Source organism: Lissotriton helveticus, chromosome 4_1 (assembly GCF_964261635.1).
Source record: "Lissotriton helveticus chromosome 4_1, aLisHel1.1, whole genome shotgun sequence".
NCBI classification, from domain to species: domain Eukaryota; kingdom Metazoa; phylum Chordata; class Amphibia; order Caudata; family Salamandridae; genus Lissotriton; species Lissotriton helveticus.
Window position 1 is genome coordinate 1671932898 of NC_136063.1, and position 1153433 is coordinate 1673086330.

Consider the following 1153433-nt stretch of genomic DNA (forward strand, 5'->3'; position numbering starts at 1 on the left):
ATTAACCTAACGTTTAAATTGTGGATGGGAAACAACAGTTTTTAGTTTTCAGCTTCAATACATATGTTTATGAATAATTGATTTCTTTATATAGTCTTATCGCTATCTAGACGGATATAGCTATGTATACATAGATGCATACTTATACGTTGATAAGTATCAGTATAAAACATTGACGTTATGTTTTTCCAAGACCAAATTCTAAGAAATGGGTGAAATAGTAAATCTCATAATTCAAGCAGGTCCCACCGAGATTTGAACTCGGATCGCTGGATTCAGAGTCCAGAGTGCTAACCATTACACCATGGAACCCTCCCATACATGAGTAATTTATCCATTGAGACAAAAGAGAGCGCATTAGTGCGGGGGCATTTCTTACATTGATGAAACGATATCTCTGTTGAATGCTCATAGTGTAAAGAGCTATAATGTGATTTGATTCTGTTCAGATACATTCTCCTTAACAGTGTTAAATATGCAAACGTTTATCAGGATAGGCAAGTTATATCATAATGATCATCTTTGACTGTAACATATTAAAACATTTTACATTTCCAAACTAATACACCCATTTCTTTGTCTCTCACATGGGCTGCGCCAAAGAGCAATGATTGGCACGTTGGACTTTGCATGCAAAGGTACCAGTCCAAATCTTGGGGGTACTATTTTATTACTCTTGACCTTTTCTATTTCTGTCACCTTTGTTTATTGATAGCTCAAATCCAACACCAGTAGGTTGAAAGAGACAATTATTGATTCCTTTCAAAACGTCCATCAGCTTGAACAAGTACCAGAAATACAAACATTATAATACGTTTACATCACATTCCTACACAAAATAGTGTGACATTAAGAAATCCTATCCTGTTTTTCTGAAATGCATTTCAGAGGCCTGATTCCCAGCATCCCTTTTTGAAGCTTTCTGCGCTATTGATAAGGCGAATTTAGCACATTTTGAAAGAGAAGTGTTCTTAAATCAAACCTAGAGAACCACAATGACGGTATCATTCAGATAGTACAAATGTTTTTTGTATATTAGTATGGAAATTGTGAAATAAAACGTTTTTCATGCTGATTTTCAACAGTCGATCTGCAATCGTGAAACATAAGCTTTTGCTTGGAGGCCTCACAGGTACTGATCTAATTTTCTCTTTTAAGATTATTCACAAATCATATGATATGCTTTGTATAAATCAACTATATTGTTAGATCAAAATTGAGTAAAAAGTGACTATCTCAATTTCATGACATATAGAAGAGTAAGGAGAAGAAGCTCATGTTTCAAATGTGGAGAGGCAACAACTTGTCATTATTTTCACCTCTACTAATTATATGCATTTTTATAATGTATGTGTTTATGTTGTCCTATAAATATACAGAGACATATAGCAAGATATAGGGAGATACATACGTGTAAAGTGGATATGTACAAGTTTATAAGTAAATGAGATGTTTTTCCAATTAATAATTTTAAGAACTAAATGGAAAAGAAAATCGTAAAGTTTAGATAAGTCCCACTGTGATTTGTACTCAGATCCCGGTAGACAGAGTCTAGAGTGCTAAGCATGATACCATCAAACCACCTGTACCAGGTTGAGCTTTTCATTTTGAGAGAAGAGATTGCATTCACGGGGGAATCTTATATTTTATTGCAAAATCGTATCTCACATAAAAAGTACTGTTCAACAGAGTGATAGCGTTACTTGAGTCCTCTGGGCAACATCCTTCCCTAACATAGTTCAATATGCAAAAGTTGAACAGAATAGAAAAGTAATAACATTCTGTTGGTCTTTGACTGTAGAACATTAAAAACTTTGAAATGTTCACATTGCTGCAGCAATTTGCTCCCTTGTCACATGGGAGGTTCCATGGTGTAATGGTTAGCACTTTGGACTTTGAATCCAAGGATCCGAGTTCAAATCTCGGTGGGGCCACTTTCATGACTGTTGATCAAATCTTTTTCTGTCAAGTGTATTCATAAATATCACAAATCTAACACGGGTAGAGTGAAACATTAATTTATTGATTGTATTCTGAAAGTCTATTCGATGTGAGCATATGATAGAACTTTTAGAAAACATGGAAATTAAATGGCTCAAAATAATGAGACATTTTGCGAGCTGACTCTGTTTTCTCAAACTCATCACAGGGGGCTGATGCAAGATATTACTTTCTTAAATCTTACTGTTATTGATAAGGGGAAGATGGAACTTTTTAATTGGAAATCCTTCATTAAAACAAAACTTGAGGAATCAAATTGTGTATTATGGGGACAGAAGATATGACGTTTTGAATAACAATCGTGAAATTCAGACACACATATATTTACACTCTGATTTTCTAAAGTAAATCCATAACCATAAAGTAAAATCTTTCGAAAGACGTGTCAAAGGTAATAATCTGAATTTCTCTTTCAAAGAAATTCACAATTAAATGCACTGTGTAAGTCAAGCATGTTGTCATATAAGAAATCAGCAAAAATTAACTATGTCATTACTGGTCATATAGATGAGAGAGGAAATTAACCTAACGTTTAAATTGTGGATGGGAAACAACAGTTTTTAGTTTTCAGCTTCAATACATATGTTTATGAATAATTGATTTCTTTATATAGTCTTATCGCTATCTAGACGGATATAGCTATGTATACATAGATGCATACTTATACGTTGATAAGTATCAGTATAAAACATTGACGTTATGTTTTTCCAAGACCAAATTCTAAGAAATGGGTGAAATAGTAAATCTCATAATTCAAGCAGGTCCCACCGAGATTTGAACTCGGATCGCTGGATTCAGAGTCCAGAGTGCTAACCATTACACCATGGAACCCTCCCATACATGAGTAATTTTTCCATTGAGACAAAAGAGAGCGCATTAGTGCGGGGGCATTTCTTACATTGATGAAACGATATCTCTGTTGAATGCTCATAGTGTAAAGAGCTATAATGTGATTTGATTCTGTTCAGATACATTCTCCTTAACAGTGTTAAATATGCAAACGTTTATCAGGATAGGCAAGTTATATCATAATGATCATCTTTGACTGTAACATATTAAAACATTTTACATTTCCAAACTAATACACCCATTTCTTTGTCTCTCACATGGGCTGCGCCAAAGAGCAATGATTGGCACGTTGGACTTTGCATGCAAAGGTACCAGTCCAAATCTTGGGGGTACTATTTTATTACTCTTGACCTTTTCTATTTCTGTCACCTTTGTTTATTGATAGCTCAAATCCAACACCAGTAGGTTGAAAGAGACAATTATTGATTCCTTTCAAAACGTCCATCAGCTTGAACAAGTACCAGAAATACAAACATTATAATACGTTTACATCACATTCCTACACAAAATAGTGTGACATTAAGAAATCCTATCCTGTTTTTCTGAAATGCATTTCAGAGGCCTGATTCCCAGCATCCCTTTTTGAAGCTTTCTGCGCTATTGATAAGGCGAATTTAGCACATTTTGAAAGAGAAGTGTTCTTAAATCAAACCTAGAGAACCACAATGACGGTATCATTCAGATAGTACAAATGTTTTTTGTATATTAGTATGGAAATTGTGAAATAAAACGTTTTTCATGCTGATTTTCAACAGTCGATCTGCAATCGTGAAACATAAGCTTTTGCTTGGAGGCCTCACAGGTACTGATCTAATTTTCTCTTTTAAGATTATTCACAAATCATATGATATGCTTTGTATAAATCAACTATATTGTTAGATCAAAATTGAGTAAAAAGTGACTATCTCAATTTCATGACATAAAGAAGAGTAAGGAGAAGAAGCTCATGTTTCAAATGTGGAGAGGCAACAACTTGTCATTATTTTCACCTCTACTAATTATATGCATTTTTATAATGTATGTGTTTATGTTGTCCTATAAATATACAGAGACATATAGCAAGATATAGGGAGATACATACGTGTAAAGTGGATATGTACAAGTTTATAAGTAAATGAGATGTTTTTCCAATTAATAATTTTAAGAACTAAATGGAAAAGAAAATCGTAAAGTTTAGATAAGTCCCACTGTGATTTGTACTCAGATCCCGGTAGACAGAGTCTAGAGTGCTAAGCATGATACCATCAAACCACCTGTACCAGGTTGAGCTTTTCATTTTGAGAGAAGAGATTGCATTCACGGGGGAATCTTATATTTTATTGCAAAATCGTATCTCACATAAAAAGTACTGTTCAACAGAGTGATAGCGTTACTTGAGTCCTCTGGGCAACATCCTTCCCTAACATAGTTCAATATGCAAAAGTTGAACAGAATAGAAAAGTAATAACATTCTGTTGGTCTTTGACTGTAGAACATTAAAAACTTTGAAATGTTCACATTGCTGCAGCAATTTGCTCCCTTGTCACATGGGAGGTTCCATGGTGTAATGGTTAGCACTTTGGACTTTGAATCCAAGGATCCGAGTTCAAATCTCGGTGGGGCCACTTTCATGACTGTTGATCAAATCTTTTTCTGTCAAGTGTATTCATAAATATCACAAATCTAACACGGGTAGAGTGAAACATTAATTTATTGATTGTATTCTGAAAGTCTATTCGATGTGAGCATATGATAGAACTTTTAGAAAACATGGAAATTAAATGGCTCAAAATAATGAGACATTTTGCGAGCTGACTCTGTTTTCTCAAACTCATCACAGGGGGCTGATGCAAGATATTACTTTCTTAAATCTTACTGTTATTGATAAGGGGAAGATGGAACTTTTTAATTGGAAATCCTTCATTAAAACAAAACTTGAGGAATCAAATTGTGTATTATGGGGACAGAAGATATGACGTTTTGAATAACAATCGTGAAATTCAGACACACATATATTTACACTCTGATTTTCTAAAGTAAATCCATAACCATAAAGTAAAATCTTTCGAAAGACGTGTCAAAGGTAATAATCTGAATTTCTCTTTCAAAGAAATTCACAATTAAATGCACTGTGTAAGTCAAGCATGTTGTCATATAAGAAATCAGCAAAAATTAACTATGTCATTACTGGTCATATAGATGAGAGAGGAAATTAACCTAACGTTTAAATTGTGGATGGGAAACAACAGTTTTTAGTTTTCAGCTTCAATACATATGTTTATGAATAATTGATTTCTTTATATAGTCTTATCGCTATCTAGACGGATATAGCTATGTATACATAGATGCATACTTATACGTTGATAAGTATCAGTATAAAACATTGACGTTATGTTTTTCCAAGACCAAATTCTAAGAAATGGGTGAAATAGTAAATCTCATAATTCAAGCAGGTCCCACCGAGATTTGAACTCGGATCGCTGGATTCAGAGTCCAGAGTGCTAACCATTACACCATGGAACCCTCCCATACATGAGTAATTTTTCCATTGAGACAAAAGAGAGCGCATTAGTGCGGGGGCATTTCTTACATTGATGAAACGATATCTCTGTTGAATGCTCATAGTGTAAAGAGCTATAATGTGATTTGATTCTGTTCAGATACATTCTCCTTAACAGTGTTAAATATGCAAACGTTTATCAGGATAGGCAAGTTATATCATAATGATCATCTTTGACTGTAACATATTAAAACATTTTACATTTCCAAACTAATACACCCATTTCTTTGTCTCTCACATGGGCTGCGCCAAAGAGCAATGATTGGCACGTTGGACTTTGCATGCAAAGGTACCAGTCCAAATCTTGGGGGTACTATTTTATTACTCTTGACCTTTTCTATTTCTGTCACCTTTGTTTATTGATAGCTCAAATCCAACACCAGTAGGTTGAAAGAGACAATTATTGATTCCTTTCAAAACGTCCATCAGCTTGAACAAGTACCAGAAATACAAACATTATAATACGTTTACATCACATTCCTACACAAAATAGTGTGACATTAAGAAATCCTATCCTGTTTTTCTGAAATGCATTTCAGAGGCCTGATTCCCAGCATCCCTTTTTGAAGCTTTCTGCGCTATTGATAAGGCGAATTTAGCACATTTTGAAAGAGAAGTGTTCTTAAATCAAACCTAGAGAACCACAATGACGGTATCATTCAGATAGTACAAATGTTTTTTGTATATTAGTATGGAAATTGTGAAAAAAAACGTTTTTCATGCTGATTTTCAACAGTCGATCTGCAATCGTGAAACATAAGCTTTTGCTTGGAGGCCTCACAGGTACTGATCTAATTTTCTCTTTTAAGATTATTCACAAATCATATGATATGCTTTGTATAAATCAACTATATTGTTAGATCAAAATTGAGTAAAAAGTGACTATCTCAATTTCATGACATATAGAAGAGTAAGGAGAAGAAGCTCATGTTTCAAATGTGGAGAGGCAACAACTTGTCATTATTTTCACCTCTACTAATTATATGCATTTTTATAATGTATGTGTTTATGTTGTCCTATAAATATACAGAGACATATAGCAAGATATAGGGAGATACATACGTGTAAAGTGGATATGTACAAGTTTATAAGTAAATGAGATGTTTTTCCAATTAATAATTTTAAGAACTAAATGGAAAAGAAAATCGTAAAGTTTAGATAAGTCCCACTGTGATTTGTACTCAGATCCCGGTAGACAGAGTCTAGAGTGCTAAGCATGATACCATCAAACCACCTGTACCAGGTTGAGCTTTTCATTTTGAGAGAAGAGATTGCATTCACGGGGGAATCTTATATTTTATTGCAAAATCGTATCTCACATAAAAAGTACTGTTCAACAGAGTGATAGCGTTACTTGAGTCCTCTGGGCAACATCCTTCCCTAACATAGTTCAATATGCAAAAGTTGAACAGAATAGAAAAGTAATAACATTCTGTTGGTCTTTGACTGTAGAACATTAAAAACTTTGAAATGTTCACATTGCTGCAGCAATTTGCTCCCTTGTCACATGGGAGGTTCCATGGTGTAATGGTTAGCACTTTGGACTTTGAATCCAAGGATCCGAGTTCAAATCTCGGTGGGGCCACTTTCATGACTGTTGATCAAATCTTTTTCTGTCAAGTGTATTCATAAATATCACAAATCTAACACGGGTAGAGTGAAACATTAATTTATTGATTGTATTCTGAAAGTCTATTCGATGTGAGCATATGATAGAACTTTTAGAAAACATGGAAATTAAATGGCTCAAAATAATGAGACATTTTGCGAGCTGACTCTGTTTTCTCAAACTCATCACAGGGGGCTGATGCAAGATATTACTTTCTTAAATCTTACTGTTATTGATAAGGGGAAGATGGAACTTTTTAATTGGAAATCCTTCATTAAAACAAAACTTGAGGAATCAAATTGTGTATTATGGGGACAGAAGATATGACGTTTTGAATAACAATCGTGAAATTCAGACACACATATATTTACACTCTGATTTTCTAAAGTAAATCCATAACCATAAAGTAAAATCTTTCGAAAGACGTGTCAAAGGTAATAATCTGAATTTCTCTTTCAAAGAAATTCACAATTAAATGCACTGTGTAAGTCAAGCATGTTGTCATATAAGAAATCAGCAAAAATTAACTATGTCATTACTGGTCATATAGATGAGAGAGGAAATTAACCTAGCGTTTAAATTGTGGATGGGAAACAACAGTTTTTAGTTTTCAGCTTCAATACATATATTTATGAATAATTGATTTCTTTATATAGTCTTATCGCTATCTAGACGGATATAGCTATGTATACATAGATGCATACTTATACGTTGATAAGTATCAGTATAAAACATTGACGTTATGTTTTTCCAAGACCAAATTCTAAGAAATGGGTGAAATAGTAAATCTCATAATTCAAGCAGGTCCCACCGAGATTTGAACTCGGATCGCTGGATTCAGAGTCCAGAGTGCTAACCATTACACCATGGAACCCTCCCATACATGAGTAATTTTTCCATTGAGACAAAAGAGAGCGCATTAGTGCGGGGGCATTTCTTACATTGATGAAACGATATCTCTGTTGAATGCTCATAGTGTAAAGAGCTATAATGTGATTTGATTCTGTTCAGATACATTCTCCTTAACAGTGTTAAATATGCAAACGTTTATCAGGATAGGCAAGTTATATCATAATGATCATCTTTGACTGTAACATATTAAAACATTTTACATTTCCAAACTAATACACCCATTTCTTTGTCTCTCACATGGGCTGCGCCAAAGAGCAATGATTGGCACGTTGGACTTTGCATGCAAAGGTACCAGTCCAAATCTTGGGGGTACTATTTTATTACTCTTGACCTTTTCTATTTCTGTCACCTTTGTTTATTGATAGCTCAAATCCAACACCAGTAGGTTGAAAGAGACAATTATTGATTCCTTTCAAAACGTCCATCAGCTTGAACAAGTACCAGAAATACAAACATTATAATACGTTTACATCACATTCCTACACAAAATAGTGTGACATTAAGAAATCCTATCCTGTTTTTCTGAAATGCATTTCAGAGGCCTGATTCCCAGCATCCCTTTTTGAAGCTTTCTGCGCTATTGATAAGGCGAATTTAGCACATTTTGAAAGAGAAGTGATCTTAAATCAAACCTAGAGAACCACAATGACGGTATCATTCAGATAGTACAAATGTTTTTTGTATATTAGTATGGAAATTGTGAAATAAAACGTTTTTCATGCTGATTTTCAACAGTCGATCTGCAATCGTGAAACATAAGCTTTTGCTTGGAGGCCTCACAGGTACTGATCTAATTTTCTCTTTTAAGATTATTCACAAATCATATGATATGCTTTGTATAAATCAACTATATTGTTAGATCAAAATTGAGTAAAAAGTGACTATCTCAATTTCATGACATATAGAAGAGTAAGGAGAAGAAGCTCATGTTTCAAATGTGGAGAGGCAACAACTTGTCATTATTTTCACCTCTACTAATTATATGCATTTTTATAATGTATGTGTTTATGTTGTCCTATAAATATACAGAGACATATAGCAAGATATAGGGAGATACATACGTGTAAAGTGGATATGTACAAGTTTATAAGTAAATGAGATGTTTTTCCAATTAATAATTCTAAGAACTGAATGGAAAAGAAAATCGTAAAGTTTAGATAAGTCCCACTGTGATTTGTACTCAGATCCCGGTAGACAGAGTCTAGAGTGCTAAGCATGATACCATCAAACCACCTGTACCAGGTTGAGCTTTTCATTTTGAGAGAAGAGATTGCATTCACGGGGGAATCTTATATTTTATTGCAAAATCGTATCTCACATAAAAAGTACTGTTCAACAGAGTGATAGCGTTACTTGAGTCCTCTGGGCAACATCCTTCCCTAACATAGTTCAATATGCAAAAGTTGAACAGAATAGAAAAGTAATAACATTCTGTTGGTCTTTGACTGTAGAACATTAAAAACTTTGAAATGTTCACATTGCTGCAGCAATTTGCTCCCTTGTCACATGGGAGGTTCCATGGTGTAATGGTTAGCACTTTGGACTTTGAATCCAAGGATCCGAGTTCAAATCTCGGTGGGACCACTTTCATGACTGTTGATCAAATCTTTTTCTGTCAAGTGTATTCATAAATATCACAAATCTAACACGGGTAGAGTGAAACATTAATTTATTGATTGTATTCTGAAAGTCTATTCGATGTGAGCATATGATAGAACTTTTAGAAAACATGGAAATTAAATGGCTCAAAATAATGAGACATTTTGCGAGCTGACTCTGTTTTCTCAAACTCATCACAGGGGGCTGATGCAAGATATTACTTTCTTAAATCTTACTGTTATTGATAAGGGGAAGATGGAACTTTTTAATTGGAAATCCTTCATTAAAACAAAACTTGAGGAATCAAATTGTGTATTATGGGGACAGAAGATATGACGTTTTGAATAACAATCGTGAAATTCAGACACACATATATTTACACTCTGATTTTCTAAAGTAAATCCATAACCATAAAGTAAAATCTTTCGAAAGACGTGTCAAAGGTAATAATCTGAATTTCTCTTTCAAAGAAATTCACAATTAAATGCACTGTGTAAGTCAAGCATGTTGTCATATAAGAAATCAGCAAAAATTAACTATGTCATTACTGGTCATATAGATGAGAGAGGAAATTAACCTAACGTTTAAATTGTGGATGGGAAACAACAGTTTTTAGTTTTCAGCTTCAATACATATGTTTATGAATAATTGATTTCTTTATATAGTCTTATCGCTATCTAGACGGATATAGCTATGTATACATAGATGCATACTTATACGTTGATAAGTATCAGTATAAAACATTGACGTTATGTTTTTCCAAGACCAAATTCTAAGAAATGGGTGAAATAGTAAATCTCATAATTCAAGCAGGTCCCACCGAGATTTGAACTCGGATCGCTGGATTCAGAGTCCAGAGTGCTAACCATTACACCATGGAACCCTCCCATACATGAGTAATTTTTCCATTGAGACAAAAGAGAGCGCATTAGTGCGGGGGCATTTCTTACATTGATGAAACGATATCTCTGTTGAATGCTCATAGTGTAAAGAGCTATAATGTGATTTGATTCTGTTCAGATACATTCTCCTTAACAGTGTTAAATATGCAAACGTTTATCAGGATAGGCAAGTTATATCATAATGATCATCTTTGACTGTAACATATTAAAACATTTTACATTTCCAAACTAATACACCCATTTCTTTGTCTCTCACATGGGCTGCGCCAAAGAGCAATGATTGGCACGTTGGACTTTGCATGCAAAGGTACCAGTCCAAATCTTGGGGGTACTATTTTATTACTCTTGACCTTTTCTATTTCTGTCACCTTTGTTTATTGATAGCTCAAATCCAACACCAGTAGGTTGAAAGAGACAATTATTGATTCCTTTCAAAACGTCCATCAGCTTGAACAAGTACCAGAAATACAAACATTATAATACGTTTACATCACATTCCTACACAAAATAGTGTGACATTAAGAAATCCTATCCTGTTTTTCTGAAATGCATTTCAGAGGCCTGATTCCCAGCATCCCTTTTTGAAGCTTTCTGCGCTATTGATAAGGCGAATTTAGCACATTTTGAAAGAGAAGTGTTCTTAAATCAAACCTAGAGAACCACAATGACGGTATCATTCAGATAGTACAAATGTTTTTTGTATATTAGTATGGAAATTGTGAAATAAAACGTTTTTCATGCTGATTTTCAACAGTCGATCTGCAATCGTGAAACATAAGCTTTTGCTTGGAGGCCTCACAGGTACTGATCTAATTTTCTCTTTTAAGATTATTCACAAATCATATGATATGCTTTGTATAAATCAACTATATTGTTAGATCAAAATTGAGTAAAAAGTGACTATCTCAATTTCATGACATATAGAAGAGTAAGGAGAAGAAGCTCATGTTTCAAATGTGGAGAGGCAACAACTTGTCATTATTTTCACCTCTACTAATTATATGCATTTTTATAATGTATGTGTTTATGTTGTCCTATAAATATACAGAGACATATAGCAAGATATAGGGAGATACATACGTGTAAAGTGGATATGTACAAGTTTATAAGTAAATGAGATGTTTTTCCAATTAATAATTCTAAGAACTAAATGGAAAAGAAAATCGTAAAGTTTAGATAAGTCCCACTGTGATTTGTACTCAGATCCCGGTAGACAGAGTCTAGAGTGCTAAGCATGATACCATCAAACCACCTGTACCAGGTTGAGCTTTTCATTTTGAGAGAAGAGATTGCATTCACGGGGGAATCTTATATTTTATTGCAAAATCGTATCTCACATAAAAAGTACTGTTCAACAGAGTGATAGCGTTACTTGAGTCCTCTGGGCAACATCCTTCCCTAACATAGTTCAATATGCAAAAGTTGAACAGAATAGAAAAGTAATAACATTCTGTTGGTCTTTGACTGTAGAACATTAAAAACTTTGAAATGTTCACATTGCTGCAGCAATTTGCTCCCTTGTCACATGGGAGGTTCCATGGTGTAATGGTTAGCACTTTGGACTTTGAATCCAAGGATCCGAGTTCAAATCTCGGTGGGGCCACTTTCATGACTGTTGATCAAATCTTTTTCTGTCAAGTGTATTCATAAATATCACAAATCTAACACGGGTAGAGTGAAACATTAATTTATTGATTGTATTCTGAAAGTCTATTCGATGTGAGCATATGATAGAACTTTTAGAAAACATGGAAATTAAATGGCTCAAAATAATGAGACATTTTGCGAGCTGACTCTGTTTTCTCAAACTCATCACAGGGGGCTGATGCAAGATATTACTTTCTTAAATCTTACTGTTATTGATAAGGGGAAGATGGAACTTTTTAATTGGAAATCCTTCATTAAAACAAAACTTGAGGAATCAAATTGTGTATTATGGGGACAGAAGATATGACGTTTTGAATAACAATCGTGAAATTCAGACACACATATATTTACACTCTGATTTTCTAAAGTAAATCCATAACCATAAAGTAAAATCTTTCGAAAGACGTGTCAAAGGTAATAATCTGAATTTCTCTTTCAAAGAAATTCACAATTAAATGCACTGTGTAAGTCAAGCATGTTGTCATATAAGAAATCAGCAAAAATTAACTATGTCATTACTGGTCATATAGATGAGAGAGGAAATTAACCTAGCGTTTAAATTGTGGATGGGAAACAACAGTTTTTAGTTTTCAGCTTCAATACATATATTTATGAATAATTGATTTCTTTATATAGTCTTATCGCTATCTAGACGGATATAGCTATGTATACATAGATGCATACTTATACGTTGATAAGTATCAGTATAAAACATTGACGTTATGTTTTTCCAAGACCAAATTCTAAGAAATGGGTGAAATAGTAAATCTCATAATTCAAGCAGGTCCCACCGAGATTTGAACTCGGATCGCTGGATTCAGAGTCCAGAGTGCTAACCATTACACCATGGAACCCTCCCATACATGAGTAATTTTTCCATTGAGACAAAAGAGAGCGCATTAGTGCGGGGGCATTTCTTACATTGATGAAACGATATCTCTGTTGAATGCTCATAGTGTAAAGAGCTATAATGTGATTTGATTCTGTTCAGATACATTCTCCTTAACAGTGTTAAATATGCAAACGTTTATCAGGATAGGCAAGTTATATCATAATGATCATCTTTGACTGTAACATATTAAAACATTTTACATTTCCAAACTAATACACCCATTTCTTTGTCTCTCACATGGGCTGCGCCAAAGAGCAATGATTGGCACGTTGGACTTTGCATGCAAAGGTACCAGTCCAAATCTTGGGGGTACTATTTTATTACTCTTGACCTTTTCTATTTCTGTCACCTTTGTTTATTGATAGCTCAAATCCAACACCAGTAGGTTGAAAGAGACAATTATTGATTCCTTTCAAAACGTCCATCAGCTTGAACAAGTACCAGAAATACAAACATTATAATACGTTTACATCACATTCCTACACAAAATAGTGTGACATTAAGAAATCCTATCCTGTTTTTCTGAAATGCATTTCAGAGGCCTGATTCCCAGCATCCCTTTTTGAAGCTTTCTGCGCTATTGATAAGGCGAATTTAGCACATTTTGAAAGAGAAGTGATCTTAAATCAAACCTAGAGAACCACAATGACGGTATCATTCAGATAGTACAAATGTTTTTTGTATATTAGTATGGAAATTGTGAAATAAAACGTTTTTCATGCTGATTTTCAACAGTCGATCTGCAATCGTGAAACATAAGCTTTTGCTTGGAGGCCTCACAGGTACTGATCTAATTTTCTCTTTTAAGATTATTCACAAATCATATGATATGCTTTGTATAAATCAACTATATTGTTAGATCAAAATTGAGTAAAAAGTGACTATCTCAATTTCATGACATATAGAAGAGTAAGGAGAAGAAGCTCATGTTTCAAATGTGGAGAGGCAACAACTTGTCATTATTTTCACCTCTACTAATTATATGCATTTTTATAATGTATGTGTTTATGTTGTCCTATAAATATACAGAGACATATAGCAAGATATAGGGAGATACATACGTGTAAAGTGGATATGTACAAGTTTATAAGTAAATGAGATGTTTTTCCAATTAATAATTCTAAGAACTGAATGGAAAAGAAAATCGTAAAGTTTAGATAAGTCCCACTGTGATTTGTACTCAGATCCCGGTAGACAGAGTCTAGAGTGCTAAGCATGATACCATCAAACCACCTGTACCAGGTTGAGCTTTTCATTTTGAGAGAAGAGATTGCATTCACGGGGGAATCTTATATTTTATTGCAAAATCGTATCTCACATAAAAAGTACTGTTCAACAGAGTGATAGCGTTACTTGAGTCCTCTGGGCAACATCCTTCCCTAACATAGTTCAATATGCAAAAGTTGAACAGAATAGAAAAGTAATAACATTCTGTTGGTCTTTGACTGTAGAACATTAAAAACTTTGAAATGTTCACATTGCTGCAGCAATTTGCTCCCTTGTCACATGGGAGGTTCCATGGTGTAATGGTTAGCACTTTGGACTTTGAATCCAAGGATCCGAGTTCAAATCGCGGTGGGGCCACTTTCATGACTGTTGATCAAATCTTTTTCTGTCAAGTGTATTCATAAATATCACAAATCTAACACGGGTAGAGTGAAACATTAATTTATTGATTGTATTCTGAAAGTCTATTCGATGTGAGCATATGATAGAACTTTTAGAAAACATGGAAATTAAATGGCTCAAAATAATGAGACATTTTGCGAGCTGACTCTGTTTTCTCAAACTCATCACAGGGGGCTGATGCAAGATATTACTTTCTTAAATCTTACTGTTATTGATAAGGGGAAGATGGAACTTTTTAATTGGAAATCCTTCATTAAAACAAAACTTGAGGAATCAAATTGTGTATTATGGGGACAGAAGATATGACGTTTTGAATAACAATCGTGAAATTCAGACACACATATATTTACACTCTGATTTTCTAAAGTAAATCCATAACCATAAAGTAAAATCTTTCGAAAGACGTGTCAAAGGTAATAATCTGAATTTCTCTTTCAAAGAAATTCACAATTAAATGCACTGTGTAAGTCAAGCATGTTGTCATATAAGAAATCAGCAAAAATTAACTATGTCATTACTGGTCATATAGATGAGAGAGGAAATTAACCTAACGTTTAAATTGTGGATGGGAAACAACAGTTTTTAGTTTTCAGCTTCAATACATATGTTTATGAATAATTGATTTCTTTATATAGTCTTATCGCTATCTAGACGGATATAGCTATGTATACATAGATGCATACTTATACGTTGATAAGTATCAGTATAAAACATTGACGTTATGTTTTTCCAAGACCAAATTCTAAGAAATGGGTGAAATAGTAAATCTCATAATTCAAGCAGGTCCCACCGAGATTTGAACTCGGATCGCTGGATTCAGAGTCCAGAGTGCTAACCATTACACCATGGAACCCTCCCATACATGAGTAATTTTTCCATTGAGACAAAAGAGAGCGCATTAGTGCGGGGGCATTTCTTACATTGATGAAACGATATCTCTGTTGAATGCTCATAGTGTAAAGAGCTATAATGTGATTTGATTCTGTTCAGATACATTCTCCTTAACAGTGTTAAATATGCAAACGTTTATCAGGATAGGCAAGTTATATCATAATGATCATCTTTGACTGTAACATATTAAAACATTTTACATTTCCAAACTAATACACCCATTTCTTTGTCTCTCACATGGGCTGCGCCAAAGAGCAATGATTGGCACGTTGGACTTTGCATGCAAAGGTACCAGTCCAAATCTTGGGGGTACTATTTTATTACTCTTGACCTTTTCTATTTCTGTCACCTTTGTTTATTGATAGCTCAAATCCAACACCAGTAGGTTGAAAGAGACAATTATTGATTCCTTTCAAAACGTCCATCAGCTTGAACAAGTACCAGAAATACAAACATTATAATACGTTTACATCACATTCCTACACAAAATAGTGTGACATTAAGAAATCCTATCCTGTTTTTCTGAAATGCATTTCAGAGGCCTGATTCCCAGCATCCCTTTTTGAAGCTTTCTGCGCTATTGATAAGGCGAATTTAGCACATTTTGAAAGAGAAGTGTTCTTAAATCAAACCTAGAGAACCACAATGACGGTATCATTCAGATAGTACAAATGTTTTTTGTATATTAGTATGGAAATTGTGAAATAAAATGTTTTTCATGCTGATTTTCAACAGTCGATCTGCAATCGTGAAACATAAGCTTTTGCTTGGAGGCCTCACAGGTACTGATCTAATTTTCTCTTTTAAGATTATTCACAAATCATATGATATGCTTTGTATAAATCAACTATATTGTTAGATCAAAATTGAGTAAAAAGTGACTATCTCAATTTCATGACATATAGAAGAGTAAGGAGAAGAAGCTCATGTTTCAAATGTGGAGAGGCAACAACTTGTCATTATTTTCACCTCTACTAATTATATGCATTTTTATAATGTATGTGTTTATGTTGTCCTATAAATATACAGAGACATATAGCAAGATATAGGGAGATACATACGTGTAAAGTGGATATGTACAAGTTTATAAGTAAATGAGATGTTTTTCCAATTAATAATTCTAAGAACTAAATGGAAAAGAAAATCGTAAAGTTTAGATAAGTCCCACTGTGATTTGTACTCAGATCCCGGTAGACAGAGTCTAGAGTGCTAAGCATGATACCATCAAACCACCTGTACCAGGTTGAGCTTTTCATTTTGAGAGAAGAGATTGCATTCACGGGGGAATCTTATATTTTATTGCAAAATCGTATCTCACATAAAAAGTACTGTTCAACAGAGTGATAGCGTTACTTGAGTCCTCTGGGCAACATCCTTCCCTAACATAGTTCAATATGCAAAAGTTGAACAGAATAGAAAAGTAATAACATTCTGTTGGTCTTTGACTGTAGAACATTAAAAACTTTGAAATGTTCACATTGCTGCAGCAATTTGCTCCCTTGTCACATGGGAGGTTCCATGGTGTAATGGTTAGCACTTTGGACTTTGAATCCAAGGATCCGAGTTCAAATCTCGGTGGGGCCACTTTCATGACTGTTGATCAAATCTTTTTCTGTCAAGTGTATTCATAAATATCACAAATCTAACACGGGTAGAGTGAAACATTAATTTATTGATTGTATTCTGAAAGTCTATTCGATGTGAGCATATGATAGAACTTTTAGAAAACATGGAAATTAAATGGCTCAAAATAATGAGACATTTTGCGAGCTGACTCTGTTTTCTCAAACTCATCACAGGGGGCTGATGCAAGATATTACTTTCTTAAATCTTACTGTTATTGATAAGGGGAAGATGGAACTTTTTAATTGGAAATCCTTCATTAAAACAAAACTTGAGGAATCAAATTGTGTATTATGGGGACAGAAGATATGACGTTTTGAATAACAATCGTGAAATTCAGACACACATATATTTACACTCTGATTTTCTAAAGTAAATCCATAACCATAAAGTAAAATCTTTCGAAAGACGTGTCAAAGGTAATAATCTGAATTTCTCTTTCAAAGAAATTCACAATTAAATGCACTGTGTAAGTCAAGCATGTTGTCATATAAGAAATCAGCAAAAATTAACTATGTCATTACTGGTCATATAGATGAGAGAGGAAATTAACCTAACGTTTAAATTGTGGATGGGAAACAACAGTTTTTAGTTTTCAGCTTCAATACATATGTTTATGAATAATTGATTTCTTTATATAGTCTTATCGCTATCTAGACGGATATAGCTATGTATACATAGATGCATACTTATACGTTGATAAGTATCAGTATAAAACATTGACGTTATGTTTTTCCAAGACCAAATTCTAAGAAATGGGTGAAATAGTAAATCTCATAATTCAAGCAGGTCCCACCGAGATTTGAACTCGGATCGCTGGATTCAGAGTCCAGAGTGCTAACCATTACACCATGGAACCCTCCCATACATGAGTCATTTTTCCATTGAGACAAAAGAGAGCGCATTAGTGCGGGGGCATTCTTACATTGATGAAACGATATCTCTGTTGAATGCTCATAGTGTAAAGAGCTATAATGTGATTTGATTCTGTTCAGATACATTCTCCTTAACAGTGTTAAATATGCAAACGTTTATCAGGATAGGCAAGTTATATCATAATGATCATCTTTGACTGTAACATATTAAAACATTTTACATTTCCAAACTAATACACCCATTTCTTTGTCTCTCACATGGGCTGCGCCAAAGAGCAATGATTGGCACGTTGGACTTTGCATGCAAAGGTACCAGTCCAAATCTTGGGGGTACTATTTTATTACTCTTGACCTTTTCTATTTCTGTCACCTTTGTTTATTGATAGCTCAAATCCAACACCAGTAGGTTGAAAGAGACAATTATTGATTCCTTTCAAAACGTCCATCAGCTTGAACAAGTACCAGAAATACAAACATTATAATACGTTTACATCACATTCCTACACAAAATAGTGTGACATTAAGAAATCCTATCCTGTTTTTCTGAAATGCATTTCAGAGGCCTGATTCCCAGCATCCCTTTTTGAAGCTTTCTGCGCTATTGATAAGGCGAATTTAGCACATTTTGAAAGAGAAGTGTTCTTAAATCAAACCTAGAGAACCACAATGACGGTATCATTCAGATAGTACAAATGTTTTTTGTATATTAGTATGGAAATTGTGAAATAAAACGTTTTTCATGCTGATTTTCAACAGTCGATCTGCAATCGTGAAACATAAGCTTTTGCTTGGAGGCCTCACAGGTACTGATCTAATTTTCTCTTTTAAGATTATTCACAAATCATATGATATGCTTTGTATAAATCAACTATATTGTTAGATCAAAATTGAGTAAAATGTGACTATCTCAATTTCATGACATATAGAAGAGTAAGGAGAAGAAGCTCATGTTTCAAATGTGGAGAGGCAACAACTTGTCATTATTTTCACCTCTACTAATTATATGCATTTTTATAATGTATGTGTTTATGTTGTCCTATAAATATACAGAGACATATAGCAAGATATAGGGAGATACATACGTGTAAAGTGGATATGTACAAGTTTATAAGTAAATGAGATGTTTTTCCAATTAATAATTCTAAGAACTAAATGGAAAAGAAAATCGTAAAGTTTAGATAAGTCCCACTGTGATTTGTACTCAGATCCCGGTAGACAGAGTCTAGAGTGCTAAGCATGATACCATCAAACCACCTGTACCAGGTTGAGCTTTTCATTTTGAGAGAAGAGATTGCATTCACGGGGAATCTTATATTTTATTGCAAAATCGTATCTCACATAAAAAGTACTGTTCAACAGAGTGATAGCGTTACTTGAGTCCTCTGGGCAACATCCTTCCCTAACATAGTTCAATATGCAAAAGTTGAACAGAATAGAAAAGTAATAACATTCTGTTGGTCTTTGACTGTAGAACATTAAAAACTTTGAAATGTTCACATTGCTGCAGCAATTTGCTCCCTTGTCACATGGGAGGTTCCATGGTGTAATGGTTAGCACTTTGGACTTTGAATCCAAGGATCCGAGTTCAAATCTCGGTGGGGCCACTTTCATGACTGTTGATCAAATCTTTTTCTGTCAAGTGTATTCATAAATATCACAAATCTAACACGGGTAGAGTGAAACATTAATTTATTGATTGTATTCTGAAAGTCTATTCGATGTGAGCATATGATAGAACTTTTAGAAAACATGGAAATTAAATGGCTCAAAATAATGAGACATTTTGCGAGCTGACTCTGTTTTCTCAAACTCATCACAGGGGGCTGATGCAAGATATTACTTTCTTAAATCTTACTGTTATTGATAAGGGGAAGATGGAACTTTTTAATTGGAAATCCTTCATTAAAACAAAACTTGAGGAATCAAATTGTGTATTATGGGGACAGAAGATATGACGTTTTGAATAACAATCGTGAAATTCAGACACACATATATTTACACTCTGATTTTCTAAAGTAAATCCATAACCATAAAGTAAAATCTTTCGAAAGACGTGTCAAAGGTAATAATCTGAATTTCTCTTTCAAAGAAATTCACAATTAAATGCACTGTGTAAGTCAAGCATGTTGTCATATAAGAAATCAGCAAAAATTAACTATGTCATTACTGGTCATATAGATGAGAGAGGAAATTAACCTAACGTTTAAATTGTGGATGGGAAACAACAGTTTTTAGTTTTCAGCTTCAATACATATGTTTATGAATAATTGATTTCTTTATATAGTCTTATCGCTATCTAGACGGATATAGCTATGTATACATAGATGCATACTTATACGTTGATAAGTATCAGTATAAAACATTGACGTTATGTTTTTCCAAGACCAAATTCTAAGAAATGGGTGAAATAGTAAATCTCATAATTCAAGCAGGTCCCACCGAGATTTGAACTCGGATCGCTGGATTCAGAGTCCAGAGTGCTAACCATTACACCATGGAACCCTCCCATACATGAGTCATTTTTCCATTGAGACAAAAGAGAGCGCATTAGTGCGGGGGCATTCTTACATTGATGAAACGATATCTCTGTTGAATGCTCATAGTGTAAAGAGCTATAATGTGATTTGATTCTGTTCAGATACATTCTCCTTAACAGTGTTAAATATGCAAACGTTTATCAGGATAGGCAAGTTATATCATAATGATCATCTTTGACTGTAACATATTAAAACATTTTACATTTCCAAACTAATACACCCATTTCTTTGTCTCTCACATGGGCTGCGCCAAAGAGCAATGATTGGCACGTTGGACTTTGCATGCAAAGGTACCAGTCCAAATCTTGGGGGTACTATTTTATTACTCTTGACCTTTTCTATTTCTGTCACCTTTGTTTATTGATAGCTCAAATCCAACACCAGTAGGTTGAAAGAGACAATTATTGATTCCTTTCAAAACGTCCATCAGCTTGAACAAGTACCAGAAATACAAACATTATAATACGTTTACATCACATTCCTACACAAAATAGTGTGACATTAAGAAATCCTATCCTGTTTTTCTGAAATGCATTTCAGAGGCCTGATTCCCAGCATCCCTTTTTGAAGCTTTCTGCGCTATTGATAAGGCGAATTTAGCACATTTTGAAAGAGAAGTGTTCTTAAATCAAACCTAGAGAACCACAATGACGGTATCATTCAGATAGTACAAATGTTTTTTGTATATTAGTATGGAAATTGTGAAATAAAACGTTTTTCATGCTGATTTTCAACAGTCGATCTGCAATCGTGAAACATAAGCTTTTGCTTGGAGGCCTCACAGGTACTGATCTAATTTTCTCTTTTAAGATTATTCACAAATCATATGATATGCTTTGTATAAATCAACTATATTGTTAGATCAAAATTGAGTAAAAAGTGACTATCTCAATTTCATGACATATAGAAGAGTAAGGAGAAGAAGCTCATGTTTCAAATGTGGAGAGGCAACAACTTGTCATTATTTTCACCTCTACTAATTATATGCATTTTTATAATGTATGTGTTTATGTTGTCCTATAAATATACAGAGACATATAGCAAGATATAGGGAGATACATACGTGTAAAGTGGATATGTACAAGTTTATAAGTAAATGAGATGTTTTTCCAATTAATAATTCTAAGAACTGAATGGAAAAGAAAATCGTAAAGTTTAGATAAGTCCCACTGTGATTTGTACTCAGATCCCGGTAGACAGAGTCTAGAGTGCTAAGCATGATACCATCAAACCACCTGTACCAGGTTGAGCTTTTCATTTTGAGAGAAGAGATTGCATTCACGGGGGAATCTTATATTTTATTGCAAAATCGTATCTCACATAAAAAGTACTGTTCAACAGAGTGATAGCGTTACTTGAGTCCTCTGGGCAACATCCTTCCCTAACATAGTTCAATATGCAAAAGTTGAACAGAATAGAAAAGTAATAACATTCTGTTGGTCTTTGACTGTAGAACATTAAAAACTTTGAAATGTTCACATTGCTGCAGCAATTTGCTCCCTTGTCACATGGGAGGTTCCATGGTGTAATGGTTAGCACTTTGGACTTTGAATCCAAGGATCCGAGTTCAAATCTCGGTGGGACCACTTTCATGACTGTTGATCAAATCTTTTTCTGTCAAGTGTATTCATAAATATCACAAATCTAACACGGGTAGAGTGAAACATTAATTTATTGATTGTATTCTGAAAGTCTATTCGATGTGAGCATATGATAGAACTTTTAGAAAACATGGAAATTAAATGGCTCAAAATAATGAGACATTTTGCGAGCTGACTCTGTTTTCTCAAACTCATCACAGGGGGCTGATGCAAGATATTACTTTCTTAAATCTTACTGTTATTGATAAGGGGAAGATGGAACTTTTTAATTGGAAATCCTTCATTAAAACAAAACTTGAGGAATCAAATTGTGTATTATGGGGACAGAAGATATGACGTTTTGAATAACAATCGTGAAATTCAGACACACATATATTTACACTCTGATTTTCTAAAGTAAATCCATAACCATAAAGTAAAATCTTTCGAAAGACGTGTCAAAGGTAATAATCTGAATTTCTCTTTCAAAGAAATTCACAATTAAATGCACTGTGTAAGTCAAGCATGTTGTCATATAAGAAATCAGCAAAAATTAACTATGTCATTACTGGTCATATAGATGAGAGAGGAAATTAACCTAACGTTTAAATTGTGGATGGGAAACAACAGTTTTTAGTTTTCAGCTTCAATACATATGTTTATGAATAATTGATTTCTTTATATAGTCTTATCACTATCTAGACGGATATAGCTATGTATACATAGATGCATACTTATACGTTGATAAGTATCAGTATAAAACATTGACGTTATGTTTTTCCAAGACCAAATTCTAAGAAATGGGTGAAATAGTAAATCTCATAATTCAAGCAGGTCCCACCGAGATTTGAACTCGGATCGCTGGATTCAGAGTCCAGAGTGCTAACCATTACACCATGGAACCCTCCCATACATGAGTCATTTTTCCATTGAGACAAAAGAGAGCGCATTAGTGCGGGGGCATTCTTACATTGATGAAACGATATCTCTGTTGAATGCTCATAGTGTAAAGAGCTATAATGTGATTTGATTCTGTTCAGATACATTCTCCTTAACAGTGTTAAATATGCAAACGTTTATCAGGATAGGCAAGTTATATCATAATGATCATCTTTGACTGTAACATATTAAAACATTTTACATTTCCAAACTAATACACCCATTTCTTTGTCTCTCACATGGGCTGCGCCAAAGAGCAATGATTGGCACGTTGGACTTTGCATGCAAAGGTACCAGTCCAAATCTTGGGGGTACTATTTTATTACTCTTGACCTTTTCTATTTCTGTCACCTTTGTTTATTGATAGCTCAAATCCAACACCAGTAGGTTGAAAGAGACAATTATTGATTCCTTTCAAAACGTCCATCAGCTTGAACAAGTACCAGAAATACAAACATTATAATACGTTTACATCACATTCCTACACAAAATAGTGTGACATTAAGAAATCCTATCCTGTTTTTCTGAAATGCATTTCAGAGGCCTGATTCCCAGCATCCCTTTTTGAAGTTTTCTGCGCTATTGATAAGGCGAATTTAGCACATTTTGAAAGAGAAGTGTTCTTAAATCAAACCTAGAGAACCACAATGACGGTATCATTCAGATAGTACAAATGTTTTTTGTATATTAGTATGGAAATTGTGAAATAAAACGTTTTTCATGCTGATTTTCAACAGTCGATCTGCAATCGTGAAACATAAGCTTTTGCTTGGAGGCCTCACAGGTACTGATCTAATTTTCTCTTTTAAGATTATTCACAAATCATATGATATGCTTTGTATAAATCAACTATATTGTTAGATCAAAATTGAGTAAAAAGTGACTATCTCAATTTCATGACATATAGAAGAGTAAGGAGAAGAAGCTCATGTTTCAAATGTGGAGAGGCAACAACTTGTCATTATTTTCACCTCTACTAATTATATGCATTTTTATAATGTATGTGTTTATGTTGTCCTATAAATATACAGAGACATATAGCAAGATATAGGGAGATACATACGTGTAAAGTGGATATGTACAAGTTTATAAGTAAATGAGATGTTTTTCCAATTAATAATTCTAAGAACTGAATGGAAAAGAAAATCGTAAAGTTTAGATAAGTCCCACTGTGATTTGTACTCAGATCCCGGTAGACAGAGTCTAGAGTGCTAAGCATGATACCATCAAACCACCTGTACCAGGTTGAGCTTTTCATTTTGAGAGAAGAGATTGCATTCACGGGGGAATCTTATATTTTATTGCAAAATCGTATCTCACATAAAAAGTACTGTTCAACAGAGTGATAGCGTTACTTGAGTCCTCTGGGCAACATCCTTCCCTAACATAGTTCAATATGCAAAAGTTGAACAGAATAGAAAAGTAATAACATTCTGTTGGTCTTTGACTGTAGAACATTAAAAACTTTGAAATGTTCACATTGCTGCAGCAATTTGCTCCCTTGTCACATGGGAGGTTCCATGGTGTAATGGTTAGCACTTTGGACTTTGAATCCAAGGATCCGAGTTCAAATCTCGGTGGGACCACTTTCATGACTGTTGATCAAATCTTTTTCTGTCAAGTGTATTCATAAATATCACAAATCTAACACGGGTAGAGTGAAACATTAATTTATTGATTGTATTCTGAAAGTCTATTCGATGTGAGCATATGATAGAACTTTTAGAAAACATGGAAATTAAATGGCTCAAAATAATGAGACATTTTGCGAGCTGACTCTGTTTTCTCAAACTCATCACAGGGGGCTGATGCAAGATATTACTTTCTTAAATCTTACTGTTATTGATAAGGGGAAGATGGAACTTTTTAATTGGAAATCCTTCATTAAAACAAAACTTGAGGAATCAAATTGTGTATTATGGGGACAGAAGATATGACGTTTTGAATAACAATCGTGAAATTCAGACACACATATATTTACACTCTGATTTTCTAAAGTAAATCCATAACCATAAAGTAAAATCTTTCGAAAGACGTGTCAAAGGTAATAATCTGAATTTCTCTTTCAAAGAAATTCACAATTAAATGCACTGTGTAAGTCAAGCATGTTGTCATATAAGAAATCAGCAAAAATTAACTATGTCATTACTGGTCATATAGATGAGAGAGGAAATTAACCTAACGTTTAAATTGTGGATGGGAAACAACAGTTTTTAGTTTTCAGCTTCAATACATATGTTTATGAATAATTGATTTCTTTATATAGTCTTATCGCTATCTAGACGGATATAGCTATGTATACATAGATGCATACTTATACGTTGATAAGTATCAGTATAAAACATTGACGTTATGTTTTTCCAAGACCAAATTCTAAGAAATGGGTGAAATAGTAAATCTCATAATTCAAGCAGGTCCCACCGAGATTTGAACTCGGATCGCTGGATTCAGAGTCCAGAGTGCTAACCATTACACCATGGAACCCTCCCATACATGAGTCATTTTTCCATTGAGACAAAAGAGAGCGCATTAGTGCGGGGGCATTTCTTACATTGATGAAACGATATCTCTGTTGAATGCTCATAGTGTAAAGAGCTATAATGTGATTTGATTCTGTTCAGATACATTCTCCTTAACAGTGTTAAATATGCAAACGTTTATCAGGATAGGCAAGTTATATCATAATGATCATCTTTGACTGTAACATATTAAAACATTTTACATTTCCAAACTAATACACCCATTTCTTTGTCTCTCACATGGGCTGCGCCAAAGAGCAATGATTGGCACGTTGGACTTTGCATGCAAAGGTACCAGTCCAAATCTTGGGGGTACTATTTTATTACTCTTGACCTTTTCTATTTCTGTCACCTTTGTTTATTGATAGCTCAAATCCAACACCAGTAGGTTGAAAGAGACAATTATTGATTCCTTTCAAAACGTCCATCAGCTTGAACAAGTACCAGAAATACAAACATTATAATACGTTTACATCACATTCCTACACAAAATAGTGTGACATTAAGAAATCCTATCCTGTTTTTCTGAAATGCATTTCAGAGGCCTGATTCCCAGCATCCCTTTTTGAAGCTTTCTGCGCTATTGATAAGGCGAATTTAGCACATTTTGAAAGAGAAGTGTTCTTAAATCAAACCTAGAGAACCACAATGACGGTATCATTCAGATAGTACAAATGTTTTTTGTATATTAGTATGGAAATTGTGAAATAAAACGTTTTTCATGCTGATTTTCAACAGTCGATCTGCAATCGTGAAACATAAGCTTTTGCTTGGAGGCCTCACAGGTACTGATCTAATTTTCTCTTTTAAGATTATTCACAAATCATATGATATGCTTTGTATAAATCAACTATATTGTTAGATCAAAATTGAGTAAAAAGTGACTATCTCAATTTCATGACATATAGAAGAGTAAGGAGAAGAAGCTCATGTTTCAAATGTGGAGAGGCAACAACTTGTCATTATTTTCACCTCTACTAATTATATGCATTTTTATAATGTATGTGTTTATGTTGTCCTATAAATATACAGAGACATATAGCAAGATATAGGGAGATACATACGTGTAAAGTGGATATGTACAAGTTTATAAGTAAATGAGATGTTTTTCCAATTAATAATTCTAAGAACTGAATGGAAAAGAAAATCGTAAAGTTTAGATAAGTCCCACTGTGATTTGTACTCAGATCCCGGTAGACAGAGTCTAGAGTGCTAAGCATGATACCATCAAACCACCTGTACCAGGTTGAGCTTTTCATTTTGAGAGAAGAGATTGCATTCACGGGGGAATCTTATATTTTATTGCAAAATCGTATCTCACATAAAAAGTACTGTTCAACAGAGTGATAGCGTTACTTGAGTCCTCTGGGCAACATCCTTCCCTAACATAGTTCAATATGCAAAAGTTGAACAGAATAGAAAAGTAATAACATTCTGTTGGTCTTTGACTGTAGAACATTAAAAACTTTGAAATGTTCACATTGCTGCAGCAATTTGCTCCCTTGTCACATGGGAGGTTCCATGGTGTAATGGTTAGCACTTTGGACTTTGAATCCAAGGATCCGAGTTCAAATCTCGGTGGGACCACTTTCATGACTGTTGATCAAATCTTTTTCTGTCAAGTGTATTCATAAATATCACAAATCTAACACGGGTAGAGTGAAACATTAATTTATTGATTGTATTCTGAAAGTCTATTCGATGTGAGCATATGATAGAACTTTTAGAAAACATGGAAATTAAATGGCTCAAAATAATGAGACATTTTGCGAGCTGACTCTGTTTTCTCAAACTCATCACAGGGGGCTGATGCAAGATATTACTTTCTTAAATCTTACTGTTATTGATAAGGGGAAGATGGAACTTTTTAATTGGAAATCCTTCATTAAAACAAAACTTGAGGAATCAAATTGTGTATTATGGGGACAGAAGATATGACGTTTTGAATAACAATCGTGAAATTCAGACACACATATATTTACACTCTGATTTTCTAAAGTAAATCCATAACCATAAAGTAAAATCTTTCGAAAGACGTGTCAAAGGTAATAATCTGAATTTCTCTTTCAAAGAAATTCACAATTAAATGCACTGTGTAAGTCAAGCATGTTGTCATATAAGAAATCAGCAAAAATTAACTATGTCATTACTGGTCATATAGATGAGAGAGGAAATTAACCTAACGTTTAAATTGTGGATGGGAAACAACAGTTTTTAGTTTTCAGCTTCAATACATATGTTTATGAATAATTGATTTCTTTATATAGTCTTATCGCTATCTAGACGGATATAGCTATGTATACATAGATGCATACTTATACGTTGATAAGTATCAGTATAAAACATTGACGTTATGTTTTTCCAAGACCAAATTCTAAGAAATGGGTGAAATAGTAAATCTCATAATTCAAGCAGGTCCCACCGAGATTAGAACTCGGATCGCTGGATTCAGAGTCCAGAGTGCTAACCATTACACCATGGAACCCTCCCATACATGAGTCATTTTTCCATTGAGACAAAAGAGAGCGCATTAGTGCGGGGGCATTTCTTACATTGATGAAACGATATCTCTGTTCAATGCTCATAGTGTAAAGAGCTATAATGTGATTTGATTCTGTTCAGATACATTCTCCTTAACAGTGTTAAATATGCAAACGTTTATCAGGATAGGCAAGTTATATCATAATGATCATCTTTGACTGTAACATATTAAAACATTTTACATTTCCAAACTAATACACCCATTTCTTTGTCTCTCACATGGGCTGCGCCAAAGAGCAATGATTGGCACGTTGGACTTTGCATGCAAAGGTACCAGTCCAAATCTTGGGGGTACTATTTTATTACTCTTGACCTTTTCTATTTCTGTCACCTTTGTTTATTGATAGCTCAAATCCAACACCAGTAGGTTGAAAGAGACAATTATTGATTCCTTTCAAAACGTCCATCAGCTTGAACAAGTACCAGAAATACAAACATTATAATACGTTTACATCACATTCCTACACAAAATAGTGTGACATTAAGAAATCCTATCCTGTTTTTCTGAAATGCATTTCAGAGGCCTGATTCCCAGCATCCCTTTTTGAAGCTTTCTGCGCTATTGATAAGGCGAATTTAGCACATTTTGAAAGAGAAGTGTTCTTAAATCAAACCTAGAGAACCACAATGACGGTATCATTCAGATAGTACAAATGTTTTTTGTATATTAGTATGGAAATTGTGAAATAAAACGTTTTTCATGCTGATTTTCAACAGTCGATCTGCAATCGTGAAACATAAGCTTTTGCTTGGAGGCCTCACAGGTACTGATCTAATTTTCTCTTTTAAGATTATTCACAAATCATATGATATGCTTTGTATAAATCAACTATATTGTTAAATCAAAATTGAGTAAAAAGTGACTATCTCAATTTCATGACATATAGAAGAGTAAGGAGAAGAAGCTCATGTTTCAAATGTGGAGAGGCAACAACTTGTCATTATTTTCACCTCTACTAATTATATGCATTTTTATAATGTATGTGTTTATGTTGTCCTATAAATATACAGAGACATATAGCAAGATATAGGGAGATACATACGTGTAAAGTGGATATGTACAAGTTTATAAGTAAATGAGATGTTTTTCCAATTAATAATTCTAAGAACTGAATGGAAAAGAAAATCGTAAAGTTTAGATAAGTCCCACTGTGATTTGTACTCAGATCCCGGTAGACAGAGTCTAGAGTGCTAAGCATGATACCATCAAACCACCTGTACCAGGTTGAGCTTTTCATTTTGAGAGAAGAGATTGCATTCACGGGGGAATCTTATATTTTATTGCAAAATCGTATCTCACATAAAAAGTACTGTTCAACAGAGTGATAGCGTTACTTGAGTCCTCTGGGCAACATCCTTCCCTAACATAGTTCAATATGCAAAAGTTGAACAGAATAGAAAAGTAATAACATTCTGTTGGTCTTTGACTGTAGAACATTAAAAACTTTGAAATGTTCACATTGCTGCAGCAATTTGCTCCCTTGTCACATGGGAGGTTCCATGGTGTAATGGTTAGCACTTTGGACTTTGAATCCAAGGATCCGAGTTCAAATCTCGGTGGGACCACTTTCATGACTGTTGATCAAATCTTTTTCTGTCAAGTGTATTCATAAATATCACAAATCTAACACGGGTAGAGTGAAACATTAATTTATTGATTGTATTCTGAAAGTCTATTCGATGTGAGCATATGATAGAACTTTTAGAAAACATGGAAATTAAATGGCTCAAAATAATGAGACATTTTGCGAGCTGACTCTGTTTTCTCAAACTCATCACAGGGGGCTGATGCAAAATATTACTTTCTTAAATCTTACTGTTATTGATAAGGGGAAGATGGAACTTTTTAATTGGAAATCCTTCATTAAAACAAAACTTGAGGAATCAAATTGTGTATTATGGGGACAGAAGATATGACGTTTTGAATAACAATCGTGAAATTCAGACACACATATATTTACACTCTGATTTTCTAAAGTAAATCCATAACCATAAAGTAAAATCTTTCGAAAGACGTGTCAAAGGTAATAATCTGAATTTCTCTTTCAAAGAAATTCACAATTAAATGCACTGTGTAAGTCAAGCATGTTGTCATATAAGAAATCAGCAAAAATTAACTATGTCATTACTGGTCATATAGATGAGAGAGGAAATTAACCTAACGTTTAAATTGTGGATGGGAAACAACAGTTTTTAGTTTTCAGCTTCAATACATATGTTTATGAATAATTGATTTCTTTATATAGTCTTATCGCTATCTAGACGGATATAGCTATGTATACATAGATGCATACTTATACGTTGATAAGTATCAGTATAAAACATTGACGTTATGTTTTTCCAAGACCAAATTCTAAGAAATGGGTGAAATAGTAAATCTCATAATTCAAGCAGGTCCCACCGAGATTTGAACTCGGATCGCTGGATTCAGAGTCCAGAGTGCTAACCATTACACCATGGAACCCTCCCATACATGAGTCATTTTTCCATTGAGACAAAAGAGAGCGCATTAGTGCGGGGGCATTTCTTACATTGATGAAACGATATCTCTGTTCAATGCTCATAGTGTAAAGAGCTATAATGTGATTTGATTCTGTTCAGATACATTCTCCTTAACAGTGTTAAATATGCAAACGTTTATCAGGATAGGCAAGTTATATCATAATGATCATCTTTGACTGTAACATATTAAAACATTTTACATTTCCAAACTAATACACCCATTTCTTTGTCTCTCACATGGGCTGCGCCAAAGAGCAATGATTGGCACGTTGGACTTTGCATGCAAAGGTACCAGTCCAAATCTTGGGGGTACTATTTTATTACTCTTGACCTTTTCTATTTCTGTCACCTTTGTTTATTGATAGCTCAAATCCAACACCAGTAGGTTGAAAGAGACAATTATTGATTCCTTTCAAAACGTCCATCAGCTTGAACAAGTACCAGAAATACAAACATTATAATACGTTTACATCACATTCCTACACAAAATAGTGTGACATTAAGAAATCCTATCCTGTTTTTCTGAAATGCATTTCAGAGGCCTGATTCCCAGCATCCCTTTTTGAAGCTTTCTGCGCTATTGATAAGGCGAATTTAGCACATTTTGAAAGAGAAGTGTTCTTAAATCAAACCTAGAGAACCACAATGACGGTATCATTCAGATAGTACAAATGTTTTTTGTATATTAGTATGGAAATTGTGAAATAAAACGTTTTTCATGCTGATTTTCAACAGTCGATCTGCAATCGTGAAACATAAGCTTTTGCTTGGAGGCCTCACAGGTACTGATCTAATTTTCTCTTTTAAGATTATTCACAAATCATATGATATGCTTTGTATAAATCAACTATATTGTTAGATCAAAATTGAGTAAAAAGTGACTATCTCAATTTCATGACATATAGAAGAGTAAGGAGAAGAAGCTCATGTTTCAAATGTGGAGAGGCAACAACTTGTCATTATTTTCACCTCTACTAACTATATGCATTTTTATAATGTATGTGTTTATGTTGTCCTATAAATATACAGAGACATATAGCAAGATATAGGGAGATACATACGTGTAAAGTGGATATGTACAAGTTTATAAGTAAATGAGATGTTTTTCCAATTAATAATTCTAAGAACTGAATGGAAAAGAAAATCGTAAAGTTTAGATAAGTCCCACTGTGATTTGTACTCAGATCCCGGTAGACAGAGTCTAGAGTGCTAAGCATGATACCATCAAACCACCTGTACCAGGTTGAGCTTTTCATTTTGAGAGAAGAGATTGCATTCACGGGGGAATCTTATATTTTATTGCAAAATCGTATCTCACATAAAAAGTACTGTTCAACAGAGTGATAGCGTTACTTGAGTCCTCTGGGCAACATCCTTCCCTAACATAGTTCAATATGCAAAAGTTGAACAGAATAGAAAAGTAATAACATTCTGTTGGTCTTTGACTGTAGAACATTAAAAACTTTGAAATGTTCACATTGCTGCAGCAATTTGCTCCCTTGTCACATGGGAGGTTCCATGGTGTAATGGTTAGCACTTTGGACTTTGAATCCAAGGATCCGAGTTCAAATCTCGGTGGGACCACTTTCATGACTGTTGATCAAATCTTTTTCTGTCAAGTGTATTCATAAATATCACAAATCTAACACGGGTAGAGTGAAACATTAATTTATTGATTGTATTCTGAAAGTCTATTCGATGTGAGCATATGATAGAACTTTTAGAAAACATGGAAATTAAATGGCTCAAAATAATGAGACATTTTGCGAGCTGACTCTGTTTTCTCAAACTCATCACAGGGGGCTGATGCAAGATATTACTTTCTTAAATCTTACTGTTATTGATAAGGGGAAGATGGAACTTTTTAATTGGAAATCCTTCATTAAAACAAAACTTGAGGAATCAAATTGTGTATTATGGGGACAGAAGATATGACGTTTTGAATAACAATCGTGAAATTCAGACACACATATATTTACACTCTGATTTTCTAAAGTAAATCCATAACCATAAAGTAAAATCTTTCGAAAGACGTGTCAAAGGTAATAATCTGAATTTCTCTTTCAAAGAAATTCACAATTAAATGCACTGTGTAAGTCAAGCATGTTGTCATATAAGAAATCAGCAAAAATTAACTATGTCATTACTGGTCATATAGATGAGAGAGGAAATTAACCTAACGTTTAAATTGTGGATGGGAAACAACAGTTTTTAGTTTTCAGCTTCAATACATATGTTTATGAATAATTGATTTCTTTATATAGTCTTATCGCTATCTAGACGGATATAGCTATGTATACATAGATGCATACTTATACGTTGATAAGTATCAGTATAAAACATTGACGTTATGTTTTTCCAAGACCAAATTCTAAGAAATGGGTGAAATAGTAAATCTCATAATTCAAGCAGGTCCCACCGAGATTTGAACTCGGATCGCTGGATTCAGAGTCCAGAGTGCTAACCATTACACCATGGAACCCTCCCATACATGAGTCATTTTTCCATTGAGACAAAAGAGAGCGCATTAGTGCGGGGGCATTTCTTACATTGATGAAACGATATCTCTGTTGAATGCTCATAGTGTAAAGAGCTATAATGTGATTTGATTCTGTTCAGATACATTCTCCTTAACAGTGTTAAATATGCAAACGTTTATCAGGATAGGCAAGTTATATCATAATGATCATCTTTGACTGTAACATATTAAAACATTTTACATTTCCAAACTAATACACCCATTTCTTTGTCTCTCACATGGGCTGCGCCAAAGAGCAATGATTGGCACGTTGGACTTTGCATGCAAAGGTACCAGTCCAAATCTTGGGGGTACTATTTTATTACTCTTGACCTTTTCTATTTCTGTCACCTTTGTTTATTGATAGCTCAAATCCAACACCAGTAGGTTGAAAGAGACAATTATTGATTCCTTTCAAAACGTCCATCAGCTTGAACAAGTACCAGAAATACAAACATTATAATACGTTTACATCACATTCCTACACAAAATAGTGTGACATTAAGAAATCCTATCCTGTTTTTCTGAAATGCATTTCAGAGGCCTGATTCCCAGCATCCCTTTTTGAAGCTTTCTGCGCTATTGATAAGGCGAATTTAGCACATTTTGAAAGAGAAGTGTTCTTAAATCAAACCTAGAGAACCACAATGACGGTATCATTCAGATAGTACAAATGTTTTTTGTATATTAGTATGGAAATTGTGAAATAAAACGTTTTTCATGCTGATTTTCAACAGTCGATCTGCAATCGTGAAACATAAGCTTTTGCTTGGAGGCCTCACAGGTACTGATCTAATTTTCTCTTTTAAGATTATTCACAAATCATATGATATGCTTTGTATAAATCAACTATATTGTTAGATCAAAATTGAGTAAAAAGTGACTATCTCAATTTCATGACATATAGAAGAGTAAGGAGAAGAAGCTCATGTTTCAAATGTGGAGAGGCAACAACTTGTCATTATTTTCACCTCTACTAATTATATGCATTTTTATAATGTATGTGTTTATGTTGTCCTATAAATATACAGAGACATATAGCAAGATATAGGGAGATACATACGTGTAAAGTGGATATGTACAAGTTTATAAGTAAATGAGATGTTTTTCCAATTAATAATTCTAAGAACTGAATGGAAAAGAAAATCGTAAAGTTTAGATAAGTCCCACTGTGATTTGTACTCAGATCCCGGTAGACAGAGTCTAGAGTGCTAAGCATGATACCATCAAACCACCTGTACCAGGTTGAGCTTTTCATTTTGAGAGAAGAGATTGCATTCACGGGGGAATCTTATATTTTATTGCAAAATCGTATCTCACATAAAAAGTACTGTTCAACAGAGTGATAGCGTTACTTGAGTCCTCTGGGCAACATCCTTCCCTAACATAGTTCAATATGCAAAAGTTGAACAGAATAGAAAAGTAATAACATTCTGTTGGTCTTTGACTGTAGAACATTAAAAACTTTGAAATGTTCACATTGCTGCAGCAATTTGCTCCCTTGTCACATGGGAGGTTCCATGGTGTAATGGTTAGCACTTTGGACTTTGAATCCAAGGATCCGAGTTCAAATCTCGGTGGGACCACTTTCATGACTGTTGATCAAATCTTTTTCTGTCAAGTGTATTCATAAATATCACAAATCTAACACGGGTAGAGTGAAACATTAATTTATTGATTGTATTCTGAAAGTCTATTCGATGTGAGCATATGATAGAACTTTTAGAAAACATGGAAATTAAATGGCTCAAAATAATGAGACATTTTGCGAGCTGACTCTGTTTTCTCAAACTCATCACAGGGGGCTGATGCAAGATATTACTTTCTTAAATCTTACTGTTATTGATAAGGGGAAGATGGAACTTTTTAATTGGAAATCCTTCATTAAAACAAAACTTGAGGAATCAAATTGTGTATTATGGGGACAGAAGATATGACGTTTTGAATAACAATCGTGAAATTCAGACACACATATATTTACACTCTGATTTTCTAAAGTAAATCCATAACCATAAAGTAAAATCTTTCGAAAGACGTGTCAAAGGTAATAATCTGAATTTCTCTTTCAAAGAAATTCACAATTAAATGCACTGTGTAAGTCAAGCATGTTGTCATATAAGAAATCAGCAAAAATTAACTATGTCATTACTGGTCATATAGATGAGAGAGGAAATTAACCTAACGTTTAAATTGTGGATGGGAAACAACAGTTTTTAGTTTTCAGCTTCAATACATATGTTTATGAATAATTGATTTCTTTATATAGTCTTATCGCTATCTAGACGGATATAGCTATGTATACATAGATGCATACTTATACGTTGATAAGTATCAGTATAAAACATTGACGTTATGTTTTTCCAAGACCAAATTCTAAGAAATGGGTGAAATAGTAAATCTCATAATTCAAGCAGGTCCCACCGAGATTTGAACTCGGATCGCTGGATTCAGAGTCCAGAGTGCTAACCATTACACCATGGAACCCTCCCATACATGAGTCATTTTTCCATTGAGACAAAAGAGAGCGCATTAGTGCGGGGGCATTTCTTACATTGATGAAACGATATCTCTGTTCAATGCTCATAGTGTAAAGAGCTATAATGTGATTTGATTCTGTTCAGATACATTCTCCTTAACAGTGTTAAATATGCAAACGTTTATCAGGATAGGCAAGTTATATCATAATGATCATCTTTGACTGTAACATATTAAAACATTTTACATTTCCAAACTAATACACCCATTTCTTTGTCTCTCACATGGGCTGCGCCAAAGAGCAATGATTGGCACGTTGGACTTTGCATGCAAAGGTACCAGTCCAAATCTTGGGGGTACTATTTTATTACTCTTGACCTTTTCTATTTCTGTCACCTTTGTTTATTGATAGCTCAAATCCAACACCAGTAGGTTGAAAGAGACAATTATTGATTCCTTTCAAAACGTCCATCAGCTTGAACAAGTACCAGAAATACAAACATTATAATACGTTTACATCACATTCCTACACAAAATAGTGTGACATTAAGAAATCCTATCCTGTTTTTCTGAAATGCATTTCAGAGGCCTGATTCCCAGCATCCCTTTTTGAATCTTTCTGCGCTATTGATAAGGCGAATTTAGCACATTTTGAAAGAGAAGTGTTCTTAAATCAAACCTAGAGAACCACAATGACGGTATCATTCAGATAGTACAAATGTTTTTTGTATATTAGTATGGAAATTGTGAAATAAAACGTTTTTCATGCTGATTTTCAACAGTCGATCTGCAATCGTGAAACATAAGCTTTTGCTTGGAGGCCTCACAGGTACTTGTCTAATTTTCTATTTTAAGATTATTCACAAATCATATGATATGCTTTGTATAAATCAACTATATTGTTAGATCAAAATTGAGTAAAAAGTGACTATCTCAATTTCATGACATATAGAAGAGTAAGGAGAAGAAGCTCATGTTTCAAATGTGGAGAGGCAACAACTTGTCATTATTTTCACCTCTACTAATTATATGCATTTTTATAATGTATGTGTTTATGTTGTCCTATAAATATACAGAGACATATAGCAAGATATAGGGAGATACATACGTGTAAAGTGGATATGTACAAGTTTATAAGTAAATGAGATGTTTTTCCAATTAATAATTCTAAGAACTAAATGGAAAAGAAAATCGTAAAGTTTAGATAAGTCCCACTGTGATTTGTACTCAGATCCCGGTAGACAGAGTCTAGAGTGCTAAGCATGATACCATCAAACCACCTGTACCAGGTTGAGCTTTTCATTTTGAGAGAAGAGATTGCATTCACGGGGGAATCTTATATTTTATTGCAAAATCGTATCTCACATAAAAAGTACTGTTCAACAGAGTGATAGCGTTACTTGAGTCCTCTGGGCAACATCCTTCCCTAACATAGTTCAATATGCAAAAGTTGAACAGAATAGAAAAGTAATAACATTCTGTTGGTCTTTGACTGTAGAACATTAAAAACTTTGAAATGTTCACATTGCTGCAGCAATTTGCTCCCTTGTCACATGGGAGGTTCCATGGTGTAATGGTTAGCACTTTGGACTTTGAATCCAAGGATCCGAGTTCAAATCTCGGTGGGGCCACTTTCATGACTGTTGATCAAATCTTTTTCTGTCAAGTGTATTCATAAATATCACAAATCTAACACGGGTAGAGTGAAACATTAATTTATTGATTGTATTCTGAAAGTCTATTCGATGTGAGCATATGATAGAACTTTTAGAAAACATGGAAATTAAATGGCTCAAAATAATGAGACATTTTGCGAGCTGACTCTGTTTTCTCAAACTCATCACAGGGGGCTGATGCAAGATATTACTTTCTTAAATCTTACTGTTATTGATAAGGGGAAGATGGAACTTTTTAATTGGAAATCCTTCATTAAAACAAAACTTGAGGAATCAAATTGTGTATTATGGGGACAGAAGATATGACGTTTTGAATAACAATCGTGAAATTCAGACACACATATATTTACACTCTGATTTTCTAAAGTAAATCCATAACCATAAAGTAAAATCTTTCGAAAGACGTGTCAAAGGTAATAATCTGAATTTCTCTTTCAAAGAAATTCACAATTAAATGCACTGTGTAAGTCAAGCATGTTGTCATATAAGAAATCAGCAAAAATTAACTATGTCATTACTGGTCATATAGATGAGAGAGGAAATTAACCTAACGTTTAAATTGTGGATGGGAAACAACAGTTTTTAGTTTTCAGCTTCAATACATATGTTTATGAATAATTGATTTCTTTATATAGTCTTATCGCTATCTAGACGGATATAGCTATGTATACATAGATGCATACTTATACGTTGATAAGTATCAGTATAAAACATTGACGTTATGTTTTTCCAAGACCAAATTCTAAGAAATGGGTGAAATAGTAAATCTCATAATTCAAGCAGGTCCCACCGAGATTTGAACTCGGATCGCTGGATTCAGAGTCCAGAGTGCTAACCATTACACCATGGAACCCTCCCATACATGAGTCATTTTTCCATTGAGACAAAAGAGAGCGCATTAGTGCGGGGGCATTTCTTACATTGATGAAACGATATCTCTGTTGAATGCTCATAGTGTAAAGAGCTATAATGTGATTTGATTCTGTTCAGATACATTCTCCTTAACAGTGTTAAATATGCAAACGTTTATCAGGATAGGCAAGTTATATCATAATGATCATCTTTGACTGTAACATATTAAAACATTTTACATTTCCAAACTAATACACCCATTTCTTTGTCTCTCACATGGGCTGCGCCAAAGAGCAATGATTGGCACGTTGGACTTTGCATGCAAAGGTACCAGTCCAAATCTTGGGGGTACTATTTTATTACTCTTGACCTTTTCTATTTCTGTCACCTTTGTTTATTGATAGCTCAAATCCAACACCAGTAGGTTGAAAGAGACAATTATTGATTCCTTTCAAAACGTCCATCAGCTTGAACAAGTACCAGAAATACAAACATTATAATACGTTTACATCACATTCCTACACAAAATAGTGTGACATTAAGAAATCCTATCCTGTTTTTCTGAAATGCATTTCAGAGGCCTGATTCCCAGCATCCCTTTTTGAAGCTTTCTGCGCTATTGATAAGGCGAATTTAGCACATTTTGAAAGAGAAGTGTTCTTAAATCAAACCTAGAGAACCACAACGACGGTATCATTCAGATAGTACAAATGTTTTTTGTATATTAGTATGGAAATTGTGAAATAAAATGTTTTTCATGCTGATTTTCAACAGTCGATCTGCAATCGTGAAACATAAGCTTTTGCTTGGAGGCCTCACAGGTACTGATCTAATTTTCTCTTTTAAGATTATTCACAAATCATATGATATGCTTTGTATAAATCAACTATATTGTTAGATCAAAATTGAGTAAAAAGTGACTATCTCAATTTCATGACATATAGAAGAGTAAGGAGAAGAAGCTCATGTTTCAAATGTGGAGAGGCAACAACTTGTCATTATTTTCACCTCTACTAATTATATGCATTTTTATAATGTATGTGTTTATGTTGTCCTATAAATATACAGAGACATATAGCAAGATATAGGGAGATACATACGTGTAAAGTGGATATGTACAAGTTTATAAGTAAATGAGATGTTTTTCCAATTAATAATTCTAAGAACTAAATGGAAAAGAAAATCGTAAAGTTTAGATAAGTCCCACTGTGATTTGTACTCAGATCCCGGTAGACAGAGTCTAGAGTGCTAAGCATGATACCATCAAACCACCTGTACCAGGTTGAGCTTTTCATTTTGAGAGAAGAGATTGCATTCACGGGGGAATCTTATATTTTATTGCAAAATCGTATCTCACATAAAAAGTACTGTTCAACAGAGTGATAGCGTTACTTGAGTCCTCTGGGCAACATCCTTCCCTAACATAGTTCAATATGCAAAAGTTGAACAGAATAGAAAAGTAATAACATTCTGTTGGTCTTTGACTGTAGAACATTAAAAACTTTGAAATGTTCACATTGCTGCAGCAATTTGCTCCCTTGTCACATGGGAGGTTCCATGGTGTAATGGTTAGCACTTTGGACTTTGAATCCAAGGATCCGAGTTCAAATCTCGGTGGGGCCACTTTCATGACTGTTGATCAAATCTTTTTCTGTCAAGTGTATTCATAAATATCACAAATCTAACACGGGTAGAGTGAAACATTAATTTATTGATTGTATTCTGAAAGTCTATTCGATGTGAGCATATGATAGAACTTTTAGAAAACATGGAAATTAAATGGCTCAAAATAATGAGACATTTTGCGAGCTGACTCTGTTTTCTCAAACTCATCACAGGGGGCTGATGCAAGATATTACTTTCTTAAATCTTACTGTTATTGATAAGGGGAAGATGGAACTTTTTAATTGGAAATCCTTCATTAAAACAAAACTTGAGGAATCAAATTGTGTATTATGGGGACAGAAGATATGACGTTTTGAATAACAATCGTGAAATTCAGACACACATATATTTACACTCTGATTTTCTAAAGTAAATCCATAACCATAAAGTAAAATCTTTCGAAAGACGTGTCAAAGGTAATAATCTGAATTTCTCTTTCAAAGAAATTCACAATTAAATGCACTGTGTAAGTCAAGCATGTTGTCATATAAGAAATCAGCAAAAATTAACTATGTCATTACTGGTCATATAGATGAGAGAGGAAATTAACCTAACGTTTAAATTGTGGATGGGAAACAACAGTTTTTAGTTTTCAGCTTCAATACATATGTTTATGAATAATTGATTTCTTTATATAGTCTTATCGCTATCTAGACGGATATAGCTATGTATACATAGATGCATACTTATACGTTGATAAGTATCAGTATAAAACATTGACGTTATGTTTTTCCAAGACCAAATTCTAAGAAATGGGTGAAATAGTAAATCTCATAATTCAAGCAGGTCCCACCGAGATTTGAACTCGGATCGCTGGATTCAGAGTCCAGAGTGCTAACCATTACACCATGGAACCCTCCCATACATGAGTCATTTTTCCATTGAGACAAAAGAGAGCGCATTAGTGCGGGGGCATTTCTTACATTGATGAAACGATATCTCTGTTGAATGCTCATAGTGTAAAGAGCTATAATGTGATTTGATTCTGTTCAGATACATTCTCCTTAACAGTGTTAAATATGCAAACGTTTATCAGGATAGGCAAGTTATATCATAATGATCATCTTTGACTGTAACATATTAAAACATTTTACATTTCCAAACTAATACACCCATTTCTTTGTCTCTCACATGGGCTGCGCCAAAGAGCAATGATTGGCACGTTGGACTTTGCATGCAAAGGTACCAGTCCAAATCTTGGGGGTACTATTTTATTACTCTTGACCTTTTCTATTTCTGTCACCTTTGTTTATTGATAGCTCAAATCCAACACCAGTAGGTTGAAAGAGACAATTATTGATTCCTTTCAAAACGTCCATCAGCTTGAACAAGTACCAGAAATACAAACATTATAATACGTTTACATCACATTCCTACACAAAATAGTGTGACATTAAGAAATCCTATCCTGTTTTTCTGAAATGCATTTCAGAGGCCTGATTCCCAGCATCCCTTTTTGAAGCTTTCTGCGCTATTGATAAGGCGAATTTAGCACATTTTGAAAGAGAAGTGTTCTTAAATCAAACCTAGAGAACCACAATGACGGTATCATTCAGATAGTACAAATGTTTTTTGTATATTAGTATGGAAATTGTGAAATAAAATGTTTTTCATGCTGATTTTCAACAGTCGATCTGCAATCGTGAAACATAAGCTTTTGCTTGGAGGCCTCACAGGTACTGATCTAATTTTCTCTTTTAAGATTATTCACAAATCATATGATATGCTTTGTATAAATCAACTATATTGTTAGATCAAAATTGAGTAAAAAGTGACTATCTCAATTTCATGACATATAGAAGAGTAAGGAGAAGAAGCTCATGTTTCAAATGTGGAGAGGCAACAACTTGTCATTATTTTCACCTCTACTAATTATATGCATTTTTATAATGTATGTGTTTATGTTGTCCTATAAATATACAGAGACATATAGCAAGATATAGGGAGATACATACGTGTAAAGTGGATATGTACAAGTTTATAAGTAAATGAGATGTTTTTCCAATTAATAATTCTAAGAACTAAATGGAAAAGAAAATCGTAAAGTTTAGATAAGTCCCACTGTGATTTGTACTCAGATCCCGGTAGACAGAGTCTAGAGTGCTAAGCATGATACCATCAAACCACCTGTACCAGGTTGAGCTTTTCATTTTGAGAGAAGAGATTGCATTCACGGGGGAATCTTATATTTTATTGCAAAATCGTATCTCACATAAAAAGTACTGTTCAACAGAGTGATAGCGTTACTTGAGTCCTCTGGGCAACATCCTTCCCTAACATAGTTCAATATGCAAAAGTTGAACAGAATAGAAAAGTAATAACATTCTGTTGGTCTTTGACTGTAGAACATTAAAAACTTTGAAATGTTCACATTGCTGCAGCAATTTGCTCCCTTGTCACATGGGAGGTTCCATGGTGTAATGGTTAGCACTTTGGACTTTGAATCCAAGGATCCGAGTTCAAATCTCGGTGGGGCCACTTTCATGACTGTTGATCAAATCTTTTTCTGTCAAGTGTATTCATAAATATCACAAATCTAACACGGGTAGAGTGAAACATTAATTTATTGATTGTATTCTGAAAGTCTATTCGATGTGAGCATATGATAGAACTTTTAGAAAACATGGAAATTAAATGGCTCAAAATAATGAGACATTTTGCGAGCTGACTCTGTTTTCTCAAACTCATCACAGGGGGCTGATGCAAGATATTACTTTCTTAAATCTTACTGTTATTGATAAGGGGAAGATGGAACTTTTTAATTGGAAATCCTTCATTAAAACAAAACTTGAGGAATCAAATTGTGTATTATGGGGACAGAAGATATGACGTTTTGAATAACAATCGTGAAATTCAGACACACATATATTTACACTCTGATTTTCTAAAGTAAATCCATAACCATAAAGTAAAATCTTTCGAAAGACGTGTCAAAGGTAATAATCTGAATTTCTCTTTCAAAGAAATTCACAATTAAATGCACTGTGTAAGTCAAGCATGTTGTCATATAAGAAATCAGCAAAAATTAACTATGTCATTACTGGTCATATAGATGAGAGAGGAAATTAACCTAACGTTTAAATTGTGGATGGGAAACAACAGTTTTTAGTTTTCAGCTTCAATACATATGTTTATGAATAATTGATTTCTTTATATAGTCTTATCGCTATCTAGACGGATATAGCTATGTATACATAGATGCATACTTATACGTTGATAAGTATCAGTATAAAACATTGACGTTATGTTTTTCCAAGACCAAATTCTAAGAAATGGGTGAAATAGTAAATCTCATAATTCAAGCAGGTCCCACCGAGATTTGAACTCGGATCGCTGGATTCAGAGTCCAGAGTGCTAACCATTACACCATGGAACCCTCCCATACATGAGTCATTTTTCCATTGAGACAAAAGAGAGCGCATTAGTGCGGGGGCATTTCTTACATTGATGAAACGATATCTCTGTTGAATGCTCATAGTGTAAAGAGCTATAATGTGATTTGATTCTGTTCAGATACATTCTCCTTAACAGTGTTAAATATGCAAACGTTTATCAGGATAGGCAAGTTATATCATAATGATCATCTTTGACTGTAACATATTAAAACATTTTACATTTCCAAACTAATACACCCATTTCTTTGTCTCTCACATGGGCTGCGCCAAAGAGCAATGATTGGCACGTTGGACTTTGCATGCAAAGGTACCAGTCCAAATCTTGGGGGTACTATTTTATTACTCTTGACCTTTTCTATTTCTGTCACCTTTGTTTATTGATAGCTCAAATCCAACACCAGTAGGTTGAAAGAGACAATTATTGATTCCTTTCAAAACGTCCATCAGCTTGAACAAGTACCAGAAATACAAACATTATAATACGTTTACATCACATTCCTACACAAAATAGTGTGACATTAAGAAATCCTATCCTGTTTTTCTGAAATGCATTTCAGAGGCCTGATTCCCAGCATCCCTTTTTGAAGCTTTCTGCGCTATTGATAAGGCGAATTTAGCACATTTTGAAAGAGAAGTGTTCTTAAATCAAACCTAGAGAACCACAATGACGGTATCATTCAGATAGTACAAATGTTTTTTTGTATATTAGTATGGAAATTGTGAAATAAAATGTTTTTCATGCTGATTTTCAACAGTCGATCTGCAATCGTGAAACATAAGCTTTTGCTTGGAGGCCTCACAGGTACTGATCTAATTTTCTCTTTTAAGATTATTCACAAATCATATGATATGCTTTGTATAAATCAACTATATTGTTAGATCAAAATTGAGTAAAAAGTGACTATCTCAATTTCATGACATATAGAAGAGTAAGGAGAAGAAGCTCATGTTTCAAATGTGGAGAGGCAACAACTTGTCATTATTTTCACCTCTACTAATTATATGCATTTTTATAATGTATGTGTTTATGTTGTCCTATAAATATACAGAGACATATAGCAAGATATAGGGAGATACATACGTGTAAAGTGGATATGTACAAGTTTATAAGTAAATGAGATGTTTTTCCAATTAATAATTCTAAGAACTAAATGGAAAAGAAAATCGTAAAGTTTAGATAAGTCCCACTGTGATTTGTACTCAGATCCCGGTAGACAGAGTCTAGAGTGCTAAGCATGATACCATCAAACCACCTGTACCAGGTTGAGCTTTTCATTTTGAGAGAAGAGATTGCATTCACGGGGGAATCTTATATTTTATTGCAAAATCGTATCTCACATAAAAAGTACTGTTCAACAGAGTGATAGCGTTACTTGAGTCCTCTGGGCAACATCCTTCCCTAACATAGTTCAATATGCAAAAGTTGAACAGAATAGAAAAGTAATAACATTCTGTTGGTCTTTGACTGTAGAACATTAAAAACTTTGAAATGTTCACATTGCTGCAGCAATTTGCTCCCTTGTCACATGGGAGGTTCCATGGTGTAATGGTTAGCACTTTGGACTTTGAATCCAAGGATCCGAGTTCAAATCTCGGTGGGGCCACTTTCATGACTGTTGATCAAATCTTTTTCTGTCAAGTGTATTCATAAATATCACAAATCTAACACGGGTAGAGTGAAACATTAATTTATTGATTGTATTCTGAAAGTCTATTCGATGTGAGCATATGATAGAACTTTTAGAAAACATGGAAATTAAATGGCTCAAAATAATGAGACATTTTGCGAGCTGACTCTGTTTTCTCAAACTCATCACAGGGGGCTGATGCAAGATATTACTTTCTTAAATCTTACTGTTATTGATAAGGGGAAGATGGAACTTTTTAATTGGAAATCCTTCATTAAAACAAAACTTGAGGAATCAAATTGTGTATTATGGGGACAGAAGATATGACGTTTTGAATAACAATCGTGAAATTCAGACACACATATATTTACACTCTGATTTTCTAAAGTAAATCCATAACCATAAAGTAAAATCTTTCGAAAGACGTGTCAAAGGTAATAATCTGAATTTCTCTTTCAAAGAAATTCACAATTAAATGCACTGTGTAAGTCAAGCATGTTGTCATATAAGAAATCAGCAAAAATTAACTATGTCATTACTGGTCATATAGATGAGAGAGGAAATTAACCTAACGTTTAAATTGTGGATGGGAAACAACAGTTTTTAGTTTTCAGCTTCAATACATATGTTTATGAATAATTGATTTCTTTATATAGTCTTATCGCTATCTAGACGGATATAGCTATGTATACATAGATGCATACTTATACGTTGATAAGTATCAGTATAAAACATTGACGTTATGTTTTTCCAAGACCAAATTCTAAGAAATGGGTGAAATAGTAAATCTCATAATTCAAGCAGGTCCCACCGAGATTTGAACTCGGATCGCTGGATTCAGAGTCCAGAGTGCTAACCATTACACCATGGAACCCTCCCATACATGAGTCATTTTTCCATTGAGACAAAAGAGAGCGCATTAGTGCGGGGGCATTTCTTACATTGATGAAACGATATCTCTGTTGAATGCTCATAGTGTAAAGAGCTATAATGTGATTTGATTCTGTTCAGATACATTCTCCTTAACAGTGTTAAATATGCAAACGTTTATCAGGATAGGCAAGTTATATCATAATGATCATCTTTGACTGTAACATATTAAAACATTTTACATTTCCAAACTAATACACCCATTTCTTTGTCTCTCACATGGGCTGCGCCAAAGAGCAATGATTGGCACGTTGGACTTTGCATGCAAAGGTACCAGTCCAAATCTTGGGGGTACTATTTTATTACTCTTGACCTTTTCTATTTCTGTCACCTTTGTTTATTGATAGCTCAAATCCAACACCAGTAGGTTGAAAGAGACAATTATTGATTCCTTTCAAAACGTCCATCAGCTTGAACAAGTACCAGAAATACAAACATTATAATACGTTTACATCACATTCCTACACAAAATAGTGTGACATTAAGAAATCCTATCCTGTTTTTCTGAAATGCATTTCAGAGGCCTGATTCCCAGCATCCCTTTTTGAAGCTTTCTGCGCTATTGATAAGGCGAATTTAGCACATTTTGAAAGAGAAGTGTTCTTAAATCAAACCTAGAGAACCACAATGACGGTATCATTCAGATAGTACAAATGTTTTTTGTATATTAGTATGGAAATTGTGAAATAAAATGTTTTTCATGCTGATTTTCAACAGTCGATCTGCAATCGTGAAACATAAGCTTTTGCTTGGAGGCCTCACAGGTACTGATCTAATTTTCTCTTTTAAGATTATTCACAAATCATATGATATGCTTTGTATAAATCAACTATATTGTTAGATCAAAATTGAGTAAAAAGTGACTATCTCAATTTCATGACATATAGAAGAGTAAGGAGAAGAAGCTCATGTTTCAAATGTGGAGAGGCAACAACTTGTCATTATTTTCACCTCTACTAATTATATGCATTTTTATAATGTATGTGTTTATGTTGTCCTATAAATATACAGAGACATATAGCAAGATATAGGGAGATACATACGTGTAAAGTGGATATGTACAAGTTTATAAGTAAATGAGATGTTTTTCCAATTAATAATTCTAAGAACTAAATGGAAAAGAAAATCGTAAAGTTTAGATAAGTCCCACTGTGATTTGTACTCAGATCCCGGTAGACAGAGTCTAGAGTGCTAAGCATGATACCATCAAACCACCTGTACCAGGTTGAGCTTTTCATTTTGAGAGAAGAGATTGCATTCACGGGGGAATCTTATATTTTATTGCAAAATCGTATCTCACATAAAAAGTACTGTTCAACAGAGTGATAGCGTTACTTGAGTCCTCTGGGCAACATCCTTCCCTAACATAGTTCAATATGCAAAAGTTGAACAGAATAGAAAAGTAATAACATTCTGTTGGTCTTTGACTGTAGAACATTAAAAACTTTGAAATGTTCACATTGCTGCAGCAATTTGCTCCCTTGTCACATGGGAGGTTCCATGGTGTAATGGTTAGCACTTTGGACTTTGAATCCAAGGATCCGAGTTCAAATCTCGGTGGGGCCACTTTCATGACTGTTGATCAAATCTTTTTCTGTCAAGTGTATTCATAAATATCACAAATCTAACACGGGTAGAGTGAAACATTAATTTATTGATTGTATTCTGAAAGTCTATTCGATGTGAGCATATGATAGAACTTTTAGAAAACATGGAAATTAAATGGCTCAAAATAATGAGACATTTTGCGAGCTGACTCTGTTTTCTCAAACTCATCACAGGGGGCTGATGCAAGATATTACTTTCTTAAATCTTACTGTTATTGATAAGGGGAAGATGGAACTTTTTAATTGGAAATCCTTCATTAAAACAAAACTTGAGGAATCAAATTGTGTATTATGGGGATAGAAGATATGACGTTTTGAATAACAATCGTGAAATTCAGACACACATATATTTACACTCTGATTTTCTAAAGTAAATCCATAACCATAAAGTAAAATCTTTCGAAAGACGTGTCAAAGGTAATAATCTGAATTTCTCTTTCAAAGAAATTCACAATTAAATGCACTGTGTAAGTCAAGCATGTTGTCATATAAGAAATCAGCAAAAATTAACTATGTCATTACTGGTCATATAGATGAGAGAGGAAATTAACCTAACGTTTAAATTGTGGATGGGAAACAACAGTTTTTAGTTTTCAGCTTCAATACATATGTTTATGAATAATTGATTTCTTTATATAGTCTTATCGCTATCTAGACGGATATAGCTATGTATACATAGATGCATACTTATACGTTGATAAGTATCAGTATAAAACATTGACGTTATGTTTTTCCAAGACCAAATTCTAAGAAATGGGTGAAATAGTAAATCTCATAATTCAAGCAGGTCCCACCGAGATTTGAACTCGGATCGCTGGATTCAGAGTCCAGAGTGCTAACCATTACACCATGGAACCCTCCCATACATGAGTCATTTTTCCATTGAGACAAAAGAGAGCGCATTAGTGCGGGGGCATTTCTTACATTGATGAAACGATATCTCTGTTGAATGCTCATAGTGTAAAGAGCTATAATGTGATTTGATTCTGTTCAGATACATTCTCCTTAACAGTGTTAAATATGCAAACGTTTATCAGGATAGGCAAGTTATATCATAATGATCATCTTTGACTGTAACATATTAAAACATTTTACATTTCCAAACTAATACACCCATTTCTTTGTCTCTCACATGGGCTGCGCCAAAGAGCAATGATTGGCACGTTGGACTTTGCATGCAAAGGTACCAGTCCAAATCTTGGGGGTACTATTTTATTACTCTTGACCTTTTCTATTTCTGTCACCTTTGTTTATTGATAGCTCAAATCCAACACCAGTAGGTTGAAAGAGACAATTATTGATTCCTTTCAAAACGTCCATCAGCTTGAACAAGTACCAGAAATACAAACATTATAATACGTTTACATCACATTCCTACACAAAATAGTGTGACATTAAGAAATCCTATCCTGTTTTTCTGAAATGCATTTCAGAGGCCTGATTCCCAGCATCCCTTTTTGAAGCTTTCTGCGCTATTGATAAGGCGAATTTAGCACATTTTGAAAGAGAAGTGTTCTTAAATCAAACCTAGAGAACCACAATGACGGTATCATTCAGATAGTACAAATGTTTTTTGTATATTAGTATGGAAATTGTGAAATAAAATGTTTTTCATGCTGATTTTCAACAGTCGATCTGCAATCGTGAAACATAAGCTTTTGCTTGGAGGCCTCACAGGTACTGATCTAATTTTCTCTTTTAAGATTATTCACAAATCATATGATATGCTTTGTATAAATCAACTATATTGTTAGATCAAAATTGAGTAAAAAGTGACTATCTCAATTTCATGACATATAGAAGAGTAAGGAGAAGAAGCTCATGTTTCAAATGTGGAGAGGCAACAACTTGTCATTATTTTCACCTCTACTAATTATATGCATTTTTATAATGTATGTGTTTATGTTGTCCTATAAATATACAGAGACATATAGCAAGATATAGGGAGATACATACGTGTAAAGTGGATATGTACAAGTTTATAAGTAAATGAGATGTTTTTCCAATTAATAATTCTAAGAACTAAATGGAAAAGAAAATCGTAAAGTTTAGATAAGTCCCACTGTGATTTGTACTCAGATCCCGGTAGACAGAGTCTAGAGTGCTAAGCATGATACCATCAAACCACCTGTACCAGGTTGAGCTTTTCATTTTGAGAGAAGAGATTGCATTCACGGGGGAATCTTATATTTTATTGCAAAATCGTATCTCACATAAAAAGTACTGTTCAACAGAGTGATAGCGTTACTTGAGTCCTCTGGGCAACATCCTTCCCTAACATAGTTCAATATGCAAAAGTTGAACAGAATAGAAAAGTAATAACATTCTGTTGGTCTTTGACTGTAGAACATTAAAAACTTTGAAATGTTCACATTGCTGCAGCAATTTGCTCCCTTGTCACATGGGAGGTTCCATGGTGTAATGGTTAGCACTTTGGACTTTGAATCCAAGGATCCGAGTTCAAATCTCGGTGGGGCCACTTTCATGACTGTTGATCAAATCTTTTTCTGTCAAGTGTATTCATAAATATCACAAATCTAACACGGGTAGAGTGAAACATTAATTTATTGATTGTATTCTGAAAGTCTATTCGATGTGAGCATATGATAGAACTTTTAGAAAACATGGAAATTAAATGGCTCAAAATAATGAGACATTTTGTGAGCTGACTCTGTTTTCTCAAACTCATCACAGGGGGCTGATGCAAGATATTACTTTCTTAAATCTTACTGTTATTGATAAGGGGAAGATGGAACTTTTTAATTGGAAATCCTTCATTAAAACAAAACTTGAGGAATCAAATTGTGTATTATGGGGACAGAAGATATGACGTTTTGAATAACAATCGTGAAATTCAGACACACATATATTTACACTCTGATTTTCTAAAGTAAATCCATAACCATAAAGTAAAATCTTTCGAAAGACGTGTCAAAGGTAATAATCTGAATTTCTCTTTCAAAGAAATTCACAATTAAATGCACTGTGTAAGTCAAGCATGTTGTCATATAAGAAATCAGCAAAAATTAACTATGTCATTACTGGTCATATAGATGAGAGAGGAAATTAACCTAACGTTTAAATTGTGGATGGGAAACAACAGTTTTTAGTTTTCAGCTTCAATACATATGTTTATGAATAATTGATTTCTTTATATAGTCTTATCGCTATCTAGACGGATATAGCTATGTATACATAGATGCATACTTATACGTTGATAAGTATCAGTATAAAACATTGACGTTATGTTTTTCCAAGACCAAATTCTAAGAAATGGGTGAAATAGTAAATCTCATAATTCAAGCAGGTCCCACCGAGATTTGAACTCGGATCGCTGGATTCAGAGTCCAGAGTGCTAACCATTACACCATGGAACCCTCCCATACATGAGTCATTTTTCCATTGAGACAAAAGAGAGCGCATTAGTGCGGGGGCATTTCTTACATTGATGAAACGATATCTCTGTTCAATGCTCATAGTGTAAAGAGCTATAATGTGATTTGATTGTGTTCAGATACATTCTCCTTAACAGTGTTAAATATGCAAACGTTTATCAGGATAGGCAAGTTATATCATAATGATCATCTTTGACTGTAACATATTAAAACATTTTACATTTCCAAACTAATACACCCATTTCTTTGTCTCTCACATGGGCTGCGCCAAAGAGCAATGATTGGCACGTTGGACTTTGCATGCAAAGGTACCAGTCCAAATCTTGGGGGTACTATTTTATTACTCTTGACCTTTTCTATTTCTGTCACCTTTGTTTATTGATAGCTCAAATCCAACACCAGTAGGTTGAAAGAGACAATTATTGATTCCTTTCAAAACGTCCATCAGCTTGAACAAGTACCAGAAATACAAACATTATAATACGTTTACATCACATTCCTACACAAAATAGTGTGACATTAAGAAATCCTATCCTGTTTTTCTGAAATGCATTTCAGAGGCCTGATTCCCAGCATCCCTTTTTGAAGCTTTCTGCGCTATTGATAAGGCGAATTTAGCACATTTTGAAAGAGAAGTGTTCTTAAATCAAACCTAGAGAACCACAATGACGGTATCATTCAGATAGTACAAATGTTTTTTGTATATTAGTATGGAAATTGTGAAATAAAATGTTTTTCATGCTGATTTTCAACAGTCGATCTGCAATCGTGAAACATAAGCTTTTGCTTGGAGGCCTCACAGGTACTGATCTAATTTTCTCTTTTAAGATTATTCACAAATCATATGATATGCTTTGTATAAATCAACTATATTGTTAGATCAAAATTGAGTAAAAAGTGACTATCTCAATTTCATGACATATAGAAGAGTAAGGAGAAGAAGCTCATGTTTCAAATGTGGAGAGGCAACAACTTGTCATTATTTTCACCTCTACTAATTATATGCATTTTTATAATGTATGTGTTTATGTTGTCCTATAAATATACAGAGACATATAGCAAGATATAGGGAGATACATACGTGTAAAGTGGATATGTACAAGTTTATAAGTAAATGAGATGTTTTTCCAATTAATAATTCTAAGAACTAAATGGAAAAGAAAATCGTAAAGTTTAGATAAGTCCCACTGTGATTTGTACTCAGATCCCGGTAGACAGAGTCTAGAGTGCTAAGCATGATACCATCAAACCACCTGTACCAGGTTGAGCTTTTCATTTTGAGAGAAGAGATTGCATTCACGGGGGAATCTTATATTTTATTGCAAAATCGTATCTCACATAAAAAGTACTGTTCAACAGAGTGATAGCGTTACTTGAGTCCTCTGGGCAACATCCTTCCCTAACATAGTTCAATATGCAAAAGTTGAACAGAATAGAAAAGTAATAACATTCTGTTGGTCTTTGACTGTAGAACATTAAAAACTTTGAAATGTTCACATTGCTGCAGCAATTTGCTGCCTTGTCACATGGGAGGTTCCATGGTGTAATGGTTAGCACTTTGGACTTTGAATCCAAGGATCCGAGTTCAAATCTCGGTGGGGCCACTTTCATGACTGTTGATCAAATCTTTTTCTGTCAAGTGTATTCATAAATATCACAAATCTAACACGGGTAGAGTGAAACATTAATTTATTGATTGTATTCTGAAAGTCTATTCGATGTGAGCATATGATAGAACTTTTAGAAAACATGGAAATTAAATGGCTCAAAATAATGAGACATTTTGCGAGCTGACTCTGTTTTCTCAAACTCATCACAGGGGGCTGATGCAAGATATTACTTTCTTAAATCTTACTGTTATTGATAAGGGGAAGATGGAACTTTTTAATTGGAAATCCTTCATTAAAACAAAACTTGAGGAATCAAATTGTGTATTATGGGGACAGAAGATATGACGTTTTGAATAACAATCGTGAAATTCAGACACACATATATTTACACTCTGATTTTCTAAAGTAAATCCATAACCATAAAGTAAAATCTTTCGAAAGACGTGTCAAAGGTAATAATCTGAATTTCTCTTTCAAAGAAATTCACAATTAAATGCACTGTGTAAGTCAAGCATGTTGTCATATAAGAAATCAGCAAAAATTAACTATGTCATTACTGGTCATATAGATGAGAGAGGAAATTAACCTAACGTTTAAATTGTGGATGGGAAACAACAGTTTTTAGTTTTCAGCTTCAATACATATGTTTATGAATAATTGATTTCTTTATATAGTCTTATCGCTATCTAGACGGATATAGCTATGTATACATAGATGCATACTTATACGTTGATAAGTATCAGTATAAAACATTGACGTTATGTTTTTCCAAGACCAAATTCTAAGAAATGGGTGAAATAGTAAATCTCATAATTCAAGCAGGTCCCACCGAGATTTGAACTCGGATCGCTGGATTCAGAGTCCAGAGTGCTAACCATTACACCATGGAACCCTCCCATACATGAGTCATTTTTCCATTGAGACAAAAGAGAGCGCATTAGTGCGGGGGCATTTCTTACATTGATGAAACGATATCTCTGTTGAATGCTCATAGTGTAAAGAGCTATAATGTGATTTGATTCTGTTCAGATACATTCTCCTTAACAGTGTTAAATATGCAAACGTTTATCAGGATAGGCAAGTTATATCATAATGATCATCTTTGACTGTAACATATTAAAACATTTTACATTTCCAAACTAATACACCCATTTCTTTGTCTCTCACATGGGCTGCGCCAAAGAGCAATGATTGGCACGTTGGACTTTGCATGCAAAGGTACCAGTCCAAATCTTGGGGGTACTATTTTATTACTCTTGACCTTTTCTATTTCTGTCACCTTTGTTTATTGATAGCTCAAATCCAACACCAGTAGGTTGAAAGAGACAATTATTGATTCCTTTCAAAACGTCCATCAGCTTGAACAAGTACCAGAAATACAAACATTATAATACGTTTACATCACATTCCTACACAAAATAGTGTGACATTAAGAAATCCTATCCTGTTTTTCTGAAATGCATTTCAGAGGCCTGATTCCCAGCATCCCTTTTTGAAGCTTTCTGCGCTATTGATAAGGCGAATTTAGCACATTTTGAAAGAGAAGTGTTCTTAAATCAAACCTAGAGAACCACAATGACGGTATCATTCAGATAGTACAAATGTTTTTTGTATATTAGTATGGAAATTGTGAAATAAAATGTTTTTCATGCTGATTTTCAACAGTCGATCTGCAATCGTGAAACATAAGCTTTTGCTTGGAGGCCTCACAGGTACTGATCTAATTTTCTCTTTTAAGATTATTCACAAATCATATGATATGCTTTGTATAAATCAACTATATTGTTAGATCAAAATTGAGTAAAAAGTGACTATCTCAATTTCATGACATATAGAAGAGTAAGGAGAAGAAGCTCATGTTTCAAATGTGGAGAGGCAACAACTTGTCATTATTTTCACCTCTACTAATTATATGCATTTTTATAATGTATGTGTTTATGTTGTCCTATAAATATACAGAGACATATAGCAAGATATAGGGAGATACATACGTGTAAAGTGGATATGTACAAGTTTATAAGTAAATGAGATGTTTTTCCAATTAATAATTCTAAGAACTAAATGGAAAAGAAAATCGTAAAGTTTAGATAAGTCCCACTGTGATTTGTACTCAGATCCCGGTAGACAGAGTCTAGAGTGCTAAGCATGATACCATCAAACCACCTGTACCAGGTTGAGCTTTTCATTTTGAGAGAAGAGATTGCATTCACGGGGGAATCTTATATTTTATTGCAAAATCGTATCTCACATAAAAAGTACTGTTCAACAGAGTGATAGCGTTACTTGAGTCCTCTGGGCAACATCCTTCCCTAACATAGTTCAATATGCAAAAGTTGAACAGAATAGAAAAGTAATAACATTCTGTTGGTCTTTGACTGTAGAACATTAAAAACTTTGAAATGTTCACATTGCTGCAGCAATTTGCTGCCTTGTCACATGGGAGGTTCCATGGTGTAATGGTTAGCACTTTGGACTTTGAATCCAAGGATCCGAGTTCAAATCTCGGTGGGGCCACTTTCATGACTGTTGATCAAATCTTTTTCTGTCAAGTGTATTCATAAATATCACAAATCTAACACGGGTAGAGTGAAACATTAATTTATTGATTGTATTCTGAAAGTCTATTCGATGTGAGCATATGATAGAACTTTTAGAAAACATGGAAATTAAATGGCTCAAAATAATGAGACATTTTGCGAGCTGACTCTGTTTTCTCAAACTCATCACAGGGGGCTGATGCAAGATATTACTTTCTTAAATCTTACTGTTATTGATAAGGGGAAGATGGAACTTTTTAATTGGAAATCCTTCATTAAAACAAAACTTGAGGAATCAAATTGTGTATTATGGGGACAGAAGATATGACGTTTTGAATAACAATCGTGAAATTCAGACACACATATATTTACACTCTGATTTTCTAAAGTAAATCCATAACCATAAAGTAAAATCTTTCGAAAGACGTGTCAAAGGTAATAATCTGAATTTCTCTTTCAAAGAAATTCACAATTAAATGCACTGTGTAAGTCAAGCATGTTGTCATATAAGAAATCAGCAAAAATTAACTATGTCATTACTGGTCATATAGATGAGAGAGGAAATTAACCTAACGTTTAAATTGTGGATGGGAAACAACAGTTTTTAGTTTTCAGCTTCAATACATATGTTTATGAATAATTGATTTCTTTATATAGTCTTATCGCTATCTAGACGGATATAGCTATGTATACATAGATGCATACTTATACGTTGATAAGTATCAGTATAAAACATTGACGTTATGTTTTTCCAAGACCAAATTCTAAGAAATGGGTGAAATAGTAAATCTCATAATTCAAGCAGGTCCCACCGAGCTTGGACTTGGATCGCTGGATTCAGAGTCCAGAGTGCTAACCATTACACCATGGAACCCTCCCATACATGAGTCATTTTTCCATTGAGACAAAAGAGAGCGCATTAGTGCGGGGCATTTCTTACATTGATGAAACGATATCTCTGTTGAATGCTCATAGTGTAAAGAGCTATAATGTGATTTGATTCTGTTCAGATACATTCTCCTTAACAGTGTTAAATATGCAAACGTTTATCAGGATAGGCAAGTTATATCATAATGATCATCTTTGACTGTAACATATTAAAACATTTTACATTTCCAAACTAATACACCCATTTCTTTGTCTCTCAAATGGGCTGCGCCAAAGAGCAATGATTGGCACGTTGGACTTTGCATGCAAAGGTACCAGTCCAAATCTTGGGGGTACTATTTTATTACTCTTGACCTTTTCTATTTCTGTCACCTTTGTTTATTGATAGCTCAAATCCAACACCAGTAGGTTGAAAGAGACAATTATTGATTCCTTTCAAAACGTCCATCAGCTTGAACAAGTTACAGAAATACAAACATTATAATACGTTTACATCACATTCCTACACAAAATAGTGTGACATTAAGAAATCCTATCCTGTTTTTCTGAAATGCATTTCAGAGGCCTGATTCCCAGCATCCCTTTTTGAAGCTTTCTGCGCTATTGATAAGGCGAATTTAGCACATTTTGAAAGAGAAGTGTTCTTAAATCAAACCTAGAGAACCACAATGACGGTATCATTCAGATAGTACAAATGTTTTTTGTATATTAGTATGGAAATTGTGAAATAAAACGTTTTTCATGCTGATTTTCAACAGTCGATCTGCAATCGTGAAACATAAGCTTTTGCTTGGAGGCCTCACAGGTACTGATCTAATTTTCTCTTTTAAGATTATTCACAAATCATATGATATGCTTTGTATAAATCAACTATATTGTTAGATCAAAATTGAGTAAAAAGTGACTATCTCAATTTCATGACATATAGAAGAGTAAGGAGAAGAAGCTCATGTTTCAAATGTGGAGAGGCAACAACTTTTCATTATTTTCACCTCTACTAATTATATGCATTTTTATAATGTATGTGTTTATGTTGTCCTATAAATATACAGAGACATATAGCAAGATATAGGGAGATACATACGTGTAAAGTGGATATGTACAAGTTTATAAGTAAATGAGATGTTTTTCCAATTAATAATTCTAAGAACTGAATGGAAAAGAAAATCGTAAAGTTTAGATAAGTCCCACTGTGATTTGTACTCAGATCCCGGTTTTCAGAGTCTAGAGTGCTAAGCATGATACCATCAAACCACCTGTACCAGGTTGAGCTTTTCATTTTGAGAGAAGAGATTGCATTCACGGGGGAATCTTATATTTTATTGCAAAATCGTATCTCACATAAAAAGTACTGTTCAACAGAGTGATAGCGTTACTTGAGTCCTCTGGGCAACATCCTTCCCTAACATAGTTCAATATGCAAAAGTTGAACAGAATAGAAAAGTAATAACATTCTGTTGGTCTTTGACTGTAGAACATTAAAAACTTTGAAATGTTCACATTGCTGCAGCAATTTGCTCCCTTGTCACATGGGAGGTTCCATGGTGTAATGGTTAGCACTTTGGACTTTGAATCCAAGGATCCGAGTTCAAATCTCGGTGGGACCACTTTCATGACTGTTGATCAAATCTTTTTCTGTCAAGTGTATTCATAAATATCACAAATCTAACACGGGTAGAGTGAAACATTAATCTATTGATTGTATTCTGAAAGTCTATTCGATGTGAGCAAATGATAGAACTTTTAGAAAACATGGAAATTAAATGGCTCAAAATAATGAGACATTTTGCGAGCTGACTCTGTTTTCTCAAACTCATCACAGGGGGCTGATGCAAGATATTACTTTCTTAAATCTTACTGTTATTGATAAGGGGAAGATGGAACTTTTTAATTGGAAATCCTTCATTAAAACAAAACTTGAGGAATCAAATTGTGTATTATGGGGACAGAAGATATGACGTTTTGAATAACAATCATGAAATTCAGACACACATATATTTACACTCTGATTTTCTAAAGTAAATCCATAACCATAAAGTAAAATCTTTCGAAAGACGTGTCAAAGGTAATAATCTGAATTTCTCTTTCAAAGAAATTCACAATTAAATGCACTGTGTAAGTCAAGCATGTTGTCATATAAGAAATCAGCAAAAATTAACTATCTCATTACTGGTCATATAGATGAGAGAGGAAATGAACCTAACGTTTAAATTGTGGATGGGAAACAACAGTTTTTAGTTTTCAGCTTCAATACATATGTTTATGAATAATTGATTTCTTTATATAGTCTTATCGCTATCTAGACGGATATAGCTATGTATACATAGATGCATACTTATACGTTGATAAGTATCAGTATAAAACATTGACGTTATGTTTTTCCAAGACCAAATTCTAAGAAATGGGTGAAATAGTAAATCTCATAATTCAAGCAGGTCCCACCGAGCTTGGACTTGGATCGCTGGATTCAGAGTCCAGAGTGCTAACCATTACACCATGGAACCCTCCCATACATGAGTCATTTTTCCATTGAGACAAAAGAGAGCGCATTAGTGCGGGGCATTTCTTACATTGATGAAACAATATCTCTGTTGAATGCTCATAGTGTAAAGAGCTATAATGTGATTTGATTCTGTTCAGATACATTCTCCTTAACAGTGTTAAATATGCAAACGTTTATCAGGATAGGCAAGTTATATCATAATGATCATCTTTGACTGTAACATATTAAAACATTTTACATTTGCAAACTAATACACCCATTTCTTTGTCTCTCAAATGGGCTGCGCCAAAGAGCAATGATTGGCACGTTGGACTTTGCATGCAAAGGTACCAGTCCAAATCTTGGGGGTACTATTTTATTACTCTTGACCTTTTCTATTTCTGTCACCTTTGTTTATTGATAGCTCAAATCCAACACCAGTAGGTTGAAAGAGACAATTATTGATTCCTTTCAAAACGTCCATCAGCTTGAACAAGTTACAGAAATACAAACATTATAATACGTTTACATCACATTCCTACACAAAATAGTGTGACATTAAGAAATCCTATCCTGTTTTTCTGAAATGCATTTCAGAGGCCTGATTCCCAGCATCCCTTTTTGAAGCTTTCTGCGCTATTGATAAGGCGAATTTAGCACATTTTGAAAGAGAAGTGTTCTTAAATCAAACCTAGAGAACCACAATGACGGTATCATTCAGATAGTACAAATGTTTTTTGTATATTAGTATGGAAATTGTGAAATAAAACGTTTTTCATGCTGATTTTCAACAGTCGATCTGCAATCGTGAAACATAAGCTTTTGCTTGGAGGCCTCACAGGTACTGATCTAATTTTCTCTTTTAAGATTATTCACAAATCATATGATATGCTTTGTATAAATCAACTATATTGTTAGATCAAAATTGAGTAAAAAGTGACTATCTCAATTTCATGACATATAGAAGAGTAAGGAGAAGAAGCTCATGTTTCAAATGTGGAGAGGCAACAACTTTTCATTATTTTCACCTCTACTAATTATATGCATTTTTATAATGTATGTGTTTATGTTGTCCTATAAATATACAGAGACATATAGCAAGATATAGGGAGATACATACGTGTAAAGTGGATATGTACAAGTTTATAAGTAAATGAGATGTTTTTCCAATTAATAATTCTAAGAACTGAATGGAAAAGAAAATCGTAAAGTTTAGATAAGTCCCACTGTGATTTGTACTCAGATCCCGGTTTTCAGAGTCTAGAGTGCTAAGCATGATACCATCAAACCACCTGTACCAGGTTGAGCTTTTCATTTTGAGAGAAGAGATTGCATTCACGGGGGAATCTTATATTTTATTGCAAAATCGTATCTCACATAAAAAGTACTGTTCAACAGAGTGATAGCGTTACTTGAGTCCTCTGGGCAACATCCTTCCCTAACATAGTTCAATATGCAAAAGTTGAACAGAATAGAAAAGTAATAACATTCTGTTGGTCTTTGACTGTAGAACATTAAAAACTTTGAAATGTTCACATTGCTGCAGCAATTTGCTCCCTTGTCACATGGGAGGTTCCATGGTGTAATGGTTAGCACTTTGGACTTTGAATCCAAGGATCCGAGTTCAAATCTCGGTGGGACCACTTTCATGACTGTTGATCAAATCTTTTTCTGTCAAGTGTATTCATAAATATCACAAATCTAACACGGGTAGAGTGAAACATTAATCTATTGATTGTATTCTGAAAGTCTATTCGATGTGAGCAAATGATAGAACTTTTAGAAAACATGGAAATTAAATGGCTCAAAATAATGAGACATTTTGCGAGCTGACTCTGTTTTCTCAAACTCATCACAGGGGGCTGATGCAAGATATTACTTTCTTAAATCTTACTGTTATTGATAAGGGGAAGATGGAACTTTTTAATTGGAAATCCTTCATTAAAACAAAACTTGAGGAATCAAATTGTGTATTATGGGGACAGAAGATATGACGTTTTGAATAACAATCATGAAATTCAGACACACATATATTTACACTCTGATTTTCTAAAGTAAATCCATAACCATAAAGTAAAATCTTTCGAAAGACGTGTCAAAGGTAATAATCTGAATTTCTCTTTCAAAGAAATTCACAATTAAATGCACTGTGTAAGTCAAGCATGTTGTCATATAAGAAATCAGCAAAAATTAACTATCTCATTACTGGTCATATAGATGAGAGAGGAAATGAACCTAACGTTTAAATTGTGGATGGGAAACAACAGTTTTTAGTTTTCAGCTTCAATACATATGTTTATGAATAATTGATTTCTTTATATAGTCTTATCGCTATCTAGACGGATATAGCTATGTATACATAGATGCATACTTATACGTTGATAAGTATCAGTATAAAACATTGACGTTATGTTTTTCCAAGACCAAATTCTAAGAAATGGGTGAAATAGTAAATCTCATAATTCAAGCAGGTCCCACCGAGCTTGGACTTGGATCGCTGGATTCAGAGTCCAGAGTGCTAACCATTACACCATGGAACCCTCCCATACATGAGTCATTTTTCCATTGAGACAAAAGAGAGCGCATTAGTGCGGGGCATTTCTTACATTGATGAAACAATATCTCTGTTGAATGCTCATAGTGTAAAGAGCTATAATGTGATTTGATTCTGTTCAGATACATTCTCCTTAACAGTGTTAAATATGCAAACATTTATCAGGATAGGCAAGTTATATCATAATGATCATCTTTGACTGTAACATATTAAAACATTTTACATTTGCAAACTAATACACCCATTTCTTTGTCTCTCACATGGGCTGCGCCAAAGAGCAATGATTGGCACGTTGGACTATGCATGCAAAGGTACCAGTCCAAATCTTGGGGGTACTATTTTATTACTCTTGACCTTTTCTATTTCTGTCACCTTTGTTTATTGATAGCTCAAATCCAACACCAGTAGGTTGAAAGAGACAATTATTGATTCCTTTCAAAACGTCCATCAGCTTGAACAAGTTACAGAAATACAAACATTATAATACGTTTACATCACATTCCTACACAAAATAGTGTGACATTACAACTTTTCATTATTTTCACCTCTACTTATTATATGCATTTTTGTAATGTATGTGTTTATGTTGTCCTATAAATATACAGAGACATATAGCAAGATATAGGGAGATACATACGTGTAAAGTGGATATGTACAAGTTTATAAGTAAATGAGATGTTTTTCCAATTAATAATTCTAAGAACTGAATGGAAAAGAAAATCGTAAAGTTTAGATAAGTCCCACTGTGATTTGTACTCAGATCCCGGTTTTCAGAGTCTAGAGTGCTAAGCATGATACCATCAAACCACCTGTACCAGGTTGAGCTTTTCATTTTGAGAGAAGAGATTGCATTCACGGGGGAATCTTATATTTTATTGCAAAATCGTATCTCACAGAAAAAGTACTGTTCAACAGAGTGATAGCGTTACTTGAGTCCTCTGGGCAACATCCTTCCCTAACATAGTTCAATATGCAAAAGTTGAACAGAATAGAAAAGTAATAACATTCTGTTGGTCTTTGACTGTAGAACATTAAAAACTTTGAAATGTTCACATTGCTGCAGCAATTTGCTCCCTTGTCACATGGGAGGTTCCATGGTGTAATGGTTAGCACTTTGGACTTTGAATCCAAGGATCCGAGTTCAAATCTCGGTGGGACCACTTTCATGACTGTTGATCAAATCTTTTTCTGTCAAGTGTATTCATAAATATCACAAATCTAACACGTGTAGAGTGAAACATTAATTTATTGATTGTATTCTGAAAGTCTATTCGATGTGAGCAAATGATAGAACTTTTAGAAAACATGGAAATTAAATGGCTCAAAATAATGAGACATTTTGCGAGCTGACTCTGTTTTCTCAAACTCATCACAGGGGGCTGATGCAAGATATTACTTTCTTAAATCTTACTGTTATTGATAAGGGGAAGATGGAACTTTTTAATTGGAAATCCTTCATTAAAACAAAACTTGAGGAATCAAATTGTGTATTATGGGGACAGAAGATATGACGTTTTGAATAACAATCGTGAAATTCAGACACACATATATTTACACTCTGATTTTCTAAAGTAAATCCATAACCATAAAGTAATATCTTTCGAAAGACGTGTCAAAGGTAATAATCTGAATTTCTCTTTCAAAGAAATTCACAATTAAATGCACTGTGTAAGTCAAGCATGTTGTCATATAAGAAATCAGCAAAAATTAACTATCTCATTACTGGTCATATAGATGAGAGAGGAAATGAACCTAACGTTTAAATTGTGGATGGGAAACAACAGTTTTTAGTTTTCAGCTTCAATACATATGTTTATGAATAATTGATTTCTTTATATAGTCTTATCGCTATCTAGACGGATATAGCTATGTATACATAGATGCATACTTATACGTTGATAAGTATCAGTATAAAAAATTGACGTTATGTTTTTCCAAGACCAAATTCTAAGAAATGGGTGAAATAGTAAATCTCATAATTCAAGCAGGTCCCACCGAGATTTGAACTCGGATCGCTGGATTCAGAGTCCAGAGTGCTAACCATTACACCATGGAACCCTCCCATACATTAGTCATTTTTCCATTGAGACAAAAGAGAGCGCATTAGTGCGGGGGCATTTCTTACATTGATGAAACGATATCTCTGTTGAATGCTCATAGTGTAAAGAGCTATAATGTGATTTGATTCTGTTCAGATACATTCTCCTTAACAGTGTTAAATATGCAAACGTTTATCAGGATAGGCAAGTTATATCATAATGATCATCTTTGACTGTAACATATTAAAACATTTTACATTTGCAAACTAATACACCCATTTCTTTGTCTCTCACATGGGCTGCGCCAAAGAGCAATGATTGGCACGTTGGACTATGCATGCAAAGGTACCAGTCCAAATCTTGGGGGTACTATTTTATTACTCTTGACCTTTTCTATTTCTGTCACCTTTGTTTATTGATAGCTCAAATCCAACACCAGTAGGTTGAAAGAGACAATTATTGATTCCTTTCAAAACGTCCATCAGCTTGAACAAGTTACAGAAATACAAACATTATAATACGTTTACATCACATTCCTACACAAAATAGTGTGACATTACAACTTTTCATTATTTTCACCTCTACTTATTATATGCATTTTTGTAATGTATGTGTTTATGTTGTCCTATAAATATACAGAGACATATAGCAAGATATAGGGAGATACATACGTGTAAAGTGGATATGTACAAGTTTATAAGTAAATGAGATGTTTTTCCAATTAATAATTCTAAGAACTGAATGGAAAAGAAAATCGTAAAGTTTAGATAAGTCCCACTGTGATTTGTACTCAGATCCCGGTTTTCAGAGTCTAGAGTGCTAAGCATGATACCATCAAACCACCTGTACCAGGTTGAGCTTTTCATTTTGAGAGAAGAGATTGCATTCACGGGGGAATCTTATATTTTATTGCAAAATCGTATCTCACAGAAAAAGTACTGTTCAACAGAGTGATAGCGTTACTTGAGTCCTCTGGGCAACATCCTTCCCTAACATAGTTCAATATGCAAAAGTTGAACAGAATAGAAAAGTAATAACATTCTGTTGGTCTTTGACTGTAGAACATTAAAAACTTTGAAATGTTCACATTGCTGCAGCAATTTGCTCCCTTGTCACATGGGAGGTTCCATGGTGTAATGGTTAGCACTTTGGACTTTGAATCCAAGGATCCGAGTTCAAATCTCGGTGGGACCACTTTCATGACTGTTGATCAAATCTTTTTCTGTCAAGTGTATTCATAAATATCACAAATCTAACACGTGTAGAGTGAAACATTAATTTATTGATTGTATTCTGAAAGTCTATTCGATGTGAGCAAATGATAGAACTTTTAGAAAACATGGAAATTAAATGGCTCAAAATAATGAGACATTTTGCGAGCTGACTCTGTTTTCTCAAACTCATCACAGGGGGCTGATGCAAGATATTACTTTCTTAAATCTTACTGTTATTGATAAGGGGAAGATGGAACTTTTTAATTGGAAATCCTTCATTAAAACAAAACTTGAGGAATCAAATTGTGTATTATGGGGACAGAAGATATGACGTTTTGAATAACAATCGTGAAATTCAGACACACATATATTTACACTCTGATTTTCTAAAGTAAATCCATAACCATAAAGTAATATCTTTCGAAAGACGTGTCAAAGGTAATAATCTGAATTTCTCTTTCAAAGAAATTCACAATTAAATGCACTGTGTAAGTCAAGCATGTTGTCATATAAGAAATCAGCAAAAATTAACTATCTCATTACTGGTCATATAGATGAGAGAGGAAATGAACCTAACGTTTAAATTGTGGATGGGAAACAACAGTTTTTAGTTTTCAGCTTCAATACATATGTTTATGAATAATTGATTTCTTTATATAGTCTTATCGCTATCTAGACGGATATAGCTATGTATACATAGATGCATACTTATACGTTGATAAGTATCAGTATAAAAAATTGACGTTATGTTTTTCCAAGACCAAATTCTAAGAAATGGGTGAAATAGTAAATCTCATAATTCAAGCAGGTCCCACCGAGATTTGAACTCGGATCGCTGGATTCAGAGTCCAGAGTGCTAACCATTACACCATGGAACCCTCCCATACATTAGTCATTTTTCCATTGAGACAAAAGAGAGCGCATTAGTGCGGGGGCATTTCTTACATTGATGAAACGATATCTCTGTTGAATGCTCATAGTGTAAAGAGCTATAATGTGATTTGATTCTGTTCAGATACATTCTCCTTAACAGTGTTAAATATGCAAACGTTTATCAGGATAGGCAAGTTATATCATAATGATCATCTTTGACTGTAACATATTAAAACATTTTACATTTGCAAACTAATACACCCATTTCTTTGTCTCTCACATGGGCTGCGCCAAAGAGCAATGATTGGCACGTTGGACTATGCATGCAAAGGTACCAGTCCAAATCTTGGGGGTACTATTTTATTACTCTTGACCTTTTCTATTTCTGTCACCTTTGTTTATTCATAGCTCAAATCCAACACCAGTAGGTTGAAAGAGACAATTATTGATTCCTTTCAAAACGTCCATCAGCTTGAACAAGTTACAGAAATACAAACATTATAATACGTTTACATCACATTCCTACACAAAATAGTGTGACATTAAGAAATCCTATCCTGTTTTTCTGAAATGCATTTCAGAGGCCTGATTCCCAGCATCCCTTTTTGAAGCTTTCTGCGCTATTGATAAGGCGAATTTAGCACATTTTGAAAGAGAAGTGTTCTTAAATCAAACCTAGAGAACCACAATGACGGTATCATTCAGATAGTACAAATGTTTTTTGTATATTAGTATGGAAATTGTGAAATAAAACGTTTTTCATGCTGATTTTCAACAGTCGATCTGCAATCGTGAAACATAAGCTTTTGCTTGGAGGCCTCACAGGTACTGATCTAATTTTCTCTTTTAAGATTATTCACAAATCATATGATATGCTTTGTATAAATCAACTATATTGTTAGATCAAAATTGAGTAAAAAGTGACTATCTCAATTTCATGACATATAGAAGAGTAAGGAGAAGAAGCTCATGTTTCAAATGTGGAGAGGCAACAACTTTTCATTATTTTCACCTCTACTAATTATATGCATTTTTGTAATGTATGTGTTTATGTTGTCCTATAAATATACAGAGACATATAGCAAGATATAGGGAGATACATACGTGTAAAGTGGATATGTACAAGTTTATAAGTAAATGAGATGTTTTTCCAATTAATAATTCTAAGAACTGAATGGAAAAGAAAATCGTAAAGTTTAGATAAGTCCCACTGTGATTTGTACTCAGATCCCGGTTTTCAGAGTCTAGAGTGCTAAGCATGATACCATCAAACCACCTGTACCAGGTTGAGCTTTTCATTTTGAGAGAAGAGATTGCATTCACGGGGGAATCTTATATTTTATTGCAAAATCGTATCTCACAGAAAAAGTACTGTTCAACAGAGTGATAGCGTTACTTGAGTCCTCTGGGCAACATCCTTCCCTAACATAGTTCAATATGCAAAAGTTGAACAGAATAGAAAAGTAATAACATTCTGTTGGTCTTTGACTGTAGAACATTAAAAACTTTGAAATGTTCACATTGCTGCAGCAATTTGCTCCCTTGTCACATGGGAGGTTCCATGGTGTAATGGTTAGCACTTTGGACTTTGAATCCAAGGATCCGAGTTCAAATCTCGGTGGGACCACTTTCATGACTGTTGATCAAATCTTTTTCTGTCAAGTGTATTCATAAATATCACAAATCTAACACGTGTAGAGTGAAACATTAATTTATTGATTGTATTCTGAAAGTCTATTCGATGTGAGCAAATGATAGAACTTTTAGAAAACATGGACATTAAATGGCTCAAAATAATGAGACATTTTGCGAGCTGACTCTGTTTTCTCAAACTCATCACAGGGGGCTGATGCAAGATATTACTTTCTTAAATCTTACTGTTATTGATAAGGGGAAGATGGAACTTTTTAATTGGAAATCCTTCATTAAAACAAAACTTGAGGAATCAAATTGTGTATTATGGGGACAGAAGATATGACGTTTTGAATAACAATCGTGAAATTCAGACACACATATATTTACACTCTGATTTTCTAAAGTAAATCCATAACCATAAAGTAATATCTTTCGAAAGACGTGTCAAAGGTAATAATCTGAATTTCTCTTTCAAAGAAATTCACAATTAAATGCACTGTGTAAGTCAAGCATGTTGTCATATAAGAAATCAGCAAAAATTAACTATCTCATTACTGGTCATATAGATGAGAGAGGAAATGAACCTAACGTTTAAATTGTGGATGGGAAACAACAGTTTTTAGTTTTCAGCTTCAATACATATGTTTATGAATAATTGATTTCTTTATATAGTCTTATCGCTATCTAGACGGATATAGCTATGTATACATAGATGCATACTTATACGTTGATAAGTATCAGTATAAAACATTGACGTTATGTTTTTCCAAGACCAAATTCTAAGAAATGGGTGAAATAGTAAATCTCATAATTCAAGCAGGTCCCACCGAGCTTGGACTTGGATCGCTGGATTCAGAGTCCAGAGTGCTAACCATTACACCATGGAACCCTCCCATACATGAGTCATTTTTCCATTGAGACAAAAGAGAGCGCATTAGTGCGGGGCATTTCTTACATTGATGAAACGATATCTCTGTTGAATGCTCATAGTGTAAAGAGCTATAATGTGATTTGATTCTGTTCAGATACATTCTCCTTAACAGTGTTAAATATGCAAACGTTTATCAGGATAGGCAAGTTATATCATAATGATCATCTTTGACTGTAACATATTAAAACATTTTACATTTGCAAACTAATACACCCATTTCTTTGTCTCTCACATGGGCTGCGCCAAAGAGCAATGATTGGCACGTTGGACTATGCATGCAAAGGTACCAGTCCAAATCTTGGGGGTACTATTTTATTACTCTTGACCTTTTCTATTTCTGTCACCTTTGTTTATTGATAGCTCAAATCCAACACCAGTAGGTTGAAAGAGACAATTATTGATTCCTTTCAAAACGTCCATCAGCTTGAACAAGTTACAGAAATACAAACATTATAATACGTTTACATCACATTCCTACACAAAATAGTGTGACATTACAACTTTTCATTATTTTCACCTCTACTTATTATATGCATTTTTGTAATGTATGTGTTTATGTTGTCCTATAAATATACAGAGACATATAGCAAGATATAGGGAGATACATACGTGTAAAGTGGATATGTACAAGTTTATAAGTAAATGAGATGTTTTTCCAATTAATAATTCTAAGAACTGAATGGAAAAGAAAATCGTAAAGTTTAGATAAGTCCCACTGTGATTTGTACTCAGATCCCGGTTTTCAGAGTCTAGAGTGCTAAGCATGATACCATCAAACCACCTGTACCAGGTTGAGCTTTTCATTTTGAGAGAAGAGATTGCATTCACGGGGGAATCTTATATTTTATTGCAAAATCGTATCTCACAGAAAAAGTACTGTTCAACAGAGTGATAGCGTTACTTGAGTCCTCTGGGCAACATCCTTCCCTAACATAGTTCAATATGCAAAAGTTGAACAGAATAGAAAAGTAATAACATTCTGTTGGTCTTTGACTGTAGAACATTAAAAACTTTGAAATGTTCACATTGCTGCAGCAATTTGCTCCCTTGTCACATGGGAGGTTCCATGGTGTAATGGTTAGCACTTTGGACTTTGAATCCAAGGATCCGAGTTCAAATCTCGGTGGGACCACTTTCATGACTGTTGATCAAATCTTTTTCTGTCAAGTGTATTCATAAATATCACAAATCTAACACGTGTAGAGTGAAACATTAATTTATTGATTGTATTCTGAAAGTCTATTCGATGTGAGCAAATGATAGAACTTTTAGAAAACATGGAAATTAAATGGCTCAAAATAATGAGACATTTTGCGAGCTGACTCTGTTTTCTCAAACTCATCACAGGGGGCTGATGCAAGATATTACTTTCTTAAATCTTACTGTTATTGATAAGGGGAAGATGGAACTTTTTAATTGGAAATCCTTCATTAAAACAAAACTTGAGGAATCAAATTGTGTATTATGGGGACAGAAGATATGACGTTTTGAATAACAATCGTGAAATTCAGACACACATATATTTACACTCTGATTTTCTAAAGTAAATCCATAACCATAAAGTAATATCTTTCGAAAGACGTGTCAAAGGTAATAATCTGAATTTCTCTTTCAAAGAAATTCACAATTAAATGCACTGTGTAAGTCAAGCATGTTGTCATATAAGAAATCAGCAAAAATTAACTATCTCATTACTGGTCATATAGATGAGAGAGGAAATGAACCTAACGTTTAAATTGTGGATGGGAAACAACAGTTTTTAGTTTTCAGCTTCAATACATATGTTTATGAATAATTGATTTCTTTATATAGTCTTATCGCTATCTAGACGGATATAGCTATGTATACATAGATGCATACTTATACGTTGATAAGTATCAGTATAAAAAATTGACGTTATGTTTTTCCAACACCAAATTCTAAGAAATGGGTGAAATAGTAAATCTCATAATTCAAGCAGGTCCCACCGAGATTTGAACTCGGATCGCTGGATTCAGAGTCCAGAGTGCTAACCATTACACCATGGAACCCTCCCATACATTAGTCATTTTTCCATTGAGACAAAAGAGAGCGCATTAGTGCGGGGGCATTTCTTACATTGATGAAACGATATCTCTGTTGAATGCTCATAGTGTAAAGAGCTATAATGTGATTTGATTCTGTTCAGATACATTCTCCTTAACAGTGTTAAATATGCAAACGTTTATCAGGATAGGCAAGTTATATCATAATGATCATCTTTGACTGTAACATATTAAAACATTTTACATTTGCAAACTAATACACCCATTTCTTTGTCTCTCACATGGGCTGCGCCAAAGAGCAATGATTGGCACGTTGGACTATGCATGCAAAGGTACCAGTCCAAATCTTGGGGGTACTATTTTATTACTCTTGACCTTTTCTATTTCTGTCACCTTTGTTTATTCATAGCTCAAATCCAACACCAGTAGGTTGAAAGAGACAATTATTGATTCCTTTCAAAACGTCCATCAGCTTGAACAAGTTACAGAAATACAAACATTATAATACGTTTACATCACATTCCTACACAAAATAGTGTGACATTAAGAAATCCTATCCTGTTTTTCTGAAATGCATTTCAGAGGCCTGATTCCCAGCATCCCTTTTTGAAGCTTTCTGCGCTATTGATAAGGCGAATTTAGCACATTTTGAAAGAGAAGTGTTCTTAAATCAAACCTAGAGAACCACAATGACGGTATCATTCAGATAGTACAAATGTTTTTTGTATATTAGTATGGAAATTGTGAAATAAAACGTTTTTCATGCTGATTTTCAACAGTCGATCTGCAATCGTGAAACATAAGCTTTTGCTTGGAGGCCTCACAGGTACTGATCTAATTTTCTCTTTTAAGATTATTCACAAATCATATGATATGCTTTGTATAAATCAACTATATTGTTAGATCAAAATTGAGTAAAAAGTGACTATCTCAATTTCATGACATATAGAAGAGTAAGGAGAAGAAGCTCATGTTTCAAATGTGGAGAGGCAACAACTTTTCATTATTTTCACCTCTACTAATTATATGCATTTTTATAATGTATGTGTTTATGTTGTCCTATAAATATACTGAGACATATAGCAAGATATAGGGAGATACATACGTGTAAAGTGGATATGTACAAGTTTATAAGTAAATGAGATGTTTTTCCAATTAATAATTCTAAGAACTGAATGGAAAAGAAAATCGTAAAGTTTAGATAAGTCCCACTGTGATTTGTACTCAGATCCCGGTTTTCAGAGTCTAGAGTGCTAAGCATGATACCATCAAACCACCTGTACCAGGTTGAGCTTTTCATTTTGAGAGAAGAGATTGCATTCACGGGGGAATCTTATATTTTATTGCAAAATCGTATCTCACATAAAAAGTACTGTTCAACAGAGTGATAGCGTTACTTGAGTCCTCTGGGCAACATCCTTCCCTAACATAGTTCAATATGCAAAAGTTGAACAGAATAGAAAAGTAATAACATTCTGTTGGTCTTTGACTGTAGAACATTAAAAACTTTGAAATGTTCACATTGCTGCAGCAATTTGCTCCCTTGTCACATGGGAGGTTCCATGGTGTAATGGTTAGCACTTTGGACTTTGAATCCAAGGATCCGAGTTCAAATCTCGGTGGGACCACTTTCATGACTGTTGATCAAATCTTTTTCTGTCAAGTGTATTCATAAATATCACAAATCTAACACGGGTAGAGTGAAACATTAATTTATTGATTGTATTCTGAAAGTCTATTCGATGTGAGCAAATGATAGAACTTTTAGAAAACATGGAAATTAAATGGCTCAAAATAATGAGACATTTTGCGAGCTGACTCTGTTTTCTCAAACTCATCACAGGGGGCTGATGCAAGATATTACTTTCTTAAATCTTACTGTTATTGATAAGGGGAAGATGGAACTTTTTAATTGGAAATCCTTCATTAAAACAAAACTTGAGGAATCAAATTGTGTATTATGGGGACAGAAGATATGACGTTTTGAATAACAATCGTGAAATTCAGACACACATATATTTACACTCTGATTTTCTAAAGTAAATCCATAACCATAAAGTAAAATCTTTCGAAAGACGTGTCAAAGGTAATAATCTGAATTTCTCTTTCAAAGAAATTCACAATTAAATGCACTGTGTAAGTCAAGCATGTTGTCATATAAGAAATCAGCAAAAATTAACTATCTCATTACTGGTCATATAGATGAGAGAGGAAATGAACCTAACGTTTAAATTGTGGATGGGAAACAACAGTTTTTAGTTTTCAGCTTCAATACATATGTTTATGAATAATTGATTTCTTTATATAGTCTTATCGCTATCTAGACGGATATAGCTATGTATACATAGATGCATACTTATACGTTGATAAGTATCAGTATAAAACATTGACGTTATGTTTTTCCAAGACCAAATTCTAAGAAATGGGTGAAATAGTAAATCTCATAATTCATACAGGTCCCACCGAGCTTGGACTTGGATCGCTGGATTCAGAGTCCAGAGTGCTAACCATTACACCATGGAACCCTCCCATACATGAGTCATTTTTCCATTGAGACAAAAGAGAGCGCATTAGTGCGGGGCATTTCTTACATTGATGAAACGATATCTCTGTTGAATGCTCATAGTGTAAAGAGCTATAATGTGATTTGATTCTGTTCAGATACATTCTCCTTAACAGTGTTAAATATGCAAACGTTTATCAGGATAGGCAAGTTATATCATAATGATCATCTTTGACTGTAACATATTAAAACATTTTACATTTCCAAACTAATACACCCATTTCTTTGTCTCTCAAATGGGCTGCGCCAAAGAGCAATGATTGGCACGTTGGACTTTGCATGCAAAGGTACCAGCCAAATCTTGGGGGTACTATTTTATTACTCTTGACCTTTTCTATTTCTGTCACCTTTGTTTATTGATAGCTCAAATCCAACACCAGTAGGTTGAAAGAGACAATTATTGATTCCTTTCAAAACGTCCATCAGCTTGAACAAGTTACAGAAATACAAACATTATAATACGTTTACATCACATTCCTACACAAAATAGTGTGACATTAAGAAATCCTATCCTGTTTTTCTGAAATGCATTTCAGAGGCCTGATTCCCAGCATCCCTTTTTGAAGCTTTCTGCGCTATTGATAAGGCGAATTTAGCACATTTTGAAAGAGAAGTGTTCTTAAATCAAACCTAGAGAACCACAATGACGGTATCATTCAGATAGTACAAATGTTTTTTGTATATTAGTATGGAAATTGTGAAATAAAACGTTTTTCATGCTGATTTTCAACAGTCGATCTGCAATCGTGAAACATAAGCTTTTGCTTGGAGGCCTCACAGGTACTGATCTAATTTTCTCTTTTAAGATTATTCACAAATCATATGATATGCTTTGTATAAATCAACTATATTGTTAGATCAAAATTGAGTAAAAAGTGACTATCTCAATTTCATGACATATAGAAGAGTAAGGAGAAGAAGCTCATGTTTCAAATGTGGAGAGGCAACAACTTTTCATTATTTTCACCTCTACTAATTATATGCATTTTTATAATGTATGTGTTTATGTTGTCCTATAAATATACAGAGACATATAGCAAGATATAGGGAGATACATACGTGTAAAGTGGATATGTACAAGTTTATAAGTAAATGAGATGTTTTTCCAATTAATAATTCTAAGAACTGAATGGAAAAGAAAATCGTAAAGTTTAGATAAGTCCCACTGTGATTTGTACTCAGATCCCGGTTTTCAGAGTCTAGAGTGCTAAGCATGATACCATCAAATCACCTGTACCAGGTTGAGCTTTTCATTTTGAGAGAAGAGATTGCATTCACGGGGGAATCTTATATTTTATTGCAAAATCGTATCTCACATAAAAAGTACTGTTCAACAGAGTGATAGCGTTACTTGAGTCCTCTGGGCAACATCCTTCCCTAACATAGTTCAATATGCAAAAGTTGAACAGAATAGAAAAGTAATAACATTCTGTTGGTCTTTGACTGTAGAACATTAAAAACTTTGAAATGTACACATTGCTGCAGCAATTTGCTCCCTTGTCACGTGGGAGGTTCCATGGTGTAATGGTTAGCACTTTGGACGTTGAATCCAAGGATCCAAGTTCAAATCTCGGTGGGACCACTTTCATGACTGTTGATCAAATCTTTTTCTGTCAAGTGTATTCATAAATATCACAAATCTAACACGGGTAGAGTGAAACATTAATTTATTGATTGTATTCTGAAAGTCTATTCGATGTGAGCAAATGATAGAACTTTTAGAAAACATGGAAATTAAATGGCTCAAAATAATGAGACATTTTGCGAGCTGACTCTGTTTTCTCAAACTCATCACAGGGGGCTGATGCAAGATATTACTTTCTTAAATCTTACTGTTATTGATAAGGGGAAGATGGAACTTTTTAATTGGAAATCCTTCATTAAAACAAAACTTGAGGAATCAAATTGTGTATTATGGGGACAGAAGATATGACGTTTTGAATAACAATCGTGAAATTCAGACACACATATATTTACACTCTGATTTTCTAAAGTAAATCCATAACCATAAAGTAAAATCTTTCGAAAGACGTGTCAAAGGTAATAATCTGAATTTCTCTTTCAAAGAAATTCACAATTAAATGCACTGTGTAAGTCAAGCATGTTGTCATATAAGAAATCAGCAAAAATTAACTATCTCATTACTGGTCATATAGATGAGAGAGGAAATGAACCTAACGTTTAAATTGTGGATGGGAAACAACAGTTTTTAGTTTTCAGCTTCAATACATATGTTTATGAATAATTGATTTCTTTATATAGTCTTATCGCTATCTAGACGGATATAGCTATGTATACATAGATGCATACTTATACGTTGATAAGTATCAGTATAAAACATTGACGTTATGTTTTTCCAAGACCAAATTCTAAGAAATGGGTGAAATAGTAAATCTCATAATTCATACAGGTCCCACCGAGCTTGGACTTGGATCGCTGGATTCAGAGTCCAGAGTGCTAACCATTACACCATGGAACCCTCCCATACATGAGTCATTTTTCCATTGAGACAAAAGAGAGCGCATTAGTGCGGGGCATTTCTTACATTGATGAAACGATATCTCTGTTGAATGCTCATAGTGTAAAGAGCTATAATGTGATTTGATTCTGTTCAGATACATTCTCCTTAACAGTGTTAAATATGCAAACGTTTATCAGGATAGGCAAGTTATATCATAATGATCATCTTTGACTGTAACATATTAAAACATTTTACATTTCCAAACTAATACACCCATTTCTTTGTCTCTCAAATGGGCTGCGCCAAAGAGCAATGATTGGCACGTTGGACTTTGCATGCAAAGGTACCAGTCCAAATCTTGGGGGTACTATTTTATTACTCTTGACCTTTTCTATTTCTGTCACCTTTGTTTATTGATAGCTCAAATCCAACACCAGTAGGTTGAAAGAGACAATTATTGATTCCTTTCAAAACGTCCATCAGCTTGAACAAGTTACAGAAATACAAACATTATAATACGTTTACATCACATTCCTACACAAAATAGTGTGACATTAAGAAATCCTATCCTGTTTTTCTGAAATGCATTTCAGAGGCCTGATTCCCAGCATCCCTTTTTGAAGCTTTCTGCGCTATTGATAAGGCGAATTTAGCACATTTTGAAAGAGAAGTGTTCTTAAATCAAACCTAGAGAACCACAATGACGGTATCATTCAGATAGTACAAATGTTTTTTGTATATTAGTATGGAAATTGTGAAATAAAACGTTTTTCATGCTGATTTTCAACAGTCGATCTGCAATCGTGAAACATAAGCTTTTGCTTGGAGGCCTCACAGGTACTGATCTAATTTTCTCTTTTAAGATTATTCACAAATCATATGATATGCTTTGTATAAATCAACTATATTGTTAGATCAAAATTGAGTAAAAAGTGACTATCTCAATTTCATGACATATAGAAGAGTAAGGAGAAGAAGCTCATGTTTCAAATGTGGAGAGGCAACAACTTTTCATTATTTTCACCTCTACTAATTATATGCATTTTTGTAATGTATGTGTTTATGTTGTCCTATAAATATACAGAGACATATAGCAAGATATAGGGAGATACATACGTGTAAAGTGGATATGTACAAGTTTATAAGTAAATGAGATGTTTTTCCAATTAATAATTCTAAGAACTGAATGGAAAAGAAAATCGTAAAGTTTAGATAAGTCCCACTGTGATTTGTACTCAGATCCCGGTTTTCAGAGTCTAGAGTGCTAAGCATGATACCATCAAACCACCTGTACCAGGTTGAGCTTTTCATTTTGAGAGAAGAGATTGCATTCACGGGGGAATCTTATATTTTATTGCAAAATCGTATCTCACAGAAAAAGTACTGTTCAACAGAGTGATAGCGTTACTTGAGTCCTCTGGGCAACATCCTTCCCTAACATAGTTCAATATGCAAAAGTTGAACAGAATAGAAAAGTAATAACATTCTGTTGGTCTTTGACTGTAGAACATTAAAAACTTTGAAATGTTCACATTGCTGCAGCAATTTGCTTCCTTGTCACATGGGAGGTTCCATGGTGTAATGGTTAGCACTTTGGACTTTGAATCCAAGGATCCGAGTTCAAATCTCGGTGGGACCACTTTCATGACTGTTGATCAAATCTTTTTCTGTCAAGTGTATTCATAAATATCACAAATCTAACACGTGTAGAGTGAAACATTAATTTATTGATTGTATTCTGAAAGTCTATTCGATGTGAGCAAATGATAGAACTTTTAGAAAACATGGAAATTAAATGGCTCAAAATAATGAGACATTTTGCGAGCTGACTCTGTTTTCTCAAACTCATCACAGGGGGCTGATGCAAGATATTACTTTCTTAAATCTTACTGTTATTGATAAGGGGAAGATGGAACTTTTTAATTGGAAATCCTTCATTAAAACAAAACTTGAGGAATCAAATTGTGTATTATGGGGACAGAAGATATGACGTTTTGAATAACAATCGTGAAATTCAGACACACATATATTTACACTCTGATTTTCTAAAGTAAATCCATAACCATAAAGTAAAATCTTTCGAAAGACGTGTCAAAGGTAATAATCTGAATTTCTCTTTCAAAGAAATTCACAATTAAATGCACTGTGTAAGTCAAGCATGTTGTCATATAAGAAATCAGCAAAAATTAACTATCTCATTACTGGTCATATAGATGAGAGAGGAAATGAACCTAACGTTTAAATTGTGGATGGGAAACAACAGTTTTTAGTTTTCAGCTTCAATACATATGTTTATGAATAATTGATTTCTTTATATAGTCTTATCGCTATCTAGACGGATATAGCTATGTATACATAGATGCATACTTATACGTTGATAAGTATCAGTATAAAACATTGACGTTATGTTTTTCCAAGACCAAATTCTAAGAAATGGGTGAAATAGTAAATCTCATAATTCAAGCAGGTCCCACCGAGCTTGGACTTGGATCGCTGGATTCAGAGTCCAGAGTGCTAACCATTACACCATGGAACCCTCCCATACATGAGTCATTTTTCCATTGAGACAAAAGAGAGCGCATTAGTGCGGGGCATTTCTTACATTGATGAAACGATATCTCTGTTGAATGCTCATAGTGTAAAGAGCTATAATGTGATTTGATTCTGTTCAGATACATTCTCCTTAACAGTGTTAAATATGCAAACGTTTATCAGGATAGGCAAGTTATATCATAATGATCATCTTTGACTGTAACATATTAAAACATTTTACATTTGCAAACTAATACACCCATTTCTTTGTCTCTCACATGGGCTGCGCCAAAGAGCAATGATTGGCACGTTGGACTATGCATGCAAAGGTACCAGTCCAAATCTTGGGGGTACTATTTTATTACTCTTGACCTTTTCTATTTCTGTCACCTTTGTTTATTGATAGCTCAAATCCAACACCAGTAGGTTGAAAGAGACAATTATTGATTCCTTTCAAAACGTCCATCAGCTTGAACAAGTTACAGAAATACAAACATTATAATACGTTTACATCACATTCCTACACAAAATAGTGTGACATTACAACTTTTCATTATTTTCACCTCTACTTATTATATGCATTTTTGTAATGTATGTGTTTATGTTGTCCTATAAATATACAGAGACATATAGCAAGATATAGGGAGATACATACGTGTAAAGTGGATATGTACAAGTTTATAAGTAAATGAGATGTTTTTCCAATTAATAATTCTAAGAACTGAATGGAAAAGAAAATCGTAAAGTTTAGATAAGTCCCACTGTGATTTGTACTCAGATCCCGGTTTTCAGAGTCTAGAGTGCTAAGCATGATACCATCAAACCACCTGTACCAGGTTGAGCTTTTCATTTTGAGAGAAGAGATTGCATTCACGGGGGAATCTTATATTTTATTGCAAAATCGTATCTCACAGAAAAAGTACTGTTCAACAGAGTGATAGCGTTACTTGAGTCCTCTGGGCAACATCCTTCCCTAACATAGTTCAATATGCAAAAGTTGAACAGAATAGAAAAGTAATAACATTCTGTTGGTCTTTGACTGTAGAACATTAAAAACTTTGAAATGTTCACATTGCTGCAGCAATTTGCTTCCTTGTCACATGGGAGGTTCCATGGTGTAATGGTTAGCACTTTGGACTTTGAATCCAAGGATCCGAGTTCAAATCTCGGTGGGACCACTTTCATGACTGTTGATCAAATCTTTTTCTGTCAAGTGTATTCATAAATATCACAAATCTAACACGTGTAGAGTGAAACATTAATTTATTGATTGTATTCTGAAAGTCTATTCGATGTGAGCAAATGATAGAACTTTTAGAAAACATGGAAATTAAATGGCTCAAAATAATGAGACATTTTGCGAGCTGACTCTGTTTTCTCAAACTCATCACAGGGGGCTGATGCAAGATATTACTTTCTTAAATCTTACTGTTATTGATAAGGGGAAGATGGAACTTTTTAATTGGAAATCCTTCATTAAAACAAAACTTGAGGAATCAAATTGTGTATTATGGGGACAGAAGATATGACGTTTTGAATAACAATCGTGAAATTCAGACACACATATATTTACACTCTGATTTTCTAAAGTAAATCCATAACCATAAAGTAAAATCTTTCGAAAGACGTGTCAAAGGTAATAATCTGAATTTCTCTTTCAAAGAAATTCACAATTAAATGCACTGTGTAAGTCAAGCATGTTGTCATATAAGAAATCAGCAAAAATTAACTATCTCATTACTGGTCATATAGATGAGAGAGGAAATGAACCTAACGTTTAAATTGTGGATGGGAAACAACAGTTTTTAGTTTTCAGCTTCAATACATATGTTTATGAATAATTGATTTCTTTATATAGTCTTATCGCTATCTAGACGGATATAGCTATGTATACATAGATGCATACTTATACGTTGATAAGTATCAGTATAAAACATTGACGTTATGTTTTTCCAAGACCAAATTCTAAGAAATGGGTGAAATAGTAAATCTCATAATTCAAGCAGGTCCCACCGAGCTTGGACTTGGATCGCTGGATTCAGAGTCCAGAGTGCTAACCATTACACCATGGAACCCTCCCATACATGAGTCATTTTTCCATTGAGACAAAAGAGAGCGCATTAGTGCGGGGCATTTCTTACATTGATGAAACGATATCTCTGTTGAATGCTCATAGTGTAAAGAGCTATAATGTGATTTGATTCTGTTCAGATACATTCTCCTTAACAGTGTTAAATATGCAAACGTTTATCAGGATAGGCAAGTTATATCATAATGATCATCTTTGACTGTAACATATTAAAACATTTTACATTTGCAAACTAATACACCCATTTCTTTGTCTCTCACATGGGCTGCGCCAAAGAGCAATGATTGGCACGTTGGACTATGCATGCAAAGGTACCAGTCCAAATCTTGGGGGTACTATTTTATTACTCTTGACCTTTTCTATTTCTGTCACCTTTGTTTATTGATAGCTCAAATCCAACACCAGTAGGTTGAAAGAGACAATTATTGATTCCTTTCAAAACGTCCATCAGCTTGAACAAGTTACAGAAATACAAACATTATAATACGTTTACATCACATTCCTACACAAAATAGTGTGACATTACAACTTTTCATTATTTTCACCTCTACTTATTATATGCATTTTTGTAATGTATGTGTTTATGTTGTCCTATAAATATACAGAGACATATAGCAAGATATAGGGAGATACATACGTGTAAAGTGGATATGTACAAGTTTATAAGTAAATGAGATGTTTTTCCAATTAATAATTCTAAGAACTGAATGGAAAAGAAAATCGTAAAGTTTAGATAAGTCCCACTGTGATTTGTACTCAGATCCCGGTTTTCAGAGTCTAGAGTGCTAAGCATGATACCATCAAACCACCTGTACCAGGTTGAGCTTTTCATTTTGAGAGAAGAGATTGCATTCACGGGGGAATCTTATATTTTATTGCAAAATCGTATCTCACAGAAAAAGTACTGTTCAACAGAGTGATAGCGTTACTTGAGTCCTCTGGGCAACATCCTTCCCTAACATAGTTCAATATGCAAAAGTTGAACAGAATAGAAAAGTAATAACATTCTGTTGGTCTTTGACTGTAGAACATTAAAAACTTTGAAATGTTCACATTGCTGCAGCAATTTGCTCCCTTGTCACATGGGAGGTTCCATGGTGTAATGGTTAGCACTTTGGACTTTGAATCCAAGGATCCGAGTTCAAATCTCGGTGGGACCACTTTCATGACTGTTGATCAAATCTTTTTCTGTCAAGTGTATTCATAAATATCACAAATCTAACACGTGTAGAGTGAAACATTAATTTATTGATTGTATTCTGAAAGTCTATTCGATGTGAGCAAATGATAGAACTTTTAGAAAACATGGAAATTAAATGGCTCAAAATAATGAGACATTTTGCGAGCTGACTCTGTTTTCTCAAACTCATCACAGGGGGCTGATGCAAGATATTACTTTCTTAAATCTTACTGTTATTGATAAGGGGAAGATGGAACTTTTTAATTGGAAATCCTTCATTAAAACAAAACTTGAGGAATCAAATTGTGTATTATGGGGACAGAAGATATGACGTTTTGAATAACAATCGTGAAATTCAGACACACATATATTTACACTCTGATTTTCTAAAGTAAATCCATAACCATAAAGTAAAATCTTTCGAAAGACGTGTCAAAGGTAATAATCTGAATTTCTCTTTCAAAGAAATTCACAATTAAATGCACTGTGTAAGTCAAGCATGTTGTCATATAAGAAATCAGCAAAAATTAACTATCTCATTACTGGTCATATAGATGAGAGAGGAAATGAACCTAACGTTTAAATTGTGGATGGGAAACAACAGTTTTTAGTTTTCAGCTTCAATACATATGTTTATGAATAATTGATTTCTTTATATAGTCTTATCGCTATCTAGACGGATATAGCTATGTATACATAGATGCATACTTATACGTTGATAAGTATCAGTATAAAACATTGACGTTATGTTTTTCCAAGACCAAATTCTAAGAAATGGGTGAAATAGTAAATCTCATAATTCATACAGGTCCCACCGAGCTTGGACTTGGATCGCTGGATTCAGAGTCCAGAGTGCTAACCATTACACCATGGAACCCTCCCATACATGAGTCATTTTTCCATTGAGACAAAAGAGAGCGCATTAGTGCGGGGCATTTCTTACATTGATGAAACGATATCTCTGTTGAATGCTCATAGTGTAAAGAGCTATAATGTGATTTGATTCTGTTCAGATACATTCTCCTTAACAGTGTTAAATATGCAAACGTTTATCAGGATAGGCAAGTTATATCATAATGATCATCTTTGACTGTAACATATTAAAACATTTTACATTTCCAAACTAATACACCCATTTCTTTGTCTCTCAAATGGGCTGCGCCAAAGAGCAATGATTGGCACGTTGGACTTTGCATGCAAAGGTACCAGTCCAAATCTTGGGGGTACTATTTTATTACTCTTGACCTTTTCTATTTCTGTCACCTTTGTTTATTGATAGCTCAAATCCAACACCAGTAGGTTGAAAGAGACAATTATTGATTCCTTTCAAAACGTCCATCAGCTTGAACAAGTTACAGAAATACAAACATTATAATACGTTTACATCACATTCCTACACAAAATAGTGTGACATTAAGAAATCCTATCCTGTTTTTCTGAAATGCATTTCAGAGGCCTGATTCCCAGCATCCCTTTTTGAAGCTTTCTGCGCTATTGATAAGGCGAATTTAGCACATTTTGAAAGAGAAGTGTTCTTAAATCAAACCTAGAGAACCACAATGACGGTATCATTCAGATAGTACAAATGTTTTTTGTATATTAGTATGGAAATTGTGAAATAAAACGTTTTTCATGCTGATTTTCAACAGTCGATCTGCAATCGTGAAACATAAGCTTTTGCTTGGAGGCCTCACAGGTACTGATCTAATTTTCTCTTTTAAGATTATTCACAAATCATATGATATGCTTTGTATAAATCAACTATATTGTTAGATCAAAATTGAGTAAAAAGTGACTATCTCAATTTCATGACATATAGAAGAGTAAGGAGAAGAAGCTCATGTTTCAAATGTGGAGAGGCAACAACTTTTCATTATTTTCACCTCTACTAATTATATGCATTTTTGTAATGTATGTGTTTATGTTGTCCTATAAATATACAGAGACATATAGCAAGATATAGGGAGATACATACGTGTAAAGTGGATATGTACAAGTTTATAAGTAAATGAGATGTTTTTCCAATTAATAATTCTAAGAACTGAATGGAAAAGAAAATCGTAAAGTTTAGATAAGTCCCACTGTGATTTGTACTCAGATCCCGGTTTTCAGAGTCTAGAGTGCTAAGCATGATACCATCAAACCACCTGTACCAGGTTGAGCTTTTCATTTTGAGAGAAGAGATTGCATTCACGGGGGAATCTTATATTTTATTGCAAAATCGTATCTCACAGAAAAAGTACTGTTCAACAGAGTGATAGCGTTACTTGAGTCCTCTGGGCAACATCCTTCCCTAACATAGTTCAATATGCAAAAGTTGAACAGAATAGAAAAGTAATAACATTCTGTTGGTCTTTGACTGTAGAACATTAAAAACTTTGAAATGTTCACATTGCTGCAGCAATTTGCTCCCTTGTCACATGGGAGGTTCCATGGTGTAATGGTTAGCACTTTGGACTTTGAATCCAAGGATCCGAGTTCAAATCTCGGTGGGACCACTTTCATGACTGTTGATCAAATCTTTTTCTGTCAAGTGTATTCATAAATATCACAAATCTAACACGGGTAGAGTGAAACATTAATTTATTGATTGTATTCTGAAAGTCTATTCGATGTGAGCAAATGATAGAACTTTTAGAAAACATGGAAATTAAATGGCTCAAAATAATGAGACATTTTGCGAGCTGACTCTGTTTTCTCAAACTCATCACAGGGGGCTGATGCAAGATATTACTTTCTTAAATCTTACTGTTATTGATAAGGGGAAGATGGAACTTTTTAATTGGAAATCCTTCATTAAAACAAAACTTGAGGAATCAAATTGTGTATTATGGGGACAGAAGATATGACGTTTTGAATAACAATCGTGAAATTCAGACACACATATATTTACACTCTGATTTTCTAAAGTAAATCCATAACCATAAAGTAAAATCTTTCGAAAGACGTGTCAAAGGTAATAATCTGAATTTCTCTTTCAAAGAAATTCACAATTAAATGCACTGTGTAAGTCAAGCATGTTGTCATATAAGAAATCAGCAAAAATTAACTATCTCATTACTGGTCATATAGATGAGAGAGGAAATGAACCTAACGTTTAAATTGTGGATGGGAAACAACAGTTTTTAGTTTTCAGCTTCAATACATATGTTTATGAATAATTGATTTCTTTATATAGTCTTATCGCTATCTAGACGGATATAGCTATGTATACATAGATGCATACTTATACGTTGATAAGTATCAGTATAAAACATTGACGTTATGTTTTTCCAAGACCAAATTCTAAGAAATGGGTGAAATAGTAAATCTCATAATTCAAGCAGGTCCCACCGAGCTTGGACTTGGATCGCTGGATTCAGAGTCCAGAGTGCTAACCATTACACCATGGAACCCTCCCATACATGAGTCATTTTTCCATTGAGACAAAAGAGAGCGCATTAGTGCGGGGCATTTCTTACATTGATGAAACGATATCTCTGTTGAATGCTCATAGTGTAAAGAGCTATAATGTGATTTGATTCTGTTCAGATACATTCTCCTTAACAGTGTTAAATATGCAAACGTTTATCAGGATAGGCAAGTTATATCATAATGATCATCTTTGACTGTAACATATTAAAACATTTTACATTTGCAAACTAATACACCCATTTCTTTGTCTCTCACATGGGCTGCGCCAAAGAGCAATGATTGGCACGTTGGACTATGCATGCAAAGGTACCAGTCCAAATCTTGGGGGTACTATTTTATTACTCTTGACCTTTTCTATTTCTGTCACCTTTGTTTATTGATAGCTCAAATCCAACACCAGTAGGTTGAAAGAGACAATTATTGATTCCTTTCAAAACGTCCATCAGCTTGAACAAGTTACAGAAATACAAACATTATAATACGTTTACATCACATTCCTACACAAAATAGTGTGACATTACAACTTTTCATTATTTTCACCTCTACTTATTATATGCATTTTTGTAATGTATGTGTTTATGTTGTCCTATAAATATACAGAGACATATAGCAAGATATAGGGAGATACATACGTGTAAAGTGGATATGTACAAGTTTATAAGTAAATGAGATGTTTTTCCAATTAATAATTCTAAGAACTGAATGGAAAAGAAAATCGTAAAGTTTAGATAAGTCCCACTGTGATTTGTACTCAGATCCCGGTTTTCAGAGTCTAGAGTGCTAAGCATGATACCATCAAACCACCTGTACCAGGTTGAGCTTTTCATTTTGAGAGAAGAGATTGCATTCACGGGGGAATCTTATATTTTATTGCAAAATCGTATCTCACAGAAAAAGTACTGTTCAACAGAGTGATAGCGTTACTTGAGTCCTCTGGGCAACATCCTTCCCTAACATAGTTCAATATGCAAAAGTTGAACAGAATAGAAAAGTAATAACATTCTGTTGGTCTTTGACTGTAGAACATTAAAAACTTTGAAATGTTCACATTGCTGCAGCAATTTGCTCTCTTGTCACATGGGAGGTTCCATGGTGTAATGGTTAGCACTTTGGACTTTGAATCCAAGGATCCGAGTTCAAATCTCGGTGGGACCACTTTCATGACTGTTGATCAAATCTTTTTCTGTCAAGTGTATTCATAAATATCACAAATCTAACACGTGTAGAGTGAAACATTAATTTATTGATTGTATTCTGAAAGTCTATTCGATGTGAGCAAATGATAGAACTTTTAGAAAACATGGAAATTAAATGGCTCAAAATAATGAGGCATTTTGCGAGCTGACTCTGTTTTCTCAAACTCATCACAGGGGGCTGATGCAAGATATTACTTTCTTAAATCTTACTGTTATTGATAAGGGGAAGATGGAACTTTTTAATTGGAAATCCTTCATTAAAACAAAACTTGAGGAATCAAATTGTGTATTATGGGGACAGAAGATATGACGTTTTGAATAACAATCGTGAAATTCAGACACACATATATTTACACTCTGATTTTCTAAAGTAAATCCATAACCATAAAGTAATATCTTTCGAAAGACGTGTCAAAGGTAATAATCTGAATTTCTCTTTCAAAGAAATTCACAATTAAATGCACTGTGTAAGTCAAGCATGTTGTCATATAAGAAATCAGCAAAAATTAACTATCTCATTACTGGTCATATAGATGAGAGAGGAAATGAACCTAACGTTTAAATTGTGGATGGGAAACAACAGTTTTTAGTTTTCAGCTTCAATACATATGTTTATGAATAATTGATTTCTTTATATAGTCTTATCGCTATCTAGACGGATATAGCTATGTATACATAGATGCATACTTATACGTTGATAAGTATCAGTATAAAAAATTGACGTTATGTTTTTCCAAGACCAAATTCTAAGAAATGGGTGAAATAGTAAATCTCATAATTCAAGCAGGTCCCACTGAGATTTGAACTCGGATCGCTGGATTCAGAGTCCAGAGTGCTAACCATTACACCATGGAACCCTCCCATACATTAGTCATTTTTCCATTGAGACAAAAGAGAGCGCATTAGTGCGGGGGCATTTCTTACATTGATGAAACGATATCTCTGTTGAATGCTCATAGTGTAAAGAGCTATAATGTGATTTGATTCTGTTCAGATACATTCTCCTTAACAGTGTTAAATATGCAAACGTTTATCAGGATAGGCAAGTTATATCATAATGATCATCTTTGACTGTAACATATTAAAACATTTTACATTTGCAAACTAATACACCCATTTCTTTGTCTCTCACATGGGCTGCGCCAAAGAGCAATGATTGGCACGTTGGACTATGCATGCAAAGGTACCAGTCCAAATCTTGGGGGTACTATTTTATTACTCTTGACCTTTTCTATTTCTGTCACCTTTGTTTATTCATAGCTCAAATCCAACACCAGTAGGTTGAAAGAGACAATTATTGATTCCTTTCAAAACGTCCATCAGCTTGAACAAGTTACAGAAATACAAACATTATAATACGTTTACATCACATTCCTACACAAAATAGTGTGACATTAAGAAATCCTATCCTGTTTTTCTGAAATGCATTTCAGAGGCCTGATTCCCAGCATCCCTTTTTGAAGCTTTCTGCGCTATTGATAAGGCGAATTTAGCACATTTTGAAAGAGAAGTGTTCTTAAATCAAACCTAGAGAACCACAATGACGGTATCATTCAGATAGTACAAATGTTTTTTGTATATTAGTATGGAAATTGTGAAATAAAACGTTTTTCATGCTGATTTTCAACAGTCGATCTGCAATCGTGAAACATAAGCTTTTGCTTGGAGGCCTCACAGGTACTGATCTAATTTTCTCTTTTAAGATTATTCACAAATCATATGATATGCTTTGTATAAATCAACTATATTGTTAGATCAAAATTGAGTAAAAAGTGACTATCTCAATTTCATGACATATAGAAGAGTAAGGAGAAGAAGCTCATGTTTCAAATGTGGAGAGGCAACAACTTTTCATTATTTTCACCTCTACTAATTATATGCATTTTTATAATGTATGTGTTTATGTTGTCCTATAAATATACTGAGACATATAGCAAGATATAGGGAGATACATACGTGTAAAGTGGATATGTACAAGTTTATAAGTAAATGAGATGTTTTTCCAATTAATAATTCTAAGAACTGAATGGAAAAGAAAATCGTAAAGTTTAGATAAGTCCCACTGTGATTTGTACTCAGATCCCGGTTTTCAGAGTCTAGAGTGCTAAGCATGATACCATCAAACCACCTGTACCAGGTTGAGCTTTTCATTTTGAGAGAAGAGATTGCATTCACGGGGGAATCTTATATTTTATTGCAAAATCGTATCTCACATAAAAAGTACTGTTCAACAGAGTGATAGCGTTACTTGAGTCCTCTGGGCAACATCCTTCCCTAACATAGTTCAATATGCAAAAGTTGAACAGAATAGAAAAGTAATAACATTCTGTTGGTCTTTGACTGTAGAACATTAAAAACTTTGAAATGTTCACATTGCTGCAGCAATTTGCTCCCTTGTCACATGGGAGGTTCCATGGTGTAATGGTTAGCACTTTGGACTTTGAATCCAAGGATCCGAGTTCAAATCTCGGTGGGACCACTTTCATGACTGTTGATCAAATCTTTTTCTGTCAAGTGTATTCATAAATATCACAAATCTAACACGGGTAGAGTGAAACATTAATTTATTGATTGTATTCTGAAAGTCTATTCGATGTGAGCAAATGATAGAACTTTTAGAAAACATGGAAATTAAATGGCTCAAAATAATGAGACATTTTGCGAGCTGACTCTGTTTTCTCAAACTCATCACAGGGGGCTGATGCAAGATATTACTTTCTTAAATCTTACTGTTATTGATAAGGGGAAGATGGAACTTTTTAATTGGAAATCCTTCATTAAAACAAAACTTGAGGAATCAAATTGTGTATTATGGGGACAGAAGATATGACGTTTTGAATAACAATCGTGAAATTCAGACACACATATATTTACACTCTGATTTTCTAAAGTAAATCCATAACCATAAAGTAAAATCTTTCGAAAGACGTGTCAAAGGTAATAATCTGAATTTCTCTTTCAAAGAAATTCACAATTAAATGCACTGTGTAAGTCAAGCATGTTGTCATATAAGAAATCAGCAAAAATTAACTATCTCATTACTGGTCATATAGATGAGAGAGGAAATGAACCTAACGTTTAAATTGTGGATGGGAAACAACAGTTTTTAGTTTTCAGCTTCAATACATATGTTTATGAATAATTGATTTCTTTATATAGTCTTATCGCTATCTAGACGGATATAGCTATGTATACATAGATGCATACTTATACGTTGATAAGTATCAGTATAAAACATTGACGTAATGTTTTTCCAAGACCAAATTCTAAGAAATGGGTGAAATAGTAAATCTCATAATTCATACAGGTCCCACCGAGCTTGGACTTGGATCGCTGGATTCAGAGTCCAGAGTGCTAACCATTACACCATGGAACCCTCCCATACATGAGTCATTTTTCCATTGAGACAAAAGAGAGCGCATTAGTGCGGGGCATTTCTTACATTGATGAAACGATATCTCTGTTGAATGCTCATAGTGTAAAGAGCTATAATGTGATTTGATTCTGTTCAGATACATTCTCCTTAACAGTGTTAAATATGCAAACGTTTATCAGGATAGGCAAGTTATATCATAATGATCATCTTTGACTGTAACATATTAAAACATTTTACATTTCCAAACTAATACACCCATTTCTTTGTCTCTCAAATGGGCTGCGCCAAAGAGCAATGATTGGCACGTTGGACTTTGCATGCAAAGGTACCAGTCCAAATCTTGGGGGTACTATTTTATTACTCTTGACCTTTTCTATTTCTGTCACCTTTGTTTATTGATAGCTCAAATCCAACACCAGTAGGTTGAAAGAGACAATTATTGATTCCTTTCAAAACGTCCATCAGCTTGAACAAGTTACAGAAATACAAACATTATAATACGTTTACATCACATTCCTACACAAAATAGTGTGACATTAAGAAATCCTATCCTGTTTTTCTGAAATGCATTTCAGAGGCCTGATTCCCAGCATCCCTTTTTGAAGCTTTCTGCGCTATTGATAAGGCGAATTTAGCACATTTTGAAAGAGAAGTGTTCTTAAATCAAACCTAGAGAACCACAATGACGGTATCATTCAGATAGTACAAATGTTTTTTGTATATTAGTATGGAAATTGTGAAATAAAACGTTTTTCATGCTGATTTTCAACAGTCGATCTGCAATCGTGAAACATAAGCTTTTGCTTGGAGGCCTCACAGGTACTGATCTAATTTTCTCTTTTAAGATTATTCACAAATCATATGATATGCTTTGTATAAATCAACTATATTGTTAGATCAAAATTGAGTAAAAAGTGACTATCTCAATTTCATGACATATAGAAGAGTAAGGAGAAGAAGCTCATGTTTCAAATGTGGAGAGGCAACAACTTTTCATTATTTTCACCTCTACTAATTATATGCATTTTTGTAATGTATGTGTTTATGTTGTCCTATAAATATACAGAGACATATAGCAAGATATAGGGAGATACATACGTGTAAAGTGGATATGTACAAGTTTATAAGTAAATGAGATGTTTTTCCAATTAATAATTCTAAGAACTGAATGGAAAAGAAAATCGTAAAGTTTAGATAAGTCCCACTGTGATTTGTACTCAGATCCCGGTTTTCAGAGTCTAGAGTGCTAAGCATGATACCATCAAACCACCTGTACCAGGTTGAGCTTTTCATTTTGAGAGAAGAGATTGCATTCACGGGGGAATCTTATATTTTATTGCAAAATCGTATCTCACAGAAAAAGTACTGTTCAACAGAGTGATAGCGTTACTTGAGTCCTCTGGGCAACATCCTTCCCTAACATAGTTCAATATGCAAAAGTTGAACAGAATAGAAAAGTAATAACATTCTGTTGGTCTTTGACTGTAGAACATTAAAAACTTTGAAATGTACACATTGCTGCAGCAATTTGCTCCCTTGTCACATGGGAGGTTCCATGGTGTAATGGTTAGCACTTTGGACTTTGAATCCAAGGATCCGAGTTCAAATCTCGGTGGGACCACTTTCATGACTGTTGATCAAATCTTTTTCTGTCAAGTGTATTCATAAATATCACAAATCTAACACGGGTAGAGTGAAACATTAATTTATTGATTGTATTCTGAAAGTCTATTCGATGTGAGCAAATGATAGAACTTTTAGAAAACATGGAAATTAAATGGCTCAAAATAATGAGACATTTTGCGAGCTGACTCTGTTTTCTCAAACTCATCACAGGGGGCTGATGCAAGATATTACTTTCTTAAATCTTACTGTTATTGATAAGGGGAAGATGGAACTTTTTAATTGGAAATCCTTCATTAAAACAAAACTTGAGGAATCAAATTGTGTATTATGGGGACAGAAGATATGACGTTTTGAATAACAATCGTGAAATTCAGACACACATATATTTACACTCTGATTTTCTAAAGTAAATCCATAACCATAAAGTAAAATCTTTCGAAAGACGTGTCAAAGGTAATAATCTGAATTTCTCTTTCAAAGAAATTCACAATTAAATGCACTGTGTAAGTCAAGCATGTTGTCATATAAGAAATCAGCAAAAATTAACTATCTCATTACTGGTCATATAGATGAGAGAGGAAATGAACCTAACGTTTAAATTGTGGATGGGAAACAACAGTTTTTAGTTTTCAGCTTCAATACATATGTTTATGAATAATTGATTTCTTTATATAGTCTTATCGCTATCTAGACGGATATAGCTATGTATACATAGATGCATACTTATACGTTGATAAGTATCAGTATAAAACATTGACGTTATGTTTTTCCAAGACCAAATTCTAAGAAATGGGTGAAATAGTAAATCTCATAATTCATACAGGTCCCACCGAGCTTGGACTTGGATCGCTGGATTCAGAGTCCAGAGTGCTAACCATTACACCATGGAACCCTCCCATACATGAGTCATTTTTCCATTGAGACAAAAGAGAGCGCATTAGTGCGGGGCATTTCTTACATTGATGAAACGATATCTCTGTTGAATGCTCATAGTGTAAAGAGCTATAATGTGATTTGATTCTGTTCAGATACATTCTCCTTAACAGTGTTAAATATGCAAACGTTTATCAGGATAGGCAAGTTATATCATAATGATCATCTTTGACTGTAACATATTAAAACATTTTACATTTCCAAACTAATACACCCATTTCTTTGTCTCTCAAATGGGCTGCGCCAAAGAGCAATGATTGGCACGTTGGACTTTGCATGCAAAGGTACCAGTCCAAATCTTGGGGGTACTATTTTATTACTCTTGACCTTTTCTATTTCTGTCACCTTTGTTTATTGATAGCTCAAATCCAACACCAGTAGGTTGAAAGAGACAATTATTGATTCCTTTCAAAACGTCCATCAGCTTGAACAAGTTACAGAAATACAAACATTATAATACGTTTACATCACATTCCTACACAAAATAGTGTGACATTAAGAAATCCTATCCTGTTTTTCTGAAATGCATTTCAGAGGCCTGATTCCCAGCATCCCTTTTTGAAGCTTTCTGCGCTATTGATAAGGCGAATTTAGCACATTTTGAAAGAGAAGTGTTCTTAAATCAAACCTAGAGAACCACAATGACGGTATCATTCAGATAGTACAAATGTTTTTTGTATATTAGTATGGAAATTGTGAAATAAAAAGTTTTTCATGCTGATTTTCAACAGTCGATCTGCAATCGTGAAACATAAGCTTTTGCTTGGAGGCCTCACAGGTACTGATCTAATTTTCTCTTTTAAGATTATTCAAAAATCATATGATATGCTTTGTATAAATCAACTATATTGTTAGATCAAAATTGAGTAAAAAGTGACTATCTCAATTTCATGACATATAGAAGAGTAAGGAGAAGAAGCTCATGTTTCAAATGTGGAGAGGCAACAACTTTTCATTATTTTCACCTCTACTAATTATATGCATTTTTATAATGTATGTGTTTATGTTGTCCTATAAATATACAGAGACATATAGCAAGATATAGGGAGATACATACGTGTAAAGTGGATATGTACAAGTTTATAAGTAAATGAGATGTTTTTCCAATTAATAATTCTAAGAACTGAATGGAAAAGAAAATCGTAAAGTTTAGATAAGTCCCACTGTGATTTGTACTCAGATCCCGGTTTTCAGAGTCTAGAGTGCTAAGCATGATACCATCAAACCACCTGTACCAGGTTGAGCTTTTCATTTTGAGAGAAGAGATTGCATTCACGGGGGAATCTTATATTTTATTGCAAAATCGTATCTCACATAAAAAGTACTGTTCAACAGAGTGATAGCGTTACTTGAGTCCTCTGGGCAACATCCTTCCCTAACATAGTTCAATATGCAAAAGTTGAACAGAATAGAAAAGTAATAACATTCTGTTGGTCTTTGACTGTAGAACATTAAAAACTTTGAAATGTACACATTGCTGCAGCAATTTGCTCCCTTGTCACATGGGAGGTTCCATGGTGTAATGGTTAGCACTTTGGACTTTGAATCCAAGGATCCGAGTTCAAATCTCGGTGGGACCACTTTCATGACTGTTGATCAAATCTTTTTCTGTCAAGTGTATTCATAAATATCACAAATCTAACACGGGTAGAGTGAAACATTAATTTATTGATTGTATTCTGAAAGTCTATTCGATGTGAGCAAATGATAGAACTTTTAGAAAACATGGAAATTAAATGGCTCAAAATAATGAGACATTTTGCGAGCTGACTCTGTTTTCTCAAACTCATCACAGGGGGCTGATGCAAGATATTACTTTCTTAAATCTTACTGTTATTGATAAGGGGAAGATGGAACTTTTTAATTGGAAATCCTTCATTAAAACAAAACTTGAGGAATCAAATTGTGTATTATGGGGACAGAAGATATGACGTTTTGAATAACAATCGTGAAATTCAGACACACATATATTTACACTCTGATTTTCTAAAGTAAATCCATAACCATAAAGTAAAATCTTTCGAAAGACGTGTCAAAGGTAATAATCTGAATTTCTCTTTCAAAGAAATTCACAATTAAATGCACTGTGTAAGTCAAGCATGTTGTCATATAAGAAATCAGCAAAAATTAACTATCTCATTACTGGTCATATAGATGAGAGAGGAAATGAACCTAACGTTTAAATTGTGGATGGGAAACAACAGTTTTTAGTTTTCAGCTTCAATACATATGTTTATGAATAATTGATTTCTTTATATAGTCTTATCGCTATCTAGACGGATATAGCTATGTATACATAGATGCATACTTATACGTTGATAAGTATCAGTATAAAACATTGACGTTATGTTTTTCCAAGACCAAATTCTAAGAAATGGGTGAAATAGTAAATCTCATAATTCATACAGGTCCCACCGAGCTTGGACTTGGATCGCTGGATTCAGAGTCCAGAGTGCTAACCATTACACCATGGAACCCTCCCATACATGAGTCATTTTTCCATTGAGACAAAAGAGAGCGCATTAGTGCGGGGCATTTCTTACATTGATGAAACGATATCTCTGTTGAATGCTCATAGTGTAAAGAGCTATAATGTGATTTGATTCTGTTCAGATACATTCTCCTTAACAGTGTTAAATATGCAAACGTTTATCAGGATAGGCAAGTTATATCATAATGATCATCTTTGACTGTAACATATTAAAACATTTTACATTTCCAAACTAATACACCCATTTCTTTGTCTCTCAAATGGGCTGCGCCAAAGAGCAATGATTGGCACGTTGGACTTTGCATGCAAAGGTACCAGTCCAAATCTTGGGGGTACTATTTTATTACTCTTGACCTTTTCTATTTCTGTCACCTTTGTTTATTGATAGCTCAAATCCAACACCAGTAGGTTGAAAGAGACAATTATTGATTCCTTTCAAAACGTCCATCAGCTTGAACAAGTTACAGAAATACAAACATTATAATACGTTTACATCACATTCCTACACAAAATAGTGTGACATTAAGAAATCCTATCCTGTTTTTCTGAAATGCATTTCAGAGGCCTGATTCCCAGCATCCCTTTTTGAAGCTTTCTGCGCTATTGATAAGGCGAATTTAGCACATTTTGAAAGAGAAGTGTTCTTAAATCAAACCTAGAGAACCACAATGACGGTATCATTCAGATAGTACAAATGTTTTTTGTATATTAGTATGGAAATTGTGAAATAAAAAGTTTTTCATGCTGATTTTCAACAGTCGATCTGCAATCGTGAAACATAAGCTTTTGCTTGGAGGCCTCACAGGTACTGATCTAATTTTCTCTTTTAAGATTATTCAAAAATCATATGATATGCTTTGTATAAATCAACTATATTGTTAGATCAAAATTGAGTAAAAAGTGACTATCTCAATTTCATGACATATAGAAGAGTAAGGAGAAGAAGCTCATGTTTCAAATGTGGAGAGGCAACAACTTTTCATTATTTTCACCTCTACTAATTATATGCATTTTTATAATGTATGTGTTTATGTTGTCCTATAAATATACAGAGACATATAGCAAGATATAGGGAGATACATACGTGTAAAGTGGATATGTACAAGTTTATAAGTAAATGAGATGTTTTTCCAATTAATAATTCTAAGAACTGAATGGAAAAGAAAATCGTAAAGTTTAGATAAGTCCCACTGTGATTTGTACTCAGATCCCGGTTTTCAGAGTCTAGAGTGCTAAGCATGATACCATCAAACCACCTGTACCAGGTTGAGCTTTTCATTTTGAGAGAAGAGATTGCATTCACGGGGGAATCTTATATTTTATTGCAAAATCGTATCTCACATAAAAAGTACTGTTCAACAGAGTGATAGCGTTACTTGAGTCCTCTGGGCAACATCCTTCCCTAACATAGTTCAATATGCAAAAGTTGAACAGAATAGAAAAGTAATAACATTCTGTTGGTCTTTGACTGTAGAACATTAAAAACTTTGAAATGTACACATTGCTGCAGCAATTTGCTCCCTTGTCACATGGGAGGTTCCATGGTGTAATGGTTAGCACTTTGGACTTTGAATCCAAGGATCCGAGTTCAAATCTCGGTGGGACCACTTTCATGACTGTTGATCAAATCTTTTTCTGTCAAGTGTATTCATAAATATCACAAATCTAACACGGGTAGAGTGAAACATTAATTTATTGATTGTATTCTGAAAGTCTATTCGATGTGAGCAAATGATAGAACTTTTAGAAAACATGGAAATTAAATGGCTCAAAATAATGAGACATTTTGCGAGCTGACTCTGTTTTCTCAAACTCATCACAGGGGGCTGATGCAAGATATTACTTTCTTAAATCTTACTGTTATTGATAAGGGGAAGATGGAACTTTTTAATTGGAAATCCTTCATTAAAACAAAACTTGAGGAATCAAATTGTGTATTATGGGGACAGAAGATATGACGTTTTGAATAACAATCGTGAAATTCAGACACACATATATTTACACTCTGATTTTCTAAAGTAAATCCATAACCATAAAGTAAAATCTTTCGAAAGACGTGTCAAAGGTAATAATCTGAATTTCTCTTTCAAAGAAATTCACAATTAAATGCACTGTGTAAGTCAAGCATGTTGTCATATAAGAAATCAGCAAAAATTAACTATCTCATTACTGGTCATATAGATGAGAGAGGAAATGAACCTAACGTTTAAATTGTGGATGGGAAACAACAGTTTTTAGTTTTCAGCTTCAATACATATGTTTATGAATAATTGATTTCTTTATATAGTCTTATCGCTATCTAGACGGATATAGCTATGTATACATAGATGCATACTTATACGTTGATAAGTATCAGTATAAAACATTGACGTTATGTTTTTCCAAGACCAAATTCTAAGAAATGGGTGAAATAGTAAATCTCATAATTCATACAGGTCCCACCGAGCTTGGACTTGGATCGCTGGATTCAGAGTCCAGAGTGCTAACCATTACACCATGGAACCCTCCCATACATGAGTCATTTTTCCATTGAGACAAAAGAGAGCGCATTAGTGCGGGGCATTTCTTACATTGATGAAACGATATCTCTGTTGAATGCTCATAGTGTAAAGAGCTATAATGTGATTTGATTCTGTTCAGATACATTCTCCTTAACAGTGTTAAATATGCAAACGTTTATCAGGATAGGCAAGTTATATCATAATGATCATCTTTGACTGTAACATATTAAAACATTTTACATTTCCAAACTAATACACCCATTTCTTTGTCTCTCAAATGGGCTGCGCCAAAGAGCAATGATTGGCACGTTGGACTTTGCATGCAAAGGTACCAGTCCAAATCTTGGGGGTACTATTTTATTACTCTTGACCTTTTCTATTTCTGTCACCTTTGTTTATTGATAGCTCAAATCCAACACCAGTAGGTTGAAAGAGACAATTATTGATTCCTTTCAAAACGTCCATCAGCTTGAACAAGTTACAGAAATACAAACATTATAATACGTTTACATCACATTCCTACACAAAATAGTGTGACATTAAGAAATCCTATCCTGTTTTTCTGAAATGCATTTCAGAGGCCTGATTCCCAGCATCCCTTTTTGAAGCTTTCTGCGCTATTGATAAGGCGAATTTAGCACATTTTGAAAGAGAAGTGTTCTTAAATCAAACCTAGAGAACCACAATGACGGTATCATTCAGATAGTACAAATGTTTTTTGTATATTAGTATGGAAATTGTGAAATAAAACGTTTTTCATGCTGATTTTCAACAGTCGATCTGCAATCGTGAAACATAAGCTTTTGCTTGGAGGCCTCACAGGTACTGATCTAATTTTCTCTTTTAAGATTATTCACAAATCATATGATATGCTTTGTATAAATCAACTATATTGTTAGATCAAAATTGAGTAAAAAGTGACTATCTCAATTTCATGACATATAGAAGAGTAAGGAGAAGAAGCTCATGTTTCAAATGTGGAGAGGCAACAACTTTTCATTATTTTCACCTCTACTAATTATATGCATTTTTGTAATGTATGTGTTTATGTTGTCCTATAAATATACAGAGACATATAGCAAGATATAGGGAGATACATACGTGTAAAGTGGATATGTACAAGTTTATAAGTAAATGAGATGTTTTTCCAATTAATAATTCTAAGAACTGAATGGAAAAGAAAATCGTAAAGTTTAGATAAGTCCCACTGTGATTTGTACTCAGATCCCGGTTTTCAGAGTCTAGAGTGCTAAGCATGATACCATCAAACCACCTGTACCAGGTTGAGCTTTTCATTTTGAGAGAAGAGATTGCATTCACGGGGGAATCTTATATTTTATTGCAAAATCGTATCTCACAGAAAAAGTACTGTTCAACAGAGTGATAGCGTTACTTGAGTCCTCTGGGCAACATCCTTCCCTAACATAGTTCAATATGCAAAAGTTGAACAGAATAGAAAAGTAATAACATTCTGTTGGTCTTTGACTGTAGAACATTAAAAACTTTGAAATGTTCACATTGCTGCAGCAATTTGCTCCCTTGTCACATGGGAGGTTCCATGGTGTAATGGTTAGCACTTTGGACTTTGAATCCAAGGATCCGAGTTCAAATCTCGGTGGGACCACTTTCATGACTGTTGATCAAATCTTTTTCTGTCAAGTGTATTCATAAATATCACAAATCTAACACGTGTAGAGTGAAACATTAATTTATTGATTGTATTCTGAAAGTCTATTCGATGTGAGCAAATGATAGAACTTTTAGAAAACATGGAAATTAAATGGCTCAAAATAATGAGACATTTTGCGAGCTGACTCTGTTTTCTCAAACTCATCACAGGGGGCTGATGCAAGATATTACTTTCTTAAATCTTACTGTTATTGATAAGGGGAAGATGGAACTTTTTAATTGGAAATCCTTCATTAAAACAAAACTTGAGGAATCAAATTGTGTATTATGGGGACAGAAGATATGACGTTTTGAATAACAATCGTGAAATTCAGACACACATATATTTACACTCTGATTTTCTAAAGTAAATCCATAACCATAAAGTAATATCTTTCGAAAGACGTGTCAAAGGTAATAATCTGAATTTCTCTTTCAAAGAAATTCACAATTAAATGCACTGTGTAAGTCAAGCATGTTGTCATATAAGAAATCAGCAAAAATTAACTATCTCATTACTGGTCATATAGATGAGAGAGGAAATGAACCTAACGTTTAAATTGTGGATGGGAAACAACAGTTTTTAGTTTTCAGCTTCAATACATATGTTTATGAATAATTGATTTCTTTATATAGTCTTATCGCTATCTAGACGGATATAGCTATGTATACATAGATGCATACTTATACGTTGATAAGTATCAGTATAAAACATTGACGTTATGTTTTTCCAAGACCAAATTCTAAGAAATGGGTGAAATAGTAAATCTCATAATTCAAGCAGGTCCCACCGAGCTTGGACTTGGATCGCTGGATTCAGAGTCCAGAGTGCTAACCATTACACCATGGAACCCTCCCATACATGAGTCATTTTTCCATTGAGACAAAAGAGAGCGCATTAGTGCGGGGCATTTCTTACATTGATGAAACGATATCTCTGTTGAATGCTCATAGTGTAAAGAGCTATAATGTGATTTGATTCTGTTCAGATACATTCTCCTTAACAGTGTTAAATATGCAAACGTTTATCAGGATAGGCAAGTTATATCATAATGATCATCTTTGACTGTAACATATTAAAACATTTTACATTTGCAAACTAATACACCCATTTCTTTGTCTCTCACATGGGCTGCGCCAAAGAGCAATGATTGGCACGTTGGACTATGCATGCAAAGGTACCAGTCCAAATCTTGGGGGTACTATTTTATTACTCTTGACCTTTTCTATTTCTGTCACCTTTGTTTATTGATAGCTCAAATCCAACACCAGTAGGTTGAAAGAGACAATTATTGATTCCTTTCAAAACGTCCATCAGCTTGAACAAGTTACAGAAATACAAACATTATAATACGTTTACATCACATTCCTACACAAAATAGTGTGACATTACAACTTTTCATTATTTTCACCTCTACTTATTATATGCATTTTTGTAATGTATGTGTTTATGTTGTCCTATAAATATACAGAGACATATAGCAAGATATAGGGAGATACATACGTGTAAAGTGGATATGTACAAGTTTATAAGTAAATGAGATGTTTTTCCAATTAATAATTCTAAGAACTGAATGGAAAAGAAAATCGTAAAGTTTAGATAAGTCCCACTGTGATTTGTACTCAGATCCCGGTTTTCAGAGTCTAGAGTGCTAAGCATGATACCATCAAACCACCTGTACCAGGTTGAGCTTTTCATTTTGAGAGAAGAGATTGCATTCACGGGGGAATCTTATATTTTATTGCAAAATCGTATCTCACAGAAAAAGTACTGTTCAACAGAGTGATAGCGTTACTTGAGTCCTCTGGGCAACATCCTTCCCTAACATAGTTCAATATGCAAAAGTTGAACAGAATAGAAAAGTAATAACATTCTGTTGGTCTTTGACTGTAGAACATTAAAAACTTTGAAATGTTCACATTGCTGCAGCAATTTGCTCCCTTGTCACATGGGAGGTTCCATGGTGTAATGGTTAGCACTTTGGACTTTGAATCCAAGGATCCGAGTTCAAATCTCGGTGGGACCACTTTCATGACTGTTGATCAAATCTTTTTCTGTCAAGTGTATTCATAAATATCACAAATCTAACACGTGTAGAGTGAAACATTAATTTATTGATTGTATTCTGAAAGTCTATTCGATGTGAGCAAATGATAGAACTTTTAGAAAACATGGAAATTAAATGGCTCAAAATAATGAGACATTTTGCGAGCTGACTCTGTTTTCTCAAACTCATCACAGGGGGCTGATGCAAGATATTACTTTCTTAAATCTTACTGTTATTGATAAGGGGAAGATGGAACTTTTTAATTGGAAATCCTTCATTAAAACAAAACTTGAGGAATCAAATTGTGTATTATGGGGACAGAAGATATGACGTTTTGAATAACAATCGTGAAATTCAGACACACATATATTTACACTCTGATTTTCTAAAGTAAATCCATAACCATAAAGTAATATCTTTCGAAAGACGTGTCAAAGGTAATAATCTGAATTTCTCTTTCAAAGAAATTCACAATTAAATGCACTGTGTAAGTCAAGCATGTTGTCATATAAGAAATCAGCAAAAATTAACTATCTCATTACTGGTCATATAGATGAGAGAGGAAATGAACCTAACGTTTAAATTGTGGATGGGAAACAACAGTTTTTAGTTTTCAGCTTCAATACATATGTTTATGAATAATTGATTTCTTTATATAGTCTTATCGCTATCTAGACGGATATAGCTATGTATACATAGATGCATACTTATACGTTGATAAGTATCAGTATAAAAAATTGACGTTATGTTTTTCCAAGACCAAATTCTAAGAAATGGGTGAAATAGTAAATCTCATAATTCAAGCAGGTCCCACCGAGATTTGAACTCGGATCGCTGGATTCAGAGTCCAGAGTGCTAACCATTACACCATGGAACCCTCCCATACATTAGTCATTTTTCCATTGAGACAAAAGAGAGCGCATTAGTGCGGGGGCATTTCTTACATTGATGAAACGATATCTCTGTTGAATGCTCATAGTGTAAAGAGCTATAATGTGATTTGATTCTGTTCAGATACATTCTCCTTAACAGTGTTAAATATGCAAACGTTTATCAGGATAGGCAAGTTATATCATAATGATCATCTTTGACTGTAACATATTAAAACATTTTACATTTGCAAACTAATACACCCATTTCTTTGTCTCTCACATGGGCTGCGCCAAAGAGCAATGATTGGCACGTTGGACTATGCATGCAAAGGTACCAGTCCAAATCTTGGGGGTACTATTTTATTACTCTTGACCTTTTCTATTTCTGTCACCTTTGTTTATTCATAGCTCAAATCCAACACCAGTAGGTTGAAAGAGACAATTATTGATTCCTTTCAAAACGTCCATCAGCTTGAACAAGTTACAGAAATACAAACATTATAATACGTTTACATCACATTCCTACACAAAATAGTGTGACATTAAGAAATCCTATCCTGTTTTTCTGAAATGCATTTCAGAGGCCTGATTCCCAGCATCCCTTTTTGAAGCTTTCTGCGCTATTGATAAGGCGAATTTAGCACATTTTGAAAGAGAAGTGTTCTTAAATCAAACCTAGAGAACCACAATGACGGTATCATTCAGATAGTACAAATGTTTTTTGTATATTAGTATGGAAATTGTGAAATAAAACGTTTTTCATGCTGATTTTCAACAGTCGATCTGCAATCGTGAAACATAAGCTTTTGCTTGGAGGCCTCACAGGTACTGATCTAATTTTCTCTTTTAAGATTATTCACAAATCATATGATATGCTTTGTATAAATCAACTATATTGTTAGATCAAAATTGAGTAAAAAGTGACTATCTCAATTTCATGACATATAGAAGAGTAAGGAGAAGAAGCTCATGTTTCAAATGTGGAGAGGCAACAACTTTTCATTATTTTCACCTCTACTAATTATATGCATTTTTATAATGTATGTGTTTATGTTGTCCTATAAATATACTGAGACATATAGCAAGATATAGGGAGATACATACGTGTAAAGTGGATATGTACAAGTTTATAAGTAAATGAGATGTTTTTCCAATTAATAATTCTAAGAACTGAATGGAAAAGAAAATCGTAAAGTTTAGATAAGTCCCACTGTGATTTGTACTCAGATCCCGGTTTTCAGAGTCTAGAGTGCTAAGCATGATACCATCAAACCACCTGTACCAGGTTGAGCTTTTCATTTTGAGAGAAGAGATTGCATTCACGGGGGAATCTTATATTTTATTGCAAAATCGTATCTCACATAAAAAGTACTGTTCAACAGAGTGATAGCGTTACTTGAGTCCTCTGGGCAACATCCTTCCCTAACATAGTTCAATATGCAAAAGTTGAACAGAATAGAAAAGTAATAACATTCTGTTGGTCTTTGACTGTAGAACATTAAAAACTTTGAAATGTTCACATTGCTGCAGCAATTTGCTCCCTTGTCACATGGGAGGTTCCATGGTGTAATGGTTAGCACTTTGGACTTTGAATCCAAGGATCCGAGTTCAAATCTCGGTGGGACCACTTTCATGACTGTTGATCAAATCTTTTTCTGTCAAGTGTATTCATAAATATCACAAATCTAACACGGGTAGAGTGAAACATTAATTTATTGATTGTATTCTGAAAGTCTATTCGATGTGAGCAAATGATAGAACTTTTAGAAAACATGGAAATTAAATGGCTCAAAATAATGAGACATTTTGCGAGCTGACTCTGTTTTCTCAAACTCATCACAGGGGGCTGATGCAAGATATTACTTTCTTAAATCTTACTGTTATTGATAAGGGGAAGATGGAACTTTTTAATTGGAAATCCTTCATTAAAACAAAACTTGAGGAATCAAATTGTGTATTATGGGGACAGAAGATATGACGTTTTGAATAACAATCGTGAAATTCAGACACACATATATTTACACTCTGATTTTCTAAAGTAAATCCATAACCATAAAGTAAAATCTTTCGAAAGACGTGTCAAAGGTAATAATCTGAATTTCTCTTTCAAAGAAATTCACAATTAAATGCACTGTGTAAGTCAAGCATGTTGTCATATAAGAAATCAGCAAAAATTAACTATCTCATTACTGGTCATATAGATGAGAGAGGAAATGAACCTAACGTTTAAATTGTGGATGGGAAACAACAGTTTTTAGTTTTCAGCTTCAATACATATGTTTATGAATAATTGATTTCTTTATATAGTCTTATCGCTATCTAGACGGATATAGCTATGTATACATAGATGCATACTTATACGTTGATAAGTATCAGTATAAAACATTGACGTTATGTTTTTCCAAGACCAAATTCTAAGAAATGGGTGAAATAGTAAATCTCATAATTCATACAGGTCCCACCGAGCTTGGACTTGGATCGCTGGATTCAGAGTCCAGAGTGCTAACCATTACACCATGGAACCCTCCCATACATGAGTCATTTTTCCATTGAGACAAAAGAGAGCGCATTAGTGCGGGGCATTTCTTACATTGATGAAACGATATCTCTGTTGAATGCTCATAGTGTAAAGAGCTATAATGTGATTTGATTCTGTTCAGATACATTCTCCTTAACAGTGTTAAATATGCAAACGTTTATCAGGATAGGCAAGTTATATCATAATGATCATCTTTGACTGTAACATATTAAAACATTTTACATTTCCAAACTAATACACCCATTTCTTTGTCTCTCAAATGGGCTGCGCCAAAGAGCAATGATTGGCACGTTGGACTTTGCATGCAAAGGTACCAGTCCAAATCTTGGGGGTACTATTTTATTACTCTTGACCTTTTCTATTTCTGTCACCTTTGTTTATTGATAGCTCAAATCCAACACCAGTAGGTTGAAAGAGACAATTATTGATTCCTTTCAAAACGTCCATCAGCTTGAACAAGTTACAGAAATACGAACATTATAATACGTTTACATCACATTCCTACACAAAATAGTGTGACATTAAGAAATCCTATCCTGTTTTTCTGAAATGCATTTCAGAGGCCTGATTCCCAGCATCCCTTTTTGAAGCTTTCTGCGCTATTGATAAGGCGAATTTAGCACATTTTGAAAGAGAAGTGTTCTTAAATCAAACCTAGAGAACCACAATGACGGTATCATTCAGATAGTACAAATGTTTTTTGTATATTAGTATGGAAATTGTGAAATAAAACGTTTTTCATGCTGATTTTCAACAGTCGATCTGCAATCGTGAAACATAAGCTTTTGCTTGGAGGCCTCACAGGTACTGATCTAATTTTCTCTTTTAAGATTATTCACAAATCATATGATATGCTTTGTATAAATCAACTATATTGTTAGATCAAAATTGAGTAAAAAGTGACTATCTCAATTTCATGACATATAGAAGAGTAAGGAGAAGAAGCTCATGTTTCAAATGTGGAGAGGCAACAACTTTTCATTATTTTCACCTCTACTAATTATATGCATTTTTATAATGTATGTGTTTATGTTGTCCTATAAATATACAGAGACATATAGCAAGATATAGGGAGATACATACGTGTAAAGTGGATATGTACAAGTTTATAAGTAAATGAGATGTTTTTCCAATTAATAATTCTAAGAACTGAATGGAAAAGAAAATCGTAAAGTTTAGATAAGTCCCACTGTGATTTGTACTCAGATCCCGGTTTTCAGAGTCTAGAGTGCTAAGCATGATACCATCAAACCACCTGTACCAGGTTGAGCTTTTCATTTTGAGAGAAGAGATTGCATTCACGGGGGAATCTTATATTTTATTGCAAAATCGTATCTCACATAAAAAGTACTGTTCAACAGAGTGATAGCGTTACTTGAGTCCTCTGGGCAACATCCTTCCCTAACATAGTTCAATATGCAAAAGTTGAACAGAATAGAAAAGTAATAACATTCTGTTGGTCTTTGACTGTAGAACATTAAAAACTTTGAAATGTACACATTGCTGCAGCAATTTGCTCCCTTGTCACATGGGAGGTTCCATGGTGTAATGGTTAGCACTTTGGACTTTGAATCCAAGGATCCGAGTTCAAATCTCGGTGGGACCACTTTCATGACTGTTGATCAAATCTTTTTCTGTCAAGTGTATTCATAAATATCACAAATCTAACACGGGTAGAGTGAAACATTAATTTATTGATTGTATTCTGAAAGTCTATTCGATGTGAGCAAATGATAGAACTTTTAGAAAACATGGAAATTAAATGGCTCAAAATAATGAGACATTTTGCGAACTGACTCTGTTTTCTCAAACTCATCACAGGGGGCTGATGCAAGATATTACTTTCTTAAATCTTACTGTTATTGATAAGGGGAAGATGGAACTTTTTAATTGGAAATCCTTCATTAAAACAAAACTTGAGGAATCAAATTGTGTATTATGGGGACAGAAGATATGACGTTTTGAATAACAATCGTGAAATTCAGACACACATATATTTACACTCTGATTTTCTAAAGTAAATCCATAACCATAAAGTAAAATCTTTCGAAAGACGTGTCAAAGGTAATAATCTGAATTTCTCTTTCAAAGAAATTCACAATTAAATGCACTGTGTAAGTCAAGCATGTTGTCATATAAGAAATCAGCAAAAATTAACTATCTCATTACTGGTCATATAGATGAGAGAGGAAATGAACCTAACGTTTAAATTGTGGATGGGAAACAACAGTTTTTAGTTTTCAGCTTCAATACATATGTTTATGAATAATTGATTTCTTTATATAGTCTTATCGCTATCTAGACGGATATAGCTATGTATACATAGATGCATACTTATACGTTGATAAGTATCAGTATAAAACATTGACGTTATGTTTTTCCAAGACCAAATTCTAAGAAATGGGTGAAATAGTAAATCTCATAATTCATACAGGTCCCACCGAGCTTGGACTTGGATCGCTGGATTCAGAGTCCAGAGTGCTAACCATTACACCATGGAACCCTCCCATACATGAGTCATTTTTCCATTGAGACAAAAGAGAGCGCATTAGTGCGGGGCATTTCTTACATTGATGAAACGATATCTCTGTTGAATGCTCATAGTGTAAAGAGCTATAATGTGATTTGATTCTGTTCAGATACATTCTCCTTAACAGTGTTAAATATGCAAACGTTTATCAGGATAGGCAAGTTATATCATAATGATCATCTTTGACTGTAACATATTAAAACATTTTACATTTCCAAACTAATACACCCATTTCTTTGTCTCTCAAATGGGCTGCGCCAAAGAGCAATGATTGGCACGTTGGACTTTGCATGCAAAGGTACCAGTCCAAATCTTGGGGGTACTATTTTATTACTCTTGACCTTTTCTATTTCTGTCACCTTTGTTTATTGATAGCTCAAATCCAACACCAGTAGGTTGAAAGAGACAATTATTGATTCCTTTCAAAACGTCCATCAGCTTGAACACGTTACAGAAATACGAACATTATAATACGTTTACATCACATTCCTACACAAAATAGTGTGACATTAAGAAATCCTATCCTGTTTTTCTGAAATGCATTTCAGAGGCCTGATTCCCAGCATCCCTTTTTGAAGCTTTCTGCGCTATTGATAAGGCGAATTTAGCACATTTTGAAAGAGAAGTGTTCTTAAATCAAACCTAGAGAACCACAATGACGGTATCATTCAGATAGTACAAATGTTTTTTGTATATTAGTATGGAAATTGTGAAATAAAACGTTTTTCATGCTGATTTTCAACAGTCGATCTGCAATCGTGAAACATAAGCTTTTGCTTGGAGGCCTCACAGGTACTGATCTAATTTTCTCTTTTAAGATTATTCACAAATCATATGATATGCTTTGTATAAATCAACTATATTGTTAGATCAAAATTGAGTAAAAAGTGACTATCTCAATTTCATGACATATAGAAGAGTAAGGAGAAGAAGCTCATGTTTCAAATGTGGAGAGGCAACAACTTTTCATTATTTTCACCTCTACTAATTATATGCATTTTTATAATGTATGTGTTTATGTTGTCCTATAAATATACAGAGACATATAGCAAGATATAGGGAGATACATACGTGTAAAGTGGATATGTACAAGTTTATAAGTAAATGAGATGTTTTTCCAATTAATAATTCTAAGAACTGAATGGAAAAGAAAATCGTAAAGTTTAGATAAGTCCCACTGTGATTTGTACTCAGATCCCGGTTTTCAGAGTCTAGAGTGCTAAGCATGATACCATCAAACCACCTGTACCAGGTTGAGCTTTTCATTTTGAGAGAAGAGATTGCATTCACGGGGGAATCTTATATTTTATTGCAAAATCGTATCTCACATAAAAAGTACTGTTCAACAGAGTGATAGCGTTACTTGAGTCCTCTGGGCAACATCCTTCCCTAACATAGTTCAATATGCAAAAGTTGAACAGAATAGAAAAGTAATAACATTCTGTTGGTCTTTGACTGTAGAACATTAAAAACTTTGAAATGTACACATTGCTGCAGCAATTTGCTCCCTTGTCACATGGGAGGTTCCATGGTGTAATGGTTAGCACTTTGGACTTTGAATCCAAGGATCCGAGTTCAAATCTCGGTGGGACCACTTTCATGACTGTTGATCAAATCTTTTTCTGTCAAGTGTATTCATAAATATCACAAATCTAACACGGGTAGAGTGAAACATTAATTTATTGATTGTATTCTGAAAGTCTATTCGATGTGAGCAAATGATAGAACTTTTAGAAAACATGGAAATTAAATGGCTCAAAATAATGAGACATTTTGCGAACTGACTCTGTTTTCTCAAACTCATCACAGGGGGCTGATGCAAGATATTACTTTCTTAAATCTTACTGTTATTGATAAGGGGAAGATGGAACTTTTTAATTGGAAATCCTTCATTAAAACAAAACTTGAGGAATCAAATTGTGTATTATGGGGACAGAAGATATGACGTTTTGAATAACAATCGTGAAATTCAGACACACATATATTTACACTCTGATTTTCTAAAGTAAATCCATAACCATAAAGTAAAATCTTTCGAAAGACGTGTCAAAGGTAATAATCTGAATTTCTCTTTCAAAGAAATTCACAATTAAATGCACTGTGTAAGTCAAGCATGTTGTCATATAAGAAATCAGCAAAAATTAACTATCTCATTACTGGTCATATAGATGAGAGAGGAAATGAACCTAACGTTTAAATTGTGGATGGGAAACAACAGTTTTTAGTTTTCAGCTTCAATACATATGTTTATGAATAATTGATTTCTTTATATAGTCTTATCGCTATCTAGACGGATATAGCTATGTATACATAGATGCATACTTATACGTTGATAAGTATCAGTATAAAACATTGACGTTATGTTTTTCCAAGACCAAATTCTAAGAAATGGGTGAAATAGTAAATCTCATAATTCATACAGGTCCCACCGAGCTTGGACTTGGATCGCTGGATTCAGAGTCCAGAGTGCTAACCATTACACCATGGAACCCTCCCATACATGAGTCATTTTTCCATTGAGACAAAAGAGAGCGCATTAGTGCGGGGCATTTCTTACATTGATGAAACGATATCTCTGTTGAATGCTCATAGTGTAAAGAGCTATAATGTGATTTGATTCTGTTCAGATACATTCTCCTTAACAGTGTTAAATATGCAAACGTTTATCAGGATAGGCAAGTTATATCATAATGATCATCTTTGACTGTAACATATTAAAACATTTTACATTTCCAAACTAATACACCCATTTCTTTGTCTCTCAAATGGGCTGCGCCAAAGAGCAATGATTGGCACGTTGGACTTTGCATGCAAAGGTACCAGTCCAAATCTTGGGGGTACTATTTTATTACTCTTGACCTTTTCTATTTCTGTCACCTTTGTTTATTGATAGCTCAAATCCAACACCAGTAGGTTGAAAGAGACAATTATTGATTCCTTTCAAAACGTCCATCAGCTTGAACAAGTTACAGAAATACAAACATTATAATACGTTTACATCACATTCCTACACAAAATAGTGTGACATTAAGAAATCCTATCCTGTTTTTCTGAAATGCATTTCAGAGGCCTGATTCCCAGCATCCCTTTTTGAAGCTTTCTGCGCTATTGATAAGGCGAATTTAGCACATTTTGAAAGAGAAGTGTTCTTAAATCAAACCTAGAGAACCACAATGACGGTATCATTCAGATAGTACAAATGTTTTTTGTATATTAGTATGGAAATTGTGAAATAAAACGTTTTTCATGCTGATTTTCAACAGTCGATCTGCAATCGTGAAACATAAGCTTTTGCTTGGAGGCCTCACAGGTACTGATCTAATTTTCTCTTTTAAGATTATTCACAAATCATATGATATGCTTTGTATAAATCAACTATATTGTTAGATCAAAATTGAGTAAAAAGTGACTATCTCAATTTCATGACATATAGAAGAGTAAGGAGAAGAAGCTCATGTTTCAAATGTGGAGAGGCAACAACTTTTCATTATTTTCACCTCTACTAATTATATGCATTTTTATAATGTATGTGTTTATGTTGTCCTATAAATATACAGAGACATATAGCAAGATATAGGGAGATACATACGTGTAAAGTGGATATGTACAAGTTTATAAGTAAATGAGATGTTTTTCCAATTAATAATTCTAAGAACTGAATGGAAAAGAAAATCGTAAAGTTTAGATAAGTCCCACTGTGATTTGTACTCAGATCCCGGTTTTCAGAGTCTAGAGTGCTAAGCATGATACCATCAAACCACCTGTACCAGGTTGAGCTTTTCATTTTGAGAGAAGAGATTGCATTCACGGGGGAATCTTATATTTTATTGCAAAATCGTATCTCACATAAAAAGTACTGTTCAACAGAGTGATAGCGTTACTTGAGTCCTCTGGGCAACATCCTTCCCTAACATAGTTCAATATGCAAAAGTTGAACAGAATAGAAAAGTAATAACATTCTGTTGGTCTTTGACTGTAGAACATTAAAAACTTTGAAATGTACACATTGCTGCAGCAATTTGCTCCCTTGTCACATGGGAGGTTCCATGGTGTAATGGTTAGCACTTTGGACTTTGAATCCAAGGATCCGAGTTCAAATCTCGGTGGGACCACTTTCATGACTGTTGATCAAATCTTTTTCTGTCAAGTGTATTCATAAATATCACAAATCTAACACGGGTAGAGTGAAACATTAATTTATTGATTGTATTCTGAAAGTCTATTCGATGTGAGCAAATGATAGAACTTTTAGAAAACATGGAAATTAAATGGCTCAAAATAATGAGACATTTTGCGAACTGACTCTGTTTTCTCAAACTCATCACAGGGGGCTGATGCAAGATATTACTTTCTTAAATCTTACTGTTATTGATAAGGGGAAGATGGAACTTTTTAATTGGAAATCCTTCATTAAAACAAAACTTGAGGAATCAAATTGTGTATTATGGGGACAGAAGATATGACGTTTTGAATAACAATCGTGAAATTCAGACACACATATATTTACACTCTGATTTTCTAAAGTAAATCCATAACCATAAAGTAAAATCTTTCGAAAGACGTGTCAAAGGTAATAATCTGAATTTCTCTTTCAAAGAAATTCACAATTAAATGCACTGTGTAAGTCAAGCATGTTGTCATATAAGAAATCAGCAAAAATTAACTATCTCATTACTGGTCATATAGATGAGAGAGGAAATGAACCTAACGTTTAAATTGTGGATGGGAAACAACAGTTTTTAGTTTTCAGCTTCAATACATATGTTTATGAATAATTGATTTCTTTATATAGTCTTATCGCTATCTAGACGGATATAGCTATGTATACATAGATGCATACTTATACGTTGATAAGTATCAGTATAAAACATTGACGTTATGTTTTTCCAAGACCAAATTCTAAGAAATGGGTGAAATAGTAAATCTCATAATTCATACAGGTCCCACCGAGCTTGGACTTGGATCGCTGGATTCAGAGTCCAGAGTGCTAACCATTACACCATGGAACCCTCCCATACATGAGTCATTTTTCCATTGAGACAAAAGAGAGCGCATTAGTGCGGGGCATTTCTTACATTGATGAAACGATATCTCTGTTGAATGCTCATAGTGTAAAGAGCTATAATGTGATTTGATTCTGTTCAGATACATTCTCCTTAACAGTGTTAAATATGCAAACGTTTATCAGGATAGGCAAGTTATATCATAATGATCATCTTTGACTGTAACATATTAAAACATTTTACATTTCCAAACTAATACACCCATTTCTTTGTCTCTCAAATGGGCTGCGCCAAAGAGCAATGATTGGCACGTTGGACTTTGCATGCAAAGGTACCAGTCCAAATCTTGGGGGTACTATTTTATTACTCTTGACCTTTTCTATTTCTGTCACCTTTGTTTATTGATAGCTCAAATCCAACACCAGTAGGTTGAAAGAGACAATTATTGATTCCTTTCAAAACGTCCATCAGCTTGAACAAGTTACAGAAATACGAACATTATAATACGTTTACATCACATTCCTACACAAAATAGTGTGACATTAAGAAATCCTATCCTGTTTTTCTGAAATGCATTTCAGAGGCCTGATTCCCAGCATCCCTTTTTGAAGCTTTCTGCGCTATTGATAAGGCGAATTTAGCACATTTTGAAAGAGAAGTGTTCTTAAATCAAACCTAGAGAACCACAATGACGGTATCATTCAGATAGTACAAATGTTTTTTGTATATTAGTATGGAAATTGTGAAATAAAACGTTTTTCATGCTGATTTTCAACAGTCGATCTGCAATCGTGAAACATAAGCTTTTGCTTGGAGGCCTCACAGGTACTGATCTAATTTTCTCTTTTAAGATTATTCACAAATCATATGATATGCTTTGTATAAATCAACTATATTGTTAGATCAAAATTGAGTAAAAAGTGACTATCTCAATTTCATGACATATAGAAGAGTAAGGAGAAGAAGCTCATGTTTCAAATGTGGAGAGGCAACAACTTTTCATTATTTTCACCTCTACTAATTATATGCATTTTTATAATGTATGTGTTTATGTTGTCCTATAAATATACAGAGACATATAGCAAGATATAGGGAGATACATACGTGTAAAGTGGATATGTACAAGTTTATAAGTAAATGAGATGTTTTTCCAATTAATAATTCTAAGAACTGAATGGAAAAGAAAATCGTAAAGTTTAGATAAGTCCCACTGTGATTTGTACTCAGATCCCGGTTTTCAGAGTCTAGAGTGCTAAGCATGATACCATCAAACCACCTGTACCAGGTTGAGCTTTTCATTTTGAGAGAAGAGATTGCATTCACGGGGGAATCTTATATTTTATTGCAAAATCGTATCTCACATAAAAAGTACTGTTCAACAGAGTGATAGCGTTACTTGAGTCCTCTGGGCAACATCCTTCCCTAACATAGTTCAATATGCAAAAGTTGAACAGAATAGAAAAGTAATAACATTCTGTTGGTCTTTGACTGTAGAACATTAAAAACTTTGAAATGTACACATTGCTGCAGCAATTTGCTCCCTTGTCACATGGGAGGTTCCATGGTGTAATGGTTAGCACTTTGGACTTTGAATCCAAGGATCCGAGTTCAAATCTCGGTGGGACCACTTTCATGACTGTTGATCAAATCTTTTTCTGTCAAGTGTATTCATAAATATCACAAATCTAACACGGGTAGAGTGAAACATTAATTTATTGATTGTATTCTGAAAGTCTATTCGATGTGAGCAAATGATAGAACTTTTAGAAAACATGGAAATTAAATGGCTCAAAATAATGAGACATTTTGCGAACTGACTCTGTTTTCTCAAACTCATCACAGGGGGCTGATGCAAGATATTACTTTCTTAAATCTTACTGTTATTGATAAGGGGAAGATGGAACTTTTTAATTGGAAATCCTTCATTAAAACAAAACTTGAGGAATCAAATTGTGTATTATGGGGACAGAAGATATGACGTTTTGAATAACAATCGTGAAATTCAGACACACATATATTTACACTCTGATTTTCTAAAGTAAATCCATAACCATAAAGTAAAATCTTTCGAAAGACGTGTCAAAGGTAATAATCTGAATTTCTCTTTCAAAGAAATTCACAATTAAATGCACTGTGTAAGTCAAGCATGTTGTCATATAAGAAATCAGCAAAAATTAACTATCTCATTACTGGTCATATAGATGAGAGAGGAAATGAACCTAACGTTTAAATTGTGGATGGGAAACAACAGTTTTTAGTTTTCAGCTTCAATACATATGTTTATGAATAATTGATTTCTTTATATAGTCTTATCGCTATCTAGACGGATATAGCTATGTATACATAGATGCATACTTATACGTTGATAAGTATCAGTATAAAACATTGACGTTATGTTTTTCCAAGACCAAATTCTAAGAAATGGGTGAAATAGTAAATCTCATAATTCATACAGGTCCCACCGAGCTTGGACTTGGATCGCTGGATTCAGAGTCCAGAGTGCTAACCATTACACCATGGAACCCTCCCATACATGAGTCATTTTTCCATTGAGACAAAAGAGAGCGCATTAGTGCGGGGCATTTCTTACATTGATGAAACGATATCTCTGTTGAATGCTCATAGTGTAAAGAGCTATAATGTGATTTGATTCTGTTCAGATACATTCTCCTTAACAGTGTTAAATATGCAAACGTTTATCAGGATAGGCAAGTTATATCATAATGATCATCTTTGACTGTAACATATTAAAACATTTTACATTTCCAAACTAATACACCCATTTCTTTGTCTCTCAAATGGGCTGCGCCAAAGAGCAATGATTGGCACGTTGGACTTTGCATGCAAAGGTACCAGTCCAAATCTTGGGGGTACTATTTTATTACTCTTGACCTTTTCTATTTCTGTCACCTTTGTTTATTGATAGCTCAAATCCAACACCAGTAGGTTGAAAGAGACAATTATTGATTCCTTTCAAAACGTCCATCAGCTTGAACAAGTTACAGAAATACAAACATTATAATACGTTTACATCACATTCCTACACAAAATAGTGTGACATTAAGAAATCCTATCCTGTTTTTCTGAAATGCATTTCAGAGGCCTGATTCCCAGCATCCCTTTTTGAAGCTTTCTGCGCTATTGATAAGGCGAATTTAGCACATTTTGAAAGAGAAGTGTTCTTAAATCAAACCTAGAGAACCACAATGACGGTATCATTCAGATAGTACAAATGTTTTTTGTATATTAGTATGGAAATTGTGAAATAAAACGTTTTTCATGCTGATTTTCAACAGTCGATCTGCAATCGTGAAACATAAGCTTTTGCTTGGAGGCCTCACAGGTACTGATCTAATTTTCTCTTTTAAGATTATTCACAAATCATATGATATGCTTTGTATAAATCAACTATATTGTTAGATCAAAATTGAGTAAAAAGTGACTATCTCAATTTCATGACATATAGAAGAGTAAGGAGAAGAAGCTCATGTTTCAAATGTGGAGAGGCAACAACTTTTCATTATTTTCACCTCTACTAATTATATGCATTTTTATAATGTATGTGTTTATGTTGTCCTATAAATATACAGAGACATATAGCAAGATATAGGGAGATACATACGTGTAAAGTGGATATGTACAAGTTTATAAGTAAATGAGATGTTTTTCCAATTAATAATTCTAAGAACTGAATGGAAAAGAAAATCGTAAAGTTTAGATAAGTCCCACTGTGATTTGTACTCAGATCCCGGTTTTCAGAGTCTAGAGTGCTAAGCATGATACCATCAAACCACCTGTACCAGGTTGAGCTTTTCATTTTGAGAGAAGAGATTGCATTCACGGGGGAATCTTATATTTTATTGCAAAATCGTATCTCACATAAAAAGTACTGTTCAACAGAGTGATAGCGTTACTTGAGTCCTCTGGGCAACATCCTTCCCTAACATAGTTCAATATGCAAAAGTTGAACAGAATAGAAAAGTAATAACATTCTGTTGGTCTTTGACTGTAGAACATTAAAAACTTTGAAATGTTCACATTGCTGCAGCAATTTGCTCCCTTGTCACATGGGAGGTTCCATGGTGTAATGGTTAGCACTTTGGACTTTGAATCCAAGGATCCGAGTTCAAATCTCGGTGGGACCACTTTCATGACTTTTGATCAAATCTTTTTCTGTCAAGTGTATTCATAAATATCACAAATCTAACACGGGTAGAGTGAAACATTAATTTATTGATTGTATTCTGAAAGTCTATTCGATGTGAGCAAATGATAGAACTTTTAGAAAACATGGAAATTAAATGGCTCAAAATAATGAGACATTTTGCGAGCTGACTCTGTTTTCACAAACTCATCACAGGGGGCTGATGCAAGATATTACTTTCTTAAATCTTACTGTTATTGATAAGGGGAAGATGGAACTTTTTAATTGGAAATCCTTCATTAAAACAAAACTTGAGGAATCAAATTGTGTATTATGGGGACAGAAGATATGACGTTTTGAATAACAATCGTGAAATTCAGACACACATATATTTACACTCTGATTTTCTAAAGTAAATCCATAACCATGAAGTAAAATCTTTCGAAAGACGTGTCAAAGGTAATAATCGGAATTTCTCTTTCAAAGAAATTCACAATTAAATGCACTGTGTAAGTCAAGCATGTTGTCATATAAGAAATCAGCAAAAATTAACTATCTCATTACTGGTCATATAGATGAGAGAGGAAATGAACCTAACGTTTAAATTGTGGATGGGAAACAACAGTTTTTAGTTTTCAGCTTCAATACATATGTTTATGAATAATTGATTTCTTTATATAGTCTTATCGCTATCTAGACGGATATAGCTATGTATACATAGATGCATACTTATACGTTGATAAGTATCAGTATAAAACATTGACGTTATGTTTTTCCAAGACCAAATTCTAAGAAATGGGTGAAATAGTAAATCTCATAATTCATACAGGTCCCACCGAGCTTGGACTTGGATCGCTGGATTCAGAGTCCAGAGTGCTAACCATTACACCATGGAACCCTCCCATACATGAGTCATTTTTCCATTGAGACAAAAGAGAGCGCATTAGTGCGGGGCATTTCTTACATTGATGAAACGATATCTCTGTTGAATGCTCATAGTGTAAAGAGTTATAATGTGATTTGATTCTGTTCAGATACATTCTCCTTAACAGTGTTAAATATGCAAACGTTTATCAGGATAGGCAAGTTATATCATAATGATCATCTTTGACTGTAACATATTAAAACATTTTACATTTCCAAACTAATACACCCATTTCTTTGTCTCTCACATGGGCTGCGCCAAAGAGCAATGATTGGCACGTTGGACTTTGCATGCAAAGGTACCAGTCCAAATCTTGGGGGTACTATTTTATTACTCTTGACCTTTTCTATTTCTGTCACCTTTGTTTATTGATAGCTCGAATCCAACACCAGTAGGTTGAAAGAGACAATTATTGATTCCTTTCAAAACGTCCATCAGCTTGAACAAGTTACAGAAATACAAACATTATAATACGTTTACATCACATTCCTACACAAAATAGTGTGACATTAAGAAATCCTATCCTGTTTTTCTGAAATGCATTTCAGAGGCCTGATTCCCAGCATCCCTTTTTGAAGCTTTCTGCGCTATTGATAAGGCGAATTTAGCACATTTTGAAAGAGAAGTGTTCTTAAATCAAACCTAGAGAACCACAATGACGGTATCATTCAGATAGTACAAATGTTTTTTGTATATTAGTATGGAAATTGTGAAATAAAACGTTTTTCATGCTGATTTTCAACAGTCGATCTGCAATCGTGAAACATAAGCTTTTGCTTGGAGGCCTCACAGGTACTGATCTAATTTTCTCTTTTAAGATTATTCACAAATCATATGATATGCTTTGTATAAATCAACTATATTGTTAGATCAAAATTGAGTAAAAAGTGACTATCTCAATTTCATGACATATAGAAGAGTAAGGAGAAGAAGCTCATGTTTCAAATGTGGAGAGGCAACAACTTTTCATTATTTTCACCTCTACTAATTATATGCATTTTTATAATGTATGTGTTTATGTTGTCCTATAAATATACAGAGACATATAGCAAGATATAGGGAGATACATACGTGTAAAGTGGATATGTACAAGTTTATAAGTAAATGAGATGTTTTTCCAATTAATAATTCTAAGAACTGAATGGAAAAGAAAATCGTAAAGTTTAGATAAGTCCCACTGTGATTTGTACTCAGATCCCGGTTTTCAGAGTCTAGAGTGCTAAGCATGATACCATCAAACCACCTGTACCAGGTTGAGCTTTTCATTTTGAGAGAAGAGATTGCATTCACGGGGGAATCTTATATTTTATTGCAAAATCGTATCTCACATAAAAAGTACTGTTCAACAGAGTGATAGCGTTACTTGAGTCCTCTGGGCAACATCCTTCCCTAACATAGTTCAATATGCAAAAGTTGAACAGAATAGAAAAGTAATAACATTCTGTTGGTCTTTGACTGTAGAACATTAAAAACTTTGAAATGTACACATTGCTGCAGCAATTTGCTCCCTTGTCACATGGGAGGTTCCATGGTGTAATGGTTAGCACTTTGGACTTTGAATCCAAGGATCCGAGTTCAAATCTCGGTGGGACCACTTTCATGACTGTTGATCAAATCTTTTTCTGTCAAGTGTATTCATAAATATCACAAATCTAACACGGGTAGAGTGAAACATTAATTTATTGATTGTATTCTGAAAGTCTATTCGATGTGAGCAAATGATAGAACTTTTAGAAAACATGGAAATTAAATGGCTCAAAATAATGAGACATTTTGCGAGCTGACTCTGTTTTCTCAAACTCATCACAGGGGGCTGATGCAAGATATTACTTTCTTAAATCTTACTGTTATTGATAAGGGGAAGATGGAACTTTTTAATTGGAAATCCTTCATTAAAACAAAACTTGAGGAATCAAATTGTGTATTATGGGGACAGAAGATATGACGTTTTGAATAACAATCGTGAAATTCAGACACACATATATTTACACTCTGATTTTCTAAAGTAAATCCATAACCATAAAGTAAAATCTTTCGAAAGACGTGTCAAAGGTAATAATCTGAATTTCTCTTTCAAAGAAATTCACAATTAAATGCACTGTGTAAGTCAAGCATGTTGTCATATAAGAAATCAGCAAAAATTAACTATCTCATTACTGGTCATATAGATGAGAGAGGAAATGAACCTAACGTTTAAATTGTGGATGGGAAACAACAGTTTTTAGTTTTCAGCTTCAATACATATGTTTATGAATAATTGATTTCTTTATATAGTCTTATCGCTATCTAGACGGATATAGCTATGTATACATAGATGCATACTTATACGTTGATAAGTATCAGTATAAAACATTGACGTTATGTTTTTCCAAGACCAAATTCTAAGAAATGGGTGAAATAGTAAATCTCATAATTCATACAGGTCCCACCGAGCTTGGACTTGGATCGCTGGATTCAGAGTCCAGAGTGCTAACCATTACACCATGGAACCCTCCCATACATGAGTCATTTTTCCATTGAGACAAAAGAGAGCGCATTAGTGCGGGGCATTTCTTACATTGATGAAACGATATCTCTGTTGAATGCTCATAGTGTAAAGAGCTATAATGTGATTTGATTCTGTTCAGATACATTCTCCTTAACAGTGTTAAATATGCAAACGTTTATCAGGATAGGCAAGTTATATCATAATGATCATCTTTGACTGTAACATATTAAAACATTTTACATTTCCAAACTAATACACCCATTTCTTTGTCTCTCAAATGGGCTGCGCCAAAGAGCAATGATTGGCACGTTGGACTTTGCATGCAAAGGTACCAGTCCAAATCTTGGGGGTACTATTTTATTACTCTTGACCTTTTCTATTTCTGTCACCTTTGTTTATTGATAGCTCAAATCCAACACCAGTAGGTTGAAAGAGACAATTATTGATTCCTTTCAAAACGTCCATCAGCTTGAACAAGTTACAGAAATACAAACATTATAATACGTTTACATCACATTCCTACACAAAATAGTGTGACATTAAGAAATCCTATCCTGTTTTTCTGAAATGCATTTCAGAGGCCTGATTCCCAGCATCCCTTTTTGAAGCTTTCTGCGCTATTGATAAGGCGAATTTAGCACATTTTGAAAGAGAAGTGTTCTTAAATCAAACCTAGAGAACCACAATGACGGTATCATTCAGATAGTACAAATGTTTTTTGTATATTAGTATGGAAATTGTGAAATAAAACGTTTTTCATGCTGATTTTCAACAGTCGATCTGCAATCGTGAAACATAAGCTTTTGCTTGGAGGCCTCACAGGTACTGATCTAATTTTCTCTTTTAAGATTATTCACAAATCATATGATATGCTTTGTATAAATCAACTATATTGTTAGATCAAAATTGAGTAAAAAGTGACTATCTCAATTTCATGACATATAGAAGAGTAAGGAGAAGAAGCTCATGTTTCAAATGTGGAGAGGCAACAACTTTTCATTATTTTCACCTCTACTAATTATATGCATTTTTATAATGTATGTGTTTATGTTGTCCTATAAATATACAGAGACATATAGCAAGATATAGGGAGATACATACGTGTAAAGTGGATATGTACAAGTTTATAAGTAAATGAGATGTTTTTCCAATTAATAATTCTAAGAACTGAATGGAAAAGAAAATCGTAAAGTTTAGATAAGTCCCACTGTGATTTGTACTCAGATCCCGGTTTTCAGAGTCTAGAGTGCTAAGCATGATACCATCAAACCACCTGTACCAGGTTGAGCTTTTCATTTTGAGAGAAGAGATTGCATTCACGGGGGAATCTTATATTTTATTGCAAAATCGTATCTCACATAAAAAGTACTGTTCAACAGAGTGATAGCGTTACTTGAGTCCTCTGGGCAACATCCTTCCCTAACATAGTTCAATATGCAAAAGTTGAACAGAATAGAAAAGTAATAACATTCTGTTGGTCTTTGACTGTAGAACATTAAAAACTTTGAAATGTTCACATTGCTGCAGCAATTTGCTCCCTTGTCACATGGGAGGTTCCATGGTGTAATGGTTAGCACTTTGGACTTTGAATCCAAGGATCCGAGTTCAAATCTCGGTGGGACCACTTTCATGACTTTTGATCAAATCTTTTTCTGTCAAGTGTATTCATAAATATCACAAATCTAACACGGGTAGAGTGAAACATTAATTTATTGATTGTATTCTGAAAGTCTATTCGATGTGAGCAAATGATAGAACTTTTAGAAAACATGGAAATTAAATGGCTCAAAATAATGAGACATTTTGCGAGCTGACTCTGTTTTCACAAACTCATCACAGGGGGCTGATGCAAGATATTACTTTCTTAAATCTTACTGTTATTGATAAGGGGAAGATGGAACTTTTTAATTGGAAATCCTTCATTAAAACAAAACTTGAGGAATCAAATTGTGTATTATGGGGACAGAAGATATGACGTTTTGAATAACAATCGTGAAATTCAGACACACATATATTTACACTCTGATTTTCTAAAGTAAATCCATAACCATGAAGTAAAATCTTTCGAAAGACGTGTCAAAGGTAATAATCTGAATTTCTCTTTCAAAGAAATTCACAATTAAATGCACTGTGTAAGTCAAGCATGTTGTCATATAAGAAATCAGCAAAAATTAACTATCTCATTACTGGTCATATAGATGAGAGAGGAAATGAACCTAACGTTTAAATTGTGGATGGGAAACAACAGTTTTTAGTTTTCAGCTTCAATACATATGTTTATGAATAATTGATTTCTTTATATAGTCTTATCGCTATCTAGACGGATATAGCTATGTATACATAGATGCATACTTATACGTTGATAAGTATCAGTATAAAACATTGACGTTATGTTTTTCCAAGACCAAATTCTAAGAAATGGGTGAAATAGTAAATCTCATAATTCATACAGGTCCCACCGAGCTTGGACTTGGATCGCTGGATTCAGAGTCCAGAGTGCTAACCATTACACCATGGAACCCTCCCATACATGAGTCATTTTTCCATTGAGACAAAAGAGAGCGCATTAGTGCGGGGCATTTCTTACATTGATGAAACGATATCTCTGTTGAATGCTCATAGTGTAAAGAGTTATAATGTGATTTGATTCTGTTCAGATACATTCTCCTTAACAGTGTTAAATATGCAAACGTTTATCAGGATAGGCAAGTTATATCATAATGATCATCTTTGACTGTAACATATTAAAACATTTTACATTTCCAAACTAATACACCCATTTCTTTGTCTCTCACATGGGCTGCGCCAAAGAGCAATGATTGGCACGTTGGACTTTGCATGCAAAGGTACCAGTCCAAATCTTGGGGGTACTATTTTATTACTCTTGACCTTTTCTATTTCTGTCACCTTTGTTTATTGATAGCTCGAATCCAACACCAGTAGGTTGAAAGAGACAATTATTGATTCCTTTCAAAACGTCCATCAGCTTGAACAAGTTACAGAAATACAAACATTATAATACGTTTACATCACATTCCTACACAAAATAGTGTGACATTAAGAAATCCTATCCTGTTTTTCTGAAATGCATTTCAGAGGCCTGATTCCCAGCATCCCTTTTTGAAGCTTTCTGCGCTATTGATAAGGCGAATTTAGCACATTTTGAAAGAGAAGTGTTCTTAAATCAAACCTAGAGAACCACAATGACGGTATCATTCAGATAGTACAAATGTTTTTTGTATATTAGTATGGAAATTGTGAAATAAAACGTTTTTCATGCTGATTTTCAACAGTCGATCTGCAATCGTGAAACATAAGCTTTTGCTTGGAGGCCTCACAGGTACTGATCTAATTTTCTCTTTTAAGATTATTCACAAATCATATGATATGCTTTGTATAAATCAACTATATTGTTAGATCAAAATTGAGTAAAAAGTGACTATCTCAATTTCATGACATATAGAAGAGTAAGGAGAAGAAGCTCATGTTTCAAATGTGGAGAGGCAACAACTTTTCATTATTTTCACCTCTACTAATTATATGCATTTTTATAATGTATGTGTTTATGTTGTCCTATAAATATACAGAGACATATAGCAAGATATAGGGAGATACATACGTGTAAAGTGGATATGTACAAGTTTATAAGTAAATGAGATGTTTTTCCAATTAATAATTCTAAGAACTGAATGGAAAAGAAAATCGTAAAGTTTAGATAAGTCCCACTGTGATTTGTACTCAGATCCCGGTTTTCAGAGTCTAGAGTGCTAAGCATGATACCATCAAACCACCTGTACCAGGTTGAGCTTTTCATTTTTAGAGAAGAGATTGCATTCACGGGGGAATCTTATATTTTATTGCAAAATCGTATCTCACATAAAAAGTACTGTTCAACAGAGTGATAGCGTTACTTGAGTCCTCTGGGCAACATCCTTCCCTAACATAGTTCAATATGCAAAAGTTGAACAGAATAGAAAAGTAATAACATTCTGTTGGTCTTTGACTGTAGAACATTAAAAACTTTGAAATGTTCACATTGCTGCAGCAATTTGCTCCCTTGTCACATGGGAGGTTCCATGGTGTAATGGTTAGCACTTTGGACTTTGAATCCAAGGATCCGAGTTCAAATCTCGGTGGGACCACTTTCATGACTGTTGATCAAATCTTTTTCTGTCAAGTGTATTCATAAATATCACAAATCTAACACGGGTAGAGTGAAACATTAATTTATTGATTGTATTCTGAAAGTCTATTCGATGTGAGCAAATGATAGAACTTTTAGAAAACATGGAAATTAAATGGCTCAAAATAATGAGACATTTTGCGAGCTGACTCTGTTTTCTCAAACTCATCACAGGGGGCTGATGCAAGATATTACTTTCTTAAATCTTACTGTTATTGATAAGGGGAAGATGGAACTTTTTAATTGGAAATCCTTCATTAAAACAAAACTTGAGGAATCAAATTGTGTATTATGGGGACAGAAGATATGACGTTTTGAATAACAATCGTGAAATTCAGACACACATATATTTACACTCTGATTTTCTAAAGTAAATCCATAACCATGAAGTAAAATCTTTCGAAAGACGTGTCAAAGGTAATAATCTGAATTTCTCTTTCAAAGAAATTCACAATTAAATGCACTGTGTAAGTCAAGCATGTTGTCATATAAGAAATCAGCAAAAATTAACTATCTCATTACTGGTCATATAGATGAGAGAGGAAATGAACCTAACGTTTAAATTGTGGATGGGAAACAACAGTTTTTAGTTTTCAGCTTCAATACATATGTTTATGAATAATTGATTTCTTTATATAGTCTTATCGCTATCTAGACGGATATAGCTATGTATACATAGATGCATACTTATACGTTGATAAGTATCAGTATAAAACATTGACGTTATGTTTTTCCAAGACCAAATTCTAAGAAATGGGTGAAATAGTAAATCTCATAATTCATACAGGTCCCACCGAGCTTGGACTTGGATCGCTGGATTCAGAGTCCAGAGTGCTAACCATTACACCATGGAACCCTCCCATACATGAGTCATTTTTCCATTGAGACAAAAGAGAGCGCATTAGTGCGGGGCATTTCTTACATTGATGAAACGATATCTCTGTTGAATGCTCATAGTGTAAAGAGCTATAATGTGATTTGATTCTGTTCAGATACATTCTCCTTAACAGTGTTAAATATGCAAACGTTTATCAGGATAGGCAAGTTATATCATAATGATCATCTTTGACTGTAACATATTAAAACATTTTACATTTCCAAACTAATACACCCATTTCTTTGTCTCTCAAATGGGCTGCGCCAAAGAGCAATGATTGGCACGTTGGACTTTGCATGCAAAGGTACCAGTCCAAATCTTGGGGGTACTATTTTATTACTCTTGACCTTTTCTATTTCTGTCACCTTTGTTTATTGATAGCTCAAATCCAACACCAGTAGGTTGAAAGAGACAATTATTGATTCCTTTCAAAACGTCCATCAGCTTGAACAAGTTACAGAAATACAAACATTATAATACGTTTACATCACATTCCTACACAAAATAGTGTGACATTAAGAAATCCTATCCTGTTTTTCTGAAATGCATTTCAGAGGCCTGATTCCCAGCATCCCTTTTTGAAGCTTTCTGCGCTATTGATAAGGCGAATTTAGCACATTTTGAAAGAGAAGTGTTCTTAAATCAAACCTAGAGAACCACAATGACGGTATCATTCAGATAGTACAAATGTTTTTTGTATATTAGTATGGAAATTGTGAAATAAAACGTTTTTCATGCTGATTTTCAACAGTCGATCTGCAATCGTGAAACATAAGCTTTTGCTTGGAGGCCTCACAGGTACTGATCTAATTTTCTCTTTTAAGATTATTCACAAATCATATGATATGCTTTGTATAAATCAACTATATTGTTAGATCAAAATTGAGTAAAAAGTGACTATCTCAATTTCATGACATATAGAAGAGTAAGGAGAAGAAGCTCATGTTTCAAATGTGGAGAGGCAACAACTTTTCATTATTTTCACCTCTACTAATTATATGCATTTTTATAATGTATGTGTTTATGTTGTCCTATAAATATACAGAGACATATAGCAAGATATAGGGAGATACATACGTGTAAAGTGGATATGTACAAGTTTATAAGTAAATGAGATGTTTTTCCAATTAATAATTCTAAGAACTGAATGGAAAAGAAAATCGTAAAGTTTAGATAAGTCCCACTGTGATTTGTACTCAGATCCCGGTTTTCAGAGTCTAGAGTGCTAAGCATGATACCATCAAACCACCTGTACCAGGTTGAGCTTTTCATTTTGAGAGAAGAGATTGCATTCACGGGGGAATCTTATATTTTATTGCAAAATCGTATCTCACATAAAAAGTACTGTTCAACAGAGTGATAGCGTTACTTGAGTCCTCTGGGCAACATCCTTCCCTAACATAGTTCAATATGCAAAAGTTGAACAGAATAGAAAAGTAATAACATTCTGTTGGTCTTTGACTGTAGAACATTAAAAACTTTGAAATGTTCACATTGCTGCAGCAATTTGCTCCCTTGTCACATGGGAGGTTCCATGGTGTAATGGTTAGCACTTTGGACTTTGAATCCAAGGATCCGAGTTCAAATCTCGGTGGGACCACTTTCATGACTTTTGATCAAATCTTTTTCTGTCAAGTGTATTCATAAATATCACAAATCTAACACGGGTAGAGTGAAACATTAATTTATTGATTGTATTCTGAAAGTCTATTCGATGTGAGCAAATGATAGAACTTTTAGAAAACATGGAAATTAAATGGCTCAAAATAATGAGACATTTTGCGAGCTGACTCTGTTTTCACAAACTCATCACAGGGGGCTGATGCAAGATATTACTTTCTTAAATCTTACTGTTATTGATAAGGGGAAGATGGAACTTTTTAATTGGAAATCCTTCATTAAAACAAAACTTGAGGAATCAAATTGTGTATTATGGGGACAGAAGATATGACGTTTTGAATAACAATCGTGAAATTCAGACACACATATATTTACACTCTGATTTTCTAAAGTAAATCCATAACCATGAAGTAAAATCTTTCGAAAGACGTGTCAAAGGTAATAATCTGAATTTCTCTTTCAAAGAAATTCACAATTAAATGCACTGTGTAAGTCAAGCATGTTGTCATATAAGAAATCAGCAAAAATTAACTATCTCATTACTGGTCATATAGATGAGAGAGGAAATGAACCTAACGTTTAAATTGTGGATGGGAAACAACAGTTTTTAGTTTTCAGCTTCAATACATATGTTTATGAATAATTGATTTCTTTATATAGTCTTATCGCTATCTAGACGGATATAGCTATGTATACATAGATGCATACTTATACGTTGATAAGTATCAGTATAAAACATTGACGTTATGTTTTTCCAAGACCAAATTCTAAGAAATGGGTGAAATAGTAAATCTCATAATTCATACAGGTCCCACCGAGCTTGGACTTGGATCGCTGGATTCAGAGTCCAGAGTGCTAACCATTACACCATGGAACCCTCCCATACATGAGTCATTTTTCCATTGAGACAAAAGAGAGCGCATTAGTGCGGGGCATTTCTTACATTGATGAAACGATATCTCTGTTGAATGCTCATAGTGTAAAGAGTTATAATGTGATTTGATTCTGTTCAGATACATTCTCCTTAACAGTGTTAAATATGCAACGTTTATCAGGATAGGCAAGTTATATCATAATGATCATCTTTGACTGTAACATATTAAAACATTTTACATTTCCAAACTAATACACCCATTTCTTTGTCTCTCACATGGGCTGCGCCAAAGAGCAATGATTGGCACGTTGGACTTTGCATGCAAAGGTACCAGTCCAAATCTTGGGGGTACTATTTTATTACTCTTGACCTTTTCTATTTCTGTCACCTTTGTTTATTGATAGCTCGAATCCAACACCAGTAGGTTGAAAGAGACAATTATTGATTCCTTTCAAAACGTCCATCAGCTTGAACAAGTTACAGAAATACAAACATTATAATACGTTTACATCACATTCCTACACAAAATAGTGTGACATTAAGAAATCCTATCCTGTTTTTCTGAAATGCATTTCAGAGGCCTGATTCCCAGCATCCCTTTTTGAAGCTTTCTGCGCTATTGATAAGGCGAATTTAGCACATTTTGAAAGAGAAGTGTTCTTAAATCAAACCTAGAGAACCACAATGACGGTATCATTCAGATAGTACAAATGTTTTTTGTATATTAGTATGGAAATTGTGAAATAAAACGTTTTTCATGCTGATTTTCAACAGTCGATCTGCAATCGTGAAACATAAGCTTTTGCTTGGAGGCCTCACAGGTACTGATCTAATTTTCTCTTTTAAGATTATTCACAAATCATATGATATGCTTTGTATAAATCAACTATATTGTTAGATCAAAATTGAGTAAAAAGTGACTATCTCAATTTCATGACATATAGAAGAGTAAGGAGAAGAAGCTCATGTTTCAAATGTGGAGAGGCAACAACTTTTCATTATTTTCACCTCTACTAATTATATGCATTTTTATAATGTATGTGTTTATGTTGTCCTATAAATATACAGAGACATATAGCAAGATATAGGGAGATACATACGTGTAAAGTGGATATGTACAAGTTTATAAGTAAATGAGATGTTTTTCCAATTAATAATTCTAAGAACTGAATGGAAAAGAAAATCGTAAAGTTTAGATAAGTCCCACTGTGATTTGTACTCAGATCCCGGTTTTCAGAGTCTAGAGTGCTAAGCATGATACCATCAAACCACCTGTACCAGGTTGAGCTTTTCATTTTGAGAGAAGAGATTGCATTCACGGGGGAATCTTATATTTTATTGCAAAATCGTATCTCACATAAAAAGTACTGTTCAACAGAGTGATAGCGTTACTTGAGTCCTCTGGGCAACATCCTTCCCTAACATAGTTCAATATGCAAAAGTTGAACAGAATAGAAAAGTAATAACATTCTGTTGGTCTTTGACTGTAGAACATTAAAAACTTTGAAATGTTCACATTGCTGCAGCAATTTGCTCCCTTGTCACATGGGAGGTTCCATGGTGTAATGGTTAGCACTTTGGACTTTGAATCCAAGGATCCGAGTTCAAATCTCGGTGGGACCACTTTCATGACTGTTGATCAAATCTTTTTCTGTCAAGTGTATTCATAAATATCACAAATCTAACACGGGTAGAGTGAAACATTAATCTATTGATTGTATTCTGAAAGTCTATTCGATGTGAGCAAATGATAGAACTTTTAGAAAACATGGAAATTAAATGGCTCAAAATAATGAGACATTTTGCGAGCTGACTCTGTTTTCTCAAACTCATCACAGGGGGCTGATGCAAGATATTACTTTCTTAAATCTTACTGTTATTGATAAGGGGAAGATGGAACTTTTTAATTGGAAATCCTTCATTAAAACAAAACTTGAGGAATCAAATTGTGTATTATGGGGACAGAAGATATGACGTTTTGAATAACAATCGTGAAATTCAGACACACATATATTTACACTCTGATTTTCTAAAGTAAATCCATAACCATAAAGTAATATCTTTCGAAAGACGTGTCAAAGGTAATAATCTGAATTTCTCTTTCAAAGAAATTCACAATTAAATGCACTGTGTAAGTCAAGCATGTTGTCATATAAGAAATCAGCAAAAATTAACTATCTCATTACTGGTCATATAGATGAGAGAGGAAATGAACCTAACGTTTAAATTGTGGATGGGAAACAACAGTTTTTAGTTTTCAGCTTCAATACATATGTTTATGAATAATTGATTTCTTTATATAGTCTTATCGCTATCTAGACGGATATAGCTATGTATACATAGATGCATACTTATACGTTGATAAGTATCAGTATAAAACATTGACGTTATGTTTTTCCAAGACCAAATTCTAAGAAATGGGTGAAATAGTAAATCTCATAATTCATACAGGTCCCACCGAGCTTGGACTTGGATCGCTGGATTCAGAGTCCAGAGTGCTAACCATTACACCATGGAACCCTCCCATACATGAGTCATTTTTCCATTGAGACAAAAGAGAGCGCATTAGTGCGGGGCATTTCTTACATTGATGAAACGATATCTCTGTTGAATGCTCATAGTGTAAAGAGTTATAATGTGATTTGATTCTGTTCAGATACATTCTCCTTAACAGTGTTAAATATGCAACGTTTATCAGGATAGGCAAGTTATATCATAATGATCATCTTTGACTGTAACATATTAAAACATTTTACATTTCCAAACTAATACACCCATTTCTTTGTCTCTCACATGGGCTGCGCCAAAGAGCAATGATTGGCACGTTGGACTTTGCATGCAAAGGTACCAGTCCAAATCTTGGGGGTACTATTTTATTACTCTTGACCTTTTCTATTTCTGTCACCTTTGTTTATTGATAGCTCGAATCCAACACCAGTAGGTTGAAAGAGACAATTATTGATTCCTTTCAAAACGTCCATCAGCTTGAACAAGTTACAGAAATACAAACATTATAATACGTTTACATCACATTCCTACACAAAATAGTGTGACATTAAGAAATCCTATCCTGTTTTTCTGAAATGCATTTCAGAGGCCTGATTCCCAGCATCCCTTTTTGAAGCTTTCTGCGCTATTGATAAGGCGAATTTAGCACATTTTGAAAGAGAAGTGTTCTTAAATCAAACCTAGAGAACCACAATGACGGTATCATTCAGATAGTACAAATGTTTTTTGTATATTAGTATGGAAATTGTGAAATAAAACGTTTTTCATGCTGATTTTCAACAGTCGATCTGCAATCGTGAAACATAAGCTTTTGCTTGGAGGCCTCACAGGTACTGATCTAATTTTCTCTTTTAAGATTATTCACAAATCATATGATATGCTTTGTATAAATCAACTATATTGTTAGATCAAAATTGAGTAAAAAGTGACTATCTCAATTTCATGACATATAGAAGAGTAAGGAGAAGAAGCTCATGTTTCAAATGTGGAGAGGCAACAACTTTTCATTATTTTCACCTCTACTAATTATATGCATTTTTATAATGTATGTGTTTATGTTGTCCTATAAATATACAGAGACATATAGCAAGATATAGGGAGATACATACGTGTAAAGTGGATATGTACAAGTTTATAAGTAAATGAGATGTTTTTCCAATTAATAATTCTAAGAACTGAATGGAAAAGAAAATCGTAAAGTTTAGATAAGTCCCACTGTGATTTGTACTCAGATCCCGGTTTTCAGAGTCTAGAGTGCTAAGCATGATACCATCAAACCACCTGTACCAGGTTGAGCTTTTCATTTTGAGAGAAGAGATTGCATTCACGGGGGAATCTTATATTTTATTGCAAAATCGTATCTCACATAAAAAGTACTGTTCAACAGAGTGATAGCGTTACTTGAGTCCTCTGGGCAACATCCTTCCCTAACATAGTTCAATATGCAAAAGTTGAACAGAATAGAAAAGTAATAACATTCTGTTGGTCTTTGACTGTAGAACATTAAAAACTTTGAAATGTTCACATTGCTGCAGCAATTTGCTCCCTTGTCACATGGGAGGTTCCATGGTGTAATGGTTAGCACTTTGGACTTTGAATCCAAGGATCCGAGTTCAAATCTCGGTGGGACCACTTTCATGACTGTTGATCAAATCTTTTTCTGTCAAGTGTATTCATAAATATCACAAATCTAACACGGGTAGAGTGAAACATTAATCTATTGATTGTATTCTGAAAGTCTATTCGATGTGAGCAAATGATAGAACTTTTAGAAAACATGGAAATTAAATGGCTCAAAATAATGAGACATTTTGCGAGCTGACTCTGTTTTCTCAAACTCATCACAGGGGGCTGATGCAAGATATTACTTTCTTAAATCTTACTGTTATTGATAAGGGGAAGATGGAACTTTTTAATTGGAAATCCTTCATTAAAACAAAACTTGAGGAATCAAATTGTGTATTATGGGGACAGAAGATATGACGTTTTGAATAACAATCGTGAAATTCAGACACACATATATTTACACTCTGATTTTCTAAAGTAAATCCATAACCATAAAGTAATATCTTTCGAAAGACGTGTCAAAGGTAATAATCTGAATTTCTCTTTCAAAGAAATTCACAATTAAATGCACTGTGTAAGTCAAGCATGTTGTCATATAAGAAATCAGCAAAAATTAACTATCTCATTACTGGTCATATAGATGAGAGAGGAAATGAACCTAACGTTTAAATTGTGGATGGGAAACAACAGTTTTTAGTTTTCAGCTTCAATACATATGTTTATGAATAATTGATTTCTTTATATAGTCTTATCGCTATCTAGACGGATATAGCTATGTATACATAGATGCATACTTATACGTTGATAAGTATCAGTATAAAACATTGACGTTATGTTTTTCCAAGACCAAATTCTAAGAAATGGGTGAAATAGTAAATCTCATAATTCAAGCAGGTCCCACCGAGATTTGAACTCGGATCGCTGGATTCAGAGTCCAGAGTGCTAACCATTACAGCATGGAACCCTCCCATACATTAGTCATTTTTCCATTGAGACAAAAGAGAGCGCATTAGTGCGGGGGCATTTCTTACATTGATGAAACAATATCTCTGTTGAATGCTCATAGTGTAAAGAGCTATCATGTGATTTGATTCTGTTCAGATACATTCTCCTTAACAGTGTTAAATATGCAAACGTTTATCAGGATAGGCAAGTTATATCATAATGATCATCTTTGACTGTAACATATTAAAACATTTTACATTTGCAAACTAATACACCCATTTCTTTGTCTCTCACATGGGCTGCGCCAAAGAGCAATGATTGGCACGTTGGACTATGCATGCAAAGGTACCAGTCCAAATCTTGGGGGTACTGTTTTATTACTCTTGACCTTTTCTATTTCTGTCACCTTTGTTTATTCATAGCTCAAATCCAACACCAGTAGGTTGAAAGAGACAATTATTGATTCCTTTCAAAACGTCCATCAGCTTGAACAAGTTACAGAAATACAAACATTATAATACGTTTACATCACATTCCTACACAAAATAGTGTGACATTAAGAAATCCTATCCTGTTTTTCTGAAATGCATTTCAGAGGCCTGATTCCCAGCATCCCTTTTTGAAGCTTTCTGCGCTATTGATAAGGCGAATTTAGCACATTTTGAAAGAGAAGTGTTCTTAAATCAAACCTAGAGAACCACAATGACGGTATCATTCAGATAGTACAAATGTTTTTTGTATATTAGTATGGAAATTGTGAAATAAAACGTTTTTCATGCTGATTTTCAACAGTCGATCTGCAATCGTGAAACATAAGCTTTTGCTTGGAGGCCTCACAGGTACTGATCTAATTTTCTCTTTTAAGATTATTCACAAATCATATGATATGCTTTGTATAAATCAACTATATTGTTAGATCAAAATTGAGTAAAAAGTGACTATCTCAATTTCATGACATATAGAAGAGTAAGGAGAAGAAGCTCATGTTTCAAATGTGGAGAGGCAACAACTTTTCATTATTTTCACCTCTACTAATTATATGCATTTTTATAATGTATGTGTTTATGTTGTCCTATAAATATACAGAGACATATAGCAAGATATAGGGAGATACATACGTGTAAAGTGGATATGTACAAGTTTATAAGTAAATGAGATGTTTTTCCAATTAATAATTCTAAGAACTGAATGGAAAAGAAAATCGTAAAGTTTAGATAAGTCCCACTGTGATTTGTACTCAGATCCCGGTTTTCAGAGTCTAGAGTGCTAAGCATGATACCATCAAACCACCTGTACCAGGTTGAGCTTTTCATTTTGAGAGAAGAGATTGCATTCACGGGGGAATCTTATATTTTATTGCAAAATCGTATCTCACATAAAAAGTACTGTTCAACAGAGTGATAGCGTTACTTGAGTCCTCTGGGCAACATCCTTCCCTAACATAGTTCAATATGCAAAAGTTGAACAGAATAGAAAAGTAATAACATTCTGTTGGTCTTTGACTGTAGAACATTAAAAACTTTGAAATGTTCACATTGCTGCAGCAATTTGCTCCCTTGTCACATGGGAGGTTCCATGGTGTAATGGTTAGCACTTTGGACTTTGAATCCAAGGATCCGAGTTCAAATCTCGGTGGGACCACTTTCATGACTGTTGATCAAATCTTTTTCTGTCAAGTGTATTCATAAATATCACAAATCTAACACGGGTAGAGTGAAACATTAATCTATTGATTGTATTCTGAAAGTCTATTCGATGTGAGCAAATGATAGAACTTTTAGAAAACATGGAAATTAAATGGCTCAAAATAATGAGACATTTTGCGAGCTGACTCTGTTTTCTCAAACTCATCACAGGGGGCTGATGCAAGATATTACTTTCTTAAATCTTACTGTTATTGATAAGGGGAAGATGGAACTTTTTAATTGGAAATCCTTCATTAAAACAAAACTTGAGGAATCAAATTGTGTATTATGGGGACAGAAGATATGACGTTTTGAATAACAATCGTGAAATTCAGACACACATATATTTACACTCTGATTTTCTAAAGTAAATCCATAACCATAAAGTAATATCTTTCGAAAGACGTGTCAAAGGTAATAATCTGAATTTCTCTTTCAAAGAAATTCACAATTAAATGCACTGTGTAAGTCAAGCATGTTGTCATATAAGAAATCAGCAAAAATTAACTATCTCATTACTGGTCATATAGATGAGAGAGGAAATGAACCTAACGTTTAAATTGTGGATGGGAAACAACAGTTTTTAGTTTTCAGCTTCAATACATATGTTTATGAATAATTGATTTCTTTATATAGTCTTATCGCTATCTAGACGGATATAGCTATGTATACATAGATGCATACTTATACGTTGATAAGTATCAGTATAAAACATTGACGTTATGTTTTTCCAAGACCAAATTCTAAGAAATGGGTGAAATAGTAAATCTCATAATTCAAGCAGGTCCCACCGAGATTTGAACTCGGATCGCTGGATTCAGAGTCCAGAGTGCTAACCATTACAGCATGGAACCCTCCCATACATTAGTCATTTTTCCATTGAGACAAAAGAGAGCGCATTAGTGCGGGGGCATTTCTTACATTGATGAAACAATATCTCTGTTGAATGCTCATAGTGTAAAGAGCTATCATGTGATTTGATTCTGTTCAGATACATTCTCCTTAACAGTGTTAAATATGCAAACGTTTATCAGGATAGGCAAGTTATATCATAATGATCATCTTTGACTGTAACATATTAAAACATTTTACATTTGCAAACTAATACACCCATTTCTTTGTCTCTCACATGGGCTGCGCCAAAGAGCAATGATTGGCACGTTGGACTATGCATGCAAAGGTACCAGTCCAAATCTTGGGGGTACTGTTTTATTACTCTTGACCTTTTCTATTTCTGTCACCTTTGTTTATTCATAGCTCAAATCCAACACCAGTAGGTTGAAAGAGACAATTATTGATTCCTTTCAAAACGTCCATCAGCTTGAACAAGTTACAGAAATACAAACATTATAATACGTTTACATCACATTCCTACACAAAATAGTGTGACATTAAGAAATCCTATCCTGTTTTTCTGAAATGCATTTCAGAGGCCTGATTCCCAGCATCCCTTTTTGAAGCTTTCTGCGCTATTGATAAGGCGAATTTAGCACATTTTGAAAGAGAAGTGTTCTTAAATCAAACCTAGAGAACCACAATGACGGTATCATTCAGATAGTACAAATGTTTTTTGTATATTAGTATGGAAATTGTGAAATAAAACGTTTTTCATGCTGATTTTCAACAGTCGATCTGCAATCGTGAAACATAAGCTTTTGCTTGGAGGCCTCACAGGTACTGATCTAATTTTCTCTTTTAAGATTATTCACAAATCATATGATATGCTTTGTATAAATCAACTATATTGTTAGATCAAAATTGAGTAAAAAGTGACTATCTCAATTTCATGACATATAGAAGAGTAAGGAGAAGAAGCTCATGTTTCAAATGTGGAGAGGCAACAACTTTTCATTATTTTCACCTCTACTAATTATATGCATTTTTATAATGTATGTGTTTATGTTGTCCTATAAATATACAGAGACATATAGCAAGATATAGGGAGATACATACGTGTAAAGTGGATATGTACAAGTTTATAAGTAAATGAGATGTTTTTCCAATTAATAATTCTAAGAACTGAATGGAAAAGAAAATCGTAAAGTTTAGATAAGTCCCACTGTGATTTGTACTCAGATCCCGGTTTTCAGAGTCTAGAGTGCTAAGCATGATACCATCAAACCACCTGTACCAGGTTGAGCTTTTCATTTTGAGAGAAGAGATTGCATTCACGGGGGAATCTTATATTTTATTGCAAAATCGTATCTCACATAAAAAGTACTGTTCAACAGAGTGATAGCGTTACTTGAGTCCTCTGGGCAACATCCTTCCCTAACATAGTTCAATATGCAAAAGTTGAACAGAATAGAAAAGTAATAACATTCTGTTGGTCTTTGACTGTAGAACATTAAAAACTTTGAAATGTTCACATTGCTGCAGCAATTTGCTCCCTTGTCACATGGGAGGTTCCATGGTGTAATGGTTAGCACTTTGGACTTTGAATCCAAGGATCCGAGTTCAAATCTCGGTGGGACCACTTTCATGACTGTTGATCAAATCTTTTTCTGTCAAGTGTATTCATAAATATCACAAATCTAACACGGGTAGAGTGAAACATTAATCTATTGATTGTATTCTGAAAGTCTATTCGATGTGAGCAAATGATAGAACTTTTAGAAAACATGGAAATTAAATGGCTCAAAATAATGAGACATTTTGCGAGCTGACTCTGTTTTCTCAAACTCATCACAGGGGGCTGATGCAAGATATTACTTTCTTAAATCTTACTGTTATTGATAAGGGGAAGATGGAACTTTTTAATTGGAAATCCTTCATTAAAACAAAACTTGAGGAATCAAATTGTGTATTATGGGGACAGAAGATATGACGTTTTGAATAACAATCGTGAAATTCAGACACACATATATTTACACTCTGATTTTCTAAAGTAAATCCATAACCATAAAGTAATATCTTTCGAAAGACGTGTCAAAGGTAATAATCTGAATTTCTCTTTCAAAGAAATTCACAATTAAATGCACTGTGTAAGTCAAGCATGTTGTCATATAAGAAATCAGCAAAAATTAACTATCTCATTACTGGTCATATAGATGAGAGAGGAAATGAACCTAACGTTTAAATTGTGGATGGGAAACAACAGTTTTTAGTTTTCAGCTTCAATACATATGTTTATGAATAATTGATTTCTTTATATAGTCTTATCGCTATCTAGACGGATATAGCTATGTATACATAGATGCATACTTATACGTTGATAAGTATCAGTATAAAACATTGACGTTATGTTTTTCCAAGACCAAATTCTAAGAAATGGGTGAAATAGTAAATCTCATAATTCATACAGGTCCCACCGAGCTTGGACTTGGATCGCTGGATTCAGAGTCCAGAGTGCTAACCATTACACCATGGAACCCTCCCATACATGAGTCATTTTTCCATTGAGACAAAAGAGAGCGCATTAGTGCGGGGCATTTCTTACATTGATGAAACGATATCTCTGTTGAATGCTCATAGTGTAAAGAGTTATAATGTGATTTGATTCTGTTCAGATACATTCTCCTTAACAGTGTTAAATATGCAACGTTTATCAGGATAGGCAAGTTATATCATAATGATCATCTTTGACTGTAACATATTAAAACATTTTACATTTCCAAACTAATACACCCATTTCTTTGTCTCTCACATGGGCTGCGCCAAAGAGCAATGATTGGCACGTTGGACTTTGCATGCAAAGGTACCAGTCCAAATCTTGGGGGTACTATTTTATTACTCTTGACCTTTTCTATTTCTGTCACCTTTGTTTATTCATAGCTCAAATCCAACACCAGTAGGTTGAAAGAGACAATTATTGATTCCTTTCAAAACGTCCATCAGCTTGAACAAGTTACAGAAATACAAACATTATAATACGTTTACATCACATTCCTACACAAAATAGTGTGACATTAAGAAATCCTATCCTGTTTTTCTGAAATGCATTTCAGAGGCCTGATTCCCAGCATCCCTTTTTGAAGCTTTCTGCGCTATTGATAAGGCGAATTTAGCACATTTTGAAAGAGAAGTGTTCTTAAATCAAACCTAGAGAACCACAATGACGGTATCATTCAGATAGTACAAATGTTTTTTGTATATTAGTATGGAAATTGTGAAATAAAACGTTTTTCATGCTGATTTTCAACAGTCGATCTGCAATCGTGAAACATAAGCTTTTGCTTGGAGGCCTCACAGGTACTGATCTAATTTTCTCTTTTAAGATTATTCACAAATCATATGATATGCTTTGTATAAATCAACTATATTGTTAGATCAAAATTGAGTAACAAGTGACTATCTCAATTTCATGACATATAGAAGAGTAAGGAGAAGAAGCTCATGTTTCAAATGTGGAGAGGCAACAACTTTTCATTATTTTCACCTCTACTAATTATATGCATTTTTATAATGTATGTGTTTATGTTGTCCTATAAATATACAGAGACATATAGCAAGATATAGGGAGATACATACGTGTAAAGTGGATATGTACAAGTTTATAAGTAAATGAGATGTTTTTCCAATTAATAATTCTAAGAACTGAATGGAAAAGAAAATCGTAAAGTTTAGATAAGTCCCACTGTGATTTGTACTCAGATCCCGGTTTTCAGAGTCTAGAGTGCTAAGCATGATACCATCAAACCACCTGTACCAGGTTGAGCTTTTCATTTTGAGAGAAGAGATTGCATTCACGGGGGAATCTTATATTTTATTGCAAAATCGTATCTCACATAAAAAGTACTGTTCAACAGAGTGATAGCGTTACTTGAGTCCTCTGGGCAACATCCTTCCCTAACATAGTTCAATATGCAAAAGTTGAACAGAATAGAAAAGTAATAACATTCTGTTGGTCTTTGACTGTAGAACATTAAAAACTTTGAAATGTTCACATTGCTGCAGCAATTTGCTCCCTTGTCACATGGGAGGTTCCATGGTGTAATGGTTAGCACTTTGGACTTTGAATCCAAGGATCCGAGTTCAAATCTCGGTGGGACCACTTTCATGACTGTTGATCAAATCTTTTTCTGTCAAGTGTATTCATAAATATCACAAATCTAACACGGGTAGAGTGAAACATTAATCTATTGATTGTATTCTGAAAGTCTATTCGATGTGAGCAAATGATAGAACTTTTAGAAAACATGGAAATTAAATGGCTCAAAATAATGAGACATTTTGCGAGCTGACTCTGTTTTCTCAAACTCATCACAGGGGGCTGATGCAAGATATTACTTTCTTAAATCTTACTGTTATTGATAAGGGGAAGATGGAACTTTTTAATTGGAAATCCTTCATTAAAACAAAACTTGAGGAATCAAATTGTGTATTATGGGGACAGAAGATATGACGTTTTGAATAACAATCGTGAAATTCAGACACACATATATTTACACTCTGATTTTCTAAAGTAAATCCATAACCATAAAGTAATATCTTTCGAAAGACGTGTCAAAGGTAATAATCTGAATTTCTCTTTCAAAGAAATTCACAATTAAATGCACTGTGTAAGTCAAGCATGTTGTCATATAAGAAATCAGCAAAAATTAACTATCTCATTACTGGTCATATAGATGAGAGAGGAAATGAACCTAACGTTTAAATTGTGGATGGGAAACAACAGTTTTTAGTTTTCAGCTTCAATACATATGTTTATGAATAATTGATTTCTTTATATAGTCTTATCGCTATCTAGACGGATATAGCTATGTATACATAGATGCATACTTATACGTTGATAAGTATCAGTATAAAACATTGACGTTATGTTTTTCCAAGACCAAATTCTAAGAAATGGGTGAAATAGTAAATCTCATAATTCAAGCAGGTCCCACCGAGATTTGAACTCGGATCGCTGGATTCAGAGTCCAGAGTGCTAACCATTACAGCATGGAACCCTCCCATACATTAGTCATTTTTCCATTGAGACAAAAGAGAGCGCATTAGTGCGGGGGCATTTCTTACATTGATGAAACGATATCTCTGTTGAATGCTCATAGTGTAAAGAGCTATAATGTGATTTGATTCTGTTCAGATACATTCTCCTTAACAGTGTTAAATATGCAAACGTTTATCAGGATAGGCAAGTTATATCATAATGATCATCTTTGACTGTAACATATTAAAACATTTTACATTTGCAAACTAATACACCCATTTCTTTGTCTCTCACATGGGCTGCGCCAAAGAGCAATGATTGGCACGTTGGACTATGCATGCAAAGGTACCAGTCCAAATCTTGGGGGTACTATTTTATTACTCTTGACCTTTTCTATTTCTGTCACCTTTGTTTATTCATAGCTCAAATCCAACACCAGTAGGTTGAAAGAGACAATTATTGATTCCTTTCAAAACGTCCATCAGCTTGAACAAGTTACAGAAATACAAACATTATAATACGTTTACATCACATTCCTACACAAAATAGTGTGACATTAAGAAATCCTATCCTGTTTTTCTGAAATGCATTTCAGAGGCCTGATTCCCAGCATCCCTTTTTGAAGCTTTCTGCGCTATTGATAAGGCGAATTTAGCACATTTTGAAAGAGAAGTGTTCTTAAATCAAACCTAGAGAACCACAATGACGGTATCATTCAGATAGTACAAATGTTTTTTGTATATTAGTATGGAAATTGTGAAATAAAACGTTTTTCATGCTGATTTTCAACAGTCGATCTGCAATCGTGAAACATAAGCTTTTGCTTGGAGGCCTCACAGGTACTGATCTAATTTTCTCTTTTAAGATTATTCACAAATCATATGATATGCTTTGTATAAATCAACTATATTGTTAGATCAAAATTGAGTAAAAAGTGACTATCTCAATTTCATGACATATAGAAGAGTAAGGAGAAGAAGCTCATGTTTCAAATGTGGAGAGGCAACAACTTTTCATTATTTTCACCTCTACTAATTATATGCATTTTTATAATGTATGTGTTTATGTTGTCCTATAAATATACAGAGACATATAGCAAGATATAGGGAGATACATACGTGTAAAGTGGATATGTACAAGTTTATAAGTAAATGAGATGTTTTTCCAATTAATAATTCTAAGAACTGAATGGAAAAGAAAATCGTAAAGTTTAGATAAGTCCCACTGTGATTTGTACTCAGATCCCGGTTTTCAGAGTCTAGAGTGCTAAGCATGATACCATCAAACCACCTGTACCAGGTTGAGCTTTTCATTTTGAGAGAAGAGATTGCATTCACGGGGGAATCTTATATTTTATTGCAAAATCGTATCTCACATAAAAAGTACTGTTCAACAGAGTGATAGCGTTACTTGAGTCCTCTGGGCAACATCCTTCCCTAACATAGTTCAATATGCAAAAGTTGAACAGAATAGAAAAGTAATAACATTCTGTTGGTCTTTGACTGTAGAACATTAAAAACTTTGAAATGTTCACATTGCTGCAGCAATTTGCTCCCTTGTCACATGGGAGGTTCCATGGTGTAATGGTTAGCACTTTGGACTTTGAATCCAAGGATCCGAGTTCAAATCTCGGTGGGACCACTTTCATGACTGTTGATCAAATCTTTTTCTGTCAAGTGTATTCATAAATATCACAAATCTAACACGGGTAGAGTGAAACATTAATCTATTGATTGTATTCTGAAAGTCTATTCGATGTGAGCAAATGATAGAACTTTTAGAAAACATGGAAATTAAATGGCTCAAAATAATGAGACATTTTGCGAGCTGACTCTGTTTTCTCAAACTCATCACAGGGGGCTGATGCAAGATATTACTTTCTTAAATCTTACTGTTATTGATAAGGGGAAGATGGAACTTTTTAATTGGAAATCCTTCATTAAAACAAAACTTGAGGAATCAAATTGTGTATTATGGGGACAGAAGATATGACGTTTTGAATAACAATCGTGAAATTCAGACACACATATATTTACACTCTGATTTTCTAAAGTAAATCCATAACCATAAAGTAATATCTTTCGAAAGACGTGTCAAAGGTAATAATCTGAATTTCTCTTTCAAAGAAATTCACAATTAAATGCACTGTGTAAGTCAAGCATGTTGTCATATAAGAAATCAGCAAAAATTAACTATCTCATTACTGGTCATATAGATGAGAGAGGAAATGAACCTAACGTTTAAATTGTGGATGGGAAACAACAGTTTTTAGTTTTCAGCTTCAATACATATGTTTATGAATAATTGATTCCTTTATATAGTCTTATCGCTATCTAGACGGATATAGCTATGTATACATAGATGCATACTTATACGTTGATAAGTATCAGTATAAAACATTGACGTTATGTTTTTCCGAGACCAAATTCTAAGAAATGGGTGAAATAGTAAATCTCATAATTCAAGCAGGTCCCACCGAGATTTGAACTTGGATCGCTGGATTCAGAGTCCAGAGTGCTAACCATTACACCATGGAACCCTCCCATACATTAGTCATTTTTCCATTGAGACAAAAGAGAGCGCATTAGTGCGGGGGCATTTCTTACATTGATGAAACGATATCTCTGTTGAATGCTCATAGTGTAAAGAGCTATAATGTGATTTGATTCTGTTCAGATACATTCTCCTTAACAGTGTCAAATATGCAAACGTTTATCAGGATAGGCAAGTTATATCATAATGATCATCTTTGACTGTAACATATTAAAACATTTTACATTTGCAAACTAATACACCCATTTCTTTGTCTCTCACATGGGCTGCGCCAAAGAGCAATGATTGGCACGTTGGACTATGCATGCAAAGGTACCAGTCCAAATCTTGGGGGTACTATTTTATTACTCTTGACCTTTTCTATTTCTGTCACCTTTGTTTATTCATAGCTCAAATCCAACACCAGTAGGTTGAAAGAGACAATTATTGATTCCTTTCAAAACGTCCATCAGCTTGAACAAGTTACAGAAATACAAACATTATAATACGTTTACATCACATTCCTACACAAAATAGTGTGACATTAAGAAATCCTATCCTGTTTTTCTGAAATGCATTTCAGAGGCCTGATTCCCAGCATCCCTTTTTGAAGCTTTCTGCGCTATTGATAAGGCGAATTTAGCACATTTTGAAAGAGAAGTGTTCTTAAATCAAACCTAGAGAACCACAATGACGGTATCATTCAGATAGTACAAATGTTTTTTGTATATTAGTATGGAAATTGTGAAATAAAACGTTTTTCATGCTGATTTTCAACAGTCGATCTGCAATCGTGAAACATAAGCTTTTGCTTGGAGGCCTCACAGGTACTGATCTAATTTTCTCTTTTAAGATTATTCACAAATCATATGATATGCTTTGTATAAATCAACTATATTGTTAGATCAAAATTGAGTAAAAAGTGACTATCTCAATTTCATGACATATAGAAGAGTAAGGAGAAGAAGCTCATGTTTCAAATGTGGAGAGGCAACAACTTTTCATTATTTTCACCTCTACTAATTATATGCATTTTTATAATGTATGTGTTTATGTTGTCCTATAAATATACAGAGACATATAGCAAGATATAGGGAGATACATACGTGTAAAGTGGATATGTACAAGTTTATAAGTAAATGAGATGTTTTTCCAATTAATAATTCTAAGAACTGAATGGAAAAGAAAATCGTAAAGTTTAGATAAGTCCCACTGTGATTTGTACTCAGATCCCGGTTTTCAGAGTCTAGAGTGCTAAGCATGATACCATCAAACCACCTGTACCAGGTTGAGCTTTTCATTTTGAGAGAAGAGATTGCATTCACGGGGGAATCTTATATTTTATTGCAAAATCGTATCTCACATAAAAAGTACTGTTCAACAGAGTGATAGCGTTACTTGAGTCCTCTGGGCAACATCCTTCCCTAACATAGTTCAATATGCAAAAGTTGAACAGAATAGAAAAGTAATAACATTCTGTTGGTCTTTGACTGTAGAACATTAAAAACTTTGAAATGTTCACATTGCTGCAGCAATTTGCTCCCTTGTCACATGGGAGGTTCCATGGTGTAATGGTTAGCACTTTGGACTTTGAATCCAAGGATCCGAGTTCAAATCTCGGTGGGACCACTTTCATGACTGTTGATCATATCTTTTTCTGTCAAGTGTATTCATAAATATCACAAATCTAACACGGGTAGAGTGAAACATTAATCTATTGATTGTATTCTGAAAGTCTATTCGATGTGAGCAAATGATAGAACTTTTAGAAAACATGGAAATTAAATGGCTCAAAATAATGAGACATTTTGCGAGCTGACTCTGTTTTCTCAAACTCATCACAGGGGGCTGATGCAAGATATTACTTTCTTAAATCTTACTGTTATTGATAAGGGGAAGATGGAACTTTTTAATTGGAAATCCTTCATTAAAACAAAACTTGAGGAATCAAATTGTGTATTATGGGGACAGAAGATATGACGTTTTGAATAACAATCATGAAATTCAGACACACATATATTTACACTCTGATTTTCTAAAGTAAATCCATAACCATAAAGTAAAATCTTTCGAAAGACGTGTCAAAGGTAATAATCTGAATTTCTCTTTCAAAGAAATTCACAATTAAATGCACTGTGTAAGTCAAGCATGTTGTCATATAAGAAATCAGCAAAAATTAACTATCTCATTACTGGTCATATAGATGAGAGAGGAAATGAACCTAACGTTTAAATTGTGGATGGGAAACAACAGTTTTTAGTTTTCAGCTTCAATACATATGTTTATGAATAATTGATTCCTTTATATAGTCTTATCGCTATCTAGACGGATATAGCTATGTATACATAGATGCATACTTATACGTTGATAAGTATCAGTATAAAACATTGACGTTATGTTTTTCCGAGACCAAATTCTAAGAAATGGGTGAAATAGTAAATCTCATAATTCAAGCAGGTCCCACCGAGATTTGAACTTGGATCGCTGGATTCAGAGTCCAGAGTGCTAACCATTACACCATGGAACCCTCCCATACATTAGTCATTTTTCCATTGAGACAAAAGAGAGCGCATTAGTGCGGGGGCATTTCTTACATTGATGAAACGATATCTCTGTTGAATGCTCATAGTGTAAAGAGCTATAATGTGATTTGATTCTGTTCAGATACATTCTCCTTAACAGTGTCAAATATGCAAACGTTTATCAGGATAGGCAAGTTATATCATAATGATCATCTTTGACTGTAACATATTAAAACATTTTACATTTGCAAACTAATACACCCATTTCTTTGTCTCTCACATGGGCTGCGCCAAAGAGCAATGATTGGCACGTTGGACTATGCATGCAAAGGTACCAGTCCAAATCTTGGGGGTACTATTTTATTACTCTTGACCTTTTCTATTTCTGTCACCTTTGTTTATTCATAGCTCAAATCCAACACCAGTAGGTTGAAAGAGACAATTATTGATTCCTTTCAAAACGTCCATCAGCTTGAACAAGTTACAGAAATACAAACATTATAATACGTTTACATCACATTCCTACACAAAATAGTGTGACATTAAGAAATCCTATCCTGTTTTTCTGAAATGCATTTCAGAGGCCTGATTCCCAGCATCCCTTTTTGAAGCTTTCTGCGCTATTGATAAGGCGAATTTAGCACATTTTGAAAGAGAAGTGTTCTTAAATCAAACCTAGAGAACCACAATGACGGTATCATTCAGATAGTACAAATGTTTTTTGTATATTAGTATGGAAATTGTGAAATAAAACGTTTTTCATGCTGATTTTCAACAGTCGATCTGCAATCGTGAAACATAAGCTTTTGCTTGGAGGCCTCACAGGTACTGATCTAATTTTCTCTTTTAAGATTATTCACAAATCATATGATATGCTTTGTATAAATCAACTATATTGTTAGATCAAAATTGAGTAAAAAGTGACTATCTCAATTTCATGACATATAGAAGAGTAAGGAGAAGAAGCTCATGTTTCAAATGTGGAGAGGCAACAACTTTTCATTATTTTCACCTCTACTAATTATATGCATTTTTATAATGTATGTGTTTATGTTGTCCTATAAATATACAGAGACATATAGCAAGATATAGGGAGATACATACGTGTAAAGTGGATATGTACAAGTTTATAAGTAAATGAGATGTTTTTCCAATTAATAATTCTAAGAACTGAATGGAAAAGAAAATCGTAAAGTTTAGATAAGTCCCACTGTGATTTGTACTCAGATCCCGGTTTTCAGAGTCTAGAGTGCTAAGCATGATACCATCAAACCACCTGTACCAGGTTGAGCTTTTCATTTTGAGAGAAGAGATTGCATTCACGGGGGAATCTTATATTTTATTGCAAAATCGTATCTCACATAAAAAGTACTGTTCAACAGAGTGATAGCGTTACTTGAGTCCTCTGGGCAACATCCTTCCCTAACATAGTTCAATATGCAAAAGTTGAACAGAATAGAAAAGTAATAACATTCTGTTGGTCTTTGACTGTAGAACATTAAAAACTTTGAAATGTTCACATTGCTGCAGCAATTTGCTCCCTTGTCACATGGGAGGTTCCATGGTGTAATGGTTAGCACTTTGGACTTTGAATCCAAGGATCCGAGTTCAAATCTCGGTGGGACCACTTTCATGACTGTTGATCATATCTTTTTCTGTCAAGTGTATTCATAAATATCACAAATCTAACACGGGTAGAGTGAAACATTAATCTATTGATTGTATTCTGAAAGTCTATTCGATGTGAGCAAATGATAGAACTTTTAGAAAACATGGAAATTAAATGGCTCAAAATAATGAGACATTTTGCGAGCTGACTCTGTTTTCTCAAACTCATCACAGGGGGCTGATGCAAGATATTACTTTCTTAAATCTTACTGTTATTGATAAGGGGAAGATGGAACTTTTTAATTGGAAATCCTTCATTAAAACAAAACTTGAGGAATCAAATTGTGTATTATGGGGACAGAAGATATGACGTTTTGAATAACAATCATGAAATTCAGACACACATATATTTACACTCTGATTTTCTAAAGTAAATCCATAACCATAAAGTAAAATCTTTCGAAAGACGTGTCAAAGGTAATAATCTGAATTTCTCTTTCAAAGAAATTCACAATTAAATGCACTGTGTAAGTCAAGCATGTTGTCATATAAGAAATCAGCAAAAATTAACTATCTCATTACTGGTCATATAGATGAGAGAGGAAATGAACCTAACGTTTAAATTGTGGATGGGAAACAACAGTTTTTAGTTTTCAGCTTCAATACATATGTTTATGAATAATTGATTTCTTTATATAGTCTTATCGCTATCTAGACGGATATAGCTATGTATACATAGATGCATACTTATACGTTGATAAGTATCAGTATAAAACATTGACGTTATGTTTTTCCAAGACCAAATTCTAAGAAATGGGTGAAATAGTAAATCTCATAATTCAAGCTGGTCCCACCGAGCTTGGACTTGGATCGCTGGATTCAGAGTCCAGAGTGCTAACCATTACACCATGGAACCCTCCCATACATGAGTCATTTTTCCATTGAGACAAAAGAGAGCGCATTAGTGCGGGGCATTTCTTACATTGATGAAACGATATCTCTGTTGAATGCTCATAGTGTAAAGAGCTATAATGTGATTTGATTCTGTTCAGATACATTCTCCTTAACAGTGTTAAATATGCAAACGTTTATCAGGATAGGCAAGTTATATCATAATGATCATCTTTGACTGTAACATATTAAAACATTTTACATTTGCAAACTAATACACCCATTTCTTTGTCTCTCACATGGGCTGCGCCAAAGAGCAATGATTGGCACGTTGGACTATGCATGCAAAGGTACCAGTCCAAATCTTGGGGGTACTATTTTATTACACTTGACCTTTTCTATTTCTGTCACCTTTGTTTATTGATAGCTCAAATCCAACACCAGTAGGTTGAAAGAGACAATTATTGATTCCTTTCAAAACGTCCATCAGCTTGAACAAGTTACAGAAATACAAACATTATAATACGTTTACATCACATTCCTACACAAAATAGTGTGACATTAAGAAATCCTATCCTGTTTTTCTGAAATGCATTTCAGAGGCCTGATTCCCAGCATCCCTTTTTGAAGCTTTCTGCGCTATTGATAAGGCGAATTTAGCACATTTTGAAAGAGAAGTGTTCTTAAATCAAACCTAGAGAACCACAATGACGGTATCATTCAGATAGTACAAATGTTTTTGTATATTAGTATGGAAATTGTGAAATAAAACGTTTTTCATGCTGATTTTCAACAGTCGATCTGAAATCGTGAAACATAAGCTTTTGCTTGGAGGCCTCACAGGTACTGATCTAATTTTCTCTTTTAAGATTATTCACAAATCATATGATATGCTTTGTATAAATCAACTATATTGTTAGATCAAAATTGAGTAAAAAGTGACTATCTCAATTTCATGACATATAGAAGAGTAAGGAGAAGAAGCTCATGTTTCAAATGTGGAGAGGCAACAACTTTTCATTATTTTCACCTCTACTAATTATATGCATTTTTGTAATGTATGTGTTTATGTTGTCCTATAAATATACAGAGACATATAGCAAGATATAGGGAGATACATACGTGTAAAGTGGATATGTACAAGTTTATAAGTAAATGAGATGTTTTTCCAATTAATAATTCTAAGAACTGAATGGAAAAGAAAATCGTAAAGTTTAGATAAGTCCCACTGTGATTTGTACTCAGATCCCGGTTTTCAGAGTCTAGAGTGCTAAGCATGATACCATCAAACCACCTGTACCAGGTTGAGCTTTTCATTTTGAGAGAAGAGATTGCATTCACGGGGGAATCTTATATTTTATTGCAAAATCGTATCTCACATAAAAAGTACTGTTCAACAGAGTGATAGCGTTACTTGAGTCCTCTGGGCAACATCCTTCCCTAACATAGTTCAATATGCAAAAGTTGAACAGAATAGAAAAGTAATAACATTCTGTTGGTCTTTGACTGTAGAACATTAAAAACTTTGAAATGTTCACATTGCTGCAGCAATTTGCTCCCTTGTCACATGGGAGGTTCCATGGTGTAATGGTTAGCACTTTGGACTTTGAATCCAAGGATCCGAGTTCAAATCTCGGTGGGACCACTTTCATGACTGTTGATCAAATCTTTTTCTGTCAAGTGTATTCATAAATATCACAAATCTAACACGTGTAGAGTGAAACATTAATTTATTGATTGTATTCTGAAAGTCTATTCGATGTGAGCAAATGATAGAACTTTTAGAAAACATGGAAATTAAATGGCTCAAAATAATGAGACATTTTGCGAGCTGACTCTGTTTTCTCAAACTCATCACAGGGGGCTGATGCAAGATATTACTTTCTTAAATCTTACTGTTATTGATAAGGGGAAGATGGAACTTTTTAATTGGAAATCCTTCATTAAAACAAAACTTGAGGAATCAAATTGTGTATTATGGGGACAGAAGATATGACGTTTTGAATAACAATCGTGAAATTCAGACACACATATATTTACACTCTGATTTTCTAAAGTAAATCCATAACCATAAAGTAATATCTTTCGAAAGACGTGTCAAAGGTAATAATCTGAATTTCTCTTTCAAAGAAATTCACAATTAAATGCACTGTGTAAGTCAAGCATGTTGTCATATAAGAAATCAGCAAAAATTAACTATCTCATTACTGGTCATATAGATGAGAGAGGAAATGAACCTAACGTTTAAATTGTGGATGGGAAACAACAGTTTTTAGTTTTCAGCTTCAATACATATGTTTATGAATAATTGATTTCTTTATATAGTCTTATCGCTATCTAGACGGATATAGCTATGTATACATAGATGCATACTTATACGTTGATAAGTATCAGTATAAAACATTGACGTTATGTTTTTCCAAGACCAAATTCTAAGAAATGGGTGAAATAGTAAATCTCATAATTCAAGCAGGTCCCACCGAGATTTGAACTCGGATCGCTGGATTCAGAGTCCAGAGTGCTAACCATTACACCATGGAACCCTCCCATACATTAGTCATTTTTCCATTGAGACAAAAGAGAGCGCATTAGTGCGGGGGCATTTCTTACATTGATGAAACGATATCTCTGTTGAATGCTCATAGTGTAAAGAGCTATAATGTGATTTGATTCTGTTCAGATACATTCTCCTTAACAGTGTTAAATATGCAAACGTTTATCAGGATAGGCAAGTTATATCATAATGATCATCTTTGACTGTAACATATTAAAACATTTTACATTTGCAAACTAATACACCCATTTCTTTGTCTCTCACATGGGCTGCGCCAAAGAGCAATGATTGGCACGTTGGACTATGCATGCAAAGGTACCAGTCCAAATCTTGGGGGTACTATTTTATTACTCTTGACCTTTTCTATTTCTGTCACCTTTGTTTATTCATAGCTCAAATCCAACACCAGTAGGTTGAAAGAGACAATTATTGATTCCTTTCAAAACGTCCATCAGCTTGAACAAGTTACAGAAATACAAACATTATAATACGTTTACATCACATTCCTACACAAAATAGTGTGACATTAAGAAATCCTATCCTGTTTTTCTGAAATGCATTTCAGAGGCCTGATTCCCAGCATCCCTTTTTGAAGCTTTCTGCGCTATTGATAAGGCGAATTTAGCACATTTTGAAAGAGAAGTGTTCTTAAATCAAACCTAGAGAACCACAATGACGGTATCATTCAGATAGTACAAATGTTTTTTGTATATTAGTATGGAAATTGTGAAATAAAACGTTTTTCATGCTGATTTTCAACAGTCGATCTGCAATCGTGAAACATAAGCTTTTGCTTGGAGGCCTCACAGGTACTGATCTAATTTTCTCTTTTAAGATTATTCACAAATCATATGATATGCTTTGTATAAATCAACTATATTGTTAGATCAAAATTGAGTAAAAAGTGACTATCTCAATTTCATGACATATAGAAGAGTAAGGAGAAGAAGCTCATGTTTCAAATGTGGAGAGGCAACAACTTTTCATTATTTTCACCTCTACTAATTATATGCATTTTTATAATGTATGTGTTTATGTTGTCCTATAAATATACAGAGACATATAGCAAGATATAGGGAGATACATACGTGTAAAGTGGATATGTACAAGTTTATAAGTAAATGAGATGTTTTTCCAATTAATAATTCTAAGAACTGAATGGAAAAGAAAATCGTAAAGTTTAGATAAGTCCCACTGTGATTTGTACTCAGATCCCGGTTTTCAGAGTCTAGAGTGCTAAGCATGATACCATCAAACCACCTGTACCAGGTTGAGCTTTTCATTTTGAGAGAAGAGATTGCATTCACGGGGGAATCTTATATTTTATTGCAAAATCGTATCTCACATAAAAAGTACTGTTCAACAGAGTGATAGCGTTACTTGAGTCCTCTGGGCAACATCCTTCCCTAACATAGTTCAATATGCAAAAGTTGAACAGAATAGAAAAGTAATAACATTCTGTTGGTCTTTGACTGTAGAACATTAAAAACTTTGAAATGTTCACATTGCTGCAGCAATTTGCTCCCTTGTCACATGGGAGGTTCCATGGTGTAATGGTTAGCACTTTGGACTTTGAATCCAAGGATCCGAGTTCAAATCTCGGTGGGACCACTTTCATGACTGTTGATCAAATCTTTTTCTGTCAAGTGTATTCATAAATATCACAAATCTAACACGGGTAGAGTGAAACATTAATTTATTGATTGTATTCTGAAAGTCTATTCGATGTGAGCAAATGATAGAACTTTTAGAAAACATGGAAATTAAATGGCTCAAAATAATGAGACATTTTGCGAGCTGACTCTGTTTTCACAAACTCATCACAGGGGGCTGATGCAAGATATTACTTTCTTAAATCTTACTGTTATTGATAAGGGGAAGATGGAACTTTTTAATTGGAAATCCTTCATTAAAACAAAACTTGAGGAATCAAATTGTGTATTATGGGGACAGAAGATATGACGTTTTGAATAACAATCGTGAAATTCAGACACACATATATTTACACTCTGATTTTCTAAAGTAAATCCATAACCATAAAGTAAAATCTTTCGAAAGACGTGTCAAAGGTAATAATCTGAATTTCTCTTTCAAAGAAATTCAGAATTAAATGCACTGTGTAAGTCAAGCATGTTGTCATATAAGAAATCAGCAAAAATTAACTATCTCATTACTGGTCATATAGATGAGAGAGGAAATGAACCTAACGTTTAAATTGTGGATGGGAAACAACAGTTTTTAGTTTTCAGCTTCAATACATATGTTTATGAATAATTGATTTCTTTATATAGTCTTATCGCTATCTAGACGGATATAGCTATGTATACATAGATGCATACTTATACGTTGATAAGTATCAGTATAAAACATTGACGTTATGTTTTTCCAAGACCAAATTCTAAGAAATGGGTGAAATAGTAAATCTCATAATTCATACAGGTCCCACCGAGCTTGGACTTGGATCGCTGGATTCAGAGTCCAGAGTGCTAACCATTACACCATGGAACCCTCCCATACATGAGTCATTTTTCCATTGAGACAAAAGAGAGCGCATTAGTGCGGGGCATTTCTTACATTGATGAAACGATATCTCTGTTGAATGCTCATAGTGTAAAGAGCTATAATGTGATTTGATTCTGTTCAGATACATTCTCCTTAACAGTGTTAAATATGCAAACGTTTATCAGGATAGGCAAGTTATATCATAATGATCATCTTTGACTGTAACATATTAAAACATTTTACATTTCCAAACTAATACACCCATTTCTTTGTCTCTCAAATGGGCTGCGCCAAAGAGCAATGATTGGCACGTTGGACTTTGCATGCAAAGGTACCAGTCCAAATCTTGGGGGTACTATTTTATTACTCTTGACCTTTTCTATTTCTGTCACCTTTGTTTATTGATAGCTCAAATCCAACACCAGTAGGTTGAAAGAGACAATTATTGATTCCTTTCAAAACGTCCATCAGCTTGAACAAGTTACAGAAATACAAACATTATAATACGTTTACATCACATTCCTACACAAAATAGTGTGACATTAAGAAATCCTATCCTGTTTTTCTGAAATGCATTTCAGAGGCCTGATTCCCAGCATCCCTTTTTGAAGCTTTCTGCGCTATTGATAAGGCAAATTTAGCACATTTTGAAAGAGAAGTGTTCTTAAATCAAACCTAGAGAACCACAATGACGGTATCATTCAGATAGTACAAATGTTTTTTGTATATTAGTATGGAAATTGTGAAATAAAACGTTTTTCATGCTGATTTTCAACAGTCGATCTGCAATCGTGAAACATAAGCTTTTGCTTGGAGGCCTCACAGGTACTGATCTAATTTTCTCTTTTAAGATTATTCACAAATCATATGATATGCTTTGTATAAATCAACTATATTGTTAGATCAAAATTGAGTAAAAAGTGACTATCTCAATTTCATGACATATAGAAGAGTAAGGAGAAGAAGCTCATGTTTCAAATGTGGAGAGGCAACAACTTTTCATTATTTTCACCTCTACTAATTATATGCATTTTTATAATGTATGTGTTTATGTTGTCCTATAAATATACAGAGACATATAGCAAGATATAGGGAGATACATACGTGTAAAGTGGATATGTACAAGTTTATAAGTAAATGAGATGTTTTTCCAATTAATAATTCTAAGAACTGAATGGAAAAGAAAATCGTAAAGTTTAGATAAGTCCCACTGTGATTTGTACTCAGATCCCGGTTTTCAGAGTCTAGAGTGCTAAGCATGATACCATCAAACCACCTGTACCAGGTTGAGCTTTTCATTTTGAGAGAAGAGATTGCATTCACGGGGGAATCTTATATTTTATTGCAAAATCGTATCTCACATAAAAAGTACTGTTCAACAGAGTGATAGCGTTACTTGAGTCCTCTGGGCAACATCCTTCCCTAACATAGTTCAATATGCAAAAGTTGAACAGAATAGAAAAGTAATAACATTCTGTTGGTCTTTGACTGTAGAACATTAAAAACTTTGAAATGTTCACATTGCTGCAGCAATTTGCTCCCTTGTCACATGGGAGGTTCCATGGTGTAATGGTTAGCACTTTGGACTTTGAATCCAAGGATCCGAGTTCAAATCTCGGTGGGACCACTTTCATGACTGTTGATCAAATCTTTTTCTGTCAAGTGTATTCATAAATATCACAAATCTAACACGGGTAGAGTGAAACATTAATTTATTGATTGTAATCTGAAAGTCTATTCGATGTGAGCAAATGATAGAACTTTTAGAAAACATGGAAATTAAATGGCTCAAAATAATGAGACATTTTGCGAGCTGACTCTGTTTTCACAAACTCATCACAGGGGGCTGATGCAAGATATTACTTTCTTAAATCTTACTGTTATTGATAAGGGGAAGATGGAACTTTTTAATTGGAAATCCTTCATTAAAACAAAACTTGAGGAATCAAATTGTGTATTATGGGGACAGAAGATATGACGTTTTGAATAACAATCGTGAAATTCAGACACACATATATTTACACTCTGATTTTCTAAAGTAAATCCATAACCATAAAGTAAAATCTTTCGAAAGACGTGTCAAAGGTAATAATCTGAATTTCTCTTTCAAAGAAATTCAGAATTAAATGCACTGTGTAAGTCAAGCATGTTGTCATATAAGAAATCAGCAAAAATTAACTATCTCATTACTGGTCATATAGATGAGAGAGGAAATGAACCTAACGTTTAAATTGTGGATGGGAAACAACAGTTTTTAGTTTTCAGCTTCAATACATATGTTTATGAATAATTGATTTCTTTATATAGTCTTATCGCTATCTAGACGGATATAGCTATGTATACATAGATGCATACTTATACGTTGATAAGTATCAGTATAAAACATTGACGTTATGTTTTTCCAAGACCAAATTCTAAGAAATGGGTGAAATAGTAAATCTCATAATTCATACAGGTCCCACCGAGCTTGGACTTGGATCGCTGGATTCAGAGTCCAGAGTGCTAACCATTACACCATGGAACCCTCCCATACATGAGTCATTTTTCCATTGAGACAAAAGAGAGCGCATTAGTGCGGGGCATTTCTTACATTGATGAAACGATATCTCTGTTGAATGCTCATAGTGTAAAGAGCTATAATGTGATTTGATTCTGTTCAGATACATTCTCCTTAACAGTGTTAAATATGCAAACGTTTATCAGGATAGGCAAGTTATATCATAATGATCATCTTTGACTGTAACATATTAAAACATTTTACATTTCCAAACTAATACACCCATTTCTTTGTCTCTCAAATGGGCTGCGCCAAAGAGCAATGATTGGCACGTTGGACTTTGCATGCAAAGGTACCAGTCCAAATCTTGGGGGTACTATTTTATTACTCTTGACCTTTTCTATTTCTGTCACCTTTGTTTATTGATAGCTCAAATCCAACACCAGTAGGTTGAAAGAGACAATTATTGATTCCTTTCAAAACGTCCATCAGCTTGAACAAGTTACAGAAATACAAACATTATAATACGTTTACATCACATTCCTACACAAAATAGTGTGACATTAAGAAATCCTATCCTGTTTTTCTGAAATGCATTTCAGAGGCCTGATTCCCAGCATCCCTTTTTGAAGCTTTCTGCGCTATTGATAAGGCAAATTTAGCACATTTTGAAAGAGAAGTGTTCTTAAATCAAACCTAGAGAACCACAATGACGGTATCATTCAGATAGTACAAATGTTTTTTGTATATTAGTATGGAAATTGTGAAATAAAACGTTTTTCATGCTGATTTTCAACAGTCGATCTGCAATCGTGAAACATAAGCTTTTGCTTGGAGGCCTCACAGGTACTGATCTAATTTTCTCTTTTAAGATTATTCACAAATCATATGATATGCTTTGTATAAATCAACTATATTGTTAGATCAAAATTGAGTAAAAAGTGACTATCTCAATTTCATGACATATAGAAGAGTAAGGAGAAGAAGCTCATGTTTCAAATGTGGAGAGGCAACAACTTTTCATTATTTTCACCTCTACTAATTATATGCATTTTTATAATGTATGTGTTTATGTTGTCCTATAAATATACAGAGACATATAGCAAGATATAGGGAGATACATACGTGTAAAGTGGATATGTACAAGTTTATAAGTAAATGAGATGTTTTTCCAATTAATAATTCTAAGAACTGAATGGAAAAGAAAATCGTAAAGTTTAGATAAGTCCCACTGTGATTTGTACTCAGATCCCGGTTTTCAGAGTCTAGAGTGCTAAGCATGATACCATCAAACCACCTGTACCAGGTTGAGCTTTTCATTTTGAGAGAAGAGATTGCATTCACGGGGGAATCTTATATTTTATTGCAAAATCGTATCTCACATAAAAAGTACTGTTCAACAGAGTGATAGCGTTACTTGAGTCCTCTGGGCAACATCCTTCCCTAACATAGTTCAATATGCAAAAGTTGAACAGAATAGAAAAGTAATAACATTCTGTTGGTCTTTGACTGTAGAACATTAAAAACTTTGAAATGTTCACATTGCTGCAGCAATTTGCTCCCTTGTCACATGGGAGGTTCCATGGTGTAATGGTTAGCACTTTGGACTTTGAATCCAAGGATCCGAGTTCAAATCTCGGTGGGACCACTTTCATGACTGTTGATCAAATCTTTTTCTGTCAAGTGTATTCATAAATATCACAAATCTAACACGGGTAGAGTGAAACATTAATTTATTGATTGTATTCTGAAAGTCTATTCGATGTGAGCAAATGATAGAACTTTTAGAAAACATGGAAATTAAATGGCTCAAAATAATGAGACATTTTGCGAGCTGACTCTGTTTTCACAAACTCATCACAGGGGGCTGATGCAAGATATTACTTTCTTAAATCTTACTGTTATTGATAAGGGGAAGATGGAACTTTTTAATTGGAAATCCTTCATTAAAACAAAACTTGAGGAATCAAATTGTGTATTATGGGGACAGAAGATATGACGTTTTGAATAACAATCGTGAAATTCAGACACACATATATTTACACTCTGATTTTCTAAAGTAAATCCATAACCATAAAGTAAAATCTTTCGAAAGACGTGTCAAAGGTAATAATCTGAATTTCTCTTTCAAAGAAATTCAGAATTAAATGCACTGTGTAAGTCAAGCATGTTGTCATATAAGAAATCAGCAAAAATTAACTATCTCATTACTGGTCATATAGATGAGAGAGGAAATGAACCTAACGTTTAAATTGTGGATGGGAAACAACAGTTTTTAGTTTTCAGCTTCAATACATATGTTTATGAATAATTGATTTCTTTATATAGTCTTATCGCTATCTAGACGGATATAGCTATGTATACATAGATGCATACTTATACGTTGATAAGTATCAGTATAAAACATTGACGTTATGTTTTTCCAAGACCAAATTCTAAGAAATGGGTGAAATAGTAAATCTCATAATTCATACAGGTCCCACCGAGCTTGGACTTGGATCGCTGGATTCAGAGTCCAGAGTGCTAACCATTACACCATGGAACCCTCCCATACATGAGTCATTTTTCCATTGAGACAAAAGAGAGCGCATTAGTGCGGGGCATTTCTTACATTGATGAAACGATATCTCTGTTGAATGCTCATAGTGTAAAGAGCTATAATGTGATTTGATTCTGTTCAGATACATTCTCCTTAACAGTGTTAAATATGCAAACGTTTATCAGGATAGGCAAGTTATATCATAATGATCATCTTTGACTGTAACATATTAAAACATTTTACATTTCCAAACTAATACACCCATTTCTTTGTCTCTCAAATGGGCTGCGCCAAAGAGCAATGATTGGCACGTTGGACTTTGCATGCAAAGGTACCAGTCCAAATCTTGGGGGTACTATTTTATTACTCTTGACCTTTTCTATTTCTGTCACCTTTGTTTATTGATAGCTCAAATCCAACACCAGTAGGTTGAAAGAGACAATTATTGATTCCTTTCAAAACGTCCATCAGCTTGAACAAGTTACAGAAATACAAACATTATAATACGTTTACATCACATTCCTACACAAAATAGTGTGACATTAAGAAATCCTATCCTGTTTTTCTGAAATGCATTTCAGAGGCCTGATTCCCAGCATCCCTTTTTGAAGCTTTCTGCGCTATTGATAAGGCAAATTTAGCACATTTTGAAAGAGAAGTGTTCTTAAATCAAACCTAGAGAACCACAATGACGGTATCATTCAGATAGTACAAATGTTTTTTGTATATTAGTATGGAAATTGTGAAATAAAACGTTTTTCATGCTGATTTTCAACAGTCGATCTGCAATCGTGAAACATAAGCTTTTGCTTGGAGGCCTCACAGGTACTGATCTAATTTTCTCTTTTAAGATTATTCACAAATCATATGATATGCTTTGTATAAATCAACTATATTATCTGGCAGACAAAAACTTGAGATTCACGCACAATTTTTCCTCGAGTAAAGTGGAATTTTTGGATATATGGATACGACACACTGAAGGAGAACTGACAGTCGACCTATATCGCAAACCCACAGCCAAAAACACCATACTGGCACATGGCAGTTACCACCCAAACTGCCAAAAAGATTCAATCCCATTCGGGGAATTTTTGAGAATAAAAAGAAACTGCACAACAATGAAAGATTTTATGACACATGCCAATCAACTAACAGAACGCCTACTGGCTAGAGGATACTCTAGACGTCTCATTCGCAACTCTATGAAGAGAGCGAAATATTATGACAGAAACGCACTGCTAAATCCAACACCAAAACCTCAGGAACAGAAACTAGTATGTGTCCTTAACCATTCCACCGTCAACAATAAGATCAGAAAAGTGATCTATAACAACTGGAAGATCCTAAACACCAATGACCACGAAGGCAAACTAGACAAACCAATTCTAGCGTTCAGAAGGAACCAAAATCTCCGTGATAAGCTGGTGCACAGCAGGTGGAACACAAAAGAAAAGAACATACAGAAAACCATTGATGGTAAGCCTTTACCAAAAGGCAACCACAAATGTGGTAGCTGCCATGCATGCGACCAGGTTATTGGTGGTGACAAATGGACCTATGGTCAAAAACAAGGACATCTAAAAGAAATGACCAATTGCAGAACGACGAATGTCATTTACCTCATCAAGTGTCCGTGTGATATTGGATATGTGGGAGAAACATCCAGAGAAGTCCGCACTAGACTCTCAGAGCACAAGTCGGCCATTAGAACACAAAAAACAAATGCCCCTATGGTATCCCATTTTGTTCAATATGGCCACAATGAAAAAGACCTACGTTGGCAGATCCTGGAGCATGTGCACACACCGCCGGGAAAGGATCCAACTTTTTTCCGCAAAAAGCGTGAAACCTTTTGGATTCACCTTTTGGAGACAGTTCGATTTGGCCACAATGAAGAAATTTCCTGGATAGTCACACTATGAGAACGTTTCTGGTGTCTTTTCTTCAAATTGAGTTACAAATTAACACACCTTTGCCTTGGTGTGTACTCTCCGTTGAAAACACTATATTGCGATATGCCACAATTCCTAACTGCTCTTACTATAACATAGCCAGTAATCCCTGAAAAGAACAGATCACAATGTAATCCAATTCTCTGACTGTTCTCCCTTGCACTAACCTTTTATCAAAGTCCACTCCAATATGGCCGCTACAGCATAGGCCGGCCAGCCCAAAGTCCGTCATCTACAACACTGCCTCTTTCGAGTGGCAACACAGTATGAGTCCTACCTCCATATCGCTCACTCGTCAATTGTGGCCAATCTGTGGTTGGTATTTAAACCCCTATCCGGGACTTGCACTAGCGTCTGCAGGTGGGACACGTCCCCAGAACCCCCGGTCGAGAGTGTAGATCTGTGAGAGCCAGGTAAGACCACTTTGAAATTCTGCCGTATTCGCGCCGTGCCTGACTCCGACGGCTACATCGCAGAAAGATTATGTTAGTCTTTTTTAATCACTCGCACGCCGGCATCTGCACATAGCCACCATACTCAGCCCTAGCCATGGGTAGCACCCCCTAGTCTCGTGCTCAACGGTCTCTAGGCTACCGCCAAACCATTTGTATCGAGTTAAGCAATTATATCCTGCTCGCGCAAACTGGTATTCCAACCAGCGGGTCGCGTTAATAACATGCCAGAAACTAGCCAGCCGAACCTTTAAACTACACGAAGGACATCGGGCACTTCTCTAATTGCCACCAATGCTCTTTAGCTCAGCCATAGCTAGGCGCGACCACTATCGGCCAGCTGAACTGATCTCGTTCTTGTTTTTGTTTTTAATTTTTCAACCTTCAGGCTAGTTGCAAAGCTTCTGTTGTTGGTCCTACGGACCCCTGTTGTTGGGCTGCAATCCAGGAACCCCCAGTCTCGACGACGGCATATTTGAAAAAGGTGAGGCATGTAACTGAATTCGGCCGTCCTTTCGTTTATATCTCACATTTTGAGAATTAAACACCCACACCATTGGTGGCGCGCTAAAATTAGACCTTGAGGTCTAATAGCCGCATGAGTGACGTATTTAGATGAAATATTTTCGCCGATATTCACACAACTGGGCTCCCCCATATGTAACTCCCAACGCAATCTCCATAGTGCTCCAATTAGTAATATATGCACGCTCCCTCTCAATCTCTTTATCAAAAACGCCCTATGCTCTAAAAACTAGTATTAACATGCCTAGTACACCTAACTCTTTGTCTTTTTACATTCAGATAAACAAAATGTCAAAAAAGTAATACCGCAGAAAATAACACCTCTGAAATCAGTAACCATCAGGTAACTATATCTCTCTGTGGCTTTTCATTTTATGATATCCTTTGAACTGCACAGATACTTAACTGACTGCTCTTACCCCTCCACCCTTATAGAATTCACTTCGCACGTGCAACAGTCTCCTGACTCCATCACCCGACAGGAACCGCAATTAATATTCTTAAAGGGATGTCCAATCTGGAAACTGAGCTCATACCCTAAAGATATTACTTACCCAAACCGGTACTTGCAGTACCCTAATCATAGGTAAATTCATCCCCTTTATGTCAGTACGACACAATATAATTTGAGTAACACATCTTTTCAAGCACTGGAGTTTGCCTTTCTGAGCACATTAGGTGATTCATCGCTATGGGAAATTACTTTGCTCGGCATAACACCACTCTCTCTGGGTTTCCTCTGTCTTTCCCCTTTTCCTCTCTCGACCAGAACCCTATGACCACTTATAATTAAAATGGGCACAGGGTACCAACTATAGCTATGAGTACTAATACAATGTAAATTAATGAAACTTTGTACATAGCCGATGCCACTGATCTGCAAATGTCAAAACAAACCAGTAACAATGATATTTATATATGTCTTTCTTTGTTTACTTTTACAGAAAATTGCACTTTGCCCTCCATTTGTAATTCTATAAATATTTATGTTTTTTTGCTCACACTGTTCTTGGCCCTGAGGAAGGTGACATTCACCGAAACGTACGTCGGCCTAACATCTACTTGTTGTGGATACTTTCTGGTCAACTCCACCAACACCATCAGAACTTTATCATCTGGTTCTTTGAGTTCCCAACTCAACACACCTTAGAGCTGTCACTTATGTTTGTTCTATGTTGTGCTTCAGTTAGTATTTGAGTCTGTGTTGATAGGTTGTTTTTCTTACAAATAGGAATGGTATGATTGATTTACAAGTATGCAAGTATGAGTGGTAAAAATAGCTACTATTAGAGGGCACACTTTCAGCTTCAGAATCTCATCGTTTTTTGTGGAGAAAAAATATGTATATAAAAGTGATGTATTTCTGACTGACGATAAAATGTTAAGTTGTACAGATGCATGTAAGTTCTTTTAATGAAATATTTTTCTAAAAAAATAATAAACATATATGTTTTTATAATATTGTGAAACTTTCCTCTTTGGCATCCGCTTCTAATATTTTAAGATTTATTCAATGCTAAAAGAAATATAGGTCCATATTTGAGGTTGTATACTTCTCAACTATATTGTTAGATCAAAATTGAGTAAAAAGTGACTATCTCAATTTCATGACATATAGAAGAGTAAGGAGAAGAAGCTCATGTTTCAAATGTGGAGAGGCAACAACTTTTCATTATTTTCACCTCTACTAATTATATGCATTTTTATAATGTATGTGTTTATGTTGTCCTATAAATATACAGAGACATATAGCAAGATATAGGGAGATACATACGTGTAAAGTGGATATGTACAAGTTTATAAGTAAATGAGATGTTTTTCCAATTAATAATTCTAAGAACTGAATGGAAAAGAAAATCGTAAAGTTTAGATAAGTCCCACTGTGATTTGTACTCAGATCCCGGTTTTCAGAGTCTAGAGTGCTAAGCATGATACCATCAAACCACCTGTACCAGGTTGAGCTTTTCATTTTGAGAGAAGAGATTGCATTCACGGGGGAATCTTATATTTTATTGCAAAATCGTATCTCACATAAAAAGTACTGTTCAACAGAGTGATAGCGTTACTTGAGTCCTCTGGGCAACATCCTTCCCTAACATAGTTCAATATGCAAAAGTTGAACAGAATAGAAAAGTAATAACATTCTGTTGGTCTTTGACTGTAGAACATTAAAAACTTTGAAATGTTCACATTGCTGCAGCAATTTGCTCCCTTGTCACATGGGAGGTTCCATGGTGTAATGGTTAGCACTTTGGACTTTGAATCCAAGGATCCGAGTTCAAATCTCGGTGGGACCACTTTCATGACTGTTGATCAAATCTTTTTCTGTCAAGTGTATTCATAAATATCACAAATCTAACACGGGTAGAGTGAAACATTAATTTATTGATTGTAATCTGAAAGTCTATTCGATGTGAGCAAATGATAGAACTTTTAGAAAACATGGAAATTAAATGGCTCAAAATAATGAGACATTTTGCGAGCTGACTCTGTTTTCACAAACTCATCACAGGGGGCTGATGCAAGATATTACTTTCTTAAATCTTACTGTTATTGATAAGGGGAAGATGGAACTTTTTAATTGGAAATCCTTCATTAAAACAAAACTTGAGGAATCAAATTGTGTATTATGGGGACAGAAGATATGACGTTTTGAATAACAATCGTGAAATTCAGACACACATATATTTACACTCTGATTTTCTAAAGTAAATCCATAACCATAAAGTAAAATCTTTCGAAAGACGTGTCAAAGGTAATAATCTGAATTTCTCTTTCAAAGAAATTCAGAATTAAATGCACTGTGTAAGTCAAGCATGTTGTCATATAAGAAATCAGCAAAAATTAACTATCTCATTACTGGTCATATAGATGAGAGAGGAAATGAACCTAACGTTTAAATTGTGGATGGGAAACAACAGTTTTTAGTTTTCAGCTTCAATACATATGTTTATGAATAATTGATTTCTTTATATAGTCTTATCGCTATCTAGACGGATATAGCTATGTATACATAGATGCATACTTATACGTTGATAAGTATCAGTATAAAACATTGACGTTATGTTTTTCCAAGACCAAATTCTAAGAAATGGGTGAAATAGTAAATCTCATAATTCATACAGGTCCCACCGAGCTTGGACTTGGATCGCTGGATTCAGAGTCCAGAGTGCTAACCATTACACCATGGAACCCTCCCATACATGAGTCATTTTTCCATTGAGACAAAAGAGAGCGCATTAGTGCGGGGCATTTCTTACATTGATGAAACGATATCTCTGTTGAATGCTCATAGTGTAAAGAGCTATAATGTGATTTGATTCTGTTCAGATACATTCTCCTTAACAGTGTTAAATATGCAAACGTTTATCAGGATAGGCAAGTTATATCATAATGATCATCTTTGACTGTAACATATTAAAACATTTTACATTTCCAAACTAATACACCCATTTCTTTGTCTCTCAAATGGGCTGCGCCAAAGAGCAATGATTGGCACGTTGGACTTTGCATGCAAAGGTACCAGTCCAAATCTTGGGGGTACTATTTTATTACTCTTGACCTTTTCTATTTCTGTCACCTTTGTTTATTGATAGCTCAAATCCAACACCAGTAGGTTGAAAGAGACAATTATTGATTCCTTTCAAAACGTCCATCAGCTTGAACAAGTTACAGAAATACAAACATTATAATACGTTTACATCACATTCCTACACAAAATAGTGTGACATTAAGAAATCCTATCCTGTTTTTCTGAAATGCATTTCAGAGGCCTGATTCCCAGCATCCCTTTTTGAAGCTTTCTGCGCTATTGATAAGGCAAATTTAGCACATTTTGAAAGAGAAGTGTTCTTAAATCAAACCTAGAGAACCACAATGACGGTATCATTCAGATAGTACAAATGTTTTTTGTATATTAGTATGGAAATTGTGAAATAAAACGTTTTTCATGCTGATTTTCAACAGTCGATCTGCAATCGTGAAACATAAGCTTTTGCTTGGAGGCCTCACAGGTACTGATCTAATTTTCTCTTTTAAGATTATTCACAAATCATATGATATGCTTTGTATAAATCAACTATATTGTTAGATCAAAATTGAGTAAAAAGTGACTATCTCAATTTCATGACATATAGAAGAGTAAGGAGAAGAAGCTCATGTTTCAAATGTGGAGAGGCAACAACTTTTCATTATTTTCACCTCTACTAATTATATGCATTTTTATAATGTATGTGTTTATGTTGTCCTATAAATATACAGAGACATATAGCAAGATATAGGGAGATACATACGTGTAAAGTGGATATGTACAAGTTTATAAGTAAATGAGATGTTTTTCCAATTAATAATTCTAAGAACTGAATGGAAAAGAAAATCGTAATGTTTAGATAAGTCCCACTGTGATTTGTACTCAGATCCCGGTTTTCAGAGTCTAGAGTGCTAAGCATGATACCATCAAACCACCTGTACCAGGTTGAGCTTTTCATTTTGAGAGAAGAGATTGCATTCACGGGGGAATCTTATATTTTATTGCAAAATCGTATCTCACATAAAAAGTACTGTTCAACAGAGTGATAGCGTTACTTGAGTCCTCTGGGCAACATCCTTCCCTAACATAGTTCAATATGCAAAAGTTGAACAGAATAGAAAAGTAATAACATTCTGTTGGTCTTTGACTGTAGAACATTAAAAACTTTGAAATGTTCACATTGCTGCAGCAATTTGCTCCCTTGTCACATGGGAGGTTCCATGGTGTAATGGTTAGCACTTTGGACTTTGAATCCAAGGATCCGAGTTCAAATCTCGGTGGGACCACTTTCATGACTGTTGATCAAATCTTTTTCTGTCAAGTGTATTCATAAATATCACAAATCTAACACGGGTAGAGTGAAACATTAATCTATTGATTGTATTCTGAAAGTCTATTCGATGTGAGCAAATGATAGAACTTTTAGAAAACATGGAAATTAAATGGCTCAAAATAATGAGACATTTTGCGAGCTGACTCTGTTTTCTCAAACTCATCACAGGGGGCTGATGCAAGATATTACTTTCTTAAATCTTACTGTTATTGATAAGGGGAAGATGGAACTTTTTAATTGGAAATCCTTCATTAAAACAAAACTTGAGGAATCAAATTGTGTATTATGGGGACAGAAGATATGACGTTTTGAATAACAATCATGAAATTCAGACACACATATATTTACACTCTGATTTTCTAAAGTAAATCCATAACCATAAAGTAAAATCTTTCGAAAGACGTGTCAAAGGTAATAATCTGAATTTCTCTTTCAAAGAAATTCACAATTAAATGCACTGTGTAAGTCAAGCATGTTGTCATATAAGAAATCAGCAAAAATTAACTATCTCATTACTGGTCATATAGATGAGAGAGGAAATGAACCTAACGTTTAAATTGTGGATGGGAAACAACAGTTTTTAGTTTTCAGCTTCAATACATATGTTTATGAATAATTGATTTCTTTATATAGTCTTATCGCTATCTAGACGGATATAGCTATGTATACATAGATGCATACTTATACGTTGATAAGTATCAGTATAAAACATTGACGTTATGTTTTTCCAAGACCAAATTCTAAGAAATGGGTGAAATAGTAAATCTCATAATTCATACAGGTCCCACCGAGCTTGGACTTGGATCGCTGGATTCAGAGTCCAGAGTGCTAACCATTACACCATGGAACCCTCCCATACATGAGTCATTTTTCCATTGAGACAAAAGAGAGCGCATTAGTGCGGGGCATTTCTTACATTGATGAAACGATATCTCTGTTGAATGCTCATAGTGTAAAGAGCTATAATGTGATTTGATTCTGTTCAGATACATTCTCCTTAACAGTGTTAAATATGCAAACGTTTATCAGGATAGGCAAGTTATATCATAATGATCATCTTTGACTGTAACATATTAAAACATTTTACATTTCCAAACTAATACACCCATTTCTTTGTCTCTCAAATGGGCTGCGCCAAAGAGCAATGATTGGCACGTTGGACTTTGCATGCAAAGGTACCAGTCCAAATCTTGGGGGTACTATTTTATTACTCTTGACCTTTTCTATTTCTGTCACCTTTGTTTATTGATAGCTCAAATCCAACACCAGTAGGTTGAAAGAGACAATTATTGATTCCTTTCAAAACGTCCATCAGCTTGAACAAGTTACAGAAATACAAACATTATAATACGTTTACATCACATTCCTACACAAAATAGTGTGACATTAAGAAATCCTATCCTGTTTTTCTGAAATGCATTTCAGAGGCCTGATTCCCAGCATCCCTTTTTGAAGCTTTCTGCGCTATTGATAAGGCGAATTTAGCACATTTTGAAAGAGAAGTGTTCTTAAATCAAACCTAGAGAACCACAATGACGGTATCATTCAGATAGTACAAATGTTTTTTGTATATTAGTATGGAAATTGTGAAATAAAACGTTTTTCATGCTGATTTTCAACAGTCGATCTGCAATCGTGAAACATAAGCTTTTGCTTGGAGGCCTCACAGGTACTGATCTAATTTTCTCTTTTAAGATTATTCACAAATCATATGATATGCTTTGTATAAATCAACTATATTGTTAGATCAAAATTGAGTAAAAAGTGACTATCTCAATTTCATGACATATAGAAGAGTAAGGAGAAGAAGCTCATGTTTCAAATGTGGAGAGGCAACAACTTTTCATTATTTTCACCTCTACTAATTATATGCATTTTTATAATGTATGTGTTTATGTTGTCCTATAAATATACAGAGACATATAGCAAGATATAGGGAGATACATACGTGTAAAGTGGATATGTACAAGTTTATAAGTAAATGAGATGTTTTTCCAATTAATAATTCTAAGAACTGAATGGAAAAGAAAATCGTAAAGTTTAGATAAGTCCCACTGTGATTTGTACTCAGATCCCGGTTTTCAGAGTCTAGAGTGCTAAGCATGATACCATCAAACCACCTGTACCAGGTTGAGCTTTTCATTTTGAGAGAAGAGATTGCATTCACGGGGGAATCTTATATTTTATTGCAAAATCGTATCTCACATAAAAAGTACTGTTCAACAGAGTGATAGCGTTACTTGAGTCCTCTGGGCAACATCCTTCCCTAACATAGTTCAATATGCAAAAGTTGAACAGAATAGAAAAGTAATAACATTCTGTTGGTCTTTGACTGTAGAACATTAAAAACTTTGAAATGTTCACATTGCTGCAGCAATTTGCTCCCTTGTCACATGGGAGGTTCCATGGTGTAATGGTTAGCACTTTGGACTTTGAATCCAAGGATCCGAGTTCAAATCTCGGTGGGACCACTTTCATGACTGTTGATCAAATCTTTTTCTGTCAAGTGTATTCATAAATATCACAAATCTAACACGGGTAGAGTGAAACATTAATTTATTGATTGTATTCTGAAAGTCTATTCGATGTGAGCAAATGATAGAACTTTTAGAAAACATGGAAATTAAATGGCTCAAAATAATGAGACATTTTGCGAGCTGACTCTGTTTTCACAAACTCATCACAGGGGGCTGATGCAAGATATTACTTTCTTAAATCTTACTGTTATTGATAAGGGGAAGATGGAACTTTTTAATTGGAAATCCTTCATTAAAACAAAACTTGAGGAATCAAATTGTGTATTATGGGGACAGAAGATATGACGTTTTGAATAACAATCGTGAAATTCAGACACACATATATTTACACTCTGATTTTCTAAAGTAAATCCATAACCATAAAGTAAAATCTTTCGAAAGACGTGTCAAAGGTAATAATCTGAATTTCTCTTTCAAAGAAATTCACAATTAAATGCACTGTGTAAGTCAAGCATGTTGTCATATAAGAAATCAGCAAAAATTAACTATCTCATTACTGGTCATATAGATGAGAGAGGAAATGAACCTAACGTTTAAATTGTGGATGGGAAACAACAGTTTTTAGTTTTCAGCTTCAATACATATGTTTATGAATAATTGATTTCTTTATATAGTCTTATCGCTATCTAGACGGATATAGCTATGTATACATAGATGCATACTTATACGTTGATAAGTATCAGTATAAAACATTGACGTTATGTTTTTCCAAGACCAAATTCTAAGAAATGGGTGAAATAGTAAATCTCATAATTCATACAGGTCCCACCGAGCTTGGACTTGGATCGCTGGATTCAGAGTCCAGAGTGCTAACCATTACACCATGGAACCCTCCCATACATGAGTCATTTTTCCATTGAGACAAAAGAGAGCGCATTAGTGCGGGGCATTTCTTACATTGATGAAACGATATCTCTGTTGAATGCTCATAGTGTAAAGAGCTATAATGTGATTTGATTCTGTTCAGATACATTCTCCTTAACAGTGTTAAATATGCAAACGTTTATCAGGATAGGCAAGTTATATCAAAATGATCATCTTTGACTGTAACATATTAAAACATTTTACATTTCCAAACTAATACACCCATTTCTTTGTCTCTCAAATGGGCTGCGCCAAAGAGCAATGATTGGCACGTTGGACTTTGCATGCAAAGGTACCAGTCCAAATCTTGGGGGTACTATTTTATAACTCTTGACCTTTTCTATTTCTGTCACCTTTGTTTATTGATAGCTCAAATCCAACACCAGTAGGTTGAAAGAGACAATTATTGATTCCTTTCAAAACGTCCATCAGCTTGAACAAGTTACAGAAATACAAACATTATAATACGTTTACATCACATTCCTACACAAAATAGTGTGACATTAAGAAATCCTATCCTGTTTTTCTGAAATGCATTTCAGAGGCCTGATTCCCAGCATCCCTTTTTGAAGCTTTCTGCGCTATTGATAAGGCGAATTTAGCACATTTTGAAAGAGAAGTGTTCTTAAATCAAACCTAGAGAACCACAATGACGGTATCATTCAGATAGTACAAATGTTTTTTGTATATTAGTATGGAAATTGTGAAATAAAACGTTTTTCATGCTGATTTTCAACAGTCGATCTGCAATCGTGAAACATAAGCTTTTGCTTGGAGGCCTCACAGGTACTGATCTAATTTTCTCTTTTAAGATTATTCACAAATCATATGATATGCTTTGTATAAATCAACTATATTGTTAGATCAAAATTGAGTAAAAAGTGACTATCTCAATTTCATGACATATAGAAGAGTAAGGAGAAGAAGCTCATGTTTCAAATGTGGAGAGGCAACAACTTTTCATTATTTTCACCTCTACTAATTATATGCATTTTTATAATGTATGTGTTTATGTTGTCCTATAAATATACAGAGACATATAGCAAGATATAGGGAGATACATACGTGTAAAGTGGATATGTACAAGTTTATAAGTAAATGAGATGTTTTTCCAATTAATAATTCTAAGAACTGAATGGAAAAGAAAATCGTAATGTTTAGATAAGTCCCACTGTGATTTGTACTCAGATCCCGGTTTTCAGAGTCTAGAGTGCTAAGCATGATACCATCAAACCACCTGTACCAGGTTGAGCTTTTCATTTTGAGAGAAGAGATTGCATTCACGGGGGAATCTTATATTTTATTGCAAAATCGTATCTCACATAAAAAGTACTGTTCAACAGAGTGATAGCGTTACTTGAGTCCTCTGGGCAACATCCTTCCCTAACATAGTTCAATATGCAAAAGTTGAACAGAATAGAAAAGTAATAACATTCTGTTGGTCTTTGACTGTAGAACATTAAAAACTTTGAAATGTTCACATTGCTGCAGCAATTTGCTCCCTTGTCACATGGGAGGTTCCATGGTGTAATGGTTAGCACTTTGGACTTTGAATCCAAGGATCCGAGTTCAAATCTCGGTGGGACCACTTTCATGACTGTTGATCAAATCTTTTTCTGTCAAGTGTATTCATAAATATCACAAATCTAACACGGGTAGAGTGAAACATTAATCTATTGATTGTATTCTGAAAGTCTATTCGATGTGAGCAAATGATAGAACTTTTAGAAAACATGGAAATTAAATGGCTCAAAATAATGAGACATTTTGCGAGCTGACTCTGTTTTCTCAAACTCATCACAGGGGGCTGATGCAAGATATTACTTTCTTAAATCTTACTGTTATTGATAAGGGGAAGATGGAACTTTTTAATTGGAAATCCTTCATTAAAACAAAACTTGAGGAATCAAATTGTGTATTATGGGGACAGAAGATATGACGTTTTGAATAACAATCATGAAATTCAGACACACATATATTTACACTCTGATTTTCTAAAGTAAATCCATAACCATAAAGTAAAATCTTTCGAAAGACGTGTCAAAGGTAATAATCTGAATTTCTCTTTCAAAGAAATTCACAATTAAATGCACTGTGTAAGTCAAGCATGTTGTCATATAAGAAATCAGCAAAAATTAACTATCTCATTACTGGTCATATAGATGAGAGAGGAAATGAACCTAACGTTTAAATTGTGGATGGGAAACAACAGTTTTTAGTTTTCAGCTTCAATACATATGTTTATGAATAATTGATTTCTTTATATAGTCTTATCGCTATCTAGACGGATATAGCTATGTATACATAGATGCATACTTATACGTTGATAAGTATCAGTATAAAACATTGACGTTATGTTTTTCCAAGACCAAATTCTAAGAAATGGGTGAAATAGTAAATCTCATAATTCAAGCTGGTCCCACCGAGCTTGGACTTGGATCGCTGGATTCAGAGTCCAGAGTGCTAACCATTACACCATGGAACCCTCCCATACATGAGTCATTTTTCCATTGAGACAAAAGAGAGCGCATTAGTGCGGGGCATTTCTTACATTGATGAAACGATATCTCTGTTGAATGCTCATAGTGTAAAGAGCTATAATGTGATTTGATTCTGTTCAGATACATTCTCCTTAACAGTGTTAAATATGCAAACGTTTATCAGGATAGGCAAGTTATATCATAATGATCATCTTTGACTGTAACATATTAAAACATTTTACATTTGCAAACTAATACACCCATTTCTTTGTCTCTCACATGGGCTGCGCCAAAGAGCAATGATTGGCACGTTGGACTATGCATGCAAAGGTACCAGTCCAAATCTTGGGGGTACTATTTTATTACTCTTGACCTTTTCTATTTCTGTCACCTTTGTTTATTGATAGCTCAAATCCAACACCAGTAGGTTGAAAGAGACAATTATTGATTCCTTTCAAAACGTCCATCAGCTTGAACAAGTTACAGAAATACAAACATTATAATACGTTTACATCACATTCCTACACAAAATAGTGTGACATTAAGAAATCCTATCCTGTTTTTCTGAAATGCATTTCAGAGGCCTGATTCCCAGCATCCCTTTTTGAAGCTTTCTGCGCTATTGATAAGGCGAATTTAGCACATTTTGAAAGAGAAGTGTTCTTAAATCAAACCTAGAGAACCACAATGACGGTATCATTCAGATAGTACAAATGTTTTTGTATATTAGTATGGAAATTGTGAAATAAAACGTTTTTCATGCTGATTTTCAACAGTCGATCTGAAATCGTGAAACATAAGCTTTTGCTTGGAGGCCTCACAGGTACTGATCTAATTTTCTCTTTTAAGATTATTCACAAATCATATGATATGCTTTGTATAAATCAACTATATTGTTAGATCAAAATTGAGTAAAAAGTGACTATCTCAATTTCATGACATATAGAAGAGTAAGGAGAAGAAGCTCATGTTTCAAATGTGGAGAGGCAACAACTTTTCATTATTTTCACCTCTACTAATTATATGCATTTTTGTAATGTATGTGTTTATGTTGTCCTATAAATATACAGAGACATATAGCAAGATATAGGGAGATACATACGTGTAAAGTGGATATGTACAAGTTTATAAGTAAATGAGATGTTTTTCCAATTAATAATTCTAAGAACTGAATGGAAAAGAAAATCGTAAAGTTTAGATAAGTCCCACTGTGATTTGTACTCAGATCCCGGTTTTCAGAGTCTAGAGTGCTAAGCATGATACCATCAAACCACCTGTACCAGGTTGAGCTTTTCATTTTGAGAGAAGAGATTGCATTCACGGGGGAATCTTATATTTTATTGCAAAATCGTATCTCACATAAAAAGTACTGTTCAACAGAGTGATAGCGTTACTTGAGTCCTCTGGGCAACATCCTTCCCTAACATAGTTCAATATGCAAAAGTTGAACAGAATAGAAAAGTAATAACATTCTGTTGGTCTTTGACTGTAGAACATTAAAAACTTTGAAATGTTCACATTGCTGCAGCAATTTCCTCCCTTGTCACATGGGAGGTTCCATGGTGTAATGGTTAGCACTTTGGACTTTGAATCCAAGGATCCGAGTTCAAATCTCGGTGGGACCACTTTCATGACTGTTGATCAAATCTTTTTCTGTCAAGTGTATTCATAAATATCACAAATCTAACACGTGTAGAGTGAAACATTAATTTATTGATTGTATTCTGAAAGTCTATTCGATGTGAGCAAATGATAGAACTTTTAGAAAACATGGAAATTAAATGGCTCAAAATAATGAGACATTTTGCGAGCTGACTCTGTTTTCTCAAACTCATCACAGGGGGCTGATGCAAGATATTACTTTCTTAAATCTTACTGTTATTGATAAGGGGAAGATGGAACTTTTTAATTGGAAATCCTTCATTAAAACAAAACTTGAGGAATCAAATTGTGTATTATGGGGACAGAAGATATGACGTTTTGAATAACAATCGTGAAATTCAGACACACATATATTTACACTCTGATTTTCTAAAGTAAATCCATAACCATAAAGTAAAATCTTTCGAAAGACGTGTCAAAGGTAATAATCTGAATTTCTCTTTCAAAGAAATTCACAATTAAATGCACTGTGTAAGTCAAGCATGTTGTCATATAAGAAATCAGCAAAAATTAACTATCTCATTACTGGTCATATAGATGAGAGAGGAAATGAACCTAACGTTTAAATTGTGGATGGGAAACAACAGTTTTTAGTTTTCAGCTTCAATACATATGTTTATGAATAATTGATTTCTTTATATAGTCTTATCGCTATCTAGACGGATATAGCTATGTATACATAGATGCATACTTATACGTTGATAAGTATCAGTATAAAACATTGACGTTATGTTTTTCCAAGACCAAATTCTAAGAAATGGGTGAAATAGTAAATCTCATAATTCATACAGGTCCCACCGAGCTTGGACTTGGATCGCTGGATTCAGAGTCCAGAGTGCTAACCATTACACCATGGAACCCTCCCATACATGAGTCATTTTTCCATTGAGACAAAAGAGAGCGCATTAGTGCGGGGCATTTCTTACATTGATGAAACGATATCTCTGTTGAATGCTCATAGTGTAAAGAGCTATAATGTGATTTGATTCTGTTCAGATACATTCTCCTTAACAGTGTTAAATATGCAAACGTTTATCAGGATAGGCAAGTTATATCATAATGATCATCTTTGACTGTAACATATTAAAACATTTTACATTTCCAAACTAATACACCCATTTCTTTGTCTCTCAAATGGGCTGCGCCAAAGAGCAATGATTGGCACGTTGGACTTTGCATGCAAAGGTACCAGTCCAAATCTTGGGGGTACTATTTTATTACTCTTGACCTTTTCTATTTCTGTCACCTTTGTTTATTGATAGCTCAAATCCAACACCAGTAGGTTGAAAGAGACAATTATTGATTCCTTTCAAAACGTCCATCAGCTTGAACAAGTTACAGAAATACAAACATTATAATACGTTTACATCACATTCCTACACAAAATAGTGTGACATTAAGAAATCCTATCCTGTTTTTCTGAAATGCATTTCAGAGGCCTGATTCCCAGCATCCCTTTTTGAAGCTTTCTGCGCTATTGATAAGGCGAATTTAGCACATTTTGAAAGAGAAGTGTTCTTAAATCAAACCTAGAGAACCACAATGACGGTATCAATCAGATAGTACAAATGTTTTTTGTATATTAGTATGGAAATTGTGAAATAAAACGTTTTTCATGCTGATTTTCAACAGTCGATCTGCAATCGTGAAACATAAGCTTTTGCTTGGAGGCCTCACAGGTACTGATCTAATTTTCTCTTTTAAGATTATTCACAAATCATATGATATGCTTTGTATAAATCAACTATATTGTTAGATCAAAATTGAGTAAAAAGTGACTATCTCAATTTCATGACATATAGAAGAGTAAGGAGAAGAAGCTCATGTTTCAAATGTGGAGAGGCAACAACTTTTCATTATTTTCACCTCTACTAATTATATGCATTTTTATAATGTATGTGTTTATGTTGTCCTATAAATATACAGAGACATATAGCAAGATATAGGGAGATACATACGTGTAAAGTGGATATGTACAAGTTTATAAGTAAATGAGATGTTTTTCCAATTAATAATTCTAAGAACTGAATGGAAAAGAAAATCGTAAAGTTTAGATAAGTCCCACTGTGATTTGTACTCAGATCCCGGTTTTCAGAGTCTAGAGTGCTAAGCATGATACCATCAAACCACCTGTACCAGGTTGAGCTTTTCATTTTGAGAGAAGAGATTGCATTCACGGGGGAATCTTATATTTTATTGCAAAATCGTATCTCACATAAAAAGTACTGTTCAACAGAGTGATAGCGTTACTTGAGTCCTCTGGGCAACATCCTTCCCTAACATAGTTCAATATGCAAAAGTTGAACAGAATAGAAAAGTAATAACATTCTGTTGGTCTTTGACTGTAGAACATTAAAAACTTTGAAATGTTCACATTGCTGCAGCAATTTGCTCCCTTGTCACATGGGAGGTTCCATGGTGTAATGGTTAGCACTTTGGACTTTGAATCCAAGGATCCGAGTTCAAATCTCGGTGGGACCACTTTCATGACTGTTGATCAAATCTTTTTCTGTCAAGTGTATTCATAAATATCACAAATCTAACACGGGTAGAGTGAAACATTAATCTATTGATTGTATTCTGAAAGTCTATTCGATGTGAGCAAATGATAGAACTTTTAGAAAACATGGAAATTAAATGGCTCAAAATAATGAGACATTTTGCGAGCTGACTCTGTTTTCTCAAACTCATCACAGGGGGCTGATGCAAGATATTACTTTCTTAAATCTTACTGTTATTGATAAGGGGAAGATGGAACTTTTTAATTGGAAATCCTTCATTAAAACAAAACTTGAGGAATCAAATTGTGTATTATGGGGACAGAAGATATGACGTTTTGAATAACAATCATGAAATTCAGACACACATATATTTACACTCTGATTTTCTAAAGTAAATCCATAACCATAAAGTAAAATCTTTCGAAAGACGTGTCAAAGGTAATAATCTGAATTTCTCTTTCAAAGAAATTCACAATTAAATGCACTGTGTAAGTCAAGCATGTTGTCATATAAGAAATCAGCAAAAATTAACTATCTCATTACTGGTCATATAGATGAGAGGGGAAATGAACCTAACGTTTAAATTGTGGATGGGAAACAACAGTTTTTAGTTTTCAGCTTCAATACATATGTTTATGAATAATTGATTTCTTTATATAGTCTTATCGCTATCTAGACGGATATAGCTATGTATACATAGATGCATACTTATACGTTGATAAGTATCAGTATAAAACATTGACGTTATGTTTTTCCAAGACCAAATTCTAAGAAATGGGTGAAATAGTAAATCTCATAATTCAAGCTGGTCCCACCGAGCTTGGACTTGGATCGCTGGATTCAGAGTCCAGAGTGCTAACCATTACACCATGGAACCCTCCCATACATGAGTCATTTTTCCATTGAGACAAAAGAGAGCGCATTAGTGCGGGGCATTTCTTACATTGATGAAACGATATCTCTGTTGAATGCTCATAGTGTAAAGAGCTATAATGTGATTTGATTCTGTTCAGATACATTCTCCTTAACAGTGTTAAATATGCAAACGTTTATCAGGATAGGCAAGTTATATCATAATGATCATCTTTGACTGTAACATATTAAAACATTTTACATTTGCAAACTAATACACCCATTTCTTTGTCTCTCACATGGGCTGCGCCAAAGAGCAATGATTGGCACGTTGGACTATGCATGCAAAGGTACCAGTCCAAATCTTGGGGGTACTATTTTATTACTCTTGACCTTTTCTATTTCTGTCACCTTTGTTTATTGATAGCTCAAATCCAACACCAGTAGGTTGAAAGAGACAATTATTGATTCCTTTCAAAACGTCCATCAGCTTGAACAAGTTACAGAAATACAAACATTATAATACGTTTACATCACATTCCTACACAAAATAGTGTGACATTAAGAAATCCTATCCTGTTTTTCTGAAATGCATTTCAGAGGCCTGATTCCCAGCATCCCTTTTTGAAGCTTTCTGCGCTATTGATAAGGCGAATTTAGCACATTTTGAAAGAGAAGTGTTCTTAAATCAAACCTAGAGAACCACAATGACGGTATCATTCAGATAGTACAAATGTTTTTGTATATTAGTATGGAAATTGTGAAATAAAACGTTTTTCATGCTGATTTTCAACAGTCGATCTGAAATCGTGAAACATAAGCTTTTGCTTGGAGGCCTCACAGGTACTGATCTAATTTTCTCTTTTAAGATTATTCACAAATCATATGATATGCTTTGTATAAATCAACTATATTGTTAGATCAAAATTGAGTAAAAAGTGACTATCTCAATTTCATGACATATAGAAGAGTAAGGAGAAGAAGCTCATGTTTCAAATGTGGAGAGGCAACAACTTTTTATTATTTTCACCTCTACTAATTATATGCATTTTTGTAATGTATGTGTTTATGTTGTCCTATAAATATACAGAGACATATAGCAAGATATAGGGAGATACATACGTGTAAAGTGGATATGTACAAGTTTATAAGTAAATGAGATGTTTTTCCAATTAATAATTCTAAGAACTGAATGGAAAAGAAAATCGTAAAGTTTAGATAAGTCCCACTGTGATTTGTACTCAGATCCCGGTTTTCAGAGTCTAGAGTGCTAAGCATGATACCATCAAACCACCTGTACCAGGTTGAGCTTTTCATTTTGAGAGAAGAGATTGCATTCACGGGGGAATCTTATATTTTATTGCAAAATCGTATCTCACATAAAAAGTACTGTTCAACAGAGTGATAGCGTTACTTGAGTCCTCTGGGCAACATCCTTCCCTAACATAGTTCAATATGCAAAAGTTGAACAGAATAGAAAAGTAATAACATTCTGTTGGTCTTTGACTGTAGAACATTAAAAACTTTGAAATGTTCACATTGCTGCAGCAATTTGCTCCCTTGTCACATGGGAGGTTCCATGGTGTAATGGTTAGCACTTTGGACTTTGAATCCAAGGATCCGAGTTCAAATCTCGGTGGGACCACTTTCATGACTGTTGATCAAATCTTTTTCTGTCAAGTGTATTCATAAATATCACAAATCTAACACGTGTAGAGTGAAACATTAATTTATTGATTGTATTCTGAAAGTCTATTCGATGTGAGCAAATGATAGAACTTTTAGAAAACATGGAAATTAAATGGCTCAAAATAATGAGACATTTTGCGAGCTGACTCTGTTTTCTCAAACTCATCACAGGGGGCTGATGCAAGATATTACTTTCTTAAATCTTACTGTTATTGATAAGGGGAAGATGGAACTTTTTAATTGGAAATCCTTCATTAAAACAAAACTTGAGGAATCAAATTGTGTATTATGGGGACAGAAGATATGACGTTTTGAATAACAATCGTGAAATTCAGACACACATATATTTACACTCTGATTTTCTAAAGTAAATCCATAACCATAAAGTAATATCTTTCGAAAGACGTGTCAAAGGTAATAATCTCAATTTCTCTTTCAAAGAAATTCACAATTAAATGCACTGTGTAAGTCAAGCATGTTGTCATATAAGAAATCAGCAAAAATTAACTATCTCATTACTGGTCATATAGATGAGAGAGGAAATGAACCTAACGTTTAAATTGTGGATGGGAAACAACAGTTTTTAGTTTTCAGCTTCAATACATATGTTTATGAATAATTGATTTCTTTATATAGTCTTATCGCTATCTAGACGGATATAGCTATGTATACATAGATGCATACTTATACGTTGATAAGTATCAGTATAAAACATTGACGTTATGTTTTTCCAAGACCAAATTCTAAGAAATGGGTGAAATAGTAAATCTCATAATTCAAGCAGGTCCCACCAAGATTTGAACTCGGATCGCTGGATTCAGAGTCCAGAGTGCTAACCATTACACCATGGAACCCTCCCATACATTAGTCATTTTTCCATTGAGACAAAAGAGAGCGCATTAGTGCGGGGGCATTTCTTACATTGATGAAACGATATCTCTGTTGAATGCTCATAGTGTAAAGAGCTATAATGTGATTTGATTCTGTTCAGATACATTCTCCTTAACAGTGTTAAATATGCAAACGTTTATCAGGATAGGCAAGTTATATCATAATGATCATCTTTGACTGTAACATATTAAAACATTTTACATTTGCAAACTAATACACCCATTTCTTTGTCTCTCACATGGGCTGCGCCAAAGAGCAATGATTGGCACGTTGGACTATGCATGCAAAGGTACCAGTCCAAATCTTGGGGGTACTATTTTATTACTCTTGACCTTTTCTATTTCTGTCACCTTTGTTTATTCATAGCTCAAATCCAACACCAGTAGGTTGAAAGAGACAATTATTGATTCCTTTCAAAACGTCCATCAGCTTGAACAAGTTACAGAAATACAAACATTATAATACGTTTACATCACATTCCTACACAAAATAGTGTGACATTAAGAAATCCTATCCTGTTTTTCTGAAATGCATTTCAGAGGCCTGATTCCCAGCATCCCTTTTTGAAGCTTTCTGCGCTATTGATAAGGCGAATTTAGCACATTTTGAAAGAGAAGTGTTCTTAAATCAAACCTAGAGAACCACAATGACGGTATCATTCAGATAGTACAAATGTTTTTTGTATATTAGTATGGAAATTGTGAAATAAAACGTTTTTCATGCTGATTTTCAACAGTCGATCTGCAATCGTGAAACATAAGCTTTTGCTTGGAGGCCTCACAGGTACTGATCTAATTTTCTCTTTTAAGATTATTCACAAATCATATGATATGCTTTGTATAAATCAACTATATTGTTAGATCAAAATTGAGTAAAAAGTGACTATCTCAATTTCATGACATATAGAAGAGTAAGGAGAAGAAGCTCATGTTTCAAATGTGGAGAGGCAACAACTTTTCATTATTTTCACCTCTACTAATTATATGCATTTTTATAATGTATGTGTTTATGTTGTCCTATAAATATACAGAGACATATAGCAAGATATAGGGAGATACATACGTGTAAAGTGGATATGTACAAGTTTATAAGTAAATGAGATGTTTTTCCAATTAATAATTCTAAGAACTGAATGGAAAAGAAAATCGTAAAGTTTAGATAAGTCCCACTGTGATTTGTACTCAGATCCCGGTTTTCAGAGTCTAGAGTGCTAAGCATGATACCATCAAACCACCTGTACCAGGTTGAGCTTTTCATTTTGAGAGAAGAGATTGCATTCACGGGGGAATCTTATATTTTATTGCAAAATCGTATCTCACATAAAAAGTACTGTTCAACAGAGTGATAGCGTTACTTGAGTCCTCTGGGCAACATCCTTCCCTAACATAGTTCAATATGCAAAAGTTGAACAGAATAGAAAAGTAATAACATTCTGTTGGTCTTTGACTGTAGAACATTAAAAACTTTGAAATGTTCACATTGCTGCAGCAATTTGCTCCCTTGTCACATGGGAGGTTCCATGGTGTAATGGTTAGCACTTTGGACTTTGAATCCAAGGATCCGAGTTCAAATCTCGGTGGGACCACTTTCATGACTGTTGATCAAATCTTTTTCTGTCAAGTGTATTCATAAATATCACAAATCTAACACGTGTAGAGTGAAACATTAATTTATTGATTGTATTCTGAAAGTCTATTCGATGTGAGCAAATGATAGAACTTTTAGAAAACATGGAAATTAAATGGCTCAAAATAATGAGACATTTTGCGAGCTGACTCTGTTTTCTCAAACTCATCACAGGGGGCTGATGCAAGATATTACTTTCTTAAATCTTACTGTTATTGATAAGGGGAAGATGGAACTTTTTAATTGGAAATCCTTCATTAAAACAAAACTTGAGGAATCAAATTGTGTATTATGGGGACAGAAGATATGACGTTTTGAATAACAATCGTGAAATTCAGACACACATATATTTACACTCTGATTTTCTAAAGTAAATCCATAACCATAAAGTAAAATCTTTCGAAAGACGTGTCAAAGGTAATAATCTGAATTTCTCTTTCAAAGAAATTCACAATTAAATGCACTGTGTAAGTCAAGCATGTTGTCATATAAGAAATCAGCAAAAATTAACTATCTCATTACTGGTCATATAGATGAGAGAGGAAATGAACCTAACGTTTAAATTGTGGATGGGAAACAACAGTTTTTAGTTTTCAGCTTCAATACATATGTTTATGAATAATTGATTTCTTTATATAGTCTTATCGCTATCTAGACGGATATAGCTATGTATACATAGATGCATACTTATACGTTGATAAGTATCAGTATAAAACATTGACGTTATGTTTTTCCAAGACCAAATTCTAAGAAATGGGTGAAATAGTAAATCTCATAATTCATACAGGTCCCACCGAGCTTGGACTTGGATCGCTGGATTCAGAGTCCAGAGTGCTAACCATTACACCATGGAACCCTCCCATACATGAGTCATTTTTCCATTGAGACAAAAGAGAGCGCATTAGTGCGGGGCATTTCTTACATTGATGAAACGATATCTCTGTTGAATGCTCATAGTGTAAAGAGCTATAATGTGATTTGATTCTGTTCAGATACATTCTCCTTAACAGTGTTAAATATGCAAACGTTTATCAGGATAGGCAAGTTATATCATAATGATCATCTTTGACTGTAACATATTAAAACATTTTACATTTCCAAACTAATACACCCATTTCTTTGTCTCTCAAATGGGCTGCGCCAAAGAGCAATGATTGGCACGTTGGACTTTGCATGCAAAGGTACCAGTCCAAATCTTGGGGGTACTATTTTATTACTCTTGACCTTTTCTATTTCTGTCACCTTTGTTTATTGATAGCTCAAATCCAACACCAGTAGGTTGAAAGAGACAATTATTGATTCCTTTCAAAACGTCCATCAGCTTGAACAAGTTACAGAAATACAAACATTATAATACGTTTACATCACATTCCTACACAAAATAGTGTGACATTAAGAAATCCTATCCTGTTTTTCTGAAATGCATTTCAGAGGCCTGATTCCCAGCATCCCTTTTTGAAGCTTTCTGCGCTATTGATAAGGCGAATTTAGCACATTTTGAAAGAGAAGTGTTCTTAAATCAAACCTAGAGAACCACAATGACGGTATCATTCAGATAGTACAAATGTTTTTTGTATATTAGTATGGAAATTGTGAAATAAAACGTTTTTCATGCTGATTTTCAACAGTCGATCTGCAATCGTGAAACATAAGCTTTTGCTTGGAGGCCTCACAGGTACTGATCTAATTTTCTCTTTTAAGATTATTCACAAATCATATGATATGCTTTGTATAAATCAACTATATTGTTAGATCAAAATTGAGTAAAAAGTGACTATCTCAATTTCATGACATATAGAAGAGTAAGGAGAAGAAGCTCATGTTTCAAATGTGGAGAGGCAACAACTTTTCATTATTTTCACCTCTACTAATTATATGCATTTTTATAATGTATGTGTTTATGTTGTCCTATAAATATACAGAGACATATAGCAAGATATAGGGAGATACATACGTGTAAAGTGGATATGTACAAGTTTATAAGTAAATGAGATGTTTTTCCAATTAATAATTCTAAGAACTGAATGGAAAAGAAAATCGTAAAGTTTAGATAAGTCCCACTGTGATTTGTACTCAGATCCCGGTTTTCAGAGTCTAGAGTGCTAAGCATGATACCATCAAACCACCTGTACCAGGTTGAGCTTTTCATTTTGAGAGAAGAGATTGCATTCACGGGGGAATCTTATATTTTATTGCAAAATCGTATCTCACATAAAAAGTACTGTTCAACAGAGTGATAGCGTTACTTGAGTCCTCTGGGCAACATCCTTCCCTAACATAGTTCAATATGCAAAAGTTGAACAGAATAGAAAAGTAATAACATTCTGTTGGTCTTTGACTGTAGAACATTAAAAACTTTGAAATGTTCACATTGCTGCAGCAATTTGCTCCCTTGTCACATGGGAGGTTCCATGGTGTAATGGTTAGCACTTTGGACTTTGAATCCAAGGATCCGAGTTCAAATCTCGGTGGGACCACTTTCATGACTGTTGATCAAATCTTTTTCTGTCAAGTGTATTCATAAATATCACAAATCTAACACGGGTAGAGTGAAACATTAATCTATTGATTGTATTCTGAAAGTCTATTCGATGTGAGCAAATGATAGAACTTTTAGAAAACATGGAAATTAAATGGCTCAAAATAATGAGACATTTTGCGAGCTGACTCTGTTTTCTCAAACTCATCACAGGGGGCTGATGCAAGATATTACTTTCTTAAATCTTACTGTTATTGATAAGGGGAAGATGGAACTTTTTAATTGGAAATCCTTCATTAAAACAAAACTTGAGGAATCAAATTGTGTATTATGGGGACAGAAGATATGACGTTTTGAATAACAATCATGAAATTCAGACACACATATATTTACACTCTGATTTTCTAAAGTAAATCCATAACCATAAAGTAAAATCTTTCGAAAGACGTGTCAAAGGTAATAATCTGAATTTCTCTTTCAAAGAAATTCACAATTAAATGCACTGTGTAAGTCAAGCATGTTGTCATATAAGAAATCAGCAAAAATTAACTATCTCATTACTGGTCATATAGATGAGAGGGGAAATGAACCTAACGTTTAAATTGTGGATGGGAAACAACAGTTTTTAGTTTTCAGCTTCAATACATATGTTTATGAATAATTGATTTCTTTATATAGTCTTATCGCTATCTAGACGGATATAGCTATGTATACATAGATGCATACTTATACGTTGATAAGTATCAGTATAAAACATTGACGTTATGTTTTTCCAAGACCAAATTCTAAGAAATGGGTGAAATAGTAAATCTCATAATTCAAGCTGGTCCCACCGAGCTTGGACTTGGATCGCTGGATTCAGAGTCCAGAGTGCTAACCATTACACCATGGAACCCTCCCATACATGAGTCATTTTTCCATTGAGACAAAAGAGAGCGCATTAGTGCGGGGCATTTCTTACATTGATGAAACGATATCTCTGTTGAATGCTCATAGTGTAAAGAGCTATAATGTGATTTGATTCTGTTCAGATACATTCTCCTTAACAGTGTTAAATATGCAAACGTTTATCAGGATAGGCAAGTTATATCATAATGATCATCTTTGACTGTAACATATTAAAACATTTTACATTTGCAAACTAATACACCCATTTCTTTGTCTCTCACATGGGCTGCGCCAAAGAGCAATGATTGGCACGTTGGACTATGCATGCAAAGGTACCAGTCCAAATCTTGGGGGTACTATTTTATTACTCTTGACCTTTTCTATTTCTGTCACCTTTGTTTATTGATAGCTCAAATCCAACACCAGTAGGTTGAAAGAGACAATTATTGATTCCTTTCAAAACGTCCATCAGCTTGAACAAGTTACAGAAATACAAACATTATAATACGTTTACATCACATTCCTACACAAAATAGTGTGACATTAAGAAATCCTATCCTGTTTTTCTGAAATGCATTTCAGAGGCCTGATTCCCAGCATCCCTTTTTGAAGCTTTCTGCGCTATTGATAAGGCGAATTTAGCACATTTTGAAAGAGAAGTGTTCTTAAATCAAACCTAGAGAACCACAATGACGGTATCATTCAGATAGTACAAATGTTTTTGTATATTAGTATGGAAATTGTGAAATAAAACGTTTTTCATGCTGATTTTCAACAGTCGATCTGAAATCGTGAAACATAAGCTTTTGCTTGGAGGCCTCACAGGTACTGATCTAATTTTCTCTTTTAAGATTATTCACAAATCATATGATATGCTTTGTATAAATCAACTATATTGTTAGATCAAAATTGAGTAAAAAGTGACTATCTCAATTTCATGACATATAGAAGAGTAAGGAGAAGAAGCTCATGTTTCAAATGTGGAGAGGCAACAACTTTTCATTATTTTCACCTCTACTAATTATATGCATTTTTGTAATGTATGTGTTTATGTTGTCCTATAAATATACAGAGACATATAGCAAGATATAGGGAGATACATACGTGTAAAGTGGATATGTACAAGTTTATAAGTAAATGAGATGTTTTTCCAATTAATAATTCTAAGAACTGAATGGAAAAGAAAATCGTAAAGTTTAGATAAGTCCCACTGTGATTTGTACTCAGATCCCGGTTTTCAGAGTCTAGAGTGCTAAGCATGATACCATCAAACCACCTGTACCAGGTTGAGCTTTTCATTTTGAGAGAAGAGATTGCATTCACGGGGGAATCTTATATTTTATTGCAAAATCGTATCTCACATAAAAAGTACTGTTCAACAGAGTGATAGCGTTACTTGAGTCCTCTGGGCAACATCCTTCCCTAACATAGTTCAATATGCAAAAGTTGAACAGAATAGAAAAGTAATAACATTCTGTTGGTCTTTGACTGTAGAACATTAAAAACTTTGAAATGTTCACATTGCTGCAGCAATTTGCTCCCTTGTCACATGGGAGGTTCCATGGTGTAATGGTTAGCACTTTGGACTTTGAATCCAAGGATCCGAGTTCAAATCTCGGTGGGACCACTTTCATGACTGTTGATCAAATCTTTTTCTGTCAAGTGTATTCATAAATATCACAAATCTAACACGTGTAGAGTGAAACATTAATTTATTGATTGTATTCTGAAAGTCTATTCGATGTGAGCAAATGATAGAACTTTTAGAAAACATGGAAATTAAATGGCTCAAAATAATGAGACATTTTGCGAGCTGACTCTGTTTTCTCAAACTCATCACAGGGGGCTGATGCAAGATATTACTTTCTTAAATCTTACTGTTATTGATAAGGGGAAGATGGAACTTTTTAATTGGAAATCCTTCATTAAAACAAAACTTGAGGAATCAAATTGTGTATTATGGGGACAGAAGATATGACGTTTTGAATAACAATCGTGAAATTCAGACACACATATATTTACACTCTGATTTTCTAAAGTAAATCCATAACCATAAAGTAATATCTTTCGAAAGACGTGTCAAAGGTAATAATCTCAATTTCTCTTTCAAAGAAATTCACAATTAAATGCACTGTGTAAGTCAAGCATGTTGTCATATAAGAAATCAGCAAAAATTAACTATCTCATTACTGGTCATATAGATGAGAGAGGAAATGAACCTAACGTTTAAATTGTGGATGGGAAACAACAGTTTTTAGTTTTCAGCTTCAATACATATGTTTATGAATAATTGATTTCTTTATATAGTCTTATCGCTATCTAGACGGATATAGCTATGTATACATAGATGCATACTTATACGTTGATAAGTATCAGTATAAAACATTGACGTTATGTTTTTCCAAGACCAAATTCTAAGAAATGGGTGAAATAGTAAATCTCATAATTCAAGCAGGTCCCACCAAGATTTGAACTCGGATCGCTGGATTCAGAGTCCAGAGTGCTAACCATTACACCATGGAACCCTCCCATACATTAGTCATTTTTCCATTGAGACAAAAGAGAGCGCATTAGTGCGGGGGCATTTCTTACATTGATGAAACGATATCTCTGTTGAATGCTCATAGTGTAAAGAGCTATAATGTGATTTGATTCTGTTCAGATACATTCTCCTTAACAGTGTTAAATATGCAAACGTTTATCAGGATAGGCAAGTTATATCATAATGATCATCTTTGACTGTAACATATTAAAACATTTTACATTTGCAAACTAATACACCCATTTCTTTGTCTCTCACATGGGCTGCGCCAAAGAGCAATGATTGGCACGTTGGACTATGCATGCAAAGGTACCAGTCCAAATCTTGGGGGTACTATTTTATTACTCTTGACCTTTTCTATTTCTGTCACCTTTGTTTATTCATAGCTCAAATCCAACACCAGTAGGTTGAAAGAGACAATTATTGATTCCTTTCAAAACGTCCATCAGCTTGAACAAGTTACAGAAATACAAACATTATAATACGTTTACATCACATTCCTACACAAAATAGTGTGACATTAAGAAATCCTATCCTGTTTTTCTGAAATGCATTTCAGAGGCCTGATTCCCAGCATCCCTTTTTGAAGCTTTCTGCGCTATTGATAAGGCGAATTTAGCACATTTTGAAAGAGAAGTGTTCTTAAATCAAACCTAGAGAACCACAATGACGGTATCATTCAGATAGTACAAATGTTTTTTGTATATTAGTATGGAAATTGTGAAATAAAACGTTTTTCATGCTGATTTTCAACAGTCGATCTGCAATCGTGAAACATAAGCTTTTGCTTGGAGGCCTCACAGGTACTGATCTAATTTTCTCTTTTAAGATTATTCACAAATCATATGATATGCTTTGTATAAATCAACTATATTGTTAGATCAAAATTGAGTAAAAAGTGACTATCTCAATTTCATGACATATAGAAGAGTAAGGAGAAGAAGCTCATGTTTCAAATGTGGAGAGGCAACAACTTTTCATTATTTTCACCTCTACTAATTATATGCATTTTTATAATGTATGTGTTTATGTTGTCCTATAAATATACAGAGACATATAGCAAGATATAGGGAGATACATACGTGTAAAGTGGATATGTACAAGTTTATAAGTAAATGAGATGTTTTTCCAATTAATAATTCTAAGAACTGAATGGAAAAGAAAATCGTAAAGTTTAGATAAGTCCCACTGTGATTTGTACTCAGATCCCGGTTTTCAGAGTCTAGAGTGCTAAGCATGATACCATCAAACCACCTGTACCAGGTTGAGCTTTTCATTTTGAGAGAAGAGATTGCATTCACGGGGGAATCTTATATTTTATTGCAAAATCGTATCTCACATAAAAAGTACTGTTCAACAGAGTGATAGCGTTACTTGAGTCCTCTGGGCAACATCCTTCCCTAACATAGTTCAATATGCAAAAGTTGAACAGAATAGAAAAGTAATAACATTCTGTTGGTCTTTGACTGTAGAACATTAAAAACTTTGAAATGTTCACATTGCTGCAGCAATTTGCTCCCTTGTCACATGGGAGGTTCCATGGTGTAATGGTTAGCACTTTGGACTTTGAATCCAAGGATCCGAGTTCAAATCTCGGTGGGACCACTTTCATGACTGTTGATCAAATCTTTTTCTGTCAAGTGTATTCATAAATATCACAAATCTAACACGTGTAGAGTGAAACATTAATTTATTGATTGTATTCTGAAAGTCTATTCGATGTGAGCAAATGATAGAACTTTTAGAAAACATGGAAATTAAATGGCTCAAAATAATGAGACATTTTGCGAGCTGACTCTGTTTTCTCAAACTCATCACAGGGGGCTGATGCAAGATATTACTTTCTTAAATCTTACTGTTATTGATAAGGGGAAGATGGAACTTTTTAATTGGAAATCCTTCATTAAAACAAAACTTGAGGAATCAAATTGTGTATTATGGGGACAGAAGATATGACGTTTTGAATAACAATCGTGAAATTCAGACACACATATATTTACACTCTGATTTTCTAAAGTAAATCCATAACCATAAAGTAAAATCTTTCGAAAGACGTGTCAAAGGTAATAATCTGAATTTCTCTTTCAAAGAAATTCACAATTAAATGCACTGTGTAAGTCAAGCATGTTGTCATATAAGAAATCAGCAAAAATTAACTATCTCATTACTGGTCATATAGATGAGAGAGGAAATTAACCTAACGTTTAAATTGTGGATGGGAAACAACAGTTTTTAGTTTTCAGCTTCAATACATATGTTTATGAATAATTGATTTCTTTATATAGTCTTATCGCTATCTAGACGGATATAGCTATGTATACATAGATGCATACTTATACGTTGATAAGTATCAGTATAAAACATTGACGTTATGTTTTTCCAAGACCAAATTCTAAGAAATGGGTGAAATAGTAAATCTCATAATTCATACAGGTCCCACCGAGCTTGGACTTGGATCGCTGGATTCAGAGTCCAGAGTGCTAACCATTACACCATGGAACCCTCCCATACATGAGTCATTTTTCCATTGAGACAAAAGAGAGCGCATTAGTGCGGGGCATTTCTTACATTGATGAAACGATATCTCTGTTGAATGCTCATAGTGTAAAGAGCTATAATGTGATTTGATTCTGTTCAGATACATTCTCCTTAACAGTGTTAAATATGCAAACGTTTATCAGGATAGGCAAGTTATATCATAATGATCATCTTTGACTGTAACATATTAAAACATTTTACATTTCCAAACTAATACACCCATTTCTTTGTCTCTCAAATGGGCTGCGCCAAAGAGCAATGATTGGCACGTTGGACTTTGCATGCAAAGGTACCAGTCCAAATCTTGGGGGTACTATTTTATTACTCTTGACCTTTTCTATTTCTGTCACCTTTGTTTATTGATAGCTCAAATCCAACACCAGTAGGTTGAAAGAGACAATTATTGATTCCTTTCAAAACGTCCATCAGCTTGAACAAGTTACAGAAATACAAACATTATAATACGTTTACATCACATTCCTACACAAAATAGTGTGACATTAAGAAATCCTATCCTGTTTTTCTGAAATGCATTTCAGAGGCCTGATTCCCAGCATCCCTTTTTGAAGCTTTCTGCGCTATTGATAAGGCGAATTTAGCACATTTTGAAAGAGAAGTGTTCTTAAATCAAACCTAGAGAACCACAATGACGGTATCATTCAGATAGTACAAATGTTTTTTGTATATTAGTATGGAAATTGTGAAATAAAACGTTTTTCATGCTGATTTTCAACAGTCGATCTGCAATCGTGAAACATAAGCTTTTGCTTGGAGGCCTCACAGGTACTGATCTAATTTTCTCTTTTAAGATTATTCACAAATCATATGATATGCTTTGTATAAATCAACTATATTGTTAGATCAAAATTGAGTAAAAAGTGACTATCTCAATTTCATGACATATAGAAGAGTAAGGAGAAGAAGCTCATGTTTCAAATGTGGAGAGGCAACAACTTTTCATTATTTTCACCTCTACTAATTATATGCATTTTTATAATGTATGTGTTTATGTTGTCCTATAAATATACAGAGACATATAGCAAGATATAGGGAGATACATACGTGTAAAGTGGATATGTACAAGTTTATAAGTAAATGAGATGTTTTTCCAATTAATAATTCTAAGAACTGAATGGAAAAGAAAATCGTAAAGTTTAGATAAGTCCCACTGTGATTTGTACTCAGATCCCGGTTTTCAGAGTCTAGAGTGCTAAGCATGATACCATCAAACCACCTGTACCAGGTTGAGCTTTTCATTTTGAGAGAAGAGATTGCATTCACGGGGGAATCTTATATTTTATTGCAAAATCGTATCTCACATAAAAAGTACTGTTCAACAGAGTGATAGCGTTACTTGAGTCCTCTGGGCAACATCCTTCCCTAACATAGTTCAATATGCAAAAGTTGAACAGAATAGAAAAGTAATAACATTCTGTTGGTCTTTGACTGTAGAACATTAAAAACTTTGAAATGTTCACATTGCTGCAGCAATTTGCTCCCTTGTCACATGGGAGGTTCCATGGTGTAATGGTTAGCACTTTGGACTTTGAATCCAAGGATCCGAGTTCAAATCTCGGTGGGACCACTTTCATGACTGTTGATCAAATCTTTTTCTGTCAAGTGTATTCATAAATATCACAAATCTAACACGGGTAGAGTGAAACATTAATCTATTGATTGTATTCTGAAAGTCTATTCGATGTGAGCAAATGATAGAACTTTTAGAAAACATGGAAATTAAATGGCTCAAAATAATGAGACATTTTGCGAGCTGACTCTGTTTTCTCAAACTCATCACAGGGGGCTGATGCAAGATATTACTTTCTTAAATCTTACTGTTATTGATAAGGGGAAGATGGAACTTTTTAATTGGAAATCCTTCATTAAAACAAAACTTGAGGAATCAAATTGTGTATTATGGGGACAGAAGATATGACGTTTTGAATAACAATCATGAAATTCAGACACACATATATTTACACTCTGATTTTCTAAAGTAAATCCATAACCATAAAGTAAAATCTTTCGAAAGACGTGTCAAAGGTAATAATCTGAATTTCTCTTTCAAAGAAATTCACAATTAAATGCACTGTGTAAGTCAAGCATGTTGTCATATAAGAAATCAGCAAAAATTAACTATCTCATTACTGGTCATATAGATGAGAGGGGAAATGAACCTAACGTTTAAATTGTGGATGGGAAACAACAGTTTTTAGTTTTCAGCTTCAATACATATGTTTATGAATAATTGATTTCTTTATATAGTCTTATCGCTATCTAGACGGATATAGCTATGTATACATAGATGCATACTTATACGTTGATAAGTATCAGTATAAAACATTGACGTTATGTTTTTCCAAGACCAAATTCTAAGAAATGGGTGAAATAGTAAATCTCATAATTCAAGCTGGTCCCACCGAGCTTGGACTTGGATCGCTGGATTCAGAGTCCAGAGTGCTAACCATTACACCATGGAACCCTCCCATACATGAGTCATTTTTCCATTGAGACAAAAGAGAGCGCATTAGTGCGGGGCATTTCTTACATTGATGAAACGATATCTCTGTTGAATGCTCATAGTGTAAAGAGCTATAATGTGATTTGATTCTGTTCAGATACATTCTCCTTAACAGTGTTAAATATGCAAACGTTTATCAGGATAGGCAAGTTATATCATAATGATCATCTTTGACTGTAACATATTAAAACATTTTACATTTGCAAACTAATACACCCATTTCTTTGTCTCTCACATGGGCTGCGCCAAAGAGCAATGATTGGCACGTTAGACTATGCATGCAAAGGTACCAGTCCAAATCTTGGGGGTACTATTTTATTACTCTTGACCTTTTCTATTTCTGTCACCTTTGTTTATTGATAGCTCAAATCCAACACCAGTAGGTTGAAAGAGACAATTATTGATTCCTTTCAAAACGTCCATCAGCTTGAACAAGTTACAGAAATACAAACATTATAATACGTTTACATCACATTCCTACACAAAATAGTGTGACATTAAGAAATCCTATCCTGTTTTTCTGAAATGCATTTCAGAGGCCTGATTCCCAGCATCCCTTTTTGAAGCTTTCTGCGCTATTGATAAGGCGAATTTAGCACATTTTGAAAGAGAAGTGTTCTTAAATCAAACCTAGAGAACCACAATGACGGTATCATTCAGATAGTACAAATGTTTTTGTATATTAGTATGGAAATTGTGAAATAAAACGTTTTTCATGCTGATTTTCAACAGTCGATCTGAAATCGTGAAACATAAGCTTTTGCTTGGAGGCCTCACAGGTACTGATCTAATTTTCTCTTTTAAGATTATTCACAAATCATATGATATGCTTTGTATAAATCAACTATATTGTTAGATCAAAATTGAGTAAAAAGTGACTATCTCAATTTCATGACATATAGAAGAGTAAGGAGAAGAAGCTCATGTTTCAAATGTGGAGAGGCAACAACTTTTCATTATTTTCACCTCTACTAATTATATGCATTTTTGTAATGTATGTGTTTATGTTGTCCTATAAATATACAGAGACATATAGCAAGATATAGGGAGATACATACGTGTAAAGTGGATATGTACAAGTTTATAAGTAAATGAGATGTTTTTCCAATTAATAATTCTAAGAACTGAATGGAAAAGAAAATCGTAAAGTTTAGATAAGTCCCACTGTGATTTGTACTCAGATCCCGGTTTTCAGAGTCTAGAGTGCTAAGCATGATACCATCAAACCACCTGTACCAGGTTGAGCTTTTCATTTTGAGAGAAGAGATTGCATTCACGGGGGAATCTTATATTTTATTGCAAAATCGTATCTCACATAAAAAGTACTGTTCAACAGAGTGATAGCGTTACTTGAGTCCTCTGGGCAACATCCTTCCCTAACATAGTTCAATATGCAAAAGTTGAACAGAATAGAAAAGTAATAACATTCTGTTGGTCTTTGACTGTAGAACATTAAAAACTTTGAAATGTTCACATTGCTGCAGCAATTTGCTCCCTTGTCACATGGGAGGTTCCATGGTGTAATGGTTAGCACTTTGGACTTTGAATCCAAGGATCCGAGTTCAAATCTCGGTGGGACCACTTTCATGACTGTTGATCAAATCTTTTTCTGTCAAGTGTATTCATAAATATCACAAATCTAACACGTGTAGAGTGAAACATTAATTTATTGATTGTATTCTGAAAGTCTATTCGATGTGAGCAAATGATAGAACTTTTAGAAAACATGGAAATTAAATGGCTCAAAATAATGAGACATTTTGCGAGCTGACTCTGTTTTCTCAAACTCATCACAGGGGACTGATGCAAGATATTACTTTCTTAAATCTTACTGTTATTGATAAGGGGAAGATGGAACTTTTTAATTGGAAATCCTTCATTAAAACAAAACTTGAGGAATCAAATTGTGTATTATGGGGACAGAAGATATGACGTTTTGAATAACAATCGTGAAATTCAGACACACATATATTTACACTCTGATTTTCTAAAGTAAATCCATAACCATAAAGTAATATCTTTCGAAAGACGTGTCAAAGGTAATAATCTCAATTTCTCTTTCAAAGAAATTCACAATTAAATGCACTGTGTAAGTCAAGCATGTTGTCATATAAGAAATCAGCAAAAATTAACTATCTCATTACTGGTCATATAGATGAGAGAGGAAATGAACCTAACGTTTAAATTGTGGATGGGAAACAACAGTTTTTAGTTTTCAGCTTCAATACATATGTTTATGAATAATTGATTTCTTTATATAGTCTTATCGCTATCTAGACGGATATAGCTATGTATACATAGATGCATACTTATACGTTGATAAGTATCAGTATAAAACATTGACGTTATGTTTTTCCAAGACCAAATTCTAAGAAATGGGTGAAATAGTAAATCTCATAATTCAAGCAGGTCCCACCAAGATTTGAACTCGGATCGCTGGATTCAGAGTCCAGAGTGCTAACCATTACACCATGGAACCCTCCCATACATTAGTCATTTTTCCATTGAGACAAAAGAGAGCGCATTAGTGCGGGGGCATTTCTTACATTGATGAAACGATATCTCTGTTGAATGCTCATAGTGTAAAGAGCTATAATGTGATTTGATTCTGTTCAGATACATTCTCCTTAACAGTGTTAAATATGCAAACGTTTATCAGGATAGGCAAGTTATATCATAATGATCATCTTTGACTGTAACATATTAAAACATTTTACATTTGCAAACTAATACACCCATTTCTTTGTCTCTCACATGGGCTGCGCCAAAGAGCAATGATTGGCACGTTGGACTATGCATGCAAAGGTACCAGTCCAAATCTTGGGGGTACTATTTTATTACTCTTGACCTTTTCTATTTCTGTCACCTTTGTTTATTCATAGCTCAAATCCAACACCAGTAGGTTGAAAGAGACAATTATTGATTCCTTTCAAAACGTCCATCAGCTTGAACAAGTTACAGAAATACAAACATTATAATACGTTTACATCACATTCCTACACAAAATAGTGTGACATTAAGAAATCCTATCCTGTTTTTCTGAAATGCATTTCAGAGGCCTGATTCCCAGCATCCCTTTTTGAAGCTTTCTGCGCTATTGATAAGGCGAATTTAGCACATTTTGAAAGAGAAGTGTTCTTAAATCAAACCTAGAGAACCACAATGACGGTATCATTCAGATAGTACAAATGTTTTTTGTATATTAGTATGGAAATTGTGAAATAAAACGTTTTTCATGCTGATTTTCAACAGTCGATCTGCAATCGTGAAACATAAGCTTTTGCTTGGAGGCCTCACAGGTACTGATCTAATTTTCTCTTTTAAGATTATTCACAAATCATATGATATGCTTTGTATAAATCAACTATATTGTTAGATCAAAATTGAGTAAAAAGTGACTATCTCAATTTCATGACATATAGAAGAGTAAGGAGAAGAAGCTCATGTTTCAAATGTGGAGAGGCAACAACTTTTCATTATTTTCACCTCTACTAATTATATGCATTTTTATAATGTATGTGTTTATGTTGTCCTATAAATATACAGAGACATATAGCAAGATATAGGGAGATACATACGTGTAAAGTGGATATGTACAAGTTTATAAGTAAATGAGATGTTTTTCCAATTAATAATTCTAAGAACTGAATGGAAAAGAAAATCGTAAAGTTTAGATAAGTCCCACTGTGATTTGTACTCAGATCCCGGTTTTCAGAGTCTAGAGTGCTAAGCATGATACCATCAAACCACCTGTACCAGGTTGAGCTTTTCATTTTGAGAGAAGAGATTGCATTCACGGGGGAATCTTATATTTTATTGCAAAATCGTATCTCACATAAAAAGTACTGTTCAACAGAGTGATAGCGTTACTTGAGTCCTCTGGGCAACATCCTTCCCTAACATAGTTCAATATGCAAAAGTTGAACAGAATAGAAAAGTAATAACATTCTGTTGGTCTTTGACTGTAGAACATTAAAAACTTTGAAATGTTCACATTGCTGCAGCAATTTGCTCCCTTGTCACATGGGAGGTTCCATGGTGTAATGGTTAGCACTTTGGACTTTGAATCCAAGGATCCGAGTTCAAATCTCGGTGGGACCACTTTCATGACTGTTGATCAAATCTTTTTCTGTCAAGTGTATTCATAAATATCACAAATCTAACACGGGTAGAGTGAAACATTAATTTATTGATTGTATTCTGAAAGTCTATTCGATGTGAGCAAATGATAGAACTTTTAGAAAACATGGAAATTAAATGGCTCAAAATAATGAGACATTTTGCGAGCTGACTCTGTTTTCACAAACTCATCACAGGGGGCTGATGCAAGATATTACTTTCTTAAATCTTACTGTTATTGATAAGGGGAAGATGGAACTTTTTAATTGGAAATCCTTCATTAAAACAAAACTTGAGGAATCAAATTGTGTATTATGGGGACAGAAGATATGACGTTTTGAATAACAATCGTGAAATTCAGACACACATATATTTACACTCTGATTTTCTAAAGTAAATCCATAACCATAAAGTAAAATCTTTCGAAAGACGTGTCAAAGGTAATAATCTGAATTTCTCTTTCAAAGAAATTCACAATTAAATGCACTGTGTAAGTCAAGCATGTTGTCATATAAGAAATCAGCAAAAATTAACTATCTCATTACTGGTCATATAGATGAGAGAGGAAATGAACCTAACGTTTAAATTGTGGATGGGAAACAACAGTTTTTAGTTTTCAGCTTCAATACATATGTTTATGAATAATTGATTTCTTTATATAGTCTTATCGCTATCTAGACGGATATAGCTATGTATACATAGATGCATACTTATACGTTGATAAGTATCAGTATAAAACATTGACGTTATGTTTTTCCAAGACCAAATTCTAAGAAATGGGTGAAATAGTAAATCTCATAATTCATACAGGTCCCACCGAGCTTGGACTTGGATCGCTGGATTCAGAGTCCAGAGTGCTAACCATTACACCATGGAACCCTCCCATACATGAGTCATTTTTCCATTGAGACAAAAGAGAGCGCATTAGTGCGGGGCATTTCTTACATTGATGAAACGATATCTCTGTTGAATGCTCATAGTGTAAAGAGCTATAATGTGATTTGATTCTGTTCAGATACATTCTCCTTAACAGTGTTAAATATGCAAACGTTTATCAGGATAGGCAAGTTATATCATAATGATCATCTTTGACTGTAACATATTAAAACATTTTACATTTCCAAACTAATACACCCATTTCTTTGTCTCTCAAATGGGCTGCGCCAAAGAGCAATGATTGGCACGTTGGACTTTGCATGCAAAGGTACCAGTCCAAATCTTGGGGGTACTATTTTATTACTCTTGACCTTTTCTATTTCTGTCACCTTTGTTTATTGATAGCTCAAATCCAACACCAGTAGGTTGAAAGAGACAATTATTGATTCCTTTCAAAACGTCCATCAGCTTGAACAAGTTACAGAAATACAAACATTATAATACGTTTACATCACATTCCTACACAAAATAGTGTGACATTAAGAAATCCTATCCTGTTTTTCTGAAATGCATTTCAGAGGCCTGATTCCCAGCATCCCTTTTTGAAGCTTTCTGCGCTATTGATAAGGCGAATTTAGCACATTTTGAAAGAGAAGTGTTCTTAAATCAAACCTAGAGAACCACAATGACGGTATCATTCAGATAGTACAAATGTTTTTTGTATATTAGTATGGAAATTGTGAAATAAAACGTTTTTCATGCTGATTTTCAACAGTCGATCTGCAATCGTGAAACATAAGCTTTTGCTTGGAGGCCTCACAGGTACTGATCTAATTTTCTCTTTTAAGATTATTCACAAATCATATGATATGCTTTGTATAAATCAACTATATTGTTAGATCAAAATTGAGTAAAAAGTGACTATCTCAATTTCATGACATATAGAAGAGTAAGGAGAAGAAGCTCATGTTTCAAATGTGGAGAGGCAACAACTTTTCATTATTTTCACCTCTACTAATTATATGCATTTTTATAATGTATGTGTTTATGTTGTCCTATAAATATACAGAGACATATAGCAAGATATAGGGAGATACATACGTGTAAAGTGGATATGTACAAGTTTATAAGTAAATGAGATGTTTTTCCAATTAATAATTCTAAGAACTGAATGGAAAAGAAAATCGTAAAGTTTAGATAAGTCCCACTGTGATTTGTACTCAGATCCCGGTTTTCAGAGTCTAGAGTGCTAAGCATGATACCATCAAACCACCTGTACCAGGTTGAGCTTTTCATTTTGAGAGAAGAGATTGCATTCACGGGGGAATCTTATATTTTATTGCAAAATCGTATCTCACATAAAAAGTACTGTTCAACAGAGTGATAGCGTTACTTGAGTCCTCTGGGCAACATCCTTCCCTAACATAGTTCAATATGCAAAAGTTGAACAGAATAGAAAAGTAATAACATTCTGTTGGTCTTTGACTGTAGAACATTAAAAACTTTGAAATGTTCACATTGCTGCAGCAATTTGCTCCCTTGTCACATGGGAGGTTCCATGGTGTAATGGTTAGCACTTTGGACTTTGAATCCAAGGATCCGAGTTCAAATCTCGGTGGGACCACTTTCATGACTGTTGATCAAATCTTTTTCTGTCAAGTGTATTCATAAATATCACAAATCTAACACGGGTAGAGTGAAACATTAATTTATTGATTGTATTCTGAAAGTCTATTCGATGTGAGCAAATGATAGAACTTTTAGAAAACATGGAAATTAAATGGCTCAAAATAATGAGACATTTTGCGAGCTGACTCTGTTTTCACAAACTCATCACAGGGGGCTGATGCAAGATATTTCTTTCTTAAATCTTACTGTTATTGATAAGGGGAAGATGGAACTTTTTAATTGGAAATCCTTCATTAAAACAAAACTTGAGGAATCAAATTGTGTATTATGGGGACAGAAGATATGACGTTTTGAATAACAATCGTGAAATTCAGACACACATATATTTACACTCTGATTTTCTAAAGTAAATCCATAACCATAAAGTAAAATCTTTCGAAAGACGTGTCAAAGGTAATAATCTGAATTTCTCTTTCAAAGAAATTCACAATTAAATGCACTGTGTAAGTCAAGCATGTTGTCATATAAGAAATCAGCAAAAATTAACTATCTCATTACTGGTCATATAGATGAGAGAGGAAATGAACCTAACGTTTAAATTGTGGATGGGAAACAACAGTTTTTAGTTTTCAGCTTCAATACATATGTTTATGAATAATTGATTTTTTTATATAGTCTTATCGCTATCTAGACGGATATAGCTATGTATACATAGATGCATACTTATACGTTGATAAGTATCAGTATAAAACATTGACGTTATGTTTTTCCAAGACCAAATTCTAAGAAATGGGTGAAATAGTAAATCTCATAATTCATACAGGTCCCACCGAGCTTGGACTTGGATCGCTGGATTCAGAGTCCAGAGTGCTAACCATTACACCATGGAACCCTCCCATACATGAGTCATTTTTCCATTGAGACAAAAGAGAGCGCATTAGTGCGGGGCATTTCTTACATTGATGAAACGATATCTCTGTTGAATGCTCATAGTGTAAAGAGCTATAATGTGATTTGATTCTGTTCAGATACATTCTCCTTAACAGTGTTAAATATGCAAACGTTTATCAGGATAGGCAAGTTATATCATAATGATCATCTTTGACTGTAACATATTAAAACATTTTACATTTCCAAACTAATACACCCATTTCTTTGTCTCTCAAATGGGCTGCGCCAAAGAGCAATGATTGGCACGTTGGACTTTGCATGCAAAGGTACCAGTCCAAATCTTGGGGGTACTATTTTATTACTCTTGACCTTTTCTATTTCTGTCACCTTTGTTTATTGATAGCTCAAATCCAACACCAGTAGGTTGAAAGAGACAATTATTGATTCCTTTCAAAACGTCCATCAGCTTGAACAAGTTACAGAAATACAAACATTATAATACGTTTACATCACATTCCTACACAAAATAGTGTGACATTAAGAAATCCTATCCTGTTTTTCTGAAATGCATTTCAGAGGCCTGATTCCCAGCATCCCTTTTTGAAGCTTTCTGCGCTATTGATAAGGCGAATTTAGCACATTTTGAAAGAGAAGTGTTCTTAAATCAAACCTAGAGAACCACAATGACGGTATCATTCAGATAGTACAAATGTTTTTTGTATATTAGTATGGAAATTGTGAAATAAAACGTTTTTCATGCTGATTTTCAACAGTCGATCTGCAATCGTGAAACATAAGCTTTTGCTTGGAGGCCTCACAGGTACTGATCTAATTTTCTCTTTTAAGATTATTCACAAATCATATGATATGCTTTGTATAAATCAACTATATTGTTAGATCAAAATTGAGTAAAAAGTGACTATCTCAATTTCATGACATATAGAAGAGTAAGGAGAAGAAGCTCATGTTTCAAATGTGGAGAGGCAACAACTTTTCATTATTTTCACCTCTACTAATTATATGCATTTTTATAATGTATGTGTTTATGTTGTCCTATAAATATACAGAGACATATAGCAAGATATAGGGAGATACATACGTGTAAAGTGGATATGTACAAGTTTATAAGTAAATGAGATGTTTTTCCAATTAATAATTCTAAGAACTGAATGGAAAAGAAAATCGTAAAGTTTAGATAAGTCCCACTGTGATTTGTACTCAGATCCCGGTTTTCAGAGTCTAGAGTGCTAAGCATGATACCATCAAACCACCTGTACCAGGTTGAGCTTTTCATTTTGAGAGAAGAGATTGCATTCACGGGGGAATCTTATATTTTATTGCAAAATCGTATCTCACATAAAAAGTACTGTTCAACAGAGTGATAGCGTTACTTGAGTCCTCTGGGCAACATCCTTCCCTAACATAGTTCAATATGCAAAAGTTGAACAGAATAGAAAAGTAATAACATTCTGTTGGTCTTTGACTGTAGAACATTAAAAACTTTGAAATGTTCACATTGCTGCAGCAATTTGCTCCCTTGTCACATGGGAGGTTCCATGGTGTAATGGTTAGCACTTTGGACTTTGAATCCAAGGATCCGAGTTCAAATCTCGGTGGGACCACTTTCATGACTGTTGATCAAATCTTTTTCTGTCAAGTGTATTCATAAATATCACAAATCTAACACGGGTAGAGTGAAACATTAATCTATTGATTGTATTCTGAAAGTCTATTCGATGTGAGCAAATGATAGAACTTTTAGAAAACATGGAAATTAAATGGCTCAAAATAATGAGACATTTTGCGAGCTGACTCTGTTTTCTCAAACTCATCACAGGGGGCTGATGCAAGATATTACTTTCTTAAATCTTACTGTTATTGATAAGGGGAAGATGGAACTTTTTAATTGGAAATCCTTCATTAAAACAAAACTTGAGGAATCAAATTGTGTATTATGGGGACAGAAGATATGACGTTTTGAATAACAATCATGAAATTCAGACACACATATATTTACACTCTGATTTTCTAAAGTAAATCCATAACCATAAAGTAAAATCTTTCGAAAGACGTGTCAAAGGTAATAATCTGAATTTCTCTTTCAAAGAAATTCACAATTAAATGCACTGTGTAAGTCAAGCATGTTGTCATATAAGAAATCAGCAAAAATTAACTATCTCATTACTGGTCATATAGATGAGAGAGGAAATGAACCTAACGTTTAAATTCTGGATGGGAAACAACAGTTTTTAGTTTTCAGCTTCAATACATATGTTTATGAATAATTGATTTCTTTATATAGTCTTATCGCTATCTAGACGGATATAGCTATGTATACATAGATGCATACTTATACGTTGATAAGTATCAGTATAAAACATTGACGTTATGTTTTTCCAAGACCAAATTCTAAGAAATGGGTGAAATAGTAAATCTCATAATTCAAGCAGGTCCCACCGAGCTTGGACTTGGATCGCTGGATTCAGAGTACAGAGTGCTAACCATTACACCATGGAACCCTCCCATACATGAGTCATTTTTCCATTGAGACAAAAGAGAGCGCATTAGTGCGGGGCATTTCTTACATTGATGAAACGATATCTCTGTTGAATGCTCATAGTGTAAAGAGCTATAATGTGATTTGATTCTGTTCAGATACATTCTCCTTAACAGTGTTAAATATGCAAACGTTTATCAGGATAGGCAAGTTATATCATAATGATCATCTTTGACTGTAACATATTAAAACATTTTACATTTGCAAACTAATACACCCATTTCTTTGTCTCTCACATGGGCTGCGCCAAAGAGCAATGATTGGCACGTTGGACTATGCATGCAAAGGTACCAGTCCAAATCTTGGGGGTACTATTTTATTACTCTTGACCTTTTCTATTTCTGTCACCTTTGTTTATTGATAGCTCAAATCCAACACCAGTAGGTTGAAAGAGACAATTATTGATTCCTTTCAAAACGTCCATCAGCTTGAACAAGTTACAGAAATACAAACATTATAATACGTTTACATCACATTCCTACACAAAATAGTGTGACATTAAGAAATCCTATCCTGTTTTTCTGAAATGCATTTCAGAGGCCTGATTCCCAGCATCCCTTTTTGAAGCTTTCTGCGCTATTGATAAGGCGAATTTAGCACATTTTGAAAGAGAAGTGTTCTTAAATCAAACCTAGAGAACCACAATGACGGTATCATTCAGATAGTACAAATGTTTTTGTATATTAGTATGGAAATTGTGAAATAAAACGTTTTTCATGCTGATTTTCAACAGTCGATCTGAAATCGTGAAACATAAGCTTTTGCTTGGAGGCCTCACAGGTACTGATCTAATTTTCTCTTTTAAGATTATTCACAAATCATATGATATGCTTTGTATAAATCAACTATATTGTTAGATCAAAATTGAGTAAAAAGTGACTATCTCAATTTCATGACATATAGAAGAGTAAGGAGAAGAAGCTCATGTTTCAAATGTGGAGAGGCAACAACTTTTCATTATTTTCACCTCTACTAATTATATGCATTTTTGTAATGTATGTGTTTATGTTGTCCTATAAATATACAGAGACATATAGCAAGATATAGGGAGATACATACGTGTAAAGTGGATATGTACAAGTTTATAAGTAAATGAGATGTTTTTCCAATTAATAATTCTAAGAACTGAATGGAAAAGAAAATCGTAAAGTTTAGATAAGTCCCACTGTGATTTGTACTCAGATCCCGGTTTTCAGAGTCTAGAGTGCTAAGCATGATACCATCAAACCACCTGTACCAGGTTGAGCTTTTCATTTTGAGAGAAGAGATTGCATTCACGGGGGAATCTTATATTTTATTGCAAAATCGTATCTCACATAAAAAGTACTGTTCAACAGAGTGATAGCGTTACTTGAGTCCTCTGGGCAACATCCTTCCCTAACATAGTTCAATATGCAAAAGTTGAACAGAATAGAAAAGTAATAACATTCTGTTGGTCTTTGACTGTAGAACATTAAAAACTTTGAAATGTTCACATTGCTGCAGCAATTTGCTCCCTTGTCACATGGGAGGTTCCATGGTGTAATGGTTAGCACTTTGGACTTTGAATCCAAGGATCCGAGTTCAAATCTCGGTGGGACCACTTTCATGACTGTTGATCAAATCTTTTTCTGTCAAGTGTATTCATAAATATCACAAATCTAACACGGGTAGAGTGAAACATTAATCTATTGATTGTATTCTGAAAGTCTATTCGATGTGAGCAAATGATAGAACTTTTAGAAAACATGGAAATTAAATGGCTCAAAATAATGAGACATTTTGCGAGCTGACTCTGTTTTCTCAAACTCATCACAGGGGGCTGATGCAAGATATTACTTTCTTAAATCTTACTGTTATTGATAAGGGGAAGATGGAACTTTTTAATTGGAAATCCTTCATTAAAACAAAACTTGAGGAATCAAATTGTGTATTATGGGGACAGAAGATATGACGTTTTGAATAACAATCATGAAATTCAGACACACATATATTTACACTCTGATTTTCTAAAGTAAATCCATAACCATAAAGTAAAATCTTTCGAAAGACGTGTCAAAGGTAATAATCTGAATTTCTCTTTCAAAGAAATTCACAATTAAATGCACTGTGTAAGTCAAGCATGTTGTCATATAAGAAATCAGCAAAAATTAACTATCTCATTACTGGTCATATAGATGAGAGAGGAAATGAACCTAACGTTTAAATTCTGGATGGGAAACAACAGTTTTTAGTTTTCAGCTTCAATACATATGTTTATGAATAATTGATTTCTTTATATAGTCTTATCGCTATCTAGACGGATATAGCTATGTATACATAGATGCATACTTATACGTTGATAAGTATCAGTATAAAACATTGACGTTATGTTTTTCCAAGACCAAATTCTAAGAAATGGGTGAAATAGTAAATCTCATAATTCAAGCAGGTCCCACCGAGCTTGGACTTGGATCGCTGGATTCAGAGTACAGAGTGCTAACCATTACACCATGGAACCCTCCCATACATGAGTCATTTTTCCATTGAGACAAAAGAGAGCGCATTAGTGCGGGGCATTTCTTACATTGATGAAACGATATCTCTGTTGAATGCTCATAGTGTAAAGAGCTATAATGTGATTTGATTCTGTTCAGATACATTCTCCTTAACAGTGTTAAATATGCAAACGTTTATCAGGATAGGCAAGTTATATCATAATGATCATCTTTGACTGTAACATATTAAAACATTTTACATTTGCAAACTAATACACCCATTTCTTTGTCTCTCACATGGGCTGCGCCAAAGAGCAATGATTGGCACGTTGGACTATGCATGCAAAGGTACCAGTCCAAATCTTGGGGGTACTATTTTATTACTCTTGACCTTTTCTATTTCTGTCACCTTTGTTTATTGATAGCTCAAATCCAACACCAGTAGGTTGAAAGAGACAATTATTGATTCCTTTCAAAACGTCCATCAGCTTGAACAAGTTACAGAAATACAAACATTATAATACGTTTACATCACATTCCTACACAAAATAGTGTGACATTAAGAAATCCTATCCTGTTTTTCTGAAATGCATTTCAGAGGCCTGATTCCCAGCATCCCTTTTTGAAGCTTTCTGCGCTATTGATAAGGCGAATTTAGCACATTTTGAAAGAGAAGTGTTCTTAAATCAAACCTAGAGAACCACAATGACGGTATCATTCAGATAGTACAAATGTTTTTGTATATTAGTATGGAAATTGTGAAATAAAACGTTTTTCATGCTGATTTTCAACAGTCGATCTGAAATCGTGAAACATAAGCTTTTGCTTGGAGGCCTCACAGGTACTGATCTAATTTTCTCTTTTAAGATTATTCACAAATCATATGATATGCTTTGTATAAATCAACTATATTGTTAGATCAAAATTGAGTAAAAAGTGACTATCTCAATTTCATGACATATAGAAGAGTAAGGAGAAGAAGCTCATGTTTCAAATGTGGAGAGGCAACAACTTTTCATTATTTTCACCTCTACTAATTATATGCATTTTTGTAATGTATGTGTTTATGTTGTCCTATAAATATACAGAGACATATAGCAAGATATAGGGAGATACATACGTGTAAAGTGGATATGTACAAGTTTATAAGTAAATGAGATGTTTTTCCAATTAATAATTCTAAGAACTGAATGGAAAAGAAAATCGTAAAGTTTAGATAAGTCCCACTGTGATTTGTACTCAGATCCCGGTTTTCAGAGTCTAGAGTGCTAAGCATGATACCATCAAACCACCTGTACCAGGTTGAGCTTTTCATTTTGAGAGAAGAGATTGCATTCACGGGGTAATCTTATATTTTATTGCAAAATCGTATCTCACATAAAAAGTACTGTTCAACAGAGTGATAGCGTTACTTGAGTCCTCTGGGCAACATCCTTCCCTAACATAGTTCAATATGCAAAAGTTGAACAGAATAGAAAAGTAATAACATTCTGTTGGTCTTTGACTGTAGAACATTAAAAACTTTGAAATGTTCACATTGCTGCAGCAATTTGCTCCCTTGTCACATGGGAGGTTCCATGGTGTAATGGTTAGCACTTTGGACTTTGAATCCAAGGATCCGAGTTCAAATCTCGGTGGGACCACTTTCATGACTGTTGATCAAATCTTTTTCTGTCAAGTGTATTCATAAATATCACAAATCTAACACGTGTAGAGTGAAACATTAATTTATTGATTGTATTCTGAAAGTCTATTCGATGTGAGCAAATGATAGAACTTTTAGAAAACATGGAAATTAAATGGCTCAAAATAATGAGACATTTTGCGAGCTGACTCTGTTTTCTCAAACTCATCACAGGGGGCTGATGCAAGATATTACTTTCTTAAATCTTACTGTTATTGATAAGGGGAAGATGGAACTTTTTAATTGGAAATCCTTCATTAAAACAAAACTTGAGGAATCAAATTGTGTATTATGGGGACAGAAGATATGACGTTTTGAATAACAATCGTGAAATTCAGACACACATATATTTACACTCTGATTTTCTAAAGTAAATCCATAACCATAAAGTAATATCTTTCGAAAGACGTGTCAAAGGTAATAATCTGAATTTCTCTTTCAAAGAAATTCACAATTAAATGCACTGTGTAAGTCAAGCATGTTGTCATATAAGAAATCAGCAAAAATTAACTATCTCATTACTGGTCATATAGATGAGAGAGGAAATGAACCTAACGTTTAAATTGTGGATGGGAAACAACAGTTTTTAGTTTTCAGCTTCAATACATATGTTTATGAATAATTGATTTCTTTATATAGTCTTATCGCTATCTAGACGGATATAGCTATGTATACATAGATGCATACTTATACGTTGATAAGTATCAGTATAAAACATTGACGTTTTGTTTTTCCAAGACCAAATTCTAAGAAATGGGTGAAATAGTAAATCTCATAATTCAAGCAGGTCCCACCGAGATTTGAACTCGGATCGCTGGATTCAGAGTCCAGAGTGCTAACCATTACAGCATGGAACCCTCCCATACATTAGTCATTTTTCCATTGAGACAAAAGAGAGCGCATTAGTGCGGGGGCATTTCTTACATTGATGAAACGATATCTCTGTTGAATGCTCATAGTGTAAAGAGCTATAATGTGATTTGATTCTGTTCAGATACATTCTCCTTAACAGTGTTAAATATGCAAACGTTTATCAGGATAGGCAAGTTATATCATAATGATCATCTTTGACTGTAACATATTAAAACATTTTACATTTGCAAACTAATACACCCATTTCTTTGTCTCTCACATGGGCTGCGCCAAAGAGCAATGATTGGCACGTTGGACTATGCATGCAAAGGTACCAGTCCAAATCTTGGGGGTACTATTTTATTACTCTTGACCTTTTCTATTTCTGTCACCTTTGTTTATTCATAGCTCAAATCCAACACCAGTAGGTTGAAAGAGACAATTATTGATTCCTTTCAAAACGTCCATCAGCTTGAACAAGTTACAGAAATACAAACATTATAATACGTTTACATCACATTCCTACACAAAATAGTGTGACATTAAGAAATCCTATCCTGTTTTTCTGAAATGCATTTCAGAGGCCTGATTCCCAGCATCCCTTTTTGAAGCTTTCTGCGCTATTGATAAGGCGAATTTAGCACATTTTGAAAGAGAAGTGTTCTTAAATCAAACCTAGAGAACCACAATGACGGTATCATTCAGATAGTACAAATGTTTTTTGTATATTAGTATGGAAATTGTGAAATAAAACGTTTTTCATGCTGATTTTCAACAGTCGATCTGCAATCGTGAAACATAAGCTTTTGCTTGGAGGCCTCACAGGTACTGATCTAATTTTCTCTTTTAAGATTATTCACAAATCATATGATATGCTTTGTATAAATCAACTATATTGTTAGATCAAAATTGAGTAAAAAGTGACTATCTCAATTTCATGACATATAGAAGAGTAGGAGAAGAAGCTCATGTTTCAAATGTGGAGAGGCAACAACTTTTCATTATTTTCACCTCTACTAATTATATGCATTTTTATAATGTATGTGTTTATGTTGTCCTATAAATATACAGAGACATATAGCAAGATATAGGGAGATACATACGTGTAAAGTGGATATGTACAAGTTTATAAGTAAATGAGATGTTTTTCCAATTAATAATTCTAAGAACTGAATGGAAAAGAAAATCGTAAAGTTTAGATAAGTCCCACTGTGATTTGTACTCAGATCCCGGTTTTCAGAGTCTAGAGTGCTAAGCATGATACCATCAAACCACCTGTACCAGGTTGAGCTTTTCATTTTGAGAGAAGAGATTGCATTCACGGGGGAATCTTATATTTTATTGCAAAATCGTATCTCACATAAAAAGTACTGTTCAACAGAGTGATAGCGTTACTTGAGTCCTCTGGGCAACATCCTTCCCTAACATAGTTCAATATGCAAAAGTTGAACAGAATAGAAAAGTAATAACATTCTGTTGGTCTTTGACTGTAGAACATTAAAAACTTTGAAATGTTCACATTGCTGCAGCAATTTGCTCCCTTGTCACATGGGAGGTTCCATGGTGTAATGGTTAGCACTTTGGACTTTGAATCCAAGGATCCGAGTTCAAATCTCGGTGGGACCACTTTCATGACTGTTGATCAAATCTTTTTCTGTCAAGTGTATTCATAAATATCACAAATCTAACACGGGTAGAGTGAAACATTAATTTATTGATTGTATTCTGAAAGTCTATTCGATGTGAGCAAATGATAGAACTTTTAGAAAACATGGAAATTAAATGGCTCAAAATAATGAGACATTTTGCGAGCTGACTCTGTTTTCTCAAACTCATCACAGGGGGCTGATGCAAGATATTACTTTCTTAAATCTTACTGTTATTGATAAGGGGAAGATGGAACTTTTTAATTGGAAATCCTTCATTAAAACAAAACTTGAGGAATCAAATTGTGTATTATGGGGACAGAAGATATGACGTTTTGAATAACAATCGTGAAATTCAGACACACATATATTTACACTCTGATTTTCTAAAGTAAATCCATAACCATAAAGTAATATCTTTCGAAAGACGTGTCAAAGGTAATAATCTGAATTTCTCTTTCAAAGAAATTCACAATTAAATGCACTGTGTAAGTCAAGCATGTTGTCATATAAGAAATCAGCAAAAATTAACTATCTCATTACTGGTCATATAGATGAGAGAGGAAATGAACCTAACGTTTAAATTGTGGATGGGAAACAAAAGTTTTTAGTTTTCAGCTTCAATACATATGTTTATGAATAATTGATTTCTTTATATAGTCTTATCGCTATCTAGACGGATATAGCTATGTATACATAGATGCATACTTATACGTTGATAAGTATCAGTATAAAACATTGACGTTATGTTTTTCCAAGACCAAATTCTAAGAAATGGGTGAAATAGTAAATCTCATAATTCAAGCAGGTCCCACCGAGATTTGAACTCAGATCGCTGGATTCAGAGTCCAGAGTGCTAACCATTACAGCATGGAACCCTCCCATACATTAGTCATTTTTCCATTGAGACAAAAGAGAGCGCATTAGTGCGGGGGCATTTCTTACATTGATGAAACGATATCTCTGTTGAATGCTCATAGTGTAAAGAGCTATAATGTGATTTGATTCTGTTCAGATACATTCTCCTTAACAGTGTTAAATATGCAAACGTTTATCAGGATAGGCAAGTTATATCATAATGATCATCTTTGACTGTAACATATTAAAACATTTTACATTTGCAAACTAATACACCCATTTCTTTGTCTCTCACATGGGCTGCGCCAAAGAGCAATGATTGGCACATTGGACTATGCATGCAAAGGTACCAGTCCAAATCTTGGGGGTACTATTTTATTACTCTTGACCTTTTCTATTTCTGTCACCTTTGTTTATTCATAGCTCAAATCCAACACCAGTAGGTTGAAAGAGACAATTATTGATTCCTTTCAAAACGTCCATCAGCTTGAACAAGTTACAGAAATACAAACATTATAATACGTTTACATCACATTCCTACACAAAATAGTGTGACATTAAGAAATCCTATCCTGTTTTTCTGAAATGCATTTCAGAGGCCTGATTCCCAGCATCCCTTTTTGAAGCTTTCTGCGCTATTGATAAGGCGAATTTAGCACATTTTGAAAGAGAAGTGTTCTTAAATCAAACCTAGAGAACCACAATGACGGTATCATTCAGATAGTACAAATGTTTTTTGTATATTAGTATGGAAATTGTGAAATAAAACGTTTTTCATGCTGATTTTCAACAGTCGATCTGCAATCGTGAAACATAAGCTTTTGCTTGGAGGCCTCACAGGTACTGATCTAATTTTCTCTTTTAAGATTATTCACAAATCATATGATATGCTTTGTATAAATCAACTATATTGTTAGATCAAAATTGAGTAAAAAGTGACTATCTCAATTTCATGACATATAGAAGAGTAAGGAGAAGAAGCTCATGTTTCAAATGTGGAGAGGCAACAACTTTTCATTATTTTCACCTCTACTAATTATATGCATTTTTGTAATGTATGTGTTTATGTTGTCCTATAAATATACAGAGACATATAGCAAGATATAGGGAGATACATACGTGTAAAGTGGATATGTACAAGTTTATAAGTAAATGAGATGTTTTTCCAATTAATAATTCTAAGAACTGAATGGAAAAGAAAATCGTAAAGTTTAGATAAGTCCCACTGTGATTTGTACTCAGATCCCGGTTTTCAGAGTCTAGAGTGCTAAGCATGATACCATCAAACCACCTGTACCAGGTTGAGCTTTTCATTTTGAGAGAAGAGATTGCATTCACGGGGGAATCTTATATTTTATTGCAAAATCGTATCTCACATAAAAAGTACTGTTCAACAGAGTGATAGCGTTACTTGAGTCCTCTGGGCAACATCCTTCCCTAACATAGTTCAATATGCAAAAGTTGAACAGAATAGAAAAGTAATAACATTCTGTTGGTCTTTGACTGTAGAACATTAAAAACTTTGAAATGTTCACATTGCTGCAGCAATTTGCTCCCTTGTCACATGGGAGGTTCCATGGTGTAATGGTTAGCACTTTGGACTTTGAATCCAAGGATCCGAGTTCAAATCTCGGTGGGACCACTTTCATGACTGTTGATCAAATCTTTTTCTGTCAAGTGTATTCATAAATATCACAAATCTAACACGGGTAGAGTGAAACATTAATCTATTGATTGTATTCTGAAAGTCTATTCGATGTGAGCAAATGATAGAACTTTTAGAAAACATGGAAATTAAATGGCTCAAAATAATGAGACATTTTGCGAGCTGACTCTGTTTTCTCAAACTCATCACAGGGGGCTGATGCAAGATATTACTTTCTTAAATCTTACTGTTATTGATAAGGGGAAGATGGAACTTTTTAATTGGAAATCCTTCATTAAAACAAAACTTGAGGAATCAAATTGTGTATTATGGGGACAGAAGATATGACGTTTTGAATAACAATCATGAAATTCAGACACACATATATTTACACTCTGATTTTCTAAAGTAAATCCATAACCATAAAGTAAAATCTTTCGAAAGACGTGTCAAAGGTAATAATCTGAATTTCTCTTTCAAAGAAATTCACAATTAAATGCACTGTGTAAGTCAAGCATGTTGTCATATAAGAAATCAGCAAAAATTAACTATCTCATTACTGGTCATATAGATGAGAGAGGAAATGAACCTAACGTTTAAATTCTGGATGGGAAACAACAGTTTTTAGTTTTCAGCTTCAATACATATGTTTATGAATAATTGATTTCTTTATATAGTCTTATCGCTATCTAGACGGATATAGCTATGTATACATAGATGCATACTTATACGTTGATAAGTATCAGTATAAAACATTGACGTTATGTTTTTCCAAGACCAAATTCTAAGAAATGGGTGAAATAGTAAATCTCATAATTCAAGCAGGTCCCACCGAGCTTGGACTTGGATCGCTGGATTCAGAGTACAGAGTGCTAACCATTACACCATGGAACCCTCCCATACATGAGTCATTTTTCCATTGAGACAAAAGAGAGCGCATTAGTGCGGGGCATTTCTTACATTGATGAAACGATATCTCTGTTGAATGCTCATAGTGTAAAGAGCTATAATGTGATTTGATTCTGTTCAGATACATTCTCCTTAACAGTGTTAAATATGCAAACGTTTATCAGGATAGGCAAGTTATATCATAATGATCATCTTTGACTGTAACATATTAAAACATTTTACATTTGCAAACTAATACACCCATTTCTTTGTCTCTCACATGGGCTGCGCCAAAGAGCAATGATTGGCACGTTGGACTATGCATGCAAAGGTACCAGTCCAAATCTTGGGGGTACTATTTTATTACTCTTGACCTTTTCTATTTCTGTCACCTTTGTTTATTGATAGCTCAAATCCAACACCAGTAGGTTGAAAGAGACAATTATTGATTCCTTTCAAAACGTCCATCAGCTTGAACAAGTTACAGAAATACAAACATTATAATACGTTTACATCACATTCCTACACAAAATAGTGTGACATTAAGAAATCCTATCCTGTTTTTCTGAAATGCATTTCAGAGGCCTGATTCCCAGCATCCCTTTTTGAAGCTTTCTGCGCTATTGATAAGGCGAATTTAGCACATTTTGAAAGAGAAGTGTTCTTAAATCAAACCTAGAGAACCACAATGACGGTATCATTCAGATAGTACAAATGTTTTTGTATATTAGTATGGAAATTGTGAAATAAAACGTTTTTCATGCTGATTTTCAACAGTCGATCTGAAATCGTGAAACATAAGCTTTTGCTTGGAGGCCTCACAGGTACTGATCTAATTTTCTCTTTTAAGATTATTCACAAATCATATGATATGCTTTGTATAAATCAACTATATTGTTAGATCAAAATTGAGTAAAAAGTGACTATCTCAATTTCATGACATATAGAAGAGTAAGGAGAAGAAGCTCATGTTTCAAATGTGGAGAGGCAACAACTTTTCATTATTTTCACCTCTACTAATTATATGCATTTTTGTAATGTATGTGTTTATGTTGTCCTATAAATATACAGAGACATATAGCAAGATATAGGGAGATACATACGTGTAAAGTGGATATGTACAAGTTTATAAGTAAATGAGATGTTTTTCCAATTAATAATTCTAAGAACTGAATGGAAAAGAAAATCGTAAAGTTTAGATAAGTCCCACTGTGATTTGTACTCAGATCCCGGTTTTCAGAGTCTAGAGTGCTAAGCATGATACCATCAAACCACCTGTACCAGGTTGAGCTTTTCATTTTGAGAGAAGAGATTGCATTCACGGGGTAATCTTATATTTTATTGCAAAATCGTATCTCACATAAAAAGTACTGTTCAACAGAGTGATAGCGTTACTTGAGTCCTCTGGGCAACATCCTTCCCTAACATAGTTCAATATGCAAAAGTTGAACAGAATAGAAAAGTAATAACATTCTGTTGGTCTTTGACTGTAGAACATTAAAAACTTTGAAATGTTCACATTGCTGCAGCAATTTGCTCCCTTGTCACATGGGAGGTTCCATGGTGTAATGGTTAGCACTTTGGACTTTGAATCCAAGGATCCGAGTTCAAATCTCGGTGGGACCACTTTCATGACTGTTGATCAAATCTTTTTCTGTCAAGTGTATTCATAAATATCACAAATCTAACACGTGTAGAGTGAAACATTAATTTATTGATTGTATTCTGAAAGTCTATTCGATGTGAGCAAATGATAGAACTTTTAGAAAACATGGAAATTAAATGGCTCAAAATAATGAGACATTTTGCGAGCTGACTCTGTTTTCTCAAACTCATCACAGGGGGCTGATGCAAGATATTACTTTCTTAAATCTTACTGTTATTGATAAGGGGAAGATGGAACTTTTTAATTGGAAATCCTTCATTAAAACAAAACTTGAGGAATCAAATTGTGTATTATGGGGACAGAAGATATGACGTTTTGAATAACAATCGTGAAATTCAGACACACATATATTTACACTCTGATTTTCTAAAGTAAATCCATAACCATAAAGTAATATCTTTCGAAAGACGTGTCAAAGGTAATAATCTGAATTTCTCTTTCAAAGAAATTCACAATTAAATGCACTGTGTAAGTCAAGCATGTTGTCATATAAGAAATCAGCAAAAATTAACTATCTCATTACTGGTCATATAGATGAGAGAGGAAATGAACCTAACGTTTAAATTGTGGATGGGAAACAACAGTTTTTAGTTTTCAGCTTCAATACATATGTTTATGAATAATTGATTTCTTTATATAGTCTTATCGCTATCTAGACGGATATAGCTATGTATACATAGATGCATACTTATACGTTGATAAGTATCAGTATAAAACATTGACGTTTTGTTTTTCCAAGACCAAATTCTAAGAAATGGGTGAAATAGTAAATCTCATAATTCAAGCAGGTCCCACCGAGATTTGAACTCGGATCGCTGGATTCAGAGTCCAGAGTGCTAACCATTACAGCATGGAACCCTCCCATACATTAGTCATTTTTCCATTGAGACAAAAGAGAGCGCATTAGTGCGGGGGCATTTCTTACATTGATGAAACGATATCTCTGTTGAATGCTCATAGTGTAAAGAGCTATAATGTGATTTGATTCTGTTCAGATACATTCTCCTTAACAGTGTTAAATATGCAAACGTTTATCAGGATAGGCAAGTTATATCATAATGATCATCTTTGACTGTAACATATTAAAACATTTTACATTTGCAAACTAATACACCCATTTCTTTGTCTCTCACATGGGCTGCGCCAAAGAGCAATGATTGGCACGTTGGACTATGCATGCAAAGGTACCAGTCCAAATCTTGGGGGTACTATTTTATTACTCTTGACCTTTTCTATTTCTGTCACCTTTGTTTATTCATAGCTCAAATCCAACACCAGTAGGTTGAAAGAGACAATTATTGATTCCTTTCAAAACGTCCATCAGCTTGAACAAGTTACAGAAATACAAACATTATAATACGTTTACATCACATTCCTACACAAAATAGTGTGACATTAAGAAATCCTATCCTGTTTTTCTGAAATGCATTTCAGAGGCCTGATTCCCAGCATCCCTTTTTGAAGCTTTCTGCGCTATTGATAAGGCGAATTTAGCACATTTTGAAAGAGAAGTGTTCTTAAATCAAACCTAGAGAACCACAATGACGGTATCATTCAGATAGTACAAATGTTTTTTGTATATTAGTATGGAAATTGTGAAATAAAACGTTTTTCATGCTGATTTTCAACAGTCGATCTGCAATCGTGAAACATAAGCTTTTGCTTGGAGGCCTCACAGGTACTGATCTAATTTTCTCTTTTAAGATTATTCACAAATCATATGATATGCTTTGTATAAATCAACTATATTGTTAGATCAAAATTGAGTAAAAAGTGACTATCTCAATTTCATGACATATAGAAGAGTAGGAGAAGAAGCTCATGTTTCAAATGTGGAGAGGCAACAACTTTTCATTATTTTCACCTCTACTAATTATATGCATTTTTATAATGTATGTGTTTATGTTGTCCTATAAATATACAGAGACATATAGCAAGATATAGGGAGATACATACGTGTAAAGTGGATATGTACAAGTTTATAAGTAAATGAGATGTTTTTCCAATTAATAATTCTAAGAACTGAATGGAAAAGAAAATCGTAAAGTTTAGATAAGTCCCACTGTGATTTGTACTCAGATCCCGGTTTTCAGAGTCTAGAGTGCTAAGCATGATACCATCAAACCACCTGTACCAGGTTGAGCTTTTCATTTTGAGAGAAGAGATTGCATTCACGGGGGAATCTTATATTTTATTGCAAAATCGTATCTCACATAAAAAGTACTGTTCAACAGAGTGATAGCGTTACTTGAGTCCTCTGGGCAACATCCTTCCCTAACATAGTTCAATATGCAAAAGTTGAACAGAATAGAAAAGTAATAACATTCTGTTGGTCTTTGACTGTAGAACATTAAAAACTTTGAAATGTTCACATTGCTGCAGCAATTTGCTCCCTTGTCACATGGGAGGTTCCATGGTGTAATGGTTAGCACTTTGGACTTTGAATCCAAGGATCCGAGTTCAAATCTCGGTGGGACCACTTTCATGACTGTTGATCAAATCTTTTTCTGTCAAGTGTATTCATAAATATCACAAATCTAACACGGGTAGAGTGAAACATTAATTTATTGATTGTATTCTGAAAGTCTATTCGATGTGAGCAAATGATAGAACTTTTAGAAAACATGGAAATTAAATGGCTCAAAATAATGAGACATTTTGCGAGCTGACTCTGTTTTCTCAAACTCATCACAGGGGGCTGATGCAAGATATTACTTTCTTAAATCTTACTGTTATTGATAAGGGGAAGATGGAACTTTTTAATTGGAAATCCTTCATTAAAACAAAACTTGAGGAATCAAATTGTGTATTATGGGGACAGAAGATATGACGTTTTGAATAACAATCGTGAAATTCAGACACACATATATTTACACTCTGATTTTCTAAAGTAAATCCATAACCATAAAGTAATATCTTTCGAAAGACGTGTCAAAGGTAATAATCTGAATTTCTCTTTCAAAGAAATTCACAATTAAATGCACTGTGTAAGTCAAGCATGTTGTCATATAAGAAATCAGCAAAAATTAACTATCTCATTACTGGTCATATAGATGAGAGAGGAAATGAACCTAACGTTTAAATTGTGGATGGGAAACAAAAGTTTTTAGTTTTCAGCTTCAATACATATGTTTATGAATAATTGATTTCTTTATATAGTCTTATCGCTATCTAGACGGATATAGCTATGTATACATAGATGCATACTTATACGTTGATAAGTATCAGTATAAAACATTGACGTTATGTTTTTCCAAGACCAAATTCTAAGAAATGGGTGAAATAGTAAATCTCATAATTCAAGCAGGTCCCACCGAGATTTGAACTCAGATCGCTGGATTCAGAGTCCAGAGTGCTAACCATTACAGCATGGAACCCTCCCATACATTAGTCATTTTTCCATTGAGACAAAAGAGAGCGCATTAGTGCGGGGGCATTTCTTACATTGATGAAACGATATCTCTGTTGAATGCTCATAGTGTAAAGAGCTATAATGTGATTTGATTCTGTTCAGATACATTCTCCTTAACAGTGTTAAATATGCAAACGTTTATCAGGATAGGCAAGTTATATCATAATGATCATCTTTGACTGTAACATATTAAAACATTTTACATTTGCAAACTAATACACCCATTTCTTTGTCTCTCACATGGGCTGCGCCAAAGAGCAATGATTGGCACATTGGACTATGCATGCAAAGGTACCAGTCCAAATCTTGGGGGTACTATTTTATTACTCTTGACCTTTTCTATTTCTGTCACCTTTGTTTATTCATAGCTCAAATCCAACACCAGTAGGTTGAAAGAGACAATTATTGATTCCTTTCAAAACGTCCATCAGCTTGAACAAGTTACAGAAATACAAACATTATAATACGTTTACATCACATTCCTACACAAAATAGTGTGACATTAAGAAATCCTATCCTGTTTTTCTGAAATGCATTTCAGAGGCCTGATTCCCAGCATCCCTTTTTGAAGCTTTCTGCGCTATTGATAAGGCGAATTTAGCACATTTTGAAAGAGAAGTGTTCTTAAATCAAACCTAGAGAACCACAATGACGGTATCATTCAGATAGTACAAATGTTTTTTGTATATTAGTATGGAAATTGTGAAATAAAACGTTTTTCATGCTGATTTTCAACAGTCGATCTGCAATCGTGAAACATAAGCTTTTGCTTGGAGGCCTCACAGGTACTGATCTAATTTTCTCTTTTAAGATTATTCACAAATCATATGATATGCTTTGTATAAATCAACTATATTGTTAGATCAAAATTGAGTAAAAAGTGACTATCTCAATTTCATGACATATAGAAGAGTAAGGAGAAGAAGCTCATGTTTCAAATGTGGAGAGGCAACAACTTTTCATTATTTTCACCTCTACTAATTATATGCATTTTTATAATGTATGTGTTTATGTTGTCCTATAAATATACAGAGACATATAGCAAGATATAGGGAGATACATACGTGTAAAGTGGATATGTACAAGTTTATAAGTAAATGAGATGTTTTTCCAATTAATAATTCTAAGAACTGAATGGAAAAGAAAATCGTAAAGTTTAGATAAGTCCCACTGTGATTTGTACTCAGGTCCCGGTTTTCAGAGTCTAGAGTGCTAAGCATGATACCATCAAACCACCTGTACCAGGTTGAGCTTTTCATTTTGAGAGAAGAGATTGCATTCACGGGGGAATCTTATATTTTATTGCAAAATCGTATCTCACATAAAAAGTACTGTTCAACAGAGTGATAGCGTTACTTGAGTCCTCTGGGCAACATCCTTCCCTAACATAGTTCAATATGCAAAAGTTGAACAGAATAGAAAAGTAATAACATTCTGTTGGTCTTTGACTGTAGAACATTAAAAACTTTGAAATGTTCACATTGCTGCAGCAATTTTCTCCCTTGTCACATGGGAGGTTCCATGGTGTAATGGTTAGCACTTTGGACTTTGAATCCAAGGATCCGAGTTCAAATCTCGGTGGGACCACTTTCATGACTGTTGATCAAATCTTTTTCTGTCAAGTGTATTCATAAATATCACAAATCTAACACGGGTAGAGTGAAACATTAATTTATTGATTGTATTCTGAAAGTCTATTCGATGTGAGCAAATGATAGAACTTTTAGAAAACATGGAAATTAAATGGCTCAAAATAATGAGACATTTTGCGAGCTGACTCTGTTTTCTCAAACTCATCACAGGGGGCTGATGCAAGATATTACTTTCTTAAATCTTACTGTTATTGATAAGGGGAAGATGGAACTTTTTAATTGGAAATCCTTCATTAAAACAAAACTTGAGGAATCAAATTGTGTATTATGGGGACAGAAGATATGACGTTTTGAATAACAATCGTGAAATTCAGACACACATATATTTACACTCTGATTTTCTAAAGTAAATCCATAACCATAAAGTAAAATCTTTCGAAAGACGTGTCAAAGGTAATAATCTGAATTTCTCTTTCAAAGAAATTCACAATTAAATGCACTGTGTAAGTCAAGCATGTTGTCATATAAGAAATCAGCAAAAATTAACTATCTCATTACTGGTCATATAGATGAGAGAGGAAATGAACCTAACGTTTAAATTGTGGATGGGAAACAACAGTTTTTAGTTTTCAGCTTCAATACATATGTTTATGAATAATTGATTTCTTTATATAGTCTTATCGCTATCTAGACGGATATAGCTATGTATACATAGATGCATACTTATACGTTGATAAGTATCAGTATAAAACATTGACGTTATGTTTTTCCAAGACCAAATTCTAAGAAATGGGTGAAATAGTAAATCTCATAATTCATACAGGTCCCACCGAGCTTGGACTTGGATCGCTGGATTCAGAGTCCAGAGTGCTAACCATTACACCATGGAACCCTCCCATACATGAGTCATTTTTCCATTGAGACAAAAGAGAGCGCATTAGTGCGGGGCATTTCTTACATTGATGAAACGATATCTCTGTTGAATGCTCATAGTGTAAAGAGCTATAATGTGATTTGATTCTGTTCAGATACATTCTCCTTAACAGTGTTAAATATGCAAACGTTTATCAGGATAGGCAAGTTATATCATAATGATCATCTTTGACTGTAACATATTAAAACATTTTACATTTCCAAACTAATACACCCATTTCTTTGTCTCTCAAATGGGCTGCGCCAAAGAGCAATGATTGGCACGTTGGACTTTGCATGCAAAGGTACCAGTCCAAATCTTGGGGGTACTATTTTATTACTCTTGACCTTTTCTATTTCTGTCACCTTTGTTTATTGATAGCTCAAATCCAACACCAGTAGGTTGAAAGAGACAATTATTGATTCCTTTCAAAACGTCCATCAGCTTGAACAAGTTACAGAAATACAAACATTATAATACGTTTACATCACATTCCTACACAAAATAGTGTGACATTAAGAAATCCTATCCTGTTTTTCTGAAATGCATTTCAGAGGCCTGATTCCCAGCATCCCTTTTTGAAGCTTTCTGCGCTATTGATAAGGCGAATTTAGCACATTTTGAAAGAGAAGTGTTCTTAAATCAAACCTAGAGAACCACAATGACGGTATCATTCAGATAGTACAAATGTTTTTGTATATTAGTATGGAAATTGTGAAATAAAACGTTTTTCATGCTGATTTTCAACAGTCGATCTGAAATCGTGAAACATAAGCTTTTGCTTGGAGGCCTCACAGGTACTGATCTAATTTTCTCTTTTAAGATTATTCACAAATCATATGATATGCTTTGTATAAATCAACTATATTGTTAGATCAAAATTGAGTAAAAAGTGACTATCTCAATTTCATGACATATAGAAGAGTAAGGAGAAGAAGCTCATGTTTCAAATGTGGAGAGGCAACAACTTTTCATTATTTTCACCTCTACTAATTATATGCATTTTTGTAATGTATGTGTTCATGTTGTCCTATAAATATACAGAGACATATAGCAAGATATAGGGAGATACATACGTGTAAAGTGGATATGTACAAGTTTATAAGTAAATGAGATGTTTTTTCCAATTAATAATTCTAAGAACTGAATGGAAAAGAAAATCGTAAAGTTTAGATAAGTCCCACTGTGATTTGTACTCAGATCCCGGTTTTCAGAGTCTAGAGTGCTAAGCATGATACCATCAAACCACCTGTACCAGGTTGAGCTTTTCATTTTGAGAGAAGAGATTGCATTCACGGGGGAATCTTATATTTTATTGCAAAATCGTATCTCACATAAAAAGTACTGTTCAACAGAGTGATAGCGTTACTTGAGTCCTCTGGGCAACATCCTTCCCTAACATAGTTCAATATGCAAAAGTTGAACAGAATAGAAAAGTAATAACATTCTGTTGGTCTTTGACTGTAGAACATTAAAAACTTTGAAATGTTCACATTGCTGCAGCAATTTGCTCCCTTGTCACATGGGAGGTTCCATGGTGTAATGGTTAGCACTTTGGACTTTGAATCCAAGGATCCGAGTTCAAATCTCGGTGGGACCACTTTCATGACTGTTGATCAAATCTTTTTCTGTCAAGTGTATTCATAAATATCACAAATCTAACACGTGTAGAGTGAAACATTAATTTATTGATTGTATTCTGAAAGTCTATTCGATGTGAGCAAATGATAGAACTTTTAGAAAACATGGAAATTAAATGGCTCAAAATAATGAGACATTTTGCGAGCTGACTCTGTTTTCTCAAACTCATCACAGGGGGCTGATGCAAGATATTACTTTCTTAAATCTTACTGTTATTGATAAGGGGAAGATGGAACTTTTTAATTGGAAATCCTTCATTAAAACAAAACTTGAGGAATCAAATTGTGTATTATGGGGACAGAAGATATGACGTTTTGAATAACAATCGTGAAATTCAGACACACTTATATTTACACTCTGATTTTCTAAAGTAAATCCATAACCATAAAGTAATATCTTTCGAAAGACGTGTCAAAGGTAATAATCTGAATTTCTCTTTCAAAGAAATTCACAATTAAATGCACTGTGTAAGTCAAGCATGTTGTCATATAAGAAATCAGCAAAAATTAACTATCTCATTACTGGTCATATAGATGAGAGAGGAAATGAACCTAACGTTTAAATTGTGGATGGGAAACAACAGTTTTTAGTTTTCAGCTTCAATACATATGTTTATGAATAATTGATTTCTTTATATAGTCTTATCGCTATCTAGACGGATATAGCTATGTATACATAGATGCATACTTATACGTTGATAAGTATCAGTATAAAACATTGACGTTATGTTTTTCCAAGACCAAATTCTAAGAAATGGGTGAAATAGTAAATCTCATAATTCAAGCAGGTCCCACCGAGATTTGAACTCGGATCGCTGGATTCAGAGTCCAGAGTGCTAACCATTACAGCATGGAACCCTCCCATACATTAGTCATTTTTCCATTGAGACAAAAGAGAGCGCATTAGTGCGGGGGCATTTCTTACATTGATGAAACGATATCTCTGTTGAATGCTCATAGTGTAAAGAGCTATAATGTGATTTGATTCTGTTCAGATACATTCTCCTTAACAGTGTTAAATATGCAAACGTTTATCAGGATAGGCAAGTTATATCATAATGATCATCTTTGACTGTAACATATTAAAACATTTTACATTTGCAAACTAATACACCCATTTCTTTGTCTCTCACATGGGCTGCGCCAAAGAGCAATGATTGGCACGTTGGACTATGCATGCAAAGGTACCAGTCCAAATCTTGGGGGTACTATTTTATTACTCTTGACCTTTTCTATTTCTGTCACCTTTGTTTATTCATAGCTCAAATCCAACACCAGTAGGTTGAAAGAGACAATTATTGATTCCTTTCAAAACGTCCATCAGCTTGAACAAGTTACAGAAATACAAACATTATAATACGTTTACATCACATTCCTACACAAAATAGTGTGACATTAAGAAATCCTATCCTGTTTTTCTGAAATGCATTTCAGAGGCCTGATTCCCAGCATCCCTTTTTGAAGCTTTCTGCGCTATTGATAAGGCGAATTTAGCACATTTTGAAAGAGAAGTGTTCTTAAATCAAACCTAGAGAACCACAATGACGGTATCATTCAGATAGTACAAATGTTTTTTGTATATTAGTATGGAAATTGTGAAATAAAACGTTTTTCATGCTGATTTTCAACAGTCGATCTGCAATCGTGAAACATAAGCTTTTGCTTGGAGGCCTCACAGGTACTGATCTAATTTTCTCTTTTAAGATTATTCACAAATCATATGATATGCTTTGTATAAATCAACTATATTGTTAGATCAAAATTGAGTAAAAAGTGACTATCTCAATTTCATGACATATAGAAGAGTAAGGAGAAGAAGCTCATGTTTCAAATGTGGAGAGGCAACAACTTTTCATTATTTTCACCTCTACTAATTATATGCATTTTTATAATGTATGTGTTTATGTTGTCCTATAAATATACAGAGACATATAGCAAGATATAGGGAGATACATACGTGTAAAGTGGATATGTACAAGTTTATAAGTAAATGAGATGTTTTTCCAATTAATAATTCTAAGAACTGAATGGAAAAGAAAATCGTAAAGTTTAGATAAGTCCCACTGTGATTTGTACTCAGATCCCGGTTTTCAGAGTCTAGAGTGCTAAGCATGATACCATCAAACCACCTGTACCAGGTTGAGCTTTTCATTTTGAGAGAAGAGATTGCATTCACGGGGGAATCTTATATTTTATTGCAAAATCGTATCTCACATAAAAAGTACTGTTCAACAGAGTGATAGCGTTACTTGAGTCCTCTGGGCAACATCCTTCCCTAACATAGTTCAATATGCAAAAGTTGAACAGAATAGAAAAGTAATAACATTCTGTTGGTCTTTGACTGTAGAACATTAAAAACTTTGAAATGTTCACATTGCTGCAGCAATTTGCTCCTTGTCACATGGGAGGTTCCATGGTGTAATGGTTAGCACTTTGGACTTTGAATCCAAGGATCCGAGTTCAAATCTCGGTGGGACCACTTTCATGACTGTTGATCAAATCTTTTTCTGTCAAGTGTATTCATAAATATCACAAATCTAACACGGGTAGAGTGAAACATTAATTTATTGATTGTATTCTGAAAGTCTATTCGATGTGAGCAAATGATAGAACTTTTAGAAAACATGGAAATTAAATGGCTCAAAATAATGAGACATTTTGCGAGCTGACTCTGTTTTCTCAAACTCATCACAGGGGGCTGATGCAAGATATTACTTTCTTAAATCTTACTGTTATTGATAAGGGGAAGATGGAACTTTTTAATTGGAAATCCTTCATTAAAACAAAACTTGAGGAATCAAATTGTGTATTATGGGGACAGAAGATATGACGTTTTGAATAACAATCGTGAAATTCAGACACACATATATTTACACTCTGATTTTCTAAAGTAAATCCATAACCATAAAGTAATATCTTTCGAAAGACGTGTCAAAGGTAATAATCTGAATTTCTCTTTCAAAGAAATTCACAATTAAATGCACTGTGTAAGTCAAGCATGTTGTCATATAAGAAATCAGCAAAAATTAACTATCTCATTACTGGTCATATAGATGAGAGAGGAAATGAACCTAACGTTTAAATTGTGGATGGGAAACAACAGTTTTTAGTTTTCAGCTTCAATACATATGTTTATGAATAATTGATTTCTTTATATAGTCTTATCGCTATCTAGACGGATATAGCTATGTATACATAGATGCATACTTATACGTTGATAAGTATCAGTATAAAACATTGACGTTATGTTTTTCCAAGACCAAATTCTAAGAAATGGGTGAAATAGTAAATCTCATAATTCAAGCAGGTCCCACCGAGATTTGAACTCGGATCGCTGGATTCAGAGTCCAGAGTGCTAACCATTACAGCATGGAACCCTCCCATACATTAGTCATTTTTCCATTGAGACAAAAGAGAGCGCATTAGTGCGGGGGCATTTCTTACATTGATGAAACGATATCTCTGTTGAATGCTCATAGTGTAAAGAGCTATAATGTGATTTGATTCTGTTCAGATACATTCTCCTTAACAGTGTTAAATATGCAAACGTTTATCAGGATAGGCAAGTTATATCATAATGATCATCTTTGACTGTAACATATTAAAACATTTTACATTTGCAAACTAATACACCCATTTCTTTGTCTCTCACATGGGCTGCGCCAAAGAGCAATGATTGGCACGTTGGACTATGCATGCAAAGGTACCAGTCCAAATCTTGGGGGTACTATTTTATTACTCTTGACCTTTTCTATTTCTGTCACCTTTGTTTATTCATAGCTCAAATCCAACACCAGTAGGTTGAAAGAGACAATTATTGATTCCTTTCAAAACGTCCATCAGCTTGAACAAGTTACAGAAATACAAACATTATAATACGTTTACATCACATTCCTACACAAAATAGTGTGACATTAAGAAATCCTATCCTGTTTTTCTGAAATGCATTTCAGAGGCCTGATTCCCAGCATCCCTTTTTGAAGCTTTCTGCGCTATTGATAAGGCGAATTTAGCACATTTTGAAAGAGAAGTGTTCTTAAATCAAACCTAGAGAACCACAATGACGGTATCATTCAGATAGTACAAATGTTTTTTGTATATTAGTATGGAAATTGTGAAATAAAACGTTTTTCATGCTGATTTTCAACAGTCGATCTGCAATCGTGAAACATAAGCTTTTGCTTGGAGGCCTCACAGGTACTGATCTAATTTTCTCTTTTAAGATTATTCACAAATCATATGATATGCTTTGTATAAATCAACTATATTGTTAGATCAAAATTGAGTAAAAAGTGACTATCTCAATTTCATGACATATAGAAGAGTAAGGAGAAGAAGCTCATGTTTCAAATGTGGAGAGGCAACAACTTTTCATTATTTTCACCTCTACTAATTATATGCATTTTTATAATGTATGTGTTTATGTTGTCCTATAAATATACAGAGACATATAGCAAGATATAGGGAGATACATACGTGTAAAGTGGATATGTACAAGTTTATAAGTAAATGAGATGTTTTTCCAATTAATAATTCTAAGAACTGAATGGAAAAGAAAATCGTAAAGTTTAGATAAGTCCCACTGTGATTTGTACTCAGATCCCGGTTTTCAGAGTCTAGAGTGCTAAGCATGATACCATCAAACCACCTGTACCAGGTTGAGCTTTTCATTTTGAGAGAAGAGATTGCATTCACGGGGGAATCTTATATTTTATTGCAAAATCGTATCTCACATAAAAAGTACTGTTCAACAGAGTGATAGCGTTACTTGAGTCCTCTGGGCAACATCCTTCCCTAACATAGTTCAATATGCAAAAGTTGAACAGAATAGAAAAGTAATAACATTCTGTTGGTCTTTGACTGTAGAACATTAAAAACTTTGAAATGTTCACATTGCTGCAGCAATTTGCTCCCTTGTCACATGGGAGGTTCCATGGTGTAATGGTTAGCACTTTGGACTTTGAATCCAAGGATCCGAGTTCAAATCTCGGTGGGACCACTTTCATGACTGTTGATCAAATCTTTTTCTGTCAAGTGTATTCATAAATATCACAAATCTAACACGGGTAGAGTGAAACATTAATTTATTGATTGTATTCTGAAAGTCTATTCGATGTGAGCAAATGATAGAACTTTTAGAAAACATGGAAATTAAATGGCTCAAAATAATGAGACATTTTGCGAGCTGACTCTGTTTTCTCAAACTCATCACAGGGGGCTGATGCAAGATATTACTTTCTTAAATCTTACTGTTATTGATAAGGGGAAGATGGAACTTTTTAATTGGAAATCCTTCATTAAAACAAAACTTGAGGAATCAAATTGTGTATTATGGGGACAGAAGATATGACGTTTTGAATAACAATCGTGAAATTCAGACACACATATATTTACACTCTGATTTTCTAAAGTAAATCCATAACCATAAAGTAAAATCTTTCGAAAGACGTGTCAAAGGTAATAATCTGAATTTCTCTTTCAAAGAAATTCACAATTAAATGCACTGTGTAAGTCAAGCATGTTGTCATATAAGAAATCAGCAAAAATTAACTATCTCATTACTGGTCATATAGATGAGAGAGGAAATGAACCTAACGTTTAAATTGTGGATGGGAAACAACAGTTTTTAGTTTTCAGCTTCAATACATATGTTTATGAATAATTGATTTCTTTATATAGTCTTATCGCTATCTAGACGGATATAGCTATGTATACATAGATGCATACTTATACGTTGATAAGTATCAGTATAAAACATTGACGTTATGTTTTTCCAAGACCAAATTCTAAGAAATGGGTGAAATAGTAAATCTCATAATTCATACAGGTCCCACCGAGCTTGGACTTGGATCGCTGGATTCAGAGTCCAGAGTGCTAACCATTACACCATGGAACCCTCCCATACATGAGTCATTTTTCCATTGAGACAAAAGAGAGCGCATTAGTGCGGGGCATTTCTTACATTGATGAAACGATATCTCTGTTGAATGCTCATAGTGTAAAGAGCTATAATGTGATTTGATTCTGTTCAGATACATTCTCCTTAACAGTGTTAAATATGCAAACGTTTATCAGGATAGGCAAGTTATATCATAATGATCATCTTTGACTGTAACATATTAAAACATTTTACATTTCCAAACTAATACACCCATTTCTTTGTCTCTCAAATGGGCTGCGCCAAAGAGCAATGATTGGCACGTTGGACTTTGCATGCAAAGGTACCAGTCCAAATCTTGGGGGTACTATTTTATTACTCTTGACCTTTTCTATTTCTGTCACCTTTGTTTATTGATAGCTCAAATCCAACACCAGTAGGTTGAAAGAGACAATTATTGATTCCTTTCAAAACGTCCATCAGCTTGAACAAGTTACAGAAATACAAACATTATAATACGTTTACATCACATTCCTACACAAAATAGTGTGACATTAAGAAATCCTATCCTGTTTTTCTGAAATGCATTTCAGAGGCCTGATTCCCAGCATCCCTTTTTGAAGCTTTCTGCGCTATTGATAAGGCGAATTTAGCACATTTTGAAAGAGAAGTGTTCTTAAATCAAACCTAGAGAACCACAATGACGGTATCATTCAGATAGTACAAATGTTTTTTGTATATTAGTATGGAAATTGTGAAATAAAACGTTTTTCATGCTGATTTTCAACAGTCGATCTGCAATCGTGAAACATAAGCTTTTGCTTGGAGGCCTCACAGGTACTGATCTAATTTTCTCTTTTAAGATTATTCACAAATCATATGATATGCTTTGTATAAATCAACTATATTGTTAGATCAAAATTGAGTAAAAAGTGACTATCTCAATTTCATGACATATAGAAGAGTAAGGAGAAGAAGCTCATGTTTCAAATGTGGAGAGGCAACAACTTTTCATTATTTTCACCTCTACTAATTATATGCATTTTTATAATGTATGTGTTTATGTTGTCCTATAAATATACAGAGACATATAGCAAGATATAGGGAGATACATACGTGTAAAGTGGATATGTACAAGTTTATAAGTAAATGAGATGTTTTTCCAATTAATAATTCTAAGAACTGAATGGAAAAGAAAATCGTAAAGTTTAGATAAGTCCCACTGTGATTTGTACTCAGGTCCCGGTTTTCAGAGTCTAGAGTGCTAAGCATGATACCATCAAACCACCTGTACCAGGTTGAGCTTTTCATTTTGAGAGAAGAGATTGCATTCACGGGGGAATCTTATATTTTATTGCAAAATCGTATCTCACATAAAAAGTACTGTTCAACAGAGTGATAGCGTTACTTGAGTCCTCTGGGCAACATCCTTCCCTAACATAGTTCAATATGCAAAAGTTGAACAGAATAGAAAAGTAATAACATTCTGTTGGTCTTTGACTGTAGAACATTAAAAACTTTGAAATGTTCACATTGCTGCAGCAATTTGCTCCCTTGTCACATGGGAGGTTCCATGGTGTAATGGTTAGCACTTTGGACTTTGAATCCAAGGATCCGAGTTCAAATCTCGGTGGGACCACTTTCATGACTGTTGATCAAATCTTTTTCTGTCAAGTGTATTCATAAATATCACAAATCTAACACGGGTAGAGTGAATTTATTGATTGTATTCTGAAAGTCTATTCGATGTGAGCAAATGATAGAACTTTTAGAAAACATGGAAATTAAATGGCTCAAAATAATGAGACATTTTGCGAGCTGACTCTGTTTTCTCAAACTCATCACAGGGGGCTGATGCAAGATATTACTTTCTTAAATCTTACTGTTATTGATAAGGGGAAGATGGAACTTTTTAATTGGAAATCCTTCATTAAAACAAAACTTGAGGAATCAAATTGTGTATTATGGGGACAGAAGATATGACGTTTTGAATAACAATCGTGAAATTCAGACACACATATATTTACACTCTGATTTTCTAAAGTAAATCCATAACCATAAAGTAAAATCTTTCGAAAGACGTGTCAAAGGTAATAATCTGAATTTCTCTTTCAAAGAAATTCACAATTAAATGCACTGTGTAAGTCAAGCATGTTGTCATATAAGAAATCAGCAAAAATTAACTATCTCATTACTGGTCATATAGATGAGAGAGGAAATGAACCTAACGTTTAAATTGTGGATGGGAAACAACAGTTTTTAGTTTTCAGCTTCAATACATATGTTTATGAATAATTGATTTCTTTATATAGTCTTATCGCTATCTAGACGGATATAGCTATGTATACATAGATGCATACTTATACGTTGATAAGTATCAGTATAAAACATTGACGTTATGTTTTTCCAAGACCAAATTCTAAGAAATGGGTGAAATAGTAAATCTCATAATTCATACAGGTCCCACCGAGCTTGGACTTGGATCGCTGGATTCAGAGTCCAGAGTGCTAACCATTACACCATGGAACCCTCCCATACATGAGTCATTTTTCCATTGAGACAAAAGAGAGCGCATTAGTGCGGGGCATTTCTTACATTGATGAAACGATATCTCTGTTGAATGCTCATAGTGTAAAGAGCTATAATGTGATTTGATTCTGTTCAGATACATTCTCCTTAACAGTGTTAAATATGCAAACGTTTATCAGGATAGGCAAGTTATATCATAATGATCATCTTTGACTGTAACATATTAAAACATTTTACATTTCCAAACTAATACACCCATTTCTTTGTCTCTCAAATGGGCTGCGCCAAAGAGCAATGATTGGCACGTTGGACTTTGCATGCAAAGGTACCAGTCCAAATCTTGGGGGTACTATTTTATTACTCTTGACCTTTTCTATTTCTGTCACCTTTGTTTATTGATAGCTCAAATCCAACACCAGTAGGTTGAAAGAGACAATTATTGATTCCTTTCAAAACGTCCATCAGCTTGAACAAGTTACAGAAATACAAACATTATAATACGTTTACATCACATTCCTACACAAAATAGTGTGACATTAAGAAATCCTATCCTGTTTTTCTGAAATGCATTTCAGAGGCCTGATTCCCAGCATCCCTTTTTGAAGCTTTCTGCGCTATTGATAAGGCGAATTTAGCACATTTTGAAAGAGAAGTGTTCTTAAATCAAACCTAGAGAACCACAATGACGGTATCATTCAGATAGTACAAATGTTTTTGTATATTAGTATGGAAATTGTGAAATAAAACGTTTTTCATGCTGATTTTCAACAGTCGATCTGAAATCGTGAAACATAAGCTTTTGCTTGGAGGCCTCACAGGTACTGATCTAATTTTCTCTTTTAAGATTATTCACAAATCATATGATATGCTTTGTATAAATCAACTATATTGTTAGATCAAAATTGAGTAAAAAGTGACTATCTCAATTTCATGACATATAGAAGAGTAAGGAGAAGAAGCTCATGTTTCAAATGTGGAGAGGCAACAACTTTTCATTATTTTCACCTCTACTAATTATATGCATTTTTGTAATGTATGTGTTTATGTTGTCCTATAAATATACAGAGACATATAGCAAGATATAGGGAGATACATACGTGTAAAGTGGATATGTACAAGTTTATAAGTAAATGAGATGTTTTTCCAATTAATAATTCTAAGAACTGAATGGAAAAGAAAATCGTAAAGTTTAGATAAGTCCCACTGTGATTTGTACTCAGATCCCGGTTTTCAGAGTCTAGAGTGCTAAGCATGATACCATCAAACCACCTGTACCAGGTTGAGCTTTTCATTTTGAGAGAAGAGATTGCATTCACGGGGGAATCTTATATTTTATTGCAAAATCGTATCTCACATAAAAAGTACTGTTCAACAGAGTGATAGCGTTACTTGAGTCCTCTGGGCAACATCCTTCCCTAACATAGTTCAATATGCAAAAGTTGAACAGAATAGAAAAGTAATAACATTCTGTTGGTCTTTGACTGTAGAACATTAAAAACTTTGAAATGTTCACATTGCTGCAGCAATTTGCTCCCTTGTCACATGGGAGGTTCCATGGTGTAATGGTTAGCACTTTGGACTTTGAATCCAAGGATCCGAGTTCAAATCTCGGTGGGACCACTTTCATGACTGTTGATCAAATCTTTTTCTGTCAAGTGTATTCATAAATATCACAAATCTAACACGTGTAGAGTGAAACATTAATTTATTGATTGTATTCTGAAAGTCTATTCGATGTGAGCAAATGATAGAACTTTTAGAAAACATGGAAATTAAATGGCTCAAAATAATGAGACATTTTGCGAGCTGACTCTGTTTTCTCAAACTCATCACAGGGGGCTGATGCAAGATATTACTTTCTTAAATCTTACTGTTATTGATAAGGGGAAGATGGAACTTTTTAATTGGAAATCCTTCATTAAAACAAAACTTGAGGAATCAAATTGTGTATTATGGGGACAGAAGATATGACGTTTTGAATAACAATCGTGAAATTCAGACACACTTATATTTACACTCTGATTTTCTAAAGTAAATCCATAACCATAAAGTAATATCTTTCGAAAGACGTGTCAAAGGTAATAATCTGAATTTCTCTTTCAAAGAAATTCACAATTAAATGCACTGTGTAAGTCAAGCATGTTGTCATATAAGAAATCAGCAAAAATTAACTATCTCATTACTGGTCATATAGATGAGAGAGGAAATGAACCTAACGTTTAAATTGTGGATGGGAAACAACAGTTTTTAGTTTTCAGCTTCAATACATATGTTTATGAATAATTGATTTCTTTATATAGTCTTATCGCTATCTAGACGGATATAGCTATGTATACATAGATGCATACTTATACGTTGATAAGTATCAGTATAAAACATTGACGTTATGTTTTTCCAAGACCAAATTCTAAGAAATGGGTGAAATAGTAAATCTCATAATTCAAGCAGGTCCCACCGAGATTTGAACTCGGATCGCTGGATTCAGAGTCCAGAGTGCTAACCATTACAGCATGGAACCCTCCCATACATTAGTCATTTTTCCATTGAGACAAAAGAGAGCGCATTAGTGCGGGGGCATTTCTTACATTGATGAAACGATATCTCTGTTGAATGCTCATAGTGTAAAGAGCTATAATGTGATTTGATTCTGTTCAGATACATTCTCCTTAACAGTGTTAAATATGCAAACGTTTATCAGGATAGGCAAGTTATATCATAATGATCATCTTTGACTGTAACATATTAAAACATTTTACATTTGCAAACTAATACACCCATTTCTTTGTCTCTCACATGGGCTGCGCCAAAGAGCAATGATTGGCACGTTGGACTATGCATGCAAAGGTACCAGTCCAAATCTTGGGGGTACTATTTTATTACTCTTGACCTTTTCTATTTCTGTCACCTTTGTTTATTCATAGCTCAAATCCAACACCAGTAGGTTGAAAGAGACAATTATTGATTCCTTTCAAAACGTCCATCAGCTTGAACAAGTTACAGAAATACAAACATTATAATACGTTTACATCACATTCCTACACAAAATAGTGTGACATTAAGAAATCCTATCCTGTTTTTCTGAAATGCATTTCAGAGGCCTGATTCCCAGCATCCCTTTTTGAAGCTTTCTGCGCTATTGATAAGGCGAATTTAGCACATTTTGAAAGAGAAGTGTTCTTAAATCAAACCTAGAGAACCACAATGACGGTATCATTCAGATAGTACAAATGTTTTTTGTATATTAGTATGGAAATTGTGAAATAAAACGTTTTTCATGCTGATTTTCAACAGTCGATCTGCAATCGTGAAACATAAGCTTTTGCTTGGAGGCCTCACAGGTACTGATCTAATTTTCTCTTTTAAGATTATTCACAAATCATATGATATGCTTTGTATAAATCAACTATATTGTTAGATCAAAATTGAGTAAAAAGTGACTATCTCAATTTCATGACATATAGAAGAGTAAGGAGAAGAAGCTCATGTTTCAAATGTGGAGAGGCAACAACTTTTCATTATTTTCACCTCTACTAATTATATGCATTTTTATAATGTATGTGTTTATGTTGTCCTATAAATATACAGAGACATATAGCAAGATATAGGGAGATACATACGTGTAAAGTGGATATGTACAAGTTTATAAGTAAATGAGATGTTTTTCCAATTAATAATTCTAAGAACTGAATGGAAAAGAAAATCGTAAAGTTTAGATAAGTCCCACTGTGATTTGTACTCAGATCCCGGTTTTCAGAGTCTAGAGTGCTAAGCATGATACCATCAAACCACCTGTACCAGGTTGAGCTTTTCATTTTGAGAGAAGAGATTGCATTCACGGGGGAATCTTATATTTTATTGCAAAATCGTATCTCACATAAAAAGTACTGTTCAACAGAGTGATAGCGTTACTTGAGTCCTCTGGGCAACATCCTTCCCTAACATAGTTCAATATGCAAAAGTTGAACAGAATAGAAAAGTAATAACATTCTGTTGGTCTTTGACTGTAGAACATTAAAAACTTTGAAATGTTCACATTGCTGCAGCAATTTGCTCCCTTGTCACATGGGAGGTTCCATGGTGTAATGGTTAGCACTTTGGACTTTGAATCCAAGGATCCGAGTTCAAATCTCGGTGGGACCACTTTCATGACTGTTGATCAAATCTTTTTCTGTCAAGTGTATTCATAAATATCACAAATCTAACACGGGTAGAGTGAAACATTAATTTATTGATTGTATTCTGAAAGTCTATTCGATGTGAGCAAATGATAGAACTTTTAGAAAACATGGAAATTAAATGGCTCAAAATAATGAGACATTTTGCGAGCTGACTCTGTTTTCTCAAACTCATCACAGGGGGCTGATGCAAGATATTACTTTCTTAAATCTTACTGTTATTGATAAGGGGAAGATGGAACTTTTTAATTGGAAATCCTTCATTAAAACAAAACTTGAGGAATCAAATTGTGTATTATGGGGACAGAAGATATGACGTTTTGAATAACAATCGTGAAATTCAGACACACATATATTTACACTCTGATTTTCTAAAGTAAATCCATAACCATAAAGTAATATCTTTCGAAAGACGTGTCAAAGGTAATAATCTGAATTTCTCTTTCAAAGAAATTCACAATTAAATGCACTGTGTAAGTCAAGCATGTTGTCATATAAGAAATCAGCAAAAATTAACTATCTCATTACTGGTCATATAGATGAGAGAGGAAATGAACCTAACGTTTAAATTGTGGATGGGAAACAACAGTTTTTAGTTTTCAGCTTCAATACATATGTTTATGAATAATTGATTTCTTTATATAGTCTTATCGCTATCTAGACGGATATAGCTATGTATACATAGATGCATACTTATACGTTGATAAGTATCAGTATAAAACATTGACGTTATGTTTTTCCAAGACCAAATTCTAAGAAATGGGTGAAATAGTAAATCTCATAATTCAAGCAGGTCCCACCGAGATTTGAACTCGGATCGCTGGATTCAGAGTCCAGAGTGCTAACCATTACAGCATGGAACCCTCCCATACATTAGTCATTTTTCCATTGAGACAAAAGAGAGCGCATTAGTGCGGGGGCATTTCTTACATTGATGAAACGATATCTCTGTTGAATGCTCATAGTGTAAAGAGCTATAATGTGATTTGATTCTGTTCAGATACATTCTCCTTAACAGTGTTAAATATGCAAACGTTTATCAGGATAGGCAAGTTATATCATAATGATCATCTTTGACTGTAACATATTAAAAAATTTTACATTTGCAAACTAATACACCCATTTCTTTGTCTCTCACATGGGCTGCGCCAAAGAGCAATGATTGGCACGTTGGACTATGCATGCAAAGGTACCAGTCCAAATCTTGGGGGTACTATTTTATTACTCTTGACCTTTTCTATTTCTGTCACCTTTGTTTATTCATAGCTCAAATCCAACACCAGTAGGTTGAAAGAGACAATTATTGATTCCTTTCAAAACGTCCATCAGCTTGAACAAGTTACAGAAATACAAACATTATAATACGTTTATATCACATTCCTACACAAAATAGTGTGACATTAAGAAATCCTATCCTGTTTTTCTGAAATGCATTTCAGAGGCCTGATTCCCAGCATCCCTTTTTGAAGCTTTCTGCGCTATTGATAAGGCGAATTTAGCACATTTTGAAAGAGAAGTGTTCTTAAATCAAACCTAGAGAACCACAATGACGGTATCATTCAGATAGTACAAATGTTTTTTGTATATTAGTATGGAAATTGTGAAATAAAACGTTTTTCATGCTGATTTTCAACAGTCGATCTGCAATCGTGAAACATAAGCTTTTGCTTGGAGGCCTCACAGGTACTGATCTAATTTTCTCTTTTAAGATTATTCACAAATCATATGATATGCTTTGTATAAATCAACTATATTGTTAGATCAAAATTGAGTAAAAAGTGACTATCTCAATTTCATGACATATAGAAGAGTAAGGAGAAGAAGCTCATGTTTCAAATGTGGAGAGGCAACAACTTTTCATTATTTTCACCTCTACTAATTATATGCATTTTTATAATGTATGTGTTTATGTTGTCCTATAAATATACAGAGACATATAGCAAGATATAGGGAGATACATACGTGTAAAGTGGATATGTACAAGTTTATAAGTAAATGAGATGTTTTTCCAATTAATAATTCTAAGAACTGAATGGAAAAGAAAATCGTAAAGTTTAGATAAGTCCCACTGTGATTTGTACTCAGATCCCGGTTTTCAGAGTCTAGAGTGCTAAGCATGATACCATCAAACCACCTGTACCAGGTTGAGCTTTTCATTTTGAGAGAAGAGATTGCATTCACGGGGGAATCTTATATTTTATTGCAAAATCGTATCTCACATAAAAAGTACTGTTCAACAGAGTGATAGCGTTACTTGAGTCCTCTGGGCAACATCCTTCCCTAACATAGTTCAATATGCAAAAGTTGAACAGAATAGAAAAGTAATAACATTCTGTTGGTCTTTGACTGTAGAACATTAAAAACTTTGAAATGTTCACATTGCTGCAGCAATTTGCTCCCTTGTCACATGGGAGGTTCCATGGTGTAATGGTTAGCACTTTGGACTTTGAATCCAAGGATCCGAGTTCAAATCTCGGTGGGACCACTTTCATGACTGTTGATCAAATCTTTTTCTGTCAAGTGTATTCATAAATATCACAAATCTAACACGGGTAGAGTGAAACATTAATTTATTGATTGTATTCTGAAAGTCTATTCGATGTGAGCAAATGATAGAACTTTTAGAAAACATGGAAATTAAATGGCTCAAAATAATGAGACATTTTGCGAGCTGACTCTGTTTTCTCAAACTCATCACAGGGGGCTGATGCAAGATATTACTTTCTTAAATCTTACTGTTATTGATAAGGGGAAGATGGAACTTTTTAATTGGAAATCCTTCATTAAAACAAAACTTGAGGAATCAAATTGTGTATTATGGGGACAGAAGATATGACGTTTTGAATAACAATCGTGAAATTCAGACACACATATATTTACACTCTGATTTTCTAAAGTAAATCCATAACCATAAAGTAATATCTTTCGAAAGACGTGTCAAAGGTAATAATCTGAATTTCTCTTTCAAAGAAATTCACAATTAAATGCACTGTGTAAGTCAAGCATGTTGTCATATAAGAAATCAGCAAAAATTAACTATCTCATTACTGGTCATATAGATGAGAGAGGAAATGAACCTAACGTTTAAATTGTGGATGGGAAACAACAGTTTTTAGTTTTCAGCTTCAATACATATGTTTATGAATAATTGATTTCTTTATATAGTCTTATCGCTATCTAGACGGATATAGCTATGTATACATAGATGCATACTTATACGTTGATAAGTATCAGTATAAAACATTGACGTTATGTTTTTCCAAGACCAAATTCTAAGAAATGGGTGAAATAGTAAATCTCATAATTCAAGCAGGTCCCACCGAGATTTGAACTCGGATCGCTGGATTCAGAGTCCAGAGTGCTAACCATTACAGCATGGAACCCTCCCATACATTAGTCATTTTTCCATTGAGACAAAAGAGAGCGCATTAGTGCGGGGGCATTTCTTACATTGATGAAACGATATCTCTGTTGAATGCTCATAGTGTAAAGAGCTATAATGTGATTTGATTCTGTTCAGATACATTCTCCTTAACAGTGTTAAATATGCAAACGTTTATCAGGATAGGCAAGTTATATCATAATGATCATCTTTGACTGTAACATATTAAAACATTTTACATTTGCAAACTAATACACCCATTTCTTTGTCTCTCACATGGGCTGCGCCAAAGAGCAATGATTGGCACGTTGGACTATGCATGCAAAGGTACCAGTCCAAATCTTGGGGGTACTATTTTATTACTCTTGACCTTTTCTATTTCTGTCACCTTTGTTTATTCATAGCTCAAATCCAACACCAGTAGGTTGAAAGAGACAATTATTGATTCCTTTCAAAACGTCCATCAGCTTGAACAAGTTACAGAAATACAAACATTATAATACGTTTACATCACATTCCTACACAAAATAGTGTGACATTAAGAAATCCTATCCTGTTTTTCTGAAATGCATTTCAGAGGCCTGATTCCCAGCATCCCTTTTTGAAGCTTTCTGCGCTATTGATAAGGCGAATTTAGCACATTTTGAAAGAGAAGTGTTCTTAAATCAAACCTAGAGAACCACAATGACGGTATCATTCAGATAGTACAAATGTTTTTTGTATATTAGTATGGAAATTGTGAAATAAAACGTTTTTCATGCTGATTTTCAACAGTCGATCTGCAATCGTGAAACATAAGCTTTTGCTTGGAGGCCTCACAGGTACTGATCTAATTTTCTCTTTTAAGATTATTCACAAATCATATGATATGCTTTGTATAAATCAACTATATTGTTAGATCAAAATTGAGTAAAAAGTGACTATCTCAATTTCATGACATATAGAAGAGTAAGGAGAAGAAGCTCATGTTTCAAATGTGGAGAGGCAACAACTTTTCATTATTTTCACCTCTACTAATTATATGCATTTTTATAATGTATGTGTTTATGTTGTCCTATAAATATACAGAGACATATAGCAAGATATAGGGAGATACATACGTGTAAAGTGGATATGTACAAGTTTATAAGTAAATGAGATGTTTTTCCAATTAATAATTCTAAGAACTGAATGGAAAAAGAAAATCGTAAAGTTTAGATAAGTCCCACTGTGATTTGTACTCAGATCCCGGTTTTCAGAGTCTAGAGTGCTAAGCATGATACCATCAAACCACCTGTACCAGGTTGAGCTTTTCATTTTGAGACAAGAGATTGCATTCACGGGGGAATCTTATATTTTATTGCAAAATCGTATCTCACATAAAAAGTACTGTTCAACAGAGTGATAGCGTTACTTGAGTCCTCTGGGCAACATCCTTCCCTAACATAGTTCAATATGCAAAAGTTGAACAGAATAGAAAAGTAATAACATTCTGTTGGTCTTTGACTGTAGAACATTAAAAACTTTGAAATGTTCACATTGCTGCAGCAATTTGCTCCCTTGTCACATGGGAGGTTCCATGGTGTAATGGTTAGCACTTTGGACTTTGAATCCAAGGATCCGAGTTCAAATCTCGGTGGGACCACTTTCATGACTGTTGATCAAATCTTTTTCTGTCAAGTGTATTCATAAATATCACAAATCTAACACGGGTAGAGTGAAACATTAATTTATTGATTGTATTCTGAAAGTCTATTCGATGTGAGCAAATGATAGAACTTTTAGAAAACATGGAAATTAAATGGCTCAAAATAATGAGACATTTTGCGAGCTGACTCTGTTTTCTCAAACTCATCACAGGGGGCTGATGCAAGATATTACTTTCTTAAATCTTACTGTTATTGATAAGGGGAAGATGGAACTTTTTAATTGGAAATCCTTCATTAAAACAAAACTTGAGGAATCAAATTGTGTATTATGGGGACAGAAGATATGACGTTTTGAATAACAATCGTGAAATTCAGACACACATATATTTACACTCTGATTTTCTAAAGTAAATCCATAACCATAAAGTAATATCTTTCGAAAGACGTGTCAAAGGTAATAATCTGAATTTCTCTTTCAAAGAAATTCACAATTAAATGCACTGTGTAAGTCAAGCATGTTGTCATATAAGAAATCAGCAAAAATTAACTATCTCATTACTGGTCATATAGATGAGAGAGGAAATGAACCTAACGTTTAAATTGTGGATGGGAAACAACAGTTTTTAGTTTTCAGCTTCAATACATATGTTTATGAATAATTGATTTCTTTATATAGTCTTATCGCTATCTAGACGGATATAGCTATGTATACATAGATGCATACTTATACGTTGATAAGTATCAGTATAAAACATTGACGTTATGTTTTTCCAAGACCAAATTCTAAGAAATGGGTGAAATAGTAAATCTCATAATTCAAGCAGGTCCCACCGAGATTTGAACTCGGATCGCTGGATTCAGAGTCCAGAGTGCTAACCATTACAGCATGGAACCCTCCCATACATTAGTCATTTTTCCATTGAGACAAAAGAGAGCTCATTAGTGCGGGGGCATTTCTTACATTGATGAAACGATATCTCTGTTGAATGCTCATAGTGTAAAGAGCTATAATGTGATTTGATTCTGTTCAGATACATTCTCCTTAACAGTGTTAAATATGCAAACGTTTATCAGGATAGGCAAGTTATATCATAATGATCATCTTTGACTGTAACATATTAAAACATTTTACATTTGCAAACTAATACACCCATTTCTTTGTCTCTCACATGGGCTGCGCCAAAGAGCAATGATTGGCACGTTGGACTATGCATGCAAAGGTACCAGTCCAAATCTTGGGGGTACTATTTTATTACTCTTGACCTTTTCTATTTTTGTCACCTTTGTTTATTCATAGCTCAAATCCAACACCAGTAGGTTGAAAGAGACAATTATTGATTCCTTTCAAAACGTCCATCAGCTTGAACAAGTTACAGAAATACAAACATTATAATACGTTTACATCACATTCCTACACAAAATAGTGTGACATTAAGAAATCCTATCCTGTTTTTCTGAAATGCATTTCAGAGGCCTGATTCCCAGCATCCCTTTTTGAAGCTTTCTGCGCTATTGATAAGGCGAATTTAGCACATTTTGAAAGAGAAGTGTTCTTAAATCAAACCTAGAGAACCACAATGACGGTATCATTCAGATAGTACAAATGTTTTTTGTATATTAGTATGGAAATTGTGAAATAAAACGTTTTTCATGCTGATTTTCAACAGTCGATCTGCAATCGTGAAACATAAGCTTTTGCTTGGAGGCCTCACAGGTACTGATCTAATTTTCTCTTTTAAGATTATTCACAAATCATATGATATGCTTTGTATAAATCAACTATATTGTTAGATCAAAATTGAGTAAAAAGTGACTATCTCAATTTCATGACATATAGAAGAGTAAGGAGAAGAAGCTCATGTTTCAAATGTGGAGAGGCAACAACTTTTCATTATTTTCACCTCTACTAATTATATGCATTTTTATAATGTATGTGTTTATGTTGTCCTATAAATATACAGAGACATATAGCAAGATATAGGGAGATACATACGTGTAAAGTGGATATGTACAAGTTTATAAGTAAATGAGATGTTTTTCCAATTAATAATTCTAAGAACTGAATGGAAAAGAAAATCGTAAAGTTTAGATAAGTCCCACTGTGATTTGTACTCAGATCCCGGTTTTCAGAGTCTAGAGTGCTAAGCATGATACCATCAAACCACCTGTACCAGGTTGAGCTTTTCATTTTGAGAGAAGCGATTGCATTCACGGGGGAATCTTATATTTTATTGCAAAATCGTATCTCACATAAAAAGTACTGTTCAACAGAGTGATAGCGTTACTTGAGTCCTCTGGGCAACATCCTTCCCTAACATAGTTCAATATGCAAAAGTTGAACAGAATAGAAAAGTAATAACATTCTGTTGGTCTTTGACTGTAGAACATTAAAAACTTTGAAATGTTCACATTGCTGCAGCAATTTGCTCCCTTGTCACATGGGAGGTTCCATGGTGTAATGGTTAGCACTTTGGACTTTGAATCCAAGGATCCGAGTTCAAATCTCGGTGGGACCACTTTCATGACTGTTGATCAAATCTTTTTCTGTCAAGTGTATTCATAAATATCACAAATCTAACACGGGTAGAGTGAAACATTAATTTATTGATTGTATTCTGAAAGTCTATTCGATGTGAGCAAATGATAGAACTTTTAGAAAACATGGAAATTAAATGGCTCAAAATAATGAGACATTTTGCGAGCTGACTCTGTTTTCTCAAACTCATCACAGGGGGCTGATGCAAGATATTACTTTCTTAAATCTTACTGTTATTGATAAGGGGAAGATGGAACTTTTTAATTGGAAATCCTTCATTAAAACAAAACTTGAGGAATCAAATTGTGTATTATGGGGACAGAAGATATGACGTTTTGAATAACAATCGTGAAATTCAGACACACATATATTTACACTCTGATTTTCTAAAGTAAATCCATAACCATAAAGTAATATCTTTCGAAAGACGTGTCAAAGGTAATAATCTGAATTTCTCTTTCAAAGAAATTCACAATTAAATGCACTGTGTAAGTCAAGCATGTTGTCATATAAGAAATCAGCAAAAATTAACTATCTCATTACTGGTCATATAGATGAGAGAGGAAATGAACCTAACGTTTAAATTGTGGATGGGAAACAACAGTTTTTAGTTTTCAGCTTCAATACATATGTTTATGAATAATTGATTTCTTTATATAGTCTTATCGCTATCTAGACGGATATAGCTATGTATACATAGATGCATACTTATACGTTGATAAGTATCAGTATAAAACATTGACGTTATGTTTTTCCAAGACCAAATTCTAAGAAATGGGTGAAATAGTAAATCTCATAATTCAAGCAGGTCCCACCGAGATTTGAACTCGGATCGCTGGATTCAGAGTCCAGAGTGCTAACCATTACAGCATGGAACCCTCCCATACATTAGTCATTTTTCCATTGAGACAAAAGAGAGCGCATTAGTGCGGGGGCATTTCTTACATTGATGAAACGATATCTCTGTTGAATGCTCATAGTGTAAAGAGCTATAATGTGATTTGATTCTGTTCAGATACATTCTCCTTAACAGTGTTAAATATGCAAACGTTTATCAGGATAGGCAAGTTATATCATAATGATCATCTTTGACTGTAACATATTAAAAAATTTTACATTTGCAAACTAATACACCCATTTCTTTGTCTCTCACATGGGCTGCGCCAAAGAGCAATGATTGGCACGTTGGACTATGCATGCAAAGGTACCAGTCCAAATCTTGGGGGTACTATTTTATTACTCTTGACCTTTTCTATTTCTGTCACCTTTGTTTATTCATAGCTCAAATCCAACACCAGTAGGTTGAAAGAGACAATTATTGATTCCTTTCAAAACGTCCATCAGCTTGAACAAGTTACAGAAATACAAACATTATAATACGTTTATATCACATTCCTACACAAAATAGTGTGACATTAAGAAATCCTATCCTGTTTTTCTGAAATGCATTTCAGAGGCCTGATTCCCAGCATCCCTTTTTGAAGCTTTCTGCGCTATTGATAAGGCGAATTTAGCACATTTTGAAAGAGAAGTGTTCTTAAATCAAACCTAGAGAACCACAATGACGGTATCATTCAGATAGTACAAATGTTTTTTGTATATTAGTATGGAAATTGTGAAATAAAACGTTTTTCATGCTGATTTTCAACAGTCGATCTGCAATCGTGAAACATAAGCTTTTGCTTGGAGGCCTCACAGGTACTGATCTAATTTTCTCTTTTAAGATTATTCACAAATCATATGATATGCTTTGTATAAATCAACTATATTGTTAGATCAAAATTGAGTAAAAAGTGACTATCTCAATTTCATGACATATAGAAGAGTAAGGAGAAGAAGCTCATGTTTCAAATGTGGAGAGGCAACAACTTTTCATTATTTTCACCTCTACTAATTATATGCATTTTTATAATGTATGTGTTTATGTTGTCCTATAAATATACAGAGACATATAGCAAGATATAGGGAGATACATACGTGTAAAGTGGATATGTACAAGTTTATAAGTAAATGAGATGTTTTTCCAATTAATAATTCTAAGAACTGAATGGAAAAGAAAATCGTAAAGTTTAGATAAGTCCCACTGTGATTTGTACTCAGATCCCGGTTTTCAGAGTCTAGAGTGCTAAGCATGATACCATCAAACCACCTGTACCAGGTTGAGCTTTTCATTTTGAGAGAAGAGATTGCATTCACGGGGGAATCTTATATTTTATTGCAAAATCGTATCTCACATAAAAAGTACTGTTCAACAGAGTGATAGCGTTACTTGAGTCCTCTGGGCAACATCCTTCCCTAACATAGTTCAATATGCAAAAGTTGAACAGAATAGAAAAGTAATAACATTCTGTTGGTCTTTGACTGTAGAACATTAAAAACTTTGAAATGTTCACATTGCTGCAGCAATTTGCTCCCTTGTCACATGGGAGGTTCCATGGTGTAATGGTTAGCACTTTGGACTTTGAATCCAAGGATCCGAGTTCAAATCTCGGTGGGACCACTTTCATGACTGTTGATCAAATCTTTTTCTGTCAAGTGTATTCATAAATATCACAAATCTAACACGGGTAGAGTGAAACATTAATTTATTGATTGTATTCTGAAAGTCTATTCGATGTGAGCAAATGATAGAACTTTTAGAAAACATGGAAATTAAATGGCTCAAAATAATGAGACATTTTGCGAGCTGACTCTGTTTTCTCAAACTCATCACAGGGGGCTGATGCAAGATATTACTTTCTTAAATCTTACTGTTATTGATAAGGGGAAGATGGAACTTTTTAATTGGAAATCCTTCATTAAAACAAAACTTGAGGAATCAAATTGTGTATTATGGGGACAGAAGATATGACGTTTTGAATAACAATCGTGAAATTCAGACACACATATATTTACACTCTGATTTTCTAAAGTAAATCCATAACCATAAAGTAATATCTTTCGAAAGACGTGTCAAAGGTAATAATCTGAATTTCTCTTTCAAAGAAATTCACAATTAAATGCACTGTGTAAGTCAAGCATGTTGTCATATAAGAAATCAGCAAAAATTAACTATCTCATTACTGGTCATATAGATGAGAGAGGAAATGAACCTAACGTTTAAATTGTGGATGGGAAACAACAGTTTTTAGTTTTCAGCTTCAATACATATGTTTATGAATAATTGATTTCTTTATATAGTCTTATCGCTATCTAGACGGATATAGCTATGTATACATAGATGCATACTTATACGTTGATAAGTATCAGTATAAAACATTGACGTTATGTTTTTCCAAGACCAAATTCTAAGAAATGGGTGAAATAGTAAATCTCATAATTCAAGCAGGTCCCACCGAGATTTGAACTCGGATCGCTGGATTCAGAGTCCAGAGTGCTAACCATTACAGCATGGAACCCTCCCATACATTAGTCATTTTTCCATTGAGACAAAAGAGAGCGCATTAGTGCGGGGGCATTTCTTACATTGATGAAACGATATCTCTGTTGAATGCTCATAGTGTAAAGAGCTATAATGTGATTTGATTCTGTTCAGATACATTCTCCTTAACAGTGTTAAATATGCAAACGTTTATCAGGATAGGCAAGTTATATCATAATGATCATCTTTGACTGTAACATATTAAAACATTTTACATTTGCAAACTAATACACCCATTTCTTTGTCTCTCACATGGGCTGCGCCAAAGAGCAATGATTGGCACGTTGGACTATGCATGCAAAGGTACCAGTCCAAATCTTGGGGGTACTATTTTATTACTCTTGACCTTTTCTATTTCTGTCACCTTTGTTTATTCATAGCTCAAATCCAACACCAGTAGGTTGAAAGAGACAATTATTGATTCCTTTCAAAACGTCCATCAGCTTGAACAAGTTACAGAAATACAAACATTATAATACGTTTACATCACATTCCTACACAAAATAGTGTGACATTAAGAAATCCTATCCTGTTTTTCTGAAATGCATTTCAGAGGCCTGATTCCCAGCATCCCTTTTTGAAGCTTTCTGCGCTATTGATAAGGCGAATTTAGCACATTTTGAAAGAGAAGTGTTCTTAAATCAAACCTAGAGAACCACAATGACGGTATCATTCAGATAGTACAAATGTTTTTTGTATATTAGTATGGAAATTGTGAAATAAAACGTTTTTCATGCTGATTTTCAACAGTCGATCTGCAATCGTGAAACATAAGCTTTTGCTTGGAGGCCTCACAGGTACTGATCTAATTTTCTCTTTTAAGATTATTCACAAATCATATGATATGCTTTGTATAAATCAACTATATTGTTAGATCAAAATTGAGTAAAAAGTGACTATCTCAATTTCATGACATATAGAAGAGTAAGGAGAAGAAGCTCATGTTTCAAATGTGGAGAGGCAACAACTTTTCATTATTTTCACCTCTACTAATTATATGCATTTTTATAATGTATGTGTTTATGTTGTCCTATAAATATACAGAGACATATAGCAAGATATAGGGAGATACATACGTGTAAAGTGGATATGTACAAGTTTATAAGTAAATGAGATGTTTTTCCAATTAATAATTCTAAGAACTGAATGGAAAAAGAAAATCGTAAAGTTTAGATAAGTCCCACTGTGATTTGTACTCAGATCCCGGTTTTCAGAGTCTAGAGTGCTAAGCATGATACCATCAAACCACCTGTACCAGGTTGAGCTTTTCATTTTGAGACAAGAGATTGCATTCACGGGGGAATCTTATATTTTATTGCAAAATCGTATCTCACATAAAAAGTACTGTTCAACAGAGTGATAGCGTTACTTGAGTCCTCTGGGCAACATCCTTCCCTAACATAGTTCAATATGCAAAAGTTGAACAGAATAGAAAAGTAATAACATTCTGTTGGTCTTTGACTGTAGAACATTAAAAACTTTGAAATGTTCACATTGCTGCAGCAATTTGCTCCCTTGTCACATGGGAGGTTCCATGGTGTAATGGTTAGCACTTTGGACTTTGAATCCAAGGATCCGAGTTCAAATCTCGGTGGGACCACTTTCATGACTGTTGATCAAATCTTTTTCTGTCAAGTGTATTCATAAATATCACAAATCTAACACGGGTAGAGTGAAACATTAATTTATTGATTGTATTCTGAAAGTCTATTCGATGTGAGCAAATGATAGAACTTTTAGAAAACATGGAAATTAAATGGCTCAAAATAATGAGACATTTTGCGAGCTGACTCTGTTTTCTCAAACTCATCACAGGGGGCTGATGCAAGATATTACTTTCTTAAATCTTACTGTTATTGATAAGGGGAAGATGGAACTTTTTAATTGGAAATCCTTCATTAAAACAAAACTTGAGGAATCAAATTGTGTATTATGGGGACAGAAGATATGACGTTTTGAATAACAATCGTGAAATTCAGACACACATATATTTACACTCTGATTTTCTAAAGTAAATCCATAACCATAAAGTAATATCTTTCGAAAGACGTGTCAAAGGTAATAATCTGAATTTCTCTTTCAAAGAAATTCACAATTAAATGCACTGTGTAAGTCAAGCATGTTGTCATATAAGAAATCAGCAAAAATTAACTATCTCATTACTGGTCATATAGATGAGAGAGGAAATGAACCTAACGTTTAAATTGTGGATGGGAAACAACAGTTTTTAGTTTTCAGCTTCAATACATATGTTTATGAATAATTGATTTCTTTATATAGTCTTATCGCTATCTAGACGGATATAGCTATGTATACATAGATGCATACTTATACGTTGATAAGTATCAGTATAAAACATTGACGTTATGTTTTTCCAAGACCAAATTCTAAGAAATGGGTGAAATAGTAAATCTCATAATTCAAGCAGGTCCCACCGAGATTTGAACTCGGATCGCTGGATTCAGAGTCCAGAGTGCTAACCATTACAGCATGGAACCCTCCCATACATTAGTCATTTTTCCATTGAGACAAAAGAGAGCTCATTAGTGCGGGGGCATTTCTTACATTGATGAAACGATATCTCTGTTGAATGCTCATAGTGTAAAGAGCTATAATGTGATTTGATTCTGTTCAGATACATTCTCCTTAACAGTGTTAAATATGCAAACGTTTATCAGGATAGGCAAGTTATATCATAATGATCATCTTTGACTGTAACATATTAAAACATTTTACATTTGCAAACTAATACACCCATTTCTTTGTCTCTCACATGGGCTGCGCCAAAGAGCAATGATTGGCACGTTGGACTATGCATGCAAAGGTACCAGTCCAAATCTTGGGGGTACTATTTTATTACTCTTGACCTTTTCTATTTTTGTCACCTTTGTTTATTCATAGCTCAAATCCAACACCAGTAGGTTGAAAGAGACAATTATTGATTCCTTTCAAAACGTCCATCAGCTTGAACAAGTTACAGAAATACAAACATTATAATACGTTTACATCACATTCCTACACAAAATAGTGTGACATTAAGAAATCCTATCCTGTTTTTCTGAAATGCATTTCAGAGGCCTGATTCCCAGCATCCCTTTTTGAAGCTTTCTGCGCTATTGATAAGGCGAATTTAGCACATTTTGAAAGAGAAGTGTTCTTAAATCAAACCTAGAGAACCACAATGACGGTATCATTCAGATAGTACAAATGTTTTTTGTATATTAGTATGGAAATTGTGAAATAAAACGTTTTTCATGCTGATTTTCAACAGTCGATCTGCAATCGTGAAACATAAGCTTTTGCTTGGAGGCCTCACAGGTACTGATCTAATTTTCTCTTTTAAGATTATTCACAAATCATATGATATGCTTTGTATAAATCAACTATATTGTTAGATCAAAATTGAGTAAAAAGTGACTATCTCAATTTCATGACATATAGAAGAGTAAGGAGAAGAAGCTCATGTTTCAAATGTGGAGAGGCAACAACTTTTCATTATTTTCACCTCTACTAATTATATGCATTTTTATAATGTATGTGTTTATGTTGTCCTATAAATATACAGAGACATATAGCAAGATATAGGGAGATACATACGTGTAAAGTGGATATGTACAAGTTTATAAGTAAATGAGATGTTTTTCCAATTAATAATTCTAAGAACTGAATGGAAAAGAAAATCGTAAAGTTTAGATAAGTCCCACTGTGATTTGTACTCAGATCCCGGTTTTCAGAGTCTAGAGTGCTAAGCATGATACCATCAAACCACCTGTACCAGGTTGAGCTTTTCATTTTGAGAGAAGAGATTGCATTCACGGGGGAATCTTATATTTTATTGCAAAATCGTATCTCACATAAAAAGTACTGTTCAACAGAGTGATAGCGTTACTTGAGTCCTCTGGGCAACATCCTTCCCTAACATAGTTCAATATGCAAAAGTTGAACAGAATAGAAAAGTAATAACATTCTGTTGGTCTTTGACTGTAGAACATTAAAAACTTTGAAATGTTCACATTGCTGCAGCAATTTGCTCCCTTGTCACATGGGAGGTTCCATGGTGTAATGGTTAGCACTTTGGACTTTGAATCCAAGGATCCGAGTTCAAATCTCGGTGGGACCACTTTCATGACTGTTGATCAAATCTTTTTCTGTCAAGTGTATTCATAAATATCACAAATCTAACACGGGTAGAGTGAAACATTAATTTATTGATTGTATTCTGAAAGTCTATTCGATGTGAGCAAATGATAGAACTTTTAGAAAACATGGAAATTAAATGGCTCAAAATAATGAGACATTTTGCGAGCTGACTCTGTTTTCTCAAACTCATCACAGGGGGCTGATGCAAGATATTACTTTCTTAAATCTTACTGTTATTGATAAGGGGAAGATGGAACTTTTTAATTGGAAATCCTTCATTAAAACAAAACTTGAGGAATCAAATTGTGTATTATGGGGACAGAAGATATGACGTTTTGAATAACAATCGTGAAATTCAGACACACATATATTTACACTCTGATTTTCTCAAGTAAATCCATAACCATAAAGTAATATCTTTCGAAAGACGTGTCAAAGGTAATAATCTGAATTTCTCTTTCAAAGAAATTCACAATTAAATGCACTGTGTAAGTCAAGCATGTTGTCATATAAGAAATCAGCAAAAATTAACTATCTCATTACTGGTCATATAGATGAGAGAGGAAATGAACCTAACGTTTAAATTGTGGATGGGAAACAACAGTTTTTAGTTTTCAGCTTCAATACATATGTTTATGAATAATTGATTTCTTTATATAGTCTTATCGCTATCTAGACGGATATAGCTATGTATACATAGATGCATACTTATACGTTGATAAGTATCAGTATAAAACATTGACGTTATGTTTTTCCAAGACCAAATTCTAAGAAATGGGTGAAATAGTAAATCTCATAATTCAAGCAGGTCCCACCGAGATTTGAACTCAGATCGCTGGATTCAGAGTCCAGAGTGCTAACCATTACAGCATGGAACCCTCCCATACATTAGTCATTTTTCCATTGAGACAAAAGAGAGCGCATTAGTGCGGGGGCATTTCTTACATTGATGAAACGATATCTCTGTTGAATGCTCATAGTGTAAAGAGCTATATTGTGATTTGATTCTGTTCAGATACATTCTCCTTAACAGTGTTAAATATGCAAACGTTTATCAGGATAGGCAAGTTATATCATAATGATCATCTTTGACTGTAACATATTAAAACATTTTACATTTGCAAACTAATACACCCATTTCTTTGTCTCTCACATGGGCTGCGCCAAAGAGCAATGATTGGCACGTTGGACTATGCATGCAAAGGTACCAGTCCAAATCTTGGGGGTACTATTTTATTACTCTTGACCTTTTCTATTTCTGTCACCTTTGTTTATTCATAGCTCAAATCCAACACCAGTAGGTTGAAAGAGACAATTATTGATTCCTTTCAAAACGTCCATCAGCTTGAACAAGTTACAGAAATACAAACATTATAATACGTTTACATCACATTCCTACACAAAATAGTGTGACATTAAGAAATCCTATCCTGTTTTTCTGAAATGCATTTCAGAGGCCTGATTCCCAGCATCCCTTTTTGAAGCTTTCTGCGCTATTGATAAGGCGAATTTAGCACATTTTGAAAGAGAAGTGTTCTTAAATCAAACCTAGAGAACCACAATGACGGTATCATTCAGATAGTACAAATGTTTTTTGTATATTAGTATGGAAATTGTGAAATAAAACGTTTTTCATGCTGATTTTCAACAGTCGATCTGCAATCGTGAAACATAAGCTTTTGCTTGGAGGCCTCACAGGTACTGATCTAATTTTCTCTTTTAAGATTATTCACAAATCATATGATATGCTTTGTATAAATCAACTATATTGTTAGATCAAAATTGAGTAAAAAGTGACTATCTCAATTTCATGACATATAGAAGAGTAAGGAGAAGAAGCTCATGTTTCAAATGTGGAGAGGCAACAACTTTTCATTATTTTCACCTCTACTAATTATATGCATTTTTATAATGTATGTGTTTATGTTGTCCTATAAATATACAGAGACATATAGCAAGATATAGGGAGATACATACGTGTAAAGTGGATATGTACAAGTTTATAAGTAAATGAGATGTTTTTCCAATTAATAATTCTAAGAACTGAATGGAAAAGAAAATCGTAAAGTTTAGATAAGTCCCACTGTGATTTGTACTCAGATCCCGGTTTTCAGAGTCTAGAGTGCTAAGCATGATACCATCAAACCACCTGTACCAGGTTGAGCTTTTCATTTTGAGAGAAGAGATTGCATTCACGGGGGAATCTTATATTTTATTGCAAAATCGTATCTCACATAAAAAGTACTGTTCAACAGAGTGATAGCGTTACTTGAGTCCTCTGGGCAACATCCTTCCCTAACATAGTTCAATATGCAAAAGTTGAACAGAATAGAAAAGTAATAACATTCTGTTGGTCTTTGACTGTAGAACATTAAAAACTTTGAAATGTTCACATTGCTGCAGCAATTTGCTCCCTTGTCACATGGGAGGTTCCATGGTGTAATGGTTAGCACTTTGGACTTTGAATCCAAGGATCCGAGTTCAAATCTCGGTGGGACCACTTTCATGACTGTTGATCAAATCTTTTTCTGTCAAGTGTATTCATAAATATCACAAATCTAACACGGGTAGAGTGAAACATTAATTTATTGATTGTATTCTGAAAGTCTATTCGATGTGAGCAAATGATAGAACTTTTAGAAAACATGGAAATTAAATGGCTCAAAATAATGAGACATTTTGCGAGCTGACTCTGTTTTCTCAAACTCATCACAGGGGGCTGATGCAAGATATTACTTTCTTAAATCTTACTGTTATTGATAAGGGGAAGATGGAACTTTTTAATTGGAAATCCTTCATTAAAACAAAACTTGAGGAATCAAATTGTGTATTATGGGGACAGAAGATATGACGTTTTGAATAACAATCGTGAAATTCAGACACACATATATTTACACTCTGATTTTCTAAAGTAAATCCATAACCATAAAGTAAAATCTTTCGAAAGACGTGTCAAAGGTAATAATCTGAATTTCTCTTTCAAAGAAATTCACAATTAAATGCACTGTGTAAGTCAAGCATGTTGTCATATAAGAAATCAGCAAAAATTAACTATCTCATTACTGGTCATATAGATGAGAGAGGAAATGAACCTAACGTTTAAATTGTGGATGGGAAACAACAGTTTTTAGTTTTCAGCTTCAATACATATGTTTATGAATAATTGATTTCTTTATATAGTCTTATCGCTATCTAGACGGATATAGCTATGTATACATAGATGCATACTTATACGTTGATAAGTATCAGTATAAAACATTGACGTTATGTTTTTCCAAGACCAAATTCTAAGAAATGGGTGAAATAGTAAATCTCATAATTCATACAGGTCCCACCGAGCTTGGACTTGGATCGCTGGATTCAGAGTCCAGAGTGCTAACCATTACACCATGGAACCCTCCCATACATGAGTCATTTTTCCATTGAGACAAAAGAGAGCGCATTAGTGCGGGGCATTTCTTACATTGATGAAACGATATCTCTGTTGAATGCTCATAGTGTAAAGAGCTATAATGTGATTTGATTCTGTTCAGATACATTCTCCTTAACAGTGTTAAATATGCAAACGTTTATCAGGATAGGCAAGTTATATCATAATGATCATCTTTGACTGTAACATATTAAAACATTTTACATTTCCAAACTAATACACCCATTTCTTTGTCTCTCAAATGGGCTGCGCCAAAGAGCAATGATTGGCACGTTGGACTTTGCATGCAAAGGTACCAGTCCAAATCTTGGGGGTACTATTTTATTACTCTTGACCTTTTCTATTTCTGTCACCTTTGTTTATTGATAGCTCAAATCCAACACCAGTAGGTTGAAAGAGACAATTATTGATTCCTTTCAAAACGTCCATCAGCTTGAACAAGTTACAGAAATACAAACATTATAATACGTTTACATCACATTCCTACACAAAATAGTGTGACATTAAGAAATCCTATCCTGTTTTTCTGAAATGCATTTCAGAGGCCTGATTCCCAGCATCCCTTTTTGAAGCTTTCTGCGCTATTGATAAGGCGAATTTAGCACATTTTGAAAGAGAAGTGTTCTTAAATCAAACCTAGAGAACCACAATGACGGTATCATTCAGATAGTACAAATGTTTTTTGTATATTAGTATGGAAATTGTGAAATAAAACGTTTTTCATGCTGATTTTCAACAGTCGATCTGCAATCGTGAAACATAAGCTTTTGCTTGGAGGCCTCACAGGTACTGATCTAATTTTCTCTTTTAAGATTATTCACAAATCATATGATATGCTTTGTATAAATCAACTATATTGTTAGATCAAAATTGAGTAAAAAGTGACTATCTCAATTTCATGACATATAGAAGAGTAAGGAGAAGAAGCTCATGTTTCAAATGTGGAGAGGCAACAACTTTTCATTATTTTCACCTCTACTAATTATATGCATTTTTATAATGTATGTGTTTATGTTGTCCTATAAATATACAGAGACATATAGCAAGATATAGGGAGATACATACGTGTAAAGTGGATATGTACAAGTTTATAAGTAAATGAGATGTTTTTCCAATTAATAATTCTAAGAACTGAATGGAAAAGAAAATCATAAAGTTTAGATAAGTCCCACTGTGATTTGTACTCAGATCCCGGTTTTCAGAGTCTAGAGTGCTAAGCATGATACCATCAAACCACCTGTACCAGGTTGAGCTTTTCATTTTGAGAGAAGAGATTGCATTCACGGGGGAATCTTATATTTTATTGCAAAATCGTATCTCACATAAAAAGTACTGTTCAACAGAGTGATAGCGTTACTTGAGTCCTCTGGGCAACATCCTTCCCTAACATAGTTCAATATGCAAAAGTTGAACAGAATAGAAAAGTAATAACATTCTGTTGGTCTTTGACTGTAGAACATTAAAAACTTTGAAATGTTCACATTGCTGCAGCAATTTGCTCCCTTGTCACATGGGAGGTTCCATGGTGTAATGGTTAGCACTTTGGACTTTGAATCCAAGGATCCGAGTTCAAATCTCGGTGGGACCACTTTCATGACTGTTGATCAAATCTTTTTCTGTCAAGTGTATTCATAAATATCACAAATCTAACACGGGTAGAGTGAAACATTAATCTATTGATTGTATTCTGAAAGTCTATTCGATGTGAGCAAATGATAGAACTTTTAGAAAACATGGAAATTAAATGGCTCAAAATAATGAGACATTTTGCGAGCTGACTCTGTTTTCTCAAACTCATCACAGGGGGCTGATGCAAGATATTACTTTCTTAAATCTTACTGTTATTGATAAGGGGAAGATGGAACTTTTTAATTGGAAATCCTTCATTAAAACAAAACTTGAGGAATCAAATTGTGTATTATGGGGACAGAAGATATGACGTTTTGAATAACAATCGTGAAATTCAGACACACATATATTTACACTCTGATTTTCTAAAGTAAATCCATAACCATAAAGTAATATCTTTCGAAAGACGTGTCAAAGGTAATAATCTGAATTTCTCTTTCAAAGAAATTCACAATTAAATGCACTGTGTAAGTCAAGCATGTTGTCATATAAGAAATCAGCAAAAATTAACTATCTCATTACTGGTCATATAGATGAGAGAGGAAATGAACCTAACGTTTAAATTGTGGATGGGAAACAACAGTTTTTAGTTTTCAGCTTCAATACATATGTTTATGAATAATTGATTTCTTTATATAGTCTTATCGCTATCTAGACGGATATAGCTATGTATACATAGATGCATACTTATACGTTGATAAGTATCAGTATAAAACATTGACGTTATGTTTTTCCAAGACCAAATTCTAAGAAATGGGTGAAATAGTAAATCTCATAATTCAAGCAGGTCCCACCGAGATTTGAACTCGGATCGCTGGATTCAGAGTCCAGAGTGCTAACCATTACAGCATGGAACCCTCCCATACATTAGTCATTTTTCCATTGAGACAAAAGAGAGCGCATTAGTGCGGGGGCATTTCTTACATTGATGAAACGATATCTCTGTTGAATGCTCATAGTGTAAAGAGCTATAATGTGATTTGATTCTGTTCAGATACATTCTCCTTAACAGTGTTAAATATGCAAACGTTTATCAGGATAGGCAAGTTATATCATAATGATCATCTTTGACTGTAACATATTAAAACATTTTACATTTGCAAACTAATACACCCATTTCTTTGTCTCTCACATGGGCTGCGCCAAAGAGCAATGATTGGCACGTTGGACTATGCATGCAAAGGTACCAGTCCAAATCTTGGGGGTACTATTTTATTACTCTTGACCTTTTCTATTTCTGTCACCTTTGTTTATTCATAGCTCAAATCCAACACCAGTAGGTTGAAAGAGACAATTATTGATTCCTTTCAAAACGTCCATCAGCTTGAACAAGTTACAGAAATACAAACATTATAATACGTTTACATCACATTCCTACACAAAATAGTGTGACATTAAGAAATCCTATCCTGTTTTTCTGAAATGCATTTCAGAGGCCTGATTCCCAGCATCCCTTTTTGAAGCTTTCTGCGCTATTGATAAGGCGAATTTAGCACATTTTGAAAGAGAAGTGTTCTTAAATCAAACCTAGAGAACCACAATGACGGTATCATTCAGATAGTACAAATGTTTTTTGTATATTAGTATGGAAATTGTGAAATAAAACGTTTTTCATGCTGATTTTCAACAGTCGATCTGCAATCGTGAAACATAAGCTTTTGCTTGGAGGCCTCACAGGTACTGATCTAATTTTCTCTTTTAAGATTATTCACAAATCATATGATATGCTTTGTATAAATCAACTATATTGTTAGATCAAAATTGAGTAAAAAGTGACTATCTCAATTTCATGACATATAGAAGAGTAAGGAGAAGAAGCTCATGTTTCAAATGTGGAGAGGCAACAACTTTTCATTATTTTCACCTCTACTAATTATATGCATTTTTATAATGTATGTGTTTATGTTGTCCTATAAATATACAGAGACATATAGCAAGATATAGGGAGATACATACGTGTAAAGTGGATATGTACAAGTTTATAAGTAAATGAGATGTTTTTCCAATTAATAATTCTAAGAACTGAATGGAAAAGAAAATCGTAAAGTTTAGATAAGTCCCACTGTGATTTGTACTCAGATCCCGGTTTTCAGAGTCTAGAGTGCTAAGCATGATACCATCAAACCACCTGTACCAGGTTGAGCTTTTCATTTTGAGAGAAGAGATTGCATTCACGGGGGAATCTTATATTTTATTGCAAAATCGTATCTCACATAAAAAGTACTGTTCAACAGAGTGATAGCGTTACTTGAGTCCTCTGGGCAACATCCTTCCCTAACATAGTTCAATATGCAAAAGTTGAACAGAATAGAAAAGTAATAACATTCTGTTGGTCTTTGACTGTAGAACATTAAAAACTTTGAAATGTTCACATTGCTGCAGCAATTTGCTCCCTTGTCATATGGGAGGTTCCATGGTGTAATGGTTAGCACTTTGGACTTTGAATCCAAGGATCCGAGTTCAAATCTCGGTGGGACCACTTTCATGACTGTTGATCAAATCTTTTTCTGTCAAGTGTATTCATAAATATCACAAATCTAACACGGGTAGAGTGAAACATTAATTTATTGATTGTATTCTGAAAGTCTATTCGATGTGAGCAAATGATAGAACTTTTAGAAAACATGGAAATTAAATGGCTCAAAATAATGAGACATTTTGCGAGCTGACTCTGTTTTCTCAAACTCATCACAGGGGGCTGATGCAAGATATTACTTTCTTAAATCTTACTGTTATTGATAAGGGGAAGATGGAACTTTTTAATTGGAAATCCTTCATTAAAACAAAACTTGAGGAATCAAATTGTGTATTATGGGGACAGAAGATATGACGTTTTGAATAACAATCGTGAAATTCAGACACACATATATTTACACTCTGATTTTCTAAAGTAAATCCATAACCATAAAGTAATATCTTTCGAAAGACGTGTCAAAGGTAATAATCTGAATTTCTCTTTCAAAGAAATTCACAATTAAATGCACTGTGTAAGTCAAGCATGTTGTCATATAAGAAATCAGCAAAAATTAACTATCTCATTACTGGTCATATAGATGAGAGAGGAAATGAACCTAACGTTTAAATTGTGGATGGGAAACAACAGTTTTTAGTTTTCAGCTTCAATACATATGTTTATGAATAATTGATTTCTTTATATAGTCTTATCGCTATCTAGACGGATATAGCTATGTATACATAGATGCATACTTATACGTTGATAAGTATCAGTATAAAACATTGACGTTATGTTTTTCCAAGACCAAATTCTAAGAAATGGGTGAAATAGTAAATCTCATAATTCAAGCAGGTCCCACCGAGATTTGAACTCAGATCGCTGGATTCAGAGTCCAGAGTGCTAACCATTACAGCATGGAACCCTCCCATACATTAGTCATTTTTCCATTGAGACAAAAGAGAGCGCATTAGTGCGGGGGCATTTCTTACATTGATGAAACGATATCTCTGTTGAATGCTCATAGTGTAAAGAGCTATAATGTGATTTGATTCTGTTCAGATACATTCTCCTTAACAGTGTTAAATATGCAAACGTTTATCAGGATAGGCAAGTTATATCATAATGATCATCTTTGACTGTAACATATTAAAACATTTTACATTTGCAAACTAATACACCCATTTCTTTGTCTCTCACATGGGCTGCGCCAAAGAGCAATGATTGGCACGTTGGACTATGCATGCAAAGGTACCAGTCCAAATCTTGGGGGTACTATTTTATTACTCTTGACCTTTTCTATTTCTGTCACCTTTGTTTATTCATAGCTCAAATCCAACACCAGTAGGTTGAAAGAGACAATTATTGATTCCTTTCAAAACGTCCATCAGCTTGAACAAGTTACAGAAATACAAACATTATAATACGTTTACATCACATTCCTACACAAAATAGTGTGACATTAAGAAATCCTATCCTGTTTTTCTGAAATGCATTTCAGAGGCCTGATTCCCAGCATCCCTTTTTGAAGCTTTCTGCGCTATTGATAAGGCGAATTTAGCACATTTTGAAAGAGAAGTGTTCTTAAATCAAACCTAGAGAACCACAATGACGGTATCATTCAGATAGTACAAATGTTTTTTGTATATTAGTATGGAAATTGTGAAATAAAACGTTTTTCATGCTGATTTTCAACAGTCGATCTGCAATCGTGAAACATAAGCTTTTGCTTGGAGGCCTCACAGGTACTGATCTAATTTTCTCTTTTAAGATTATTCACAAATCATATGATATGCTTTGTATAAATCAACTATATTGTTAGATCAAAATTGAGTAAAAAGTGACTATCTCAATTTCATGACATATAGAAGAGTAAGGAGAAGAAGCTCATGTTTCAAATGTGGAGAGGCAACAACTTTTCATTATTTTCACCTCTACTAATTATATGCATTTTTATAATGTATGTGTTTATGTTGTCCTATAAATATACAGAGACATATAGCAAGATATAGGGAGATACATACGTGTAAAGTGGATATGTACAAGTTTATAAGTAAATGAGATGTTTTTCCAATTAATAATTCTAAGAACTGAATGGAAAAGAAAATCGTAAAGTTTAGATAAGTCCCACTGTGATTTGTACTCAGGTCCCGGTTTTCAGAGTCTAGAGTGCTAAGCATGATACCATCAAACCACCTGTACCAGGTTGAGCTTTTCATTTTGAGAGAAGAGATTGCATTCACGGGGGAATCTTATATTTTATTGCAAAATCGTATCTCACATAAAAAGTACTGTTCAACAGAGTGATAGCGTTACTTGAGTCCTCTGGGCAACATCCTTCCCTAACATAGTTCAATATGCAAAAGTTGAACAGAATAGAAAAGTAATAACATTCTGTTGGTCTTTGACTGTAGAACATTAAAAACTTTGAAATGTTCACATTGCTGCAGCAATTTGCTCCCTTGTCACATGGGAGGTTCCATGGTGTAATGGTTAGCACTTTGGACTTTGAATCCAAGGATCCGAGTTCAAATCTCGGTGGGACCACTTTCATGACTGTTGATCAAATCTTTTTCTGTCAAGTGTATTCATAAATATCACAAATCTAACACGGGTAGAGTGAAACATTAATTTATTGATTGTATTCTGAAAGTCTATTCGATGTGAGCAAATGATAGAACTTTTAGAAAACATGGAAATTAAATGGCTCAAAATAATGAGACATTTTGCGAGCTGACTCTGTTTTCTCAAACTCATCACAGGGGGCTGATGCAAGATATTACTTTCTTAAATCTTACTGTTATTGATAAGGGGAAGATGGAACTTTTTAATTGGAAATCCTTCATTAAAACAAAACTTGAGGAATCAAATTGTGTATTATGGGGACAGAAGATATGACGTTTTGAATAACAATCGTGAAATTCAGACACACATATATTTACACTCTGATTTTCTAAAGTAAATCCATAACCATAAAGTAAAATCTTTCGAAAGACGTGTCAAAGGTAATAATCTGAATTTCTCTTTCAAAGAAATTCACAATTAAATGCACTGTGTAAGTCAAGCATGTTGTCATATAAGAAATCAGCAAAAATTAACTATCTCATTACTGGTCATATAGATGAGAGAGGAAATGAACCTAACGTTTAAATTGTGGATGGGAAACAACAGTTTTTAGTTTTCAGCTTCAATACATATGTTTATGAATAATTGATTTCTTTATATAGTCTTATCGCTATCTAGACGGATATAGCTATGTATACATAGATGCATACTTATACGTTGATAAGTATCAGTATAAAACATTGACGTTATGTTTTTCCAAGACCAAATTCTAAGAAATGGGTGAAATAGTAAATCTCATAATTCATACAGGTCCCACCGAGCTTGGACTTGGATCGCTGGATTCAGAGTCCAGAGTGCTAACCATTACACCATGGAACCCTCCCATACATGAGTCATTTTTCCATTGAGACAAAAGAGAGCGCATTAGTGCGGGGCATTTCTTACATTGATGAAACGATATCTCTGTTGAATGCTCATAGTGTAAAGAGCTATAATGTGATTTGATTCTGTTCAGATACATTCTCCTTAACAGTGTTAAATATGCAAACGTTTATCAGGATAGGCAAGTTATATCATAATGATCATCTTTGACTGTAACATATTAAAACATTTTACATTTCCAAACTAATACACCCATTTCTTTGTCTCTCAAATGGGCTGCGCCAAAGAGCAATGATTGGCACGTTGGACTTTGCATGCAAAGGTACCAGTCCAAATCTTGGGGGTACTATTTTATTACTCTTGACCTTTTCTATTTCTGTCACCTTTGTTTATTGATAGCTCAAATCCAACACCAGTAGGTTGAAAGAGACAATTATTGATTCCTTTCAAAACGTCCATCAGCTTGAACAAGTTACAGAAATACAAACATTATAATACGTTTACATCACATTCCTACACAAAATAGTGTGACATTAAGAAATCCTATCCTGTTTTTCTGAAATGCATTTCAGAGGCCTGATTCCCAGCATCCCTTTTTGAAGCTTTCTGCGCTATTGATAAGGCGAATTTAGCACATTTTGAAAGAGAAGTGTTCTTAAATCAAACCTAGAGAACCACAATGACGGTATCATTCAGATAGTACAAATGTTTTTGTATATTAGTATGGAAATTGTGAAATAAAACGTTTTTCATGCTGATTTTCAACAGTCGATCTGAAATCGTGAAACATAAGCTTTTGCTTGGAGGCCTCACAGGTACTGATCTAATTTTCTCTTTTAAGATTATTCACAAATCATATGATATGCTTTGTATAAATCAACTATATTGTTAGATCAAAATTGAGTAAAAAGTGACTATCTCAATTTCATGACATATAGAAGAGTAAGGAGAAGAAGCTCATGTTTCAAATGTGGAGAGGCAACAACTTTTCATTATTTTCACCTCTACTAATTATATGCATTTTTGTAATGTATGTGTTTATGTTGTCCTATAAATATACAGAGACATATAGCAAGATATAGGGAGATACATACGTGTAAAGTGGATATGTACAAGTTTATAAGTAAATGAGATGTTTTTCCAATTAATAATTCTAAGAACTGAATGGAAAAGAAAATCGTAAAGTTTAGATAAGTCCCACTGTGATTTGTACTCAGATCCCGGTTTTCAGAGTCTAGAGTGCTAAGCATGATACCATCAAACCACCTGTACCAGGTTGAGCTTTTCATTTTGAGAGAAGAGATTGCATTCACGGGGGAATCTTATATTTTATTGCAAAATCGTATCTCACATAAAAAGTACTGTTCAACAGAGTGATAGCGTTACTTGAGTCCTCTGGGCAACATCCTTCCCTAACATAGTTCAATATGCAAAAGTTGAACAGAATAGAAAAGTAATAACATTCTGTTGGTCTTTGACTGTAGAACATTAAAAACTTTGAAATGTTCACATTGCTGCAGCAATTTGCTCCCTTGTCACATGGGAGGTTCCATGGTGTAATGGTTAGCACTTTGGACTTTGAATCCAAGGATCCGAGTTCAAATCTCGGTGGGACCACTTTCATGACTGTTGATCAAATCTTTTTCTGTCAAGTGTATTCATAAATATCACAAATCTAACACGTGTAGAGTGAAACATTAATTTATTGATTGTATTCTGAAAGTCTATTCGATGTGAGCAAATGATAGAACTTTTAGAAAACATGGAAATTAAATGGCTCAAAATAATGAGACATTTTGCGAGCTGACTCTGTTTTCTCAAACTCATCACAGGGGGCTGATGCAAGATATTACTTTCTTAAATCTTACTGTTATTGATAAGGGGAAGATGGAACTTTTTAATTGGAAATCCTTCATTAAAACAAAACTTGAGGAATCAAATTGTGTATTATGGGGACAGAAGATATGACGTTTTGAATAACAATCGTGAAATTCAGACACACATATATTTACACTCTGATTTTCTAAAGTAAATCCATAACCATAAAGTAATATCTTTCGAAAGACGTGTCAAAGGTAATAATCTGAATTTCTCTTTCAAAGAAATTCACAATTAAATGCACTGTGTAAGTCAAGCATGTTGTCATATAAGAAATCAGCAAAAATTAACTATCTCATTACTGGTCATATAGATGAGAGAGGAAATGAACCTAACGTTTAAATTGTGGATGGGAAACAACAGTTTTTAGTTTTCAGCTTCAATACATATGTTTATGAATAATTGATTTCTTTATATAGTCTTATCGCTATCTAGACGGATATAGCTATGTATACATAGATGCATACTTATACGTTGATAAGTATCAGTATAAAACATTGACGTTATGTTTTTCCAAGACCAAATTCTAAGAAATGGGTGAAATAGTAAATCTCATAATTCAAGCAGGTCCCACCGAGATTTGAACTCGGATCGCTGGATTCAGAGTCCAGAGTGCTAACCATTACAGCATGGAACCCTCCCATACATTAGTCATTTTTCCATTGAGACAAAAGAGAGCGCATTAGTGCGGGGGCATTTCTTACATTGATGAAACGATATCTCTGTTGAATGCTCATAGTGTAAAGAGCTATAATGTGATTTGATTCTGTTCAGATACATTCTCCTTAACAGTGTTAAATATGCAAACGTTTATCAGGATAGGCAAGTTATATCATAATGATCATCTTTGACTGTAACATATTAAAACATTTTACATTTGCAAACTAATACACCCATTTCTTTGTCTCTCACATGGGCTGCGCCAAAGAGCAATGATTGGCACGTTGGACTATGCATGCAAAGGTACCAGTCCAAATCTTGGGGGTACTATTTTATTACTCTTGACCTTTTCTATTTCTGTCACCTTTGTTTATTCATAGCTCAAATCCAACACCAGTAGGTTGAAAGAGACAATTATTGATTCCTTTCAAAACGTCCATCAGCTTGAACAAGTTACAGAAATACAAACATTATAATACGTTTACATCACATTCCTACACAAAATAGTGTGACATTAAGAAATCCTATCCTGTTTTTCTGAAATGCATTTCAGAGGCCTGATTCCCAGCATCCCTTTTTGAAGCTTTCTGCGCTATTGATAAGGCGAATTTAGCACATTTTGAAAGAGAAGTGTTCTTAAATCAAACCTAGAGAACCACAATGACGGTATCATTCAGATAGTACAAATGTTTTTTGTATATTAGTATGGAAATTGTGAAATAAAACGTTTTTCATGCTGATTTTCAACAGTCGATCTGCAATCGTGAAACATAAGCTTTTGCTTGGAGGCCTCACAGGTACTGATCTAATTTTCTCTTTTAAGATTATTCACAAATCATATGATATGCTTTGTATAAATCAACTATATTGTTAGATCAAAATTGAGTAAAAAGTGACTATCTCAATTTCATGACATATAGAAGAGTAAGGAGAAGAAGCTCATGTTTCAAATGTGGAGAGGCAACAACTTTTCATTATTTTCACCTCTACTAATTATATGCATTTTTATAATGTATGTGTTTATGTTGTCCTATAAATATACAGAGACATATAGCAAGATATAGGGAGATACATACGTGTAAAGTGGATATGTACAAGTTTATAAGTAAATGAGATGTTTTTCCAATTAATAATTCTAAGAACTGAATGGAAAAGAAAATCGTAAAGTTTAGATAAGTCCCACTGTGATTTGTACTCAGGTCCCGGTTTTCAGAGTCTAGAGTGCTAAGCATGATACCATCAAACCACCTGTACCAGGTTGAGCTTTTCATTTTGAGAGAAGAGATTGCATTCACGGGGGAATCTTATATTTTATTGCAAAATCGTATCTCACATAAAAAGTACTGTTCAACAGAGTGATAGCGTTACTTGAGTCCTCTGGGCAACATCCTTCCCTAACATAGTTCAATATGCAAAAGTTGAACAGAATAGAAAAGTAATAACATTCTGTTGGTCTTTGACTGTAGAACATTAAAAACTTTGAAATGTTCACATTGCTGCAGCAATTTGCTCCCTTGTCACATGGGAGGTTCCATGGTGTAATGGTTAGCACTTTGGACTTTGAATCCAAGGATCCGAGTTCAAATCTCGGTGGGACCACTTTCATGACTGTTGATCAAATCTTTTTCTGTCAAGTGTATTCATAAATATCACAAATCTAACACGGGTAGAGTGAAACATTAATTTATTGATTGTATTCTGAAAGTCTATTCGATGTGAGCAAATGATAGAACTTTTAGAAAACATGGAAATTAAATGGCTCAAAATAATGAGACATTTTGCGAGCTGACTCTGTTTTCTCAAACTCATCACAGGGGGCTGATGCAAGATATTACTTTCTTAAATCTTACTGTTATTGATAAGGGGAAGATGGAACTTTTTAATTGGAAATCCTTCATTAAAACAAAACTTGAGGAATCAAATTGTGTATTATGGGGACAGAAGATATGACGTTTTGAATAACAATCGTGAAATTCAGACACACATATATTTACACTCTGATTTTCTAAAGTAAATCCATAACCATAAAGTAAAATCTTTCGAAAGACGTGTCAAAGGTAATAATCTGAATTTCTCTTTCAAAGAAATTCACAATTAAATGCACTGTGTAAGTCAAGCATGTTGTCATATAAGAAATCAGCAAAAATTAACTATCTCATTACTGGTCATATAGATGAGAGAGGAAATGAACCTAACGTTTAAATTGTGGATGGGAAACAACAGTTTTTAGTTTTCAGCTTCAATACATATGTTTATGAATAATTGATTTCTTTATATAGTCTTATCGCTATCTAGACGGATATAGCTATGTATACATAGATGCATACTTATACGTTGATAAGTATCAGTATAAAACATTGACGTTATGTTTTTCCAAGACCAAATTCTAAGAAATGGGTGAAATAGTAAATCTCATAATTCATACAGGTCCCACCGAGCTTGGACTTGGATCGCTGGATTCAGAGTCCAGAGTGCTAACCATTACACCATGGAACCCTCCCATACATGAGTCATTTTTCCATTGAGACAAAAGAGAGCGCATTAGTGCGGGGCATTTCTTACATTGATGAAACGATATCTCTGTTGAATGCTCATAGTGTAAAGAGCTATAATGTGATTTGATTCTGTTCAGATACATTCTCCTTAACAGTGTTAAATATGCAAACGTTTATCAGGATAGGCAAGTTATATCATAATGATCATCTTTGACTGTAACATATTAAAACATTTTACATTTCCAAACTAATACACCCATTTCTTTGTCTCTCAAATGGGCTGCGCCAAAGAGCAATGATTGGCACGTTGGACTTTGCATGCAAAGGTACCAGTCCAAATCTTGGGGGTACTATTTTATTACTCTTGACCTTTTCTATTTCTGTCACCTTTGTTTATTGATAGCTCAAATCCAACACCAGTAGGTTGAAAGAGACAATTATTGATTCCTTTCAAAACGTCCATCAGCTTGAACAAGTTACAGAAATACAAACATTATAATACGTTTACATCACATTCCTACACAAAATAGTGTGACATTAAGAAATCCTATCCTGTTTTTCTGAAATGCATTTCAGAGGCCTGATTCCCAGCATCCCTTTTTGAAGCTTTCTGCGCTATTGATAAGGCGAATTTAGCACATTTTGAAAGAGAAGTGTTCTTAAATCAAACCTAGAGAACCACAATGACGGTATCATTCAGATAGTACAAATGTTTTTGTATATTAGTATGGAAATTGTGAAATAAAACGTTTTTCATGCTGATTTTCAACAGTCGATCTGAAATCGTGAAACATAAGCTTTTGCTTGGAGGCCTCACAGGTACTGATCTAATTTTCTCTTTTAAGATTATTCACAAATCATATGATATGCTTTGTATAAATCAACTATATTGTTAGATCAAAATTGAGTAAAAAGTGACTATCTCAATTTCATGACATATAGAAGAGTAAGGAGAAGAAGCTCATGTTTCAAATGTGGAGAGGCAACAACTTTTCATTATTTTCACCTCTACTAATTATATGCATTTTTGTAATGTATGTGTTTATGTTGTCCTATAAATATACAGAGACATATAGCAAGATATAGGGAGATACATACGTGTAAAGTGGATATGTACAAGTTTATAAGTAAATGAGATGTTTTTCCAATTAATAATTCTAAGAACTGAATGGAAAAGAAAATCGTAAAGTTTAGATAAGTCCCACTGTGATTTGTACTCAGATCCCGGTTTTCAGAGTCTAGAGTGCTAAGCATGATACCATCAAACCACCTGTACCAGGTTGAGCTTTTCATTTTGAGAGAAGAGATTGCATTCACGGGGGAATCTTATATTTTATTGCAAAATCGTATCTCACATAAAAAGTACTGTTCAACAGAGTGATAGCGTTACTTGAGTCCTCTGGGCAACATCCTTCCCTAACATAGTTCAATATGCAAAAGTTGAACAGAATAGAAAAGTAATAACATTCTGTTGGTCTTTGACTGTAGAACATTAAAAACTTTGAAATGTTCACATTGCTGCAGCAATTTGCTCCCTTGTCACATGGGAGGTTCCATGGTGTAATGGTTAGCACTTTGGACTTTGAATCCAAGGATCTGAGTTCAAATCTCGGTGGGACCACTTTCATGACTGTTGATCAAATCTTTTTCTGTCAAGTGTATTCATAAATATCACAAATCTAACACGTGTAGAGTGAAACATTAATTTATTGATTGTATTCTGAAAGTCTATTCGATGTGAGCAAATGATAGAACTTTTAGAAAACATGGAAATTAAATGGCTCAAAATAATGAGACATTTTGCGAGCTGACTCTGTTTTCTCAAACTCATCACAGGGGGCTGATGCAAGATATTACTTTCTTAAATCTTACTGTTATTGATAAGGGGAAGATGGAACTTTTTAATTGGAAATCCTTCATTAAAACAAAACTTGAGGAATCAAATTGTGTATTATGGGGACAGAAGATATGACGTTTTGAATAACAATCGTGAAATTCAGACACACATATATTTACACTCTGATTTTCTAAAGTAAATCCATAACCATAAAGTAATATCTTTCGAAAGACGTGTCAAAGGTAATAATCTGAATTTCTCTTTCAAAGAAATTCACAATTAAATGCACTGTGTAAGTCAAGCATGTTGTCATATAAGAAATCAGCAAAAATTAACTATCTCATTACTGGTCATATAGATGAGAGAGGAAATGAACCTAACGTTTAAATTGTGGATGGGAAACAACAGTTTTTAGTTTTCAGCTTCAATACATATGTTTATGAATAATTGATTTCTTTATATAGTCTTATCGCTATCTAGACGGATATAGCTATGTATACATAGATGCATACTTATACGTTGATAAGTATCAGTATAAAACATTGACGTTATGTTTTTCCAAGACCAAATTCTAAGAAATGGGTGAAATAGTAAATCTCATAATTCAAGCAGGTCCCACCGAGATTTGAACTCGGATCGCTGGATTCAGAGTCCAGAGTGCTAACCATTACAGCATGGAACCCTCCCATACATTAGTCATTTTTCCATTGAGACAAAAGAGAGCGCATTAGTGCGGGGGCATTTCTTACATTGATGAAACGATATCTCTGTTGAATGCTCATAGTGTAAAGAGCTATAATGTGATTTGATTCTGTTCAGATACATTCTCCTTAACAGTGTTAAATATGCAAACGTTTATCAGGATAGGCAAGTTATATCATAATGATCATCTTTGACTGTAACATATTAAAACATTTTACATTTGCAAACTAATACACCCATTTCTTTGTCTCTCACATGGGCTGCGCCAAAGAGCAATGATTGGCACGTTGGACTATGCATGCAAAGGTACCAGTCCAAATCTTGGGGGTACTATTTTATTACTCTTGACCTTTTCTATTTCTGTCACCTTTGTTTATTCATAGCTCAAATCCAACACCAGTAGGTTGAAAGAGACAATTATTGATTCCTTTCAAAACGTCCATCAGCTTGAACAAGTTACAGAAATACAAACATTATAATACGTTTACATCACATTCCTACACAAAATAGTGTGACATTAAGAAATCCTATCCTGTTTTTCTGAAATGCATTTCAGAGGCCTGATTCCCAGCATCCCTTTTTGAAGCTTTCTGCGCTATTGATAAGGCGAATTTAGCACATTTTGAAAGAGAAGTGTTCTTAAATCAAACCTAGAGAACCACAATGACGGTATCATTCAGATAGTACAAATGTTTTTTGTATATTAGTATGGAAATTGTGAAATAAAACGTTTTTCATGCTGATTTTCAACAGTCGATCTGCAATCGTGAAACATAAGCTTTTGCTTGGAGGCCTCACAGGTACTGATCTAATTTTCTCTTTTAAGATTATTCACAAATCATATGATATGCTTTGTATAAATCAACTATATTGTTAGATCAAAATTGAGTAAAAAGTGACTATCTCAATTTCATGACATATAGAAGAGTAAGGAGAAGAAGCTCATGTTTCAAATGTGGAGAGGCAACAACTTTTCATTATTTTCACCTCTACTAATTATATGCATTTTTATAATGTATGTGTTTATGTTGTCCTATAAATATACAGAGACATATAGCAAGATATAGGGAGATACATACGTGTAAAGTGGATATGTACAAGTTTATAAGTAAATGAGATGTTTTTCCAATTAATAATTCTAAGAACTGAATGGAAAAGAAAATCGTAAAGTTTAGATAAGTCCCACTGTGATTTGTACTCAGGTCCCGGTTTTCAGAGTCTAGAGTGCTAAGCATGATACCATCAAACCACCTGTACCAGGTTGAGCTTTTCATTTTGAGAGAAGAGATTGCATTCACGGGGGAATCTTATATTTTATTGCAAAATCGTATCTCACATAAAAAGTACTGTTCAACAGAGTGATAGCGTTACTTGAGTCCTCTGGGCAACATCCTTCCCTAACATAGTTCAATATGCAAAAGTTGAACAGAATAGAAAAGTAATAACATTCTGTTGGTCTTTGACTGTAGAACATTAAAAACTTTGAAATGTTCACATTGCTGCAGCAATTTGCTTCCTTGTCACATGGGAGGTTCCATGGTGTAATGTTTAGCACTTTGGACTTTGAATCCAAGGATCCGAGTTCAAATCTCGGTGGGACCACTTTCATGACTGTTGATCAAATCTTTTTCTGTCAAGTGTATTCATAAATATCACAAATCTAACACGGGTAGAGTGAAACATTAATTTATTGATTGTATTCTGAAAGTCTATTCGATGTGAGCAAATGATAGAACTTTTAGAAAACATGGAAATTAAATGGCTCAAAATAATGAGACATTTTGCGAGCTGACTCTGTTTTCTCAAACTCATCACAGGGGGCTGATGCAAGATATTACTTTCTTAAATCTTACTGTTATTGATAAGGGGAAGATGGAACTTTTTAATTGGAAATCCTTCATTAAAACAAAACTTGAGGAATCAAATTGTGTATTATGGGGACAGAAGATATGACGTTTTGAATAACAATCGTGAAATTCAGACACACATATATTTACACTCTGATTTTCTAAAGTAAATCCATAACCATAAAGTAAAATCTTTCGAAAGACGTGTCAAAGGTAATAATCTGAATTTCTCTTTCAAAGAAATTCACAATTAAATGCACTGTGTAAGTCAAGCATGTTGTCATATAAGAAATCAGCAAAAATTAACTATCTCATTACTGGTCATATAGATGAGAGAGGAAATGAACCTAACGTTTAAATTGTGGATGGGAAACAACAGTTTTTAGTTTTCAGCTTCAATACATATGTTTATGAATAATTGATTTCTTTATATAGTCTTATCGCTATCTAGACGGATATAGCTATGTATACATAGATGCATACTTATACGTTGATAAGTATCAGTATAAAACATTGACGTTATGTTTTTCCAAGACCAAATTCTAAGAAATGGGTGAAATAGTAAATCTCATAATTCATACAGGTCCCACCGAGCTTGGACTTGGATCGCTGGATTCAGAGTCCAGAGTGCTAACCATTACACCATGGAACCCTCCCATACATGAGTCATTTTTCCATTGAGACAAAAGAGAGCGCATTAGTGCGGGGCATTTCTTACATTGATGAAACGATATCTCTGTTGAATGCTCATAGTGTAAAGAGCTATAATGTGATTTGATTCTGTTCAGATACATTCTCCTTAACAGTGTTAAATATGCAAACGTTTATCAGGATAGGCAAGTTATATCATAATGATCATCTTTGACTGTAACATATTAAAACATTTTACATTTCCAAACTAATACACCCATTTCTTTGTCTCTCAAATGGGCTGCGCCAAAGAGCAATGATTGGCACGTTGGACTTTGCATGCAAAGGTACCAGTCCAAATCTTGGGGGTACTATTTTATTACTCTTGACCTTTTCTATTTCTGTCACCTTTGTTTATTGATAGCTCAAATCCAACACCAGTAGGTTGAAAGAGACAATTATTGATTCCTTTCAAAACGTCCATCAGCTTGAACAAGTTACAGAAATACAAACATTATAATACGTTTACATCACATTCCTACACAAAATAGTGTGACATTAAGAAATCCTATCCTGTTTTTCTGAAATGCATTTCAGAGGCCTGATTCCCAGCATCCCTTTTTGAAGCTTTCTGCGCTATTGATAAGGCGAATTTAGCACATTTTGAAAGAGAAGTGTTCTTAAATCAAACCTAGAGAACCACAATGACGGTATCATTCAGATAGTACAAATGTTTTTTGTATATTAGTATGGAAATTGTGAAATAAAACGTTTTTCATGCTGATTTTCAACAGTCGATCTGCAATCGTGAAACATAAGCTTTTGCTTGGAGGCCTCACAGGTACTGATCTAATTTTCTCTTTTAAGATTATTCACAAATCATATGATATGCTTTGTATAAATCAACTATATTGTTAGATCAAAATTGAGTAAAAAGTGACTATCTCAATTTCATGACATATAGAAGAGTAAGGAGAAGAAGCTCATGTTTCAAATGTGGAGAGGCAACAACTTTTCATTATTTTCACCTCTACTAATTATATGCATTTTTATAATGTATGTGTTTATGTTGTCCTATAAATATACAGAGACATATAGCAAGATATAGGGAGATACATACGTGTAAAGTGGATATGTACAAGTTTATAAGTAAATGAGATGTTTTTCCAATTAATAATTCTAAGAACTGAATGGAAAAGAAAATCGTAAAGTTTAGATAAGTCCCACTGTGATTTGTACTCAGATCCCGGTTTTCAGAGTCTAGAGTGCTAAGCATGATACCATCAAACCACCTGTACCAGGTTGAGCTTTTCATTTTGAGAGAAGAGATTGCATTCACGGGGGAATCTTATATTTTATTGCAAAATCGTATCTCACATAAAAAGTACTGTTCAACAGAGTGATAGCGTTACTTGAGTCCTCTGGGCAACATCCTTCCCTAACATAGTTCAATATGCAAAAGTTGAACAGAATAGAAAAGTAATAACATTCTGTTGGTCTTTGACTGTAGAACATTAAAAACTTTGAAATGTTCACATTGCTGCAGCAATTTGCTCCCTTGTCACATGGGAGGTTCCATGGTGTAATGGTTAGCACTTTGGACTTTGAATCCAAGGATCCGAGTTCAAATCTCGGTGGGACCACTTTCATGACTGTTGATCAAATCTTTTTCTGTCAAGTGTATTCATAAATATCACAAATCTAACACGGGTAGAGTAAAACATTAATCTATTGATTGTATTCTGAAAGTCTATTCGATGTGAGCAAATGATAGAACTTTTAGAAAACATGGAAATTAAATGGCTCAAAATAATGAGACATTTTGCGAGCTGACTCTGTTTTCTCAAACTCATCACAGGGGGCTGATGCAAGATATTACTTTCTTAAATCTTACTGTTATTGATAAGGGGAAGATGGAACTTTTTAATTGGAAATCCTTCATTAAAACAAAACTTGAGGAATCAAATTGTGTATTATGGGGACAGAAGATATGACGTTTTGAATAACAATCGTGAAATTCAGACACACATATATTTACACTCTGATTTTCTAAAGTAAATCCATAACCATAAAGTAATATCTTTCGAAAGACGTGTCAAAGGTAATAATCTGAATTTCTCTTTCAAAGAAATTCACAATTAAATGCACTGTGTAAGTCAAGCATGTTGTCATATAAGAAATCAGCAAAAATTAACTATCTCATTACTGGTCATATAGATGAGAGAGGAAATGAACCTAACGTTTAAATTGTGGATGGGAAACAACAGTTTTTAGTTTTCAGCTTCAATACATATGTTTATGAATAATTGATTTCTTTATATAGTCTTATCGCTATCTAGACGGATATAGCTATGTATACATAGATGCATACTTATACGTTGATAAGTATCAGTATAAAACATTGACGTTATGTTTTTCCAAGACCAAATTCTAAGAAATGGGTGAAATAGTAAATCTCATAATTCAAGCAGGTCCCACCGAGATTTGAACTCGGATCGCTGGATTCAGAGTCCAGAGTGCTAACCATTACACCATGGAACCCTCCCATACATTAGTCATTTTTCCATTGAGACAAAAGAGAGCGCATTAGTGCGGGGGCATTTCTTACATTGATGAAACGATATCTCTGTTGAATGCTCATAGTGTAAAGAGCTATAATGTGATTTGATTCTGTTCAGATACATTCTCCTTAACAGTGCTAAATATGCAAACGTTTATCAGGATAGGCAAGTTATATCATAATGATCATCTTTGACTGTAACATATTAAAACATTTTACATTTGCAAACTAATACACCCATTTCTTTGTCTCTCACATGGGCTGCGCCAAAGAGCAATGATTGGCACGTTGGACTATGCATGCAAAGGTACCAGTCCAAATCTTGGGGGTACTATTTTATTACTCTTGACCTTTTCTATTTCTGTCACCTTTGTTTATTCATAGCTCAAATCCAACACCAGTAGGTTGAAAGAGACAATTATTGATTCCTTTCAAAACGTCCATCAGCTTGAACAAGTTACAGAAATACAAACATTATAATACGTTTACATCACATTCCTACACAAAATAGTGTGACATTAAGAAATCCTATCCTGTTTTTCTGAAATGCATTTCAGAGGCCTGATTCCCAGCATCCCTTTTTGAAGCTTTCTGCGCTATTGATAAGGCGAATTTAGCACATTTTGAAAGAGAAGTGTTCTTAAATCAAACCTAGAGAACCACAATGACGGTATCATTCAGATAGTACAAATGTTTTTTGTATATTAGTATGGAAATTGTGAAATAAAACGTTTTTCATGCTGATTTTCAACAGTCGATCTGCAATCGTGAAACATAAGCTTTTGCTTGGAGGCCTCACAGGTACTGATCTAATTTTCTCTTTTAAGATTATTCACAAATCATATGATATGCTTTGTATAAATCAACTATATTGTTAGATCAAAATTGAGTAAAAAGTGACTATCTCAATTTCATGACATATAGAAGAGTAAGGAGAAGAAGCTCATGTTTCAAATGTGGAGAGGCAACAACTTTTCATTATTTTCACCTCTACTAATTATATGCATTTTTATAATGTATGTGTTTATGTTGTCCTATAAATATACAGAGACATATAGCAAGATATAGGGAGATACATACGTGTAAAGTGGATATGTACAAGTTTATAAGTAAATGAGATGTTTTTCCAATTAATAATTCTAAGAACTGAATGGAAAAGAAAATCGTAAAGTTTAGATAAGTCCCACTGTGATTTGTACTCAGATCCCGGTTTTCAGAGTCTAGAGTGCTAAGCATGATACCATCAAACCACCTGTACCAGGTTGAGCTTTTCATTTTGAGAGAAGAGATTGCATTCACGGGGGAATCTTATATTTTATTGCAAAATCGTATCTCACATAAAAAGTACTGTTCAACAGAGTGATAGCGTTACTTGAGTCCTCTGGGCAACATCCTTCCCTAACATAGTTCAATATGCAAAAGTTGAACAGAATAGAAAAGTAATAACATTCTGTTGGTCTTTGACTGTAGAACATTAAAAACTTTGAAATGTTCACATTGCTGCAGCAATTTGCTCCCTTGTCATATGGGAGGTTCCATGGTGTAATGGTTAGCACTTTGGACTTTGAATCCAAGGATCCGAGTTCAAATCTCGGTGGGACCACTTTCATGACTGTTGATCAGATCTTTTTCTGTCAAGTGTATTCATAAATATCACAAATCTAACACGGGTAGAGTGAAACATTAATTTATTGATTGTATTCTGAAAGTCTATTCGATGTGAGCAAATGATAGAACTTTTAGAAAACATGGAAATTAAATGGCTCAAAATAATGAGACATTTTGCGAGCTGACTCTGTTTTCTCAAACTCATCACAGGGGGCTGATGCAAGATATTACTTTCTTAAATCTTACTGTTATTGATAAGGGGAAGATGGAACTTTTTAATTGGAAATCCTTCATTAAAACAAAACTTGAGGAATCAAATTGTGTATTATGGGGACAGAAGATATGACGTTTTGAATAACAATCGTGAAATTCAGACACACATATATTTACACTCTGATTTTCTAAAGTAAATCCATAACCATAAAGTAATATCTTTCGAAAGACGTGTCAAAGGTAATAATCTGAATTTCTCTTTCAAAGAAATTCACAATTAAATGCACTGTGTAAGTCAAGCATGTTGTCATATAAGAAATCAGCAAAAATTAACTATCTCATTACTGGTCATATAGATGAGAGAGGAAATGAACCTAACGTTTAAATTGTGGATGGGAAACAACAGTTTTTAGTTTTCAGCTTCAATACATATGTTTATGAATAATTGATTTCTTTATATAGTCTTATCGCTATCTAGACGGATATAGCTATGTATACATAGATGCATACTTATACGTTGATAAGTATCAGTATAAAACATTGACGTTATGTTTTTCCAAGACCAAATTCTAAGAAATGGGTGAAATAGTAAATCTCATAATTCATACAGGTCCCACCGAGCTTGGACTTGGATCGCTGGATTCAGAGTCCAGAGTGCTAACCATTACACCATGGAACCCTCCCATACATGAGTCATTTTTCCATTGAGACAAAAGAGAGCGCATTAGTGCGGGGCATTTCTTACATTGATGAAACGATATCTCTGTTGAATGCTCATAGTGTAAAGAGCTATAATGTGATTTGATTCTGTTCAGATACATTCTCCTTAACAGTGTTAAATATGCAAACGTTTATCAGGATAGGCAAGTTATATCATAATGATCATCTTTGACTGTAACATATTAAAACATTTTACATTTCCAAACTAATACACCCATTTCTTTGTCTCTCAAATGGGCTGCGCCAAAGAGCAATGATTGGCACGTTGGACTTTGCATGCAAAGGTACCAGTCCAAATCTTGGGGGTACTATTTTATTACTCTTGACCTTTTCTATTTCTGTCACCTTTGTTTATTGATAGCTCAAATCCAACACCAGTAGGTTGAAAGAGACAATTATTGATTCCTTTTAAAACGTCCATCAGCTTGAACAAGTTACAGAAATACAAACATTATAATACGTTTACATCACATTCCTACACAAAATAGTGTGACATTAAGAAATCCTATCCTGTTTTTCTGAAATGCATTTCAGAGGCCTGATTCCCAGCATCCCTTTTTGAAGCTTTCTGCGCTATTGATAAGGCGAATTTAGCACATTTTGAAAGAGAAGTGTTCTTAAATCAAACCTAGAGAACCACAATGACGGTATCATTCAGATAGTACAAATGTTTTTTGTATATTAGTATGGAAATTGTGAAATAAAACGTTTTTCATGCTGATTTTCAACAGTCGATCTGCAATCGTGAAACATAAGCTTTTGCTTGGAGGCCTCACAGGTACTGATCTAATTTTCTCTTTTAAGATTATTCACAAATCATATGATATGCTTTGTATAAATCAACTATATTGTTAGATCAAAATTGAGTAAAAAGTGACTATCTCAATTTCATGACATATAGAAGAGTAAGGAGAAGAAGCTCATGTTTCAAATGTGGAGAGGCAACAACTTTTCATTATTTTCACCTCTACTAATTATATGCATTTTTATAATGTATGTGTTTATGTTGTCCTATAAATATACAGAGACATATAGCAAGATATAGGGAGATACATACGTGTAAAGTGGATATGTACAAGTTTATAAGTAAATGAGATGTTTTTCCAATTAATAATTCTAAGAACTGAATGGAAAAGAAAATCGTAAAGTTTAGATAAGTCCCACTGTGATTTGTACTCAGATCCCGGTTTTCAGAGTCTAGAGTGCTAAGCATGATACCATCAAACCACCTGTACCAGGTTGAGCTTTTCATTTTGAGAGAAGAGATTGCATTCACGGGGGAATCTTATATTTTATTGCAAAATCGTATCTCACATAAAAAGTACTGTTCAACAGAGTGATAGCGTTACTTGAGTCCTCTGGGCAACATCCTTCCCTAACATAGTTCAATATGCAAAAGTTGAACAGAATAGAAAAGTAATAACATTCTGTTGGTCTTTGACTGTAGAACATTAAAAACTTTGAAATGTTCACATTGCTGCAGCAATTTGCTCCCTTGTCACATGGGAGGTTCCATGGTGTAATGGTTAGCACTTTGGACTTTGAATCCAAGGATCCGAGTTCAAATCTCGGTGGGACCACTTTCATGACTGTTGATCAAATCTTTTTCTGTCAAGTGTATTCATAAATATCACAAATCTAACACGGGTAGAGTGAAACATTAATCTATTGATTGTATTCTGAAAGTCTATTCGATGTGAGCAAATGATAGAACTTTTAGAAAACATGGAAATTAAATGGCTCAAAATAATGAGACATTTTGCGAGCTGACTCTGTTTTCTCAAACTCATCACAGGGGGCTGATGCAAGATATTACTTTCTTAAATCTTACTGTTATTGATAAGGGGAAGATGGAACTTTTTAATTGGAAATCCTTCATTAAAACAAAACTTGAGGAATCAAATTGTGTATTATGGGGACAGAAGATATGACGTTTTGAATAACAATCGTGAAATTCAGACACACATATATTTACACTCTGATTTTCTAAAGTAAATCCATAACCATAAAGTAATATCTTTCGAAAGACGTGTCAAAGGTAATAATCTGAATTTCTCTTTCAAAGAAATTCACAATTAAATGCACTGTGTAAGTCAAGCATGTTGTCATATAAGAAATCAGCAAAAATTAACTATCTCATTACTGGTCATATAGATGAGAGAGGAAATGAACCTAACGTTTAAATTGTGGATGGGAAACAACAGTTTTTAGTTTTCAGCTTCAATACATATGTTTATGAATAATTGATTTCTTTATATAGTCTTATCGCTATCTAGACGGATATAGCTATGTATACATAGATGCATACTTATACGTTGATAAGTATCAGTATAAAACATTGACGTTATGTTTTTCCAAGACCAAATTCTAAGAAATGGGTGAAATAGTAAATCTCATAATTCAAGCAGGTCCCACCGAGATTTGAACTCGGATCGCTGGATTCAGAGTCCAGAGTGCTAACCATTACACCATGGAACCCTCCCATACATTAGTCATTTTTCCATTGAGACAAAAGAGAGCGCATTAGTGCGGGGGCATTTCTTACATTGATGAAACGATATCTCTGTTGAATGCTCATAGTGTAAAGAGCTATAATGTGATTTGATTCTGTTCAGATACATTCTCCTTAACAGTGTTAAATATGCAAACGTTTATCAGGATAGGCAAGTTATATCATAATGATCATCTTTGACTGTAACATATTAAAACATTTTACATTTGCAAACTAATACACCCATTTCTTTGTCTCTCACATGGGCTGCGCCAAAGAGCAATGATTGGCACGTTGGACTATGCATGCAAAGGTACCAGTCCAAATCTTGGGGGTACTATTTTATTACTCTTGACCTTTTCTATTTCTGTCACCTTTGTTTATTCATAGCTCAAATCCAACACCAGTAGGTTGAAAGAGACAATTATTGATTCCTTTCAAAACGTCCATCAGCTTGAACAAGTTACAGAAATACAAACATTATAATACGTTTACATCACATTCCTACACAAAATAGTGTGACATTAAGAAATCCTATCCTGTTTTTCTGAAATGCATTTCAGAGGCCTGATTCCCAGCATCCCTTTTTGAAGCTTTCTGCGCTATTGATAAGGCGAATTTAGCACATTTTGAAAGAGAAGTGTCCTTAAATCAAACCTAGAGAACCACAATGACGGTATCATTCAGATAGTACAAATGTTTTTTGTATATTAGTATGGAAATTGTGAAATAAAACGTTTTTCATGCTGATTTTCAACAGTCGATCTGCAATCGTGAAACATAAGCTTTTGCTTGGAGGCCTCACAGGTACTGATCTAATTTTCTCTTTTAAGATTATTCACAAATCATATGATATGCTTTGTATAAATCAACTATATTGTTAGATCAAAATTGAGTAAAAAGTGACTATCTCAATTTCATGACATATAGAAGAGTAAGGAGAAGAAGCTCATGTTTCAAATGTGGAGAGGCAACAACTTTTCATTATTTTCACCTCTACTAATTATATGCATTTTTATAATGTATGTGTTTATGTTGTCCTATAAATATACAGAGACATATAGCAAGATATAGGGAGATACATACGTGTAAAGTGGATATGTACAAGTTTATAAGTAAATGAGATGTTTTTCCAATTAATAATTCTAAGAACTGAATGGAAAAGAAAATCGTAAAGTTTAGATAAGTCCCACTGTGATTTGTACTCAGATCCCGGTTTTCAGAGTCTAGAGTGCTAAGCATGATACCATCAAACCACCTGTACCAGGTTGAGCTTTTCATTTTGAGAGAAGAGATTGCATTCACGGGGGAATCTTATATTTTATTGCAAAATCGTATCTCACATAAAAAGTACTGTTCAACAGAGTGATAGCGTTACTTGAGTTCTCTGGGCAACATCCTTCCCTAACATAGTTCAATATGCAAAAGTTGAACAGAATAGAAAAGTAATAACATTCTGTTGGTCTTTGACTGTAGAACATTAAAAACTTTGAAATGTTCACATTGCTGCAGCAATTTGCTCCCTTGTCATATGGGAGGTTCCATGGTGTAATGGTTAGCACTTTGGACTTTGAATCCAAGGATCCGAGTTCAAATCTCGGTGGGACCACTTTCATGACTGTTGATCAAATCTTTTTCTGTCAAGTGTATTCATAAATATCACAAATCTAACACGGGTAGAGTGAAACATTAATTTATTGATTGTATTCTGAAAGTCTATTCGATGTGAGCAAATGATAGAACTTTTAGAAAACATGGAAATTAAATGGCTCAAAATAATGAGACATTTTGCGAGCTGACTCTGTTTTCTCAAACTCATCACAGGGGGCTGATGCAAGATATTACTTTCTTAAATCTTACTGTTATTGATAAGGGGAAGATGGAACTTTTTAATTGGAAATCCTTCATTAAAACAAAACTTGAGGAATCAAATTGTGTATTATGGGGACAGAAGATATGACGTTTTGAATAACAATCGTGAAATTCAGACACACATATATTTACACTCTGATTTTCTAAAGTAAATCCATAACCATAAAGTAATATCTTTCGAAAGACGTGTCAAAGGTAATAATCTGAATTTCTCTTTCAAAGAAATTCACAATTAAATGCACTGTGTAAGTCAAGCATGTTGTCATATAAGAAATCAGCAAAAATTAACTATCTCATTACTGGTCATATAGATGAGAGAGGAAATGAACCTAACGTTTAAATTGTGGATGGGAAACAACAGTTTTTAGTTTTCAGCTTCAATACATATGTTTATGAATAATTGATTTCTTTATATAGTCTTATCGCTATCTAGACGGATATAGCTATGTATACATAGATGCATACTTATACGTTGATAAGTATCAGTATAAAACATTGACGTTATGTTTTTCCAAGACCAAATTCTAAGAAATGGGTGAAATAGTAAATCTCATAATTCATACAGGTCCCACCGAGCTTGGACTTGGATCGCTGGATTCAGAGTCCAGAGTGCTAACCATTACACCATGGAACCCTCCCATACATGAGTCATTTTTCCATTGAGACAAAAGAGAGCGCATTAGTGCGGGGCATTTCTTACATTGATGAAACGATATCTCTGTTGAATGCTCATAGTGTAAAGAGCTATAATGTGATTTGATTCTGTTCAGATACATTCTCCTTAACAGTGTTAAATATGCAAACGTTTATCAGGATAGGCAAGTTATATCATAATGATCATCTTTGACTGTAACATATTAAAACATTTTACATTTCCAAACTAATACACCCATTTCTTTGTCTCTCAAATGGGCTGCGCCAAAGAGCAATGATTGGCACGTTGGACTTTGCATGCAAAGGTACCAGTCCAAATCTTGGGGGTACTATTTTATTACTCTTGACCTTTTCTATTTCTGTCACCTTTGTTTATTGATAGCTCAAATCCAACACCAGTAGGTTGAAAGAGACAATTATTGATTCCTTTTAAAACGTCCATCAGCTTGAACAAGTTACAGAAATACAAACATTATAATACGTTTACATCACATTCCTACACAAAATAGTGTGACATTAAGAAATCCTATCCTGTTTTTCTGAAATGCATTTCAGAGGCCTGATTCCCAGCATCCCTTTTTGAAGCTTTCTGCGCTATTGATAAGGCGAATTTAGCACATTTTGAAAGAGAAGTGTTCTTAAATCAAACCTAGAGAACCACAATGACGGTATCATTCAGATAGTACAAATGTTTTTTGTATATTAGTATGGAAATTGTGAAATAAAACGTTTTTCATGCTGATTTTCAACAGTCGATCTGCAATCGTGAAACATAAGCTTTTGCTTGGAGGCCTCACAGGTACTGATCTAATTTTCTCTTTTAAGATTATTCACAAATCATATGATATGCTTTGTATAAATCAACTATATTGTTAGATCAAAATTGAGTAAAAAGTGACTATCTCAATTTCATGACATATAGAAGAGTAAGGAGAAGAAGCTCATGTTTCAAATGTGGAGAGGCAACAACTTTTCATTATTTTCACCTCTACTAATTATATGCATTTTTATAATGTATGTGTTTATGTTGTCCTATAAATATACAGAGACATATAGCAAGATATAGGGAGATACATACGTGTAAAGTGGATATGTACAAGTTTATAAGTAAATGAGATGTTTTTCCAATTAATAATTCTAAGAACTGAATGGAAAAGAAAATCGTAAAGTTTAGATAAGTCCCACTGTGATTTGTACTCAGATCCCGGTTTTCAGAGTCTAGAGTGCTAAGCATGATACCATCAAACCACCTGTACCAGGTTGAGCTTTTCATTTTGAGAGAAGAGATTGCATTCACGGGGGAATCTTATATTTTATTGCAAAATCGTATCTCACATAAAAAGTACTGTTCAACAGAGTGATAGCGTTACTTGAGTCCTCTGGGCAACATCCTTCCCTATCATAGTTCAATATGCAAAAGTTGAACAGAATAGAAAAGTAATAACATTCTGTTGGTCTTTGACTGTAGAACATTAAAAACTTTGAAATGTTCACATTGCTGCAGCAATTTGCTCCCTTGTCATATGGGAGGTTCCATGGTGTAATGGTTAGCACTTTGGACTTTGAATCCAAGGATCCGAGTTCAAATCTCGGTGGGACCACTTTCATGACTGTTGATCAAATCTTTTTCTGTCAAGTGTATTCATAAATATCACAAATCTAACACGGGTAGAGTGAAACATTAATTTATTGATTGTATTCTGAAAGTCTATTCGATGTGAGCAAATGATAGAACTTTTAGAAAACATGGAAATTAAATGGCTCAAAATAATGAGACATTTTGCGAGCTGACTCTGTTTTCTCAAACTCATCACAGGGGGCTGATGCAAGATATTACTTTCTTAAATCTTACTGTTATTGATAAGGGGAAGATGGAACTTTTTAATTGGAAATCCTTCATTAAAACAAAACTTGAGGAATCAAATTGTGTATTATGGGGACAGAAGATATGACGTTTTGAATAACAATCGTGAAATTCAGACACACATATATTTACACTCTGATTTTCTAAAGTAAATCCATAACCATAAAGTAATATCTTTCGAAAGACGTGTCAAAGGTAATAATCTGAATTTCTCTTTCAAAGAAATTCACAATTAAATGCACTGTGTAAGTCAAGCATGTTGTCATATAAGAAATCAGCAAAAATTAACTATCTCATTACTGGTCATATAGATGAGAGAGGAAATGAACCTAACGTTTAAATTGTGGATGGGAAACAACAGTTTTTAGTTTTCAGCTTCAATACATATGTTTATGAATAATTGATTTCTTTATATAGTCTTATCGCTATCTAGACGGATATAGCTATGTATACATAGATGCATACTTATACGTTGATAAGTATCAGTATAAAACATTGACGTTATGTTTTTCCAAGACCAAATTCTAAGAAATGGGTGAAATAGTAAATCTCATAATTCATACAGGTCCCACCGAGCTTGGACTTGGATCGCTGGATTCAGAGTCCAGAGTGCTAACCATTACACCATGGAACCCTCCCATACATGAGTCATTTTTCCATTGAGACAAAAGAGAGCGCATTAGTGCGGGGCATTTCTTACATTGATGAAACGATATCTCTGTTGAATGCTCATAGTGTAAAGAGCTATAATGTGATTTGATTCTGTTCAGATACATTCTCCTTAACAGTGTTAAATATGCAAACGTTTATCAGGATAGGCAAGTTATATCATAATGATCATCTTTGACTGTAACATATTAAAACATTTTACATTTCCAAACTAATACACCCATTTCTTTGTCTCTCAAATGGGCTGCGCCAAAGAGCAATGATTGGCACGTTGGACTTTGCATGCAAAGGTACCAGTCCAAATCTTGGGGGTACTATTTTATTACTCTTGACCTTTTCTATTTCTGTCACCTTTGTTTATTGATAGCTCAAATCCAACACCAGTAGGTTGAAAGAGACAATTATTGATTCCTTTTAAAACGTCCATCAGCTTGAACAAGTTACAGAAATACAAACATTATAATACGTTTACATCACATTCCTACACAAAATAGTGTGACATTAAGAAATCCTATCCTGTTTTTCTGAAATGCATTTCAGAGGCCTGATTCCCAGCATCCCTTTTTGAAGCTTTCTGCGCTATTGATAAGGCGAATTTAGCACATTTTGAAAGAGAAGTGTTCTTAAATCAAACCTAGAGAACCACAATGACGGTATCATTCAGATAGTACAAATGTTTTTTGTATATTAGTATGGAAATTGTGAAATAAAACGTTTTTCATGCTGATTTTCAACAGTCGATCTGCAATCGTGAAACATAAGCTTTTGCTTGGAGGCCTCACAGGTACTGATCTAATTTTCTCTTTTAAGATTATTCACAAATCATATGATATGCTTTGTATAAATCAACTATATTGTTAGATCAAAATTGAGTAAAAAGTGACTATCTCAATTTCATGACATATAGAAGAGTAAGGAGAAGAAGCTCATGTTTCAAATGTGGAGAGGCAACAACTTTTCATTATTTTCACCTCTACTAATTATATGCATTTTTATAATGTATGTGTTTATGTTGTCCTATAAATATACAGAGACATATAGCAAGATATAGGGAGATACATACGTGTAAAGTGGATATGTACAAGTTTATAAGTAAATGAGATGTTTTTCCAATTAATAATTCTAAGAACTGAATGGAAAAGAAAATCGTAAAGTTTAGATAAGTCCCACTGTGATTTGTACTCAGATCCCGGTTTTCAGAGTCTAGAGTGCTAAGCATGATACCATCAAACCACCTGTACCAGGTTGAGCTTTTCATTTTGAGAGAAGAGATTGCATTCACGGGGGAATCTTATATTTTATTGCAAAATCGTATCTCACATAAAAAGTACTGTTCAACAGAGTGATAGCGTTACTTGAGTCCTCTGGGCAACATCCTTCCCTAACATAGTTCAATATGCAAAAGTTGAACAGAATAGAAAAGTAATAACATTCTGTTGGTCTTTGACTGTAGAACATTAAAAACTTTGAAATGTTCACATTGCTGCAGCAATTTGCTCCCTTGTCACATGGGAGGTTCCATGGTGTAATGGTTAGCACTTTGGACTTTGAATCCAAGGATCCGAGTTCAAATCTCGGTGGGACCACTTTCATGACTGTTGATCAAATCTTTTTCTGTCAAGTGTATTCATAAATATCACAAATCTAACACGGGTAGAGTGAAACATTAATCTATTGATTGTATTCTGAAAGTCTATTCGATGTGAGCAAATGATAGAACTTTTAGAAAACATGGAAATTAAATGGCTCAAAATAATGAGACATTTTGCGAGCTGACTCTGTTTTCTCAAACTCATCACAGGGGGCTGATGCAAGATATTACTTTCTTAAATCTTACTGTTATTGATAAGGGGAAGATGGAACTTTTTAATTGGAAATCCTTCATTAAAACAAAACTTGAGGAATCAAATTGTGTATTATGGGGACAGAAGATATGACGTTTTGAATAACAATCGTGAAATTCAGACACACATATATTTACACTCTGATTTTCTAAAGTAAATCCATAACCATAAAGTAATATCTTTCGAAAGACGTGTCAAAGGTAATAATCTGAATTTCTCTTTCAAAGAAATTCACAATTAAATGCACTGTGTAAGTCAAGCATGTTGTCATATAAGAAATCAGCAAAAATTAACTATCTCATTACTGGTCATATAGATGAGAGAGGAAATGAACCTAACGTTTAAATTGTGGATGGGAAACAACAGTTTTTAGTTTTCAGCTTCAATACATATGTTTATGAATAATTGATTTCTTTATATAGTCTTATCGCTATCTAGACGGATATAGCTATGTATACATAGATGCATACTTATACGTTGATAAGTATCAGTATAAAACATTGACGTTATGTTTTTCCAAGACCAAATTCTAAGAAATGGGTGAAATAGTAAATCTCATAATTCAAGCAGGTCCCACCGAGATTTGAACTCGGATCGCTGGATTCAGAGTCCAGAGTGCTAACCATTACACCATGGAACCCTCCCATACATTAGTCATTTTTCCATTGAGACAAAAGAGAGCGCATTAGTGCGGGGGCATTTCTTACATTGATGAAACGATATCTCTGTTGAATGCTCATAGTGTAAAGAGCTATAATGTGATTTGATTCTGTTCAGATACATTCTCCTTAACAGTGTTAAATATGCAAACGTTTATCAGGATAGGCAAGTTATATCATAATGATCATCTTTGACTGTAACATATTAAAACATTTTACATTTGCAAACTAATACACCCATTTCTTTGTCTCTCACATGGGCTGCGCCAAAGAGCAATGATTGGCACGTTGGACTATGCATGCAAAGGTACCAGTCCAAATCTTGGGGGTACTATTTTATTACTCTTGACCTTTTCTATTTCTGTCACCTTTGTTTATTCATAGCTCAAATCCAACACCAGTAGGTTGAAAGAGACAATTATTGATTCCTTTCAAAACGTCCATCAGCTTGAACAAGTTACAGAAATACAAACATTATAATACGTTTACATCACATTCCTACACAAAATAGTGTGACATTAAGAAATCCTATCCTGTTTTTCTGAAATGCATTTCAGAGGCCTGATTCCCAGCATCCCTTTTTGAAGCTTTCTGCGCTATTGATAAGGCGAATTTAGCACATTTTGAAAGAGAAGTGTTCTTAAATCAAACCTAGAGAACCACAATGACGGTATCATTCAGATAGTACAAATGTTTTTTGTATATTAGTATGGAAATTGTGAAATAAAACGTTTTTCATGCTGATTTTCAACAGTCGATCTGCAATCGTGAAACATAAGCTTTTGCTTGGAGGCCTCACAGGTACTGATCTAATTTTCTCTTTTAAGATTATTCACAAATCATATGATATGCTTTGTATAAATCAACTATATTGTTAGATCAAAATTGAGTAAAAAGTGACTATCTCAATTTCATGACATATAGAAGAGTAAGGAGAAGAAGCTCATGTTTCAAATGTGGAGAGGCAACAACTTTTCATTATTTTCACCTCTACTAATTATATGCATTTTTATAATGTATGTGTTTATGTTGTCCTATAAATATACAGAGACATATAGCAAGATATAGGGAGATACATACGTGTAAAGTGGATATGTACAAGTTTATAAGTAAATGAGATGTTTTTCCAATTAATAATTCTAAGAACTGAATGGAAAAGAAAATCGTAAAGTTTAGATAAGTCCCACTGTGATTTGTACTCAGGTCCCGGTTTTCAGAGTCTAGAGTGCTAAGCATGATACCATCAAACCACCTGTACCAGGTTGAGCTTTTCATTTTGAGAGAAGAGATTGCATTCACGGGGGAATCTTATATTTTATTGCAAAATCGTATCTCACATAAAAAGTACTGTTCAACAGAGTGATAGCGTTACTTGAGTTCTCTGGGCAACATCCTTCCCTAACATAGTTCAATATGCAAAAGTTGAACAGAATAGAAAAGTAATAACATTCTGTTGGTCTTTGACTGTAGAACATTAAAAACTTTGAAATGTTCACATTGCTGCAGCAATTTGCTCCCTTGTCATATGGGAGGTTCCATGGTGTAATGGTTAGCACTTTGGACTTTGAATCCAAGGATCCGAGTTCAAATCTCGGTGGGACCACTTTCATGACTGTTGATCAAATCTTTTTCTGTCAAGTGTATTCATAAATATCACAAATCTAACACGGGTAGAGTGAAACATTAATTTATTGATTGTATTCTGAAAGTCTATTCGATGTGAGCAAATGATAGAACTTTTAGAAAACATGGAAATTAAATGGCTCAAAATAATGAGACATTTTGCGAGCTGACTCTGTTTTCTCAAACTCATCACAGGGGGCTGATGCAAGATATTACTTTCTTAAATCTTACTGTTATTGATAAGGGGAAGATGGAACTTTTTAATTGGAAATCCTTCATTAAAACAAAACTTGAGGAATCAAATTGTGTATTATGGGGACAGAAGATATGACGTTTTGAATAACAATCGTGAAATTCAGACACACATATATTTACACTCTGATTTTCTAAAGTAAATCCATAACCATAAAGTAATATCTTTCGAAAGACGTGTCAAAGGTAATAATCTGAATTTCTCTTTCAAAGAAATTCACAATTAAATGCACTGTGTAAGTCAAGCATGTTGTCATATAAGAAATCAGCAAAAATTAACTATCTCATTACTGGTCATATAGATGAGAGAGGAAATGAACCTAACGTTTAAATTGTGGATGGGAAACAACAGTTTTTAGTTTTCAGCTTCAATACATATGTTTATGAATAATTGATTTCTTTATATAGTCTTATCGCTATCTAGACGGATATAGCTATGTATACATAGATGCATACTTATACGTTGATAAGTATCAGTATAAAACATTGACGTTATGTTTTTCCAAGACCAAATTCTAAGAAATGGGTGAAATAGTAAATCTCATAATTCATACAGGTCCCACCGAGCTTGGACTTGGATCGCTGGATTCAGAGTCCAGAGTGCTAACCATTACACCATGGAACCCTCCCATACATGAGTCATTTTTCCATTGAGACAAAAGAGAGCGCATTAGTGCGGGGCATTTCTTACATTGATGAAACGATATCTCTGTTGAATGCTCATAGTGTAAAGAGCTATAATGTGATTTGATTCTGTTCAGATACATTCTCCTTAACAGTGTTAAATATGCAAACGTTTATCAGGATAGGCAAGTTATATCATAATGATCATCTTTGACTGTAACATATTAAAACATTTTACATTTCCAAACTAATACACCCATTTCTTTGTCTCTCAAATGGGCTGCGCCAAAGAGCAATGATTGGCACGTTGGACTTTGCATGCAAAGGTACCAGTCCAAATCTTGGGGGTACTATTTTATTACTCTTGACCTTTTCTATTTCTGTCACCTTTGTTTATTGATAGCTCAAATCCAACACCAGTAGGTTGAAAGAGACAATTATTGATTCCTTTTAAAACGTCCATCAGCTTGAACAAGTTACAGAAATACAAACATTATAATACGTTTACATCACATTCCTACACAAAATAGTGTGACATTAAGAAATCCTATCCTGTTTTTCTGAAATGCATTTCAGAGGCCTGATTCCCAGCATCCCTTTTTGAAGCTTTCTGCGCTATTGATAAGGCGAATTTAGCACATTTTGAAAGAGAAGTGTTCTTAAATCAAACCTAGAGAACCACAATGACGGTATCATTCAGATAGTACAAATGTTTTTTGTATATTAGTATGGAAATTGTGAAATAAAACGTTTTTCATGCTGATTTTCAACAGTCGATCTGCAATCGTGAAACATAAGCTTTTGCTTGGAGGCCTCACAGGTACTGATCTAATTTTCTCTTTTAAGATTATTCACAAATCATATGATATGCTTTGTATAAATCAACTATATTGTTAGATCAAAATTGAGTAAAAAGTGACTATCTCAATTTCATGACATATAGAAGAGTAAGGAGAAGAAGCTCATGTTTCAAATGTGGAGAGGCAACAACTTTTCATTATTTTCACCTCTACTAATTATATGCATTTTTATAATGTATGTGTTTATGTTGTCCTATAAATATACAGAGACATATAGCAAGATATAGGGAGATACATACGTGTAAAGTGGATATGTACAAGTTTATAAGTAAATGAGATGTTTTTCCAATTAATAATTCTAAGAACTGAATGGAAAAGAAAATCGTAAAGTTTAGATAAGTCCCACTGTGATTTGTACTCAGGTCCCGGTTTTCAGAGTCTAGAGTGCTAAGCATGATACCATCAAACCACCTGTACCAGGTTGAGCTTTTCATTTTGAGAGAAGAGATTGCATTCACGGGGGAATCTTATATTTTATTGCAAAATCGTATCTCACATAAAAAGTACTGTTCAACAGAGTGATAGCGTTACTTGAGTCCTCTGGGCAACATCCTTCCCTAACATAGTTCAATATGCAAAAGTTGAACAGAATAGAAAAGTAATAACATTCTGTTGGTCTTTGACTGTAGAACATTAAAAACTTTGAAATGTTCACATTGCTGCAGCAATTTGCTTCCTTGTCACATGGGAGGTTCCATGGTGTAATGTTTAGCACTTTGGACTTTGAATCCAAGGATCCGAGTTCAAATCTCGGTGGGACCACTTTCATGACTGTTGATCAAATCTTTTTCTGTCAAGTGTATTCATAAATATCACAAATCTAACACGGGTAGAGTGAAACATTAATTTATTGATTGTATTCTGAAAGTCTATTCGATGTGAGCAAATGATAGAACTTTTAGAAAACATGGAAATTAAATGGCTCAAAATAATGAGACATTTTGCGAGCTGACTCTGTTTTCTCAAACTCATCACAGGGGGCTGATGCAAGATATTACTTTCTTAAATCTTACTGTTATTGATAAGGGGAAGATGGAACTTTTTAATTGGAAATCCTTCATTAAAACAAAACTTGAGGAATCAAATTGTGTATTATGGGGACAGAAGATATGACGTTTTGAATAACAATCGTGAAATTCAGACACACATATATTTACACTCTGATTTTCTAAAGTAAATCCATAACCATAAAGTAAAATCTTTCGAAAGACGTGTCAAAGGTAATAATCTGAATTTCTCTTTCAAAGAAATTCACAATTAAATGCACTGTGTAAGTCAAGCATGTTGTCATATAAGAAATCAGCAAAAATTAACTATCTCATTACTGGTCATATAGATGAGAGAGGAAATGAACCTAACGTTTAAATTGTGGATGGGAAACAACAGTTTTTAGTTTTCAGCTTCAATACATATGTTTATGAATAATTGATTTCTTTATATAGTCTTATCGCTATCTAGACGGATATAGCTATGTATACATAGATGCATACTTATACGTTGATAAGTATCAGTATAAAACATTGACGTTATGTTTTTCCAAGACCAAATTCTAAGAAATGGGTGAAATAGTAAATCTCATAATTCATACAGGTCCCACCGAGCTTGGACTTGGATCGCTGGATTCAGAGTCCAGAGTGCTAACCATTACACCATGGAACCCTCCCATACATGAGTCATTTTTCCATTGAGACAAAAGAGAGCGCATTAGTGCGGGGCATTTCTTACATTGATGAAACGATATCTCTGTTGAATGCTCATAGTGTAAAGAGCTATAATGTGATTTGATTCTGTTCAGATACATTCTCCTTAACAGTGTTAAATATGCAAACGTTTATCAGGATAGGCAAGTTATATCATAATGATCATCTTTGACTGTAACATATTAAAACATTTTACATTTCCAAACTAATACACCCATTTCTTTGTCTCTCAAATGGGCTGCGCCAAAGAGCAATGATTGGCACGTTGGACTTTGCATGCAAAGGTACCAGTCCAAATCTTGGGGGTACTATTTTATTACTCTTGACCTTTTCTATTTCTGTCACCTTTGTTTATTGATAGCTCAAATCCAACACCAGTAGGTTGAAAGAGACAATTATTGATTCCTTTCAAAACGTCCATCAGCTTGAACAAGTTACAGAAATACAAACATTATAATACGTTTACATCACATTCCTACACAAAATAGTGTGACATTAAGAAATCCTATCCTGTTTTTCTGAAATGCATTTCAGAGGCCTGATTCCCAGCATCCCTTTTTGAAGCTTTCTGCGCTATTGATAAGGCGAATTTAGCACATTTTGAAAGAGAAGTGTTCTTAAATCAAACCTAGAGAACCACAATGACGGTATCATTCAGATAGTACAAATGTTTTTTGTATATTAGTATGGAAATTGTGAAATAAAACGTTTTTCATGCTGATTTTCAACAGTCGATCTGCAATCGTGAAACATAAGCTTTTGCTTGGAGGCCTCACAGGTACTGATCTAATTTTCTCTTTTAAGATTATTCACAAATCATATGATATGCTTTGTATAAATCAACTATATTGTTAGATCAAAATTGAGTAAAAAGTGACTATCTCAATTTCATGACATATAGAAGAGTAAGGAGAAGAAGCTCATGTTTCAAATGTGGAGAGGCAACAACTTTTCATTATTTTCACCTCTACTAATTATATGCATTTTTATAATGTATGTGTTTATGTTGTCCTATAAATATACAGAGACATATAGCAAGATATAGGGAGATACATACGTGTAAAGTGGATATGTACAAGTTTATAAGTAAATGAGATGTTTTTCCAATTAATAATTCTAAGAACTGAATGGAAAAGAAAATCGTAAAGTTTAGATAAGTCCCACTGTGATTTGTACTCAGATCCCGGTTTTCAGAGTCTAGAGTGCTAAGCATGATACCATCAAACCACCTGTACCAGGTTGAGCTTTTCATTTTGAGAGAAGAGATTGCATTCACGGGGGAATCTTATATTTTATTGCAAAATCGTATCTCACATAAAAAGTACTGTTCAACAGAGTGATAGCGTTACTTGAGTCCTCTGGGCAACATCCTTCCCTAACATAGTTCAATATGCAAAAGTTGAACAGAATAGAAAAGTAATAACATTCTGTTGGTCTTTGACTGTAGAACATTAAAAACTTTGAAATGTTCACATTGCTGCAGCAATTTGCTCCCTTGTCACATGGGAGGTTCCATGGTGTAATGGTTAGCACTTTGGACTTTGAATCCAAGGATCCGAGTTCAAATCTCGGTGGGACCACTTTCATGACTGTTGATCAAATCTTTTTCTGTCAAGTGTATTCATAAATATCACAAATCTAACACGGGTAGAGTAAAACATTAATCTATTGATTGTATTCTGAAAGTCTATTCGATGTGAGCAAATGATAGAACTTTTAGAAAACATGGAAATTAAATGGCTCAAAATAATGAGACATTTTGCGAGCTGACTCTGTTTTCTCAAACTCATCACAGGGGGCTGATGCAAGATATTACTTTCTTAAATCTTACTGTTATTGATAAGGGGAAGATGGAACTTTTTAATTGGAAATCCTTCATTAAAACAAAACTTGAGGAATCAAATTGTGTATTATGGGGACAGAAGATATGACGTTTTGAATAACAATCGTGAAATTCAGACACACATATATTTACACTCTGATTTTCTAAAGTAAATCCATAACCATAAAGTAATATCTTTCGAAAGACGTGTCAAAGGTAATAATCTGAATTTCTCTTTCAAAGAAATTCACAATTAAATGCACTGTGTAAGTCAAGCATGTTGTCATATAAGAAATCAGCAAAAATTAACTATCTCATTACTGGTCATATAGATGAGAGAGGAAATGAACCTAACGTTTAAATTGTGGATGGGAAACAACAGTTTTTAGTTTTCAGCTTCAATACATATGTTTATGAATAATTGATTTCTTTATATAGTCTTATCGCTATCTAGACGGATATAGCTATGTATACATAGATGCATACTTATACGTTGATAAGTATCAGTATAAAACATTGACGTTATGTTTTTCCAAGACCAAATTCTAAGAAATGGGTGAAATAGTAAATCTCATAATTCAAGCAGGTCCCACCGAGATTTGAACTCGGATCGCTGGATTCAGAGTCCAGAGTGCTAACCATTACACCATGGAACCCTCCCATACATTAGTCATTTTTCCATTGAGACAAAAGAGAGCGCATTAGTGCGGGGGCATTTCTTACATTGATGAAACGATATCTCTGTTGAATGCTCATAGTGTAAAGAGCTATAATGTGATTTGATTCTGTTCAGATACATTCTCCTTAACAGTGCTAAATATGCAAACGTTTATCAGGATAGGCAAGTTATATCATAATGATCATCTTTGACTGTAACATATTAAAACATTTTACATTTGCAAACTAATACACCCATTTCTTTGTCTCTCACATGGGCTGCGCCAAAGAGCAATGATTGGCACGTTGGACTATGCATGCAAAGGTACCAGTCCAAATCTTGGGGGTACTATTTTATTACTCTTGACCTTTTCTATTTCTGTCACCTTTGTTTATTCATAGCTCAAATCCAACACCAGTAGGTTGAAAGAGACAATTATTGATTCCTTTCAAAACGTCCATCAGCTTGAACAAGTTACAGAAATACAAACATTATAATACGTTTACATCACATTCCTACACAAAATAGTGTGACATTAAGAAATCCTATCCTGTTTTTCTGAAATGCATTTCAGAGGCCTGATTCCCAGCATCCCTTTTTGAAGCTTTCTGCGCTATTGATAAGGCGAATTTAGCACATTTTGAAAGAGAAGTGTTCTTAAATCAAACCTAGAGAACCACAATGACGGTATCATTCAGATAGTACAAATGTTTTTTGTATATTAGTATGGAAATTGTGAAATAAAACGTTTTTCATGCTGATTTTCAACAGTCGATCTGCAATCGTGAAACATAAGCTTTTGCTTGGAGGCCTCACAGGTACTGATCTAATTTTCTCTTTTAAGATTATTCACAAATCATATGATATGCTTTGTATAAATCAACTATATTGTTAGATCAAAATTGAGTAAAAAGTGACTATCTCAATTTCATGACATATAGAAGAGTAAGGAGAAGAAGCTCATGTTTCAAATGTGGAGAGGCAACAACTTTTCATTATTTTCACCTCTACTAATTATATGCATTTTTATAATGTATGTGTTTATGTTGTCCTATAAATATACAGAGACATATAGCAAGATATAGGGAGATACATACGTGTAAAGTGGATATGTACAAGTTTATAAGTAAATGAGATGTTTTTCCAATTAATAATTCTAAGAACTGAATGGAAAAGAAAATCGTAAAGTTTAGATAAGTCCCACTGTGATTTGTACTCAGATCCCGGTTTTCAGAGTCTAGAGTGCTAAGCATGATACCATCAAACCACCTGTACCAGGTTGAGCTTTTCATTTTGAGAGAAGAGATTGCATTCACGGGGGAATCTTATATTTTATTGCAAAATCGTATCTCACATAAAAAGTACTGTTCAACAGAGTGATAGCGTTACTTGAGTCCTCTGGGCAACATCCTTCCCTAACATAGTTCAATATGCAAAAGTTGAACAGAATAGAAAAGTAATAACATTCTGTTGGTCTTTGACTGTAGAACATTAAAAACTTTGAAATGTTCACATTGCTGCAGCAATTTGCTCCCTTGTCATATGGGAGGTTCCATGGTGTAATGGTTAGCACTTTGGACTTTGAATCCAAGGATCCGAGTTCAAATCTCGGTGGGACCACTTTCATGACTGTTGATCAGATCTTTTTCTGTCAAGTGTATTCATAAATATCACAAATCTAACACGGGTAGAGTGAAACATTAATTTATTGATTGTATTCTGAAAGTCTATTCGATGTGAGCAAATGATAGAACTTTTAGAAAACATGGAAATTAAATGGCTCAAAATAATGAGACATTTTGCGAGCTGACTCTGTTTTCTCAAACTCATCACAGGGGGCTGATGCAAGATATTACTTTCTTAAATCTTACTGTTATTGATAAGGGGAAGATGGAACTTTTTAATTGGAAATCCTTCATTAAAACAAAACTTGAGGAATCAAATTGTGTATTATGGGGACAGAAGATATGACGTTTTGAATAACAATCGTGAAATTCAGACACACATATATTTACACTCTGATTTTCTAAAGTAAATCCATAACCATAAAGTAATATCTTTCGAAAGACGTGTCAAAGGTAATAATCTGAATTTCTCTTTCAAAGAAATTCACAATTAAATGCACTGTGTAAGTCAAGCATGTTGTCATATAAGAAATCAGCAAAAATTAACTATCTCATTACTGGTCATATAGATGAGAGAGGAAATGAACCTAACGTTTAAATTGTGGATGGGAAACAACAGTTTTTAGTTTTCAGCTTCAATACATATGTTTATGAATAATTGATTTCTTTATATAGTCTTATCGCTATCTAGACGGATATAGCTATGTATACATAGATGCATACTTATACGTTGATAAGTATCAGTATAAAACATTGACGTTATGTTTTTCCAAGACCAAATTCTAAGAAATGGGTGAAATAGTAAATCTCATAATTCATACAGGTCCCACCGAGCTTGGACTTGGATCGCTGGATTCAGAGTCCAGAGTGCTAACCATTACACCATGGAACCCTCCCATACATGAGTCATTTTTCCATTGAGACAAAAGAGAGCGCATTAGTGCGGGGCATTTCTTACATTGATGAAACGATATCTCTGTTGAATGCTCATAGTGTAAAGAGCTATAATGTGATTTGATTCTGTTCAGATACATTCTCCTTAACAGTGTTAAATATGCAAACGTTTATCAGGATAGGCAAGTTATATCATAATGATCATCTTTGACTGTAACATATTAAAACATTTTACATTTCCAAACTAATACACCCATTTCTTTGTCTCTCAAATGGGCTGCGCCAAAGAGCAATGATTGGCACGTTGGACTTTGCATGCAAAGGTACCAGTCCAAATCTTGGGGGTACTATTTTATTACTCTTGACCTTTTCTATTTCTGTCACCTTTGTTTATTGATAGCTCAAATCCAACACCAGTAGGTTGAAAGAGACAATTATTGATTCCTTTTAAAACGTCCATCAGCTTGAACAAGTTACAGAAATACAAACATTATAATACGTTTACATCACATTCCTACACAAAATAGTGTGACATTAAGAAATCCTATCCTGTTTTTCTGAAATGCATTTCAGAGGCCTGATTCCCAGCATCCCTTTTTGAAGCTTTCTGCGCTATTGATAAGGCGAATTTAGCACATTTTGAAAGAGAAGTGTTCTTAAATCAAACCTAGAGAACCACAATGACGGTATCATTCAGATAGTACAAATGTTTTTTGTATATTAGTATGGAAATTGTGAAATAAAACGTTTTTCATGCTGATTTTCAACAGTCGATCTGCAATCGTGAAACATAAGCTTTTGCTTGGAGGCCTCACAGGTACTGATCTAATTTTCTCTTTTAAGATTATTCACAAATCATATGATATGCTTTGTATAAATCAACTATATTGTTAGATCAAAATTGAGTAAAAAGTGACTATCTCAATTTCATGACATATAGAAGAGTAAGGAGAAGAAGCTCATGTTTCAAATGTGGAGAGGCAACAACTTTTCATTATTTTCACCTCTACTAATTATATGCATTTTTATAATGTATGTGTTTATGTTGTCCTATAAATATACAGAGACATATAGCAAGATATAGGGAGATACATACGTGTAAAGTGGATATGTACAAGTTTATAAGTAAATGAGATGTTTTTCCAATTAATAATTCTAAGAACTGAATGGAAAAGAAAATCGTAAAGTTTAGATAAGTCCCACTGTGATTTGTACTCAGATCCCGGTTTTCAGAGTCTAGAGTGCTAAGCATGATACCATCAAACCACCTGTACCAGGTTGAGCTTTTCATTTTGAGAGAAGAGATTGCATTCACGGGGGAATCTTATATTTTATTGCAAAATCGTATCTCACATAAAAAGTACTGTTCAACAGAGTGATAGCGTTACTTGAGTCCTCTGGGCAACATCCTTCCCTAACATAGTTCAATATGCAAAAGTTGAACAGAATAGAAAAGTAATAACATTCTGTTGGTCTTTGACTGTAGAACATTAAAAACTTTGAAATGTTCACATTGCTGCAGCAATTTGCTCCCTTGTCACATGGGAGGTTCCATGGTGTAATGGTTAGCACTTTGGACTTTGAATCCAAGGATCCGAGTTCAAATCTCGGTGGGACCACTTTCATGACTGTTGATCAAATCTTTTTCTGTCAAGTGTATTCATAAATATCACAAATCTAACACGGGTAGAGTAAAACATTAATCTATTGATTGTATTCTGAAAGTCTATTCGATGTGAGCAAATGATAGAACTTTTAGAAAACATGGAAATTAAATGGCTCAAAATAATGAGACATTTTGCGAGCTGACTCTGTTTTCTCAAACTCATCACAGGGGGCTGATGCAAGATATTACTTTCTTAAATCTTACTGTTATTGATAAGGGGAAGATGGAACTTTTTAATTGGAAATCCTTCATTAAAACAAAACTTGAGGAATCAAATTGTGTATTATGGGGACAGAAGATATGACGTTTTGAATAACAATCGTGAAATTCAGACACACATATATTTACACTCTGATTTTCTAAAGTAAATCCATAACCATAAAGTAATATCTTTCGAAAGACGTGTCAAAGGTAATAATCTGAATTTCTCTTTCAAAGAAATTCACAATTAAATGCACTGTGTAAGTCAAGCATGTTGTCATATAAGAAATCAGCAAAAATTAACTATCTCATTACTGGTCATATAGATGAGAGAGGAAATGAACCTAACGTTTAAATTGTGGATGGGAAACAACAGTTTTTAGTTTTCAGCTTCAATACATATGTTTATGAATAATTGATTTCTTTATATAGTCTTATCGCTATCTAGACGGATATAGCTATGTATACATAGATGCATACTTATACGTTGATAAGTATCAGTATAAAACATTGACGTTATGTTTTTCCAAGACCAAATTCTAAGAAATGGGTGAAATAGTAAATCTCATAATTCAAGCAGGTCCCACCGAGATTTGAACTCGGATCGCTGGATTCAGAGTCCAGAGTGCTAACCATTACACCATGGAACCCTCCCATACATTAGTCATTTTTCCATTGAGACAAAAGAGAGCGCATTAGTGCGGGGGCATTTCTTACATTGATGAAACGATATCTCTGTTGAATGCTCATAGTGTAAAGAGCTATAATGTGATTTGATTCTGTTCAGATACATTCTCCTTAACAGTGCTAAATATGCAAACGTTTATCAGGATAGGCAAGTTATATCATAATGATCATCTTTGACTGTAACATATTAAAACATTTTACATTTGCAAACTAATACACCCATTTCTTTGTCTCTCACATGGGCTGCGCCAAAGAGCAATGATTGGCACGTTGGACTATGCATGCAAAGGTACCAGTCCAAATCTTGGGGGTACTATTTTATTACTCTTGACCTTTTCTATTTCTGTCACCTTTGTTTATTCATAGCTCAAATCCAACACCAGTAGGTTGAAAGAGACAATTATTGATTCCTTTCAAAACGTCCATCAGCTTGAACAAGTTACAGAAATACAAACATTATAATACGTTTACATCACATTCCTACACAAAATAGTGTGACATTAAGAAATCCTATCCTGTTTTTCTGAAATGCATTTCAGAGGCCTGATTCCCAGCATCCCTTTTTGAAGCTTTCTGCGCTATTGATAAGGCGAATTTAGCACATTTTGAAAGAGAAGTGTTCTTAAATCAAACCTAGAGAACCACAATGACGGTATCATTCAGATAGTACAAATGTTTTTTGTATATTAGTATGGAAATTGTGAAATAAAACGTTTTTCATGCTGATTTTCAACAGTCGATCTGCAATCGTGAAACATAAGCTTTTGCTTGGAGGCCTCACAGGTACTGATCTAATTTTCTCTTTTAAGATTATTCACAAATCATATGATATGCTTTGTATAAATCAACTATATTGTTAGATCAAAATTGAGTAAAAAGTGACTATCTCAATTTCATGACATATAGAAGAGTAAGGAGAAGAAGCTCATGTTTCAAATGTGGAGAGGCAACAACTTTTCATTATTTTCACCTCTACTAATTATATGCATTTTTATAATGTATGTGTTTATGTTGTCCTATAAATATACAGAGACATATAGCAAGATATAGGGAGATACATACGTGTAAAGTGGATATGTACAAGTTTATAAGTAAATGAGATGTTTTTCCAATTAATAATTCTAAGAACTGAATGGAAAAGAAAATCGTAAAGTTTAGATAAGTCCCACTGTGATTTGTACTCAGATCCCGGTTTTCAGAGTCTAGAGTGCTAAGCATGATACCATCAAACCACCTGTACCAGGTTGAGCTTTTCATTTTGAGAGAAGAGATTGCATTCACGGGGGAATCTTATATTTTATTGCAAAATCGTATCTCACATAAAAAGTACTGTTCAACAGAGTGATAGCGTTACTTGAGTCCTCTGGGCAACATCCTTCCCTAACATAGTTCAATATGCAAAAGTTGAACAGAATAGAAAAGTAATAACATTCTGTTGGTCTTTGACTGTAGAACATTAAAAACTTTGAAATGTTCACATTGCTGCAGCAATTTGCTCCCTTGTCATATGGGAGGTTCCATGGTGTAATGGTTAGCACTTTGGACTTTGAATCCAAGGATCCGAGTTCAAATCTCGGTGGGACCACTTTCATGACTGTTGATCAGATCTTTTTCTGTCAAGTGTATTCATAAATATCACAAATCTAACACGGGTAGAGTGAAACATTAATTTATTGATTGTATTCTGAAAGTCTATTCGATGTGAGCAAATGATAGAACTTTTAGAAAACATGGAAATTAAATGGCTCAAAATAATGAGACATTTTGCGAGCTGACTCTGTTTTCTCAAACTCATCACAGGGGGCTGATGCAAGATATTACTTTCTTAAATCTTACTGTTATTGATAAGGGGAAGATGGAACTTTTTAATTGGAAATCCTTCATTAAAACAAAACTTGAGGAATCAAATTGTGTATTATGGGGACAGAAGATATGACGTTTTGAATAACAATCGTGAAATTCAGACACACATATATTTACACTCTGATTTTCTAAAGTAAATCCATAACCATAAAGTAATATCTTTCGAAAGACGTGTCAAAGGTAATAATCTGAATTTCTCTTTCAAAGAAATTCACAATTAAATGCACTGTGTAAGTCAAGCATGTTGTCATATAAGAAATCAGCAAAAATTAACTATCTCATTACTGGTCATATAGATGAGAGAGGAAATGAACCTAACGTTTAAATTGTGGATGGGAAACAACAGTTTTTAGTTTTCAGCTTCAATACATATGTTTATGAATAATTGATTTCTTTATATAGTCTTATCGCTATCTAGACGGATATAGCTATGTATACATAGATGCATACTTATACGTTGATAAGTATCAGTATAAAACATTGACGTTATGTTTTTCCAAGACCAAATTCTAAGAAATGGGTGAAATAGTAAATCTCATAATTCATACAGGTCCCACCGAGCTTGGACTTGGATCGCTGGATTCAGAGTCCAGAGTGCTAACCATTACACCATGGAACCCTCCCATACATGAGTCATTTTTCCATTGAGACAAAAGAGAGCGCATTAGTGCGGGGCATTTCTTACATTGATGAAACGATATCTCTGTTGAATGCTCATAGTGTAAAGAGCTATAATGTGATTTGATTCTGTTCAGATACATTCTCCTTAACAGTGTTAAATATGCAAACGTTTATCAGGATAGGCAAGTTATATCATAATGATCATCTTTGACTGTAACATATTAAAACATTTTACATTTCCAAACTAATACACCCATTTCTTTGTCTCTCAAATGGGCTGCGCCAAAGAGCAATGATTGGCACGTTGGACTTTGCATGCAAAGGTACCAGTCCAAATCTTGGGGGTACTATTTTATTACTCTTGACCTTTTCTATTTCTGTCACCTTTGTTTATTGATAGCTCAAATCCAACACCAGTAGGTTGAAAGAGACAATTATTGATTCCTTTTAAAACGTCCATCAGCTTGAACAAGTTACAGAAATACAAACATTATAATACGTTTACATCACATTCCTACACAAAATAGTGTGACATTAAGAAATCCTATCCTGTTTTTCTGAAATGCATTTCAGAGGCCTGATTCCCAGCATCCCTTTTTGAAGCTTTCTGCGCTATTGATAAGGCGAATTTAGCACATTTTGAAAGAGAAGTGTTCTTAAATCAAACCTAGAGAACCACAATGACGGTATCATTCAGATAGTACAAATGTTTTTTGTATATTAGTATGGAAATTGTGAAATAAAACGTTTTTCATGCTGATTTTCAACAGTCGATCTGCAATCGTGAAACATAAGCTTTTGCTTGGAGGCCTCACAGGTACTGATCTAATTTTCTCTTTTAAGATTATTCACAAATCATATGATATGCTTTGTATAAATCAACTATATTGTTAGATCAAAATTGAGTAAAAAGTGACTATCTCAATTTCATGACATATAGAAGAGTAAGGAGAAGAAGCTCATGTTTCAAATGTGGAGAGGCAACAACTTTTCATTATTTTCACCTCTACTAATTATATGCATTTTTATAATGTATGTGTTTATGTTGTCCTATAAATATACAGAGACATATAGCAAGATATAGGGAGATACATACGTGTAAAGTGGATATGTACAAGTTTATAAGTAAATGAGATGTTTTTCCAATTAATAATTCTAAGAACTGAATGGAAAAGAAAATCGTAAAGTTTAGATAAGTCCCACTGTGATTTGTACTCAGATCCCGGTTTTCAGAGTCTAGAGTGCTAAGCATGATACCATCAAACCACCTGTACCAGGTTGAGCTTTTCATTTTGAGAGAAGAGATTGCATTCACGGGGGAATCTTATATTTTATTGCAAAATCGTATCTCACATAAAAAGTACTGTTCAACAGAGTGATAGCGTTACTTGAGTCCTCTGGGCAACATCCTTCCCTAACATAGTTCAATATGCAAAAGTTGAACAGAATAGAAAAGTAATAACATTCTGTTGGTCTTTGACTGTAGAACATTAAAAACTTTGAAATGTTCACATTGCTGCAGCAATTTGCTCCCTTGTCACATGGGAGGTTCCATGGTGTAATGGTTAGCACTTTGGACTTTGAATCCAAGGATCCGAGTTCAAATCTCGGTGGGACCACTTTCATGACTGTTGATCAAATCTTTTTCTGTCAAGTGTATTCATAAATATCACAAATCTAACACGGGTAGAGTGAAACATTAATCTATTGATTGTATTCTGAAAGTCTATTCGATGTGAGCAAATGATAGAACTTTTAGAAAACATGGAAATTAAATGGCTCAAAATAATGAGACATTTTGCGAGCTGACTCTGTTTTCTCAAACTCATCACAGGGGGCTGATGCAAGATATTACTTTCTTAAATCTTACTGTTATTGATAAGGGGAAGATGGAACTTTTTAATTGGAAATCCTTCATTAAAACAAAACTTGAGGAATCAAATTGTGTATTATGGGGACAGAAGATATGACGTTTTGAATAACAATCGTGAAATTCAGACACACATATATTTACACTCTGATTTTCTAAAGTAAATCCATAACCATAAAGTAATATCTTTCGAAAGACGTGTCAAAGGTAATAATCTGAATTTCTCTTTCAAAGAAATTCACAATTAAATGCACTGTGTAAGTCAAGCATGTTGTCATATAAGAAATCAGCAAAAATTAACTATCTCATTACTGGTCATATAGATGAGAGAGGAAATGAACCTAACGTTTAAATTGTGGATGGGAAACAACAGTTTTTAGTTTTCAGCTTCAATACATATGTTTATGAATAATTGATTTCTTTATATAGTCTTATCGCTATCTAGACGGATATAGCTATGTATACATAGATGCATACTTATACGTTGATAAGTATCAGTATAAAACATTGACGTTATGTTTTTCCAAGACCAAATTCTAAGAAATGGGTGAAATAGTAAATCTCATAATTCAAGCAGGTCCCACCGAGATTTGAACTCGGATCGCTGGATTCAGAGTCCAGAGTGCTAACCATTACACCATGGAACCCTCCCATACATTAGTCATTTTTCCATTGAGACAAAAGAGAGCGCATTAGTGCGGGGGCATTTCTTACATTGATGAAACGATATCTCTGTTGAATGCTCATAGTGTAAAGAGCTATAATGTGATTTGATTCTGTTCAGATACATTCTCCTTAACAGTGTTAAATATGCAAACGTTTATCAGGATAGGCAAGTTATATCATAATGATCATCTTTGACTGTAACATATTAAAACATTTTACATTTGCAAACTAATACACCCATTTCTTTGTCTCTCACATGGGCTGCGCCAAAGAGCAATGATTGGCACGTTGGACTATGCATGCAAAGGTACCAGTCCAAATCTTGGGGGTACTATTTTATTACTCTTGACCTTTTCTATTTCTGTCACCTTTGTTTATTCATAGCTCAAATCCAACACCAGTAGGTTGAAAGAGACAATTATTGATTCCTTTCAAAACGTCCATCAGCTTGAACAAGTTACAGAAATACAAACATTATAATACGTTTACATCACATTCCTACACAAAATAGTGTGACATTAAGAAATCCTATCCTGTTTTTCTGAAATGCATTTCAGAGGCCTGATTCCCAGCATCCCTTTTTGAAGCTTTCTGCGCTATTGATAAGGCGAATTTAGCACATTTTGAAAGAGAAGTGTCCTTAAATCAAACCTAGAGAACCACAATGACGGTATCATTCAGATAGTACAAATGTTTTTTGTATATTAGTATGGAAATTGTGAAATAAAACGTTTTTCATGCTGATTTTCAACAGTCGATCTGCAATCGTGAAACATAAGCTTTTGCTTGGAGGCCTCACAGGTACTGATCTAATTTTCTCTTTTAAGATTATTCACAAATCATATGATATGCTTTGTATAAATCAACTATATTGTTAGATCAAAATTGAGTAAAAAGTGACTATCTCAATTTCATGACATATAGAAGAGTAAGGAGAAGAAGCTCATGTTTCAAATGTGGAGAGGCAACAACTTTTCATTATTTTCACCTCTACTAATTATATGCATTTTTATAATGTATGTGTTTATGTTGTCCTATAAATATACAGAGACATATAGCAAGATATAGGGAGATACATACGTGTAAAGTGGATATGTACAAGTTTATAAGTAAATGAGATGTTTTTCCAATTAATAATTCTAAGAACTGAATGGAAAAGAAAATCGTAAAGTTTAGATAAGTCCCACTGTGATTTGTACTCAGATCCCGGTTTTCAGAGTCTAGAGTGCTAAGCATGATACCATCAAACCACCTGTACCAGGTTGAGCTTTTCATTTTGAGAGAAGAGATTGCATTCACGGGGGAATCTTATATTTTATTGCAAAATCGTATCTCACATAAAAAGTACTGTTCAACAGAGTGATAGCGTTACTTGAGTTCTCTGGGCAACATCCTTCCCTAACATAGTTCAATATGCAAAAGTTGAACAGAATAGAAAAGTAATAACATTCTGTTGGTCTTTGACTGTAGAACATTAAAAACTTTGAAATGTTCACATTGCTGCAGCAATTTGCTCCCTTGTCATATGGGAGGTTCCATGGTGTAATGGTTAGCACTTTGGACTTTGAATCCAAGGATCCGAGTTCAAATCTCGGTGGGACCACTTTCATGACTGTTGATCAAATCTTTTTCTGTCAAGTGTATTCATAAATATCACAAATCTAACACGGGTAGAGTGAAACATTAATTTATTGATTGTATTCTGAAAGTCTATTCGATGTGAGCAAATGATAGAACTTTTAGAAAACATGGAAATTAAATGGCTCAAAATAATGAGACATTTTGCGAGCTGACTCTGTTTTCTCAAACTCATCACAGGGGGCTGATGCAAGATATTACTTTCTTAAATCTTACTGTTATTGATAAGGGGAAGATGGAACTTTTTAATTGGAAATCCTTCATTAAAACAAAACTTGAGGAATCAAATTGTGTATTATGGGGACAGAAGATATGACGTTTTGAATAACAATCGTGAAATTCAGACACACATATATTTACACTCTGATTTTCTAAAGTAAATCCATAACCATAAAGTAATATCTTTCGAAAGACGTGTCAAAGGTAATAATCTGAATTTCTCTTTCAAAGAAATTCACAATTAAATGCACTGTGTAAGTCAAGCATGTTGTCATATAAGAAATCAGCAAAAATTAACTATCTCATTACTGGTCATATAGATGAGAGAGGAAATGAACCTAACGTTTAAATTGTGGATGGGAAACAACAGTTTTTAGTTTTCAGCTTCAATACATATGTTTATGAATAATTGATTTCTTTATATAGTCTTATCGCTATCTAGACGGATATAGCTATGTATACATAGATGCATACTTATACGTTGATAAGTATCAGTATAAAACATTGACGTTATGTTTTTCCAAGACCAAATTCTAAGAAATGGGTGAAATAGTAAATCTCATAATTCATACAGGTCCCACCGAGCTTGGACTTGGATCGCTGGATTCAGAGTCCAGAGTGCTAACCATTACACCATGGAACCCTCCCATACATGAGTCATTTTTCCATTGAGACAAAAGAGAGCGCATTAGTGCGGGGCATTTCTTACATTGATGAAACGATATCTCTGTTGAATGCTCATAGTGTAAAGAGCTATAATGTGATTTGATTCTGTTCAGATACATTCTCCTTAACAGTGTTAAATATGCAAACGTTTATCAGGATAGGCAAGTTATATCATAATGATCATCTTTGACTGTAACATATTAAAACATTTTACATTTCCAAACTAATACACCCATTTCTTTGTCTCTCAAATGGGCTGCGCCAAAGAGCAATGATTGGCACGTTGGACTTTGCATGCAAAGGTACCAGTCCAAATCTTGGGGGTACTATTTTATTACTCTTGACCTTTTCTATTTCTGTCACCTTTGTTTATTGATAGCTCAAATCCAACACCAGTAGGTTGAAAGAGACAATTATTGATTCCTTTTAAAACGTCCATCAGCTTGAACAAGTTACAGAAATACAAACATTATAATACGTTTACATCACATTCCTACACAAAATAGTGTGACATTAAGAAATCCTATCCTGTTTTTCTGAAATGCATTTCAGAGGCCTGATTCCCAGCATCCCTTTTTGAAGCTTTCTGCGCTATTGATAAGGCGAATTTAGCACATTTTGAAAGAGAAGTGTTCTTAAATCAAACCTAGAGAACCACAATGACGGTATCATTCAGATAGTACAAATGTTTTTTGTATATTAGTATGGAAATTGTGAAATAAAACGTTTTTCATGCTGATTTTCAACAGTCGATCTGCAATCGTGAAACATAAGCTTTTGCTTGGAGGCCTCACAGGTACTGATCTAATTTTCTCTTTTAAGATTATTCACAAATCATATGATATGCTTTGTATAAATCAACTATATTGTTAGATCAAAATTGAGTAAAAAGTGACTATCTCAATTTCATGACATATAGAAGAGTAAGGAGAAGAAGCTCATGTTTCAAATGTGGAGAGGCAACAACTTTTCATTATTTTCACCTCTACTAATTATATGCATTTTTATAATGTATGTGTTTATGTTGTCCTATAAATATACAGAGACATATAGCAAGATATAGGGAGATACATACGTGTAAAGTGGATATGTACAAGTTTATAAGTAAATGAGATGTTTTTCCAATTAATAATTCTAAGAACTGAATGGAAAAGAAAATCGTAAAGTTTAGATAAGTCCCACTGTGATTTGTACTCAGGTCCCGGTTTTCAGAGTCTAGAGTGCTAAGCATGATACCATCAAACCACCTGTACCAGGTTGAGCTTTTCATTTTGAGAGAAGAGATTGCATTCACGGGGGAATCTTATATTTTATTGCAAAATCGTATCTCACATAAAAAGTACTGTTCAACAGAGTGATAGCGTTACTTGAGTCCTCTGGGCAACATCCTTCCCTAACATAGTTCAATATGCAAAAGTTGAACAGAATAGAAAAGTAATAACATTCTGTTGGTCTTTGACTGTAGAACATTAAAAACTTTGAAATGTTCACATTGCTGCAGCAATTTGCTTCCTTGTCACATGGGAGGTTCCATGGTGTAATGTTTAGCACTTTGGACTTTGAATCCAAGGATCCGAGTTCAAATCTCGGTGGGACCACTTTCATGACTGTTGATCAAATCTTTTTCTGTCAAGTGTATTCATAAATATCACAAATCTAACACGGGTAGAGTGAAACATTAATTTATTGATTGTATTCTGAAAGTCTATTCGATGTGAGCAAATGATAGAACTTTTAGAAAACATGGAAATTAAATGGCTCAAAATAATGAGACATTTTGCGAGCTGACTCTGTTTTCTCAAACTCATCACAGGGGGCTGATGCAAGATATTACTTTCTTAAATCTTACTGTTATTGATAAGGGGAAGATGGAACTTTTTAATTGGAAATCCTTCATTAAAACAAAACTTGAGGAATCAAATTGTGTATTATGGGGACAGAAGATATGACGTTTTGAATAACAATCGTGAAATTCAGACACACATATATTTACACTCTGATTTTCTAAAGTAAATCCATAACCATAAAGTAATATCTTTCGAAAGACGTGTCAAAGGTAATAATCTGAATTTCTCTTTCAAAGAAATTCACAATTAAATGCACTGTGTAAGTCAAGCATGTTGTCATATAAGAAATCAGCAAAAATTAACTATCTCATTACTGGTCATATAGATGAGAGAGGAAATGAACCTAACGTTTAAATTGTGGATGGGAAACAACAGTTTTTAGTTTTCAGCTTCAATACATATGTTTATGAATAATTGATTTCTTTATATAGTCTTATCGCTATCTAGACGGATATAGCTATGTATACATAGATGCATACTTATACGTTGATAAGTATCAGTATAAAACATTGACGTTATGTTTTTCCAAGACCAAATTCTAAGAAATGGGTGAAATAGTAAATCTCATAATTCATACAGGTCCCACCGAGCTTGGACTTGGATCGCTGGATTCAGAGTCCAGAGTGCTAACCATTACACCATGGAACCCTCCCATACATGAGTCATTTTTCCATTGAGACAAAAGAGAGCGCATTAGTGCGGGGCATTTCTTACATTGATGAAACGATATCTCTGTTGAATGCTCATAGTGTAAAGAGCTATAATGTGATTTGATTCTGTTCAGATACATTCTCCTTAACAGTGTTAAATATGCAAACGTTTATCAGGATAGGCAAGTTATATCATAATGATCATCTTTGACTGTAACATATTAAAACATTTTACATTTCCAAACTAATACACCCATTTCTTTGTCTCTCAAATGGGCTGCGCCAAAGAGCAATGATTGGCACGTTGGACTTTGCATGCAAAGGTACCAGTCCAAATCTTGGGGGTACTATTTTATTACTCTTGACCTTTTCTATTTCTGTCACCTTTGTTTATTGATAGCTCAAATCCAACACCAGTAGGTTGAAAGAGACAATTATTGATTCCTTTTAAAACGTCCATCAGCTTGAACAAGTTACAGAAATACAAACATTATAATACGTTTACATCACATTCCTACACAAAATAGTGTGACATTAAGAAATCCTATCCTGTTTTTCTGAAATGCATTTCAGAGGCCTGATTCCCAGCATCCCTTTTTGAAGCTTTCTGCGCTATTGATAAGGCGAATTTAGCACATTTTGAAAGAGAAGTGTTCTTAAATCAAACCTAGAGAACCACAATGACGGTATCATTCAGATAGTACAAATGTTTTTTGTATATTAGTATGGAAATTGTGAAATAAAACGTTTTTCATGCTGATTTTCAACAGTCGATCTGCAATCGTGAAACATAAGCTTTTGCTTGGAGGCCTCACAGGTACTGATCTAATTTTCTCTTTTAAGATTATTCACAAATCATATGATATGCTTTGTATAAATCAACTATATTGTTAGATCAAAATTGAGTAAAAAGTGACTATCTCAATTTCATGACATATAGAAGAGTAAGGAGAAGAAGCTCATGTTTCAAATGTGGAGAGGCAACAACTTTTCATTATTTTCACCTCTACTAATTATATGCATTTTTATAATGTATGTGTTTATGTTGTCCTATAAATATACAGAGACATATAGCAAGATATAGGGAGATACATACGTGTAAAGTGGATATGTACAAGTTTATAAGTAAATGAGATGTTTTTCCAATTAATAATTCTAAGAACTGAATGGAAAAGAAAATCGTAAAGTTTAGATAAGTCCCACTGTGATTTGTACTCAGATCCCGGTTTTCAGAGTCTAGAGTGCTAAGCATGATACCATCAAACCACCTGTACCAGGTTGAGCTTTTCATTTTGAGAGAAGAGATTGCATTCACGGGGGAATCTTATATTTTATTGCAAAATCGTATCTCACATAAAAAGTACTGTTCAACAGAGTGATAGCGTTACTTGAGTCCTCTGGGCAACATCCTTCCCTAACATAGTTCAATATGCAAAAGTTGAACAGAATAGAAAAGTAATAACATTCTGTTGGTCTTTGACTGTAGAACATTAAAAACTTTGAAATGTTCACATTGCTGCAGCAATTTGCTCCCTTGTCATATGGGAGGTTCCATGGTGTAATGGTTAGCACTTTGGACTTTGAATCCAAGGATCCGAGTTCAAATCTCGGTGGGACCACTTTCATGACTGTTGATCAAATCTTTTTCTGTCAAGTGTATTCATAAATATCACAAATCTAACACGGGTAGAGTGAAACATTAATTTATTGATTGTATTCTGAAAGTCTATTCGATGTGAGCAAATGATAGAACTTTTAGAAAACATGGAAATTAAATGGCTCAAAATAATGAGACATTTTGCGAGCTGACTCTGTTTTCTCAAACTCATCACAGGGGGCTGATGCAAGATATTACTTTCTTAAATCTTACTGTTATTGATAAGGGGAAGATGGAACTTTTTAATTGGAAATCCTTCATTAAAACAAAACTTGAGGAATCAAATTGTGTATTATGGGGACAGAAGATATGACGTTTTGAATAACAATCGTGAAATTCAGACACACATATATTTACACTCTGATTTTCTAAAGTAAATCCATAACCATAAAGTAATATCTTTCGAAAGACGTGTCAAAGGTAATAATCTGAATTTCTCTTTCAAAGAAATTCACAATTAAATGCACTGTGTAAGTCAAGCATGTTGTCATATAAGAAATCAGCAAAAATTAACTATCTCATTACTGGTCATATAGATGAGAGAGGAAATGAACCTAACGTTTAAATTGTGGATGGGAAACAACAGTTTTTAGTTTTCAGCTTCAATACATATGTTTATGAATAATTGATTTCTTTATATAGTCTTATCGCTATCTAGACGGATATAGCTATGTATACATAGATGCATACTTATACGTTGATAAGTATCAGTATAAAACATTGACGTTATGTTTTTCCAAGACCAAATTCTAAGAAATGGGTGAAATAGTAAATCTCATAATTCATACAGGTCCCACCGAGCTTGGACTTGGATCGCTGGATTCAGAGTCCAGAGTGCTAACCATTACACCATGGAACCCTCCCATACATGAGTCATTTTTCCATTGAGACAAAAGAGAGCGCATTAGTGCGGGGCATTTCTTACATTGATGAAACGATATCTCTGTTGAATGCTCATAGTGTAAAGAGCTATAATGTGATTTGATTCTGTTCAGATACATTCTCCTTAACAGTGTTAAATATGCAAACGTTTATCAGGATAGGCAAGTTATATCATAATGATCATCTTTGACTGTAACATATTAAAACATTTTACATTTGCAAACTAATACACCCATTTCTTTGTCTCTCACATGGGCTGCGCCAAAGAGCAATGATTGGCACGTTGGACTATGCATGCAAAGGTACCAGTCCAAATCTTGGGGGTACTATTTTATTACTCTTGACCTTTTCTATTTCTGTCACCTTTGTTTATTCATAGCTCAAATCCAACACCAGTAGGTTGAAAGAGACAATTATTGATTCCTTTCAAAACGTCCATCAGCTTGAACAAGTTACAGAAATACAAACATTATAATACGTTTACATCACATTCCTACACAAAATAGTGTGACATTAAGAAATCCTATCCTGTTTTTCTGAAATGCATTTCAGAGGCCTGATTCCCAGCATCCCTTTTTGAAGCTTTCTGCGCTATTGATAAGGCGAATTTAGCACATTTTGAAAGAGAAGTGTTCTTAAATCAAACCTAGAGAACCACAATGACGGTATCATTCAGATAGTACAAATGTTTTTTGTATATTAGTATGGAAATTGTGAAATAAAACGTTTTTCATGCTGATTTTCAACAGTCGATCTGCAATCGTGAAACATAAGCTTTTGCTTGGAGGCCTCACAGGTACTGATCTAATTTTCTCTTTTAAGATTATTCACAAATCATATGATATGCTTTGTATAAATCAACTATATTGTTAGATCAAAATTGAGTAAAAAGTGACTATCTCAATTTCATGACATATAGAAGAGTAAGGAGAAGAAGCTCATGTTTCAAATGTGGAGAGGCAACAACTTTTCATTATTTTCACCTCTACTAATTATATGCATTTTTATAATGTATGTGTTTATGTTGTCCTATAAATATACAGAGACATATAGCAAGATATAGGGAGATACATACGTGTAAAGTGGATATGTACAAGTTTATAAGTAAATGAGATGTTTTTCCAATTAATAATTCTAAGAACTGAATGGAAAAGAAAATCGTAAAGTTTAGATAAGTCCCACTGTGATTTGTACTCAGGTCCCGGTTTTCAGAGTCTAGAGTGCTAAGCATGATACCATCAAACCACCTGTACCAGGTTGAGCTTTTCATTTTGAGAGAAGAGATTGCATTCACGGGGGAATCTTATATTTTATTGCAAAATCGTATCTCACATAAAAAGTACTGTTCAACAGAGTGATAGCGTTACTTGAGTCCTCTGGGCAACATCCTTCCCTAACATAGTTCAATATGCAAAAGTTGAACAGAATAGAAAAGTAATAACATTCTGTTGGTCTTTGACTGTAGAACATTAAAAACTTTGAAATGTTCACATTGCTGCAGCAATTTGCTCCCTTGTCACATGGGAGGTTCCATGGTGTAATGGTTAGCACTTTGGACTTTGAATCCAAGGATCCGAGTTCAAATCTCGGTGGGACCACTTTCATGACTGTTGATCAAATCTTTTTCTGTCAAGTGTATTCATAAATATCACAAATCTAACACGGGTAGAGTGAAACATTAATTTATTGATTGTATTCTGAAAGTCTATTCGATGTGAGCAAATGATAGAACTTTTAGAAAACATGGAAATTAAATGGCTCAAAATAATGAGACATTTTGCGAGCTGACTCTGTTTTCTCAAACTCATCACAGGGGGCTGATGCAAGATATTACTTTCTTAAATCTTACTGTTATTGATAAGGGGAAGATGGAACTTTTTAATTGGAAATCCTTCATTAAAACAAAACTTGAGGAATCAAATTGTGTATTATGGGGACAGAAGATATGACGTTTTGAATAACAATCGTGAAATTCAGACACACATATATTTACACTCTGATTTTCTAAAGTAAATCCATAACCATAAAGTAATATCTTTCGAAAGACGTGTCAAAGGTAATAATCTGAATTTCTCTTTCAAAGAAATTCACAATTAAATGCACTGTGTAAGTCAAGCATGTTGTCATATAAGAAATCAGCAAAAATTAACTATCTCATTACTGGTCATATAGATGAGAGAGGAAATGAACCTAACGTTTAAATTGTGGATGGGAAACAACAGTTTTTAGTTTTCAGCTTCAATACATATGTTTATGAATAATTGATTTCTTTATATAGTCTTATCGCTATCTAGACGGATATAGCTATGTATACATAGATGCATACTTATACGTTGATAAGTATCAGTATAAAACATTGACGTTATGTTTTTCCAAGACCAAATTCTAAGAAATGGGTGAAATAGTAAATCTCATAATTCAAGCAGGTCCCACCGAGATTTGAACTCAGATCGCTGGATTCAGAGTCCAGAGTGCTAACCATTACAGCATGGAACCCTCCCATACATTAGTCATTTTTCCATTGAGACAAAAGAGAGCGCATTAGTGCGGGGGCATTTCTTACATTGATGAAACGATATCTCTGTTGAATGCTCATAGTGTAAAGAGCTATAATGTGATTTGATTCTGTTCAGATACATTCTCCTTAACAGTGTTAAATATGCAAACGTTTATCAGGATAGGCAAGTTATATCATAATGATCATCTTTGACTGTAACATATTAAAACATTTTACATTTGCAAACTAATACACCCATTTCTTTGTCTCTCACATGGGCTGCGCCAAAGAGCAATGATTGGCACGTTGGACTATGCATGCAAAGGTACCAGTCCAAATCTTGGGGGTACTATTTTATTACTCTTGACCTTTTCTATTTCTGTCACCTTTGTTTATTCATAGCTCAAATCCAACACCAGTAGGTTGAAAGAGACAATTATTGATTCCTTTCAAAACGTCCATCAGCTTGAACAAGTTACAGAAATACAAACATTATAATACGTTTACATCACATTCCTACACAAAATAGTGTGACATTAAGAAATCCTATCCTGTTTTTCTGAAATGCATTTCAGAGGCCTGATTCCCAGCATCCCTTTTTGAAGCTTTCTGCGCTATTGATAAGGCGAATTTAGCACATTTTGAAAGAGAAGTGTTCTTAAATCAAACCTAGAGAACCACAATGACGGTATCATTCAGATAGTACAAATGTTTTTTGTATATTAGTATGGAAATTGTGAAATAAAACGTTTTTCATGCTGATTTTCAACAGTCGATCTGCAATCGTGAAACATAAGCTTTTGCTTGGAGGCCTCACAGGTACTGATCTAATTTTCTCTTTTAAGATTATTCACAAATCATATGATATGCTTTGTATAAATCAACTATATTGTTAGATCAAAATTGAGTAAAAAGTGACTATCTCAATTTCATGACATATAGAAGAGTAAGGAGAAGAAGCTCATGTTTCAAATGTGGAGAGGCAACAACTTTTCATTATTTTCACCTCTACTAATTATATGCATTTTTATAATGTATGTGTTTATGTTGTCCTATAAATATACAGAGACATATAGCAAGATATAGGGAGATACATACGTGTAAAGTGGATATGTACAAGTTTATAAGTAAATGAGATGTTTTTCCAATTAATAATTCTAAGAACTGAATGGAAAAGAAAATCGTAAAGTTTAGATAAGTCCCACTGTGATTTGTACTCAGGTCCCGGTTTTCAGAGTCTAGAGTGCTAAGCATGATACCATCAAACCACCTGTACCAGGTTGAGCTTTTCATTTTGAGAGAAGAGATTGCATTCACGGGGGAATCTTATATTTTATTGCAAAATCGTATCTCACATAAAAAGTACTGTTCAACAGAGTGATAGCGTTACTTGAGTCCTCTGGGCAACATCCTTCCCTAACATAGTTCAATATGCAAAAGTTGAACAGAATAGAAAAGTAATAACATTCTGTTGGTCTTTGACTGTAGAACATTAAAAACTTTGAAATGTTCACATTGCTGCAGCAATTTGCTCCCTTGTCACATGGGAGGTTCCATGGTGTAATGGTTAGCACTTTGGACTTTGAATCCAAGGATCCGAGTTCAAATCTCGGTGGGACCACTTTCATGACTGTTGATCAAATCTTTTTCTGTCAAGTGTATTCATAAATATCACAAATCTAACACGGGTAGAGTGAAACATTAATTTATTGATTGTATTCTGAAAGTCTATTCGATGTGAGCAAATGATAGAACTTTTAGAAAACATGGAAATTAAATGGCTCAAAATAATGAGACATTTTGCGAGCTGACTCTGTTTTCTCAAACTCATCACAGGGGGCTGATGCAAGATATTACTTTCTTAAATCTTACTGTTATTGATAAGGGGAAGATGGAACTTTTTAATTGGAAATCCTTCATTAAAACAAAACTTGAGGAATCAAATTGTGTATTATGGGGACAGAAGATATGACGTTTTGAATAACAATCGTGAAATTCAGACACACATATATTTACACTCTGATTTTCTAAAGTAAATCCATAACCATAAAGTAAAATCTTTCGAAAGACGTGTCAAAGGTAATAATCTGAATTTCTCTTTCAAAGAAATTCACAATTAAATGCACTGTGTAAGTCAAGCATGTTGTCATATAAGAAATCAGCAAAAATTAACTATCTCATTACTGGTCATATAGATGAGAGAGGAAATGAACCTAACGTTTAAATTGTGGATGGGAAACAACAGTTTTTAGTTTTCAGCTTCAATACATATGTTTATGAATAATTGATTTCTTTATATAGTCTTATCGCTATCTAGACGGATATAGCTATGTATACATAGATGCATACTTATACGTTGATAAGTATCAGTATAAAACATTGACGTTATGTTTTTCCAAGACCAAATTCTAAGAAATGGGTGAAATAGTAAATCTCATAATTCATACAGGTCCCACCGAGCTTGGACTTGGATCGCTGGATTCAGAGTCCAGAGTGCTAACCATTACACCATGGAACCCTCCCATACATGAGTCATTTTTCCATTGAGACAAAAGAGAGCGCATTAGTGCGGGGCATTTCTTACATTGATGAAACGATATCTCTGTTGAATGCTCATAGTGTAAAGAGCTATAATGTGATTTGATTCTGTTCAGATACATTCTCCTTAACAGTGTTAAATATGCAAACGTTTATCAGGATAGGCAAGTTATATCATAATGATCATCTTTGACTGTAACATATTAAAACATTTTACATTTCCAAACTAATACACCCATTTCTTTGTCTCTCAAATGGGCTGCGCCAAAGAGCAATGATTGGCACGTTGGACTTTGCATGCAAAGGTACCAGTCCAAATCTTGGGGGTACTATTTTATTACTCTTGACCTTTTCTATTTCTGTCACCTTTGTTTATTGATAGCTCAAATCCAACACCAGTAGGTTGAAAGAGACAATTATTGATTCCTTTCAAAACGTCCATCAGCTTGAACAAGTTACAGAAATACAAACATTATAATACGTTTACATCACATTCCTACACAAAATAGTGTGACATTAAGAAATCCTATCCTGTTTTTCTGAAATGCATTTCAGAGGCCTGATTCCCAGCATCCCTTTTTGAAGCTTTCTGCGCTATTGATAAGGCGAATTTAGCACATTTTGAAAGAGAAGTGTTCTTAAATCAAACCTAGAGAACCACAATGACGGTATCATTCAGATAGTACAAATGTTTTTTGTATATTAGTATGGAAATTGTGAAATAAAACGTTTTTCATGCTGATTTTCAACAGTCGATCTGCAATCGTGAAACATAAGCTTTTGCTTGGAGGCCTCACAGGTACTGATCTAATTTTCTCTTTTAAGATTATTCACAAATCATATGATATGCTTTGTATAAATCAACTATATTGTTAGATCAAAATTGAGTAAAAAGTGACTATCTCAATTTCATGACATATAGAAGAGTAAGGAGAAGAAGCTCATGTTTCAAATGTGGAGAGGCAACAACTTTTCATTATTTTCACCTCTACTAATTATATGCATTTTTATAATGTATGTGTTTATGTTGTCCTATAAATATACAGAGACATATAGCAAGATATAGGGAGATACATACGTGTAAAGTGGATATGTACAAGTTTATAAGTAAATGAGATGTTTTTCCAATTAATAATTCTAAGAACTGAATGGAAAAGAAAATCGTAAAGTTTAGATAAGTCCCACTGTGATTTGTACTCAGATCCCGGTTTTCAGAGTCTAGAGTGCTAAGCATGATACCATCAAACCACCTGTACCAGGTTGAGCTTTTCATTTTGAGAGAAGAGATTGCATTCACGGGGGAATCTTATATTTTATTGCAAAATCGTATCTCACATAAAAAGTACTGTTCAACAGAGTGATAGCGTTACTTGAGTCCTCTGGGCAACATCCTTCCCTAACATAGTTCAATATGCAAAAGTTGAACAGAATAGAAAAGTAATAACATTCTGTTGGTCTTTGACTGTAGAACATTAAAAACTTTGAAATGTTCACATTGCTGCAGCAATTTGCTCCCTTGTCACATGGGAGGTTCCATGGTGTAATGGTTAGCACTTTGGACTTTGAATCCAAGGATCCGAGTTCAAATCTCGGTGGGACCACTTTCATGACTGTTGATCAAATCTTTTTCTGTCAAGTGTATTCATAAATATCACAAATCTAACACGGGTAGAGTGAAACATTAATCTATTGATTGTATTCTGAAAGTCTATTCGATGTGAGCAAATGATAGAACTTTTAGAAAACATGGAAATTAAATGGCTCAAAATAATGAGACATTTTGCGAGCTGACTCTGTTTTCTCAAACTCATCACAGGGGGCTGATGCAAGATATTACTTTCTTAAATCTTACTGTTATTGATAAGGGGAAGATGGAACTTTTTAATTGGAAATCCTTCATTAAAACAAAACTTGAGGAATCAAATTGTGTATTATGGGGACAGAAGATATGACGTTTTGAATAACAATCGTGAAATTCAGACACACATATATTTACACTCTGATTTTCTAAAGTAAATCCATAACCATAAAGTAATATCTTTCGAAAGACGTGTCAAAGGTAATAATCTGAATTTCTCTTTCAAAGAAATTCACAATTAAATGCACTGTGTAAGTCAAGCATGTTGTAATATAAGAAATCAGCAAAAATTAACTATCTCATTACTGGTCATATAGATGAGAGAGGAAATGAACCTAACGTTTAAATTGTGGATGGGAAACAACAGTTTTTAGTTTTCAGCTTCAATACATATGTTTATGAATAATTGATTTCTTTATATAGTCTTATCGCTATCTAGACGGATATAGCTATGTATACATAGATGCATACTTATACGTTGATAAGTATCAGTATAAAACATTGACGTTATGTTTTTCCAAGACCAAATTCTAAGAAATGGGTGAAATAGTAAATCTCATAATTCAAGCAGGTCCCACCGAGATTTGAACTCGGATCGCTGGATTCAGAGTCCAGAGTGCTAACCATTACACCATGGAACCCTCCCATACATTAGTCATTTTTCCATTGAGACAAAAGAGAGCGCATTAGTGCGGGGGCATTTCTTACATTGATGAAACGATATCTCTGTTGAATGCTCATAGTGTAAAGAGCTATAATGTGATTTGATTCTGTTCAGATACATTCTCCTTAACAGTGTTAAATATGCAAACGTTTATCAGGATAGGCAAGTTATATCATAATGATCATCTTTGACTGTAACATATTAAAACATTTTACATTTGCAAACTAATACACCCATTTCTTTGTCTCTCACATGGGCTGCGCCAAAGAGCAATGATTGGCACGTTGGACTATGCATGCAAAGGTACCAGTCCAAATCTTGGGGGTACTATTTTATTACTCTTGACCTTTTCTATTTCTGTCACCTTTGTTTATTCATAGCTCAAATCCAACACCAGTAGGTTGAAAGAGACAATTATTGATTCCTTTCAAAACGTCCATCAGCTTGAACAAGTTACAGAAATACAAACATTATAATACGTTTACATCACATTCCTACACAAAATAGTGTGACATTAAGAAATCCTATCCTGTTTTTCTGAAATGCATTTCAGAGGCCTGATTCCCAGCATCCCTTTTTGAAGCTTTCTGCGCTATTGATAAGGCGAATTTAGCACATTTTGAAAGAGAAGTGTTCTTAAATCAAACCTAGAGAACCACAATGACGGTATCATTCAGATAGTACAAATGTTTTTTGTATATTAGTATGGAAATTGTGAAATAAAACGTTTTTCATGCTGATTTTCAACAGTCGATCTGCAATCGTGAAACATAAGCTTTTGCTTGGAGGCCTCACAGGTACTGATCTAATTTTCTCTTTTAAGATTATTCACAAATCATATGATATGCTTTGTATAAATCAACTATATTGTTAGATCAAAATTGAGTAAAAAGTGACTATCTCAATTTCATGACATATAGAAGAGTAAGGAGAAGAAGCTCATGTTTCAAATGTGGAGAGGCAACAACTTTTCATTATTTTCACCTCTACTAATTATATGCATTTTTATAATGTATGTGTTTATGTTGTCCTATAAATATACAGAGACATATAGCAAGATATAGGGAGATACATACGTGTAAAGTGGATATGTACAAGTTTATAAGTAAATGAGATGTTTTTCCAATTAATAATTCTAAGAACTGAATGGAAAAGAAAATCGTAAAGTTTAGATAAGTCCCACTGTGATTTGTACTCAGATCCCGGTTTTCAGAGTCTAGAGTGCTAAGCATGATACCATCAAACCACCTGTACCAGGTTGAGCTTTTCATTTTGAGAGAAGAGATTGCATTCACGGGGGAATCTTATATTTTATTGCAAAATCGTATCTCAAATAAAAAGTACTGTTCAACAGAGTGATAGCGTTACTTGAGTCCTCTGGGCAACATCCTTCCCTAACATAGTTCAATATGCAAAAGTTGAACAGAATAGAAAAGTAATAACATTCTGTTGGTCTTTGACTGTAGAACATTAAAAACTTTGAAATGTTCACATTGCTGCAGCAATTTGCTCCCTTGTCATATGGGAGGTTCCATGGTGTAATGGTTAGCACTTTGGACTTTGAATCCAAGGATCCGAGTTCAAATCTCGGTGGGACCACTTTCATGACTGTTGATCAAATCTTTTTCTGTCAAGTGTATTCATAAATATCACAAATCTAACACGGGTAGAGTGAAACATTAATTTATTGATTGTATTCTGAAAGTCTATTCGATGTGAGCAAATGATAGAACTTTTAGAAAACATGGAAATTAAATGGCTCAAAATAATGAGACATTTTGCGAGCTGACTCTGTTTTCTCAAACTCATCACAGGGGGCTGATGCAAGATATTACTTTCTTAAATCTTACTGTTATTGATAAGGGGAAGATGGAACTTTTTAATTGGAAATCCTTCATTAAAACAAAACTTGAGGAATCAAATTGTGTATTATGGGGACAGAAGATATGACGTTTTGAATAACAATCGTGAAATTCAGACACACATATATTTACACTCTGATTTTCTAAAGTAAATCCATAACCATGAAGTAAAATCTTTCGAAAGACGTGTCAAAGGTAATAATCTGAATTTCTCTTTCAAAGAAATTCACAATTAAATGCACTGTGTAAGTCAAGCATGTTGTCATATAAGAAATCAGCAAAAATTAACTATCTCATTACTGGTCATATAGATGAGAGAGGAAATGAACCTAACGTTTAAATTGTGGATGGGAAACAACAGTTTTTAGTTTTCAGCTTCAATACATATGTTTATGAATAATTGATTTCTTTATATAGTCTTATCGCTATCTAGACGGATATAGCTATGTATACATAGATGCATACTTATACGTTGATAAGTATCAGTATAAAACATTGACGTTATGTTTTTCCAAGACCAAATTCTAAGAAATGGGTGAAATAGTAAATCTCATAATTCATACAGGTCCCACCGAGCTTGGATCGCTGGATTCAGAGTCCAGAGTGCTAACCATTACACCATGGAACCCTCCCATACATGAGTCATTTTTCCATTGAGACAAAAGAGAGCGCATTAGTGCGGGGCATTTCTTACATTGATGAAACGATATCTCTGTTGAATGCTCATAGTGTAAAGAGCTATAATGTGATTTGATTCTGTTCAGATACATTCTCCTTAACAGTGTTAAATATGCAAACGTTTATCAGGATAGGCAAGTTATATCATAATGATCATCTTTGACTGTAACATATTAAAACATTTTACATTTCCAAACTAATACACCCATTTCTTTGTCTCTCAAATGGGCTGCGCCAAAGAGCAATGATTGGCACGTTGGACTTTGCATGCAAAGGTACCAGTCCAAATCTTGGGGGTACTATTTTATTACTCTTGACCTTTTCTATTTCTGTCACCTTTGTTTATTGATAGCTCAAATCCAACACCAGTAGGTTGAAAGAGACAATTATTGATTCCTTTCAAAACGTCCATCAGCTTGAACAAGTTACAGAAATACAAACATTATAATACGTTTACATCACATTCCTACACAAAATAGTGTGACATTAAGAAATCCTATCCTGTTTTTCTGAAATGCATTTCAGAGGCATGATTCCCAGCATCCCTTTTTGAAGCTTTCTGCGCTATTGATAAGGCGAATTTAGCACATTTTGAAAGAGAAGTGTTCTTAAATCAAACCTAGAGAACCACAATGACGGTATCATTCAGATAGTACAAATGTTTTTTGTATATTAGTATGGAAATTGTGAAATAAAACGTTTTTCATGCTGATTTTCAACAGTCGATCTGCAATCGTGAAACATAAGCTTTTGCTTGGAGGCCTCACAGGTACTGATCTAATTTTCTCTTTTAAGATTATTCACAAATCATATGATATGCTTTGTATAAATCAACTATATTGTTAGATCAAAATTGAGTAAAAAGTGACTATCTCAATTTCATGACATATAGAAGAGTAAGGAGAAGAAGCTCATGTTTCAAATGTGGAGAGGCAACAACTTTTCATTATTTTCACCTCTACTAATTATATGCATTTTTATAATGTATGTGTTTATGTTGTCCTATAAATATACAGAGACATATAGCAAGATATAGGGAGATACATACGTGTAAAGTGGATATGTACAAGTTTATAAGTAAATGAGATGTTTTTCCAATTAATAATTCTAAGAACTGAATGGAAAAGAAAATCGTAAAGTTTAGATAAGTCCCACTGTGATTTGTACTCAGATCCCGGTTTTCAGAGTCTAGAGTGCTAAGCATGATACCATCAAACCACCTGTACCAGGTTGAGCTTTTCATTTTGAGAGAAGAGATTGCATTCACGGGGGAATCTTATATTTTATTGCAAAATCGTATCTCACATAAAAAGTACTGTTCAACAGAGTGATAGCGTTACTTGAGTCCTCTGGGCAACATCCTTCCCTAACATAGTTCAATATGCAAAAGTTGAACAGAATAGAAAAGTAATAACATTCTGTTGGTCTTTGACTGTAGAACATTAAAAACTTTGAAATGTTCACATTGCTGCAGCAATTTGCTCCCTTGTCACATGGGAGGTTCCATGGTGTAATGGTTAGCACTTTGGACTTTGAATCCAAGGATCCGAGTTCAAATCTCGGTGGGACCACTTTCATGACTGTTGATCAAATCTTTTTCTGTCAAGTGTATTCATAAATATCACAAATCTAACACGGGTAGAGTGAAACATTAATCTATTGATTGTATTCTGAAAGTCTATTCGATGTGAGCAAATGATAGAACTTTTAGAAAACATGGAAATTAAATGGCTCAAAATAATGAGACATTTTGCGAGCTGACTCTGTTTTCTCAAACTCATCACAGGGGGCTGATGCAAGATATTACTTTCTTAAATCTTACTGTTATTGATAAGGGGAAGATGGAACTTTTTAATTGGAAATCCTTCATTAAAACAAAACTTGAGGAATCAAATTGTGTATTATGGGGACAGAAGATATGACGTTTTGAATAACAATCGTGAAATTCAGACACACATATATTTACACTCTGATTTTCTAAAGTAAATCCATAACCATAAAGTAATATCTTTCGAAAGACGTGTCAAAGGTAATAATCTGAATTTCTCTTTCAAAGAAATTCACAATTAAATGCACTGTGTAAGTCAAGCATGTTGTAATATAAGAAATCAGCAAAAATTAACTATCTCATTACTGGTCATATAGATGAGAGAGGAAATGAACCTAACGTTTAAATTGTGGATGGGAAACAACAGTTTTTAGTTTTCAGCTTCAATACATATGTTTATGAATAATTGATTTCTTTATATAGTCTTATCGCTATCTAGACGGATATAGCTATGTATACATAGATGCATACTTATACGTTGATAAGTATCAGTATAAAACATTGACGTTATGTTTTTCCAAGACCAAATTCTAAGAAATGGGTGAAATAGTAAATCTCATAATTCAAGCAGGTCCCACCGAGATTTGAACTCGGATCGCTGGATTCAGAGTCCAGAGTGCTAACCATTACACCATGGAACCCTCCCATACATTAGTCATTTTTCCATTGAGACAAAAGAGAGCGCATTAGTGCGGGGGCATTTCTTACATTGATGAAACGATATCTCTGTTGAATGCTCATAGTGTAAAGAGCTATAATGTGATTTGATTCTGTTCAGATACATTCTCCTTAACAGTGTTAAATATGCAAACGTTTATCAGGATAGGCAAGTTATATCATAATGATCATCTTTGACTGTAACATATTAAAACATTTTACATTTGCAAACTAATACACCCATTTCTTTGTCTCTCACATGGGCTGCGCCAAAGAGCAATGATTGGCACGTTGGACTATGCATGCAAAGGTACCAGTCCAAATCTTGGGGGTACTATTTTATTACTCTTGACCTTTTCTATTTCTGTCACCTTTGTTTATTCATAGCTCAAATCCAACACCAGTAGGTTGAAAGAGACAATTATTGATTCCTTTCAAAACGTCCATCAGCTTGAACAAGTTACAGAAATACAAACATTATAATACGTTTACATCACATTCCTACACAAAATAGTGTGACATTAAGAAATCCTATCCTGTTTTTCTGAAATGCATTTCAGAGGCCTGATTCCCAGCATCCCTTTTTGAAGCTTTCTGCGCTATTGATAAGGCGAATTTAGCACATTTTGAAAGAGAAGTGTTCTTAAATCAAACCTAGAGAACCACAATGACGGTATCATTCAGATAGTACAAATGTTTTTTGTATATTAGTATGGAAATTGTGAAATAAAACGTTTTTCATGCTGATTTTCAACAGTCGATCTGCAATCGTGAAACATAAGCTTTTGCTTGGAGGCCTCACAGGTACTGATCTAATTTTCTCTTTTAAGATTATTCACAAATCATATGATATGCTTTGTATAAATCAACTATATTGTTAGATCAAAATTGAGTAAAAAGTGACTATCTCAATTTCATGACATATAGAAGAGTAAGGAGAAGAAGCTCATGTTTCAAATGTGGAGAGGCAACAACTTTTCATTATTTTCACCTCTACTAATTATATGCATTTTTATAATGTATGTGTTTATGTTGTCCTATAAATATACAGAGACATATAGCAAGATATAGGGAGATACATACGTGTAAAGTGGATATGTACAAGTTTATAAGTAAATGAGATGTTTTTCCAATTAATAATTCTAAGAACTGAATGGAAAAGAAAATCGTAAAGTTTAGATAAGTCCCACTGTGATTTGTACTCAGATCCCGGTTTTCAGAGTCTAGAGTGCTAAGCATGATACCATCAAACCACCTGTACCAGGTTGAGCTTTTCATTTTGAGAGAAGAGATTGCATTCACGGGGGAATCTTATATTTTATTGCAAAATCGTATCTCAAATAAAAAGTACTGTTCAACAGAGTGATAGCGTTACTTGAGTCCTCTGGGCAACATCCTTCCCTAACATAGTTCAATATGCAAAAGTTGAACAGAATAGAAAAGTAATAACATTCTGTTGGTCTTTGACTGTAGAACATTAAAAACTTTGAAATGTTCACATTGCTGCAGCAATTTGCTCCCTTGTCATATGGGAGGTTCCATGGTGTAATGGTTAGCACTTTGGACTTTGAATCCAAGGATCCGAGTTCAAATCTCGGTGGGACCACTTTCATGACTGTTGATCAAATCTTTTTCTGTCAAGTGTATTCATAAATATCACAAATCTAACACGGGTAGAGTGAAACATTAATTTATTGATTGTATTCTGAAAGTCTATTCGATGTGAGCAAATGATAGAACTTTTAGAAAACATGGAAATTAAATGGCTCAAAATAATGAGACATTTTGCGAGCTGACTCTGTTTTCTCAAACTCATCACAGGGGGCTGATGCAAGATATTACTTTCTTAAATCTTACTGTTATTGATAAGGGGAAGATGGAACTTTTTAATTGGAAATCCTTCATTAAAACAAAACTTGAGGAATCAAATTGTGTATTATGGGGACAGAAGATATGACGTTTTGAATAACAATCGTGAAATTCAGACACACATATATTTACACTCTGATTTTCTAAAGTAAATCCATAACCATGAAGTAAAATCTTTCGAAAGACGTGTCAAAGGTAATAATCTGAATTTCTCTTTCAAAGAAATTCACAATTAAATGCACTGTGTAAGTCAAGCATGTTGTCATATAAGAAATCAGCAAAAATTAACTATCTCATTACTGGTCATATAGATGAGAGAGGAAATGAACCTAACGTTTAAATTGTGGATGGGAAACAACAGTTTTTAGTTTTCAGCTTCAATACATATGTTTATGAATAATTGATTTCTTTATATAGTCTTATCGCTATCTAGACGGATATAGCTATGTATACATAGATGCATACTTATACGTTGATAAGTATCAGTATAAAACATTGACGTTATGTTTTTCCAAGACCAAATTCTAAGAAATGGGTGAAATAGTAAATCTCATAATTCATACAGGTCCCACCGAGCTTGGATCGCTGGATTCAGAGTCCAGAGTGCTAACCATTACACCATGGAACCCTCCCATACATGAGTCATTTTTCCATTGAGACAAAAGAGAGCGCATTAGTGCGGGGCATTTCTTACATTGATGAAACGATATCTCTGTTGAATGCTCATAGTGTAAAGAGCTATAATGTGATTTGATTCTGTTCAGATACATTCTCCTTAACAGTGTTAAATATGCAAACGTTTATCAGGATAGGCAAGTTATATCATAATGATCATCTTTGACTGTAACATATTAAAACATTTTACATTTCCAAACTAATACACCCATTTCTTTGTCTCTCAAATGGGCTGCGCCAAAGAGCAATGATTGGCACGTTGGACTTTGCATGCAAAGGTACCAGTCCAAATCTTGGGGGTACTATTTTATTACTCTTGACCTTTTCTATTTCTGTCACCTTTGTTTATTGATAGCTCAAATCCAACACCAGTAGGTTGAAAGAGACAATTATTGATTCCTTTCAAAACGTCCATCAGCTTGAACAAGTTACAGAAATACAAACATTATAATACGTTTACATCACATTCCTACACAAAATAGTGTGACATTAAGAAATCCTATCCTGTTTTTCTGAAATGCATTTCAGAGGCATGATTCCCAGCATCCCTTTTTGAAGCTTTCTGCGCTATTGATAAGGCGAATTTAGCACATTTTGAAAGAGAAGTGTTCTTAAATCAAACCTAGAGAACCACAATGACGGTATCATTCAGATAGTACAAATGTTTTTTGTATATTAGTATGGAAATTGTGAAATAAAACGTTTTTCATGCTGATTTTCAACAGTCGATCTGCAATCGTGAAACATAAGCTTTTGCTTGGAGGCCTCACAGGTACTGATCTAATTTTCTCTTTTAAGATTATTCACAAATCATATGATATGCTTTGTATAAATCAACTATATTGTTAGATCAAAATTGAGTAAAAAGTGACTATCTCAATTTCATGACATATAGAAGAGTAAGGAGAAGAAGCTCATGTTTCAAATGTGGAGAGGCAACAACTTTTCATTATTTTCACCTCTACTAATTATATGCATTTTTATAATGTATGTGTTTATGTTGTCCTATAAATATACAGAGACATATAGCAAGATATAGGGAGATACATACGTGTAAAGTGGATATGTACAAGTTTATAAGTAAATGAGATGTTTTTCCAATTAATAATTCTAAGAACTGAATGGAAAAGAAAATCGTAAAGTTTAGATAAGTCCCACTGTGATTTGTACTCAGATCCCGGTTTTCAGAGTCTAGAGTGCTAAGCATGATACCATCAAACCACCTGTACCAGGTTGAGCTTTTCATTTTGAGAGAAGAGATTGCATTCACGGGGGAATCTTATATTTTATTGCAAAATCGTATCTCACATAAAAAGTACTGTTCAACAGAGTGATAGCGTTACTTGAGTCCTCTGGGCAACATCCTTCCTTAACATAGTTCAATATGCAAAAGTTGAACAGAATAGAAAAGTAATAACATTCTGTTGGTCTTTGACTGTAGAACATTAAAAACTTTGAAATGTTCACATTGCTGCAGCAATTTGCTCCCTTGTCACATGGGAGGTTCCATGGTGTAATGGTTAGCACTTTGGACTTTGAATCCAAGGATCCGAGTTCAAATCTCGGTGGGACCACTTTCATGACTGTTGATCAAATCTTTTTCTGTCAAGTGTATTCATAAATATCACAAATCTAACACGGGTAGAGTGAAACATTAATCTATTGATTGTATTCTGAAAGTCTATTCGATGTGAGCAAATGATAGAACTTTTAGAAAACATGGAAATTAAATGGCTCAAAATAATGAGACATTTTGCGAGCTGACTCTGTTTTCTCAAACTCATCACAGGGGGCTGATGCAAGATATTACTTTCTTAAATCTTACTGTTATTGATAAGGGGAAGATGGAACTTTTTAATTGGAAATCCTTCATTAAAACAAAACTTGAGGAATCAAATTGTGTATTATGGGGACAGAAGATATGACGTTTTGAATAACAATCGTGAAATTCAGACACACATATATTTACACTCTGATTTTCTAAAGTAAATCCATAACCATAAAGTAATATCTTTCGAAAGACGTGTCAAAGGTAATAATCTGAATTTCTCTTTCAAAGAAATTCACAATTAAATGCACTGTGTAAGTCAAGCATGTTGTCATATAAGAAATCAGCAAAAATTAACTATCTCATTACTGGTCATATAGATGAGAGAGGAAATGAACCTAACGTTTAAATTGTGGATGGGAAACAACAGTTTTTAGTTTTCAGCTTCAATACATATGTTTATGAATAATTGATTTCTTTATATAGTCTTATCGCTATCTAGACGGATATAGCTATGTATACATAGATGCATACTTATACGTTGATAAGTATCAGTATAAAACATTGACGTTATGTTTTTCCAAGACCAAATTCTAAGAAATGGGTGAAATAGTAAATCTCATAATTCAAGCAGGTCCCACCGAGATTTGAACTCAGATCGCTGGATTCAGAGTCCAGAGTGCTAACCATTACAGCATGGAACCCTCCCATACATTAGTCATTTTTCCATTGAGACAAAAGAGAGCGCATTAGTGCGGGGGCATTTCTTACATTGATGAAACGATATCTCTGTTGAATGCTCATAGTGTAAAGAGCTATAATGTGATTTGATTCTGTTCAGATACATTCTCCTTAACAGTGTTAAATATGCAAACGTTTATCAGGATAGGCAAGTTATATCATAATGATCATCTTTGACTGTAACATATTAAAACATTTTACATTTGCAAACTAATACACCCATTTCTTTGTCTCTCACATGGGCTGCGCCAAAGAGCAATGATTGGCACGTTGGACTATGCATGCAAAGGTACCAGTCCAAATCTTGGGGGTACTATTTTATTACTCTTGACCTTTTCTATTTCTGTCACCTTTGTTTATTCATAGCTCAAATCCAACACCAGTAGGTTGAAAGAGACAATTATTGATTCCTTTCAAAACGTCCATCAGCTTGAACAAGTTACAGAAATACAAACATTATAATACGTTTACATCACATTCCTACACAAAATAGTGTGACATTAAGAAATCCTATCCTGTTTTTCTGAAATGCATTTCAGAGGCCTGATTCCCAGCATCCCTTTTTGAAGCTTTCTGCGCTATTGATAAGGCGAATTTAGCACATTTTGAAAGAGAAGTGTTCTTAAATCAAACCTAGAGAACCACAATGACGGTATCATTCAGATAGTACAAATGTTTTTTGTATATTAGTATGGAAATTGTGAAATAAAACGTTTTTCATGCTGATTTTCAACAGTCGATCTGCAATCGTGAAACATAAGCTTTTGCTTGGAGGCCTCACAGGTACTGATCTAATTTTCTCTTTTAAGATTATTCACAAATCATATGATATGCTTTGTATAAATCAACTATATTGTTAGATCAAAATTGAGTAAAAAGTGACTATCTCAATTTCATGACATATAGAAGAGTAAGGAGAAGAAGCTCATGTTTCAAATGTGGAGAGGCAACAACTTTTCATTATTTTCACCTCTACTAATTATATGCATTTTTATAATGTATGTGTTTATGTTGTCCTATAAATATACAGAGACATATAGCAAGATATAGGGAGATACATACGTGTAAAGTGGATATGTACAAGTTTGTAAGTAAATGAGATGTTTTTCCAATTAATAATTCTAAGAACTGAATGGAAAAGAAAATCGTAAAGTTTAGATAAGTCCCACTGTGATTTGTACTCAGGTCCCGGTTTTCAGAGTCTAGAGTGCTAAGCATGATACCATCAAACCACCTGTACCAGGTTGAGCTTTTCATTTTGAGAGAAGAGATTGCATTCACGGGGGAATCTTATATTTTATTGCAAAATCGTATCTCACATAAAAAGTACTGTTCAACAGAGTGATAGCGTTACTTGAGTCCTCTGGGCAACATCCTTCCCTAACATAGTTCAATATGCAAAAGTTGAACAGAATAGAAAAGTAATAACATTCTGTTGGTCTTTGACTGTAGAACATTAAAAACTTTGAAATGTTCACATTGCTGCAGCAATTTGCTCCCTTGTCACATGGGAGGTTCCATGGTGTAATGGTTAGCACTTTGGACTTTGAATCCAAGGATCCGAGTTCAAATCTCGGTGGGACCACTTTCATGACTGTTGATCAAATCTTTTTCTGTCAAGTGTATTCATAAATATCACAAATCTAACACGGGTAGAGTGAAACATTAATTTATTGATTGTATTCTGAAAGTCTATTCGATGTGAGCAAATGATAGAACTTTTAGAAAACATGGAAATTAAATGGCTCAAAATAATGAGACATTTTGCGAGCTGACTCTGTTTTCTCAAACTCATCACAGGGGGCTGATGCAAGATATTACTTTCTTAAATCTTACTGTTATTGATAAGGGGAAGATGGAACTTTTTAATTGGAAATCCTTCATTAAAACAAAACTTGAGGAATCAAATTGTGTATTATGGGGACAGAAGATATGACGTTTTGAATAACAATCGTGAAATTCAGACACACATATATTTACACTCTGATTTTCTAAAGTAAATCCATAACCATAAAGTAAAATCTTTCGAAAGACGTGTCAAAGGTAATAATCTGAATTTCTCTTTCAAAGAAATTCACAATTAAATGCACTGTGTAAGTCAAGCATGTTGTCATATAAGAAATCAGCAAAAATTAACTATCTCATTACTGGTCATATAGATGAGAGAGGAAATGAACCTAACGTTTAAATTGTGGATGGGAAACAACAGTTTTTAGTTTTCAGCTTCAATACATATGTTTATGAATAATTGATTTCTTTATATAGTCTTATCGCTATCTAGACGGATATAGCTATGTATACATAGATGCATACTTATACGTTGATAAGTATCAGTATAAAACATTGACGTTATGTTTTTCCAAGACCAAATTCTAAGAAATGGGTGAAATAGTAAATCTCATAATTCATACAGGTCCCACCGAGCTTGGACTTGGATCGCTGGATTCAGAGTCCAGAGTGCTAACCATTACACCATGGAACCCTCCCATACATGAGTCATTTTTCCATTGAGACAAAAGAGAGCGCATTAGTGCGGGGCATTTCTTACATTGATGAAACGATATCTCTGTTGAATGCTCATAGTGTAAAGAGCTATAATGTGATTTGATTCTGTTCAGATACATTCTCCTTAACAGTGTTAAATATGCAAACGTTTATCAGGATAGGCAAGTTATATCATAATGATCATCTTTGACTGTAACATATTAAAACATTTTACATTTCCAAACTAATACACCCATTTCTTTGTCTCTCAAATGGGCTGCGCCAAAGAGCAATGATTGGCACGTTGGACTTTGCATGCAAAGGTACCAGTCCAAATCTTGGGGGTACTATTTTATTACTCTTGACCTTTTCTATTTCTGTCACCTTTGTTTATTGATAGCTCAAATCCAACACCAGTAGGTTGAAAGAGACAATTATTGATTCCTTTCAAAACGTCCATCAGCTTGAACAAGTTACAGAAATACAAACATTATAATACGTTTACATCACATTCCTACACAAAATAGTGTGACATTAAGAAATCCTATCCTGTTTTTCTGAAATGCATTTCAGAGGCCTGATTCCCAGCATCCCTTTTTGAAGCTTTCTGCGCTATTGATAAGGCGAATTTAGCACATTTTGAAAGAGAAGTGTTCTTAAATCAAACCTAGAGAACCACAATGACGGTATCATTCAGATAGTACAAATGTTTTTTGTATATTAGTATGGAAATTGTGAAATAAAACGTTTTTCATGCTGATTTTCAACAGTCGATCTGCAATCGTGAAACATAAGCTTTTGCTTGGAGGCCTCACAGGTACTGATCTAATTTTCTCTTTTAAGATTATTCACAAATCATATGATATGCTTTGTATAAATCAACTATATTGTTAGATCAAAATTGAGTAAAAAGTGACTATCTCAATTTCATGACATATAGAAGAGTAAGGAGAAGAAGCTCATGTTTCAAATGTGGAGAGGCAACAACTTTTCATTATTTTCACCTCTACTAATTATATGCATTTTTATAATGTATGTGTTTATGTTGTCCTATAAATATACAGAGACATATAGCAAGATATAGGGAGATACATACGTGTAAAGTGGATATGTACAAGTTTGTAAGTAAATGAGATGTTTTTCCAATTAATAATTCTAAGAACTGAATGGAAAAGAAAATCGTAAAGTTTAGATAAGTCCCACTGTGATTTGTACTCAGGTCCCGGTTTTCAGAGTCTAGAGTGCTAAGCATGATACCATCAAACCACCTGTACCAGGTTGAGCTTTTCATTTTGAGAGAAGAGATTGCATTCACGGGGGAATCTTATATTTTATTGCAAAATCGTATCTCACATAAAAAGTACTGTTCAACAGAGTGATAGCGTTACTTGAGTCCTCTGGGCAACATCCTTCCCTAACATAGTTCAATATGCAAAAGTTGAACAGAATAGAAAAGTAATAACATTCTGTTGGTCTTTGACTGTAGAACATTAAAAACTTTGAAATGTTCACATTGCTGCAGCAATTTGCTCCCTTGTCACATGGGAGGTTCCATGGTGTAATGGTTAGCACTTTGGACTTTGAATCCAAGGATCCGAGTTCAAATCTCGGTGGGACCACTTTCATGACTGTTGATCAAATCTTTTTCTGTCAAGTGTATTCATAAATATCACAAATCTAACACGGGTAGAGTGAAACATTAATTTATTGATTGTATTCTGAAAGTCTATTCGATGTGAGCAAATGATAGAACTTTTAGAAAACATGGAAATTAAATGGCTCAAAATAATGAGACATTTTGCGAGCTGACTCTGTTTTCTCAAACTCATCACAGGGGGCTGATGCAAGATATTACTTTCTTAAATCTTACTGTTATTGATAAGGGGAAGATGGAACTTTTTAATTGGAAATCCTTCATTAAAACAAAACTTGAGGAATCAAATTGTGTATTATGGGGACAGAAGATATGACGTTTTGAATAACAATCGTGAAATTCAGACACACATATATTTACACTCTGATTTTCTAAAGTAAATCCATAACCATAAAGTAAAATCTTTCGAAAGACGTGTCAAAGGTAATAATCTGAATTTCTCTTTCAAAGAAATTCACAATTAAATGCACTGTGTAAGTCAAGCATGTTGTCATATAAGAAATCAGCAAAAATTAACTATCTCATTACTGGTCATATAGATGAGAGAGGAAATGAACCTAACGTTTAAATTGTGGATGGGAAACAACAGTTTTTAGTTTTCAGCTTCAATACATATGTTTATGAATAATTGATTTCTTTATATAGTCTTATCGCTATCTAGACGGATATAGCTATGTATACATAGATGCATACTTATACGTTGATAAGTATCAGTATAAAACATTGACGTTATGTTTTTCCAAGACCAAATTCTAAGAAATGGGTGAAATAGTAAATCTCATAATTCATACAGGTCCCACCGAGCTTGGACTTGGATCGCTGGATTCAGAGTCCAGAGTGCTAACCATTACACCATGGAACCCTCCCATACATGAGTCATTTTTCCATTGAGACAAAAGAGAGCGCATTAGTGCGGGGCATTTCTTACATTGATGAAACGATATCTCTGTTGAATGCTCATAGTGTAAAGAGCTATAATGTGATTTGATTCTGTTCAGATACATTCTCCTTAACAGTGTTAAATATGCAAACGTTTATCAGGATAGGCAAGTTATATCATAATGATCATCTTTGACTGTAACATATTAAAACATTTTACATTTCCAAACTAATACACCCATTTCTTTGTCTCTCAAATGGGCTGCGCCAAAGAGCAATGATTGGCACGTTGGACTTTGCATGCAAAGGTACCAGTCCAAATCTTGGGGGTACTATTTTATTACTCTTGACCTTTTCTATTTCTGTCACCTTTGTTTATTGATAGCTCAAATCCAACACCAGTAGGTTGAAAGAGACAATTATTGATTCCTTTCAAAACGTCCATCAGCTTGAACAAGTTACAGAAATACAAACATTATAATACGTTTACATCACATTCCTACACAAAATAGTGTGACATTAAGAAATCCTATCCTGTTTTTCTGAAATGCATTTCAGAGGCCTGATTCCCAGCATCCCTTTTTGAAGCTTTCTGCGCTATTGATAAGGCGAATTTAGCACATTTTGAAAGAGAAGTGTTCTTAAATCAAACCTAGAGAACCACAATGACGGTATCATTCAGATAGTACAAATGTTTTTTGTATATTAGTATGGAAATTGTGAAATAAAACGTTTTTCATGCTGATTTTCAACAGTCGATCTGCAATCGTGAAACATAAGCTTTTGCTTGGAGGCCTCACAGGTACTGATCTAATTTTCTCTTTTAAGATTATTCACAAATCATATGATATGCTTTGTATAAATCAACTATATTGTTAGATCAAAATTGAGTAAAAAGTGACTATCTCAATTTCATGACATATAGAAGAGTAAGGAGAAGAAGCTCATGTTTCAAATGTGGAGAGGCAACAACTTTTCATTATTTTCACCTCTACTAATTATATGCATTTTTATAATGTATGTGTTTATGTTGTCCTATAAATATACAGAGACATATAGCAAGATATAGGGAGATACATACGTGTAAAGTGGATATGTACAAGTTTATAAGTAAATGAGATGTTTTTCCAATTAATAATTCTAAGAACTGAATGGAAAAGAAAATCGTAAAGTTTAGATAAGTCCCACTGTGATTTGTACTCAGATCCCGGTTTTCAGAGTCTAGAGTGCTAAGCATGATACCATCAAACCACCTGTACCAGGTTGAGCTTTTCATTTTGAGAGAAGAGATTGCATTCACGGGGGAATCTTATATTTTATTGCAAAATCGTATCTCAAATAAAAAGTACTGTTCAACAGAGTGATAGCGTTACTTGAGTCCTCTGGGCAACATCCTTCCCTAACATAGTTCAATATGCAAAAGTTGAACAGAATAGAAAAGTAATAACATTCTGTTGGTCTTTGACTGTAGAACATTAAAAACTTTGAAATGTTCACATTGCTGCAGCAATTTGCTCCCTTGTCATATGGGAGGTTCCGTGGTGTAATGGTTAGCACTTTGGACTTTGAATCCAAGGATCCGAGTTCAAATCTCGGTGGGACCACTTTCATGACTGTTGATCAAATCTTTTTCTGTCAAGTGTATTCATAAATATCACAAATCTAACACGGGTAGAGTGAAACATTAATTTATTGATTGTATTCTGAAAGTCTATTCGATGTGAGCAAATGATAGAACTTTTAGAAAACATGGAAATTAAATGGCTCAAAATAATGAGACATTTTGCGAGCTGACTCTGTTTTCTCAAACTCATCACAGGGGGCTGATGCAAGATATTACTTTCTTAAATCTTACTGTTATTGATAAGGGGAAGATGGAACTTTTTAATTGGAAATCCTTCATTAAAACAAAACTTGAGGAATCAAATTGTGTATTATGGGGACAGAAGATATGACGTTTTGAATAACAATCGTGAAATTCAGACACACATATATTTACACTCTGATTTTCTAAAGTAAATCCATAACCATAAAGTAAAATCTTTCGAAAGACGTGTCAAAGGTAATAATCTGAATTTCTCTTTCAAAGAAATTCACAATTAAATGCACTGTGTAAGTCAAGCATGTTGTCATATAAGAAATCAGCAAAAATTAACTATCTCATTACTGGTCATATAGATGAGAGAGGAAATGAACCTAACGTTTAAATTGTGGATGGGAAACAACAGTTTTTAGTTTTCAGCTTCAATACATATGTTTATGAATAATTGATTTCTTTATATAGTCTTATCGCTATCTAGACGGATATAGCTATGTATACATAGATGCATACTTATACGTTGATAAGTATCAGTATAAAACATTGACGTTATGTTTTTCCAAGACCAAATTCTAAGAAATGGGTGAAATAGTAAATCTCATAATTCATACAGGTCCCACCGAGCTTGGACTTGGATCGCTGGATTCAGAGTCCAGAGTGCTAACCATTACACCATGAAACCCTCCCATACATGAGTCATTTTTCCATTGAGACAAAAGAGAGCGCATTAGTGCGGGGCATTTCTTACATTGATGAAACGATATCTCTGTTGAATGCTCATAGTGTAAAGAGCTATAATGTGATTTGATTCTGTTCAGATACATTCTCCTTAACAGTGTTAAATATGCAAACGTTTATCAGGATAGGCAAGTTATATCATAATGATCATCTTTGACTGTAACATATTAAAACATTTTACATTTCCAAACTAATACACCCATTTCTTTGTCTCTCAAATGGGCTGCGCCAAAGAGCAATGATTGGCACGTTGGACTTTGCATGCAAAGGTACCAGTCCAAATCTTGGGGGTACTATTTTATTACTCTTGACCTTTTCTATTTCTGTCACCTTTGTTTATTGATAGCTCAAATCCAACACCAGTAGGTTGAAAGAGACAATTATTGATTCCTTTCAAAACGTCCATCAGCTTGAACAAGTTACAGAAATACAAACATTATAATACGTTTACATCACATTCCTACACAAAATAGTGTGACATTAAGAAATCCTATCCTGTTTTTCTGAAATGCATTTCAGAGGCATGATTCCCAGCATCCCTTTTTGAAGCTTTCTGCGCTATTGATAAGGCGAATTTAGCACATTTTGAAAGAGAAGTGTTCTTAAATCAAACCTAGAGAACCACAATGACGGTATCATTCAGATAGTACAAATGTTTTTTGTATATTAGTATGGAAATTGTGAAATAAAACGTTTTTCATGCTGATTTTCAACAGTCGATCTGCAATCGTGAAACATAAGCTTTTGCTTGGAGGCCTCACAGGTACTGATCTAATTTTCTCTTTTAAGATTATTCACAAATCATATGATATGCTTTGTATAAATCAACTATATTGTTAGATCAAAATTGAGTAAAAAGTGACTATCTCAATTTCATGACATATAGAAGAGTAAGGAGAAGAAGCTCATGTTTCAAATGTGGAGAGGCAACAACTTTTCATTATTTTCACCTCTACTAATTATATGCATTTTTATAATGTATGTGTTTATGTTGTCCTATAAATATACAGAGACATATAGCAAGATATAGGGAGATACATACGTGTAAAGTGGATATGTACAAGTTTATAAGTAAATGAGATGTTTTTCCAATTAATAATTCTAAGAACTGAATGGAAAAGAAAATCGTAAAGTTTAGATAAGTCCCACTGTGATTTGTATTCAGATCCCGGTTTTCAGAGTCTAGAGTGCTAAGCATGATACCATCAAACCACCTGTACCAGGTTGAGCTTTTCATTTTGAGAGAAGAGATTGCATTCACGGGGGAATCTTATATTTTATTGCAAAATCGTATCTCACATAAAAAGTACTGTTCAACAGAGTGATAGCGTTACTTGAGTCCTCTGGGCAACATCCTTCCTTAACATAGTTCAATATGCAAAAGTTGAACAGAATAGAAAAGTAATAACATTCTGTTGGTCTTTGACTGTAGAACATTAAAAACTTTGAAATGTTCACATTGCTGCAGCAATTTGCTCCCTTGTCACATGGGAGGTTCCATGGTGTAATGGTTAGCACTTTGGACTTTGAATCCAAGGATCCGAGTTCAAATCTCGGTGGGACCACTTTCATGACTGTTGATCAAATCTTTTTCTGTCAAGTGTATTCATAAATATCACAAATCTAACACGGGTAGAGTGAAACATTAATCTATTGATTGTATTCTGAAAGTCTATTCGATGTGAGCAAATGATAGAACTTTTAGAAAACATGGAAATTAAATGGCTCAAAATAATGAGACATTTTGCGAGCTGACTCTGTTTTCTCAAACTCATCACAGGGGGCTGATGCAAGATATTACTTTCTTAAATCTTACTGTTATTGATAAGGGGAAGATGGAACTTTTTAATTGGAAATCCTTCATTAAAACAAAACTTGAGGAATCAAATTGTGTATTATGGGGACAGAAGATATGACGTTTTGAATAACAATCGTGAAATTCAGACACACATATATTTACACTCTGATTTTCTAAAGTAAATCCATAACCATAAAGTAATATCTTTCGAAAGACGTGTCAAAGGTAATAATCTGAATTTCTCTTTCAAAGAAATTCACAATTAAATGCACTGTGTAAGTCAAGCATGTTGTCATATAAGAAATCAGCAAAAATTAACTATCTCATTACTGGTCATATAGATGAGAGAGGAAATGAACCTAACGTTTAAATTGTGGATGGGAAACAACAGTTTTTAGTTTTCAGCTTCAATACATATGTTTATGAATAATTGATTTCTTTATATAGTCTTATCGCTATCTAGACGGATATAGCTATGTATACATAGATGCATACTTATACGTTGATAAGTATCAGTATAAAACATTGACGTTATGTTTTTCCAAGACCAAATTCTAAGAAATGGGTGAAATAGTAAATCTCATAATTCAAGCAGGTCCCACCGAGATTTGAACTCGGATCGCTGGATTCAGAGTCCAGAGTGCTAACCATTACACCATGGAACCCTCCCATACATTAGTCATTTTTCCATTGAGACAAAAGAGAGCGCATTAGTGCGGGGGCATTTCTTACATTGATGAAACGATATCTCTGTTGAATGCTCATAGTGTAAAGAGCTATAATGTGATTTGATTCTGTTCAGATACATTCTCCTTAACAGTGTTAAATATGCAAACGTTTATCAGGATAGGCAAGTTATATCATAATGATCATCTTTGACTGTAACATATTAAAACATTTTACATTTGCAAACTAATACACCCATTTCTTTGTCTCTCACATGGGCTGCGCCAAAGAGCAATGATTGGCACGTTGGACTATGCATGCAAAGGTACCAGTCCAAATCTTGGGGGTACTATTTTATTACTCTTGACCTTTTCTATTTCTGTCACCTTTGTTTATTCATAGCTCAAATCCAACACCAGTAGGTTGAAAGAGACAATTATTGATTCCTTTCAAAACGTCCATCAGCTTGAACAAGTTACAGAAATACAAACATTATAATACGTTTACATCACATTCCTACACAAAATAGTGTGACATTAAGAAATCCTATCCTGTTTTTCTGAAATGCATTTCAGAGGCCTGATTCCCAGCATCCCTTTTTGAAGCTTTCTGCGCTATTGATAAGGCGAATTTAGCACATTTTGAAAGAGAAGTGTTCTTAAATCAAACCTAGAGAACCACAATGACGGTATCATTCAGATAGTACAAATGTTTTTTGTATATTAGTATGGAAATTGTGAAATAAAACGTTTTTCATGCTGATTTTCAACAGTCGATCTGCAATCGTGAAACATAAGCTTTTGCTTGGAGGCCTCACAGGTACTGATCTAATTTTCTCTTTTAAGATTATTCACAAATCATATGATATGCTTTGTATAAATCAACTATATTGTTAGATCAAAATTGAGTAAAAAGTGACTATCTCAATTTCATGACATATAGAAGAGTAAGGAGAAGAAGCTCATGTTTCAAATGTGGAGAGGCAACAACTTTTCATTATTTTCACCTCTACTAATTATATGCATTTTTATAATGTATGTGTTTATGTTGTCCTATAAATATACAGAGACATATAGCAAGATATAGGGAGATACATACGTGTAAAGTGGATATGTACAAGTTTATAAGTAAATGAGATGTTTTTCCAATTAATAATTCTAAGAACTGAATGGAAAAGAAAATCGTAAAGTTTAGATAAGTCCCACTGTGATTTGTACTCAGATCCCGGTTTTCAGAGTCTAGAGTGCTAAGCATGATACCATCAAACCACCTGTACCAGGTTGAGCTTTTCATTTTGAGAGAAGAGATTGCATTCACGGGGGAATCTTATATTTTATTGCAAAATCGTATCTCACATAAAAAGTACTGTTCAACAGAGTGATAGCGTTACTTGAGTCCTCTGGGCAACATCCTTCCCTAACATAGTTCAATATGCAAAAGTTGAACAGAATAGAAAAGTAATAACATTCTGTTGGTCTTTGACTGTAGAACATTAAAAACTTTGAAATGTTCACATTGCTGCAGCAATTTGCTCCCTTGTCATATGGGAGGTTCCATGGTGTAATGGTTAGCACTTTGGACTTTGAATCCAAGGATCCGAGTTCAAATCTCGGTGGGACCACTTTCATGACTGTTGATCAAATCTTTTTCTGTCAAGTGTATTCATAAATATCACAAATCTAACACGGGTAGAGTGAAACATTAATTTATTGATTGTATTCTGAAAGTCTATTCGATGTGAGCAAATGATAGAACTTTTAGAAAACATGGAAATTAAATGGCTCAAAATAATGAGACATTTTGCGAGCTGACTCTGTTTTCTCAAACTCATCACAGGGGGCTGATGCAAGATATTACTTTCTTAAATCTTACTGTTATTGATAAGGGGAAGATGGAACTTTTTAATTGGAAATCCTTCATTAAAACAAAACTTGAGGAATCAAATTGTGTATTATGGGGACAGAAGATATGACGTTTTGAATAACAATCGTGAAATTCAGACACACATATATTTACACTCTGATTTTCTAAAGTAAATCCATAACCATAAAGTAAAATCTTTCGAAAGACGTGTCAAAGGTAATAATCTGAATTTCTCTTTCAAAGAAATTCACAATTAAATGCACTGTGTAAGTCAAGCATGTTGTCATATAAGAAATCAGCAAAAATTAACTATCTCATTACTGGTCATATAGATGAGAGAGGAAATGAACCTAACGTTTAAATTGTGGATGGGAAACAACAGTTTTTAGTTTTCAGCTTCAATACATATGTTTATGAATAATTGATTTCTTTATATAGTCTTATCGCTATCTAGACGGATATAGCTATGTATACATAGATGCATACTTATACGTTGATAAGTATCAGTATAAAACATTGACGTTATGTTTTTCCAAGACCAAATTCTAAGAAATGGGTGAAATAGTAAATCTCATAATTCATACAGGTCCCACCGAGCTTGGACTTGGATCGCTGGATTCAGAGTCCAGAGTGCTAACCATTACACCATGGAACCCTCCCATACATGAGTCATTTTTCCATTGAGACAAAAGAGAGCGCATTAGTGCGGGGCATTTCTTACATTGATGAAACGATATCTCTGTTGAATGCTCATAGTGTAAAGAGCTATAATGTGATTTGATTCTGTTCAGATACATTCTCCTTAACAGTGTTAAATATGCAAACGTTTATCAGGATAGGCAAGTTATATCATAATGATCATCTTTGACTGTAACATATTAAAACATTTTACATTTCCAAACTAATACACCCATTTCTTTGTCTCTCAAATGGGCTGCGCCAAAGAGCAATGATTGGCACGTTGGACTTTGCATGCAAAGGTACCAGTCCAAATCTTGGGGGTACTATTTTATTACTCTTGACCTTTTCTATTTCTGTCACCTTTGTTTATTGATAGCTCAAATCCAACACCAGTAGGTTGAAAGAGACAATTATTGATTCCTTTCAAAACGTCCATCAGCTTGAACAAGTTACAGAAATACAAACATTATAATACGTTTACATCACATTCCTACACAAAATAGTGTGACATTAAGAAATCCTATCCTGTTTTTCTGAAATGCATTTCAGAGGCATGATTCCCAGCATCCCTTTTTGAAGCTTTCTGCGCTATTGATAAGGCGAATTTAGCACATTTTGAAAGAGAAGTGTTCTTAAATCAAACCTAGAGAACCACAATGACGGTATCATTCAGATAGTACAAATGTTTTTTGTATATTAGTATGGAAATTGTGAAATAAAACGTTTTTCATGCTGATTTTCAACAGTCGATCTGCAATCGTGAAACATAAGCTTTTGCTTGGAGGCCTCACAGGTACTGATCTAATTTTCTCTTTTAAGATTATTCACAAATCATATGATATGCTTTGTATAAATCAACTATATTGTTAGATCAAAATTGAGTAAAAAGTGACTATCTCAATTTCATGACATATAGAAGAGTAAGGAGAAGAAGCTCATGTTTCAAATGTGGAGAGGCAACAACTTTTCATTATTTTCACCTCTACTAATTATATGCATTTTTATAATGTATGTGTTTATGTTGTCCTATAAATATACAGAGACATATAGCAAGATATAGGGAGATACATACGTGTAAAGTGGATATGTACAAGTTTATAAGTAAATGAGATGTTTTTCCAATTAATAATTCTAAGAACTGAATGGAAAAGAAAATCGTAAAGTTTAGATAAGTCCCACTGTGATTTGTACTCAGATCCCGGTTTTCAGAGTCTAGAGTGCTAAGCATGATACCATCAAACCACCTGTACCAGGTTGAGCTTTTCATTTTGAGAGAAGAGATTGCATTCACGGGGGAATCTTATATTTTATTGCAAAATCGTATCTCACATAAAAAGTACTGTTCAACAGAGTGATAGCGTTACTTGAGTCCTCTGGGCAACATCCTTCCCTAACATAGTTCAATATGCAAAAGTTGAACAGAATAGAAAAGTAATAACATTCTGTTGGTCTTTGACTGTAGAACATTAAAAACTTTGAAATGTTCACATTGCTGCAGCAATTTGCTCCCTTGTCATATGGGAGGTTCCATGGTGTAATGGTTAGCACTTTGGACTTTGAATCCAAGGATCCGAGTTCAAATCTCGGTGGGACCACTTTCATGACTGTTGATCAAATCTTTTTCTGTCAAGTGTATTCATAAATATCACAAATCTAACACGGGTAGAGTGAAACATTAATTTATTGATTGTATTCTGAAAGTCTATTCGATGTGAGCAAATGATAGAACTTTTAGAAAACATGGAAATTAAATGGCTCAAAATAATGAGACATTTTGCGAGCTGACTCTGTTTTCTCAAACTCATCACAGGGGGCTGATGCAAGATATTACTTTCTTAAATCTTACTGTTATTGATAAGGGGAAGATGGAACTTTTTAATTGGAAATCCTTCATTAAAACAAAACTTGAGGAATCAAATTGTGTATTATGGGGACAGAAGATATGACGTTTTGAATAACAATCGTGAAATTCAGACACACATATATTTACACTCTGATTTTCTAAAGTAAATCCATAACCATAAAGTAAAATCTTTCGAAAGACGTGTCAAAGGTAATAATCTGAATTTCTCTTTCAAAGAAATTCACAATTAAATGCACTGTGTAAGTCAAGCATGTTGTCATATAAGAAATCAGCAAAAATTAACTATCTCATTACTGGTCATATAGATGAGAGAGGAAATGAACCTAACGTTTAAATTGTGGATGGGAAACAACAGTTTTTAGTTTTCAGCTTCAATACATATGTTTATGAATAATTGATTTCTTTATATAGTCTTATCGCTATCTAGACGGATATAGCTATGTATACATAGATGCATACTTATACGTTGATAAGTATCAGTATAAAACATTGACGTTATGTTTTTCCAAGACCAAATTCTAAGAAATGGGTGAAATAGTAAATCTCATAATTCATACAGGTCCCACCGAGCTTGGACTTGGATCGCTGGATTCAGAGTCCAGAGTGCTAACCATTACACCATGGAACCCTCCCATACATGAGTCATTTTTCCATTGAGACAAAAGAGAGCGCATTAGTGCGGGGCATTTCTTACATTGATGAAACGATATCTCTGTTGAATGCTCATAGTGTAAAGAGCTATAATGTGATTTGATTCTGTTCAGATACATTCTCCTTAACAGTGTTAAATATGCAAACGTTTATCAGGATAGGCAAGTTATATCATAATGATCATCTTTGACTGTAACATATTAAAACATTTTACATTTCCAAACTAATACACCCATTTCTTTGTCTCTCAAATGGGCTGCGCCAAAGAGCAATGATTGGCACGTTGGACTTTGCATGCAAAGGTACCAGTCCAAATCTTGGGGGTACTATTTTATTACTCTTGACCTTTTCTATTTCTGTCACCTTTGTTTATTGATAGCTCAAATCCAACACCAGTAGGTTGAAAGAGACAATTATTGATTCCTTTCAAAACGTCCATCAGCTTGAACAAGTTACAGAAATACAAACATTATAATACGTTTACATCACATTCCTACACAAAATAGTGTGACATTAAGAAATCCTATCCTGTTTATCTGAAATGCATTTCAGAGGCATGATTCCCAGCATCCCTTTTTGAAGCTTTCTGCGCTATTGATAAGGCGAATTTAGCACATTTTGAAAGAGAAGTGTTCTTAAATCAAACCTAGAGAACCACAATGACGGTATCATTCAGATAGTACAAATGTTTTTTGTATATTAGTATGGAAATTGTGAAATAAAACGTTTTTCATGCTGATTTTCAACAGTCGATCTGCAATCGTGAAACATAAGCTTTTGCTTGGAGGCCTCACAGGTACTGATCTAATTTTCTCTTTTAAGATTATTCACAAATCATATGATATGCTTTGTATAAATCAACTATATTGTTAGATCAAAATTGAGTAAAAAGTGACTATCTCAATTTCATGACATATAGAAGAGTAAGGAGAAGAAGCTCATGTTTCAAATGTGGAGAGGCAACAACTTTTCATTATTTTCACCTCTACTAATTATATGCATTTTTATAATGTATGTGTTTATGTTGTCCTATAAATATACAGAGACATATAGCAAGATATAGGGAGATACATACGTGTAAAGTGGATATGTACAAGTTTATAAGTAAATGAGATGTTTTTCCAATTAATAATTCTAAGAACTGAATGGAAAAGAAAATCGTAAAGTTTAGATAAGTCCCACTGTGATTTGTACTCAGATCCCGGTTTTCAGAGTCTAGAGTGCTAAGCATGATACCATCAAACCACCTGTACCAGGTTGAGCTTTTCATTTTGAGAGAAGAGATTGCATTCACGGGGGAATCTTATATTTTATTGCAAAATCGTATCTCACATAAAAAGTACTGTTCAACAGAGTGATAGCGTTACTTGAGTCATCTGGGCAACATCCTTCCCTAACATAGTTCAATATGCAAAAGTTGAACAGAATAGAAAAGTAATAACATTCTGTTGGTCTTTGACTGTAGAACATTAAAAACTTTGAAATGTTCACATTGCTGCAGCAATTTGCTCCCTTGTCACATGGGAGGTTCCATGGTGTAATGGTTAGCACTTTGGACTTTGAATCCAAGGATCCGAGTTCAAATCTCGGTGGGACCACTTTCATGACTGTTGATCAAATCTTTTTCTGTCAAGTGTATTCATAAATATCACAAATCTAACACGGGTAGAGTGAAACATTAATCTATTGATTGTATTCTGAAAGTCTATTCGATGTGAGCAAATGATAGAACTTTTAGAAAACATGGAAATTAAATGGCTCAAAATAATGAGACATTTTGCGAGCTGACTCTGTTTTCTCAAACTCATCACAGGGGGCTGATGCAAGATATTACTTTCTTAAATCTTACTGTTATTGATAAGGGGAAGATGGAACTTTTTAATTGGAAATCCTTCATTAAAACAAAACTTGAGGAATCAAATTGTGTATTATGGGGACAGAAGATATGACGTTTTGAATAACAATCGTGAAATTCAGACACACATATATTTACACTCTGATTTTCTAAAGTAAATCCATAACCATAAAGTAATATCTTTCGAAAGACGTGTCAAAGGTAATAATCTGAATTTCTCTTTCAAAGAAATTCACAATTAAATGCACTGTGTAAGTCAAGCATGTTGTCATATAAGAAATCAGCAAAAATTAACTATCTCATTACTGGTCATATAGATGAGAGAGGAAATGAACCTAACGTTTAAATTGTGGATGGGAAACAACAGTTTTTAGTTTTCAGCTTCAATACATATGTTTATGAATAATTGATTTCTTTATATAGTCTTATCGCTATCTAGACGGATATAGCTATGTATACATAGATGCATACTTATACGTTGATAAGTATCAGTATAAAACATTGACGTTATGTTTTTCCAAGACCAAATTCTAAGAAATGGGTGAAATAGTAAATCTCATAATTCAAGCAGGTCCCACCGAGATTTGAACTCGGATCGCTGGATTCAGAGTCCAGAGTGCTAACCATTACACCATGGAACCCTCCCATACATTAGTCATTTTTCCATTGAGACAAAAGAGAGCGCATTAGTGCGGGGGCATTTCTTACATTGATGAAACGATATCTCTGTTGAATGCTCATAGTGTAAAGAGCTATAATGTGATTTGATTCTGTTCAGATACATTCTCCTTAACAGTGTTAAATATGCAAACGTTTATCAGGATAGGCAAGTTATATCATAATGATCATCTTTGACTGTAACATATTAAAACATTTTACATTTGCAAACTAATACACCCATTTCTTTGTCTCTCACATGGGCTGCGCCAAAGAGCAATGATTGGCACGTTGGACTATGCATGCAAAGGTACCAGTCCAAATCTTGGGGGTACTATTTTATTACTCTTGACCTTTTCTATTTCTGTCACCTTTGTTTATTCATAGCTCAAATCCAACACCAGTAGGTTGAAAGAGACAATTATTGATTCCTTTCAAAACGTCCATCAGCTTGAACAAGTTACAGAAATACAAACATTATAATACGTTTACATCACATTCCTACACAAAATAGTGTGACATTAAGAAATCCTATCCTGTTTTTCTGAAATGCATTTCAGAGGCCTGATTCCCAGCATCCCTTTTTGAAGCTTTCTGCGCTATTGATAAGGCGAATTTAGCACATTTTGAAAGAGAAGTGTTCTTAAATCAAACCTAGAGAACCACAATGACGGTATCATTCAGATAGTACAAATGTTTTTTGTATATTAGTATGGAAATTGTGAAATAAAACGTTTTTCATGCTGATTTTCAACAGTCGATCTGCAATCGTGAAACATAAGCTTTTGCTTGGAGGCCTCACAGGTACTGATCTAATTTTCTCTTTTAAGATTATTCACAAATCATATGATATGCTTTGTATAAATCAACTATATTGTTAGATCAAAATTGAGTAAAAAGTGACTATCTCAATTTCATGACATATAGAAGAGTAAGGAGAAGAAGCTCATGTTTCAAATGTGGAGAGGCAACAACTTTTCATTATTTTCACCTCTACTAATTATATGCATTTTTATAATGTATGTGTTTATGTTGTCCTATAAATATACAGAGACATATAGCAAGATATAGGGAGATACATACGTGTAAAGTGGATATGTACAAGTTTATAAGTAAATGAGATGTTTTTCCAATTAATAATTCTAAGAACTGAATGGAAAAGAAAATCGTAAAGTTTAGATAAGTCCCACTGTGATTTGTACTCAGATCCCGGTTTTCAGAGTCTAGAGTGCTAAGCATGATACCATCAAACCACCTGTACCAGGTTGAGCTTTTCATTTTGAGAGAAGAGATTGCATTCACGGGGGAATCTTATATTTTATTGCAAAATCGTATCTCACATAAAAAGTACTGTTCAACAGAGTGATAGCGTTACTTGAGTCCTCTGGGCAACATCCTTCCCTAACATAGTTCAATATGCAAAAGTTGAACAGAATAGAAAAGTAATAACATTCTGTTGGTCTTTGACTGTAGAACATTAAAAACTTTGAAATGTTCACATTGCTGCAGCAATTTGCTCCCTTGTCATATGGGAGGTTCCATGGTGTAATGGTTAGCACTTTGGACTTTGAATCCAAGGATCCGAGTTCAAATCTCGGTGGGACCACTTTCATGACTGTTGATCAAATCTTTTTCTGTCAAGTGTATTCATAAATATCACAAATCTAACACGGGTAGAGTGAAACATTAATTTATTGATTGTATTCTGAAAGTCTATTCGATGTGAGCAAATGATAGAACTTTTAGAAAACATGGAAATTAAATGGCTCAAAATAATGAGACATTTTGCGAGCTGACTCTGTTTTCTCAAACTCATCACAGGGGGCTGATGCAAGATATTACTTTCTTAAATCTTACTGTTATTGATAAGGGGAAGATGGAACTTTTTAATTGGAAATCCTTCATTAAAACAAAACTTGAGGAATCAAATTGTGTATTATGGGGACAGAAGATATGACGTTTTGAATAACAATCGTGAAATTCAGACACACATATATTTACACTCTGATTTTCTAAAGTAAATCCATAACCATAAAGTAAAATCTTTCGAAAGACGTGTCAAAGGTAATAATCTGAATTTCTCTTTCAAAGAAATTCACAATTAAATGCACTGTGTAAGTCAAGCATGTTGTCATATAAGAAATCAGCAAAAATTAACTATCTCATTACTGGTCATATAGATGAGAGAGGAAATGAACCTAACGTTTAAATTGTGGATGGGAAACAACAGTTTTTAGTTTTCAGCTTCAATACATATGTTTATGAATAATTGATTTCTTTATATAGTCTTATCGCTATCTAGACGGATATAGCTATGTATACATAGATGCATACTTATACGTTGATAAGTATCAGTATAAAACATTGACGTTATGTTTTTCCAAGACCAAATTCTAAGAAATGGGTGAAATAGTAAATCTCATAATTCATACAGGTCCCACCGAGCTTGGACTTGGATCGCTGGATTCAGAGTCCAGAGTGCTAACCATTACACCATGGAACCCTCCCATACATGAGTCATTTTTCCATTGAGACAAAAGAGAGCGCATTAGTGCGGGGCATTTCTTACATTGATGAAACGATATCTCTGTTGAATGCTCATAGTGTAAAGAGCTATAATGTGATTTGATTCTGTTCAGATACATTCTCCTTAACAGTGTTAAATATCCAAACGTTTATCAGGATAGGCAAGTTATATCATAATGATCATCTTTGACTGTAACATATTAAAACATTTTACATTTCCAAACTAATACACCCATTTCTTTGTCTCTCAAATGGGCTGCGCCAAAGAGCAATGATTGGCACGTTGGACTTTGCATGCAAAGGTACCAGTCCAAATCTTGGGGGTACTATTTTATTACTCTTGACCTTTTCTATTTCTGTCACCTTTGTTTATTGATAGCTCAAATCCAACACCAGTAGGTTGAAAGAGACAATTATTGATTCCTTTCAAAACGTCCATCAGCTTGAACAAGTTACAGAAATACAAACATTATAATACGTTTACATCACATTCCTACACAAAATAGTGTGACATTAAGAAATCCTATCCTGTTTTTCTGAAATGCATTTCAGAGGCATGATTCCCAGCATCCCTTTTTGAAGCTTTCTGCGCTATTGATAAGGCGAATTTAGCACATTTTGAAAGAGAAGTGTTCTTAAATCAAACCTAGAGAACCACAATGACGGTATCATTCAGATAGTACAAATGTTTTTTGTATATTAGTATGGAAATTGTGAAATAAAACGTTTTTCATGCTGATTTTCAACAGTCGATCTGCAATCGTGAAACATAAGCTTTTGCTTGGAGGCCTCACAGGTACTGATCTAATTTTCTCTTTTAAGATTATTCACAAATCATATGATATGCTTTGTATAAATCAACTATATTGTTAGATCAAAATTGAGTAAAAAGTGACTATCTCAATTTCATGACATATAGAAGAGTAAGGAGAAGAAGCTCATGTTTCAAATGTGGAGAGGCAACAACTTTTCATTATTTTCACCTCTACTAATTATATGCATTTTTATAATGTATGTGTTTATGTTGTCCTATAAATATACAGAGACATATAGCAAGATATAGGGAGATACATACGTGTAAAGTGGATATGTACAAGTTTATAAGTAAATGAGATGTTTTTCCAATTAATAATTCTAAGAACTGAATGGAAAAGAAAATCGTAAAGTTTAGATAAGTCCCACTGTGATTTGTACTCAGATCCCGGTTTTCAGAGTCTAGAGTGCTAAGCATGATACCATCAAACCACCTGTACCAGGTTGAGCTTTTCATTTTGAGAGAAGAGATTGCATTCACGGGGGAATCTTATATTTTATTGCAAAATCGTATCTCACATAAAAAGTACTGTTCAACAGAGTGATAGCGTTACTTGAGTCATCTGGGCAACATCCTTCCCTAACATAGTTCAATATGCAAAAGTTGAACAGAATAGAAAAGTAATAACATTCTGTTGGTCTTTGACTGTAGAACATTAAAAACTTTGAAATGTTCACATTGCTGCAGCAATTTGCTCCCTTGTCACATGGGAGGTTCCATGGTGTAATGGTTAGCACTTTGGACTTTGAATCCAAGGATCCGAGTTCAAATCTCGGTGGGACCACTTTCATGACTGTTGATCAAATCTTTTTCTGTCAAGTGTATTCATAAATATCACAAATCTAACACGGGTAGAGTGAAACATTAATCTATTGATTGTATTCTGAAAGTCTATTCGATGTGAGCAAATGATAGAACTTTTAGAAAACATGGAAATTAAATGGCTCAAAATAATGAGACATTTTGCGAGCTGACTCTGTTTTCTCAAACTCATCACAGGGGGCTGATGCAAGATATTACTTTCTTAAATCTTACTGTTATTGATAAGGGGAAGATGGAACTTTTTAATTGGAAATCCTTCATTAAAACAAAACTTGAGGAATCAAATTGTGTATTATGGGGACAGAAGATATGACGTTTTGAATAACAATCGTGAAATTCAGACACACATATATTTACACTCTGATTTTCTAAAGTAAATCCATAACCATAAAGTAATATCTTTCGAAAGACGTGTCAAAGGTAATAATCTGAATTTCTCTTTCAAAGAAATTCACAATTAAATGCACTGTGTAAGTCAAGCATGTTGTCATATAAGAAATCAGCAAAAATTAACTATCTCATTACTGGTCATATAGATGAGAGAGGAAATGAACCTAACGTTTAAATTGTGGATGGGAAACAACAGTTTTTAGTTTTCAGCTTCAATACATATGTTTATGAATAATTGATTTCTTTATATAGTCTTATCGCTATCTAGACGGATATAGCTATGTATACATAGATGCATACTTATACGTTGATAAGTATCAGTATAAAACATTGACGTTATGTTTTTCCAAGACCAAATTCTAAGAAATGGGTGAAATAGTAAATCTCATAATTCAAGCAGGTCTCACCGAGATTTGAACTCGGATCGCTGGATTCAGAGTCCAGAGTGCTAACCATTACACCATGGAACCCTCCCATACATTAGTCATTTTTCCATTGAGACAAAAGAGAGCGCATTAGTGCGGGGGCATTTCTTACATTGATGAAACGATATCTCTGTTGAATGCTCATAGTGTAAAGAGCTATAATGTGATTTGATTCTGTTCAGATACATTCTCCTTAACAGTGTTAAATATGCAAACGTTTATCAGGATAGGCAAGTTATATCATAATGATCATCTTTGACTGTAACATATTAAAACATTTTACATTTGCAAACTAATACACCCATTTCTTTGTCTCTCACATGGGCTGCGCCAAAGAGCAATGATTGGCACGTTGGACTATGCATGCAAAGGTACCAGTCCAAATCTTGGGGGTACTATTTTATTACTCTTGACCTTTTCTATTTCTGTCACCTTTGTTTATTCATAGCTCAAATCCAACACCAGTAGGTTGAAAGAGACAATTATTGATTCCTTTCAAAACGTCCATCAGCTTGAACAAGTTACAGAAATACAAACATTATAATACGTTTACATCACATTCCTACACAAAATAGTGTGACATTAAGAAATCCTATCCTGTTTTTCTGAAATGCATTTCAGAGGCCTGATTCCCAGCATCCCTTTTTGAAGCTTTCTGCGCTATTGATAAGGCGAATTTAGCACATTTTGAAAGAGAAGTGTTCTTAAATCAAACCTAGAGAACCACAATGACGGTATCATTCAGATAGTACAAATGTTTTTTGTATATTAGTATGGAAATTGTGAAATAAAACGTTTTTCATGCTGATTTTCAACAGTCGATCTGCAATCGTGAAACATAAGCTTTTGCTTGGAGGCCTCACAGGTACTGATCTAATTTTCTCTTTTAAGATTATTCACAAATCATATGATATGCTTTGTATAAATCAACTATATTGTTAGATCAAAATTGAGTAAAAAGTGACTATCTCAATTTCATGACATATAGAAGAGTAAGGAGAAGAAGCTCATGTTTCAAATGTGGAGAGGCAACAACTTTTCATTATTTTCACCTCTACTAATTATATGCATTTTTATAATGTATGTGTTTATGTTGTCCTATAAATATACAGAGACATATAGCAAGATATAGGGAGATACATACGTGTAAAGTGGATATGTACAAGTTTATAAGTAAATGAGATGTTTTTCCAATTAATAATTCTAAGAACTGAATGGAAAAGAAAATCGTAAAGTTTAGATAAGTCCCACTGTGATTTGTACTCAGATCCCGGTTTTCAGAGTCTAGAGTGCTAAGCATGATACCATCAAACCACCTGTACCAGGTTGAGCTTTTCATTTTGAGAGAAGAGATTGCATTCACGGGGGAATCTTATATTTTATTGCAAAATCGTATCTCACATAAAAAGTACTGTTCAACAGAGTGATAGCGTTACTTGAGTCCTCTGGGCAACATCCTTCCCTAACATAGTTCAATATGCAAAAGTTGAACAGAATAGAAAAGTAATAACATTCTGTTGGTCTTTGACTGTAGAACATTAAAAACTTTGAAATGTTCACATTGCTGCAGCAATTTGCTCCCTTGTCATATGGGAGGTTCCATGGTGTAATGGTTAGCACTTTGGACTTTGAATCCAAGGATCCGAGTTCAAATCTCGGTGGGACCACTTTCATGACTGTTGATCAAATCTTTTTCTGTCAAGTGTATTCATAAATATCACAAATCTAACACGGGTAGAGTGAAACATTAATTTATTGATTGTATTCTGAAAGTCTATTCGATGTGAGCAAATGATAGAACTTTTAGAAAACATGGAAATTAAATGGCTCAAAATAATGAGACATTTTGCGAGCTGACTCTGTTTTCTCAAACTCATCACAGGGGGCTGATGCAAGATATTACTTTCTTAAATCTTACTGTTATTGATAAGGGGAAGATGGAACTTTTTAATTGGAAATCCTTCATTAAAACAAAACTTGAGGAATCAAATTGTGTATTATGGGGACAGAAGATATGACGTTTTGAATAACAATCGTGAAATTCAGACACACATATATTTACACTCTGATTTTCTAAAGTAAATCCATAACCATAAAGTAAAATCTTTCGAAAGACGTGTCAAAGGTAATAATCTGAATTTCTCTTTCAAAGAAATTCACAATTAAATGCACTGTGTAAGTCAAGCATGTTGTCATATAAGAAATCAGCAAAAATTAACTATCTCATTACTGGTCATATAGATGAGAGAGGAAATGAACCTAACGTTTAAATTGTGGATGGGAAACAACAGTTTTTAGTTTTCAGCTTCAATACATATGTTTATGAATAATTGATTTCTTTATATAGTCTTATCGCTATCTAGACGGATATAACTATGTATACATAGATGCATACTTATACGTTGATAAGTATCAGTATAAAACATTGACGTTATGTTTTTCCAAGACCAAATTCTAAGAAATGGGTGAAATAGTAAATCTCATAATTCATACAGGTCCCACCGAGCTTGGACTTGGATCGCTGGATTCAGAGTCCAGAGTGCTAACCATTACACCATGGAACCCTCCCATACATGAGTCATTTTTCCATTGAGACAAAAGAGAGCGCATTAGTGCGGGGCATTTCTTACATTGATGAAACGATATCTCTGTTGAATGCTCATAGTGTAAAGAGCTATAATGTGATTTGATTCTGTTCAGATACATTCTCCTTAACAGTGTTAAATATGCAAACGTTTATCAGGATAGGCAAGTTATATCATAATGATCATCTTTGACTGTAACATATTAAAACATTTTACATTTCCAAACTAATACACCCATTTCTTTGTCTCTCAAATGGGCTGCGCCAAAGAGCAATGATTGGCACGTTGGACTTTGCATGCAAAGGTACCAGTCCAAATCTTGGGGGTACTATTTTATTACTCTTGACCTTTTCTATTTCTGTCACCTTTGTTTATTGATAGCTCAAATCCAACACCAGTAGGTTGAAAGAGACAATTATTGATTCCTTTCAAAACGTCCATCAGCTTGAACAAGTTACAGAAATACAAACATTATAATACGTTTACATCACATTCCTACACAAAATAGTGTGACATTAAGAAATCCTATCCTGTTTTTCTGAAATGCATTTCAGAGGCATGATTCCCAGCATCCCTTTTTGAAGCTTTCTGCGCTATTGATAAGGCGAATTTAGCACATTTTGAAAGAGAAGTGTTCTTAAATCAAACCTAGAGAACCACAATGACGGTATCATTCAGATAGTACAAATGTTTTTTGTATATTAGTATGGAAATTGTGAAATAAAACGTTTTTCATGCTGATTTTCAACAGTCGATCTGCAATCGTGAAACATAAGCTTTTGCTTGGAGGCCTCACAGGTACTGATCTAATTTTCTCTTTTAAGATTATTCACAAATCATATGATATGCTTTGTATAAATCAACTATATTGTTAGATCAAAATTGAGTAAAAAGTGACTATCTCAATTTCATGACATATAGAAGAGTAAGGAGAAGAAGCTCATGTTTCAAATGTGGAGAGGCAACAACTTTTCATTATTTTCACCTCTACTAATTATATGCATTTTTATAATGTATGTGTTTATGTTGTCCTATAAATATACAGAGACATATAGCAAGATATAGGGAGATACATACGTGTAAAGTGGATATGTACAAGTTTATAAGTAAATGAGATGTTTTTCCAATTAATAATTCTAAGAACTGAATGGAAAAGAAAATCGTAAAGTTTAGATAAGTCCCACTGTGATTTGTACTCAGATCCCGGTTTTCAGAGTCTAGAGTGCTAAGCATGATACCATCAAACCACCTGTACCAGGTTGAGCTTTTCATTTTGAGAGAAGAGATTGCATTCACGGGGGAATCTTATATTTTATTGCAAAATCGTATCTCACATAAAAAGTACTGTTCAACAGAGTGATAGCGTTACTTGAGTCCTCTGGGCAACATCCTTCCCTAACATAGTTCAATATGCAAAAGTTGAACAGAATAGAAAAGTAATAACATTCTGTTGGTCTTTGACTGTAGAACATTAAAAACTTTGAAATGTTCACATTGCTGCAGCAATTTGCTCCCTTGTCACATGGGAGGTTCCATGGTGTAATGGTTAGCACTTTGGACTTTGAATCCAAGGATCCGAGTTCAAATCTCGGTGGGACCACTTTCATGACTGTTGATCAAATCTTTTTCTGTCAAGTGTATTCATAAATATCACAAATCTAACACGGGTAGAGTGAAACATTAATTTATTGATTGTATTCTGAAAGTCTATTCGATGTGAGCAAATGATAGAACTTTTAGAAAACATGGAAATTAAATGGCTCAAAATAATGAGACATTTTGCGAGCTGACTCTGTTTTCTCAAACTCATCACAGGGGGCTGATGCAAGATATTACTTTCTTAAATCTTACTGTTATTGATAAGGGGAAGATGGAACTTTTTAATTGGAAATCCTTCATTAAAACAAAACTTGAGGAATCAAATTGTGTATTATGGGGACAGAAGATATGACGTTTTGAATAACAATCGTGAAATTCAGACACACATATATTTACACTCTGATTTTCTAAAGTAAATCCATAACCATAAAGTAAAATCTTTCGAAAGACGTGTCAAAGGTAATAATCTGAATTTCTCTTTCAAAGAAATTCACAATTAAATGCACTGTGTAAGTCAAGCATGTTGTCATATAAGAAATCAGCAAAAATTAACTATCTCATTACTGGTCATATAGATGAGAGAGGAAATGAACCTAACGTTTAAATTGTGGATGGGAAACAACAGTTTTTAGTTTTCAGCTTCAATACATATGTTTATGAATAATTGATTTCTTTATATAGTCTTATCGCTATCTAGACGGATATAGCTATGTATACATAGATGCATACTTATACGTTGATAAGTATCAGTATAAAACATTGACGTTATGTTTTTCCAAGACCAAATTCTAAGAAATGGGTGAAATAGTAAATCTCATAATTCATACAGGTCCCACCGAGCTTGGACTTGGATCGCTGGATTCAGAGTCCAGAGTGCTAACCATTACACCATGGAACCCTCCCATACATGAGTCATTTTTCCATTGAGACAAAAGAGAGCGCATTAGTGCGGGGCATTTCTTACATTGATGAAACGATATCTCTGTTGAATGCTCATAGTGTAAAGAGCTATAATGTGATTTGATTCTGTTCAGATACATTCTCCTTAACAGTGTTAAATATGCAAACGTTTATCAGGATAGGCAAGTTATATCATAATGATCATCTTTGACTGTAACATATTAAAACATTTTACATTTCCAAACTAATACACCCATTTCTTTGTCTCTCAAATGGGCTGCGCCAAAGAGCAATGATTGGCACGTTGGACTTTGCATGCAAAGGTACCAGTCCAAATCTTGGGGGTACTATTTTATTACTCTTGACCTTTTCTATTTCTGTCACCTTTGTTTATTGATAGCTCAAATCCAACACCAGTAGGTTGAAAGAGACAATTATTGATTCCTTTCAAAACGTCCATCAGCTTGAACAAGTTACAGAAATACAAACATTATAATACGTTTACATCACATTCCTACACAAAATAGTGTGACATTAAGAAATCCTATCCTGTTTTTCTGAAATGCATTTCAGAGGCATGATTCCCAGCATCCCTTTTTGAAGCTTTCTGCGCTATTGATAAGGCGAATTTAGCACATTTTGAAAGAGAAGTGTTCTTAAATCAAACCTAGAGAACCACAATGACGGTATCATTCAGATAGTACAAATGTTTTTTGTATATTAGTATGGAAATTGTGAAATAAAACGTTTTTCATGCTGATTTTCAACAGTCGATCTGCAATCGTGAAACATAAGCTTTTGCTTGGAGGCCTCACAGGTACTGAACTAATTTTCTCTTTTAAGATTATTCACAAATCATATGATATGCTTTGTATAAATCAACTATATTGTTAGATCAAAATTGAGTAAAAAGTGACTATCTCAATTTCATGACATATAGAAGAGTAAGGAGAAGAAGCTCATGGTTCAAATGTGGAGAGGCAACAACTTTTCATTATTTTCACCTCTACTAATTATATGCATTTTTATAATGTATGTGTTTATGTTGTCCTATAAATATACAGAGACATATAGCAAGATATAGGGAGATACATACGTGTAAAGTGGATATGTACAAGTTTATAAGTAAATGAGATGTTTTTCCAATTAATAATTCTAAGAACTGAATGGAAAAGAAAATCGTAAAGTTTAGATAAGTCCCACTGTGATTTGTACTCAGATCCCGGTTTTCAGAGTCTAGAGTGCTAAGCATGATACCATCAAACCACCTGTACCAGGTTGAGCTTTTCATTTTGAGAGAAGAGATTGCATTCACGGGGGAATCTTATATTGTATTGCAAAATCGTATCTCACATAAAAAGTACTGTTCAACAGAGTGATAGCGTTACTTGAGTCCTCTGGGCAACATCCTTCCCTAACATAGTTCAATATGCAAAAGTTGAACAGAATAGAAAAGTAATAACATTCTGTTGGTCTTTGACTGTAGAACATTAAAAACTTTGAAATGTTCACATTGCTGCAGCAATTTGCTCCCTTGTCACATGGGAGGTTCCATGGTGTAATGGTTAGCACTTTGGACTTTGAATCCAAGGATCCGAGTTCAAATCTCGGTGGGACCACTTTCATGACTGTTGATCAAATCTTTTTCTGTCAAGTGTATTCATAAATATCACAAATCTAACACGGGTAGAGTAAAACATTAATCTATTGATTGTATTCTGAAAGTCTATTCGATGTGAGCAAATGATAGAACTTTTAGAAAACATGGAAATTAAATGGCTCAAAATAATGAGACATTTTGCGAGCTGACTCTGTTTTCTCAAACTCATCACAGGGGGCTGATGCAAGATATTACTTTCTTAAATCTTACTGTTATTGATAAGGGGAAGATGGAACTTTTTAATTGGAAATCCTTCATTAAAACAAAACTTGAGGAATCATATTGTGTATTATGGGGACAGAAGATATGACGTTTTGAATAACAATCATGAAATTCAGACACACATATATTTACACTCTGATTTTCTAAAGTAAATCCATAACCATAAAGTAAAATCTTTCGAAAGACGTGTCAAAGGTAATAATCTGAATTTCTCTTTCAAAGAAATTCACAATTAAATGCACTGTGTAAGTCAAGCATGTTGTCATATAAGAAATCAGCAAAAATTAACTATCTCATTACTGGTCATATAGATGAGAGAGGAAATGAACCTAACGTTTAAATTGTGGATGGGAAACAACAGTTTTTAGTTTTCAGCTTCAATACATATGTTTATGAATAATTGATTTCTTTATATAGTCTTATCGCTATATAGACGGATATAGCTATGTATACATAGATGCATACTTATACGTTGATAAGTATCAGTATAAAACATTGACGTTATGTTTTTCCAAGACCAAATTCTAAGAAATGGGTGAAATAGTAAATCTCATAATTCAAGCAGGTCCCACCGAGCTTGGACTTGGATCGCTGGATTCAGAGTCCAGAGTGCTAACCATTACACCATGGAACCCTCCCATACATGAGTCATTTTTCCATTGAGACAAAAGAGAGCGCATTAGTGCGGGGCATTTCTTACATTGATGAAACGATATCTCTGTTGAATGCTCATAGTGTAAAGAGCTATAATGTGATTTGATTCTGTTCAGATACATTCTCCTTAACAGTGTTAAATATGCAAACGTTTATCAGGATAGGCAAGTTATATCATAATGATCATCTTTGACTGTAACATATTAAAACATTTTACATTTCCAAACTAATACACCCATTTCTTTGTCTCTCAAATGGGCTGCTCCAAAGAGCAATGATTGGCACGTTGGACTTTGCATGCAAAGGTACCAGTCCAAATCTTGGGGGTACTATTTTATTACTCTTGACCTTTTCTATTTCTGTCACCTTTGTTTATTGATAGCTCAAATCCAACACCAGTAGGTTGAAAGAGACAATTATTGATTCCTTTCAAAACGTCCATCAGCTTGAACAAGTTACAGAAATACAAACATTATAATACGTTTACATCACATTCCTACACAAAATAGTGTGACATTAAGAAATCCTATCCTGTTTTTCTGAAATGCATTTCAGAGGCATGATTCCCAGCATCCCTTTTTGAAGCTTTCTGCGCTATTGATAAGGCGAATTTAGCACATTTTGAAAGAGAAGTGTTCTTAAATCAAACCTAGAGAACCACAATGACGGTATCATTCAGATAGTACAAATGTTTTTTGTATATTAGTATGGAAATTGTGAAATAAAACGTTTTTCATGCTGATTTTCAACAGTCGATCTGCAATCGTGAAACATAAGCTTTTGCTTGGAGGCCTCACAGGTACTGATCTAATTTTCTCTTTTAAGATTATTCACAAATCATATGATATGCTTTGTATAAATCAACTATATTGTTAGATCAAAATTGAGTAAAAAGTGACTATCTCAATTTCATGACATATAGAAGAGTAAGGAGAAGAAGCTCATGTTTCAAATGTGGAGAGGCAACAACTTTTCATTATTTTCACCTCTACTAATTATATGCATTTTTATAATGTATGTGTTTATGTTGTCCTATAAATATAAAGAGACATATAGCAAGATATAGGGAGATACATACGTGTAAAGTGGATATGTACAAGTTTATAAGTAAATGAGATGTTTTTCCAATTAATAATTCTAAGAACTGAATGGAAAAGAAAATCGTAAAGTTTAGATAAGTCCCACTGTGATTTGTACTCAGATCCCGGTTTTCAGAGTCTAGAGTGCTAAGCATGATACCATCAAACCACCTGTACCAGGTTGAGCTTTTCATTTTGAGAGAAGAGATTGCATTCACGGGGGAATCTTATATTTTATTGCAAAATCGTATCTCACATAAAAAGTACTGTTCAACAGAGTGATAGCGTTACTTGAGTCCTCTGGGCAACATCCTTCCCTAACATAGTTCAATATGCAAAAGTTGAACAGAATAGAAAAGTAATAACATTCTGTTGGTCTTTGACTGTAGAACATTAAAAACTTTGAAATGTTCACATTGCTGCAGCAATTTGCTCCCTTGTCATATGGGAGGTTCCATGGTGTAATGGTTAGCACTTTGGACTTTGAATCCAAGGATCCGAGTTCAAATCTCGGTGGGACCACTTTCATGACTGTTGATCAAATCTTTTTCTGTCAAGTGTATTCATAAATATCACAAATCTAACACGGGTAGAGTGAAACATTAATTTATTGATTGTATTCTGAAAGTCTATTCGATGTGAGCAAATGATAGAACTTTTAGAAAACATGGAAATTAAATGGCTCAAAATAATGAGACATTTTGCGAGCTGACTCTGTTTTCTCAAACTCATCACAGGGGGCTGATGCAAGATATTACTTTCTTAAATCTTACTGTTATTGATAAGGGGAAGATGGAACTTTTTAATTGGAAATCCTTCATTAAAACAAAACTTGAGGAATCAAATTGTGTATTATGGGGACAGAAGATATGACGTTTTGAATAACAATCGTGAAATTCAGACACACATATATTTACACTCTGATTTTCTAAAGTAAATCCATAACCATAAAGTAAAATCTTTCGAAAGACGTGTCAAAGGTAATAATCTGAATTTCTCTTTCAAAGAAATTCACAATTAAATGCACTGTGTAAGTCAAGCATGTTGTCATATAAGAAATCAGCAAAAATTAACTATCTCATTACTGGTCATATAGATGAGAGAGGAAATGAACCTAACGTTTAAATTGTGGATGGGAAACAACAGTTTTTAGTTTTCAGCTTCAATACATATGTTTATGAATAATTGATTTCTTTATATAGTCTTATCGCTATATAGACGGATATAGCTATGTATACATAGATGCATACTTATACGTTGATAAGTATCAGTATAAAACATTGACGTTATGTTTTTCCAAGACCAAATTCTAAGAAATGGGTGAAATAGGAAATCTCATAATTCATACAGGTCCCACCGAGCTTGGACTTGGATCGCTGGATTCAGAGTCCAGAGTGCTAACCATTACACCATGGAACCCTCCCATACATGAGTCATTTTTCCATTGAGACAAAAGAGAGCGCATTAGTGCGGGGCATTTCTTACATTGATGAAACGATATCTCTGTTGAATGCTCATAGTGTAAAGAGCTATAATGTGATTTGATTCTGTTCAGATACATTCTCCTTAACAGTGTTAAATATGCAAACGTTTATCAGGATAGGCAAGTTATATCATAATGATCATCTTTGACTGTAACATATTAAAACATTTTACATTTCCAAACTAATACACCCATTTCTTTGTCTCTCAAATGGGCTGCGCCAAAGAGCAATGATTGGCACGTTGGACTTTGCATGCAAAGGTACCAGTCCAAATCTTGGGGGTACTATTTTATTACTCTTGACCTTTTCTATTTCTGTCACCTTTGTTTATTGATAGCTCAAATCCAACACCAGTAGGTTGAAAGAGACAATTATTGATTCCTTTCAAAACGTCCATCAGCTTGAACAAGTTACAGAAATACAAACATTATAATACGTTTACATCACATTCCTACACAAAATAGTGTGACATTAAGAAATCCTATCCTGTTTTTCTGAAATGCATTTCAGAGGCATGATTCCCAGCATCCCTTTTTGAAGCTTTCTGCGCCATTGATAAGTCGAATTTAGCACATTTTGAAAGAGAAGTGTTCTTAAATCAAACCTAGAGAACCACAATGACGGTATCATTCAGATAGTACAAATGTTTTTTGTATATTAGTATGGAAATTGTGAAATAAAACGTTTTTCATGCTGATTTTCAACAGTCGATCTGCAATCGTGAAACATAAGCTTTTGCTTGGAGGCCTCACAGGTACTGATCTAATTTTCTCTTTTAAGATTATTCACAAATCATATGATATGCTTTGTATAAATCAACTATATTGTTAGATCAAAATTGAGTAAAAAGTGACTATCTCAATTTCATGACATATAGAAGAGTAAGGAGAAGAAGCTCATGTTTCAAATGTGGAGAGGCAACAACTTTTCATTATTTTCACCTCTACTAATTATATGCATTTTTATAATGTATGTGTTTATGTTGTCCTATAAATATACAGAGACATATAGCAAGATATAGGGAGATACATACGTGTAAAGTGGATATGTACAAGTTTATAAGTAAATGAGATGTTTTTCCAATTAATAATTCTAAGAACTGAATGGAAAAGAAAATCGTAAAGTTTAGATAAGTCCCACTGTGATTTGTACTCAGATCCCGGTTTTCAGAGTCTAGAGTGCTAAGCATGATACCATCAAACCACCTGTACCAGGTTGAGCTTTTCATTTTGAGAGAAGAGATTGCATTCACGGGGGAATCTTATATTTTATTGCAAAATCGTATCTCACATAAAAAGTACTGTTCAACAGAGTGATAGCGTTACTTGAGTCCTCTGGGCAACATCCTTCCCTAACATAGTTCAATATGCAAAAGTTGAACAGAATAGAAAAGTAATAACATTCTGTTGGTCTTTGACTGTAGAACATTAAAAACTTTGAAATGTTCACATTGCTGCAGCAATTTGCTCCCTTGTCACATGGGAGGTTCCATGGTGTAATGGTTAGCACTTTGGACTTTGAATCCAAGGATCCGAGTTCAAATCTCGGTGGGACCACTTTCATGACTGTTGATCAAATCTTTTTCTGTCAAGTGTATTCATAAATATCACAAATCTAACACGGGTAGAGTGAAACATTAATCTATTGATTGTATTCTGAAAGTCTATTCGATGTGAGCAAATGATAGAACTTTTAGAAAACATGGAAATTAAATGGCTCAAAATAATGAGACATTTTGCGAGCTGACTCTGTTTTCTCAAACTCATCACAGGGGGCTGATGCAAGATATTACTTTCTTAAATCTTACTGTTATTGATAAGGGGAAGATGGAACTTTTTAATTGGAAATCCTTCATTAAAACAAAACTTGAGGAATCATATTGTGTATTATGGGGACAGAAGATATGACGTTTTGAATAACAATCATGAAATTCAGACACACATATATTTACACTCTGATTTTCTAAAGTAAATCCATAACCATAAAGTAAAATCTTTCGAAAGACGTGTCAAAGGTAATAATCTGAATTTCTCTTTCAAAGAAATTCACAATTAAATGCACTGTGTAAGTCAAGCATGTTGTCATATAAGAAATCAGCAAAAATTAACTATCTCATTACTGGTCATATAGATGAGAGAGGAAATGAACCTAACGTTTAAATTGTGGATGGGAAACAACAGTTTTTAGTTTTCAGCTTCAATACATATGTTTATGAATAATTGATTTCTTTATATAGTCTTATCGCTATATAGACGGATATAGCTATGTATACATAGATGCATACTTATACGTTGATAAGTATCAGTATAAAACATTGACGTTATGTTTTTCCAAGACCAAATTCTAAGAAATGGGTGAAATAGTAAATCTCATAATTCAAGCAGGTCCCACCGAGCTTGGACTTGGATCGCTGGATTCAGAGTCCAGAGTGCTAACCATTACACCATGGAACCCTCCCATACATGAGTCATTTTTCCATTGAGACAAAAGAGAGCGCATTAGTGCGGGGCATTTCTTACATTGATGAAACGATATCTCTGTTGAATGCTCATAGTGTAAAGAGCTATAATGTGATTTGATTCTGTTCAGATACATTCTCCTTAACAGTGTTAAATATGCAAACGTTTATCAGGATAGGCAAGTTATATCATAATGATCATCTTTGACTGTAACATATTAAAACATTTTACATTTCCAAACTAATACACCCATTTCTTTGTCTCTCAAATGGGCTGCTCCAAAGAGCAATGATTGGCACGTTGGACTTTGCATGCAAAGGTACCAGTCCAAATCTTGGGGGTACTATTTTATTACTCTTGACCTTTTCTATTTCTGTCACCTTTGTTTATTGATAGCTCAAATCCAACACCAGTAGGTTGAAAGAGACAATTATTGATTCCTTTCAAAACGTCCATCAGCTTGAACAAGTTACAGAAATACAAACATTATAATACGTTTACATCACATTCCTACACAAAATAGTGTGACATTAAGAAATCCTATCCTGTTTTTCTGAAATGCATTTCAGAGGCATGATTCCCAGCATCCCTTTTTGAAGCTTTCTGCGCTATTGATAAGGCGAATTTAGCACATTTTGAAAGAGAAGTGTTCTTAAATCAAACCTAGAGAACCACAATGACGGTATCATTCAGATAGTACAAATGTTTTTTGTATATTAGTATGGAAATTGTGAAATAAAACGTTTTTCATGCTGATTTTCAACAGTCGATCTGCAATCGTGAAACATAAGCTTTTGCTTGGAGGCCTCACAGGTACTGATCTAATTTTCTCTTTTAAGATTATTCACAAATCATATGATATGCTTTGTATAAATCAACTATATTGTTAGATCAAAATTGAGTAAAAAGTGACTATCTCAATTTCATGACATATAGAAGAGTAAGGAGAAGAAGCTCATGTTTCAAATGTGGAGAGGCAACAACTTTTCAACTTTTCATTATTTTCACCTCTACTAATTATATGCATTTTTATAATGTATGTGTTTATGTTGTCCTATAAATATACAGAGACATTTAGCAAGATATAGGGAGATACATACGTGTAAAGTGGATATGTACAAGTTTATAAGTAAATGAGATGTTTTTCCAATTAATAATTCTAAGAACTGAATGGAAAAAGAAAATCGTAAAGTTTAGATAAGTCCCACTGTGATTTGTACTCAGATCCCGGTTTTCAGAGTCTAGAGTGCTAAGCATGATACCATCAAACCACCTGTACCAGGTTGAGCTTTTCATTTTGAGAGAAGAGATTGCATTCACGGGGGAATCTTATATTTTATTGCAAAATCGTATCTCACATAAAAAGTAAAGTTCAACAGAGTGATAGCGTTACTTGAGTCCTCTGGGCAACATCCTTCCCTAACATAGTTCAATATGCAAAAGTTGAACAGAATAGAAAAGTAATAACATTCTGTTGGTCTTTGACTGTAGAACATTAAAAACTTTGAAATGTTCACATTGCTGCAGCAATTTGCTCCCTTGTCACATGGGAGGTTCCATGGTGTAATGGTTAGCACTTTGGACTTTGAATCCAAGGATCCGAGTTCAAATCTCGGTGGGACCACTTTCATGACTGTTGATCAAATCTTTTTCTGTCAAGTGTATTCATAAATATCACAAATCTAACACGGGTAGAGTGAAACATTAATTTATTGATTGTATTCTGAAAGTCTATTCGATGTGAGCAAATTATAGAACTTTTAGAAAACATGGAAATTAAATGGCTCAAAATAATGAGACATTTTGCGAGCTGACTCTGTTTTCTCAAACTCATCACAGGGGGCTGATGCAAGATATTACTTTCTTAAATCTTACTGTTATTGATAAGGGGAAGATGGAACTTTTTAATTGGAAATCCTTCATTAAAACAAAACTTGAGGAATCAAATTGTGTATTATGGGGACAGAAGATATGACGTTTTGAATAACAATCGTGAAATTCAGACACACATATATTTACACTCTGATTTTCTAAAGTAAATCCATAACCATAAAGTAAAATCTTTCGAAAGACGTGTCAAAGGTAATAATCTGAATTTCTCTTTCAAAGAAATTCACAATTAAATGCACTGTGTAAGTCAAGCATGTTGTCATATAAGAAATCAGCAAAAATTAACTATCTCATTACTGGTCATATAGATGAGAGAGGAAATGAACCTAACGTTTAAATTGTGGATGGGAAACAACAGTTTTTAGTTTTCAGCTTCAATACATATGTTTATGAATAATTGATTTCTTTATATAGTCTTATCGCTATCTAGACGGATATAGCTATGTATACATAGATGCATACTTATACGTTGATAAGTATCAGTATAAAACATTGACGTTATGTTTTTCCAAGACCAAATTCTAAGAAATGGGTGAAATAGTAAATCTCATAATTCAAGCAGGTCCCACCGAGATTTGAACTCGGATCGCTGGATTCAGAGTCCAGAGTGCTAACCATTACACCATGGAACCCTCCCATACATGAGTCATTTTTCCATTGAGACAAAAGAGAGCGCATTAGTGCGGGGGCATTTCTTACATTGATGAAACGATATCTCTGTTGAATGCTCATAGTGTAAAGAGCTATAATGTGATTTGATTCTGTTCAGATACATTCTCCTTAACAGTGTTAAATATGCAAACGTTTATCAGGATAGGCAAGTTATATCATAATGATCATCTTTGACTGTAACATATTAAAACATTTTACATTTCCAAACTAATACACCCATTTCTTTGTCTCTCACATGGGCTGCGCCAAAGAGCAATGATTGGCACGTTGGACTTTGCATGCAAAGGTACCAGTCCAAATCTTGGGGGTACTATTTTATTACTCTTGACCTTTTCTATTTCTGTCACCTTTGTTTATTGATAGCTCAAATCCAACACCAGTAGGTTGAAAGAGACAATTATTGATTCCTTTCAAAACGTCCATCAGCTTGAACAAGTTACAGAAATACAAACATTATAATACGTTTACATCACATTCCTACACAAAATAGTGTGACATTAAGAAATCCTATCCTGTTTTTCTGAAATGCATTTCAGAGGCCTGATTCCCAGCATCCCTTTTTGAAGCTTTCTGCGCTATTGATAAGGCGAATTTAGCACATTTTGAAAGAGAAGTGTTCTTAAATCAAACCTAGAGAACCACAATGACGGTATCATTCAGATAGTACAAATGTTTTTGTATATTAGTATGGAAATTGTGAAATAAAACGTTTTTCATGCTGATTTTCAACAGTCGATCTGCAATCGTGAAACCTAAGCTTTTGCTTGGAGGCCTCACAGGTACTGATCTAATTTTCTCTTTTAAGATTATTCACAAATCATATGATATGCTTTGTATAAATCAACTATATTGTTAGATCAAAATTGAGTAAAAAGTGACTATCTCAATTTCATGACATATAGAAGAGTAAGGAGAAGAAGCTCATGTTTCAAATGTGGAGAGGCAACAACTTTTCATTATTTTCACCTCTACTAATTATATGCATTTTTATAATGTATGTGTTTATGTTGTCCTATAAATATACAGAGACATATAGCAAGATATAGGGAGATACATACGTGTAAAGTGGATATGTACAAGTTTATAAGTAAATGAGATGTTTTTCCAATTAATAATTCTAAGAACTGAATGGAAAAAGAAAATCGTAAAGTTTAGATAAGGCCCACTGTGATTTGTACTCAGATCCCGGTTTTCAGAGTCTAGAGTGCTAAGCATGATACCATCAAACCACCTGTACCAGGTTGAGCTTTTCATTTTGAGAGAAGAGATTGCATTCACGGGGGAATCTTATATTTTATTGCAAAATCGTATCTCACATAAAAAGTACTGTTCAACAGAGTGATAGCGTTACTTGAGTCCTCTGGGCAACATCCTTCCCTAACATAGTTCAATATGCAAAAGTTGAACAGAATAGAAAAGTAATAACATTCTGTTGGTCTTTGACTGTAGAACATTAAAAACTTTGAAATGTTCACATTGCTGCAGCAATTTGCTCCCTTGTCACATGGGAGGTTCCATGGTGTAATGGTTAGCACTTTGGACTTTGAATCCAAGGATCCGAGTTCAAATCTCGGTGGGACCACTTTCATGACTGTTGATCAAATCTTTTTCTGTCAAGTGTATTCATAAATATCACAAATCTAAAACGGGTAGAGTGAAACATTAATTTATTGATTGTATTCTGAAAGTCTATTCGATGTGAGCAAATGATAGAACTTTTAGAAAACATGGAAATTAAATGGCTCAAAATAATGAGACATTTTGCGAGCTGACTCTGTTTTCTCAAACTCATCACAGGGGGCTGATGCAAGATATTACTTTCTTAAATCTTACTGTTATTGATAAGGGGAAGATGGAACTTTTTAATTGGAAATCCTTCATTAAAACAAAACTTGAGGAATCAAATTGTGTATTATGGGGACAGAAGATATGACGTTTTGAATAACAATCGTGAAATTCAGACACACATATATTTACACTCTGATTTTCTAAAGTAAATCCATAACCATAAAGTAAAATCTTTCGAAAGACGTGTCAAAGGTAATAATCTGAATTTCTCTTTCAAAGAAATTCACAATTAAATGCACTGTGTAAGTCAAGCATGTTGTCATATAAGAAATCAGCAAAAATTAACTATCTCATTACTGGTCATATAGATGAGAGAGGAAATGAACCTAACGTTTAAATTGTGGATGGGAAACAACAGTTTTTAGTTTTCAGCTTCAATACATATGTTTATGAATAATTGATTTCTTTATATAGTCTTATCGCTATCTAGACGGATATAGCTATGTATACATAGATGCATACTTATACGTTGATAAGTATCAGTATAAAACATTGACGTTATGTTTTTCCAAGACCAAATTCTAAGAAATGGGTGAAATAGTAAATCTCATAATTCAAGCAGGTCCCACCGAGATTTGAACTCGGATCGCTGGATTCAGAGTCCAGAGTGCTAACCATTACACCATGGAACCCTCCCATACATGAGTCATTTTTCCATTGAGACAAAAGAGAGCGCATTAGTGCGGGGGCATTTCTTACATTGATGAAACGATATCTCTGTTGAATGCTCATAGTGTAAAGAGCTATAATGTGATTTGATTCTGTTCAGATACATTCTCCTTAACAGTGTTAAATATGCAAACGTTTATCAGGATAGGCAAGTTATATCATAATGATCATCTTTGACTGTAACATATTAAAACATTTTACATTTCCAAACTAATACACCCATTTCTTTGTCTCTCACATGGGCTGCGCCAAAGAGCAAAGATTGGCACGTTGGACTTTGCATGCAAAGGTACCAGTCCAAATCTTGGGGGTACTATTTTATTACTCTTGACCTTTTCTATTTCTGTCACCTTTGTTTATTGATAGCTCAAATCCAACACCAGTAGGTTGAAAGAGACAATTATTGATTCCTTTCAAAACGTCCATCAGCTTGAACAAGTTACAGAAATACAAACATTATAATACGTTTACATCACATTCCTACACAAAATAGTGTGACATTAAGAAATCCTATCCTGTTTTTCTGAAATGCATTTCAGAGGCCTGATTCCCAGCATCCCTTTTTGAAGCTTTCTGCGCTATTGATAAGGCGAATTTAGCACATTTTGAAAGAGAAGTGTTCTTAAATCAAACCTAGAGAACCACAATGACGGTATCATTCAGATAGTACAAATGTTTTTGTATATTAGTATGGAAATTGTGAAATAAAACGTTTTTCATGCTGATTTTCAACAGTCGATCTGCAATCGTGAAACCTAAGCTTTTGCTTGGAGGCCTCACAGGTACTGATCTAATTTTCTCTTTTAAGATTATTCACAAATCATATGATATGCTTTGTATAAATCAACTATATTGTTAGATCAAAATTGAGTAAAAAGTGACTATCTCAATTTCATGACATATAGAAGAGTAAGGAGAAGAAGCTCATGTTTCAAATGTGGAGAGGCAACAACTTTTCATTATTTTCACCTCTACTAATTATATGCATTTTTATAAGGTATGTGTTTATGTTGTCCTATAAATATACAGAGACATATAGCAAGATATAGGGAGATACATACGTGTAAAGTGGATATGTACAAGTTTATAAGTAAATGAGATGTTTTTCCAATTAATAATTCTAAGAACTGAATGGAAAAAGAAAATCGTAAAGTTTAGATAAGTCCCACTGTGATTTGTACTCAGATCCCGGTTTTCAGAGTCTAGAGTGCTAAGCATGATACCATCAAACCACCTGTACCAGGTTGAGCTTTTCATTTTGAGAGAAGAGATTGCATTCACGGGGGAATCTTATATTTTATTGCAAAATCGTATCTCACATAAAAAGTACTGTTCAACAGAGTGATAGCGTTACTTGAGTCCTCTGGGCAACATCCTTCCCTAACATAGTTCAATATGCAAAAGTTGAACAGAATAGAAAAGTAATAACATTCTGTTGGTCTTTGACTGTAGAACATTAAAAACTTTGAAATGTTCACATTGCTGCAGCAATTTGCTCCCTTGTCACATGGGAGGTTCCATGGTGTAATGGTTAGCACTTTGGACTTTGAATCCAAGGATCCGAGTTCAAATCTCGGTGGGACCACTTTCATGACTGTTGATCAAATCTTTTTCTGTCAAGTGTATTCATAAATATCACAAATCTAAAACGGGTAGAGTGAAACATTAATTTATTGATTGTATTCTGAAAGTCTATTCGATGTGAGCAAATGATAGAACTTTTAGAAAACATGGAAATTAAATGGCTCAAAATAATGAGACATTTTGCGAGCTGACTCTGTTTTCTCAAACTCATCACAGGGGGCTGATGCAAAATATTACTTTCTTAAATCTTACTGTTATTGATAAGGGGAAGATGGAACTTTTTAATTGGAAATCCTTCATTAAAACAAAACTTGAGGAATCAAATTGTGTATTATGGGGACAGAAGATATGACGTTTTGAATAACAATCGTGAAATTCAGACACACATATATTTACACTCTGATTTTCTAAAGTAAATCCATAACCATAAAGTAAAATCTTTCGAAAGACGTGTCAAAGGTAATAATCTGAATTTCTCTTTCAAAGAAATTCACAATTAAATTCACTGTGTAAGTCAAGCATGTTGTCATATAAGAAATCAGCAAAAATTAACTATCTCATTACTGGTCATATAGATGAGAGAGGAAATGAACCTAACGTTTAAATTGTGGATGGGAAACAACAGTTTTTAGTTTTCAGCTTCAATACATATGTTTATGAATAATTGATTTCTTTATATAGTCTTATCGCTATCTAGACGGATATAGCTATGTATACATAGATGCATACTTATACGTTGATAAGTATCAGTATAAAACATTGACGTTATGTTTTTCCAAGACCAAATTCTAAGAAATGGGTGAAATAGTAAATCTCATAATTCAAGCAGGTCCCACCGAGATTTGAACTCGGATCGCTGGATTCAGAGTCCAGAGTGCTAACCATTACACCATGGAACCCTCCCATACATGAGTCATTTTTCCATTGAGACAAAAGAGAGCGCATTAGTGCGGGGGCATTTCTTACATTGATGAAACGATATCTCTGTTGAATGCTCATAGTGTAAAGAGCTATAATGTGATTTGATTCTGTTCAGATACATTCTCCTTAACAGTGTTAAATATGCAAACGTTTATCAGGATAGGCAAGTTATATCATAATGATCATCTTTGACTGTAACATATTAAAACATTTTACATTTCCAAACTAATACACCCATTTCTTTGTCTCTCACATGGGCTGCGCCAAAGAGCAAAGATTGGCACGTTGGACTTTGCATGCAAAGGTACCAGTCCAAATCTTGGGGGTACTATTTTATTACTCTTGACCTTTTCTATTTCTGTCACCTTTGTTTATTGATAGCTCAAATCCAACACCAGTAGGTTGAAAGAGACAATTATTGATTCCTTTCAAAACGTCCATCAGCTTGAACAAGTTACAGAAATACAAACATTATAATACGTTTACATCACATTCCTACACAAAATAGTGTGACATTAAGAAATCCTATCCTGTTTTTCTGAAATGCATTTCAGAGGCCTGATTCCCAGCATCCCTTTTTGAAGCTTTCTGCGCTATTGATAAGGCGAATTTAGCACATTTTGAAAGAGAAGTGTTCTTAAATCAAACCTAGAGAACCACAATGACGGTATCATTCAGATAGTACAAATGTTTTTGTATATTAGTATGGAAATTGTGAAATAAAACGTTTTTCATGCTGATTTTCAACAGTCGATCTGCAATCGTGAAACCTAAGCTTTTGCTTGGAGGCCTCACAGGTACTGATCTAATTTTCTCTTTTAAGATTATTCACAAATCATATGATATGCTTTGTATAAATCAACTATATTGTTAGATCAAAATTGAGTAAAAAGTGACTATCTCAATTTCATGACATATAGAAGAGTAAGGAGAAGAAGCTCATGTTTCAAATGTGGAGAGGCAACAACTTTTCATTATTTTCACCTCTACTAATTATATGCATTTTTATAATGTATGTGTTTATGTTGTCCTATAAATATACAGAGACATATAGCAAGATATAGGGAGATACATACGTGTAAAGTGGATATGTACAAGTTTATAAGTAAATGAGATGTTTTTCCAATTAATAATTCTAAGAACTGAATGGAAAAAGAAAATCGTAAAGTTTAGATAAGGCCCACTGTGATTTGTACTCAGATCCCGGTTTTCAGAGTCTAGAGTGCTAAGCATGATACCATCAAACCACCTGTACCAGGTTGAGCTTTTCATTTTGAGAGAAGAGATTGCATTCACGGGGGAATCTTATATTTTATTGCAAAATCGTATCTCACATAAAAAGTACTGTTCAACAGAGTGATAGCGTTACTTGAGTCCTCTGGGCAACATCCTTCCCTAACATAGTTCAATATGCAAAAGTTGAACAGAATAGAAAAGTAATAACATTCTGTTGGTCTTTGACTGTAGAACATTAAAAACTTTGAAATGTTCACATTGCTGCAGCAATTTGCTCCCTTGTCACATGGGAGGTTCCATGGTGTAATGGTTAGCACTTTGGACTTTGAATCCAAGGATCCGAGTTCAAATCTCGGTGGGACCACTTTCATGACTGTTGATCAAATCTTTTTCTGTCAAGTGTATTCATAAATATCACAAATCTAAAACGGGTAGAGTGAAACATTAATTTATTGATTGTATTCTGAAAGTCTATTCGATGTGAGCAAATGATAGAACTTTTAGAAAACATGGAAATTAAATGGCTCAAAATAATGAGACATTTTGCGAGCTGACTCTGTTTTCTCAAACTCATCACAGGGGGCTGATGCAAGATATTACTTTCTTAAATCTTACTGTTATTGATAAGGGGAAGATGGAACTTTTTAATTGGAAATCCTTCATTAAAACAAAACTTGAGGAATCAAATTGTGTATTATGGGGACAGAAGATATGACGTTTTGAATAACAATCGTGAAATTCAGACACACATATATTTACACTCTGATTTTCTAAAGTAAATCCATAACCATAAAGTAAAATCTTTCGAAAGACGTGTCAAAGGTAATAATCTGAATTTCTCTTTCAAAGAAATTCACAATTAAATGCACTGTGTAAGTCAAGCATGTTGTCATATAAGAAATCAGCAAAAATTAACTATCTCATTACTGGTCATATAGATGAGAGAGGAAATGAACCTAACGTTTAAATTGTGGATGGGAAACAACAGTTTTTAGTTTTCAGCTTCAATACATATGTTTATGAATAATTGATTTCTTTATATAGTCTTATCGCTATCTAGACGGATATAGCTATGTATACATAGATGCATACTTATACGTTGATAAGTATCAGTATAAAACATTGACGTTATGTTTTTCCAAGACCAAATTCTAAGAAATGGGTGAAATAGTAAATCTCATAATTCAAGCAGGTCCCACCGAGATTTGAACTCGGATCGCTGGATTCAGAGTCCAGAGTGCTAACCATTACACCATGGAACCCTCCCATACATGAGTCATTTTTCCATTGAGACAAAAGAGAGCGCATTAGTGCGGGGGCATTTCTTACATTGATGAAACGATATCTCTGTTGAATGCTCATAGTGTAAAGAGCTATAATGTGATTTGATTCTGTTCAGATACATTCTCCTTAACAGTGTTAAATATGCAAACGTTTATCAGGATAGGCAAGTTATATCATAATGATCATCTTTGACTGTAACATATTAAAACATTTTACATTTCCAAACTAATACACCCATTTCTTTGTCTCTCACATGGGCTGCGCCAAAGAGCAAAGATTGGCACGTTGGACTTTGCATGCAAAGGTACCAGTCCAAATCTTGGGGGTACTATTTTATTACTCTTGACCTTTTCTATTTCTGTCACCTTTGTTTATTGATAGCTCAAATCCAACACCAGTAGGTTGAAAGAGACAATTATTGATTCCTTTCAAAACGTCCATCAGCTTGAACAAGTTACAGAAATACAAACATTATAATACGTTTACATCACATTCCTACACAAAATAGTGTGACATTAAGAAATCCTATCCTGTTTTTCTGAAATGCATTTCAGAGGCCTGATTCCCAGCATCCCTTTTTGAAGCTTTCTGCGCTATTGATAAGGCGAATTTAGCACATTTTGAAAGAGAAGTGTTCTTAAATCAAACCTAGAGAACCACAATGACGGTATCATTCAGATAGTACAAATGTTTTTGTATATTAGTATGGAAATTGTGAAATAAAACGTTTTTCATGCTGATTTTCAACAGTCGATCTGCAATCGTGAAACCTAAGCTTTTGCTTGGAGGCCTCACAGGTACTGATCTAATTTTCTCTTTTAAGATTATTCACAAATCATATGATATGCTTTGTATAAATCAACTATATTGTTAGATCAAAATTGAGTAAAAAGTGACTATCTCAATTTCATGACATATAGAAGAGTAAGGAGAAGAAGCTCATGTTTCAAATGTGGAGAGGCAACAACTTTTCATTATTTTCACCTCTACTAATTATATGCATTTTTATAATGTATGTGTTTATGTTGTCCTATAAATATACAGAGACATATAGCAAGATATAGGGAGATACATACGTGTAAAGTGGATATGTACAAGTTTATAAGTAAATGAGATGTTTTTCCAATTAATAATTCTAAGAACTGAATGGAAAAAGAAAATCTTAAAGTTTAGATAAGTCCCACTGTGATTTGTACTCAGATCCCGGTTTTCAGAGTCTAGAGTGCTAAGCATGATACCATCAAACCACCTGTACCAGGTTGAGCTTTTCATTTTGAGAGAAGAGATTGCATTCACGGGGGAATCTTATATTTTATTACAAAATCGTATCTCACATAAAAAGTACTGTTCAACAGAGTGATAGCGTTACTTGAGTCCTCTGGGCAACATCCTTCCCTAACATAGTTCAATATGCAAAAGTTGAACAGAATAGAAAAGTAATAACATTCTGTTGGTCTTTGACTGTAGAACATTAAAAACTTTGAAATGTTCACATTGCTGCAGCAATTTGCTCCCTTGTCACATGGGAGGTTCCATGGTGTAATGGTTAGCACTTTGGACTTTGAATCCAAGGATCCGAGTTCAAATCTCGGTGGGACCACTTTCATGACTGTTGATCAAATCTTTTTCTGTCAAGTGTATTCATAAATATCACAAATCTAAAACGGGTAGAGTGAAACATTAATTTATTGATTGTATTCTGAAAGTCTATTCGATGTGAGCAAATGATAGAACTTTTAGAAAACATGGAAATTAAATGGCTCAAAATAATGAGACATTTTGCGAGCTGACTCTGTTTTCTCAAACTCATCACAGGGGGCTGATGCAAGATATTACTTTCTTAAATCTTACTGTTATTGATAAGGGGAAGATGGAACTTTTTAATTGGAAATCCTTCATTAAAACAAAACTTGAGGAATCAAATTGTGTATTATGGGGACAGAAGATATGACGTTTTGAATAACAATCGTGAAATTCAGACACACATATATTTACACTCTGATTTTCTAAAGTAAATCCATAACCATAAAGTAAAATCTTTCGAAAGACGTGTCAAAGGTAATAATCTGAATTTCTCTTTCAAAGAAATTCACAATTAAATGCACTGTGTAAGTCAAGCATGTTGTCATATAAGAAATCAGCAAAAATTAACTATCTCATTACTGGTCATATAGATGAGAGAGGAAATGAACCTAACGTTTAAATTGTGGATGGGAAACAACAGTTTTTAGTTTTCAGCTTCAATACATATGTTTATGAATAATTGATTTCTTTATATAGTCTTATCGCTATCTAGACGGATATAGCTATGTATACATAGATGCATACTTATACGTTGATAAGTATCAGTATAAAACATTGACGTTATGTTTTTCCAAGACCAAATTCTAAGAAATGGGTGAAATAGTAAATCTCATAATTCAAGCAGGTCCCACCGAGATTTGAACTCGGATCGCTGGATTCAGAGTCCAGAGTGCTAACCATTACACCATGGAACCCTCCCATACATGAGTCATTTTTCCATTGAGACAAAAGAGAGCGCATTAGTGCGGGGGCATTTCTTACATTGATGAAACGATATCTCTGTTGAATGCTCATAGTGTAAAGAGCTATAATGTGATTTGATTCTGTTCAGATACATTCTCCTTAACAGTGTTAAATATGCAAACGTTTATCAGGATAGGCAAGTTATATCATAATGATCATCTTTGACTGTAACATATTAAAACATTTTACATTTCCAAACTAATACACCCATTTCTTTGTCTCTCACATGGGCTGCGCCAAAGAGCAATGATTGGCACGTTGGACTTTGCATGCAAAGGTACCAGTCCAAATCTTGGGGGTACTATTTTATTACTCTTGACCTTTTCTATTTCTGTCACCTTTGTTTATTGATTGCTCAAATCCAACACCAGTAGGTTGAAAGAGACACTTATTGATTCCTTTCAAAACGTCCATCAGCTTGAACAAGTTACAGAAATACAAACATTATAATACGTTTACATCACATTCCTACACAAAATAGTGTGACATTAAGAAATCCTATCCTGTTTTTCTGAAATGCATTTCAGAGGCCTGATTCCCAGCATCCCTTTTTGAAGCTTTCTGCGCTATTGATAAGGCGAATTTAGCACATTTTGAAAGAGAAGTGTTCTTAAATCAAACCTAGAGAACCACAATGACGGTATCATTCAGATAGTACAAATGTTTTTTGTATATTAGTATGGAAATTGTGAAATAAAACGTTTTTCATGCTGATTTTCAACAGTCGATCTGCAATCGTGAAACATACGCTTTTGCTTGGAGGCCTCACAGGTACTGATCTAATTTTCTCTTTTAAGATTATTCACAAATCATATGATATGCTTTGTATAAATCAACTATATTGTTAGATCAAAATTGAGTAAAAAGTGACTATCTCAATTTCATGACATATAGAAGAGTAAGGAGAAGAAGCTCATGTTTCAAATGTGGAGAGGCAACAACTTTTCATTATTTTCACCTCTACTAATTATATGCATTTTTATAATGTATGTGTTTATGTTGTCCTATAAATATACAGAGACATATAGCAAGATATAGGGAGATACATACGTGTAAAGTGGATATGTACAAGTTTATAAGTAAATGAGATGTTTTTCCAATTAATAATTCTAAGAACTGAATGGAAAAAGAAAATCGTAAAGTTTAGATAAGTCCCACTGTGATTTGTACTCAGATCCCGGTTTTCAGAGTCTAGAGTGCTAAGCATGATACCATCAAACCACCTGTACCAGGTTGAGCTTTTCATTTTGAGAGAAGAGATTGCATTCACGGGGGAATCTTATATTTTATTGCAAAATCGTATCTCACATAAAAAGTACTGTTCAACAGAGTGATAGCGTTACTTGAGTCCTCTGGGCAACATCCTTCCCTAACATAGTTCAATATGCAAAAGTTGAACAGAATAGAAAAGTAATAACATTCTGTTGGTCTTTGACTGTAGAACATTAAAAACTTTGAAATGTTCACATTGCTGCAGCAATTTGCTCCCTTGTCACATGGGAGGTTCCATGGTGTAATGGTTAGCACTTTGGACTTTGAATCCAAGGATCCGAGTTCAAATCTCGGTGGGACCACTTTCATGACTGTTGATCAAATCTTTTTCTGTCAAGTGTATTCATAAATATCACAAATCTAAAACGGGTAGAGTGAAACATTAATTTATTGATTGTATTCTGAAAGTCTATTCGATGTGAGCAAATGATAGAACTTTTAGAAAACATGGAAATTAAATGGCTCAAAATAATGAGACATTTTGCGAGCTGACTCTGTTTTCTCAAACTCATCACAGGGGGCTGATGCAAGATATTACTTTCTTAAATCTTACTGTTATTGATAAGGGGAAGATGGAACTTTTTAATTGGAAATCCTTCATTAAAACAAAACTTGAGGAATCAAATTGTGTATTATGGGGACAGAAGATATGACGTTTTGAATAACAATCGTGAAATTCAGACACACATATATTTACACTCTGATTTTCTAAAGTAAATCCATAACCATAAAGTAAAATCTTTCGAAAGACGTGTCAAAGGTAATAATCTGAATTTCTCTTTCAAAGAAATTCACAATTAAATGCACTGTGTAAGTCAAGCATGTTGTCATATAAGAAATCAGCAAAAATTAACTATCTCATTACTGGTCATATAGATGAGAGAGGAAATGAACCTAACGTTTAAATTGTGGATGGGAAACAACAGTTTTTAGTTTTCAGCTTCAATACATATGTATATGAATAATTGATTTCTTTATATAGTCTTATCGCTATCTAGACGGATATAGCTATGTATACATAGATGCATACTTATACGTTGATAAGTATCAGTATAAAACATTGACGTTATGTTTTTCCAAGACCAAATTCTAAGAAATGGGTGAAATAGTAAATCTCATAATTCAAGCAAGTCCCACCGAGATTTGAACTCGGATCGCTGGATTCAGAGTCCAGAGTGCTAACCATTACACCATGGAACCCTCCCATACATGAGTCATTTTTCCATTGAGACAAAAGAGAGCGCATTAGTGCGGGGGCATTTCTTACATTGATGAAACGATATCTCTGTTGAATGCTCATAGTGTAAAGAGCTATAATGTGATTTGATTCTGTTCAGATACATTCTCCTTAACAGTGTTAAATATGCAAACGTTTATCAGGATAGGCAAGTTATATCATAATGATCATCTTTGACTGTAACATATTAAAACATTTTACATTTCCAAACTAATACACCCATTTCTTTGTCTCTCACATGGGCTGCGCCAAAGAGCAATGATTGGCACGTTGGACTTTGCATGCAAAGGTACCAGTCCAAATCTTGGGGGTACTATTTTATTACTCTTGACCTTTTCTATTTCTGTCACCTTTGTTTATTGATAGCTCAAATCCAACACCAGTAGGTTGAAAGAGACAATTATTGATTCCTTTCAAAACGTCCATCAGCTTGAACAAGTTACAGAAATACAAACATTATAATACGTTTACATCACATTCCTACACAAAATAGTGTGACATTAAGAAATCCTATCCTGTTTTTCTGAAATGCATTTCAGAGGCCTGATTCCCAGCATCCCTTTTTGAAGCTTTCTGCGCTATTGATAAGGCGAATTTAGCACATTTTGAAAGAGAAGTGTTCTTAAATCAAACCTAGAGAACCACAATGACGGTATCATTCAGATAGTACAAATGTTTTTGTATATTAGTATGGAAATTGTGAAATAAAACGTTTTTCATGCTGATTTTCAACAGTCGATCTGCAATCGTGAAACCTAAGCTTTTGCTTGGAGGCCTCACAGGTACTGATCTAATTTTCTCTTTTAAGATTATTCACAAATCATATGATATGCTTTGTATAAATCAACTATATTGTTAGATCAAAATTGAGTAAAAAGTGACTATCTCAATTTCATGACATATAGAAGAGTAAGGAGAAGAAGCTCATGTTTCAAATGTGGAGAGGCAACAACTTTTCATTATTTTCACCTCTACTAATTATATGCATTTTTATAATGTATGTGTTTATGTTGTCCTATAAATATACAGAGACATTTAGCAAGATATAGGGAGATACATACGTGTAAAGTGGATATGTACAAGTTTATAAGTAAATGAGATGTTTTTCCAATTAATAATTCTAAGAACTGAATGGAAAAAGAAAATCGTAAAGTTTAGATAAGTCCCACTGTGATTTGTACTCAGATCCCGGTTTTCAGAGTCTAGAGTGCTAAGCATGATACCATCAAACCACCTGTACCAGGTTGAGCTTTTCATTTTGAGAGAAGAGATTGCATTCACGGGGGAATCTTATATTTTATTGCAAAATCGTATCTCACATAAAAAGTAAAGTTCAACAGAGTGATAGCGTTACTTGAGTCCTCTGGGCAACATCCTTCCCTAACATAGTTCAATATGCAAAAGTTGAACAGAATAGAAAAGTAATAACATTCTGTTGGTCTTTGACTGTAGAACATTAAAAACTTTGAAATGTTCACATTGCTGCAGCAATTTGCTCCCTTGTCACATGGGAGGTTCCATGGTGTAATGGTTAGCACTTTGGACTTTGAATCCAAGGATCCGAGTTCAAATCTCGGTGGGACCACTTTCATGACTGTTGATCAAATCTTTTTCTGTCAAGTGTATTCATAAATATCACAAATCTAACACGGGTAGAGTGAAACATTAATTTATTGATTGTATTCTGAAAGTCTATTCGATGTGAGCAAATTATAGAACTTTTAGAAAACATGGAAATTAAATGGCTCAAAATAATGAGACATTTTGCGAGCTGACTCTGTTTTCTCAAACTCATCACAGGGGGCTGATGCAAGATATTACTTTCTTAAATCTTACTGTTATTGATAAGGGGAAGATGGAACTTTTTAATTGGAAATCCTTCATTAAAACAAAACTTGAGGAATCAAATTGTGTATTATGGGGACAGAAGATATGACGTTTTGAATAACAATCGTGAAATTCAGACACACATATATTTACACTCTGATTTTCTAAAGTAAATCCATAACCATAAAGTAAAATCTTTCGAAAGACGTGTCAAAGGTAATAATCTGAATTTCTCTTTCAAAGAAATTCACAATTAAATGCACTGTGTAAGTCAAGCATGTTGTCATATAAGAAATCAGCAAAAATTAACTATCTCATTACTGGTCATATAGATGAGAGAGGAAATGAACCTAACGTTTAAATTGTGGATGGGAAACAACAGTTTTTAGTTTTCAGCTTCAATACATATGTTTATGAATAATTGATTTCTTTATATAGTCTTATCGCTATCTAGACGGATATAGCTATGTATACATAGATGCATACTTATACGTTGATAAGTATCAGTATAAAACATTGACGTTATGTTTTTCCAAGACCAAATTCTAAGAAATGGGTGAAATAGTAAATCTCATAATTCAAGCAGGTCCCACCGAGATTTGAACTCGGATCGCTGGATTCAGAGTCCAGAGTGCTAACCATTACACCATGGAACCCTCCCATACATGAGTCATTTTTCCATTGAGACAAAAGAGAGCGCATTAGTGCGGGGGCATTTCTTACATTGATGAAACGATATCTCTGTTGAATGCTCATAGTGTAAAGAGCTATAATGTGATTTGATTCTGTTCAGATACATTCTCCTTAACAGTGTTAAATATGCAAACGTTTATCAGGATAGGCAAGTTATATCATAATGATCATCTTTGACTGTAACATATTAAAACATTTTACATTTCCAAACTAATACACCCATTTCTTTGTCTCTCACATGGGCTGCGCCAAAGAGCAATGATTGGCACGTTGGACTTTGCATGCAAAGGTACCAGTCCAAATCTTGGGGGTACTATTTTATTACTCTTGACCTTTTCTATTTCTGTCACCTTTGTTTATTGATAGCTCAAATCCAACACCAGTAGGTTGAAAGAGACAATTATTGATTCCTTTCAAAACGTCCATCAGCTTGAACAAGTTACAGAAATACAAACATTATAATACGTTTACATCACATTCCTACACAAAATAGTGTGACATTAAGAAATCCTATCCTGTTTTTCTGAAATGCATTTCAGAGGCCTGATTCCCAGCATCCCTTTTTGAAGCTTTCTGCGCTATTGATAAGGCGAATTTAGCACATTTTGAAAGAGAAGTGTTCTTAAATCAAACCTAGAGAACCACAATGACGGTATCATTCAGATAGTACAAATGTTTTTGTATATTAGTATGGAAATTGTGAAATAAAACGTTTTTCATGCTGATTTTCAACAGTCGATCTGCAATCGTGAAACCTAAGCTTTTGCTTGGAGGCCTCACAGGTACTGATCTAATTTTCTCTTTTAAGATTATTCACAAATCATATGATATGCTTTGTATAAATCAACTATATTGTTAGATCAAAATTGAGTAAAAAGTGACTATCTCAATTTCATGACATATAGAAGAGTAAGGAGAAGAAGCTCATGTTTCAAATGTGGAGAGGCAACAACTTTTCATTATTTTCACCTCTACTAATTATATGCATTTTTATAATGTATGTGTTTATGTTGTCCTATAAATATACAGAGACATATAGCAAGATATAGGGAGATACATACGTGTAAAGTGGATATGTACAAGTTTATAAGTAAATGAGATGTTTTTCCAATTAATAATTCTAAGAACTGAATGGAAAAAGAAAATCGTAAAGTTTAGATAAGGCCCACTGTGATTTGTACTCAGATCCCGGTTTTCAGAGTCTAGAGTGCTAAGCATGATACCATCAAACCACCTGTACCAGGTTGAGCTTTTCATTTTGAGAGAAGAGATTGCATTCACGGGGGAATCTTATATTTTATTGCAAAATCGTATCTCACATAAAAAGTACTGTTCAACAGAGTGATAGCGTTACTTGAGTCCTCTGGGCAACATCCTTCCCTAACATAGTTCAATATGCAAAAGTTGAACAGAATAGAAAAGTAATAACATTCTGTTGGTCTTTGACTGTAGAACATTAAAAACTTTGAAATGTTCACATTGCTGCAGCAATTTGCTCCCTTGTCACATGGGAGGTTCCATGGTGTAATGGTTAGCACTTTGGACTTTGAATCCAAGGATCCGAGTTCAAATCTCGGTGGGACCACTTTCATGACTGTTGATCAAATCTTTTTCTGTCAAGTGTATTCATAAATATCACAAATCTAAAACGGGTAGAGTGAAACATTAATTTATTGATTGTATTCTGAAAGTCTATTCGATGTGAGCAAATGATAGAACTTTTAGAAAACATGGAAATTAAATGGCTCAAAATAATGAGACATTTTGCGAGCTGACTCTGTTTTCTCAAACTCATCACAGGGGGCTGATGCAAGATATTACTTTCTTAAATCTTACTGTTATTGATAAGGGGAAGATGGAACTTTTTAATTGGAAATCCTTCATTAAAACAAAACTTGAGGAATCAAATTGTGTATTATGGGGACAGAAGATATGACGTTTTGAATAACAATCGTGAAATTCAGACACACATATATTTACACTCTGATTTTCTAAAGTAAATCCATAACCATAAAGTAAAATCTTTCGAAAGACGTGTCAAAGGTAATAATCTGAATTTCTCTTTCAAAGAAATTCACAATTAAATGCACTGTGTAAGTCAAGCATGTTGTCATATAAGAAATCAGCAAAAATTAACTATCTCATTACTGGTCATATAGATGAGAGAGGAAATGAACCTAACGTTTAAATTGTGGATGGGAAACAACAGTTTTTAGTTTTCAGCTTCAATACATATGTTTATGAATAATTGATTTCTTTATATAGTCTTATCGCTATCTAGACGGATATAGCTATGTATACATAGATGCATACTTATACGTTGATAAGTATCAGTATAAAACATTGACGTTATGTTTTTCCAAGACCAAATTCTAAGAAATGGGTGAAATAGTAAATCTCATAATTCAAGCAGGTCCCACCGAGATTTGAACTCGGATCGCTGGATTCAGAGTCCAGAGTGCTAACCATTACACCATGGAACCCTCCCATACATGAGTCATTTTTCCATTGAGACAAAAGAGAGCGCATTAGTGCGGGGGCATTTCTTACATTGATGAAACGATATCTCTGTTGAATGCTCATAGTGTAAAGAGCTATAATGTGATTTGATTCTGTTCAGATACATTCTCCTTAACAGTGTTAAATATGCAAACGTTTATCAGGATAGGCAAGTTATATCATAATGATCATCTTTGACTGTAACATATTAAAACATTTTACATTTCCAAACTAATACACCCATTTCTTTGTCTCTCACATGGGCTGCGCCAAAGAGCAAAGATTGGCACGTTGGACTTTGCATGCAAAGGTACCAGTCCAAATCTTGGGGGTACTATTTTATTACTCTTGACCTTTTCTATTTCTGTCACCTTTGTTTATTGATAGCTCAAATCCAACACCAGTAGGTTGAAAGAGACAATTATTGATTCCTTTCAAAACGTCCATCAGCTTGAACAAGTTACAGAAATACAAACATTATAATACGTTTACATCACATTCCTACACAAAATAGTGTGACATTAAGAAATCCTATCCTGTTTTTCTGAAATGCATTTCAGAGGCCTGATTCCCAGCATCCCTTTTTGAAGCTTTCTGCGCTATTGATAAGGCGAATTTAGCACATTTTGAAAGAGAAGTGTTCTTAAATCAAACCTAGAGAACCACAATGACGGTATCATTCAGATAGTACAAATGTTTTTGTATATTAGTATGGAAATTGTGAAATAAAACGTTTTTCATGCTGATTTTCAACAGTCGATCTGCAATCGTGAAACCTAAGCTTTTGCTTGGAGGCCTCACAGGTACTGATCTAATTTTCTCTTTTAAGATTATTCACAAATCATATGATATGCTTTGTATAAATCAACTATATTGTTAGATCAAAATTGAGTAAAAAGTGACTATCTCAATTTCATGACATATAGAAGAGTAAGGAGAAGAAGCTCATGTTTCAAATGTGGAGAGGCAACAACTTTTCATTATTTTCACCTCTACTAATTATATGCATTTTTATAAGGTATGTGTTTATGTTGTCCTATAAATATACAGAGACATATAGCAAGATATAGGGAGATACATACGTGTAAAGTGGATATGTACAAGTTTATAAGTAAATGAGATGTTTTTCCAATTAATAATTCTAAGAACTGAATGGAAAAAGAAAATCGTAAAGTTTAGATAAGTCCCACTGTGATTTGTACTCAGATCCCGGTTTTCAGAGTCTAGAGTGCTAAGCATGATACCATCAAACCACCTGTACCAGGTTGAGCTTTTCATTTTGAGAGAAGAGATTGCATTCACGGGGGAATCTTATATTTTATTGCAAAATCGTATCTCACATAAAAAGTACTGTTCAACAGAGTGATAGCGTTACTTGAGTCCTCTGGGCAACATCCTTCCCTAACATAGTTCAATATGCAAAAGTTGAACAGAATAGAAAAGTAATAACATTCTGTTGGTCTTTGACTGTAGAACATTAAAAACTTTGAAATGTTCACATTGCTGCAGCAATTTGCTCCCTTGTCACATGGGAGGTTCCATGGTGTAATGGTTAGCACTTTGGACTTTGAATCCAAGGATCCGAGTTCAAATCTCGGTGGGACCACTTTCATGACTGTTGATCAAATCTTTTTCTGTCAAGTGTATTCATAAATATCACAAATCTAAAACGGGTAGAGTGAAACATTAATTTATTGATTGTATTCTGAAAGTCTATTCGATGTGAGCAAATGATAGAACTTTTAGAAAACATGGAAATTAAATGGCTCAAAATAATGAGACATTTTGCGAGCTGACTCTGTTTTCTCAAACTCATCACAGGGGGCTGATGCAAAATATTACTTTCTTAAATCTTACTGTTATTGATAAGGGGAAGATGGAACTTTTTAATTGGAAATCCTTCATTAAAACAAAACTTGAGGAATCAAATTGTGTATTATGGGGACAGAAGATATGACGTTTTGAATAACAATCGTGAAATTCAGACACACATATATTTACACTCTGATTTTCTAAAGTAAATCCATAACCATAAAGTAAAATCTTTCGAAAGACGTGTCAAAGGTAATAATCTGAATTTCTCTTTCAAAGAAATTCACAATTAAATTCACTGTGTAAGTCAAGCATGTTGTCATATAAGAAATCAGCAAAAATTAACTATCTCATTACTGGTCATATAGATGAGAGAGGAAATGAACCTAACGTTTAAATTGTGGATGGGAAACAACAGTTTTTAGTTTTCAGCTTCAATACATATGTTTATGAATAATTGATTTCTTTATATAGTCTTATCGCTATCTAGACGGATATAGCTATGTATACATAGATGCATACTTATACGTTGATAAGTATCAGTATAAAACATTGACGTTATGTTTTTCCAAGACCAAATTCTAAGAAATGGGTGAAATAGTAAATCTCATAATTCAAGCAGGTCCCACCGAGATTTGAACTCGGATCGCTGGATTCAGAGTCCAGAGTGCTAACCATTACACCATGGAACCCTCCCATACATGAGTCATTTTTCCATTGAGACAAAAGAGAGCGCATTAGTGCGGGGGCATTTCTTACATTGATGAAACGATATCTCTGTTGAATGCTCATAGTGTAAAGAGCTATAATGTGATTTGATTCTGTTCAGATACATTCTCCTTAACAGTGTTAAATATGCAAACGTTTATCAGGATAGGCAAGTTATATCATAATGATCATCTTTGACTGTAACATATTAAAACATTTTACATTTCCAAACTAATACACCCATTTCTTTGTCTCTCACATGGGCTGCGCCAAAGAGCAAAGATTGGCACGTTGGACTTTGCATGCAAAGGTACCAGTCCAAATCTTGGGGGTACTATTTTATTACTCTTGACCTTTTCTATTTCTGTCACCTTTGTTTATTGATAGCTCAAATCCAACACCAGTAGGTTGAAAGAGACAATTATTGATTCCTTTCAAAACGTCCATCAGCTTGAACAAGTTACAGAAATACAAACATTATAATACGTTTACATCACATTCCTACACAAAATAGTGTGACATTAAGAAATCCTATCCTGTTTTTCTGAAATGCATTTCAGAGGCCTGATTCCCAGCATCCCTTTTTGAAGCTTTCTGCGCTATTGATAAGGCGAATTTAGCACATTTTGAAAGAGAAGTGTTCTTAAATCAAACCTAGAGAACCACAATGACGGTATCATTCAGATAGTACAAATGTTTTTGTATATTAGTATGGAAATTGTGAAATAAAACGTTTTTCATGCTGATTTTCAACAGTCGATCTGCAATCGTGAAACCTAAGCTTTTGCTTGGAGGCCTCACAGGTACTGATCTAATTTTCTCTTTTAAGATTATTCACAAATCATATGATATGCTTTGTATAAATCAACTATATTGTTAGATCAAAATTGAGTAAAAAGTGACTATCTCAATTTCATGACATATAGAAGAGTAAGGAGAAGAAGCTCATGTTTCAAATGTGGAGAGGCAACAACTTTTCATTATTTTCACCTCTACTAATTATATGCATTTTTATAATGTATGTGTTTATGTTGTCCTATAAATATACAGAGACATATAGCAAGATATAGGGAGATACATACGTGTAAAGTGGATATGTACAAGTTTATAAGTAAATGAGATGTTTTTCCAATTAATAATTCTAAGAACTGAATGGAAAAAGAAAATCGTAAAGTTTAGATAAGGCCCACTGTGATTTGTACTCAGATCCCGGTTTTCAGAGTCTAGAGTGCTAAGCATGATACCATCAAACCACCTGTACCAGGTTGAGCTTTTCATTTTGAGAGAAGAGATTGCATTCACGGGGGAATCTTATATTTTATTGCAAAATCGTATCTCACATAAAAAGTACTGTTCAACAGAGTGATAGCGTTACTTGAGTCCTCTGGGCAACATCCTTCCCTAACATAGTTCAATATGCAAAAGTTGAACAGAATAGAAAAGTAATAACATTCTGTTGGTCTTTGACTGTAGAACATTAAAAACTTTGAAATGTTCACATTGCTGCAGCAATTTGCTCCCTTGTCACATGGGAGGTTCCATGGTGTAATGGTTAGCACTTTGGACTTTGAATCCAAGGATCCGAGTTCAAATCTCGGTGGGACCACTTTCATGACTGTTGATCAAATCTTTTTCTGTCAAGTGTATTCATAAATATCACAAATCTAAAACGGGTAGAGTGAAACATTAATTTATTGATTGTATTCTGAAAGTCTATTCGATGTGAGCAAATGATAGAACTTTTAGAAAACATGGAAATTAAATGGCTCAAAATAATGAGACATTTTGCGAGCTGACTCTGTTTTCTCAAACTCATCACAGGGGGCTGATGCAAGATATTACTTTCTTAAATCTTACTGTTATTGATAAGGGGAAGATGGAACTTTTTAATTGGAAATCCTTCATTAAAACAAAACTTGAGGAATCAAATTGTGTATTATGGGGACAGAAGATATGACGTTTTGAATAACAATCGTGAAATTCAGACACACATATATTTACACTCTGATTTTCTAAAGTAAATCCATAACCATAAAGTAAAATCTTTCGAAAGACGTGTCAAAGGTAATAATCTGAATTTCTCTTTCAAAGAAATTCACAATTAAATGCACTGTGTAAGTCAAGCATGTTGTCATATAAGAAATCAGCAAAAATTAACTATCTCATTACTGGTCATATAGATGAGAGAGGAAATGAACCTAACGTTTAAATTGTGGATGGGAAACAACAGTTTTTAGTTTTCAGCTTCAATACATATGTTTATGAATAATTGATTTCTTTATATAGTCTTATCGCTATCTAGACGGATATAGCTATGTATACATAGATGCATACTTATACGTTGATAAGTATCAGTATAAAACATTGACGTTATGTTTTTCCAAGACCAAATTCTAAGAAATGGGTGAAATAGTAAATCTCATAATTCAAGCAGGTCCCACCGAGATTTGAACTCGGATCGCTGGATTCAGAGTCCAGAGTGCTAACCATTACACCATGGAACCCTCCCATACATGAGTCATTTTTCCATTGAGACAAAAGAGAGCGCATTAGTGCGGGGGCATTTCTTACATTGATGAAACGATATCTCTGTTGAATGCTCATAGTGTAAAGAGCTATAATGTGATTTGATTCTGTTCAGATACATTCTCCTTAACAGTGTTAAATATGCAAACGTTTATCAGGATAGGCAAGTTATATCATAATGATCATCTTTGACTGTAACATATTAAAACATTTTACATTTCCAAACTAATACACCCATTTCTTTGTCTCTCACATGGGCTGCGCCAAAGAGCAAAGATTGGCACGTTGGACTTTGCATGCAAAGGTACCAGTCCAAATCTTGGGGGTACTATTTTATTACTCTTGACCTTTTCTATTTCTGTCACCTTTGTTTATTGATAGCTCAAATCCAACACCAGTAGGTTGAAAGAGACAATTATTGATTCCTTTCAAAACGTCCATCAGCTTGAACAAGTTACAGAAATACAAACATTATAATACGTTTACATCACATTCCTACACAAAATAGTGTGACATTAAGAAATCCTATCCTGTTTTTCTGAAATGCATTTCAGAGGCCTGATTCCCAGCATCCCTTTTTGAAGCTTTCTGCGCTATTGATAAGGCGAATTTAGCACATTTTGAAAGAGAAGTGTTCTTAAATCAAACCTAGAGAACCACAATGACGGTATCATTCAGATAGTACAAATGTTTTTGTATATTAGTATGGAAATTGTGAAATAAAACGTTTTTCATGCTGATTTTCAACAGTCGATCTGCAATCGTGAAACCTAAGCTTTTGCTTGGAGGCCTCACAGGTACTGATCTAATTTTCTCTTTTAAGATTATTCACAAATCATATGATATGCTTTGTATAAATCAACTATATTGTTAGATCAAAATTGAGTAAAAAGTGACTATCTCAATTTCATGACATATAGAAGAGTAAGGAGAAGAAGCTCATGTTTCAAATGTGGAGAGGCAACAACTTTTCATTATTTTCACCTCTACTAATTATATGCATTTTTATAAGGTATGTGTTTATGTTGTCCTATAAATATACAGAGACATATAGCAAGATATAGGGAGATACATACGTGTAAAGTGGATATGTACAAGTTTATAAGTAAATGAGATGTTTTTCCAATTAATAATTCTAAGAACTGAATGGAAAAAGAAAATCGTAAAGTTTAGATAAGTCCCACTGTGATTTGTACTCAGATCCCGGTTTTCAGAGTCTAGAGTGCTAAGCATGATACCATCAAACCACCTGTACCAGGTTGAGCTTTTCATTTTGAGAGAAGAGATTGCATTCACGGGGGAATCTTATATTTTATTGCAAAATCGTATCTCACATAAAAAGTACTGTTCAACAGAGTGATAGCGTTACTTGAGTCCTCTGGGCAACATCCTTCCCTAACATAGTTCAATATGCAAAAGTTGAACAGAATAGAAAAGTAATAACATTCTGTTGGTCTTTGACTGTAGAACATTAAAAACTTTGAAATGTTCACATTGCTGCAGCAATTTGCTCCCTTGTCACATGGGAGGTTCCATGGTGTAATGGTTAGCACTTTGGACTTTGAATCCAAGGATCCGAGTTCAAATCTCGGTGGGACCACTTTCAAGACTGTTGATCAAATCTTTTTCTGTCAAGTGTATTCATAAATATCACAAATCTAAAACGGGTAGAGTGAAACATTAATTTATTGATTGTATTCTGAAAGTCTATTCGATGTGAGCAAATGATAGAACTTTTAGAAAACATGGAAATTAAATGGCTCAAAATAATGAGACATTTTGCAAGCTGACTCTGTTTTCTCAAACTCATCACAGGGGGCTGATGCAAGATATTACTTTCTTAAATCTTACTGTTATTGATAAGGGGAAGATGGAACTTTTTAATTGGAAATCCTTCATTAAAACAAAACTTGAGGAATCAAATTGTGTATTATGGGGACAGAAGATATGACGTTTTGAATAACAATCGTGATATTCAGACACACATATATTTACACTCTGATTTTCTAAAGTAAATCCATAACCATAAAGTAAAATCTTTCGAAAGACGTGTCAAAGGTAATAATCTGAATTTCTCTTTCAAAGAAATTCACAATTAAATTCACTGTGTAAGTCAAGCATGTTGTCATATAAGAAATCAGCAAAAATTAACTATCTCATTACTGGTCATATAGATGAGAGAGGAAATGAACCTAACGTTTAAATTGTGGATGGGAAACAACAGTTTTTAGTTTTCAGCTTCAATACATATGTTTATGAATAATTGATTTCTTTATATAGTCTTATCGCTATCTAGACGGATATAGCTATGTATACATAGATGCATACTTATACGTTGATAAGTATCAGTATAAAACATTGACGTTATGTTTTTCCAAGACCAAATTCTAAGAAATGGGTGAAATAGTAAATCTCATAATTCAAGCAGGTCCCACCGAGATTTGAACTCGGATCGCTGGATTCAGAGTCCAGAGTGCTAACCATTACACCATGGAACCCTCCCATACATGAGTCATTTTTCCATTGAGACAAAAGAGAGCGCATTAGTGCGGGGGCATTTCTTACATTGATGAAACGATATCTCTGTTGAATGCTCATAGTGTAAAGAGCTATAATGTGATTTGATTCTGTTCAGATACATTCTCCTTAACAGTGTTAAATATGCAAACGTTTATCAGGATAGGCAAGTTATATCATAATGATCATCTTTGACTGTAACATATTAAAACATTTTACATTTCCAAACTAATACACCCATTTCTTTGTCTCTCACATGGGCTGCGCCAAAGAGCAAAGATTGGCACGTTGGACTTTGCATGCAAAGGTACCAGTCCAAATCTTGGGGGTACTATTTTATTACTCTTGACCTTTTCTATTTCTGTCACCTTTGTTTATTGATAGCTCAAATCCAACACCAGTAGGTTGAAAGAGACAATTATTGATTCCTTTCAAAACGTCCATCAGCTTGAACAAGTTACAGAAATACAAACATTATAATACGTTTACATCACATTCCTACACAAAATAGTGTGACATTAAGAAATCCTATCCTGTTTTTCTGAAATGCATTTCAGAGGCCTGATTCCCAGCATCCCTTTTTGAAGCTTTCTGCGCTATTGATAAGGCGAATTTAGCACATTTTGAAAGAGAAGTGTTCTTAAATCAAACCTAGAGAACCACAATGACGGTATCATTCAGATAGTACAAATGTTTTTGTATATTAGTATGGAAATTGTGAAATAAAACGTTTTTCATGCTGATTTTCAACAGTCGATCTGCAATCGTGAAACCTAAGCTTTTGCTTGGAGGCCTCACAGGTACTGATCTAATTTTCTCTTTTAAGATTATTCACAAATCATATGATATGCTTTGTATAAATCAACTATATTGTTAGATCAAAATTGAGTAAAAAGTGACTATCTCAATTTCATGACATATAGAAGAGTAAGGAGAAGAAGCTCATGTTTCAAATGTGGAGAGGCAACAACTTTTCATTATTTTCACCTCTACTAATTATATGCATTTTTATAAGGTATGTGTTTATGTTGTCCTATAAATATACAGAGACATATAGCAAGATATAGGGAGATACATACGTGTAAAGTGGATATGTACAAGTTTATAAGTAAATGAGATGTTTTTCCAATTAATAATTCTAAGAACTGAATGGAAAAAGAAAATCGTAAAGTTTAGATAAGTCCCACTGTGATTTGTACTCAGATCCCGGTTTTCAGAGTCTAGAGTGCTAAGCATGATACCATCAAACCACCTGTACCAGGTTGAGCTTTTCATTTTGAGAGAAGAGATTGCATTCACGGGGGAATCTTATATTTTATTGCAAAATCGTATCTCACATAAAAAGTACTGTTCAACAGAGTGATAGCGTTACTTGAGTCCTCTGGGCAACATCCTTCCCTAACATAGTTCAATATGCAAAAGTTGAACAGAATAGAAAAGTAATAACATTCTGTTGGTCTTTGACTGTAGAACATTAAAAACTTTGAAATGTTCACATTGCTGCAGCAATTTGCTCCCTTGTCACATGGGAGGTTCCATGGTGTAATGGTTAGCACTTTGGACTTTGAATCCAAGGATCCGAGTTCAAATCTCGGTGGGACCACTTTCATGACTGTTGATCAAATCTTTTTCTGTCAAGTGTATTCATAAATATCACAAATCTAAAACGGGTAGAGTGAAACATTAATTTATTGATTGTATTCTGAAAGTCTATTCGATGTGAGCAAATGATAGAACTTTTAGAAAACATGGAAATTAAATGGCTCAAAATAATGAGACATTTTGCGAGCTGACTCTGTTTTCTCAAACTCATCACAGGGGGCTGATGCAAAATATTACTTTCTTAAATCTTACTGTTATTGATAAGGGGAAGATGGAACTTTTTAATTGGAAATCCTTCATTAAAACAAAACTTGAGGAATCAAATTGTGTATTATGGGGACAGAAGATATGACGTTTTGAATAACAATCGTGAAATTCAGACACACATATATTTACACTCTGATTTTCTAAAGTAAATCCATAACCATAAAGTAAAATCTTTCGAAAGACGTGTCAAAGGTAATAATCTGAATTTCTCTTTCAAAGAAATTCACAATTAAATTCACTGTGTAAGTCAAGCATGTTGTCATATAAGAAATCAGCAAAAATTAACTATCTCATTACTGGTCATATAGATGAGAGAGGAAATGAACCTAACGTTTAAATTGTGGATGGGAAACAACAGTTTTTAGTTTTCAGCTTCAATACATATGTTTATGAATAATTGATTTCTTTATATAGTCTTATCGCTATCTAGACGGATATAGCTATGTATACATAGATGCATACTTATACGTTGATAAGTATCAGTATAAAACATTGACGTTATGTTTTTCCAAGACCAAATTCTAAGAAATGGGTGAAATAGTAAATCTCATAATTCAAGCAGGTCCCACCGAGATTTGAACTCGGATCGCTGGATTCAGAGTCCAGAGTGCTAACCATTACACCATGGAACCCTCCCATACATGAGTCATTTTTCCATTGAGACAAAAGAGAGCGCATTAGTGCGGGGGCATTTCTTACATTGATGAAACGATATCTCTGTTGAATGCTCATAGTGTAAAGAGCTATAATGTGATTTGATTCTGTTCAGATACATTCTCCTTAACAGTGTTAAATATGCAAACGTTTATCAGGATAGGCAAGTTATATCATAATGATCATCTTTGACTGTAACATATTAAAACATTTTACATTTCCAAACTAATACACCCATTTCTTTGTCTCTCACATGGGCTGCGCCAAAGAGCAAAGATTGGCACGTTGGACTTTGCATGCAAAGGTACCAGTCCAAATCTTGGGGGTACTATTTTATTACTCTTGACCTTTTCTATTTCTGTCACCTTTGTTTATTGATAGCTCAAATCCAACACCAGTAGGTTGAAAGAGACAATTATTGATTCCTTTCAAAACGTCCATCAGCTTGAACAAGTTACAGAAATACAAACATTATAATACGTTTACATCACATTCCTACACAAAATAGTGTGACATTAAGAAATCCTATCCTGTTTTTCTGAAATGCATTTCAGAGGCCTGATTCCCAGCATCCCTTTTTGAAGCTTTCTGCGCTATTGATAAGGCGAATTTAGCACATTTTGAAAGAGAAGTGTTCTTAAATCAAACCTAGAGAACCACAATGACGGTATCATTCAGATAGTACAAATGTTTTTGTATATTAGTATGGAAATTGTGAAATAAAACGTTTTTCATGCTGATTTTCAACAGTCGATCTGCAATCGTGAAACCTAAGCTTTTGCTTGGAGGCCTCACAGGTACTGATCTAATTTTCTCTTTTAAGATTATTCACAAATCATATGATATGCTTTGTATAAATCAACTATATTGTTAGATCAAAATTGAGTAAAAAGTGACTATCTCAATTTCATGACATATAGAAGAGTAAGGAGAAGAAGCTCATGTTTCAAATGTGGAGAGGCAACAACTTTTCATTATTTTCACCTCTACTAATTATATGCATTTTTATAATGTATGTGTTTATGTTGTCCTATAAATATACAGAGACATATAGCAAGATATAGGGAGATACATACGTGTAAAGTGGATATGTACAAGTTTATAAGTAAATGAGATGTTTTTCCAATTAATAATTCTAAGAACTGAATGGAAAAAGAAAATCGTAAAGTTTAGATAAGGCCCACTGTGATTTGTACTCAGATCCCGGTTTTCAGAGTCTAGAGTGCTAAGCATGATACCATCAAACCACCTGTACCAGGTTGAGCTTTTCATTTTGAGAGAAGAGATTGCATTCACGGGGGAATCTTATATTTTATTGCAAAATCGTATCTCACATAAAAAGTACTGTTCAACAGAGTGATAGCGTTACTTGAGTCCTCTGGGCAACATCCTTCCCTAACATAGTTCAATATGCAAAAGTTGAACAGAATAGAAAAGTAATAACATTCTGTTGGTCTTTGACTGTAGAACATTAAAAACTTTGAAATGTTCACATTGCTGCAGCAATTTGCTCCCTTGTCACATGGGAGGTTCCATGGTGTAATGGTTAGCACTTTGGACTTTGAATCCAAGGATCCGAGTTCAAATCTCGGTGGGACCACTTTCATGACTGTTGATCAAATCTTTTTCTGTCAAGTGTATTCATAAATATCACAAATCTAAAACGGGTAGAGTGAAACATTAATTTATTGATTGTATTCTGAAAGTCTATTCGATGTGAGCAAATGATAGAACTTTTAGAAAACATGGAAATTAAATGGCTCAAAATAATGAGACATTTTGCGAGCTGACTCTGTTTTCTCAAACTCATCACAGGGGGCTGATGCAAGATATTACTTTCTTAAATCTTACTGTTATTGATAAGGGGAAGATGGAACTTTTTAATTGGAAATCCTTCATTAAAACAAAACTTGAGGAATCAAATTGTGTATTATGGGGACAGAAGATATGACGTTTTGAATAACAATCGTGAAATTCAGACACACATATATTTACACTCTGATTTTCTAAAGTAAATCCATAACCATAAAGTAAAATCTTTCGAAAGACGTGTCAAAGGTAATAATCTGAATTTCTCTTTCAAAGAAATTCACAATTAAATGCACTGTGTAAGTCAAGCATGTTGTCATATAAGAAATCAGCAAAAATTAACTATCTCATTACTGGTCATATAGATGAGAGAGGAAATGAACCTAACGTTTAAATTGTGGATGGGAAACAACAGTTTTTAGTTTTCAGCTTCAATACATATGTTTATGAATAATTGATTTCTTTATATAGTCTTATCGCTATCTAGACGGATATAGCTATGTATACATAGATGCATACTTATACGTTGATAAGTATCAGTATAAAACATTGACGTTATGTTTTTCCAAGACCAAATTCTAAGAAATGGGTGAAATAGTAAATCTCATAATTCAAGCAGGTCCCACCGAGATTTGAACTCGGATCGCTGGATTCAGAGTCCAGAGTGCTAACCATTACACCATGGAACCCTCCCATACATGAGTCATTTTTCCATTGAGACAAAAGAGAGCGCATTAGTGCGGGGGCATTTCTTACATTGATGAAACGATATCTCTGTTGAATGCTCATAGTGTAAAGAGCTATAATGTGATTTGATTCTGTTCAGATACATTCTCCTTAACAGTGTTAAATATGCAAACGTTTATCAGGATAGGCAAGTTATATCATAATGATCATCTTTGACTGTAACATATTAAAACATTTTACATTTCCAAACTAATACACCCATTTCTTTGTCTCTCACATGGGCTGCGCCAAAGAGCAAAGATTGGCACGTTGGACTTTGCATGCAAAGGTACCAGTCCAAATCTTGGGGGTACTATTTTATTACTCTTGACCTTTTCTATTTCTGTCACCTTTGTTTATTGATAGCTCAAATCCAACACCAGTAGGTTGAAAGAGACAATTATTGATTCCTTTCAAAACGTCCATCAGCTTGAACAAGTTACAGAAATACAAACATTATAATACGTTTACATCACATTCCTACACAAAATAGTGTGACATTAAGAAATCCTATCCTGTTTTTCTGAAATGCATTTCAGAGGCCTGATTCCCAGCATCCCTTTTTGAAGCTTTCTGCGCTATTGATAAGGCGAATTTAGCACATTTTGAAAGAGAAGTGTTCTTAAATCAAACCTAGAGAACCACAATGACGGTATCATTCAGATAGTACAAATGTTTTTGTATATTAGTATGGAAATTGTGAAATAAAACGTTTTTCATGCTGATTTTCAACAGTCGATCTGCAATCGTGAAACCTAAGCTTTTGCTTGGAGGCCTCACAGGTACTGATCTAATTTTCTCTTTTAAGATTATTCACAAATCATATGATATGCTTTGTATAAATCAACTATATTGTTAGATCAAAATTGAGTAAAAAGTGACTATCTCAATTTCATGACATATAGAAGAGTAAGGAGAAGAAGCTCATGTTTCAAATGTGGAGAGGCAACAACTTTTCATTATTTTCACCTCTACTAATTATATGCATTTTTATAAGGTATGTGTTTATGTTGTCCTATAAATATACAGAGACATATAGCAAGATATAGGGAGATACATACGTGTAAAGTGGATATGTACAAGTTTATAAGTAAATGAGATGTTTTTCCAATTAATAATTCTAAGAACTGAATGGAAAAAGAAAATCGTAAAGTTTAGATAAGTCCCACTGTGATTTGTACTCAGATCCCGGTTTTCAGAGTCTAGAGTGCTAAGCATGATACCATCAAACCACCTGTACCAGGTTGAGCTTTTCATTTTGAGAGAAGAGATTGCATTCACGGGGGAATCTTATATTTTATTGCAAAATCGTATCTCACATAAAAAGTACTGTTCAACAGAGTGATAGCGTTACTTGAGTCCTCTGGGCAACATCCTTCCCTAACATAGTTCAATATGCAAAAGTTGAACAGAATAGAAAAGTAATAACATTCTGTTGGTCTTTGACTGTAGAACATTAAAAACTTTGAAATGTTCACATTGCTGCAGCAATTTGCTCCCTTGTCACATGGGAGGTTCCATGGTGTAATGGTTAGCACTTTGGACTTTGAATCCAAGGATCCGAGTTCAAATCTCGGTGGGACCACTTTCAAGACTGTTGATCAAATCTTTTTCTGTCAAGTGTATTCATAAATATCACAAATCTAAAACGGGTAGAGTGAAACATTAATTTATTGATTGTATTCTGAAAGTCTATTCGATGTGAGCAAATGATAGAACTTTTAGAAAACATGGAAATTAAATGGCTCAAAATAATGAGACATTTTGCGAGCTGACTCTGTTTTCTCAAACTCATCACAGGGGGCTGATGCAAGATATTACTTTCTTAAATCTTACTGTTATTGATAAGGGGAAGATGGAACTTTTTAATTGGAAATCCTTCATTAAAACAAAACTTGAGGAATCAAATTGTGTATTATGGGGACAGAAGATATGACGTTTTGAATAACAATCGTGAAATTCAGACACACATATATTTACACTCTGATTTTCTAAAGTAAATCCATAACCATAAAGTAAAATCTTTCGAAAGACGTGTCAAAGGTAATAATCTGAATTTCTCTTTCAAAGAAATTCACAATTAAATTCACTGTGTAAGTCAAGCATGTTGTCATATAAGAAATCAGCAAAAATTAACTATCTCATTACTGGTCATATAGATAAGAGAGGAAATGAACCTAACGTTTAAATTGTGGATGGGAAACAACAGTTTTTAGTTTTCAGCTTCAATACATATGTTTATGAATAATTGATTTCTTTATATAGTCTTATCGCTATCTAGACGGATATAGCTATGTATACATAGATGCATACTTATACGTTGATAAGTATCAGTATAAAACATTGACGTTATGTTTTTCCAAGACCAAATTCTAAGAAATGGGTGAAATAGTAAATCTCATAATTCAAGCAGGTCCCACCGAGATTTGAACTCGGATCGCTGGATTCAGAGTCCAGAGTGCTAACCATTACACCATGGAACCCTCCCATACATGAGTCATTTTTCCATTGAGACAAAAGAGAGCGCATTAGTGCGGGGGCATTTCTTACATTGATGAAACGATATCTCTGTTGAATGCTCATAGTGTAAAGAGCTATAATGTGATTTGATTCTGTTCAGATACATTCTCCTTAACAGTGTTAAATATGCAAACGTTTATCAGGATAGGCAAGTTATATCATAATGATCATCTTTGACTGTAACATATTAAAACATTTTACATTTCCAAACTAATACACCCATTTCTTTGTCTCTCACATGGGCTGCGCCAAAGAGCAAAGATTGGCACGTTGGACTTTGCATGCAAAGGTACCAGTCCAAATCTTGGGGGTACTATTTTATTACTCTTGACCTTTTCTATTTCTGTCACCTTTGTTTATTGATAGCTCAAATCCAACACCAGTAGGTTGAAAGAGACAATTATTGATTCCTTTCAAAACGTCCATCAGCTTGAACAAGTTACAGAAATACAAACATTATAATACGTTTACATCACATTCCTACACAAAATAGTGTGACATTAAGAAATCCTATCCTGTTTTTCTGAAATGCATTTCAGAGGCCTGATTCCCAGCATCCCTTTTTGAAGCTTTCTGCGCTATTGATAAGGCGAATTTAGCACATTTTGAAAGAGAAGTGTTCTTAAATCAAACCTAGAGAACCACAATGACGGTATCATTCAGATAGTACAAATGTTTTTGTATATTAGTATGGAAATTGTGAAATAAAAAGTTTTTCATGCTGATTTTCAACAGTCGATCTGCAATCGTGAAACATAAGCTTTTGCTTGGAGGCCTCACAGGTACTGATCTAATTTTCTCTTTTAAGATTATTCACAAATCATATGATATGCTTTGTATAAATCAACTATATTGTTAGATCAAAATTGAGTAAAAAGTGACTATCTCAATTTCATGACATATAGAAGAGTAAGGAGAAGAAGCTCATGTTTCAAATGTGGAGAGGCAACAACTTTTCATTATTTTCACCTCTACTAATTATATGCATTTTTATAATGTATGTGTTTATGTTGTCCTATAAATATACAGAGACATATAGCAAGATATAGGGAGATACATACGTGTAAAGTGGATATGTACAAGTTTATAAGTAAATGAGATGTTTTTCCAATTAATAATTCTAAGAACTGAATGGAAAAAGAAAATCGTAAAGTTTAGATAAGTCCCACTGTGATTTGTACTCAGATCCCGGTTTTCAGAGTCTAGAGTGCTAAGCATGATACCATCAAACCACCTGTACCAGGTTGAGCTTTTCATTTTGAGAGAAGAGATTGCATTCACGGGGGAATCTTATATTTTATTGCAAAATCGTATCTCACATAAAAAGTACTGTTCAACAGAGTGATAGCGTTACTTGAGTCCTCTGGGCAACATCCTTCCCTAACATAGTTCAATATGCAAAAGTTGAACAGAATAGAAAAGTAATAACATTCTGTTGGTCTTTGACTGTAGAACATTAAAAACTTTGAAATGTTCACATTGCTGCAGCAATTTGCTCCCTTGTCACATGGGAGGTTCCATGGTGTAATGGTTAGCACTTTGGACTTTGAATCCAAGGATCCGAGTGCAAATCTCGGTGGGACCACTTTCATGACTGTTGATCAAATCTTTTTCTGTCAAGTGTATTCATAAATATCACAAATCTAACACGGGTAGAGTGAAACATTAATTTATTGATTGTATTCTGAAAGTCTATTCGATGTGAGCAAATGATAGAACTTTTAGAAAACAGGGAAATTAAATGGCTCAAAATAATGAGACATTTTGCGAGCTGACTCTGTTTTCTCAAACTCATCACAGGGGGCTGATGCAAGATATTACTTTCTTAAATCTTACTGTTATTGATAAGGGGAAGATGGAACTTTTTAATTGGAAATCCTTCATTAAAACAAAACTTGAGGAATCAAATTGTGTATTATGGGGACAGAAGATATGACGTTTTGAATAACAATCGTGAAATTCAGACACACATATATTTACACTCTGATTTTCTAAAGTAAATCCATAACCATAAAGTAAAATCTTTCGAAAGACGTGTCAAAGGTAATAATCTGAATTTCTCTTTCAAAGAAATTCACAATTAAATGCACTGTGTAAGTCAAGCATGTTGTCATATAAGAAATCAGCAAAAATTAACTATCTCATTACTGGTCATATAGATGAGAGAGGAAATGAACCTAACGTTTAAATTGTGGATGGGAAACAACAGTTTTTAGTTTTCAGCTTCAATACATATGTTTATGAATAATTGATTTCTTTATATAGTCTTATCGCTATCTAGACGGATATAGCTATGTATACATAGATGCATACTTATACGTTGATAAGTATCAGTATAAAACATTGACGTTATGTTTTTCCAAGACCAAATTCTAAGAAATGGGTGAAATAGTAAATCTCATAATTCAAGCAGGTCCCACCGAGATTTGAACTCGGATCGCTGGATTCAGAGTCCAGAGTGCTAACCATTACACCATGGAACCCTCACATACATGAGTAATTTTTCCATTGAGACAAAAGAGAGCGCATTAGTGCGGGGGCATTTCTTACATTGATGAAACGATATCTCTGTTGAATGCTCATAGTGTAAAGAGCTATAATGTGATTTGATTCTGTTCAGATACATTCTCCTTAACAGTGTTAAATATGCAAACGTTTATCAGGATAGGCAAGTTATATCATAATGATCATCTTTGACTGTAACATATTAAAACATTTTACATTTCCAAACTAATACACCCATTTCTTTGTCTCTCACATGGGCTGCGCCAAAGAGCAATGATTGGCACGTTGGACTTTGCATGCAAAGGTACCAGTCCAAATCTTGGGGGTACTATTTTATTACTCTTGACCTTTTCTATTTCTGTCACCTTTGTTTATTGATAGCTCAAATCCAACACCAGTAGGTTGAAAGAGACAATTATTGATTCCTTTCAAAACGTCCATCAGCTTGAACAAGTTACAGAAATACAAACATTATAATACGTTTACATCACATTCCTACACAAAATAGTGTGACATTAAGAAATCCTATCCTGTTTTTCTGAAATGCATTTCAGAGGCCTGATTCCCAGCATCCCTTTTTGAAGCTTTCTGCGCTATTGATAAGGCGAATTTAGCACATTTTGAAAGAGAAGTGTTCTTAAATCAAACCTAGAGAACCACAATGACGGTATCATTCAGATAGTACAAATGTTTTTGTATATTAGTATGGAAATTGTGAAATAAAACGTTTTTCATGCTGATTTTCAACAGTCGATCTGCAATCGTGAAACCTAAGCTTTTGCTTGGAGGCCTCACAGGTACTGATCTAATTTTCTCTTTTAAGATTATTCACAAATCATATGATATGCTTTGTATAAATCAACTATATTGTTAGATCAAAATTGAGTAAAAAGTGACTATCTCAATTTCATGACATATAGAAGAGTAAGGAGAAGAAGCTCATGTTTCAAATGTGGAGAGGCAACAACTTTTCATTATTTTCACCTCTACTAATTATATGCATTTTTATAAGGTATGTGTTTATGTTGTCCTATAAATATACAGAGACATATAGCAAGATATAGGGAGATACATACGTGTAAAGTGGATATGTACAAGTTTATAAGTAAATGAGATGTTTTTCCAATTAATAATTCTAAGAACTGAATGGAAAAAGAAAATCGTAAAGTTTAGATAAGTCCCACTGTGATTTGTACTCAGATCCCGGTTTTCAGAGTCTAGAGTGCTAAGCATGATACCATCAAACCACCTGTACCAGGTTGAGCTTTTCATTTTGAGAGAAGAGATTGCATTCACGGGGGAATCTTATATTTTATTGCAAAATCGTATCTCACATAAAAAGTACTGTTCAACAGAGTGATAGCGTTACTTGAGTCCTCTGGGCAACATCCTTCCCTAACATAGTTCAATATGCAAAAGTTGAACAGAATAGAAAAGTAATAACATTCTGTTGGTCTTTGACTGTAGAACATTAAAAACTTTGAAATGTTCACATTGCTGCAGCAATTTGCTCCCTTGTCACATGGGAGGTTCCATGGTGTAATGGTTAGCACTTTGGACTTTGAATCCAAGGATCCGAGTTCAAATCTCGGTGGGACCACTTTCAAGACTGTTGATCAAATCTTTTTCTGTCAAGTGTATTCATAAATATCACAAATCTAAAACGGGTAGAGTGAAACATTAATTTATTGATTGTATTCTGAAAGTCTATTCGATGTGAGCAAATGATAGAACTTTTAGAAAACATGGAAATTAAATGGCTCAAAATAATGAGACATTTTGCGAGCTGACTCTGTTTTCTCAAACTCATCACAGGGGGCTGATGCAAGATATTACTTTCTTAAATCTTACTGTTATTGATAAGGGGAAGATGGAACTTTTTAATTGGAAATCCTTCATTAAAACAAAACTTGAGGAATCAAATTGTGTATTATGGGGACAGAAGATATGACGTTTTGAATAACAATCGTGAAATTCAGACACACATATATTTACACTCTGATTTTCTAAAGTAAATCCATAACCATAAAGTAAAATCTTTCGAAAGACGTGTCAAAGGTAATAATCTGAATTTCTCTTTCAAAGAAATTCACAATTAAATTCACTGTGTAAGTCAAGCATGTTGTCATATAAGAAATCAGCAAAAATTAACTATCTCATTACTGGTCATATAGATAAGAGAGGAAATGAACCTAACGTTTAAATTGTGGATGGGAAACAACAGTTTTTAGTTTTCAGCTTCAATACATATGTTTATGAATAATTGATTTCTTTATATAGTCTTATCGCTATCTAGACGGATATAGCTATGTATACATAGATGCATACTTATACGTTGATAAGTATCAGTATAAAACATTGACGTTATGTTTTTCCAAGACCAAATTCTAAGAAATGGGTGAAATAGTAAATCTCATAATTCAAGCAGGTCCCACCGAGATTTGAACTCGGATCGCTGGATTCAGAGTCCAGAGTGCTAACCATTACACCATGGAACCCTCCCATACATGAGTCATTTTTCCATTGAGACAAAAGAGAGCGCATTAGTGCGGGGGCATTTCTTACATTGATGAAACGATATCTCTGTTGAATGCTCATAGTGTAAAGAGCTATAATGTGATTTGATTCTGTTCAGATACATTCTCCTTAACAGTGTTAAATATGCAAACGTTTATCAGGATAGGCAAGTTATATCATAATGATCATCTTTGACTGTAACATATTAAAACATTTTACATTTCCAAACTAATACACCCATTTCTTTGTCTCTCACATGGGCTGCGCCAAAGAGCAAAGATTGGCACGTTGGACTTTGCATGCAAAGGTACCAGTCCAAATCTTGGGGGTACTATTTTATTACTCTTGACCTTTTCTATTTCTGTCACCTTTGTTTATTGATAGCTCAAATCCAACACCAGTAGGTTGAAAGAGACAATTATTGATTCCTTTCAAAACGTCCATCAGCTTGAACAAGTTACAGAAATACAAACATTATAATACGTTTACATCACATTCCTACACAAAATAGTGTGACATTAAGAAATCCTATCCTGTTTTTCTGAAATGCATTTCAGAGGCCTGATTCCCAGCATCCCTTTTTGAAGCTTTCTGCGCTATTGATAAGGCGAATTTAGCACATTTTGAAAGAGAAGTGTTCTTAAATCAAACCTAGAGAACCACAATGACGGTATCATTCAGATAGTACAAATGTTTTTGTATATTAGTATGGAAATTGTGAAATAAAAAGTTTTTCATGCTGATTTTCAACAGTCGATCTGCAATCGTGAAACATAAGCTTTTGCTTGGAGGCCTCACAGGTACTGATCTAATTTTCTCTTTTAAGATTATTCACAAATCATATGATATGCTTTGTATAAATCAACTATATTGTTAGATCAAAATTGAGTAAAAAGTGACTATCTCAATTTCATGACATATAGAAGAGTAAGGAGAAGAAGCTCATGTTTCAAATGTGGAGAGGCAACAACTTTTCATTATTTTCACCTCTACTAATTATATGCATTTTTATAATGTATGTGTTTATGTTGTCCTATAAATATACAGAGACATATAGCAAGATATAGGGAGATACATACGTGTAAAGTGGATATGTACAAGTTTATAAGTAAATGAGATGTTTTTCCAATTAATAATTCTAAGAACTGAATGGAAAAAGAAAATCGTAAAGTTTAGATAAGTCCCACTGTGATTTGTACTCAGATCCCGGTTTTCAGAGTCTAGAGTGCTAAGCATGATACCATCAAACCACCTGTACCAGGTTGAGCTTTTCATTTTGAGAGAAGAGATTGCATTCACGGGGGAATCTTATATTTTATTGCAAAATCGTATCTCACATAAAAAGTACTGTTCAACAGAGTGATAGCGTTACTTGAGTCCTCTGGGCAACATCCTTCCCTAACATAGTTCAATATGCAAAAGTTGAACAGAATAGAAAAGTAATAACATTCTGTTGGTCTTTGACTGTAGAACATTAAAAACTTTGAAATGTTCACATTGCTGCAGCAATTTGCTCCCTTGTCACATGGGAGGTTCCATGGTGTAATGGTTAGCACTTTGGACTTTGAATCCAAGGATCCGAGTGCAAATCTCGGTGGGACCACTTTCATGACTGTTGATCAAATCTTTTTCTGTCAAGTGTATTCATAAATATCACAAATCTAACACGGGTAGAGTGAAACATTAATTTATTGATTGTATTCTGAAAGTCTATTCGATGTGAGCAAATGATAGAACTTTTAGAAAACAGGGAAATTAAATGGCTCAAAATAATGAGACATTTTGCGAGCTGACTCTGTTTTCTCAAACTCATCACAGGGGGCTGATGCAAGATATTACTTTCTTAAATCTTACTGTTATTGATAAGGGGAAGATGGAACTTTTTAATTGGAAATCCTTCATTAAAACAAAACTTGAGGAATCAAATTGTGTATTATGGGGACAGAAGATATGACGTTTTGAATAACAATCGTGAAATTCAGACACACATATATTTACACTCTGATTTTCTAAAGTAAATCCATAACCATAAAGTAAAATCTTTCGAAAGACGTGTCAAAGGTAATAATCTGAATTTCTCTTTCAAAGAAATTCACAATTAAATGCACTGTGTAAGTCAAGCATGTTGTCATATAAGAAATCAGCAAAAATTAACTATCTCATTACTGGTCATATAGATGAGAGAGGAAATGAACCTAACGTTTAAATTGTGGATGGGAAACAACAGTTTTTAGTTTTCAGCTTCAATACATATGTTTATGAATAATTGATTTCTTTATATAGTCTTATCGCTATCTAGACGGATATAGCTATGTATACATAGATGCATACTTATACGTTGATAAGTATCAGTATAAAACATTGACGTTATGTTTTTCCAAGACCAAATTCTAAGAAATGGGTGAAATAGTAAATCTCATAATTCAAGCAGGTCCCACCGAGATTTGAACTCGGATCGCTGGATTCAGAGTCCAGAGTGCTAACCATTACACCATGGAACCCTCACATACATGAGTAATTTTTCCATTGAGACAAAAGAGAGCGCATTAGTGCGGGGGCATTTCTTACATTGATGAAACGATATCTCTGTTGAATGCTCATAGTGTAAAGAGCTATAATGTGATTTGATTCTGTTCAGATACATTCTCCTTAACAGTGTTAAATATGCAAACGTTTATCAGGATAGGCAAGTTATATCATAATGATCATCTTTGACTGTAACATATTAAAACATTTTACATTTCCAAACTAATACACCCATTTCTTTGTCTCTCACATGGGCTGCGCCAAAGAGCAATGATTGGCACGTTGGACTTTGCATGCAAAGGTACCAGTCCAAATCTTGGGGGTACTATTTTATTACTCTTGACCTTTTCTATTTCTGTCACCTTTGTTTATTGATAGCTCAAATCCAACACCAGTAGGTTGAAAGAGACAATTATTGATTCCTTTCAAAACGTCCATCAGCTTGAACAAGTTACAGAAATACAAACATTATAATACGTTTACATCACATTCCTACACAAAATAGTGTGACATTAAGAAATCCTATCCTGTTTTTCTGAAATGCATTTCAGAGGCCTGATTCCCAGCATCCCTTTTTGAAGCTTTCTGCGCTATTGATAAGGCGAATTTAGCACATTTTGAAAGAGAAGTGTTCTTAAATCAAACCTAGAGAACCACAATGACGGTATCATTCAGATAGTACAAATGTTTTTGTATATTAGTATGGAAATTGTGAAATAAAACGTTTTTCATGCTGATTTTCAACAGTCGATCTGCAATCGTGAAACCTAAGCTTTTGCTTGGAGGCCTCACAGGTACTGATCTAATTTTCTCTTTTAAGATTATTCACAAATCATATGATATGCTTTGTATAAATCAACTATATTGTTAGATCAAAATTGAGTAAAAAGTGACTATCTCAATTTCATGACATATAGAAGAGTAAGGAGAAGAAGCTCATGTTTCAAATGTGGAGAGGCAACAACTTTTCATTATTTTCACCTCTACTAATTATATGCATTTTTATAAGGTATGTGTTTATGTTGTCCTATAAATATACAGAGACATATAGCAAGATATAGGGAGATACATACGTGTAAAGTGGATATGTACAAGTTTATAAGTAAATGAGATGTTTTTCCAATTAATAATTCTAAGAACTGAATGGAAAAAGAAAATCGTAAAGTTTAGATAAGTCCCACTGTGATTTGTACTCAGATCCCGGTTTTCAGAGTCTAGAGTGCTAAGCATGATACCATCAAACCACCTGTACCAGGTTGAGCTTTTCATTTTGAGAGAAGAGATTGCATTCACGGGGGAATCTTATATTTTATTGCAAAATCGTATCTCACATAAAAAGTACTGTTCAACAGAGTGATAGCGTTACTTGAGTCCTCTGGGCAACATCCTTCCCTAACATAGTTCAATATGCAAAAGTTGAACAGAATAGAAAAGTAATAACATTCTGTTGGTCTTTGACTGTAGAACATTAAAAACTTTGAAATGTTCACATTGCTGCAGCAATTTGCTCCCTTGTCACATGGGAGGTTCCATGGTGTAATGGTTAGCACTTTGGACTTTGAATCCAAGGATCCGAGTTCAAATCTCGGTGGGACCACTTTCAAGACTGTTGATCAAATCTTTTTCTGTCAAGTGTATTCATAAATATCACAAATCTAAAACGGGTAGAGTGAAACATTAATTTATTGATTGTATTCTGAAAGTCTATTCGATGTGAGCAAATGATAGAACTTTTAGAAAACATGGAAATTAAATGGCTCAAAATAATGAGACATTTTGCGAGCTGACTCTGTTTTCTCAAACTCATCACAGGGGGCTGATGCAAGATATTACTTTCTTAAATCTTACTGTTATTGATAAGGGGAAGATGGAACTTTTTAATTGGAAATCCTTCATTAAAACAAAACTTGAGGAATCAAATTGTGTATTATGGGGACAGAAGATATGACGTTTTGAATAACAATCGTGAAATTCAGACACACATATATTTACACTCTGATTTTCTAAAGTAAATCCATAACCATAAAGTAAAATCTTTCGAAAGACGTGTCAAAGGTAATAATCTGAATTTCTCTTTCAAAGAAATTCACAATTAAATTCACTGTGTAAGTCAAGCATGTTGTCATATAAGAAATCAGCAAAAATTAACTATCTCATTACTGGTCATATAGATAAGAGAGGAAATGAACCTAACGTTTAAATTGTGGATGGGAAACAACAGTTTTTAGTTTTCAGCTTCAATACATATGTTTATGAATAATTGATTTCTTTATATAGTCTTATCGCTATCTAGACGGATATAGCTATGTATACATAGATGCATACTTATACGTTGATAAGTATCAGTATAAAACATTGACGTTATGTTTTTCCAAGACCAAATTCTAAGAAATGGGTGAAATAGTAAATCTCATAATTCAAGCAGGTCCCACCGAGATTTGAACTCGGATCGCTGGATTCAGAGTCCAGAGTGCTAACCATTACACCATGGAACCCTCCCATACATGAGTCATTTTTCCATTGAGACAAAAGAGAGCGCATTAGTGCGGGGGCATTTCTTACATTGATGAAACGATATCTCTGTTGAATGCTCATAGTGTAAAGAGCTATAATGTGATTTGATTCTGTTCAGATACATTCTCCTTAACAGTGTTAAATATGCAAACGTTTATCAGGATAGGCAAGTTATATCATAATGATCATCTTTGACTGTAACATATTAAAACATTTTACATTTCCAAACTAATACACCCATTTCTTTGTCTCTCACATGGGCTGCGCCAAAGAGCAAAGATTGGCACGTTGGACTTTGCATGCAAAGGTACCAGTCCAAATCTTGGGGGTACTATTTTATTACTCTTGACCTTTTCTATTTCTGTCACCTTTGTTTATTGATAGCTCAAATCCAACACCAGTAGGTTGAAAGAGACAATTATTGATTCCTTTCAAAACGTCCATCAGCTTGAACAAGTTACAGAAATACAAACATTATAATACGTTTACATCACATTCCTACACAAAATAGTGTGACATTAAGAAATCCTATCCTGTTTTTCTGAAATGCATTTCAGAGGCCTGATTCCCAGCATCCCTTTTTGAAGCTTTCTGCGCTATTGATAAGGCGAATTTAGCACATTTTGAAAGAGAAGTGTTCTTAAATCAAACCTAGAGAACCACAATGACGGTATCATTCAGATAGTACAAATGTTTTTGTATATTAGTATGGAAATTGTGAAATAAAAAGTTTTTCATGCTGATTTTCAACAGTCGATCTGCAATCGTGAAACATAAGCTTTTGCTTGGAGGCCTCACAGGTACTGATCTAATTTTCTCTTTTAAGATTATTCACAAATCATATGATATGCTTTGTATAAATCAACTATATTGTTAGATCAAAATTGAGTAAAAAGTGACTATCTCAATTTCATGACATATAGAAGAGTAAGGAGAAGAAGCTCATGTTTCAAATGTGGAGAGGCAACAACTTTTCATTATTTTCACCTCTACTAATTATATGCATTTTTATAATGTATGTGTTTATGTTGTCCTATAAATATACAGAGACATATAGCAAGATATAGGGAGATACATACGTGTAAAGTGGATATGTACAAGTTTATAAGTAAATGAGATGTTTTTCCAATTAATAATTCTAAGAACTGAATGGAAAAAGAAAATCGTAAAGTTTAGATAAGTCCCACTGTGATTTGTACTCAGATCCCGGTTTTCAGAGTCTAGAGTGCTAAGCATGATACCATCAAACCACCTGTACCAGGTTGAGCTTTTCATTTTGAGAGAAGAGATTGCATTCACGGGGGAATCTTATATTTTATTGCAAAATCGTATCTCACATAAAAAGTACTGTTCAACAGAGTGATAGCGTTACTTGAGTCCTCTGGGCAACATCCTTCCCTAACATAGTTCAATATGCAAAAGTTGAACAGAATAGAAAAGTAATAACATTCTGTTGGTCTTTGACTGTAGAACATTAAAAACTTTGAAATGTTCACATTGCTGCAGCAATTTGCTCCCTTGTCACATGGGAGGTTCCATGGTGTAATGGTTAGCACTTTGGACTTTGAATCCAAGGATCCGAGTGCAAATCTCGGTGGGACCACTTTCATGACTGTTGATCAAATCTTTTTCTGTCAAGTGTATTCATAAATATCACAAATCTAACACGGGTAGAGTGAAACATTAATTTATTGATTGTATTCTGAAAGTCTATTCGATGTGAGCAAATGATAGAACTTTTAGAAAACAGGGAAATTAAATGGCTCAAAATAATGAGACATTTTGCGAGCTGACTCTGTTTTCTCAAACTCATCACAGGGGGCTGATGCAAGATATTACTTTCTTAAATCTTACTGTTATTGATAAGGGGAAGATGGAACTTTTTAATTGGAAATCCTTCATTAAAACAAAACTTGAGGAATCAAATTGTGTATTATGGGGACAGAAGATATGACGTTTTGAATAACAATCGTGAAATTCAGACACACATATATTTACACTCTGATTTTCTAAAGTAAATCCATAACCATAAAGTAAAATCTTTCGAAAGACGTGTCAAAGGTAATAATCTGAATTTCTCTTTCAAAGAAATTCACAATTAAATGCACTGTGTAAGTCAAGCATGTTGTCATATAAGAAATCAGCAAAAATTAACTATCTCATTACTGGTCATATAGATGAGAGAGGAAATGAACCTAACGTTTAAATTGTGGATGGGAAACAACAGTTTTTAGTTTTCAGCTTCAATACATATGTTTATGAATAATTGATTTCTTTATATAGTCTTATCGCTATCTAGACGGATATAGCTATGTATACATAGATGCATACTTATACGTTGATAAGTATCAGTATAAAACATTGACGTTATGTTTTTCCAAGACCAAATTCTAAGAAATGGGTGAAATAGTAAATCTCATAATTCAAGCAGGTCCCACCGAGATTTGAACTCGGATCGCTGGATTCAGAGTCCAGAGTGCTAACCATTACACCATGGAACCCTCACATACATGAGTAATTTTTCCATTGAGACAAAAGAGAGCGCATTAGTGCGGGGGCATTTCTTACATTGATGAAACGATATCTCTGTTGAATGCTCATAGTGTAAAGAGCTATAATGTGATTTGATTCTGTTCAGATACATTCTCCTTAACAGTGTTAAATATGCAAACGTTTATCAGGATAGGCAAGTTATATCATAATGATCATCTTTGACTGTAACATATTAAAACATTTTACATTTCCAAACTAATACACCCATTTCTTTGTCTCTCACATGGGCTGCGCCAAAGAGCAATGATTGGCACGTTGGACTTTGCATGCAAAGGTACCAGTCCAAATCTTGGGGGTACTATTTTATTACTCTTGACCTTTTCTATTTCTGTCACCTTTGTTTATTGATAGCTCAAATCCAACACCAGTAGGTTGAAAGAGACAATTATTGATTCCTTTCAAAACGTCCATCAGCTTGAACAAGTTACAGAAATACAAACATTATAATACGTTTACATCACATTCCTACACAAAATAGTGTGACATTAAGAAATCCTATCCTGTTTTTCTGAAATGCATTTCAGAGGCCTGATTCCCAGCATCCCTTTTTGAAGCTTTCTGCGCTATTGATAAGGCGAATTTAGCACATTTTGAAAGAGAAGTGTTCTTAAATCAAACCTAGAGAACCACAATGACGGTATCATTCAGATAGTACAAATGTTTTTGTATATTAGTATGGAAATTGTGAAATAAAACGTTTTTCATGCTGATTTTCAACAGTCGATCTGCAATCGTGAAACCTAAGCTTTTGCTTGGAGGCCTCACAGGTACTGATCTAATTTTCTCTTTTAAGATTATTCACAAATCATATGATATGCTTTGTATAAATCAACTATATTGTTAGATCAAAATTGAGTAAAAAGTGACTATCTCAATTTCATGACATATAGAAGAGTAAGGAGAAGAAGCTCATGTTTCAAATGTGGAGAGGCAACAACTTTTCATTATTTTCACCTCTACTAATTATATGCATTTTTATAATGTATGTGTTTATGTTGTCCTATAAATATACAGAGACATATAGCAAGATATAGGGAGATACATACGTGTAAAGTGGATATGTACAAGTTTATAAGTAAATGAGATGTTTTTCCAATTAATAATTCTAAGAACTGAATGGAAAAAGAAAATCGTAAAGTTTAGATAAGTCCCACTGTGATTTGTACTCAGATCCCGGTTTTCAGAGTCTAGAGTGCTAAGCATGATACCATCAAACCACCTGTACCAGGTTGAGCTTTTCATTTTGAGAGAAGAGATTGCATTCACGGGGGAATCTTATATTTTATTGCAAAATCGTATCTCACATAAAAAGTACTGTTCAACAGAGTGATAGCGTTACTTGAGTCCTCTGGGCAACATCCTTCCCTAACATAGTTCAATATGCAAAAGTTGAACAGAATAGAAAAGTAATAACATTCTGTTGGTCTTTGACTGTAGAACATTAAAAACTTTGAAATGTTCACATTGCTGCAGCAATTTGCTCCCTTGTCACATGGGAGGTTCCATGGTGTAATGGTTAGCACTTTGGACTTTGAATCCAAGGATCCGAGTGCAAATCTCGGTGGGACCACTTTCATGACTGTTGATCAAATCTTTTTCTGTCAAGTGTATTCATAAATATCACAAATCTAACACGGGTAGAGTGAAACATTAATTTATTGATTGTATTCTGAAAGTCTATTCGATGTGAGCAAATGATAGAACTTTTAGAAAACAGGGAAATTAAATGGCTCAAAATAATGAGACATTTTGCGAGCTGACTCTGTTTTCTCAAACTCATCACAGGGGGCTGATGCAAGATATTACTTTCTTAAATCTTACTGTTATTGATAAGGGGAAGATGGAACTTTTTAATTGGAAATCCTTCATTAAAACAAAACTTGAGGAATCAAATTGTGTATTATGGGGACAGAAGATATGACGTTTTGAATAACAATCGTGAAATTCAGACACACATATATTTACACTCTGATTTTCTAAAGTAAATCCATAACCATAAAGTAAAATCTTTCGAAAGACGTGTCAAAGGTAATAATCTGAATTTCTCTTTCAAAGAAATTCACAATTAAATGCACTGTGTAAGTCAAGCATGTTGTCATATAAGAAATCAGCAAAAATTAACTATCTCATTACTGGTCATATAGATGAGAGAGGAAATGAACCTAACGTTTAAATTGTGGATGGGAAACAACAGTTTTTAGTTTTCAGCTTCAATACATATGTTTATGAATAATTGATTTCTTTATATAGTCTTATCGCTATCTAGACGGATATAGCTATGTATACATAGATGCATACTTATACGTTGATAAGTATCAGTATAAAACATTGACGTTATGTTTTTCCAAGACCAAATTCTAAGAAATGGGTGAAATAGTAAATCTCATAATTCAAGCAGGTCCCACCGAGATTTGAACTCGGATCGCTGGATTCAGAGTCCAGAGTGCTAACCATTACACCATGGAACCCTCACATACATGAGTAATTTTTCCATTGAGACAAAAGAGAGCGCATTAGTGCGGGGGCATTTCTTACATTGATGAAACGATATCTCTGTTGAATGCTCATAGTGTAAAGAGCTATAATGTGATTTGATTCTGTTCAGATACATTCTCCTTAACAGTGTTAAATATGCAAACGTTTATCAGGATAGGCAAGTTATATCATAATGATCATCTTTGACTGTAACATATTAAAACATTTTACATTTCCAAACTAATACACCCATTTCTTTGTCTCTCACATGGGCTGCGCCAAAGAGCAATGATTGGCACGTTGGACTTTGCATGCAAAGGTACCAGTCCAAATCTTGGGGGTACTATTTTATTACTCTTGACCTTTTCTATTTCTGTCACCTTTGTTTATTGATAGCTCAAATCCAACACCAGTAGGTTGAAAGAGACAATTATTGATTCCTTTCAAAACGTCCATCAGCTTGAACAAGTTACAGAAATACAAACATTATAATACGTTTACATCACATTCCTACACAAAATAGTGTGACATTAAGAAATCCTATCCTGTTTTTCTGAAATGCATTTCAGAGGCCTGATTCCCAGCATCCCTTTTTGAAGCTTTCTGCGCTATTGATAAGGCGAATTTAGCACATTTTGAAAGAGAAGTGTTCTTAAATCAAACCTAGAGAACCACAATGACGGTATCATTCAGATAGTACAAATGTTTTTGTATATTAGTATGGAAATTGTGAAATAAAACGTTTTTCATGCTGATTTTCAACAGTCGATCTGCAATCGTGAAACCTAAGCTTTTGCTTGGAGGCCTCACAGGTACTGATCTAATTTTCTCTTTTAAGATTATTCACAAATCATATGATATGCTTTGTATAAATCAACTATATTGTTAGATCAAAATTGAGTAAAAAGTGACTATCTCAATTTCATGACATATAGAAGAGTAAGGAGAAGAAGCTCATGTTTCAAATGTGGAGAGGCAACAACTTTTCATTATTTTCACCTCTACTAATTATATGCATTTTTATAAGGTATGTGTTTATGTTGTCCTATAAATATACAGAGACATATAGCAAGATATAGGGAGATACATACGTGTAAAGTGGATATGTACAAGTTTATAAGTAAATGAGATGTTTTTCCAATTAATAATTCTAAGAACTGAATGGAAAAAGAAAATCGTAAAGTTTAGATAAGTCCCACTGTGATTTGTACTCAGATCCCGGTTTTCAGAGTCTAGAGTGCTAAGCATGATACCATCAAACCACCTGTACCAGGTTGAGCTTTTCATTTTGAGAGAAGAGATTGCATTCACGGGGGAATCTTATATTTTATTGCAAAATCGTATCTCACATAAAAAGTACTGTTCAACAGAGTGATAGCGTTACTTGAGTCCTCTGGGCAACATCCTTCCCTAACATAGTTCAATATGCAAAAGTTGAACAGAATAGAAAAGTAATAACATTCTGTTGGTCTTTGACTGTAGAACATTAAAAACTTTGAAATGTTCACATTGCTGCAGCAATTTGCTCCCTTGTCACATGGGAGGTTCCATGGTGTAATGGTTAGCACTTTGGACTTTGAATCCAAGGATCCGAGTTCAAATCTCGGTGGGACCACTTTCATGACTGTTGATCAAATCTTTTTCTGTCAAGTGTATTCATAAATATCACAAATCTAAAACGGGTAGAGTGAAACATTAATTTATTGATTGTATTCTGAAAGTCTATTCGATGTGAGCAAATGATAGAACTTTTAGAAAACATGGAAATTAAATGGCTCAAAATAATGAGACATTTTGCGAGCTGACTCTGTTTTCTCAAACTCATCACAGGGGGCTGATGCAAGATATTACTTTCTTAAATCTTACTGTTATTGATAAGGGGAAGATGGAACTTTTTAATTGGAAATCCTTCATTAAAACAAAACTTGAGGAATCAAATTGTGTATTATGGGGACAGAAGATATGACGTTTTGAATAACAATCGTGAAATTCAGACACACATATATTTACACTCTGATTTTCTAAAGTAAATCCATAACCATAAAGTAAAATCTTTCGAAAGACGTGTCAAAGGTAATAATCTGAATTTCTCTTTCAAAGAAATTCACAATTAAATGCACTGTGTAAGTCAAGCATGTTGTCATATAAGAAATCAGCAAAAATTAACTATCTCATTACTGGTCATATAGATGAGAGAGGAAATGAACCTAACGTTTAAATTGTGGATGGGAAACAACAGTTTTTAGTTTTCAGCTTCAATACATATGTTTATGAATAATTGATTTCTTTATATAGTCTTATCGCTATCTAGACGGATATAGCTATGTATACATAGATGCATACTTATACGTTGATAAGTATCAGTATAAAACATTGACGTTATGTTTTTCCAAGACCAAATTCTAAGAAATGGGTGAAATAGTAAATCTCATAATTCAAGCAGGTCCCACCGAGATTTGAACTCGGATCGCTGGATTCAGAGTCCAGAGTGCTAACCATTACACCATGGAACCCTCCCATACATGAGTCATTTTTCCATTGAGACAAAAGAGAGCGCATTAGTGCGGGGGCATTTCTTACATTGATGAAACGATATCTCTGTTGAATGCTCATAGTGTAAAGAGCTATAATGTGATTTGATCTGTTCAGATACATTCTCCTTAACAGTGTTAAATATGCAAACGTTTATCAGGATAGGCAAGTTATATCATAATGATCATCTTTGACTGTAACATATTAAAACATTTTACATTTCCAAACTAATACACCCATTTCTTTGTCTCTCACATGGGCTGCGCCAAAGAGCAATGATTGGCACGTTGGACTTTGCATGCAAAGGTACCAGTCCAAATCTTGGGGGTACTATTTTATTACTCTTGACCTTTTCTATTTCTGTCACCTTTGTTTATTGATAGCTCAAATCCAACACCAGTAGGTTGAAAGAGACAATTATTGATTCCTTTCAAAACGTCCATCAGCTTGAACAAGTTACAGAAATACAAACATTATAATACGTTTACATCACATTCCTACACAAAATAGTGTGACATTAAGAAATCCTATCCTGTTTTTCTGAAATGCATTTCAGAGGCCTGATTCCCAGCATCCCTTTTTGAAGCTTTCTGCGCTATTGATAAGGCGAATTTAGCACATTTTGAAAGAGAAGTGTTCTTAAATCAAACCTAGAGAACCACAATGACGGTATCATTCAGATAGTACAAATGTTTTTGTATATTAGTATGGAAATTGTGAAATAAAACGTTTTTCATGCTGATTTTCAACAGTCGATCTGCAATCGTGAAACATAAGCTTTTGCTTGGAGGCCTCACAGGTACTGATCTAATTTTCTCTTTTAAGATTATTCACAAATCATATGATATGCTTTGTATAAATCAACTATATTGTTAGATCAAAATTGAGTAAAAAGTGACTATCTCAATTTCATGACATATAGAAGAGTAAGGAGAAGAAGCTCATGTTTCAAATGTGGAGAGGCAACAACTTTTCATTATTTTCACCTCTACTAATTATATGCATTTTTATAATGTATGTGTTTATGTTGTCCTATAAATATACAGAGACATATAGCAAGATATAGGGAGATACATACGTGTAAAGTGGATATGTACAAGTTTATAAGTAAATGAGATGTTTTTCCAATTAATAATTCTAAGAACTGAATGGAAAAAGAAAATCGTAAAGTTTAGATAAGTCCCACTGTGATTTGTACTCAGATCCCGGTTTTCAGAGTCTAGAGTGCTAAGCATGATACCATCAAACCACCTGTACCAGGTTGAGCTTTTCATTTTGAGAGAAGAGATTGCATTCACGGGGGAATCTTATATTTTATTGCAAAATCGTATCTCACATAAAAAGTACTGTTCAACAGAGTGATAGCGTTACTTGAGTCCTCTGGGCAACATCCTTCCCTAACATAGTTCAATATGCAAAAGTTGAACAGAATAGAAAAGTAATAACATTCTGTTGGTCTTTGACTGTAGAACATTAAAAACTTTGAAATGTTCACATTGCTGCAGCAATTTGCTCCCTTGTCACATGGGAGGTTCCATGGTGTAATGGTTAGCACTTTGGACTTTGAATCCAAGGATCCGAGTGCAAATCTCGGTGGGACCACTTTCATGACTGTTGATCAAATCTTTTTCTGTCAAGTGTATTCATAAATATCACAAATCTAACACGGGTAGAGTGAAACATTAATTTATTGATTGTATTCTGAAAGTCTATTCGATGTGAGCAAATGATAGAACTTTTAGAAAACATGGAAATTAAATGGCTCAAAATAATGAGACATTTTGCGAGCTGACTCTGTTTTCTCAAACTCATCACAGGGGGCTGATGCAAGATATTACTTTCTTAAATCTTACTGTTATTGATAAGGGGAAGATGGAACTTTTTAATTGGAAATCCTTCATTAAAACAAAACTTGAGGAATCAAATTGTGTATTATGGGGACAGAAGATATGACGTTTTGAATAACAATCGTGAAATTCAGACACACATATATTTACACTCTGATTTTCTAAAGTAAATCCATAACCATAAAGTAAAATCTTTCGAAAGACGTGTCAAAGGTAATAATCTGAATTTCTCTTTCAAAGAAATTCACAATTAAATGCACTGTGTAAGTCAAGCATGTTGTCATATAAGAAATCAGCAAAAATTAACTATCTCATTACTGGTCATATAGATGAGAGAGGAAATGAACCTAACGTTTAAATTGTGGATGGGAAACAACAGTTTTTAGTTTTCAGCTTCAATACATATGTTTATGAATAATTGATTTCTTTATATAGTCTTATCGCTATCTAGACGGATATAGCTATGTATACATAGATGCATACTTATACGTTGATAAGTATCAGTATAAAACATTGACGTTATGTTTTTCCAAGACCAAATTCTAAGAAATGGGTGAAATAGTAAATCTCATAATTCAAGCAGGTCCCACCGAGATTTGAACTCGGATCGCTGGATTCAGAGTCCAGAGTGCTGACCATTACACCATGGAACCCTCCCATACATGAGTCATTTTTCCATTGAGACAAAAGAGAGCGCATTAGTGCGGGGGCATTTCTTACATTGATGAAACGATATCTCTGTTGAATGCTCATAGTGTAAAGAGCTATAATGTGATTTGATTCTGTTCAGATACATTCTCCTTAACAGTGTTAAATATGCAAACGTTTATCAGGATAGGCAAGTTATATCATAATGATCATCTTTGACTGTACCATATTAAAACATTTTACATTTCCAAACTAATACACCCATTTCTTTGTCTCTCACATGGGCTGCGCCAAAGAGCAATGATTGGCACGTTGGACTTTGCATGCAAAGGTACCAGTCCAAATCTTGGGGGTACTATTTTATTACTCTTGACCTTTTCTATTTCTGTCACCTTTGTTTATTGATAGCTCAAATCCAACACCAGTAGGTTGAAAGAGACAATTATTGATTCCTTTCAAAACGTCCATCAGCTTGAACAAGTTACAGAAATACAAACATTATAATACGTTTACATCACATTCCTACACAAAATAGTGTGACATTAAGAAATCCTATCCTGTTTTTCTGAAATGCATTTCAGAGGCCTGATTCCCAGCATCCCTTTTTGAAGCTTTCTGCGCTATTGATAAGGCGAATTTAGCACATTTTGAAAGAGAAGTGTTCTTAAATCAAACCTAGAGAACCACAATGACGGTATCATTCAGATAGTACAAATGTTTTTGTATATTAGTATGGAAATTGTGAAATAAAACGTTTTTCATGCTGATTTTCAACAGTCGATCTGCAATCGTGAAACATAAGCTTTTGCTTGGAGGCCTCACAGGTACTGATCTAATTTTCTCTTTTAAGATTATTCACAAATCATATGATATGCTTTGTATAAATCAACTATATTGTTTGATCAAAATTGAGTAAAAAGTGACTATCTCAATTTCATGACATATAGAAGAGTAAGGAGAAGAAGCTCATGTTTCAAATGTGGAGAGGCAACAACTTTTCATTATTTTCACCTCTACTAATTATATGCATTTTTATAATGTATGTGTTTATGTTGTCCTATAAATATACAGAGACATATAGCAAGATATAGGGAGATACATACGTGTAAAGTGGATATGTACAAGTTTATAAGTAAATGAGATGTTTTTCCAATTAATAATTCTAAGAACTGAATGGAAAAAGAAAATTGTAAAGTTTAGATAAGTCCCACTGTGATTTGTACTCAGATCCCGGTTTTCAGAGTCTAGAGTGCTAAGCATGATACCATCAAACCACCTGTACCAGGTTGAGCTTTTCATTTTGAGAGAAGAGATTGCATTCACGGGGGAATCTTATATTTTATTGCAAAATCGTATCTCACATAAAAAGTACTGTTCAACAGAGTGATAGCGTTACTTGAGTCCTCTGGGCAACATCCTTCCCTAACATAGTTCAATATGCAAAAGTTGAACAGAATAGAAAAGTAATAACATTCTGTTGGTCTTTGACTGTAGAACATTAAAAACTTTGAAATGTTCACATTGCTGCAGCAATTTGCTCCCTTGTCACATGGGAGGTTCCATGGTGTAATGGTTAGCACTTTGGACTTTGAATCCAAGGATCCGAGTTCAAATCTCGGTGGGACCACTTTCATGACTGTTGATCAAATCTTTTTCTGTCAAGTGTATTCATAAATATCACAAATCTAACACGGGTAGAGTGAAACATTAATTTATTGATTGTATTCTGAAAGTCTATTCGATGTGAGCAAATGATAGAACTTTTAGAAAACATGGAAATTAAATGGCTCAAAATAATGAGACATTTTGCGAGCTGACTCTGTTTTCTCAAACTCATCACAGGGGGCTGATGCAAGATATTACTTTCTTAAATCTTACTGTTATTGATAAGGGGAAGATGGAACTTTTTAATTGGAAATCCTTCATTAAAACAAAACTTGAGGAATCAAATTGTGTATTATGGGGACAGAAGATATGACGTTTTGAATAACAATCGTGAAATTCAGACACACATATATTTACACTCTGATTTTCTAAAGTAAATCCATAACCATAAAGTAAAATCTTTCGAAAGACGTGTCAAAGGTAATAATCTGAATTTCTCTTTCAAAGAAATTCACAATTAAATGCACTGTGTAAGTCAAGCATGTTGTCATATAAGAAATCAGCAAAAATTAACTATCTCATTACTGGTCATATAGATGAGAGAGGAAATGAACCTAACGTTTAAATTGTGGATGGGAAACAACAGTTTTTAGTTTTCAGCTTCAATACATATGTTTATGAATAATTGATTTCTTTATATAGTCTTATCGCTATCTAGACGGATATAGCTATGTATACATAGATGCATACTTATACGTTGATAAGTATCAGTATAAAACATTGACGTTATGTTTTTCCAAGACCAAATTCTAAGAAATGGGTGAAATAGTAAATCTCATAATTCAAGCAGGTCCCACCGAGATTTGAACTCGGATCGCTGGATTCAGAGTCCAGAGTGCTGACCATTACACCATGGAACCCTCCCATACATGAGTCATTTTTCCATTGAGACAAAAGAGAGCGCATTAGTGCGGGGGCATTTCTTACATTGATGAAACGATATCTCTGTTGAATGCTCATAGTGTAAAGAGCTATAATGTGATTTGATTCTGTTCAGATACATTCTCCTTAACAGTGTTAAATATGCAAACGTTTATCAGGATAGGCAAGTTATATCATAATGATCATCTTTGACTGTACCATATTAAAACATTTTACATTTCCAAACTAATACACCCATTTCTTTGTCTCTCACATGGGCTGCGCCAAAGAGCAATGATTGGCACGTTGGACTTTGCATGCAAAGGTACCAGTCCAAATCTTGGGGGTACTATTTTATTACTCTTGACCTTTTCTATTTCTGTCACCTTTGTTTATTGATAGCTCAAATCCAACACCAGTAGGTTGAAAGAGACAATTATTGATTCCTTTCAAAACGTCCATCAGCTTGAACAAGTTACAGAAATACAAACATTATAATACGTTTACATCACATTCCTACACAAAATAGTGTGACATTAAGAAATCCTATCCTGTTTTTCTGAAATGCATTTCAGAGGCCTGATTCCCAGCATCCCTTTTTGAAGCTTTCTGCGCTATTGATAAGGCGAATTTAGCACATTTTGAAAGAGAAGTGTTCTTAAATCAAACCTAGAGAACCACAATGACGGTATCATTCAGATAGTACAAATGTTTTTGTATATTAGTATGGAAATTGTGAAATAAAACGTTTTTCATGCTGATTTTCAACAGTCGATCTGCAATCGTGAAACATAAGCTTTTGCTTGGAGGCCTCACAGGTACTGATCTAATTTTCTCTTTTAAGATTATTCACAAATCATATGATATGCTTTGTATAAATCAACTATATTGTTAGATCAAAATTGAGTAAAAAGTGACTATCTCAATTTCATGACATATAGAAGAGTAAGGAGAAGAAGCTCATGTTTCAAATGTGGAGAGGCAACAACTTTTCATTATTTTCACCTCTACTAATTATATGCATTTTATAATGTATGTGTTTATGTTGTCCTATAAATATACAGAGACATATAGCAAGATATAGGGAGATACATACGTGTAAAGTGGATATGTACAAGTTTATAAGTAAATGAGATGTTTTTCCAATTAATAATTCTAAGAACTGAATGGAAAAAGAAAATCGTAAAGTTTAGATAAGTCCCACTGTGATTTGTACTCAGATCCCGGTTTTCAGAGTCTAGAGTGCTAAGCATGATACCATCAAACCACCTGTACCAGGTTGAGCTTTTCATTTTGAGAGAAGAGATTGCATTCACGGGGGAATCTTATATTTTATTGCAAAATCGTATCTCACATAAAAAGTACTGTTCAACAGAGTGATAGCGTTACTTGAGTCCTCTGGGCAACATCCTTCCCTAACATAGTTCAATATGCAAAAGTTGAACAGAATAGAAAAGTAATAACATTCTGTTGGTCTTTGACTGTAGAACATTAAAAACTTTGAAATGTTCACATTGCTGCAGCAATTTGCTCCCTTGTCACATGGGAGGTTCCATGGTGTAATGGTTAGCACTTTGGACTTTGAATCCAAGGATCCGAGTTCAAATCTCGGTGGGACCACTTTCATGACTGTTGATCAAATCTTTTTCTGTCAAGTGTATTCATAAATATCACAAATCTAACACGGGTAGAGTGAAACATTAATTTATTGATTGTATTCTGAAAGTCTATTCGATGTGAGCAAATGATAGAACTTTTAGAAAACATGGAAATTAAATGGCTCAAAATAATGAGACATTTTGCGAGCTGACTCTGTTTTCTCAAACTCATCACAGGGGGCTGATGCAAGATATTACTTTCTTAAATCTTACTGTTATTGATAAGGGGAAGATGGAACTTTTTAATTGGAAATCCTTCATTAAAACAAAACTTGAGGAATCAAATTGTGTATTATGGGGACAGAAGATATGACGTTTTGAATAACAATCGTGAAATTCAGACACACATATATTTACACTCTGATTTTCTAAAGTAAATCCATAACCATAAAGTAAAATCTTTCGAAAGACGTGTCAAAGGTAATAATCTGAATTTCTCTTTCAAAGAAATTCACAATTAAATGCACTGTGTAAGTCAAGCATGTTGTCATATAAGAAATCAGCAAAAATTAACTATCTCATTACTGGTCATATAGATGAGAGAGGAAATGAACCTAACGTTTAAATTGTGGATGGGAAACAACAGTTTTTAGTTTTCAGCTTCAATACATATGTTTATGAATAATTGATTTCTTTATATAGTCTTATCGCTATCTAGACGGATATAGCTATGTATACATAGATGCATACTTATACGTTGATAAGTATCAGTATAAAACATTGACGTTATGTTTTTCCAAGACCAAATTCTAAGAAATGGGTGAAATAGTAAATCTCATAATTCAAGCAGGTCCCACCGAGATTTGAACTCGGATCGCTGGATTCAGAGTCCAGAGTGCTAACCATTACACCATGGAACCCTCCCATACATGAGTCATTTTTCCATTGAGACAAAAGAGAGCGCATTATTGCGGGGGCATTTCTTACATTGATGAAACGATATCTCTGTTGAATGCTCATAGTGTAAAGAGCTATAATGTGATTTGATTCTGTTCAGATACATTCTCCTTAACAGTGTTAAATATGCAAACGTTTATCAGGATAGGCAAGTTATATCATAATGATCATCTTTGACTGTAACATATTAAAACATTTTACATTTCCAAACTAATACACCCATTTCTTTGTCTCTCACATGGGCTGCGCCAAAGAGCAATGATTGGCACGTTGGACTTTGCATGCAAAGGTACCAGTCCAAATCTTGGGGGTACTATTTTATTACTCTTGACCTTTTCTATTTCTGTCACCTTTGTTTATTGATAGCTCAAATCCAACACCAGTAGGTTGAAAGAGACAATTATTGATTCCTTTCAAAACGTCCATCAGCTTGAACAAGTTACAGAAATACAAACATTATAATACGTTTACATCACATTCCTACACAAAATAGTGTGACATTAAGAAATCCTATCCTGTTTTTCTGAAATGCATTTCAGAGGCCTGATTCCCAGCATCCCTTTTTGAAGCTTTCTGCGCTATTGATAAGGCGAATTTAGCACATTTTGAAAGAGAAGTGTTCTTAAATCAAACCTAGAGAACCACAATGACGGTATCATTCAGATAGTACAAATGTTTTTGTATATTAGTATGGAAATTGTGAAATAAAACGTTTTTCATGCTGATTTTCAACAGTCGATCTGCAATTGTGAAACATAAGCTTTTGCTTGGAGGCCTCACAGGTACTGATCTAATTTTCTCTTTTAAGATTATTCACAAATCATATGATATGCTTTGTATAAATCAACTATATTGTTTGATCAAAATTGAGTAAAAAGTGACTATCTCAATTTCATGACATATAGAAGAGTAAGGAGAAGAAGCTCATGTTTCAAATGTGGAGAGGCAACAACTTTTCATTATTTTCACCTCTACTAATTATATGCATTTTTATAATGTATGTGTTTATGTTGTCCTATAAATATACAGAGACATATAGCAAGATATAGGGAGATACATACGTGTAAAGTGGATATGTACAAGTTTATAAGTAAATGAGATGTTTTTCCAATTAATAATTCTAAGAACTGAATGGAAAAAGAAAATCGTAAAGTTTAGATAAGTCCCACTGTGATTTGTACTCAGATCCCGGTTTTCAGAGTCTAGAGTGCTAAGCATGATACCATCAAACCACCTGTACCAGGTTGAGCTTTTCATTTTGAGAGAAGAGATTGCATTCACGGGGGAATCTTATATTTTATTGCAAAATCGTATCTCACATAAAAAGTACTGTTCAACAGAGTGATAGCGTTACTTGAGTCCTCTGGGCAACATCCTTCCCTAACATAGTTCAATATGCAAAAGTTGAACAGAATAGAAAAGTAATAACATTCTGTTGGTCTTTGACTGTAGAACATTAAAAACTTTGAAATGTTCACATTGCTGCAGCAATTTGCTCCCTTGTCACATGGGAGGTTCCATGGTGTAATGGTTAGCACTTTGGACTTTGAATCCAAGGATCCGAGTTCAAATCTCGGTGGGACCACTTTCATGACTGTTGATCAAATCTTTTTCTGTCAAGTGTATTCATAAATATCACAAATCTAACACGGGTAGAGTGAAACATTAATTTATTGATTGTATTCTGAAAGTCTATTCGATGTGAGCAAATGATAGAACTTTTAGAAAACATGGAAATTAAATGGCTCAAAATAATGAGACATTTTGCGAGCTGACTCTGTTTTCTCAAACTCATCACAGGGGGCTGATGCAAGATATTACTTTCTTAAATCTTACTGTTATTGATAAGGGGAAGATGGAACTTTTTAATTGGAAATCCTTCATTAAAACAAAACTTGAGGAATCAAATTGTGTATTATGGGGACAGAAGATATGACGTTTTGAATAACAATCGTGAAATTCAGACACACATATATTTACACTCTGATTTTCTAAAGTAAATCCATAACCATAAAGTAAAATCTTTCGAAAGACGTGTCAAAGGTAATAATCTGAATTTCTCTTTCAAAGAAATTCACAATTAAATGCACTGTGTAAGTCAAGCATGTTGTCATATAAGAAATCAGCAAAAATTAACTATCTCATTACTGGTCATATAGATGAGAGAGGAAATGAACCTAACGTTTAAATTGTGGATGGGAAACAACAGTTTTTAGTTTTCAGCTTCAATACATATGTTTATGAATAATTGATTTCTTTATATAGTCTTATCGCTATCTAGACGGATATAGCTATGTATACATAGATGCATACTTATACGTTGATAAGTATCAGTATAAAACATTGACGTTATGTTTTTCCAAGACCAAATTCTAAGAAGTGGGTGAAATAGTAAATCTCATAATTCAAGCAGGTCCCACCGAGATTTGAACTCGGATCGCTGGATTCAGAGTCCAGAGTGCTGACCATTACACCATGGAACCCTCCCATACATGAGTCATTTTTCCATTGAGACAAAAGAGAGCGCATTAGTGCGGGGGCATTTCTTACATTGATGAAACGATATCTCTGTTGAATGCTCATAGTGTAAAGAGCTATAATGTGATTTGATTCTGTTCAGATACATTCTCCTTAACAGTGTTAAATATGCAAACGTTTATCAGGATAGGCAAGTTATATCATAATGATCATCTTTGACTGTACCATATTAAAACATTTTACATTTCCAAACTAATACACCCATTTCTTTGTCTCTCACATGGGCTGCGCCAAAGAGCAATGATTGGCACGTTGGACTTTGCATGCAAAGGTACCAGTCCAAATCTTGGGGGTACTATTTTATTACTCTTGACCTTTTCTATTTCTGTCACCTTTGTTTATTGATAGCTCAAATCCAACACCAGTAGGTTGAAAGAGACAATTATTGATTCCTTTCAAAACGTCCATCAGCTTGAACAAGTTACAGAAATACAAACATTATAATACGTTTACATCACATTCCTACACAAAATAGTGTGACATTAAGAAATCCTATCCTGTTTTTCTGAAATGCATTTCAGAGGCCTGATTCCCAGCATCCCTTTTTGAAGCTTTCTGCGCTATTGATAAGGCGAATTTAGCACATTTTGAAAGAGAAGTGTTCTTAAATCAAACCTAGAGAACCACAATGACGGTATCATTCAGATAGTACAAATGTTTTTGTATATTAGTATGGAAATTGTGAAATAAAACGTTTTTCATGCTGATTTTCAACAGTCGATCTGCAATCGTGAAACATAAGCTTTTGCTTGGAGGCCTCACAGGTACTGATCTAATTTTCTCTTTTAAGATTATTCACAAATCATATGATATGCTTTGTATAAATCAACTATATTGTTAGATCAAAATTGAGTAAAAAGTGACTATCTCAATTTCATGACATATAGAAGAGTAAGGAGAAGAAGCTCATGTTTCAAATGTGGAGAGGCAACAACTTTTCATTATTTTCACCTCTACTAATTATATGCATTTTATAATGTATGTGTTTATGTTGTCCTATAAATATACAGAGACATATAGCAAGATATAGGGAGATACATACGTGTAAAGTGGATATGTACAAGTTTATAAGTAAATGAGATGTTTTTCCAATTAATAATTCTAAGAACTGAATGGAAAAAGAAAATCGTAAAGTTTAGATAAGTCCCACTGTGATTTGTACTCAGATCCCGGTTTTCAGAGTCTAGAGTGCTAAGCATGATACCATCAAACCACCTGTACCAGGTTGAGCTTTTCATTTTGAGAGAAGAGATTGCATTCACGGGGGAATCTTATATTTTATTGCAAAATCGTATCTCACATAAAAAGTACTGTTCAACAGAGTGATAGCGTTACTTGAGTCCTCTGGGCAACATCCTTCCCTAACATAGTTCAATATGCAAAAGTTGAACAGAATAGAAAAGTAATAACATTCTGTTGGTCTTTGACTGTAGAACATTAAAAACTTTGAAATGTTCACATTGCTGCAGCAATTTGCTCCCTTGTCACATGGGAGGTTCCATGGTGTAATGGTTAGCACTTTGGACTTTGAATCCAAGGATCCGAGTTCAAATCTCGGTGGGACCACTTTCATGACTGTTGATCAAATCTTTTTCTGTCAAGTGTATTCATAAATATCACAAATCTAACACGGGTAGAGTGAAACATTAATTTATTGATTGTATTCTGAAAGTCTATTCGATGTGAGCAAATGATAGAACATTTAGAAAACATGGAAATTAAATGGCTCAAAATAATGAGACATTTTGCGAGCTGACTCTGTTTTCTCAAACTCATCAGAGGGGGCTGATGCAAGATATTACTTTCTTAAATCTTACTGTTATTGATAAGGGGAAGATGGAACTTTTTAATTGGAAATCCTTCATTAAAACAAAACTTGAGGAATCAAATTGTGTATTATGGGGACAGAAGATATGACGTTTTGAATAACAATCGTGAAATTCAGACACACATATATTTACACTCTGATTTTCTAAAGTAAATCCATAACCATAAAGTAAAATCTTTCGAAAGACGTGTCAAAGGTAATAATCTGAATTTCTCTTTCAAAGAAATTCACAATTAAATGCACTGTGTAAGTCAAGCATGTTGTCATATAAGAAATCAGCAAAAATTAACTATCTCATTACTGGTCATATAGATGAGAGAGGAAATGAACCTAACGTTTAAATTGTGGATGGGAAACAACAGTTTTTAGTTTTCAGCTTCAATACATATGTTTATGAATAATTGATTTCTTTATATAGTCTTATCGCTATCTAGACGGATATAGCTATGTATACATAGATGCATACTTATACGTTGATAAGTATCAGTATAAAACATTGACGTTATGTTTTTCCAAGACCAAATTCTAAGAAATGGGTGAAATAGTAAATCTCATAATTCAAGCAGGTCCCACCGAGATTTGAACTCGGATCGCTGGATTCAGAGTCCAGAGTGCTAACCATTACACCATGGAACCCTCCCATACATGAGTCATTTTTCCATTGAGACAAAAGAGAGCGCATTAGTGCGGGGGCATTTCTTACATTGATGAAACGATATCTCTGTTGAATGCTCATAGTGTAAAGAGCTATAATGTGATTTGATTCTGTTCAGATACATTCTCCTTAACAGTGTTAAATATGCAAACGTTTATCAGGATAGGCAAGTTATATCATAATGATCATCTTTGACTGTAACATATTAAAACATTTTACATTTCCAAACTAATACACCCATTTCTTTGTCTCTCACATGGGCTGCGCCAAAGAGCAATGATTGGCACGTTGGACTTTGCATGCAAAGGTACCAGTCCAAATCTTGGGGGTACTATTTTATTACTCTTGACCTTTTCTATTTCTGTCACCTTTGTTTATTGATAGCTCAAATCCAACACCAGTAGGTTGAAAGAGACAATTATTGATTCCTTTCAAAACGTCCATCAGCTTGAACAAGTTACAGAAATACAAACATTATAATACGTTTACATCACATTCCTACACAAAATAGTGTGACATTAAGAAATCCTATCCTGTTTTTCTGAAATGCATTTCAGAGGCCTGATTCCCAGCATCCCTTTTTGAAGCTTTCTGCGCTATTGATAAGGCGAATTTAGCACATTTTGAAAGAGAAGTGTTCTTAAATCAAACCTAGAGAACCACAATGACGGTATCATTCAGATAGTACAAATGTTTTTGTATATTAGTATGGAAATTGTGAAATAAAACGTTTTTCATGCTGATTTTCAACAGTCGATCTGCAATCGTGAAACATAAGCTTTTGCTTGGAGGCCTCACAGGTACTGATCTAATTTTCTCTTTTAAGATTATTCACAAATCATATGATATGCTTTGTATAAATCAACTATATTGTTAGATCAAAATTGAGTAAAAAGTGACTATCTCAATTTCATGACATATAGAAGAGTAAGGAGAAGAAGCTCATGTTTCAAATGTGGAGAGGCAACAACTTTTCATTATTTTCACCTCTACTAATTATATGCATTTTTATAATGTATGTGTTTATGTTGTCCTATAAATATACAGAGACATATAGCAAGATATAGGGAGATACATACGTGTAAAGTGGATATGTACAAGTTTATAAGTAAATGAGATGTTTTTCCAATTAATAATTCTAAGAACTGAATGGAAAAAGAAAATCGTAAAGTTTAGATAAGTCCCACTGTGATTTGTACTCAGATCCCGGTTTTCAGAGTCTAGAGTGCTAAGCATGATACCATCAAACCACCTGTACCAGGTTGAGCTTTTCATTTTGAGAGAAGAGATTGCATTCACGGGGGAATCTTATATTTTATTGCAAAATCGTATCTCACATAAAAAGTACTGTTCAACAGAGTGATAGCGTTACTTGAGTCCTCTGGGCAACATCCTTCCCTAACATAGTTCAATATGCAAAAGTTGAACAGAATAGAAAAGTAATAACATTCTGTTGGTCTTTGACTGTAGAACATTAAAAACTTTGAAATGTTCACATTGCTGCAGCAATTTGCTCCCTTGTCACATGGGAGGTTCCATGGTGTAATGGTTAGCACTTTGGACTTTGAATCCAAGGATCCGAGTTCAAATCTCGGTGGGACCACTTTCATGACTGTTGATCAAATCTTTTTCTGTCAAGTGTATTCATAAATATCACAAATCTAACACGGGTAGAGTGAAACATTAATTTATTGATTGTATTCTGAAAGTCTATTCGATGTGAGCAAATGATAGAACTTTTAGAAAACATGGAAATTAAATGGCTCAAAATAATGAGACATTTTGCGAGCTGACTCTGTTTTCTCAAACTCATCACAGGGGGCTGATGCAAGATATTACTTTCTTAAATCTTACTGTTATTGATAAGGGGAAGATGGAACTTTTTAATTGGAAATCCTTCATTAAAACAAAACTTGAGGAATCAAATTGTGTATTATGGGGACAGAAGATATGACGTTTTGAATAACAATCGTGAAATTCAGACACACATATATTTACACTCTGATTTTCTAAAGTAAATCCATAACCATAAAGTAAAATCTTTCGAAAGACGTGTCAAAGGTAATAATCTGAATTTCTCTTTCAAAGAAATTCACAATTAAATGCACTGTGTAAGTCAAGCATGTTGTCATATAAGAAATCAGCAAAAATTAACTATCTCATTACTGGTCATATAGATGAGAGAGGAAATGAACCTAACGTTTAAATTGTGGATGGGAAACAACAGTTTTTAGTTTTCAGCTTCAATACATATGTTTATGAATAATTGATTTCTTTATATAGTCTTATCGCTATCTAGACGGATATAGCTATGTATACATAGATGCATACTTATACGTTGATAAGTATCAGTATAAAACATTGACGTTATGTTTTTCCAAGACCAAATTCTAAGAAATGGGTGAAATAGTAAATCTCATAATTCAAGCAGGTCCCACCGAGATTTGAACTCGGATCGCTGGATTCAGAGTCCAGAGTGCTGACCATTACACCATGGAACCCTCCCATACATGAGTCATTTTTCCATTGAGACAAAAGAGAGCGCATTAGTGCGGGGGCATTTCTTACATTGATGAAACGATATCTCTGTTGAATGCTCATAGTGTAAAGAGCTATAATGTGATTTGATTCTGTTCAGATACATTCTCCTTAACAGTGTTAAATATGCAAACGTTTATCAGGATAGGCAAGTTATATCATAATGATCATCTTTGACTGTAACATATTAAAACATTTTACATTTCCAAACTAATACACCCATTTCTTTGTCTCTCACATGGGCTGCGCCAAAGAGCAATGATTGGCACGTTGGACTTTGCATGCAAAGGTACCAGTCCAAATCTTGGGGGTACTATTTTATTACTCTTGACCTTTTCTATTTCTGTCACCTTTGTTTATTGATAGCTCAAATCCAACACCAGTAGGTTGAAAGAGACAATTATTGATTCCTTTCAAAACGTCCATCAGCTTGAACAAGTTACAGAAATACAAACATTATAATACGTTTACATCACATTCCTACACAAAATAGTGTGACATTAAGAAATCCTATCCTGTTTTTCTGAAATGCATTTCAGAGGCCTGATTCCCAGCATCCCTTTTTGAAGCTTTCTGCGCTATTGATAAGGCGAATTTAGCACATTTTGAAAGAGAAGTGTTCTTAAATCAAACCTAGAGAACCACAATGACGGTATCATAGGGATAGTACAAATGTTTTTGTATATTAGTATGGAAATTGTGAAATAAAACGTTTTTCATGCTGATTTTCAACAGTCGATCTGCAATCGTGAAACATAAGCTTTTGCTTGGAGGCCTCACAGGTACTGATCTAATTTTCTCTTTTAAGATTATTCACAAATCATATGATATGCTTTGTATAAATCAACTATATTGTTAGATCAAAATTGAGTAAAAAGTGACTATCTCAATTTCATGACATATAGAAGAGTAAGGAGAAGAAGCTCATGTTTCAAATGTGGAGAGGCAACAACTTTTCATTATTTTCACCTCTACTAATTATATGCATTTTATAATGTATGTGTTTATGTTGTCCTATAAATATACAGAGACATATAGCAAGATATAGGGAGATACATACGTGTAAAGTGGATATGTACAAGTTTATAAGTAAATGAGATGTTTTTCCAATTAATAATTCTAAGAACTGAATGGAAAAAGAAAATCGTAAAGTTTAGATAAGTCCCACTGTGATTTGTACTCAGATCCCGGTTTTCAGAGTCTAGAGTGCTAAGCATGATACCATCAAACCACCTGTACCAGGTTGAGCTTTTCATTTTGAGAGAAGAGATTGCATTCACGGGGGAATCTTATATTTTATTGCAAAATCGTATCTCACATAAAAAGTACTGTTCAACAGAGTGATAGCGTTACTTGAGTCCTCTGGGCAACATCCTTCCCTAACATAGTTCAATATGCAAAAGTTGAACAGAATAGAAAAGTAATAACATTCTGTTGGTCTTTGACTGTAGAACATTAAAAACTTTGAAATGTTCACATTGCTGCAGCAATTTGCTCCCTTGTCACATGGGAGGTTCCATGGTGTAATGGTTAGCACTTTGGACTTTGAATCCAAGGATCCGAGTTCAAATCTCGGTGGGACCACTTTCATGACTGTTGATCAAATCTTTTTCTGTCAAGTGTATTCATAAATATCACAAATCTAACACGGGTAGAGTGAAACATTAATTTATTGATTGTATTCTGAAAGTCTATTCGATGTGAGCAAATGATAGAACATTTAGAAAACATGGAAATTAAATGGCTCAAAATAATGAGACATTTTGCGAGCTGACTCTGTTTTCTCAAACTCATCAGAGGGGGCTGATGCAAGATATTACTTTCTTAAATCTTACTGTTATTGATAAGGGGAAGATGGAACTTTTTAATTGGAAATCCTTCATTAAAACAAAACTTGAGGAATCAAATTGTGTATTATGGGGACAGAAGATATGACGTTTTGAATAACAATCGTGAAATTCAGACACACATATATTTACACTCTGATTTTCTAAAGTAAATCCATAACCATAAAGTAAAATCTTTCGAAAGACGTGTCAAAGGTAATAATCTGAATTTCTCTTTCAAAGAAATTCACAATTAAATGCACTGTGTAAGTCAAGCATGTTGTCATATAAGAAATCAGCAAAAATTAACTATCTCATTACTGGTCATATAGATGAGAGAGGAAATGAACCTAACGTTTAAATTGTGGATGGGAAACAACAGTTTTTAGTTTTCAGCTTCAATACATATGTTTATGAATAATTGATTTCTTTATATAGTCTTATCGCTATCTAGACGGATATAGCTATGTATACATAGATGCATACTTATACGTTGATAAGTATCAGTATAAAACATTGACGTTATGTTTTTCCAAGACCAAATTCTAAGAAATGGGTGAAATAGTAAATCTCATAATTCAAGCAGGTCCCACCGAGATTTGAACTCGGATCGCTGGATTCAGAGTCCAGAGTGCTAACCATTACACCATGGAACCCTCCCATACATGAGTCATTTTTCCATTGAGACAAAAGAGAGCGCATTAGTGCGGGGGCATTTCTTACATTGATGAAACAATATCTCTGTTGAATGCTCATAGTGTAAAGAGCTATAATGTGATTTGATTCTGTTCAGATACATTCTCCTTAACAGTGTTAAATATGCAAACGTTTATCAGGATAGGCAAGTTATATCATAATGATCATCTTTGACTGTAACATATTAAAACATTTTACATTTCCAAACTAATACACCCATTTCTTTGTCTCTCACATGGGCTGCGCCAAAGAGCAATGATTGGCACGTTGGACTTTGCATGCAAAGGTACCAGTCCAAATCTTGGGGGTACTATTTTATTACTCTTGACCTTTTCTATTTCTGTCACCTTTGTTTATTGATAGCTCAAATCCAACACCAGTAGGTTGAAAGAGACAATTATTGATTCCTTTCAAAACGTCCATCAGCTTGAACAAGTTACAGAAATACAAACATTATAATACGTTTACATCACATTCCTACACAAAATAGTGTGACATTAAGAAATCCTATCCTGTTTTTCTGAAATGCATTTCAGAGGCCTGATTCCCAGCATCCCTTTTTGAAGCTTTCTGCGCTATTGATAAGGCGAATTTAGCACATTTTGAAAGAGAAGTGTTCTTAAATCAAACCTAGAGAACCACAATGACGGTATCATAGGGATAGTACAAATGTTTTTGTATATTAGTATGGAAATTGTGAAATAAAACGTTTTTCATGCTGATTTTCAACAGTCGATCTGCAATCGTGAAACATAAGCTTTTGCTTGGAGGCCTCACAGGTACTGATCTAATTTTCTCTTTTAAGATTATTCACAAATCATATGATATGCTTTGTATAAATCAACTATATTGTTAGATCAAAATTGAGTAAAAAGTGACTATCTCAATTTCATGACATATAGAAGAGTAAGGAGAAGAAGCTCATGTTTCAAATGTGGAGAGGCAACAACTTTTCATTATTTTCACCTCTACTAATTATATGCATTTTTATAATGTATGTGTTTATGTTGTCCTATAAATATACAGAGACATATAGCAAGATATAGGGAGATACATACGTGTAAAGTGGATATGTACAAGTTTATAAGTAAATGAGATGTTTTTCCAATTAATAATTCTAAGAACTGAATGGAAAAAGAAAATCGTAAAGTTTAGATAAGTCCCACTGTGATTTGTACTCAGATCCCGGTTTTCAGAGTCTAGAGTGCTAAGCATGATACCATCAAACCACCTGTACCAGGTTGAGCTTTTCATTTTGAGAGAAGAGATTGCATTCACGGGGGAATCTTATATTTTATTGCAAAATCGTATCTCACATAAAAAGTACTGTTCAACAGAGTGATAGCGTTACTTGAGTCCTCTGGGCAACATCCTTCCCTAACATAGTTCAATATGCAAAAGTTGAACAGAATAGAAAAGTAATAACATTCTGTTGGTCTTTGACTGTAGAACATTAAAAACTTTGAAATGTTCACATTGCTGCAGCAATTTGCTCCCTTGTCACATGGGAGGTTCCATGGTGTAATGGTTAGCACTTTGGACTTTGAATCCAAGGATCCGAGTTCAAATCTCGGTGGGACCACTTTCGTGACTGTTGATCAAATCTTTTTCTGTCAAGTGTATTCATAAATATCACAAATCTAACACGGGTAGAGTGAAACATTAATTTATTGATTGTATTCTGAAAGTCTATTCGATGTGAGCAAATGATAGAACTTTTAGAAAACATGGAAATTAAATGGCTCAAAATAATGAGACATTTTGCGAGCTGACTCTGTTTTCTCAAACTCATCACAGGGGGCTGATGCAAGATATTACTTTCTTAAATCTTACTGTTATTGATAAGGGGAAGATGGAACTTTTTAATTGGAAATCCTTCATTAAAACAAAACTTGAGGAATCAAATTGTGTATTATGGGGACAGAAGATATGACAGTTTGAATAACAATCGTGAAATTCAGACACACATATATTTACACTCTGATTTTCTAAAGTAAATCCATAACCATAAAGTAAAATCTTTCGAAAGACGTGTCAAAGGTAATAATCTGAATTTCTCTTTCAAAGAAATTCACAATTAAATGCACTGTGTAAGTCAAGCATGTTGTCATATAAGAAATCAGCAAAAATTAACTATCTCATTACTGGTCATATAGATGAGAGAGGAAATGAACCTAACGTTTAAATTGTGGATGGGAAACAACAGTTTTTAGTTTTCAGCTTCAATACATATGTTTATGAATAATTGATTTCTTTATATAGTCTTATCGCTATCTAGACGGATATAGCTATGTATACATAGATGCATACTTATACGTTGATAAGTATCAGTATAAAACATTGACGTTATGTTTTTCCAAGACCAAATTCTAAGAAATGGGTGAAATAGTAAATCTCATAATTCAAGCAGGTCCCACCGAGATTTGAACTCGGATCGCTGGATTCAGAGTCCAGAGTGCTAACCATTACACCATGGAACCCTCCCATACATGAGTCATTTTTCCATTGAGACAAAAGAGAGCGCATTAGTGCGGGGGCATTTCTTACATTGATGAAACAATATCTCTGTTGAATGCTCATAGTGTAAAGAGCTATAATGTGATTTGATTCTGTTCAGATACATTCTCCTTAACAGTGTTAAATATGCAAACGTTTATCAGGATAGGCAAGTTATATCATAATGATCATCTTTGACTGTAACATATTAAAACATTTTACATTTCCAAACTAATACACCCATTTCTTTGTCTCTCACATGGGCTGCGCCAAAGAGCAATGATTGGCACGTTGGACTTTGCATGCAAAGGTACCAGTCCAAATCTTGGGGGTACTATTTTATTACTCTTGACCTTTTCTATTTCTGTCACCTTTGTTTATTGATAGCTCAAATCCAACACCAGTAGGTTGAAAGAGACAATTATTGATTCCTTTCAAAACGTCCATCAGCTTGAACAAGTTACAGAAATACAAACATTATAATACGTTTACATCACATTCCTACACAAAATAGTGTGACATTAAGAAATCCTATCCTGTTTTTCTGAAATGCATTTCAGAGGCCTGATTCCCAGCATCCCTTTTTGAAGCTTTCTGCGCTATTGATAAGGCGAATTTAGCACATTTTGAAAGAGAAGTGTTCTTAAATCAAACCTAGAGAACCACAATGACGGTATCATAGGGATAGTACAAATGTTTTTGTATATTAGTATGGAAATTGTGAAATAAAACGTTTTTCATGCTGATTTTCAACAGTCGATCTGCAATCGTGAAACATAAGCTTTTGCTTGGAGGCCTCACAGGTACTGATCTAATTTTCTCTTTTAAGATTATTCACAAATCATATGATATGCTTTGTATAAATCAACTATATTGTTAGATCAAAATTGAGTAAAAAGTGACTATCTCAATTTCATGACATATAGAAGAGTAAGGAGAAGAAGCTCATGTTTCAAATGTGGAGAGGCAACAACTTTTCATTATTTTCACCTCTACTAATTATATGCATTTTTATAATGTATGTGTTTATGTTGTCCTATAAATATACAGAGACATATAGCAAGATATAGGGAGATACATACGTGTAAAGTGGATATGTACAAGTTTATAAGTAAATGAGATGTTTTTCCAATTAATAATTCTAAGAACTGAATGGAAAAAGAAAATCGTAAAGTTTAGATAAGTCCCACTGTGATTTGTACTCAGATCCCGGTTTTCAGAGTCTAGAGTGCTAAGCATGATACCATCAAACCACCTGTACCAGGTTGAGCTTTTCATTTTGAGAGAAGAGATTGCATTCACGGGGGAATCTTATATTTTATTGCAAAATCGTATCTCACATAAAAAGTACTGTTCAACAGAGTGATAGCGTTACTTGAGTCCTCTGGGCAACATCCTTCCCTAACATAGTTCAATATGCAAAAGTTGAACAGAATAGAAAAGTAATAACATTCTGTTGGTCTTTGACTGTAGAACATTAAAAACTTTGAAATGTTCACATTGCTGCAGCAATTTGCTCCCTTGTCACATGGGAGGTTCCATGGTGTAATGGTTAGCACTTTGGACTTTGAATCCAAGGATCCGAGTTCAAATCTCGGTGGGACCACTTTCGTGACTGTTGATCAAATCTTTTTCTGTCAAGTGTATTCATAAATATCACAAATCTAACACGGGTAGAGTGAAACATTAATTTATTGATTGTATTCTGAAAGTCTATTCGATGTGAGCAAATGATAGAACTTTTAGAAAACATGGAAATTAAATGGCTCAAAATAATGAGACATTTTGCGAGCTGACTCTGTTTTCTCAAACTCATCACAGGGGGCTGATGCAAGATATTACTTTCTTAAATCTTACTGTTATTGATAAGGGGAAGATGGAACTTTTTAATTGGAAATCCTTCATTAAAACAAAACTTGAGGAATCAAATTGTGTATTATGGGGACAGAAGATATGACAGTTTGAATAACAATCGTGAAATTCAGACACACATATATTTACACTCTGATTTTCTAAAGTAAATCCATAACCATAAAGTAAAATATTTCGAAAGACGTGTCAAAGGTAATAATCTGAATTTCTCTTTCAAAGAAATTCACAATTAAATGCACTGTGTAAGTCAAGCATGTTGTCATATAAGAAATCAGCAAAAATTAACTATCTCATTACTGGTCATATAGATGAGAGAGGAAATGAACCTAACGTTTAAATTGTGGATGGAAAACAACAGTTTTTAGTTTTCAGCTTCAATACATATGTTTATGAATAATTGATTTCTTTATATAGTCTTATCGCTATCTAGACGGATATAGCTATGTATACATAGATGCATACTTATACGTTGATAAGTATCAGTATAAAACATTGACGTTATGTTTTTCCAAGACCAAATTCTAAGAAATGGGTGAAATAGTAAATCTCATAATTCAAGCAGGTCCCACCGAGATTTGAACTCGGATCGCTGGATTCAGAGTCCAGAGTGCTAACCATTACACCATGGAACCCTCCCATACATGAGTCATTTTTCCATTGAGACAAAAGAGAGCGCATTAGTGCGGGGGCATTTCTTACATTGATGAAACAATATCTCTGTTGAATGCTCATAGTGTAAAGAGCTATAATGTGATTTGATTCTGTTCAGATACATTCTCCTTAACAGTGTTAAATATGCAAACGTTTATCAGGATAGGCAAGTTATATCATAATGATCATCTTTGACTGTAACATATTAAAACATTTTACATTTCCAAACTAATACACCCATTTCTTTGTCTCTCACATGGGCTGCGCCAAAGAGCAATGATTGGCACGTTGGACTTTGCATGCAAAGGTACCAGTCCAAATCTTGGGGGTACTATTTTATTACTCTTGACCTTTTCTATTTCTATCACCTTTGTTTATTGATAGCTCAAATCCAACACCAGTAGGTTGAAAGAGACAATTATTGATTCCTTTCAAAACGTCCATCAGCTTGAACAAGTTACAGAAATACAAACATTATAATACGTTTACATCACATTCCTACACAAAATAGTGTGACATTAAGAAATCCTATCCTGTTTTTCTGAAATGCATTTCAGAGGCCTGATTCCCAGCATCCCTTTTTGAAGCTTTCTGCGCTATTGATAAGGCGAATTTAGCACATTTTGAAAGAGAAGTGTTCTTAAATCAAACCTAGAGAACCACAATGACGGTATCATAGGGATAGTACAAATGTTTTTGTATATTAGTATGGAAATTGTGAAATAAAACGTTTTTCATGCTGATTTTCAACAGTCGATCTGCAATCGTGAAACATAAGCTTTTGCTTGGAGGCCTCACAGGTACTGATCTAATTTTCTCTTTTAAGATTATTCACAAATCATATGATATGCTTTGTATAAATCAACTATATTGTTAGATCAAAATTGAGTAAAAAGTGACTATCTCAATTTCATGACATATAGAAGAGTAAGGAGAAGAAGCTCATGTTTCAAATGTGGAGAGGCAACAACTTTTCATTATTTTCACCTCTACTAATTATATGCATTTTTATAATGTATGTGTTTATGTTGTCCTATAAATATACAGAGACATATAGCAAGATATAGGGAGATACATACGTGTAAAGTGGATATGTACAAGTTTATAAGTAAATGAGATGTTTTTCCAATTAATAATTCTAAGAACTGAATGGAAAAAGAAAATCGTAAAGTTTAGATAAGTCCCACTGTGATTTGTACTCAGATCCCGGTTTTCAGAGTCTAGAGTGCTAAGCATGATACCATCAAACCACCTGTACCAGGTTGAGCTTTTCATTTTGAGAGAAGAGATTGCATTCACGGGGGAATCTTATATTTTATTGCAAAATCGTATCTCACATAAAAAGTACTGTTCAACAGAGTGATAGCGTTACTTGAGTCCTCTGGGCAACATCCTTCCCTAACATAGTTCAATATGCAAAAGTTGAACAGAATAGAAAAGTAATAACATTCTGTTGGTCTTTGACTGTAGAACATTAAAAACTTTGAAATGTTCACATTGCTGCAGCAATTTGCTCCCTTGTCACATGGGAGGTTCCATGGTGTAATGGTTAGCACTTTGGTCTTTGAATCCAAGGATCCGAGTTCAAATCTCGGTGGGACCACTTTCATGACTGTTGATCAAATCTTTTTCTGTCAAGTGTATTCATAAATATCACAAATCTAACACGGGTAGAGTGAAACATTAATTTATTGATTGTATTCTGAAAGTCTATTCGATGTGAGCAAATGATAGAACTTTTAGAAAACATGGAAATTAAATGGCTCAAAATAATGAGACATTTTGCGAGCTGACTCTGTTTTCTCAAACTCATCACAGGGGGCTGATGCAAGATATTACTTTCTTAAATCTTACTGTTATTGATAAGGGGAAGATGGAACTTTTTAATTGGAAATCCTTCATTAAAACAAAACTTGAGGAATCAAATTGTGTATTATGGGGACAGAAGATATGACAGTTTGAATAACAATCGTGAAATTCAGACACACATATATTTACACTCTGATTTTCTAAAGTAAATCCATAACCATAAAGTAAAATCTTTCGAAAGACGTGTCAAAGGTAATAATCTGAATTTCTCTTTCAAAGAAATTCACAATTAAATGCACTGTGTAAGTCAAGCATGTTGTCATATAAGAAATCAGCAAAAATTAACTATCTCATTACTGGTCATATAGATGAGAGAGGAAATGAACCTAACGTTTAAATTGTGGATGGGAAACAACAGTTTTTAGTTTTCAGCTTCAATACATATGTTTATGAATAATTGATTTCTTTATATAGTCTTATCGCTATCTAGACGGATATAGCTATGTATACATAGATGCATACTTATACGTTGATAAGTATCAGTATAAAACATTGACGTTATGTTTTTCCAAGACCAAATTCTAAGAAATGGGTGAAATAGTAAATCTCATAATTCAAGCAGGTCCCACCGAGATTTGAACTCGGATCGCTGGATTCAGAGTGCTAACCATTACACCATGGAACCCTCCCATACATGAGTCATTTTTCCATTGAGACAAAAGAGAGCGCATTAGTGCGGGGGCATTTCTTACATTGATGAAACGATATCTCTGTTGAATGCTCATAGTGTAAAGAGCTATAATGTGATTTGATTCTGTTCAGATACATTCTCCTTAACAGTGTTAAATATGCAAACGTTTATCAGGATAGGCAAGTTATATCATAATGATCATCTTTGACTGTAACATATTAAAACATTTTACATTTCCAAACTAATACACCCATTTCTTTGTCTCTCACATGGGCTGCGCCAAAGAGCAATGATTGGCACGTTGGACTTTGCATGCAAAGGTACCAGTCCAAATCTTGGGGGTACTATTTTATTACTCTTGACCTTTTCTATTTCTGTCACCTTTGTTTATTGATAGCTCAAATCCAACACCAGTAGGTTGAAAGAGACAATTATTGATTCCTTTCAACACGTCCATCAGCTTGAACAAGTTACAGAAATACAAACATTATAATACGTTTACATCACATTCCTACACAAAATAGTGTGACATTAAGAAATCCTATCCTGTTTTTCTGAAATGCATTTCAGAGGCCTGATTCCCAGCATCCCTTTTTGAAGCTTTCTGCGCTATTGATAAGGCGAATTTAGCACATTTTGAAAGAGAAGTGTTCTTAAATCAAACCTAGAGAACCACAATGACGGTATCATTCAGATAGTACAAATGTTTTTGTATATTAGTATGGAAATTGTGAAATAAAACGTTTTTCATGCTGATTTTCAACAGTCGATCTGCAATCGTGAAACATAAGCTTTTGCTTGGAGGCCTCACAGGTACTGATCTAATTTTCTCTTTTAAGATTATTCACAAATCATATGATATGCTTTGTATAAATCAACTATATTGTTAGATCAAAATTGAGTAAAAAGTGACTATCTCAATTTCATGACATATAGAAGAGTAAGGAGAAGAAGCTCATGTTTCAAATGTGGAGAGGCAACAACTTTTCATTATTTTCACCTCTACTAATTATATGCATTTTTATAATGTATGTGTTTATGTTGTCCTATAAATATACAGAGACATATAGCAAGATATAGGGAGATACATACGTGTAAAGTGGATATGTACAAGTTTATAAGTAAATGAGATGTTTTTCCAATTAATAATTCTAAGAACTGAATGGAAAAAGAAAATCGTAAAGTTTAGATAAGTCCCACTGTGATTTGTACTCAGATCCCGGTTTTCAGAGTCTAGAGTGCTAAGCATGATACCATCAAACCACCTGTACCAGGTTGAGCTTTTCATTTTGAGAGAAGAGATTGCATTCACGGGGGAATCTTATATTTTATTGCAAAATCGTATCTCACATAAAAAGTACTGTTCAACAGAGTGATAGCGTTACTTGAGTCCTCTGGGCAACATCCTTCCCTAACATAGTTCAATATGCAAAAGTTGAACAGAATAGAAAAGTAATAACATTCTGTTGGTCTTTGACTGTAGAACATTAAAAACTTTGAAATGTTCACATTGCTGCAGCAATTTGCTCCCTTGTCACATGGGAGGTTCCATGGTGTAATGGTTAGCACTTTGGACTTTGAATCCAAGGATCCGAGTTCAAATCTCGGTGGGACCACTTTCATGACTGTTGATCAAATCTTTTTCTGTCAAGTGTATTCATAAATATCACAAATCTAACACGGGTAGAGTGAAACATTAATTTATTGATTGTATTCTGAAAGTCTATTCGATGTGAGCAAATGATAGAACTTTTAGAAAACATGGAAATTAAATGGCTCAAAATAATGAGACATTTTGCGAGCTGACTCTGTTTTCTCAAACTCATCACAGGGGGCTGATGCAAGATATTACTTTCTTAAATCTTACTGGTATTGATAAGGGGAAGATGGAACTTTTTAATTGGAAATCCTTCATTAAAACAAAACTTGAGGAATCAAATTGTGTATTATGGGGACAGAAGATATGACGTTTTGAATAACAATCGTGAAATTCAGACACACATATATTTACACTCTGATTTTCTAAAGTAAATCCATAACCATAAAGTAAAATCTTTCGAAAGACGTGTCAAAGGTAATAATCTGAATTTCTCTTTCAAAGAAATTCACAATTAAATGCACTGTGTAAGTCAAGCATGTTGTCATATAAGAAATCAGCAAAAATTAACTATCTCATTACTGGTCATATAGATGAGAGAGGAAATGAACCTAACGTTTAAATTGTGGATGGGAAACAACAGTTTTTAGTTTTCAACTTCAATACATATGTTTATGAATAATTGATTTCTTTATATAGTCTTATCGCTATCTAGACGGATATAGCTATGTATACATAGATGCATACTTATACGTTGATAAGTATCAGTATAAAACATTGACGTTATGTTTTTCCAAGACCAAATTCTAAGAAATGGGTGAAATAGTAAATCTCATAATTCAAGCAGGTCCCACCGAGATTTGAACTCGGATCGCTGGATTCAGAGTCCAGAGTGCTAACCATTACACCATGGAACCCTCCCATACATGAGTCATTTTTCCATTGAGACAAAAGAGAGCGCATTAGTGCGGGGGCATTTCTTACATTGATGAAACAATATCTCTGTTGAATGCTCATAGTGTAAAGAGCTATAATGTGATTTGATTCTGTTCAGATACATTCTCCTTAACAGTGTTAAATATGCAAACGTTTATCAGGATAGGCAAGTTATATCATAATGATCATCTTTGACTGTAACATATTAAAACATTTTACATTTCCAAACTAATACACCCATTTCTTTGTCTCTCACATGGGCTGCGCCAAAGAGCAATGATTGGCACGTTGGACTTTGCATGCAAAGGTACCAGTCCAAATCTTGGGGGTACTATTTTATTACTCTTGACCTTTTCTATTTCTGTCACCTTTGTTTATTGATAGCTCAAATCCAACACCAGTAGGTTGAAAGAGACAATTATTGATTCCTTTCAAAACGTCCATCAGCTTGAACAAGTTACAGAAATACAAACATTATAATACGTTTACATCACATTCCTACACAAAATAGTGTGACATTAAGAAATCCTATCCTGTTTTTCTGAAATGCATTTCAGAGGCCTGATTCCCAGCATCCCTTTTTGAAGCTTTCTGCGCTATTGATAAGGCGAATTTAGCACATTTTGAAAGAGAAGTGTTCTTAAATCAAACCTAGAGAACCACAATGACGGTATCATAGGGATAGTACAAATGTTTTTGTATATTAGTATGGAAATTGTGAAATAAAACGTTTTTCATGCTGATTTTCAACAGTCGATCTGCAATCGTGAAACATAAGCTTTTGCTTGGAGGCCTCACAGGTACTGATCTAATTTTCTCTTTTAAGATTATTCACAAATCATATGATATGCTTTGTATAAATCAACTATATTGTTAGATCAAAATTGAGTAAAAAGTGACTATCTCAATTTCATGACATATAGAAGAGTAAGGAGAAGAAGCTCATGTTTCAAATGTGGAGAGGCAACAACTTTTCATTATTTTCACCTCTACTAATTATATGCATTTTTATAATGTATGTGTTTATGTTGTCCTATAAATATACAGAGACATATAGCAAGATATAGGGAGATACATACGTGTAAAGTGGATATGTACAAGTTTATAAGTAAATGAGATGTTTTTCCAATTAATAATTCTAAGAACTGAATGGAAAAAGAAAATCGTAAAGTTTAGATAAGTCCCACTGTGATTTGTACTCAGATCCCGGTTTTCAGAGTCTAGAGTGCTAAGCATGATACCATCAAACCACCTGTACCAGGTTGAGCTTTTCATTTTGAGAGAAGAGATTGCATTCACGGGGGAATCTTATATTTTATTGCAAAATCGTATCTCACATAAAAAGTACTGTTCAACAGAGTGATAGCGTTACTTGAGTCCTCTGGGCAACATCCTTCCCTAACATAGTTCAATATGCAAAAGTTGAACAGAATAGAAAAGTAATAACATTCTGTTGGTCTTTGACTGTAGAACATTAAAAACTTTGAAATGTTCACATTGCTGCAGCAATTTGCTCCCTTGTCACATGGGAGGTTCCATGGTGTAATGGTTAGCACTTTGGACTTTGAATCCAAGGATCCGAGTTCAAATCTCGGTGGGACCACTTTCATGACTGTTGATCAAATCTTTTTCTGTCAAGTGTATTCATAAATATCACAAATCTAACACGGGTAGAGTGAAACATTAATTTATTGATTGTATTCTGAAAGTCTATTCGATGTGAGCAAATGATAGAACTTTTAGAAAACATGGAAATTAAATGGCTCAAAATAATGAGACATTTTGCGAGCTGACTCTGTTTTCTCAAACTCATCACAGGGGGCTGATGCAAGATATTACTTTCTTAAATCTTACTGGTATTGATAAGGGGAAGATGGAACTTTTTAATTGGAAATCCTTCATTAAAACAAAACTTGAGGAATCAAATTGTGTATTATGGGGACAGAAGATATGACGTTTTGAATAACAATCGTGAAATTCAGACACACATATATTTACACTCTGATTTTCTAAAGTAAATCCATAACCATAAAGTAAAATCTTTCGAAAGACGTGTCAAAGGTAATAATCTGAATTTCTCTTTCAAAGAAATTCACAATTAAATGCACTGTGTAAGTCAAGCATGTTGTCATATAAGAAATCAGCAAAAATTAACTATCTCATTACTGGTCATATAGATGAGAGAGGAAATGAACCTAACGTTTAAATTGTGGATGGGAAACAACAGTTTTTAGTTTTCAGCTTCAATACATATGTTTATGAATAATTGATTTCTTTATATAGTCTTATCGCTATCTAGACGGATATAGCTATGTATACATAGATGCATACTTATACGTTGATAAGTATCAGTATAAAACATTGACGTTATGTTTTTCCAAGACCAAATTCTAAGAAATGGGTGAAATAGTAAATCTCATAATTCAAGCAGGTCCCACCGAGATTTGAACTCGGATCGCTGGATTCAGAGTGCTAACCATTACACCATGGAACCCTCCCATACATGAGTCATTTTTCCATTGAGACAAAAGAGAGCGCATTAGTGCGGGGGCATTTCTTACATTGATGAAACGATATCTCTGTTGAATGCTCATAGTGTAAAGAGCTATAATGTGATTTGATTCTGTTCAGATACATTCTCCTTAACAGTGTTAAATATGCAAACGTTTATCAGGATAGGCAAGTTATATCATAATGATCATCTTTGACTGTAACATATTAAAACATTTTACATTTCCAAACTAATACACCCATTTCTTTGTCTCTCACATGGGCTGCGCCAAAGAGCAATGATTGGCACGTTGGACTTTGCATGCAAAGGTACCAGTCCAAATCTTGGGGGTACTATTTTATTACTCTTGACCTTTTCTATTTCTGTCACCTTTGTTTATTGATAGCTCAAATCCAACACCAGTAGGTTGAAAGAGACAATTATTGATTCCTTTCAACACGTCCATCAGCTTGAACAAGTTACAGAAATACAAACATTATAATACGTTTACATCACATTCCTACACAAAATAGTGTGACATTAAGAAATCCTATCCTGTTTTTCTGAAATGCATTTCAGAGGCCTGATTCCCAGCATCCCTTTTTGAAGCTTTCTGCGCTATTGATAAGGCGAATTTAGCACATTTTGAAAGAGAAGTGTTCTTAAATCAAACCTAGAGAACCACAATGACGGTATCATTCAGATAGTACAAATGTTTTTGTATATTAGTATGGAAATTGTGAAATAAAACGTTTTTCATGCTGATTTTCAACAGTCGATCTGCAATCGTGAAACATAAGCTTTTGCTTGGAGGCCTCACAGGTACTGATCTAATTTTCTCTTTTAAGATTATTCACAAATCATATGATATGCTTTGTATAAATCAACTATATTGTTAGATCAAAATTGAGTAAAAAGTGACTATCTCAATTTCATGACATATAGAAGAGTAAGGAGAAGAAGCTCATGTTTCAAATGTGGAGAGGCAACAACTTTTCATTATTTTCACCTCTACTAATTATATGCATTTTTATAATGTATGTGTTTATGTTGTCCTATAAATATACAGAGACATATAGCAAGATATAGGGAGATACATACGTGTAAAGTGGATATGTACAAGTTTATAAGTAAATGAGATGTTTTTCCAATTAATAATTCTAAGAACTGAATGGAAAAAGAAAATCGTAAAGTTTAGATAAGTCCCACTGTGATTTGTACTCAGATCCCGGTTTTCAGAGTCTAGAGTGCTAAGCATGATACCATCAAACCACCTGTACCAGGTTGAGCTTTTCATTTTGAGAGAAGAGATTGCATTCACGGGGGAATCTTATATTTTATTGCAAAATCGTATCTCACATAAAAAGTACTGTTCAACAGAGTGATAGCGTTACTTGAGTCCTCTGGGCAACATCCTTCCCTAACATAGTTCAATATGCAAAAGTTGAACAGAATAGAAAAGTAATAACATTCTGTTGGTCTTTGACTGTAGAACATTAAAAACTTTGAAATGTTCACATTGCTGCAGCAATTTGCTCCCTTGTCACATGGGAGGTTCCATGGTGTAATGGTTAGCACTTTGGACTTTGAATCCAAGGATCCGAGTTCAAATCTCGGTGGGACCACTTTCATGACTGTTGATCAAATCTTTTTCTGTCAAGTGTATTCATAAATATCACAAATCTAACACGGGTAGAGTGAAACATTAATTTATTGATTGTATTCTGAAAGTCTATTCGATGTGAGCAAATGATAGAACTTTTAGAAAACATGGAAATTAAATGGCTCAAAATAATGAGACATTTTGCGAGCTGACTCTGTTTTCTCAAACTCATCACAGGGGGCTGATGCAAGATATTACTTTCTTAAATCTTACTGGTATTGATAAGGGGAAGATGGAACTTTTTAATTGGAAATCCTTCATTAAAACAAAACTTGAGGAATCAAATTGTGTATTATGGGGACAGAAGATATGACGTTTTGAATAACAATCGTGAAATTCAGACACACATATATTTACACTCTGATTTTCTAAAGTAAATCCATAACCATAAAGTAAAATCTTTCGAAAGACGTGTCAAAGGTAATAATCTGAATTTCTCTTTCAAAGAAATTCACAATTAAATGCACTGTGTAAGTCAAGCATGTTGTCATATAAGAAATCAGCAAAAATTAACTATCTCATTACTGGTCATATAGATGAGAGAGGAAATGAACCTAACGTTTAAATTGTGGATGGGAAACAACAGTTTTTAGTTTTCAGCTTCAATACATATGTTTATGAATAATTGATTTCTTTATATAGTCTTATCGCTATCTAGACGGATATAGCTATGTATACATAGATGCATACTTATACGTTGATAAGTATCAGTATAAAACATTGACGTTATGTTTTTCCAAGACCAAATTCTAAGAAATGGGTGAAATAGTAAATCTCATAATTCAAGCAGTTCCCACCGAAATTTGAACTCGGATCGCTGGATTCAGAGTCCAGAGTGCTAACCATTACACCATGGAACCCTCCCATACATGAGTCATTTTTCCATTGAGACAAAAGAGAGCGCATTAGTGCGGGGGCATTTCTTACATTGATGAAACAATATCTCTGTTGAATGCTCATAGTGTAAAGAGCTATAATGTGATTTGATTCTGTTCAGATACATTCTCCTTAACAGTGTTAAATATGCAAACGTTTATCAGGATAGGCAAGTTATATCATAATGATCATCTTTGACTGTAACATATTAAAACATTTTACATTTCCAAACTAATACACCCATTTCTTTGTCTCTCACATGGGATGCGCCAAAGAGCAATGATTGGCACGTTGGACTTTGCATGCAAAGGTACCAGTCCAAATCTTGGGGGTACTATTTTATTACTCTTGACCTTTTCTATTTCTGTCACCTTTGTTTATTGATAGCTCAAATCCAACACCAGTAGGTTGAAAGAGACAATTATTGATTCCTTTCAAAACGTCCATCAGCTTGAACAAGTTACAGAAATACAAACATTATAATACGTTTACATCACATTCCTACACAAAATAGTGTGACATTAAGAAATCCTATCCTGTTTTTCTGAAATGCATTTCAGAGGCCTGATTCCCAGCATCCCTTTTTGAAGCTTTCTGCGCTATTGATAAGGCGAATTTAGCACATTTTGAAAGAGAAGTGTTCTTAAATCAAACCTAGAGAACCACAATGACGGTATCATAGGGATAGTACAAATGTTTTTGTATATTAGTATGGAAATTGTGAAATAAAACGTTTTTCATGCTGATTTTCAACAGTCGATCTGCAATCGTGAAACATAAGCTTTTGCTTGGAGGCCTCACAGGTACTGATCTAATTTTCTCTTTTAAGATTATTCACAAATCATATGATATGCTTTGTATAAATCAACTATATTGTTAGATCAAAATTGAGTAAAAAGTGACTATCTCAATTTCATGACATATAGAAGAGTAAGGAGAAGAAGCTCATGTTTCAAATGTGGAGAGGCAACAACTTTTCATTATTTTCACCTCTACTAATTATATGCATTTTTATAATGTATGTGTTTATGTTGTCCTATAAATATACAGAGACATATAGCAAGATATAGGGAGATACATACGTGTAAAGTGGATATGTACAAGTTTATAAGTAAATGAGATGTTTTTCCAATTAATAATTCTAAGAACTGAATGGAAAAAGAAAATCGTAAAGTTTAGATAAGTCCCACTGTGATTTGTACTCAGATCCCGGTTTTCAGAGTCTAGAGTGCTAAGCATGATACCATCAAACCACCTGTACCAGGTTGAGCTTTTCATTTTGAGAGAAGAGATTGCATTCACGGGGGAATCTTATATTTTATTGCAAAATCGTATCTCACATAAAAAGTACTGTTCAACAGAGTGATAGCGTTACTTGAGTCCTCTGGGCAACATCCTTCCCTAACATAGTTCAATATGCAAAAGTTGAACAGAATAGAAAAGTAATAACATTCTGTTGGTCTTTGACTGTAGAACATTAAAAACTTTGAAATGTTCACATTGCTGCAGCAATTTGCTCCCTTGTCACATGGGAGGTTCCATGGTGTAATGGTTAGCACTTTGGACTTTGAATCCAAGGATCCGAGTTCAAATCTCGGTGGGACCACTTTCATGACTGTTGATCAAATCTTTTTCTGTCAAGTGTATTCATAAATATCACAAATCTAACACGGGTAGAGTGAAACATTAATTTATTGATTGTATTCTGAAAGTCTATTCGATGTGAGCAAATGATAGAACTTTTAGAAAACATGGAAATTAAATGGCTCAAAATAATGAGACATTTTGCGAGCTGACTCTGTTTTCTCAAACTCATCACAGGGGGCTGATGCAAGATATTACTTTCTTAAATCTTACTGGTATTGATAAGGGGAAGATGGAACTTTTTAATTGGAAATCCTTCATTAAAACAAAACTTGAGGAATCAAATTGTGTATTATGGGGACAGAAGATATGACGTTTTGAATAACAATCGTGAAATTCAGACACACATATATTTACACTCTGATTTTCTAAAGTAAATCCATAACCATAAAGTAAAATCTTTCGAAAGACGTGTCAAAGGTAATAATCTGAATTTCTCTTTCAAAGAAATTCACAATTAAATGCACTGTGTAAGTCAAGCATGTTGTCATATAAGAAATCAGCAAAAATTAACTATCTCATTACTGGTCATATAGATGAGAGAGGAAATGAACCTAACGTTTAAATTGTGGATGGGAAACAACAGTTTTTAGTTTTCAGCTTCAATACATATGTTTATGAATAATTGATTTCTTTATATAGTCTTATCGCTATCTAGACGGATATAGCTATGTATACATAGATGCATACTTATACGTTGATAAGTATCAGTATAAAACATTGACGTTATGTTTTTCCAAGACCAAATTCTAAGAAATGGGTGAAATAGTAAATCTCATAATTCAAGCAGGTCCCACCGAGATTTGAACTCGGATCGCTGGATTCAGAGTGCTAACCATTACACCATGGAACCCTCCCATACATGAGTCATTTTTCCATTGAGACAAAAGAGAGCGCATTAGTGCGGGGGCATTTCTTACATTGATGAAACGATATCTCTGTTGAATGCTCATAGTGTAAAGAGCTATAATGTGATTTGATTCTGTTCAGATACATTCTCCTTAACAGTGTTAAATATGCAAACGTTTATCAGGATAGGCAAGTTATATCATAATGATCATCTTTGACTGTAACATATTAAAACATTTTACATTTCCAAACTAATACACCCATTTCTTTGTCTCTCACATGGGCTGCGCCAAAGAGCAATGATTGGCACGTTGGACTTTGCATGCAAAGGTACCAGTCCAAATCTTGGGGGTACTATTTTATTACTCTTGACCTTTTCTATTTCTGTCACCTTTGTTTATTGATAGCTCAAATCCAACACCAGTAGGTTGAAAGAGACAATTATTGATTCCTTTCAACACGTCCATCAGCTTGAACAAGTTACAGAAATACAAACATTATAATACGTTTACATCACATTCCTACACAAAATAGTGTGACATTAAGAAATCCTATCCTGTTTTTCTGAAATGCATTTCAGAGGCCTGATTCCCAGCATCCCTTTTTGAAGCTTTCTGCGCTATTGATAAGGCGAATTTAGCACATTTTGAAAGAGAAGTGTTCTTAAATCAAACCTAGAGAACCACAATGACGGTATCATTCAGATAGTACAAATGTTTTTGTATATTAGTATGGAAATTGTGAAATAAAACGTTTTTCATGCTGATTTTCAACAGTCGATCTGCAATCGTGAAACATAAGCTTTTGCTTGGAGGCCTCACAGGTACTGATCTAATTTTCTCTTTTAAGATTATTCACAAATCATATGATATGCTTTGTATAAATCAACTATATTGTTAGATCAAAATTGAGTAAAAAGTGACTATCTCAATTTCATGACATATAGAAGAGTAAGGAGAAGAAGCTCATGTTTCAAATGTGGAGAGGCAACAACTTTTCATTATTTTCACCTCTACTAATTATATGCATTTTTATAATGTATGTGTTTATGTTGTCCTATAAATATACAGAGACATATAGCAAGATATAGGGAGATACATACGTGTAAAGTGGATATGTACAAGTTTATAAGTAAATGAGATGTTTTTCCAATTAATAATTCTAAGAACTGAATGGAAAAAGAAAATCGTAAAGTTTAGATAAGTCCCACTGTGATTTGTACTCAGATCCCGGTTTTCAGAGTCTAGAGTGCTAAGCATGATACCATCAAACCACCTGTACCAGGTTGAGCTTTTCATTTTGAGAGAAGAGATTGCATTCACGGGGGAATCTTATATTTTATTGCAAAATCGTATCTCACATAAAAAGTACTGTTCAACAGAGTGATAGCGTTACTTGAGTCCTCTGGGCAACATCCTTCCCTAACATAGTTCAATATGCAAAAGTTGAACAGAATAGAAAAGTAATAACATTCTGTTGGTCTTTGACTGTAGAACATTAAAAACTTTGAAATGTTCACATTGCTGCAGCAATTTGCTCCCTTGTCACATGGGAGGTTCCATGGTGTAATGGTTAGCACTTTGGACTTTGAATCCAAGGATCCGAGTTCAAATCTCGGTGGGACCACTTTCATGACTGTTGATCAAATCTTTTTCTGTCAAGTGTATTCATAAATATCACAAATCTAACACGGGTAGAGTGAAACATTAATTTATTGATTGTATTCTGAAAGTCTATTCGATGTGAGCAAATGATAGAACTTTTAGAAAACATGGAAATTAAATGGCTCAAAATAATGAGACATTTTGCGAGCTGACTCTGTTTTCTCAAACTCATCACAGGGGGCTGATGCAAGATATTACTTTCTTAAATCTTACTGGTATTGATAAGGGGAAGATGGAACTTTTTAATTGGAAATCCTTCATTAAAACAAAACTTGAGGAATCAAATTGTGTATTATGGGGACAGAAGATATGACGTTTTGAATAACAATCGTGAAATTCAGACACACATATATTTACACTCTGATTTTCTAAAGTAAATCCATAACCATAAAGTAAAATCTTTCGAAAGACGTGTCAAAGGTAATAATCTGAATTTCTCTTTCAGAGAAATTCACAATTAAATGCACTGTGTAAGTCAAGCATGTTGTCATATAAGAAATCAGCAAAAATTAACTATCTCATTACTGGTCATATAGATGAGAGAGGAAATGAACCTAACGTTTAAATTGTGGATGGGAAACAACAGTTTTTAGTTTTCAGCTTCAATACATATGTTTATGAATAATTGATTTCTTTATATAGTCTTATCGCTATCTAGACGGATATAGCTATGTATACATAGATGCATACTTATACGTTGATAAGTATCAGTATAAAACATTGACGTTATGTTTTTCCAAGACCAAATTCTAAGAAATGGGTGAAATAGTAAATCTCATAATTCAAGCAGTTCCCACCGAAATTTGAACTCGGATCGCTGGATTCAGAGTCCAGAGTGCTAACCATTACACCATGGAACCCTCCCATACATGAGTCATTTTTCCATTGAGACAAAAGAGAGCGCATTAGTGCGGGGGCATTTCTTACATTGATGAAACAATATCTCTGTTGAATGCTCATAGTGTAAAGAGCTATAATGTGATTTGATTCTGTTCAGATACATTCTCCTTAACAGTGTTAAATATGCAAACGTTTATCAGGATAGGCAAGTTATATCATAATGATCATCTTTGACTGTAACATATTAAAACATTTTACATTTCCAAACTAATACACCCATTTCTTTGTCTCTCACATGGGATGCGCCAAAGAGCAATGATTGGCACGTTGGACTTTGCATGCAAAGGTACCAGTCCAAATCTTGGGGGTACTATTTTATTACTCTTGACCTTTTCTATTTCTGTCACCTTTGTTTATTGATAGCTCAAATCCAACACCAGTAGGTTGAAAGAGACAATTATTGATTCCTTTCAAAACGTCCATCAGCTTGAACAAGTTACAGAAATACAAACATTATAATACGTTTACATCACATTCCTACACAAAATAGTGTGACATTAAGAAATCCTATCCTGTTTTTCTGAAATGCATTTCAGAGGCCTGATTCCCAGCATCCCTTTTTGAAGCTTTCTGCGCTATTGATAAGGCGAATTTAGCACATTTTGAAAGAGAAGTGTTCTTAAATCAAACCTAGAGAACCACAATGACGGTATCATAGGGATAGTACAAATGTTTTTGTATATTAGTATGGAAATTGTGAAATAAAACGTTTTTCATGCTGATTTTCAACAGTCGATCTGCAATCGTGAAACATAAGCTTTTGCTTGGAGGCCTCACAGGTACTGATCTAATTTTCTCTTTTAAGATTATTCACAAATCATATGATATGCTTTGTATAAATCAACTATATTGTTAGATCAAAATTGAGTAAAAAGTGACTATCTCAATTTCATGACATATAGAAGAGTAAGGAGAAGAAGCTCATGTTTCAAATGTGGAGAGGCAACAACTTTTCATTATTTTCACCTCTACTAATTATATGCATTTTTATAATGTATGTGTTTATGTTGTCCTATAAATATACAGAGACATATAGCAAGATATAGGGAGATACATACGTGTAAAGTGGATATGTACAAGTTTATAAGTAAATGAGATGTTTTTCCAATTAATAATTCTAAGAACTGAATGGAAAAAGAAAATCGTAAAGTTTAGATAAGTCCCACTGTGATTTGTACTCAGATCCCGGTTTTCAGAGTCTAGAGTGCTAAGCATGATACCATCAAACCACCTGTACCAGGTTGAGCTTTTCATTTTGAGAGAAGAGATTGCATTCACGGGGGAATCTTATATTTTATTGCAAAATCGTATCTCACATAAAAAGTACTGTTCAACAGAGTGATAGCGTTACTTGAGTCCTCTGGGCAACATCCTTCCCTAACATAGTTCAATATGCAAAAGTTGAACAGAATAGAAAAGTAATAACATTCTGTTGGTCTTTGACTGTAGAACATTAAAAACTTTGAAATGTTCACATTGCTGCAGCAATTTGCTCCCTTGTCACATGGGAGGTTCCATGGTGTAATGGTTAGCACTTTGGACTTTGAATCCAAGGATCCGAGTTCAAATCTCGGTGGGACCACTTTCATGACTGTTGATCAAATCTTTTTCTGTCAAGTGTATTCATAAATATCACAAATCTAACACGGGTAGAGTGAAACATTAATTTATTGATTGTATTCTGAAAGTCTATTCGATGTGAGCAAATGATAGAACTTTTAGAAAACATGGAAATTAAATGGCTCAAAATAATGAGACATTTTGCGAGCTGACTCTGTTTTCTCAAACTCATCACAGGGGGCTGATGCAAGATATTACTTTCTTAAATCTTACTGGTATTGATAAGGGGAAGATGGAACTTTTTAATTGGAAATCCTTCATTAAAACAAAACTTGAGGAATCAAATTGTGTATTATGGGGACAGAAGATATGACGTTTTGAATAACAATCGTGAAATTCAGACACACATATATTTACACTCTGATTTTCTAAAGTAAATCCATAACCATAAAGTAAAATCTTTCGAAAGACGTGTCAAAGGTAATAATCTGAATTTCTCTTTCAAAGAAATTCACAATTAAATGCACTGTGTAAGTCAAGCATGTTGTCATATAAGAAATCAGCAAAAATTAACTATCTCATTACTGGTCATATAGATGAGAGAGGAAATGAACCTAACGTTTAAATTGTGGATGGGAAACAACAGTTTTTAGTTTTCAGCTTCAATACATATGTTTATGAATAATTGATTTCTTTATATAGTCTTATCGCTATCTAGACGGATATAGCTATGTATACATAGATGCATACTTATACGTTGATAAGTATCAGTATAAAACATTGACGTTATGTTTTTCCAAGACCAAATTCTAAGAAATGGGTGAAATAGTAAATCTCATAATTCAAGCAGGTCCCACCGAGATTTGAACTCGGATCGCTGGATTCAGAGTCCAGAGTGCTAACCATTACACCATGGAACCCTCCCATACATGAGTCATTTTTCCATTGAGACAAAAGAGAGCGCATTAGTGCGGGGGCATTTCTTACATTGATGAAACAATATCTCTGTTGAATGCTCATAGTGTAAAGAGCTATAATGTGATTTGATTCTGTTCAGATACATTCTCCTTAACAGTGTTAAATATGCAAACGTTTATCAGGATAGGCAAGTTATATCATAATGATCATCTTTGACTGTAACATATTAAAACATTTTACATTTCCAAACTAATACACCCATTTCTTTGTCTCTCACATGGGATGCGCCAAAGAGCAATGATTGGCACGTTGGACTTTGCATGCAAAGGTACCAGTCCAAATCTTGGGGGTACTATTTTATTACTCTTGACCTTTTCTATTTCTGTCACCTTTGTTTATTGATAGCTCAAATCCAACACCAGTAGGTTGAAAGAGACAATTATTGATTCCTTTCAAAACGTCCATCAGCTTGAACAAGTTACAGAAATACAAACATTATAATACGTTTACATCACATTCCTACACAAAATAGTGTGACATTAAGAAATCCTATCCTGTTTTTCTGAAATGCATTTCAGAGGCCTGATTCCCAGCATCCCTTTTTGAAGCTTTCTGCGCTATTGATAAGGCGAATTTAGCACATTTTGAAAGAGAAGTGTTCTTAAATCAAACCTAGAGAACCACAATGACGGTATCATAGGGATAGTACAAATGTTTTTGTATATTAGTATGGAAATTGTGAAATAAAACGTTTTTCATGCTGATTTTCAACAGTCGATCTGCAATCGTGAAACATAAGCTTTTGCTTGGAGGCCTCACAGGTACTGATCTAATTTTCTCTTTTAAGATTATTCACAAATCATATGATATGCTTTGTATAAATCAACTATATTGTTAGATCAAAATTGAGTAAAAAGTGACTATCTCAATTTCATGACATATAGAAGAGTAAGGAGAAGAAGCTCATGTTTCAAATGTGGAGAGGCAACAACTTTTCATTATTTTCACCTCTACTAATTATATGCATTTTTATAATGTATGTGTTTATGTTGTCCTATAAATATACAGAGACATATAGCAAGATATAGGGAGATACATACGTGTAAAGTGGATATGTACAAGTTTATAAGTAAATGAGATGTTTTTCCAATTAATAATTCTAAGAACTGAATGGAAAAAGAAAATCGTAAAGTTTAGATAAGTCCCACTGTGATTTGTACTCAGATCCCGGTTTTCAGAGTCTAGAGTGCTAAGCATGATACCATCAAACCACCTGTACCAGGTTGAGCTTTTCATTTTGAGAGAAGAGATTGCATTCACGGGGGAATCTTATATTTTATTGCAAAATCGTATCTCACATAAAAAGTACTGTTCAACAGAGTGATAGCGTTACTTGAGTCCTCTGGGCAACATCCTTCCCTAACATAGTTCAATATGCAAAAGTTGAACAGAATAGAAAAGTAATAACATTCTGTTGGTCTTTGACTGTAGAACATTAAAAACTTTGAAATGTTCACATTGCTGCAGCAATTTGCTCCCTTGTCACATGGGAGGTTCCATGGTGTAATGGTTAGCACTTTGGACTTTGAATCCAAGGATCCGAGTTCAAATCTCGGTGGGACCACTTTCATGACTGTTGATCAAATCTTTTTCTGTCAAGTGTATTCATAAATATCACAAATCTAACACGGGTAGAGTGAAACATTAATTTATTGATTGTATTCTGAAAGTCTATTCGATGTGAGCAAATGATAGAACTTTTAGAAAACATGGAAATTAAATGGCTCAAAATAATGAGACATTTTGCGAGCTGACTCTGTTTTCTCAAACTCATCACAGGGGGCTGATGCAAGATATTACTTTCTTAAATCTTACTGGTATTGATAAGGGGAAGATGGAACTTTTTAATTGGAAATCCTTCATTAAAACAAAACTTGAGGAATCAAATTGTGTATTATGGGGACAGAAGATATGACGTTTTGAATAACAATCGTGAAATTCAGACACACATATATTTACACTCTGATTTTCTAAAGTAAATCCATAACCATAAAGTAAAATCTTTCGAAAGACGTGTCAAAGGTAATAATCTGAATTTCTCTTTCAAAGAAATTCACAATTAAATGCACTGTGTAAGTCAAGCATGTTGTCATATAAGAAATCAGCAAAAATTAACTATCTCATTACTGGTCATATAGATGAGAGAGGAAATGAACCTAACGTTTAAATTGTGGATGGGAAACAACAGTTTTTAGTTTTCAGCTTCAATACATATGTTTATGAATAATTGATTTCTTTATATAGTCTTATCGCTATCTAGACGGATATAGCTATGTATACATAGATGCATACTTATACGTTGATAAGTATCAGTATAAAACATTGACGTTATGTTTTTCCAAGACCAAATTCTAAGAAATGGGTGAAATAGTAAATCTCATAATTCAAGCAGGTCCCACCGAGATTTGAACTCGGATCGCTGGATTCAGAGTCCAGAGTGCTAACCATTACACCATGGAACCCTCCCATACATGAGTCATTTTTCCATTGAGACAAAAGAGAGCGCATTAGTGCGGGGGCATTTCTTACATTGATGAAACGATATCTCTGTTGAATGCTCATAGTGTAAAGAGCTATAATGTGATTTGATTCTGTTCAGATACATTCTCCTTAACAGTGTTAAATATGCAAACGTTTATCAGGATAGGCAAGTTATATCATAATGATCATCTTTGACTGTAACATATTAAAACATTTTACATTTCCAAACTAATACACCCATTTCTTTGTCTCTCACATGGGCTGCGCCAAAGAGCAATGATTGGCACGTTGGACTTTGCATGCAAAGGTACCAGTCCAAATCTTGGGGGTACTATTTTATTACTCTTGACCTTTTCTATTTCTGTCACCTTTGTTTATTGATAGCTCAAATCCAACACCAGTAGGTTGAAAGAGACAATTATTGATTCCTTTCAAAACGTCCATCAGCTTGACAAGTTACAGAAATACAAACATTATAATACGTTTACATCACATTCCTACACAAAATAGTGTGACATTAAGAAATCCTATCCTGTTTTTCTGAAATGCATTTCAGAGGCCTGATTCCCAGCATCCCTTTTTGAAGCTTTCTGCGCTATTGATAAGGCGACACATTTTGAAAGAGAAGTGTTCTTAAATCAAACCTAGAGAACCACAATGACGGTATCATTCAGATAGTACAAATGTTTTTGTATATTAGTATGGAAATTGTGAAATAAAACGTTTTTCATGCTGATTTTCAACAGTCGATCTGCAATCGTGAAACATAAGCTTTTGCTTGGAGGCCTCACAGGTACTGATCTAATTTTCTCTTTTAAGATTATTCACAAATCATATGATATGCTTTGTATAAATCAACTATATTGTTAGATCAAAATTGAGTAAAAAGTGACTATCTCAATTTCATGACATATAGAAGAGTAAGGAGAAGAAGCTCATGTTTCAAATGTGGAGAGGCAACAACTTTTCATTATTTTCACCTCTACTAATTATATGCATTTTTATAATGTATGTGTTTATGTTGTCCTATAAATATACAGAGACATATAGCAAGATATAGGGAGATACATACGTGTAAAGTGGATATGTATAAGTTTATAAGTAAATGAGATGTTTTTCCAATTAATAATTCTAAGAACTGAATGTAAAAGAAAATCGTAAAGTTTAGATAAGTCCCACTGTGATTTGTACTCAGATCCCGGTTTTCAGAGTCTACAGTGCTAAGCATGATACCATCAAACCACCTGTACCAGGTTGAGCTTTTCATTTTGAGAGAAGAGATTGCATTCACGGGGGAATCTTATATTTTATTGCAAAATCGTATCTCACATAAAAAGTACTGTTCAACAGAGTGATAGCGTTACTTGAGTCCTCTGGGCAACATCCTTCCCTAACATAGTTCAATATGCAAAAGTTGAACAGAATAGAAAAGTAATAACATTCTGTTGGTCTTTGACTGTAGAACATTAAAAACTTTGAAATGTTCACATTGCTGCAGCAATTTGCTCCCTTGTCACATGGGAGGTTCCATGGTGTAATGGTTAGCACTTTGGACTTTGAATCCAAGGATCCGAGTTCAAATCTCGGTGGGACCACTTTCATGACTGTTGATCAAATCTTTTTCTGTCAAGTGTATTCATAAATATCACAAATCTAACACGGGTAGAGTGAAACATTAATTTATTGATTGTATTCTGAAAGTCTATTCGATGTGAGCAAATGATAGAACTTTTAGAAAACATGGAAATTAAATGGCTCAAAATAATGAGACATTTTGCGAGCTGACTCTGTTTTCTCAAACTCATCACAGGGGGCTGATGCAAGATATTACTTTCTTAAATCTTACTGTTATTGATAAGGGGAAGATGGAACTTTTTAATTGGAAATCCTTCATTAAAACAAAACTTGAGGAATCAAATTGTGTATTATGGGGACAGAAGATATGACGTTTTGAATAACAATCGTGAAATTCAGACACACATATATTTACACTCTGATTTTCTAAAGTAAATCCATAACCATAAAGTAAAATCTTTCGAAAGACGTGTCAAAGGTAATAATCTGAATTTCTCTTTCAAAGAAATTCACAATTAAATGCACTGTGTAAGTCAAGCATGTTGTCATATAAGAAATCAGCAAAAATTAACTATCTCATTACTGGTCATATAGATGAGAGAGGAAATGAACCTAACGTTTAAATTGTGGATGGGAAACAACAGTTTTTAGTTTTCAGGTTCAATACATATGTTTATGAATAATTGATTTCTTTATATAGTCTTATCGCTATCTAGACGGATATAGCTATGTATACATAGATGCATACTTATACGTTGATAAGTATCAGTATAAAACATTGACGTTATGTTTTTCCAAGACCAAATTCTAAGAAATGGGTGAAATGGTAAATCTCATAATTCAAGCAGGTCCCACCGAGATTTGAACTCGGATCGCTGGATTCAGAGTCCAGAGTGCTAACCATTACACCATGGAACCCTCCCATACATGAGTCATTTTTCCATTGAGACAAAAGAGAGCGCATTAGTGCGGGGGCATTTCTTACATTAATGAAACGATATCTCTGTTGAATGCTCATAGTGTAAAGAGCTATAATGTGATTTGATTCTGTTCAGATACATTCTCCTTAACAGTGTTAAATATGCAAACGTTTATCAGGATAGGCAAGTTATATCATAATGATCATCTTTGACTGTAACATATTAAAACATTTTACATTTCCAAACTAATACACCCATTTCTTTGTCTCTCACATGGGCTGCGCCAAAGAGCAATGATTGGCACGTTGGACTTTGCATGCAAAGGTACCAGTCCAAATCTTGGGGGTACTATTTTATTACTCTTGACCTTTTCTATTTCTGTCACCTTTGTTTATTGATAGCTCAAATCCAACACCAGTAGGTTGAAAGAGACAATTATTGATTCCTTTCAAAACGTCCATCAGCTTGAACAAGTTACAGAAATACAAACATTATAATACGTTTACATCACATTCCTACACAAAATAGTGTGACATTAAGAAATCCTATCCTGTTTTTCTGAAATGCATTTCAGAGGCCTGATTCCCAGCATCCCTTTTTGAAGCTTTCTGCGCTATTGATAAGGCGAATTTAGCACATTTTGAAAGAGAAGTGTTCTTAAATCAAACCTAGAGAACCACAATGACGGTATCATTCAGATAGTACAAATGTTTTTGTATATTAGTATGGAAATTGTGAAATAAAACGTTTTTCATGCTGATTTTCAACAGTCGATCTGCAATCGTGAAACATAAGCTTTTGCTTGGAGGCCTCACAGGTACTGATCTAATTTTCTCTTTTAAGATTATTCACAAATCATAAGATATGCTTTGTATAAATCAACTATATTGTTAGATCAAAATTGAGTAAAAAGTGACTATCTCAATTTCATGACATATAGAAGAGTAAGGAGAAGAAGCTCATGTTTCAAATGTGGAGAGGCAACAACTTTTCATTATTTTCACCTCTACTAATTATATGCATTTTTATAATGTATGTGTTTATGTTGTCCTATAAATATACAGAGACATATAGCAAGATATAGGGAGATACATACGTGTAAAGTGGATATGTACAAGTTTATAAGTAAATGAGATGTTTTTCCAATTAATAATTCTAAGAACTGAATGGAAAAGAAAATCGTAAAGTTTAGATAAGTCCCACTGTGATTTGTACTCAGATCCCAGTTTTCAGAGTCTAGAGTGCTAAGCATGATACCATCAAACCACCTGTACCAGGTTGAGATTTTCATTTTGAGAGAAGAGATTGCATTCACGGGGGAATCTTATATTTTATTGCAAAATCGTATCTCACATAAAAAGTACTGTTCAACAGAGTGATAGCGTTACTTGAGTCCTCTGGGCAACATCCTACCCTAACATAGTTCAATATGCAAAAGTTGAACAGAATAGAAAAGTAATAACATTCTGTTGGTCTTTGACTGTAGAACATTAAAAACTTTGAAATGTTCACATTGCTGCAGCAATTTGCTCCCTTGTCACATGGGAGGTTCCATGGTGTAATGGTTAGCACTTTGAATCCAAGGATCCGAGTTCAAATCTTGGTGGGGCCACTTTCATGACTGTTGATCAAATCTTTGTCTGTCAAGTGTATTCATAAATATCACAAATCTAACACGGGTAGAGTGAAACATTAATTTATTGATTGTATTCTGAAAGTCTATTCGATGTGAGCAAATGATAGAACTTTTAGAAAACATGGAAATTAAATGGCTCAAAATAATGAGACATTTTGTGAGCTGACTCTGTTTTCTCAAACTCATCACAGGGGGCTGATGCAAGATATTACTTTCTTAAATCTTACTGTTATTGATAAGGGGAAGATGGAACTTTTTAATTGGAAATCCTTCATTAAAACAAAACTTGAGGAATCAAATTGTGTATTATGGGGACAGAAGATATGACGTTTTGAATAACAATCGTGAAATTCAGACACACATATATTTACACTCTGATTTTCTAAAGTAAATCCATAACCATAAAGTAAAATCTTTCGAAAGACGTGTCAAAGGTAATAATCTGAATTTCTCTTTCAAAGAAATTCACAATTAAATGCACTGTGTAAGTCAAGCATGTTGTCATATAAGAAATCAGCAAAAATTAACTATCTCATTACTGGTCATATAGATGAGAGAGGAAATGAACCTAACGTTTAAATTGTGGATGGGAAACAACAGTTTTTAGTTTTCAGCTTCAATACATATGTTTATGAATAATTGATTTCTTTATATAGTCTTATCGCTATCTAGACGGATATAGCTATGTATACATAGATGCATACTTATACGTTGATAAGTATCAGTATAAAACATTGACGTTATGTTTTTCCAAGACCAAATTCTAAGAAATGGGTGAAATAGTAAATCTCATAATTCAAGCAGGTCCCACCGAGATTTGAATTTGGATCGCTGGATTCAGAGTCCAGAGTGCTAACCATTACACCATGGAACCCTCCCATACATGAGTCATTTTTCCATTGAGACAAAAGAGAGCGCATTAGTGCGGGGGCATTTCTTACATTAATGAAACGATATCTCTGTTGAATGCTCATAGTGTAAAGAGCTATAATGTGATTTGATTCTGTTCAGATACATTCTCCTTAACAGTGTTAAATATGCAAACGTTTATCAGGATAGGCAAGTTATATCATAATGATCATCTTTGACTGTAACATATTAAAACATTTTACATTTCCAAACTAATACACCCATTTCTTTGTCTCTCACATGGGCTGCGCCAAAGAGCAATGATTGGCACGTTGGACTTTGCATGCAAAGGTACCAGTCCAAATCTTGGGGGTACTATTTTATTACTCTTGACCTTTTCTATTTCTGTCACCTTTGTTTATTGATAGCTCAAATCCAACACCAGTAGGTTGAAAGAGACAATTATTGATTCCTTTCAAAACGTCCATCAGCTTGAACAAGTTACAGAAATACAAACATTATAATACGTTTACATCACATTCCTACACAAAATAGTGTGACATTAAGAAATCCTATCCTGTTTTTCTGAAATGCATTTCAGAGGCCTGATTCCCAGCATCCCTTTTTGAAGCTTTCTGCGCTATTGATAAGGCGAATTTAGCACATTTTGAAAGAGAAGTGTTCTTAAATCAAACCTAGAGAACCACAATGACGGTATCATTCAGATAGTACAAATGTTTTTGTATATTAGTATGGAAATTGTGAAATAAAACGTTTTTCATGCTGATTTTCAACAGTCGATCTGCAATCGTGAAACATAAGCTTTTGCTTGGAGGCCTCACAGGTACTGATCTAATTTTCTCTTTTAAGATTATTCACAAATCATATGATATGCTTTGTATAAATCAACTATATTGTTAGATCAAAATTGAGTAAAAAGTGACTATCTCAATTTCATGACATATAGAAGAGTAAGGAGAAGAAGCTCATGTTTCAAATGTGGAGAGGCAACAACTTTTCATTATTTTCACCTCTACTAATTATATGCATTTTTATAATGTATGTGTTTATGTTGTCCTATAAATATACAGAGACATATAGCAAGATATAGGGAGATACATACGTGTAAAGTGGATATGTATAAGTTTATAAGTAAATGAGATGTTTTTCCAATTAATAATTCTAAGAACTGAATGGAAAAGAAAATCGTAAAGTTTAGATAAGTCCCACTGTGATTTGTACTCAGATCCCGGTTTTCAGAGTCTACAGTGCTAAGCATGATACCATCAAACCACCTGTACCAGGTTGAGCTTTTCATTTTGAGAGAAGAGATTGCATTCACGGGGGAATCTTATATTTTATTGCAAAATCGTATCTCACATAAAAAGTACTGTTCAACAGAGTGATAGCGTTACTTGAGTCCTCTGGGCAACATCCTTCCCTAACATAGTTCAATATGCAAAAGTTGAACAGAATAGAAAAGTAATAACATTCTGTTGGTCTTTGACTGTAGAACATTAAAAACTTTGAAATGTTCACATTGCTGCAGCAATTTGCTCCCTTGTCACATGGGAGGTTCCATGGTGTAATGGTTAGCACTTTGGACTTTGAATCCAAGGATCCGAGTTCAAATCTCGGTGGGACCACTTTCATGACTGTTGATCAAATCTTTTTCTGTCAAGTGTATTCATAAATATCACAAATCTAACACGGGTAGAGTGAAACATTAATTTATTGATTGTATTCTGAAAGTCTATTCGATGTGAGCAAATGATAGAACTTTTAGAAAACATGGAAATTAAATGGCTCAAAATAATGAGACATTTTGCGAGCTGACTCTGTTTTCTCAAACTCATCACAGGGGGCTGATGCAAGATATTACTTTCTTAAATCTTACTGTTATTGATAAGGGGAAGATGGAACTTTTTAATTGGAAATCCTTCATTAAAACAAAACTTGAGGAATCAAATTGTGTATTATGGGGACAGAAGATATGACGTTTTGAATAACAATCGTGAAATTCAGACACACATATATTTACACTCTGATTTTCTAAAGTAAATCCATAACCATAAAGTAAAATCTTTCGAAAGACGTGTCAAAGGTAATAATCTGAATTTCTCTTTCAAAGAAATTCACAATTAAATGCACTGTGTAAGTCAAGCATGTTGTCATATAAGAAATCAGCAAAAATTAACTATCTCATTACTGGTCATATAGATGAGAGAGGAAATGAACCTAACGTTTAAATTGTGGATGGGAAACAACAGTTTTTAGTTTTCAGGTTCAATACATATGTTTATGAATAATTGATTTCTTTATATAGTCTTATCGCTATCTAGACGGATATAGCTATGTATACATAGATGCATACTTATACGTTGATAAGTATCAGTATAAAACATTGACGTTATGTTTTTCCAAGACCAAATTCTAAGAAATGGGTGAAATAGTAAATCTCATAATTCAAGCAGGTCCCACCGAGATTTGAACTCGGATCGCTGGATTCAGAGTCCAGAGTGCTAACCATTACACCATGGAACCCTCCCATACATGAGTCATTTTTCCATTGAGACAAAAGAAAGCGCATTAGTGCGGGGGCATTTCTTACATTAATGAAACGATATCTCTGTTGAATGCTCATAGTGTAAAGAGCTATAATGTGATTTGATTCTGTTCAGATACATTCTCCTTAACAGTGTTAAATATGCAAACGTTTATCAGGATAGGCAAGTTATATCATAATGATCATCTTTGACTGTAACATATTAAAACATTTTACATTTCCAAACTAATACACCCATTTCTTTGTCTCTCACATGGGCTGCGCCAAAGAGCAATGATTGGCACGTTGGACTTTGCATGCAAAGGTACCAGTCCAAATCTTGGGGGTACTATTTTATTACTCTTGACCTTTTCTATTTCTGTCACCTTTGTTTATTGATAGCTCAAATCCAACACCAGTAGGTTGAAAGAGACAATTATTGATTCCTTTCAAAACGTCCATCAGCTTGAACAAGTTACAGAAATACAAACATTATAATACGTTTACATCACATTCCTACACAAAATAGTGTGACATTAAGAAATCCTATCCTGTTTTTCTGAAATGCATTTCAGAGGCCTGATTCCCAGCATCCCTTTTTGAAGCTTTCTGCGCTATTGATAAGGCGAATTTAGCACATTTTGAAAGAGAAGTGTTCTTAAATCAAACCTAGAGAACCACAATGACGGTATCATTCAGATAGTACAAATGTTTTTGTATATTAGTATGGAAATTGTGAAATAAAACGTTTTTCATGCTGATTTTCAACAGTCGATCTGCAATCGTGAAACATAAGCTTTTGCTTGGAGGCCTCACAGGTACTGATCAAATTTTCTCTTTTAAGATTATTCACAAATCATATGATATGCTTTGTATAAATCAACTATATTGTTAGATCAAAATTGAGTAAAAAGTGACTATCTCAATTTCATGACATATAGAAGAGTAAGGAGAAGAAGCTCATGTTTCAAATGTGGAGAGGCAACAACTTTTCATTATTTTCACCTCTACTAATTATATGCATTTTTATAATGTATGTGTTTATGTTGTCCTATAAATATACAGAGACATATAGCAAGATATAGGGAGATACATACGTGTAAAGTGGATATGTACAAGTTTATAAGTAAATGAGATGTTTTTCCAATTAATAATTCTAAGAACTGAATGGAAAAGAAAATCGTAAAGTTTAGATAAGTCCCACTGTGATTTGTACTCAGATCCCAGTTTTCAGAGTCTAGAGTGCTAAGCATGATACCATCAAACCACCTGTACCAGGTTGAGATTTTCATTTTGAGAGAAGAGATTGCATTCACGGGGGAATCTTATATTTTATTGCAAAATCGTATCTCACATAAAAAGTACTGTTCAACAGAGTGATAGCGTTACTTGAGTCCTCTGGGCAACATCCTACCCTAACATAGTTCAATATGCAAAAGTTGAACAGAATAGAAAAGTAATAACATTCTGTTGGTCTTTGACTGTAGAACATTAAAAACTTTGAAATGTTCACATTGCTGCAGCAATTTGCTCCCTTGTCACATGGGAGGTTCCATGGTGTAATGGTTAGCACTTTGAATCCAAGGATCCGAGTTCAAATCTTGGTGGGGCCACTTTCATGACTGTTGATCAAATCTTTTTCTGTCAAGTGTATTCATAAATATCACAAATCTAACACGGGTAGAGTGAAACATTAATTTATTGATTGTATTCTGAAAGTCTATTCGATGTGAGCAAATGATAGAACTTTTAGAAAACATGGAAATTAAATGGCTCAAAATAATGAGACATTTTGCGAGCTGACTCTGTTTTCTCAAACTCATCACAGGGGGCTGATGCAAGATATTACTTTCTTAAATCTTACTGTTATTGATAAGGGGAAGATGGAACTTTTTAATTGGAAATCCTTCATTAAAACAAAACTTGAGGAATCAAATTGTGTATTATGGGGACAGAAGATATGACGTTTTGAATAACAATCGTGAAATTCAGACACACATATATTTACACTCTGATTTTCTAAAGTAAATCCATAACCATAAAGTAAAATCTTTCGAAAGACGTGTCAAAGGTAATAATCTGAATTTCTCTTTCAAAGAAATTCACAATTAAATGCACTGTGTAAGTCAAGCATGATAAGAAATCAGCAAAAATTAACTATCTCATTACTGGTCATATAGATGAGAGAGGAAATGAACCTAACGTTTAAATTGTGGATGGGAAACAACAGTTTTTAGTTTTCAGGTTCAATACATATGTTTATGAATAATTGATTTCTTTATATAGTCTTATCGCTATCTAGACGGATATAGCTATGTATACATAGATGCATACTTATACGTTGATAAGTATCAGTATAAAACATTGACGTTATGTTTTTCCAAGACCAAATTCTAAGAAATGGGTGAAATAGTAAATCTCATAATTCAAGCAGGTCCCACCGAGATTTGAACTCGGATCGCTGGATTCAGAGTCCAGAGTGCTAACCATTACACCATGGAACCCTCCCATACATGAGTCATTTTTCCATTGAGACAAAAGAGAGCGCATTAGTGCGGGGGCATTTCTTACATTAATGAAACGATATCTCTGTTGAATGCTCATAGTGTAAAGAGCTATAATGTGATTTGATTCTGTTCAGATACATTCTCCTTAACAGTGTTAAATATGCAAACGTTTATCAGGATAGGCAAGTTATATCATAATGATCATCTTTGACTGTAACATATTAAAACATTTTACATTTCCAAACTAATACACCCATTTCTTTGTCTCTCACATGGGCTGCGCCAAAGAGCAATGATTGGCACGTTGGACTTTGCATGCAAAGGTACCAGTCCAAATCTTGGGGGTACTATTTTATTACTCTTGACCTTTTCTATTTCTGTCACCTTTGTTTATTGATAGCTCAAATCCAACACCAGTAGGTTGAAAGAGACAATTATTGATTCCTTTCAAAACGTCCATCAGCTTGAACAAGTTACAGAAATACAAACATTATAATACGTTTACATCACATTCCTACACAAAATAGTGTGACATTAAGAAATCCTATCCTGTTTTTCTGAAATGCATTTCAGAGGCCTGATTCCCAGCATCCCTTTTTGAAGCTTTCTGCGCTATTGATAAGGCGAATTTAGCACATTTTGAAAGAGAAGTGTTCTTAAATCAAACCTAGAGAACCACAATGACGGTATCATTCAGATAGTACAAATGTTTTTGTATATTAGTATGGAAATTGTGAAATAAAACGTTTTTCATGCTGATTTTCAACAGTCGATCTGCAATCGTGAAACATAAGCTTTTGCTTGGAGGCCTCACAGGTACTGATCTAATTTTCTCTTTTAAGATTATTCACAAATCATATGATATGCTTTGTATAAATCAACTATATTGTTAGATCAAAATTGAGTAAAAAGTGACTATCTCAATTTCATGACATATAGAAGAGTAAGGAGAAGAAGCTCATGTTTCAAATGTGGAGAGGCAACAACTTTTCATTATTTTCACCTCTACTAATTATATGCATTTTTATAATGTATGTGTTTATGTTGTCCTATAAATATACAGAGACATATAGCAAGATATAGGGAGATACATACGTGTAAAGTGGATATGTATAAGTTTATAAGTAAATGAGATGTTTTTCCAATTAATAATTCTAAGAACTGAATGGAAAAGAAAATCGTAAAGTTTAGATAAGTCCCACTGTGATTTGTACTCAGATCCCGGTTTTCAGAGTCTACAGTGCTAAGCATGATACCATCAAACCACCTGTACCAGGTTGAGCTTTTCATTTTGAGAGAAGAGATTGCATTCACGGGGGAATCTTATATTTTATTGCAAAATCGTATCTCACATAAAAAGTACTGTTCAACAGAGTGATAGCGTTACTTGAGTCCTCTGGGCAACATCCTTCCCTAACATAGTTCAATATGCAAAAGTTGAACAGAATAGAAAAGTAATAACATTCTGTTGGTCTTTGACTGTAGAACATTAAAAACTTTGAAATGTTCACATTGCTGCAGCAATTTGCTCCCTTGTCACATGGGAGGTTCCATGGTGTAATGGTTAGCACTTTGGACTTTGAATCCAAGGATCCGAGTTCAAATCTCGGTGGGACCACTTTCATGACTGTTGATCAAATCTTTTTCTGTCAAGTGTATTCATAAATATCACAAATCTAACACGGGTAGAGTGAAACATTAATTTATTGATTGTATTCTGAAAGTCTATTCGATGTGAGCAAATGATAGAACTTTTAGAAAACATGGAAATTAAATGGCTCAAAATAATGAGACATTTTGCGAGCTGACTCTGTTTTCTCAAACTCATCACAGGGGGCTGATGCAAGATATTACTTTCTTAAATCTTACTGTTATTGATAAGGGGAAGATGGAACTTTTTAATTGGAAATCCTTCATTAAAACAAAACTTGAGGAATCAAATTGTGTATTATGGGGACAGAAGATATGACGTTTTGAATAACAATCGTGAAATTCAGACACACATATATTTACACTCTGATTTTCTAAAGTAAATCCATAACCATAAAGTAAAATCTTTCGAAAGACGTGTCAAAGGTAATAATCTGAATTTCTCTTTCAAAGAAATTCACAATTAAATGCACTGTGTAAGTCAAGCATGTTGTCATATAAGAAATCAGCAAAAATTAACTATCTCATTACTGGTCATATAGATGAGAGAGGAAATGAACCTAACGTTTAAATTGTGGATGGGAAACAACAGTTTTTAGTTTTCAGCTTCAATACATATGTTTATGAATAATTGATTTCTTTATATAGTCTTATCGCTATCTAGACGGATATAGCTATGTATACATAGATGCATACTTATACGTTGATAAGTATCAGTATAAAACATTGACGTTATGTTTTTCCAAGACCAAATTCTAAGAAATGGGTGAAATAGTAAATCTCCTAATTCAAGCAGGTCCCACCGAGATTTGAATTTGGATCGCTGGATTCAGAGTCCAGAGTGCTAACCATTACACCATGGAACCCTCCCATACATGAGTCATTTTTCCATTGAGACAAAAGAGAGCGCATTAGTGCGGGGGCATTTCTTACATTAATGAAACGATATCTCTGTTGAATGCTCATAGTGTAAAGAGCTATAATGTGATTTGATTCTGTTCAGATACATTCTCCTTAACAGTGTTAAATATGCAAACGTTTATCAGGATAGGCAAGTTATATCATAATGATCATCTTTGACTGTAACATATTAAAACATTTTACATTTCCAAACTAATACACCCATTTCTTTGTCTCTCACATGGGCTGCGCCAAAGAGCAATGATTGGCACGTTGGACTTTGCATGCAAAGGTACCAGTCCAAATCTTGGGGGTACTATTTTATTACTCTTGACCTTTTCTATTTCTGTCACCTTTGTTTATTGATAGCTCAAATCCAACACCAGTAGGTTGAAAGAGACAATTATTGATTCCTTTCAAAACGTCCATCAGCTTGAACAAGTTACAGAAATACAAACATTATAATACGTTTACATCACATTCCTACACAAAATAGTGTGACATTAAGAAATCCTATCCTGTTTTTCTGAAATGCATTTCAGAGGCCTGATTCCCAGCATCCCTTTTTGAAGCTTTCTGCGCTATTGATAAGGCGAATTTAGCACATTTTGAAAGAGAAGTGTTCTTAAATCAAACCTAGAGAACCACAATGACGGTATCATTCAGATAGTACAAATGTTTTTGTATATTAGTATGGAAATTGTGAAATAAAACGTTTTTCATGCTGATTTTCAACAGTCGATCTGCAATCGTGAAACATAAGCTTTTGCTTGGAGGCCTCACAGGTACTGATCTAATTTTCTCTTTTAAGATTATTCACAAATCATATGATATGCTTTGTATAAATCAACTATATTGTTAGATCAAAATTGAGTAAAAAGTGACTATCTCAATTTCATGACATATAGAAGAGTAAGGAGAAGAAGCTCATGTTTCAAATGTGGAGAGGCAACAACTTTTCATTATTTTCACCTCTACTAATTATATGCATTTTTATAATGTATGTGTTTATGTTGTCCTATAAATATACAGAGACATATAGCAAGATATAGGGAGATACATACGTGTAAAGTGGATATGTACAAGTTTATAAGTAAATGAGATGTTTTTCCAATTAATAATTCTAAGATCTGAATGGAAAAGAAAATCGTAAAGTTTAGATAAGTCCCACTGTGATTTGTACTCAGATCCCGGTTTTCAGAGTCTAGAGTGCTAAGCTTGATACCATCAAACCACCTGTACCAGGTTGAGCTTTTCATTTTGAGAGAAGAGATTGCATTCACGGGGGAATCTTATATTTTATTGCAAAATCGTATCTCACATAAAAAGTACTGTTCAACAGAGTAATAGCGTTACTTGAGTCCTCTGGGCAACATCCTTCCCTAACATAGTTCAATATGCAAAAGTTGAACAGAATAGAAAAGTAATAACATTCTGTTGGTTTTTGACTGTAGAACATTAAAAACTTTGAAATGTTCACATTGCTGCAGCAATTTGCTCCCTTGTCACATGGGAGGTTCCATGGTGTAATGGTTAGCACTTTGGACTTTGAATCCAAGGATCCGAGTTCAAATCTCGGTGGGACCACTTTCATGACTGTTGATCAAATCTTTTTCTGTCAAGTGTATTCATAAATATCACAAATCTAACACGGGTAGAGTGAAACATTAATTTATTGATTGTATTCTGAAAGTCTATTCGATGTGAGCAAATGATAGAACTTTTAGAAAACATGGAAATTAAATGGCTCAAAATAATGAGACATTTTGCGAGCTGACTCTGTTTTCTCAAACTCATCACAGGGGGCTGATGCAAGATATTACTTTCTTAAATCTTACTGTTATTGATAAGGGGAAGATGGAACTTTTTAATTGGAAATCCTTCATTAAAACAAAACTTGAGGAATCAAATTGTGTATTATGGGGACAGAAGATATGATGTTTTGAATAACAATCGTGAAATTCAGACACACATATATTTACACTCTGATTTTCTAAAGTAAATCCATAACCATAAAGTAAAATCTTTCGAAAGACGTGTCAAAGGTAATAATCTGAATTTCTCTTTCAAAGAAATTCACAATTAAATGCACTGTGTAAGTCAAGCATGTTGTCATATAAGAAATCAGCAAAAATTAACTATCTCATTACTGGTCATATAGATGAGAGAGGAAATGAACCTAACGTTTAAATTGTGGATGGGAAACAACAGTTTTTAGTTTTCAGGTTCAATACATATGTTTATGAATAATTGATTTATTTATATAGTCTTATCGCTATCTAGACGGATATAGCTATGTATACATAGATGCATACTTATACGTTGATAAGTATCAGTATAAAACATTGACGTTATGTTTTTCCAAGACCAAATTCTAAGAAATGGGTGAAATAGTAAATCTCATAATTCAAGCAGGTCCCACCGAGATTTGAACTCGGATCGCTGGATTCAGAGTCCAGAGTGCTAACCATTACACCACGGAACCCTCCCATACATGAGTCATTTTTCCATTGAGACAAAAGAGAGCGCATTAGTGCGGGGGCATTTCTTACATTAATGAAACGATATCTCTGTTGAATGCTCATAGTGTAAAGAGCTATAATGTGATTTGATTCTGTTCAGATACATTCTCCTTAACAGTGTTAAATATGCAAACGTTTATCAGGATAGGCAAGTTATATCATAATGATCATCTTTGACTGTAACATATTAAAACATTTTACATTTCCAAACTAATACACCCATTTCTTTGTCTCTCACATGGGCTGCGCCAAAGAGCAATGATTGGCACGTTGGACTTTGCATGCAAAGGTACCAGTCCAAATCTTGGGGGTACTATTTTATTACTCTTGACCTTTTCTATTTCTGTCACCTTTGTTTATTGATAGCTCAAATCCAACACCAGTAGGTTGAAAGAGACAATTATTGATTCCTTTCAAAACGTCCATCAGCTTGAACAAGTTACAGAAATACAAACATTATAATACGTTTACATCACATTCCTACACAAAATAGTGTGACATTAAGAAATCCTATCCTGTTTTTCTGAAATGCATTTCAGAGGCCTGATTCCCAGCATCCCTTTTTGAAGCTTTCTGCGCTATTGATAAGGCGAATTTAGCACATTTTGAAAGAGAAGTGTTCTTAAATCAAACCTAGAGAACCACAATGACGGTATCATTCAGATAGTACAAATGTTTTTGTATATTAGTATGGAAATTGTGAAATAAAACGTTTTTCATGCTGATTTTCAACAGTCGATCTGCAATCGTGAAACATAAGCTTTTGCTTGGAGGCCTCACAGGTACTGATCTAATTTTCTCTTTTAAGATTATTCACAAATCATATGATATGCTTTGTATAAATCAACTATATTGTTAGATCAAAATTGAGTAAAAAGTGACTATCTCAATTTCATGACATATAGAAGAGTAAGGAGAAGAAGCTCATGTTTCAAATGTGGAGAGGCAACAACTTTTCATTATTTTCACCTCTACTAATTATATGCATTTTTATAATGTATGTGTTTATGTTGTCCTATAAATATACAGAGACATATAGCAAGATATAGGGAGATACATACGTGTAAAGTGGATATGTACAAGTTTATAAGTAAATGAGATGTTTTTCCAATTAATAATTCTAAGATCTGAATGGAAAAGAAAATCGTAAAGTTTAGATAAGTCCCACTGTGATTTGTACTCAGATCCCGGTTTTCAGAGTCTAGAGTGCTAAGCTTGATACCATCAAACCACCTGTACCAGGTTGAGCTTTTCATTTTGAGAGAAGAGATTGCATTCACGGGGGAATCTTATATTTTATTGCAAAATCGTATCTCACATAAAAAGTACTGTTCAACAGAGTAATAGCGTTACTTGAGTCCTCTGGGCAACATCCTTCCCTAACATAGTTCAATATGCAAAAGTTGAACAGAATAGAAAAGTAATAACATTCTGTTGGTTTTTGACTGTAGAACATTAAAAACTTTGAAATGTTCACATTGCTGCAGCAATTTGCTCCCTTGTCACATGGGAGGTTCCATGGTGTAATGGTTAGCACTTTGGACTTTGAATCCAAGGATCCGAGTTCAAATCTCGGTGGGACCACTTTCATGACTGTTGATCAAATCTTTTTCTGTCAAGTGTATTCATAAATATCACAAATCTAACACGGGTAGAGTGAAACATTAATTTATTGATTGTATTCTGAAAGTCTATTCGATGTGAGCAAATGATAGAACTTTTAGAAAACATGGAAATTAAATGGCTCAAAATAATGAGACATTTTGCGAGCTGACTCTGTTTTCTCAAACTCATCACAGGGGGCTGATGCAAGATATTACTTTCTTAAATCTTACTGTTATTGATAAGGGGAAGATGGAACTTTTTAATTGGAAATCCTTCATTAAAACAAAACTTGAGGAATCAAATTGTGTATTATGGGGACAGAAGATATGACGTTTTGAATAACAATCGTGAAATTCAGACACACATATATTTACACTCTGATTTTCTAAAGTAAATCCATAACCATAAAGTAAAATCTTTCGAAAGACGTGTCAAAGGTAATAATCTGAATTTCTCTTTCAAAGAAATTCACAATTAAATGCACTGTGTAAGTCAAGCATGTTGTCATATAAGAAATCAGCAAAAATTAACTATCTCATTACTGGTCATATAGATGAGAGAGGAAATGAACCTAACGTTTAAATTGTGGATGGGAAACAACAGTTTTTAGTTTTCAGGTTCAATACATATGTTTATGAATAATTGATTTCTTTATATAGTCTTATCGCTATCTAGACGGATATAGCTATGTATACATAGATGCATACTTATACGTTGATAAGTATCAGTATAAAACATTGACGTTATGTTTTTCCAAGACCAAATTCTAAGAAATGGGTGAAATAGTAAATCTCATAATTCAAGCAGGTCCTACCGAGATTTGAACTCGGATCGCTGGATTCAGAGTCCAGAGTGCTAACCATTACACCATGGAACCCTCCCATACATGAGTCATTTTTCCATTGAGACAAAAGAGAGCACATTAGTGCGGGGGCATTTCTTACATTAATGAAACGATATCTCTGTTGAATGCTCATAGTGTAAAGAGCTATAATGTGATTTGATTCTGTTCAGATACATTCTCCTTAACAGTGTTAAATATGCAAACGTTTATCAGGATAGGCAAGTTATATCATAATGATCATCTTTGACTGTAACATATTAAAACATTTTACATTTCCAAACTAATACACCCATTTCTTTGTCTCTCACATGGGCTGCGCCAAAGAGCAATGATTGGCACGTTGGACTTTGCATGCAAAGGTACCAGTCCAAATCTTGGGGGTACTATTTTATTACTCTTGACCTTTTCTATTTCTGTCACCTTTGTTTATTGATAGCTCAAATCCAACACCAGTAGGTTGAAAGAGACAATTATTGATTCCTTTCAAAACGTCCATCAGCTTGAACAAGTTACAGAAATACAAACATTATAATACGTTTACATCACATTCCTACACAAAATAGTGTGGCATTAAGAAATCCTATCCTGTTTTTCTGAAATGCATTTCAGAGGCCTGATTCCCAGCATCCCTTTTTGAAGCTTTCTGCGCTATTGATAAGGCGAATTTAGCACATTTTGAAAGAGAAGTGTTCTTAAATCAAACCTAGAGAACCACAATGACGGTATCATTCAGATAGTACAAATGTTTTTGTATATTAGTATGGAAATTGTGAAATAAAACGTTTTTCATGCTGATTTTCAACAGTCGATCTGCAATCGTGAAACATAAGCTTTTGCTTGGAGGCCTCACAGGTACTGATCTAATTTTCTCTTTTAAGATTATTCACAAATCATATGATATGCTTTGTATAAATCAACTATATTGTTAGATCAAAATTGAGTAAAAAGTGACTATCTCAATTTCATGACATATAGAAGAGTAAGGAGAAGAAGCTCATGTTTCAAATGTGGAGAGGCAACAACTTTTCATTATTTTCACCTCTACTAATTATATGCATTTTTATAATGTATGTGTTTATGTTGTCCTATAAATATACAGAGACATATAGCAAGATATAGGGAGATACATACGTGTAAAGTGGATATGTACAAGTTTATAAGTAAATGAGATGTTTTTCCAATTAATAATTCTAAGATCTGAATGGAAAAGAAAATCGTAAAGTTTAGATAAGTCCCACTGTGATTTGTACTCAGATCCCGGTTTTCAGAGTCTAGAGTGCTAAGCTTGATACCATCAAACCACCTGTACCAGGTTGAGCTTTTCATTTTGAGAGAAGAGATTGCATTCACGGGGGAATCTTATATTTTATTGCAAAATCGTATCTCACATAAAAAGTACTGTTCAACAGAGTAATAGCGTTACTTGAGTCCTCTGGGCAACATCCTTCCCTAACATAGTTCAATATGCAAAAGTTGAACAGAATAGAAAAGTAATAACATTCTGTTGGTTTTTGACTGTAGAACATTAAAAACTTTGAAATGTTCACATTGCTGCAGCAATTTGCTCCCTTGTCACATGGGAGGTTCCATGGTGTAATGGTTAGCACTTTGGACTTTGAATCCAAGGATCCGAGTTCAAATCTCGGTGGGACCACTTTCATGACTGTTGATCAAATCTTTTTCTGTCAAGTGTATTCATAAATATCACAAATCTAACACGGGTAGAGTGAAACATTAATTTATTGATTGTAATCTGAAAGTCTATTCGATGTGAGCAAATGATAGAACTTTTAGAAAACATGGAAATTAAATGGCTCAAAATAATGAGACATTTTGCGAGCTGACTCTGTTTTCTCAAACTCATCACAGGGGGCTGATGCAAGATATTACTTTCTTAAATCTTACTGTTATTGATAAGGGGAAGATGGAACTTTTTAATTGGAAATCCTTCATTAAAACAAAACTTGAGGAATCAAATTGTGTATTATGGGGACAGAAGATATGACGTTTTGAATAACAATCGTGAAATTCAGACACACATATATTTACACTCTGATTTTCTAAAGTAAATCCATAACCATAAAGTAAAATCTTTCGAAAGACGTGTCAAAGGTAATAATCTGAATTTCTCTTTCAAAGAAATTCACAATTAAATGCACTGTGTAAGTCAAGCATGTTGTCATATAAGAAATCAGCAAAAATTAACTATCTCATTACTGGTCATATAGATGAGAGAGGAAATGAACCTAACGTTTAAATTGTGGATGGGAAACAACAGTTTTTAGTTTTCAGGTTCAATACATATGTTTATGAATAATTGATTTCTTTATATAGTCTTATCGCTAATTAGACGGATATAGCTATGTATACATAGATGCATACTTATACGTTGATAAGTATCAGTATAAAACATTGACGTTATGTTTTTCCAAGACCAAATTCTAAGAAATGGGTGAAATAGTAAATCTCATAATTCAAGCAGGTCCCACCGAGATTTGAACTCGGATCGCTGGATTCAGAGTCCAGAGTGCTAACCATTACACCATGTAACCCTCCCATACATGAGTCATTTTTCCATTGAGACAAAAGAGAGCACATTAGTGCGGGGGCATTTCTTACATTAATGAAACGATATCTCTGTTGAATGCTCATAGTGTAAAGAGCTATAATGTGATTTGATTCTGTTCAGATACATTCTCCATAACAGTGTTAAATATGCACACGTTTATCAAGATAGGCAAGTTATATCATAATGATCATCTTTGACTGTATCATATTAAAACATTTTACATTTCCAAACTAATACACCCATTTCTTTGTCTCTCACATGGGCTGCGCCAAAGAGCAATGATTGGCACTTTGGACTTTGCATGCAAAGGTACCAGTCCAAATCTTGGGGGTACGATTGTATTACTCTTGACCTTTTCCATTTCTATCATCTTTGTTTATTGATAGCTCAAATCCAACACCAGTAGGTTGAAAGAGACAATTATTGATTCCTTTCAAAACGTCCATCAGCTTGAACAAGTTACAGAAATACAAACATTATAATACGTTTACATCACATTCCTACACAAAATAGTGTGGCATTAAGAAATCCTATCCTATTTTTCTGAAATGCATTTCAGAGGCCTGATTCCCAGCATCCCTTTTTGAAGCTTTCTGCGCTATTGATAAGGCGAATTTAGCACATTTTGAAAGAGAAGTGTTCTTAAATCAAACCTAGAGAACCACAATGACGGTATCATTCAGATAGTACAAATGTTTTTTGTATATTAGTATGGAAATTGTGAAATAAAACGTTTTTCATGCTGATTTTCAACAGTTGATCTGCAATCGTGAAACATAAGCTTTTGCTTGGAGGCCTCACAGGTACTGATCCAATTTTCTCTTTTAAGATTATTCACAAATCATATGATATGCTTTGTATAAATCAACTATATTGTTAGATCAAAATTGAGTAAAAAGTGACTATCTCAATTTCATGACATATAGAAGAGTAAGGAGAAGAAGCTCATGTTTCAAATGTGGAGAGGCAACAACTTTTCATTATTTTCACCTCTACTAATTATATGCATTTTTATAATGTATGTGTTTATGTTGTCCTATAAATATACAGAGACATATAGCAAGATATAGGGAGATACATACGTGTAAAGTGGATATGTACAAGTTTATAAGTAAATGAGATGTTTTTCCAATTAATAATTCTAAGAACTGAATGGAAAAGAAAATCGTAAAGTTTAGATAAGTCCCACTGTGATTTGTACTCAGATCCCAGTTTTCAGAGTCTAGAGTGCTAAGCATGATACCATCAAACCACCTGTACCAGGTTGAGATTTTCATTTTGAGAGAAGAGATTGCATTCACGGGGGAATCTTATATTTTATTGCAAAATCGTATCTCACATAAAAAGTACTGTTCAACAGAGTGATAGCGTTACTTGAGTCCTCTGGGCAACATCCTTCCCTAACATAGTTCAATATGCAAAAGTTGAACAGAATAGAAAAGTAATAACATTCTGTTGGTCTTTGACTGTAGAACATTAAAAACTTTGAAATGTTCACATTGCTGCAGCAATTTGCTCCCTTGTCACATGGGAGGTTCCATGGTGTAATGGTTAGCACTTTGAATCCAAGGATCCGAGTTCAAATCTTGGTGGGGCCACTTTCATGACTGTTGATCAAATCTTTTTCTGTCAAGTGTATTCCTAAATATCACAAATCTAACACGGGTAGAGTGAAACATTAATTTATTGATTGTATTCTGAAAGTCTATTCGATGTGAGCAAATGATAGAACTTTTAGAAAACATGGAAATTAAATGGCTCAAAATAATGAGACATTTTGCGAGCTGACTCTGTTTTCTCAAACTCATCACAGGGGGCTGATGCAAGATATTACTTTCTTAAATCTTACTGTTATTGATAAGGGGAAGATGGAACTTTTTAATTGGAAATCCTTCATTAAAACAAAACTTGAGGAATCAAATTGTGTATTATGGGGACAGAAGATATGACGTTTTGAATAACAATCGTGAAATTCAGACACACATATATTTACACTCTGATTTTCTAAAGTAAATCCATAACCATAAAGTAAAATCTTTCGAAAGACGTGTCAAAGGTAATAATCTGAATTTCTCTTTCAAAGAAATTCACAATTAAATGCACTGTGTAAGTCAAGCATGTTGTCATATAAGAAATCAGCAAAAATTAACTATCTCATTACTGGTCATATAGATGAGAGAGGAAATGAACCTAACGTTTAAATTGTGGATGGGAAACAACAGTTTTTAGTTTTCAGCTTCAATACATATGTTTATGAATAATTGATTTCTTTATATAGTCTTATCGCTATCTAGACGGATATAGCTATGTATACATAGATGCATACTTATACGTTGATAAGTATCAGTATAAAACATTGACGTTATGTTTTTCCAAGACCAAATTCTAAGAAATGGGTGAAATAGTAAATCTCATAATTCAAGCAGGTCCCACCGAGATTTGAATTTGGATCGCTGGATTCAGAGTCCAGAGTGCTAACCATTACACCATGGAACCCTCCCATACATGAGTCATTTTTCCATTGAGACAAAAGAGAGCGCATTAGTGCGGGGGCATTTCTTACATTAATGAAACGATATCTCTGTTGAATGCTCATAGTGTAAAGAGCTATAATGTGATTTGATTCTGTTCAGATACATTCTCCTTAACAGTGTTAAATATGCAAACGTTTATCAGGATAGGCAAGTTATATCATAATGATCATCTTTGACTGTAACATATTAAAACATTTTACATTTCCAAACTAATACACCCATTTCTTTGTCTCTCACATGGGCTGCGCCAAAGAGCAATGATTGGCACGTTGGACTTTGCATGCAAAGGTACCAGTCCAAATCTTGGGGGTACTATTTTATTACTCTTGACCTTTTCTATTTCTGTCACCTTTGTTTATTGATAGCTCAAATCCAACACCAGTAGGTTGAAAGAGACAATTATTGATTCCTTTCAAAACGTCCATCAGCTTGAACAAGTTACAGAAATACAAACATTATAATACGTTTACATCACATTCCTACACAAAATAGTGTGACATTAAGAAATCCTATCCTGTTTTTCTGAAATGCATTTCAGAGGCCTGATTCCCAGCATCCCTTTTTGAAGCTTTCTGCGCTATTGATAAGGCGAATTTAGCACATTTTGAAAGAGAAGTGTTCTTAAATCAAACCTAGAGAACCACAATGACGGTATCATTCAGATAGTACAAATGTTTTTGTATATTAGTATGGAAATTGTGAAATAAAACGTTTTTCATGCTGATTTTCAACAGTCGATCTGCAATCGTGAAACATAAGCTTTTGCTTGGAGGCCTCACAGGTACTGATCTAATTTTCTCTTTTAAGATTATTCACAAATCATATGATATGCTTTGTATAAATCAACTATATTGTTAGATCAAAATTGAGTAAAAAGTGACTATCTCAATTTCATGACATATAGAAGAGTAAGGAGAAGAAGCTCATGTTTCAAATGTGGAGAGGCAACAACTTTTCATTATTTTCACCTCTACTAATTATATGCATTTTTATAATGTATGTGTTTATGTTGTCCTATAAATATACAGAGACATATAGCAAGATATAGGGAGATACATACGTGTAAAGTGGATATGTATAAGTTTATAAGTAAATGAGATGTTTTTCCAATTAATAATTCTAAGAACTGAATGGAAAAGAAAATCGTAAAGTTTAGATAAGTCCCACTGTGATTTGTACTCAGATCCCGGTTTTCAGAGTCTACAGTGCTAAGCATGATACCATCAAACCACCTGTACCAGGTTGAGCTTTTCATTTTGAGAGAAGAGATTGCATTCACGGGGGAATCTTATATTTTATTGCAAAATCGTATCTCACATAAAAAGTACTGTTCAACAGAGTGATAGCGTTACTTGAGTCCTCTGGGCAACATCCTTCCCTAACATAGTTCAATATGCAAAAGTTGAACAGAATAGAAAAGTAATAACATTCTGTTGGTCTTTGACTGTAGAACATTAAAAACTTTGAAATGTTCACATTGCTGCAGCAATTTGCTCCCTTGTCACATGGGAGGTTCCATGGTGTAATGGTTAGCACTTTGAATCCAAGGATCCGAGTTCAAATCTTGGTGGGGCCACTTTCATGACTGTTGATCAAATCTTTTTCTGTCAAGTGTATTCATGAATATCACAAATCTAACACGGGTAGAGTGAAACATTAATTTATTGATTGTATTCTGAAAGTCTATTCGATGTGAGCAAATGATAGAACTTTTAGAAAACATGGAAATTAAATGGCTCAAAATAATGAGACATTTTGCGAGCTGACTCTGTTTTCTCAAACTCATCACAGGGGGCTGATGCAAGATATTACTTTCTTAAATCTTACTGTTATTGATAAGGGGAAGATGGAACTTTTTAATTGGAAATCCTTCATTAAAACAAAACTTGAGGAATCAAATTGTGTATTATGGGGACAGAAGATATGACGTTTTGAATAACAATCGTGAAATTCAGACACACATATATTTACACTCTGATTTTCTAAAGTAAATCCATAACCATAAAGTAAAATCTTTCGAAAGACGTGTCAAAGGTAATAATCTGAATTTCTCTTTCAAAGAAATTCACAATTAAATGCACTGTGTAAGTCAAGCATGTTGTCATATAAGAAATCAGCAAAAATTAACTATCTCATTACTGGTCATATAGATGAGAGAGGAAATGAACCTAACGTTTAAATTGTGGATGGGAAACAACAGTTTTTAGTTTTCAGCTTCAATACATATGTTTATGAATAATTGATTTCTTTATATAGTCTTATCGCTATCTAGACGGATATAGCTATGTATACATAGATGCATACTTATACGTTGATAAGTATCAGTATAAAACATTGACGTTATGTTTTTCCAAGACCAAATTCTAAGAAATGGGTGAAATAGTAAATCTCATAATTCAAGCAGGTCCCACCGAGATTTGAATTTGGATCGCTGGATTCAGAGTCCAGAGTGCTAACCATTACACCATGGAACCCTCCCATACATGAGTCATTTTTCCATTGAGACAAAAGAGAGCGCATTAGTGCGGGGGCATTTCTTACATTAATGAAACGATATCTCTGTTGAATGCTCATAGTGTAAAGAGCTATAATGTGATTTGATTCTGTTCAGATACATTCTCCTTAACAGTGTTAAATATGCAAACGTTTATCAGGATAGGCAAGTTATATCATAATGATCATCTTTGACTGTAACATATTAAAACATTTTACATTTCCAAACTAATACACCCATTTCTTTGTCTCTCACATGGGCTGCGCCAAAGAGCAATGATTGGCACGTTGGACTTTGCATGCAAAGGTACCAGTCCAAATCTTGGGGGTACTATTTTATTACTCTTGACCTTTTCTATTTCTGTCACCTTTGTTTATTGATAGCTCAAATCCAACACCAGTAGGTTGAAAGAGACAATTATTGATTCCTTTCAAAACGTCCATCAGCTTGAACAAGTTACAGAAATACAAACATTATAATACGTTTACATCACATTCCTACACAAAATAGTGTGACATTAAGAAATCCTATCCTGTTTTTCTGAAATGCATTTCAGAGGCCTGATTCCCAGCATCCCTTTTTGAAGCTTTCTGCGCTATTGATAAGGCGAATTTAGCACATTTTGAAAGAGAAGTGTTCTTAAATCAAACCTAGAGAACCACAATGACGGTATCATTCAGATAGTACAAATGTTTTTGTATATTAGTATGGAAATTGTGAAATAAAACGTTTTTCATGCTGATTTTCAACAGTCGATCTGCAATCGTGAAACATAAGCTTTTGCTTGGAGGCCTCACAGGTACTGATCTAATTTTCTCTTTTAAGATTATTCACAAATCATATGATATGCTTTGTATAAATCAACTATATTGTTAGATCAAAATTGAGTAAAAAGTGACTATCTCAATTTCATGACATATAGAAGAGTAAGGAGAAGAAGCTCATGTTTCAAATGTGGAGAGGCAACAACTTTTCATTATTTTCACCTCTACTAATTATATGCATTTTTATAATGTATGTGTTTATGTTGTCCTATAAATATACAGAGACATATAGCAAGATATAGGGAGATACATACGTGTAAAGTGGATATGTATAAGTTTATAAGTAAATGAGATGTTTTTCCAATTAATAATTCTAAGAACTGAATGGAAAAGAAAATCGTAAAGTTTAGATAAGTCCCACTGTGATTTGTACTCAGATCCCGGTTTTCAGAGTCTACAGTGCTAAGCATGATACCATCAAACCACCTGTACCAGGTTGAGCTTTTCATTTTGAGAGAAGAGATTGCATTCACGGGGGAATCTTATATTTTATTGCAAAATCGTATCTCACATAAAAAGTACTGTTCAACAGAGTGATAGCGTTACTTGAGTCCTCTGGGCAACATCCTTCCCTAACATAGTTCAATATGCAAAAGTTGAACAGAATAGAAAAGTAATAACATTCTGTTGGTCTTTGACTGTAGAACATTAAAAACTTTGAAATGTTCACATTGCTGCAGCAATTTGCTCCCTTGTCACATGGGAGGTTCCATGGTGTAATGGTTAGCACTTTGAATCCAAGGATCCGAGTTCAAATCTTGGTGGGGCCACTTTCATGACTGTTGATCAAATCTTTTTCTGTCAAGTGTATTCATGAATATCACAAATCTAACACGGGTAGAGTGAAACATTAATTTATTGATTGTATTCTGAAAGTCTATTCGATGTGAGCAAATGATAGAACTTTTAGAAAACATGGAAATTAAATGGCTCAAAATAATGAGACATTTTGCGAGCTGACTCTGTTTTCTCAAACTCATCACAGGGGGCTGATGCAAGATATTACTTTCTTAAATCTTACTGTTATTGATAAGGGGAAGATGGAACTTTTTAATTGGAAATCCTTCATTAAAACAAAACTTGAGGAATCAAATTGTGTATTATGGGGACAGAAGATATGACGTTTTGAATAACAATCGTGAAATTCAGACACACATATATTTACACTCTGATTTTCTAAAGTAAATCCATAACCATAAAGTAAAATCTTTCGAAAGACGTGTCAAAGGTAATAATCTGAATTTCTCTTTCAAAGAAATTCACAATTAAATGCACTGTGTAAGTCAAGCATGTTGTCATATAAGAAATCAGCAAAAATTAACTATCTCATTACTGGTCATATAGATGAGAGAGGAAATGAACCTAACGTTTAAATTGTGGATGGGAAACAACAGTTTTTAGTTTTCAGCTTCAATACATATGTTTATGAATAATTGATTTCTTTATATAGTCTTATCGCTATCTAGACGGATATAGCTATGTATACATAGATGCATACTTATACGTTGATAAGTATCAGTATAAAACATTGACGTTATGTTTTTCCAAGACCAAATTCTAAGAAATGGGTGAAATAGTAAATCTCATAATTCAAGCAGGTCCCACCGAGATTTGAATTTGGATCGCTGGATTCAGAGTCCAGAGTGCTAACCATTACACCATGGAACCCTCCCATACATGAGTCATTTTTCCATTGAGACAAAAGAGAGCGCATTAGTGCGGGGGCATTTCTTACATTAATGAAACGATATCTCTGTTGAATGCTCATAGTGTAAAGAGCTATAATGTGATTTGATTCTGTTCAGATACATTCTCCTTAACAGTGTTAAATATGCAAACGTTTATCAGGATAGGCAAGTTATATCATAATGATCATCTTTGACTGTAACATATTAAAACATTTTACATTTCCAAACTAATACACCCATTTCTTTGTCTCTCACATGGGCTGCGCCAAAGAGCAATGATTGGCACGTTGGACTTTGCATGCAAAGGTACCAGTCCAAATCTTGGGGGTACTATTTTATTACTCTTGACCTTTTCTATTTCTGTCACCTTTGTTTATTGATAGCTCAAATCCAACACCAGTAGGTTGAAAGAGACAATTATTGATTCCTTTCAAAACGTCCATCAGCTTGAACAAGTTACAGAAATACAAACATTATAATACGTTTACATCACATTCCTACACAAAATAGTGTGACATTAAGAAATCCTATCCTGTTTTTCTGAAATGCATTTCAGAGGCCTGATTCCCAGCATCCCTTTTTGAAGCTTTCTGCGCTATTGATAAGGCGAATTTAGCACATTTTGAAAGAGAAGTGTTCTTAAATCAAACCTAGAGAACCACAATGACGGTATCATTCAGATAGTACAAATGTTTTTGTATATTAGTATGGAAATTGTGAAATAAAACGTTTTTCATGCTGATTTTCAACAGTCGATCTGCAATCGTGAAACATAAGCTTTTGCTTGGAGGCCTCACAGGTACTGATCTAATTTTCTCTTTTAAGATTATTCACAAATCATATGATATGCTTTGTATAAATCAACTATATTGTTAGATCAAAATTGAGTAAAAAGTGACTATCTCAATTTCATGACATATAGAAGAGTAAGGAGAAGAAGCTCATGTTTCAAATGTGGAGAGGCAACAACTTTTCATTATTTTCACCTCTACTAATTATATGCATTTTTATAATGTATGTGTTTATGTTGTCCTATAAATATACAGAGACATATAGCAAGATATAGGGAGATACATACGTGTAAAGTGGATATGTATAAGTTTATAAGTAAATGAGATGTTTTTCCAATTAATAATTCTAAGAACTGAATGGAAAAGAAAATCGTAAAGTTTAGATAAGTCCCACTGTGATTTGTACTCAGATCCCGGTTTTCAGAGTCTACAGTGCTAAGCATGATACCATCAAACCACCTGTACCAGGTTGAGCTTTTCATTTTGAGAGAAGAGATTGCATTCACGGGGGAATCTTATATTTTATTGCAAAATCGTATCTCACATAAAAAGTACTGTTCAACAGAGTGATAGCGTTACTTGAGTCCTCTGGGCAACATCCTTCCCTAACATAGTTCAATATGCAAAAGTTGAACAGAATAGAAAAGTAATAACATTCTGTTGGTCTTTGACTGTAGAACATTAAAAACTTTGAAATGTTCACATTGCTGCAGCAATTTGCTCCCTTGTCACATGGGAGGTTCCATGGTGTAATGGTTAGCACTTTGAATCCAAGGATCCGAGTTCAAATCTTGGTGGGGCCACTTTCATGACTGTTGATCAAATCTTTTTCTGTCAAGTGTATTCATAAATATCACAAATCTAACACGGGTAGAGTGAAACATTAATTTATTGATTGTATTCTGAAAGTCTATTCGATGTGAGCAAATGATAGAACTTTTAGAAAACATGGAAATTAAATGGCTCAAAATAATGAGACATTTTGCGAGCTGACTCTGTTTTCTCAAACTCATCACAGGGGGCTGATGCAAGATATTACTTTCTTAAATCTTACTGTTATTGATAAGGGGAAGATGGAACTTTTTAATTGGAAATCCTTCATTAAAACAAAACTTGAGGAATCAAATTGTGTATTATGGGGACAGAAGATATGACGTTTTGAATAACAATCGTGAAATTCAGACACACATATATTTACACTCTGATTTTCTAAAGTAAATCCATAACCATAAAGTAAAATCTTTCGAAAGACGTGTCAAAGTTAATAATCTGAATTTCTCTTTCAAAGAAATTCACAATTAAATGCACTGTGTAAGTCAAGCATGTTGTCATATAAGAAATCAGCAAAAATTAACTATCTCATTACTGGTCATATAGATGAGAGAGGAAATGAACCTAACGTTTAAATTGTGGATGGGAAACAACAGTTTTTAGTTTTCAGCTTCAATACATATGTTTATGAATAATTGATTTCTTTATATAGTCTTATCGCTATCTAGACGGATATAGCTATGTATACATAGATGCATACTTATACGTTGATAAGTATCAGTATAAAACATTGACGTTATGTTTTTCCAAGACCAAATTCTAAGAAATGGGTGAAATAGTAAATCTCATAATTCAAGCAGGTCCCACCGAGATTTGAATTTGGATCGCTGGATTCAGAGTCCAGAGTGCTAACCATTACACCATGGAACCCTCCCATACATGAGTCATTTTTCCATTGAGACAAAAGAGAGCGCATTAGTGCGGGGGCATTTCTTACATTAATGAAACGATATCTCTGTTGAATGCTCATAGTGTAAAGAGCTATAATGTGATTTGATTCTGTTCAGATACATTCTCCTTAACAGTGTTAAATATGCAAACGTTTATCAGGATAGGCAAGTTATATCATAATGATCATCTTTGACTGTAACATATTAAAACATTTTACATTTCCAAACTAATACACCCATTTCTTTGTCTCTCACATGGGCTGCGCCAAAGAGCAATGATTGGCACGTTGGACTTTGCATGCAAAGGTACCAGTCCAAATCTTGGGGGTACTATTTTATTACTCTTGACCTTTTCTATTTCTGTCACCTTTGTTTATTGATAGCTCAAATCCAACACCAGTAGGTTGAAAGAGACAATTATTGATTCCTTTCAAAACGTCCATCAGCTTGAACAAGTTACAGAAATACAAACATTATAATACGTTTACATCACATTCCTACACAAAATAGTGTGACATTAAGAAATCCTATCCTGTTTTTCTGAAATGCATTTCAGAGGCCTGATTCCCAGCATCCCTTTTTGAAGCTTTCTGCGCTATTGATAAGGCGAATTTAGCACATTTTGAAAGAGAAGTGTTCTTAAATCAAACCTAGAGAACCACAATGACGGTATCATTCAGATAGTACAAATGTTTTTGTATATTAGTATGGAAATTGTGAAATAAAACGTTTTTCATGCTGATTTTCAACAGTCGATCTGCAATCGTGAAACATAAGCTTTTGCTTGGAGGCCTCACAGGTACTGATCTAATTTTCTCTTTTAAGATTATTCACAAATCATATGATATGCTTTGTATAAATCAACTATATTGTTAGATCAAAATTGAGTAAAAAGTGACTATCTCAATTTCATGACATATAGAAGAGTAAGGAGAAGAAGCTCATGTTTCAAATGTGGAGAGGCAACAACTTTTCATTATTTTCACCTCTACTAATTATATGCATTTTTATAATGTATGTGTTTATGTTGTCCTATAAATATACAGAGACATATAGCAAGATATAGGGAGATACATACGTGTAAAGTGGATATGTATAAGTTTATAAGTAAATGAGATGTTTTTCCAATTAATAATTCTAAGAACTGAATGGAAAAGAAAATCGTAAAGTTTAGATAAGTCCCACTGTGATTTGTACTCAGATCCCGGTTTTCAGAGTCTACAGTGCTAAGCATGATACCATCAAACCACCTGTACCAGGTTGAGCTTTTCATTTTGAGAGAAGAGATTGCATTCACGGGGGAATCTTATATTTTATTGCAAAATCGTATCTCACATAAAAAGTACTGTTCAACAGAGTGATAGCGTTACTTGAGTCCTCTGGGCAACATCCTTCCCTAACATAGTTCAATATGCAAAAGTTGAACAGAATAGAAAAGTAATAACATTCTGTTGGTCTTTGACTGTAGAACATTAAAAACTTTGAAATGTTCACATTGCTGCAGCAATTTGCTCCCTTGTCACATGGGAGGTTCCATGGTGTAATGGTTAGCACTTTGAATCCAAGGATCCGAGTTCAAATCTTGGTGGGGCCACTTTCATGACTGTTGATCAAATCTTTTTCTGTCAAGTGTATTCATAAATATCACAAATCTAACACGGGTAGAGTGAAACATTAATTTATTGATTGTATTCTGAAAGTCTATTCGATGTGAGCAAATGATAGAACTTTTAGAAAACATGGAAATTAAATGGCTCAAAATAATGAGACATTTTGCGAGCTGACTCTGTTTTCTCAAACTCATCACAGGGGGCTGATGCAAGATATTACTTTCTTAAATCTTACTGTTATTGATAAGGGGAAGATGGAACTTTTTAATTGGAAATCCTTCATTAAAACAAAACTTGAGGAATCAAATTGTGTATTATGGGGACAGAAGATATGACGTTTTGAATAACAATCGTGAAATTCAGACACACATATATTTACACTCTGATTTTCTAAAGTAAATCCATAACCATAAAGTAAAATCTTTCGAAAGACGTGTCAAAGTTAATAATCTGAATTTCTCTTTCAAAGAAATTCACAATTAAATGCACTGTGTAAGTCAAGCATGTTGTCATATAAGAAATCAGCAAAAATTAACTATCTCATTACTGGTCATATAGATGAGAGAGGAAATGAACCTAACGTTTAAATTGTGGATGGGAAACAACAGTTTTTAGTTTTCAGCTTCAATACATATGTTTATGAATAATTGATTTCTTTATATAGTCTTATCGCTATCTAGACGGATATAGCTATGTATACATAGATGCATACTTATACGTTGATAAGTATCAGTATAAAACATTGACGTTATGTTTTTCCAAGACCAAATTCTAAGAAATGGGTGAAATAGTAAATCTCATAATTCAAGCAGGTCCCACCGAGATTTGAATTTGGATCGCTGGATTCAGAGTCCAGAGTGCTAACCATTACACCATGGAACCCTCCCATACATGAGTCATTTTTCCATTGAGACAAAAGAGAGCGCATTAGTGCGGGGGCATTTCTTACATTAATGAAACGATATCTCTGTTGAATGCTCATAGTGTAAAGAGCTATAATGTGATTTGATTCTGTTCAGATACATTCTCCTTAACAGTGTTAAATATGCAAACGTTTATCAGGATAGGCAAGTTATATCATAATGATCATCTTTGACTGTAACATATTAAAACATTTTACATTTCCAAACTAATACACCCATTTCTTTGTCTCTCACATGGGCTGCGCCAAAGAGCAATGATTGGCACGTTGGACTTTGCATGCAAAGGTACCAGTCCAAATCTTGGGGGTACTATTTTATTACTCTTGACCTTTTCTATTTCTGTCACCTTTGTTTATTGATAGCTCAAATCCAACACCAGTAGGTTGAAAGAGACAATTATTGATTCCTTTCAAAACGTCCATCAGCTTGAACAAGTTACAGAAATACAAACATTATAATACGTTTACATCACATTCCTACACAAAATAGTGTGACATTAAGAAATCCTATCCTGTTTTTCTGAAATGCATTTCAGAGGCCTGATTCCCAGCATCCCTTTTTGAAGCTTTCTGCGCTATTGATAAGGCGAATTTAGCACATTTTGAAAGAGAAGTGTTCTTAAATCAAACCTAGAGAACCACAATGACGGTATCATTCAGATAGTACAAATGTTTTTGTATATTAGTATGGAAATTGTGAAATAAAACGTTTTTCATGCTGATTTTCAACAGTCGATCTGCAATCGTGAAACATAAGCTTTTGCTTGGAGGCCTCACAGGTACTGATCTAATTTTCTCTTTTAAGATTATTCACAAATCATATGATATGCTTTGTATAAATCAACTATATTGTTAGATCAAAATTGAGTAAAAAGTGACTATCTCAATTTCATGACATATAGAAGAGTAAGGAGAAGAAGCTCATGTTTCAAATGTGGAGAGGCAACAACTTTTCATTATTTTCACCTCTACTAATTATATGCATTTTTATAATGTATGTGTTTATGTTGTCCTATAAATATACAGAGACATATAGCAAGATATAGGGAGATACATACGTGTAAAGTGGATATGTATAAGTTTATAAGTAAATGAGATGTTTTTCCAATTAATAATTCTAAGAACTGAATGGAAAAGAAAATCGTAAAGTTTAGATAAGTCCCACTGTGATTTGTACTCAGATCCCGGTTTTCAGAGTCTACAGTGCTAAGCATGATACCATCAAACCACCTGTACCAGGTTGAGCTTTTCATTTTGAGAGAAGAGATTGCATTCACGGGGGAATCTTATATTTTATTGCAAAATCGTATCTCACATAAAAAGTACTGTTCAACAGAGTGATAGCGTTACTTGAGTCCTCTGGGCAACATCCTTCCCTAACATAGTTCAATATGCAAAAGTTGAACAGAATAGAAAAGTAATAACATTCTGTTGGTCTTTGACTGTAGAACATTAAAAACTTTGAAATGTTCACATTGCTGCAGCAATTTGCTCCCTTGTCACATGGGAGGTTCCATGGTGTAATGGTTAGCACTTTGAATCCAAGGATCCGAGTTCAAATCTTGGTGGGGCCACTTTCATGACTGTTGATCAAATCTTTTTCTGTCAAGTGTATTCATAAATATCACAAATCTAACACGGGTAGAGTGAAACATTAATTTATTGATTGTATTCTGAAAGTCTATTCGATGTGAGCAAATGATAGAACTTTTAGAAAACATGGAAATTAAATGGCTCAAAATAATGAGACATTTTGCGAGCTGACTCTGTTTTCTCAAACTCATCACAGGGGGCTGATGCAAGATATTACTTTCTTAAATCTTACTGTTATTGATAAGGGGAAGATGGAACTTTTTAATTGGAAATCCTTCATTAAAACAAAACTTGAGGAATCAAATTGTGTATTATGGGGACAGAAGATATGACGTTTTGAATAACAATCGTGAAATTCAGACACACATATATTTACACTCTGATTTTCTAAAGTAAATCCATAACCATAAAGTAAAATCTTTCGAAAGACGTGTCAAAGGTAATAATCTGAATTTCTCTTTCAAAGAAATTCACAATTAAATGCACTGTGTAAGTCAAGCATGTTGTCATATAAGAAATCAGCAAAAATTAACTATCTCATTACTGGTCATATAGATGAGAGAGGAAATGAACCTAACGTTTAAATTGTGGATGGGAAACAACAGTTTTTAGTTTTCAGCTTCAATACATATGTTTATGAATAATTTATTTCTTTATATAGTCTTATCGCTATCTAGACGGATATAGCTATGTATACATAGATGCATTCTTATACGTTGATAAGTATCAGTATAAAACATTGACGTTATGTTTTTCCAAGACCAAATTCTAAGAAATGGGTGAAATAGTAAATCTCATAATTCAAGCAGGTCCCACCGAGATTTGAATTTGGATCGCTGGATTCAGAGTCCAGAGTGCTAACCATTACACCATGGAACCCTCCCATACATGAGTCATTTTTCCATTGAGACAAAAGAGAGCGCATTAGTGCGGGGGCATTTCTTACATTAATGAAACGATATCTCTGTTGAATGCTCATAGTGTAAAGAGCTATAATGTGATTTGATTCTGTTCAGATACATTCTCCTTAACAGTGTTAAATATGCAAACGTTTATCAGGATAGGCAAGTTATATCATAATGATCATCTTTGACTGTAACATATTAAAACATTTTACATTTCCAAACTAATACACCCATTTCTTTGTCTCTCACATGGGCTGCGCCAAAGAGCAATGATTGGCACGTTGGACTTTGCATGCAAAGGTACCAGTCCAAATCTTGGGGGTACTATTTTATTACTCTTGACCTTTTCTATTTCTGTCACCTTTGTTTATTGATAGCTCAAATCCAACACCAGTAGGTTGAAAGAGACAATTATTGATTCCTTTCAAAACGTCCATCAGCTTGAACAAGTTACAGAAATACAAACATTATAATACGTTTACATCACATTCCTACACAAAATAGTGTGACATTAAGAAATCCTATCCTGTTTTTCTGAAATGCATTTCAGAGGCCTGATTCCCAGCATCCCTTTTTGAAGCTTTCTGCGCTATTGATAAGGCGAATTTAGCACATTTTGAAAGAGAAGTGTTCTTAAATCAAACCTAGAGAACCACAATGACGGTATCATTCAGATAGTACAAATGTTTTTGTATATTAGTATGGAAATTGTGAAATAAAACGTTTTTCATGCTGATTTTCAACAGTCGATCTGCAATCGTGAAACATAAGCTTTTGCTTGGAGGCCTCACAGGTACTGATCTAATTTTCTCTTTTAAGATTATTCACAAATCATATGATATGCTTTGTATAAATCAACTATATTGTTAGATCAAAATTGAGTAAAAAGTGACTATCTCAATTTCATGACATATAGAAGAGTAAGGAGAAGAAGCTCATGTTTCAAATGTGGAGAGGCAACAACTTTTCATTATTTTCACCTCTACTAATTATATGCATTTTTATAATGTATGTGTTTATGTTGTCCTATAAATATACAGAGACATATAGCAAGATATAGGGAGATACATACGTGTAAAGTGGATATGTACAAGTTTATAAGTAAATGAGATGTTTTTCCAATTAATAATTCTAAGAACTGAATGGAAAAGAAAATCGTAAAGTTTAGATAAGTCCCACTGTGATTTGTACTCAGATCCCGGTTTTCAGAGTCTAGAGTGCTAAGCTTGATACCATCAAACCACCTGTACCAGGTTGAGCTTTTCATTTTGAGAGAAGAGATTGCATTCACGGGGGAATCTTATATTTTATTGCAAAATCGTATCTCACATAAAAAGTACTGTTCAACAGAGTGATAGCGTTACTTGAGTCCTCTGGGCAACATCCTTCCCTAACATAGTTCAATATGCAAAAGTTGAACAGAATAGAAAAGTAATAACATTCTGTTGGTTTTTGACTGTAGAACATTAAAAACTTTGAAATGTTCACATTGCTGCAGCAATTTGCTCCCTTGTCACATGGGAGGTTCCATGGTGTAATGGTTAGCACTTTGGACTTTGAATCCAAGGATCAGAGTTCAAATCTCGGTGGGACCACTTTCATGACTGTTGATCAAATCTTTTTCTGTCAAGTGTATTCATAAATATCACAAATCTAACACGGGTAGAGTGAAACATTAATTTATTGATTGTATTCTGAAAGTCTATTCGATGTGAGCAAATGATAGAACTTTTAGAAAACATGGAAATTAAATGGCTCAAAATAATGAGACATTTTGCGAGCTGACTCTGTTTTCTCAAACTCATCACAGGGGGCTGATGCAAGATATTACTTTCTTAAATCTTACTGTTATTGATAAGGGGAAGATGGAACTTTTTAATTGGAAATCCTTCATTAAAACAAAACTTGAGGAATCAAATTGTGTATTATGGGGACAGAAGATATGACGTTTTGAATAACAATCGTGAAATTCAGACACACATATATTTACACTCTGATTTTCTAAAGTAAATCCATAACCATAAAGTAAAATCTTTCGAAAGACGTGTCAAAGGTAATAATCTGAATTTCTCTTTCAAAGAAATTCACAATTAAATGCACTGTGTAAGTCAAGCATGTTGTCATATAAGAAATCAGCAAAAATTAACTATCTCATTACTGGTCATATAGATGAGAGAGGAAATGAACCTAACGTTTAAATTGTGGATGGGAAACAACAGTTTTTAGTTTTCAGGTTCAATACATATGTTTATGAATAATTGATTTCTTTATATAGTCTTATCGCTATCTAGACGGATATAGCTATGTATACATAGATGCATACTTATACGTTGATAAGTATCAGTATAAAACATTGACGTTATGTTTTTCCAAGACCAAATTCTAAGAAATGGGTGAAATAGTAAATCTCATAATTCAAGCAGGTCCCACCGAGATTTGAACTCGGATCGCTGGATTCAGAGTCCAGAGTGCTAACCATTACACCATGGAACCCTCCCATACATGAGTCATTTTTCCATTGAGACAAAAGAGAGCACATTAGTGCGGGGGCATTTCTTACATTAATGAAACGATATCTCTGTTGAATGCTCATAGTGTAAAGAGCTATAATGTGATTTGATTCTGTTCAGATACATTCTCCTTAACAGTGTTAAATATGCAAACGTTTATCAGGATAGGCAAGTTATATCATAATGATCATCTTTGACTGTAACATATTAAAACATTTTACATTTCCAAACTAATACACCCATTTCTTTGTCTCTCACATGGGCTGCGCCAAAGAGCAATGATTGGCACGTTGGACTTTGCATGCAAAGGTACCAGTCCAAATCTTGGGGGTACTATTTTATTACTCTTGACCTTTTCTATTTCTGTCACCTTTGTTTATTGATAGCTCAAATCCAACACCAGTAGGTTGAAAGAGACAATTATTGATTCCTTTCAAAACGTCCATCAGCTTGAACAAGTTACAGAAATACAAACATTATAATACGTTTACATCACATTCCTACACAAAATAGTGTGGCATTAAGAAATCCTATCCTGTTTTTCTGAAATGCATTTCAGAGGCCTGATTCCCAGCATCCCTTTTTGAAGCTTTCTGCGCTATTGATAAGGCGAATTTAGCACATTTTGAAAGAGAAGTGTTCTTAAATCAAACCTAGAGAACCACAATGACGGTATCATTCAGATAGTACAAATGTTTTTGTATATTAGTATGGAAATTGTGAAATAAAACGTTTTTCATGCTGATTTTCAACAGTCGATCTGCAATCGTGAAACATAAGCTTTTGCTTGGAGGCCTCACAGGTACTGATCTAATTTTCTCTTTTAAGATTATTCACAAATCATATGATATGCTTTGTATAAATCAACTATATTGTTAGATCAAAATTGAGTAAAAAGTGACTATCTCAATTTCATGACATATAGAAGAGTAAGGAGAAGAAGCTCATGTTTCAAATGTGGAGAGGCAACAACTTTTCATTATTTTCACCTCTACTAATTATATGCATTTTTATAATGTATGTGTTTATGTTGTCCTATAAATATACAGAGACATATAGCAAGATATAGGGAGATACATACGTGTAAAGTGGATATGTACAAGTTTATAAGTAAATGAGATGTTTTTCCAATTAATAATTCTAAGAACTGAATGGAAAAGAAAATCGTAAAGTTTAGATAAGTCCCACTGTGATTTGTACTCAGATCCCGGTTTTCAGAGTCTAGAGTGCTAAGCTTGATACCATCAAACCACCTGTACCAGGTTGAGCTTTTCATTTTGAGAGAAGAGATTGCATTCACGGGGGAATCTTATATTTTATTGCAAAATCGTATCTCACATAAAAAGTACTGTTCAACAGAGTGATAGCGTTACTTGAGTCCTCTGGGCAACATCCTTCCCTAACATAGTTCAATATGCAAAAGTTGAACAGAATAGAAAAGTAATAACATTCTGTTGGTTTTTGACTGTAGAACATTAAAAACTTTGAAATGTTCACATTGCTGCAGCAATTTGCTCCCTTGTCACATGGGAGGTTCCATGGTGTAATGGTTAGCACTTTGGACTTTGAATCCAAGGATCCGAGTTCAAATCTCGGTGGGACCACTTTCATGACTGTTGATCAAATCTTTTTCTGTCAAGTGTATTCATAAATATCACAAATCTAACACGGGTAGAGTGAAACATTAATTTATTGATTGTATTCTGAAAGTCTATTCGATGTGAGCAAATGATAGAACTTTTAGAAAACATGGAAATTAAATGGCTCAAAATAATGAGACATTTTGCGAGCTGACTCTGTTTTCTCAAACTCATCACAGGGGGCTGATGCAAGATATTACTTTCTTAAATCTTACTGTTATTGATAAGGGGAAGATGGAACTTTTTAATTGGAAATCCTTCATTAAAACAAAACTTGAGGAATCAAATTGTGTATTATGGGGACAGAAGATATGACGTTTTGAATAACAATCGTGAAATTCAGACACACATATATTTACACTCTGATTTTCTAAAGTAAATCCATAACCATAAAGTAAAATCTTTCGAAAGACGTGTCAAAGGTAATAATCTGAATTTCTCTTTCAAAGAAATTCACAATTAAATGCACTGTGTAAGTCAAGCATGTTGTCATATAAGAAATCAGCAAAAATTAACTATCTCATTACTGGTCATATAGATGAGAGAGGAAATGAACCTAACGTTTAAATTGTGGATGGGAAACAACAGTTTTTAGTTTTCAGGTTCAATACATATGTTTATGAATAATTGATTTCTTTATATAGTCTTATCGCTATCTAGACGGATATAGCTATGTATACATAGATGCATACTTATACGTTGATAAGTATCAGTATAAAACATTGACGTTATGTTTTTCCAAGACCAAATTCTAAGAAATGGGTGAAATAGTAAATCTCATAATTCAAGCAGGTCCCACCGAGATTTGAACTCGGATCGCTGGATTCAGAGTCCAGAGTGCTAACCATTACACCATGGAACCCTCCCATACATGAGTCATTTTTCCATTGAGACAAAAGAGAGCACATTAGTGCGGGGGCATTTCTTACATTAATGAAACGATATCTCTGTTGAATGCTCATAGTGTAAAGAGCTATAATGTGATTTGATTCTGTTCAGATACATTCTCCTTAACAGTGTTAAATATGCAAACGTTTATCAGGATAGGCAAGTTATATCATAATGATCATCTTTGACTGTAACATATTAAAACATTTTACATTTCCAAACTAATACACCCATTTCTTTGTCTCTCACATGGGCTGCGCCAAAGAGCAATGATTGGCACGTTGGACTTTGCATGCAAAGGTACCAGTCCAAATCTTGGGGGTACTATTTTATTACTCTTGACCTTTTCTATTTCTGTCACCTTTGTTTATTGATAGCTCAAATCCAACACCAGTAGGTTGAAAGAGACAATTATTGATTCCTTTCAAAACGTCCATCAGCTTGAACAAGTTACAGAAATACAAACATTATAATACGTTTACATCACATTCCTACACAAAATAGTGTGGCATTAAGAAATCCTATCCTGTTTTTCTGAAATGCATTTCAGAGGCCTGATTCCCAGCATCCCTTTTTGAAGCTTTCTGCGCTATTGATAAGGCGAATTTAGCACATTTTGAAAGAGAAGTGTTCTTAAATCAAACCTAGAGAACCACAATGACGGTATCATTCAGATAGTACAAATGTTTTTGTATATTAGTATGGAAATTGTGAAATAAAACGTTTTTCATGCTGATTTTCAACAGTCGATCTGCAATCGTGAAACATAAGCTTTTGCTTGGAGGCCTCACAGGTACTGATCTAATTTTCTCTTTTAAGATTATTCACAAATCATATGATATGCTTTGTATAAATCAACTATATTGTTAGATCAAAATTGAGTAAAAAGTGACTATCTCAATTTCATGACATATAGAAGAGTAAGGAGAAGAAGCTCATGTTTCAAATGTGGAGAGGCAACAACTTTTCATTATTTTCACCTCTACTAATTATATGCATTTTTATAATGTATGTGTTTATGTTGTCCTATAAATATACAGAGACATATAGCAAGATATAGGGAGATACATACGTGTAAAGTGGATATGTACAAGTTTATAAGTAAATGAGATGTTTTTCCAATTAATAATTCTAAGAACTGAATGGAAAAGAAAATCGTAAAGTTTAGATAAGTCCCACTGTGATTTGTACTCAGATCCCGGTTTTCAGAGTCTAGAGTGCTAAGCTTGATACCATCAAACCACCTGTACCAGGTTGAGCTTTTCATTTTGAGAGAAGAGATTGCATTCACGGGGGAATCTTATATTTTATTGCAAAATCGTATCTCACATAAAAAGTACTGTTCAACAGAGTGATAGCGTTACTTGAGTCCTCTGGGCAACATCCTTCCCTAACATAGTTCAATATGCAAAAGTTGAACAGAATAGAAAAGTAATAACATTCTGTTGGTTTTTGACTGTAGAACATTAAAAACTTTGAAATGTTCACATTGCTGCAGCAATTTGCTCCCTTGTCACATGGGAGGTTCCATGGTGTAATGGTTAGCACTTTGGACTTTGAATCCAAGGATCCGAGTTCAAATCTCGGTGGGACCACTTTCATGACTGTTGATCAAATCTTTTTCTGTCAAGTGTATTCATAAATATCACAAATCTAACACGGGTAGAGTGAAACATTAATTTATTGATTGTATTCTGAAAGTCTATTCGATGTGAGCAAATGATAGAACTTTTAGAAAACATGGAAATTAAATGGCTCAAAATAATGAGACATTTTGCGAGCTGACTCTGTTTTCTCAAACTCATCACAGGGGGCTGATGCAAGATATTACTTTCTTAAATCTTACTGTTATTGATAAGGGGAAGATGGAACTTTTTAATTGGAAATCCTTCATTAAAACAAAACTTGAGGAATCAAATTGTGTATTATGGGGACAGAAGATATGACGTTTTGAATAACAATCGTGAAATTCAGACACACATATATTTACACTCTGATTTTCTAAAGTAAATCCATAACCATAAAGTAAAATCTTTCGAAAGACGTGTCAAAGGTAATAATCTGAATTTCTCTTTCAAAGAAATTCACAATTAAATGCACTGTGTAAGTCAAGCATGTTGTCATATAAGAAATCAGCAAAAATTAACTATCTCATTACTGGTCATATAGATGAGAGAGGAAATGAACCTAACGTTTAAATTGTGGATGGGAAACAACAGTTTTTAGTTTTCAGGTTCAATACATATGTTTATGAATAATTGATTTCTTTATATAGTCTTATCGCTATCTAGACGGATATAGCTATGTATACATAGATGCATACTTATACGTTGATAAGTATCAGTATAAAACATTGACGTTATGTTTTTCCAAGACCAAATTCTAAGAAATGGGTGAAATAGTAAATCTCATAATTCAAGCAGGTCCCACCGAGATTTGAACTCGGATCGCTGGATTCAGAGTCCAGAGTGCTAACCATTACACCATGGAACCCTCCCATACATGAGTCATTTTTCCATTGAGACAAAAGAGAGCACATTAGTGCGGGGGCATTTCTTACATTAATGAAACGATATCTCTGTTGAATGCTCATAGTGTAAAGAGCTATAATGTGATTTGATTCTGTTCAGATACATTCTCCTTAACAGTGTTAAATATGCAAACGTTTATCAGGATAGGCAAGTTATATCATAATGATCATCTTTGACTGTAACATATTAAAACATTTTACATTTCCAAACTAATACACCCATTTCTTTGTCTCTCACATGGGCTGCGCCAAAGAGCAATGATTGGCACGTTGGACTTTGCATGCAAAGGTACCAGTCCAAATCTTGGGGGTACTATTTTATTACTCTTGACCTTTTCTATTTCTGTCACCTTTGTTTATTGATAGCTCAAATCCAACACCAGTAGGTTGAAAGAGACAATTATTGATTCCTTTCAAAACGTCCATCAGCTTGAACAAGTTACAGAAATACAAACATTATAATACGTTTACATCACATTCCTACACAAAATAGTGTGGCATTAAGAAATCCTATCCTGTTTTTCTGAAATGCATTTCAGAGGCCTGATTCCCAGCATCCCTTTTTGAAGCTTTCTGCGCTATTGATAAGGCGAATTTAGCACATTTTGAAAGAGAAGTGTTCTTAAATCAAACCTAGAGAACCACAATGACGGTATCATTCAGATAGTACAAATGTTTTTGTATATTAGTATGGAAATTGTGAAATAAAACGTTTTTCATGCTGATTTTCAACAGTCGATCTGCAATCGTGAAACATAAGCTTTTGCTTGGAGGCCTCACAGGTACTGATCTAATTTTCTCTTTTAAGATTATTCACAAATCATATGATATGCTTTGTATAAATCAACTATATTGTTAGATCAAAATTGAGTAAAAAGTGACTATCTCAATTTCATGACATATAGAAGAGTAAGGAGAAGAAGCTCATGTTTCAAATGTGGAGAGGCAACAACTTTTCATTATTTTCACCTCTACTAATTATATGCATTTTTATAATGTATGTGTTTATGTTGTCCTATAAATATACAGAGACATATAGCAAGATATAGGGAGATACATACGTGTAAAGTGGATATGTACAAGTTTATAAGTAAATGAGATGTTTTTCCAATTAATAATTCTAAGAACTGAATGGAAAAGAAAATCGTAAAGTTTAGATAAGTCCCACTGTGATTTGTACTCAGATCCCGGTTTTCAGAGTCTAGAGTGCTAAGCTTGATACCATCAAACCACCTGTACCAGGTTGAGCTTTTCATTTTGAGAGAAGAGATTGCATTCACGGGGGAATCTTATATTTTATTGCAAAATCGTATCTCACATAAAAAGTACTGTTCAACAGAGTGATAGCGTTACTTGAGTCCTCTGGGCAACATCCTTCCCTAACATAGTTCAATATGCAAAAGTTGAACAGAATAGAAAAGTAATAACATTCTGTTGGTTTTTGACTGTAGAACATTAAAAACTTTGAAATGTTCACATTGCTGCAGCAATTTGCTCCCTTGTCACATGGGAGGTTCCATGGTGTAATGGTTAGCACTTTGGACTTTGAATCCAAGGATCCGAGTTCAAATCTCGGTGGGACCACTTTCATGACTGTTGATCAAATCTTTTTCTGTCAAGTGTATTCATAAATATCACAAATCTAACACGGGTAGAGTGAAACATTAATTTATTGATTGTATTCTGAAAGTCTATTCGATGTGAGCAAATGATAGAACTTTTAGAAAACATGGAAATTAAATGGCTCAAAATAATGAGACATTTTGCGAGCTGACTCTGTTTTCTCAAACTCATCACAGGGGGCTGATGCAAGATATTACTTTCTTAAATCTTACTGTTATTGATAAGGGGAAGATGGAACTTTTTAATTGGAAATCCTTCATTAAAACAAAACTTGAGGAATCAAATTGTGTATTATGGGGACAGAAGATATGACGTTTTGAATAACAATCGTGAAATTCAGACACACATATATTTACACTCTGATTTTCTAAAGTAAATCCATAACCATAAAGTAAAATCTTTCGAAAGACGTGTCAAAGGTAATAATCTGAATTTCTCTTTCAAAGAAATTCACAATTAAATGCACTGTGTAAGTCAAGCATGTTGTCATATAAGAAATCAGCAAAAATTAACTATCTCATTACTGGTCATATAGATGAGAGAGGAAATGAACCTAACGTTTAAATTGTGGATGGGAAACAACAGTTTTTAGTTTTCAGGTTCAATACATATGTTTATGAATAATTGATTTCTTTATATAGTCTTATCGCTATCTAGACGGATATAGCTATGTATACATAGATGCATACTTATACGTTGATAAGTATCAGTATAAAACATTGACGTTATGTTTTTCCAAGACCAAATTCTAAGAAATGGGTGAAATAGTAAATCTCATAATTCAAGCAGGTCCCACCGAGATTTGAACTCGGATCGCTGGATTCAGAGTCCAGAGTGCTAACCATTACACCATGGAACCCTCCCATACATGAGTCATTTTTCCATTGAGACAAAAGAGAGCACATTAGTGCGGGGGCATTTCTTACATTAATGAAACGATATCTCTGTTGAATGCTCATAGTGTAAAGAGCTATAATGTGATTTGATTCTGTTCAGATACATTCTCCTTAACAGTGTTAAATATGCAAACGTTTATCAGGATAGGCAAGTTATATCATAATGATCATCTTTGACTGTAACATATTAAAACATTTTACATTTCCAAACTAATACACCCATTTCTTTGTCTCTCACATGGGCTGCGCCAAAGAGCAATGATTGGCACGTTGGACTTTGCATGCAAAGGTACCAGTCCAAATCTTGGGGGTACTATTTTATTACTCTTGACCTTTTCTATTTCTGTCACCTTTGTTTATTGATAGCTCAAATCCAACACCAGTAGGTTGAAAGAGACAATTATTGATTCCTTTCAAAACGTCCATCAGCTTGAACAAGTTACAGAAATACAAACATTATAATACGTTTACATCACATTCCTACACAAAATAGTGTGGCATTAAGAAATCCTATCCTGTTTTTCTGAAATGCATTTCAGAGGCCTGATTCCCAGCATCCCTTTTTGAAGCTTTCTGCGCTATTGATAAGGCGAATTTAGCACATTTTGAAAGAGAAGTGTTCTTAAATCAAACCTAGAGAACCACAATGACGGTATCATTCAGATAGTACAAATGTTTTTGTATATTAGTATGGAAATTGTGAAATAAAACGTTTTTCATGCTGATTTTCAACAGTCGATCTGCAATCGTGAAACATAAGCTTTTGCTTGGAGGCCTCACAGGTACTGATCTAATTTTCTCTTTTAAGATTATTCACAAATCATATGATATGCTTTGTATAAATCAACTATATTGTTAGATCAAAATTGAGTAAAAAGTGACTATCTCAATTTCATGACATATAGAAGAGTAAGGAGAAGAAGCTCATGTTTCAAATGTGGAGAGGCAACAACTTTTCATTATTTTCACCTCTACTAATTATATGCATTTTTATAATGTATGTGTTTATGTTGTCCTATAAATATACAGAGACATATAGCAAGATATAGGGAGATACATACGTGTAAAGTGGATATGTACAAGTTTATAAGTAAATGAGATGTTTTTCCAATTAATAATTCTAAGAACTGAATGGAAAAGAAAATCGTAAAGTTTAGATAAGTCCCACTGTGATTTGTACTCAGATCCCGGTTTTCAGAGTCTAGAGTGCTAAGCTTGATACCATCAAACCACCTGTACCAGGTTGAGCTTTTCATTTTGAGAGAAGAGATTGCATTCACGGGGGAATCTTATATTTTATTGCAAAATCGTATCTCACATAAAAAGTACTGTTCAACAGAGTGATAGCGTTACTTGAGTCCTCTGGGCAACATCCTTCCCTAACATAGTTCAATATGCAAAAGTTGAACAGAATAGAAAAGTAATAACATTCTGTTGGTTTTTGACTGTAGAACATTAAAAACTTTGAAATGTTCACATTGCTGCAGCAATTTGCTCCCTTGTCACATGGGAGGTTCCATGGTGTAATGGTTAGCACTTTGGACTTTGAATCCAAGGATCCGAGTTCAAATCTCGGTGGGACCACTTTCATGACTGTTGATCAAATCTTTTTCTGTCAAGTGTATTCATAAATATCACAAATCTAACACGGGTAGAGTGAAACATTAATTTATTGATTGTATTCTGAAAGTCTATTCGATGTGAGCAAATGATAGAACTTTTAGAAAACATGGAAATTAAATGGCTCAAAATAATGAGACATTTTGCGAGCTGACTCTGTTTTCTCAAACTCATCACAGGGGGCTGATGCAAGATATTACTTTCTTAAATCTTACTGTTATTGATAAGGGGAAGATGGAACTTTTTAATTGGAAATCCTTCATTAAAACAAAACTTGAGGAATCAAATTGTGTATTATGGGGACAGAAGATATGACGTTTTGAATAACAATCGTGAAATTCAGACACACATATATTTACACTCTGATTTTCTAAAGTAAATCCATAACCATAAAGTAAAATCTTTCGAAAGACGTGTCAAAGGTAATAATCTGAATTTCTCTTTCAAAGAAATTCACAATTAAATGCACTGTGTAAGTCAAGCATGTTGTCATATAAGAAATCAGCAAAAATTAACTATCTCATTACTGGTCATATAGATGAGAGAGGAAATGAACCTAACGTTTAAATTGTGGATGGGAAACAACAGTTTTTAGTTTTCAGGTTCAATACATATGTTTATGAATAATTGATTTCTTTATATAGTCTTATCGCTATCTAGACGGATATAGCTATGTATACATAGATGCATACTTATACGTTGATAAGTATCAGTATAAAACATTGACGTTATGTTTTTCCAAGACCAAATTCTAAGAAATGGGTGAAATAGTAAATCTCATAATTCAAGCAGGTCCCACCGAGATTTGAACTCGGATCGCTGGATTCAGAGTCCAGAGTGCTAACCATTACACCATGGAACCCTCCCATACATGAGTCATTTTTCCATTGAGACAAAAGAGAGCACATTAGTGCGGGGGCATTTCTTACATTAATGAAACGATATCTCTGTTGAATGCTCATAGTGTAAAGAGCTATAATGTGATTTGATTCTGTTCAGATACATTCTCCTTAACAGTGTTAAATATGCAAACGTTTATCAGGATAGGCAAGTTATATCATAATGATCATCTTTGACTGTAACATATTAAAACATTTTACATTTCCAAACTAATACACCCATTTCTTTGTCTCTCACATGGGCTGCGCCAAAGAGCAATGATTGGCACGTTGGACTTTGCATGCAAAGGTACCAGTCCAAATCTTGGGGGTACTATTTTATTACTCTTGACCTTTTCTATTTCTGTCACCTTTGTTTATTGATAGCTCAAATCCAACACCAGTAGGTTGAAAGAGACAATTATTGATTCCTTTCAAAACGTCCATCAGCTTGAACAAGTTACAGAAATACAAACATTATAATACGTTTACATCACATTCCTACACAAAATAGTGTGGCATTAAGAAATCCTATCCTGTTTTTCTGAAATGCATTTCAGAGGCCTGATTCCCAGCATCCCTTTTTGAAGCTTTCTGCGCTATTGATAAGGCGAATTTAGCACATTTTGAAAGAGAAGTGTTCTTAAATCAAACCTAGAGAACCACAATGACGGTATCATTCAGATAGTACAAATGTTTTTGTATATTAGTATGGAAATTGTGAAATAAAACGTTTTTCATGCTGATTTTCAACAGTCGATCTGCAATCGTGAAACATAAGCTTTTGCTTGGAGGCCTCACAGGTACTGATCTAATTTTCTCTTTTAAGATTATTCACAAATCATATGATATGCTTTGTATAAATCAACTATATTGTTAGATCAAAATTGAGTAAAAAGTGACTATCTCAATTTCATGACATATAGAAGAGTAAGGAGAAGAAGCTCATGTTTCAAATGTGGAGAGGCAACAACTTTTCATTATTTTCACCTCTACTAATTATATGCATTTTTATAATGTATGTGTTTATGTTGTCCTATAAATATACAGAGACATATAGCAAGATATAGGGAGATACATACGTGTAAAGTGGATATGTACAAGTTTATAAGTAAATGAGATGTTTTTCCAATTAATAATTCTAAGAACTGAATAGAAAAGAAAATCGTAAAGTTTAGATAAGTCCCACTGTGATTTGTACTCAGATCCCGGTTTTCAGAGTCTAGAGTGCTAAGCTTGATACCATCAAACCACCTGTACCAGGTTGAGCTTTTCATTTTGAGAGAAGAGATTGCATTCACGGGGGAATCTTATATTTTATTGCAAAATCGTATCTCACATAAAAAGTACTGTTCAACAGAGTGATAGCGTTACTTGAGTCCTCTGGGCAACATCCTTCCCTAACATAGTTCAATATGCAAAAGTTGAACAGAATAGAAAAGTAATAACATTCTGTTGGTTTTTGACTGTAGAACATTAAAAACTTTGAAATGTTCACATTGCTGCAGCAATTTGCTCCCTTGTCACATGGGAGGTTCCATGGTGTAATGGTTAGCACTTTGGACTTTGAATCCAAGGATCCGAGTTCAAATCTCGGTGGGACCACTTTCATGACTGTTGATCAAATCTTTTTCTGTCAAGTGTATTCATAAATATCACAAATCTAACACGGGTAGAGTGAAACATTAATTTATTGATTGTATTCTGAAAGTCTATTCGATGTGAGCAAATGATAGAACTTTTAGAAAACATGGAAATTAAATGGCTCAAAATAATGAGACATTTTGCGAGCTGACTCTGTTTTCTCAAACTCATCACAGGGGGCTGATGCAAGATATTACTTTCTTAAATCTTACTGTTATTGATAAGGGGAAGATGGAACTTTTTAATTGGAAATCCTTCATTAAAACAAAACTTGAGGAATCAAATTGTGTATTATGGGGACAGAAGATATGACGTTTTGAATAACAATCGTGAAATTCAGACACACATATATTTACACTCTGATTTTCTAAAGTAAATCCATAACCATAAAGTAAAATCTTTCGAAAGACGTGTCAAAGGTAATAATCTGAATTTCTCTTTCAAAGAAATTCACAATTAAATGCACTGTGTAAGTCAAGCATGTTGTCATATAAGAAATCAGCAAAAATTAACTATCTCATTACTGGTCATATAGATGAGAGAGGAAATGAACCTAACGTTTAAATTGTGGATGGGAAACAACAGTTTTTAGTTTTCAGGTTCAATACATATGTTTATGAATAATTGATTTCTTTATATAGTCTTATCGCTATCTAGACGGATATAGCTATGTATACATAGATGCATACTTATACGTTGATAAGTATCAGTATAAAACATTGACGTTATGTTTTTCCAAGACCAAATTCTAAGAAATGGGTGAAATAGTAAATCTCATAATTCAAGCAGGTCCCACCGAGATTTGAACTCGGATCGCTGGATTCAGAGTCCAGAGTGCTAACCATTACACCATGGAACCCTCCCATACATGAGTCATTTTTCCATTGAGACAAAAGAGAGCACATTAGTGCGGGGGCATTTCTTACATTAATGAAACGATATCTCTGTTGAATGCTCATAGTGTAAAGAGCTATAATGTGATTTGATTCCGTTCAGATACATTCTCCTTAACAGTGTTAAATATGCAAACGTTTATCAGGATAGGCAAGTTATATCATAATGATCATCTTTGACTGTAACATATTAAAACATTTTACATTTCCAAACTAATACACCCATTTCTTTGTCTCTCACATGGGCTGCGCCAAAGAGCAATGATTGGCACGTTGGACTTTGCATGCAAAGGTACCAGTCCAAATCTTGGGGGTACTATTTTATTACTCTTGACCTTTTCTATTTCTGTCACCTTTGTTTATTGATAGCTCAAATCCAACACCAGTAGGTTGAAAGAGACAATTATTGATTCCTTTCAAAACGTCCATCAGCTTGAACAAGTTACAGAAATACAAACATTATAATACGTTTACATCACATTCCTACACAAAATAGTGTGGCATTAAGAAATCCTATCCTGTTTTTCTGAAATGCATTTCAGAGGCCTGATTCCCAGCATCCCTTTTTGAAGCTTTCTGCGCTATTGATAAGGCGAATTTAGCACATTTTGAAAGAGAAGTGTTCTTAAATCAAACCTAGAGAACCACAATGACGGTATCATTCAGATAGTACAAATGTTTTTGTATATTAGTATGGAAATTGTGAAATAAAACGTTTTTCATGCTGATTTTCAACAGTCGATCTGCAATCGTGAAACATAAGCTTTTGCTTGGAGGCCTCACAGGTACTGATCTAATTTTCTCTTTTAAGATTATTCACAAATCATATGATATGCTTTGTATAAATCAACTATATTGTTAGATCAAAATTGAGTAAAAAGTGACTATCTCAATTTCATGACATATAGAAGAGTAAGGAGAAGAAGCTCATGTTTCAAATGTGGAGAGGCAACAACTTTTCATTATTTTCACCTCTACTAATTATATGCATTTTTATAATGTATGTGTTTATGTTGTCCTATAAATATACAGAGACATATAGCAAGATATAGGGAGATACATACGTGTAAAGTGGATATGTACAAGTTTATAAGTAAATGAGATGTTTTTCCAATTAATAATTCTAAGAACTGAATGGAAAAGAAAATCGTAAAGTTTAGATAAGTCCCACTGTGATTTGTACTCAGATCCCGGTTTTCAGAGTCTAGAGTGCTAAGCTTGATACCATCAAACCACCTGTACCAGGTTGAGCTTTTCATTTTGAGAGAAGAGATTGCATTCACGGGGGAATCTTATATTTTATTGCAAAATCGTATCTCACATAAAAAGTACTGTTCAACAGAGTGATAGCGTTACTTGAGTCCTCTGGGCAACATCCTTCCCTAACATAGTTCAATATGCAAAAGTTGAACAGAATAGAAAAGTAATAACATTCTGTTGGTTTTTGACTGTAGAACATTAAAAACTTTGAAATGTTCACATTGCTGCAGCAATTTGCTCCCTTGTCACATGGGAGGTTCCATGGTGTAATGGTTAGCACTTTGGACTTTGAATCCAAGGATCCGAGTTCAAATCTCGGTGGGACCACTTTCATGACTGTTGATCAAATCTTTTTCTGTCAAGTGTATTCATAAATATCACAAATCTAACACGGGTAGAGTGAAACATTAATTTATTGATTGTATTCTGAAAGTCTATTCGATGTGAGCAAATGATAGAACTTTTAGAAAACATGGAAATTAAATGGCTCAAAATAATGAGACATTTTGCGAGCTGACTCTGTTTTCTCAAACTCATCACAGGGGGCTGATGCAAGATATTACTTTCTTAAATCTTACTGTTATTGATAAGGGGAAGATGGAACTTTTTAATTGGAAATCCTTCATTAAAACAAAACTTGAGGAATCAAATTGTGTATTATGGGGACAGAAGATATGACGTTTTGAATAACAATCGTGAAATTCAGACACACATATATTTACACTCTGATTTTCTAAAGTAAATCCATAACCATAAAGTAAAATCTTTCGAAAGACGTGTCAAAGGTAATAATCTGAATTTCTCTTTCAAAGAAATTCACAATTAAATGCACTGTGTAAGTCAAGCATGTTGTCATATAAGAAATCAGCAAAAATTAACTATCTCATTACTGGTCATATAGATGAGAGAGGAAATGAACCTAACGTTTAAATTGTGGATGGGAAACAACAGTTTTTAGTTTTCAGGTTCAATACATATGTTTATGAATAATTGATTTCTTTATATAGTCTTATCGCTATCTAGACGGATATAGCTATGTATACATAGATGCATACTTATACGTTGATAAGTATCAGTATAAAACATTGACGTTATGTTTTTCCAAGACCAAATTCTAAGAAATGGGTGAAATAGTAAATCTCATAATTCAAGCAGGTCCCACCGAGATTTGAACTCGGATCGCTGGATTCAGAGTCCAGAGTGCTAACCATTACACCATGGAACCCTCCCATACATGAGTCATTTTTCCATTGAGACAAAAGAGAGCACATTAGTGCGGGGGCATTTCTTACATTAATGAAACGATATCTCTGTTGAATGCTCATAGTGTAAAGAGCTATAATGTGATTTGATTCTGTTCAGATACATTCTCCTTAACAGTGTTAAATATGCAAACGTTTATCAGGATAGGCAAGTTATATCATAATGATCATCTTTGACTGTAACATATTAAAACATTTTACATTTCCAAACTAATACACCCATTTCTTTGTCTCTCACATGGGCTGCGCCAAAGAGCAATGATTGGCACGTTGGACTTTGCATGCAAAGGTACCAGTCCAAATCTTGGGGGTACTATTTTATTACTCTTGACCTTTTCTATTTCTGTCACCTTTGTTTATTGATAGCTCAAATCCAACACCAGTAGGTTGAAAGAGACAATTATTGATTCCTTTCAAAACGTCCATCAGCTTGAACAAGTTACAGAAATACAAACATTATAATACGTTTACATCACATTCCTACACAAAATAGTGTGGCATTAAGAAATCCTATCCTGTTTTTCTGAAATACATTTCAGAGGCCTGATTCCCAGCATCCCTTTTTGAAGCTTTCTGCGCTATTGATAAGGCGAATTTAGCACATTTTGAAAGAGAAGTGTTCTTAAATCAAACCTAGAGAACCACAATGACGGTATCATTCAGATAGTACAAATGTTTTTGTATATTAGTATGGAAATTGTGAAATAAAACGTTTTTCATGCTGATTTTCAACAGTCGATCTGCAATCGTGAAACATAAGCTTTTGCTTGGAGGCCTCACAGGTACTGATCTAATTTTCTCTTTTAAGATTATTCACAAATCATATGATATGCTTTGTATAAATCAACTATATTGTTAGATCAAAATTGAGTAAAAAGTGACTATCTCAATTTCATGACATATAGAAGAGTAAGGAGAAGAAGCTCATGTTTCAAATGTGGAGAGGCAACAACTTTTCATTATTTTCACCTCTACTAATTATATGCATTTTTATAATGTATGTGTTTATGTTGTCCTATAAATATACAGAGACATATAGCAAGATATAGGGAGATACATACGTGTAAAGTGGATATGTACAAGTTTATAAGTAAATGAGATGTTTTTCCAATTAATAATTCTAAGAACTGAATGGAAAAGAAAATCGTAAAGTTTAGATAAGTCCCACTGTGATTTGTACTCAGATCCCGGTTTTCAGAGTCTAGAGTGCTAAGCTTGATACCATCAAACCACCTGTACCAGGTTGAGCTTTTCATTTTGAGAGAAGAGATTGCATTCACGGGGGAATCTTATATTTTATTGCAAAATCGTATCTCACATAAAAAGTACTGTTCAACAGAGTGATAGCGTTACTTGAGTCCTCTGGGCAACATCCTTCCCTAACATAGTTCAATATGCAAAAGTTGAACAGAATAGAAAAGTAATAACATTCTGTTGGTTTTTGACTGTAGAACATTAAAAACTTTGAAATGTTCACATTGCTGCAGCAATTTGCTCCCTTGTCACATGGGAGGTTCCATGGTGTAATGGTTAGCACTTTGGACTTTGAATCCAAGGATCCGAGTTCAAATCTCGGTGGGACCACTTTCATGACTGTTGATCAAATCTTTTTCTGTCAAGTGTATTCATAAATATCACAAATCTAACACGGGTAGAGTGAAACATTAATTTATTGATTGTATTCTGAAAGTCTATTCGATGTGAGCAAATGATAGAACTTTTAGAAAACATGGAAATTAAATGGCTCAAAATAATGAGACATTTTGCGAGCTGACTCTGTTTTCTCAAACTCATCACAGGGGGCTGATGCAAGATATTACTTTCTTAAATCTTACTGTTATTGATAAGGGGAAGATGGAACTTTTTAATTGGAAATCCTTCATTAAAACAAAACTTGAGGAATCAAATTGTGTATTATGGGGACAGAAGATATGACGTTTTGAATAACAATCGTGAAATTCAGACACACATATATTTACACTCTGATTTTCTAAAGTAAATCCATAACCATAAAGTAAAATCTTTCGAAAGACGTGTCAAAGGTAATAATCTGAATTTCTCTTTCAAAGAAATTCACAATTAAATGCACTGTGTAAGTCAAGCATGTTGTCATATAAGAAATCAGCAAAAATTAACTATCTCATTACTGGTCATATAGATGAGAGAGGAAATGAACCTAACGTTTAAATTGTGGATGGGAAACAACAGTTTTTAGTTTTCAGGTTCAATACATATGTTTATGAATAATTGATTTCTTTATATAGTCTTATCGCTATCTAGACGGATATAGCTATGTATACATAGATGCATACTTATACGTTGATAAGTATCAGTATAAAACATTGACGTTATGTTTTTCCAAGACCAAATTCTAAGAAATGGGTGAAATAGTAAATCTCATAATTCAAGCAGGTCCCACCGAGATTTGAACTCGGATCGCTGGATTCAGAGTCCAGAGTGCTAACCATTACACCATGGAACCCTCCCATACATGAGTCATTTTTCCATTGAGACAAAAGAGAGCACATTAGTGCGGGGGCATTTCTTACATTAATGAAACGATATCTCTGTTGAATGCTCATAGTGTAAAGAGCTATAATGTGATTTGATTCTGTTCAGATACATTCTCCTTAACAGTGTTAAATATGCAAACGTTTATCAGGATAGGCAAGTTATATCATAATGATCATCTTTGACTGTAACATATTAAAACATTTTACATTTCCAAACTAATACACCCATTTCTTTGTCTCTCACATGGGCTGCGCCAAAGAGCAATGATTGGCACGTTGGACTTTGCATGCAAAGGTACCAGTCCAAATCTTGGGGGTACTATTTTATTACTCTTGACCTTTTCTATTTCTGTCACCTTTGTTTATTGATAGCTCAAATCCAACACCAGTAGGTTGAAAGAGACAATTATTGATTCCTTTCAAAACGTCCATCAGCTTGAACAAGTTACAGAAATACAAACATTATAATACGTTTACATCACATTCCTACACAAAATAGTGTGGCATTAAGAAATCCTATCCTGTTTTTCTGAAATGCATTTCAGAGGCCTGATTCCCAGCATCCCTTTTTGAAGCTTTCTGCGCTATTGATAAGGCGAATTTAGCACATTTTGAAAGAGAAGTGTTCTTAAATCAAACCTAGAGAACCACAATGACGGTATCATTCAGATAGTACAAATGTTTTTGTATATTAGTATGGAAATTGTGAAATAAAACGTTTTTCATGCTGATTTTCAACAGTCGATCTGCAATCGTGAAACATAAGCTTTTGCTTGGAGGCCTCACAGGTACTGATCTAATTTTCTCTTTTAAGATTATTCACAAATCATATGATATGCTTTGTATAAATCAACTATATTGTTAGATCAAAATTGAGTAAAAAGTGACTATCTCAATTTCATGACATATAGAAGAGTAAGGAGAAGAAGCTCATGTTTCAAATGTGGAGAGGCAACAACTTTTCATTATTTTCACCTCTACTAATTATATGCATTTTTATAATGTATGTGTTTATGTTGTCCTATAAATATACAGAGACATATAGCAAGATATAGGGAGATACATACGTGTAAAGTGGATATGTACAAGTTTATAAGTAAATGAGATGTTTTTCCAATTAATAATTCTAAGAACTGAATGGAAAAGAAAATCGTAAAGTTTAGATAAGTCCCACTGTGATTTGTACTCAGATCCCGGTTTTCAGAGTCTAGAGTGCTAAGCTTGATACCATCAAACCACCTGTACCAGGTTGAGCTTTTCATTTTGAGAGAAGAGATTGCATTCACGGGGGAATCTTATATTTTATTGCAAAATCGTATCTCACATAAAAAGTACTGTTCAACAGAGTGATAGCGTTACTTGAGTCCTCTGGGCAACATCCTTCCCTAACATAGTTCAATATGCAAAAGTTGAACAGAATAGAAAAGTAATAACATTCTGTTGGTTTTTGACTGTAGAACATTAAAAACTTTGAAATGTTCACATTGCTGCAGCAATTTGCTCCCTTGTCACATGGGAGGTTCCATGGTGTAATGGTTAGCACTTTGGACTTTGAATCCAAGGATCCGAGTTCAAATCTCGGTGGGACCACTTTCATGACTGTTGATCAAATCTTTTTCTGTCAAGTGTATTCATAAATATCACAAATCTAACACGGGTAGAGTGAAACATTAATTTATTGATTGTATTCTGAAAGTCTATTCGATGTGAGCAAATGATAGAACTTTTAGAAAACATGGAAATTAAATGGCTCAAAATAATGAGACATTTTGCGAGCTGACTCTGTTTTCTCAAACTCATCACAGGGGGCTGATGCAAGATATTACTTTCTTAAATCTTACTGTTATTGATAAGGGGAAGATGGAACTTTTTAATTGGAAATCCTTCATTAAAACAAAACTTGAGGAATCAAATTGTGTATTATGGGGACAGAAGATATGACGTTTTGAATAACAATCGTGAAATTCAGACACACATATATTTACACTCTGATTTTCTAAAGTAAATCCATAACCATAAAGTAAAATCTTTCGAAAGACGTGTCAAAGGTAATAATCTGAATTTCTCTTTCAAAGAAACTCACAATTAAATGCACTGTGTAAGTCAAGCATGTTGTCATATAAGAAATCAGCAAAAATTAACTATCTCATTACTGGTCATATAGATGAGAGAGGAAATGAACCTAACGTTTAAATTGTGGATGGGAAACAACAGTTTTTAGTTTTCAGGTTCAATACATATGTTTATGAATAATTGATTTCTTTATATAGTCTTATCGCTATCTAGACGGATATAGCTATGTATACATAGATGCATACTTATACGTTGATAAGTATCAGTATAAAACATTGACGTTATGTTTTTCCAAGACCAAATTCTAAGAAATGGGTGAAATAGTAAATCTCATAATTCAAGCAGGTCCCACCGAGATTTGAACTCGGATCGCTGGATTCAGAGTCCAGAGTGCTAACCATTACACCATGGAACCCTCCCATACATGAGTCATTTTTCTATTGAGACAAAATAGAGCGCATTAGTGCGGGGGCATTTCTTACATTGATGAAACGATAACTCTGTTGAATGCTCATAGTGTAAAGAGCTATAATGTGATTTGATTCTGTTCAGATACATTCTCCTTAACAGTGTTAAATATGCAAACGTTTATCAGGATAGGCAAGTTATATCATAATGATCATCTTTGACTGTAACATATTAAAACATTTTACATTTCCAAACTAATACACCCATTTCTTTGTCTCTCACATGGGCTGCGCCAAAGAGCAATGATTGGCACGTTGGACTTTGCATGCAAAGGTACCAGTCCAAATCTTGGGGGTACTATTTTATTACTCTTGACCTTTACTATTTCTGTCACCTTTGTTTATTGATAGCTCAAATCCAACACCAGTAGGTTGAAAGAGACAATTATTGATTCCTTTCAAAACGTCCATCAGCTTGAACAAGTTACAGAAATACAAACATTATAATACGTTTACATCACATTCCTACACAAAATAGTGTGACATTAAGAAATCCTATCCTGTTTTTCTGAAATGCATTTCAGAGGCCTGATTCCCAGCATCCCTTTTTGAAGCTTTCTGCGCTATTGATAAGGCGAATTTAGCACATTTTGAAAGAGAAGTGTTCTTAAATCAAACCTAGAGAACCACAATGACGGTATCATTCAGATAGTACAAATGTTTTTGTATATTAGTATGGAAATTGTGAAATAAAACGTTTTTCATGCTGATTTTCAACAGTCGATCTGCAATCGTGAAACATAAGCTTTTGCTTGGAGGCCTCACAGGTACTGATCTAATTTTCTCTTTTAAGATTATTCACAAATCATATGATATGCTTTGTATAAATCAACTATATTGTTAGATCAAAATTGAGTAAAAAGTGACTATCTCAATTTCATGACATATAGAAGAGTAAGGAGAAGAAGCTCATGTTTCAAATGTGGAGAGGCAACAACTTTTCATTATTTTCACCTCTACTAATTATATGCATTTTTATAATGTATGTGTTTATGTTGTCCTATAAATATACAGAGACATATAGCAAGATATAGGGAGATACATACGTGTAAAGTGGATATGTACAAGTTTATAAGTAAATGAGATGTTTTTCCAATTAATAATTCTAAGAACTGAATGGAAAAGAAAATCGTAAAGTTTAGATAAGTCCCACTGTGATTTGTACTCAGATCCCGGTTTTCAGAGTCTAGAGTGCTAAGCTTGATACCATCAAACCACCTGTACCAGGTTGAGCTTTTCATTTTGAGAGAAGAGATTGCATTCACGGGGGAATCTTATATTTTATTGCAAAATCGTATCTCACATAAAAAGTACTGTTCAACAGAGTGATAGCGTTACTTGAGTCCTCTGGGCAACATCCTTCCCTAACATAGTTCAATATGCAAAAGTTGAACAGAATAGAAAAGTAATAACATTCTGTTGGTTTTTGACTGTAGAACATTAAAAACTTTGAAATGTTCACATTGCTGCAGCAATTTGCTCCCTTGTCACATGGGAGGTTCCATGGTGTAATGGTTAGCACTTTGGACTTTGAATCCAAGGATCCGAGTTCAAATCTCGGTGGGACCACTTTCATGACTGTTGATCAAATCTTTTTCTGTCAAGTGTATTCATAAATATCACAAATCTAACACGGGTAGAGTGAAACATTAATTTATTGATTGTATTCTGAAAGTCTATTCGATGTGAGCAAATGATAGAACTTTTAGAAAACATGGAAATTAAATGGCTCAAAATAATGAGACATTTTGCGAGCTGACTCTGTTTTCTCAAACTCATCACAGGGGGCTGATGCAAGATATTACTTTCTTAAATCTTACTGTTATTGATAAGGGGAAGATGGAACTTTTTAATTGGAAATCCTTCATTAAAACAAAACTTGAGGAATCAAATTGTGTATTATGGGGACAGAAGATATGACGTTTTGAATAACAATCGTGAAATTCAGACACACATATATTTACACTCTGATTTTCTAAAGTAAATCCATAACCATAAAGTAAAATCTTTCGAAAGACGTGTCAAAGGTAATAATCTGAATTTCTCTTTCAAAGAAATTCACAATTAAATGCACTGTGTAAGTCAAGCATGTTGTCATATAAGAAATCAGCAAAAATTAACTATCTCATTACTGGTCATATAGATGAGAGAGGAAATGAACCTAACGTTTAAATTGTGGATGGGAAACAACAGTTTTTAGTTTTCAGGTTCAATACATATGTTTATGAATAATTGATTTCTTTATATAGTCTTATCGCTATCTAGACGGATATAGCTATGTATACATAGATGCATACTTATACGTTGATAAGTATCAGTATAAAACATTGACGTTATGTTTTTCCAAGACCAAATTCTAAGAAATGGGTGAAATAGTAAATCTCATAATTCAAGCAGGTCCCACCGAGATTTGAACTCGGATCGCTGGATTCAGAGTCCAGAGTGCTAACCATTACACCATGGAACCCTCCCATACATGAGTCATTTTTCCATTGAGACAAAAGAGAGCGCATTAGTGCGGGGGCATTTCTTACATTAATGAAACGATATCTCTGTTGAATGCTCATAGTGTAAAGAGCTATAATGTGATTTGATTCTGTTCAGATACATTCTCCTTAACAGTGTTAAATATGCAAACGTTTATCAGGATAGGCAAGTTATATCATAATGATCATCTTTGACTGTAACATATTAAAACATTTTACATTTCCAAACTAATACACCCATTTCTTTGTCTCTCACATGGGCTGCGCCAAAGAGCAATGATTGGCACGTTGGACTTTGCATGCAAAGGTACCAGTCCAAATCTTGGGGGTACTATTTTATTACTCTTGACCTTTTCTATTTCTGTCACCTTTGTTTATTGATAGCTCAAATCCAACACCAGTAGGTTGAAAGAGACAATTATTGATTCCTTTCAAAACGTCCATCAGCTTGAACAAGTTACAGAAATACAAACATTATAATACGTTTACATCACATTCCTACACAAAATAGTGTGACATTAAGAAATCCTATCCTGTTTTTCTGAAATGCATTTCAGAGGCCTGATTCCCAGCATCCCTTTTTGAAGCTTTCTGCGCTATTGATAAGGCGAATTTAGCACATTTTGAAAGAGAAGTGTTCTTAAATCAAACCTAGAGAACCACAATGACGGTATCATTCAGATAGTACAAATGTTTTTGTATATTAGTATGGAAATTGTGAAATAAAACGTTTTTCATGCTGATTTTCAACAGTCGATCTGCAATCGTGAAACATAAGCTTTTGCTTGGAGGCCTCACAGGTACTGATCTAATTTTCTCTTTTAAGATTATTCACAAATCATATGATATGCTTTGTATAAATCAACTATATTGTTAGATCAAAATTGAGTAAAAAGTGACTATCTCAATTTCATGACATATAGAAGAGTAAGGAGAAGAAGCTCATGTTTCAAATGTGGAGAGGCAACAACTTTTCATTATTTTCACCTCTACTAATTATATGCATTTTTATAATGTATGTGTTTATGTTGTCCTATAAATATACAGAGACATATAGCAAGATATAGGGAGATACATACGTGTAAAGTGGATATGTACAAGTTTATAAGTAAATGAGATGTTTTTCCAATTAATAATTCTAAGAACTGAATGGAAAAGAAAATCGTAAAGTTTAGATAAGTCCCACTGTGATTTGTACTCAGATCCCGGTTTTCAGAGTCTAGAGTGCTAAGCTTGATACCATCAAACCACCTGTACCAGGTTGAGCTTTTCATTTTGAGAGAAGAGATTGCATTCACGGGGGAATCTTATATTTTATTGCAAAATCGTATCTCACATAAAAAGTACTGTTCAACAGAGTGATAGCGTTACTTGAGTCCTCTGGGCAACATCCTTCCCTAACATAGTTCAATATGCAAAAGTTGAACAGAATAGAAAAGTAATAACATTCTGTTGGTTTTTGACTGTAGAACATTAAAAACTTTGAAATGTTCACATTGCTGCAGCAATTTGCTCCCTTGTCACATGGGAGGTTCCATGGTGTAATGGTTAGCACTTTGGACTTTGAATCCAAGGATCCGAGTTCAAATCTCGGTGGGACCACTTTCATGACTGTTGATCAAATCTTTTTCTGTCAAGTGTATTCATAAATATCACAAATCTAACACGGGTAGAGTGAAACATTAATTTATTGATTGTATTCTGAAAGTCTATTCGATGTGAGCAAATGATAGAACTTTTAGAAAACATGGAAATTAAATGGCTCAAAATAATGAGACATTTTGCGAGCTGACTCTGTTTTCTCAAACTCATCACAGGGGGCTGATGCAAGATATTACTTTCTTAAATCTTACTGTTATTGATAAGGGGAAGATGGAACTTTTTAATTGGAAATCCTTCATTAAAACAAAACTTGAGGAATCAAATTGTGTATTATGGGGACAGAAGATATGACGTTTTGAATAACAATCGTGAAATTCAGACACACATATATTTACACTCTGATTTTCTAAAGTAAATCCATAACCATAAAGTAAAATCTTTCGAAAGACGTGTCAAAGGTAATAATCTGAATTTCTCTTTCAAAGAAACTCACAATTAAATGCACTGTGTAAGTCAAGCATGTTGTCATATAAGAAATCAGCAAAAATTAACTATCTCATTACTGGTCATATAGATGAGAGAGGAAATGAACCTAACGTTTAAATTGTGGATGGGAAACAACAGTTTTTAGTTTTCAGGTTCAATACATATGTTTATGAATAATTGATTTCTTTATATAGTCTTATCGCTATCTAGACGGATATAGCTATGTATACATAGATGCATACTTATACGTTGATAAGTATCAGTATAAAACATTGACGTTATGTTTTTCCAAGACCAAATTCTAAGAAATGGGTGAAATAGTAAATCTCATAATTCAAGCAGGTCCCACCGAGATTTGAACTCGGATCGCTGGATTCAGAGTCCAGAGTGCTAACCATTACACCATGGAACCCTCCCATACATGAGTCATTTTTCTATTGAGACAAAATAGAGCGCATTAGTGCGGGGGCATTTCTTACATTGATGAAACGATAACTCTGTTGAATGCTCATAGTGTAAAGAGCTATAATGTGATTTGATTCTGTTCAGATACATTCTCCTTAACAGTGTTAAATATGCAAACGTTTATCAGGATAGGCAAGTTATATCATAATGATCATCTTTGACTGTAACATATTAAAACATTTTACATTTCCAAACTAATACACCCATTTCTTTGTCTCTCACATGGGCTGCGCCAAAGAGCAATGATTGGCACGTTGGACTTTGCATGCAAAGGTACCAGTCCAAATCTTGGGGGTACTATTTTATTACTCTTGACCTTTACTATTTCTGTCACCTTTGTTTATTGATAGCTCAAATCCAACACCAGTAGGTTGAAAGAGACAATTATTGATTCCTTTCAAAACGTCCATCAGCTTGAACAAGTTACAGAAATACAAACATTATAATACGTTTACATCACATTCCTACACAAAATAGTGTGACATTAAGAAATCCTATCCTGTTTTTCTGAAAAGCATTTCAGAGGCCTGATTCCCAGCATCCCTTTTTGAAGCTTTCTGCGCTATTGATAAGGCGAATTTAGCACATTTTGAAAGAGAAGTGTTCTTAAATCAAACCTAGAGAACCACAATGACGGTATCATTCAGATAGTACAAATGTTTTTGTATATTAGTATGGAAATTGTGAAATAAAACGTTTTTCATGCTGATTTTCAACAGTCGATCTGCAATCGTGAAACATAAGCTTTTGCTTGGAGGCCTCACAGGTACTGATCTAATTTTCTCTTTTAAGATTATTCACAAATCATATGATATGCTTTGTATAAATCAACTATATTGTTAGATCAAAATTGAGTAAAAAGTGACTATCTCAATTTCATGACATATAGAAGAGTAAGGAGAAGAAGCTCATGTTTCAAATGTGGAGAGGCAACAACTTTTCATTATTTTCACCTCTACTAATTATATGCATTTTTATAATGTATGTGTTTATGTTGTCCTATAAATATACAGAGACATATAGCAAGATATAGGGAGATACATACGTGTAAAGTGGATATGTACAAGTTTATAAGTAAATGAGATGTTTTTCCAATTAATAATTCTAAGAACTGAATGGAAAAGAAAATCGTAAAGTTTAGATAAGTCCCACTGTGATTTGTACTCAGATCCCGGTTTTCAGAGTCTAGAGTGCTAAGCTTGATACCATCAAACCACCTGTACCAGGTTGAGCTTTTCATTTTGAGAGAAGAGATTGCATTCACGGGGGAATCTTATATTTTATTGCAAAATCGTATCTCACATAAAAAGTACTGTTCAACAGAGTGATAGCGTTACTTGAGTCCTCTGGGCAACATCCTTCCCTAACATAGTTCAATATGCAAAAGTTGAACAGAATAGAAAAGTAATAACATTCTGTTGGTTTTTGACTGTAGAACATTAAAAACTTTGAAATGTTCACATTGCTGCAGCAATTTGCTCCCTTGTCACATGGGAGGTTCCATGGTGTAATGGTTAGCACTTTGGACTTTGAATCCAAGGATCCGAGTTCAAATCTCGGTGGGACCACTTTCATGACTGTTGATCAAATCTTTTTCTGTCAAGTGTATTCATAAATATCACAAATCTAACACGGGTAGAGTGAAACATTAATTTATTGATTGTATTCTGAAAGTCTATTCGATGTGAGCAAATGATAGAACTTTTAGAAAACATGTAAATTAAATGGCTCAAAATAATGAGACATTTTGCGAGCTGACTTTGTTTTCTCAAACTCATCGCAGGGGGCTGATGCAAGATATTACTTTCTTAAATCTTACTGTTATTGATAAGGGGAAGATGGAACTTTTTAATTGGAAATCCTTCATTAAAACAAAACTTGAGGAATCAAATTGTGTATTATGGGGACAGAAGATATGACGTTTTGAATAACAATCGTGAAATTCAGACACACATATATTTACACTCTGATTTTCTAAAGTAAATCCATAACCATAAAGTAAAATCTTTCGAAAGACGTGTCAAAGGTAATAATCTGAATTTCTCTTTCAAAGAAACTCACAATTAAATGCACTGTGTAAGTCAAGCATGTTGTCATATAAGAAATCAGCAAAAATTAACTATCTCATTACTGGTCATATAGATGAGAGAGGAAATGAACCTAACGTTTAAATTGTGGATGGGAAACAACAGTTTTTAGTTTTCAGGTTCAATACATATGTTTATGAATAATTGATTTCTTTATATAGTCTTATCGCTATCTAGACGGATATAGCTATGTATACATAGATGCATACTTATACGTTGATAAGTATCAGTATAAAACATTGACGTTATGTTTTTCCAAGACCAAATTCTAAGAAATGGGTGAAATAGTAAATCTCATAATTCAAGCAGGTCCCACCGAGATTTGAACTCGGATCGCTGGATTCAGAGTCCAGAGTGCTAACCATTACACCATGGAACCCTCCCATACATGAGTCATTTTTCTATTGAGACAAAATAGAGCGCATTAGTGCGGGGGCATTTCTTACATTGATGAAACGATAACTCTGTTGAATGCTCATAGTGTAAAGAGCTATAATGTGATTTGATTCTGTTCAGATACATTCTCCTTAACAGTGTTAAATATGCAAACGTTTATCAGGATAGGCAAGTTATATCATAATGATCATCTTTGACTGTAACATATTAAAACATTTTACATTTCCAAACTAATACACCCATTTCTTTGTCTCTCACATGGGCTGCGCCAAAGAGCAATGATTGGCACGTTGGACTTTGCATGCAAAGGTACCAGTCCAAATCTTGGGGGTACTATTTTATTACTCTTGACCTTTACTATTTCTGTCACCTTTGTTTATTGATAGCTCAAATCCAACACCAGTAGGTTGAAAGAGACAATTATTGATTCCTTTCAAAACGTCCATCAGCTTGAACAAGTTACAGAAATACAAACATTATAATACGTTTACATCACATTCCTACACAAAATAGTGTGACATTAAGAAATCCTATCCTGTTTTTCTGAAAAGCATTTCAGAGGCCTGATTCCCAGCATCCCTTTTTGAAGCTTTCTGCGCTATTGATAAGGCGAATTTAGCACATTTTGAAAGAGAAGTGTTCTTAAATCAAACCTAGAGAACCACAATGACGGTATCATTCAGATAGTACAAATGTTTTTGTATATTAGTATGGAAATTGTGAAATAAAACGTTTTTCATGCTGATTTTCAACAGTCGATCTGCAATCGTGAAACATAAGCTTTTGCTTGGAGGCCTCACAGGTACTGATCTAATTTTCTCTTTTAAGATTATTCACAAATCATATGATATGCTTTGTATAAATCAACTATATTGTTAGATCAAAATTGAGTAAAAAGTGACTATCTCAATTTCATGACATATAGAAGAGTAAGGAGAAGAAGCTCATGTTTCAAATGTGGAGAGGCAACAACTTTTCATTATTTTCACCTCTACTAATTATATGCATTTTTATAATGTATGTGTTTATGTTGTCCTATAAATATACAGAGACATATAGCAAGATATAGGGAGATACATACGTGTAAAGTGGATATGTACAAGTTTATAAGTAAATGAGATGTTTTTCCAATTAATAATTCTAAGAACTGAATGGAAAAGAAAATCGTAAAGTTTAGATAAGTCCCACTGTGATTTGTACTCAGATCCCGGTTTTCAGAGTCTAGAGTGCTAAGCTTGATACCATCAAACCACCTGTACCAGGTTGAGCTTTTCATTTTGAGAGAAGAGATTGCATTCACGGGGGAATCTTATATTTTATTGCAAAATCGTATCTCACATAAAAAGTACTGTTCAACAGAGTGATAGCGTTACTTGAGTCCTCTGGGCAACATCCTTCCCTAACATAGTTCAATATGCAAAAGTTGAACAGAATAGAAAAGTAATAACATTCTGTTGGTTTTTGACTGTAGAACATTAAAAACTTTGAAATGTTCACATTGCTGCAGCAATTTGCTCCCTTGTCACATGGGAGGTTCCATGGTGTAATGGTTAGCACTTTGGACTTTGAATCCAAGGATCCGAGTTCAAATCTCGGTGGGACCACTTTCATGACTGTTGATCAAATCTTTTTCTGTCAAGTGTATTCATAAATATCACAAATCTAACACGGGTAGAGTGAAACATTAATTTATTGATTGTATTCTGAAAGTCTATTCGATGTGAGCAAATGATAGAACTTTTAGAAAACATGTAAATTAAATGGCTCAAAATAATGAGACATTTTGCGAGCTGACTTTGTTTTCTCAAACTCATCGCAGGGGGCTGATGCAAGATATTACTTTCTTAAATCTTACTGTTATTGATAAGGGGAAGATGGAACTTTTTAATTGGAAATCCTTCATTAAAACAAAACTTGAGGAATCAAATTGTGTATTATGGGGACAGAAGATATGACGTTTTGAATAACAATCGTGAAATTCAGACACACATATATTTACACTCTGATTTTCTAAAGTAAATCCATAACCATAAAGTAAAATCTTTCGAAAGACGTGTCAAAGGTAATAATCTGAATTTCTCTTTCAAAGAAACTCACAATTAAATGCACTGTGTAAGTCAAGCATGTTGTCATATAAGAAATCAGCAAAAATTAACTATCTCATTACTGGTCATATAGATGAGAGAGGAAATGAACCTAACGTTTAAATTGTGGATGGGAAACAACAGTTTTTAGTTTTCAGGTTCAATACATATGTTTATGAATAATTGATTTCTTTATATAGTCTTATCGCTATCTAGACGGATATAGCTATGTATACATAGATGCATACTTATACGTTGATAAGTATCAGTATAAAACATTGACGTTATGTTTTTCCAAGACCAAATTCTAAGAAATGGGTGAAATAGTAAATCTCATAATTCAAGCAGGTCCCACCGAGATTTGAACTCGGATCGCTGGATTCAGAGTCCAGAGTGCTAACCATTACACCATGGAACCCTCCCATACATGAGTCATTTTTCTATTGAGACAAAATAGAGCGCATTAGTGCGGGGGCATTTCTTACATTGATGAAACGATAACTCTGTTGAATGCTCATAGTGTAAAGAGCTATAATGTGATTTGATTCTGTTCAGATACATTCTCCTTAACAGTGTTAAATATGCAAACGTTTATCAGGATAGGCAAGTTATATCATAATGATCATCTTTGACTGTAACATATTAAAACATTTTACATTTCCAAACTAATACACCCATTTCTTTGTCTCTCACATGGGCTGCGCCAAAGAGCAATGATTGGCACGTTGGACTTTGCATGCAAAGGTACCAGTCCAAATCTTGGGGGTACTATTTTATTACTCTTGACCTTTACTATTTCTGTCACCTTTGTTTATTGATAGCTCAAATCCAACACCAGTAGGTTGAAAGAGACAATTATTGATTCCTTTCAAAACGTCCATCAGCTTGAACAAGTTACAGAAATACAAACATTATAATACGTTTACATCACATTCCTACACAAAATAGTGTGACATTAAGAAATCCTATCCTGTTTTTCTGAAATGCATTTCAGAGGCCTGATTCCCAGCATCCCTTTTTGAAGCTTTCTGCGCTATTGATAAGGCGAATTTAGCACATTTTGAAAGAGAAGTGTTCTTAAATCAAACCTAGAGAACCACAATGACGGTATCATTCAGATAGTACAAATGTTTTTGTATATTAGTATGGAAATTGTGAAATAAAACGTTTTTCATGCTGATTTTCAACAGTCGATCTGCAATCGTGAAACATAAGCTTTTGCTTGGAGGCCTCACAGGTACTGATCTAATTTTCTCTTTTAAGATTATTCACAAATCATATGATATGCTTTGTATAAATCAACTATATTGTTAGATCAAAATTGAGTAAAAAGTGACTATCTCAATTTCATGACATATAGAAGAGTAAGGAGAAGAAGCTCATGTTTCAAATGTGGAGAGGCAACAACTTTTCATTATTTTCACCTCTACTAATTATATGCATTTTTATAATGTATGTGTTTATGTTGTCCTATAAATATACAGAGACATATAGCAAGATATAGGGAGATACATACGTGTAAAGTGGATATGTACAAGTTTATAAGTAAATGAGATGTTTTTCCAATTAATAATTCTAAGAACTGAATGGAAAAGAAAATCGTAAAGTTTAGATAAGTCCCACTGTGATTTGTACTCAGATCCCGGTTTTCAGAGTCTAGAGTGCTAAGCTTGATACCATCAAACCACCTGTACCAGGTTGAGCTTTTCATTTTGAGAGAAGAGATTGCATTCACGGGGGAATCTTATATTTTATTGCAAAATCGTATCTCACATAAAAAGTACTGTTCAACAGAGTGATAGCGTTACTTGAGTCCTCTGGGCAACATCCTTCCCTAACATAGTTCAATATGCAAAAGTTGAACAGAATAGAAAAGTAATAACATTCTGTTGGTTTTTGACTGTAGAACATTAAAAACTTTGAAATGTTCACATTGCTGCAGCAATTTGCTCCCTTGTCACATGGGAGGTTCCATGGTGTAATGGTTAGCACTTTGGACTTTGAATCCAAGGATCCGAGTTCAAATCTCGGTGGGACCACTTTCATGACTGTTGATCAAATCTTTTTCTGTCAAGTGTATTCATAAATATCACAAATCTAACACGGGTAGAGTGAAACATTAATTTATTGATTGTATTCTGAAAGTCTATTCGATGTGAGCAAATGATAGAACTTTTAGAAAACATGGAAATTAAATGGCTCAAAATAATGAGACATTTTGCGAGCTGACTCTGTTTTCTCAAACTCATCACAGGGGGCTGATGCAAGATATTACTTTCTTAAATCTTACTGTTATTGATAAGGGGAAGATGGAACTTTTTAATTGGAAATCCTTCATTAAAACAAAACTTGAGGAATCAAATTGTGTATTATGGGGACAGAAGATATGACGTTTTGAATAACAATCGTGAAATTCAGACACACATATATTTACACTCTGATTTTCTAAAGTAAATCCATAACCATAAAGTAAAATCTTTCGAAAGACGTGTCAAAGGTAATAATCTGAATTTCTCTTTCAAAGAAATTCACAATTAAATGCACTGTGTAAGTCAAGCATGTTGTCATATAAGAAATCAGCAAAAATTAACTATCTCATTACTGGTCATATAGATGAGAGAGGAAATGAACCTAACGTTTAAATTGTGGATGGGAAACAACAGTTTTTAGTTTTCAGGTTCAATACATATGTTTATGAATAATTGATTTCTTTATATAGTCTTATCGCTATCTAGACGGATATAGCTATGTATACATAGATGCATACTTATACGTTGATAAGTATCAGTATAAAACATTGACGTTATGTTTTTCCAAGACCAAATTCTAAGAAATGGGTGAAATAGTAAATCTCATAATTCAAGCAGGTCCCACCGAGATTTGAACTCGGATCGCTGGATTCAGAGTCCAGAGTGCTAACCATTACACCATGGAACCCTCCCATACATGAGTCATTTTTCCATTGAGACAAAAGAGAGCACATTAGTGCGGGGGCATTTCTTACATTAATGAAACGATATCTCTGTTGAATGCTCATAGTGTAAAGAGCTATAATGTGATTTGATTCTGTTCAGATACATTCTCCTTAACAGTGTTAAATATGCAAACGTTTATCAGGATAGGCAAGTTATATCATAATGATCATCTTTGACTGTAACATATTAAAACATTTTACATTTCCAAACTAATACACCCATTTCTTTGTCTCTCACATGGGCTGCGCCAAAGAGCAATGATTGGCACGTTGGACTTTGCATGCAAAGGTACCAGTCCAAATCTTGGGGGTACTATTTTATTACTCTTGACCTTTTCTATTTCTGTCACCTTTGTTTATTGATAGCTCAAATCCAACACCAGTAGGTTGAAAGAGACAATTATTGATTCCTTTCAAAACGTCCATCAGCTTGAACAAGTTACAGAAATACAAACATTATAATACGTTTACATCACATTCCTACACAAAATAGTGTGGCATTAAGAAATCCTATCCTGTTTTTCTGAAATGCATTTCAGAGGCCTGATTCCCAGCATCCCTTTTTGAAGCTTTCTGCGCTATTGATAAGGCGAATTTAGCACATTTTGAAAGAGAAGTGTTCTTAAATCAAACCTAGAGAACCACAATGACGGTATCATTCAGATAGTACAAATGTTTTTGTATATTAGTATGGAAATTGTGAAATAAAACGTTTTTCATGCTGATTTTCAACAGTCGATCTGCAATCGTGAAACATAAGCTTTTGCTTGGAGGCCTCACAGGTACTGATCTAATTTTCTCTTTTAAGATTATTCACAAATCATATGATATGCTTTGTATAAATCAACTATATTGTTAGATCAAAATTGAGTAAAAAGTGACTATCTCAATTTCATGACATATAGAAGAGTAAGGAGAAGAAGCTCATGTTTCAAATGTGGAGAGGCAACAACTTTTCATTATTTTCACCTCTACTAATTATATGCATTTTTATAATGTATGTGTTTATGTTGTCCTATAAATATACAGAGACATATAGCAAGATATAGGGAGATACATACGTGTAAAGTGGATATGTACAAGTTTATAAGTAAATGAGATGTTTTTCCAATTAATAATTCTAAGAACTGAATGGAAAAGAAAATCGTAAAGTTTAGATAAGTCCCACTGTGATTTGTACTCAGATCCCGGTTTTCAGAGTCTAGAGTGCTAAGCTTGATACCATCAAACCACCTGTACCAGGTTGAGCTTTTCATTTTGAGAGAAGAGATTGCATTCACGGGGGAATCTTATATTTTATTGCAAAATCGTATCTCACATAAAAAGTACTGTTCAACAGAGTGATAGCGTTACTTGAGTCCTCTGGGCAACATCCTTCCCTAACATAGTTCAATATGCAAAAGTTGAACAGAATAGAAAAGTAATAACATTCTGTTGGTTTTTGACTGTAGAACATTAAAAACTTTGAAATGTTCACATTGCTGCAGCAATTTGCTCCCTTGTCACATGGGAGGTTCCATGGTGTAATGGTTAGCACTTTGGACTTTGAATCCAAGGATCCGAGTTCAAATCTCGGTGGGACCACTTTCATGACTGTTGATCAAATCTTTTTCTGTCAAGTGTATTCATAAATATCACAAATCTAACACGGGTAGAGTGAAACATTAATTTATTGATTGTATTCTGAAAGTCTATTCGATGTGAGCAAATGATAGAACTTTTAGAAAACATGGAAATTAAATGGCTCAAAATAATGAGACATTTTGCGAGCTGACTCTGTTTTCTCAAACTCATCACAGGGGGCTGATGCAAGATATTACTTTCTTAAATCTTACTGTTATTGATAAGGGGAAGATGGAACTTTTTAATTGGAAATCCTTCATTAAAACAAAACTTGAGGAATCAAATTGTGTATTATGGGGACAGAAGATATGACGTTTTGAATAACAATCGTGAAATTCAGACACACATATATTTACACTCTGATTTTCTAAAGTAAATCCATAACCATAAAGTAAAATCTTTCGAAAGACGTGTCAAAGGTAATAATCTGAATTTCTCTTTCAAAGAAATTCACAATTAAATGCACTGTGTAAGTCAAGCATGTTGTCATATAAGAAATCAGCAAAAATTAACTATCTCATTACTGGTCATATAGATGAGAGAGGAAATGAACCTAACGTTTAAATTGTGGATGGGAAACAACAGTTTTTAGTTTTCAGGTTCAATACATATGTTTATGAATAATTGATTTCTTTATATAGTCTTATCGCTATCTAGACGGATATAGCTATGTATACATAGATGCATACTTATACGTTGATAAGTATCAGTATAAAACATTGACGTTATGTTTTTCCAAGACCAAATTCTAAGAAATGGGTGAAATAGTAAATCTCATAATTCAAGCAGGTCCCACCGAGATTTGAACTCGGATCGCTGGATTCAGAGTCCAGAGTGCTAACCATTACACCATGGAACCCTCCCATACATGAGTCATTTTTCCATTGAGACAAAAGAGAGCACATTAGTGCGGGGGCATTTCTTACATTAATGAAACGATATCTCTGTTGAATGCTCATAGTGTAAAGAGCTATAATGTGATTTGATTCTGTTCAGATACATTCTCCTTAACAGTGTTAAATATGCAAACGTTTATCAGGATAGGCAAGTTATATCATAATGATCATCTTTGACTGTAACATATTAAAACATTTTACATTTCCAAACTAATACACCCATTTCTTTGTCTCTCACATGGGCTGCGCCAAAGAGCAATGATTGGCACGTTGGACTTTGCATGCAAAGGTACCAGTCCAAATCTTGGGGGTACTATTTTATTACTCTTGACCTTTTCTATTTCTGTCACCTTTGTTTATTGATAGCTCAAATCCAACACCAGTAGGTTGAAAGAGACAATTATTGATTCCTTTCAAAACGTCCATCAGCTTGAACAAGTTACAGAAATACAAACATTATAATACGTTTACATCACATTCCTACACAAAATAGTGTGGCATTAAGAAATCCTATCCTGTTTTTCTGAAATGCATTTCAGAGGCCTGATTCCCAGCATCCCTTTTTGAAGCTTTCTGCGCTATTGATAAGGCGAATTTAGCACATTTTGAAAGAGAAGTGTTCTTAAATCAAACCTAGAGAACCACAATGACGGTATCATTCAGATAGTACAAATGTTTTTGTATATTAGTATGGAAATTGTGAAATAAAACGTTTTTCATGCTGATTTTCAACAGTCGATCTGCAATCGTGAAACATAAGCTTTTGCTTGGAGGCCTCACAGGTACTGATCTAATTTTCTCTTTTAAGATTATTCACAAATCATATGATATGCTTTGTATAAATCAACTATATTGTTAGATCAAAATTGAGTAAAAAGTGACTATCTCAATTTCATGACATATAGAAGAGTAAGGAGAAGAAGCTCATGTTTCAAATGTGGAGAGGCAACAACTTTTCATTATTTTCACCTCTACTAATTATATGCATTTTTATAATGTATGTGTTTATGTTGTCCTATAAATATACAGAGACATATAGCAAGATATAGGGAGATACATACGTGTAAAGTGGATATGTACAAGTTTATAAGTAAATGAGATGTTTTTCCAATTAATAATTCTAAGAACTGAATGGAAAAGAAAATCGTAAAGTTTAGATAAGTCCCACTGTGATTTGTACTCAGATCCCGGTTTTCAGAGTCTAGAGTGCTAAGCTTGATACCATCAAACCACCTGTACCAGGTTGAGCTTTTCATTTTGAGAGAAGAGATTGCATTCACGGGGGAATCTTATATTTTATTGCAAAATCGTATCTCACATAAAAAGTACTGTTCAACAGAGTGATAGCGTTACTTGAGTCCTCTGGGCAACATCCTTCCCTAACATAGTTCAATATGCAAAAGTTGAACAGAATAGAAAAGTAATAACATTCTGTTGGTTTTTGACTGTAGAACATTAAAAACTTTGAAATGTTCACATTGCTGCAGCAATTTGCTCCCTTGTCACATGGGAGGTTCCATGGTGTAATGGTTAGCACTTTGGACTTTGAATCCAAGGATCCGAGTTCAAATCTCGGTGGGACCACTTTCATGACTGTTGATCAAATCTTTTTCTGTCAAGTGTATTCATAAATATCACAAATCTAACACGGGTAGAGTGAAACATTAATTTATTGATTGTATTCTGAAAGTCTATTCGATGTGAGCAAATGATAGAACTTTTAGAAAACATGGAAATTAAATGGCTCAAAATAATGAGACATTTTGCGAGCTGACTCTGTTTTCTCAAACTCATCACAGGGGGCTGATGCAAGATATTACTTTCTTAAATCTTACTGTTATTGATAAGTGGAAGATGGAACTTTTTAATTGGAAATCCTTCATTAAAACAAAACTTGAGGAATCAAATTGTGTATTATGGGGACAGAAGATATGACGTTTTGAATAACAATCGTGAAATTCAGACACACATATATTTACACTCTGATTTTCTAAAGTAAATCCATAACCATAAAGTAAAATCTTTCGAAAGACGTGTCAAAGGTAATAATCTGAATTTCTCTTTCAAAGAAACTCACAATTAAATGCACTGTGTAAGTCAAGCATGTTGTCATATAAGAAATCAGCAAAAATTAACTATCTCATTACTGGTCATATAGATGAGAGAGGAAATGAACCTAACGTTTAAATTGTGGATGGGAAACAACAGTTTTTAGTTTTCAGGTTCAATACATATGTTTATGAATAATTGATTTCTTTATATAGTCTTATCGCTATCTAGACGGATATAGCTATGTATACATAGATGCATACTTATACGTTGATAAGTATCAGTATAAAACATTGACGTTATGTTTTTCCAAGACCAAATTCTAAGAAATGGGTGAAATAGTAAATCTCATAATTCAAGCAGGTCCCACCGAGATTTGAACTCGGATCGCTGGATTCAGAGTCCAGAGTGCTAACCATTACACCATGGAACCCTCCCATACATGAGTCATTTTTCTATTGAGACAAAATAGAGCGCATTAGTGCGGGGGCATTTCTTACATTGATGAAACGATAACTCTGTTGAATGCTCATAGTGTAAAGAGCTATAATGTGATTTGATTCTGTTCAGATACATTCTCCTTAACAGTGTTAAATATGCAAACGTTTATCAGGATAGGCAAGTTATATCATAATGATCATCTTTGACTGTAACATATTAAAACATTTTACATTTCCAAACTAATACACCCATTTCTTTGTCTCTCACATGGGCTGCGCCAAAGAGCAATGATTGGCACGTTGGACTTTGCATGCAAAGGTACCAGTCCAAATCTTGGGGGTACTATTTTATTACTCTTGACCTTTACTATTTCTGTCACCTTTGTTTATTGATAGCTCAAATCCAACACCAGTAGGTTGAAAGAGACAATTATTGATTCCTTTCAAAACGTCCATCAGCTTGAACAAGTTACAGAAATACAAACATTATAATACGTTTACATCACATTCCTACACAAAATAGTGTGACATTAAGAAATCCTATCCTGTTTTTCTGAAATGCATTTCAGAGGCCTGATTCCCAGCATCCCTTTTTGAAGCTTTCTGCGCTATTGATAAGGCGAATTTAGCACATTTTGAAAGAGAAGTGTTCTTAAATCAAACCTAGAGAACCACAATGACGGTATCATTCAGATAGTACAAATGTTTTTGTATATTAGTATGGAAATTGTGAAATAAAACGTTTTTCATGCTGATTTTCAACAGTCGATCTGCAATCGTGAAACATAAGCTTTTGCTTGGAGGCCTCACAGGTACTGATCTAATTTTCTCTTTTAAGATTATTCACAAATCATATGATATGCTTTGTATAAATCAACTATATTGTTAGATCAAAATTGAGTAAAAAGTGACTATCTCAATTTCATGACATATAGAAGAGTAAGGAGAAGAAGCTCATGTTTCAAATGTGGAGAGGCAACAACTTTTCATTATTTTCACCTCTACTAATTATATGCATTTTTATAATGTATGTGTTTATGTTGTCCTATAAATATACAGAGACATATAGCAAGATATAGGGAGATACATACGTGTAAAGTGGATATGTACAAGTTTATAAGTAAATGAGATGTTTTTCCAATTAATAATTCTAAGAACTGAATGGAAAAGAAAATCGTAAAGTTTAGATAAGTCCCACTGTGATTTGTACTCAGATCCCGGTTTTCAGAGTCTAGAGTGCTAAGCTTGATACCATCAAACCACCTGTACCAGGTTGAGCTTTTCATTTTGAGAGAAGAGATTGCATTCACGGGGGAATCTTATATTTTATTGCAAAATCGTATCTCACATAAAAAGTACTGTTCAACAGAGTGATAGCGTTACTTGAGTCCTCTGGGCAACATCCTTCCCTAACATAGTTCAATATGCAAAAGTTGAACAGAATAGAAAAGTAATAACATTCTGTTGGTTTTTGACTGTAGAACATTAAAAACTTTGAAATGTTCACATTGCTGCAGCAATTTGCTCCCTTGTCACATGGGAGGTTCCATGGTGTAATGGTTAGCACTTTGGACTTTGAATCCAAGGATCCGAGTTCAAATCTCGGTGGGACCACTTTCATGACTGTTGATCAAATCTTTTTCTGTCAAGTGTATTCATAAATATCACAAATCTAACACGGGTAGAGTGAAACATTAATTTATTGATTGTATTCTGAAAGTCTATTCGATGTGAGCAAATGATAGAACTTTTAGAAAACATGGAAATTAAATGGCTCAAAATAATGAGACATTTTGCGAGCTGACTCTGTTTTCTCAAACTCATCACAGGGGGCTGATGCAAGATATTACTTTCTTAAATCTTACTGTTATTGATAAGGGGAAGATGGAACTTTTTAATTGGAAATCCTTCATTAAAACAAAACTTGAGGAATCAAATTGTGTATTATGGGGACAGAAGATATGACGTTTTGAATAACAATCGTGAAATTCAGACACACATATATTTACACTCTGATTTTCTAAAGTAAATCCATAACCATAAAGTAAAATCTTTCGAAAGACGTGTCAAAGGTAATAATCTGAATTTCTCTTTCAAAGAAATTCACAATTAAATGCACTGTGTAAGTCAAGCATGTTGTCATATAAGAAATCAGCAAAAATTAACTATCTCATTACTGGTCATATAGATGAGAGAGGAAATGAACCTAACGTTTAAATTGTGGATGGGAAACAACAGTTTTTAGTTTTCAGGTTCAATACATATGTTTATGAATAATTGATTTCTTTATATAGTCTTATCGCTATCTAGACGGATATAGCTATGTATACATAGATGCATACTTATACGTTGATAAGTATCAGTATAAAACATTGACGTTATGTTTTTCCAAGACCAAATTCTAAGAAATGGGTGAAATAGTAAATCTCATAATTCAAGCAGGTCCACCGAGATTTGAACTCGGATCGCTGGATTCAGAGTCCAGAGTGCTAACCATTACACCATGGAACCCTCCCATACATGAGTCATTTTTCCATTGAGACAAAAGAGAGCGCATTAGTGCGGGGGCATTTCTTACATTAATGAAACGATATCTCTGTTGAATGCTCATAGTGTAAAGAGCTATAATGTGATTTGATTCTGTTCAGATACATTCTCCTTAACAGTGTTAAATATGCAAACGTTTATCAGGATAGGCAAGTTATATCATAATGATCATCTTTGACTGTAACATATTAAAACATTTTACATTTCCAAACTAATACACCCATTTCTTTGTCTCTCACATGGGCTGCGCCAAAGAGCAATGATTGGCACGTTGGACTTTGCATGCAAAGGTACCAGTCCAAATCTTGGGGGTACTATTTTATTACTCTTGACCTTTTCTATTTCTGTCACCTTTGTTTATTGATAGCTCAAATCCAACACCAGTAGGTTGAAAGAGACAATTATTGATTCCTTTCAAAACGTCCATCAGCTTGAACAAGTTACAGAAATACAAACATTATAATACGTTTACATCACATTCCTACACAAAATAGTGTGACATTAAGAAATCCTATCCTGTTTTTCTGAAATGCATTTCAGAGGCCTGATTCCCAGCATCCCTTTTTGAAGCTTTCTGCGCTATTGATAAGGCGAATTTAGCACATTTTGAAAGAGAAGTGTTCTTAAATCAAACCTAGAGAACCACAATGACGGTATCATTCAGATAGTACAAATGTTTTTGTATATTAGTATGGAAATTGTGAAATAAAACGTTTTTCATGCTGATTTTCAACAGTCGATCTGCAATCGTGAAACATAAGCTTTTGCTTGGAGGCCTCACAGGTACTGATCTAATTTTCTCTTTTAAGATTATTCACAAATCATATGATATGCTTTGTATAAATCAACTATATTGTTAGATCAAAATTGAGTAAAAAGTGACTATCTCAATTTCATGACATATAGAAGAGTAAGGAGAAGAAGCTCATGTTTCAAATGTGGAGAGGCAACAACTTTTCATTATTTTCACCTCTACTAATTATATGCATTTTTATAATGTATGTGTTTATGTTGTCCTATAAATATACAGAGACATATAGCAAGATATAGGAGATACATACGTGTAAAGTGGATATGTACAAGTTTATAAGTAAATGAGATGTTTTTCCAATTAATAATTCTAAGAACTGAATGGAAAAGAAAATCGTAAAGTTTAGATAAGTCCCACTGTGATTTGTACTCAGATCCCGGTTTTCAGAGTCTAGAGTGCTAAGCTTGATACCATCAAACCACCTGTACCAGGTTGAGCTTTTCATTTTGAGAGAAGAGATTGCATTCACGGGGGAATCTTATATTTTATTGCAAAATCGTATCTCACATAAAAAGTACTGTTCAACAGAGTGATAGCGTTACTTGAGTCCTCTGGGCAACATCCTTCCCTAACATAGTTCAATATGCAAAAGTTGAACAGAATAGAAAAGTAATAACATTCTGTTGGTTTTTGACTGTAGAACATTAAAAACTTTGAAATGTTCACATTGCTGCAGCAATTTGCTCCCTTGTCACATGGGAGGTTCCATGGTGTAATGGTTAGCACTTTGGACTTTGAATCCAAGGATCCGAGTTCAAATCTCGGTGGGACCACTTTCATGACTGTTGATCAAATCTTTTTCTGTCAAGTGTATTCATAAATATCACAAATCTAACACGGGTAGAGTGAAACATTAATTTATTGATTGTATTCTGAAAGTCTATTCGATGTGAGCAAATGATAGAACTTTTAGAAAACATGGAAATTAAATGGCTCAAAATAATGAGACATTTTGCGAGCTGACTCTGTTTTCTCAAACTCATCACAGGGGGCTGATGCAAGATATTACTTTCTTAAATCTTACTGTTATTGATAAGGGGAAGATGGAACTTTTTAATTGGAAATCCTTCATTAAAACAAAACTTGAGGAATCAAATTGTGTATTATGGGGACAGAAGATATGACGTTTTGAATAACAATCGTGAAATTCAGACACACATATATTTACACTCTGATTTTCTAAAGTAAATCCATAACCATAAAGTAAAATCTTTCGAAAGACGTGTCAAAGGTAATAATCTGAATTTCTCTTTCAAAGAAACTCACAATTAAATGCACTGTGTAAGTCAAGCATGTTGTCATATAAGAAATCAGCAAAAATTAACTATCTCATTACTGGTCATATAGATGAGAGAGGAAATGAACCTAACGTTTAAATTGTGGATGGGAAACAACAGTTTTAGTTTTCAGGTTCAATACATATGTTTATGAATAATTGATTTCTTTATATAGTCTTATCGCTATCTAGACGGATATAGCTATGTATACATAGATGCATACTTATACGTTGATAAGTATCAGTATAAAACATTGACGTTATGTTTTTCCAAGACCAAATTCTAAGAAATGGGTGAAATAGTAAATCTCATAATTCAAGCAGGTCCCACCGAGATTTGAACTCGGATCGCTGGATTCAGAGTCCAGAGTGCTAACCATTACACCATGGAACCCTCCCATACATGAGTCATTTTTCTATTGAGACAAAATAGAGCGCATTAGTGCGGGGGCATTTCTTACATTGATGAAACGATAACTCTGTTGAATGCTCATAGTGTAAAGAGCTATAATGTGATTTGATTCTGTTCAGATACATTCTCCTTAACAGTGTTAAATATGCAAACGTTTATCAGGATAGGCAAGTTATATCATAATGATCATCTTTGACTGTAACATATTAAAACATTTTACATTTCCAAACTAATACACCCAATTCTTTGTCTCTCACATGGGCTGCGCCAAAGAGCAATGATTGGCACGTTGGACTTTGCATGCAAAGGTACCAGTCCAAATCTTGGGGGTACTATTTTATTACTCTTGACCTTTACTATTTCTGTCACCTTTGTTTATTGATAGCTCAAATCCAACACCAGTAGGTTGAAAGAGACAATTATTGATTCCTTTCAAAACGTCCATCAGCTTGAACAAGTTACAGAAATACAAACATTATAATACGTTTACATCACATTCCTACACAAAATAGTGTGACATTAAGAAATCCTATCCTGTTTTTCTGAAAAGCATTTCAGAGGCCTGATTCCCAGCATCCCTTTTTGAAGCTTTCTGCGCTATTGATAAGGCGAATTTAGCACATTTTGAAAGAGAAGTGTTCTTAAATCAAACCTAGAGAACCACAATGACGGTATCATTCAGATAGTACAAATGTTTTTGTATATTAGTATGGAAATTGTGAAATAAAACGTTTTTCATGCTGATTTTCAACAGTCGATCTGCAATCGTGAAACATAAGCTTTTGCTTGGAGGCCTCACAGGTACTGATCTAATTTTCTCTTTTAAGATTATTCACAAATCATATGATATGCTTTGTATAAATCAACTATATTGTTAGATCAAAATTGAGTAAAAAGTGACTATCTCAATTTCATGACATATAGAAGAGTAAGGAGAAGAAGCTCATGTTTCAAATGTGGAGAGGCAACAACTTTTCATTATTTTCACCTCTACTAATTATATGCATTTTTATAATGTATGTGTTTATGTTGTCCTATAAATATACAGAGACATATAGCAAGATATAGGGAGATACATACGTGTAAAGTGGATATGTACAAGTTTATAAGTAAATGAGATGTTTTTCCAATTAATAATTCTAAGAACTGAATGGAAAAGAAAATCGTAAAGTTTAGATAAGTCCCACTGTGATTTGTACTCAGATCCCGGTTTTCAGAGTCTAGAGTGCTAAGCTTGATACCATCAAACCACCTGTACCAGGTTGAGCTTTTCATTTTGAGAGAAGAGATTGCATTCACGGGGGAATCTTATATTTTATTGCAAAATCGTATCTCACATAAAAAGTACTGTTCAACAGAGTGATAGCGTTACTTGAGTCCTCTGGGCAACATCCTTCCCTAACATAGTTCAATATGCAAAAGTTGAACAGAATAGAAAAGTAATAACATTCTGTTGGTTTTTGACTGTAGAACATTAAAAACTTTGAAATGTTCACATTGCTGCAGCAATTTGCTCCCTTGTCACATGGGAGGTTCCATGGTGTAATGGTTAGCACTTTGGACTTTGAATCCAAGGATCCGAGTTCAAATCTCGGTGGGACCACTTTCATGACTGTTGATCAAATCTTTTTCTGTCAAGTGTATTCATAAATATCACAAATCTAACACGGGTAGAGTGAAACATTAATTTATTGATTGTATTCTGAAAGTCTATTCGATGTGAGCAAATGATAGAACTTTTAGAAAACATGTAAATTAAATGGCTCAAAATAATGAGACATTTTGCGAGCTGACTTTGTTTTCTCAAACTCATCGCAGGGGGCTGATGCAAGATATTACTTTCTTAAATCTTACTGTTATTGATAAGGGGAAGATGGAACTTTTTAATTGGAAATCCTTCATTAAAACAAAACTTGAGGAATCAAATTGTGTATTATGGGGACAGAAGATATGACGTTTTGAATAACAATCGTGAAATTCAGACACACATATATTTACACTCTGATTTTCTAAAGTAAATCCATAACCATAAAGTAAAATCTTTCGAAAGACGTGTCAAAGGTAATAATCTGAATTTCTCTTTCAAAGAAACTCACAATTAAATGCACTGTGTAAGTCAAGCATGTTGTCATATAAGAAATCAGCAAAAATTAACTATCTCATTACTGGTCATATAGATGAGAGAGGAAATGAACCTAACGTTTAAATTGTGGATGGGAAACAACAGTTTTTAGTTTTCAGGTTCAATACATATGTTTATGAATAATTGATTTCTTTATATAGTCTTATCGCTATCTAGACGGATATAGCTATGTATACATAGATGCATACTTATACGTTGATAAGTATCAGTATAAAACATTGACGTTATGTTTTTCCAAGACCAAATTCTAAGAAATGGGTGAAATAGTAAATCTCATAATTCAAGCAGGTCCCACCGAGATTTGAACTCGGATCGCTGGATTCAGAGTCCAGAGTGCTAACCATTACACCATGGAACCCTCCCATACATGAGTCATTTTTCTATTGAGACAAAATAGAGCGCATTAGTGCGGGGGCATTTCTTACATTGATGAAACGATAACTCTGTTGAATGCTCATAGTGTAAAGAGCTATAATGTGATTTGATTCTGTTCAGATACATTCTCCTTAACAGTGTTAAATATGCAAACGTTTATCAGGATAGGCAAGTTATATCATAATGATCATCTTTGACTGTAACATATTAAAACATTTTACATTTCCAAACTAATACACCCATTTCTTTGTCTCTCACATGGGCTGCGCCAAAGAGCAATGATTGGCACGTTGGACTTTGCATGCAAAGGTACCAGTCCAAATCTTGGGGGTACTATTTTATTACTCTTGACCTTTACTATTTCTGTCACCTTTGTTTATTGATAGCTCAAATCCAACACCAGTAGGTTGAAAGAGACAATTATTGATTCCTTTCAAAACGTCCATCAGCTTGAACAAGTTACAGAAATACAAACATTATAATACGTTTACATCACATTCCTACACAAAATAGTGTGACATTAAGAAATCCTATCCTGTTTTTCTGAAATGCATTTCAGAGGCCTGATTCCCAGCATCCCTTTTTGAAGCTTTCTGCGCTATTGATAAGGCGAATTTAGCACATTTTGAAAGAGAAGTGTTCTTAAATCAAACCTAGAGAACCACAATGACGGTATCATTCAGATAGTACAAATGTTTTTGTATATTAGTATGGAAATTGTGAAATAAAACGTTTTTCATGCTGATTTTCAACAGTCGATCTGCAATCGTGAAACATAAGCTTTTGCTTGGAGGCCTCACAGGTACTGATCTAATTTTCTCTTTTAAGATTATTCACAAATCATATGATATGCTTTGTATAAATCAACTATATTGTTAGATCAAAATTGAGTAAAAAGTGACTATCTCAATTTCATGACATATAGAAGAGTAAGGAGAAGAAGCTCATGTTTCAAATGTGGAGAGGCAACAACTTTTCATTATTTTCACCTCTACTAATTATATGCATTTTTATAATGTATGTGTTTATGTTGTCCTATAAATATACAGAGACATATAGCAAGATATAGGGAGATACATACGTGTAAAGTGGATATGTACAAGTTTATAAGTAAATGAGATGTTTTTCCAATTAATAATTCTAAGAACTGAATGGAAAAGAAAATCGTAAAGTTTAGATAAGTCCCACTGTGATTTGTACTCAGATCCCGGTTTTCAGAGTCTAGAGTGCTAAGCTTGATACCATCAAACCACCTGTACCAGGTTGAGCTTTTCATTTTGAGAGAAGAGATTGCATTCACGGGGGAATCTTATATTTTATTGCAAAATCGTATCTCACATAAAAAGTACTGTTCAACAGAGTGATAGCGTTACTTGAGTCCTCTGGGCAACATCCTTCCCTAACATAGTTCAATATGCAAAAGTTGAACAGAATAGAAAAGTAATAACATTCTGTTGGTTTTTGACTGTAGAACATTAAAAACTTTGAAATGTTCACATTGCTGCAGCAATTTGCTCCCTTGTCACATGGGAGGTTCCATGGTGTAATGGTTAGCACTTTGGACTTTGAATCCAAGGATCCGAGTTCAAATCTCGGTGGGACCACTTTCATGACTGTTGATCAAATCTTTTTCTGTCAAGTGTATTCATAAATATCACAAATCTAACACGGGTAGAGTGAAACATTAATTTATTGATTGTATTCTGAAAGTCTATTCGATGTGAGCAAATGATAGAACTTTTAGAAAACATGGAAATTAAATGGCTCAAAATAATGAGACATTTTGCGAGCTGACTCTGTTTTCTCAAACTCATCACAGGGGGCTGATGCAAGATATTACTTTCTTAAATCTTACTGTTATTGATAAGGGGAAGATGGAACTTTTTAATTGGAAATCCTTCATTAAAACAAAACTTGAGGAATCAAATTGTGTATTATGGGGACAGAAGATATGACGTTTTGAATAACAATCGTGAAATTCAGACACACATATATTTACACTCTGATTTTCTAAAGTAAATCCATAACCATAAAGTAAAATCTTTCGAAAGACGTGTCAAAGGTAATAATCTGAATTTCTCTTTCAAAGAAATTCACAATTAAATGCACTGTGTAAGTCAAGCATGTTGTCATATAAGAAATCAGCAAAAATTAACTATCTCATTACTGGTCATATAGATGAGAGAGGAAATGAACCTAACGTTTAAATTGTGGATGGGAAACAACAGTTTTTAGTTTTCAGGTTCAATACATATGTTTATGAATAATTGATTTCTTTATATAGTCTTATCGCTATCTAGACGGATATAGCTATGTATACATAGATGCATACTTATACGTTGATAAGTATCAGTATAAAACATTGACGTTATGTTTTTCCAAGACCAAATTCTAAGAAATGGGTGAAATAGTAAATCTCATAATTCAAGCAGGTCCCACCGAGATTTGAACTCGGATCGCTGGATTCAGAGTCCAGAGTGCTAACCATTACACCATGGAACCCTCCCATACATGAGTCATTTTTCCATTGAGACAAAAGAGAGCACATTAGTGCGGGGGCATTTCTTACATTAATGAAACGATATCTCTGTTGAATGCTCATAGTGTAAAGAGCTATAATGTGATTTGATTCTGTTCAGATACATTCTCCTTAACAGTGTTAAATATGCAAACGTTTATCAGGATAGGCAAGTTATATCATAATGATCATCTTTGACTGTAACATATTAAAACATTTTACATTTCCAAACTAATACACCCATTTCTTTGTCTCTCACATGGGCTGCGCCAAAGAGCAATGATTGGCACGTTGGACTTTGCATGCAAAGGTACCAGTCCAAATCTTGGGGGTACTATTTTATTACTCTTGACCTTTTCTATTTCTGTCACCTTTGTTTATTGATAGCTCAAATCCAACACCAGTAGGTTGAAAGAGACAATTATTGATTCCTTTCAAAACGTCCATCAGCTTGAACAAGTTACAGAAATACAAACATTATAATACGTTTACATCACATTCCTACACAAAATAGTGTGGCATTAAGAAATCCTATCCTGTTTTTCTGAAATGCATTTCAGAGGCCTGATTCCCAGCATCCCTTTTTGAAGCTTTCTGCGCTATTGATAAGGCGAATTTAGCACATTTTGAAAGAGAAGTGTTCTTAAATCAAACCTAGAGAACCACAATGACGGTATCATTCAGATAGTACAAATGTTTTTGTATATTAGTATGGAAATTGTGAAATAAAACGTTTTTCATGCTGATTTTCAACAGTCGATCTGCAATCGTGAAACATAAGCTTTTGCTTGGAGGCCTCACAGGTACTGATCTAATTTTCTCTTTTAAGATTATTCACAAATCATATGATATGCTTTGTATAAATCAACTATATTGTTAGATCAAAATTGAGTAAAAAGTGACTATCTCAATTTCATGACATATAGAAGAGTAAGGAGAAGAAGCTCATGTTTCAAATGTGGAGAGGCAACAACTTTTCATTATTTTCACCTCTACTAATTATATGCATTTTTATAATGTATGTGTTTATGTTGTCCTATAAATATACAGAGACATATAGCAAGATATAGGGAGATACATACGTGTAAAGTGGATATGTACAAGTTTATAAGTAAATGAGATGTTTTTCCAATTAATAATTCTAAGAACTGAATGGAAAAGAAAATCGTAAAGTTTAGATAAGTCCCACTGTGATTTGTACTCAGATCCCGGTTTTCAGAGTCTAGAGTGCTAAGCTTGATACCATCAAACCACCTGTACCAGGTTGAGCTTTTCATTTTGAGAGAAGAGATTGCATTCACGGGGGAATCTTATATTTTATTGCAAAATCGTATCTCACATAAAAAGTACTGTTCAACAGAGTGATAGCGTTACTTGAGTCCTCTGGGCAACATCCTTCCCTAACATAGTTCAATATGCAAAAGTTGAACAGAATAGAAAAGTAATAACATTCTGTTGGTTTTTGACTGTAGAACATTAAAAACTTTGAAATGTTCACATTGCTGCAGCAATTTGCTCCCTTGTCACATGGGAGGTTCCATGGTGTAATGGTTAGCACTTTGGACTTTGAATCCAAGGATCCGAGTTCAAATCTCGGTGGGACCACTTTCATGACTGTTGATCAAATCTTTTTCTGTCAAGTGTATTCATAAATATCACAAATCTAACACGGGTAGAGTGAAACATTAATTTATTGATTGTATTCTGAAAGTCTATTCGATGTGAGCAAATGATAGAACTTTTAGAAAACATGGAAATTAAATGGCTCAAAATAATGAGACATTTTGCGAGCTGACTCTGTTTTCTCAAACTCATCACAGGGGGCTGATGCAAGATATTACTTTCTTAAATCTTACTGTTATTGATAAGTGGAAGATGGAACTTTTTAATTGGAAATCCTTCATTAAAACAAAACTTGAGGAATCAAATTGTGTATTATGGGGACAGAAGATATGACGTTTTGAATAACAATCGTGAAATTCAGACACACATATATTTACACTCTGATTTTCTAAAGTAAATCCATAACCATAAAGTAAAATCTTTCGAAAGACGTGTCAAAGGTAATAATCTGAATTTCTCTTTCAAAGAAACTCACAATTAAATGCACTGTGTAAGTCAAGCATGTTGTCATATAAGAAATCAGCAAAAATTAACTATCTCATTACTGGTCATATAGATGAGAGAGGAAATGAACCTAACGTTTAAATTGTGGATGGGAAACAACAGTTTTTAGTTTTCAGGTTCAATACATATGTTTATGAATAATTGATTTCTTTATATAGTCTTATCGCTATCTAGACGGATATAGCTATGTATACATAGATGCATACTTATACGTTGATAAGTATCAGTATAAAACATTGACGTTATGTTTTTCCAAGACCAAATTCTAAGAAATGGGTGAAATAGTAAATCTCATAATTCAAGCAGGTCCCACCGAGATTTGAACTCGGATCGCTGGATTCAGAGTCCAGAGTGCTAACCATTACACCATGGAACCCTCCCATACATGAGTCATTTTTCTATTGAGACAAAATAGAGCGCATTAGTGCGGGGGCATTTCTTACATTGATGAAACGATAACTCTGTTGAATGCTCATAGTGTAAAGAGCTATAATGTGATTTGATTCTGTTCAGATACATTCTCCTTAACAGTGTTAAATATGCAAACGTTTATCAGGATAGGCAAGTTATATCATAATGATCATCTTTGACTGTAACATATTAAAACATTTTACATTTCCAAACTAATACACCCATTTCTTTGTCTCTCACATGGGCTGCGCCAAAGAGCAATGATTGGCACGTTGGACTTTGCATGCAAAGGTACCAGTCCAAATCTTGGGGGTACTATTTTATTACTCTTGACCTTTACTATTTCTGTCACCTTTGTTTATTGATAGCTCAAATCCAACACCAGTAGGTTGAAAGAGACAATTATTGATTCCTTTCAAAACGTCCATCAGCTTGAACAAGTTACAGAAATACAAACATTATAATACGTTTACATCACATTCCTACACAAAATAGTGTGACATTAAGAAATCCTATCCTGTTTTTCTGAAATGCATTTCAGAGGCCTGATTCCCAGCATCCCTTTTTGAAGCTTTCTGCGCTATTGATAAGGCGAATTTAGCACATTTTGAAAGAGAAGTGTTCTTAAATCAAACCTAGAGAACCACAATGACGGTATCATTCAGATAGTACAAATGTTTTTGTATATTAGTATGGAAATTGTGAAATAAAACGTTTTTCATGCTGATTTTCAACAGTCGATCTGCAATCGTGAAACATAAGCTTTTGCTTGGAGGCCTCACAGGTACTGATCTAATTTTCTCTTTTAAGATTATTCACAAATCATATGATATGCTTTGTATAAATCAACTATATTGTTAGATCAAAATTGAGTAAAAAGTGACTATCTCAATTTCATGACATATAGAAGAGTAAGGAGAAGAAGCTCATGTTTCAAATGTGGAGAGGCAACAACTTTTCATTATTTTCACCTCTACTAATTATATGCATTTTTATAATGTATGTGTTTATGTTGTCCTATAAATATACAGAGACATATAGCAAGATATAGGGAGATACATACGTGTAAAGTGGATATGTACAAGTTTATAAGTAAATGAGATGTTTTTCCAATTAATAATTCTAAGAACTGAATGGAAAAGAAAATCGTAAAGTTTAGATAAGTCCCACTGTGATTTGTACTCAGATCCCGGTTTTCAGAGTCTAGAGTGCTAAGCTTGATACCATCAAACCACCTGTACCAGGTTGAGCTTTTCATTTTGAGAGAAGAGATTGCATTCACGGGGGAATCTTATATTTTATTGCAAAATCGTATCTCACATAAAAAGTACTGTTCAACAGAGTGATAGCGTTACTTGAGTCCTCTGGGCAACATCCTTCCCTAACATAGTTCAATATGCAAAAGTTGAACAGAATAGAAAAGTAATAACATTCTGTTGGTTTTTGACTGTAGAACATTAAAAACTTTGAAATGTTCACATTGCTGCAGCAATTTGCTCCCTTGTCACATGGGAGGTTCCATGGTGTAATGGTTAGCACTTTGGACTTTGAATCCAAGGATCCGAGTTCAAATCTCGGTGGGACCACTTTCATGACTGTTGATCAAATCTTTTTCTGTCAAGTGTATTCATAAATATCACAAATCTAACACGGGTAGAGTGAAACATTAATTTATTGATTGTATTCTGAAAGTCTATTCGATGTGAGCAAATGATAGAACTTTTAGAAAACATGGAAATTAAATGGCTCAAAATAATGAGACATTTTGCGAGCTGACTCTGTTTTCTCAAACTCATCACAGGGGGCTGATGCAAGATATTACTTTCTTAAATCTTACTGTTATTGATAAGGGGAAGATGGAACTTTTTAATTGGAAATCCTTCATTAAAACAAAACTTGAGGAATCAAATTGTGTATTATGGGGACAGAAGATATGACGTTTTGAATAACAATCGTGAAATTCAGACACACATATATTTACACTCTGATTTTCTAAAGTAAATCCATAACCATAAAGTAAAATCTTTCGAAAGACGTGTCAAAGGTAATAATCTGAATTTCTCTTTCAAAGAAACTCACAATTAAATGCACTGTGTAAGTCAAGCATGTTGTCATATAAGAAATCAGCAAAAATTAACTATCTCATTACTGGTCATATAGATGAGAGAGGAAATGAACCTAACGTTTAAATTGTGGATGGGAAACAACAGTTTTTAGTTTTCAGGTTCAATACATATGTTTATGAATAATTGATTTCTTTATATAGTCTTATCGCTATCTAGACGGATATAGCTATGTATACATAGATGCATACTTATACGTTGATAAGTATCAGTATAAAACATTGACGTTATGTTTTTCCAAGACCAAATTCTAAGAAATGGGTGAAATAGTAAATCTCATAATTCAAGCAGGTCCCACCGAGATTTGAACTCGGATCGCTGGATTCAGAGTCCAGAGTGCTAACCATTACACCATGGAACCCTCCCATACATGAGTCATTTTTCTATTGAGACAAAATAGAGCGCATTAGTGCGGGGGCATTTCTTACATTGATGAAACGATAACTCTGTTGAATGCTCATAGTGTAAAGAGCTATAATGTGATTTGATTCTGTTCAGATACATTCTCCTTAACAGTGTTAAATATGCAAACGTTTATCAGGATAGGCAAGTTATATCATAATGATCATCTTTGACTGTAACATATTAAAACATTTTACATTTCCAAACTAATACACCCATTTCTTTGTCTCTCACATGGGCTGCGCCAAAGAGCAATGATTGGCACGTTGGACTTTGCATGCAAAGGTACCAGTCCAAATCTTGGGGGTACTATTTTATTACTCTTGACCTTTACTATTTCTGTCACCTTTGTTTATTGATAGCTCAAATCCAACACCAGTAGGTTGAAAGAGACAATTATTGATTCCTTTCAAAACGTCCATCAGCTTGAACAAGTTACAGAAATACAAACATTATAATACGTTTACATCACATTCCTACACAAAATAGTGTGACATTAAGAAATCCTATCCTGTTTTTCTGAAAAGCATTTCAGAGGCCTGATTCCCAGCATCCCTTTTTGAAGCTTTCTGCGCTATTGATAAGGCGAATTTAGCACATTTTGAAAGAGAAGTGTTCTTAAATCAAACCTAGAGAACCACAATGACGGTATCATTCAGATAGTACAAATGTTTTTGTATATTAGTATGGAAATTGTGAAATAAAACGTTTTTCATGCTGATTTTCAACAGTCGATCTGCAATCGTGAAACATAAGCTTTTGCTTGGAGGCCTCACAGGTACTGATCTAATTTTCTCTTTTAAGATTATTCACAAATCATATGATATGCTTTGTATAAATCAACTATATTGTTAGATCAAAATTGAGTAAAAAGTGACTATCTCAATTTCATGACATATAGAAGAGTAAGGAGAAGAAGCTCATGTTTCAAATGTGGAGAGGCAACAACTTGTCATTATTTTCACCTCTACTAATTATATGCATTTTTATAATGTATGTGTTTATGTTGTCCTATAAATATACAGAGACATATAGCAAGATATAGGGAGATACATACGTGTAAAGTGGATATGTACAAGTTTATAAGTAAATGAGATGTTTTTCCAATTAATAATTCTAAGAACTGAATGGAAAAGAAAATCGTAAAGTTTAGATAAGTCCCACTGTGATTTGTACTCAGATCCCGGTTTTCAGAGTCTAGAGTGCTAAGCTTGATACCATCAAACCACCTGTACCAGGTTGAGCTTTTCATTTTGAGAGAAGAGATTGCATTCACGGGGGAATCTTATATTTTATTGCAAAATCGTATCTCACATAAAAAGTACTGTTCAACAGAGTGATAGCGTTACTTGAGTCCTCTGGGCAACATCCTTCCCTAACATAGTTCAATATGCAAAAGTTGAACAGAATAGAAAAGTAATAACATTCTGTTGGTTTTTGACTGTAGAACATTAAAAACTTTGAAATGTTCACATTGCTGCAGCAATTTGCTCCCTTGTCACATGGGAGGTTCCATGGTGTAATGGTTAGCACTTTGGACTTTGAATCCAAGGATCCGAGTTCAAATCTCGGTGGGACCACTTTCATGACTGTTGATCAAATCTTTTTCTGTCAAGTGTATTCATAAATATCACAAATCTAACACGGGTAGAGTGAAACATTAATTTATTGATTGTATTCTGAAAGTCTATTCGATGTGAGCAAATGATAGAACTTTTAGAAAACATGTAAATTAAATGGCTCAAAATAATGAGACATTTTGCGAGCTGACTTTGTTTTCTCAAACTCATCGCAGGGGGCTGATGCAAGATATTACTTTCTTAAATCTTACTGTTATTGATAAGGGGAAGATGGAACTTTTTAATTGGAAATCCTTCATTAAAACAAAACTTGAGGAATCAAATTGTGTATTATGGGGACAGAAGATATGACGTTTTGAATAACAATCGTGAAATTCAGACACACATATATTTACACTCTGATTTTCTAAAGTAAATCCATAACCATAAAGTAAAATCTTTCGAAAGACGTGTCAAAGGTAATAATCTGAATTTCTCTTTCAAAGAAATTCACAATTAAATGCACTGTGTAAGTCAAGCATGTTGTCATATAAGAAATCAGCAAAAATTAACTATCTCATTACTGGTCATATAGATGAGAGAGGAAATGAACCTAACGTTTAAATTGTGGATGGGAAACAACAGTTTTTAGTTTTCAGGTTCAATACATATGTTTATGAATAATTGATTTCTTTATATAGTCTTATCGCTATCTAGACGGATATAGCTATGTATACATAGATGCATACTTATACGTTGATAAGTATCAGTATAAAACATTGACGTTATGTTTTTCCAAGACCAAATTCTAAGAAATGGGTGAAATAGTAAATCTCATAATTCAAGCAGGTCCCACCGAGATTTGAACTCGGATCGCTGGATTCAGAGTCCAGAGTGCTAACCATTACACCATGGAACCCTCCCATACATGAGTCATTTTTCCATTGAGACAAAAGAGAGCACATTAGTGCGGGGGCATTTCTTACATTAATGAAACGATATCTCTGTTGAATGCTCATAGTGTAAAGAGCTATAATGTGATTTGATTCTGTTCAGATACATTCTCCTTAACAGTGTTAAATATGCAAACGTTTATCAGGATAGGCAAGTTATATCATAATGATCATCTTTGACTGTAACATATTAAAACATTTTACATTTCCAAACTAATACACCCATTTCTTTGTCTCTCACATGGGCTGCGCCAAAGAGCAATGATTGGCACGTTGGACTTTGCATGCAAAGGTACCAGTCCAAATCTTGGGGGTACTATTTTATTACTCTTGACCTTTTCTATTTCTGTCACCTTTGTTTATTGATAGCTCAAATCCAACACCAGTAGGTTGAAAGAGACAATTATTGATTCCTTTCAAAACGTCCATCAGCTTGAACAAGTTACAGAAATACAAACATTATAATACGTTTACATCACATTCCTACACAAAATAGTGTGACATTAAGAAATCCTATCCTGTTTTTCTGAAATGCATTTCAGAGGCCTGATTCCCAGCATCCCTTTTTGAAGCTTTCTGCGCTATTGATAAGGCGAATTTAGCACATTTTGAAAGAGAAGTGTTCTTAAATCAAACCTAGAGAACCACAATGACGGTATCATTCAGATAGTACAAATGTTTTTGTATATTAGTATGGAAATTGTGAAATAAAACGTTTTTCATGCTGATTTTCAACAGTCGATCTGCAATCGTGAAACATAAGCTTTTGCTTGGAGGCCTCACAGGTACTGATCTAATTTTCTCTTTTAAGATTATTCACAAATCATATGATATGCTTTATATAAATCAACTATATTGTTAGATCAAAATTGAGTAAAAAGTGAGTATCTCAATTTCATGACATATAGAAGAGTAAGGAGAAGAAGCTCATGTTTCAAATGTGGAGAGGCAACAACTTTTCATTATTTTCACCTCTACTAATTATATGCATTTTTATAATGTATGTGTTTATGTTGTCCTATAAATATACAGAGACATATAGCAAGATATAGGGAGATACATACGTGTAAAGTGGATATGTACAAGTTTATAAGTAAATGAGATGTTTTTCCAATTAATAATTCTAAGAACTGAATGGAAAAGAAAATCGTAAAGTTTAGATAAGTCCCACTGTGATTTGTACTCAGATCCCGGTTTTCAGAGTCTAGAGTGCTAAGCTTGATACCATCAAACCACCTGTACCAGGTTGAGCTTTTCATTTTGAGAGAAGAGATTGCATTCACGGGGGAATCTTATATTTTATTGCAAAATCGTATCTCACATAAAAAGTACTGTTCAACAGAGTGATAGCGTTACTTGAGTCCTCTGGGCAACATCCTTCCCTAACATAGTTCAATATGCAAAAGTTGAACAGAATAGAAAAGTAATAACATTCTGTTGGTTTTTGACTGTAGAACATTAAAAACTTTGAAATGTTCACATTGCTGCAGCAATTTGCTCCCTTGTCACATGGGAGGTTCCATGGTGTAATGGTTAGCACTTTGGACTTTGAATCCAAGGATCCGAGTTCAAATCTCGGTGGGACCACTTTCATGACTGTTGATCAAATCTTTTTCTGTCAAGTGTATTCATAAATATCACAAATCTAACACGGGTAGAGTGAAACATTAATTTATTGATTGTATTCTGAAAGTCTATTCGATGTGAGCAAATGATAGAACTTTTAGAAAACATGTAAATTAAATGGCTCAAAATAATGAGACATTTTGCGAGCTGACTTTGTTTTCTCAAACTCATCGCAGGGGGCTGATGCAAGATATTACTTTCTTAAATCTTACTGTTATTGATAAGGGGAAGATGGAACTTTTTAATTGGAAATCCTTCATTAAAACAAAACTTGAGGAATCAAATTGTGTATTATGGGGACAGAAGATATGACGTTTTGAATAACAATCGTGAAATTCAGACACACATATATTTACACTCTGATTTTCTAAAGTAAATCCATAACCATAAAGTAAAATCTTTCGAAAGACGTGTCAAAGGTAATAATCTGAATTTCTCTTTCAAAGAAATTCACAATTAAATGCACTGTGTAAGTCAAGCATGTTGTCATATAAGAAATCAGCAAAAATTAACTATCTCATTACTGGTCATATAGATGAGAGAGGAAATGAACCTAACGTTTAAATTGTGGATGGGAAACAACAGTTTTTAGTTTTCAGGTTCAATACATATGTTTATGAATAATTGATTTCTTTATATAGTCTTATCGCTATCTAGACGGATATAGCTATGTATACATAGATGCATACTTATACGTTGATAAGTATCAGTATAAAACATTGACGTTATGTTTTTCCAAGACCAAATTCTAAGAAATGGGTGAAATAGTAAATCTCATAATTCAACCAGGTCCCACCGAGATTTGAACTCGGATCGCTGGATTCAGAGTGCTAACCATTACACCATGGAACCCTCCCATACATGAGTCATTTTTCCATTGAGACAAAAGAGAGCACATTAGTGCGGGGGCATTTCTTACATTAATGAAACGATATCTCTGTTGAATGCTCATAGTGTAAAGAGCTATAATGTGATTTGATTCTGTTCAGATACATTCTCCTTAACAGTGTTAAATATGCAAACGTTTATCAGGATAGGCAAGTTATATCATAATGATCATCTTTGACTGTAACATATTAAAACATTTTACATTTCCAAACTAATACACCCATTTCTTTGTCTCTCACATGGGCTGCGCCAAAGAGCAATGATTGGCACGTTGGACTTTGCATGCAAAGGTACCAGTCCAAATCTTGGGGGTACTATTTTATTACTCTTGACCTTTTCTATTTCTGTCACCTTTGTTTATTGATAGCTCAAATCCAACACCAGTAGGTTGAAAGAGACAATTATTGATTCCTTTCAAAACGTCCATCAGCTTGAACAAGTTACAGAAATACAAACATTATAATACGTTTACATCACATTCCTACACAAAATAGTGTGGCATTAAGAAATCCTATCCTGTTTTTCTGAAATGCATTTCAGAGGCCTGATTCCCAGCATCCCTTTTTGAAGCTTTCTGCGCTATTGATAAGGCGAATTTAGCACATTTTGAAAGAGAAGTGTTCTTAAATCAAACCTAGAGAACCACAATGACGGTATCATTCAGATAGTACAAATGTTTTTGTATATTAGTATGGAAATTGTGAAATAAAACGTTTTTCATGCTGATTTTCAACAGTCGATCTGCAATCGTGAAACATAAGCTTTTGCTTGGAGGCCTCACAGGTACTGATCTAATTTTCTCTTTTAAGATTATTCACAAATCATATGATATGCTTTGTATAAATCAACTATATTGTTAGATCAAAATTGAGTAAAAAGTGACTATCTCAATTTCATGACATATAGAAGAGTAAGGAGAAGAAGCTCATGTTTCAAATGTGGAGAGGCAACAACTTTTCATTATTTTCACCTCTACTAATTATATGCATTTTTATAATGTATGTGTTTATGTTGTCCTATAAATATACAGAGACATATAGCAAGATATAGGGAGATACATACGTGTAAAGTGGATATGTACAAGTTTATAAGTAAATGAGATGTTTTTCCAATTAATAATTCTAAGAACTGAATGGAAAAGAAAATCGTAAAGTTTAGATAAGTCCCACTGTGATTTGTACTCAGATCCCGGTTTTCAGAGTCTAGAGTGCTAAGCTTGATACCATCAAACCACCTGTACCAGGTTGAGCTTTTCATTTTGAGAGAAGAGATTGCATTCACGGGGGAATCTTATATTTTATTGCAAAATCGTATCTCACATAAAAAGTACTGTTCAACAGAGTGATAGCGTTACTTGAGTCCTCTGGGCAACATCCTTCCCTAACATAGTTCAATATGCAAAAGTTGAACAGAATAGAAAAGTAATAACATTCTGTTGGTTTTTGACTGTAGAACATTAAAAACTTTGAAATGTTCACATTGCTGCAGCAATTTGCTCCCTTGTCACATGGGAGGTTTCATGGTGTAATGGTTAGCACTTTGGACTTTGAATCCAAGGATCCGAGTTCAAATCTCGGTGGGACCACTTTCATGACTGTTGATCAAATCTTTTTCTGTCAAGTGTATTCATAAATATCACAAATCTAACACGGGTAGAGTGAAACATTAATTTATTGATTGTATTCTGAAAGTCTATTCGATGTGAGCAAATGATAGAACTTTTAGAAAACATGGAAATTAAATGGCTCAAAATAATGAGACATTTTGCGAGCTGACTCTGTTTTCTCAAACTCATCACAGGGGGCTGATGCAAGATATTACTTTCTTAAATCTTACTGTTATTGATAAGGGGAAGATGGAACTTTTTAATTGGAAATCCTTCATTAAAACAAAACTTGAGGAATCAAATTGTGTATTATGGGGACAGAAGATATGACGTTTTGAATAACAATCGTGAAATTCAGACACACATATATTTACACTCTGATTTTCTAAAGTAAATCCATAACCATAAAGTAAAATCTTTCGAAAGACGTGTCAAAGGTAATAATCTGAATTTCTCTTTCAAAGAAACTCACAATTAAATGCACTGTGTAAGTCAAGCATGTTGTCATATAAGAAATCAGCAAAAATTAACTATCTCATTACTGGTCATATAGATGAGAGAGGAAATGAACCTAACGTTTAAATTGTGGATGGGAAACAACAGTTTTCAGTTTTCAGGTTCAATACATATGTTTATGAATAATTGATTTCTTTATATAGTCTTATCGCTATCTAGACGGATATAGCTATGTATACATAGATGCATACTTATACGTTGATAAGTATCAGTATAAAACATTGACGTTATGTTTTTCCAAGACCAAATTCTAAGAAATGGGTGAAATAGTAAATCTCATAATTCAAGCAGGTCCCACCGAGATTTGAACTCGGATCGCTGGATTCAGAGTCCAGAGTGCTAACCATTACACCATGGAACCCTCCCATACATGAGTCATTTTTCCATTGAGACAAAAGAGAGCGCATTAGTGCGGGGGCATTTCTTACATTGATGAAACGATAACTCTGTTGAATGCTCATAGTGTAAAGAGCTATAATGTGATTTGATTCTGTTCAGATACATTCTCCTTAACAGTGTTAAATATGCAAACGTTTATCAGGATAGGCAAGTTATATCATAATGATCATCTTTGACTGTAACATATTAAAACATTTTACATTTCCAAACTAATACACCCATTTCTTTGTCTCTCACATGGGCTGCGCCAAAGAGCAATGATTGGCACGTTGGACTTTGCATGCAAAGGTACCAGTCCAAATCTTGGGGGTACTATTTTATTACTCTTGACCTTTTCTATTTCTGTCACCTTTGTTTATTGATAGCTCAAATCCAACACCAGTAGGTTGAAAGAGACAATTATTGATTCCTTTCAAAACGTCCATCAGCTTGAACAAGTTACAGAAATACAAACATTATAATACGTTTACATCACATTCCTACACAAAATAGTGTGACATTAAGAAATCCTATCCTGTTTTTCTGAAATGCATTTCAGAGGCCTGATTCCCAGCATCCCTTTTTGAAGCTTTCTGCGCTATTGATAAGGCGAATTTAGCACATTTTGAAAGAGAAGTGTTCTTAAATCAAACCTAGAGAACCACAATGACGGTATCATTCAGAGAGTACAAATGTTTTTGTATATTAGTATGGAAATTGTGAAATAAAACGTTTTTCATGCTGATTTTCAACAGTCGATCTGCAATCGTGAAACATAAGCTTTTGCTTGGAGGCCTCACAGGTACTGATCTAATTTTCTCTTTTAAGATTATTCACAAATCATATGATATGCTTTGTATAAATCAACTATATTGTTAGATCAAAATTGAGTAAAAAGTGACTATCTCAATTTCATGACATATAGAAGAGTAAGGAGAAGAAGCTCATGTTTCAAATGTGGAGAGGCAACAACTTTTCATTATTTTCACCTCTACTAATTATATGCATTTTTATAATGTATGTGTTTATGTTGTCCTATAAATATACAGAGACATATAGCAAGATATAGGGAGATACATACGTGTAAAGTGGATATGTACAAGTTTATAAGTAAATGAGATGTTTTTCCAATTAATAATTCTAAGAACTGAATGGAAAAGAAAATCGTAAAGTTTAGATAAGTCCCACTGTGATTTGTACTCAGATCCCGGTTTTCAGAGTCTAGAGTGCTAAGCTTGATACCATCAAACCACCTGTACCAGGTTGAGCTTTTCATTTTGAGAGAAGAGATTGCATTCACGGGGGAATCTTATATTTTATTGCAAAATCGTATCTCACATAAAAAGTACTGTTCAACAGAGTGATAGCGTTACTTGAGTCCTCTGGGCAACATCCTTCCCTAACATAGTTCAATATGCAAAAGTTGAACAGAATAGAAAAGTAATAACATTCTGTTGGTTTTTGACTGTAGAACATTAAAAACTTTGAAATGTTCACATTGCTGCAGCAATTTGCTCCCTTGTCACATGGGAGGTTCCATGGTGTAATGGTTAGCACTTTGGACTTTGAATCCAAGGATCCGAGTTCAAATCTCGGTGGGACCACTTTCATGACTGTTGATCAAATCTTTTTCTGTCAAGTGTATTCATAAATATCACAAATCTAACACGGGTAGAGTGAAACATTAATTTATTGATTGTATTCTGAAAGTCTATTCGATGTGAGCAAATGATAGAACTTTTAGAAAACATGTAAATTAAATGGCTCAAAATAATGAGACATTTTGCGAGCTGACTCTGTTTTCTCAAACTCATCACAGGGGGCTGATGCAAGATATTACTTTCTTAAATCTTACTGTTATTGATAAGGGGAAGATGGAACTTTTTAATTGGAAATCCTTCATTAAAACAAAACTTGAGGAATCAAATTGTGTATTATGGGGACAGAAGATATGACGTTTTGAATAACAATCGTGAAATTCAGACACACATATATTTACACTCTGATTTTCTAAAGTAAATCCATAACCATAAAGTAAAATCTTTCGAAAGACGTGTCAAAGGTAATAATCTGAATTTCTCTTTCAAAGAAATTCACAATTAAATGCACTGTGTAAGTCAAGCATGTTGTCATATAAGAAATCAGCAAAAATTAACTATCTCATTACTGGTCATATAGATGAGAGAGGAAATGAACCTAACGTTTAAATTGTGGATGGGAAACAACAGTTTTTAGTTTTCAGGTTCAATACATATGTTTATGAATAATTGATTTCTTTATATAGTCTTATCGCTATCTAGACGGATATAGCTATGTATACATAGATGCATACTTATACGTTGATAAGTATCAGTATAAAACATTGACGTTATGTTTTTCCAAGACCAAATTCTAAGAAATGGGTGAAATAGTAAATCTCATAATTCAAGCAGGTCCCACCGAGATTTGAACTCGGATCGCTGGATTCAGAGTGCTAACCATTACACCATGGAACCCTCCCATACATGAGTCATTTTTCCATTGAGACAAAAGAGAGCACATTAGTGCGGGGGCATTTCTTACATTAATGAAATGATATCTCTGTTGAATGCTCATAGTGTAAAGAGCTATAATGTGATTTGATTCTGTTCAGATACATTCTCCTTAACAGTGTTAAATATGCAAACGTTTATCAGGATAGGCAAGTTATATCATAATGATCATCTTTGACTGTAACATATTAAAACATTTTACATTTCCAAACTAATACACCCATTTCTTTGTCTCTCACATGGGCTGCGCCAAAGAGCAATGATTGGCACGTTGGACTTTGCATGCAAAGGTACCAGTCCAAATCTTGGGGGTACTATTTTATTACTCTTGACCTTTTCTATTTCTGTCACCTTTGTTTATTGATAGCTCAAATCCAACACCAGTAGGTTGAAAGAGACAATTATTGATTCCTTTCAAAACGTCCATCAGCTTGAACAAGTTACAGAAATACAAACATTATAATACGTTTACATCACATTCCTACACAAAATAGTGTGGCATTAAGAAATCCTATCCTGTTTTTCTGAAATGCATTTCAGAGGCCTGATTCCCAGCATCCCTTTTTGAAGCTTTCTGCGCTATTGATAAGGCGAATTTAGCACATTTTGAAAGAGAAGTGTTCTTAAATCAAACCTAGAGAACCACAATGACGGTATCATTCAGATAGTACAAATGTTTTTGTATATTAGTATGGAAATTGTGAAATAAAACGTTTTTCATGCTGATTTTCAACAGTCGATCTGCAATCGTGAAACATAAGCTTTTGCTTGGAGGCCTCACAGGTACTGATCTAATTTTCTCTTTTAAGATTATTCACAAATCATATGATATGCTTTATATAAATCAACTATATTGTTAGATCAAAATTGAGTAAAAAGTGAGTATCTCAATTTCATGACATATAGAAGAGTAAGGAGAAGAAGCTCATGTTTCAAATGTGGAGAGGCAACAACTTTTCATTATTTTCACCTCTACTAATTATATGCATTTTTATAATGTATGTGTTTATGTTGTCCTATAAATATACAGAGACATATAGCAAGATATAGGGAGATACATACGTGTAAAGTGGATATGTACAAGTTTATAAGTAAATGAGATGTTTTTCCAATTAATAATTCTAAGAACTGAATGGAAAAGAAAATCGTAAAGTTTAGATAAGTCCCACTGTGATTTGTACTCAGATCCCGGTTTTCAGAGTCTAGAGTGCTAAGCTTGATACCATCAAACCACCTGTACCAGGTTGAGCTTTTCATTTTGAGAGAAGAGATTGCATTCACGGGGGAATCTTATATTTTATTGCAAAATCGTATCTCACATAAAAAGTACTGTTCAACAGAGTGATAGCGTTACTTGAGTCCTCTGGGCAACATCCTTCCCTAACATAGTTCAATATGCAAAAGTTGAACAGAATAGAAAAGTAATAACATTCTGTTGGTTTTTGACTGTAGAACATTAAAAACTTTGAAATGTTCACATTGCTGCAGCAATTTGCTCCCTTGTCACATGGGAGGTTCCATGGTGTAATGGTTAGCACTTTGGACTTTGAATCCAAGGATCCGAGTTCAAATCTCGGTGGGACCACTTTCATGACTGTTGATCAAATCTTTTTCTGTCAAGTGTATTCATAAATATCACAAATCTAACACGGGTAGAGTGAAACATTAATTTATTGATTGTATTCTGAAAGTCTATTCGATGTGAGCAAATGATAGAACTTTTAGAAAACATGTAAATTAAATGGCTCAAAATAATGAGACATTTTGCGAGCTGACTCTGTTTTCTCAAACTCATCACAGGGGGCTGATGCAAGATATTACTTTCTTAAATCTTACTGTTATTGATAAGGGGAAGATGGAACTTTTTAATTGGAAATCCTTCATTAAAACAAAACTTGAGGAATCAAATTGTGTATTATGGGGACAGAAGATATGACGTTTTGAATAACAATCGTGAAATTCAGACACACATATATTTACACTCTGATTTTCTAAAGTAAATCCATAACCATAAAGTAAAATCTTTCGAAAGACGTGTCAAAGGTAATAATCTGAATTTCTCTTTCAAAGAAATTCACAATTAAATGCACTGTGTAAGTCAAGCATGTTGTCATATAAGAAATCAGCAAAAATTAACTATCTCATTACTGGTCATATAGATGAGAGAGGAAATGAACCTAACGTTTAAATTGTGGATGGGAAACAACAGTTTTTAGTTTTCAGGTTCAATACATATGTTTATGAATAATTGATTTCTTTATATAGTCTTATCGCTATCTAGACGGATATAGCTATGTATACATAGATGCATACTTATACGTTGATAAGTATCAGTATAAAACATTGACGTTATGTTTTTCCAAGACCAAATTCTAAGAAATGGGTGAAATAGTAAATCTCATAATTCAAGCAGGTCCCACCGAGATTTGAACTCGGATCGCTGGATTCAGAGTGCTAACCATTACACCATGGAACCCTCCCATACATGAGTCATTTTTCCATTGAGAAAAAAGAGAGCACATTAGTGCGGGGGCATTTCTTACATTAATGAAACGATATCTCTGTTGAATGCTCATAGTGTAAAGAGCTATAATGTGATTTGATTCTGTTCAGATACATTCTCCTTAACAGTGTTAAATATGCAAACGTTTATCAGGATAGGCAAGTTATATCATAATGATCATCTTTGACTGTAACATATTAAAACATTTTACATTTCCAAACTAATACACCCATTTCTTTGTCTCTCACATGGGCTGCGCCAAAGAGCAATGATTGGCACGTTGGACTTTGCATGCAAAGGTACCAGTCCAAATCTTGGGGGTACTATTTTATTACTCTTGACCTTTTCTATTTCTGTCACCTTTGTTTATTGATAGCTCAAATCCAACACCAGTAGGTTGAAAGAGACAATTATTGATTCCTTTCAAAACGTCCATCAGCTTGAACAAGTTACAGAAATACAAACATTATAATACGTTTACATCACATTCCTACAAAAAATAGTGTGGCATTAAGAAATCCTATCCTGTTTTTCTGAAATGCATTTCAGAGGCCTGATTCCCAGCATCCCTTTTTGAAGCTTTCTGCGCTATTGATAAGGCGAATTTAGCACATTTTGAAAGAGAAGTGTTCTTAAATCAAACCTAGAGAACCACAATGACGGTATCATTCAGATAGTACAAATGTTTTTGTATATTAGTATGGAAATTGTGAAATAAAACGTTTTTCATGCTGATTTTCAACAGTCGATCTGCAATCGTGAAACATAAGCTTTTGCTTGGAGGCCTCACAGGTACTGATCTAATTTTCTCTTTTAAGATTATTCACAAATCATATGATATGCTTTGTATAAATCAACTATATTGTTAGATCAAAATTGAGTAAAAAGTGACTATCTCAATTTCATGACATATAGAAGAGTAAGGAGAAGAAGCTCATGTTTCAAATGTGGAGAGGCAACAACTTTTCATTATTTTCACCTCTACTAATTATATGCATTTTATAATGTATGTGTTTATGTTGTCCTATAAATATACAGAGACATATAGCAAGATATAGGGAGATACATACGTGTAAAGTGGATATGTACAAGTTTATAAGTAAATGAGATGTTTTTCCAATTAATAATTCTAAGAACTGAATGGAAAAGAAAATCGTAAAGTTTAGATAAGTCCCACTGTGATTTGTACTCAGATTCCGGTTTTCAGAGTCTAGAGTGCTAAGCTTGATACCATCAAACCACCTGTACCAGGTTGAGCTTTTCATTTTGAGAGAAGAGATTGCATTCACGGGGGAATCTTATATTTTATTGCAAAATCGTATCTCACATAAAAAGTACTGTTCAACAGAGTGATAGCGTTACTTGAGTCCTCTGGGCAACATCCTTCCCTAACATAGTTCAATATGCAAAAGTTGAACAGAATAGAAAAGTAATAACATTCTGTTGGTTTTTGACTGTAGAACATTAAAAACTTTGAAATGTTCACATTGCTGCAGCAATTTGCTCCGTTGTCACATGGGAGGTTCCATGGTGTAATGGTTAGCACTTTGGACTTTGAATCCAAGGATCCGAGTTCAAATCTCGGTGGGACCACTTTCATGACTGTTGATCAAATCTTTTTCTGTCAAGTGTATTCATAAATATCACAAATCTAACACGGGTAGAGTGAAACATTAATTTATTGATTGTATTCTGAAAGTCTATTCGATGTGAGCAAATGATAGAACTTTTAGAAAACATGGAAATTAAATGGCTCAAAATAATGAGACATTTTGCGAGCTGACTCTGTTTTCTCAAACTCATCACAGGGGGCTGATGCAAGATATTACTTTCTTAAATCTTACTGTTATTGATAAGGGGAAGATGGAACTTTTTAATTGGAAATCCTTCATTAAAACAAAACTTGAGGAATCAAATTGTGTATTATGGGGACAGAAGATATGACGTTTTGAATAACAATCGTGAAATTCAGACACACATATATTTACACTCTGATTTTCTAAAGTAAATCCATAACCATAAAGTAAAATCTTTCGAAAGACGTGTCAAAGGTAATAATCTGAATTTCTCTTTCAAAGAAACTCACAATTAAATGCACTGTGTAAGTCAAGCATGTTGTCATATAAGAAATCAGCAAAAATTAACTATCTCATTACTGGTCATATAGATGAGAGAGGAAATGAACCTAACGTTTAAATTGTGGATGGGAAACAACAGTTTTTAGTTTTCAGGTTCAATACATATGTTTATGAATAATTGATTTCTTTATATAGTCTTATCGCTATCTAGACGGATATAGCTATGTATACATAGATGCATACTTATACGTTGATAAGTATCAGTATAAAACATTGACGTTATGTTTTTCCAAGACCAAATTCTAAGAAATGGGTGAAATAGTAAATCTCATAATTCAAGCAGGTCCCACCGAGATTTGAACTCGGATCGCTGGATTCAGAGTGCTAACCATTACACCATGGAACCCTCCCATACATGAGTCATTTTTCCATTGAGACAAAAGAGAGCACATTAGTGCGGGGGCATTTCTTACATTAATGAAATGATATCTCTGTTGAATGCTCATAGTGTAAAGAGCTATAATGTGATTTGATTCTGTTCAGATACATTCTCCTTAACAGTGTTAAATATGCAAACGTTTATCAGGATAGGCAAGTTATATCATAATGATCATCTTTGACTGTAACATATTAAAACATTTTACATTTCCAAACTAATACACCCATTTCTTTGTCTCTCACATGGGCTGCGCCAAAGAGCAATGATTGGCACGTTGGACTTTGCATGCAAAGGTACCAGTCCAAATCTTGGGGGTACTATTTTATTACTCTTGACCTTTTCTATTTCTGTCACCTTTGTTTATTGATAGCTCAAATCCAACACCAGTAGGTTGAAAGAGACAATTATTGATTCCTTTCAAAACGTCCATCAGCTTGAACAAGTTACAGAAATACAAACATTATAATACGTTTACATCACATTCCTACACAAAATAGTGTGGCATTAAGAAATCCTATCCTGTTTTTCTGAAATGCATTTCAGAGGCCTGATTCCCAGCATCCCTTTTTGAAGCTTTCTGCGCTATTGATAAGGCGAATTTAGCACATTTTGAAAGAGAAGTGTTCTTAAATCAAACCTAGAGAACCACAATGACGGTATCATTCAGATAGTACAAATGTTTTTGTATATTAGTATGGAAATTGTGAAATAAAACGTTTTTCATGCTGATTTTCAACAGTCGATCTGCAATCGTGAAACATAAGCTTTTGCTTGGAGGCCTCACAGGTACTGATCTAATTTTCTCTTTTAAGATTATTCACAAATCATATGATATGCTTTATATAAATCAACTATATTGTTAGATCAAAATTGAGTAAAAAGTGAGTATCTCAATTTCATGACATATAGAAGAGTAAGGAGAAGAAGCTCATGTTTCAAATGTGGAGAGGCAACAACTTTTCATTATTTTCACCTCTACTAATTATATGCATTTTTATAATGTATGTGTTTATGTTGTCCTATAAATATACAGAGACATATAGCAAGATATAGGGAGATACATACGTGTAAAGTGGATATGTACAAGTTTATAAGTAAATGAGATGTTTTTCCAATTAATAATTCTAAGAACTGAATGGAAAAGAAAATCGTAAAGTTTAGATAAGTCCCACTGTGATTTGTACTCAGATCCCGGTTTTCAGAGTCTAGAGTGCTAAGCTTGATACCATCAAACCACCTGTACCAGGTTGAGCTTTTCATTTTGAGAGAAGAGATTGCATTCACGGGGGAATCTTATATTTTATTGCAAAATCGTATCTCACATAAAAAGTACTGTTCAACAGAGTGATAGCGTTACTTGAGTCCTCTGGGCAACATCCTTCCCTAACATAGTTCAATATGCAAAAGTTGAACAGAATAGAAAAGTAATAACATTCTGTTGGTTTTTGACTGTAGAACATTAAAAACTTTGAAATGTTCACATTGCTGCAGCAATTTGCTCCCTTGTCACATGGGAGGTTCCATGGTGTAATGGTTAGCACTTTGGACTTTGAATCCAAGGATCCGAGTTCAAATCTCGGTGGGACCACTTTCATGACTGTTGATCAAATCTTTTTCTGTCAAGTGTATTCATAAATATCACAAATCTAACACGGGTAGAGTGAAACATTAATTTATTGATTGTATTCTGAAAGTCTATTCGATGTGAGCAAATGATAGAACTTTTAGAAAACATGTAAATTAAATGGCTCAAAATAATGAGACATTTTGCGAGCTGACTCTGTTTTCTCAAACTCATCACAGGGGGCTGATGCAAGATATTACTTTCTTAAATCTTACTGTTATTGATAAGGGGAAGATGGAACTTTTTAATTGGAAATCCTTCATTAAAACAAAACTTGAGGAATCAAATTGTGTATTATGGGGACAGAAGATATGACGTTTTGAATAACAATCGTGAAATTCAGACACACATATATTTACACTCTGATTTTCTAAAGTAAATCCATAACCATAAAGTAAAATCTTTCGAAAGACGTGTCAAAGGTAATAATCTGAATTTCTCTTTCAAAGAAATTCACAATTAAATGCACTGTGTAAGTCAAGCATGTTGTCATATAAGAAATCAGCAAAAATTAACTATCTCATTACTGGTCATATAGATGAGAGAGGAAATGAACCTAACGTTTAAATTGTGGATGGGAAACAACAGTTTTTAGTTTTCAGGTTCAATACATATGTTTATGAATAATTGATTTCTTTATATAGTCTTATCGCTATCTAGACGGATATAGCTATGTATACATAGATGCATACTTATACGTTGATAAGTATCAGTATAAAACATTGACGTTATGTTTTTCCAAGACCAAATTCTAAGAAATGGGTGAAATAGTAAATCTCATAATTCAAGCAGGTCCCACCGAGATTTGAACTCGGATCGCTGGATTCAGAGTGCTAACCATTACACCATGGAACCCTCCCATACATGAGTCATTTTTCCATTGAGAAAAAAGAGAGCACATTAGTGCGGGGGCATTTCTTACATTAATGAAACGATATCTCTGTTGAATGCTCATAGTGTAAAGAGCTATAATGTGATTTGATTCTGTTCAGATACATTCTCCTTAACAGTGTTAAATATGCAAACGTTTATCAGGATAGGCAAGTTATATCATAATGATCATCTTTGACTGTAACATATTAAAACATTTTACATTTCCAAACTAATACACCCATTTCTTTGTCTCTCACATGGGCTGCGCCAAAGAGCAATGATTGGCACGTTGGACTTTGCATGCAAAGGTACCAGTCCAAATCTTGGGGGTACTATTTTATTACTCTTGACCTTTTCTATTTCTGTCACCTTTGTTTATTGATAGCTCAAATCCAACACCAGTAGGTTGAAAGAGACAATTATTGATTCCTTTCAAAACGTCCATCAGCTTGAACAAGTTACAGAAATACAAACATTATAATACGTTTACATCACATTCCTACAAAAAATAGTGTGGCATTAAGAAATCCTATCCTGTTTTTCTGAAATGCATTTCAGAGGCCTGATTCCCAGCATCCCTTTTTGAAGCTTTCTGCGCTATTGATAAGGCGAATTTAGCACATTTTGAAAGAGAAGTGTTCTTAAATCAAACCTAGAGAACCACAATGACGGTATCATTCAGATAGTACAAATGTTTTTGTATATTAGTATGGAAATTGTGAAATAAAACGTTTTTCATGCTGATTTTCAACAGTCGATCTGCAATCGTGAAACATAAGCTTTTGCTTGGAGGCCTCACAGGTACTGATCTAATTTTCTCTTTTAAGATTATTCACAAATCATATGATATGCTTTGTATAAATCAACTATATTGTTAGATCAAAATTGAGTAAAAAGTGACTATCTCAATTTCATGACATATAGAAGAGTAAGGAGAAGAAGCTCATGTTTCAAATGTGGAGAGGCAACAACTTTTCATTATTTTCACCTCTACTAATTATATGCATTTTTATAATGTATGTGTTTATGTTGTCCTATAAATATACAGAGACATATAGCAAGATATAGGGAGATACATACGTGTAAAGTGGATATGTACAAGTTTATAAGTAAATGAGATGTTTTTCCAATTAATAATTCTAAGAACTGAATGGAAAAGAAAATCGTAAAGTTTAGATAAGTCCCACTGTGATTTGTACTCAGATTCCGGTTTTCAGAGTCTAGAGTGCTAAGCTTGATACCATCAAACCACCTGTACCAGGTTGAGCTTTTCATTTTGAGAGAAGAGATTGCATTCACGGGGGAATCTTATATTTTATTGCAAAATCGTATCTCACATAAAAAGTACTGTTCAACAGAGTGATAGCGTTACTTGAGTCCTCTGGGCAACATCCTTCCCTAACATAGTTCAATATGCAAAAGTTGAACAGAATAGAAAAGTAATAACATTCTGTTGGTTTTTGACTGTAGAACATTAAAAACTTTGAAATGTTCACATTGCTGCAGCAATTTGCTCCGTTGTCACATGGGAGGTTCCATGGTGTAATGGTTAGCACTTTGGACTTTGAATCCAAGGATCCGAGTTCAAATCTCGGTGGGACCACTTTCATGACTGTTGATCAAATCTTTTTCTGTCAAGTGTATTCATAAATATCACAAATCTAACACGGGTAGAGTGAAACATTAATTTATTGATTGTATTCTGAAAGTCTATTCGATGTGAGCAAATGATAGAACTTTTAGAAAACATGGAAATTAAATGGCTCAAAATAATGAGACATTTTGCGAGCTGACTCTGTTTTCTCAAACTCATCACAGGGGGCTGATGCAAGATATTACTTTCTTAAATCTTACTGTTATTGATAAGGGGAAGATGGAACTTTTTAATTGGAAATCCTTCATTAAAACAAAACTTGAGGAATCAAATTGTGTATTATGGGGACAGAAGATATGACGTTTTGAATAACAATCGTGAAATTCAGACACACATATATTTACACTCTGATTTTCTAAAGTAAATCCATAACCATAAAGTAAAATCTTTCGAAAGACGTGTCAAAGGTAATAATCTGAATTTCTCTTTCAAAGAAACTCACAATTAAATGCACTGTGTAAGTCAAGCATGTTGTCATATAAGAAATCAGCAAAAATTAACTATCTCATTACTGGTCATATAGATGAGAGAGGAAATGAACCTAACGTTTAAATTGTGGATGGGAAACAACAGTTTTTAGTTTTCAGGTTCAATACATATGTTTATGAATAATTGATTTCTTTATATAGTCTTATCGCTATCTAGACGGATATAGCTATGTATACATAGATGCATACTTATACGTTGATAAGTATCAGTATAAAACATTGACGTTATGTTTTTCCAAGACCAAATTCTAAGAAATGGGTGAAATAGTAAATCTCATAATTCAAGCAGGTCCCACCGAGATTTGAACTCGGATCGCTGGATTCAGAGTCCAGAGTGCTAACCATTACACCATGGAACCCTCCCATACATGAGTCATTTTTCCATTGAGACAAAAGAGAGCGCATTAGTGCGGGGGCATTTCTTACATTGATGAAACGATATCTCTGTTGAATGCTCATAGTGTAAAGAGCTATAATGTGATTTGATTCTGTTCAGATACATTCTCCATAACAGTGTTAAGTATGCAAACGTTTATCAGGATAGGCAAGTTATATCATAATCATCATCTTTGACTGTAACATATTAAAACATTTTACATTTCCAAACTAATACACCCATTTCTTTGTCTCTCACATGGGCTGCGCCAAAGAGCAATGATTGGCACGTTAAACTTTGCATGCAAAGGTACCAGTCCAAATCTTGGGGGTACTATTTTATTACTCTTGACCTTTTCCATTTCTGTCATCTTTGTTTATTGATAGCTCAAATCCAACACCAGTAGGTTGAAAGAGACAATTATTGATTCCTTTCAAAACGTCCATCAGCTTGAACAAGTTACAGAAATACAAACATTATAATACGTTTACATCACATTCCTACACAAAATAGTGTGGCATTAAGAAATCCTATCCTGTTTTTCTGAAATGCATTTCAGAGGCCTGATTCCCAGCATCCCTTTTTGAAGCTTTCTGCGCTATTGATAAGGCGAATTTAGCACATTTTGAAAGAGAAGTGTTCTTAAATCAAACCTAGAGAACCACAATGACGGTATCATTCAGATAGTACAAATGTTTTTTGTATATTAGTATGGAAATTGTGAAATAAAACGTTTTTCATGCTGATTTTCAACAGTTGATCTGCAATCGTGAAACATAAGCTTTTGCTTGGAGGCCTCACATGTACTGATCTAATTTTCTCTTTTAAGATTATTCACAAATCATATGATATGCTTTGTATAAATCAACTATATTGTTAGATCAAAATTGAGTAAAAAGTGAGTATCTCAATTTCATGACATATAGAAGAGTAAGGAGAAGAAGTTCATGTTTCAAATGTGGAGAGGCAACAACTTTTCATTATTTTCACCTCTACTAATTATATGCATTTTTATAATGTATGTGTTTATGTTGTCCTATAAATATACAGAGACATATAGCAAGATATAGGGAGATACATACGTGTAAAGTGGATATGTACAAGTTTATAAGTAAATGAGATGTTTTTCCAATTAATAATTCTAAGAACTGAATGGAAAAGAAAATCGTAAAGTTTAGATAAGTCCCACTGTGATTTGTACTCAGATCCCGGTTTTCAGAGTCTAGAGTGCTAAGCATGATACCATCAAACCACCTGTACCAGGTTGAGCTTTTCATTTTGAGAGAAGAGATTGCATTCACGGGGGAATCTTATATTTTATTGCAAAATCGTATCTCACATAAAAAGTACTGTTCAACAGAGTGATAGCGTTACTTGAGTCCTCTGGGCAACATCCTTCCCTAACATAGTTCAATATGCAAAAGTTGAACAGAATAGAAAAGTAATAACATTCTGTTGGTTTTTGACTGTAGAACATTAAAAACTTTGAAATGTTCACATTGCTGCAGCAATTTGCTCCCTTGTCACATGGGAGGTTCCATGGTGTAATGGTTAGCACTTTGGACTTTGAATCCAAGGATCCGAGTTCAAATCTCGGTGGGACCACTTTCATGACTGTTGATCAAATCTTTTTCTGTCAAGTGTATTCATAAATATCACAAATCTAACACGGGTAGAGTGAAACATTAATTTATTGATTGTATTCTGAAAGTCTATTCGATGTGAGCAAATGATAGAACTTTTAGAAAACATGGAAATTAAATGGCTCAAAATAATGAGACATTTTGCGAGCTGACTCTGTTTTCTCAAACTCATCACAGGGGGCTGATGCAAGATATTACTTTCTTAAATCTTACTGTTATTGATAAGGGGAAGATGGAACTTTTTAATTGGAAATCCTTCATTAAAACAAAACTTGAGGAATCAAATTGTGTATTATGGGGACAGAAGATATGACGTTTTGAATAACAATCGTGAAATTCAGACACACATATATTTACACTCTGATTTTCTAAAGTAAATCCATAACCATAAAGTAAAATCTTTCGAAAGACGTGTCAAAGGTAATAATCTGAATTTCTCTTTCAAAGAAATTCACAATTAAATGCACTGTGTAAGTCAAGCATGTTGTCATATAAGAAATCAGCAAAAATTAACTATCTCATTACTGGTCATATAGATGAGAGAGGAAATGAACCTAACGTTTAAATTGTGGATGGGAAACAACAGTTTTTAGTTTTCAGGTTCAATACATATGTTTATGAATAATTGATTTCTTTATATAGTCTTATCGCTATCTAGACGGATATAGCTATGTATACATAGATGCATACTTATACGTTGATAAGTATCAGTATAAAACATTGACGTTATGTTTTTCCAAGACCAAATTCTAAGAAATGGGTGAAATAGTAAATCTCATAATTCAAGCAGGTCCCACCGAGATTTGAACTCGGATCGCTGGATTCAGAGTGCTAACCATTACACCATGGAACCCTCCCATACATGAGTCATTTTTCCATTGAGACAAAAGAGAGCACATTAGTGCGGGGGCATTTCTTACATTAATGAAATGATATCTCTGTTGAATGCTCATAGTGTAAAGAGCTATAATGTGATTTGATTCTGTTCAGATACATTCTCCTTAACAGTGTTAAATATGCAAACGTTTATCAGGATAGGCAAGTTATATCATAATGATCATCTTTGACTGTAACATATTAAAACATTTTACATTTCCAAACTAATACACCCATTTCTTTGTCTCTCACATGGGCTGCGCCAAAGAGCAATGATTGGCACGTTGGACTTTGCATGCAAAGGTACCAGTCCAAATCTTGGGGGTACTATTTTATTACTCTTGACCTTTTCTATTTCTGTCACCTTTGTTTATTGATAGCTCAAATCCAACACCAGTAGGTTGAAAGAGACAATTATTGATTCCTTTCAAAACGTCCATCAGCTTGAACAAGTTACAGAAATACAAACATTATAATACGTTTACATCACATTCCTACACAAAATAGTGTGGCATTAAGAAATCCTATCCTGTTTTTCTGAAATGCATTTCAGAGGCCTGATTCCCAGCATCCCTTTTTGAAGCTTTCTGCGCTATTGATAAGGCGAATTTAGCACATTTTGAAAGAGAAGTGTTCTTAAATCAAACCTAGAGAACCACAATGACGGTATCATTCAGATAGTACAAATGTTTTTGTATATTAGTATGGAAATTGTGAAATAAAACGTTTTTCATGCTGATTTTCAACAGTCGATCTGCAATCGTGAAACATAAGCTTTTGCTTGGAGGCCTCACAGGTACTGATCTAATTTTCTCTTTTAAGATTATTCACAAATCATATGATATGCTTTATATAAATCAACTATATTGTTAGATCAAAATTGAGTAAAAAGTGAGTATCTCAATTTCATGACATATAGAAGAGTAAGGAGAAGAAGCTCATGTTTCAAATGTGGAGAGGCAACAACTTTTCATTATTTTCACCTCTACTAATTATATGCATTTTTATAATGTATGTGTTTATGTTGTCCTATAAATATACAGAGACATATAGCAAGATATAGGGAGATACATACGTGTAAAGTGGATATGTACAAGTTTATAAGTAAATGAGATGTTTTTCCAATTAATAATTCTAAGAACTGAATGGAAAAGAAAATCGTAAAGTTTAGATAAGTCCCACTGTGATTTGTACTCAGATCCCGGTTTTCAGAGTCTAGAGTGCTAAGCTTGATACCATCAAACCACCTGTACCAGGTTGAGCTTTTCATTTTGAGAGAAGAGATTGCATTCACGGGGGAATCTTATATTTTATTGCAAAATCGTATCTCACATAAAAAGTACTGTTCAACAGAGTGATAGCGTTACTTGAGTCCTCTGGGCAACATCCTTCCCTAACATAGTTCAATATGCAAAAGTTGAACAGAATAGAAAAGTAATAACATTCTGTTGGTTTTTGACTGTAGAACATTAAAAACTTTGAAATGTTCACATTGCTGCAGCAATTTGCTCCCTTGTCACATGGGAGGTTCCATGGTGTAATGGTTAGCACTTTGGACTTTGAATCCAAGGATCCGAGTTCAAATCTCGGTGGGACCACTTTCATGACTGTTGATCAAATCTTTTTCTGTCAAGTGTATTCATAAATATCACAAATCTAACACGGGTAGAGTGAAACATTAATTTATTGATTGTATTCTGAAAGTCTATTCGATGTGAGCAAATGATAGAACTTTTAGAAAACATGTAAATTAAATGGCTCAAAATAATGAGACATTTTGCGAGCTGACTCTGTTTTCTCAAACTCATCACAGGGGGCTGATGCAAGATATTACTTTCTTAAATCTTACTGTTATTGATAAGGGGAAGATGGAACTTTTTAATTGGAAATCCTTCATTAAAACAAAACTTGAGGAATCAAATTGTGTATTATGGGGACAGAAGATATGACGTTTTGAATAACAATCGTGAAATTCAGACACACATATATTTACACTCTGATTTTCTAAAGTAAATCCATAACCATAAAGTAAAATCTTTCGAAAGACGTGTCAAAGGTAATAATCTGAATTTCTCTTTCAAAGAAATTCACAATTAAATGCACTGTGTAAGTCAAGCATGTTGTCATATAAGAAATCAGCAAAAATTAACTATCTCATTACTGGTCATATAGATGAGAGAGGAAATGAACCTAACGTTTAAATTGTGGATGGGAAACAACAGTTTTTAGTTTTCAGGTTCAATACATATGTTTATGAATAATTGATTTCTTTATATAGTCTTATCGCTATCTAGACGGATATAGCTATGTATACATAGATGCATACTTATACGTTGATAAGTATCAGTATAAAACATTGACGTTATGTTTTTCCAAGACCAAATTCTAAGAAATGGGTGAAATAGTAAATCTCATAATTCAAGCAGGTCCCACCGAGATTTGAACTCGGATCGCTGGATTCAGAGTGCTAACCATTACACCATGGAACCCTCCCATACATGAGTCATTTTTCCATTGAGACAAAAGAGAGCACATTAGTGCGGGGGCATTTCTTACATTAATGAAACGATATCTCTGTTGAATGCTCATAGTGTAAAGAGCTATAATGTGATTTGATTCTGTTCAGATACATTCTCCTTAACAGTGTTAAATATGCAAACGTTTATCAGGATAGGCAAGTTATATCATAATGATCATCTTTGACTGTAACATATTAAAACATTTTACATTTCCAAACTAATACACCCATTTCTTTGTCTCTCACATGGGCTGCGCCAAAGAGCAATGATTGGCACGTTGGACTTTGCATGCAAAGGTACCAGTCCAAATCTTGGGGGTACTATTTTATTACTCTTGACCTTTTCTATTTCTGTCACCTTTGTTTATTGATAGCTCAAATCCAACACCAGTAGGTTGAAAGAGACAATTATTGATTCCTTTCAAAACGTCCATCAGCTTGAACAAGTTACAGAAATACAAACATTATAATACGTTTACATCACATTCCTACACAAAATAGTGTGGCATTAAGAAATCCTATCCTGTTTTTCTGAAATGCATTTCAGAGGCCTGATTCCCAGCATCCCTTTTTGAAGCTTTCTGCGCTATTGATAAGGCGAATTTAGCACATTTTGAAAGAGAAGTGTTCTTAAATCAAACCTAGAGAACCACAATGACGGTATCATTCAGATAGTACAAATGTTTTTGTATATTAGTATGGAAATTGTGAAATAAAACGTTTTTCATGCTGATTTTCAACAGTCGATCTGCAATCGTGAAACATAAGCTTTTGCTTGGAGGCCTCACAGGTACTGATCTAATTTTCTCTTTTAAGATTATTCACAAATCATATGATATGCTTTGTATAAATCAACTATATTGTTAGATCAAAATTGAGTAAAAAGTGACTATCTCAATTTCATGACATATAGAAGAGTAAGGAGAAGAAGCTCATGTTTCAAATGTGGAGAGGCAACAACTTTTCATTATTTTCACCTCTACTAATTATATGCATTTTTATAATGTATGTGTTTATGTTGTCCTATAAATATACAGAGACATATAGCAAGATATAGGGAGATACATACGTGTAAAGTGGATATGTACAAGTTTATAAGTAAATGAGATGTTTTTCCAATTAATAATTCTAAGAACTGAATGGAAAAGAAAATCGTAAAGTTTAGATAAGTCCCACTGTGATTTGTACTCAGATCCCGGTTTTCAGAGTCTAGAGTGCTAAGCTTGATACCATCAAACCACCTGTACCAGGTTGAGCTTTTCATTTTGAGAGAAGAGATTGCATTCACGGGGGAATCTTATATTTTATTGCAAAATCGTATCTCACATAAAAAGTACTGTTCAACAGAGTGATAGCGTTACTTGAGTCCTCTGGGCAACATCCTTCCCTAACATAGTTCAATATGCAAAAGTTGAACAGAATAGAAAAGTAATAACATTCTGTTGGTTTTTGACTGTAGAACATTAAAAACTTTGAAATGTTCACATTGCTGCAGCAATTTGCTCCGTTGTCACATGGGAGGTTCCATGGTGTAATGGTTAGCACTTTGGACTTTGAATCCAAGGATCCGAGTTCAAATCTCGGTGGGACCACTTTCATGACTGTTGATCAAATCTTTTTCTGTCAAGTGTATTCATAAATATCACAAATCTAACACGGGTAGAGTGAAACATTAATTTATTGATTGTATTCTGAAAGTCTATTCGATGTGAGCAAATGATAGAACTTTTAGAAAACATGGAAATTAAATGGCTCAAAATAATGAGACATTTTGCGAGCTGACTCTGTTTTCTCAAACTCATCACAGGGGGCTGATGCAAGATATTACTTTCTTAAATCTTACTGTTATTGATAAGGGGAAGATGGAACTTTTTAATTGGAAATCCTTCATTAAAACAAAACTTGAGGAATCAAATTGTGTATTATGGGGACAGAAGATATGACGTTTTGAATAACAATCGTGAAATTCAGACACACATATATTTACACTCTGATTTTCTAAAGTAAATCCATAACCATAAAGTAAAATCTTTCGAAAGACGTGTCAAAGGTAATAATCTGAATTTCTCTTTCAAAGAAACTCACAATTAAATGCACTGTGTAAGTCAAGCATGTTGTCATATAAGAAATCAGCAAAAATTAACTATCTCATTACTGGTCATATAGATGAGAGAGGAAATGAACCTAACGTTTAAATTGTGGATGGGAAACAACAGTTTTTAGTTTTCAGGTTCAATACATATGTTTATGAATAATTGATTTCTTTATATAGTCTTATCGCTATCTAGACGGATATAGCTATGTATACATAGATGCATACTTATACGTTGATAAGTATCAGTATAAAACATTGACGTTATGTTTTTCCAAGACCAAATTCTAAGAAATGGGTGAAATAGTAAATCTCATAATTCAAGCAGGTCCCACCGAGATTTGAACTCGGATCGCTGGATTCAGAGTCCAGAGTGCTAACCATTACACCATGGAACCCTCCCATACATGAGTCATTTTTCCATTGAGACAAAAGAGAGCGCATTAGTGCGGGGGCATTTCTTACATTGATGAAACGATATCTCTGTTGAATGCTCATAGTGTAAAGAGCTATAATGTGATTTGATTCTGTTCAGATACATTCTCCATAACAGTGTTAAGTATGCAAACGTTTATCAGGATAGGCAAGTTATATCATAATCATCATCTTTGACTGTAACATATTAAAACATTTTACATTTCCAAACTAATACACCCATTTCTTTGTCTCTCACATGGGCTGCGCCAAAGAGCAATGATTGGCACGTTAAACTTTGCATGCAAAGGTACCAGTCCAAATCTTGGGGGTACTATTTTATTACTCTTGACCTTTTCCATTTCTGTCATCTTTGTTTATTGATAGCTCAAATCCAACACCAGTAGGTTGAAAGAGACAATTATTGATTCCTTTCAAAACGTCCATCAGCTTGAACAAGTTACAGAAATACAAACATTATAATACGTTTACATCACATTCCTACACAAAATAGTGTGGCATTAAGAAATCCTATCCTGTTTTTCTGAAATGCATTTCAGAGGCCTGATTCCCAGCATCCCTTTTTGAAGCTTTCTGCGCTATTGATAAGGCGAATTTAGCACATTTTGAAAGAGAAGTGTTCTTAAATCAAACCTAGAGAACCACAATGACGGTATCATTCAGATAGTACAAATGTTTTTTGTATATTAGTATGGAAATTGTGAAATAAAACGTTTTTCATGCTGATTTTCAACAGTTGATCTGCAATCGTGAAACATAAGCTTTTGCTTGGAGGCCTCACATGTACTGATCTAATTTTCTCCTTTAAGATTATTCACAAATCATATGATATGCTTTGTATAAATCAACTATATTGTTAGATCAAAATTGAGTAAAAAGTGAGTATCTCAATTTCATGACATATAGAAGAGTAAGGAGAAGAAGTTCATGTTTCAAATGTGGAGAGGCAACAACTTTTCATTATTTTCACCTCTACTAATTATATGCATTTTTATAATGTATGTGTTTATGTTGTCCTATAAATATACAGAGACATATAGCAAGATATAGGGAGATACATACGTGTAAAGTGGATATGTACAAGTTTATAAGTAAATGAGATGTTTTTCCAATTAATAATTCTAAGAACTGAATGGAAAAGAAAATCGTAAAGTTTAGATAAGTCCCACTGTGATTTGTACTCAGATCCCGGTTTTCAGAGTCTAGAGTGCTAAGCATGATACCATCAAACCACCTGTACCAGGTTGAGCTTTTCATTTTGAGAGAAGAGATTGCATTCACGGGGGAATCTTATATTTTATTGCAAAATCGTATCTCACATAAAAAGTACTGTTCAACAGAGTGATAGCGTTACTTGAGTCCTCTGGGCAACATCCTTCCCTAACATAGTTCAATATGCAAAAGTTGAACAGAATAGAAAAGTAATAACATTCTGTTGGTTTTTGACTGTAGAACATTAAAAACTTTGAAATGTTCACATTGCTGCAGCAATTTGCTCCCTTGTCACATGGGAGGTTCCATGGTGTAATGGTTAGCACTTTGGACTTTGAATCCAAGGATCCGAGTTCAAATCTCGGTGGGACCACTTTCATGACTGTTGATCAAATCTTTTTCTGTCAAGTGTATTCATAAATATCACAAATCTAACACGGGTAGAGTGAAACATTAATTTATTGATTGTATTCTGAAAGTCTATTCGATGTGAGCAAATGATAGAACTTTTAGAAAACATGGAAATTAAATGGCTCAAAATAATGAGACATTTTGCGAGCTGACTCTGTTTTCTCAAACTCATCACAGGGGGCTGATGCAAGATATTACTTTCTTAAATCTTACTGTTATTGATAAGGGGAAGATGGAACTTTTTAATTGGAAATCCTTCATTAAAACAAAACTTGAGGAATCAAATTGTGTATTATGGGGACAGAAGATATGACGTTTTGAATAACAATCGTGAAATTCAGACACACATATATTTACACTCTGATTTTCTAAAGTAAATCCATAACCATAAAGTAAAATCTTTCGAAAGACGTGTCAAAGGTAATAATCTGAATTTCTCTTTCAAAGAAATTCACAATTAAATGCACTGTGTAAGTCAAGCATGTTGTCATATAAGAAATCAGCAAAAATTAACTATCTCATTACTGGTCATATAGATGAGAGAGGAAATGAACCTAACGTTTAAATTGTGGATGGGAAACAACAGTTTTTAGTTTTCAGGTTCAATACATATGTTTATGAATAATTGATTTCTTTATATAGTCTTATCGCTATCTAGACGGATATAGCTATGTATACATAGATGCATACTTATACGTTGATAAGTATCAGTATAAAACATTGACGTTATGTTTTTCCAAGACCAAATTCTAAGAAATGGGTGAAATAGTAAATCTCATAATTCAAGCAGGTCTCACCGAGATTTGAACTCGGATCGCTGGATTCAGAGTCCAGAGTGCTAACCATTACACCATGGAACCCTCCCATACATGAGTCATTTTTCCATTGAGACAAAAGAGAGCGCATTAGTGCGGGGGCATTTCTTACATTGATGAAACGATAACTCTGTTGAATGCTCATAGTGTAAAGAGCTATAATGTGATTTGATTCTGTTCAGATACATTCTCCTTAACAGTGTTAAATATGCAAACGTTTATCAGGATAGGCAAGTTATATCATAATGATCATCTTTGACTGTAACATATTAAAACATTTTACATTTCCAAACTAATACACCCATTTCTTTGTCTCTCACATGGGCTGCGCCAAAGAGCAATGATTGGCACGTTGGACTTTGCATGCAAAGGTACCAGTCCAAATCTTGGGGGTACTATTTTATTACTCTTGACCTTTTCTATTTCTGTCACCTTTGTTTATTGATAGCTCAAATCCAACACCAGTAGGTTGAAAGAGACAATTATTGATTCCTTTCAAAACGTCCATCAGCTTGAACAAGTTACAGAAATACAAACATTATAATACGTTTACATCACATTCCTACACAAAATAGTGTGACATTAAGAAATCCTATCCTGTTTTTCTGAAATGCATTTCAGAGGCCTGATTCCCAGCATCCCTTTTTGAAGCTTTCTGCGCTATTGATAAGGCGAATTTAGCACATTTTGAAAGAGAAGTGTTCTTAAATCAAACCTAGAGAACCACAATGACGGTATCATTCAGAGAGTACAAATGTTTTTGTATATTAGTATGGAAATTGTGAAATAAAACGTTTTTCATGCTGATTTTCAACAGTCGATCTGCAATCGTGAAACATAAGCTTTTGCTTGGAGGCCTCACAGGTACTGATCTAATTTTCTCTTTTAAGATTATTCACAAATCATATGATATGCTTTGTATAAATCAACTATATTGTTAGATCAAAATTGAGTAAAAAGTGACTATCTCAATTTCATGACATATAGAAGAGTAAGGAGAAGAAGCTCATGTTTCAAATGTGGAGAGGCAACAACTTTTCATTATTTTCACCTCTACTAATTATATGCATTTTTATAATGTATGTGTTTATGTTGTCCTATAAATATACAGAGACATATAGCAAGATATAGGGAGATACATACGTGTAAAGTGGATATGTACAAGTTTATAAGTAAATGAGATGTTTTTCCAATTAATAATTCTAAGAACTGAATGGAAAAGAAAATCGTAAAGTTTAGATAAGTCCCACTGTGATTTGTACTCAGATCCCGGTTTTCAGAGTCTAGAGTGCTAAGCTTGATACCATCAAACCACCTGTACCAGGTTGAGCTTTTCATTTTGAGAGAAGAGATTGCATTCACGGGGGAATCTTATATTTTATTGCAAAATCGTATCTCACATAAAAAGTACTGTTCAACAGATTGATAGCGTTACTTGAGTCCTCTGGGCAACATCCTTCCCTAACATAGTTCAATATGCAAAAGTTGAACAGAATAGAAAAGTAATAACATTCTGTTGGTTTTTGACTGTAGAACATTAAAAACTTTGAAATGTTCACATTGCTGCAGCAATTTGCTCCCTTGTCACATGGGAGGTTCCATGGTGTAATGGTTAGCACTTTGGACTTTGAATCCAAGGATCCGAGTTCAAATCTCGGTGGGACCACTTTCATGACTGTTGATCAAATCTTTTTCTGTCAAGTGTATTCATAAATATCACAAATCTAACACGGGTAGAGTGAAACATTAATTTATTGATTGTATTCTGAAAGTCTATTCGATGTGAGCAAATGATAGAACTTTTAGAAAACATGGAAATTAAATGGCTCAAAATAATGAGACATTTTGCGAGCTGACTCTGTTTTCTCAAACTCATCACAGGGGGCTGATGCAAGATATTACTTTCTTAAATCTTACTGTTATTGATAAGGGGAAGATGGAACTTTTTAATTGGAAATCCTTCATTAAAACAAAACTTGAGGAATCAAATTGTGTATTATGGGGACAGAAGATATGACGTTTTGAATAACAATCGTGAAATTCAGACACACATATATTTACACTCTGATTTTCTAAAGTAAATCCATAACCATAAAGTAAAATCTTTCGAAAGACGTGTCAAAGGTAATAATCTGAATTTCTCTTTCAAAGAAACTCACAATTAAATGCACTGTGTAAGTCAAGCATGTTGTCATATAAGAAATCAGCAAAAATTAACTATCTCGTTACTGGTCATATAGATGAGAGAGGAAATGAACCTAACGTTTAAATTGTGCATGGGAAACAACAGTTTTTAGTTTTCAGGTTCAATACATATGTTTATGAATAATTGATTTCTTTATATAGTCTTATCGCTATCTAGACGGATATAGCTATGTATACATAGATGCATACTTATACGTTGATAAGTATCAGTATAAAACATTGACGTTATGTTTTTCCAAGACCAAATTCTAAGAAATGGGTGAAATAGTAAATCTCATAATTCAAGCAGGTCCCACCGAGATTTGAACTCGGATCGCTGGATTCAGAGTCCAGAGTGCTAACCATTACACCATGGAACCCTCCCATACATGAGTCATTTTTCCATTGAGACAAAAGAGAGCGCATTAGTGCGGGGGCATTTCTTACATTGATGAAACGATAACTCTGTTGAATGCTCATAGTGTAAAGAGCTATAATGTGATTTGATTCTGTTCAGATACATTCTCCTTAACAGTGTTAAATATGCAAACGTTTATCAGGATAGGCAAGTTATATCATAATGATCATCTTTGACTGTAACATATTAAAACATTTTACATTTCCAAACTAATACACCCATTTCTTTGTCTCTCACATGGGCTGCGCCAAAGAGCAATGATTGGCACGTTGGACTTTGCATGCAAAGGTACCAGTCCAAATCTTGGGGGTACTATTTTATTACTCTTGACCTTTTCTATTTCTGTCACCTTTGTTTATTGATAGCTCAAATCCAACACCAGTAGGTTGAAAGAGACAATTATTGATTCCTTTCAAAACGTCCATCAGCTTGAACAAGTTACAGAAATACAAACAATATAATACGTTTACATCACATTCCTACACAAAATAGTGTGACATTAAGAAATCCTATCCTGTTTTTCTGAAATGCATTTCAGAGGCCTGATTCCCAGCATCCCTTTTTGAAGCTTTCTGCGCTATTGATAAGGCGAATTTAGCACATTTCGAAAGAGAAGTGTTCTTAAATCAAACCTAGAGAACCACAATGACGGTATCATTCAGAGAGTACAAATGTTTTTGTATATTAGTATGGAAATTGTGAAATAAAACGTTTTTCATGCTGATTTTCAACAGTCGATCTGCAATCGTGAAACATAAGCTTTTGCTTGGAGGCCTCACAGGTACTGATCTAATTTTCTCTTTTAAGATTATTCACAAATCATATGATATGCTTTGTATAAATCAATTATATTGTTAGATCAAAATTGAGTAAAAAGTGAGTATCTCAATTTCATGACATATAGAAGAGTAAGGAGAAGAAGCTCATGTTTCAAATGTGGAGAGGCAACAACTTTTCATTATTTTCACCTCTACTAATTATATGCATTTTTATAATGTATGTGTTTATGTTGTCCTATAAATATACAGAGACATATAGCAAGATATAGGGAGATACATACGTGTAAAGTGGATATGTACAAGTTTATAAGTAAATGAGATGTTTTTCCAATTAATAATTCTAAGAACTGAATGGAAAAGAAAATCGTAAAGTTTAGATAAGTCCCACTGTGATTTGTACTCAGATCCCGGTTTTCAGAGTCTAGAGTGCTAAGCTTGATACCATCAAACCACCTGTACCAGGTTGAGCTTTTCATTTTGAGAGAAGAGATTGCATTCACGGGGGAATCTTATATTTTATTGCAAAATCGTATCTCACATAAAAAGTACTGTTCAACAGAGTGATAGCGTTACTTGAGTCCTCTGGGCAACATCCTTCCCTAACATAGTTCAATATGCAAAAGTTGAACAGAATAGAAAAGTAATAACATTCTGTTGGTCTTTGACTGTAGAACATTAAAAACTTTGAAATGTTCACATTGCTGCAGCAATTTGCTCCCTTGTCACATGGGAGGTTCCATGGTGTAATGGTTAGCACTTTGGACTTTGATTCCAAGGATCCGAGTTCAAATCTCGGTGGGACCACTTTCATGACTGTTGATCAAATCTTTTTCTGTCAAGTGTATTCATAAATATCACAAATCTAACACGGGTAGAGTGAAACATTAATTTATTGATTGTATTCTGAAAGTCTATTCGAAGTGAGCAAATGATAGAACTTTTAGAAAACATGGAAATTAAATGGCTCAAAATAATGAGACATTTTGCGAGCTGACTCTGTTTTCTCAAACTCATCACAGGGGGCTGATGCAAGATATTACTTTCTTAAATCTTAGTGTTATTGATAAGGGGAAGATGGAACTTTTTAATTGGAAATCCTTCATTAAAACAAAACTTGAGGAATCAAATTGTGTATTATGGGGACAGAAGATATGACGTTTTGAATAACAATCATGAAATTCAGACACACATATATTTACACTCTGATTTTCTAAAGTAAATCCATAACCATAAAGTAAAATCTTTCGAAAGACGTGTCAAAGGTAATAATCTGAATTTCTCTTTCAAAGAAATTCACAATTAAATGCACTGTGTAAGTCAAGCATGTTGTCATATAAGAAATCAGCAAAAATTAACTATCTCATTACTGGTCATATAGATGAGAGAGGAAATGAACCTAACGTTTAAATTGTGGATGGGAAACAACAGTTTTTAGTTTTCAGCTTCAATACATATGTTTATGAATAATTGATTTCTGTATATAGTCTTATCGCTATCTAGACGGATATAGCTATGTATACATAGATGCATACTTATACGTTGATAAATATCAGTATAAAACATTGACGTTATGTTTTTCCAAGTCCAAATTCTAAGAAATGGGTGAAATAGTAAATCTCATAATTCAAGTAGGTCCCACCGAGATTTGAACTCAGATCTCTGGATTCAGAGTCCAGGATGCTAACCATTAGACCATGGAACCCTCCCATACATGAGTCATTTTTCCATTGAGACAAAAGAGAGCGCATTAGTGCGGGGGCATTTCTTACATTGATGAAAGGATATCTCTGTTGAATGCTCATAGTGTAAAGAGCTATAATGTGATTTGATTCTGTTCAGATACATTCTCCATAACAGTGTTAAATATGCACACGTTTATCAAGATAGGCAAGTTATATCATAATGATCATCTTTGACTGTATCATATTAAAACATTTTACATTTCCAAACTAATACACCCATTTCTTTGTCTCTCACATGGGCTGCGCCAAAGAGCAATGATTGGCACGTTGGACTTTGCATGCAAAGGTACCAGTCCAAATCTTGGGGGTACTATTTTATTACTCTTGACCTTTTCTATTTCTGTCACCTTTGTTTATTGATAGCTCAAATCCAACACCAGTAGGTTGAAAGAGACAATTATTGATTCCTTTCAAAACGTCCATCAGCTTGAACAAGTTACAGAAATACAAACATTATAATACGTTTACATCACATTCCTACACAAAATAGTGTGACATTAAGAAATCCTATCCTGTTTTTCTGAAATGCATTTCAGAGGCCTGATTCCCAGCATCCCTTTTTGAAGCTTTCTGCGCTATTGATAAGGCGAATTTAGCACATTTCGAAAGAGAAGTGTTCTTAAATCAAACCTAGAGAACCACAATGACGGTATCATTCAGAGAGTACAAATGTTTTTGTATATTAGTATGGAAATTGTGAAATAAAACGTTTTTCATGCTGATTTTCAACAGTCGATCTGCAATCGTGAAACATAAGCTTTTGCTTGGAGGCCTCACAGGTACTGATCTAATTTTCTCTTTTAAGATTATTCACAAATCATATGATATGCTTTGTATAAATCAATTATATTGTTAGATCAAAATTGAGTAAAAAGTGAGTATCTCAATTTCATGACATATAGAAGAGTAAGGAGAAGAAGCTCATGTTTCAAATGTGGAGAGGCAACAACTTTTCATTATTTTCACCTCTACTAATTATATGCATTTTTATAATGTATGTGTTTATGTTGTCCTATAAATATACAGAGACATATAGCAAGATATAGGGAGATACATACGTGTAAAGTGGATATGTACAAGTTTATAAGTAAATGAGATGTTTTTCCAATTAATAATTCTAAGAACTGAATGGAAAAGAAAATCGTAAAGTTTAGATAAGTCCCACTGTGATTTGTACTCAGATCCCGGTTTTCAGAGTCTAGAGTGCTAAGCTTGATACCATCAAACCACCTGTACCAGGTTGAGCTTTTCATTTTGAGAGAAGAGATTGCATTCACGGGGGAATCTTATATTTTATTGCAAAATCGTATCTCACATAAAAAGTACTGTTCAACAGAGTGATAGCGTTACTTGAGTCCTCTGGGCAACATCCTTCCCTAACATAGTTCAATATGCAAAAGTTGAACAGAATAGAAAAGTAATAACATTCTGTTGGTCTTTGACTGTAGAACATTAAAAACTTTGAAATGTTCACATTGCTGCAGCAATTTGCTCCCTTGTCACATGGGAGGTTCCATGGTGTAATGGTTAGCACTTTGGACTTTGATTCCAAGGATCCGAGTTCAAATCTCGGTGGGACCACTTTCATGACTGTTGATCAAATCTTTTTCTGTCAAGTGTATTCATAAATATCACAAATCTAACACGGGTAGAGTGAAACATTAATTTATTGATTGTATTCTGAAAGTCTATTCGAAGTGAGCAAATGATAGAACTTTTAGAAAACATGGAAATTAAATGGCTCAAAATAATGAGACATTTTGCGAGCTGACTCTGTTTTCTCAAACTCATCACAGGGGGCTGATGCAAGATATTACTTTCTTAAATCTTAGTGTTATTGATAAGGGGAAGATGGAACTTTTTAATTGGAAATCCTTCATTAAAACAAAACTTGAGGAATCAAATTGTGTATTATGGGGACAGAAGATATGACGTTTTGAATAACAATCATGAAATTCAGACACACATATATTTACACTCTGATTTTCTAAAGTAAATCCATAACCATAAAGTAAAATCTTTCGAAAGACGTGTCAAAGGTAATAATCTGAATTTCTCTTTCAAAGAAATTCACAATTAAATGCACTGTGTAAGTCAAGCATGTTGTCATATAAGAAATCAGCAAAAATTAACTATCTCATTACTGGTCATATAGATGAGAGAGGAAATGAACCTAACGTTTAAATTGTGGATGGGAAACAACAGTTTTTAGTTTTCAGCTTCAATACATATGTTTATGAATAATTGATTTCTGTATATAGTCTTATCGCTATCTAGACGGATATAGCTATGTATACATAGATGCATACTTATACGTTGATAAATATCAGTATAAAACATTGACGTTATGTTTTTCCAAGTCCAAATTCTAAGAAATGGGTGAAATAGTAAATCTCATAATTCAAGTAGGTCCCACCGAGATTTGAACTCAGATCTCTGGATTCAGAGTCCAGGATGCTAACCATTAGACCATGGAACCCTCCCATACATGAGTCATTTTTCCATTGAGACAAAAGAGAGCGCATTAGTGCGGGGGCATTTCTTACATTGATGAAAGGATATCTCTGTTGAATGCTCATAGTGTAAAGAGCTATAATGTGATTTGATTCTGTTCAGATACATTCTCCATAACAGTGTTAAATATGCACACGTTTATCAAGATAGGCAAGTTATATCATAATGATCATCTTTGACTGTATCATATTAAAACATTTTACATTTCCAAACTAATACACCCATTTCTTTGTCTCTCACATGGGCTGCGCCAAAGAGCAATGATTGGCACTTTGGACTTTGCATGCAAAGGTACCAGTCCAAATCTTGGGGGTACGATTTTATTACTCTTGACCTTTTCCATTTCTGTCATCTTTGTTTATTGATAGCTCAAATCCAACACCAGTAGGTTGAAAGAGACAATTATTGATTCCTTTCAAAACGTCCATCAGCTTGAACAAGTTACAGAAATACAAACATTATAATACGTTTACATCACATTCCTACACAAAATAGTGTGGCATTAAGAAATCCTATCCTGTTTTTCTGAAATGCATTTCAGAGGCCTGATTCCCAGCATCCCTTTTTGAAGCTTTCTGCGCTATTGATAAGGCGAATTTAGCACATTTTGAAAGAGAAGTGTTCTTAAATCAAACCTAGAGAACCACAATGACGGTATCATTCAGATAGTACAAATGTTTTTTGTATATTAGTATGGAAATTGTGAAATAAAACGTTTTTCATGCTGATTTTCAACAGTCGATCTGCAATCGTGAAACATAAGCTTTTGCTTGGAGGCCTCACAGGTACTGATCTAATTTTCTCTTTTAAGATTATTCACAAATCATATGATATGCTTTGTATAAATCAACTATATTGTTAGATCAAAATTGAGTAAAAAGTGAGTATCTCAATTTCATGACATATAGAAGAGTAAGGAGAAGAAGCTCATGTTTCAAATGTGGAGAGGCAACAACTTTTCATTATTTTCACCTCTACTAATTATATGCATTTTTATAATGTATGTGTTTATGTTGTCCTATAAATATACAGAGACATATAGCAAGATATAGGGAGATACATACGTGTAAAGTGGATATGTACAAGTTTATAAGTAAATGAGATGTTTTTCCAATTAATAATTCTAAGAACTGAATGGAAAAGAAAATCGTAAAGTTTAGATAAGTCCCACTGTGATTTGTACTCAGATCCCGGTTTTCAGAGTCTAGAGTGCTAAGCATGATACCATCAACCCACCTGTACCAGGTTGAGCTTTTCATTTTGAGAGAAGAGATTGCATTCACGGGGGAATCTTATCTTTTATTGCAAAATCGTATCTCACATAAAAAGTACTGTTCAACAAGGTGATAGCGTTACTTGAGTCCTCTGGGCAACATCCTTCCCTAACATAGTTCAATATGCAAAAGTTGAACAGAATAGAAAAGTAATAACATTCTGTTGGTCTTTGACTGTAGAACATTAAAAACTTTGAAATGTTCACATTGCTGCAGCAATTTGCTCCCTTGTTACATGGGAGGTTCCATGGTGTAATGGTTAGCACTTTGGATTTTGAATCCAAGGATCCGAGTTCAAATCTCAGTGGGACCACTTTCATGACTGTTGATCAAATTTTTTTCTGTCAAGTGTATTCATAAACATCACAAATCTAACACGGGTAGAGTGAAACATTAATTTATTGATTGTATTCTGAAAGTCTATTCGAAGTGAGCAAATGATAGAACTTTTAGAAAACATGGAAATTAAATGGCTCAAAATAATGAGACATTTTGCGAGCTGACTCTGTTTTCTCAAACTCATCACAGGGGGCTGATGCAAGATATTACTTTCTTAAATCTTACTGTTATTGATAAGGGGAAGATGGAACTTTTTAATTGGAAATCCTTCATTAAAACAAAACTTGAGGAATCAAATTGTGTATTATGGGGACAGAAGATATGACGTTTTGAATAACAATCATGAAATTCAGACACACATATATTTACACTCTGATTTTCTAAAGTAAATCCATAACCATAAAGTAAAATCTTTCGAAAGACGTGTCAAAGGTAATAATCTGAATTTCTCTTTCAAAGAAATTCACAATTAAATGCACTGTGTAAGTCAAGCATGTTGTCATATAAGAAATCAGCAAAAATTAACTATCTCATTACTGGTCATATAGATGAGAGAGGAAATGAACCTAACGTTTAAATTGTGGATGGGAAACAACAGTTTTTAGTTTTCAGCTTCAATACATATGTTTATGAATAATTGATTTCTTTATATAGTCTTATCGCTATCTAGACGGATATAGCTATGTATACATAGATGCATACTTATACGTTGATAAATATCAGTATAAAACATTATGTTTTTCCAAGTCCAAATTCTAAGAAATGGGTGAAATAGTAAATGTCATAATTCAAGTAGGTCCCACCGAGATTTGAACTCGGATCGCTGGATTCAGATTCCAGGATGCTAACCATTAGACCATGGAACCCTCCCATACATGAGTCATTTTTCCATTGAGACAAAAGAGAGCGCATTAGTGCGGGGGCATTTCTTACATTGATGAAAGGATATCTCTGTTGAATGCTCATAGTGTAAAGAGCTATAATGTGATTTGATTCTGTTCAGATACATTCTCCATAACAGTGTTAAATATGCACACGTTTATCAAGATAGGCAAGTTATATCATAATGATCATCTTTGACTGTATCATATTAAAACATTTTACATTTCCAAACTAATACACCCATTTCTTTGTCTCTCACATGGGCTGCGCCAAAGAGCAATGATTGGCACTTTGGACTTTGCATGCAAAGGTACCAGTCCAAATCTTGGGGGTACGATTTTATTACTCTTGACCTTTTCCATTTCTGTCATCTTTGTTTATTGATAGCTCAAATCCAACACCAGTAGGTTGAAAGAGACAATTATTGATTCCTTTCAAAACGTCCATCAGCTTGAACAAGTTACAGAAATACAAACATTATAATACGTTTACATCACATTCCTACACAAAATAGTGTGGCATTAAGAAATCCTATCCTGTTTTTCTGAAATGCATTTCAGAGGCCTGATTCCCAGCATCCCTTTTTGAAGCTTTCTGCGCTATTGATAAGGCGAATTTAGCACATTTTGAAAGAGAAGTGTTCTTAAATCAAACCTAGAGAACCACAATGACGGTATCATTCAGATAGTACAAATGTTTTTTGTATATTAGTATGGAAATTGTGAAATAAAACGTTTTTCATGCTGATTTTCAACAGTCGATCTGCAATCGTGAAACATAAGCTTTTGCTTGGAGGCCTCACAGGTACTGATCTAATTTTCTCTTTTAAGATTATTCACAAATCATATGATATGCTTTGTATAAATCAACTATATTGTTAGATCAAAATTGAGTAAAAAGTGAGTATCTCAATTTCATGACATATAGAAGAGTAAGGAGAAGAAGCTCATGTTTCAAATGTGGAGAGGCAACAACTTTTCATTATTTTCACCTCTACTAATTATATGCATTTTTATAATGTATGTGTTTATGTTGTCCTATAAATATACAGAGACATATAGCAAGATATAGGGAGATACATACGTGTAAAGTGGATATGTACAAGTTTATAAGTAAATGAGATGTTTTTCCAATTAATAATTCTAAGAACTGAATGGAAAAGAAAATCGTAAAGTTTAGATAAGTCCCACTGTGATTTGTACTCAGATCCCGGTTTTCAGAGTCTAGAGTGCTAAGCATGATACCATCAACCCACCTGTACCAGGTTGAGCTTTTCATTTTGAGAGAAGAGATTGCATTCACGGGGGAATCTTATCTTTTATTGCAAAATCGTATCTCACATAAAAAGTACTGTTCAACAAGGTGATAGCGTTACTTGAGTCCTCTGGGCAACATCCTTCCCTAACATAGTTCAATATGCAAAAGTTGAACAGAATAGAAAAGTAATAACATTCTGTTGGTCTTTGACTGTAGAACATTAAAAACTTTGAAATGTTCACATTGCTGCAGCAATTTGCTCCCTTGTTACATGGGAGGTTCCATGGTGTAATGGTTAGCACTTTGGACTTTGAATCCAAGGATCCGAGTTCAAATCTCGGTGGGACCACTTTCATGACTGTTGATCAAATCTTTTTCTGTCAAGTGTATTCATAAATATCACAAATCTAACACGGGTAGAGTGAAACATTAATTTATTGATTGTATTCTGAAAGTCTATTCGAAGTGAGCAAATGATAGAACTTTTAGAAAACATGGAAATTAAATGGCTCAAAATAATGAGACATTTTGCGAGCTGACTCTGTTTTCTCAAACTCATCACAGGGGGCTGATGCAAGATATTACTTTCTTAAATCTTACTGTTATTGATAAGGGGAAGATGGAACTTTTTAATTGGAAATCCTTCATTAAAACAAAACTTGAGGAATCAAATTGTGTATTATGGGGACAGAAGATATGACGTTTTGAATAACAATGATGAAATTCAGACACACATATATTTACACTCTGATTTTCTAAAGTAAATCCATAACCATAAAGTAAAATCTTTCGAAAGACGTGTCAAAGGTAATAATCTGAATTTCTCTTTCAAAGAAATTCACAATTAAATGCACTGTGTAAGTCAAGCATGTTGTCATATAAGAAATCAGCAAAAATTAACTATCTCATTACTGGTCATATAGATGAGAGAGGAAATGAACCTAACGTTTAAATTGTGGATGGGAAACAACAGTTTTTAGTTTTCAGCTTCAATACATATGTTTATGAATAATTGATTTCTGTATATAGTCTTATCGCTATCTAGACGGATATAGCTATGTATACATAAATGCATACTTATACGTTGATAAATATCAGTATAAAACATTGACGTTATGTTTTTCCAAGTCCAAATTCTAAGAAATGGGCGAAATAGTAAATCTCATAATTCAAGTAGGTCCCACCGAGATTTGAACTCGGATCGCTGGATTCAGAGTCCAGGATGCTAACCATTAGACCATGGAACCCTCCCATACATGAGTCATTTTTCCATTGAGACAAAAGAGAGCGCATTAGTGCGGGGGCATTTCTTACATTGATGAAAGGATATCTCTGTTGAATGCTCATAGTGTAAAGAGCTATAATGTGATTTGATTCTGTTCAGATACATTCTCCATAACAGTGTTAAATATGCACACGTTTATCAAGATAGGCAAGTTATATCATAATGATCATCTTTGACTGTATCATATTAAAACATTTTACATTTCCAAACTAATACACCCATTTCTTTGTCTCTCACATGGGCTGCGCCAAAGAGCAATGATTGGCACTTTGGACTTTGCATGCAAAGGTACCAGTCCAAATCTTGGGGGTACTATTTTATTACTCTTGACCTTTTCCATTTCTGTCATCTTTGTTTATTGATAGCTCAAATCCAACACCAGTAGGTTGAAAGAGACAATTATTGATTCCTTTCAAAACGTCCATCAGCTTGAACAAGTTACAGAAATACAAACATTATAATACGTTTACATCACATTCCTACACGAAATAGTGTGGCATTAAGAAATCCTATCCTGTTTTTCTGAAATGCATTTCAGAGGCCTGATTCCCAGCATCCCTTTTTGAAGCTTTCTGCGCTATTGATAAGGCGAATTTAGCACATTTTGAAAGAGAAGTGTTCTTAAATCAAACCTAGAGAACCACAATGACGGTATCATTCAGATAGTACAAATGTTTTTTGTATATTAGTATGGAAATTGTGAAATAAAACGTTTTTCATGCTGATTTTCAACAGTCGATCTGCAATCGTGAAACATAAGCTTTTGCTTGGAGGCCTCACAGGTACTGATCTAATTTTCTCTTTTAAGATTATTCACAAATCATATGATATGCTTTATATAAATCAACTATATTGTTAGATCAAAATTGAGTAAAAAGTGAGTATCTCAATTTCATGACATATAGAAGAGTAAGGAGAAGAAGCTCATGTTTCAAATGTGGAGAGGCAACAACTTTTCATTATTTTCACCTCCACTAATTATATGCATTTTTATAATGTATGTGTTTATGTTGTCCTATAAATATACAGAGACATATAGCAAGATATAGGGAGATACATACGTGTAAAGTGGATATGTACAAGTTTATAAGTAAATGAGATGTTTTTCCAATTAATAATTCTAAGAACTGAATGGAAAAGAAAATCGTAAAGTTTAGATAAGTCCCACTGTGATTTGTACTCAGATCCCGGTTTTCAGAGTCTAGAGTGCTAAGCATGATACCATCAAACCACCTGTACCAGGTTGAGCTTTTCATTTTGAGAGAAGAGATTGCATTTACGGGGGAATCTTATATTTTATTGCAAAATCGTATCTCACATAAAAAGTACTGTTCAACAAGGTGATAGCGTTACTTGAGTCCTCTGGGCAACATCCTTCCCTAACATAGTTCAATATGCAAAAGTTGAACAGAATAGAAAAGTAATAACATTCTGTTGGTCTTTGATTGTAGAACATTAAAAACTTTGAAATGTTCACATTGCTGCAGCAATTTGCTCCCTTGTTACATGGGAGGTTCCATGGTGTAATGGTTAGCACTTTGGACTTTGAATCCAAGGATCCGAGTTCAAATCTCAGTGGGACCACTTTCATGACTGTTGATCAAATCTTTTTCTGTCAAGTGTATTCATAAACATCACAAATCTAACACGGGTAGAGTGAAACATTAATTTATTGATTGTATTCTGAAAGTCTATTCGAAGTGAGCAAATGATAGAACTTTTAGAAAACATGGAAATTAAATGGCTCAAAATAATGAGACATTTTGCGAGCTGACTCTGTTTTCTCAAACTCATCACAGGGGGCTGATGCAAGATATTACTTTCTTAAATCTTACTGTTATTGATAAGGGGAAGATGGAACTTTTTAATTGGAAATCCTTCATTAAAACAAAACTTGAGGAATCAAATTGTGTATTATGGGGACAGAAGATATGACGTTTTGAATAACAATCATGAAATTCAGACACACATATATTTACACTCTGATTTTCTAAAGTAAATCCATAACCATAAAGTAAAATCTTTCGAAAGACGTGTCAAAGGTAATAATCTGAATTTCTCTTTCAAAGAAATTCACAATTAAATGCACTGTGTAAGTCAAGCATGTTGTCATATAAGAAATCAGCAAAAATTAACTATCTCATTACTGGTCATATAGATGAGAGAGGAAATGAACCTAACGTTTAAATTGTGGATGGGAAACAACAGTTTTTAGTTTTCAGCTTCAATACATATGTTTATGAATAATTGATTTCTGTATATAGTCTTATCGCTATCTAGACGGATATAGCTATGTATACATAGATGCATACTTATACGTTGATAAATATCAGTATAAAACATTGACGTTATGTTTTTCCAAGTCCAAATTCTAAGAAATGGGTGAAATAGTAAATCTCATAATTCAAGTAGGTCCCACCGAGATTTGAACTCGGATCGCTGGATTCAGAGTCCAGGATGCTAACCATTAGACCATGGAACCCTCCCATACATGAGTCATTTTTCCATTGAGACAAAAGAGAGCGCATTAGTGCGGGGGCATTTCTTACATTGATGAAAGGATATCTCTGTTGAATGCTCATAGTGTAAAGAGCTATAATGTGATTTGATTCTGTTCAGATACATTCTCCATAACAGTGTTAAATATGCACACGTTTATCAAGATAGGCAAGTTATATCATAATGATCATCTTTGACTGTATCATATTAAAACATTTTACATTTCCAAACTAATACACCCATTTCTTTGTCTCTCACATGGGCTGCGCCAAAGAGCAATGATTGGCACTTTGGACTTTGCATGCAAAGGTACCAGTCCAAATCTTGGGGGTACTATTTTATTACTCTTGACCTTTTCCATTTCTGTCATCTTTGTTTATTGATAGCTCAAATCCAACACCAGTAGGTTGAAAGAGACAATTATTGATTCCTTTCAAAACGTCCATCAGCTTGAACAAGTTACAGAAATACAAACATTATAATACGTTTACATCACATTCCTACACGAAATAGTGTGGCATTAAGAAATCCTATCCTGTTTTTCTGAAATGCATTTCAGAGGCCTGATTCCCAGCATCCCTTTTTGAAGCTTTCTGCGCTATTGATAAGGCGAATTTAGCACATTTTGAAAGAGAAGTGTTCTTAAATCAAACCTAGAGAACCACAATGACGGTATCATTCAGATAGTACAAATGTTTTTTGTATATTAGTATGGAAATTGTGAAATAAAACGTTTTTCATGCTGATTTTCAACAGTCGATCTGCAATCTTGAAACATAAGCTTTTGCTTGGAGGCCTCACAGGTACTGATCTAATTTTCTCTTTTAAGATTATTCACAAATCATATGATATGCTTTATATAAATCAACTATATTGTTAGATCAAAATTGAGTAAAAAGTGAGTATCTCAATTTCATGACATATAGAAGAGTAAGGAGAAGAAGCTCATGTTTCAAATGTGGAGAGGCAACAACTTTTCATTATTTTCACCTCCACTAATTATATGCATTTTTATAATGTATGTGTTTATGTTGTCCTATAAATATACAGAGACATATAGCAAGATATAGGGAGATACATACGTGTAAAGTGGATATGTACAAGTTTATAAGTAAATGAGATGTTTTTCCAATTAATAATTCTAAGAACTGAATGGAAAAGAAAATCGTAAAGTTTAGATAAGTCCCACTGTGATTTGTACTCAGATCCCGGTTTTCAGAGTCTAGAGTGCTAAGCATGATACCATCAAACCACCTGTACCAGGTTGAGCTTTTCATTTTGAGAGAAGAGATTGCATTTACGGGGGAATCTTATATTTTATTGCAAAATCGTATCTCACATAAAAAGTACTGTTCAACAAGGTGATAGCGTTACTTGAGTCCTCTGGGCAACATCCTTCCCTAACATAGTTCAATATGCAAAAGTTGAACAGAATAGAAAAGTAATAACATTCTGTTGGTCTTTGACTGTAGAACATTAAAAACTTTGAAATGTTCACATTGCTGCAGCAATTTGCTCCCTTGTTACATGGGAGGTTCCATGGTGTAATGGTTAGCACTTTGGACTTTGAATCCAAGGATCCGAGTTCAAATCTCAGTGGGACCACTTTCATGACTGTTGATCAACTCTTTTTCTGTCAAGTGTATTCATAAACATCACAAATCTAACACGGGTAGAGTGAAACATTAATTTATTGATTGTATTCTGAAAGTCTATTCGAAGTGAGCAAATGATAGAACTTTTAGAAAACATGGAAATTAAATGGCTCAAAATAATGAGACATTTTGCGAGCTGACTCTGTTTTCTCAAACTCATCACAGGGGGCTGATGCAAGATATTACTTTCTTAAATCTTACTGTTATTGATAAGGGGAAGATGGAACTTTTTAATTGGAAATCCTTCATTAAAACAAAACTTGAGGAATCAAATTGTGTATTATGGGGACAGAAGATATGACGTTTTGAATAACAATCATGAAATTCAGACACACATATATTTACACTCTGATTTTCTAAAGTAAATCCATAACCATAAAGTAAAATCTTTCGAAAGACGTGTCAAAGGTAATAATCTGAATTTCTCTTTCAAAGAAATTCACAATTAAATGCACTGTGTAAGTCAAGCATGTTGTCATATAAGAAATCAGCAAAAATTAACTATCTCATTACTGGTCATATAGATGAGAGAGGAAATGAACCTAACGTTTAAATTGTGGATGGGAAACAACAGTTTTTAGTTTTCAGCTTCAATACATATGTTTATGAATAATTGATTTCTGTATATAGTCTTATCGCTATCTAGACGGATATAGCTATGTATACATAGATGCATACTTATACGTTGATAAATATCAGTATAAAACATTGACGTTATGTTTTTCCAAGTCCAAATTCTAAGAAATGGGTGAAATAGTAAATCTCATAATTCAAGTAGGTCCCACCGAGATTTGAACTCGGATCGCTGGATTCAGAGTCCAGGATGCTAACCATTAGACCATGGAACCCTCCCATACATGAGTCATTTTTCCATTGAGACAAAAGAGAGCGCATTAGTGCGGGGGCATTTCTTACATTGATGAAAGGATATCTCTGTTGAATGCTCATAGTGTAAAGAGCTATAATGTGATTTGATTCTGTTCAGATACATTCTCCATAACAGTGTTAAATATGCACACGTTTATCAAGATAGGCAAGTTATATCATAATGATCATCTTTGACTGTATCATATTAAAACATTTTACATTTCCAAACTAATACACCCATTTCTTTGTCTCTCACATGGGCTGCGCCAAAGAGCAATGATTGGCACTTTGGACTTTGCATGCAAAGGTACCAGTCCAAATCTTGGGGGTACTATTTTATTACTCTTGACCTTTTCCATTTCTGTCATCTTTGTTTATTGATAGCTCAAATCCAACACCAGTAGGTTGAAAGCGACAATTATTGATTCCTTTCAAAACGTCCATCAGCTTGAACAAGTTACAGAAATACAAACATTATAATACGTTTACATCACATTCCTACACGAAATAGTGTGGCATTAAGAAATCCTATCCTGTTTTTCTGAAATGCATTTCAGAGGCCTGATTCCCAGCATCCCTTTTTGAAGCTTTCTGCGCTATTGATAAGGCGAATTTAGCACATTTTGAAAGAGAAGTGTTCTTAAATCAAACCTAGAGAACCACAATGACGGTATCATTCAGATAGTACAAATGTTTTTTGTATATTAGTATGGAAATTGTGAAATAAAACGTTTTTCATGCTGATTTTCAACAGTCGATCTGCAATCGTGAAACATAAGCTTTTGCTTGGAGGCCTCACAGGTACTGATCTAATTTTCTCTTTTAAGATTATTCACAAATCATATGATATGCTTTATATAAATCAACTATATTGTTAGATCAAAATTGAGTAAAAAGTGAGTATCTCAATTTCATGACATATAGAAGAGTAAGGAGAAGAAGCTCATGTTTCAAATGTGGAGAGGCAACAACTTTTCATTATTTTCACCTCCACTAATTATATGCATTTTTATAATGTATGTGTTTATGTTGTCCTATAAATATACAGAGACATATAGCAAGATATAGGGAGATACATACGTGTAAAGTGGATATGTACAAGTTTATAAGTAAATGAGATGTTTTTCCAATTAATAATTCTAAGAACTGAATGGAAAAGAAAATCGTAAAGTTTAGATAAGTCCCACTGTGATTTGTACTCAGATCCCGGTTTTCAGGGTCTAGAGTGCTAAGCATGATACCATCAAACCACCTGTACCAGGTTGAGCTTTTCATTTTGAGAGAAGAGATTGCATTCACGGGGGAATCTTATATTTTATTGCAAAATCGTATCTCACATAAAAAGTACTGTTCAACAGATTGATAGCGTTACTTGAGTCCTCTGGGCAACATCCTTCCCTAACATAGTTCAATATGCAAAAGTTGAACAGAATAGAAAAGTAATAACATTCTGTTGGTTTTTGACTGTAGAACATTAAAAACTTTGAAATGTTCACATTGCTGCAGCAATTTGCTCCCTTGTCACATGGGAGGTTCCATGGTGTAATGGTTAGCACTTTGGACTTTGAATCCAAGGATCCGAGTTCAAATCTCGGTGGGACCACTTTCATGACTGTTGATCAAATCTTTTTCTGTCAAGTGTATTCATAAATATCACAAATCTAACACGGGTAGAGTGAAACATTAATTTATTGATTGTATTCTGAAAGTCTATTCGATGTGAGCAAATGATAGAACTTTTAGAAAACATGGAAATTAAATGGCTCAAAATAATGAGACATTTTGCGAGCTGACTCTGTTTTCTCAAACTCATCACAGGGGGCTGATGCAAGATATTACTTTCTTAAATCTTACTGTTATTGATAAGGGGAAGATGGAACTTTTTAATTGGAAATCCTTCATTAAAACAAAACTTGAGGAATCAAATTGTGTATTATGGGGACAGAAGATATGACGTTTTGAATAACAATCGTGAAATTCAGACACACATATATTTACACTCTGATTTTCTAAAGTAAATCCATAACCATAAAGTAAAATCTTTCGAAAGACGTGTCAAAGGTAATAATCTGAATTTCTCTTTCAAAGAAACTCACAATTAAATGCACTGTGTAAGTCAAGCATGTTGTCATATAAGAAATCAGCAAAAATTAACTATCTCGTTACTGGTCATATAGATGAGAGAGGAAATGAACCTAACGTTTAAATTGTGCATGGGAAACAACAGTTTTTAGTTTTCAGGTTCAATACATATGTTTATGAATAATTGATTTCTTTATATAGTCTTATCGCTATCTAGACGGATATAGCTATGTATACATAGATGCATACTTATACGTTGATAAGTATCAGTATAAAACATTGACGTTATGTTTTTCCAAGACCAAATTCTAAGAAATGGGTGAAATAGTAAATCTCATAATTCAAGCAGGTCCCACCGAGATTTGAACTCGGATCGCTGGATTCAGAGTCCAGAGTGCTAACCATTACACCATGGAACCCTCCCATACATGAGTCATTTTTCCATTGAGACAAAAGAGAGCGCATTAGTGCGGGGGCATTTCTTACATTGATGAAACGATAACTCTGTTGAATGCTCATAGTGTAAAGAGCTATAATGTGATTTGATTCTGTTCAGATACATTCTCCTTAACAGTGTTAAATATGCAAACGTTTATCAGGATAGGCAAGTTATATCATAATGATCATCTTTGACTGTAACATATTAAAACATTTTACATTTCCAAACTAATACACCCATTTCTTTGTCTCTCACATGGGCTGCGCCAAAGAGCAATGATTGGCACGTTGGACTTTGCATGCAAAGGTACCAGTCCAAATCTTGGGGGTACTATTTTATTACTCTTGACCTTTTCTATTTCTGTCACCTTTGTTTATTGATAGCTCAAATCCAACACCAGTAGGTTGAAAGAGACAATTATTGATTCCTTTCAAAACGTCCATCAGCTTGAACAAGTTACAGAAATACAAACATTATAATACGTTTACATCACATTCCTACACAAAATAGTGTGACATTAAGAAATCCTATCCTGTTTTTCTGAAATGCATTTCAGAGGCCTGATTCCCAGCATCCCTTTTTGAAGCTTTCTGCGCTATTGATAAGGCGAATTTAGCACATTTCGAAAGAGAAGTGTTCTTAAATCAAACCTAGAGAACCACAATGACGGTATCATTCAGAGAGTACAAATGTTTTTGTATATTAGTATGGAAATTGTGAAATAAAACGTTTTTCATGCTGATTTTCAACAGTCGATCTGCAATCGTGAAACATAAGCTTTTGCTTGGAGGCCTCACAGGTACTGATCTAATTTTCTCTTTTAAGATTATTCACAAATCATATGATATGCTTTGTATAAATCAATTATATTGTTAGATCAAAATTGAGTAAAAAGTGAGTATCTCAATTTCATGACATATAGAAGAGTAAGGAGAAGAAGCTCATGTTTCAAATGTGGAGAGGCAACAACTTTTCATTATTTTCACCTCTACTAATTATATGCATTTTTATAATGTATGTGTTTATGTTGTCCTATAAATATACAGAGACATATAGCAAGATATAGGGAGATACATACGTGTAAAGTGGATATGTACAAGTTTATAAGTAAATGAGATGTTTTTCCAATTAATAATTCTAAGAACTGAATGGAAAAGAAAATCGTAAAGTTTAGATAAGTCCCACTGTGATTTGTACTCAGATCCCGGTTTTCAGAGTCTAGAGTGCTAAGCTTGATACCATCAAACCACCTGTACCAGGTTGAGCTTTTCATTTTGAGAGAAGAGATTGCATTCACGGGGGAATCTTATATTTTATTGCAAAATCGTATCTCACATAAAAAGTACTGTTCAACAGAGTGATAGCGTTACTTGAGTCCTCTGGGCAACATCCTTCCCTAACATAGTTCAATATGCAAAAGTTGAACAGAATAGAAAAGTAATAACATTCTGTTGGTCTTTGACTGTAGAACATTAAAAACTTTGAAATGTTCACATTGCTGCAGCAATTTGCTCCCTTGTCACATGGGAGGTTCCATGGTGTAATGGTTAGCACTTTGGACTTTGATTCCAAGGATCCGAGTTCAAATCTCGGTGGGACCACTTTCATGACTGTTGATCAAATCTTTTTCTGTCAAGTGTATTCATAAATATCACAAATCTAACACGGGTAGAGTGAAACATTAATTTATTGATTGTATTCTGAAAGTCTATTCGAAGTGAGCAAATGATAGAACTTTTAGAAAACATGGAAATTAAATGGCTCAAAATAATGAGACATTTTGCGAGCTGACTCTGTTTTCTCAAACTCATCACAGGGGGCTGATGCAAGATATTACTTTCTTAAATCTTAGTGTTATTGATAAGGGGAAGATGGAACTTTTTAATTGGAAATCCTTCATTAAAACAAAACTTGAGGAATCAAATTGTGTATTATGGGGACAGAAGATATGACGTTTTGAATAACAATCATGAAATTCAGACACACATATATTTACACTCTGATTTTCTAAAGTAAATCCATAACCATAAAGTAAAATCTTTCGAAAGACGTGTCAAAGGTAATAATCTGAATTTCTCTTTCAAAGAAATTCACAATTAAATGCACTGTGTAAGTCAAGCATGTTGTCATATAAGAAATCAGCAAAAATTAACTATCTCATTACTGGTCATATAGATGAGAGAGGAAATGAACCTAACGTTTAAATTGTGGATGGGAAACAACAGTTTTTAGTTTTCAGCTTCAATACATATGTTTATGAATAATTGATTTCTGTATATAGTCTTATCGCTATCTAGACGGATATAGCTATGTATACATAGATGCATACTTATACGTTGATAAATATCAGTATAAAACATTGACGTTATGTTTTTCCAAGTCCAAATTCTAAGAAATGGGTGAAATAGTAAATCTCATAATTCAAGTAGGTCCCACCGAGATTTGAACTCAGATCTCTGGATTCAGAGTCCAGGATGCTAACCATTAGACCATGGAACCCTCCCATACATGAGTCATTTTTCCATTGAGACAAAAGAGAGCGCATTAGTGCGGGGGCATTTCTTACATTGATGAAAGGATATCTCTGTTGAATGCTCATAGTGTAAAGAGCTATAATGTGATTTGATTCTGTTCAGATACATTCTCCATAACAGTGTTAAATATGCACACGTTTATCAAGATAGGCAAGTTATATCATAATGATCATCTTTGACTGTATCATATTAAAACATTTTACATTTCCAAACTAATACACCCATTTCTTTGTCTCTCACATGGGCTGCGCCAAAGAGCAATGATTGGCACTTTGGACTTTGCATGCAAAGGTACCAGTCCAAATCTTGGGGGTACGATTTTATTACTCTTGACCTTTTCCATTTCTGTCATCTTTGTTTATTGATAGCTCAAATCCAACACCAGTAGGTTGAAAGAGACAATTATTGATTCCTTTCAAAACGTCCATCAGCTTGAACAAGTTACAGAAATACAAACATTATAATACGTTTACATCACATTCCTACACAAAATAGTGTGGCATTAAGAAATCCTATCCTGTTTTTCTGAAATGCATTTCAGAGGCCTGATTCCCAGCATCCCTTTTTGAAGCTTTCTGCGCTATTGATAAGGCGAATTTAGCACATTTTGAAAGAGAAGTGTTCTTAAATCAAACCTAGAGAACCACAATGACGGTATCATTCAGATAGTACAAATGTTTTTTGTATATTAGTATGGAAATTGTGAAATAAAACGTTTTTCATGCTGATTTTCAACAGTCGATCTGCAATCGTGAAACATAAGCTTTTGCTTGGAGGCCTCACAGGTACTGATCTAATTTTCTCTTTTAAGATTATTCACAAATCATATGATATGCTTTGTATAAATCAACTATATTGTTAGATCAAAATTGAGTAAAAAGTGAGTATCTCAATTTCATGACATATAGAAGAGTAAGGAGAAGAAGCTCATGTTTCAAATGTGGAGAGGCAACAACTTTTCATTATTTTCACCTCTACTAATTATATGCATTTTTATAATGTATGTGTTTATGTTGTCCTATAAATATACAGAGACATATAGCAAGATATAGGGAGATACATACGTGTAAAGTGGATATGTACAAGTTTATAAGTAAATGAGATGTTTTTCCAATTAATAATTCTAAGAACTGAATGGAAAAGAAAATCGTAAAGTTTAGATAAGTCCCACTGTGATTTGTACTCAGATCCCGGTTTTCAGAGTCTAGAGTGCTAAGCATGATACCATCAACCCACCTGTACCAGGTTGAGCTTTTCATTTTGAGAGAAGAGATTGCATTCACGGGGGAATCTTATCTTTTATTGCAAAATCGTATCTCACATAAAAAGTACTGTTCAACAAGGTGATAGCGTTACTTGAGTCCTCTGGGCAACATCCTTCCCTAACATAGTTCAATATGCAAAAGTTGAACAGAATAGAAAAGTAATAACATTCTGTTGGTCTTTGACTGTAGAACATTAAAAACTTTGAAATGTTCACATTGCTGCAGCAATTTGCTCCCTTGTTACATGGGAGGTTCCATGGTGTAATGGTTAGCACTTTGGATTTTGAATCCAAGGATCCGAGTTCAAATCTCAGTGGGACCACTTTCATGACTGTTGATCAAATTTTTTTCTGTCAAGTGTATTCATAAACATCACAAATCTAACACGGGTAGAGTGAAACATTAATTTATTGATTGTATTCTGAAAGTCTATTCGAAGTGAGCAAATGATAGAACTTTTAGAAAACATGGAAATTAAATGGCTCAAAATAATGAGACATTTTGCGAGCTGACTCTGTTTTCTCAAACTCATCACAGGGGGCTGATGCAAGATATTACTTTCTTAAATCTTACTGTTATTGATAAGGGGAAGATGGAACTTTTTAATTGGAAATCCTTCATTAAAACAAAACTTGAGGAATCAAATTGTGTATTATGGGGACAGAAGATATGACGTTTTGAATAACAATCATGAAATTCAGACACACATATATTTACACTCTGATTTTCTAAAGTAAATCCATAACCATAAAGTAAAATCTTTCGAAAGACGTGTCAAAGGTAATAATCTGAATTTCTCTTTCAAAGAAATTCACAATTAAATGCACTGTGTAAGTCAAGCATGTTGTCATATAAGAAATCAGCAAAAATTAACTATCTCATTACTGGTCATATAGATGAGAGAGGAAATGAACCTAACGTTTAAATTGTGGATGGGAAACAACAGTTTTTAGTTTTCAGCTTCAATACATATGTTTATGAATAATTGATTTCTTTATATAGTCTTATCGCTATCTAGACGGATATAGCTATGTATACATAGATGCATACTTATACGTTGATAAATATCAGTATAAAACATTATGTTTTTCCAAGTCCAAATTCTAAGAAATGGGTGAAATAGTAAATGTCATAATTCAAGTAGGTCCCACCGAGATTTGAACTCGGATCGCTGGATTCAGATTCCAGGATGCTAACCATTAGACCATGGAACCCTCCCATACATGAGTCATTTTTCCATTGAGACAAAAGAGAGCGCATTAGTGCGGGGGCATTTCTTACATTGATGAAAGGATATCTCTGTTGAATGCTCATAGTGTAAAGAGCTATAATGTGATTTGATTCTGTTCAGATACATTCTCCATAACAGTGTTAAATATGCACACGTTTATCAAGATAGGCAAGTTATATCATAATGATCATCTTTGACTGTATCATATTAAAACATTTTACATTTCCAAACTAATACACCCATTTCTTTGTCTCTCACATGGGCTGCGCCAAAGAGCAATGATTGGCACTTTGGACTTTGCATGCAAAGGTACCAGTCCAAATCTTGGGGGTACGATTTTATTACTCTTGACCTTTTCCATTTCTGTCATCTTTGTTTATTGATAGCTCAAATCCAACACCAGTAGGTTGAAAGAGACAATTATTGATTCCTTTCAAAACGTCCATCAGCTTGAACAAGTTACAGAAATACAAACATTATAATACGTTTACATCACATTCCTACACAAAATAGTGTGGCATTAAGAAATCCTATCCTGTTTTTCTGAAATGCATTTCAGAGGCCTGATTCCCAGCATCCCTTTTTGAAGCTTTCTGCGCTATTGATAAGGCGAATTTAGCACATTTTGAAAGAGAAGTGTTCTTAAATCAAACCTAGAGAACCACAATGACGGTATCATTCAGATAGTACAAATGTTTTTTGTATATTAGTATGGAAATTGTGAAATAAAACGTTTTTCATGCTGATTTTCAACAGTCGATCTGCAATCGTGAAACATAAGCTTTTGCTTGGAGGCCTCACAGGTACTGATCTAATTTTCTCTTTTAAGATTATTCACAAATCATATGATATGCTTTGTATAAATCAACTATATTGTTAGATCAAAATTGAGTAAAAAGTGAGTATCTCAATTTCATGACATATAGAAGAGTAAGGAGAAGAAGCTCATGTTTCAAATGTGGAGAGGCAACAACTTTTCATTATTTTCACCTCTACTAATTATATGCATTTTTATAATGTATGTGTTTATGTTGTCCTATAAATATACAGAGACATATAGCAAGATATAGGGAGATACATACGTGTAAAGTGGATATGTACAAGTTTATAAGTAAATGAGATGTTTTTCCAATTAATAATTCTAAGAACTGAATGGAAAAGAAAATCGTAAAGTTTAGATAAGTCCCACTGTGATTTGTACTCAGATCCCGGTTTTCAGAGTCTAGAGTGCTAAGCATGATACCATCAACCCACCTGTACCAGGTTGAGCTTTTCATTTTGAGAGAAGAGATTGCATTCACGGGGGAATCTTATCTTTTATTGCAAAATCGTATCTCACATAAAAAGTACTGTTCAACAAGGTGATAGCGTTACTTGAGTCCTCTGGGCAACATCCTTCCCTAACATAGTTCAATATGCAAAAGTTGAACAGAATAGAAAAGTAATAACATTCTGTTGGTCTTTGACTGTAGAACATTAAAAACTTTGAAATGTTCACATTGCTGCAGCAATTTGCTCCCTTGTTACATGGGAGGTTCCATGGTGTAATGGTTAGCACTTTGGACTTTGAATCCAAGGATCCGAGTTCAAATCTCGGTGGGACCACTTTCATGACTGTTGATCAAATCTTTTTCTGTCAAGTGTATTCATAAATATCACAAATCTAACACGGGTAGAGTGAAACATTAATTTATTGATTGTATTCTGAAAGTCTATTCGAAGTGAGCAAATGATAGAACTTTTAGAAAACATGGAAATTAAATGGCTCAAAATAATGAGACATTTTGCGAGCTGACTCTGTTTTCTCAAACTCATCACAGGGGGCTGATGCAAGATATTACTTTCTTAAATCTTACTGTTATTGATAAGGGGAAGATGGAACTTTTTAATTGGAAATCCTTCATTAAAACAAAACTTGAGGAATCAAATTGTGTATTATGGGGACAGAAGATATGACGTTTTGAATAACAATGATGAAATTCAGACACACATATATTTACACTCTGATTTTCTAAAGTAAATCCATAACCATAAAGTAAAATCTTTCGAAAGACGTGTCAAAGGTAATAATCTGAATTTCTCTTTCAAAGAAATTCACAATTAAATGCACTGTGTAAGTCAAGCATGTTGTCATATAAGAAATCAGCAAAAATTAACTATCTCATTACTGGTCATATAGATGAGAGAGGAAATGAACCTAACGTTTAAATTGTGGATGGGAAACAACAGTTTTTAGTTTTCAGCTTCAATACATATGTTTATGAATAATTGATTTCTGTATATAGTCTTATCGCTATCTAGACGGATATAGCTATGTATACATAAATGCATACTTATACGTTGATAAATATCAGTATAAAACATTGACGTTATGTTTTTCCAAGTCCAAATTCTAAGAAATGGGCGAAATAGTAAATCTCATAATTCAAGTAGGTCCCACCGAGATTTGAACTCGGATCGCTGGATTCAGAGTCCAGGATGCTAACCATTAGACCATGGAACCCTCCCATACATGAGTCATTTTTCCATTGAGACAAAAGAGAGCGCATTAGTGCGGGGGCATTTCTTACATTGATGAAAGGATATCTCTGTTGAATGCTCATAGTGTAAAGAGCTATAATGTGATTTGATTCTGTTCAGATACATTCTCCATAACAGTGTTAAATATGCACACGTTTATCAAGATAGGCAAGTTATATCATAATGATCATCTTTGACTGTATCATATTAAAACATTTTACATTTCCAAACTAATACACCCATTTCTTTGTCTCTCACATGGGCTGCGCCAAAGAGCAATGATTGGCACTTTGGACTTTGCATGCAAAGGTACCAGTCCAAATCTTGGGGGTACTATTTTATTACTCTTGACCTTTTCCATTTCTGTCATCTTTGTTTATTGATAGCTCAAATCCAACACCAGTAGGTTGAAAGAGACAATTATTGATTCCTTTCAAAACGTCCATCAGCTTGAACAAGTTACAGAAATACAAACATTATAATACGTTTACATCACATTCCTACACGAAATAGTGTGGCATTAAGAAATCCTATCCTGTTTTTCTGAAATGCATTTCAGAGGCCTGATTCCCAGCATCCCTTTTTGAAGCTTTCTGCGCTATTGATAAGGCGAATTTAGCACATTTTGAAAGAGAAGTGTTCTTAAATCAAACCTAGAGAACCACAATGACGGTATCATTCAGATAGTACAAATGTTTTTTGTATATTAGTATGGAAATTGTGAAATAAAACGTTTTTCATGCTGATTTTCAACAGTCGATCTGCAATCGTGAAACATAAGCTTTTGCTTGGAGGCCTCACAGGTACTGATCTAATTTTCTCTTTTAAGATTATTCACAAATCATATGATATGCTTTATATAAATCAACTATATTGTTAGATCAAAATTGAGTAAAAAGTGAGTATCTCAATTTCATGACATATAGAAGAGTAAGGAGAAGAAGCTCATGTTTCAAATGTGGAGAGGCAACAACTTTTCATTATTTTCACCTCCACTAATTATATGCATTTTTATAATGTATGTGTTTATGTTGTCCTATAAATATACAGAGACATATAGCAAGATATAGGGAGATACATACGTGTAAAGTGGATATGTACAAGTTTATAAGTAAATGAGATGTTTTTCCAATTAATAATTCTAAGAACTGAATGGAAAAGAAAATCGTAAAGTTTAGATAAGTCCCACTGTGATTTGTACTCAGATCCCGGTTTTCAGAGTCTAGAGTGCTAAGCATGATACCATCAAACCACCTGTACCAGGTTGAGCTTTTCATTTTGAGAGAAGAGATTGCATTTACGGGGGAATCTTATATTTTATTGCAAAATCGTATCTCACATAAAAAGTACTGTTCAACAAGGTGATAGCGTTACTTGAGTCCTCTGGGCAACATCCTTCCCTAACATAGTTCAATATGCAAAAGTTGAACAGAATAGAAAAGTAATAACATTCTGTTGGTCTTTGATTGTAGAACATTAAAAACTTTGAAATGTTCACATTGCTGCAGCAATTTGCTCCCTTGTTACATGGGAGGTTCCATGGTGTAATGGTTAGCACTTTGGACTTTGAATCCAAGGATCCGAGTTCAAATCTCAGTGGGACCACTTTCATGACTGTTGATCAAATCTTTTTCTGTCAAGTGTATTCATAAACATCACAAATCTAACACGGGTAGAGTGAAACATTAATTTATTGATTGTATTCTGAAAGTCTATTCGAAGTGAGCAAATGATAGAACTTTTAGAAAACATGGAAATTAAATGGCTCAAAATAATGAGACATTTTGCGAGCTGACTCTGTTTTCTCAAACTCATCACAGGGGGCTGATGCAAGATATTACTTTCTTAAATCTTACTGTTATTGATAAGGGGAAGATGGAACTTTTTAATTGGAAATCCTTCATTAAAACAAAACTTGAGGAATCAAATTGTGTATTATGGGGACAGAAGATATGACGTTTTGAATAACAATCATGAAATTCAGACACACATATATTTACACTCTGATTTTCTAAAGTAAATCCATAACCATAAAGTAAAATCTTTCGAAAGACGTGTCAAAGGTAATAATCTGAATTTCTCTTTCAAAGAAATTCACAATTAAATGCACTGTGTAAGTCAAGCATGTTGTCATATAAGAAATCAGCAAAAATTAACTATCTCATTACTGGTCATATAGATGAGAGAGGAAATGAACCTAACGTTTAAATTGTGGATGGGAAACAACAGTTTTTAGTTTTCAGCTTCAATACATATGTTTATGAATAATTGATTTCTGTATATAGTCTTATCGCTATCTAGACGGATATAGCTATGTATACATAGATGCATACTTATACGTTGATAAATATCAGTATAAAACATTGACGTTATGTTTTTCCAAGTCCAAATTCTAAGAAATGGGTGAAATAGTAAATCTCATAATTCAAGTAGGTCCCACCGAGATTTGAACTCGGATCGCTGGATTCAGAGTCCAGGATGCTAACCATTAGACCATGGAACCCTCCCATACATGAGTCATTTTTCCATTGAGACAAAAGAGAGCGCATTAGTGCGGGGGCATTTCTTACATTGATGAAAGGATATCTCTGTTGAATGCTCATAGTGTAAAGAGCTATAATGTGATTTGATTCTGTTCAGATACATTCTCCATAACAGTGTTAAATATGCACACGTTTATCAAGATAGGCAAGTTATATCATAATGATCATCTTTGACTGTATCATATTAAAACATTTTACATTTCCAAACTAATACACCCATTTCTTTGTCTCTCACATGGGCTGCGCCAAAGAGCAATGATTGGCACTTTGGACTTTGCATGCAAAGGTACCAGTCCAAATCTTGGGGGTACTATTTTATTACTCTTGACCTTTTCCATTTCTGTCATCTTTGTTTATTGATAGCTCAAATCCAACACCAGTAGGTTGAAAGAGACAATTATTGATTCCTTTCAAAACGTCCATCAGCTTGAACAAGTTACAGAAATACAAACATTATAATACGTTTACATCACATTCCTACACGAAATAGTGTGGCATTAAGAAATCCTATCCTGTTTTTCTGAAATGCATTTCAGAGGCCTGATTCCCAGCATCCCTTTTTGAAGCTTTCTGCGCTATTGATAAGGCGAATTTAGCACATTTTGAAAGAGAAGTGTTCTTAAATCAAACCTAGAGAACCACAATGACGGTATCATTCAGATAGTACAAATGTTTTTTGTATATTAGTATGGAAATTGTGAAATAAAACGTTTTTCATGCTGATTTTCAACAGTCGATCTGCAATCTTGAAACATAAGCTTTTGCTTGGAGGCCTCACAGGTACTGATCTAATTTTCTCTTTTAAGATTATTCACAAATCATATGATATGCTTTATATAAATCAACTATATTGTTAGATCAAAATTGAGTAAAAAGTGAGTATCTCAATTTCATGACATATAGAAGAGTAAGGAGAAGAAGCTCATGTTTCAAATGTGGAGAGGCAACAACTTTTCATTATTTTCACCTCCACTAATTATATGCATTTTTATAATGTATGTGTTTATGTTGTCCTATAAATATACAGAGACATATAGCAAGATATAGGGAGATACATACGTGTAAAGTGGATATGTACAAGTTTATAAGTAAATGAGATGTTTTTCCAATTAATAATTCTAAGAACTGAATGGAAAAGAAAATCGTAAAGTTTAGATAAGTCCCACTGTGATTTGTACTCAGATCCCGGTTTTCAGAGTCTAGAGTGCTAAGCATGATACCATCAAACCACCTGTACCAGGTTGAGCTTTTCATTTTGAGAGAAGAGATTGCATTTACGGGGGAATCTTATATTTTATTGCAAAATCGTATCTCACATAAAAAGTACTGTTCAACAAGGTGATAGCGTTACTTGAGTCCTCTGGGCAACATCCTTCCCTAACATAGTTCAATATGCAAAAGTTGAACAGAATAGAAAAGTAATAACATTCTGTTGGTCTTTGACTGTAGAACATTAAAAACTTTGAAATGTTCACATTGCTGCAGCAATTTGCTCCCTTGTTACATGGGAGGTTCCATGGTGTAATGGTTAGCACTTTGGACTTTGAATCCAAGGATCCGAGTTCAAATCTCAGTGGGACCACTTTCATGACTGTTGATCAACTCTTTTTCTGTCAAGTGTATTCATAAACATCACAAATCTAACACGGGTAGAGTGAAACATTAATTTATTGATTGTATTCTGAAAGTCTATTCGAAGTGAGCAAATGATAGAACTTTTAGAAAACATGGAAATTAAATGGCTCAAAATAATGAGACATTTTGCGAGCTGACTCTGTTTTCTCAAACTCATCACAGGGGGCTGATGCAAGATATTACTTTCTTAAATCTTACTGTTATTGATAAGGGGAAGATGGAACTTTTTAATTGGAAATCCTTCATTAAAACAAAACTTGAGGAATCAAATTGTGTATTATGGGGACAGAAGATATGACGTTTTGAATAACAATCATGAAATTCAGACACACATATATTTACACTCTGATTTTCTAAAGTAAATCCATAACCATAAAGTAAAATCTTTCGAAAGACGTGTCAAAGGTAATAATCTGAATTTCTCTTTCAAAGAAATTCACAATTAAATGCACTGTGTAAGTCAAGCATGTTGTCATATAAGAAATCAGCAAAAATTAACTATCTCATTACTGGTCATATAGATGAGAGAGGAAATGAACCTAACGTTTAAATTGTGGATGGGAAACAACAGTTTTTAGTTTTCAGCTTCAATACATATGTTTATGAATAATTGATTTCTGTATATAGTCTTATCGCTATCTAGACGGATATAGCTATGTATACATAGATGCATACTTATACGTTGATAAATATCAGTATAAAACATTGACGTTATGTTTTTCCAAGTCCAAATTCTAAGAAATGGGTGAAATAGTAAATCTCATAATTCAAGTAGGTCCCACCGAGATTTGAACTCGGATCGCTGGATTCAGAGTCCAGGATGCTAACCATTAGACCATGGAACCCTCCCATACATGAGTCATTTTTCCATTGAGACAAAAGAGAGCGCATTAGTGCGGGGGCATTTCTTACATTGATGAAAGGATATCTCTGTTGAATGCTCATAGTGTAAAGAGCTATAATGTGATTTGATTCTGTTCAGATACATTCTCCATAACAGTGTTAAATATGCACACGTTTATCAAGATAGGCAAGTTATATCATAATGATCATCTTTGACTGTATCATATTAAAACATTTTACATTTCCAAACTAATACACCCATTTCTTTGTCTCTCACATGGGCTGCGCCAAAGAGCAATGATTGGCACTTTGGACTTTGCATGCAAAGGTACCAGTCCAAATCTTGGGGGTACTATTTTATTACTCTTGACCTTTTCCATTTCTGTCATCTTTGTTTATTGATAGCTCAAATCCAACACCAGTAGGTTGAAAGCGACAATTATTGATTCCTTTCAAAACGTCCATCAGCTTGAACAAGTTACAGAAATACAAACATTATAATACGTTTACATCACATTCCTACACGAAATAGTGTGGCATTAAGAAATCCTATCCTGTTTTTCTGAAATGCATTTCAGAGGCCTGATTCCCAGCATCCCTTTTTGAAGCTTTCTGCGCTATTGATAAGGCGAATTTAGCACATTTTGAAAGAGAAGTGTTCTTAAATCAAACCTAGAGAACCACAATGACGGTATCATTCAGATAGTACAAATGTTTTTTGTATATTAGTATGGAAATTGTGAAATAAAACGTTTTTCATGCTGATTTTCAACAGTCGATCTGCAATCGTGAAACATAAGCTTTTGCTTGGAGGCCTCACAGGTACTGATCTAATTTTCTCTTTTAAGATTATTCACAAATCATATGATATGCTTTATATAAATCAACTATATTGTTAGATCAAAATTGAGTAAAAAGTGAGTATCTCAATTTCATGACATATAGAAGAGTAAGGAGAAGAAGCTCATGTTTCAAATGTGGAGAGGCAACAACTTTTCATTATTTTCACCTCCACTAATTATATGCATTTTTATAATGTATGTGTTTATGTTGTCCTATAAATATACAGAGACATATAGCAAGATATAGGGAGATACATACGTGTAAAGTGGATATGTACAAGTTTATAAGTAAATGAGATGTTTTTCCAATTAATAATTCTAAGAACTGAATGGAAAAGAAAATCGTAAAGTTTAGATAAGTCCCACTGTGATTTGTACTCAGATCCCGGTTTTCAGGGTCTAGAGTGCTAAGCATGATACCATCAAACCACCTGTACCAGGTTGAGCTTTTCATTTTGAGAGAAGAGATTGCATTCACGGGGGAATCTTATATTTTATTGCAAAATCGTATCTCACATAAAAAGTACTGTTCAACAAGGTGATAGCGTTACTTGAGTCCTCTGGGCAACATCCTTCCCTAACATAGTTCAATATGCAAAAGTTGAACAGAATAGAAAAGTAATAACATTCTGTTGGTCTTTGACTGTAGAACATTAAAAACTTTGAAATGTTCACATTGCTGCAGCAATTTGCTCCCTTGTTACATGGGAGGTTCCATGGTGTAAGGGTTAGCACTTTGGACTTTGAATCCAAGGATCCGAGTTCAAATCTCGGTGGGACCACTTTCATGACTGTTGATCAAATCTTTTTCTGTCAAGTGTATTCATAAATATCACAAATCTAACACGGGTAGAGTGAAACATTAATTTATTGATTGTATTCTGAAAGTCTATTCGAAGTGAGCAAATGATAGAACTTTTAGAAAACATGGAAATTAAATGGCTCAAAATAATGAGACATTTTGCGAGCTGACTCTGTTTTCTCAAACTCATCACAGGGGGCTGATGCAAGATATTACTTTCTTAAATCTTACTGTTATTGATAAGGGGAAGATGGAACTTTTTAATTGGAAATCCTTCATTAAAACAAAACTTGAGGAATCAAATTGTGTATTATGGGGACAGAAGATATGACGTTTTGAATAACAATCATGAAATTCAGACACACATATATTTACACTCTGATTTTCTAAAGTAAATCCATAACCATAAAGTAAAATCTTTCGAAAGACGTGTCAAAGGTAATAATCTGAATTTCTCTTTCAAAGAAATTCACAATTAAATGCACTGTGTAAGTCAAGCATGTTGTCATATAAGAAATCAGCAAAAATTAACTATCTCATTACTGGTCATATAGATGAGAGAGGAAATGAACCTAACGTTTAAATTGTGGATGGGAAACAACAGTTTTTAGTTTTCAGCTTCAATAAATATGTTTATGAATAATTGATTTCTGTATATAGTCTTATCGCTATCTAGACGGATATAGCTATGTATACATAGATGCATACTTATACGTTGATAAATATCAGTATAAAACATTGACGTTATGTTTTTCCAAGTCCAAATTCTAAGAAATGGGTGAAATAGTAAATCTCATAATTCAAGTAGGTCCCACCGAGATTTGAACTCGGATCGCTGGATTCAGATTCCAGGATGCTAACCATTAGACCATGGAACCCTCCCATACATGAGTCATTTTTCCATTGAGACAAAAGAGAGCGCATTAGTGCGGGGGCATTTCTTACATTGATGAAAGGATATCTCTGTTGAATGCTCATAGTGTAAAGAGCTATAATGTGATTTGATTCTGTTCAGATACATTCTCCATAACAGTGTTAAATATGCACACGTTTATCAAGATAGGCAAGTTATATCATAATGATCATCTTTGACTGTATCATATTAAAACATTTTACATTTCCAAACTAATACACCCATTTCTTTGTCTCTCACATGGGCTGCGCCAAAGAGCAATGATTGGCACTTTGGACTTTGCATGCAAAGGTACCAGTCCAAATCTTGGGGGTACGATTTTATTACTCTTGACCTTTTCCATTTCTGTCATCTTTGTTTATTGATAGCTCAAATCCAACACCAGTAGGTTGAAAGAGACAATTATTGATTCCTTTCAAAACGTCCATCAGCTTGAACAAGTTACAGAAATACAAACATTATAATACGTTTACATCACATTCCTACACAAAATAGTGTGGCATTAAGAAATCCTATCCTGTTTTTCTGAAATGCATTTCAGAGGCCTGATTCCCAGCATCCCTTTTTGAAGCTTTCTGCGCTATTGATAAGGCGAATTTAGCACATTTTGAAAGAGAAGTGTTCTTAAATCAAACCTAGAGAACCACAATGACGGTATCATTCAGATAGTACAAATGTTTTTTGTATATTAGTATGGAAATTGTGAAATAAAACATTTTTCATGCTGATTTTCAACAGTCGATCTGCAATCGTGAAACATAAGCTTTTGCTTGGAGGCCTCACAGGTACTGATCTAATTTTCTCTTTTAAGATTATTCACAAATTATATGATATGCTTTGTATAAATCAACTATATTGTTAGATCAAAATTGAGTAAAAAGTGAGTATCTCAATTTCATGACATATAGAAGAGTAAGGAGAAGAAGCTCATGTTTCAAATGTGGAGAGGCAACAACTTTTCATTATTTTCACCTCTACTAATTATATGCATTTTTATAATGTATGTGTTTATGTTGTCCTATAAATATACAGAGACATATAGCAAGATATAGGGAGATACATACGTGTAAAGTGGATATGTACAAGTTTATAAGTAAATGAGATGTTTTTCCAATTAATAATTCTAAGAACTGAATGGAAAAGAAAATCGTAAAGTTTAGATAAGTCCCACTGTGATTTGTACTCAGATCCCGGTTTTCAGAGTCTAGAGTGCTAAGCATGATACCATCAACCCACCTGTACCAGGTTGAGCTTTTCATTTTGAGAGAAGAGATTGCATTCACGGGGGAATCTTATCTTTTATTGCAAAATCGTATCTCACATAAAAAGTACTGTTCAACAAGGTGATAGCGTTACTTGAGTCCTCTGGGCAACATCCTTCCCTAACATAGTTCAATATGCAAAAGTTGAACAGAATAGAAAAGTAATAACATTCTGTTGGTCTTTGACTGTAGAACATTAAAAACTTTGAAATGTTCACATTGCTGCAGCAATTTGCTCCCTTGTTACATGGGAGGTTCCATGGTGTAATGGTTAGCACTTTGGACTTTGAATCCAAGGATCCGAGTTCAAATCTCGGTGGGACCACTTTCATGACTGTTGATCAAATCTTTTTCTGTCAAGTGTATTCATAAATATCACAAATCTAACACGGGTAGAGTGAAACATTAATTTATTGATTGTATTCTGAAAGTCTATTCGAAGTGAGCAAATGATAGAACTTTTAGAAAACATGGAAATTAAATGGCTCAAAATAATGAGACATTTTGCGAGCTGACTCTGTTTTCTCAAACTCATCACAGGGGGCTGATGCAAGATATTACTTTCTTAAATCTTACTGTTATTGATAAGGGGAAGATGGAACTTTTTAATTGGAAATCCTTCATTAAAACAAAACTTGAGGAATCAAATTGTGTATTATGGGGACAGAAGATATGACGTTTTGAATAACAATGATGAAATTCAGACACACATATATTTACACTCTGATTTTCTAAAGTAAATCCATAACCATAAAGTAAAATCTTTCGAAAGACGTGTCAAAGGTAATAATCTGAATTTCTCTTTCAAAGAAATTCACAATTAAATGCACTGTGTAAGTCAAGCATGTTGTCATATAAGAAATCAGCAAAAATTAACTATCTCATTACTGGTCATATAGATGAGAGAGGAAATGAACCTAACGTTTAAATTGTGGATGGGGAACAACAGTTTTTAGTTTTCAGCTTCAATAAATATGTTTATGAATAATTGATTTCTGTATATAGTCTTATCGCTATCTAGACGGATATAGCTATGTATACATAGATGCATACTTATACGTTGATAAATATCAGTATAAAACATTGACGTTATGTTTTTCCAAGTCCAAATTCTAAGAAATGGGTGAAATAGTAAATCTCATAATTCAAGTAGGTCCCACCGAGATTTGAACTCGGATCGCTGGATTCAGAGTCCAGGATGCTAACCATTAGACCATGGAACCCTCCCATACATGAGTCATTTTTCCATTGAGACAAAAGAGAGCGCATTAGTGCGGGGGCATTTCTTACATTGATGAAAGGATATCTCTGTTGAATGCTCATAGTGTAAAGAGCTATAATGTGATTTGATTCTGTTCAGATACATTCTCCATAACAGTGTTAAATATGCACACGTTTATCAAGATAGGCAAGTTATATCATAATGATCATCTTTGACTGTATCATATTAAAACATTTTACATTTCCAAACTAATACACCCATTTCTTTGTCTCTCACATGGGCTGCGCCAAAGAGCAATGATTGGCACTTTGGACTTTGCATGCAAAGGTACCAGTCCAAATCTTGGGGGTACTATTTTATTACTCTTGACCTTTTCCATTTCTGTCATCTTTGTTTATTGATAGCTCAAATCCAACACCAGTAGGTTGAAAGAGACAATTATTGATTCCTTTCAAAACGTCCATCAGCTTGAACAAGTTACAGAAATACAAACATTATAATACGTTTACATCACATTCCTACACGAAATAGTGTGGCATTAAGAAATCCTATCCTGTTTTTCTGAAATGCATTTCAGAGGCCTGATTCCCAGCATCCCTTTTTGAAGCTTTCTGCGCTATTGATAAGGCGAATTTAGCACATTTTGAAAGAGAAGTGTTCTTAAATCAAACCTAGAGAACCACAATGACGGTATCATTCAGATAGTACAAATGTTTTTTGTATATTAGTATGGAAATTGTGAAATAAAACGTTTTTCATGCTGATTTTCAACAGTCGATCTGCAATCGTGAAACATAAGCTTTTGCTTGGAGGCCTCACAGGTACTGATCTAATTTTCTCTTTTAAGATTATTCACAAATCATATGATATGCTTTATATAAATCAACTATATTGTTAGATCAAAATTGAGTAAAAAGTGAGTATCTCAATTTCATGACATATAGAAGAGTAAGGAGAAGAAGCTCATGTTTCAAATGTGGAGAGGCAACAACTTTTCATTATTTTCACCTCCACTAATTATATGCATTTTTATAATGTATGTGTTTATGTTGTCCTATAAATATACAGAGACATATAGCAAGATATAGGGAGATACATACGTGTAAAGTGGATATGTACAAGTTTATAAGTAAATGAGATGTTTTTCCAATTAATAATTCTAAGAACTGAATGGAAAAGAAAATCGTAAAGTTTAGATAAGTCCCACTGTGATTTGTACTCAGATCCCGGTTTTCAGAGTCTAGAGTGCTAAGCATGATACCATCAAACCACCTGTACCAGGTTGAGCTTTTCATTTTGAGAGAAGAGATTGCATTCACGGGGGAATCTTATATTTTATTGCAAAATCGTATCTCACATAAAAAGTACTGTTCAACAAGGTGATAGTGTTACTTGAGTCCTCTGGGCAACATCCTTCCCTAACATAGTTCAATATGCAAAAGTTGAACAGAATAGAAAAGTAATAACATTCTGTTGGTCTTTGACTGTAGAACATTAAAAACTTTAAAATGTTCACATTGCTGCAGCAATTTGCTCCCTTGTTACATGGGAGGTTTCATGGTGTAAGGTTTAGCACTTTGGACTTTGAATCCAAGGATCCGAGTTCAAATCTCGGTGGGACCACTTTCATGACTGTTGATCAAATCTTTTTCTGTCAAGTGTATTCATAAATATCACAAATCTAACACGGGTAGAGTGAAACATTAATTTATTGATTGTATTCTGAAAGTCTATTCGAAGTGAGCAAATGATAGAACTTTTAGAAAACATGGAAATTAAATGGCTCAAAATAATGAGACATTTTGCGAGCTGACTCTGTTTTCTCAAACTCATCACAGGGGGCTGATGCAAGATATTACTTTCTTAAATATTACTGTTATTGATAAGGGGAAGATGGAACTTTTTAATTGGAAATCCTTCATTAAAACAAAACTTGAGGAATCAAATTGTGTATTATGGGGACAGAAGATATGACGTTTTGAATAACAATCATGAAATTCAGACACACATATATTTACACTCTGATTTTCTAAAGTAAATCCATAACCATAAAGTAAAATCTTTCGAAAGACGTGTCAAAGGTAATAATCTGAATTTCTCTTTCAAAGAAATTCACAATTAAATGCACTGTGTAAGTCAAGCATGTTGTCATATAAGAAATCAGCAAAAATTAACTATCTCATTACTGGTCATATAGATGAGAGAGGAAATGAACCTAACGTTTAAATTGTGGATGGGAAACAACAGTTTTTAGTTTTCAGCTTCAATAAATATGTTTATGAATAATTGATTTCTGTATATAGTCTTATCGCTATCTAGACGGATATAGCTATGTATACATAGATGCATACTTATACGTTGATAAATATCAGTATAAAACATTGACGTTATGTTTTTCCAAGTCCAAATTCTAAGAAATGGGTGAAATAGTAAATCTCATAATTCAAGTAGGTCCCACCGAGATTTGTACTCGGATCGCTGGATTCAGAGTCCAGGATGCTAACCATTAGACCATGTAACCGTCCCATACATGAGTCATTTTTCCCTTGAGACAAAAGAGAGCGCATTAGTGCGGGGGCATTTCTTACATTGATGAAAGGATATCTCTGTTGAATGCTCATAGTGTAAAGAGCTATAATGTGATTTGATTCTGTTCAGATACATTCTCCATAACAGTGTTAAATATGCACACGTTTATCAAGATAGGCAAGTTATATCATAATGATCATCTTTGACTGTATCATATTAAAACATTTTACATTTCCAAACTAATACACCCATTTCTTTGTCTCTCACATGGGCTGCGCCAAAGAGCAATGATTGGCACTTTGGACTTTGCATGCAAAGGTACCAGTCCAAATCTTGGGGGTACTATTTTATTACTCTTGACCTTTTCCATTTCTGTCATCTTTGTTTATTGATAGCTCAAATCCAACACCAGTAGGTTGAAAGAGACAATTATTGATTCCTTTCAAAACGTCCATCAGCTTGAACAAGTTACAGAAATACAAACATTATAATACGTTTACATCACATTCCTACACAAAATAGTGTGGCATTAAGAAATCCTATCCTGTTTTTCTGAAATGCATTTCAGAGGCCTGATTCCCAGCATCCCTTTTTGAAGCTTTCTGCGCTATTGATAAGGCGAATTTAGCACATTTTGAAAGAGAAGTGTTCTTAAATCAAACCTAGAGAACCACAATGACGGTATCATTCAGATAGTACAAATGTTTTTTGTATATTAGTATGGAAATTGTGAAATAAAACGTTTTTCATGCTGATTTTCAACAGTCGATCTGCAATCATGAAACATAAGCTTTTGCTTGGAGGCCTCACAGGTACTGATCTAATTTTCTCTTTTAAGATTATTCACAAATCATATGATATGCTTTGTATAAATCAACTATATTGTTAGATAAAAATTGAGTAAAAAGTGAGTATCTCAATTTCATGACATATAGAAGAGTAAGGAGAAGAAGCTCATGTTTCAAATGTGGAGAGGCAACAACTTTTCATTATTTTCACCTCCACTAATTATATGCATTTTTATAATGTATGTGTTTATGTTGTCCTATAAATATACAGAGACATATAGCAAGATATAGGGAGATACATACGTGTAAAGTGGATATGTACAAGTTTATAAGTAAATGAGATGTTTTTCCAATTAATAATTCTAAGAACTGAATGGAAAAGAAAATCGTAAAGTTTAGATAAGTCCCACTGTGATTTGTACTCAGATCCCGGTTTTCAGAGTCTAGAGTGCTAAGCATGATACCATCAACCCACCTGTACCAGGTTGAGCTTTTCATTTTGAGAGAAGAGATTGCATTCACGGGGGAATCTTATCTTTTATTGCAAAATCGTATCTCACATAAAAAGTACTGTTCAACAAGGTGATAGCGTTACTTGAGTCCTCTGGGCAACATCCTTCCCTAACATAGTTCAATATGCAAAAGTTGAACAGAATAGAAAAGTAATAACATTCTGTTGGTCTTTGACTGTAGAACATTAAAAACTTTGAAATGTTCACATTGCTGCAGCAATTTGCTCCCTTGTTACATGGGAGGTTCCATGGTGTAATGGTTAGCACTTTGGACTTTGAATCCAAGGATCCGAGTTCAAATCTCGGTGGGACCACTTTCATGACTGTTGATCAAATCTTTTTCTGTCAAGTGTATTCATAAACATCACAAATCTAACACGGGTAGAGTGAAACATTAATTTATTGATTGTATTCTGAAAGTCTATTCGAAGTGAGCAAATGATAGAACTTTTAGAAAACATGGAAATTAAATGGCTCAAAATAATGAGACATTTTGCGAGCTGACTCTGTTTTCTCAAACTCATCACAGGGGGCTGATGCAAGATATTACTTTCTTAAATCTTACTGTTATTGATAAGGGGAAGATGGAACTTTTTAATTGGAAATCCTTCATTAAAACAAAACTTGAGGAATCAAATTGTGTATTATGGGGACAGAAGATATGACGTTTTGAATAACAATCGTGAAATTCAGACACACGTATATTTACACTCTGATTTTCTAAAGTAAATCCATAACCATAAGGTAAAATCTTTCGAAAGACGTGTCAAAGGTAATAATCTGAATTTCTCTATCAAAGAAATTCACAATTAAATGCACTGTGTAAGTCAAGCATGTTGTCATATAAGAAATCAGCAAAAATTAACTATCTCATTACTGGTCATATAGATGAGAGAGGAAATGAACCTAACGTTTAAATTGTGGATGGGAAACAACAGTTTTTATTTTTCAGCTTCAATACATATGTTTATGAATAATTGATTTCTTTATATAGTCTTATCGCTATCTAGACGGATATAGCTATGTATACATAGATGCATACTTATACGTTGATAAGTATCAGTATAAAACATTGACGTTATGTTTTTCCAAGACCAAATTCTAAGAAATGGGTGAAATAGTAAATCTCATAATTCAAGCAGGTCCCACCGAGATTTGAACTCGGATCGCTGGATTCAGAGTCCAGAGTGCTAACCATTACACCATGGAACCCTCCCATACATGAGTCATTTTTCCATTGAGACAAAAGAGAGCGCATTAGTGCAGGGGCATTTCTTACATTGATGAAACGATATCTCTGTTGAATGCTCATAGTGTAAATAGCTATAATGTGATTTGATTCTGTTCAGATACATTCTCCATAACAGTGTTAAGTATGCAAACGTTTATCAGGATAGGCAAGTTATATCATAATCATCATCTTTGACTGTAACATATTAAAACATTTTACATTTCCAAACTAATACACCCATTTCTTTGTCTCTCACATGGGCTGCGCCAAAGAGCAATGATTGGCACGTTAAACTTTGCATGCAAAGGTACCAGTCCAAATCTTGGGGGTACTATTTTATTACTCTTGACCTTTTCCATTTCTGTCATCTTTGTTTATTGATAGCTCAAATCCAACACCAGTAGGTTGAAAGAGACAATTATTGATTCCTTTCAAAACGTCCATCAGCTTGAACAAGTTACAGAAATACAAACATTATAATACGTTTACATCACATTCCTACACAAAATAGTGTGGCATTAAGAAATCCTATCCTGTTTTTCTGAAATGCATTTCAGAGGCCTGATTCCCAGCATCCCTTTTTGAAGCTTTCTGCGCTATTGATAAGGCGAATTTAGCACATTTTGAAAGAGAAGTGTTCTTAAATCAAACCTAGAGAACCACAATGACGGTATCATTCAGATAGTACAAATGTTTTTTGTATATTAGTATGGAAATTGTGAAATAAAACGTTTTTCATGCTGATTTTCAACAGTCGATCTGCAATCGTGAAACATAAGCTTTTGCTTGGAGGCCTCACAGGTACTGATCTAATTTTCTCTTTTAAGATTATGCACAAATCATATGATATGCTTTGTATAAATCAACTATATTGTTAGATCAAAATTGCGTAAAAAGTGAGTATCTCAATTTCATGACATATAGAAGAGTAAGGAGAAGAAGCTCATGTTTCAAATGTGGAGAGGCAACAACTTTTCATTATTTTCACCTCCACTAATTATATGCATTTTTATAATGTATGTGTTTATGTTGTCCTATAAATATACAGAGACATATAGCAAGATATAGGGAGATACATACGTGTATAGTGGATATGTACAAGTTTATAAGTAAATGAGATGTTTTTCCAATTAATAATTCTAAGAACTGAATGGAAAAGAAAATCGTAAAGTTTAGATAAGTCCCACTGTGATTTGTACTCAGATCCCGGTTTTCAGAGTCTAGAGTGCTAAGCATGATACCATCAAACCACCTGTACCAGGTTGAGCTTTTCATTTTGAGAGAAGAGATTGCATTCACGGGGGAATCTTATATTTTATTGCAAAATCGTATCTCACATAAAAAGTACTGTTCAACAAGGTGATAGCGTTACTTGAGTCCTCTGGGCAACATCCTTCCCTAACATAGTTCAATATGCAAAAGTTGAACAGAATAGAAAAGTAATAACATTCTGTTGGTCTTTGACTGTAGAACATTAAAAACTTTGAAATGTTCACATTGCTGCAGCAATTTGCTCCCTTGTTACATGGGAGGTTCCATGGTGTAATGGTTAGCACTTTGGACTTTGAATCCAAGGATCCGAGTTCAAATCTCGGTGGGACCACTTTCATGACTGTTGATCAAATCTTTTTCTGTCAAGTGTATTCATAAATATCACAAATCTAACACGGGTAGAGTGAAACATTAATTTATTGATTGTATTCTGAAAGTCTATTCGAAGTGAGCAAATGATAGAACTTTTAGAAAACATGGAAATTAAATGGCTCAAAATAATGAGACATTTTGCGAGCTGACTGTTTTCTCAAACTCATCACAGGGGGCTGATGCAAGATATTACTTTCTTAAATATTACTGTTATTGATAAGGGGAAGATGGAACTTTTTAATTGGAAATCCTTCATTAAAACAAAACTTGAGGAATCAAATTGTGTATTATGGGGACAGAAGATATGACGTTTTGAATAACAATCGTGAAATTCAGACACACATATATTTACACTCTGATTTTCTAAAGTAAATCCATAACCATAAGGTAAAATCTTTCGAAAGACGTGTCAAAGGTAATAATCTGAATTTCTCTTTCAAAGAAATTCACAATTAAATGCACTGTGTAAGTCAAGCATGTTGTCATATAAGAAATCAGCAAAAATTAACTATCTCATTACTGGTCATATAGATGAGAGAGGAAATGAACCTAACGTTTAAATTGTGGATGGGAAACAACAGTTTTTAGTTTTCAGCTTCAATACATATGTTTATGAATAATTGATTTCTGTATATAGTCTTATCGCTATCTAGACGGATATAGCTATGTATACATAGATGCATACTTATACGTTGATAAATATCAGTATAAAACATTGACGTTATGTTTTTCCAAGTCCAAATTCTAAGAAATGGGTGAAATAGTAAATCTCATAATTCAAGTAGGTCCCACCGAGATTTGAACTCGGATCGCTGGATTCAGAGTCCAGGATGCTAACCATTAGACCATGGAACCCTCCCATACATGAGTCATTTTTCCATTGAGACAAAAGAGAGCGCATTAGTGCGGGGGCATTTCTTACATTGATGAAAGGATATCTCTGTTGAATGCTCATAGTGTAAAGAGCTATAATGTGATTTGATTCTGTTCAGATACATTCTCCATAACAGTGTTAAATATGCACACGTTTATCAAGATAGGCAAGTTATATCATAATGATCATCTTTGACTGTATCATATTAAAACATTTTACATTTCCAAACTAATACACCCATTTCTTTGTCTCTCACATGGGCTGCGCCAAAGAGCAATGATTGGCACTTTGGACTTTGCATGCAAAGGTACCAGTCCAAATCTTGGGGGTACTATTTTATTACTCTTGACCTTTTCCATTTCTGTCATCTTTGTTTATTGATAGCTCAAATCCAACACCAGTAGGTTGAAAGAGACAATTATTGATTCCTTTCAAAACGTCCATCAGCTTGAACAAGTTACAGAAATACAAACATTATAATACGTTTACATCACATTCCTACACGAAATAGTGTGGCATTAAGAAATCCTATCCTGTTTTTCTGAAATGCATTTCAGAGGCCTGATTCCCAGCATCCCTTTTTGAAGCTTTCTGCGCTATTGATAAGGCGAATTTAGCACATTTTGAAAGAGAAGTGTTCTTAAATCAAACCTAGAGAACCACAATGACGGTATCATTCAGATAGTACAAATGTTTTTTGTATATTAGTATGGAAATTGTGAAATAAAACGTTTTTCATGCTGATTTTCAACAGTCGATCTGCAATCGTGAAACATAAGCTTTTGCTTGGAGGCCTCACAGGTACTGATCTAATTTTCTCTTTTAAGATTATTCACAAATCATATGATATGCTTTGTATAAATCAACTATATTGTTAGATCAAAATTGAGTAAAAAGTGACTATCTCAATTTCATGACATATAGAAGAGTAAGGAGAAGAAGCTCATGTTTCAAATGTGGAGAGGCAACAACTTTTCATTATTTTCACCTCTACTAATTATATGCATTTTTATAATGTATGTGTTTATGTTGTCCTATAAATATACAGAGACATATAGCAAGATATAGGGAGATACATACGTGTAAAGTGGATATGTACAAGTTTATAAGTAAATGTGATGTTTTTCCAATTAATAATTCTAAGAACTGAATGGAAAAGAAAATCGTAAAGTTTAGATAAGTCCCACTGTGATTTGTACTCAGATCCCGGTTTTCAGAGTCTAGAGTGCTAAGCATGATACCATCAAACCACCTGTACCAGGTTGAGCTTTTCATTTTGAGAGAAGAGATTGCATTCACGGGGGAATCTTATATTTTATTGCAAAATCGTATCTCACATAAAAAGTACTGTTCAACAGAGTGATAGCGTTACTTGAGTCCTCTGGGCAACATCCTTCCCTAACATAGTTCAATATGCAAAAGTTGAACAGAATAGAAAAGTAATAACATTCTGTTGGTCTTTGACTGTAGAACATTAAAAACTTTGAAATGTTCACATTGCTGCAGCAATTTGCTCCCTTGTTACATGGGAGGTTCCATGGTGTAAGGGTTAGCACTTTGGACTTTGAATCCAAGGATCCGAGTTCAAATCTCGGTGGGACCACTTTCATGACTGTTGATCAAATCTTTTTCTGTCAAGTGTATTCATAAATATCACAAATCTAACACGGGTAGAGTGAAACATTAATTTATTGATTGTATTCTGAAAGTCTATTCGAAGTGAGCAAATGATAGAACTTTTAGAAAACATGGAAATTAAATGGCTCAAAATAATGAGACATTTTGCGAGCTGACTCTGTTTTCTCAAACTCATCACAGGGGGCTGATGCAAGATATTACTTTCTTAAATCTTACTGTTATTGATAAGGGGAAGATGGAACTTTTTAATTGGAAATCCTTCATTAAAACAAAACTTGAGGAATCAAATTGTGTATTATGGGGACAGAAGATATGACGTTTTGAATAACAATCATGAAATTCAGACACACATATATTTACACTCTGATTTTCTAAAGTAAATCCATAACCATAAAGTAAAATCTTTCGAAAGACGTGTCAAAGGTAATAATCTGAATTTCTCTTTCAAAGAAATTCACAATTAAATGCACTGTGTAAGTCAAGCATGTTGTCATATAAGAAATCAGCAAAAATTAACTATCTCATTACTGGTCATATAGATGAGAGAGGAAATGAACCTAACGTTTAAATTGTGGATGGGAAACAACAGTTTTTAGTTTTCAGCTTCAATAAATATGTTTATGAATAATTGATTTCTGTATATAGTCTTATCGCTATCTAGACGGATATAGCTATGTATACATAGATGCATACTTATACGTTGATAAATATCAGTATAAAACATTGACGTTATGTTTTTCCAAGTCCAAATTCTAAGAAATGGGTGAAATAGTAAATCTCATAATTCAAGTAGGTCCCACCGAGATTTGAACTCGGATCGCTGGATTCAGAGTCCAGGATGCTAACCATTAGACCATGGAACCCTCCCATACATGAGTCATTTTTCCCTTGAGACAAAAGAGAGCGCATTAGTGCGGGGGCATTTCTTACATTGATGAAAGGATATCTCTGTTGAATGCTCATAGTGTAAAGAGCTATAATGTGATTTGATTCTGTTCAGATACATTCTCCATAACAGTGTTAAATATGCACACGTTTATCAAGATAGGCAAGTTATATCATAATGATCATCTTTGACTGTATCATATTAAAACATTTTACATTTCCAAACTAATACACCCATTTCTTTGTCTCTCACATGGGCTGCGCCAAAGAGCAATGATTGGCACTTTGGACTTTGCATGCAAAGGTACCAGTCCAAATCTTGGGGGTACTATTTTATTACTCTTGACCTTTTCCATTTCTGTCATCTTTGTTTATTGATAGCTCAAATCCAACACCAGTAGGTTGAAAGAGACAATTATTGATTCCTTTCAAAACGTCCATCAGCTTGAACAAGTTACAGAAATACAAACATTATAATACGTTTACATCACATTCCTACACAAAATAGTGTGGCATTAAGAAATCCTATCCTGTTTTTCTGAAATGCATTTCAGAGGCCTGATTCCCAGCATCCCTTTTTGAAGCTTTCTGCGCTATTGATAAGGCGAATTTAGCACATTTTGAAAGAGAAGTGTCTTAAATCAAACCTAGAGAACCACAATGACGGTATCATTCAGATAGTACAAATGTTTTTTGTATATTAGTATGGAAATTGTGAAATAAAATGTTTTTCATGCTGATTTTCAACAGTCGATCTGCAATCGTGAAACATAAGCTTTTGCTTGGAGGCCTCACAGGTACTGATCTAATTTTCTCTTTTAAGATTATTCACAAATCATATGATATGCTTTATATAAATCAACTATATTGTTAGATCAAAATTGAGTAAAAAGTGAGTATCTCAATTTCATGACATATAGAAGAGTAAGGAGAAGAAGCTCATGTTTCAAATGTGGAGAGGCAACAACTTTTCATTATTTTCACCTCCACTAATTATATGCATTTTTATAATGTATGTGTTTATGTTGTCCTATAAATATACAGAGACATATAGCAAGATATAGGGAGATACATACGTGTAAAGTGGATATGTACAAGTTTATAAGTAAATGAGATGTTTTTCCAATTAATAATTCTAAGAACTGAATGGAAAAGAAAATCGTAAAGTTTAGATAAGTCCCACTGTGATTTGTACTCAGATCCCGGTTTTCAGAGTCTAGAGTGCTAAGCATGATACCATCAAACCACCTGTACCAGGTTGAGCTTTTCATTTTGAGAGAAGAGATTGCATTCACGGGGGAATCTTATATTTTATTGCAAAATCGTATCTCACATAAAAAGTACTGTTCAACAAGGTGATAGCGTTACTTGAGTCCTCTGGGCAACATCCTTCCCTAACATAGTTCAATATGCAAAAGTTGAACAGAATAGAAAAGTAATAACATTCTGTTGGTCTTTGACTGTAGAACATTAAAAACTTTGAAATGTTCACATTGCTGCAGCAATTTGCTCCCTTGTTACATGGGAGGTTCCATGGTGTAAGGGTTAGCACTTTGGACTTTGAATCCAAGGATCCGAGTTCAAATCTCGGTGGGACCACTTTCATGACTGTTGATCAAATCTTTTTCTGTCAAGTGTATTCATAAATATCACAAATCTAACACGGGTAGAGTGAAACATTAATTTATTGATTGTATTCTGAAAGTCTATTCGAAGTGAGCAAATGATAGAACTTTTAGAAAACATGGAAATTAAATGGCTCAAAATAATGAGACATTTTGCGAGCTGACTGTTTTCTCAAACTCATCACAGGGGGCTGATGCAAGATATTACTTTCTTAAATCTTACTGTTATTGATAAGGGGAAGATGGAACTTTTTAATTGGAAATCCTTCATTAAAACAAAACTTGAGGAATCAAATTGTGTATTATGGGGACAGAAGATATGACGTTTTGAATAACAATGATGAAATTTAGACACACATATATTTACACTCTGATTTTCTAAAGTAAATCCATAACCATAAAGTAAAATCTTTCGAAAGACGTGTCAAAGGTAATAATCTGAATTTCTCTTTCAAAGAAATTCACAATTAAATGCACTGTGTAAGTCAAGCATGTTGTCATATAAGAAATCAGCAAAAATTAACTATCTCATTACTGGTCATATAGATGAGAGAGGAAATGAACCTAACGTTTAAATTGTGGATGGGAAACAACAGTTTTTAGTTTTCAGCTTCAATACATATGTTTATGAATAATTGATTTCTGTATATAGTCTTATCGCTATCTAGACGGATATAGCTATGTATACATAGATGCATACTTATACGTTGATAAATATCAGTATAAAACATTGACGTTATGTTTTTCCAAGTCCAAATTCTAAGAAATGGGTGAAATAGTAAATCTCATAATTCAAGTAGGTCCCACCGAGATTTGAACTCGGATCGCTGGATTCAGAGTCCAGGATGCTAACCATTAGACCATGGAACCCTCCCATACATGAGTCATTTTTCCATTGAGACAAAAGAGAGCGCATTAGTGCGGGGGCATTTCTTACATTGATGAAAGGATATCTCTGTTGAATGCTCATAGTGTAAAGAGCTATAATGTGATTTGATTCTGTTCAGATACATTCTCCATAACAGTGTTAAATATGCACACGTTTATCAAGATAGGCAAGTTATATCATAATGATCATCTTTGACTGTATCATATTAAAACATTTTACATTTCCAAACTAATACACCCATTTCTTTGTCTCTCACATGGGCTGCGCCAAAGAGCAATGATTGGCACTTTGGACTTTGCATGCAAAGGTACCAGTCCAAATCTTGGGGGTACTATTTTATTACTCTTGACCTTTTCCATTTCTGTCATCTTTGTTTATTGATAGCTCAAATCCAACACCAGTAGGTTGAAAGAGACAATTATTGATTCCTTTCAAAACGTCCATCAGCTTGAACAAGTTACAGAAATACAAACATTATAATACGTTTACATCACATTCCTACACGAAATAGTGTGGCATTAAGAAATCCTATCCTGTTTTTCTGAAATGCATTTCAGAGGCCTGATTCCCAGCATCCCTTTTTGAAGCTTTCTGCGCTATTGATAAGGCGAATTTAGCACATTTTGAAAGAGAAGTGTTCTTAAATCAAACCTAGAGAACCACAATGACGGTATCATTCAGATAGTACAAATGTTTTTTGTATATTAGTATGGAAATTGTGAAATAAAACGTTTTTCATGCTGATTTTCAACAGTCGATCTGCAATCGTGAAACATAAGCTTTTGCTTGGAGGCCTCACAGGTACTGATCTAATTTTCTCTTTTAAGATTATTCACAAATCATATGATATGCTTTATATAAATCAACTATATTGTTAGATCAAAATTGAGTAAAAAGTGAGTATCTCAATTTCATGACATATAGAAGAGTAAGGAGAAGAAGCTCATGTTTCAAATGTGGAGATGCAACAACTTTTCATTATTTTCACCTCCACTAATTATATGCATTTTTATAATGTATGTGTTTATGTTGTCCTATAAATATACAGAGACATATAGCAAGATATAGGGAGATACATACGTGTAAAGTGGATATGTACAAGTTTATAAGTAAATGAGATGTTTTTCCAATTAATAATTCTAAGAACTGAATGGAAAAGAAAATCGTAAAGTTTAGATAAGTCCCACTGTGATTTGTACTCAGATCCCGGTTTTCAGAGTCTAGAGTGCTAAGCATGATACCATCAAACCACCTGTACCAGGTTGAGCTTTTCATTTTGAGAGAAGAGATTGCATTCACGGGGGAATCTTATATTTTATTGCAAAATCGTATCTCACATAAAAAGTACTGTTCAACAAGGTGATAGCGTTACTTGAGTCCTCTGGGCAACATCCTTCCCTAACATAGTTCAATATGCAAAAGTTGAACAGAATAGAAAAGTAATAACATTCTGTTGGTCTTTGACTGTAGAACATTAAAAACTTTGAAATGTTCACATTGCTGCAGCAATTTGCTCCCTTGTTACATGGGAGGTTCCATGGTGTAAGGGTTAGCACTTTGGACTTTGAATCCAAGGATCCGAGTTCAAATCTCGGTGGGACCACTTTCATGACTGTTGATCAAATCTTTTTCTGTCAAGTGTATTCATAAATATCACAAATCTAACACGGGTAGAGTGAAACATTAATTTATTGATTGTATTCTGAAAGTCTATTCGAAGTGAGCAAATGATAGAACTTTTAGAAAACATGGAAATTAAATGGCTCAAAATAATGAGACATTTTGCGAGCTGACTCTGTTTTCTCAAACTCATCACAGGGGGCTGATGCAAGATATTACTTTCTTAAATCTTACTGTTATTGATAAGGGGAAGATGGAACTTTTTAATTGGAAATCCTTCATTAAAACAAAACTTGAGGAATCAAATTGTGTATTATGGGGACAGAAGATATGACGTTTTGAATAACAATCATGAAATTCAGACACACATATATTTACACTCTGATTTTCTAAAGTAAATCCATAACCATAAAGTAAAATCTTTCGAAAGACGTGTCAAAGGTAATAATCTGAATTTCTCTTTCAAAGAAATTCACAATTAAATGCACTGTGTAAGTCAAGCATGTTGTCATATAAGAAATCAGCAAAAATTAACTATCTCATTACTGGTCATATAGATGAGAGAGGAAATGAACCTAACGTTTAAATTGTGGATGGGAAACAACAGTTTTTAGTTTTCAGCTTCAATAAATATGTTTATGAATAATTGATTTCTGTATATAGTCTTATCGCTATCTAGACGGATATAGCTATGTATACATAGATGCATACTTATACGTTGATAAATATCAGTATAAAACATTGACGTTATGTTTTTCCAAGTCCAAATTCTAAGAAATGGGTGAAATAGTAAATCTCATAATTCAAGTAGGTCCCACCGAGATTTGAACTCGGATCGCTGGATTCAGAGTCCAGGATGCTAACCATTAGACCATGGAACCCTCCCATACATGAGTCATTTTTCCCTTGAGACAAAAGAGAGCGCATTAGTGCGGGGGCATTTCTTACATTGATGAAAGGATATCTCTGTTGAATGCTCATAGTGTAAAGAGCTATAATGTGATTTGATTCTGTTCAGATACATTCTCCATAACAGTGTTAAATATGCACACGTTTATCAAGATAGGCAAGTTATATCATAATGATCATCTTTGACTGTATCATATTAAAACATTTTACATTTCCAAACTAATACACCCATTTCTTTGTCTCTCACATGGGCTGCGCCAAAGAGCAATGATTGGCACTTTGGACTTTGCATGCAAAGGTACCAGTCCAAATCTTGGGGGTACTATTTTATTACTCTTGACCTTTTCCATTTCTGTCATCTTTGTTTATTGATAGCTCAAATCCAACACCAGTAGGTTGAAAGAGACAATTATTGATTCCTTTCAAAACGTCCATCAGCTTGAACAAGTTACAGAAATACAAACATTATAATACGTTTACATCACATTCCTACACAAAATAGTGTGGCATTAAGAAATCCTATCCTGTTTTTCTGAAATGCATTTCAGAGGCCTGATTCCCAGCATCCCTTTTTGAAGCTTTCTGCGCTATTGATAAGGCGAATTTAGCACATTTTGAAAGAGAAGTGTCTTAAATCAAACCTAGAGAACCACAATGACGGTATCATTCAGATAGTACAAATGTTTTTTGTATATTAGTATGGAAATTGTGAAATAAAATGTTTTTCATGCTGATTTTCAACAGTCGATCTGCAATCGTGAAACATAAGCTTTTGCTTGGAGGCCTCACAGGTACTGATCTAATTTTCTCTTTTAAGATTATTCACAAATCATATGATATGCTTTATATAAATCAACTATATTGTTAGATCAAAATTGAGTAAAAAGTGAGTATCTCAATTTCATGACATATAGAAGAGTAAGGAGAAGAAGCTCATGTTTCAAATGTGGAGAGGCAACAACTTTTCATTATTTTCACCTCCACTAATTATATGCATTTTTATAATGTATGTGTTTATGTTGTCCTATAAATATACAGAGACATATAGCAAGATATAGGGAGATACATACGTGTAAAGTGGATATGTACAAGTTTATAAGTAAATGAGATGTTTTTCCAATTAATAATTCTAAGAACTGAATGGAAAAGAAAATCGTAAAGTTTAGATAAGTCCCACTGTGATTTGTACTCAGATCCCGGTTTTCAGAGTCTAGAGTGCTAAGCATGATACCATCAAACCACCTGTACCAGGTTGAGCTTTTCATTTTGAGAGAAGAGATTGCATTCACGGGGGAATCTTATATTTTATTGCAAAATCGTATCTCACATAAAAAGTACTGTTCAACAAGGTGATAGCGTTACTTGAGTCCTCTGGGCAACATCCTTCCCTAACATAGTTCAATATGCAAAAGTTGAACAGAATAGAAAAGTAATAACATTCTGTTGGTCTTTGACTGTAGAACATTAAAAACTTTGAAATGTTCACATTGCTGCAGCAATTTGCTCCCTTGTTACATGGGAGGTTCCATGGTGTAAGGGTTAGCACTTTGGACTTTGAATCCAAGGATCCGAGTTCAAATCTCGGTGGGACCACTTTCATGACTGTTGATCAAATCTTTTTCTGTCAAGTGTATTCATAAATATCACAAATCTAACACGGGTAGAGTGAAACATTAATTTATTGATTGTATTCTGAAAGTCTATTCGAAGTGAGCAAATGATAGAACTTTTAGAAAACATGGAAATTAAATGGCTCAAAATAATGAGACATTTTGCGAGCTGACTCTGTTTTCTCAAACTCATCACAGGGGGCTGATGCAAGATATTACTTTCTTAAATCTTACTGTTATTGATAAGGGGAAGATGGAACTTTTTAATTGGAAATCCTTCATTAAAACAAAACTTGAGGAATCAAATTGTGTATTATGGGGACAGAAGATATGACGTTTTGAATAACAATCATGAAATTCAGACACACATATATTTACACTCTGATTTTCTAAAGTAAATCCATAACCATAAAGTAAAATCTTTCGAAAGACGTGTCAAAGGTAATAATCTGAATTTCTCTTTCAAAGAAATTCACAATTAAATGCACTGTGTAAGTCAAGCATGTTGTCATATAAGAAATCAGCAAAAATTAACTATCTCATTACTGGTCATATAGATGAGAGAGGAAATGAACCTAACGTTTAAATTGTGGATGGGAAACAACAGTTTTTAGTTTTCAGCTTCAATAAATATGTTTATGAATAATTGATTTCTGTATATAGTCTTATCGCTATCTAGACGGATATAGCTATGTATACATAGATGCATACTTATACGTTGATAAATATCAGTATAAAACATTGACGTTATGTTTTTCCAAGTCCAAATTCTAAGAAATGGGTGAAATAGTAAATCTCATAATTCAAGTAGGTCCCACCGAGATTTGAACTCGGATCGCTGGATTCAGAGTCCAGGATGCTAACCATTAGACCATGGAACCCTCCCATACATGAGTCATTTTTCCCTTGAGACAAAAGAGAGCGCATTAGTGCGGGGGCATTTCTTACATTGATGAAAGGATATCTCTGTTGAATGCTCATAGTGTAAAGAGCTATAATGTGATTTGATTCTGTTCAGATACATTCTCCATAACAGTGTTAAATATGCACACGTTTATCAAGATAGGCAAGTTATATCATAATGATCATCTTTGACTGTATCATATTAAAACATTTTACATTTCCAAACTAATACACCCATTTCTTTGTCTCTCACATGGGCTGCGCCAAAGAGCAATGATTGGCACTTTGGACTTTGCATGCAAAGGTACCAGTCCAAATCTTGGGGGTACTATTTTATTACTCTTGACCTTTTCCATTTCTGTCATCTTTGTTTATTGATAGCTCAAATCCAACACCAGTAGGTTGAAAGAGACAATTATTGATTCCTTTCAAAACGTCCATCAGCTTGAACAAGTTACAGAAATACAAACATTATAATACGTTTACATCACATTCCTACACAAAATAGTGTGGCATTAAGAAATCCTATCCTGTTTTTCTGAAATGCATTTCAGAGGCCTGATTCCCAGCATCCCTTTTTGAAGCTTTCTGCGCTATTGATAAGGCGAATTTAGCACATTTTGAAAGAGAAGTGTCTTAAATCAAACCTAGAGAACCACAATGACGGTATCATTCAGATAGTACAAATGTTTTTTGTATATTAGTATGGAAATTGTGAAATAAAATGTTTTTCATGCTGATTTTCAACAGTCGATCTGCAATCGTGAAACATAAGCTTTTGCTTGGAGGCCTCACAGGTACTGATCTAATTTTCTCTTTTAAGATTATTCACAAATCATATGATATGCTTTATATAAATCAACTATATTGTTAGATCAAAATTGAGTAAAAAGTGAGTATCTCAATTTCATGACATATAGAAGAGTAAGGAGAAGAAGCTCATGTTTCAAATGTGGAGAGGCAACAACTTTTCATTATTTTCACCTCCACTAATTATATGCATTTTTATAATGTATGTGTTTATGTTGTCCTATAAATATACAGAGACATATAGCAAGATATAGGGAGATACATACGTGTAAAGTGGATATGTACAAGTTTATAAGTAAATGAGATGTTTTTCCAATTAATAATTCTAAGAACTGAATGGAAAAGAAAATCGTAAAGTTTAGATAAGTCCCACTGTGATTTGTACTCAGATCCCGGTTTTCAGAGTCTAGAGTGCTAAGCATGATACCATAAAACCACCTGTACCAGGTTGAGCTTTTCATTTTGAGAGAAGAGATTGCATTCACGGGGGAATCTTATATTTTATTGCAAAATCGTATCTCACATAAAAAGTACTGTTCAACAAGGTGATAGCGTTACTTGAGTCCTCTGGGCAACATCCTTCCCTAACATAGTTCAATATGCAAAAGTTGAACAGAATAGAAAAGTAATAACATTCTGTTGGTCTTTGACTGTAGAACATTAAAAACTTTGAAATGTTCACATTGCTGCAGCAATTTGCTCCCTTGTTACATGGGAGGTTCCATGGTGTAAGGGTTAGCACTTTGGACTTTGAATCCAAGGATCCGAGTTCATATCTCGGTGGGACCACTTTCATGACTGTTGATCAAATCTTTTTCTGTCAAGTGTATTCATAAATATCACAAATCTAACACGGGTAGAGTGAAACATAAATTTATTGATTGTATTCTGAAAGTCTATTCGAAGTGAGCAAATGATAGAACTTTTAGAAAACATGGAAATTAAATGGCTCAAAATAATGAGACATGTTGCGAGCTGACTCTGTTTTCTCAAACTCATCACAGGGGGCTGATGCAAGATATTACTTTCTTAAATATTACTGTTATTGATAAGGGGAAGATGGAACTTTTTAATTGGAAATCCTTCATTAAAACAAAACTTGAGGAATCAAATTGTGTATTATGGGGACAGAAGATATGACGTTTTGAATAACAATCATGAAATTCAGACACACATATATTTACACTCTGATTTTCTAAAGTAAATCCATAACCATAAAGTAAAATCTTTCGAAAGACGTGTCAAAGGTAATAATCTGAATTTCTCTTTCAAAGAAATTCACAATTAAATGCACTGTGTAAGTCAAGCATGTTGTCATATAAGAAATCAGCAAAAATTAACTATCTCATTACTGGTCATATAGATGAGAGAGGAAATGAACCTAACGTTTAAATTGTGGATGGGAAACAACAGTTTTTAGTTTTCAGCTTCAATAAATATGTTTATGAATAATTGATTTCTGTATATAGTCTTATCGCTATCTAGACGGATATAGCTATGTATACATAGATGCATACTTATACGTTGATAAATATCAGTATAAAACATTGACGTTATGTTTTTCCAAGTCCAAATTCTAAGAAATGGGTGAAATAGTAAATCTCATAATTCAAGTAGGTCCCACCGAGATTTGAACTCGGATCGCTGGATTCAGAGTCCAGGATGCTAACCATTAGACCATGGAACCCTCCCATACATGAGTCATTTTTCCCTTGAGACAAAAGAGAGCGCATTAGTGCGGGGGCATTTCTTACATTGATGAAAAGATATCTCTGTTGAATGCTCATAGTGTAAAGAGCTATAATGTGATTTGATTCTGTTCAGATACATTCTCCATAACAGTGTTAAATATGCACACGTTTATCAAGATAGGCAAGTTATATCATAATGATCATCTTTGACTGTATCATATTAAAACATTTTACATTTCCAAACTAATACACCCATTTCTTTGTCTCTCACATGGGCTGCGCCAAAGAGCAATGATTGGCACTTTGGACTTTGCATGCAAAGGTACCAGTCCAAATCTTGGGGGTACTATTTTATTACTCTTGACCTTTTCCATTTCTGTCATCTTTGTTTATTGATAGCTCAAATCCAACACCAGTAGGTTGAAAGAGACAATTATTGATTCCTTTCAAAACGTCCATCAGCTTGAACAAGTTACAGAAATACAAACATTATAATACGTTTACATCACATTCCTACACAAAATAGTGTGGCATTAAGAAATCCTATCCTGTTTTTCTGAAATGCATTTCAGAGGCCTGATTCCCAGCATCCCTTTTTGAAGCTTTCTGCGCTATTGATAAGGCGAATTTAGCACATTTTGAAAGAGAAGTGTTCTTAAATCAAACCTAGAGAACCACAATGACGGTATCATTCAGATAGTACAAATGTTTTTTGTATATTAGTATGGAAATTGTGAAATAAAACGTTTTTCATGCTGATTTTCAACAGTCGATCTGCAATCATGAAACATAAGCTTTTGCTTGGAGGCCTCACAGGTACTGATCTAATTTTCTCTTTTAAGATTATTCACAAATCATATGATATGCTTTGTATAAATCAACTATATTGTTAGATCAAAATTGAGTAAAAAGTGAGTATCTCAATTTCATGACATATAGAAGAGTAAGGAGAAGAAGCTCATGTTTTAAATGTGGAGAGGCAACAACTTTTCATTATTTTCACCTCCACTAATTATATGCATTTTTATAATGTATGTGTTTATGTTGTCCTATAAATATACAGAGACATATAGCAAGATATAGGGAGATACATACGTGTAAAGTGGATATGTACAAGTTTATAAGTAAATGAGATGTTTTTCCAATTAATAATTCTAAGAACTGAATGGAAAAGAAAATCGTAAAGTTTAGATAAGTCCCACTGTGATTTGTACTCAGATCCCAGTTTTCAGAGTCTAGAGTGCTAAGCATGATACCATCAACCCACCTGTACCAGGTTGAGCTTTTCATTTTGAGAGAAGAGATTGCATTCACGGGGGAATCTTATCTTTTATTGCAAAATCGTATCTCACATAAAAAGTACTGTTCAACAAGGTGATAGCGTTACTTGAGTCCTCTGGGCAACATCCTTCCCTAACATAGTTCAATATGCAAAAGTTGAACAGAATAGAAAAGTAATAACATTCTGTTGGTCTTTGACTGTAGAACATTAAAAACTTTGAAATGTTCACATTGCTGCAGCAATTTGCTCCCTTGTTACATGGGAGGTTCCATGGTGTAATGGTTAGCACTTTGGACTTTGAATCCAAGGATCCGAGTTCAAATCTCAGTGGGACCACTTTCATGACTGTTGATCAAATCTTTTTCTGTCAAGTGTATTCATAAATATCACAAATCTAACACGGGTAGAGTGAAACATTAATTTATTGATTTTATTCTGAAAGTCTATTCGAAGTGAGCAAATGATAGAACTTTTAGAAAACATGGAAATTAAATGGCTCAAAATAATGAGACATTTTGCGAGCTGACTCTGTTTTCTCAAACTCATCACAGGGGGCTGATGCAAGATATTACTTTCTTAAATCTTACTGTTATTGATAAGGGGAAGATGGAACTTTTTAATTGGAAATCCTTCATTAAAACAAAACTTGAGGAATCAAATTGTGTATTATGGGGACAGAAGATATGACGTTTTGAATAACAATCATGAAATTCAGACACACATATATTTACACTCTGGTTTTCTAAAGTAAATCCATAACCATAAAGTAAAATCTTTCGAAAGACGTGTCAAAGGTAATAATCTGAATTTCTCTTTCAAAGAAATTCACAATTAAATGCACTGTGTAAGTCAAGCATGTTGTCATATAAGAAATCAGCAAAAATTAACTATCTCATTACTGGTCATATAGATGAGAGAGGAAATGAACCTAACGTTTAAATTGTGGATGGGAAACAACAGTTTTTAGTTTTCAGCTTCAATACATATGTTTATGAATAATTGATTTCTGTATATAGTCTTATCGCTATCTAGACGGATATAGCTATGTATACATAGATGCATACTTATACGTTGATAAATATCAGTATAAAACATTGACGTTATGTTTTTCCAAGTCCAAATTCTGAGAAATGGGTGAAATAGTAAATCTCATAATTCAAGTGGGTCCCACCGAGATTTGAACTCGGATCGCTGGATTCAGAGTCCAGGATGCTAACCATTAGACCATGGAACCCTCCCATACATGAGTCATTTTTCCATTGAGACAAAAGAGAGCGCATTAGTGCGGGGGCATTTCTTACATTGATGAAAGGATATCTCTGTTGAATGCTCATAGTGTAAAGAGCTATAATGTGATTTGATTCTGTTCAGATACATTCTCCATAACAGTGTTAAATATGCACACGTTTATCAAGATAGGCAAGTTATATCATAATGATCATCTTTGACTGTATCATATTAAAACATTTTACATTTCCAAACTAATACACCCATTTCTTTGTCTCTCACATGGGCTGCGCCAAAGAGCAATGATTGGCACTTTGGACTTTGCATGCAAAGGTACCAGTCCAAATCTTGGGGGTACTATTTTATTACTCTTGACCTTTTCCATTTCTGTCATCTTTGTTTATTGATAGCTCAAATCCAACACCAGTAGGTTGAAAGAGACAATTATTGATTCCTTTCAAAACGTCCATCAGCTTGAACAAGTTACAGAAATACAAACATTATAATACGTTTACATCACATTCCTACACGAAATAGTGTGGCATTAAGAAATCCTATCCTGTTTTTCTGAAATGCATTTCAGAGGCCTGATTCCCAGCATCCCTTTTTGAAGCTTTCTGCGCTATTGATAAGGCGCATTTAGCACATTTTGAAAGAGAAGTGTTCTTAAATCAAACCTAGAGAACCACAATGACGGTATCATTCAGATAGTACAAATGTTTTTTGTATATTAGTATGGAAATTGTGAAATAAAACGTTTTTCATGCTGATTTTCAACAGTCGATCTGCAATCGTGAAACATAAGCTTTTGCTTGGAGGCCTCACAGGTACTGATCTAATTTTCTCTTTTAAGATTATTCACAAATCATATGATATGCTTTATATAAATCAACTATATTGTTAGATCAAAATTGAGTAAAAAGTGAGTATCTCAATTTCATGACATATAGAAGAGTAAGGAGAAGAAGCTCATGTTTCAAATGTGGAGAGGCAACAACTTTTCATTATTTTCACCTCCACTAATTATATGCATTTTTATAATGTATGTGTTTATGTTGTCCTATAAATATACAGAGACATATAGCAAGATATAGGGAGATACATACGTGTAAAGTGGATATGTACAAGTTTATAAGTAAATGAGATGTTTTTCCAATTAATAATTCTAAGAACTGAATGGAAAAGAAAATCGTAAAGTTTAGATAAGTCCCACTGTGATTTGTACTCAGATCCCGGTTTTCAGAGTCTAGAGTGCTAAGCATGATACCATCAAACCACCTGTACCAGGTTGAGCTTTTCATTTTGAGAGAAGAGATTGCATTCACGGGGGAATCTTATATTTTATTGCAAAATCGTATCTCACATAAAAAGTACTGTTCAACAAGGTGATAGCGTTACTTGAGTCCTCTGGGCAACATCCTTCCCTAACATAGTTCAATATGCAAAAGTTGAACAGAATAGAAAAGTAATAACATTCTGTTGGTCTTTGACTGTAGAACATTAAAAACTTAGAAATGTTCACATTGCTGCAGCAATTTGCTCCCTTGTTACATGGGAGGTTCCATGGTGTAAGGGTTAGCACTTTGGACTTTGAATCCAAGGATCCGAGTTCAAATCTCGGTGGGACCACTTTCATGACTGTTGATCAAATCTTTTTCTGTCAAGTGTATTCATAAACATCACAAATCTAACACGGGTAGAGTGAAACATTAATTTATTGATTGTATTCTGAAAGTCTATTCGAAGTGAGCAAATGATAGAACTTTTAGAAAACATGGAAATTAAATGGCTCAAAATAATGAGACATTTTGCGAGCTGACTCTGTTTTCTCAAACTCATCACAGGGGGCTGATGCAAGATATTACTTTCTTAAATCTTACTGTTATTGATAAGGGGAAGATGGAACTTTTTAATTGGAAATCCTTCATTAAAACAAAACTTGAGGAATCAAATTGTGTATTATGGGGACAGAAGATATGACGTTTTGAATAACAATCGTGAAATTCAGACACACATATATTTACACTCTGATTTTCTAAAGTAAATCCATAACCATAAGGTAAAATCTTTCGAAAGACGTGTCAAAGGTAATAATCTGAATTTCTCTATCAAAGAAATTCACAATTAAATGCACTGTGTAAGTCAAGCATGTTGTCATATAAGAAATCAGCAAAAATTAACTATCTCATTACTGGTCATATAGATGAGAGAGGAAATGAACCTAACGTTTAAATTGTGGATGGGAAACAACAGTTTTTAGTTTTCAGCTTCAATACATATGTTTATGAATAATTGATTTCTTTATATAGTCTTATCGCTATCTAGACGGATATAGCTATGTATACATAGATGCATACTTATACGTTGATAAGTATCAGTATAAAACATTGACGTTATGTTTTTCCAAGACCAAATTCTAAGAAATGGGTGAAATAGTAAATCTCATAATTCAAGCAGGTCCCACCGAGATTTGAACTCGGATCGCTGGATTCAGAGTCCAGAGTGCTAACCATTACACCATGGAACCCTCCCATACATGAGTCATTTTTCCATTGAGACAAAAGAGAGCGCATTAGTGCAGGGGCATTTCTTACATTGATGAAACGATATCTCTGTTGAATGCTCATAGTGTAAAGAGCTATAATGTGATTTGATTCTGTTCAGATACATTCTCCATAACAGTGTTAAGTATGCAAACGTTTATCAGGATAGGCAAGTTATATCATAATCATCATCTTTGACTGTAACATATTAAAACATTTTACATTTCCAAACTAATACACCCATTTCTTTGTCTCTCACATGGGCTGCGCCAAAGAGCAATGATTGGCACGTTAAACTTTGCATGCAAAGGTACCAGTCCAAATCTTGGGGGTACTATTTTATTACTCTTGACCTTTTCCATTTTTGTCATCTTTGTTTATTGATAGCTCAAATCCAAAACCAGTAGGTTGAAAGAGACAATTATTGATTCCTTTCAAAACGTCCATCAGCTTGAACAAGTTACAGAAATACAAACATTATAATACGTTTACATCACATTCCTACACAAAATAGTGTGGCATTAAGAAATCCTATCCTGTTTTTCTGAAATGCATTTCAGAGGCCTGATTCCCAGCATCCCTTTTTGAAGCTTTCTGCGCTATTGATAAGGCGAATTTAGCACATTTTGAAAGAGAAGTGTTCTTAAATCAAACCTAGAGAACCACAATGACGGTATCATTCAGATAGTACAAATGTTTTTTGTATATTAGTATGGAAATTGTGAAATAAAACGTTTTTCATGCTGATTTTCAACAGTCGATCTGCAATCGTGAAACATAAGCTTTTGCTTGGAGGCCTCACAGGTACTGATCTAATTTTCTCTTTTAAGATTATTCACAAATCATATGATATGCTTTATATAAATCAACTATATTGTTAGATCAAAATTGAGTAAAAAGTGAGTATCTCAATTTCATGACATATAGAAGAGTAAGGAGAAGAAGCTCATGTTTCAAATGTGGAGAGGCAACAACTTTTCATTATTTTCACCTCCACTAATTATATGCATTTTTATAATGTATGTGTTTATGTTGTCCTATAAATATACAGAGACATATAGCAAGATATAGGGAGATACATACGTGTAAAGTGGATATGTACAAGTTTATAAGTAAATGAGATGTTTTTCCAATTAATAATTCTAAGAACTGAATGGAAAAGAAAATCGTAAAGTTTAGATAAGTCCCACTGTGATTTGTACTCAGATCCCGGTTTTCAGAGTCTAGAGTGCTAAGCATGATACCATCAAACCACCTGTACCAGGTTGAGCTTTTCATTTTGAGAGAAGAGATTGCATTCACGGGGGAATCTTATATTTTATTGCAAAATCGTATCTCACATAAAAAGTACTGTTCAACAAGGTGATAGCGTTACTTGAGTCCTCTGGGCAACATCCTTCCCTAACATAGTTCAATATGCAAAAGTTGAACAGAATAGAAAAGTAATAACATTCTGTTGGTCTTTGACTGTAGAACATTAAAAACTTTGAAATGTTCACATTGCTGCAGCAATTTGCTCCCTTGTTACATGGGAGGTTCCATGGTGTAAGGGTTAGCACTTTGGACTTTGAATCCAAGGATCCGAGTTCAAATCTCGGTGGGACCACTTTCATGACTGTTGATCAAATCTTTTTCTGTCAAGTGTATTCATAAACATCACAAATCTAACACGGGTAGAGTGAAACATTAATTTATTGATTGTATTCTGAAAGTCTATTCGAAGTGAGCAAATGATAGAACTTTTAGAAAACATGGAAATTAAATGGCTCAAAATAATGAGACATTTTGCGAGCTGACTCTGTTTTCTCAAACTCATCACAGGGGGCTGATGCAAGATATTACTTTCTTAAATCTTACTGTTATTGATAAGGGGAAGATGGAACTTTTTAATTGGAAATCCTTCATTAAAACAAAACTTGAGGAATCAAATTGTGTATTATGGGGACAGAAGATATGACGTTTTGAATAACAATCGTGAAATTCAGACACACATATATTTACACTCTGATTTTCTAAAGTAAATCCATAACCATAAGGTAAAATCTTTCGAAAGACGTGTCAAAGGTAATAATCTGAATTTCTCTATCAAAGAAATTCACAATTAAATGCACTGTGTAAGTCAAGCATGTTGTCATATAAGAAATCAGCAAAAATTAACTATCTCATTACTGGTCATATAGATGAGAGAGGAAATGAACCTAACGTTTAAATAGTGGATGGGAAACAACAGTTTTTAGTTTTCAGCTTCAATACATATGTTTATGAATAATTGATTTCTTTATATAGTCTTATCGCTATCTAGACGGATATAGCTATGTATACATAGATGCATACTTATACGTTGATAAGTATCAGTATAAAACATTGACGTTATGTTTTTCCAAGACCAAATTCTAAGAAATGGGTGAAATAGTAAATCTCATAATTCAAGCAGGTCCCACCGAGATTTGAACTCGGATCGCTGGATTCAGAGTCCAGAGTGCTAACCATTACACCATGGAACCCTCCCATACATGAGTCATTTTTCCATTGAGACAAAAGAGAGCGCATTAGTGCAGGGGCATTTCTTACATTGATGAAACGATATCTCTGTTGAATGCTCATAGTGTAAAGAGCTATAATGTGATTTGATTCTGTTCAGATACATTCTCCATAACAGTGTTAAGTATGCAAACGTTTATCAGGATAGGCAAGTTATATCATAATCATCATCTTTGACTGTAACATATTAAAACATTTTACATTTCCAAACTAATACACCCATTTCTTTGTCTCTCACATGGGCTGCGCCAAAGAGCAATGATTGGCACGTTAAACTTTGCATGCAAAGGTACCAGTCCAAATCTTGGGGGTACTATTTTATTACTCTTGACCTTTTCCATTTCTGTCATCTTTTTTTATTGATAGCTCAAATCCAAAACCAGTAGGTTGAAAGAGACAATTATTGATTCCTTTCAAAACGTCCATCAGCTTGAACAAGTTACAGAAATACAAACATTATAATACGTTTACATCACATTCCTACACAAAATAGTGTGGCATTAAGAAATCCTATCCTGTTTTTCTGAAATGCATTTCAGAAGCCTGATTCCCAGCATCCCTTTTTGAAGCTTTCTGCGCTATTGATAAGGCGAATTTAGCACATTTTGAAAGAGAAGTGTTCTTAAATCAAACCTAGAGAACCACAATGACGGTATCATTCAGATAGTACAAATGTTTTTTGTATATTAGTATGGAAATTGTGAAATAAAACGTTTTTCATGCTGATTTTCAACAGTCGATCCGCAATCGTGAAACATAAGCTTTTGCTTGGAGGCCTCACAGGTACTGATCTAATTTTCTCTTTTAAGATTATTCACAAATCATATGATATGCTTTGTATAAATCAACTATATTGTTAGATCAAAATTGAGTAAAAAGTGAGTATCTCAATTTCATGACATATAGAAGAGTAAGGAGAAGAAGCTCATGTTTCAAATGTGGAGAGGCAACAACTTTTCATTATTTTCACCTCCACTAATTATATGCATTTTTATAATGTATGTGTTTATGTTGTCCTATAAATATACAGAGACATATAGCAAGATATAGGGAGATACATACGTGTAAAGTGGATATGTACAAGTTTATAAGTAAATGAGATGTTTTTCCAATTAATAATTCTAAGAACTGAATGGAAAAGAAAATCGTAAAGTTTAGATAAGTCCCACTGTGATTTGTACTCAGATCCCGGTTTTCAGAGTCTAGAGTGCTAAGCATGATACCATCAAACCACCTGTACCAGGTTGAGCTTTTCATTTTGAGAGAAGAGATTGCATTCACGGGGGAATCTTATATTTTATTGCAAAATCGTATCTCACATAAAAAGTACTGTTCAACAAGGTGATAGCGTTACTTGAGTCCTCTGGGCAACATCCTTCCCTAACATAGTTCAATATGCAAAGGTTGAACAGAATAGAAAAGTAATAACATTCTGTTGGTCTTTGACTGTAGAACATTAAAAACTTTGAAATGTTCACATTGCTGCAGCAATTTGCTCCCTTGTTACATGGGAGGTTCCATGGTGTAATGGTTAGCACTTTGGACTTTGAATCCAAGGATCCGAGTTCAAATCTCGGTGGGACCACTTTCATGACTGTTGATCAAATCTTTTTCTGTCAAGTGTATTCATAAACATCACAAATTTAACACGGGTAGAGTGAAACATTAATTTATTGATTGTATTCTGAAAGTCTATTCGAAGTGAGCAAATGATAGAACTTTTAGAAAACATGGAAATTAAATGGCTCAAAATAATGAGACATTTTGCGAGCTGACTCTGTTTTCTCAAACTCATCACAGGGGGCTGATGCAAGATATTACTTTCTTAAATCTTACTGTTATTGATAAGGGGAAGATGGAACTTTTTAATTGGAAATCCTTCATTAAAACAAAACTTGAGGAATCAAATTGTGTATTATGGGGACAGAAGATATGACGTTTTGAATAACAATCATGAAATTCAGACACACATATATTTACACTCTGATTTTCTAAAGTAAATCCATAACCATAAAGTAAAATCTTTCGAAAGACGTGTCAAAGGTAATAATCTGAATTTCTCTTTCAAAGAAATTCACAATTAAATGCACTGTGTAAGTCAAGCATGTTGTCATATAAGAAATCAGCAAAAATTAACTATCTCATTACTGGTCATATAGATGAGTGAGGAAATGAACCTAACGTTTAAATTGTGGATGGGAAACAACAGTTTTTAGTTTTCAGCTTCAATACATATGTTTATGAATAATTGATTTCTTTATATAGTCTTATCGCTATCTAGACGGATATAGCTATGTATACATAGATGCATACTTATACGTTGATAAATATCAGTATAAAACATTATGTTTTTCCAAGTCCAAATTCTAAGAAATGGGTGAAATAGTAAATCTCATAATTCAAGTAGGTCCCACCGAGATTTGAACTCGGATCGCTGGATTCAGAGTCCAGGATGCTAACCATTAGACCATGGAACCCTCCCATACATGAGTCATTTTTCCATTGAGACAAAAGAGAGCGCATTAGTGCGGGGGCATTTCTTACATTGATGAAAGGATATCTCTGTTGAATGCTCATAGTGTAAAGAGCTATAATGTGATTTGATTCTGTTCAGATACATTCTCCATAACAGTGTTAAATATGCACACGTTTATCAAGATAGGCAAGTTATATCATAATGATCATCTTTGACTGTATCATATTAAAACATTTTACATTTCCAAACTAATACACCCATTTCTTTGTCTCTCACATGGGCTGCGCCAAAGAGCAATGATTGGCACTTTGGACTTTGCATGCAAAGGTACCAGTCCAAATCTTGGGGGTACTATTTTATTACTCTTGACCTTTTCCATTTCTGTCATCTTTGTTTATTGATAGCTCAAATCCAACACCAGTAGGTTGAAAGAGACAATTATTGATTCCTTTCAAAACGTCCATCAGCTTGAACAAGTTACAGAAATACAAACATTATAATACGTTTACATCACACTCCTACACAAAATAGTGTGGCATTAAGAAATCCTATCCTGTTTTTCTGAAATGCATTTCAGAGGCCTGATTCCCAGCATCCCTTTTTGAAGCTTTCTGCGCTATTGATAAGGCGAATTTAGCACATTTTGAAAGAGAAGTGTTCTTAAATCAAACCTAGAGAACCACAATGACGGTATCATTCAGATAGTACAAATGTTTTTTGTATATTAGTATGGAAATTGTGAAATAAAACATTTTTCATGCTGATTTTCAACAGTCGATCTGCAATCGTGAAACATAAGCTTTTGCTTGGAGGCCTCACAGGTACTGATCTAATTTTCTCTTTTAAGATTATTCACAAATCATATGATATGCTTTGTATAAATCAACTATATTGTTAGATCAAAATTGAGTAAAAAGTGAGTATCTCAATTTCATGACATATAGAAGAGTAAGGAGAAGAAGCTCATGTTTCAAATGTGGAGAGGCAACAACTTTTCATTATTTTCACCTCTACTAATTATATGCATTTTTATAATGTATGTGTTTATGTTGTCCTATAAATATACAGAGACATATAGCAAGATATAGGGAGATACATACGTGTAAAGTGGATATGTACAAGTTTATAAGTAAATGAGATGTTTTTCCAATTAATAATTCTAAGAACTGAATGGAAAAGAAAATCGTAAAGTTTAGATAAGTCCCACTGTGATTTGTACTCAGATCCCGGTTTTCAGAGTCTAGAGTGCTAAGCATGATACCATCAACCCACCTGTACCAGGTTGAGCTTTTCATTTTGAGAGAAGAGATTGCATTCACGGGGGAATCTTATCTTTTATTGCAAAATCGTATCTCACATAAAAAGTACTGTTCAACAAGGTGATAGCGTTACTTGAGTCCTCTGGGCAACATCCTTCCCTAACATAGTTCAATATGCAAAAGTTGAACAGAATAGAAAAGTAATAACATTCTGTTGGTCTTTGACTGTAGAACATTAAAAACTTTGAAATGTTCACATTGCTGCAGCAATTTGCTCCCTTGTTACATGGGAGGTTCCATGGTGTAATGGTTAGCACTTTGGACTTTGAATCCAAGGATCTGAGTTCAAATCTCGGTGGGACCACTTTCATGACTGTTGATCAAATCTTTTTCTGTCAAGTGTATTCATAAATATCACAAATCTAACACGGGTAGAGTGAAACATTAATTTATTGATTGTATTCTGAAAGTCTATTCGAAGTGAGCAAATGATAGAACTTTTAGAAAACATGGAAATGAAATGGCTCAAAATAATGAGACATTTTGCGAGCTGACTCTGTTTTCTCAAACTCATCACAGGGGGCTGATGCAAGATATTACTTTCTTAAATCTTACTGTTATTGATAAGGGGAAGATGGAACTTTTTAATTGGAAATCCTTCATTAAAACAAAACTTGAGGAATCAAATTGTGTATTATGGGGACAGAAGATATGACGTTTTGAATAACAATGATGAAATTCAGACACACATATATTTACACTCTGATTTTCTAAAGTAAATCCATAACCATAAAGTAAAATCTTTCGAAAGACGTGTCAAAGGTAATAATCTGAATTTCTCTTTCAAAGAAATTCACAATTAAATGCACTGTGTAAGTCAAGCATGTTGTCATATAAGAAATCAGCAAAAATTAACTATCTCATTACTGGTCATATAGATGAGAGAGGAAATGAACCTAACGTTTAAATTGTGGATGGGAAACAACAGTTTTTAGTTTTCAGCTTCAATACATATGTTTATGAATAATTGATTTCTGTATATAGTCTTATCGCTATCTAGACGGATATAGCTATGTATACATAGATGCATACTTATACGTTGATAAATATCAGTATAAAACATTGACGTTATGTTTTTCCAAGTCCAAATTCTAAGAAATGGGTGAAATAGTAAATCTCATAATTCAAGTAGGTCCCACCGAGATTTGAACTCGGATCGCTGGATTCAGAGTCCAGGATGCTAACCATTAGACCATGGAACCCTCCCATACATGAGTCATTTTTCCATTGAGACAAAAGAGAGCGCATTAGTGCGGGGGCATTTCTTACATTGATGAAAGGATATCTCTGTTGAATGCTCATAGTGTAAAGAGCTATAATGTGATTTGATTCTGTTCAGATACATTCTCCATAACAGTGTTAAATATGCACACGTTTATCAAGATAGGCAAGTTATATCATAATGATCATCTTTGACTGTATCATATTAAAACATTTTACATTTCCAAACTAATACACCCATTTCTTTGTCTCTCACATGGGCTGCGCCAAAGAGCAATGATTGGCACTTTGGACTTTGCATGCAAAGGTACCAGTCCAAATCTTGGGGGTACAATTTTATTACTCTTGACCTTTTCCATTTCTGTCATCTTTGTTTATTGATAGCTCAAATCCAACACCAGTAGGTTGAAAGAGACAATTATTGATTCCTTTCAAAACGTCCATCAGCTTGAACAAGTTACAGAAATACAAACATTATAATACGTTTACATCACATTCCTACACGAAATAGTGTGGCATTAAGAAATCCTATCCTGTTTTTCTGAAATGCATTTCAGAGGCCTGATTCCCAGCATCCCTTTTTGAAGCTTTCTGCGCTATTGATAAGGCGAATTTAGCACATTTTGAAAGAGAAGTGTTCTTAAATCAAACCTAGAGAACCACAATGACGGTATCATTCAGATAGTACAAATGTTTTTTGTATATTAGTATGGAAATTGTGAAATAAAACGTTTTTCATGCTGATTTTCAACAGTCGATCTGCAATCGTGAAACATAAGCTTTTGCTTGGAGGCCTCACAGGTACTGATCTAATTTTCTCTTTTAAGATTATTCACAAATCATATGATATGCTTTATATAAATCAACTATATTGTTAGATCAAAATTGAGTAAAAAGTGAGTATCTCAATTTCATGACATATAGAAGAGTAAGGAGAAGAAGCTCATGTTTCAAATGTGGAGAGGCAACAACTTTTCATTATTTTCACCTCCACTAATTATATGCATTTTTATAATGTATGTGTTTATGTTGTCCTATAAATATACAGAGACATATAGCAAGATATAGGGAGATACATACGTGTAAAGTGGATATGTACAAGTTTATAAGTAAATGAGATGTTTTTCCAATTAATAATTCTAAGAACTGAATGGAAAAGAAAATCGTAAAGTTTAGATAAGTCCCACTGTGATTTGTACTCAGATCCCGGTTTTCAGAGTCTAGAGTGCTAAGCATGATACCATCAAACCACCTGTACCAGGTTGAGCTTTTCATTTTGAGAGAAGAGATTGCATTCACGGGGGAATCTTATATTTTATTGCAAAATCGTATCTCACATAAAAGTACTGTTCAACAAGGTGATAGCGTTACTTGAGTCCTCTGGGCAACATCCTTCCCTAACATAGTTCAATATGCAAAAGTTGAACAGAATAGAAAAGTAATAACATTCTGTTGGTCTTTGACTGTAGAACATTAAAAACTTTGAAATGTTCACATTGCTGCAGCAATTTGCTCCCTTGTTACATGGGAGGTTCCATGGTGTAAGGGTTAGCACTTTGGACTTTGAATCCAAGGATCCGAGTTCAAATCTCGGTGGGACCACTTTCATGACTGTTGATCAAATCTTTTTCTGTCAAGTGTATTCATAAATATCACAAATCTAACACGGGTAGAGTGAAACATTAATTTATTGATTGTATTCTGAAAGTCTATTCGAAGTGAGCAAATGATAGAACTTTTAGAAAACATGGAAATTAAATGGCTCAAAATAATGAGACATTTTGCGAGCTGACTCTGTTTTCTCAAACTCATCACAGGGGGCTGATGCAAGATATTACTTTCTTAAATATTACTGTTATTGATAAGGGGAAGATGGAACTTTTTAATTGGAAATCCTTCATTAAAACAAAACTTGAGGAATCAAATTGTGTATTATGGGGACAGAAGATATGACGTTTTGAATAACAATGATGAAATTCAGACACACATATATTTACACTCTGATTTTCTAAAGTAAATCCATAACCATAAAGTAAAATCTTTCGAAAGACGTGTCAAAGGTAATAATCTGAATTTCTCTTTCAAAGAAATTCACAATTAAATGCACTGTGTAAGTCAAGCATGTTGTCATATAAGAAATCAGCAAAAATTAACTATCTCATTACTGGTCATATAGATGAGAGAGGAAATGAACCTAACGTTTAAATTGTGGATGGGAAACAACAGTTTTTAGTTTTCAGCTTCAATAAATATGTTTATGAATAATTGATTTCTGTATATAGTCTTATCGCTATCTAGACGGATATAGCTATGTATACATAGATGCATACTTATACGTTGATAAATATCAGTATAAAACATTGACGTTATGTTTTTCCAAGTCCAAATTCTAAGAAATGGGTGAAATAGTAAATCTCATAATTCAAGTAGGTCCCACCGAGATTTGAAGTCGGATCGCTGGATTCAGAGTCCAGGATGCTAACCATTAGACCATGGAACCCTCCCATACATGAGTCATTTTTCCCTTGAGACAAAAGAGAGCGCATTAGTGCGGGGGCATTTCTTACATTGATGAAAGGATATCTCTGTTGAATGCTCATAGTGTAAAGAGCTATAATGTGATTTGATTCTGTTCAGATACATTCTCCATAACAGTGTTAAATATCCACACGTTTATCAAGATAGGCAAGTTATATCATAATGATCATCTTTGACTGTATCATATTAAAACATTTTACATTTCCAAACTAATACACCCATTTCTTTGTCTCTCACATGGGCTGCGCCAAAGAGCAATGATTGGCACTTTGGACTTTGCATGCAAAGGTACCAGTCCAAATCTTGGGGGTACAATTTTATTACTCTTGACCTTTTCCATTTCTGTCATCTTTGTTTATTGATAGCTCAAATCCAACACCAGTAGGTTGAAAGAGACAATTATTGATTCCTTTCAAAACGTCCATCAGCTTGAACAAGTTACAGAAATACAAACATTATAATACGTTTACATCACATTCCTACACAAAATAGTGTGGCATTAAGAAATCCTATCCTGTTTTTCTGAAATGCATTTCAGAGGCCTGATTCCCAGCATCCCTTTTTGAAGCTTTCTGCGCTATTGATAAGGCGAATTTAGCACATTTTGAAAGAGAAGTGTTCTTAAATCAAACCTAGAGAACCACAATGACGGTATCATTCAGATAGTACAAATGTTTTTTGTATATTAGTATGGAAATTGTGAAATAAAACGTTTTTCATGCTGATTTTCAACAGTCGATCTGCAATCATGAAACATAAGCTTTTGCTTGGAGGCCTCACAGGTACTGATCTAATTTTCTCTTTTAAGATTATTCACAAATCATATGATATGCTTTGTATAAATCAACTATATTGTTAGATCAAAATTGAGTAAAAAGTGAGTATCTCAATTTCATGACATATAGAAGAGTAAGGAGAAGAAGCTCATGTTTCAAATGTGGAGAGGCAACAACTTTTCATTATTTTCACCTCCACTAATTATATGCATTTTTATAATGTATGTGTTTATGTTGTCCTATAAATATACAGAGACATATAGCAAGATATAGGGAGATACATACGTGTAAAGTGGATATGTACAAGTTTATAAGTAAATGAGATGTTTTTCCAATTAATAATTCTAAGAACTGAATGGAAAAGAAAATCGTAAAGTTTAGATACGTCCCACTGTGATTTGTACTCAGATCCCGGTTTTCAGAGTCTAGAGTGCTAAGCATGATACCATCAAACCACCTGTACCAGGTTGAGCTTTTCATTTTGAGAGAAGAGATTGCATTCACGGGGGAATCTTATATTTTATTGCAAAATCGTATCTCACATAAAAAGTACTGTTCAACAGAGTGATAGCGTTACTTGAGTCCTCTGGGCAACATCCTTCCCTAACATAGTTCAATATGCAAAAGTTGAACAGAATAGAAAAGTAATAACATTCTGTTGGTCTTTGACTGTAGAACATTAAAAACTTTGAAATGTTCACATTGCTGCAGCAATTTGCTCCCTTGTCACATGGGAGGTTCCATGGTGTAATGGTTAGCACTTTGGACTTTGAATCCAAGGATCCGAGTTCAAATCTCGGTGGGACCACTTTCATGACTGTTGATCAAATCTTTTTCTGTCAAGTGTATTCATAAATATCACAAATCTAACACGGGTAGAGTGAAACATTAATTTATTGATTGTATTCTGAAAGTCTATTCGATGTGAGCAAATGATAGAACTTTTAGAAAACATGGAAATTAAATGGCTCAAAATAATGAGACATTTTGCGAGCTGACTCTGTTTTCTCAAACTCATCACAGGGGGCTGATGCAAGATATTACTTTCTTAAATCTTACTGTTATTGATAAGGGGAAGATGGAACTTTTTAATTGGAAATCCTTCATTAAAACAAAACTTGAGGAATCAAATTGTGTATTATGGGGACAGAAGATATGACGTTTTGAATAACAATCGTGAAATTCAGACACACATATATTTACACTCTGATTTTCTAAAGTAAATCCATAACCATAAAGTAAAATCTTTCGAAAGACGTGTCAAAGGTAATAATCTGAATTTCTCTTTCAAAGAAATTCACAATTAAATGCACTGTGTAAGTCAAGCATGTTGTCATATAAGAAATCAGCAAAAATTAACTATCTCATTACTGGTCATATAGATGAGAGAGGAAATGAACCTAACGTTTAAATTGTGGATGGGAAACAACAGTTTTTAGTTTTCAGCTTCAATACATATGTTTATGAATAATTGATTTCTGTATATAGTCTTATCGCTATCTAGACGGATATAGCTATGTATACATAGATGCATACTTATACGTTGATAAATATCAGTATAAAACATTGACGTTATGTTTTTCCAAGTCCAAATTCTAAGAAATGGGTGAAATAGTAAATCTCATAATTCAAGCAGGTCCCACCGAGATTTGAACTCGGATCGCTGGATTCAGAGTGCTAACCATTACACCATGGAACCCTCCCATACATGAGTCATTTTTCCATTGAGACAAACGAGAGCGCATTAGTGCGGGGGCATTTCTTACATTGATGAAACGATATCTCTGTTGAATGCTCATAGTGTAAAGAGCTATAATGTGATTTGATTCTGTTCAGATACATTCTCCATAACAGTGTTAAGTATGCAAACGTTTATCAGGATAGGCAAGTTATATCATAATCATCATCTTTGACTGTAACATATTAAAACATTTTACATTTCCAAACTAATACACCCATTTCTTTGTCTCTCACATGGGCTGCGCCAAAGAGCAATGATTGGCACGTTAAACTTTGCATGCAAAGGTACCAGTCCAAATCTTGGGGGTACTATTTTATTACTCTTGACCTTTTCCATTTCTGTCATCTTTGTTTATTGATAGCTCAAATCCAACACCAGTAGGTTGAAAGAGACAATTATTGATTCCTTTCAAAACGTCCATCAGCTTGAACAAGTTACAGAAATACAAACATTATAATACGTTTACATCACATTCCTACACAAAATAGTGTGGCATTAAGAAATCCTATCCTGTTTTTCTGAAATGCATTTCAGAGGCCTGATTCCCAGCATCCCTTTTTGAAGCTTTCTGCGCTATTGATAAGGCGAATTTAGCACATTTTGAAAGAGAAGTGTTCTTAAATCAAACCTAGAGAACCACAATGACGGTATCATTCAGATAGTACAAATGTTTTTTGTATATTAGTATGGAAATTGTGAAATAAAACGTTTTTCATGCTGATTTTCAACAGTCGATCTGCAATCGTGAAACATAAGCTTTTGCTTGGAGGCCTCACAGGTACTGATCTAATTTTCTCTTTTAAGATTATTCACAAATCATATGATATGCTTTGTATAAATCAACTATATTGTTAGATCAAAATTGAGTAAAAAGTGAGTATCTCAATTTCATGACATATAGAAGAGTAAGGAGAAGAAGCTCATGTTTCAAATGTGGAGAGGCAACAACTTTTCATTATTTTCACCTCCACTAATTATATGCATTTTTATAATGTATGTGTTTATGTTGTCCTATAAATATACAGAGACATATAGCAAGATATAGGGAGATACATACGTGTAAAGTGGATATGTACAAGTTTATAAGTAAATGAGATGTTTTTCCAATTAATAATTCTAAGAACTGAATGGAAAAGAAAATCGTAAAGTTTAGATAAGTCCCACTGTGATTTGTACTCAGATCCCGGTTTTCAGAGTCTAGAGTGCTAAGCATGATACCATCAAACCACCTGTACCAGGTTGAGCTTTTCATTTTGAGAGAAGAGATTGCATTCACAGGGGAATCTTATATTTTATTGCAAAATCGTATCTCACATAAAAAGTACTGTTCAACAAGGTGATAGCGTTACTTGAGTCCTCTGGGCAACATCCTTCCCTAACATAGTTCAATATGCAAAAGTTGAACAGAATAGAAAAGTAATAACATTCTGTTGGTCTTTGACTGTAGAACATTAAAAACTTTGAAATGTTCACATTGCTGCAGCAATTTGCTCCCTTATCACATGGGAGGTTCCATGGTGTAATGGTTAGCACTTTGAATCCAAGGATCCGAGTTCAAATCTCGGTGGGACCACTTTCATGACTGTTGATCAAATCTTTTTCTGTCAAGTGTATTCATAAATATCACAAATCTAACACGGATAGAGTGAAACATTAATTTATTGATTGTATTCTGAAAGTCTATTCGATGTGAGCAAATGATAGAACTTTTAGAAAACATGGAAATTAAATGGCTCAAAATAATGAGACATTTTGCGAGCTGACTCTGTTTTCTCAAACTCATCACAGGGGGCTGATGCAAGATATTACTTTCTTAAATATTACTGTTATTGATAAGGGGAAGATGGAACTTTTTAATTGGAAATCCTTCATTAAAACAAAACTTGAGGAATCAAATTGTGTATTATGGGGACAGAAGATATGACGTTTTGAATAACAATCGTGAAATTCAGACACACATATATTTACACTCTGATTTTCTAAAGTAAATCCATAACCATAAGGTAAAATCTTTCGAAAGACGTGTCAAAGGTAATAATCTGAATTTCTCTTTCAAAGAAATTCACAATTAAATGCACTGTGTAAGTCAAGCATGTTGTCATATAAGAAATCAGCAAAAATTAACTATCTCATTACTGGTCATATAGATGAGAGAGGAAATGAACCTAACGTTTAAATTGTGGATGGAAAACAACAGTTTTTAGTTTTCAGCTTCAATACATATGTTTATGAATAATTGATTTCTTTATATAGTCTTATCGCTATCTAGACGGATATAGCTATGTATACATAGATGCATACTTATACGTTGATAAGTATCAGTATAAAACATTGACGTTATGTTTTTCCAAGACCAAATTCTAAGAAATGGGTGAAATAGTAAATCTCATAATTCAAGCAGGTCCCACCGAGATTTGAACTCGGATCGCTGGATTCAGAGTGCTAACCATTACACCATGGAACCCTCCCATACATGAGTCATTTTTCCATTGAGACAAAAGAGAGCGCATTAGTGCGGGGGCATTTCTTACATTGATGAAACGATATCTCTGTTGAATGCTCATAGTGTAAAGAGCTATAATGTGATTTGATTCTGTTCAGATACATTCTCCATAACAGTGTTAAGTATGCAAACGTTTATCAGGATAGGCAAGTTATATCATAATCATCATCTTTGACTGTAACATATTAAAACATTTTACATTTCCAAACTAATACACCCATTTCTTTGTCTCTCACATGGGCTGCGCCAAAGAGCAATGATTGGCACGTTAAACTTTGCATGCAAAGGTACCAGTCCAAATCTTGGGGGTACTATTTTATTACTCTTGACCTTTTCCATTTCTGTCATCTTTGTTTATTGATAGCTCAAATCCAACACCAGTAGGTTGAAAGAGACAATTATTGATTCCTTTCAAAACGTCCATCAGCTTGAACAAGTTACAGAAATACAAACATTATAATACGTTTACATCACATTCCTACACAAAATAGTGTGGCATTAAGAAATCCTATCCTGTTTTTCTGAAATGCATTTCAGAGGCCTGATTCCCAGCATCCCTTTTTGAAGCTTTCTGCGCTATTGATAAGGCGAATTTAGCACATTTTGAAAGAGAAGTGTTCTTAAATCAAACCTAGAGAACCACAATGACGGTATCATTCAGATAGTACAAATGTTTTTTGTATATTAGTATGGAAATTGTGAAATAAAACGTTTTTCATGCTGATTTTCAACAGTCGATCTGCAATCGTGAAACATAAGCTTTTGCTTGGAGGCCTCACAGGTACTGATCTAATTTTCTCTTTTAAGATTATTCACAAATCATATGATATGCTTTGTATAAATCAACTATATTGTTAGATCAAAATTGAGTAAAAAGTGAGTATCTCAATTTCATGACATATAGAAGAGTAAGGAGAAGAAGCTCATGTTTCAAATGTGGAGAGGCAACAACTTTTCATTATTTTCACCTCCACTAATTATATGCATTTTTATAATGTATGTGTTTATGTTGTCCTATAAATATACAGAGACATATAGCAAGATATAGGGAGATACATACGTGTAAAGTGGATATGTACAAGTTTATAAGTAAATGAGATGTTTTTCCAATTAATAATTCTAAGAACTGAATGGAAAAGAAAATCGTAAAGTTTAGATAAGTCCCACTGTGATTTGTACTCAGATCCCGGTTTTCAGAGTCTAGAGTGCTAAGCATGATACCATCAAACCACCTGTACCAGGTTGAGCTTTTCATTTTGAGAGAAGAGATTGCATTCACGGGGGAATCTTATATTTTATTGCAAAATCGTATCTCACATAAAAAGTACTGTTCAACAAGGTGATAGCGTTACTTGAGTCCTCTGGGCAACATCCTTCCCTAACATAGTTCAATATGCAAAAGTTGAACAGAATAGAAAAGTAATAACATTCTGTTGGTCTTTGACTGTAGAACATTAAAATCTTTGAAATGTTCACATTGCTGCAGCAATTTGCTCCCTTATCACATGGGAGGTTCCATGGTGTAATGGTTAGCCCTTTGGACTTTGAATCCAAGGATCCGAGTTCAAATCTCGGTGGGACCACTTTCATGACTGTTGATCAAATCTTTTTCTGTCAAGTGTATTCATAAATATCACAAATCTAACACGGATAGAGTGAAACATTAATTTATTGATTGTATTCTGAAAGTCTATTCGATGTGAGCAAATGATAGAACTTTTAGAAAACATGGAAATTAAATGGCTCAAAATAATGAGACATTTTGCGAGCTGACTCTGTTTTCTCAAACTCATCACAGGGGGCTGATGCAAGATATTACTTTCTTAAATATTACTGTTATTGATAAGGGGAAGATGGAACTTTTTAATTGGAAATCCTTCATTAAAACAAAACTTGAGGAATCAAATTGTGTATTATGGGGACAGAAGATATGACGTTTTGAATAACAATCGTGAAATTCAGACACACATATATTTACACTCTGATTTTCTAAAGTAAATCCATAACCATAAGGTAAAATCTTTCGAAAGACGTGTCAAAGGTAATAATCTGAATTTCTCTTTCAAAGAAATTCACAATTAAATGCACTGTGTAAGTCAAGCATGTTGTCATATAAGAAATCAGCAAAAATTAACTATCTCATTACTGGTCATATAGATGAGAGAGGAAATGAACCTAACGTTTAAATTGTGGATGGGAAACAACAGTTTTTAGTTTTCAGCTTCAATACATATGTTTATGAATAATTGATTTCTTTATATAGTCTTATCGCTATCTAGACGGATATAGCTATGTATACATAGATGCATACTTATACGTTGATAAGTATCAGTATAAAACATTGACGTTATGTTTTTCCAAGACCAAATTCTAAGAAATGGGTGAAATAGTAAATCTCATAATTCAAGCAGGTCCCACCGAGATTTGAACTCGGATCGCTGGATTCAGAGTGCTAACCATTACACCATGGAACCCTCCCATACATGAGTCATTTTTCCATTGAGACAAAAGAGAGCGCATTAGTGCGGGGGCATTTCTTACATTGATGAAACGATATCTCTGTTGAATGCTCATAGTGTAAAGAGCTATAATGTGATTTGATTCTGTTCAGATACATTCTCCATAACAGTGTTAAGTATGCAAACGTTTATCAGGATAGGCAAGTTATATCATAATCATCATCTTTGACTGTAACATATTAAAACATTTTACATTTCCAAACTAATACACCCATTTCTTTGTCTCTCACATGGGCTGCGCCAAAGAGCAATGATTGGCACGTTAAACTTTGCATGCAAAGGTACCAGTCCAAATCTTGGGGGTACTATTTTATTACTCTTGACCTTTTCCATTTCTGTCATCTTTGTTTATTGATAGCTCAAATCCAACACCAGTAGGTTGAAAGATACAATTATTGATTCCTTTCAAAACGTCCATCAGCTTGAACAAGTTACAGAAATACAAACATTATAATACGTTTACATCACATTCCTACACAAAATAGTGTGGCATTAAGAAATCCTATCCTGTTTTTCTGAAATGCATTTCAGAGGCCTGATTCCCAGCATCCCTTTTTGAAGCTTTCTGCGCTATTGATAAGGCGAATTTAGCACATTTTGAAAGAGAAGTGTTCTTAAATCAAACCTAGAGAACCACAATGACGGTATCATTCAGATAGTACAAATGTTTTTTGTATATTAGTATGGAAATTGTGAAATAAAACGTTTTTCATGCTGATTTTCAACAGTCGATCTGCAATCGTGAAACATAAGCTTTTGCTTGGAGGCCTCACAGGTACTGATCTAATTTTCTCTTTTAAGATTATTCACAAATCATATGATATGCTTTGTATAAATCAACTATATTGTTAGATCAAAATTGAGTAAAAAGTGACTATCTCAATTTCATGACATATAGAAGAGTAAGGAGAAGAAGCTCATGTTTCAAATGTGGAGAGGCAACAACTTTTCATTATTTTCACCTCTACTAATTATATGCATTTTTATAATGTATGTGTTTATGTTGTCCTATAAATATACAGAGACATATAGCAAGATATAGGGAGATACATATGTGTAAAGTGGATATGTACAAGTTTATAAGTAAATGAGATGTTTTTCCAATTAATAATTCTAAGAACTGAATGGAAAAGAAAATCGTAAAGTTTAGATAAGTCCCACTGTGATTTGTACTCAGATCCCGGTTTTCAGAGTCTAGAGTGCTAAGCATGATACCATCAACCCACCTGTACCAGGTTGAGCTTTTCATTTTGAGAGAAGAGATTGCATTCACGGGGGAATCTTATCTTTTATTGCAAAATCGTATCTCACATAAAAAGTACTGTTCAACAAGGTGATAGCGTTACTTGAGTCCTCTGGGCAACATCCTTCCCTAACATAGTTCAATATGCAAAAGTTGAACAGAATAGAAAAGTAATAACATTCTGTTGGTTTTTGACTGTAGAACATTAAAAACTTTGAAATGTTCACATTGCTGCAGCAATTTGCTCCCTTGTTACATGGGAGGTTCCATGGTGTAATGGTTAGCACTTTGGACTATGAATCCAAGGATCCGAGTTCAAATCTCAGTGGGACCACTTTCATGACTGTTGATCAAATCTTTTTCTGTCAAGTGTATTCATAAATATCACAAATCTAACACGGGTAGAGTGAAACATTAATTTATTGATTGTATTCTGAAAGTCTATTCGAAGTGAGCAAATGATAGAACTTTTAGAAAACATGGAAATTAAATGGCTCAAAATAATGAGACATTTTGCGAGCTGACTCTGTTTTCTCAAACTCATCACAGGGGGCTGATGCAAGATATTACTTTCTTAAATCTTACTGTTATTGATAAGGGGAAGATGGAACTTTTTAATTGGAAATCCTTCATTAAAACAAAACTTGAGGAATCAAATTGTGTATTATGGGGACAGAAGATATGACGTTTTGAATAACAATCGTGAAATTCAGACACACATATATTTACACTCTGATTTTCTAAAGTAAATCCATAACCATAAAGTAAAATCTTTCGAAAGACGTGTCAAAGGTAATAATCTGAATTTCTCTTTCAAAGAAATTCACAATTAAATGCACTGTGTAAGTCAAGCATGTTGTCATATAAGAAATCAGCAAAAATTAACTATCTCATTACTGGTCATATAGATGAGAGAGGAAATGAACCTAACGTTTAAATTGTGGATGGGAAACAACAGTTTTTAGTTTCAGCTTCAATACATATGTTTATGAATAATTGATTTCTTTATATAGTCTTATCGCTATCTAGACGGATATAGCTATGTATACATAGATGCATACTTATACGTTGATAAATATCAGTATAAAACATTGACGTTATGTTTTTCCAAGTCCAAATTCTAAGAAATGGGTGAAATAGTAAATCTCATAATTCAAGTAGGTCCCACCGAGATTTGAATCTCAGATCGCTGGATTCAGAGTCCAGGATGATAACCATTAGACCATGGAACCCTCCCATACATGAGTCATTTTTCCATTGAGACAAAAGAGAGCGCATTAGTGCGGGGGCATTTCTTACATTGATGAAACGATATCTCTGTTGAATGCTCATAGTGTAAAGAGCTATAATGTGATTTGATTCTGTTCAGATACATTCTCCATAACAGTGTTAATTATGCAAACGTTTATCAGGATAGGCAAGTTATATCATAATCATCATCTTTGACTGTAACATATTAAAACATTTTACATTTCCAAACTAATACACCCATTTCTTTGTCTCTCACATGGGCTGCGCCAAAGAGCAATGATTGGCACGTTAAACTTTGCATGCAAAGGTACCAGTCCAAATCTTGGGGGTACTATTTTATTACTCTTGACCTTTTCCATTTCTGTCATCTTTGTTTATTGATAGCTCAAATCCAACACCAGTAGGTTGAAAGAGACAATTATTGATTCCTTTCAAAACGTCCATCAGCTTGAACAAGTTACAGAAATACAAACATTATAATACGTTTACATCACATTCCTACACAAAATAGTGTGGCATTAAGAAATCCTATCCTGTTTTTCTGAAATGCATTTCAGAGGCCTGATTCCCAGCATCCCTTTTTGAAGCTTTCTGCGCTATTGATAAGGCGAATTTAGCACATTTTGAAAGAGAAGTGTTCTTAAATCAAACCTAGAGAACCACAATGACGGTATCATTCAGATAGTACAAATGTTTTTTGTATATTAGTATGGAAATTGTGAAATAAAACGTTTTTCATGCTGATTTTCAACAGTCGATCTGCAATCGTGAAACATAAGCTTTTGCTTGGAGGCCTCACAGATACTGATCTAATTTTCTCTTTTAAGATTATTCACAAATCATATGATATGCTTTGTATAAATCAACTATATTGTTAGATCAAAATTGAGTAAAAAGTGAGTATCTCAATTTCATGACATATAGAAGAGTAAGGAGAAGAAGCTCATGTTTCAAATGTGGAGAGGCAACAACTTTTCATTATTTTCACCTCTACTAATTATATGCATTTTTATAATGTATGTGTTTATGTTGTCCTATAAATATACAGAGACATATAGCAAGATATAGGGAGATACATATGTGTAAAGTGGATATGTACAAGTTTATAAGTAAATGAGATGTTTTTCCAATTAATAATTCTAAGAACTGAATGGAAAAGAAAATCGTAAAGTTTAGATAAGTCCCACTGTGATTTGTACTCAGATCCCGGTTTTCAGAGTCTAGAGTGCTAAGCATGATACCATCAACCCACCTGTACCAGGTTGAGCTTTTCATTTTGAGAGAAGAGATTGCATTCACGGGGGAATCTTATCTTTTATTGCAAAATCGTATCTCACATAAAAAGTACTGTTCAACAAGGTGATAGCGTTACTTGAGTCCTCTGGGCAACATCCTTCCCTAACATAGTTCAATATGCAAAAGTTGAACAGAATAGAAAAGTAATAACATTCTGTTGGTTTTTGACTGTAGAACATTAAAAACTTTGAAATGTTCACATTGCTGCAGCAATTTGCTCCCTTGTTACATGGGAGGTTCCATGGTGTAATGGTTAGCACTTTGGACTATGAATCCAAGGATCCGAGTTCAAATCTCAGTGGGACCACTTTCATGACTGTTGATCAAATCTTTTTCTGTCAAGTGTATTCATAAATATCACAAATCTAACACGGGTAGAGTGAAACATTAATTTATTGATTGTATTCTGAAAGTCTATTCGAAGTGAGCAAATGATAGAACTTTTAGAAAACATGGAAATTAAATGGCTCAAAATAATGAGACATTTTGCGAGCTGACTCTGTTTTCTCAAACTCATCACAGGGGGCTGATGCAAGATATTACTTTCTTAAATCTTACTGTTATTGATAAGGGGAAGATGGAACTTTTTAATTGGAAATCCTTCATTAAAACAAAACTTGAGGAATCAAATTGTGTATTATGGGGACAGAAGATATGACGTTTTGAATAACAATCGTGAAATTCAGACACACATATATTTACACTCTGATTTTCTAAAGTAAATCCATAACCATAAAGTAAAATCTTTCGAAAGACGTGTCAAAGGTAATAATCTGAATTTCTCTTTCAAAGAAATTCACAATTAAATGCACTGTGTAAGTCAAGCATGTTGTCATATAAGAAATCAGCAAAAATTAACTATCTCATTACTGGTCATATAGATGAGAGAGGAAATGAACCTAACGTTTAAATTGTGGATGGGAAACAACAGTTTTTAGTTTCAGCTTCAATACATATGTTTATGAATAATTGATTTCTTTATATAGTCTTATCGCTATCTAGACGGATATAGCTATGTATACATAGATGCATACTTATACGTTGATAAATATCAGTATAAAACATTGACGTTATGTTTTTCCAAGTCCAAATTCTAAGAAATGGGTGAAATAGTAAATCTCATAATTCAAGTAGGTCCCACCGAGATTTGAATCTCAGATCGCTGGATTCAGAGTCCAGGATGATAACCATTAGACCATGGAACCCTCCCATACATGAGTCATTTTTCCATTGAGACAAAAGAGAGCGCATTAGTGCGGGGGCATTTCTTACATTGATGAAAGGATATCTCTGTTGAATGCTCATAGTGTAAAGAGCTATAATGTGATTTGATTCTGTTCAGATACATTCTCCATAACAGTGTTAAATATGCACACGTTTATCAAGATAGGCAAGTTATATCATAATGATCATCTTTGACTGTATCATATTAAAACATTTTACATTTCCAAACTAATACACCCATTTCTTTGTCTCTCACATGGGCTGCGCCAAAGAGCAATGATTGGCACTTTGGACTTTGCATGCAAAGGTACCAGTCCAAATCTTGGGGGTACTATTTTATTACTCTTGACCTTTTCCATTTCTGTCATCTTTGTTTATTGATAGCTCAAATCCAACACCAGTAGGTTGAAAGAGACAATTATTGATTCCTTTCAAAACGTCCATCAGCTTGAACAAGTTACAGAAATACAAACATTATAATACGTTTACATCACATTCCTACACAAAATAGTGTGGCATTAAGAAATCCTATCCTGTTTTTCTGAAATGCATTTCAGAGGCCTGATTCCCAGCATCCCTTTTTGAAGCTTTCTGCGCTATTGATAAGGCGAATTTAGCACATTTTGAAAGAGAAGTGTTCTTAAATCAAACCTAGAGAACCACAATGACGGTATCATTCAGATAGTACAAATGTTTTTTGTATATTAGTATGGAAATTGTGAAATAAAACGTTTTTCATGCTGATTTTCAACAGTCGATCTGCAATCGTGAAACATAAGCTTTTGCTTGGAGGCCTCACAGGTACTGATCTAATTTTCTCTTTTAAGATTATTCACAAATCATATGATATGCTTTGTATAAATCAACTATATTGTTAGATCAAAATTGAGTAAAAAGTGAGTATCTCAATTTCATGACATATAGAAGAGTAAGGAGAAGAAGCTCATGTTTCAAATGTGGAGAGGCAACAACTTTTCATTATTTTCACCTCCACTAATTATATGCATTTTTATAATGTATGTGTTTATGTTGTCCTATAAATATACAGAGACATATAGCAAGATATAGGGAGATACATACGTGTAAAGTGGATATGTACAAGTTTATAAGTAAATGAGATGTTTTTCCAATTAATAATTCTAAGAACTGAATGGAAAAGAAAATCGTAAAGTTTAGATAAGTCCCACTGTGATTTGTACTCAGATCCCGGTTTTCAGAGTCTAGAGTGCTAAGCATGATACCATCAAACCACCTGTACCAGGTTGAGCTTTTCATTTTGAGAGAAGAGATTGCATTCACGGGGGAATCTTATATTTTATTGCAAAATCGTATCTCACATAAAAAGTACTGTTCAACAAGGTGATAGCGTTACTTGAGTCCTCTGGGCAACATCCTTCCCTAACATAGTTCAATATGCAAAAGTTGAACAGAATAGAAAAGTAATAACATTCTGTTGGTCTTTGACTGTAGAACATTAAAAACTTTGAAATGTTCACATTGCTGCAGCAATTTGCTCCCTTATCACATGGGAGGTTCCATGGTGTAATGGTTAGCACTTTGGACTTTGAATCCAAGGATCCGAGTTCAAATCTCGGTGGGACCACTTTCATGACTGTTGATCAAATCTTTTTCTGTCAAGTGTATTCATAAATATCACAAATCTAACACGGATAGAGTGAAACATTAATTTATTGATTGTATTCTGAAAGTCTATTCGATGTGAGCAAATGATAGAACTTTTAGAAAACATGGAAATTAAATGGCTCAAAATAATGAGACATTTTGCGAGCTGACTCTGTTTTCTCAAACTCATCACAGGGGGCTGATGCAAGATATTACTTTCTTAAATATTACTGTTATTGATAAGGGGAAGATGGAACTTTTTAATTGGAAATCCTTCATTAAAACAAAACTTGAGGAATCAAATTGTGTATTATGGGGACAGAAGATATGACGTTTTGAATAACAATCGTGAAATTCAGACACACATATATTTACACTCTGATTTTCTAAAGTAAATCCATAACCATAAGGTAAAATCTTTCGAAAGACGTGTCAAAGGTAATAATCTGAATTTCTCTTTCAAAGAAATTCACAATTAAATGCACTGTGTAAGTCAAGCATGTTGTCATATAAGAAATCAGCAAAAATTAACTATCTCATTACTGGTCATATAGATGAGAGAGGAAATGAACCTAACGTTTAAATTGTGGATGGGAAACAACAGTTTTTAGTTTTCAGCTTCAATACATATGTTTATGAATAATTGATTTCTTTATATAGTCTTATCGCTATCTAGACGGATATAGCTATGTATACATAGATGCATACTTATACGTTGATAAGTATCAGTATAAAACATTGACGTTATGTTTTTCCAAGACCAAATTCTAAGAAATGGGTGAAATAGTAAATCTCATAATTCAAGCAGGTCCCACCGAGATTTGAACTCGGATCGCTGGATTCAGAGTGCTAACCATTACACCATGGAACCCTCTCATACATGAGTCATTTTTCCATTGAGACAAAAGAGAGCGCATTAGTGCGGGGGCATTTCTTACATTGATGAAACGATATCTCTGTTGAATGCTCATAGTGTAAAGAGCTATAATGTGATTTGATTCTGTTCAGATACATTCTCCATAACAGTGTTAAGTATGCAAACGTTTATCAGGATAGGCAAGTTATATCATAATCATCATCTTTGACTGTAACATATTAAAACATTTTACATTTCCAAACTAATACACCCATTTCTTTGTCTCTCACATGGGCTGCGCCAAAGAGCAATGATTGGCACGTTAAACTTTGCATGCAAAGGTACCAGTCCAAATCTTGGGGGTACTATTTTATTACTCTTGACCTTTTCCATTTCTGTCATCTTTGTTTATTGATAGCTCAAATCCAACACCAGTAGGTTGAAAGAGACAATTATTGATTCCTTTCAAAACGTCCATCAGCTTGAACAAGTTACAGAAATACAAACATTATAATACGTTTACATCACATTCCTACACAAAATAGTGTGGCATTAAGAAATCCTATCCTGTTTTTCTGAAATGCATTTCAGAGGCCTGATTCCCAGCATCCCTTTTTGAAGCTTTCTGCGCTATTGATAAGGCGAATTTAGCACATTTTGAAAGAGAAGTGTTCTTAAATCAAACCTAGAGAACCACAATGACGGTATCATTCAGATAGTACAAATGTTTTTTGTATATTAGTATGGAAATTGTGAAATAAAACGTTTTTCATGCTGATTTTCAACAGTCGATCTGCAATCGTGAAACATAAGCTTTTGCTTGGAGGCCTCACAGGTACTGATCTAATTTTCTCTTTTAAGATTATTCACAAATCATATGATATGCTTTGTATAAATCAACTATATTGTTAGATCAAAATTGAGTAAGAAGTGAGTATCTCAATTTCATGACATATAGAAGAGTAAGGAGAAGAAGCTCATGTTTCAAATGTGGAGAGGCAACAACTTTTCATTATTTTCACCTCCACTAATTATATGCATTTTTATAATGTATGTGTTTATGTTGTCCTATAAATATACAGAGACATATAGCAAGATATAGGGAGATACATACGTGTAAAGTGGATATGTACAAGTTTATAAGTAAATGAGATGTTTTTCCAATTAATAATTCTAAGAACTGAATGGAAAAGAAAATCGTAAAGTTTAGATAAGTCCCACTGTGATTTGTACTCAGATCCCGGTTTTCAGAGTCTAGAGTGCTAAGCATGATACCATCAAACCACCTGTACCAGGTTGAGCTTTTCATTTTGAGAGAAGAGATTGCATTCACGGGGGAATCTTATATTTTATTGCAAAATCGTATCTCACATAAAAAGTACTGTTCAACAAGGTGATAGCGTTACTTGAGTCCTCTGGGCAACATCCTTCCCTAACATAGTTCAATATGCAAAAGTTGAACAGAATAGAAAAGTAATAACATTCTGTTGGTCTTTGACTGTAGAACATTAAAAACTTTGAAATGTTCACATTGCTGCAGCAATTTGCTCCCTTATCACATGGGAGGTTCCATGGTGTAATGGTTAGCACTTTGGACTTTGAATCCAAGGATCCGAGTTCAAATCTCGGTGGGACCACTTTCATGACTGTTGATCAAATCTTTTTCTGTCAAGTGTATTCATAAATATCACAAATCTAACACGGATAGAGTGAAACATTAATTTGTTGATTGTATTCTGAAAGTCTATTCGATGTGAGCAAATGATAGAACTTTTAGAAAACATGGAAATTAAATGGCTCAAAATAATGAGACATTTTGCGAGCTGACTCTGTTTTCTCAAACTCATCACAGGGGGCTGATGCAAGATATTACTTTCTTAAATATTACTGTTATTGATAAGGGGAAGATGGAACTTTTTAATTGGAAATCCTTCATTAAAACAAAACTTGAGGAATCAAATTGTGTATTATGGGGACAGAAGATATGACGTTTTGAATAACAATCGTGAAATTCAGACACACATATATTTACACTCTGATTTTCTAAAGTAAATCCATAACCATAAGGTAAAATCTTTCGAAAGACGTGTCAAAGGTAATAATCTGAATTTCTCTTTCAAAGAAATTCACAATTAAATGCACTGTGTAAGTCAAGCATGTTGTCATATAAGAAATCAGCAAAAATTAACTATCTCATTACTGGTCATATAGATGAGAGAGGAAATGAACCTAACGTTTAAATTGTGGATGGGAAACAACAGTTTTTAGTTTTCAGGTTCAATACATATGTTTATGAATAATTGATTTCTTTATATAGTCTTATCGCTATCTAGACGGATATAGCTATGTATACATAGATGCATACTTATACGTTGATAAGTATCAGTATAAAACATTGACGTTATGTTTTTCCAAGACCAAATTCTAAGAAATGGGTGAAATAGTAAATCTCATAATTCAAGCAGGTCCCACCGAGATTTGAACTCGGATCGCTGGATTCAGAGTGCTAACCATTACACCATGGAACCCTCCCATACATGAGTCATTTTTCCATTGAGACAAAAGAGAGCGCATTAGTGCGGGGGCATTTCTTACATTGATGAAACGATATCTCTGTTGAATGCTCATAGTGTAAAGAGCTATAATGTGATTTGATTCTGTTCAGATACATTCTCCATAACAGTGTTAAGTATGCAAACGTTTATCAGGATAGGCAAGTTATATCATAATCATCATCTTTGACTGTAACATATTAAAACATTTTACATTTCCAAACTAATACACCCATTTCTTTGTCTCTCACATGGGCTGCGCCAAAGAGCAATGATTGGCACGTTAAACTTTGCATGCAAAGGTACCAGTCCAAATCTTGGGGGTACTATTTTATTACTCTTGACCTTTTCCATTTCTGTCATCTTTGTTTATTGATAGCTCAAATCCAACACCAGTAGGTTGAAAGAGACAATTATTGATTCCTTTCAAAACGTCCATCAGCTTGAACAAGTTACAGAAATACAAACATTATAATACGTTTACATCACATTCCTACACAAAATAGTGTGGCATTAAGAAATCCTATCCTGTTTTTCTGAAATGCATTTCAGAGGCCTGATTCCCAGCATCCCTTTTTGAAGCTTTCTGCGCTATTGATAAGGCGAATTTAGCACATTTTGAAAGAGAAGTGTTCTTAAATCAAACCTAGAGAACCACAATGACGGTATCATTCAGATAGTACAAATGTTTTTTGTATATTAGTATGGAAATTGTGAAATAAAACGTTTTTCATGCTGATTTTCAACAGTCGATCTGCAATCGTGAAACATAAGCTTTTGCTTGGAGGCCTCACAGGTACTGATCTAATTTTCTCTTTTAAGATTATTCACAAATCATATGATATGCTTTGTATAAATCAACTATATTGTTAGATCAAAATTGAGTAAAAAGTGAGTATCTCAATTTCATGACATATAGAAGAGTAAGGAGAAGAAGCTCATGTTTCAAATGTGGAGAGGCAACAACTTTTCATTATTTTCACCTCTACTAATTATATGCATTTTTATAATGTATGTGTTTATGTTGTCCTATAAATATACAGAGACATATAGCAAGATATAGGGAGATACATACGTGTAAAGTGGATATGTACAAGTTTATAAGTAAATGAGATGTTTATCCAATTAATAATTCTAAGAACTGAATGGAAAAGAAAATCGTAAAGTTTAGATAAGTCCCACTGTGATTTGTACTCAGATCCCGGTTTTCAGAGTCTAGAGTGCTAAGCATGATACCATCAACCCACCTGTACCAGGTTGAGCTTTTCATTTTGAGAGAAGAGATTGCATTCACGGGGGAATCTTATCTTTTATTGCAAAATCGTATCTCACATAAAAAGTACTGTTCAACAAGGTGATAGCGTTACTTGAGTCCTCTGGGCAACATCCTTCCCTAACATAGTTCAATATGCAAAAGTTGAACAGAATAGAAAAGTAATAACATTCTGTTGGTCTTTGACTGTAGAACATTAAAAACTTTGAAATGTTCACATTGCTGCAGCAATTTGCTCCCTTGTTACATGGGAGGTTCCATGGTGTAATGGTTAGCACTTTGGACTATGAATCCAAGGATCCGAGTTCAAATCTCAGTGGGACCACTTTCATGACTGTTGATCAAATCTTTTTCTGTCAAGTGTATTCATAAATATCACAAATCTAACACGGGTAGAGTGAAACATTAATTTATTGATTGTATTCTGAAAGTCTATTCGAAGTGAGCAAATGATAGAACTTTTAGAAAACATGGAAATTAAATGGCTCAAAATAATGAGACATTTTGCGAGCTGACTCTGTTTTCTCAAACTCATCACAGGGGGCTGATGCAAGATATTACTTTCTTAAATCTTACTGTTATTGATAAGGGGAAGATGGAACTTTTTAATTGGAAATCCTTCATTAAAACAAAACTTGAGGAATCAAATTGTGTATTATGGGGACAGAAGATATGACGTTTTGAATAACAATCGTGAAATTCAGACACACATATATTTACACTCTGATTTTCTAAAGTAAATCCATAACCATAAAGTAAAATCTTTCGAAAGACGTGTCAAAGGTAATAATCTGAATTTCTCTTTCAAAGAAATTCACAATTAAATGCACTGTGTAAGTCAAGCATGTTGTCATATAAGAAATCAGCAAAAATTAACTATCTCATTACTGGTCATATAGATGAGAGAGGAAATGAACCTAACGTTTAAATTGTGGATGGGAAACAACAGTTTTTAGTTTCAGCTTCAATACATATGTTTATGAATAATTGATTTCTTTATATAGTCTTATCGCTATCTAGACGGATATAGCTATGTATACATAGATGCATACTTATACGTTGATAAATATCAGTATAAAACATTGACGTTATGTTTTTCCAAGTCCAAATTCTAAGAAATGGGTGAAATAGTAAATCTCATAATTCAAGTAGGTCCCACCGAGATTTGAATCTCGGATCGCTGGATTCAGAGTCCAGGATGATAACCATTAGACCATGGAACCCTCCCATACATGAGTCATTTTTCCATTGAGACAAAAGAGAGCGCATTAGTGCGGGGGCATTTCTTACATTGATGAAAGGATATCTCTGTTGAATGCTCATAGTGTAAAGAGCTATAATGTGATTTGATTCTGTTCAGATACATTCTCCATAACAGTGTTAAATATGCACACGTTTATCAAGATAGGCAAGTTATATCATAATGATCATCTTTGACTGTATCATATTAAAACATTTTACATTTCCAAACTAATACACCCATTTCTTTGTCTCTCACATGGGCTGCGCCAAAGAGCAATGATTGGCACTTTGGACTTTGCATGCAAAGGTACCAGTCCAAATCTTGGGGGTACTATTTTATTACTCTTGACCTTTTCCATTTCTGTCATCTTTGTTTATTGATAGCTCAAATCCAACACCAGTAGGTTGAAAGAGACAATTATTGATTCCTTTCAAAACGTCCATCAGCTTGAACAAGTTACAGAAATACAAACATTATAATACGTTTACATCACATTCCTACACAAAATAGTGTGGCATTAAGAAATCCTATCCTGTTTTTCTGAAATGCATTTCAGAGGCCTGATTCCCAGCATCCCTTTTTGAAGCTTTCTGCGCTATTGATAAGGCGAATTTAGCACATTTTGAAAGAGAAGTGTTCTTAAATCAAACCTAGAGAACCACAATGACGGTATCATTCAGATAGTACAAATGTTTTTTGTATATTAGTATGGAAATTGTGAAATAAAACGTTTTTCATGCTGATTTTCAACAGTCGATCTGCAATCGTGAAACATAAGCTTTTGCTTGGAGGCCTCACAGGTACTGATCTAATTTTCTCTTTTAAGATTATTCACAAATCATATGATATGCTTTGTATAAATCAACTATATTGTTAGATCAAAATTGAGTAAAAAGTGAGTATCTCAATTTCATGACATATAGAAGAGTAAGGAGAAGAAGCTCATGTTTCAAATGTGGAGAGGCAACAACTTTTCATTATTTTCACCTCCACTAATTATATGCATTTTTATAATGTATGTGTTTATGTTGTCCTATAAATATACAGAGACATATAGCAAGATATAGGGAGATACATACGTGTAAAGTGGATATGTACAAGTTTATAAGTAAATGAGATGTTTTTCCAATTAATAATTCTAAGAACTGAATGGAAAAGAAAATCGTAAAGTTTAGATAAGTCCCACTGTGATTTGTACTCAGATCCCGGTTTTCAGAGTCTAGAGTGCTAAGCATGATACCATCAAACCACCTGTACCAGGTTGAGCTTTTCATTTTGAGAGAAGAGATTGCATTCACGGGGGAATCTTATATTTTATTGCAAAATCGTATCTCACATAAAAAGTACTGTTCAACAAGGTGATAGCGTTACTTGAGTCCTCTGGGCAACATCCTTCCCTAACATAGTTCAATATGCAAAAGTTGAACAGAATAGAAAAGTAATAACATTCTGTTGGTCTTTGACTGTAGAACATTAAAAACTTTGAAATGTTCACATTGCTGCAGCAATTTGCTCCCTTATCACATGGGAGGTTCCATGGTGTAATGGTTAGCACTTTGGACTTTGAATCCAAGGATCCGAGTTCAAATCTCGGTGGGACCACTTTCATGACTGTTGATCAAATCTTTTTCTGTCAAGTGTATTCATAAATATCACAAATCTAACACGGATAGAGTGAAACATTAATTTATTGATTGTATTCTGAAAGTCTATTCGATGTGAGCAAATGATAGAACTTTTAGAAAACATGGAAATTAAATGGCTCAAAATAATGAGACATTTTGCGAGCTGACTCTGTTTTCTCAAACTCATCACAGGGGGCTGATGCAAGATATTACTTTCTTAAATATTACTGTTATTGATAAGGGGAAGATGGAACTTTTTAATTGGAAATCCTTCATTAAAACAAAACTTGAGGAATCAAATTGTGTATTATGGGGACAGAAGATATGACGTTTTGAATAACAATCGTGAAATTCAGACACACATATATTTACACTCTGATTTTCTAAAGTAAATCCATAACCATAAGGTAAAATCTTTCGAAAGACGTGTCAAAGGTAATAATCTGAATTTCTCTTTCAAAGAAATTCACAATTAAATGCACTGTGTAAGTCAAGCATGTTGTCATATAAGAAATCAGCAAAAATTAACTATCTCATTACTGGTCATATAGATGAGAGAGGAAATGAACCTAACGTTTAAATTGTGGATGGGAAACAACAGTTTTTAGTTTTCAGCTTCAATACATATGTTTATGAATAATTGATTTCTTTATATAGTCTTATCGCTATCTAGACGGATATAGCTATGTATACATAGATGCATACTTATACGTTGATAAGTATCAGTATAAAACATTGACGTTATGTTTTTCCAAGACCAAATTCTAAGAAATGGGTGAAATAGTAAATCTCATAATTCAAGCAGGTCCCACCGAGATTTGAACTCGGATCGCTGGATTCAGAGTGCTAACCATTACACCATGGAACCCTCCCATACATGAGTCATTTTTCCATTGAGACAAAAGAGAGCGCATTAGTGCGGGGGCATTTCTTACATTGATGAAACGATATCTCTGTTGAATGCTCATAGTGTAAAGAGCTATAATGTGATTTGATTCTGTTCAGATACATTCTCCATAACAGTGTTAAGTATGCAAACGTTTATCAGGATAGGCAAGTTATATCATAATCATCATCTTTGACTGTAACATATTAAAACATTTTACATTTCCAAACTAATACACCCATTTCTTTGTCTCTCACATGGGCTGCGCCAAAGAGCAATGATTGGCACGTTAAACTTTGCATGCAAAGGTACCAGTCCAAATCTTGGGGGTACTATTTTATTACTCTTGACCTTTTCCATTTCTGTCATCTTTGTTTATTGATAGCTCAAATCCAACACCAGTAGGTTGAAAGAGACAATTATTGATTCCTTTCAAAACGTCCATCAGCTTGAACAAGTTACAGAAATACAAACATTATAATACGTTTACATCACATTCCTACACAAAATAGTGTGGCATTAAGAAATCCTATCCTGTTTTTCTGAAATGCATTTCAGAGGCCTGATTCCCAGCATCCCTTTTTGAAGCTTTCTGCGCTATTGATAAGGCGAATTTAGCACATTTTGAAAGAGAAGTGTTCTTAAATCAAACCTAGAGAACCACAATGACGGTATCATTCAGATAGTACAAATGTTTTTTGTATATTAGTATGGAAATTGTGAAATAAAACGTTTTTCATGCTGATTTTCAACAGTCGATCTGCAATCGTGAAACATAAGCTTTTGCTTGGAGGCCTCACAGGTACTGATCTAATTTTCTCTTTTAAGATTATTCACAAATCATATGATATGCTTTGTATAAATCAACTATATTGTTAGATCAAAATTGAGTAAAAAGTGAGTATCTCAATTTCATGACATATAGAAGAGTAAGGAGAAGAAGCTCATGTTTCAAATGTGGAGAGGCAACAACTTTTCATTATTTTCACCTCCACTAATTATATGCATTTTTATAATGTATGTGTTTATGTTGTCCTATAAATATACAGAGACATATAGCAAGATATAGGGAGATACATACGTGTAAAGTGGATATGTACAAGTTTATAAGTAAATGAGATGTTTTTCCAATTAATAATTCTAAGAACTGAATGGAAAAGAAAATCGTAAAGTTTAGATAAGTCCCACTGTGATTTGTACTCAGATCCCGGTTTTCAGAGTCTAGAGTGCTAAGCATGATACCATCAAACCACCTGTACCAGGTTGAGCTTTTCATTTTGAGAGAAGAGATTGCATTCACGGGGGAATCTTATATTTTATTGCAAAATCGTATCTCACATAAAAAGTACTGTTCAACAAGGTGATAGCGTTACTTGAGTCCTCTGGGCAACATCCTTCCCTAACATAGTTCAATATGCAAAAGTTGAACAGAATAGAAAAGTAATAACATTCTGTTGGTCTTTGACTGTAGAACATTAAAAACTTTGAAATGTTCACATTGCTGCAGCAATTTGCTCCCTTATCACATGGGAGGTTCCATGGTGTAATGGTTAGCACTTTGGACTTTGAATCCAAGGATCCGAGTTCAAATCTCGGTGGGACCACTTTCATGACTGTTGATCAAATCTTTTTCTGTCAAGTGTATTCATAAATATCACAAATCTAACACGGATAGAGTGAAACATTAATTTATTGATTGTATTCTGAAAGTCTATTCGATGTGAGCAAATGATAGAACTTTTAGAAAACATGGAAATTAAATGGCTCAAAATAATGAGACATTTTGCGAGCTGACTCTGTTTTCTCAAACTCATCACAGGGGGCTGATGCAAGATATTACTTTCTTAAATATTACTGTTATTGATAAGGGGAAGATGGAACTTTTTAATTGGAAATCCTTCATTAAAACAAAACTTGAGGAATCAAATTGTGTATTATGGGGACAGAAGATATGACGTTTTGAATAACAATCGTGAAATTCAGACACACATATATTTACACTCTGATTTTCTAAAGTAAATCCATAACCATAAGGTAAAATCTTTCGAAAGACGTGTCAAAGGTAATAATCTGAATTTCTCTTTCAAAGAAATTCACAATTAAATGCACTGTGTAAGTCAAGCATGTTGTCATATAAGAAATCAGCAAAAATTAACTATCTCATTACTGGTCATATAGATGAGAGAGGAAATGAACCTAACGTTTTAATTGTGGATGGGAAACAACAGTTTTTAGTTTTCAGGTTCAATACATATGTTTATGAATAATTGATTTCTTTATATAGTCTTATCGCTATCTAGACGGATATAGCTATGTATACATAGATGCATACTTATACGTTGATAAGTATCAGTATAAAACATTGACGTTATGTTTTTCCAAGACCAAATTCTAAGAAATGGGTGAAATAGTAAATCTCATAATTCAAGCAGGTCCCACCGAGATTTGAACTCGGATCGCTGGATTCAGAGTGCTAACCATTACACCATGGAACCCTCCCATACATGAGTCATTTTTCCATTGAGACAAAAGAGAGCGCATTAGTGCGGGGGCATTTCTTACATTGATGAAACGATATCTCTGTTGAATGCTCATAGTGTAAAGAGCTATAATGTGATTTGATTCTGTTCAGATACATTCTCCATAACAGTGTTAAGTATGCAAACGTTTATCAGGATAGGCAAGTTATATCATAATCATCATCTTTGACTGTAACATATTAAAACATTTTACATTTCCAAACTAATACACCCATTTCTTTGTCTCTCACATGGGCTGCGCCAAAGAGCAATGATTGGCACGTTAAACTTTGCATGCAAAGGTACCAGTCCAAATCTTGGGGGTACTATTTTATTACTCTTGACCTTTTCCATTTCTGTCATCTTTGTTTATTGATAGCTCAAATCCAACACCAGTAGGTTGAAAGAGACAATTATTGATTCCTTTCAAAACGTCCATCAGCTTGAACAAGTTACAGAAATACAAACATTATAATACGTTTACATCACATTCCTACACAAAATAGTGTGGCATTAAGAAATCCTATCCTGTTTTTCTGAAATGCATTTCAGAGGCCTGATTCCCAGCATCCCTTTTTGAAGCTTTCTGCGCTATTGATAAGGCGAATTTAGCACATTTTGAAAGAGAAGTGTTCTTAAATCAAACCTAGAGAACCACAATGACGGTATCATTCAGATAGTACAAATGTTTTTTGTATATTAGTATGGAAATTGTGAAATAAAACGTTTTTCATGCTGATTTTCAACAGTCGATCTGCAATCGTGAAACATAAGCTTTTGCTTGGAGGCCTCACAGGTACTGATCTAATTTTCTCTTTTAAGATTATTCACAAATCATATGATATGCTTTGTATAAATCAACTATATTGTTAGATCAAAATTGAGTAAAAAGTGAGTATCTCAATTTCATGACATATAGAAGAGTAAGGAGAAGAAGCTCATGTTTCAAATGTGGAGAGGCAACAACTTTTCATTATTTTCACCTCCACTAATTATATGCATTTTTATAATGTATGTGTTTATGTTGTCCTATAAATATACAGAGACATATAGCAAGATATAGGGAGATACATACGTGTAAAGTGGATATGTACAAGTTTATAAGTAAATGAGATGTTTTTCCAATTAATAATTCTAAGAACTGAATGGAAAAGAAAATCGTAAAGTTTAGATAAGTCCCACTGTGATTTGTACTCAGATCCCGGTTTTCAGAGTCTAGAGTGCTAAGCATGATACCATCAAACCACCTGTACCAGGTTGAGCTTTTCATTTTGAGAGAAGAGATTGCATTCACGGGGGAATCTTATATTTTATTGCAAAATCGTATCTCACATAAAAAGTACTGTTCAACAAGGTGATAGCGTTACTTGAGTCCTCTGGGCAACATCCTTCCCTAACATAGTTCAATATGCAAAAGTTGAACAGAATAGAAAAGTAATAACATTCTGTTGGTCTTTGACTGTAGAACATTAAAAACTTTGAAATGTTCACATTGCTGCAGCAATTTGCTCCCTTATCACATGGGAGGTTCCATGGTGTAATGGTTAGCACTTTGGACTTTGAATCCAAGGATCCGAGTTCAAATCTCGGTGGGACCACTTTCATGACTGTTGATCAAATCTTTTTCTGTCAAGTGTATTCATAAATATCACAAATCTAACACGGATAGAGTGAAACATTAATTTATTGATTGTATTCTGAAAGTCTATTCGATGTGAGCAAATGATAGAACTTTTAGAAAACATGGAAATTAAATGGCTCAAAATAATGAGACATTTTGCGAGCTGACTCTGTTTTCTCAAACTCATCACAGGGGGCTGATGCAAGATATTACTTTCTTAAATATTACTGTTATTGATAAGGGGAAGATGGAACTTTTTAATTGGAAATCCTTCATTAAAACAAAACTTGAGGAATCAAATTGTGTATTATGGGGACAGAAGATATGACGTTTTGAATAACAATCGTGAAATTCAGACACACATATATTTACACTCTGATTTTCTAAAGTAAATCCATAACCATAAGGTAAAATCTTTCGAAAGACGTGTCAAAGGTAATAATCTGAATTTCTCTTTCAAAGAAATTCACAATTAAATGCACTGTGTAAGTCAAGCATGTTGTCATATAAGAAATCAGCAAAAATTAACTATCTCATTACTGGTCATATAGATGAGAGAGGAAATGAACCTAACGTTTAAATTGTGGATGGGAAACAACAGTTTTTAGTTTTCAGGTTCAATACATATGTTTATGAATAATTGATTTCTTTATATAGTCTTATCGCTATCTAGACGGATATAGCTATGTATACATAGATGCATACTTATACGTTGATAAGTATCAGTATAAAACATTGACGTTATGTTTTTCCAAGACCAAATTCTAAGAAATGGGTGAAATAGTAAATCTCATAATTCAAGCAGGTCCCACCGAGATTTGAACTCGGATCGCTGGATTCAGAGTGCTAACCATTACACCATGGAACCCTCCCATACATGAGTCATTTTTCCATTGAGACAAAAGAGAGCGCATTAGTGCGGGGGCATTTCTTACATTGATGAAACGATATCTCTGTTGAATGCTCATAGTGTAAAGAGCTATAATGTGATTTGATTCTGTTCAGATACATTCTCCATAACAGTGTTAAGTATGCAAACGTTTATCAGGATAGGCAAGTTATATCATAATCATCATCTTTGACTGTAACATATTAAAACATTTTACATTTCCAAACTAATACACCCATTTCTTTGTCTCTCACATGGGCTGCGCCAAAGAGCAATGATTGGCACGTTAAACTTTGCATGCAAAGGTACCAGTCCAAATCTTGGGGGTACTATTTTATTACTCTTGACCTTTTCCATTTCTGTCATCTTTGTTTATTGATAGCTCAAATCCAACACCAGTAGGTTGAAAGAGACAATTATTGATTCCTTTCAAAACGTCCATCAGCTTGAACAAGTTACAGAAATACAAACATTATAATACGTTTACATCACATTCCTACACAAAATAGTGTGGCATTAAGAAATCCTATCCTGTTTTTCTGAAATGCATTTCAGAGGCCTGATTCCCAGCATCCCTTTTTGAAGCTTTCTGCGCTATTGATAAGGCGAATTTAGCACATTTTGAAAGAGAAGTGTTCTTAAATCAAACCTAGAGAACCACAATGACGGTATCATTCAGATAGTACAAATGTTTTTTGTATATTAGTATGGAAATTGTGAAATAAAACGTTTTTCATGCTGATTTTCAACAGTCGATCTGCAATCGTGAAACATAAGCTTTTGCTTGGAGGCCTCACAGGTACTGATCTAATTTTCTCTTTTAAGATTATTCACAAATCATATGATATGCTTTGTATAAATCAACTATATTGTTAGATCAAAATTGAGTAAAAAGTGAGTATCTCAATTTCATGACATATAGAAGAGTAAGGAGAAGAAGCTCATGTTTCAAATGTGGAGAGGCAACAACTTTTCATTATTTTCACCTCTACTAATTATATGCATTTTTATAATGTATGTGTTTATGTTGTCCTATAAATATACAGAGACATATAGCAAGATATAGGGAGATACATACGTGTAAAGTGGATATGTACAAGTTTATAAGTAAATGAGATGTTTATCCAATTAATAATTCTAAGAACTGAATGGAAAAGAAAATCGTAAAGTTTAGATAAGTCCCACTGTGATTTGTACTCAGATCCCGGTTTTCAGAGTCTAGAGTGCTAAGCATGATACCATCAACCCACCTGTACCAGGTTGAGCTTTTCATTTTGAGAGAAGAGATTGCATTCACGGGGGAATCTTATCTTTTATTGCAAAATCGTATCTCACATAAAAAGTACTGTTCAACAAGGTGATAGCGTTACTTGAGTCCTCTGGGCAACATCCTTCCCTAACATAGTTCAATATGCAAAAGTTGAACAGAATAGAAAAGTAATAACATTCTGTTGGTCTTTGACTGTAGAACATTAAAAACTTTGAAATGTTCACATTGCTGCAGCAATTTGCTCCCTTGTTACATGGGAGGTTCCATGGTGTAATGGTTAGCACTTTGGACTATGAATCCAAGGATCCGAGTTCAAATCTCAGTGGGACCACTTTCATGACTGTTGATCAAATCTTTTTCTGTCAAGTGTATTCATAAATATCACAAATCTAACACGGGTAGAGTGAAACATTAATTTATTGATTGTATTCTGAAAGTCTATTCGAAGTGAGCAAATGATAGAACTTTTAGAAAACATGGAAATTAAATGGCTCAAAATAATGAGACATTTTGCGAGCTGACTCTGTTTTCTCAAACTCATCACAGGGGGCTGATGCAAGATATTACTTTCTTAAATCTTACTGTTATTGATAAGGGGAAGATGGAACTTTTTAATTGGAAATCCTTCATTAAAACAAAACTTGAGGAATCAAATTGTGTATTATGGGGACAGAAGATATGACGTTTTGAATAACAATCGTGAAATTCAGACACACATATATTTACACTCTGATTTTCTAAAGTAAATCCATAACCATAAAGTAAAATCTTTCGAAAGACGTGTCAAAGGTAATAATCTGAATTTCTCTTTCAAAGAAATTCACAATTAAATGCACTGTGTAAGTCAAGCATGTTGTCATATAAGAAATCAGCAAAAATTAACTATCTCATTACTGGTCATATAGATGAGAGAGGAAATGAACCTAACGTTTAAATTGTGGATGGGAAACAACAGTTTTTAGTTTTCAGCTTCAATACATATGTTTATGAATAATTGATTTCTTTATATAGTCTTATCGCTATCTAGACGGATATAGCTATGTATACATAGATGCATACTTATACGTTGATAAATATCAGTATAAAACATTGACGTTATGTTTTTCCAAGTCCAAATTCTAAGAAATGGGTGAAATAGTAAATCTCATAATTCAAGTAGGTCCCACCGAGATTTGAATCTCGGATCGCTGGATTCAGAGTCCAGGATGATAACCATTAGACCATGGAACCCTCCCATACATGAGTCATTTTTCCATTGAGACAAAAGAGAGCGCATTAGTGCGGGGGCATTTCTTACATTGATGAAAGGATATCTCTGTTGAATGCTCATAGTGTAAAGAGCTATAATGTGATTTGATTCTGTTCAGATACATTCTCCATAACAGTGTTAAATATGCACACGTTTATCAAGATAGGCAAGTTATATCATAATGATCATCTTTGACTGTATCATATTAAAACATTTTACATTTCCAAACTAATACACCCATTTCTTTGTCTCTCACATGGGCTGCGCCAAAGAGCAATGATTGGCACTTTGGACTTTGCATGCAAAGGTACCAGTCCAAATCTTGGGGGTACTATTTTATTACTCTTGACCTTTTCCATTTCTGTCATCTTTGTTTATTGATAGCTCAAATCCAACACCAGTAGGTTGAAAGAGACAATTATTGATTCCTTTCAAAACGTCCATCAGCTTGAACAAGTTACAGAAATACAAACATTATAATACGTTTACATCACATTCCTACACAAAATAGTGTGGCATTAAGAAATCCTATCCTGTTTTTCTGAAATGCATTTCAGAGGCCTGATTCCCAGCATCCCTTTTTGAAGCTTTCTGCGCTATTGATAAGGCGAATTTAGCACATTTTGAAAGAGAAGTGTTCTTAAATCAAACCTAGAGAACCACAATGACGGTATCATTCAGATAGTACAAATGTTTTTTGTATATTAGTATGGAAATTGTGAAATAAAACGTTTTTCATGCTGATTTTCAACAGTCGATCTGCAATCGTGAAACATAAGCTTTTGCTTGGAGGCCTCACAGGTACTGATCTAATTTTCTCTTTTAAGATTATTCACAAATCATATGATATGCTTTGTATAAATCAACTATATTGTTAGATCAAAATTGAGTAAAAAGTGAGTATCTCAATTTCATGACATATAGAAGAGTAAGGAGAAGAAGCTCATGTTTCAAATGTGGAGAGGCAACAACTTTTCATTATTTTCCCCTCCACTAATTATATGCATTTTTATAATGTATGTGTTTATGTTGTCCTATAAATATACAGAGACATATAGCAAGATATAGGGAGATACATACGTGTAAAGTGGATATGTACAAGTTTATAAGTAAATGAGATGTTTTTCCAATTAATAATTCTAAGAACTGAATGGAAAAGAAAATCGTAAAGTTTAGATAAGTCCCACTGTGATTTGTACTCAGATCCCGGTTTTCAGAGTCTAGAGTGCTAAGCATGATACCATCAAACCACCTGTACCAGGTTGAGCTTTTCATTTTGAGAGAAGAGATTGCATTCACGGGGGAATCTTATATTTTATTGCAAAATCGTATCTCACATAAAAAGTACTGTTCAACAAGGTGATAGCGTTACTTGAGTCCTCTGGGCAACATCCTTCCCTAACATAGTTCAATATGCAAAAGTTGAACAGAATAGAAAAGTAATAACATTCTGTTGGTCTTTGACTGTAGAACATTAAAAACTTTGAAATGTTCACATTGCTGCAGCAATTTTCTCCCTTATCACATGGGAGGTTCCATGGTGTAATGGTTAGCACTTTGGACTTTGAATCCAAGGATCCGAGTTCAAATCTCGGTGCGACCACTTTCATGACTGTTGATCAAATCTTTTTCTGTCAAGTGTATTCATAAATATCACAAATCTAACACGGATAGAGTGAAACATTAATTTATTGATTGTATTCTGAAAGTCTATTCGATGTGAGCAAATGATAGAACTTTTAGAAAACATGGAAATTAAATGGCTCAAAATAATGAGACATTTTGCGAGCTGACTCTGTTTTCTCAAACTCATCACAGGGGGCTGATGCAAGATATTACTTTCTTAAATATTACTGTTATTGATAAGGGGAAGATGGAACTTTTTAATTGGAAATCCTTCATTAAAACAAAACTTGAGGAATCAAATTGTGTATTATGGGGACAGAAGATATGACGTTTTGAATAACAATCGTGAAATTCAGACACACATATATTTACACTCTGATTTTCTAAAGTAAATCCATAACCATAAGGTAAAATCTTTCGAAAGACGTGTCAAAGGTAATAATCTGAATTTCTCTTTCAAAGAAATTCACAATTAAATGCACTGTGTAAGTCAAGCATGTTGTCATATAAGAAATCAGCAAAAATTAACTATCTCATTACTGGTCATATAGATGAGAGAGGAAATGAACCTAACGTTTAAATTGTGGATGGGAAACAACAGTTTTTAGTTTTCAGCTTCAATACATATGTTTATGAATAATTGATTTCTTTATATAGTCTTATCGCTATCTAGACGGATATAGCTATGTATACATAGATGCATACTTATACGTTGATAAGTATCAGTATAAAACATTGACGTTATGTTTTTCCAAGACCAAATTCTAAGAAATGGGTGAAATAGTAAATCTCATAATTCAAGCAGGTCCCACCGAGATTTGAACTCGGATCGCTGGATTCAGAGTCCAGAGTGCTAACCATTACACCATGGAACCCTCCCATACATGAGTCATTTTTCTATTGAGACAAAAGAGAGCGCATTAGTGCGGGGGCATTTCTTACATTGATGAAACGATATCTCTGTTGAATGCTCATAGTGTAAAGAGCTATAATGTGATTTGATTCTGTTCAGATACATTCTCCATAACAGTGTTAAGTATGCAAACGTTTATCAGGATAGGCAAGTTATATCATAATCATCATCTTTGACTGTAACATATTAAAACATTTTACATTTCCAAACTAATACACCCATTTCTTTGTCTCTCACATGGGCTGCGCCAAAGAGCAATGATTGGCATGTTAAACTTTGCATGCAAAGGTACCAGTCCAAATCTTGGGGGTACTATTTTATTACTCTTGACCTTTTCCATTTCTGTCATCTTTGTTTATTGATAGCTCAAATCCAACACCAGTAGGTTGAAAGAGACAATTATTGATTCCTTTCAAAACGTCCATCAGCTTGAACAAGTTACAGAAATACAAACATTATAATACGTTTACATCACATTCCTACACAAAATAGTGTGGCATTAAGAAATCCTATCCTGTTTTTCTGAAATGCATTTCAGAGGCCTGATTCCCAGCATCCTTTTTTGAAGCTTTCTGCGCTATTGATAAGGCGAATTTAGCACATTTTGAAAGAGAAGTGTTCTTAAATCAAACCTAGAGAACCACAATGACGGTATCATTCAGATAGTACAAATGTTTTTTGTATATTAGTATGGAAATTGTGAAATAAAACGTTTTTCATGCTGATTTTCAACAGTCGATCTGCAATCGTGAAACATAAGCTTTTGCTTGGAGGCCTCACAGGTACTGATCTAATTTTCTCTTTTAAGATTATTCACAAATCATATGATATGCTTTGTATAAATCAACTATATTGTTAGATCAAAATTGAGTAAAAAGTGAGTATCTCAATTTCATGACATATAGAAGAGTAAGGAGAAGAAGCTCATGTTTCAAATGTGGAGAGGCAACAACTTTTCATTATTTTCACCTCCACTAATTATATGCATTTTTATAATGTATGTGTTTATGTTGTCCTATAAATATACAGAGACATATAGCAAGATATAGGGAGATACATACGTGTAAAGTGGATATGTACAAGTTTATAAGTAAATGAGATGTTTTTCCAATTAATAATTCTAAGAACTGAATGGAAAAGAAAATCGTAAAGTTTAGATAAGTCCCACTGTGATTTGTACTCAGATCCCGGTTTTCAGAGTCTAGAGTGCTAAGCATGATACCATCAAACCACCTGTACCAGGTTGAGCTTTTCATTTTGAGAGAAGAGATTGCATTCACGGGGGAATCTTATATTTTATTGCAAAATCGTATCTCACATAAAAAGTACTGTTCAACAAGGTGATAGCGTTACTTGAGTCCTCTGGGCAACATCCTTCCCTAACATAGTTCAATATGCAAAAGTTGAACAGAATAGAAAAGTAATAACATTCTGTTGGTCTTTGACTGTCGAACATTAAAAACTTTGAAATGTTCACATTGCTGCAGCAATTTGCTCCCTTGTTACATGGGAGGTTCCATGGTGTAATGGTTAGCACTTTGGACTTTGAATCCAAGGATCCGAGTTCAAATCTCGGTGGGACCACTTTCATGACTGTTGATCAAATCTTTTTCTGTCAAGTGTATTCATAAATATCACAAATCTAACACGGGTAGAGTGAAACATTAATTTATTGATTGTATTCTGAAAGTCTATTCGAAGTGAGCAAATGATAGAACTTTTAGAAAACATGGAAATTAAATGGCTCAAAATAATGAGACATTTTGCGAGCTGACTCTGTTTTCTCAAACTCATCACAGGGGGCTGATGCAAGATATTACTTTCTTAAATCTTACTGTTATTGATAAGGGGAAGATGGAACTTTTTAATTGGAAATCCTTCATTAAAACAAAACTTGAGGAATCAAATTGTGTATTATGGGGACAGAAGATATGACGTTTTGAATAACAATCATGAAATTCAGACACACATATATTTACACTCTGATTTTCTAAAGTAAATCCATAACCATAAAGTAAAATCTTTCGAAAGACGTGTCAAAGGTAATAATCTGAATTTCTCTTTCAAAGAAATTCACAATTAAATGCACTGTGTAATTCAAGCATGTTGTCATATAAGAAATCAGCAAAAATTAACTATCTCATTACTGGTCATACAGATGAGAGAGGAAATGAACCTAACGTTTAAATTGTGGATGGGAAACAACAGTTTTTAGTTTTCAGCTTCAATACATATGTTTATGAATAATTGATTTCTGTATATAGTCTTATCGCTATCTAGACGGATATAGCTATGTATACATAGATGCATACTTATACGTTGATAAATATCAGTATAAAACATTGTTATGTTTTTCCAAGTCCAAATTCTAAGAAATGGGTGAAATAGTAAATCTCATAATTCAAGTAGGTCCCACCGAGATTTGAACTCGGATCGCTGGATTCAGAGTCCAGGATGATAACCATTAGACCATGGAACCCTCCCATACATGAGTCATTTTTCCATTGAGACAAAAGAGAGCGCATTAGTGCGGGGGCATTTCTTACATTGATGAAAGGATATCTCTGTTGAATGCTCATAGTGTAAAGAGCTATAATGTGATTTGATTCTGTTCAGATATATTCTCCATAACAGTGTTAAATATGCACACGTTTATCAAGATAGGCAAGTTATATCATAATGATCATCTTTGACTGTATCATATTAAAACATTTTACATTTCCAAACTAATACACCCATTTCTTTGTCTCTCACATGGGCTGCGCCAAAGAGCAATGATTGGCACTTTGGACTTTGCATGCAAAGGTACCAGTCCAAATCTTGGGGGTACTATTTTATTACTCTTGACCTTTTCCATTTCTGTCATCTTTGTTTATTGATAGCTCAAATCCAACACCAGTAGGTTGAAAGAGACAATTATTGATTCCTTTCAAAACGTCCATCAGCTTGAACAAGTTACAGAAATACAAACATTATAATACGTTTACATCACATTCCTACACAAAATAGTGTGGCATTAAGAAATCCTATCCTGTTTTTCTGAAATGCATTTCAGAGGCCTGATTCCCAGCATCCCTTTTTGAAGCTTTCTGCGCTATTGATAAGGCGAATTTAGCAAATTTTGAAAGAGAAGTGTTCTTAAATCAAACCTAGAGAACCACAATGACGGTATCATTCAGATAGTACAAATGTTTTTTGTATATTAGTATGGAAATTGTGAAATAAAACGTTTTTCATGCTGATTTTCAACAGTCGATCTGCAATCGTGAAACATAAGCTTTTGCTTGGAGGCCTCACAGGTACTGATCTAATTTTCTCTTTTAAGATTATTCACAAATCATATGATATGCTTTGTATAAATCAACTATATTGTTAGATCAAAATTGAGTATCAAAATTGAGTAAAAAGTGAGTATCTCAATTTCATGACATATAGAAGAGTAAGGAGAAGAAGCTCATGTTTCAAATGTGGAGAGGCAACAACTTTTCATTATTTTCACCTCCACTAATTATATGCATTTTTATAATGTATGTGTTTATGTTGTCCTATAAATATACAGAGACATATAGCAAGATATAGGGAGATACATACGTGTAAAGTGGATATGTACAAGTTTATAAGTAAATGAGATGTTTTTCCAATTAATAATTCTAAGAACTGAATGGAAAAGAAAATCGTAAAGTTTAGATAAGTCCCACTGTGATTTGTACTCAGATCCCGGTTTTCAGAGTCTAGAGTGCTAAGCATGATACCATCAAACCACCTGTACCAGGTTGAGCTTTTCATTTTGAGAGAAGAGATTGCATTCACGGGGGAATCTTATATTTTATTGCAAAATCGTATCTCACATAAAAAGTACTGTTCAACAGAGTGATAGCGTTACTTGAGTCCTCTGGGCAACATCCTTCCCTAACATAGTTCAATATGCAAAAGTAGAACAGAATAGAAAAGTAATAACATTCTGTTGGTCTTTGACTATAGAACATTAAAAACTTTGAAATGTTCACATTGCTGCAGCAATTTGCTCCCTTGTCACATGGGAGGTTCCATGGTGTAATGGTTAGCACTTTGGACTTTGAATCCAAGGATCTGAGTTCAAATCTCGGTGGGACCACTTTCATGACTGTTGATCAAATCTTTTTCTGTCAAGTGTATTCATAAATATCACAAATCTAACACGGGTAGAGTGAAACATTAATTTATTGATTGTATTCTGAAAGTCTATTTGATGTGAGCAAATGATAGAACTTTTAGAAAACATGGAAATTAAATGGCTCAAAATAATGAGACATTTTGCGAGCTGACTCTGTTTTCTCAAACTCATCACAGGGGGCTGATGCAAGATATTACTTTCTTAAATCTTACTGTTATTGATAAGGGGAAGATGGAACTTTTTAATTGGAAATCCTTCATTAAAACAAAACTTGAGGAATCAAATTGTGTATTATGGGGACAGAAGATATGACGTTTTGAATAACAATCGTGAAATTCAGACACACATATATTTACACTCTGATTTTCTAAAGTAAATCCATAACCATAAAGTAAAATCTTTCGAAAGACGTGTCAAAGGTAATAATCTGAATTTCTCTTTCAAAGAAATTCACAATTAAATGCACTGTGTAAGTCAAGCATGTTGTCATATAAGAAATCAGCAAAAATTAACTATCTCATTACTGGTCATATAGATGAGAGAGGAAATGAACCTAACGTTTAAATTGTGGATGGGAAACAACAGTTTTTAGTTTTCAGCTTCAATACATATGTTTATGAATAATTGATTTCTGTATATAGTCTTATCGCTATCTAGACGGATATAGCTATGTATACATAGATGCATACTTATACGTTGATAAATATCAGTATAAAACATTGACGTTATGTTTTTCCAAGTCCAAATTCTAAGAAATGGGTGAAATAGTAAATCTCATAATTCAAGTAGGTCCCACCGAGATTTGAACTCGGATCGCTGGATTCAGAGTCCAGGATGCTACCCATTAGACCATGGAACCCTCCCATACATGAGTCATTTTTCCATTGAGACAAAAGAGAGCGCATTAGTGCGGGGGCATTTCTTACATTGATGAAAGGATATCTCTGTTGAATGCTCATAGTGTAAAGAGCTATAATGTGATTTGATTCTGTTCAGATACATTCTCCATAACAGTGTTAAATATGCACACGTTTATCAAGATAGGCAAGTTATATCATAATGATCATCTTTGACTGTATCATATTAAAACATTTTACATTTCCAAACTAATACACCCATTTCTTTGTCTCTCACATGGGCTGCGCCAAAGAGCAATGATTGGCACTTTGGACTTTGCATGCAAAGGTACCAGTCCAAATCTTGGGGGTACTATTTTATTACTCTTGACCTTTTCCATTTCTGTCATCTTTGTTTATTGATAGCTCAAATCCAACACCAGTAGGTTGAAAGAGACAATTATTGATTCCTTTCAAAACGTCCATCAGCTTGAACAAGTTACAGAAATACAAACATTATAATACGTTTACATCACATTCCTACACAAAATAGTGTGGCATTAAGAAATCCTATCCTGTTTTTCTGAAATGCATTTCAGAGGCCTGTTTCCCAGCATCCCTTTTTGAAGCTTTCTGCGCTATTGATAAGGCGAATTTAGCACATTTTGAAAGAGAAGTGTTCTTAAATCAAACCTAGAGAACCACAATGACGGTATCATTCAGATAGTACAAATGTTTTTTGTATATTAGTATGGAAATTGTGAAATAAAATGTTTTTCATGCTGATTTTCAACAGTCGATCTGCAATCGTGAAACATAAGCTTTTGCTTGGAGGCCTCACAGGTACTGATCTAATTTTCTCTTTTTAGATTATTCACAAATCATATGATATGCTTTGTATAAATCAACTATATTGTTAGATCAAAATTGAGTAAAAAGTGAGTATCTCAATTTCATGACATATAGAAGAGTAAGGAGAAGAAGCTCATGTTTCAAATGTGGAGAGGCAACAACTTTTCATTATTTTCACCTCCACTAATTATATGCATTTTTATAATGTATGTGTTTATGTTGTCCTATAAATATACAGAGACATATAGCAAGATATAGGGAGATACATACGTGTAAAGTGGATATGTACAAGTTTATAAGTAAATGAGATGTTTTTCCAATTAATAATTCTAAGAACTGAATGGAAAAGAAAATCGTAAAGTTTAGATAAGTCCCACTGTGATTTGTACTCAGATCCCGGTTTTCAGAGTCTAGAGTGCTAAGCATGATACCATCAAACCACCTGTACCAGGTTGAGCTTTTCATTTTGAGAGAAGAGATTGCATTCACGGGGGAATCTTATATTTTATTGCAAAATCGTATCTCACATAAAAAGTACTGTTCAACAGAGTGATAGCGTTACTTGAGTCCTCTGGGCAACATCCTTCCCTAACATAGTTCAATATGCAAAAGTTGAACAGAATAGAAAAGTAATAACATTCTGTTGGTCTTTGACTGTAGAACATTAAAAACTTTGAAATGTTCACATTGCTGCAGCAATTTGCTCCCTTGTCACATGGGAGGTTCCATGGTGTAATGGTTAGCACTTTGGACTTTGAATCCATGGATCCGAGTTCAAATCTCGGTGGGACAACTTTCATGACTGTTGATCAAATCTTTTTCTGTCAAGTGTATTCATAAATATCACAAATCTAACACGGGTAGAGTGAAACATTAATTTTTTGATTGTATTCTGAAAGTCTATTCGATGTGAGCAAATGATAGAACTTTTAGAAAACATGGAAATTAAATGGCTCAAAATAATGAGACATTTTGCGAGCTGACTCTGTTTTCTCAAACTCATCACAGGGGGCTGATGCAAGATATTACTTTCTTAAATCTTACTGTTATTGATAAGGGGAAGATGGAACTTTTTAATTGGAAATCCTTCATTAAAACAAAACTTGAGGAATCAAATTGTGTATTATGGGGACAGAAGATATGACGTTTTGAATAACAATCATGAAATTCAGACACACATATATTTACACTCTGATTTTCTAAAGTAAATCCATAACCATAAAGTAAAATCTTTCGAAAGACGTGTCAAAGGTAATAATCTGAATTTCTCTTTCAAAGAAATTCACAATTAAATGCACTGTGTAATTCAAGCATGTTGTCATATAAGAAATCAGCAAAAATTAACTATCTCATTACTGGTCATACAGATGAGAGAGGAAATGAACCTAACGTTTAAATTGTGGATGGGAAACAACAGTTTTTAGTTTTCAGCTTCAATACATATGTTTATGAATAATTGATTTCTGTATATAGTCTTATCGCTATCTAGACGGATATAGCTATGTATACATAGATGCATACTTATACGTTGATAAATATCAGTATAAAACATTGACGTTATGTTTTTCCAAGTCCAAATTCTAAGAAATGGGTGAAATAGTAAATCTCATAATTCAAGTAGGTCCCACCGAGATTTGAACTCGGATCGCTGGATTCAGAGTCCAGGATGCTAACCATTAGACCATGGAACCCTCCCATACATGAGTCATTTTTCCATTGAGACAAAAGAGAGCGCATTAGTGCGGGGGCATTTCTTACATTGATGAAAGGATATCTCTGTTGAATGCTCATAGTGTAAAGAGCTATAATGTGATTTGATTCTGTTCAGATATATTCTCCATAACAGTGTTAAATATGCACACGTTTATCAAGATAGGCAAGTTATATCATAATGATCATCTTTGACTGTATCATATTAAAACATTTTACATTTCCAAACTAATACACCCATTTCTTTGTCTCTCACATGGGCTGCGCCAAAGAGCAATGATTGGCACTTTGGACTTTGCATGCAAAGGTACCAGTCCAAATCTTGGGGGTACTATTTTATTACTCTTGACCTTTTCCATTTCTGTCATCTTTGTTTATTGATAGCTCAAATCCAACACCAGTAGGTTGAAAGAGACAATTATTGATTCCTTTCAAAACGTCCATCAGCTTGAACAAGTTACAGAAATACAAACATTATAATACGTTTACATCACATTCCTACACAAAATAGTGTGGCATTAGGAAATCCTATCCTGTTTTTCTGAAATGCATTTCAGAGGCCTGATTCCCAGCATCCCTTTTTCAAGCTTTCTGCGCTATTGATAAGGCGAATTTAGCAAATTTTGAAAGAGAAGTGTTCTTAAATCAAACCTAGAGAACCACAATGACGGTATCATTCAGATAGTACAAATGTTTTTTGTATATTAGTATGGAAATTGTGAAATAAAACGTTTTTCATGCTGATTTTCAACAGTCGATCTGCAATCGTGAAACATAAGCTTTTGCTTGGAGGCCTCACAGGTACTGATCTAATTTTCTCTTTTAAGATTATTCACAAATCATATGATATGCTTTGTATAAATCAACTATATTGTTAGATCAAAATTGAGTAAAAAGTGAGTATCTCAATTTCATGACATATAGAAGAGTAAGGAGAAGAAGCTCATGTTTCAAATGTGGAGAGGCAACAACTTTTCATTATTTTCACCTCCACTAATTATATGCATTTTTATAATGTATGTGTTTATGTTGTCCTATAAATATACAGAGACATATAGCAAGATATAGGGAGATACATACGTGTAAAGTGGATATGTACAAGTTTATAAGTAAATGAGATGTTTTTCCAATTAATAATTCTAAGAACTGAATGGAAAAGAAAATCGTAAAGTTTAGATAAGTCCCACTGTGATTTGTACTCAGATCCCGGTTTTCAGAGTCTAGAGTGCTAAGCATGATACCATCAAACCACCTGTACCAGGTTGAGCTTTTCATTTTGAGAGAAGAGATTGCATTCACGGGGGAATCTTATATTTTATTGCAAAATCGTATCTCACATAAAAAGTACTGTTCAACAGAGTGATAGCATTACTTGAGTCCTCTGGGCAACATCCTTCCCTAACATAGTTCAATATGCAAAAGTAGAACAGAATAGAAAAGTAATAACATTCTGTTGGTCTTTGACTGTAGAACATTAAAAACTTTGAAATGTTCACATTGCTGCAGCAATTTGCTCCCTTGTCACATGGGAGGTTCCGTGGTGTAATGGTTAGCACTTTGGACTTTGAATCCAAGGATCTGAGTTCAAATCTCGGTGGGACCACTTTCATGACTGTTGATCAAATCTTTTTCTGTCAAGTGTATTCATAAATATCACAAATCTAACACGGGTAGAGTGAAACATTAATTTATTGATTGTATTCTGAAAGTCTATTTGATGTGAGCAAATGATAGAACTTTTAGAAAACATGGAAATTAAATGGCTCAAAATAATGAGACATTTTGCGAGCTGACTCTGTTTTCTCAAACTCATCACAGGGGGCTGATGCAAGATATTACTTTCTTAAATCTTACTGTTATTGATAAGGGGAAGATGGAACTTTTTAATTGGAAATCCTTCATTAAAACAAAACTTGAGGAATCAAATTGTGTATTATGGGGACAGAAGATATGACGTTTTGAATAACAATCGTGAAATTCAGACACACATATATTTACACTCTGATTTTCTAAAGTAAATCCATAACCATAAAGTAAAATCTTTCGAAAGACGTGTCAAAGGTAATAATCTGAATTTCTCTTTCAAAGAAATTCACAATTAAATGCACTGTGTAAGTCAAGCATGTTGTCATATAAGAAATCAGCAAAAATTAACTATCTCATTACTGGTCATATAGATGAGAGAGGAAATGAACCTAACGTTTAAATTGTGGATGGGAAACAACAGTTTTTAGTTTTCAGCTTCAATACATATGTTTATGAATAATTGATTTCTGTATATAGTCTTATCGCTATCTAGACGGATATAGCTATGTATACATAGATGCATACTTATACGTTGATAAATATCAGTATAAAACATTGACGTTATGTTTTTCCAAGTCCAAATTCTAAGAAATGGGTGAAATAGTAAATCTCATAATTCAAGTAGGTCCCACCGAGATTTGAACTCGGATCGCTGGATTCAGAGTCCAGGATGCTAACCATTAGACCATGGAACCCTCCCATACATGAGTCATTTTTCCATTGAGACAAAAGAGAGCGCATTAGTGCGGGGGCATTTCTTACATTGATGAAAGGATATCTCTGTTGAATGCTCATAGTGTAAAGAGCTATAATGTGATTTGATTCTGTTCAGATACATTCTCCATAACAGTGTTAAATATGCACACGTTTATCAAGATAGGCAAGTTATATCATAATGATCATCTTTGACTGTATCATATTAAAACATTTTACATTTCCAAACTAATACACCCATTTCTTTGTCTCTCACATGGGCTGCGCCAAAGAGCAATGATTGGCACTTTGGACTTTGCATGCAAAGGTACCAGTCCAAATCTTGGGGGTACTATTTTATTACTCTTGACCTTTTCCATTTCTGTCATCTTTGTTTATTGATAGCTCAAATCCAACACCAGTAGGTTGAAAGAGACAATTATTGATTCCTTTCAAAACGTCCATCAGCTTGAACAAGTTACAGAAATACAAACATTATAATACGTTTACATCACATTCCTACACAAAATAGTGTGGCATTAAGAAATCCTATCCTGTTTTTCTGAAATGCATTTCAGAGGCCTGATTCCCAGCATCCCTTTTTGAAGCTTTCTGCGCTATTGATAAGGCGAATTTAGCACATTTTGAAAGAGAAGTGTTCTTAAATCAAACCTAGAGAACCACAATGACGGTATCATTCAGATAGTACAAATGTTTTTTGTATATTAGTATGGAAATTGTGAAATAAAACGTTTTTCATGCTGATTTTCAACAGTCGATCTGCAATCGTGAAACATAAGCTTTTGCTTGGAGGCCTCACAGGTACTGATCTAATTTTCTCTTTTAAGATTATTCACAAATCATATGATATGCTTTGTATAAATCAACTATATTGTTAGATCAAAATTGAGTAAAAAGTGAGTATCTCAATTTCATGACATATAGAAGAGTAAGGAGAAGAAGCTCATGTTTCAAATGTGGAGAGGCAACAACTTTTCATTATTTTCACCTCCACTAATTATATGCATTTTTATAATGTATGTGTTTATGTTGTCCTATAAATATACAGAGACATATAGCAAGATATAGGGAGATACATACGTGTAAAGTGGATATGTACAAGTTTATAAGTAAATGAGATGTTTTTCCAATTAATAATTCTAAGAACTGAATGGAAAAGAAAATCGTAAAGTTTAGATAAGTCCCACTGTGATTTGTACTCAGATCCCGGTTTTCAGAGTCTAGAGTGCTAAGCATGATACCATCAAACCACCTGTACCAGGTTGAGCTTTTCATTTTGAGAGAAGAGATTGCATTCACGGGGGAATCTTATATTTTATTGCAAAATCGTATCTCACATAAAAAGTACTGTTCAACAGAGTGATAGCGTTACTTGAGTCCTCTGGGCAACATCCTTCCCTAACATAGTTCAATATGCAAAAGTTGAACAGAATAGAAAAGTAATAACATTCTGTTGGTCTTTGACTGTAGAACATTAAAAACTTTGAAATGTTCACATTGCTGCAGCAATTTGCTCCCTTGTCACATGGGAGGTTCCATGGTGTAATGGTTAGCACTTTGGACTTTGAATCCAAGGATCTGAGTTCAAATCTCGGTGGGACCACTTTCATGACTGTTGATCAAATCTTTTTCTGTCAAGTGTATTCATAAATATCACAAATCTAACACGGGTAGAGTGAAACATTAATTTATTGATTGTATTCTGAAAGTCTATTTGATGTGAGCAAATGATAGAACTTTTAGAAAACATGGAAATTAAATGGCTCAAAATAATGAGACATTTTGCGAGCTGACTCTGTTTTCTCAAACTCATCACAGGGGGCTGATGCAAGATATTACTTTCTTAAATCTTACTGTTATTGATAAGGGGAAGATGGAACTTTTTAATTGGAAATCCTTCATTAAAACAAAACTTGAGGAATCAAATTGTGTATTATGGGGACAGAAGATATGACGTTTTGAATAACAATCGTGAAATTCAGACACACATATATTTACACTCTGATTTTCTAAAGTAAATCCATAACCATAAAGTAAAATCTTTCGAAAGACGTGTCAAAGGTAATAATCTGAATTTCTCTTTCAAAGAAATTCACAATTAAATGCACTGTGTAAGTCAAGCATGTTGTCATATAAGAAATCAGCAAAAATTAACTATCTCATTACTGGTCATATAGATGAGAGAGGAAATGAACCTAACGTTTAAATTGTGGATGGGAAACAACAGTTTTTAGTTTTCAGCTTCAATACATATGTTTATGAATAATTGATTTCTGTATATAGTCTTATCGCTATCTAGACGGATATAGCTATGTATACATAGATGCATACTTATACGTTGATAAATATCAGTATAAAACATTGACGTTATGTTTTTCCAAGTCCAAATTCTAAGAAATGGGTGAAATAGTAAATCTCATAATTCAAGTAGGTCCCACCGAGATTTGAACTCGGATCGCTGGATTCAGAGTCCAGGATGCTAACCATTAGACCATGGAACCCTCCCATACATGAGTCATTTTTCCATTGAGACAAAAGAGAGCGCATTAGTCCGGGGGCATTTCTTACATTGATGAAAGGATATCTCTGTTGAATGCTCATAGTGTAAAGAGCTATAATGTGATTTGATTCTGTTCAGATACATTCTCCATAACAGTGTTAAATATGCACACGTTTATCAAGATAGGCAAGTTATATCATAATGATCATCTTTGACTGTATCATATTAAAACATTTTACATTTCCAAACTAATACACCCATTTCTTTGTCTCTCACATGGGCTGCGCCAAAGAGCAATGATTGGCACTTTGGACTTTGCATGCAAAGGTACCAGTCCAAATCTTGGGGGTACTATTTTATTACTCTTGACCTTTTCCATTTCTGTCATCTTTGTTTATTGATAGCTCAAATCCAACACCAGTAGGTTGAAAGAGACAATTATTGATTCCTTTCAAAACGTCCATCAGCTTGAACAAGTTACAGAAATACAAACATTATAATACGTTTACATCACATTCCTACACAAAATAGTGTGGCATTAAGAAATCCTATCCTGTTTTTCTGAAATGCATTTCAGAGGCCTGATTCCCAGCATCCCTTTTTGAAGCTTTCTGCGCTATTGATAAGGCGAATTTAGCACATTTTGAAAGAGAAGTGTTCTTAAATCAAACCTAGAGAACCACAATGACGGTATCATTCAGATAGTACAAATGTTTTTTGTATATTAGTATGGAAATTGTGAAATAAAACGTTTTTCATGCTGATTTTCAACAGTCGATCTGCAATCGTGAAACATAAGCTTTTGCTTGGAGGCCTCACAGGTACTGATCTAATTTTCTCTTTTAAGATTATTCACAAATCATATGATATGCTTTGTATAAATCAACTATATTGTTAGATCAAAATTGAGTAAAAAGTGAGTATCTCAATTTCATGACATATAGAAGAGTAAGGAGAAGAAGCTCATGTTTCAAATGTGGAGAGGCAACAACTTTTCATTATTTTCACCTCTACTAATTATATGCATTTTTATAATGTATGTGTTTATGTTGTCCTATAAATATACAGAGACATATAGCAAGATATAGGGAGATACATACGTGTAAAGTGGATATGTACAAGTTTATAAGTAAATGAGATGTTTTTCCAATTAATAATTCTAAGAACTGAATGGAAAAGAAAATCGTAAAGTTTAGATAAGTCCCACTGTGATTTGTACTCAGATCCCGGTTTTCAGAGTCTAGAGTGCTAAGCATGATACCATCAACCCACCTGTACCAGGTTGAGCTTTTCATTTTGAGAGAAGAGATTGCATTCACGGGGGAATCTTATCTTTTATTGCAAAATCGTATCTCACATAAAAAGTACTGTTCAACAAGGTGATAGCGTTACTTGAGTCCTCTGGGCAACATCCTTCCCTAACATAGTTCAATATGCAAAAGTTGAACAGAATAGAAAAGTAATAACATTCTGTTGGTCTTTGACTGTAGAACATTAAAAACTTTGAAATGTTCACATTGCTGCAGCAATTTGCTCCCTTGTCACATGGGAGGTTCCATGGTGTAATGGTTAGCACTTTGGACTTTGAATCCAAGGATCCGAGTTCAAATTTCGGTGGGACCACTTTCATGACTGTTGATCAAATCTTTTTCTGTCAAGTGTATTCATAAATATCACAAATCTAGCACGGGTAGAGTGAAACATTAATTTATTGATTGTATTCTGAAAGTCTATTCGATGTGAGCAAATGATAGAACTTTTAGAAAACATGGAAATTAAATGGCTCAAAATAATGAGACATTTTGCGAGCTGACTCTGTTTTCTCAAACTCATCACAGGGGGCTGATGCAAGATATTACTTTCTTAAATCTTACTGTTATTGATAAGGGGAAGATGGAACTTTTTAATTGGAAATCCTTCATTAAAACAAAACTTGAGGAATCAAATTGTGTATTATGGGGACAGAAGATATGACGTTTTGAATAACAATCGTGAAATTCAGACACACATATATTTACACTCTGATTTTCTAAAGTAAATTCATAACCATAAGGTAAAATCTTTCGAAAGACGTGTCAAAGGTAATAATCTGAATTTCTCTTTCAAAGAAATTCACAATTAAATGCACTGTGTAAGTCAAGCATGTTGTCATATAAGAAATCAGCAAAAATTAACTATCTCATTACTGGTCATATAGATGAGAGAGGAAATGAACCTAACGTTTAAATTGTGGATGGGAAACAACAGTTTTTAGTTTTCAGCTTCAATACATATGTTTATGAATAATTGATTTCATTATATAGTCTTATCGCTATCTAGACGGATATAGCTATGTATACATAGATGCATACTTATACGTTGATAAGTATCAGTATAAAACATTGACGTTATGTTTTTCCAAGACCAAATTCTAAGAAATGGGTGAAATAGTAAATCTCATAATTCAAGTAGGTCCCACCGAGATTTGAACTCGGATCGCTGGATTCAGAGTCCAGGATGCTAACCATTAGACCATGGAACCCTCCCATACATGAATCATTTTTCCATTGAGACAAAGGAGAGCGCATTAGTGCGGGGGCATTTCTTACATTGATGAAAGGATATCTCTGTTGAATGCTCATAGTGTAAAGAGCTATAATGTGATTTGATTCTGTTCAGATACATTCTCCATAACAGTGTTAAATATGCACACGTTTATCAAGATAGGCAAGTTATATCATAATGATCATCTTTGACTGTATCATATTAAAACATTTTACATTTCCAAACTAATACACCCATTTCTTTGTCTCTCACATGGGCTGCGCCAAAGAGCAATGATTGGCACTTTGGACTTTGCATGCAAAGGTACCAGTCCAAATCTTGGGGGTACTATTTTATTACTCTTGACCTTTTCCATTTCTGTCATCTTTGTTTATTGATAGCTCAAATCCAACACCAGTAGGTTGAAAGAGACAATTATTGATTCCTTTCAAAACGTCCATCAGCTTGAACAAGTTACAGAAATACAAACATTATAATACGTTTACATCACATTCCTACACAAAATAGTGTGGCATTAAGAAATCCTATCCTGTTTTTCTGAAATGCATTTCAGAGGCCTGATTCGCAGCATCCCTTTTTGAAGCTTTCTGCGCTATTGATAAGGCGAATTTAGCACATTTTGAAAGAGAAGTGTTCTTAAATCAAACCTAGAGAACCACAATGACGGTATCATTCAGATAGTACAAATGTTTTTTGTATATTAGTATGGAAATTGTGAAATAAAACGTTTTTCATGCTGATTTTCAACAGTCGATCTGCAATCGTAAAACATAAGCTTTTGCTTGGAGGCCTCACAGGTACTGATCTAATTTTCTCTTTTAAGATTATTCACAAATCATATGATATGCTTTGTATAAATCAACTATATTGTTAGATCAAAATTGAGTAAAAAGTGAGTATCTCAATTTCATGACATATAGAAGAGTAAGGAGAAGAAGCTCATGTTTCAAATGTGGAGAGGCAACAACTTTTCATTATTTTCACCTCTACTAATTATATGCATTTTTATAATGTATGTGTTTATGTTGTCCTATAAATATACAGAGACATATAGCAAGATATAGGGAGATACATACGTGTAAAGTGGATATGTATAAGTTTATAAGTAAATGAGATGTTTTTCCAATTAATAATTCTAAGAACTGAATGGAAAAGAAAATCGTAAAGTTTAGATAAGTCCCACTGTGATTTGTACTCAGATCCCGGTTTTCAGAGTCTAGAGTGCTAAGCATGATACCATCAAACCACCTGTACCAGGTTGAGCTTTTCATTTTGAGAGAAGAGATTGCATTCACGGGGGAATCTTATATTTTATTGCAAAATCTAATCTCACATAAAAAGTACTGTTCAACAGAGTGATAGCGTTACTTGAGTCCTCTGGGCAACATCCTTCCCTAACATAGTTCAATATGCAAAAGTTGAACAGAATAGAAAAGTAATAACATTCTGTTGGTCTTTGACTGTAGAACATTAAAAACTTTGAAATGTTCACATTGCTGCAGCAATTTGCTCCCTTGTCACAAGGGAGGTTCCATGGTGTAATGGTTAGCACTTTGGACTTTGAATCCAAGGATCCGAGTTCAAATCTCGGTGGGACCACTTTCATGACTGTTGATCAAATCTTTTTCTGTCAAGTGTATTCATAAATATCACAAATCTAACACGGGTAGAGTGAAACATTAATTTATTGATTGTATTCTGAAAGTCTATTCGATGTGAGCAAATGATAGAACTTTTAGAAAACATGGAAATTAAATGGCTCAAAATAATGAGACATTTTGCGAGCTGACTCTGTTTTCTCAAACTCATCACAGGGGGCTGATGCAAGATATTACTTTCTTAAATATTACTGTTATTGATAAGGGGAAGATGGAACTTTTTAATTGGAAATCCTTCATTAAAACAAAACTTGAGGAATCAAATTGTGTATTATGGGGACAGAAGATATGACGTTTTGAATAACAATCGTGAAATTCAGACACACATATATTTACACTCTGATTTTCTAAAGTAAATCCATAACCATAAGGTAAAATCTTTCGAAAGACGTGTCAAAGGTAATAATCTGAATTTCTCTTTCAAAGAAATTCACAATTAAATGCACTGTGTAAGTCAAGCATGTTGTCATATAAGAAATCAGCAAAAATTAACTATCTCATTACTGGTCATATAGATGAGAGAGGAAATGAACCTAACGTTTAAATTGTGGATGGGAAACAACAGTTTTTAGTTTTCAGCTTCAATACATATGTTTATGAATAATTGATTTCTTTATATAGTCTTATCGCTATCTAGACGGATATAGCTATGTATACATAGATGCATACTTATACGTTGATAAGTATCAGTATAAAACATTGACGTTATGTTTTTCCAAGACCAAATTCTAAGAAATGGGTGAAATAGTAAATCTCATAATTCAAGCAGGTCCCACCGAGATTTGAACTCGGATCGCTGGATTCAGAGTCCAGAGTGCTAACCATTACACCATGGAACCCTCCCATGCATGAGTCATTTTTCCATTGAGACAAAAGAGAGCGCATTAGTGCGGGGGCATTTCTTACATTGATGAAACGATATCTCTGTTGAATGCTCATAGTGTAAAGAGCTATAATGTGATTTGATTCTGTTCAGATACATTCTCCATAACAGTGTTAAGTATGCAAACGTTTATCAGGATAGGCAAGTTATATCATAATCATCATCTTTGACTGTAACATATTAAAACATTTTACATTTCCAAACTAATACACCCATTTCTTTGTCTCTCACATGGGCTGCGCCAAAGAGCAATGATTGGCACGTTAAACTTTGCATGCAAAGGTACCAGTCCAAATCTTGGGGGTACTATTTTATTACTCTTGACCTTTTCCATTTCTGTCATCTTTGTTTATTGATAGCTCAAATCCAACACCAGTAGGTTGAAAGAGACAATTATTGATTCCTTTCAAAACGTCCATCAGCTTGAACAAGTTACAGAAATACAAACATTATAATACGTTTACATCACATTCCTACACAAAATAGTGTGGCATTAAGAAATCCTATCCTGTTTTTCTGAAATGCATTTCAGAGGCCTGATTCCCAGCATCCCTTTTTGAAGCTTTCTGCGCTATTGATAAGGCGAATTTAGCACATTTTGAAAGAGAAGTGTTCTTAAATCAAACCTAGAGAACCACAATGACGGTATCATTCAGATAGTACAAATGTTTTTTGTATATTAGTATGGAAATTGTGAAATAAAACGTTTTTCATGCTGATTTTCAACAGTCGATCTGCAATCGTGAAACATAAGCTTTTGCTTGGAGGCCTCACAGGTACTGATCTAATTTTCTCTTTTAAGATTATTCACAAATCATATGATATGCTTTGTATAAATCAACTATATTGTTAGATCAAAATTGAGTAAAAAGTGAGTATCTCAATTTCATGACATATAGAAGAGTAAGGAGAAGAAGCTCATGTTTCAAATGTGGAGAGGCAACAACTTTTCATTATTTTCACCTCTACTAATTATATGCATTTTTATAATGTATGTGTTTATGTTGTCCTATAAATATACAGAGACATATAGCAAGATATAGGGAGATACATACGTGTAAAGTGGATATGTACAAGTTTATAAGTAAATGAGATGTTTTTCCAATTAATAATTCTAAGAACTGAATGGAAAAGAAAATCGTAAAGTTTAGATAAGTCCCACTGTGATTTGTACTCAGATCCCGGTTTTCAGAGTCTAGAGTGCTAAGCATGATACCATCAAACCACCTGTACCAGGTTGAGCTTTTCATTTTGAGAGAAGAGATTGCATTCACGGGGGAATCTTATATTTTATTGCAAAATCTAATCTCACATAAAAAGTACTGTTCAACAGAGTGATAGCGTTACTTGAGTCCTCTGGGCAACATCCTTCCCTAACATAGTTCAATATGCAAAAGTTGAACAGAATAGAAAAGTAATAACATTCTGTTGGTCTTTGACTGTAGAACATTAAAAACTTTGAAATGTTCACATTGCTGCAGCAATTTGCTCCCTTGTCACATGGGAGGTTCCATGGTGTAATGGTTAGCACTTTGGACTTTGAATCCAAGGATCCGAGTTCAAATCTCGGTGGGACCACTTTCATGACTGTTGATCAAATCTTTTTCTGTCAAGTGTATTCATAAATATCACAAATCTAACACGGGTAGAGTGAAACATTAATTTATTGATTGTATTCTGAAAGTCTATTCGATGTGAGCAAATGATAGAACTTTTAGAAAACATGGAAATTAAATGGCTCAAAATAATGAGACATTTTGCGAGCTGACTCTGTTTTCTCAAACTCATCACAGGGGGCTGATGCAAGATATTACTTTCTTAAATATTACTGTTATTGATAAGGGGAAGATAAAACTTTTTAATTGGAAATCCTTCATTAAAACAAAACTTGAGGAATCAAATTGTGTATTATGGGGACAGAAGATATGACGTTTTGAATAACAATCGTGAAATTCAGACACACATATATTTACACTCTGATTTTCTAAAGTAAATCCATAACCATAAGGTAAAATCTTTCGAAAGACGTGTCAAAGGTAATAATCTGAATTTCTCTTTCAAAGAAATTCACAATTAAATGCACTGTGTAAGTCAAGCATGTTGTCATATAAGAAATCAGCAAAAATTAACTATCTCATTACTGGTCATATAGATGAGAGAGGAAATGAACCTAACGTTTAAATTGTGGATGGGAAACAACAGTTTTTAGTTTTCAGCTTCAATACATATGTTTATGAATAATTGATTTCTTTATATAGTCTTATCGCTATCTAGACGGATATAGCTATGTATACATAGATGCATACTTATACGTTGATAAGTATCAGTATAAAACATTGACGTTATGTTTTTCCAAGACCAAATTCTAAGAAATGGGTGAAATAGTAAATCTCATAATTCAAGCAGGTCCCACCGAGATTTGAACTCGGATCGCTGGATTCAGAGTCCAGAGTGCTAACCATTACACCATGGAACCCTCCCATACATGAGTCATTTTTCCATTGAGACAAAAGAGAGCGCATTAGTGCGGGGGCATTTCTTACATTGATGAAACGATATCTCTGTTGAATGCTCATAGTGTAAAGAGCTATAATGTGATTTGATTCTGTTCAGATACATTCTCCATAACAGTGTTAAGTATGCAAACGTTTATCAGGATAGGCAAGTTATATCATAATCATCATCTTTGACTGTAACATATTAAAACATTTTACATTTCCAAACTAATACACCCATTTCTTTGTCTCTCACATGGGCTGCGCCAAAGAGCAATGATTGGCACGTTAAACTTTGCATGCAAAGGTACCAGTCCAAATCTTGGGGGTACTATTTTATTACTCTTGACCTTTTCCATTTCTGTCATCTTTGTTTATTGATAGCTCAAATCCAACACCAGTAGGTTGAAAGAGACAATTATTGATTCCTTTCAAAACGTCCATCAGCTTGAACAAGTTACAGAAATACAAACATTATAATACGTTTACATCACATTCCTACACAAAATAGTGTGGCATTAAGAAATCCTATCCTGTTTTTCTGAAATGCATTTCAGAGGCCTGATTCCCAGCATCCCTTTTTGAAGCTTTCTGCGCTATTGATAAGGCGAATTTAGCACATTTTGAAAGAGAAGTGTTCTTAAATCAAACCTAGAGAACCACAATGACGGTATCATTCAGATAGTACAAATGTTTTTTGTATATTAGTATGGAAATTGTGAAATAAAACGTTTTTCATGCTGATTTTCAACAGTCGATCTGCAATCGTGAAACATAAGCTTTTGCTTGGAGGCCTTACAGGTACTGATCTAATTTTCTCTTTTAAGATTATTCACAAATCATATGATATGCTTTGTATAAATCAACTATATTGTTAGATCAAAATTGAGTAAAAAGTGAGTATCTCAATTTCATGACATATAGAAGAGTAAGGAGAAGAAGCTCATGTTTCAAATGTGGAGAGGCAACAACTTTTCATTATTTTCACCTCTACTAATTATATGCATTTTTATAATGTATGTGTTTATGTTGTCCTATAAATATACAGAGACATATAGCAAGATATAGGGAGATACATACGTGTAAAGTGGATATGTACAAGTTTATAAGTAAATGAGATGTTTTTCCAATTAATAATTCTAAGAACTGAATGGAAAAGAAAATCGTAAAGTTTAGATAAGTCCCACTGTGATTTGTACTCAGATCCCGGTTTTCAGAGTCTAGAGTGCTAAGCATGATACCATCAAACCACCTGTACCAGGTTGAGCTTTTCATTTTGAGAGAAGAGATTGCATTCACGGGGGAATCTTATATTTTATTGCAAAATCTAATCTCACATAAAAAGTACTGTTCAACAGAGTGATAGCGTTACTTGAGTCCTCTGGGCAACATCCTTCCCTAACATAGTTCAATATGCAAAAGTTGAACAGAATAGAAAAGTAATAACATTCTGTTGGTCTTTGACTGTAGAACATTAAAAACTTTGAAATGTTCACATTGCTGCAGCAATTTGCTCCCTTGTCACATGGGAGGTTCCATGGTGTAATGGTTAGCACTTTGGACTTTGAATCCAAGGATCCGAGTTCAAATCTCGGTGGGACCACTTTCATGACTGTTGATCACATCTTTTTCTGTCAAGTGTATTCATAAATATCACAAATCTAACACGGGTAGAGTGAAACATTAATTTATTGATTGTATTCTGAAAGTCTATTCGATGTGAGCAAATGATAGAACTTTTAGAAAACATGGAAATTAAATGGCCCAAAATAATGAGACATTTTGCGAGCTGACTCTGTTTTCTCAAACTCATCACAGGGGGCTGATGCAAGATATTACTTTCTTAAATATTACTGTTATTGATAAGGGGAAGATGGAACTTTTTAATTGGAAATCCTTCATTAAAACAAAACTTGAGGAATCAAATTGTGTATTATGGGGACAGAAGATATGACGTTTTGAATAACAATCGTGAAATTCAGACACACATATATTTACACTCTGATTTTCTAAAGTAAATCCATAACCATAAGGTAAAATCTTTCGAAAGACATGTCTAAGGTAATAATCTGAATTTCTCTTTCAAAGAAATTCACAATTAAATGCACTGTGTAAGTCAAGCATGTTGTCATATAAGAAATCAGCAAAAATTAACTATCTCATTACTGGTCATATAGATGAGAGAGGAAATGAACCTAACGTTTAAATTGTGGATGGGAAACAACAGTTTTTAGTTTTCAGCTTCAATACATATGTTTATGAATAATTGATTTCTTTATATAGTCTTATCGCTATCTAGACGGATATAGCTATGTATACATAGATGCATACTTATACATTGATAAGTATCAGTATAAAACATTGACGTTATGTTTTTCCAAGACCAAATTCTAAGAAATGGGTGAAATAGTAAATCTCATAATTCAAGCAGGTCCCACCGAGATTTGAACTCGGATCGCTGGACTCAGAGTCCAGAGTGCTAACCAATACACCATGGAACCCTCCCATACATGAGTCATTTTTCCATTGAGACAAAGGAGAGCGCATTAGTGCGGGGGCATTTCTTACATTGATGAAAGGATATCTCTGTTGAATGCTCATAGTGTAAAGAGCTATAATGTGATTTGATTCTGTTCAGATACATTCTCCATAACAGTGTTAAATATGCACACGTTTATCAAGATAGGCATGTTATATCATAATGATCATCTTTGACTGTATCATATTAATACATTTTACATTTCCAAACTAATACACCCATTTCTTTGTCTCTCACATGGGCTGCGCCAAAGAGCAATGATTGGCACGTTAAACTTTGCATGCAAAGGTACCAGTCCAAATCTTGGGGGTACTATTTTATTACTCTTGACCTTTTCCATTTCTGTCATCTTTGTTTATTGATAGCTCAAATCCAACACCAGTAGGTTGAAAGAGACAATTATTGATTCCTTTCAAAACGTCCATCAGCTTGAACAAGTTACAGAAATACAAACATTATAATACGTTTACATCACATTCCTACACAAAATAGTGTGGCATTAAGAAATCCTATCCTGTTTTTCTGAAATGCATTTCAGAGGCCTGATTCCCAGCATCCCTTTTTGAAGCTTTCTGCGCTATTGATAAGGCGAATTTAGCACATTTTGAAAGAGAAGTGTTCTTAAATCAAACCTAGAGAACCACAATGACGGTATCATTCAGATAGTACAAATGTTTTTTGTATATTAGTATGGAAATTGTGAAATAAAACGTTTTTCATGCTGATTTTCAACAGTCGATCTGCAATCGTGAAACATAAGCTTTTGCTTGGAGGCCTTACAGGTACTGATCTAATTTTCTCTTTTAAGATTATTCACAAATCATATGATATGCTTTGTATAAATCAACTATATTGTTAGATCAAAATTGAGTAAAAAGTGAGTATCTCAATTTCATGACATATAGAAGAGTAAGGAGAAGAAGCTCATGTTTCAAATGTGGAGAGGCAACAACTTTTCATTATTTTCACCTCTACTAATTATATGCATTTTTATAATGTATGTGTTTATGTTGTCCTATAAATATACAGAGACATATAGCAAGATATAGGGAGATACATACGTGTAAAGTGGATATGTACAAGTTTATAAGTAAATGAGATGTTTTTCCAATTAATAATTCTAAGAACTGAATGGAAAAGAAAATCGTAAAGTTTAGATAAGTCCCACTGTGATTTGTACTCAGATCCCGGTTTTCAGAGTCTAGAGTGCTAAGCATGATACCATCAAACCACCTGTACCAGGTTGAGCTTTTCATTTTGAGAGAAGAGATTGCATTCACGGGGGAATCTTATATTTTATTGCAAAATCTAATCTCACATAAAAAGTACTGTTCAACAGAGTGATAGCGTTACTTGAGTCCTCTGGGCAACATCCTTCCCTAACATAGTTCAATATGCAAAAGTTGAACAGAATAGAAAAGTAATAACATTCTGTTGGTCTTTGACTGTAGAACATTAAAAACTTTGAAATGTTCACATTGCTGCAGCAATTTGCTCCCTTGTCACATGGGAGGTTCCATGGTGTAATGGTTAGCACTTTGGACTTTGAATCCAAGGATCCGAGTTCAAATCTCGGTGGGACCACTTTCATGACTGTTGATCACATCTTTTTCTGTCAAGTGTATTCATAAATATCACAAATCTAACACGGGTAGAGTGAAACATTAATTTATTGATTGTATTCTGAAAGTCTATTCGATGTGAGCAAATGATAGAACTTTTAGAAAACATGGAAATTAAATGGCCCAAAATAATGAGACATTTTGCGAGCTGACTCTGTTTTCTCAAACTCATCACAGGGGGCTGATGCAAGATATTACTTTCTTAAATATTACTGTTATTGATAAGGGGAAGATGGAACTTTTTAATTGGAAATCCTTCATTAAAACAAAACTTGAGGAATCAAATTGTGTATTATGGGGACAGAAGATATGACGTTTTGAATAACAATCGTGAAATTCAGACACACATATATTTACACTCTGATTTTCTAAAGTAAATCCATAACCATAAGGTAAAATCTTTCGAAAGACATGTCTAAGGTAATAATCTGAATTTCTCTTTCAAAGAAATTCACAATTAAATGCACTGTGTAAGTCAAGCATGTTGTCATATAAGAAATCAGCAAAAATTAACTATCTCATTACTGGTCATATAGATGAGAGAGGAAATGAACCTAACGTTTAAATTGTGGATGGGAAACAACAGTTTTTAGTTTTCAGCTTCAATACATATGTTTATGAATAATTGATTTCTTTATATAGTCTTATCGCTATCTAGACGGATATAGCTATGTATACATAGATGCATACTTATACATTGATAAGTATCAGTATAAAACATTGACGTTATGTTTTTCCAAGACCAAATTCTAAGAAATGGGTGAAATAGTAAATCTCATAATTCAAGCAGGTCCCACCGAGATTTGAACTCGGATCGCTGGACTCAGAGTCCAGAGTGCTAACCAATACACCATGGAACCCTCCCATACATGAGTCATTTTTCCATTGAGACAAAGGAGAGCGCATTAGTGCGGGGGCATTTCTTACATTGATGAAAGGATATCTCTGTTGAATGCTCATAGTGTAAAGAGCTATAATGTGATTTGATTCTGTTCAGATACATTCTCCATAACAGTGTTAAATATGCACACGTTTATCAAGATAGGCATGTTATATCATAATGATCATCTTTGACTGTATCATATTAATACATTTTACATTTCCAAACTAATACACCCATTTCTTTGTCTCTCACATGGGCTGCGCCAAAGAGCAATGATTGGCACTTTGGACTTTGCATGCAAAGGTACCAGTCCAAATCTTGGGGGTACTATTTTATTACTCTTGACCTTTTCCATTTCTGTCATCTTTGTTTATTGATAGCTCAAATCCAACACCAGTAGGTTGAAGGAGACAATTATTGATTCCTTTCAAAACGTCCATCAGCTTGAACAAGTTACAGAAATACAAACATTATAATACGTTTACATCACATTCCTACACAAAATAGTGTGGCATTAAGAAATCCTATCCTGTTTTTCTGAAATGCATTTCAGAGGCCTGATTCCCAGCATCCCTTTTTGAAGCTTTCTGCGCTATTGATAAGGCGAATTTAGCACATTTTGAAAGAGAAGTGTTCTTAAATCAAACCTAGAGAACCACAATGACGGTATCATTCAGATAGTACAAATGTTTTTTGTATATTAGTATGGAAATTGTGAAATAAAACGTTTTTCATGCTGATTTTCAACAGTCGATCTGCAATCGTGAAACATAAGCTTTTGCTTGGAGGCCTCACAGGTACTGATCTAATTTTCTCTTTTAAGATTATTCACAAATCATATGATATGCTTTGTATAAATCAACTATATTGTTAGATCAAAATTGAGTAAAAAGTGAGTATCTCAATTTCATGACATATAGAAGAGTAAGGAGAAGAAGCTCATGTTTCAAATGTGGAGAGGCAACAACTTTTCATTATTTTCACCTCTACTAATTATATGCATTTTTATAATGTATGTGTTTATGTTGTCCTATAAATATACAGAGACATATAGCAAGATATAGGGAGATACATACGTGTAAAGTGGATATGTACAAGTTTATAAGTAAATGAGATGTTTTTCCAATTAATAATTCTAAGAACTGAATGGAAAAGAAAATCGTAAAGTTTAGATAAGTCCCACTGTGATTTGTACTCAGATCCCGGTTTTCAGAGTCTAGAGTGCTAAGCATGATACCATCAAACCACCTGTACCAGGTTGAGCTTTTCATTTTGAGAGAAGAGATTGCATTCACGGGGGAATCTTATATTTTATTGCAAAATCTAATCTCACATAAAAAGTACTGTTCAACAGAGTGATAGCGTTACTTGAGTCCTCTGGGCAACATCCTTCCCTAACATAGTTCAATATGCAAAAGTTGAACAGAATAGAAAAGTAATAACATTCTGTTGGTCTTTGACTGTAGAACATTAAAAACTTTGAAATGTTCACATTGCTGCAGCAATTTGCTCCCTTGTCACATGAGAGGTTCCATGGTGTAATGGTTAGCACTTTGGACTTTGAATCCAAGGATCCGAGTTCAAATCTCGGTGGGACCACTTTCATGACTGTTGATCAAATCTTTTTCTGTCAAGTGTATTCATAAATATCACAAATCTAACACGGGTAGAGTGAAACATTAATTTATTGATTGTATTCTGAAAGTCTATTCGATGTGAGCAAATGATAGAACTTTTAGAAAACATGGAAATTAAATGGCTCAAAATAATGAGACATTTTGCGAGCTGACTCTGTTTTCTCAAACTCATCACAGGGGGCTGATGCAAGATATTACTTTCTTAAATATTACTGTTATTGATAAGGGGAAGATGGAACTTTTTAATTGGAAATCCTTCATTAAAACAAAACTTGAGGAATCAAATTGTGTATTATGGGGACAGAAGATATGACGTTTTGAATAACAATCGTGAAATTCAGACACACATATATTTACACTCTGATTTTCTAAAGTAAATCCATAACCATAAGGTAAAATCTTTCGAAAGACGTGTCAAAGGTAATAATCTGAATTTCTCTTTCAAAGAAATTCACAATTAAATGCACTGTGTAAGTCAAGCATGTTGTCATATAAGAAATCAGCAAAAATTAACTATCTCATTACTGGTCATATAGATGAGAGAGGAAATGAACCTAACGTTTAAATTGTGGATGGGAAACAACAGTTTTTAGTTTTCAGCTTCAATACATATGTTTATGAATAATTGATTTCTTTATATAGTCTTATCGCTATCTAGACGGATATAGCTATGTATACATAGATGCATACTTATACGTTGATAAGTATCAGTATAAAACATTGACGTTATGTTTTTCCAAGACCAAATTCTAAGAAATGGGTGAAATAGTAAATCTCATAATTCAAGCAGGTCCCACCGAGATTTGAACTCGGATCGCTGGATTCAGAGTCGAGAGTGCTAACCATTACACCATGGAACCCTCCCATACATGAGTCATTTTTCCATTGAGACAAAAGAGAGCGCATTAGTGCGGGGGCATTTCTTACATTGATGAAACGATATCTCTGTTGAATGCTCATAGTGTAAAGAGCTATAATGTGATTTGATTCTGTTCAGATACATTCTCCATAACAGTGTTAAGTATGCAAACGTTTATCAGGATAGGCAAGTTATATCATAATCATCATCTTTGACTGTAACATATTAAAACATTTTACATTTCCAAACTAATACACCCATTTCTTTGTCTCTCACATGGGCTGCGCCAAAGAGCAATGATTGGCACGTTAAACTTTGCATGCAAAGGTACCAGTCCAAATCTTGGGGGTACTATTTTATTACTCTTGACCTTTTCCATTTCTGTCATCTTTGTTTATTGATAGCTCAAATCCAACACCAGTAGGTTGAAAGAGACAATTATTGATTCCTTTCAAAACGTCCATCAGCTTGAACAAGTTACAGAAATACAAACATTATAATACGTTTACATCACATTCCTACACAAAATAGTGTGGCATTAAGAAATCCTATCCTGTTTTTCTGAAATGCATTTCAGAGGCCTGATTCCCAGCATCCCTTTTTGAAGCTTTCTGCGCTATTGATAAGGCGAATTTAGCACATTTTGAAAGAGAAGTGTTCTTAAATCAAACCTAGAGAACCACAATGACGGTATCATTCAGATAGTACAAATGTTTTTTGTATATTAGTATGGAAATTGTGAAATAAAACGTTTTTCATGCTGATTTTCAACAGTCGATCTGCAATCGTGAAACATAAGCTTTTGCTTGGAGGCCTCACAGGTACTGATCTAATTTTCTCTTTTAAGATTATTCACAAATCATATGATATGCTTTGTATAAATCAACTATATTGTTAGATCAAAATTGAGTAAAAAGTGAGTATCTCAATTTCATGACATATAGAAGAGTAAGGAGAAGAAGCTCATGTTTCAAATGTGGAGAGGCAACAACTTTTCATTATTTTCACCTCTACTAATTATATGCATTTTTATAATGTATGTGTTTATGTTGTCCTATAAATATACAGAGACATATAGCAAGATATAGGGAGATACATACGTGTAAAGTGGATATGTACAAGTTTATAAGTAAATGAGATGTTTTTCCAATTAATAATTCTAAGAACTGAATGGAAAAGAAAATCGTAAAGTTTAGATAAGTCCCACTGTGATTTGTACTCAGATCCCGGTTTTCAGAGTCTAGAGTGCTAAGCATGATACCATCAACCCACCTGTACCAGGTTGAGCTTTTCATTTGAAGAGAAGAGATTGCATTCACGGGGGAATCTTACCTTTTATTGCAAAATCGTATCTCACATAAAAAGTACTGTTCAACAAGGTGATAGCGTTACTTGAGTCCTCTGGGCAACATCCTTCCCTAACATAGTTCAAAATGCAAAAGTTGAACAGAATAGAAAAGTAATAACATTCTGTTGGTCTTTGACTGTAGAACATTAAAAACTTTGAAATGTTCACATTGCTGCAGCAATTTGCTCCCTTGTTACATGGGAGGTTCCATGGTGTAATGGTTAGCACTTTGGACTTTGAATCCAAGGATCCGAGTTCAAATCTTGGTGGGACCACTTTCATGACTGTTGATCAAATCTTTTTCTGTCAAGTGTATTCATAAATATCACAAATCTAACACGGGTAGAGTGAAACATTAATTTATTGATTGTATTCTGAAAGTCTATTCGAAGTGAGCAAATGATAGAACTTTTAGAAAACATGGAAATTAAATGGCTCAAAATAATGAGACATTTTGCGAGCTGACTCTGTTTTCTCAAACTCATCACAGGGGGCTGATGCAAGATATTACTTTCTTAAATCTTACTGTTATTGATAAGGGGAAGAATGAACTTTTTAATTGGAAATCCTTCATTAAAACAAAACTTGAGGAATCAAATTGTGTATTATGGGGACAGAAGATATGACGTTTTGAATAACAATCATGAAATTCAGACACACATATATTTACACTCTGATTTTCTAAAGTAAATCCATAACCATAAAGTAAAATCTTTCGAAAGATGTGTCAAAGGTAATAATCTGAATTTTTCTTTCAAAGAAATTCACAATTAAATGCACTGTGTAAGTCAAGCATGTTGTCATATAAGAAATCAGCAAAAATTAACTATCTCATTACTGGTCATATAGATGAGAGAGGAAATGAACCTAACGTTTAAATTGTGGATGGGAAACAACAGTTTTTAGTTTTCAGCTTCAATACATATGTTTATGAATAATTGATTTCTTTATATAGTCTTATCGCTATCTAGACGGATATAGCTATGTATACATAGATGCATACTTATACGTTGATAAATATCAGTATAAAACATTGACGTTATGTTTTTCCAAGTCCAAATTCTAAGAAATGGGTGAAATAGTAAATCTCATAATTCAAGTAGGTCCCACCGAGATTTGAACTCGGATCGCTGGATTCAGAGTCCAGGATGCTAACCATTAGACCATGGAACCCTCCCATACATGAGTCATTTTTCCATTGAGACAAAGGAGAGCGCATTAGTGCGGGGGCATTTCTTACATTGATGAAAGGATATCTCTGTTGAATGCTCATAGTGTAAAGAGCTATAATGTGATTTGATTCTGTTCAGATACATTCTCCATAACAGTGTTAAATATGCACACGTTTATCAAGATAGGGATGTTATATCATAATGATCATCTTTGACTGTATCATATTAAAACATTTTACATTTCCAAACTAATACACCCATTTCTTTGTCTCTCACATGGGCTGCGCAAAAGAGCAATGATTGGCACTTTGGACTTTGCATGCAAAGGTACCAGTCCAAATCTTGGGGGTACTATTTTATTACTCTTGACCTTTTCCATTTCTGTCATCTTTGTTTATTGATAGCTCAAATCCAACACCAGTAGGTTGAAAGAGACAATTATTGATTCCTTTCAAAACGTCCATCAGCTTGAACAAGTTACAGAAATACAAACATTATAATACGTTTACATCACATTCCTACACAAAATAGTGTGGCATTAAGAAATCCTATCCTGTTTTTCTGAAATGCATTTCAGAGGCCTGATTCCCAGCATCCCTTTTTGAAGCTTTCTGCGCTATTGATAAGGCGAATTTAGCACATTTTGAAAGAGAAGTGTTCTTAAATCAAACCTAGAGAACCACAATTACGGTATCATTCAGATAGTACAAATGTTTTTTGTATATTAGTATGGAAATTGTGAAATAAAACGTTTTTCATGCTGATTTTCAACAGTCAATCTGCTATCGTGAAACATAAGCTTTTGCTTGGAGGCCTCACAGGTACTGATCTAATTTTCTCTTTTAAGATTATTCACAAATCATATGATATGCTTTGTATAAATCAACTATATTGTTAGATCAAAATTGAGTAAAAAGTGAGTATCTCAATTTCATGACATATAGAAGAGTAAGGAGAAGAAGCTCATGTTTCAAATGTGGAGAGGCAACAACTTTTCATTATTTTCACCTCCACTAATTATATGCATTTTTATAATGTATGTGTTTATGTTGTCCTATTAATATACAGAGACATATAGCAAGATATAGGGAGATACATACGTGTAAAGTGGATATGTACAAGTTTATAAGTAAATGAGATGTTTTTCCAATTAATAATTCTAAGAACTGAATGGAAAAGAAAATCATAAAGTTTAGATAAGTCCCCCTGTGATTTGTACTCAGATCCCGGTTTTCAGAGTCTAGAGTGCTAAGCATGATACCATCAACCCACCTGTACCAGGTTGAGCTTTTCATTTTGAGAGAAGAGATTGCATTCACGGGGGAATCTTATCTTTTATTGCAAAATCGTATCTCACATAAAAAGTACTGTTCAACAAGGTGATAGCGTTACTTGAGTCCTCTGGGCAACATCCTTCCCTAACATAGTTCAATATGCAAAAGTTGAACAGAATAGAAAAGTAATAACATTCTGTTGGTCTTTGACTGTAGAACATTAAAAACTTTGAAATGTTCACATTGCTGCAGCAATTTGCTCCCTTGTTACATGGGAGGTTCCATGGTGTAATGGTTAGCACTTTGGACTTTGAATCCAAGGATCCGAGTTCAAATCTCGGAGGGACCACTTTCATAACTGTTGATCAAATCTTTTTCTGTCAAGTGTATTCATAAATATCACAAATCTAACACGGATAGAGTGAAACATTAATTTATTGATTGTATTCTGAAAGTCTATTCGAAGTGAGCAAATGATAGAACTTTTAGAAAACATGGAAATTAAATGGCTCAAAATAATGAGACATTTTGCGAGCTGACTCTGTTTTCTCAAACTCATCACAGGGGGCTGATGCAAGATATTACTTTCTTAAATCTTACTGTTATTGATAAGGGGAAGAATGAACTTTTTAATTGGAAATCCTTCATTAAAACAAAACTTGAGGAATCAAATTGTGTATTATGGGGACAGAAGATATGACGTTTTGAATAACAATCATGAAATTCAGACACACATATATTTACACTCTGATTTTCTAAAGTAAATCCATAACCATAAAGTAAAATCTTTCGAAAGACGTGTCAAAGGTAATAATCTGAATTTCTCTTTCAAAGAAATTCACAATTAAATGCACTGTGTAAGTCAAGCATGTTGTCATATAAGAAATCAGCAAAAATTAACTATCTCATTACTGGTCATATAGATGAGAGAGGAAATGAACCTAACGTTTAAATTGTGGATGGGAAACAACAGTTTTTAGTTTTCAGCTTCAATACATATGTTTATGAATAATTGATTTCTTTATATAGTCTTATCGCTATCTAGACGGATATAGCTATGTATACATAGATGCATACTTATACGTTGATAAATATCAGTATAAAACATTGACGTTATGTTTTTCCAAGTCCAAATTCTAAGAAATGGGTGAAATAGTAAATCTCATAATTCAAGTAGGTCCCACCGAGATTTGAACTCGGATCGCTGGATTCAGAGTCCAGGATGCTAACCATTAGACCATGGAACCCTCCCATACATGAGTCATTTTTCCATTGAGACAAAAGAGAGCGCATTAGTGCGGGGGCATTTCTTACATTGATGAAAGGATATCTCTGTTGAATGCTCATAGTGTAAAGAGCTATAATGTGATTTGATTCTGTTCAGATACATTCTCCATAACAGTGTTAAATATGCACACGTTTATCAAGATAGGCAAGTTATATCATAATGATCATCTTTGACTGTATCATAATAAAACATTTTACATTTCCAAACTAATACACCCATTTCTTTGTCTCTCACATGGGCTGCGCCAAAGAGCAATGATTGGCATTTTGGACTTTGCATGCAAAGGTACCAGTCCAAATCTTGGGGGTACTATTTTATTACTCTTGACCTTTTCCATTTCTGTCATCTTTGTTTATTGATAGCTCAAATCCAACACCAGTAGTTTGAAAGAGACAATTATTGATTCCTTTCAAAACGTCCATCAGCTTGAACAAGTTACAGAAATACAAACATTATAATACGTTTACATCACATTCCTACACAAAATAGTGTGGCATTAAGAAATCCTATCCTGTTTTTCTGAAATGCATTTCAGAGGCCTGATTCCCAGCATCCCTTTTTGAAGCTTTCTGCGCTATTGATAAGGCGAATTTAGCACATTTTGAAAGAGAAGTGTTCTTAAATCAAACCTAGAGAACCACAATGACGGTATCATTCAGATAGTACAAATGTTTTTTGTATATTAGTATGGAAATTGTGAAATAAAACGTTTTTCATGCTGATTTTCAACAGTCGATCTGCAATCGTGAAACATAAGCTTTTGCTTGGAGGCCTCACAGGTACTGATCTAATTTTCTCTTTTAAGATTATTCACAAATCATATGATATGCTTTGTATAAATCATCTATATTGTTAGATTAAAATTGAGTAAAAAGTGAGTATCTCAATTTCATGACATATAGAAGAGTAAGGAGAAGAAGCTCATGTTTCAAATGTGGAGAGGCAACAACTTTTCATTATTTTCACCTCCACTAATTATATGCATTTTTATAATGTATGTGTTTATGTTGTCCTATAAATATACAGAGACATATAGCAAGATATAGGGAGATACATACGTGTAAAGTGGATATGTACAAGTTTATAAGTAAATGAGATGTTTTTCCAATTAATAATTCTAAGAACTGAATGGAAAAGAAAATCGTAAAGTTTAGATAAGTCCCACTGTGATTTGTACTCAGATCCCGGTTTTCAGAGTCTAGAGTGCTAAGCATGATACCATCAACCCACCTGTACCAGGTTGAGCTTTTCATTTTGAGAGAAGAGATTGCATTCACGGGGGAATCTTATCTTTTATTGCAAAATCGTATCTCACATAAAAAGTACTGTTCAACAAGGTGATAGCGTTACTTGAGTCCTCTGGGCAACATCCTTCCCTAACATAGTTCAATATGCAAAAGTTGAACAGAATAGAAAAGTAATAACATTCTGTTGGTCTTTGACTGTAGAACATTAAAAACTTTGAAATGTTCACATTGCTGCAGCAATTTGCTCCCTTGTTACATGGGAGGTTCCATGGTGTAATGGTTAGCACTTTGGACTTTGAATCCAAGGATCCGAGTTCAAATCTCGGTGGGACCACTTTCATGACTGTTGATCAAATCTTTTTCTGTCAAGTGTATTCATAAATATCACAAATCTAACACGGATAGAGTGAAACATTAATTTATTGATTGTATTCTGAAAGTCTATTCGAAGTGAGCAAATGATAGAACTTTTAGAAAACATGGAAATTAAATGGCTCAAAATAATGATACATTTTGCGAGCTGACTCTGTTTTCTCAAAATCATCACAGGGGGCTGATGCAAGATATTACTTTCTTAAATCTTACTGTTATTGATAAGGGGAAGATGGAACTTTTTAATTGGAAATCCTTCATTAAAACAAAACTTGAGGAATCAAATTGTGTATTATGGGGACAGAAGATATGACGTTTTGAATAACAATCGTGAAATTCAGACACACATATATTTACACTCTGATTTTCTAAAGTAAATCCATAACCATAAAGTAAAATCTTTCGAAAGACGTGTCAAAGGTAATAATCTGAATTTCTCTTTCAAAGAAATACACAATTAAATGCATTGAGTAAGTCAAGCATGTTAGCATATAGGAAATCAGCAAAAATTAACTATCTCATTACTGGTCATATAGATGAGAGAGGAAATGAACCTAACGTTTAAATTGTGGATGGGAAACAGGAGTTTTTAGTTTTCAGCTTCAATACATATGTTTATGAATAATTGATTTCTTTATATAGTCTTATCGCTATCTAGACGGATATAGCTATGTATACATAGATGCATACTTATACGTTGATAAATATCAGTATAAAACATTGACGTTATGTTTTTCCAAGACCAAATTCTAAGAAATGGGTGAAATAGTAAATCTCATAATTCAAGTAGGTCCCACCGAGATTTGAACTCGGATCGCTGGATTCAGAGTCCAGGATGCTAACCATTAGACCATGGAACCCTCCCATACATGAGTCATTTTTCCATTGAGACAAAAGAAAACGCATTAGTGCGGGGGCATTTCTTACATTGATGAAAGGATATCTCTGTTGAATGCTCATAGTGTAAAGAGCTATAATGTGATTTGATTCTGTTCAGATACATTCTCCATAACAGTGTTAAATATGCACACGTTTATCAAGATAGGCAAGTTATATCATAATGATCATCTTTGACTGTATCATATTAAAACATTTTACATTTCCAAACTAATACACCCATTTCTTTGTCTCTCACATGGGCTGCGCCAAAGAGCAATGATTGGCACTTTGGACTTTGCATGCAAAGGTACCAGTCCAAATCTTGGGGGTACTATTTTATTACTCTTGACCTTTTCCATTTCTGTCATCTTTGTTTATTGATAGCTCAAATCCAACACCAGTAGGTTGAAAGAGACAATTATTGATTCCTTTCAAAACGTCCATCAGCTTGAACAAGTTACAGAAATACAAACATTATAATACGTTTACATCACATTCCTACACAAAATAGTGTGGCATTAAGAAATCCTATCCTGTTTTTCTGAAATGCATTTCAGAGGCCTGATTCCCAGCATCCCTTTTTGAAGCTTTCTGCGCTATTGATAAGGCGAATTTAGCACTTTTTGAAAGAGAAGTGTTCTTAAATCAAACCTAGAGAACCACAATGACGGTATCATTCAGATAGTACAAATGTTTTTTGTATATTAGTATGGAAATTGTGAAATAAAATGTTTTTCATGCTGATTTTCAACAGTCGATCTGCAATCGTGAAACATAAGCTTTTGCTTGGAGGCCTCACAGGTACTGATCTAATTTTCTCTTTTAAGATTATTCACAAATCATATGATATGCTTTGTATAAATCAACTATATTGTTAGATCAAAATTGAGTAAAAAGTGACTATCTCAATTTCATGACATATAGAAGAGTAAGGAGAAGAAGCTCATGTTTCAAATGTGGAGAGGCAACAACTTTTCATTATTTTCACCTCTACTAATGATATGCATTTTTATAATGTATGTGTTTATGTTGTCCTATAAATATACAGAGACATATAGCAAGATATAGGGAGATACATACGTGTAAAGTGGATATGTACAAGTTTATAAGTAAATGAGATGTTTTTCCAATTAATAATTCTAAGAACTGAATGGAAAAGAAAATCGTAAAGTTTAGATAAGTCCCACTGTGATTTGTACTCAGATCCCGGTTTTCAGAGTCTAGAGTGCTAAGCATGATACCATCAACCCACCTGTACCAGGTTGAGCTTTTCATTTTGAGAGAAGAGATTGCATTCACGGGGGAATCTTATCTTTTATTGCAAAATCGTATCTCACATAAAAAGTACTGTTCAACAGAGTGATAGCGTTACTTGAGTCCTCTGGGCAACATCCTTCCCTAACATAGTTCAATATGCAAAAGTTGAACAGAATAGAAAAGTAATAACATTCTGTTGGTTTTTGACTGTAGAACATTAAAAACTTTGAAATGTTCACATTGCTGCAGCAATTTGCTCCCTTGTCACATGGGAGGTTCCATGGTGTAATGGTTAGCACTTTGGACTTTGAATCCAAGGATCCGAGTTCAAATCTCGGTGGGACCACTTTCATGACTGTTGATCAAATCTTTTTCTGTCAAGTGTATTCATAAATATCACAAATCTAACACGGGTAGAGTGAAACATTAATTTATTGATTGTATTCTGAAAGTCTATTCGAAGTGAGCAAATGATAGAACTTTTAGAAAACATGGAAATTAAATGGCTCAAAATAATGAGACATTTTGCGAGCTGACTCTGTTTTCTCAAATTCATCACAGGGGGATGATGCAAGATATTACTTTCTTAAATCTTACTGTTATTGATAAGGGGAAGATGGAACTTTTTAATTGGAAATCCTTCATTAAAACAAAACTTGAGGAATCAAATTGTGTATTATGGGGACAGAAGATATGACGTTTTGAATAACAATCATGAAATTCAGACACACATATATTTACACTCTGATTTTCTAAAGTAAATCCATAACCATAAAGTAAAATCTTTCGAAAGACGTGTCAAAGGTAATAATCTGAATTTCTCTTTCAAAGAAATTCACAATTAAATGCACTGTGTAAGTCAAGCATGTTGTCATATAAGAAATCAGCAAAAATGAACTATCTCATTACTGGTCATATAGATGAGAGAGGAAATGAACCTAACGTTTAAATTGTGGATGGGAAACAAGAGTTTTTAGTTTTCAGCTTCAATACATATGTTTATGAATAATTGATTTCTTTATATAGTCTTATCGCTATCTAGACGGATATAGCTATGTATACATAGATGCATACTTATACGTTGATAAATATCAGTATAAAACATTGACGTTATGTTTTTCCAAGACCAAATTCTAAGAAATGGGTGAAATAGTAAATCTCATAATTCAAGTAGGTCCCACCGAGATTTGAACTCGGATCGCTGGATTCAGAGTCCAGGATGCTAACCATTAGACCATGGAACACTCCCATACATGAGTCATTTTTCCATTGAGACAAAAGAGAGCGCATTAGAGCGGGGGCATTTCTTACATTGATGAAAGGATATCTCTGTTGAATGCTCATAGTGTAAAGAGCTATAATGTGATTTGATTCTGTTCAGATACATTCTCCATAACAGTGTTAAATATGCACACGTTTATCAAGATAGGCAAGTTATATCATAATGATCATCTTTGACTGTATCATATTAAAACATTTTACATTTCCAAACTAATACACCCATTTCTTTGTCTCTCACATGGGCTGCACCAAAGAGCAATGATTGGCACTTTGGACTTTGCATGCAAAGGTACCAGTCCAAATCTTGGGGGTACTATTTTATTACTCTTGACCTTTTCCATTTCTGTCATCTTTGTTATTGATAGCTCAAATCCAACACCAGTAGGTTGAAAGAGACAAATATTGATTCCTTCAAAAAAGTCCATCAGCTTGAACAAGTTACAGATATACAAACGTTATAATACTTTTACATCACATTCCTACACGAAATAGTGTGACATTAAGAAATCCTATCCTGTTTTTCTGAAAAACATTTCAGAGGGCTGATTCCCAGCATCCCTTTTTGAAGCTTTCTGCGCTATTGATAAGGCGAATATAGCCCATTTTAAAAGAGAAGTGTTCTTAAATCAAACCTAGAGAACCACAATGACGGTATCATTCAGATAGTACAAATGTTTTTTGTATATTAGTATGGAAATTGTGAAATAAAACGTTTTTCATGCTGATTTTCAACAGTCGATCTGCAATCGTGAAACATAAGCTTTTGCTTGGAGGCCTCACAGGTACTGATCTAATTTTCTCTTTTAAGATTATTCACAAATCATATGATATGCTTTGTATAAATCAACTATATTGTTAGATCAAAATTGAGTAAAAAGTGACTATCTCAATTTCATGACATATAGAAGAGTAAGGAGAAGAAGCTCATGTTTCAAATGTGGAGAGGCAACAACTTTTCATTATTTTCACCTCTACTAATTATATGCATTTTTATAATGTATGTGTTTATGTTGTCCTATAAATATACAGAGACATATAGCAAGATATAGGGAGATACATACGTGTAAAGTGGATATGTACAAGTTTATAAGTAAATGAGATGTTTTTCCAATTAATATTTCTAAGAACTGAATGGAAAAGAAAATCGTAAAGTTTAGATAATTCCCACTGTGATTTGTACTCAGATCCCGGTTTTCAGAGTCTAGAGTGCTAAGCATGATACCATCAACCCACCTGTACCAGGTTGAGCTTTTCATTTTGAGAGAAGAGATTGCATTCACGGGGGAATCTTATCTTTTATTGCAAAATCGTATCTCACATAAAAAGTACTGTTCAACAGAGTGATAGCGTTACTTGAGTCCTCTGGGCAAAATCCTTCCCTAACATAGTTCAATATGCAAAAGTTGAACAGAATAGAAAAGTGTTAGAAAGAAGAAGGTTCCAGAGACCCAAGCAGATTAACAGGTCCGTTTATTAATCATCCACTCTCCTCACTGGAGAGCTTCACAACATTCCATGGCAAGCTCCAGGGCCGGCCATACCAACAGGGTCAACAGGGAAGGGGTGGTGGGACGTACCAATAGGGGAATAAATTACAACACATCTCCCTTCCATAGGGTGACCCCGAATAACTGGGCTCACTGAAGTGGGTAGCATATCATGTGAATATAGAAGGAACAAAAGAGAAATGATAACAATTATACACATTTACAAATCTTGTCAAAACTCCACCATTGACCATTCTCAAGTTGAACCACGTTCTTGAGAACCTTGGCAATTTTGCATGGCATGTAGTATTTACTTTGGGTGACTCCCACTTTGGTATTCTTCCTGACTTGTACCCTGTCACCTACTTCCCACTTGGGATCCTTCACCCCATGCTTAGTATCATACCACAGCTTGTACTTGTCTTGGTGGAGTCGAACCTTCTCTGCCCTAGCTTCCTGATCCACTACTCTGGGCTCTCCCCCACTCATCCAACTGGGATTAAACTTGGTGCTTGGTTCACGACCCCGTAGAGCCACAAAGGGTGAGATGCCTGTGACATTATTGGGAGAGGTGTGGTAGGCCCACAGACACTTCCTAATAGACTCTTTGACATCATGCCCATTGGTTGTAGCTAATTGGATGTGTTCCTTGATGATTCTGTTTGCTCGCTCCACCAGCCCATTGGCCTTAGGGCAGTATAGAGCGGTGGTTTCATGTTTAATGTTCAAACCTTTGAGAAATGTACGCATTTCGTCAGAGCAAAACTGAACTCCATTATCTGTGACCAACGACGCTGGTATGCCTTCCTCAACAAATACTCCATTTAAGAACTCAATCACTGTCTTCGTGGTGACAGAGTGGACAAACTTTTGCTTAATCCAATGGGCCGTGTAATCAATTAAAACCAGCATAAATGTCCTCTTTTCTCCTAATTCGAACATGGGGCCGATAATGTCCATAGCCAGCTTGCTCCATGGTTTACTTGGTACTTCTACTGGTGATAATGGAGCTTTTTGAATTGTCTTAGTTTTGTCGCTTTTTGCACATGCCCCACAATCCTTAACAGCTAGTTTGGTAGTGGCATCCATCCTGGGAAACCAGTAGCTGGACCTGACTCTAGCTTTAGTAAGGCTACGCCCTAGATGGCCTTCATGCGCCAATTCGATAATCTTCTTTCTGAGGCCCTTGGGTGGAACCACTCTCTGGTTGCGATAGATTCTTCCATTGATGAGGCTTAGTTCATTCCTCACTTCCCAATACTCCTCTACGATAGGTTCAAGTTCACTCTTCCTTGCTCGGCCATCCTTTCTCCATGTATTCCTTCAGGGCATTTGTTTCCTTGTCTTCTTTAGTCTCCGTTTCCCACTCTTCTTCTGTGATGGCAGGCGTCTCCATCATAAGTACCGGACTGTCAAGAGATTCTTCTTTCTCTCCCACTTCCGGTAATGGAGATCTTGAAAGGAAATCAGCAATTATATTCTCTTTCCCTGGCACATACTCCACATTGAAATTGTAGTGTTCCAGGCCCAAAATCCATCTGCTGATGCGAGGAGTACAATTCTCTAGTCCTTTCACAGAAAATATGAAAGTGAGGGGTTTATGATCTGTCCGGATCGTGAACCTTAAACCCCACAAGAAAAATTTGAAATGTCTTACAGCCCAGAAACAGGCTAAGGCCTCCCTTTCAATTACGGAGTAGTTCTTTTCTGGGTTGGTGAGACTCCTGGAAGCAAACGCGATGACTTTCTCCTCTTTACCATCCTTTTGTATTAGGGTTGCTCCTAGGCCTTTGTTTGAAGCATCGGTTGCTAGAATGGTCTTCTTTGAGGCATCAAAAGTTCCTAATGCTGAAGAGGTTAATAAATCCTCTTTCAAGGACTTTACCACAGCATCATGCTCCTTGTTCCATAGGAAATCCCTGTCCTTCTTCATCAACTCCCTCATAGGCTCACATTTTGCCGAAAAATTGTCCACATACTTTGACATATATTCTAAAAGCCCTAAGAAGGATTTCAGTTCTTCCTTGTTTTTGGGGCTGGGTGCTTCCTTCACCGCGCGGATCAAACTGCTTTTCGGCCTGAACCCTTCTTCTGTAATCTTGTGGCCTAAATACTCCACCTCCTTCACTTTTATTTTACATTTTTCCTTTTTTAGAGTCAGGCCTGCCTCCATAAGTCTGCTGAACACCTGTCTCACGACTCCATCATGTTCTTCCTCAGTCTGGCCGTAAACTAAGATGTCATCCTGGAAACACATGGTGTTCCCCACTCCTTCTAGTATTTTCTGCATAGCCTTTTGAAAAATAGCTGCTGCAGACGCCAGGCCGAATGGCATCCATTTGAACATAAACGCCCCTATATGTGTAATGAACGCCGTGAGGGGCCTGGATTCTGGATGGAGTTCTATTTGGTGGTATGCCATGGACAGGTCGATCACGCTGAAATACTTAGCTGGACCCATGGTACTCAGCATTTCATTGATTATGGGCAAAGGATGTCTTTCCACCCATATACTGTCATTTAGGCTGCGCAAATCCACACAGAGACGAATACCTTCTCCATTGGCTTTGGCCGCGATGACAATAGGAGCCAACCACTCTGTGCAGGATACTGGTTGTATTATCTCTAACTCACACAGTTTACGCAATTCCTCTTCTAGAGGAGCCTTCAACTTGAGGGGTACCGGGCGAAGTTTATGTACAACTGGTTTCGCATTATGCTTCAATTTAATTCTATGCTGGAACATGTGCAAGCACCCAAGCCCATCTCTAAATAATTGCCCAAATTCCTCACAAATGTTTCCACCTCCCTGATACTTGTCAGTTAGTAACACCTGTTCTGCACTATTAGGATCTAGGATGATCCCCAGCTCCTTTTGGTGAACCCAACCCAGTAAATTGGATCCTAATTCTACTACGTACACTGGACCAAAAGTTTCTCTGTCTTTAAAACGTAGTTGAACATTTTTCATGCCCACTAAAGGTATTTTCCCCTTGTTATATCCTGTGGGAGAAATATCAGGCATTTTTAATTGTTTGACATTGCAATTTTCCATGCAGACAAAATCATCTCTGTTAAGTAACGTATAAGGTGAGCAGGAATCTGCATACATTTCTACACATTGGCCATCAAGGAAAACATCACATTTTGGATAGATAGCATTTACAGTTCCTTCTATATCTTTTACCTGTAAAATAATTTTCTCTACTCTTTGTCCTATGCACTTAACTTCCCTGGCAGTATTTTTCTCTGTACTCTTGCTCTCACTTCTAGAATATTGTTCACCATCCCTACATACTCTTGCAAAATGCCCTCTCCTATTACATTTTTTGCATGTGACATACCTAGCTGGGCATTGATAAAAAGTAGCAAAATGATTATTACTTACACACCTGTAGCATTTAGGTCCCTTCTCTTTCATTTCTCCTCTGAAGCTGAGATTATCCTTAGATCTTATCTTACATATTTCGCTGGCCTCTTCTTCATCTTTTATAGAAGCTACCTCCTCCACATTTATTTTCATCTCCTTAATACATCTGGCAGTGTGTTCAACAGATTTAGCTACTTCAATGGCTTCTTTTAACCCAGGGTTCTTCGCTAATAACTTTTCCTGGATGCGGGGGATATTAGTACATCTTACGAGTTGGTCTCTAATGAGGGACTCTGTCAAACTGCCAAACTCACATAACTGCGTTAAACCCCACAAGGCAGCAATGTAATTCTGTACAGACTCTTGCTTCCCCTGAATCCTTTTGAAAAACTTATGGCGTTCCAACACCACATTTACTTTATCTCCAAAATGTTCCTCTAGTTTCACCATAGTTTGCTCAAACTCATCCACCCCTGTTTCCTCCTGTCCTTCCTGTTCTAGCCTCGGTAAAGACTCATACACCTTGCGCCCATGCCTACCCAAATTGTGTAATAAAATATCTTTTTTCCTTTCAGGCTTGTATTTTTCTCCACCTACAGCTATTAAGTAAGACTCAAAAAGTTTCACCCACTCTTTCCAGCTTATTTCCGGCTCACCTAAATCATTAAGAAAAGACGGGGGTTGATTCATGCTTGCTGCTGCCATATTAAATTCTATGCAGTTGACACCCTGAGAAAAGCTGTACAATATGCTTAATTGTATATAAAAGTAGGAAAACTACTTTGGAGAAAGATGTACATGTGCTAATTGTATATATAAAAGCAGGGTAACTACACTATGCAATGTCCACGGAACGATGTCTGAATAAAAATATGCTTCAACTATAATAAGGATAAACGAACATGTTAGAATATGAGGACCTTAAGAAAAATAAATCGATACACAACCGGGTACAGTAGATGGCACTGCTGTCTTTTGAATGGAAGGAACCCACAAGGTTGGAGCAGGAAGCAGGCAGCAGCTGAGGTAACAAACAGTTAAGTTCCTCAGAAGAAAGACCGGCGCTTTGCTGCTGGCGCGCCGGGAACTTCCCCGCTATCAGTTACCAGGAAGTCCGGGCGCTGACAGAACTTCTCAGCTCCACAGCACTTCCACACCGATGGCTCTGGGAAGCAGATACTTAAATCTTGGGGAACTCCTGGATAATGACACAGCGTGAGACTGTGACAAAACGAGTGGCCCTTCACAGCTCACACGCACCTCGGTCGCTCTTCCCTCAGGACTGCAGATCGGGAAACGAGTGGCAATCGCAGCTCCACACACACCTCGGCCGCTCTTCACTCAGGATTGCAGATCGGACGACACCTCCAGGACTCCGACAGGCGACCCCACAGGTGATCAGCTCAACTTCAAACGGGCACAGCTTCTCCTCGGGCACGGTAGGTTATTTTCCTTCTACCAATTTGCTCAGACAGTCGAACATCGCCTGATGCTCTCACCAAACACAGCCCATATACAATGGCTAAATTGCAAACGCTCAGGGTCGCACCGGATGCCTGATCTCACCTCCAAAAGATGTGGTAACAGCGGAAGCAGGACATAAGAACACCGCTTTTGAGCACAGCTTACATCCCAAAATCCATGTGCAGACGTTTCCAATGCTGTCCACTATATAATACTACATTGAATTCTTCGCTTCCTCTGTAACCATACTGTATGGAGAGAGCACTCAAAGGGGAGATGATCAATTCCTGCCCCCTGCGCAGGTCAGTCGCCAGTGTTAGAAAGAAGAAGGTTCCAGAGACCCAAGCAGATTAACAGGTCCGTTTATTAATCATCCACTCTCCTCACTGGAGAGCTTCACAACATTCCATGGCAAGCTCCAGGGCCGGCCATACCAACAGGGTCAACAGGGAAGGGGTGGTGGGACGTACCAATAGGGGAATAAATTACAACAAAAAGTAATAACATTCTGTTGGTCTTTGACTGTAGAACATTAAAAACTTTGAAATGTTCACATTGCTGCAGCAATTTGCTCCCTTGTCACATGGGAGGTTCCATGGTGTAATGGTTAGCACTTTGGATTTGAATCCAAGGATCCGAGTTCAAATCTCGGTGGGACCACTTTCATGACTGTTGATCAAATCTTTTTCTGTCAAGTGTATTCATAAATATCACAAATCTAACACGGGTAGAGTGAAACATTAATTTATTGATTGTATTCTGAAAGTCTATTCGATGTGAGCAAATGATAGAACTTTTAGAAAACATGGAAATTAAATGGCTCAAAATAATGAGACATTTTGCGAGCTGACTCTGTTTTCTCAAACTCATCACAGGGGGCTGATGCAAGATATTACTTTCTTAAATCTTACTGTTATTGATAAGGGGAAGATGGAACTTTTTAATTGGACATCCTTCATTAAAAAAAAACTTGAGGAATCAAATTGTGTATTATAAGGACAGAAGATATGACGTTTTGAATAACAATCATGAAATTCAGACACACATATATTTACACTCTGATTTTCTAAAGTAAATCCATAACCATGAAGTAAAATCTTTCGAAAGACGTGTCAAAGGTAATAATCTGAATTTCTCTTTCAAAGAAATTCACAATTAAATGCACTGTGTAAGTCAAGCATGTTGTCATATAAGAAATCAGCAAAAATTAACTATCTCATTACTGGTCATATAGATGAGAGAGGAAATGAACCTAACGTTTAAATTGTGGATGGGAAACAACAGTTTTTAGTTTTCAGCTTCAATACATATGTTTATGAATAATTGATTTCTTTATATAGTCTTATCGCTATCTAGACGGATATAGCAATGTATACATAGATGCATACTTATACGTTGATAAGTATCAGTATAAAACATTGACGTTATGTTTTTCCAAGACCAAATTCTAAGAAATGGGTGAAATAGTAAATTTCATAATTCAAGTAGGTCCCACCGAGATTTGAACTCGGATCGCTGGATTCAGAGTCCAGAGTGCTAACCATTACACCATGGAACCCTCCCATACATGAGTCATTTTTCCATTGAGACAAAAGAGAGCGCATTAGTGCGGGGGCATTTCTTACATTGATGAAAGGATATCTCTGTTGAATGCTCATAGTGTAAAGAGCTATAATGTGATTTGATTCTGTTCAGATACATTCTCCATAACAGTGTTAAATATGCAAACGTTTATCAGGATAGGCAACTTATATCATAATGATCATCTTTGACTGTATCATATTAAAACATTTTACATTTCCAAACTAATACACCCATTTCTTTGTCTCTCACATGGGCTGCGCCAAAGAGCAATGATTGGCACTTTGGACTTTGCATGCAAAGGTACCAGTCCAAATCTTGGGGGTACTATTTTATTACTCTTGACCTTTTCCATTTCTGTCATCTTTGTTTATTGATAGCTCAAATCCAACACCAGTAGGTTGAAAGAGACAAATATTGATTCCTTTCAAAAAAGTCCATCAGCTTGAACAAGTTACAGATATACAAACGTTATAATACTTTTACATCACATTCCTACACGAAATAGTGTGACATTAAGAAATCCTATCCTGTTTTTCTGAAAAACATTTCAGAGGGCTGATTCCCAGCATCCCTTTTTGAAGCTTTCTGCGCTATTGATAAGGCGAATTTAGCACATTTTGAATGAGAAGTGTTCTTAAATCAAACCTAGAGAACCACAATGACGGTATCATTCAGATAGTACAAATGTTTTTTGTATATTAGTATGGAAATTGTGAAATAAAATGTTTTTCATGCTGATTTTCAACAGTCGATCTGCAATCATGAAATGTAAGCTTTTGCTTGGAGGCCTCACAGGCACTGATCTAATTTTCTGTTTTAAGATTATTCACAAATCATATGATATGCTTTGTATAAATCAACTATGTTAGATCAAAATTGAGTAAAAACTGAATATCTCAATTTCATGACATATAGAAGAGGAAGGAGAAGAAGCTCATGTTTCAAATATGGAGAGGCAATAACTTTTCATTATTTTTACCTCTACTAATTATATGTATTTTTATAATGTATGTGTTTATATTTTCCTATAAATATACAGAGACATATTGCAAGATATAGGGAGATACACACATGTAAAATGGATATGTACAAGTTTATAAGTAAATGAGATGTTTTTCCAATTAATAATTCTAAGAACTGAATGGAAAAGAAAATCGTAAAGTTTAGATAAGTCCCACTGTGATTTGTACTCAGATCCCGGTTTTCAGAGTCTAGAGTGCTAAGCATGATACCATCAACCCACCTGTACCAGGTTGAGCTTTTCATTTTGACAGAAGAGATTGCATTCACGGGGAAATCTTGTCTTTTATTGCAAAATCATATCTCACATAAAATGTACTGTTCAACAGAGTGATAGCGTTACTTGAGTCCTCTGGGCAACATCCTTCCCTAACATAGTTCAATATGCAAAATTTGAACAGAATAGAAAAGTAATAACATTCTGTTGGTCTTTGACTGTAGAACATTAAAAACTTTGAAATGTTCACATTGCTGCAGGAATTTTCTCCCTTGTTCCATGGTGTAATGGTTAGCACTTTGGACTTTGAATCCAAGGATCCAAGTTCAAATCTCGGTGGGACCACTTTCATGACTGTTGATCAAATCTTTTTCTGTCAAGTGTATTCATTAATATAATAAATCTAACACGGGTAGAGTGAAACATTATTTATTTATTGTATTCTATAAATCTATTTGATGTGAGCAAATTATAGATCTTTTAGAAAACATGGAAATTAAATGGCTCAAAATAATGAGACATTTTGCGAGCTGACTCTGTTTTCTCAAACTCATCACAGGGGGCTGATGCAAGATATTACTTTCTTAAATCTTACTGTTATTTATAAGGGGAATATGGAACTTTTTAATTGGAAATCCTTCATTAAAACAAAACTTGAGGAATCAAATTGTGTATTATGGGGACAGAAGATATGACGTTTTGAATAACAATCTTGAAATTCAGACACACAAATATTTACACTCTGATTTTCTAAAGTAAATCCATAACCATAAAATAGAATATTTCGAAAGACGTGTCAAAGGTATTTTTCTGAATTTCTCTTTCAAAGAAGTTCACAATTAAATGCACTGTGTAAATCAGGCATGTTGTCAGATAAGAAATCAGCAAAAATTAACTATCTCATTACTGGTCATATAGATGAGAGAGGAAAAGAACCTGCTGTTTAAATTGTGGATGGGAAACAACAGTTTTTAGTTTTCAGCTTCAATACTTATGTTTATGAATAATTGATTTCTTTATATTGTCTTATTGCTATCTAGACGGATATAGCTATGTATACATAGATGCATACTTATACTTTGATAAGTATCAGTATAAAACATTAACGTTATGTTTTTCCAAGACCAAATTCTAAGAAATGGGTGAAATAGTAAATCTCATAATTCAAGTAGGTCCCACCGAGATTTGATCTTGGATTGCTGGATTCAGAGTCCAGATTGCTAACCATTTCACCTTGGAACACTCCCATACATGAGTGATTTTTCCATTGAGACAAAAGAGAGCGCATCAGAGCGGGGGCTTTTCTTACATTGATGAAAAGATATCTCAGTTGAAAGCTCATAGTGTAAAGAGCTATAATACGATTTGATTCTTTTCAGTTACATTCTCTATAACAGTGTTAAATATTCAAACGTTTATCAGGATATGCAAGTTATATCATAATGATCATCTATGACTGTAGCATATTAAAACATTCTACATTTCCAAACTATTATACCCATTTCTCTCTCTCTCACATGGGTGGCTCCAAAGAGCAATGGTTGGCACTTTGGACTTTGCAAGCTAAGGTACCTGTCCAATTCTTGGGGGTACTATTTTAGTACTCTTGACATTTTCCATTTCTGTCATCTTTGTTTATTGATAGCTCTAATCCAACACCAGTAGGTTGAAAGAGACAAATATTGATTCCTTTCAAAAGGTCCATCAGCTTGAACAAGTTACAGAAATACAAACGTTATTATACTTTTACATCACTTAACTACCCGAAATAGTGCGACATTAAGAAATCCTATCCTGTTTTTCTCAAATGCATTCAGAAGGCTGATTCCCAGGATCCCTTTTTGAAGCTGTGGGCGCTATTGATAAGGCGAATATAGCACATTTTGAAAGAGAAGTGTTCTTAAATCAAACCTAGAGAACCACAATGACGGTATCATTCAGATAATACAAATGGTATTTGTATATTAGTATGGAAATAGTGAAATACAAGGTTTTTCATGCTGATTTTCAACAGTCGATCTGCAATCATGAAATATACGCTTTTGCTTGGAGGCCTCACAGGTACTGATCTAATTTTCTTTTTTAAGATTATTCACAAATCATATGATATGCTTTGTACAAATCAACTATATTGTTAGATCAAAATTGAGTAAAAAGTGAGTATCTCAATTTCAGGAAATATAGAAGAGGAAGGAGAAGAAGCTCATGTTTCAAATGTGGAGAGGCAACAACTTTTCAATATTTTCACCTCTACTAATTATATGCATTTTTATAATGTATGTGTTTATATTTTCCTATAAATATACAGAGACGTATAGCAATATATAGGGAGATACATGCGTGTAAAGTGGCTATTTCCAAGTTTATAAGTAAATTAGATGTTTTTCCAATTAATACTTCTAAGAACTGAATGAAAAAGAAAATCGTAAAGTTTAGATAAGTCCCACTGTGATTTGTACTCAGATCCCGGTTTTCAGAGTCCAGAGTGCTAAGCATGACACCATCAACCCACCTGTACCAGGTTGGACTTTCCATTTTGACAGAAGAGATTGCATTCACGGGGGAATGTTATCTTTTACTGCAAAATCTTATCTCACATAAAAAGTACTGTTCAACAGAGTCATAGCGTTACCTGAGTCCTTTGGGCAATAGACTTCCCTAACATAGTTCAATATGCCAAAGTTGAACAGAAGAGAAAAATAATAACATTCTGTTGGTCTTTGACTGTACAATATTAAAAACTTTGAAATGTCCACATTACTTCAGCAATTTGCTCCCCTGTCACATGGGAGGTTCCATGGTGTACTGGTTAGCAATTTGGACTTTGAATCCAATGATCTGAGTTCAAATCTCGGTGGGACCACTTTCATGACTGTTGACCAAATATTTTTCTGTCAAGTGTATTCATAAATATCACAAAACTAACACAGGTAGAGTGAATCATTAATTTATTGATTGTATTCTAAAAGTCTATTCGATGTGAGCAAATTATAGAACTTTTAAAAAACATGGAAATGAAATGGCTCAAAATAATGAGACATTTTGCGAGCTGACTCTGTTTTCTCAAACTCATCACAGTGGGCTGATGCAAGATATTACTTTCTTAAATCTTACTGTTATTGATAAAGGGAACATGGAACTTTTTAATTGGAGAGCATTCATTAAAACAAAATTTGAAGAATCGAATTTTGTATCATGGGGACAGAAGATATGAAGTTTTGAATAACAATCTTGAAATTCAGACACACAAATATTTACACTCTGATTTTCTAATGTAAATCCACAACCATAAAGTAGAATCTTTCAAAGGACGTGTCAAAGGTATTAACCCGAATTTCTCATTCAAAGAAATTCACAATTAAAGTCAAGCATGTTGTCAGATAAGAAATAAGCAAAAATTATTACTGGTCATTTAGATGAGAGAGGAAAAGAACTTCATCTTTAAATTGTGGATGGGAAACAACAGTTTCTAGTTTTCAGCTTCAATATTTATGTTTATGAATGATTGATATGTTTATATTGTCTTATCACTATCTGGACAGATATAGCTATGTATACATTGAAATACTTATACGTTCATATGTATCAATATAAAATGGTGAGATTATGTTTTTTCAAGACCAAATTCTAAGAAATGGGTGAAATAGTAAATCACATAATTGAAGTAGGACCCACTGAGATTTGAACTTGCGTTGCTGGACTCCTAAGTGCTAACCATTACACCATGGAACCCTACCATACATGAGTAATTTTTCCAGTGAGAGAAAAGAGAGCGCATCAGTGTGGGGGCTTTTCTTATATTGATGAAAGATATCTCAGTTGAATGGTCATAAAATAAAGAGCTATAACGTTTATCAGGATATGAAAGGTAGATCATAATGTTCATCTTTGACCGTAGCATATTAAAACAGTCTACATTTCAAAACTACGACAGCCATTTCTCTGTCTCTCACCTAGGTGGCACCAAAGAGCAATGGTTGGCACTTTGGAATTTGCATCCAATGATACAAGTCCAAATCTTGGGGGGACTATTTTAGTACTCTTGACCTTTTCTATTTCTGTCATCTTTGTTTATTGATAGCTCAAAACTAACAGCAGTAGGTTGAAAGAGTCAAATATTGATTGTTTTCAAAATGTCCATCAGCTTGAACAAAGTTACAGAAATACAAATGTTATAACACTTTTACATCAAATTCCCTCATAATATTAAATATGGGCCTTGAACTATGCTACGCTCGCCGAATTTGCTGAGTTTCGGTAACTTTGCGATTTACGTGGAACATGAAGTTACTGAGTACTACTCAATCTGCGACGTAGCAAAGCTGTTTTTCTTCTTCACGTGCTCAATCTGCGTTACCGTGATTCTGTGTTCCCTGGTGAGCTTTCCTATCTGTTCTCGTGCACCACGAGATTTGGAATCCGCTCACACGATCCCGCAAGAGTGTGCGGACACTTCATTCGGATGAGCATTCTGGCCTCCCGTGGCAGTGTTGGTAAGATTGTGATCCCAAACACGCATAAACAGCAGCCTGGCAAAGAATATCTCACCAGCATCATAAAACCTTATCAAAAATGAGCATTTTGGTTTAAAAAACTCCCCAGGTTGTGATTTGGCTGTAGTTTTTTATGCAAGGAGTCCTTTTTCTTTTGGTGCTTTTTTTTCAAGAGGAAGGAAGTGCACCTGAGTCTCCAACTTCCTGTTCCTGTCCAGCAGGCTCCTCCCAGTGCTGTGTCCATGTGCTGTTTACTTTCATTTGGATTTGGAGCTGGAAGGATCACTTTTTGTGTCTGCCTGCTGCATCATATCATTGGATTGGATTTGAGGACTTTTAGATTTGAGATTTTACAAGTAAGTTGGAGAATTGGTGTACTTGTTTGTTTGATTGGGGCTTGTTTGTAGTGTACCTAGTACCTACATTTTTGGGGGATTTTCATAGTTTAAAAAACAAATTGTGGGTGGCCTGTACTTTCAGTAGAGGCCGAGTTTTTTTTATTTGAAATTTCAGCCAGTAGGCCCAGATGTACCCTAGGGTGCATGTTTCGGTGGTGTCTTTTGAATTTAAACATCATATAGGGCATGAATGGCATTGGATTGAATTGCTAAATGTGGTTTTTGGGGTCTATTTCACTTTTTGGGTATGTATGTTAATAAATAAATACCTTTGTTGGATGTGTGTGTGTGCTTGCTGTGTAACTAACTTTCCAACCTTTCGTAGACCTGTTGATTTTCGTTTTTGCATTTTTGTATTAAAGCTGTGTTGTTTAGCAGGCCTCCTTTGGCTGGTAATATACATGGCTTATAGGCCTGCTTGAGGTCATTGTTTTCCATGGCCTGTTGTGACTGTGAGTGACCATGTGGCTTGGGGACATTTTGTGGTGGTAGTTTAGTAGTGTGCTGCTTTTTCAATAAAGGCTTGCATGTATTTTCTTTGTTCCCCTTGGCTTATGCTTGTTAATGTTGTGGCCTGGCCATGTGAGTGGTGGCCATTTTGTGAAGGCAGGCAGTGTGTTTTTGCCATAGGCTTGCATTGTCTGTCTTCCATTTATTTTTGTTGTGGGTGGCTAGCGGCCATTTTGTGGAGCCATCCAGTCAGTGTGCTTTTGCCATAGGCCTGCATTTGTTGTCTGTCTTCACTTTCTTGTTAATGTGGGTGGTCTGGCCATGTGGGTAGTGGCCATTTTGTGGGGTAAGGCAGTGTGATTTTGCCATAGGCTTGCATTGTCTGTCTTCCATTTCTTCTTGTGGGTGGCTAGCATTTTGTACAGCCATCCAGGCTGTGAGCAGTGCTTTTACCATAGGCCTTGTAGGAAATGGCCCTTTTTAAAGGGTTATCCCCAAACTTTTTGCTTCTTGCTCCCTTATTTTTCCAGACACGTGGTTGTTGGCAATAGGACTCTGGGCACTTTACCACTGCTGATCAGTGCTAAAGTGCATATGCTCTCTGTGTAAATTGTTATTGTGATTGGTTATCCATGATTGGCATATTTGTGTCACCAAGAAGTCCCTAGTAAAGTGCACTGAGTGTGCCAGGGCTAGTGATAACAAATGCCACTAGTGGGCCTGCAGCACTGATTGTGCCACCCACATTAGTAGCCCTAAAATTGTGTCTCAGGCCTGCCACCGCAGTACATGTGTGCAGTCTGTGAACTGCCATGTCCTCCTGGTCAGTGTCCTCCTGGTCAGTGTCCTCCTGGTCAGTGTCCCCACTGGCCAGGCCTAACCCTTCCCTTTCTGTACACATTGGTCACTCCTTTGGAAGGCCCAATGTACCTCCTTGGGCAGGGTGCAGTGTAGGTGAAAGGTAGAGCATGTACTAGTGCAGGTGACATGCTCTGGTAGTGAATTACAGCCATTTTCGTTTTTCACTATTGTAAGGCTATCTTGCCCCATTGGCTATCATGGAGAATGCTGGCTACAGTGGCTACCAGCATATCTTCCCATAGGAGCAAGATAGGACATAAAAGTCTGGTATCCCTAAACTCAGAATTTAATAACACATCTTTTAGGACAGTTTGTTTTAAAATCCTATGTTTGAGAACAGCAGTTTTAGCAAGTTGATGTTCTCTTGTCTGATCTTTCTGTGTGCCTTGGCCTGTTTGTGAATTGACTGTCTGGTTTGAGAGTGACAGAGGCTGGGAACTCCCAGGAGGCTGGCTGAGTCAGCCCTAAGCTGAATGACTGCATCTCCATCTTGAGTGGTGGGAGGGGATAGCACCTGTGCCTGAATAGGGCTGTGCCTGCCTCCCACAATGCTGGCTCCACCTCCTGCTGGGCGGCTGACGGTCCTGCCCCTCTCCCTGAAAGGAAAGGAGAGGCCAGGAAAACAAAGTGCTCAAGGAACACCCAGAACTGGTTCAGACTGGGCTCAGCGCCCTCCTGCACAAAGGGATCAAAGACTTTTAGGGGTATAAGTACAGGACCCCTGACTACAGAAAATTAGATCATCCTGGAATCAAGAAGGAACCTCTGCCAAGGAGAAAGCTGAAACTGAAGAAGGAAGACTGCCCTGCTGTTGCTCTGCTGGACTGACCTGCTGTTGCTTTACTGCCAAGGAGAGGGGAATATCTTTGCTTTGTTCTGTGTCCCCTTGCTTGAAGGAATCTCCAAGGGCCTGAGAAGAGCTGGCTCCCTATTAAGAAGTCCCAGGAAGAAAATGACTTCCCTGAACTCTGCTGAGAGAGTTCTGTCCTTCCTTGAGTGCTTGGGCCAGTTGTGATGCCTCTGGAAGTTGCACCTGTGTTGGGAAGCTGGATACCAAGCTTTTAAAGGAACTTTCTGCAAGTTTTATCACATCCCCGGCATAGCGAGAAAATTCCCGCTGCTACGAAGATGGAAATCATCACAGCGCCTGTCGTCGCTGCCTGAAGACGTCGCATCTTTTGTTTGTGGGAAGATTTCCGTTGCTGCGGCCATCGGTGAGATCGTCGCAGAGCCATCTAATCCAGGAACTGCAAGTGAAAGATCGCCGCGCATCATCGACTTGGAGATCATCGCAGTCCCTCAAGATCGTCGCATCGTGCATTTGCGAGCATTTTCCTACGGAACCTCGGCAAAGGAATCCATACAAGGTTTTGCCTCCCTCCCCATACAGACCGGATTCGTCGCAACATGCCCGCTACGTCCAGCGGGGTTGTCGCATCGACCCCCCAATGTCTCAGGTGTGACACATTGCTTGTTTTCCACCGCACCAGCTTCTGTTTTGGAACGTTGTCACATTTAAAGGTACTGTTGGCTAAACGTGAGGCAACTGTGAAGTTGTAGTTTAGATTAAATTCCTTTATTTTTCTAAACTGTTGTGGAGTCAGTTTGTGGTGTTTTCCCTGTGTCACTGTGAGTGTTGGTACAAATACTTTACACTTTGCCTGTGATGAGCCTTGACTGCTCGTGCCAAGCTACCAAAGGGGTGAGCAGGGGTTATCTAAAGAGTGTATCCTCCTTACCCTGACTTGAAGCAAGAGTCCCTATTTGGACAGTGGTACCTACCTCTGCCAACTAGAGACCCCCAGTTCTAACAGGCCTGCATTCATTGTATGTCTTCACTTTCTTGTTATATTGTGAGTGGCCTGGCCATGTGGGTGGTGGCCATTTGTGGAGTAAGGCAGTGTGCTTGCTTTTGCCGTAGGCTTCCAAGCTTGTGGCCTAGTCTGCCAGTATGCCTGGAGATAGTGATCATGGGTGCATAAAAACTTTTTCTGTGTTGTCTGTTGAATTTTAACATCATTTATGGCATGGATGGCGTTGGATTGAATTGCAAAATGTGTTTTTTGGGGTGGAATTTCAGTTTTTTGCTGAGTGTTAAATAAATAGCCTTCTCAGCCAGTAGGTAACCCTGGGCGTTCAGCTTGCGTAGTTTTGACAACTCCATACTGCAAGACAACCCGGACTTATACTTTTTTTCTTCTTCAAACACTCAATATGCGTGTTTGGACAAACACTAATGACTTTTTATGAAGATCGTGATGCCAAACATGCTGAATTTTCAATCTGGCAAAGAATATCTCTCAAGCAGCATAAAACCTTCTAAAAAATGACGATTCTGTTCATTTTGCTCCAAAAACTCCTCAGGTTGTCATTTGGCTGTATTTTTTTAATTTAATCATCATTTAGGGTATGTATGGCATTAGATTGAATTTTAAAACTTGTTTTTTTTGGGTGTGTGTCAGCTAGGCCTTTTTTTAGCCAGTAGGCCCAGGGGTACTCTCCAGACTGGACTACTGCAATTCTCTTCCTACTGGCCTCCCCAATTCCCACCTATCCCCCCTTAAGTCTGTTCTCCATTCAGCAGCTCGTTTCATTTATGGCGCCAAAAGAAGCGGCCATATCACACCCATGTTATCCACCCTCCGCTGGCTTCCCATCGAGGCAAGATCTATCTACAAGACTGCCTGCATCACCCACAAAGCATTGCACTCCTCCTCTCCTCGCTACCTGGCGAATAAACTGAAACTCTCTGGAGGCTCTAGACCATCACGAAATGCGGAAAATCTACTGCTTGAACCTCCCACTTTCAAGAAGGAATGATTGATGGCCCAATCCTTTTCAGGCAAGGCAAGTGGAATCTGGAACTCACTTCAGCCTCAGCTCCGGGCCACCACCTCCTCCCAGGCCTTCAAAACTGACCTCAAAGTTCTCCTCCTTCAAAGACACTTCCAAAGTTAATTCATGCCCTCTCTATTATCTGCAGGAAAACCTTTTAGTATAGAACATTTCTACTCTCCATGGCTATGGAAGTGCCTTCCCAGTGTGTTCTTATAGTTTGAAAGTCTGCCATTTATTGCAGTACTACCCTCTTACCTGTGTTTGTTACTCTTTTGTAAAATGCATACGTTACTTTCCTCTTGTAACACACTGTTTTCTACCTCTTACATTTTCTTTTCTTTCGATACTTGCACAAGTGCCACCATTGCCTACGTAACGATTGTTCTTGTGTTTGAGTGTCCTCCATTTATTGCAGTATTATACCTCTACTTGTACTTTGTACGCTTTTGTAACCTGCACACATGTCACTTTTTCCTCCTGTAATGCACCATTTGCTACCTCTTGTATTTTGTTTGCTCACGATTGTAACTTTTGCCTCATGTAATGTAACGTTTGCTTTTGTAATTTGTTCACTTGTGATGTTCTCATGTATCAGTTCTGTTCCTATTGTGAAGTGCTCTGACACCTTCGGGTAAAGTCCGCGCTATCTAAAAACGCATAAATAAATAAATAAATGAAACAACTGTTTCTGTGGTGTCTGTTGAATTTCATTTAGGGCATGGATGGCATTGCTTTGAATTGCAAAATGTAGTTTTTTTTGGGAGGGTGTATTTCAGTTTTTGGGTGTGTTAAATAAATGCCTTTTTTGCATGTGTGTATTGTTGTTGTTGTGGTTGTTGTGTAATTTTCCAACCTGTTTTTAACCATGTGGATTTTCGTTCTTGCATTGAAGCTGTGTTGTTTATCAGGCATCCTTTGTTTGGCCATATAGGCCGGCTTGAGTTCAATATTTGCTGTGCCTTGTGCCTGTGAGTGACCATGTGGCTGGCAGCCATTTTGTGGTGGTAGTTAGTAGTGTGCTATTTTTTCCACATAAGCCTGCGTGTATTTCCATTGTTCCTCTTGTCTTACTGCTTCAAAATCCATCCCCATTCCAGGCTGCAGCTCCCTGATACTGCATCCATCCCATGTGATGCACAAATGTAGGCCAAACAGGCTCCACTACATTTTTGTTTTTGTTCTTTGCTATTCTTATTCTTCCTGAGTGTACACAGTACACCAGGAAAGCCTTGGCCTTATTGTCAAAGTCTCATAAATGGCTACACTGTTGTTGTTCTGTTCACTGAGTTACTAAAATGTAATAATTGTTACCATCACACACTAAGTTATATATTATAATAGTTTGATTGTATTATCGTTCGACTGATGTTCTTCTGGCTTTTTTGCTTTTAGGTGCACAAAAACTGAGGAGGAGGTATGTCCTCATCGCCAGTTGTGCTGTCAGACAGACGTTCTGCTGCTGTACATGACGTGACGTGTGACCTGACCAGACTTCTCTGCAACTTGTGCAACTGAGTGCTGCTGACATCTGAAAAAGATGGGCCCAAAGAAAGCAGGTACCAGGTCCTCCAAAACCAAGAAAGTTGCTGAAAAGGAACGGAAGAAGGAAGTGACACTTAAGTCTTCTGTTCCCCCAACACCTTTTTTGGGAAAACAAAAATTATGCCTGCTGCAGCGGTGTCCGGGGGGCAAGCTGGGGGCAGCACCTCTCCATTAGCGGACCCAACCCACCAACCCAGGCCCAAGCACATGTAAAAGAGGTAGTCAGCCTAATGGTGCAAACCAGTGATACTGAGCCTGAGATAAACTTATCGCTATCTCAATGTAGTACCCAATCAATGCAGGAGGAAGCACAGCAGATAAGTGGTCAACAACAGCCGCAACCACTGACCGCAATAGTAGTTGTTGTTCTTCCATACGTAGGGGCAGTTCAGGAAACTGAGCCTCATGTAGAGGAAGAAGAAGAGGAAGCCACTCATTCAGAAGACTAATTGTCTTCCAAATCTCCAGCAAGGAAAAGTCGTGTTAGTCTATCAAGTTCTTTGCCAAGCCCCCTTCTAATGATCTGATGCGCCTGGGTAGGGTACCCGGAGCCTGGCCCGCCTGCTTCCAAGATCAAGGGGAGGTGGTGCTGCACAAAAAAAACAAGGGCTGCCACCCCCGCCTTGCAAAAAAGCTGCCATGCCCACAGCCCTGCAGGGCGTATTCTGCCGCAAGGCAGGTGGCTCTTGGGTGCAGGCGCCTTGCCCTTTGAGCCGGTAGTACCCTTCGCCATGGTTGTGGGGTGTGTTGGAGGCAGAAAAAAACAGTTAAAAGGAAAAAATAAAGTTAGGGGAAGAACTAGTAGGAGCTTAAAGAAGGAAGTAATGTAAAACAGTAAAATATAAAAAAACACTGCAAAAGTAGAAATAAAATGCTAAATATAAACTAGGGACTGAGAGAGATAGATAATAAATGAAATAAATCTGAAAAAGAGTGTAAAAAAAAATATTGCAACGATTGAGGGAGGATAGAAAAGCAGGCCCAGAACCATAGCATAGAGTGAAAAACATGATGGCCGCGCCCATCACATGATATTTTCCCCCCAAGCACGCAAAAAGCGCAGTGAACAAGTAAAACGAGTTCTCGAACATGAAATGTGCATTGCGAACACGCTGTACGCGACCAGCAACAGGAAATAAGCCACAAAATGGGGGTTTTCTGAAAGGGTCGTCAGCACCAGGCGTAAGAACATTAGGGAATTATGAGTGCTTACCATAGTGTGCTGGGCCACTTGTTCATTGCTGAGTTACATTCCAACATGAAACATGATATGAATTAATACGTGACCAATACAGTCATTGTAGATGCCTATTGCTTTGAACTGTATTACAAACAAAACCAAAGCCTTTATTGCTCTTATCTTTGTACAAAAACCCATACTTAAGTCACATGAAGAGACAGTGACAGGAACTAAAGATGTCTTGAAGATTACACTTCAGAGACTGTGAAGACTGGTACTGTGGCATATATGCAACTTTGTTGAAGAGCCAGAATGTGAGTCCATAAACAGATCCTGATTGCAGGTCAGTACTTGCTGGGCTGAGTAGCAGTACAAGCATATCACAACTTGTCTACAGAGAGGATACACCTTTTTAATGGGAGGAGTAATGCAGAAACTGCTACAAAAAGAATTCTACATGATTTATCATACAAACCAGCTATGTGTTGGACCAGGGTAATATGACAGTGATTGTGTGAAAAAGAGTTACCATGTGATACTTTGGTGTGGTTGTTCCATTTGGAGTTTGTATCCCATGATCAACATACAAATGCACAGATGTAGAGGCCAGATGATTGAGATATGTGACATCAGTGTTAAAGGTGTGACAAAATATAAATGGATGTGTTACGCTGGCACAATTATTGCTGGAAGGGTGTCTTACAAATGAAGTATTTTTTCCTCGTTTCTGTCACACCAGTCACTGGCATCTAAGTCAAACAACTGGAATTGAAACTTATGAGCACTTTGTACAGTATGTAGAAGGTACCTACAACTGTCTGGAACATTCACAGTACAGGGGGATATGTGACACAAGAAGATGTTTATAATATTATAAATGTGGGTACAAGGCTGTGCATACAGACACAGTTGCGAACCCTTCTAACAAATTATCTGTACAGTATTTGCAGCATTGTGCTCAGCATTTACATGGTGATAGCTCACAATGTTCAGATCAACCACGTGAAATTAATTTATACCTGTGTGCACATGTGGAATATTTTACTCTATCAACATGTGGCATAACTATGACGGTGATTATGATGGCGGATGCACTTAAGTCTGTCCGCCATCATCCCTGGAATCAAGAGCGCCCGTCCATATGACGGCAGTCCCAGCTAAGCAATTATAATGCAACCGCCACTGTGGCGGTCACATCATGCATGTTTACCATGCGGTAGGTGCTGCTGGCTGCTGCATCTGCTGAAATGGAAAAAATGCATGTTGTGCATTTCCCTGCACTACAGGGCCGGCACAACGCGGTGCCTTCCATCTGGTGCTGGGAACTTTATCATAGGTGCCCCCAAAAGCATCTTTTCCATGCCCCTGCAAAAGGGGGCCTGCAACGGACCCCAAAAGTACAAAAAGCCAGCCATTAAAAGGCTGGCTTGATGCAGCATCCTAATGTGGCGGATGGTGCCTGCTAGGCACCACCACCATTCTATTTATGCTGGCCGGGTCCGACAGGCAATTGTAACGATTGTCTGTGTCAGACCTGTGGCAGCCGGGCTTTCCATCCTCAAGCACACCGTCCGCCATTCCAAAATTTGTGGCTCTACTTTAAGGATTTCATCTGCCATTGCTCTTAATTCACCTTTTCTGAAAGTTGCCTTTATGGTGGCATAGTGTGGGGGGAGAAATTGTAGCATAGTGAATTCAACAGAATCTTACAAAAAGTGGATGATGGATAGGTTGTGCAAATGTGGTTAAAATGGTGGTGGTGAATAATACCTTACAGTTTTTAAACAATAGAATGAAATGTTTTATGAAAGTTGTTGCTAAGGTGGCGATTCTGCATAGAATGGTAAAGGATGTTGGTCAAAATTGCGGTGTGTTCTATAGGTGATTTCCATGCGTGGCCACCTGTGACGACACTTTCGGTGTGTGGTATTTAGATTCGGTCAATGGTGATTTTTTTGTTTATTTTTTTTGGTTCCTTGTACCTCTGCATTTGATTGCCTGTGAGGAACCACTGTTGGCTGTGCTCCACCTTGAGACCGTCAATGTCACTTTGTACTCCTAATGTATTTGTGGTGGAAACACTATCCTGGCTGCGTCTGTCGGCTCACCGCCACCAAATCACCCCGCTACGAATCAGACTCAGAACTGCTGATAGGATGTCGCAGCCAGTGGTGTGTGTTTCACACTGTTCAACTTGTAATACAATGGGCAGTTGTTTGCCGGTGCAGTGAAGGTGGAGTAGACGGACGCGGTTCTCTTGTGGTTGAACTGCCAAATTAATGGCTAGAGTTTGTTTAATTAGATTTTTTTTTTATCAGTGATTACGTTTCATGGTGGATGCTAATTAGTGTTTATGTTTTACTGTTTAGGGGGGCCATAGCGGATAGACTCACCTTCCACACGCCATACGCCGCTGCTGGGGCCCACACGCTGTTTGTTCCCCCCACCGCCGTTGCCATCCACCTGCACGGCCGCCGGGGAGGTGAACTACAGCTCCCAGCAGGCCGAGCGGGACACTTCCTGGATTTGCGCGCCCGGAGGCGCTGAAAGAGAGGAGGCTCCCACTGAGGAGCGAGGGGCCATAGCGGATAGACTCACCTTCCACACGCCATACGCCGCTGCTGGTGCCCACATGCTGTTTGTTCCCCCCGCCGCCATTGCCATCCACCTGCACGGCCGCCGGGGAGGTGAACTACAGCTCCCAGCAGGCCGAGTGGGACACTTCCTGGATTTGCGCGCCCGGAGGCGCTGAAAGAGAGGAGGCTCCCACTGAGGAGCGGGGAGCTATAGCGGATAGACTCACCTTCCACACGCCATATGCCGCTGCTGGGGCCCACACGCTGTTTGTTCCCCTCGCCGCCGTTGCCATCCACCTGCACGGCTGCCGGGGAGGTGAACTACAGCTCCCAGCAGGCCGAGTGGGACACTTCCTGGATTTGCGCGCCCGGAGGCGCTGAAAGAGAGGAGGCTCCCACTGAGGAGCGGGGGGCCATAGCGGATAGACTCACCTTCCACACGCCATATGCCGCTGCTGGGGCCCACACGCTGTTTGTTCCCCCCGCCGCCGTTGCCATCCACCTGCACGGCCGACGGGGAGGTGAAATACAGCTCCCAGCAGGCCGAGCGGGACACTTCCTGGATTTGTGCGCCCGGAGGCGCTGAAAGAGAGGAGGCTCCCTCCGCGTCGCGGGACCGCGAGGACGGGACGGGGCCATCCTCTTGGTTCTCTGTTAGAAGGAGGTAACGAAAGACACTTGATTCATTTTTGTTTTCCACCCATTGACTTTGCCTTACTCCAAGGACATTTTCACTACTGATCCTTATGATTTGTTGATATTCATATTGTTACACCCAAACCACATTATGACTGACAAGGGGGATAATATAAATAGCACAACATTGACCATTGCCAGAGATGTCGATAACGGCACATCTTCCCAGCCCACACAAAATAGATGGACCAAGCAATTGCCCAAACAAACAGTAGACACAGACCTAGCTTTCTCGTGGTTAGATGAGTTAAACAACTTGTGTAAAACCACACATGTTTTAGTGGAATCACCGCTTCCTGCTGAAAGCTTCTGTGCATTGCCTGACACTGGTAGCCCCTTGCAACCCCTCCCACTATTCAAAAAAGTCAATATTGAAAACACCCAAAGATCTGCATTTACCCAGTTCTCATCCGCTAAAAGGAAATGTAATGGGGTCAATAACATTGGGAACCAATCAAAAATTCAAAAATTGTGCTTAAGCCCCACAGTTCCAGCCAGTAATTCTTCCACGACTCCTGAGGCCGTCGAGAAAGTAGTTGGTCTAACATCCCCCATGCAACTGGGTTTATTATCCCTTATTGAACAACTGGTCAGTTCTACTATTTCACCACTAATAGAAAAAATAAATGCACTAGGGGACAGGCTGACTGAAATGGAGGAAACTATCAAGTCTAACTTGCTAGCGAATAAATGTTCTGTAACACCTAATTGTTCCCATTCACCTTCTACTCCCAAAGACCCCAAGCCAGTCACGCAAGACAAAAGGGTTCCATCACAATCAATAGCCCTTAACGCACCAGTCCCACTAGCTCTCAAAACCTCTTTCAAACCCGTTTTTCCACAGCTCGTTGCCCGTAGAGCACAGTGTAACAAAGCTTTTCCTATGCAACTTCCACCGGAGGCAGCTCCATTTGTGTGTGTCCTAGCAGGAGTACCAGTTCTTACTCCGGGAAAAACCGAGAGACAACACGACCTGCTGAACAAAGTCAAATTTTGGCTGACAAAAAACAGACCCCTGCCACCGAACCTCGAGGGCACAATAATGAGTGTTAGAAGGGTGGGTTGGCTGGGTTCCCTCCCAAAAAATATTGCTGGCGACCTAGTACTCGTTAGATTTAGGCAGAGACACATTGTCCCTTACCTGCGTACCTATGCACCCCAAGTGGGAAATGGCCCAATCTCTGTATGTGATTTGCATTACTTTTACCCTAGAACGCCGCACATCCCCTCACCTAGTCTAAAGGTAGGGTGCAACATGTTAATGGGCAGAGGACATCGTGTATCGAGTGGCTGTAGCCTTCCCACTTATATCTGACATGAATCGTTGTTTTATAGTCCCAAGTATTGGAACCCCTATTAATTGCTGTTTGACTTAATCTTAACCTGTGAAAAGTACGCTATAATCCGGATATTCGTTCCCACAGGTTGGGTAAAAGTTTTTTCAACTCGCAGCTAATATGTGTTATTAAATGTGTGTTTTTATTTATAACTGTTTTTAACTGTATGCTTTTATGATTTTTAAATCAAAATCGAATAAAGCTATATTGAATTGAATACTGTTTAGTATATGTTTCTTTTTTGTGCTATTCTGGTTATATTTTTATGATTCATTTTATTTATTAATGTTTATTTTCTATATTATATTAATTGTATTAAGTATTTATTATGTGTTAATTATTTAATTATTATAATGTCTTTTCATTTTATTGTATGTGTTTAAAGTTTATTTTAAAGTTATATCTAAATCATGCAGTTAGATAATTCATTAATTTATGTTGAGTTTCATTTAATTTTTTGTTTAAAGTAAAATGAAGTAGAAATATTAGTGTAGCTGAAGTTTGGAAATTCGCTGTTGTGATGAGGATGTATATTATTAGGCAATGGATGTGTTATTTATTGCTCTGTGCTAAGGGGCAGCAGTGTTGTACAGGAGCTTGAGCAGTACTGTTCATAGATGTGTGGTACTATTGGCCTGAAATGCAGTGATGGGAGTTAGTATGCTTCTGGATGATAGTGATGTGGACTGGTTGAGCAGGACTATTTGAGAGTAAACGGGTTTGGAAGGCGATAGTTTGGCTGGGGATAGGAGCTCAATGATATGTATGGTGCTGAGTGTACTAGCTATGTCCTGGGAATGGTAGTGTGGGTCTAGCTAGTGGTAAGCTGCAGGGATAGGAACATGTGGATGGCAGAGGCTAAATGTGACAGGGACTAATTGTGATGTGATGGAAATAGTATTGGGGTGGCAAGGAGTAGTAGTGCATAGTGGTGAAGTGGTGGTTCAGTGAAGGGCTGTTGTGTTGCAGCTGAATGTGTTAAGGCAATGGTGTAGGTTACAGTGATGGAGGGGTTATAATAATAAAGTTTACAGGGTGACACTGCTGAAGTAGTATGTATCAGTGGCTTAGTTCTGTAATTAAGGGTGGTGTTATGCTGCAGTATACTATATTACGAGAGCACAGCTTTAGAATGATCTTGCAGTGTTCAAGTTACTGTGTGAATATGGAAAATGTTTATGCAGTGCTTCAAGACTGAGTGATAATATGCTACTGCCAGCTGGAAGTGTAGTTGAAGAGTGATAATTTGTTGCCATGGGATGTTAGTGGGGTAGTGGCAATGGTTGTCATGATGGAACACTGACAGGAAAAAAACACAAAAGGTAATGGGAAGAATGCTTTTATATTATTGGAACCACTGGCAATTGCCTAGGGTAGCATTTCAACCAATTGTTCCTTTGCCCACCATGCCACCTCAGTCTGCACCCAGACATTTGCAAATCAGTCTTGCCTCTGCTCTAAAAGTAACAATCCAACTTGAACTGCCAGGCCAGGTTTTCTCAGAACTGGAACACAAGGGCCCCATAAACAGTTTTGTATAGATTGTGGCTCATCATACAGTCCAGTATAGCCTGGATCCAGTGGCACAGTGAGCACAGGGGCCACGTGATGGCATTTTATCAAATACACAAGAGGTTTGTAAAAGGTATGCACAGGCTTAGGTCCTGTGCTCACTGTGCCACTGGAACCAAGCTACACCCAGCTGACGAACGACAATCAGGACTCGACAGGCCTTGGGTTGCTTGGGTTTTATGTTCAGGGAGGACTTGGACTGGCAGCTTGGGCTGGAGTGTTCCTATTGGATCAGGGTCAGTACTGATTTGAATATGATTGAGTCCAAACTGAGGTGGCATGGTGAACAAAACAATTATGGGTTAGAAAGCTACCCCGATCGATGGGTAGATGTTGTGTAATAGTGCCAGCTTGAAGTGTAGTTGTGGAGAGTGGTAATATGAGTAAAAGTGGCTTAGTGGCAATAGTAGTGCGATCTTGATGGAACACTGACAGGAACGTGCTGTGGTCGATGTGTGCCCCATCCAAGTACAACTATCAGAACGCCACAACGCAATACACTAATGAAAACCTCATTTGCGCCACTAAGAAGCAGATTAGCTATTTAAGAGAGCTAAAGTTCTCTACGCAAAGATCTAAAAACGTGTGTGTTATTATTCTATCAATTATTATGAATTTTACCTATTCAGAAGCAGTGGGTTACACAACAAAACATATCTGAAGTGAACGGTAGGGGGCAGAGAAATAAGCAAATTCATGGCTCTCTGTGGCCTTATTCTTACTATTCATCAATGAAATAAATTAAAACATGAGGATGAAAGGTGCCTGCTGAACCCTTCAACAAGTACAATACCCACATGAAAGCAATTAAGTGGAAAACTCCACAAAAGGCGTGTAGCAGAAGGGCAAAGTCTCAGAACGTTTGCATACCAAGGCCTCGGCACTTATCAGCCAGACAAAAAACAATCATGCTTCTGACAATAGAATCTGACGCTTCCAACAGTTCACTCATTCTTTGCCATTGGAAATGGTTTGATTGTTTTTTATCATATCGTAGCACATGTCGCCAGGAACAATTCGACACAGAAGTGCGTGTTCATGCTCAAGACCTCAACTTGCAAAATTGCCTTTTCCACGCTTTCCGCCGAAAGCATTCTTTTTTATGATAATAATGCTGTAAAGTGGAAATGCCGCAAAGCATAAATGAATGGTCGTATTACCTTTGCATGCCTGAGAGATTTTTCCCAGTCACTGCTCTTATTACAAGACCAGGACAAAAAAAACTCTGCTACATAACTGATCCAAATGGTCGTACATTATGCAATTACTTTATTAAACTGGTCTGTACTGATTCATGAAGTTTCAAGGATATTTTAGCAACCTACTCTGTGCTTCCCTTACATATTATAAATGTGTAGATTATTTATGTTTGCTATTTCACATGCGTTTCTTTCTTGTTTATGCAATATTTACACAAAACATACATTATTAGTGCAAATGTAAGTGATTGACGAAGCTGGGAGTTTCAGCCTTTTAGACAAAGGCTCTGCTGCACATGGGCGGCTAAAGTTGAATGTTTCTCTAGATAGGGAAATAAATCTGTAACTGTTTCCTCATATTTGTCAAGGAGGAAATTCCAAATTGTTAGGATGAAAATGATTGCTCCACTACCGAGAAACCAGGAGAACATCGTGTGTTACTGTTCTCTAAACAATTATAACTGTTATATAAATCACACCTTAGTCAGTGTACACCACAATGTGCATTGCCTGGCCTTGGCCGCCACGCTTCGGTACTCCAATTGGTCTGCCCCCCTTTTCATAGATTATATGTGCGTAAATGACAAATCAAGTTTTATTTTTATTTTTTATTTAAATTGAATGTGGTTATACATGTTTACTAGATACAGCCATATCATATAGACAAAACAATAAGTGTTTAGATGAAAGACAACAAAAGATACTCGGCAATGTGATATTTTCGTCCTTGTGTGAAAGAGCAGGACAGTGTCTAGGACTAAAGCTGGAACACTACTGCCCAAATCGGATGTAAGTGCTTTGCCCTCTTATTGCCTGTAAGCCGACGAATAGCAGCTTCTGTTTCATATACCTGACAGAAATGTGCCCACCACTCATATACAGTAGGAGGTGGATGGTTGGTCCATTCTCTGGCTGCAATGAAAATGATGGCACAGGCTCGTTTACAGGCTTCAGGTTTATTTCCCAGCATGATATGTCTGATGGCCAGCTGCCAGCCGCATTGGAGATATTGAGATAGCAGCTTGGTAGTCTTTAACTAATATTGGTCTAAATGTTGACAGGTAGCGAAGATATGCATTATGTCTGTGGCCTGCAACGCACATCTTGGACACCTGTACTTGCTATCAGTTTTGTTATTATCCCACTTGGCTATCCACTCAGATGCATAGTACAGCATATAGACAGTTTTGAATTTCTCTAGCTTAAAGCTAACAGAAAATCAGAGTTGATTATTTCAAAAGTATCCTAGACGTTTACTGTTTGGACTACTTGTTCAATTTTAGGCTCCATTTATGTGCTACGTTAACAACGTCATCCTCTTATAATCACTTATAATTCTGTAGAGTTCTCTAATAGACAGCTTATCCTTAGCAGAGTAAATCCATGCCACAATCTCTGAGTATTCTAAGAGGATGTTGTAGGTTGCTTTATGTGGCAAATATTCACGAATTTTTAGATACTTGAAGAATGTGTTTAGCGGGAGGCTGTAAACTAACTGTAGTGCACCAAAGTGGTGACATACTGCATTGATTCCGCTAGAATGCCATAACCTAGCAACTGAACCGTGGAATATAGACAGTAGAGATGGATTGCCCCTGAAGGGTGTATGAAAATGAGCGTGGGGAATCTGATATGCCGAGCAAATTTTGCAGCTATTTGGATAATTGGGGTCAGACTATCTACACTACGAAATTTCCAATCAGCCCAAACAGCTATTTGGTACACTGATGCATTGCAATGATGGTTGCGGTCGGTGAGAAGGCATATGATTCATGATCTAAAAGCCATCCAGAAGGAGATCTTAAAGTCTGGGAGTAGCCATCTCCCTCTGTTAGGAGGCAGCTTAATAAGCCGGATAGCTTGCCTCACTCTCTTATATTCCCATATAAAACTACTGACCCCCATCGAGCTGCCTCAAAAAACATTTTGGTACACATAGATGGGATGTTGTATCATCCAGGTATGCCCATTGGGTGAATTGGGTGCCTGTACCATGCCCACATCTTTCCCTTACACTGCTGGAGTAACTGCTCATAGTTGAGTTACATTATATGATTAATGCAGCTAGCATTCCTAATCCCACAACAACTGCTTCCTTTTTTGTAGTTGTGTAGTTTAAAATTGACTGTATTTATTTCTAAATTTAGCTTATATCCAGAGATATCCCCGAATATCTCTACCTCAGGTTCAATTTGTTTGATGGTTTGAACTGAATTAGTTTAACCCCGCACTGTGCGCATTCCAGTGTACATGCCCCACAAACAAGCCAATCTTGTGTTCCCTAATAAACAGCCAACATGTGTTATGGTTATAGTGGTTGTTGTTGGCCGCAGTTCATTAGGTTTACATACAAAACTCATCTTGGTCCCAATTTGTATGACACCTTGTCATACATATCATTTGCGAACTGTCATATTTCGGGTCGTAAATCATATCCTTAGCATGTCATACATACCACTTTGCTGTACATTGTATGCACATCCCCAGTTAGTAAATGGCACCAAAAGTTCTTATGTTAGTTCTTTGTAGTCCTTTCTCTTATCTTGTCGCTTCTGGGACCATCGTTTGGTTGGTTTCTACGCCCTTTGCTTATGGGGGTAGCTTCTCCCCCGAAGTTAGGCCCCAGTTCACTACCTTGTTTGTCTCATTTGTGTCCTGCCATCCAGCTGGGTCTGGGCTGCGAGTGCCGTCTCTGTTTGCCACCCCCTCCTTTGTTCGGCCAACTCACCCTGCCATGCGGCATCCTAAAGTGAGTGGCCCTCCTCCTACATACAGCTCTGTTGGTGTGTCTCCCTAGCCCACCATTGTACCATTACTTCTCCGCCACGCCGTCAGGGAGGCTAACGTTTTCCTGCGCCACCCCCCCCACGAATTCCTTATGTCTGTTTTTTTTTTTCTTTTTTTTTTACTTGCAACTTGCCATGGCCATTGCTCTCCACAGGTAATCCCAGAAGACCCGCACCCCTTCCTCCGATAGATACACCCCATCCTGCCCATACAGTTCCAGGCGGCCCCGGTGAATGAGCTCATGCCTGATGCTTTCCAGGCTGTTGGTCTTACAGAATTTGTTAACTGTGATGTTCAGCTTCCTCCTTGAGTTATCAACTGCCTTGTGCGACTCGGCTCCCCGCCATTTCATTCTACTAATCACTTCATACCATATGACGGTTGTACTCCCAAAGCACTTGGATGCCCCTCAAGGTCCATCTGGATGTCCTGAAGGAAGGCCTTCTGTGCAAGCTCATTATCCCCAAGGTGTTTTATCAAAATGTCCGGGTGCCAGGCTGTGTCCCCCTGTAGATTCTGGAGGGCCACCGGTAGCTGATTCCATCTCATCCTGGTTGCCCCAGCCAGCGGATGCATGTGATCACTGGTCTTCTTGTCAGTCTGTGGCCCCCGCTGCCACCAAGTCTGCATCCTGGACACAAACAAGTGGCCTACTACCCACACCAGGGGCAGGCGTTTTCCTGCTGAAACATGGTCACAAATGTCAAAGCGGTCTCTTTTGCTGGTGGCTGCGCTCCTCCCCCTGTTACAGGCCCTTCTGCTGCCCAGCCGGAGGGATCTAGAGTAACTGGGGCCTGATGTAGGTTCTGTTTACCCAGGGCTGCCACCTGCCTTTTGATTGTATCCCTGCTTTGGACATGACATATTGTGCCGCTGATGTTGCTGGGCAATCCTAAAAGAGAGGTATGCATACACCGATGGGCATAGCCTGGCTTTAGAGAGGGCCTGGTGCATCACTGTTGAGAATTGAAATTTACTTAAGTGGCTCCATCCTGATGTTTGAAAAATGGGCTGTCACCTGATGGGCTTGCCTCCACGTATGTGCACAAGCAGCATACTGCGCAGTATCTGTGATCTTTGATGCCCTCGAGCTGCACTACCATTCCCTTGCCGGCCTGGTCTGTTTTTGACCTCCTAAGTAATATCTCAACCAAGGCTAACCCGGGTCTGACATCAGTGGCTTGTAGACACAGCCCCGCCAGCCAACTTTTCTTGGGTACCACTAGTTCACTGATTCAAAAGGCTCCAAAGAATGCTGTGCAGAAGGCTGCCCTAAACAGGTGTATCTCAAAGATATCCCTTGTACATTCTTTTAGTGTATCCATAAGCTGGCCCAATCTTGTGAAACATATTGAGCGCCTGCTGTCTGCCTCTCCCCCTTTGGCCCGCTTTCACCCTTTCATCGCCACTTTGAGGTATAAGGATGCCTGTCCTGTGTGTATCTTCATGAAATGGGCCACAGCCTGTGCCCATGATCTGGACTTCTTGTTGGTGAATGATGGTTTTGTAAATGTAAATGTTTTTACCTAATGTTTTTTGGAGTGGAGTGGATGTACATTATATGTAGTCACATTATGTGGTAATTAAGTGTATATAAAGTATGTGATATTAGTGTGTAGGAATTATGTAGACTGTGATTATTTGGTATGGAGAGTAATTATGAGGTATGGTAGTCTTTGTTGTGGAGTGGTAACCTCAGGTTGAGTCTTCCTCATGTCCATTGAAGCTCAACTATGATCTTAGTGAGACACAAAAAGAAGGAATCACTGAGGAGCACTTGTGGACCTAGTCAGAGGTATGAGCAGGGCCACTGGAATTATGCGATCGATTGGCTGCACCGACTTTTGCACAATTATACATTTCGCGCATTAGCCACATAATCCAGAATCTGCTCCCTAATCTACAGCTTTGAACAAAAAAAGTCTTTTTCTAGCTCAAACATTACTAAAAATGCAGCAACAAGTAGTACAGCATGGTGGAAGGCCCTTTGAAAACCTAGAATGTATTGCTAAATGTGGGTGTTAAATTGGTACTAATGGTGTACAAGCCACTCTTGCTTCCTTCTGCACCTCTCTTGCCTCTTTCTGCACCCTACTTGCTACTTTCTGCATCTCTCCAGCCTCTTTCTGCACCTCTATTGCCTCTTTATGCAACTCTGTTGCTTCTTTCAGCACTCCTGTTGCCTCTTTCTGCACCCTTCTTGACTTTTTCAGCACCTCTGTTGCTTCTTTCTGCACTGATCTTCCTTCTTTCTGTACCCCTCTTGCCTCCTTCGGTACCCCTCTTGCTTCTTTGTGCACCACTCCTACTTCTTTCTGAACCCCTCATTTGTTTCTTTCTGCACCTCTGATGGTTTTTTCTGCACTGCTCTTGCTTCTGTCTTTACCTTCTTTGCAAATTTCTGTATCCCTCTTTCCTCTTTCTGTACCCTTGTTCCCTCTCTCTGTACCTTTCGTGCCTGTGCCTGCACCTCTCTTGCCTATTTCTGCACCTCTGTTGCTTCTTTCTGTACTTCTCTTGCCTCATTCTGCACCTTTCTTTCCTCTTTCATCACATCTGTTGCTTCTTTATGCCCTTCTTTTACTTCCTCCAGCACCCCACCTGCCTCTTTCTGCATCCCTCTTGCCTGTTGGTGCACCATTCCTTCCTCTTACTGCACCGCTCCTGCCTTTTACTACAGTTCTCTTGCCTCTTTTTGTACCTCGTTTGCTTCTTTCTGCACTTCTCCTGCCTCTTTCGGTACACCTATTGCCTCTTTCTGCACCTCTGTTTGTTCTTTTTGCACTGCTCTTGCTTCTTTCTGCACGTCTTTTGCAAATTTCTGTATCCCTCTTGCCTCTTTTTGCATCCCTGTTCCTTCTTTCTGCACCTTTCCAGCCTGTTTCTACACCTCTCTTTTGTCTTTCTGTACCTCTTTTGCTTCTTTCTGTACTTTTCGTTCCTCTTTCTGTACCCCTCTTGACACTTTTTGCACTTCTATTGGTTCTTTCTGCACTTCTTTTGCTTCTTTTTGCAACTCTGTTTCAAATTTCTGCATCCCTTTTGCCTCTTTCTGTATCCCTCTCCCCTATTCCTGCACCTCTCTTGCCTCTGTCTGTATACCTGTTCCTTCTTTCTGTACCCCTTTTGCCTGTTTCTGCAACTCTCTTGCCTCTTTCGGCAGTTTCCTTGCCTCCTTCTGTACCTCACCTGCCTATTTCTGTACTTCTCTTGCTGCTATCTGTACATTTATTCCTTTTTTCACATCTCTTGCTTCTTTCTGCAACTCTCTTGCCTCATTCTGCACCTCACTTGCTTCTTTCTGCACTTCTCTTGCCTCTTTCTGCAACACTCTTGCTTCTTTCTACACCCTTCTTCCCTTTTTTGCATCCCTCTTACCCTTTTCTGCTGTTCTCTTGCCATTTTCTACACCTCTCTTGCTTCTTTCTGCACCTCGCTTGCCACTTTCTGCACTTCTCTTGCTTCCTTCTAAACCTCTATTGCTTTTTTCTGAACTTCTTTTCCTTTTTTATGCATCCCTCCTACCTCTTTCTCTAACTCTCTTGCCACTTTGTGCATCTCTCCTACCTTTTTATGCACCCCTTTTGCCTCTTTTTATACCTCTGTTGGTTCTGTCTGCACTGCTCTTGCTTCTTTCTGTACCCCACTTGCCTCTTTTTGTACTTCTCTTGCTTCTTTCTTTACCTCTGTTGCTTCTTTCAACAATTCTATTGCCTCTTTCAGCACTTCTCTTTCCTCTTTCTGCACCCCTCCTGCCTCTTTCTGTACCTCTCTTGCCTTTTTGTACTCCTCTCCTACCTCTTTCTGCTCTCCTCTTTCCTCTTTTTGCACCTCTGTTGATTATTTCTGCACTGCTATTTCTTCTTTCTGTACCTCAAGTGCCTCTTTCCATACTTCGTTTGCTTCTTCTTACACCTCTGTTGCTTCTTTTAGCAAATTTCTTGCCTCTTTCTACACTTCTCACCCTCCTGACTCTTTCTGTAACTCTCTTGCCACTTCTTTGCACCTCTCCTATCTCTTTCTGTACCCCTATTGTCTCTTTATGCACCTCTGTTGATTTTTCTGCACTGCTCTTGCTTCTTTCTGCACCTCTTTTGCAGATATATGCATCCCTCATGCCTCTTTCTGCACACCTGTTCCCTATTTCGCCACTTCTCTTGCTTCTTGCTGCACTTCTCTTGCTACTTTCTGCACTACTATTGCTTCTTTCTGTACCCCTCGTGCACATTTCTGTATCCCTCTTACCTCTTTCTGCACCCCATTCCTTCTTTCTGTACCTTTCTTGCGTGTTTGTGCACCTCCCTTGGCTCTTTCAGCACCTCTAGTTCATCTGCCTGCACTTCTGCCTCTTTCTGTACCCTTCTTGCTTCTTCAAGCACCTCTGTTCCTTTTTTCTATACCCCTCTTGCCTCATTCTGTACCTCTTTCGCCTCTTTGTACTCCTCTCCTGACTCTTTCTGCATCTCTCTTGCCTTTTTCTGCAATACTCTTTCTGTACCTCTTTTGCTACTTTCTGTACTTTTCTTGCCTCTTTTTTATCCCTCATGCCTGTTTCTGCACCTATATTGGTTCTTTCTGCACTGCTCTTGCTTCTTTCTGCACCCCATTTGCAAATTTCTGTATCCATCTTGTCTCTTTCTGCACCCCTGTTCCCTCTTTCTGTACCTTTTCTGCCTGTTTCTGTACCTCTGTTGCCTTTTTCTGCACCTTACTTGCTTGTTTCTACTCCCCTCTTGCCTCTTTCTGCATCCCTCTCCCCTCTTCTTGCACCTTGCTTGCCTCTTTTTGCACCCCAGTTCCCTCTTTCTGTACCTTTTCCTGCTCTTGCTTCATTCTGCACCTCTTTTGCAAATGTATGCATTCCTCATGCCTCTTTCTGCACCCCTCTTCCCTATTTTTCCACCTCTCTTGCTTCTTTTTGCGCTTCTATTGCTTCTTTCTGCACTGCTCTTTCTTCTTTCTGTACCTCTCATGCACATTTCTGTATCCCTCTTACCTCTTTCTGTACCTCTCTTTCCTTTTTGTACACCTCCCTTGCCTCTTTCAGGACCTCTGTTGTTTCTTTCTGCACTCCTATTGCTTCTTTCTACACTCCTCTTGCCTCTTTCTGTACCCCTTTTGTCTCTCTGTGGACATCTCCTGACTCTTTCTGCACCTCTGTTGCTCCTTTATGCACTTTTATTGCCTCTTTCTGCACCCCATTCCTTCTTTCTGTACCTTTCTTGCGTGTTTGTGCACCTCCCTTGGCTCTTTCAGCACCTCTAGTTCATCTGCCTGCACTTCTGCCTCTTTCTGTACCCTTCTTGCTTCTTCAAGCACCTCTGTTCCTTTTTTCTATACCCCTCTTGCCTCATTCTGTACCTCTTTCGCCTCTTTGTACTCCTCTCCTGACTCTTTCTGCATCTCTCTTGCCTTTTTCTGCAATACTCTTTCTGTACCTCTTTTGCTACTTTCTGTACTTTTCTTGCCTCTTTTTTATCCCTCATGCCTGTTTCTGCACCTATATTGGTTCTTTCTGCACTGCTCTTGCTTCTTTCTGCACCCCATTTGCAAATTTCTGTATCCATCTTGTCTCTTTCTGCACCCCTGTTCCCTCTTTCTGTACCTTTTCTGCCTGTTTCTGTACCTCTGTTGCCTTTTTCTGCACCTTACTTGCTTGTTTCTACTCCCCTCTTGCCTCTTTCTGCACCCCTCTCCCCTCTTCTTGCACCTTGCTTGCCTCTTTTTGCACCCCAGTTCCCTCTTTCTGTACCTTTTCCTGCTCTTGCTTCATTCTGCACCTCTTTTGCAAATGTATGCATTCCTCATGCCTCTTTCTGCACCCCTCTTCCCTATTTTTCCACCTCTCTTGCTTCTTTTTGCGCTTCTATTGCTTCTTTCTGCACTGCTCTTGCTTCTTTCTGTACCTCTCATGCACATTTCTGTATCCCTCTTACCTCTTTCTGTACCTCTCTTTCCTTTTTGTACACCTCCCTTGCCTCTTTCAGGACCTCTGTTGTTTCTTTTTGCACTCCTATTGCTTCTTTCTACACTCCTCTTGCCTCTTTTTGTACCCCTTTTGTCTCTCTGTGGACATCTCCTGACTCTTTCTGCACCTCTGTTGCTCCTTTATGCACTTTTATTGCCTCTTTCTGTACCCCTTTTGCCTCTTACTGCACCTCTTGGTTCTTTCTGCACAGTAGCAACAATGATGGGACCCCCTCAAGACTAGTTCAAGTCAGGGAAGGAGGGGAATGAGACAACATACCATAAAAAACAGTATTCCCTTACCTACCACATGATTTTAATACAGTTGTGTGTCAGATCATAATCAAGTATTGGTGACAAAGGCTCAGAAATAACTTATATTCTTTCAGAAATTATATGATTTATTTCATTTTTATAGATACAAGTTCTATTAGTTTGCATCAGTTAACATTTCTTTATCAATTCTTTATATGCTACAAATTACCAATTTTTTATGAAGACAAAACATTTTTTAATAAATAGTGCAAACAGAAAAAGAAACATGAAAAACATAATTATATTCCAACAAGTTTATACATAATTCATTAAACCCCTGGAGGAACGAGGAAAAGCATCAACATGTACACACATTCATAACAGTCTCAGCAATCTCACTCTATCAGCATACATCTCCACACCATTTAAAACAAGGAAGTCAAATCATGAATACAGGTCTCCAAGATCAGTGTGAGACCTCGCACTTGGTCGACGCGCGTTTTGGCGGCACAAGGCCACCTTCTTCAGGACCACTTTCAATAAAAAAAAACAAATATCCAGGGGATCTATAATGTACAGAAAATAACAATGTCACCACATAATAAGGTACTGAATTAGAACATTCCATTGTTGAGAGCAACAGACAGACATCCCAATTAATACGACCAGTATGGAAAATACAAAAGAAAAACAACATAGAGAGGAGTTATCATTACATCTATGGTTTCAACCCTAATGTCCAAAGAAAGAATACAGCAGAGATAGATAAAAGCAGCAATTGCTATCCTCAGGAGTCTTATATAGAGAGGTCCTGTTGTCACATAGCCAATTTAGTCTCCCTACAGGCCAAGTTTTCACAAATGCCCTGTGATAAAGTTACATTTTCAAAATACTTACATAAATATAGGCACAAGTATTGTGGACTCAGGAAGGATTCTAGTGAGGTACACCTACAACGAGGTTAGATATTCACAATCTGTACGTCTTCCAATAATTGGATCTATAGGTAAAAGAACCAAATGGGCAGCCTTAGATATGTCTAGATCTCACGGTAGACAGGGATGATCAGCATAAAATGACCGACTCTTACCCCTATGTGGATAGATCCTGCGATATCTGTGACTTTCTTAGACTCTCTTCATCAGATGACATTCTTAACTTATTTATAGAGCTAGAAGATAGAAGTTAGCGACTAAGTTGATGAATTACTAGAGTCACCTTGATGTGTTACAAGTAGGCTGCAATTATTCTGTGGTACCTACCTCTAAGGATTATTAAATGTTCACACAAAGTCTCGTAAATCCAACTTCTATTTATTTTTTGTAGAGGGACGACATCCCACTCCTCTCAGTGTCCTAATAAAATAAAAGGGTACAAATCCCGTGAAAAATGCTGTGTAGGTAGTGTCTACAAATCATCTAAATAAATCAACGATGGCCATAATACTATATACCCAAATGTCCAGTTTGCATATGTGGTAACAATGTGGCCAATCAATTTAGATCATAGCCCAGAATGTTTGTGCAATTGTTACCTCCTCAACGTGTTATCATATGCTAGGCATAAATAAATATCATACCGGCTTATACTGCGAATACATCCCTAACGTGTGGTTGCCTAACCACCCTTGCTAATGCGGGTAAGTTTCTAGTGTCTAATTGCCTATTGAATAAAGGAAAAATAAATAACATAATCACAACACGGTAGCCACAATTCTGCCAACTCAGATTAATAGTGGCAGTGTCAGCCGAGAGTTGCCAGTAATGGCCGCTGCACAGCTCTTGCTTCTTTTTCTACCTCTGTTGTAAATTTATGCATCCCTTTTGCCTCTTTCTGTACCCCTCTCCCATCTTTTGGCACTCCTCTCCCTTCTTTCTGCTCCTCTCTTGCCTCTTTTTGCATCCTTGTTCCCTCTTTCTGCACCTTTCCTGCCGGGTTATGTACCTCTCTTGCCTTTTTCTGTATCTCTGTTGCTTCTTTCTGTACCCTTTGTGCCTCTTTCAGCACCTGTGTTGCTTCGTTCTGTACTTTTCTTCTGTTTTCTGTACCCTCCTGCCTCTTTCTGCACCCCACTTGCCTCTTTTTGCACCTCTGTTGATTCTGTCTGGACTGCTCTTGCCACTTTCTGCTCCTCACTTGCCTCTTTCTGTACTACTCGAGCTTCTTTCTATACCTCTGTTTCTTCCTTCATCTATTCTCTTGCCTCTTTCTACACTTCTCTGCCTTCTTTCAGCACTCCTCCTGACTCTTTCTGTAACTCACTTGCCTCTTTGTGTACCTCTCCTACCTCTTTCTGCTCCCCTCTTGCCTCTTTTTGCATCTCTGTAAGTTATTTCTGCCCTTCTCTTGCTTCTTTCTATACCACTGTTGCTGCTTTCAACAATTCCCTTGCCTCTTTCAACGCTTCTCTTGCATATCTCAGTACCTCTCTTGCTTCTTTCAGCACCTCTCTTGACTCTTTCGGTACCTCTGTTGCTTTTTTTGTACTTCTCTTGTCTCTTTCTGCACCTCTGACTTACAGATAGTTTTAACCCCCTGCCCTATTATGTACTAGGGCCTAACGGGGGAGGTCATGGCAAGCACAAGGGTACCCCCAAACATAGTGTACCCTAGTGTATGCAGGTGTTTTAACTGAATTATAAGTGTCTTTCAGCATAGCACTGGCTCCAGTCCTGGTTAGTCAGAGTCAGTTACCACCAGTACCAATCAGAAAAACGTTGACTGCACAGGATGAATTTGCAACAAGGCCTCTTTCTGCACCTTTGTTTGTTCTTTCTGTATATCTCTTGCTTCTGGACTTCTGTTGCCTCTTTCTGCATTTCTTTTGCTTCTTTCTGTGCCTTTCTTGCTTTCGGGCAAGGGGAGTTGCATGATAGCAGCTCCCCTTGCCCAAACAAAATGCCGGTTCCTGCAGGAGGCGGGGAGGCGGCGGAACCATGGGGGCTTTGGGTCTCCCCCTACAGTCCCCAATGAAGAGGCCAGGCCCTGAGGGATGCGGTCCCCAAGGCCAGAAGTGGACAAGGGAAGGGGGACCATGCAGCACTCCTTCGTAATGATTAATAAAAACATTCAAGAATTGGGCATGCCCTGGGGGATGGGGTCCTCGGGGGGAATATAAATTAATGGAAGTAGACCAATTTTTTTTTAGAAAAGTTTTGAGTGCCTATCCTAACCCAGCGCTCAGCATGACCCCCTAGTGTGAACGCCCTGGATGCATGGCTCTCTACGTGGCCCCCTAGTGTGAACACGCTGGGTGCATGGCTCTCAGTGCGGCACCCAAGTTCTTCACAGGTCTTTAAAAGACCATTTACCTGGTAATGAGGCTTTGTTGTGTTTTCACCCCTTCTTAGAGCCCCTCCATCTCTACTCTGCCTATGACTGGAAGAAATAGCACCCCCCCAATTTTTTATCAGCCTCCCGCGAAATTTGGCTCTGGTTGCGCCCCTGACTGGTGTACGCCGGCTCTGCCGACTCCGCGTATGCTTACAGAATTCCATAGATTCTATCCGCCGTATGTCAGTGATCCAGATGTGGGGCTGGGAACATCTTGCAGACAGGATTCTGGCCCTTTTATTACCGGTGCTCCATGGACCCAGCAGCTCGCTTTAGGGGATACAGTGGAAGGGACTGCAGGGATCCAACAGTCAGAATTCCTTGATCCAGAGATCAACGACCTGGGAGGGTATCCACTGAATGAGAATGCAGTATACCACAATGAGAATTCCATGCTCCTGGACTCGGTTTTCCAGGCATCCACACGGTATTCCCACTAGCCAGTGGCCCAGATTTTAGTGGACGGGATCCCAGGGTACTAGAACAAAGGCTGCGGGATTCCGTAGCAAAGAAGGCGGGTGCCTCAGGAACCGACGTGGTGCCTACTCACGCTCCGTGCATAGCGCCGGCTCTCCCAAGGCTTGGTTTGCAGTCATGATGCTCCACCGGGTTGCCACTGGTTGGCAGCCAATTAAAGCCAAGCTCGTGCTCGGTGGTTAAGCTCCGCCAACATATGTACTTATCCAATCACTCTGCTAATCCCCAAGCACTTATACATTTACCATACACTCTCCTTGCAGTACTCTAATCCAGTCTCTACCTATGTACTCATAGAATGATCCAGACAAAGTTACATGACCAAGGTCTTCCCCACTGCCAGAGGTAACATGGTTGCGTGTGCAGTCAACAGCACAATATAATGTGGTAGGGCCCAGGGCCATCATGCATAAATAATGAACACCAGGACACAGTTACATAGATAGTGGAACTGGCTATGGGCACGTGCACACAGCCCCTTTTTATTGTCAGAGTCACATGTCCAGTGATGCCTGTTCTGGATGCATGTGTCTTGAGTGTAAGCCAGCCCTCAGGGAATGGTTGGTGCTGGCCACAACTACAACAGTGATCATCGGATCGCACACAGAGATTCAATCTTATAGGGTCATGACTTGTGGTGCACTAAGGTAGAGGCACCAGATCTTAAATCACACACACAAGATTGTATTGTAAGGGGTCCATGACTTGTGGTGCACTGAGGTAGGGGCACCAGAGATGAGCGTGCTCATGTGAAGAAATTGTTAATGTCCCTTCGGGATATTCCCACTGCCTGAGGTGACAATTTTGCATCTGGTGTCAACAGCACGAAAGTCAATTATAAAGGGTCCATGAGAGTTATTGGCACCTGTAGGGCTCAGCATGTGTGCAACCATCGATGATGACATGTCCTTGCAGGTCAGGGTTGGACTGGATATGTGTGAGACCTGCTGACCACAGTGTAGGCCAGAAGCAGCAGTCAGCAAGGGCTAACAGCCATGTGGCGTTCACTTGAGCTGCACAGCGTTTCTGGCACCAGAAACACTCAGCGTGTGCGCAGCCAGAAATTATGCGTGGTCCGGGTGGGCTACACTGGGAAAAATATCTTTTGCCCAATGAATTCTGCCTCAATAAGGCTACGTGGCAGTGACTTGTTGTGCACTGAGTTAGTGGCACATGAAGCACTCAGCCTGTGCACAGCCAGCGATGATGCATGGTCCGGGAGGGCCACACTGGAAGCAATGTCTGTTGCCTTCTGGACTGCGTCATTTGTAATCAAAACTTGATTTGAATTGTGAACCCTGCTGTCTGCAGTGTAGGCCAGAGGCAATGGTCAGCAAGGGCCACAACCACGTGGCATTGAGTTGAGCTGCACAGTTAATGGCACCAGAAGCATTCAGTGTGTGCGCAGACTGCGATGATGCGTGCTCCTGGGGGGCCTCACTGGTAGCAATGTCTGTTGCCTACTAGACTGCATCATCTGCAATCCTGACCTGATCTGAATTGTGAGCCCTGCTGTCTGCAGTGTACATCGAAGGCAGTAGTCTGTACAGACATAACTCTGCGGTGATGTGCCACTGGGTTCGCAGGGAGCCTGTGTCGAGGGGCCGGCGGTCACAGCAGTGGCCTTGTGGCAGGGTGAGGGCTGATGCTCTGGCAGTAGCGTTGGCCTTTCCAGAAGTGAACCACACCCAGAGCCCCGGCCTATTTTTCATACTCCTACACTGGAGTGGCGTACGTCAGACCAGCCCACTCCGCTTCTGCTTCCACTTACAGGGGGGGATGACACAGCTACTTGACCAAGATCTTCCCCACTGCCTGAGGTAACATGGTTGCATCCACTGTCCACAACACTACAAGCAGCATATGTACACATGGAGCAGACTGTGCTCTGCATAGTAAGGTCTGTAAAGCACATCACCGCTACACTTGGCATTGTGTGCATTGTTATTCATGGGCGACTTGCCTCCTTCACACTTACTTGGTTCCCACCTCTACCAACATTCAGCTATTGTGTGGCTGAGGGGCGCTGCTGTTTTGGAAAGGTCCGTTGTCCTGTTCTGCGCTGCCTCGGTCGTAGTGGGGGGGTGGTCCGGGGGAGGTCCTGGGGTGGTGGTGGTGGTGGGTTTTGTGGCCTTCTTGGGTGTCAGAGCTGTATGATCAGTAGCTCTATGACATGTGTTGGTCTTTAGATGTGGCTCTGGGTTGGGCTCCCTTTCACACCGTAGATATTCGTCCGGCTTTACACCAGTAAAAGGCAATGTTAAATTCTTACTGCTAACACGGCTTATCGCCTGTTTTTGGATCGCATCGCAGATTTGGCAGTTTGTGGAAAATATTGGGAAGTGGTGTTTTCGTGTTTTTTTGCACGGGAACGCCTACTCTGCATATCATTAGTATTAGTTGTCGTTCTCATTCGTGGTGATGTTTTTTGCTGAAGCTATCGCTGGAAAACTGGCGATATCAGCAGTTTTCAACAGGTTGAGAATGGGATGATAATTCTCTTGCCACTTTTGCTGTGTTAAAGTCCTTGAGAATACGCTCCAACATTTTCTTTTATTTTTATGTCTGGATTCATGCATCCACTGCTTTCTAAAAAAAAGTTGTAATCATATTTTGGCCCTTGGGGTTTTTGTGGGATCCCCTGAGCAGGCCTAGTGGATCAGGGTGCCCACTTTTCTTGTTTTTTCATCATTTTTTCTTGTGATTTGCTACAAGAAAGTGCTAATAAACACAAGGACTATTTTTAGAGTCACTGTAAAACCCAACAGTGGGGACTTATCGCCGAGTTATTAGCACTTTAGTGCAGCAAAAGTGGCGAAAAAATTATCGCCCCATTCTCAAGTTGGTGCAAACTGCCACATTGCCCACAGGCTGACGGTACCATCTCAGTGGACAATCAACATCCTTCCGCAGAAAAAGCTGCTGGCTGTGCTGCACCAGTTAGCCTCTGGTACTTTCCAACTAACAATTGCGAGAGTCGGAGGAGTCTCACAGCCAGCCCTATTAAACTTCTTGGATGCATGTCCACGAAAGCAATATAGGGCTCCTGTATCCGCACCACCCGCTCCTCCCAATTCATCGTATTCCTGCACAACCAACCCCAACCCCAGCTGTTGCTTGACGCTTATGTGCTGCAGATCCAAGATTGTAGTCACTAAAATGGGGGTGCACCAGGTCATGAAGTCTAGCAGTCAACAGTAGTGGAAAAACATCAATTAACAACACAAAGACATCAAACAACGACTGACATTCCCAATGGGGAACATCAACTTGTGGATAAAAATAACTGTAGATCGTCCTGGAAATCCCAAAACTCCATATTCAGAAACATGTTGAATAAATGAAGACAATGGTCAAGCGTTAGTATGGTCACAAACGTAATATGGTACCATGTATTGCACTTGGACAAACCGGAATGCTTACAGGTATGATCAATCGTGCACAAAAAAATGACCACAACAGAAATTTGTGTTGTCGTAACCTTCGTACGAAAGAAAAGTAATGTTACAACCACACAAACTTATGTTACGGTCTCATTATGCAGGATTTATCATTCCTGTAAGCATCACAGTTCGTTTCAGCTTGAAACAGCTGCATGTTCACTTCACCCACACTGCGCAGGAACTGCTGGAGACCAAGCAAGGGAACCATGCCATAGCAGGCTTACTGTACATGTTGGAGGCAATTGACTGCACACATGTACTACTTGTGCCCCCTGCCGACACTGCACACAATCACTACAACAGAAACCACATGCATTCTTACAATGTGCAGGCAAAACTGAACCACTGGGGCCTTTATACTAATGTTGTCGCCAACTTCTCAGGCAGTGTGCATGATTACTACATCTTTCTCAAGCATCCCAGCCCAGGTCCCCAGACCAGTCTGCCGCCCACCGATGACTGCACGACCCTGCGCACAAGACCTCAATGCTCACATGCCGCCACCACTGTGTCTCCAAGAGAGCCCACCACGTGCCAGAGCAACCACAACAGCCATTGCTGGATTCTGCAGCACAGGCTCCCAGCACATCCTGCTGCACCATTCCGAGGAGTTATATCTGTACAGCCAGCTGCCATTGGCGTACATGTGGTCCAGCCGAGCTCACAATTCAAAATGGGTTTTGATGCCCGGATTGTGTATCGAGGCCTACGCATCATCGCAGGCTGCACACACGTTCAGCTCTTGTGGTACTAACTCAGTGCAGCTCAAGTCATTGCCACATAGCGGTAGGCCCGTGATGGCCAAAATGCCTCGGCTGCCACCAACTCTGTGCACCTTAAGTCATCGCCACGTGGCAGGAGGCCAGTGTCCGGCAAAGTGCTTCGGCTGCCACCAACTCTGTTGAACTCAAGTCATTGCCACATTGCGGAACGCCCGTGTCGGCCAAAATACCTCGGCTGCCAACAACATAATAACCGCAGGGATACACCCAGATAGAGAATGGAAATGGCATCGAGCACGTGCGCCCACCCCTTTTATTGGCAGGGTCACATGTGATGTGACACTTGTGCTGCATGGGTGTGTTGTGGGTATAAACCAGCTATGAGGGAGTGGCTGTGGCATGCTGACAACTAGGCCTGTGAGCAGTAGTTCACTACAGGGAAGACCTGGGACATGTAGCGTTGTAGTTCCCTCTCTGTAAGCGTAAGCGTAGTGGGCTGGCTGAAACTTGCATTCTTCATGATTTTACCAATATGGTGGTTTGAATCCGCACACCCACCGAGATAGGCACTCGATGGGTGTGCGGCTCCACTTTTTTCTGAAAAAATAAAATATATAATAATATTTAAGGAAACAGAAGACATTGTAATATTTGAATAACAAACAAAAACATAACAAAAACTATTTTTAGGCCATTAAAGTTACAAAATATCACAAAAAAATTCTGAATTACTGGAAAAAACATAGGTTTAATGAACATTACAATTCGGAATTAGCATTTAAAAAACCTTTGAAATTCACTGAAAAAAAACATAGGTTTCAGGCACGTTATAGTTAGAAATTAGCATTTAAAAAACCTTAAACATTCACTGAAAAAATCCATAGGTTTCAGGGACGTATTTCTCTTGTACAAATCCATAGAAATTCCCCTGTTATAGTTCGTTTAGTTAACTATAACTCGCGCCCCCGCAATGCACTGCTGATGATGTCACATATTACATCATTCATGACATGGTTAGTGACTTCACTGATGACATCACTGATGTCATCACTGATGACATCTCAAATGACATCACTGATGACATCATCCACGTGAAATTCTGATCTAACTTCTCACACTCTAATATAACCTTCGATACACTCACTGTAAAATACAGACTACCATTTTCAAAACCATGGACACACTAGTACCATTTACTACATATACACTCATTGATTCCTAGATCTCTACACACACACACCCCCACTCATTTACCTATACAATCACTCATACATGCAGTCACTCATCAATACAACACTATCATAAGCACTCATACACCTATGCAGACACTCACACACCACCACTCATCCAGAGTTACGCACACACCTAGTCAGTCATGCAAAGAATCAATCACACTTCCATTTATTGACCTATAAAGTTATACACATGCCACCTCAATTATTCAAACAGAAACAAATGCATACTTACTCTCTTATACAATCACTGATACAAGTACACACATATCCCTACAGCCATTCTCACAATTTATATACTTCAGTTAAATGATTTTTATTAAGGAAATAAAAAAAAACTAGTATGTTCAAACAGTACAGTAAATAAATAACTTATAACTATAAAAGAAAACATAGAGAAAATAAGGATATAATAATATACGGTTGCATGAAATTGTGGAAAATATTCTTAGTAAAGCAACTGATGAATGAAAAAAGGAAGAGTGAGAAAAAGAGCACTTCTGTGGAACAACTAGTATATAACATAACTATCTTAAGACATTTTATTTTAAAAAGGGAGAGGGAAGGGAGAAAAATGGAGAAAAGGAAGAAAAGGAGAAAAAGAGATAGCAAAAGAGAAGAAAAGTAGGAAAGGAAAAGAAAAGAGGAGGAAAGAGGCAATTATGTAGAAGGCAAGTTCGAAGATAAATAAGTAGTAAACAGTAACCATAACATATCAGATTTGATCTTTAAGTGTGTTGAAGAATAAGAAATTGAAGCAATTCTGTGTTCACTACAAATGAAATTTCACCAATGCAAAACAGATAATTTAGAATTATCTTTCCAATAAGTCAATATGACCTTAAAGGTGACCGCAATAAACAAATCAAATAAAATAGATTTGGGAAAGACCTGGTCAAAATCTGCAGACAAGGTGCCTAAAAATATATTATGGATATTAAAAGGAATATTATATGAAAAAATCAATAAACTTTTTGACCAACTATGTCTCCAAAAATAATTAACTTTAGGACAATGGAAAAGTAGATGTATTAATGAGCCTTCCACAAGAAGGCATGACCAACAAAGGCTGAAATTGAGTGATTAAATTTATGAAGGAGAGAAGGAGTAAGAACAATTCTATTATAAATAAAATATAACGATTGTGTTATATTGGCAGCCTTGGAGGTTTTAAATAGTTTCTGCCATAGTTTGTCCCATTGAGGAATAGACAGAGTTTGGGATAAGTTGTGTTCCCATTCAAGTTCAACCTTAAACTTACTACGAGGACAGGATACAGTAGATAATATTTTATATATAAATTAGGCACTGGGTACAATGTTAGAAGACATATCAGAAAGAGGAGTATCAGGTGAAAGTGAGAGTGGAAAAGGTTGAGAATTGAACTTCTGTATAGAGTTATGGAGAGATATAACTAGAGCAGTATATTGTTGAATACATGAATAGGGTAGGTTATAAATCTCTTGCAATTTATGGAAAGACAAAATCACATAATTTGCAAACAGTTGATAAACATAAAAATATACCCTTTTCTTTCCAGTGTTTGTAATAAAAGGATTTGTGACAAAATCTGATGTGTCTATTAAACCATAATGAGGAGGTCAGAAAGAATTGATAATCATCAAAAAGTGTAAAGAAAAGTGTTTGTACTATGTGATGAGAATATTTCAAAATTGGATATTTAGAAATAAAAGTGCAATTGGACATAAAAATCACATCCTGAAAAGAAACATCATTTAGCAGTGAACTTTCAACTGAAACCAATGAAGGTTTAGATACATCTTGATAATCTTTATACAAAGCATAAAATTGGTGAATTGAAAATGCATTGTGATACAATCTAAAATCAGGAAATCAGACACCACCTTCAGATTTAGGACGGGTCAGTTTGGAAAGTGCAATACGGGCACGCTTATTATTCCAAAGGAACTTAGTACATATCGACTTAGTCTGAGAAAAATAATAAATAGGAATTTTAAAAGGTAACATTGACAAAATAAATAATATCTGAGGTACAATCATCATTTTATTTGTATCAAGTCTACCCTACCAGGATAAAAATAAGGGAGATCAAGAGGATAGCAAATTGGTAACTTTAAGTTTCAGGGCAGTAAAATTATGGGACAGTGTGTCACGGATATTAGAGGAAAACCAAATTCCTAAATACTTACGTTTTTTGGGGACACCATGTAAAATTAGTAGACTCAAACATATGTTGATAATATGAATCATTTAATGGCAAAATCTCTGTTTTGGAGAAGTTTAATTTGTATCCATAAACTTGAGAAAATGCGGAAATTTCTTGTACAAAATGTGGGAGACAGGGTCAGACATATAAATAAGAATAACATCTGCATATGCAGATTATTTAATATGATGGGATTTTAGCTTAAAACCAGAAATCTGCGAATTATTCCTGATTCGTTGAGGAAAAGGTTCCAGACATAATAGAAAGAGTAAAGGGGAAAGGGGACAACCTTGGCGTGTGCCAGTTTACAGGCAGAAATATGGGGAAAAGAGACCATTAACATATACACAAGCTTTCGGATCTGTATACAACAATCTAACATATGAAATAAACTTCGGACTAAAAACAAACCAATGCAAAGTATGTAACATAAACTCCCAATTAATCCGGTCAAAAGCTTTTTCAGCATCTAATGATAGAGCTGCTTAGGGGGAAGGGTATTTTTTGCTCAGAGTGAGAATAATAGAAAACATTATAGCATTATCAGAGGCCAAACGATCTTTAACAAAACCCGAATGTCTTTATATTCTTTACTCAACAATGTTTTCTTCTTAGCTGAATAAGCAATAGTAAAGGCTCTGAATGATGTTTTAAAAGCATCCCAATTGTTGTGTATTGAGGTTGTTACCAGACCTTTGTGGGAGATGTATACCTAACTTATGGATATAGGCTCGGGTATTAGTATATTTAAAATTTGTGGAAGGGCAATATGACAAACCTAGTAAAAGGATCTGTTGCTCAGAAGGATTTAGGTCAAAGTCAGCAAGATTGATGAAGGGAGTATTATGACTGACTGTTTTTTCGGTTCCTTTTACCCCTTGGTTATCCTGCTCTAGGGGTGTTGTCTTTTCCTCCATTGTCCCCTTCCTCTCACCTGTTTCATGTTTCCGCTGCTGCCACCTTTCTCTGGCTGCTCTCCTTCGTTGCCGCCTGTTTTTGATCCGTTGTTTTTTGACATTTTAGTGGCCCTGGATCTGAGAGTCTACCTGCGCCTTCTTCTGAGGCAGTCCAGTTCTTCCCCCAAGGAAGGTTTGACTGCTCCTGGGACTGGTCTGCCCCTCATGTTTTCTGTCTCAGTTTCGCTTTCAACAGCAGAACTCAAATCCGACACTGAGGTTGATGATGCACCCCCCCTGTTCGTCATTTCGCTTTTGCTGTAATCTGTTGCCTCTCATAGATTTTGTTTTGTACACATCATAATTATGGGCAAAAGTCAATATCCGGCCGTTGCCGTAGTCATATTTGTCTCTTTGAAAATTGTATATTTTTGTTGTTTAATTTGTCTTCTTCTTTATTGAGCCTTATTGTCATATCTTCATATGTTTTCCTCAACTGTATGTCTCCTTTTTGTTCTACTTCCTCACTGAGAACGTTGTTTTTTTTCTGTAGCTCCAACCTGTCCACCTCCGCATACTTTTCCAGTATTTCCACCAATCTGCGGTAGTAGTCCAGGTTGTACTCTGCCCACTCAGCCATCATACGTGGGTTGGGGGTATCATAGCTGGGGGCTAGCATGATTCTCAGCCCCCTCGGGATTCTGCCAACATCTAAATATTTCTGTAGGGACTTTGCCTCCCACCATTTGGCAGCTTCCTGTGTCATAAGTTATAGGTATTACCTACTGGCAGTCGCCAGTAGGTATATATAGTTAGGAGTTTTTCCCTATGGGATTTTTGAAAATTCTATGTCTAATAACTTTGGCGTTTGTGGACGGAATTGGCTGAAATTTTCTGGAAAATGGAACATTTTGTTTCTGAGCAGCCCCTGGAAATTTGGGGGGGTTCGTCCAGGGGGGGGTCGAGAAAAAAGGGGGGTCCCAAAACGTGTTTTTAACATTGAGTTTTCCATAGGGCGGTTGGCCTCACTTTTAGCCTGAACGGCTGAATGGATTTGCACGAAACTTGGCAAAATTGTAGGGACTGGTAGCCCGATGTGCCTTTTGTAGGTCTCAATATATGTGCTCCAGTGGATTTTGAGAAATTAACGTTTAAAAAAAGATATATATCTGTAACAGCGGACCGGGCAGCGCCCCGGTTCGCGGACCTTACGCGTACCGGAACTTCGCGTAGCGAAGCTGATTGGTTCTCCGGTGTCTGTCAACATTCTAAACAGTCCGGAGCGGCCGCCATCTTGTCTCTCGGTAGGATTGAGAGACAAGAGGAGGCCAAAACAAAGGGGGAAATAACCATAAGGGGGCATACTAGATCCTCCCTGACCCCCTAGGTTTAATGTGGAGGTTTTAAAAGGGCCCCGCGGGGCAAAAAAAAAAAAAAATGTTTTGTTTTTTTGCGTGGGTAGCGCCCGGTCCGCGAACCGGGAAGCGTTCTGGGCAGCGTACTGCAATGAAAAATGAATGATAGACTTTTCAAATACTGTATGTTAATTCATTGTTGGTTTTGTTGATTATTTTTTATTTTTTTTTATTTTTCAAGCAATTATTTATTATTGTGATTGTGTTTCAAAATTTAATAACATTTCTAACATTTCACTGTCTGAAATGTCGTCATTTTCATTGAACATAGCTTGTAATCTATGAGGGTGTAAAATGTCCTCATTTTGAAGGAGGTCATCCACTGCTTGCACACATTGCAGTAGTTCTTGGTCCCAAGTTTCATCCATAAATTCTATATAATTTGGATCAATTAATTCTTGGCTGCTCTGTTGCAGGACAATTTGAAATGAAACTTTCTGTTCGCCTTCCATGTTGCCTGAAATTTGGATAAAAAAAATATATATTAGTAGAGATAGGGCACTGTTGGGATTAATTTTAGATAGGCATTTTTTACCAGAGAATTTATCTTTGGGCAGTGTATAGTATCAGAGTGGAAGTAGGAATATAAAAAAGTGTATGTGATTTAACGTAAGTAAATTCATAATTAAAAAAGAGAAGCCTAACTCCATCCATAACTATAACAGAGAAGTCTATCTGAATCTATAACTACTACAGAGGGATAGTATATAACTATCAGAAAAAGTTTACCATATTAACTGATAGTGCACAATATAGTTCAGTTTTTAAAATAACAACTTACCTTTAGAAAGAAGTTGAAGTGATTAGTGAAAATCCAATTGAAATGTACACCAGGAAGTAGTAGTCAAAATGGCTGTGTTTCATTCTCTTCTTTTATATATATTCAGGTACATAACCAATCAAATGTCAGGTAAAAAAAGTAGAAAATGAAAGTAACATTTTAATTGGTTGTCAATTCCAACACTTCAGATGTGTTTTGAGAAGTAATTTACCTCAGGGTATTTAGAGAGGTCTACAGGCTAAATGGCTAAATGGAATTCCAATCAAATTTGTGAAAATGGTAGGGATTGGTATGTAGTATGAGCTAATCTATATTTGGTGAAATTGTCTCCAGTGGCTTTTCTGTAAACTACTTTCCCACCTTTTTTGATGGTGCGCTTCCCAGGGAGCGACCCGGTACGCGAACCGTTGAGCGCCCCGGTTCGCGAACCTTAAGCGTTACGGGGGTCCACCATTTTGTGTTTCGGTCGAATTAAGATACAAAATGGAGGGCAAATAATGTTCAGAATGGGTAGAAGGGGGCACGGTAGACTTATCTTGACCCCCTAGGTTTTGTGAGGGTGGCTGAGGAGGCTTATATGTGTGAAAAAAACCTATTTTTTTTAAAAAATTTGCGAGGTTAGCTCCCGGTTCGCGTACCGGGTAGCGCCCCGGGGAGCGTACTTTGTTGAAAATTAGTGAAAAAAGTTAGAGTAAAATAATAATTGTGAGTGATCAGATGTAGGGTAGCTCTGAGAAGAGCTTTTGGGTTTATGGTACATTTAGGTACTTATAAGTAGGTACCAATGCACAGTCTTAAATTCAGAGTGAAAATTCTGTTGCCCTCATCTGAGAAGTGAACTCCATCTCCTCTGTAGATATCTTGCATGTAGTAACGCAAGTTATTGTTGTACATGGAGCCCATTCCATGGTCTCTCATGTAAGCTGAAACAGATTTGTTTACATGCTTCCTCGACTTCTCAATTTGTGGACAAAATTGGTTTGACCACCTCCATTTCTGTCTTTGGCATATATTTGAATATACCAAGGCAGTCTGAGGAAAAAGTGCCATTAATTGCTCAAAGGTGTCCTTTAAAAGCATTTCCAGACCTACCCCAGTCAAAGTGCCCAAATCATTACCTCCACAGTGCACAATTAACAGGTCAGGTTTGGGCAAATGCATAAAGGTTTTCACCAATGGTATCAATTGGTGACATTTTAATCCTCTGTGGCCAAACCACTTAATTTCCACATCTTGTAAATTGAGGTTAGGTAATTTTCTGTTCTCAGCATACCTGTGAGCCCAGTGGATATAACTATGTCCAACAATCCAGACAGAAAACATGGTGAGAGAAGGTTCTCCTGCAGTCAGATGAAGTGTGGCAATGAAATGGCAGTTGAAAAAATGAGAGTTTAAAATGAAAAAAACTGTGGAGTTTCTGTGTTCATGAAGCAGTAACAGTGATTGGTGGATTTTGATTGCTGAAAACAGAAAGTTAGGGTGCATGGATGAGTTATTTGAAAGATGTATTTTGAATGGTCAATAAAAAATCATTAAATGAAAGAATGCACTGGATATGCAGGTGCACTGAGAGTTCAGAGTTCAATTGCAACATTGTTGTGTGAACTTGCAAACACCAGACGTCTTCCAAGAGGTGGTTGCCATGCAGAAAAGGCATGAAATGGCAGAGGGGGGAAGGGTTTTCATTTGAAAAAAAGTGAGGGAAGAGTTTTGATTGGGTGACATGAGAGATATGTGTGAAGAATTACAGCAGTTCTGTGCTTTTGATAGCTGCAGACTCTGGAGTGCATACCTTTTGCTCTGCTGAAGACAAATTGGTGTGTTTCTGAGACTGTTTTCAAACTCAAAGTATTTGCTAAGGTGAGAAAATATTTCTTTAATTTAGATAGAGAATAGTGTGCTTTAAGGAGAAAATTATGAATTATGTGGCGCAAATTGCTTGTAAATATGCTCCCACCTGTGCATGGAAAATTTAGATTTTGAATGTTTGTGTTACATAGCCATGTTAAAAGTGATACAAACATGCTGCAAAGGCAATCAAAAAACGCTTTTATGTGTCTTAAGGACATTTTAAGTAATTTTCCCATGTGCAGTGTTTTGAAATTATGATTTGAAAATCGTTTTTGGGGAAAAGGAATTGTTTTTAAATTTATGACAAGGACATAATGGTGTATGCTTCTTTATAAGGCAATTGACTGTCCCTGATGTTATTTTTCCCATTTTAATGTAAGACCTTTCTCTGTGGCGCAAATTGCTTGTAAATATGCTCCCACCTGTGCATGGCAAATTTAGATTTTAAATGTTTGTGTTACATAGCCATGTTAAAAGTGACCCAACCATGCTGGAAAGGCAATCAAAAAACACTTTCATGTGTCTTAAGGACATTTTAAGTAATTTCCCTGTGGGCAGTGTTTTCAAATTATGAATTGAAAATCGTTTTTGAGGTAAAGGAATGTTGTTAAAATTTATGTGCGCCATATGCCCCCAAATTTCTTTTTCAGGGGTGCAGCAGGGTGTTCTTGAGACACCCCTGCACCTTTGGAAAAATTCCTAATTTGCGATGAGCTAATTGCTAATCGCAAATTGCACCTTCATTCATATGGGTATCCTGGCCCATGGAAATGAATGGGTAATTTGCAATTAGCAATTTGCTCATCGCAAATTTGGAATGGTAAAGAATCGCTATTTATTCCTTAAAATTCGCTATTTAGGAAATGCAAAATAGTTTGATGGTACATATGGCGGTTGATGTCTAACAAGATAAGAAGCTTAGGGATACATTTATGATGACTGGCGCAATGAAGTGGACATCACTTACTTCATTGGTAGAGCTTTACATGTATTATGTCCTCTGTATTCTTCCTCAAGCGTAACTTTAATCTGCAATCCTGAGTAGGCCTCACCTTAAACAAACCTCTGGATAGGCCACACCTTATTGTCATCATGAATTAATCATTTAAAATGCTAGGGACAGATTTATGATAGGTGTATGCCTCTTTTGCGCCACTTACAAAACACTGTCCACGGGGAAATGACTTAAAATGTCCTTAAGACACATGAATGTGTTTTTTTAAAGCGTTTGCAATTTTTTTGGGTAACTTTTAACATGGCTATGTGACTCAAACAGTCAAAATCTAAATTCACCATGCACAGGTGGGAGCATATTTACAAGGAATGTGCTCCATGGGGAAAGGTCTTATAATGTAATATGGGAAAATTGACATCAGAGACAGTGAAATGCCTTATAGAGAAGCATACACCATTATGTCCTTGTCATAATTTGCAAACCATTCCTTTTCCCCAAAAACGATTTTCAAATCATAATTTGAAAACACTGCACATGTGGAAATGACTTAAAATGTCCTTAATTCAAAATTTGCTATTCTTTATTTTGCGATTGCACTGAAGGATTTGCTAATTTTGCGATTCCTTAAATGCAATGTATCAAACAAAAAATATGTAAAAAATAACATTAAGGATTTGGAAACTACCACCAACTTCTAGTTTGTGGTAATTTCCGAATTCTTTTCAAAAAGCATTTTTTTCCAAAAAACAAAAGGTGCCATATGACGCCAATACATGTCCTTAGGGCATGTATGTGCGCCATATGCCCCCAAATTTCTTTTTCAGGGGTGCAGCAGGGTGTTCTTGAGATACCCCTGCACCCTTGAAAAAATTCCTAATTTGCGATGAGCTAATTGCTAATCGCAAATTGCACCTTCATTCCTATGAGCCTCCTAGCCCATGGAAATGAATGGGTAATTTGCAATTAGCAATTTGCTCATTGCAAATTAGGAATGGTAAAGAATTGCTATTTATTCCTTAAAATTCGCTATTTAGGAAATGCAAAATAGTTTGATGGTACATATGGTGGTTCATCTGTAACAAGATAAGAAGCTTAGGGATACATTTATGATGACTGGCGAAATAAAGTGGACATAACTTACTTCATTGGTAGGCCTTTACATGTATTATCTCCTCTGTATTCTTCATCAAGCGTAACTTTAATCTGCAATCCTGAGTAGGCCTCACCTTAAACAAACCTCTGGATAGGCCACACCTTATCGTCATCCTGGATTAATCATTTAAAATGCTAGGGACAGATTTATGATAGGTGTATGCCTCTTTTGCGCCACTGTGCGTCACTTTTATGATGCAGCGGCGGTGCAAAAGATTTGCTATGAGGCGACAAAATTACAAATTGATGCATTTAGGCAGATATGTCATGGTGTAAAAAAAACGTACCACATGAAACCGATGCAGCAGTGATGCAAAAGATGCACCATGTTGCAAGACAGGCCTCACTTGGGGCCATATGTATCAAGCTAATTAGCATTCGCAAAGATCAAAATTCTGCGAATTTCGGCCTTTGCGAATGCTAATTAGACAAATGGTATGTATCAAACAAGTTTGATGCAAAATAAGGAATAGCAAAATTTGCTATTCCTTATTTTGCGATTGCACTGAAGGATTTGCAAATTTTGCGATTACTTAAATGCAATGTATCAAACAAAAAATATGTAAAAAATGACATTAAGGATTTGGAAACAACCACCAACTTCTAGTTGGTGGTAATTTGTGAATTCTTTTCAAAAAGCTTTTTTTCCAAAAAACAAAAGGTGCCATATGACGCCAATACATGCCCTTAGGGCATGTATGTGTGCCATATGCCCCCAAATTTCTTTTTCAGGGGTGCAGCAGGGTGTTCTTGAGACACCCCTGCACCCTTGGAAAAATTCCTAATTTGTGATGAGCTAATTGCTAATCGCAAATTAAACCTTCATTCCTATGAGCCTCCTAGCCCATGGAAATGAATGGGTAATTTGCAATTAGCAATTTGCTCATTGCAAATTAGGAATGGTAAAGAATTGCTATTTATTCCTTAAAATTCGCTATTTAGGAAATGTAAAATAGTTTGATGGTACATATGGCGGTTCATCTGTAACAAGATAAGAAGCTTAGGGATACATTTATGATGACTGGCGCAATAAAGTGGACATTACTTACTTCATTGGTAGGCCTTTACATGTATTATCTCCTCTGTATTCTTTATCAAGCGTAACTTTAATCTGCAATCGTGAGTAGGCCTCACCATAAACAAACCTCTGGATAGGCCACACCTTATCGTCATCCTGGATTAATCATTTAAAATGGTAGAGACAGATTTATGATAGGTGTATGTCTCTTTTGCGCCACTGTGCGTCACTTTTATGATGCAGTGGCAGTGCAAAAGATTTGCTATGAGGCGAGAAAATTACAAATTGATGCATTTAGGCAGATGTGTCATGTTGTAAAAAAAACGTGCCACATGAAACCGATGCAGCAGTGATGCAAAAGATGCACCATGTTGCAAGACAGGCCAACTTGGGGTCATATGTATCAAGCTAATTACCATTCGCAAAGATCAAAATTCTGCAAATTTCAGCCTTTGCGAATGCTAATTAGACAAATGGTATGTATCAAACAAGTTTGATGCAAAATAAGGAATAGCAAAATTTGCTATTCCTTATTTTGCGATTGCACTGAAGGATTTGCAAATTTTGCGATTCCTTAAATGCAATGTATCAAACTAAAAATATGTAAAAAATGACATTAAGGATTTGGAAACTACCACCAACTTCTAGTTGGTGGTAATTTGCGAATTCTTTTCAAAAAGCATTTTTTTAAAAAAAACAAAAGGTGCCATATGACGCCAATACATGCCCTTAGGGCATGTATGTGCGCCATATGCCCCCAAATTTCTTTTTCAGGGGTGCAGCAGGGTGTTCTTGAGACACCCCTGCACCCTTGGAAAAATTCCTAATTTGCGATGAGCTAATTGCTAATCGCAAATTGTACCTTCATTCCTATGAGCCTCCTAGCCCATGGAAATGAATGGGTAATTTGCAATTAGCAATTTGCTCATTGCAAATTAGGATTGGTAAAGAATTGCTATTTATTCCTTAAAATTCGCTATTTAGGAAATGCAAAATAGTTTGATGGTACATATGGCGGTTCATCTGTAACAAGATAAGAAGCTTAGGGATAGATTTATGATGACTGGCGCATCACCAGGGATGTGCCAGTCATCCTGCGCCGCTGTTCCGCCACCCATGGTGTGCTGCATTTACAATGCGGGGCATCATGGGGCAAAAATGGCACAGATGCGTGACGTATCTGTGCTGTAAAGGTAGTGATTGCTGGAGTTGTATCGCAAGTGCGATGCAGCTCAAGCAAGGCTCAGGTGTGCCCCATCTCCACAATGTTGCGTCAAGACCTATGCCTGCTTAAAGCAGGCGCAGGGTTTTGACGCAGCTTTCTCCTATCTGATTGTAAATACGGCACACCATGGGTGGCAGAGCAGCGGTGCACGTTAACTGGTGCATGCCTGGGGATGTGCCATTTAACATAAATCTGCCCCTTTACATTTAAGTATGTGCAGGGGACACAGAGTTGGTGAGGCTTATCCAAGGTTAAGAAGAGATGAGTCCTGTTCACTGAAAAATTAGACATAGGCTTCACCTGCTCAGCATCGCTGGACATGGCTAAATAATAGCTGCAAAATGTTACTCTTGTTAAACAATTTTACTATTATAATCTCTGAGATTTGTCTCTTACTCTGCAACATCTCATTGTTGTTATCTTTCTTTAAAGATAAAGACAACATCAACATGAGCGACAATCTGCAATCAGTTGATTTTGACCTCATCATTGAACTTGTAATTGAAACATCAGTGGATGTTGATCCCTTGGATGATTTAAATCCTGAGGATGAAGAAGAGCGTGATGAGGATGCAGATTTGTCCGAATTATATGACATAGGGTGGGAAGCTGACCTGCTTGAGCCTATGGAACTATAAACATTTATTTTTTAAATTTATAATAAATAAAAAGTAAAAGTGTAAACCGTTTAATTTAAAAATAAAGACACCTTCAAAAACAGGTTATGTGTAGTGTCTTCAATAAAATATTAAAATATGCTCATAAAATTAGATCAGATTCACATATAAAATAGCACAGGTAACATGAATATAAATTCCATTTCTTTTCTGCTATTTCTGTATTGTAAATTTGCCAAGGACTAAAAAATCTTCTATTTAAAATGTCAAGTAGTGTGTTAAGTTTTTGATCACTCTTATTGATTTACTGTTTGGTAATAGTGGTTAATAACATTTTTTAATATATTTTACCACAGATTCAACTGCAGATCATTTCAACATTTCACCATGCCAACGAAAGAAAGAGAGAGAAAGGCTGCAAAACGTCAAAGACAGCAGGTGAATCAAAAGAAGCAGCAGTCCTCTAACAAAAAGATTTGTGAAGTCACGAAGAAAGCACCGGGTAAGAGTACAAAAACATTCATAAGAAATATGTGTAGTAAAAAAAATATTACTACAGAAAATGTTTCAGTCCATAAAAAGAGAAGCAATTCAAATGGAAAGGAAAGGCCAATCAAAAATGTTACTGCTAGAGCAAGAGATAACTCTGTGCATGATAGTAGAAGGAAACAACAGTTTAGGGACATTCGTAAACGAATGTTCCGCAACAGGATAATTGGCAATTTGTTAAAAAATATTAAGAAAGGTCAACAGAAAGTGGTTTTTTATAAGAGAAAAAAAAAGTTGAGAAAGTTATTGATCAGGCATTTGAAATTAAACGTAAGTTATTTATTTTGATAATCAATAGAATTAGGAAGCTAAACAAGGCAATTTATGATTTCAAAAGAAATAGTAGATGGAAGAGAATAGTTAATCGTAGTAATTTTTGTGAAGTTTTTTCTGGAGAATGGATTCATAGTTCAAGCTGTGAGGCATTTTTTAATGAGGAGAGTTATTTCCAGGATAATGATTTGGTGCATGCAGTTGACACCAGTGGTCGTGCTTATGAAGTGAAAGATGGTTGTCCAGTTGAAAAAGAAAAACTTGTGACAACAGAGGCAGAAGAGGTGTTAGGTAATGAGGTTTTAGGAAGACGTGCTAAGGGTCCTGTGTACACCTGGAAGTGTAGTAGTATTTGTAGTGTGCGACAGGATTCCATCAATTTGCTTTGTGATTTTGTACGGTCATTTAATAAGAAAAGTTTGAAGCAGAAAATAAGGTTGTTGCAAGAATTAGATCCTTGCAGAGTGAGAGAAGTGACAGGTTTGCATGGTCATTCACTGGCTTGTCTTTCCAGGAGAGTATGCCAGAGTGTTTTTCATCATTTCAGGATGCTAGCAGTGCATCATAATAAAGTGAGGAAATTAGTTAGAATGTTGTATTATGCTAAGAGTCCAGCAATTATGCTTAAACAATTATGCGCTGCTCTTTTGCATGGTTCTGAAATAGATGTGAAGAATATATGTGAAGAAATTGAGTTTTGTTACTTTGGAAGTAAAGAGGAGAATGTTGAAATTGACCAAGAAGAAGCGGGTAATGTGGAAGATAGTGTACAGGTTTCCAGTACAGATAATTTCCAGAGGGAAATTGTCACATTTCAGGTCAAATCAAGTGAGAGGCCAAATTTCACTTGTGTGTGTTGTCGACGCACTTATTATAAGAATCAGACTAAGTTAGTGGATTTATATGCAAAAAGTGAAAGGGAAAATAATAGTGAATGGAAGGATTTTGCAACATACTTGATGGTAGAAAATTGTTTTGATTTGGGATTGTATCAACGTGTGTGTACTTATTGTTGTTGCAAATTAAATCAAAACCAGATGCCTGCTAGAGCAGTTCATAATAATCTGGAATTGGTTGAGATTCCTTCTGAATTGAAGGATTTAAATACTTATGAATCTATTTTGATTCAAAGTATCCATCCCTTTCAGGCTATTGTAAGAATGGAGCCAAAGACAGGGAAATTGCCTCCATCAGATTTACAGAGAGGATTAAAGGGAAGAGTTGTTTATTTGCCTCTAGATTTGAAGAAAAACATTAACACAATTGGAGTAGAAAAAGTGGAAGAGGAACCTCTGGTTATCTTAGTTAATGGTGTTCCGACAAAGAATAAGAAAATATGGCAAGATTTAGTAGATGTTAGGAAAGTTAAAAAGGCAACATTGTATTTGAAAAAAAAAAATAAATACTATAAGAATGTATATGTTGCAGAAGAGGAAGTAAGTGAGGAAGAGGATAGCGATTTGTGTGCTGGTCAAATTGAGAAAGTAGAACCCTCTACTAGTGAAGAAATATATGAACATTATAGTGTTCATCCTTTGCATTCCAAGGAAGTCATGGGGAATGCTATTGAGTTGTTTCAAATGAAACAAGCCAAAGGGAGTCCCATTAGTGTTTGGGAGGAAAGTTTGGATGCTCGGTGTTTCCCACAGCTTTTTCCAACAGGTCAGGGAGGAAGATATGATGAGCGACCTCATCAAATTCCTGCTTCTGAATACCGGACTTTGCGATTGTATGCAGGAGATGCTAGGTTTCGACAATGCATTCCTTATTTGTTTCATCTCCTGTTTGAAAGCGATCTGTCTGGACTGTCATATGCAGTGAACCACATCTTGAAAAGTGGTATACACATGCAAAACATCTCGGCAAGTGACTTTATGGATAAAGTCAATGTCCAAGACAGTATTTTGGATTCTCACCTGATTAATCTCATGGCGTGTCAGCGTGGTACTAATGAGTACTGGTACCGTCGTCATGGTGATTTAAAATGTATGCTGAGGAACTTAGGTACTCCCACATGGTTCCTCACTCTGAGCTGTGCCGAGTATGGCTGGGAAGACTTACTTGAATTTCTACGAGAGGCAAATGCTAACATAGATAACATCGAATTCAAGACACCCGGAGAACTGTGCTCTTTGGATCCAGTCAATGTATGTAGGTACTTCAATCATAGATTTGAAGCTATGATGTCTTTCATCATGAATAAGAAGAATCCACCTCTTGGAGAGGTGTTGGATTTCTTCTGGAGAAAGGAGTACCAAGCAAGAGGTGCTCCTCATATACATATGTTGCTGTGGATCAAGGATGCACCTAAATTTGGAACGGATCCAGAAGACTCAGTGATGAGTTTCATCCAACAGTATTCTACGTGTGCTGTTCCAAACGCAAAGGAGAAGAAAAGCCTAAGAGAAAAAGTTCTGCGTTTCCAAAGCCATCGATGTGGAAAGTACTGCCGTCGTAAATTCCGAAACAAGGACAAGTTCTACACCAAATGTCGTTTCGGCTTTCCACGACCGGTGATTTCTAAAGGAAGAGTAAACAGTTTGATGTCTTCGCTGCGACATAATGTCATGAAGAAATCACCTAAAAACATATACAATTTGAAGAGGAACGAAGAGTCCAAGTACATCAACGACTACAACCCGGTGATTTTGTCCATGTGGAATGCTAACATGGATATACAGTTTGTGGCTGATAACTGTATGGCTGTGGCTCGGTATGTGACGTCTTACATCACCAAAAAAGAGAAGACAGAATTGAAGGATATGTGGGAGGACATTTCCCATGAAAAGAGCCTCAGCAAGAAGTTGTACAGTTTCAGTCTGAAGATGTTGTCGCATCGAGAAATTGGAGCTTACGAATGCTCTGACCGGTTGTCTTCAGCAAGTCTCTATGCCAAGTCCAGGAGTATCGTTTGGGCGAGTCTTGGTCTTGCTGCAACGCGTAATCGAGTTCTGAAACCTGTGCGGGAAATTGAGTATTTGGCGGAAAAGGAGCCAAACAGTACCGACATTTTGAAGACCAACATGTTGGATACATATTATCCAAATAGAAGCAGTCACCTCGACAATGTTTGTCTGTATGAGGTTCTTCAAAATTACATATTCAAGAGGAACATCAAAGAAGATACTGAGAAAGGAGTGTATGCTGTAATAGGAAGTGAGGGATGTCTGGTCAAGCAAAGAAAATGCCACTTGGTAAACCATCGAAAATTGAGTGGCGAATCTCCTGAAAAAAAGGAGTTTTTCTATTTAGCACTTTTGCAACTTTTCAAGCCTTGGCGTGCAGAAGAGGAACTGCTTGGAGATTTCCTCTGTTACTAAGACTCTTTCAATGCCGCCAAGGAGACCATAGAATGTCCTGCTTTTCCCAAATATGTAGAAATGTTGAATGCGGAAATTGAGCAGGAAGCAACGATTGCAGCCGAGATTGCCAGAGACAGTTCTCAGGACAGTCAGAGTTCTGCTTCATTGAGTCAGGATCCACTAGGAGGACCTGTTATCGAAAATGAAGCTGCCACTGCCATGAATGAAGTGGAAAGAGCCATGGCACATGCTCAGGAGGATGCGGTTAACTTAGAAGAGTTGGAAAGACAACTCAACGTTGAGCAGAGGAAAATATATGAAGAAGTTACCATGCAAATTGATCATGGATTAAGTCATGACAAGAAAGAGTGCTCATGTACGTTGTTGAAGCCTGTCCGACTGTACGTGAGTGGAGAAGCGGGAACTGGAAAAAGTTTCCTCATTAAAGCAATTTCATGCTATTTGCAGGAAAGGACAGAGTCATCGCTGTCTTGTGTTGTCACCGCTCCAACTGGACTGGCAGCACATAACATTAAAGGGATTACTTTACATCGTTTACTGATGCTGCCAGTGGAGCATGACAACAAATTACAATATCACAAGCTATCTGGAGATGCTTGTTTTGAAGTTTCAAGAATCTTGAGGAAAATGAAACTTCTTATCATTGACGAAGTAAGCATGGTTTCCAATGTCATGCTTGCCTTTGTGCATTTGAGAATGCAAGAAGTTCTCAAAACAGAGTATGATGTGTTATTTGGTGGCAAACACATCATTGTTTTCGGAGATCTTTTGCAGCTGACACCAGTGAAAGGGCAACCTGTGTTCAAAATGCTCACGCATGAAGATACCAGGAAGTGCCTAGGCAGCATTGGCAACGTCAATATATGGTTAAACTTCAATTATGCTGAACTGCATGAAAATATGCGTCAGGCGAAGGATGAAGTTTACAAGACTATTCTACAAGATGTTAGAATTGGAAAAGTGACCGAGCATGGGAAAGAAGCTTTACATGCACGATTACTGTCAAATTTATATCCAGAACAAGATGTTGTGCCTGAGAATATTTTTCAGAAAATTACTGATAAGAAATCTGGAATATGTTTGATGCCAACTCTTGCAGAATGTGCCAAATTCAACAACAAAATGTTGCATTTAGAAAAGCAAGAGATTGTGAAACTGGAAGCTATTGACAGAGTAGAGCATATGGGATCAACAATTATTTTGTCTGAGAATCTGAAAACAAAATTGGATTCATTAGAGAAGAGTATATCTAAAACTGCAGGTTTTGAAAAGACTCTGAATGTGTGCTTGAACTGCCGTATAATTTTAAGAAGGAATTTACATGTTGAAAGAGGTCTGGTAAATGGATCAATGGGTAATGTTGTTGATTTTGTAAAATACAGAAATAGAGATGGAATTGAATTTTTTAAAATTAAATTTGATGGCATTGAGGAAGTACAGCTAATTGGTCGTTGCTCTGCTAGATTTTTGCTTGTAAAAGACTTATATGTTCGCCGTAAGCAGTTTCCTGTTTGCTTGGCATATGCGGTGACAATCCATAAATCGCAAGGTTTAAGTGTAGACTGTGCATTGGTGAATATTGGCAGTTCTGTGTTCAAGGAGGGTATGGCATATGTGGCATTGTCACGAGTTAGAACTTTATCGGGATTGTACTTGATTGAGTGTGATGTCACAAACATTTGTGCGGATCTAGATTGTGTTAAGGAATACAATAGGTTAAGAAGAGAGTATGCGCCACATTTGCCTCAGTATCCTTTGTTTGAGAAACGTGTGGTAGGCCGGAAACGAAGAAATGTGACCAATACTGGGGAGGTTGTAGCAAAAAGACGAAAAGTCGATGAACCTAAAATTACAAGCAGAAACAAAAAGGATTCTGTTGAAGATGTTGTTGGTTTTCAATTTGAAAACAGTTCTGGTGTCAACTGCTATGCTAATGTAGTGGTTAATGTTTTGTTTTCTCTAGAAAATGTAAAAGAAGAGATTGTGGTCAATTCTGATCAAAGATTTTGCAGTTTGTTAAATTCTGTGTTAGAGAAATGTAGCACTGATAGAACAAACATAGAAAGTGTGTCTGAAATTCGAAATCTGTTAGACAGATGTTCAGGCCAAACACAATTCTCTCAAAATATTCAGCAAGATTGTCAGGAGTTTTTAATGTATATGCTTGATGTATTGCATGCTGAAGGTGTAGATGTAGATCAGCTGTTTGGGCTTTCTTATCAATGGCAGCATGACTGCGAGAACTGTATGGTATCAAGTACTACTAGTGTAGACTCAGAAAGATTTATATATTTAACTTTGCCAGACAGTAAATCAGTCTCCTTTAATAAGCTAGTAAAAGCAGCTGATCACAACATGGAGTGTAGCCAATGTAAATCTGAAATGATGTCCACATTATTTATACGAACATATGGCCAGTATGTCATTTTAATGTTCCAACGATGTAGGCCTGATGGAACAAAATTGACAACTTTAATTAAAAATGTTGTAGCTTCGCAGTTGTCAATATCAGGTAGGACTTTTGTAACTGCAGCAATTATATATCATGACGGCCCTTCAATAACATCAGGACATTACACAGCTTATTTAAAGTCTAGAAATGGCTGGTCATTCTGCAACGATTCTGTTTTAATTTTTAAAAAAAAATTGCCGCATGACCTTAAAAACTCTTACCTGGTGTTTTTAAAACCAAAATTTTAGGGAAATAATCTCGGGATGTGCTCTGTGGAATTTCAAGAAGTTCTAATGGCTCCTACACAATTTGGCCTTGAGGATAAGTGTAGTTCAGAGACATAACTTCTAACCATAAGACTGGACGTCATGGAGAAATAAGTGCACTTTGAATGAGTTCAGAAAAACTATTTCTTTTTATAAGCTAATTGAAGCAGCCAATCAAAACATAGAGTAGAGGGAATGTAAGTCTGCAATGCTGTCTACTGTTTTACATTGCTTTGTGATTGAAAGTGATGTAGAGAATTAAATAATTGTAGTAGTCATAGAGTTAGTGTAAGTCTGCTTCATAGTAAGCAGTATCAGTGTCATAGGAAATGTAGAACATGACTGAGCAAGAAGGGGAAGATATTACTATTCCTGGATTGTGAAAATGATCTTCAACATTTTAATTCTGAAAGTTGCAGAAATGCCAAATGACGGGATTGGCTTACAAGAAATCCAAGAGTTATAAATGGCTCTGACAAGATTTGGCCTTGTGGAAACTTGTGGTAGAGAGCAAGAAGTCATTTATTGCATGTAACATGTTTTTAAAAACGATGGAGATTTTCTTTCAGAAAGTGGCGGGCTGAAAGTAATAACAGCACAACAGAGTGTAAGCTGTTCATAGGACATCCTTTGACGTCATGGAAAGTAAGTTAACTTTAAGGAGTTCTGAATTCTGATTTGTTATGTTGTATGGGTTTTTTAAACACAATCATTTTGATTGTGGTTTTTTTTCCCCGCTGTTATATGATGAATACCTTCAAGTCACTGTTTTTAGTGAATTTTGATACATTCTGAGAACAGCAAAAATAAACCATTTAACATGTATAATTAATTCTGTACTGTTTGCATTTATGATGTATATGTAGAACTGTGTAGGAGGCATGGAGAAGGTGAGGCTTCTGTAAGTGTCAAAGTTGTTGCATGCAGTGCTGCGCTTCTGCGTATTCTTTCATATGCTAGACTACATCTGCACAATGAGATACCTAAGCAAAGGAAACACAAGTGATGTGATTGTGAAATGAGCAAAATAAATTGCACGTATTTCATTTACATCACCTGTGTTTCCTATCATTACGAATCACATTGTGCAGATCAAGTTTAGGTCTGTCCAGGGAAACATAGGAGGTTTGGACTTTGTTCAAGAGTGCAGTGGACATGACTCACTTCATTGGTAGACCTTCACATATATTATGTCCTCTATTCTCTTCAACAACTCGAAATTTCATCTGCAACCCTGAGTAGGCCTCACCTCAAACAAACCTCTGGATAGGAGACATCTTATTGGCATCCTGAAGCAATTATTTAAAATTTTAGTGTCTTGCGACACTTTTCTGAGACAACAGCAATGCAAAAGATGCACCATGTTTTAAGATAGGCCTCACTTCATCTGCATCAAGATACTGTTAGTTTAAAATGTATATCTTTAGGACTGTGTAGGGGGCCTGGAGAAGCAGAAGCTTCTGTAAGTGTCAAAGTTGTTGAAAAACTGTTTGTCCTTCAATCTTTTCCCTTGTCTTTTGTAATTTTTAAATACATGTTTTAATATTTTTCAAATGTTTGTTCTCTCTTTCACAGATTGAAAGTATAAAAACAAAAAGTGAGTAATTTAACGACAATTATAAGGTAAATGTTTTGTACTCTTTTCGTTACATTTTTATCACATTCACCTACTATTAGTTCCACAGCTTCATTTCTTTAACCCTCAGTTTCCTGCCTTTGCTACTTCCCTCATTCTTTTCTCTATTACCTACTTACTCAACTCCTTCCACTCTTTTTGTCAGTCCCTCTCTTCTCATAGTTCCTCACTCTTGTTCACTCACTCCGTCTCTATTACTCTTAGTGTCTTTGACTGATCACTGTATCACTATTTGTTCATAATGCTTTCTCTGTGTAGTTGAAGCACACTAAGGGGCATATTATGAACACAGCCAATAAAATTATTGCTCTTTTTATTGGCAGAAAACTGGTGCAAAAGTGGTTTTAGCAGCAGTTTTCTGCCGCAAAAGCAGCTTTAGCGACACATTTCTGCCAATAAAAGCTGCAAAACTTTTATTGCCTATGTTGATGATATGGCTCTATGTTACTTACATTTCTTTGCTGTTTCAATTAATCTTTTTCTGTTATTTTTTGTTTTCTGTTTTCTATTTTTTCTCTCTGTTATTCCTCATGTTTTAATCTTATTTTGAACATTCACTCACATTCTCCAAGAAACTCTTCTTTGTTAATGTTATACTCTCTTTTTTTTTCTTTCACTTCGTTATCTATTTTGTTTTTCACAATTATACCCTCTTCCGTCTTTTCTTCGGTAAATAGATCTATTAAACAGTATCTCTTCTTTACTCCCTATAGCTGTCTTTCTTTTAACATCACTCTCTGTTTACTTTCCTTATACTTACTCTTTTTAAAAAAAAAAAAATTTTTTGGTTAGCTCCCGGTCCACGTACCGGGAAGCTAACCGGGAAGCGAACCAAAAGAAATAGAGCTTGCCAGAGTGCTAAACATTCTAGCAATTTTTTTTGAAAGGGAAGGTAGTTCTGAAAAGAACTTTTTTTTAAATATTTTTGTTGTTTTATTTTTATTTATTTTTTTGTTGAAAATTTTTAGTTTTTTTTGTATTTTTTGAACGATTTTATATTTTTTTTGTTTTTTTGGGGGGGAAACAACAAAAAACAGGCATTGAAAAGGGCTCAACAGGAGCAAAAAAAAAAATTACTGGGGGCGGTTAGGGCAATTATGATGTTCATAAGCCAGGTTGATAGCATTTATGCTCATATTGCCACATGCTAACAACGCACGACAGTGCATACAAGTGTGTATCATGTGGCCAAAATTTTCTTGTATGTTTGGCACAGTTTCCCGTGCCTCTGCTGGTGTCAATGAAATTGATATTCTTGATCTGGCCACAGGAGTTGATCTTGGATTTTCCTGCAAATCCCGTATTTCCGCCCGGCTATAATTGAGTGGATGCTTCCTGGTCATGTGCCTGTGCATAGTATGGTTCCCATAACTATATTTCTTATCCGTCCCTCTGGATAATTGTTCTTTGCAGATGAGGCAGGTGACATACCTCGCATTCACTTTTTTTTGGCCAGGGGGGATCGAATAAAACTGCCAGATGAAACTGGCTTTCTTATGGGAAACCCGGGGCACCTCTTCTAAGAACTGTGGTTCTTCTCCCTCCTCTTCATCCATTTCTTCCTCTTCCTCCTCAGTGTTGGTCATGACCTGGGGAGGTGGTCCTCTCTTCCCATGAGGAGGTGGAGGTGGTGGTGGTGGTGCACCAGCTGAAGCAACTACTGAAGACATTTCTGATATAGTAATAAAGGTCTTCCTCTCACAATGATGAAAGTCAGAGTGAGGAAAGAAGGAGGGGTTTTCATCATTTGGGAAAAACAATACTTCTCAACCAATGAAAAGTGTTATTTTTAGGTCACCTGACCTAGCCTTACATGATTATGAAACCAAAAGTGAAATGAACCAATGAAAAGTGTTATTAAGAAGTCACATGACCTGTTATGCTTACGTTACGCGCCTCGGTCCGCGCCCCGGGGCACTTCCGGGTGCGCTAACGCGGTACATCACAAGACGCATTACGTGGCAACGCGATACGTCGCGCTTTCGCGACGCGCCGTGGATCGCTTTCGGGGAGCTGCGTTTCGCGCCTCGGTCCGCGCCCCGGGGCACTTCCGGGTGCGCTAACGCAGTACGTCATAAGACGCATTACGCGGCAACGCGATACCGTCACTATGTTGATTTCTTACCGGTTCGCGGACCGGGTCGCGGCATCAATTTGAGCTAACGGAAAGCTTTCCGGTTCGCGGACCGGGAGCGAAACAAAAAAAATATTTAAAAAAAATTATTAATAAACATATAAAATATATTTTTGGATTTAAAGAAGAATACATTTTACAGCTATAGATATTAGCTTTTAAAAAACCAATGAAATTCACTGAAAAAACCATAGGTTATAGACCATATATAGTTAGGAATTAGCATTTACAAAACCTTGAAAATTCACTGAAAAAACCATAGGTTATACACCATATATAGTTAGGAATTAGCATGTAAAAAACCTTATTTTACTCACACAAAACCAATGAAATTCCATATATAGTTAGTTGTACTAACTATATATCGCGCACCCGCAATCCACTGCTGATCATGTCACATATTACATCATTCATGACATGGTCAGTGACATCACTGATGACATCACTGATGACATCTCAAATGACATCACTGATGACATCTCAAATGACATCACTGATGACATCACTGATGACAACATCCAGTGACTGTATTTTTCTGTAAAGTTAAAATATGTCTTACATATTTAAGAATGAGTAGATGTATAAGTGTCTGGATGAAGGATTTAGTAGGTGCATGACTGACTGTATGAGTGAGTGGTTAAATGTGTCTCACTGAGTGCATGGTTTAGTGACTAAACTGTCTTAATTTGTGCATCATTATGTCTGTTGTTCTGTAAACTGCTGCATGTGTTGATCAGTAGCTATATGAGTAACTATATGGGTTATTGATTGGTTGCCCAAGCATTTGTATGGGAGACTGAGTGTGTGTGTGGGTGGCTGGGAGGTGTATGACTCTGTGCATAGATGTATGGGTTCAAAAGTGCATGTGGAAACAGCTGTATGGGCGGTTGACTGTGTGCATGACTGTATTGGTGAGTGAATAGATATCTCAGTGCTACATGTCAAAGTAAGTACATATGTAAAATACAGTACATGTGAGAGTTGACATATATAGATAACTGTGCATAAGAGCCAGTGAATGTGTGAGTGGCTGTATGGATCATTGTGCACTTGTATCCAGGATTGTATAAGTGAATAAATATGTTTTAGTATATGTTTGAATAAGTAAGGTGTGTATAACTGTATAGTTGTGAAAATGGAGGTGTGATTGATTCTTTGCATGACTGACTAGGTGTGTAAGTAACTCCATGGATGAGTGACAGTCTGTGAGTGTCTGTTTACACTGAGTGTATCTAAGGTTATATTAGAGTCTGAAGAGGTTCATCGTATTATCACATGAATGATGTCATCAGTGATGTGATCAGTAATGTCAAATGAGATGTCATCAGTGATGTCATCAGTGATGTAATTTGAGATGTCATCAGTGATGTCATCAGTGATGTCATTTGAGATGTCATCAGTGATGTCATCAGTGATGTCACTGACCATGTCATGAATGATGTAATATGTGACATGATCAGCAGTGGATTGCGGGTGCGCGATATATAGTTAGTACAACTAACTATATATGGAATTTCATTGGTTTTGTGTGAGTAAAATAAGGTTTTTTAAATGCTAATTCCTAACTATATATGGTGTATAACCTATGGTTTTTTCAGTGAATATATATATATATATATTACCTACTGGCGGTCGCCAGTAGGTATATATAGTTAGGATTTTTTCTCTATGGGATTTTTGAAAATTACTTTGGCGTTTGTGGACGGAATTGGCTGAAATTTTCTGGAAAATGGAACATTTTGTTCCTGAGCAGCCCCTGGAAATTTGGGGGGGGTTCGTCCAGGGGGGGTTGAGAAAAAAGGGGGGTCCCAAAACGTGTTTTTAACATTGAGTTTTCCATAGGGCGGTTGGCCTCACTTTTAGCCCGAACGGCTGAATGGATTTGCATGAAACTTGGCAAAATTGTAGGGACTGGTAGCCCGATGTGCCTTTTGTAGGTCTCAATATATGTGCTCCAGTGGATTTTGAGAAATTAACGTTTAAAAAAAGATATATATCTGTAAGCGCGCTCTGGGCAGCGCTCCGGTCCGCGGACCTTAAGCGTACCGGAACTTCGCGTAGCAAAGCTGATTGGCTCTCCGGTGTCTGTCAACATTCTAAACAGTCCGGAGCGGCCGCCATCTTGTCTCTCGGTAGGATTGAGAGACAAGAGGAGGCCAAAACAAAGGGGGAAATAACCATAAGGGGGCATACTAGATCCTCCCTGACCCCCTAGGTTTAATGTGGAAGTTTTAAAAGGGCCCCGCGGGGCAAAAAAAACAAAAAAATGTTTTTGTTTTTTTTGCGTGGGTAGCGCCCGGTCCGTGAACCGGGAAGCGTTCTGGGCAGCGTACTGCAATGAAAAAATGAATGATAGACTTTTCAAATACTGTATGTTAATTGATTGTTGGTTTTGTTGATTATTTTTTTATTTTTTTTATTTTTTAAGCAATTATTTATTATTGTGATTGTGTTTCAAAATTTAATAACATTTCTAACATTTCACTGTCTGAAATGTCGTCATTTTCATTGAACATAGCTTGTAATCTATGAGGGTGTAAAAATGTCCTCATTTTGAAGGAGGTCATCCACTGCTTGCACACATTGCAGTAGTTCTTGGTCCCAAGTTTCATCCATAAATTCTATATAATTTGGATCAATTAATTCTTGGCTGCTCTCTTGCAGGACAATTTGAAATGAAACTTTCTGTTCGCCTTCCATGTTGCCTGAAATTTGGATAAAAAAAATATATATTAGTAGAGATAGGGCACTGTTGGGATTAATTTTAGATAGGCATTTTTTAACAGAGAATTTATCTTTGGGCAGTGTATAGTATCAGAGTGGAAGTAGGAATATAAAAAAGTGTATGTGATTTAACGTAAGTAAATTCATAATTATAAAAGAGAAGCCTAACTCCATCCATAACTATAACAGAGAAGTCTATCTAAATCTATAACTACTACAGAGGGATAGTATATAACTATCAGAAAAAGTTTACCATATTAACTTATAGTGCACAATATAGTTCAGTTTTTAAAATAACAACTTACCTTTAGAAAGAAGTTGAAGTGATTAGTGAAAATCCAATTGAAATGTACACCAGGAAGTAGTAGTCAAAATGGCTGTGTTTCATTCTCTTCTTTTATATATATTCAGGTACATAACCAATCAAATGTCAGGTAAAAAAAGTAGAAAATGAAAGTAACATTTTAATTGGTTGTCAATTCCAACACTTCAGATGTGTTTTGAGAAGTAATTTACCTCAGGGTATTTAGAGAGGTCTACAGGCTAAATGGCTAAATGGAATTCCAATCAAATTTGTGAAAATGGTAGGGATTGGTATGTAGTATGAGCTAATCTATATTTGGTGAAATTGTCTCCAGTGGCTTTTCTGTAAACTACTTTCCCACCTTTTTTGATGGTGCGCTTCCCAGGGAGCGACCCGGTACGCGAACCGTTGAGCGCCCCGGTTCGCGAACCTTAAGCGTTACGGGAGTCCACCATTTTGTGTTTCGGTCTAATTAAGATACAAAATGGAGGGCAAATAATGTTCAGAATGGGTAGAAGGGGGCACGGTAGACTTATCTTGACCCCCTAGGTTTTGTGAGGGTGGCTGAGGAGGCTTATATGTGCGAAAAAAAAACATTTTTTTAAAAAATTTCGCGAGGTTAGCTCCCGGTTCGCGTACCGGGTAGCGCCCCAGGGAGCGTACTTTGTTGAAAATTAGTGAAAAATGTTACAGTAAAATAATAATTGTGAGTGATCAGATGTAGGGTAGCTCTGAGAAGAGCTTTTGGGTTTATGGTACATTTAGGTACTTATAAGTAGGTAGCAATGCACAGTCTTAAATTCAGAGTGAAAATTCTGTTGCCCTCATCTGAGAAGTGAACTCCATCTCCTCTGTAGATATCTTGCATGTAGTAACGCAAGTTATTGTTGTACATGGAGCCCATTCCATGGTCTCTCATGTAAGCTGAAACAGATTTGTTTACATGCTTCCTTGACTTCTCAATTTGTGGACAAAATTGGTTTGACCACCTCCATTTCTGTCTTTGGCATATATTTGAATATACCAAGGCAGTCTGAGGAAAAAGTGCCATTAATTGCTCAAAGGTGTCCTTTAAAAGCATTTCCAGACCTACCCCAGTCAAAGTGCCCAAATCATTACCTCCACAGTGCACAATTAACAGGTCAGGTTTGGGCAAATGCATAAAGGTTTTCACCAATGGTATCAATTGGTGACATTTTAATCCTCTGTGGCCAAACCACTTAATTTCCACATCTTGTAAATTGAGGTTAGGTAACTTTCTGTTCTCAGCATACCTGTGAGCCCAGTGGATATAACTATGTCCAACAATCCAGACAGAAAACATGGTGAGAGAAGGTTCTCCTGCAGTCAGATGAAGTGTGGCAATGAAATGGCAGTTGAAAAAATGAGAGTTTAAAATGAAAAAAACTGTGGAGTTTCTGTGTTCATGAAGCAGTAACAGTGATTGGTGGATTTTGATTGCTGAAAACAGAAAGTTAGGGTGCATGGATGAGTTATTTGAAAGATGTATTTTGAATGGTCAATAAAAAATCATTAAATGAAAGAATGCACTGGATATGCAGGTGCACTGAGAGTTCAGAGTTCAATTGCAACATTGTTGTGTGAACTTGCAAACACCAGAAGTCTTCCAAGAGGTGGTTGCCATGCAGAAAAGGCATGAAATGGCAGAGGGGGGAAGGGTTTTCATTTGAAAAAAAGTGAGGGAAGAGTTTTGATTGGGTGAAATGAGAGATATGTGTGAAGAATTACAGCATTTCTGTGCTTTTGATAGCTGCAGACTCTGGAGTGCATACCTTTTGCTCTGCTGAAGACAAATTGGTGTGTTTCTGAGACTGTTTTCAAACTCAAAGTATTTGCTAAGGTGAGAAAATATTTCTTTAATTTAGATAGAGAATAGTGTGCTTTAAGGAGAAAATTATGAATTATGTGGCGCAAATTGCTTGTAAATATGCTCCCACCTGTGCATGGAAAATTTAGATTTTGAATGTTTGTGTTACATAGCCATGTTAAAAGTGACCCAACCATGCTGTAAAGGCAATCAAAAAACACTTTCATGTGTCTTAAGGACATTTTAAGTAATTTCCCTGTGGGCAGTGTTTTCAAATTATGAATTGAAAATCGTTTTTGAGGTAAAGGAATGTTGTTAAAATTTATGTGCGCCATATGCCCCCAAATTTCTTTTTCAGGGGTGCAGCAGGGTGTTCTTGAGACAACCCTGCACCTTTGGAAAAATTCCTAATTTGCAATGAGCTAATTGCTAATCGCAAATTGCACCTTCATTCATATGGGCATCCTGGCCCATGGAAATGAATGGGTAATTTGCAATTAGCAATTTGCTCATTGCAAATTTGGAATGGTAAAGAATCGCTATTTATTCCTTAAAATTCGCTATTTAGGAAATGCAAAATAGTTTGATGGTACATATGGCGGTTGATGTCTAACAAGATAAGAAGCTTAGGGATACATTTATGATGACTGGCGCAATGAAGTGGACATTACTTACTTCATTGGTAGAGCTTTACATGTATTATGTCCTCTGTATTCTTCATCAAGCGTAACTTTAATCTGCAATCCTGAGTAGGCCTCACCTTAAACAAACCTCTGGATAGGCCACACCTTATCGTCATCCTGAATTAATCATTTAAAATGCTAGGGACACATTTATGATAGGTGTATGCCTCTTTTGCGCCACTTACAAAACACTGTCCACGGGGAAATGACTTAAAATGTCCTTAAGACACATGAATGTGTTTTTTTAAAGCGTTTGCAATTTTTTTGGGTCACTTTTAACATGGCTATGTGACTCAAACAGTCAAAATCTAAATTCACCATGCACAGGTGGGAGCATATTTACAAGGAATGTGCTCCATGGGGAAAGGTCTTATAATGTAATATGGGAAAAATGACATCAGAGACAGTGAAATGCCTTATAGAGAAGCATACACCATTATGTCCTTGTCATAAATTTGCAAACCATTCCTTTTCCCCAAAAACGATTTTCAAATCATAATTTGAAAACACTGCACATGTGGAAATGACTTAAAATGTCCTTAATTCAAAATTTGCTATTCGTTATTTTGCGATTGCACTGAAGGATTTGCAAATTTTGCGATTACTTAAATGCAATGTATCAAACAAAAAATATGTAAAAAATGACATTAAGGATTTGGAAACTACCACCAACTTCTAGTTGGTGGTAATTTGTGAATTCTTTTCAAAAAGCTTTTTTTCCAAAAAACAAAAGGTGCCATATGACGCCAATACATGCCCTTAGGGCATGTATGTGTGCCATATGCCCCCAAATTTCTTTTTCAGGGGTGCAGCAGGGTGTTCTTGAGACACCCCTGCACCCTTGGAAAAATTCCTAATTTGTGATGAGCTAATTGCTAATCGCAAATTAAACCTTCATTCCTATGAGCCTCCTAGCCCATGGAAATGAATGGGTAATTTGCAATTAGCAATTTGCTCATTGCAAATTAGGAATGGTAAAGAATTGCTATTTATTCCTTAAAATTCGCTATTTAGGAAATGTAAAATAGTTTGATGGTACATATGGCGGTTCATCTGTAACAAGATAAGAAGCTTAGGGATACATTTATGATGACTGGCGCAATAAAGTGGACATTACTTACTTCATTGGTAGGCCTTTACATGTATTATCTCCTCTGTATTCTTTATCAAGCGTAACTTTAATCTGCAATTGTGAGTAGGCCTCACCATAAACAAACCTCTGGATAGGCCACACCTTATCGTCATCCTGGATTAATCATTTAAAATGCTAGGGACAGATTTATGATAGGTGTATGCCTCTTTTGCGCCACTGTGCGTCACTTTTATGATGCAGCGGCGGTGCAAAAGATTTGCTATGAGGCGACAAAATTACAAATTGATGCATTTAGGCAGATGTGTCATGGTGTAAAAAAAACGTGCCACATGAAACCGATGCAGCAGTGATGCAAAAGATGCACCATGTTGCAAGACAGGCCTCACTTGGGGCCATATGTATGAAGCTAATTAGCATTCGCAAAGATCAAAATTCTGCGAATTTCGGCCTTTGCGAATGCTAATTAGACAAATGGTATGTATCAAACAAGTTTGATGCAAAATAAGGAATAGCAAAATTTGCTATTCCTTATTTTGCGATTGCACTGAAGGATTTGCAAATTTTGCGATTACTTAAATGCAATGTATCAAACAAAAAATATGTAAAAAATGACATTAAGGATTTGGAAACTACCACCAACTTCTAGTTTGTGGTAATTTGCGAATTCTTTTCAAAAAGCTTTTTTTCCAAAAAACAAAAGGTGCCATATGATGCCAATACATGCCCTTAGGGCATGTATGTGCGCCATATGCCCCCAAATTTCTTTTTCAGGGGTGCAGCAGGGTGTTCTTGAGACACCCCTGCACCCTTTCGAAAAATTCCTAATTTGCGATGAGCTAATTGCTAATCGCAAATTGTACCTTCATTCCTATGAGCCTCCTAGCCCATGGAAATGAATGGGTAATTTGCAATTAGCAATTTGCTCATTGCAAATTAGGAATGGTAAAGAATTGCTATTTATTCCTTAAAATTCGCTATTTAGGAAATGCAAAATAGTTTGATGGTACATATGGCGGTTCATCTGTAACAAGATAAGAAGCTTAGGGATAGATTTATGATGACTGGCGCATCACCAGGGATGTGCCAGTCATCCTGCGCCGCTGTTCCGCCACCCATGGTGTGCTGCATTTACAATGCGGGGCATCATGGGGCAAAAATGGCACAGATGCGTGACGTATCTGTGCTGTAAAGGTAGTGATTGCTGGAGTTGTATCGCAAGTGCGATGCAGCTCAAGCAAGGCTCAGGGGTGCCCCATCTCCACAATGTTGCGTCAAGACCTATGCCTGCTTAAAGCAGGCGCAGGGTTTTGACGCAGCTTTCTCCTATCTGATTGTAAATATGGCACACCATGGGTGGCAGAGCAGCGGTGCACGTTAACTGGTGCATGCCTGGGGATGTGCCATTTAACATAAATCTGCCCCTTTACATTTAAGTATGTGCAGGGGACACAGAGTCGGTGAGGCTTATCCAAGGTTAAGAAGAGATGAGTCCTGTTCACTGAAAAATTAGACATAGGCTTCACCTGCTTAGCATCGCTGGACATGGCTAAATAATAGCTGCAAAATGTTACTCTTGTTAAACAATTTTACTATTATAATCTCTGAGATTTGTCTCTTACTCTGCAACATCACATTGTTGTTATCTTTCTTTAAAGATAAAGACAACATCAACATGAGCGACAATCTGCAATCAGTTGATTTTGACCTCATCATTGAACTTGTAATTGAAACATCAGTGGATGTTGATCCCTTGGATGATTTAAATCCTGAGGATGAAGAAGAGCGTGATGAGGATGCAGATTTGTCCGAATTATATGACATAGGGTGGGAAGCTGACCTGCTTGAGCCTATGGAACTATAAACATTTATTTTTAAAATTTATAATAAATAAAAAGTAAAAGTGTAAACCGTTTAATTTAAAAATAAAGACACCTTCAAAAACAGGTTATGTGTAGTGTCTTCAATAAAATATTAAAATATGCTCATAAAATTAGATCAGATTCACATATAAAATAGCACAGGTAACATGAATATAAATTCCATTTCTTTTCTGCTATTTCTGTATTGTAAATTTGCCAAGGACTAAAAAATCTTCTATTTAAAATGTCAAGTAGTGTGTTAAGTTTTTGATCACTGTTATTGATTTACTGTTTGGTAATAGTGGTTAATAACATTTTTTAATATATTTTACCACAGATTCAACTGCAGATCATTTCAACATTTCACCATGCCAACGAAAGAAAGAGAGAGAAAGGCTGCAAAACGTCAAAGACAGCAGGTGAATCAAAAGAAGCAGCAGTCCTCTAACAAAAAGATTTGTCAAGTCACGAAGAAAGCACCGGGTAAGAGTACAAAAACATTCATAAGAAATATGTGTAGTAAAAAAAATATTACTACAGAAAATGTTTCAGTCCATAAAAAGAGAACCAATTCAAATGGAAAGGAAAGGCCAATCAAAAATGTTACTGCTAGAGCAAGAGATAACTCTGTGCATGATAGTAGAAGGAAACAACAGTTTAGGGACATTCGTAAACGAATGTTCCGCAACAGGATAATTGGCAATTTGTTAAAAAATATTAAGAAAGGTCAACAGAAAGTGGTTTTTTATAAGAGAAAAAAAAAAGTTGAGAAAGTTATTGATCAGGCATTTGAAATTAAACGTAAGTTATTTATTTTGATAATCAATAGAATTAGGAAGCTAAACAAGGCAATTTATGATTTCAAAAGAAATAGTAGATGGAAGAGAATAGTTAATCGTAGTAATTTTTGTGAAGTTTTTTCTGGAGAATGGATTCATAGTTCAAGCTGTGAGGCATTTTTTAATGAGGAGAGTTATTTCCAGGATAATGATTTGGTGCATGCAGTTGACACCAGTGGTCGTGCTTATGAAGTGAAAGATGGTTGTCCAGTTGAAAAAGAAAAACTTGTGACAACAGAGGCAGAAGAGGTGTTAGGTAATGAGGTTTTAGGAAGACGTGCTAAGGGTCCTGTGTACACCTGGAAGTGTAGTAGTATTTGTAGTGTGCGACAGGATTCCATCAATTTGCTTTGTGATTTTGTACGGTCATTTAATAAGAAAAGTTTGAAGCAGAAAATAAGGTTGTTGCAAGAATTAGATCCTTGCAGAGTGAGAGAAGTGACAGGTTTGCATGGTCATTCACTGGCTTGTCTTTCCAGGAGAGTATGCCAGAGTGTTTTTCATCATTTCAGAATGCTAGCAGTGCATCATAATAAAGTGAGGAAATTAGTTAGAATGTTGTATTATGCTAAGAGTCCAGCAATTATGCTTAAGCAATTATGCGCTGCTCTTTTGCGTGGTTCTGAAATAGATGTGAAGAATATATGTGAAGAAATTGAGTTTTGTTACTTTGGAAGTAAAGAGGAGAATGTTGAAATTGACCAAGAAGAAGCGGGTAATGTGGAAGATAGTGTACAGGTTTCCAGTACAGATAATTTCCAGAGGGAAATTGTCACATTTCAGGTCAAATCAAGTGAGAGGCCAAATTTCACTTGTGTGTGTTGTCGACGCACTTATTATAAGAATCAGACTAAGTTAGTGGATTTATATGCAAAAAGTGAAAGGGAAAATAATAGTGAATGGAAGGATTTTGCAACATACTTGATGGTAGAAAATTGTTTTGATTTGGGATTGGATCAACGTGTGTGTACTTATTGTTGTTGCAAATTAAATCAAAACCAGATGCCTGCTAGAGCAGTTCATAATAATCTGGAATTGGTTGAGATTCCTTCTGAATTGAAGGATTTAAATACTTATGAATCTATTTTGATTCAAAGTATCCATCCCTTTCAGGCTATTGTAAGAATGGAGCCAAAGACAGGGAAATTGCCTCCATCAGATTTACAGAGAGGATTAAAGGGAAGAGTTGTTTATTTGCCTCTAGATTTGAAGAAAAACATTAACACAATTGGAGTAGAAAAAGTGGAAGAGGAACCTCTGGTTATCTTAGTTAATGGGGTTCCGACAAAGAATAAGAAAATATGGCAAGATTTAGTAGATGTTAGGAAAGTTAAAAAGGTAACATTGTATTTGAAAAAAAATAATAAATACTAAAAGAATGTATATGTTGCAGAAGAGGAAGTAAGTGAGGAAGAGGATAGCGATTTGTGTGCTGGTCAAATTGAGAAAGTAGAACCCTCTACTAGTGAAGAAATATATGAACATTATAGTGTTCATCCTTTGCATTCCAAGGAAGTCATGGGGAATGCTATTGAGTTGTTTCAAATGAAACAAGCCAAAGGGAGTCCCATTAGTGTTTGGGAGGAAAGTTTGGAAGCTCGGTGTTTCCCACAGCTTTTTCCAACAGGTCAGGGAGGAAGATATGATGAGCGACCTCATCAAATTCCTGCTTCTGAATACCGGACTTTGCGATTGTATGCAGGAGATGCTAGGTTTCGACAATGCATTCCTTATTTGTTTCATCTCCTGTTTGAAAGCGATCTGTCTGGACTGTCATATGCAGTGAACCACATCTTGAAAAGTGGTATACACATGCAAAACATCTCGGCAAGTGACTTTATGGATAAAGTCAATGTCCAAGACAGTATTTTGGATTCTCACCTGATTAATCTCATGGCGTGTCAGCGTGGTACTAATGAGTACTGGTACTGTCGTCATGGTGATTTAAAATGTATGCTGAGGAACTTAGGTACTCCCACATGGTTCCTCACTCTGAGCTGTGCCGAGTATGGCTGGGAAGACTTACTTGAATTTCTACGAGAGGCAAATGCTAACGTAGATAACATCGAATTCAAGACACCCGGAGAACTGTGCTCTTTGGATCCAGTCAATGTATGTAGGTACTTCAATCATAGATTTGAAGCTATGATGTCTTTCATCATGAATAAGAAGAATCCACCTCTTGGAGAGGTGTTGGATTTCTTCTGGAGAAAGGAGTACCAAGCAAGAGGTGCTCCTCATATACATATGTTGCTGTGGATCAAGGATGCACCTAAATTTGGAACGGATCCAGAAGACTCAGTGATGAGTTTCATCCAACAGTATTCTACGTGTGCTGTTCCAAACGCAAAGGAGAAGAAAAGCCTAAGAGAAAAAGTTCTGCGTTTCCAAAGCCATCGATGTGGAAAGTACTGCCGTCGTAAATTCCGAAACAAGGACAAGTTCTACACCAAATGTCGTTTCGGCTTTCCACGACCGGTGATTTCTAAAGGAAGAGTAAACAGTTTGATGTCTTCGCTGCGACATAATGTCATGAAGAAATCACCTAAAAACACATACAATTTGAAGAGGAACGAAGAGTCCAAGTACATCAACGACTACAACCCGGTGATTTTGTCCATGTGGAATGCTAACATGGATATACAGTTTGTGGCTGATAACTGTATGGCTGTGGCTCGGTATGTGACGTCTTACATCACCAAAAAAGAGAAGACAGAATTGAAGGATATGTGGGAGGACATTTCCCATGAAAGGAGCCTCAGCAAGAAGTTGTACAGTTTCAGTCTGAAGATGTTGTCGCATCGAGAAATTGGAGCTTACGAATGCTCTGACCGGTTGTCTTCAGCAAGTCTCTATGCCAAGTCCAGGAGTATCATTTGGGCGAGTCTTGGTCTTGCTGCAACGCGTAATCGAGTTCTGAAACCTGTGCGGGAAATTGAGTATTTGGCGGAAAAGGAGCCAAACAGTACCGACATTTTGAAGACCAACATGTTGGATACATATTATCCAAATAGAAGCAGTCACCTCGACAATGTTTGTCTGTATGAGGTTCTTCAAAATTACATATTCAAGAGGAACATCAAAGAAGATACTGAGAAAGGAGTGTATGCTGTAATAGGAAGTGAGGGATGTCTGGTCAAGCAAAGAAAATGCCACTTGGTAAACCATCGAAAATTGAGTGGCGAATCTCCTGAAAAAAAGGAGTTTTTCTATTTAGCACTTTTGCAACTTTTCAAGCCTTGGCGTGCAGAAGAGGAACTGCTTGGAGATTTCCTCTGTTACGAAGACTCTTTCAATGCCGCCAAGGAGACCATAGAATGTCCTGCTTTTCCCAAATATGTAGAAATGTTGAATGCGGAAATTGAGCAGGAAGCAACGATTGCAGCCGAGATTGCCAGAGACAGTTCTCAGGACAGTCAGAGTTCTGCTTCATTGAGTCAGGATCCACTAGGAGGACCTGTTATCGAAAATGAAGCTGCCACTGCCATGAATGAAGTGGAAAGAGCCATGGCACAGGCTCAGGAGGATGCGGTTAACTTAGAAGAGTTGGAAAGACAACTCAACGTTGAGCAGAGGAAAATATATGACGAAGTTACCATGCAAATTGATCATGGATTAAGTCATGACAAGAAAGAGTGCTCATGTACGTCGTTGAAGCCTGTCCGACTGTACGTGAGTGGAGAAGCGGGAACTGGAAAAAGTTTCCTCATTAAAGCAATTTCATGCTATTTGCAGGAAAGGACAGAGTCATCGCTGTCTTGTGTTGTCACCGCTCCAACTGGACTGGCAGCACATAACATTAAAGGGATTACTTTACATCGTTTACTGATGCTGCCAGTGGAGCATGACAACAAATTACAATATCACAAGCTATCTGGAGATGCTTGTTTTGAAGTTTCAAGAATCTTGAAGAAAATGAAACTTCTTATCATTGACGAAGTAAGCATGGTTTCCAATGTCATGCTTGCCTTTGCGCATTTGAGAATGCAAGAAGTTCTCAAAACAGAGTATGATGTGTTATTTGGTGGCAAACACATCATTGTTTTCGGAGATCTTTTGCAGCTGACACCAGTGAAAGGGCAACCTGTGTTCAAAATGCTCACGCATGAAGATACCAGGAAGTGCCTAGGCAGCATTGGCAACGTCAATATATGGTTAAACTTCAATTATGCTGAACTGCATGAAAATATGCGTCAGGCGAAGGATGAAGTTTACAAGACTATTCTACAAGATGTTAGAATTGGAAAAGTGACCGAGCATGGGAAAGAAGCTTTACATGCACGATTACTGTCAAATTTATATCCAGAACAAGATGTTGTGCCTGAGAATATTTTTCAGAAAATTACTGATAAGAAATCTGGAATATGTTTGTTGCCAACTCTTGCAGAATGTGCCATCTTCAACAACAAAATGTTGCATTTAGAAAAGCAAGAGATTGTGAAACTGGAAGCTATTGACAGAGTAGAGCATATGGGATCAACAATTATTTTGTCTGAGAATCTGAAAACAAAATTGGATTCATTAGAGAAGAGTATATCTAAAACTGCAGGTTTTGAAAAGACTCTGAATGTGTGCTTGAACTGCCGTATAATTTTAAGAAGGAATTTACATGTTGAAAGAGGTCTGGTAAATGGATCAATGGGTAATGTTGTTGATTTTGTAAAATACAGAAATAGAGATGGAATTGAATTTTTAAAAATTAAATTTGATGGCATTGAGGAAGTACAGCTAATTGGTCGTTGCTCTGCTAGATTTTTGCTTGTAAAAGACTTATATGTTCGCCGTAAGCAGTTTCCTGTTTGCTTGGCATATGCAGTGACAATCCATAAATCGCAAGGTTTAAGTGTAGACTGTGCATTGGTGAATATTGGCAGTTCTGTGTTCAAGGAGGGTATGGCATATGTGGCATTGTCACGAGTTAGAACTTTATCGGGATTGTACTTGATTGAGTGTGATGTCACAAACATTTGTGCGGATCTAGATTGTGTTAAGGAATACAATAGGTTAAGAAGAGAGTATGCGCCACATTTGCCTCAGTATCCTTTGTTTGAGAAACGTGTGGTAGGCCGGAAATGAAGAAATGTGACCAATACTGGGGAGGTTGTAGCAAAAAGACGAAAAGTCGATGAACCTAAAATTACAAGCAGAAACAAAAAGGATTCTGTTGAAGATGTTGTTGGTTTTCAATTTGAAAACAGTTCTGGTGTCAACTGCTATGCTAATGTAGTGGTTAATGTTTTGTTTTCTCTAGAAAATGTAAAAGAAGAGATTGTGGTCAATTCTGATCAAAGATTTTGCAGTTTGTTAAATTCTGTGTTAGAGAAATGTAGCACTGATAGAACAAACATAGAAAGTGTGTCTGAAATTCGAAATCTGTTAGACAGATGTTCAGGCCAAACACAATTCTCTCAAAATATTCAGCAAGATTGTCAGGAGTTTTTAATGTATATGCTTGATGTATTGCATGCTGAAGTTGTAGATGTAGATCAGCTGTTTGGGCTTTCTTATCAATGGCAGCATGACTGCGAGAACTGTATGGTATCAAGTACTACTAGTGTAGACTCAGAAAGATTTATATATTTAACTTTGCCAGACAGTAAATCAGTCTCCTTTAATAAGCTAGTAAAAGCAGCTGATCACAACATGGAGTGTAGCCAATGTAAATCTGAAATGATGTCCACATTATTTATACGAACATATGGCCAGTATGTCATTTTAATGTTCCAACGATGTAGGCCTGATGGAACAAAATTGACAACTTTAATTAAAAATGTTGTAGCTTCGCAGTTGTCAATATCAGGAAGGACTTTTGTAACTGCAGCAATTATATATCATGACGGCCCTTCAATAACATCAGGACATTACACAGCTTATTTAAAGTCTAGAAATGGCTGGTCATTCTGCAACGATTCTGTTTTAATTTTCAAAAAAAAATTGCCGTATGACCTTAAAAACTCTTACCTGGTGTTTTTAAAACCAACATTTTAGGGAAATAATCTCGGGATGTGCTCTGTGGAATTTCAAGAAGTTCTAATGGCTCCTACACAATTTGGCCTTGAGGATAAGTGTAGTTCAGAGACATAACTTCTAACCATAAGACTGGACGTCATGGAGAAATAAGTGCACTTTGAATGAGTTCAGAAAAACTATTTCTTTTTATAAGCTAATTGAAGCAGCCAATCAAAACATAGAGTAGAGGGAATGTAAGTCTGCAATGCTGTCTACTGTTTTACATTGCTTTGTGATTGAAAGTGATGTAGAGAATTAAATAATTGTACTAGTCATAGAGTTAGTGTAAGTCTGCTTCATAGTAAGCAGTATCAGTGTCATAGGAAATGTAGAACATGACTGAGCAAGAAGAGGAAGATATTACTATTCCTGGATTGTGAAAATGATCTTCAACATTTTAATTCTGAAAGTTGCAGAAATGCCAAATGACGGGATTGGCTTACAAGAAATCCAAGAGTTATAAATGGCTCTGACAAGATTTGGCCTTGTGGAAACTTGTGGTAGAGAGCAAGAAGTCATTTATTGCATGTAACATGTTTTTAAAAACGATGGAGATTTTCTTTCAGAAAGTGGCGGGCTGAAAGTAATAACAGCACAACAGAGTGTAAGCTGTTCATAGGACATCCTTTGACGTCATGGAAAGTAAGTTAACTTTAAGGAGTTCTGAATTCTGATTTGTTATGTTGTATGGGTTTTTTAAACACAATCATTTTGATTGTGTTTTTTTTTCCCCGCTGTTATATGATGAATACCTTCAAGTCACTGTTTTTAGTGAATTTTGATACATTCTGAGAACAGCAAAAATAAACCATTTAACATGTATAATTAATTCTGTTCTGTTTGCATTTATGATGTATATGTAGAACTGTGTAGGAGGCATGGAGAAGGTGAGGCTTCTGTAAGTGTCAAAGTTGTTGCATGCAGTGCTGCGCTTCTGCGTATTCTTTCATATGCTAGACTACATCTGCACAATGAGATACCTAAGCAAAGGAAACACAAGTGATGTGATTGTGAAATGAGCAAAATAAATTGCACGTATTTCATTTACATCACCTGTGTTTCCTATCATTACGAAGCACATTGTGTAGATCAAGTTTAGGTCTGTCCAGGGAAACATAGGAGGTTTGGACTTTGTTCAAGAGTGCAGTGGACATGACTCACTTCATTGGTAGACCTTCACATATATTATGTCCTCTATTCTCTTCAACAACTCGAAATTTCATCTGCAACCCTGAGTAGGCCTCACCTCAAACAAACCTCTGGATAGGAGACATCTTATTGGCATCCTGAAGCAATTATTTAAAATTTTAGTGTCTTGCGACACTTTTCTGAGACAACAGCAATGCAAAAGATGCACCATGTTTTAAGATAGGCCTCACTTCATCTGCATCAAGATACTGTTAGTTTAAAATGTATATCTTTAGGACTGTGTAGGGGGCCTGGAGAAGCAGAAGCTTCTGTAAGTGTCAAAGTTGTTGAAAAACTGTTTGTCCTTCAATCTTTTCCCTTGTCTTTTGTAATTTTTAAATACATGTTTTAATATTTTTCAAATGTTTGTTCTCTCTTTCACAGATTGAAAGTATAAAAACAAAAAGTGAGTAATTTAACGACAATTATAAGGTAAATGTTTTGTACTCTTTTCGTTACATTTCTATCACATTTAACTTCTATTAGTTCCACTGCTTCATTTCTTTAACCCTCAGTTTCCTGCCTTTGCTACTTCCCTCATTCCTTTCTCTATTACCTACTTACTCAACTCCTTCCACTCTTTTTCTCAGTCCCTCTCTTCTCATAGTTCCTCACTCTTGTTCACTCACTCCGTCTCTATTACTCTTAGTGTCTTTGACTGATCACTCTATCACTATTTGTTCATAATGCTTTCTCTGTGTAGTTGAAGCACACTAAGGGGCATATTATGAACACAGCCAATAAAATTATTGCTCTTTTTATTGGCAGAAAACTGGTGCAAAAGTGGTTTTAGCGGCAGTATTCTGCCGCAATAGCAGCTTTAGCGACACATTTCTGCCAATAAAAGCTGCAAAACTTTTATTGCCTATGTTGATGATATGGCTCTATGTTACTTACATTTCTTTGCTATTTCAATTAATCTTTTTCTGTTATTTTTTGTTTTCTGTTTTCTATTTTTTCTCTCTGTTATTCCTCATGTTTTAATCTTATTTTGAACATTCACTCACATTCTCCAAGAAACTCTTCTTTGTTAATGTTATACTCTCTTTTTTTTTCTTTCACTTCGTTATCTATTTTGTTTTTCACAATTATACCCTCTTCCGTCTTTTCTTCGGTAAATAGATCTATTAAACAGTATCTCTTCTTTACTCCCTATAGCTGTCTTTCTTTTAACATCACTCTCTGTTTACTTTCCTTATACTTACTCTTTTTAAAAAATTTTGGGGTTAGCTCCCGGTCCGCGTACCGGGAAGCTAACCGGGAAGCGAACCAAAAGAAATAGAGCTTGCCAGAGTGCTAAACATTCTAGCAATTTTTTTTGAAAGGGAAGGTAGTTCTGAAAAGAACTTTTTTTTAATATTTTTGTTGTTTTATATTTTTTTTTATTTTTTGTTTTTTTTGTATTTTTTGAACGATTTTATATTTTTTTTGGTTTTTTTGGGGGGGGGGAAACAACAAAAAACAGGCATTGAAAAGGGCTCAACAGGAGCAAAAAAAAAATTGCTGGGGGCGGTTAGGGCAATTATGGTGTTCATACGCCAGGTTGATAGCATTTATGCTCATATTGCCACATGCTAACAACGCACAACAGTGCATACAACTGTGGATCATGTGGCCAAAATGTTCTTGTATGTTTGGCACAGTTTCCCGTGCCTCTGCTGGTGTCAATGAAATGGATATTCTTGATCTGGCCACAGGAGTTGATCTTGGATTTTCCTGCAAATCCCGTATTTCCGCCCGGCTATAATTCAGTGGATGCTTCCTTGTCATGTGCCTGTGCATAGTATGGTTGCCATAACTATATTTCTTATCCGTCCCTCTGGATAATTTTTCTTTACAGATGAGGCAGGTGACATACCTCGCATTCACTTTTTTTTGGCCAGGAGGGATCGAATAAAACTGCCAGATGAAACTGGCTTTCTTATGGGAAACCCGGGGCACTTCTTCTAAGAACTGTGGTTCTTCTCCCTCCTCTTCATCCATTTCTTCCTCTTCCTCCTCAGTGTTGGTCATCACCTGGGGAGGTGGTCCTCTCTTCCCATGAGGAGGTGGAGGTGGTGGTGGGGGTCCACCAGCTGAAGCAAGTACTGAAGCCATTTCTGATATAGTAATAAAGGTCTTCCTCTCACAATGATGAAAGTCAGAGTGAGGAAAGAAGGAGGGGTTTTCATCATTTGGGAAAAACAATACTTCTCAACCAATGAAAAGTGTTATTTTTAGGTCACCTGACCTAGCCTTACATCATTATGAAACCAAAAGTGAAATGAACCAATGAAAAGTTTTATTAACAAGTCACATGACCTCTCACGCTCATGTTACGCGCTGCGGAACGCGCCCCGGTTAGCTTCCGGGTCGCTGAGCTTCGCGCCTCGGTCCGCGCCCCGGGACACTTCCGGGTGCGCTAACGCGGTACGTCACAAGACGCATTACGCGGCAACGCGATACATCGCGCTTTCGCGACGCGCCGCGGATCGCTTCCGGAGAGCTGCGTTTCGCGCCTCGGTCCGTGCCCCGGGGCACTTCCGGGTGCGCTAACGCAGTACGTCATAAGACGCATTACGCGGCAACGCGATACCGTCACTATGTTGATTTCTTACCGGTTCGCGGACCGGGTCGCGGCATCAATTTGAGCTAACGGAAAGCTTCCCGGTCCGCGGACCGGGAGCGAAACAAAAAAAATATTTTAAAAAAATTATTAATAAACATATAAAATATATTTTTGGATTTAAAGAAGAATACATTTTACAGCTATAGATATTAGCTTTTAAAAAACTAATGAAATTCACTGAAAAAACCATAGGTTATAGACCATATATAGTTAGGAATTAGCATTTACAAAACCTTGAAAATTCACTGAAAAAACCATAGGTTATACACCATATATAGTTAGGAATTAGCATTTAAAAAACCTTATTGTACTCACACAAAACCAATGAAATTCCATATATAGTTAGTTGTACTAACTATATATCGCGCACCCGCAATCCACTGCTAATCATGTCACATATTACATCATTCATGACATGGTCAGTGACATCACTGATGACATCACTGATGACATCTCAAATGACATCACTGATGACATCACTGATGACATCTCAAATGACATCACTGATGACATCACTGATGACAACATCCAGTGACTGTATTTTTCTGTAAAGTTAAAATATGTCTTACATATTTAAGAATGAGTGGATGTATAAGTGTCTGGATGAAGGATTTAGTAGGTGCATGACTGACTGTATGAGTGAGTGGTTCAATGTGTCTCACTGAGTGCATGGGTTAGTGACTAAACTGTCTTAATTTGTGCATCATTATGTCTGTTGTTCTGTAAACTGCTGCATGTGTTGATCAGTAGCTATATGAGTAACTATATGGGTTATTGATTGGTTGCCCAAGCATTTGTATGGGAGACTGAGTGTGTGTGTGGGTGGCTGGGAGGTGTATGACTCTGTGCATAGATGTATGGGTTCAAAAGTGCATGCGGAAACAGCTGTATGGGCGGTTGACTGTGTGCATGACTGTATTGGTGAGTGAATAGATATCTCAGTGCTACATGTCAAAGTAAGTACATATGTAAAATACAGTACATGTGAGAGTTGACATATATAAATAACTGTGCATAAGAGCCAGTGAATGTGTGAGTGGCTGTATGGATCATTGTGCACTTGTATCCAGGATTGTATAAGTGAGTAAATATGTTTTAGTATATGTTTGAATAAGTAAGGTGTGTATAACTGTATAGTTGTGAAAATGGAGGTGTGATTGATTCTTTGCATGACTGACTAGGTGTGTAAGTAACTCCATGGATGAGTGACAGTCTGTGAGTGTCTGTTTACACTGAGTGTATCTAAGGTTATATTAGAGTCTGAAGAGGTTCATCGTATTATCACATGAATGATGTCATCAGTGATGTGATCAGTAATGTCAAATGAGATGTCATCAGTGATGTCATCAGTGATGTCATTTGAGATGTCATCAGTGATGTCATCAGTGATGTAATTTGAGATGTCATCAGTGATGTCATCAGTGATGTCACTGACCATGTCATGAATGATGTAATATGTGACATGATCAGCAGTGGATTGCGGGTGCGCGATATATAGTTAGTACAACTAACTATATATGGAATTTCATTGGTTTTGTGTGAGTAAAATAAGGTTTTTTAAATGCTAATTCCTAACTATATATGGTGTATAACCTATGTTTTTTTCAGTGAATATATATATATATATATATATATATATATATATATATATATATATATATATATTACCTACTGGCGGTCGCCAGTAGGTATATATAGTTAGGATTTTTTCCCTATGGGATTTTTGAAAATTCTATGTCTAATAACTTTGGCGTTTGTGGACGGAATTGGCTGAAATTTTCTGGAAAATGGAACATTTTGTTTCTGAGCAGCCACTGGAAATTTGGGGGGAGTTGGTCCAGGGGGGGCGGAGAAAAAAGGGGGGTCCCAAAACGTGTTTTTAACATTGAGTTTTCCATAGGGCGGTTAGCCTCACTTTTAGCCCGAACGGCTGAATGGATTTGCACGAAACTTGGCAAAATTGTAGGGACTGGTAGCCCGATGTGCCTTTTGTAGGTCTCAATATATGTGCTGCAGTGGATTTTGAGAAAATAACGTTCAAAAAAAGATATATATCTGTAAGCGCGGACCAGGCAGCGCCCCGGTACGCGTACTTGACGCGTAACGGAACTTCGCGTAGCGAAGTTGATTGGCTCTCCGGTGTCTGTCAACATTCTAAACAGTCCGGAGCGGCCGCCATCTTGTCTCTCGGTAGGATCGAGAGACAAGAGGAGGTCAAAAGCGAAGGGGCAAATGACCTTAAGGGGGCATAGTAGATTCTCCCTGACCCCCTAGGTTTGATGTGGAGGTTTTAAAGGGGCCCCGCTAAGCAAAAAAAAAAAAATTTTTTTTTTGTTTTTTTTCGTGGTTAGCGCCCGGTACGCGAACCGGGAAGCGTACTGGGGAGCGTATCACAATAAAAAATGAATGATAGACTTTTCAAATGCTGTATGTTAATTGATTGTTGGTTTTGTTGATTATTTATTTTTTTTTTTAAACTTTTTTTATTGTGTTTCATAATTTATTAAACTTTCTAACATTTCATTGTCAGAAATTTCATAATCATGGAATATAGATTGTAGTCTCTGAGGTTGTAAAATGTCCTCATTTGCAAGGAGGTTATCTACTGCTTGCACACATTGCAGTAGTTCTTGGTCCCATGTTTCATCCATAAATTCAATCTCATTTGGATCAATGATTTCTGTGTTGGACTCTGGAAGGACAATTTCAAATGAAATGTTTTGTTCACTTTCCATTTTTCCTGAAATTTGCATAAAAAAAATATATATTAGTAGAGGTAGGGCACTGTTGGGATTAATTTTAGATAGGCAGTTTTTATCAGAGAATTTATCTTTGGGCAGTGTATAGTATCAGAGTGGAAGTAGGAATATAAAAAAGTGTATCTAAATTTATAAGTACTACAGAGGGATAGTATATAACTAACAGAAAAAGTTTGCCATATTAACTTAAAGTGCACAATATACTTCAGTTTTAAAAATAACAACTTACCTTTAAAAAGAAGTTGAAGTTATTAATGAAAATCCAAATGAAATGTACACCAGGAAGTAGTAGTCAAAATGGCTGTGTTTCCTTCTCTTCCTTTATATATATTCGGGTACATAACCAATCAAATGTCAGGTAAAAAAAGTAGAAAATGAAAGTAACATTTTAATTGGTTGTCAATTCCAACACTTCAGATGTGTTTTGTGAAGTAATTTACCTCACGGTATTTAGAGAGGACTACAGGCTAAATGGCTAAATGGAATTCCAATCAAATTTGTGAAAATGGTAGGGATTGGTATGTAGTATGAGCTATTCTATATTTGGTGAAATTGTCTCCAGTGGCTTTTCTGTGAACTACTTTCCCACCTTTTTTGATGGTGCGCTTCCCAGGAAGCGACCCGGTACGCGAACCGGTGAGCGCCCTGGTACGCGAACCTTAAGCGTAACGGGAGTCCACCATTTTGTGTTTCGGTCGAATTATGATACAAGATGGAGGGCAAATAATGTTCAGAATGGGTAGAAGGGGGCACGGTAGACTTATCTTGACCCCCTAGGTTTTGTGAGGGTGGCTGAGGAGGCCCATATGTGCGAAAAAAAAACATTTTTTTAAAAAATTTCGCGAGGTTAGCTCCCGGTACGCGTACCGGGTAGCGCACCAGGGAGTGTACTTTGTTGAAAATTAGTGAAAAAAGTTAGAGTAAAATAATAATTGTGAGTAATTAGATGTAGGGTAGCTCTGAGAAGAGCTTTTGGGTTTATAGTACATTTTGGTACTTATAAGTAGGTACCAATGCACATTTTTAAATTCAGAGTGAAAACTCTGTTGCCCTCATCTGAGAAGTGAACTCCATCTCCTCTGTAGATATCTTGCATGTAATAACGCAAGTTATTGTTGTACAGGGAGCCCATTCCATGGTCTCTCATGTAAGCTGAAACAGATTTGTTTACATGCTTCCTCGACTTCTCAATTTGTGGACAAAATTGGTTTGACCACCTCCATTTCTGTCTTTGGCATATATTTGAATATACCAAGGCAGTCTGAGGAAAAAGTGCCATCAATTGCTCAAAGGTGTCCTTTAAAAGCATTTCCAGACCTACACCAGTCAAAGTGCCCAAGTCATTACCTCCACAGTGCACAATTAACAGGTCAGGTTTTGGCAAATGCATAAAGGTTTTCACCAATGGTATCAATTGGTGACATTTTAATCCTCTGTGGCCAAACCACTTAATTTCCACATCTTGTAAATTGAGGTTAGGTAAATTCCTGCTTTCAACGTACCTTTGAGCCCAGTGAATATAACTATGACCAACAATCCAGACAGAAAACATGGTGAGAGAAGGTTCTCCTGCAGTCAGATGAAGTGTGGCAATGAAATGGCAGTTGAAAAAATGTGAGTTTGAAATGAAAAAAACTGTGGAGTTTCTGTGTTCATGAAGTAGTAACAGTGATTGGTGGATTTTAATTGATGAAAACAGAAAGTTAGGGTGTACAGATGTGTTGTTTGAAAGATGTATTTTGAGTGGTCAATAAAAAATCATTAAATGAAAGAAAGCACTGGATATGCAGGTGCACTGAGAGTTCAGAGTTCAATTGCAACATTGTTGTGTGAATTTGCAAACACCAGAGTTTCTCCAAGAGGTGGTTGCTATGGAAAATAGGCAGAAAGGGCAGAGGGGGAAGGGTTTTCATTTGAAAAAAAGTGAGGGAAGAGTTTTGATTGGGTGACATGAGAAATATGTGTGAAGAATTACACCATTTCTGTGCTTTTGATAGCTGCAGACTCTGGAGTGCATACCTTTTGCTCTGCTGAAGACAAATTGGTGTGTTTCTTAGACTGTTTTCAAACTCAAAGTATTTGCTAAGGTGAGAAAATATTTCTTTACTTTAGATAGAGAATAGTGTGTTTTAAGGAGAAAATTATGATTTATGTGGCGCAATTTGCTAGTAAATATGCTCTCACATGTGCATGGAAAATTTAGATTTTTAATGTTTTTGTTATATAGCCATGTTAAAAGTGACGCAACCATGCTGGAAAGCCAATCAAAAAATGATTTCATGTGTTTTAATGACATTTTAAGTCATTTTCTGATGTGCAGTGTTTAGAAATTATGATTTGAAAATCGTTTTTGTGGAAAAGGAATTGTTTTTAAATTCATGACAAGGATATAATGGTGTATGGTTATTTATAAGGCAATTGACTGTCCTTGATGTTATTTTTCTCATTTTAGTGTAAGACCTTTCTCTGTGGCGCAAATTGCTTGTAAATATGCTCTTACATGTGCATGAAAATTTTAATTATCAATGTTTGTGTTACATAGCCATGATAAAAGTGAACCAACCATGCAGGAAAGCCAATAAAAAAACGCTTTCATGTGTTTCAATGACATTTTAAGTCATTTTCTCATGTGCAGTTTTTTGAAATTATGATCTGAAAATCGTTTTTGGGAAAAAGGAATTGTTTTTAAATTCATGAGAAGGACATAATGGTGTATGGTTCTTTATAAGGCAATTGACTGTCCCTGATGTTATTTTTCCCATTTTAATGTCAGACCTTTCTTTGTGGCGCAAATTGCTTGTAAATATGCTCCCACCTGTACATTGAAAATTTTGATTTTGAATGTTTATGTTACATAGCCATGTTAAAAGTGACCCTACCATGCAGGAAAGCCAATCAAAATACGCTTTTATGTGTCTTAAGGACAATTTAAGTAATTTTCCCATGTGTAGTGTTTTGAAGTTATGATTTGAAAATCGTTTTTGAGGTAAAGGAATGTTGTTAAAATTTATGTTCGCCATATGCCCCCAAATTTCTTTTTCAGGGTTGCAGCAGGGTGTTCTTGAGACACCCCTGCACTTTTGGAATAAATTCCTAATTTGTGATGAGCAAATTGTTAATCGCAAATTGCACCTTCATTTATATGAGCCTCCTAGCCCATGGAAATGAATGGGTAATTTGCAATTAGCAATTTTCTCAAACAAATTTGGAATGGTAAAGAATCGCTATTTATTCCTTAAAATTCGCTTTTTTGGAAATGCAAAATAGTTATATGATACATATGGCGGTTGATGTCTAACAAGATAAGAAGCTTATGGATACATTTATGATGACTGGTGCAATGAAGTAGAAATCACTTACTTCATTGGTAGGCCTTTACAATAAATTATCTCCTCTGTATTCTTCATCAAGCATAACTTTAATCTGCAATCCTGAGTAGGCCTCACCTTAAACAAACCTCTGGATAGGCCACATCTTATTGTCATCCTGATTTAATCATTTATAATTCTAGGGACAGATTTATGATAGGTGTATACCTCTTTTGTGCCACTTAGAAAACATTGTCCATGGGGAAATGACTTAAAATGTCATTAAGACACATGAATGTTTTTTTTTAAAACGTTTGCAATTTTTTTGGGTCACTTTCAACATGGCTATGTGTCTGAAACAGTCAAAATCTAAATTTGCAATGCACTGGTGGGAGCATATTTACAAGGAATGTGCTTCATGGGGAAAGGTCTTATAATGTAATATGGGAAAAATGACATTAGAGATACTGAAATGCCTTATAGAGAAGCATACACCATTATGTCCTTGTCATAAATTTGCAAACCATTACTTTTCCCCAAAAACGATTTTCAAATTATATTTAGAAAACAGTGCACATGTGGAAATTACTTAAAATGTCAATAATTCAAAATTTGTGATTCCTTAAATGCAATGTATCAAAAAAAAATATGTAAAAAATGATATTAAGGATTTGGAAACTACCACCAACTTGTAGTTTGTGGTAATTTGCGAATTCTTTTCAAAAAGCATTTTTTTTAAAAAAAAAAAAAAGGTCCCATATGACGCCCATACATGCCATTAGGGCATGTAGGTGTGCCATGTGCTCCCAAATTTCTTTTTCAGGGGTGCAGCAGGGTGTTCTTGAGATACCCCTGCACGCTTGAAAAAAATCCTATTTTGTGATGAGCTAATTGCTAATCACAACTTGCAACATTAATTCCTATGAGCCTCCTAGCCTATGGAAATGAATGGGTAATTTGCAATTAGCAATTTGCTCATTGCAAATTAGGAATAGTAAAGAATCGCTATTTATTCCTTAAAATTTGCTATTTATAATATGTAAAATATTTTGATGATACATATGGCAGTTCATCTGTAACAAGATAAGAAGCTTAGGGATAGATTTATGATGAGTGGCGCATCCCCAGGGATGTGACAGTCATCCTGCGCCACTGTTCCGCCACCCATGGTGTGCTGCATTTACAATGCGGCGCAGCATGGGGCAAAAAAGGCACAGATGCGTGACGCATCTGTGCTGTAAAGGTGGCGCATTGCTGGAGTTGTATCGTAAGTGCGATGCAGCTCCAGCAAGGATCAGGGGTGCCCCATCTATACAATGCTGCGTCAAGACCTATGCCAGCTTCAAGCAGGCGCAGGGTTTTGAAGCAGCTTTCTCCTATCTGATTGTAAATGCGGCACACCATGGGTGGTAAAGCAGTGGTGCACATTAACTGGTGCATGCCTGGGGATGTGCCATTTAATATAAATCTGCACTTTAACATTTGAGTATGTGCAGGGGACACAGAGTCGTTGAGGCTTATCCAAGGTTAAGAACAGATGAGTCCTGTTCAGTGAAAAATTAGACATAGGCTTCACCTGCTCAGCATCGCTGGACATGGCTAAATAATAGCTGCAAAATGTTACTCTTGTTAAATAATTTTACTATTATAATCTGTGAGATTTGTCTCTTACTCTGCAACATCTCATTGTTGTTGTCTTTCTTTAAAGATAAAGACAACCTCAACATGAGCGACAATCTGCAATCAGTTGATTTTGACCTCATCATTGAACTTGTAATTGAAACATCAGTGGATGTTGATCCATTGGATGATTTAAATCCTGAGGATGAAGAAGAGCGTGATGAGGATGCAGATTTGTCCGAATTATATGATATAGGATGGGAAGCTGACCTGCTTGAGCCTTTGGAATTATAAACATTTATTTTTAAAATTTATAATCAATAAAAAGTAAAAAGGTAAACCGTTTAATTTAAAAATAAAGACACCTTCAAAAACAGGTTATGTGTAGTGTCTTCAATAAAATATTAAAATATGCTCATAAAATTAGATCAGATTCACATATAAAATAGCATAGGTAACATAAATATAAATCTCATTTCTTTTCTGCTATTTCTGTATTGTAAATTTGCAAGGACTAAAAAATCTTCTATTTAAAATGTCAAGTAGTGTGTTATGTTTTTGATCACTATTACTGATTTACTGTTTGATAATAATGTTTAATAACATTTTTATTATATTTTTCCTCAGATTCAACTATGCCTACAAAAATAAGAGAGATGAAGGCTGCAAAACGTCAAAGACAGCAGGAGAAAAAAAAAATGCAGCAGTCCTCTAACAAAAAGATTTCTCAAGCGATGAAGAAAGCACCGGGTAAGAGCTCTAAATATTTCATAAGAAATATTTCTAATAAAAAAAATATTAGTACAGAAAATGTTTCAATCCATAACAACACAAGTAAATCAAATGGAAAGAAAAGGACAAATGAAAATGTTACTGCTAGAGCAAGAGATAAATCTGTGCATGATAGTAGAAGGAAACAACAGTTTACGGAGATTCGTAAACGAATGTTCCGTAACAGGATAATTGGCAATTTGTTAAAAAATATTAAGAAAGGTCAACAGAAATTAGTTTTTTATAGGAGAAAAAAAAAAGTTGAGAAAGTTATTGATCAGGCTTTTGAAATTAAACGTAAGTTATTTATTTTGATAATCAATAGAATTAGGAAGCTAAACAAGGCAATTTTTAATTTCAAAAGAAATAGTAGATGGAAGAGAATAGTTAATCGTAGTAATTTTTGTGAAGTTTTTTCTGGAGAATGGATACATAGTTCAAGCTGTGAGGCATTTTTTAATGAAGAGAGTTATTTCCAGGATAATGATTTGGTGCATGCAGTTGACATCAGTGGTCGTGCTTATGAAGTGAAAGATGGTTGTCCAGTTGAAAAAGAAAAACTTGTGACAACAGAGGCAGAAGAGTTGTTAGGTAATGAGGTTTTAGGAAGACGTGCTAAGGGTCCTGTGTACACCTGGAAGTGTAGTAGTATTTGCAGTGTGCGACAGGATTCCATCAATTTGCTTTGTGATTTTGTACGGTCATTTAACAAGAAAAGTTTGAAGCAGAAAATGAGGTTGTTGCAAGAATTAGATCCTTGCAGAGTGAGAGAAGTGACAGGTTTGCATGGTCATTCACTGGCTTGTCTTTCCAGGAGAGTATGCCAGAGTGTTTTTCATCATTTCAGGATGCTAGCAGTGCATCATAACAAAGTGAGGAAGTTAGTTAGACTGTTGTATTATGCTAAGAGTCCAGCAATTATGCTGAAACAATTATGCGCTGCTCTTTTGCATGGTTCTGAAATAGATGTGAAGAATATATGTGAAGAAATTGAGTTTTGTTACTTTGGAAGTAAAGAGGAGAATGTTGAAATTGAGCAAGAAATAGAGGGTCATTTGGAAGATACTGTACATGTTTCCAGTACAGATAATTTCCAGAGGGAAATTGCGACGTTTGACATGAAATCAAGTGAGAGGCCTAATTTCACTTGTGTGTGTTGTCGACGCACTTATTATAAGAATCAGACTAAGTTAGTGGATTTATATGCAAAAAGTGAAAGGGAAAATAATAGTGAATGGAAGGATTTTGCAACATACTTGATGGTAGAAAATTGTTTTGATTTGGGATTGGATCAACGTGTGTGTACTTATTGTTGTAACAAATTAAAACAAAACCAGATGCCTGCTAGAGCAGTTCATAATAATCTGGAATTGGTTGAGATTCCTTCTGAATTGAAGGACTTAAATACTTATGAATCTATTTTGATTCAAAGTATCCATCCCTTTCAGGCTATTGTAAGAATGGAGCCAAAGACAGGGAAATTGCCTCCATCAGATTTACAGAGAGGATTAAAGGGAAGAGTTGTTTATTTGCCTCTAGATTTCAAGAAAAACATTAACACAATTGGAGTAGAAAAAGTGGAAGAGGAACCTCTGGTTATCTTAGTTAATGGGGTTCCGACAAAGAATAAGAAAATATGGCAAGATTTAGTAGATGTTAGGAAAGTTAAAAAGGCAACATTGTATTTGAAAAAAAATAATAAATACTATAAGAATGTATATGTTGCAGAAGAGAAAGTAAGTGAGGAAGAGGATAGCGATTTGTGTGCTGGTCAAATTGAGAAAGTAGAACCCTCTACTAGTGAGGAAATATATGAACATTATAGTGTTCATCCTTTGCATTCGAAGGAAGTCATGGGGAATGCTATTGAGTTGTTTCAAATGAAACAAGCCAAAGGGAGTCCCATTAGTGTTTGGGAGGAAAGTTTGGAAGCTCGGTGTTTCCCACAGCTTTTTCCAACAGGTCAGGGAGGAAGATATGATGAGCGACCTCATCAAATTCCTGCTTCTGAATACCGGACTTTGCGATTGTATGCAGGAGATGCTAGGTTTCGACAATGCATTCCTTATTTGTTTCATCTCCTGTTTGAAAGCGATCTGTCTGTGTGAACCACATCTTGAAAAGTGGTATACACATGCAAAACATCTCGGCAAGTGATTTTATGGATAAAGTGAATGTCCAAGATAGTATTTTGGATTCTCACCTGATTAATCTCATGGCGTGTCAGCGTGGTACTAATGAGTACTGGTACCGTCGTCATGGTGATTTAAAATGTATGCTGAGGAACTTAGGTACTCCCACATGGTTCCTCACTCTGAGTTGTGCCGAGTATGGCTGGGAAGACTTACTTCAATTTCTACGAGAGGCAAATGCTAACGTAGAAAACATCGAATTCAAGACACCCGGAGAACTGTGCTCTTTGGATCCAGTCAATGTATGTAGGTACTTCAATCATAGATTTGAAGCTATGATGTCTTTCATCATGAATAAGAAGAATCCACCTCTTGGAGAGGTGTTGGATTTCTTCTGGAGAAAGGAGTACCAAGCAAGAGGTGCTCCTCATATACATATGTTGCTGTGGATCAAGGATGCACCTAAATTTGGAACGGATCCAGAAGACTCAGTGATGAGTTTCATCCAACAGTATTCTACGTGTGCTGTTCCAAACGCAAAGGAGAAGAAAAGCCTAAGAGAAAAAGTTCTGCGTTTCCAAAGCCATCGATGTGGAAAGTACTGCCGTTGTAAATTCCGAAACAAAGACAAGTTCTACACCAAATGTCGTTTCGGCTTTCCACGACCGGTGATTTCTAAAGGAAGAGTAAACAGTTTGATGTCTTCGCTGCGACACAATGTGATGAAGAAATCACCTAAAAACACATACAATTTGAAGAGGAACGAAGAGTCCAAGTACATCAACGACTACAACCCGGTGATTTTGTCCATGTGGAATGCTAACATGGATATACAGTTTGTGGCTGATAACTGTATGGCTGTTGCTCGGTATGTGACGTCTTACATCACCAAAAAAGAGAAGACAGAATTGAAGGATATGTGGGAGGACATTTCCCATGAAAAGAGCCTCAGCAAGAAGTTGTACAGTTTCAGTCTGAAGATGTTGTCGCATCGAGAAATCGGAGCGTACGAATGTTCTGACCGGTTGTCTTCAGCAAGTCTCTATGCCAAGTCCAGGAGTATCGTTTGGGCGAGTCTTGGTCTTGCTGCAACGCGTAATCGAGTTCTCAAACCTGTGCGGGAAATTGAGTATTTGGCGGAAAAGGAGCCAAACAGTACCGACATTTTGAAGACAAACATGTTGGATACATATTATCCAAATCGAAGCAGTCACCTAGAGAATGTTTGTCTGTATGAGGTTCTGCAAAATTACATGTTCAAGAGGAACATCAAAGAAGATACTGAGAAAGGAGTGTATGCTGTAATAGGAAGTGAGGGATGTCTGGTCAAGCAAAGAAAATGCCACTTGATAAACCATCGAAAATTGAGTGGCGAATCTCCTGAAAAAAAGGAGTTTTTCTATTTAGCACTTTTGCAACTTTTCAAGCCTTGGCGTGCAGAAGAGGAACTGCTTGGAGATTTCCTCTGTTACGAAGACTCTTTCAATGCCGCCAAGGAGACCATAGAATGTCCTGCTTTTCCCAAATATGTAGAAATGTTGAATGCGGAAATTGAGCAGGAAGCAACGATTGCAGCTGAGATTGCCAGAGACAGTTCTCAGGACAGTCAGAGTTCTGCTTCATTGAGTCAGGATCCACTAGGAGGACCTCTTATTGAAAATGAAGCTGCCACTGCTATGAATGAAGTGGAAAGAGCCATGGCACATGCTCAAGAGGATGCGGTTAACTTAGAAGAGTTGGAAAGGCAACTCAACGTTGAGCAGAGGAAAATATATGACGAAGTTACCATGCAAATTGATCATGGATTAAGTCATGATAAGAAAGAGTGCTCATGTACGTCGTTGAAGCCTGTCCGACTGTACGTTAGTGGAGAAGCGGGAACTGGAAAAAGTTTCCTCATTAAAGCAATTTCATGCTATTTGCAGGAAAGGACAGAGTCAGCGCTGTCTTGTGTTGTCACTGCTCCAACTGGACTGGCAGCACATAATATTAAAGGGATTACTTTACATTGTTTACTGATGCTGCCAGTGGAGCATGACAACAAATTAGAATATCACAAGCTATCTGGAGATGCTTGTTTTGAAGTTTCAAGAATCTTGAGGAAAATGAAACTTCTTATCATTGACGAAAGGGCAACCTGTGTTCAAAATGCTCACGCATGAAGATACCAGGAAGTGCCTAGGCAGCATTGGCAACGTCAATATATGGTTAAACTTCAATTATGCTGAACTGCATGAAAATATGCGTCAGGCGAAGGATGAAGTTTACAAGACTATTCTACAAGATGTTAGAATTGGAAAAGTGACCGAGCATGGGAAAGAAGCTTTACATGCACGATTACTGTCAAATTTGTATCCAGAACAAGATGTTGTGCCTGAGAATATTTTTCAGAAAATTACTGATAAGAAATCTGGAATATGTTTGATGCCAACTCTTGCAGAATGTGCCAAATTCAACAACAAAATGTTGAATTTAGAAAAGCAAGAGATTGTGAAACTGGAAGCTATTGACAGAGTAGAGCATATGGGATCAACAATTATTTTGTCTTAGAATCTGAAAACAAAATTGGATTCATTAGAGAAGACTATATCTAAAACTGCAGGTTTTGAAAAGACTCTGAATGTGTGCTTGAACTGCCGTATAATTTTAAGAAGGAATTTACATGTTGAAAGAGGTCTGGTAAATGGGTCAATGGGTAATGTTGTTGATTTTGTAAAATACAGAAATAGAGATGGAATTGAATTTTTAAAAATTAAATTTGATGGCATTGAGGAAGTACAGCTAATTGGTCGTTGCTCTGCTAGATTTTTGCTTGTGAAAGACTTATATGTTCGCCGTAAGCAGTTTCCTGTTTGCTTGGCATATGCGGTGACAATCCATAAATCGCAAGGTTTAAGTGTAGACTGTGCATTGGTGAATATTGGCAGTTCTGTGTTCAAGGAGGGTATGGCATACGTGGCATTGTCACGAGTTAGAACTTTATCGGGATTGTACTTGATTGAGTGTGATGTCACAAACATTTGTGCGGATCTAGATTGTGTTAAGGAATACAATAGGTTAAGAAGAGAGTATGCGCCACATTTGCCTCAGTATCCTTTGTTTGAGAAACGTGTGGTAGGCCGGAAACGAAGAAATGTGACCAATACTGGGGAGGTTGTAGCAAAAAGACGAAAAGTCGATGAACCTAAAATTACAAGCAGAAACAAAGAGGATTCTGTTGAAGATGTTGTTGGTTTTCAGTTTGAAAACAGTTCTGGTGTCAACTGCTATGCTAATGTAGTAATTAATGTTTTGTTTTCTCTAAAAAATGTAAAAGAAGAGATTGTGGTCAATTCTGATCAAAGATTTTGCAGTTTGTTAAATTCTGTGTTAGAGAAATGTACCACTGATAGAAGAAACATAGAAAGTGTGTCTGAAATTAGAAATCTGTTAGATAGATGTTCAGGCCAAACACAATTCTCTCAAAATATTCAGCAAGATTGTCAGGAGTTTTTAATGTATATGCTTGATGTATTACATGCTGAAGGTGTAGATGTAGATCAGCTGTTTGGGCTTTCTTATCAATGGCAGCATGACTGCGAGAACTGTATGGTATCAAGTACTACTAGTGAAGACTCAGAAAGATTTATATATTTAACTTTGCCAGACAGTAAATCAGTCTCCTTTAATAAGCTAGTAAAAGCTGCTAATCACAACATGGAGTGTAGCCAATGTAAATCTGAAATGATGTCCACATTATTTATACGAACATATGGCCAGTACGTCATTTTAATGTTCCAACGATGTAGGCCTGATGGAACAAAATTGACAACTTTAATAAAAAATTTTGTAGCTTCGCAGTTGTCAATATCAGGAAGGACTTTTGTAACTACAGCAATTATATATCATGACGGCCCTTCAATATCATCAGGACATTACACAGCTTATTTAAAGTCTAGAAATGGCTGGTCATTCTGCAATGATTCTGTTTTAATTTTCAAAAAAAAATTGCCGTATGACCTTAAAAACTCTTACCTGGTGTTTTTAAAACCAAAATTTTAGGGAAATAATCTCGGGATGTGCTCTGTGGAATTTCAAGAAGTTCTAATGGCTCCTACACAATTTGGCCTTGAGGATAAGTGTAGTTCAGAGACATAACTTCTAATCATAGGATTGGACATCATGGAGAAATAAGTGCACTTTGAATGAGTTCAGAAAAACTGTTTCTTTTCATAAGCTAATTGAAGCAGCCAATCAAAACATGGAGTAGAGGGAATTTAAGTCTGCAATGCTGTCTACTGTTTTACATTGCTTTGTGATTAAAAGTGATGTAGAGAATTAAATAATTGTACTACTCATAGAGGTAGTGTAAGTCTGCTTCATATTAAGCAGTATCAGTGTCATAGGAAATGTAGAACATGACTGAGCAAGAAGGGGAAGATATTACTATTCCAGGATTGTGAAAATGATCTTCAACATTTTAATTGTGAAAGTTGCGGAAATGCCAAATGATGGGATTGGCTTACAAGAAATCCAAGAGTTATAAATATCTCTGACTAGATTTGGCCTTGTGGAAAATAGTGGTACAGAGCAAGAAGTCATTTATTGCATGTAACGTGTTTTTAAAAACGATGGAGGTTTTCTTTCAGAAAGTGGCGGGCTGAAAGTAATAACAGCACAAAAGAGTGTAAGCTGTTCATAGGACATCCTTGGACGTCATGGAAAGTAAGTTAACTTTAAGGAGTTCTGAATTCTGATTTCTGATGTTGTATGGGTTTTTTAAACACAATCATTTTGATTGTGGTTTTTTTTCCCCGCTGTTACATGATGAATACCTTCAAGTCACTGTTTTTAGTGAATTTTGATACATTCTGAGAACAGCAAAAATAAACCATTTAAGATGTATAATTAATTCTGTACTGTTTGCATTTATGATGTATATGTAGAACTGTGTAGGAGGCATGGAGAAGGTGAGGCTTCTGTAAGTGTCAAAGTTGTTGCATGCAGTGCTGCACTTCTGCGTATTCTTTGATATGCTAGACTACATCTGCACAATGAGATAAATAAGCAAAGGAAACACAAGTGACGTGATTGTGAAATGAGCAAAATAAATTGCATGTATTTCAATTACATCATGTGTGTTTCCTATCATTACGAATCACATTGTGCAGATCAAGTTTAGGTCTGTCCAGGGAAACATAGGAGGTTTGGACTTTGTTGAAGATTGCAGTGGACATGACTCACTTCATTGGTAGACCTTCACATGTATTATGTCCTCTATTCTCTTCAACAACTCGAAATTTCATCTGCAACCCTGAGTAGGCCTCACCTGAAACAAAACTCTGGATAGTAGACATCTTATTGGCATCCTGAAGCAATTATTTTAAATTTTAGTGTCTTGCGACACTTTTCTGAGACAACAGCAATGCAAAAGATGCACCATGTTTTAAGATAGGCCTCACTTCATCTGCATCAAGATAGTGTTAGTTTAAAATGTATATCTTTAGGACTGTGTAGCTTCTGTAAGTGTCAAAGTTATTGAAAAACTGTTTGTCCTTCAATCTTTGCCCTTGTCTTTTGTAATTTTTTAATACATGTTTTTATATTTTTCAAATGTTTGTTCTCTCTTTCACAGATTGAAAGTATAAAAATAAAAAGTGAGGAATTTAACGACAATTATAAGGTAAGTATTTTGTACTCTTTTCGTTACATTTCTATCACATTGAACTACTATTAGTTCCACTGCTTCATTTCTTTAATCCTCAGTGTCCTGCCTTTGCTACTTCCCTCATTCCTTTCTCTATTACCTACTTACTCAACTCCTTCCACTTTTTTTCTCAGTCCCTCTCTTCTCATAGTTCCTCACTCTTGTTCACTCACTCCGTCTCTATTACTCTTAGTGTCTTTGACTGATCACTGTATCACTATTTGTTCATAATGCTTTCTCTGTGTAGTTGAAGCACACTAAGGGGCATATTATGAATGCAGCCAATAAAATTATTGCTCTTTTTATTGGCAGAAAACTGGTGCAAAAGCGGCTTTAGCGGCAGTTTTCTGCCGCAAAAGCAGCTTTAGCGACACATTTCTGCCGATAAAAGCTGCAAAACTTTTATTGCCTATGTTGATAATATGCCCCTATGTTATTTACATTAGGGCTATATTGTCCAGTATAACAATCAAAATTGCTCTCCAAAGACACCAGGCAAAGCAGACGCTCCCTCAAACAGATCACCAAGCGCAATTTACCCTACTTACAATCTAGCCTGTTCTCTGTCGAGACTTTAGCAATCTTTAGAGCACAAGATAAGATTTTTTTACATGGAAGAGCCATTTTTTTTGGTTAGCTCCCGGTACGCGTACCGGGAAGCTAAACCGGAAGCGAACCAAAAGAAATAGAGCTTGCCAGAGTGCTAAACATTCTAGCAATTTTTTTGGAAAGGGAAGGTAGTTCTGAAAAGAACTTTTTTTTTTATATTTTTGTTGTTTTATATTTTTTTTGTATTTTTTGAACATTTTTTGTTTTTTTTGTATTTTTTGAACGATTTTATATTTTTTTGGTTTTTTTTGGGGGGGGGAACAACAAAAAACAGGCGTTGAAAAGGGCTCAACAGGAGCAAAAAAAAATTACTGGGGGCGGTTAGGGCAATTATGATTGTCATAAGCCAGGTTGATGGCATTAATACTCATGTTACCACATGATATCAACGCACCACAGTGCATACAAGTATGTTTCATGTGCCCAAAATTCTCTTGGATGTTTGGCACAGTTTCCCGTGCCTCTGCTGGTGTCAATGATATTGACGATGTTGACCTGGCCACAGGAGTTGCTGTTGGGTTTTGTTCCATATCCCGTATTTCCGCCCGGCTGTAATTAAGTGGATGCTTCCTGGTCATGTGCCTATGCATGGTATAGTTCCCATAGCTATACTTTTTATCAGTCCCTCTTGATAATTTCTCTTTGCAGATGAGGCAGGTGACATACCTCGCATTCACTTTCTTTTGCCCTGGAGGGATTGAATAAAACTGCCAGATGAAACTGGCTTTCCTATGGGAAACTCGGGGCACCTCTTCCAAGAACTGTGGTTCTTCTCTCTCCTCTTCCTCTAGTTCTTCCTCTTCCTCCTCTGTGTTGGTGATCACCTGGGGAGGTGGTCCTCTCTTCCCATGAGGAGGTGGAGGTGGTGGTGGGGGTGCACCAGCTGAAGCAAGTACTGAAGTCATTTCTCAAGTATTAATAAAGTCTTCCTCTCACAATGATGAAAGTCAGAGTGAGGAAAGAAGGAGGGGTTTTCATCATTTGGAAAAAACAATACTTCTCAACCAATGAAAAGTGTTATTTTTAGGTCACCTGACCTAGCCTTCCATAATTATGAAACTAAAAGTGAAATGAACCAATGAAAAGCTTTATTAACAAGTCACATGACTCTAACTTTCATGTTACGCGCTGCGGAACGCTCCCCGGTTCGCTTCCGGTTCGCTGCGCTTCGCGCCTCGGTCCGCGCCCAGGGACACTTCCGGGTGCGCTAACGCAGTACGTCACAAGACGCATTTCGCGGCAACGCGATACGTCGCGCTTTCGCGCCGCGGATCGCTTCCGGGGAGTTGTGTTTCGCGCCTCGGTCCGCGCCCCGGGGCACTTCCGGGTGCGCTAACGCAGTACGTCATAAGACGCATTACGCGGCAACGCAATACCGTCACTATGTTGATTTGTTACCGGTTCGCGGACGGGATCGCGGAATCGAATTGAGCTAACTGGAAGCTTCCCGGTTAGCGGACCGGGAGCGAAACCAAAAAAATATTTAAAAAAAATTATTAATAAACATATAAAATATATTTTTGGATTTAAAGAAGAATACATTTTACTTCTGTAGATATTAGCTTTTAAAAAACCAATGAAATTCACTGAAAAAACCATAGGTTATAGACCATATATAGTTAGGAATTAGCATTTACAAAACCTTGAAAATTCACTGAAAAAACCATAGGTTATAGACCATATATAGTTAGGAATTAGCATTTAAAAAACCTTATTTTACTCACACAAAACCATTGAAATTCCATATATAGTTAGTTGTACTAACTATATATCGCGCACCCGCAATCCACTGCTGATGATGTCACATATTACATCATTCATGACATGGTCAGTGACATCACTGATGACATCACTGATGACATCTCAAATGACATCACTGATGACATCACTGATGACATCTCAAATGACATCACTGATGACATCACTGATGACATCTCAAATGACATCACTGATGACATCACTGATGACATCTCAAATGACATCGCTGATGACATCACTGATGACATCTCATTTGACATTACTGATGACATCACTGATGACATCATTCATGTGATAATACGATGAAGCTCTTCAGACTCTAATATAACCTTAGATACAGTAAGTGTAAATAGACACTCACAGACTGTCACTCATCCATAGAGTTACACACACACCTAGTCAGTCATGGAAAGAATCAATCACACATCCATTTTCTCAACTATACAGTTATACACACCTTACTTATTCAAAGATATACTAACACATATTTACTCTCTTATACAATCCCTGATACAAGTTCACAATGATCCATACAGCCACTCACACATTCACTGGCTCTTATGCACAGTTATTTATATATGTCAACTCTCACATGTACTGTTTTTTACATATGTACTTACTTTTACATGCAGCACTGAGATATCCATTCACTCACCCATACACTCATGCACACAGTCAACCGCCCATACAGCTGTTTCCACATGCACTTTTGAACCCATACATCTAGTGAATCAACTGCTCACACATCTATGCACAGAGTCATACACCTACCAGCCACCCATACACACTCTCAGTCTCCCATACAAATACGTAGGAAACCAATCAATAACGCATATAGTTAATCATATAGCTAATGATCAACACATGCAGCAGTTTATAGAACAACAAAGATAATGATGCACAAATTGAGACAGTTTAGTCACTAACCCATGCACTCAGTGAGACACATTTAACCACTCACTCATACAGTCAGTCATGCACCTAATAAATCCTTCATCCAGACATTTATAAATCCACTAATTCTTAAATATGTAAGACATATTTTAACTTTACAGAAACATACAGTCACTGGATGACGTCATCAGTGATGTCATCAGTGATGTCATTTGAGATGTCATCAGTGATGTCATCAGTGATGTCACTGACCATGTCATGAATGATGTAATATGTGACATCATCAGCAGTGGATTGCGGGTGCGCGATATATAGTTAGTACAACTAACTATATATGGAATTTCAATGGTTTTGTGTGAGTAAAATAAGGTTTTTTAAATGCTAATTCCTAACTATATATGGTCTATAACCTATGGTTTTTTCAGTGAATATATATATATATATATTACCTACTGGCGGTCGGGTATATCTAGTTATAGTTAGGACCTTGTTACCATAGGAAAATCGCAACATTCTATTCCCAATAACTTTGGCGCTGATTGCCGAATCTTTGCAAAATTTTCGAAACTGATTGTTTGTTGAGATCAGCTCTTATGTTGAAAGTTTGGGGGTGATTCGTCAAGGGGGGGCCGAGAAAAATGGGGGTCCCAAAATGTGTTTTCTTAATGTTCATTTCCATAGGAAACTTTAGACAAGGCTACAGGTCGAATGGGTGAAAGGAATTACCACAAAATTGTCAGGGAGAAGGGCCTTGGTCTAGAAAGAACACTTTTGTTTATTTGGTGTAAATCAGTAGTTTTTGAGAAATATCGAAATTTACAGATATTGATATTTGGGAATTCTGCCATCTGATTGGCTGAGGCGTTACGAGAACGAGCTTTCTGTTGATTGGCTGCGAGCGGTGCAAGCAGTTGCAACTAGGAAGTGTTGGCCGCCATTTTGTGATTCCCTTCAAGCGAGTAAGGAGAAAAAAGGGAGAAAAAACTTGGAAAGATCAGGGTAGGAGCACTGTGAGGTTTGTAGGGTGGTTAGGGTGTGCTATAGAGGGAGTGTGCCTAAACTGTGAGCTGAGCGCTTTGTAGCTTACTGGCAGAAGCGAAGTATTTACCCTTACCGGTTTGAAAGTGGTGTTTTGCCTAGAGTGAGATGGTGTTGAAATGAGGTATCGGTAAAGTCGGGGATGAAAGCGTTTGCTTAAACTGTGAGCTGAGTGCTGTAAGCTGATGTGCTGTGGGCGCTGTATCATACTGGCCGAAGCAAAGTATTTACTCCAACTTGTGTAAAAGTGCTGTTTTGGCCACTGTGAGATGGTGGTTTGGTGCCGGTATACTCGGGGATGAGAGCATATGCCTAAACTGTGAGCTGAGTGGTCTGTAGCATAGTGGCAGAAGCAAAGTATTTACTCCTACCGCTGTGAAAGTGTTGTTTTGCCCACTGTGAGATGGTGTTGTGGTGCCGGTATACTCGGGGATAAAAGCGTATTCCTAAACTGTGAGCTGAGTGGTCTGTAGCATACTGGCAGATCCGAAGTATTTACCCTTACCATTGTTAAAGTGCTGTTTTGTCTAGTGTGAGATGGTGCAGAGGTGAGGTACTGCTAAACTCGGGGATGAAACCGTGCACCTAAACTGTGAGTTGAGTGCTGTAAACTGATGTGCTCTGGTGGTGTAGCATAGTGGGTGTTGTAGCATATGTGTGCAGGTGGTGTTAGTATGCGTTTAGAGTATAGCGGGAATGGGAAACAAACTACTCACTGGTACCGGTCTGAAGACTCGGGGATGAAACGGTGAGTTTAAGTCGTGAGTTTATTGCAGTAATGTGATGTGCTGTTGGTCCTGTAGGATACTGGCCGCTGTAGTATACCTTTGCAAGTAGAGTTAGTGTTCATTTATTCTATACAGGGAGTGGGAAACTAACTACTCACCCCTACTGACCTGAAGACTCGAATGAAGTGTTTAAGAAGCAGGAATAAAGAAATAATTGTGAAGAATATAATGTAGAATGTTGCAATGCCAGAGAAGGAAAATGGTAAAATGAGGTGTGTCTAAGAAAGTGGCTGTGTGTAATAAAGGGATGGAGTGTGAAAATTATATAGAAAGTGTCTTTATTTAAATGCCATAATTTGACCCACTTGTGCAATAGCTAGGGCATCCAGCTGATGTAAAGATGAACCACTTCTGCTGTATTCAATTATAAGCTCCTGCATCAGTGAATTGCATATTACATGTTACAGTTGCATGTGCAATAAACAGTAGCTATTATACTTGAATGACTCTACATTCTATAAGGAAAATAAAGGTAGGATATGATTACCACATGTATCCTTAAAGAAAAGAAAGAAATAAAAAAGAAATTGCAAAATGTAATCATCAGACTTTTTAGGTACTTTGGCAGTGCTTTTTTTTTTGACAATTTTAAATATCACATTTTTTCACACTACTGTCACAAAACCAGCTCCGCAGTAATCTGGTGTTGCAGCACACCAGGGAGGCACTCGGCTTCTCCTGGTGGGCCCGATGATGAAGCATGTCACCACCCAGGGTGGTGAGTGAGGGCTTCCTAAAAAACCTATAACGACTTCCAATGTGTAGTGGATAGGGCCATATCGGTCTTGTAGGAAAAGACATTGCTCCAGTGCGCTCTGTGTGCACCACTCATATGCATTATTGCAGGTTCTGCACATGTTTCTTTTGCTTCCTGTATTACAAACTGTAGAGCTCAAGTGAATGCCACATGGCTGTGGGCTCTTGCTGACTGCTCTCTCTGGCCTACACTGCAGACAGCTATCTTCACAATTAAGATTAAGTCGCTAATGTAGATTAGGTATTCCTGTAGGAAAAGACATTGCTCAGTGCGTACTGTCTGCACCATGCATATTTATCATTGCAGGCTCCAAAACACGCTTTTTTGTTGCTTCACTGATGACAAACTGGGCAGGTGAAGTCACCTTACGTACCCGTGGGTCCTTGCTGACCGCTCTCTGTGGCCTACACTGCAGTTCACAATTCAGATTGAGTTGCTTTTGCAGATGATGCAGTGTTGATGGCAACTGATATTGCTCCTAGTACGGCCTGTCTATAGCATGCATTATCTCTGGCTGTGCACATGCTGAATGCTTTGATGTGGCTATGTGAGTGCACTAGAAATTATGGAGTGTTTATGATATAATCTTTTTGTGTATCATTTCAGATCTATTGATTGTGTGTCAGTATACCACAAGTTGTGGTTCTTTAACGATATAATTATTTCTGTATTGTCTCACATCTACTGTCCCTACCTTACTGCAGCATAAATTGTTGATTCTTTTAATATTGAATCTCTGTGTGTTATCCAATGATTACTGTTTTAGTTGATGCTAGCAGCAACCATTCCCTGAAGGCTGGTTTACCTCTCACCCCACACACATCCAGCACAGACGTCATTGGCTATGTACCATGGTAATAAAAAGGAGTTGAGCGCATGCGCCCGTATCCACTTCCACTATCTATCTGTGTCCATGTGTTCATTATCTATGCATGATACTGTCTCTGGGCCATTCTATATTATGTTGTGCTGTGGACAGCGTATGCAACCATGTTACCTGTGGTATTGGAGAACATTTTGGTAATGTAACTTTTAGGTGTATGGCTATCATAAGTAGAAGGCTACTTTACAGAGCATGAACATTGATGAAAATGATAGTTGCATGTTGTGTGTAGTGTAAGATATGTGTATATTGCAAAATGTTTAGAACAAAGCTCTCTAAGCAGAAGAGGTGTGTCTCATGAAATGCAGTACAGATATTGACTAAAATGAGTGGTGTTTTCGAACTGTTACAATGGGAAATGTTATGAACTAATGAAATGCTTTTTTTAATGGTCACATGGCAATCGTGCAGCCAGTGCGCAATGAGACCGCACCCTATTTGATTTTGCGAAAATATATTTACTATAATATGAGTTTATTACAGTTAGAATTATGTAACTGTTTAAAATATTTTTAATTATCGCTTGCCCTCATATACACTTTAAAGTTATTTAGATATAGTTTTGAGATAAAACAAATGAGGGATTGGCATATGCGTTGTGACATCGTACGTCTATGACATAACACAGGGTGTGGCAGCGTGCATTTGTCGCATTTTGAATGCGCAGTGAGTGCCACCCCATACGTACAGGACGTAACACGCCGCTTGGTAGTACGCATGAGCGCAAAATCCGTTACGCTCGCGGATTTTGCGAATTTCCGGTAAAATTCGCGATCCGCGAACTGCCGCAAATTTACCGCGAATTCGCAAATCCGCGAGCGGCGGATTCCGAGGGCAAAAGTTCAAGCCTGTTGTAACTATTTTACGATGGCGCCGGCAAGCTGCCAGCGCCATCCTAAAATAGTTACTAAATTAGCTTCAACAGGAAGCACTAATAGATAAAATAAAGCAGCTGCTCGTGCATCTGCTTTATTTTATCTATTCGAGCTTCCTGTTGAAGCTAATTTAGTAACTAGTTTAGGATGGCGCTGGCAGCTTGCCGGCGCCATCGTAAAATAGTAACAACTTCTGTATCTTCATCTGCTGGTCTGATCGGTCTCTGACCTTTAATACACACAAGAGGCATATGCACTCGCATGGAAGCCCTGCACATTTGGCCCCGCTCACACACTCACGGTGGACACCGTCTAGTTGAAGCTTAAATTCAGTGACTCATTCATCGGCCCAAAAAACATTCGTGAGCGTTGTCAAGGCTGGGCAGGTGTGCCTTCTTCCCAAATATACCATCGAAAATCAGCTGTGATGCTGGACAGAGGCCTTTGCATCCTTGACTTTCACGAGCGCAATCCTCGTGCTGTTCCAGTGGCCAGGAGCTTCTGTATCTTCATCTGCTGGTCTGATCGGTCTCTGACCTTTAATACACACAAGAGGCATATGCACTCGCATGGAAGCCCCGCACGTTTGGCCCCGCTCACACACTCACGGTGGGCACCGTCTAGTTGAAGCTTAAATTCAGTGACTCATTCATCGGCCCAAAAAACATTTGTGAGCGTTGTCAAGGCTGGGCAGGTGTGCCTTCTTCCCAAATATACCATCGAAAATCAGCTGTGATGCTGGACAGAGGCCTTTGCATCCTTGACTTTCACGAGCGCAATCCTCGTGCTGTTCCTGTGGCCAGGAGCTTCTGTTTCTTCATCTGCTGGTCTGATCGGTCTCTGACCTTTAATGCACACAAGATGCATGTGCACTCGCATGGAAGCCCCGCCCCAAATCCGCCGATACGCAAATACGCTAAATACGCGGATTTTGCGGATCCACGATCCGTGAATACGCAAATCCATGAATCGTGGATCCGCAAAATCCGCCCATGCTTACTTGGTAGTGCATACCGGTTGAATACCACAGTAGCCGCTGGCGCAACCTCATATGTACATTTTGGTAAGCGGGACGCGGTGTCACAAACCCGTTGGATACAAAATGCGCATCTTTAAATGTGGTGGATAGGATTCGCGTGTTGATCGAGCTTGGTAGACTACCGGTACGGGAATGTAGTTTTCTAAAAAAAAAAAGATATACATATTTTGTGGGGAAGATATGCAAGATAACATGATTTCTAAAATGTAAAAAAAAGAATGATAGATTTGCAAAATATTAAAAAACAATTAGAAAATGTATAGGTTTTATAAATATTAAAATATGAAATTAACATTTAAAAAACCTTTGAGGTTCACAGAAAAAAACATAGGTTTTACAGATGTTATATAGTTAGGAATTAGCATTTAAAAAACCTTAAAAATTAACTGAAAAAAACATATGTTTCAGGCACGTTATAGTTCACTGATGCCATCTCAAATTACATCAGTGATGACATCATCCACTTGATAATGTGATGCACATATTGATGCTCTAATACAAACTTTGATACACCTAATCTAAAATGCAGACAACTATTTTTGAAATCATACACACAAGAATGCCATATACTACGTGCCTCTCACTATTTCCTAGGTCTACACACACATCCAGTCACTTATACTTGTAGGTACTCATCAATACCGGACTATAATATGCACTCATACATCTATACATGCAGTCACACTCTGTCACTCATTCATAGAGTTACTCACACACCTAGTCAATGGAGCAAAGAATCAATCACATATCCATTTACTCATGTATACAGTTATACACACCAACTTCAATATTTTTAGACATACCATATCACTTATTTATACAGATACTAACACATATTTACTGTCTTATACAATCACTGATAGAAGCAGACACTTATTTATCCATGCACTCTGCAAATAACTTAGTCTCACGTATACTAATTTATATACTCCAACACTCACATAAAGTGCCTTAAAACATATGTAGTTAATCACAGAAATATCACTGAGGCATTCATTCACTCACCAACATACCCATACACACACTAAGTCACCCATACAGTCCTTTCCAGATGCACTTTTTGATCCATACAACCACTGAATCACCCACTCAGGCATGTATGCACAGACTCATACACCCCCACGCACCCACCCACACAGACCCATAGGGACTCATACAGATACTCAGACAACAAATCAATAACCTATATAGACACTCATGTAGCTATTCAGCAACCCATGCAGTTGCGAACACGTCAAAGGAGAGACTAATATAGACTTATACACAGTTTAGTCACTAACCCATTCATTCAGTAAGACACGTTCAATCACTCACTTATACAGTCAGTCACGCACCTACTAAATAATCCCTTTAGGTATTTGTAAATTCATTCATTCTTCAATACACCTTGGCATATATATATAAAACATATTTAAACTTTACAGAAACACACAGTCACTGGATGATGTCATCAGTGATGTCATTTGAGATGTCATCAGTGATGTCATCAGTGATGTCACTGACCATGTCATGGGTGATATAATATGTGTCATCATCAGCAGTGCATTGCGGGCGCGAGTAATAGTTAGCTCAACTAACTAAAACAGGCAAATTTCTCTAGTTTTGTTTAAGTCAAATGTTCAACTAACTATAACGTCTGTGAAACCTATGGTTTTCTTGGTGAATTTCCAAGGTTTTTTAAATGCTAATTCCTAACTATAACGTACCTGAAACCTATGTTTTTTTCAGTGAATATCTATACATATATAAATATATGTATAAAAAAATGCAAAAAAGAAGGAGAGAACTCTGGGTAGTTCTCAAGTTTAGGTGGAAAGCAGCTGCTGTTAGAGCACTCTCAACACCAGCGACAGTCTAGATCTGCTCACCTCAAATGTCTGTTTTTTCATCAAAGTCTTCAAGCATAGGATTAGCAGAGTGCCATCCACGCCGAGATAAACAAGCATTTGCAATGCAATTGGTCTCACCTTTGGGACCTTATAAGTATTCTGCCACTCAGCACTTCTTTATCATGGGCGCTGCAACATCTACTGTTTGCATAATCCTTTCAGGCATGCACTTGGTCATTTAGACAGTGGCGCTGCTTGGGCAGCAGGTCTGCCTTGTGAGGAAAAGGTGTAACCTGGCTTTCCACAGTTCTACATTGTGGGCAGATATCCAACAAACCCAGACAAAAATGACACTACGTAAATATTCTGTACTGAAGGTAGAGTGCAGAAGGCGCTGTCAGTAGTGGTGTCCTTGTTGCCGCTAGTTCAGAAAGCACAACATGTTGGTGGTCACATCATTCATCATTATGTTGATCAGGTGGCCCCAGGTCACAGCGTGACCACGTTTCCTGCTCTGAATCACGCTTCCATTGAACAAGTTGTCTTTTGGGGACGCAGCAGTGACCCTTTTGAGTCCCGCAGCAGATGTAGCAGTAATAATAGCAAACTGCTGTTCTATGTTTCGCTTGGAGACATGACAACTAATAACATAAAGACTTGTCATTCCAAAGCACTGTTATAGCTGCCATTTGATATACTCAGCTTTCACTATACTTACTAATATCCACTTTAGAAGGATGACAGGCTGCGTTTCCCTATCAACGTTTCAACCCTGCTGTTTTTACACAGAGCTTCACAGCAGCTGCATTAACCAGCTGAGCTATCTGAAGCACCTCCATATACGTGGAACACATCATTTGTGAGTATGTTAGCTTTTTTGTTGGGCACTTATAAATGCCACCTGGTTTCTGAGGGGTGAGCGTGTATGTCTGCAGCTCTCTGAAAAAGGATGGCCCTGCGCGACCTGTTAGATTTTGTTGTTCTTTTTTCCACTGAGAGAATTCTCAGAGAAATAATGCAGCAAAACCACTGGTGACCTCTGCAGCAGCCCAAACGAAAAAACACAGTGCTAGCTGCAGACTCTTTTGACAGAGAGCCTATTGGGTCTTGTCAGTGCTACTTAAACCATTGTGTTTATGTATTATGTGCGCAGTGTCCCCAAACTATACTGTTTGGCATGAAAGGAGCTTAAAATTGGATGTCAAAACCACTGATATGATTTCTGAAAATAGACAAAGTGAAACCTTTACGAAGGGTTCACCATTGAACCCACACCCCACCCTATCCTTTCCGAGAGCCCAGGTGTTTAACCTTAACCCCCTCATCTTTTCCACTTTGGACAGCCATTGAGCTTTTGCGTGCTGACACTTACAGGATATTTCCTGCTCATCTCAAGTTTGAATAGACGCACGGCATCGAGAGCGGGGCTGGGCTGCGAGACCTCTCTGCTGATGGTGTCTGAAGGCAGGGTAGGGGGGCAGAAAAGGGCTGGGCTGTTGAGGTTTCTCTGCTGATGCTGTCCAGTGGTGGTGGGGGGCAGAATTGGGCTAGGCTGTTGAGGCCTCTATGCTGGTGCTTTCTGTGGAGATAAATAAACAAATGAAGGAGTAACCACTGTGGGTACTAAATACCTGTACACATTAGTATGGTATGTGTAATTTCTGACACCACAGCCTACCTAACCAGGCAATAGGTGCCTCATATATTTTTTTACTGGTTGTCCAACCACTCCAGAATAAAGTCTTCGAGTGGGTAGTGTTGAGACAACTTTTAATCACACCTTCTTATTCATATCTTATATAAATCAAAATAACCAGCTCCACTGTAATCCGGTGTCGCAGCACACCTGGATGGCATTCGGCTATCCGGGTGAGACCCCGATGATGAAGCATGTCACCAACCAGGTTGTTGAGTGAGGGGTCTTCTAAGGACAAAGGATTGTCCCAGTCTGGGTGGCAGGGCTTGCACCCCAATACCATACTAATGTGTACAGGTATTTAGTACCCACAGTGGTTACTCCTTCATTTGTTTATTTATTGAATCCAAGGGGACCAGGAGTTCCCACTAGACCCCTAGGGTCAAACCACCCTTTCTCTCCTACTTGTTTACAAGCTTTCTGTGGAGAGGCAGGGTGGGCCGGGCTACTAAGGCCTCTCGCCGATGCTATCTGGCTGGGGACTGTTTTGGCCTCTCTGCTCACGCTGCCCGAGGAGAGGTTGGAAACAATAGCGTGCAACGAGGTTTCATTTCTCTGCTGTTTTCCATGTCAGATGTGTGTATTATCGCCTCACACGTCGTGCAGTGTGGGAAACAGACCACAGTGTATCCTGACTGTGCCTTTACCTGCTGTCACAACAGCGCTTCATTGGAACAAGCACTTCTCAGTGCACACTGTTGCTTGGAGCACGCGGCCACAGAGACAAACTCTACATATTTTCCAGTACAGAGCATCCCACTCATTGATAGTGGCGGACGTTGATACTTTGCATCCCATTTTCAGCCTCTTTCCCCCAACACAATGGTTTTTGTTTTCACATAAATATATTTCTCGTAAACACAAGCTCAAGCTGAAAAGTGACACTTATTTGGAGCCCTGCTGGTCCCACATATCTATGTCTCTTGATCCACAGAGGATTTATGGGTCCACTCTGGTGACATTTCACTATGGGAGGGGAGGAGTGACCTGGGGGGGAGGGGGGAGCTGCTGACAGTGTCCAGGGAAGGTAGGTAGGTACTCACAGAAGCAGCAGCCTGTATGGGGCAGGTCCAGTAAATCCTCTCTAAGCTACTAAGGGTGTCTATCACTTCCAAATACTTATATTGTAAAGCGCTACAGCACCCCTGCGTATTGTCCGGGGTGAATACATATTCATAAATAAAGGGAGAAAAGGAGAAGACCAGAAGCATGCACTGCACAGCGGAAGAGAGAAATAAATTATGGGCATCAAATAACAGAGACCTCATTGAAGAACAGAAAGCAGCAAGGGATAATAACAATAAAAATATGCATGTGAATAAAAACAAGAAACGCATGGGAGATAATTTGGTGTATGACAAGGGAAGGAAGAGCATGTACAAATAAAATGAAGAAATGGAGTAAAGAAAACAACGGAAACCAAGGCATGGGAGAGAAGAAAGGAGCACGAAGGAAAGAATGGAACGAAAGTCACGGGAAAAGGTTGGTACAGAATGTAAGAAAAGAAAGGACAGAGGATATAGAAAAGGAAGGCGGGCATGGAAGAAACTAAAATAAATAAGAACATGGGGAAAGGTTAAAATGCAAGGGAAACAACGGAGGAAAGGGCAGGAAAGAAAACAAGCACACAGAGCGCCCTCGGCTCTACCCCGCCCCCCTCTTCCAATGAACGGCCACATCAGAGCTGCAGACTCCGAACCTCGGGATCAGGGTTTAAGCCATAGCGTCACTCAATATCTTGTGAATCTGGGAAAATCACTTAATCACCCCGTGCACACACTTTATAATTGTACCAATTTACATTAACAAGTCTCTGACTGTTTCCTTGAGCGCTGAAAACAGCAGTGACAGATTTACAGAACTCGAGATCTCGAAAAACAACCACTGACTTTCAACCAGATCCACTCCATTCAGGTGAAGGTATCACCTGCAGTGAGTGCAGCTCACGGAGAGTCAACAATTCATGCAGCTCTTTTAGCTAAATTATCCCCAGCACACACGGTGACAGACAGATATGGCTCTTACTTAAGTAGTGTATTCTGTAATACCTCTGCTGTGAGCACGCGACGGGGGGTCCGTGGGACATCCAGCACGGTAAAAAGACACCGCTATCTGCAGGTTTGACAGTTGCTGCATGTAGCGAACTCACCCGATGACCACCAGCTCCAGAGTGCTGGGAAGCTGGAGGGAGCTCGGCACGGTACTGGTGGCACCCCTGCGGCTGCACAGACCATGAAGGAGGCAGGGGTTCACCCGCGGGTGACAGCCACCATGCCTGGGAGCAGGCATATGGGCCCGAAGCTCAGCTGTGGATCCCTTTGGCACAGGTATCGCCACCCGAGCACATCGACGGGCACCCCCAGCAGGCAGGCTGCATTGCTCCAATTATAATGCAGTGAACACGTGAATTTTAGGAAACCCGTTCCGCTTGGCCTGGCAGCTAAATTCCCAACTGCGGCGATTTAATATCAACTCTGTGTCTTAGTTCTTTCCCTAAAATTCACGCATTCACTGCATTATAATTGGAGCAATGTTCGCCGAAAGGAACAGGAATCTGGAAAGAAGAGTAGTTAGGCGGGTGATCTGCGGGTGAGGACGCGGGAGTGGAACCCACCGTGCTTCACTTTACTTTGTCCTGTTTTGTTTTCTGCTTGAGCTGTCTCTGCCATCCGCCCTGAATTGGCCCGTGTATGACGTGTAAAGCCATTGTATGCGCATGTGTTCTGGACAGGATAGGACAGGTCAGGCAAAATATAGTGCGTACTCATGTAACCAATCCCAGCAGAAAACAAGCATTTACAAATGCAATAGGACTCGTATTTATGCGAGCCTTATTGCCTTGTAAACAAAAGTGCAGGCATGAAAGAAGGCAAAAATGGTAGGGGCTGTGGGGTGCTGCTGGGCAGAGAAGTCACAAACTGCGGGAGGAAATAGGGGAGGCAGGGGAACACAAGTGTTTTTAAAGTAAAGGGGCGGATAGCCGTGGAAGGAGAAAAATGACAACATGGCTGTCAGGAGGAGGGACTAACAAGCTGAAAACGAATGAGAAAGCAGCATTTATAATTTAAGCCAATGAAAAAGATGCTAGGAAAGTGGGCGGAGCTTTCCCCATTACACTGTATACTGCATGGTCGCAAAGCGAGCAGGGTGTTGCCCAGCAACACTATGCGAGCCCTAAAAAGGACAAAGTATTTTGCCATTTCTACAGCAAAGTCTTTGAGCATGGAACTAGCACAGTACTGTCCTTGCCGAGCTGTAAAATGACAAAAGCCGTTTATCACTCCAGGCACAGTATTACAGCTTTGTATTGGTAAAATACCAACTCAAGCCAACCTGAAATGAGTAAAAGCAATGCCTGACACAGTGTTTTGCTCTAATTGGAGCTCTTCAGAGAGGTACAGCTTTGTCCAGACACAAAGGAGCACCCAGTATAAGTCAAAACAAAACCCTTTCAGGCATAGAGTAATGCATAAATTATGCAAAAAAGAAGGAGAGAACTCTGGGTAGTTCTCAAGTTTAAGTGGAAAGCAGCTCCTGTTAGAGCACTCTCAACACCAGCGACACTCTAGATCTGCTCACCTCAAATGTCTGTTTTACTATCAAAGTCTTTAAGCATGGAACTAGCACAGTGTTACCTGTCAGTATGTATGTTTAACAAGATCGATCTCCATAGTGTTACTAGGTAGTTTATAAAACTTAGAGATTGGTGCTGAATGGGCTCCTAATGTAACCTCCAATAAAGGCACTCTATGCCCCTGGATTGCTTTTTTAGATAAAAATTTAAAGAAATTATTATTTCCGATCCCAAATTTTCCCTTAATTATATCAAATGTGTAGATTGTATTATCCATCATAAAATCTCCAATGTGCCTAATACCTTTGTCCATCCAGACTTCCATATAACTATCTCGGAAGATTTCCAGCAGTAATTTATTATCTTTCAAAGGGCAATATCTATGTACCCTATTTAGATTGAGTTTTTTCCTAATGGCTGTCCATATTTTAAATGCTCCCAACATAACCTTGAACTTCACTCTTTTGAAATAGGCAAAATCAATATGCCGCATCAAACACCCATGGGCCTCGGGCCCAAATACTAACCCATAGATTGAGGGATAGAGTGCCTCTAAAGTATCAGCTGTCTCATTTCCCAACAATTCAGTCATCTGTTGTAGATTTGCTGCCCAATAATATATCTGAAGATAAGGGACAGACCAACCTCCCCGGTCTTTAGGTAGGGTCATATATTTTAATGCTCTACAAGGGCATTTCCCAGCCCATAAAAATGTAGATATTATTTGATTAAAAGCAGAAAACCATGCTTTGTTAATTTCTATTGGGATGTCTCTAAAAAAAAGATAAGACAACATTTGAATGACATTACCCCTTCCTAGCAGTGTAAGGAGTAGACAATTCATTCTGCTAAACTCAGCTTTGGTTTTAAGTAGCAGGAGCTCTAAGTCAATTTGGACAAATTCGTCCACCTTAGCGGAGATCTCAACCCCTAGATATCTAGAATTCCCAACTACATGTATGTCGTTCAGGTCTGACCGGGATTTTTTAACAATCATTGTCTTGTCTGTGTTCAAAAAATAGCCTGAGATTTTACCAAAGCAGTTTGCCTCCCTCTCTACTTCCATTATGGCATCTACTGGGATAGCTGTTGTAATGGCAAGGTCATCTGCATATGCTAATATCTTTGCCTCTCCACCACAAGTTTGAACTGCCTGTATCCTGTTCCTCATAATTTTCCTGATTAGAGGATCTATATACAGTGCAAATAAAAGTGGGGAGCACGGGCACCCTTGCCGAGTACCACGCATGATTTTAATTACATCAGATGTAGCACCCATCAATGTGATCCTAGCCACGGGTTCCTGATACATACATCCGATTGCACCAATGAAACCCGCACCCAGGCCTTGCCTTTCCATGATTGCCCACAAAAGGACCAGGAGACCCTATCAAACGCTTTTCGGCGTCAAGAAATATAGCCGCCATAGGGTCTCCTGAAACCTTTGTGTAGTCAAAAAGTGTGAATATGCGTCTGATATGCTCAATCATCCCCCTCCCAGGTACAAACGCATGCTGAACAGGAGAAACTAATTTTCCAATAACAGAAGCTAGCCTATTAGCCAGAATTTTAGAATACATTTTTACATCACTGTTAAGCAGAGTAATTGGCCGAAATGATCCCAGTTCCTTAGCTGGTTTGCCTTTTTTAGGGTAGACTATAATATTGGCGCTTTTCCAGGAACCCGGGGTGGACAGCTCTAGTTGTGCTCTTCAGAATACTTCCAACATCAATGCCAAACGCTGTCTTTTAAACTTTTTATAGAACTCCCCTGGAAGTCGGGCCCACCGCTTTACCAGATGGAAGATTATCCATTGCGATGGTTAGTTCCTCCATAGTGATTGGCTCGTTTAATCTGTCTCTCTCCTCAGCCGATAGCTGATCCAGAGTTAGTCCTGATAAGTAATCCTAAATTTCCTGGCTCCCGGCCAGGGCGTCTTCTGTGTATAAGCGTTGGTAGAATGTTTGAAATGCAGTGAGGATAGCATTAGTGTTGCTTACAATACCAACGTCTTGATCCCTGATTTCACTAATCCGTGTTTGTACCGTTTTCTCCCTTGTGCGTACTGCTAGAATATGCCCCACTCTCTTGCTACTCTCGTATGCCCTGCTCTTCCAGGCCAAATATTTACCAATGCTTTTTTTAGTGATATTTGCGTGATGGCGGATCTGGCCAGAGTGATCTTTACCTGGCCTGCCTCCGCGTCTGTACCAGCTGAAATTATCTTAATCAGTTCGGCTTCAGCCTTACCCAGATCATCCTACAGGGAGCACAGCAAGGCTTTATCTTGTCTTTGTACCTCCCAGCCATACCTAGTGGTTTCTCCTCTGGCCCCTGCTTTTAGTGTATCCCATACCATACCTAAGTTAGCGCTTCCATAGTTCTCTTCGATAAACCTAGAGATTCATTCACACATTTGCTGTGTATACCCCTCTTCACTTAATAAAGTCCTATTGAATGTCCGCCGTGTCTGCAGGGATGGATACTGGATATCCAGCTCAATCACTAAAGGGTTGTGATCTGACATGACTTTGGGAAATATATTTATTGCGCTATTCTGTACTAGTTCCTGCGATACTAGGAAATAATCCAGTCTGGCATGTACTTGATGTGGTGCCGAAAAATATGTAAACCCAGGATCGTTTTCCCTTTTTACAGCCCACACATCCTCTACCCCGTGCAGTGATTTGAGCTGTGACAGTGAGTTAAAAACTTTAGGCTTCCTGCCTTGGTACGGAACTTTATTAGGAGCTGCTTTCCACCTAAACTTGAGAACTACCCAGAGTTCTCTCCTTCTTTTTTGCATAATTTATGCATCACTCTATGGCTGAAAGGGTTTTGTTTTGATATATATATGTATATATATAATTCACTGAAAAAAAAACATAGGTTTTAGGGGTGTTATAGTTAGCTAGACATTTCACTTGTATAAAACCATTAACATTCCCCCATTATATTTAGTTGTACTAACTATAACTCACGCGCCCGCAATCCACTGCTGCTGATGTCATATATTACATCATTCATGACATGGTCAGTGACATCCCTGATGACATCACCGATGCCATCTCAAAATACATCACTGATGACATCATCCAGTGAATGTGGTTTGGTTTGTTATTTAAATATGTCGTATATATACACCAATTTGCATTGAATAATCCATGGATGTATAAGAGTCTAGATGGAGGATTTAGTAGCACTGTGATTGACTGACTAAATTACTATTTTAAAGTGTCTCACTAAATATATGGGATAGTGATTAAACTGTGTGAATACCTGTATCACTCTATCTCTTGTTGTGTAAACTACTACATAAGTTGGTTACTAGCTATGTGAAAGTCTGTATTAGTTATTAATTAGTTAAGTGATCATTTGTATGAGATAGTGAATGAATGTGTATGTGGTTGGGTGGGACGTGTGTGACTGTCCAAATATGTGTAAATAGTTGATTTAGTAGGTATATGAGGTTAAGTCTGTATGTGGAAACAGTTGTTTGAGTGAGTGAATCTCTTTATGGGTGAGGTGATGAGTAAATATATTTCTTAATGATATATGCCCAACAAATTAGAAATATAAAAAGTAGTGTATGTGACAGTTGTTGTATATAAATAGGTATACCTAAGACTCAGTGGCCCACATGCATCATTGTGACATTTTGCACTTCCTAATTTGCGAAAAATAAGGAATCGCAAATTAAGAAGTGCAAAATGCTATGCATCATTATTTTCGGTATTCATTTGTGATTCGGTAAAAATCGCAATTTTTACTGAATCCCAAATGAATACCGAATTCTTAAGTTAATTTTCGCAATTCCCATTGATTCCTATGGGCCAAAAGGCCCATAGGAGTCAATGGGAAGGCATTCGCAAATTGCGAGTGGCACTTTGAAAATTTCATGGGTGCAGGGGGGGTCCAAAGGACCCCCCATGCACCCCTGAAATGTATTTTTCGCATCATGTTTCACACACACATGTCCTAAGGACATGTGTGTGTGAAACATGAATGTTGAAAAAAAAACATTTTCAGCATTTTAAACACTTTTTCCAAATTTACCGAGTGGTTCAACCACTCGGTAAATTTGGCACCCTAATTGCGAATTTACAGTTTTAAATTTAACGATGCATTGCTTTTAAGAAATCGCACATCTGCGACTTCTTAAAAGCACCCGCAATTTTAGAACTCGCAAACATGTCACGAATTCTAAAATTGCTTCATGCATCCCAAAAAGCACTTTTGCATTCGCAAACGGCCGATTTTAAGGAATCGCACCGTTTGCGACTACAAAAATGCTTGATGCATGTGGGCCAGTGATTGTGAGTGTTCTTCTTTTTAGCATGCAGCGAGGGATGGGGAAGATGGTGGCAGCTAGCTGAGCGGCCGCTGCACTCGGCCTCCCGTTTTAGCCCTTTGCTCCCTGCTCTGTTTTCAGAATGCCACTGCACGGATCTCCGGCTGCAATCTGGGCAGTCCTGACGGTCCCGATTAGATTTGACTAGAATCCGTCAGTGAGGTTTATGAATGTTTGCGTGTTTCGTTGTCTGAACTATGAAACACTGTTTTCTTTACCTCTACTGACCTGAGGCTTGTTGCTGGATGTGCCAGCAGGTTACCACGGTCTCCTTATCGCCTGGCATGTCACGGTGGAGCGCGGCAGCACTGGAGCTCCGGAGAGGTTGCAGGGTTGGGAGCCTCCTCCGCCGGTGCGCTTGAGGCAGCGGCAGCACTGGTTTCTGCGAGGCTGTGTCAGAGTGTGCTCTCGTCGGCGTGCAGGAGGAATGCGCAGGCGATGGGGAAAGTAAGAACACAAGCCCGAGGGAATTAAAACAATCACAGGAAAATAAGGTATCTTGCTGGGGGACTCAGGCTCAGGAGAGATCGGTTCCTTTGAGTTCTGGGAGCCCACAGAAGGGCAGGAAGCATGGTGTGAAAGCTCAGACCCCCGGGGGATAAAGTGGGGTGGCTCAACTCTTACCTGAGCCTGGCAAGGTTTGGAAGACCCAGGGGTCCCCTTCCATCATTAATAGAGAGGGCAATACTTCTATTTTTTTGTGATGAGAAGTAAAGGCGAAACGCGCAAAAACACGCAAATCTAAAAAAGCTCCCCCGATCTCCAGTATAAAAGTAATGCCTTCATTAAAGTCGTACTCTAAAGTCCTGCAACAGGTCTTAAATTTGGTGAAAGAGGGGGAGTCTCGTAAAGCAGTGTCTGGGTGTAAAAAGATTTCTCTCACTCCTGGAGGCCTAGATATGGAGGAGCTGCCATTAGCTGTTGATAACTTGCACCTTAACAGAGGGGTTCTAGCCACCGCCTCAGGAGAAGCGAGCCATACAGTTGAGATGGTTGAGGGGTCTCCGAGGTTGGAGCAGCAAATAGGGTCAACAGCTTTAATGCAGGGTGACACAGAGGCCCCAGTCGTAACTTCAGGGAATGGGATTTCTCAATGCGGGGTAGGCCCATCAGTGGCCTCCCTGGAGGCCATGCTTACAGCTCTTTCTTTGGATATTAAAAGGGGTTTTGAAGTATCCACAAGCCAACCAAACCAAGATTAGAAGTTTCTGTGAGTTTCTGTGAGTCACTGGAGAGTAAAATCGATGTGTTCAATACTAGAACTGTGGCCCTGGAAAACATGGTGTTTGGCCTCTCAGTCCATCTTGGGAAAGCAGAATCGGACATTACTTCTCTCAAAAAAGAAGATTTACTCCTTTCGGAAAGACTAGAAGTAATGGAAAATAATGCACGATGAAACAATCTCCGCATTCTCAATGTTCCTGAGGGGAGTGTAGATTGATATCAAGATGTTCGTAATTAGACTTTTAAAGGAGTCTCTGGAATTGGAGCAATCAGCGGACGACCTGGGAACAGATATCCAAAGAATACAAAAGGACCCCTTTAGGAGGAATCCACAGAGATCCAAACCCAGGAAGATCCTGGTTAATTTTCATACTTACACTTTGAAAGAACAGATCCTCAATCAATCTCTGAAACACAAGACCCTGAGTGCTAAAGGCTACCCATTCCAAATAAGATCAGACTTGTCCAGGGCAACCTTCGACAGGCAGTTGGAGTTGGGAAGGAGGTTGGAGGCTTTTACGAACCTGGGAGCTGTTGCACAACTTAAGTTTCCGGCTGCCTTAAAAATCATGCACAAGAATAAAATGTATAATGTCAGAACCATACAGGCGGCCGATGAGTGGTTGCTAGACTTGGACAAAGATGAAGGTCCGTTGGGGTAGATTCTAGCCCTTAGCTGTCCTTTAAAATGTTGTTGATGCCCCAGGCGATTCTGTTGATGTCCCGAGGGTATCCAGCTCTTTTGTTCAGTCACGGGTTGTGATTAGGGGTGGGCGGAATTTGCGTAATCGCCTTACGCAAATCTCGGTGAAACGGTAAAAAATCTCTACAAACACACAGAAATTCCACGAACACGCGGAATTGCTTGTTCAAGATGTTTTTTTACCGTTCGCAATCGCTGTTTGCGTGCTCGGGGGGAAATATCTTGTGAACACGCTTTTGAGAACGCAAACAAGCAAAAAATTATTTCAAGTCGCAGGATGCAGTTTTTTGGGCAATTTTGCATTCTCCGCGGAACGCAAAATGCCCAAATTCCACAAATTCCGCGAACGGAACAGAATTTACCACCCAGGTCTAGTTGTGATTCATAGATAGTAAAGAGTTACTACCTTAAACAGTTTCTTTCCTTTTTTCACCCACTATCTTTTAGAGCTGGACGCCTAAGAATGCGTATGAAATTGGTATTCGGTTACTCATGACCTTTAAATGGAATGAAAAGTTGGCATCATTTTTCATATCTTTTTTTACTCTTTTTCATTTTAGGGAGCGAGGGTTAGCAGGAGTCCTTGCGGTGCAATTCTCTGAACTTTGTCCGGATAATTGGGGCAATGGTTCCCCGGGGGGGGTTGGGTAGATTTTTAAAAAGTCCTCATTCTCTTCTTAGCAATCTTCTTAGCAATCTTCTCTTTTTTAGAATAACTTATGATGTCAATATGTCTGGGCTGGATAGGCTGATGTGGATTTTTAGTCAAAAATCGGTACGATGGAGTGGAGGCGACTTTGGTTATGACTAGCCTACAGATTCTCTCCTGGAAAGTCAATGGCCTGCGTACTAGACCCAGAAGGGACAAGATTTTACAATATCTGCGAGACTCTAGTGCACAGGTTATTGTCCTTCAGGAGACCCATCTATTAGAATTGGAGATGGATTGATTTCATATTCAGTACAACTCAGACCGTGAATATTAGGAAGGTCGAGATCCTTTATAAGAGAACAGCAAAGGCTCGTTTACAATCACAATTGCTGGACCCAGGTGGACGATGGGTCATTGTGACTGTCAACATTTTGGGGGCACAGATTACCATTGTTGGTTATTACGGTCGAACCAAGATGACCCTTCTTCTCTTTAATCTATTTTCTCTCACTTATTAGTGTTTCCAGAACCAACCATTCTGGCAGAGGATTTCAATATCGTTTTAGATCCATTTCTGGATAAACCACCTAACAGCCGCGCTGTAGTCCCCTCTAAAACCAGGGCCTTCTTACTTGGCGCCTTGAGACAATATGCTTACTCTGATATGTGGAGGTCAAGATCAGGCCAACAGCCGGGATTTTCGTTTTGCAACTATAATTATCGGCATCAGTCCAGGATCGATTTTATATTGGTTAGTCACTCATTGAAAGATATAGTTAAAAAGCTTTCATATCTCACCTCTCATTTATCTGACTATTCGGCAGTCTGCCTGGAAGTGAGGGGCACTGTTCCTAGTTTTTCTAGGTCATGGTCCTTTGATCGCTCACTACTTTTGGAGGACGAGGTGATCTCATCTTTGATTTTTGAGACAGAATGGTTCATGAAAATGAACATAGCTTCTGCCTCAATAGTGTGCGTATGGGACACTTATAAAGCTTTTCGTGGGGCCAAATTACTAGCAGGGCTAGCTACAGGAAAAAAAGATATAGAGAGGAGGTTTCCACTATTGAGGCTGGAATTAAAAGGTTGCAATCGAAATTAGATCGATCCAATGGTACCTCCCCTGAAACATCTGAAGAGCTACAAAACAAATTGATGAGTTTGAAAGGACAGCTGGAAACAGTGTTAAATACATGGTTACTTCGTAGGTGGGAGGCAAGTAAAATTACTCATTTTGAGTACAGCGAATGAGCAGGTAAGCTCCTTGCCTGGAAAGCAAAGTCTGATCAAGTTAGAAATAATATTGGATCAATCACGCAAGGTAACCTTACGCTTACATCAGATGTAGATATTTGTAGGGTATATCAGTCTTTCTTTCAAGATATCTATAATGAGGATAAATGTATTGACCATTCCAGTATTGAGACCTGGCTGAATGAGGTCATATTGCCTTCCTTAATCACAGAACAACAAGGTTGTCTTGATCAACCGACTACACAGGAAGAGGTTAATGAAGCTATTGTGAGCTGTAAAAAGGGGAAGGCGGCGGGTCCTGAAGGCCTTCCCTCGGAAATCTGGGTCCTGGGTAAGGAAATTGTTCCTATTTTGACCGCTCTTTTCAATCAGAAATTTCAGGAGGGGGTAGCCCCCCAGCTTCGTGGGATGATTCATCTAAAACTCTCATCTTAAAACCTGGCAAAGCTGCATCTAGTTGTGGGTCCTACAGGCCAATATCTATCCAGAATGCTGACTATAAAATCTTCGCCTCTGTTATGGCCACAAGACGGGGGCAAGTAGCTGGAGACATCTTGCATCAGGATCAGAGGGGCTTTGTTAGGGGTCGACAGCTTTCCGACTTGACGTATGACTTGATCGGTGCTATCGACATTGCATCTACTCAATCCCTCCCTCTGGCAGTATTGACTCTTGATGCCACCAAGGCCTTTGACAGGGTAAAGTGCTTATAGTGGGTATACCTGCCAGGGGTCTTGGGTAAGTTTAAGATCGGGGAAAAATTTCGCTGAGCTGTTTTGTTGATTTATCAGAATCCTTCCGCAAGCCTTTTGGTGAACGGCACTCTCTCTGACCCCTTTAAGATCACAAGGGGTCTCCCCTCTCCTATTCGATCCGTATATCGAGCCCTTTGCCCAATGGTTGAGGAATGATTTTAACATCAAGCCCTTTAGATATGGGGAGTGGGAGAGGAAGGTAGCAGATGATATTTAGATTTTTTTCCTCCGATCTGCATACAGCTCTTCCCTTGGTTGTCAAATTAGCCCAGGAATTCGGAGTGGTCGCCGGGTATGAGATTAATGCCTCCAAAACAGATATTATGGCTTGAAACATGGATTCAGCAAGTGCTGTAGCTTAGCACTAAAATTATATATCTTGGAATAAGCATTCTTCAGGACGTTTCCAAGATTGTTGAAACCAACCTCTCAGATGTGGCGAGGGAGTGGCAGAAACTTATGTGAGCTTGGGCATTATTACCCCTGTCTATTTTTGGAAGAGTACATTTAGTAAAAACTTTGATTCTGCCCCAAATTATGTTTCTTTTCAATACTATTCCCCTTTACTTTGAGAATGCCTCTTTAGTCAAGCTGCAGAGCGACATTAATTCATTAATTTGGGCTTATCATTCGCCTAGGATCGCCTGGAAAAATCTAAGGCGGCGAAGGGAAAAGGGAGGCCTAGCTGTTCCAGATCTCCAGTTGTATGCTTGGGCTTTCCAATTCTCCCATTCTCGCATGTTACTGAAAACTCCAACTACCACCGGGGCTGGTGGCATGTTCTTGCCTATGCATAGAGGGGCCAGGTTACCAGAGGAGGGTTTTTTCTTCAAATTCAGTGATCCCAAATAAAAAAAAAGAAATCAAGCTAAAGGTTTTACAGGGTTTAGCTAAAACATGGGCTAAGTTGCGATGCTCAGTAGTGCTAGGATATTTTTCTAGCATGGCCCCTTTGGGGGATACACCGGGTGGCCCGGGATGGTTTAAAGATAGATTGGTCTTACTCTTGAGAGAAGCAGGGATTGAGGTCTGGGGAGATCTGTTTGTGGAAGGTACCTTAATTTCATGGGAGTCTCTTAGAGTTAGAGTGGGCATAGACCTTTCTATGTTTAAATACTTACAGATGGTTAGCTGGGCCCAGTCATAGAAGTCTACCCAGAGCAAATACTAAATTGGAGGGGGCAATTATTTGGATCATCAGCTTGAAAAAAAGGTTCTGGGAAGGAAGGAAGATCTCTTTCTGGTATCAAGCTATATTGGAAGAGGTAGATGGCGAATTTCAACTGGCCAGCAATCTCTGGGGTAGTTCTCTTCTGGATCATGACAGCAAACATCTGTGGATAAATTCCTGTAAGACTCTGTGGGAGGTAGTTAAACCAGCATGGCTCCGAAGGAATCATCTGTTTACTATACACTGGGCCTATTACTCACCTCAGAGACTATCAAAAATCTCAAAGGACCCCCCGTGTGCTGCCTGAGGTGTGGGAAAATAGCTGCCTCTGACATTCACATCTTTTTTGAATGCCCCGCTCTTTCCTCTTTTTGTTTTTTTGTAAAACAATGCCAATATCTCTTGGGTGTCCTGTCGCTGGTTATTTTTGGCCAGGTGGAGGGTGTGACAGGCCCCGCTAAACAACTTCTTTTTTATGCCATCTTGTTGGCCAGAAGAGAAATTTGTAAAAAATGGACAGAACCCTCACCACCCTCCTTTTTGGATTGGCAGTCATTGGTGTTAAAGGTTTCCAGATTAGATCTTGAAAGAACAGTCAACCAAAACAAGCGAGCCTTCTGGAATCTTTTGAAATGGGGGTGATACAGAGGTAGTGGCAGAATGTTTTTTTTTTCTTTCTTTTTACTGTCCCATGATTATGCTGCCCTGCTACTCTGTGAACACTACTGACACCATTAGGTTACCTCCTTGTGGCAGTGCATTGCTGAGTACGACTAGGCTTGGTAAGCCCGGTAAAGCGGCTCCCCATAATGCTCCACAGATGCCCTTGAGTATCCTTGTACACTGGTAGACGAGGGCACCCACTTCCAGATGCCTACATATCCAGTATGCTGAGGCAGTGTTTGTGTGAGTGACTGTATGGATAACTGTATAATACTAATAGTGATTTTAAACCACACTAAGTATGACTTTCTTACTTTATGAATAAATAAAGTGGTGTGTGTGTAAGTGTATATCTTAGTAAATGTATGATCAATTATTTGAAAAAGTGATTAGGATGTCTGCATAAGTGAATAGGATGTGTGCAGGTGTGTAATGTTGTTGTAGGTGTATAAGTATATTTAATACTATTCTATTGATCTTTGTTAGCATGTATGACTGAATCTATTTGTGTTTAGATGTGTGTGTAGATGTAGGAATTACTAAGTGAGTTTTTACAAACTTGTCATCAGTGATGTCATTAGTGATGTAATTCGAGATGGCGTCAGTGATATCATCAGCGATGTCACTGACCATGTAATGAATGATGTAATATGTGACATCATCAGCCAGGGATTGCGGGCGTGTGAGTTATAGTTCGTACAACTAACTATAATGGAGGAATTTCAATGGTTTTATACGAGTGAAATGTCTAGCTAGCTATAACACCCGTAAAACCTATGTTTTTTTCACTGAATTTCTAAGGTTGTTTAAACATTAATTCCTAACTATAACATATCTGAAACCTCTGTTTTTTCTGTGAATTACAAAGGTTTTTTTCAATGCCATTTCCTAACTATAACATTTCTGAAACCTGTGTTTTTTTCAGTGAATTTCAAAGGTTTTTAAAATGCTAATTCCTAACTATAACATATTAAAAACCTCTGTTTTTTTTGTGAATTTCAAAGGTTTTTTAAATGATAATTTGGAAAATATATTTATTGTTTTTTTTTATACTTTTCAACTACATTTGTTTAATCTCTTTATTTTTTTATGTTATTTTTTAAATTACATTTGGCATATTTTTTTATAATTTTTTTTACATAAAAAGTTATTATTTTTATTATTGTATATAGTTTATGATATACTTAAATTATTTTTATTATTTTTTTCCTTTTTCCTGGAGTCACGCACCCAAAGCGCACTCTACTCGTTTACTGTGCGAAACGTGTCCGCCATTTTAGAGTTGCTGTCTAGGATCGGCGTAGGGTGTGCGACGGATATGACTTTTCCAACACGGTTGCTATTGGACTTGTGTGCGAGTCCTGGCGCATACGCGAGATGTACGTATTACGCAATGTGACAGACGCGCAGTAGCGCGTGACTTCATACGCATATCGGACGCGATGGGTGCGTGACTCCATCGAAATTATTTCTGTTGAAAAACGTATTTATATATATTTAATATAAATATTAAGACAAGAGATTATCTGAAGTTATTATAAAAATAATATTCTTGATAAAAAGTACATCACTTTTTAATGCAATTTTGTGAAGTCGCTCTGGGTGCGAGCAGGTGCGTATTGAGTGCAGCATCCTATTCGTACCCGATGTGACCTAAAAAAAGAGATTTGATTGGTTCATTACACTTCATATTGAAACTATTGAAGGACCCCACCCATTTCAATCACTCTTCTTAGAACTTTTCTTAGGGAAAGACCTCCTGAGAAGATCTGCTGCTCCATCATTATTGGAGAAGAGATTTACCTGAAAGCAAAACAGCTGCAAATCCACCACCTTCCTCTGATTCAGAGAATTCAACAGAGCAAGAATTTGTTCCTGAACCTCCACCTGAGGAAAGATATACCCGCATTGTCGGGAACATTTTCACTATACCTCCAGGCTTTAAAAAGGTGAATGCAACGAAAGTCACTTTCTGCATTTGCAAGGTAGCGCTTTCAAGGGGAGACCCCACAAAAATAAATTCATGCGGTACTGCAAGTATGCAGAAGCACTTGCAAAGCAAGCATCCGGTGAACTTTGCAAGGGAGGAGTTAAGAAGATTAAGGGAGACTCCTCCTGATTCATCAGCAGTCTCGAGTACCAGTGGAGCAACACCAGCAAGCTCTTCATCGCAGCCTGACATCCATCCCCAATTAGGGAAAGTCCGCATGACGTGCATTAAATAGGGACGGCTAATTGCACATGGCAAGCAGTCCGTGGTTCTGGTGTGTCGAGCCATTGACCACCACCATTGTTAGTTTTTTTTCCTCTCCTCCCAGTTTTTAGTTCTCTTTTCCCAGTTCACATTGTTTCCCCTGTTTAAAAAAAAAACTGAATACAAAATTGTTCAAAAATCCCCCCAAAAAAAGAAACCAACAAAAAGAAAAAAAAAACTACTCTGGTTAAAGAAAGTGCTAAACTAGTATGCTAGTGTGTGAAAGTTTAGATGGATGTATGTGTAGTGCATAATTGACTGTAAAATACATTTGTGATGTGTGGTGAATGCATAAGTGCAAAATTATAAGGAAGCGCTGCAGCATGACACTGTAAACTGTTTAACTACAGCACAGGGATGCAACATATGTATATAAATATGTTGCAGGTCTATGCTTCACTTTGCACAGCTGCTTAAACTGCAGCCATGTGGTGACACAGGCACCCTTGCACCATGGTGCAAGGATGTCCGTGTCGTGCGGAGATTGTTTTTGTGCAGGAAGGGACACCTTCAGTTAAGGCATTTTTCTCCTACAATATATGATGTGCATTGTAGCATATATTGCAAGTGAAAAAATGAGGACAAGTGAAAACAATTTTCCTCATTGTGCTTTGTTACACCAATAGGAGGATGGTGCAGCATTCACAAACATGTCCAGATTTATGATTTCCGATAAATCTGGGGATGTTTCCTGTTCTATGAGTGTTCTGTGCAAACACGCACAGCAAAACCTATAGAACACCTTTTCAACGCAAAGTGCTGTGTATATTGAGATTATATTTACATGGAAAAGAAAAGGAATACAGAATGTATTTTGCTCACCTTGTAAATAAGAAAGAGAGTTAATGGCTAGGCCAATTGTTATTGAAGGAGTACATTTTTGTACTGATAACAGAGAAAAAGATACATTTACAACTACTTACGTTTTAGGGAACTGATAGGATATATTTATATATTACTTAAGGGAAGGGATACGGCCTAATATGACATGTGCAAAAACACTCAATGATGTGTTTTAAGTTAAAGAGTTTCATTTCTTTTAATTCTGAAATTACCAACACCTACAAAACAACCATCTCAGTCTATTCTGTACTATACCGTGTATCTTGCAGACAGGTGTTCTTAAGCTGTCCCCTATTTCATACTTGTCTGCATTGGAATTTTGTGGCACAAATCTAGTTTTTCTTTTCTTCCTTTCCTTCAACTGTGTGGAAAACACAGTCCAATGTGCATTTTAAGACTTACTAAAACTTACCTGAATAGTAATACACCTAAAAAACGCTACAAATGTTATTCACTTGTTTTTTATAATCTAAATTGTGGTAAAATCCAAATCTTAAAATTAAGATCTGTAAAATAAAAGAACAAATTGTTATAACATGTAATAATAAATTTTTAACAGCACAGCATGATTTTAACATTTTACAAAGTAATTTCTTTGCCTTTTTTGCTGTTCTCAGAATATATTGAATTTCACTAGAAATAGTGATTTCAATCGTACTCTTCACATACCAGCGGGCAAAAAAAACCAATCAATTTGATTGTTTAAAAAAAAAAAATCCATCTATAGTAAAATACTAGATAATACAAATCACACATATATAAAATGATTAATGATAAGAAAATGTTATAACTTAAATGTATAAACACTATAAATGATGTCAGTTAAAATTATACACTGAGACAATGTGCAACAAAAAGTCCATAATTCAAAGAAATACCTTTTCTTGAGGCCAAGTTGTATTTTTGCAGTCATTTTTATGTAAATTCTCCAATGGTAATCCTATTAATTCATAATAATAAATTCCTCAAAGTCTAAATTATCTTCCTAAAACTTTGGCTTTAAAAATATTAGGTAGGAATTTGGTAATTCAGAAGGCAAATGTTGTTTGAAAACCAACTCAGCATAATTACAAAGGCTCCAGCCTTTCTCACTTTTTAAATAGGCAGTATAATGTCCAGATGTTGAAGGACCATCATGGAAAATTATTGCTACTGCTACAAAAGTCCTTCCTGATATTGATAGTTGTGTAGCTACAAGATGTTTTAATAAAGTATCCAATTTTCTTCCGTCAGCTGTACAACGTCACATCATTAAAAGTTGTCCATTTCTTTGTATAAATAATGTTCATAACATTTCTGATTTGCATTGGCTACACTTTATGTTTTGATATACAGCTTTAACTAATTTATTGAAAGACACTGATTTACAGTCCGGTAATGTCAAATATAGAAATCTTTCAGTATCTACATTAGTGCTACATGTATACATACAATTCTCACAATAATGATCCCATTTATAACAAAGACCAAAAATACTCTCTATGTCTACACCTTCATTTTCCAAAACAGTAAGCATATACATTAGAAATTCCTGAGCATCTTGTTGGATATTTTGTGTAAATTGTGTAGAACCAGAAAATACATCCAAAAGATTACGAACATCAGAAACGCTTTGTAGTTTTTACTTTTATCAGTTCTCAATTTTCCATAAACAGAATGCAACAAAGAACAAAATCTTTTTTCCCGATTCTCCATAATTTTCTGTTGCAAACCTTCAAGAAAAAAAACAACATTGACTACTACATTAGCATAGCAGTTGACACCAGAACTATTTTCAAACTGATAACCATCAATCTCTTCAACAGTGTCCTTTTTCTTTTTGCTTCCAATTACATTATCTTGTTTTTTTTCCCTTCTGAACACCTTCAGTACAGATATTCTCATACCTTCTTTTTCGACCAAGCACACTCTTTTCAAATACAGGATATTGACCTAAATTAGGAGCATATGTTCTTCTTAACCTGTTATACTCTTTGACACAGTTGGCATCTGCAGTAACCCTTGTATCATCAAAATCAATCAAAAACAAACCAGGTAATGTTCTAACTTGCCACAAAGCAACATATGCCATACCCTCTTTAAACACAGTATTTCCAATGTTCACCAAAGCACTGTCAACACTTAAACCTTGAGATTTATGAATAGTCACTGCATATGCCAGAGAAACTGGAAACTGTTTTCTACGGACATCTAAGTTTTTAACTGAACAATGACCAATTTGATTCACTTCTTCAATCTGATCCAATTTTATTTTTTAGAATTCAATACCATCTTTATTTTGATAATGAACAAAATCCACAAGTTTGCTAATTGCTCCATTAACTGAACCTTTTTCTACATCCAAATTACACCTTAAAATTATCCGACAGTTTCTACATGCATATAGATTCTTTTCTAAACCAGCAGTTTTACATATTTATTTTTCTAAAGAATCCAATTTTGTCTTCAATTTTTCGGTCAAAATAATAGTGATTCCTTCATGCTCTATTTTATCAATGGCTCCCATTTTTATTATTTCTTCATTTTCCAGTTTCAAAAGTTGTTCATTGAATATAGAACACTCACGCAGTGTTGGCATTAAGCAGATTACAGATTTCTTTTCTGCAATTTCCATGTCTATTTTATCAGGAAATACGTTTTTATTTGGAAACAAATTGGAAAGTAATCGAGTCTGCAAAGCTTGTTTGCCATGTTCAGTCAGTAGTCCAATTCTTATATCTTGGAGAATAGTTCCATAATCAACATCATTTGCCTGTCGCATAATTGAAATGAGTTCTCTGTATTCAAAATATGACCAAATGTTCATGTTTCCAACACTACCCAGAGACTTTCTGGTGTCTTCATGAGCAAGAGTTTTAAATACTGGTTGTCCTTTTACAGGAGTTGAAGTAGATCTCCAAAAACTATGACGAGTTTTCCTCCAAATAACACGTCATGCTCTGTTTTAAGAATTTGCTGCATTTTTAAATGCACAAAGGCAAGCATTAAGTTTGATACCATGCTTACCTCATCAATAATGAGAAGTTTCATTTTCTTCAAGACTCTTGAAAATTCACAACAAGCTTCTCCAGATAGCTTATGGTATTCCAATTTGTTTTCATGCTCTACTGGTAGCATTAGTAAACGATGTAAAGTAATTCCTTTAATGTTGTGTGCTGCCAACCCATGGCTAGTCATTTATTTTACTGAATTACACTAGACACGCTTTGTGTGTTGTAGTTGGGTGTTTCACGTCTAGTCTGCACATTGGTGGTGCATCTGGTTTTGGTTCAATGTGGGCAGACGAACACACCTGCACTGTAGATAGGCTGATGAGTGTAACATTTGGTGTATATGTTTATATAGATGTATATATGTTTTTTTAATAGATTGTGTGCAACCTTCTCATCCTGAGGATGGTCTCGTGGAACTAAGCTGGTGGAGACCGGAACGTCGACGCCTTATCACCTTTTGTGTATTGTATTGAATTGGTTTCTAGACATGAACCAGATAGATATTGTTTCTAATTGGATTCATGTATGGCAAAACGATTAAAGTGGCCATACATATGTACAAAGGTGATATGTTGATGCTGTAGGGAAAGAATAATACAACAGCATGTTCTTTGGTTGCCATGAATAAATTGTTTGTATACCAATGTGGATGTATATACTAATGATGCACACTTTAGATTGCATATAAAGTTACTGATAAAAAGAAATTACTTGAATATCAGTTTGCTATGTATAGTGCTTGTATTGACTAAGCGATCAGTTTTCTGACGTTGTTATAAATTGCAACTTAAAAGGTATGTGAATAAATCCTCAAGGATTCTTGTTCTATGATTAGATATACCCATTTCCTTGGGGAAGATTGGGTTGCCCTGTCTTATAGTATTTCATGAGCGCAAACGTTGTTTGCAAGGGCCATTTTGTCAAAAAGTGGTTATAGATGTTGCTTGACTGTTCTGCCCACATGAGAACCATTATTTATGTATTGTTTATTAATTTATGTATAAAGTATTTTTTATTACTGTATATATTGTTATGCACTGTCAAAAATACTGTAAACACGCTATATGTTGAAATCAGGGTCAAATCTACACGGAGGGACTATAATCACAGTATTTTAGTTATCCTCTTTCAATGTCTGAGATAGAGACTTTGACCTACTCGGATGAGTACATAGCGAGAATAGCAGGTGGACCATTACTGTTGGGCCCCCAACCAAGTGGCTATGTCACAAACGTACAACAAACAACAATCCGCAATAACTTAGAGAGATTACACAAGAAGCTGATAAGAACGGAGCTTCATGCTAAGTTCTTAACAGACTGTCTAAACAATAACATCATACCTATAGGCCTACAGGTACGAAACATACCGGCAATTTTTGTAGACGATGATGAATTCAAGGTAGGATTCAGCTTCGTCTCAAATAAATGCTCGAGGAGTTGGAGGGTGTTGGGGATCGAGACGGCTCTGAAACACATAGAGATCATAAAGAAAGAAATAGCGGAGTTACAAAAACAAATAAGGGAAGACAATACAGCAAATGATGCAGAGGAATGTTTGAAGAAATTGGAAAACACAATAGCAGATTTCCAACGAAACAACATCCTAAAAAAGACGGATAAACTCCAATGAGACCTTAAGAATATAGTAAGGAGCGCACATACCCCTACCTAAAGAAAGATTTTTTCCAACAAGACCCAGGGCCATCGAATTGGGCACCAAAACGAACAACGTTCTCTGAAACGGCATCATCAAGCTCAGAGGAACAGGGTGGACAAGGCCCCAGTGCCAACTATAGATCAGGCAGAGGACAGAACTAACAACATTTTTTAGCAAGAGGCCAGACACCACAGAGAGGGAGGGCTCGGAACACAAGAAGGGGATGGTACAGAAATCAATATACTCCAGGGTACCGCCAAACGAGGAACAGCTATTACGAATGGTAGACTTGGGGTTAGAAGGGGGCGGTATGCCTGAAACCGTGAATAATCGCATAATGGAGGTAGTTCCTATTTTTAATCTATCACCCCACACTTTGAGTACTAAGGAGGTAGAACTGATAAGTTATGGACTATCATTCATTCCCACGAATAGAAATGATCCATTTACCACAAAAATTGAGCTCTACAGATTCTTTAGAACTTTACGTCTGAAATATTTTTTCAGCAAGAACCCCCTGAACATACAGAATGAGATCACAGGATTATGGTGCCCCTCTACCTTCTATCCAGCAACAAATATGATGCCAAAAGAATTAACAACTTTTGAAAATATTGTGCTGATGGAAGTTGAGCAAATATTCCAACAAAGGAGATATGTAAAATTTAATTTCTCTAAAGACCAACATGAGACCCTAAAGAACTTGGCGAGTCGGGATGATATTCTGATCAAACCGGCCGACAAGGGAGGTAGCATCATTATTCAAAATAAATCGGATTATGATGCGGAAGCCCTCAGGCAATTGAACAACACAGCTCAATATGTCAAATTGGGAGGGGACCCTACCAATAAAATTAGACAGAAAATACTAAACACAACAAAAGAGGGCCTTGATGGTTTGTGGCTAGGTAAGAAGGAGTTTGACTATCTAAATAAGAATGACTTTACTATCCCTGCATTTTATACGCTACCAAAAATTCATAAGAACGAGGAACACCCACCGGAAGACCGATTGTGGCGGGGTGTCAGTCGATTTTACAGCCCTTAGCGGAGTATGTCGACTTTTTCATTAAACCATTTGTTCCACTAATCAAATCCTATACGAGGGATAGTATGAATGTAATTGCACAGCTAGAAGGAATACCCTTTAATGAATCCTTTGATATTTTAGTCACGATGGATATTGAGAGCCTTTATAGCAACATCCCACAAACTGAGGCCCTCCTAGTGATTACTGATGTCTTAAACAGCAGACCACGTCCCCATCAGCTCCCTACTGAATGTATTACTTACTGTGCCAAAATAGCATTGGGCGACAATTATTTTCTCTTTAATGGGGATTTCTTTGGTCAAATCAAGGGGGTGGCTATGGGGGCCATTTTTGCCCCGGACATAGCGAATCTCTATGTGTCAGATTATGAGGATGAATCCATTTTTAACAACAACCCATTTGAAGGCCACATTAAAAAATATCTTCGTTACATTGACGATGTGTGTTTTATATGGGAGGGTACCACAGACGAACTCACTGAGTTTCATAGATGGCTGAATGAACAAAACAGGAACTTGCAATTCACTATGGAATCTAACAATAAATCAATCAACTTTTTAGACCTATGCATTAAGAACGAGGATGGTAGACTTGCAGTGAGTCTCTTTACAAAACCAACCGCGAGGAACACCCTCTTAAAATATCAGAGCCATCACTCGCGTAATCTGCGAGATAACCTCCCTTTTGGGCAGTTTCTCAGAATTAGGAGGAACTGTACCAAAAGGGAGTATTATTTCAAAGAGGTTAAAATCCTCCAAATGAAACTTATGGCAAGGAATTACCCCTACAGATTGGTTAAACGGGCTCTAAAAAGAGCATGGTACTATGACCGAGACGCACTATTACAAACGAGAGTGAAGGACCCTAATGCTAGCAACTCTATTACATGTGAGACCACATTTGGTACTGAGTCTAATACCATCAAAAAGGTTATTACCAAGAACTGGCATTTGATTCAAAAACTAGAACCACAGTTCAAATGCCCGCGGTTTGCCTTCAAAAGAGGTATGAACCTAAGGGACCGTTTGGTGAAAGAATATAAAGATCCACCACCTAACACCATACAAAACCTTTGGGGCCTGGATCCAGTAGTTGGTCACTATCCATGCGAACAGTGTAACGCATGTTCTACAACTACAACTGTCAAATCATGTGTACTAAATGAAAAAGAATGGATTTTTAAACATCACTCCAATTGCCTTACAAGGAATGTGATCTATTGTATACAATGCCCCTGCTCTTTAAACTACATAGGGAAAACAAGTCAGGAGGTCAAAAAACGAATAATGCAACATCAGTCTAGGATTAGGTGCAAAATTCTGACTGCTCCATTAGTTGAGCATTATTTAGAAAAATCACATGACCCATTGCAAATGCAGTGGTTTGTACTGGATGTAGTTAAACAATCTAAGCGGAGGCATGATGTGGGTCGTCTGCTCACATTGAAGGAAAACCGGTGGATCTGGTTAGCGAGGAGTGTAGAAAATGGCTTGAACCAGTACGTAGAGTGGCAAACATTGGCGACCTTATAACCTTTCTGTGGAATTAACTTCTTGCCCTCTTAAGAAAACTCTGATTGTATATCTATCTAATCGAGGTTGGTCAGACCAGTCTATATGAGACCCAGCCTCATGGGTTACTGGTTTGTGGCTTAGGTGGGGGTCGAGTCTAGATGAATAGTTTGACCCAATAGATGACCATCACTACTATACTCATTTTAGTTGTGTAGTCAGAGTAATAGATGTGGTGATTGTTGACATGTTTTCGAAAATGACTAGGTGAGGCTCTTAATATCGAACAGAATACATCAGGGTCCATTATGCCTGATATTACAATTCTATACATACAATTATATGTATAGCTCTTAGGTGACAACGTAGTTCTGTATAGATAAGTGGACTAGCAGTGACCTGTCCAAGATGGCCGCCACATTTGTCTACACGTTATTGACGTTCTAATCTGTTAAAATGAGACTGCAGTACGTGAGACGCTAACGCGACCACGACTGAGGCTGGATTGCGGATGTGCACGGAGTTGCCGCTAGATAGTAAGTTTACCCCGCATATTGGGCCGGTTTAAGCTCCCCTGTATATATGTATATAGAAGTCCCAACCGAATAGCATTGACAGAGTACCGGCTTGTGTTTTGTTTTATGTACTTTAGAGAAAGAGGATCCATTAGATGAATCCGACTAAATAAACAAAGAAACACCTTCGTATACTTACCATATGACTACAGTGCAAGTCCAGGTAAGACAGTTGACTGTAGGTGATTTTATGTTGTGATTAATGACATCTCGATGTGAGTAGTAATACCCGGTTGTTTACCCGACAGAAGCTTAAAGCTTGAAGTGACCAACGAGTGGTTTTGAGTAAGTAGCTTCAGGCATGGCTAGTCATTTATTTTACTGAATTACACTAGACACGCTTTGTGTGTTGTAGTTGAGTGTTTCACGTCTAGTCTGCACATTGGTGGTGCATCTGGTTTTGGTTCAATGTGGGCAGACGAACCCACGTGCACTGTTGATAGGCTGATGAGTGTAACATTTGGTGTATATGTTTATATAGATGTATATATGTTTTTTTAATAGATTGTGTGCAACCTTCTCGTCCTGAGGATGGTCTCGTGGAACTAAGCTGGTGGAGACCGAAACGTCGACGCCTTATCACCTTTTGTGTATTGTAATGAATTGGTTTCTAGACATGAACCAGATAGATATTGTTTCTAATTGGATTAATGTATGGCAAAACGATTAAAGTGGCCATGCATATGTACAAAGGTGATATGTTGATGCTGTAGAGAAAGAATAATACAACAGCATGTTCTTTGGTTGCCATGAATAAATTGTTTGTATACCAATGTGGATGTATATACTAATGATGCACGCTTTGGATTGCATATAAAGTTACTGATAAAAAGAAATTACTTGAATATCAGTTTGCTATGTATAGTGCTTGTATTGACTAAGCGATCAGTTTTCTGACGTTGTTATCAATTGCAACTTAAAATGTATGTGAATAAATCCTCAAGGATTCTTGTTCTATCACTCACGAAAAAGAGCACTGTTCAATTCATTTAACTTTAGTGCTGGACTTTTTGCATAATACAATCTTCGCACTAACTTCCGCATTTGAGTATGAAGTACTGCTAACATCCTGAAATGGTAAAAAACACTTTGACATACTTTCCTAGAGAGACAAGCCAAAGATTCACCATGCAAACCAGTATATTTTCTCACTCTGCAAGGGTCTAGTCCTTGCTAGGGGTGGGCGGAATTTGTGAAATTCACTTTTGCAAACTATCGCAAAAATGTTAAAAATCTCCGCAAACACGCGGAAATATCGCAAAGAGGGAGAAGTTTTTTTGCCGCCCGTTTGCAATATTTTCTGCGTGATTGAGTTGAAAAATGTCTTGCCAACGTACCCATGTGGTCGTTCATGGGCGGGCCCATCTTGTTTTCCCTTCTCCCGCCCGCTCGCGATGCTTACTTCCTGTTCCGGGTCGCACAATGCATGCTCGCGCCCGTTTGCGGTACGTATTTCCTGTTCGGGAACGCTTTTACGTGTTCGCAACGCTTTTTGCATGCTCGGGAATATCGCACGAACTTGCGCACGTGGCCATCTTGTTTTTCACTCTATTGATATGGTTCCGGGGGCCTGCTTTCAATCCTCCCTCTATCTTTCCAATCCTTTGTTACAAGACATTTTTTTTAAATATTTTTATTTATTATCTCTCTGACTGTTATCCTGCTTCTATATTTTTGGTTTTTGTCTACTTTTTGTGTGTATTTTAGCTACTTTTTCACTCTTTTTCTATTGCCTGCTCTTTTAATTTCTTTTACTTACTTTTTAAAGTTTATTACCTTTTCTTTACCAACCCGTCTCACTCTCTCCAGAACCATATCCAAGGGTAGGGCTCGCCGCCGGAGCCAGAGCAAGGAAGGCGGCGCCCACAAGGGATGCAGGCACGGGCCTTATTTGGGGAGGTGGAATTGGCTGCACTAGTTTTCTTTGTGCAGTGCCACCTCCCCCTTAACCCTGGCAGCAGGTGGCATGCCCGGGTCGGGGTATGGGCTCAGTGAGCGCCGACTTCGGAGGGGGAAGGAGCGCCGGGCAGTGTTTCGCTGCTCTGGGGGTCCGGTGTACCCAGAACCAGTTGACGCACCAGTGGTCCGATATCCTGGTCTGGGAGCATGACCTGCTGGACCTGCTAGGAGTGGAGGTCCTGGGTCTTGGTGAGTAAGTATTTAATTATTACTACTTTGTGTCTGTTCTTCTGCTCTGTGTTATATTTAGCGAATATCTTTTTTTCCAAACAGCTAGAATGCTGCTGCTTACATTACAGGTAAATTACATTTAAATGTCTTCTGTGATTTTTATGACACAGGTGCTCTTCTGCGGTACTAATCCTACTTGTTTGCAACTTTGCGTTTGCGCTCGCTTAGCGTGTTTATGGAAGAGTTTATTTTAGAGAAATTAAGTAACGTAATGCTATAGTGACTCTAGTCCTTACTTTGTCCTGTCACTAAGAGATAGGGGCGGATTGATACTTAGGTTTAGTTACTTTGTATGAGTTTGTAATGTTTTAGTGGTATGCGTGATGCCTCCTCTGTTACGTCACGTGCTGCTAGTATCCCAGTCTTTATTAGAACCTTTTCTAGTTTGTTCAATGAGTGGTAATAGGCTTAGGAGCACTAGCAGAACATCAGCATCAATCAATCAACGCAAAATTTGGTGTATACAAAAATGTAGTCATGTGTCCTCCATTTAACCATATGCATTGTTGAGGACTAAAAGAAGTTTAAATGCATACTTTAATGTACAATTGGCTCGCCTGGAATAGGTGGGGTAGGTCAGGTGGTACGTCTTACTTAGGCCTAGTTAGTAGTCTGGAATCAGAATGGAAGAGTTGATCAGTGTTGATAAATAGTAAGTAGTCGATCCGAGAATCCCCTGATACTACTTGTGTGGTGTATTTATTATGGGTACTGTATCGATCCCCCTGTTTCAGACCCTTGTCTGGTTAATAATTAACTAGCAGCCATTCAACTGCACAGAAATCCGTTATCTGATTAGCCACACAACGGCACAGAAGCCCGTTATCTGATTAGGTCATAGCGCATGCCATCTCATTAGGCAAGCACTATTCCTCCAGCCCCCTAATAGGCATACGGTGTTCTCAAAACAAATCAAACCTACCACGATCTGGGAAATCCCCACAGCCATTGTTTTGATTTAGCCGAGAACTTCAGTAAAGAATGTGCGAACGATCATGTTCGTATGACATCCTTATTGACGTATTTATGTCCATCCTTACGTCAATCCCGGCACCTTTCAGGTATAAATAATACCGACATTGCCTTAAGCAAACACACGAGGTGGTGACAAGATTGGAGCAGCGAGACTTGCCGACGAGCCCAGCTGACAGCGAAGCCCACAGACGCTGCCCCTCCTTTCTGACGCGCTGAGAGAGAGACGCTGCCTTTTCTCCTGCCGAGAAATTCAGCTCCGGCGCTTCCAAGCAGCCCTCACAGGCAGCTGAAATATCAAGACCTGAGATAGAGATACCAGCCCTCCAGCCTTCTAAACTCCCAGGTACTGAACTGAATCATCCTTTGTAGAGAATTCTTGAAGCAGACCCTTGGCAAAACAAACTTAACTTAAACTGCTACTTATCTACTCCCGCCACGTATTAGGCTTAGGTCAGGTACATTGGGGTAGGCGTAGTTAGAAGCACCAGTTGAGTACGATTAGTCAATGTATACATGTATGTATCTATTTTATCCATTTTAAGTATCATATGGCTAAGAAACCATATCAATGCTTTTACAGTATTATTTTATAATTCTGTTATTACTGTATGCACTTTACTTAACTCTAAGTATTGCAATAATAGCGATTCATTTCTCTTGTATGAGAAAAGAGACTGATCAATAAATAACATCTTTTTATTGAACACGCCCGTCTCTTCCTTTTCTCTACAATCTGGTGAAACTAAGAATGCACTGAACTGACTGAGTAAAATAAGTTGTCTTTTGTTTTCACACGACTCTAGAGATACACTCTTGATTAGGGGAGAGCAAAGTTGTCATGTTCTATGGTTGTCAGAAACTAAATCCCTTCTTGTCTATCCAGGGAAGTTAAACTCCTCCTTGTCTATTCGAGAAAGTTTCTAGTGAACTCTGAGCTAGCTGGCAAACACTAAACTTTAAGTCTAATATCGACAGTAGAAGACCTAGTTAACCTCTGTCCTACGTCTATACTATTGAAGATATTATTCCAATGCGCAGAGCCTATTGGGATGATAGGAACTACACTACATGGCGCCCAACGTGTTTGGATGGGCGATAAATCTAACGTAAGACATTAGAGTAACTCAGTCGTGCTTTTTCACACAGACCCCTTTTCCCCATAATACTCCAAAGACGTCTGGAGTGGGTGAAAGGTTAAATCCGCCAAACTTAGTAGGAGGAGACTCCTATGTATCGTTCTTGGTTTATTCAACGTTGAAGGATACACTGTTCCAAAATATTGTGCATCTAATCTTTGTTTCCATAGAAACCTGATCTGCAAATAAATAAAATAACCTTCTTGACATTAAAATGTCACTAGAAGAAGAAGAAAGGGAGACAGTCAGAATAGCAGCTGAACTCCTAGAAGCTGACAATACTCTACTACAGCAAGACCCGGATGCAATACTCATCCCGGTCAACATAAGAAAATCTATAACTTTAAAACTTATAGAAAATGGGCTGACACCGAGAGGTGGTACAGTCATATTCGTAATCGAGGCACACGAATATCGGCAGACAGAGGTATTCTATTCATGGATAAACTTTCCAGCAGCAAACGCTGTAACAAAGGACTTCCACTATTACAAAATAGAGGAACCTCCGAATGAGTACACTCCTTTCGAGGAGGTGGAAATACCACTCAAATACCAAGAGCACCTGCTCTGGTTTAATGGTGCCCTAAAACATAATAATCACATCACCAGGCTTGGTCCACTAGGTAGACCAGGAGCAACGTGGCCGGTCCTATCCGGATACACACCACATCCAGACATTGAAGAAATGTCTGCACCAGAACTTTTAGCACAGCTAAAACAACTAATTAAAATACACAGACAATTAGTCCAATATGTAATGCGGACTTCAACAGTCCAACCAGCTATTAAAATTCCACAGCTGATCCCTCACCAGGGGAACACAAATAAAATTACACCACAGAACATACAGTCCTGTCTAGGTAAAGTACCCACAAAACGGGAACAAATTCCATTCTGGTTAGCACAAAAAATCCCTCAAATAGAGGCGGTATTTCCAGATACCACCCCGGTTGAGAAACACCGGATTCTGACTATCTGTCTTCCAATGGGAATCGCACCACATGTGGAGGACTGTGACACTTGGGGTACAGTCTTTGCTTCCATTTACACAAAAGCACATGGTGTTCCATCCATGTCAGTAATACCAGATGTGCTAAAACAAATTCAAGATGAATACGGTCCAGAACCTGCTTTAACTCTTGGTATGAAATTACTAAAAGACTTCAAGCAGGTCTCGGCAATATTACTAGCCAATATAAAGGGAGAAGCAGCAAATGTGGCGATCCGCCAGAGGTTGAAAGAGACAGATATAGCAGACCAACCATTTGAAATTGCCAGAATCATAGAAAAATCCTATGAAGAACTAGGAAGAGATAGTTTGGGTGGAAAACCGGTGAAACCCCAACTAATTGAAAAACCTGAAAAATATTTATTAAAAAATAATCTAAACACTCAAAAAAAGAGCTGGGATGGAAATAAACAATCCACTCCTAAAGAAAAAAGATTCCAGTCCAGAGGAAGGTCTCCTCGGCGGAGAGAAAGATCTCCGGACCAAGGACACAAGTCTCCCCAAAGGGAGCACTCTGAGAAAAAATACAACCTTAGAAATAGGGATAATCTGAAGCAACCTGATAGATATCAAGATATTGATACACGTCCCTCTCAATCTTTTCAGACTTCCTCGCAGAATTCGGAAAGGAGAGGACGATCAGAACACAGGAAAGAGCACGTCAAGTCCAAAGACAAGGAACCTGCTCATCAAAATAAAAAATTACAGTTTCCAAAAAAGAAGGTAGCCAGTATTAAAGTAATCAACCATGCCGAGAATACTGAGGACACAGCTGAAAAACGGAGAATGGGCTCAGACAATGCTAGACAGCGCAGCAGAAGTGAGCATAGCTCGCAAAATCCTTATGAATCATCTGGAGACAGTGGACACGAATGAATACATTCAGGTGGAAACTGCAGATACCAGAGTTAGCAAACCTCATAAAATATATGAAATAACATTGCGTATAGAGGGGGATAAGACTAGGAAAATAAGGGGTCTCTTTTGGGATAATCTCTCCAAGGGCTATGACATCCTTATAGCTGAAAGAGACTGGCCACCAGAGTTTGTCAAGGGGTGCCCTCATGGTGAAGAAATAATTATGCCTGCTTCTCAAATCATATTCCAATTCATAAAAAATATACACTTGCAAGAAAGTGGGCAGTAGCTCAAGCTCCTGCATTATATAAAAACCATGTGGGATGGGATGAGGACTCTCCTCCTCACAAAATCCAGTTAAAATCACAACCTACTGCACAGAGGCAGTACCCAATTAAGCAAGAAGCTAGAAAACGGGTAAAAGAGATCCTAGATCAACTTGAATACCAGGGGGTGATTGAAACTTGCACCTCACAAATGAATAATCCTTTGTTTCCTGTCTCCAAACCTGACAATTCATATCGTCTTGTTTTGGACTACAGACACCTTAACTCATGTTGCAAAACCTTTGCAATACAAAACTCGCATAGTGCTGCACTAATGAATAACATAGTGCGCAAAAAATACAAAACAACATTAGACATCTCTAATGGATTCTTCTGTCAAAATATAGCACCAGAGAGCAGATATTTGATCGCGTTCTCAATAAATGGCGCGCAAAAAAATTTCTGTCGTTTGCCCCAGGGGTTCAAGAACAGCCCAGGATTATTCTCAGCAAGAGTAACAGAGTTACTACAAATATATGATGATGAGGCATTATCTTATGTCGATGACATCTATCTAACAGATGATGACTTGGATACTCACTTGAAGAGAGTGAACACCATAATATTTGGGTTCGCAGCAGAGGGTTACAAATTCAACTTTAAAAAGTCAAGAATTGCCCATCTATCTGTCCTGTTTTTAGGATATGAACTATCAAGTGAAGGCAAAAGCCTGGCTGACAATTTCCTAGAGAAATGTGCTGTAATCCAAGCACCTAGAACACTAAAAAACTTACAATCAATTCTAGGTTTCCTAAATTTCGGAAGAACTTACATTATAAATTATGCAGAGAGAGTTAAACCTCTCTATGACCTTATAAAACCAGATTTTAAAAGAATCAATTGGACTCAAAAACACACAGAAATTTTGAGATCTTTACAAACAGATATGTTAGTTAAAACAAAATTACAAACACGTGACAACACACGCAACCTTGTGATTCGAGTCATCCCAGGAAGATGCGGATTCACATACCTGACCTCTAATGAGGGAGAGAAGGTACCAATAGCATACAAATCACATTTGTACACAGAAGCCGAAAAAAGGTTCAGCATTAAGGAAAACATTGTTCATGCTGTTCAAACAGCTGTAGCAAAAGAGAAATACCAAGTCGACGGTAGACAGGTTACAGTCAGAACAGCAGAATCAGCTTTTGAGGCATTAACAACACCATGTAATTTACCGACAACGGCACTGAATCCAGAATGGATACGATGGGTAAATTCTGTTGCTACAGACAAAGTAAAATACTACTTTGACCCGGAAATGAAAGAATTAAAATATCTAGAATATGAGAGAGAATACCCTCTGCCAATCGACATTCTGCCTTTACGACAGTACGCCTGTGTAATATATACAGACGGACATGCTCAACCCTCAGTTTGGGGAGAGCTGGCTTACAACGCCACATGCGAAATTGTAAAAGAAGTGTGGCGCGGAGGTAAATTAAGACCTCTACTTACAAAAACACACTCAGTGGAAAATAATTCAGAACAACAAACTGAAATAATAGCGTTAAAAATGGCGCTAGATAATGCTGATCGCGAATTCCCGACACTTATAGTATGCGATTCGTATTACTGCGTCAAATCATACAATAACGATTTACAGAAATGGATTCAAAACGGTTACAAAGATGACACAGGTGCAACAATAAAGCAAAAAGTGCTTTGGGAACAAGTAGTTCTTTTACAGAAAGAACTACCAAAAACTCACGTGATACACTCACTGAGTCATCAGCGTGATGGCGTTCACGTTGCAGGGAATTAATTGGCTGAGACAGCCACAGCGGTAGCAACTAAATCGGCTTCCGTAGCTAAAAAAAAAGCGTGCAGTAAAATACATTGACGGGGAAACTGTGCTGGCAGTAAAAACGTCATCAAAAGGCGACTGCTCAGTGCTACCGATCAATTACCCACTCAATTATACATACATAATCGATGCAAACTCAGTCCCTTTTGCTCGAATCCCTGGAGTGGGGGATAGAGTGATTTCAAACACGGACAGGAGAGGCTTGTTAATAGCAGACGCAAATATGGGTGAGGGTCTCAGACACCTTAAGCTAAAAGATTCTCTGGAAGAATTACAATCAGTGTACTGGTGGCCAGGCATGAGCCTGCATCATCACATTTTTGTAAAAAACTGCCCAGACTGCAACAGAGATCGCAGTGGCGAGAGAAACGGTTTACTACCATGGCGTTTCACTCCAGAAGGTATCAAATCAACAAAAAAACAAAACCCAGTTGAAAATGCGTCGTATTAACATGAAGAGACTATTTTCACTTATAATGTAGACCCCAACTTTCGGCTGACGCCAGAACTGTTATAAAAGATTTGCGAGTCTATAATGGCATATATGCAAGAAGCATGTTACGTTCTGACCAAAATCTTCCCTCTAGCTCTAAAAACAGCTTATGGGGGGTGCCTGGCCAGAATGAACATTGCATTGCGGGACTCTTCTCACTTCCTTCCTGAGGGAAACGGGATGGTGTAAAGAAAAAACCAAGGCATAAAGCAATCTATAACAGCAAAGGTATTAGGTTCGGGAGCTGGGTGGGTCAAACATTTAATAAGTGTCCAACGTAGTCTAAATAACCTGCCAAGAAATTCTCTGAAAGGACTCAGTCCGTACGAACTATTGTTTGGGACTAGAATGTTAATCCAGGACTTAGATAGTCAGACTTCAGTGGTTAAAGAAAAATGCTTTGATATCAAAGATCGCTTGGCTATTTTACAGGACTTAAATGAAACAAGAAAAGACCTGAGCAACATAAAATTGAAACAGCAGCCAGCAACCACTGAAGAAAAACCACCTGTCCCAGCAAGGCCTGTCTGGATTCCAAAAGTCGGGGATCTGGTCAGAGAAAAGATCGCGGTAAAGAAGGAATTTGGGCCTTCTTACAGAAAAGCAGTTCCTGTCTTGTCTATCAACGGGACAAGATCAGTAGTACTACCGCCCCTTGCTGGTAAAAAGGAGAACCGAGTCATATCCATCGACCTGGTTAAACCACAATCATGTGGCCGATAACAAATAGTAGGCCAAGTGGACTCCCAAGAAGTAGCAGAACACCAAAGTTTGCTACATCCACAGAGGTTCAAACTGAAAGACTGATCACATTTGGAAAATCTACAGTGAAACAACAAGGACTATGCAACAAAGCAATGTAACTTGAACCTCTTAAAACCCAAATCAAAGCTTTTCATCAAGAAACAACTACCTACGATGATGTAACTACAGAGTTTTTTAATGAAACAAAGCAAAAGCCAAAAGCAAAAAGTAATCCAGAAGCAATTGGAACAATTGACAGAACAGCATCCGGCTACTTCATCAACTTCGATGATTCTTCAGAAGAACAAAGCGAACCAGAAGTACAGCCATCAACAAAAACTTTTAAAGACAAAGCAAAGGAACTTTTTCATCAACTAAAGAGAACCTATCTGACTTCTCCATGGATTGAAATTTGGGTGACATTAGGTGCATTTATCCTCATACTTTGGCTCATCATGGTACTATGCTTGGGACATTTAATTGAGGGAAAATATGTTAAAATGGACACAGCAAGCCAGAAAATCAACTTGGTCCTTAAACCACACACAACTTCACACGTCAAGAAAAGAGAACTTTCTTCAGTGTACTTCACAGCCAACCCTATTCCAGGCGGTATAGCATGGGACAATACTGATTATGAAATCTATGGCCCGGTTGAAATCCTGAAGTATCCACACCAATTTAAGATCTCGTTAAGTGACTTTGTAAAACCAAGCACATTTGCTGATGATTGGGACTTTGAAAGTATTAATGATATGATGTCTGACATAGTAATGTCTGCAAAATTTACAGAACATGATTATTTGCAGGGTTCATCTAATTATGATCAAATGTTCTGCTATAACCACTATGGTAACCATTATCTCCATAAATCTGCACAACCTAGAAATGTTTTAAATTATAACCAATGGGAACATTGTGCTACTCCACCAAAGGGTAGTTCCAAAACATTTTTTGATAAATATTCATACTTTTCAGGGTTTAACACAAGTAATGCAGAAACATTTTATTTCAAATTGTCAAATAAGACAGGTATGAAGACCATGCTTACCAACACAAAATTGATATATTCAGATTCATTTTTTGAGCAAATGAATACATTTGGTTTTGATTTCTGGAACAGTAACATTGAAACAAAAACTGTTTGGAGTACAAAAGATTGGCAAGTACAAGGTATAGAATCATTGTTCAGAGCCTGCATGATCCCAGAACAAATTATATTTTTGAATGACTCTATTCAACAAACTACCTGTCTAGGCTTAGCCAAAATCAAAGACTTAAACAAACCGTCTATTCCAAAGCCAACAACGAACAGTAATAGCTCTATAGATGCTGAGATAGACGTAAACCATATTTTAAACCAAAACAGAACACATCCTGATTGGAAACAATGGTTGATCTGGCCCACAGACACAAATAACTGTCAAGACAGATTCCTGAACAAAATACAGGGGTTCAAATTGACCAGGCCAGACCCTAGATATTCCCAAAGACAACATTCAGGGATAGTATCTACTTACAGTGTGGGCAAGCTCTGCCTTCAATGGCTACAAACATCCACACTGGCAAAAATTAAGCAACACCTAACTTTACTTCAAGAAGGTGCTGACTTGCGTGATTTCATTATGGGACCACGCAAACAGCATCAAAAACGTTTCATAGCGGCCTCTATATATGCAGCTTACAATGAAGTTTGGAAAGTAACTCAAATTGAGACAGCAGAAAAAATACGGGAAATTGACCGTATTAATTTGGAAAAATCACTTTCTGTTGTGGACAATGGGTTAATGACTCTGTCCTCCAGAATATATTCACTAGACAGTATTGTATCTTCAGCAATCGATATAATATCGCAAGACTTACTGATGTTACAACACGGTCAGTCCCAATTGCCTTCTATTGTACAACTTGGCTGGACGTTACAAAATCTGCGTTCAGGCTATGTGCCTTGGCGTTTAATCAACACAACGTCACTATTTAATATCTTTAACCTTACTGATAAACAAATCAGTTTGGCACAGAAGGGTGCTGACTATACAATTCTGAGCATTGAAAAACTTGAGAGATTACCATTGACAATGTCAGAACGACCTGTCATCGAATGGATAATACATGGGATAATAAATATTCCGATAACAACTTTCCAGTTTCAATACTGCCAAAAATATATACAAGCAGGCCAGTATGAAAGGTTGGGTAAAGGATACATTAAGTCAACATGGAAATTGCCCTATACACACGCATGTGTTAGTAATAAAGGACAAACAGCCTGATTCATGTACGGGCCGTTTTGCGTGTCCCTAATAGCGATCAATAGCGACTCGCTATTGAGGAAACGCAAAACGGCATTCATGTACTTTTCGGAGAAAAAATAGCGACTCGCATGCGGGCGCTAAAGCCGTTAGCGACCCACAAAAAACGCAGAATAATCGCTATTTCCGGCTAACTGCGATCGGGATTGCGACTCGCAATCCCGATCGCACGAGATTGCGCTCGCAATCCCGATTGCACGGGATTGCGAGTCGCATTCTCGCGGGATCTGGAAAACGGGAAGACGCATTCCGAGCACCGTGATGACATCACAACCAGGAAGCAGCCAAATCCCACCCCCAAACACCACAGTGACGCTATCAGTCGACTGTCCACGACGGAAAGCTGCCACCAACCCACCGTTTGCGCATCCCGACCCCGCCGAAATAGCGACCGCTATGTCAGACGACCCGCAGCCCGGACCCAGCAACAGCGCTGGCCGAAAGCGCAAATTGAAATTTTCCGAACAGGAGCTGGAGAACCTCATAGAGGGTGTGGTGGCCAACCACGACCAGCTGTTTGGTGCAAACTCCCGGAGGGTCCCAGAGCAGGAGAAGAGGAGGATCTGGGTGGGGATTGCCGCAAGCGTGAACTCTGTGGGCGTTGCGGACAGGTCCCTGGAGGAATTAAAAAAGCGGTGGTACGACCTCCGAGGGCGTGCCAAGGAGAGGGTGGCGGAGCGCCTTGGTGAGGCATCAGGCACCGGAGGTGGTGGACCGACTGTCCCACCCAACACCCCCCTGGAGGACCGGGTAGAGGACACGTTGGAGAGGGAGGCGTGTGTTGGCGTGACCCCTCTGGACTCCTCCCGCTCCACCCAAGACACCCAAGGTAAGTGGCATGCGACTGCGACCCTGTCCCCTATGACCGCCCCTGACCACATAGGCTCACTCATTGGCCCTTAGTCATGCCGTGCATCAGGAAATGCCCTGAAGCATTGTGGGAGACGTAGTATGTCCACAATGTAGTAGTACCACAATGCGGCCCCAAAGGTTCCAAAGTGCGCATATACACAGCCACCCAGGGAATGACACCCAGCATGCATGTAACATCTGCACGTCTGACAGTCACATGCACCTAATGAGTATCCACTTACCCTCACAGGTGCGGGAGATAGCAGCGACAGTGAGAGGCTGCTGATCGACGAGGAGGCCCAGGAGGAGGAATCCCTACCTGCTACCCAGCCACCAGCCCCTGCGGCAGCGCCAACACCAGCAGCCAGGCCACCCACCTTGCCTGCTGCCTCCGCCTCAGGCCCACCGGCTGCCAAGGCCAGGCCACCCACCTTGCCTGCTGCATCCGCCTCAGGCCCACCGGCTGCCAAGGCCAGGCCACCCACCTTGCCTTCCGCATCCGCCTCAGGCCCACCGGCTGCCAAGGCCAGGCCACCCACCTTGCCTGCTGCATCCGCCTCAGGCCCACCGGCTGCCAAGGCCAGGCCACCCACCTTGCCTTCCGCATCCGCCTCAGGCCCACCGGCTGCCAAGGCCAGGCCACCCACCACACCTGCCGCACCTGCAACACCAGCTGCTGCAAGACCTGCAGCTCGTCCACCACCATCTGGGCCAGCCACATCCGCTACACAGCGGCCTACCACCAGGAGGGGCAATGGCCATTTCCACGCCTGCATGAGTGTGGAGCGGCGCATGCTGCGTTTACACCAGCGCCAGTCGCAGCAGCAAGGAGCCATCCAGCTCCAGCTGCAGAAGATCGGCCGCAATGTGGCGGGAGTGGGCGAGAGGGTGGACCGCATGACGGCGGCCATTGACCGCATGGCGACGGCTATGGAACACAACACTGCAGCGCTGGTGAAGCACCGAAGTGTTGCTAGCAGGCGCCACCACCAGTTGCTGAGCCGGCTGTCTACCTATAGCCGCTCCAATTATGCCTCGGCAAATGCCACCACCCTGCTTGCGCGGCGCTCGTTAACCCAGCAGCACCAACTCGTCCAGTGCTGCGAGGATATTACCCGAGTGCTGGAGCATTTGACAACCGCCGTCACCGCACTGCACGCACCTGTGATTCCGGCAATTGTGGGGGGTGATGATGCTAGTGAGGGTGCCTCTAGTGTCAGCAGCCACTCTGCCACGCAGGCCCCCACACCTAGGCGCAGCACAAGGGCTGCCCCAGCTCCAGCTGCCCAGGAAGAGGAAGAGGCTCCCAGGCGCCTGGGAATTGTGCGCCGGAGGCGCCAATGACATTGTGTCAGGGACACAGGCGCAGGCTGAACTTAAGCCTGCCACGGAGCGTCTCATGCAGTATGCATGAATACTGCTTTTTGTAAATAGTTGTTACGGAGACCCATATATTTTTTTGTGATTCTAACAAATACATTTATTTTGGTGCACACATACGCCTTGTGTAATCATTACAGTTTGCATGCAATTGTGATATGTGGGGTGGGGGAAGGGGGTGGGCTAGAAATTGTTAGCTGTGATGTGGTTGCGACGTCTGTGGCCTTCAGCTGGGTTCTCCCCGCGTGCATGGTGCGCATGTGCTGGTGGCCGATCGTCCCCCTCAGATTCACTGCCTGAGATGTCAACTGGTATCCGGCGCTTGGTTGCAATGTTATGAAGCATTGCACAGACAGCCACAATGCGGCAGCACGCTGCAGGACTGTAATACATGGCCCCACCTGTCTTGTGCAGTATACGGAACCTGCTCTTGAGCAGGCCAAATGTCCTTTCAATACAGTTCCTTGTCCGGATGTGTGCAACATTGTAGCGGCGTTGCTGAGGTGTGGCAGGGTTGAGGTAAGGGGTCAGGAGGTATTCCCGTAGGGCGTAGCCACTGTCACCTGAATGAGAGGAGCAGATGTTGATTGCCTGTGCAGCGCAGTTACTTCATAGCAATGTGACATTGTCGACAAAGTGTACTTACCAAGTAGGTGTCCTTCCCCAAACTCTCCCCTGATCAGTCGTGTGTGGAGTCCGCTGTGCCTGAAGATAAAGGAGTCATGGGTACTCCCTGGGTACTGGGCCACAATGTCAGTGATGATGGTCTTGGCATTGCAGACCATCTGTATGTTGAGGGAGTGGTACGACTTCCTGTTGCGGTACATATACTCCGTGCCAGCTGGTGGGCAGATGGCGACGTGGGTACAGTCTATGCAGCCAAGGACATGGGGAAAATGGGCAACATTATAAAATTGTAGTTTTGTGAGGTCCAAATCCTGTTGGCTCGTGGGAAATGTGATGTGCCGGTGGAGCTGGGTGAGCATGGCGTCAACAAAAGTGTGGAGGCAGCGTGACATGGTGGGCTGGGAAATCCCCCCAGCAGCGGCTACTATGCCCTGGAAACTGCCGGATGCCAGGAGGTGCAGGCTGCACAATACCTGCACATGTGTGGGCACAGAATTGTTTCGCCTTGTTGGGTGCTGCATGATGGGGTCGAGTTCTTGTATCAGCCAGGTGATCATTTCCCCATTCAGCCTGTATTTCGCAAAAATCTGTTCTCTGGTTTGCCCCAGCAAGGTGACCCGCTGCCGGTAAATCCTTGCCTGCCTCATGCGTCTCCTCCGTGCTGCTCGCTGTAGCCTTCGCCGCCTCACCACCATGTACATCCCAGGCATTGTGGAACGCCTATTGCTGCTGCTGAATGTCCTTATGTGTGATTGGTCAGGCCTGGACCTGTTGGTGATTGGCTAACAGTTTTTCAAATTTTGGTTAATCATGGCTTTTATGGTTACCACCTGCTTTGAGTTGTCCTTAAATTGCGCCGCGCTAATGTGCGATTTAGCGATTTTTCGCTAATGTATTTCTTTCATGAATGCCGATTGAGACAATATTGCGTTTCGCTATTCAATTTGCAGATTCCGTGGTTGGTCGCTATTTCATTATCGCTAATGCTCGACTTCCCGGAGTCTGCGACTTTTACAGCGTAATCGCTATTCCGCTCGCTATTATTTTTTAGCGATTTCGCTATTTCGTACTTGAATGCCGATTCCGTGTTTTGCACCCGCAATTGCGTTTTCGCAGCCATTGCAGGCGCTATTTCGCTTCATGAATCAGGCTGAAAGTGTGTTCCTTAGTGGCAATAATTGTGAAAGGTCACTGAGCGGTACACTTTTGTGTCAGGGTATTAGTTTACATGGAGCATGTGAAGGGAACTCAAATAACCTTTCATGTCACCAGCTAGGCACACCTGCAACACAGATAGAACCATTCTTTAGGAGACTCTCGAACGGGAGTTACATTCTAATTGTAGATCGCAGATGTTGCAGTCTGCTGCCCGGAAAACCTTATCTCATAACCGTGACTAGGAAGGTCATGTGCTGTGAACGAGTATTGTTCCCGAACGATGCCCGAGACAGGGAGGCAAGGTTGTGGCCCAGTTTGAAAATTTCTTCTATTCGAATTGATACTTTAAGCAGAATGAAGACAGTGCTCCTACAGACGCCAACCATGTTATCATCATCAAAAGAAACATATGATCTCCAAGTTGCAAGGACAACGGCTGAGATTCATTCACTGTTATCAACCAATTCCCCCATACATTTCGCAGAAATACTGAGCGAAATCTTAAATATTTCTGATACAAGCGGAATCGCGAGTGTATTTAAGACAGTGTTTTCAGGAGCTTTAACCCCATTCAAAGCCATCCTGGGTATTTTTCCTGATTTTGTCCATTCCATCTTTGGCGGACTTCCTCTCCTTTTGGGACTAGTGGCAGGCATCCTATTTTTGATCCTGTTACTTCGCTTTGGCAAACCACGTCACAGACAAGACACCAGCGATAATGGAAGAAACAATCCGAGCTATTGGCTACCGGGACAGCATAACTAAAGTCCTTGGACTAGCACGGCTACGAGATTTGAACATGACTTGGTTTCTTTCATTCAGACCGATGTGGCAAAGTTGTGTTATGCCTGTATTAAGGTGCTTGCTATGCGGCGAAGAATGCGTGTTGGACACCTGTCTGACACTACAATCGGATGTGCCAATGGACGCAGAGACTTTGTTGGGTCCGGTAACGGCTCATGCATTGTGCTGTCCCCAGCGGCTACCAATCCTGATGACGGCATTCGTGGAGACTTCACCACTACGATTGAAGAGTTGTGAAGTACAAGATGAAAGCAGCATCGATCAGGTACAACCTTCTGTCAGCTATGCTGATCGAAACATCAATGAAGGCAATCATGCTCATGAATGCATGTTACAAAATTTACCCGAGTTAGTGTAACTTTCCCAAGAAGCAGTTGACAGTTTTTTCGAAAGTCTCAACAATATGATGTTTTCACCAGAGCAGAAAGAATGACTTTGAACAAATTAGCACACGGCGTTCCATACACCCTGTATTTGGCCTTCAACCTTGAAAATACAGCAAAAGAAATTTTCTCACCAGTTTTTACAGAGAGCGAGACATTTTTTCCCCTTCCATTCCAAAATATTTACGAATTTTTTTGGGACACTTATCTTCTGCTTAAAGTAAGACTATTCTTAGAGAACAAAATTTCTATATTTAGCTACTCAAGACACATTAGCTACCCTCTAGCATGTTCACGAGTATTATGAATTTGTGATGAGATGGTCTCGACTTTTTCTTCTGTTTTAAGAGCCATTTCATGTGTAATTTCCGCATTTCATTCATGCTTATTTCAAAATATGCGTGTAGATTTAGCATTTATTATACTGCTTGAAGTGCATATAGTAACTATACTCATCTTTTCGTGTATTTGGCATTTCCAATTTTCATTATGCAAATGATTGTATTTTGGGGTGGTTCGGTATACACATGCACTACTAGTATGTTTACTATGCGAAGACTTGTAAATATGGACATAGACTACGTGGAGTGGGTGTGGTGTATTTATTATGGGTACTGTATCGATCCCCCTGTTTCTGACCCTTGTCTGGTTAATAATTAACTAGCAGCCATTCAACTGCACAGAAATCCGTTATCTGATTAGCCACACAACGGCACAGAAGCCCGTTATCTGATTAGGTCATAGCGCATGCCATCTCATTAGGCAAGCACTATTCCTCCAGCCCCCTAATAGGCATAATGTGTTCTCAAAACAAGTCAAACCTACCACGATCTGGGAAATCCCCACAGCCATTGTTTTGATTTAGCCGAGAACTTCAGTAAAGAATGTGCGAACGATCAAGTTCGTATGACATCCTTATTGACGTATTTATGTCCATCCTTACGTCAATCCCGGCACCTTTCAGGTATAAATAATACCGACATTGCCTTAAGCAAACACACGAGGTGGTGACAAGATTGGAGCAGCGAGACTTGCCGACGAGCCCAGCTGACAGCGAAGCCCACAGACGCTGCCCCTCCTTCCTGACGCGCTGAGAGAGAGACGCTGCCTTTTCTCCTGCCGAGAAATCCAGCTCCGGCGCTTCCAAGCAGCCCTCGCAGGCAGCTGGAATATCAAGACCTGAGATAGAGATACCAGCCCTCCAGCCTTCTAAACTCCCAGGTACTGAACTGAATCATCCTTTGTAGAGAATTCTTGAAGCAGACCCTTGGCAAAACAAACTTAACTTAAACTGCTACTTATCTACTCCCGCCACGTATTAGGCTTAGGTCAGGTACATTGGGGTAGGCGTAGTTAGAAGCACCAGTTGAGTACGATTAGTCAATGTATATATGTATGTATCTATTTTATCCATTTTAAGTATCATATGGCTAAGAAACCATATCAATGCTTTTACGGTATTATTTTATAATTCTGTTATTACTGTATGCACTTTACTTAACTCTAAGTATTGCAATAATAGCGATTCATTTCTCTTGTATGAGAAAAGAGACTGATCAATAAATAACATCTTTTTATTGAACACGCCCGTCTCTTCCTTTTCTCTACAATCTGGTGAAACTAAGAATGCACTGAACTGACTGAGTAAAATAAGTTGTCTTTTGTTTTCACACGACTCTAGAGATACACTCTTGATTAGGGGAGAGCAAAGTTGTCATGTTCTATGCTTGTCAGAAACTAAATCCCTTCTTGTCTATCCAGGGAAGTTAAACTCCTCCTTGTCTATTCGAGAAAGTTTCTAGTGAACTCTGAGCTAGCTGGCAAACACTAAACTTTAAGTCTAATATCGACAGTAGAAGACCTAGTTAACCTCTGTCCTACGTCTATACTATTGAAGATATTATTCCAATGCGCAGAGCCTATTGGGATGATAGGAACTACACTACACTTGTTGACCAGATGAGATCGGTCAATTTAGTTATTGCAAATGTTGTTTACATAAGTTGTGACCGTTCTTTAAAAATAATTTATTTGTTTGACACCATTCATCAATGTTTGTCTCTTTCTTATATCTTTCCTGTTCAGCACCCAGGGGCAGGCAGACAGGGGTGCAGTCGGCGGGAGAACACCAGCAACAGGAGGACACCAACGCGAGTTCTTCTGCTGGCCCTAGTAAGTCTTCTTCTTTTTAATAATAATTCTTATTCCATAACTTTCACTGCACCATATTTTCCCGAACTATTGTTTTTGTTTCCTAATGCTTATTTTTTACTAACAATTATCCTTTGATCTGAACTGTTTCGAAAATCTTGTTATCCCTGCCCCTGCTATGATGACTCTCTGTACTACTACTATTAGTCTGTCTGGACTGTAGTAGCTTAGCTTGCCCAGTTGGCCACTGTTTATTTAAAAGGTTTTAAATAAAACTTAGATTCACCAGTAGCGCTAGCCATTGAGTCCATTCTTTTGGATCATCCTCTTGTGCTACTTCTAGTCTTGTTGAACTTGAGTCTTTGTTAATCTTGAGGCTTTTCGACAATTCACACCAACAAATGCCCAACCAGATTTATTACTATTGTGATAGGATAGGACATACTACTACTGTTGTAGGGATTTTGAACATACAGAACTTTGCACAAGAAAATAGGATGTTGGTGATGGGAGGTTGGACTTTCCCTTCCTCACACACCTCAATCACAAGTTCAGAACCCACCACAATCTCCTGCCCGAAGTCGTTATAGTAGTGTTTTGTCATAACTATTAGCTCTCCAACCCTCCCCCAAGATACCTAACAAGAAGGCAACCTAGAACATAACACACCCAACCTCTCAGTCATGGAAGCAATGCACATGCACACCCTTCCTTTCGCTCGCTCACTCGTGTAAGTCCACACCAAATACCACCAAGTCTGTGTAAGTTCAACATATTTATTTTGACTTGACAAGCTCTGTACTTTGTTCTATAATGCAGCACCAACAGGAAAATAAATAACATTAAAACATTAAACAATAAACATTGTTACACTTACTTACTGTTGGGAAATAAATCATGATAACTGAACAGTGGTGGAAGCACCACCAACCCCTAGGTAGTAATATAGTTTATATAAATTTATAAATGAAGATCTCAGAGTGAATTCTGGGGACCCCTCACCTTAGAAGAACCTAGTACTGGTAGTTGTTGATTCATAAGCTCTGCAAAGCTCTGGTTCGTAGAAGGGAATCTTCCGTCTGTAATGAGAAAAACAAAATGGTGCACGTTAGTATATTGCAAGCATTTCTCAGCCGTGCCAAAAAGTGTAGCATTTATGGATAAGCAATATGGACTTACAGTACACCAGAACTTCATAAAAAAGTGGCTTGTTAATGTTTTGGTTGACCTTGTATGCAGTGCTTAGACAGTAGCAGTATGAGGTCATGTGGGCTCAAAGGTGTCTTATACAGCAAGCTGCAAGGTAAAGTCACATGTGCAAAAATAAAAGACCCATATGTAAAATGGTTGCATGACTCAGGCTAACTAAGCAAAGGGTAGAATGACCCTAGGGACCATATATAACTGTCTACTACTCTACTACTCCATGATTTGTACTAGTGATGTATGTTGTATACTATTAACTCATTTTTCAATCTTGCTAGTGACCAATAGGGAGAGGTGTATATGACGCCTAAAAAATATGTAATGTTTTCTAGGCGTACTACTGACCACCATTGCCGGGACCAGCAGTGAAGGCGATGTGGATGGAGTGGATGCGGCAGTTGCTGATGGAGCGGTAGGGGGCGAGCCAGCACCAGTGGAGGGCGGTGGAAAGTTAGATTCATAATCCTTAACTATTGACTTAACTATTGACATTACACTCACTGCAAAGGTGTACTGTATGTATACTCAACTTTTGAGACTTAGGGCCCAATTAGGATGGTGGGCGGATTGCCCCCGCTGGGCCGGCAGTAGTGACCGCCAGCCCGACAGGGACTAACCTCCCGCCATCCCTCTAGAAAAGACCCCCCGCCATAGTACAATGGCTGGGGGGTCTGCGGTGGATAGAAAGACTGTCCGCCGATTTTCCGCACAGTCGACATGTCGACTGGGCAGAAAAGGGTTCAATATGGCGGCGTTGTCTGAAACACACCGCCAGCCATATAATGTGCATTTTGGAATGCCTTTCCGTGGCGGCATTGTCGCCACGGAAAGGCATGCAGAATATGCTTGGGGGGGGGCGTTGCAGGCCCCCATGGAGGGTACCTATGGTACCCCCATGCCTTTCAAAGCACAACATGTCACCGCGCGATGCCAGTCACCTTGTGCTTCGTCCGCCGCAATGTTAAAAATACGGGATGCACCCGCCACTGTGGTGGGCGCATCCTAATTGCTGCGCATCCTAATTATGGCTGGCGGTCCCTTTTAGCGTGAGGATGGCGGGTGGACTAAGTCCGCCCGCCTTCCTAATGATGCCCTAAGTAAGTAAGAGTTGTTGTAAACGTTTGAAGAGTGAAGACACTCTTTGGTGGCATTAGTAAAGGCATTAGGGGCAGGAGTATTGAGTAACCAATGGCCTCATCTATCTGTGATTTCAACTCCACTTTGAAAGTTTATGGAGAAGACTAAAAGTCAGATCAGATCACCTGGTGTTGAACTAAAAAGTGAAAGACGGGTGGGAGGAAGAAGGACAGGCGAGAGTTAATATTTAGGACTGACAGAGAGAAGGATACGTGTGATGCAAGCATGCACATTGCAAAGGTGGCTAAAAGTAAAGAATCTGATGCATGGTTGGTTGAATACCTGAAAAAAATCTTGCAAATGTTAAAGCCCAAGAAAGTGGGAGGATAGGTACATACCACAAATGTTATGTACGGTGCTTTATAGTGCTACCATGTGTATAATTAACTTGTCTTACTGTTTTCTAAGAGTATATTTTACAATTGTCTTGTTTTTTCATTTTGATATACAGCTACTCCTTCCAAACCAGATCGGAAGGAGTTGGCCGCCACGGCACAGCGCCGCAAGTTGGAGGTAATCCTACTAGAATATCGGCAGCTGGTGGTCTTGGAAGAGGAGGAGGAGGAGGCTGCAGTAGCTGATGCCTCCTCCAGTGCCCAGGGCCCCAGCCACCGCCATTCCAGCGGTACGGCCCCACCATCTGGTGGCAGCCCGCTGCCCCATTTTCATCTCTTGTGCCCCCCCACTGTGGCTGCAACTGCCGCGCTCTAAAGCGCTGCGTTGCCCTACTAGAGGAGGAAGTGCGTGTCCTCCAAAGACAATCCCGCCAGACATAGAAACCCTGTCTATTGCCCCTTTTTTAGTTCTTGTTTTGGTGGGTGTGAATTGAGCGTTGGGGTTTTGGACATTTGGACATTCTCGTTACGGACATTGGTTGGGGTTAGGGAGGGGGGTGGGTCAGGTTTTGTGTTTTTTTTTACATAGTTTATTTTGTTAGGGTTATATTAAATCTATATTTTTACTTTATATACAATGTTGTTAATGTTTTGTAGGTGGGGTTACTGTTTTACATCACACTGTTTCATTGCTGGTGCAGGTCCGCCCATAGCCAATGTTTGATTTAAATAATTGGCTGCCTGTGTAAGACACAAACAGATAGATGCGACACCCCTCACTGATTGAGTTGTCCTACTAGTACTGTCAGTCTCTCTCTTCTAGTCTATGCATTCTTTATCTGGACTCAAAGGGGTGTGTGAATTGATTGAAAACATGTCCATTATTAATTATGCCTCCCCAAACTTCTCTTACCTTTGCTTGATGTTTAACTTAGGCACAGTCAGTCGCCTTTGAGTGACTGTTGGAGGTGTAGTAGAATGAAGCACAGTACAGAACTTACCGAGCAACAATAATATGCAAAAATATTTTACAAAAAACATAATGGTGGTGGGGATAGTCTACTAGACAGAGTTACAAACTATAGTTTGGTCGAGTCACTTGACTAGACCTACAGCGTAACAGTTAGTGCTGTGTATGAGAATGACAACAAATCCAATCAATGCCGGCAATTAATGTGGAGGTATAAGTTCCTTTGTTAAATAAAAATCGCCACTAAAATATACTGCTCATGGGTGGGCAAGCAGAAGAAGATCATCGCTCTGCCTTGAAATTGAAGTACTGTTGCTTTCGCCACATCCGCCCCAGCAAGCGTGTGATTAATTATTGGTGTACATTTAATTTAGTCACACCTCAATAAGCCACATAACCCGGGGGAAGAGGGTTAGGGTTTGTTAAATGGATGGGAAGGAGGGGTTTGGGGAAAGGTTTGTAAATGAAAAACAGACAGTACGCATGGACAAACACCAAACAACAAACTCTGTAGACTACCATATCCATATCAATATGTTAAGGGAGAAAAATGAAATGCATGCATGATGATGATTGATAAGGAGACCCGGATTACATACACTTCTTGTTCAGTTGTTCCAGGCTTAATACTTTTACAGATAGCTAATACATTTTTTAAATATTGGTAGGGATGAATCATAAACAGAGAGCAAACCTAATGATAATGACAACAACAAGAAGAACACACTGTTGTAAAGATTGCAGACAAAAAAATTAATCAAATCATTTAAAAGATGATGAAAGTTGATACTGTTACTGTGTTATCCTGGTCAAAAATGTGGACCGGATTTACATCTCGGCATTCCTCTTGGTCCTCTCGTCCATCAATCTTGGGTGCCGCCAGTCACCAGACTCGCTACTGCCTGCCTGGAAAATGTAGATTTATTGGTAAGGTAAGTGTGCATTGTAATGTTTTCCCAAGTATACGGCAAGGCCCGGCCTGTAATTGTAGATGGAAAAACAAAAGGGATATTGAGAAACAAAGTTGAAAGAAATGCACAAGTTATGGTGTAGTGCAACAAGAACACTTTCCGAGGTGGCATGCATGCATCATCTCTACTCTAGTCTGTTTCCAGCATTGACCTTCAACAACAACAGGACAGAGCAGGCCCACAGTGACGGCACGTCGCTTAGCACATCCTCCATTTTTAGAGTTCTGTTTTTTAAAGAGTTGGACAAAGCACATATCCAGCAACATAGCATTTTTACAATTTAAGTGAGTAAATCAATGCACTGCAGTTATCCCAACACTACACTCGACTCCACTTCTACACAGACATTTACGTCTGCTGTGGTTGTTGTTGAACTGTTTACCTTTTATGCCACTCATGAAACGTCACCCTGACTTGTTATTATTCCATCAATCATCTCTGATACTTGTACTGACTGACTGTGAAGATCGGCCTGCAGTAGAAGTACAATTTTGCTATTACACAACAAGAGTAGAAATATTGTTGACTTGAGTCCCTCTTTAGTGTGTACAGTAAGACTACTAGTACACTTTGACTTCACTTCATGCACAACAAACAAACAAACAACACAAACACCAATCGCTCAGAGGCAGGTGTCCATCCAATGCACGACATTCATTTTCATTACCTGTTCTTCTCATCTTAAGTTAACGGGCTGTCTTTTTCACCATCATCAGCATGGACGGTGCTGTTGTCATACTCAGTGTGCAGATTGAGTCCCCTTCCTGTATTCAATCAAAAGCAATGTATCAAGCTGCAGTATAAGTACAAATTTCTTATTAAAAATAGTTGCAAGAAGGGGAAAATTGCCTTGAGTTACGTTTAGTGTGTACTGGAGAAAGATGATTAGTGCACAATGAAATAACTTCATGCGCAACAAACAAACAACAAAAACACAAACACCAATCGCTCAGAGTCAGGTGTCCATCCAATGCATGAAATTCATTTTCATCACCTGTTACTTCTCATCAAAATCACTCAGTCTGCGTCCAATGCATGGCATCCATCATTGATTACCTGTTCCAACTGATTTTCAGTTAATGGGCAGTCTCTCTCGGCTCTGAAAGGAGGATAGCTATAGTAGTCATCATGCTCCACTTCTTAATCTTTTGACGGGACTAGGAAAGATTTTATTTTTTCTTCTCTTTTGCATCATTCAATCCTCATCTGTCTTGAGGGCAATGGATTTAGGGAGATTCAGGAGGATGGAGCGGAGGAGCTGGATTCGGAGGACTGTACTGTGAAATGCAGACACCTGAAACTTGTATATTGAAATAAGAAGAGTAGAAGATGGTGGTGATGGTTTGTTTGTGATTCAAAGTTTGTAACCGGAAAGACAGACACACAAATAAAGGAAAATAAGGGAGGAAGGCAGTAAGTGCAAGCCTAATTGTCAGGGAAGTATAGCTGGTCCTCAAACTCTGGGGGTACAGCCAGTAGTAGGTAATCATGTGATACACTACTTCCGTCACCTGAGCCTCTGTCCTCATCTTCCTCCTTTGCTTCGTGTATTGTGTAATTCAGTGGTATGAAGTGCTGATTCATTTTGATCATTGTTAACCTCTCCATGTTTTTGGGCGGGAGACTGGTCCTTCTCACTGTAACAATGAAACCAGCAGCACTGAAAACATGTTCGGAAGAGACACTTGTGACATGGCAAGCCAGATAGCTTAGCGCCAGCCTGCTGAGCAGTGGCCATTCAGCCCTTTTCCTATACCAATACTGCAATGGGTTTTGATCAATGAACACCTCTGTTGGGTCGTCGGATAGACCTCGACCATCTGCTCAATGTTCAGGGGTGCTGCTGCTAACTTTTGTTCTGGCTCTTTTCTCTGTGCATCAGCACTGTGCTTAATACCAATGCCTAACTGTAAATGCCAATCGTGTAATGATTCTACTGGGCCTAATGATCCAGTTGTTGTTGCTGTTTTCGATAGTGATGGTGAGTGTTGTGAGCCAAACGCACTGCCCTCAGCCCTGCTGCCGTACTTCTTGTGGGTTGATCTAGCGGGCTTTTAATTAGCAGCCGTTTATTTTCCAACTTACTCGCTGCCTCAGCTATCCAAGTTTTGTAGCGGGCAACATCCATCTCTGAAAAAGGAATTAATCTTTTCAGTGCCAATTTTGCCCGTGGATCCAGAATTGTGTCAGAAATGTAATGTTCTTGTGACAAAATCTTATTTTGCACGCTTGTATTTTCAGCTAAGCGACGGGCTAATCTCTCCACCAAGTAATAGGCTTCTTTTTTTCCTTTACACCTTTGTATGATTCAGACACCTTCTTCAGCTGATGCTCTAGCATTTTCAATAATTGGATAGCTTGGCCCATTGTACAGTCCTCCTTGCTGACTTCACGTGTGAAGACCTCAAAAGGATGAAGCATGTCAGTCAGGCATTTAACTAGGTACCATTGGTCCATCTGAAGGGTCATGTCTTTCACAGTAGCATCCAGTCTTTGCATATTCATTGAGTGACCTGTCCTGCTTAAACAGACGATCAAGCATGTAATACGTTGAGTTCCAACGCGTTGCCACCTCCTGGAAGAGTGCTTTGACTGGCATGTTATATTCACGTTGAATGATCCTCAGCTGTTTCCGAGCTTTAAAAGAATGGCTGAAATGAGTGCATATTCTTCGGCAGATGGTCAGTAAGTTGATGACTATGGGTTCTTTTTTCAGAAAGTCTTAAACTATAATATTTATGCAGTGCGGCAAACACAGAACCCTGAAATTGGAACCAAGCTCCATTGCCTTAAGTACATTATTGCCATTATCTGTGGCAACAAAACCAATACTACGCTCTCTTGCATGCAGCCATTCAAATCCTTGCTGCGAATCTCTTCCAAAATGTTTACAGCAGTATGAGATTTCTCCATGGCGAACATGGCTACAGTTGTATGTTTCCGAGTAGCTTTAAAAATCTCAGCTGTGTCAACAGCACCTCGTTCAGATAGCTTATCTCTAACCCCCACAAAAGAGACCCAGTGTGCAGTGATGCACATGTAATCTGTGGCTTGGCAACTGGTCCACATGTCTGTTTTCACGTGGATATTGTGTACTGTACTCTGCTGCAATGCTTGTCCAACCAATTCCAGCACATCATGATGTAATGCCGGAACAGCAATTCTTGAGAAATAGGACCGGCTGGGAGCCTTCCATTTAGGGCAGGTGGCTGACACAAATTCAAGGAAACCCACCCCTTCCACAAATAAAAATGGGGGAAGGTCCAATGCTAACATTTTAGCCAGCTTCGCATTGTACAACCGTGCCGTTGGGTGGTTGCGTTGGAACTGCCCCTCCAACCTAAGCATGCTCTCAATGGTAGGTTGGATTACTTTCCTTTGTGGTGCTGTTGTTTTCATTAACCCACTTAGGCTCAACGACGCAGTTTGTCTCATTGCAGTACTTGGTCGCCTTGGTGTCTCAGCCTGATTCTGAGTATGGCTCTTACTGCTGTGACACTCAGATGTTAGTGGGGAAGATGTGGGCGGTACCACTACACTACAGGGGACAGGGTTAGAAATGCCTCCCTCTTCTTCACCTTCCACAGCAATAATATTGTCCCCTGATTCTTCATGCCCAACTTCAATGGTTTTTTTTACTTTGTTTTAAGTGAAGTAGGTGATTCTCCCACACAATAGTGTGGTGTATTCTGAGATGACTTGCTTGGCCTCCGGTACCATAGTTTGTACCAAGCTTACCACGACGAGCACCTGTGCAACAAATTGAGCATATAGCAACGTTCTCCTCCTTGGTGCTAACAGAAAAGAAGTCCCAAACTGGGGAGGAGTACTTTCTGGCACTGCTGGATTTGAGATGGTTGAGCTGGATGCAGGTCCCTGCCGGGCCATTCAAAATATGGCAGCTGGAGGTCATGGTGGTGTAACCTGTGTTGGTGGTATCCGTGCTACATCCCGCTCAGTAGCAGCCTTTCTGGATAGGGTGAGAATGTTGGTCTCCATCCCCTTTGGGGTGGGAGTGATGTGCGTGATGACTGACTCGTCTTCATCAACATCATCCCCCTCTTCTACATCTACCTCCATAACTCTACGTTTTTCTGGAACCTTCCTTTTCAGAAGCATTGTCTTGTGGCGTGCATCACTCTCAGACTGAGCTGGTGGCTGCCAAGTGGCATCACGATCATCAGAAGCGGGGCTCGATGAAGATGATGATGGACTAAGCCTCCTTTTCCTTGCTGGTGGTCTGGAAGACAATAGATTTTCCAAAACAGTAATTTGCTCCACTTTGTCTGCAGGAAACTCGATTTCCTGAAATTCCCCTACTTCAGGAGCAACAACTACTATTGTGGGCGGTTCTTGCAGCTGCTGCTGTTCTTGCGGCTGCTGCCGTTGTTCTTGCAATGGCTGCTGTTGTTCTTGCGGCTGTTGCTATTGTTGTTACGGCTGCTGCTGTTGTTGTTGCGGCTGGACACTTATCTGCTGAGTTTCCACCTGCGTTGATTGAGTACTACTTTGCGACAATGACATTTCAACATCGCTGCTCATTAGTAGACCGGCTACCTCTGCGACACTCAATGGCTTGGGTATTGGTTGGTGGGGTCTGACCGCTGGTGCGGAGGTGCTGCTCCCAGCTTGGTTCCCAGACAACGCTGCTGCAGCCATAACTTTTTTGGTCCCAAAAAAACATTTGCCGGCACACCTGTCGTGGTAATGACACTTCCTTTTTCTGTTCCTTCTATTCACTGGCAACGTTCTTGGTACTGGACCCGGTAAGTTTCTTCGGGGCCATCTTCTTCAGATGTCAGGCAGGACGCAGATGCACAACAAGTTGTGGTCACACATGGACGTGATGCACAACAGGACTTCTGTCTGGCTGGCAGTACAATGGGTGATGATGATGACACCTCCTCCTCTGGCTTTTTGTGCACCTAAAAGCAAATAAGCCAGGAGAAGAACATCAGTGAAATGTTGCATTTGTTGTTGTGGTTCAGTTACTACTGTACTAGTGAAAACAAAAGATATAGTCTAGCCATTTCTGAGACTTTGTCAACAAGGGCTATGTTATACCATTGTGTACACACACTACACTCTCAGGAAGGATAGGAAAGAGAATAAGAACCACCAAAATAAAAATGCAATGGAAGTGGGGAGGACCCTATTTGCCATTAAATTATTTGAGTATCACGTCATTCATGGAGCTGCTACTGGCAAAGGGGGTGGATGGATAGAAGCAGTAAGCCAATAGGAAAACCATGCAGGCATATATGGCAAAAGCAGGACACTAATAACTCCCACCACAAAAAAAGACCACCAGCCACATGGACACTCACAAATCACAAGCAGCAAGCAGGGGGCCTGGGAAACCCCCGGAGCTGACAAAAGGCTTATAAAAGCCAGGCAAAGGATCCATGCTAAAGCACACTGGTCTTCCTTTTTAATGTAACAAAATGCAAATACGAAAATTCACAGGCCCCCAAAAAGGTCTGCAGGGTGAATGCATTGCATACCAACACACACCAGACACACACAACAAAGGCATGTCTTTAAGACGCCCAACATCAGAAAGCCCACCCCAAAAAAACACATTTCACAACTCAATCCAATGCCATCCATGCCCTAAATTATGCCTACATTCAACAGACCACACAGAAACACTTGATTAATAAAGCTGTGGCTACCTGCTCTGAGCCTACTGGATGAAAGCAGGCCTGTTGGCAGACAAGGCCAGACAAGCTTGCAGGCCTAGGTTTCAAAATGGTCACCAGCCACATGTCCAGTCCCAACATCAGAAAGCCCACCCCAAAAAAACACACTTCCCAACTCAATCCAATGCCATCCATGCCCTAAATGATGTCTAAATTCAACAGACCACACAGGAACACTTGATTAATGCGGCAGCACGAATGCTTCCTAACATCCCCATGTCACGATCAGCCAAACCAGCATTGAAGGCGCTACACTGGTTGCCAGTACGAGAAAGGGTGAAATTTAAATCCCTCTGCCTTGCGCACAAAATCCTGCAAGTCAAAGGCCCTCCCGTCCTTCAAAAGATGGTGACCCCGTACAAAGCCAGTAGAACTTTACGTTCGGACCAACAACATCTTATCGTTGTCCCCAGGGTCAAAAAGGCCCGATCAGGAGGATGGAGATTCTCCGTTAATGTCGCAACCCTTTGGAACTCTCTCCCCCTAGGTCTACGTTCGGAGCCATGTCTGCTACGGTTTCGTAAACAATTGAAAACTTTCCTTTTCTGCTAACCCCCTGTGCCCCTGTTCTATCTGTATTGTTAATCTGTTTGGTGAAGCCCTGGGATGCTCTAGGGTGACCACGCGCTATACAAAACCGTTTTAATAATAATAATAATAATTAATAAAGCTGTGGCTACCTGCTCTGAGCCTACTGGATGAAAGCAGGTTTGTTGGCAGACAAGGCCAGACAAGCTTGCAGGCCTAGGCTTCTAAATGGCCACTAGCCACATGGCCAGGACCAACATCAGAAAGCCCACCCCAAAAAAAACACACTTCCCAACTCGATCCAATGCCGTCCATGCCCTAAATAATATCTAAATTCAACAGACCACACAGAAACACTTGATTAATAAAGCTGTGGCTACCTGCTCAGAGCTTACCGGATGAAAGCAGTCCTGTTGGCAGACAAGGCCAGACAAGCTTGCAGGCCTAGGCTTCAAAATGGCCACCAGCCACATGGCCAGGCCCAACACCAGAAAGCCCACCCCAAAGAAACACACTTCCTAACTCAATCCAATGCCATCCATGCCCTAAATGATGTCTAAATTCAACAGACCACACATAAACACTTGATTAATAAAGCTGTGGCTACCTGCTCTGAGCCTACTGGATAAAAGCAGGACTTTTGGTAGACAAGCTTGCAGGCCTGGGCTTCAAAATGGCCACCAGCCACATGGCCAGGCCCACCATCAGAAAGCCCACCCCAACAAAACACACTTCCCAACTCAATCCAATGCCATCCATGCCCTAAATGATGTCTAAATTCAACACACCACACATAAACACTTGATTAATAAAGCTGTGGCTACCTGCTCTGAGTCTACCGGATAAAAGGAGGCCTGTTGTCAGACAAGGCCAGACAAGCTTGAAGTGCTAGGCTTCAAAATGGCCACCAGCCACATGGCCAGGCCCAACATCAGAAAGCATACCCCAAAAAACACATTTCCCAACTCAATCCAATGCCATCCATGCCCTAAATGATGTTTAAATTCAACAGACCACACAGAAACACTTGTTTAATGCAGCTGTGGCTACCTGCTCTGAGCCTACTGGATGAAAGCAGGCCTGTTGGCAGACAAGGCCAGACAAGCTTGGAGGCCGAGGCTTCAAAATGGCCACCAGCCACATGGGCAGGCCCAACATCAGAAAGCCCACCCCCAAAAATCACACTTCCCAACTCAATCCAATGCCATCCATGCCCTTAATTATGCCTAAATTCAACATACCACACAGAAACACTTGATTAATAAAGCAGTGGCTACCTGCTCTGAGCCTACCGGGTGAAAGCAGGCCTGTTTGCAGACAAGGCCAGACAAACATGCAGGCCTAGGCTTCAAAATGGCCACCAGCCACATGGCCAGGTCCAACATCAGAAAGCCCACCCCAAAAAACACATTTCCCAACTCAATCCAATGCCATCCATGCCCTAAATGATGTTTAAATTCAACAGACCACACAGAAACGCTTGTTTCATGCAACTGTGGCTACCTGCTCTAAGCCTACTGGATGAAAGCAGGCCTGTTGGCAGACAAGGCCAGACAAGCTTGCAGGCCTAGGCTTCTAAATGGCCACCAGCCACAAGGCCAGGCCCAACAACAGAAAGCCCACCCCAAAAAAACATATTTCCCAACTCAATCCAATGCCATCCAGGCCCTTAATGATGCTTGAAAATGAAATATATGAAAAAAACACCAAATGAACAGTTGCTTCATAATGCACACACCCATGAGGCCACCATGACTAGCTCTGGGCCTAGTACTGACTACTACTACCCACAACATTAAAAAAAAAGGAATGATAGTTACCAAAATAAACGGTAGTTGCAACAACTGCAATGCCCCCAATCAAACAGACACAACAACCACTTACTTGTAAAATATCCAATTAAAAAATCTTCAAATCCAATTGCAATAATGCAGCAGACAAAAAGAGTGATCTTTCCAGCTCAAAATCCAAAGGCAGAATGAGCAGGAGATGGACAAAACACTGGGAGGAGCCTGCTGGACAGGACCAGGAAGTTGGAGATTCTGTGGCACTACCTCCCTCTCCCTCATTTTAAAAAAGGACTCCTTGCACAAATTTTCATCCAAATCATCATTGCAGAAGGTATTATGCTGCTAGAGCTGATATTCTTCTCCAAATTGAAAATTTTACATGTTCGAGTTCTCGAGCTTAACATTACTACCGCCGGATGTCTATGGCGCGCCCAAAATGACGTGTCCACATTCTTTCGCCTAATGTCACGTTGGATATGACGTGTTCGCGTCCTCACGCTTTCGCTTGTGGTGGAGAATGACGTGTTTGGGTTCTAATTCTCTTGCGGTGCATGATCGCGAAACGAATGACGTGATCGCGAGATAGCACAAACGGCTACAACATCTTGTGGAGCACGCGACCGGATCGGGAAAACGTGTTGATTAACGCGAGGATCCAGGTAAGGCGATCGGCGCGCCAGAACGTATTTTTACAGCGCAAGCATGAAAACAATTTCCGGTATGCTGCTGATCGTGGAAATTTTTGCATTTTTGCGCTCTCCGCAGAACACGGAAATGTCAAATTATCGCAATTTCCGCAAGCGGAACGGTATTTGACGCCCACCCCTAGTCCTTGCAAAAGCTTCATCTTTTGTTTAACACTTTTTTTACAATATTCATGTAAGAAATTGTGTAATTTATCAAGAGATTCTTGTTGTACGCTACAAATACTACTACAATCCCAAGTGTACACTGGGGCTTTAGGACATCTGCCTAGAAGTTCATCAGCAATCACTTCTTCTGCATTTCCAGGAACCATTTGCTCTTTCTCAATTGGACAGCCATCTCTGAACTCATAAGCTCGACCACTGGTGTCAACTGCATGCAACAAATGATTGCTCTGTAAATAACTCTCTTCATTAAAAAAAGGCTCAGAACTTATAGAGTGTTTCCATTCCCCTAAAAAAAATCACAAAAATTACTTCGGTTAATGACTCTTTTCCTCTTACTTTTGGCCTTCCCTTAAATGGAGTAGTTTATCTAGTGATCGAATTCTGTTTATTACTAAAATAAACAGTTTCCTCTTTACTTCAAAAGCCTTTTCAAGAATGGATTCGATATGCTTCTTCTTTTTATAAAATTGTGTTCTCTTTCTATATTTCTTTGTATGTTTCAGTAAATTATGGACTACTCTGTTGTAAAATATTTTTTTGCACAATTCTTTATATTGATTTTCTCTTCTTTTACTATGAACTGTATCCTTTGTTTTTACATTGCCTTTTTTCCTTTCCTATTCTTCGCACTTTTTTATGTTTGGAAAATTTTCACTGCTTTGCATATTTGCATTTTTTTTTCTAAATCCAGTAATATTGTTTATGAAGTGCTTTGTGGTCTCACCAGAAATGTTTCTCTTTTTAGCCACATTATGTTGGTCTTACAATACTTGTGGTTGTGTTTTTTCAAGTAAGTATCCTTTTTATGACCTTTTCTTCTTTGTTTCTCCGGCATGATAACTTTATTTTGAGGATAATAAACAGTATCTGTAAAAAATAAACATAAATAGGTATTTATTAACAACTTGAAAAAAATTATAATGTTTTATTACTATACAAACACTTTTATATACATTCTGACTAAAAAATTGTAGGCCTGAAACACAACTGTGAAGGTTGTAAGAGCACTACATACATAGTGCATAGCAGTTTGAAGCACTCCATAACACTAAAACCTGAAGCACTGTATAAGTACATGCATATTTACTAAATTATCACGATACTATAAGGAAAGACACTGAGTGAATTCATAATTGGTTCACTTTTACTTTAGTAAATACATTACTACATGGTGTCAGGAACCCAGGTTCACGAGTGGCAGTGATTTCATACAAAGTGGAGAAGAGACCACGACAGTTTCCAACAGGGAAAACGTGGTCACAAAGAGTACGAATATGGAGCTCCAGAAAGGCCGTTGGACTGGAGCGGAGGTTCGCAGTCTAGTGTTCCAGACTGACATCATCAGCCGAGTTCCGGTGGAGCGCGCACTGAAGGAATTCTGCGCACTTCACCTGATAATGCACCGAGATAGCAGTTATATTTTAGACTCCCTGTGAGGAAGTGTAGGAGACCGCAGTTTTCAGAGTTTTCTTGTTCCGTTATGTTCTAGGGGGAAAGTGAGCGAGTCCGGAGTGTGTTTAAGAGCGAGTTCGAGTGTTAATACTCGCTCGTCATTTTTCAGTCATGCAGTTACAGGCAACCGCGTCATAGCAGTCCTCAATTGCAATTGAAAACCTACTTCAAAGAGAATTAGCAGCGTTTTAGTTACCTACCGTGCCCCTATTTCTTAGGCTACCCAGTCCTTTCCTGTAGTTAGACACTGGAGACTACGACGTCAAGATAGAAGGAGCAGACGTGCAGAAGGAGTTTGTCGAGTCTGGAGTCCTAGGAAAGAAGAACGCGATAAGTGAAAAATATTACATGTTACCAGAATATATATTAAACGAATCATTATAATCATTATAAGATACTTACCTTGATAATTTGACAAAGAACTAGAGTTGTATGTACTGGAGCAGGAGCGAAGCTGGAAAATGTGCATCTAGATAAAGAAAGACACAAGATACAGAATTACAAGAAGTAGTAAGTTAGGATAATCTAAACAATACATAGAAGGGCCATCCTAGAGTTTACAGAATATTAATACCAGTTGTTACCTTTTCAGATTAAAACAAAAAAAGGCTATTGAAAAGAGAATCCATATTAGGAGGAGGAGAGAGCAGGGCTTAAGTGAGTAATAATAGAGGAACTAGTAAATACACCAAGCTTATGTACAGGAACACATTTAATAAGGACACACGCATTACTGTATTACAGGAGGAATTAATAGAAGTTCTGCCAATTCCGCCTAATAGAGAAGCTAAGAAGAGAAGGCAAAGTCTTGGCAAAACATGGTAGGTGGGAGTTAAGGAGGGAGTCTTAGCTAGGTAGAGTAGAAATAAAAGTAAGGCATAATTGTGTATCTTTTCCAGGGTCCTGGTGAAAGATGGTCTGCAGGTCGGACTGGCGCGAGGGACCAACCAAGAAGATCTCTTCTCTTGTTGTTTATTATTTTATCCAATTTCCCCTTCCCTTTTGAGTAATGACTTTGGAGACTTGTGAATACTAGCAAAAGGCATCTCTGTTCCAGTGCAGCTACAAGAAGTATCCTTTTATATTAACGAGTCTGACATATGGTACATAAACAGTCACTATGGTTTTGCAACAGCACAGATTTAGTATTTAGAGTAGTGCAGTGTTGTTTGTTCAGTGTACGGAGTTGTGCTGGGATACTGTTCTAGGGTAGTGCAGTGTTTTTTCAGTAATGTAGGAGATCGTGCTGGCGTAGATTTAAGGTTCAGGGTAGTGTTATAGTGTTTCAATAGTGTAGGGGGTCATGCTAGGGTAGTGTTTTAGAGTTTAGAATACTACACTGGTGTTGGGTAGTGTAAGAGGTCATGCTGGGATAGATTTAAGGTTTAGGGTACTGCAACGGTGTTTGGATTGTGTAGGGGTCATGCTGGGATAGTCTTCTAGGATAGTTCGGTGGTCTTTATGTAATGTACAGGGTCATGCTAGGGAAAGTGTTTTAGGGTTTAAGGTAGTGCAGTGGTGTTTGAGTAGTGTAGGAGGTCGTGCTGGGGTAGTGTTCTAGTGTAGTGCAGTGGTGTTTATGTAGTGTATGGGCTCATATTAGGGATAGAGTTTTAGGGTTTAAGGTAGTGCAGTGGTGTTTGTGTAGTGTATGGGGTTGTGCTGGGGTAGTGTTTTAGGATAGTACAGGCGTGTTTGGGTAGTGTAAGAGGTCGTGATGGGGTAGATTTAAGGTTTAGGGTAGAGCAATGGTGTTTGAGTAGTGTAAAGGGTCATGCTGGGTAGTGTTTTAGTGTTTAGGGTAGTACAGTGGTGTTTATGTAGTGTAGGGGGTCATACTAGGGGTAGATTGAGAGTTTAGAGTAGTGCACTGGTCTTTGTGTAGTGTAGAGGGTTGTGCTGTGGTAGTGGTTTAGGGTAGTGCATTAGTGTTTGGGTAGTGTATGGGGTCATGCCGGTGTAGATTTAAAGTTTAGGGTAGTGCAACGGTGTTTGGGTACTGTAGTGGGTTGTGCTGGTATAGTGTTTTAGAGTTTAGGGTAGTGCAGTGGTGAATTGGTAGTGTAGGAGGTAGTGCTGGGGTAATGTTCTAGGGTAGTGTGGTGGTGTTTATGTAGTGTACAAGGTCATGGTAGGGATAGTGTTTTAGGTTTTAACGTAGTGCAGTGGTGTTTATGTAGTGTAGGGGGTCATGCTGGGGTAGTGTTCTAGGAAAGTACAGTGGTGTTTGGTTACTGTAGGAGGTCGTGCTGGGGTAGATTTAAGGTTTAAGGTAGTGCAATTGTGTTTGGTTAGTGTAGTGAGTCGTGCTGGTATAGTGTTTTAGAGTTTAGGGTAGTGCAGTGGTCAATGGGTAGTGTAGGGGGTTGTGCTGGGGATACATTTAGAGTTTAGGGTAGTGCACTGGTGTTTGTGTAGTGTAGGAGGTCGTGCTAGAGTAGAATTAAGGTTTAGAGTACTGCAATGGTGTTTGGGTAGTATAGGGGCTGTGCTGTGATAGTATTTTACCATTTAGTTTAGTGCAGTGGTGAATGCGTAGTGTAGGGGGTCGTGCTGGGGTAGATGTAGGATTTAAGGTTGTGCAGTGGTGTTTATGTAGTGTTGGAGTTCATGTTGAATTACTCTTTTAGGATAGTACAGTGGTGTTCGAGTAGTGGAAGGGGTCGTACTGGGGTAGGTTTAAGGTTTAGGGAAGTGCAATGGTATTTGAGTAGTGTAGGAGGTCGTGCTGTGGTAGTGTTTTAGGGTTTAGGGTAGTGCAGTGGTGTTTTGCTAGTGTAGGAGGTCATGCTGGGATAGTGTTCTAAGGTAGTACATTGGTATTTGGGTAGTGTAAGAGGTCATGCTGTGGTAGATATAAGGTTTAGAGTAGTGCAATGGTGTTTGGGAGTGTAGGAGATCGTGCTGTGGTAGTGTTCTAGGGTAGTGCAGTGATGTTTATGTAGTGTACGGGGTCATGCTAGGGATAGTGTTTTAGGGTTTAACGTAGTGCAGTGGTGTTTGTGTGGTGTAGGGGGTTGTGCTGTGGTAGTGTTCTAGGAAAGTACAGTGGTGTTTGGGTAGTGTATGGGATCATGATGGGATAGTGTTTTAGAGTTTAGGGTAGTGCCGTGGTGTATGGGTAGTGTAGGTGGTCGTGCTAGAGGTAGATTAAGGGTTTACGGTAGTGCAGCGGTGTTTGTGTAGTGTAGGGAATCGTGCTGGGGTAGTGTCACTGCAAGAGTACATGTACTTATATCTCTGCAAACACATCAATCAACCAAATCATTCACTCTCAATTTTCTCAAATGGACACTGAATCACAGTGTGATTCTACACAAATAACAATATTTCTTATAAATGAAGTAGTAGGATAGTACAGTGGTGTTTGGGTAGTGTAAAGGGTTGTGCTGAAGTAGGTTTAAAGTTTAGGGTAGTGCAATGCTGTTTGGGTGGTGTAAAAGGTCATGCTGGCGTAGGTTTAAGGTTTAGGGTAGTGCAATGGTGTTTGAGTAGTGTAGGAGATCGTGCTGCGGTACTGTTCTAGGTTAGTGCAATAGTGTTTATGTATTGTATGGGGTCATGATAGGGATAGTGTTTAGGGTTTAAGGTAGTGCAGTGGTGTTTGTGTAGTGCAGGGGGTTGTGCTGGGATAGTGTTCTAGAAAAGTACAGTGGTGTACAGGTAGTGTAAGGGATTGTGCTGGGGTAGGTTTAAGGTTTAGGGTAGTGCACTGCTGTTTGGGTAGTATAGGAGGACATACTAGGATAGTTTTCTAAGGTAGTTCAGTAGTGTTTGAGTAGTGTAGAGTGTCATGCTGTTGTAGATTTAAGGTTTAGGGTAGTGCAATCGTGTTTGGGTAGTGTAGGGTGTTGTGCTGGGGTAGTGTTTAACCATTTAGTTTAGTAAAGTGGTGAATGGGTAGTGTACGGGGGCGTGCTGGGGTAGATTTAGGGTTTAGGGTTGTTTAGTTGTGTTTATATAGTGTAGGAGATCGTGCTGAATTACTCATTTAAGGTAGTGCAGTGGTGTTTGTCTAGTGAAGAGGGTTGTGCTGGAGCAATGTTCTAGGAAAGTACAGTGGTGTTTGGGTACTGTAGAAGGTTGTCCTGGGGTACATTTAAGGCTTAGGGTAGTGCAATGGTGTTTGGGTAGTGTGGGAGGTCATGCTGGGATATTGTTCTAAGGTAGTACACTGGTGTTTAGGTAGTGTAGGAGGTTGTGCTGGGGTAGATTTAAGGTTTAGGGTATATGGTGGTGAATAGGTAGAGTAGGTGGTCATGCTGGAGGTAGGTTAAGGGTTTACAGTAGTGCAGTGGTCTTTGGGTAGTATAGGAAATTATACTGGGGTAGTGTTCTAGCATAGTGCAGTGGTGTTTATGTACTGTCGAGGATCATGCTAGGGATAGCGTTTTAGGGTTTAAGGTAGTACAGTGGTGTTTGTGTAGGGTAGGGGGTAGTGTAGTGTTCTAGGAAATAAAGTGGTTTTTGGGTAGAGTAGGAGGTTGTGCTGGGGTAGATTTAAGGTTTAGGGTAGTAAAGTGGTGAATCAGTAGTGTATGTGGTCATGCTGGAGGTAGATTAAGGGTTTATAGTAGTGCAGTCGTGTTTGGGTAGTGTAGGAAATCATACTGGGGGTAGAGTCACTGCAAGACTACATGTACTTATTTTTCTGCTAAAACATCAAGCATGCATTCCATATATTTCAGAACTGCATTTTACTATTAATACTAAACTCATTTTGGAAACACATAACCAATGACTAATTTTTAATTCTACCAAAATGTGAGAACACAATACGTTTTTAACCAATTACATGTCGGGAAACACATGAATTACCAAAATGCTTCTCTCAGAGTGATTCCTAAATGCACAGACTCACTGTGTGGTTCTAGACAAATAACAATATTTCTTTTAAATACAGTAGTAGGATAGTATAGTGGTGTTTGGGTAGTGTAAGGGGTCCTGCTGTGATAGATTTAAGTTTTAGATTAGTGAAATGGTGTTTAGGTAGTTTAGGGAGTCATACTGGGGTAATGTTCGAGTATAGTGCAGTGGTGTTTATGTACCGTAGGGGATCATGCTAGGGATAGCGTTTTAAGGTTTAAGGTAGTGCCGTGGTGTTTGTGTACTATAGGGGGTCGTGGTAGGGTAGTGTTCTAGGAAATAAAGTAGTGTTTGGGTAGAGTAGGAAGTTGTGCTGGGGTAGATTTAAGGTTTAGGGTAGTAAAGTGGTGAATAGGTAGTGTAGGTGGTAATGCTGGAGGTACATTAAGGGTTTACAGTAGTGCAGTGGTGTTTGGGTAGTGTAGGAAATCATACTGGGGGTAGTGTCACTGCAAGACTACAAGTACCTTATTTTTCTGCAAAAACATCAAGCATGCATTCCATATATTTCAGAACTGCATTTTACTTTTAATACTAAACTTATTTTCGAAACACATAACCAATGACTATTTTCTAATTCTACCAAAATGTGAGAACACAATACGTTTTTAACCAATTACATGTCGGGAAACACATGAACTACCAAAATGTTTCTCTCAGAGTGATTCTTAAATGCACAGACTCACTGTGTGATTCTACTCAAGCAACACTATCCCTTGCTTTTTACCAAAACACATTTACCACTCAACAATACTATAGGTAACTCTACACATTGCACAACATTTTTTACTACTCATTAGTATAGAGTGCTTCTGTCAGTATAATTCCTAAATGCATACAAGACTCACTGTGACACTCTAGACAACCAACACTATCCATTGCATTTTACCAACACACATTTCATAGTCTAAAATGAGTACTGCATTTTAATGTATAAACTTGAGTCATTTTTGCAAATAAATAAAATATAACTGGTTTCTGATTCTACCAAAACATGGGAACAGCATAGTTATCTGTCTGCAAGCACATAAAATACACAAATGCTTATCTCAGAATGGTTTCAATGCACACACACTCACAATAAAATTCTAGAGAAAAAAAAGTATTCCCTGCACTTTAGCAGGACAAACACATTAGTCTGATTAAAATCAAAATACACCACATACATTCCCTCACAAATCAATAACTCACATTTCAAATTGTTTTGTAGAATAAGAAGTATATCAGTCACACAGCTGATTTTCTTAGACAGAATCTCTGTATTGAACACCTCTCAAGAATGGCACAGTTTCCCTCTCATTTTGAACCCATATACACCTTCACATCAAATCACATTGCTTCCCTCATTAATTCAAAAGCAAACACACATTTCCATTGGTTACAGATGTCAACCCTTTCCAAATGGCATATATTTCAACCCTACCCCCAATCTGCCTGCTGCCTGTTAGCATTGAAACAGTTCATGGAACACTTAACTGAGCACACAGGTCAAAAGTTCATCACACAATGTTGCTAATCAAAACAGCAAGTGTGCTTGACTTTTCAATATACCAGCTTATCCTATGTAATGTTCTTTTTAATCACTTTTTGATAACCAATAAGAATCATGTATTTAAAAAACAGAAACATGCACCCTAGTTTTCAGTGTAGAATGTTGTCAAACAACCAATGATTTCTTTTCTGTTTTTCAACCGTGCATGTCATCCAACATTTTAGAAAAATCTTAGTTTTCAAACTGCCACTTCATTTACATAGACCATCTGCGTGCATCCAGACCTCCCTTCAAGATGCTTAGAGTGTGGATTGTGGGACACAGCTATATTTTCTGGAGTCAAAGGTACGCAGAACAGAAAGGAATTCACAAAGAACTAAGCTTACCAAATGTAGACATTAAATGGATTGGACAGAGAGGCTTAAAGTGGCACCATTTGATGCTTAAATCCTTTTTGCATCTCCAACACCCTGACCTCATAAATGTGCACTGTGGTGGCAATGACCTAGGCACTTTGACTGAGGTAGGTCTGGAAGTGCTTATGAAGGACACCTTTGGAGAATTGATGTCATTTTTCCCCCAAACTGCCTTTGTCTATTCTAACATATGCCAAATGCAGAAATGGAACTGGTCCAATCAATTTTGTCCACAGATGGGGAAAGCTAGGAAACATGTGAATAAATCTGTTTCTGCTTTTCTCCGAGACGATGATATGGGGTCCATATACCACAACAATCTACATTTCAATATGCATGGCATCTATAGGAGAGATGGTGTACATTTTACAGATGAAGGGAACAGAGTCTTCCTCTTGAACTTCAGACTCTGCATCCGTACTTACTTGTAGGTACTAACATTTCTCTATAAACACAAGGGCTCTTGTTAGAGCCACCTACCAACTAAACACATAAGCTTGATGTATATCTGAAACATATTATTTGTTTTTTGCATGGAGTCACGCACCCAACGTGTCACAGTTGTGCAGGCAACATGTACAAGTCATGCACCACACGTGCTGGAGTCGCGTTCCCTACGGGTTAGGTGCCTTGCATCCAACGCATGCACGCCAGGCTGCCACATGTAATTAATTCAAAAAGGGTTGCCCTGAGGCGAGAAGACACTCACAGCCAGGTGAAATAAATGTCTATTTTAATGGTATTCAGCGTGCCAGGTCCAGAGTAAAACATCTTTCCTTACGCGTTTCAGAGCTTGGTGCTCCTTCGTCAGAGGCAGATTGCAGTCAACAGTCTTTGCTCTCTCAGGTACTTTATAGCGCATGCGCTGACTTTAATGACCCACACCTGGGTTCCCTCTCTGCATGCTGGTACCTGTAGTTTTTCAATCCCAGAGCCGCTTATTACCCCCGGGGGTTCCGTTGAAGAGACCCACGAGGGCCGTAATTGCAGCATGCGTAAAGGCGCCAGTAAGCAATTCCGTTTGCATCAGTTGTCATCCTCATGAAGAAGGGGCCAGAGAGCTCTGAAACGCGTCAGGATTTTGAAAATTAATGGAGACGAAAATGCCGGTCTTTGGAAATAAAGGCTTTTTGTGAGCACCCAGCAGTTGCGTGCTTCCTTGCCTCAGGGCACTTTTGTGGATATATATATATATTACCTACTGGCGGTCGCCAGTAGGTATATATAGTTAGGATTTTTTCCCTATGGGTTTTTTGAAAATTCTATGTCTAATAACTTTGGCGTTTGTGGACGGAATTGGCTGAAATTTTCTGGAAAATGGAACATTTTGTTTCTGAGCAGCCCCTGGAAATTTGGGGGGGGTTCGTCCAGGGGGGGCCGAGAAAAAAGGGGGGTCCCAAAACGTGTTTTTAACATTGAGTTTTCCATAGGGCGGTCTGTCGCACTTTTAGCCCGAACGGCTGAATGGATTTGCACGAAACTTGGCAAAATTGTAGAGACTTTTGTAGGTCTCAATATATGTGCTCCAGTGGATTTTGAGAAATTAACATTTAAAAAAAGATATATATCTGTAACAGCGGACTGGGCAGCTCCCGGTTCGCGGACCGGGGCGCGTACCAAAACTTCGCGTAGCGAAGCTGATTGGTTATCCGGCGTCTGTAAACATTCCAAACAGTCCGGAGCGGCCGCCATCTTGTCTCTCGGTAGGATTGAGAGACAAGAGGAGGCCAAAACAAAGGGGGAAATAACCATAAGGGGGCATAGTAGATCCTCCCTGACCCCTTAGGTTTAATGTGGAGGCTTTAAAAGGGCCCCGCGGGGCAAAAAAAAAAAAAAATTTTTTTTTGTTTTTTTGCGTGGGTAGCGCCCGGTACGCGAACCGGGAAGCGTTCTGGGCAGCGTACTGCAATGAAAAATGAATGATAGACTTTTCAAATGCTGTATGTTAATTGATTGTTGGTTTTGTTGATTATTTTTTATTTTTTTTTATTTTTTAAGCATTTTTTATTGTGTTTCATAATTTATTAAACTTTCTAACATTTCATTGTCAGAAATTTCAAAATTATCATGGAATATACATTGTAGTCTCTGAGGTTGTAAAATGTCCTCATTTGCAAGGAGGTTATCTACTGCTTGTACACATTGCAGTAGTTCTTGGTCCCAAGTTTCATCCATAAATTCAATCTCATTTGGATCAATGATTTCTGTGTTGGACTCTGGAAGGACAATTTCAAATGAAATTTTTTGTTCGCTTTCCATTTTCCCTGAAATTTGCATAAAAAAAATATATATTAGTAGAGGTAGGGCACTGTTGGGATTAATTTTAGATAGGCAGTTTTTAACAGTGAATTTATCTTTGGGCAGTGTATAGTATCAGAGTGGAAGTAGGAATATAAAAAATTGTATCTAAATTTATAAGTACTACAGAGGGATAGTATATAACTAACAGAAAAAGTTTGCCATATTAACTTAAAGTGCACAATATACTTCAGTTTTAAAAATAACAACTTACCTTTAAAAAGAAGTTGAAGTTATTAATGAAAATCCTATTGAAATGTACACCAGGAAGTAGTAGTCAAAATGGCTGTGTTTCCTTCTCTTCCTTTATATATATTCGGGTACATAACCAATCAAATGTCAGGTAAAAAAAGTAGAAAATGAAAGTAACATTTTAATTGGTTGTCAATTCCAACACTTCAGATGTGTTTTGTGAAGTAATTTACCTCACGGTATTTAGAGAGGTCTACAGGCTAAATGGCTAAATGGAATTCCAAAACAAATTTGTGAAAATGGTAGGGATTGGTATGTAGTATGAGCTAATCTATATTTGGTGAAATTGTCTCAAGTGGCTTTTGTGTGAACTACTTTCCCACCTTTTTTGATGGTGCGCTTCCCAGGGAGCGACCCGGTACGCGAACCGTTGAGCGCCCCGGTTCGCGGACCTTAAGCGTTCCAGGAGTCCACCATTTTGTGTTTCGGTCGAATTAAGATACAAGATGGAGGGCAAATAATGTTCAGAATGGGTAGAAGGGGGCACGGTAGAGTTATCTTGACCCCCTAGGTTTTCTGAGGGTGGCTGAGGAGGCTTATATGTGCGAAAAAAAAACATTTTCAAAAAAAATGTCGCGAGGTTAGCTCCCGGTTCGCGTACCGGGTAGCGGCCCCGGTAGCGTATTTTGTTGAAAATTAGTGAAAAATGTTAGAGTTAAATAATAATTGTGAGTGATCAGATGTAGGGTAGCTCTGAGAAGAGCTTTTGGGTGTATGGTACATTTAGGTACTTATAAGTAGGTACCAATGCACATTCTTAAATTCAGAGTGAAAATTCTGTTGCCCTCATCTGAGAAGTGAACTCCATCTCCTCTGTAGATATCTTGCATGTAGTAACGCAAGTTATTGTTGTACAGGGAGCCCATTCCATGGTCTCTCATGTAAGCTGAAACAGATTTGTTTACATGCTTCCTCGATTTCTCAATTTGTGGACAAAATTGGTTTGACCACCTCCATTTCTGTCTTTGGCATATATTTGAATATACCAAGGCAGTCTGAGGAAAAAGTGCCATCAATTACTCAAAGGTGTCCTTTAAAAGCATTTCCAGACCTACCCCAGTCAAAGTGCCCAAGTCATTACCTCCACAGTGCACAATTAACAGGTCAGGTTTGGGCAAATGCATAAAGGTTTTCACCAATGGTATCAATTGGTGACATTTTAATCCTCTGTGGCCAAACCACTTAATTTCCACATCTTGTAAATTGAGGTTAGGTAAATTCCTGCTTTCAACGTACCTTTGAGCCCAGTGAATATAACTATGACCAACAATCCAGACAGAAAACATGGTGAGAGAAGGTTCTCCTGCAGTCAGATGAAGTGTGGCAATGAAATGGCAGTTGAAAAAATGAGAGTTTGAAATGAAAAAAACTGTGGAGTTTCTGTGTTCATGAAGCAGTAACAGTGATTGGTGGATTTTGATTGCTGAAAACAAAAAGTTAGGGTGCACGGATGTGTTCTTTGAAAGATGTATTTTGAGTGGTCAATAAAAAGTCATTAAATGAAAGAATGCACTGGATATGCAGGTGCACTGAGAGTTCAGAGTTCAATTGCAACATTGTTGTGTGAACTTGCAAACAACAGAGTTCTTCCAGGAGGTGGTTGCCATGCAGATAAAGCAGAAAGGGCAGAGGGGGGATGGGTTTTCATTTGAAAAAAGTGAGGGAAGACTTTTGATTGGGTGACATGAGAGATATGTGTGAAGAATTACAGCATTTCTGTGCTTTTCATAGCTGCAGACTCTGGAGTGCATACCTTTTGCTCTGCTGCAGACAAATTGGTGTGTTTCTGAGACTGTTTTCAAACTCAAAGTATTTGCTAAGGTGAGAAAATATTTCTTTACTTTAGATAGAGAATAGTGTGTTTTAAGGAGAAAATTATGATTTATGTGGCGCAAATTGCTTGTAAATATGCTCTCACATGTGTATGGAAAATTTTGATTTTGAATGTTTGTGTTACATAGCCATGTTAAAAGTGACCCAACCATGCTGGAAAGGCAATCAAAAAATGCTTTCATGTGTTTTATTGACATTTTAAGTCATTTTCCCATGTGCAGTGTTTAGAAATTATGATTTGAAAATCGTTTTTGGGGAAAAGGAATTGTTTTTAAAATCATGACAAGGAGATAATGGTGTATACTTCTTTATAAGGCAATTGACTGTCCCTGATGTTATTTTTCTCATTTTAGTGTAAGACCTTTCTCTGTGGCGCAAATTGCTTGTAAATATGCTTCCACGTGTGCATGGAAAATTTTGATTTTGAATTTTTGTGTTACATAGCCATGTTGAAAGTGACCCAACCATGCTCGAAAGGCAATCAAAAAACGCTTTCATGTGTTTTAATGACATTTTAAGTCATTTTCCCATGTGCAGTGTTTAGAAATTATGATTTGAAAAACGTTTTTGGGGAAAAGGAATTGTTTTTAAAATCATGACAAGGACATAATGGTGTATGCTTCTTTATAAGGCAATTGACTGTCCCTGATGTTATTTTTCTCATTTTAGTGTAAGACCTTTCTCTGTGGCGCAAATTGCTTGTAAATATGCTCCCACATGTGCATGGAAAATTTAGATTTAGAATGTTTGTGTTACATAGCCATGTTAAAAGTGACCCTACCATGCAGGAAAGCCAATCAAAAAACGCTTTTATGTGTCTTAAGGACAATTTAAGTAATTTTCCCATGTGTAGTGTTTTGAAGTTATGATTTGAAAATCGTTGTTGAGGTAAAGGAATGTTGTTAAAATTTATGTGCGCCATATGACCCCAAATTTCTTTTTCAGGGGTGCAGCAGGGTGTTCTTGAGATACCCCTGCACGCTTGAAAAAAATCCTATTTTGTGATGAGCTAATTGCTAATCACAAATTGCAACCTTCATTCCTATGAGCCTCCTAGCCCATGGAAATGAATGGTTAATTTGCAATTAGCAATTTGCTCATTGCAAATTAGGAATAGTAAAGAATTGCTATTTATTCCTTAAAATTTGCTATTTAGGAAATGCAAAATAGTTTGATGGTACATATGGTGGTTCATCTGTAACAAGATAAGAAGCTTAGGGATACATTTATGATGACTAGCGCAATAAAGTGCACATTACTTACTTCATTGGTAGGCCTTTACATGTATTATCTCCTCTGTATTCTTCATCAAGCGTAACTTTAATCTGCAATCCTGAGTAGGCCTCACCTTAAACAAACCTCTGGATAGGACACACTTTATTGTCATCCTGGATTAATCATTTAAAATGGTAGGGACAGATTTATGATAGGTGTATGCCTCTTTTGTGCCACTGTGCGTCACTTTTATGATGCAGCGGTGGTGCAAAAGATTTGCTATGAGGCGACAACATTACAAATTGATGCATTTAGGCAGATATGTCATGGTGTAAAAAAAACGTACCACATAAAACCCAAGCAGCAGTGATGCAAAAGATGCACCATGCCGCAAGACAGGCCTCACTTGGGGCCATATGTATGAAGGTAATTAGCATTTGCAAAGATCAAAATTCTACGAATTTCAGCCTTTGTTAATGTTAATTAGACAAATGGTATGTATCAAACAAGTTTGATGCAAAATAAGGAGTAGCAAAATTTGCTATTCCTTATTTTGCAATTGCACTGAAGGATTTGCAAATTTTGTGATTCCTTAAATGCAATGTATCAAACAAAAAATATGTAAAAAATGACATTAAGGATTTGGAAACTATTGTGGTAAATTGGTGGTAATTTGTGAATTCTTTTCAAAAAGCTTTTTTTCAAAAAAACAAAAGGTGCTATATGACGCCAACACATGCCCTTAGGGCATGTATGTGTGCCATATGCCCCCAATTTTCTTTTTCAGGGGTGCAGCAGGGTGTTCTTGAGACACCCCTTCACCCTTGGAAAAATTCCTAATTTGTGATGAGCAAAATGGTAATCGCAAATTAAACCTTCATTCCTATGAGCCTCCTAGCCCATGGAAATGAATGGGTAACTTGCAATTAGCAATTTGCTCATCGCAAATTAGGAATGGTAAAGAATCGCTATTTATTCCTTAAAATTCGCTATTTAGGAAATGTAAAATATTTTGATGATACATATGGCAGTTCATCTCTAACAAGATAAGAAGCTTAGGGATACATTTATGATGACTGGCGCATCACCAGGGATGTGACAGTCATCCTGCGCCGCTGTTCCGCCACCCATGGTGTGCTGCATTTACAATGCGGCGCAGCATGGGGCAAAAATGGCACAGATGCGTGACGCATATGTGCCGTAAAGGTGGCGCATTGCTGGAGTTGTATTGCAAGTGCGATGCAGCTCCAGCAAGGCTCAGGGGTGCCGCATCTCCACAATGCTGCGTCAAGACCTATGCCAGCTTCAAGCAGGCGCAGGGTTTTGACGCAGCTTTCTCCTATCTGATTGTAAATGCGGCACACCATGGGTGGCAGAGCAGTGGTGCACGTTAACTGGTGCATGCCTGGGGATGTGCCATTTAATATAAATCTGCCCCTTTACATTTAAGTATGTGCAGGGGACACAGAGTCGGTGAGGCTTATCCAAGGTTAAGAAGAGATGAGTCCTGTTCAGTGAATAATTAGACATAGGCTTCACCTGCTCAGCATTGCTGGACATGGCTAAATAATAGCTGCTAAATGTTAATCTTGTTAAACAATTTTACTAATATAATCTCTGAGATTTGTCTCTTACTCTGCAACATCTCATTGTTGTTATCTTTCTTTAAAGATAAAGACAACCTCAACATGAGCGACAATCTGCAATCAGTTGATTTTGACCTCATCATTGAACTTGTAATTGAAACATCAGTGGATGTTGATCCTTTGGATGATTTAAATCCTGAGGATGAAGAAGAGCGTGATGAGGATGCAGATTTGTCCGAACTATATGATATAGGATGGGATGCTGACCTGCTTGAGCCTTTGGAAATATAAACATTTATTTTTAAAATTTATAATTAATAAAAAGTAAAAAGGTAAACCGTTTAATTTAAAAATAAAGACACCTTCAAAAACAGGTTATGTGTAGTGTCTTCAATAAAATATTAAAATATGTTCATAAAATTAGATCAGATTCACATATAAAATAGCATAGATTCTTTTCTGGTATTTTTGTAGTGTAAGATTGCCAATGACTAAAAAATCTTCAAATTAAAATGTCAAGTAGTGTGTTAAGTTTTTGATCACTGTTACTGATTTACTGTTTGGTAATAATGTTTATTAACATTTTTTATTATATTTTTCCTCAGATTCAACTGCAGATCATTTCAAGATTTTACCATGCCTACAATACAAAGACAGATTAAGGCTGCAAAACGTCAAAGACAGCAGGTGAAAACAAAAACCCAGCAGTCCTCTAACAAAAAGATTTCTCAAGCCACGAAGAAAGCACCGGGTAAGAGCTCTAAATATTTCATAAGAAATATTTGTAATAAAAAAAATATTACTACAGAAAATGTTTCAGTCCATAACACGAGAAGGAAATCAAATGGAAAGAAAAGGACAATGAAAAATGTTACTGCTAGAGCAAGAGATAAATCTGTGCATGATAGTAGAAGGAAACAACAGTTTAGGGAGATTCGTAAACGAATGTTCCGCAGCAGGATAATTGGCAATTTGTTAAAAAATATTAAGAAAGGTCAACAGAAACTAGTTTTTTATAAGAGAAAAAAAATAGTTGAGAAAGTTATTGATCAGGCATTTGAAATTAAACGTAAGTTATTTATTTTGACAATCAATAGAATTAGGAAGCTAAACAAGGCAATTTTTGATTTCAAAAGAAATAGTAGATGGAAGAGAATAGTTAATCGTAGTAATTTTTGTGAAGTTTTTTCTGGAGAATGGATGCATAGTTCAAGCTCTGAGGCATTTTTTAATGAGGAGAGTTATTTCCAGGATAATGATTTGGTGCATGCAGTTGACACCAGTGGTCGTGCTTATGAAGTGAAAGATGGTTGTCCAGTTGAAAAAGAAAAACTTGTGACAACAGAGGCAGAAGAGGTGTTAGGTAATGAGGTTTTAGGAAGACGTGCTAAGGGTCCTGTGTACACCTGGAAGTGTAGTAGTATTTGCAGTGTGCGACAGGATTCCATCAATTTGCTTTGTGATTTTGTACGGTCATTTAACAAAAAAAGTTTGAAGCAGAAAATGATGTTGTTGCAAGAATTAGATCCTTGCAGAGTAAGAGAAGTGACAGGTTTGCATGGTCATTCACTGGCTTGTCTTTCCAGGAGAGTATGCCAGAGTGTTTTTCATCATTTCAGGATGCTAGCAGTGCATCATAACAAAGTGAGGAAATTAGTTAGAATGTTGTATTATGCTAAGAGTCCAGCAATTATGCTGAAACAATTATGCGCTGCTCTTTTGCATGGTTCTGAAATAGATGTGAAGAATATGTGTGAAGAAATTGAGTTTTGTTACTTTGGAAGTAAAGAGGAGAATGTTGAAATTGAGCAAGAAGTAGAGGGTCATGTGGAAGATAGTGTACAGGTTTCCAGTACAGATAATTTCCAGAGGGAAATTGCGACGTTTGAGGTGAAATCAAGTGAGAGGCCTAATTTCACTTGTGTGTGTTGTCGACGCACTTATTATAAGAATCAGACTAAGTTAGTGGATTTATATGCAAAAAGTGAAAGGGAAAATAATAGTGAATGGAAGGATTTTGCAACATACTTGATGGTAGAAAATTGTTTTGATTTGGGATTGGATCAACGTGTGTGTACTTATTGTTGTAACAAATTAAAACAAAACCAGATGCCTGCTAGAGCAGTTCATAATAATCTGGAATTGGTTGAGATTCCTTCTGAATTGAAGGACTTAAATACTTATGAATCTATTTTGATTCAAAGTATCCATCCCTTTCAGGCTATTGTAAGAATGGAGCCAAAGACAGGGAAATTGCCTCCATCAGATTTACAGAGAGGATTAAAGGGAAGAGTTGTTTATTTGCCTCTAGATTTCAAGAAAAACATTAACACAATTGGAGTAGAAAAAGTGGAAGAGGAACCTCTGGTTATCTTAGTTAATGGGGTTCCGACAAAGAATAAGAAAATATGGCAAGATTTAGTAGATGTTAGGAAAGTTAAAAAGGCAACATTGTATTTGAAAAAAAATAATAAATACTATAAGAATGTATATGTTGCAGAAGAGGAAGTAAGTGAGGAAGAGGATAGCGATTTGTGTGCTGGTCAAATTGAGAAAGTAGAAACCTCTACTAGTGAAGAAATATATGAACATTATAGTGTTCATCCTTTGCATTCCAAGGAAGTCATGGGGAATGCTATTGAGTTGTTTCAAATGAAACAAGCCAAAGGGAGTCCCATTAGTGTTTGGGAGGAAAGTTTGGAAGCTCGGTGTTTCCCACAGCTTTTTCCAACAGGTCAGGGAGGAAGATATGATGAGCGACCTCATCAAATTCCTGCTTCTGAATACCGGACTTTGCGATTGTATGCAGGAGATGCTAGGTTTCGACAATGCATTCCCTATTTGTTTCATCTCCTGTTTGAAAGCGATCTGTCTGGACTGTCATATGCAGTGAACCACATCTTGAAAAGTGGTATACACATGCAAAACATCTCGGCAAGTGACTTTATGGATAAAGTCAATGTCCAAGATAGTATTTTGGATTCTCACCTGATTAATCTCATGGCGTGTCAGCGTGGTACTAATGAGTACTGGTACCGTCGTCATGGTGATTTAAAATGTATGCTGAGGAACTTAGGTACTCCCACATGGTTCCTCACTCTGAGCTGTGCCGAGTATGGCTGGGAAGACTTACTTGAATTTCTACGAGAGGCAAATGCTAACGTAGATAACATCGAATTCAAGACACCCGGAGAACTGTGCTCTTTGGATCCAGTCAATGTATGTAGGTACTTCAATCATAGATTTGAAGCTATGATGTCTTTCATCATGAATAAGAAGAATCCACCTCTTGGAGAGGTGTTGGATTTCTTCTGGAGAAAGGAGTACCAAGCAAGAGTTGCTCCTCATATACATATGTTGCTGTGGATCAAGGATGCACCTAAATTTGGAACGGATCCAGAAGACTCAGTGATGAGTTTCATCCAACAGTATTCTACGTGTGCTGTTCCAAACGCAAAGGAGAAGAAAAGCCTAAGAGAAAAAGTTCTGCGTTTCCAAAGCCATCGATGTGGAAAGTACTGCCGACGTAAATTCCGAAACAAAGACAAGTTCTACACCAAATGTCGTTTCGGCTTTCCACGACCGGTGATTTCTAAAGGAAGAGTAAACAGTTTGATGTCTTCGCTGCGACACAATGTGATGAAGAAATGACCTAAAACACATACAATTTGAAGAGGAACGAAGAGTCCAAGTACATCAACGACTACAACCCGGTGATTTTGTCCATGTGGAATGCTAACATGGATATACAGTTTGTGGCTGATAACTGTATGGCTGTGGCTCGGTATGTGACGTCTTACATCACCAAAAAAGAGAAGACAGAATTGAAGGATATGTGGGAGGACATTTCCCATGAAAAGAGCCTCAGCAAGAAGTTGTACAGTTTCAGTCTGAAGATGTTGTCGCATCGAGAAATCGGAGCGTACGAATGTTCTGACCGGTTGTCTTCAGCAAGTCTCTATGCCAAGTCCAGGAGTATCGTTTGGGCGAGTCTTGGTCTTGCTGCAACGCGTAATAGAGTTCTCAAACCTGTGCGGGAAATTGAGTATTTGGCGGAAAAGGAGCCAAACAGTACCGACATTTTGAAGACAAACATGTTGGATACATATTATCCAAATCGAAGCAGTCACCTCGAGAATGTTTGTCTGTATGAGGTTCTGCAAAATTACATATTCAAGAGGAACATCAAAGAAGATACTGAGAAAGGAGTGTATGCTGTAATAGGAAGTGAGGGATGTCTGGTCAAGCAAAGAAAATGCCACTTGATAAACCATCGAAAATTGAGTGGCGAATCTCCTGAAAAAAAGGAGTTTTTCTATTTAGCACTTTTGCAACTTTTCAAGCCTTGGCGTGCAGAAGAGGAACTACTTGGAGATTTCCTCTGTTACGAAGACTCTTTCAATGCCGCCAAGGAGACCATAGAATGTCCTGCTTTTCCCAAATATGTAGAAATGTTGAATGCGGAAATTGAGCAGGAAGCAACAATTGCAGCCGAGATTGCCAGAGACAGTTCTCAGGACAGTCAGAGTTCTGCTTCATTGAGTCAGGATCCACTAGGAGGACCTCTTATCGAAAATGAAGCTGCCACTGCTATGAATGAAGTGGAAAGAGCCATGGCACATGCTCAAGAGGATGCGGTTAACTTAGAAGAGTTGGAAAGGCAACTCAACGTTGAGCAGAGGAAAATATATGACGAAGTTACCATGCAAATTGATCATGGATTAAGTCATGATAAGAAAGAGTGCTCATGTACGTCGTTGAAGCCTGTCCGACTGTACGTGAGTGGAGAAGCGGGAACTGGAAAAAGTTTCCTCATTAAAGCAATTTCATGCTATTTGCAGGAAAAGACAGAGTCATCGCTGTCTTGTGTTGTCACTGCTCCAACTGGACTGGCAGCACATAATATTAAAGGGATTACTTTACATCGTTTACTGATGCTGCCAGTGGAGCATGACAACAAATTAGAATATCACAAGCTATCTGGAGATGCTTGTTTTGAAGTTTCAAGAATCTTGAGGAAAATGAAACTTCTTATCATTGACGAAGTAAGCATGGTTTCCAATGTCATGCTTGCCTTTGTGCATTTGAGGATGCAAGAAGTTCTCAAAACAGAGTATGATGTGTTATTTGGTGGCAAACACATCATTGTTTTCGGAGATCTTTTGCAGCTGACACCAGTGAAAGGGCAACCTGTGTTCAAAATGCTCACGCATGAAGATACCAGGAAGTGCCTAGGCAGCATTGGCAACGTCAATATATGGTTAAACTTCAATTATGCTGAACTGCATGAAAATATGCGTCAGGCGAAGGATGAAGTTTACAAGACTATTCTACAAGATGTTAGAATTGGAAAAGTGACCGAGCATGGGAAAGAAGCTTTACATGCACGATTACTGTCAAATTTATATCCAGAACAAGATGTTGTGCCTGAGAATATTTTTCAGAAAATTACTGAAAAGAAATCTGGAATATGTTTGATGCCAACTCTTGCAGAATGTGCCAAATTTAACAACAAAATGTTGCATTTAGAAAAGGAAGAGATTGTGAAACTGGAAGCTATTGATAGAGTAGAGCATATGGGATCAACAATTATTTTGTCTGAGAATCTGAAAACAAAATTGGATTCATTAGAGAAGAGTATATCTAAAACTGCAGGTTTTGAAAAGACTCTGAATGTGTGCTTGAACTGCCGTATAATTTTAAGAAGGAATTTACATGTTGAAAGAGGTCTGGTAAATGGATCAATGGGTAATGTTGTTGATTTTGTGAAATACAGAAATAGAGATGGAATTGAATTTTTAAAAATTAAATTTGATGGCATTGAGGAAGTACAGCTAATTGCTCGTTGTTCTGCTAGATTTTTGCTTGTAAAAGACTTATATGTTCGCCGTAAGCAGTTTCCAGTTTGCTTGGCATATGCGGTGACAATCCATAAATCGCAAGGTTTAAGTGTAGACAGTGCATTGGTGAATATTGGCAGTTCTGTGTTCAAGGAGGGTATGGCATATGTGGCATTGTCACGAGTTAGAACTTTATCGGGATTGTACTTGATTGAGTGTGATGTCACAAACATTTGTGCAGATCTAGATTGTGTTAAGGAATACAATAGGTTAAGAAGAGAGTATGCGCCACATTTGCCTCAGTTTCCTTTGTTTGAGAAACGTCTGGTAGGCCGGAAACGAAGAAATGAGAACAATACTGGGGAGGTTATAGCAAAAAGACAAAAAGTGAATGAATCTAAAATTACAAGCAGAAACAAAAAGGATTCTGTTGAAGATGTTGTTGGTTTTCAGTTTGAAAACAGTTCTGGTGTCAACTGCTATGCTAATGTAGTAATTAATGTTTTGTTTTCTCTAAAAAATGTAAAAGAAGAGATTGTGGTCAATTCTGATCAAAGATTTTGCGGTTTGTTAAATTCTGTGTTAGAGAAATGTACCACTGATAGAAGAAACATAGAAAGTGTGTCTGAAATTCGAAATCTGTTAGACAGATGTTCAGGCCAAACACAATTCTCTCAAAATATTCAGCAAGATTGTCAGGAGTTTTTAATGTATATGCTTGATGTATTACATGCTGAAGGTGTAGATGTAGATCAGCTGTTTGGGCTTTCTTATCAATGGCAGCATGACTGCGAGAACTGTATGATATCAAGTACTACTAGTGTAGACTCAGAAAGATTTATATATTTAACTTTGCCAGACAGTAAATCAGTCTCCTTTAATAAGCTAGTAAAAGCTGCTAATCACAACATGGAGTGTAGCCAATGTAAATCTGAAATGATGTCCACATTATTTATACGAACATATGGCCAGTACGTCATTTTAATGTTCCAACGATGTAGGCCTGATGGAACAAAATTGACAACTTTAATAAAAAATTTTGTAGCTTCGCAGTTGTCAATATCAGGAAGGACTTTTGTAACTACAGCAATTATATATCATGACGGCCCTTCAATATCATCAGGACATTACACAGCTTATTTAAAGTCTAGAAATGGCTGGTCATTCTGCAATGATTCTGTTTTAATTTTCAAAAAAAAATTGCCGTATGACCTTAAAAACTCTTACCTGGTGTTTTTAAAACCAAAATTTTAGGGAAATAATCTCGGGATGTGCTCTGTGGAATTTCAAGAAGTTCTAATGGCTCCTACACAATTTGGCCTTGAGGATAAGTGTAGTTCAGAGACACAACTTCTAATCATAGGACTGGACATCATGGAGATATATGTGCACTTTGAATGAGTTCAGAAAAACTGTTTCTTTTTATAAGCTAATTGAAGCAGCCAATCAAAACATGGAGTAGAGGGAATGTAAGTCTGCAATGCTGTCTACTGTTTTACATTGCTTTGTGATTAAAAGTGATGTAGAGAATTAAATAATTGTTGTAGTCATAGAGGTAGTGTATGTCTGCTTCATATTAAGCAGTATCAGTGTCATAGGAAATGTAGAACATGACTGAGCAAGAAGGGGAAGATATTACTATTCCAGGATTGTGAAAATGATCTTCAACATTTTAATTCTGAAAGTTGCGGGAATGCCAAATGATGGGATTGGCTAACAAGAAATCCAAGAGTTATACATGGCTCTGACAAGATTTGGCCTTGTGGAATCTTGTGGTAGAGAGCAAGAAGTCATTTATTGTATGTAACATGTTTTTAAAAACGATGGAGATTTTCTTTCAGAAAGTGGCGGGCTGAAAGTAATAACAGCACAAAAGAGTGTAAGCTATTCATAGGACATCCTTGGACGTCATGGAAAGTAAGTTAACTTTAAGGAGTTCTGATTTTTGATTTCTGATGTTGTATGGGTTTTTTAAACACAATCATTTTGATTGTGTTTTTTTTTCCCCGCTGTTACATGATGAATACCTTCAAGTCACTGTTTTTAGTGAATTTTGATACATTCTGAGAACAGCAAAAATAAACCATTTAACATGTATAATTAATTCTGTACTGTTTGCATTTATGATGTATATGTAGAACTGTGTAGGAGGCATGGAGAAGGTGAGGCTTCTGTAAGTGTCAAAGTTGTTGCATGCAGTGCTGCACTTCTGCGTATTCTTTGATATGCTAGACTACATCTGCACAATGAGATACCTAAGCAAAGGAAACACAAGTGATGTGATTGTGAAATGAGCAAAATAAATTGCATGTATTTCAATTACATCATGTGTGTTTCCTATCATTACGAATCACATTGTGCAGATCAAGTTTAGGTCTGTCCAGGGAAACATAGGAGGTTTGGACTTTGTTGAAGATTGCAGTGGACATGACTCACTTCATTGGTAGACCTTCACATGTATTATGTCCTCTATTCTCTTCAACAACTCGAAATTTCATCTACAACCCTGAGTAGGCCTCACCTGAAACAAAACTCTGGATAGTAGACATCTTATTGGCATCCTGAAGCATTTATTTTAAATTTTAGTGTCTTGCGACACTTTTCTGAGACAACAGCAATGCAAAAGATGCACCATGTTTTAAGATCAAGATAGTGTTAGTTTAAAATGTATATCTTTAGGACTGTGTAGCTTCTTTAAGTGTCAAAGTTATTGAAAAACTGTTTGTCCTTCAATCTTTGCCCTTGTCTTTTGTAATTTTTTAATACATGTTTTTATATTTTTCAAATGTTTGTTCTCTCTTTCACAGATTGAAAGTATAAAAATAAAAAGTGAGGAATTTAACGACAATTATAAGGTAAGTATTTTGTACTCTTTTCGTTACATTTCTATCACATTGAACTACTATTAGTTCCACTGCTTCATTTCTTTAATCCTCAGTTTCCTGCCTTTGCTACTTCCCTCATTCCTTTCTCTATTACCTACTTACTCAACTCCTTCCACTCTTTTTCTCAGTCCCTCTCTTCTCATAGTTCCTCACTCTTGTTCACTCACTCCGTCTCTATTACTCTTAGTGTCTTTGACTGATCACTGTATCACTATTTGTTCATAATGCTTTCTCTGTGTAGTTGAAGCACACTAAGGGGCATATTATGAATGCAGCCAATACAATTATTGCTCTTTTTATTGGCAGAAAACTGGTGCAAAAGCGGCTTTAGCGGCAGTTTTCTGCCGCAAAAGCAGCTTTAGCGACACATTTCTGCCGATAAAAGCTGCAAAACTTTTATTGCCTATGTTGATAATATGCCCCTATGTTATTTACATTAGGGCTATATTGTCCAGTATAACAATCAAAATTGCTCTCCAAAGACACCAGGCAAAGCAGACGCTCCCTCAAACAGATCACCAAGCGCAATTTACCCTACTTACAATCTAGCCTGTTCTCTGTCGAGACTTTAGCAATCTTTAGAGCACAAGATAAGATTTTTTTACATGGAAGAGCCATACGTATTGCAATTCTACTTAAGAAACAAGCATTGGCATAGACAATAGGTCTCGCCTTTGGGACCTTATACGTGTTTAGCCATGCAACAGTTGATGTTGCTGCACCAAGGATATTATGCTGCATAACTAAATACTTAGAAGGTCCCAAAGTCGATACCTATTGGCTATGCCAATGCTTGTTTTTCTTTCACTTCGTTATCTATTTTGTTTTTCACAATTATACCCTCTTCTGTCTGTTCTTTGGTAAATAGATCTATTAAACAGTATCTCTTCTTTACTCCCTATAGCTGTCTTTCTTGAAACATCACTCTCTGTTTACTTTCCTTATACTTACTCTCTTTTTTTAAAAACAAATTTTTTTTTGGTTAGCTCCCGGTCCGCGTACCGGGAAGCTAACCCGGGAGCGAACCAAAAGAAAGAGAGCTTGCCAGAGTGCTAAACATTGTAGCAATTGTTTTGGAAAGGGAAGGTAGTTCTGAAAAGAACTTTTTTTTTTATATTTTTGTTGTTTTATATTTTTTTTGTATTTTTTGAACATTTTTTGTTTTTTTTGTATTTTTTGAACGATTTTATATTTTTTTTTGGTTTTTTTGGGGGGGGGAAACAACAAAAAACAGGCGTTGAAAAGGGCTCAACAGGAGCAAAAAAAAATTACTGGGGGCGGTTAGGGCAATCATGGTGTTCATACGCCAGGTTCAGTGCATTGATGCTCATGTTGCCACAAGCTAATAATGCACGACAGCGCATACATAAGTGTATCATGTTCCCAAAATTGGGTTGGATATTTGGCACAGTTTCCCGTGCCTCCTCTGGTGATAAAGAAACCGATGTTGCTGGTCTCGTCACAGGAGTTGGTCGAGGATTGTCCATCATATCCCTTAATTCCGCCCGGCTGTAATTTAAGGGATGTTTCCTCGTCATGTGCCTATGCATGGTATGATTACCGTAGCTGTATTTTTTGTCCGTCCCTCTGGACAATTGTTCCTTGCATATGAGGCATGTTGCGTACCTGGCATTGACCTTTTTTTGGCCACGAGGGATGGAAAAAAACTGCCAGATGAAACTGGGTTTCTTTCTTGAAACCCGGGGCAACTCTTCAAGAAATTGTGGTTGTTCTCCCTCCTCATCCATCTCTTCATCTTCCTCCTCAGTGTTGGTAACCACCTGGGGAGGTGGTCCTCTCTTCCCATGAGGAGGTGGAGGTGGTGGTGGGGGTGCACCAGCTGAAGCAATCAGTGAAGCCATTTTCATACAATCAAAATAGGTCTTCCAAGAAGCAAAATAGGTCTTCCTCTCACAATAATGAAAGTCAGAGTGAGGAAAGAAGGAGTGGTTTTCATCATTTGGAAAAAACAATACTTCTCAACCAATGAAAAGTGTTATTTTTAGGTCACCTGACCTAGCCTTCCATAATTGTGAAACTAAAAGTGAAATGAACCAATGAAAAGCTTTATTAACAAGTCACATGACCTCTAACTTTCATGTTACGCGCTGCGGAACGCTCCCCGGTTAGCTTCCGGTTCGCTGCGCTTCGCGCCTCGGTCCGCGCCCCGGGACACTTCCGGGTGCGCTAACGCGATACGTCACAAGACGCATTTCGCGGCAACGCGATACGTCGCGCTTTCGCGCCGCGGATCGCTTCCGGGGAGTTGCGTTTCGCGCCTCGGTCCGCGCCCCGGGGCACTTCCGGGTGCGCTAACGCAGTACGTCATAAGACGCATTACGCGGCAACGCAATACCGTCACTATGTTGAATTGTTACCGGTTCGCGGACCGGATCGCGGAATCGAATTGAGCTAACGGGAAGCTTCCCGGTTAGCGGACCGGGAGCGAAACAAAAAAAATATTAAAAAAAAATTATTAATAAACATATAAAATATATTTTTGGATTTAAAGAAGAATACATTTTACTTCTGTAGATATTAGCTTTTAAAAAACCAATGAAATTCACTGAAAAAACCATAGGTTATAGACCATATATAGTTAGGAATTAGCATTTACAAAACCTTGAAAATTCACTGAAAAAACCATAGGTTATACACCATATATAGTTAGGAATTAGCATTTAAAAAACCTTATTTTACTCACACAAAACCATTGAAATTCCATATATAGTTAGTTGTACTAACTATATATCGCGCACCCGCAATCCACTGCTGATGATGTCACATATTACATCATTCATGACATGGTCAGTGACATCACTGATGACATCACTGATGACATCTCAAATGACATCACTGATGACATCACTGATGACATCTCAAATGACATCACTGATGACATCACTGATGACATCTCAAATGACATCACTGATGACATCACTGATGACATCTCAAATGACATCACTGATGACATCACTGATGACATCTCATTTGACATTACTGATGACATCACTGATGACATCATTCATGTGATAATACGATGAAGCTCTTCAGACTCTAATATAACCTTAGATACAGTAAGTGTAAACAGACACTCACAGACTGTCACTCATCCATAGAGTTACACACACACCTAGTCAGTCATGCAAAGAATCAATCACACATCCATTTTCTCAACTATACAGTTATACACACCTTACTTATTCAAAGATATACTAACACATATTTACTCTCTTATACAATCCCTGATACAAGTTCACAATGATCCATACAGCCACTCACACATTCACTGGCTCTTATGCACAGTTATTTATATATGCCAACTCTCACATGTACTGTGTTTTACATATGTACTTACTTTGACATGTAGCACTGAGATATCCATTCACTCACCCATACACTCATGCACACAGTCAACCGCCCATACAGCTGTTTCCACATGCACTTTTGAACCCATACATCTAGTGAATCAACTGCTCACACATCTATGCACAGAGTCATACACCTCCCAGCCACCCATACACACTCTCAGTCTCCCATACAAATACGTAGGCAACCAATCAATAACGCATATAGTTAATCATATAGCTAATGATCAACACATGCAGCAGTTTATAGAACAACAAACATAATGATGCACAAATTGAGACAGTTTAGTCACTAACCCATGCACTCAGTGAGACACATTTAACCACTCACTCATACAGTCAGTCATGCACCTAATAAATCCTTCATCCAGACATTTATACATCCACTAATTCTTAAATATGTAAGACATATTTTAACTTTACAGAATTATACAGTCACTGGATGACGTCATCAGTGATGTCATCAGTGATGTCATTTGAGATGTCATCAGTGATGTCATCAGTGATGTCATTTGAGATGTCATCAGTGATGTCATCAGTGATGTCATTTGAGATGTCATCAGTGATGTCACTGACCATGTCATGAATGATGTAATATGTGACATCATCAGCAGTGGATTGCGGGTGCGCGATATATAGTTAGTACAACTAACTATATATGGAATTTCAATGGTTTTGTGTGAGTAAAATAAGGTTTTTTAAATGCTAATTCCTAACTATATATGGTGTATAACCTATGGTTTTTTCAGTGAATATATATATATATATATATATTACCTACTGGCGGTCGCCAGTAGGTATATATAGTTAGGATTTTTTCCTTATGGGATTTTTGAAAATTCTATGTCTAATAACTTTGGCGTTTGTGGACAGAATTGGCTGAAATTTTCTGGAAAATGGAACATTTTGTTTCTGAGCAGCCCTTGGAAATTTGGGGGGGTTTCGTCAAGGGGGGGCCGAGAAAAAAGGGGGGTCCCAAAACGTGTTTTTAACATTGAGTTTTCCATAGGGCGGTTGGCCTCACTTTTAGCCCGAACGGCTGAATGGATTTCCATGAAACTTGGCAAAATTGTAGGGACTGGTAGCCCGATGTGCCTTTTCTAGGTCTCAATATATGTGCTCCAGTGGATTTTGAGAAATTAACGTTTAAAAAAAGATATATATCTGTAAGCGCGCTCTGGGCAGCGCTCCGGTCCGCGGACCTTAAGCGTACCGGAACTTCGCGTAGCTAAGCTGATTGGCTCTCCGGTGTCTGTCAACATTCTAAACAGTCCGGAGCGGCCGCCATCTTGTCTCTCGGTAGGATTGAGAGACAAGAGGAGGCCAAAACAAAGGCGAAAATGACCATAAGGGGGCATACTAGATCCTCCCTGACCCCCTAGGTTTAATGTGGAGGTTTTAAAAGGGCCCCGCGGGGCAAAAAAAACAAAAAAAATTTTTGTTTTTTTTTGCGTGGGGAGCGCCCGGTCCGCGAACCGGGAAGCGTTCTGGGCAGCGTACTGCAATGAAAAATGAATGATAGACTTTTCAAATGCTGTATGTTAATTGATTGTTGTTTTTGTTGATTATTTTTTATTTTTTTTATTTTTTAAGCATTTTTTTTTATGTGATTGTGTTTCATAATTTATTAAACTTTCTAACATTTCATTGTCAGAAATTTCATAATTATCATGGAATATACATTGTAGTCTCTGAGGGTGTAAAATGTCCTCATTTGCAAGGAGGTTATCTACTGCTTGTACACATTGCAGTAGTTCATTGTCCCAAGTTTCATCGAAAAATTCAATGTCAATTTGATCAATTGTATCAATCAATTCTTGGCTGCTCTCTTGCAGGTCCATTTCAAAAGAAACTTGGTTTTCGCCTTCCATTTTGCCTGAAATTTGAATTAAAAAAATATATATTAGTAGAGATAGGGCAATGTTGGGAATAATTTTAGATAGGCATTTTTTATCAGTGAATTTATCTTTGGGCAGTGTATAGTATCAGAGTGGAAGTAGGAATATAAAAATGTGTATGTGATTTAACGTAAGTAAATTCATAATTATACAAGAGAAGCCTAACTCCATCCATAACTATAACAGAGAAGTCTCTCTAAATCTATAACTACTACAGAGGGATAGTATATATCTATCAGAAAAAGTTTACCATATTAACTTATAGTGCACAATATACTTCAGTTTTAAAAATAAAAACTTACCTTTAGAAAGAAGTTGAAGGAATTAGTGAAAATACTATTGAAATGTACAGCAAGAAGTAGTAGTCAAAATGGCTGTGTTTTCTTCTCTTCCTTTATATATATTCAGGTATATAACCAATGAAATGTCAGGTAAAAAAAATAGAAAATGAAAGTAACATTTTCATTGGTTGTCAATTCCAACACTTCAGATGTGTTTTGTGAAGTAATTTACCTCAGGGTATTTAGAGAGGTCTACAGGCTAAATGACTAAATGGAATTCCAATCAAATTTGTGAAAATGGTAGGGATTGGTATGTAGTATGAGCTAATCTATATTTGGTGAAATTGTCTCCAGTGGCTTTTCTGTGAACTACTTTCCCACCTTTTTTGATGGTGCGCTTCCCAGGGAGCGACCCGGTACGCGAACCGTTGAGCGCCCCGGTTCGCGAACCTTAAGCGTAACGGGAGTCCATCATTTTGTGTTTCGGTCGAATTAAGATACAAGATGAAGGGCAAATAATGTTCAGAATGGGTAGAAGGGGGCACGGTAGAGTTATCTTGACCCCCTAGGTTTTCTGAGGGTGGCTGAGGAGGATTATATGTGCGAAAAAAAAACATTTTTAAAAAAAAATTCGCGAGGTTAGCTCCCGGTTCGCGTACCGGGTAGCGCCCCAGGGAGCGTACTTTGTTGGAAATTAGTGAAAAATGTTAGAGTAAAATAATAATTGTGAGTGATCAGATGTAGGGTAGCTCTGAGAAGAGCTTTTGGGTTTATGGTACATTTAGGTACTTATAAGTAGGTACCAATGCACATTCTTAAATTCAGAGTGAAAACTCTGTTGCCCTCATCTGAGAAGTGAACTCCATCTCCTCTGTAGATATCTTGCATGTAGTAACGCAAGTTATTGTTGTACAGGGAGCCCATTCCATGGTCTCTCATGTAAGCTGAAACAGATTTGTTTACATGCTTCCTCGACTTCTCAATTTGTGGACAAAATTGGTTTGACCACCTCCATTTCTGTCTTTGGCATATATTTGAATATACCAAGGCAGTCTGAGGAAAAAGTGCCATCAATTGCTCAAAGGTGTCCTTTAAAAGCATTTCCAGACCTACACCAGTCAAAGTGCCCAAGTCATTACCTCCACAGTGCACAATTAACAGGTCAGGTTTGGGCAAATGCATAAAGGTTTTCACCAATGGTATCAATTGGTGACATTTTAATCCTCTGTGGCCAAACCACTTAATTTCCACATCTTGTAAATTGAGGTTAGGTAATTTCCTGTTTTCAACGTACCTTTGAGCCCAGTGAATATAACTATGTCCAACAATCCAGACAGAAAACATGGTGAGAGAAGGTTCTCCTGCAGTCAGATGAAGTGTGGCAATGAAATGGCAGTTGAAAAAATGAGAGTTTAAAATGAAAAAAACTGTGGAGTTTCTGTGTTCATGAAGCAGTAACAGTGATTGGTGGATTTTGATTGCTGAAAACAGAAAGTTAGGGTGCACGGATGTGTTCTTTGAAAGATGTATTTTGAATGGTCAATAAAAAATCATTAAATGAAAGAATGCACTGGATATGCAGGTGCACTGAGAGTTCAGAGTTCAATTGCAACAAAGTTGTGTGAACTTGCAAACACCAGAAGCCTTCCAAGAGGTGGTTGCCATGCAGAAAAGACAGAAAGGGCAGAGGGGGGAAGGGTTTTCATTTGAAAAAAAGTGAGGGAAGAGTTTTGATTGGGTGACATGAGAAATATGTGTGAAGAATTACAGCATTTCTGTGCTTTTGATAGCTGCAGACTCTGGAGTGCATACCTTTTGCTCTGCTGAAGACAAATTGGTGTGTTTCTGAGACTGTTTTCAAACTCAAAGTATTTGCTAAGGTGAGAAAATATTTCTTTAATTTAGATAGAGAATAGTGAGCTTTAAGGAGAAAATTATGAATTATGTGGCGCAAATTGCTTGTAAATATGCTCCCACCTGTGCATGGAAAATTTAGATTTTGAATGTTTGTGTTACATAGCCATGTTAAAAGTGACCCAACCATGCAGGAAAGGCAATCAAAAAACGCTTTTATGTGTCTTAAGGACATTTTAAGTAATTTTCCCATGTGCAGTGTTTTGAAATTATGAATTGAAAATCGTTTTTGAGGTAAAGGAATTGTTTTTAAATTTATGACAAGGGCATAATGGTGTATGCTTCTTTATAAGGCAATTGACTGTCCCTGATGTTATTTTTCCCATTTTAATGTAAGACTTTTCTCTGTGGCGCAAATTGCTTGTAAATATGCTCCCACCTGTGCATGGTAAATTTAAATTTTAAATGTTTGTGTTACATAGCCATGTTAAAAGTGACCCAACCATGCTGGAAAGGCAATCAAAAAACGCTTTCATGTGTCTTAATGACATTTTAAGTCATTTTCCCATGTGCAGTGTTTTGAAATTATGATTTGAAAATCGTTTTTGGGGTAAAGGAATTGTTTTTAAATTCATGACAAGGACATAATGGTGTATGCTTCTTTATAAGGCAATTGACTGTCCCTGATGTTATTTTTCTCATTTTAGTGTAAGACCTTTCTCTGTGGCGCAAATTGCTTGTAAATATGCTCCCACATGTGCATGGAAAATTTAGATTTTGAATGTTTGTGTTACATAGCCATGTTAAAAGTGACCCAACCATGCAGGAAAGGCAATCAAAAAACGCTTTTATGTGTCTTAAGGACATTTTAAGTAATTTTCCCATGTGTAGTGTTTTGAAATTATGATTTGAAAATCGTTTTTGAGGTAAAGGAATGTTGTTAAAATTTATGTGCGCCATATGCCCCCAAATTTCTTTTTCAGGGGTGCAGCAGGGTGTTATTGAGACACCCCTGCAGCTTTGGAAAAATTCCTAATTTGTGATGAGCACATTGTTAATCGCAAATTGCACCTTCATTTATATGAGCCTCCTAGCTCATGGAAATGAATGGGTAATTTGCAATTAGCAATTTTCTCATCGCAAATTTGGAATGGTAAAGAATCGCTATTTATTCCTTAAAATTCGCTTTTTTGGAAATGCAATATAGTTATATGATACATATGGCGGTTGATGTCTAACAAGATAAGAAGCTTAGGCATACATTTATGATGACTGGCGCAATGAAGTAGAAATCACTTACTTCATTGGTAGAGCTTTACATGTATTATCTCCTCTGTATTCTTCATCAAGCGTAACTTTAATCTGCAATCCTGAGTAGGCCTCACTTTAAACAAACCTCTGGATAGGCCACATCTTATTGTTATCCTGAATTACTCATTTAAAATGCTAGGGACAGATTTATGATAGGTGTATGCCTCTTTTGCGCCACTTAGAAAACATTGTCCATGGGGAAATGACTTAAAATCTCCTTAAGACACATGAATGTGTTTTTTTAAAACGTTTGCAATTTTTTTGGGTCACTTTTAACATGGCTATGTGACTCAAACAGTCAAAATCTAAATTCGCCATGCACAGGTGGGAGCATATTTACAAGGAATGTGCTCCATGGGGAAAGGTCTTATAATGTAATATGGGAAAAATGACATCAGAGACACTGAAATGCCTTATAGAGAAGCATACACCATTATGTCCTTGTCATAAATTTGCAAACCATTACTTTTCCCCAAAAACGATTTTCAAATCATAATTTGAAAACACTGCACATGTGGAAATGACTTAAAATGTCCTTAATTCAAAATGTGCGATTCCTTAAATGCAATGTATCAAACAAAAAATATGTAAAAAATGATATTAAGGATTTGGAAACTACCACCAACTTCTAGTTTGTGGTAATTTGCGAATTCTTTTCAAAAAGCATTTTTTTCCAAAAAACAAAAGGTCCCATATGACGCCAACACATGCCCTTAGGGCATGTATGTGTGCCATATGCCCCCAAATTTCTTTTTCAGGGGTGCAGCAGGGTGTTCTTGAGACACCCCTGCACCCTTGGAAAAATTCCTAATTTGTGATGAGCAAATTGCTAATCGCAAAATAAACCTTCATTCCTATGAGCCTCCTAGCCCATGGAAATGAATGGGTAACTTGCAATTAGCAATTTGCTCATCGCAAATTAGGAATGGTAAAGAATCGCTATTTATTCCTTAAAATTCGCTATTTAGGAAATGCAAAATATTTTGATGATACATATGGCAGTTCATCTCTAACAAGATAAGAAGCTTAGGGATAGATTTATGATGACTGGTGCATCACCAGGGATGTGCCAGTCATCTTGCGCCGCTGTTCCGCCACCCATGGTGTGCTGCATTTACAATGCGGCGCAGCATGGGGCAAAAACGGCACAGATGCTTGACGCATCTGTGCCGTTAAGGTGGCGCATTGCTGGAGTTGTATCGCAAGTGCGATGCAGCTCCAGCAAGGCTCAGGGGTGCACCATCTCCACAATGTTGCGTCAAGACCTATGCCTGCTTCAAGCAGGCGCAGGGTTTTGACACAGGTTTCTCCTATCTGATTGTAAATGCGGCACACCATGGGTGGCAGAGCAGTGGTGCACGTTAACTGGTGCATGCCTGGGGATGTGCCATTTAACATAAATCTGCCCCTTTACATTTAAGTATGTGCAGGGGACACAGAGTCGGTGAGGCTTATCCAAGGTTAAGAACAGATGAGTCCTGTTCAGTGAAAAATTAGACATAGGCTTCACCTGCTCAGCATAGCTGGACATGGCTAAATAATAGCTGCAAAATGTTACTCTTGTTAAACAATTTTACTATTATAATCTGTGAGATTTGTCTCTTACTCTGCAACATCTCATTGTTGTTATCTTTCTTTAAAGATAAAGACAACCTCAACATGAGCGACAATCTGCAATCAGTTGATTTTGACCTCATCATTGAACTTGTAATTGAAACATCAGTGGATGTTGATCCATTGGATGATTTAAATCCTGAGGATGAAGAAGAGCGTGATGAGGATGCAGATTTGTCCGAATTATATGATATAGGATGGGAAGCTGACCTGCTTGAGCCTTTGGAAATATAAACATTTATTTTTAAAATTTATAATTAATAAAAAGTAAAAAGGTAAACCGTTTAATTTAAAAATAAAGACACCTTCAAAAGCAGGTTATGTGTAGTGTCTTCAATAAAATATTAAAATATGCTCATAAAATTAGATCTGATTCACATATAAAATAGCATAGGTAACATAAATATAAATGTCATTTCTTTTCTGGTATTTCTGTATTGTAAATTTGCCAACGACTAAAAAATCTTCTAATTAAAATGTCAAGTAGTGTGTTAAGTTTTTTATCACTGTTACTGATTTACTGTTTGGTAATAATGGTTAATAACATTATTTATTATATTTTTCCACAGATTCAACTGCAGATCATTTCAAGATTTCACCATGCCTACAATAGAAAGACAGAGAAAGGCTGCAAAACGTCAAAGACAGCAGGTGAAAAATAATACGCAGCAGTCCTCTAACAAAAAGATTTGTCAAGTCACGAAGAAAGCACCGGGTAAGAGCACAAAACACTTTATAAGAAATATGTGTAATAAAAAAAATATTACTACAGAAAATGTTTCAGTCCATAAAACGAGAAGGAAATCAAATGGCAAAGAAAGGCCAATGAAAAATGTTACTGCTAGAGCAAGAGATAACTCTGTGCATGATAGTAGAAGGAAACAACAGTTTAGGGAGATTCGTAAACGAATGTTCCGGAACAGGATAATTGGCAATTTGTTAAAAAATATTAAGAAAGGTCAACATAAACTATTTTTTTATAAGACAAAAAAAAAAGTTGAGAAAGTTATTGATCAGGCATTTGAAATTAAACGTAAGTTATTTATTTTGATAATCAATAGAATTAGGAAGCTAAACAAGGCAATTTTTGATTTCAAAAGAAATAGTAGATGGAAGAGAATAGTTAATCGTAGTAATTTTTGTGAAGTTTTTTCTGGAGAATGGATGCATAGTTCAAGCTGTGAGGCATTTTTTAATGAGGAGAGTTATTTCCAGGATAATGATTTGGTGCATGCAGTTGACACCAGTGGTCGTGCTTATGAAGTGAAAGATGGTTGTCCAGTTGAAAAAGAAAAACTTGTGACAACAGAGGCAGAAGAGGTGTTAGGTAATGAGGTTTTAGGAAGACGTGCTAAGGGTCCTGTGTACACCTGGAAGTGTAGTAGTATTTGCAGTGTGCGACAGGATTCCATCAATTTGCTTTGTGATTTTGTACGGTCATTTAATAAGAAAAGTTTGAAGCAGAAAATGATGTTGTTGCAAGAATTAGATCCTTGCAGAGTAAGAGAAGTGACAGGTTTGCATGGACATTCACTGGCTTGTCTTTCCAGGAGAGTATGCCAGAGTGTTTTTCATCATTTCAGGATGCTAGCAGTGCATCATAACAAAGTGAGGAAATTAGTTAGAATGTTGTATTATGCTAAGAGTCCAGCAATTATGCTTAAACAATTATGCGCTGCTCTTTTGCATGGTTCTGAAATAGATGTGAAGAATATATGTGAAGAAATTGAGTTTTGTTACTTTGGAAGTAAAGAGGAGAATGTTGAAATTGAGCAAGAAGAAGAGGGTCTTGTGGAAGATAGTGTACAGGTTTCCAGTACAGATAATTTCCAGAGGGAAATTGCGACGTTTGAGGTGAAATCAAGTGAGAGGCCGAATTTCACTTGTGTGTGTTGTCGACGCACTTATTATAAGAATCAGACTAAGTTAGTGGATTTATATGCAAAAAGTGAAAGGGAAAATAATAGTGAATGGAAGGATTTTGCAACATACTTGATGGTAGAAAATTGTTTTGATTTGGGATTGGATCAACGTGTGTGTACTTATTGTTCTTGCAAATTAAATCAAAACCAGATGCCTGCTAGAGCAGTTCATAATAATCTGGAATTGGTTGAGATTCCTTCTGAATTGAAGGATTTAAATACTTATGAATCTATTTTGATTCAAAGTATCCATCCCTTTCAGGCTATTGTAAGAATGGAGCCAAAGACAGGGAAATTGCCTCCATCAGATTTACAGAGAGGATTAAAGGGAAGAGTTGTTTATTTGCCTCTAGATTTGAAGAAAAACATTAACACAATTGGAGTAGAAAAAGTGGAAGAGGAACCTCTGGTTATCTTAGTTAATGGGGTTCCGACAAAGAATAAGAAAATATGGCAAGATTTAGTAGATGTTAGGAAAGTTAAAAAGGCAACATTGTATTTGAAAAAAAATAATAAATACTATAAGAATGTATATGTTGCAGAAGAGGAAGTAAGTGAGGAAGAGGATAGCGATTTGTGTGCTGGTCAAATTGAGAAAGTAGAACCCTCTACTAGTGAAGAAATATATGAACATTATAGTGTTCATCCTTTGCATTCCAAGGAAGTCATGGGGAATGCTATTGAGTTGTTTCAAATGAAACAAGCCAAAGGGAGTCCCATTAGTGTTTGGGAGGAAAGTTTGGAAGCTCGGTGTTTCCCACAGCTTTTTCCAACAGGTCAGGGAGGAAGATATGATGAGCGACCTCATCAAATTCCTGCTTCTGAATACCGGACTTTGCGATTGTATGCAGGAGATGCTAGGTTTCGACAATGCATTCCTTATTTGTTTCATCTCCTGTTTGAAAGCGATCTGTCTGGACTGTCATATGCAGTGAACCACATCTTGAAAAGTGGTATACACATGCAAAACATCTCGGCAAGTGACTTTATGGATAAAGTCAATGTCCAAGATAGTATTTTGGATTCTCACCTGATTAATCTCATGGCGTGTCAGCGTGGTACTAATGAGTACTGGTACCGTCGTCATGGTGATTTAAAATGTATGCTGAGGAACTTAGGTACTCCCACATGGTTCCTCACTCTGAGCTGTGCCGAGTATGGCTGGGAAGACTTACTTGAATTTCTACGAGAGGCAAATGCTAACGTAGATAACATCGAATTCAAGACACCCGGAGAACTGTGCTCTTTGGATCCAGTCAATGTATGTAGGTACTTCAATCATAGATTTGAAGCTATGATGTCTTTCATCATGAATAAGAAGAATCCACCTCTTGGAGAGGTGTTGGATTTCTTCTGGAGAAAAGAGTACCAAGCAAGAGGTGCTCCTCATATACATATGTTGCTGTGGATCAAGGATGCACCTAAATTTGGAACGGATCCAGAAGACTCAGTGATGAGTTTCATCCAACAGTATTCTACGTGTGCTGTTCAAAACGCAAAGGAGAAGAAAAACCTAAGAGAAAAAGTTCTGCGTTTCCAAAGCCATCGATGTGGAAAGTACTGCCGTCGTAAATTCCGAAACAAAGACAAGTTCTACACTAAATGTCGTTTCGGCTTTCCACGACCGGTGATTTCTAAAGGAAGAGTAAACAGTTTGATGTCTTCGCTGCGACACAATGTCATGAAGAAATCACCTAAAAACACTTACAATTTGAAGAGGAACGAAGAGTCCAAGTACATCAACGACTACAACCCGGTGATTTTGTCCATGTGGAATGCTAACATGGATATACAGTTTGTGGCTGATAACTGTATGGCTGTGGCTCGGTATGTGACGTCTTACATCACCAAAAAAGAGAAGACAGAATTGAAGGATATGTGGGAGGACATTTCCCATGAAAAGAGCCTCAGCAAGAAGTTGTACAGTTTCAGTCTGAAGATGTTGTCGCATCGAGAAATCGGAGCGTACGAATGTTCTGACCGGTTGTCTTCAGCAAGTCTCTATGCCAAGTCCAGGAGTATCGTTTGGGCGAGTCTTGGTCTTGCAGCAACGCGTAATCGAGTTCTCAAACCTGTGCGGGAAATTGAGTATTTGGCGGAAAAGGAGCCAAACAGTACCAACATTTTGAAGACAAACATGTTGGATACATATTATCCAAATCGAAGCAGTCACCTCGAGAATGTTTGTCTGTATGAGGTTCTGCAAAATTACATATTCAAGAGGAACATCAAAGAAGATACTGAGAAAGGAGTGTATGCTGTAATAGGAAGTGAGGGATGTCTGGTCAAGCAAAGAAAATGCCACTTGGTAAACCATCGAAAATTGAGTGGTGAATCTCCTGAAAAAAAGGAGTTTTTCTATTTAGCACTTTTGCAACTTTTCAAGCCTTGGCGTGCAGAAGAGGAACTGCTTGGAGATTTCCTCTGTTACGAAGACTCTTTCAATGCCGCCAAGGAGACCATAGAATGTCCTGCTTTTCCCAAATATGTAGAAATGTTGAATGCGGAAATTGAGCAGGAAGCAACGATTGCAGCCGAGATTGCCAGAGACAGTTCTCAGGACAGTCAGAGTTCTGCTTCATTGAGTCAGGATCCACTAGGAGGACCTGTTATTGAAAATGAAGCTGCCACTGCTATGAATGAAGTGGAAAGAGCCATGGCACATGCTCAGGAGGATGCGGTTAACTTAGAAGAGTTGGAAAGACAACTCAACGTTGAGCAGAGGAAAATATATGACGAAGTTACCATGCAAATTGATCATGGATTAAGTCATGACAAGAAAGAGTGCTCATGTACGTCGTTGAAGCCTGTCCGACTGTACGTGAGTGGAGAAGCGGGAACTGGAAAAAGTTTCCTCATTAAAGCAATTTCATGCTATTTGCAGGAAAGGACAGAGTCATCGCTGTCTTGTGTTGTCACCGCTCCAACTGGACTGGCAGCACATAACATTAAAGGGATTACTTTACATCGTTTACTGATGCTGCCAGTGGAGCATGACAACAAATTACAATATCACAAGCTATCTGGAGATGCTTGTTTTGAAGTTTCAAGAATCTTGAGGAAAATGAAACTTCTTATCATTGACGAAGTAAGCATGGTTTCCAATGTCATGCTTGCGTTTGTGCATTTGAGGATGCAAGAAGTTCTCAAAACAGAGTATGATGTGTTATTTGGTGGCAAACACATCATGGTTTTCGGAGATCTTCTGCAGCTGACACCAGTGAAAGGGCAACCTGTGTTCAAAATGCTCACGCATGAAGATACCAGGAAGTGCCTAGGCAGCATTGGCAACGTCAATATATGGTTAAACTTCAATTATGCTGAACTGCATGAAAATATGCGTCAGGCGAAGGATGAAGTTTACAAGACTATTCTACAAGATGTTAGAATTGGAAAAGTGACCGAGCATGGGAAAGAAGCTTTACATGCACGATTACTGTCAAATTTATATCCAGAACAAGATGTTGTGCCTGAGAATATTTTTCAGAAAATTACTGAGAAGAAATCTGGAATATGTTTGATGCCAACTCTTGCAGAATGTGCCAAATTTAACAACAAAATGTTGCATTTAGAAAAGCAAGAGATTGTGAAACTGGAAGCTATTGATAGAGTAGAGCATATGGGATCAACAATTATTTTGTCTGAGAATCTGAAAACAAAATTGGATTCATTAGAGAAGAGTATATCTAAAACTGCAGGTTTTGAAAAGACTCTGAATGTGTGCTTGAACTGCCGTATAATTTTAAGAAGGAATTTACATGTTGAAAGAGGTCTGGTAAATGGATCAATGGGTAATGTTGTTGATTTTGTGAAATACAGAAATAGAGATGGAATTGAATTTTTTAAAATTAAATTTGATGGCATTGAGGAAGTACAGCTAATTGCTCGTTGTTCTGCTAGATTTTTGCTTGTAAAAGACTTATATGTTCGCCGTAAGCAGTTTCCTGTTTGCTTGGCATATGCGGTGACAATTCATAAATCGCAAGGTTTAAGTGTAGACAGTGCATTGGTGAATATTGGCAGTTCTGTGTTCAAGGAGGGTATGGCATATGTGGCATTGTCACGAGTTAGAACTTTATCGGGATTGTACTTGATTGAGTGTGATGTCACAAACATTTGTGCGGATCTAGATTGTGTTAAGGAATACAATAGGTTAAGAAGAGAGTATGCGCCACATTTGCCTCAGTATCCTTTGTTTGAGAAACGTGTGGTAGGCCGGAAACGAAGAAATGAGAACAATACTGGGGAGGTTGTAGCAAAAAGACAAAAAGTCAATGAACCTAAAATTACAAGCAGAAACAAAAAGGATTCTGTTGAAGATGTTGTTGGTTTTCAGTTTGAAAACAGTTCTGGTGTCAACTGCTATGCTAATGTAGTGGTTAATGTTTTATTTTCTCTAAAAAATGTAAAAGAAGAGATTGTGGTCAATTCTGATCAAAGATTTTGCAGTTTGTTAAATTCTGTGTTAGAGAAATGTACCACTGATAGAAGAAACATAGAAAGTGTGTCTGAAATTCGAAATCTGTTAGACAGATGTTCAGGCCAAACACAATTCTCTCAAAATATTCAGCAAGATTGTCAGGAGTTTTTAATGTATATGCTTGATGTATTACATGCTGAAGGTGTAGATGTAGATCAGCTGTTTGGGCTTTCTTATCAATGGCAGCATGACTGCGAGAACTGTATGGTATCAAGTACTACTAGTGTAGACTCAGAAAGATTTATATATTTAACTTTGCCAGACAGTAAATCAGTCTCCTTTAATAAGCTAGTAAAAGCAGCTGATCACAACATGGAGTGTAGCCAATGTAAATCTGAAATGATGTCCACATTATTTATACGAACATATGGCCAGTATGTCATTTTAATGTTCCAACGATGTAGGCCTGATGGAACAAAATTGACAACTTTAATTAAAAATTTTGTAGCTTCGCAGTTGTCAATATCAGGAAGGACTTTTGTAACTGCAGCAATTATATATCATGACGGCCCTTCAATAACATCAGGACATTACACAGCTTATTTAAAGTCTAGAAATGGCTGGTCATTCTGCAATGATTCTGTTTTAATTTTCAAAAAAAAATTGCCGTATGACCTTAAAAACTCTTACCTTGTGTTTTTAAAACCAAAATTTTAGGGAAATAATCTCGGGATGTGCTCTGTGGAATTTCAAGAAGTTCTAATGGCTCCTACACAATTTGGCCTTGAGGATAAGTGTAGTTCAGAGACATAACTTCTAACCATAGGACTGGACATTATGGAGAAATACGTGCACTTTGAATGAGTTCAGAAAAACTGTATCTTTTTATAAACTAATTGAAGCAGCCAATCAAAACATGGAGTAGAGGGAATGTAAGTCTGCAATGCTGTCTACTGTTTTACATTGCTTTGTGATTAAAAGTGATGTAGAGAATTAAATAATTGTAGTAGTCATAGAGGTAGTGTAAGTCTGCTTGTATCAGTGTCATAGGAAAAGTAGAACATGACTGAGCAAGAAGGGGAAGATATTACTATTCCAGGATTGTGAAAATGATCTTCAACATTTTAATTCTGAAAGTTGCGGAAATGCCAAATGACGGGATTGGCTTACAAGAAATCCAAGAGTTATAAATGGCTCTGACAAGATTTGGCCTTGTGGAAAATTGTGGTAGAGAGCAAGAAGTCATTTATTGCATGTAACGTGTTTTTAAAAACGATGGAGATTTTCTTTCAGAAAGTGGCGGGCTGAAAGTAATAACAGCACAAAAGAGTGTAAGCTGTTCATAGGACATCCTTGGACGTCATGGAAAGTAAGTTAACTTTAAGGAGTTCTGAATTTTGATTTCTGATGTTGTATGGGTTTTTTAAACACAATCATTTTGATTGTGTTTTTTTTTCCCCGCTGTTACATGATGAATACCTTCAAGTCACTGTTTTTAGTGAATTTTGATACATTCTGAGAACAGCAAAAATAAACCATTTAACATGTATAATTAATTCTGTACTGTTTGCATTTATGATGTATATGTAGAACTGTGTAGGAGGCATGGAGAAGGTGAGGCTTCTGTAAGTGTCAAAGTTGTTGCATGCAGTGCTGCACTTCTGCGTATTCTTTCATATGCTAGACTACATCTGCACAATGAGATACCTAAGCAAAGGAAACGCAAGTGATGTGATTGAGAAATGAGCAAAATAAATTGCATGTATTTCAATTAGATCACCTGTGTTTCCTATCATTACGAATCACATTGTGCAGATCAAGTTTAGGTCTGTCCAGGGAAACATAGGAGGTTTGGACTTTGTTGAAGAGTGCAGTGGACATGACTCACTTCATTGGTAGACCTTCACATGTATTATGTCCTCTATTCTCTTCAACAACTCGAAATTTCATCTGCAACCCTGAGTAGGCCTCACCTGAAACAAAACTCTGGATAGTAGACATCTTATTGGCATCCTGAAGCAATTATTTAAAATTTTAGTGTCTTGCGACACTTTTCTGAAACAACAGCAATGCAAAATATGCACCATGTTTTAAGATAGGCCTCACTTCATCTGCATCAAGATACTGTTAGTTTAAAATGTATATCTTTAGGACTGTGTAGGGGGCCTGGAGAAGCAGAAGCTTCTGTAAGTGTCAAAGTTGTTGAAAAACTGTTTGTCCTTCAATCTTTGCCCTTGTCTTTTGTAATTTTTAAATACATGTTTTAATATTTTTCAAATGTTTGTTCTCTCTTTCACAGATTGAAAGTATAAAAACAAAAAGTGAGTATTTTAACGACAATTATAAGGTAAATATTTTGTACTCTTTTCGTTACATTTCTATCACATTGAACTACTATTAGTTCCACAGCTTCATTTCTTTAACCCTCAGTTTCCTGCCTTTGCTACTTCCCTCATTCTTTTCTCTATTACCTACTTACTCAACTCCTTCCACTCTTTTTGTCAGTCCCTCTCTTCTCATAGTTCCTCACTCTTGTTCACTCACTCCGTCTCTATTACTCTTAGTGTCTTTGACTGATCACTGTATCACTATTTGTTCATAATGCTTTCTCTGTGTAGTTGAAGCACACTAAGGGGCATATTATGAACACAGCCAATAAAATTATTGCTGTTTTTATTGGCAGAAAACTGGTGCAAAAGTAGTTTTAATGGCAGTTTTCTGCCGCAAAAGCAGCTTTAGCGACACATTTCTGCCAATAAAAGCTGCAAAACTTTTATTGCCTATGTTGATGATATGGCTCTATGTTACTTACATTTCTTTGCTGTTTCAATTAATCTTTTTCTGTTATTTTTTGTTTTCTGTTTTTTATTTTTTCTCTCTGTTATTCCCCATGTTTTAATCTTATTTTGAACATTCACTCACATTCTCCAAGAAACTCTTCTTTGTTAATGTTATACTCTCTTTTTTAGGTTGAGCGACCTATCTCAATGCGCATGTGCGCATTGAGACCGGGAGCTCGATCTATTGCAGCTTAAACAGAGCTTACCGAGATCAGGCGATTCCCAGGCGATTTCTTCCAGTGCACGTGAAAGCGCGTGCACAATGCCACCAGCCGCTTGCCTCGCATTACCACATCAAAGGCAAGGCGGCCTCGTCTCAGGCCCCTGCTGCTTCACACCCTCATGCCGCTCTCCCCGCTCCGCCCCCTCCCCTGCCCGCCGTGTCGCATTTCTCCTCCGCCGGCCGTACTTTCACTTTGACGGCCGCAGGCCATCTCTCGTGTTTCTCCTTGTTATTGTTCGAGTGTTTCCCTGGCTCAGCGTGGTGCCAGATTCATGGACATTTACAGACGCTCTGGTCTCTGTTATTGTATTTCCAGGACATGGTGACATTCTGCCGCAGCAGCATTAGGGCTGTACATAAAATGCCATGCGATAATTCACTCTAGTTTTACTTAGGCTCTCACAATGTTTTTAAGTAACGTGACAGCTGCAACATATTTAAGTGCCCAGACAGCTACAACCACACTTGTGAACAGCATTTCTTACCCCGCTCGGTAGGCGGGGTCATGACTTCACTCAAATGGTGAACAATGGCATGGGAGTCAAGAACATCGCAGAGTAGGGTTATAAGCTGGCCGGTGCTTGTTCTACATTGGCATGCAGCTCTCCCTTTGAAGACTAGATTCCTGTTTGTATTCCCCAGTCTAATATAAACAAGCATTTTTTATACTGCAATCAAAATAAAATAAAGCGGAACAGGACCGTAAATTACGTGTGACGTACATTGCATACAAACTGAGGATTCACGTGTGTTTGTCTATACACTCCAGCACCCGCTTACACATACAGTGGTACCTACACAGCAGCACACACACACTAACAAACATAGATAGATACACAGCACAGCGTGGGACACGCACACAAACACAGTGGCTCACACACGCACACTCACAGTAGGCCACATACAGTAACTCGCTGTACACACACGCGCACACACACGCAGTACATCACGCTCCACATACACAGGCACTCAAGGTTAAATGCACACGCATAAAGTGGCACAGACACAGAGTGAATCACACACAACTGCAAGGTCAGTAATTGTCAGGTACAAACCCACTCGCAAACAGCGTGACTCACAAGCGCAGTAGTGCATACCCTCACACTGTTACATGCTTAAAGTGGCACACAGTCTAAGATGCAGTGACACATAGACTATTACTATGAAGCACACACACTTAGATAGACATACCTAGGCACGTGCACACGAGCACTCCTAATTTCAGATTTGGACGTAGCATTCGCTGCGTTTTGTAGTCTGAGAGGCATTTGAAACACACAACCACCTGCCTTTAGCTCATACTCTCAGAAGGTGCCAGCACAGGGCTCCCTCCTATATCCGCCTTAATGCGCTCTTGTTCTGCCAATTAATTAGCCTCCGAGGGTGGGAGCGGTCGCTCTTGTGATCCCCCCGCCTGCCGGGAGGCTCGGGCACATTACAGACGGAATAGCAGTGGTCCCCACGCCACCAGCTGCCTAATAACTGAGCTGCCTGCAGCCCGGCAGAGCACAGCTGGGACCTGTCCCACCAGGCTCGGCACCAACAGCTCCCCTAATCAGCCGGGCCAGCCGGCCACTGCGAGCCGCTCTTTAGTGGGCAGATGGTGTGACTTTGGACACTTTTACCTGCGTTAAAGTATTGCATGCCTCCCTCGCCCCCCCCCCTCACTCCCCTCAAACTATACACCCCTGCTTTCAAGTGGAGGCTGGAGGGCATCTTACTCATTCTAGAGACTAATTACAACTCTGATTTCTAGTGTTTATTTGGAAGGGGCACAGAAGTTGCAATTGTGTGTTGCATTATTTCTTATCAAGCACGTAGCAGCAAACACCTGGGTAGGTCAAATGCATGAGAGTACTTTTCTAGGGTTTATCCCAAGCTCAAGCATTTAAAAGTACTTTGAGATGTGATAAATGTCCAAGATCACACAGGGTGTGCCTGCAATGACACTGTAATTGTGCCCAGCTATCAGGTTTTACAATTTGCACTTCAGCCGCTGGATGGTAGGTAGGATTTGTAAAGTGTGCCCAGGATCACACAGTGTGGTCATGCAGGAGTTTAATTGTCTACTGGACCAATAAAACTAACATTGTCCAGTATACCAATCAAAATTGATCTCCAAAGACACCAGGCAAAGCAGACGCTCCCTCAAACAGATCACCAAGCGCAATTTACCCTACTTACAGCCTAGCCTGTTCTCTGTCGAGACTTTAGCAATCTTTAGAGCACAAGATAAGATCTTTTCACATGGAAGAGTCAGACGTATTGCAATACTACTTAAGAAACAAGCATTGGCATAGACAATAGGTCTCGCCTTTGGACCTTATACGTGTTTAGCCATGCAACAGTTGATGTTGCTGCACCAAGGATATTATGCTGCATAACTAAATACTTAGAAGGTCCCAAAGGCGAGACCTATTGGCTATGCCAATGCTTGTTTTTCTTTCACTTCGTTATCTATTTTGTTTTTCACAATTATACCCTCTTCTGTCTTTTCTTCGGTAAATAGATCTATTAAACAGTATCTCTTCTTCACTCCCTATAGCTGTCTTTCTTTTAACATCACTCTCTGTTTACTTTCCTTATACTTACACTTTTTTGTGATCAGTAATGTCAAATGAGATGTCATCAGTGATGTCATCAGTGATGTCATTTGAGATGTCATCAGTGATGTCATCAGTGATGTCATTTGAGATGTCATCAGTGATGTCATCAGTGCTGTCATTTGAGATGTCATCAGTGATGTCATCAGTGATGTCACTGACCATGTCATGAATGATGTAATATGTGACATGATCAGCAGTGGATTGCGGGTGCGCGATATATAGTTAGTACAACTAACTATATATGGAATTTCATTGGTTTTGTGTGAGTAAAATAAGGTTTTTTAAATGCTAATTCCTAACTATATATGGTCTATAACCTATGGTTTTTTCAATGAATATATATATATACATATATATATATTCACTGAAAAAACCATAGGTTATAGACCATATATAGTTAGGAATTAGCATTTACAAAACCTTGAAAATTCACTGAAAAAACCATAGGTTATAGACCATATATAGTTAGGAATTAGCATTTAAAAAACCTTATTTTACTCACACAAAACCATTGAAATTCCATATATAGTTAGTTGCACTAACTATATATCGCGCACCCGCAATCCACTGCTGATCATGTCACATATTACATCATTCATGACATGGTCAGTGACATCACTGATGACATCACTGATGACATCTCAAATGACATCACTGATGACATCACTGATGACAACATCCAGTGACTATGTTTCTGTAAAGTTAAAATATGTCTTACATATTGAAGAATGAGTGGATGTATAAGTGTCTGGATGAAGGATTTAGTAGGTGCATGCCTGACTGTATGAGTGAGTGATTAAATGTGTCTCACTGAGTGCATGGGTTAGTGACTAAACTGTCTTAATTTGTGCATCATTATGTCTGTTGTTCTGTAAACTGCTGCATGTGTTGATCAGTAGCTATATGAGTAACTATATGGGTTATTGATTGGTTGCCCAAGTATTTGTATGGGAGACTGAGTGTGTGTGTGGGTGGCTGGGAGGTGTATGACTCTGTGCATAGATGTGTGAGCAGTTGATTCACTAGATGTATGGGTTGAAAAGTGCATGTGGAAACAGCTGTATGGGCGGTTGACTGTGTGCATGAGTGTATTGGTGAGTGAATGGATATCTCAGTGCTGCATGTCAAAGTAAGTACATATGTAAAACACAGTACATGTGAGAGTTGACATATATAAATAACTGTGCATAAGAGCCAGTGAATGTGTGAGTGGCTGTATGGATCACTGTGAACTTGTATCAGGGATTGTATAATAGAGTAAATATGTGTTAGTATATGTTTGAATAAGTAAGGTGTGTATAACTGTATAGTTGAGGAAATGGAGGTGTGATTGATTCTTTGCATGACTGACTAGGTGTGTGAGTAACTCCATGGATGAGTGACAGTCTGTGAGTGTCTGTTTACACTGAGTGTATCTAAGGTTATATTAGAGTCTGAAGAGGTTCATCGTATTATCACATGAATGATGTCATCAGTGATGTGATCAGTAATGTCAAATGAGATGTCATCAGTGATGTCATCAGTGATGTCATTTGAGATGTCATCAGTGATGTCATTTGAGATGTCATCAGTGATGTCATCAGTGATGTCATTTGAGATGTCATCAGTGATGTCATCAGTGATGTCACTGACCATGTCATGAATGATGTAATATGTGACATGATCAGCAGTGGATTGCGGGTGCGCGATATATAGTTAGTGCAACTAACTATATATGGAATTTCAATGGTTTTGTGTGAGTAAAATAAGGTTTTTTAAATGCTAATTCCTAACTATATATGGTCTATAACCTATGGTTTTTTCAGTGAATTTTCAAGGTTTTGTAAATGCTAATTCCTAACTATATATGGTCTATAACCTATGTTTTTTTCAGTGAATTTCAATGGTTTTTTAATAGCAAATATCATAAGCTGTCGAATGTCAAGTACGTGGTAAGTGAAAACATTTTCGTGTTTATGCACATTAGGAGTACTCTCTCTTTGCAGATAGTGAAAGGTAGTTAACGCAGGCCTTTGCCCCCGTTGTAATCCGTCGTGCCTGCTTCTCTCTCCATTTGATTGATTGTTATCCAAGTATTTACTGTTTTAGAATTAGTTCTCTTTGGTTCATTCTCTATTTACAAACAAACACAGAGTCGCAATACTCTGTTTAGTCTTTGCAGATAACGAAAAATCGTGTAAAAAAAAAAAAGAAAAGGAATCGAGTAAAATCAGTAGGCCACTAATGGGATCTCTTTTTGACCTCGCTAAAATAGAAACATTAGGAACAACCCCTCATGACAAATACAAAACTAGTGAGATGAACTGAACTCCACACAATGATGGCTGCAAAACAGCTCGGCTCCGCCACCCACCCCGCCCAAAATAACGATAAAGAGCGGCTGCCATGATTGGTTGCGGAATGGCCACAACGGAGCTACGAAATGGTGCTGCTCTCATGCTAACCCCAGCTTCAGTCTGAAACATCCAGAAACACTGTAGACTACCAATTCGATCAGTTCCGGTAGCGCCCCAATGTAACCCGGTAGAGAAGAACTAGCCCTCCCCTCTTTGACTGATGGTTCTTGTTGCCTGTCCCTTCTGTTGTCATTTAACAGAAGTATTTAGCCTGCTGAAAGGGGTTGTGTTTCGACCGCTGGTTGGTGGAGACATTTTGACTATATTCTGGACCTGCGTTGTCGCGTAATGCGTCATATGACGCGCCGCGTTAGCGCATCCGGAAGTCATCCGGGGCGCGCAGCGCGTAACGTAAGCATAACAAGTCATGTGACTTGTAAATAAAACTTTTCATTGGTTCATTTTACTTTTCTTATTGTAATGATGAAAAGCTTGGTCATATCACCTAAAAATTACGCTTTTAATTACTTCCGAACATTATTTTTTCTTAAATATATGTTATAATGTTCCAGGCTAATGTACTTTCCCGGAAATTTTACAACTGTCCTGCAAGTAAAATATATTCTTTTTTCGAGAAAAAGAGCGTTTCTTCGTCCCATGACGGAGCCGTTGAGCAAAAGAGGGTCGACCTGCTGTCTTAGTCGCCGATACGCCTGAATATGAGATTCTTATCGATCACTTTATGTTGCAGGAATAGAAAACACAACAGCCCTTGACCATTTATCTTTACTGCGTTCCTTCGTATTATACCTTTTACCCTTCATGTAATTGGTCTGCTTTATTTCACTTGCCTTTTAATGATTCTAAAACAGTGACTATTATTAAAAACTTTACCAATGTATATACTACTACCATGTTTTCTTTAAAAAACCTTTATTGTGAAAATTTCATTATACAAATACGAGCCTATAACCACGTGGGCCTGCCACGGAGCAAACTGTAATCGTATATGATGAATAGACATTTACACTGTAGAGGAACGTAACGGGCGGGCCATTAGGTTGCAAGAACTAAGGTGTCTAACAGTTACGGAATCGGTGGACGTACATTTTATAATTAAAATACGACAGGGCCAGTTACAATAAAATTATCTAGATATACATTTGCGGGCAAGTACCATGGGTGACGTTAATTCGAATTTTCAACAGTACAGTAATCAATAACACATCAGAACTTAATATCAATAGGGATGTCGAAATATTCAATCAATTCTCGTCCCCGCCCACCATGTGCTTCAAAACTGCATACGTATCTCGTGATTTCAAGGTTCTGCAACCAGTACACAACAAGGAGTTACGAGTCCCATTTATTCCGGCGCCATTTTGGGCGAGGACGGGCAGGTCCAGGATATAGTCAAAATGTCTCTACCAACCATCGACTATGATGATGTTCATATGCTGTATTTATTAGAGTAACACTCATCTGTCCACATGAAATTAATTTACCACAATCTAAACATGTCATTTTAATCTTTCCAAAGTTCTTCTAAATATTTGGGACCGTTTCCCTTGCCTCTGAAGCTCTCAGTGCCACTTCTTTGATGAATGTACTAGCAGGTCAGGGGTTCTCCTCCAAATCTCTCTTTTATGCAGCACTATAATTAATTGGTGCCACCTCTCCATATGACGATGCATGGTGTAGTTACCACAACTATATTTTTTTTCAGTTCCTCTGGAGAGTTCATCGTGGCAGATGAAGCGTGTAACGTACCGGGCATTTACCTTTTTTTGCATGTACAGGAAAGGAAAAAAAAATCGAGCGTCCGAGTTCTAAGGTGTCCCAGGGCCATTTTAGTGGACCAGGCCCAAATCCAAAGAACAGGCCGCCATTTTGAGAGTCCTCTTGCAGCCGCCTGTCGCTGTAGCATCAAGAGCAGCCGAAACTCAGCTGAATGGCAACTGAAACGGTAAAGGGGCGCCCCACTACATTTCAGCATTGTAGGATGACCACACCAGTACAGCAACTTGCTAGACATCACCTCGGTGCCATCCGGATCTCGGCGCCCCACTGCAGATGAAGTGCCTCTCAACTATGAAACCACCACGGTGACATCCGGATCTTGGCGCGTTGTGCTGCCTTCGGCCTATTCGCACATCGGTCCGCTACTGACGCCATCTCACAGGCTAATGGGGCGACCCACGCCGAGTTTCAGCATTGTAGGATGACCACACCAGTACAGCAACTTGCTGGACATCACCTCGGTGCCATCCGAATCTTGGCATCTCAACGCCTAGTGGTATCTTCCATACAGAAAATATTGTTACGCTGCCTTTGGCCCCATTCGCACATCAGTCCGCAACTTAGACATCACCTCGGTGCCATCCGGATCTTGGCATCTCAGCGCCTTGTGGTGTATTCTCTTCAGAAAATATTGTTGCGCTGCCTTTGGCCCCATTCGCACATCAGTCCGCTACTGACACCATCTCAAAGGCCAATAGGGCGCCCCACGCCGACTTTTACCATTGTACGATGGCCACACCAGTGGCACAACTTGCTAGACATCACCTCGGTGCCATCCGAATCTTGGCATCTCAACGCCTAGTGGTATCTTCCATACAGAAAATCTTGTTACGCTACCTTTCGCCCCATTCGCACATCGGTCCGCAACTTAGACATCACCTCGGTGCCATCCGGATCTTGGCATCTCAGCGCCTTGTGGTGTATTCTCTTCAGAAAATATTGTTGCGCTGCCTTTGGCCCCATTCGCACATCGGTCCGCAACTTAGACATCACCTCGGTGCCATCCGGATCTTGGCATCTCAGCGCCTTGTGGTGTCTTCTACTCCGAAAATATTGTAGAAAATATTGTTGCGCTGCCTTTGGCCCCATTCACACATCAGTCCGCTACTGACACCATCTCACAGGCCAACAGGGCGCCCCACGCCGACTTTTACCATTGTACGATGGCCACACCAGTGCCACAACTTGCTAGACACCACCTCGGTGCCATCCGGATCTTGGCATCTCAGCGCCTTGTGGTGTCTTCAAATCAGAAAATATTGTTGCGCTGCCTTTGGCCCCATTCGCACATCGGTCCGCTACTGACGCCATCTCACAGGCCAACGGGGCGCCCCACGCCGACTTTCAACATTGTAGGATGGCCACAGAAGTGCGACAACTTACTAGACACCACCTCGGTGCCATCCGGATCTTGGCGCGTTGTGCTGCCTTCGGCCTATTCGCACATCGGTCCGCTACTGACGCAAACTCACAGGCCAACGGGGCGCCCCACACCGACTTTCAGCATTGTAGGATGGCCACACCAGTGCGGCAACTTGCTACACACCACCTCGGTGCCATCCGGATCTTGGCATCTCAGCGCCTAGTGGTGTCTTCTATTCCGAAAATATTGTTGCGCTGCCTTCGGCCCCATTCACACATCGGTCCGCTACTGACGCCATCTCACAGGCCAACGGGGCGCCCCACGCCGACTTTCAGCATTGTAGGATGGCCACACCAGTGCGGCAACTTACTAGACACCACCTCGGTGCCATCCGGATCTTGGCGCGTTGTGCTGCCTTCGGCCTATTCGCACATCGGTCCGCTACTGACGCAAAATCACAGGCCAACGGGGCGCCCCACGCCGACTTTCAGCATTGTTGGATGGCCACACCAGTGCGGCAACTTACTAGACACCACCTCGGTGCCATCCGGATCTTGGCGCGTTGTGCTGCCTTCGGCCTATTCGCACATCGGTCCGCTACTGACGCAAACTCACAGGCCAACGGGGCGCCCCACGCCGACTTTCAGCATTGTAGGATGGCCACACCAGTGCACCTTACTAGACACCACCTCGGTGCCATCCGGATCTTGGCGCGTAGTGAAGCTGCAGCAGCTGCAAATAAGCTTCAGACAGTGTTACAACCGCTGCTCAGAACTCTCAACTATGACACCACCTCGGTGCCATCCGGATCTTGGCGCGTTGTATTGCCTTCGGCCTATTCGCACATCGGTCCGCTACTGACGCCGCCTCACGTGCCAACGTATTTTCTCCGCATTTTATACCCTATGCCGCATAACAGGTCATGTGACTTGTTTATAAAACTTTTCATTGGTTCATTTTACTTTTGGTTTCCTAATGATGGAAGGCTTGATCATGTGACCTAAAAACAACACTTTTCATTGGATGAAAACTTTTTTTTTTCCCAAACGATGAAAGCCCCACCTTGTTTCTGGATGTTTCAGACTGAAGCTGGCGTCAGCATGAGAGCACCACCATCTCGTAGCTCAGTCGTGGTCATTCCGCGAGCAATCATGGCAGCCGCTCCCCACCAGAAGCCTGCAGGAGTCGGAGCCCCCAAAACTTTTGATGAATTCTCAAGGCGGAGGGGACGCTTTCGAGAATGGGGTCCAAGACCTAGCAGACAAGCGTCCGATTTCCAAGGTGTCCCAGGGCCATTTCAGTGGACCAGGCCCAAAAAGGAAACAGCCTGCCGCCATTTTGAGAGTCCTGTGACAGCCGCCTATCGCTGCACCGCAAGAGTGGGCGCAACTCAGCTGAATTGCGGCTTTTGACACAGTGGACCAAAAACGGACGGAATGGCAACTGAAACGGTAAAGGGGCGCCCCACTACAACAGATGACACTCCACCTGGAGAGGCCCGTTCACCCCGCCTCCCCCGGGGCGCCCCACGCCGTTATTCGGAGCAGCATTGTAGGATACCAAAACCAGTGCGGCAACTTACTGGACATCACCTTGGTGCCATCGTTCTGCTGCCTTGGAACTATTCGCGCAACAGTTTGCTACTGATGACCCACCCCCCGCGACGCCCCATGCCGTTATTTGCTGGGTGGCAACTTACTAGACATCACTTTCGTGTCATCTAGATTTCAGCGCGTTCTGCTGCCTTGGAACTATTCGCACAACAGTTTGCTACTGATGACCCACCCCCCGCGACGCCCCACGCCGGAAATCTGGACGTTGTGCTGCGTTGGGACTATTCGCACAGCCGACCGCTACTTCGTTGTTTTTCCCTAAAAATGTTTATATGTTATTACTATTTTTGTTTTCTTGTATATATTTATAAATTATTAAAGTTTTATAATCTTACTACTTTGTCGGAGTGCTATATATTTTTAATGTGACACATAATTGTAAAAACTTTGATGTACAAAGAGTCATCCCTGGAATCTTCCGCTTCAGGCTCGGTCCCCTCCCCAATCACAATACAGGATGGTTTTCAGATAATAGCAACGCTTCTGCTGTGACGGATCTCATCGAGTGTGGGCCTTGATCTACTATAACTCCTTTGAAGAGGGGTGATTCTTTACAGCTGTGGCCATAAACTACATCTGCAGGGCTAGCTGATACCCTAGGACCAGCCTGGACAATCGGACACAGAGGAAAAGGAGTGTCAGAGGGTGCGGTAGTGAATAGGGCGAAAGGGAGGTGTCGGGCGGGCACAGGGTGTGATTCTCAAGGAAGAGCAGCGCAGATGGGGGAGGTTTATTACCCATGCATAAGACAGAGAGCGGGGGTGACCACTGCCTGGGGGAGATGCTTGCGAGGGTGGGGAGCCATGATAAGGATCGACAGCGTGCACAGAGTGGGTCTGGTCAAGGCATCTAAAATGGCTGCCGTGCACGACAAAAGTGTGGCATTTGAAAAAAGACAAGATGGCGCAGACAATGTTTTTCAACACTTCCTGATTTCCTTCGAATCGAACGTTAACAGACGTTGGGGCATATTACCAAAGTTAAGCGATATTTATCCCTAACGATGCTTAGCAACGATTTTTTTACCGTCAGAAATTATCGCAGATAAACCTTGCTATTATCAAGGTTTATCGCAAATACGATAAAAAACGACCGCAATGCATTAATATCGCTGAAAACTCAGCGATATTCATGCATTACCGAGCTAATGCTCTTAGCCATGTTATCCACCTCCCATTGGATAACATGGCTAAGAACTGCTCAGGGCAGGTGGTAGCTTTTGGAGATATTCGCGCTTATCTCGAATATTTCCAAAAGTTGATAATAGGAGATAGCGATGTTAGCGACTGTTTCCAGTCGCTAACATCTTGGCATGCCCACTTTGCATGTCATTAGTGATAAATATCACTCACATGCAAAGTGGGGCCCAAGATGGTCGCTATCTTCTACTAGCCGTCGCTAACTGGTGTTAGCAACAGCTAGGTAATACACATATAATTTTATCTCCGCGAAGCGGAGCGCTGTTACAGATATATATCTTGTTTTTGAACGTTAATTTCTCAAAATGCACTGAAGCACATATATTGAGACCTAGCAAAGGCACATCGGGCTACCAGTCCCTACAATTTTGCGAAGTTTCGTGCAAATCCATTCAGCTGTTCGATCCTACCGAGAGACAAGATGGCGGCCGCTACGGACTGTTTGGAATGTTTACAGACACCGGAGAGCCAATCAGCTTCGCTTCGCAAAGCTCCGTAACGCGAAAAGTACGCGAAGCGGTGCGCTGTTACAGATATATATCTTTTTTTGAACGTTAATTTCTCAAAATCCACTGGAGCACATATATTGAGATCTAGCAAAGGCACATCGGGCTACCAGTCCCTACAATTTTGCCAAGTTTCGTGCAAATCCATTCAGCTGTTCGATTATTATTATTTTTATTTTTTTTTGCCCCGCGGGGCCCTTTTAAAACCTCCACATCAAACCTAAACGGTCAGGGAGGATCTACTATGCCCCCTTATGGTCATTTGCCCCTTCGGTTTGGCCTCCGCTTGTCTCTCGATCCTACCGAGAGACAAGATGGCGGCCGCTACGGACTGTTTGGAATGTTGACAGACGCCGGAGAACCAATCAGCTTCGCTTCACAAAGCTCCGTTGCGCGAAAAGTACGCGTACTGGAGCGCTGCCCGGTCCGCTGTTACAGATATATATCTTTTTTTAAACGTTAATTTCTCAAAATCCACTGTAGCACATATATTGAGACCTACAAAAGGCACATCGGGCTACCAGTCCCTACAATTTTGCCAAGTTTCGTGCAAATCCATTCAGCCGTTCGGGCTAAAAGTGAGGCCAACCGCCCTATGGAAAACTCAATGTTAAAAACACGTTTTGGGACCCCCCTTTTTTCTCGGCCCCCCCTTGACGAACCCCCCCCAAATTTTCAAAGGCTACTCAGAAACAAAATGTGCCATTTTTCCTGAAAATTTCAGCCAATTCCGTCCACAAACGCCAAAGTTATTAGACATAGAATTTTCAAAAATCCCATAGAGAAAAAATCCTAACTATATATACCTACTGGCGACCGCCAGTAGGTAATATATAGATATATATATTACCTACTGGCGGTCGCCAGTAGGTATATATAGTTAGGATTTTTTCTCTATGGGATTTTTGAAAATTCTATGTCGAATAACTTTGGCGTTTGAGGACGGAATTGGCTGAAATTTTCAGGAAAATGGAACATTTTGTTTCTGAGCAGCCCCTGAAAATTCGGGGGGGTTTCGTTAAGGGGGGGCCGAGAAACAAGGGGGGTCCCAAAACGCGTTTTCCCATGCAATTTTCCATAGTGCGGTTGGACACACTTTTAGCTCGAACGGCTGAATGGATTTCCACGAAACTTGGCAAAATTGTAGATATTGTTTGCCCGATGTGCCTTTGCTAGGTCTCAATATATGTGCTCCAGTGGATTTTGATAAATTAACGTTAAAAAAAAATATATATCTGTAAGCGCGCCCCGGTTAGCGCCCCGGTTCGCGTACTTGACGCGTAACAGAACTTCGCGAAGCGAAGCTGATTGGCTCTCCGGTGTCTGTCAACATTCTAAACAGTCCGGAGCGGCCGCCATCTTGTCTCTCGGTAGGATCGAGAGACAAGAGGAGGCCAAAACAAAGGGGGAAATTACCATAAGGGGGCATAGTAGATCCTCCCTGACCCCCTAGGTTTGATGTGGAGGCTTTAAAAGGGCCCCGCAGGGCAAAAAAAAAAAAAAAAAAATTAGTTTTTTTTGCGTGGGGAGCGCCCGGTACGCGCACCGGGAAGCAGTCCGGGGAGCGTACTACGAGGAAAAAAGAATGATAGACTTTTCAAATATTGTATGTTTATTGATTGTTCGTTTTGTTGTTTTTTATTTTTTTTATTTTTGTGATTGTTTTTCAAAATTTAATAGAACGTCTAACATTTGACTGTCTGAAATGTCGTCATTTTCAGTGAACATAACTTCCAACATTTGAGTGTCCGAAATGTCCTTATTTTGAATGAACATAACTTGCAACATTTGAGTGTCTGAAATGTCCTCATTTTGAAGGAGGAAATCTACAGATTGTACACATTGTAGTAGTTCATGGTCCTGTGATTCATCCATGAATTCAATGTCATTTGGTTCAATGTTTTCTTGATTGGTCTCTTCAAGGACAATTTCAAATGACACTTTTTGTTCTCCTTCCATTTTGCCTGAAATTTGCATAAAAAAATATATATATCAGTAGAGATAGGGCACTGTTGGGATTAATTTTAGATAGGTAGTTTTTAACAGTGAATTTATCTTTGGGCAGTGTATGGTATCAGACTGGAAGTAGAAATATAAAAAAGTGTATGTGATGAAACCTAAGTAAATTCATAATTATACAAGACAAGCCTGAATCCATCCATAACTATAACAGAGAAGTCTATCTAAATCTATAACTATTACAGAGGGATAGTATATAACTATCAGAAAAAGTTTTCCATATTAACTTAAAGTGCACAATATACTTCAGTTTTCAAAATAACATCTTACCTTTTAAAAACAAGTTTAAGTTGTCAGTGAAAATGCTCTTGCAATGTACTTCAGGAAGTAGTAGTCAAAATGGCTGTGTTTCTCTCTCTTTCTTTATATATATATTCAGGTACATAACCAATCAAATGTCAGGTAAAAAAAGTAGAAAATGAAAGTAACATTTTAATTGGTTGTCAATTCCAACACTTCAGATGTGTTTTGTGAAGTAATCTACCTCAGGGTATTTAGAGAGGTCTACAGGCTAAATGGCTAAATGGAATTGCAATCAAATTTGTGAAAATGGTAGGGATTGGTATGTAGTATGAGGTAATCTATATTTGGTGAAAGTGTCTCCAGTGGTTTTTCTGTGAATTACTTTCCCACCTTTTTTAAGCGAGCGCTTCCCGGTGCGCGCCCCGGTACGCGAACCAGCAGCGTTACAGGAGTCCTCCATTTTGTGTTTCGGGAGAATTGAGATACAAGATGGAGGGCAAATAATGTTCAGAATGGGTAGAAGGGGGCACGGTAGATGTATCCTGACCCCTAGGTTTTCTGAGGGTGGCTGAGGAGGCCCATATGTGCGAAAAAAAAAGCATTTTTTTTTCAAATTTTTGCGCGGTTAGCGGCCGGTGCGCGTACCGGGTAGCGCTCCGGAAAGCGTAAATCGTGAAAATTAGTTAAAAAAAGTTACATTTAAAATTTGTTTAGAGTGAGCATAGTTAGGGTAGCTCTGAGAAGAGCTTTTGGGTATGTGGTAGATTTAGGTACTTATAAGTAGGTACCAATACATAGTCTTAAATTCAGGATGAAAACTCTGTTCCCCTCATCTGAGAAGTGAACTCCATCTCCTCTGTAGATATCTTGCATGTAGTAACGCAAGTTATTGTTGTAGATGGAGCCCATTCCATGGTCTCTCATGTAAGCTGAAACAGACTTATTTACATGCTTCCTCGATTTCTCAATTTGTGGACAAAATTGGTTGGACCACCTCCATTTCTGTCTTTGGCATATATTTGAATATACCAAGGCAATTTGAGGAAAAAGTGCCATCAATTGCTCAAAGGTGTCCTTTAAAAGCATTTCCAGACCTACCCCAGTCAAAGTACCCAAGTCATTTCCTCCACAGTGCACAATTAACAGGTCAGGGTTTGGCCAATGCAAAAAGGTTTTCACCAATGGTATCAATTGGTGACATCTTAATCCTCTGTGACCAATCCAGTTGATTTCCACATTTTGTAAATTGAGGTTGTGTAAATTTCTGTTATCAGCATACCTTTGAGCCCAGTGGATGTAACTATGTCCAACAATCCAGACAGAAAACATGGTGAGAGGAGGTTCTGCTGCAGTCAGATGGAGTGTGGGAATGAAATGGCAGTTGAAATAGTAGGAGTATGTAATGAAAACAACTGTGGAGTTTCTGTGCTAATGATTCAGTAGCAGTGATTGGTGGATTTTGATTGCTGAAAACAGAAAGTTAGGGTGCATGGATGAGTTCTTTGAAAGATGTAATTTGAATGGTCAAGAAAAAATAATTTTATGAAAGATTGCACTGGATACGCAGGTGTACTGAGAGTTCAGAGTTCAATTGAAACATTGTTGTGTGAACTTGTAAACATGACAGGTCTTTCAGGAGGTGGTTGCTATGGAAAAAAGGCAGAAAGGGCAGAGGGGAAGGGTGTTGATTTGAAAAAAGTGAGGGAAGAGTTTTGATTGGGTGAGATGAGAGATATGTGTTATGAATTACAGCATTTCTGTGCCATTGTTGGTTGCAGCCTCTGGAGTGCATACCTTTTGCTCTGCTAAAGAAAAATTGGTGTGTGTCTGAGACTGTTTTGAAACTCAAAAAGTATTTGCTAAGGTGAGAAAAGATTCATTTAATTTAGATAAAGAATAGTATGCTTTAGGGATAAATTTATGAAGAAAGTTGTGTATTTAAAATGTTGCTTTGTGTCAAGTGTTTTACAAATAGATTTAGTTTCTTTGAGTTTCATAGCCATGTTAAAAGTGACGCAAAAGTGGTGGAAGGGCCTTAAAAATACGCTTTCATGTGTGTTAGGGCATTTTAAGTCACTTCCTCATGAATGTGGGTAAATAAGTGATTTACTTCATGTGTTTAAAAACGTTTTTTGAAATCAATTAGGTTTCTTGATATGTACTGCTAGAGTTTCATAGGCTGCTTGAGGCATATTTACAAGGCCTTTGAGTCACTTTGATGTTATTTTCCCCATTTTAATTTAAGACATTTCCCCGTGGTGCAAAGTCTTTGTAAATACGCCGCCATGTGTGCTTGGCAAATTTAGACTTTGTTTCTTTGAGTTACATAGCCATGTTAAAAGTGACGCAAAAGTGGTGGAATGGCCTTAAAAATACGCTTTCATATGTGTTAGGGCATTTTAAGTCACTTCCTCATGAATGTGGGAAAATAATTTGTTTTTTTGATGTGTTTAAAAACGTTTTTTGAAATCAATTAGGTTTCTTGATATGTACTGCTAGAGTTTCATAGGCTGCTTGAGGCATATTTACAAGGCCTTTGAGTCACTTTGATGTTATTTTCCACATTTTAATTTAAGACATTTCCCCGTGGTGCAAAGTCCTTGTAAATACGCCCCCATGTGTGCTTGGCAAATTTAGACTTTGTTTCTTTGAGTTACATAGCCATGTTAAAAGTGACGCAAAAATGGTGCAAGGGCCTTAAAAATACGCTTTCATGTGTGTTAGGGCATTTTAAGTCACTTCCCCATGAATGTGGGCGAATAAATAGTTTACTTCATGTGTTTAAAAACGTTTCTTGAAGTCAATTCGGTTTCTTGAAATGTACTGCTAGAGTTTCATAGGCTGCTTGGGGCATATTTACAAGGCCTTTGAGTCACTTTGACGTTATCTTCCCCATTTTAATTTAAGTCATTTTCCCGTGGTGCAAGGTCCTTGTAAATACGCCCCCATGTGTGCTTGGCAAATTTAGACTTTGTTTCTTTGAGTTACATAGCCATGTTAAAAGTGATGCAAAAATGGTGCCAGGCCCTTAAAAATACGCTTTCATGTGTGTTAGAGCATTTTAAGTCACTTCCCCATGAATGTGGGTGAATAATTAGTTTACCTGATGTGTTTAAAAACGTTTTTTGAAGTCAATTAGGTTTCTTGAAATGTACTGCTAGAGTTTCATAGGCTGCTTGGGGCATATTTACAAGGCCTTTGAGTCACTTTGACGTTATTTTCCCCATTTTAATTTAAGTCATTTCCCCATGGTGCAAGGTCCTTGTAAATACGCCCCCATGTGTGCTTGGCAAATTTAAGTACTGACAGGGTGTGCTTCTACATAGGAGCTGTGTTGTGTTTTCAAATTATGACCAAAAAATAGTTTTAAAAAAAAAGAAATGCTTTATTGTGAGTAATGTACATTGCTCTGTTGCATACAGTCCTCATCTTCTGCGTACTCTTGGATATGCTAGACTACATCTGCACAATGAGATACCTAAGCTGAGGAAACACAGGTGATGTGATTGTGAATTGAGCATAAATATTTGCACGTTTTTCAATTACATCACCTGTGTTTTCTAACATTATGAATCACATTGTGCAGATGAGGTTTAGGTCTGTCCAGGGAGACAGAGGAGGTCTGGCCTTTGTTCAAGAGTGCAGTGGATATGACTCACTTCATTGGTAGGCCTGCACATGTATTATCTCCTCTGTACTCTTCAACAAGCCTAAATTTCATCTGCAACCCTGAGTAGGCCTCACCTCAAACAAACCTCTGGATAGGCCACACCTTATCGGCATCCTGAATCAATCATTTAAAATGCTAGGGGCAAATTTATGATGGCCGTCCGCCTCTTTTGCGCCGCTGTTGCGTCACTTTTGTGACGCAGCAGTGGTGCAAAAGATGCACCATGTTGCAAGATAGGCCCCACTTCATCTGCAACAAGATACCGTCACTTTAAACTGTATACATTTAGGACTGTGTAGTGGGCATGGAGAAGCTGAATCTTCTGTAAGTGTCAAAATTGTTGCATACAGTGCTCACCTTCTGCGTACTCTTCGATATGCTAGACTACATCTGCACAATGAGATACCTAAGCAAAGGAAACACAAGTGATGTGATTGTGAAATGAGCAAAAAAAATTGCACGTTTTTCAATTACATCATCCTTTGTTTCCTAACATTATGAATCACATTGTGGAGATCAGGTTTAGGCCTGTCCAGTGAGACAGAGGAGGTCTGGCCTTTGTTAAAGAATGCAGTAGACATGACTCACTTCATTGGTAGGCATGCACATGTATTATCTCCTCTGTACTCTTCAACAAACATAAATTTCATCTGTAACCCTGAGTAGGCCTCACGTCAAACAAACCCCTGGATACGCCACACCTTATCGGCATCCTGAACCAATCATTTAAAATGTTAGGGGCAGATTTATGATGGCCGTGTGCCTCTTTTGCGCCGCTGTTGCGTAATTTTTGTGACGCAGCGGTGGCGCAAAAGATGCGCTATGTTGAGACATATTTACAACTTGATGCATCTAGGCAGATGTGTCACGGTGTAAAGTCCTGTGCCACATGAAACCTGCGTCAGGTTTCATGTGGGCGTTTTGTTGCAGGGTGGACATTCATTTGCATGAAAGCCCTGTAAAACTAATACGGTGAAATTTAGAACATTACACTGAGTCAGCTTTATGGCATTGCTGAATCAAATCCTTACGCCTGTTTGAAACAGGCATAAGGAGTGACGCACCATGCAATGTGTGGCTTGCCCCTGTGCATTGTAGTAGACATGTCGCGCTTACGACGTGATTCCTGCAATGTGCCGCTTTTGCGGCACAGATGCGTGACGCATCTGTGCTATTTTTGTTCAATGGTGCTCCACATTGTAAATGCAGCACATCATGGGTGGCAGAGCAGCAGCGCACGTTAACTGTTGCATCCCTGGGGATGCGCCAGTTAACATAAATCTGCCCCTTTACATTTAAGTATGAGCAGGGGACACAGAGTTGGTGAGGCTTATCCAAGGTTAAGAAGAGATGAGTCCTGTTCACTGAAAACTTGGACATAGGCCTCACCTCCTCAGCATCGCTGGACATGGTTAAATAATATCTGCAAAATGTTACTCTTGTTAAACAATTTTACTATTATAGTCTCTGAGATTTGTCTCTTACTCTGCAACATCTCATTGTTGTTCTCTTTTTTTAAAGATAACGACAACATCAAGCATGAGTGATAATGAGCAAACTGTTGATCTCGATATTATCATTGAACTTGTCATTGAAACATCAGTGGAAGTAGATCCCTTGGATGATTTAAATCCTGAGGATGATGAAGAACATGATGAGGATGCTGATTTGTCAGAATTGTATGACATAGGGTGGGAAGCTGACCTGCTCGAGCCTATGGAACTATAAAGAGTTATTTTTAAAAGTTACTGGAAATGAAAAGTAACCATGTTAACCGTTTCATTTAAAATTAAACACAACTTCAAAAACAGCTTGTGTGAAGTGTCTTTAATAAAATAGTGAAATATGCTAATAAAATTAGTTCAGATTCACATATAAAAGAGCATAGGTCAAATGTAGAAGCATTCTATTTCTTTGCTACTATTTGTGAGTTCTAAATTTGCCAATGCACTAAAAATTATTGTATGTAGAATTGACAAGTAGTGTGTTAATTTTTTGACGATTGTTATTGATTTACTGTTTGGTAATAGTGGTTAATACATTTTTTTATTATATTTTACCACAAATTCAACTGCAGATCATTTCAAAACTACACTATGCCATCGAAGCAAAGAAGCCGAAAGGCTACAAAACGTCAACGACAGCAGCTTACTACATGCTTGCAGCAGTCCTCTACAATAAAAACTCGTCAAGTCACCAAGAAACCTCCGGGTAAGACAACAAAATCATTCCTAAGAAACATTTGCAGAAAAAAAAATATGACTACAGAACATGTTTTAGTCCAGAAAAAGAGAGCCAATTTAAACGGAAAGGAAAGGCCAATCAAAAATGTTACTGCTAGAGCAGGAGATAACTCTGTGCATGGTAGTAGAAGGAAAAATCAGTTTAGGGACATTCATAGACGAATGTTTCGCAACAGGATAATTGGCAATTTGTTAAAAAATGTTAAGAAACGTCAACAGAAAGTGGCTTTTTATAAGAGAAAGAGAAACATTGAGAAAATTATTGATCAGGCATTCGAAATTAAGCGAAAGTTATTTATTTTGATAATCAATAGAATTAGGAAACTAAACAAGGTAATTTATGATTTCAAAACAAATAGTAGATGGAAGAGAACAGTTAATCGTAGTAATTTTTGTGAAGTTTTTTCAGGAGAATGGATGCATAGTTCAAGTTGTGAGGCATTTTTTAATGAGGAGAGTAATTTCCAGGATAATGATTTGGTGCATGCAGTTGACACCAGTGGTCGAGCATATGAGGTGAAAGATGGTTGTCCGGTTGAAAAAGAAAAACTTGTGTCAACAGAGGCAGAAGAGGTGTTAGGTAATGAGGTTTTAGGAAGACGTCCTAAGGGACCAGTGTACACCTGGAAGTGTAGTAGTATTTGCAGTGTGCGACAGGATTCCATCAATTTGCTTTGTGATTTTGTACGGACATTTAATAAGAAAACTTTAAAACAGAAAATGAAGTTGTTGCAAGAATTAGATCCTTGCAGAGTGAGAGAAGTGACAGGTTTGCATGGTCATTCACTGGCTTGTCTTTCCAGGAGAGTATGCCAGAGTGTTTTTCATCATTTCAGGATGCTAGCAGTGCATCATAATAAAGTGAGGAAATTAGTTAGAATGTTGTATTATGCTAAGAGTCCAGCAATTATGCTTAAACAATTATGCACTGCTCTTTTGCATGGTTCTGAAGTAGATGTGAAGAATATTTGTGAAGAAATTGAGTTTTGTTACTTTGCAAGTAAAGAGAAGAATGTTGAAATTGACCCAGAAGAAGAAGGTAATGTGGAAGAGAGTGTACAGGTTTCCAGTACAGATAATTTTCAGAAGGAAATTGCCACGTTTCAGGTGAAATCAAGTGAGAGGCCTAATTTCACTTGTGTGTGTTGTCGACGCACTTATTATAAGAATCAGACTAAGTTAGTGGATTTATATGCAAAAAGTGAAAGGGAAAATAATAGTGAATGGAAGGATTTCGCAACATACTTGATGGTAGAAAATTGTTTTGATTTGGGATCGGATCAACGTGTGTGTACTTATTGTTGTAACAAATTAAATCAAAACCAGATGCCTGCTAGAGCGGTTCATAATAATCTGGAATTGGTTGAGATTCCTTCTGAATTGAAGGATTTAAATACTTATGAATCTATTTTGATTCAAAGTGTCCATCCCTTTCAGGCTATTGTACGAATGGAGCCAAAGACAGGGAAATTGCCTCCATCAGATTTACAGAGAGGATTAAAGGGAAGAGTTGTTTATTTGCCTCTAGATTTCAAGAAAAACATTAATACAATTGGAGTAGAGAAAGTGGAAGAGGAACCTCTGGTTATCCTAGTTAATGGGGTTCCGACAAAGAGCAAGAAAATCTGGCAAGATTTAGTGGATGTTAGGAAAGTCAAAAAGGCAACATTGTATTTGAAGATAAAACAATAACTACTACAAGAATGTATATGTTGCAGAAGAGGAAGTAAGTGAAGAAGAGGACAGCGATTTGTGTGCTGGACAAATTGAGAAAGTAGAAGCCTCTCATAATGAAGAAATATATGAACATTATAGTGTTCATCCTTTGCATTCCAAGGAAGTCATGGGGAATGCTATTGAGTTGTTTCAAATGAAACAAGCCAAAGGGAGTCCCATTAGTGTTTGGGAGGAAAGTTTGGAAGCTCGGTGTTTCCCACAGCTATTTCCAACAGGTCAAGGAGGAAGATATGATGAGCGACCTCATCAAATTCCTACTTCTGAATACCGGACTTTACGATTGTATGCAAAAGATCCTAGGTTTCGTCAATGCATTCCCTATTTGTTTCATCTACTGTTTGAAAGTGATCTGTCTGGACTTTCATATGCAGTGAACCACATCTTGAGAAATTGGTGTACACATGCAAAATATCTCGGCAAGGGACTTTATGGATAAAGTCGATGTGCAAGACAGTATTTTGGATTCTCACCTGATTAATCTCATGGCGTGTCACCGTGGTACTAATGAGTACTGGTACCGTTGTCATGGTGATTTAAAATGTATGCTGAGGAACTTAGGAACTCCCACATGGTTCCTCACTCTCAGCTGTTCCGAGTATGGCTGGGAAGAATTACTTGAATTTCTACGAGAGGCAAATGGAAACATTGAAAATATCGAATTCAAGACACCCAGAGAACTGTGCTCTTTGGATCCCGTGAATGTATGCAGATACTTCAATCATAGATTTGAAGCTATGATGTCTTTCATCATGAACAAGAAGAATCCACCTCTTGGAGAGGTGTTGGATTTCTTCTGGAGAAAGGAGTACCAAGCAAGAGGTGCTCCTCATATACATATGCTGCTATGGATCAAAGATGCACCCAAATTTGGAACAGATCCAGATGACTTAGTGATGAGTTTCATAGAACAGTATTCTACATGTGCTGTTCCAAACACAAAGGAAGACAAAAGCCTAAGAGAACAAGTTTTACGCTTCCAAAGCCATCATTGTGGAAAGTACTGTCGTCGTAAATTCAGAAACAAGGACAAGTTCTACACAAAATGTCGTTTCGCCTTTCCACGACCGGTGATTTCTAATGGAAGAGTGAACAGTTTGATGTCTTCGCTGCGACATAATGTGATGAGGAAATCACCCAAAAATACATACAATTTGAAAAGGAACGAAGAGTCCAAGTACATCAACAACTACAACCCAGTGATTTTGTCCATGTGGAATGCTAACATGGATATACAGTTTGTGGCTGATAACTGTATGGCTGTGGCTCGGTATGTGTGATCTTACATCACCAAAAAGGAAAAGACAGAATTGAAGGATATGTGGGAGGACATTTCCCATGAAAAGAGCCTCAGTAACAAGTTGTACAGTTTCAGTCTGAAGATGTTTTCGCATCGAGAAATCGGAGCTTACGAATGTTCTGACCGGTTGTCTTCAGCAAGTCTCTATGCCAAATCTAGGAGTATCATTTGGGCGAGTCTTGGTCTTGCTGCAACGCGTAATTGAGTTCTGAAACCTCTGCGGGAAATTGAGTATTTGGTGAAAAAGGAGCCAAACAGTACAGATATTTTGAAGACCAACGTGTTGGATACATATTATCCAAATGGAAGCAGTCACCTCGAGAATGTTTGTCTGTATGAGGTTCTACAAAATTACATATTCAAGAGGAACATCAAAGAAGATATTGATAAAGGAGTGTATGCTGTAATTGGAAGTGAGGGTCGTCTGGTCAAGCAAAGAAAATGCCACTTGGTAAACCATCGAAAATTGAGTGGCGAATCTCCTGAAAGAAAAGAGTTTTTCTATTTAGCACTTTTGCAACTTTTCAAGCCTTGGCGTGCAGAAGAGGAACTGCTTGGAGATTTCCTCTGTTACGAAGACTCTTTCAATGCCGCCAAGGAGACCATAGAATGTCCTGTTTTTCCCAAATATCTAGAAATGTTGAATGCGGAAATCGAGCAGGAAGCAACGATTGCAGCTGAGATTGCTAGAGACAGTTCTCAGGACAGTCAGAGTTCTGTTTCATTGAGTCAGGATCCACTAGGAGGACCAGTTATCGAAAATGAAGCTGCCACTGCCATGATTGAAGTGGAAAGAGCCATGGCACATGCTCAGGAGGATGCGGTTAACTTAGAAGACTTGGAAAGACAACTCAACGTTGAGCAGAGGAAAATATATGACGAAGTTACCAACCAAATTGATCATGGATTAAGTCATGAGAAGAAAGAGTGCTCATGTACATCTTTGAAGCCCGTCCGACTGTACGTGAGTGGAGAAGCGGGAACTGGAAAAAGTTTCCTCATTAAAGCAATTTCATGTTATTTGCAGAAAAGGACTGAGTCATCGCTGTTTTGTGTTGTCACCGCTCCAACTGGACTGACAGCACATAACATTAAAGGTATTACTTTGCATCGTCTACTGATGCTGCCAGTGGAGCATGATAACAAATTACAATACCACAAGTTATCTGGAGATGCTTGTTGTGAAGTTTCAAGAGTCTTGAGGAAAATGAAACTTCTTATCATTGACGAAGTAAGCATGGTTTCCAATGTCATGCTTGCCTTTGTGCATTTGAGAATGCAAGAAGTTCTCAAAACAGAGTATGATGTGTTATTTGGTGGCAAACACATCATTGTTTTCGGTGATCTTCTGCAGCTGACACCAGTGAAAGGACAACCTGTTTTCAAAATGCTCACGCATGAAGATACCAGGAAGTGCCTAGGGAGCATTGGCAACGTCAATATATGGTTAAACTTCAATTATGCTGAACTGCGTGAAAATATGCGTCAAGCGAAGGATGAAGATTATAAGAATATTCTACAAGATGTTAGAATCGGAAAAGTGACCGAGCATGGGAAAGAAGCTTTACATGCACGATTACTGTCAAATTTGTATCCAGAAGAAGACGTTGTGCCTGAGAATATTTTTCGGAAAATTACTGAGAAGAAATCTGGAATATGTTTGATGCCAACTCTTGCAGAATGTGCCATCTTCAACAATAAAATGTTGAATTTAGAAAACCAAGAGATTGTGAAACTGGAAGCTATTGACAGAATAGAACATATGGGAGCAACAATTATTTTGTCTGAGAATTTGAAATCAAAATTGGATTCAGTAGAGAAGACTATATCTAAAACTGCTGGTTTTGAAAAGACTCTGAATGTGTGCTTAAATTGCCGTATAATTTTAAGAAGGAATTTACATGTTGAAAGAGGTCTGGTAAATGGATCAATGGGTAATGTTGTTGATTTTGAGAAATACAGAAATAGAGATGGAATTGAATTTTTAAAAATTACATTTGATGGCATTGAGGAAGTACAGCTAATTGGTCGTTGCTCTGCTAGGTTTTTGCTTGTAAAAGACTTATATGTTCGCCGTAAGCAGTTTCCTGTTTGCTTGGCATATGCGGTGACAATCCATAAATCGCAAGGTTTAAGTGTAGACAGTGCATTGGTGAATATTGGCAGTTCTGTGTTCAAGGAGGGTATGGCATATGTGGCATTGTCACGAGTCAGCAGTTTATCAGGATTGTACTAGATTGAGTGTGATGTCACAAACATTTGTGCAGATCTAGATTGTGTTAAGGAATACAATAGGTTAAGAAGAGAGTATGCACCACATTTGCTTCAATATCCTTTGTTTGAGAAACGTGAGGTAGGCCGGAAATGAAGAAATGTGACCAATAGTAGGGAGGTTGTAGCAAAAAGACAAAAAGTCGATGAACCCAAAATTATAAGCAGAAAAAAAATGGATTCTGTTGAAGATGTTGTTGGTTTTCAATTTGAAAATAGTTCTGGTGTCAACTGCTATGCTAATGTAGTGGTTAATGTTGTCTTTTCTCTAGAAACTTTAAAAGAAGAGATTGTGGTCAATTCGGATCAAAGATTTTGCAGTTTGTTGAATTCTGTGTTAGAGAAATGTAGCACTGATAGAACAAAAATAGAAAGTGTGTCTGAAATTCGAAATCTGTTTGGCAAATGTTCAGGTCAAACGCAATTCTCTCAAAATATTCAGCAAGATTGTCAGGAGTTTTTAATGTATATGTTTGATGTATTGCAAGATGAAGGTGTAGATGTAGATCATCTGTTTGGCCTTTCTTATCAATGGCAGCATGACTGCGAGAACTGTAGGGTATCAAGTACTACTAGTGTAGACTCAGAAAGATTTATATATTTAACTTTGCCAGACAGTAAATCAGTGTCCTTTAATAAGCTAGTAAAAGCAGCTGATCACAACATGGAGTGTAGCCAATGTAAGTCTGCAATGTTGTCCACATTATTTATACGAACATATGGCCAGTATGTCATTTTAATGTTCCAACGATGTAGGCCTGATGGAACAAAATTGACAACTTTAATTAAAAATGTTGTGGCTTCGCAGTTGTCAATATCAGGAAGGACTTTTGTAACTGCAGCAATTATATATCATGACGGTCCTTCAACAACATCAGGACATTACACAGCTTATTTGAAGTCTAGAAACGGCTGGTCATTCTGCAATGATTCTGTTTTAGCTTTAAAAAAAAATTGCCTTTTGACCTTAAAAATTCTTACCTGGTGTTTTTACAACCAAAATTTTAGGGAAAGAATCTCGGGATTTGCTCTGAGGAATTTCAAGAGGTTCTAATGGCTCCTACACTATTTGGCTTTGAGGATAAGTGTAGTACAGAGTAAAAAGTTATTTTTGAGTTTTAAGTAGTTCCTAAAAAAAAGAAGGTTTTCTTACAGAAAGTGGTGGGCACGGATTAGTTAAAGGACAACAGAGTATTTCCCAAAGCAAACGGTGTTCTTACCATAACACTTGACGTCATGGAAAAATAACTGCACTTTGAATGAGTTCAGAAATACTGTTTCTTTTAATAAGCTAATTCAAGCAGCCAATCAAAACATGGAGTAGAGGTAATGTAAGTCTGCAATGCTGTCCACATTTTTTTAACAAACTTTTGGTTATAATGTCATTTTAAAATTCCAACTATATAAACCTGATGAAAGTAAGTTTTCAACTTTAATTACAAATGTTGTGGCTACACAGTTGTTGATTTTAGGAAGAACATTTCTAACTGCAGCTATTATATGACATGATGGTCCTTTGACAACATCCGCTTATTACACAGCTTATTGAAAATGTAAAAAAAGCTGATGTTTCGAAAATGATTCACATTTGACTATGAAACAATGTTGCCTTTTGACTTAAAAATATTCTTATTTTCTGTTTTCAGAACAAAGAATTTAGGGTAGGTAACTGGCCTATAATGATTCTAGGAGTTGATATCATTTTATGTACTGTTTTAAATTGCTTTGTGATTAAAAGTGATGTAGAGAATTAAATAATTGTAGTAGTTATAGAGGTAGTGTAAGTGTGCCTCATAGTAAGAAGTATCAGTGTCATAGGAAATGTGGAACATAAGTGAGCAAGAAGGGTGAGATATTACTAGTACAGGATTGTGAAAGTGATCTTGAACGTTTTCTTTCTGAAAGTTGCGGAAAAACAAAATGACGGGATTTGCTTAGAAGAATTCCAAGAGTTATAAATGGCTCTTACACGATTTGGCCTTGAGGAGAAGTGCGGTAGAGAGCGAGAAGTCATTTATTGTATGTAACATATTTGTCAAAACGATGGAGCTTTTCTTTCAGAAAGTGGCAGGCTGAAAATAATAACAGCACAACAGAGTATAAGCTGTTCATAGGACATCCTTCGACGTCATGGAAAGTAAGTTACCTTTGAGGAGTTCTGATTTCTGATTGGTTATGTTATATGGGTTTTTTAAACACAATCATTTTGATTGTGTTTTTTTTCCCCGCTGTTATATGATGAATACCTTCAAGTCACTGTTTTTAGTGAAATTTGATATATTCTGAGAACAGCAAAAATAAACCATTTAACATGTATAATTAATTCTGTACTTTTTGTATTTATGATATACATTTAGAACTGTGTAGGAGGCATGGAGAAACTGAGGCTTCTGTAAGTGTCAAGGGAGGTGAGTAATGTACATTGCTCTGTTGCATACAGTCCTCACCTTCTGCGTACTCTTGGATATGCTAGACTACATCTGTACAATGAGATACCTAAGCTGAGGAAATACAAGTGATGTGATTGTTAAATGAGCAAAAATATTTGCACGTTTTTCAATTATATCACCTGTGTTTCCTAACATTACGAATCACATTGTGCAGATGAGGTTTAGGCCTGTCCAGGGAGACAGAGGAGGTCTGGCCTTTGTTCAAGAGTGCAGTGGACATGACTCACTTCGTTGGTAGGCCTGCACATGTATTATCTCCTCTGTACTCTTCAACAAGCCTAAATTTAATCTGTAACTCTGAGTAGTCCTCACCTCAAACCTCACCTCTGGATAGGCCACACCTTATCGGCATCCTGAAACAATCATTTAAAATGTTAGGGGCAGTTTTATGATGGCCGTGTGCCTCTTTTGCGCCGCCGTTGCGTCACTTTTGTGACGCAGCAGCAGTGCAAAAGATGCACCATGTTGCAAGATAGGCCTCACTTCATCTGCAACAAGATACCGTCAGTTTAAAATGTATATATTTAGGACTGAGTAGGGGGCATGGAGAAGCAGAGGCTTCTGTAAGTGTCAAAGTTGTTGCATACAGTGCTCACCTTCTGCGTAGTCTTTCATATGCTAGACTACATCTGCACAATGAGATACCTAAGCAAAGAAAACACAAGTGATGTGATTGTGGAATGAGCAAAAAAAATTGAAAGTTTTTCAATTACATTACCTGTGTTTCCTAACATTATGAATCACATTGTGTAGATGCCTCACTCAGTCTGTATCTGACACTCTTTTCTTCACTTCCTCTGTCTCCTCTCTCCCTCACTCTCTTTTCCTTATTCACCCTTTCCTTATATAGTTTACCTTACTCACTTTCTTTTAGTAGCTTACACAACTTCAATTTAGTTTTCTCTTCTATCCTTCTTTTCTGTCACTGAAAGTATCTTCTTTTTTTTCTCTTAGTAATTTACTCTTTTTCAATTTCTTTTTGTCTCTGACTGTCTATCACCATTTCTTTCTTTTTTTTCAGCATGTTTATCTCTAACTTTATTTCTTTGTAAAATTGGATGATTGTCAATCTTTTTCCTTGTCTTTTCTAATTTTTAAATACATGTTTTAATATTTTGCAAATTTTTGTTCTTTCTTTCACAGATTGAAAGTATAAAAATAACAAGTGACTAAGTTAACGACAATTATAAGGTAAATGTTTTGTACTCTTTTCGTTACATTTCTATCACATTTAACTTCTATTAGTTCCACTGCTTCATTTCTTTAACCCTCAGTTTCCTGCCTTTGCTACTTCCCTCATTCCTTTCTCTATTACTTACTTACTCTACTCCTTCCACTCCTTTTCTCAGTCCCTCTGTTCTCATAGTTCCTCACTCCTGTTCACTCACTCTGTCTCTATGACTCTCACTGTCTCTGACTGATCACTCTTTCACTACTTGTTCATTATGCTTTCTCCCTGTAGTTCAAGCACACTAAGGGGCATATTATCAACACAGGCGATAAAATTATCGCTGCTTTTAGCGGCAGTTTTCTGCCGCAAAAGCGACTTTAGCTGCAGTTTTCTGCCGATAAAAGCAGCGATAATTTTATCGCCTGTGTTGATAATATGCCCCTATGTTATTTACATTTCTTTGCTGTTTCAATCATTCCTTTTCTGTCACTTCTTCTTTTCTGCTTTCTGTTTTTTCTCTCTGTTATTCCACATGTTTTAACCTTAGTCACTATCATACATCTTGTTTTATTCCTATTTACTTTTGCTCACTGTTTTCTTAACATTTTCCCTCAGGATTGTTCTTTTAGTCCGGTTCTATCCCTACCTCTCATTCCACATCCTTTACTATTTTTCTTCTTATTTTGAACATTCACTCACATTCTCTAAGAAACTCTTGTTTATTATTCTTCTACTCTCCTTTTTTTCTTTCACTTCCTTATCTATTTTGTTTTTCACAATTATACCCTCTTCCATCTTTTCTTCGGTAAATAGATCTATTAAACAGTATCTCTGTGTTACTCCCTCTAGCTGTCTTTCTTTTAACATTACTCTCTGTTTCCTTCCCTTATACTTACTCTTCTTTTTTTTTTTTAATTTTTTTTTTCTGGTTCGCTTCCGGTTCGCGTACCGGCGCACGAACCGGGAAGCGAATCAAAAGAAATAGACGTTGCCAGAGGGCTAAACATTCTAGCAATTTTTTATAAAGGGGAGGTAGTTCTGAAAATAACTTTTTTTTAATTAATTTTGTTGTTTTATATTTTTTTTATTATTTTTCTGAACATTTTTTTACTTTTTTTGTATTTTTTGAACGATTTTATATTTTTTTGTTTTTTTTGGGGGGGGAGAAACGAAAATGATTCATTATAAAGGGCTCAACAGGAGCAACAAAAAAAAAAGATAATTTATTTTCTGGGGCGTTTTGGACAATTATGATTGTCGATAGCTCTGTTGATTAAAGTGATGCTACTTTCCCTGTAGCAAATCAATTGGCCGCAATAAACGCACACTTGTTTCACACTCCCAAACTTCATCTGTATATTTGGGACCGTCTCCCTCGCCTCTGGTCCCGTCACTGCCTCTACATTTGATGTTCTGGCCACAGGAGGGGGGTTATCCTGCAGGTCACGTACCTGCGCAGCACTATAATTATTAGGGTACCACCTCTGCATATGGCGATGCATGGTGTAATTGCCATAGCTATATTTCTTATCTGTCCCTCTGGACAGATCTTTTTTGCAGATAAGGCAAGTAACATAGCGGGCATTTACTTTCTTTTGGCCCTGGGGAAATGTATAAAATTGCCAGATGAAATCTTCCTTTACATGGGAAATTCTTGGCTCCTCAGGCAAAAACTGCCTCTCCCCTTGCGTCTCTTCCTCTTCTTCCTCTTCTTCCTCCTCTTGCTGAAGGATAACCTGAGGAGGTGGTCCTCTCTTCCTAGGAGGTGGTGGTGGTGGTGGGGGTGCACCAGCTGCAGCTACAAGACTTGCCATTTCTAAGTAATCAAAAAAGGTCTTCCTCTCACAAAGTTGAAAGTCAGAGTGAGGAAACAAGGATGGGTTTTATTCATTTGGGAAAAAAAATAGTTTTAAACCAATGAAAAGTGTTATTTTTAGGTCACATGACCTAGCCTTACATCATTAGGAAACCAAAAGTGAAATGAACCAATGAAAAGTTTTGATAACAAGTTGCATGACCTGTTACGCTTACGTTACGTGCTGCGTGCCGCGCCCCGGATGGCTTCCGGGGCGCTGCGCTTCGCGCCTCGGTTCACGCTCCGGAGCACTTCCGGGTGCGCTAACGCGGCGCGTCATAAGACGCATTACGCGAGAACGCCATACGTCGCGATTATGCGACGCGTCACGATGTTGTTTTCTAACGCGGCAGTTGCGCAAACTGAACTTTTACCGGTTCGCGGACCTGGTCACGGCACCAAATTGAGCTAACGGGAAGCTACCCGGTTCACGGACCGTGAGCGAAACAAAAAAAAATCATTAAAAAAAATACATAAAAAATTGTATTAAAAACATATAAAATATATTTTTCGAATTAAAGAAGAATACATTTCAAAGCTTTTGATATTTGCTATTAAAAAACCATTGAAATTCACTGAAAAAAACATAGGTTATAGACCATATATAGTTAGGAATTAGCATTTACAAAACCTTGAAAATTCACTGAAAAAAACATAGGTTATAGACCATATATAGTTAGGAATTAGCATTTACAAAACCTTGAAAATTCACTGAAAAAAACCATAGGTTATAGACCATATATAGTTAGGAATTAGCATTTACAAAACCTTATTTTACTCACACAAAACCATTGAAATTCGCATATATAGTTAGTTGCACTAACTATATATCGCGCACCCGCAATCCACTGCTGATCATGTCACATATTACATCATTCATGACATGGTCAGTGACATCACTGATGACATCACTGATGACATCTCAAATGACATCACTGATGACATCTCAAATGACATCACTGATGACAACATCCAGTGACTGTGTATTTCTGTAAAGTTAAAATATGTCTTACATATTGAAGAATGAGTGGAACGATAAGTGTCTGGATGAAGGATTTAGTAGGTGCATGACTGACTGTATGAGTGAGTGATTAGTGATGTCATGAGTGATGTCACTAACCACGTCATGAGTGATGTAATATGTGACGTCATCAGCAGTGCATTGCACGCGCAAGTTATAGTGAGTCCAACTAACTATAACGTGGGAATTTCAATGGTTTTATGCGAGTAAAATTTCCTGGTAACTATAACTGGTGTAAAACCTATGGTTTTTTCCGTGAATTTCATAGGTTTTTTAAATGCTACTTCCTAACTATAACGTGTGTAAAACCTATGGTTTTTCTGTGAATTTCATAGGTTTTTTAAATGCTACTTCCTAACTATAACGTGTGTAAAACCTATGGTTTTTTCAGTGAATTTCATAGGTTTTTTAAAGGCTACTCCTTAACTATAAACTGTTTATAAGTTATATTTTTTCATTATATTTCTTAGCTTTTATTAATTGCGAAATATAACATATTTTTTTAATGTATTCTATAGTTTTATTATAGATTTTCAAGAAATGCTTTCATAGTATTATAAAGTTTTTTTCACTGTCAGACTTGCTTAGGAACTCCTTGCAAGTCTCAAAAGCTTTACAAAGTCTTTACCTTACGTTCATTTCACCGTTTACAGACTTGTCAGATGTTAAAAAACGTTCCGAGGTGCGCGACAGAGTGCGCGCACCCCGGTGTTTTAAAACAATTAAAAAAGTTTGATACTTTATCTGCATTGTTCTTGTGACCCCATATGAAGGTATTTAATATTTGAGAATGTATACCTTTCCTCATTTTCACATTTTAAAACTTCATTAAATTAAACCGATACTTCTAATTCACGTACGTGTCCGGATTCCGTCACCGCGTATACTTCCTAATACGCGCATGTCAAATCATGTGACTTGAAAAGAACACTTCCTATTGGTTCATAGTAGTCTCTATTCCGCAATTTTCCAGAAACCACCAACTTCCCTCACTATCTATTTGGCGCTGAAGAGAGAACAACCTTTTTCATATTTCCAGACACTTTGCTGAAATGGCGGCCGCAGCCAATTCTTCTTCGGAATCTGAAGGAAATGGTTATCTTCCTTTAAAAAAAAAAGGAATCTTTTATTTGGCAATTTTTTACCTTTCCTGAGGGGCAAATAAAAGTAAATGCTCCGAAAGTAACGTGCACAATTTGTGGCTCCGTACTTTCCAGAGGAAATCCAACCAAAGAATATTCTTTTTCAATTCATACTATGAAGAGGCATATGAGCCAAGTCCACCCTGTTCAATATGCAAAAGCAGCGACAAGAGATCTGGCCACACAACTGTCACCATCCCAGGCCAGTACTTCATCGACCAGACGACCTACATCTGCATCGCTTGAACAGATGGAATTGAAACCATTTTTAAACGAAGTGCATATAAAATGCAACAAATGCGAAGGATTAATTGTGTACGGAGAGCAAAGCGTCATTCTTATTGAAAGAAGATTTAATCAGCATAAAATGTTCGAATGCATCTAATTTTTTTACAACTTCAAATGTTCCAGTTTTACAGTTTAAAAATTTGGTTCCTGTTTCACAAATTTTAAAGAATGAAAAACTTTTTCCCAAAAAAAAAAAAAAAACAGTTCTTTTCAGAACTACCTCATTGTGCCAAAAAGAGCTCTATTCATAAGCTAAATTATTGCCGCATTTTAGGAACAATAATTAAAGAATGTGGCAAAACTTGGGACATATTATGAAGACGTGATAATTTCACTTCGCTTTAATCGGCATAACGCTGTTAAACAAGCGCCGATAATCGCCTTCATAATATGAGCCATATTATCAAGGATGGACGATACAATATCGCCGCTTCTATCGACAGGAAACTGACGATAAACCGGCGATAATGGACTTGATAATATGCTGTATGAAATTCCTAGCGTAGCCCATATTACATGTTTTCGCATCTTACATGGGCTTTCATAGGATTTCCATAGAGCAAATTATGAAACCCATTATCGCCGCTTTATCGCCAATTTCCTGTTGATAAAAGCGGCTTAAATGTATCGACTGTCCATTATAATATGCCCCTATGTTTTTCAAAATTCAAAATAAAACGTATGTTATATGCCTTTATATCTAACATGACGTTCCACTGCAATTTATAAAGCATATTATGGACTCCGTTTTCGCCTCTATATCGGCAACTTCCTGCCGTTCAAGGCAGCGTTAAACTCTTTTGAATCTTTGTAAATATTCGTCAACATCTTTATAAGAACGTGATAACACCGCCTGCGGTAAAAGCACTTTGCATTTGTGCCGCACAGACAGTTAATGACATGCATAGTAGGGGTATGTTAAACTATAAGCAAAACCTGTTTAAAGGCAAAAATACTATCTCGTACACGACTCCTGTTAGGAAAACAGTTTAAATAAACTTGTTTATTGTACGAGTGCCACGGGCAGCTGTGATGAAGCATTTGGCAGCGTTAACGTGGAGGTGTGGAAAATAAAACTAAATCAACCCCCTCTCGTATTTACAAAGCACACATTAGTGCATAAAAGCAACGCTTGTTTTCACGCGGCAATATTAAGTGCCGCAGACTGTTACAGGAGTACTATCACATATGTATTCAAATTACGTTAAGACTGCCTCTTTTGTAATTCTCTGCTAACATGCACTCCCATGATTAGAAGTGAAATCATAGTCCTTCTTCTATTTTCATTTTATGTCCCGTTTTTTGCCTTTAGCAATCTACTACAACTAGCAAAAATTATCACTATGTTGGCTTACTTCCAATAATTTTTCGTAGACCAGCGGCGATCTTAGGAGTGATACAATTATCAAAGTTTAATTCTAAAACTAGTGATTCCCAAACTGTGCACCGCGGCTCCCCAGTCCGCCGTAATGAGGTGCCAAAAGCACGGCGCACACTAGGATGGCTAACCGTCTGTAAATTCCACAGACGTCACTACTCTGTTATGTGTAACTGTATCCATCACAGAAAGCTGCGCGCTCCTCCCCTGTGATAACGCTGACAGTCCATCCTGAAACGGCCTTGAATTATACTGCAGCAGGAGCACCCGTCCCACGCATTGGAATTCTCAAAGGAGCTTTCTGCCTCAATAAATAGAAGACATTGTTTAGATAAAATAAGTTAAACTACCATCAAGGCTTATTATGAAACAGTTTCTTTAAAAAAGTTTATAAAACAAAATTATTAAATCAGAATAACGTTCTTTGATTATCTCATAAATTTAAAACAGCAGTCTTTTTATTAACATATTCAACAATACCATGGTTACTGCTTATGTACATAAAGGAAGTAGGACCTAATCTCAAAGGCAATAGTGTTTGCTTGTTATTTTTGTGAAGGTATTTCCTAAACTACATATCTGCATGCAGTAAGACAAACAACATACCTCCAGTCGAGCACCACACTATACTACACGCATATTTGTAGTTTAGATGCTTTAATCTGCCTACACAATAACATCCAACACCTCCTTTGAAAACACTCCTTCCTTTTTTAAAACAGTGCTGAAAGTCAGGGGCGGATTACCAAGGCGGACATTCGGGAATGGCCCAAAAGGCCAATGCCTCAGTGCCCTCTGTGGGCCGTTTTTTTCTCCCCTGCCCCAGTCCACACAGAGTGCACTTGGAAAGGGGAGAAAAAAAAAACGACCCACAGAGTACACGGAGACAGACAGCGAAAATAAAAGCAGCCTCTCTGTGCGCCTGAACACCCCTGCCCTACCAAGCAATAAAGCTAAGGCTGGGCTGGGGAGGGATGATTATTTCCAAGAATCGACCTCCCTGGGGGCTAGGTGTTTCTCAGGCCTTTGAGCCATTTTCACCTCAGCCCCCCTGGGGCTCATGCAGCCCATGCAGCAAGTATCTAAAGTAAACAAAAGTAAAAGGTAGCATACAGTGTGATACCAACAAAAACGGAAGTGTGCAAGTAACAAAAGAGTACCATACACAAGTACAAAGATAATACTACAGTAAACGGTAAAGACTTAATCTGCCAGAACACACTGGGATGGCACTTCCCATGCACCAGCTTCACCTCAACCTCCCCCTGCCTACCTGGCTGTGTTTTGAGGTCCCCTGCTAGGACATTTTCCCGAGGCCTGTAGGACTGATTAATTACCTAATTGCAGGGGCCTTACCTCTCTTCAAGTGCTCCTAAGCTGAAGGCCTGGGAAGGACTAAGTAGGTTAGTAATAGCAGCGGCTATTCTGCTTTTCAGGTGCTCCTGTGCTGAACGGCTAAAATAATTTTGTGACAGAAAGGGCCTTGCTATTTTTTTTAGTGGCTCAGCATGTTCCCATTAGCACCTTGGCCCTGTGTCCTATAGAAGAACATTGTCCTCCCACTTTCATGCTTTGTATGTGCAAATGATGTTTCATGAAAGGGCACGCCCCTTGAATGTGGACCATACACATTAAATATGGACCACACCTCTTGAATGTGGACCACTTTTTTTCCTCAGGGGCAACTATTTGATTTTGATCATTTTCAAATATAGCACAAATATGTTCCAAAGTGGGTAAAAACAGATAGTAATGTTAGCAACTGTTTGCAGTCACTTACATCTTGTAATGTTAACTTTCTATGTCAATTATATTAAATTTCACAGACAAACAAAGCAAATCCCAATATACTCATTATCTATCATTAGTTGTCACTAACTGCTGTTAGCATCAGCTACATACTAATAAGACAATTTTATCTGCACTATCTTGCCTTTTAAAATCACAAAAATGCAGAATAAAATTCCTTTGATAATTTCCTGAAAAGTTCTGTAACACATATCATTTACCTGCAATATTTTCACACATCCGCATTAGTGAACTGACTGACTGAAATGTTGTTGATTTCTTAAATTAATTTTTTAGACGCTCCTTGTGACCGTGCAGCCAATCCTCCATGGAAATGCTTATATAAAACACAACAGTAATATGACCATGATACTCAAAGAAATAACACAGGGTGTAAAAAGTATTTTTATTATTTATACTTCCCTAAGAAATAGTACTAAAGAAAATATTAAAAAATTTGAAAAACATGGTATCTGTGAAAGAAAAGTAAAAATATGGTTATAGTGTTATTTCATTAAACAAAACAAATTAGAAGTGATTGAAGCAGAAAGTGAAAGAAAAGAAGACTGAGGGACAGAAAGAGACCAAGACAGAATATTTTGAAAGAAATAAAAGCACTCAAACAATGACAGTCTTAAGGAAACTAAAGTGACAGCCACAATGAGAGTATGATCAGTGATAATACACAAAACAAATAGTCTTTGAAATAACAGACTAAGAGTACCTAAATATCTTAAAGAGATAGATAAAATAAAGAACCAACACTAAGAGAAAAAGAGTCAAAAAGGTAGAGTAACAGAAGATAAATAAAATACAGACATGGAGTATGAGAGAGACATATAAACAAAAATAATGTAGGGTGAGAAAACTAAACTATAGATTTTAGATTGGAAATTGTTCATAAATAAAGAAAGCAGAGTAAGGGAACAAATTGTAAGGTACAGTAAGACAAACAAATTAAGATTCAGGAAACAAAGCCAATAAAAGATCAATGAAGGTAACTCTCTATAAAGCAACGTAAGTAAGAAACTGAAGACTAAGAAAGACTGAATAGAATACTAACAAAAAAGATGTAAAAGTAAAAGCATGAGTTAAAGAAAATAACGATATCTAAACACCATTATCAAAGGAAGAGGATGAAGAAAATTAGAGTAAGAGATAGGTACACAAAAATTTCAGATATGATTAGTTGTTCTTACCTTAAAAATATAATATCTGTGGAAGACAATAAAGAAATTTGTTATAATACATACTTCTAAATCCAATATAACAAAATATCTTAAACAACATATTTACTGGTTTATATTTGCTGTCTTCAGATAAATTGATTTTCACTATAAACAGTGATTTCAATAGTAATCATCATGTAACAGCGGGGAAAAAAAACACAATCAAAATGATTGTATTTAAAAAACCCATAAAAGATCTCTATACATACTATAAATACCTAGAAAAAAACATGTCTCAAATGTTTTTCTCTAATTCGCAATTTCTTGAGTAAGCACACCACATATTCCACAATTATAAACTAACTAAAGTATACCAGTTACTTTTAAATACCGCTCCACAAATAACCGTGCAACTATGTTCTTAAAACATTTATCTCAAATCAACATTTTCATATCTCATTTTTTCCACATGGCCAAATACTATGAGATAAGTCCATATTTTTTTGAGTACCTCTCAACAAACTCGCGAGTAAGTATGTTCTAGAAACATTTATCTGTATTCCACATTTAGATATCTCATACATTTCCGCAAGGCCAAATGGTATGAGTTAATTCGTTTTTTTTTACTACCTCTCCACAAACTTCCAAGTAAGTGTACTCTAAAAACATTTATCATAAGTCAACATTTCCATATCTCATTGTTTTCCGTGTTGCCAAATAGTATAAGTTAATTCCAACATGTACTGTACCAGAAACATTAAGGAAACCTTACCTGATGCTATCACTTTGGCACATAATAGTCTCATTTCCATATTTGAACACCCTTAATCACATCATATTTCTAAAGAACACATTTTCATATCTTTACAGTATTACTCTGACTCCACCAAGTAATTTCACTGAAATTTTGGTTGCAAAAATATCAAATAAGAATTTCTTAACTCAGAAGGCAAACGTTTCTTAAAACTTAATTGACTATCATTGCACAGCGTCCAACCAGTTGGACTCTTCAAATAAGCTATGTAATGTCCTGATGATATAGATGACCCTTCATGAAAAATAATTGCTACAGTTACAAATGTTCTTCTAGAAATAGATATTTGAGAAGCCACATAATTTTTAATTAAAGTTGACAATTTACTTCCATCAGCTCTGCATCGTTGAAGCATTAAAATAACATACTGTCCATAACTATGAGTAAATAAATAAGGTAGATAACATTTCTGAATTACATTGAGAACAGACCATGTTCTGATATGCATCTTTAACTAGTTTATTAAAGGAGACTGTTTTACAATCTGGTAATGTTAAATATATAAATCTTTCTGTGTGTATGTCAGTACTACTTGTAAAAGAGCAATTATCGCAAATATGTTCCCATTTATAAGAAAGGCCAAATAGACTATCAATACCTACACCTTCTTCTTCCAAAACTGTAAGCATATACATAATAAATTCCTGACAATCTTGCTGAATATTCTGAGAAAATTGATTTAGTTCTGCACATATGTCTAAAACATTCCTTACTTCTGAAACACTTGCTACTTCACTATTACCACTAGTAAATTTTTCAAACACAGAATTTAAAGAACAACAACATGTTTGCTCCTGATTTTCTCTAATCTGTTCCTGTAACCTTTTTAGAAAAAAAAACACATTAACCACTACATTTGCATAGCAGTTGACACCAGACCTATTTTCAAATTTAAATCCAACAATCTCTGTAGAACTAACGTTTTTCTGACTCTTATCAATGACAGTCTCATCTTTTTTTCTTCGTTTCTCTAATACTTCACTACATTGTTTCTCATTTCTCCTTTTCTGACCAACTATACTCTTTTTAATTAAAGGATATTGAGGTAAATGTGGAGCGTATTCTCTTCTTAACCTATTACACTCCTGTACACATTTTAAATCTGCACTGATCTTTGTCTCATCAAAATCAATTAGATAAAGCCCAGATAAAGTTCTTACTCGTGATAAAGCAACATATCCCATACCCTCTTTGAATACACTATTTCCAATATTTACCAAAGCACAATCTACACTTAAACCTTGCGATTTGTGAATAGTCACTGCATATGCCAAACAAATTGGAAATTGTTTCCGACGGACATACAAGTCTTTTACAAGTAAAAAACGACTTGAGCAGCAACTGATTAGTTGAACTTCCTCTATTTCATCAAATTTTATTTGTAAAAATTCAATCATTACCCATTGCTCCATTCACCAGACCTCTTTCTACAAGTAAATTTCTCCGTAAAATAATCCGACAATTTAAACATACATACAGATTCTTCTCTAAACCAGCAGTTTTAGATATAGATGCCTGTAGACTATCCAATTTTAACTTTAATTTATCAGACAAAACAATAGTACTTCCTTCATACTCTATTTTATCTTTTGCTTCCAGTTTCTTAATTTCTTGATTTTCCAACTTCAACATTTTCTCATTGAAAACTGAGCATTCTTTTAGAGTTGGCATCAAGCATATAACTGACTTATCTTTTACCTCTTTACTATATATTTTCTCAGGTACATTATCTTCATTGGGAAACAACTTACATATTAATCGAGTTTGTAGAGCTTCTTTTGCATCTTCAGTTAGTCTTCCAATCCTTATATCTTGAAGAATCTCTCCATATTTAGTATCCTTTGCCTGTCACATATTTTGAATCAGTTCAGTATATTTGAAATGTGACCATATATTTACATTTCCAATACTGCCAAGGCACTTTCTGGTGTCTTCATGTGTCACAGTTTCAAATACAGATTGTCCTTTTACAGGAGTTAGTTGCAGTAGATCTCCAAAAACTATGACATGTTTCCCTCCAAATAAAACATCATAGTCAGTTTTAAGTATCTGCTGCTGCTGCATTCTTAAATGTACAAAAGCAAGCATTAAATTGGATACAATGCTTACCTCATCAATAATAAGAAGTTTCATTTCTTTACGAACTCTTGAAACTTCATAACAAGCATCTCCAGATAGCTTGTGATATTGTAATTTGTTTTCATGTTCAACTGGCAGCATTAATAAACGATGTAAAGTAATACCTTTAATATTATGTGCTGCCAATCCAGTTGGAGCTGTCACAACACAAGACAATGGTGACTGAGTTTTTTGCTGTAGATATGCAGTAATTCCTTTTATAAGAAAACTTTTCCCTGTACCAGCTTCTCCACTTACATATAGTCGAATAGGTTGAAATTACATACATGAGCATTCTTTTTTCACATGACGAAAACCATGCTCAACGTGCTCTGTCACTTCCACATATATTTGTCTTTGCTCAAGATTAAATTCCTTCTCCAATTCTTCTAAGTTTATTATATCCTCTTGAGCTTGCTCCATTGCTCTTTCCACCTCATCCATAGCAGTGGATGCTTCATTTCGGATAATTGGTTCTCCCAGTGGATCCTGACTCAACGATGCTGAACTTTGTGTATCTTGTGAACTTTCTCTAGCAATCGCCGCTGCAATTGTTGCTTCTTGCTCTATTTCGTCGTTCAACATTTTCAGATAGTTACTAAAAGCAGGACATTCTATACTACTTTTAGATGCGTTAAAAGAATCTTCATAACTTATAAACTCTCCAAGTAGTTCCTCTTCGGTACGCCATGGTTTAAAGAGTTGCAAAAGAGCTAAATAGTAAAATTCTCTTTTGTCTGGATTTTCGCAACTCAGTTTTCGGTGATTAATCAAATGTCCTTTTGTTTGTTTCACCAGACATCCTTCCTATCCAATTACAGCGTACATACCTTTTTCAACATTCTCTCTAACATTCCTTTTAAAAGTGTATTTTTCAAGAACTTCATACAGACAAATATTTTCTAGCAGAGTACTTCTATTTGGATAGTATGTATCCAACATATTTGTTTTCAAAATGTCTGTACTGTTTGGTTCTTTCTGTGCTAAATATTCAATTTCTTGCACAGTTTTCAAAACACGGTTTCGTGTTCCTGCTAGACCTAAACTCACCCACAGGATACTTCGAGATTTCGCATAAAGACTTGCTGATGATAATCGATCACAGCATTCATATGCTCCAATTTCTCGATGTGATAACATCTTCAAATTGTATGTATACAATTTCTTGCTTAGGCTCTTTTCATGGGAAATATCTTCCCACATCTCCTTCAGTTCCGTCTTTTCAGATTTTGTGATGTAAGACGTTACATATCGAGCCACAGCAATAGAGTTGTCCGCAACATATTGTATATCCATGTTAGCATTCCACATGGACAAAATGACAGGGTTGTAGTCATTTATATATTTGGACTCTTCTCCTCTTCTTAAATTATAAGTATTTTTGGGTGATCTTCTAGTAATGTTATGTCGCAAAGATGACATCAAATTATTCACTCTTCCTTTTGAAAGCACTGGTCGTGCAAATCCAAAACGACATTTTGTATAGAACTTATCCTTTGTTTTGAATTTTCGCAGACAATATTTCCCACAACGATGTCTTTGAAACCGTAACACTTTTCCTCTTAAGTCTTTATCACTTGTACTGTTAGGTATGTCACAAGTGGCATATTCCTCAATAAAAGACAGTACAGTTTCATCTGAGTCTTTTCCAAATTTGGGAGCATCCTTGATCCATAGTAACATATGAATATGTGGAGCACCTCTAGCTTGATACTCTTTTTTCCAGAAGAAATCCAAAACTTCACCAAGCGGTGGATTCTTCTTGTTTGTAAGAAACGACATCATTGCTTCAAATCGATGATTAAAATATCGGCAAACATTAACCGGATCCAACGAACACAATTCTCCTGGTGTCTTGTAGTTTATATTTTCAATATTTACATTCGCCTCTCGAAGATATTCAAGTAAATCTTCCCAGGCGTACTCAGCTTAGAGTTACAAACCATGTTGGTGCTCCCAAGTTTCGTAGCATGCATTTTAAATCTCCATGACGACGGTACCAATATTCATTAGTACCACGCTGACATGCCATTAAATTAATTAGATGAGAATCCAAAACACTAACTTTCTGTTGCACTTTATCCATGAAATCCTTTGCTGAAACATTATGCAGATGCACTCCACTTTTTAAGACATGGTTTACTGCATAAGAAAGACCAGATAAGTCACTCTCAAAGAGAAGATGAAACAAATATGGAATACATTGACGAAATCTGGGATCTTCTGCATATAACCTTGTAGTCCGGTACTCAGAAGCAGGAATCTGCATAGGTCGATCATCATATCGCGCACCTTCACCTGTTGGGAATAAGTGTGGGAAACAACGACCTTCCAAACTTTTTTCCCACACACTAATAGGACTTCCTTCTGCTTTTTTCATCTGAAATAACTCAATTGCATTCCCCATTGCTTCTTTGGAATGCAGTGGATGAACACTGTAATGTTCATAAATTTCTTCACTTCTGGACATGTCAACTTTTTCAATTTGTCCAATAGAGAAATCATTATTCTCTTCATCACTTACATCTTCTTGTTCTACATACACATTTTTATAGTATTTATTATTTTTAACTAAATACAACGTTGCCTTCTTCACTTTCCTAACATCCACTAAATCTTGCCAGATTTTCTTACTCTTTGTAGGTACACCATTAACTAGAATAACAAGAGGTTCCTCTTCTACATTTTCAATACCAATTGTCTCTACATTTTTTTTTAAATCAAGTGGCAAATATACAACTCTACCCTTTAATCCTCTTTGTAAATTTGTAGGATTTAATTTCCCAGTCTTAGGCTCCATACGAACAATAGCCTGAAAAGGATGTACACATTGAATCAAAATAGTCTCATAAGTATTTAAATCCTTCAGTTCCGATGGAATATTTATCAACTCAAGATTATTATGAACAGCTCTAGCAGGCATTTTATTTTCTTTCAATTTATTATAACAATATTTACAAATACGTTGTTCAAAACCCAAATCAAAATAGTTTTCTACCAGCAAATAAGTTGCAAACTCTCTCCACTGAGTATTATCTTCATCTTCACTTTTTAAATATAAATCAACTAACCTAGTTTGACTTTTGTAATGAATGCGTCGACAACACACACAAGTTAAATTTGGTTTTTCACCTGCAATGACGTTAAATTTTGTTATTTCCTGTTCAAATTCTTCAGTATTAAAGTGTCCAACATTTTCTAACACATTTCCTTCTATAACTATATCAGTTTCTACATTCTCTTCATCTCGACCAAAATAACTTACCTCAATTTCTGCACAAATACTCTTCACATCTAATACACACCCATGCAAAAGAGCACTATTTAACTCTTTAAGTTTAAGTGCTGGACTTTTTGCATAATACATATTTCTGACTAATTTTCTCATTTTGGTATGATGCACTGCTAACATCCTAAAGTGATGAAAGACACTTTGGCATATTTTTTTAGAAAGACAAGCCAAAGAATGTCCTTGCAAACCCACTTTTTCTCTCACTCTGCAACGATCCAATTCTTGCAACAGTACAATTTTTTTTAAAAACTTTCCTTAGTGTACTTACGTAAGAAATTGCGAAAGAAATCAATTGAATCCTGTCGCGCACTGCAAATACTGCTACAATTCCAACTATAAACAGGAGCATGAACACGTCCCTGTAAAACTTCTCCACCTATTTCCCCTTCTGTATTTCTGACCTCAATTTTCTCTTTCTCAATAGGACAGCCATCCTTCACTTCATACGCTCGACCACTGGTGTCAACTGCATGCAACAAATCATTACTTTGAAAGTAACTCTCTTCATTACAAAATGGCTCAGAATTTGAAGTATGAATCCATTTACCAGAAAAGATTTTACAAAAATGAGTTCTATTTATGTGTCTCTTCCCTTTACTCTTAGCTTTTAAAACTCTGATTGCCTTATTTAGTGTATTTATTCTTTTAAGCACTAAAATAAACAATTTTTTTTTCGTCTCGAACGCATCATCCACAACTTCCTCTATATATTTTTTTTTCTTATAAAAAGCAGATTTCCTTTTTGAAACTTTTTCCTTTTGTAATAAATTCATAACAACTCTCTTATGAAACATACGTTTCCTTATTTCCGCAAACTGATTTGTACGTCTTTTACTGTACATATTTTCCTCACCACTCTTTTCCAACACAGTTTTCTTTTTTCGTCCATTTCTCCTTGTAGATCCTGAAAACTGTTTTTCCTTTGCAACATTATCCAACTGACTTTTCCTCTGACACATTTTTTTTAAAAATTCCTTACTGCTCTTACCAGGAGCACTCTTGTTTTTCTCCGTCTTTTGTTGATTACGTAAATCTTGTCCCTCTTTTCTCTTCAAATGGTATGTCTTTTTATACAGCTTTCTTTTTTCATTTCTCGTCGGCATACTGATTGATGTTTCTGATATTAATGATAACCTGTTTGGAAAAAATTTAAAAATATTATAGACCCCTACTACCATATACCATACAAATTATAACCAATGCTTGATTTTATAACTTGAATAAAGACAAAGAAACAGTCTCTGGTCAGAGTAGGAAATCCTATAGTGAATATTGTTTCTAAATTTGTGACACTCCATATCTATGTTATCCTTACACATGTATTCTATGAATGTAATTTTTGAGACATACAAGTACTATTCTAACTTCCAAGCATTGTCAATGTTCCTAATGCTTTTTATTTTTATAACTTTAATCTTTTATCCACCTTATCACAACTTTTACTGTCATTCTTAAAAAAGAGAATACTGATTAACGATACAACAATAATATTTTCAATTTTTTTTTATTTAATCAAAAATAATTTTATTCATTTAATAATTCATATTCCAGAATCACATTTAGCATAATTTCATCTGATATTTCATTACTATTTTGCTCTTCCAAATTCTCTTCTTCCACCATATCTAAGTATGCACTATCAAAAGTGCTGTCCAAAAAGTCCTCATTTTCAGTTGAAATTTCATCCTCAAATACTCCTTCAATTAATTCTTCTAGGACTTCTTTTGCCATTTCAAAATTGATATTCTAATTTTTACAGTAATCTTCCATGTTTTTATTAATTTTCTATCTTCTTTCTCCTTTTAAAAAAATAGAAAGACTAATTTATATATTTTGTATTATTAGTTAACCAATGATTACCTTGAGTAATTTTTTAACTACATACACTTTCATACTTTTAAAGACATTAACTACATTGATTATTATAAGACCTTCCTCTTTATTTTTCTAAAAAACAGATACTTTCATCCTAGACATTAACAGTTTCCTATTTAATTTTTTTAATTAAAATTGTGCTATAAAAACACATTTCACTGTGAAATTTGCTTTCTGCATTTCGTGCTGTAGAACTATTTATACACTTTCTAATTTTATTGTAGAGATCTATTTTCTAACTTCACCACTATAAACTGTGATTCAAACTGTATGCAAACTGAAGGAATAACTCACAACATACCAATTAAACATTCACTAAACCGATTGCTACTTCCCACAGAGGCAGTTACTTTTACCTTTAACAGCATACTCATCATGTAAATTTCATCTAATGTAAAACATTTCATCATAGTCATATAAAACCACAATGAGCCGCAACTCGTGGAGGCAATTATAGTGCGACAGGGAGACGAGGAGGGGAAGATCTTTGCTGGAGAGACCTAAAAACCAGGATACAGATAATTTGTAGTAAATACATAATTTAATTATTTAAATGAATTTTACAGTGTGCACTACATTCCAAAATGCGATGCTGTGTACACTGAAATTTTTTTTGTTAATTAAAATATATACTTTCCTACATTTATCTATATACCATATTTTAGATCTCTCTACCCTACACCTCCCCTCCCTCCCTGCCCTACCATTACTCCCTCGATGGCGTCCGACTGACCTCATCATAATACACCTGTGCAAATGCATATAATAGAATGCAAATACATAGTACTGTCACAAAAATGCATCCGAAATGTCCATCGTGCTAACAGCCATGTCATAATATACCTCTATAATTTCGCTAAAATTACTGTACACAAATGATACAGCATAAAGTTGAAAGATAATGATGACTTAGTAAAAATTAACCAAGGTAAACAGCAAACTCTTACAGTCAAAGAATAGATGAACCCAAACTGTATACAAAATAACACATGAACCCGGCCCATCAAAAGATTGTAACAATTAACAATAAAACCGTATTTCAAAATACATATGTACTACAAGCATGTTGAGACATGTTGAAAGTACAAATTAAAACCCTCATGTATAAGAGAAGCAGTGTTAATTTTTTTTTAAAAACATGCATATTATGATAATCTTTTCCAAAATAAGTTATCATTTTAAATTTATCAACTCACCTGTAAAAAAGGATTTTCTGTTTCTATACTCTCACGTTCAACTTCTGGTTGTTGCTTTTCAGCACCAAACACTCTTTAAAAAAAATACACAACTGAATTTTAGTTAACATAATACACACAAATGTATTACACAACATACACCCATTTTACCAAATATCATGCCTACCATATACATTCCCTAATTTTCTATCCAATATATATCGTAAAGCCTAAGTTTAAGGGCCCTTATTTATGAAATCCTTGCGCCACCGGTGCGTCACTTTTTCCCATGTTAAAAGTGACGCACCAGCGGCGCAAGGCCTTCATAAATGAGGCCCAAGATGTCTTTGTGAACCACATTTATTTACCAAATTTTTCCCTCTACAATTTTTTTTAAATCAATCATTATATACAATATAATCTACCATACATTACCAGGATACTACATGCAATATTTTTGATATGCACTACTACACAACCTTACTTTCTATATTTTTTACGTAAATACATATACATTATGTGCAGGGAGTTTTTTAACATAATGGCGCTCAACACTTTCTGAATTCCCCCAAATTGGGCATATTATCAAGGGAGTTTATCTCCACTTTTTTGCCTTCAAGTGCCAACAAAGCGAAGATAAAATTATCTCCCTATTACATAGCTGTCACTAACACCAGTTAGGGACAGCTAGTAGCAGATAGCAACCATCTAGTGCGCCACTTTGCATGTCAGTAATAACTATCACTAATGATATCCTAAAGTGGGCGTGGCAAAATGATAGCAACTGGAAACAGTCACTAACATCACTATCGCCTATTACCAATTTTGAAGATATTCGCGCTAAGCGTGAATATCTCCAAAAGCTAACATCTGCCCTGAGCAGTTTTTAGTCATGTTATCCAATGGGACCTAGATAACATAGCTAAGAGCATTAGCTCGGTATAGCATGAATATCGCTAACTTTTTAACAATATGCATGCATTGCAGCCGTTTTTTATACCATTTATTATAATTAGCTGCTGAACGTCTCTCAACATTCCATTCAGAGGAAATAAGGAAGTGTTGCCGCCATTTTGTTAATACGACTGCATATATTCTACCGAACAAACGGTGAGAACATGGAAAGAGAAAAAGGTACAGATTATCTAAGCGAGTACGTTTTCTCAGGGAGTGCACTGTAGACCCTGAACGCCAAAACAACATTTTTTTTTTCTGAAAAAAGTTACGGGGTGCGCGCACTCGATCGCGCAACCCTATTTACAAGACTGTGATTCACATGCTTTATAAGTAAAATTTAATGCTGGAAATGCAGACAACACTTGAAGATCGTTTCAGATCTTTAAGTTTACTTATTTTGCCTATTATTTAAAATTTCAAAAATATACAGTTTATAGAATTCTCATTTGCTGTTTAACATCTGTTAACATTAGAATCAGTGCAAATCAGAAAGTATTGGCCGCCATTTTGTAACTGCAAGTGAATATATTGTACTGATCAAAGGGTTAGAACATGAAAAGGACAAAAGGTACAGATTATGTAACCCAGTACGTTTTCTCAGGAAGTCCAGTATAGACCCTGAACGTGAATGAAACTTTTTTTTTCTCCGTAAAAAGTTACGTGGTGCGCGCATTGGATCGCTGAATATCGCTAACTTTTTAACAATATGCATGCATTGCAGCCGTTTTTTATACCATTTATTATAATTAGCTGCTGAACGTCTCTCAACATTCCATTCGGAGGAAATAAGGAAGTGTTGCCGCCATTTTGTTAATACGACTGCATATATTCTACCGAACAAACGGTGAGAACATGGAAAGAGAAAAAGGTACAGATTATCTAAGCGAGTACGTTTTCTCAGGGAGTGCACTATAGACCCTGAACGCCAGAACAAATTTTTTTTTTTCTGAAAAAAGTTACGGGGTGCGCGCACTCGATCGCGCAACCCTATTTACAAGACTGTGATTCACATGCTTTTTAAGTAAAATGTAATGCTGGAAATGCAGACGACACATGAAGATCGTTTCAGATCTTTAAGTATACTTATTTTGCCTATTATTTAAAATTACAAAAATATACAGTTTATAGAATTCTCATTTGCTGTTTAACATCTGTTAACATTAGAATCAGTGCAAATCAGAAAGTATTTGCCGCCATTTTGTAACTGCGAGTGAATATATTGTACTGATCAAAGGGTTAGAACATGAAAAGGACAAAAGGTACAGATTATGTAACCCAGTACGTTTTCTCAGGAAGTCCAGTATAGACCCTGAACGTGAATGAAACTTTTTTTTTTCTCCGTAAAAAGTTACGTGGTGCGCGCATTGGATCGCGCACCCCTATTTACAAGACTGTGGACTATTACCTTTTCTCACAGATTATTAGCTGCACATATTAATTACACCTTAATTTACTTATTTCACTAATCTTTATCAAACGTCAACTAACAGTTCCGCTAACACTGTAACAATATTCTCATACGTTAGTTTGTGAAAAAAATCAAAACTATTCCATACTAAATGTAACTCTCTGTAAACGTTTTCCGTTCCGTAACTACATTTACCTAACATCATTTCATTGCGTCACTTCTCCACTACTCATAAGTACACAGGGGCAGATTTATGAAAGCCTTGGGCCGCCGGTGCCTCAATTTTAACATGGGAAAAAGTGACGCACCGGCGGCGCAAGGCCTTCATAAATAAGGCCCACAGTGTCAAAAATATCAATGCCGCACATAATCGTTCACATCCAGGCACTACCAATTGCATCACTTATTTTACATGAAGCACTGTAATGTTGCATGTGTTTTCAAAGGTACACCGGTATCTCCTATAATGCCGAATTTTACCTTAACACTCAGCAGTAATTATTTATTTTCAAGCAATGTCAATTACTATGACTTTTTAAACGACAAACTTTAGTCTGTAATAGTCACTCTGCATATGCCTTTCTGTAAAAATGAACTTCATCCACCCACGCATGGGAACCTTGATGTTTTTCATCTGGCCGCAAAATACGGCCTTGAACTCAAAGTTCCATCCCTAGACTTGAACAACAGCCTTATTGTCCCAAAATCAAGCTACCCGAGCATCTGTTCACAAACATATCTCATTCACTTAGCTAACACTCGCAGAAAACTGCATACCTTATTAAATAGTGACCTTCCTTTACAATTTTCTAAGGTGACTCTCATAATCTTTAACGGTCCTCCACTTCCCAGCGGCACTATTTTTTTTGCAGCTACTAACCAATGGTTTGGTGTTTTTTTTGCACCAAATCATTTAAAGGCATTCTGCTACTTTCACTCCATACATTCAGATCTATGTTTCTGAACTTCCTCATCTACTACCAGCAGCTACAACTTTTGTATTCCTATTTTCGTTATTACAAAATGGATGTCCGTCCTGCCTTCGCAAACGAGCTGGAGCACTTAGAACTATTTCGCCACAGGATGCTTGACCAGTATGGCATTCTGCCACTCGCGACTTTGAGTGCATCATATGGATTATCGTTTCTATTTACCTATTTCACCTGTGTGCAGCCTGTATTTCATTGCCTGAGCTGTGATTTCATGTGGGCCCTGGACTTATGTCTCTGCAACTCAGTACCTCCTGAAGTGAATTACAATCATCTCATGAATCCGTTACTTGTTCATGAACAACTTTGTTCCGACGATACATGGAGTTCTGGGTCATTGGAATATATTCGCAGCGGCGCAAGATTTCTTGGCACACAGCTACATTGAAAATTCACCGAGTTCTCCTCTGATGCTACTAGAGGCTCCGGTGATTAATGACCATGTATGTTCATTTCCTCTTTTCAATTGGATGGCTGACTTGTTTTCGGATGATAACAATGACTTTCTTTTAGAAGCAGTTGCCACTTACTTTGCCTATTCAATGGAAGGATAGCTGTTCTGCAAACCATTGACATCTTGACTGTTTTTTCCCTTCCTAATTTTCTTATTTTTTTTTATTATTATATTTTATATAAACTGACCTATTGGCTTTATTAACATTGGACATTGTAATTTCCTGCTGCTGTGAATTTTTTAAGTTATGTGGAGTTAATTTTTTTTCCACACCTCCTCGATTTTGTTCAAAACATTTCATGATGCTCTAATTTCAACAAATCACTACCTTATGTTATGTTATCTGATTTAAAATATTCTCGAACCAAGGCTGCGTAAAATATGGTTAAATGTGCCCTGAGAAATGTGTATAGTTACAATGACTTTTTATATGATTTTATATGGTTTATCACCATTCTCCCTTTCTACTCCTTATTTCCGCCTCACACACATGTGGTGCTTTTAATTTATGCCTATTGAAAGATTTTTGATTCATAACTAAAAGGTTTATGATTACCCTGATATTACCCTTGCTTATCAACCTGTATGAGACATTGTGTACTGAAACCTTTCAAAAAATTATATCAATACAATAGTTGTTCTGAGTACTAATTTTCGAATGTCCCTGCAGATAACATACATGCACCTCGAGCCAAATTCTCCCTTTTGGCGCGTTTTTCATTTCCTTTAACAATACCATACAACAAGCTTGTTACTGCTTCGTATACTGAAAACTAACTGTTAATGAAGTGATGTTTAACCATTACTATTTTCATATATGATTACTGAACTTAAAATCAAAACACACCTTCTTGCATGCAATATAATTAAATATATTTCATTGCGGGGCTGTACAATGTTTTTTAAACGATATTCATTTTGCTTCATACTACATTTCCATCATTTGTGTGCTATGAACTAGTAACTATACCCACTATTTTCTTTAGATTATGTTTACTTGTATTAAATAAAAAACTTTCTCTCAAAACACTGCATCATTGAATAAAAATTTGAAATATATACGTTCCCTCTTTTAACCCATATTCACAACTGAAATAATTTATACTAAAACTGTATTCATGTGTTTCACATAATCTCAGCTGCACTCAATTCATGTTTTCTTATGTCAACCTGAATATTTCATACTTCAACCCGCTGGCCTGCGACGGTCAGTCAGCCGTTTCTTTACGAGTTGTGAACCATAGCATCAATCGTACCTCTGGCAAAAAAATTATTTATTACTGTAACAAAACTCCGCCGCAGTTGTGCTTCACTCAGAGTATTAATCACTGCTCCCTCGCTTCCACAGAGCACACGCTATATCCTATTTCAATACTTATCACCCTTTCATCTCGACTATAACAACTGTGTCTGCCTGCAGAACAAACTTCCTTAGCTCAGACTGAACGCACACACACACACATACACACACTAACATAACACAAAGCAACTAATATAGAAAGCAGGAGTGAGATGAAAAGGGAGTCACACTGTGGTACACAGAAACCTCTATATATATTTGCTCTTCTACGTCAATTTATAAAAGGCATATACTCCACGAACCTGTCTACAACCTCATGGTCACAATTTTTCATTTGATTGAACTGGGACACCTCTCCTTCTCACCCCACCCCTACCACTGCATCCCTCGGCCGCAAACCACACTGTAATTTTTTCCTCAAACTTAGGGGCAGATTTATGAATGCCTTGTGCCGCCGGTGCGTCACTTTTTCCCATGTTAAAAATGACGCAACGGCGGCGCAAGGCCTTCATAAATCTGCCCCTTAAAGTTTAAAATACCTAAAGCATTACCACTTTTTTCGACAATATCACATTTAATCAACTATTTTTCTCTCTACCTGCATTATCTGTACTCTACCAATTCCTTTTTTTTTAACTGTAACCAACTTTACACATTATGTGCAAACGCTCCCAAATGTTTATTAACTTCTGTATATTTCATTACATTTTATTTTCTATTTATTCAGTTTTCCACAAATACATTCAAAACTATAATTCAGACTTGAAAGAAAGTGAAGAAACGGCACACAACCCCCATTAACTTAACAGAAATTCAGCCCCTCCCCCCCCCTGACGTCTGCTGTGGAAGCCCAAGATAACACACATCCCAGATACACACAGAGCCGCACCTGAACGTTTCACATCTCTATAAAGAACCATTTCAATATTAATTAGGCCTTGCACTTGTTTTACCCATTGTAACAGCCCCTCCACCTTTACTCTATCTACTGATTACACGTTCATGTCCCCATACAAAAAATAATTTTTTATCGTCCTTCCCCCCCCCAAATTTTGTTGCAGATCCGTCTCTAAGTAACATTTAATTCATAGACCTAACAGTAGCTCATAACTTAAAAACATGACCGAACTCCACTATCCTTAATCAAATTAATTAATCGTAATTTTAAACTAATAATTACAAAGAAACAATGTTCCAAAACATTGATGTAATAAAATGGAACATTAGTTGAAAACATATCAAACTGTATAAAAGTCAAAAATGTGCTTCCTTAGACACAGTAACTCACATAATCAAATATAGTGATCAAACCACATTTAACGGTACATCATAAAACAAACAGTTATACACTCACCTTTACCAATGCTTTATCAGATGTAGAACAATGATAGTTGTAAAACGATAGCCGTTTGACGGAGCTCTCAATAATACTTCTATCACTGCAACCAAAGAATAATGGCATAGATTTTCTGTCAATACACACTCATATATCTCTCTTCAACCAATCATATTTGTTCCCGCACAATTTCATATTCAAATTAACATTTCAGTTGGTTATCCTTTCAATATTTTCAGTCACATAACAGTCACCCTTCACCCTCTGCCTTCTCTGCCTGTTACCATGGTAACAGCTCATTCTGCACCTGCCTGAAGGCACAGGTCAAAAGTTCATATCTCAACGTTCTAAATCCAAGCAAAAAGGATAATTTCCCTCCAAACACACCTGCCTATCCACTCTTGTTTTACATTTCTTTTTTTCCACGACCAATAGAAGATTTGTTTGTAATAAAACTATAACATACAGCGTAGTCTTCAATCTTGAAGTATATCAATTAACCAATCATGTTCAGTTTTTCATTAATACCAATCCTCACACACTTTTTTTATTGTGACTTTCACCATCTACTTGCCATTCCACCTCCAGAACCCATCGGAGTACTACTGCATCTACCTTGAAAATGAAGGTTTGGCTTGTAGGACACAGTTATATTCACTGGAGTGAAAAATATGCTGCAAACAGACGAATTTGTAACCTTGACTTACCAAATGTGCAGATTACGTGGATTGGCCAAAGAGGATTAAGATGTCACCAATTGATACCATTGGTGAAAACTTTTATGCATCTCCCTGAACCTAACCTGATAATTGTGCACTGTGGTGGCAATGATCTAGGCACATTAACAGGGTAGGTCTGGAAATGCTTCTAAAAGACACCTTTCGTCAATTGATGTCACTTTTTCCTCGAACTGTCTTGATGTATTCAAATATATGCCAAAGACAAAAATGGAATTGGTCCAATGAACGTTGTCCACAGATTGAGAAAGCAAGGAAACATGTAAATAAATCTGTTTCTGTTTTCCTTTGAGAATATAACATGGGTTCTGTATACAACAACAACCTACGTTTCAACATGGAAGGCATCTATCGGAGAGATGGTGTTCATTTCACGGATGAGGGAAATAGGATTTTCCTCTGTAACATGAGACTCTGCATCGGAACTTACTTATAAGTTCAGCAAAAAATCAATTAACACAAGGGCTCTTTTAAGAGCCACCTTAGATCTAAACACTCAAACATGTAAATTATCTACATCTTTCCTTATGTTTTTTCATCGCCGTGCGCGACCGTGTGCGCACACCTCGTAACTTATTTGCGAAAAAAAGCTACTTTTACACTTTCGTCATCCTTAATAAACCCCTCAAGAAACCTACGAAATCAAACACTCTCCACCCTGCTCCCCTTCCATTCTCACCACTATAGTTTTTCACAGTCTTGTAAATAGGGGTGCGCGACCGAATGCATGCACCCCGCAAATGTTTTCTCCCAAAAAAAAATAGTATTTTCGCGTTCAGGGTCCATACTGTACCCCCTTAGAAAACCTACCCAGCCACACAATCTCTACCTTCTCCCCTTTCCATGTACTAACCCTTTGTTCTGTATTATATATTCACTCGCACTAACAAAATGGCGGACAACACTTCCTGATTTCCTCCGAATCGAATGTTGACAGACGTTAAACAGCAAATCACAATGCCGCTCGCGCACACCCGCATAGGTGCGCGCACCCGTGCTCGCTTACAGATATATAACTGATTTCAACTTTAATTTTCTCAGCAACTACTGAACGGATTTACACCATTTAAACAAAAGCGTGATCTGCGACCCACACTCTACCTTTCTACCAAATTTCTTATAAATCCATTCAGCCGTTCGAGCTGTAGCCGTGTCTAAATGTCCTATGGAAAATAACATGGGAAAAACATGTTTTGGGACCCCCCTTTTATCTAAGCCCCCACTTCACCAATCCCCCCAAACCTTTCACGGAATGTGCGTAGCGGACCGAGCCATCTTCTTTGAGAAATTCGCAAACATTCGTCCACCAGGGCCAAAGTTATTCCCAATAGAATGTTGCGGATTTCCAAAGGAAACTAGGTCCTAACTATAACTACCTACTGGCGACCGCCAGTAGGTAATTACCTACTGGCGGTCGCCAGTAGGTATATATAGTTAGGATTTTTTCTCTATGGGTTTTTTGAAAATTCTATGTCTAATAACTTTGGCGTTTGTGGACGGAATCGGCTGAAATTTTCAGGAAAATGGCACATTTTGTTTCTGAGCAGCCCTTGAAAATTTGGGGGGGGTTCGTCCAGTGGGGGCCGAGAAAAAAGGGGGGTCCCAAAACGTGTTTTTAACATTGAGTTTTCCATAGGGCGGTTGGCCTCACTTTTAGCCCGAACGGCTGAATGGATTTGCACGAAACTTGGCAAAATTGTAGGGACTGGTAGCCCGATGTGCCTTTTGTAGGTCTCAATATATGTGCTCCAGTGGATTTTGAGAAATTAACGTTTAAAAAAAGATATATATCTGTAACAGCGGACCGGTTAGCGCTCTGGTTCGCGGACTTTTCGCGCAACGGAGCTTTGTGAAGCGAAGCTGATTGGTTCTCCGGCGTCTGTCAACATTCCAAACAGTCCGTAGCGGCCGCCATCTTGTCTCTCGGTAGGATCGAGAGACAAGAGGAGGTCAAAACAAAGGGGGAAATAACTATAAGGGGGCATAGTAGATCCTCGCTGACCCCCTAGGTTTGATGTGGAGGTTTTAAAAGGGCCCCGCGGGGCAAAAAACAATAATAATAATAATAATCGAACGGCTGAATGGATTTGCACGAAACTTGGCAAAATTGTAGGGACTGGTAGCCCGATGTGCCTTTGCTAGGTCTCAATATATGTGCTTCAGTGGATTTTGAGAAATTAACGTTCAAAAAAAGATATATATCTGTAACAGCGCACCGCTTCGCGTACTTTTCGCGTTACGGAGCTTTGCGAAGCGAAGCTGATTGGCTCTCCGGTGTCTGTAAACATTCCAAACAGTACGTAGCGGCCGCCATCTTGTCTCTCGGTAGGATCGAGAGACAAGAGGAGGCCAAAGCGAAGGGGCAAATGACCATAAGGGGGCATAGTAGATCCTCGCTGACCCCCTAGGTTTGATGTGGAGGTTTTAAAAGGGCCCCGCGGGGCAAAAAAAAAAATAATAATAATAATCGAACGGCTGATGACCATAAGGGGGCATAGTAGATCCTCGCTGACCCCCTAGGTTTGATGTGGAGGTTTTAAAAGGGCCCCGCGGGGCAAAAAAAAATAATAATAATAATAATAATCGAACGGCTGAATGGATTTGCACGAAACTTGGTAAAATATTAGGGACTGGTAGCCCGATGTGCCTTTGCTATGTCTCAATATATGTGCTTCAGTGCATTTTGAGAAATTAACGTTCAAAAACAAGATATATATCTGTAACAGCGCTCCGCTTCGCGGAGATAAAATTATATGTGTATTACCTAGCTGTTGCTAACACCAGTTAGCGACGGCTAGTAGGAGATAGCGACCATCTTGGGTCCCACTTTGCATGTGAGTGATATTTATCACTAATGACATGCAAAGTGGGCATGCCAAGATGTTAGCGACTGGAAACAGTCGCTAACATCGCTATCTCCTATTATCAACTTTTGGAAATATTCGAGATAAGCGCGAATATCTCCAAAAAGTAACAGCTGCCCTGAGCAGTTCTTAGCCATGTTATCCAATGGGAGGTGGATAACATGGCTAAGAGCATTAGCTCGGTAATGCATGAATATCGCGGAGTTTTCAGCGACATTAATGCATTGCGCTCGTTTTTTATCGTATTTGCGATAAACCTTGATAATAGCAAGGTTTATCTGCGATAATTTCTGACGGTAAAAAAATCTTTGCAATGCATCGTTAGGGATAAATATCGCTTAACTTTGGTAATATGCCCCAACGTCTGTTAACGTTCGATTCGAAGGAAATCAGGAATTGTTGAAAAACATTGTGTGCGCCATCTTGTCTTTTTTCAAATGCCACACTTTTGTCGTGCACGGCAGCCATTTTAGATGCCTTGACCAGATCCACTCTGTGAACGCTGTCGATCCTTAGCATGGCTCCCCACCCTCGCAAGCATCTCCCCCAGGCAGTGGTCACCCCCGCTCTCTGTTTTATGCATGGGTAATAAACCTCCCCCCATCTGCGCTGTTCTTCCCTGAGAATCACACCCTGTGCCCGCCCGACACCTCCCTTTCGCCCTATTCACTACCGCACCCTCTGACACTCCTTTTCCTCTGTGTCCGATTGTCCAGGCCGGTCCTAGGCTATCAGCTAGCCCTGCAGATGTAGTTTATGGCCACAGCTGTAAAGAATCACCCGTCTTCAAAGGAGTTATAGTAGATCAAGGCCCACACTCGATGAGATCCGTCACAGCAGAAGCGTTGCTATTATCTGAAAACCATTCTGTATTGTGATTGGGGAGGGGACCGAGCCTGAAGCGGAAGATTCCAGGGATGACTCTTTGTACATCAAAGTTTTTACAATTATGTGTCACATTAAAAATATATAGCACTCCGACAAAGTAGTAAGATTATAAAACTTTAATAATTTATAAATATATACAAGAAAACAAAAATAGTAATAACATATAAACATTTTTAGAGAAAAACAACGAAGTAGCGGTCGGCTGTGCGAATAGTCCCAACGCAGCACAACGTCCAGATTTCCGGCGTGGGGCGTCGCGGGGGGTGGGTGATCAGTAGCAAACTGTTGTGCGAATAGTTCCAAGGCAGCAGAACGCGCCGAAATCTAGATGACACAAAAGTGATGTCTAGTAAGTTGCCACCCAGCAAATAACGCCGTGGGGCGTCGCGGGGGGTGGGTCATCAGTAGCAAACTGTTGTGCGAATAGTTCCAAGGCAGCAGAACGATGGCACCAAGGTGATGTCCAGTAAGTTGCCGCACTGGTTTTGGTATCCTACAATGCTGCTCCGAATAACGGCGTGGAGCGCCCCGGGGGAGGCGGCGTGAACGGGCCTCTCCAGGTGGAGTCTCGTCTGTTGTAGTGGGGCGCCCCTTTACCGTTTCAGTTGCCATTCCGTCCGCTTTTGGTCCACTGTGTCAAAATCCGCCATTCAGCTGAGTTGCGCCCACTCTTGCGGTGCAGCGATAGGCGGCTGTCACAGGACTCTCAAAATGGCGGCAGGCTGTTTCCTTTTTGGGCCTGGTCCACTGAAATGGCCCTGGGACACCTTGGAAATCGGACGCTTGTCTGCTAGGTCTTGGACCCCATTCTCGAAAGCGTCCCCTCCGCCTTGAGAATTCATCAAAAGTTTTGGGGGCCCCGACTCCTGCAGGCTTCTGGTGGGGAGCGGCTGCCATGATTGCTCGCGGAATGACCACGACGGAGCTACGAGATGGTGGTGCTCTCATGCTGACGCCAGTTTAGTCTGAAACATCCAGAAACAAGGTGGGGCTTTCATCGTTTGGGGGAAAAAAAAAGTTTTCATCCAATGAAAAGTGTTGTTTTTAGGTCATATGATCAAGCCTTCCATCATTAGGAAACCAAAAGTAAAATGAACCAATGAAAAGTTTTATAAACAAGTCACATGACCTGTTATGCGGCATAGGGTATAAAATGCGGAGAAAATACGTTGGCACGTGAGGCGGCGTCAGTAGCGGACCGATGTGCGAATAGGCCGAAGGCAATACAACGCGCCAAGATCCGGATGGCATCGAGGTGGTGTCATAGTTGAGAGTTCTGAGCAGCGGTTGTAACACTGTCTGAAGCTTATTTGCAGCTGCTGCAGCTTCACTACGCGCCAAGATCCGGATGGCACCGAGGTGGTGTGTAGGAAGTTGCCGCACTGGTGTGGCCATCCTACAATGCTGAAAGTCGGCGTGGGGCGCCCCGTTGGCCTGTGAGTTTGCGTCAGTAGCGGACCGATGTGCGAATAGGCCGAAGGCAGCACAACGCGCCAAGATCCGGATGGCACCGAGGTGGTGTCTAGTAAGTTGTCGCACTTCTGTGGCCATCCTACAATGTTGAAAGTCGGCGTGGGGCGCCCCGTTGGCCTGTGAGATGGTGTCAGTAGCGGACTGATGTGTGAATGGGGCCAAAGGCAGCGCAACAATATTTTCTACTATATTTCCGGTGTAGAAGAGACCACAAGGCGCTGAGATGCCAAGATCCGGATGGCACCGAGGTGGTGTGTAGCAAGTTGCCGCACTGGTGTGGCCATCCTACAATGCTGAAAGTCGGCGTGGGGCGCCCCGTTGGCCTGTGAGATGGCGTCAGTAGCGGACCGATGTGCGAATAGGCCGAAGGCAGCACAACAATATTTTCTGACTGACACCACAAGGCGCTGAGATGCCAAGATCCGGATGGCACCGAGGTGATGTCTAAGTTGCGGACTGATGTGCGAATGGGGCCAAAGGCAGCGTAACAATATTTTTTGTATGGAAGATACCACTAGGCGTTGAGATGCCAAGATTCGGATGGCACTGAGGTGATGTCTAGCAAGTTGGTGTGGTCATCCTACAATGCTGAAACTCGGCGTGGGTCACCCCATTAGCCTGTGAGATGGCGTCAGTAGCGGACCGATGTGCGAATAGGCCGAAGGCAGCACAACGCGCCAAGATCCGGATGTCATCGTGGTGGTTTCATAGTTGAGAGGCACTTCATCTGCAGTGGGGCGCCGAGATCCGGATGGCACCGAGGTGATGTCTAGCAAGTTGCTGTACTGGTGTGGTCATCCTACAATGCTGAAACTCGGCGTGGGTCGCCCCATTAGCCTGTGAGATGGCGTCAGTAGCGGACCGATGTGCGAATAGGCCGAAGGCAGCACAACGCGCCAAGATCCGGATGTCACCGTGGTGGTTTCATAGTTGAGAGGCACTTCATCTGCAGTGGGGCGCCGAGATCCGGATGGCACCGAGGTGATGTCTAGCAAGTTGCTGTACTGGTGTGGTCATCCTACAATGCTGAAACTCGGCGTGGGTCGCCCCATTAGCCTGTGAGATGGCGTCAGTAGCGGACCGATGTGCGAATAGGCCGAAGGCAGCACAACGCGCCAAGATCCGGATGTCACCGTGGTGGTTTCATAGTTGAGAGGCACTTCATCTGCAGTGGGGCGCCGAGATCCGGATGGCACCGAGGTGATGTCTAGCAAGTTGCTGTACTTGTGTGGTCATCCTACAATGCTGAAACTCGGCGTGGGTCGCCCCATTAGCCTGTGAGATAGCAGTTCTTTGGATTTGGGCCTGGCTCGTCTGCTGTAGTGGGGCGCCCCTTTACCGTTTCAGTTGCCATTCAGCTGAGTTTCGGCTGCTCTTGATGCTACAGCGACAGGCGGCTGCAACAGGACTCTCAAAATGGCGGCCTGTTCTTTGGATTTGGGCCTGGTCCACTAAAATGGCCCTGGGACACCTTAGAACTCGGACGCTCGATTTTTTTTTCCTTTCCTGTACATGCAAAAAAAGGTAAATGCCCGGTACGTTACACGCTTCATCTGCCACGATGAACTCTCTAGAGGAACCGAAAAAAAATATAGTTGTGGTAACTATACCATGCATCGTCATATGGAGAGGTGGCACCAATTAATTATAGTGCTGCATAAAAGAGAGATTTGGAGGAGAACCCCTGACCTGCTAGTACATTCATCAAAGAAGTGGCACTGAGAGCTTCAGAGGCAAGGGAAACGGTCCCAAATATTTAGAAGGACTTTGGAAAGATTAAAATGACATGTTTAGATTGTGGCAAATTTATTTCATGTGGACATCTGAGTGTTACTCTAATAAATACAGCATATGAACATCATCATAGTCGATGGTTGGTAGAGACATTTTGACTATATCCTGGACCTGCCCGTCCTCGCCCAAAATGGCGCCAGAATAAATGGGACTCGTAACTCCTTGTTGTGTACTGGTTGCAGAACCTTGAAATCACGAGATACGTATGCAGTTTTGAAGCACATGGCGGGCGGGGACGAGAATTGATTGAATATTTCGACATCCCTATTGATATTAAGTTCTGATGTGTTATTGATTACTGTACTGTTGAAAGTTCGAATTAACGTCACCCATGGTACTTGCCCGCAAATGTATATCTAGATAATTTTATTGTAACTGGCCCTGTCGTATTTTAATTATAAAATGTACGTCCACCGATTCCGTAACTGTTAGACACCTTAGTTCTTGCAACCTAATGGCCCGCCCGTTACGTTCCTCTACAGTGTAAATGTCTATTCATCATATACGATTACAGTTTGCTCCGTGGCCGGCCCACGTGGTTATAGGCTCGTATTTGTATAATGAAATTTTCACAATAAAGGTTTTTAAAAGAAAACATGGTAGTAGTATATACATTGGTAAAGTTTTTAATAATAGTGACTGTTTTAGAATCATTAAAAGGCAAGTGAAATAAAGCAGACCAATTACATGAAGGGTAAAAGGTATAATACGAAGGAACGCAGTAAAGATAAATGGTCAAGGGCTGTTGTGTTTTCTATTCCTGCAACATAAAGTGATCGATAAGAATCTCATATTCAGGCGTATCGGCGACTAAGACAGCAGGTCGACCCTCTTTTGCTCAACGGCTCCGTCATGGGACGAAGAAACGCTCTTTTTCTCGAAAAAAGAATATATTTTACTTGCAGGACAGTTGTAAAATTTCCGGGAAAGTACATTAGCCTGGAACATTATAACATATATTTAAGAAAAAATAATGTTCGGAAGTAATGAAAAGCGTAATTTTTAGGTCATATGACCAAGCCTTTCATCAATACAATAAGAAAAGTAAAATGAACCAATGAAAAGTTTTATTAACAAGTCACATGACTTGTTATGCTTACGTTACGCGCTGCGCGCCCCGGATGACTTCCGGATGCGCTAACGCGGCGCGTCATATGACGCATTACGCGACAACGCAGGTACAGAATATAGTCAAAATGTCTCCACCAACCAGCGGTCGGAACACAACCCCTTTCAGCAGGCTAAATAGTTCTGTTAAATGACAACAGAAGGGACAGGCAACAAGAACCATCAGTCAAAGAGGGGAGGGCTAGTTCTTCTCTACCGGGTTACATTGGGGCGCTACCGGAACTGATCGAATTGGTAGTCTACAGTGTTTCTGGATGTTTCAGACTGAAGCTGGGGTTAGCATGAGAGCAGCACCATTTCGTAGCTCCGTCGTGGTCATTCCGCAACCAATCATGGCAGCCGTTCTTTATCGTTATTTTGGGCGGGGTGGGTGGCGGAGCAGAGCTGTTTTGCAGCCATCATTGTGTGGAGTTCAGTTCATCTCACTAGTTTTGTATTTGTCATGAGGGGTTGTTCCTAATGTTTCTATTTTAGCGAGGTCAAAAAGAGATCCCATTAGTGGCCTACTGATTTTGCTCGATTCCTTTTCTTTTTTTTTACACGATTTTTCGTTATCTGCAAAGACTAAACAGAGTATTGCGACTCTGTGTTTGTTTGTAAATAGAGAATGAACCAAAGAGAACTAATTCTAAAACAGTAAATACTTGGATAACAATGAATCAAATGGAGAGAGAAGCAGGCACGACGGATTACAATGGGGGCAAAGACCTGCGTTAACTACCTTTCACTATCTGCAAAGAGAGAGTACTCCTAATAGAAATGAGGGGGGGGGGCACCATTCAAAGCAGATCAGTGTGCATAAACACGAAAATGTTTTCACTTACCACGTACTTGACATTCGACAGCTTATGATATTTGCTATTAAAAAACCATTGAAATTCACTGAAAAAACCATAGGTTATAGACCATATATAGTTAGGAATTAGCATTTACAAAACCTTGAAAATTCACTGAAAAAACCATAGGTTATAGACCATATATAGTTAGGAATTAGCATTTAAAAAACCTTATTTTACTCACACAAAACCATTGAAATTCCATATATAGTTAGTTGCACTAACTATATATCGCGCACCTGCAATCCACTGCTGATGATGTCACATATTACATCATTCATGACATGGTCAGTGACATCACTGATGACATCACTGATGACATCTCAAATGACATCACTGATGACATCACTGATGACATCTCAAATGACATCACTGATGACATGATGACACACCAATACCAGTTACTACATACGCACTCACTGATTCCTACGTCTACACACACATTCACTCATTCACCCATACAATCACTCATACATATAGTCACTTATTATTACAACACTATCATATGCACTCATACACCTATGCAGACAGTCACACACTGCCACTCATCCATGGAGTTACTCACACACCAAGTCAGTCCTGTAAAGAATCAATCACACTTCCATTTCTTCATCTATACAGTTAAACACAGAACACCATACTTCAGTGACATCACTGATGACATCACTAATGACATCTGAAATGACATCACTGATGACATCTCAAATGACATCACTGATGACATCATGACACACCAATACCAGTTACTACATACGCACTCACTGATTCGTACGTCTACACACACATTCATTCATTCACCCATACAATTACTCATACATACAGTCACTTATTATTAGAACACTATCATATGCACTCATACACCTAGTCAGTCCTGTAAAGAATCAATCACACTTCGATTTCCTCATTTATAGTTAAACACAGAACACCATACTTTTCACACATATACTAACACATACTTACTCTCTTATACAATCACTGATACAAGTACACATTGATATGCACAGAGTCACACACCTCCCAGCCAGCCACACACACACTCAGTCTTCCATACATCCAGTCATTCTTCAATATGTAAAACGTATTTAAACTTTACAAAAACACACACACTAGATGATGTCATCAGTGATGTCATCAGTGATGTCACTGACCATGTCATGAATGATGTAATATGTGACATCATCAGCAGTGGATTGCAGGTGCGCGATATATAGTTAGTGCAACTAACTATATATGGAATTTCAATGGTTTTGTGTGAGTAAAATAAGGTTTTTTAAATGCTAATTCCTAACTATATATGGTCTATAACCTATGGTTTTTTCAGTGAATATATATATATATATTACCTACTGGCGGTCGCCAGTAGGTATATATAGTTAGGATTTTTTCTCTATGGGTTTTTTGAAAATTCTATGTCTAATAACTTTGGCGTTTGTGGACGGAATTGGCTGAACATTTCAGGAAAATGGCACATTTTGTTTCTGAGCAGCCCTTGAAAATTTGGGGGGGGTTCGTCCAGTGGGGGCCGAGAAAAAAGGGGGGTCCCAAAACGTGTTTTTAACATTGAGTTTTCCATAGGGCGGTTGGCCTCACTTTTAGCCCGAACGGCTGAATGGATTTGCACGAAACTTGGCAAAATTGTAGGGACTGGTAGCCCGATGTGCCTTTTGTAGGTCTCAATATATGTGCTCCAGTGGATTTTGAGAAATTAACGTTTAAAAAAAGATATATATCTGTAACAGCGGACCGGGCAGCGCTCTGGTTCGCGGACTTTTCGCGCAACGGAGCTTTGTGAAGCGAAGCTGATTGGTTCTCCGGCGTCTGTCAACATTCCAAACAGTCCGTAGCGGCCGCCATCTTGTCTCTCGGTAGGATCGAGAGACAAGAGGAGGTCAAAACAAAGGGGGAAATAACTATAAGGGGGCATAGTAGATCCTCGCTGACCCCCTAGGTTTGATGTGGAGGTTTTAAAAGGGCCCCGCGGGGCAAAAAAAAATAATAATAATAATAATCGAACGGCTGAATGGATTTGCACGAAACTTGGCAAAATTGTAGGGACTGGTAGCCCGATGTGCCTTTGCTAGGTCTCAATATATGTGCTTCAGTGGATTTTGAGAAATTAACGTTCAAAAAAAGATATATATCTGTAACAGCGCACCGCTTCGCGTACTTTTCGCGTTACGGAGCTTTGCGAAGCGAAGCTGATTGGCTCTCCGGTGTCTGTAAACATTCCAAACAGTACGTAGCGGCCGCCATCTTGTCTCTCGGTAGGATCGAGAGACAAGAGGAGGCCAAAGCGAAGGGGCAAATGACCATAAGGGGGCATAGTAGATCCTCGCTGACCCCCTAGGTTTGATGTGGAGGTTTTAAAAGGGCCCCGCGGGGCAAAAAAAAAAAATAATAATAATAATCGAACGGCTGAATGGATTTGCACGAAACTTGGTAAAATATTAGGGACTGGTAGCCCGATGTGCCTTTGCTATGTCTCAATATATGTGCTTCAGTGCATTTTGAGAAATTAACGTTCAAAAACAAGATATATATCTGTAACAGCGCTCCGCTTCGCGGAGATAAAATTATATCTGTATTACCTAGCTGTTGCTAACACCAGTTAGCGACGGCTAGTAGGAGATAGCGACCATCTTGGGTCCCACTTTGCATGTGAGTGATATTTATCACTAATGACATGCAAAGTGGGCATGCCAAGATGTTAGCGACTGGAAACAGTCGCTCACATCGCTATCTCCTATTATCAACTTTTGGAAATATTCGAGATAAGCGCGAATATCTCCAAAAAGTAACAGCTGCCCTGAGCAGTTCTTAGCCATGTTATCAAATGGGAGGTGGATAACATGGCTAAGAGCATTAGCTCGGTAATGCATGAATATCGCGGAGTTTTCAGCAATATTAATGCATTGCGCTCGTTTTTTATCGTATTTGCGATAAACCTTGATAATAGCAAGGTTTATCTGCGATAATTTCTGACGGTAAAAAAATCTTTGCAATGCATCGTTAGGGATAAATATCGCTTAACTTTGGTAATATGCCCCAACGTCTGTTAACGTTCGATTCGAAGGAAATCAGGAATTGTTGAAAAACATTGTGTGCGCCATCTTGTCTTTTTTCAAATGCCACACTTTTGTCGTGCACGGCAGCCATTTTAGATGCCTTGACCAGACCCACTCTGTGCACGCTGTCGATCCTTAGCATGGCTCCCCACCCTCGCAAGCATCTCACCCAGGCAGTGGTCACCCCCGCTCTCTGTCTTATGCATGGGTAATAAACCTCCCCCCATCTGCGCTGCTCTTCCCTGAGAATCACACCCTGTGCCCGCCCGACACCTCCCTTTCGCCCTATTCACTACCGCACCCTCTGACACTCCTTTTCCTCTGTGTCCGATTGTCCAGGCCGGTCCTAGGCTATCAGCTAGCCCTGCAGATGTAGTTTATGGCCACAGCTGTAAAGAATCACCCCTCTTCAAAGGAGTTATAGTAGATCAAGGCCCACACTCGATGAGATCCGTCACAGCAGAAGCGTTGCTATTATCTGAAAACCATCCTGTATTGTGATTGGGGAGGGGACCGAGCGTGAAGCGGAAGATTCCAGGGATGACTCTTTGTACATCAAAGTTTTTACAATTATGTGTCACATTAAAAATATATAGCACTCCGACAAAGTAGTAAGATTATAAAATTTTAATAATTTATAAATATATACAAGAAAACAAAAATAGTAATAACATATAAACATTTTTAGGGAAAAACAACGAAGTAGCGGTCGGCTGTGCGAATAGTCCCAACGCAGCACAACGTCCAGATTTCCGGCGTGGGGCGTCGCGGGGGGTGGGTCATCAGTAGCAAACTGTTGTGCGAATAGTTCCAAGGCAGCAGAACGCGCTGAAATCTAGATGACACGAAAGTGATGTCTAGTAAGTTGCCACCCAGCAAATAACGGCGTGGGGCGTCGCGGGGGGTGGGTCATCAGTAGCAAACTGTTGTGCGAATAGTTCCAAGGCAGCAGAACGATGGCACCAAGGTGATGTCCAGTAAGTTGCCACACTGGTTTTGGTATCCTACAATGCTGCTCCGAATAACGGCGTGGAGCGCCCCGGGGGAGGCGGCGTGAACGGGCCTCTCCAGGTGGAGTCTCATCTGTTTTAGTGGGGCGCCCCTTTACCGTTTCAGTTGCCATTCCGTCCGCTTTTGGTCCACTGTGTCAAAATCCGCCATTCAGCTGAGTTGCGCCCACTCTTGCGGTGCAGCGATAGGCGGCTGCCACAGGACTCTCAAAATGGCGGCAGGCTCTTTCCTTTTTGGGCGTGGTCCACTGAAATGGCCCTGGGACACCTTGGAAATCGGACGCTTGTCTGCTAGGTCTTGGACCCCATTCTCGAAAGCGTCTCCTCCGCCTTGAGAATTCATCAAAAGTTTTGGGGGCCCCGACTCCTGCAGGCTTCTGGTGGGGAGCGGCTGCCATGATTGCTCGCGGAATGACCACGACGGAGCTACGAGATGGTGGTGCTCTCATGCTGACGCCAGTTTAGTCTGAAACATCCAGAAACAAGGTGGGGCTTTCATCGTTTGGGGGAAAAAAAAAGTTTTCATCCAATGAAAAGTGTTGTTTTTAGGTCATATGATCAAGCCTTCCATCATTCGGAAACCAAAAGTAAAATGAACCAATGAAAAGTTTTATAAACAAGTCACATGACCTGTTATGCGGCATAGGGTATAAAATGCGGAGAAAATACGTTGGCACGTGAGGCGGCGTCAGTAGCGGACCGATGTGCGAATAGGCCGAAGGCAATACAACGCGCCAAGATCCGGATGGCACCGAGGTGGTGTCCAGCAAGTTGCAGCACTGGTGTGGCCATCCTACAATGCTGAAAGTCGGCGTGGGGCGCCCCGTTGGCCTGTGAGTTTGCGTCAGTAGCGGACCGATGTGCGAATAGGCCGAAGGCAGCACAACGCGCCAAGATCCGGATGGCACCGAGGTGGTGTCTAGTAAGTTGTCGCACTTCTGTGGCCATCCTACAATGTTGAAAGTCGGCGTGGGGCGCCCCGTTGGCCTGTGAGATGGCGTCAGTAGCGGACCGATGTGCGAATGGGGCCAAAGGCAGCGCAACAATATTTTCTGACTGACACCACAAGGCGCTGAGATGCCAAGATCCGGATGGCACCGAGGTGATGTCTAAGTTGCGGACTGATGTGCGAATGGGGCCAAAGGCAGCGTAACAATATTTTTTGTATGGAAGATACCACTAGGCGTTGAGATGCCAAGATTCGGATGGCACTGAGGTGATGTCTAGCAAGTTGGTGTGGTCATCCTACAATGCTGAAACTCGGCGTGGGTCGCCCCATTAGCCTGTGAGATGGCGTCAGTAGCGGACCGATGTGCGAATAGGCCGAAGGCAGCACAACGCGCCAAGATCCGGATGTCACCGTGGTGGTTTCATAGTTGAGAGGCACTTCATCTGCAGTGGGGCGCCGAGATCCGGATGGCACCGAGGTGATGTCTAGCAAGTTGCTGTACTGGTGTGGTCATCCTACAATGCTGAAACTCGGCGTGGGTCGCCCCATTAGCCTGTGAGATGGCGTCAGTAGCGGACCGATGTGCGAATAGGCCGAAGGCAGCACAACGCGCCAAGATCCGGATGTCACCGTGGTGGTTTCATAGTTGAGAGGCACTTCATCTGCAGTGGGGCGCCGAGATCCGGATGGCACCGAGGTGATGTCTAGCAAGTTGCTGTACTTGTGTGGTCATCCTACAATGCTGAAACTCGGCGTGGGTCGCCCCATTAGCCTGTGAGATGGCTGTTCTTTGGATTTGGGCCTGGTCCACCAAAATGGCCCTGGGACACCTTAGAACTCGGACGCTCGATTTTTTTTTCCTTTCCTGTACATGCAAAAAAAGGTAAATGCCCGGTACGTTACACGCTTCATCTGCCACGATGAACTCTCCAGAGGAACCGAAAAAAAATATAGTTGTGGTAACTATACCATGCATCGTCATATGGAGAGGTGGCACCAATTAATTATAGTGCTGCATAAAAGAGAGATTTGGAGGAGAACCCCTGACCTGCTAGTACATTCATCAAAGAAGTGGCACTGAGAGCTTCAGAGGCAAGGGAAACGGTCCCAAATATTTAGAAGAACTTTGGAAAGATTAAAATGACATGTTTAGATTGTGGCAAATTATTTTCATGTGGACAGATGAGTGTTACTCTAATAAATACAGCATATGAACATCATCATAGTCGATGGTTGGTAGAGACATTTTGACTATATCCTGGACCTGCCCGTCCTCGCCCAAAATGGCGCCGGAATAAATGGGACTCGTAACTCCTTGTTGTGTACTGGTTGCAGAACCTTGAAATCACGAGATACGTATGCAGTTTTGAAGCACATGGCGGGCGGGGACGAGAATTGATTGAATATTTCGACATCCCTATTGATATTAAGTTCTGATGTGTTATTGATTACTGTACTGTTGAAAGTTCGAATTAACGTCACCCATGGTACTTGCCCGCAAATGTATATCTAGATAATTTTATTGTAACTGGCCCTGTCGTATTTTAATTATAAAATGTACGTCCACCGATTCCGTAACTGTTAGACACCTTAGTTCTTGCAACCTAATGGCCCGCCCGTTACGTTCCTCTACAGTGTAAATGTCTATTCATCATATACGATTACAGTTTGCTCTGTGGCAGGCCCACGTGGTTATAGGCTCGTATTTGTATAATGAAATTTTCACAATAAAGGTTTTTAAAAGAAAACATGGTAGTAGTATATACATTGGTAAAGTTTTTAATAATAGTGACTGTTTTAGAATCATTAAAAGGCAAGTGAAATAAAGCAGACCAATTACATGAAGGGTAAAAGGTATAATACGAAGGAACGCAGTAAAGATAAATGGTCAAGGGCTGTTGTGTTTTCTATTCCTGCAACATAAAGTGATCGATAAGAATCTCATATTCAGGCGTATCGGCGACTAAGACAGCAGGTCGACCCTCTTTTGCTCAACGGCTCCGTCATGGGACGAAGAAACGCTCTTTTTCTCGAAAAAAGAATATATTTTACTTGCAGGACAGTTGTAAAATTTCCGGGAAAGTACATTAGACTGGAACATTATAACATATATTTAAGAAAAAATAATGTTCGGAAGTAATGAAAAGCGTAATTTTTAGGTCATATGACCAAGCCTTTCATCATTACAATAAGAAAAGTAAAATGAACCAATGAAAAGTTTTATTAACAAGTCACATGACTTGTTATGCTTACGTTACGCGCTGCGCGCCCCGGATGACTTCCGGATGCGCTAACGCGGCGCGTCATATGACGCATTACGCGACAACGCAGGTACAGAATATAGTCAAAATGTCTCCACCAACCAGCGGTCGGAACACAACCCCTTTCAGCAGGCTAAATAGTTCTGTTAAATGACAACAGAAGGGACAGGCAACAAGAACCATCAGTCAAAGAGGGGAGAGCTAGTTCTTCTCTACCGGGTTACATTGGGGCGCTACCGGAACTGATCGAATCGGTAGTCTACAGTGTTTCTGGATGTTTCAGACTGAAGCTGGGGTTAGCATGAGAGCAGCACCATTTCGTAGCTCCGTCGTGGTCATTCCGCAACCAATCATGGCAGCCGTTCTTTATCGTTATTTTGGGCGGGGTGGGTGGCGGAGCCGAGCTGTTTTGCAGCCATCATTGTGTGGAGTTCAGTTCATCTCACTAGTTTTGTATTTGTCATGAGGGGTTGTTCCTAATGTTTCTATTTTAGCGAGGTCAAAAAGAGATCCCATTAGTGGCCTACTGATTTTGCTCGATTCCTTTTCTTTTTTTTTTACACGATTTTTCGTTATCTGCAAAGACTAAACAGAGTATTGCGACTCTGTGTTTGTTTGTAAATAGAGAATGAACCAAAGAGAACTAATTCTAAAACAGTAAATACTTGGATAACAATCAATCAAATGGAGAGAGAAGCAGGCACGACGGATTACAATGGGGGCAAAGACCTGCGTTAACTACCTTTCACTATCTGCAAAGAGAGAGTACTCCTAATAGAAATGAGGGGGGGGGGCACCATTCAAAGCAGATCAGTGTGCATAAACACGAAAATGTTTTCACTTACCACGTACTTGACATTCGACAGCTTATGATATTTGCTATTAAAAAACCATTGAAATTCACTGAAAAAACCATAGGTTATAGACCATATATAGTTAGGAATTAGCATTTACAAAACCTTGAAAATTCACTGAAAAAACCATAGGTTATAGACCATATATAGTTAGGAATTAGCATTTAAAAAACCTTATTTTACTCACACAAAACCATTGAAATTCCATATATAGTTAGTTGCACTAACTATATATCGCGCACCTGCAATCCACTGCTGATCATGTCACATATTACATCATTCATGACATGGTCAGTGACATCACTGATGACATCACTGATGACATCTCAAATGACATCACTGATGACATCACTGATGACATCTCATTTGACATCATTCTTGTGCTAATACGATAAACCTCTTCAGACTCTAATATAACCTTAGATACACTCAGTGTATACAGACACTCACACACTGCCACTCATCCATGGAGTTACTCACACACCCAGTCAGTCATGCAAAGAAACAATCTCATCTCCATATCTTCAACTATACAGTTAAACACACCTTACTTATTGAAACATATACTAACACATATTTACTCTCTTATACAATTCCTGATACAAGTTCACAATGATCGATACAACCACTCACTCATTCGGTGGCTCTCATGCACAGTTATTTATATATGCCAACTCTCACATGTACTGTGTTTTACATATGTACTTACTATGACATGTAGCATTAAGATATCCATTCACTCATCAATACACTCATGCGCACAGTCAACTGCCCATGTAGCTGTTTCCACATGCACTCTTGAACTCATACACCTAGTGAATAAACTGTTCACACATCTATGCATAGAGTCACACACCTTCCAGCCACCCCCACACAAACTCAATCTCCCATAGAAATACTTGGGCAACCAATTAATAACACATATAGCCTCTCGTATAGCTAATGATCAACACATGCAGCAGTTTACAGAACAACAGACATAATGATGCACAAATTAAGACAGTTTAGTCACTAACCCATGCATTCAGTGAGACACATTTAATCACTCACTCATACAGTCAGTCACGCACCTACTAAATCCTTCATCCAGACACTTATACATCCACTCATTCTTAAATATGTAAGACATATTTTAACTTTACAGAAACATACAGTCACTGGATGTTGTCATCAGTGATGTCATCAGTGATGTCATTTGAGATGTCATCAGTGATGTCATCAGTGATGTCACTGACCATGTCATGAATGATGTAATATGTGACATGATCAGCAGTGGATTGCAGGTGCGCGATATATAGTTAGTGCAACTAACTATATATGGAATTTCAATGGTTTTGTGTGAGTAAAATAAGGTTTTTTAAATGCTAATTCCTAACTATATATGGTCTATAACCTATGGTTTTTTCAGTGAATATATATATATTCACTGAAAAAACCATAGGTTATAGACCATATATAGTTAGGAATTAGCATTTACAAAACCTTGAAAATTCACTGAAAAAACCATAGGTTATACACCATATATAGTTAGGAATTAGCATTTAAAAAACCTTATTTTACTCACACAAAACCAATGAAATTCCATATATAGTTAGTTGTACTAACTATATATCGCGCACCCGCAATCCACTGCTGATCATGTCACATATTACATCATTCATGACATGGTCAGTGACATCACTGATGACATCACTGATGACATCTCAAATGACATCACTGATGACATCACTGATGACATCTCAAATGACATCACTGATGACAACATCCAGTGACTGTATTTTTCTGTAAAGTTAAAATATGTCTTACATATTTAAGAATGAGTGGATGTATAAGTGTCTGGATGAAGAATTTAGTAGGTGCATGACTGACTGTATGAGTGAGTGGTTAAATGTGTCTCACTGAGTGCATGGGTTAGTGACTAAACTGTCTTAATTTGTGCATCATTATGTCTGTTCTTCTGTAAACTGCTGCATGTGTTGATCAGTAGCTATATGAGTAACTATATGGGTTATTGATTGGTTGCCCAAGCATTTGTATGGGACACTGAGTGTGTGTGTGGGTGGCTGGGAGGTGTATGACTCTGTGCATAGATGTATGGGTTCAAAAGTGCATGTGGAAACAGCTGTATGGGCGGTTGACTGTGTGCATGACTGTATTGGTGAGTGAATAGATATCTCAGTGCTACATGTCAAAGTAAGTACATATGTAAAATACAGTACATGTGAGAGTTGACATATATAAATAACTGTGCATAAGAGCCAGTGAATGTGTGAGTGGCTGTATGGATCATTGTGAACTTGTATCCAGGATTGTATAAGTGAGTAAATATGTTTTAGTATATGTTTGAATAAGTAAGGTGTGTATAACTGTATAGTTGTGAAAATGGAGGTGTGATTGATTCTTTGCACGACTGACTAAGTGTGTAAGTAACTCCATGGATGAGTGACAGTCTGTGAGTGTCTGTTTACACTGAGTGTATCTAAGGTTATATTAGAGTCTGAAGAGGTTCATCGTATTATCACATGAATGATGTCATCAGTGATGTGATCAGTAATGTCAAATGAGATGTCATCAGTGATGTCATCAGTGATGTCATTTGAGATGTCATCAGTGATGTCATCAGTGATGTCATTTGAGATGTCATCAGTGATGTCATCAGTGATGTCACTGACCATGTCATGAATGATGTAATATGTGACATGATCAGCAGTGGATTGCGGGTGCGCGATATATAGTTAGTACAACTAACTATATATGGAATTTCATTGGTTTTGTGTGAGTAAAATAAGGTTTTTTAAATGCTAATTCCTAACTATATATGGTGTATAACCTATGGTTTTTTCAGTGAATTTTCAAGGTTTTGTAAATGCTAATTCCTAACTATATATGGTCTATAACCTATGGTTTTTTCAGTGAATTTCATTGGTTTTTTAAAAGCTAATATCTATAGCTGTAAAATGTATTCTTCTTTAAATCCAAAAATATATTTTATATGTTTATTAATAATTTTTTTAAAATATTTTTTTTGTTTCGCTCCTGGTCCGCGAACCGGAAAGCTTTCCGTTAGCTCAAATTGATGCCGCGACCCGGTCCGCGAACCGGTAAGAAATCAACATCGTGACGGTATCGCGTTGCCGCGTAATGCATCTTATGACGTACTGCGTTAGCGCACCCGGAAGTGCTCCGGGGCGCGGACCGAGGCGCGAAACGAAGCTCCCCGGAAGCGATCCGCGACGTGTCGCGAAAGCGTGACGTATCGCGTTGCCGCGTAATGCGTCTTGTGACGTACCGCGTTAGCGCACCCGGAAGTGCCCCGGGGCGCGGACCGAGGCGCGAAGCGCAGCGACCCGGAAGCTAACCGGGGCGCGTTCCGCAGCGCGTAACATGAGCGTGAGAGGTCATGTGACTTGTTAATAAAACTTTTCATTGGTTCATTTCACTTTTGGTTTCATAATGATGTAAGGCTAGGTCAGGTGACCTTAAAATAACACTTTTCATTGGTTGAGAACTATTGTTTTTCCCAAATGATGAAAACCCCTCCTTCTTTCCTCACTCTGACTTTCATCATTGTGAGAGGAAGACCTTTATTACTACTACTTCAGAAATGGCTTCAGTAGTTGCTTCAGCTGGTGCACCCCCACCACCACCTCCACCTCCTCATGGGAAGAGAGGACCACCTCCCCAGGTCATAACCAACACAGAGGAGGAAGAGGAAGAAATGGAGGAAGAGGAGGGAGAAGAACCACAGTTCTTGGAAGAGGTGCCCCGGGTTTCCCATAAGAAAGCCAGTTTCATCTGGCAGTTTTATTCAATCCCTCCTGGCCAAAAAAAAGTGAATGCGAGGTATGTCACCTGCCTCATCTGTAAAGAAAAATTATCCAGAGGGACGGATAAGAAATATAGTTATGGGAACTATACTATGCATAGGCATATGACCAGGAAGCATCCACTTAATTACAGCCGGGCGGAAATACGGGATTTGCAGGAAAATCCAACATCAACTCCTGTGGCCAGATCAAGATCAACAATTTCATTGACACCAGCAGAGGCACGGGAAACTGTGCCAAACATACAAGAGAATTTTGGCCACATGAAACACACTTGTATGCACTGTGGTGCGTTGATAGCATGTGGCAATATGAGTATAAATGCTATCAACCTGGCTTATGAACATCATAATTGCCCTAACCGCCCCCCAGTAATTTTTTTTTGCTCCTGTTGAGCCCTTTTCAATGCCTGTTTTTTGTTGTTTCCCCCCCCAAAAAAACCAAAAAAAATATAAAATCGTTCAAAAAATACAAAAAAAACAAAAAATGTTCAAAAAATAAAAAAAAAATATAAAACAACAAAAATATATAAAAAAAAAAGTTCTTTTCAGAACTACCTTCCCTTTCAAAAAAAATTGCTAGAATGTTTAGCACTCTGGCAAGCTCTATTTCTTTTGGTTCGCTTCCCGGTTAGCTTCCCGGTACGCGGACCGGGAGCTAACCAAAAAAAAAAAAAAAAGAGTAAGTATAAGGAAAGTAAAGAGACAGTGATGTTAAAAGAAAGACAGCTATAGGGAGTAAAGAAGAGATACTGTTTAATAGATCTATTTACCGAAGAAAAGATGGAAGAGGGTATAATTGTGGAAAACAAAATAGATAACGAAGTGAAAGAAAAAAAAAGAGAGTATAACATTAACAAAGAAGAGTTTCTTGGAGAATGTGAGTGAATGTTCAAAATAAGATTAAAACATGAGGAATAACAGAGAGAAAAAATAGAAAACAGAAAACAAAAAATAACAGAAAAAGATTAATTGAAACAGCAAAGAAATGTAAGTAACATAGAGCCATATCATCAACATAGGCAATAAAAGTTTTGCAGCTTTTATTGGCAGAAATGTGTCGCTAAAGCTGCTTTTGCGGCAGAAAACTGCCGCTAAAACCACTTTTGCACCAGTTTTCTGCCAATAAAAAGAGCAATAATTTTATTGGCTGTGTTCATAATATGCCCCTTAGTGTGCTTCAACTACACAGAGAAAGCATTATGAACAAATAGTGATACAGTGATCAGTCAAAGACACTAAGAGTAATAGAGACGGAGTGAGTGAACAAGAGTGAGGAACTATGAGAAGAGAGGGACTGAGAAAAAGAGTGGAAGGAGTTGAGTAAGTAGGTAATAGAGAAAGGAATGAGGGAAGTAGCAAAGGCAGGAAACTGAGGGTTAAAGAAATGAAGCAGTGGAACTAATAGAAGTTAAATGTGATAGAAATGTAACGAAAAGAGTACAAAACATTTACTTTATAATTGTCGTTAAATTACTCACTTTTTGTTTTTATACTTTCAATCTGTAAAAGAGAGAACAAACATTTGAAAAATATTAAAACATGTATTTAAAAATTACAAAAGACAAGAGAAAAAATCGAAGGACAAACAGTTTTTCAACAACTTTGACACTTACAGAAGCTTCTGCTTCTCCAGGCCCCCTACACAGTCCTAAAGATATACATTTTAAACTAACAGTATCTTGATGCAGATGAAGTGAGGCCTATCTTAAAACATGGTGCATCTTTTGCATTGCTGTTGTCTCAGAAAAGTGTCGCAAGACACTAAAAATTTAAATAATTGCTTCAGGATGCCAATAAGATGTGTCCTATCCAGAGGTTTGTTTGAGGTGAGGCCTACTCAGGGTTGCAGATGAAATTTCGAGTTGTTGAAGAGAATAGAGGACATAATACATGTGAAGGTCTACCAATGAAGTGAGTCATGTCCACTGCACTCTTGAACAAAGTCCAAACCTCCTATGTTTCCCTGGACAGACCTAAACTTGATCTGCACAATGTGATTCGTAATGATAGGAAACACAGGTGATGTAAATGAAATACGTACAATTTATTTTGCTCATTTCAAAATCACATCACTTGTGTTTCCTTTGCTTAGGTATCTCATTGTGCAGATGTAGTCCAGCATATGAAAGAATACGCAGAAGTGCAGCACTGCATGCAACAACTTTGACACTTACAGAAGCCTCACCTTCTCCATGCCTCCTACACAGTTCTACATATACATCATAAATGCAAACAGTACAGAATTAATTATACATGTTAAATGGTTTATTTTTGCTGTTCTCAGAATGTATCAAATTTCACTAAAAACAGTGACTTGAAGGTATTCATCATATAACAGCGGGGAAAAAAAAACACAATCAAAATGATTGTGTTTAAAAAACCCATACAACATAACAAATCAGAATTCAGAACTCCTTAAAGTTAACTTACTTTCCATGACGTCAAAGGATGTCCTATGAACAGCTTATACTCTGTTGTGCTGTTATTACTTTCAGCCCGCCACTTTCTGAAAGAAAATCTCCATCGTTTTTAAAAACATGTTACATGCAATAAATGACTTCTTGCTCTCTACCACAAGTTTCCACAAGGCCAAATCTTGTCAGAGCCATTTATAACTCTTGGATTTCTTGTAAGCCAATCCCGTCATTTGGCATTTCTGCAACTTTCAGAATTAAAATGTTGAAGATCATTTTCACAATCCTGGAATAGTAATATCTTCCCCTTCTTGCTCAGTCATGTTCTACATTTCCTATGACACTGATACTGCTTACTATGAAGCAGACTTACACCACCTCTATGAGTACTACAATTATTTAATTCTCTACATCACTTTTAATCACAAAGCAATGTAAAACAGTAGACAGCATTGCAGACTTACATTCCCTCTACTCTATGTTTTGATTGGCTGCTTCAATTAGCTTATAAAAAGAAATAGTTTTTCTGAACTCATTCAAAGTGCACTTATTTCTCCATGACGTCCAGTCTTATGGTTAGAAGTTATGTCTCTGAACTACACTTATCCTCAAGGCCAAATTGTGTAGGAGCCATTAGAACTTCTTGAAATTCCACAGAGCACATCCCGAGATTATTTCCCTAAAATTTTGGTTTTAAAAACACCAGGTAAGAGTTTTTAAGGTCATACGGCAATTTTTTTTTGAAAATTAAAACAGAATCATTGCAGAATGACCAGCCATTTCTAGACTTTAAATAAGCTGTGTAATGTCCTGATGTTATTGAAGGGCCGTCATGATATATAATTGCTGCAGTTACAAAAGTCCTTCCTGATATTGACAACTGCGAAGCTACAAATTTTTTAATTAAAGTTGTCAATTTTGTTCCATCAGGCCTACATCGTTGGAACATTAAAATGACATACTGGCCATATGTTCGTATAAATAATGTGGAAATCATTTCAGATTTACATTGGCTACACTCCATGTTGTGATCAGCTCCTTTTACTAGCTTATTAAAGGAGACTGATTTACTGTCTGGCAAAGTTAAATATATAAATCTTTCTGAGTCTACACTAGTAGTACTTGATACCATACAGTTCTCGCAGTCATGCTGCCATTGATAAGAAAGCCCAAACAGCTGATCTACATCTACACCTTCAGCATGCAATACATCAAGCATATACATTAAAAACTCCTGACAATCTTGCTGAATATTTTGAGAGAATTGTGTTTGGCCTGAACATCTGTCTAACAGATTTCGAATTTCAGACACACTTTCTATGTTTGTTCTATCAGTGCTACATTTCTCTAACACAGAATTTAACAAACTGCAAAATCTTTGATCAGAATTGACCACAATCTCTTCTTTTACATTTTCTAGAGAAAACAAAACATTAACCACTACATTAGCATAGCAGTTGACACCAGAACTGTTTTCAAATTGAAAACCAACAACATCTTCAACAGAATCCTTTTTGTTTCTGCTTGTAATTTTAGGTTCATCGACTTTTCGTATTTTTGCTACAACCTCCCCAGTATTGGTCACATTTCTTCGTTTCCGGCCTACCACACGTTTCTCAAACAAAGGATACTGAGGCAAATGTGGCGCATACTCTCTTCTTAACCTCTTGTATTCCTTAACACAATCTAGATCCGCACAAATGTTTGTGACATCACACTCAATCAAGTACAATCCCGATAAAGTTCTAACTCGTGACAATGCCACATATGCCATACCCTCCTTGAACACAGAACTGCCAATATTCACCAATGCACAGTCTACACTTAAACCTTGCGATTTATGGATTGTCACCGCATATGCCAAGCAAACAGGAAACTGCTTACGGCGAACATATAAGTCTTTTACAAGCAAAAATCTAGCAGAGCAACGAGCAATTAGCTGTACTTCCTCAATGCCATCAAATTTAATTTTTAAAAATTCAATTCCATCTCTATTTCTGTATTTTACAAAATCAACAACATTACCCATTGATCCATTTACCAGACCTCTTTCAACATGTAAATTCCTTCTTAAAATTATACGGCAGTTCAAGCACACATTCAGAGTCTTTTCAAAACCTGCAGTTTTAGATATACTCTTCTCTAATGAATCCAATTTTGTTTTCAGATTCTCAGACAAAATAATTGTTGATCCCATATGCTCTACTCTGTCAATAGCTTCCAGTTTCACAATCTCTTGCTTTTCTAAATGCAACATTTTGTTGTTGAATTTGGCACATTCTGCAAGAGTTGGCATCAAACATATTCCAGATTTCTTATCAGTAATTTTCTGAAAAATATTCTCAGGCACAACATCTTGTTCTGGATATAAATTTGACAGTAATCGTGCATGTAAAGCTTCTTTCCCATGCTCGGTCACTTTTCCAATTCTAACATCTTGTAGAATAGTCTTGTAAACTTCATCCTTCGCCTGACGCATATTTTCATGAAGTTCAGCATAATTGAAGTTTAACCATATATTGACGTTGCCAATGCTGCCTAGGCACTTCCTGGTATCTTCATGCGTGAGCATTTTGAACACAGGTTGCCCTTTCACTGGTGTCAGCTGCAAAAGATCTCCGAAAACAATGATGTGTTTGCCACCAAATAACACATCATACTCTGTTTTGAGAACTTCTTGCATTCTCAAATGCACAAAGGCAAGCATGACACTGGAAACCATGCTTACTTCGTCAATGATAAGAAGTTTCATCTTCCTCAAGATTCTTGAAACTTCAAAACAAGCATCTCCAGATAGCTTGTGATATTGTAATTTGTTGTCATGCTCCACTGGTAGCATCAGTAAACGATGTAAAGTAATCCCTTTAACGTTATGTGCTGCCAGTCCAGTTGGAGCGGTGACAACACAAGACAGCGATGACTCTGTCCTTTCCTGCAAATAGCATGAAATTGCTTTAATGAGGAAACTTTTCCCAGTTCCCGCTTCTCCACTCACGTACAGTCGGACAGGCTTCAACGACGTACATGAGCACTCTTTCTTGTCATGACTTAATCCATGATCAATTTGCATGGTAACTTCGTCATATATTTTCCTCTGCTCAACGTTGAGTTGTCTTTCCAACTCTTCTAAGTTAACCGCATCCTCCTGAGCATGTGCCATGGCTCTTTCCACTTCATTCATAGCAGTGGCAGCTTCATTTTCGATAACAGGTCCTCCTAGTGGATCCTGACTCAATGAAGCAGAACTCTGACTGTCCTGAGAACTGTCTCTGGCAATCTCGGCTGCAATCGTTGCTTCCTGCTCAATTTCCGCATTCAACATTTCTACATATTTGGGAAAAGCAGGACATTCTATGGTCTCCTTTGCAGCATTGAAAGAGTCTTCGTAACAGAGGAAATCTCCAAGCAGTTCCTCTTCTGCACGCCAAGGCTTGAAAAGTTGCAAAAGTGCTAAATAGAAAATCTCCTTTTTTTCAGGAGATTCGCCACTCAATTTTCGATGGTTTACCAAGTGGCATTTTCTTTGCTTGACCAGACATCCCTCACTTCCTATTACAGCATACACTCCTTTCTCAGTATCTTCTTTGTTGTTCCTCTTGAATATGTAATTTTGAAGAACCTCATACAGACAAACATTGTCGAGGTGACTGCTTCTATTTGGATAATATGTATCCAACATGTTGGTCTTCAAAATGTCGGTACTGTTTGGCTCCTTTTCTGCCAAATACTCAATTTCCCGCACAGGTTTCAGAACTCGATTACGCGTTGCAGCAAGACCAAGACTCGCCCAAACGATACTCCTGGACTTGGCATAGAGACTTGCTGAAGACAACCGGTCAGAGCATTCGTAAGCTCCAATTTCTCGATGCGACAACATCTTCAGACTGAAACTGTACAACTTCTTGCTGAGGCTCTTTTCATGGGAAATGTCCTCCCACATATCCTTCAATTCTGTCTTCTCTTTTTTGGTGATGTAAGATGTCACATACCGAGCCACAGCCATACAGTTATCAGCCACAAACTGTATATCCATGTTAGCATTCCACATGGACAAAATCACCGGGTTGTAGTCGTTGATGTACTTGGACTCTTCGTTCCTCTTCAAATTGTATGTGTTTTTAGATGATTTCTTCATCACATTATGTCGCAGCGAAGACATCAAACTGTTTACTCTTCCTTTAGAAATCACCGGTCGTGGAAAGCCGAAACGACATTTGGTGTAGAACTTGTCCTTGTTTCGGAATTTACGACGGCAGTACTTTCCACATCGATGGCTTTGGAAACGCAGAACTTTTTCTCTTAGGCTTTTCTTCTCCTTTGCGTTTGGAACAGCACACGTAGAATACTGTTGGATGAAACTCATCACTGAGTCTTCTGGATCCGTTCCAAATTTAGGTGCATCCTTGATCCACAGCAACATATGTATATGAGGAGCACCTCTTGCTTGGTACTCCTTTCTCCAGAAGAAATCCAACACCTCTCCAAGAGGTGGATTCTTCTTATTCATGATGAAAGACATCATAGCTTCAAATCTATGATTGAAGTACCTACATACATTGACTGGATCCAAAGAGCACAGTTCTCCGGGTGTCTTGAATTCGATGTTATCTACGTTAGCATTTGCCTCTCGTAGAAATTCAAGTAAGTCTTCCCAGCCATACTCGGCACAGCTCAGAGTGAGGAACCATGTGGGAGTACCTAAGTTCCTCAGCATACATTTTAAATCACCATGACGACGGTACCAGTACTCATTAGTACCACGCTGACACGCCATGAGATTAATCAGGTGAGAATCCAAAATACTGTCTTGGACATTGACTTTATCCATAAAGTCACTTGCCGAGATGTTTTGCATGTGTATACCACTTTTCAAGATGTGGTTCACTGCATATGACAGTCCAGACAGATCGCTTTCAAACAGGAGATGAAACAAATAAGGAATGCATTGTCGAAACCTAGCATCTACTGCATACAATCGCAAAGTCCGGTATTCAGAAGCAGGAATTTGATGAGGTCGCTCATCATATCTTCCTCCCTGACCTGTTGGAAAAAGCTGTGGGAAACACCGAGCTTCCAAACTTTCCTCCCAAACACTAATGGGACTCCCTTTGGCTTGTTTCATTTGAAACAACTCAATAGCATTCCCCATGACTTCCTTGGAATGCAAAGGATGAACACTATAATGTTCATATATTTCTTCACTAGTAGAGGGTTCTACTTTCTCAATTTGACCAGCACACAAATCGCTATCCTCTTCCTCATTTACTTCCTCTTCTGCAACATATACATTCTTATAGTATTTATTATTTTTTTTCAAATACAATGTTGCCTTTTTAACTTTCCTAACATCTACTAAATCTTGCCATATTTTCTTATTCTTTGTCGGAACCCCATTAACTAAGATAACCAGAGGTTCCTCTTCCACTTTTTCTACTCCAATTGTGTTAATGTTTTTCTTCAAATCTAGAGGCAAATAAACAACTCTTCCCTTTAATCCTCTCTGTAAATCTGATGGAGGCAATTTCCCTGTCTTTGGCTCCATTCTTACAATAGCCTGAAAGGGATGGATACTTTGAATCAAAATAGATTCATAAGTATTTAAATCCTTCAATTCAGAAGGAATCTCAATCAATTCCAGATTATTATGAACTGCTCTAGCAGGCATCTGGTTTTGATTTAATTTGTTACAACAATAAGTACACACACGTTGATCCAATCCCAAATCAAAACAATTTTCTACCATCAAGTATGTTGTGAAATCCTTCCATTCACTATTATTTTCCCTTTCACTTTTTGCATATAAATCCACTAACTTAGTCTGATTCTTATAATAAGTGCGTCGACAACACACACAAGTGAAATTTGGCCTCTCACTTGATTTGACCTGAAACGTCGCAATTTCCTTCTGGAAATTATCTGTACTGGAAACCTGTACACTATCTTCCACATTACCCGCTTCTTCTTGGTCAATTTCAACATTCTCCTCTTTACTTCCAAAGTAACAAAACTCAATTTCTTCACATATATTCTTCACATCTATTTCAGAACCATGCAAAAGAGCAGCGCATAATTGTTTAAGCATAATTGCTGGACTCTTAGCATAATACAACATTCTAACTAATTTCCTCACTTTATTATGATGCACTGCTAGCATCCTGAAATGATGAAAAACACTCTGGCATACTCTCCTGGAAAGACAAGCCAGTGAATGACCATGCAAACCTGTCACTTCTCTCACTCTGCAAGGATCTAATTCTTGCAACAGCCTTATTTTCTGCTTCAAACTTTTCTTATTAAATGACCGTACAAAATCACAAAGCAAATTGATGGAATCCTGTCGCACACTACAAATACTACTACACTTCCAGGTGTACACAGGACCCTTAGCACGTCTTCCTAAAACCTCATTACCTAACACCTCTTCTGCCTCTGTTGTCACAAGTTTTTCTTTTTCAACTGGACAACCATCTTTCACTTCATAAGCACGACCACTGGTGTCAACTGCATGCACCAAATCATTATCCTGGAAATAACTCTCCTCATTAAAAAATGCCTCAGAGCTTGAACTATGCATCCATTCTCCAGAAAAAACTTCACAAAAATTACTACGATTAACTATTCTCTTCCATCTACTATTTCTTTTGAAATCATAAATTGCCTTGTTTAGCTTCCTAATTCTATTGATTATCAAAATAAATAACTTACGTTTAATTTCAAATGCCTGATCAATAACTTTCTCAACTTTTTTTTTTCTCTTATAAAAAACCACTTTCTGTTGACCTTTCTTAATATTTTTTAACAAATTGCCAATTATCCTGTTGCGGAACATTCGTTTACGAATGTCCCTAAACTGTTGTTTTCTTCTACTATCATGCACAGAGTTATCTCTTGCTCTAGCAGTAACATTTTTGATTGGCCTTTCCTTTCCATTTGAATTGCTTCTCTTTTTATGGACTGAAACATTTTCTGTAGTAATATTTTTTTTACTACACATATTTCTTATGAATGTTTTTGTACTCTTACCCGGTGCTTTCTTCGTGACTTGACAAATCTTTTTGTTAGAGGACTGCTGCTTCTTTTGATTGGCCTGCTGTCTTTGACGTTTTGCAGCCTTTTTCTCTCTTTCTTTCGTTGGCATGGTGAAATGTTGAAATGATCTGCAGTTGAATCTGTGGTAAAATATATTAAAAAATTTTATTAACCACTATTACCAAACAGTAAATCAATAACAGTGATCAAAAACTTAACACACTACTTGACATTTTAAATAGAAGATTTTTTAGTCCTTGGCAAATTTACAATACAGAAATAGCAGAAAAGAAATGGAATTTATATTCATGTTACCTGTGCTATTTTATATGTGAATCTGATCTAATTTTATGAGCATATTTTAATATTTTATTGAAGACACTACACATAACCTGTTTTTGAAGGTGTCTTTATTTTTAAATTAAACGGTTTACACTTTTACTTTTTATTTATTATAAATTTTAAAAATAAATTTTTATAGTTCCATAGGCTCAAGTAGGTCAGCTTCCCACCCTATGTCATATAATTCGGACAAATCTGCATCCTCATCACGCTCTTCTTCATCCTCAGGATTTAAATCATCCAAGGGATCAACATCCACTGATGTTTCAATTACAAGTTCAATGATGAGGTCAAAATCAACTGATTGCAGATTGTCGCTCATGTTGATGTTGTCTTTATCTTTAAAGAAAGATAACAACAATGAGATGTTGCAGAGTAAGAGACAAATCTCAGAGATTATAATAGTAAAATTGTTTAACAAGAGTAACATTTTGCAGCTATTATTTAGCCATGTCCAGCGATGCTGAGCAGGTGAAGCCTATGTCTAATTTTTCAGTGAACAGGACTCATCTCTTCTTAACCTTGGATAAGCCTCACCAACTCTGTGTCCCCTGCACATACTTAAATGTAAAGGGGCAGATTTATGTTAAATGGCACATCCCCAGGCATGCACCAGTTAACGTGCACCGCTGCTCTGCCACCCATGGTGTGCCGTATTTACAATCAGATAGGAGAAAGCTGCGTCAAAACCCTGCGCCTGCTTTAAGCAGGCATAGGTCTTGACGCAACATTGTGGAGATGGGGCACCCCTGAGCCTTGCTTGAGCTGCATCGCACTTGCGATACAATTCCAGCAATGCGCCACCTTTACAGCACAGATACGTCACGCATCTGTGCCATTTTTGCCCCATGCTGCGCCGCATTGTAAATGCAGCACACCATGGGTGGCGGAACAGCGGCGCAAGATGACTGGCACATCCCTGGTGATGCGCCAGTCATCATAAATCTATCCCTAAGCTTCTTATCTTGTTACAGATGAACCGCCATATGTACCATCAAACTATTTTGCATTTCCTAAATAACGAATTTTAAGGAATAAATAGCAATTCTTTACCATTCCTAATTTGCAATGAGCAAATTGCTAATTGCAAATTACCCATTCATTTCCATGGGCTAGGAGGCTAATAGGAATGAAGGTGCAATTTGCGATTAGGAATTAGCTCATCGCAAATTAGGAATTTTTCCAAGGGTGCATGGGTGTCTCAAGAACACCCTGCTGCACCCCTGAAAAAGAAATTTGGGGGCATATGGCGCACATACATGCCCTAAGGGCATGTATTGGCGTCATGTGGCACCTTTTGTTTTTTTTTTTTAAATTCTTTTTGAAAAGAATTCGCAAATGGTAGTTTCCAAATCCTTAATGTCATTTTTTACATATTTTTAGTTTGATACATTGCATTTAAGGAATCGCAAAATTTGCAAATCCTTCAGTGCAATCGCAAAATAAGGAATAGCAAATTTTGCTATTCCTTATTTTGCATCAAACTTGTTTGATACATACCATTTGTCTAATTAGCATTCGCAAAGGCTGAAATTTGCAGAATTTTGATCTTTGCGAATGGTAATTAGCTTGATACATATGACCCCAAGTGAGGCCTGTCTTGCAACATGGTGCATCTTTTGCATCACTGCTGCATCGGTTTCATGTGGCACGTTTTTTTTACACCATGACACATCTGCCTAAATGCATCAATTTGTAATTTTCTCGCCTCATAGCAAATCTTTTGCACCGCCACTGCATCATAAAAGTGACGCACAGTGGCGCAAAAGAGATATACACCTATCATAAATCTGTCTCTACCATTTTAAATGATTAATCCAGGATGACGATAAGGTGTGGCCTATCCAGAGGTTTGTTTATGGTGAGGCCTACTCAGGATTGCAGATTAAAGTTACGCTTGATAAAGAATACAGAGGAGATAATACATGTAAAGGCCTACCAATGAAGTAAGTAATGTCCACTTTATTGCGCCAGTCATCATAAATGTATCCCTAACCTTCTTATCTTGTTACAGATGAACCGCCATATGTACCATCAAACTATTTTGCATTTCCTAAATAGCGAATTTTAAGGAATAAATAGCAATTCTTTACCATTCCTAATTTGCAATGAGCAAATTGCTAATTGCAAATTACCCATTCATTTCCATGGGCTAGGAGGCTCATAGGAATGAAGGTGCAATTTGCGATTAGCAATTAGCTCATCACAAATTAGGAATTTTTTCAAGGGTGCAGGGGTATCTCAAGAACACACTGCTGCACCCCTGAAAAAGAAATTTGGGGGCATATGGCGCACATACATGCCCTAAGGACCTGTATTGGCGTCATATGGCACCTTTTGTTTTTTGGAAAAAAATGTTTTTTGAAAAGAATTCGCAAATTACCACAAACTAGAAGTTGGTGGTAGTTTCCAAATCCTTAATGTCATTTTTTACATATTTTTTGTTTGATACATTGCATTTAAGAAATCGCAAAATTTGCAAATCCTTCAGCGCAATCTCAAAATAAGGAATAGCAAATTTTGAATTAAGGACATTTTAAGTCATTTCCACATGTGCAGTGTTTTCAAATTATGATTTGAAAATCGTTTTTGGGGAAAAGGAATGGTTTGCAAATTTATGACAAGGACATAATGGTGTATGCTTCTCTATAAGGCATTTCACTGTCTCTGATGTCATTTTTCCCATATTACATTATAAGACCTTTCCCCATGGAGCACATTCCTTGTAAATATGCTCCCACCTGTGCATGGTGAATTTAGATTTTGACTGTTTGAGTCACATAGCCATGTTAAAAGTGACCCAAAAAAATTGCAAACGCTTTAAAAAAACACATTCATGTGTCTTAAGCACATTTTAAGTCATTTCCCCGTGGACAGTGTTTTGTAAGTGGCGCAAAAGAGGCATACACCTATCATAAATCTGTCCCTAGCATTTTAAATGATTAATTCATGATGACGATAAGGTGTGGCCTATCCAGAGGTTTGTTTAAGGTGAGGCCTACTCAGGATTGCAGATTAAAGTTACGCTTGATGAAGAATACAGAGGACATAATACATGTAAAGCTCTACCAATGAAGTAAGTAATATCCACTTCATTGCACCAGTCATCATAAATGTATCCCTAAGCTTCTTATCTTGTTAGACATCAACCGGCATATGTATCATATAACTATTTTGCATTTCCAAAATAGCTAATTTTAAGGAATAAATAGCAATTCTTTACCATTCCTAATTTGCAATGAGCAAATTGCTAATTGCAAATTACCCAATCATTTCCATGGGCTAGGAGGCTCATAGGAATGAAGGTGCAATTTGCGATTAGCAATTAGCTCATCGCAAATTAGGAATTTTTCCAAGGGTGCATGTGTGTCTCAAGAACACCCTGCTGCACCCCTGAAAAAGAAATTTGGGGGCATATGGCGCACATAAATTTTAACAACATTCCATTACCTCAAAAACGATTTTCAATTCATAATTTGAAAACACTGCCCACAGGGAAATTACTTAAAATGTTCTTAAGACACATGAAAGTGTTTTTTGAAAGCCTTTGCAATTTTTTGTGGGTCACTTTTAACATGGTTATGTAACTCAAACAGTAAAAACCAAAATTAACATGCACAAGTGTGACCATATTTACAATGAATGTGCCCCACGGAGAAAGGTCTTTTAATATAATATGGGAAAAATGACATCAGAGACACAGAAATGCCTTATAAAGAAGCATACACCATTATATCCTTGTCATAAATTTACAAACCATTCCTTTTCCCCAAAAACGATTTTCAAATCATAATTTGAAAACACTGCACATGAGGAAATGACTTAAAATGTCCTTAAGACACATGAAAGTGTTTTTTGATTGCCTTTCCAGCATGGTTGGGTCACTTTTAACATGGCTATTTAACACAAACATTCAAAATCTAAATTTGCCATGCACAGGTGGGAGCATATTTACAAGCAATTTGCGCCACAGAGAAAGGTCTTACATTAAAATGGGAAAAATAACATCAGAGACAGTCAATTGCCTTATAAAAAAGCATACATCATTATGTCCTTGTCATAAATTTAAAAACAATTCCTTTTCCCCAAAAACGATTTTCAAATCATAATTTCAAAACACTGCACATGGGAAAATTACTTAAAATGTCCTTAAGACACATAAAAGCGTTTTTTGATTGCCTTTGCAGCATGTTTGTATCACTTTTAACATGGCTATGTAACACAAACATTCAAAATCTAAATTTACCATGCACAGGTGGGAGCATATTTACAAGCAATTTGCGCCACAGAGAAAGGTCTTACATTAAAATGGGAAAAATAACATCAGAGACATTCAATTGCATTATAAAGAAGCATACACCATTATGTCCTTGTCAGAAATATTATAACCATTCATCTTCCTCAAAAACGATTCTCAAGTCATAATTTGAAAAGACTCCACAGCTCCTATGCAGAAAAACACCCTGTCAGTACTAATACTTCACATTTTCTCCAATTACATTTTCTCAAAGAAACAAAATCTATTTGTAAAACACTTGAGACAAAGCAACATTTGAAAAACACAACTTTCTTCATAATTTTCTCCTTAAAGCACACTATTCTCTATCTAAATTAAAGAAATATTTTCTCACCTTAGCAAATACTTTGAGTTTGAAAACAGTCTCAGAAACACACCAATTTGTCTTCAGCAGAGCAAAAGGTATGCACTCCAGAGTCTGCAGCTATCAAAAGCACAGAAATGCTGTAATTCTTCACACATATCTCTCATGTCACCCAATCAAAACTCTTCCCTCACTTTTTTTCAAATGAAAACCCTTCCCCCCTCTGCCATTTCATGCCTTTTCTGCATAGCAACCACCTCTTGCAAGACCTATGGTGTTTGCAAGTTCACACAACAATGTTGCAATTGAACTCTGAACTCTCAGTGCACCTGCGTATCCACTGCAATCTTTCATTTAATGATTATTTATTGACCATTCAAAATACATCTTTCAAATAACTCATCCATGCACCCTAACTTTCTGTTTTCAGCAATCAAAATCCACCAATCACTGTTACTGCTTCATTAACACAGAAACTCCACAGTTTTTTTCATTTTAATCTCTCATTTTTTCAACTGCCATTTCATTGCCACACTTCATCTGACTGCAGCAGAACCTTCTCTCACCATGTTTTCTGTCTGGATTGTTGGACATAGTTATATCCACTGGGCTCACAGGTATGCTGAGAACAGAAATTTACCTAACCTCAATTTACAAGATGTGGAAATTAAATGGTTTGGCCACAGAGGATTAAAATGTCACCAATTGATACCATTGGTGAAAACCTTTATGCATTTGCCCAAACCTGACCTGTTAATTGTGCACTGTGGAGGCAATGATTTGGGCACTTTGACTGGGGTAGGTCTGGAAATGCTTTTAAAGGACACCTTTGAGCAATTGATGGCACTTTTTCCTCAGACTGCCTTGGTATATTCAAATATATGCCAAAGACAGAAATGGAGGTGGTCAAACCAATTTTGTCCACAAATTGAGAAGTCGAGGAAGCATGTAAACAAATCTGTTTCAGCTTACATGAGAGACCATGGAATGGGCTCCATGTACAACAATAACTTGCGTTACTACATGCAAGATATCTACAGAGGAGATGGAGTTCACTTCTCAGATGAGGGCAACAGAATTTTCACTCTGAATTTAAGACTGTGCATTGGTACCTACTTATAAGTACCTAAATGTACCATAAACCCAAAAGCTCTTCTCAGAGCTACCCTACATCTGATCACTCACAATTATTATTTTACTCTAACTTTTTTCACTAATTTTCAACAAAATACGCTCCCCGGGGCGCTACCCGGTACGCGAACCGGGAGCTAACCTCGCGAAATTTAAAAAAAAAAATGTTTTTTTTTCGCACATATAAGCCTCCTCAGCCACCCTCACAAAACCTAGGGGGTCAAGATAAGTCTACCGTGCCCCCTTCTACCCATTCTGAACATTATTTGCCCTCCATTTTGTATCTTAATTCGACCGAAACACAAAATGGTGGACTCCCGTAACGCTTAAGGTTCGCGAACCGGGGCGCTCAACAGTTTGCGTACTGGGGCGCTCCCCGGGTAGCGCTCCATCAAAAAAGGTGGGAAAGTAGCTTACAGAAAAAATTAAAATTAAAAAATAATCAACAAAACCAACAATCAATTAACATACAGTATTTGAAAAGTCTATCATTCATTTTTCATTGCAGTACGCTGCCCAGAACGCTTCCCGGTTCGCGGACCGGGCGCTAACCTCGCGATTTTTTTTTTAAAAATGTTTTTTTTTCGCACATATAAGCCTCCTCAGCCACCCTATCTTAATTCGACCGAAACACAAAATGGTGGACTCCCGTAACGCTTAAGGTTCGCGAACCGGGGCGCTCAACAGTTCGCGTACCGGGTCGCTCCCTGGGAAGCGCACCATCAAAAAAGGTGGGAAAGTAGTTTACAGAAAAAATTAAAATTAAAAAATAATCAACAAAACCAACAATCAATTAACATACAGTATTTGAAAAGTCTATCATTCATTTTTCATTGCAGTACGCTGCCCAGAACGCTCCCCGTTTTTTTTTTTTTTGCCCCGCGGGGCCCTTTTAAAGCCTCCACTTTAAACCTAGGGGGTCAGGGAGGATCTACTATGCCCCCTTATGGTTATTTCCCCCTTTGTTTTGGCCTCCTCTTGTCTCTCAATCCTACCGAGAGACAAGATGGCGGCCGCTCCGGACTGTTTAGAATGTTGACAGACACCGGAGAGCCAATCAGCTTCGCTACGCGAAGTTCTGGTACGCGTAAGGTCCGCGAACCGGGGCGCTGCCCGGTCCGCTGTTACAGATATATATCTTTTTTTAAACGTTAATTTCTCAAAATCCACTGGAGCACATATATTGAGACCTACAAAAGGCACATCGGGCTACCAGTCCCTACAATTTTGCCAAGTTTCGTGCAAATCCATTCAGCCGTTCGGGCTAAAAGTGAGGCCAACCGCCCTATGGAAAACTCAATGTTAAAAACACATTTTGGGACCCCCCTTTTTTCTCGGCCCCCCCTTGACGACCCCCCCCAAATTTCCAGGGGCTGCTCAGAAACAAAATGTTCCATTTTCCAGAAAATTTCAGCCAATTCCGTCCACAAACGCCAAAGTTATTAGACATAGAATTTTCAAAAATCCTATAGAGAAAAAATCCTAACTATATATACCTACTGGCGACCGGCAGTAGGTAATAACGATATTTTATACAACTATATTTAAGACATGGATATTTTTCCCCCAATATTTTTGTACTTACTGTTATAAGTAAAGGATGTTGTCAGTAATCAGTGTTTGTGTTTGAGAATTCAAGGCCAGTTCGTGGGTGCTACAAATTCTGGCCTGTCTGGTTCTCTTTGGTCAAAGCGCGATCCACTAAGATGGCTGTCAGCACGGCGGTTAGCGCTGCAGCTTTTTCATCCTTAGTCCGTGATCTCTAGCACAGCTGAGAATTACGCTCTCCCTCAGCTGTGCGGACTTCATTGGACCCGTCAGGCGTGATACAGTGCTTTGCGTCTCGTCCGCTAAAATCTAGATAGTAGTTAGTTATTGTTCCGTTTCGTTTTCTCTGCGGAAGCTTAAATCCCTGTTCCGCGTCGACCTTCAAGAATTCCAAGGAGAAGAAACCTCAAGGCTTTCAGAACTGTGTTCTTCCCTCCCAAACTCCAGCACTCTCCTCAGCTGACAGGAAAGAAATCATTTGAAAAGCAAGTACCTGACCTTACAGTCACATTGTATATTTTGACTACAGCTCTTGTATCCTAAAAATAGTCATAGTGATTATGTAATAATTGTCAAAAGAATACAGTATCCAAAGACTACTGTCTCTTCAGAGTTTATAGTAAATACTTACCAGTATCAGCTTCAGTACTCACATCGTATATTTCACGTACACTTCAGCTCCTAAAAGAAAAAGAAAAATGGTAATAGTTCTAGGTTAATGACTTATAATTGAATGACCTTGTAATTTTTCCCATAGAATAACAACAAAGAAATACAAGTACAGAAAGAAATTAAGAAATAAAGTGCTAACAACATGATAATAGAAGAGGAGCCATATCTTAGTCTCTAAGGGGTATGTTTGAAGGAGGCTAGAAAGAATAGAATTCAGAAATATGAAATGTGTGGACTCTAGTAATTCTTGTTTAATTTTACAGTGTCCACTTAGAAAAGAACTGCATCAGAAGAAAACAAGAAAGAAAGGCAGTCTTAGAAGACACCAGAAAAGGAAGACAAAACTGTTTCTTCTCTTCTGTCCCCTACCCCTCCCCCCCGGGAATTTCCTCAGGCTTCCTAGAATTATATTTTGGAGCTTGGGGGAGACTTGGAGAGGCATTGGGAATATTCATTCGGCTCCTGTGAAGATTCTGGGAAACTTTGAGTAGAGCCCTGACAGCTTTAGATATTTTTGACATCTATATTTTTGTCACCAGATTTTTGTATGGGGATATTTGGAGTGTTGATATTTTGTTAGTGTACCGCCACTCTGGTATACCTATTGCCTATACCACTAATGCTGTACCTTGACACAGGGTATTTCCTTGGTGGTGCTTTTTTTGGGGGTTCTTGGGATGTTGTGGACAGGGCCCTGCTCAATCCTTTGCCTGAGAACTACGCTTTGCTTTCTCAGCCACAATATCAGGACCAGATTTGCCTAGCAGTAGGGTATTTGACCTCAATCTACACCACTTGCCAAATGCTTCATCCCCTAGGGCTGGCTGATCAATTAGGTTCTGGTTACCAGTATCTTTACACACTTCTGATGTGACCCCTGGTCATCTAGATACAGTCTTACCCTGATTCCAGTACATTTCAGCTTCCATAAGCTTTGCACACACTTCTTTAATCATCCATTTTCTCCTTTCTTTGTAAGCCTGGACTGAGTGTGCAGAGTTCCACTATGCAGAACTCCATGAAGTGACAAAAACTCTGACAAGCTACACCGAGTTCCGTGAGCAGCAGAGTTGGTTACCTTATGCCGTTCACAATGGTTTTTAGTGCCAGGTGTTTGCCCTGCACTGTAAAATCAGTGCGAGCAGTATCTTGCACAATGCAAGAGGGCACTGCTTCTTCCTGCTGGTCAAGTAAAAGTTCCACTCGAGCAGCAGCTTCATCAATGCAAACAGAAGGTTTCTAAACAAGAGAGGTAGAGACCACCGTGACCATCCATGTTGAGAAATCTTGCAGGCTTATTTCTTTGATCCTCAAGACTCCTTTACTGGTCCTGCCACACATAGGCTCATCATGCCAAATCCTCCCCATATCAGGGAGGATACCTTGGCATGTGCTGACTCTACTGATGCTATCAGTGCCAACACTGCTTTCGCATCAGAAAAGGATGCGCTGAGCTGCTCTAATGCTGTGGAGCACCCTCAACACAGAGAACCTGTTTAGCTCAATTTACTGCTTTCACATCAGCCCCTGAAGGAGACTGACTGAAAACATAGCCCAGCCTGGAGCAGATCCATTGCAGAGGGAAAGACAAGTCACAATACTCTTCTGCACAGCTTTGTAATTTCCGGTGATGGAGCTCCTGACCCGCTATGCTAGCTGGCCGCCATGTTCCCCTCTTTTCAGGAGCAATGGAGGTGGATCCCTCAGCTAGAGTAGTGTAGTAGGTAGGGCTGGGCGTAATTTGAGAAGTAGCGCTACGCATAGCTACGCGAAGTGCACTTTACACTACGTGAGCTACGCGGAGCACTACGCGAACTGCGTAGTACCCTGTTCACACTGTGCAAGATGCGGTTTTCAATGATTGCACAGTGCGGACAAGCATCCGGCAATGTGCAATCATTGAAAACGGCATCTTGCACAGTGTGAGCTGTAGTTTTCTGCTGCTCGAGTAGATTTTTACTCGAGCAGCAGCTTTCTCAACGCGGACTGGTAGTTTCTCATCGTGAGCGGTCGCAAGCATACACGACCACTCGCAATGAGAAACCTGACCTCCCCGCGTTTAGAATCTTGCCGGGAGAGTTATTTTCCATGCTCCCGATCAGCAACTTGATGTTGCTGATCGCGAACAAGGAAAAAGTCTCGCTGGGACATCATTTTGCTTGCTCGTGGTCGCCAACTTGAAGTTGAGACCGCGAACAAGCAAAACATGACCGCTGCACTTCGCTACGCTACACGTGTTCGCACTGTGCTACTTGCAGTTTGAGTAGTGCGAAGTAGCGCACACTACACAAGCTTTGCGTAGTGCTTTGCAGAGGGTTAGTATTAGGAATCTGTTATAACACAGTGCCCATGGCAGGGCAGTTCAGAAAAGGGGGTGGTGATGAACAGAGTGTCTGAATTAAGCAGACCACTCTTACCCAGTCCAAAGATCAGGGCTTGATCCATCACCGTTATTTAGCTCACTGCCCCATCCCAGCTCAGAACCTGGCTATATGCAAATTAGTCTGTCCCTGGCCCAGTGCATCATGGGAACAGGGCAGACCAAACTACCAAGCCAATTCTTCACCAGAAAGGATACAAGCTTCCGGGGACCGGTTTCTGGCATTTCAGCCTCGTCGGCCCGGCTTGCTTGAATCCTGATGGAGCAGTGAGCAAGGGACTCATGTCTGAGTATACCCTGCCACACCTATAGTGGCCAAAAACGATTCAGAAAAGGGGGTGGTGATGAACAGAGTGTCTGAATTAAGCAGACCACTCTTACCCAGTCCAAAGATCAGGGCTTGATCCATCACCGTTATTTAGCTCACTGCCCCATCCCAGCTCAGAACCTGGCTATATGCAAATTAGTCTGTCCCTGGCCCAGTGCATCATGGGAACAGGGCAGACCAAACTACCAAGCCAATTCTTCACCAGAAAGGATACAAGCTTCCGGGGACCGGTTTCTGGCATTTCAGCCTCGTCGGCCCGGCTTGCTTGAATCCTGATGGAGCTGTGAGCAAGGGACTCATGTCTGAGTATACCCTGCCACACCTATAGTGGCCAAAAACGATTCAGAAAAGGGGGTGGTGATGAACAGAGTGTCTGAATTAAGCAGACCACTCTTACCCAGTCCAAAGATCAGGGCTTGATCCATCACCGTTATTTAGCTCACTGCCCCATCCCAGCTCAGAACCTGGCTATATGCAAATTAGTCTGTCCCTGGCCCAGTGCATCATGGGAACAGGGCAGACCAAACTACCAAGCCAATTCTTCACCAGAAAGGATACAAGCTTCCGGGGACCGGTTTCTGGCATTTCAGCCTCGTCGGCCCGGCTTGCTTGAATCCTGATGGAGCAGTGAGCAAGGGACTCATGTCTGAGTGTACCCTGTCACACCTATAGTGGCCAAAAACGATTCAGAAAAGGGGGTGGTGATGAACAGAGTGTCTGAATTAAGCAGACCACTCTTACCCAGTCCAAAGATCAGGGCTTGATCCATCACCGTTATTTAGCTCACTGCCCCATCCCAGCTCAGAACCTGGCTATATGCAAATTAGTCTGTCCCTGGCCCAGTGCATCATGGGAACAGGGCAGACCAAACTACCAAGCCAATTCTTCACCAGAAAGGATACAAGCTTCCGGGGACCGGTTTCTGGCATTTCAGCCTCGTCGGCCCGGCTTGCTTGAATCCTGATGGAGCAGTGAGCAAGGGACTCATGTCTGAGTATACCCTGCCACACCTATAGTGGCCAAAAACGATTCAGAAAAGGGGGTGGTGATGAACAGAGTGTCTGAATTAAGCAGACCACTCTTACCCAGTCCAAAGATCAGGGCTTGATCCATCACCGTTATTTAGCTCACTGCCCCATCCCAGCTCAGAACCTGGCTATATGCAAATTAGTCTGTCCCTGGCCCAGTGCATCATGGGAACAGGGCAGACCAAACTACCAAGCCAATTCTTCACCAGAAAGGATACAAGCTTCCGGGGACCGGTTTCTGGCATTTCAGCCTCGTCGGCCCGGCTTGCTTGAATCCTGATGGAGCAGTGAGCAAGGGACTCATGTCTGAGTATACCCTGCCACACCTATAGTGGCCAAAAACGATTCAGAAAAGGGGGTGGTGATGAACAGAGTGTCTGAATTAAGCAGACCACTCTTACCCAGTCCAAAGATCAGGGCTTGATCCATCACCGTTATTTAGCTCACTGCCCCATCCCAGCTCAGAACCTGGCTATATGCAAATTAGTCTGTCCCTGACCCAGTACATCATGGGAACAGGGCAGACCAAACTACCAAGCCAATTCTTCACCAGAAAGGATACAAGCTTCCGGGGACCGGTTTCTGGCATTTCAGCCTCGTCGGCCCGGCTTGCTTGAATCCTGGGTCAGACTAATTTGCATGTAGCCAGGTTCTGAGCTGGGATGGTGCAGTGAGCTAAAAAACGGTGATGGATCAAGCCCTGATCTTTTGACTGGGTAGGAGTGTTCTGCTTAATTCAGATACTCTGTCCATCACCACCTCCTTTATGAATCGTTTTGGCCTCCACAAGTGTGGAAGGGTATGCTCAGATGTGAGTCCCTTGCTCACTGCACCATCAGGATTCAAGCAAGCCGGGCCGAAGACGGCTGTAATGCCAGAAACCGGTCCCCGGAAGCTTGTTTCCTTTCCAGTAAAGAATTGGCTTGGTAGTTTGGTCTGCCCTGTTCCCATGATGCACTGGGCCAGGGTCAGACTAATTTGCATGTAGCCAGGTTCTGAGCTGGGATGGTGCAGTGAGCTAAAAAACGGTGATGGATCAAGCCCTGATCTTTTGACTGGGTAGGAGTGTTCTGCTTAATTCAGATACTCTGTCCATCACCACCTCCTTTATGAATCGTTTTGGCCACCACAAGTGTGGAAGGGTATGCTCAGATGTGAGTCCCTTGCTCACTGCACCATCAGGATTCAAGCAAGCCGGGCCGAAGACGGCTGTAATGCCAGAAACCGGTCCCCGGAAGCTTGTTTCCTTTCCAGTAAAGAATTGGCTTGGTAGTTTGGTCTGCCCTGTTCCCATGATGCACTGGGCCAGGGTCAGACTAATTTGCATGTAGCCAGGTTCTGAGCTGGGATGGTGCAGTGAGCTAAAAAACGGTGATGGATCAAGCCCTGATCTTTTGACTGGGTAGGAGTGTTCTGCTTAATTCAGATACTCTGTCCATCACCACCTCCTTTATGAATCGTTTTGGCCACCATAAGTGTGGAAGGGTATGCTCAGATGTGAGTCCCTTGCTCACTGCACCATCAGGATTCAAGCAAGCCGGGCCGAAGACGGCTGTAATGCCAGAAACCGGTCCCTGGAAGCTTGTTTCCTTTCCAGTAAAGAATTGGCTTGGTAGTTTGGTCTGCCCTGTTCCCATGATGCACTGGGCCAGGGTCAGACTAATTTGCATGTAGCCAGGTTCTGAGCTGGGATGGTGCAGTGAGCTAAAAAACGGTGATGGATCAAGCCCTGATCTTTTGACTGGGTAGGAGTGTTCTGCTTAATTCAGATACTCTGTCCATCACCACCTCCTTTATGAATCGTCATGGCAGGGCAGTGGCAGCTGCATCACAGCCAGCCATAGTGGAAAGTAGTGCCATCCAAGTGCAGCCTAAAGGGGACACAGGTCACAGCTTCCCGAAACCAATAACATGGTATGGAGGGTTCCCTTAGTGTATGGCTGTTCCATCATTGAGGCCAAGACCTCTGGCCCTGAATTGGGAGACTGGGCCAAAGTGAGTCACAGGTGAGCCAGGAAGATTCTCTTTCTGTCGGTGTTTACTAAAACATCTAAAAATAATTTGAATGTTGTTTTTCCCATGCCCGATATTTTGTCAATAAAACAAACTTAATACTAAAAATAACTGTATACCTTAGGAATATTCCATTTGGTCTGCAGCTTTTTTGCAGACATAATAGCTGCCATTTATAGAGGCTAATGTTTTCTGAAGTAAAATCTAAATCTTTTAAACATAAATTTCTACTATGTAATTGTATTGTACCTTGCTACCAGTTAATGCTTGGGTTATGTTTAAGCAATAATAAAATTACTAAAATGATCTGGAATTGATGGAAATCAGGTATTTTAAAGGCCAGGTATTCCTTGTGACTATCCTGACTAGTAATTAATAATGAAGCAGTGAAATGAGTGACTAGTTCTGACTAATCCTCGAAGATTATGATTTCTAATTGTAATAGAAATCATAGTATCCTATCCAAGGGGAAAAGACAAATAGAAGAGAGAGAAAACACTGATGCACTGCTCATCAAATATCCTGCGGAATCTGCTTACTGAAGTCTGTAATGAAACAATACCTGATTAGAAAAAAAGAACCTTGTAACATTGAAGCCATATGCAGTCCTTTTAACTAATTACCTCAGTTCACAAGTCCTCTATCTCAGCCCTTACTTCTCGAAACTGAATGCATTTTTTCTCACTTCAAATATAAGAAAACAATGGTTTTTATTTGTTCTCTCGAAAATCCTTACAGTGTAGTCCTTATGTAAGATGTTCATGGACTTAATATTGGGATCAATGCGCATAAGTTCAAAATCAGTCTTGTATATCCAGGTAAACATGATATGTAATTAGTAACCAGAAGGCAAGAGGGAATTTTGCGCAAAGATAGTGTATATAATATCAAAAAATTCGTAGAGGTTTCTAGTTAATGCTCTAAGGGTGAGATACAACCCTTGCCTACAGTTGTAACTACAGACAAATAGAATTTGTCTGATTAAACATTCACAGAATTCTCCACCTGAGCAATACTAGCCATATGTACAAGGATCAATCAACCAAAGAATACGCTTCAATTCAATAACAATAGAAAATATTTTCCAATAAGTCTTCTTTATTTCTTCATTTTCTTTCAGTCACTCAGTACCAGTATTTTCATAACATATTGTTCATTGTCTTTGCCTTGCCAACAAGTGTTTCGTCCAGCTATACAGCTTATGGACTTCGTCAGGGCTAGGAACAAGTAGAACATACATTTGTGGCATTTTTTTGAAAAACCGAAGAACCAATAGGGAGAAGAAAGAAGGGTTTAACAGCGCTAGGAATGACGGGACGCACAGGATTTTGGGTGGAGGAAAACAAGATAAGATTTTAACTCGGATAATGGCAGGTACGTGCAAAATGAAAGGTTGTGTTTTAAATGTGGCACAGGATTGAGGTTATAGTTTACAGTGGGATGAATTGCATGGCGCTTTCACATCGGAAAGGAGAGGGTTTGTTGATTTACAAGCGGGAAGAACTTTAGAACGGAGGCCAGATGAGAGGGAGGATATGGAAGAGAATTGGGAGATCGAATAACTTGACAGATAAGCGCTGCATTTAATAAGAGAGTAACAATCTGTGAATAACATCAAAGTTTTAAGACAGACAGTGGGTTGCACGAGTATTGGAGGGGTTACCAAAATAGAGGGCAAAACCAAGTTTTTCACACAGAGTTGGGAGGCGTCACGTGGAGAATGGGAGTCACAGGGAAGGGTTCATTGTCACAACAAATATTTTTAGTAGAATGTGAATGTCAAGTGGTTTATTAATTTGACGGGCTTTTTAAAAAACGAATAAGATGGGCTATAGTAAAGAAGATTTAGTTAACGTTTACATAACACAGAGACTGTAATGATGCTTTTTTTGATTGCTTGCAGTGACCCCCGAAGAAGGGCGTTGAGCCCGAAATGCATTGGGTTATGTCTATCAAATAAACACTGCCTTGAATGAATTCATGCTTCACGTCATGTTCTTGCACAAAGGTCCGGATGGGCGCGGCTAGAACAGTAGAAACTTGAAAATAAGCATATACACGGAGCGGGTGGATTCGATTGGAAGTGTGAGAAAAGTGGGATTACAAGTGATTACAAGGTTGAAAGCATGAAGATAATATATGATGGAAAATAATTGGAAACATTCTTGCCAAGACGGCAATCAATGAGCTGTGCATATGCTTGGGACGACTGGTCGCCCCACTTCTTTGTTATAGTACCCTAGTGCCAAGAGGCTAGGCACTTAGCAATTTTGCACGCAATCCAAATGAAGAAAATGGATTATATTTACTACATTAGAAGATGTTAAAAAAAAGGTGTGCATCCTGTATTTCTTTAAAAAATGTATCTTAACCAAGGCCTAACCTACAGGAAGCACCCACGGATATAAATTAACTGATGAAGATTTTGGGACTACACGAACCCACACGCATGAAAAATCACGTGGTTCAGGATGGACAGAGAAAAACATTTTAGGATGGACTTATATAAAAAATGATCGTTAAAAGCATATTTGATTTATTTTAGTGTAATAATACTCTGTATTAAGTGAATTACTCGAACTGAGAGTTAATGGGATCAGATTCATTGCGAGTATTTTAGCGCATAGAATTGTGGTAAACGTAGTTTTATGTAAGTGTAGCGCCAGGTGGGTGATTAGTTAAGTGGCATTTTTTTGAAAAACCGAAGAACCAATAGGGAGAAGAAAGAAGGGTTTAACAGCGCTAGGAATGACGGGACGCACAGGATTTTGGGTGGAGGAAAACAAGATAAGATTTTAACTCGGATAATGGCAGGTACGTGCAAAATGAAAGGTTGTGTTTTAAATGTGGCACAGGATTGAGGTTATAGTTTACAGTGGGATGAATTGCATGGCGCTTTCACATCGGAAAGGAGAGGGTTTGTTGATTTACAAGTGGGAAGAACTTTAGAACGGAGGCCAGATGAGAGGGAGGGTATGGAAGAGAATTGGGAGATCGAATAACTTGACAGATAAGCGCTGCATTTAATAAGAGAGTAACAATCTGTGAATAACATCAAAGTTTTAAGACAGACAGTGGGTTGCACGAGTATTGGAGGGGTTACCAAAATAGAGGGCAAAACAAAGTTTTGCACACAGAGTTGGGAGGCGTCACGTGGAGAATGGGAGTCACAGGGAAGGGTTCATTGTCACAACAAATATTTTTTGTAGAATGTGAATGTCAAGTGGTTTATTAATTTGACGGGCTTTTTAAAAAACGAATAAGATGGGCTAAAGTAAAGAAGATTTAGTTAACGTTTACATAACACAGAGACTGTAATGATGCTTTTTTTGATTGCTTGCAGTGACCCCCGAAGAAGGGCGTTGAGCCCGAAATGCATCGGGTTATGTCTATCAAATAAACACTGCCTTGAATGAATTTATGCTTCACGTCATGCTCTTGCACAAAGGTCCGGATGGGCGCGGCTAGAACAGTAGAAACTTGAAAATAAGCATATACACGGAGCGGGTGGATTCGATTGGAAGTGTGAGAAAAGTGGGATTACAAGTGATTACAAGGTTGAAAGCATGAAGATAATATATGATGGAAAATAATTGGAAACATTCTTGCCAAGACGGCAATCAATGAGCTGTGCATATGCTTGGGACGACTGGTCACCCCACTTCTTTGTTATAGTACCCTAGTGCCAAGAGGCTAGGCACTTAGCAATTTTGCACGCAATCCAAATGAAGAAAATGGATTATATTTACTACATTAGAAGATGTTAAAAAAAAGGTGTGTATCCTGTATTTCTTTAAAAAAAGTATACTGGATTGTGACATACCTATATAAATGTATGATCTTTAACACCTAGCTTCATAACAGTAATACAGGTATAGAGAACTCAAATTAGAATTTAGTGCATAACATGTACATTGGCATCCTTGGCAGATAAAAGGAAATTGTTTCATTGCTGTCCAGCGGAGAAAGAATGCCCTAAAATGCCTTAAACACAATCCTCCTCTTAAGTAGCATAAGCAAAGAGAGATAATTGGTGAAATGGGGTGAATGGGCCTCAGTAGGATGTTCAAGACCTTAATCGTACGACTGTGGCAGAGAGTCTCCTTGCATTTTCTGTTGTTGTGCTCTTTCTGACAGCAACCTCCACTAGCAAATTCTTGCCAGATTGCCAGGCATTCTTTTCATTGTAGAGAATAGTGGGATCTCTCCTGGGCCATTTTTATGTAATGATGGACGGAGCAACAGGAGCCTGGGGATGGGCATTGGTCGGTTCTCTGGGATTACTTGTCCTTCCTAGAGACTTTTCTGACCACTCTACAGTGGAACTACACAGTAATGAAAATCCTGTAAATATTAAAGGGGCTTGTGTTTTAATTCTTGGTGGTTAAGTGACAAGGGCTTCTCCGATAAGCTTAGGGTGCCGATGTCTTCACATTTCACACTAATGTGGTTTCAGTGGACTCCACATGCAGAGTCTGGGAGGCCTTGAAACTGATAGTTTTTAGTGAGATTGAATCTTTAATCATGGGGCTAATCTTGATAGAGGCTAGGAAACTGAGGCCCTTGAGTCCGAAATTCTTGCCCTTGAAAAGAAGGCTTCCCTTTCGTATGAAGACCTGACCTTTAGATGATTTGCTGCAGCACTGAAGGAACTCCAGCAGCACCAACTTAACTACACCAGAATTAGGCCTGAGTGGTAAATTCCGTTCTGCTCACGGAATGTGCGGAATTTGGGTAGTTACGCGCTCCGCGGGGAACGCGGCTTTGCGGAATTTTTTGCTTGTTCGCGTTCTCAAAATGCGTTTTTGCAAGATATTTCTCCCTGAGTACCCAAATAGCGATCGCAAACATGAAAAAAGCATTGCGAACAAGCAATACCGGGTGTTCGCGGAATTTCTGCATGTTCGCTGAGATTATTTACCGTTTCACAGAACTTTGCGTAGCGCGACTACGCAAATTCCACACACCCCTAACCAGAATCTCTTGCTTTGCCATATAATACAAGATCTATGAATAGGAAGTCAGTGGTCAAAATGCTATACTGCCCGTCAACGCAAGTTGGAAGCTGGAATCATCCCACAATTATGCCGATGAGATGGGGAAATGGTAAGAGATGTCATCCTAATTATGGGGGCCTTCTTGACTCACTACCTGAACATCTACATGGTGCAGACCCACCTTGAAAGTTCCCACCTCATAGTTGCTGAACTGATAATAAACACATTCAAAGTTAAAAGTTGATGGCCTAATGACAGAGAAATACCAAGTCCGGTCCCCAATGGGCCCCCCATCACATTCTTCAAGACATACTCCTCATTAGAGGCTTGGAAACGTTTCCTGATATTTGAGGAGGAAGTGATGGCAGAGCGTGTGCTGCTTATTTTCCATGGCACTACAATTTGGTTATCCTAAAATCAGGTGACAGACAGAAGAAATGTCCCTCTTAAAGACCAATTTCACTGAACAACATTGAGACCAAAATCCTGGCTAATAAAATAGTTCGAATAATATGAACTCTGAGGCATGCTGATCAGAATGGCTATATGTCCAGGCCAAAGCACCTGAGCTAAGTGAATCTTTGGACTTAATTCTGATCGACTTTGAAAAGCCCTTTGATTCAGTTCACTGGCCCTTCATGTTTCAAATGTTGCGAATAAATAATTTTGGTCGCCTATTTCAGAAATACACGCAATCCCTCTGTAATGATCTTTAGACAAAGGTACACCACAATGGCATGCTATCATCCCCCTCTCAATAGGAAGTGGCACACGGCAAGGGTTTCCCCTCCGGTAATTGTAGAGCTACTGGAGGGGAGTTTCAGACAAGATACCCAGGTTTGGTGGTTTAAGTGGTGAACATGACATGATGACTGAGTTTTGCTGTATACCTACGATCTCCGTGTATACTTGCAATAAACAGAAAGCTTAGTTTGTGGGCTGATAGATATATTGCACATCTACGGGGATGCTTTGGGCCTGAGTGTTAATCAGTTCAAATCACAATATATCCCAGTAGCTGAGTGCCACCTCAACGTCCCTACCCAGGCGCCAGGGCTAGCCCAGAGAACTGGTTAAATAAATGAGAATTCACGTATCCAGGGACCCAAAACAATGTTGAGACAAGAAAAATCGCCCCACTGCTGACTCAAACCAGAAAGGAACAGGGTTGTTTGGGAAAACCTGCCCCTAACAATCATAGGCAGAGGGGACCTTACAAGATGGTGGTTATTCTGCAGTTCTGATCCATGCTTCAAAATTCCAAATTGGGCACACAAAAATTGTATTTAAGGCAGTATATTTCAGTTTTTGGCCATGCATCTTGTGCTCTATGCGATCAACTCCACGTTTCCTTTTTATGCATTACATGAAAAGCCTCGGAAGAGATCCTTGTTCTCTCTTCTTTGAATGTTTAAAATCGGACACTGTAGATTGATATTTTTTTATATTCAACTGCTTCCTTCAGAACTTGTTGCTATACAAAAATAAACATTATAGAGGCTGCTGTGATGCTATGAAATTCATGGGAGTAGTCACATACTTTTCTCTTTTTAAAAAAAACAACATTCATTGAGCTTTTGTACTTTTTACCCCCCACCGACAACAATACCAAATCTTCAACCAGCAAGGTTACATAAATACAATAAATAGTAACACATCCAATCTTTAGACATAAATAGAAGTTCATCGCATAATCAAAGTGGACGACAAACAGGTAATACATATAATGTTAGGCTCTTGAGTCGAGTCGACCCGGCTCCCAACCTATCCAGTTTTCCTTTTACAGTCAGACACAAAGCTTCTAATGACTATTTGACCCCCAGTCCAACACCCAAGCTTTAGCCAATCTTCAACAACAGGGTTACATAAATACCATCAATAGTAATAAGTCCTTCCAATAAGTTTAAATAGCAATTCATCACAAATTCAAAAAGGATGACACTAGCCATAACGCCCTAGCAATACAATATTATATGTAACATTGAGCTCTCACATCTGCTGGGCCATCTGCCCATTTACATTCTCCGTCACAGTCCCATCCTCCGCTTCTAATGACATTTTGACACCCAGTTCAAGAGAAGCCCCAAACTCGTTTACCTTTTGACTTTGTTTTCTTACCCTTTCACTCATAAAGTGCTTTTTCCAAGTTGTAAATATATAGAAAGCATCCCTTTCATGGTTGGAATGTCGGGGGTAAGGGGTCAAGCCAGGCAGACGCCACACAATGCCTAAGAACCTCCATCGCTATAAAGATCAACTCAGATTCCGCCCGAGTGATTGATTCATCAATGCCCAGCAGCAAATGTTGCGATGACGAAATGATATTCATTTTAAAGATTTTCCTAAGGAATAAGGGGATCTCTGAACTCAGTACATTTAGGCAGGGCACAAACAAACATATGGGCCAAGTCTACACTTGGCTCTCGACACCTAGGACACCATGCTCCATCCACCCCACCCCATTTAGCTATTTCAGCTGCTGTAATATATAAGTCAATTATGTTGAGTTTGTAAATTGGATGAACATAAAATTGATCCTTCCAGCTCTAGGGATTACAAAAACCCAGAATTATCCATACCTAATCTCGCTTGCCATTTTGCATCGTATTTTTCTAGGTAGTCTGGAACTCCGTCTATAAGACACCTGCATTTTTGTTTGATTGAGTAGTTGGTTAATCTTGTTAAGATCTCCATCAAGGGTATCCTGGAAAAGCCCGCTACCTAATCCTTTCTTAAAAGGAAGTCCCTTAGTTGTAAATATTTTTTTTAATCTTGAGCCCCAATATTAAATCTAGCCCGATCTCATCAAATGAGGCCATGTTGTTCCCCAAGAGTAAATCGCCCAACTTCCCCAGGCCAGCTTGTTCCCATTTAGGTAAACGCCTGTCATGGAATATATCAGGTAATTGACTATTCCGATGCACTGGCGTATGCCAGCTGTACCTTCCAACTCACATTTTGTTTCCGGAAAAGTGACCAATTTCTAAACGCATAAATCATTATCTTAAACCGAGTTTTTTTTTATAATAGCTCGGCTCAAATATTTTCAACAAGCACCCCTTAGCCGCTGTGCCAATCAATAATTCAAATATTGATGGAACATATCCCTTTTTCCCCTCTTCACTTACCTTATTATCGAATAAAGGGTGAAGATATTGCAAAGCTGTAGCAAGATAGTACAATTTGAAATTGTGGAGCGCCCATCCCCCCTTTCCCTGGATGAACTAAATAAATGGTTTGCCCTCCTAGTTATCCCGTATGCCCAGATAAACCTAGCTACAGCCAACTTAATTGTTTTAAACCAGGTATTTTCAAACTCAAGCAGGATTGTGCGAGACACATACAAAAGTTTCGGAACAAAAATCATTTTTACAATATTACATCTCCCCATAATAGAGAGGTGTAGATTTGCCCATCTGGTAAAATCTTTCTTAACTTTTAGAATAACATGGGAGAGATTTGTCTCAACTAGCAGTTCCACTTTAGCTGTAATAATAACCCCCAAATAGGGAGCATCTTCTACCACCCGACAATCCTGGGCAGCAGTGTGTCTATTTATCACTACTTGTGTTTTATCTGTATTTAAGATATGCCTGGAATAGGCTCCATAATCCTCAGTTATATTTTTGATAGCACAGAGAGCACTATAATGGTCTCTTTTGAGTATTGCAACATTGTCAACATGGACCAGGATTTTCATCTCCCACCCATGCAAACAGATTGGTATAATCTCAGTGGAGGCTTCCAGTCTCCAAAGAAGGGGGTCTCCTATCCCCATCAGCTCCCAGAAAAGTTTTAATTCAAAATGTTATAAAATTCCAGGGGTATCAAATCTGTCCCCGTAGCCTTCCCTGGAGGAAGATCCTGGGGGGGGACTGAACTTGCTCTGAAGAAAAATCTACCCCTAAGAGAGACCGCCCTTCCTGGGATGCTTTATTAAATATTATTGGAACTAAGTATTGCTCTAGGTCCTCAAGCACGGATGGTAATGGAGCCTTATATAGATCCACATAAAAAACACGAAAAGTTTCTCTAATCTCATCAGGGTCAGTTACTGTTCTACCTTGCTCATTCCTAATTTTGTTAATAAACCCTGCGGTCTGCAGACCTTACAGCCACACCCGTTCATTATATTCTTAGCACTCCTGAGTTGTAGCTACATATTTTCCAGCAACCTTCTTAGCCATGAATTCATTCAAACATGACCAAATTATGGCTAAATGACACAGAACAAGAGAGAGCTCTTGTCCAGATAAACCATCCGCAAACAACTCCGCCTCTTCCTTTGTGAGCTTGTGATAAAGATCTCTACTCTGTTCCTGGGAGTGCCTCTGTCTAGCAATGCTAAACCTGAAGGTTTCCTCTCTTATGCCATCTTTTAATGTGTCCCAGTCTATCCCAGGTGAGGTGCTGACTTCATTGTCTTTATAGAACCCTGGGATCCAACCTTCTTATGTAATATATTCTGAATCCTGATAGCAAGAAAGATGGGACCCCCTCAAAATTTAAATGTGGCCAGGGAACAGAGGGGAAGAAAGAAACATCAATAAGAGAGTAATGTTCCCTCAAAGGCCATAGTCTTCCAATACTAGTATGAATCCCATTCTTAGTATAATATCGGTGACAGATACACAACAATCATTTTAATTTTCTTCAAAAATGTAAAGCTTTTTATTTTCAATTTATCAGTGTCTGGGTATTTTTATATTTTTTCGTTATGCTTTGATTCATAAGAGACATTTTATCACATATACATTTTATAAATATGTTCATGGTTGATACCAAAGAAACAAGCATTTGCAATGCAATAGGTCTCGCATTAGGAAAGTTTGAGCTATTGGTATTGTAAATGACACATTTTTTATTTATGTTTTGTTTTTGAAAATAGTGAAATCAATAGCTTTGTCATTTACAATGCCAGTAGGCCTACCTTTCGCAAATGTGACACCTATAGCATTTGTAATGCAATCCGTGTTGTATTTATGGGACTTACATGTATTGATATTACAAATAACAATGGCTTTTAATTTTTTTTTCATAATTAATACTTTCAAAAAGTTATTGTAATTTGAAAAGTAAGTTGTGTTGTACAGTGGAGCTTCATATAGGTCGCCATGGAGTGTTTTATACACAATATTGTTATGTCGCGTCACATTTAGTCTGCACATCAAGGAAGGTGCGGACACAATGAGGAAATCCTAGAATTGTAAGGTATGTTATGACGTACAGCAAATCTACCGGTTACAGATCACGTGGACACTGGGCTGAAGTACTTGCATACAGGATTTACATCCTGGAAGCTCTCTTGCGGACCCTAATCCGTTTAACATCTGGAACACACAGAATATGTACAGAGAGGCCATGTGTGTTCTGCATGGCGTTTTCCATCACATACAGCCAACATGTGACGAAACGTGCCATAGTAAGTTACACGCCTGGGAAGTAGACCACAGCAAAACGTAAAATTAGCTGCCGGTAGCCCAGCCGCGCTCTGCAGTTTCACAGCCTTACATTGGTTTAGCAACAAAATGTATTGTGTAAACATTGGCCTTTCATAGCAATGTGCAGTGACTCGACACCCCAATCACAGCAGAGCCCCCAGAATGAATATGAAAAGAGCATCGTCAAACACCATCTCCTGATATTTATTTAGGCAGTTTTGTTATAGCGCCATGTTACCTTACGATCCCCACAGAGTTATGAAATTTCACGGAATCCATAATGAAGTAAGCAAAGCCGTCCCTTGTTCGCAGAAGTGTTCCCGCGTGTCACTCGATTGCGCTACTAAATGTTTACATTAAATAAACATGTACGCTCGTTAGAGCGAGGTACAGTCAGTCGCCCGAAGTGTTAAAGTGGACACGTCCTTAGGCTATAAGAAGCCGACAGGATGCTGGGATCAGAGGCGCGTGCCTGTATGCGGTGCGGGTCTCAGGGGACCCCTGCACCGGAGACGCAGCGGCAGTAAATCTCACAGCACTTTCCAGATACGGTTGTCATTTTGGACTTTTCCAAGGGTCTGTCACTGGAGCATTTTTCTCTAGGTGAAGGCGGAAAGTGCAGCTAATCCCCGGCGCAGCCGTTAGACCTACATATAAATGCGCTTTAATGGTGTTAAAATGCGATCTGGATTATTTTTAAAGGGAAAAACTACAGCAGGCTGTGCCCCTCAGACTCGTCAAACGTGTTTCTTTGCCTCGTTACGCACCCCTGCGCTGATTACAAGAAGATAGTCAGTATTTATTTAGGCCATTTTTAAATCATTTCGACTGCTTTCCCAAGGGGGCCCTGAAAGGAGCAAACTTAGAACTGTTTATATGGGAAAAGGGGAGGCTGATAGAGAATTGCGCTAATGAGTGAAGCCGACCGTAGATAGATACTGCCTAGGACCCTTGCAACAGGGGATACAAGAACACCTGAATACCGTACCAGATGCTCGTATGATTTTATTTAACCACACTACACTTATTGATGCTTCCTTACCTAGTCACAGTCCCAAAATCGGAGGCATGGATAGAACCAGAAGGAGGCATGCTCGCGACAGGCTGGGGAGCACGCGCACACGTTCCAGGCAGTGACGGAGGCCTGGCGCGAACCGCCTCCCTGTGTCGTGTTGCACGCCGTGGGTCTCCTCCCCTTTTGCTCTTCCTAGTGTGCGAACCGCAGGGGCCCGTTTCCTACGCTGGGGGCCTGCAACCGCCGCTCCCTGCGATGTTGGCGGAGATGCGCCCCCGGTCTGGGGGAAGCTGCCAGTTTTGCAGTCACTCTCAGTCATTCCCTTGAAGTCGGGCCCGCCTTCCCACCACTGCCTCCTCCACCCGGAGCCCCCGGAGCTGCAGAGGAGCCTGACTCTAGACGGGCCGGAGTAGGAAGAGGTGGTGATTCAGCTGACTGCTCCGGCGCCTAACTAGTAAGTACCGAGATTGGGGGGGATGGCAGATCTCCCGATGCATGGGGCGGGGGTGTGTGTCTGTGTGTGCGTGCAGGGGGGGTAGGGGGCGGCGGCGTGTGTATGCGTGCGTGTCTGTCTGTATGTATGTGTGTGTGTGGTGGGGGGGTGGCAGCGTCTGTACGTGTGCCTGTGTGGAATAATAATTGAAAGGCAGATTTGAAAATAATGCTAACAGCGAGCATGCGTGCAGGGGGGTAGGGGGCGGCGGCGTGTGTATGCGTGCGTGTCTGTCTGTATGTGTGTGTGTGGTGGGGGCGGCAGCGTGTGTACGTGTGCCTGTGTGGAATAATAATTGAAAGGCAGATTTCAAAATAATGCTAACAGCGAGCATGTTATTTAAAAGGCAGCCTCAAAAAAACGAAAATAATGAAAGCGAAAAAAATTATTAAAAGCCAGCTTTAGAAATAATGAGCATGTTTTGCAGTACGGCTGCGTTTGTAGTCATGGCGCATTTGTACAGCACTAAGTAAATATTGACAAAGGCTATTTGAACGCTAATGTATTATAATTACCGAACAGCTTATTACTGCAAGAAAATACGTTATTTATTAGCATTGGCTATCGCACTTTTACGTAGTAAGCTTTCATCATAGACTAAAGCGCTTTACTTTAAGCTTAGGGAACAAAGTTCAAGTCTCAGTAATGTCGCCAAAAAGCCTCATGTGATTCTGGCCAAATCGCTTATTCTACCTGTGTCTAACAGAATAAATGTGTGCCTTTATGTAACGTAACTCATTGACCAAATTTTAGTTGTATGCAAGACTAGTATCTGAGTGGTAGTAATTAATATTATAAAGCACCAGCTACGCTGCTAGCCTGTGTCTAAGAAAGTATCATAGCTGCGTTTTTTGTTCTGAGGCAGATTAAAGTATATAAGACTTGTTTTGCAGTACGGCTGCGTTTGTAGTCATGGCGCATTTGTACGGCACTAAGTAAATATTGACAAAGGCTATTTGAACGCTAATGTATTACAATTACCGACTAAATGAATGTGTGCCCTTGTATAACGTAACTGGTGCTATGTAAAGCACTGTGATACTACGTTGAGTGCAGGTCTATTTGGCGCTATATCAACTGTGCTTCTGGGCGAATCACTTAATCTCTCCGTTCTAACAAAATGAATGTGTGCCCTTGTATAACGTAACTGGGGCTATGTAAAGCACTGTGATACTACGTTGAGTGCAGGTCTATTTGGCAGTATATCAACTGTGATTCTGGGCAAATCAATTAATCTCCTCGTGCCTAACAAAATGAATGTATGCCCTTGTGTGATGCAAATTACATATGCTGCGCTAAAATTTGCAAAATAAATATGCTGAAGATACTGCATGTGACATGTAATGCGTAAAAAGTGCTCAACTTCAGCCTTGAAAAGCCAGTTTCAGTCTTAGTAATGTCGCCAAAAAGCCTCTTGTGATTCTGGGCAAATTACTTAATCTCTTCGTGCCTAACAAAATGAATGTGTAGTTAACAGCACCTTCCCAGTATAGAAAAATACATTATGTGAACGCATTGGCTATCGTACTTTCAAACAGCAAGCTTTTATAAAAACTTTCACATGGAGCAGTTTTAAACTTTAGTTCTCGCGCCGACGGCACACTTTTATAAAGACTTCACATGAAGCATCTTTAAGTTCTCTTTTTACATTTTGATTAAATCGTGACACTTTATTTGCTTAAGGCGAATAAGCTGAACATTTGCTAACTGTTCCTAAACTGAAAGCAGACATGGTGGCGCCTGCTAAGCATCTTGTAAAGTGTCCCTGTGATTTGTAACAGTTTTTATTATGTAATGAAAGACGAAACTGTGTTAATGGCTGTAGTGTGGGGGAAAGGATGTCTTGAAGTGCCTAAATGCAAGCAAATGGCTCCAGGCTGGGGGAAGGGTGTGCTGGACTAAACTGCGTAGGTGTAAGCAAAGCAAACAAATACAAAGGCGAAATGGGATAGGGAATACGTACAAATCTGCTGAATTGTTAGAGGTGTGATAGAGGGAAATGCAATGGCTGAAAGTTCTAAATACAAAGGTGAAATAAGATAGGAAACACGTACAAATGTGCTGAATTGTTAGAGGCTTGAAAGCGCCCGACTTCATGCCTGAAAAAGTCAGTTCGAGTCTCAGTAATGCTAACAAAAAGACTTCTGTGAAAGCACCTTTAAAATTAATGCTAACAGCGAGTTTGTTAATTGAAACGCTATAGCTTTTAAAAATGGTAACTAGCTTATTACTGAAAGCATGTCGGCAAATAAGTAATGTTGTTACTTAAAACACAGCTTTGGAAATAATGATTCAAAGCCATCTTTAAAATAATAATTCAAACCCACGTTTAAAAATAATGATCACAGCGAGCGTGTCCATTGAAAAGAAGCCTTGGAAAAACGAAACCAAAGCCAGCTTTGGAAATAATGATCGCAGCGAGCGTGTTCATTGAAAGGCAGCCTTAGAGCGAAACTGACACTGCGCACACGGCAAGCAGCCAGCGGCGCGCTCCCGAGGTCAAAACTGACTAGGAAAAAGCGCACGTCTGACTGTTGTCCACATTCCCAAATACGGCTCACAATAGTTGTCGAAGCAGAAACATTCAATGCTTACGCATTGAATGTAGGTCTGCTCGACCTAAAAACATAACATAACAATAAATATATACAGAGAAAAACAATGTACCCCAAGTAAATACTCCCCTGTTAACCGCATGCGCGCTGCGGCGATTTTCGCGCTACGCGGCTTTTTTCAAAAAGCCGCGTTACATGACAAGCTGAGCTCGTCATCAGCGTGCGAGCGGCACAACTCATGACGAGCTCAGCTCGTCATGCGCGCCGAAGGGGTTAACATACAATCAATCACAGCATACTAACGCAATCATACCCTCACTTCATTCAAAACCACAACATCTGAAAAAAGGAAACTGAATCTTAATTGGCAGAACCATCACACCAATTAGTAGGTCTCAAAACTCAGTATGAGACCCCGCACTTGGTCGACGCGCGTTTCGGCGGCACAAGGCCACCTTCCTCAGGACCTCTTCCAGACAATCAAACCCTGATATCCAGGGGACGATTAAGAGCAGTTTGTTATTCTTAGTCCAGGGACAACGATGTCATAAGAATGAACCATGTATAATGGTTAATTATTAGGAGAATTGAAATGTGGAGACCACAATATAAAAAAACGAAGTAGAGATTCTTTGGTGCCGAGTCGGTTCTTTGTAAAAAGCGTGCCGAATGCTCAGCGATGCAATATGCAGTAAGGTGTTCAACTTTTGATTAAATTAATGTATCCTGCTCTTCCATATGTTGCTTCATACTGATATGCTGTTGCGTATTTAATTAATACAGGAGGTAGTGACTTCCTCTATTCGTGGATTGCTCCAATGTTGCACGTAGTGCCTACCGACACGCTCTTCGACTTGGTGCTATCGATCCGACAAGAGACTCCTCTCTAAGGTCCATCTTCGGGGCACCCTTTCCAGTCCCTCAAGACGAAGCTCTAAGACTATGGGGGTTATGATCTGTCATTAATCTTAGAAAAAGCTCTACCTGAGTCCCTTTAACCAGTTAAGAGTCCAAAACTAATGCCATCTTGCAAAAGTGCCTTGGGGGGCGAATAGTGAGTGTACCCAGCATCGGGCGCTTTTAAAGTGTTCAGATATCTACTACCTCTATTTCTTTTACAAGATGTAAAAGACTGTGGTAACAGAGCTAGCATCAAACGCTTGCAGAGGGTCCAGAACGCAGCCGCACGTATGTTGGTGGCTCTCCCTAAATCGCACTCTGTGGCCCAAGTTCTTCTGAAGCTGCACTGGTTGCCAATTGAAGCACGCATCCAGTTCAAGGTACTCTGTATTGCGCACAAAATCCTGAGACTTCACTCCCCAGAGGGGCTATTGGGCCTACTGAAGCCATACCTGCCTAGTAGAGCTTTATGATCGACTAATCAAGGCTTGGTCTGTGTCCCCCGGGTTAGGAAAGCAAGGGCTGGGGGCCGGTCGTTTGGCCTTATGGCGGCCAAACTGTGGAATTCTCTTCCAGGAAGTATTCGTGCCATCCCCAATCTTCTGACATTTCGCAAGTCCTTGAAGACTTGGCTGTTCCCCACTCTGTGATATCCCTCGCCTGCTGCGCTCTCTTGCTCCGGTTAGGTTTCTGGTTGTGCTGGGACGCCTCGTCACTGAGGCAGCCATGCGCATTACAAATCCTGTAATAAATAAATAAATAAATAAGTAAATACATTGCTAAAAAACTAAGCAAAGCTGAGTCATCCACCACAGGGGCATATATCGAGCAGAGAGTGAAAGTCCGATTAACATATTTACACTCCACCATTGCCCTTCTCCCATACTTATCCATGGCCCTCTGGTCGTGGCAACAGTGTTACCTTTAACCAATATGGCATCACCCTTTGTTCTAGTATCCTGTGTTGTACTGCAAACAACATTCAGCCCGAAGGAGTCTAATAAAGCTTGATTGGCCCAGGCAATATGGGTTTCTTGCAGACAGTAAATACCAGCTCTTAAAAATGTTAGATCCTCTTGTATACTTTTCCTTTTCTCAATCAGCCCACAGATGTTAACTGTTGTAATACAAAGCTTATCCAGACCCTGCGTATATTTTACATCTGTGATAGGGCATCTAAGAAGCACTACAGCTTGTGCCTCTCTTTGTGTATCTCGGCCGACTTAACCCACTGTTTTGCAGTCCATTGAGGGCGAAATACTGCCAGGCACAATAAGGGGCAGTACGAGCGTACCAGTCAGGCATCAAGCGTAGTGCACTGCCATAAGCGAGAAGAAGGGGGAATTTTCAGCGAAATTTCCCACGCCACTGGACAACAAGAGAGCTGACCACTTCAAAAAAGTTATTAGTTAGAGGGAGTTTGATGGTGGTATTGGGGACTGGGAACAGCCTAGTGGCAGCGGTAGGGGTAGTAGCGTAGGTAAGAAAGGGGTGGTAGGTTGTTTTCCATTGGATGATGACAATGACTCATTGGAAGGGATGTATGACGTTACAACGCATGCTTTTACAACGCATGCCATTACGACGCAGGTTTTACAACGCAAGTCGTTACAACGACTTGCGTTGGGGGGCACTAGATAGTGAATAGTTTAATTTACTATTCCAACTCCAGTCCCCGTGGATAGTAGGGAAGGTGTTGGATAGTAATTAAACTATTCCCTATCCTAGAGCGCCCTCCAGCGCAATTCGTTGTAATGACTTGCGTTGTAAAAGTTGCGTCGTAATGGTAGTGCGTTGTAAAAGTTGCGTTGTAAAGGATGTTTCCCATTGGAAGAAGGGGAGCTCTCAGATAATGATGACATAACTGGCGCTTTGTCAACATTTTTTGGAAAACCGGGGGGGTACATTAAAGATTTGTCCAGTTTGTATTTTTTACAGAGTAAAGGAACTGAACCTGCCACCTACGGAGTCAGCACGAAGAAACAGAACAAGGGGGTGAAGCACGGTTTATTGGCTGAATACCAAGAACAGAATAAGTCAGGTGAGACTCATGTACGGACTTCGAAACGTGCAAGAATGGATAAAGGTGTGGGTACTAATGGAGCACATTCTGTATTAGATTTGCTACAAGATTATGCTCCTGACAGTAAAGAGGGGGGTACGGTGTCTTCCACAGTTCAAGCATTAGCAGTGGAAGAGAACACAAACAAAGCCGATTTTGAAAATAAAACAGCTGGCATTTTTAAACGTTTACCTTATATGGGTGTTTCCATGCCTTTGAGTGCTCACTTAAGCAAGGCCACGAAGGATAGTATGTGGAAGGGGGAATTCATTGAGGTTTTTAAACTTCTTCACATGGAGATACAGGCGAAAGAGGGATCCAAAGAAGAGGCTTGGGAACTGCCAAACGGCCGAGGGTACCAACAAACATAGACTCGTGGACCTCCACCTTCCTCATATTCGCTAGCGTATATTGTGAGAAATTTGCAGACAGATCAGTATCTCTGTTTAAGTATCTAGATATCATTAGGAAGTCGGCAACTGAATTTGGGGGATACGCATGGCTTCATTATGATGAAGAGTTTAGGGCACGGTTAGCATTAATGCCGGACAAGCCATGGGGGGAGGTTGACAATGAGCTTTGTATACAGTGGATGTACCCCCAAAGGCCACCCCCATCTATGCACATAGCCAGTGGTCTGGCGGTACCTTATTGGCCCTTTCAGTTTAGGCCTTCCCCGGGGGGGGGGGCATGGAACAGACCTCAAACCATGGTTTCCGGTGCATGTTGGAATTTCAATAAAGGGTACTGTGTTAGAAATCCCTGCAAACACAAACACGAATGCTCCAGATGTGAGGACAAACATGCAGTCACGCAATGTTTCGCGGAACAGACACATTGGGGGAACGGTTTTCCGGGCAGAGGTAGAGGGTTTACAACGCAGTTTGGCAACAAGGGCTTTTACACCAATCAAGGTGGGCATTTTATGTAACTGGTTGCAGTTCTACCCAGACACACAGGACGCTGCTCTACTACACTGGGGTTTTCAAGAAGGTTTCAAGCTAGGTTACAAAGTCCCACGAAGCCCCACATTTGCGCCGAATTTAAAATCTGCCAATACTATTCCAACATAGAGGCCTATTAGGATGGCGGACGGAAATGGGTTCCGTCCGCCACGGTGGCGGCAAAAATACTCCTGTCCGCACCACGGAAAATTTGCGGTTGCGGTTACGATATTTCTGACATCACACACCAACCGCGGCGGACGGATCACACCAAAGACCGCCGTAAGCGGACGGTACCACAGAAACACCCTCCGCCGCGGACGCATTGACTGCAGAAACAGGCCCAACTGCCGCCAGACCTGCGGAGGGTCCGGCCGCATGATTAGGATAACCCCGCCATCCAAACGGAACTCACCACCTTCCTCGACCGCCGCGGAAAAAAAGCATCGACAAACGGAGCATGACTGCGGAAGGACCAAACAAACATCACCCCTGCCGTCAAACCGCTTCAAAAATGGCGGACGGAAGTAAATAGAAAACACCAAAAACAGGACACACACCCACCTGAAACACCCACCCCCAAAAACTACATGCCCCAATGACACCCCCCAGAACAAACAAGAGCACCCAAGAGTCACCACACCCACAGAACACCTGACTGGCAACAACCATTGGGACACAACTACCACAAAGAGTATAAAATGAATCCCTCCCATTACCACAATCCTTTGCATCACAGCACAGCTGGAACAAAGAGGCAAAATAGCACAAACTGCAGACACACACAAACACACATACAACCTGCACACCAACACACCCACCACACAAACCCCCACAACACCATCCCTACATACCACACACCTGCACACCCCACCCCAACCCACCCCACCATCACCTTGCACATCACACACCATGGCACCCAAGAAAACCCCAAGTTCACAGAGAGTGAATTGAAGGTCATGGTGGATGAAATCATCCGTGTCGAACCACATCTGTTCGGTACCCTAGTCCAGCAGACCACCTTGGCAACTAAAACCACCATGTGGGACAGGATAGTGACCAGAGTGAATGCTTCAGAGACCGTGCCACGCACCAAACACGAGATGCAGAGGCGGTGGCACGACCTCAAGGCAAGGGTGAAAGGCATCAGGGCCAAGAAACACCAGCGGGTACAACACACTGGCGGTGGCACTCCCCCGGAGCCTATACCATTTGCTGAATGGGAGGAGAAGGTGCTGGGCATACTGCACCCTGAGAGCCTGGAAGAAATCGAAGAGGGACTTGAGGCTGGTAAGTACAAACCAATGACCACTATCACACTGTCATGGTCTGCCTTACACAACTGCCAAGACACATCTCCCAGGCTCCAATCCATGTATGGGGGCCACACAGTCACCCAAATGTTAAGTCCTGGGCTCAAATGCACACACCATGACCAACCACAAATGTTGCCTCCTACGTTCACATGTGTGCATGTTGTCAAAGCAGCCAACACCACAACTCCCAACAGGCCCACCTGTCTACAGGGAGGGTGGGGGTGGGTCGAGCACTACAACTCCCCACAGGCCCCCATGTCCACAGGGAGGGTGGGGGTGAGTGGGTGAGAGTCCAGCACTACAACTCCCAACAGGCCCCCATGTCCACAGGGAGGGTGGGGGTGGGTGGGTAAGAGTCCAGCACTACAACTCCCAACAGGCCCTCATGTCCACAGGGAGGGTGGGGGTGGGTCCAGCACTACAACTCCCAACAGGCCCCCATGTCAACAGGGAGGGTGGGGGTGGGTGTAGCACTACAACTCCCAACAGGTCCCCATGTCCACAGGGAGGGTGGGTGGGTGAGAGTCTAGCACTACAACTCCCAACAGGCCCCCATGTCCACAGGGAGGGTGGGGGTGGGTGGGTGAGAGTCCAGTACTACAACTCCCAACAGGCCCCCATGTCCACAGGGAGGGTGGGGGTGGGTGGGTGAGAGTCCAGCACTACAACTCCCAACAGGCCCCCATGTCCACAGGGAGGGTGGGGGTGGGTCCAGCACTACAACTCCCAACAGGCCCCCCAACAGGTCCCCATGTCCACAGGGAGTGTGGGGGTGGGTGGGTGAGAGTGCAGCACTACAACTCCCAACAGGCCCCCATGTCCATAGGGAGGGTGGTGGTGGGTCCAGCACTACAACTCCCAACAAGCCCCCATGTCTACAGGGAGGGTGGGGGTGGGTCCAGCACTACAGCTCCCAACATGCCCCCATGTCCACAGGGAGGGTGGGGGTGGGTGGGTGGGAGTCCAGCACTACAACTCCCAACAGGCCCCCATGTCCACAGGGAGGGTGGGGGTGGGTTCAGCACTACAACTCCCAACAGGCCCCCATGTCCACAGGGAGGGTGGCGGTGGGTGGGTAAGAGTCCATCACTACAACTCCCAACAGGCCCCCATGTCCACAAGGAGGGTGGGGGTGGGTCCAGCACTACAATTCCCAACAGGCCCCCATGTCTACAGGGAGGGTGGGGTGGGTCCAGCACTACAACTCCCAACAGGCCCCCATGTCCACAGGGAGTGTGGGGGTAGGTGGGTGAGAGTTCAGCACTACAACTCCCAACAGGCCCCCAGTCCACAGGGAGGGTGGGGGTGGGTCCAGCACTACAACTCCCAACAGGCCCCCATGTCTACAGGGTGGGTGGGGGTGGGTCCAGCACTACAACTCCCAACAGGCCCCCATGTCCACAGGGAGGGTTGGGGTGGGTGGGTGGGAGTCCAGCACTACAACTCCCAACAGGCCCCCATGTCCACAGGGAGGGTGGGGGTGGGTCCAGCACTACAACTCCTAACTGGCCCCCATGTCCACAGGGAGGGTGGGGGTGGGTGGGTGAGAGTCCAGCACTACAACTCCCAACAGGCCCCCATGTCTACAGGGAGTGTGGGGGTGGGTCCAGCACTACAACTCCCAAAAGGCCCCCATGTCCCATCCCAGAGCAAGATGGAGTCCGCCCACCATTTGCTGACCAGTGCATCTCCTCCTTCAAACCTACAGGTAGCTAGCCATCTTCACAGGGGCACCATCCAATAGCAAGACCGGACCACACATATACAAGTATTGTCTCCCCACCTCCACACCACCATAATGCCCAGTACTGTCTACCACACAAACATGATGACACCAACAACCATGTCCTGATTCACTAGAAATTTGTAATGTAACAACAACAAACCTGTCATGTCCACAGCATTGATTCTTAAATTCATGTCCATCAGGTGATCGCAACTTGACAGGCGAAACCAGGAACCGCCAGCACCAGTCGCCCCCCTCACAGCCAGGACTCTCTCCGGTGAAGATTCCATGGACACCTCGGGTGCAGAGGACGTTGCTGGCCCAAGCACACTCCCAGGGCCACCAGGCTCCCAGGACATCCCTGCCTCCACCACCTTGGCCAGTTTAACAACACCAACACCTGCCATTGTGAGCTGAGCAGCTACCAACACCACCACTACCACCACCACCACTCCTGCCAGTGCCACCCTGCCTGACCCATCGTCCGATGATGGGCCTTCAACATCTCAGGCTAGCAGGGAGAGTGGACGGGGGAGGACACAGGTGAGGCCACAGCTCACAAACAGGAGTGCAGGTGCAAGGCGAGGTCCGGAACAAGACCCAGTCCATCCTGGGACCGAGACCCAGGATGCCATTGCCAGAGTGGAAGACTCCTACCAGCGGTCGCAGGCACAGGCGGATCGGGCACACCAAGACTCGCTACAGACCTGCCAGCTGTTGCGGTCCATGGACACCTGCATGGGACAAATTGTTGACCTCATGGGGCAGCAAACAGCTCTTTGGAGGAAGTGGTTATCCCGCGCCACACCACCTCCCCCAAGTGGCCAGCGGGACAGGGCACCAACACCACCGCCACCATCACCTGATGCCACTGACAGGGAGGTGGTCCCTGAACAACCTGCCCCCACAGCTGGCTCCGCTCCAGCTCCAAGACGGAGGGGCCGTCCGATGCTGGATCCAGCAGAGAGCAGTGGCAATGCACCATCCACCCGCTCAAAGAGGGGCCGCCACTGACTTCACCCTTCCTTGAGCCTGGCATTCACTCAGCGAACTATCTTGCCCCACAATGCCAAGGATTGGCACACGTCTGTTGGACTAGGTGTACATCCCACAATGTGGTGTCCCCACGGTGTTGTCATCTGACATGACCTTCAACTCACACTTCCCCCCAACACCTATTTGTAAATATGCACTAACAGTAATCCACACCATGTGAATAAACACCACATAAACACTCAAGGATGTGTGACCTCAATGTTTTAAACAAAGGTTTGTCTTAGTAGTTGTCATTACCAGGTGCAGGGATCAATGTTCTTCAGAATCATGGCTCTGTGGGAGTGACCTAGGGATAATGAGAGAACTACAAGCACAGGTCAGGAAACTGAATCACACCCATCACACCACACTGTACTGCAACATCCCACAAACCACACTCATCACTAATTAAGCGGATCACAGGACACACATCAGGGAGCATTGCATGTCCACCATCTCACACACCCATTTGCGAACAGAACATACCTGAACAGGCAGCATTCACACACCACATCCACACATCATGCATTGAACAGCAGCACAAGAGGTAGTTACTCACATTCAAGGAAAGTAGCGAGCAATGAGCTGACGCCTCTGGTCCACACCTTCTTCCTCCCCACTATCCTCATCACTGGACATGGGTGAGATGGGAGGCGGAGCAACCTGTTGGTCTGCAGGGTCCATGATCAGTTCAATGTTCTCGCGTAGGGCCAGGTTGTGGAGCATGCAGCAGGCAATCACTATTTTGCATACTTTGCGGGTGAGTATGGCAGGCCCCTCCGGTTTTATCCAGGCAGCGAAACCTAGACTTCAGCAGTCCAAATGTACATTCCACCACCCAACGTGTCTTCCCATGGGCCTCATTATATCGCATTTCACCTGGGGTAGTAGGATTCCGTAGGGGGCTTAGCAGTCACGGGTGGTTTGGGTATGCAGAGACGCCTAGGTGGGGGGATGACAGACACACACATCATTACCAGTATTGGTGGGAACAGCATGGCACACATACAACACAGTAGTCATCACAGAACACTCACCTACAAGCCACGCACGTTCTTGACGCAGATTAGCCATCAGTTGGGGGACAATGCTGCTGTGCAGGATGTGGGAGTCATGTGCGGACCCGGGAAATCTGGCACACACATGGGAGATGATGTTGTCAGCCAGGCACACCACTTGCACATTGATAGAATGGTAGTGCTTCCGATTGCAATAGACGGGTTCACGTGCCTGGGGTGGAATCAGACAAATATGTGTGCCATCAATGGCACCCACTACGTGTGGAATCTGGGCCAGGGCATGGAAGTCCCCTTTCACTGCAGCCAGCTCTGCCGGGCGTGGGAAATGGATGTAATGATCCTTGTAATGCATCATGGCTTGCAGCACATCTGCAGTACCATGCTGAACATGGAGTGGGACATCCCCCCGGCATGACCAACTGTGTACTGGAAAGTGCCTGTCGCGAAGAAGTGAAGTGCCGCCATCACCTTTGCTGTGGGTGTAATTGCTCCTGGATATGGCCTGCGTGGCTGCAGATGAGGTGCCAATTGGGCTACAAGGTCCTGCAATGTCCGTCGGTCAAGCCGGAATTTGCGGATTACCTCCTCTTCAACCATGTCCTCCAGCACAGTGTATGGTCGATGCAAATTTGGAGCCCTCCTGTGTGGGAGTAGATGGGAGCAGATGTCAATTGACCAACACCGCACAGCTGTGCCACACTATCACATCTTGACCAACACAATACAAATAATACATGTTGCAGACACGGATTGTATATGTGACATGACCGAAATATAAGGCACTACAGCTAACTACACACACAATGTTCACCCACAAACAACATCCTGTGTGCAAACATGTCCAATGATACGTGCACACATGTTGAAAGAACAGCCAACATCACATGACTGAGGCATCACAAGACTGAGGCCCAACAGACACACATGGACGTGCACACACAACACGAACATGGAACACACACCCTTCTTGTCTTCATGCACCCATGACCCCACCTACAATACTGTGCATCCTCACATGACAGGCATGGGCATACAACAGGCGACACACAGATGCATACACAGAATGCATGTATACCCCCATCATTGCTACTTGCACACACAAACCACACACTCACGACAGCTTCAAAATGTGGGTACACAGGCTTGATGTACTGTGTAGATGTGTACAATTAGAAACGTGTGAGCTCAAAACCAAGACGTCACCACATAGCCATGCACATCTGACGCAACTTCGGCTCACATCACTGGCCTTTGTTAACCACTGGCAAGGTCAATAGTATGACCAAACATGCAACTAATGGACATAAATGAGACACGTGGACACGGGCCATTAACATGACATTATGATTCTTGACGCATTCTGGACATGGCCTGACACACATATACACCTATAACATTACATGTGTGCGGAGACATGCAGAGACATGCAGTGTTTGTACACACAGCATCCGGGTACGCCTTCCGCCAACACAGAAGACGATCCTTGATACTGCAATTGTGCGTAACATTTGCTGCATGGTGAAGGACCATCACGGTCACACACCGCCAACCGCATGTGCGCACTACCGCGATGGTGCATCTTTTGAAAATCATCACTCACTGGCATCGCAATGGCGGAGCACGCAATCCGCGGGGGCGGGGCAGGCTAACACATACATTTGAATGTGCAAGTGGAAATGGCAGTTGGTATCCCCCTTTAAGTCACATAGCAGCACCCACCGCAGACCGCCGGGTGCGGGCGGTCACCCACCGCCGGCCATGGCCAGTCACCCACCGCCGGATGTGACTGGCCATGGCCGGCAGTGGGTGACCGGCCATGGCCATCCATGCCAGGGTAACATCAATACACAGAGCAGTCACCCACTGCCCGCACCCGGCGGTGGGTGACCGGCCATGGTCGGCAGTAGGTAACCGGCCATGGCCATCCAAGCCAGGGTAACATCAATACACAGTTCGGTCACCCACCGCCCGCACCTGGCGGTGGGTGACCACCTGCACCCGGCAGTGGGTGACCGGCCATGGCCATCCATGCCAGGGTAACATCAATACACAGGGCGGTCACCCACCGCCCGTGCCCGGCGGTGAAGGAATTGTAATTTTTCAAAATGATTCTTCATACTAGCGGCATTCCAGGATAATATTTTTAGGTCATTGCTAAAGACGGGGATATGTTTCAGAATTGTGGCATTTACTTCCTTTCTTCAGTGGTGTTTTTCTTTTCCACACAGGACATAAGGGCTTACACACTATCTGGACAATTATCTCTTTAAGGGTGCAGCTAATTCCCACCAATACGAAGCTGCTTTATATGATTTTAAGCTTTTTGCAGATACACTGGGAGTACCCTTAGCAGAGGAAAAAACGGAAGGCCCTTGTTGTTGCCTTACATATCTTGGCATTGAGATAGACACCATCAAGATGTAAGCTAGGCTTCCTCAAAAGAAGATATCAGAAGTAACAGGGCTCTTAGACCATGTACGCACTGCACAAAAACTGACTTTGGTGGAAGCAAAATGACTACTGGGACACCTAAACTTTGCCTGCAAGGTCATACGTGCTGTCAGATCTTTTTGCAGGCGCTAGGGTTTCTCTATGTCAGGTATGAAATTCCCACACAACAGAATAAGGGTATCAGGGTATCAGCAGCACATGTGTGAGCCGATTTTGAGGTTTGGTCAAAATTTCTATCAGATTTCAATGGCATAACACTTTTGTCTCTGGCAACTGCAACTTTTTTCTGACGCTTCTGGTGCCCATGGTTTCGGCTTATTTTGGGATGGTAAGTGGTGTGCTGAGTAATGGCCGGAAAATTGGGTTGCCGATAAGAAGAGTATTGCCTGCTTGGAATTTTTCCCACTCATAGTGGCTCTTACAGTATGGGGTCACAAACTGGCCAATAAAACAGTACTATTTAATGTTGATAACAAGACAGTGGTGGATTTAGTAAATGGGCAGAAGGCGAAAGACAAACAGATGTTGAAGTTGCTACAGATAGTTATGTTAGGATGTTTAAAGTTTAACATTGTCTTCAAGGTTAAACACATTGCAGGCATAGCAACTAATATTGCGGTTGCCCTGTCTCATTTTCAGTGGGAGAGATTCCGTGGTTTGGCGCCCGGAGCAGATTTACAGAGGACTCCCATTCCCAGCGAGGTATGGAATTTGGGGATATGAATGCTTATTAGCTCGTCGAGAACTCTGTAGAAAAAAGCACCAAATTGGCTTACAGAAGAGCTTGGCTGGAATTTTTAGATTCAGGTGCTATGTTTAGATTTTGCAATGGATTGGGTTTACAACAGCGTAGAGAGGACGTAGTACGATTTATTATGCTTAATATCAAGAAGAACGTTTCCTCCACCACTATAGCTGGTAAATTAGCAGGTATATTCTTTTACAGAAAATCATTCTGGGGATATGAGCCCTCAGCAGGTGAGATGGGTAAGAGAATGCTACAAGGTTGGGCTAAGACAAGAAAGAGGGGTTCATGTCAGAGAGATCCTATATCGCTAAAGCTGTCATCCAAGAATATCACAGTTCTGCCCAAGATTTGTTTTTCTGAATTTGAGTTCCATTTGAACAAATTGTGCATGGTATGGCTCTTCTTTGGTGCTTTCAGGGTTTCAGGGCTACTGGGTACTGCCATTATCGATGACTTGAAGACACGTCTCACGATTTCATTCACACATTGACATTTTTTCTAGAGAACTCAAAAACTGACCAGACAGGTAGGCTTTCCACGGTAATTTTGCAGGCTATAGGAGGTTTTCTCTGCCCTATACAAGCTTGGTCTGATTTTTTAAACATAGGAGGTGCATTTTCCATATTTCCTTTTCGTCATCAAGATGGCTCAAAACTTAAAGCATCACAATTGTTAGTCATACTAAGAAAGTTTCTGATGAGTATTGGCGAGAATCCTAAAAACCTCGGTACACACTCTTTTCGCATTGGAGCGGCCTCTGAAGCGGCCAGGTGGGGGTTTTCTGTTGGTGACATTAAAAAATTAGGGCGATGGTCTTCCGATTGCTTTTCATGCTACATCAGACAACTGGAACATAACATTTAAGCTCAGGGATATTAATTGTTATTTCTTTCTAGGTGTGGAACTCTCGCGCAAGCTAGTATGGCTAATTGGCCATTCCTTCATCAAATGGGCAGCCACCCATGCAGATAAACGGCATTTTGGCAGGAACCTGGGTTTTTCATTAGATGAAGTTGTTCTATCATGGTGGGGGAAGAGCGGGATAAAATGGGGTCAGTTTTTGCCGCTGAAAAGTGAGTTCTCCTCTAAAAGAATGCCAGATTTACTTTTGATACACCTTGGTGAAAATGACCTGGTTCAATTGTCAGGTTTGGGGCTGTTGATAGACATGAAAACTGATCTTGAACTCTTCTTAAATACATGGCCCAGATCTCGACTCATTTTTTTTTTTTTTTGCAGAGTTTTATATAGCGCGAACTAGAACCGAACCGAAACAGTTATCAAAGCGCTTTACATAGCACCAGTTACGTTACATGAGGACACACTTTCATTTTTGGCACGGGGATATTAAGTGATTTGCCCAGAATCACAGGGGACTCATCTTGACAGCTCTTCTGCCCCGGAGAATATGGAGAGGGGCGGTCAGTTTCACTGCTGTAGAACAGGCACGAAGGAAAGTAAATCATTATTTACAACGTTTTTGCTTCATCAATCGTATTTATTGGTTGGCTCATGATGATGTTAACAGGGCGGATTTTCAGTTTTTTAGACATGACGGAGTTCACCTGTCTTTCCTTTTGTCTAACAATTCACCTTTTCTGTCTCTCCATCTCTCCAACATCCCCGCCCCCCCTTTTTTCCTCCCACCTCAGCCCCTTTTTTCTTTCCTTCTTCCTCCCCCCCTCCCCATCAAAATTTAAACAAACTGTTTACATTAGTCTCCCTTTATAGATACATTTCAGAATTCATTGGGGTGGTAGTTTCTTCTATGTATCTTTATTGGGATGAAGTTATTTACTGTTATGGCGACAGTATAGTGTTTTCATTGTTTTTTCAACATTTTTAACTTTGGAATAAAGATTTATCTTCTTTGGCAACAGTGGGTTTACATAACATTTTTTTATCATAACAGTTGACAAACAGGGGGGGACAGGAAAAACACCTGTGATAGGGTTTTTCCTGGTGGCAGATTTGGAGGAAATCAAGACAGGCAGGAAGGGTTGGGGTCATTAGGAATAGGTTCAGACAGAGGGAAGCAGGGGAGAGAAGTTGGAGTCAAGAGGTAGGCAGGTGATGGAGATTGGCGTTTGGGGAGGAGGTTTAGGCCGAACAAGGTGGGGAAATAGTTGACAGGGGGATATGGCTTAGGGGATGGGGGTGTTAGTTTGGGAAATGTTCATATTATTATCTGTTATGAATTTTTGTTGTGTATTGCCTACCTGTCCAATAAAGCGGCCTTTTACCCCACTTTTGTCTGGGACGTGGTTATTGCCCGAGACAACACTAGCTCCCATACTCTGACACAGCCCAGCTAGCGATCCAAGGAGGTCTGCCCACTTACAGAGCATAACGCCACTTCTCCAATGAGCAACTGGTGGGAGGAGAGCTCATGTCTGCGGTTCCTCCCTTCAAGGCTCTGCTAACACATCCCGTGTGGTAGGTGTGGAGGACCGGAGAGGAAGAGCGGCCCACCGTGCAGCTACGCAGTCACCATCTTGCCTCAGTCACGTGTTTTTCATGGGTAACACATTCCATGGTTCAAGACAACCATGGGATAACTCCCCTTTCGCAGGGTTCTTGGCTCTATTATGTCTCGAGTCTGGCAGGTTTCGTGGTTTAAAACATGATTGGTATTTCAAAGGTCAGTGAAGGGTTGGATGGTGGCCACATCAAAATGTTTACTCAACTGAGGTCGGGAGCCAATGTGGCTGCGAGATGCTTGCTCATCTCTGTCAAACCCAGGTTAGTATAGTTCAAATACGTCTACAGATAATACCATGACCCTGATAAACTCTGGCACAAGGAGAAAAGATGAGAACACCATGGTCTGTGCTGGGGAGTGGCTAAATGGAATGTTTTCACAATAGTATGAGCTTAGCGAATGATAACACATCAGTCAAATATATCCAAAATACTAAACGACACCATAGGCTTATCTTTGGTAACGAACCCCAAACGGACCATTTTGGAACAGAAAAGTTCCGCCAACATAAAATTCAAGTCTACACATCTTGCACGAAGCCAGCAAAGACAATAACTAATTCTATTTTGACAGAGTAAAAAAGAGAACATTAGGATTAGAGAGTGCCGCTATTACTGCTGTTTAGTTCTGGTAATTGGAGTAATTACTGAGGCTAAACTAGAAGATGTTAGAATTAATGCGTACATAAAGAAAGGAAACACTGGCTGAATGGGGAACAAATGATGTTGCTTTTCATACGCCTGAATGCAGAATGTTATGTTCAGGATGGCTCAGCGGTTGTGTATGGAAACGGCGCTGTTGCAGTCACTTCTGATAAATCCAGCTATTTATAAGACGCTCACAAAGCCTCCAATTTGCATAAAAATGGGAACTCGCAGCACAAATGTAGCAGAGCACACAGGCAATGTGTGCTGTTTAAAGTTAGCCCAAATATCTCGTGAAAGATATTTTCTAAATAGTTCGCCCAAAGCAGTTTCTATAAGAACTACATGTCAGATTTTCCATTTAATATTATTCTTATAAGAAGTATCAGTATTATTATCTTTATTGTTGCTGTAATTATTTTGATTATTGCAGTTGCGATTGTTATTCTGTTAATTGCAAGTATTTATGATGAGATTTTATTTAATTGCAGTTGTCATTGTGTTAACTTCTAATTGCAGGTATTTATACTGAGGGACTAATTCATGGTATTTTGGCACAGGGCAGTGCAGCAAGGCACCTAGCAGCGCTGCCCTATGCCAAAGTGAATGTTCAGGCATACACTGTATTTACGCAATAAGGTGATCTCCTGTCCTTTCTTACTGCACTGGTGCCATTTTGGCAGGCTAGCGCCAATGGAGGCATTGTTGCACCTTGGTGCAAGGGTACCTCAAATCAAGAAGGCATCTTCCTGCACAAAAACAATCCTACAAAGCATTTTACACTTGTTATGTGTGCTGCAGAATGCAGCACACATGTAAAGAGGAAAAATCAAGGAGAAATAACCGTATTTCCCTCATTACGCCTCATCTCAGGAGGCGTATGGATTTGACACTTCCCAGGTTTACATCATTTTGTATATCTGGGCTGCCTCAAAATCCATAGGTGTTGCATGAGAAAACCCACCACAAAGCCAATAAAAATGCCTCCTAGGCGCTGAGTAAGGTAGCGCAGCGATTTGTGTTGCGTCACCTAACTCATCATTTTTTAGGCCACTCAAAGTCACACGGAGTGGCTTTGCGTGGCTTCATAAATCTTTATGAGAGCCCTATGTCACACATATATCTCTTTATGTGGTGCAAAAGTGATGTAGGGCTCTCAAAAATATGCCCCTTAGATTTTAAAGTGTTGTGTAATCTAAGAAAAACATGTGCAAGATTATCCAATATGAAGGGCTTCATACTGAGCTGTGCCATAGTCCCACAAAGTTTGAGATCAATTCGGAATTTCGGTTGGTGAAGAAATTCCACACTTTTGTCCATCAAAAGTTTTGCCTTGTAAAACCAGGACATATTCATGCCAGGGAAATACTGCACATTCTAAGAAACGTGAACATATTTAGATTTAATGCTTCATCTTCCATTCTGAGTTCTGGAACTTAAACTGAAGTGTAGTAGTGTGTCCTTTAACTACTCTGCAAGATAGTATAAGAATGTATTTGTACCATATCACAAATTCAAATACCCTGGCTGTGGAATGGAGCCCTAAGTTTTTAAAACATATTATTTTTGGCAAAGCAATGGTTGCAACCTTTTACCAAAGAATGTCACCTAATAAACCTACATAAATATGATTCCGTAGATGGGTGTTTCCCAGGCTCTTGGGACATTTTCAACAAATCATTCGCCAAATGTCTGTGGAATGGAGTCCTAGGTTTCTTAAACATATTCTTAGTAAAGCAATGGTTGCAACCTTTTGCCAAAGAATGTCCCCTATTAAACCTACATATTAATGATTATGTACATGGGTGTTTCTGAGGCTCATTTGGGAAATTACGAGCAGATCATTCACCAAATGTAATTTTTATGACACCGCAAAGCAATTGCCAAATTTTATTGTGCCCACGAGTTATAATCCATAATAATCCTTATTTGTAAAGTGTGAACATATCACCAATTAAGATTTCAAGGCACTAGGGGCCTTGGGGGTAATTAAGTGAGCTATTTCCCAGAGTCACATGGTGCTGAGCAGAGCTGTTGCCAGCGCCGGCAATTGAATTAAAATCGAGTTGAAATGAGGTGCACAAAATGTGCCATGTGAAGTCGAAAATGTCAGATCCAGAGTCTTACAATCAGAATGTGTTAGACCTAGCACCATTCGCGTGGGTCTCCCTTCCATTTGTTTGCTGTTGCCTTCTGTGTTTTTGCTATGTTTTTGCTTGTCTAGATTCTTTGGGCACTTTGCCACTGCTATTCAGTGCCAAAGTGCAAGTGCTCTCTATTGTACAGTATTGTAATGGATTAGTGACTCCATGATTGGCTTATTTGATTTACTTGTCAGACCCTAGTACAGTGCACCGCGTGTGCCCAGGGCCTATAAATCAAATGCTGCTGGTGGGTTTGCATTTGATTGTGCCACCCATCAGAGCAGCTTGTAACCTATGGCTCAGGCCTCCCATCGCAGAGCCTGGGTGCAGTCTGGGACTGCCATGTCGACTTGGCAAGTGCACCCACTTGCCAGTCCCTAAACCTTCCCTTTTCTACATGTTAGTTACCCCTAAGGTAGGCCCAGGGTACCCCCATGGACAAGGTGCATTGTATGTGAAAGGTAGGACATGCCCTGATGTGTGTGGCATGTCCTGATAGTGAATTACAGCCAATTTTGCTTTTCACTATTGCAAGGCTACCTGTTCCCATAGGCCACAATGGGCAGTTTGATTATAACATCTTATAATCCCAGCTGACTCAGAGAACTAGGTAGAAATTCGAGTTTAGTATGCCTTAACTCAGAATGATAAAATACATTTTTTAATGCAGTTGGTTTTAACATTCTGTGTTTCAAAATACCACTTTTAGAAAATAGTTATTTTCTTGCCTAACCATCCAGCCTGCCTCTGCCAGGTTTGTGTATTCCATGTCTGGTTTGTGAGTGACAGGGGCTGGGGTGGCTCCAGTTGTCAGTGTGAGTCAGCACTAGGCTGAATAGGCCTATCTGCATTGGGAGTGGTGGGAGGAGTAGCACCTGGGCCTGAATAGGGCTGTGCCTGCCCTCCACAATGCTGGCTCCACCTCCTGTGGTGTGTCCGATGACACTGGCTCACAATGACAAAGGAAGAAGTTGTGCACTGGCAGAGTGCACCCAGAACTGGGTTGGACTAGGTACAAACACTCTCTGCCTTCAGAGACAAAGGATTTGTGTGTATAAAAAGGGGGACTCGGACCCCAGAACTTTAGATCACTTCTAGGAATCCAGACAAACCTTTGCTGAGCAGAAGAACCAGGAAACTGAAGAAGGAGAATACTCCTGTGCTGTGTGCTGTTTGGGGGCTGGCCTGCAGTGGTTGCTTCATTGCCTAAGAAAGGAGAAAAAGGACTGAGTGTGCTTTCATCATCTTGAAGAAGAATCTCCAAGGGCTTGAACTGTGCCTCCTGCCTGAAGTCTCAGGAATACAACACTTTACCACTAGCTCCCCCTGAGTTCTCTTGCTGAGAATTGAGGTGCCTGCTGTTGTACTGGGCCTTCTAAGAGACTGTGTGTTGGTGGGAGCTGGGAGATGGAAGCTGGAAGCATAACGCAACCAAGAAGAAGCGTGTCGCCGCCACAGCCGCTGTCCTCGTATCGCAGAGTAAGTGTGCAACCGCTGCTGTTGTCGCTATTCAATCAATCAATCAATCAATACATTTGTAGAGCGCGCTACTCACCCATGAGGGTCTCAAGGTGCTGGGGGGGAGAGAGTGCCACTACTGCTCGAAGTGAGGTGTTTCCTGAATGTGATGTGGTCCTGGGTCAGTCGTAGGTGGGAGGGGAGGGAGTTCCACGTCTTGGCCGCCAGGTAGGAGAATGATCTTCCTCCGGTGGTGGTTCTGCGGATCCGTGGACGGTTGCGAGGGCGAGGCTGGCGGAGCGGAGTTTGCATGCTGGAGTGTAGAACGTGAGGCGGTTGTTGAGGTATTCGGGACATATGTCGTGTCGCGCTTAGTGTGCGTGGGTAGGGGCCTGAACGCGATCCTTTTGTTGATGGGGAGCCAGTGCAGGTCTCTCAGGTGGGCTGACATTTGGCTGTGGTGGGGGATGTCGAGGATGAGTCGTGCGGATGCGTTCTGTATGCGTTGGAGTCTTCTCTGAAGTTTGGCTGTGGTTCCTGCGTATAGGGTGTTCCCGTAGTCCAGTCGGCTGGTGACGAGGGCCTGGGTGACCGTCTTTCTAGTAATGATAGGGATCCACCGGAAGATCTTACGTAGCATTTGCAGGGTGTTGAAGCATGAAGATGAGATGGCGTTGACTTGCTTGGTCATCGTGAGAGAGGAGTCCAGGATGAATCCCAGGTTGCGTGCGTAGTCAGTGGGTGTTGGTGCGGAGCCCAGTTCTGTGGGCCCAGTTGGATGAGGATGGTCCGAGGATAAGGACCTCCATCTTGTCTGAGTTCAGTTTCAGACGGCTGAGTTTCATCCATTCAGCGATGTTTTTCATTCCTTCCTGGAGGTTGAGTTTTGCGGTGGCTGGGTCTTTGGTGAGGGAGAGTATCAGTTGAGATGATGTTGAGGTTGTGTTTGCGTGCGATGGTGGCGAGGGGGCTAATGTAGATATTGAAGAGGGTTGGGCTCAGCGATGAGCCTTGGTGTTCGCCGCAGACGATCTCGGTGGCCGCGGAGCAGAAGGGAGGGAGGCGGACTCTCTGGGTTCTGTCGGAGAGGAACGAGGTGATCCAGTCCAGGGCTTTACCTTGGATCCCGGCGTTGTGGAGGCGGGTTATTAGGGTGTGATGGCAGACTGTATCAAAGGCGGCTGAGATGTCTAGGAGGATGAGGGCGGTAGTTTCCCCGTTGTCGAGTAGGGTCCTGAATTCGTCGGTGGCTGCGATGAGGGCAGCCTCGGTGCTGTGGTTGGCTCGAAATCCAGACTTGGATGGGTTGAGGGATCCATTGGCTTCGAGTAATGCAGTCAGCTGTTTGTTGACAATCTTCTCGATCACTTTTGCTGGGAAGGGAAGAAGAGAGACTGGGCAGAAGTTTTTGAGGTCTTTAGGGTCCGCTGTGGGATTTTTCAGTAGGGCGTTGATATCTGTGTGCTTCCAGCTCTCTGGGAAGGTGGGGGATGCGAGGGAGTTCTTTATGACATTCCGTAGGTGGGGAGCGATGATGGTGTCGGCTTTGTTGAAGATGTGGTGAGGGCATGGGTCGGAAGGAGAACCGGAGTGGATGGTGTTCATAGCATGGGCGGTGTCTTCGGTGCTGATGAGAGTCCAAGCGCTGGGGGTGGTTGTAGGGGGCGTTGGTTCGGTGGCTGAGGTGCGTTGCATCACTGGAGAAGCATACCACCACTGCAGAGGTTGTTGTCGCATCCCCGGAGAACTTGTCACAGGACCTGTCGCAACTCAGAAGTTCACAGAGTCGCTGCACAGCCGTCGGGCATGCACGCATCACATCTACATTGTCGCATCGTAACCAAGATGCCATTTTGTTGCATCGTAATGGAGCATCATTACATCAGATCGCAGTAAGAAACCGGTGTGTCAGCTCCCCACACAGTAAGGAAGCGAGCCTCAACTCCCCTGCACAGCAGTAAGGAACCGACGCATCAACTCCCCTGAGTGTAAGGAATGGCACATCACCTTCCCTGCGACCCTTTTGTTTGTTTTGCGTCATGCATCCCAGGTACTGTGAGAGTAAAGTCTCGCATTTACAATCTAAAGTGAACTAAGCTATTTCTACCATTTTAAAGACTTGGTTTGATTACAGTATTGTGGATTCTTGTTGTTTGGTCTTGTGTTAAGACTAGTAAAGATTACTTATTTTTCTAAACTGGTGTGGTGTCCATTTGTAGTGTTTCACTGTATTACTGTATGTGCTCATAAATGCTTTACACACTGCCTCTGAGATAAGCCTGGCTGCTCATGCCAAGTTACCAAGGGGGTGAGCAGTAGTTTTTTAGGAGTGTAGCCCCCTTACCCTGACTAGAAGCAAGGGCCCCAATTTGAACAAAGGTGTATACCATTGCCAACTAGAGACCCCCAGATCTAACATTGGTGGTCAGCAGTGGTGATTTGGACTTGCATTTGTGACTCAGATACAGTGATTGGTGTACACTACTAGTGAGTGCAGACCATAACGCAACCACATACATTTTGGTAGAATTCTTTTCCTCTGAACTTCTTTTCAATTTTTTGATTCTTGAGAACTGCCAGTCTTTCTATCGTGAGTAAGCCAATGTCTATTGCATCTGTAGACATTGAATTGGATGAAGAGAGGATACCTACACTGTGCCAACCCCCAGGCACTGTGCAATAAATGTTAAATTTCTTTGAAAGGCCTCACCAGGAAAGAAGAATACCAAAAGACGCTGAGGGCCTGGGTAGAATCTAGGATTGCCATTGAGCATCCTGAAGAGTGGGTGGAGGAGGTAGAGAATTTAGATGGGCAGCTTGAGGGGCCATTGGTCCCAACCGGGGAGAAAGTACCTTGCAGGGTGGGCAGCAATGTTTCTTCCAAGGGACTGTCCCCAAGGGGAGCTGGAGGACAGGGAGAGGGAGAGACTTCATAAGCTGGAGCTAGCCAAGCTCAAAAGAGATGGTCAGAAGGTCATAGAGGGCAAGAAAATAGAAGTTGTGATGGAATTAGAAATGAAGAAGTTAGCCTTAAAGGAAAATAAAATGCAATTTGTACATGAGAGAGTGATGAGGGAATTGGAACTCAAACCAAATGTTTAGAGGTTCCTCCCACTGGTGGCAGTGCACCACCAGTGCCTGTAGAAGCAAGGGCCTACATCCCCAAAGAAGCAGTCAAGGATTTCCACAAACATGAGGATATTGGTCAATGGTTTTGTCAAAGACTAAAAGTGAACTCTTACCACGACTTGCACAGGAGCAGGTAGCTGCTTATTTCCCGACTCCGCCTCCAGAAATCCTCCGGGTCAACTGTAAATAACTTGGCCCTGAAGGACTTTCAGAGGGGGAAGGGGGAAATTGTATAAAATAATAAACAAGAAGAGACTGCTCAGGACTATTTTTCCGCTTCTCTGTCTTTTCTGTTGAGTTATTTGAAGTCTTGAAGTCCTAATGCATCAAAAGAAACAGATGGTTAACTCTCCTGCCTCTCCTCTCTAAGCTCTAATCTATCCTATTGATTGTATCAAATCTTACCTATGCTTCTTGAGACTAGCGCTACTCTTCTTTTATATTTTTTCGTTTCTTTCTATGGGGATCTTGCTTCCAGAGATTAATACCTGTAATACATAGAGGTTAGGTTTTATCTTCTCTGATTCCTACTATACTCTCTTTGCTCTCTCTCTCTTTCTCACCTTTTCCAGGACATGGTCAATTTGTTCTAGAATTATTCTTTCTCTATTCTTGTCTTAATTGTGTGTTTAAACGTGTACTTAAATAATATTCTCTGCTTCTTTTCGCCTTTTCAGGTTTTAGTCAAGTTTATTCCTTTCTTCAACTGAGGTTCAATGAAAACTGACTGGTAAGTATTTGCGGTTCTGAAAACTATCTCAGGACTAAAAGAAAAAATAAACGCGACGCAAATGGGAATAGGGAAACTATAGGCAACAGGAGCCAGTAAAATTAGCTGCCGTCTCTCCAAATTTCTCAGGTGAAGTGCGCCTTCCATTTATCGCGAGCGCCTCACCTAAGGACTAACAGCTGCAGAGAAGTTCAACAACTAGACCGCTGACTCGTCTCGCGAGTCGGCGGCCATCTTGAAATTCCGCTGTTGATTCAGGGATCTCCAACTGAGGTTCCTTGCAGCAGGTTTTACCTTGGCCCGACAAATCTTTGTCCTCAGGGCACATAGGGCATAAGTAAGTCCAGTAGCATCACTTGGAGGCCTGATAGGTTTAGGGCTTATGAAGCTGCAATGTTGGCCCACCTGGCCCCTGAGAAGGATTGGGGAGTGGGGTTGTGGGGCCGCTTTGTTAGTGATGGGCGGAACACCTTGTTAGATTTACCTACAGAGAAGCAGGTGTCCTATGCCAACATGAAGCGAGCCCTAATGTCCAGGTATGGGTTGACCCCAGAGTTGTACAGACAAAGGTTTAGGAATTGGAAGAAGCTGGAGTCTACCACATGGGTGGAATATGTGTTTTTCTTTCTTTTGCAGAGCATTGGATGGTTGGGTGAAGGGTAGAAAAGTGGATAATTTTGAGTCTCTCTATGATTTGTTTGCATGGGAGCACTTGTCCAATAATTGTTTTCCAGAGCTACCCCAGCACCTGATTGATAGTAAGCTGACTAATCCTAGGAAGCTTGCTGAGGAGGGGGACCGCTGGGTGAGCACCCGGGTCCACAAGGGTCCTGTGGGAGACTTCACCAATATTCGGGTGGAATATGTGTTTTTCTTTCTTTTGCAGAGCATAGGATGGTTCGGTGAAGGGTAGAAAAGTAGATAATTTTGAGGCTCTCTATGATTTGTTTGCATGGGGGCACTTGTCCAATAATTGTTTTCCAGAGCTACCCCAGCACCTAATTGATAGTAAGTGGACTTATCCTAGGAAGCTTGCTGAGGAGGGGGACCGCTGGGTGAGCATCCGGGTCCACAAGGGTCCTGTGGGAGACTTCACCAAAGGTGGGCAGGTTCACCAGCAGAGGAAGGGGGGGACAAGGGTAAACAGAGGGAGATACAGAAAGGGCCCCAAAATAATTCCCAAGGGAACCAAGGGAAGATTTCCCCGCCTCCCCTGAGAAGAAAGCAGGGGCTCGACAAATAAGCCTGTTCACAGGGGGCCAAGACCTGTTTTAAGTGTATTCAAATGGGCCACTGCTCTTATGATACTAGATGTCCCTTGAATGGGAAAACTGCACTCATTAGTGCACCACCCCGGCAGATGGCAAGTGTAGCCCTCGGGGGGAGGGAGATGGGTGCCCAAAGTGGGTGGGATCCCGCAGAGATGTCCCTTGTCTCTCTAGGAGACTGTGAGATGGTCCCCAGGCACAGCTAACTGATAACACTGAGAAATACCTGCAGTGGGTGACCATCAATGGCCAGAGGGTGGAGGCTCTGAGAGACAGTGGAGCCAGTGTGAAAGCTGTCAGTTGTTGACTGTTGTCTAAGGAGCAGGTAATCTCCCATGCGTACTTCCCTGTAGTCGCCACTGACAACTCAGAGAGCCACTGTGAGGTGACTCAGGTTCCCTTTGAGTGGGGGTGTCTCAAGTACCCTTTAAGTAGCTGTGAGGCCAGCCATGCCTGTTGACAGTCTGTTGGGCAGCAAATTGGAAAGCTCCCCTTGGGCTAAGGTAGAAAGTCTCATTTGAAGATGTTGGGTCTGTCTGAGTGGGCATGTGTGACCACTCAGTCAATGGCAGCCAGTAATGGTGTTCAAGAGGACCTGGAGCCTGAGAAAGTGGCCCAGGTACCTGCCTTAAAGAGAAGAGGTATGGGGTGTGGGAAACCAGCCTTTGAAGTTCCCGCGGTCCAGGAGGAGGCAGACCTTGAGGGGGGATACCCTGGAACCCACAGGGGAGCAATTTGCTGAACTGGGAGACCTGCCTGAGATGACCCATTGGCTGCAAGAAGGAGGTCCCTCTGGGAAGAGTTCTGTGAGGAGCAGAACAAGTGCCCTTCTCTTGTGGGTTTGCGGCAACAGGCCACAAATCAGGCAGCAGGTTATCGGTCTGGGTCACATTGAATCTACTAGGAGAGTGGTCTCCTGTATAGTGAGCCTAAGGTTGCTGAGCCTGGGTCAGCCCATGTGCTGGTGGTACCCCAGCGCTTCAAAGGCTTCCTACTGGAGCTGCCTGGTGATGTGCCTTTAGCAGGACATTTGGGGCAGGACAAGACCTTTGAACGGCTTGTCACCCACTTTTATTGCCCCCAGATGCGCAAGAGATCAGACACTCATTGCAGGACCTGCCAGACTTGCCAGGCAAGTGGAAAGAGTGGGAGGAAGTAGAAGGCTCCTCTCCAGTCATTCACTGTGGTCAGCACCCCCTCTGAAAGAGTGGATATTGACATTGTGGGGCCTTTGGATCCCAAGACAGCCATGGGCAACAGGTTCATCCTGGTCTTGGTAGACCATGCCATGCGGTACCCAGAAGCCATCCCTCTCTGATCGGTGACGACCCCTGTGGTGGGATGTGCGTTTATGGTGGTTTTCTCCTGTTAGGGGTTCACCAGAGAGGTAGTATAAGACCATGGTACAAAATACATTTCCAAATATATGAAGTCCCTGTGGCAGGAGTGTGGTGTAACGTAAAAGTCCACCACTCCTTACCACCCCCAAGGTAATGGGCTGGTTGAGAGATTCAACCGGACCCTAAAAAAATGATTATGGGTCTTGAGGAACCCATGAGTCATAAGTGGGATGTCCTCTTGCCATGTCTTCTCTTTGCTTACCGAGAGGTGCCACAAAAGTCCCTAGGGTTCAGCCCCTTTGAACTTCTCTATGGACACCTGGTAAGAGGACCTATGAGTTTGGTAAAGGAAGGCTGGGAAGAAGCTTCTAGGAAACCTCCCCAGGATGTATATAGCTACATGCTGACCTTCAGAAACCAAACCCGGCGTTTCAGGCAACTCGCTTAAGCAAATCTGCATGTAAAACGCCTGAAGCATCACTTGGAGAGGTCCGAAGTGGGCATGCTCCTAGCCACAGATGCTGGAATGGAAAAAGAGACCAAGCCTCTACCTGACCTCCTGTGTGTCAAGGAGCACGATGGGTCAGTGGAGGGTGTGAACCTCTCTAACTCCCTGGCCCCTGAGCAGCAGGATGATTGTCGCCAACTGTTGTGACAGTTTCCTGACCTCTTCACAAATGCTTTCCACACTGCTTCTGAGATAAGCCTGTAGGGGTTATTTAGGAGTGTAGCCCCCTTACCCTAACAAGAAGCAAGGGTCCCTGTTTGGACAAAGGTGTATACCATTGCCAACTAGAGATCCCCAGTTCTAACAGAATGTATGTACATGTGTGCCAACAGATGACAGAGCTACAGAATATCTGAAAATATTGAGGATATTCCACAGTAGGTATGTCTATGGATAGGTAAATGGGTGAGAAGTAGGAGCTCCTTGGGAAAGTAAAAAACATCCAAAAAGTCATGCTGTTTTTGTATTCACAATTATTTGACATAGAATACACAATGCAACTTGCACTATTGATTCCAAAAATGGATAACGTAAACGTGCACACTGGGGTTGAAAAACATGAAAACACACCACAAGTGCTAAGTATTTAGCCAGGACAAAAACAGTAATAAAGTCAAAACACAACACAAGAAAAATCACAAACACATTTAGAGAATAGAGTACATTTTAATAAATATTACAACATCAAAAATGGCAAAAATCCAATAAGGGGAACCAGAGATATGAACAAGTTTGAAATAAAAAAAGCACCAAAAATGTTAAGCAGCAATCATGGTGAACTGGTCTCAGTAGACTGGATCTGGGGACCATTTCAGGCCGAACCGTAATGAAGACCAAATCGGATACAAAAACTAGGTTCGACTAAGTTGGAAGATTTTTTGAAAACTCGGAAGAAGAAGTGCCGTTACTGTTGTTGTATTGTATTAAGGACACTGGCCGCTACTTAGGCTACCTTAATTGTGAGGTGTTGAACGATGTTGCTCAACTCAGAACTACGATAAATTTGATGTTCAGATCGCAGAATATCAACTATTTTATGCGCTTTTAGATGAATTTTGTTCGTTAACACAGGTAGACCATGCCATGACATAACAGAACAATAAGCCCTGATGAAGTTCAAGCTGTGAAACGAAACGCATTGGCTGATATTAAGTATGGGCGAATTTTGCGGAACTGCGGTCCGCGAATTTGCGTGAAATCGCAAAATAATCCGCAAATTCATGGATTTTCTTGCGAACTCGCGGATTGTTTTGCGATTTGCACTGGAGTACTTTCTACTGGCTAATCCAGTAAGTGCTACCTCGTTGGGTAAATGCATAGTGCTTTTCCTACACTGCAGCTTTGTAAATGGCCAGATGATTTGTCTCCACTGACCATGTGTGCCTGTAACTTTGCCACCGTGCCAAAAGGCGCAGAGGTCCCTTGAGTGAGCTGTCCATCATAGTTGGGAAAGGGCGGGAGACGTTTGATACCGCTAGTGTGTGGTGCAGGGCCAAACGGGCGGGGCTTCTATGCGTGTCAACATGCCTCTTGTGTATAAAGGGTCAGAGAGCGAGCAGGGCAGCAGGTGAGGAGAAAGCATCCTCCTGGTCACAGGAACTACACGGGGATTGCTCTCGAGAAATTCATGGATTCAAAAACCTCCCTTGAGTATTACAGCTAATTTTCGACAGCAGATATGGGGTTAAAGCCCACTTGCCCATCCTCGACTGTGCTCACTAATGTTTTGGGCTTATTAAAACGTTACAGAATTTGAGCTTCAACTCGGGCACCTGCTATATCTGTAAGTGCTTCCTGTTGAGGTTTAATTTTTGTGACAGGAGCCTTGTGCCAGAATGAATCCTGCCCTGCATAGTTATCCACGAAGATGCCACCGTTTTGTGCAATACCTCTACTCAACTGGAGTACTTTCTACTGGCTAATCAGTAAGTGCTACCTCGTGGGGTAAATGTAAAGTGCTTTTCCAACACTGTAGCTGCGTAAAGGGCCAGAAGATTTGTCTCCACTTCACCATGTGTGCCTGTAACTTTGCCACTGCGCCAAAAGGCGCTGAGGTCCCTTGAGTGAGCTGTCCATCATAGTTGGGAAAGGGCGGGAAGACGTTTGATACAGCTAGTGTGTGGTGCGGGACCAAACGGGCGGGGCTTCTATGCGTGTCAACATACCTCTTGTGTATAAAGGGTCAGAGAGCGAGCAGGGCAGCAGGTGAGGAGAAAACAGCCTCCTGGTCACAGGAACTACACAGGGATTGCGCTCAAGAAACTCATGGATTCAAAGACCTCCCTCGAGTATTACAGCTAATTTTCAACGGCAGATATGGGGTTAAAGCACACTTGCCCAGCCTCGACCGTGCTCACTAATGTTTTGGGATGATGAAAACGTTACTGAATTTGAGCTTCAACTCGGGCACCTGCTATATCTGTAAGTTCTTCCTGTTGAGGTTTAATTTTTGTGACAGGAGCCTCGTGCCAGAATGAATCCTGCCCTGCATAGTTATCCAAGAAGATGCCACCGTTTTGTGCAATACCTCTACTCAACTGGAGTACTTTCTACTGGCTAATCAGCAAGTGCTACCTGTTGGGTAAATGTATAGTGCTTTTCCTACACTGCAGCTGCATAAAGGGCCAGAAGATTTGCCTCCAGTGACCGTGTGTGCCTGTAACTTTGGTCCCTTGAGTGAGCTGGCCATCAAAAAATAAAAAAATCCTCCCGCGAGCGAATTTGCAAATTTCGCGGCAAGTTTGCGAGATTCGCGGATTGCAAAATTGCCAAAAATCCGCAAATTTCGCGAGCGGAACGGATTTTTGGCCCATACTTAGCTAATATTCAACTTTAATTTTCTACGACAATAAAGGGATATACAACTTTGGGATATTCCTGGAGTTTATTGACTTTGTTGTGATGCACCTTCCCTTTGGTACAAAGTTTGTTTATCTGGTCTCCAGTGGAGCGGAAGTGCAGCATGCTCTGGAAGTGGTTGCACAAACTTTTTAACTATACATTCACTTGGGATTTGTAGTGCGGTCTTCTGGTCAGCCGCATTTTGTTCTTTGGACACAGGGCCAAATTCATCATATTGTTGAATTACCCTTGGGTCACACATGGTGTCACAAGGACAACGCAATACTAAAGTCATAGGGTCAGATGTAGGTAATTCATATTTACCGACTCTTAAATACCGAATTTTACTGATTCGGTATTTAAGAGTCGGTAAATATGAAGGGGGGAGATGTAGGTATTTCCAGATGTTGAAATACCGAATCGTTAGAATTTGGTATTTACCGATTTGGTAAATACCGAATCGGTATTCCCTATTAATTCCTATGGGCTGTGAAGCCCATAGGAATCAATGGGAAATACCGATTCAGTAATTACCAAATCGGTAAATACCAAATTTTGCAAAGGTGCAGGGGGTGTCACTTTGACACCCTCTGGCACCCCAAAAATAGGCATGTGCGCCATGTGGCACACAGACATGCCCTAAGGGCATGCCTGTCTGTCACATGGCTAGGTGTGCATGCACACATGTGAATGCACACCTGAATTCGGTATTTTAACACCCAATTGGATTGGGTGATAAAATACCGAATTTGTAGGGCCTTTGGGACTCAGAAGAGTCCCACCTACATCTGGGATTTACCGAATCGGTAAAAATACCGATTCGGTATTTGACAGAATCGGTCAATTTACCGAATCGGTAAATTTACAGATTCTGTAAAATTATGCCCCTACATACCAATTCTTACATACCGCTCGGTAACGGCCGAAAATACCGATTTTCGGCCGTTACCGACCGACCTACATCTGGCCCATAGTTACCAATCAATGCAAGACCCCCTTGCATGGTCCTGCATTGCTTGGTAAGTCTGGAATAATGCAAGGCAGAGCGGGTTGCTGCCTTGTGTTACTCTGCCCTGGGGAGGCGTTCCATTGGTAGAGCATTGGTGTTCCTACTGATCCACCTATCGATGTTGGCACATTCCCAGATTTACCAACACTGGTAAATCTGGTAATGCGTCAAAATGTAATGCCTTCCCAGGGGAGGGCTAGTGAGGAGAAATATCTTTATTCCTCCTCGTTGCTTCCTCTTTTGAAGTGTAATGCATTCTGCAGCACACTTAGAAGGAGAAAAAAGCATCAGAGGATTGAATTGTGCAAGAAGTTACACCTTCCTGCATGAAAATATTCCAGCCTGCAAGGCAGGCACCCCTTGAACAATGGTGCTAGGGTGCCTCTGTTAGCACTTTGCAGTAAATTGTGCACCAGTGCAGGCAGAGAGCAGGATTTGTTAAATATTGGTAAATATGGCTCATTGCTGCCCTCTCGCTTTCACACAGCAGAGCAAGTTGTCTTGCTGTGTTGCATTAAATAAAAGACTGATAAATCTGGCCCTAAATCTTTAATATGGATGTCCAAAATCTTCATACTGTGGCTCTGCCACTGATGTCCAATCAGATTACTGCACCTGAGCATATTTCGGGGAGGTTGGTCATGCAGTTTGGGTCTAGAATGGGGTGTGAGATTAACACTAGCAGGCTGCCACACTATGTGCATACTCTTCCCGTTCGGTGGCCAGTCTCCCTTTCCTTACCTTGGGGGGTTCCATGTGGAAAGCGCTCTTTGTGCTTCGGATGTATGTCAGTACAACGCGATCTCTTAGATCGCGGTACTTTACAACGCGGTTATTACAACGCTAGTCATTACAACGACTTGCGTTGGAGGGCACAGATTGAGGTATATTATAATTTTATATTCCAACACCAGTCCACATAACAGGTGTTGGAATATAAACTTACAATATTCCTTAACCAACAGTGCCATACAGCGCAAGTCGTAGTAACAACTTGCGTTGTAATGGCAGCGTGGTAAAGGTTGTGCGGTGTAAACACCGCGTTGTAAACAATGTTTACCGGTGCTTCTATTCTGGATTAACTTTTTCTTTCCTGAGTTCCTTAGTAAGAAAATTTTGTTCAGATAAATAACCTGTTACAAGATGGCCTTCATCCATTATATATTAAAGGGATATTTCCCAATGTAATATGGTGATTATTTTATTTCCTGTGTTCCTGGGTAAATAAAGAGGAAAGTTTCATCATTCATTGTTTTGCATCACTTCACGCACTCCAGTTATAGTGTTCATCTCTCCTGACTCATTTTGTGTTCCAAGTTCTACTTAGTTTCCTTCTTCTTGTTGCCCTGAGCTTTCCAAGTTGACTATGTGTTTCCTGAAGAGCCTTATCTTTCACCAATAATATTCTCCGCTACCATCTGGAGACCTGCTGCCACCTTGTAGGATTTTGCCCTCTGGCTTTTCCCTCCTGTTGGGCGTTTCTTCTGGAGGTCATCTTCCCCTTAGGTGCTACCAAAGTTGGTGGCAACATGGCTACTAGAAGGGGTCACCCATACCTACAGCAGACCAAGACATTTAATACCTGGGTCTTTACATCTGTTCACTGCCACAGTTCCCTGACTAGGCATCAGCCCTGCAACAGTTTATAATGTTGAAGGTCTGGTTCCAGTGCTGAAGAAATGTATCGGGATCAAGCTATTGAACAGTCAGCTTAGATAGATTTGGGCCAAACCTAGGTCCAGGCAGTGCAGTATCATGACAGAAGAGGTGCTGAAATTGCTTGAGGAAGATATTGCTTTGCAAAAAACTGTCACTGTCAGGGTCTCAGATGTTCCAGCAGTGTCTCTATCTACCATATCTGTGTCTCTATCATATGCCTAAGCCAGGCAGAAACTACCACTCTAGTCCGGGGAAGGGAGTTACACGCTGAAGATAACCCCTGCTCAACCCCTTGGTATCTTGGCACGAGCAGTCAGGCTTTTCCCAGAGGCAGCAGTGAGAAACCAAAATGGCTGTTTGCGACTACCAGGACATGTCACACACTTAAGTTACATGTCCTACCTTTTACCTACAATCCAACCTTCCCACAGGGCTAGCTAGGGCCCACCTTAGGGGTGACTGACATTTAGTAAAAGGGAGATCACAGAAATGGCACACACTTTAGGTTCCACATCACCGCAGCAGTAACACTGCCGCACAGGCCCTCCAATGGCAGAGGCCTGAGACAGGTTTGAAAGGCTACTTTGGTGAGTGGCACAATCAGTGCCTCAAGCCCACCAGTAGCATTAAATGTACCAGCCCCAGGTATATTAGATACAACTTTACGAGTGACTGACAGGTAAATTAAATGTGCCAAACAGGTGTAGACCAATCTTTACCATATTTATCACAGAGAGCACACACACTTTACACTGGACAGCAGTGCGAAAGTGCCCAGAGTCCTAAAACCACCAACATCATGTCAGAAAAAAAGCTAGGAGGACCAATCTGCAAAGGTTGCTGAAGTCACCTTATTGGCCAACGTCAGGGGGAGTCTGCATCCTATAAATGATCCCAAATCATTTTTACAGGTCCATGTGCAAGGGTGGGCGGACTCAACTGCTGTGCGGTACCGGGATCAGAAGGCCATCATAATCCACCAGTAGCATGAGTAGATTCAGGTTCTGGAATCATGAGGTCTGGGACATAAGCAGTAATATATATTTTAATTCCTGGTCATTGTCACATCAGAAGTGGCAGCCAGTGGCAATTCCTGGGACGAGATAATGAAGATTAGATGATGGAAATCTGAGTGCTAAAAGCAATAAGTTAGACAACTGCTACATTACCACAGGGAACCTTTCAGCTAAACCCTTTAAAAAGAACACATTGTGTAAGACTGGTGACCACTATATGGCCCAGAACCAATTACTGTCTGTCTTTCTTACCTCCAGGGTTGTTTGGTAGACAGGAATTTCAAACCCTTGTGAGGCTGCAGTGGAACTACAGACCATCTAATATTAAGTTGCATTGTATTTTTCTAATTGCTAGCATTTCATTCATGCTTTATCTTAATAGACAGTCTCAGATGAAACAGTTTATCACATTAGGGTAGGGGACCTAGGGCCTCAGTTTGTTGCAAGCTGCTCAGTACAAGAGATGATCGTTAACAGTATGCTTCATAGCTGTCACATCATCACTTGTCATCTGATGGAACCAACGTTATCATTTGTACAGTCCACACTCTACAGCAGCAAGGCAAGTCTTTGCCAGGCATGCAACGTATGTTTGTGTTAAGCCCTTGGGCCACACACAGGGAGCAGTCGTTATTAACCATATATCTTCCTGCTTTACTGTTCTACAGTCACTAAAGACAAGAGGTCGCAGTGGGCAGGGTTTTGAGGGAAAAAAATGTAATTCATTTGATCAAAACACTTCTCATACTTTTTATTTAGAAAACCTATGTCCCTTAACACTTGAGATGCTGCAAGTTAAAAGGGGAGATGGAGGTCTCCTCTACTGTGAAGTAAGAATAGGGGGAGGCAGCTAAAAAAGAAGCAAGCCTTCTCTCCAGGATCTCAACCCTTGAAAGATATGGATCTATGTGCAAAGATTAATCAGCACAACCAAAGACTGCTTGGCATCCAGTCAAAGCTTTAAATGACAGAATTTTGAATTTTACTTTGTTAGACAAGTTAGCCTTAGGGTGGTTTTTCTGCTAACTTTTTTTTCCCTTTTTCTCTCCATTTTTTGCTCACTCGCCTAAACATAGTAATTTTGACTTACACCAGTTTGCCATAATTAATGTACTTCTAAGTCCCATGTAGAGTTGTATACCATATATCCAGGGCTGGGAAATTAAATGCTACTAGAGAGCCTGTTCTGCATTCCGTCCATCATTTGTGTGTCTTTTGCTGTCTTGCCCTAAATGCACCGGGTATGCCCAGATATGAGTCCCGGGCTTACTGTGTCACTGGATTCAAGCTAGCCTGGCTGATGAGGGGTGAAACCCCAAAACTGTTCTTTGGATGCTTGTTTCTGGTCTAGTCTTGGCAGTTCGGGCTGGACTGTTCCCATGAGGAACAGGGTCAAGACTGATTTGCATATGGGCGGGTCTAAACTAGGGTGGCATGGTGAGCAAAAGAACAATTAATTTAACCCAGATCACTTGACAGGGGTTGAATGTTTGGATTTGTTCTGCATTCTTTCCATCATTTGTGTGTCTTTTGCTTCTCACCCTATGTGCGCCAGGTATGCCCAGACGTGATTCCCAGGCTCACTGTACCACTGGATTCAAGCTAGCCGGAATGAGGAGAGGTGAAACTCCACAACTGGTCCTAGGATGCTTGTTTCCTGTCCAGGGAAGACCTGGATTGGCAGTTCGGGCTGCCCTGTTCCCATGAGGAACAGGGTCAAGACTGATTTGCATATGGCTGGGTCTAATCTGGGGTGGCATGGTGAGCAAAAGAATGATGAATTTAATCCAGATTTTTTGACTGGGGGTGAATGTTTTGATTTGTTCTGCATTCCATCCATCATGTGTGTGTCTTTTACTAGTGAGCCTGTGGCACTTATTGTGCCTCCTACATAATTAACCCCTTTAAACATGTGCCAGGACTGCCATTTCACCCTCAATGCACATTTAAACTGCCAATTCGACTTGCCAATATAACCGCCTTGCCAAGCTGTTAACTCCCCTTTTATTGCTTATTAGTCACTCCAAAGATAGACCCTAGGTAGGGCATAGGGCAAGATGCATTGTAATTAAAAAGTTGGATAAATATGTTTGACATGTCCTGGTAGTGAAAAACGTGTGCATTTGTTTTTCCTAACATTTAATAAATGCTAACTTTTGATTGGTAACAGGTGAACATTTCATTTTTGGTATCTATCAAATTTTAATTTAAATGCTCTTTAATGGTAAAGTTGAATTTTTTATTTCAAGTTTGAAAATGCCACATTTAGGAATATTGCATTTTCCTGCCCTTTGCCATTTGGTGTCTGCAGCCTGTCCTAGGTCACATGACTGAGTGTAGTGGCAGTTGGACTTTGCAAATTCCACCCAGTCACACGATAGAGAGATTAGGTGTGCCTGAATAAGTTATTTGATGGCAGCATTGATGGCTCAGATGGGTGCAGCCCTACTTAGAAACTGAATAGGATATGTTCTGCCTTCACACAAAGGACTTGTCACAACTGCATTGTCTCTGCAGCCAGCTTGGATCCAGGCAGAGGAGCCAGGAAATTACAAGCACTTTAAAGAGAAACCCCTAGAAACTACTCATATTTTAAAGAAGGTACCATGTATACAAAGGGGACCATCAGAGCCACTCTTCAATTCACTTTCTGGACCGGCAGAAGCATTCTCATCGGACTTCCTACTGCTGTAGCCTGCTATGTATTCCACAAGACTTTGCTTTGCTGCACCTTGAAGGACTGTTTTGGTGCCTGGAGCCTGCCTTGGACCCTCAGAGGCCTGTCCTGCTGCTTGAGCCCTGCTTCATCACTTGAAACCAGGACTAGCAGATTGACTACAAGGGCTAATTTGCTAGCCACATGTTCAAAGTCACAGGGACAGAAAAGGCTCTCACCATCTTGAACCCGCTCCTGGACCCAGCCTGAGTGAGTCCTAACCCCCCCCCCCCAAGTGGTGACCCTATAGTCTTGAATCCTTGTTGGTGGTGCTATATGTGCCCATTTAGCCAAATCCAAAACTAAAATGCTGTTGGCTAAAGAGTGCTTTCGGAACCAAGGAAAGACCAGCACCAACATCCTTGTCTATCTGCCCAAGGTGCATCATTGGTCAGTTGGTAGAGGCCACTACATTCTTCTCCGCAGCAGCAAATCCTGTTCAGTGGTCCTTCGTTGAAGGGGTATCCGGCCTCCTGGAACTCTCATTGGCTAGAGCCTCCATTTTCATCATGCTGAAGATTTTTAACTTTAAAAAAGTGACTAGGTCCAAAAGTAGACATTTTCACTACTACTTCATCCAGCAGCTCCCCAACAATGACGCTCTCTCCTAAGACTCTGCCTGGAGCCTTGCCCTGCTGAACTTTACATTCTCTTAACATTACAGTAAACATTTCTTCCAAGTCTAAATGTCAAGTGCAGACTGGGCACAGGTCACTTTTTGTACCTGTACCGTGCTGCATCACAGTTGGCCATATTTTTTTACTTTGACCCAGTCTCATATCACTAGATGTCAGCAGTTGGAGCTTTGATATTTTGAGTGCTTGTTTTTACAAAAAGATTTAAAATTCATAACTTCGGTTCTACTGATTTATAAAGATTTACTCTATATTTTTAAATTGGTGTGGGAATTTACAGTTTACAATTTATTACTCTTTGTATGCTGCAGAAATATTTTACACATTGCCTCTAACATTGCCTCTAACAGTGAGAGTATTACTAAAAATATAACTTTTGAAAGCACTGGAAACATTTGAACACAATATGTTTGCAACATCCCATTTATACTGAGTTGGAATACTTTTTGTAATACAATTTTTAAAACTAATGACTTCCATATTCACAACGCTTTCTGTCCCAGGTCTGGACCTCTTAGCACTATAAATAGGTGTCACTATTTCCCCAGTGAATTGACAAAGATCATCAAGCGTCTGGTTACACCCACAGATATCTTAAGGGATCACATTAACCAACGGAGCTTTCAAATGAGAAAAATGTATTTCCCACGGTGAACAGCCTTTACGACGCGGCTGTTACACCGCCGTGCCGTTACAACGCGGTCTTTTCAGCGCAAGTTGTTACCACGACTTGCGCTGGAGGGCGTTGCAGGACAAGGAATTTTTTTATTTACTATCCAACACCTTCCCTACTGTACGTAGGCTGGTGTTGGAATAGTAAATTAAAAAATTCCTAAGTCCGCACCCCCTCCAACGCAAGTCGTGGTAACGACTTGCATTGAAAAAAACGCGTTGTAACGGCACGCGTTGTAAAAGTACGCGTCGTAATGCCGTACATCCATTTCCCACAACTACATTTAGGTTAAAATTTGTTTTAATTTACTGTGTGTGCATTATCTTTTATATGCACTTACCTGTAGGTAAAAGGGCAACAAAATAGTTATATAATATTTCTGATTTTTACCCCTGTTACTGACCTCACTCCCACTTGCTGATTCGGCCCACATTATACTCACAGTTTCCATGCTTTCCTTTATGCACTTTGACGGCTGCTAAAGACAGGCTGTGACAAATGCTTCTACATATTCCATACCGCTACCGACTCCTATGAGAGGAAAAGATCTTCTTTGTGCTGCTTTACAATCGACAGTGCATTAAAATAAAGCCTGGTAATGCCTAATGCACGTTTCCTTCATCGGGTGGCAGGAGGAAGCTGTCACCCTCTGAAGTAAGCATGATGTGCTGGCATATGAGGGCCAACGCCATCTTGGGAGGGGAGAGCTGTGGGCTAGAGAGGCTCATTCTCTGGGGGAACAAAATCTCCTTTTGACTTGCTTAATTTCTCACCTGGTAACATTTGAAAAGTAGCATGTGTGCTTTTCCACTGAAAACTGCTGTAGGGAATGAATGATGAATATTGTATTGTTACAATTACTTAAAATTGGTACAACGTAGCTTCAATAAAACCTGATCAAATTCTTAAAATGAATTATGCAATTTAACGTCGAGCTGCCTGCTATTCAGTTCACAGGAGTTTGTTGTATTACTTATTGCCTTAGTTTGCTATGTGCCATGAGCTTCCTCTTAATCTGTCGTGATATTTTATTTGTGTACTTGTCAAACCGGGCTAACTCCATAGTGGTATTAAGTTTCAGTCAGAGATCCAGAGCTCCCTTAGACGTTGAAACCCCATACTTTAAAAACATTGATTTCAGTGAAGTGCGTTATGCTGTTACAATTTCTGGGCAGCAACACTACAGGATTGATTCTTTCAGTCACAGAACCTACATTTAGTCGTGGTAGGTGCCATTTTCCAGTTGTCTCTAGCTACTCGTTTATTGGGCGAACCATGAGTCGAGCTCTCAAAATTCGTGATCTGCACTCCCTGCTTAAGACTGCTTTCAGGTATGGTTGCATTTTTATCCCATCATATGATTTTGCAATCGAAGAAGTGTAGACGGCTGATTCTATTTTGTCTAAGTCCGCCTTTCACGATAGAACCATAATTTGTTTTTTTAGAGTGGTCTTTTCTCCAGTTGGTAAAGCTGAAGGTATTAGAAATGTTTCCAAGTTCACGTTAAGGTACATCGAATACATCGAATAAATACAGAGCCCTGGGATTTTCGTTTAAAAAAAAATCTTCAAAGGTGTTTTTAAGACACCAGATTCAGCCTGATGGATTGAATGATAGTGTTTGAGAAAATATGCCTTACACTCTAAATCCTTATTTATCAGGCCAAACTCAAGTCGTAAGAGGGATTGTCTTATGTACTTAGGGAGATTAAAAATTCTTCTCGATGCCATACACTGAAGTTTGTGCAAGGCTGAGGAGAATTGTCCAGGATATGATCGGTGCCCATATGAGATCGTCGGTAGTAGTTTTGCTTTATTTGTTCTTATAATAGCTTCCACTGATGAACTATGTAAGTGACTGTGAAGTTTACATAGGAGGAATGTTAAGGCTGGAGCTTTCTCTATGGTGTGTTGTAAATGTAGGCTTGGTTCACCATTTTCCGGGAACCAGTCACATAAGGAAACTTAACACTGCAAGGAGTAAGGCAGAGCGCACTGCGCTCGCAGGAGAAATTTACTAGCGATTTTAAAGATTCCCGTTTTTTGTATTTTTGTTAGAAATTATTTGCTTTTCTACCTTGTTTTTAAAACGCCCACTCACCTGCACAATAATAGTCATTTCACCGTGTTAACGCGGGTCCCTTTCCCTCTAGGCAGCATTACGGCGGACATCTTGGGTTGGGGGTGAAGCGCCGAGTAGCTTGCACGGTCTAGTTGTCATAAGGACGCTAGACCGGTGTCTATTTAAACTGGCCATGCTGACGCGCAGCGGTCACGCGCTGCGGGCTCGCCGGAGCAGCGCCGGAGTCACGCCAGAGTTCAGCCCGTCTGCGCCCGTCCGTGCACGGACGGGCGCAGGGGCTGGGACTACTGGTCAGCGCTGCATGTATTCCACAGAGGATCTAAAATCCCTGAATAGAGGTGAGCCTATGGTCGATCAGGCGGTCTTATTGATGCTTAAAAACTATGGCATATTGCACCCCGATAAGGCTATATCCACCCCGGGTAAACACCCTGTATTAAAAATAGCTAGCCTTAACACCCGTTGGCTCCACTGCCACCATCTGGAGGTATATAATATGCTTCAGGACAGCGATATCGACGTCCTGACTCTTTCGGAGACCTGGACGGGTGAGAACTCGATGCCTGACATCATTGCCGCCCTTCCAAGCGGATATGATATAATGTGGCACAACCGCCCAGGGGGCTCACGGGGGGTGGGGTTGCCATCTTCTATAGGAAGACTATGACAGTTGAAAAGGTACTATCAGAGACAATTGATCTGACTGATGTGCTTGGGGTAAAGGTCACCGTACACAATGTGTGTTGGGTGATTTTGTCAGTCTACCGCCCGCCTAAGTCAACTCCACTCTTCCATGACTTATTTTGTCCTATTATATCTGATCTCAGCTCCAGATATACGAAAATCCTGGTAACAGGTGATTTTAACTTACACTGGGATACACCCAATTGGGACTTATCCATGCGCCAGCTAGACACTTTAATGTCTGCGCTGGGCTTTAAACAGATTGTGGATGTCCCAACACATGAAAAAGGCCACACTCTTGATCTCATGTGGACCACAGATGCCAGTTTAACCCTTAAAGAGGTAGTGCCTTGCATTTGGTCCGATCATTATTTGGTTTCCTGTGAGGCCCCCCTTAAAAGCGGTGCTGTTCGTAACTTGCTTGGCTTCAGAAAAACCCGCAAATGGGCTGAAGTCGATTTAGTGTCCCTGACCGAGGCGCTTTTGGTAACACCCCAGGTTATAGAGCTGGACCGTAGCCTGGATCGTGAATACCTTGACTTAACGAGGAGTATGACTCAGGCTATTGATCAAATAGCGCCGGTGAGAGTACAGCAAATAAAGGGATCTGGGAAAGGGGCTCCCTGGTTCACGCCACTTTTAAGGGAAACCAAAACAAAGCTTAGAAAGCTAGAAAGATCGTGGAAGAAAACCAAGCAGGACACGGACAGGATAATTTATAAGGCCTCCCTTCACCAATATAAAAATCTTATGACTCAAGCTAAAGCGGAATATCTTGAGTCCCGTCTAAGCAAGGCAGCGAATATTCAGAAAGAGACCTTCAAAATACTGGCTGAGTTGAGTAAAAAACCTGATAACTTCAAGGCTCCATTTGACTGTAACACCTTCCAGGCCTATTTCCTGGAGAAGGTGAAGATCATTATCCAGGAGATAGAGAACGGGGTGGTAATGGGGACTTCTACTACTTTAGCATCTAAAAACGTGATTGATTGCTCCCTTGAAGTGTTTCCGGAGATGGATGCACTGATCTTGGAACAGCTGATGGGTAAAATCAAATCTGGTTCCCCAGCTGATCCATGTCCACCTGAGATCTTCCGCGTTGCGCGCCCTCTATTAGAGGAATGTATCATCTCCCTCCTCAATAGATCGCTAGATACGGGATATCTACCGGCTGAACTGAAGGAGGCGCGGGTAAGACCCTTATTGAAAAAACCGGGGTCGGACCCTGCGGTGTTAAAGAACTACAGACCTATTTCCCAGTTGCCCTTTCTCTCAAAAATCCTTGAGCAGCATGTCTTAAAATCCCTGCCTCTCTATCTGGAATCTTACCATCTACTCCATGATCGACAGGCAGGTTTCCGAGCTCATCACAGCACCGAGTTGGTGATGCTCTCGGTGCTGGACGAATTAAGAGGCATGGCTGACTGTAAGAAATCGAGCGCCCTGATTTTGTTAGATCTATCAGCGGCGTTCGATACTGTCAGCCATGCCTTGCTCTTGGAAAGACTAAAGGACTTTGGGATTAAGGGCTTGGCCTTTCAATGGTTGCAATCCTTCCTTACAGGAAGGACCCAAAAGATACAACTGGGGGATGAAACAACTGAGACGGGGATTTTAGAGTGTGGGGTACCGCAGGGGTCTGCCCTGTCCCCACTTCTATTCAACCTCTATTTGCAACCGCTGATTGCTGCGTTGGCCACTATGGGCTGTAAAGTCTTTAACTATGCGGATGATACACAATTGCTGCTAAGTGTCAATGACACGACGGCCGCGCAACTCCAAGCCCAGAACATCTTGAGGTTCACAGTGCAATGGATGACGGATAACCTGTTAAAAGTTAATCCAGATAAGACTGAGGTCTTAGTTATCCCATCCACTACTTCACCTTGGTGTGACCTCTATTGGCCCATGGAGTTAGGCCCTGCTCCAAAACCAAGCCCGTCTGTAAAAAGCCTGGGGATCAAGCTGGATGATGATCTATCGATGGCCCCTCAGATCTCGTCGGTTGTGGGCAGTTGCACAAACATCATTCGGCAACTGCGGAAGCTATCGCCTATCCTTTCACAGCCTATGATGCGATCAATAGTGGCTGCCACTATCATCTCCAGAATTGACTATGGTAATGCCCTTTATCTCGGCTTACCCAAAATCCTCACTAGTAGGCTCCAGGTCTTAATGAATGACGCTGCCCGGCTGATTTTTAGACTCCCGAGGAGATCTAAAGCTACCCCCCTATTACAAAGCCTGCACTGGCTTCCAATTAAAGAAAGAGTGGAATTTAAGAGCTTATGTACAGCCCATAAGGCAATTTATGGCAAGGCCCCAGCCTACATTAAAGATCGCCTGCAGCTGTATTGCCCTAAGAGAACACTCCGGTCCTCAGACTCCCAGCTATTGACCTGTCCTCGCTACAGGCTAGCGACGAAGGGAGGGAGAGCCTTTTCAGTGTTAGTTCCCCAGCTATGGAATAGCCTGCCTGGGGTGCTGCGTGGGGAAGGAAATCTCTTACGATTCAGAAAGAGCCTAAAAACGCTATTGTTTAGTAGAAGCTTGAGCATAGTATAATTTAGCCTCGTTCTCTGCTTCCACCCTGTTATGTTATTGTCTGTTGCCATCTTTCCTAGCGCTTAGAGACCTGCAGGTGATTAGGCGCGATATAAAATTATATTAACAATATTAACATTTAACATAAGTAGTTATATTCCGAGGTATACACAACTTTAAGGTTGCCAAACCACCAGCTATGTGATTATTTGTTCTTGTATTTCCCGAAGGCCATCACATTTGTCTTTTCAGGGTTTGCCCACAGCATAGTATCTAGGTTATGGTGGTTTAGTACATTCAACTCATGCTGCTTGCCGTTTTTGGTGGAGGTCCAGGATAACAAAGTCCTAATTGTAGTAATGGGCAGCTATAGGGTCCAATCCTTGACAAAATTGTGTTCGCCTTTGTAAATGCGCTGCTCAAATCAGTAGAATACCGACTGAACAGCATTGGGGCCAATACACAGCCTTGTTTAAGATCTCAGCTTGTTGGTATGTGGCACATGACTGTGTTTTCGATCCCTAGCCTAATACGGAGCCATGTGTCTGAATCAAGATAAATAATGGCCTAAAGTAGAGGATTTGGAATACCCCAATGTGCAAGCATGGCCCAAAGCGTGATATGATCCCCGCCATCAAAAACTGCTGTAGCATAATTACAAACACCTAAAGCTATGCTACTACTGTTCCCTTCATAGCTAAGGTAGGAATTCATGTATAACTTTATTTCAGACCTTTATAAGCTACGCCCCACAGTGAAATACATAAACACTGAACACTTGGTTGATTGTGTTAGGTGATTTTAACTCTCAACTTGAGAACCGGTGTTCATGCTAACCAGGGTACTGACAGAATTTTTCTCGTCATTTGATCTTTCCTGGCTGTTCCCTCTTCCTTGCTATCGAACGGGGCACTTGTTAGATATAATTTGCGCTAATGCCACGTTGTCTTCCTTATTATCCCATTCTAATTCCATGGACTGACCACTTCAGTGTCCCTATCTCCTACATCGCTCAGAAGTATAGGCTTACTTCCACCTCTTTGCTTCCCACCAGTACTGTAACTGGAAGAAGCTATTGCCTGAAAGCTTAGTTATGCTCCTGTCATACGAATCTGGACCTCTAAACCTGGTCACTGAGACTATTGTGGACTATTACTATTCCCACAGGCGTTGCCCTCTTAATTTCCCAGCCTCACTAAAAAACACGAGGGACACATGTTTGCTTTCATGATGTAGTTGGTTTTCCTAAGATTTGGCTTCTTTTCAAACACTCCTTGCACTCAGCTGAAAATCTTTGTAAGAAAAACTACAACACTGCCTTGAAATCCAACATGTTCTCTGCTATATTTGTGTTTGGTAAAAAAACAAAAATCTGAGCAGTGGCCCTAATACCACCATCTCAGATTATGTTCTCAAAGGGCACCGTGTAAACACTTTGGGGCAGATTTATGAGGCTCTTGCGCCTCCTTGCGCCGCAATTGCGTCACGTAAGGTGACGCAACGGCGGCGCAAACAATGCGCCCTATTTACAACGTGACGCATCTAGGAGATGCGTCACGTTGGAAACCCCTGCGCCATAAGGAGGCGTTCCTGCGCCGGTTGGGGCCGTTCCTGCGCAGGAACGCCTCCTAAAAGTGGCTGAGTGAAATCTATGAGATTTCACTCAGTCACTTTCTATGTCAATTCCCTACGCCTGCTTGAAGCAGGCGTAAGGGTGACGCACCATACATTGAACAGGTGGGCCCTGTGCATTGCAGGAGTCATTTCTCACTTGCGACATGACTCCTGCAATGCGCCGCCCGTGCGCCGAGAGATGCGTCACGCATCTTCACTGCCTTGCACCATGGTGCGCTGCATCATAAATGCGGCGCACCATGGGTGGCGGAGCAGTGGCGCACTGTGGCGCATGTTAACTGGCGCATCCCTGGGGATGCGCCAGTTAACATAAATCTGCCCCTTTATAGCCCAACCAACTATTAAAGAGGTAGCATTGGAGGGGGATGTATTCTTGTGGACACATTCTAATCTGTTTAAGCAGGAAACCCACATTCCAAACCTGATTGTCTCACTGTACCCGTATGTGTTGTTAACCAAATTACGTTATCTTCCAGGATGCCAGCTTCCTTTTCTGCCTCAACTAATGTTGGTAGGTAGTAGACTGAATGAACTATTAAAAGTCACATGGTCTATGGCACGTCAGCCTATTACTACACTTATCAGCTGTGTATCAGTGCCACTACTGTATGAGAAGAGCCTGCTTATTTGTGTTTTAAAATGTAGCTTGAATTTCATACTTTAAAGGAGTTTTTTATGTTTGTTGTATTTACAAACGCTGTAAAATGTATATTGTTTGCTTTTATACTAAGATATATTTCTATGCTCCATTCTGGTTCTTTACTGACATAAGTAGAATTGGTCCAGGGTCCTACACAGTATATGCACTTTCTCCCATTCATAGCTCTGATGATCCAGATGGCATTGTTTTTTCAATAAATCATATTTATTTTTTTCTAGTAAATACAGTAACACCACATTCATTGCTCCTGATGACGATTGGGGTGGGACAACACACCACAGAGTGGCAGGGGAGCTGCAAGTCTGCACAACATTTTTTTCATTATGGTGTAGATACATTAAATCAGAGAACAATTTTGACAATTTCCTTTGAGAGCTGAACAACCATAGCCTTGAAAAAGGGGAAAATAATGCCCCACCCCCTTGTCTGAAACCTTGACTGTGGTGCTCTACATCATTAGACTTCGGAGACAGTTCAGCACAAGCAGAGTACACGCTTCAGAGATTTTTATACAACCCTTAGTAGATGGAATAGGAGATTTAGCCTTTCATTCTTCTAAGGCTGATAAATGTGCATCGATTTGTTTAATGATAAGAAACATCTCTTATTAGCATGCTCAGAAGAAGCAATCTTTCTATACAAAATGCTATATGAAAAAAAAAAATCCTACTCTTAAAATTGATGTGCACTTGTTCAGATCTGCTCTCACACCAGATTGATTAGAGCAGAAGACCTTGCAAATATTCATTTGTATTTTAGATTACTTTTTCTCTTCTTTAGAAAAACTTTACCTCAGTGCAAAATACATATACAGAGTATCTAAACACCAATGTGCATCAACTGAGCAATCTCTTGCTCATTTTTTATACGGTATTCTTTTCGAAGGTACTGGAGCTCCACAGTACTATTAAGGGCATTACAACACAGTCATGCACACAGAAGCAGATACTAACAATCATGTGGGAAAAGCATTTAACTCACAGCTTATCCAACAATATCCCACAATGCCCAGCACCCTTATTTTCCTTTTACATTCTGATATGAAAGGCCCAAGACTGTGTATTATTCTCCAGCTTTGGTATCTGAAGCATCATTATTATTTCGAGCAGCACTGTTTAAGAATAACTAAGACTCATAACGTTGGACAATGGCATGATTAGCAGCACGGTGTCAGACTGAATTACTATCTAACATTGGGGGATATTTGCAAGGACTTATCTCCGATTTATCTCCACCTTAACACATTAAAAGTGGAGAAATATTTAACACCCCATTCACAAGCTGGTGCAAACAGCAGACATTGCCATTATTCCTGCGATAGCTGGCCCAAAATTAATCTCCACGGTGGACACCACCAACTAACCCAAATGAGATGCAGAGGAGGCGCTCCCATGCAAAAAACACACAAAAAAACCACAACACCGCTTTTACAACGAACTACCAGACCTGCAAAGCACAACAAAAACAGGCTATAACCTGCGATAGCACCAGGGTTTTAACATCTGCCTTTTTCTGGTGCTAAGCAGGAAGACTACCTACAGTATGAAAGGGAGCCCAGCCAAGAGGCACACCTGAAGACCCACAGATGCCATGGAGACAATGATCATGCAACGCGGTTACCCATGAGGGCCACAACACCCACCACAACCACCCCCGGTGCGCCACCACCACCAGGAGCCGTCTCTACACTCCCCAGGAACACCACAGAGGCAGCAAACACAAAGACAGCGGACCCACCTGAAACGTACCTGCCGCCCAGACCCAAAGCCAGAGGAGGACTTTGCCCACTACAGGCCCAACAGGACAACCATCCCCCGCATCCTGACCCACATCTCCCACCTGCTGACGGTCCCAACCCAGCAGACAACCAACATCCCTCCACAGACAAAGCTGCCTGCTGCGCACACCTTCAAAGGCCAACGTCACGGCGTTGTTGGCATGCCGCTGGACATGCGTGAATAGGCATTACAATGGTGTGCCATAGGAGTGTGTGTGATGCAACCACGCAGCGCACACAAGTGTGGGGGCTTGTGGGAGGGAGGTGCAGCTGTGTGGCAACGTAACACACCGCAAGGCCGCAGACGTGCTGGGTATATAATCCATGATTCACAGGGTCGCAGGCATCCCACCACACCCACGACAGGCCTCTGTACATCTCCTGTATGCATGCAGATGGTGAAGTTACTGCAGGCATGAAAGGTCCTTTGTCTAAACTATTAGGCTTTAGCACATCTGCAGCTCTGAGCAGTAACTTACATGTGGCCAGCACCCCCTGACAGATACCATAGCATTTGCTTTGCGACTCCCACACTGCGCACTGCCCGACGTGAGACCAACGTGTACACATCCCACACGCAAAAGTCCTTGGTCATGGTTAGCGTGTCTGAAATGGCCTTCACACGTACTCTGACCCCACCCCAGGCCTGCACCCATTGCACAAAGACACTGCTCATTGCACTGAGCTGGGCCATTTCATCCACAGGACTGGCGCAGGGCAAGCCAGTGCCGCTTCAAGCAGAACCACTGACGCCATGGCAGACCATCTTGGACACATGCTAGACTCCGGTATTGTGGACCTGTACTGTGCACATCTGTTGCATGTACTGGGGGCACTGCCGTTGGCAGTGCTGTGGATCAGTTACCGGCTGAGCTTCCACCTTGCGGACATCACCTGCGTTCAGCCTGTGTTGCATTGTAACTCGTGCATATTCGAGTGGTCCATGGATGTCTGCTTCTCCAACGTAACAGTAGCTGACCTGGATTTTGACATTTGTGTGCGCCCCCTGTTAGCCCACAACCAGGAATGTCACTGTGATGCCCGTTTATGGCATACATGGATGTTTGGCATGCAGGCTGGAAACTGGACCGGGGAGATTGCACGGGTCATTGTGTGCAGTGAGCACAGTGAGCCACTACCCGATTGGGCTGTGGTGCACATTGGGTTCAGTGGTTGGAGTCAGTACATTTGTCTGGGTCAGCTGATGGTCTACGTCAACGACATGTCAGATGTGGTGGACAATGATCGCTCATTGGAGATGTTGGCCTACGCTGCTGCACTCGCATTCATGGATGAGTGACAAGGTACCTGCAGCCACAACTGGATATGACCCATTGCACATGTCCCGACGCCTGGTTGCATGCTGGGAATCTGGTCACATGTCCCAAGACAACAGTGGACATGGCAGCTTTGGCCAGGACTCATGATCCAGGCGCAGACAACTAAGGCGGGTTGGCACTGACTTGTGTTGGTGATGGACTCCCCAGAGGTGGACATGGGCGCTTTCCTACGTTCCTCATTCAGGTATGCTGCTGCATTGGTCTGCATATCGTGGCACTTCCCTTGGCCGTTCTGACACGCACTTGTTGATAAAGTTTCCGCACTTTCACTTGTCTCCAACTGTGTTGTGTCTTGATTTGTATGCCAATGTGTGTGTCACGGACTCTCTGGCTCCCTGCCATATGCGCATACCCCATCAGGACTGTGGGTTTGTACTTGTGCATTATCATGTCCCTGTTTCGTGCTTTGCCAGATGCTTATGGCCGTTTACCGGCACCAGGCGGGTGCACTTGTGTCCTGTGTTCGGTTGTGCAAATGTTGGTGTTTGTACAACATTGTGTTTGATGTTGGGGTGCTCTGCTTCCTGTGTGTGTGCTGCACTGGGTGTGAGATGTCCCTTCAGCTCTGATTTGGCTCACCCTTCTCCCTTTCAGGCAGTGTGATTTTCACTTCTATGCTTGTTCAGTGGCGTGATATTGCCGCATTGTGTGACTTGTGCTCTTAGTTGGTGTTGTTACTCTTGGGCATGGTTTGTCTGAAGTTGTGCTGTGCTTAATTGTGCACGTGTGCCATTGTGCCCACCCCCCGTCCCCCCAGTCCCTGTTGGTTCCTCTCCCTGTTGCTGTTGTGTCTGTTGTTTTGGGCAGTTTCCCGTCCCCGAGTCCAGCCACCATCTCCAGACTGATGTGGTGGACAACATTTCCTCCATGTCATCTATCTCCTGGTGTTACGCTGGACTCCCACCTCTGGTGTGCATTGCTGCCTTCTTGTTGTTGGCATATTTCTGCTGGTTTGTGCGTTTCGCATCATTCGGGATGTTCTGGTGTTCTCCCATTATCCTCCTCCGCTCTCAGGCTGCATTCACCTTGTCCAAGATGGCCTGCCATGTACAATGTTTTGTTGTCAATGGGGCTTGTGGGGTTGGATACTGGCTCGGGTTGCCTCCATTGTGCTTGGCTGTTGTTTTCTGTTTGGTTTGTCTTTCTATTTCAGGCTTTTGTTGTGCTTATTCCCGTCTGCTGTGTGTGTCCCGGGCCTGATGGTGCTTATCCCTGCTTTCCTCATCGCGAATGGGCTCATCGCATTTTTTTTTGTTGTGGCTTGTGTTTTTATCTCCGTCGAGGTGGTTGTATTGCGGACATTGGCCGCAGTTTCAGCAGACTATCACATGGTACTGCCTTGTTGTGAATTCCACGTTGACACAGGTTTATTTTCCCCCGATAAGCTGCGATGTGTAAATTTGCATTAGCATTTTTGGGATATGTTTAGCAGACATTCTTTTGAATATACCCCTCAGCGTTTTTGTTAATAAGTACTCAAACATTGCTTTAATAATGAATGTAAAGCTGTGTTTTCAATCAGTTAGTTCTAAACCCTTTAGTTCTAAACAGCTAAAATATTATAATATGTTGAACTCAGCAGTGTCTACGAGACGTCAGGTAGAGCGATATCACCAGGAGTGGGAACATACAAAACAGGACCCATCACAATTCTGCACACATTTATCACCTACTACAAGGAAGTGGAAAATGTAATCAGTAAAGGTCCGGAAGCGAGATGTTTATTCAGGAAAATGATCGGTAATTCCAGGACCTGCTTGTTTTCACCGATCCTGGGCCGGAAAATCATGAAACTCTTGGTGGTATACCTTTAATTAAAAGTCAAACCCCCAGATGCATCAAAGTTATGTTTTGCGAGTCCTTAATAGCAAATTTTAAGGATTCGCTATTAAAGACTCGCAAAACGGGATGCATGTAGGAATCGCAATGTTATTTGCGATTCCCACTGATTCCTTATTTGCGATTCGCTAATTGCTAATCGCAAATAAGGAATGGCTTTCCCATTCATTCCTGAATGGGGAGTCATTCCTTATTTGCGATTAGCAATTAGCGAATCGCAAATGTGCCGCAATTTCAAGGGTGCCAGGGTGTCCAAAGGACACCCTGTTGCACCCCTGAAATGGTAATGTTCACTGGTGTTGCGCACACACATGTCCCAAGGACATGTGTGTGTAATATACAACTTAGAAAAATGCACTAAAGTGCATATTTCTAAGTTTTTGCTATTTACCACGTAGTTTGAATTCGCGATAAATAGCGACCCCAGATTGCGAATTCGCAATCTTGGAATGGTTCATACATTGCATTTAAGGAATCGCAAGTTGCGATTCCTTAAATGCAATCGCAATTTGAGAACCCGCAATTATTTGCGAATTCTTAAATTGCGAGTGCATGAACCCTTGATGCATCTCAAATGCCATTTTTGCGTGCGCAAACAGCCGAATTTTGCGATTCGCACCGTTTGCGCTCGCAAAAATGCTTGATGCATCTACCTGTAAATTATTAACACTGGTGCAAGATTCTTCACCTCAAAATCAAGGGCATCTCGTTGACCAAAGTACATTACACAGTACATTTAACACTACTTTCAGCAAAAAAAAAAAATACTGTAAACTAAATGCGAGATTGCTAAATTGTCTTTTGCGCAACATACTTTAAAATATATTCACCATACCACTGCCCTGTTTCTAGACCCGTCTAAACTTAAATTCGCAATTTCCTCATCCATACTCACAACAGTAAACGCAATCAACACCTCTGTCTACCAGAGTAAGTCAGACCAATTGGCTGTGTATATGCTTGTTATTGTTAGTGTATTCTTTGGCTCTCAAATCGATACATTAAAAAATGCAAAAATAAGTCAGATCTAATCTGTCAGGACAGCTCTATTTGTTACTTCTGCTGAAGATATAAAGAAAGTTACTTCAATGAAAACCAACACAATGAAAATATTTCATTGCATAAGGGAGACGTCAGCAGTCTGTGCTATGATTCGGAGTCTGTACTGTATTAACGGATGACACATTTCATACATTGTATTCTGAGACGTGCATCTATGTTTTTTTCTGGCACTCTTCCACAGTCACCGTTTATTTGTAGACTCTGCAACTCAGAACCTGTAAAGATCACTTATTGAACTTGATGCATGTTTATAGAAATCTGCCCTTTGATGGCAAGGGTACTTGTACCTGAAAGCTTATTTGAAAAGGCCATGGCACACATTCGAAAATATTTTAAAACAACTGATGCCAGCTTGGTACAAGCCAAAGAAAACTAGCAATATAACTATTGACATATTTGCTGTACTCAGCTATTACCTCCAAAGGTCTCATACAATGTTTTATGAATGGAAGTGTGTTCATACAAAGAATGCACAAGTCAACTTTGAAGATCCACTGGGAAAAGTAGAACAGTTTTGCTCCCAATAGAATCCTCTATTTCTATCCAGGAGGGGGGAGATTGAATTCCATTAAAATAATGCTTTTCCCCATGTGATATATTTAATCTCCATGTTCCGTGTCCACTTAACTCTACAGGTCTTTAAAAAAAATGTATTCCCACCTGACACGAATGTTTGTGGAACAATATACCTACTGAAATTGCTCTCTTATTGGAAGCTTCACAAACAATATGGCTGTGTTAATTTTCCTAATTTCCAAAACTTTTATGATGCATTTTGCCTCAAACAAGCTAGTAACTGGTTAATGTTGACACCGTTTCATTCACCCCATTATGGCTGTTTCTTGAATAATTGGTAATTTAACCCTTTTCTTTCAATAAATATGTATCTTGCTCCACCTAAACTTCCTTTCTCTCTCACCCTTCTATTGCACATTCATATAATCTGTTGAGACAGGTCCTCTTCCCTAAACATTTACATAAACGAACGTTGCAAACTCTTCTATGTGGTATATTAAACATCTATATCTTAAAAATCGAACTTTATTTTGGAAATCTTGGAGAAATTTCCCATTTAATTGACAACCATGCACCTATCTCATTCTCCACAGACCAATCACATTTTCCCTTTACCACATTCCTTTGCTTCCACATTTATAAAATTCACTCAGCAAATGAAAGAATCTTTATTTAAATTGCAAGATGATGACACACCTTGTACTTAATAAAAGCAATTTCATTTCTTTATTAAAAACTTGCCCTAAACCATATATTTTTTTAAAACATTTTGCCTACCCTTCTTGCAATGGGAGCAAGATTTACAAACCGATTGGTCTACTAGTTGTTGGGATATGATTTGGACAAAAATTCATAAAGCATGAAGAGCTGCTAATACTGCAGAAATGTTAAATCTTTTACAATAGACTGCTTGTCGCTCCAATGTCCTAAAATGGAATGGTGTCTCACATGAGCATTGCCGGTCATGTAATGCACCCCATTGTCACTTAATGCATATGTTGTTTGTTTGTCCGTATATCCATGACTTCTGGTTACAGTTTTGGCATCAGATTAATGTAATTCTTAAAGCTACTGTTCTTTACTCTATACAAAATATATTCCTGGGTAGCCTTTCCCCTGGTTGGGAGCAACAGGCTCCATTTATTAGATTTTCTCATTACTCTGGCGATAGACTTAAACTGGAAAACTAATGTGAATGTTTCTCAAAAAGCTTGGTGGAATGTTGTGAGCTTTAATCGTAGATTAGATAAAACCTTTGTACATACCTTCAAACGAGAACCCATATGGGCACCCTTAACTTTATTTCAAGTTCACTCTAGAGCATGTGATAAAAAATCGAATATTTTTGCGGAAGAGGTTTCAAAGTCTCCTTGAATATAAATTAACATCTTTTCCTGTGTTTTGTACAATATTTTTCCACTTGCAATATTTACTTTGTTGCTTACTGTTTTACATTACTACTGTTTTCTAGTTATCAAACAATTGATATATTTTCTTATACAAGTCACACGTTCTCCCTCTTCTTCTTTCTTTCTACCCTATAAGTTATGCTTTATTGAAATAATTCTGTACCAGTGCTTTACTTACTTCTTGTTAATGCACTACAATACTTCATGAATACATATGAGTTCATATTTAGTTGTACTTTTTCTCTGTCATTTACTGCTCAGTTCATAATGTTTTCACTTCATGCTTACATTTTCAATAAAGCATCTTTAAACTAAACATAAAGAATGCACTGGCCCTTCGGGTCTTATCTGCACATTTTAAGACGAATATTACATACATTCCCGAATGATCTAAAATGTAACTTATCAAGTGTAACTCCGAGTTATATTATGTTACAAAAAGCATAATTCACTCGAATAAACGTCTATTTATGCAAAGGAAAACATAACACGTGTGCACTCCTCTGAAATTACGAGATGTAAATAAGGAGTGCCAAAGGAAGGTGCTTTTTAGTTATGTGATGCATGCTTCGAGCACTCAGGCCCCACAGATTGTTCCAGTGGGACAGGTAATTTTGAAGAGGGGTTCTCGGGTTTTTCCCAAAAGAAAATGTTTAATGATTTACTAGAAAATGGCGCATTTTAGTAACGTTCACCTACCACATGGTGACAAAGTGTACAGGCTTCAAAGTACAATTGCAAAAGGAAGCTTGACGGTCCTCTAGGTAAATATATTTGAAGAACTACCGCAGAGTGTGGAATTTAAAGCTGCAATCAGCAATCATATTGGTCTAAAGATGATGAGATTCAAACACCACTTGAAATAATAGTTTGGGATTCACCCAAGGAAAGCTTTAAGCATGCACTCACATATATGAAACATATATCATAATAATCAGGGACATCTTAAGGATTTTGGGGGCCCTGGGCCAAACATATTTTGGGTGCCCCTGTGCAGGACACCTTTGAATTTATGATCCAATTTGAGCCCTTGTTTCCCACGCAGTTTCCGCTTCCTCAGCTGTGTTAGCGATCCAGTTTGCATCATAGGTATTAGCCTATATATTCCAGATGTAAATGGACGTGCACTGCTGACAGCATTAGGATTTAGTGTTTCCTGCACTGCTACTAGGTTTTTAATATTTTTTAAGTTGTATATGTTTGGCTGAATTACTCTGTGCTTTTTAACAATTTCTCCTATCTAAGCGCACTTGCACTTTACTTGATTCAGCTTGCCTACACCTCCTTAGCTGCTCCGATTCACATCTCGCTTTTCCTCCAGTCCTGGTCCACCGCGGCTAATACGCCAATTGTGCGGAGGGCTGGGGCTACTATCGGGCTCCTCACTTCCGTCTATGAAATTTCTGTTTCCTCAGTTGTGTTAGTGATTCAGTTTGTATCATAGGCATTAGCCTATATATTCCTGATGCACACGGAAGTGCACAGCTGACAGTTGTAGGATTTAGGGTTTCCTGCCCTGTGACTACATTTTAATACTTTTTAAATTGTATATATGTGGCGGAATTACTCTGTGCTTTTTAACAATTTATCCTACCTACGCGCACTTTACTTGATTCTGCTTGCCTACACCTCCTTAGCTGCTTCGATTCGCATCTCGCTTTTCCTCCAGTCCTGGTCCGCCGCGGCTGATAATCAGATTGCGCAGAGGGCTGGGGTTACTATCGGGTTCCTCACTTCCGCCTATGCAATTTCCGCTTCCTCAGCTGTGTTAGCAATCCAGTTTACATCATAGGCATTAGCCTATATATTCCCGATGCAAACAGACGCGTGTAGCGGACGCGCCGCTTGTGCGCTGAAGGCAAGCACATCTGTGCCTGGAGGTGTCCGGCACCGCCCATGCTGACCAGGTCCCCTCCGGTGAGTTTCTTCCACTATATTATGATAGGGAAAAGCTGCTTATCCATAGGCTGCTACCATTGTGTCAGTGTACAGTGGATGATCCGAGGTTGGAGGTAGACTTTCGATGCAATAAGTGCAACTGGTCTCTCCTCCAGCCCAGGAAACTCGCACCCAAGATCCTACCATGCAACAATAAGTGTTAAAACAATAAGAAAACAGAGGACTTAAAGTCGCCCTTTTAAATTGTTTCTCTATGCAAAAGCATGAACCACACATTTATGGCCTACTTTTAGATGAACTGTCTAATCTTTTATTTTTCACTGAGACCTGGCTGTCTGAAGCCTCCAACCCTACTATCACCTCAGCCATCCCTATGAGTAATAAAATCCTTAGGAGGGACCGACTGAGTGGGAAGAGGGATGGTGTCGCCATAATTTACAATCTTAAACTAGACTGCTTAGGCTTCCGCTTTACCTTTTTCCCCCAGCATAGCACAGCAGGATTTCTGATTTACAGACCTGCCAGTGCAATTGGAAATGTTATTACTACGCTTAATACAGCCCCCATCTCCCTGGCCTTAAAATATAACAACTGCCTTATTCTGGGAGATTTCAATATACATATGGGCAATGGAAAAGACTCTCAAACAATTTCCTTATTGGAGACGCTGCAGGCCTGCAACGTTTCCATCTATTTCTACGGCCACCCATGAGAAGGGCAATACCCTAGACCAAATCTTTCACAACTTTGACATACCAGTAAGCCTACCTCTTCCCATTACCTCGTCTGATCCCCTCCTATTAAAATTTATCATTCCCAACTCTACAATAGTCCCTCGGGCTAACGCAGGGGAGAGGGTCTGTAATACAGGACATTCCATAAAATATCCATCCCGATGTTAGCAGACACCCTCAGCCGTCCCTCACTGGAGCTGTCTGGCTGCTCCGACTCAGCCTATCTCTCAATAGATTCATGGCTCCGAACCAACATTGATTCAGCGGTACCAGTTGTTTTCTGCTCCTGAAAGAGGTCGGCCCCACCAGCTCCATGGTTTAACGATTCCCTCAGATCTAGCAAAAGAAATTGTAGAAACATTGAACAGAAATGGCGTAAATCCTACCTACCTGAGGACAGGAAGGTGTATAAAGACACTTTAAAAGCTCATTACATTCTCTTGAAGGCAGCCAAGAAAAACATCTTTCAAACCAAGATGGAAAATGCTCAAAATAAGAGTAAGGAATTCTTTAGCATAGGTAAATCCTTTACCGCCCGAAAACCAGCACAAAGGAAGGGCCAGGCTCGGAAGAATGGTCTGAGCAAAATGCTCAGTTCTTCCATAAAAAGATCTCCGTAATCCAACAAGCCTTAACTACCATCTCCAAGGAAGAACGGACCTTCTACCTTAGTTCTAATAGCAAATTTCACCTCTTGGGTCCTCCATCTGTACAATCCTTCCCTGCCTTTCAGCTTGAAGAGTCACTGACCCTTCTCCAAAGCATAAGTCTGGCTATCCTACCGACCCATGTCCAGCGGATATCCCGAACCTATTAGCTTCCACCATAAACCCCACTGTAAACCAGCTCTTTAATGCTTCTCTCTCCTCAGGCAACATGCCAAAATTATGGAAGAATGATAAGTTTCTTCAACTGATAAAAAAGGCTAACGCCAAACCGACGGACCCTGCCAACTACAGGCCAATCTCCCTTCTTCCGGCCCTCTCCAGAGTATTAGAGAAGCATGTAAACAAGGCCCTCAAAAAATACATTGAAGATGGGAAGCTCCTTCATGAGTCCCACTCCGGTTTAAGGGCTAACTACAGTACTGAGTCCCCTCAGCTGGAAGTGACTGAATTTCTCATGGGTAAGCTGGACCAGGGAGGCAAGACTGTACTGATACTGCTCAATCTGTTGGTGGCCTTCCATATGGTCCCACATGAGAGGCTCCTGGAGAGACTTTCTAACATCAGCCTGGGGGGAGCGCCTTAACATGGATGTCATCCTTCTTGGCAAAAAAATCTCAGGACATCTGGCTCCCCCTTTCTCATCTCCGGTTCTGGACATGTATGTAGGTGCCCCTCAGGACTCCATTCTCAGTCCTACCCCGTGTAATATATATCTATCCGCCCTTGCATTTCTGGTAGAGAAAGAGGGCGCCAAAATTGTTTCCTATGGTGATGACACTCAGCTCATTTTTATGTGTGAAAAAGGAACAGACTTTGACAGGGCAATGATTAAGTCTTGCCTCACAAAGGTTTTTAACTGCCTTAGGATCAATCAGCAGAAGTACAAGCCTGACACAACTGAAGTTGTTTTTTTAGTTTTCCAGAAACGCCTGACTGGAGCACCGGCAGTTTAAAAAATGTGCCATGTTGCCCCCTTTTTACAAAGTTATGCATCTAAGCAGATGCATCACTTTGAAAACCCCTGCACCACATTATACTTGCAACAGGTTGCAGCATAATGTATACACGGTGGGAAATGCTCTGCAAAAAGCCTCGTAGAAGTGGCACATTGTAATCTATGAGAAGTCAGTGCACCACTTCTAGGACGCCATTGCATCAATATCTTACACCTACCTCACAGCAGACGTAAGACAGATGCAGGCCCTTTCACATGGGGCTTGCCCCATGTGAAAAGACACATTGCTGGAGTTGCGTCTATTTTAAGACACACCCCAGCAATGCATCACTTTTGTGCCTAAAGATACGTCAGAAATACTGACGTATCTGAAACTCCTTGTGACATGATGCGCCATACAGTAAATATGACACATCCATCATGTCGCAAAGAGGGTGCACTAAGAAGTGACGCATCCCTGTTTTCACACAGCGATGCATCACTTCTCATAAATAAGGCCCTAAATGTGTTTACATCTAATATTCAGGGATAGTTATGTGTGCTTTCAATATTGTAACACTACAGCAGCTCACCAATATTACTGCAAATAACCTCTGTGATGCCCTCCCATTTCTTATATGTGAGGCCTTGTTTTGATCAAAAAAAACTTTTTGTTATATATATTGCATGAAACAAACACCACATTTCTCTGCAAAATGGTTGTACTAGACTCTCACACATCAGGTACATAAGAAATAAATCAAAGGAAAACAGTATTTAAAACAAACTGTTTAAGAAATATTCGTGGTCATTAGGGCACAACTCTGGAGAATGGAGCTGACTCTGTCAGGGGGTCCCCTGAAAGGATGGGGGCCCTGGGCCAGAACCCACTTTGCCCATGCATTAAAACGTCTATGATAATAATTTGTTCCTAACACTCATCCTTAACCACTTCTTAGAGAAGGTTCACTGATCGCTCTATGTTAATCAACTATCCATTTTCCATGAGACCTGTGTACGAGGACTACCCCCTACCTCCTGTGCACGAGATAATTCCTGGGCAATGTATAGGTGATCACCATATGACCAATCTCCACTTGTAATAGATTCATTAAAGGCTCTTGTCAGATTTTGGTAGTTCGACCCACTTATTGCCCCTATTATCCCAAACTCTCTATGTGGGTGGAAGGGATGAGCTTCACACCCACAAACCAAACAAGGGGGCAATAGGTAGAAGTAAATAGTAAAAGGGTAGAAGATAATGGATTGCAGTACACTCTGTACTGGATTGGAGTCTTATACTGCTTGGACTCTGTCCCAGCCCCAGATTTTGATTTCAATGGGTTATGTATACCAACCAACTGTATAGTAAAAAGGTAACATCAACAACAGGTCATTAAACAAAGGCTCCAGGGAGCAGAACGAGGAAACAAGAGAGAAATGTAAGCTAACACGTAAATAATAAGTAAATTCTATTTGCGGGTACAATGGAAGAGAAAAGCAAAACTAAGGTGATAGATGGCAAAAGCCAAGTAAAGGTCAGCATACTAGGAATCTGAAATAACTCATGATATAATGCCAGGCGTCACTTACTTGCTCCCAAAAAACAATTTTGCACACCTTTCCGAGGAAGCGATCGTGCTAACCAAGAATGCTGATGGATATGATTCTGATCATACCTTGCCTGGATGTTCTTTTCTCTGCCAGAACGATAGACTGATATGATGTGCAGAGAGCTGACACTCAGAGCCGTATTGGAATCAGCTGACTCAAATACTGGCTTTAATGGTGTCATGATTCTTTGGCAGGAGAAATAAGAATTTCCAGGTTCCAATCCAGCAGAAACCCAAATATTACCCTTTTCCTCCCTACTTAGAGACCTATGCCCGAGGTAATGAAAGTAATCTGACGCCCTGTGTCCATGGTCTTTCAGGAGCAACCAGAACCTCTATCACATGCAGGGTCGATGTAGGAACCCTGTTTCTGCATCCAAGACAACATACAACAGGGGCTCCAACACCCATGATCCATGTACCCCAGGACCTATCAGGCACATTTTAGAAGGTGCACCCGGAACCTGTCATCAGCAAACCTTGAATCTGCTCCCCTCTATTTGTTAGAGGTGCAGTCATCAGCTTCAACTTTGTGAGAGAAGATTGCACAGATACAGTGATGTCGGTAGAGCATTTTACGTGGTGCATAACAGCAAACAGATGACCACTTACAAGCCCATATTGTGCCGACCGGTTAATCAGTCTCTAAGTCAAGGGTGTACCACTTACATAAACGTTTCCCAAGACTTTCTGGTAGAAGTGCAGGTAACCAGTCAAGAAATCGTGTAGACTGAGAGCGAGAAAGCTCTGATGAATTGACACAGTCAATCCCACCTCACTTGATGTTCCCTCTGCCATTGTGCTAATGTGCACCATTACTATCAGACATTGTGCTCCTACCAAAATAAATGTATAACTGGTGTAAGAAATTGGGTTGTTGGTTGACTGGGGGAGGGGGTGGGTGAACTCTAGTAAAGGCATGAGTCGACCCTAAATTGCACTGTGCTCTATGCTCTGGTAGCTTAGTACAGAACAGTCAGGTCTAACTTGAAGGCAATGTGCAAAGTATTTGTGTAACACTTAAAGCAATAACAAAGTAAAAACACCACAAATTGGATGCCACACCATGATAGAGAAATAGAACTTTCTTTAATAAATAAAAGAAGACCCAAACGAGAAAAATCCAATCAGTAGAACCAGAGATATGCAATTTTATAGTTTTTGTGAAAATCATACATAAAAGCACAAACCGCCAACTGTGGATATCTGGTCATGTCAAACCGGGTCAAAGTTACAAGTTCTGGCTGAATGTGATGAAACACAGGTGGCAACAGAGACCAATTTAGGCCAGCTGAACAAAGTACCTTAAATTTTGATTTGCGGACCTTTATAGGAATCCTCGTTGAAGATGTATCACGCAGCCAAAGTTTTTTCATCAGGTCTAAGGTGTGGTAAGGCTGCGATGTGAGGACCTGCATCGTTATTGAGGATCCCATAGATGGGGCCTGTGATGCAAAGTCCGGCATCAGGGATGCAGCGACAGTCAGGGCAGAGTGTTGCTTCTGAGGAGATGAGAGTCTGCAATTCAGTCCCGCATCATGGTCGAGGCTGCCGTTGATAAGGGGTGAATCATGCAACAGAGGTTCCAATGGGATGCAGTGCAATGGGGGTCTTTTTGACAGGTCCAATTCAAGCAGCAGCGGCAATGCATCTGATTTTCTCAGGTTTCTGCTGTGCAGCAAAGGAGATGAGTCAGTTCTGCTGGATATATAGCAGTTGGCAGAACACCTTAAACCAATTTTAATGGGTCCAGGACTGAGCTGGCAACACTTGGCAAGGTAGACTCACAGATTGCAGAGTCCTGATGCAGGTGCAAGGGTGTTGGAAGCCTGTTGTGTCACAGAGGCTTCAGATCAGGAGGCCAGTCAACTAGCCCTTGCAGTCACTTTGGGTTCAGGGTTCAAGAGATGCAGGTACAGTCCTTCTCACCCTGGCAAGTGGCCATCAGGTAGCATATCAGCACAGCAGGGCAGCAATCTTTCAAAGCAGCAGTCCAGCAGAGGGGCAGTCCTTTCAGCAGCACAACAGTCCTTCTTACTGGCCGAGAATCCACAGGTCCAGAATTTTACTTAAGAGGTGGATTTCTCTTGTCCAGCATATATACCCAGTTGTACCTTTGAAGTGGGTGAAGCTTCTAGAGGCATGATTTTGAAGTGCACAGATGCTCTTTTTTTCCTGGTCCTGGCTCCAGATTAACTACAGGAGGTATGCAGCCCTTTGTGTGGAGACAGTACACAGCCTATTCAATTGTAAGTGGGACTGGGTGCAGCTCCTCCCTCCCCTCCTGTCATTGATGGCCTATCCAGTCACATCTAAGCTCCTCATAATATGTGGCTGTATAGGAAGAATACACAAAGCCCAACTGTCAACTACACCCAGTTATGTGACTCAGAGACTGGCCACAGGCACCAAATTACAAGGAAATTCCAACTTTCCAGTAGGGGCATTTTCAAAATTGTAACTTAAAATCCGACTTTACCATAAGTTAGAATTCTTTATTACAATTTCAGAGACACCAATCATGAACTGTTACCTGTTCCCATTTGAAATTATACTTATATAAAATAATAAGAGAACTTCAATGATATCCTGTGGGAGAGGTATGCCGTGCAGTAGTAAAAAATTAATTTAAGAGTTTTCACTACCAGGATAGGTCAAATGTAAAAGTACATGTCCTACTTTTTAGACACATTCCCCTCCCCCCTGGGTTGTCTGGGGACTACCATAGGGGTAACCAGTATGTATTAAAAAGGAATGTTTAGGCTTGTCATAAAGTTTCACTTTGCCAAGTACACATGGCAATATAAAACTGCAACCACAGGCTGCAATGGCAGGCCTGAGACATGCTTTACGTTCTACTTAAGTGGGTCGTACAATCAGTGCTTCACGCCCACTAGTAATAATCGACAGGCCCTGAGCACAGGTAGTGCCACTTTACTAGTTGTGTATAAGCTAATCTAACATGTTTTGAGGAGGGAGCGCAAGCACTTTAGCACTTGAAAGCAGTTGTACAGTGCACATAGTACTAAGGCCAACAAGAATTAGATTGGAAAAAAATAGAGGTGAAAAGTAAAAATGTTTAGAGATGACTCTGCAGAAAGGGCTAAAGCCAACAAATGGTGTATCCAAGAACATTGCACATGAAATTAATAAATGAACCAAGCGGAAGTGGGAACTTTACATACACAGTTCTGGTTAAATGGAATAGAGAAAAATAAAAAAAGGTTAAATTACCTAATTAACTGGGAAAATGGCGACGTTGGTGATAGGAATGCCATGCTATTAGATCGAATAACACCACTCCTTGAGAGAATGAGCAACTTGGTTCAAGAACTAAAAAGTCAAAAAAGAACTGTCTCAACAGCACCTACAAATGCAAACATAAAGAACGGAACATGTGAAATGCTCAGCGGCAGATCAAGGTAACGGCCAGTCTGAGCAGGAAATGCACTCAGGGCAATTACCAAAGAAAGATCACAAAGAGGAAGATGTTATGACACGCAAGGGGCACTGCTTTGAGGCAAATTTTCAAGCACAGAGAACAAATAGCCCAGTGGATCTAAGACCAAATACAAGTAATCCAACAAAACTAAGTATGACTGAAAATTTGATTAATTCAATGCTGATTTGTGAAACTAACCCTACATATTTGCCCCCAAAGCTCCCCTAAGAAAAACAAAGAGATTGAAAAAAATCAACAAAAAGACAAATTCGGTACTCACTGGGAAGGCTCTCAACCACTCTACATCAGTAACATTGTTTCTAATGTTTGCAATCAAGTGACAGGAGAATAAAATAAAGTACAAATTAACCATACCTAGCAGGCAGCTTTTTAAACAGGCTCTGAAACCAATGACAAATCATGGCCCAGTGAAGATGCTCACTCAGTTGATACTCCTTAAGGACATTCAATCAAACTGCAACTTCAGTTGGTTACGATTTTGTCCACTTCTAATGATGAACTGTCAAAAGGAGGAATTGCACAAACATCAAAGGGAACTGTAATAGTATATAGGCAATATGAATATAAAACAAGCTCAGATGCATCAAGGCCTTATTTTAAAATAATTAATAAAAGAGATGTCAATTTGAACGAATATGCCAAGTTACATTGCATGCGGTACAATGCATGCGATTACAAAGCAGTTGTTACAACGTCCGCGTTGTTACAATGCATACCATTACATCGCAAGTCATTTCTACGACTTGCTGTAGGGGGTACGCTGGACGTAGGAATAGCATATTTACTATTCCAACTCCAGCGTGTGCAACAGTAGGGAAGGTGTTGGAATAGTAAATTATACTATTCCTTAGTTTAGAGTGCCCCCTTCAGCAAGTTGTACAAATGGCTTGCGTTGCAATGGTTAGCGTTGTAACAACGTGGTTGTGGCAATGACCGCGTAGTAATCGCATGCTGTTAGACATGGCATCCTTAGCATGGTTTTCCCTGACGTTTTGCCTCTACCTTCTGTGTTTTTGATGCTGTGGTGGATTTTGTTTTTGCTGGCTTAGAAGCTTTGGGCACTATGCCACTGCTGATCAGTGTCAAAGTGCAAGTGCTCCCTGTATAAATTGATATTATGATTGGTTCTCCCTGATTGGCATATTTGTTTACCAGTAGGTCCCTAGTAAAGTGCACTACATGTGCCAGGGCTGGTAAATCAAATCCTACTAGTTGGCCTGCAGCACTGATTGTGCCACCCACATGAATAGTCCCAAATAGATGTCTCAGGCATGCCACCGCAGTGCCTGCATGCAGTTTGCTAACTGCCATTTAGACCTGGCCAGTGTACTCACTTGCCAATCCTTAACCTTCCCTTTTCTTACACATAGGACATCCCTATGGTAGGTCCAAGGTGCCCCCCTGGGCAGGGTGCAGTGTATGTAAAAGGTAGGACATGTACTGGTGTGTATACCATGTCCTGATACTGAAATACTGCCAATTACATTTATCACTATTGAAAGGCTATCTTGCCCATAGGGCAGAATGGGGAATGCTGTGTAGCATTTTACCAGCATATCTTCCCATAAGAGTGAGATCGAAAATTGGAGTCTGGTATCCCTGAACTCAGAATTTGATAATGCATCTTTTAGTAAGGATGGTTTTGAAAGTCTGTGTTAGGAAATAGCACTTTTAGAAAGTGGCTATTTACTTGTTCAACTTTGCTGTGTGCTTCTGCCTGGTTGTGGATTGATTGTCTTGCTTTGAAGTGACAGGGGCTGGTGTGGCTCCAGGAGTGGTGGGAGGAGTAGTACCTGTCCCTGACTAGGGCTGTGCCTGCCTTCCAAAAAAGACTGACTCCACATCCTGTGGTGCGTCTGAGGACCCTGGACCACAGTCACAAAGGAAGAAGTTGTGCACTGGCAGAGTGCACCCAAAACTGGTTTGAACTGGGTCAAGGACCTCTGACAGACAGAGAACACAGACCTTTGGGGTATAAAAATGAGAGCTGAAACTCCTGTTATTTAGATCATCCTAGAATCAAGAAGAAAACTTTGCCAAGGAGAAGAGCTCAAGAAGGACTGCCCTTGCTGTGTGGTCTGGGGCTGACTTGCAGTTGCCATTCTGCCAAGGAAAAGAGGAAGGACTTTGCTGTGTGCTGCGTGTACAACTTGATAAGGAAATTTCCAAGGGCCTGAGGAGAGATGGCCTCCTGTTTATGGAAACCCAGGACTATCAAAGTTTCCAAAACTACATCTCTGTGGCTGTGTGCATGTGTCTGTGCACAGCTGACCCCTCTCGTGAGGCTCGCATTGCTGAGGAGTACTTCGTTTGCAAGAATCACCTCTGCGCCTCTATGTACATGTGTCAGGACACCGCTGGCACCCTTTGTGATGCAGAGAAATCCTTTGTCTGTAAAAGTCACCTACACCTCGGCGTGCGTCTGTCTGTGCCCAGGGGACTGAAGCCACGATCAACTGTGAGACCCTGATCATCCCTGTGAGATATGAAGGGAACGTCACCGCAACAGGCCTGAGCTAATTGCCAAGGCAACTGAAGTCTTCCCTCACGAGGAAACAGCTGCTGCTGTCGGAGACGCTCCGCAGGAAGTCCAACGCGAGGGAAGAAGCAAGGAAGACAGACTCCCAGTTAATGCTCAGACTCCGGTCCAAATGGTGGTAGCGCACAGCCATTGCAATTGGGTTAGGTGTATATACATAAATATTTGGTGCAGAATTACCAGAGGGGTGAGGATGTCTATGCATGGTTTGAGTCATATGAGCTTGCACTAAGAACGAAGGAGATTCCTGAGAAGCACTAGGGGGCGGGCCTCTGGGAACACTTTGAGGCTTCTGGGAGGGACGTCTTACCACCCTTAGAGTGGACAGGTACCCTGACCTATTCCAAGATGCCTCAGGTATGGGCTCACCCCAGAATAGGAAAAGGCAGAAGTTCAGGAACTTCAAGAAGCATTATTCAAGCACCTAGGTTGAGTGTTTGAGTTTTTACATATGTGCATTGGAAGGTTTAATACAAGGCAGCAAGGTAACTGATAGGGGTTGTGCCATTTAATTAGTTGGGAGCACATGAGTAACCTGTATGTTCCAAAGCAGCGCCAGCCTCTTTTAGACAGTAAGTTAATTGATCAGGGTGAGCTTGCTAAGGAGGCGGACCACTGGACCAGCACCAGGGTCCACAAGGGGATTCTGAGTACCACAGCCGAAGGTGGGCAGGGTCCCCTGCAGAAGGGGTGGGAGGACAAAGGTAACCAAAAGGAGTTCTCTAAAGGGCCCCAAAACAGTTCCCAGGAAATGGAGTCCCAACCCCCAAGCCTAATTGAACCTGGAACCCTAAGGGCAGGCGTGACAAAAGGGGTCCCCCCACATGGTATTCCTGCAAGGAGGTTGGCCACATTGCTCCTAAGTGCCCCAAGAAACCCCTGTCACCCACGGGTGCTCCATCACCGGGTTTAGTCAGTGTAACATTGGGGGAGGAATTAGTTTTCTGTGAAAGGGAGGAGCAAGCAGTGATGACCCTTGTCTCTTTAGGAGACAGAGGGATGGCCCAGGAGTCCTACTTGCCTGAGAGTACTAAGAAATAAAGGCAGTGGGTGACCATCAATGGGAGGAAGGTGAAGGCTCTGAGAGACACAGGAGCCAGTATGACATCTGTGAGGTGTCAATGGGTGTCTGAGGAGAAGGTCATTCCCAGTGTACCTAACCCTTTAGTAGCAGCAGACAACTCTGTGCGTCTATGTAAGGTGGCGCTATTTCCCTTTAAGTAAGGGGTCTCAGGTTCCATGAAGGTCGTTGTTAGTCCATCCGTGCTTGTAGGCTGCTTAGAAATGACCTGGAGAGTTACCTCTGGAGGGAGGTGGAACGCCAGGCTCATTTTCAGATGTTGGGTCTGCCTGAGTGGGTCTGTGTGATGACTCAGTCAGTGGCAGCCAGTAGGGTAATCAAGAGGACCTGGAGCCTGAAACAGTGGCCTAGGGCCTGCCTGAAGGAGGAAGGGCAAGGGGCGTGGGAAACCAGCCCCCGAAGTTTCCACAGTCCAGGAGGAGGCAGAACCTGAGGGGGATGCCCTGGAACCTACAGGGGAACAAGTGGCAGAACTGGAAGACTTATTTTGGAAAAAGGGGGTGGTGATGGACAGAGTTTCTGAATGATGCAGAATACTCTTACCAAGTCAAGAGATCATGGTTTTAATCCATCACCGTTTTTTAGCTCAATGCACCATCCCAGCTCAGAACCTGGCTATAAGCAAATTAGTCTGTTCCTGTCCCAGTGCATGATGGGAACAGGGCAAACCAAACTACCAAGCCAATTCTTATACTGGTAAGGAAACAAGCTTCCGGGGACCGGTTTCTGGCATCACAGCCTTCTTCGGCCCGGCTTGCTTGAATCCTGATGGTGCAATGAGCAAGGGACTCACGTCTGAGCATACCCTCCCACACATAGAACTGGAAGACTTGCCTGAGCTGACCCATTGGCAGCAGGAAGGGATCCCACCAGGGAGGAGTTCTGCAAGGCGCAGATGGAATGCCCTTCTCTCATTGGTATGCGGAAAGGTTGCAGACCAGGCAGCAGGTGATCAGTCCGAATCACATCTCATGTACTGGGAAGGTGGATTGCTCTACAGTGCGCCAAAGGTCACTGAGCATCCTTGGCATGGTTTCCCCTGACGTTTTGCCTCTACCTCCTGTGTTTTTGATGCTGTGCTGGATTTTGTTTTTGTTGGCTTAGAAGCTTTGAGCACTATGCCACTGCTGATCAGTGTCAAAGTGCAAGTGCTCCCTGTATACATTGATATTGTGATTGGTTCTCCCTGATTGGCATATTTGTTTACCAGTAGGTCCCTAGTAACGTGCACTACATGTGCCAGGGCTGGTAAATCAAATCCTACTAGTGGGCCTGCAGCACTGATTGTGCCACCCACATGAATAGTCCCAAATAGATGTCTCAGGCATGCCACTGCAGTGCCTGCATGCTGTTTGCTAACTGCCATTTAGACCTGGCCAGTGTACTCACTTGCGAATCCTTAACCTTCCCTTTTATTACACATTAGGACATCCCTATGGTAGGTCCAAGGTGCCCCCCTGGGCAGGGTGCAGTGTATGTAAAAGGTAGGACATGTACTGGTGTGTATACCATGTCCTGATACTGAAATACTGCCAATTACGTTTATCACTATTGAAAGGCTATCTTGCCCATTGGACAGAATGGGGAATGCTGTGTAGCATTTTACCAGCATATCTTCCCATAAGAGTGAGATCGAAAATTGGAGTCTGGCATCCATGAACTCAGAATTTGACAATGCATCTTTTAGTAAGGATGGTTTTTAAAGTCTGTGTTTGAAAATAGCACTTTTAGAAAGTGGCTATTTACTTGCTCAACCTTGCTGTGTGCTTCTGCCTGGTTGTGGATTGATTGTCTGGCTTTGAAGTGACAGGGGCTGGGGTGGATCCTGGAGTCTGGGTGAGTCATCCTGGGCTGAATAGGCCAATCTGCATTTGGAGTGGTGGGAGGAGTAGTACCTGTCCCTGACTAGGGCTGTGCCTGCCTTCCACAAAAGACTGACTCCACATCCAGCAGGTGATCAGTCAAAATCACATCTCATGTACTGGGAAGGTGGATTGCTTTACAGTGCGCCTAAGGGCACTGAGTCCGGTGCAGCCTGTGTGCTGGTGGTACACAAGTGCTTCAGGACCTTCCTACTGGTTCTGGCTCATGACATGCCTCCCGCAGGACATTTGGGTTGCAACAAGACACATCAGAGGCTTGTAACACACTTTTAAAGGCCCCAAACGAGGAAGCACGCCAGTACACATTGTAGGACTTGTCAGACTTGCCAGGCAAGTGGCAAGAATGGAGGGAGGTGTAAGGCTCCCCTCCAACCCTTTCTTGTGGTAAGCACCCCTTTTGAGCGGGTTGGTATCGACATTGTGGGGCCACTGGAACCCAAGACAGCCTTAGGCAACAAGTTTATCTTGGTGGACCATGCCACTCAGTACCCAGAAGCTGTCCCTCTCAACGCAATCACAGCCCCCGTGGTAGGCTGTGCATTGATGGGGATCTTTTCCCGTGTGGGGTTCCCCAGAGAGGTGGTCTCCGATTGGGGTACCAACTTAATTTCAAAGTACATGACATCTTTGTGGGATGAGTGTGGTATAATCTACAAGTTCATCACTCCTTACGGGAATGGGTTGGTTGAGAGGTTCAACCAAACCCTGAAAGGCATAATCAAGAGTCTAGCAGAACCCATGAAACAGAAGTGGGACGTCATTTTTCCATGCCTGCTGTTTGCCTACAGGGAGGTACCCTTAGGGTTCAGTTCCTTTGAACTACTGTACGGTCACCCTGTGAGAGGACCTCTTGAGTCTGGTGAAGGAGAGTTGGGAGAAGTCTCCTGGTAAGCCCCCACAGGATATGTTTAGCTATGTGCTGCCTTAAGGAACCAGACTCACCACTTCAGGAAACTTACTCAGGTGAACCTGGAAGCTAGCCAGGAAGAAATGAAAAGATGGTATGACCAGAATGCCAATCTGGTCGAATTTCAACCTCAGCAGCAAGTGTGGGCAATGGCACCAGTGGAGCGCTGCGCGCTCCAGGACAAGTGGACTGGTCTATATAAGGTAGTGGAGCACAAGAGTGAAGTAACCTATCTGGTTGACTTGCAGTCTCCCAGGAACCCTTTGAGGGTCCTACATGTGAACCGCCTCAAGCCACAGTTTGAGAGGTCTGATGTGACAATGCTACTTGCTACAGAGGATGGGATGGAGGAGGAGACTGAACTTCTTCCTGACCTCCTGTCAGCAAGGAAGCAGGATGGGTCAGTGGATGGGGTGAACCTCTCATCTACCCTGACCCCAGAACAGCAGGGGGACTGTTGCCATGTGTTCCGTCAGTTCACCTCCCTGTTCTCCCTGACATGATGAGTCACCAATTGCTGCATCCATGATGTGGACACTGGGGACAGTTTGCCTGTGAAACAGACATTTTACAGATTAGCTGACAAGATCAGGGCCAGCATCAAGGAAGAGGTTTCCAAGATGTTGGCCCTAGGGGTAATTGAGCCTCCAGCAGCCCCTGGGCTAGCCCAGTTGTCTTTGTGCCAAAAGCTGCTGAACCTGGTGCCACTCCAGAACTTTGGTTTTGTGTGAACTACCTTGGGCTCAATGTGGTCACCAAGACTGAGCACACCCCATCCCTAGAGCAGATGAGCTTGTGGATCGGTTAGTAGCTGCCCGGTATATCAGTATGTTTGATTTAACCTCTGGGTACTGGCAGTTTGCATTAACTGAGGGGGCCAAAGAGATGTCAGCGTTTTCAACAGCTGAGGGGCACTACCAAGTCCGTGTATGCCCTTTGGATTGAAAAACACACCTTCCACCTTGCAGAGACTGGTCAACCGGGTACTGCTCGGACTGGAGGAATTCAGCGCCGCTTACCTGGATGAAATTGCTTTGTTCAGCTCCACTTGAGAGGAACATCTGCAACACCTCTGTGAAGTATTGAAGGCTATGCAAAGTGCAGGCCTCACTATCAACGCAAGTAAGTGCCAGATACGGCAGGGACCAGTGGTGTACTTGGAATATCAAGTAGGGAGCAACCAGATGGCACCCCTACAGTCCAAGATTGATGCCATTCTGGCTTGAGAGCCCCCCAAGTCCCAGACAGAGGTGGGAGCCTTCTTAGCAGATTGCTAGCTATTGCAGAAAGTGTTATCTACAACTCCTCGACCTAGTTGCTAACGTCACCCTTTCCTACATTTTATTCTTTAAGCTTTCTCATGTTAATATATTGCACAAATTAGGACACTTATTTGAGCAAAATATTCCTTCTCAATCAATCCCTCTATCTGAGGGTTATCTTAACCATCACACAAGTTTTTTTTCCTTGTGAGTTCATTTCATAAGGCACTCTTATCATCAATTGAGTCTTGTCTCCTTCTCAAATAACTTTCTTTGCATCCCTTCGTGTCTGCGTCAAATATATCTGCAGCCCACAAAATAAGTGTCAATAAATATTAAGCTAAGCCGTATTAGTATTATTGTCATTAGTATAGCCTTCAAAATCTGTTTCCCTGCTGTTGAAAACCAGTTTCCAATTGTTTGCACTCCATTTCAACTACTTTAAAAAAATACTTGTTTTTCCAATTACTGTAGTTCAGGTTTTAAACCTGAAACTTTCTTTGCATATCCTTTTATTTCCTCACAGCCATCAGGAATGAGGGTTTAGCTTCAACATTCTACAGAATACGCCCTTCTCGACAAGTAAGATGTCTAGTGAAAGTCGGTCTTGGAGTACCATATACCTTATAGCAATATGGTGAGTATTTATTATAAGCAAAGCTCCAGATGTACTCTACACCATCTTGTCAACAACAGTAGCTAACTTTCTAATATTTTTTCCATTTAAAATTACAACTACAAGTGCTCCAAATATGTCTCCTACTAGACCTGGGACAATTTCAACATTTAGTTTTTGTCAATGTGATGTTGTCGTTGTTAATGCATCTAAGCTTTTTATGTGATATATCTTAGAAATACTATGTCTAAATAATAAATAACTTCCCAATCAGCTGGTCGCAGGAAATAAGCACTAAGTCCACAAACATAATAAACCCCAGGAATTGCGTTCTCCTCCCCACGCAAGATTTGAAAATGTCCCCCTTTTAGTTCAAATGTGTATTCGCGGGGGTGCGCTAGAGAGCCCAAAGCAAAATGCAGCTCTGCTGGTCGGGGCCAATATCCATTTAAAATCCTGCTATTCTCCTAGTCATCACAGCACCAGAGTTGGCGATTCCATACCTCTGCTACTGCTGCACATGAACTTGTTCGTGTTGGTGCGAGCGCTGCTGCCTAACCATCTATAATTGTGACTGCCTGGCCTGGCGACTACATGGTGCTCATGGCGGAATGCTGAGACCAGTGGGGCGGCCAGGGGTTTGTGAAGGCATCCGGAAGTGTCTACAGTGTATTGAGGAAAACTGCTCCTGTCTGGTTGTCACCGCGCTGGCTGTGATTTGCTGCCCTGAATTAAAGGTGTGTGCTGCAGCGTATTTGCAGACCTGCCACTGCGCAGCCTGGGCCTCTGGGAGCGAGTGGAGGCTCTGCTGTCTCGATCCGCGGGCGGTCCGACTGGTGACTGTGCAGCTGGCGGAGTTCACCTTCATCCTTGCTCCGATCTCTGCTTTGCGGCACGGCGTGAGGTGGGATGTTTTGGACTGTCTGCCAGTCCCCACTGTCCCGGTGCAGAGACAAGACCGATGTGAGGAGGAGTTGCGGGCCGTGCCAGTGAGTATCATCGGCAGCGCATACTGGCGAAGTGTGGCGGGACTGCTGCAGGACATATTCTGCTGCTTTCATCCTTCTATTGTTAAATAACGTGCATTGGTCTGCCTGCTGCAGTGTTTAAATTGGCAGAGTAACCAACATATCTGCCTCTTTGCTACTGCGACTTTTGGGCCTCAGGGTGCTGATACTGGCGTGAACTGCACCGCTGCAGGAAGAAAAAGGCCAGCTGCTAGCCCACGGAGAGAGCGTCGACTCATGTGCACATGACTGAGGGCAGAGAATGTTTAAAGCATTGTGATTGGCAACGATCCTGAGTGCAGACAGTACACCTCCTCAATAGTGCCCACAACGTCATCCGCTCCCCCCCTGCATTTTATACACTTGCCCATATAATGATTACACAAGACACATTATTATGGGTAAAGAACTGCTGCAGGTTTATTTTCATACAACAAAAAGTATGACTTTTTTGTGGGTTATCTTACGGGCGATCCAGGGCAGGCAGCCCCTCGCTGCCCCGCCCGCCTTATGAGCCAGCCGGCACGGTGGGTCGACGCCCAGACAGTGCAGCCTTTGCTGATCCCCTTACGGATCACGTGATCATGTCTTATACTCCCGCCACCCCTTTCAGGGCGGAGCGTGGTGTGGCACACCCCCGGTTGGTAAAGCCCCCCAACCACCCGAAGGACTAACGGGGCGCCGTCGTGGTTTTCCCGGAACCTCCCTGCGGCTCCAGGTCTTTGGCTCAGGCACCCTTACTTTGCCAGGCAGAGGTACCCTTTCTGTACCCGTCTGCCGCAGAGGTACCTTTTCTGTACCAGTCTGCCTCCAGATCGCCTTGTAACTCCACCTGCAACACAAAAGAAAACATTAGAACATCCAAATCAGCATGCCACCTGTCAAGCTGCTGGGTACGAGGACAGGGTGGGTGCAGCGAGGCAGGCAGGCGCAGGACGACCAGCACCGAGGCCGGACAGGGGCAGCCGGGAGGGCAGACGACCAGAAAAGAGGTCGCATGCAGGGCTGCAGGGGCCTAAGTACCCGGCCCGCCCCCCAACGTGCCCTCCCCCGGATGCACGTCACTGGTGCACCCGGGACGGGGGAGGGGCAGGTGCACTGCCCGAGCCTCCCCTTCCACGAGGACTGACGGAGGGGGGGGCTCCGACTAGTGGGACTAGTGAGCTGCCCTGCTGATGTCCCCCTTTGGGGGACGCGGGCAGCGGCATAGTGCCCACACCGTCATCCGCTCCCCACCCGCATTTTATGCACTTGCCCATATAATGATTACACAAGACACATTATTATGGGTAAAGAACTGCTGCAGGTTTATTTTCATACAACAAAAAGTATGACGTTTTTTGAGGGTTAACTTACAGGCGATCTAGGGCAGGCAGCCCCTCGCTGCCCCGCCCGCCTTATGAGCCCACTGGCACGGTGAGTTGACGCCCAGACAGTGCAGCCTTTGCTGATCCCCTTACGGATCACGTGATCATGTCTTATACTCCCGCCACCCCTTTCAGGGCGGAGCGTGGTGTGGCACACCCCCGGTTGGTAAAGCCCCCCAACCACCCGAAGGACTAACGGGGCGCCGTCGTGGTTTTCCCGGAACCTCCCTGCGGCTCCAGGTCTTTGGCTCAGGCACCCTTACTTTGCCAGGCAGAGGTACCCTTTCTGTACCCGTCTGCCGCAGAGGTACCCTTACTGTACCAGTCTGCCTCCAGATCGCCATGTAACTCCACCTGCAACACAAAAGAAAACATTAGAACATCCAAATCAGCATGCCACCTGTCAAGCTGCTGGGTACGAGGACAGGGTGGGTGCAGCGAGGCAGGCAGGCACAGGACGACCAGCACCGAGGCCGGACAGGGGCAGCCGGGAGGACAGACGACCAGAAAAGAGGTCGCATGCAGGGCTGCAGGGGCCTAAGTACCCGGCCCGCCCCCCAACGCGCCCTCCCCCGGATGCACGTGACTGGTGCACCCGGGACGGGGGAGGGGCAGGTGCACTGCCCGAGCCTCCCCCTCCACGAGGACTGACGGAGGGGGGGGGGCTCCGACTAGTGGGACTAGTGAGCTGCCCTGCTGATGTCCCCCTTTGGGGGACGCGGGCAGCGGCATAGTGCCCACACCGTCATCCGCTCCCCCCCCCGCATTTTATGCACTTGCCCATATAATGATTACACAAGACACATTATTATGGGTAAAGAACTGCTGCAGGTTTATTTTCATACAACAAAAAGTATGACGTTTTTTGTGGGTTAACTTACAGGCGATCTAGGGCAGGCAGCCCCTCGCTGCCCCACCCGCCTTATGAGCCCGCTGGCACGGTGAGTCGACGCCCAGACAGTTCAGCCTTTGCTGATCCCCTTACGGATCACGTGATCATGTCTTATACTCCCGCCCCCCCTCTCAGGGCGCAGCGTGGTGTGGCACACCCCCGGTTGGTAAGGCCCCCCAACCGCCCAAACGGCTAACGGGGCGCCATCGCGGTTTTCCCGGAACCTCCCTGCGGCTCCAGGTGTTTGGCTCAGGCACCCTTACTGTGCCAGGCAGAGGTACCCTTACTGTACCCGTCTGCCGCAGAGGTACCCTTACTGTACCAGTCTGCCTCCAGATCGCCTTGTAACTCCGCCACAGCTCTGGCGGAGGCTACCGTCGATGACAGAGCCCCCCACTTCAGAGTTCCCTCGTTACGTCTCGCAGCTTTTAGTGCCTCCCACACGTCAAGGAGAAACATATCCTTCCTGACTTTGCCACCTTGACGAGACACTTTCAAGTTATGTTCACGTTATCGTTGGCGCCCTGACAATGGGGTCACCACAGGAATGAAGGAATAAAGCACGGTGTCCCACCTAAGTCGTTGCAGATTTCGTGGGGTGCAAACCTACCGATGGACGGACCCTGTTATACACCTGTGACCATGGATACATATACCAGTACTGGTATCGACTACTAGGGTGGGTCACATGTCTAGCTATAGGCTTCCAGGATTCGCTGAGGACCCGTCATGTCCCTGCTATCAGCCCTCAGTAAAGGTTGTCCCTGACCTAGTGAGGCGCACAATGGCCATCTCGGTAAAGAGTCATAATATCGAGTCTTTTATTTCGACTGGACAGAATATCGAGTAAAAAATATAGAATGGACATAATATCGACTAGACATAATATAGACAACAAAAATATCGACTAGAGAAAATTAATATCGAATAGAATGGACATAATATCGAATCAAAAATATAGAATGGACATAATATCGACTAGACATAATATAGCCAACAAAAATATCGAATTTAAGGTAAGTTAATAATAATTTTTATTTTTTGTGTAATATAAGTCTGTAGCGGGTTGTGGGTTTATAGGGGAATAGGGTGGGAAGTAATTTAATTATAATTAATTAAATATGTTAATTTATTTATTGATATTTATTTAGAATTAATTGTTAATTTCTTATTAATTGGTAATTAATTAAAATATAATTGGTAATTAATTATAATTGATTAATTGATAAATATTTTAATTTTAGTAATTTATTTTCTGTAGCGGGTTGTGGGTTTATAGGGGAATAGGGTGGGAAGTAATTTAATTATAATTAATTAAATATGTTAATTTATTTATTGATATTTATTTAGAATTAATTGTTAATTAATTATTAATTGGTAATTAATTCAAATATAATTGGTAATTAATTATAATTGATTAATTGATGAATATTTTAATTTTAGTAATTTATTTTCTGTAGCGGGTTGTGGGTTTATAGGGGAATAGGGTGGGAAGTAATTTAATTATAATTAATTAAATATGTTAATTTATTTATTGATATTTATTTAGAATTAATTGTTAATTAATTATTAATTGGTAATTAATTAAAATATAATTGGTAATTAATTATAATTGATTAATTGATAAATATTTTAATTTTAGTAATTTATTTTCTGTAGCGGGTTGTGGGTTTATAGGGGAATAGGGTGGGAAGTAATTTAATTATAATTAATTAAATATGTTAATTTATTTATTGATATTTATTTAGAATTAATTGTTAAATAATTATTAATTGGTAATTAATTAAAATATAATTGGTAATTAATTATAATTGATTAATTGATAAATATTTTAATTTTAGTAATTTATTTTCTGTAGCGGGTTGTGGGTTTATAGGGGAATAGGGTGGGAAGTAATTTAATTATAATTAATTAAATATGTTAATTTATTTATTGATATTTATTTAGAATTAATTGTTAATTAATTATTAATTGCTAATTAATTAAAATATAATTGGTAATTAATTATAATTGATTAATTGATAAATATTTTAATTTTAGTAATTTATTTTCTGTAGCGGGTTGTGGGTTTATAGGGGAATAGGGTGGGAAGTAATTTAATTATAATTAATTAAATATGTTAATTTATTTATTGATATTTATTTAGAATTAATTGTTAATTAATAAATAATTGGTAATTAATTAAAATATATTTGGTAATTAATTATAATTGATTAATTGATAAATATTTTAATTTGAGAAATTTATTTTCTGTAGCGGGTTGTGGGTTTATAGGGGAATAGGGTGGGAAGTAATTTAATTATAATTAATTAAATATGTCATTTAAATTATTGGTATTTATTTTGAATTAACTGTTAATTAATTTTTAATAGGTAATTAATTAAAATATAATTGGTAATTAAAATAAATTTATTAATTTTGAAATTGTAAATTAATTTATTGTTAATAGGTAATTAATTAGTATGAGTAGGCAATTTTTATAATTAAATAATTTTATTTTGTATTTATAAATAAATATTTAATATTTTTTATACACAAGTAAAATATTTTATTTATTTGTAATTGGTATTACTATTTATGTTATTTATATCTATTTGTGAAGTATTTACTTTCCCTATTATTGCACTCTCTGAAGTTGGAATAGTAATTTTAACCCCTACGCTATACAACACTTTCCCTACTGTTGCACCCACTGGAGTGGGTATGCAACGTTTACAACGCAACTTTTACTATGCACTACCATTACAACGAAACTTTTACAACGCAAAAACTTTTACAACGCATACATTTACAAAGCATGTTTTTACAACGCAGATACCTTTACAATGCATACCATTACAACGTAAGTATTGCTAAGTATATAATTATTTTTAAAATGTTATATGTTTGGGTTTTTGGGTAAAGGGGTATTTTTAGGGTTCAGGGTCAGTTTTCAGTTTTTGGGTAAAGGGGTATTTTTAGGGTTCAGGGTCAGTTTTCAGTTTTTGGGTAAAGGGGTATTTTTAGAGTTCATGGTCAGTTTTCAGTTTTTGAGTAAAGGGGTATTTTTAGGGTTCAGGGTCAGTTTTCAGTTTTTGGGTAAAGGGGTATTTTTAGGGTTCAGGGTCAGTTTTCAGTTTTTGGGTAAAGGGGTATTTTTAGGGTTCAGGGTCAGTTTTCAGTTTTTGGGTAAAGGGGTATTTTTAGGGTTCTGGGTCAGTTTTCAGTTTTTGGGTAAAGGGGTATATTTAGGGTTCAGGGTCAGTTTTCAGTTTTTGGGTAAAGGGGTATTTTTAGGGTTCAGGGTCAGTTTTCAGTTTCTGGGGTAAAGGGGTATATTTAGGGTTCAGGGTCAGTTTTCAGTTTTTGGGTAAAGGGGTATTTTTAGGGTTCAGGGTCAGTTTTCAGTTTCTGGGGTAAAGGGGTATTTTTAGGGTTCAGGATCAGTTTTCAGTTTTTGGGTAAAGGGGTATTTGTAGGGTTCAGGGTCAGTTTTCAGTTTTTGGGGTAAAGGGGTATATTTAGGGTTCATGGTCAGTTTTCAGTTTTTGGGTAAAGGGGTATTTTTAGGGTTCAGGGTCAGTTTTCAGTTTCTGGGGTAAAGGGGTATTTTTAGGGTTCAGGGTCAGTTTTCAGTTTTTGGGTAAAGGGGTATTTTTAGGGTTCAGGGTCAGTTTAGGGTTTTTGGGGTACAGGGGTACTTTGTAAAAATAAAGTAAAATTACATTTAAATTACATTAATTAAATACAATTAAATAAAATTAAATTATATTATAATATTTTAAATTAATTTATATTAAAAATAATATTATATACTTACCAATACTTATGTTGTAATGGTATGCGTTGTAAAGGTATATGCGTTGTAAAATCTTGCGTTGTAAATGTATGAGTTGTAAAAGTTTTTGTGTTGTAAAAGTTTTGATGTAAAGGTAGGTGTTGTAAAAGTATGCGTTGTAACGTCATACATCCCTGGAGTGGGAATAGTAATTTTAACCCCTACGCTATCCAGCGCTTTCCCTACTGTTGCACCCACTGGAGTGGGAATAGTAAATTTTACCTCTACGCTATCCAACACTTTTGCTAATGTTGAACTCATTATAGTTGTTACAATAAATTTTAACCATTTTCTATGCTACTCTAAAAATGTTATATATGTTTATTTAATAATATGTTTATATATATATATATTACCTACTGGCGGTCGCCAGTAGGTATATATAGTTAGGATTTTTTCTCTATGGGTTTTTTGAAAATTCTATGTCTAATAACTTTGGCGTTTGTGGACGGAATTGGCTGAAATTTTCAGGAAAATGGCACATTTTGTTTCTGAGCAGCCCTTGAAAATTTGGGGGGGGTTCGTCCAGTGGGGGCCGAGAAAAAAGGGGGGTCCCAAAACGTGTTTTTAACATTGAGTTTTCCATAGGGCGGTTGGCCTCACTTTTAGCCCGAACGGCTGAATGGATTTGCACGAAACTTGGCAAAATTGTAGGGACTGGTAGCCCGATGTGCCTTTTGTAGGTCTCAATATATGTGCTCCAGTGGATTTTGAGAAATTAACGTTTAAAAAAAGATATATATCTGTAACAGCGGACCGGGCAGCGTCCCAGGACGCGTACTTTTCGCGCAACGGAGCTTTGTGAAGCGAAGCTGATTGGTTCTCCGGCGTCTGTCAACATTCCAAACAGTCCGTAGCGGCCGCCATCTTGTCTCTCGGTAGGATCGAGAGACAAGAGGAGGCGAAAGCGAAGGGGCAAATGACCATAAGGGGGAATAGTAGATCCTCGCTGACCCCCTAGGTTTGATGTGGAGGTTTTAAAAGGGCCCCGCGGGGCAAAAAAAAATAATAATAATAATAATCGAACGGCTGAATGGATTTGCACGAAACTTGGTAAAATATTAGGGACTGGTAGCCCGATGTGCCTTTGCTAGGTCTCAATATATGTGCTCCAGTGGATTTTGAGAAATTAACGTTCAAAAAAAGATATATATCTGTAACAGCGCTCCGCTTCGCGTACTTTTCGCGTTACGGAGCTTTGCGAAGCTGATTGGTTCTCCGGCGTCTGTCAACATTCCAAACAGTCCGTAGCGGCCGCCATCTTGTCTCTCGGTAGGATTGAGAGACAAGAGGAGGCCAAAGCGAAGGGGGAAATGACCATAAGGGGGCATAGTAGATCCTTCCTGACCTCTTAGGTTTGATGTACCATTTTGCCAAGTTTGGTGTAATTCCGTTCAGCCATTCAGGCTGTAGACGTATGTAAATGTCCTATGGAAAATTGCATGGGGAAAACACATTTGAAAGTGTTGAAATTTAGAACCAATTAAAATGTTACTTTGGTTTTGTATTTGTGTGTGATGAAAGTTAATTGGTTATGTATATATGTCAAATGAGAGGAAACCACAGCCATTTTGTGATACTACTGTCTGAGGTACATTTGTGAGGAATTTTTGGTGGTGAATTTCTGGTGTTTGATTTACACAGTACTAACACTTTTCCTACTTTTAAAAAGGTGAGTTGTTAATTTGTAAGGGGAACTATGTTGTACACTTGAAGATAATTTGAAAAATGTTTTCTGTTATTTATTTGCAGTCCTTCTGTTATACTAAATACTTGATAAAGTTAGTTTTATATTATGTATTACTAAAAACGATAAATGAAAGTGATTATTTTTTTCTGCAATTTACAGCAAGCAATTTCAAAATAAAATGGCTCACAATGAAGAGACCGTGGCAATTTCTTTTGAATTGTCCACTACATTGATTGAAATTGAGAGCACCAATAATGAAATATTGTCACAAGGAGGACATGACTTGTATGATTCCATTAGATTGATTGAAATGGACAGCACCAAGAATGAAATATTGTCACAAGGAGATGACTTGAATGATTCCACTACATTGATTGAAATTGAGAGCACCAATAATGAAATATTGTCACAAGGAGGAGATGGCTTGTATGATTCCATTAGATTGATTGAAATGGACAGCACCAATAATGAAATATTGTCACAAGGAGGAGATGACTTGAATGATTCCACTACATTGATTGAAATTGAGAGCACCAATAATGAAATATTGTCACGAGGAGATGACTTGAATGATTCCACTACATTGATTGAAATTGACAGCACCAATAATGAAATATTGTCAGAAGGAGGAGATGACTTGAATGATTTTTTTGATCAATCTCTTGATGGCGAATTTATCGAGTGTTTGGAGACCATAGAGTTGCAAGAATCATCATTGCAGACTTTTAATGAGGAGATTCCAGATGAGATGATTGAAGAGGAAATTACTGATGAGGACATGTTAGTAGTTGTTTCAAATTTAGAAAATTCTGAAGAATAAATTTATATTTAGAAATCAAAAATTGTTTGAGACATTATTTATTTTTATTTTTAATTTATGAGGTTGTAGCGAAGTGATTGTAGTATAAAATGAGACTTATAGTATAGAGTGCAACATTTTTATGTTACATGGTAAGTTTACTCATATTTACTTCCCTTCTGCCACTATATTATCTCCAATGTGTATTTGACATGTCTTCTTCATCTCCGGCCTCCTTTCTCTCACTGTGTGTCTCCGATGTATCTTATCGCTGGTATTTTAAGTAATTACAGAAGAGAGTAAAATAAAATAGTTCGGAACGTGAAAAGGGGGCAAAGTAGAGTACTCCTCACCCCCTAGGCCTTTTTAGGCGGTCCCAAAAGGATCAGTTTCTGCTTTCCTGAGAGATTATGGTATGAGTTCCATATACCACAATAACTTGCATTACAACATGCAAGATATCTATCTCCTATTACCAACTTTTGGAGATATTCGCGCTAAGCGCGAATATCTCCAAAAAGTAACACCTGCCCTGAGCAGTTCTTAGCCATGTTATCCAATGGGAGGTGGATAACATGGCTAAGAGCATTAGCTCGGTAATGTATGAATATCGCTGAGTTTTTAGCGATATTCATGCATTGCGGCCGTTTATTATCGCATTTGTGATAAACCTTGATAATAGCAAGGTTTATCTTCGATAATTTCTGACGATGCTTAGCGGTAAAAAATTCGTTGGTAAGCATCGTTAGCGATAAATATCGCTTAACTTTGGTAATATGCCCCAACGTCTGTTAACGTTCGATTCGAAGGAAATGAGGAAGTGTTGAAAAACATTGTCTGCGCCATCTTGCCTTTTTTGAAATGCCACACTTTTGTCGTGCACGGCAGCCATTTTAGATGTCTTGACCAGACCCACTCTCTGCACGCTGTCGATTCGTAGCATGGCTCCTCACCCTCGCAAGCATCTTCCCCAGGCACTGGTCACCCCCGCTCTCTGTCTTATGCATGGGCAATAAACCTCCCCCCATCTGCGCTGCTCTTCCCTGAGAATCACACTGTGCCCGCCCGACACCTCCCTTTCGCCCTATTCACTACCGCACCCTGTGACACTCCTCTTCCTCTGTGTCCGATTGTCCAGGCTATCAGCTAGCCCTGCAGATGTAGTTTATGGCCCCAGCTGTAAAGAATCACCCCTCTTCAAAGGAGTTATAGTAGATCAAGGCCCACACCCGATGAGATCCGTCACACCACACGTGTTCCTACTATCTGAAAACTATCCTGTATTGTGATTGGGGAGGGGACCGAGCCTGAAGCGGAAGATTCCAGGAATGACTCTTTGTACATCAAAGTTTTTACAATTATGTGTCACATAATAAATATATAGCACTCCAACAAAGTAGTAGGAATATAAAACTTTAATAACATATAAATATATACAACAAAACAAAAACAGTAAAAACATTTAAACAACGAAGAGACCGTGGCAATTTCTTTTGAATTATCCAATAGATTTATTGAAATTGACAGCACCAATAATGAAATATTCTTGTCAGTAGCGGTCTGTTGTGCGAATAGTTCCAAGGCAGCAGAACGCGCTGAAATCTGGATGTCACGAAGGTGATGTCTAGCAAGTTGCCGCCCAGCAAATAACGGCGTGGGGCGCCGCGGGGGTGAGTGAGTCCAGTAGGCACCACAGCTATTCTTACCGGCATTGCAGAATTACTGCTGGGGACAATGCCTGTGCTGGAGCAGGGTCACAGCAGAAACAAAAAGGATTCTGTTGAAGATGTTGTTGGTTTTCAATTTGAAAACAGTTCTGGTGTCAACTGCTATGCTAATGTAGTGGTTAATGTTTTGTTTTCTCTAGAAAATGTAAAAGAGGGGGAGGCAGTCCAAAGTTCCGTTAAAAGGGCAAAGGAAAGGATCGGTGGTTTGAACTATCAGTCAAAAAGGGGAGGGGGTGCAACAATTTTTCCTACCGGGTCACACTGTGCTTTCACCGGAAGTGAGGTCTGCAGGATTCTAGTAATTCAAAGTGAGGCTGGCGCCGACGTCCCGCGGATACAGTTTCGTCACTCCACGGGTGATCATGGCAGTCATTCCCCATCGGGGGTCGGAGACTCCCGCGGCTCCTCTAGAATCTTCAAGGTCGTGGAGGACTACGGTGGTGGAGTCAACCAGTGACCGGGCCATTTCTTTATGCTGGGCCCGCTCTTGCCAGGTCGACCGCCATTTTGAGAGTTCGGTAGCTACTGGCGATCGCGGGGTCAAATGAGCGGACGGGCTCCACCCTGCCGGGCGAGACGTTGCAGCATGGCCACAGTGGAAGAACTCTTTTCCGGGCGCCTGGACCGCTGAGGGTGCAGCTGGGAAGCCTCCACTGGGGAGGCGGGAGAGGCCTGTTCGCACCGTCTCTCCCTCCCAGTGCACCCCACGGCGTCTCGCTTGAGATTTGTTATGGCCGGACCAGGCGATGAGGACGAGGGGGGGGGGTCGGAGGCATGTGCAAGACATCCCCCCCCAGGGTTGTTGCAGCAATTATACAAGAAAGAAGAAGTGTCCCGTCCGTCTTCGGGCCGGGCTTCCGGTAGATGTCGGCCGGACGCCCCTGGCTCTGGCCCCATGAACGGGTTTCTTGGTTTATCGGCTGCAGCCGGATTCCGTCGGCCTCGGCCCCCCGACCGTTGGTGGCCGGACCGGAAGAGCATGTGGCGGGACTACCTGCAACTCTCAAGGGCCACCGCGGCCGGACTGGGAGAGAGAGGGGAGGGTCGAGGAGACATTCCCCCCCCCTGCAACTGTTCAGCGTTGTAAAGGCAATCCCCTGGCCGGGTCCCGTTGGTCTCGGCCTCTCCTCCGGCTACACCCTACGTTAGGATCTCCTGGCCGAGGCGTGGCAGCAGGACCTGCCTTATATGGGCTGCTCCCGGCTGGGCGTAGCCGGAACCCTGCCCCACCTTGGAAGTTTCCAGAGTGGGGGCGGATGTTCTACTGACTTGCATTTTCCCTAGTCTATCGATTTTTTTGGCGTGGCAGGCGGTGGGACAGCGAGGGGTGATTTGGTTTCTCTTACTGTTTTTCTGGTCTCTCACCACTGGCATATTTTAACGTTTTCTTGTTTCTAGGACATTAATAGGTTTTATCATTACGTTATGTTATCGTTTCTTTGTTCGTTGTTTAATAAAAGTTCATGTTCATCAGTGGCCTACTGATTTTCGTTTTCCTATTCTTTTCTTTCCAGGTTGTTTCATGCTAAAGTTTCTGTTAACAGGATACAGTGATCACTTCGTTATTATTGCATATGTCCTTTTCACTAGGGGTGCTCTCTGGTCGGGCCAGATGACGTATGTCTAGTAAATGGTCCGGGTGAAACAGGTGCATCAATCAGTGGGGAGTAGATAGGCATGACAGATTACAACGGGGGAGAAAGGTCCGCATTACGTACCCTTTCACTACTTGCAAAGATTTTCCTACGTTTATTTGCAAACAGGGAATACCTCCAAAAAGAACTAATTCCCAAACAGTCAATGTTCGGACAATCAATCAATCAATGAGGAATGAAATAGGTACGACGTGTTAAAGGCTTGCGTTACCTACCCTTCACTATCTGCAAAGGGAGAGAGAATATTCCTATTCTTCCTCGTTTGCAGGTAGAGAAGATCCTTAAGAGAATTAACATCGAACAATTCAATGCTCGATTGAAACAATCAACAAGGGGTACTGTGAACACAAATGAACGCCGCTTATGTACATACGCATTGCTATTTTCAACAGGTTGTTCCTAATGTTTCTATTTTAGCGAGGTCAAAAAGAGATCCCATTAGTGGCCTACTGATTTTGCTCGATTCCTTTTGTTTTTTTACACGATTTTTCGCTATCTGCAAAGACTAAACAGAGTATTGCGACTCTGTGCTTGTTTGTAAATAGAGAATGAACCAAAGAGAACAATCAATCAAATGGAGAGAGAAGCAGGCACGACGGATTACAAAGGGGGCAAAGGGCTGCGTTAACTACCCTTCACTATCTGCAAAGAGAGAGTACTCCTAATAGAAATGAGGGGTGGGGGGCAGCATTCAAAGCAGATCAGTGTGCATAAACACGAAAATGTTTTTACTTACCACGTACTTGACATTCGACAGCTTATGATATTTGCTATTAAAAAACCATTGAAATTCACTGAAAAAACCATAGGTTATAGACCATATATAGTTAGGAATTAGCATTTACAAAACCTTGAAAATTCACTGAAAAAACCATAGGTTATAGACCATATATAGTTAGGAATTAGCATTTAAAAAACCTTATTTTACTCACACAAAACCATTGAAATTCCATATATAGTTAGTTGCACTAACTATATATCGCGCACCCGCAATCCACTGCTGATCATGTCACATATTACATCATTCATGACATGGTCAGTGACATCACTGATGACATCACTGATGACATCTCAAATGACATCACTGATGACATCACTGATGACATCTCATTTGACATCATTCTTGTGCTAATACGATAAACCTCTTCAGACTCTAATATAACCTTAGATACACTCAGTGTATACAGACACTCACACACTGCCACTCATCCATGGAGTTACTCACACACCCAGTCAGTCATGCAAAGAAACAATCTCACCTCCATTTCTTCAACTATACAGTTAAACACACCTTACTTATTGAAACATATACTAACACATATTTACTCTCTTATACAATCCCTGATACAAGTTCACAATGATCGATACAACCACTCACTCATTCAGTGGCTCTCATGCACAGTTATTTATATATGCCAACTCTCACATGTACTGTGTTTTACATATGTACTTACTATGACATGTAGCATTGAGATATCCATTCACTCATCAATACACTCATGCACACAGTCAACTGCCCATGTAGCTGTTTCCACATGCACTCTTGAACTCATACACCTAGTGAATAAACTGCTCACACATCTATGCATAGAGTCTCACACCTTCCAGCCACCCCCACACAAACTCAATCTCCCATAGAAATACTTGGGCAACCAATTAATAACACATATAGCCTCTCGTATAGCTAATGATCAACACATGCAGCAGTTTACAGAACAACAGACATAATGATGCACAAATTAAGACAGTTTAGTCACTAACCCATGCATTCAGTGAGACACATTTAATCACTCACTCATACAGTCAGTCATGCACCTACTAAATCCTTCATCCAGACACTTATACATCCACTCAAGACATATTTTAACTTTACAGAAAAATACAGTCACTGGATGTTGTCATCAGTGATGTCATCAGTGATGTCATTTGAGATGTCATCAGTGATGTCATCAGTGATGTCACTGACCATGTCATGAATGATGTAATATGTGACATGATCAGCAGTGGATTGCGGGTGCGCGATATATAGTTAGTGCAACTAACTATATATGGAATTTCAATGGTTTTGTGTGAGTAAAATAAGGTTTTTTAAATGCTAATTCCTAACTATATATGGTCTATAACCTATGGTTTTTTCAGTGAATATATATATATATGTGTATTATTTTTGGTGATATAATTTTTTTAATTATAGAAATTATTTATTAGAATTAAATTTTTTAAATAATTATTTCTAAGTTTATATTAAATATATATATTACTATATTAGTTTTAACTTAATTTTAAGACATTTAAAAAAATTGATATTTTGACAGTCTATATTTTTGTAGGTCGATATTTTGGAGTCGATATTTTGGTACTTACCTGTTTGTAGATAGGGAGTCGATATTTTGTCACTCGATATTTTTCACTCGATATTTGTGTATCTCGATATTTGTGACGTCGATATTATGTCAGTGATCCGGCCATCTCCCCCCTTGGGTACTATCTCGCCATTATGGCATTGGGCTTGAGCATAAATTTCCTGGTGACCGGATTCCTCCTGAGACGGCCGCTCCCCCACGCAGCTCCTCACCCGCCTGCAGTGGTATCGTAGCGCTTGGGCTGCAGACAGATTTGTGCCTCGCATTGCTGATTAGCTGTAACTGTGCTGCTTGTAGCGCTCTGGCATCGCAGCGCCTGCATTAATCAATTGTTTGTGCCTTGCATTGCTCATATTTTGTAACTGTGCCACCTCTAGTGCTCTGACATCGTAGCGCCTGCATCTCAAGTTTGTGCCTCGCATTGCTTTCAGCAGTACTGGCCATTCCTACCTGGTTAGTCTGCTACTCTGCTAGCAGCCATTTGCTTCATCACGTTTGTTGTGGCGCCTCCCTGCTCGGACATACACCCCGCCCTCGGCCTCCCAGCTGTCCCTCCCCCGCCCCCTCCCCCCCCTATCCATTTATGGACAGATGCACCCACGCGCAGCGTCCACGCGCTACGTACACGCCGAAGGTGCGCCAAAGGTAAGCCCGTCTACGCCCGTCCGCGCCTGGACCGCGCCCAGCGCCAGACCCCTTGCCCCTCGCGCTGCCCAGCCCTCCCGCATTACCTACGATGCCGCCACCCTCCTAGCCCTTAACCCCGGCCGCTCCCCCAACTGCGTCCAAGCCGCTCCTGGACACACCCATGGACCTTTCTCCTGCTTCTCCTGCAAATTCAGCGGCACCGACAACATCTCCGCTACGACCACACCACAGAGTCCCGATCCCAACCACCTACAATGCATCCTTCTCAACACTCGATCGGTCCACAGACACGCCATCGACCTATGGAATCTACTAGACACCATCTCTCCAGACGTCGCCTTCCTAACAGAAACATGGATGAACGCCTCCTCCGCCCCAGACATCACCATTGCCATCCCTGAAGACTATAAGATCATACGCAAGGACCGCACCGGCCACACAGGAGGAGGAATCGCTATCGTCCATAAGAAATCCATCCACATCTCAACCAGCTCTGACGTCAATCTCGGAAACTCTGAACACCTTCATTTCCAGATCCACATCGACCCCAAGACCACACTCAGAGGCACCCTCCTCTACAGACCACCAGGACCCCGCGCAAAATTCAGTGAAGACATCGCGGACTTCGTCACTCCTCACGCGCTCCCCTCCAAAGAATACATCCTTCTGGGAGACCTCAACTTTCACCTTGAAAAGATAAACGACCGCAACACCACCACCCTCTTGGACAACCTCGCCAACCTCGGACTTAAACAACTAGTCACTTCCCCCACCCACATCGCAGGTCACACACTCGACCCCATCTTCACATCCAGCAATCATGTCTCCTTCAGCCACACTACAGATCTCCTATGGACCGACCACAGCTGCGTTCACTTCACCTACAACAAGCCGAAACCCATCAACCACTCTCAACCTACCCTGCAAAGAAACTGGAACAAAATCACCACGGACCAAATCTCCGCATCGCTCCTTCGAAACTCCCCAGCCCTCTCTTCTAACGCCAACGAAGCCGCCGCCAACCTCACCCTATGGTTGTCCAACACCGCCGACACCTTAGCTCCACTGAAAAGACGTCAAAGCAAACCTGGCAGCAAGAAGGCCTCATGGTTCAACGACGATCTCAAGAAGTCCAAGAAGTTCTGCCGCTCCCTCGAAATGGCCTGGAAAAAAGACCCAACCACCAGCACCAAGGACGCCTTCAAAAGCGCCACCCGCACTCACCACCAACTGATCCGAAAAGCCAAGAAAACAGCATTCAAGGATCGACTTGACAACAACGCCCACAACAGCAAGGAACTTTTCAACATCGTCAAGGAATTTTCCAATCCCTCGGCCAACTCCAACGACATCACCCCCTCTCAAACCCTCTGCGACTCCCTAGCCTCTTTTTTCCACAACAAGATTGCAGACATCCACAACAGCTTTGACAACCAACCCGGAAACCAACCCACCCTACCATCTGCTGAACCTCCTCCCCCAGTGAACACCCTTAACGCTTGGAACCCAATCTCCACTGAGGACACCATCCGCATGATGAACTCCATCCACTCAGGATCCCCCACAGACCCTTGCCCTCACCACATCTTCAACAAAGCAGACTCCGTCATAGCACCGCACCTCCGAGACGTCATCAACTGCTCCTTCAACTCCGCTACCTTCCCTGAAGACTGGAAACACGCTGAACTCACCGCCCTTCTGAAAAAACCAACAGCAGACCCCACCGAACTCAAAAATTACCGCCCCATCTCGCTTCTTCCATTCCCGGCCAAAGTCATCGAGAAAGCTGTCAACAACCAGCTCGCCGCTTTCCTCGAAGCCAACAAATCCCTCGACTCCTCACAATCTGGCTTCCGAGCAAAACACAGCACTGAGACCGCCCTCATCGCAGCAACAGACGACATTCGAACTCTACTGGACAATGGAGACACAGTCGCCCTCATCCTCCTCGACCTCTCTGCAGCTTTCGACACAGTCTGCCACAGCACCCTCTTACAACGCCTCAATAACATCGGAATTCAAGGAAAAGCACTTGAATGGATCACCTCGTTCCTCACCGGAAGAACCCAGAGAGTCCGCCTTCCTCCATTCAAGTCCGAGGCCTCTGAAGTCATTTGCGGCGTACCACAAGGATCCTCACTCAGCCCCACCCTCTTCAACGTATACATGAGCCCCCTCGCGGCCATCGCACGCCAACACAACCTCAACATCATCTCTTACGCGGACGACACTCAACTGATCCTTTCTCTCACCAATGACCCCAGCACCGCCAAAACTAACCTACACGAAGGAATGAAAGAAGTTGCCGAATGGATGAAACAAAGTCGTCTGAAACTGAACTCAGACAAAACAGAAGTCCTCATCTTAGGTACATCCCCCTCTGCATGGGACGACTCTTGGTGGCCGGAAGCCCTTGGAAAAGCACCCATCCCGACAGACCACGCACGGAACCTTGGCGTCATCCTGGATTCTTCACTCTCAATGAACAGACAAGTCAGCGCCGTATCCTCTTCCTGCTTCAACATTCTTCGCATGCTCAGAAAAACATTTCGCTGGATCCCCTCCGAAACAAGGAAAACAGTCACCCACGCTCTGGTCACGAGCCGGCTGGACTACGGAAACACCCTCTACGCTGGCACCACCGCTAAACTCCAGAAGAAACTCCAACGAATCCAAAACGCCTCAGCCAGGCTCATATTAGACATCCCACGCAACGAACACATCTCTGGTCACCTTAAAGACCTCCACTGGCTACCCGTCAATAAGAGGATCACTTTCCGTCTGCTTACCCACGCACACAAATCACTCTACGACATCGGACCAGATTGCCTCAACTCTCGACTGTCCTTCTACACCCCCTCCCGCCAACTACGCTCTTCCAGCCAAGCCCTCGCCACGATACCTCGCATTAACAAGACCACCATGGGAGGCAGATCCTTTTCATACCTGGCTGCTAAGACATGGAACTCACTCCCCGCTTACCTTCGCCTCACCCAGAACCACCTAGCGTTCAGAAAGCAGCTTAAAACGTGGATATTTGACAAATAATCCTCCTCCCCTCCTAAGCGCCTTGAAACCCGCTGGGTATGTAGTGCGCTATACAAATTTTATGACTTGACTTGACTTGACTGGTGCATGCTTGCAATCTTAGGTAATCACCTTAGCTGTGTGGGCCCCCAGCCTGGTAGCAAGCTTGGCTAAGGCCCCCATTGAAATCACCTGCCTGTGCACGCCCGTCCAGCTATTTCCCTAGGCGTCCTGCCCCTAGTTACCAGGCTTACCACTCCAGGCATGTCACTAGTTGTCCCCATCATGCGTTGCAGCTTCTTATGGGAACTACTTAGCCAATCTCCCTTCACGTTCCCAGTGCAGGGTGACTGGTAAGTCCGTCACGTGACCCGTCACCCCTAATGGGCATTCGTTGGATCCCAGGCGGCTGTTTGACAATCACCCTGTTCAGATGAAAAACCAGTTGGGCAACTATGGACACTATTACTTACTCCCTATGCCCCTTCGAGCATGTAAATACCGCCTGAGATCTCCCTACTTGAACCTGAATAACCAAACCTAAATCTGACTCAGGCAGCGCACGTGCTGATGCACCTAGCCCAGGACCCTCAACTGCATGAGAACCCTGCAGTTCGCATTAAGACCGTTGTTGTTACCTACCCACATCTAGTCCCGGATCAAACATCTTCAACCAGGCCAACTGTTTGCTTACTGCATGCTTCCTAGTTGCATAAAATAAATGAGCTCCAATGGTGCCCAAAACAATCAGGGTGCAGGAGACCCCTTTCATTCATCCCTCCCATTTGACCATCAAGAGGCTCTCGGAAGCCATCGTTTGAGGCAGCCTTTGTGAGATAACACACTCTTGGAGTGTGCCCCCTGCGACACTTCACCTTGTGCCCATGTTACCCCCAATATCACTGAAGGGGCTCTTTAGATCCGGTAAAACCTCCTATATTCTAGCTGGTGGGTCACTTACTAATTTCCCTACCATTAATGAGCTGCTGCTGTGTCGCAGCACACAAACGCATCACCCTCCCCTAATTGAATGCAGACCTATTCAGAATTGTGCGTGTCATGCTCTTGAAAGCAGGAGCATGAGAGGGGTGGCCTGTATCTAACCGAAGCTGCTCTACCCCGGGGAGAGGAGAGGTGGGCCCAACTAAGCTTTTACCTAGGGCAACTGATAGTCATACTGCCTGTGCCGTGATGCGCGTATTCATCCATACCCTCAAATCTTACAAATTGCAGCGTAAGAACGTGCCAGATCGTCAACTGATCTGCAGGGACTTTTAAAGTGTTAGTAGTCGTGCAATTGTAATATGGCAGTAGCCAAATTAAACCTGCCTCAAGGAATAATAAACCTATTCTAACCACCTCATTAAACTGAATGAAGCACGACAAGCCAGGAATTACTGCAAAGTACCTGCCACGTCCAATATTATTCACACACTCCGCTTGAAGCAACATTTCAATGCCAATACCTCTGTTGACAGACCCATGTAGAGGGTTGAGAAATACCCTTAGTAGTATGACCTATGGTACGCCTATAGTCCCCTGCTTCATGTTTGAAGAGAGGGTAGGCCCACTGACCTTGGTTCATGATCACTTTGATTACTGGTGCACCGACATGTCAGCCATCAGTTCCAATTTGCAATTGCGGACGCATTCAGTGCTGATTCGTTAAAGGTGTTTGCGAAGTCTATCGTCCTAAAATGTGCTTCCCACTGCGCTGTGCTATACATAAACTTTCTAAAGTGACCCTATGCCCTATGTGCTAACACGCAAGAATTAACCTAACCTCGAACGACAAGTTAGCAATTCGCTAAACAATAGGTAATAACTACAGATATGCATGGGAGGGATGGCCCAGACAAGCCACTGGGTTGGGGTTGGATTGGCCTGTACAGGGGAGATTGCCCAACATGCTGACTGACCTGGTAGAGATGGGGTAGAGCCAGTTGCATTCCAGGTTGTGCCTGGCGTGTCCATGACTGTCACAGGCCTGGCGATCTTACGTTTGGTAAGTGCTTGTTAGCATTCTGACTAGTCCTTCATAGGAGCCATTCGGCACGCTGTCCCACCCCACACTCGCTCACTGTGTTTGGGTCGTGATTTCGCTGCACATGACACGCGAGCACCTTTGTGCATCATGAAAATACAGAATGCCATGTGAATCTTTGTGCGCTCCAAACTCAGCTTCAAAGCATAGCTCAAAAACAGGGGAATTTTTAAGTGTAGTCTGAGATCAAGTGACACTATTTTCGACACCCTTTGTGTGACATAAGTCATGTCAGGTTATATACCTGAAGTCTGTAAGCGTAACATTTGAGAACTAAATACTTTAAACTTGTTTCTTTTGGCTGTATTCACAGTTCAGCTTCATAGCCTGCTTGTTTACTTTCAATAACGTGAAACTCAGCGATTTTTGTGAACATAAATACAGGTTTTTGCTGTCACCTGTGTCCCAGGAATATAAATGCATGAGAATGGAATTGTACTTTCATCATCTATGTTCGCCACCGAATGTTGTGCTCCCTCTGGAATGTGCAATTATTATCTAGCATTTGACACTTCCTTCTTGACCTTGTAGTAAATATATGGAGTGACTAGTATGTTCGGAAAAAGAACTACCCACTACAGGCGCAACGCTTTCTTTGAGTGAAGGAGGGGCGTAAGAACCGCCTGCCGGGGATAGTTACATGACAACCTATCCTGCACCGACTGGCAACCTAAGAGAACATTAAGGTTATCTTAAGCCCGGACCGAATAGGGTAACAGAGCACTACAAAACAGTAGCACCAGTTAAGTAACATGAGGTCACAAACATCTACGCGGTGGTTTCACACTGCAACCTGCACCACCGTGCTGCTGTCTCAAAACCAAACAACAAGCTTACAGCGGCACTCATGTGCACACACATAAGTGTAAGCACTTCTTGCCCTCATAAGACTAACGGAGAGGATGGGTAACCAGTCTGGCCAGCCGCGGCAGCGCCGACAGCACTGATATACGCCATCTGCTGAAGGCAAATCACTTAAGTTCACCAGGCCGAATCCGGGACCAGGGTGCTTTATGTAGCACCAGTTATGTTACATGAAGACTTTCTCCTCCCCTTAGGCCTGGTGAACTTAAGTGATTTGCCCAGCAGCACAGGTGTTTCGCGTCGTTGGCGAGACTCGGTACTAGTAATATCATGGACCTACCATGTAACTTGATATTAAATAACATTATATAACATTAAATATCTTGGAGTAAGGAGACAATATGTCTTTGATTGTACTTGCTTTAGGTGCAATGATGTTGTAATTTTATTTCAATATGCCTAACTAATTCAAACTTGGCAATATCTACAATAAAAAGAGCACCCGTAATTAAAAAGAAATAAAATAAACCGCTATAAGGAAAGTTGAAATTATTTCAATGATATATCGTGTCATTGCGGTGAACGATACAATATGCGTCACGCGAGATCAAACTCCTGGAGATAAAATACTTTGTAGAAAATAAGAGTGCTGAAGAACTAATCTAATTTTGTAAAGATATGGAAGTACAGGGCACAATCTCGATCTGAGCATGCTTTTGATCTGTGGGAAATAGCCCACAAAGAGACCGTCCATATAGCCCTTCAATGATGAACATTTTATAAGTTCAAACTCTACATCACCATTAATTTGAGGAAAAGTCTTCACATTCTGAGGGATGGCTCTTTAGACTTAGGTTTCCCAAAAGTAGGACACTTCCCAAGCTCCTGTTTTAGAATTTTTTAGTGGCGTCCTACTGTCTACCAGTGTTGTCAAATTTACTGGAAGTACTGGCCAATGCTTAAACATGGATAAGACGGAATGCCATGCATTTAAAGAAGACTGGTGCCCTGCTCCCAGTGAACCTCACCTTCTGCGTAAACTAAGCAGCTGGCACTAATCTAAGGTTGCGCGCTCTAAGGACCAAGCGGAGGGTAAAACGCATAGTGGTATTTCATTGGGTTCGGAGGCGGAGGGGAGCTCGATATTGTCGACTCCATCCTCCTTCACACAACCCACAGACAAGCGGCACAGGCCACGTGCCCGGACTGCGCGCACATACCACCTTCAAAGACAACCGGCTGGCTCCGGCAAAGATATCAGGCACCAGGGCACTTTACATAGCGCCAGTTTCGTTACACAAGGACACATTCATTTTTTGTTCGACACGTGGAGATTAAGTGATTTGCCCAAAACCACAGGATGTTGATTGAGCGTCGTTGCCGAGACTCGAACCTTGTGCCCCAGCATCGTCATCGACCGCGCTGGCCGTACGGCTGAATCCTCGCCAATAGCACTTGAGGAAGCACAACTATAGCGCCACGCTGCGGTTGTTTCAGCCGCAATTTACATTTTATTTCGGTCGTATCCGTGCTTGCTAATACTCCACAATGCTTGTTTACCCGTTTTGCAGGTGCTGCAAAATGCAACCTGAACTCACTGCGAACAGCAACAACAAACTTGAATTATGGAAAATAGCAATTTTTTTTTTTTTTTTGCAAGTGATTGAATATGTAAAGTGTGACAGCAATTTCAGTAATGGAATTCTCATCCATTACAACTCCTTCCCCATAAGTACCTGTATTCACGTGCGCAGCGAGATTCGCACACTCCGCGGGGCTGAGTGTTTCACTCTATAATCTACAGCCCGGCTTCTTTCCTCTAAAGTAAGGCCACCCTGACACGTACAAGAATGCCCGAAGCAATAAGCAGGAATTAGTATTTTAATGGCAAGTGTCTGGCAATAACGAGCACGTTTTGTAGAACCTTTAGCAACGTACGATAGAGCGCTTAAAGCACTGAAAGCATTCAGGTTATTGATGTTGTTTCTCAAACCTCTCCTAGGAAGGAGACGTGTGCCCCCTAAATATGTCTTGCGAAAGAAAATCATGAATATTTCTCGGATAAATGTTTTGCCACAACGTTCCTTCTGCACAGTCTGTGGTTGAAGTGCAAGGAAATTGCATATGATACCACGCGTTTCCATAAACACACACCTCGTGTTGAACATCTGTCTAGAGGCAAAATAGAGCAGTTTAGGTTGGACGCTGTCCTCTGGCTGAAGCTATATTCTCTATAAACCTGATGTAAATTGGCTGGTTCTGTCGGATCTCTTTTGATCATGGCTCATTTGTCAAAGGGTCAAGGAAACGCCCTTTGGAGTCTTCGGCGAAAACACGGTCAATGTGCTTACTTCAGACTCAAAATTATTTTGCTTTTAAAGCGCAAAATGGATCGTTTGCCTTGATTTTTGCCTCGGGATATAAAAGCGGCATGCGGAAAGCATCTTGTGGTTTTCAAAACCATTTGTGAGGCCTATTCTCAGAATCCGTGTCCCGTGTAATACATTATTCAAAGTTAACCGCACTGAAAAAATATCAGTTATTTAGTTATTTCCTTGTAATTTCGGCTACCATGCCAAGCATAGAAGGTTTGACAGACCATAAGCAAGCATCCTACAAAAGCTGCAGGCCCTTTAGAGACTGAACGAAGGCAACGCTAGAATAAAGCTCACGACAGTAAACATGCATCATCACACCACTTTTAGGGTCATTTAGAAGATATGGCCGACATCCCTATCCTTTAAGGCCATTTTGAAATAAATCCTAGCGTTCCGTTTAGCGGCCACCATCACGCCCGATCGCCCCGGCATCCGACCAAGGAAATTGCCACAATTAACCTCAGCGTAATATCGCTGCCTCAGGCCGTTTAATGGCTCGCGGACGGGTCGCCATTCACGATCAGCGCCTACCCGGCCCCTCGCCATCACGGATACTCGGGTTGATCTCCGGACCACTAAGCCCACTGGTCCTCAACTACTCAACACGCTTGCCCGGGACGGTTGAAACTTCCCCCACCGCCCCGATCCCGTGCTCTTTTAAGGCGCATCCGCCCGCACACACGACTAGCCTGGCCACCTCTCCCTCCGCCCGTGGTGTTCACCACTGGGGCCCCGTGCAACCTGGTCATACCCAGGGACATGGCCAGGGGGGGAGGCAAGAGAGCAGCACATACCTGACTTTTGCAGGACAACACGACACGACGTGAGAACAGCGCTTGTGCAGCGAGGCAGGCAGGCGCAGGACGACCAGCACCGAGGTCGAACAGGGGCAGCCGTGAGGGCAGACGACCGGAAGAGAGGTCGCAAGCAGGACTGCAGGGGTCTAAGTACCTGGCCCGCCCCCCAATGCGCCCTCCCCCGGATGCACGTCACTGGTGCTCCCGGCCAGGGGAGGGGCAGGTGCACTGCCCGAGCCTCCCCCTCCACGAGGACTGACGGGGGGGGGGGCTCCGACTAGTGGGACTAGTGAGCTGCCCTGCCGATGTCCCCCTTTGGGGGACGCGGGCAGCGGCATTTCCATTGTTTTACACGTTTCAGTGCACCTGAGCAGTATGCATTGGAAATCTGGAGTGCAATAGTTGTACAGTTGGTGAGGGGCTGCCTCCAGATGCGGTGCGGTGCAGATATTAACGGTGCAAACCATTCTTGGGCAGGTTGAGTGATTTTGCAGTGGTGTGAGAGTAGGGTTGTGCTGTGGAGTACCAGGCAAGACAGCATGTCTTTGATACCACTCCTTGTGGGGAACACTGTTGTGGTCTCCCCTGCTAATGCCCAGGAACATAGTGGGCATTGTGATTGGATACAGTTCTTGTGATTGACCATGGGCAAGCCAGAAAAGCAACAGCAGGCCAAGCTATCCTTCAAAGCTAAATGGCAGAAAAATGCACAGATGCAGGCTGCTTTGGATACCGAAACAGACCTAGAGACGGGCAGCAGTGCCAAACTAAAACGCATGATGCTTGCCATGCAACAAAGTCTCAATACAATTGATAGTAAAATCGATCACTTAGATAATATGTTGGCTAAGTTGGACAAACATGGCATGCGGTTAACCGAGGCGGAGCAGCGCATCTCCACCAAGGAAGACAAGGTGGAGACTCTCACAGACTCCAATAACCAGATGGACAAAGTGCTCGTGGTCATCCAAGCGCAGAACGAAGACCTGGAAGCGCGGTCTCAGCGCAATAACCTTCACATTACTGGGGTTCCGAAGACCACAAATACAGGTAAAATGGAGCTCTACGTCGAGGAGAAGCTGAAAAAGATGCTGGGAGCGGAACATTTTTCGAGTGTACTGGTAGTGGAAAGAGCTCATCGCTCCCTTGCGGCTCCGCGTCCCATCATTGCCAGGCTACTCAATTATAGCGACAGGAATGTTGCACTTCGCCTGGCGCGGGGAAAAAGGCAAAACCACATACCAGGGAGTGGAGGTTGTGCTGTTTCCAGTTTTCACAACGGTGGTGCAGCCGGCGCGACGGGAATTCCAACAAGTGAAAACAAAACTCCAGGAGATGAAGCTGCAATACGCCATGTTGTAACCTGGGCGCCTGCGGATACAGCATGGGAGCAGAGCCAAGATCATCGCATCCCCCAAAGACACGATGCAATTTGTGAGGCAGTTGGAGCGACGAGAAACTTATAGAATGGCTGGTGACCATGCTGATACTGAGAATTAACGCACTTCTCCGTCCCTCTGTTTGGACTGGTATTGTGGTTTATACTTCATTCACCTTATGCAAAAAACTCAGATGAACTATATTTCATTAAGTAGATATAAGGTAGATGCATAGTACATGTCGGGGGTTCCCGATTCCCTACTAAAGGGAGTGGAGCGTTGCGCACCTGGAATGTTGAATTGCATGCATTCTAAGAAGCCGAGCATACAGCTTGTTATGGCAGAGGTGGAACTGCAGCTCTTGCACCCCAAGAGGTGAGGCTGATAATAATGTAAATTGTGGTGTAGGTGCGCCAAATACAGTTATGTTTTGATCACATGGTTGGATTGCTGCGATCACACAGTGAAATTAATGGAATACTGGGCCTCAGCCAACGTTTACTGTAATTCCTTACTAAATATTCCTGCCACTTGTTGGTGTTCCTAATGTGCGGGCTTCATATGGGTACTGTTGTTTTGTTGAAATGTGGAACCAAAGTTGGCTGGGAGAACACATAAGACTTGCCCCGGCCCCCCCTTACCATAATGAGGGGGGTCGATGGGCATCTGGCGGGCTCCGAGAGGGTACAACCCACACAGTTCATGATTTGGGGTGTGTACTGTGGGCACTTTCTGCCTGTGAAGGGGTGTTGGGTTCAATATGTTTTCTTGGTTATTTCATTGGGGGGGTCCTTAGCATATTTGGGATGCTGAAGTGGGAGGGGGGTGGGGTTGGGGTTGGCCCTGGATACATCAGTATAGCAGACGGGCTATGATGGGTACAGCGGACTAGTATGATCGGTATAGTTACAAGGGTAGTGGCGAGTGAAACAAACAGTTGAGCATGGCTGACGCTGGAGATGGCAGAATAACCTGGGTAACGTTGAACATCAGACGTCTTAATAATCCAAAAAAACGAGGCAAGTGTTAGCTTACTTGTACCACCATAATGTTCAGGTGGCACTTCTCCAGGAGACCCATCTTGAGGTAGCGGTGGCCACTAGATGGGCGGGGGTGCGATTGATGTCTTCCTACTCTTCATATGCGAGAGGGGTCTTGATTTTGATCAATAAAAAATATTCCCTCTGAATGTTTACATGTGGATGAGGATGAGCAGGTCCGATATGTGGTGTTGTAGGGATAATTATGTGGTACCTTGTTCACTATTGTTAATGTTTATGGACCTAAGGTAGATTACCCTGTCTTATATGAAATGTTGTGTGTGAGAATCCACCGGTTACCGCCTGCGGGGATTATTTGTGGAGCCAATTTTAATGTTGTATTGGACCCCACACTCGACTGCTGCACTGCAGAGTACCCAGTAAAGAAAGCCGCTCAGGCTGTTAGAGATGGCATGACAGACTTAAATGTATTAGCTGCTTGGAGGTTGAGACATCCTGCACTGTTGGAAGCTACCTGTCAATCATACGTACATCAGTCATGGTCGCGTCTTTAATTTTTGGCTGACCACTGAGGATGTAAACTCCTGGATCAACACAATTAGGCATTTACCTTGCACGTTGTCAGATCACTCCCAATTCTTGCTTAGCCTGTTAGTGCCTACACATAATCTGTCGCCATTTAAGTGGAGATTGCAGCCTTCTATGCTGAAGGATCAAGTGTTCTGTCAGGGAGTACGAGAGGCCATTGAGAACTATTTCACTGACAATGTTGGGTCGGTTCAAAGTCTTGGCACACTGTGGGTGGGGTTCAAGGCAACGATACATGGTGTGTGCATAGGGTTGCCAGCCGGGGTGCTTAGATCTTTGAGGGGCTCCATGAAAAAGCTAGAGCAAGAACTGGGGCAACTTGAACGCACCAATGAAAGCACACCAAGTGACATCATACTGGCTACCATTAAAGAAAAGACCACTAAATATAATGATCTGGCAGATCAAGAGGTGAGGCACATGTCAAGGCGTTGGATGGCCAAATATTATGGGGAGGGTGGTAGGCCTGGGAGAGCATTGGCCTCCAGAATTGCTGAACCATGGGTTAGAAGCCATACAGTGAAAGCTATTACCAGGGATGGTACGTTTAACTGTGACACACCAGGTATTCTTCACTCCTTTGTGCAATACTCTCAGAATACTATCATATGTATGACATTGGGCAAAAAGCAACGGAAGAAGAAATAGTGCAATATTTATAGGTTATCGCTTTGGTATGGCTATCGCAAGGGCAATAGGATTTTCTGAAGCACACTCTGACCATAGATGAACTTCAAGATCCCATAACTGGCCTGCCCAATGGAAAGGCTACCGGTACAGATAGATTGCTGGCAGAATTTTTATAAGGAGTATATTGATCTCCGTGTCCCGCACCTACATGATATGTATGAAGCAGCCTATGAGCAACAACAGCTTCCGGAAACTCTCCATGAAGTGCTGATTATAACCCTACTATAACCAGAGAAACCTCAAGACAGTTGTGAATCATATAGACCGCTATCCCTGATGAATACAGATGTAAAGATTTTAGCAAAGGTCCTGGTAACTCGCCTGAGGGAGCTGCTGCCAGACATGGTGTTCCCTGACAAGTCAGGGTTTATCCCGTCTCGTTCTACCGCACATAATTTGAGAACGCTCTTTGCGGTGTTGCATCTTCTCGAACCATCCTTGCCGGCAGTGGCGGTCCTCATTGACGCCTTTAAGGCATTTAATTCTATCTCATGGAGGTATATGTTTGCAGTGTTGCACCATACGGGGGTGCCATACATCTGCACAAACTGGATCAAATTGTTGTATACAGACCCAGTAGCACATGTCCGAATAAACGTTCCGGATCAGACACGGAACGCAGCAGGGATGCCCTCTCTTGCCTTTATTATTTGCTGTGGTATTAGAACCGCTGACATGTGTGTTGCGACAGAGACATGCCCAGGTGGCATTGCGTTTCCACCAGAAACCGCTGGCAGTATCCATGTACGCAGATGATATGGTGCTTTTTGTCCGTGAGCCTGCAGTCTACCTAAAGCACCTGATACGAGAATATATTCGCTTTGAATGGAAATCAGGCCTCGGAATAAATTGGAGTAAATCAACAGTGCTCGCCTTGACAGATGCATGACGCTGGTGGAATTGGTATATCCGTTAGAGTGGGAAACTGACCCAGTTAAGTATTTGGGTGTTTGGATCCAAAAAGACCCACAAGCGATAATACAGACCAACTATGCACTGGAAATCACGCGGCTTGAGGAGCAGGGTTCTATGGATCAAACTGCCATTGACATTCGCTGATAGAATGGCATTAATCAAAATGGTTGTGCTTCCGAAGTTCTTAAATTGACACAGCAGTTCTTTAATACGCTTCGCACATTATTGATCACGCTAGTATGGGGTGGCAAGAAACCACGAGTTAAATGGGAGGTACTGACGCTGCCGTATGAGATGGGCGCCTGTACTGAATCTGCAACTATATTACCTCTGTGCTCAAGCACAATACGCCTACTATTGGCACCACGAACAAAATTCATCCAGCATGTTGCAGTGGACGCTGGAGCTGTCCATCCCATTCCCCTTAAAGCAATGATTGTAAACACCCACACAGTCTTTGAAAAGGGCAAAGTGGATATGATATGTTGCATGACTCACACTTGTCTGGAATTGGGAAAAAATGCACAGCGTTTGCCTCTATATGCGCCGGCAATGCCACTGGTGCACTACACAGCGCTCTCAGTAACCAGTGAAGAAGGTTCTCTAAAGGCATTGCAGGACACAGGTATGCACACAATGAGTGATATATACCCTGACAGGAGTTTTATTCAGTTCCCGCAATTTGTAGGAGGGCAAGAGAGACCTGTCATGTTAACATTCATATATAATAGACTGAGACCAGCGCTGAGGACACACTACCCGTGCTAACCGGAGGAGCCACAGATGCTGGGGGCGCTGCAGGTAATATACACGACAGAGACGCGGGTCAAACTTTTCACTCGATTATATAGTATCTCGCAAGCAGAAGAGCAGAAGTGGAAACTGGGCCCAATGGAAAAATGGAATGAAATCCAACCTCAATCCTTAGCGGAAGAGGAATGGATAAGTTGTTGTAAATTAACAGGTCGGTTAACCACAAATGGGAATCTCAGACACTTCCATTACAAATATTTACACCAAATGTACTATACGCATGCACAGCTTTATAAATATGGTCTGAGGGATTTGCATTGCTGTATTAGATGTGGTGCGGAGAATGTTGACTTCAAGCATTTAGCATAGAGTTGCCAACAGGTACAGACATTTTGGGGAAAAGTTCTTTGTACCTTGACAGACATGATAGGTGAACCAATAGAATGTAATTTGAAAGTGTGTTTATTGGGTATCGCACTTAAACTTAAAGGTGTTAAGGAGAGACTGGCAACTGTGGCCCTTCTTCTAGAGAAACGTAGAGTCTCAATACGCTGGGGGGGGAACCAGCACCCAAGCCTCCTCATTGGCTTCAAGATGTGACATACTGTCCTGACCAACTTACATGTTATGCTGAAGAACTGCCAAGTACGTCTAGACCCCATGATATTTGGACTGTATTCACCGAATATATGATGACTAGACAGCTCTAAGAATGTTTTATAGTATGATGTCTGATGTACTGTATATTATTGCCATGAACTATGCTCTACTGTTATTATCGCACTCAGAGATATCCGAAAATGTATTTGTCTTCTGTAACTGTATGCTAACAATGATGCATCTTATGGTTGTTTCATTATAAAAATCAATAATACATTTTTTTTTAAATGTGGGTTCACAACTGTTAATCCATACATGCCTAGTTCACTTGGGTGTCCTTCATCTGTAAATAAGATTTTCCCTTTGTGCTTGTTTTCTAATCTTAACTTAGGGTAGACTATCTTTCTTCTAAATTCATTCTCTTCTTTCTTCCAAAGATTTTCTAAAATGTCATTACTTTTATCACTAGTTCGTGTTATATTCGTATACTTTTCCTTTAAACCATTATGTATATTTTCTCCACTGGCCGCATCAAGCATGTTCAATTATACTGGGAAGCTTAAACAGTATCTATAAATCTGTGTGGGAAGAAATAATACCAAGCTGTGAGTAGCTGGCCTG

General features: G+C 36.8%; 426 non-coding genes across 426 annotated transcripts; 279 read left to right on the forward strand and 147 right to left on the reverse strand.

Moving 5' to 3' along the window:
- Nucleotides 1-240: 240 nt before the first annotated feature.
- Nucleotides 241-312, reverse strand: TRNAQ-CUG (transfer RNA glutamine (anticodon CUG)). Its single transcript has one exon. It is a non-coding gene; the product is annotated as a tRNA-Gln (tRNA).
- A 1550-nt stretch (nt 313-1862) lies between these two features.
- Nucleotides 1863-1934, forward strand: TRNAQ-UUG (transfer RNA glutamine (anticodon UUG)). The gene has a single exon. It is a non-coding gene; the product is annotated as a tRNA-Gln (tRNA).
- Nucleotides 1935-2760: 826 nt separating this feature from the next.
- TRNAQ-CUG (transfer RNA glutamine (anticodon CUG)) lies at nt 2761-2832 on the reverse strand. The gene has a single exon. It is a non-coding gene; the product is annotated as a tRNA-Gln (tRNA).
- Nucleotides 2833-4382: 1550 nt separating this feature from the next.
- Nucleotides 4383-4454, forward strand: TRNAQ-UUG (transfer RNA glutamine (anticodon UUG)). The gene has a single exon. It is a non-coding gene; the product is annotated as a tRNA-Gln (tRNA).
- An 826-nt stretch (nt 4455-5280) lies between these two features.
- On the reverse strand, nt 5281-5352 carry TRNAQ-CUG (transfer RNA glutamine (anticodon CUG)). Its single transcript has one exon. It is a non-coding gene; the product is annotated as a tRNA-Gln (tRNA).
- A 1550-nt stretch (nt 5353-6902) lies between these two features.
- Nucleotides 6903-6974, forward strand: TRNAQ-UUG (transfer RNA glutamine (anticodon UUG)). The gene has a single exon. It is a non-coding gene; the product is annotated as a tRNA-Gln (tRNA).
- Nucleotides 6975-7800: 826 nt separating this feature from the next.
- Nucleotides 7801-7872, reverse strand: TRNAQ-CUG (transfer RNA glutamine (anticodon CUG)). Its single transcript has one exon. It is a non-coding gene; the product is annotated as a tRNA-Gln (tRNA).
- Nucleotides 7873-9422: 1550 nt separating this feature from the next.
- On the forward strand, nt 9423-9494 carry TRNAQ-UUG (transfer RNA glutamine (anticodon UUG)). Its single transcript has one exon. It is a non-coding gene; the product is annotated as a tRNA-Gln (tRNA).
- An 826-nt stretch (nt 9495-10320) lies between these two features.
- On the reverse strand, nt 10321-10392 carry TRNAQ-CUG (transfer RNA glutamine (anticodon CUG)). The gene has a single exon. It is a non-coding gene; the product is annotated as a tRNA-Gln (tRNA).
- A 1550-nt stretch (nt 10393-11942) lies between these two features.
- Nucleotides 11943-12014, forward strand: TRNAQ-UUG (transfer RNA glutamine (anticodon UUG)). Its single transcript has one exon. It is a non-coding gene; the product is annotated as a tRNA-Gln (tRNA).
- An 826-nt stretch (nt 12015-12840) lies between these two features.
- Nucleotides 12841-12912, reverse strand: TRNAQ-CUG (transfer RNA glutamine (anticodon CUG)). The gene has a single exon. It is a non-coding gene; the product is annotated as a tRNA-Gln (tRNA).
- Nucleotides 12913-14462: 1550 nt separating this feature from the next.
- On the forward strand, nt 14463-14534 carry TRNAQ-UUG (transfer RNA glutamine (anticodon UUG)). The gene has a single exon. It is a non-coding gene; the product is annotated as a tRNA-Gln (tRNA).
- An 826-nt stretch (nt 14535-15360) lies between these two features.
- TRNAQ-CUG (transfer RNA glutamine (anticodon CUG)) lies at nt 15361-15432 on the reverse strand. Its single transcript has one exon. It is a non-coding gene; the product is annotated as a tRNA-Gln (tRNA).
- Nucleotides 15433-16982: 1550 nt separating this feature from the next.
- Nucleotides 16983-17054, forward strand: TRNAQ-UUG (transfer RNA glutamine (anticodon UUG)). The gene has a single exon. It is a non-coding gene; the product is annotated as a tRNA-Gln (tRNA).
- Nucleotides 17055-17880: 826 nt separating this feature from the next.
- On the reverse strand, nt 17881-17952 carry TRNAQ-CUG (transfer RNA glutamine (anticodon CUG)). The gene has a single exon. It is a non-coding gene; the product is annotated as a tRNA-Gln (tRNA).
- A 1548-nt stretch (nt 17953-19500) lies between these two features.
- Nucleotides 19501-19572, forward strand: TRNAQ-UUG (transfer RNA glutamine (anticodon UUG)). The gene has a single exon. It is a non-coding gene; the product is annotated as a tRNA-Gln (tRNA).
- Nucleotides 19573-20398: 826 nt separating this feature from the next.
- On the reverse strand, nt 20399-20470 carry TRNAQ-CUG (transfer RNA glutamine (anticodon CUG)). Its single transcript has one exon. It is a non-coding gene; the product is annotated as a tRNA-Gln (tRNA).
- A 1549-nt stretch (nt 20471-22019) lies between these two features.
- Nucleotides 22020-22091, forward strand: TRNAQ-UUG (transfer RNA glutamine (anticodon UUG)). The gene has a single exon. It is a non-coding gene; the product is annotated as a tRNA-Gln (tRNA).
- An 826-nt stretch (nt 22092-22917) lies between these two features.
- On the reverse strand, nt 22918-22989 carry TRNAQ-CUG (transfer RNA glutamine (anticodon CUG)). The gene has a single exon. It is a non-coding gene; the product is annotated as a tRNA-Gln (tRNA).
- A 1549-nt stretch (nt 22990-24538) lies between these two features.
- Nucleotides 24539-24610, forward strand: TRNAQ-UUG (transfer RNA glutamine (anticodon UUG)). The gene has a single exon. It is a non-coding gene; the product is annotated as a tRNA-Gln (tRNA).
- An 826-nt stretch (nt 24611-25436) lies between these two features.
- On the reverse strand, nt 25437-25508 carry TRNAQ-CUG (transfer RNA glutamine (anticodon CUG)). Its single transcript has one exon. It is a non-coding gene; the product is annotated as a tRNA-Gln (tRNA).
- Nucleotides 25509-27058: 1550 nt separating this feature from the next.
- Nucleotides 27059-27130, forward strand: TRNAQ-UUG (transfer RNA glutamine (anticodon UUG)). The gene has a single exon. It is a non-coding gene; the product is annotated as a tRNA-Gln (tRNA).
- Nucleotides 27131-27956: 826 nt separating this feature from the next.
- On the reverse strand, nt 27957-28028 carry TRNAQ-CUG (transfer RNA glutamine (anticodon CUG)). Its single transcript has one exon. It is a non-coding gene; the product is annotated as a tRNA-Gln (tRNA).
- Nucleotides 28029-29578: 1550 nt separating this feature from the next.
- On the forward strand, nt 29579-29650 carry TRNAQ-UUG (transfer RNA glutamine (anticodon UUG)). The gene has a single exon. It is a non-coding gene; the product is annotated as a tRNA-Gln (tRNA).
- Nucleotides 29651-30476: 826 nt separating this feature from the next.
- Nucleotides 30477-30548, reverse strand: TRNAQ-CUG (transfer RNA glutamine (anticodon CUG)). The gene has a single exon. It is a non-coding gene; the product is annotated as a tRNA-Gln (tRNA).
- A 1550-nt stretch (nt 30549-32098) lies between these two features.
- On the forward strand, nt 32099-32170 carry TRNAQ-UUG (transfer RNA glutamine (anticodon UUG)). Its single transcript has one exon. It is a non-coding gene; the product is annotated as a tRNA-Gln (tRNA).
- An 826-nt stretch (nt 32171-32996) lies between these two features.
- Nucleotides 32997-33068, reverse strand: TRNAQ-CUG (transfer RNA glutamine (anticodon CUG)). The gene has a single exon. It is a non-coding gene; the product is annotated as a tRNA-Gln (tRNA).
- Nucleotides 33069-34618: 1550 nt separating this feature from the next.
- TRNAQ-UUG (transfer RNA glutamine (anticodon UUG)) lies at nt 34619-34690 on the forward strand. The gene has a single exon. It is a non-coding gene; the product is annotated as a tRNA-Gln (tRNA).
- Nucleotides 34691-35516: 826 nt separating this feature from the next.
- Nucleotides 35517-35588, reverse strand: TRNAQ-CUG (transfer RNA glutamine (anticodon CUG)). The gene has a single exon. It is a non-coding gene; the product is annotated as a tRNA-Gln (tRNA).
- A 1550-nt stretch (nt 35589-37138) lies between these two features.
- TRNAQ-UUG (transfer RNA glutamine (anticodon UUG)) lies at nt 37139-37210 on the forward strand. The gene has a single exon. It is a non-coding gene; the product is annotated as a tRNA-Gln (tRNA).
- Nucleotides 37211-38036: 826 nt separating this feature from the next.
- Nucleotides 38037-38108, reverse strand: TRNAQ-CUG (transfer RNA glutamine (anticodon CUG)). Its single transcript has one exon. It is a non-coding gene; the product is annotated as a tRNA-Gln (tRNA).
- A 1550-nt stretch (nt 38109-39658) lies between these two features.
- TRNAQ-UUG (transfer RNA glutamine (anticodon UUG)) lies at nt 39659-39730 on the forward strand. The gene has a single exon. It is a non-coding gene; the product is annotated as a tRNA-Gln (tRNA).
- An 826-nt stretch (nt 39731-40556) lies between these two features.
- TRNAQ-CUG (transfer RNA glutamine (anticodon CUG)) lies at nt 40557-40628 on the reverse strand. Its single transcript has one exon. It is a non-coding gene; the product is annotated as a tRNA-Gln (tRNA).
- A 1550-nt stretch (nt 40629-42178) lies between these two features.
- TRNAQ-UUG (transfer RNA glutamine (anticodon UUG)) lies at nt 42179-42250 on the forward strand. The gene has a single exon. It is a non-coding gene; the product is annotated as a tRNA-Gln (tRNA).
- An 826-nt stretch (nt 42251-43076) lies between these two features.
- TRNAQ-CUG (transfer RNA glutamine (anticodon CUG)) lies at nt 43077-43148 on the reverse strand. Its single transcript has one exon. It is a non-coding gene; the product is annotated as a tRNA-Gln (tRNA).
- A 1551-nt stretch (nt 43149-44699) lies between these two features.
- TRNAQ-UUG (transfer RNA glutamine (anticodon UUG)) lies at nt 44700-44771 on the forward strand. Its single transcript has one exon. It is a non-coding gene; the product is annotated as a tRNA-Gln (tRNA).
- Nucleotides 44772-45597: 826 nt separating this feature from the next.
- On the reverse strand, nt 45598-45669 carry TRNAQ-CUG (transfer RNA glutamine (anticodon CUG)). The gene has a single exon. It is a non-coding gene; the product is annotated as a tRNA-Gln (tRNA).
- A 1550-nt stretch (nt 45670-47219) lies between these two features.
- TRNAQ-UUG (transfer RNA glutamine (anticodon UUG)) lies at nt 47220-47291 on the forward strand. The gene has a single exon. It is a non-coding gene; the product is annotated as a tRNA-Gln (tRNA).
- Nucleotides 47292-48117: 826 nt separating this feature from the next.
- Nucleotides 48118-48189, reverse strand: TRNAQ-CUG (transfer RNA glutamine (anticodon CUG)). The gene has a single exon. It is a non-coding gene; the product is annotated as a tRNA-Gln (tRNA).
- A 1550-nt stretch (nt 48190-49739) lies between these two features.
- TRNAQ-UUG (transfer RNA glutamine (anticodon UUG)) lies at nt 49740-49811 on the forward strand. Its single transcript has one exon. It is a non-coding gene; the product is annotated as a tRNA-Gln (tRNA).
- Nucleotides 49812-50637: 826 nt separating this feature from the next.
- TRNAQ-CUG (transfer RNA glutamine (anticodon CUG)) lies at nt 50638-50709 on the reverse strand. The gene has a single exon. It is a non-coding gene; the product is annotated as a tRNA-Gln (tRNA).
- A 1550-nt stretch (nt 50710-52259) lies between these two features.
- Nucleotides 52260-52331, forward strand: TRNAQ-UUG (transfer RNA glutamine (anticodon UUG)). The gene has a single exon. It is a non-coding gene; the product is annotated as a tRNA-Gln (tRNA).
- Nucleotides 52332-53157: 826 nt separating this feature from the next.
- TRNAQ-CUG (transfer RNA glutamine (anticodon CUG)) lies at nt 53158-53229 on the reverse strand. The gene has a single exon. It is a non-coding gene; the product is annotated as a tRNA-Gln (tRNA).
- A 1550-nt stretch (nt 53230-54779) lies between these two features.
- Nucleotides 54780-54851, forward strand: TRNAQ-UUG (transfer RNA glutamine (anticodon UUG)). The gene has a single exon. It is a non-coding gene; the product is annotated as a tRNA-Gln (tRNA).
- Nucleotides 54852-57297: 2446 nt separating this feature from the next.
- Nucleotides 57298-57369, forward strand: TRNAQ-UUG (transfer RNA glutamine (anticodon UUG)). The gene has a single exon. It is a non-coding gene; the product is annotated as a tRNA-Gln (tRNA).
- Nucleotides 57370-59815: 2446 nt separating this feature from the next.
- TRNAQ-UUG (transfer RNA glutamine (anticodon UUG)) lies at nt 59816-59887 on the forward strand. Its single transcript has one exon. It is a non-coding gene; the product is annotated as a tRNA-Gln (tRNA).
- Nucleotides 59888-61886: 1999 nt separating this feature from the next.
- On the forward strand, nt 61887-61958 carry TRNAQ-UUG (transfer RNA glutamine (anticodon UUG)). The gene has a single exon. It is a non-coding gene; the product is annotated as a tRNA-Gln (tRNA).
- An 826-nt stretch (nt 61959-62784) lies between these two features.
- On the reverse strand, nt 62785-62856 carry TRNAQ-CUG (transfer RNA glutamine (anticodon CUG)). The gene has a single exon. It is a non-coding gene; the product is annotated as a tRNA-Gln (tRNA).
- Nucleotides 62857-63959: 1103 nt separating this feature from the next.
- TRNAQ-UUG (transfer RNA glutamine (anticodon UUG)) lies at nt 63960-64031 on the forward strand. The gene has a single exon. It is a non-coding gene; the product is annotated as a tRNA-Gln (tRNA).
- An 826-nt stretch (nt 64032-64857) lies between these two features.
- TRNAQ-CUG (transfer RNA glutamine (anticodon CUG)) lies at nt 64858-64929 on the reverse strand. The gene has a single exon. It is a non-coding gene; the product is annotated as a tRNA-Gln (tRNA).
- A 1550-nt stretch (nt 64930-66479) lies between these two features.
- On the forward strand, nt 66480-66551 carry TRNAQ-UUG (transfer RNA glutamine (anticodon UUG)). Its single transcript has one exon. It is a non-coding gene; the product is annotated as a tRNA-Gln (tRNA).
- A 1999-nt stretch (nt 66552-68550) lies between these two features.
- On the forward strand, nt 68551-68622 carry TRNAQ-UUG (transfer RNA glutamine (anticodon UUG)). The gene has a single exon. It is a non-coding gene; the product is annotated as a tRNA-Gln (tRNA).
- Nucleotides 68623-69448: 826 nt separating this feature from the next.
- On the reverse strand, nt 69449-69520 carry TRNAQ-CUG (transfer RNA glutamine (anticodon CUG)). The gene has a single exon. It is a non-coding gene; the product is annotated as a tRNA-Gln (tRNA).
- A 1550-nt stretch (nt 69521-71070) lies between these two features.
- On the forward strand, nt 71071-71142 carry TRNAQ-UUG (transfer RNA glutamine (anticodon UUG)). The gene has a single exon. It is a non-coding gene; the product is annotated as a tRNA-Gln (tRNA).
- A 2445-nt stretch (nt 71143-73587) lies between these two features.
- On the forward strand, nt 73588-73659 carry TRNAQ-UUG (transfer RNA glutamine (anticodon UUG)). The gene has a single exon. It is a non-coding gene; the product is annotated as a tRNA-Gln (tRNA).
- Nucleotides 73660-76105: 2446 nt separating this feature from the next.
- On the forward strand, nt 76106-76177 carry TRNAQ-UUG (transfer RNA glutamine (anticodon UUG)). Its single transcript has one exon. It is a non-coding gene; the product is annotated as a tRNA-Gln (tRNA).
- A 1999-nt stretch (nt 76178-78176) lies between these two features.
- On the forward strand, nt 78177-78248 carry TRNAQ-UUG (transfer RNA glutamine (anticodon UUG)). The gene has a single exon. It is a non-coding gene; the product is annotated as a tRNA-Gln (tRNA).
- Nucleotides 78249-80247: 1999 nt separating this feature from the next.
- Nucleotides 80248-80319, forward strand: TRNAQ-UUG (transfer RNA glutamine (anticodon UUG)). Its single transcript has one exon. It is a non-coding gene; the product is annotated as a tRNA-Gln (tRNA).
- Nucleotides 80320-82765: 2446 nt separating this feature from the next.
- On the forward strand, nt 82766-82837 carry TRNAQ-UUG (transfer RNA glutamine (anticodon UUG)). Its single transcript has one exon. It is a non-coding gene; the product is annotated as a tRNA-Gln (tRNA).
- A 1999-nt stretch (nt 82838-84836) lies between these two features.
- TRNAQ-UUG (transfer RNA glutamine (anticodon UUG)) lies at nt 84837-84908 on the forward strand. The gene has a single exon. It is a non-coding gene; the product is annotated as a tRNA-Gln (tRNA).
- An 826-nt stretch (nt 84909-85734) lies between these two features.
- TRNAQ-CUG (transfer RNA glutamine (anticodon CUG)) lies at nt 85735-85806 on the reverse strand. The gene has a single exon. It is a non-coding gene; the product is annotated as a tRNA-Gln (tRNA).
- Nucleotides 85807-87356: 1550 nt separating this feature from the next.
- On the forward strand, nt 87357-87428 carry TRNAQ-UUG (transfer RNA glutamine (anticodon UUG)). The gene has a single exon. It is a non-coding gene; the product is annotated as a tRNA-Gln (tRNA).
- A 2446-nt stretch (nt 87429-89874) lies between these two features.
- TRNAQ-UUG (transfer RNA glutamine (anticodon UUG)) lies at nt 89875-89946 on the forward strand. The gene has a single exon. It is a non-coding gene; the product is annotated as a tRNA-Gln (tRNA).
- Nucleotides 89947-92392: 2446 nt separating this feature from the next.
- Nucleotides 92393-92464, forward strand: TRNAQ-UUG (transfer RNA glutamine (anticodon UUG)). The gene has a single exon. It is a non-coding gene; the product is annotated as a tRNA-Gln (tRNA).
- Nucleotides 92465-94910: 2446 nt separating this feature from the next.
- On the forward strand, nt 94911-94982 carry TRNAQ-UUG (transfer RNA glutamine (anticodon UUG)). The gene has a single exon. It is a non-coding gene; the product is annotated as a tRNA-Gln (tRNA).
- Nucleotides 94983-97428: 2446 nt separating this feature from the next.
- Nucleotides 97429-97500, forward strand: TRNAQ-UUG (transfer RNA glutamine (anticodon UUG)). Its single transcript has one exon. It is a non-coding gene; the product is annotated as a tRNA-Gln (tRNA).
- A 1999-nt stretch (nt 97501-99499) lies between these two features.
- TRNAQ-UUG (transfer RNA glutamine (anticodon UUG)) lies at nt 99500-99571 on the forward strand. The gene has a single exon. It is a non-coding gene; the product is annotated as a tRNA-Gln (tRNA).
- Nucleotides 99572-100397: 826 nt separating this feature from the next.
- On the reverse strand, nt 100398-100469 carry TRNAQ-CUG (transfer RNA glutamine (anticodon CUG)). Its single transcript has one exon. It is a non-coding gene; the product is annotated as a tRNA-Gln (tRNA).
- A 1550-nt stretch (nt 100470-102019) lies between these two features.
- On the forward strand, nt 102020-102091 carry TRNAQ-UUG (transfer RNA glutamine (anticodon UUG)). Its single transcript has one exon. It is a non-coding gene; the product is annotated as a tRNA-Gln (tRNA).
- Nucleotides 102092-104537: 2446 nt separating this feature from the next.
- Nucleotides 104538-104609, forward strand: TRNAQ-UUG (transfer RNA glutamine (anticodon UUG)). Its single transcript has one exon. It is a non-coding gene; the product is annotated as a tRNA-Gln (tRNA).
- A 2446-nt stretch (nt 104610-107055) lies between these two features.
- TRNAQ-UUG (transfer RNA glutamine (anticodon UUG)) lies at nt 107056-107127 on the forward strand. The gene has a single exon. It is a non-coding gene; the product is annotated as a tRNA-Gln (tRNA).
- Nucleotides 107128-109573: 2446 nt separating this feature from the next.
- Nucleotides 109574-109645, forward strand: TRNAQ-UUG (transfer RNA glutamine (anticodon UUG)). Its single transcript has one exon. It is a non-coding gene; the product is annotated as a tRNA-Gln (tRNA).
- A 2446-nt stretch (nt 109646-112091) lies between these two features.
- On the forward strand, nt 112092-112163 carry TRNAQ-UUG (transfer RNA glutamine (anticodon UUG)). The gene has a single exon. It is a non-coding gene; the product is annotated as a tRNA-Gln (tRNA).
- A 2446-nt stretch (nt 112164-114609) lies between these two features.
- On the forward strand, nt 114610-114681 carry TRNAQ-UUG (transfer RNA glutamine (anticodon UUG)). The gene has a single exon. It is a non-coding gene; the product is annotated as a tRNA-Gln (tRNA).
- Nucleotides 114682-117127: 2446 nt separating this feature from the next.
- Nucleotides 117128-117199, forward strand: TRNAQ-UUG (transfer RNA glutamine (anticodon UUG)). Its single transcript has one exon. It is a non-coding gene; the product is annotated as a tRNA-Gln (tRNA).
- A 2446-nt stretch (nt 117200-119645) lies between these two features.
- Nucleotides 119646-119717, forward strand: TRNAQ-UUG (transfer RNA glutamine (anticodon UUG)). The gene has a single exon. It is a non-coding gene; the product is annotated as a tRNA-Gln (tRNA).
- A 2446-nt stretch (nt 119718-122163) lies between these two features.
- On the forward strand, nt 122164-122235 carry TRNAQ-UUG (transfer RNA glutamine (anticodon UUG)). Its single transcript has one exon. It is a non-coding gene; the product is annotated as a tRNA-Gln (tRNA).
- A 2446-nt stretch (nt 122236-124681) lies between these two features.
- On the forward strand, nt 124682-124753 carry TRNAQ-UUG (transfer RNA glutamine (anticodon UUG)). Its single transcript has one exon. It is a non-coding gene; the product is annotated as a tRNA-Gln (tRNA).
- Nucleotides 124754-127198: 2445 nt separating this feature from the next.
- Nucleotides 127199-127270, forward strand: TRNAQ-UUG (transfer RNA glutamine (anticodon UUG)). The gene has a single exon. It is a non-coding gene; the product is annotated as a tRNA-Gln (tRNA).
- Nucleotides 127271-129715: 2445 nt separating this feature from the next.
- TRNAQ-UUG (transfer RNA glutamine (anticodon UUG)) lies at nt 129716-129787 on the forward strand. Its single transcript has one exon. It is a non-coding gene; the product is annotated as a tRNA-Gln (tRNA).
- An 826-nt stretch (nt 129788-130613) lies between these two features.
- Nucleotides 130614-130685, reverse strand: TRNAQ-CUG (transfer RNA glutamine (anticodon CUG)). The gene has a single exon. It is a non-coding gene; the product is annotated as a tRNA-Gln (tRNA).
- A 1550-nt stretch (nt 130686-132235) lies between these two features.
- On the forward strand, nt 132236-132307 carry TRNAQ-UUG (transfer RNA glutamine (anticodon UUG)). The gene has a single exon. It is a non-coding gene; the product is annotated as a tRNA-Gln (tRNA).
- Nucleotides 132308-133133: 826 nt separating this feature from the next.
- On the reverse strand, nt 133134-133205 carry TRNAQ-CUG (transfer RNA glutamine (anticodon CUG)). The gene has a single exon. It is a non-coding gene; the product is annotated as a tRNA-Gln (tRNA).
- A 1550-nt stretch (nt 133206-134755) lies between these two features.
- TRNAQ-UUG (transfer RNA glutamine (anticodon UUG)) lies at nt 134756-134827 on the forward strand. The gene has a single exon. It is a non-coding gene; the product is annotated as a tRNA-Gln (tRNA).
- Nucleotides 134828-137272: 2445 nt separating this feature from the next.
- TRNAQ-UUG (transfer RNA glutamine (anticodon UUG)) lies at nt 137273-137344 on the forward strand. Its single transcript has one exon. It is a non-coding gene; the product is annotated as a tRNA-Gln (tRNA).
- An 826-nt stretch (nt 137345-138170) lies between these two features.
- On the reverse strand, nt 138171-138242 carry TRNAQ-CUG (transfer RNA glutamine (anticodon CUG)). The gene has a single exon. It is a non-coding gene; the product is annotated as a tRNA-Gln (tRNA).
- A 1550-nt stretch (nt 138243-139792) lies between these two features.
- On the forward strand, nt 139793-139864 carry TRNAQ-UUG (transfer RNA glutamine (anticodon UUG)). Its single transcript has one exon. It is a non-coding gene; the product is annotated as a tRNA-Gln (tRNA).
- Nucleotides 139865-140690: 826 nt separating this feature from the next.
- TRNAQ-CUG (transfer RNA glutamine (anticodon CUG)) lies at nt 140691-140762 on the reverse strand. The gene has a single exon. It is a non-coding gene; the product is annotated as a tRNA-Gln (tRNA).
- A 1550-nt stretch (nt 140763-142312) lies between these two features.
- On the forward strand, nt 142313-142384 carry TRNAQ-UUG (transfer RNA glutamine (anticodon UUG)). Its single transcript has one exon. It is a non-coding gene; the product is annotated as a tRNA-Gln (tRNA).
- Nucleotides 142385-143210: 826 nt separating this feature from the next.
- Nucleotides 143211-143282, reverse strand: TRNAQ-CUG (transfer RNA glutamine (anticodon CUG)). The gene has a single exon. It is a non-coding gene; the product is annotated as a tRNA-Gln (tRNA).
- A 1550-nt stretch (nt 143283-144832) lies between these two features.
- Nucleotides 144833-144904, forward strand: TRNAQ-UUG (transfer RNA glutamine (anticodon UUG)). The gene has a single exon. It is a non-coding gene; the product is annotated as a tRNA-Gln (tRNA).
- Nucleotides 144905-147349: 2445 nt separating this feature from the next.
- TRNAQ-UUG (transfer RNA glutamine (anticodon UUG)) lies at nt 147350-147421 on the forward strand. Its single transcript has one exon. It is a non-coding gene; the product is annotated as a tRNA-Gln (tRNA).
- Nucleotides 147422-148247: 826 nt separating this feature from the next.
- TRNAQ-CUG (transfer RNA glutamine (anticodon CUG)) lies at nt 148248-148319 on the reverse strand. Its single transcript has one exon. It is a non-coding gene; the product is annotated as a tRNA-Gln (tRNA).
- A 1550-nt stretch (nt 148320-149869) lies between these two features.
- Nucleotides 149870-149941, forward strand: TRNAQ-UUG (transfer RNA glutamine (anticodon UUG)). Its single transcript has one exon. It is a non-coding gene; the product is annotated as a tRNA-Gln (tRNA).
- Nucleotides 149942-152387: 2446 nt separating this feature from the next.
- On the forward strand, nt 152388-152459 carry TRNAQ-UUG (transfer RNA glutamine (anticodon UUG)). Its single transcript has one exon. It is a non-coding gene; the product is annotated as a tRNA-Gln (tRNA).
- A 2446-nt stretch (nt 152460-154905) lies between these two features.
- On the forward strand, nt 154906-154977 carry TRNAQ-UUG (transfer RNA glutamine (anticodon UUG)). The gene has a single exon. It is a non-coding gene; the product is annotated as a tRNA-Gln (tRNA).
- A 6048-nt stretch (nt 154978-161025) lies between these two features.
- Nucleotides 161026-161097, forward strand: TRNAQ-UUG (transfer RNA glutamine (anticodon UUG)). The gene has a single exon. It is a non-coding gene; the product is annotated as a tRNA-Gln (tRNA).
- Nucleotides 161098-163543: 2446 nt separating this feature from the next.
- TRNAQ-UUG (transfer RNA glutamine (anticodon UUG)) lies at nt 163544-163615 on the forward strand. The gene has a single exon. It is a non-coding gene; the product is annotated as a tRNA-Gln (tRNA).
- Nucleotides 163616-166061: 2446 nt separating this feature from the next.
- Nucleotides 166062-166133, forward strand: TRNAQ-UUG (transfer RNA glutamine (anticodon UUG)). The gene has a single exon. It is a non-coding gene; the product is annotated as a tRNA-Gln (tRNA).
- A 2446-nt stretch (nt 166134-168579) lies between these two features.
- TRNAQ-UUG (transfer RNA glutamine (anticodon UUG)) lies at nt 168580-168651 on the forward strand. The gene has a single exon. It is a non-coding gene; the product is annotated as a tRNA-Gln (tRNA).
- A 2445-nt stretch (nt 168652-171096) lies between these two features.
- TRNAQ-UUG (transfer RNA glutamine (anticodon UUG)) lies at nt 171097-171168 on the forward strand. Its single transcript has one exon. It is a non-coding gene; the product is annotated as a tRNA-Gln (tRNA).
- A 2446-nt stretch (nt 171169-173614) lies between these two features.
- On the forward strand, nt 173615-173686 carry TRNAQ-UUG (transfer RNA glutamine (anticodon UUG)). Its single transcript has one exon. It is a non-coding gene; the product is annotated as a tRNA-Gln (tRNA).
- Nucleotides 173687-176131: 2445 nt separating this feature from the next.
- TRNAQ-UUG (transfer RNA glutamine (anticodon UUG)) lies at nt 176132-176203 on the forward strand. The gene has a single exon. It is a non-coding gene; the product is annotated as a tRNA-Gln (tRNA).
- Nucleotides 176204-177029: 826 nt separating this feature from the next.
- On the reverse strand, nt 177030-177101 carry TRNAQ-CUG (transfer RNA glutamine (anticodon CUG)). Its single transcript has one exon. It is a non-coding gene; the product is annotated as a tRNA-Gln (tRNA).
- Nucleotides 177102-178651: 1550 nt separating this feature from the next.
- Nucleotides 178652-178723, forward strand: TRNAQ-UUG (transfer RNA glutamine (anticodon UUG)). Its single transcript has one exon. It is a non-coding gene; the product is annotated as a tRNA-Gln (tRNA).
- Nucleotides 178724-181169: 2446 nt separating this feature from the next.
- TRNAQ-UUG (transfer RNA glutamine (anticodon UUG)) lies at nt 181170-181241 on the forward strand. The gene has a single exon. It is a non-coding gene; the product is annotated as a tRNA-Gln (tRNA).
- A 2445-nt stretch (nt 181242-183686) lies between these two features.
- TRNAQ-UUG (transfer RNA glutamine (anticodon UUG)) lies at nt 183687-183758 on the forward strand. The gene has a single exon. It is a non-coding gene; the product is annotated as a tRNA-Gln (tRNA).
- An 826-nt stretch (nt 183759-184584) lies between these two features.
- Nucleotides 184585-184656, reverse strand: TRNAQ-CUG (transfer RNA glutamine (anticodon CUG)). The gene has a single exon. It is a non-coding gene; the product is annotated as a tRNA-Gln (tRNA).
- Nucleotides 184657-186206: 1550 nt separating this feature from the next.
- On the forward strand, nt 186207-186278 carry TRNAQ-UUG (transfer RNA glutamine (anticodon UUG)). The gene has a single exon. It is a non-coding gene; the product is annotated as a tRNA-Gln (tRNA).
- Nucleotides 186279-188724: 2446 nt separating this feature from the next.
- Nucleotides 188725-188796, forward strand: TRNAQ-UUG (transfer RNA glutamine (anticodon UUG)). The gene has a single exon. It is a non-coding gene; the product is annotated as a tRNA-Gln (tRNA).
- A 2445-nt stretch (nt 188797-191241) lies between these two features.
- TRNAQ-UUG (transfer RNA glutamine (anticodon UUG)) lies at nt 191242-191313 on the forward strand. The gene has a single exon. It is a non-coding gene; the product is annotated as a tRNA-Gln (tRNA).
- Nucleotides 191314-192139: 826 nt separating this feature from the next.
- TRNAQ-CUG (transfer RNA glutamine (anticodon CUG)) lies at nt 192140-192211 on the reverse strand. Its single transcript has one exon. It is a non-coding gene; the product is annotated as a tRNA-Gln (tRNA).
- Nucleotides 192212-193761: 1550 nt separating this feature from the next.
- On the forward strand, nt 193762-193833 carry TRNAQ-UUG (transfer RNA glutamine (anticodon UUG)). The gene has a single exon. It is a non-coding gene; the product is annotated as a tRNA-Gln (tRNA).
- A 2446-nt stretch (nt 193834-196279) lies between these two features.
- TRNAQ-UUG (transfer RNA glutamine (anticodon UUG)) lies at nt 196280-196351 on the forward strand. Its single transcript has one exon. It is a non-coding gene; the product is annotated as a tRNA-Gln (tRNA).
- Nucleotides 196352-198797: 2446 nt separating this feature from the next.
- TRNAQ-UUG (transfer RNA glutamine (anticodon UUG)) lies at nt 198798-198869 on the forward strand. The gene has a single exon. It is a non-coding gene; the product is annotated as a tRNA-Gln (tRNA).
- Nucleotides 198870-201314: 2445 nt separating this feature from the next.
- On the forward strand, nt 201315-201386 carry TRNAQ-UUG (transfer RNA glutamine (anticodon UUG)). Its single transcript has one exon. It is a non-coding gene; the product is annotated as a tRNA-Gln (tRNA).
- Nucleotides 201387-203831: 2445 nt separating this feature from the next.
- Nucleotides 203832-203903, forward strand: TRNAQ-UUG (transfer RNA glutamine (anticodon UUG)). Its single transcript has one exon. It is a non-coding gene; the product is annotated as a tRNA-Gln (tRNA).
- Nucleotides 203904-204729: 826 nt separating this feature from the next.
- On the reverse strand, nt 204730-204801 carry TRNAQ-CUG (transfer RNA glutamine (anticodon CUG)). The gene has a single exon. It is a non-coding gene; the product is annotated as a tRNA-Gln (tRNA).
- A 1549-nt stretch (nt 204802-206350) lies between these two features.
- On the forward strand, nt 206351-206422 carry TRNAQ-UUG (transfer RNA glutamine (anticodon UUG)). Its single transcript has one exon. It is a non-coding gene; the product is annotated as a tRNA-Gln (tRNA).
- Nucleotides 206423-207248: 826 nt separating this feature from the next.
- Nucleotides 207249-207320, reverse strand: TRNAQ-CUG (transfer RNA glutamine (anticodon CUG)). Its single transcript has one exon. It is a non-coding gene; the product is annotated as a tRNA-Gln (tRNA).
- A 1550-nt stretch (nt 207321-208870) lies between these two features.
- Nucleotides 208871-208942, forward strand: TRNAQ-UUG (transfer RNA glutamine (anticodon UUG)). Its single transcript has one exon. It is a non-coding gene; the product is annotated as a tRNA-Gln (tRNA).
- Nucleotides 208943-211387: 2445 nt separating this feature from the next.
- On the forward strand, nt 211388-211459 carry TRNAQ-UUG (transfer RNA glutamine (anticodon UUG)). Its single transcript has one exon. It is a non-coding gene; the product is annotated as a tRNA-Gln (tRNA).
- An 826-nt stretch (nt 211460-212285) lies between these two features.
- Nucleotides 212286-212357, reverse strand: TRNAQ-CUG (transfer RNA glutamine (anticodon CUG)). Its single transcript has one exon. It is a non-coding gene; the product is annotated as a tRNA-Gln (tRNA).
- Nucleotides 212358-213906: 1549 nt separating this feature from the next.
- On the forward strand, nt 213907-213978 carry TRNAQ-UUG (transfer RNA glutamine (anticodon UUG)). Its single transcript has one exon. It is a non-coding gene; the product is annotated as a tRNA-Gln (tRNA).
- An 826-nt stretch (nt 213979-214804) lies between these two features.
- TRNAQ-CUG (transfer RNA glutamine (anticodon CUG)) lies at nt 214805-214876 on the reverse strand. The gene has a single exon. It is a non-coding gene; the product is annotated as a tRNA-Gln (tRNA).
- A 1550-nt stretch (nt 214877-216426) lies between these two features.
- Nucleotides 216427-216498, forward strand: TRNAQ-UUG (transfer RNA glutamine (anticodon UUG)). The gene has a single exon. It is a non-coding gene; the product is annotated as a tRNA-Gln (tRNA).
- Nucleotides 216499-218944: 2446 nt separating this feature from the next.
- Nucleotides 218945-219016, forward strand: TRNAQ-UUG (transfer RNA glutamine (anticodon UUG)). Its single transcript has one exon. It is a non-coding gene; the product is annotated as a tRNA-Gln (tRNA).
- An 826-nt stretch (nt 219017-219842) lies between these two features.
- On the reverse strand, nt 219843-219914 carry TRNAQ-CUG (transfer RNA glutamine (anticodon CUG)). Its single transcript has one exon. It is a non-coding gene; the product is annotated as a tRNA-Gln (tRNA).
- Nucleotides 219915-221463: 1549 nt separating this feature from the next.
- TRNAQ-UUG (transfer RNA glutamine (anticodon UUG)) lies at nt 221464-221535 on the forward strand. The gene has a single exon. It is a non-coding gene; the product is annotated as a tRNA-Gln (tRNA).
- An 826-nt stretch (nt 221536-222361) lies between these two features.
- Nucleotides 222362-222433, reverse strand: TRNAQ-CUG (transfer RNA glutamine (anticodon CUG)). The gene has a single exon. It is a non-coding gene; the product is annotated as a tRNA-Gln (tRNA).
- A 1550-nt stretch (nt 222434-223983) lies between these two features.
- Nucleotides 223984-224055, forward strand: TRNAQ-UUG (transfer RNA glutamine (anticodon UUG)). The gene has a single exon. It is a non-coding gene; the product is annotated as a tRNA-Gln (tRNA).
- A 2446-nt stretch (nt 224056-226501) lies between these two features.
- On the forward strand, nt 226502-226573 carry TRNAQ-UUG (transfer RNA glutamine (anticodon UUG)). Its single transcript has one exon. It is a non-coding gene; the product is annotated as a tRNA-Gln (tRNA).
- Nucleotides 226574-229011: 2438 nt separating this feature from the next.
- On the forward strand, nt 229012-229083 carry TRNAQ-UUG (transfer RNA glutamine (anticodon UUG)). The gene has a single exon. It is a non-coding gene; the product is annotated as a tRNA-Gln (tRNA).
- Nucleotides 229084-229909: 826 nt separating this feature from the next.
- On the reverse strand, nt 229910-229981 carry TRNAQ-CUG (transfer RNA glutamine (anticodon CUG)). The gene has a single exon. It is a non-coding gene; the product is annotated as a tRNA-Gln (tRNA).
- Nucleotides 229982-231531: 1550 nt separating this feature from the next.
- On the forward strand, nt 231532-231603 carry TRNAQ-UUG (transfer RNA glutamine (anticodon UUG)). The gene has a single exon. It is a non-coding gene; the product is annotated as a tRNA-Gln (tRNA).
- An 826-nt stretch (nt 231604-232429) lies between these two features.
- On the reverse strand, nt 232430-232501 carry TRNAQ-CUG (transfer RNA glutamine (anticodon CUG)). Its single transcript has one exon. It is a non-coding gene; the product is annotated as a tRNA-Gln (tRNA).
- Nucleotides 232502-234051: 1550 nt separating this feature from the next.
- Nucleotides 234052-234123, forward strand: TRNAQ-UUG (transfer RNA glutamine (anticodon UUG)). Its single transcript has one exon. It is a non-coding gene; the product is annotated as a tRNA-Gln (tRNA).
- Nucleotides 234124-234949: 826 nt separating this feature from the next.
- TRNAQ-CUG (transfer RNA glutamine (anticodon CUG)) lies at nt 234950-235021 on the reverse strand. The gene has a single exon. It is a non-coding gene; the product is annotated as a tRNA-Gln (tRNA).
- Nucleotides 235022-236572: 1551 nt separating this feature from the next.
- Nucleotides 236573-236644, forward strand: TRNAQ-UUG (transfer RNA glutamine (anticodon UUG)). Its single transcript has one exon. It is a non-coding gene; the product is annotated as a tRNA-Gln (tRNA).
- An 826-nt stretch (nt 236645-237470) lies between these two features.
- TRNAQ-CUG (transfer RNA glutamine (anticodon CUG)) lies at nt 237471-237542 on the reverse strand. Its single transcript has one exon. It is a non-coding gene; the product is annotated as a tRNA-Gln (tRNA).
- Nucleotides 237543-239092: 1550 nt separating this feature from the next.
- Nucleotides 239093-239164, forward strand: TRNAQ-UUG (transfer RNA glutamine (anticodon UUG)). Its single transcript has one exon. It is a non-coding gene; the product is annotated as a tRNA-Gln (tRNA).
- Nucleotides 239165-239990: 826 nt separating this feature from the next.
- TRNAQ-CUG (transfer RNA glutamine (anticodon CUG)) lies at nt 239991-240062 on the reverse strand. Its single transcript has one exon. It is a non-coding gene; the product is annotated as a tRNA-Gln (tRNA).
- A 1550-nt stretch (nt 240063-241612) lies between these two features.
- Nucleotides 241613-241684, forward strand: TRNAQ-UUG (transfer RNA glutamine (anticodon UUG)). Its single transcript has one exon. It is a non-coding gene; the product is annotated as a tRNA-Gln (tRNA).
- An 826-nt stretch (nt 241685-242510) lies between these two features.
- TRNAQ-CUG (transfer RNA glutamine (anticodon CUG)) lies at nt 242511-242582 on the reverse strand. Its single transcript has one exon. It is a non-coding gene; the product is annotated as a tRNA-Gln (tRNA).
- A 1551-nt stretch (nt 242583-244133) lies between these two features.
- Nucleotides 244134-244205, forward strand: TRNAQ-UUG (transfer RNA glutamine (anticodon UUG)). The gene has a single exon. It is a non-coding gene; the product is annotated as a tRNA-Gln (tRNA).
- Nucleotides 244206-245031: 826 nt separating this feature from the next.
- TRNAQ-CUG (transfer RNA glutamine (anticodon CUG)) lies at nt 245032-245103 on the reverse strand. Its single transcript has one exon. It is a non-coding gene; the product is annotated as a tRNA-Gln (tRNA).
- A 1550-nt stretch (nt 245104-246653) lies between these two features.
- On the forward strand, nt 246654-246725 carry TRNAQ-UUG (transfer RNA glutamine (anticodon UUG)). The gene has a single exon. It is a non-coding gene; the product is annotated as a tRNA-Gln (tRNA).
- An 826-nt stretch (nt 246726-247551) lies between these two features.
- TRNAQ-CUG (transfer RNA glutamine (anticodon CUG)) lies at nt 247552-247623 on the reverse strand. Its single transcript has one exon. It is a non-coding gene; the product is annotated as a tRNA-Gln (tRNA).
- Nucleotides 247624-249173: 1550 nt separating this feature from the next.
- On the forward strand, nt 249174-249245 carry TRNAQ-UUG (transfer RNA glutamine (anticodon UUG)). Its single transcript has one exon. It is a non-coding gene; the product is annotated as a tRNA-Gln (tRNA).
- A 2446-nt stretch (nt 249246-251691) lies between these two features.
- On the forward strand, nt 251692-251763 carry TRNAQ-UUG (transfer RNA glutamine (anticodon UUG)). Its single transcript has one exon. It is a non-coding gene; the product is annotated as a tRNA-Gln (tRNA).
- An 826-nt stretch (nt 251764-252589) lies between these two features.
- Nucleotides 252590-252661, reverse strand: TRNAQ-CUG (transfer RNA glutamine (anticodon CUG)). The gene has a single exon. It is a non-coding gene; the product is annotated as a tRNA-Gln (tRNA).
- Nucleotides 252662-254211: 1550 nt separating this feature from the next.
- TRNAQ-UUG (transfer RNA glutamine (anticodon UUG)) lies at nt 254212-254283 on the forward strand. The gene has a single exon. It is a non-coding gene; the product is annotated as a tRNA-Gln (tRNA).
- Nucleotides 254284-255109: 826 nt separating this feature from the next.
- TRNAQ-CUG (transfer RNA glutamine (anticodon CUG)) lies at nt 255110-255181 on the reverse strand. Its single transcript has one exon. It is a non-coding gene; the product is annotated as a tRNA-Gln (tRNA).
- Nucleotides 255182-256731: 1550 nt separating this feature from the next.
- Nucleotides 256732-256803, forward strand: TRNAQ-UUG (transfer RNA glutamine (anticodon UUG)). The gene has a single exon. It is a non-coding gene; the product is annotated as a tRNA-Gln (tRNA).
- Nucleotides 256804-259248: 2445 nt separating this feature from the next.
- TRNAQ-UUG (transfer RNA glutamine (anticodon UUG)) lies at nt 259249-259320 on the forward strand. The gene has a single exon. It is a non-coding gene; the product is annotated as a tRNA-Gln (tRNA).
- Nucleotides 259321-260146: 826 nt separating this feature from the next.
- TRNAQ-CUG (transfer RNA glutamine (anticodon CUG)) lies at nt 260147-260218 on the reverse strand. The gene has a single exon. It is a non-coding gene; the product is annotated as a tRNA-Gln (tRNA).
- Nucleotides 260219-261768: 1550 nt separating this feature from the next.
- On the forward strand, nt 261769-261840 carry TRNAQ-UUG (transfer RNA glutamine (anticodon UUG)). Its single transcript has one exon. It is a non-coding gene; the product is annotated as a tRNA-Gln (tRNA).
- A 2445-nt stretch (nt 261841-264285) lies between these two features.
- Nucleotides 264286-264357, forward strand: TRNAQ-UUG (transfer RNA glutamine (anticodon UUG)). Its single transcript has one exon. It is a non-coding gene; the product is annotated as a tRNA-Gln (tRNA).
- Nucleotides 264358-265183: 826 nt separating this feature from the next.
- Nucleotides 265184-265255, reverse strand: TRNAQ-CUG (transfer RNA glutamine (anticodon CUG)). The gene has a single exon. It is a non-coding gene; the product is annotated as a tRNA-Gln (tRNA).
- Nucleotides 265256-266805: 1550 nt separating this feature from the next.
- On the forward strand, nt 266806-266877 carry TRNAQ-UUG (transfer RNA glutamine (anticodon UUG)). Its single transcript has one exon. It is a non-coding gene; the product is annotated as a tRNA-Gln (tRNA).
- Nucleotides 266878-269323: 2446 nt separating this feature from the next.
- TRNAQ-UUG (transfer RNA glutamine (anticodon UUG)) lies at nt 269324-269395 on the forward strand. The gene has a single exon. It is a non-coding gene; the product is annotated as a tRNA-Gln (tRNA).
- An 826-nt stretch (nt 269396-270221) lies between these two features.
- Nucleotides 270222-270293, reverse strand: TRNAQ-CUG (transfer RNA glutamine (anticodon CUG)). The gene has a single exon. It is a non-coding gene; the product is annotated as a tRNA-Gln (tRNA).
- A 1550-nt stretch (nt 270294-271843) lies between these two features.
- Nucleotides 271844-271915, forward strand: TRNAQ-UUG (transfer RNA glutamine (anticodon UUG)). Its single transcript has one exon. It is a non-coding gene; the product is annotated as a tRNA-Gln (tRNA).
- A 2446-nt stretch (nt 271916-274361) lies between these two features.
- TRNAQ-UUG (transfer RNA glutamine (anticodon UUG)) lies at nt 274362-274433 on the forward strand. Its single transcript has one exon. It is a non-coding gene; the product is annotated as a tRNA-Gln (tRNA).
- An 826-nt stretch (nt 274434-275259) lies between these two features.
- TRNAQ-CUG (transfer RNA glutamine (anticodon CUG)) lies at nt 275260-275331 on the reverse strand. Its single transcript has one exon. It is a non-coding gene; the product is annotated as a tRNA-Gln (tRNA).
- A 1550-nt stretch (nt 275332-276881) lies between these two features.
- Nucleotides 276882-276953, forward strand: TRNAQ-UUG (transfer RNA glutamine (anticodon UUG)). Its single transcript has one exon. It is a non-coding gene; the product is annotated as a tRNA-Gln (tRNA).
- Nucleotides 276954-279399: 2446 nt separating this feature from the next.
- TRNAQ-UUG (transfer RNA glutamine (anticodon UUG)) lies at nt 279400-279471 on the forward strand. The gene has a single exon. It is a non-coding gene; the product is annotated as a tRNA-Gln (tRNA).
- Nucleotides 279472-281917: 2446 nt separating this feature from the next.
- On the forward strand, nt 281918-281989 carry TRNAQ-UUG (transfer RNA glutamine (anticodon UUG)). The gene has a single exon. It is a non-coding gene; the product is annotated as a tRNA-Gln (tRNA).
- An 826-nt stretch (nt 281990-282815) lies between these two features.
- TRNAQ-CUG (transfer RNA glutamine (anticodon CUG)) lies at nt 282816-282887 on the reverse strand. The gene has a single exon. It is a non-coding gene; the product is annotated as a tRNA-Gln (tRNA).
- A 1550-nt stretch (nt 282888-284437) lies between these two features.
- TRNAQ-UUG (transfer RNA glutamine (anticodon UUG)) lies at nt 284438-284509 on the forward strand. Its single transcript has one exon. It is a non-coding gene; the product is annotated as a tRNA-Gln (tRNA).
- Nucleotides 284510-286955: 2446 nt separating this feature from the next.
- Nucleotides 286956-287027, forward strand: TRNAQ-UUG (transfer RNA glutamine (anticodon UUG)). The gene has a single exon. It is a non-coding gene; the product is annotated as a tRNA-Gln (tRNA).
- Nucleotides 287028-289473: 2446 nt separating this feature from the next.
- Nucleotides 289474-289545, forward strand: TRNAQ-UUG (transfer RNA glutamine (anticodon UUG)). Its single transcript has one exon. It is a non-coding gene; the product is annotated as a tRNA-Gln (tRNA).
- An 826-nt stretch (nt 289546-290371) lies between these two features.
- On the reverse strand, nt 290372-290443 carry TRNAQ-CUG (transfer RNA glutamine (anticodon CUG)). Its single transcript has one exon. It is a non-coding gene; the product is annotated as a tRNA-Gln (tRNA).
- Nucleotides 290444-291993: 1550 nt separating this feature from the next.
- On the forward strand, nt 291994-292065 carry TRNAQ-UUG (transfer RNA glutamine (anticodon UUG)). Its single transcript has one exon. It is a non-coding gene; the product is annotated as a tRNA-Gln (tRNA).
- Nucleotides 292066-294511: 2446 nt separating this feature from the next.
- On the forward strand, nt 294512-294583 carry TRNAQ-UUG (transfer RNA glutamine (anticodon UUG)). The gene has a single exon. It is a non-coding gene; the product is annotated as a tRNA-Gln (tRNA).
- Nucleotides 294584-295409: 826 nt separating this feature from the next.
- Nucleotides 295410-295481, reverse strand: TRNAQ-CUG (transfer RNA glutamine (anticodon CUG)). Its single transcript has one exon. It is a non-coding gene; the product is annotated as a tRNA-Gln (tRNA).
- A 1550-nt stretch (nt 295482-297031) lies between these two features.
- Nucleotides 297032-297103, forward strand: TRNAQ-UUG (transfer RNA glutamine (anticodon UUG)). Its single transcript has one exon. It is a non-coding gene; the product is annotated as a tRNA-Gln (tRNA).
- A 2446-nt stretch (nt 297104-299549) lies between these two features.
- On the forward strand, nt 299550-299621 carry TRNAQ-UUG (transfer RNA glutamine (anticodon UUG)). Its single transcript has one exon. It is a non-coding gene; the product is annotated as a tRNA-Gln (tRNA).
- Nucleotides 299622-300447: 826 nt separating this feature from the next.
- TRNAQ-CUG (transfer RNA glutamine (anticodon CUG)) lies at nt 300448-300519 on the reverse strand. The gene has a single exon. It is a non-coding gene; the product is annotated as a tRNA-Gln (tRNA).
- Nucleotides 300520-302069: 1550 nt separating this feature from the next.
- Nucleotides 302070-302141, forward strand: TRNAQ-UUG (transfer RNA glutamine (anticodon UUG)). Its single transcript has one exon. It is a non-coding gene; the product is annotated as a tRNA-Gln (tRNA).
- Nucleotides 302142-304587: 2446 nt separating this feature from the next.
- Nucleotides 304588-304659, forward strand: TRNAQ-UUG (transfer RNA glutamine (anticodon UUG)). The gene has a single exon. It is a non-coding gene; the product is annotated as a tRNA-Gln (tRNA).
- Nucleotides 304660-307105: 2446 nt separating this feature from the next.
- Nucleotides 307106-307177, forward strand: TRNAQ-UUG (transfer RNA glutamine (anticodon UUG)). The gene has a single exon. It is a non-coding gene; the product is annotated as a tRNA-Gln (tRNA).
- Nucleotides 307178-309623: 2446 nt separating this feature from the next.
- On the forward strand, nt 309624-309695 carry TRNAQ-UUG (transfer RNA glutamine (anticodon UUG)). Its single transcript has one exon. It is a non-coding gene; the product is annotated as a tRNA-Gln (tRNA).
- Nucleotides 309696-310521: 826 nt separating this feature from the next.
- On the reverse strand, nt 310522-310593 carry TRNAQ-CUG (transfer RNA glutamine (anticodon CUG)). The gene has a single exon. It is a non-coding gene; the product is annotated as a tRNA-Gln (tRNA).
- Nucleotides 310594-312143: 1550 nt separating this feature from the next.
- On the forward strand, nt 312144-312215 carry TRNAQ-UUG (transfer RNA glutamine (anticodon UUG)). The gene has a single exon. It is a non-coding gene; the product is annotated as a tRNA-Gln (tRNA).
- Nucleotides 312216-314661: 2446 nt separating this feature from the next.
- TRNAQ-UUG (transfer RNA glutamine (anticodon UUG)) lies at nt 314662-314733 on the forward strand. Its single transcript has one exon. It is a non-coding gene; the product is annotated as a tRNA-Gln (tRNA).
- Nucleotides 314734-315559: 826 nt separating this feature from the next.
- Nucleotides 315560-315631, reverse strand: TRNAQ-CUG (transfer RNA glutamine (anticodon CUG)). The gene has a single exon. It is a non-coding gene; the product is annotated as a tRNA-Gln (tRNA).
- Nucleotides 315632-317181: 1550 nt separating this feature from the next.
- Nucleotides 317182-317253, forward strand: TRNAQ-UUG (transfer RNA glutamine (anticodon UUG)). Its single transcript has one exon. It is a non-coding gene; the product is annotated as a tRNA-Gln (tRNA).
- Nucleotides 317254-319693: 2440 nt separating this feature from the next.
- On the forward strand, nt 319694-319765 carry TRNAQ-UUG (transfer RNA glutamine (anticodon UUG)). The gene has a single exon. It is a non-coding gene; the product is annotated as a tRNA-Gln (tRNA).
- Nucleotides 319766-320591: 826 nt separating this feature from the next.
- Nucleotides 320592-320663, reverse strand: TRNAQ-CUG (transfer RNA glutamine (anticodon CUG)). Its single transcript has one exon. It is a non-coding gene; the product is annotated as a tRNA-Gln (tRNA).
- A 1550-nt stretch (nt 320664-322213) lies between these two features.
- TRNAQ-UUG (transfer RNA glutamine (anticodon UUG)) lies at nt 322214-322285 on the forward strand. The gene has a single exon. It is a non-coding gene; the product is annotated as a tRNA-Gln (tRNA).
- A 2440-nt stretch (nt 322286-324725) lies between these two features.
- Nucleotides 324726-324797, forward strand: TRNAQ-UUG (transfer RNA glutamine (anticodon UUG)). Its single transcript has one exon. It is a non-coding gene; the product is annotated as a tRNA-Gln (tRNA).
- An 826-nt stretch (nt 324798-325623) lies between these two features.
- On the reverse strand, nt 325624-325695 carry TRNAQ-CUG (transfer RNA glutamine (anticodon CUG)). Its single transcript has one exon. It is a non-coding gene; the product is annotated as a tRNA-Gln (tRNA).
- A 1550-nt stretch (nt 325696-327245) lies between these two features.
- TRNAQ-UUG (transfer RNA glutamine (anticodon UUG)) lies at nt 327246-327317 on the forward strand. Its single transcript has one exon. It is a non-coding gene; the product is annotated as a tRNA-Gln (tRNA).
- A 2446-nt stretch (nt 327318-329763) lies between these two features.
- Nucleotides 329764-329835, forward strand: TRNAQ-UUG (transfer RNA glutamine (anticodon UUG)). Its single transcript has one exon. It is a non-coding gene; the product is annotated as a tRNA-Gln (tRNA).
- Nucleotides 329836-332281: 2446 nt separating this feature from the next.
- TRNAQ-UUG (transfer RNA glutamine (anticodon UUG)) lies at nt 332282-332353 on the forward strand. Its single transcript has one exon. It is a non-coding gene; the product is annotated as a tRNA-Gln (tRNA).
- A 2446-nt stretch (nt 332354-334799) lies between these two features.
- On the forward strand, nt 334800-334871 carry TRNAQ-UUG (transfer RNA glutamine (anticodon UUG)). The gene has a single exon. It is a non-coding gene; the product is annotated as a tRNA-Gln (tRNA).
- Nucleotides 334872-335697: 826 nt separating this feature from the next.
- TRNAQ-CUG (transfer RNA glutamine (anticodon CUG)) lies at nt 335698-335769 on the reverse strand. The gene has a single exon. It is a non-coding gene; the product is annotated as a tRNA-Gln (tRNA).
- Nucleotides 335770-337319: 1550 nt separating this feature from the next.
- Nucleotides 337320-337391, forward strand: TRNAQ-UUG (transfer RNA glutamine (anticodon UUG)). Its single transcript has one exon. It is a non-coding gene; the product is annotated as a tRNA-Gln (tRNA).
- Nucleotides 337392-339837: 2446 nt separating this feature from the next.
- TRNAQ-UUG (transfer RNA glutamine (anticodon UUG)) lies at nt 339838-339909 on the forward strand. The gene has a single exon. It is a non-coding gene; the product is annotated as a tRNA-Gln (tRNA).
- Nucleotides 339910-342355: 2446 nt separating this feature from the next.
- Nucleotides 342356-342427, forward strand: TRNAQ-UUG (transfer RNA glutamine (anticodon UUG)). The gene has a single exon. It is a non-coding gene; the product is annotated as a tRNA-Gln (tRNA).
- An 826-nt stretch (nt 342428-343253) lies between these two features.
- Nucleotides 343254-343325, reverse strand: TRNAQ-CUG (transfer RNA glutamine (anticodon CUG)). The gene has a single exon. It is a non-coding gene; the product is annotated as a tRNA-Gln (tRNA).
- A 1550-nt stretch (nt 343326-344875) lies between these two features.
- TRNAQ-UUG (transfer RNA glutamine (anticodon UUG)) lies at nt 344876-344947 on the forward strand. Its single transcript has one exon. It is a non-coding gene; the product is annotated as a tRNA-Gln (tRNA).
- Nucleotides 344948-347393: 2446 nt separating this feature from the next.
- On the forward strand, nt 347394-347465 carry TRNAQ-UUG (transfer RNA glutamine (anticodon UUG)). Its single transcript has one exon. It is a non-coding gene; the product is annotated as a tRNA-Gln (tRNA).
- Nucleotides 347466-348291: 826 nt separating this feature from the next.
- Nucleotides 348292-348363, reverse strand: TRNAQ-CUG (transfer RNA glutamine (anticodon CUG)). Its single transcript has one exon. It is a non-coding gene; the product is annotated as a tRNA-Gln (tRNA).
- Nucleotides 348364-349913: 1550 nt separating this feature from the next.
- On the forward strand, nt 349914-349985 carry TRNAQ-UUG (transfer RNA glutamine (anticodon UUG)). The gene has a single exon. It is a non-coding gene; the product is annotated as a tRNA-Gln (tRNA).
- A 2446-nt stretch (nt 349986-352431) lies between these two features.
- TRNAQ-UUG (transfer RNA glutamine (anticodon UUG)) lies at nt 352432-352503 on the forward strand. The gene has a single exon. It is a non-coding gene; the product is annotated as a tRNA-Gln (tRNA).
- A 2446-nt stretch (nt 352504-354949) lies between these two features.
- On the forward strand, nt 354950-355021 carry TRNAQ-UUG (transfer RNA glutamine (anticodon UUG)). The gene has a single exon. It is a non-coding gene; the product is annotated as a tRNA-Gln (tRNA).
- Nucleotides 355022-357467: 2446 nt separating this feature from the next.
- Nucleotides 357468-357539, forward strand: TRNAQ-UUG (transfer RNA glutamine (anticodon UUG)). Its single transcript has one exon. It is a non-coding gene; the product is annotated as a tRNA-Gln (tRNA).
- A 2446-nt stretch (nt 357540-359985) lies between these two features.
- TRNAQ-UUG (transfer RNA glutamine (anticodon UUG)) lies at nt 359986-360057 on the forward strand. Its single transcript has one exon. It is a non-coding gene; the product is annotated as a tRNA-Gln (tRNA).
- A 2455-nt stretch (nt 360058-362512) lies between these two features.
- TRNAQ-UUG (transfer RNA glutamine (anticodon UUG)) lies at nt 362513-362584 on the forward strand. The gene has a single exon. It is a non-coding gene; the product is annotated as a tRNA-Gln (tRNA).
- An 826-nt stretch (nt 362585-363410) lies between these two features.
- TRNAQ-CUG (transfer RNA glutamine (anticodon CUG)) lies at nt 363411-363482 on the reverse strand. Its single transcript has one exon. It is a non-coding gene; the product is annotated as a tRNA-Gln (tRNA).
- A 1550-nt stretch (nt 363483-365032) lies between these two features.
- On the forward strand, nt 365033-365104 carry TRNAQ-UUG (transfer RNA glutamine (anticodon UUG)). Its single transcript has one exon. It is a non-coding gene; the product is annotated as a tRNA-Gln (tRNA).
- An 826-nt stretch (nt 365105-365930) lies between these two features.
- On the reverse strand, nt 365931-366002 carry TRNAQ-CUG (transfer RNA glutamine (anticodon CUG)). Its single transcript has one exon. It is a non-coding gene; the product is annotated as a tRNA-Gln (tRNA).
- Nucleotides 366003-367552: 1550 nt separating this feature from the next.
- TRNAQ-UUG (transfer RNA glutamine (anticodon UUG)) lies at nt 367553-367624 on the forward strand. Its single transcript has one exon. It is a non-coding gene; the product is annotated as a tRNA-Gln (tRNA).
- Nucleotides 367625-368450: 826 nt separating this feature from the next.
- Nucleotides 368451-368522, reverse strand: TRNAQ-CUG (transfer RNA glutamine (anticodon CUG)). The gene has a single exon. It is a non-coding gene; the product is annotated as a tRNA-Gln (tRNA).
- A 1550-nt stretch (nt 368523-370072) lies between these two features.
- On the forward strand, nt 370073-370144 carry TRNAQ-UUG (transfer RNA glutamine (anticodon UUG)). Its single transcript has one exon. It is a non-coding gene; the product is annotated as a tRNA-Gln (tRNA).
- Nucleotides 370145-370970: 826 nt separating this feature from the next.
- On the reverse strand, nt 370971-371042 carry TRNAQ-CUG (transfer RNA glutamine (anticodon CUG)). Its single transcript has one exon. It is a non-coding gene; the product is annotated as a tRNA-Gln (tRNA).
- A 1550-nt stretch (nt 371043-372592) lies between these two features.
- Nucleotides 372593-372664, forward strand: TRNAQ-UUG (transfer RNA glutamine (anticodon UUG)). Its single transcript has one exon. It is a non-coding gene; the product is annotated as a tRNA-Gln (tRNA).
- Nucleotides 372665-373490: 826 nt separating this feature from the next.
- Nucleotides 373491-373562, reverse strand: TRNAQ-CUG (transfer RNA glutamine (anticodon CUG)). Its single transcript has one exon. It is a non-coding gene; the product is annotated as a tRNA-Gln (tRNA).
- A 1551-nt stretch (nt 373563-375113) lies between these two features.
- TRNAQ-UUG (transfer RNA glutamine (anticodon UUG)) lies at nt 375114-375185 on the forward strand. Its single transcript has one exon. It is a non-coding gene; the product is annotated as a tRNA-Gln (tRNA).
- Nucleotides 375186-376011: 826 nt separating this feature from the next.
- Nucleotides 376012-376083, reverse strand: TRNAQ-CUG (transfer RNA glutamine (anticodon CUG)). The gene has a single exon. It is a non-coding gene; the product is annotated as a tRNA-Gln (tRNA).
- A 1550-nt stretch (nt 376084-377633) lies between these two features.
- On the forward strand, nt 377634-377705 carry TRNAQ-UUG (transfer RNA glutamine (anticodon UUG)). Its single transcript has one exon. It is a non-coding gene; the product is annotated as a tRNA-Gln (tRNA).
- An 826-nt stretch (nt 377706-378531) lies between these two features.
- TRNAQ-CUG (transfer RNA glutamine (anticodon CUG)) lies at nt 378532-378603 on the reverse strand. The gene has a single exon. It is a non-coding gene; the product is annotated as a tRNA-Gln (tRNA).
- A 1550-nt stretch (nt 378604-380153) lies between these two features.
- TRNAQ-UUG (transfer RNA glutamine (anticodon UUG)) lies at nt 380154-380225 on the forward strand. The gene has a single exon. It is a non-coding gene; the product is annotated as a tRNA-Gln (tRNA).
- Nucleotides 380226-381051: 826 nt separating this feature from the next.
- TRNAQ-CUG (transfer RNA glutamine (anticodon CUG)) lies at nt 381052-381123 on the reverse strand. Its single transcript has one exon. It is a non-coding gene; the product is annotated as a tRNA-Gln (tRNA).
- Nucleotides 381124-382673: 1550 nt separating this feature from the next.
- TRNAQ-UUG (transfer RNA glutamine (anticodon UUG)) lies at nt 382674-382745 on the forward strand. Its single transcript has one exon. It is a non-coding gene; the product is annotated as a tRNA-Gln (tRNA).
- An 826-nt stretch (nt 382746-383571) lies between these two features.
- TRNAQ-CUG (transfer RNA glutamine (anticodon CUG)) lies at nt 383572-383643 on the reverse strand. The gene has a single exon. It is a non-coding gene; the product is annotated as a tRNA-Gln (tRNA).
- A 1550-nt stretch (nt 383644-385193) lies between these two features.
- Nucleotides 385194-385265, forward strand: TRNAQ-UUG (transfer RNA glutamine (anticodon UUG)). Its single transcript has one exon. It is a non-coding gene; the product is annotated as a tRNA-Gln (tRNA).
- Nucleotides 385266-386091: 826 nt separating this feature from the next.
- TRNAQ-CUG (transfer RNA glutamine (anticodon CUG)) lies at nt 386092-386163 on the reverse strand. The gene has a single exon. It is a non-coding gene; the product is annotated as a tRNA-Gln (tRNA).
- A 1550-nt stretch (nt 386164-387713) lies between these two features.
- On the forward strand, nt 387714-387785 carry TRNAQ-UUG (transfer RNA glutamine (anticodon UUG)). Its single transcript has one exon. It is a non-coding gene; the product is annotated as a tRNA-Gln (tRNA).
- An 826-nt stretch (nt 387786-388611) lies between these two features.
- On the reverse strand, nt 388612-388683 carry TRNAQ-CUG (transfer RNA glutamine (anticodon CUG)). Its single transcript has one exon. It is a non-coding gene; the product is annotated as a tRNA-Gln (tRNA).
- A 1550-nt stretch (nt 388684-390233) lies between these two features.
- TRNAQ-UUG (transfer RNA glutamine (anticodon UUG)) lies at nt 390234-390305 on the forward strand. Its single transcript has one exon. It is a non-coding gene; the product is annotated as a tRNA-Gln (tRNA).
- An 826-nt stretch (nt 390306-391131) lies between these two features.
- TRNAQ-CUG (transfer RNA glutamine (anticodon CUG)) lies at nt 391132-391203 on the reverse strand. Its single transcript has one exon. It is a non-coding gene; the product is annotated as a tRNA-Gln (tRNA).
- A 1550-nt stretch (nt 391204-392753) lies between these two features.
- On the forward strand, nt 392754-392825 carry TRNAQ-UUG (transfer RNA glutamine (anticodon UUG)). The gene has a single exon. It is a non-coding gene; the product is annotated as a tRNA-Gln (tRNA).
- An 826-nt stretch (nt 392826-393651) lies between these two features.
- On the reverse strand, nt 393652-393723 carry TRNAQ-CUG (transfer RNA glutamine (anticodon CUG)). Its single transcript has one exon. It is a non-coding gene; the product is annotated as a tRNA-Gln (tRNA).
- Nucleotides 393724-395273: 1550 nt separating this feature from the next.
- Nucleotides 395274-395345, forward strand: TRNAQ-UUG (transfer RNA glutamine (anticodon UUG)). The gene has a single exon. It is a non-coding gene; the product is annotated as a tRNA-Gln (tRNA).
- An 826-nt stretch (nt 395346-396171) lies between these two features.
- On the reverse strand, nt 396172-396243 carry TRNAQ-CUG (transfer RNA glutamine (anticodon CUG)). Its single transcript has one exon. It is a non-coding gene; the product is annotated as a tRNA-Gln (tRNA).
- Nucleotides 396244-397793: 1550 nt separating this feature from the next.
- Nucleotides 397794-397865, forward strand: TRNAQ-UUG (transfer RNA glutamine (anticodon UUG)). The gene has a single exon. It is a non-coding gene; the product is annotated as a tRNA-Gln (tRNA).
- An 826-nt stretch (nt 397866-398691) lies between these two features.
- Nucleotides 398692-398763, reverse strand: TRNAQ-CUG (transfer RNA glutamine (anticodon CUG)). Its single transcript has one exon. It is a non-coding gene; the product is annotated as a tRNA-Gln (tRNA).
- A 1550-nt stretch (nt 398764-400313) lies between these two features.
- Nucleotides 400314-400385, forward strand: TRNAQ-UUG (transfer RNA glutamine (anticodon UUG)). The gene has a single exon. It is a non-coding gene; the product is annotated as a tRNA-Gln (tRNA).
- Nucleotides 400386-401211: 826 nt separating this feature from the next.
- On the reverse strand, nt 401212-401283 carry TRNAQ-CUG (transfer RNA glutamine (anticodon CUG)). The gene has a single exon. It is a non-coding gene; the product is annotated as a tRNA-Gln (tRNA).
- Nucleotides 401284-402833: 1550 nt separating this feature from the next.
- TRNAQ-UUG (transfer RNA glutamine (anticodon UUG)) lies at nt 402834-402905 on the forward strand. The gene has a single exon. It is a non-coding gene; the product is annotated as a tRNA-Gln (tRNA).
- An 826-nt stretch (nt 402906-403731) lies between these two features.
- Nucleotides 403732-403803, reverse strand: TRNAQ-CUG (transfer RNA glutamine (anticodon CUG)). Its single transcript has one exon. It is a non-coding gene; the product is annotated as a tRNA-Gln (tRNA).
- Nucleotides 403804-405353: 1550 nt separating this feature from the next.
- On the forward strand, nt 405354-405425 carry TRNAQ-UUG (transfer RNA glutamine (anticodon UUG)). The gene has a single exon. It is a non-coding gene; the product is annotated as a tRNA-Gln (tRNA).
- Nucleotides 405426-406251: 826 nt separating this feature from the next.
- Nucleotides 406252-406323, reverse strand: TRNAQ-CUG (transfer RNA glutamine (anticodon CUG)). The gene has a single exon. It is a non-coding gene; the product is annotated as a tRNA-Gln (tRNA).
- A 1550-nt stretch (nt 406324-407873) lies between these two features.
- TRNAQ-UUG (transfer RNA glutamine (anticodon UUG)) lies at nt 407874-407945 on the forward strand. Its single transcript has one exon. It is a non-coding gene; the product is annotated as a tRNA-Gln (tRNA).
- An 826-nt stretch (nt 407946-408771) lies between these two features.
- TRNAQ-CUG (transfer RNA glutamine (anticodon CUG)) lies at nt 408772-408843 on the reverse strand. The gene has a single exon. It is a non-coding gene; the product is annotated as a tRNA-Gln (tRNA).
- A 1550-nt stretch (nt 408844-410393) lies between these two features.
- TRNAQ-UUG (transfer RNA glutamine (anticodon UUG)) lies at nt 410394-410465 on the forward strand. The gene has a single exon. It is a non-coding gene; the product is annotated as a tRNA-Gln (tRNA).
- An 826-nt stretch (nt 410466-411291) lies between these two features.
- On the reverse strand, nt 411292-411363 carry TRNAQ-CUG (transfer RNA glutamine (anticodon CUG)). The gene has a single exon. It is a non-coding gene; the product is annotated as a tRNA-Gln (tRNA).
- Nucleotides 411364-412913: 1550 nt separating this feature from the next.
- On the forward strand, nt 412914-412985 carry TRNAQ-UUG (transfer RNA glutamine (anticodon UUG)). The gene has a single exon. It is a non-coding gene; the product is annotated as a tRNA-Gln (tRNA).
- An 826-nt stretch (nt 412986-413811) lies between these two features.
- On the reverse strand, nt 413812-413883 carry TRNAQ-CUG (transfer RNA glutamine (anticodon CUG)). The gene has a single exon. It is a non-coding gene; the product is annotated as a tRNA-Gln (tRNA).
- Nucleotides 413884-415432: 1549 nt separating this feature from the next.
- TRNAQ-UUG (transfer RNA glutamine (anticodon UUG)) lies at nt 415433-415504 on the forward strand. The gene has a single exon. It is a non-coding gene; the product is annotated as a tRNA-Gln (tRNA).
- An 826-nt stretch (nt 415505-416330) lies between these two features.
- On the reverse strand, nt 416331-416402 carry TRNAQ-CUG (transfer RNA glutamine (anticodon CUG)). The gene has a single exon. It is a non-coding gene; the product is annotated as a tRNA-Gln (tRNA).
- A 1550-nt stretch (nt 416403-417952) lies between these two features.
- Nucleotides 417953-418024, forward strand: TRNAQ-UUG (transfer RNA glutamine (anticodon UUG)). The gene has a single exon. It is a non-coding gene; the product is annotated as a tRNA-Gln (tRNA).
- An 826-nt stretch (nt 418025-418850) lies between these two features.
- Nucleotides 418851-418922, reverse strand: TRNAQ-CUG (transfer RNA glutamine (anticodon CUG)). Its single transcript has one exon. It is a non-coding gene; the product is annotated as a tRNA-Gln (tRNA).
- Nucleotides 418923-420471: 1549 nt separating this feature from the next.
- TRNAQ-UUG (transfer RNA glutamine (anticodon UUG)) lies at nt 420472-420543 on the forward strand. The gene has a single exon. It is a non-coding gene; the product is annotated as a tRNA-Gln (tRNA).
- An 826-nt stretch (nt 420544-421369) lies between these two features.
- Nucleotides 421370-421441, reverse strand: TRNAQ-CUG (transfer RNA glutamine (anticodon CUG)). Its single transcript has one exon. It is a non-coding gene; the product is annotated as a tRNA-Gln (tRNA).
- Nucleotides 421442-422991: 1550 nt separating this feature from the next.
- Nucleotides 422992-423063, forward strand: TRNAQ-UUG (transfer RNA glutamine (anticodon UUG)). The gene has a single exon. It is a non-coding gene; the product is annotated as a tRNA-Gln (tRNA).
- Nucleotides 423064-423889: 826 nt separating this feature from the next.
- Nucleotides 423890-423961, reverse strand: TRNAQ-CUG (transfer RNA glutamine (anticodon CUG)). The gene has a single exon. It is a non-coding gene; the product is annotated as a tRNA-Gln (tRNA).
- Nucleotides 423962-425510: 1549 nt separating this feature from the next.
- On the forward strand, nt 425511-425582 carry TRNAQ-UUG (transfer RNA glutamine (anticodon UUG)). Its single transcript has one exon. It is a non-coding gene; the product is annotated as a tRNA-Gln (tRNA).
- Nucleotides 425583-426408: 826 nt separating this feature from the next.
- On the reverse strand, nt 426409-426480 carry TRNAQ-CUG (transfer RNA glutamine (anticodon CUG)). Its single transcript has one exon. It is a non-coding gene; the product is annotated as a tRNA-Gln (tRNA).
- Nucleotides 426481-428030: 1550 nt separating this feature from the next.
- TRNAQ-UUG (transfer RNA glutamine (anticodon UUG)) lies at nt 428031-428102 on the forward strand. The gene has a single exon. It is a non-coding gene; the product is annotated as a tRNA-Gln (tRNA).
- Nucleotides 428103-428928: 826 nt separating this feature from the next.
- Nucleotides 428929-429000, reverse strand: TRNAQ-CUG (transfer RNA glutamine (anticodon CUG)). The gene has a single exon. It is a non-coding gene; the product is annotated as a tRNA-Gln (tRNA).
- Nucleotides 429001-430549: 1549 nt separating this feature from the next.
- On the forward strand, nt 430550-430621 carry TRNAQ-UUG (transfer RNA glutamine (anticodon UUG)). The gene has a single exon. It is a non-coding gene; the product is annotated as a tRNA-Gln (tRNA).
- An 826-nt stretch (nt 430622-431447) lies between these two features.
- On the reverse strand, nt 431448-431519 carry TRNAQ-CUG (transfer RNA glutamine (anticodon CUG)). The gene has a single exon. It is a non-coding gene; the product is annotated as a tRNA-Gln (tRNA).
- Nucleotides 431520-433069: 1550 nt separating this feature from the next.
- On the forward strand, nt 433070-433141 carry TRNAQ-UUG (transfer RNA glutamine (anticodon UUG)). The gene has a single exon. It is a non-coding gene; the product is annotated as a tRNA-Gln (tRNA).
- An 826-nt stretch (nt 433142-433967) lies between these two features.
- Nucleotides 433968-434039, reverse strand: TRNAQ-CUG (transfer RNA glutamine (anticodon CUG)). The gene has a single exon. It is a non-coding gene; the product is annotated as a tRNA-Gln (tRNA).
- A 1550-nt stretch (nt 434040-435589) lies between these two features.
- TRNAQ-UUG (transfer RNA glutamine (anticodon UUG)) lies at nt 435590-435661 on the forward strand. The gene has a single exon. It is a non-coding gene; the product is annotated as a tRNA-Gln (tRNA).
- An 826-nt stretch (nt 435662-436487) lies between these two features.
- On the reverse strand, nt 436488-436559 carry TRNAQ-CUG (transfer RNA glutamine (anticodon CUG)). The gene has a single exon. It is a non-coding gene; the product is annotated as a tRNA-Gln (tRNA).
- A 1550-nt stretch (nt 436560-438109) lies between these two features.
- On the forward strand, nt 438110-438181 carry TRNAQ-UUG (transfer RNA glutamine (anticodon UUG)). Its single transcript has one exon. It is a non-coding gene; the product is annotated as a tRNA-Gln (tRNA).
- Nucleotides 438182-440622: 2441 nt separating this feature from the next.
- Nucleotides 440623-440694, forward strand: TRNAQ-UUG (transfer RNA glutamine (anticodon UUG)). The gene has a single exon. It is a non-coding gene; the product is annotated as a tRNA-Gln (tRNA).
- An 826-nt stretch (nt 440695-441520) lies between these two features.
- On the reverse strand, nt 441521-441592 carry TRNAQ-CUG (transfer RNA glutamine (anticodon CUG)). Its single transcript has one exon. It is a non-coding gene; the product is annotated as a tRNA-Gln (tRNA).
- Nucleotides 441593-443142: 1550 nt separating this feature from the next.
- Nucleotides 443143-443214, forward strand: TRNAQ-UUG (transfer RNA glutamine (anticodon UUG)). Its single transcript has one exon. It is a non-coding gene; the product is annotated as a tRNA-Gln (tRNA).
- A 2441-nt stretch (nt 443215-445655) lies between these two features.
- TRNAQ-UUG (transfer RNA glutamine (anticodon UUG)) lies at nt 445656-445727 on the forward strand. Its single transcript has one exon. It is a non-coding gene; the product is annotated as a tRNA-Gln (tRNA).
- An 826-nt stretch (nt 445728-446553) lies between these two features.
- TRNAQ-CUG (transfer RNA glutamine (anticodon CUG)) lies at nt 446554-446625 on the reverse strand. Its single transcript has one exon. It is a non-coding gene; the product is annotated as a tRNA-Gln (tRNA).
- A 1550-nt stretch (nt 446626-448175) lies between these two features.
- Nucleotides 448176-448247, forward strand: TRNAQ-UUG (transfer RNA glutamine (anticodon UUG)). The gene has a single exon. It is a non-coding gene; the product is annotated as a tRNA-Gln (tRNA).
- A 2441-nt stretch (nt 448248-450688) lies between these two features.
- Nucleotides 450689-450760, forward strand: TRNAQ-UUG (transfer RNA glutamine (anticodon UUG)). Its single transcript has one exon. It is a non-coding gene; the product is annotated as a tRNA-Gln (tRNA).
- An 826-nt stretch (nt 450761-451586) lies between these two features.
- On the reverse strand, nt 451587-451658 carry TRNAQ-CUG (transfer RNA glutamine (anticodon CUG)). The gene has a single exon. It is a non-coding gene; the product is annotated as a tRNA-Gln (tRNA).
- Nucleotides 451659-453208: 1550 nt separating this feature from the next.
- Nucleotides 453209-453280, forward strand: TRNAQ-UUG (transfer RNA glutamine (anticodon UUG)). Its single transcript has one exon. It is a non-coding gene; the product is annotated as a tRNA-Gln (tRNA).
- Nucleotides 453281-454106: 826 nt separating this feature from the next.
- Nucleotides 454107-454178, reverse strand: TRNAQ-CUG (transfer RNA glutamine (anticodon CUG)). Its single transcript has one exon. It is a non-coding gene; the product is annotated as a tRNA-Gln (tRNA).
- A 1550-nt stretch (nt 454179-455728) lies between these two features.
- Nucleotides 455729-455800, forward strand: TRNAQ-UUG (transfer RNA glutamine (anticodon UUG)). Its single transcript has one exon. It is a non-coding gene; the product is annotated as a tRNA-Gln (tRNA).
- An 826-nt stretch (nt 455801-456626) lies between these two features.
- Nucleotides 456627-456698, reverse strand: TRNAQ-CUG (transfer RNA glutamine (anticodon CUG)). Its single transcript has one exon. It is a non-coding gene; the product is annotated as a tRNA-Gln (tRNA).
- A 1542-nt stretch (nt 456699-458240) lies between these two features.
- Nucleotides 458241-458312, forward strand: TRNAQ-UUG (transfer RNA glutamine (anticodon UUG)). Its single transcript has one exon. It is a non-coding gene; the product is annotated as a tRNA-Gln (tRNA).
- Nucleotides 458313-459138: 826 nt separating this feature from the next.
- On the reverse strand, nt 459139-459210 carry TRNAQ-CUG (transfer RNA glutamine (anticodon CUG)). The gene has a single exon. It is a non-coding gene; the product is annotated as a tRNA-Gln (tRNA).
- A 4061-nt stretch (nt 459211-463271) lies between these two features.
- TRNAQ-UUG (transfer RNA glutamine (anticodon UUG)) lies at nt 463272-463343 on the forward strand. The gene has a single exon. It is a non-coding gene; the product is annotated as a tRNA-Gln (tRNA).
- An 826-nt stretch (nt 463344-464169) lies between these two features.
- On the reverse strand, nt 464170-464241 carry TRNAQ-CUG (transfer RNA glutamine (anticodon CUG)). The gene has a single exon. It is a non-coding gene; the product is annotated as a tRNA-Gln (tRNA).
- A 2433-nt stretch (nt 464242-466674) lies between these two features.
- On the reverse strand, nt 466675-466746 carry TRNAQ-CUG (transfer RNA glutamine (anticodon CUG)). Its single transcript has one exon. It is a non-coding gene; the product is annotated as a tRNA-Gln (tRNA).
- A 1549-nt stretch (nt 466747-468295) lies between these two features.
- On the forward strand, nt 468296-468367 carry TRNAQ-UUG (transfer RNA glutamine (anticodon UUG)). Its single transcript has one exon. It is a non-coding gene; the product is annotated as a tRNA-Gln (tRNA).
- A 2447-nt stretch (nt 468368-470814) lies between these two features.
- Nucleotides 470815-470886, forward strand: TRNAQ-UUG (transfer RNA glutamine (anticodon UUG)). The gene has a single exon. It is a non-coding gene; the product is annotated as a tRNA-Gln (tRNA).
- Nucleotides 470887-471712: 826 nt separating this feature from the next.
- On the reverse strand, nt 471713-471784 carry TRNAQ-CUG (transfer RNA glutamine (anticodon CUG)). Its single transcript has one exon. It is a non-coding gene; the product is annotated as a tRNA-Gln (tRNA).
- A 1549-nt stretch (nt 471785-473333) lies between these two features.
- TRNAQ-UUG (transfer RNA glutamine (anticodon UUG)) lies at nt 473334-473405 on the forward strand. The gene has a single exon. It is a non-coding gene; the product is annotated as a tRNA-Gln (tRNA).
- Nucleotides 473406-474231: 826 nt separating this feature from the next.
- On the reverse strand, nt 474232-474303 carry TRNAQ-CUG (transfer RNA glutamine (anticodon CUG)). The gene has a single exon. It is a non-coding gene; the product is annotated as a tRNA-Gln (tRNA).
- Nucleotides 474304-475852: 1549 nt separating this feature from the next.
- TRNAQ-UUG (transfer RNA glutamine (anticodon UUG)) lies at nt 475853-475924 on the forward strand. The gene has a single exon. It is a non-coding gene; the product is annotated as a tRNA-Gln (tRNA).
- Nucleotides 475925-476750: 826 nt separating this feature from the next.
- Nucleotides 476751-476822, reverse strand: TRNAQ-CUG (transfer RNA glutamine (anticodon CUG)). Its single transcript has one exon. It is a non-coding gene; the product is annotated as a tRNA-Gln (tRNA).
- A 16622-nt stretch (nt 476823-493444) lies between these two features.
- On the forward strand, nt 493445-493516 carry TRNAQ-UUG (transfer RNA glutamine (anticodon UUG)). Its single transcript has one exon. It is a non-coding gene; the product is annotated as a tRNA-Gln (tRNA).
- Nucleotides 493517-494342: 826 nt separating this feature from the next.
- On the reverse strand, nt 494343-494414 carry TRNAQ-CUG (transfer RNA glutamine (anticodon CUG)). Its single transcript has one exon. It is a non-coding gene; the product is annotated as a tRNA-Gln (tRNA).
- A 1549-nt stretch (nt 494415-495963) lies between these two features.
- Nucleotides 495964-496035, forward strand: TRNAQ-UUG (transfer RNA glutamine (anticodon UUG)). Its single transcript has one exon. It is a non-coding gene; the product is annotated as a tRNA-Gln (tRNA).
- An 826-nt stretch (nt 496036-496861) lies between these two features.
- Nucleotides 496862-496933, reverse strand: TRNAQ-CUG (transfer RNA glutamine (anticodon CUG)). Its single transcript has one exon. It is a non-coding gene; the product is annotated as a tRNA-Gln (tRNA).
- A 1549-nt stretch (nt 496934-498482) lies between these two features.
- Nucleotides 498483-498554, forward strand: TRNAQ-UUG (transfer RNA glutamine (anticodon UUG)). Its single transcript has one exon. It is a non-coding gene; the product is annotated as a tRNA-Gln (tRNA).
- An 826-nt stretch (nt 498555-499380) lies between these two features.
- TRNAQ-CUG (transfer RNA glutamine (anticodon CUG)) lies at nt 499381-499452 on the reverse strand. The gene has a single exon. It is a non-coding gene; the product is annotated as a tRNA-Gln (tRNA).
- A 1549-nt stretch (nt 499453-501001) lies between these two features.
- Nucleotides 501002-501073, forward strand: TRNAQ-UUG (transfer RNA glutamine (anticodon UUG)). The gene has a single exon. It is a non-coding gene; the product is annotated as a tRNA-Gln (tRNA).
- Nucleotides 501074-501899: 826 nt separating this feature from the next.
- On the reverse strand, nt 501900-501971 carry TRNAQ-CUG (transfer RNA glutamine (anticodon CUG)). Its single transcript has one exon. It is a non-coding gene; the product is annotated as a tRNA-Gln (tRNA).
- A 1549-nt stretch (nt 501972-503520) lies between these two features.
- On the forward strand, nt 503521-503592 carry TRNAQ-UUG (transfer RNA glutamine (anticodon UUG)). Its single transcript has one exon. It is a non-coding gene; the product is annotated as a tRNA-Gln (tRNA).
- Nucleotides 503593-504418: 826 nt separating this feature from the next.
- TRNAQ-CUG (transfer RNA glutamine (anticodon CUG)) lies at nt 504419-504490 on the reverse strand. Its single transcript has one exon. It is a non-coding gene; the product is annotated as a tRNA-Gln (tRNA).
- A 1549-nt stretch (nt 504491-506039) lies between these two features.
- On the forward strand, nt 506040-506111 carry TRNAQ-UUG (transfer RNA glutamine (anticodon UUG)). Its single transcript has one exon. It is a non-coding gene; the product is annotated as a tRNA-Gln (tRNA).
- An 826-nt stretch (nt 506112-506937) lies between these two features.
- Nucleotides 506938-507009, reverse strand: TRNAQ-CUG (transfer RNA glutamine (anticodon CUG)). The gene has a single exon. It is a non-coding gene; the product is annotated as a tRNA-Gln (tRNA).
- Nucleotides 507010-508558: 1549 nt separating this feature from the next.
- On the forward strand, nt 508559-508630 carry TRNAQ-UUG (transfer RNA glutamine (anticodon UUG)). Its single transcript has one exon. It is a non-coding gene; the product is annotated as a tRNA-Gln (tRNA).
- Nucleotides 508631-509456: 826 nt separating this feature from the next.
- TRNAQ-CUG (transfer RNA glutamine (anticodon CUG)) lies at nt 509457-509528 on the reverse strand. Its single transcript has one exon. It is a non-coding gene; the product is annotated as a tRNA-Gln (tRNA).
- Nucleotides 509529-511077: 1549 nt separating this feature from the next.
- TRNAQ-UUG (transfer RNA glutamine (anticodon UUG)) lies at nt 511078-511149 on the forward strand. The gene has a single exon. It is a non-coding gene; the product is annotated as a tRNA-Gln (tRNA).
- Nucleotides 511150-511975: 826 nt separating this feature from the next.
- On the reverse strand, nt 511976-512047 carry TRNAQ-CUG (transfer RNA glutamine (anticodon CUG)). Its single transcript has one exon. It is a non-coding gene; the product is annotated as a tRNA-Gln (tRNA).
- Nucleotides 512048-513596: 1549 nt separating this feature from the next.
- Nucleotides 513597-513668, forward strand: TRNAQ-UUG (transfer RNA glutamine (anticodon UUG)). Its single transcript has one exon. It is a non-coding gene; the product is annotated as a tRNA-Gln (tRNA).
- An 826-nt stretch (nt 513669-514494) lies between these two features.
- TRNAQ-CUG (transfer RNA glutamine (anticodon CUG)) lies at nt 514495-514566 on the reverse strand. The gene has a single exon. It is a non-coding gene; the product is annotated as a tRNA-Gln (tRNA).
- A 1549-nt stretch (nt 514567-516115) lies between these two features.
- Nucleotides 516116-516187, forward strand: TRNAQ-UUG (transfer RNA glutamine (anticodon UUG)). Its single transcript has one exon. It is a non-coding gene; the product is annotated as a tRNA-Gln (tRNA).
- Nucleotides 516188-517013: 826 nt separating this feature from the next.
- On the reverse strand, nt 517014-517085 carry TRNAQ-CUG (transfer RNA glutamine (anticodon CUG)). Its single transcript has one exon. It is a non-coding gene; the product is annotated as a tRNA-Gln (tRNA).
- A 1549-nt stretch (nt 517086-518634) lies between these two features.
- TRNAQ-UUG (transfer RNA glutamine (anticodon UUG)) lies at nt 518635-518706 on the forward strand. Its single transcript has one exon. It is a non-coding gene; the product is annotated as a tRNA-Gln (tRNA).
- An 826-nt stretch (nt 518707-519532) lies between these two features.
- On the reverse strand, nt 519533-519604 carry TRNAQ-CUG (transfer RNA glutamine (anticodon CUG)). The gene has a single exon. It is a non-coding gene; the product is annotated as a tRNA-Gln (tRNA).
- Nucleotides 519605-521153: 1549 nt separating this feature from the next.
- On the forward strand, nt 521154-521225 carry TRNAQ-UUG (transfer RNA glutamine (anticodon UUG)). The gene has a single exon. It is a non-coding gene; the product is annotated as a tRNA-Gln (tRNA).
- An 826-nt stretch (nt 521226-522051) lies between these two features.
- TRNAQ-CUG (transfer RNA glutamine (anticodon CUG)) lies at nt 522052-522123 on the reverse strand. Its single transcript has one exon. It is a non-coding gene; the product is annotated as a tRNA-Gln (tRNA).
- A 1549-nt stretch (nt 522124-523672) lies between these two features.
- TRNAQ-UUG (transfer RNA glutamine (anticodon UUG)) lies at nt 523673-523744 on the forward strand. Its single transcript has one exon. It is a non-coding gene; the product is annotated as a tRNA-Gln (tRNA).
- An 826-nt stretch (nt 523745-524570) lies between these two features.
- On the reverse strand, nt 524571-524642 carry TRNAQ-CUG (transfer RNA glutamine (anticodon CUG)). Its single transcript has one exon. It is a non-coding gene; the product is annotated as a tRNA-Gln (tRNA).
- Nucleotides 524643-526191: 1549 nt separating this feature from the next.
- On the forward strand, nt 526192-526263 carry TRNAQ-UUG (transfer RNA glutamine (anticodon UUG)). Its single transcript has one exon. It is a non-coding gene; the product is annotated as a tRNA-Gln (tRNA).
- An 826-nt stretch (nt 526264-527089) lies between these two features.
- Nucleotides 527090-527161, reverse strand: TRNAQ-CUG (transfer RNA glutamine (anticodon CUG)). The gene has a single exon. It is a non-coding gene; the product is annotated as a tRNA-Gln (tRNA).
- A 1549-nt stretch (nt 527162-528710) lies between these two features.
- Nucleotides 528711-528782, forward strand: TRNAQ-UUG (transfer RNA glutamine (anticodon UUG)). Its single transcript has one exon. It is a non-coding gene; the product is annotated as a tRNA-Gln (tRNA).
- An 826-nt stretch (nt 528783-529608) lies between these two features.
- Nucleotides 529609-529680, reverse strand: TRNAQ-CUG (transfer RNA glutamine (anticodon CUG)). The gene has a single exon. It is a non-coding gene; the product is annotated as a tRNA-Gln (tRNA).
- A 1549-nt stretch (nt 529681-531229) lies between these two features.
- TRNAQ-UUG (transfer RNA glutamine (anticodon UUG)) lies at nt 531230-531301 on the forward strand. Its single transcript has one exon. It is a non-coding gene; the product is annotated as a tRNA-Gln (tRNA).
- An 826-nt stretch (nt 531302-532127) lies between these two features.
- TRNAQ-CUG (transfer RNA glutamine (anticodon CUG)) lies at nt 532128-532199 on the reverse strand. Its single transcript has one exon. It is a non-coding gene; the product is annotated as a tRNA-Gln (tRNA).
- Nucleotides 532200-533748: 1549 nt separating this feature from the next.
- On the forward strand, nt 533749-533820 carry TRNAQ-UUG (transfer RNA glutamine (anticodon UUG)). The gene has a single exon. It is a non-coding gene; the product is annotated as a tRNA-Gln (tRNA).
- Nucleotides 533821-534645: 825 nt separating this feature from the next.
- On the reverse strand, nt 534646-534718 carry TRNAQ-CUG (transfer RNA glutamine (anticodon CUG)). Its single transcript has one exon. It is a non-coding gene; the product is annotated as a tRNA-Gln (tRNA).
- A 1547-nt stretch (nt 534719-536265) lies between these two features.
- On the forward strand, nt 536266-536337 carry TRNAQ-UUG (transfer RNA glutamine (anticodon UUG)). Its single transcript has one exon. It is a non-coding gene; the product is annotated as a tRNA-Gln (tRNA).
- Nucleotides 536338-537162: 825 nt separating this feature from the next.
- Nucleotides 537163-537234, reverse strand: TRNAQ-CUG (transfer RNA glutamine (anticodon CUG)). The gene has a single exon. It is a non-coding gene; the product is annotated as a tRNA-Gln (tRNA).
- Nucleotides 537235-538783: 1549 nt separating this feature from the next.
- On the forward strand, nt 538784-538855 carry TRNAQ-UUG (transfer RNA glutamine (anticodon UUG)). The gene has a single exon. It is a non-coding gene; the product is annotated as a tRNA-Gln (tRNA).
- An 826-nt stretch (nt 538856-539681) lies between these two features.
- Nucleotides 539682-539753, reverse strand: TRNAQ-CUG (transfer RNA glutamine (anticodon CUG)). The gene has a single exon. It is a non-coding gene; the product is annotated as a tRNA-Gln (tRNA).
- Nucleotides 539754-541302: 1549 nt separating this feature from the next.
- On the forward strand, nt 541303-541374 carry TRNAQ-UUG (transfer RNA glutamine (anticodon UUG)). The gene has a single exon. It is a non-coding gene; the product is annotated as a tRNA-Gln (tRNA).
- Nucleotides 541375-542200: 826 nt separating this feature from the next.
- TRNAQ-CUG (transfer RNA glutamine (anticodon CUG)) lies at nt 542201-542272 on the reverse strand. The gene has a single exon. It is a non-coding gene; the product is annotated as a tRNA-Gln (tRNA).
- A 1549-nt stretch (nt 542273-543821) lies between these two features.
- Nucleotides 543822-543893, forward strand: TRNAQ-UUG (transfer RNA glutamine (anticodon UUG)). Its single transcript has one exon. It is a non-coding gene; the product is annotated as a tRNA-Gln (tRNA).
- Nucleotides 543894-544719: 826 nt separating this feature from the next.
- TRNAQ-CUG (transfer RNA glutamine (anticodon CUG)) lies at nt 544720-544791 on the reverse strand. Its single transcript has one exon. It is a non-coding gene; the product is annotated as a tRNA-Gln (tRNA).
- Nucleotides 544792-546340: 1549 nt separating this feature from the next.
- TRNAQ-UUG (transfer RNA glutamine (anticodon UUG)) lies at nt 546341-546412 on the forward strand. The gene has a single exon. It is a non-coding gene; the product is annotated as a tRNA-Gln (tRNA).
- Nucleotides 546413-547238: 826 nt separating this feature from the next.
- On the reverse strand, nt 547239-547310 carry TRNAQ-CUG (transfer RNA glutamine (anticodon CUG)). The gene has a single exon. It is a non-coding gene; the product is annotated as a tRNA-Gln (tRNA).
- A 1549-nt stretch (nt 547311-548859) lies between these two features.
- TRNAQ-UUG (transfer RNA glutamine (anticodon UUG)) lies at nt 548860-548931 on the forward strand. The gene has a single exon. It is a non-coding gene; the product is annotated as a tRNA-Gln (tRNA).
- Nucleotides 548932-549757: 826 nt separating this feature from the next.
- TRNAQ-CUG (transfer RNA glutamine (anticodon CUG)) lies at nt 549758-549829 on the reverse strand. The gene has a single exon. It is a non-coding gene; the product is annotated as a tRNA-Gln (tRNA).
- Nucleotides 549830-551378: 1549 nt separating this feature from the next.
- On the forward strand, nt 551379-551450 carry TRNAQ-UUG (transfer RNA glutamine (anticodon UUG)). The gene has a single exon. It is a non-coding gene; the product is annotated as a tRNA-Gln (tRNA).
- Nucleotides 551451-553890: 2440 nt separating this feature from the next.
- Nucleotides 553891-553962, forward strand: TRNAQ-UUG (transfer RNA glutamine (anticodon UUG)). Its single transcript has one exon. It is a non-coding gene; the product is annotated as a tRNA-Gln (tRNA).
- An 826-nt stretch (nt 553963-554788) lies between these two features.
- Nucleotides 554789-554860, reverse strand: TRNAQ-CUG (transfer RNA glutamine (anticodon CUG)). The gene has a single exon. It is a non-coding gene; the product is annotated as a tRNA-Gln (tRNA).
- A 1549-nt stretch (nt 554861-556409) lies between these two features.
- On the forward strand, nt 556410-556481 carry TRNAQ-UUG (transfer RNA glutamine (anticodon UUG)). Its single transcript has one exon. It is a non-coding gene; the product is annotated as a tRNA-Gln (tRNA).
- Nucleotides 556482-558921: 2440 nt separating this feature from the next.
- On the forward strand, nt 558922-558993 carry TRNAQ-UUG (transfer RNA glutamine (anticodon UUG)). Its single transcript has one exon. It is a non-coding gene; the product is annotated as a tRNA-Gln (tRNA).
- A 2439-nt stretch (nt 558994-561432) lies between these two features.
- TRNAQ-UUG (transfer RNA glutamine (anticodon UUG)) lies at nt 561433-561504 on the forward strand. Its single transcript has one exon. It is a non-coding gene; the product is annotated as a tRNA-Gln (tRNA).
- Nucleotides 561505-563944: 2440 nt separating this feature from the next.
- Nucleotides 563945-564016, forward strand: TRNAQ-UUG (transfer RNA glutamine (anticodon UUG)). Its single transcript has one exon. It is a non-coding gene; the product is annotated as a tRNA-Gln (tRNA).
- A 2440-nt stretch (nt 564017-566456) lies between these two features.
- TRNAQ-UUG (transfer RNA glutamine (anticodon UUG)) lies at nt 566457-566528 on the forward strand. Its single transcript has one exon. It is a non-coding gene; the product is annotated as a tRNA-Gln (tRNA).
- Nucleotides 566529-567354: 826 nt separating this feature from the next.
- Nucleotides 567355-567426, reverse strand: TRNAQ-CUG (transfer RNA glutamine (anticodon CUG)). Its single transcript has one exon. It is a non-coding gene; the product is annotated as a tRNA-Gln (tRNA).
- A 1550-nt stretch (nt 567427-568976) lies between these two features.
- On the forward strand, nt 568977-569048 carry TRNAQ-UUG (transfer RNA glutamine (anticodon UUG)). The gene has a single exon. It is a non-coding gene; the product is annotated as a tRNA-Gln (tRNA).
- A 2440-nt stretch (nt 569049-571488) lies between these two features.
- On the forward strand, nt 571489-571560 carry TRNAQ-UUG (transfer RNA glutamine (anticodon UUG)). Its single transcript has one exon. It is a non-coding gene; the product is annotated as a tRNA-Gln (tRNA).
- A 2440-nt stretch (nt 571561-574000) lies between these two features.
- Nucleotides 574001-574072, forward strand: TRNAQ-UUG (transfer RNA glutamine (anticodon UUG)). Its single transcript has one exon. It is a non-coding gene; the product is annotated as a tRNA-Gln (tRNA).
- An 826-nt stretch (nt 574073-574898) lies between these two features.
- TRNAQ-CUG (transfer RNA glutamine (anticodon CUG)) lies at nt 574899-574970 on the reverse strand. The gene has a single exon. It is a non-coding gene; the product is annotated as a tRNA-Gln (tRNA).
- A 1550-nt stretch (nt 574971-576520) lies between these two features.
- On the forward strand, nt 576521-576592 carry TRNAQ-UUG (transfer RNA glutamine (anticodon UUG)). Its single transcript has one exon. It is a non-coding gene; the product is annotated as a tRNA-Gln (tRNA).
- An 826-nt stretch (nt 576593-577418) lies between these two features.
- Nucleotides 577419-577490, reverse strand: TRNAQ-CUG (transfer RNA glutamine (anticodon CUG)). The gene has a single exon. It is a non-coding gene; the product is annotated as a tRNA-Gln (tRNA).
- Nucleotides 577491-579039: 1549 nt separating this feature from the next.
- On the forward strand, nt 579040-579111 carry TRNAQ-UUG (transfer RNA glutamine (anticodon UUG)). Its single transcript has one exon. It is a non-coding gene; the product is annotated as a tRNA-Gln (tRNA).
- Nucleotides 579112-579937: 826 nt separating this feature from the next.
- TRNAQ-CUG (transfer RNA glutamine (anticodon CUG)) lies at nt 579938-580009 on the reverse strand. Its single transcript has one exon. It is a non-coding gene; the product is annotated as a tRNA-Gln (tRNA).
- A 1549-nt stretch (nt 580010-581558) lies between these two features.
- Nucleotides 581559-581630, forward strand: TRNAQ-UUG (transfer RNA glutamine (anticodon UUG)). The gene has a single exon. It is a non-coding gene; the product is annotated as a tRNA-Gln (tRNA).
- A 2447-nt stretch (nt 581631-584077) lies between these two features.
- Nucleotides 584078-584149, forward strand: TRNAQ-UUG (transfer RNA glutamine (anticodon UUG)). The gene has a single exon. It is a non-coding gene; the product is annotated as a tRNA-Gln (tRNA).
- A 2448-nt stretch (nt 584150-586597) lies between these two features.
- Nucleotides 586598-586669, forward strand: TRNAQ-UUG (transfer RNA glutamine (anticodon UUG)). The gene has a single exon. It is a non-coding gene; the product is annotated as a tRNA-Gln (tRNA).
- A 2442-nt stretch (nt 586670-589111) lies between these two features.
- On the forward strand, nt 589112-589183 carry TRNAQ-UUG (transfer RNA glutamine (anticodon UUG)). The gene has a single exon. It is a non-coding gene; the product is annotated as a tRNA-Gln (tRNA).
- A 2448-nt stretch (nt 589184-591631) lies between these two features.
- TRNAQ-UUG (transfer RNA glutamine (anticodon UUG)) lies at nt 591632-591703 on the forward strand. The gene has a single exon. It is a non-coding gene; the product is annotated as a tRNA-Gln (tRNA).
- Nucleotides 591704-594151: 2448 nt separating this feature from the next.
- TRNAQ-UUG (transfer RNA glutamine (anticodon UUG)) lies at nt 594152-594223 on the forward strand. The gene has a single exon. It is a non-coding gene; the product is annotated as a tRNA-Gln (tRNA).
- Nucleotides 594224-596671: 2448 nt separating this feature from the next.
- On the forward strand, nt 596672-596743 carry TRNAQ-UUG (transfer RNA glutamine (anticodon UUG)). Its single transcript has one exon. It is a non-coding gene; the product is annotated as a tRNA-Gln (tRNA).
- Nucleotides 596744-597569: 826 nt separating this feature from the next.
- Nucleotides 597570-597641, reverse strand: TRNAQ-CUG (transfer RNA glutamine (anticodon CUG)). Its single transcript has one exon. It is a non-coding gene; the product is annotated as a tRNA-Gln (tRNA).
- A 1549-nt stretch (nt 597642-599190) lies between these two features.
- On the forward strand, nt 599191-599262 carry TRNAQ-UUG (transfer RNA glutamine (anticodon UUG)). The gene has a single exon. It is a non-coding gene; the product is annotated as a tRNA-Gln (tRNA).
- A 2448-nt stretch (nt 599263-601710) lies between these two features.
- Nucleotides 601711-601782, forward strand: TRNAQ-UUG (transfer RNA glutamine (anticodon UUG)). The gene has a single exon. It is a non-coding gene; the product is annotated as a tRNA-Gln (tRNA).
- A 2442-nt stretch (nt 601783-604224) lies between these two features.
- On the forward strand, nt 604225-604296 carry TRNAQ-UUG (transfer RNA glutamine (anticodon UUG)). Its single transcript has one exon. It is a non-coding gene; the product is annotated as a tRNA-Gln (tRNA).
- Nucleotides 604297-606744: 2448 nt separating this feature from the next.
- TRNAQ-UUG (transfer RNA glutamine (anticodon UUG)) lies at nt 606745-606816 on the forward strand. Its single transcript has one exon. It is a non-coding gene; the product is annotated as a tRNA-Gln (tRNA).
- A 2448-nt stretch (nt 606817-609264) lies between these two features.
- On the forward strand, nt 609265-609336 carry TRNAQ-UUG (transfer RNA glutamine (anticodon UUG)). Its single transcript has one exon. It is a non-coding gene; the product is annotated as a tRNA-Gln (tRNA).
- A 2448-nt stretch (nt 609337-611784) lies between these two features.
- On the forward strand, nt 611785-611856 carry TRNAQ-UUG (transfer RNA glutamine (anticodon UUG)). The gene has a single exon. It is a non-coding gene; the product is annotated as a tRNA-Gln (tRNA).
- A 2448-nt stretch (nt 611857-614304) lies between these two features.
- TRNAQ-UUG (transfer RNA glutamine (anticodon UUG)) lies at nt 614305-614376 on the forward strand. The gene has a single exon. It is a non-coding gene; the product is annotated as a tRNA-Gln (tRNA).
- Nucleotides 614377-616824: 2448 nt separating this feature from the next.
- TRNAQ-UUG (transfer RNA glutamine (anticodon UUG)) lies at nt 616825-616896 on the forward strand. Its single transcript has one exon. It is a non-coding gene; the product is annotated as a tRNA-Gln (tRNA).
- A 2448-nt stretch (nt 616897-619344) lies between these two features.
- TRNAQ-UUG (transfer RNA glutamine (anticodon UUG)) lies at nt 619345-619416 on the forward strand. Its single transcript has one exon. It is a non-coding gene; the product is annotated as a tRNA-Gln (tRNA).
- An 826-nt stretch (nt 619417-620242) lies between these two features.
- On the reverse strand, nt 620243-620314 carry TRNAQ-CUG (transfer RNA glutamine (anticodon CUG)). Its single transcript has one exon. It is a non-coding gene; the product is annotated as a tRNA-Gln (tRNA).
- A 1550-nt stretch (nt 620315-621864) lies between these two features.
- On the forward strand, nt 621865-621936 carry TRNAQ-UUG (transfer RNA glutamine (anticodon UUG)). Its single transcript has one exon. It is a non-coding gene; the product is annotated as a tRNA-Gln (tRNA).
- Nucleotides 621937-624382: 2446 nt separating this feature from the next.
- On the forward strand, nt 624383-624454 carry TRNAQ-UUG (transfer RNA glutamine (anticodon UUG)). The gene has a single exon. It is a non-coding gene; the product is annotated as a tRNA-Gln (tRNA).
- A 2447-nt stretch (nt 624455-626901) lies between these two features.
- On the forward strand, nt 626902-626973 carry TRNAQ-UUG (transfer RNA glutamine (anticodon UUG)). The gene has a single exon. It is a non-coding gene; the product is annotated as a tRNA-Gln (tRNA).
- Nucleotides 626974-629419: 2446 nt separating this feature from the next.
- TRNAQ-UUG (transfer RNA glutamine (anticodon UUG)) lies at nt 629420-629491 on the forward strand. The gene has a single exon. It is a non-coding gene; the product is annotated as a tRNA-Gln (tRNA).
- Nucleotides 629492-631938: 2447 nt separating this feature from the next.
- TRNAQ-UUG (transfer RNA glutamine (anticodon UUG)) lies at nt 631939-632010 on the forward strand. The gene has a single exon. It is a non-coding gene; the product is annotated as a tRNA-Gln (tRNA).
- Nucleotides 632011-634457: 2447 nt separating this feature from the next.
- On the forward strand, nt 634458-634529 carry TRNAQ-UUG (transfer RNA glutamine (anticodon UUG)). Its single transcript has one exon. It is a non-coding gene; the product is annotated as a tRNA-Gln (tRNA).
- A 2448-nt stretch (nt 634530-636977) lies between these two features.
- Nucleotides 636978-637049, forward strand: TRNAQ-UUG (transfer RNA glutamine (anticodon UUG)). The gene has a single exon. It is a non-coding gene; the product is annotated as a tRNA-Gln (tRNA).
- Nucleotides 637050-639497: 2448 nt separating this feature from the next.
- Nucleotides 639498-639569, forward strand: TRNAQ-UUG (transfer RNA glutamine (anticodon UUG)). The gene has a single exon. It is a non-coding gene; the product is annotated as a tRNA-Gln (tRNA).
- Nucleotides 639570-640395: 826 nt separating this feature from the next.
- On the reverse strand, nt 640396-640467 carry TRNAQ-CUG (transfer RNA glutamine (anticodon CUG)). Its single transcript has one exon. It is a non-coding gene; the product is annotated as a tRNA-Gln (tRNA).
- A 1550-nt stretch (nt 640468-642017) lies between these two features.
- TRNAQ-UUG (transfer RNA glutamine (anticodon UUG)) lies at nt 642018-642089 on the forward strand. The gene has a single exon. It is a non-coding gene; the product is annotated as a tRNA-Gln (tRNA).
- Nucleotides 642090-642915: 826 nt separating this feature from the next.
- On the reverse strand, nt 642916-642987 carry TRNAQ-CUG (transfer RNA glutamine (anticodon CUG)). The gene has a single exon. It is a non-coding gene; the product is annotated as a tRNA-Gln (tRNA).
- A 1550-nt stretch (nt 642988-644537) lies between these two features.
- TRNAQ-UUG (transfer RNA glutamine (anticodon UUG)) lies at nt 644538-644609 on the forward strand. The gene has a single exon. It is a non-coding gene; the product is annotated as a tRNA-Gln (tRNA).
- Nucleotides 644610-647051: 2442 nt separating this feature from the next.
- TRNAQ-UUG (transfer RNA glutamine (anticodon UUG)) lies at nt 647052-647123 on the forward strand. Its single transcript has one exon. It is a non-coding gene; the product is annotated as a tRNA-Gln (tRNA).
- A 2447-nt stretch (nt 647124-649570) lies between these two features.
- Nucleotides 649571-649642, forward strand: TRNAQ-UUG (transfer RNA glutamine (anticodon UUG)). The gene has a single exon. It is a non-coding gene; the product is annotated as a tRNA-Gln (tRNA).
- Nucleotides 649643-652090: 2448 nt separating this feature from the next.
- TRNAQ-UUG (transfer RNA glutamine (anticodon UUG)) lies at nt 652091-652162 on the forward strand. Its single transcript has one exon. It is a non-coding gene; the product is annotated as a tRNA-Gln (tRNA).
- Nucleotides 652163-657109: 4947 nt separating this feature from the next.
- Nucleotides 657110-657181, forward strand: TRNAQ-UUG (transfer RNA glutamine (anticodon UUG)). The gene has a single exon. It is a non-coding gene; the product is annotated as a tRNA-Gln (tRNA).
- Nucleotides 657182-659622: 2441 nt separating this feature from the next.
- On the forward strand, nt 659623-659694 carry TRNAH-AUG (transfer RNA histidin (anticodon AUG)). The gene has a single exon. It is a non-coding gene; the product is annotated as a tRNA-His (tRNA).
- A 2448-nt stretch (nt 659695-662142) lies between these two features.
- Nucleotides 662143-662214, forward strand: TRNAH-AUG (transfer RNA histidin (anticodon AUG)). Its single transcript has one exon. It is a non-coding gene; the product is annotated as a tRNA-His (tRNA).
- Nucleotides 662215-664662: 2448 nt separating this feature from the next.
- Nucleotides 664663-664734, forward strand: TRNAQ-UUG (transfer RNA glutamine (anticodon UUG)). Its single transcript has one exon. It is a non-coding gene; the product is annotated as a tRNA-Gln (tRNA).
- Nucleotides 664735-667175: 2441 nt separating this feature from the next.
- Nucleotides 667176-667247, forward strand: TRNAQ-UUG (transfer RNA glutamine (anticodon UUG)). The gene has a single exon. It is a non-coding gene; the product is annotated as a tRNA-Gln (tRNA).
- A 2441-nt stretch (nt 667248-669688) lies between these two features.
- TRNAH-AUG (transfer RNA histidin (anticodon AUG)) lies at nt 669689-669760 on the forward strand. The gene has a single exon. It is a non-coding gene; the product is annotated as a tRNA-His (tRNA).
- A 2448-nt stretch (nt 669761-672208) lies between these two features.
- TRNAQ-UUG (transfer RNA glutamine (anticodon UUG)) lies at nt 672209-672280 on the forward strand. The gene has a single exon. It is a non-coding gene; the product is annotated as a tRNA-Gln (tRNA).
- Nucleotides 672281-674721: 2441 nt separating this feature from the next.
- On the forward strand, nt 674722-674793 carry TRNAQ-UUG (transfer RNA glutamine (anticodon UUG)). Its single transcript has one exon. It is a non-coding gene; the product is annotated as a tRNA-Gln (tRNA).
- A 2441-nt stretch (nt 674794-677234) lies between these two features.
- On the forward strand, nt 677235-677306 carry TRNAQ-UUG (transfer RNA glutamine (anticodon UUG)). The gene has a single exon. It is a non-coding gene; the product is annotated as a tRNA-Gln (tRNA).
- A 2441-nt stretch (nt 677307-679747) lies between these two features.
- On the forward strand, nt 679748-679819 carry TRNAH-AUG (transfer RNA histidin (anticodon AUG)). The gene has a single exon. It is a non-coding gene; the product is annotated as a tRNA-His (tRNA).
- Nucleotides 679820-682268: 2449 nt separating this feature from the next.
- TRNAQ-UUG (transfer RNA glutamine (anticodon UUG)) lies at nt 682269-682340 on the forward strand. The gene has a single exon. It is a non-coding gene; the product is annotated as a tRNA-Gln (tRNA).
- An 826-nt stretch (nt 682341-683166) lies between these two features.
- Nucleotides 683167-683238, reverse strand: TRNAQ-CUG (transfer RNA glutamine (anticodon CUG)). The gene has a single exon. It is a non-coding gene; the product is annotated as a tRNA-Gln (tRNA).
- A 1550-nt stretch (nt 683239-684788) lies between these two features.
- On the forward strand, nt 684789-684860 carry TRNAQ-UUG (transfer RNA glutamine (anticodon UUG)). Its single transcript has one exon. It is a non-coding gene; the product is annotated as a tRNA-Gln (tRNA).
- A 2458-nt stretch (nt 684861-687318) lies between these two features.
- TRNAQ-UUG (transfer RNA glutamine (anticodon UUG)) lies at nt 687319-687390 on the forward strand. The gene has a single exon. It is a non-coding gene; the product is annotated as a tRNA-Gln (tRNA).
- Nucleotides 687391-689838: 2448 nt separating this feature from the next.
- On the forward strand, nt 689839-689910 carry TRNAQ-UUG (transfer RNA glutamine (anticodon UUG)). Its single transcript has one exon. It is a non-coding gene; the product is annotated as a tRNA-Gln (tRNA).
- A 2448-nt stretch (nt 689911-692358) lies between these two features.
- On the forward strand, nt 692359-692430 carry TRNAQ-UUG (transfer RNA glutamine (anticodon UUG)). Its single transcript has one exon. It is a non-coding gene; the product is annotated as a tRNA-Gln (tRNA).
- Nucleotides 692431-694878: 2448 nt separating this feature from the next.
- TRNAQ-UUG (transfer RNA glutamine (anticodon UUG)) lies at nt 694879-694950 on the forward strand. The gene has a single exon. It is a non-coding gene; the product is annotated as a tRNA-Gln (tRNA).
- Nucleotides 694951-697398: 2448 nt separating this feature from the next.
- On the forward strand, nt 697399-697470 carry TRNAQ-UUG (transfer RNA glutamine (anticodon UUG)). The gene has a single exon. It is a non-coding gene; the product is annotated as a tRNA-Gln (tRNA).
- Nucleotides 697471-699918: 2448 nt separating this feature from the next.
- TRNAQ-UUG (transfer RNA glutamine (anticodon UUG)) lies at nt 699919-699990 on the forward strand. Its single transcript has one exon. It is a non-coding gene; the product is annotated as a tRNA-Gln (tRNA).
- An 826-nt stretch (nt 699991-700816) lies between these two features.
- On the reverse strand, nt 700817-700888 carry TRNAQ-CUG (transfer RNA glutamine (anticodon CUG)). Its single transcript has one exon. It is a non-coding gene; the product is annotated as a tRNA-Gln (tRNA).
- Nucleotides 700889-702438: 1550 nt separating this feature from the next.
- Nucleotides 702439-702510, forward strand: TRNAQ-UUG (transfer RNA glutamine (anticodon UUG)). Its single transcript has one exon. It is a non-coding gene; the product is annotated as a tRNA-Gln (tRNA).
- An 826-nt stretch (nt 702511-703336) lies between these two features.
- Nucleotides 703337-703408, reverse strand: TRNAQ-CUG (transfer RNA glutamine (anticodon CUG)). The gene has a single exon. It is a non-coding gene; the product is annotated as a tRNA-Gln (tRNA).
- A 1550-nt stretch (nt 703409-704958) lies between these two features.
- Nucleotides 704959-705030, forward strand: TRNAQ-UUG (transfer RNA glutamine (anticodon UUG)). Its single transcript has one exon. It is a non-coding gene; the product is annotated as a tRNA-Gln (tRNA).
- An 826-nt stretch (nt 705031-705856) lies between these two features.
- Nucleotides 705857-705928, reverse strand: TRNAQ-CUG (transfer RNA glutamine (anticodon CUG)). Its single transcript has one exon. It is a non-coding gene; the product is annotated as a tRNA-Gln (tRNA).
- Nucleotides 705929-707478: 1550 nt separating this feature from the next.
- Nucleotides 707479-707550, forward strand: TRNAQ-UUG (transfer RNA glutamine (anticodon UUG)). Its single transcript has one exon. It is a non-coding gene; the product is annotated as a tRNA-Gln (tRNA).
- Nucleotides 707551-708376: 826 nt separating this feature from the next.
- On the reverse strand, nt 708377-708448 carry TRNAQ-CUG (transfer RNA glutamine (anticodon CUG)). Its single transcript has one exon. It is a non-coding gene; the product is annotated as a tRNA-Gln (tRNA).
- A 1550-nt stretch (nt 708449-709998) lies between these two features.
- TRNAQ-UUG (transfer RNA glutamine (anticodon UUG)) lies at nt 709999-710070 on the forward strand. Its single transcript has one exon. It is a non-coding gene; the product is annotated as a tRNA-Gln (tRNA).
- Nucleotides 710071-710896: 826 nt separating this feature from the next.
- On the reverse strand, nt 710897-710968 carry TRNAQ-CUG (transfer RNA glutamine (anticodon CUG)). The gene has a single exon. It is a non-coding gene; the product is annotated as a tRNA-Gln (tRNA).
- A 1550-nt stretch (nt 710969-712518) lies between these two features.
- Nucleotides 712519-712590, forward strand: TRNAQ-UUG (transfer RNA glutamine (anticodon UUG)). Its single transcript has one exon. It is a non-coding gene; the product is annotated as a tRNA-Gln (tRNA).
- Nucleotides 712591-715038: 2448 nt separating this feature from the next.
- Nucleotides 715039-715110, forward strand: TRNAQ-UUG (transfer RNA glutamine (anticodon UUG)). Its single transcript has one exon. It is a non-coding gene; the product is annotated as a tRNA-Gln (tRNA).
- Nucleotides 715111-717558: 2448 nt separating this feature from the next.
- Nucleotides 717559-717630, forward strand: TRNAQ-UUG (transfer RNA glutamine (anticodon UUG)). The gene has a single exon. It is a non-coding gene; the product is annotated as a tRNA-Gln (tRNA).
- Nucleotides 717631-720078: 2448 nt separating this feature from the next.
- On the forward strand, nt 720079-720150 carry TRNAQ-UUG (transfer RNA glutamine (anticodon UUG)). Its single transcript has one exon. It is a non-coding gene; the product is annotated as a tRNA-Gln (tRNA).
- An 8742-nt stretch (nt 720151-728892) lies between these two features.
- TRNAQ-CUG (transfer RNA glutamine (anticodon CUG)) lies at nt 728893-728964 on the reverse strand. The gene has a single exon. It is a non-coding gene; the product is annotated as a tRNA-Gln (tRNA).
- Nucleotides 728965-730500: 1536 nt separating this feature from the next.
- Nucleotides 730501-730572, forward strand: TRNAQ-UUG (transfer RNA glutamine (anticodon UUG)). The gene has a single exon. It is a non-coding gene; the product is annotated as a tRNA-Gln (tRNA).
- A 2446-nt stretch (nt 730573-733018) lies between these two features.
- On the forward strand, nt 733019-733090 carry TRNAQ-UUG (transfer RNA glutamine (anticodon UUG)). Its single transcript has one exon. It is a non-coding gene; the product is annotated as a tRNA-Gln (tRNA).
- Nucleotides 733091-1153433: the final 420343 nt, after the last annotated feature.